At 41.8% G+C, this 930936-nt stretch overlaps 25 protein-coding genes across 72 annotated transcripts; 13 read left to right on the top strand and 12 right to left on the bottom strand.

The window, feature by feature from the left end:
- Positions 1 to 16292: 16292 nt before the first annotated feature.
- LOC139758682 (uncharacterized) lies at positions 16293 to 95006 on the bottom strand. Of its 5 annotated transcripts, none has more exons than XM_071680294.1 (4): positions 94840 to 95006; positions 26088 to 26289; positions 25108 to 25275; positions 16293 to 18515 (listed from the first exon to the last, which is right to left on the bottom strand). In XM_071680294.1, the coding sequence occupies exons 2-4, from the start codon at positions 26281 to 26283 to the stop codon at positions 18403 to 18405; spliced, it is 477 nt and encodes a 158-aa protein (XP_071536395.1). In that variant the 5' UTR covers positions 26284 to 26289; positions 94840 to 95006; the 3' UTR covers positions 16293 to 18402. The 5 variants fall into 5 exon arrangements, with proteins under 5 accessions (XP_071536395.1, XP_071536393.1, XP_071536392.1 ...); XM_071680292.1 differs by lacking the exon at positions 94840 to 95006 and adding an exon at positions 74053 to 74200; XM_071680291.1 differs by lacking the exon at positions 94840 to 95006 and adding an exon at positions 72139 to 72159.
- Positions 95007 to 107127: 12121 nt separating this feature from the next.
- Positions 107128 to 131496, top strand: LOC139758684 (cytochrome c oxidase subunit 7A, mitochondrial-like). Of its 2 annotated transcripts, XM_071680302.1 has the most exons (6): positions 107128 to 107268; positions 108971 to 109108; positions 110666 to 113286; positions 118261 to 118439; positions 126444 to 126578; positions 130964 to 131496. In XM_071680302.1, the coding sequence occupies exons 1-3, from the start codon at positions 107203 to 107205 to the stop codon at positions 110807 to 110809; spliced, it is 348 nt and encodes a 115-aa protein (XP_071536403.1). In that variant the 5' UTR covers positions 107128 to 107202; the 3' UTR covers positions 110810 to 113286; positions 118261 to 118439; positions 126444 to 126578; positions 130964 to 131496. The 2 variants fall into 2 exon arrangements, with proteins under 2 accessions (XP_071536403.1, XP_071536404.1); XM_071680303.1 differs by lacking the exons at positions 107128 to 107268; positions 108971 to 109108 and having other exon boundaries at positions 110811 to 113286; positions 118266 to 118439.
- Positions 131497 to 145366: 13870 nt separating this feature from the next.
- On the bottom strand, positions 145367 to 168835 carry LOC139758683 (uncharacterized). Of its 6 annotated transcripts, none has more exons than XM_071680296.1 (4): positions 168706 to 168821; positions 163844 to 163929; positions 152959 to 154429; positions 145367 to 149616 (listed from the first exon to the last, which is right to left on the bottom strand). In XM_071680296.1, the coding sequence occupies exons 3-4, from the start codon at positions 154406 to 154408 to the stop codon at positions 148943 to 148945; spliced, it is 2124 nt and encodes a 707-aa protein (XP_071536397.1). In that variant the 5' UTR covers positions 154409 to 154429; positions 163844 to 163929; positions 168706 to 168821; the 3' UTR covers positions 145367 to 148942. The 6 variants fall into 6 exon arrangements, with proteins under 6 accessions (XP_071536397.1, XP_071536402.1, XP_071536398.1 ...); XM_071680301.1 differs by having other exon boundaries at positions 153187 to 154429; positions 168706 to 168818; XM_071680297.1 differs by having other exon boundaries at positions 152959 to 154797; positions 168706 to 168755.
- Positions 168836 to 169375: 540 nt separating this feature from the next.
- Positions 169376 to 181317, top strand: ATPsynF (ATP synthase, subunit F). Its single transcript, XM_071680305.1, has 4 exons — positions 169376 to 169536; positions 175797 to 175912; positions 178997 to 179090; positions 180992 to 181317. The coding sequence occupies exons 1-4, from the start codon at positions 169458 to 169460 to the stop codon at positions 181021 to 181023; spliced, it is 321 nt and encodes a 106-aa protein (XP_071536406.1). The 5' UTR covers positions 169376 to 169457; the 3' UTR covers positions 181024 to 181317.
- A 7121-nt stretch (positions 181318 to 188438) lies between these two features.
- On the bottom strand, positions 188439 to 240179 carry LOC139758685 (ras-related protein Rac1). Its single transcript, XM_071680304.1, has 5 exons — positions 239994 to 240179; positions 198733 to 198804; positions 196694 to 196874; positions 195375 to 195509; positions 188439 to 193148 (listed from the first exon to the last, which is right to left on the bottom strand). Exons 1-5 carry the CDS (start codon positions 240026 to 240028, stop codon positions 192993 to 192995), a joined length of 579 nt encoding a protein of 192 aa, XP_071536405.1. The 5' UTR covers positions 240029 to 240179; the 3' UTR covers positions 188439 to 192992.
- A 6455-nt stretch (positions 240180 to 246634) lies between these two features.
- Positions 246635 to 323649, bottom strand: LOC139758690 (COMM domain-containing protein 4). Of its 4 annotated transcripts, XR_011714908.1 has the most exons (10): positions 323555 to 323649; positions 293349 to 293412; positions 254137 to 254168; positions 253555 to 253626; positions 253273 to 253338; positions 252288 to 252327; positions 251159 to 251359; positions 249589 to 249744; positions 248659 to 248757; positions 246635 to 246802 (listed from the first exon to the last, which is right to left on the bottom strand). XR_011714908.1 is itself a non-coding variant. In XM_071680318.1 (9 exons), exons 3-9 carry the CDS (start codon positions 254137 to 254139, stop codon positions 248717 to 248719), a joined length of 579 nt encoding a protein of 192 aa, XP_071536419.1. In that variant the 5' UTR covers positions 254140 to 254168; positions 293349 to 293412; positions 323555 to 323649; the 3' UTR covers positions 246977 to 248716. The 4 variants fall into 4 exon arrangements, 3 of the variants coding, with proteins under 3 accessions (XP_071536419.1, XP_071536420.1, XP_071536421.1); XM_071680318.1 differs by lacking the exon at positions 246635 to 246802 and having other exon boundaries at positions 246977 to 248757; XM_071680319.1 differs by lacking the exons at positions 246635 to 246802; positions 323555 to 323649 and adding an exon at positions 321388 to 321514 and having other exon boundaries at positions 246977 to 248757.
- LOC139758867 (uncharacterized) lies at positions 261878 to 271286 on the top strand. Its single transcript, XM_071680730.1, has 3 exons — positions 261878 to 262146; positions 267420 to 267492; positions 269111 to 271286. Exons 1-3 carry the CDS (start codon positions 262139 to 262141, stop codon positions 270611 to 270613), a joined length of 1584 nt encoding a protein of 527 aa, XP_071536831.1. The 5' UTR covers positions 261878 to 262138; the 3' UTR covers positions 270614 to 271286.
- On the top strand, positions 282874 to 310327 carry LOC139758687 (uncharacterized). Its single transcript, XM_071680306.1, has 3 exons — positions 282874 to 283320; positions 304485 to 304660; positions 305358 to 310327. Exons 2-3 carry the CDS (start codon positions 304491 to 304493, stop codon positions 307453 to 307455), a joined length of 2268 nt encoding a protein of 755 aa, XP_071536407.1. The 5' UTR covers positions 282874 to 283320; positions 304485 to 304490; the 3' UTR covers positions 307456 to 310327.
- On the bottom strand, positions 317832 to 321480 carry LOC139758622 (transmembrane protein 230). The gene is made up of 2 exons (XM_071680131.1): positions 321388 to 321480; positions 317832 to 318092 (listed from the first exon to the last, which is right to left on the bottom strand). The coding sequence occupies exons 1-2, from the start codon at positions 321478 to 321480 to the stop codon at positions 317832 to 317834; spliced, it is 354 nt and encodes a 117-aa protein (XP_071536232.1).
- Positions 323650 to 327223: 3574 nt separating the features above from the next.
- On the bottom strand, positions 327224 to 376101 carry LOC139758688 (mucolipin-3-like). 10 transcript variants are annotated; one of them, XM_071680314.1, is made up of 15 exons: positions 375807 to 376101; positions 363816 to 364029; positions 362305 to 362404; positions 359795 to 359986; positions 357354 to 357507; positions 356944 to 357134; positions 355459 to 355575; positions 349981 to 350079; positions 347879 to 348028; positions 342424 to 342471; positions 340109 to 340222; positions 338453 to 338575; positions 336262 to 336468; positions 334070 to 334215; positions 327224 to 333173 (listed from the first exon to the last, which is right to left on the bottom strand). In XM_071680314.1, the coding sequence occupies exons 1-15, from the start codon at positions 375853 to 375855 to the stop codon at positions 333131 to 333133; spliced, it is 1947 nt and encodes a 648-aa protein (XP_071536415.1). In that variant the 5' UTR covers positions 375856 to 376101; the 3' UTR covers positions 327224 to 333130. The 10 variants fall into 10 exon arrangements, with proteins under 10 accessions (XP_071536415.1, XP_071536413.1, XP_071536417.1 ...); XM_071680312.1 differs by lacking the exon at positions 375807 to 376101 and adding an exon at positions 374345 to 374619; XM_071680316.1 differs by lacking the exon at positions 375807 to 376101 and adding an exon at positions 371638 to 372049.
- Positions 376102 to 386162: 10061 nt separating this feature from the next.
- Positions 386163 to 548049, top strand: LOC139758691 (uncharacterized). The gene is given in 23 exon segments (XM_071680322.1): positions 386163 to 386274; positions 398202 to 399787; positions 484469 to 484554; positions 484556 to 484633; positions 485565 to 485784; positions 493076 to 493228; positions 499529 to 499965; positions 505372 to 506058; positions 506685 to 506814; positions 509019 to 509109; positions 509823 to 509970; positions 520982 to 521128; positions 523527 to 523610; positions 525433 to 525609; positions 525930 to 526089; positions 531341 to 531490; positions 531796 to 531967; positions 532945 to 533085; positions 535869 to 536061; positions 537026 to 537197; positions 537619 to 537711; positions 539591 to 539768; positions 540886 to 548049. Coding segments are annotated over 22 exon segments (5181 nt in total). The 5' UTR covers positions 386163 to 386274; positions 398202 to 399366; the 3' UTR covers positions 541949 to 548049.
- On the bottom strand, positions 537055 to 564709 carry Rad1 (Radiation insensitive 1). 2 transcript variants are annotated; one of them, XR_011714909.1, is made up of 8 exons: positions 564511 to 564709; positions 562608 to 562706; positions 561269 to 561420; positions 556557 to 556642; positions 553982 to 554130; positions 552834 to 553043; positions 551004 to 551146; positions 537055 to 537194 (listed from the first exon to the last, which is right to left on the bottom strand). XR_011714909.1 is itself a non-coding variant. In XM_071680323.1 (7 exons), exons 1-7 carry the CDS (start codon positions 564619 to 564621, stop codon positions 551117 to 551119), a joined length of 837 nt encoding a protein of 278 aa, XP_071536424.1. In that variant the 5' UTR covers positions 564622 to 564709; the 3' UTR covers positions 548103 to 551116. The 2 variants fall into 2 exon arrangements, 1 of the variants encoding a protein (XP_071536424.1); XM_071680323.1 differs by lacking the exon at positions 537055 to 537194 and having other exon boundaries at positions 548103 to 551146.
- Positions 564710 to 566818: 2109 nt separating this feature from the next.
- ck (myosin-VIIa ck) lies at positions 566819 to 652348 on the bottom strand. Of its 6 annotated transcripts, none has more exons than XM_071680329.1 (38): positions 652194 to 652348; positions 635432 to 635479; positions 623195 to 623308; positions 622438 to 622584; positions 620825 to 621009; positions 619108 to 619229; positions 618271 to 618527; positions 617496 to 617661; positions 614078 to 614208; positions 612839 to 613023; positions 612244 to 612454; positions 611125 to 611260; positions 610414 to 610539; positions 604105 to 604247; positions 601588 to 601743; positions 601168 to 601358; positions 599984 to 600158; positions 597825 to 598043; positions 597322 to 597522; positions 596145 to 596354; positions 595540 to 595716; positions 590248 to 590465; positions 589404 to 589650; positions 588542 to 588715; positions 587131 to 587316; positions 586085 to 586410; positions 583688 to 583992; positions 583031 to 583221; positions 582265 to 582383; positions 581413 to 581671; positions 579235 to 579372; positions 576828 to 576983; positions 575992 to 576220; positions 575708 to 575836; positions 574506 to 574602; positions 571970 to 572067; positions 570177 to 570346; positions 566819 to 569939 (listed from the first exon to the last, which is right to left on the bottom strand). In XM_071680329.1, exons 2-38 carry the CDS (start codon positions 635447 to 635449, stop codon positions 569733 to 569735), a joined length of 6519 nt encoding a protein of 2172 aa, XP_071536430.1. In that variant the 5' UTR covers positions 635450 to 635479; positions 652194 to 652348; the 3' UTR covers positions 566819 to 569732. The 6 variants fall into 6 exon arrangements, with proteins under 6 accessions (XP_071536430.1, XP_071536427.1, XP_071536426.1 ...); XM_071680326.1 differs by lacking the exons at positions 635432 to 635479; positions 652194 to 652348 and adding exons at positions 624383 to 625298; positions 629712 to 629798 and having other exon boundaries at positions 610438 to 610539; XM_071680325.1 differs by lacking the exons at positions 635432 to 635479; positions 652194 to 652348 and adding exons at positions 624383 to 625298; positions 629712 to 629798 and having other exon boundaries at positions 590248 to 590447.
- Positions 652349 to 656454: 4106 nt separating this feature from the next.
- On the top strand, positions 656455 to 677705 carry gcl (germ cell-less). The gene is made up of 12 exons (XM_071680336.1): positions 656455 to 656614; positions 658035 to 658174; positions 659040 to 659163; positions 661109 to 661205; positions 663746 to 663897; positions 665655 to 665750; positions 666566 to 666682; positions 668857 to 668947; positions 670447 to 670645; positions 672609 to 672827; positions 674869 to 674959; positions 677237 to 677705. The coding sequence occupies exons 2-12, from the start codon at positions 658041 to 658043 to the stop codon at positions 677387 to 677389; spliced, it is 1473 nt and encodes a 490-aa protein (XP_071536437.1). The 5' UTR covers positions 656455 to 656614; positions 658035 to 658040; the 3' UTR covers positions 677390 to 677705.
- Positions 677706 to 679020: 1315 nt separating this feature from the next.
- LOC139758694 (uncharacterized) lies at positions 679021 to 688612 on the bottom strand. 5 transcript variants are annotated; one of them, XM_071680331.1, is made up of 6 exons: positions 688541 to 688612; positions 686811 to 686951; positions 683799 to 685934; positions 681141 to 681294; positions 680038 to 680136; positions 679021 to 679246 (listed from the first exon to the last, which is right to left on the bottom strand). In XM_071680331.1, exons 3-6 carry the CDS (start codon positions 685725 to 685727, stop codon positions 679122 to 679124), a joined length of 2307 nt encoding a protein of 768 aa, XP_071536432.1. In that variant the 5' UTR covers positions 685728 to 685934; positions 686811 to 686951; positions 688541 to 688612; the 3' UTR covers positions 679021 to 679121. The 5 variants fall into 5 exon arrangements, with proteins under 5 accessions (XP_071536432.1, XP_071536433.1, XP_071536435.1 ...); XM_071680332.1 differs by having other exon boundaries at positions 688531 to 688611; XM_071680334.1 differs by having other exon boundaries at positions 686811 to 686948; positions 688541 to 688604.
- An 875-nt stretch (positions 688613 to 689487) lies between these two features.
- On the top strand, positions 689488 to 726224 carry LOC139758696 (endoplasmic reticulum lectin 1-like). Of its 2 annotated transcripts, XM_071680337.1 has the most exons (11): positions 689491 to 689700; positions 692249 to 692338; positions 694618 to 694698; positions 695925 to 696060; positions 700060 to 700324; positions 702086 to 702206; positions 706725 to 706904; positions 709796 to 709930; positions 711922 to 712049; positions 720693 to 720837; positions 721889 to 726224. In XM_071680337.1, the coding sequence occupies exons 1-11, from the start codon at positions 689563 to 689565 to the stop codon at positions 722030 to 722032; spliced, it is 1563 nt and encodes a 520-aa protein (XP_071536438.1). In that variant the 5' UTR covers positions 689491 to 689562; the 3' UTR covers positions 722033 to 726224. The 2 variants fall into 2 exon arrangements, with proteins under 2 accessions (XP_071536439.1, XP_071536438.1); XM_071680338.1 differs by lacking the exon at positions 709796 to 709930 and having other exon boundaries at positions 689488 to 689700; positions 721889 to 722184.
- Positions 726225 to 731221: 4997 nt separating this feature from the next.
- Tbp (TATA binding protein) lies at positions 731222 to 740643 on the bottom strand. 2 transcript variants are annotated; one of them, XM_071680340.1, is made up of 8 exons: positions 740568 to 740643; positions 738787 to 738867; positions 738129 to 738410; positions 736639 to 736784; positions 735346 to 735589; positions 734272 to 734375; positions 732940 to 733034; positions 731222 to 731448 (listed from the first exon to the last, which is right to left on the bottom strand). In XM_071680340.1, exons 3-8 carry the CDS (start codon positions 738384 to 738386, stop codon positions 731372 to 731374), a joined length of 924 nt encoding a protein of 307 aa, XP_071536441.1. In that variant the 5' UTR covers positions 738387 to 738410; positions 738787 to 738867; positions 740568 to 740643; the 3' UTR covers positions 731222 to 731371. The 2 variants fall into 2 exon arrangements, with proteins under 2 accessions (XP_071536441.1, XP_071536442.1); XM_071680341.1 differs by having other exon boundaries at positions 740555 to 740573.
- Positions 740644 to 742288: 1645 nt separating this feature from the next.
- Positions 742289 to 749860, top strand: LOC139758698 (uncharacterized). Its single transcript, XM_071680342.1, has 3 exons — positions 742289 to 742572; positions 744432 to 744600; positions 745619 to 749860. Exons 2-3 carry the CDS (start codon positions 744435 to 744437, stop codon positions 749650 to 749652), a joined length of 4200 nt encoding a protein of 1399 aa, XP_071536443.1. The 5' UTR covers positions 742289 to 742572; positions 744432 to 744434; the 3' UTR covers positions 749653 to 749860.
- Positions 749861 to 751819: 1959 nt separating this feature from the next.
- On the top strand, positions 751820 to 805227 carry LOC139758699 (uncharacterized). 3 transcript variants are annotated; one of them, XM_071680343.1, is made up of 16 exons: positions 751820 to 752051; positions 775758 to 778790; positions 782543 to 782667; positions 783313 to 783590; positions 783728 to 783864; positions 784397 to 784524; positions 785503 to 785758; positions 786181 to 786289; positions 788872 to 788979; positions 789825 to 789950; positions 791790 to 791979; positions 794026 to 794310; positions 796862 to 796951; positions 797396 to 797633; positions 797988 to 798184; positions 801359 to 805227. In XM_071680343.1, the coding sequence occupies exons 1-16, from the start codon at positions 751985 to 751987 to the stop codon at positions 801485 to 801487; spliced, it is 5496 nt and encodes a 1831-aa protein (XP_071536444.1). In that variant the 5' UTR covers positions 751820 to 751984; the 3' UTR covers positions 801488 to 805227. The 3 variants fall into 3 exon arrangements, with proteins under 3 accessions (XP_071536444.1, XP_071536445.1, XP_071536446.1); XM_071680344.1 differs by having other exon boundaries at positions 797991 to 798184; XM_071680345.1 differs by lacking the exon at positions 794026 to 794310.
- A 946-nt stretch (positions 805228 to 806173) lies between these two features.
- Positions 806174 to 815384, bottom strand: LOC139758700 (uncharacterized). Of its 3 annotated transcripts, none has more exons than XM_071680347.1 (8): positions 815133 to 815384; positions 811456 to 811593; positions 810701 to 810864; positions 810173 to 810315; positions 809902 to 810033; positions 809006 to 809204; positions 808556 to 808724; positions 806174 to 807899 (listed from the first exon to the last, which is right to left on the bottom strand). In XM_071680347.1, the coding sequence occupies exons 2-8, from the start codon at positions 811517 to 811519 to the stop codon at positions 807607 to 807609; spliced, it is 1164 nt and encodes a 387-aa protein (XP_071536448.1). In that variant the 5' UTR covers positions 811520 to 811593; positions 815133 to 815384; the 3' UTR covers positions 806174 to 807606. The 3 variants fall into 3 exon arrangements, with proteins under 3 accessions (XP_071536448.1, XP_071536447.1, XP_071536449.1); XM_071680346.1 differs by having other exon boundaries at positions 810701 to 810876; positions 815133 to 815383; XM_071680348.1 differs by having other exon boundaries at positions 810701 to 810880; positions 815133 to 815382.
- A 1539-nt stretch (positions 815385 to 816923) lies between these two features.
- Positions 816924 to 822121, top strand: BCAS2 (BCAS2 pre-mRNA processing factor). Its single transcript, XM_071680350.1, has 5 exons — positions 816924 to 817152; positions 817283 to 817375; positions 818946 to 819118; positions 820385 to 820495; positions 821659 to 822121. Exons 1-5 carry the CDS (start codon positions 817078 to 817080, stop codon positions 821840 to 821842), a joined length of 636 nt encoding a protein of 211 aa, XP_071536451.1. The 5' UTR covers positions 816924 to 817077; the 3' UTR covers positions 821843 to 822121.
- Positions 822122 to 824162: 2041 nt separating this feature from the next.
- Positions 824163 to 840127, top strand: LOC139758704 (tRNA modification GTPase GTPBP3, mitochondrial). 2 transcript variants are annotated; one of them, XM_071680354.1, is made up of 7 exons: positions 824163 to 827572; positions 827725 to 827865; positions 829284 to 829421; positions 831357 to 831515; positions 831736 to 831959; positions 833746 to 833944; positions 839196 to 840127. In XM_071680354.1, the coding sequence occupies exons 2-7, from the start codon at positions 827760 to 827762 to the stop codon at positions 840065 to 840067; spliced, it is 1698 nt and encodes a 565-aa protein (XP_071536455.1). In that variant the 5' UTR covers positions 824163 to 827572; positions 827725 to 827759; the 3' UTR covers positions 840068 to 840127. The 2 variants fall into 2 exon arrangements, with proteins under 2 accessions (XP_071536455.1, XP_071536456.1); XM_071680355.1 differs by lacking the exons at positions 824163 to 827572; positions 827725 to 827865 and adding an exon at positions 827935 to 828240.
- On the bottom strand, positions 839849 to 873283 carry mtSSB (mitochondrial single stranded DNA-binding protein). 7 transcript variants are annotated; one of them, XM_071680362.1, is made up of 6 exons: positions 848168 to 848190; positions 846421 to 846441; positions 846066 to 846217; positions 844133 to 844253; positions 842781 to 842900; positions 839849 to 841718 (listed from the first exon to the last, which is right to left on the bottom strand). In XM_071680362.1, the coding sequence occupies exons 3-6, from the start codon at positions 846168 to 846170 to the stop codon at positions 841492 to 841494; spliced, it is 573 nt and encodes a 190-aa protein (XP_071536463.1). In that variant the 5' UTR covers positions 846171 to 846217; positions 846421 to 846441; positions 848168 to 848190; the 3' UTR covers positions 839849 to 841491. The 7 variants fall into 7 exon arrangements, with proteins under 7 accessions (XP_071536463.1, XP_071536462.1, XP_071536458.1 ...); XM_071680361.1 differs by having other exon boundaries at positions 848036 to 848188; XM_071680359.1 differs by lacking the exons at positions 846421 to 846441; positions 848168 to 848190 and adding exons at positions 870373 to 870440; positions 873136 to 873283 and having other exon boundaries at positions 841017 to 841718.
- Positions 849180 to 869886, top strand: LOC139758703 (uncharacterized). 2 transcript variants are annotated; one of them, XM_071680351.1, is made up of 7 exons: positions 849180 to 849655; positions 862093 to 862654; positions 863737 to 863829; positions 864971 to 865111; positions 865388 to 865590; positions 866730 to 866824; positions 868064 to 869886. In XM_071680351.1, the coding sequence occupies exons 2-7, from the start codon at positions 862438 to 862440 to the stop codon at positions 869163 to 869165; spliced, it is 1851 nt and encodes a 616-aa protein (XP_071536452.1). In that variant the 5' UTR covers positions 849180 to 849655; positions 862093 to 862437; the 3' UTR covers positions 869166 to 869886. The 2 variants fall into 2 exon arrangements, with proteins under 2 accessions (XP_071536452.1, XP_071536453.1); XM_071680352.1 differs by lacking the exon at positions 849180 to 849655 and adding an exon at positions 849663 to 850948.
- Positions 873284 to 873568: 285 nt separating the features above from the next.
- On the top strand, positions 873569 to 917341 carry unk (RING finger protein unk). Of its 2 annotated transcripts, XM_071680364.1 has the most exons (14): positions 873569 to 873675; positions 873780 to 873989; positions 876417 to 876572; positions 885674 to 885801; positions 892385 to 892520; positions 892966 to 893168; positions 894798 to 894964; positions 897184 to 897688; positions 900149 to 900271; positions 902497 to 902657; positions 902811 to 903068; positions 907821 to 907934; positions 912359 to 912529; positions 915744 to 917341. In XM_071680364.1, exons 1-14 carry the CDS (start codon positions 873569 to 873571, stop codon positions 915801 to 915803), a joined length of 2499 nt encoding a protein of 832 aa, XP_071536465.1. In that variant the 3' UTR covers positions 915804 to 917341. The 2 variants fall into 2 exon arrangements, with proteins under 2 accessions (XP_071536465.1, XP_071536466.1); XM_071680365.1 differs by lacking the exon at positions 907821 to 907934 and having other exon boundaries at positions 915744 to 915938.
- Positions 917342 to 930936: the final 13595 nt, after the last annotated feature.

Genomic DNA, 930936 nt, shown 5'->3' on the forward strand with positions numbered 1-930936 from the left:
TGGGTTAAGTGTAAAAATTGGTTTTAGAGGGAGTCTCATTATTTCTTGAAAGAAGAAGCAAGAGGGATAGTATACTGGCATAACATTCATCTCTGAGAGCTAAAGAATAAGCAAGAGGAACTATGCTGGAGTAACATTCATCTCCTAGAGCAAAAGAAGTGAGAGGGACAGTATTTCTCGAAGCAAAAAGAATGAAAGGATAAAACCTGTTGGACAAAAGGTAAAAAGATGTTTTCAGGTTTTTGGGTAGTTCATAGACATTATCACCACTGATAACACCAGTAATGGTGCCATCATTTAAAATCATCCACCAAGGTGCATTTTTTGCCCCGCAGTTCCATAGACTTTCATAAATTTGGATATTTTTCTCAGTGTATTGTGTATAATATACAGACATAAAAGTTGTTCATGAAAAGAGTTTATTCCAGAGGCAAGATGTAAATATGGTTCCACCAGACCTTATTAAGACACCTTCGCATTCACTATGTAAGTGCTTTTCTCTTTCATACATCCAGTGGATAAAAAGTTTTGACACAGATATGTTGATTTTCACACATTACAAAAACATGTCTCCAGCTTGCCACACTTTCAGTTAATATATTCAAGATTCACCATAACAGGAGTAGCATGTCTTTTGAGGGTTTGAGCTTTGTGTAAAGCATTCGTTTGGGGATGATGATGTTTGATAGAGTGGTAAGTAAGGCAAATGGATGTATAATCATTGTTTGATTTTTTTAGACTTCGGATTATTGTTGTTTTATGCAAACTTTTAGGTCACTTCATGTCTTATTATAAAAGGTAAACTGGCTCTTCTCTAGCGAAGTCTTTAAGTATTTGAAAAATAAAATTCCATTGTCGGTGGTATTGCACACATGCTTGTGGGCCTTGCAAGTGAAGAGCTGTTTCCCCAGACTGCACAAATAAGTAATTTTTTATTTATATTCTTAATTGCTGTTTCCTGTGTCAGCAAGGTAGCATCAGAAAACAGATGAAGAGGTAGTAAAAGCTTTGCAGAAGATGAAAGCCGGCAAGGCAGTGGATTTAGATGGTATTGCAGTGGAATTTATTAAAGAAGAGGGTGACTGTATTGTTGACTGGTTGGTAAGGTTATTTAATGTATGTATGACTCATGGTGAGGTGCCTGAGGACTGGCGGAATCCTTGCATAGTGCCGTTGTACAAAGGCAAAAGGGATAAAAGTGAGTGCTCAAATTACAGAGGTATAAGTTTGTGTTGAGTATTCCTGGGAAATTATATGGAAGGGTATTGATTGAGAGGGTAAAGGCATGTACAGGGCATCAGATTGGGGAAGAGCAGTGGGGTTTCAGAAGTGGTAGAGGATGTATGGGTCAGGTGTTTGCTTTGAAGAATGTATGTGAGAAATACTTAGAAAAGCAAATGTATTTGTATGTAGCATTTATGGATCTGGAGAAGGCATATGATAAGAGTTGATAGAGATGCTCTTTGGAATGTATTAAGAATATATGGTGTGGGAGGCAAGTTGTTAGAAGCAGTGAAAAGTTTTTATCGAGAATGTAAGGCATGTGTACATGTAGGAAGAGAGGAAAGTGATTGGTTCTCAGTGAATGTTGGTTTACGGCAGGGGTGTGTGGTGTCTCCATGGTTGTTTAATTTGTTTATGGATGGGGTTGTAAGGGAGGTGAATGCAAGAGTTTTGGAAAGAGGGGTGAGTATGCAGTCTGGTATGGATGAGAGAGCTTGGGAAATGAGTCAGTTGTTTGCTGATGATACAGCGCTGGTGGCTGATTCGAGTGAGAAACTGCAGAAGCTGGTGACTGAGTTTGGTAAAGTGTGTGAAAGAAGAAAGCTGAGAGTAAATGTGAATAAGAGCAAGGTTATTAGGTACAGTAGGGTTGAGGGACAAGTCAATTGGGAGGTAAGTTTGAATGGAGAAAAACTGGAGGAAGTGAAGTGTTTTAGATATCTGGGAGTGGATTTGGTAGCGGATGGAACCATGGAAGTGAATCATAGGGTGTGGGAGGGGGCGAAAGTTCTGGGAGCGTTGAAGAATGTGTGGAAGTTGAGAACGCTATCTTGGAAAGCAAAAATGGGTATGTTTGAAGGAATAGTGGTTCCAATAATGATGTATGGTTGCGAGGCTTGGGCTATAGATAGAGTTGTGCGGAGGAGGATGGATGTGCTGGAAATGAGATGTTTGAGGACAATATGTGGTGTGAGGTGGCTTGATTGAGTAAGTGATGAAAGGGTAAGAGAGATGTGTGGTAATAAAAAGAGTGTGGTTGAGAGAGCAGGAGAGGGTGTTTTGAAATGGTTTGATCACATGAAGAGAATGATTTGAAATGGTTTGATCACATGAAGAGAATGAGTGAGGAAAGATTGACAGAGAGAATATATGTGTCACAGGTGGAGGGAACAAGGAGAAGTGGGGGACCAAATTGGAGGTGGAAAGATGGGGTGAAAAAGATTTTGAGTGACTGGGGCCTGAACATGCAGGAGGGTGAAAGGCATGCAAGGAATAGAATGAATTGGAACGATGTGGTATACCAGGGTCAACATGCTGTCAATGGATTGAACCAGGGCATGTGAAGCGTCTGGGGTAAACCATGGAAAGTTTTGTGGGGCCTGGATGTGGAAAGGGAGTTGTGGTTTCGGTGCATTATACATGACTGAGTGTAAACGAATGTGGCCTTTGTTGTCTTTTCCTAGCACTACCTCGCACACATGAGGGGGGAGGGGGATGGTATTCCATGTGTGGCGATGGGAATGAATAAAGGCAGACAGTGTGAATTGTGTGCATGGGTATATATGTATGTGTCTGTGTGTGTATATATATCTGTACATTGAGATGTATAGGTATGTATATTTGCGTGTGTGGACGTGTATGTATATACATGTGTATGGGGGTGGGTTGGGCCATATATATATATGTATATATATATATATATATATATATATATATATATATATATATATATATATATATATATATATACATAAATGCAGTTATACATACACATAGATATACACATACATAAACATTATACATATATACACATGTACATATTCATACTTGCTTGCCTTCATCCATTACATACAGAAAAAGGGTTTTTGAAAATAACAAGAAAAAGTGAATGTAGAACTAAATGATATGTCCAGAACTATTTTATAATTTATTAGAAAACTGTATTCATAGTGAAAAATATTGAAAGTCTGAAATTGTGAGCAGGCTGTTAAAGAATTGTGATCTGTAAAAGGTACATGGGGTAAATTAAGTCTAAGGATTGTGTAGAAATTCTGGATAGGCCATTTGAATTGCTGTTGAAAAAACTATTGGAAGAAAATGTATTGCTGAGTAGAAGAGAGCAGATATGCCAGTTTGAGGAGAGGAGGAAGAGACGGAATTGCACTGATCTTGAACCAAGTATATTTGATTAATTTCGTGTAAAACTTGGGATAAGATAATCCAAAAGCAAATGGATGACCACTTGTAGTTGAAACTGAGAGGAAACATGGCAACAGAAATCTTGAGAAACAGATCTTTTAGATTTTTGCCCTAGTTTGAGACTTGTTCTAGGTTAGAGAGTTAGACTAGTTTAGTGTGAAATTATATTGCCAGAAGGCATTTGACTCTGTCCCTCACAAGAAGTTGATTAAGAAGGTAGATTTTCAGGTATTCCTCAGAGGAAGACCTCATTGGTAGATTTCAAATGATTTTAGTGGAACGAAACAGAGGATGCTTGTCAGAACATTTCCTAGTAGATAGGTGAAACCAGTTGTATGCTCCAAGGGTTTGTATTAGGCCATTGTTATTCTTGGTCTATGGTGAATGACATAATAGGATGACTGGATTTATTCTTGAATATGTTTGTAGGTGTTACTAAATGGTTTGGTTAAAAGAGAAGAGGTGGTGAGAGCTTTGTGGATGATGAAATCTGGCAAGGCTGGCTTGGATGAGGTGACTGTTGTTGATGATTGTTTGGTAAGGATATTCACTGTATGTATTGATCATGGTGAAGTTCCTGAGGATTGGCAGAATGCATGTATAGTGTCATTGTACAAAGGCAAAGGAGATAAAGGTGAATGTTCAAACTACAGAGGCATAATTTGTTGAGTATTCCTGGGAAATTGTATGGAAGGGTATTGAATGAGAGAGTGAAGGCACATACAGAGCATCAGATTCTGGAAGAGCAGTGTGGTTTCAGAAGTGGTAGAGAATGTGTGGATCTGTTTGCTTTCAAGAATGTGTGTGAGAAGTACTCAGAAAAACAGATGGAAATGTATGGAGCATTTATGGATCTGGAGAAAGCATATGAGAGGGTTGATAGAGATGCTTTGTAGAAGGTCCTCACTTGACCCCTTCTCTGTTCCTTTTTATGGAAAGTATAAAAACGGGAGGGGAGGATTTCTAGCCCCCTGCTTCCTCCCCTTTTAGTTGCCTTCTACTGCATGCAGGGAATGTATGAGAATTATTCTTTCTCTCATATTCCCAGAGATGATATACATATACATATCAACATATACACTTATACAGACATATACACACACACACACATGTACACATTATTTTTATCATCTCTTCCCCCCCCCCCAAAGAGAAGGAACAGAGAAGGGGGCCAGGTGAGGATATTCCCTCAAAGGCCCAGTCCTCTGTTCTTAACGCTACCTCGCTAACGCGGGAAATGGCAAATAGTATGAAAGAAAAAGTTCATTTCCCGTATCAGTAAGGTAGTGCCAGAAAACAGACGAAGAACAGCTTATCCACTCATACATACATGTTTACATATACAAATGCCCACACACGCACATATACATATCAACATATACATATGCATGCACAAACCAATACATATATACACATTTACATAATCATGCTTGCCTTCATCCATTCCTGGCTCTACCCCACCATATATATATGTATATGTGTGTGTGTGCGTATGTGGGCTTTTATGTACATATATGTGTATATGAATGGATGGGCCATTCTTCATCTGTTTTCTGACTACCTCGTCGCAGGAAACCGATTATGTATGATGATAATTATTTCATACATATTCGCCATTTCCCACATTAGCAAGGTAACATTAAGAACAGAGGACTGAGCCTTAGAGGGAATATCCTCTCTTGGGGTCCTTTTCTGTTCTTTCTCTCTCTTTTTATCTTTTAAGTAAAAAAAAGGAGAGGAGGATTTCCAGCCCCCCACTCCCTCCCCTTGTAGTCACCTTCTACAACACGCAGGGAGTAAATGGGAAGTATTCTTTTTCCCCTATCCCCAGGGATATATATATATATATATATATATATATATATATATATATATATATATATATATATATATATATGAACATAGATGAAGCAGGGCAAATGGTTTGGCATAGATGTACAGTAGTATAGACAAGATAGACTACTGAAGACATAACGAGTTCAATTTTTAAGGCTTTAAGTCTATAATGGATGAGAATACTAGAGGAATAATTTCTTAAGTAGAGGCATTTTGTGTGATGGTAGAGGTATACATGGAAATAAGAACATCTATCAAGTAATCACTATAATTTACTGATATCAGTATGGGAGCCCATATTCAGTTTAAGTCATTGAACATGAGGATAAACCAGCAAATTGAAAGGCTGTATACATATAACTTATTTAAGTGGGAATGAAGCATCAGACAATAAAACAACATTGTTGTTGAACCTTGAACACTTCACTGTGTTGACAAAGATTTCATAAAGGAGGAAAAGCTACTAGTGGAGATAGGTATCAACATGAATGGGGGTAACCACAAATCATTCTATACTAATTTCATTTTGCTCTTCTAACCCATGCCTTAGTTAGTGTATTTTGGCAAAGGTCTGTACTGTAAATATGGGCTTTTTTATAGGGGAAAGGGACCTTGATAGTGGATAGTCTAAATATTTTGTAGTTAGGTATATTTCTCAAAACCATTTGACCACTTACTGAAGTTCACTGTTAGGTGTAAAGTTACAAGCCTTTTATAATTATGTTTTCCAACCTTGAACTCATTTTCCTTACCTAAAAATGATAAACCTCCCATGTGTACAAAGTACTATAATCTTGCAGATATGCATTTTGCCCATTGGTGTTGCCCTGAAGGCTTCCTGTAAGTTTCAAGATTATTGCATCATCATCTTTGGGAAATTTACAATTTTCATAAATTTTGAAATGTATATTCATCATTTTGTCCATGGGTACAGTACTCCCAAAAGCATTGGTAATATCATGCTTGATTTTTGTGTGTCCAGTCATGAAACAGTTTTATTTAAGTTTTTATCAGACCAAGTTGTTGTACTGTGTTGGTAACAATTGTGATGTCTTAAACAAGGCCCTCCTTTGTAATGTTCTCCTTCCAGAATTTTCAACTTATCTAACTGAAAAGAAAGCCTTAGGTTAGTTATGTATATAAATAATTTTGAAACAATGCAATTGTTTTTTGTGCAAGATAAGTTACCTTTCAAAAAGGCAACTTATCTGTACTTTCTGAAGGGTAAAGTTTCTGGTCAATTAAGCTCAAGCTCTCTTCTTAATTTTCAGCCAAGTAATAGTATATTTCAAGTTATGGCTCATAGATATTGCATTTGGGAACCGCTTGAGTTGATATGACTGTCGAACATATTTCATAGATTAAGCATTATGAGGTTGTCTTTATTACCTGTTTGAAATTTGTCGTATTACCAATGAAAAGATATTATCTTATGTATTATTATTATTATCTTAAGTAACTCATATTCTTGAGTTTTACAGAGAAATTACATTGCATTCAATGGCAAAACACTGATGGTATCAGTATAATGTATATCAGTGTACATAGAATAATGTCTACTGCTTGTAGGCGTTTGTAGAGATACTAAATGTGTTGTCTGATAACTAGTTTAAAAGTTTACAATAGACTCTTATCTGATAATTGTCCTACAAATTTTGCAAAAGTATCCATGAAGATTTTTAAAGATGAAATTAAGGTTGATTTATAATTTTGTCATGTTTTTTATAGATTAAACACCGTGAATGGAAAACATACTGTTTGGGGAAATATTTTTATTTATGGATTTAAATACTATAAGCCACCAAGGTCATGGTCCAATTTTCAGGTAACAGAGTTTAACATGAATAGAATTTGCTTCAGTTCCAAAGCTAAAAGTGCCAGTTTGTTGTGTGTCCTGAAGCACATTCACCATCATTTATAATTAACCCTTGTCAAATTTTTTTGTTTTTGACCTTAATCTCTATCTTCCTACAGCTAGTGGTACTTCCTTTTGAACCTTGCCATAATATGAATGATGTGCATTTTAATATTTAAATCAGTCAACCATGGGATTACCATGATTGCAAAATTTTTCCCATGTGTTTCAGAAGAATATGTATATACAGACTGTAAATATTATATTTCCTCACATTTAGTCTGCTTCAGTATTTTCTGTGTCAAACGTGTGAAAGTTCCCGTCAGTAAGATGATTCTAGTAACAGATGAAGAAAATACCTCATTTGCTTACATTCATGTTTAGCTGTTGTGTGTAATGAACAGAAAAAACAGTCCCCTGTCCACAACCAGGCCCCATAAACCTTTCCATGGTTTATCTGGTTGCTTCATTAGCCTTAGTTCAGAGTTCAGACCTTTAATCTTGAATCACCTAGATACCATACTGCTGTAATTCAGTATTCTATGCATGCCTTAAAACTCTCCTGCTTGTTCAGGCCCAAGGCACTCAAAATTTTACTCCATCCCTCCATCTCCAATTTGGTGTCCCCCTTCTTGTCCCCTCCTTTTCTGACATGTACATCCTCTTTGTCAACCTCTGCTCTCTCATTTTTTTTCATTTGTCCAAACCACATCACCTCTCTCAAGCATTATTATTATTATTATACTTTGTCGCTGTCTCCCGTGTTAACGAGATAGCGCAAGGAAACAGACAAAAGAATGGCCCAACCCACCCACATACACATGTATATACATACACGTCCACACACAGCACATATGCATACCTATACATCTCAACATATACATATATATATACACACACAGACATATACATATATACACATTTACATAATTCATACTGTCTGCCCTTATTCATTCCCATCACCACCCTGCCACACATGAAATGACAACCCCCTCCCCCCGCATGTGCGCGAGGTAGCACTAGGAAAAGACAACAAAGGCCACATTTGTTCACACTCAGTCTCTAGCTGTCATGTATAATGCACCGAAACCACAGCTCCCTTTCCACATCCAGGCCCCACAAAACTTTCCATGGTTTACCCCAGACGCTTCACATGCCCTGGTTCAATCCATTGACAGCACATCGACCTCGATATACCACATTGTTCCAATTCACTGTATTCCTTGCATGCCTTTCACCCTCCTGCATGTTCAGGCCCCAATCACTCAAAATCTTTTTCACTCCATCTTTCCACCTCCAATTTGGTCTCCCACTTTTCCTCATGCCCTCCAACTGTGACACATATATATCCTCTTTGTCAATCTTTCCTTACTCATTCTCTCCATGTGACCACACCATTTCAAAATACCCTCTTCTGCTCTCTCAAACACACACTTATTATTACCACACATCTCTCTTACCCTTTCATTACTTACTCGATCAAACCACCTCACACCACATATTGTCCTCAAGCATCTCATTTCCAGCACATCCACCCTCCTCTGCACAACTCTATCTATAGCCCACACCTTGCAACCATATAACATTGTTGGAACAAATATTCCTTCAAATTAGAAATTTAATTCCTGCTGAAGATTTGATAACTTGCATTGGGCTTCGTATGCACTATATATGTCATGATTTATCTCAGGCCATACTTTCATTCATTAAACATCAACTTAATTGTGGTGATAATGATTCTCACATAATAGGCTTCCTTAAGAAGTAAAAATTCCTCATTTACCAGACCTTCAGTACCTTTGTAATTAATTTACTTGAGACTGATCATTATTCCTTTTTTTTATCAAATAACTTTCCTTTCGTTGTGAAAATATAATGTTTTAGAATAATATATGATGTGAAGAGGCTTGATTGATGATGCAAAGAAAAAGTAAGCTTAAGGTTTAGTATTAAGAAGAGTACGGTTGAGAGAGCTGAAGATGGTGTGCTAAAATGATTGCACATATGGAGAGTGACAAAAAGGTTATACATGTCAGAAGTAATGGGGACCAAATTGGAGATAGGATGGAGTGAAACAGATTTTGGGCTCTCGGGGCCTGAACTTACGTGAGGGTGAAAGGCATATACAGGATAAGAGTGAGTATTTTTGAGTGTAGTGGTATTCAAGGGTCTGTGTGTTATCAGTAGACTGAAACGGAATATGAAGTAGCCAGTAGAAACCACAGAAAGGTCCTAGGGCCTGGTTGTGGAATGGGAACTTTGGGTACATTGCAAATCAAAAGTTACCTTTGGCAAGGCTATATCAGCAAGAGTACAGTCGTCAGAAAACTTCTCTCTCCAGTGGAGTCTGCTTTTCCCCACTTCAGGAAGTAGCTCAGCTTTGGGTTGCAGATGCCTTAATAGGTCCTGGGTAACACCAGGACTCTTTTATAGAAAGTGTTTTTGGGGTAATTATAAATAAATTGTCCCTCAAATTTGAAAAAAATAAAATAAAAAGGAACTTAAAGTGACTATCAGGACAAGCATACTAACATTACCATTTGGCCACTTTAGTTGTAGGCACTCAACATTAACCATGCTTAACCCTTTATTTTCATGTACCAGATTCTGATGTCCAATAGATCTTTATGAAATATTACAGACATTAGAAATTGCTGCTTTTCATGATACTGGAGTCCTGGAGCAGTAGTCAAATGTCATACAGGGATCCTAGCACGATCCTGACATTATGGTAATTTTTTTCTGGGTTTAGTTGTACAACCAATTTGAATAATTTTAAGTCTTAACCTTCATTACAGCTTTGAGTTGTTTTCATTTGTACACATTTGAGTAGAGTTGCAGAATAGATATATTAATATTAACAACTGTCTGAGGAAACTTTCAAAGTCTAATTGGTGTAACTATACATATTGAAAAATAAAATACAAATACCAGTCAGGTTTTCTCTTGTCATATTGTAAACAAACAACAGTTTTGTAATGGTATTGTATGTACATATGTTGTCTACCCTAATAAACCTATGTTTGGGCCAGTAAACAGTCCTATTGAACAGAATTCAACTAGTTAAAGTAATAAAGCATGTACATGTATACTTACGAGCACGGCAAATGTGTCTGAAGACCTAAGCAGTGAATGGAACCATGGAAATAGAAGCAAGTCATACGGTGGGGGATGGGGTAAAGGTTCTTGAAGTGATGAAGAATGTGAGGAAAGAAAGAACGTTATCCTGGGGGGCAAAAATGATTATGTTTAAAGTAAGAGTATTTGGTTCCAACAATATTATATGGTTGCAAGGCATGGGTTATAGATAGGGTCATATGGAGGACGGTGGATGTGTTGGAAATGAAATGTTCGAAGACAATATGTAGTGTGAGGCGGTTTGATCGAGTAAGTAATGAAAGGGTAAGAGAGATGTGTGATGATAAAAATTGGGTGGTTGAGAGAGCAGAAGAGGGTGTGTTGAAATGGTTTGGATAATGGAGAGAATGTGTAAGGAAAGGTTGACAGAGGATAAATGTGTCAGGTGAAAGGAACAAGAAGTAGGAAACCAAACTGGAGGTGGAAGGATGGGGTGAAAAAGATTTTAAGCATTTGGGGCCTGAACATGCAAGAGGGTGAAAGGCATGCATGGAATAGAGTGAATTGGTGTACTGGGGTCAGTGTGCTGTCAATGGACTAATGAGGGTATGTGAAACATCTGGGATAAACCATTGAAAGGTCTGTGGTTTCGATGCATTACACATTACAGCCAGAGAAAGTGTGAGCAGATGTGGCCTTTTTTTCATGTTTCCTGACATTACCTCTGATGCCGGGAGTGTCAATGCTCATTCCTGTGGGGCAGGGTGGCACCGGGAACGGATGAGTGTGAGCAAGTATGAATATGTACATGTGTATATGTACTTTTTTTTTTTTTAATTTTCCAAAAGAAGGAACAGAGAATTGGGCCAAGTGAGGGTATTCCCTCAAGGCCCAGCCCTGTTCTTAACGCTACCTCGCTAATGCGGGAAATGGCGAATAGTTTGAAAGAAAAAGAAAAGTATATGTACTTGATGTATATGTATGTGTGTTTATGTATTATATATATGTGTGGATGGGTCTTTCTTTGTCTGTTTCCTGCCACTACCTTGCTGATGCAGGAAGTGGTGATCAAATATAATAAATAAATTATGTTAATGTTTTTACTGCCTTTGCAGAATAACGTAAATGAGGTGATCTTATATACACCTGTCAGATCTCTTGCTGCAAGTGTAATTTACTAAACCAATACCTACCATATACAATTCTGCCTGACAGGCTACTGCATCGTATACCATATCAGCTTCAGCCCACTTACGGTATGTTGCCCCTGTATTTTATTTCTGTCCACTGCATGCCTTTTGGCAGGTAATAGCCACTGAGCAGGGAGATATGTTCCCAGTACTACCCACCTGGGTATTGGTTAGGTTAGTGATGGCTGCGTTAGTGAGCCAGCACTTCAGTGGATGTCAATTTGTACTCCTCTAACCCAGGTAGCTGTCTTTTCTTGTTGCATCACCCCCACATGGAGTGCTAGCATTCTGTCCACTAACAGTCTCTCCTTGTCACACATAACAATTGACAACATTTAACACACAACTCATTCTTCATAAATCTAGATTTTCATGCCATAAGCACTACACACTAGCCCTGCCTTTTGGCAAAATGTTAGCAGTAGACAGAAGTAGAAGGTAGAAAAAGTAATATGTATTAATAGTTCATGGTTTGTACAATTATTTAGACACAGAAGGTAGTAGATGTCAGTAGAAATATCATGGTAGGAGCCCCTGAAAACACTGCACTGGAGTTACCCTTTGCCATTAGCATGTTAGGAGCAAGGCACTCAAGGCAAAGAAGCTGCACAGGAGTTCAGTAGTTACGGCGACACTCTTGCTGTGGCCACCTTGTTGAGGGAGGTTCCAAAGGGAACAGACCTTGGAGATATAGATAGCATGCCTTTTTCCCTCTTAAACGTTCCAGCCCAAAAGCTGCTTCCATTCCATTCACACACAAACAAACAAAAACACAAAAATACACACACAAACATACTAACAAACATACACGCACACAAATACACAACCAAACTCAGACAAATACCCACACACAATAACACAAACATGCACACAAAAATACACACAAACACATGCACACAAATACACGCTCACAAATACTCAGACACAAATGCACACATACATACACACAAACATGCACACACACAAACACGCAAACAAATACACACGCACAAATACAAACAAATACACACACACGCACACACAAATACTCAAACATGCACACAAACACGCAAACAAAAACAAACGCACAAATACACACAAACACACAAAAACAAATAAACAGACACACGGACAGATACATGCGCGCACTCAAAACATACGCACAAACACACGCACACAAAATACACACAACGCACATGCACACAAAAATACACACACAAACACACAGACGATCACACAGAAACACAAACACGCAAATTCAGATACACAAACACAAACAAACGCAAAACGCACAAAAACACATACACAGACAAAATACAAACAAACAACAAACACACGCACACAAACAACACACAAAAACAAGCAAAAATATACATGCACACATACACAAAAACAAACGAAAAAAAACGAACACAAACAAACACACAAATACAAACGCGCACACACAAAAACAAATACACAAAAACACACAGACACAAACAAGCAAACACAAACAAATACACACAAACACACGCACACATACACAAACACAAAAAACACGCACACACAAACAAAACAAACACACAAACACTAACATACAACACAAAACGCACAAAAACAAATACACGTACACACAAAAACACCAAATACACACACATATACAAACACACGCATACACAAATACGAGCACACAAAAAAAACACTAACGCTCACACGAACAAAAAATACAAACACGCACAAACAAAATCACACGCGCACACAAATACATGCACAAAAACAAACAAGCACAAATACAAACACGCACACAGACAAAAATACATAGACAAATACACGAACATACAAATGCACACACAAACACCTAAACGTACACAAACACATGCACATACAAATGCACGCACACATACATAAAAAACATGCACAAATACACACAAACACAAACGCACATAAATAAAAACACGAATGCACAGAAACAAGTAAACAAATACACGCGCATACAAACGCACGCACACAAAAATACAAACATGCACAAATACACACAAACAACGCACACAAAAATACACAAATGTGCAAATTCAAATACACAAACACACTCAAAACAAAAATAAACATACACAAACATGCACACAAAAAACAAAAAAGCAAACAAAACAAATATACACGCACACAAATACACAAAAAACACGAACACAAACAAATACAAAATCGCACAAACAAACAAATACAAACACACAAATACACACAAACACCGAGTCACACACGCACACAAATACACGCATACACACACACCTAAACATACACGCACACACACAGTCACAAACGCACACAAATACACGCATACACACCTAAACAAACACGCACACATATACATAAACACGCACAAACGAACAAACAAAAAAAACGCACAAAATCACGCGCACACAAAAACACACAAAGACACGCACACATACAAACGAACACACGAACAAAAACAAACATACAAACAGGCACAAAATCACACAAACGAAAACAAACGCACACACACCTAAACATACACAAACACACGCACACATACACAAAAATACATAAACACGCACAAATGCACGAACAAACACAAAAACAAACAAATACACACTCGCTCAAAAAAACACAAACGATCACACAAACATGCAAATTCAAATACAAACACAAAAGCACAAAAACACAAAAAACAAGCAAACAAAAATATACACTTACACAAAAAACACGAACATAAATACACACAAACACACAAAGACAAACGCGCACACATACAAACAAATACACAAACAAGCAAACACAAACAAACACGCAGACAAATACACACACGCACAAACACAAAGTCACAAATACACGCATACAAACACACCTAAACATACACGAACACGCACGATAACATACAACACAAAACGCACAAAAACAAATACACGTACAAACACACAAAAACACCAATTACACATACAAACACACGCATACACAAATACGGACACACAAACAAAAAAACGCACTCTCACGAACAAAAAATAAACACACAAACAAAATCACGCGCACACAAATACATGCACACATACAAACGAACAAACACTAAAACAAACAAGCACAAATACAAACACGCACAAATAGACAAAAATACAAACACGCACATACAAATGCACACACAAACACCTAAACATACACAAACACGCACATAAAAACACAAATAAACACGAACGCACAGAAACAAATAAACACAAATACACGCGCATACAAACACACGCACAAATACACACAAACCACGCACACAAAAATACAAATGATCACACAAACACAAACGTGGAAATTCAAATACACAAACACTCAAAACAAAAACAAACACACACAAAAAGACAAAATAAACAAACACGCACAAAAAACAAAAAAGCAAACAAAAACATACACGCACAAATACACAAAAAACAAATAAAATCGCACATACAAGCAAAAACAAATACACAAACACGCAGACAAACACACAGAAATACACACAAACTCACAAACACACCGACAAATACACGCATACATATACACGCACAAACGAACAAACAAAAAAATACAGAAACACGCACAAACAAAATCACACGCGCACACAAAAATACACAAACATACAAACGAACAAACTCAAAAACAAATACAAACAGGCACAAAATCACACAAACATACGAAAACAAACACGCACACATACACAAAAATACAAAAACATGCACAAATACACACAAACAAATGCACGAACACACAAAACAAATACACAAACACACGCACACAAATAAAAATACACAAACACGCAAATTCAAATACACAAACAAAACACGCACAAACAAAAAAAACAAGCAAACAAAAATATACAAAAAACACGAACAAATACACACAAACACAAACGCACACACATACAAACAAATACACAAACACACACAAGCACGCAGACAAATGCACGAACACGCAGACAAAAATATACACGCACACAAAAAAACACGAAAAATACACAAACACAAACGCGCACAAAACAAATACACAAAAACAAGCAAACACGCACACAAATACAAACAAACACTCATACACGCATACAAACACCTAAACATACACAAACACGCACACACATAAAACACGCACACAAACAAAACGCAAAAACAAAAACACTTAAACAAATATGCACACAAAAACAAAACCCTAACAAAAAAACACTAACGCACAAATACACAAACGTACAAATGCGCACACACACGAACAAAAAAAACAATCGCGCGCACACAAATACACAAACAAACACACGCAAATAGACACAGACACACACACATGCAAACGAACACACACAAACAAAAACATACAAACACGCACAAACACACGCACACCTAAACATACACACACACACAAAAACAAAAATACACAAACACGCACACAAACAAACAAAACCCTAACTCTCAAAAAAACACATACTAACACGCACACAAACGAACGTACAAACAATCACGCGCACATATACAAACGAACAAACAAAAACAGGCACAAATACAAAAACACGCACAAGTATACAAACAAACACACACACAAATACACACTAACAAAAAAAGAACAAATACACACACGAACACAAAAACGCATGCACAAACAAAATACACAACACAAACACACACTAACAAAAAAAAAACAAATACACACACGAACACAAAAACACATGCACAAACAAAATACACAACACAAACACACATGCACAAAAAAAAAAACTTACAAACACGAACAAATACATACACAAACACACAGACACGCACAAAAACCCAAACAGTCAAACGCACACACAGATGCACACATACTAACATGCACACACTAAAACAAATATGCACAAAATACACAAAAAACATACACAAATAAACAAACACTCATGTTCTTCAAATTTTTATTACCTTCTGTGGATATGATATTACAACCTTGGTTAAAGAAAAAATCCGACATGATTAATTTTATTTGTATAATTTCAGACAATACATTTAAGAAAGGGTTTCTATGCTAACTTTCCTGTATGTGGATTATACACTGCACAGACAATAGTGAAAACTTGTACAAATATTAAATAGGGAATGTTTAGCTTCAGGAGGCACAATATGCTTGCAATACACCACAACTCGAGAAGCTCTGAATATTCAACATCCATATACAATAAATTAAAACCTATCAAGTAAATGTATTGAAAACTGACAAAATGCTGCATGAACAAAATTAAAGGCTAAAGCAACTGGCATGACATTTACCTTACACAATATGGACTTCATTCATACATGAAAATTTAGCTTCATAAAGTGCAGGATTCTAATTCTTTAAAGACCTTAGCATACGGAAAGCACTATAAAAGTACAAACAAGCAATTCTTGTCTAGTAGGTTGAATCAGTTTTGTTCCATATTAGATTTGCCTCAATTCAATATTTTTTACTTTTTGGTTTCACCCAAGATGGGGTAAATACTCCACTAACCACTGCCCAAAACACCCAAATAGTCATACCTCTAATCTTCACCAAACCTTGCTCTGATGAGAGCCCTGATTGATGAATAAAACCTTCTACAGCACCTGAGCTAAAATAAGACAATAAACAGGTTGTGGGAGTGGTGGAGTGGAGGAAGCAGTGGTGGTGCAAGGTGGAATTAGTCAAACCACCTACAATAAATGTTAAAACAAAATGTGCCCAGCTCCCCCAGGCATTATTTAAAAAATCTGAACATAATTGCATCCAGATTTCCTTTGAATATGTTCTTGCCAATACACGAGCTGAAAACAGCGAGCTTCACCAGACCCCCTGTTATACATCTCAATGGTACCTATTCAAGACCCAAGAGCAACATTAATAATAGTCTACCATGAAACACTGAGAAATCAAGCATCACTGCTTGAACCAAAGCATTATATGGGAGGCTGTGACCTATTGCTATCAAGTCTAGAAATCAAAATGTAGGCAATATTGCTGAGCTTCTGGGCATATCTTATGGACTCTGTATGGACGACATCACTAAGTGCTTGACTACCTCAAGCACTCTTTGGGTAAAGAGTAGTATTCTCCCTAGTGGAAATGGATGGTGTAAACATCTAACATTTAGCCTCCTCTGGGTCCTGAATTTCACAATTACCTTAAGTACCAATTAGCATGGGACCTAGGAAGAGATCTGCTAGAAACTGTCAGTATCATTCTTGCTTATGACAAAAGACAGCTTCTGACAAACAGCCAATAATTTTCTCTGCTGGAAATGAAGGTATTTTACAGAAATATGCAAAAATAATGCAACCATTTTAACTTACTGCTACTGAAGAAATACCTAGTTCTTTCCATTTATGCAATGTTAACATTTGTGGACTAAAATATTCATTTCATAGCATTAGCAGGACATACTGCTGGCTTTGGTGAATACTTCATTCCACTTGCAGAGATGAAATTATATATATATATATATATATATATATATATATATATATATATATATTCATCCTACTTCAGACATTTTCCACATACTGTACAACAAACCCTTACCAAAATTGTTTTTTGTGATGTGCTTTTTAATTTAGCCTGACATATAATCTGTCATGTTTCATCCTGACAGTGTTGGAATCCTGAAGATATTTCTTTTTCTAAAGTTTTATTCTTGTACAACATTGTACTGTAGTAATATAAGCATCATCCATTTCAAAGTCAAGACTATGGTATATGGCGTAGGTGCATAACACTAAAAGCTGTTTTACTTTTCACACTGATGGCAGACTGACAGCACACTACTGGCCAATTAACCAGCCAGCTCAAGAACACTAGCTCAAGTAATTTAAATTTCATTATGAGCATCAGAAACTCTAAATATCAAACAAGTAAGATATATGCAAAACATTTCAACTGGTGCATTTTCCTCAGGATATGAATTTTATGACAATACAAAGACTATGCAGGAACCTTATAAAATATGAATTCCAAGATTTACTTTGTTATACTTCCTACCTACCAGTCATTTTCCTAATATTCTGATACATACATAGATATTTATATAAGGCCTTTCGATGATACTCTGAAGGATGGAGGTCCTCTTCAGTGTGCAAACTTGAGTGCAAGAAGGGCAGAGATGAAAATTGTTGGGAAGTACAAGCAGACTTGGGAGGTTCCACCTTCAGATGAATCCTGAGCTTCCGTTGATGGTGATGCTGCAAAAGGATTTAAAGGTTAAAACTATCAAAAGTATTTACAAAACCCTAGCAACCAAGTATGTGTCAATTAAGCCATCCACAATAAAGAGTGAAAAGATTTATTATAGTGATAAAGCACACCATTTTGGAGAATTAGCGAATTAAAATATGGACAGGCAAAAAGCATCTCAATGAATAGTGAATAATCCTGAATTCAGTTAAGTGAATACCACTTGACACAAGAACAGTGTTAACTAATGTGCTCCGAGTGCTGGTAACATCAGTATTAAAGTAAATTAGTATGTTATAACAAAACATGCATTAATACATAAGCACAAAGGACAGTTAACATTGCTTGAAACCAAATTTATATACAATGCACTTTGTTATACTACAACCATTAGTTTAGGTTAAAAGGCTGGAAGTTATTCTATCTAATCTTCCATGCTGTAAAATTACAAGATTACATAAGCATATGAAAAAAAATGCCTAGTTGTAATTATGGTCAGGATCTACTTCCTATTTGTCAGGAAAGTAAACATTACAAACATTCACAGCATGATGCAACAGTCATGCAACTCTAGAAACAATCGGAAATCTGTGCCTTTTGTAAATATTTTCTATATACAGAGGATATTTTCCAAGTACTGAAAAAAAAAGTCAAACACCCACCAACCACTTTCTTATATTTTGTATAGTTTCACACTTTTTTCGTACATATTCACCATTTCCCACATTAGAGAAGTGTCCAGAACAAGAGGACTGAGCCTAAGAGGGGAAAATCCTCACTTGGCCCCATTCCCTTGTCAAAGTAAAAACTGGAGGGGAGGATTTCCAGCACCCTGCTCCCTCCCCTTTTAGTTGCCTTTTACGACATTCAGAAAATACATGGTAAGTATTCTCTCCTATCTCCCAGTTATAGTTTCACAAGTAATATTTCTAAAATTGCACCAAAGTACACCAACAAAATGTTTTATGTACAGTGCACAAACTTGCAACATGTAAAAGTTATCATTTCAGTCAAGCCTAGTTTCTCTAAACTATTGTCATCTATCAAGACATTCACACAAGTGCGAGGATTTTTTTTTTTTCTAATTATGCCAAGTACCACATGAACCTGTACATAATTATCTACCATTGCTTTGATTTACCTTCCTTACCCCAAGATTCTCTTCCATCATCATAGTGTCCCCTGCTGCACTGAGGAAGCTGGCTATATCCACTAGGCTGAATCACAGATCAAGTGTAGTGATGATGTGCGTGTAGGGCAGAGTTCATGGAAATAGAGTGGTTAAGTGCTCTGTCGACACTGTTATATTGTGGGTGTGTCTTGAGCTACGTTAAATCTGCATTTGTAATGCAAGAGTTATCTCTAGAGCACAGGTGAGAATAACTGACTGAGCAATGTGGTTTCAGATGGGTGTATGTTGGGCTGGGTGTAGTTTAAGACAGCTGGTAGGGTAGGTGTTTAGTGCTTGACTAGTCATTTCCATATGGATACCTTTAGTGAAAATTGTATTTGTTGGGAGTGATAGGGAATCTTTGAATGGGATATGATTTGGTGTGAAGCAGGAGTAAGGTTCTTATTTCCACTTATGAGCAGGTGGTTAGCTATGAGTGATTTGAATGAAGGGTATAGAGCTATTGCAAAGCAAAAAGCCAAGCATAATGAAGTGGAACTGTACAGATCTACAGGGAAAAATCTTCATTTCATTCTCAAGTTACTGCATATTTGTCGTTCACAGCTTGGTTAAATTTGGTTTTAACAAGGTTTAACCAGGTGCAGCCATTTGACCTATGATGGCAACAATAAACAGCTGGATGGGAAAGGTCTTCAAAGCTAGGAAGTTAGCAGAAAATTTCACTGAGGATATCCTAGTCCACAAAGATTCTACACAAACACATGCATCCATAATGACGTGTTCCTCCATATCTAATGGAATGCTACAAGAAAAGAACCTTGCAAGAATGACACTGCAAAGCATAGCCACACCATTTGTGGGTTGCCAATGTCAGGATGACAATGAAAAGGAGTGAAAAATCACAGGACCTATTATGAAAAGTTAAGTCATTCTGTGGTCTGGTATGTTATTAATATAATTATACCCAATTCTGTTATGGTCACCTTGCCACTAATCCAGCAGTAACACTCCAAATTGTGCCAAGTGCAGAAGTCAAAATAAGGATGCACTCATTTTTTAATATCCTCATAAAATAACCGAAAGGATTCTGGGTATTATTCATACACACATGTAAGCATCATTTGCTTATGTGACATTAAAGTTTAATATAAACCACATGTTAATGTTTTTACTACAAACAATGGGTTATATTCTTGGATCACGACACTAGAAAATTTTAAATGTTTTGGTTCACTCGTACTTGCTACAAATAATGGTCATCCCAGTAGATGAAAATACAATGACTCATTCATGTATGCCATTCCACACATTACCAAAGCAGTGCTAGGGATAGACAAAAATATCAATTTGTTCCAAACCACACTAACCATCATGTAAAATACACCAAAAACAAAGTCCCCTTCCATAATCAGACCCCACAGACCTTTCTGTGGTTCCCCCAACTTTCATAGGCCTTGCTTTGATGCTACAGAACGTCATCCCCTATAAGGCACATTGCTCCAATTCACTATCCCTTGCACACTTCTCATTCCTCCATGTTCAGGCACCAAGCCTTCAAAGCATTTTTCACTCCATACTACCACCTCATTGACCACCTCTACCTTATTCCTTCCACATTTATTCACACTCAGTCTCTAGCTGTCTTGTGTAATGCACCGAAACCACAGCTCCCTTTCCACATCCAGGCCCCACAAAACTTTCAATGGTTTACCCCAGATGCTTCACATGCCCTGGTTAAATCCACTGACAGAACGTTGACCCCGGTATACCACATCGTTCCAGTTCACTATTCCTTGCACGCCTTTCACCCTCCTGCATGTTCAGGCCCCAATGACTCAATCATTTTCACTACATCCTTCCACCTCCAATTTGGTCTCCCACTACTTCTCGTTCCTTCCACCTGACATATCTGTCAATCTTTCCTCGCTTATTTTCTCCATGTGACCAAACCATTTCAACCTCCTCTGCTCTCTCAACCACACTTTTTATTGCCATAAATCTCTTACCCTTTCATTACTTACTCGATCAAACCACCTCACACCATAAATTGTCCTCAAACATTTCATTTCCAACACATCCACCCTCCTTCGCACAACCCTATCTATAGCCCATACTCCGCAACCATACAACATTGCTGGAACCACATATATATATAATATATATTATACTTAATCGCCGTATCCCGCGTCAGCAAAGTACCGCAAGGAAACAGACGAAAGAATGGCCCAACCCACCCACATACACAGACACATGTACATATTCATACTAGCTGCCGTCATCCATTCCTGTCGCCACCCTGCCACACAAAATAGCTAAGAAAAATAATTTTGGGAAATCAGAAAATATCCCTCTTTTTTCCATATATCAATAGATATGCTTTGCAGACATTTGCTGTACCAAATTATTCTCAAGAATATCCCCATAGATATCACAGTAGGACAGGCTCTTTTTGTGGCTTACTCTTCCACTCCCTTTAGTGAATTTAACAACAGCCATGTTAAAACTAATTGCAAACCATGGACAAACATCAACAGTGCTGAAAGATGGTGACTTCAAAAAACAGTAGGAGTAATCAATACACTAACCAGAAAGCCTATATCCACTTGTCTAAAACTTAATTTACATGTGAAACTCCCAATTTCTCCAAGTGTAGAAAGGAAAAAGATTTTTCATCACCTCACACACTTCATACTTTTCCTTCTTGGAAACCTGCACTAGTAAAGGTTCTCAAAACATCATAATTCAAAGAAAGAGGACAGTTCTAACCCTCCCAACTAAACTGTTGCCCAAGACTTCTATCAGTTCCCAAGTTCAAATTCCTTAAACATATTTAATATTATCAACAGCATGACTTCTGGAGAGTACAGACCACCTGCATATAGTTTCTTACCTTACAGATGTGTGGTGGCAATTTCAAATTTCTGAAAATCCTTTGTCGTACCCCTTGATTTACCAAGGGTTTCCTACAAAATGTCATTTGGGTCTCATTTCCAAGTTTTTTCTTTCCTCTCACTGTTTCTTTACATCTAGGTTCTCTGACTGATTTATCTACGCAACACCTAATATACCAACCTCACACTCTTTCCCTTCCAAAAGTAGTATCATAGTGTTCTGTCGTTCTAAACACTACCCTAACATATTTTATCAAAGATTTTCTTTCTTGAACACATAACCAGATGCATTCATGTTGACAACTCTGCACTCCTCCATTTGGGTCTCATTTCCAAGTTTTTTCTTTCATCTTTCCTCTCACTTTGTTCCTTTACATCTAGCTTCTCTGACTGATCTATCTACACAACACCCAATATACCAACCTCACACTCTTTCCCTTCCAAAAGTAGTGTCAGTGTTCTGTCGTTCTAAACACTACCCTAACATTTTATCAAAGATTTTCTTGAACACACAACCAGATGCATTCATATGTTGACAACTCTGCATTTCTCCATTTCCCTCAAATCCATTCCATCCTCTCTCCCTTTATCTACATCTCATCTAGACAACTTCCTAATTCACACGAACAGGATTTCCCAGTGGCATATACAAAATGAAAAGTTCAATACTTTAAACCCATATGCCCATCTCTAAAATCCTTCAACTTTCCAACAATTAGCACAAACAAGCAGTCCTGTTCAGATGCCATACTTTTTTTTTTTCCCTTACAGCTGCTTCAATTATACAAAGGAGTGGTAGGTCCTTATATAAGAGTACCGATCTCATAACTAAGCTATGGTCCTATGCACAGCACTTACTAGTCCAAAGTTATCCTATTCTACTTAAACCTCAAAACTTAACCCACTTGGTGGTTCACTCAAGTTTCCACTCCCAGTGACTGGCCGTTTGTGTCCCTCTGCCATTAGGTAGGTCCCCTTACATCATAGTACTGAACGTCCATGGTGACAAACTGACCAATCTTCCTTTACAAGCATAAATACTGACCAAGCTACAGCATAGTGTAAGAATGACTAATATACTTTACTGCAACAGAAACTCTGCATTCTGTATTTCATGCAGCTTTCCCATTCACTTTTTTCATAGACCAACTCTTATAATGAATGTAGTAACGTACATATGGCAAAGCACCCAGACACAGAAAAGGATACACAACAATTATGCTCTCCATTTAACTGTAAAAGCAGCTGTCTTATTCTTTCAATATAAGCTGCTTTGGTGATCAAGGGGGGAACAATAAAATAGTCAGTGCATTTGCCATTCACTCTTACCAGGGTCATCCACTGTTGCCGGGCCAGTCGTAACTGTAAAATAGGCAAATCATAAGCATGTTACAAGCTGGGCCAAGAAGTATGTTATTAACCTGTGGAAGCCATATCTTGTCAACTCACACCAAGCCATCAGGCATTAGATATAAAAATTACATAATACATGGGTGGAAAAAAAGCACTTACAACTGACAAGGCACTACGTTGCTAAGCTCACCAAATTACCTTCCACAACAGCAGCATCTTCCATTTTACCATTTCAGGATATACTGGGTATAACACTACATTTACATTATCTGTATGATCATCAATAACTACATAAATTAATGTAAGAAGACTACCCAAGAACTAAAAAAGCAAGATTCCAAATCTTCATGGTACTGACATTCTGCCAAATCTTAAACAAGTACTAATGTACAAAGGTTGCAGTATGTGGAGAGGACTGATCCATTTTAAAGGTTGGTACTGGCTTGCTAATTTGACATGAATGGGAAGAAATTTCTTAGGCTGAAAAACTAGTATCTAATAATGTAAGCTTGAGGCAACTACCCAACATTCGATACCTACCAAGGGTAGCTTTTTATGCTCTAACTACAATGAATCCATGCACCAAGAAAATTTTTCAATAAAACGTAGTGTAACCTCATGTATTAAGGTTCTGTTCAAACACCTAGTCTTCAACACTGTACACTCCAAGACTGTCAAGATACTGCACTATACCTAACCAAAGGTTTTTTTATAACTCGAGGTCTAAGAAACTATTCTTAATCCTACACCATCAACCTGAGTAAGTTTGTTCAATATGGATGCAAGTTAGTATAGCAGGTCAACAATATTATAACCATTCATGACTTATCCAAAACCTCCAAGCAAGATCATACATATTAATCCAAACTGAACACCATGCAAAGTCTCAACCATTACTACCAATCATTCTTCAGTCACTACCAACAAGGCTGCAGCCCAGAAAACCATAGCAGGCAAAGGGAGCCTACAAGTTAGCAGAGGCAGCAGCACTTTGTCGTGTTGAGTGCCAGTGCAGCCTAGACATGCTCCAGAGACCTCCATTATAAACTGACTCCATCTAATTTCACCTGTTTCAGTATTCACTGATCAAGTGAAATTAGAAAAAGCTACCAGTTCAACACAGTAAGGTAGTGGGGAGAAAAGGAGGGAATGAAGCAGCTACCCAAGGGATTCACTTTACAGGGATTTTTCACTATCGTGCACATGTCACACCCACCCACTCACCCGGCTCTCCTGCCACACTCTCTACAGTTTCCTCCTGCACATTCTCATCCACTACCTTTACTTCCTCATGCTCTATTTCATCATGTTCTACCACCTCCTCCTCCATTTCTTTCTCTACCTCCTCTACTACTTGATCCTGAACTTCTTCTTCCTCATCTTTTGTGGCAACTGCAAAATGGGAATGTAGATGCTGCATTAAATGTAAAATATGTCATCGAGGGGCACTGCAAAGAAGAATTGGCCCCAAAACATGGAACTGTGAAAGTATATACCCTACAAAAAAAAATCAATGCAAAAAAAAAAAAGTGGGTTGGAAGGTCTGGCCATAGGAAAAGATACCACATTAAGGTAGTAAGGGTAAAAAAAAAAACTATAGAGAATTTCTCAACATGGAAAGAGGCAGGACCTAGATGGTCTTATAGATGAGGGGTAATGGGAAAGTTTTAAAGTTAGACATTTCTATCATAAGGGTAGAAACTATCAAGCATCTGAATGGGATTTTTTTTTTTTTTCAAATTATGATAAACATTACCCTCAACTGCATTTTATGCTTGCATGTTTCCACCCATAATGATACACTTGCCTTGACAACTAGAGTGGCATACTTCCTCTCACATCTGCAAGTTTGGACAGTATGTACATTGCACCATTGTAAAACTTTTCCACAAAAATTATAATCACTATGAAACACCATTTCTGCAATCTTTTCATTTGAAGTTTAAGAAGTGGACAATACAAAATAGCCCCCTACTAAAAATGCTATATAATCATCAGGTCAGCTGGAACAAAAAGTCCAAATACAGTGCACTTCCTCACACACGAAATACAGCACAAGTGCTTTAGTGCTTCGTCTGGTGAACAACTTGGATGTGAAGATTCAAGTTGGTTTGTGCTAAACTACAGTATTCAGACAATAGATCATGCTAGATATTTGTTTCAATATGGCCGAGAAAAACAAAAGTCTACGCAAAAGAACTTGCCTGTCTCAGGTACAGGTTCAGCAGATGCATCATCAGCTGCAGCAGCGGCAGTCCCTGGAACAGGCTCACTTGAAGGGACTTCTTCAGGAACCACTGGTGTAGTGTCCCGTGCAGGAGCTTCTTCACCTTCCTGGCCCACAACTCCCACTGTTAAAGCCACCAGGCTGAACAAAGCAAATCCCAGCCAGAATTTCATCTTGACCTGCGAAAAAAAACGACATACTTAAAACCGAGAGTAGTATAAAATGGGCTCAGAAATCTGCAAGACTTTTTTTTCTTGATCACATATGAGATCCCCAGACGTAAGGCCACAAACTTACCCTCATAGCTGTAGCTTAAAACTTACCAGATTCAATCTTCAAGGACCACATTCAAGCAATATACAATAAACTTTAAATGTGTATTAACTACAAAATCACTAAATACTATACAAAGCTAGTAAATCTAACCTAATGGTGGTTTATGCCAGCAATAACAGCATGTCAATATTTTTGTCTTTTTTAATATATTCTTTAATTGAGGTACCCACTTCTTCCCTAGGAAGAAACTTTTTCATTTAACATGTCCTGTGGAAGGCTGGGGGCTACAAAAACCTGAACACATTAAGCAGGTTAACATTTCTATCATTATGTAAAGTGTAAAGATATAATCATTCATCATCCCAACTTTGCTTCTACCCTCACTATGTCCTCGGTGCTACCTCCATGCACAATCCCTTGCTGACGAACTAAAATTCACTGTTTACGCGAATTCATTAGCCCCCTCAACATGTACTATACAAACAATCTCCACTTTCATCAAACTTCTTTATAGTAAAGTACTGTAGTACAATTCTCCTAACATTTATAGAATTTAGCATTAAACTATCAGAATAGTTACCCATTGATTAAACGTAACACATCCATGACATCAGTCCATAATGCCACTTTTGCCAACCTCAACTGTAAACAACCACCCCATTTTTTCAATCTTAAAACCTCCACATTTGGTGATGCCTTCTAACTGTTTAGCCACTGTATTCCTACACACTTTAATTTAAAAGTTTCTGATGCCTCAATTACAACACTAAAAACTTCCCAACCGAGTACTCCCCCCCCCCCCCCCATAACCCAATTTCATGAACAAACTATTAACGTACAAAACACAGTGCAACAAGCTCGAGCGACTTTCATTCTCCATACCACCCTTCCATTAAATCCCCTTCGCACCAACCCATCTATATACTCCTCCAAACCCCTACCACTACACAATCCCCACCTATCCTATCCCAATCATCCCCCCCCCCCACACACACACCTTCCCATTAAATGACATTTCCCCCTCCGGTGCACAAGGCCCAGACACCCTCCCACCCAAACTGCACCACCTGCAACCCTCCTCTCTAAGAATCATGACCCGCTCAGCTACCAGTTATCCTGACATTACTGATAACACGAGACAGAGCTGTATTCCACATTAAAATGTTAGTTGACGCTATGCAAGAAACTTGCTCGAGTTTGTTAACATGGGCTTGTCACTGAAGATAATATTAATATTGAAAATAGTTCAATGGCGCCCCACAGCAACAAAATGTGGTACTTGCCAGCACTCGTGCAGTAGTTAAACTCCTTTCACATTTACCAGTGACTTTAATTTGGGAATACCATACTGAATACCAGACAAACTTTATTCCTTTATTTCTAGGTTTATTCACAGTAACCTACAAACTTTATCTGTTTAGCACTAGGTCAATTAGTGAAATGAACTGCCCTATTACCCATACGCTCATTGTTCTACGTCCTAAGGGGCTGTTAAACCATACGAGCATGTTTTAAAATTACATGTCTTGAAACATGAAATACCTTGTATTAAATATTCTATTTGACTACAGGGAATATATAAACAGGTACAATATAAACTACCGATTATATATACACACACACACATATATATATATATATATATATATATATATATATATATTTTCCGCTGTCTCCCGCGTTTGCGAGGTAGCGCAAGGAAACAGACGAAAGAAATGGCCCAACCCACCCCCATACACATGCCTTGATTCAATCCACTGACAGCACGTCAACCCCGGTATACCACATCGCTCCAATTCACTCTATTCTTTGCCCTCCTTTCACCCTCCTGCATGTTCAGGCCCCGATCACACAATCTTTTTCACTCCATCTTTCCACCTCCAATTTGGTCTCCCTCTTCTCCTCGTTCCCTCCACCTCCGACACATATATCCTCTTGGTCAATCTTTCCTCACTCATTCTCTCCATGTGACCAAACCATTTCAAAACACCCTCTTCTGCTCTCTCAACCACGCTCTTTTTATTTCCACACATCTCTCTTACCCTTACGTTACTTACTCGATCAAACCACCTCACACCACACATTGTCCTCAAACATCTCATTTCCAGCACATCCATCCTCCTGCGCACAACTCTATCCATAGTCCACGACTCGCAACCATACAACATTGTTGGAACCACTATTCCTTCAAACATACCCATTTTTGCTTTCCGAGATAATGTTCTCGACTTCCAAACATTCTTCAAGGCTCTCAGAATTTTCGCCCCCTCCCCCACCCTATGATCCACTTCCGCTTCCATGGTTCCATCCGCTGCCAGATCCACTCCCAGATATCAAAAACACTTCACTTCATAGCTCTACCTCGCGCACATGAGGGGGATGTTATTCCATGTGAGGCGAGGTGGCGATGGGAATAAAGGCAGACAGTATGAATTATGTACATGTGTATATGTCTATATATATGTGTACATTGAGATGTATAGGTATGTATATTTGCGTGTGTGGACGTGTACGTATATGTGTATGTGGGTGGGTTGGGCCATTTCTTTCGTCTGTTTCCTTGCGCTACCTCGCAAACGCGGGAGACAGCGACAAAGCAAATATAAAAAAGTATATTTAATATATATTAAACTACGATTAACGGGCTTACAATGTTTTTCTTCTTACCCTTTAAACTCTCTATCTCGGCACAAACCAGGGAGGTATACTACTAGCTTGTGCCGGCTGCTTGCAGTCGGATAGTACATCATGGCTGTCAAATTTCATTCCTATGGCCCAAGTTACTGTTTTCTTTCAGCCACATCAACATCGAGTACTGGCATCCAGTACACAAATATACAATCTCTATAAACATTTAAGCCACCTGGTAGCACCAATCTCTCTGTTCTACGGAACTCGAAGTTTCCCTGTGGTAAGCGCTACGCGTTACCCCTACCTTTTGCTAGAACAGACTAGCCTAAGAACTGAAATGCTAAAAAGACCCTGTCAACGACCATGGAGGATAGACATTAACTAGCCTTACAACCAGGAAGCCAACGCCGCACAACCTCCGAAGTCCCCCCACCATTCGTTCCCAATAACCTCGTCCCCCCCCCCCCCCCCACCTTGCCCCAGCACAACACGCTAGTCAAACCACCTACGGTCCCAGCTTACCAGCCTGCAGCACCTCACCTACATACGTAAATAACGTTCTATGCAAGGCAACCATATGGCAACAAGACAAAGCCGCAAGACTCCAATTATTATTATTAATATATATATATATATATATATATATATATATATATATATATATATATATATATATATATATTTTTTTTTTTTTTTTTTATACTTTGTCGCTGTCTCCCGCGTATTGCGAGGTAGCGCAAGGAAACATATATATATATATATATATATATATATATATATATATATATATATATATATATATGCTAGCTTATCTTAAATGCGTTCGTTAGATTTTTTCTTAGTAGTAACCCTCTCTAGATACATGTGAAAAAAAAATTTTCAGTGTTGCTTCAAGATTTGTTTTACACAAAGGACACGGAACATACCGTTGTCCCGCGTCCATCTTAGTGTACTTACATAAACTGAGCAACATTCTCATTCACAGGACGCCCTCCACTACTGGTAAACCTCACCCTGGGATACGTAACGGCCAACCAAGGTCAACTGCAGTGCTGCTAATGCCTGCAGTAATCGTCCATGGACTACCAATACGCGACTAGATACAAATTTTAAACTATTCCCCGCCACACTCTAGCCCTATAGTGGAAATATCCACGGAAGTAGTCCGAGCCAGGACCTGGATAAACATAGGCTAGGTATTTCTGGCAAGCTAACAGAGGCGGGTTCTTGTATTACCTAACTTGCAACACTGCACCAACACCATCTGACTCCTTACTTTTTATAATCCAAATACCAGTTGTATTGCTGGCTGATCGTCTTTTTGTCTATGACCTAACAATTTTACTGAAGATTGAATTTACCTTATTCTATATCCCCTTAACCTTTTTTTTTTTTTTCTTTTGCAGCTATCTTAGATCTTTAAAAACTTGAGATGGCAACTTCCATATTCTTCATGTCTTTCCTGGAAAGTACCGCCATATACCCCACCATCTTGTGAGAACATTACCTTGGGTACATGAAATACCTACCACGCACAATCTCTTCTTAAAAAAAAAAAAAACTGATTTGTCCCGACTTTTACCATCACCGATGTCGAACTTCTCTTTCAACTTCCTGGCTAAACCTCCCCAGCATTAAACTCGCCTTCCCATCATTCTTCTCCAAACCAACGTATACCAGCGCGTTCCCTTACAATTCTGTGAAGACTTCTAAAACAAACAAAACTGTTGGTTCTCTGTGTACTTCAACCCACACAATCATAACTTGCATGTCTCTACACAACACAGAATCCCTTCCAAACTTATCCGTACTTCCCCATTTCTCCTGAACGCTCTTATATCCGTGTAACAACTCAAAACACTCGACAGACTGATCTCCAAATCTAACATTCCAAAACAATGACCTACCCGTAGCCCACGGCCATACTTCAAAGTTTTCTTAAAGACAGGAACCTACGCCAGCCAGGCCTGATGCCCTCTCCCCAACCCAATCCCGCAAGAAACATTCGCAATTATGGAAACGTAGTGAAAGATCGTTCAAAGACCTGTTGAGGCCAACTGTTTCTAAAAGGTTGGCGAGGGTGGTGGTGTAAGAAACCAAGGACGACCTGCAAAATGTACAGCTGCCAGCAAACCAAGCAAGGAAGATATACAGAGGATCTTCATGGTCATTCAATTTACAAATCAGAAAATCCAAGAGCCACTTTATTAAATCAAATTCTTTCCATCAAATCATTAAAAGCAGAAATGTAAAAACTATATAAATACTGTGATAGTAACAGAGCTGCCTATATTAATAACCCATTCAAAATATCAAGGGAAGAAGCACCCTTTTCTCCAATTTACCTTTCCTTATGAGGCGAAGGGAGGAGGAATTGGGCAAAAGGGTTTGGAGGAACAGCGAATAAGATCAATTACACTTATGGATATGATCAGCATTTCACATGCCTTTCTATGGAACGAATCAAAATAAATCTGAAAGCATCCAGCAAAATATCTAAATCAAGCTCATTTTTCATGTAAGCACTCAAGACATTTTGGTAATCACACACATGGCGGTGTACAAAATCATCAGTCAGGTTAGGCCAATTGCCACAACTAACAACGCTCTCAAATTATGTTAAACTTTCTTGGCCAGAACATAACGCAGAACATCAGTAGCGTACTCTAATAATTCATTCCTCAGTGTCCCCAAACTAACTACAGCTAATTTCTCGTTCACCAATTTTCTTAAAAATTTCATCCAACTCCTCGGTGTTACGATAGGGTCATGGAACACTGCTGCATGCCCTACCGACTACCCTAAGGCTGCACAACACTGCCATTTCCTAATCATTGCACAACACACGAACCAAAAATAGCCGAACTCCACAACGCATTTTCCAACTTAATCGCTAGCATCATTACGGTAAATGCTACGCTAGGCTTACCCTCGAGCAACGCCGACAGGAACCCACAAGAATCAGCCATTTTCTAACATGGATATCAACACAGTCAGCTTCATGTACACGTACCGAAAATAAACGTTCAATAAAAATATTACAATTTGATTTCAGATCTCAGTTTTAACTATGAAGTTTCCCAATAAAATTCAAGAACTGATACAAAATACATGCGCAATACACTATGTGTGTTATATATTATTACTTATGAAAAACATTTTTATATTCGTGGTTAGAAGAACGTTGAAGGCATTAATTCACACTGGCAGGCGGGAGACAAAGCCCAACCAACCAACCAAGGAATTAAACGAACACGAAGACTTCAATACCGACACCATCGCTGCCTACAACCGCCCTTGGCTGAGAAAAATATCTCTGAAAAGGTGAGCAACTGCGCACCTCAGGATCGAAGTATGCGCTTATAGATCCTGGGTGGTCATCCGCAGTCTGCGCACGTCCCAATGTGAACGTTGACCAATTACCTAACCTGATCCCCCCAGCTGCGCACATACGACCCAGCATACTGCGCACCACTTGACGCCACTGCGCGCACAATAAAGACTTCTGACACTGTAGGCAACTCCCTAAACCACAGCGCATGGGTGAACTTAGCACAGAATATGGAAACAAACCTTAAAATATGCACGTCCCATGCAAACATCAAATATCCGAGAACTGCAGATTAACCTGTCAATATAAATACGACATACTTGAGTAAACTACACATGAATCACGGGTGTTCGAAGCTTTATAGGTCAGGTTCGACACCCTTGCTCTCTCTTCCTGGAAGTGTTCGACCACTACCGTCCCGAGGAGGCAGCGTGGGAGGCGCAACAATAACAGGAATGGGAAGGGGGGGGGGGGGACCCCCTGAAGATTGACTTGCTAAAGGGAGGGAGGAGGGATCGGGGATGGGGTACTGGGGGGAGGGTTCCCACAAGGCCGAGGTGCAACCGCCTACAGGCATATCCAAGGTCAATTGGGGGGTATGGGGTTGGGGGGGGTCGTCCACATGCAATAGGTGCTCTGTAGTGAGCAAGGCTCCCCCACTCCAGATGGACAGCGGAGCGAGGCCTCTGCCTCGGTGTGAACTGTGGGTTCCTGCCTCCTAAAGTGAGGCTGAAGGTTTCAGGGAACAAGACGGTTCTCCACCAGAAACAGTCAATCGTCTTGGGTTATCTTTCCTAGCCTAGCCTGCCCTCATAACCACCACAATAGTGGCTCTCCCTAACCACTGCACAAAAGAAAATGATCTTAAAACGACTAACATAACGCTTAAGTAGTGTGTCAAGAGCCAAATACCAGTAAGGTCTTAATAATCACCGACCAGAACCCATCACCGGTATACACAAATTATCATCGCAATCTCCGAAGACGAGTATATACATACAACCTGCCACCCGTGTGTACATACATGCAAGTTATTAATGTTTGTCATTAATAGCTTTATAGCACACGAATACAGATGACAAAACTGTAGATTCAAAACCTATTTTCCAGTGTTCATTAGTTGACACTAAATGAATATGGATTCACGAAGTAAAAACATTTCGCCAATTCAAATCGATGCTTGGTGAGGTGGTGTCAATACAGGTGTTCTGTATAATGGGCCATCAACTGGCAGACCCAATGGCAAAACAAGAAAAAAAAAATCCACAGACTGACCCTGTTACAGGCAACATAACACTGTCGTCAACTGCTGTCCCGGTAATTAAATCCTGTGCCGCCCACCTCGCCACCGAAGTCATAACACCAAGGACACCTGCTTTGCTCCAGCCCTACCTACCATGACGCACAGGCAGGCACGACTGTTCATTGGTCCAACGGCTGTGACGCAATCACTCTACCCAATGATCACTGGTGTACCCGCGATGACATTTCACACCCAAGGACACACACACACAGTCACTTGGTCCAAGCACTTGTGTACATCACTATATGAACCACAGACACATTGTCTACTGGTCCTCTCTCAACGTAAACAGGAAGGCTGGCCACTGCCGCCACACAAGGGGTCCACGTCACACCACAAACCGGTTTCTTACCGGTCATATCCAGCTCAAAAAATAATTTTTCCCGCCCCCCTGCAGATGTACTCCAACACCACCACCAGCCAAGAGTTAATACAAGGCTGTCAACTTTTTTTCAAGATATTTGCAGATACATTAACAGACGTCAGGGGTTGGGAGGGGGGGTGTGCATCCTGGCAGAAGTCCCACGCATTTTGTTTTCCCCACTTGTCTAAGTTATCACAACACTTACCATTGCTTCCTGCAGGCATTACCATCATCATGGTGACCTGCAATGTAATCGTCCCATTACCGTAATTCCGTTCAATTACATAATCGATAAAAACTGGCGCCAAACACTTGCCCAGGGGAATGTGCCAATGTTTGCCTTCCAATGTTTTCTATAACGAAGATAGTGATAACCTCAGGACAACCCCATTAGCCCCATGGGTTATGGTCACCGCTACCAACACATGGCCCCCTATCTGTACGGGGGGGGGGGGTTCAACCCCCCCATCCCCTTACATTAAGGGCATATATCCATTAAGTTTATCCCTGGGGATAGGGGAGAAAGAATACTTCCCACGTATTCCCTGCGTGTCGTAGAAGGCGACTAAAAGGGAAGGGAGCGGGGGGCTGGAAATCCTCCCCTCTCAATTTTTTTTTCTTTTTTATTTTCCAAAAGAAGGAACAGAGAAGGGGGCCTGGTGAGGATATTCCCTAAAAGGCCCAGTCCTCTGTTCTTAACGCTACCTCGCTAATGCGGGAAATGGCGAATAGTATGAAAGAAAAGATCCATTAAGTTTATTCTAGGAAAAAAAAAATAACTATCCTGTCCCTTAAGGGTGAGGTCAAAGGTCAGGTCATGATTCTGTACTTTAGTGCTCTTACTGAAAGTTTTCAATTACCTATATAAATCTAACGCTGTACAGCACAAAGCTTACTAACACAAAGCTTCGCCGTGACGTTATCCATGGCAGACTCTTAGCAGTACAGGGCAGCCACACTATCAACAGGTCTCCTCCCCTTGTGAGGAATATGGGGCGACCAGCCTACACCTAACCCAAGGAGACAAAAAACACAAAATGGAATGACTGGAATGTGACTGGATAACTATGGCCGACTCTCTCTCTCTCTCTCTCTAGTTCACTGTGCCACAATGTGGGGGCACCCGCAGGGAACTTATACACACAACCAGGAGAGGGGGAGGTGGTGTGTGTGAGTGGCGGCACAAGGAAGATAAAGCTCTGGGGTCAAGAAAAAGCCAAAAGAGGGAAGGGTGGAAAGAAGAGTAAACCAAAAGATGGGGAAGGAGAAAAAGGGGCTAAAACTGTCGAGAATGAAAACTACTGTGAAGGAAAGGAGAGCTGAGGAGAGGCATGGCAGCTAACAGGTCTGCCAGCTCACCGCCAACTTCACCAATTACCAACCCTCATCCCAGCTGTTTACCTGGCTCGTCTCCCCGCCCCAACACCCTCCCCACTAGAACCCACTCCACTATCTTACCCAGACACCTACAACCCTCCCTACAAACCCACAACCACCCATCCTCCATTAACAACCCTTACAATAACGTCTGATCCCCACCCCTTGGTTATCCTAACTGACTAGAAACCAACCCCCCGTGGTGTGTAGCAGTTAGCGTTACCGACCATGACGCATCCACGGATCCCACCTCCCCCCCCCCCCCCCCCGGGGTCGAGCCCGCATAGGTTCGAATCATAGTCCTGGCGGTCGGTCCACCCCCCTCCCCCCACTGGAGAGGGTCGATAAATTGGGCAGCTCGCAAAGGTTTATATATATATAAATGTGTGTATGAACTACCAAACAACTAACCAAAAACCACTGACCAGTCCCCCACACCACAACTCTACCTTCCACACAGAGATGAGTAAGCTTTCTAGTTGGCTGTCTTGTACTGAACACCTGCACAAACTTCAACACCTGTGCAAGGGTTAGAAAAAAAAATAGTGAGAATGAAAGGCGCACACGCACGCACGCACACGAAAACCGCAACTGAAAAACAGTCTGCCTATCCCACAGACAATGCCAATCAGGAAGACTTGAAAAATGAGCGAACATGACTGGTCGCACCTGATTGTCAATACTGAACAGTCATTCCCCGGAAAAAAGGAGTCCAGAACTCAGATTGGCTGCCCAGACCTATCAGTCCATACCGCGAGCCATGATTGGTCAACCTGACACGACAACAAGGTTGGACTTGCCCCTGGCCGAACGCTGCGACTCAACAACCACAGCTTAAGTACGGAAAGCTAAGCTGTATCCTGTAAAGCTATTTAAGCCAACCTTGACTTACATGTAAAGCTAAATACTACCTTCATACAGGTAGAGTTAGTTTTCTTTACTGGAAACAAGCTTGAATGATGCAAGTTAAGCTTTGCGTTGGATTGGATACTTTTCGTTCCATTCCTTGTTCCTCCGTCGTAAGCTGGTCGCTACTTACCCTTCACCGTACTCAACGCTTCAGCTAGCTACTTGCCCACCATCTTTCAAACCCCAAGATATCATAAGCTTGGAGCTAACCGAGATGTCAGAAGTACAAGAGACGATTTTATCAAATACTTTCACGTCCTGGAGGGTCGTGTCCAAGGTTAACATTTTCGGGGATACACCAAAAAACGAAAATATTGTCCCGCCAAAACTCTTACCGGTAGTTACCGCCTAAGTCTTACCCCCCCCCCTTCCCCCGCGGCTATGCCATGACGTCATACTCAGCCAATAAGACGTCCCGAGTCTTTACTAATTGGACGCAGCTGCCGTAGAACCACAGGCAATCAACTGCCAACGCCACAGAACAATAGCCAATCAAGTGCCGTCGCTATTGACCTGCAGCCAATCAGGTATCGTCACTGTTGACCCGCAGCCAATCATGTTGCCGTCGCTTGCTGACCCGCAACCAATCAGGTTGTCGTACCTTGCTGACCCGAAACCAATCAGGTTGCCGTAGCTTGCTGACCCCCAACCAATCAGGTTGCCGTCGCTTGTTGACCCGCAATCAATCAGCGAAAGTCTTTAATGACCGGACGCCAATCAGTGGACGTCACCTTCCAAACAACCAATGTCACTTGAGGAATGGGCAGTTCAACCGATTGGGTAAGAGGTTATGACCCTTGGGGACGAGGGTCTGACCAATAAGGGTCGGGTCATCATGCCTAAGTACGGGTCGTATCGTCGTACACGATGGTTTACAAACTGTTGTTGTTATTATTACCAAGTAAACCACGTTCTCCAGTCACTCCAGCAATTACGTAAGCAGTATCCTTATAAAAATCATTTGGGTCAAATTACTCCAGAGAATATCTGTTTTAAACAACCTCCCATGTTGTAACTATAACAACCTATCTGTAGGTTCCTGAACCAGTAACCAACTTATTCCGAAGCAATCTTGGTCTAACCAATTAGAACTTACCATTCAGAAAAGTCCACAAAAGTACTAACTTGAATAGAACTTGTCCATTACAGAACCATCAAATAACCAGGTCACTACAAGAGAGGATGGTTTACAGGGTCATTAAAGGTCACACGATCTGTCAACACCCACACAGAGGCCCCACACTATGGCCCATCTCAAATATCACCACCTCAGTGGCCACTCAATTTGACGAGAAGACACGCCCACCCTAACGCCACGCCCACTGGCTAATGTTAGGGTGGTGGCAGACAGTACAACACAGTTGATCATTTCGGCCAACCTAGCCTACAGCTTGAGTCATCAAAACCAGGTATTTCTGCTGGTCAAACTAGTGAACGGTATATACATCCTCTACTGCCTCGGATAAAAGTCCATTTCAAACGTAATGTTATTTTATCATCGGTAACAGATAGGCACATTTCGTAACACCATCTGTGAGGTAGGATGTCGCTCAAATAAATTACAACCATCTACAACACCCTCAGTGAACACAGCTGGCTGTTGTTGGGTTGGTTATCAAGGGCATTGGGCCTACTAATTAACGCCAGGTATATTAAAGCTATCAAAAGTTAATAAATAAAATCTTGAGCACCATCTTCGTGTGTATGATAATTCTAAGACCACACATACTCTCGCTAAATACACACACACACACACACAGTCTCGCTAAATAAATACACAGTCACTAAATACATACACAGTAAATAAATACAGTCTCACTAAATAGTCACTTCAATGAAAAACTGTCCAGTACACTCACCGCATCAAGTAAATACATTACCTGCAGCGTTCAAATATTTCTCATACGAAATAAAAAAGTTTACCATATGCTGAACTACCTTGCATGGTTATTTTGGGTCACTGATGAACTACTGATTGGTGATTTGAGTAATCGAATGCTTAAAGCTACCATCTCAAGATACGTCCATGGTGTTTGAGCTGTTCAATTCTACCTACCAAGTTGCGTAACTGTTCAGGAAGTGCCAAGTGTTGGTGCAGCGTGGAATTGCCACAACTCCTTTAAGTACTTTTAAAATGGAGTAATGTGATCTGGTCCCCAGGCCGGAGTTGAACAAGGGGGGTGTGGTGTGGGGGTTACCTAACCACCTCTATTTTCATGCATTCATCTACGCTGCTAACTATGCCAAGCCAGGGGGGCCAACCTACGTGATCATGTTATATATCACTGCCGCATTATCACAACCACTGCGACACCTCCCCTCTAGCCAGGATCAAACTGGTTTCATTACAACCTAACCTGCCCCTCTCTGCCAGTTGTACTTTTCTCCGTCCAACATAAATGGTTTATTCATGGACAATAAATGATTCTCGTCCACTTTTTAAAGTCAAAACTTATGAACATTTGATTTTCTTACCAACTGAACACTTACAGAAACAAACACTGTCCAAACCATGTTGTAATCCCTGAGGAGCGAGACATTACGATCTTGGTATAATGGAATGACATCTAGTTAGATCAAACAGGAAATAAATTATCTAAATTTACTCATCCTAACAAATCATGTCCCGTACAGACTGTTTACAAGTTAGCGTTCGTCATATACACTACTAGTGTACACTGTCAGCATTGATCGTCCTATCTATATACTGGGACACAGGGCACGTTCACTAACAACCTAATGGATCAATTAATCACAGAGCACCAACACTACTTCGAGTTAATTAGTCAGACGCTGGTGTTTGGCTTTTATTAACTACGCATCTTTACTGACGTCTTGAGAATGACCCCAGCAGCTCCCAGGGCAGAGGTCATCATACCCAAGGGTCACGATGCCAAGTGTTCAAGAGCCGCCTGCCTCCTCCTCCTGATGATGGTTGGGTTGCCGACTGTCAAGCTGTTTCGTGTCGCGGCCAGAACGCCTGACAACCCCCCCCCCCCCTCTTACTAGTCTTCAGGTTTTGTTTAATGGTTTACAAAGTTTAATTGCCCCATGTCATTTCACGGTGGGCAGCCAGTACAGACACTTCTACACCACCACCACTATACTATACGCAAGCAAGCCTTACTCTGCCCCGCCCCATTATAACCCCCCCTCTCCCCTTCCGCGATCCTCAGCCCCTTATATAACTCGCCCCCTCCCCCCTACGGTAAGGTGAGGATTGCCAACTCCCACAAAACGCGACGAGGCGTTCGTGCCAACATTCTGTTGCAGCTAATGGATAAATGGAGGGTTGACCTTTCCCCACCGAGCAACGCCACGTGTTACGGAGAGGGACATGGACAACCACACAGAGGGACGGGAAGGGGGGCAAGGATTGGGCTGGAGGAAAACAAACGTGGGCAAGAGACGATGAGTAGAGAGAGAGAGAGAGAGAGAGAGAGAGAGAGAGAGAGAGAGAGAGAGAGAGAGAGAGAGAGAGAGAGAGAGAGGTTCTATCCCTCCCTCCTCTTTACCTTGGGGCGTGACAACCAGGGTGGGGTGGAGTTGGGAGCAGGGAGAGAGGTAGGCGGAAGGGGGTAGAGTCAGGGAAGCATGCAGGCAAGGGGGCACACACACACACAAGATACAGCCCCAACACGCCATCTTTATTAATTCAACCTTACTCATCACGTAACCCGAGCTAGCAACATTCCCAGCTGTCCTACAGCAGACGCAAGACACTAATACCCAGCAACAACTGACCTACAAATATAAAAGTCCACCGTTGTTCCAAGAAGAACGTTCTTTATAAACCAGAGGAACCACGAAGCTAACAGACTACCATATGTAACTACACGGGGGAAACTTAGAAACGTAACTAAATGTTTTCAGTAATAACGGACATTCCTCCTCTACGGATGGTTGAACCCTCGCAACCGACAACATATGGGACCAAGCTGCATTGTGTTGCTCTTTCTGCCGCCCAAACTTCTCTTGGCCGTACCTCGCATGGCCCCCCTACACCACCACTACAATCAGTCTGGTAGGGTACACCTGCAGAAACCCTGCCCACACTACAGATGTTCTTAGACGTGTCAGGTGTAAGATAAATTAGTGAAGCTGGGCTTGCCAGGAGGGTGCTGCCGGGTATATACGACATGTTTGGCCAGCGCGCCTGACACCACTACCAGATGTACGACAAGCCATCTATTTTCTATCCACAGTGTTGCCAGATGTACAACGTCTCCACCTTCAATATCAGAGGTATCTGGCTTCCCAAGGTATGGCCAGGTGTGCTCTTCTGACACTGGCATCCATTTTTTGATACATGATATCTGGCCATAATGTTCTTTCATATCTTGCAAATTTGGATAATTAATGTTTCCTTGCCTTATTATTATTAATATATATATATATATATATATATATATATATATATATATATATATATATATATATATATATATATATATAATCTAACTTAATGCACTAATTTCAATAGTAACCATTCGGTCACTAATGCCACCGTGATGTTTGTTAAACAGTATTTTTCGGTTTATTCGAGTCTTGCATCTACAATTATTCAACTTTAAGATACCAACATAAGGCAAGTCCAGCTCTCTTTACGAATTACTTTAACTTTCATTATCAAGTTTAAAGTAATAAAATCAGGCTATATACAACTGATACCAACTTTTTAATTTGATAACCTAAAGTATAATATATATATGCATCACCCGAATAAAAGGCTACAAATGCAGATGGTATTGTCTTCAAACACCTGAAGGAGATCAACATTTTTCTAGTACAAATAGAGGTTGAAGACCTTCATCCAACCAACTAGAGAACAAATTACACTAATTTATAGACATCCAGGATTTTCAATTCTGTTTCATCTTAAAATACGACCAAAGAAAGTAATGTTGGTTAATTGCGTGTGCTTAACTATATTAATTACATATAATCATATGCCAGATCCATACCGGTTAATCAGTAATCAGTCCAACCTGGCATCCTATGTCGAATTAATCGCCTTACTAGTCATCATTCTTACAAGAGATAATTAAGAGAACTAATTAACTATGCCAATTCAGTACTTAAACTTGGAACACTAGCTAATCCCACCTGGTAATCGAAGGCGATTATTGCCATTCAATCAGCCAATGAGTGTGGCGTAGCTGGTGGAGGAAGCCATCCCATTGGTGGGCCGGGCGGGGGGGACGCCACAGGACACGACAATGATTGGTCGTTGTGCTCGAGCCGACCACAACGAAGGCTAATATGAGTAATTGTGTCAACTTGTTCGTTGTGGGTGGAAATTTTGGGAATACTGGGTGCGTTTGTGGGCGGGGGGGGGGGGGGGGAGGCTAGGGTGGACAGGAAGGGGGGGAAGGCAACTGTACATGTGAGGGAGCGGAGTAGGGGGGGACGAGGATAGACTGGAAACGACAGAGTGGACACAGACTGGGCAATGTGACATGGGGTTCTGAAGAGGAAGGGGGCAAGGAGGGGTGGGGCAAGAGAAGGCGGGGCAATAGGATGGGAGGGGGAGATGCTAGTGTGGCGGGTGCTGCCTCCCCCCCGTCCCAACAGAGGGCGTGGCTACCCGTCACCAGCCAGCATTAAAGGTGATATTGCGTGTTGCTCCCGACTCCATTCTCTGGATTACCCGTCTGGCATCTACTACAGGAATACGGGGCTGCTCGTTGGGTCTCGACAGCACCGGCAGGAGTAAGAGCAGGTTCTGGTTAGGTCTCTACAGCAAGGGGGTAGGTAGGAGGGAGTGCTAATCTGGTCTCTACAGCACCAGCAAGACGGGGAGCTGGCCTGGTCTCTACAGTAACAGGAGAGCTGGCCGGGTCTCTACATCAGGAAGGTATGAGCTACCATGGTCTCTACAGCAGGAGGGGGGGCGAGCAACCACGGTCTCTACAGCAGGAAGGTATGAGCTACCATGGTCTCTACAGCAGGAGGGGGGGGGGGCGAGCAACCACGGTCTCTACATCAGGAAGGTGTGAGCTAGCATGGTCTCTACAGCACCCGCAGAGGGGAGGGGGGGGGAGCTAGTCTGGTCTCTATGGCACCAGCAAGGGCAGAGAGCTAGCCTGGTCTCTACAGAGTCCGGGGGAGGGTGTGGTGGTCACGTGACCAGCAGTTGTACACGGAGGGTGGGTGTGGGGGCAACAATCCCTCACCCAAGAGGGGGGGGGGGATGATATGGTGTCCATCTACTGAGTGATGGAGGGAGGATGGACAACCCAACAATGGTTCTGTGTAATTCTCAAGTGTCTTATCCATCACCCATCGCTTCGTAATCCCCCATCTTGTCTCTCCCGTCCGTCTCCGGGGGTAATACACCCATCCTGTCTCTCTCTCCGGGGGTCACCATCCTACACTGACCATAGACAATGGTCATTATGTGGTTACCTGCTAATTAGTTCTAGTTGGCCCTCTCCCAGGTGGCGTCCGTGGCTGTAATGGAGGAGGATTGTAGGTACGTCCAGTGCAACACGGACGGGCAGGGAACAACCCAGCAGTGTTGTGATGTAAGTCAACCCACCTACAACTCTCATGCACCGTTGTAGTTCTACTGTAATTTCTTCAAATCCACTCCCTCTTCGTGGACGCGCGCACACCACACATACACGCCATACCTTCCTCCATCAATTTAGTTTTTATCAATTCATATTTGATGCGTCCATGGGGCTTCCCCAATCGTCACCCCAACTGCCTGCCATCAAGATTTGAGTCATTCTTATGACACGCCCAACCAATATTCTTACTGTGTACCGACGTCGCGTACAGGACCGTTCCTTGCTTAACTTTACACTGGTTTTGTACGGCGATCGAGTCTACAATTTCCAGGGTGGACTGGATGTCATGTTGTATCTATCTGCTGAGGGTGATAACTGCATCATGCTAGGCTGGTGCCTTACACCCCACGTCGGGCAACAGATCATACATCTCTACACTGATCCCAGGCTGGTGTGCGAGGCGACAGTAGCGCTGTCCCAGACAAAGGACTGGTGTGGTTCACAGAGCATTTCCTATGGGGTATTAAGTCATTAAGAGGAGTCTTCCCATCGTGTTACCATGTGGTTAGCAATTTTCAAAGGTATGAGACTGGGTGTTAGGATGTTTGGTGCCCCAGTGCTGTGGAGGGGCTTGGGGAATGTTCGACCCCAAGAGGTATAGGTCACACAGTGCTGTGCGTTTCATGAAATTTCTACCTGCACTGCCTGCTGTAGTGTCGGGGACCCGTTGCTCTACCACTGAATTCCACCAAAATACAGGAAGGTTCAGGTATCCTTTGTATCTTGTAACGCGTGTCCTGTGGCGTGGCAGGAGGTTAACCTTACAGCTAAACCTCTTCGTTCCATCCCCCCTCCGCAAATTTTACGCCCCACCCACGAGTCTTACATGCCTCCTTCGGTAGGGGTAAGAGTCTCCTCTGTCTGTACATCCATCCTCCTAAGGACAACCTCCTCATACTGCCTCATGCCGCTCTACATGTACACGGCAACCAAGGCCCCCCCACCTTCCATCTAAGGCAGAGCACACCATGAAGAACGCACGACTGGCCCTACTATCGTAGCCAGATGCAAGGCATAAAGAGGAAAGTCCACACACAAAAAAGGCTTTCTCTCCACCAGGGAAAATATGCCCAAGGTATCCACAAGACAAAAAGCCAACATCACTAACAAACGTCCGGGTTTACCAGGCCCACTACTTCACCCTGGGAGACAAGTCCCTTTCTTCACCTCCCACCACAGCACACCCAAGCCCTCCCCCTCCCACATCCCTTCCATCCGCGGTACCTCTCCCACGCACCATCAGGATGGGTTGGGTGGGGTGGGGTGTGGAACAACGACTGTGGGGGGAGGGTGGAGGGAGTGGGGTAGTACATCCTTCACAAGACTTATCACACGACTTGAAACGTCCACATTTTGTACAGCTGTGTACTTCCTGTATCAGGTGTGTGGAGCAGGAAGCTGCAGGAGGAGGAGACAGCAGCAGGTGGGGGGCAGATCTGGTTGCCCCCCCCCCTCCCTCACAACCAGCCTCCATCATGGTTCCCCAATACAATCATGAAAGCCACATCAATAGTAGTAACAGCCAGCCGCTTCTCCTGCGAGAGGGCCTGGGGGGGGATGAAATAAATGGCAGGGAAAAAATAAGGGGGGGGGGGGAACAGGGGGATAGGAAGAAATGGGAGGAAAAAAAAAAGATAAAAGTTACCATCACCTTCCCATACTATTCTCGACACACTATTTTGATACGGAAATCTCTGTTCGTTGTGCGGGGACACAACATACTTTCCAACATGGATACTCCAGTAACACTTGGAAGGACAAGAACGTCTAATCCAATTGTGACTTTTGTCATGTACGGGGCTTCATTACGGCGGAAATAACTAAACTTGTCTCAACCACTCGGTGCCTGGCTCTCCCTCCAAACTACTAGCAACCGTCCTTATCTACTAGTCCCCTCCCTATCCCTTTATACATCTCCCCCCCCCCCCCCGCCGCTTATCGTCGTGCCGTCCAACCAATCCAATATTAACCCCCCACCACAATCCCCCTTCCGACATGAGGTGAAAAACTAAAAACATTTGAGTTTCCCCACCGTCAGACACTCGGCAACAGTGAACTACTGTGACGTAAGAGCGGGGGAGGGGAGTAGCGGCTGGAGGAGGGGTCTTGGTTGTGAGGGGGGGGAAGGGGAGAGGGAGGGAAGGGGGGGGGGGGCATCTGCAGCAAAGGGTGGGGCGGCCATGCCGTGTAGTAGGTGGTGGCGGGGAGGTATGTACGGGGAAGAAAAGCAGACGAAAATAGAGGTGGGGAGAAATGATAGGGCGTAGGGAGAATACATAGTCACCAAGGAAGAGGTAGTGGGATGGGCGAGGACACAGGAGAAATGGAAAATGCGTTAAGAGTGTGGGGGAGGGGGTTAGGCAGCGTGGGGAGACTATGGTAGCCAACTGTAAGAAGAGCCAAGGGTCTCAACGAGACCAACGAACCACTAAGTGCTAGACGTTACTACCAACAAGGGGGGAGGGGTAAGGGAGAGCTAAGGGAGGGGGGGGAGCGTAGGGAAGGGGGGTGGGGGTTTAAAGCACGCGAGGTTACGTAACCAAGACCGACGCGTCAACCCCCCCTGCTCCCCCACCGCCAGCACACACACACTGCTTCCGCGCCTCACGCCACAACCCGTTCTTAGAACTTTCTCACCAACTTTAAAAAAAAACGCCACTTTAATCCTAGTTAATTTAAAAATGGAAGTGGTTTCGCTACCCTTCAACAGCGTGTAGCTCCTGGCCGAAGCCACGACGTTTGAGAGACCAGACAACGTGACCAGTTCAGCCAGCCTGGGCCAACTTCAGCCATGGACGGGTAAATTCAGTTCCGGCTTCCTCGGCCGGAAAGGCCAGTCCAACGCCACCGCTCCTTCACAGTCAGAGGCGAATTATGATTAATGGAGCACCTTCGTAAAAGATTACGGAAGACAACATATACACTTGCCTCATCTCCATAGGTACTCGTCAATGGCGGTTTGATAAAATGAATGTTTTACTCAGGTGTCACGATCCAGGCCCAACAAAATGGACAGTGATCATGGTCTGCTCAGGTTCAATAAGACATTCCCAACAGATTGTTACTTTCACCCGAAACATTACCATGATACACTTACCCGCCAATACCATTCTTAAGACTATTTCGATAACAATATATCTCCTTAGATCAATAGGTTCCAAATCCTTCCTACGCTGTCTTCCACACATCCATCTAACAAATTACATAAACTTATGAAAACTTTATTCAAGCTGTGCTTCTTTCAGAAGTCGAAAAATAGTATATACGACTCATGCCTGCAATGTATCATCCAATACCTACTGCTTGTAGTATACCTAACGCAACCTGACAACAGATTCCTATCACTCCAGCGTGTTTCGAGTGAAAAATGAAGTGTCCACGGCAGATAACCATCTGGAATCTAGGATATATAGCTTCGTCTCTTCGATGTCTATCAACTGACATATCTCTTGTGTCTCCCCTGATGATGTGATTATTACACGAAAGTGCACATGGGAACTTTTCGTGTTTCATTTTCCCCGTGGACTCATAGGAATATATTATACATATATATATATATATATATATATATATATATATATATATATATACACACACAATTCAATTATATATAATTCAATTGCATAAAACCCACATAACTTAATTGAAATAGCTCCTCCATTTGTCAGAAGTGGAAAACCTATAATAATTACAGTCGACCATTCAATATATCTTTCCAATAACGGAATACCAACGCAACTTTTCTTTTTTTTTCCCTCTTTGAATTCATCTACGATGGGTAAACTGTTTCCACCGGCAGCAAGTCTCCCAATTCCTCCCCCACAGGGAATCATTCCAAATCAATATTTCTTTCGTCAATATCCTAAGAGTGTATTCTTAGGTAAAAAGACAGCAGCTTTCTTGAGGAAACCTACAGATAAGCTGCTCAAACGTGCATCCATTACAGCTAATTCCTTACCTCAAACTACCGGTATATGAAAAAAAAAAAAACCTACAGAACTATCGCCTGCCAATACATACACTTTCAGAATATCAATGACTGGTTTAATTGGATTATCGGCACTTAACATTTATGCCAGACAAGTATTCACGAAGAACAAAATACCGATTTTTAAGTCAAGGATAAAGTTACGTAAGAAAATTCCCGCCAAATTTCATTGTCCTCCACTGTAAGACAACTTCCATTCTCTTCTAATAATGACCCTCGATTCGAAAATCACAACCCAGAATGTTTACTTGAACAAAATGGAAGTCTCATGGCAAGGCAGTAAAAAATCTATACAGCAACGACAATCGGCAACCAGAACCCGCCAACACAGTCCGCGTGCCGCAGGGAGGATTTTTCCCTAGCTGGAACAAAGGGAAGCGCTGGGATGCGTTTTAAATTTGTCCTCAAATACATCAAACTGGAGGGACTCAAAACTGACTATCAATAAGGTAACAAGACCTTATCCTTCAAGAATAAATAACATTCTACTTCGAACACAGCGAGACTACACCTAGACAATCGTCCACCTCTGTCTGTCAGGCCATGTCCTTGCTCATCCTGGGAAATGTAGGATCGGCGGCGTCGCCCCAGAGGGTCGCCGTGCGCATCGCCACCCTCCCTAACCTCTCCACGACCAGTTGCCTCCTACCACTTGTCGCTTTACTTTTTACACTGCGTACGTTATTAGGGGAACAATGCTTAATGTGCGTTGTCGTGGATGGTGTCATTGTAGCCTCCTGTGTATGAATGGTTCATGTGAACTAAAGGGGAATCTTGTGTGTGTGGCCGGGAGTGCGTGCGAACACACCAGGGCTGTGCACCTCTATTCAGGTTCGCGTGACCACGCATGCGCAGTAAGGTGTTCATGACCCGTTCTTTTTAAGGGTGCGGCAACGGGCCATTTCTTAAAAAGGGATCCCTAATATATTACCCATCAAACTCATGCGTCTCACTATGCTAACGAGTTGGAGACTACCACCACCCATGGAAACATCCTAGCCCAACCATCTAGATGTTTCCACTCAATATTCGGTCATACAAGAGACGAGCGCTTGCGATTTCTTTAAAAGAAGGAGGGTGTACTGTTGCACATCCCAGACATGTTACGTATCTGGATTAACCCAGAACGAGGTAAGGGATACGTATCCGGATTCATCCTGCTCGCCTCTTGAAGGATTCATACGAGCCGGGAATCCCGATTAACGTGGGCATCTCCTACAAATATTTCCTGTATTGTTTATTTTCTAACTCGTGCCTCATACTCTGGTGGTACCAGGAGGATCCTTGCCCTTAGTTTATCTACAAGCTTAGTCACTGTCAAGAATTTTAGTCAAAATCCGACCTTATGATATAGCATCAATAGAATTCAATGGAATTTCCTGTAAAACAACGTAACTATTAGTTACTTTACTTTTCTAAGTATGTTCAAGACACTGCTCACTTCAAACTTGTACACAATTTCACATAAAAGTTCTCCTATATAGGAGACCATTCCGCCCCCCGTTTTCTGTGGTCATTTATCTTCTTGCAGGCTAGACTGCAGCGTCGGAGGCTTCGGCCCAACCCTAACCATCCCCTATCTCAAGAGCCACCATCTAAAACCCCGCGACGAAGTCTCAACAACCCTTTGTGATAAAAGATGCCATTACTGAAATCGTATGGATACAAATGCCATACGATGATGCATACAGGCCACAAACGTGTTCCGTGTGCTTGTGTACCCATCCATCAGCACGACCCATTCCACAACCTCTGCCAAGCAACATAGACCAGACGCTCCCACCCCCAAAGGGCACGACTGATATACCCCTCCCTCCCCACCTACAACTAGCACCACTAACTCCAACCTACGAACCCCCCCCCCACATACCCACCACTACAACAGACATGCCATCACCCACACCATGTCCAGGGCACCACATACCACAACCCCGAGTCCCTAACTTGGCACCATATAAAACCCTGCAAACCAGGGCACCACATACCACCCAGACCCCTAACTAGGGCACCTCATACCATCACCCAGACCCTAACTAGGGTGCCTCATATCACCACCCAGATCCCTAACTAGGGCACCTCATACCACCACCCAGACCCTAACTAGGGTACCTCATACCACCACCCAGACCCTAACTAGGGTACCTCATACCACCACCCAGATCCTAAACTAGGGTACCACATACCACCACCCAGACCCTAAACTAGGGTGCCACGTACCTACAAGGCTAGGGATGTGGGACTCGTGTGATCAGATTCTCAATAAGGTTACCAGTGGCTGACCCTAAGGTACACTTTCACCGTCACTTACCACGGTCAGCATCTGGTCTAGCTACGTTGTCAAGCCACCTGAGCAAGACAATAGCGACGACCGCTCAAAGCGCTTGAACCTACTTGTTCAAGGGCCAAATAAGGCTAAACCACTAGTACACTAAGGGTCAGTCCTCAAGCACGACGATATGACCCTGTAGGACAATGGTCTAGCCTTTAACTTTACCCTTAAGAGTCCGGTCGAAGGCCAGACCAACGGTCGTGTAAGTGTGCTTAAGGGTTGTTGTTGTACCCTTCAGTACACGAAGAGGTCTAAACCTTCCCGGCAAAATTCAGGTTAAAAGTCACTAGTACCGGAAGGAATTTAACATTCAGCCATTATGACTCCAATCACTATGAACTTTTCAGACAAATGGACAAAAATTAACCCTGAAGACTGGGAGAAAAAAAAAGAACTGGAAGTATGGAAAAAAGTTCTTAAAACCCGCCCCGTGCACGTCAGGTAATTAACTACAAGCTCTCTTATTAACAAAAAATATTGCACTAACCCTGACCACTGCGGCAGAAATGATTCAACCTACAAGAAAAAAGTCACTTAATATTTACACCTTAAATCCATTTTCTGTCACTTCCAAAGACGTCAATTCAAAATCATATTTATCTACATCAGTTTTTCGTAGAAACTAGCCCCAACTCCAACACCAGGGTCTCCAACTTTAACATCTTTAAAGGCGACCATGCTATGGCAAATTCTATGACCAGAATACACCATGGAGGATTTCGGCGGGCGTCTAAAATAAGTATCGGTGGCGCCGCATTACCTAACTCATCTCAGGGGAGGGAGGGAGGGTTAAAAAGAATCTTGGTCACTTGGAACGCGCTCACCTAGATGTAAACACTACCGCCATCGTTGCCAGGCCAGTGAAGCAAGTAACCCTGGCTCTCTTCCCCCACTCCGTAATTAACCTTCTCCCAACACGTCCGCAACAACTCGCGGGGGCAAAACAAAGAAATATATCATACTCGGGTGAGAGGGTGCAGTTGTGGAGATCTGCAGTGGGTGTGAAGTGGGCGGGAAGCTGGGGCAAGAGGTTGTGTTGCGTGGTTGGTGACATTTGGTGGTGGACGATGCCTCCGGCCATCGCCTAGGCTACCAACCCACGCACATACTTACCCTACCTGACCCAGGCGCCTGCCTCGCGCCGGTTTACTGGCTCAGAATAATATCCTTGTAACCAGTTGATACCAGATGCATGCAGATAACACGACGCAAACATATTAAGGGAGATGGAAGAATACATTACCCACAGGTGCCGAAGGCGTGATATGTTGACGGCCAATAGGCTTGGATACCGCGTAGCGTTTACCACAAAATTCAGCGATTACGAAGAACGTCAGGAGTTACAGTATGGAAAGTGTAAGGAGAAATTGTTTCCCGTACAATGTCACCAGCCTCCGTGCGACTTGGGCGTAATGAAATGACAGCAAAAGAGTAAGAGCGACACTACATACAATCATTAAGTGGTGTCTCAGTGGAGTCGTCACGATACCCCGGTGGGTGGGTAGCACTGGTAATATACCTCCCTGGTGGGTGGGTGGCTGCCTGCTGCTGGGGAGACTAAAAACGAACAATAAGTTTTTTCTTTTTTTTTTTTTTTTTACAAGAGCAGCCAGAGAGCATGATGGAGTCGACACACACCACTGATTCTAACAATAGCCTCTGCTTCGTCCTTGTCCAATGACAATTTGCTCGTTAACCACAACCACTGTCTTCAAAACTGACCTCTCGAACTGGCCAAGACTAGCCCACAACACCCAAAACGAGACTGGTCACGTCTTCCGCTGAAATAGTTGACCCATCTGCGCCAACAATGACAATATGGTCTACCATCTGAAAATTCCAAAGAAATGCTTGAACTTATTCCACTCCACCCACATTCGTGGCCATCCAATTAAAAAGACAAGCGAAATAAGATATAAATTTCGACTCCCTCTAGTTCGACGGAATGGCCATTAAATCTACGATCCTTGGGCATGATCGCCTAGTCTTCGACCCGAGCCTTTAAAGAGTCAACATGTTCAAGGGTCGTAGTCATGGTTAAACGTCACACCCTCGTGTTCAAGGGTCGTACCGTCATGTTTAATGTGTTCATAGCGCCAGAGACCACCAACAAAAATCTACACCTGTTGCGTCAATAAAAAAGGCCATACATACCTCTAACCTGGACAGCATGACCGCTGTGTTCACATACCTACAAGAAACGAAACCTAATTAAATATTTCATTACAGAGCATTTAACTTTTCAATGGTGGATAAATTATAAAAATTTCCCCAGAACCATCACGCAAAATTCAACTCTGAACAGGATCAAAATAAGGATGGAAATTCTAAAGACAATCTTAAAAAAAAAAATACTAGTACAATACCGAAGGTCTACCACAGGAAGCAAATGATTAATACAAGATTGAAAATCAAATATCAACAATGGTCTATAACCTCGAGCAGGTTAATTGTGCTTAAAGGTTAAATTCCAACACCACTTTCTCCAACATTCAGCTTTCCCTACATCGCCTCTACCAGCCCCAGTGTGCGTGCGTGCGCGCGAGTTCACCCCTCCCCCTAACACCACACTATACACAACCCTCGACTTCAAGTAATGGTTGTTGCAACACTGAGGGACAGCAGCAGTCTTGGCAGTTATAAAAGCTAAGCCGTTCAATCCATCGCGCCAGACTTCTTCAAATTTGGTTAAAGAGTCTTTCAAAATGAACGGGATGTTCTCTGGGCTACGTTTACAAGCTGCTTCGATTCCAGTTCTCCAAACCTAGCACTCATTGCTAGCCCTCCGTACTACGTCCTCAAACCTAGCACACGAAGCCAAAAAGCTGCATTGGCCTTACTGTACCCTTAGTTATTGGCCCATCCATGAATATTTCAGCAACAAATTGTGCACTTAACCAAAACGCGACAATCATACTCAAATACGGTTTCATAAAATGTGTATGACCTACACACAGTTAATAGACGTGATCTGCATATAACCAGGTCTACAGTAACAAGCTTTCGCACAGATAAAACCAACTTCCGTTTGAACGATATCCTCGCTTTATGAAAAAAAAAAAAAAAAAGCTTCATGGAAAGTTTACAATGACCACATTAACCAGTCTGCAGAACTCTTGTATCCTTAACCCAGATAACTACAACACTTGGATCCATCATACTCGAGGGTTATGTTGTTGTTAAGCTTAAACAGGATGTGATACGCTTTACTTGCCACTCGTTAACCGTCAGTAACCTCCCAATGTTAGGCAGGTCAAACACACGAGACTTGCCTTATTGATTTGTCTATGCAACGAATTTTCACAAACCAAATAAAATCTTACGTGGATAAATTCTACCCAATTTGCATCACCGATTGTTGAATGTACTGGGGATGCGACAGTGAAAGGAGGCGTCGACAGGAGTGTGATCTAACAGGAAATAAGCCACAGGTGTCCGTGTGAGACAGGGACTAGCGAGTCTCCACAGTACCAGCTTTGGAGAACTGTAAACGAAGTCAAGTGCTTGTTGGCAAATATTAGAACAGTATCCAAGTATATGGACGAGGAAATATTCAGCCATGTAGTCACAGCGATCATTCGGATAAAACTAGAATATGCCAAGTTTGGCCACCGCACCTTAACCTCAAACAACGGGTCTAGAGGAGCGCAGATGAGGCCTATGAATCGCTCCACTGCTGAGAGAGATGGGTAAGGGGTGACGACCATTACACTTATGTCAAGACTCCAGATGGCGCCCCCCCCCCCATCATCCCCCCACATTGTACAAACAGATTACGTACTATACGATAAAGATGGGGACCTGAGCGAATGCAACTCCCTCCTCCTGTTGCACTAAACGCACTAATGGCAGCATGTCTGCCAGGGTTGACCAACATTCCCTGTGTCAGCACAAACTACACTAGTTCCAAATTCATGTTCCAGTTCCAAGACCCTTTTCCAGCATCTGTTATGGTCAGGCAAGCCATGCACATCTGCCGTGTGCAGGAAACGGAGGAATTTCTCGTACGTACAAATTACCGTCCTACACTAAGCAGGGAAACTTGTGCAAGGTGATGATGACTATAATGCTCAAGGAACTTGAAAGCAACACTTAATCCTTTTCTGAAAATATTTTGGGGGGAAGGTTTCCTTGTGCCAAGTTGGCAGAGCAAGATATTCAAAGCCTTAAACAGGTGTGTGTATGTTCGCAAGACTTCAGTTACTTCACGAGAGGTGAAGTGGTAGAGAAAATAAGCAGAGAGAGAGAGCCACTACTGCTGGTAACATGGAATGGCCTAGCATCGTTGTCAACCCCACCCCCTTGTTTGTTCATCGAAACCCCCCCCCCTCCCATAATGCCATCCTCCCCCACATACTTAACTTATTTTTCTATGTTTACACATCTGTCAACCACCACTTTAAATCCTTTTCACTATCCATTTAAAAGGCCAAGCGTGGGACTACATCAATAACTACAGCATGACGGTACGACCCTCTAGAGGTTACACCCATCTTCCAACATTTCCACAGCCCGGTAACAATATAATGAAAAAATAAAAACCTCTTATATATTACTCTGAAATGTGGTTGTGTGGGGTAGGTGTCGCCCCAAACACTCCCTGGCACAGTACCACACAGGCTTGGCTGTGAGGACACCGCTCCCTCATCCTACAGCATCTAACCTTAACCAACCCTCCAACTACCTCACTCAACCTAACCAAAACCAACTTCACTCCTTTTCGAAGTCTTCTTCAAAAAGCAAAGGAATAAGCCTGATCGCTCGTTAGGTTTAACTACCCAAAGTAAACTGTGTAGCCTCCTGTCCTCGCATGTTTCAGTGACGACCATTCGCTACTTCCCCTTAAAACGAACCTTTTCAACCGTTCCAGCCAGCGCTATTAAGCAGGGCACCCTCATCACCTAGGCCTGGCCTATTTACGTCCACAAGTTAATTTACATACCTGAACCCTTTGACTTAACGGCTCGATTTACATCCAGGTTAGCCCCGCCCAGCCACACCACAAAGAGAAATTCACTTCTGTTACAAAACTTTTCACACTTCCCAACATGGTCATTTCGTTATGTTAAAATAACCCGTTTTTAATCAAGGATCAAATAATATGGAGAAACCTACGATTTACATGCCAGGTCACAATCTTCAGGCGTAAGGCAGTTTTTCTACTAAACCACATGGATACAGATTATCTTAACCTATATATATATATATATATATATATATATATATATATATATATATATATATATACTACATCTAGGGTTAAAACTACAGAAAAAAAAGCAAGCGTTTTTTTTTTCTTCCGGAAATTCTAACATACCAAAAATGTTAATTGTATGACTAAACTACAGGCAGAACATTCCACAGTGACACATGGCAACACCATACCTACACGGGGGCTAACCCTCATCCGTGTTCAACGTTAAGAATGTTAATCTGAGCAGTCGCTACTACAAGCCAGACAATCGAAAATGATCAAGGGTAAAGTAGACATCCATGATTGGAACTGCATTCACTGGGTTTCCCCATGGCGTATAAGGGAGAGGGGGGATATGGTAGCGGTGGAGGAAGGGATTGCATGCGTGCAATGCTCCCCTACCCCTATACTGCTAAGTACACCTCCCACAAGCTCACAGTGCCCCCCCCCCCCCCGCCATCTATCGTCCAAACTCCCTCCCATGGCGCCACCAGCCACACCCTCCGACCGTGCGTCTCCCCCCCAGCTCCCCTCAATCACTCACAACCCCGCGACAACTTCAACCAAATGAACTTGAGCGACATCAAAGACTTCAGGAGTAAAAATGAAATCCTCAGGTAATGAAGGCCGCCAGTAGAACTGAAATTCCATATCTTCATATCTAGGAATTTTTGTGTTTAGACAACTTAAGTGGATGATCATGCTCTTCCAATTTCATGAAAATGTTCATAATACATAAATATTATATATATATATATATATATATATATATATATATATATATATATATATATATATATATTGGTGGGCACAGTTTTCTTTTACAGGAGTTCCCCGCTGAAATGTACATGTTCGAGTGACCCTCTTGCCTGTACCAACTTAAAACATGTATTACGCTCATAAAACCAGTAACGTCAACCACCTTAAATCTTCATACAACCATCCTTGAATTCTAAACTATACTCGCTTTATATATATATATATATATATATATATATATATATATATATATATATATATATATATATATATACACACACACACACACACTGGTGGGGCAAACCCTTGCTATAGTGGATTTCAGTACTTGAAAGACTACTTATCACATGGTTAAGAAACAGTGTAGAACTTAACTATACCAACAGAATGTAGGAAAAATATGCAGCTTGTTAGAGAGATGGTTGAAGTTCACAACTGAGGATGGGTTACCTTTTCTGTCGAGGCCAAGTGCACGAATTGCAAGCCAAATGTGGCACTTGAAATATACATTCTAGGACGTTCATGAATAATTTCCAAATTATAGCCAAGTTTTATTTTTTTTTTTTAGCATTTCTACCTAACAAGGCAACGACTACTCTCCCCTCCTTTCCCTTATCATATCTCTCCCTGCCACTTCCCCCTTGGCCAACCACTCCAGTGAAAACGTCAGACCAGTAACCGCCAACACCTCGCTCCCCACACCACAAAATATCACCCAAGTCTAAGAACATACACGAGACACATTCGCACATTACACAAACATGTATCTACGAGTAAAATACATACATTGCTGCTTACATACAGCCATAGCAAACTAACTCATATGTAACTAATGTCAACTAATACAAATACAAGCAGAATTCAATTTATATAACATTTACGAAAAAAACCAAAAGTCAAAAGAAAAACTCAAAAACCGCCACAATACCATAGAAAACGAAAACCTGGGAGAAATATAGCTACAACTGTACGAGCAAAAATAGAACGCACTACCAGAGGGGGAAAAATCATGCAAAAATATAACCCAAGCAACGAAAGCACAGTGGAAGAAAATAGCCGCTTTTAGGGGAGAGGTTTTCACGGCCAAGGGAGCCATAAATACCAGTTCCTGAGGTATTAAAGTCACGCCTGCACCAGTGACGCAGGCAACCCTCCTCCCATCCTCACACACTTTGTTGTCCTTAATCCTGGCTTAACCCCTACTCAGCCATCTTGGTTTTCCTGGTTGATACTCCTAGAGAACCATCTCTTACAACCTTAATTTCCTTTTGTCTCATAATACCGTCTCTACATACGCCTTCCCGGATGTTAATACGCTCAACTGAAAAACACCAATACACTGTTAAGACAAGTGTACGCATGGAAATATACGCACATGTAAATATTTTCAGTCTAAACATGCGTGATATTCTATCAGTTTAAATGTTTAAAAATCTATCATCTACGACTTTATGAAGTCCGGCATGATTAAACTTCACTGCACATGCACTCAATGCCATCTGTCGACAATGATATAAACTAGTTTCTTAACTAGTGCTCGGTGGTGGCGCATGCGCAGCAACTCACCTCCCAAATATAGCTCGACAAGGCCTTGTAGACGAGGTGCAGAGAGGGAGGGAGAGAGCGCAGGGGAGGCAGTGGGAACCGGGCTCTATTGTTCGTATTGTGACCAAGGCACGAGCAGTACCAGCCCGCTGTGACCATGTAAACAAGTGCATGATACAGCTGGAGTTGTGGGGGGGAGGGGGGAGGCAGGTCATGAAGGGGGGGGGGAGGATTAGTCATGGAAGGAGGGACGAAGGCAAATCAAGATGGGGGTTGGATGAAGCAACATTCTGTCCATGTTTCTTTCCCTTCACTTCTCTCCCACGTTACTTCAGCTCAACTTTCCCAGTTCTCATTTCACCTCTCAAAGTTCCACGCAAGACAGACGTTCCCTCACATCGTGATCGGGACCACTTTCTCCCATTTGGACACGACGCCGCAAGACATGGGACCTAGTGGCATCCGTGTTCGTGTGGAAGTAAGCAGAGGCACTAAGAAAAAAAAAAACTGTGCTGCCTTTAGACGTTTCGCTTCTGCCTGAAAAGGCAATTTTGCTTCTTGAAAACGTAAACTGGTGCGGCTAATCCTCTGGGAGGGCGGCTGCTCTCACGTTTCGAACAGCCCAGTGTCCCAGTGTTTCTAAACATCACGAACTTTTATCACCTTAAAACGAATCAGCATTGTCAGTAGGGGTTCCGCAAGGCGAGAACCAAGGGCGATATCCTTTCTTAACGTCATGTTAGACTCGAACAATGGGGGAAGTCTGTTGTGGTCCTTTGTATGGCGAGATCTTTCGACATTTGTTACCTCCGCGGGTCCGATCTCGAGGCTTCCTCTCTTGGCTTTCTTTCCTCCCTGTTTACTCCTGTAGCTCCATTTCCGGCCGATCTTCTTCCAAACACGTTAATTAGGATTAACCTCTATTTTCCCAACAGCAATGTTCCCTAAGGATATGGCCTAGCTCCTAGGTTCTTGCTCTTCTTTATAAAGGGTAACTAATAATTCAATCCTCTTGTTCAACAGCAGTGTTCCTAACGGACATGTCCCGTCACCTTCATTCTTCAACAGGGATTTCATCTTCAATAAACTGATACACTGACATTAACATCTGCTCTGTTCGAAGAATTCATTCGCGTTTATATAAAACTATTCACAATCTAAAGACGTTCTGCTACCGCTCACATTTATGAAGATTCTAACCATCTAAATAACAACCCCGCTGTATTTCTCTCCTCTTTCTACTGGAATTATTCCGGGTTTTCCTGCTAATACCTGACTGCTAGAATGGCCATGCCATTAGCAAGAAACGTGCAATACTATGGAGCAAAGCCACGGCTTCATTACCTTTCCCTAAAGTAAGGTAACGGTTTAACACAGATGGCCAGGCCAATCTTACAAGCCTGGGTTTACATCAAAATCTTTTCTTTTCATCTATGACTCGAACACGAGGCCTTGCCTCCATATGGGGGCCTTTCTCCACGACTCGAACCTTTGACAAAGCCATGACGAACGCCGGCGAACCGTGACAAAAGCCAATGAACGGTTAAGGAAGCAACTACGGGGGATTAAACATTATCCATTGGTATATGGCATCTAATCCAATGAATCCCCTACTGTAACAGGATAATACACCCATATTTATGTACATGCATCATCCTCCCCCCCCCCTAACCTCCACTTTCTGTGCCTCCTGTACGCAATTTATTTCCTAAATTACTAGACAAGATGAGCTCTAAATACAGCTTGTGACTAACTGTGGCAGTTATTATCAGGACCAACTGCCTTCTCTCGTGCGCCTCTGTAGGGCAGATATATCCACTAACACTGCTGCACACCAGAGAGAGAGAGAGAGAGAGAGAGAGCCTTGCCCCCTGTTTACACAGATTCCAAGTAATTCGGTACATGAGGACGTCTGTGCCAGATGATGCTGTAGACGGGGGAGTGGGGAGGACGGGTGGGGGAAGATGGGGAGGGCGGGGGGAGGAAGAGCAAGAGCTCGAGCCGGGGCGACACGTGTGCAGGAAGTGGCCAAACATTCACCACCACATCTGCCCAAGACGGGAAGTGACCTGTTTGGTAGGGGGAGCCCGTGACGGGTGGTAGGGGAGGGAGAGAGCCCCCGTGACGGATGGTAGGAGCGTGGGGGAGAGCCCGTGACGGGTGGTAGGGGAGGGAGAGAGCCCGTGACGGATGGTAGGAGCGTGGGGGAGAGCCCGTGACGGGTGGTAGGGGAGGGAGAGAGCCCGTGACGGATGGTAGGAGCGTGGGGGAGAGCCCGTGACGGGTGGTAGGGGAGGGAGAGAGCCCCCCGTGACGGGTGGTAGGGGAGGGAGAGAGCCCCCGTGACGGGTGGTAGGGGAGGGAGAGAGCCCGTGACGGGTGGTAGGAGCATGGGGGAGTCCGTGACGGGTGGTAGGGGAGCGGAGGAGGGATAGCCCATGACGGGTGGTAGGGGAGAGGCTGTGACAGGTGGTAGGGGAGCAGGAGAGTGGCTCACTGGGGAGGGGGTGTACTTCAGAAGGGGGGGGGGGAGTCGCAGAAGGGTAAGGGGTGGCGGCAGGACGGATGCGTTACATAACCCAGCCGAGCCAGACAGTGTGGTCATTACAGACGCATCACCTGCCTGCCCTTCACTACTGTGTCAGTAATTAGCATTACACTGAAGCCTCGTCACTCACCATGACCAAACTCTCAAGTCACACACACACACACACTAGTGAATCACCAAGAGACTGCCACCTTACCCCAGCACTATGGCGCTGTGAATCACCAAGCGGACTTACCACTCCTCGTTCACGTCACTTCCCAAAGGAGACCATTATCAAAGGTCACAAAAGAGACTTGTATCTGCTGTAGTTAGCAACACTAGAGACGTGAGTCACACTATACCTTAATGGTGTGGCACATGTCTACAAAACCCCGCGTGATTCAGTGGTTCATGTATATTTAAGTACATATGTGCGTGTATGTGCATTGTTAAGTACCTATATGCGTGTATATGCACTATGCAAGTATCAATGTGCGTGTTATGTGCACGTGTGTAGCAAATATAAAAACAAATGCATGAGAGGGGGAATATGGCGCGCGCGCGTAGGTGTCTTATGTAAGTAAACAAGTACATGTTTTCTATGAATATGTGCGTCTAGATTCTCCGTAAACGCAGGCGCACATTGACACATACATACTGATCAGTTTTACATTACTTACCCGAACACTAACCTACAGGAGAATAAGGATTTCAAAAAAATCTTAAATGAGAGGAGGAAATAAGAGTATTAAACTCATCAATCAGAAAGGCACGTTTCAAAATTTAGCTCCGTCGTAAGGAAAAAATAGATATGACAACTGCTCAATAGACTTGCCCATGGCGCCACCTTCCGTGCCTGCAGAGTACTACACTTATTAACACCTCGAGCCATGTTACGACCCTCGAACACGACCTCTGCGACCTTTATATGACCCGTCATGGCAGAGGCTCCTCTTTAAATCCAAAGAATTATCTATCTTGCCATCTTACCTTTAGGGTCATTACAGCCAGTATTTTCAGTTTCCTAGATTTTCTATTGCTCATGAAAATCAAATTCCCAATTATGTTACAGCTACAAAAATTACCTTATAACCTCGTCGAAGGCACCTCAGTAAAGTTCCTTTCAAATATATTTGCATTATTTTCTTTGAAAAAAATATAACTTGCTATCTAAGACGTTATCTCGTAATTTAGTTGCATGTCGTGCAGATAACCCTCGCTGCACCACCTACTCAGAAATCCTCATTTATTATTCACGCTAATACGAGGTCAACTTTTTTTTTTCTGCCACATCTAAAAGTATAATTCATAATTACCAGCCATCATCGCATTTACATTAGCACGATGGCACGATCGCCGAGTATGATGCCTGACCTTTGTTGACCTGACCCAGCCGGGTCATGTCCAAAGACAAGCCATCACACCCGTGGCTTGTACCACGAAACTTCAGAATGACAAAAAAAAAGGGGGGGGACTATGAAAGGTCAAGTAATACCAATGTAAAACGATTAACACTTCCATTCTTGTTTCGGATAAATAAGAGCCTTTGTTATGCTCTCCGTACAGTATCTGTGCCACATCAGACACGTCCTTCCAACACCTTAAATCTCGGTATATACATTATCCCGTACCCTTGCCCGACCTTGAACTGGACAATTATAGATCCATGCCTCATTGCGATGAAAAAAAAATTTTTTTTTTGGGGGGGAAGGCATTGATTACGTACGTGCAGACCCTCCGCCATTCTCTACAGAAGAAAAAAATGAGCAGTATTCAGTTTAAGCCACAAAGGAAACGTACTGCCTAACCTATAGAATTGTTCAGATAACTGCTTGTGTACTAAACTTACCTTATCTACACCACTACATTACAGGCTTATACTTACCTCAATGTCCTCTTTGTTCAGTGTGTATATATATATATATATATATATATATATATATATATATATATATATATATATATATATATATATATATATATATATATATAAGAGAGGGAGTGTTGCCGCACTTTCACCACCAAATGGTTGGGTTGCGCGTCACAAGGGAACCATCTTACATAAGATTGAGTCAGGAAGCATTCTAATCTTGCCCTTCCCTGGACATCCTTTCCCCGGCCGCCGGTACACGCCACACTCCAACCTAACTTGTCTAGGTAGACACCAAAATCGTAACTCATCTAACCTAACCATGTACTACCATTACATACAGTATTTTCATCAAATTTCATAGTTTTAAGCTTCAAACAATTTAATGTTTACAAATCGAGGAACATAAAAATGACAAATCTCGAGGCGTACATAAACGTTTCAGAACTTTCCCTAGTCTTTTAAAGCATGGCAAAATAGCAGGAAACTGGTAGAAACAGTTGCGGTGCGCGCGCCATCTTGACGGGAAGCGATGAAATCGCACAGCTGACACAGAGCGTGGCTCGTCGTCCGCCACCGCTGCTGACCACACAGCCGGCTACAGCGGATGTCTGTGCCAACATATGCCAGATTCCCCTCGTGCCTCGAGCCAGGCTGTACGACCCCCCTCACCATGATACGACAACGCATCAGGGTCTGGTTAAAGACCAGACCAGCTTAACCAAGCGTCGTGCTGTGTCGCAGGATTAATATTGGTAAAGGTTTCCTGCATTTAAGCTAACCGCCATGATCGAAATAATTAAAACGTCAACGTTTATTTCTCACGCCCTGAATTTCAGCCTTGCACAACACCACACAACAATACTGGCTGACACACCTGGTAGACACTTCAATTAGCCAACCCGGTCGATCAATCCAGATCACGTGAGAGATAAGACCAAACTGGCTATTACTTCACGACCTACTTGGCCACTTAGCATGTTGCAGAGAAAAAACAATATCAAGGAAATAGTCTTCATAAACATTACCTATTTAATGTTTTCTATCTGCTGGTGTTGTAATACAACCATGTCATTTACTTTTTTTTCTTGCAAATTAGGAGATCCAAGCATCCAGCAAGGAACTGCCAAATACAAATTATCTCTGGGTTTGCCAAAACAAAATCGTAGTGAACTAACACTTTGTTGTGTTTCAGAATAATGACATGGAGTGTGCAGAACAGCAGGAGTCTACCCCCCACACTAATTGTAGTATGGTAGTACCAGCACGCCAACCATGTACCATCTCGTACAGCATCACCAACGCTGACTGCTCGTTTGCATCACATACAGTTGCTCTACTGATGGCTTTCAACTTTGAAAAAATGTACAGCAGGAAACTTCAGTGAAAAAAAACGATCAATATCCATACTGTGCCGTTTATGAAGAAATTCTTCACGATGTCTCGACTGCATAACATAACCCTATACGCGAGTCTATGGTCGGAATTCAGACTTTAATTTTAACTATGACCATTACTTCCAACATAAGAACTACACTCAACTTCCACGAAGCTGATCTAGCTTGACTTCTGACCTTGAGGTCAAAATTGGTGTGAGCGTCTTACGGCCAGTCATGACCGCTCGTTAACCCCCCCTCCCCTCCCCCAACCCGGTGTCGTGTCGCTCTGTCTTCCACACACACACACACTCGCCCCACTACATTACTCCCCATCGCTTCTTACACTTTCCCTTCTCCGTATATACCATCACACCACCCTCTTCTCCCCTACCATCGACACCTCCTAACCATTCGCTCTCCTTACCCCCATTCCCTCCCCCAACCGCACCACAACTTCCTGTACACGCCTCATCACCAACTCACCAAGTCAATGACGTAATCGCCCCCCCCCACACCACACAACAAAGCCGCGCTCCCCACCCTGCCTGCTACCATGCCTACATCATGAGCCAAGCACACACACACACACACACACGACGTAAATGAAACTACCGGAGGAAATACCGAAGACGAACGAACACGAGCATCACACAGCCGTATCATCTGGAATGTCCGCTAGTGGTGCTGGGGAGGCAGGGGAGATGGCTGTTGGGGGAGTGCATTAACCCCCACCGGCACGTCCTTAGCTCCCAGGTGGGGGAAGGTCATTCCTCCCCTCCCCCCCCCTTTCCCCAACATGTTATGCAAGTGGGATTGATGGAGGGGAGGAGGTTGGGTGATCGACGGGTGGGGTGGCAGACTGGTGAAGTCAGCAGGCAAGGATCACCACCACCAATATGATACAAAAAGGTAAATTAAAATGGGGAGCCAGGCCACGCCCAGACCAATGTGTAGGGAGCCACACCACGCCCCGACCCACGTGTAGGGAGCCAGGCCACGCCACAACCCGACCTACGTGCAGGGAGCCGGGGGGGCCACGCCCCAACTCGACCCACGTGTAGGGAGCCAGGCCACACCCCGACCCACGTGTACGACGCCAGGCCACGCCCCAACCCGACCTACGTGTAGGGAGCCGGGGGGTCACGCCCCAACTCGACCCACGTGTACGACGCCAGGCCACGCCCCAACCCGACCCACGTGTAGGGAGCCAGGCCACGCCCCAACCCGACCCACGTGTAGGGAGCCAGGCCACGCCCCGACCCATATATCAATAACAGTAATTGAAAACTATAGTGGAGGAACAGCCGGCATGGCGCCCCTGTGTCTGCCTGGCTACTGTATCGCCCCTACCTGGTACCTGCTCTTTGTGTTGTTACCGACTCGCAATACAAACCTTCAACATCACCCAGAACGTAGTTTTTTTCCTTGCATACACTGGAACAAGCAACATCCTAAAATACAACAGCCAGCACCCTACCTTTCAACAGCCAATACCCTACAACACAACTACTCCACGCGCGGGGTATTTATTCACGTAATACGTGTGCGTTTCCTGCAAAGTGGTATTTATCTTTAATTCCACCCTCTCCACGTAAGACCTCTCCCCCTCCCACCACCACCCTACCCCCAGCACGCACCACACCACCAGGAACCCGACGCTGGCCAGCGTTGGTAACTAACGCCCGGCCTCACAGACCCACAGCCACAAACAGGCGAGACAAGGCCTGAAACCAAAGTCTGACCCTCCTGGACTATCCTGGTACGAAAGTTTGGTCTTTAATGTGCTCATGGGTCGTACCGTCGTGCTTAAGGGTCGTACCGTAGTGCTCAAGGGGGTGGGGGAGGGTTAAAACCTACAGATTCCCAAACCAAATTGAACAAAATCCACAATCCAACCAAAACCTTAGATGGGTCACCGTCTCCGGCAACAATCCAACACAACACGTGCTAAAGCTCGGATAAATCCAATCACACTAGAGAGTCAAGTCTGTGTATGTTGGTACAACCAAAACACGTGATTCAGACATCCTCAAGGTGTTCGAATCACTTCCTTCTCGCCGCCTCAACCTCGGCAACTGTATAAAAAAAATAATCCGGTTTGCAGACTTCCAGAAATGCAGGTTTATCGCTCTGGTAAGCTTTCAGACCAACCAACCCACCCACCCAGCCCGACACTGTCAAGCCAAGAGCCAAATGTAACGCCATTTCAACCATGATGGTTTCTTCATTCTTCAGCCCTTGGCGTGTTTGTGCAATCATAAGTCAAAGAAGGAATCTATTAGAGACACCCTACTACCACTACATCTGCCGTTTGTGTAACACTACCTACATCAACCTACACAGGTAGACAGACAGGTAGGTAGATAGACAGGAAGGTGGACCTGCCCTACTAACCTTTCCCTCTAGCCGTCTACGGTTATTTTTATACACATTCCATTGTATTATGTAAAGAAACCCCTTTCCACGGATGGTCGCCTCCTTCAGCACGACTACACGACCTTTAGCATGGCCACGACAGTAAGACCATCATGGTGATGGGCACGACCACTCACGGTCGTGGTGAAGGGCTAAAGACATATCCACCTCTGACCACACGTAGATGGGCATACAAGGTTCGTGCCAAAGCGTTGCCATAGGGGTAGGCGGGTCAAGGCAAACATCCCTGTTACGTTTAACCCCCCCAAAAAAACCATGTCAATAATCATAATGGTAACAGACTTCATAACCAGCCAGTGCAACATGAACGAGCAGACAAAGAGACGATTTACACTACCCTACTTCTCAGAACAAACACCAGCCAGTACATCATGCCGGTACATTTTCCCTCCACTGAATCAATCCGCTTAAGAGAATGTTGTAGAATTTCACCAACTGTTTCCTAGAGTTTTCTGTCCACTCATCTTTCCAACACGAGTTAGTCATGACGGTCACAATCTCTCGTCGTATTATTTCCCAACTGTTACACACACACACACACACACACACACACGCTCGTCTCTAACACCTGCTAAGCTCACCAAGAACTTTCCACCAATCATCGCATCATGGCCACAAATAGGCTCTTGCACGCCCAAACTAAAATTGCATGCAGTATGTTCCCTCCGTGACCAGCTCAGCTCTCCCAACAGTTGCAACGCTCTTCGAACTTTCCAAAACTTGCACCCTTCAAAAGCTCATTTAATCCCATGAACTGGAACCTGGTCCATCGTTAGACCAACTATCCGCCACCTTAATCCCACATTCCACCAGCACGTAAAAAAATCATGTTTGTTTATCCCTTGGCTGCTATAGTCACGTAATCAATCCATACTTGTCCCACCATGATTAACATGCATTGCGCCGCCACCCACGGCAACTATTCATCACATGAACAATAGTGTATTAACCTTCTCCCCGCCACACTCTCCTGTAAAGTTCATGACCCCTTCCTAATCTCCGAGGGTTAGTAAAACTATAAATATCTAGGGACAAAAATATCTCAAAAGGTATAGCAACTTTTTTCTTAACTAAATTATCTATAACAGTCTTCAGGTACACTAACACACACAATATATATATATATATATATATATATATATATATATATATATATATACACACACAACCAAGCAATCTTTGGCATATACAGAGCCTAGGTGCAATCACAAGGCTAGCGAGAATTACCCAACCTGTGGCTTTCACTTGGTCTGACCAGCCCTCCATCTTTATGACGAGAAATTACTGGAAAGTCGAACATATGACTCGTCAATAATTCTTTATATATCAACTTTTTTTTTCTTGGCCATGGAACACTTTCCGGCAAAAATTCCACAAGCAAGTCAACAAAAATGGAATATATCTTGCAACTTTCTAAATACAACTCTACAAACTTCAATTTTTCTGGATAAAGACATTAAGATATAGAACAATGTACATTTGTCCTTCTGGCTATTCAATACAAGCCACCAATTACATAATACTGTCAAGTCTGTGCAACCTCACGCTAACTGTTGTGGGTAATGAAGTCTCAAAAACTATTGATAATCGAAAATTCAGCAACATATTCAATGAAATACATAAGACAAGGCTTAAACTACACAACTAACCTACTGGACAATATTACCTTAAAACTTCCTCACCTCAGAAGTACGACTCTGGACCCTTAGGTTTGATGGTCTTAACGTCCCTCAGTTGCCTTCTATAAATCTTACTACAGGTTCCACAACATTCTCCATCTTCAAAGATCACTTCACTGTCCAACTACAACAAATCCGGTTAAATTAAACTAGCCACTTTCACTATAAAGCTCTTATTTTGCACATTACTTTCAATAGGAAGCAATACAAACCTTTTTTCCAAAATAACCACTTATGAACTAGCCACAACTTTTTACCCGATTTCAAAACTTTGCAATATCTAACACTAACCTACAAAAAGATATGCCTTACCAGATATGTTAAAATCTATTTTCATATTACCCATAACATGCATTACATACATAGTCGCCCTGGACATGCAGCACCATAATTCATCACACAGTGGGCAATTTGCAGACAACCCACTTTCATATGCAAATTCAGTGGACAGGAAGTCACTAACAAACATCTATACATCAAAGCCACACACTGAAGGCAGTCACATTCACGTGTAGCGATCCGTGCAGTTCTTCCCCCCCCCCCCCAAAAAAAAAAGACATGGACAACTAGGACACTTACAGCCGCAGTGAATTAGCCAATTGTTTGGCTTGAGCAACACTTTCTACATCATATCTGATTACACCCTTATGAATCAGATCAATGGCCGAGACCTATATACCCAACATCCTCATTCTCGGAGTTTCTCAGTTACCCAATTAAACATTACAGTAACAGACAAAAGCAATATAAAACCAAACAATACTAATTTTTACAAGTTACATTAATACAAACCAAATTGCTCGTCCAATTAGCTCAAAGAACTTTACATACATTTTGTAACTTCTGTCACACTGAGACGAGGCGAATAATGAATTATGCTCTTTTTTTACCAAGACTTCAAAGAAATCTAACTTTAAAAAGTCAACCCAAATAAAAACAATCAAATCAATCAAGGCTTTTATATGTAATGGCAACTGATACGATTTGAAAATGCTTTCTGCCAATTTCGTTACACTTGACTGCAAATAAAAAGTCTCCCTTGGCATCTGTTCTGCCTTAGCCTAAACCTGGTCCAACCTAAACCTAAAAAGGAATTTAAAAAAAAATCTATGCCAACTGGTCAGCCACAAGACCAAGATTTCACTTCGCACGTACACTAACATTTGTCGTCACTGTGGGAAAGAAAATGGTGGCTACAGGCTCAAAAAAGATAGGAGGCAGCCTGCAGGCGCGAGAATCATGGCAGGAAATGCTACAGGCGCGAGAATAATGGAAGAACATGCTACAGGCGCGAGTCATGGCAGGAAAGGCTACAGGCGCGAGAATCGTGGCAGGAAAGGCTACATGCTCGAGAATAACGGCAAGAAAGGCTACAGGCGCGAGAATCATGGCAGGAAATGCTACAGGCGCGAGAATAATGGAAGAACATGCTACAGGCGCGAGTCATGGCAGGAAAGGCTACAGGCGCGAGAATCGTGGCAGGAAAGGCTACATGCTCGAGAATAACGGCAAGAAAGGCTACAGGCGCGAGAATCATGGAAGGAAATGCTACAGGCGCAAGGATCATGGCAGGAAAGCTACATGCGCGACAATCATGAAAGAAAATGCTACAGGCGCAAGAATCATAGCAGGAAAGGCTACAGGCGCGAAACAATGGAGAAATGAAGGTCAAGAACAACTTCAGATGAAGAAAGGCATCGAGGTAGACAAAGGCAAGATTGAATGAAGACAAAGACAAGGCGGAGAAAGGGGACAGTATCGCGGGAAAGCAGGGGGTGGAGGAAGGGAGGCTGCTAACGGTCACAGCCCGACCCGCCTCCCATACCACCATCACCACACTAACCCCCTCCCTATACCCCATTCCACCTATCAACCACACCCATCTAACATTTCCTCCCACCTCAACGTCTACCTCCAACCTTAATTAAACTATTCTAATGACTGATAACATCACTCATCTGTTACCTCTACCATAAAAAATACCAGACTTATAATTGCAAAACACCTTAAATGTAATTTCTTTGAGTACTTATAGTTTGCTTAACAGTAGTCATTACTGGATCCTGCTTCTACACATTTCGCTATCTACCATACATATCTACTGAAATATAAAGGCTTTCCTAGTCGTTACAAATACAGAATGTAATACAAGGACCTTACCAGCGTCCATTTGCTACAATCAACTTCACGCAACCGGCTTGCAAATGCCAGCCACGTTATCCCAACATCTTTATATTCAGAATAATCCATATTTCCATGCCTTAATCACAGCCAACCACGCAACCAACACATGAACATAATTAATCTATATATTACCAGGCATCCTGCAGCAAACAATCATTAACGGTTATACAAGGTTTTAAGGTCAAATATTCATGCCTTCGCTTTTTTCTTTGATGTGCGACATACACTGTACCGTAATAGTCAGGAAAACTTGCCCTTGTTAAACGGGAATACCAAAGATAAATGAAAGAGCCAAAAACTTAAAGTTCATACAAAATAGATACTGATGAAAAAGATCACTAAAAACAAAAAGATATCCAAGAACAAACCACAGTGATAACATGACTGAAGTTAGCATTACCAGGTAAGACCAGGATTTGTCTCCCTGAAGTCACGCACTTCCACCACCTCCAACCAGGAAAACACGGCCTGGCAACAGCCCACACACACCAGCAAAGGCCCCAGCCCAGACATCAGCAAAGCCCCCAGCCCCAACACACTACCACCAGAGCCTCAGCCCAACACACCACCACCAGAGCCCAAGTCCAACACACCACCACCACAGGCCCCAGTGTGTCAGTGGCGAGCGTTATTGACAGTCAACAAGGGCCCGCACGGGGTAGGTACCTCAAGAATTCGAATCTTGGGTGTGGCAGTCGGGCCACAGTCTACCCGGGTGTTCATCCTCTCTACGAGGCTATTCGATAAATAGCCAAGGCACCACCTGGTTTAGGTTGGTGTGCGTGTGTATACAAACAAAGTAAAAACATGACATGAACCTAGCCTTTACCAACCAACAGTTGCGTCACAAACAACCGGATGGGTTGGGCTAATGTCTCGCTTGTCTTCCTCCCCGACAACAACACCAAAGCCAACACCACCCTCTCCACTAACGGTCGTCCCAACCACCATCATCCTTGCAACCCAAGCAACAATGCATGAAATACTTTAACCCTTCCCCTCCGATAACCAAGAAACTACTTCACTTAATGGAATAGTAAATGCAGTTGGGAGGGATCGAATCTTTTCCCGTCACCATGGGGTTGCAAGGAGGCCATGTGGCCCCCCAGTTAAAAGAGACCAGGCGAACTCGTACGGGCAACTAGGAGACCCAATGACCCCTCAGAGTGCCTGCTGGTCTCGTAACGATCCCTGGGAGGCCACCTGGTCTACCACCATTCGTCAGGAGACCGCTTGGTCTGGCCTGGCCTCGCAGCGGTCCCGAGACGGACCGCCGCCTCGACTGCCCTCGTGATGGCCGCCGCCAAGAGACCGCTTGGCCTGGCCTCGTGGCAGCTCCCAGGGACCGCCTGGCCCAACCTCGTTACGGCCCCCGGGAGGCTGCCAGGTCCAGTCCCCAAGGGTACGCTTGTAGGCCAAGTGGCCTCAGGACCTCCAAGGATACGCTTGGAGGCCAAACTCTCTCAGGACCTCCAAAGAATCCGTCCGGAGGCTAAGTATTCTCGACCTTCGAGGGTCCACTGGGAAGCCAATCATTCTTGAAACCTCAAAAAGTCCGCTATAACGCCAGTCAGTCTCCCCGGACCTCCAAGGGTCCACCAGGAGACCAATCAGTCTCTTCGGAACCTCCAAGGGCCCGCTAGGATGGCCAGCAGTCTCCAAGTACCAGCAAGAGTTCCGTAGAACACCAAGCAGTCTCTGGAGACCACAAAGGGGCTGCCAGTCTCTGGAGACCACAAAGGGGCTGCTAGGAGTTTCTCGGAACCCCTGAAAGGCTGCCAGGAGGCTGACTAGTCTTATGGGACCTCCAAGGGGATGTTTGGAATCCAAACAGCGTCTGCAACGAGTTGCTGTAAGGTCAAGGAGTCGCGGGCTCCAGGGGGTTGTTTACATTCAAAACCTGTCAAATAAGGATCACTATGCGATCAAAGACTTCGAAGATCCTAGGAGTCCTAGTCTCACCGGGGTTACTAGGAGCCTTCAAGGTCTCTCTGGGGTTGCTAGGAAACCAAGGAGTCTCCCAGGGAGCGAGTATGGGGTGTCAGGCCAGTTATGGCGACCCAGGCGGCGGTTATCCGAGATTTAGTGCAAGGTGTCCGTTACATATGGGAGGGGGGGGGAGGTAGGGGGCGAGGGTGTGACCCAGACATGAGTCACTCCTCCCCCAACCCCCATCCACAACACGAATATCTCCACCCCCCCCCCCCCCCACCACAAGAACAGGTATGTTTGCCTAAGTTTGTTTCTTCCTCCATGTTCTAGAATTCTTACATAAGCAATGGCAAGTCAGTCAAACGACAAAAAAATGAAGGTTGATCCTAACAGGGGTACCAGCGAGTACATACTGGGTGAAAGGTGGAGTCTGTGGACCAAACAAGTCCAAAAAAAATGCCCGTTTATTAATGATCAACACTAAAACCTTTAACCTACTAACCACCCTTATCATTCACTTTTCAATTGTCCCTGACTCACTAAACCCTTACATTTCCACTTCACATGCCCTTACCAAACACTATCACCCTTACATTTCCACTTCACCTGACCCTACCAAACACTAGCACCCTTATATTTCCTCTTCACATGCCCCCACCAAACACGATCACCCTCATTTCCCCTTCACCCGATCCTACCAAACAATCACCCTTACATTTCCACTTCACCCCATCCTACCAAACACTATAACCCTTGTATTTCCACTTCACCTGACCCTACCAAACACTTATCACCCTCACATTTCTACTTCCCCTGCCCCTAGCAAACAATGTAAGTAGGAAGGCTACACAGACAGGGGGCAAATGTATACAGACGCGCCCAGGCACGTCCACAGACGCAGGACATACGCACGCACACACACCCACGCCGTCTGGTAACTGCTTAAAGGTGAACACCCCGCGTCTGTGGCCAGCTTAAAAAATGCATTGTTCACCCTCCCAGCCTCTAGTCCCTGCTTCCTGCAGTAGGGGGGGTTCCAGCCATAACCACCACACCCTAGACCTGATAACCCTCACCATCACTCCCCATGGTAGCAATCATCACACCCATCACCAACACCACACCCCATGACAGGAATCAACATATCCCTCGCCACCAGCACGCCCCCAAGGGCGTCAGTCATCACCATCCCTCACCACCACCACCACGCACCAAGGGTTGCAGTCATCACAACCCTCTGGAGGAGGTCATCACATCCACTATCACGCCCTTAAAGCAGCAGTCATCATACTTCAACAATACGTCCTCAGTGGTGCAGTCATCACATACATCACTAGCACCACGCCCAAAGGAATCGTCATCACATCCCTTAACACCGTCCCGCTGAACTAATCATTATCACCAAATCCACCACACTAGATACGCAATCATATACCTTACCATCATTTACACACCATTGGGAAGTCATCACCACGCCTATGGCTGCAGTCAACAGTCACCACCACCACCACGCCCTAGGTTGTAGTCACCACCACCACCACGCCCTAGGTTGTAGTCACCACCACACCCTAAGTTGTAGTCACCATCACCACCACACCCTGAGGCAGTAATGATCACGCCCCGAGGATGAAGTCACCACCATCATACCCAAGTGAAGGTCAAACCAGCCCACATCACCATCAAGTCCCATGTTTGCCGTTATCACGCACTGGCCTCACCACAACCAATATGTCCCAGTCCGCTGCCCGCCCACACCAACAGCAAGCCGTATCTCCTTAGTCGCCGCCCTCACTATCTGCCAAGAGGACGGGCGGCAAGAGGAAGGACAGCGACATGGAGTAGCGGCAGAGGGAAAGAGGGAGGGCGGGCGTCAGGAGAGGGCTGCAAGTGAGAAGAGGGTAGAAGTGTACGGGGAGAGGCACGGAAAGGGGGGAGGCAAGGAGGGGGTGTGCGAGATCATAGCGCCAGGAGGAAGGGGGACGGGAGAGGCAAGTGGCGGGGACGGGGGACGGGAGAGGCAACTGCAATGTGTCAGGTGGGATGGAGACAGGTGAAGACCTGGGGACGGGACGGGAGGGGCAGGCAAGGGGCGCGAGGCAGAGGACGAGGCGGCCGGGAGGACGACAGACACGAGGGGGGACAGAGGTCAGGACGAAGAAGCGGTGACTAGAGAATAAGGAGGAATCATGTAAGTCACAGTTAAAGAGGCTATACGAGTCTGGAATCACGGGGGGTGCGGGGGGAGACAGACGGGGTTACAGGGAGAGGCGTAGTGGTGGGAGCAAGCGAAGCTAAAGGGTCGGGATGGCGGTGGGTGAGGCAAGGTGTGGTGGTGTGAGAGCGGGCAACAATACGTAGCTCCGCGCCAAGCCTCAACCATCTGGTGCGGTTCGTAAAGTAACAAACGCCTTACTTCAAGCCCCAAAAGATGTATATTCCAATAGTTTATCTCGAGTTCTGGCAACCAAGGTTATGAATACATCCCTCCTACTCATGAAGCCACCACATGGCGTCCCTTCGTGCGGGAGACCTGGACACCTCGCCTTGGGGAACAACCTGGCTACACATTACACCCACTCCCCACACTTCGCCTCTGGGATGGTAATATACCTGTGAACACCGGGATCCCTTCCTTTGGGACAGGAATAGATATGGAGGTTTTACGCCCTCAACACCTCGGCCAAGGGAACCACCATCCTAGGGACCCCATCATAAGAGACCTACCACACAACCTGGAAACAAACCCTGAAGCTCGACTGAGGGTTGTACCGTCGTGCCCTGGAGGAAAAACGCTCAAGCAGCCACTCGCAAAGCGTCCCAAGACCTTAGGGCGTCCCTGCTCGGCAGGTCACCACCGCCCGCCATGGCGGACACCCACCACCGCCACCACCACCACAGTCATTCGATACTCGCTTGCCGGCCTCCAGCAGGTTCTGAGAGCTTAGGATACAAATTCAACTTTACAATTTTCACGTCAACTTCAACTTAGGGCAAAACAAATACATATCAAAGCAAATCAAACTTTTCTATTGGATTTTAGTGTGATGCTTGTGAAGGTGATGTCCTACCACGTGACCGGCAATACGGTCATTAAATGGAAAACACGTATGTTACGGTGCACAGGTGTAACACACTGCCCGTGGGTGCACCAAGATACTTCATTGCATAATCCAACCCAGCTTAATCTGCATATAACCTGAAAGAAAGTCACACGAATACAAAACTATGACCACTCCTTTGGGAGACAAAGACATTAAACACCCACCTATTCCTGAATATAAATCAATTCTGCAGGACGACACTTCGTCTGGCACACAGTATAAGCCCTTTATGACAAACAGGAACCTCTCTTACCTTTAATTTGAGGTACAGGAAGGAGTGAGGAGGCAGAGTAGTCGTTGTTTAACGCACGAAAGGTAGACACACACTGATGTTGGGAAAGTTGAGTTTACCGCCTCGCCCCGGCAGGCCGGCTCAGTTGCCAACTTATCCATTATTTTTTCTCTCGTTACATACTTACTATATCATATCGAAATCCTTTCTTGCTTCAGTTCTTTTTCGTTTTCAGATTTTTATTCACATGAATATATATATCTTCCGTGTGTAACATCTAATACATGTATTTGATGACACATGTCCATAGAGGATGTTTGAAAGCGAACATTATTTCAAGTAAAAATTTTAGCAAACAGGTAAAGGGTAATTCAAACCGTTAAACTTACACCAAAAAACAAAATATTTCGGAGTGTCACACTGCAACAGAGACAACATAATGTTTTCATTAGACAGAATTCTATTAGTTATCTTCATATGAAGTCAAATCTGTGGTTAAAATGAATATCATAGTGTGAAGGAGAGTCTTACGTCAGGCAGGGGTGTTGGTGCGATGCCAGGTAGACAGCCACGCCCACCTCAGCCATCTGATGCATACCTCCCGCTCCCCCACGCCGGCCTCCTTCATTTACCAGTAATCTACCATTAACTACCTCATTTCTACACCTTCTACACACTCCTCATGATTGCAGACATGTTGAAAGAAAGGCATATAAAACAGAGAGATGATTCCCCATGATGTATCTGGACTACAGCAACAAGTTTCATTGTTGTCGGGTTGCAATTGGCTGTATTATGTAACGTGGTGCCTGGCAACAGAGGAGAGCGCAGCAATTGCGCAGTTCTCCATCAAAATTTCAGGTTGCTTATGTATTTATGTTGACAGTTAATGGAATATTAACTCATTCAAGATACTGGGAACTGAAAGTTAGAGTCGCCCCTCGAGATGTTCGTATCTATATCCTTTTTCTAATGCCACGCCCGAAGTCGACCATGTTTTTTCTTATTTTTAGCTCAACTCTACAACCGGCCATATGTACTGAATTACCTATAATTTCGCCGTTACCTAACCTGCTACGGAATCATTTTCCTTAAATGTACAGAACTGTCACTGATGCTTTCGTTAACCACAGGCACCATGGCGATATACACCATAAAAGCCACGATGTCGCCCGTGGGATCAACTTGCACGCGGATTTTAGGCTAACATTTCCATCTTTCCCGCCAGTATACCCAGTGGAACCAACTTTCACCCTAGTGTCTACACGTTCACTCTATCCAACCTGCATGAGTTACTTTCACCTTACCAATAAGGCGGTGAAGCAAGCCCAGTAGCGCCTTTACCCACACCAACCATCTCTCTCTCTCTCTCTCTCTCTCTCTCTCTCTCTCTCTCTCTCTCTCTGCCGTTACTCTTGCCACTAGAAACAGAGTGATCACCCTGGCTACGTTCATCCCCCGTATGATCACCCCAAGCCGGTCAATATGTAAACCCTAGTCAGTCTGGTACATTGCTACTACACAACAAATAATGATGGTTTCATCTGAGGAATATTGCTAACGATGCATCCAAATTGGCATTTACATCCCCCCTCCTCCCCCGTCGTCTGTGTTCAGCAAGGTGGCATTGCCTGTGTTCAGCATGTATTATAATATCAGTGCACAATCTAATTTGTCGTTGAAATGGAAAGCAAAACCTAAAACCGCTAACTTTGGTTCTCTTCAAACAATAACCTTTTTCGACGCGGAGGAAAAAAAAAGGGGGTAATTTTATCTGCGTTTCTTTCATCATTCCCTCTGCCAATTATAGAGGCGCACCGGCCTATCACTTGTGACTATCAACACGAAACTTGGAAAGCTGACTTGTCGGTCCCACATAAATATATATATCAATATTCATTTTCCGATTAGTTCTTCGTTCTACGTTCTAGGAGTTAAACGCCAAAGTCTATCCTTAAATTTGATGTATACAAAACAAATATTTTTCATTTTAGCTAAGTCTTCAATAGGGCTGTCCTGAAGAACTGGCCAGTAGTTTACTAATCTTTAACTACTTATGGTCATTGAAGGGCCATGTTAACAAGGAAGCATGTATGGTCCAAGAACTTCCTTACTTAAGCACCTGGTGTTCGCAAGTCTTCTACTGGTAATTAGTTATAACTTGACGTTAACAACTTAATGACCCTGGCAGATGATAGGCTTATAACCCCAACTGACCACCAGCCAACCATAAATGATGTATAGATATCGGAAGAAGGTGGCAAGCCTTGACTTTTGAATAGGGTCAGGTGGTGGTAGGTGTTAGAAAAGACATCAAAGGATAAAAAGTTCAAAAGTTTCACGGTGTAGGTGAAGAAACAAAACACCACAACGATCCACCCTCGAGTTGCCAGCGGCCCCACAGTAATCATGTGACATGAGAGATATGTAATCAATTCTGAGGAGGTTACAAGGGAGTCTAGCTGTGATTTTGGGTCACCAGCGACAGCACCCCCTCCAGCTGATTTGGGAATATTATGGGACTAATGTTAATCTTGACAGTTAGAACCAAAACGGAGGTTAACTGTATATTCAACCTACCACTCACTGTAGACTCAAGCTTTGCTCTATGCGATTTTAAAAACAAAAAAAAAAACACATCAGGTATTGGCTACACGTAAAATCAAACGACCTATTCCTTGTCATACAATCCCTCGTTAATCACCCCAATTACTGTACTCCTACACTGGCTAAGTGAAAGATACACTGTGGAAAAGATACTTGTGGTATGTGAGGGAGACGTTTCAGGAAACAAGTGATCCCATACGAGAAACATATAGTCCAACCCCTTTATGAATAACACTAGCGTCAGACTGGGCACATTTCCTTCTATGTATGAAGAATTATGGAAAGGGGTCAAATCATTCGGGGAGAAAATAAACAATATGGCCTCAAAGCCAAAGTGAAAATCTAGAGTCATAAAAGAAATGCCAACATATCAAAAGCAAAAAACAACACGGTTCCCTGCCTGTGGAGGGGAAACTAAATTAGTTTTTAATCCAACATCTGCTGAGCACAATCTGGGTGCACTTTCCACCGGCAATGATTAATGGCAACCTGTGTGTCGTAAGGTATGTACGTTATCCTTTGGCAACAACACAATATGGCAACACTGAGCCATAGGTGACCCACTTAATAGACCAAAAAGGTAATAGCCATGAGTATTATCATAGACATCGCACGTGGCAATGTCTTAATGAAGCTCTTGAGATGATCATTTTGGAGCCATCTTGAAACTACGTTTATAATCATTCTGTGTCATCAATACCTAAACACTTAATATAAATGTCAGAGGACAAATTTTCATTTTTTTTTTTTTTTTTTAGAAATACTTGTATTCTTGCCTACGTAATTTCATCGGTGTAATTTGCGCTTGCTTGTTTGCTTGTTTGACGGCATGGTAAATATTTTTGTTCATTTATAAAAAAATAGTCATTTTCGTATATTTCAAAATGTACATTCCCTATATGTAATCAGTCAATTTGTTTACTAAATAACGATTGTCTCTACAACAATTAGCGATAAAAACCGGTTGTATCAAAACTGGTATGACCAGTAGGAGGGTTTTTAGGACAATGGCGTGTTTCTACGGCTACTGCAGCAGGGTTTCTAATGATAAGTGTAAGTAAGGTTCATTTAATCTATGCGCTTCGTCTTAGGCGCGTATCAGTTAAGGGTTTCGAAAGCCATTAGGTTTTTATGACTACTGGCAGAATAAAGCTGTTAATGAAAGGTTTCTAACCAGTACACTTAGAAAAAAGAATCCACGATTACTGAAAGGTTTCTTCCGTCGTTGAAAGGTAAGGGATGGTTTCCATAACAACTGTTGTTGTTGTTGCCATCTAATGTTTCCAGGAGTTGTGGAAAGTTTAGCAAGTCTCCTAGTTGATCCTCAATCGCTTAAGGGTCACTGTGACCTATGAAAGGTTTCTACTATGGAAGGACGTCTTCGGTGACAAGTGAGAGGTTTCTATTACTAGTTTAAGGTTCTACTGACCAGTGAGAGGTTTCTAAGGCTGACAGGTTTCAGTGATGAAACCAAGGTTTCTACAATAAAAATTCTACATCCAGCATCAGAATAGGAGTATACATATATGTTGATTACAATTGAATAGTTTATATTATGCTGATTACAATTTAACAGAAAATGTGTGGCTGGTTACCTGAGCTCTAGGCCTAACCACTGCCAACGTCATCACCACCTTCTTCAGGTTTTCTTTACATATCATATACGTTCTCAATACAGACACGAACTCTGAAACATGGAAACCAAATCTGGAAAAACCGATAACTAAATCTGATAATTTCTCTCATTTTCATTATGAAGTAAATTATCATTATCGTAATTATCATTACAACTTATCATTACAAATCTGAAGACAATGAAACATTCTAAAAATTCAAAGTTAACTTTGGAATTGTTTCAAAGCACTTGCAATGATTGGGAGGGAGGGGGAGGAACATCTTCTCAGAAGAGAAACACTTAAAAATTTCGAAGAAATTCATGAAAATTCCCCGCCGTGTCAAGTAGCCCCATTCACCCTCCTCTCTCTCTCTCTCTCTCTCTCTCTCTCTCTCTCTCTCTCTCTCTCTCTCTCTCTGTCGTGAAGTCCCCCCCAGCGTTTCCTCGGCTTGGTTTTGGAGATGGATGGAGTCTACGGTATCGTTCGCGGCGGTTGAAGTTGTCGTACTGGAGAGCTGAGGTTATTGTACCAAAGAGGTTAGGTTATTGTTCCCACCAGCGGGTACAGTTGTGCTTATGAAGCTGGCTCATTTAGGATTTTTCTAATTCATAAGAATCTCTGTACAAAAAAAGAAGGAAGTTTTCCTATCATATTCGAGTGATTGTATTTATGCAATGTAAAAAATCAAATCAGGGTCACGTGAAGTTGTACTTAGTGGTTAACTGTCGTAATTAATGTCAAGAAGGTTCGCTAAAGATTATAGGATTCTCCATCTTCATCATGGGGTTGTGATAGCATTTTGCTGATGTACTCAAGAGGAATATGTAATCGTATTTAGTGACTGGTATCATATTCCTGCCGCAAGATTATTGTACAAGAGAACTGTAACTTATCGCATCCAAGGGCTGTCGGTCGTAATCACGAGGTAAGATTATCGTACTCAGGAGGTGAAATCGTCGTACTCTAGGAGGAGTAACGAAAAACTTACTCAAGAGCTGTTAGTCGTGCACAAGATCTGTCAAGAGCCATTCAGCGACGTGAGACAGTGTATTGCATAAAATCACCTTCGACACATGAAAAAGTTCATATATCTTTTTATCTAATGGTGGTTATAAGTTCATGTAAACGGCCTTAACGATCATAGAAGATAATAACAAGGCTAACGTCGGGGGAAAAAAAAAAAAAGGCCATCCAAATACACCCAAGGGCAATATCTGTACTTTGTATATTTAACGTACGCTACAAATTCTTGCTTAATGACCTCAAGTTGTTGATAGTAGTAACGTTACACACACACACACACACACACACACACGCTGTCTCAGGGGCTGGCAAAGGTGTTGATCACCTGTGCCAGGGCTACGATAACATTCCTGTGGATGTCGTAAAGGCGAACAACACTTCCAAGACCTCGATCGTCTTGCGTAACACTATATTGCCTCGAGGCCAGACACCACTCACTCAACATTCCTATCGGCTCACCAACCGACAGGGAACACATGTTAATATGAAGTTAAACTTCCAGGTAATGTTAGTATACGTGTTAGTAAACAGCGAATACGAATGACCCAGTTGTTACTTAGGGTGATAACATTTTGTAATGTTTGCTCTGGCCTTCATGAAGGCATGAAAGCAGATATATCCATTGTGACATTTTGTCAACACATCTGAAAAGGTTTTAATCTGAAAAAATAATGACTGTGCGAATTTCGTGACAGTTTTCTAAAATGTTATCATCCACTAAGCACTAATCATTAGAATATCTTTAATTGGTTTTCATCATTAAATGTTCGTTTACAATTTCCCCACAACTATGAATAATTAACGTTGTATTGGTGAAATTAAAACTCGTCCGACACATATGAATACCATTTAAAATTCTTATTTTGTGTGGTTTATCTATCGTGTTCTACAGGTTTCAATATCGTGACCCAGCCTATTCTTGGCACATTATACCAAAACTTGCACTTCCTGTATTGTTAGAAAATTGTACTATCTTCTGATGACCCTTTTTTTTTTTGGAGTAAATGGGGGTGAGCAGCATATTAGACATGATTTGAGGAGGGGGGGGGAGATAGACATTTGATACGAAGAGAAACTGAACACTGGATGAACGAATTTGGCAACGTAGGATTTTTCTTTTACTATTTCACAATGAAAATATGATCGACAGGTTATACAAATTCATCAATTCTTCATTGCTGATGTCTATCTCACGCGATATCTTCGTGTAATATAATGCTATGGAATATATCTAGAAAAGAGGGGGGATTAGTATTCACCTTGATGGCAGGGTAAGCTGGAGAGGCAACGGATATGGATTTTTCTTTCATCTTAACACTGGGGGGGACTTTATACTGTGGAGGGGAGGGAGTGGGAGGGGGGGGGTGAAAATGGATGGGATGGAGGAAGTTTTCTGGGCGATTATCTCGAGATGGTCGATGGATGAGCATTGCCGCACACAGGAAAACATTGATACAATAACCAAAGAGGAAGATCTTGTGTGTGGGGGGTGGGTGACGTGGATAGGAAGGGTGGATGGGGATGTCCCATGACTCATATGTTCCGTGTAAATGAGACCAAACGTGAAACACAAGAGCAAAAATGAGATAAAATATATCAATTGCCAGAGTACAACATCTAAGCCACCACACATACGATGATTCAACTCTTTAATTATTGATGGTCGTGTACGATGATTTAACCCCCCAATCATACGTGAACCATACACCACCATGAGAGTGACTGACTTAACCGTTTGTGTACGATAATTCCACACAACGACCGAAGAAGTCTCCTCAGCACGGTGATGAGGCTTTGAGTACGGTGATTTAACGCCTCCAGTATGATGTCGTCTTGCGAGTGTGCGTTAACCCCCTGAGTACGATAACGACCTACTGAGTTTCAAGATCTAAGCCCTTGAGTACAATGACTCAATCCTTTGAGTTCGTTTAACCCATTAGTTACGATGCTTAACCTTCTGAGTAGGGTAATTCAGTCCCTTGAGCATACTTCTTTTTGGCCGCTTAAGCGTGATTTAACCCCTTTTGTCCAATGGCTTAACCCCTTGTCATTATGACACACTCATGCATGAGTGTTGAATCCTTTTGATGCACAAACTCTTAATAAACCCTCTCAGTTGTGACCTCACCCGCTGAGTACAATAATCTAGCCGCTTGTGACTCGGCACTGTTTGACCTGACCTGACCCCAATTAAGAGTACATTCCGCTTCATACATGATTTAAGACAACTCCGTTCCTACAAGATAAGAATCTAGAACAAAGGTTGTAATCCTGACAATAACTAGAGACAATAACTAGAAAACAACAATAATAATGATAGTTTTAAGGTTGGATAATAATAATAATGGTATGGAGGGAAGAATGAAAAACTGAGCAGCTAAATGGTATAAAAAAAAAAAATGCTTTGGCTGAAAGATCGCATAAACGGTGGAACAAAGAAATCCACCTAAAGGTTCCTCACGCTGGCGACTGACCCGTTTTCTACACGGCTGGTCAGCTGCCGGAGCCTCGACGCTCGCCCGTTTACGTGACGAAAACGAGGTTAACGACTACATATACAACGACTACATTAACACGTCTTACGTCTGGCAGATGACACGTTGGATGTAGAAAAAAAAATTATATATATGTATTCAGAAATTCCTGAAATGAAAGAAACGAAGAAAATTTCTCATCTTAAAAACTAGGAAACAAATATATATTGTCATTTAGAGGAAAAAATCAATAAAAAAAAAAAAGCCCACGCATCAGATAGCCTGGTGATTCACGCACCACCTTCAGAAGTCTTTAACATATATCTTTTTAAATCTGAGAACTCAAATGACGGCTATATCACGCACCCCCTCTCACTTCTCTCGTCTTCTTTAACTATTTAGCATTGAAAAATACCGGTTACATATACATAGCGTATCGTGTGTATATATATATATATATATATATATATATATATATATATATATATAAATACACAATGAACTTATTCAATGTGTTGACTGAAATAGGGCGTTGTCAAAATGTTTTATATTATTCAAAGCGAGAGATATATTGCTAGCAAGACCAGTATACATCAAAATGCAGAGTATGTGCATATGTCTTTTTATCATTCACAAACATACACATCAAAGTATATATGCCACTAGAGTCTAGTGGCATATATACTTTATAGTGACTAGACCAACCTTCAACTCATGAGCCGACTGGGTGGTACTACCTTCAAGGAATGTGTATATGATGAAGAAACTCTCTCTCTCTCTCTCTCTCTCTCTCTCTCTCTCTCTCTCTCTCTCTCTCTCTCTCTCTCCTACAACCACATTTACAAAAAAAAAAAATCAACAGAAACGTTACAACTTCCTAATAACAGATCATCATGAAATAGTGTTCTGTTTACCAAGTTGTGTGTATCATACGGCTAGTATTGGCAGTTCCTCATTGGTGGACGAATTGGCGCGTTGCGTCCGCCTCGGCTTCTGATTGGCGGACGTTACGGTGCGCTGCGGCCACTTGGGATTCTGATTGGCAGACGCCTTGGCGCTCTGTTCTACACGCTGCTCAAGTTTGTTATGTAATACCCTAAATAATCTTGGCTCGGATGGAAATATTTACCGTCGTAATGTGTTTATAAACTGGCAACGACCCTGGAATATTGACACAAGCCGACCTCCGCCTTAAACCCAACATTGACACTGTGACGTCATCACTACATCATGCCTCACGGTCTAAAATCAAATAACACTTAGCAAAAAAAAAAAAAAAAAATCGTTACAAATCTATTTATCTATCCATATCCAATATGGCGCCTGGCACTCTACCGCCCCACCGTAACCTTACGTAATGCCTCTCTGGCACCCTTGTGAGTTTCTCCTCGGCTCTCCACTCCACTCCTGATCTCCAACCTCGCAGAAGCGGGCAGCCTGATGAAAGAAGAAGCAGACAGCCTAATAGTGCCAGAGAAAACAACGGGCGTGGTAGTGTCAAGAGAAGGGGAGGGGGAAGGAGGGGAAGCTGCAAAGGAGCTGTCTAGGAAGACGCAAGAGAAGCGGGTCTGGAAGTAGCAGAAGAGGAGATGGTAGTAGTAAGAGAACCGGGCCTGGAAGTAGCAGAAGCGGGGCTACCAGTAGCGGGAGTTGCGAGGCTGGTAGTAGCCTGGTAGGGGGAAGCGAGGCAGTAGGTCGTCTGGCCAACAGATGGGTCAGAGCATGAAGCTGGCGGCGGGAGCAGGTAGGGCCCTTGCATCACCCCAGGCCAGCCATTTGCCAACGCCAGGCACGCGCGTGTGATACATGCCTGGACTGGCCGGCACGCGCGTGTCATATGAAGTGGTTCTGGCTCGTGTGGTTACCACAGAGACTGTCTCTAAGGCTTTTACCGTCGGATATAAAGAATAATCTCGCTTACTTCTGTCGCTAAGGCTTATAATTCAGAAAACGCCGCGAGACAATCTCCCTCATCTCTGTTTCTAAGTCTTCTACCATAGGGAATGAAAGATAATCTTCATCTCTCTCACTAAGGCTTCGGATCTAGATAACAATAGAGAACCTCGCCAGTTCTCTGATACGAGAAGTTCCAACAATGAAACAAAAGAAATTCGGAAATCATACGTATAACTCACAGCAAATTCCAGCCTTCTTTAAATATAAAAATAATGATGGCGGAAGGGTAAAAATTCAATGTTTTCAACATAATTCGAATGATCCTTAAACTGGGTCAATATAATGGCTTTCTACCACAATCCCACCGAAGTCTTATGATCATCTGGTATAACCTGACTCTTCGAAATGACAGATAACAAGGATTTCGGATCCTCAATCACCATTAAGACGAATCCCCCCTCACCAGTGGAGTTCTCCCACTCCTCAGTGACGCTCCATCATCACAACGGAGTCTCGTCCATCCCCTCACTTCCCAGTGGGGTCCTCTACCACTGCGCAGTGAGGTCCCAGCACCTCCCAGTACGGGGCTATACCCTATTGAGGGATCGCATCATACACCTGAGACTTCTTCACTCCCCAGTGAGGCACCATCAGTACCCAGTCAGGCCCCATCACCTCCGTGGCGAGTCCCTTAAATCACCAATGAGGTCCTAATGCTTCCCCAGTGGGAGACCTAAATCACCAGTGAGGTCCTACTGCTTCCTCAGTGGGAGTCCTATCACCGCCGGGGACCCCTGTCACTCCCTAGTGGGACTCTACTACTTCTCACGGGACGCTATTACTCCCTAGTGGGACCCCACTACTTGTAGGTTTATTGATATGAAATATTTACTTAATATGTCTGGGGCAGAGTCTGTGGAGCGTGGCGAGTGCGTGAGTGGTGGAGAGCAGCAGCGAGTGTGTGGCTGGTGGAGGGTGCGTTGAGTGCGCCGCTGAGCCAGAGAGAGAGTAACCCACTGACCTGACCCATTTCTTGAATAATAAGAATAATAGCAATAATAATAGCAATAACAATAATTATTATCATGATCATAATAATAGTAATAACAATAATTATCAATAATAATAGTAATAATGATAATGAAGTCAACAATAACTTTATTACTACTATTGTTATTACTATTATTCAATGCAATATCGAATCCAAATTCTATTCCTAGTACATTCCAGTAACAAGGCAGCAGATGCCAAAGACCCATGTCGATAGAGGTGGCGTCCAATGGTCAATACACAGGCTTACGACACTAAAAAAAAAAAAAACCTGTGACTGATCCGGTTCTTGCATGCGTGGCCAGGCTCGTTCTGCCGTCTGGAAGTACTCGGTTACTGCCGGTGTGGATCCGTTGTCACCACCGTTAACTCCAACAGGAGAAAACGGATACGAACTACGAAATGAACAGTTGCAGGACGTAGAAAAAGAAATATGAAAATAATCAAGAGGTCTAGCAAAATAAATAAAAGCAAATGAATAAAAGAAACATCAAAATGGGGTTACAATAAAATCAATAATCAATAAAAATCAATATAGCTTTCGAATAAATCATATATATATATATATATATATGGAGAAAAACTGGAGGAAGTGAAGTGTTTTAGATATCTGGGAGTGGATCTGGCAGCGGATGAAACCATGGAAGCAGAAGTGGATCATAGGGTGGGGGAGGGGGCGAAAATTCTGGGAGCCTTGAAGAATGTGTGGAAGTCGAGAACATTATCTCGGAAAGCAAAAATGGGTATGTTTGAAGGAATAGTGGTTCCAACAATGTTGTATGGTTGCGAGACGTGGGCTATGGATAGAGTTGTGCGCAGGAAGATGGATGTGCTGGAAATGAGATGTTTGAGGACAATATGTGATGTGAGGTGGTTTGATCGAGTAAGTAACGTAAGGGTAAGAGAGATGTGTGGAAATAAAAAGAGCGTGGTTGAGAGAGCAGAAGAGGGTGTTTTGAAATGGTTCGGGCACATGGAGAGAATGAGTGAGGAAAGATTGACCAAGAGAATATATGTGTCGGAGGTGGAGGGAACGAGGAGAAGAGGGAGACCAAATTGGAGGTGGAAAGATGGAGTGAAAAAGATTTTGTGTGATCGGGGCCTGAACATGCAGGAGGGTGAAAGGAGGGCAAGGAATAGAGTGAATTGGAGCGATGTGGTATACCGGGGTTGACGTGCTGTCAGTGGATTGAATCAAGGCATGTGAAGCGTCTGGGGTAAACCATGGAAAGCTGTGTAGGTATGTATATTTGCGTGTGTGGACGTATGTATATACATGTGTATGGGGGTGGGTTGGGCCATTTCTTTCGTCTGTTTCCTTGCGCTACCTCGCAAACGCGGGAGACAGCGACAAAGCAAAAAAAAAAATATATATATATATATATATATATATATATATATATATATATAGAATAATTGAGGTGTTGAAGATTTCTCGGTTTGTATCCATAACGGAGCCAAGAGCGCACATAACACGGGCGTCATGACGCAAGAAAGAATGCGCAAGATGGTCATGAGGTTTCCATAAGTACTGTACCCATTCAAGGGGCTTCCAGACACACTCCACTCATTCATGAGGCTTCTGGGAACAATATACCCATCCACGGTTCCGGGGACACTGTACTGACTCATGGAAGAACCGACCCACACACCCATGAATGAGGCTCATCTCAACGCTGCTCTTATTGGCGAGGCTTCAACGCTGCTCTTATTTACGAGGCTTCAACGCTGCTCTTATTTACGAGGCTTCAAGGCTGCTCTTATTTACGAGGCTTCAAGGCTGCTCTTATTTACGAGGCTTCAACGTTGCTCTTATTTACGAGGCTTCAAGGCTGCTCTTATTCATGAGGCTTCAACGTTGCTCTTATTTACGAGGCTTCAAGGCTGCTCTTATTTACGAGGCTTCAACGCTGCTCTTATGACGAGGCTTCCTTCGTGGTCAACCATCATTCACAAGGCTTCAATGAACACTGATGCAAGAAGGAAGAACACATTCTTAACCCTTAAACTGACTATATCTGAGATGATTCCCATGACGGAAAAAAAAAATACAGAATGTCTAAATGAAAAAAAACACAAAAATAGGATCGAAAGTCTTCTGAATTTGTGTACACGCCGACTACCATATAATTTTTGTAGCGCCATATGGGGAAGCTTGCCTCCTAGTGACATGCATTTGGCATTCATGGCGTTTTAGGGAAGACTGCGGCCAACCATCGAAATATCCCTTCAATATCATAATGAAATAATTGAAGGAATTATGATATCAATTATAATTCTCAACGAATTTCCTTCTATTTCTCGTCAATAATCTCCGAATACAGTTTATGATTTTTTTTTCCCAATGGCATCGACACATCATTTCAGCAACTTTACGTCCAAAATTCATTTAACTTCTGTCTATTGTCTTGCCTTCTTTAGGGTCAGAAATTGATGACATATGTTTCATGGCCTGCAGAAAATTTCATCCGGTCTTGAAACAAAACTTCATTCAAAAATATACAGGCTCCTGTAAATGGTAGCGCAGTACACTGTTGCCATATGAAACGTTAGAAGGCGGCGTCAAGTATGAAGGTCGTGTGAGACAAGAGTCTGGTAACACTGCCGCCATGACACGCAACCACCAACAAGAAACAAAAACTACAGACGTCCCTACAGTGGAAGCCACGACCATGACACACAACAGACACCGCCTCTGACGGACGACCAATGGAGCCAAGACGCCGACCAATAGGCGGCCAGCAGGATCCACTGGTTGTTATGTTATGGACCATATAGACAGACGGACGCCCACGCTACCGTACAATGGCGTGCTCCTATATCACTAACTTCATCAGACTTTCAGGTCTCAGGTTACAGTCATATAGTTACCGCTTTACCGACACGGATGGACTGGGGGGCTTATACACCCTTGGCTTTCCATTGCCCTGCACTTCACGTACCTGTATTAATTCTGTAATACTCGTTTCTAATATGTATTCCTCTCCTTGTTGGCATGTGGGAAGGCATGTACATACTGAAATGATATCAAGTTATGCTGTAACTGACATCTGAACCGCAGTTCATCGTAAATTGAGTACTGTCAAGCATCGCACAAAAAGAAAGTACATTTAGAAAGTCTGAAGGAATCTGCTTCAAGAGCCATTGGGGCAGCGAGACCATATTTGCCCTTAATTCTACACGATGAAGTCTTTTTCGTCTAGCGGCTTTCATGCAGTGGCGTATCTAGGGTATGGTTGGTAGGGCAGGTGCCCTGGGCGCCACTTGAAGAGGGGCGCCACTCAACAGGTTTGGTTTTTGATCTATGTTACCCGATTGACATTTTCAACGGTTTGGTTTTGTGAGATAAACAAGAAACTCGCCTACTTTTCAACTATAGCAATATTTTGCTACTATCAGTTGCATTACCGCTTCTACGTTATAATTTTGATCAAATAAGTCTTTAACTCTGAGTCCTTAAGAGTTTATATATATTCAATTTTGGCGTAACTCTTCAACTGTTTACAAATTACACTATACATCTTTATATACATCCAGTGTATGTACATTTCTAATCAAGCCAGGGGCTGCGCAATTTCAGTGCTTGCCACAGGCGCTATTTCCCTTATATACGCTCCTGCCTTCATTAAATTGCAATCAATAAGTCTAAGAGCCCAAATTACCAACCAACAAACCTGTCTCACACACACACACACAACAATAAAGTCATTGCTTAATGCTAAAGAGGCTGAGGGAAATGTAGGCAAATGCACATATATGAACATACTGTCACACATATACATTCACCTTCATCTAGTGTGAAAGCCTACAATAGAGCAGTATCTACGCCACACTGGTAATAATTATAGCACCAACATACCAACCAGGAGTCACACAAGCTCCGAGAATAATTATATAAAAAAATACTAGAGCTGGCACCTCACCAGGTAATCCGCCACACTCATGCAGGAAAACGAATCTTCCGCAAGGCTGTTTCCACCAGGAATCCGGATTCATATCCAGTTGACCTTTTTTTTTTTTTTTTTCCTCTAGTTTCTTTTACTCTCGGATTTACAAATACTGGAGGTTCAGATGGGTTTTCATATGTCATTCATAAAAGCGAAGAAATAAACTCTCATAAACACGTCTATATGCCTAATGCTGCCATCTCTTTATTGTTTCGCGACCTTGAAATGTGAAACTGACTTCTTACTATATAAATCTAAATCTGGATTCATATTTGATAAATCGTTTGCGAACAGATTACCCATGTGGCGAGTTCTGATTCACATAACCATCGACAAAATATAACTTTGATAACCCTGGCTATGTATGCCTCCATCACCGGATAACCACGAGGAAAATGAAACACGATGGTAAGTTCCCAAGTGCACTTTCGTGTAGTGCTCGCAGCTTAAAGGCCTTGTTATCATACCTAAGGGTCGTACCGTAGCACCGTTTTCCTCAGGGGTCGTGCCGTCGTGCGCAAGGGTTAGAAAAAAAAAAGGGGGTTTCACCTGTCTAAGTTCCAAATTAAACTTCTAATATTTTCACACTGTTGTGAACACGGAGCGAATTCAGGGGTTAGATGCCTTGTGAACTGGACCACTACTACTTGATGTGCTATTATGACCTCAGCCCAGACGAGGTACTAGGCCTCATCCACGGCTGCCCCGCTAATGCAATCAATGAATCTAGTAGACTAGTTAGAGGGATGAAGTGTGCTAGTAAGACTAGCAACACAATGAAGTCCATGAACGCACCTACAACTGCGAATCTACGCAATGGATCAATACGCAGCAGGAAACCACCTGAAAAACGCAATGCTTTATCTACAGAATATTACAACACTATGATGCAATATGACTGTGAGTCGATGTAGTTTTCTCAAAACACACTGTTTCCCGCCAGCAGAGCATGTCCGGGGGTCACACGGTGATACCGTGACTTGACCTGACCCCGGTCAGGGGTCAGGCACACACGGGGTAAACACAGGCCTTGAAGGACGCCATCACGTCTGATCTTAACCCGCCATCTGAAGACCTTTCATCTGATTAATATGTTTATATCGTTATTATTATTATTATTATTATTATTATTATTATTATTATAATACATAATCAGTTTCCCGCGTCAGCGAGGTGGCGCCAGGAAACAGACGACGAATGGCCCATCCACTCATATACACATTTAGTTGAGTGAATAATAATATTACTAATGATTTAGTTGATAATACGTAATGGGTGTTATGTGGATCTACAAGGTTCTGGTATCAATGCCTGCTGGCAGGTGATGGTTAATGTTAACAATGTATCCAAACGTTTAAAACTGTTAACATTCTCAGAGGTAAACTCGAGACGGAATACCTGAAACTGAACTAAATCCTGTCACATGTGAAGCCTGTTGCAAGTGGAAATGAGAAACTTATGATGAAACCACTTGATAAAAAGAGATATCTCATTGAGTGTGTGTGTGTGTGTGTGTGTGTGTGTGTGTGTGTGTGCACTTGCTCAAAAAAATGGCGCCAGTGCTGACCATCATAATAAGATGTGTGCAGACACGACAACGTCCTTCTTCGTCAACACCTCCACCTAGAGCCATTAACCCCCAGTGAACCAGGAGTGTATCAAGCAGTCCTACCCACCCCGTGTAGGTCTGGATGGGGGGGGGGGGGCGACGCCTTAACATATGACACAAGTTATCAGGTCTCTCCTTACTGACAACCTCATGTTTAGAGATAAACAAACTTTGTCCACGTTTGTCTAGCTGGTGAGATACGGGAATCTGGCCACTCCTTCTTGGTCCCTTTCTCTCCGCAGAGAGAGAGAGAGAGAGAGAGAGAGAGAGAGAGAGAGAGAGAGAGAGAGAGAGAGAGAGAGAGAGAGAGGCAGGCAGGTAGGTCACCGGCAGCAGAGCTTCCGTCACCATGGAAGGTGTCACAAGAGCCGGCTCCCAGCAGCAGCAGCAGCCGGCTCCAGCCGGTACCCAGCAGTTGACGGGCCTTATCCAGCCGCCAAGGCCACTCATACAGCCTATTCCCTATCCAGTCTCCCATTGTGATAAAACGTCAGTAAATCTACATAGCGAAGATGCTTTCAATCTCCTTTGAAGAGACTGTCTGTACTCGTAGTCATACAGTAGGTGACGTGGTGGAAGTCAAAAGAATGCTCCAACCTAGATCAAGTACACCTTCCCTTTACAAGAGAGAAATTGTAGCAAGCGAAACTGAAAACCGCCTTCAGTAGAGAACACTACCTGTGCGTTCCAAGGACCCTGGGGCACCAAAAACACCCTTAAATTCCCTAACGAAGTGGGATGCAAGCTGAGCCAAGGACACCCGGATGGGTTACCTTTCCCAACGACTCTCCGACGCCATCCAGACCTGGAAATGCTACTTATATAATTGGTTCCGTCTCTCCTTCGTAGCGGGCGACAGACCCCCCCCCCCCCACCAGTAACTCAATATTTCGCCTTAAATCTATTTGATTTGTCCCATATGTTTATTCAAAAATCTTTAAATGAATTCTGGGGGCTGGTAAGGGAAGGAAGGCATTGATGAATGACAAACGAGATATATTCACGTATAACATAATCATCTTTTATTCTGCGAGGCTGTATGTGCCCTGAACCCATAAGCGATATACCATATATATATATATATATATATATATATATATATATATATATATATATATATACATATATATATTCGCGTCCTCAATGTAGACATGAGAGAAAACATTATGTTCAGTAGTACGAAGAGGTAACAGCGGACTGCGTACGTGACCTCGAGACTTGAGCATCACAAATATAGCAACAACTGCTCCCGACGAAGTCACAATAATACGAAAGACGAATCAACTGAATTCACCGTCCAATATTACATCATGAATGACAAAGACAATATACTTTCAGTACCATCATGTAATAAATAAATGCAAGCAGCTTTTAACTTAATGAAATTGAAGAGAACGTCCTTGATGTATTGGCCGAGAGGTGGCAGCACGCACGGTCAGTATCGCCAACACAGCGACCACCGCGCTAACTTTAGCAAAAGCACCAACCTCCCGCCACGATTTCAAATGCAACAAGAAAACACTGGATTTCTTCTTATTGTCAGAAGCAAAACTAATGAAACTAAATTACAAATTAGCAAATTACAAACAATATAGGCACCTACCTTACAAAAGTAGACACAGAAAGGAAAACAGTGTATCATATTATGTATCATATCACTGAGCTGATAAACCAATGTGACAGGAATATAACATTATGGATTCCAAATTGTACAAACAAAAATAGAAATTGTTCATCAGTCTCATTTCACTATTTGTTTGGCCACATGAGATAACAATGAAATCATTTGAGCTTCACGTCTGAATTCACTGGAAACTATAATCCAGTTCTATAATATATGAACGTAATTTCTATATAACAAATGACGTCCGAGTAAAGGCTTGTGTGTCATAACAGGAACACCAAAAGTCGGCCATGTTTTCAGGATATTCCAGGAAAAAATAATCAATTTATCCTCTTCTTATCACAAGGGTTTATGTCTGTGTATTTTTAACCGGGCTCTAGTCTAATTCTATTACTATTAATCATTATTTTGATTACCGTAATCATTATGGTGTCTAATAATACCTTCAACAGCAGCGGTTTTAATTTGTTACTTTCCAATGTCATAATTGTATTAACAATGATATCAGTTGTTAGTTATCGTAATTACATATTTTCATTTGAGTCATTATAAAGTTTATCATTTCGTTATCATAATTTTCTACCTAATTTTATCATTATTGGCATTATTATTTTATATTTATTATGACTACAGGAGAGGAGGACAAGATAGCAAAATCTGCTCAAGCAGAGCACTCAAGGGAGATCACTGGGGGGTTCTGGGCTGGGGGCGGGCCCCCTAGTGCTTGCTTTGACGTCTTTGCAACACTGCCCAGTGTTGGGGTGTGGGAGTGGGGAGGGGGGGGGGTCTTATCTTCCCCGTTATTGGTGCCAGCCCTCCCGAACTACGTTTCACCAAATAATCTCTCTTTTCCTCGTCTCCTGCTCCAGCATGGCCTCCTACAGGCTAGTCACCCGCCTGGGAAGCGGCCTTGCTCTCCCTTCCTCGCGCCATTCGACAAATGTGAGTGACATATTCCTTCCCCCGCTAAAATCTCTCTTTTTAAAAGTCCTGTTTACTCCTTACTACCATTACGGCCTCCACCACAGAGCTCCGCCAAGTGACCGTAGGTAACATATAAACTGTGAGACGCCCCTTTCATGGTAAAACAGGTGTTTATATTAAATAAAACCTATATCGTCATCTAAGGCGTTCGACAGTAAATGGTTTTATTCCACAAAAAAAAAAAAAAAAACGCTGAAAGCAGCCATTATGATTCGATTCTGCTGAGTGCTCGATAATTTCCGTGAAGTCGGTGGCGACGTCAACAGTCAGTGGTGCCTTGTGAATGAAGAGTTTACCCTAACACACTTCATTGCAGAAGAAAGAGAATGTCATCTATAATGTCATTATAATGTCGAACATTTGTGAGTTTAGAAAATGTCATACTTTTCATAATACGATAATTATATCTTCCGCGGCGTTGTAGGTAAAGGGAAAATTGACCGTTTCGGCCATCCACCTGCTAGGACGCTGAAAGTATGTTTTTCCGATGGTTTTCGATGCTTTGTGCACGATTCTGGCCTTCACTTCTGCTGCAAATCAATACAATTTGAGACATCAACTCTATCATCCAACGATAACTGGAGACCCCAGAGGGAACTGGGATTCTGAGTGGCGAAAATCACAAAAATAGGGATTTAGAATTGAAATGAAGGTCAGAATCGTTCGAAAAACATCAAAAACCATCGGGAAAAACTATTTCAGCCATACCAAAGCTAACCAAACCCCTGTTAGTCCGAAACTGTAATAATACAGAAATAGACATCCAATTATAGATGAAAATATCAAGTGTTCATGAAATAACATACGGCTTTGCCAGTACATATCTCGTAAAAACGGTATGTGTATAATAACGTTTCTGGCTAGAAAAAATAAATACAAACAAAATAGAATGAAAAAAATATTCCATATACTGTTAATGAATATCGGTCAGTTTGCCTTTTTTTTTTTTTTTTTTTAGTATATTTTGACATTATTGTCCGGTAAAAATATTTGGGCGCTTCGCGTCACACCGGGAATGTAAACATTGACTCTGCTGATAAATGCTTCAGGTTTTACGTGGTATTTAAGTTGATTATTTCAGTATGTTCACAAGTACTAATTAGATATGATGTTAATTACACTTATCATATTAAGTCGGATTACTGAGTTATGCGCCTTTCTATTTAATAACTAGGTATATCGCATATATAGGGTAAATTTTCACACATTTGCCCCACAAGCTCGCGTCGTTAGGAATATATATTATATATATTGAAAGTAATACGTAAAGAAATATAGTCGATTAAAAGAATTATAGATTTTTTTTTCCTACTTTTGTCATCTTAGAAAGTTTTACTGTTTTGGATCAATCTCGAGAACATTTCTTGGGTCAGGTCGTGGTAACAGGCCAGGTCATGTGACAGCTTAGGTCATATGTTGCTCAGGTCATGTTACATTCAAGCTCATACTATAGCCAGATCATGTTACAGCCCGTTTTGTGCCCAATGTGTTTGAGTAATGTTCCTGTGTTTGTTGACGAAATTAATTGTAAACTATATAATTAACCACCAAACTAGGTCATCATCGCCTACGTAACTATAAAACTTTCAGTGAAATCATGGCACGTAATATGATACAATACAATTATACACAAAATTATATAACGATCCACAGAATCATATAATCATAAGTGAAAAAATGTACTAAACAAAACTATAGAAATATCTACAGAAGTACATAGTTATCAAGAATAAACATATTATCTTTACAAAATCCAAACGATCAACAAACTTCGTTAATCGCACATAAGGGTGTTTACTGTAAAGTATTTCTACCTGCTCATACGGTAAATCATGGCACTGTCTTCTCTCCTTTCAAGATTCTACGTCGTGAGTATTCCACTGTCTTCCCACCATTGACCTGTATGGACTGAACCATATCACTGTATTACTTTCGCCCTCTGTAGACGACAAGGATTAAATTCTCAATTATTTCTTACCTCCTTAGACCCAACTGGTCCTGATTATAGAACTGTAATCCTCCAACTGGCATAGGGTCATGACGTCTTATGCTCTCCCCAACAGGTAAAGGCGGTAGTCCCGTCACTCAGGCTGAGCAGCACGCCTAGTCGCCAAGCGACACAGAAGGCCTATACCGAGGTCCCCAAGTACCTGCAGGAGAAGATGAAGTTATTCCAGGTGAGAGAGAGAGAGAGAGAGAGAGAGAGAGAGAGAGAGAGACTCGTGAGTAAGTAGGAAAGAAAGAAATAATGCAAGGTCAAAGGTCATACTTTATTAAAGTTTTCCTAAAAATCAAAAATTCTAGGCAATATATATATATATATATATATATATATATATATATATATATATATATAAGTGGGAAGTCGTCTTTTTCTATCTTATGTCTTGCTTAAAGAAAAAAACTAAGAATTGTCAATTTTCTTTTTTAATCATGCATATTTATTCCACTGACTCCTTTATCCTTCTAGAAGCATAACCAATTGTTGTTCATTATGCATATCTATTCTACCGACTCGTACATCCTTCCTCACCCCATGTGTATCTTCCAGTTACCAAACAACCTACCAGTTCACGTCAAGGGAGGACCAACGGACAAGATCCTATACGCCATAACGTCATTCGTCTGTTTCATCGGCCTCATTGACTGCTGTCGCGTGTACTACAGGCTCTCCTACCCATCGGCGAAGGCTGCTTAGCTGCTGCCTCTTCTGTTCCCCTTCCTCCTCCAGCAGCACCTCCGGCAGTGGGAATGCCCCCCCTTTCCCCTTCCCTAGCCATTCCTAAGAGCAGCAGAACCCGTTTCCTTCCCCCCTTAAGGCACTAAAGTAATTGGCTGTCTTTCATTACTAGCAGAACACAGCCTGGTCTTCCCCCAAAAAAACAATACCTGTTGCACGATCCCTGAATATCAAATACCACAACGACCCAGGTATGCCTGAGATTAACTAAACCAAGTCCTGAGAGCTTCCAATGCAACCAAACATAAAAAAAAAAAAAGGCTCTCTTAGTTCTAAAAATTCCTGACGTAAACGGTATGGCGACCCAGTACTTTAAATGATCGCAACAGATAATCCTAGTGATCCTGAAACAGCAAAATAACAGCCTTAGTATCTACCCAGATCAATACAGAGAGGCCTTATTAATACCTAGGATAATGAAAATATGCAAGATGAGTTGTATTTCCAGTGAGGCACATTTTTTCCCCTATGTTTGTTGTCAAATAAGTCCATAGGAAACTATGTTCTACGAATATCATTAACATTTATACAGTTATTCTTACGTATTCAGGGAGTGAAGCGATTCTCTTATATTAGTTTTACATCATCTTAGTGAACTGTAAATAATTTATCATTATATATATATATATATATATATATATATATATATATATATATATATATATATATAATATAGTTCCAGGGATCGTCTGTTGTTCCTAGTTAATCGCTGTAGCGTCTTTCATTACTCCTGTGAGAGTAATATACTGTAAGGTAATACAGCCAGGAGGTATATGATGGTATCGATTACCCCTGTCATCCAGCCACGTACCTTAATTGGTTGTCAGTGATCTAGGAGAGACGACGCTAAGTGAGCGAACGTGGCGGAACAATGCACGATTTCCGCAACTTCATACGGTGAACTGATTCCATATAAATAAACTTGACGACTTATGAAATCTTTTATTTCAACTTTGAATAAATGAACAGATTGCGTGAGAGTCTACTTAATCAACAACGCGCCAAGAGAAATAGACATATTTCCTACTCATGGTACAAAAATGTAATGACCTTCCGTCTTACGAACCTGGGACTGAAGATCTTATAGTTTTACATGGTATCTGTTGGCATACGGATGAGGAGAGCGACTTGGATGTTCTTCCGTAACCGACAAACTCAACCTAATATAAACTCATCCGAACTTAACCTAAACTCAAAAGTTGAAGGATGTAAAGCCTGCTGGCGCATTTCTGAACAATAATCACATCGTACAGAATTATTTCATCTAAATTAATGGAAGCAAAACCTTTTAACAATACAATGTAAAATATATATAACAGAAAATAAATCTAAAATACCTGACACATCTATTTTCTGATGAAGTATTTCCACTGAACAGTATTCATTGTCTTCAGTACGTACTGACTTACAGAGTCTTGCTAGGACGAGTTGGGCTATACGCAGTGGGAATGTGTGGTGGATTCAGAATAATTATTAACACCAGAGGGCGTTTTGGATCTACCGGTGGGTCGAGGACGCTGACGACCTAAAATGACCTTAACCTGCGAATCATGAGATAACTGACCCTAGCCATGAAGACAAAGTTCTTGTTCTTATGTTACTGATAATCATGGTTGTCCAATCCTACGAACAACGCCATGCACTCATATACATATCTATACGTACCAGCACATATCGATTGATAAAGCAACCCTGTTTGTTGTTGTATGTATTTTCTCTATATTTCCAGCCTTTGGCGAATGATAATTCAATAAACTTTATCATTATAATAATCATAATGAATTGCAAATTATGTAATCAAAATCAAACATTATTTCTCGTCGGTGGGGGCCTTTAACCCCTATTTCAAGCCCCATGCTCCTTTTCCGTCCACTTCCCTCAGCCAAGGGCGCGCGTGCAAGCTGACCAAAATATCTGAGGGGCGAGCAAGCACGCCAACGTCATCGTACCTTGGCAGCGGGCGCCGGGAGAGGACAGGGCTTGGGGGGCCGAGAGCAGCAGAGCTGCCGGATGTAAGAAAAATACGTAAGAAAACTAGAACTGTTTTATTAACCTTTTCAAGGTACTTCCTTATGGCGCCCAATCATTTTTTACTCATGCATCTACCTTTCTGGCGTCTAAAAGCTTGTTAATATATTTGTAAATATGTAAAAATAATAATTGCAGTTCAAAACACTCGTTGTCAACAGTTGGAAATCTCCCAGCCGGGTGGCCTGGCAGGGCTCGGGTACAATGACCATCATGATAACAAGACGAAATAAGTGAAAAAATAACTTTAAGATGGCTGTGCTTGTAGTAGTGACTATAATAACTAACAGATATATTCAGTGGACATGATAATCATAAATGATTACAGTGAGGAAGTGATCGTTCTACCATTATCAGTGCTAATTGCATTGGCAGCAGCACTTACAATGTTCAGTGATGATTGTAGTACTGACAGAACTGTTGGTATGACAATCAAACTAGCATAATAAAATAGTGCACTTGTATACTAATTACAACAATAGTCCTGCCGATATTACAATCATCAATGAACACTATCAATCCTGAAAATTAATGATTAACTAAAGCTGGGGAAAAAAAAAAAAGACTGGGGAAAATCTAACCGGATTTCGCCGGTAACAATCGAATCACCAGCATCATCTATACAGTTATCTATATCAGAAAATGTATAAGGTGTTTCAGGCTTAATGGCCTTCCTCAAAGGTGGCTGGCCGTTAGAGCCAACAAACTATTTAAATGAAAAGGAAAGACAGGTTACTCACGTAAACAACGCCGTGTTGGACTGTCCTTGCCAATTTTAACATTGCAGATGTTCACATACTCAAGATTTTTGTTTTTTAGGTATTCATCTGGGTTTGATTATTTCCTGATAAAAACTGACTCCAACATACATACATTCATTCACACGGAAGTATTTTAATTTCCATTTAATCTCATTTCAAGACAAAAACTTTCCTGGTTATTTTCGTGTTTATAGCTTCTTATCCCCGCCGGTCCACCTAGAAATATATCTAAACAAAAGATGCCCACCAACATCGTCTAACTGCTATTAAATCCTACAGCATACATATACATTTTAAATAGCTGAGGATTCTGCTGCAATGCAGAATTTTTATCCGTTCTCTTAGATTCAAATATGAAATACGATGTTGCGAAACGTATGATTTTTTTTCATATCAAAATATGATTTAATATTGTATGATTTTTTTTTTTCATGTCCAATCTTTTTTAACCTCCACGATAAATTAAATCACGTAATAATATTCAAATCATATTCTGAAAATAAGATCTAAATATTGCATAAAATTATTCCTGCGACTGTGATTAATAACAGCACATTCGAACGCTGCCGTGTTGACAGACTCACTAATGTAAACAATCAATGCTTTGTGGTGCCTCCTGGAAGGTGGGAGGAGGGGGGAAGGGGGGGAAATGTGAGGGATAGGAATGAAAAAGGGGGTACTGGACGAGAACACTGGGTGATAATTGGAAATATATGGTTCAAATGTGGGAATAGGGGGGTAATAATGTTGAGGGGGAGGGGGTGGAGAGGGCAGAATTTAATGGTGAAGGGGGATTCGGTGATAGGGTTGAAGGGGTACGGTGATAGGGCAGGGGTGCGTGGTGATGGTCGTCAGGGGGTTTCAGTGCAGGGGAAAATGTGGTGATAGTTCCTAGGGGGTGACTGTGGAATAAGGGTGGTGGCGGGGAGGGTGATAGTGTGGGGAAAGGGTGGCAATACATCTGGGGGAGGGTTGGTGATAGCGGGAACGGTTGTGATAGTGCAAGGAAAGGTGATACTGAGGGATGGTGATAGCATGAGGGGAAGGGTGGTGATGGTGGAAGGGATAATGATTGTATGGAGATGGTGGTGGCGTGGGGGGTACGTGATGATAGATTAGAAGAGTGGTGATAAAGTGGGCAGGGGAGATGATGGTGTGTAGGTGATATGATTGGTAGCAATGAGAGAGAGAGAGAGAGAGAGAGAGAGAGAGAGAGAGAGAGAGAGAGAGAGAGAGAGAGTCAATAACAGTATATACCAGTGAATTAATTTTAAATTCATAATTACAAATCCACAGAATAATAGCCTGGAAAGGGGAACTAATCCAGGCGAATAGGGGAAATCAGTTATTCAATATTCTGTCATCGGCAGGTGCTGCCATCTCTCAGCGTCCGCGTAAGGCGTACCAGGGTTGGCGCAGTGGTCGCTAGGTGGCAGGAGGCGTTGAGCTGCCTTACCAACCCTGTGCTTGAACACCGCTAAAGTTAGCGTGATTCTTGCTTCACTGGCTGTGCGTGCGAGGATGGCGGGACTGCGGATGAAGCTAATTATAGAAGCATTCATGCACATTATGTTGGAGGTAATAGACTGGGATGTCATGTTGCATGTAACTATGAAATACATCCGGGTACAAACGGACAGAGCACAAGACATTGAGTAGTTACACCTACACACACACGTACTAACATTATAAAAACAATGCGCAGGGAGGAAAAAGCTACATCTATATACGTACTAACGAATACCTCGGACATTTTGCCATTAATGATAGCTAACGTAGAGAGAGAGAGAGAGAGAGAGAGAGAGAGAGAGAGAGAGAGAGAGAGAGAGAGAGAGAGAGAGAGAGAACGTTCATTAATCATAACTGAATCAGAAACGAGCCGTTGGCAACGCTTAAGTCGAACTCATAATCTCACTGATGTTTACAATTCAAAGCTTTTAAAAATCCTTTCTAACCTTAGGGGTACATCTGAACCTCACCTGACCAGTACCATCACTTCATTACTATAATCCAACGCCCAGTAACGTTATAGCTTATGTAACCCTTAATCCTGGACATCACATGTCACGGTATGTGACTTCTTGGGACAACATTTACTTTTTATGAAGTAAAGCAGTTGTAATTTTACGAATCATTCCATCATCTGCGATACTCTAGATTCTGGCCGGAGTCGACAGGTTTAAAAGTCATAATGTTGGGGGGTCCATCAGGGAGTCTTACCTAACAGCGGATGCAATCTCATTATCACTGGCCTTCGTAAAAATAATGTATCATAATTCTTAATTCGCGATTTTTCTCGGGAGCGAGGCTGCGTCAAGAAACAAAGAATGGCCCCCATTTGCTCACATCTGCACTCCTCTGTCGTGTCTATTGCAGCCAAACCTCAACCCCATTTCCACAGAACCAGAGATTTTTGGAACACTGTAGTTCAGAGACAATCGGAAATAAATGTGTGTGTGTGTGTGTGTGTGAAAAGATTCGTCAAAATCAAGCTGGCACGGGCTACTGTAGGTGACGGCCGGTTCTCGGATGTGCCATTATTATTGGCATAGGTTAAGTGTGTGTGCTCGGGGTGCCAGTAATGGCACGGGGCGGCCCATGATTAACTGTAATGTATTGGGCTCTGAGGTGGACGTGCGTTGTGTAAAATATGTTGATCATGACAGAGTGCTGCAGGTTTTATCATCTACCATTTCTCATTCAACTCAGCGTCTAATACTTAATGTAAGTTTGTACATAACATAATGTCTGAACAAATCAGTGGGCATGCGCTGAAGCAAGGAGTACTTTAGGCAAATGCTTAACTGAGTTAGCGAAACAATAACATAATTCATGGAAACCTTTAGGGGGAAAAATCATTAAATGCAAACATTATAAGTATTTACACTCTCAAGACAAATAAACAAAGAAGTTTATAGTATAACCACTATATAAATGACGTTTCCTATATATCTATAATACCAATGATAATAACAACGATTATAATAATAATAATGATAATAATAATAATAATAGATAATAATAGATAACAATAATAATAATAATAATAATAGCGGCAGAGGAAAGCACGGAATGATAAGGTGTAACCTTTGGTAAAAAGATAAACTCACACTACATTATCGGTCTAATTATAATATATTTAAAGGGATTCAGAAGCAAGGGTAGGCACATAAACAAAGAAGTGAGTAAATCGGATATGTAAAAATTACACATTCTTGAGATAACTTCGTGGAATAATAATAATAATAATAATAATAATAATAATAATAATAATAATAATAATTCGAATACGAGTACAGAGAATGAGACATTAGCGAGTCATGTCGAAACCATGTCCGGGGTCTTGAATTATATGTGAAATCTTATGCAAATGGAAATATTTCGTCACGTAAATTCACAATTATAGTTTTATGTAAACCCTCAATTATACAGTTATGTCATTATCACAGATGGTGGGGGTACGTGGCTCAGACGTATATATAATCTTCCAGGAAAACACGAATAAATAAAGAGGCGACTTAAAAATAATCATTTTCGTGGTTTAAGAAAGAAAGCAGTTGACTTCCACGCTCGTTATCTTTCAAATCACCATTCACAAGTCAGGGATGAATACACTGAACCACAAGCTATAATATAAACACACAATGGTTCAAGGATCACACACGTATATGTGATCACCTAAGAATGATATCGGATACTGAGGAATTCGAATCAGTAAGTCGACATACGACCTGATCCCTCTATCTCATTACTTTACCAGACCACATCTTTGAGGATATGATTTAATCCATCATGTCGCAAGGCTTTCTGGGAAATCATACGTGCCTATCCAACTTAATAACCATCAAATATTCTGTATCTAAATGACAATTGAAAGCTAATCTTCTATATGAAATAGAGTTTGTATGTTGGGGTGAGTTCGGGGAGCTGAGATGAAATGTGGTGGGCGCATTCAGGGGTCCTAAGAAACAAATGATTAATGATAAAGGATCATTAAGTCTCAGTGAAAGGATCTGTAACTAATATATCAAAATCTCTCTAAAATAAAATTTGACCTAAACATATTTCCGGGGCTTAAGTTATATTTGCGTTAAATAGTCGTGTTATTACACCTTGGAGTGATTCAATGTTCATAATAATTTTCTTAAATACGTGGCGACCTTTGACTTCTTGGCACCAATTAAGAATTACTTAGGTGGCTCTTAAGTGTAATTAAGGCCTCCATCAACGTTATTTTCTATTTGATCAGCGATAAAAATGCATCCCGGAATCTAGACTAGTTTCCTGCAGTTGTTTCTTTCAGGATGAATCAGTATTAGAGTTGCGACGTGTGTGTGTGAATGTGTCTGGATGAGGAAGGAGGAGCCTATATTGGGGTATGGAAGTAGGCAAGACCCTGGCATCGCGCTTCCTAACCGCTGTGTACTTACTTCCACACATTATTCATATTGGAAATCATCCCTGGCTATTATGAACGAGCCCCTCGAAGTCTCAGCTACGTCTGTCACGAATGCTTGTTCTTCCATCATCATCATCCTTTACGTGAGCCATTGTTCTGTGCTACGATATATCATTACGAGATGTTTATACTCACGTTCAGGGAGGGGAAGAGAGATTCTCTCTCTGGCTTTCCCTGACATTATCAGCATTTATTCCTCTTTATTAACGAGAGAACAACACCACGAACGCCGAAGATAATGAAAGTAGCTGGTAAAGCAATGCACCAACACCACCAAAAAAAAAAAAAAAAAAACGTACGGATAAAATCCGTTGTGTGTTCCTGTGCACTAGAGTGATCATCGCACGGGTGCGCTCACGTTTGGTGTGTCACGATCGTTTGTGTGCTGGACTAGTTCGTGTGGTTAAGGTAACAATCGTACTGCACACTCTCAAAAATGTACTAAAACTCTTACAAAGAAGTATCCTTTACAGAAAATCAATCCCACACAGAAAAAAAAAATAGGGACAAGGGCACGACTACCACGGACATTCCTACAAATTAGCATTAAAGTATATGAATTAGGACAAGGAAATGTTCCCACTGGCGCAATCTTGAACAGGAACATAAAACACGTACGTAAACACAAACAACAGAAGATGTAGGAACACGGACACACAAACAGACACTCACAATCACGTACATACAGATGGAGGGACATAGACGTTCACAAACAGGAACACAAACACAAACAAGGGACATAGACACGCATAAACAGAGGCAGACATACACAAACACGAACACCTATACGCACAGACTGCGTCACAGCACTTACACATACAGGTAAACAAGAAACTACAAACAGGGACAGAACACACACAAACATGAGCACATGACAATATATTCATGAACATGCTTCGTGTTGGTGCTTCCTCTTCTTCCCCTTTCACATCTATCTTCATTAGTCACCCTTTCTACTCTCCCCGTTTTCTTTTCCCTTATAAACCCCCTGCTTTCGGTCCCATTCATTCCTTATCAGCATCTTTACACCTTTCATTACCTTAAAAACAAAGTATTATTTCTGATTTTCTAAAACATCACTTATCTGTGCCTTAAGTTTTAGGGTACCACTTTCCTTTTTCATGTTAAACTCTTCCCGTTTTCTTCGTCTTCAATGTTTCTTCCCATCCTCTAAGTATATCTGTTTCCTTACATTCCCGTTTTCTGCTCCTCCCCGTTTTCTTCCCTATTGGGTTTATCCTTTGTATCCCTTATCTGTGTGGCGCTCCCTTTCTTTTCCTTATCTTCGGCGCGTCCCTTTCTCTTCTCATCATTCATGCATCCCCTCGGTTCTCTCTCCCCTCTTCCTGCCTCCCCCTTTCTTGTTTCCCCTTTTTATTTCCCCTTGTGTTGCTCCCCTCTCTAGTTCATTGTTCCCCTCTCCTGCTGCTGCTGCTGCTGTGTGGCTCCCAGCCCTCTCCTCTAGCCTGGCCCACGGAAAGCCCTCACCCCTTCGAATTATCTCCACCCTCCTCCCCATCCATACATACATACATACATCTATATCCATACACACACTTATGTGTGTGTTTGTATATATATATATATATATATATATATATATATATATATATATATATATATATATATATATATATATTCGTGCGTTTGAAATATATAATGAGCGTGTGAGCTGATGCGTGGCAGGTATGGGAGACAAGACACGAGAGGTTAAAGAAGAGGAAGCCTTAGCTTAGTACGAGTCAAAAGGTCAAGTAAAGTAGAGGTTCTCTGGCAGGTAGATGTTGGGGCTGCTGCCAGATAACATCAGATGGGTCTGAGTTAAGCAATGGGTACTGGCGACTAAGACAGAATAACCAGAGGAATTTCGACATCGAAGCATTAAGAAAGGAAAACAAAAATCCAGAAGTTGTGTAAGTCCATCAAGAAGAAACAATGCTCTCTGAGGGAAGGTTTGCTGAAACAGAAAAGCTGTTTCAAAATCACCTACGTAGGATTAATAAGACGCCATGAAAACAACTGAATTGAATAAGGTTACAGCAACATTTCCCAGTGTCACAAGTGACTCACGTCCGGCATATCCCCCTGACACAGGCATTAAACACCTGCTCCACTGTACTCATCTCGTCAAACATATGACATCAACTTCGTGTGATCTACGTAGGTCATAGACCAAGCGGGTAAACCACACTGGTCTATAATGCTAAAGAGTCCCACCACGAAGGGCTCGGCGACTACACCCACATAGTGGAAGTACAGCCTCACCTTCTGCAACAACAACAACACCAGCTCCACGGGAACCTTGCTAACCTCGTCTTACCTGAGCTGATCACGCAACACTTGACCTCGTCTCCATTACCTCTGTGTTTACCCAATCAAGTACTGTGTTGCTACGTGTGTTTCCGTGCCTCCCCCAGTCACCACCAGCACTGGGGAAGTGGGGCAAAATCGAACGCCTCTAAAAGATATAAGGAGACATATAAGGAGGCTTATGAAGGATTAGTATTCACACATGACACATGACCCTGAGGGTGTCTTACGTCATGAACCCCAAGAAGTACTCAACCCTCACGGTGGTGAGTCACGGGGATGGTGCCAGGTTCTGACAACCATCATGTTGGGGAGGAATCACATCAGTCTTTGTGTGTGAGAGATCGAGGGGTTCACAAGGCTTCTCATACGAATATCACATTAGAATAACTTACATAAAAAAGTCACCCGTACATCAGTCAAAATTGCCTTCATATGAAAAGGAAACTGAATCAATATTTGCAGTATTTCTAAGACCCAAATTAAGAGTCTGCATTACCAAATCTGGTCGCAGTACTCGAGAGAATGTGTTACCGGTAAAGGAAGACACAACAGCAGGCAACAAAGAGTACACATGAGGAAGGGGTAATGGGATAGGGTGGCAGACATTGCACGAATGTATTTAACGATGTAGTTTTCCTACAGTACTGACCAGGCCTCACTCATCAGCCAAACAAATCTAGAAGTTTCAAAATTTCTAATCTATATCCAAAAATGTTAACATATGTATATATGATTTGACTATTACCCCCTAAAAAAAAAAGTTTATAGATCTGAAAAATGAGTTTGGCCGAACAAGAGCAGGAGCAACTATTATCTATAATGAAGGCGAACAAAAAAAAGAGAAATCTGAAAATATACCGATCTTAAGAGAAAATCACAGCAAAAATATTTTCTCCCCAATATTTGGGGGTTCACCATGTGAGGAGCCTGCCCGTACCTAGTGGCAATGGCAGCGAGGGTAAATATGGCTCCAGCCACGATCTTGGGGCCCCCGTCAGAAGGGTAAAGGGGAGACATGACCGCAGTAATGTAGCCCTTAAACACCTAAAGAAAAGGTGTGTCTTGTGTAACCATCTGATATCTAGGTGATTATAGCATCATAGAACGGCATCAATCATCACAACCTTCCCCACCTACGTATAGGGGTCAGAATATTTAGTTGACACTGTGGCAGTCTCTCGTACCTATCGTACCCAAACACCGCGCTCCACCAGGCCCTCGCTACAATGATAAGGCTTGACTTGATCTGTCCCCCTGTGATTACCTAGCTGTTTATCCTCTCTCTCTCTCTCTCTCTCTCTCTCTCTCTCTCTCTCTCTATATATATATATATATATATATATATATATATATATATATATATATGTGTGTGTGTGTGTGTGTGTGTGTGTGTGTGTGTGTGTTTTATACGACTACGTCTGCTCTACAATACATCAAGAGTGTAAAGTTATCAAGTTACTTTTGACTACGCTCTACCACTGGGGGTAGAGTCTCGTCAAAGAACATCTCATTCCAAAGGAGTAGACATTTTCCTGCCCATGGAAGTAGCGCAGCCTCGGGCTACATGAGCCTTGAGAAAGGTCCTGGGTAACACCAGGACTCTCATAGAAATATATACATTAGCTACTCGAACACCGGGACAGACCCCATTCACGGCTCAAAATAGACGTGCATGAGGTGCTAGTCTGACGTCATGTTGTTTGGGTACGAACGAGACGTTACAATGACGGTGACAGGCCTGAAAACGCATCTGATACCCAACTGATAATTCTAGGTCACAAAAAATCAATTATTCAAATTACTGGATACTCGTTTTCACTGTAATTGCTTGCTTATTTCCTAAAAAATGGTTTGTTTATATCAACGTTTAATGTTAGCGCAAACTGCTGTAAGCGAGCACCTCCCATTATCCAGATATACACTTGTGCTTGCCAGTGCAACACTGTCAACTTAGCGCCCCCCCCCCCCAACCCCTCAACCCAAGGCCCCCAACGGACCCGGCAAGCCACATAGTCACAACCTCTCTAAACCCAACCAGCCATGCGCTTCAAGTTCAGCCAGTTTACGGGAAGGTTGAGTGCTCCCACGCCCTTGGAGATTCCTAGCGTATGTACTCAGGTGGAGTGCGTGGTATGGATAGCGATATTAGGTTGGGTTAGGCCCTTGATCATTGGTTATGGTGGAGTACGTGCTGCGTTGAGAAGTTGTCATGTCGGCAGCGGTGTACTGACCCGCTTAAAACGAACTAGTCTGGTTTTTCCGTTTCCGATTTCCTGCTGTGTTTACCCATAATCATTCGTCACTAAACTGTTTATTGGATATCTATTGTTTCTGGATCATGGGTAATGAATTCTGATGTACACCATAAGTAATTCAAGGAAGAGCTGTATCTATCTTAAAGTTCCGGTTATTATATAGTACCTGTGAATTCAACGATACTTGAGTTTCACATAATTGAAATGTTATATCTAATTACCTGTTGACGAAGGATAAGGGAATGCATAACACGTGTTATTTGGGTAATATGATAAAAATATTTCAAGACGCATAGCACTGAGAACTAATTCAAGGATAAAAGTACACACTAATTTTATCATAGTTATTTGGTTATACTCATAAAGCATTTATTTGGTACATGTATCAGTTTTTGGTGAAAATATACTGAATTATTTACTGATCAATTCAACATTTCGTTTAATCACATATTCGCAATATCTATTTTCATTTTGTTCTCATTATCTGTCACTTCATTTACGCATTCTGTATTTTAGCGAGTAAGAATTTGTGTTGTTATCGGGTAAAAGAGAATGTTTAAACGGCAATATTTTACCCCACATCGAGGCCGTTCCAGTAATGAATTGCACGTTATCTTGCATGCCACTATGAGGTTAGGAACTCCAACCTATGCAGTGGACTAGATACTATATAATCAAACAAATATCATAAGCAAAAATTACGTTTCCTTTTTAAGCAGCCTTTAACCGTCCGCGTGAAAAGATGACAAACAAAAATCACAGAACAAGATAACCTTGACCCATTATTAAGATGATTATTGAGTATTAATGAACATAAATTGGAAAAAAAAAACTATCAGGACTAAAATAATGAATCAAGGAAAACTGACAGTTCAACGTAAAATAAAAAAATATAGAAGCATATTTCCTCTTCCTACAATGTAATTTTGAGTTAGCCTAAAAATCTCAGTTTGGGAGACAGGCTGTCATGCTCTTAGAATAATTCAAAAAATATGAGGAGAAATACTTCCCTAGCCAAGGAATACTGGACAAATGAAACATATTCACGAAAGGCAGTGCTGCATCCGTGGAATTATTCCGTAACTTTTTTAATTCAGTCAGTGACACTAACCAATACATCATAAGTACAGTAACAGTAAATGTAAATCAATGTAGTTTTATATATAAACGAATAATTAAACCAGAAATCATGTCATCAACACTAATTAGTTTCAACCAATTAGCCAACCCAGCCATGCCTAGTATAGTACAACCCAGCTATGCCTAGTGTAGTACCCTATCAGACACGATGGCAATATATAGGTTTGTAGGTATTTTTACAAACCCCTTGAGTGCGACGTTACGACCCTTAAGCACGTTGTTACTACCCTAGATCACGACGTTACGACCCTTGATCACGTTGTTACGACCCTAGAACACGATGGTTCTAGTATTTGACCTGACAAAGCTTCAGGTGGAAGGCTATGCCATCGCGCCCGGGCCACGACCGTCGTGATCAAGGAGCTAGCCTTCTACTGGGATGTAATCTAACATAGTCCTTCTTCCCATTGCAGAAATATGGCAAGGCTACGGAAGGACCGACCATCCAGTACATGGAAGGCACTAAGCTAACTGTGCACAACCATCCTGCAGCGAGGGGCAGGTACGCCGCTGTGCCTACAGCTCTCCAGACCAAGATGAGAATATTCCAGGTGGGACAATACTTGTGTGAATTAATCCCCTTGAACTCGATGACATGACCTTTAGGGGTCGAAGTCTACCTTTGACCTGACCCTTCGGTGTCGACAACCAAGCTTGGGTCGCACCATCGTGCTCAAGGGCCTTTATATATATATATATATATATATATATATATATATATATATATATATATATATATAGTATGCTCTTATATATGTTGTAAGTTATCATATATACCCAGTATATGTATGTGTCACTTTAATCCAAGCGACATCCCACCTATTTGTTTAGCTTGATGACGTCACCCACCAAGGGGAGAGAAAGCCAATGAGAATCGAGTATCCATGAGTCCTGCCATAATCTTAAACGTCTCATCGATTTCCCAAACTGTGCCATTATCCACTCTTCACTGATCATACGAGGTCTGTAAATATCGTTTCCAACGTATCAAAGTTTATCACATATAAGCTATAACTGGATTCAAATCACTGCTATCCTGAACAATCCATTCTTCCACCCACTTATTATAGTCTCGAAAACAGTGCCTATACCCACTCGTGTTTATCTGGAAAACTGCAACACATTCTCCATTCTCATCTCCCTCTTACGCTGTGTATCTGCGCTTTGTTGATTTCAAATGATTTTTAAAGATGTTTCAATGGACTGGGGTGTCGTGGTCTCATTATTCTGTAGTGAATAATCTGATAGTTGGAAACGGGTGATTACCTGGAAAATGATAGTCCCGGTTTTCAGCAATTCAAGTTAGTCAACACTATACCATGTACTTTTACGTTCTATTCTCTTTCTATTTTTCAGGTATCCATTCATACAATGTTTGAAATCAATGAAGACTTTTTACGCAGCGAAAATAAGCATTATTTTTCTGCCATTCTCTTATGTAGTTTGAATTTGTGTAACGTTTAAAAATAAGACCATAATTAGATGTTTTACAGTCTTATTGAAACATCATCAGTTTCATTGCTTTATTAACGCCTTCACATTTTGTTGTCAAACATGTAGAATAATTTTCATCCACGAAGGTACGACACCATCGTGAATTGTTTTGCTTCGTTGTCTACAAAGCATTTTGTTTACATGTTTTTCCATTATCACATGATCACCCTGGCGAACGCACGAGTAGGGTGGAGTCCGTTAGCGTATGGATCTTTAAATTCAAGTGTATTTTAAAACCCTGAAATACACATGAAAGATGTACTGGATGTGAAGAGCAACGACGAAACGTTACAGCTCTTAAAACGACAAACGAGTCTCTGACGGCTCTCTGATTGTACAACTAAGGCAGGTTAACGAGCGTCTGTAGACTATAATTGTATAGCTAAAAAGGCAGACTAGAAGTGTCTGCAGGCTCTATAACTGTACAGCTAAGGTAGGTAGCGAGCGCCTGCAGACTAGCTACACACCAGTAATAAAGCAGGCAGGGAGTACCCGCGGGTTCTATAATTGTACAGTAATGAGGGCCCGATGGCTCTGTAATTGTATGTCTAAGAAGACAAGCAACGAGTACCCGCGGACTCTACACCTGCGTCCATTTTCCTTTTTTTTTTCAGTTTCCCAACGATATGCCGGTACACATCAAAGGTGGGCCGACAGACCGGATCCTGTATGTTTTAACTGCTGCCGTCTGTTTTATCGGCCTAGTGGACTGCTTCCGGGTGTATTACCGCCTCTCCTACCCATCCAAGAAGGAATAGATGGCCAGCTACAACCACACGACGGAGATAAGGATTAGATAAGAAGATCGAGAATTTAAACCCTCAAACGCCAGAGACTGTACATATAAAAAATCATTTTTCGATTTTGATCTTTTGCATCTGTAATTGATTCAAGGCAGATGTGACAGACCTCGGCTATTCTAATTTGTAGTTTTCGATGCATTGATGGACATATAATGAGGTTTATGGCTTATGCAATTTCGAATCCAGTAATTGTAGATAGAATTTGTTAATATAAGCACAGACCAATAATTTTGTCGATTTATTTATAGTTATTTACCTCCACTTTAATTTTCAAAATGGCGGCGTTAAGATAGGGAACATTACGAGAAACTCGATTGATGTCCAATGGCGACGAACCAATGACCAAACGGATGTAAACGCATGACACTTTCATCCCAGTGTCAACTAATCACTACTTCTGTATATAATGTAATTCCTGCACCGGGTACGGTATGGTTAATTGGAGATATACGAGTTCCCTTCCCTATACGTCTACAGGGGTACCCCATGATTGTTCTGTGCTCAATACACATGGAATGATTCTAATGAATGTTGATAACAGAACGTTTTTTCTTTACCCTTTTCGGCTCGGCTAGTTTACAGGTCTGAGAATATTGGGAGAAAAATATTCATTACGAACTCACAATATGCCTTACATAACCCATCTAGAAACTTCTTGAAGCGCCAAGCAGAGTAAGACAAACTCGTCTCATTTTCCCGAAATTCATTACACATAAGATTTATAAACAGCCTCCAGACTCACCTTAGAATTGACTTGCCTCCTTTCTCACTCTGTAACCGCTTCTGGCGACTGTGGAGACATCCTGGCCGAGGACAGCGTTGAAAAACATCACCAGAACATCGGTCCGTGATCCATCCTCCAGATCTCGTCTTGGCGCCAGAATCACCACGGTGTATTTTATCTATTTGACAACGAGTTTAGCACCAGCTTCTAGTTCATCCAATAGATCTAAAAATATATATCCATTATATCTGAAAAACGTATGTATAATCATAAATTTAACTTATATGTTTGTAATGCTATTGTAATCTATAACAGGCGTAATTTATTTTAGTTGGCATATGAAATATTTTACGAATATGTGAGAATCAAATCGCACTAGAAGTAAATATTGATATACCTCTACTGAAGTTATTTTAAGAGGTTTAGAAATCAAAATCATAAACAATGTTGAAGAATATGTCGATTAGAAATTGATCGTCCGTAGTACCATCACTACCTTCGGACGTGAGGTAAGTTACTATAAAAAAAACTCCTAATTTGATATGTAGTATACAAGCTAAATAAGACTGAATAGTTTTTACTCTTATTTTTTTCACTCCATTATAAAAAAAAAATCTTTTAGAGGTAAAAGGAGAAAGGTATTAAGAAATGCTTCATCTTTATGTTTACATGAAAACAAATCCACTACAACATTCAAGATAGGTGGAAATTATTTTAAAAACATATCAACTTACGGATCAAAGTGCAAAATTATTGATTTGCATATCAATTAGATTTTTTATGGTATGAAGAAAACTGTCTAACTATTCTAATGAATAAGATGAAAATTTCGCAATAATGACTCATATTTTTCATTTCAGGATGGTCTTTGGGCGAATGTAGAGGATTTTGAGTAGGGTACACCACACATCTCCCTCATAGCTGCCTCATGTCTGCGTTATAACTGCTTCAACCCTGACATAACTGCCTCATATGTTCATTACTGCCTCAGTCATTCGCTTACCTCATTTTCATTTCATAGCTGGCCTGTCTTTACCTTCCCACGGCTCAATTTAACTGCAATCTTGATTTTCACAGCAACATTCTCTCTCATCACCGCATTTCCACTTTATCTTTACTTCATAATGCCTCATATGCCTCTCTCCATTTCATATCTACCTCAAATCAGCCTCATTTCATAATTCATGATTCATGCATATATATGTTCCCCGTACAGCACCCTCCTCCATGTTAAAGTATTATGTCATTGTACCTACAACAACCTCCCTGTAGCCAATGAGAGAGCTGCAATGGCATGACGTCTTTGATCCAGCAGTATCATCTGAGACCAATGAGAGAGCTGGACATGTATGACGTTACCATTATCTGGCCAGTGAGAGATGCAAGAGCGTGACGTCAGTGTAATGGCTACAACGTCTCCAGCCAGTGAGGGAGTTGGAAAAGCCGGATGTCAATGAACTCTTCAGAATCTTGTGTGACAAATAATGGAGATGCAAAAGCATAGGATCAATGACATAACAAGAGAGCATCTAGCCAATGAATGAAGATCAGAGTCGTAATACGCCACTGAACGAAGAACGTATCGTTAACCAATGGTGGACCTGCATAAACATGATGTCAGTAACCCTAAAAGAACGTCTCGGATGGACCCCGTGGCCGTTCTGCTAAGGGGAGTGACACTTGCATTGATCAATACTTCAAATTAAAGGTATGTTAACGAATACTTAATCCTTCATATCAAGAGAAATGATCAATCTAGTGGTACCAAAACAGTTCAAAGTAATCTAAAGAGACTATGAAACTTGTCAATTTTTAATATAGTACAGAAACAGTAACCATAATATAACACTTCTTATATTCATTGACGTGTTCCCCTTAATTGCTATTCTTAAATTTGCATCATATTAGTAAAATCATTGTACACAAGAGCATGATTTACCCCATTCGAAATACAGTACTTCATTACTCATCCCTCGCCAATATCTACAGCTATCCTTTAATTTCTCTTTGTTTATCTCCCTATTTTCCTGACTAGTATGAGGAAGGTTGGGGGAAAATAGGTTGGGTAGGAAGTATATGTGAGGCCAACAAAATAGGTAGGATAGTGGGGTTCAATTGGGTAGGGAGGGTAAATTGAGCAACAACAAAATAGGGAAGATGCGAAAGTTATACTATGGCAAGAAGATAGATTTGGTATGGAAGGTAAAGTGTGGCAACAAAATATGTTAAGTAAGAAGGTAAATTGGGGAAATAAGGTAGAATTGCAGAGTGCAAAGATGCGTTATGTATGTGTATTGTTGTATGTGAAATGGTGGTAGAATGTATATATTTCTGGAAGTTTGATTTATATGCCAGTGTGTGTGTGTGTGTGTGTGTGTGTGTGTGTGTGTGTGTGTGTGTGTGTGTGCATGTGTGTGTGTGTGTGTGTGTGTGTGTTTTGTCCATTGCCATACGTCTTACGCCATTCATCCACTTCCCAGACGCCGTAGAATAAACCTTTATATCTTCTCTAACAACTTTATGGTTTACTTTCTTGGCATATTCTCTGGTTGTTCTGTATTTACATCTCTCGAGGAACTGTCTGTTTTCGACATCAACAACATGGTCTACAACCTTGCAGGTTGTTATCAAGTCACCCCTTACTTTTCTCTCTTCTAGTCACTATATCTTAGTTGTAATAATTCTGGCATCATCTCTGTTGCCCTCCTCTGGACCTTCTCTGTCCATTCTTTGTGCTTATTGAAGACTAAATGTGAGACTTATATCCCAATTTTGGCTGAAATGATGGGAAGAGATTGTCCAACATTTGATTCTCTGAGTTAGCGAATGCAATTCTGACATCTATCTGCGCACAGTTTGTCGTGAGTGCAATTCTGACATCTATCTGCACACAGTTTGTCGTGAATGCAGTTCTGACATCTTTCTGCACACAGTTTGTGTCTACTGTTTCCCAGAAGTGGCGCCCCAGCCACTGGTTAGGTACTATAATGTCGACTCACACGCCCCTCTCACACACACGTCTCTGCAGTGTATATCTCCTGCTACATGACTCACACGTCCCTCTCACACACACACGTCTCTGCAGTGTATATCTCCTGCTACATGATATTCGTATCCTTTCATTGTGATCCATCCTTCTTATTTTCGTCGAGTTGAACTTCATCGACCATGCACCCAACCAACTGTGGAGTTAGGTCTAGGTCCTCTCGTAAGATGATACAGTCCTCGACCTTCTCTACATCCCTTATGACCCCCAGCAGCACCCGTACCCATGGCCAGTCATGAGTTTCACCCCTGGCTGGTGGGTGACACACAGCACTGGTGCCAGAACCAGGCCCAGCGGCACACCTCCCCCCTGGTGGCCACACTGGGCACCACCACCCGCCCCTGCTGCTGTCTGACGACGCGTCATGTGTGTGTGTGTGTGTGTGTGTGTGTGTGTGTGTTGTGCCTCCCCTGGTGTTGTTGTCTCTCGGTCTACTGTGTTTGTCCCCCTCTCTCCCTTCTCCGGCTTTCTTTGTCCCTCCCCCGGCTTTGTCTCCCTCCCCCGGCTTTCTTTGTCTCTCCCCCCGGCTTTCTTTGTCTCTCCCTTGGCGTTCTTTGTCTCTATCCCCTCAGCTTTCTTTGTTTCTCTCCCCTCGGCTTTCTTTGTCTCCCCCACCGGCTTTTTTTTGTCTCCCTCCCCTACTGTATTTGTCTATCTCCCCTCCCCTCCCCTCCGTTTTTGTCTCCCTTACTGCTCCTACTGTATTTGTCTTCCTCCCCTACTGTCTTTGTCTCCCTCTCCCCTTCTCCCCTGCTGTCTTTGTCTCTCTCTCCCTCTCTCCCTCTCTCTCTCCCCGCCTCCCCTACTGTCTTTGTCTCTCTCTCTCTCTCTCTCTCCCCTCCTCCCCTACTTCCCGTCTTTGTCTCTCATCCTCTGGCCGGCCCCCTTGAGGCCATCCCTTACCTCCCCTCTTCTCGTACCTCCTGACTGGGGAGGGGAAAGTAATCGTTGCTTTCTCGGTCCCCTTTCCCCTTCCCTGTGCATCTTTATTGTTCATATAATGTCCGTCCTCTATTTTCTCACCTCTCTCTCTCTCTCTCTCTCTCTCTCTCTCTCTCTCTCTCTCTCTCTCTCTCTCTCTCTCTCTCTCTCTCTCTCTTCTTTGCTCATAATTTTCTTTTTGCACCTGGAAATAAATACGCCCCGAACAGCACATCTACGGGAGTCATTCTCATTTTCTATGTGGCGGAGGGTTGGAGGGGAGGCTTAGAGAGAAAACACAGCGTCTGCGTTGGCAAAGATGGCGGGAACGCCGCCACCAACATTTCGCCAGCCAGTTCAACGACTCAAGGTGACCGTGGCATTCTGGACTTCCCCTCTTCCCCAATTCACTTTCCTCTTCCCTCACCCTCTCCCCTTCTTCGCCGACCCTCTCCCTCTCCCCTTTTTTGTCTCCCCTCAGCCCATATTCCCCTTTTTCTCTCCTGTGATGGAACAGAGCGATGAATGTCAGAGGTAAAGCTTGATACCACTTTTGTCTACGTAGATAAATATATATCTAAGGTTCCTTTGCCACGCTGAGATAATAATAATAATAGTAATTATGATAATTACAATAATAATGATAATATGATAATAGTATCTTACTGATTAACTTTATGGCCGGTTGCTATGATCGTAGTTTTATGAAACTAATTATTATTACGATTATGACTATCGTCGTTTCATTTTATTGCATTTACTTTTTTATCGTAACTTGTGTTCCCACTGCCACTCCACTGAACAATATCATCAGCTGCAGAAACGCAACTGGAAGGTGGACAGCTGATTTAGTGTGTGCCGAGCGGGTGTCAGGAGAGAGAGAGAGAGAGAGAGAGAGAGAGAGAGAGAGAGAGAGAGAGAGAGAGAGAGAGAGAGAGAGAGAGATTTTATTGTCGGCCACCTTAGCATTATCACCTCAAGGACGCCATCTCTCATTGGCCTAGATTGTCGTTCCGGGTGTGAAAGTATCTCACGCAGCGGATTTATCGTACTTCTTTTGTAGTTTCTATGGCTAAAGCGTCGTCGTCAATAAAAAAAAAAAAGTTATTGTACTTAATCTAAATCTTCAATAATGTCATTATTGTACTTTCATCACTTTATTCATCTGCTGATTAACCAGTCATGTTTTTTTATTACTATCTTTAATATTCAAGGTTTTAGAAATCATCTCGCAGGACTATTTTCGTACATTATGAAAGGTTATCATAAACATGTATTTAAGGTGTCAGCCTTATACTGAATTTGGAGTTATCACAATTCACTTTAAACACTTATACTCAAGTGCTTTAAATATTTCGCTGACATTTCGCTGTCATCTTCCCTCATCTACCTCTTCCTTCCTAAGCCTAGCATCTATTTCCATAGGAATACAATCACATTCTAATCCTGGAGTGACCCTATTTTTTTCTCCCGAATGACTGTATATACGTCTGTTGTTATCATAAGCCAGGTAAAGCTACGTAAGTTGCAACTTCATATTTGCTTAGGAAAGTAGTATATTAGCTACAGTAGAACGAGTTATGCACATTACGAGTGCTTTGAACCCTGACACATGACTAAAATTGTTGTGGGTTAAAACGAATAGGAATATATCGTTCATTTTCTCAACAGAATCATATATAGTCTGACAGTCTTTTCTTCTTTAAGTGGCCATGACAGGTTTTAATATAATAAACGGAGAGAGGGGGAAGATAAAGATGAAAGGGAGAGAGAGAGAGAGAGAGAGAGGGTGGGCGAGAGGCCCAGGGAAAAGGAGAAACTGGAGGCATTGAGGGTATAATACCCACATGCCCAGATCATATGCATTCTTTATCCCTTGTGTTAGATATGTACGTCTACAATACCTTGTGTGAAATATGTACGCCTACAATACCTTGTGTGAGATATGTACGACTACAATACCTTGTGTGAGATATGTACGCCCACAATACCTTGTGTGATAGGTACGCTTACAATATCTTATGTGAGACGTACGTCTATAATGCCTTGTATGACATATGTACACCTACAATACCTTATGTGAGGTATATGCTCGTACAATACTTTATGTGATGTTATGTGAGACTATAGTACCTTGTGTGATGTATGTGGGACTACAGTACCTTGTGTGATGTATGTGCGACTACAATACTCTGAAAGATGTTTATATCTGGTCGACTGAAGTATGTATCGCTGCTGAAATGGTATGGTACTATATGAGCGAAAGATCCACTGTTGTGTGTGTGAGAGAGAGAGAGAGAGAGAGAGAGAGAGAGAGAGAGAGAGAGAGAGAGAGAGAGAGAGAGAGATGTGCATATTTCTGCTTTTGAAATAGGTTGTTGCCCCATTGATGTGAAATATTCACCGTATTTTGCAGCTTCCTCACACTTTGTTAATAAATTTCAAGACTGAGCATATGTACATTGCACACTTAATGCACAAATACAGAACGAGATTACATGAAATATGCATGTATGTAAGTAACAATATTCAATTGATTTTAACTATATGAATTTAAGTAGTTTATTCCTCATAGTTTACACGAATATAACACTTCAATAACTCCCAAGGTAGTATATCATCTTTTGAGAGTATTGTTACTTTGATAAACTTACGCATAAAATAAGAAGGTAAATATGTGGTATCTTATTCTAAGACAATTTTATTATGTTCTAGAATAGATACGAAAAAGAACCATTCAAATCTTGGCCCAGCTGACGTACCATAACAACACCGGACACTGGAGACGGGAGAAGGAAAGAGAGAAAGGATAAGGAGACATAGCAGTCATGTTCTATCAGAGGGATTCTGTTTCCGGCCGCATCACGTCTTCGCCACAACTTAAGACGCCGTCTGTGAGTTCTTGGATTATAATAAAAATGTTTAGATGTTGAATATTGTTGGTTGCATGAATCAATCAATATCATAAGACTTTCATCGCTATTCTATTTTTGTGGTAATGCCTACTGTATGTTTAAAGAAGTTCAAATGCAAACTCTTAAATTCACCCATGTATCATTAACCTATGAGCAAGATTTTTATGTGAATGAAAGTTTATAATTCTGTCCCAAAAGCTAAACATCTTGTCTTTCCTTTTTGGAAAGGGGCGGTTGGGAATGGGGGTAGGTGTGTGGACAGTTTCAAGGCCTTGCAAATTATCATGACCTTAAATGATATAAAGGCAGTTAGATCTTCTCATTTTCAGCACCCTTCCCCAAGTTATCAGATCCAGGAATATATTAAGAATAATCAGACCCTTTTTATTTCAGGAGGGGAACCCCCATCCCCACCCACCAGGCTATCAAGACTTAGTAATGTTGGAAGAATGTCAGATTTTCTGTTTAAGGGCCGCCAAACCAGTAGACCCTTTGACTTGGTTTTCCCCTTAATATGTCACTGATGCAGTGCTTTAGTTAGGATTAGAATGATAGTAGCATCATATTGATATAAGGGAAAAGAAATATGAATTTTGGCAATCTTGAAAAGCTAAAGTTTAGGGGCATCACAGAAGTGATGTCCTGATTTGGAAGAAATGTTTATAGATAAATTTATACTTTGGAGAAATGATTTAGAATGGTGGAATGTGTTTTGGACCGTTACATTTTATTGAATAGTAATAGATGATGGTGATGGGAAAGGTAATAATGATCTGTGAAAATGTTGGGGTAAATTTACGGGGAAACACCTCCTGAAATAAACCAAACCTATGAAAACTGTACCTAATTTCCCCAAGTAAGCTGGATTTACTATATTTTTTATTTGATACAAGAAAGTGAATGTTATGATGTTTCCATTTTGTTGTTAGGAAGTTTCTGTGTTGAATAAGTTTCTTTCCTTCCACTGCATGCAACTTGTTTGGTAAGAGGAAGAGGACAACAATGTCTTTGGTATATTTTGACTACATACTAAATAATAGGGTAAATCTCTGCCCCTAAGTGAAGTTAGTGAGGTTTTCATCGGGTTTATTGATTCATGTTTCACTGGCTTTTACCTGACACTTGGATTTAAACATTGTATCCCCTTTTTCACTTTTAATAAAGAAACATGGTTCTGGATCTAGATCACTCATATTGTATAAGAAGTCCACTGATATATGTTTCATTCAAATATACAAATTATTTCAGTTGTGCCTCTAACTTGAAACTTTACCGGGAGTTTATCAGGTCACCTTTGCATTGTTATCAGCATTGGACATTCAGTGATTTTGTTCTGCAGTGCTATAGCTGTGTTAAGAGAATACAGTGGTAATTCCTGATTGTGATTCGAAAATTATGTAGGTGGTAGTAGTAAGGATTACATGTATGGGAAAATGTGGAGTTCTTTAATATAAAAGTTGGTAAAACATTTTGATGTATCAGCAGAACCTATAAGACTTCACATGGTAGCCAGAGAGATGGTAAAAGTTTAGTTTAGCTACTCATCATTATTAGATTTGGTCATTTAATGGTTTTGTTTTGTAATACTGCACTAGTGTATGGTAGTGTTTTGAGTATATGATAACAGTTGTGGAGCAAGAATTGGAGCATTACTTTTTGTTTTCTAATGAAATGAATAAGGCAATAGTGTAGTAGGGAAAGTACGGGTTAATAAAAAGTAGGTAAAGTAACACAGTTTTAACCCTTCAGTGACCCACTAAGTTATACTTCCGACCATCAAAATTCAGGTTTTCCAGGTTATTTAAGATATATATTTACCTTGCAATTTCAAAGAAATTCACATATTGAAAAGTACTCACTCTAGAATTATTTTTCTTGCACTACTTTCTGTGTGGTAATGTGAAGTTTGTAAGTGCAAAAATATGGTTTGGGTGTTGAGTGAGTTGCCACTGTGCATGTTTATTCCTTTGACTTACCAGCGCTGAAGTATTGATTACTGATTTTAGCATGTTTTACCATATATGATAAAACTTTCCTCATTATAATCAGCTCCATTCATTGATAATTTTTCCCTAACTGTAAAACTATAAAAGTCTGTAGAATTACCAGTTGCACCAGTGAGATGCAACGGTGTGAAGGTCAGATGGGCACTGGCAACACTGCCTCCACTATTGCTAGAAAAGCTTTTTCTGCTTCATTTTGGTCACCTTATGATGCTGAAAGTATCCATGTCCATAAAATAATTTCCACATGATCTGCTTGGTCCTTTAAATCAAGCTAAAAGCTGTTCACTTTGCTTTCTAGAAAACTCGTCCAAATGTGCTGTCATTAGCATGGATGAATATTTAACATGAATATTTGGCATGGATGGAAGATGAATTACTGTTAGGAGAAATTATGTACTGCCACCTCAGCCACCACCCAGGCTCAGTGCATGGCCTTCAAACTTCTCTTCTGAACAGTTGCTCCGTTTATACAAGGAATTGATTCATCCCTCTATGGAGTACTGCTCTCACATCTGGGATGGTTCTAGCTTTCCTTATTTGACAGAGTTGAGTCAAATGTGGTCCGACTTATAAACTGTCCCAGGCTAACTTTCAAACTTGACCCCTTTTTACTCTCGAGAGCTGGCTGCTTGTGTGCTCGTACCACTGGCTAGACCACACAATACTTGGCAAACTGCTGTGTCACAAGATTATTGTGTGGCCATCGGCAACTCGAGTGGATTGTTTTGATAACTGCTTCTTTCCGTATGCGTTAAAGCTTTGGAACTCTCAACCTTCTCATGTCTTCCCAATGATTTTGACCTGGCACATTTCAAAAGACAGGTTTTTCTTTTCCTCCAAAATTCGTAAATACTTTCCCTGTTTTTGCTTTCTCTGTTTCATAATTCTCTCTATATTTCAATTAAGGCCTGGCCTTGATGTGAACTTTTGTTCATGACTGGAGCCTCCAACCTAAAAAAACTCAGGGTGTAAATATCCATCTAGAGACATCACCTGGCTTGTAGAAATATCCTTTTCGACGCTGAAAAGGGTTACAAATTTACCAAACCGTATGAAATCCTCATTTAAACATCCTTGTTGTTGAGATTAATCTCGATGTTCAATACTGTATTTTTTACACTTGTTGAAGCATATTAGTCACACCCATGATTGAGCACCTGGCAAATTGCCTGGTGTGAATAAAAAGATGACACAGCAAGTGACCATGTGATCCCAGCGTCTGATGAATTAATTGTTTGTATATCTTTATTAGCATATGATCTACTAGATTAGGTTGTATTTTTATTTTATACAAGTGTATTACTTTTTTTTACAGTTACTAACTTTACATTTCCCTTCATTTGTGGAACCCTCATTGCTATTGCATTATTCAATACTGTTCAGTAAGATTTTTTTTTTTCTTTTTTCTTTTTTCTTATACTTTGTCGCTGTCTCCCGCGTTTGCGAGGTAGCGCAAGGAAACAGACGAAAGAAATGGCCCAACCCCCCCCATACACATGTATATACATACGTCCACTCACGCAAATATACATACCTACACAGCTTTCCATGGTTTACCCCAGACGCTTCACATGCCTTGATTCAATCCACTGACAGCACGTCAACCCCGGTATACCACATCGCTCCAATTCACTCTATTCCTTGCCCTCCTTTCACCCTCCTGCATGTTCAGGCCCCGATCACACAAAATCTTTTTCACTCCATCTTTCCACCTCCAATTTGGTCTCCCTCTTCTCCTTGCTCCCTCCACCTCCGACACATATATCCTCTTGGTCAATCTTTCCTCACTCATCCTCTCCATGTGCCCAAACCACTTCAAAACACCCTCTTCTGCTCTCTCAACCACGCTCTTTTTATTTCCACACATCTCTCTTACCCTTACGTTACTCACTCGATCAAACCACCTCACACCACACATTGTCCTCAAACATCTCATTTCCAGCACATCCATCCTCCTGCGCACAACTCTATCCATAGCCCACGCCTCGCAACCATACAACATTGTTGGAACCACTATTCCTTCAAACATACCCATTTTTGCTTTCCGAGATAATGTTCTCGACTTCCACACATTCTTCAAGGCCCCCAGAATTTTCGCCCCCTCCCCCACCCTATGATCCACTTCCGCTTCCATGGTTCCATCCGCTGCCAGATCCACTCCCAGATATCTAAAACACTTCACTTCCTCCAGTTTTTCTCCATTCAAACTCACCTCCCAATTGACTTGACCCTCAACCCTACTGCACCTAATAACCTTGCTCTTATTCACATTTACTCTTAACTTTCTTCTTCCACACACTTTACCAAACTCAGTCACCAGCTTCTGCAGTTTCTCACATGAATCAGCCACCAGCGCTGTATCATCAGCGAACAACAACTGACTCACTTCCCAAGCTCTCTCATCCCCAACAGACTTCATACTTGCCCCTCTTTCCAAAACTCTTGCATTTACCTCCCTAACAACCCCATCCATAAACAAATTAAACAACCATGGAGACATCACACACCCCTGCCGCAAACCTACATTCACTGAGAACCAATCACTTTCCTCTCTTCCTACACGTACACATGCCTTACATCCTCGATAAAAACTTTTCACTGCTTCTAACAACTTGCCTCCCACACCATATATTCTTAATACCTTCCACAGAGCATCTCTATCAACTCTATCATATGCCTTCTCCAGATCCATAAATGCTACATACAAATCCATTTGCTTTTCTAAGTATTTCTCACATACATTCTTCAAAGCAAACACCTGATCCACACATCCTCTACCACTTCTGAAACCACACTGCTCTTCCCCAATCTGATGCTCTGTACATGCCTTCACCCTCTCAATCAATACCCTCCCATATAATTTACCAGGAATACTCAACAAACTTATACCTCTGTAATTTGAGCACTCACTCTTATCCCCTTTGCCTTTGTACAATGGCACTATGCACGCATTCCGCCAATCCTCAGGCACCTCACCATGAGTCATACATACATTGAATAACCTTACCAACCAGTCAACAATACAGTCACCCCCTTTTTTAATAAATTCCACTGCAATACCATCCAAACCTGCTCAGTAAGATATCATACCCAAATTTATGCTCTGAAACTGTTATCCTATTCTCTAAACATTCTATTAAAGATGCAAAACAAATCACACATATCCAATGCTAATACTGTATGCTGCTGTTGGGCTTTCATATGTAGGCCAGGAAGATAAGTGGAACAAAAAATGAAAAGGGTGTCATTCACTGATTCACACTGGATTCATTATCATTATTTTCTCTCTTAGAGAGTTGTTTGTTTTTGATTACTGAAAAGCTTCTTTTACAGGAAAAGCTGGTAAAACCAGTATTGAGTTGGCATGATAGGAATTTTCATCTGCTTTTAAAGTCTTTAAAGTATTTACACTGTCATCATGGTATGAGACAGATGTGTCTCAAGTGATTGAGTTGAGGTACCTTCGATAATTTGTAAAGACTTTGACACTCACAGAACTAAGTTTAGGTCATAAGGAGTGCATGATAAGTTGTAAGTATGAGCTTGTCATGGCAGTGTATGCTGACAGCTTCTGTGGTTTATAATAGATCCATTCAGCAAATTGCTGAGTGGAAATAGGGGACTTTATGAAAACTGAACCAGAATATACACTTAGCAGTGTTCACTTTTTTGAGGAAGACGTTTGAAATCTGTATCCTCCCAAATGAGATGAGGATTTTTTTATTGGCTAAGTTTTATCGTTGTGGATTTTGAATGCTTATTCATTTAACAGATCCTGAAGTAATTTAGATGTTTTAAGGTTTTTATACCACTATTCCACATTCATATTGTGATATTATTATTATATGGAACCTCGGGACCTCTTTTATAGGGCTCTTTTAGCTTTAAGGCTCTTGCTACAATCAAATGCAAGAAAAGGTTGGACCCCTTTAAAGCAAGAAGTTCCTTGATGAGACTGTAATCCTCTTTTTGACTATCATACAGCCTTACTGAAGGTGACTTTCATTTACAGTTTAATCTCTTGCAGACAGAGACCAGTAACATATCCTTCTCCATGAAACCCATTAAACAGTGTTGATGAACCCACTTTCCTATGAGTGCTTGTTCTCATGTTGTAAAAATTTTCATCAGAATTAAGGTCCTGCATACCATATAAAAGAAACTTCCCAGAGCTCTCTTCAGTTAATTTTATCTTTTTCACAATTCAAAATACATTTACCTCACTTATACTACTTAGCTCACTGTAAGTATATCTCTTTATATTGTGTGTAATTATTACTTTTGTATATCTTACACTGGTTCTGAAGGCTGTCCTCTTCTCCAACTGCATGATCTGTGACCAAGCTTCCATTTAAAACCTGATTTTCTAGGCTGTTTGAAGATACATGTCTTCTTTTGTTGTACACCATGCAACTTGTTTGGTCTTGTAATCTATAGATACTTCATACACATATCTCTTTGTGTCTAGAGGTTTCTCCATCACCTAATTCTCTGTGCAATTTGGTCCTCTTACTCTTTACTAAAATCTCTGTTCATCTATAAGAGGTTCCATAATCATATTAGCATGACCCTTACTCCATACTAACTGTTCTAAGGCCATTTACTCTACTATGAAACTTGGTGTTTTCTTTTCTTTTTGAAGTTCAGAAATGAAAATGTACAATTTGAATTTCCCAGGGAATTATTTAGGGACTTGACAAAAATGGGCATGTGAAGAGAGACAGAGGGGGTGGTGGTTGTAGGGTTAGAATTGTGTAGATGAAGTACTTGCATGTATGCCTAAAAAATAACATCACATCTCGGAGTTGGATAAGGTGTCCCTTTTGCTAAAAAATATTTCTTGGTTTGCTTAGGGAAAATTTTCTTCTTAGCAGAACCATAAAAGCTTTTAAGTTAGATGAAGTATGTCTCTATGAAGCTTGTACTTATTAATTATTAACGTTTCGTATGTTATATCAGGCATCTATGATCAACATTATGGAGAAAGATTATCATGACAGTTATATGTAGGTATGGAAGTATGGAGAAAGATTATCATGACAGTTATATGTAGGTATGGAAGTAATCTATGTTTCATATTAAAAGTCAGTATAAATACGTAATAAATGATGAGAATGAGGCAGGTAAGAGAAAGAGTGTGAAGACAGGAAGTGAAAAGGAGGCATATAGGTGTATGGATCATGTAGGGAGAATATAATGTAGCTTAGTTTTAACTGAATAGAAAGTAGGACCAACAATTCTGCCATGGAGGGTGTAAGAGTGTTCTGGGCACCACTTTGATACCCCTGAGTTTAGAGAATAGCACTTCCCTGGGCAATGGCTGTCATCTACCTACCACCTACTGTTGTGGGTAAAATGATGAACATTTTTATGTATGCCATTTTTCAGAATATTTTGGAAGGGCAGCTTCATTAGATCTTGCTTACTGTTAAAACTTTAACTTGTGAGTGATGATGAAATGTAAATCTTAGCAGGAACACATATTTACTTTCTTGGAACTTGCCTAGTAACTTTGAGAATACTCCAGACTGGTGCATTTTTGGTAGTGATTATCGTGGAAAAACTTGCACATTGGTGATATTTTCTTTTATATTTACCTCCAAATCAGCTTTTCATAACTGATTTCATGACCAGCATAGCTCAGCATCCTGTAAATATGTCATCTGGTGATTTGCATCAAAAATACCATATAAGTTAATAAAACTGTCTGCTCATAAAGCTGGTATGTTAATGTTGTAGTCATTCATCAAGAGTACCTTCAAAAAGGAAAAACCATGAATATATAGTTTTATTGTAGTTTCTGAAAGTAAATGTAAGTCGGTAATCATTTAAGAAAGTGAATATTTGCAGATCACATACTTTTTCATGTAAATTGTTTTAATGCAGTGTTCATGATAATGAGCATTTCAGTATGTAGCATATTGACTGCATTTGTTCTTAATCATTATTCTAATGTTCCTTTTTCTGTTTCATTCAGAATTTAGGTTCATTGCCTGAAGACCCAGGAATTGTCTACTCCCCCGGCACTGTCTTTCCAAAGGATAGGCCTGCTCGTAAGGGCATTTATGATGTTGTGCCTAGATTCCTGTTACAGAGGATGGAGCAGTTCCAGGTAGGATGTACAGAAAAATTGAAAACTTTCATAGTGGGTATAGAGTAGCAAGGACTACATTTTTAAGTATGTCATACAGAAGTATGGGGGCAGTAACAGGTGCATTTTAGGGAAAGAATGAAAGGCTCTTCCAGGTGCATTATATGGCTGCATAGAAGTCAGTTCCAGGTGTGTTACAAGGCAGCCTTGATGATGATTTTAATTTTTTTGTTGTGAAGTATGGGAGGTAGTTCCACATGGGTTAAGGTAAACATGAGAGGCAATTTTGGGTGTTATTAGGGAAGGTTATTTGAGATAGGGTTTCATGAGTGGTATAGAAAATCATGGAGGAGAGTTCATGGTTGATTGTAGAAAAGCACACAAGACAGAACTAGGTAGTTCTTTATAGGTTGTAGGGAATCATAAAGGATGTTTCTTGTTAGGTTGAAGGAAATGATGGAAGAAATTTCCATTCAGGTTCAAGGAATCTTGGAGGACAGTTCAAGGTAGGATGCTGGAAATCGTGGAATGTAGATCCCAATAGATTTTAGGGAATATAGACACAATTCTAGCTAGGTAGTAAGGGAATCATGGAAGACAGTACCAGAGAGGTTGTAGGGATTCATGGAAAACACTTCAGAGAGGTTGTAGGAAATCCTGGAAGACAACTTCCAGATAGGCTAAAGGGAATCATGGAAGGCAATTACAGATAGGTTGAAGGGAATCATTGAAGACAGTCCTTGATAGGCGGTAGGGGGTTACAAGCTAGTTCCAGGCAGGTTGTAGGGAATCATGGAAGGTAGCAGGAAAGTATGGGAGGCAGTTTTGGTAATGTTGTAGGGAATCATGGAAGACAGTCATGGGCAGGTTTTAGGAAAGGATAGAATATGTTGTGCTACTGCTGCAGGGTATATCTATAAAGACATGAACAAGAGAAGCAGCACACAGCACTGAGGGAGAGGGGCAGCTGTTGTCAGGGGCCTCTATTCAGGCTGCAATTTCTCATAAATTTGCTTGAGTTATTAGTGAGAATTGGTTCCAGGTAGGCAGTAAGGAAATAGGAATAGTGCTTCCATTCAGTTTGCGTAGAAACATGGCATATGGTTCTCGATAGATTACCGAGAAGTAGGGAAGGTGGTTGCAGGTGGGCTGTAGGGAAGCATAGGATCTGGTTCCAGGTGAATTGTTAGGAAGCATAGCTGCTGGTTCTAAGCATATTGTTGGGAATCATGGGATCTAGTACCAGGTAGGTTGTTAAGAAGCATTTAAGCTGGTTCTAAGGTGGTTGTAGTGAAGTAGAATAGCTGGTTTGAGGTAGGTTGCTAAGAATCATGGGAGCTAGTTCCAGGTATATTGTTAGGAAGCGTGGGAGCTGATTCCAGGTTGGTTGTGAGGAATTATTGGAGCTAATTCAAGTAGGTTGTTAGGAAGCTTGGGAGCTGGTTCCAGTAAGGTTGTTAGAAGGCAATGGAACTTGTTTCAGTAAGATTGTTAGGAGGCAATAGAGTTAGTTCCAGATAATTTGTTTACAAGCATAGGAGCTGGTTCCAGGTAGCTTATCCAGGGAAACATGGAAGGTGGATCCAAGTAGGTTCTTAGGAAACAAGAGAGGTAGATCCAGGTAAGTTGTAGGAAAATATGGGTGATGGTTGCAGCGAGTTGTAGAGAAATATAGGAAATGCACGTATGGGTTATCGGAAAACATGACAAATGGGTCTAAAAAGGTGTTAGTGGACCACCAAAAATTTTTTTCCTTTGAAAGAAATTTTTGTCTTGAAAGTAGTCATCACTTGAAAATATATTTTGTTTTGCAGTAGAATGATCATGGTTGATTGGAAATATTAATCTAAACCTGCATTTAGAAGTAAAGTATTGTAATCCTTTTCATTGTAATTATGAGAGCTTTAAAATGAATTGGGTATTTATTATGACTAAAATAGAATCAGGTGCTGTAGGGTTGTAACCAGAATATGTTGAAAGGATGGATGGAACCCTCTAGTCTTGGCTCATAATTTATGCATCCATCACAAGTGCATACAGTAAACCCCTGCAGTCCATTGTCATAGTTAGTTTCAACTTAGTCCTGGACAATAGAATTGTTTATTTGTTGGACTATCCTGGACAATAGAATTGTTTATTTGTTAAACTGTGATAATTGTTTTTCTCTGTCAGTCCCACTGGGTGTATTGAAGTTTAAATGTTGATATGTGTAGGATATTGATGTTGGGAAATGTGTATTGTGTGTTTCATTGGATCATTTGTGTTGTGGCCTATATGGTCATTTTGAGTGTTGTCTGTAGTTAGTGCAATTATGTGAAATGCTTTTTGTGTGTTGTTGTTCACTTTTAAGACTGATGACTACTGTGTGGAATTCTTTTGTTCTGAGTTCAATTGTACTTGCCTTAAAGTATATATAGTGTATAGTTATGAATCTTGATAGTGTTTTTATACACACAAAGGTCAGACCTGTGAAACTACAAAAGTTTTCTAAACTTGTATTTTTTCTTACATAAGATGACGACATCGAGTAAACTTTTTGTTCTCAGTAGTTGTCATCGTGGCATTGATCACAGTTATTTTTCTGAAAAAAAAATAATCTTTGTTGCATTGGGAGACATAATCGAATGTTTTTAAAGTGAGGTTTACCCATGTGCTTTTCCATAAAGTAGATGAAATTTTTATATCAGAATCTAGGAAAGCAGTTTGTTGCTTTTCCAAATGGTAGTCTCTCTCCTTCAGGTGCTGTCTTCAAAAACTTTCAATTTAACTTGAGCCATCTCTTATATTCTGGCGTATAACAACTGTTGTGTGATGTATAGAACAGGTGTGCAGCTTGTAAAACTTCAGAGTAACTAGTAACTGTTGAATGACTTATACTAGCAGCAGTTTACTTAGCTTGTAGTATATTTAGCTTGCAGATGCTGTTGCATATATTTTTATCACGGATTATGGGACTTCAATCATTTGCTGTAAAACTTGTAACATGTGATTTAAAGTATTAAATTACTCTTGCTTAGATATCTGGTGGTGCATTGGAAAGAGTGGCTTCTGTAAAATAGGTGTTTTTATCAGTTTGCAGAGACCATGAAAGCTGTGAAAAATTTCCTTTGTTAGTTTTTGAATGGCCTTCAAGACAAACAGTTGCAAAATTGAAATGTGAGGTCACTTTTAAGTTGATTGAGTACCATGACCAAAGTGCAATATATAAGGCTTTTGAAAAATGTCCTTTGGTGGCCTTAAGGCCAATGTACAGTAATTTAAAACCTCACACATATTCTTAAGTACCCATATTCAAAATCTGGGGACTCTAGGCGATATAGCTCTGCCATGAAAGAGTAACATACTAATTTGATGATATGAATCAGATGTAGCAACAATTACATCACTTGTAAGATTAAGTTTATGACAAAACATCATGTTTGTAACTTTTACATGATTTACTGTATACTGTATCATTTATTGCTTGATCTTTAGTGTTTTTTTTTTTTATTATTCCTGTTCAGCCATTTGGTCTGTTGTATTATGACTAACAGTACCTGAATTTTAACATGTAGCTTATTGTATTATTTAGGTCTATAGTATGATTTGTATTCTGGCTTGTAATACAGTGTATTTAGCATATTACACATTCTAGCTTTTTACATTTTGCTTTTTTTGAAAGGTCCATACCTCTAGTTAACACATTTCTGTGGCAGAACCAGATTGATGAAAAATAAGAAAGAAAAATATGTTTCTGGAAAAAATACCAACTGATGCTTGAAATTTTTTATCGTAAATGATTTGGAATTTTGATGGTAATGAGCTGTTGATTATGACATGCGGTTGAAATAGAGAGAGAGTCTGTTTAGGGAAGTTGTATGATAGAAAGCTTGATGCTCCCTTCTGTAAATAATGTCTAGAAGTGGTGCAGGAGTGTGAAATTCGAGAATAGAAAGTGTAAGCTGTAGAAATGAACTTTGATTGAAGGGCAGAGGACAGGTGGAGTGAGGGATGAGGAGATTAGGTGTGGGGTTGAAAGGGGCGAGGTTGATAGGTGACGGAGGGGATACTCCAATGGTTTGTTCACGTTTGGAGAATGGATGGAAGGAGATTAAGCTAGATAATACATAATAACAAGATGTAGGGAGGACGAAGTAGGGGAGACCAAATGTTAGTAGGTAGGATTGTTTTGGTTAAGACAGAAGTTGCCTAAATGCCTGTTCAGTGTCGTATATGTGACATGGAAATGTCATTAAGTGAATTATGCTTTGGAGTTTTATAAGCATTAACCCTGCTTCTGTGTTATTTTGAATTATTTGTGCTGAGCAATGCTGCTATTTGTAGATTTCTTAGGATGTTATGTAAGATATTTATTAACTTCTTCACAATTATTTTCTTAAGATTCTTGTGCTATTCTCTTTTGGCAGAAACATGACAACATCCCCATCCACCTGAAAGGTGGACCAATAGACAAAGTTCTTTTTGGGACATCCCTTATAATGTGTGCCGCTGGTCTTGCTGGGTGCTTCCAATTCTTCTATAAAATGTCCTTCCCAAAGAAAGCTCAAGATTAAAGACATCTGTAACAATTTTGTAAGCTTAAGAAGCAATGGAAGTTATTTTCTTATGGTTATTGAAGGTACTGAAGTATCATGGGAGATATAAGCCTTTTGAATTAATTCATTGTCATATATAAAGTTCTTTAAAAAAAAACTTACTGTAAACTGGGAGAGCTGCTGTCTATAAAGTGAAATATTTATGTTTCATCTCATTATTATTGTTCATGATTAGACCAGACACAGGAGATTTAGCCCAAGCCTTGTAACTGAATCTTTGTAGCATTATGCATTTCTTTGGAGCTAATGCATAAGTATTCATCAGCAAAAATGGAAGAAATGAATTTGTATATATGTAATGCCTATCTGTGATGTTTAGAAATAAAATTCATTTGATTGTAGAATTTTTCTCTTAAGCTACATGAAAATTTCTATGTAAGCATACCTCATCATTATCACCATGTGTAATGTTAAAGGTGAAAATTGTATTATGTTGAAAAGGTTTCAAAGAAAATTCTTTCTACTGAAGTATGGTTTCTGTAATGTTTTCCGTTTACCAGCTTGCACTTTTTTATATCAAGGTCCAATATGGTATATAGAATCATCCTCACATTGTTAGCTTGTCTCCACACCAATATGAAGACCTATAGGTGTATTCAGAATATTTGTTGTTTTCATAAAGGTTATTCTTTGCTAAAACTCTTTATCAGTAGTAAGTTTATTTCTTAGAAATTCATTAGTGATGAGTACTTCATTGTTGCTAGTATAACATGGTGTATTGTATAATGATTTAGTTCGTTATGCAAGTGCAGTTAGTAATGCAACTGTAGGACCCCTTTTATAGGACTACATTAGCTTCATGCTGTGCTTTGTGCAAGAACCAGGTAAGATTATTCTCCTGAGGCAGGAAGTTCCTTGATGATGCTGTATTCCTTTCCATCTAGTGACAGTAATACGGCCTTGTCAGAGGTGACTTATGGCTTGCTGTGTTACAAAATTGCAGGAGGACTCTTTGAACTCTTGCTCTGTAATGTAATGCATGGTTCTTTTGATAAATAAATGGTGAGTCCTTCATTGTAAGACATATTTAGGTAATTTGTGCTCCTGCAGGGATGCAATTTATCACATCACCTATAATTTTACCATCTCCATACCATGAGGATAGTACCCCACACTGACATGAGTAGTGATATTAAAGGAAAAGTAATTTTTTCCCATTTTGCTACATAAAAATTTTCATCACATTACACAACAACAGTTCTTCCCATCCTCATGAACCCTAACTCTTTCCCTCATCATTAACCCCCAACTCTTCCCATCATCAGCAACCTGAACTTATCTCATCACTAGCAACCCTAACCCTTTCCCTCACCAGCAGCCCCAACTCTTCCCATAACCAGCACCCTTAAGTTACTCCTCCCTTCACCAACACCCTTAATTTCTCCCTTCACCGGCACCCTTAACTCCTCCCTTCACTAGCACTCCAACTCTTCCCTTCTAGCACTCCAACTCTTCCTTACGCCAGCACCCCACCTTTTCGTCTCATCAGCACCTCATTTATTCCCTCTACCAGTCTCCCCAACTTGTCCCCCTATCAGTAGCTCCACCTTTCCCCTTCACCAGCAACCCCAACTCTTCCTTTGATCAGTACCTCAACTCCTCTCTTCACCACCTTTTCCCTTCAGTATCCCCCTCTTATCCCTTCACTAGCAACCCCATTTCTCCCCTTCACCACCACCTCAGGGCCTCCCTTCATTAGCAACCTCATCTCTTCCCCACACCAGCTCTCCCACCTTCTCATCTCAACAGAAAGCAACTCCAACTCTTCTCACCAGCAGCCCATATTTCTCTGCTCAGCATCAGCCTTCATTGTTCCCCTCACCATGAACCCACACTGTTCCCCTCACCACCCACCCACATTGCTCCCCTCACCACCCACCCACATTACTCCCCTCACCACCAGTCGACATTGTACCCCTCACCACCAGCCCACATTGTTCCCCTCAACACCAGTCATCATTGCTCCCCTTAGCATCAGCCCTCATTGTTCCCCTCACCAGCAGCCCTCACCCTTCCCCTCTCCCTTTCTGGGTCTCTTCCTTCACTCTAATACCCCTCTGCTCTTGCCTACCCTTGGCAACCCTCTCATCTTTACATCCCCTCCCCTTCCTCCTCACAAACTTATCTCTCTCCCCTCTCCTAACCCTCTGTCTTCCCTCTCCCTTGCCTTGCTCTCCCTCCTTCCTACCCTCTCCCCTTCCCTCTGAGCCGCCCTCTGCTACTGCTTTTCTCCTTCTCCTCCTCCTCTCTCTCTTTCCGTTTCTTTCTCTTTTCTGCTTTATCTTCTCTCTTCTCCACCCCCCCTCCTCCCCGAACACTCTTTCTCTCCCCTTCTCTTTAAAGTAATGAAGAATAGCTATATTCAGATCAGCAGAGAAGTTAGATACTTTGAGAGTCAAGCTAACCACATACTTATTCACATGATTCTTTTTATCCATTATTAATGGTATCAGCATATATTTCAAATGTTTAGTCCAATATTGTATTGGGCATTTTAATGAGGTTAACTGATAGGTAATAATATGAGCAGAATGTTTTAGATATGCAGATCTTTTACTGCCCTCTTATGAACATTATAGAGATCAGCATGGAATCCTGAAATGCTAGATAACACTCACCCCCTAAAACTGGTGTGAGAATTTGCAGGCAAGGATGACCATTGCAGCAATTGATGAACGCTAATTTCAGAATCATTATAAGTTTTTCTGAATAGGATCTTTATTAGTACGAGGGGTCACGAGTACATATGTTAGAATGTGTATGCCATGCTTTAAGTACTTTATTCTTGACGAATACAAGTGTGCCACAATTTACACTAGAAATTCTTTGCAATTCAGTCATTGGTGATTTTTGATTAATAAAATGTACATTTAGTAGCCATCACGTAAGTGTACATGTGTACATTTTAATTAAATTCATGGAAGAATCATTCAAGATCAGCAACTCTTACACATGTAACTTTAAATTTTCAGGGTATAGTTAATCATGCTGGTATTTCTTACCATTTCTAGTCTTCAGTGAATATATAACTATGAAGATCAGAAAAATATGGGAAGTCGATTTTGTAATGGTGACAGTGATATTAATGAGGCATACAGAAACAGCAGACTCATAATGAATAATTTCAATTGCATTTTTTGAAAATAGTTATGATTTCACTACCCTTACTGCATTTGGTATGGCAGCAACCTAGCCTTATCTCATCAGTGATTCAATGTTCTTGTAAATGACACCCTCCTCCTCCCACCACTCCCAGTACAGCCTTGACCATTTCAATTCATCTTTTCCAGTACCATGAGGTTACATCTTGGTGTTTTAATGTAGTAGAAGAAGAAAGGTTGGAGACACAGGGAGTACCAAAGATCAAGGGATGCACAGGTCTAAACTGATCTCATCCATCAGTGGAAAATTATGCACCAAAAGAAGTCAGAATCAGATGTTACGTATTTCTTCAATTGGGCCATTATCAGAATTCTATTCGAAATCTAATGTAACAATAGTAAAACTGTTTCTTCAGGTTAACATGAACACATTTATTGTGCCCCACATTCCATCAAATGAGTAGAAATGCTTATAAAATGATGTTTATTTATTAGTGGTAATGCACGGCTGAATCCATACCTGTTTCAGCTTGCTTTGCTGTACTATTTGTTCTTACAAGGTGCTAGATTTTTCTCATTATTCACATGTGTCGGATTCATTTTCTTTTGCATGAAAAATGTTGTTATTGGTTGCAGACAGGTTGTCACTGATTACACTCATGCTTGCATGAAGGTTGGATCTTAACACATCCACATTTATGGCGTCCTAATTCCCTTTCCCAATTAGTGAAGAAGTGTCAGGAACAAATGAGCAATATTTTCACTTGTATACGTATAATCTCTTGCTACAAACTACTCCTTTGTAGTTAGGCTGTATAGATGATATAGGTCTGATAATATTGTTAGGTATTCTCTTAGTTGAGTCAAGACTGAAACCTACTTCCTTCCTAAGAGGATGTTAATTGGCATTTTATGATGCTACGTGTTGAAGAATTTTAAACTACATCTGTTCTGTAGTATTTTTTTTTGTTTTTAATACTAAAATCTAGATTTGGAATTGATAGTTTAACAGAGAGGTCACTATCTTTAAGGGCGAAGATAGGCATTTTGATGGTATAGTAGTTCCGTCAGTTGCTATATGGGTACAAAGTGTAGACCTTAGAGAGAAATGTAGATACAGGGTGAATGTATTGGAAATTAGATATTTTAGGACAATATGTGGTGTAAGGAAGGTTTATCAAATAAATGACGGGAGGAGAGACGTGTAACAGTAAGAGGAGTATATATTGGAGAGCTAAAAAGGGTTTGCTAAAGTGGTTTGGACATAAGGAGAAGGTGACTAAGAGGGTATACATATCAGAATTGGAGGAAACTGGGAAAAGGGGGACACCAAGGAGGAGGTTGAAAGTTGGAGTGAAAGATGTTTTGAAGGCTTTGAGCCTTAACATGCAGGAGGGTGCAAGGTTTGCAAGTGATAAGAGTGAATTAGAGCAATGTGGTTTATAGGGGACCAAATTCTGTCAATGGGTTGAATTATGGCATATAAACCAGTTAGGGGAAACTGTGGAAAGGTTTGTGGGACCTGGTTGTGGTTTAGGATTCTGGTTTTGGTACATTATACATGACAGCCTTAATGTGGATGAGTGAATAAGGCTATTTCTTTGTCTGTCCCATGTGCTACCTCACTAACACAAGAAATAGCAAACATGTAAAAAAAAAAAAGATTGCATCATGACCTAATTACCTTTGTGTACTGCAATCCTTTTTCACTGAAATCGTGTACACCATTTTCCTCTCTCGCTGATTAGCCACATCTCGGTTCAAAGCATGGTTAGATATTAAGGTTCTATGGTTTCTTTTCCAGATTTGCATAGTCTGGTATTACAAATACACTGCCAAAAACAAGCATTGAAACATCATTGTTCACAATTTGGTCGTTAGATTTGTGAAGCAGTGTCACAGATTGAAATACTAGTTTAACTGCTAAATAGGGCTTGGCAAAGGAAGGGAGGTAAATTCAGCTCTCATTGAAATACAATTAATTCCCCGTTGTAAGATGAAGAATATCTGATGTAGAGTTAGCAGGACACATGAAGCTCAGATCAAGTCTGATAATTTGTAGTATCCTTGAAAATTTTTCAACTTCCACAGGGCAAAATTTTCAAGCATTCATCACTCGATATCCTGTATTAGCCACTCAGAGGATCCATTTAAAAAGATATTTGCCATCTTCCATCTAAAGTTGTGCACATTTTCATAGGAACTGATAACAGTTCTCTGTAGCTCACACATTTATAGATGGTTATTTATTTCTTGTGCTTTAAACGTAAAATTTTCACAAGATCATACGGGTTTGGACTTTGTGTTTGTATTGGCTCTGGATCTAAATGGGCTTTCTATTAGCTAACCTTTTATAAGTTGGAAGTGTTAGCGTGTGCTGCAAGTGTGTCCCATTTCCATGCATTGATTAGGGTCACTCCCCCCTCTCCCCATAAAAAAAATACACACACTTCTCTTGTAGAGCTCCTGTGTGATTGTTTCATTGAGTTACAGACATTAGAAATGACATAATATTGAAGTACGGAAGTCAGTTGACTCAAAATTAAAGGCTTATATTTACTCATATTCATGCTTGATGCCCATTCACATCAAGAGCTTTCATGTGTAATTTTCTTGCTGCAATGTGTTTTCCAGCCTCCTACCATTGTCCTTCCTGCTGTACACTTTTACTATTGTCCCTTATGTGTACATTTTAACCATGTGTTCATCTTCTTGATCATGCCAAACAGCTTTCACACCTAACCAAAGGGGTTAAGGATTAGAGTTATTGCTTCCATGGTTTATCCCATATGTTGGGGATGTGAAAAGGGTTAGGCCTATGCTAGTGGCAAGATTGCTCTTAATTAATGAATGTACAGTGCAAGATAATCAAGTTTTTTTCCAGGCATGATTTCATTTTACAATCAATCGTATTGCAGTTTGTCTTTTCAAGATGTGATTTAACCCTGCAAATATGTATTTTTTTTCTAAATTTTACTTAAGTAATTGTCACTTCATTTTCATTTTTTTATTATAGTTCTGTTATTTCAAAATGGTGCATGTTGTACCTTTACTGAGTATAATTTTTACACAAAAATATGTTCAGATGTCATACTTTTTCAAAAAATATTTCTTGAAATGGGTATGGGTTTGTTTCTATATCTATTTCAGCTTTGAAAGGGTATGGAGGTTTTACTCTACTTAAGTTACCAGTCACCATTTGCTTAACTGTGATAAATTTTGATTCTCTTTCTCCTTCCACCTCAAGAGCCCCTTTTATCTTCTGTGAGGCCCCTGCAGCACTCAGGAAGCTAGCCTATGTCCAATGAGAGGGAGCACAAATCATAAGTGTTGTGATGTTGTGAGTGAATTTACATGGGGATAGTGCAGCACAATTAAGCAGTAAGTGCTCTGTGTCTTAGTTTTGGTAGGTACATAATGGGCATGGAGGGTCTTCTGATATGTTAAATGTTTGTAATGTTCTAGAGATGGGTGATGTCCAGAATGTTGACACAAAAGTGTAACTCAAAATTCTGGGGACTGTGGTTTCCGATGGGTGTATGACAGGAGCAGTGACATTGTTTAGTGCTTGTTAAGTTATTTCAATGTGTATATTTGTTGGAGTTGTGTTTGTTTGGGGTGGGAGGTTCAGTAAGTGGAGTTTGCTAAAAGTGTGAAGCAGAGGTAAGCTTCACTTCTCTGCTTGGGAGTTGGGTATTTATGGAGTGGTTTGGACCAAAGAGATCTACAGTGCCAAGCATATTGAGGTGGGAGTATATTCAGTCTGAATATATATAATCTCTTTGTCGGATAAAACACATGACTGCACTTAACTCACCCAAAACATTCTTCATAACTCAAAGAGTTTCTAGTGGTGAGCACTATGGCTAGCCATGTCTTTTGGTAAAATAATGGGAGCATTAGTAGAAACATTAGGTAGTAATAGTGGGTAGTAACCTTAGGTGGGAGCATAAGGGACAAGGAGTTGGTTGGAACATTAGGCAGTAGTAGTTGGTAGAAATATTAGGTAAGAGCCTCTTAAAAACACAGCCATAGGGTTGACCTCTGCCAGTGCTTTGTTGAGGGTGTGGCAATAAAGGCTAAGAAGTAACACTGGAGTTAACCAGGGGGTTCTTGAAGGGAATGGGCATTAGAGATATAGAGATTTTATTATGAAGATCTTTGTATTGTAGGTGTTGGGTGTTTGTGGTTACTTGGCAACCAGTAATTATGAGTGCTGTTTTGTTTGGTTTCTAGGTATTTCTTGTGATAGATTGGATGACCAGGCAGGTCATGCATAGATTAGGGTGGAGGAGATGAATTGTTTGTTGAATATATAAAGGGATTCTTTTTCTTGTCCATATCTGGTGTCAGTTAGTGTTCTGAGGGCATTTAGTGGTGAAAACTTCTCTGATCTGAAACTCGCATGATGTGTATGCATGCATGTCCCAAACTGAAATTCTCACAAACATCTGTTGTTAGATTTTCATCATAATACATTTGGCTGACTGTTGAGATAGCACTTTTATCATGCACATACATCTGTCCACTCAGATGTCCAAACTCCACAAAAGTTTGCATAATTCTGATGAAACATTAAATTCATCCTCAGCTCCAGTTTGAAGGTGAAGCTTGATCATGTCCACACTGGAATGTTCATCCATTTTTTACTCTCTGATCACTGGCTTTTCCATGTTATGTTGCATTTTGTTCAAGTGGTGCACCATTAGTTATTATATTTATATCATTCTCAAAGATGGAATCAAATCATTATTCTGCACTCGTTCACATGTATCCCAAACATTAGTTTTCATTCTCATCTTAGGTAAACAATAATGAATTTTTGTCAAGTTATTTCATTGTCATCTTAGGTTTGAAAATTTGTTGAAATCATGCATCCATACATCTTATCACATTTGCATTCCACTTACTTCTTCAGTCAATAATTTGGCTACATCTTGTAAGTAATCTTTACTTGACGAGATTATTGGTTTGAAAGATCCTTAGCAGGATTGTGGACAAAACTGAATCATAGTTGCATGGACATCCAGGTCTAGACACTGCTTCTTCCATTTTTTTTCTAGTTTGCTGTTTCATGCAAAGGAGAGGTAGCACCAGGAACATGTGCAATGCAACAAAACCACAGCTCCCAATCCACAACCAGGCCCTACAGACCTTTCCATGGTTTCCCTGGCTCTTTGACAAGCCCATGTTCCATTCTCTGACAGTATGTTGCCCCCTGTACACCACCTTTTTCCTATTCACTCTATCCCATACATGCCTTTCACCTTCCTGCATATACAGCTTTGATCACTCAAAATCTTTTTCATTCCATCCTTCCATCTCCAATTTGGTCTTGCCTTTCACCATGTCCCCTCCACTTCTGACACATATTTCTTCCTCATCAACATCGTACTTATTCTCTCCACGTCCAAACTATTTTAGGACACCCTCTTTAGCTCTCTCAACCAAACTTTCTTACCCTTTTATTATTCATTTGATCAAACCACCTCACATCCCATATTGTCCTTAAACATTTCATTTACAACACATCTACTGTTCTCCACACATCCTTGTCTATAGACCCGCCTTGTATCCAAATAATATTGTTGGGACTACTATACCTTCAAACATACAAATTTTTGCCCTCCCAGATAATGATCTCTTACATTCTTCAATGCTGCCAAAACCTTAGTCCTCTTACCCACTCTGTGACTCACATCCACTTCCATTCACTGCCATATCTATTCCCAGGTGTCTAAAACACTTCCCTTCCTCTAAATTTTCTCCTTTTGAACTCACTCTAAATAACCCATCCTTTACTCCCAACTACCTCCTTACACACACACTACCAAACTCAGTCACCATATTCTGCAGTTTCTCACTTGAGTCTGCCACCAGTGCTGTATCATCATCAGCAAACAACAAATGACTCGCTTTCCAAGCCCTCTCATACCCAAAGACTGCATACTTGCCCCACTGTCCAAGCAAGACCCTAGCATTTACCTCTCACCACCCTATCCATAAACAAATTAAACAGCCATAGTGACATGTCACAGCTCTGTGGCAGACTAGGCTTCACTTGGAGCTAGTCACTCTCTTACTTGCCGTACACCCTTAATAAAAACTTCTCACTGCTTGTAGCAGTTTTCCTCCTACATGATATATTATGAAGACCTTCCACAGGGTAATGTATAAATCCAAATTTTTCTCATTATTTCTCGCACACATCCTTTAAGACAAACACCTGATTCACACATCCTCAACCATTTCATAAACCACACTGTTCTGTCCCAATCTGATGCTCTGTACATGCCTTCAACCCTTGTAATCATTACTCTCCCATATAGCTTGCTAGGGACACTCACCAAACGTATTCCCCTGTAGTTTGATCACTCACCTTTATCCCATTTGCAGACACAGTCACTCCCTTTCTTAAGAAATTCAAGTGCACTACCATCCACTCTAGCTGCCTTGCCACAATTTATCTTACCACCTCTTCTTTCTTCACCAAGCCACTCTCCTTGACTCTTTCACTTCCCATTCCATTCCTACCCAAACACTCTACATCTGCCAGCCTATCATAAAACATATTCTGTAGTCTCTCAAAATACGCACTCCATCTGCTCCTCACTACCTGTTACCACATCTCCATTTGCCCTCTTTACTAATGTTCCCATTTGTCCTTGTTTTTTGCACTCTGTTAACCTCCTTCCAAAGCTTCATTTTGTTTTTCCTGAAGTATAATGATACTAGCTCACCACAACTCTCATACGCCTACTTTTTCAACCCCTAAAGCTACCTCTTTCTCTCATGCATCTAATAATTTGCACTCCTTCCCTGAGTACTGCCTAAATACAGCTCTTTTCTTGCACTAACAACTTTACTTCATCCCACCACTCACTTTCTAATCTGCCCACCTTCCACATACTTCTTTGCACTTGCCAACACTGCTCCCCTACATACCTTCCACTCCCCTTACTTCATTTACTCTCACCTTGTACCATTCTTCACTCAATCTTTCCTGATATTTCTTAAGTCTCTTTTCCAAGCTCACTTGCCTTTACCACTCTCTTCTCATTGATTATGTTTCCTCTTCTCTAAAAACCTCCACAAATCTTCACCCTTGCCTTCACAAGGTAATGATGAGACTGCCCCTCTCAGCACATTCACATCCTAATGTCTCTTTTACATGCCTATTAATTGATATATAAGCTAATAATGCCTGCTGACCATCTTTTCTACTCACATATATATACTTGTGAATGTCCCTCTTTTTAATCACGTATTCCCAATCACCAGTCCTTTTTCAGCACAACTCCTCTAGCTGTTTAGCATTTCCATTAGATTTACTTGAGTACCCCCATGCCCCTCAACTGCCACAGTACTTACCTTCACCTGAATATTACCCATCATTAATATCCGGTCTCTTGCATCAAAGCTATTGAACCCTCACTCAGCTGCTCCCAAAACACTTGCCTCTCATGATCTTTCTTCTCATGGCCAAGTGCATAAGAACTAATAATCACCCATCTCTCACCATCCACTTGCCTTTTTACCCACATCGGTTGAGACCTTCCTTCCTTACACTCTTTCACACACTCCCACAACTCTTGCTTCAGGAGTAGTTCTACTCTTTGCTTAGCCCTTGAATCTCTCACTAACCCCTTACTTTACTGCACAGCATTTCCAAACCATTCTTCCCCCTTACCTTTTTGAGCTTTGTTTCATTCTCACCCAAAACATCCAGGTTTCTTTCCTCAAACATACTTCCTATCTTCTCATCTTGGTTACATCCACACATTTAGACAGCCAGCATGAGCCTTAGAGGAGGTGAGCACTCCCTGCTTCACTCCTTTTAGAAACTGAAATTTTTTTCTCCCCAGCACACACACACCCAGTTGCCTTATATAACACAGGGAATACAGAGGTAAAATTCTGTCTCCTCGCTCCAGGGGGTAGGGGAAAAAGAAAGAAAGATACCAACTATCACCTGGAACCACTCACCCTCTATATTCATAAACTCATCTTGTTCTCATAAAATCTCCTCACTGCTTTTAATGGTTTTTCTTCCACACTACATATTTGTAACACCTTCCACAAAGCATCTCTATCAACTAAATCCAATACTTTCTCCAGATCCATAAATGATTATTGAGAATGTTTTTGAATTTTTGATAAAACTGTCCCAAAATTTTCTGGTCTCTGTCCATTAATGGTTAAATCATGCTGTAATTTATTGAAATCTCTGAGTAGTAATTCTAAAAACTGTCATGGTACAGTGAGTGATATTGCTATATTGCAGCTTTCAGATGAATGAGGCATTCTCTGATGGCTCATCTTATAACTTCTACACTTGTAATTCCTTTACAGCATACTTTGATACACTTCATCTCTATGATTTTGTTTCTCATTACATTCCCTCCATTCTTACAGCCCTTTTCAGTCCACACATCTCTTGTTATAATCACAGTAATGTCTATATTTTCCCCAATATCTTGTTCACTATATATTTTCATTGATAAAGCAAGGCATCTTAACTGTAAACCACTCATTTCAAAGGACAATCCTATCTTCCACAGTTTATACAACAATCTGTAAAAGTGCTCTTTAGGTCATTTACCTCTAATGGCATTCCTCCACTGAATCATCTCTATCTGGTTACATTATTCAGGTCATGTCATCTATCTACACTATGTACAAATGAATGGCTTAATAATGAAGGATCACATTCTGCATAGCTGGCAAACTTTCCATTCACATGTATTTAGTGCCAATAACACTGCTCGTTTAAATGCTACTGAAGCTGTGTGTTCATGTTGCCTACCAACATAATCACATCCCTGTCTCCTATTATTCTGTATCTTTAAGCCATAATAATTTGTACTCCACTTTGGCTCCTTGCTCTGACCATATGGTGGTAATTGTGCCACTCTTAACCTCATATAAATGTTCCCAACACTGTACTTAATCCATAGTAACACACACACTTAATATTTATACTCTTAACTTAATCACATCATTGCATCTTTCACTATAGTCTCCTTTGTCTCTAACTATGCCACCTGATTACCACCTCTTTCCTTTCCATTTTATTTATACGTCACATCCACATCACTTTTACTTCCAGCATTTACCCTCCATACACAAGTCCCTGAGGCCACTTGCATTTTATGTATCATTTATCTTCATTGGAGACTTCATAACCTTCACACATATTTTATCCCCATAACCCTTGAGCCACCTATTCTTTGCATTACAAAAGTTGCAAATCAGTTGTATTCAGTCCAGATGTTTGTATTTTTTTCAGTAATACTTGGCATGACAAAAACTGTTCACATATGTATCTACCATTTTTTCGTTATACTTGATCGCCGTTTCCCACATCATTACTTCTCGATAACTCAAAATTTTTAAAACTTGTAAAATGCCTTTACATCAGTCCTTTATAGTGGCATCAAGTTTTCCCCCTTTCATATTGTTTGTGCAATACTGACACCTAAGAGTAACAAGTCTTGATTTCCTTTGCTTACTAAACAGTAAAGTCATGCAATGTCTGGCATCCTCCCAGACAAGTGATGGGTATTTAATCTGGTGCTGTTCCATGTAATTAGGGCTGACATCTGAAATCCCATGTAAAATGACTACTGAAAATGCATAAAACAATTTTTATTGCAACACATGGCAGGAGAGTCTGGAACACCAGTATACATCTTTTCCAAGCACCATTTTGAATTATGCCCAGTCAGAGTAATAAGAAAAAACAAACCTTGAAAGCTTAATTCACTTAAAGGCCATTCAGTAAAGCAACTGGCTTTTGATATTTGATGAATATATTATCACTGTTGACATTATTTTGTTCTGATGTATATAAATATCACTCTTAACATGGGTTTGCTCCAAGAGATATGTTATCACTGTTGACATGGTTTTGTTGATATATAATCATTATTACTATGGTTTGGTCAAGACATCACTGTTGACAGGTTTTGCTGTTTACTATGTAATATGAAGCATTGGAGGAAACAGGTTCCAAAACCACATCATCATTCCAGAGAGAACATAAGTTTAGTTTTCACATAATTAAGTCAATGAAGTTGTGGACAAAATATATTTTCTCTCTGAATGGTACAGCAGTCACAGTGAAATAGTTTTTTAAGTTATCAACACCACACATTATCTCTACCATGGTAATCCTACCCTTTGTACTTTACAATGATTCAACTACATAATATTCCTTATTGTTATGGGTGATCTAAATGAGGTGACAGTGTTGATGGAAAGGGCACATAGGCATGACAACCTAGGAATATTGTAAATGATGGTATGAGCATGCACATTCTCTGAAATGTCATGTTCAAGTGTTGCTAGTACAGAACTAGGAATTTCAAGTATACATAAAGATAGGAAAAACAAGAGCATGACATATATCTAGTAAGAAAGGTTGGTTGAGACCAGTAGTGTGCATAAGGTCAATGAAAGAGTTAAGGTTATGACCGGCAGTGTGCGTGATATAAAAGGGTAAGTCTTGGATTAACATGTAAGCCTACTAGATGTTTATCCTATTAGAGTTGATAGTATGGGTGTGGTGAGAGAGAAAACCAAGGGGACATGCTGAAAAGCTAAGAAATAAAAAATTAAGGAGTGAAAATTGGATAAGGAAAAAAAGGTGTTTACATAAAGGACAACTGTCTATGCCAGATTTTTGTGAATGCTGGGCACACTAATATGCCATGGAACAATATGGCACCTTCTATTCAAGAGAAACAGTTTTGTGGTTCCATTTTGACGTTTAGTAGAACTGGGTCCAGCCAACCAATGTGCTGTTTGTAAGATGGCAATGAGGTGGCCCACTAAAAACAATTTTAACTAGGTGGCATAAAACGTGACAACTAAAAAAAAAAACCCCTCAAAATTGACATTATAAGAGACAACAAACCTATTTCTGAAACCTGGTGAGAATACTGCTATGGCTACCATGAAGTAGAGGTACTGTAATTAAATCCGAATATAAAGGTAATGGAAACATTAAAGATTGGGTGATTAAAGAGCAGAGCAATCTAGGGAAAGTTTGTTTTAAGAACAGTATACAGTGAATGTTCAATAATGTAAGGCCTTGAATAAAAACAAAAAGTATATTCAAAGCTTGATGCAGGACATCAAAATTATTCCACTTTATTCACATTCCATCAACGACACTTTTCCAAAATGCAGGAGAATGGAACATACAAAACCCCTTGCCTTATTAACACTTATTTTCATTTCACTGTTCTTATTCCCATGTTGAGAAAGTCTTATCTACTGGAGCTTGTTTCAGAGCCTTAATGTCATGTATAAAGGAATCTACAGTAGGTTTGAAAATATGTAACTGTAAACAAGTAAACTGACTTCCTCTGTTTTATTCTGAAGTTTTTAATGCAATACAATATTTGTTTGCTTTTATGCTGTCTTTGCTTCAATACTTCATACCCAAACTTCACACTATCAGTCAATACCTCAAGGCCTAAGTCAAAGTGCAATATAATCAGGGATTATGAGCTTTAAACAAAGTCACTGTGAAAAAACATCTAATTTTCTAAACCTGTACATTTCTTGAAATAAGTTAAAAGCACTTTCACACACTAATCTGTAGCTATGGTCTAGTCCATAAATTTCATGTCCTAACTACAATCTATGAATGCATTCAATACAGACCTCAAGAGAATTACTTCCCCACCTTAACTAAAAGAATCACAACATGGGCAGAAAAAATGAACTAAAGCACTGTAGGGTGCCCCTAAATCCCTGACTTTATCACACTACTGGAGGGATTTATTAATGGACTGTTAACTCTGCAAGATCTTGTCACAACTCGGGTGGAGCCCTTATAATACTCTTAATTTTGATTTTTTTGGACATGTATCCAAAAATAGTCAATTAACTAAAGAATAAAAGTAAGAATGTAACACACATTGAAATCTTATAAATAAAATCAATAAGGAAAACATAGTATATATAAATTAATAAGATATAACAGGTCATCCCTGTAAACTTGATGTGGTGTCACGGAAATGAGATAAAAATAAGATGGACCCATAAATCCTGTTCAACCTTCCATCAAAGACTGAGTATTTCCAGTAAACTTGAGAACAGTCCAAACCATGCAAATGACATTTAATGACTTGGTCAAAAATTTGTACTTTCACACAAATTTTAAGTAAAAATTATGCATTCAAGAAACCCCATGAGAGGAGGGTGGTTCACATTGGCGAGCATAAAAACAAAATATAATATATCTGGCAACTAACATGCACCTCAGAGTTGGCGGAAAATGTGAATCACGAACAAGAACAAATAGGTTCGTTGCGGAATACAGTAAACTTCGTTGAACAATCAAGCTCTCACTTGAAAGTTCAGTCAATATAATTTTTAGTCCTTTTGATAAAACCTGAAAATTCATTTAATCTATCTTTTAAGTTCTCATTAGTGTTTTATAACTATGAGGGCTTAATGGCTTTTAAATGAAGTTTGCTGTATTTTGTGTTTAAGCTGCAACCTCCCCTCAAAAGTTTCCTGAATATCTACCAACACACAGCTCTTTAGATCAATGTAAAGGTAACAGATGCTGAACACACCAACTACATTAAATACTGTGGACATCAGCAATTAAAGGCAGCACACAGCCACCACAGCACCTAACTGTACGTCTGAATTTTCAAAATTGCTCTCAAAATCAATTATCAAGAATGAAAAAATAATTTCCTTTTTAGATTCTGTACAATGCAGATCTTAAAAGTGGACCTTACACTTACACTATATTCATTTTCTTTCGTGGGACATCTACGATATTTAGCATAAAGCAATATAACACACAGTATCAGAAGGCATTTACGGAAGGAAGTCAACTGGTTATAAAGCAAATGAATCTGTCACCTGCTGACATGTCACCCAGGCAGACAGTTGTCATGTTCGTAACACGTATTGACTAACTTCAGGCATTAATTTTCAATCTGGACGACAGAGTAAATTAACAACGGACCTGGGCTTTAAGTGGGGTCCACTCACTTAGAACTGGAAAGGAGGAAATAAAAAAGTCACCAATACCTGCATAATAGGAAATAGGTCAGTGGACACCAAATATTATGCAAATGGTCCTAAAATACCTAGTCTTGATTTGTTAAGGTATACCTACTGCTCGTAAGATACCATGTATTTTGGAGTTTGTCATAATTTCTACTGAAGAAAAAATCCACCAAGTACACTAAAAATGTAGCTTTCACAGAAACACGGAATGCTGGAAATAGCAATTCTACAGACTGGGTAATTCATGGATCACTGACGGAAAAAAAGTTAATAAAAAAATTCACAACAAATGGCAAACTGCCACTAAGATAAATATGCAAAAAAGCTGAAAATACCAAAGATTCAAAACACCTACAGACATGATGAACCAAAATGTACCTTATAATGCCAGACTGTTTTAAACAAACTGTGATTGCCATTAAAATGACCTCTCACTGAGGGCCAAAATTCAGATCTTCTTTACTGTTAAATATAATTTAAAAGCAAATCCAAAGTTATCATCTATTTGAGCACCTTTAGACACGATAAGCATTTCAAGACTTTTGGCAAGAAGATGGATAAGTGTCTTCATCCAATCTGCCACAGATATAATTCTATGAAAAAAAAAAAAAAAAAAATATGCCAAAACCTAATTAGAGTCAGGGAAATGACAACATTAGGCTTCCTATGGACTAATATATGGTTGTGACTGATAACTTTGGACACCAAAACAATATTTAAAAACTGCTTCATGTGGCTCAAAAATCTGACAAAGCATCTTAACTAGTATAAAACACTACCTTCGAGACATCTACAATAAGCATATGAAGAAAGCTGCTAAAAATAATTACGGGGATCACTTTACAATTAAAAGGTACTTCATAAGTTAAACTACATTACATCAACATGGTCTAAGCACAGACAAAGTTGGTTTCCATATATGAAGACAATGAGCAATATATATATATATATATATATATATATATATGGAAACTGATCAACAAAAACTTGATGCCTTGTCTGTGGCTGCCATGTTGAGAGCTGCCTTAACATTTTGGGTATAACAGTTGTCCCTAGTAATCCAATTATAAAACTTTGGCAGGGTGCATCAATGTCTTCCAAGTCACAGTTAACAACTTTCCAATTGTTTTACAAATACTCTAAGTACATAGGACTGCATAAAACTTAATACAAAATTTGTTTAAAAAATTACATTTCTCTGATGTTCACAATGATAATTTCCCCCATTCAATTAGCGTAGTCAAAGAGACAACTAGAAAGGGACTGGAATGTGATCAAGGGTTTGACAAAGGTTCACACGGTGGTGACTCACACATACCTAGTATGTTGATCAAGCATAAGCTAATGACCAACTTCCTAGTAACAACAGAGAGAAAAATCTAGTGCTCACAGCTACAGGGAGATCATGGCACAACATTATCTACAACTTGCATCATTCAGCACCACAATCATCCCAGCCCCAACAGGATCTAGCCTAGACAGATACAGTCATGGGCCCAAGATCCATCCTGGGTCTAGGTTGAGTTGGACGTGGTCACTGGTCACGTCCAGATTGCATGATGATCATCACATGGAGAGAGGTGCCTATGCTTCTGGCATCAGTAAATTAAGAGAGGCTGCCATTGGTGAGAAAATGTGAGTGAGATCCTCAAACCACTTCTGCCAAAAATCCAAACATTGGCAGATAATGTGTTCCTGGGGGTAGGTGGACAGCATGGGCAACAGGCATGCCATGAGACCCAGCTACGGTGTGGGTCACTCCATGGGGTGGGGGCTGTTGATGGGCATTACTAGTTGCCACTACACTGGGTGTTGGTAAAGACACAGTAGCAGTCTGTGCCACAGTTGGGGTGGCCTGGGCTGTGGCCACACTACCTGACACACCACCTATTTGGATGGAACCATGGCTGAGTTGGGAGCTGGATTGGGCTGAACCTGGTGCAGTCACCTTTATATGAGAGCGCATGTGTTTAGTAAGATGTTCACGACGTGAGAAGGCCTTTCCACAAGTACCACAGGCATGTGGTTTCTCACCAGAGTGGGTTAGCACATGGCGCCGAAGGTGTTCATTTCGTATAAAAGACTTACCACATACCCCACACTGGTAAGGCCGCGGTACAGGTTCGCCATTATGGTCAAGACCACGGGTGGATCCCCCAGAACTGCTACCTCCTGTATGGCTACTGCTACTCTGGCCAGGGTGATGGCTACTAGAAGACGTAGTTACTACAGAGGTAGGCACTGCACTACCTGTACCCTGATTGATTGTAACCAGTCTTCCATTCTGGTCTGTAGTCTGCAGCAACAGCGTTGTGGCCAAACCTGCAAACATCATGCAAATGTTATACTCTACCTTAACTGTATCTTTGAATTAAACTATTTTTCCCATTCATATTACCGTTAATTTTCTTTTAAATGATATTCCATCAATCTTATTTACAGAAGACCCCACTGCTTAAAATTCCTTTAATCCAATAATTATATGTAATAATAATAATATACTGATACAATTTCTAACATTCAGTTATATACAATACATTAGTATACACACTGTCAATTACAAGAAAGTTGTTAGTTACAGTTACATGCCATACTAAAGTAAATTCAATTTAGGGTAGTAACACTAATACATTTAATAAATCAAATTAAGTGACAGCCTGCCTGTCATTTCCATATGGAACTAAAACTCCCTGATCCAAAGAGTAATACACATGCCCCAGACCCTGCTGTCCATGAATGGAAAGATCCTGAGCCCTAAGATCTTTTGGAATAACTTCCAGCCCTATGGTGGAGAAGGGTTCTAACCTACATATGCCCTTATCCAACTCCTCTCTCTCAGGATGTGGGGCAGAGGTCTAATAAAAACACTACTGCCTAACCCTGCAGACCCAGAAAGTGATTATGCCCTCTCCCTCATGAGCCTTGCAATTTTAGAATGGCTTAAAACAGAAATGATAACATGTCCCTTACTCCACAAAATCTACCAACGATCTGAAGAGAAAGGTTCCACCCATACCCTATCCCCATAGTTCCAGAGTTTTTTTGTTTGTGTTTGTGTAAGTGAGAGAAAAGAGGTATAATGCTTCCAACTCATACAGCTTTTGGATGGAGGGAGAAGGCTAATAGTCCCAAGATGACAAAAGCACAATCTAATATACCCTTGAATCCCTAATTTTAAAATCAGGTCAATGTAAGTTTGAGAGATACAGTACTTTCAACTTTTAGAAAATAGGTCTATAATGAATGTAATATAGCAGTCTTAACAATGAAGGAACTGGCCAAAAAGAACACACTTTTAGAGAAGCAGAATAAATACATGTGGATTAATTAGTCAGACAGCTGCACTATAATCATTAAGATCAGCTAAATCAAATATCCATTTTTCACAATCATAAGTCACAACAAAGATCTGAATTAACTAATTTAATTTACTATTGGCAATTATCATACAATTTCTGAAACTTAAAATCTATTCTTCAAAACACCACAAATGTAATGCGGCTATGCAATCGTCTTAAGTCTTTTATTTTTATTTTTTTATCGACCGTGAATCACTTTTGCAACATAGGACTATCAAAAACATATTTTAGCTGCTCCTGCTGCTACTGCTTGGGGTGTGTGTGTGTTAAAAAAAAAATCACAAACAGTCTATTCACATGATAAGATCATATTAACCACAAGGAAGAAGAAAAAGCTATGTGAGAGATATGTGTAAACTAAGAAAATACAGTAAAACTTCATTAAATAGCACAAACTGTTGAGTTATTGCCAATCACAGAAGTTTTGCTTTTAGTCTTTCAATGAAAAGGTAGCTCAAGAAGCACTTTATTTCCTCACTGCCATTAAATTTGTAGTCTATGAAAATAACTTTGCACATTCAAACTCAGAATTATTGCAAAATAATGGAGATGCTTTATGACAAAAAATGGCAAAGGCTATCTTTGTGGCTCACTGCTATAAAAGGATTTTTCTACAATACACAGAACAACTCAAGATTAATTTGTGCAAAAAAAAAAAAAAAAAAAAAAAAAAAAAGGCTATTCTCTGTTTGCTCCTAATACTAAACTTGCCATAGTAGGAAGGCAAGTAAGAGTATATAAATATATGCAGAAACCTTCACTTTGTCGTGAAGAGGTATATGCACAATCACCACTGGAGAGAGAAAATAAGAATGCTGAATACTTTCGTTTATTACATCCTCGGACAGAGAATGTAATAAATGAGAGTACTCAATGTTCTTATTTCTTCTTTCCAGTGGTGATTGTACACACACACACACATATATAAATATATATATATATATATATATATATATATATATATATATATATATATATATAATAAATCTATAACTACATTTTCATATCAACAAACTGTGGAAGTCACCCATGAAGGAAAAGGGATATAATCTAAAACATGAAAAGCAGAAACAGTAAACATTAAAAGTAACATCCCTTGATGAAAAGAAAACTGGATAAGTGCATTTAAAGCATGACACAACATAAGTGACACCCACATGTAGATGCCAATAATCTTGGTGTACTAATAAAACAAATAATATCCAATCTATTACCTTGCTTACCTTTCTGTCCCATATAGCCTTACCTTAATAAATTTGTTTGATTTACTTTAATAACAGATCAAGAAAATGTTAATAATGATGTTAGAGGGATTATGATATATTAAGTACTTTTCATGAAAATGTTTAAGGTAGGCATTACTTTTAATTACCCACAATTTTTGTTTACTACTTGGCAAATTATTGAGGCTAAATACATAATTACAATACTTTTGAAAGAATGATGGCACACCTTCAAAAGTAACATTTTCTAAAAAGTTGCACAAGTTAATAACCATAAACCTACTCTGATCTTAGTGCTGTCTGATATAAAAAGGGTGAATATCATTATAGAGACGAATCCGCATATCCATTTTGTAAGTACTCACTCCAGAAGTTCTGAAGCCTACTAAAGATAGTACTACTTGGTTTTAGATCATGCCTTTGCATCTTCTTTATCACACCCTCTAACAACATAGTAAATCAACAATTAAACTGGCCAAAAAGACTCTTAGTCAATTTTATTTGATCTTTTCATTATAAATTCACTGCTTAACCTTTACTGTACACAAACAATGGCTGTCTAGAGAGGTGCTGCTCATATAATTTGAGGTTAACAACACTCACTGAAACTTAACTAAATTAGACTCCAACATTAATACCTAGTGATTACACACTTTCGCATAAATCTTCACAAATCTGAAATATGATCAAAGTTACTGAAATACTGTCCTCTTCTAAACCCTCAAGATATGACTAAGAATCTTAGGCTTGAACATACCTTCTCTCATTCCTTGGAGAAGTCCTTGTGCTTTAAGACCTTGAGATTTGATTATGTTAGTTGGGTTAGTTCAAGATATGCATGAAAATTATTTGAGCTACAAGGTGATACTTTACTTGCTACAGTAAGCCTTGATCTATGTTGCACCCATATGTATACTAGAAAAATTTACTTCTACAGGTCAGTTTGATGCTAAAACATTAAGGATTTTTTAAGACTAACATCTTCATAGCTAATTAACAGATTCCTTAACATTTGAGAACAATGGGCAATACTGTAGGCAATGATTCACTGTGAATGTGGAGTGATGTGGTGAGAATGGTACCTTGACTAGGGTGTGCAGCCAGGCGGTGGTGAGGCTGCTGGTGCTTGATGCTACCGTGGGTGGTGGAAGATGGTAACAACTGTGGTACAGCTGCATGCAGAATGCTAGACGGTATCTGACCAGCCCCAGTGAGAGAAGTGATGGCTGCAGCCGTAGCTGACGCTGGCCCCAGCTGAGGCTGAGGAGGGTTGGGTGAGTCCGCAGGTGAGCACAGGTACTCATACTCACCTGGGGTGTGAGGATGTCCGCTCGGAGGTGGACTGTGAGGACCTGGGGGCTTGGTGTGGCTCAGCAGATGTTTGGTGAGATGCTCCCGCCTTGAGAATGTCTTGTTGCAGGTTGGGCAGTGATATGGCTTCTCTCCAGAGTGGGTGAACGAATGACGTCGCACATGTTCATTGCGTGTGAAACCTTTACCACACACAGCACACTGATAGGGTCGAGTAGGCAAATGAATACGGCGGTGACGATCAAGGTGTGCCTTGCGCTTAAATGTAACCCCACAGTCATCACACTTGTAGGGTTTGTCCACACTATGTTGGTCTACCATATGTTCCTCAAATTGCAATGATTTCTGCATATCTAAGCCACAGATCCAGCACACAAATGAAGCACCTGACTGGTCCACTCCTGGTCTGGGTATGATTGTGCCTGGGGTCAGTGAACTTTGGCCAGACTCTCGCCGCCTGTCACCTTGCTTGCTGTAGCCACTGCTGCCTGAACCCTGCTTAACCACCACAGGCGATGTTGCTGCTCCACCTTGGGCAGGAGGAGTCTGGGCAGAGTTGGATCCACCCGAACTGTAACCGTTGGATGCCACCCGAACCCCCTCCTGAGGGTTGGGCACGTACAGGAAGTGGTTGCGCACCAGGTCGGGGTTGATATTTCGCACCAAGTCTGGGTTGGTAAGAAGATTGAAGGCATCAATGTGCTGTGGCACTGACCGTTGGGAAAAATAATGTAACACCTCATTGACACTGTTGAAGTGCAACTGAACAACACTGTTCTTGTCCTTTTCACCACCTGTGTTGAGCCCCGGTATACCCCCCCTAATCTCAACTTTGATCAGTGGTTCAAAGTCTGTGGTGTCAGTACCCTTCTCCACACGACTCTCATGTGATGCAACAGAAGACACTCGGGGCGGAGGAGTGAAGGCTCCTTGCGAGTCATCCTTCGTCAATTCCTGAACCTTGCCCTCCCCCGCCAACCCTGCCCCACCATCTCCCTCATGCAGACTGCCTCGTTGTTGTTGCTGCTGCTGTTGTTGCTGCTGCTGTTGTGGTGGTGGTGGGGGTGGTTGCTGCTGCTGTTGCTGCTGCTGGCTCACTGTGGGGGTGACACTGACAGCATGTGCCTGGTAGGCCACCTGACCTCCCATGGCAGCTACTGCAGCAGCTTGGGTTGCAGGTATCCCCCGACCATTGTCGATCATGTTCATTGTGAAGTCCATGGCGCCTTTATGCCTACACACCTGCAATAGAGGGAGGCTGTCAGGCCCACCCACAGAACTCTACTGGACAACCATCAGGACCACAGACACACCCCAGCACACAACACCAACACTTTCACCACTGATCCCTACAGGTCTCTCTAGGTTAGTGTAGCACCGAGGTAGCCCCTCTGTTTGATGCTCCCCTCACCCTTCCCCTGCCTTCCCTCCCCTCCCTAGTTCATATCTAGCGGCCCACCCTCTCTGTTTCCCTCCCGCCCCTCGTTAGCTTCAACAGCATCGACGCGATATCACATTGCCTTTCCCAGCGGTCAGTGTCACAGCAAAATGGAAGCCATGCTAGTAGCATAGCATAATACTGCAGAAATATAATATTTCTGACATCACTTCTGGAATAAAAAAAAAAAAGAATTTATGCAAATAGTTGATAATAAGCAAAAGGCAGCCATAAATCAGTCTGAACATGCTATTAAAAAATATGATCATGCAAATAAAATCAAAATACACTGAAAGTAGTTTGTGTTAGGAACAAAAACACAAGACACTGAATTATGAATGCGAAGAGATAAAACAATATAAAGGTAAGGTAAGGTAGGGATATTAAAGTGAAACAAATTCTCAGAGTATAGAAACAAAACTCAATGTAACAACCAACTGCCATTAAACTTTCAATAATGAATAACAAAACTAAGAACCTAGTTTAGGTACTGAACACCATTAATGTTACCAAATAAAAAACTCCAAAAATTACTTTATCAATAGTGACCAAAGTCAACAGATCCCCAGAACTAAGGAAGCAGGCTTACTTAAGACTCCACCCAACTTAAAAATATCATCCCTTTTATCACTGTGCTACTTATATGACCCTATTAAACTGCACTCACTTCTCACTCATGACTTCACACAAGAGGATATCTCTCTCATGATGCAACCCTGAGACAACAGAGGAGCTATGGGTTCTGCAATGGTGATGTAGAAACACAAAGTTCTAGAACATGAAATCTAGTCTCCACTCATTAATAATGCCATTAAAATGCCCCCCCACCAAAAAATTAAAAATTGTAATTCACACACATTCTGAAAACAATTTTGATTGGCAAGTTAGGATGAACTACAAAAACTCTAGGTAAAGAGCATCAAGAATACAGAAAGACCAGGTAACTGCAGAGTGCTTCCACAACCATGAACAGGAGAGAGAAACCTGCCATATCTGGTCAGGAGAGGAAACCCTGTGTTAAAGCAACACCACTTGGAGATTCTGCCACTGTCATAATCTCTCACAACCAGACTTGAAATATAAAAGCAGGCGGAGGGTGAGGGTGAGGGAAGGAGGGGGAGGAAAGAGGGGAGTGCAGAGAAAAGTTGGGGAGGTGAAGGGGAAGGCTGAGTAGGAGGGGACGAGGGGACAGCAGGCAAAAGTTGGGGAGGATAAGGGGAAACTTGTGGAGGGAGAGGGGAAGAATATTGAGGAAGGGGAGAGAGGAAAGGCCGGGAAGGAAGAGATCATTAGGGAGATAGGGAAGGGGACGGTAAGAAGGGAGAGGGGAGGAGTGACGTTAAGGGAGAACGAGGGAGATGAAGGCGAGCTTGGAAGAGGGAAGAAACTGGCTAGGCAAATGTATAGATAGATGGGTGGACAGGAGGGTGAACCTGAAGGGTTGGAGATAGGGTAAGGATGATTTTATATGGAAAGGATGAGAGCATGATGTGGGAGAGAAGGGGGGGCAAAGTATGAGGGAGATGGTTAATATATACAGGGGTGAAGTAAATACAAGGATAACTGACAAAACTAAGATGATAAAGATGAATGGGAGAGTCAAAATAAAAAGCTAAATAGGTAAGGAAAAGCTATGTAAAAGGTACAGGTTGGGGAGATTGAGTTAAGAAAGGTAATTTGCATGTCTTAGGCTTTAAGAAGAGGTGGGGAAAAGAACCAAAATGGGGGAGCAGAGGAAAAAGGAACCGGGGTAGACTGGGGATGAGATGATGACTGAGCTGGGGGAAGGGAGGGAACAAAGGTGAGTCAAAAGGTATGGAGAGTTAAGTTGGGGTAGGTATGCAGGGTAGCAGAGAGGAGAGAGGGGGTTAAGATGAGTTGGGAGAACTAAGAATGGTAGCAAGGGAGGGGTGCAGTGAAGGAGGGGCTGAACAGTTCAGAGGAGGGTAAAGTTATAATTGGGTGGAAGGGGAGGGGAGAGGGAAGGGGGAAGATGGTTGGAAAGCTGGGAATGAACTTAGAGGGATGGGATGGAAGCGAGTGAGTTGCTCTAGGAACAGGATAGTGAGGTGACCCCCACATTGAGGTGGGATGACCTCAGAAGGATGAAGTAGGAAGGAGAGAGAATGAATGAACTTGGTAGAAGGAAAGAGGTGGAGTTAACTTCAAGTGTGAAACAAATAAGTGGGGTTGGGTGAACTAGGACAGGGAAAGTAAGAAAGCTTAGAGAAAGTAAGGAAGCCAAAAGCTGAACTTGGGAGGTAAAGAATATAGTGAATGGGGAGGAGGGTGAACCTGATGGGAGGGGAAGATGTGAACTAAATGCAGAGAGGGGAGTGATGGTTGGCAGGTGGGAAAGGGAGGGGTGGAATGATAATGGCAGGAGCAATAGTTTTGAAGGGATGAACTGAGAGGAGGGAAGGTATGGGGGATGAGCTGTAAGGAGAGAGAGTTGGTATGAACTGCATGGGGATAGGAGACAATGTGAGCCTTTTTTTTTTTTTTTTGAGGGGGGGGGGGGGAGAACATGGTAAACTGGGAGGCAAAAGGTATGAACAATTTTGGAAAGAAAATGACAAAAGAATGGTCAAATGGATGAGGTCAAACATCCTGAAGGGAGGTCAAGAAATCACACATTTAAGAGAGACAGGGATGAGTGACCTGAACTAGTAGTATGATGGAAGTCTTCAGTGATGGGGTTTGGCTGAGGACTAACTTGTGAGGAAGTAGGAGGGGAAAGTAGAAAGATGATGATGGAAAAAAAAAAAGGAAGGATGAGATGGGGTAAACTGGTAAGGGCTTGGGTAGAGTGATGATGGTAGGCTGAAAGGTTAGAAAGGAGGATAACATTCATGAACAGACGGGAAAAGGGCTTGGTTAAGGAAATCTGAGAGGTCTGAATGCTGAGGTAGGTCAGGAGAGGGATGAAGGACTGAAGAAAGTTGGGAATGAGTAGAGCAAAACAATTTAGTACAGGAGTAAAGTAAGTGAAAGAAGGAAACTGTACGACTGCATGAAATAGTGATAAAGTGAAAGGAAAGAACAAGCATAGTATGATACAGGAAGAACGGGATTTCAGTAGGACAAAGAAAGAGACAAGGTGTAAGAAGGAGAGAGCTGAAGCAGCATGAAGTTGAGAGAGAGAGAGAGAGAGAGAGAGAGAGAGAGAGAGAGAGAGAGAGAGAGAGAGAGAGAGAGAGAGAGAGAGAGACTAAAGTGGGGTGAACTGGGAGGGAAAAGACTGAGGTGAGTTACAGTGTAGGGGGAAAACTGGAAGATGGCTATGGTGTGGTAAAGGAGAAATATCTCTGCTGGGTATGAAGGGTAAGGTCTTATGAAGTAGGGTGAAAGAAGGTTGGGTGGGGTGAAGGGTATGATGGCTTAAGTCTTGTGATGTTAGTGGAAAGAAGGTTAGGCCCAGGTAAAGCAAGAGAGAAGATGACCAAGGCTAGGCAAAGCAAGGGGGAAGAGTCATACAGCTGGCTAAAGTGATGTGAGGGCTGAGGTTGACGGAAATGAGGGGAGGAGAGGGCTGGGGTTGGATGCTGTGATAAGAAAGGGCTGGTGTTGTTAGACATGATGGGAGGATAGGGCTGGGGTTGTGTGATAGGAGGGGAAAAAGATAGCTGGGACTGGGTGATAGGAGGAGAAAAGAGCCGGGATTGGGTGATGGGAGGGGAAAGAGGGCCAGGATTGGGTGATGGGAGTGGAGGGGAGAAGATGGCTGGGTCTAGGTGATATGAGGGAAGGGGAGGGTTGTAGCTGGGTGATGTGAAGGAAGAGGGCTGAGATTCGATGACTTGAAGGGAGAGGTGGGGTTGGGATGAGTCATAGGAGAGGAGATGAGGGCTGGGGTTGGGTGACATGTGGGGAGGAGAGGGTTGGGTAACACGAGTTGGTTGGGGTTGGGTGATATGAGGGGAGGAGAGAGCTGGAGTTGGATGCTGTGAAGGGGGAAGGCTGGGGATGGGTGATCAGAAGGTAAAAGAGGGCCTGGGATTAAGCAACATGACAGGAGAAGGCCAGAGTTGGATGGTGTGAGGGGAGCAAAAGGCTGGGTCTGGGTGAAATGAGGAGAGGAGTAGGCCAAATGGGTGATGCAAGGGAGGAGAGGGCTGGGGTTGACAGAAGTATGGGTAAGAAAGATGCAACAGAGAGGTAATAATGTGGGAGAACATCACATAGTTCCTACTCTCTCTCTCTTAATGGATATAATTTTTTCTTGAGCCATAAAAAGTTGGCTACTGGCATGCCTTCTATGGTGGAATTACAAAACCTTAAAAAGCCTCATCAATTAAGACTTTTGCATAAACAAGTGGCAAATTCATTGTGCATCTAACCACTGGTCTGACACTGTGGTTGGTAACTCAAGAACTAACTGATTAAATGCTTATTCTTTCCCCTTGCACCAAAACTATGGAAAAGGATGACGAGAAGTCTAGATCTGGGCTGAAATAAAGGTAATCCAACTAAGGTTGTGAAGTGGGATAAAAGGTTATGCTAGAGAAAAGTGAGGGAGAATAGGGATAGATTGGAGTGAAGTCAGAGAAGAAAGGTACAGACTGGAGTGAAGGAAGAACTGAGAAGGATTAATCAGGACAAACTTATAGGGGAAGAGGATTGTTTGAGGAGACTTGTGACAGGGCAAAACTGAAATAGAGGGCTGGGGCACAATGATATCCTAGGAAAGAGATCTCAGGTAGGGTAATGTGGGATTGGAGGGTGAAGTGGAAGGAGGGAGGACATGGGTGGTGTGGCAAGAAAGTTGAAGGCTTTGGCAGGGTGAAGTGGGAGGGAAATTGGTTCAGGTGGTGTTAAAAAAGGGTGGAAGAGGATGAGTGGAGGAAAGAGCTTGGGCAAAATGAAGAGGGATGGGACAGTGCTGGGGTGAGTTCAAGAGCACGAGAAGGGGTGATGTGGAAGGGTAAAAAGGGAAGGGACGACGACAGAGTAGGTTGAAGAGAAGGAAGACTGCCAAAGGAGGATGAAGTGGGATGGTTATGTATTATGAAAGAGGTCTCAGGCAGAATGAAGTAGGAGATGGCTCAGGTGGGATTAGAAGAGGGTGGAAATGAATGGGCTAAGTAAAGTGAAACATAAAAGGCCTAGGGTGAAGTGAGAGGGGAGAAAACCAGGGAAGTGAAATGGAAGAAAAAGGAACTTGGGTAGAGAGAAGTGGGAGGGGAAAAAACTGAGATGGAGTAAAGTGGGTGGCAAACCGACAAGAATAAAGTGAATTGGAAAGGGAGATCTGAAGCAGAGTGAAGTGGGAGGGGAGAGAAGTGGATGGAAAGAAGACCTGGATGAAGTGGAAGGTAAACAGACAGGTGTAGTGAAATAGGGAAGAGGGCAGGGGTGGAGAGAAGTGAGAGGGGAGGAGACCAGGTTAGCATAATGTGTAAGGGGAACAGAATGGGGGTGAAGTGAAGTGAGAGGGGGAGGAGACCAAGGTGGAGTTAAGTGGAAGGGGAGGTCTTGAGTGGAGTGAAGTGGGAGGGAAGAGAACTGGGGTGGTGAGGAGGGACGGGAGAGACCTGGGGAAGACCAGGGTGATGTGGAAAGGGAGAAGAAAGAGGAGAGAGGACTGGGGTGAAATGAAGTAGGTCAGGATAAGATCGGAGTGGAGTTAAATAGGAGGGGAGAAGACTGAAGCGGAATGAAGTGGGAGGAAGATGAAAAGAATGGAGTGAAGTGGGAGGAGAGAGGATTGGATAAGGTGAATTGGGGGGGTGGGAAGACTGGCCTCAGATAATGTGAGGGAGGAGGTCCTGGATGTTAGGAAGAAAGAAGGATGATGAGTGAAGCAGGAAGAAAGAAGTAAGTCGGTTAGATTGGGGTTAAGTGAGAATCTGAAAGTGGGCCAGATGAAGTGACAATGAGAACTGGGTTAGTGTGAAGTGGGCTACAAGGGGTAAAGTTAGAGAAAAAAAGGCTAGGGTTTGGTGCAGCTTGAGGGAAGAGGACTTAAGTGGGATGAAGTGGGAAGACTGAGGTGTCAGTTGGATGTGAAGATGAGTCAGGAAGGAAGAGTAAATAAGAAAGGGCTTAGCTTTGAAAGTCTGCATGTAGGACAGAAGAAATATTGAAGAAGGATACAGTAAATACAGTAATAGGTGAAATACAATGGACTAGGAGGGGTTTGGAAAGGTGGGCAGGGATATGAAAACTACCATGAGAGAGAGAGAGAGAGAGAGAGAGAGAGAGAGAGAGAGAGAGAGAGAGAGAGAGAGAGAGAGAGAGAGAGAGAGAGAGAGAGAGAGAGAGAGCTATGGATGGGTAAACTGGAAGCTGGGAGTCAGGGATGGATGGACTAGGTGGCAGGAGAGCTCAAGTGGAGTAAGAGGAAGAATGAGTTGGGGTGGGAAGGAAGGGGATGAAACAGGGTTGACTGGGAAGGTGTGAGACAAGAATGAGAGCTAAGGTGGAGTGGATTGGGATGTGGACAGAGGAGATGGGATACAGGTCTGTGGAGGAAAGAGTTAAGAAGAGCAGTAAAGGAAGAGTGATGAAGAGTTGGGGTGTACCAAGAGGAGAAGACTGGGCTGGGTTGGGAACGAAGAAAAGGTTAGAAACAATTACAAGAAAGGAGGGGAAGGGGAGGAGTGTTGTGAAAGAAGGCAGGAGGGGAGGGGAAGCACAGAGCGAGGAGGGGCCAGAAATGCAAGGTTGGCAAGGGAGAGGGTGAATGATGAGGAGGAGGGGGAGTGGAGAGAAATGAGAAGGGGAATGTTCAAAAGGGGGGAAGGAGAGGGGAGAGAATAATTGCACTTGGTCATTGGCTGTATAATTTGGCAAAAATAAGACAGTTTATCAATACTTTCCATGCTCACCTACTACAAATCATTTCAAGCGTCATTTTTCCCCTCACAAGCACAAATTAATTCAGCTACTCGGATGGGAGTGCAACGATGTCCTGGGTGATCAATACTACTCTTGCAATCATTCCAAGATATGGACTAACATGGGCAGTGTTTATATATCTTCCCAATGAAATTAATGCTCTTCACCTGTTATCTAAGAGTAGAAGCTCTTGAACAATACTAGAAGCATTGATACATTAATGCGGTCTGTTACATTTTGTACTGTCAAATGTTCTCTTTTTTTTTTTCCAAACTTAATATAAGTCATACACCAAATACTATAAAAGGTCTCTGTAGACTATAAGCTCATCAGTTATTATCAAAAATCAGTTTCAATAAACAAATTTCACTGTACACATGAAATGCATTAAAGTATTATGTTCAGGCAGGGCAAAACCTCATTTACCGAGAAAAAAGGGGGAAATAAATGGCATCTTACAGTATGGGCAGCTAAAAAAGAAATATTGTGATAAGGATCATTAAATGGGTTACAACATATATGCAGTTGATTATCCCTACTAGTTTCTTGAATGAGTCTAAAGTGATTTCTTTCAGGTACAGGTGATATCATTTGCAAAGTAACCAACACTTCCCTTCACAAGATCATCGTATTCAAGTTAACCACCCTCCCTACACTTTTGGATCTAATTTCCTGTCTTGTAACATTACTCAAAAAGCCTACTCATATTATCAGGATAAAAAAAAAGATGAATATGTACACAGACATATACATATATACACATGTACATAATTCATACTTGCTGCCTTTATTCATTCCCGTCGCCACCCCACCACACATGAATAGACAAACCCCCCTCCGCGTGCGTGAAAGGTAGCGCTAGGAGAGGACAACAAAGGCTACATTTGTTTACACTCAGTCATTACCTGTCATGTATAATGCACCGAAACCACAGCTCCCTTTCCATATCCAGGCCCCACAAAACTTTCCATGGTTTACCCAAGGCGCTTCACATGCCCTGGTTCAATCCATTGACAGCAAATCGATCCAGGTATACCAAATCATTCTAATTCACTCTATTCCTTGCACGCCTTTCACCCTCCTGCATGTTCTGGCCCCGATCGCTCAAAATCTTTTTCACTCCATCCTTCCACCTCCAATCTGGTCTCCCACTTCTCCTTGTTCCCTCCCATGTGAGGCATGGGATGTAGTTAAAGTTGTGTGGAGGATGGTAGATGTGTTGGAAACGAAATGTCTGAGGACAACATGTGGTGTGAGGGGGTTTGATCTAGTTAGTAATGTAAGGCTAGAGAGATAACATCCCTAGACTTTATGACCTGTGATCCCAACTCGTGGATGTGGCCAGCTTCTGAGTGCTGCTGGAGCCTCATTAGGATAGAGGGGACTCCTGAGGCAAAAAGGTAGGGTAGGTATGTACACGTACAATAATAAATCACCAGGGGTTCTTGAACAGCCTTGGGGTTGCACTCCACACAAAAACAGGAAATGGGATTATACTCTTTTCTGTCCATCGACAACAATACAGCCTAATCTTGTTAATACTTGAGTTCCAAACCCAATCCAACAAACTGATAAGAGGGTATAAATGCCTATAACTCCCTTGAGCAGACTAGCAACCCTGCTAACCTAAACAATATCACTTACATTATGAAAATGGAAACATAATTGGGGAAAAAAAGAAAAAAAAAAGCTAAATACACACGTTGCCAACATTCAAGAGGTATAATGAAAACCACAATCACATCAAACAAGGAAAAGAGAAGTAAATATAATACTTTGAGAGAAACTGTTTCTTGGAAAAGGTATCTAAGGCAGGGTAAAGTGACCTTTCAAGAATAAAGCAACAAAGAGCCATGCTGGAATTAAGTTCATACAAGACAAATGAAGTTACAATGCCAAAATGCTTTTTTAGATAACAAAACTTTTAGTCATGTCACAAATATAATTCCATAATTTGTTAGTAATCAGAGACTACTAGTTTCAATCCAACCATAAAAGTTTCAGGCATTACTCCGACATAAACACTTAAAAGTATTAAAATCATAAATGAAATAACAGATTTACTCATATAAATCAATGAGCAACAGGAATGGATTCTACTGAGACAAAGGATTAGAATACCTTCTAATATTATTTCCCTTGCCTCATGTACCATGTTCTTTGATTGTGAGAGTTAAAGTTCATCAAATAATGATTTTCGACTAAAATCTCAAGAGCCAAAAGTATTAAGTTCCAAAACAATATCCAAATACTTCATTAATTCCAACCAACACCATTAGTCAAGAGGGTTAATACTTCTGTTATTCTAAGCAGTCAGAGAGGAGCCTATTTTTCTGTTAACTACATCCGGTAAAAAACCAGTAACTTTCACCACACACCTTGAAAAGACTTTTGATAGTGGTTGTAGGATGGTTTCACCGTTGAATCCATAAAGGGAAACCCTATAAGCCAATTGGATGAAGTTCTGTTGAGAAGAAAGATCATTCTGCAATTCTGAACTTTTACATTTTAAAGTAATCAAAAGTAGACATCACTACCAGCAGAAAAATATATAACTTAATTTTGTTGTAAAAAAAAAAAAAGCAAATAATTATGTGAAAACTTATAAATTCTCTCATATGAAGTTTACATGTTACTATCAACTTCAAGGTTGCTGGAATCCTTTCCCTCAATATGGACACTTATGTGCTCACATCATCAGATACATTGCAGCTAGAGTGAATAAATGTGACAAAGACAAATCACTTTCCTATCCCAATGACAATAAGGCAATGTGGTAAAGAAACGTAAGGCAATTTCAGAAATCTATAAAACGATTCTAAACTTTACTTTGACTGTTGAATCAAAATGTGTTCCGTAATTTTCCTGAAATGCTATGAGGACAGCACATAAGCACTAGACTCTTATCCTACTACACCATGACAGCTATATTTGTTCCTATTTTTGAGCTGGTTGCTGCATTATGGATAAAAATTCTGTTTTCAAAAAATGATGTTCCACTAATTTAAAATTAATTCTTGAGGGAGAAAAAATTGCAAAAGCATTGTGCAGTACCTTAGCAGCTCATGCTTGAAAAAAAAAAGGGGGGGGGGGGGGAAGGCATGCACAAACACCTCAGCCACTTCAAAGTGTTGAACTGATCAATATGAATATGTATTTCGCCAAATTTGATTACATGATTAATGGAACATGTAATGTCACCAGTGGTAGAGAATAGGCAGAGGGATTCTACAAGCTTGGCATTATATATAAATCAAAAAGAATTTAAATATGGTATATAACCACAATCTTTGGACATCATTCAAAATCTTATACAGCAGTACTATAAGGAATTTATGATAAATCAAAATGGACAAAACTGGAACACAGAAGGATTTGACAAATGAGGTATTGCCATGGGAGGAACATGTCAGTATATTAAAAGAATTTTCTATATGTACAAATAAAAAAGTGGCAACATACATCTACAACGAAACTGTTGCATTCTTTATTTCAATATAACACACCACTTAAATTTTCAAAAATCTAAACCTTGTATGTCATAAAAATATTTAGGGTGAACTCCAGAATACCAGGTATTATTCTTATATTAGTTTTTGAAAAATATACTCAATTTCAGTAACTGTCTTCACAAATTTCTACACATGTACGTACTTCCCAGCTTGCAGCAGTGTTAGGTGTTTAGGTATCACATCACGACAGGTAAGATAGGAAATATGCCTTCTAACTCTGCAAGTGCTCCCAAAGCTTAAAAATAATAAAAAAAAAAAAAATTATATACGAGAGCATGGTACAACCACAGAAGCAAACTATCTATTAAAACTAATTTTGTGCTCCTCCAGAAGAAAAATTCCTGAAAGACTGTCTACATTATACTTTGATACAAAAGTGACCACAAAAAGTAGTTTGCTCTTCCCTGTGGGAGTGTTGAGTGGATGGAAAGGGCCTTGGCCAGAGGCACTATCTAAGTACAGTGCAGTATGCAATGATCAGAGATTTTTTTTTTCAAGGAGCAATTTCATTCTATAAACACCTGACACTTTGTTTTTTCAAGGTATGATTTCATACCATATGTACATATTAGCGAGTACACTTTACACTTTTAGAGTACAAATTTATTTCCATGCTTCTTATGTTATTCAAACAGATTACTGTAATGATGATGAAAGCCAATATAATATTACATAACACGTAAAGCAGTAATTTCAATATACATCATGTGATGTATGGAGTTGTGATGGCGTTAATCAACTTTACACGTGGCCTCTCTTGGCTTTTAACCTTCGGACTAGGAACAAAACTTGGTCTGTAGTTTGATATAATAATCAAACCTAAAAATTTCATAACAATCTATCAATGGAAACTATGTTAGAGCAAAGAAAACTCTTGTTTACATACTACAGATAACACTGTCTGGAGATGATGTTGACTGATATACCATAATAACAAAGTTTTTATTTCAATACAAGTATCAGTCCTAAAATTTCAAAAAGGTTAAATGAAAATACATCTCTCCCTACTGAGCCATTATAAGGGTCTACTTGCTATGTAACTTAATAAATCCATTTCCAGCAGCAAGTCCATCATAGTTTGCATAACAGAAGTAACACAAAGCAAAATTGCTGATTTAACATAGTAAAAGTAAACTGCACATTTAGAATATATTTTTCTTTAAAAGTAAGTCTAATACAGCATTTCTTGACTTTCAAGCAAACTTATCTTTAAACAAAAGAAAATTACCTTAAACATCTAAAATCCAAGTTCACAAAATGTTACGTATATGATGCAAGGTTCCATCGAATGTATCCAAATCATAAACTAACAAAGGTTCTCCCAATCTTAATTTCCCTAAATCTGACTTGGGCATATAACCCTATTTATATAATAAAGATTTGATAAACCATGAGGTAAATAAGAAATGACTGGAACGCATGACAAAATTCTTTTCAAGGAGCACCTATCAACCATGATATCTAATAGAATTTATGGCTTTGCTATAGTTTGTACAGATAATAAATTAAGACCGGGGTTCTGCTAATTCATAGAAGTGTCTCATACACTTACACATTACTTATCCCAACACTTTACAAATGTCAGATGATCATAGTCCTCAGCACTAATAACTTATCACTGAAAAAAAAAACCTTTCATACACCTATTTTAGTTTGCCATCCACACAAAATGTGGCCGCTCCAAAAGGAATTCTGAAAGATTCTACAACTTCTAAGAAAGTATGTCTAAAGGGCACTACCCAATAGATAATGGATAATGTTAACTGGGATACACATAATGAAATAATCCGAAAACTCCAAAGCAAATTCAGTTTACAATATGTATTTATCATTATGCAACAATGTAGCATATGAATTTCAAACACTGGAATTAACTTAAAAATGCTTTCTTTAAGTTGTCTGTTAAGCATGAAAAGATTTACAAAAAATGGCAAGTTTAAGTTATAGTACTGGAAACCCTCATGATTTCAGTATGTCAGTATAAATTTGTGTGCATGAACAAAAAATATTTTGACTAAATATAATAATCAAATTTATCTCCACACTATGGACTGGACCTGTTATATAAATGCAACAAACGCTAAGGAATATCTGTGACTACACTATAACTATCTGTCACTAACCATGATTAATGCTATTTTATGAAATCCTCAAAATCTAAAATATCAACAGGATAATTCCAGAAGTCATAATCACAGCTGACAGACTAATACTTATATGAATTAATGTACATTAACTATATCAAATATTCTACTCCATTATAAAGTTAACAAGTCACTAGCTATATACCATAGAATAATATTGATAATTATGCAAAACTACGCAATAACTTTTCATCTATGTAAACATACTCATGCAAATATGACACTGGAAACTAGATGACCATATGAGCAATACATTCAAATTTGTAACGAAAATTACCAATGAAGCATTTAATAACTCGACTTACAGTATATGAAACTGACTAAACAAAGAATGAAATTCAATCAAACCAAACAGATAATCTACCAATACGACTTTAGCATAGTAGCAATAAAAATTATCAAATTTTAGACGACACAATTTCTCAACTTACATAATGATATTAAAAGAAATGTGATGGATATCCCTTAAAATATTTGCAGAGTCAGAAGATATACTATCAATCTGAAAAAAGATAAACAATCCACCAAAAAATCATTAAGAAAACACTTCTGCAAGCCTTACCCATACACACTAGAGAATAATACGGAAGACAATGCTACCTTCGTATATGGCTAAAACTGTTATGCTGACTGATATGACATCCACACAGGTGAGACAGCCACCATGAACTTCACGTTATAACTGGTTTACAAGAGTTGTAGCTCGTCACCACCACTGCAACTCTCCCAACAGCTCCTATATAAACCACCACCACTACACACGCTGCACACTTACATGGGCATAGGGTCGGGTACATAAGAACCGACATACCCCATGGCTTTGAAAAGCTTGCACTAACTTCTCACTAAAGCCACAGTCTTCACTGGTACCCACAAAACTATTAAACAAATACTTTGCCTCCATCCACCATAAAATATCTTCATTAAAATGCATCATATTTGTACTGAGAGAATGCTAGGAACTAAGTATTGCTTGAGAAATCTTTCTAGTATTTCAACTTCAGTGTCAGCTTCAAGCACCTCCCTCACAGCAGTGTGTCACCCGAGGGATTTCAATTATCAAAAACGTCAGCAATCAAGTTTGTCAATGAAAGAATTTTCTTAGGTCGGCAAAGCCAGGATGGTGGAGGTAATGCCCAGTACGTATGGCCCAGGTGGAGTGAGCGTGGTGTGTGTGGTTCATGAGAGGTGCTGGGAGCCAGGTCAGGCCCACATGTGGGGGGATTTAGCGGGCTGGAGTCAGGTTCGGTAACAAGTCGCCATGTCTCTCTCTAGTTGCTGCGTAAGTGGCACTAGAGCGGCGCGTCCCAGCTAATATCCCCTCCAGTGAGCCCGACCTGGTGGTTAGGGCATGGTGCACGCTGGTGATCATGGTGAGGGGGCTGGGGTAGGGGTGGTGAGGGGCGGGAAGGAGCCGCCAGGTTCTCGGTCTCCCGCGACAAAACAAAAACCCCCACTCTCGACCCTCCCAAATGGGCGCCCTGAAACCCCGCAAACCCCCAGCCCCTCATAACAACTTCCATTTTCTCTTTTTACCAGACTTCTAAGCATGCACCTGGCAATCAGCCCCGCTCTGTGACTTACCTCAACAACGCCGTTGCCTCTCTGGATAATATTAGCAAAAATCAAACGTAACAAAGGGCATTTTAAGATATTCCGAGAAAAACAAAGCAGCCAGCAATGCTCCCCCTGCTGCGCGTTCGATGCGATTTTGTTGAACTTAAGACGCGGAACGGAACGCCGGCGCGTCGTTCAAAGTTTTTTAATTACTCAGAAACTCAGATACGTCCCCCATTATATAACTTTTAGTGTAATGTCATCCAAGGAAAGCTCCTGTATCTTTTATATATCATTAAGGTGTCGAACTCATCTATACAAAGATTGATATGCGAGCGATAAGGCTATTCATTAGAAGGCAACAAAACCTATGTTATTATAGCTGACCTTACTTTTTTGATATAGAAAAAATCCTAACTATACACACATATTTTGAAAATGAAATATCTACAATGAGAGCATCTACAGGGTAAGTTCATAAGAATTATTTATATTTTTTCCTTCTCGCTTTTCATAGTTTTACCTTAATACACAATATAGTACAAAATTGTAAATGGCACAAACCTTCAGTTTATCTCATAAATTCTATGAAAATTATTACATTATTTTAAAATCTTAACATAGGAATATAGATAGATATTCTTTATTTGGATATTTTCACTTTGAAAATGTTTTGTGGAAGGTGTTACGCAGGTGGTGAGAGCGGAGGAACACACTGAGGAGCGACGGTGGGCCATTCCGGGGATCTCCCGTGTCCAAGTCTGAGGCCGGCACCAGTCATGGGTTTTGGAGAGTATCCGGCTGATTATAATCCCAAGGTTCATGGGCCGTACGACCCAGCCAGATTTTATGGCAAAGGTAAGATCCTAGTTGTGGATGGAAGGATATGAAGGGCTCTAGAACATTTGGTCTTCTTCAAAAGAACGTTTAAACAGGCCGGACAAAATTGTCTGCAGCTATGAGCCAATCAGCTGTTAAGGTCCTTGGAAGTTTTTGGACTACACCAAGGAATTTCATGTGAATACACGCTTTATGTTGCAGGCTTGTATTCAGTGTAGTTTGATACTTTTATTCGTTTTCCGCGTTAACAACTTCATGGCTGCGTATTGTCGACTTTTGGTAATTTCACGTTTGGTTCTACGTTGTTTACATAACGTTACACTCCACTCGACCGTGAGTACCTCCATAACTTCTGCTTATGTGCAATTATTCAGTCGGTAAAGTTCTGTCTTAGTGGCGTGACTATTATTTATACTTTGATACGAAACAATAGTGAAATTCAATGATTTCCCCTCATTCAGTGGGTGCGACCATAGTAGAGGAGCATATTTTTAAATATCTTGAGATTTCATAGATTTTTCTTCGAAGAGTTCAGTAGTTTAGCTGCTTGGCATTACTAGTTTTGAGTATGGATTTTATTATGTGGTAGGTGTGTGGAGTTTGACGTCATATTTACAGGTTCTCCATCTTCTAAATTGTCGAAGACTCATACAGAATGAGACAGCATAGACTTTAGTCTTATGGTACTCAAGGAGAGGCTGCTGTTCCACTATTACTAGTGATGAGAATGGACAGTATTGCTTCTAGGCTTTTGATGTTCATTACTCCTTCATTCCATTTTGATTGCATAATTGTCATTTTGCCTCTAAACTCTTGAAATGACTGATATATATATATGTAGTTTATTACTGTAGTGACATATATAGATTCTGGTACAGTTGATATATATATATATATATATATATATATATATATATATATATATATATATATCAATTTTTTTTTATAAGTATGAACATAAGGATTGAAGGAAATTGCACTTGGCCCGTAAGCCTATGCTAGGAAGCTCTTATTCAAACTCACACTTTCATGACATATAGTTGGGGCTTGAAAACTGTTTGTCCTTATTATCTAACCAATTTGGTAACATAATCCTCTCAACAACAACTCTCTCTTTCTATATATATATATATATATATATATATATATATATATATATAATTTATTTTTTTTTTTACTTTGTCGCTGTCTCCCGTGTTAGCGAGGTAGCGCAAGGAAACATGAAAGAATGGCCCAACCCACCCACATACACATGTATATACATACACGTCCACACACGCACATATACATACTTATACATTTCAACATATACAAATATATACATACACAAACATATACATATATACACATGTACATAATTCATACTTGCTGCCTTTATTCATTCCCATCACCACCCCACCACACTTGAAATGACAACCCCGTCCCCCCTCATGCGCGTGAGGTAGCGCTAGGAAAAGACAACAAAGGCCACATTCATTCACACTCAGTCTCTAGCTGTCATGCATAATCCCCTGAAACCACTGCTCCCTTTCCATATCCAAGGCCCACAAAACTTTGCATGGTTTACCCCAGACGCTTCACATGCCTTGGTTCAATCCATTGACAGCATGTCGACCCTGGTATATCACGTCGTTCCAGTTCTATCTGTTTCTTGCACGTCTTTCACCCTTCTGCATGTTCAGGCCCTGATCGCTCATAATCTTTTTCGCTCCATCCTTCCACCTCCAATTTGGTCTCCCACTTCTCCTTGTTCCCTCCACCTCTGACACATATGTCCTCTTTGTCAGTCTTTTCACACTCATTCTCTCCATGTGACCAATCCATTTCAAAACACCCTCTTCTGCTCTCCCAACCACACTTTTTTAATTACCACACATCTCTCTTACCCTTTCATTACTTACTTGATCAAACCACCTCACACCACATATTGTCCTCAAACATCTCATTTCCAACACATCCACCCTCCTCTGTGCAACTCTATCTATAGCCCATGCCTCACAATCATATAACATTGTTGGAACCACTATTATATATATATATATATATATATATATATATATATATATATATATATATATATATATATATATATATATATATATTCTTTCATAATATTCGCCATTTCCCGCGTTAGTGAGTTAGCGTTAAGAACAGAGGACTGGGCCTTTGAGGGAATATCCTCACCTGGCCCCCTTCTCTGTTCCTTCTTTTGGAAAATTGAAAAGAGGGGAGGATTTCCAGCCAACCGCTCCCTCCCCTTTTAGTTGCCTTCTTTGACACGCAGGGAATACGTGGGAAGTATTCTTTCTTCCCTATTCCCAGGGATGATATATATATATATATATATATTATTATTATTATATTTTTTTTTTCTTTTTTTTTTATGCTTTGTCGCTGTCTCCCGCGTTTGCGAGGTAGCGCAAGGAAACAGACGAAAGAAATGGCCCAACCCACCCCCATACACATGTATATACATACGTCCACACACGCAAATATACATACCTGCACAGCTTTCCATGGTTTACCCCAGACGCTTCACATGCCTTGATTCAATCCACTGACAGCACGTCAACCCCGGTATACCACATCGATCCAATTCACTCTATTCCTTGCCCTCCTTTCACCCTCCTGCATGTTCAGGCCCCGATCACACAAAATCTTTTTCACTCCATCTTTCCACCTCCAATTTGGTCTCCCTCTTCTCCTCGTTCCCTCCACCTCCGACACATATATCCTCTTGGTCAATCTTTCCTCACTCATCCTCTCCATGTGCCCAAACCACTTCAAAACACCCTCTTCTGCTCTCTCAACCACGCTCTTTTTATTTCCACACATCTCTCTTACCCTTACGTTACTCACTCGATCAAACCACCTCACACCACACATTGTCCTCAAACATCTCATTTCCAGCACATCCATCCTCCTGCGCACAACTCTATCCATAGCCCACGCCTCGCAACCATACAACATTGTTGGAACAACTATTCCTTCAAACATACCCATTTTTGCTTTCCGAGATAATGTTCTCGACTTCCACACATTCTTCAAGGCCCCCAGAATTTTCGCCCCCTCCCCCACCCTATGATCCACTTCCGCTTCCATGGTTCCATCCGCTGCCAGATCCACTCCCAGATATCTAAAACACTTCACTTCCTCCAGTTTTTCTCCATTCAAACTCACCTTCCAATTGACTTGACCCTCAACCCTACTGTACCTAATTACCTTGCTCTTATTCACATTTACTCTTAACTTTCTTCTTTCACACACTTTACCAAACTCAGTCACCAGCTTCTGCAGTTTCTCACCTGAATCAGCCACCAGCGCTGTATCATCAGCAAACAACAACTGACTCACTTCCCAAGCTCTCTCATCCCCAACAGACTTCATACTTGCCCCTCTTTCCAAAACTCTTGCATTCACCTCCCTAACAACCCCATCCATAAACAAATTAAACAACCATGGAGACATCACACCCCTGCCGCAAACCTACATTCACTGAGAACCAATCACTTTCCTCTCTTCCTACACGTACACATGCCTTACATCCTCGATGAAAACTTTTCACTGCTTCTAACAACTTGCCTCCCACTCCATATATTCTTAATACCTTCCACAGAGCATCTCTTATCATATGCCTTCTCCAGATCCATAAATGCTACATACAAATATTATCCCTGGGGATAGGGGAGAAAGAATACTTCCCACATATTCCCTGCGTGTTGTAGAAGACGACTAAAAGGGAAGGGAGCGGGGGGCTGGAAATCCTCCCCTCTCGTTTTTTTTTTTTTTTTTTTTTTTTTTTTTAATTTTCCAAATAAAGGAACAGAGAAGGGGGCCAGGTGAGGATATTCCCTCAAAGGCCCAGTCCTCTGTTCTTAACACTACCTCGCTATCGCGGGAAATGGCATATAGTATGAAAAAAATAAAAAAAATAAATATATATTATTATTATTCTACTTAATCTCTGTTTCCTGCATCAGTGAGGCAGCGCCAGGAGGCAGACGGAGAATTGCCCATTCACTCCTATACACCAAATTGGAGGTGGAAGGATAGTGAAAAATATTTTGAGCAGTCTGGGCCTTAACATACGGAAGAGAGTGGCGTGCAAAGAATGTAGTGTGAATTGGAACGATGTGGTACACTGGGGTTGACTTGCTGTCAATGGACTAAACCAGGGCATGTGAAACATCTGGGGTAAACTTTGGAAAGATCTGTGGGGCTTGGATGTGGGTAGGGAGCTGTGGTTTTGGTGCATTACACATGGCAGTTAGAGACTGAGTGTGAATGAATGTGGCCTTTGTTGTCTTTTCTCAGCATTACTTCGCATGCGTGCGGGGGGTGGAGGGTGTCATTTCATGTGGCGGGGTGGTGACGGGAATGAATAAAGGCAGCAACTATGAATTATGTACATTTGTATATATGTATATGTCTGTGTGTGTATATATATATATGTGTATATGTTGAAATGTATAGGTATGTATATGCGTGTGGCCGTGTATGTGTATACGTGTGTATGTGGATAGGTTGGGCCATTCTTTTGTCTGTTTCCTTGCGCTACCTCACTAATGCGGGAGACAGTGACAAAGTATAATAGATAAATAGATTTGTATATATATATATATATATATATATATATATACACACACACGAGTGGATGGGCTATTTTTTTGTCTGTTTCCTGGCGCTACCTCGCTGATGCGGGAAATGGCGATTAAGTATTGTAAAATGAATAGAAAATACATATTAGTATGTATTAATCAAGTTTAAAACCATTATTTTGAGTTCTCTGTAAAGTGGATACTTGCACTCTATTGATATCTTCTTTAACCCTCTCATCCTGATGTATACTTTGATCACATCAACCCTTACTGTGTCTTTCATGGTATTGCAAATGTAGTTTTCTTAATCTCTTCTCAAGGAAAATTTTTGTCAGGTATTTTCTTCACTCCTAGTTTTACTTTCTAGATAATTTACATGTGTAATTTGATGCTCAGAATTGTATTGCACAATCAGCATGAAGTCTCAAGAGGGAAACTTTTTTTTGTACTTGATTGCCGTTTCCTGTGGTAGGAAGGTAGTGCCTGAAAAAGAAGAATGGCTGCATTTGCTGATATCTATCCTTTATGTGTGCATTGCACTGAAACCACAACTCCCCTGTCTACAACTAGGCCTTACAAACCTTTCCATGGTGTACCACAGCTACTTCACATGCCATGGTACAGTGCATCGACAGAATGTCAACCTCTGTACACTACAGCATTCAGTTCACACTATTCTATGCATGCCTTTCACCCTTCGTGCATGTGTGTTCAGGTTTCAATCACACAAAATCTTTTTCCTTCCATTCTTCCATCTCCAGTGTGGCCTACCCGCTCTTGTTCCCTCCACTTTTGACACGTATCCTCTTTGTTAACCTCCCCTCACTCATTCTCATCATATGTCCAAAACATTTCAGCACAACCTCTTTATCTCTCTCAACCACACTTTTTTTTTTTTACCACACCTCTCTCTTACCCCTTTTATTACTTACATGATCAAACTACGTCACACCATTTATTGTTCTCAAGCATTTAATTTTTAACACTGCCACTCTCATCCTCACATCATCTATTGCTCATGCTTTGCATTCTTATAACATTGTTGGAACTACAATATCTTCAAACACACACATTTTTGCCCTCCCAGACAACATCCTCTTTCGATACAATCTTCACTGCTCCCAGAACCTTCATCTTCCCCACCCTGTGTCTCACTTCTGCTTCCATGTTTTTGATTGCCTCCATGTCTATTCCCAAATATCTAAAACACGTTATTTTTTATTTTTCTCCAGTCCAACTCACACCCCGACTAATTTGACCCTCAACCCAGCTAAATCCTACAATCGTAGTTTTATTCTCATTTACTCTAAACTTCCTGCTTTTACGCACACTTCCAAACTCAGTCATCAACTAATGCAGTTTGTGCCACCAGTGTTGTATTGTCAGCAAACAGCTGACTCCCCCCCTTCCCACACAGACTGTATACTCGCCCCTTTCCCCGAGACTCTTGCATTGGCCTCCCTCACTACCCCAACCATAAACAAATAAAATAGCCATGGAGACATCACACACACACCTGCTGCAGACCAAACTTCACTTTTAACCACTCGCTCACCCTTGTTTATATTCAAGTGGAAGGTCTTCAGGCAGCACAAGAACTTTTTTATTATACATAATGTTATTGCTATTTTTTGACACCAATGTCTTTTTGCCTTTCTGAAAATATACCTTTTCTTGCAGCGGATATCCCCTTTGGCCAGGTGAAGCTGAGTGAGCTAGGCAGCTGGCTAGGGCGTCGCAGTATTGTTGGTCTGCCAAGTGCTGTGTCCCGTGCCTGGTGGAGATGGCAGCATAAGGTAAGGAGTACTGTAGCTTATTTTGTGTGTAGATTTGAGGAGTGGTTGTGATGGAATCACCGTATGGTCAGGTATTCAAAGATTGTCAAATTATGCTTATATTCATACATCCTTTGATAGTGCATACTTGACCTTTCCAAGATCAACCTGTGGTTTCTAATGTCTAGTTGGTTGATTTTTATAAATTTAGATCATTTGCTGTTGTAATTCAGGTTAGAGGGGTATGCCATATTCATAAGACTGACATTTTTATGAAAAACCACAGACTCGTGTTGTTTGCAAGTAAATGTTTAAAGATGATATCAGTATCATTGGCAAACAGTTGCTACCAGAACCTTTTCCCCTTCACCCACCCACCCTTCTAGTAGTATGGTTCCATTAGCTGGTATGTTCAGTCCTAGGTACCTAAAACACTTCACTTCCTCCTAGTGTTCTCTGTTTGTACTCATACCTTTGTCCTCTGTCTTGCTAAACTTAATAACCTTGCTTTTATTCTCATTTACTCCCAACGTCCTCCTTCACACACTTCCAAACTCAGTCACCAGTCTGCAGTTTCTCTTGAATCTGCCCTCCAGTGCTCTCTCGTCAGCAAACAACAATTGACTCACTTTCCATGCCCCCACATCCCCTACAGACTGTATGCTCTCCTTTCTCTCTCTCTCTCTCCAAGGCTTGCATTGTCTCCCTCATCACCTCATCCATAAACAAATTAAGCAGCAGTAGTAGCAGCATACACCCTTGCTGCTGACCAGCCTTCACATGGAACCACTCACTGTCATCTGTTTGTATTGTATAGAAGCATTACATTCTTTATAAAAAAAACTTCTCTGATTTTTGCTGCTCTCCTGCCACATCATATATCCATAAGAAATTCCACAAGGCATATGTTTTCTTCAGATCCATAAATGCCACAAACAAAGGCTCCTGTACCTCTTAAGTGAGGCAAAACATTCCTTTATTCAGTGGAAGTGCGATAACTTATCCATTCATAGATATTTCTGGTCTTTAGCCAGAGGCGTTGTAATGACTTATATCACTGTGCCATTCCTTCACTTTTTTATTCTGACAGTACTATAGCTGTCTCTCCCATAGAAAAAGAACCCTTTTTCATACCAGTTTCCCTAACTCTACTTTGGATGACTAACTTTCCCTCATCCCCCAATGCTCCTGTTACTAATTCTGTGCCCCTTTTGGTAGTCTCTTTTCGAACCATCCAAGAAGCACTTCTCTCTTTGGACACAAGCAAGGCTTACAGTTCTGATGGCATCCACCCATATATACTGAAAGAGTGTGCCTCTGAACTTGCTCATCTCTTCAGTTTCTGTTTTAAGACCTTTTGCTCGGAAGCATAGGATGGAACATCTGACCCTAAGATGGGTGACCATTTTAAATCTTTTAACTATTGTCCTGTTACTTTGACATCTACCATTCTCTAACTCTCATCCTGTTACTTTGACATCTACCATTTCCAAAGTCTTTGAAACCCTCCTTAACTCCCATATCCTCAGACACTTTGAATCTCTCAGTCTTCTCTTTAGTCACCAGTGTGGCTTCCATTAGGTAAGATCTACAGGTGATTTATTTCCCATCTTGCTAATGTCAGGCCATCTCTCCCATAGCTTCATTTACTCTCACCTTTTGCCATTCTACTTTCAATATGTCCTGGTATCTTTCACTCTTGTAAAGTTAACTTACTTTCACCACTCTTTTCTCACCCAAAAGCCACAACAAATCTTCACCCTAGTCTCCCACCTGCTACCTTCCCCCAGAACATTCTTATTCAAGTCTCTCTTTTGCATGCCATTTGATGTAACTGTTGGTAGGCAGCTACCACCCAGGGAGGTATATCACTGGTACTACCTGCCTGGGTATTAGGCGCGTTAGTGATGGCTGCATAGTGAGGCAGCACTTCAGTAGTTGTCAAGTTACAATCTTCTGACTCGGATAGCTGTCATTTCTTTCTGCCTCTCCAAATTTAGACTGCTGGCATTCTGTCTGTAAGCATACAGTCTCTCTGCCACATAACATATGACAACACAACTCTTACAACTCTTTCTTCGTCACTCTAGATTTTCTTTCGGTGAGCAGAGTATGCTAGCCTTGGCTTGTGGCACAATGATAGGAGCAATAGACAAAAGTAGAATGTAGGAACATCAGGCAGGAGCATTAGGTAGAAACTTTGGGTTGAAGTAGAAGGTAGGAACATTAGGTGGGAGCATTAGGTAGAAGTAGTAGGTAGGAGTATTAGGCAAAAGTAGTAGGTAGGAATGTTAGGCAGGAATGTTAAGTAGAAGTGGCAATTAGGAAAATTAGCTAGGAGGCTCTTGAAATGCTGGAATAAAGTTGCCTTCTGCTAGTGACCTGTTAAGGATAAGGTACTGAAGGCTGAGAAGCCGTATTGGAGTTCACCAGTTATGGAGATTATTTTGTGATGGGTGCCCACTTCAGGGAGTTCCCAGAAGGAACAGATGTCTGAAATACTGATAGTAAGATTCTTATAATGTAAAGAACAGAATGAACATCATGAATACATCATATGACTGTAAATCATCATATAAAGATGATATGGGTGGAGGGGTGAATAGCCATTCGCTTAGCTACTTGGGAACTGCAATTTCCCCTCACAAGCATCCTTGCTGAAAATATGGTTGCTTCTTTGATAAGCTGGAAAGCCCATGACTTGTTTTTACATAATTATATATCATCCATTCCGTCATGAAAGGTTAGCCAAATGATACCTTGATGTCATTTATGCATTTTTTACTCAGGATTGAGGATTAAAGCCATTAATCATGACAATTCATTCTGCAGCTTCATGGCTGTAGTAACTGAAAAGTAGAACTTTGTGACATGCATCATATTTTTTAAGTTATGTTTAAGGGACATTAAGAGGAATCAGCTTTACCTGGGGCCTCTTGGTTGTTGTTATTTATTTCTGGCCTTACGATAATTTATGACCATCATTTCTGACGAGAGAATCAATCATTCTAGGCCGCTGCGTCTATTTTTCTTCTTTGGTTTTATTCATCACCTTTATAGGCAATTTATGGGCAAGGATTTGATATTTACTGTTTTTATTTTCAGTATGTTCTGCCAAAGAAGACTGGATTTGCTCCATTTGCACAGTTGATGTTTGGTGGCATGGTGTTCTTCTATTTAATCAACTATGGAAAAATGGGTAAGGATGGGAGTTTAACATTTTTATTATTAAGGCATAAGACTTGGGATGTTACTGTTTATAGTCAGTGCAGCAAAACCCTGCGATGTCACTGATTCCTTCCTCTTTCATACGTAGTAATGTGTAAATGCAGGGTGGATGTGGTAAGCACAGCTGACCAATAGTCTTTGTTACTAAAGAAGGGGAAGTTTCAGACATTAGGTGGACAGGGTTACTGCATTTAAAGAACCTTTTTTTATGTAACATTCTGTTTGACATGCTTGATGTATGAAAATTCTTTGCACAGTAAAATGATTCTTAACTGATATGTTATATACTTTTCTAATCTGTCCTTCTACCCTGTAACTGATCTTTACCAAAACCTTGATTATAGCTTCCAAACATCTGTAGTCTTTCAGTGATTATGGCAAATGGAGTTCAAGTGGGGAACTAGCTGTAACTACTTTTGTTGCTGTGTTGTTTTTGTCTTCTTTCTTCTGTATTTGTACACTCCCTCCTCATCTGTTTTTAATTACCTCCCTTCTAACTTTTTCTTTCAGAATTTCTCTTCCTCCAACTTTAATACTTCACTGGCCATTAAGACAGTATGCATAACTATGAGTACAGAGTTGTAGTACAGTTGCTTGACCATGTGAGTCAGTTGACTTTTGTAATGAATTCAGCATTTCCGATCATGGTTTGAAAATTGGGAAGGGTTTAGTATAATTGTCAGTTATATGGTATATGTACAGGTTGTAGGGTATCCTAGATGATTAGGTGTTTGCCATTTGCCAGCTTGTGGAGAATGGTTCAACAAAAGGAGCAAGGTTTGCATTTTATTCTTCCTGTGTAAATGAGAATGGAGTTGAAGATATTACAAAGATAAATGTAAAGGCTATAGGTAAATAGGTAGTTTAGCCCTGCATTCCTATTAGCTTTGAATTTTGATTGACTTTGCTCTTCAGTGCTACTGTAGCATTTAGAGAATACATTAACACTTGCAGAGTTTGATTTGGAGTATTGTATTGTATTGAGTGACATTAAATAAGGCATTAGTAGTTTAATAGTTAAAATGTAATACACAAAATAAGAAAATTTTGAAATCCTCACCTAACCTCCCTAATAATCAGGATTTATCATATTCAGTATTAATTGTGTAAAATCATTAACAAGGTAGCATTGAATATCAGCAAACAGACAACACATTGAGCAGCTATGCGTTCCCCATTGGCAGACATTTAATGATGTATAGGTTTGCTGTCATATTTGTTACAAGGTAAGGCTAGGCAAATTTTTGTACCTTGTTATTTTTTTGAATGTGTTACATATTTGTTCATTAACAAACTCCAGCTTTTCCCTGATATACATAACCCATATTGCCTTATTTAATGTTATTCAGTAAAATATTGATCTTCAAATAATGCTTTGCAAGTTATTGTATCATCTAGAGTACACTATTTGTGCTGAACAGAATCATTCAGTTATCAAAACTAATAGTGATGCTGAGTTATCTATAAGATTACTTGGCTGTTGTAGATGGGAAATATATTTTCATGCATGTTGTTTGTTGGCTGTGTCCTAAATAACTAGGTTAATAACAATGGATTAGGGTATTCATGATTATCCTTTTCAAACATTTATGACCCTTCATAGATTCTTTTTTAATCTCTTCTCTTTTCTTTCACTTCTACTTTCTGTTCTCTTTTCTATCCCTCTTTCCTCTTCTCTTCCTCGTCTTAATTCTTGATCCTTGTTCTGTACTCCCATCCTGTCCTCATCGTTTTTTTCCTCTCTCTGCCCTCCTTATTCTTTTCATAAGTTTTCATGTATTTAATTGAAATACTGTAATTATGAGAGTTGGTCATTGTGTCTAGTTTTTATGATGACCTTGAATCCTTTTTGACTTGCCTTTTTTTTTCTAGTTCACCACAGGAATCACAAATACCACTGGTGAGCACTCAGCTACCACCTGTAGATACCATCAGGGTGGCTTTTGTTTGTAGACTGAGCAAGATTGATGAGCCTTGTCTACGATACTGATGTTGAGGACCAGACAAGACACCATAATGAATGTTATAGAGCAAAAGTCCACTTTAAAGAAAAATGAGTCTTATTGGATGTGGACAATAAAAGTGGGTTCTCAACTTTTTTATTAGTTTTGTTGTGTAGATAAAGACAAACTTTATGTAGAAAGCTGAATATTGATATGGTATCTTTTGTGTACAATATATTAAACATTACATTATTGTATGGTTTTTTCTCTAATAACCATACTTAATAGTTGCATATTTTGCCATGGTCTGTCAAGTAGATTCCTTTCAAAATACTTTAATAGTAGTTTTCATGTTCATTATAAGAAAACTAATGTCAGATCCAGGAAATTGGACATTGGCTTTGATAATATGCACAGGAAATGGAAGGTAAGTTATGAAAGGTATCTATCAATTAGGCTTATCTGAAATAATACGACAATAATTTCTTCATGTGTTTGCCTAGCAGCCACGAGTACACATCACCTACAAAATGAAGCATACTTGTTATCCACAAAATGAAACATTCTCCCAGTGCAGTCAACACTTCTCAATGAAACCACATTATAACTAACCATCAACCCCAAGTAAAATTTAAAAGTTTACTCCTACCTCAGTACTTCAACAGCTTACATTTACAGATCACTCTACCCCAACTAACACAACACTAAGTATGTACATGCTTATGACTTGATGAACACTTAACTACTACTCTCAACTGTCTTCAACAGCACCCTGCCGTACATCAGTAACCACACTTATAAGACATGAATTGCACTTTCTTGTCTGAAGTGTGGATACCACCCATCTCAGCAGTTTTACAAACTGATTCAGCATATCACAAGATCCTTCATACCTGAAGTGCAACTTCCATGCTCAAAACAGAACAGTTACTCCTGAAATGTCTGTCACTTACCTCTCACAGTATACACACACCACCATACATCTTGACTTATGGCTCCACCCAGCAGACATAGCTGACTTTCTGAGTACTGCAAGAGCCATATAGAAAGGTTTTCTTTGGGCAGAAGGGTACAAATAAATGTATGGGTGATAGGGTGGTGAGCTAATGTCAATGGATGTACAAAGAAAGATGTTTCATTTAATAGTGAACAATATTGAGTAGCATGAGTAAGGAGAGGTCAGTTAGGACAAAGATGGGTATCTTTGAAGGTATGGTAATCCTAGCAAAGTTATATGGATGTGTCTTGGGCCATGAAAAATAAAAGAATGGGGTAAATGTGTTTAAAATGAAATAGGTGAGGGCAGTTTATGAGGTGGGTTGATTATGTAAGGAATGACAGGGACATAAAGGATGTGTTGGAAGTGGCAGGAACAAAGTGAGGTGGGTATACTTAGATGAAAGGTTATAGTGAAGAGGAATTTGGATTATCTAAGGGCCTGGACATAGAGGAGATTGATAGGCATGATTGGGATAGAGTCAGTTGAATCAGTATGGGATGTAGGGGACTTGTCAGTGGACCGAACCAGAGCTTATGAGTTGGTCAAGATAAACAGTGAAGCTTGGCTATGACTTGTAGGCTCAGCTTTCAGTACATTATACGGCATATCTAGAGTTTGGATTTCAGTAGTAGGCAGCCAATAACCAAGGGGGTATATTACTGGTACTACCCATCTGGGTATCAGTTGTGTCATGAGCCAGCACTTCAGTCGTTGTAAAGTTGCATTCCTCTATCTCAGATGCCCCTCCACCAACAGACACACACACACACACACACACACACACACACACACACACACACGTACTGCTGGTATTCTGTCCACAATCTCTCATCTTGCACATAACACTTATAACTCACAGCTGTGTGGTAGCCCTCCCTGTCTTTTGGCAAAATGGTAGGAGCAGTAGATAGTAGAATTAGGTAAGAACATTAGACAGCAGCATTAGGTAGTAGTAGTAGTAGTAGTTCGTAACGTTAGTTATAACAGTAGCAGTTGGTTGGAACGTTATGTAGTAGCCTCTGAAAACACTGAGCCAGAGTTGCCCTCTGCCAGTGGCCTTTTCAGGGATAGTCACTAAAAGCTAATAAGTGACACAAGTTCACCAGTTATGAAGATGCTTTAGCTATGGTCCACTTCTCAAGGGAATGGGCATTGTAGATATAGAAAATAGGCAGTTAGTTTAAATACTTCATATTAATATTTTTTTTTTTTTTTTTTTTGAAAATACTGATTTGCATCTAAAGTAATGTACCAACAGCTTTGTGTCCACATCCATTCCCTAGCTGTCATGTACTGTATACTGAAAACATTGCCACCCAGCTGCAGTCGTGCCCCACAGTCCATTCCATGGTGTACCTGGATTGAGACCAATGGCAGAACGCCTCTCCTTCCCCAAACATACACACAAATCTATCCTATATGTCTCGGCCTCAGAGGGTTTGGGTGAAAAGCCATTTTTTCCCACAAATCCTTTTTATTCGCTATTTAATTACTGTGCAATGTATTAGGTTCAACATGGTTGAGACCAAGCAAATGCCAAACTATCAATTCTACCAGTATAGATACTGAACGTTTCCAAAGATCCTCATGGTTTTGGAAGGTGTAAAGTCTGGAAAGGCAAGGAAATTCCATTAATAAGGTGCATTCATCTACTTAGTACTTAAAACTACAGGATCTCAGTATTTAACGTTTTGGATGCATTCCTGAAAAGTATTACTTGAAGTGAAATTTCTATAAACATGACAGCATTAATAGAGATTTAATTCTGTAAGATGGGGTTTATGTTCTTAAAAAATGCTGAATAATTCAGTTGCTACTTTTTATTTTTCTTAATGTTTAGGGACTTAACTTTTGGCCATGTTACTTTCCAATTTCCATTTTTTGCATGAATTAGTTTAGAATTGTATCACGGGTGATGCTTTTAGAGTTGAATATAAATATGGAAGTCCAAAATTTGTACTCGGTCCATTTTCCTGGCTCTACCTTGTTGAAGCAGTGGGTAGCGATGCTGTTTCTTGTGGGGCAGGGTAGCACCAGGAGTGATATATGTATATGAGCGTGTATGGGCATTTAAATAAAGTGCATAAGACAAGGGAACAAATGCGAACGTGAGTGAAGGGGGTTAATGGGGAGGTGATAACAAGTAGTGGTGATGTGAGAAGGAGATGGAGTGAGTATTTTGAAGGTTTGTTGAATGTGTTTGATGATAGAGTGGCAGATATAGGGTGTTTTGGTCGAGGTGGTGTGCAAAGTGAGAGGATTAAGGAGAATGAATTGGTAAACAGAGAAGAGGTGGTAAAAGCTTTGCGGAAGATGAAAGCTGGCAAGGCAGTGGGTTTGGATGGTATTGCAGTGGAATTTATTAAAAACGCGGGTAACCGTATTGTTGAGTGGTTGGTAAGGTTATTTAATGTATGTATGACTCATGGTTAGGTGCCCGAGGATTGGCAGAATGCTTGCATAGTACCATTGTACAAAGGCAATGGGGATGAAGGTGAGTGCTCAAATTACAGAGGTATGAGTTTGATGAGTATTCCTGGGAAATTATATGGGAGGGTATTGATTGAGAGGGTGAAGGCATGTACAGAGCATCAGATTGGGGAAGAGCAGTGTGGTTTCAGAAGTGGTAGAGGATGTGTAGATCAGGTGTTAGATTTGAAGAATGTATGTGAGAAATACTTAGAAAAGCAAATGGATTTGTGGATGGCATTTATGGATCTGGAGAAGGCATATGATAGTTGATAGAGATGCTCTGTGGAAGGTATTAAGAATATATGGTGTGGGAGGCAAGTTGCTAGAAGCAGTGAAAAGTTTTTATCGAGGATGTAAGGCATGTGTACGAGTAGGAAGAGAGGAAAGTGATTGGTTCTCTGTGAATGTCGGTTTGTGGCAGGGGTGCGTGATGTCTCCATGGTCCTTTAATTTGTTTATGGATGGGGTTGTTAGGGAGGTGAATGCAAGTGATTTGGAGAGAGGGGCAAGTATGGAGTCTGTTGTGGATGAGACATCTTGGGAAGTGAGTCAGTTGTTGTTCACTGATGATATGGCGCTGGTGGCTGATTCAGGTGAGAAACTGCAGAAACTGGTGACTGAGTTTGGTAAAGTGTGTGAAAGAAGAAAGCTGAGAGTAAATGTGAATATGAGCAAGGTTATTAGGTACAGTAGGGTTCAGGGACAAGTCAATTGGGAGGTACGTTTGAATGGAGAAAAACTGGAGGAAGTGAAGTGTTTTAGATGTCTGGGAGTGGATTTGACAGTGGATGGAACCATGGAAGCGGAAGTGAGTCATAGGGTGGGGGAGAGGGTGAAAGTTCTGGGAGTATCGAAAAATGTGTGGAAGGCGAGAACGTTATGTCGGAAAGTAAAAATGGGTATGTTTGAAGGAATAGTGGTTCCGACAATGTTATATGGTTGCGAGGAGTGGGCTATAGATAGAGTTGTGCGGAGGAGGGTGGAAGTGTTGGGAATGAGATGTTTGAGGACAATATGTGGTGTGAGGTGGTTTGATCGAGTAAGTAATGAAATTGTAAGAGAGATGTAATAAAAAGAATGTGGTTGAGAAAGCACAAGAGGGTGTTTTGAAATGATTTGGTCTCATGGAGAGAATGAGTGAGGAAAGATTGACAAAGAGGATACATGTGTCAGAGGTGGAGGGAACGAGGAGAAGTGGGAGACCAAATTGGAGGTGGAAAGATGGAGTGAAAAAGATTTTGAGTGATCGGGGCCTGAACATGCAGGAGGGTGAAAGACATGCAAGGAATAGTGAATTGGAATGATGTGGTATACCGGGGTCGATGTGCTGTCAATGGATTGAACCAGGGCATGTGAAGTGTCTGGGGTAAACAATGGAAAGATCTTTGGGGCCTGAATGTGGAAAGGGAGCTGTGGTTTTTGGTGCATTATACATAACAGCTAGAGACTGAGTGTGAACGATTGTGGCCTTTGTTGTCTTTTCCTAGTGCTACCTTGCACACATGCCGGGGAAGGGGGTTGTCATTTTCATGTGTGGCAGGGTGGCGACAGGAATGAATAAGGGCAGACAGTATGAATTATGTACATGTGTATATGTGTGTATGTCTGTGTGTGTATATATATGTATACGTTGAGATGTATAGGTATGTATAAGTGCGTGTGTGGACGCATATGTATATACATTGTGTGGGTGGGTTGGGCCATTCTTTCGTCTGTTTCCTTGCGCTACCTTGCTAACGCGGGAGACAGCGACAAAGTATAATAAAATATATAAATAAATATATATATGTAGTGTGTACATGAGTAGATGGCCATTCTTCGTCAGTTTCCTGGTGCTACCTCGCTGACGCAGGAAATGGTGATCATGTATAATAAATAAATAAGTGTAGTTTAATGATTAAGATAAAGTGAAAGTGGAATGTTGAGAGGCTGATAAGAGGAAAGCAAAAAGAGAGTAGATGGAGATTTTGGATGGAAGTTGAGTGAAACATTTAAGAAACTTAAACTGTATTGGAAGGAGGTGAGAAAGGAAGAGTTGGATGCAAAAGTGGAAATATAAATGATAAGTAAAGGAAGAGGAGTTGCTGAATCAAAATGAGGAAAGGAAGATGGAAGGGTATTTTGAAGATCTGATGAATGTGGTAGATTGTAAGGCAGCAGTTGTTACATGTATGGGTATATATATGGGATGGAGGAAAAGGGACACAAGTGCAGGGGTCTGTAGCTAGAAGGGAGGTAAAAATGGTGATAAAGAGGTTGGAGGTAGGAAAGACAACTGGAATGGATGGGATTGCAGCTGAAGTTTTGAAGTATGTAGGAGAAAGTATGATAGAAAAGATGCATTTGATATGTACTTTAGCATGGAAGCAGAAGGTTGTGCCCAAGGATTGACTGGAAGTTATTATTCCCTTCTATCAATATATCTGACGTTTGTTCCCTTAAGGAACTCCTTCAAGTTGTGGGGTGCCCACAGCAAATGATTGTCCATAACTGGTGAATTCCAGTGCTGCTTAGACTTTTAGTGCCTCACCCAAAACAAGCCAATGACAGAGGGCAACTCTAGCACATTGTTTCCAGTTGCCTCTTCTCGATGATCTTATTGACCACTACTGCATGTATTGCACTATAGTTGCCCTCTGCGAGTGGCCTGTTAGGGGTGATGCACTGAAGGCTAAGAGGTGGCACTAGAGTACATCAATTATGGAGACTTTAACCATGGCCACTCCCTTGACAGAGTTCCCAAATTGAATAAGCATCAGAGATATAGATAGATGGCAGTAAGAGAGATGAAGGCAAAAGTAGGGAAAAGGGGTGTAGAGATGAAGTGAGGTTGTGAGGTATGGTGGCTAGTGACAAGTTTATTTGTGGATATTACTGTTTGTTGAGAGAGAATTTAATAATTTGGGAGCTATCTTAGGTAAGTTTGGTGATATGGAATGAGAGAGAAGGGTGAGCAGTACAAGGGTCATCAAGTCCCTTAATAGAATAAGGAAGGGTAGAGTTGTTAGTACGAAAGTGAAGAAGGGATTTTACTGTTCTGACCACGTCCTATACAGCCAAGACATGGCTAGATGGAATGAAAAAAGTAATGAGGTGTACAAGAGATTTGGTATGACAGTGAATTGTGGAGTGGCAGAATAGGTGAAATGGAATACTTTGAGGTAGTTTGGTCATGTTGAGTTTACGAGGAGAGTGTATGATAGTATGATTGATGGGGTTGGTGTGAGGAAGACCACCTGTGACAAAGGAAGATTGCAAGAATGTGTGGAATGGTATGTGCCAAGGAAGCATTAAGGACAGGTTTAAGAGTAGACTATTTTGCCATGGCCACCCCCTTGCTTGGAGTTCCTGGCTGGAATTGGCACCAGAGATATTATCAGTGTCCTTCCATACTGAATAATCATTTTTGGAGTAAAGGAATTTAAATGTTGGGTACCATTCTTCATGACAGAAGTTGGCTATCAAGCTAATATAGTTGGTATCTTGGTGAATTTAGTTAATTTCTTAAAAATTATCTGCATGTGGGTCACCTTTTCGTAGGTACATACATGCATAATTTACCATACATAAACGTAGTAGGAGTCTCTGCAAATACTGCACTAGAGTTGCCCTCTGCCCAGTGTCCTGTTAAGGGCGATACTTCAGGTCCATGGCCACCCCCTTGAGGGAGTTTCAGGTGTGGACAAGTATCAGATAGTTACAATATACATAACTTTGGCATTAAGCACTTCAAAATATGAGATGTTATTCTCTAAAGTTTAAAGTCTTGCAGGATGGCATCAGTAATGGTGTAAAAACTGATTTGCTTGGTACAAAGATTTGCTTGCACAAAGATTTAAAAAAAACAAAAAACTATAGTCCTGTAAAACCTCTTCCCAGAGAGGAGAGAAGAAATTTTGGGTAAAATAATTATACAGTTTTATTTCATCATATCTTGACATCCCTATTTACAAATGTAAAAACATTTTACAAACTTCAACATGTTAATCACTGAACTTTGTGCACAATTAGGCTATGCAAAATGACAAGTGGTGCCTATTGTATTATTTAGGTCTCAGGTAATTCTTGAAAGCTTGGACAAGGAACTCAAGCCGAATGCAAAGGAAATTGGAAAATATATATTAATGGAAGGGCCAGTAGTACTAATGACATTAGTTCCTACTCAAGTATCTTATATAAATTAATTTACAACTGATCCAATGCTGTTTAGTAGTGCAGTTACAAACTTGAGTGTCTTCTTTTACAGCAGCAACTTCCATTCTTTTAAAAATACGCATTACTGGATGTCACGTTATTAAGCCTGTGCCATTTGGCAAGAATTCCTTGTTCATTTTCTATTTGTTTTAAAGCCATAAAATAGACAAAATGGATGGAACCTTTGCCTTTTTCCCATTTAAAACTGCTTACACCAATGCTCATGTCCATAGCCTGTAGGATGTGGAAGGTAATATTCCACGTCCATGACAAAGGGAGTAGACAACTTTATTCGCCTTTTAAGATGGGAGAGGCTTAAAACCAGTCACCTAGGGTGACTGGCTTCACGCTGAAAGTAGCACCTATGAAACACTTTAATTACCAATTGTGATCTATATCATGTCAGAGGCATGAAAATAACTTTGTATTTCTTCATTACAGCTCAAAACAAAATGCTAAATCATTTAATCAGTAAATTATAGAACTGTGTTAAGAGACAAACAGGTTTGTATAATGGTCAATAAGAACTCGTGTGTGCATGGCAATCGTAAAGTGTTGTGTATATATGTATGTACAATCTTACAAATGTTCTTTTCATGCTACACACTGACTTTTCAATAAGAAACCTTTATAAAAAGTTAGAACTGAAGATACTGCACATACAGTACTAGAAATACAGCATTAGACAATTAAAACTTAACACGTTTTAGGTTAGCACATTAACTCATTTCACAGAAACAATATATGGTGACCAGTATTTCAGACCCATAATTACTAACAGAGTATACTCTTGACGCCCATGACCATCAAATTTTCATAACTTGTCTCCCAAAACTTCTGTGATAAAGGAACTTGCAACTAAAAGAATATGCAGCCAGCAATGTCATTAGAACCAGTCATTGCCAATAAACCTTATTACACAGGGAAAGCCAGGGTTTTGAAGATGTTGGTCACATTCCATTACTAATCACATACAAAACTTACATTATGAGATTTACTTTAAAGGTACTACAGTCTCATTAATGGTGATATATCAAATTTTCTCTTAAGTGAACTATGGGTTTGATAAACATCTTGGCTTCACCTCTTTAGGTATTTAACACAATAAAAAGTACATTGAACTTTGAAAGAGGCTCAGCTTAAATGCTTTTGAAAATATAACTCGGTATTTTTTTTAAAATTTAAAATCTTGAAGCACAGTACCTTTAGAGTATATTTTGAAAGGCATCACATTCTATCATTATTAGAGGTGGAATAATTAATTTTCATATACCTCATGCTTTAAATAATTTAAGGACTTCATTTATCAACATAATTGGAAAATCAATGGTATACTGCAAACAAAATCATCATAACTTGTTAACCCTACTTTTAAAAATAGAGTTCCATGCCAATCAAGTTGGTTTACTGATACATTAGTGTGGTGGTATGTATATATACATTATGAGCTTATATATTTTGACACAATTTACATGCATCAAAACACTTAATCCTTTGTTAAATTTCCCACTGTCAGTATCACACATCCAACAGGTATTATTGGCCTTGGCAGCATATATAAAACTTTATGTACACGGAATATTTTACTATTAACACTTACCATAAAGCAACTTAAAAACATAAACAATAGAACATGCAATGATTTTCATGAAACTTATGTTTTTGGATGTAATGAAGTGGCAGATGAAGTCAGACAAATCCAACTATCTGAGAACAAAAGTTTACCTTACTGTACAATGTAATCAATTTCCATTGTGATGATCCTTTACGGAAGCTTCAATGAGTTATGATGAGGAGGTACTTTCAATGTTGCCACTACCCATGCTGCACCTTCCAACTGACACTAGTATACCACCATTTTCTTACATCTTGTTGGAGTACACTTCCTACTGAACAACAAAGCTTTTAATTTATAAAATGTGATCAGTTGAGGACAGCACAGAGGCATTAGAGCAACATAAACTTCTGTGTACCACAGTTGGCAGGAAGAGCATTGCAAGGGTACCGAGTGGCTTAATACATTTTGTTGAACACAGCCTGATTATATATCAGGTATGAAAGACCTGTTGGTAAACTTACATTCACTGCAAAATTACAGGCCCATGAAATAGTTACTAACAGCATTAATCCAATACTGTATATCACTTCTGTGCTAAGTAATGGAAAATGCTGGTCATACTATTAATTTTTCCAAAATCTTAGATGGGTTGAAAGACCAAGCATCATGGCTTCAGTTGCTTAGAAACCTGCTTACTGGACATTGAACAGAGACCTAGTCTGCAGTGCAAAACACGAGATCTTACAAATGATATGCTTAATACCTTAGCCACCTATCTGCACTGCCAAATTTTGAGGGTGGTGTTTGCACCATACAATAATTCATGATCTTAAGTCACTATGGAAATAACAATATCTTGTTATTCAGGTTAACAATAAAACTAACATCCTGGTGACAAAAAATGTCACTAAATGTATGATATGGAAATTTGAGTAGTAAATCTTTTTCCTGTACACCCCAATACACCACTCCAATTACACCAACTGCCATGCTCTAATTTAGAAATTAAAACAACTACCTTGCCAAATACATACATCAAAAGAGAGAGATCCTTTTACTACACTTTTGAGTGTTCTACCCTTGAGAGGTTGAGACAAAATAATTTGTAAAGTTTTTAAAATTCAAAACTATGTAGTTATGAAAAGGACGAACTAGTCTAAAAAGCATAATGTTTGACCACTGGTAAAAAGTCTGAATAAAACGGCTTAAAAGATCTTCACAGCATATTTCATCCAATTCAGTATCTTAAGTTTATAAAGTTTGTGCAAACCCTACAGTGACAGTCCTGATATGGGCTGGGGATGATAATTACGATACTGATGAAAATCACAGATATTAATGGTTATTTCACTATCCTTCTCGTACAAATTTCTTGTGTTGTGCAAGGTGGCCTATACCCAGCATTAAAACATCACCATCACCACACATTATACATTTTGAATAATTGCAACGCTTGCTTCAACACTCAAATATTCCAGGTCATTGTACTGCAAAAAATTTCTGAACCTCCAAAGCTTTTACAAAGGGTCCACCACTTTTCTCATTTTCTTAATATCTTTACAGCACACACATACATCAACTCTGGATCAAACGTTAGATATATCAGCTCCTCTTTATAAACTTTTAAAGCATGTTTCAATATTTCTACACTAACATTCCTATAAAAGAAATTTTTTTTTTTTTACGTTATAGAATTTTTAAAGACACTGGCAAGTAATATCAAACATCTGTATTTTCAACCAAAGCAACACTCATGCACACTTATCTGAACAGAAGGCAAATTAACTGTCATAGGTCAGACACTTTCTAGCTCACCTTGAACTGGAATAAACTGTTATAGTTCCCAAAAGCAATACAACAAGGCACAAATTATGTTCTCTGTTTGGGATCATAAGTGCATATAGTCTGTTGACTGCTGCATGAGGTTCAGCATGTCCTGCTAAGTAGTTGCTTTTACAATACTCTAATGTTTTAACTACTCACGTGGAAATAAGAGATAAATACATATTAAATTATAAATATTACCAGTATGTAGGCAAATAATGTGTGATTCAGTGCTGTTGAACAATAATGCAAACAGACAGCAGTTTGATGAACCAGACCTCAAATCTAAAGTTGCACCAAACATGTCTAAATTCCTGCATGATTAAAGTGGGTACTTGTTTTTGTGCAAACAAAGCCTCTGGGGCTTTGCCTGGAAATATGAATTTACAATTAATAAAAATGCAAATAATAGTGTAAAGCCCTAAAAAAAAAAAAAAAAAAAAAAAAAAAAACTGGGTTCAATGTAAGGGGAGGGCAGGCATACAGTTGCACTAACTGTCCTGTGATCATGGGTTTGTATACAAAATTTAGTCATTCATAATCCTATCAACAGTGACTCAAATTATGAATTTTCAACTTTCAATTTCCATACACTGATTCTGTCCAGCAAATGGGACATTTTCTTCCCTGTAGCTTCATGAGGAAAGAATCACTTGGGTACTGGAACAGTCACTATCAACACGTGATAAACAATTCACTTTAAAATCATACTGTATGACTCCTATGACCTACCACAGCAAAGTGGCCATAAGGAAAAGGATCTATGCTTAGGGTCACCTTGACAAAAAAGATGAATCACTAATGGTCAATATGATTCCAAAGCCATGACATAACTATTCAAAAATCCATTTGTTTGGTTCCTAAATATTCATCTACTGGGTCTTACAGGAGAGTGCACTTGCGTTTCTTATTCGGTGGTTTAATAGGGCATAGCACAGCACGGATAGCCTCATCAAACACAGTCTTCAAACCTTTCTGGGTCAGAGCAGAGCACTCCAAATACTTGGTGGCACCTACTTCTTTAGCCATAGACAGACCCTGCAGGAAAAGGTATCTTAAGTCCTTCTAACATGTATTTAATAAAAAAAAAAAAAAAAATGGATCATACAGAGCATTACATGCAAATGTTATTTATTTTTGTAGATATCTGGAAATTTCTCCATTTTGTTAAATATAATCTTATTGTAAACATAGTTTTTTTTTTTTTTTTTTTTTTTTTTGTACATATTTGCTATTTCCCGCATTAGCAAGGTAGCATTAAGAATAGAGGATAGCCATTGAGAGAATATCCTCACCTGGCCCCCTTCTTAACATTTTTAGTGCAAAATTTAAATTTTAGTATTTCTTAACGTTGGCACAGAACTATAGATATTGTCTTGCACTTTGAATTTCAAAATGAAATGCCCTAATAGCATCAAGTCATTAGAATGCATGTTTAACACTGATTTTATTTCTTACCTAACTTTTTATCTTAAGAGGTAATATCTTGAACATATATACAGCATTTGTATTCAACCTCATTCATCGTTACCCTATTCCAGGTGGCGCCAAAATAAATATTTGGGTTCTCTACACACACTATTTACCTATGTATTAATACTCGATTCCCACTTTAATGGACTGATCAGAACTCATAACCTCTCCAACATCACTCACATCCACCCATAACCCATTTCCAGCATGTTAAACATGGACTTCCATACCTAAATGTGTTTCTTACCTTTTACTCAACACAAATATTAATTGATAATCAGAGACCATGGTCTCTATTCATACCATTTTCTTTGGAAAATATTCCTCAATCATTCCTCTACCATCTGTTGAAATAATACTAGTTGTTCATGGTATGTAGTACTCAATATCTGGTAGCATGTCATAATAATTTTGGTGTAAATTATATCATCCAACTTTTAAGACTAATGTGTAGCCAGACAAAAAAACCCACCTCAGCAAATCATATCATCCGACTTTTACAACTAACGCTGCCAGACAATCCAACCACAAGCAACAGGATTTGCTCTGTAAATGAAACATGACAAGAATACAGTTCTCACTTTTTCCCCCCCAGGACAGTTCTCACTGTATCTTCTACTGTACTGCAAAACATATTCTTGCATCGATCATCTGCTAAATAATCTTGATGATCATTCCATCCAGAGACTCATTTATGCACCTTTCTAAAGACGTCATACTACATATATATCTCCTCATTCTATATGTCCTTCTAATTCCAACTAAACCATAAAAATCATACACCTATAAAATTCTTATTTTCTACTTATCCTGACATACATACACTTGGGTATCATAATCATACATCAGCACTGGGATAGGTGCTCCATCATGTAAACTTGTCGCTCTTCCACTTGGTCTATTAGCTCATACATATACTCTAACGAAGTCCTCATTGATGGCAAGTATCCTCGCTGGTTTTGTGCCTTCATACTTTAAAGTGTCACCTTATATCTTTATTTGTCAATTCTTTTAGATTCCTTTACCTTCAGAAATGCATTTGGTATTTCCATAGCCTCTACCAGTTTCCTTTTTTTAAGTTCTCTTTTTCCTTTGCAACCATTTCTTCTCTAAATCGAACATGGCCTTATCCCTACCAAAAAAACTGTCAATGACCTGCTTTTTAACAAGAACAGCATCCACCTGTTTTCTAAGCTTTTTAACCATTGAGATAGTATACATCAGCCATTTCACCTTTCATCCCTCCTCAATCCTTCTTTCCATTATAATCTTCAAAAACTTGTATAGAGTTATAGGGTTAACTTGCTACTTAAAGTACTGCGTGTTCCCTCCATGTTTGTATAAGGAATTTTCCCTAACCTTGCTATGCGAATACTCCAATTTTCTTCACCGATTTTCAGTAAAGTATTTTAGCTCTACACAAACAATTGTCCCAACTTTGCATGTATAGGTGTGTAATAAGATTGGGCAACTTCATTTCGAAAATTTCAAAATTCACTATGACATACAATTTTCAGTATTTGTATTGTGCCTGCTGCACAAAAATTAAGGATAGTATGTATAACAAATCAGTTGCCAACTTAACATCATGATTAAATGTTCACAAAGTCTGGAAGAAAACAACTGAACAATCTGGAGGAAACGAAAATGAAAGTTATCCATATCTTGAAATGGGGAAGCCTAATACTAAGAAGCTTAGGTCTAATTTCCAGCTACAAGGACAAAAACCTAAACTATATATGAGAAGTTTTTGAAATAAAGTTTTAAGGTATAAAACTGTTCATTACTTACTTGAGGGTATGAGATGGGAGTAAGCTTCTTGTCCTTGAGCTTGTCTAAGGTTTCACGGTCATCCCTAAGATCAAGCTTTGTTCCCACAAGAATGATGGGTGTGTTAGGACAGTGGTGCCGCACTTCTGGATACCACTGAAAAAGATGAAAACTCATTAGGATTCGTAAAAGGTGCATAATTCGGGTACATGAAACTCCCCCAACTGCACAGCAGTCATACATGAACGCATGCCAATTAGAAGGATAGGCAGGGTCAACTTGTACTATTCCTCCAGTCATATACATGCCATAATATAGTCTGGTTTGATGCTTCACATCCCTAATTCCTCAAGAACATAGATAACATCAACACAGGGCATCGTTTTTTGATACTGTTCATCAATCCCTCCATTCATTTTTTCAAGCTAGTTGCAAGACAATGTATGGTACCAAGCCTTAAGGAACCGACATGAGAAATAAAAAAAATGTGGATATTTGTAAATGTACAAGTTGAAGGGGTTGTGAGTGAAGATGGAATTGGTCATGTGATAGTTAAGAGGTAAAACAGTGGTTTACTGGATATGAAATGTGTGAAGGGCAACATGGATACATGGTCATGTAAAAGAATCGGTAAAATACTACCTTCTAAAATCAATTGATACAACCTGCACAAAAAGAGAGAACACTGCATACATTCAGGCTCATGACACTTAATTTAAAAGCCTTGCCTGCAATTACCAGAAACACCACGCAATGCACATGGAGAAGTAAGAGTGCTCTGGACAAGTATTTCCACAGTGCATCAGACAACCCAGGCTGTAGGGGTTACATGGGACTGTGGGTATAACTTTCAATATCTTGGCTGATCAACAACCCAACCCAGAAGCCTGCCAAGCCCAAGGGAAATTTAATGGACACTGAAATGATTTACAAATTTTCAACATATATGTATGTGAATGCAGAATGAATATAAAAGATATATTTCTTATTTTCTAACCTTACTAATTGAATACATCTTTTCCTGCAAGACAATCAATAGGGGGAACTACCATCTTTGATCCCCTTATGGATGTCCAAGTGTACAAATGATGAGAGTTTGTTTGAGAGGAAACATGAATACAAATTTAAGTCACACCTGATAACTCGGCCTGATGTGGAAGGTAGAGAACTGAAGTGCTGTAATACTTCCTGTACATACTGTCAAAGACTTGCTCAACTCCACAAACTAATCACACTATAAGGGTACTTTTGAATGACCAATAAGACTGCATGCATTTTATACCGTCAGTTTACTGGGAAAGGAGGTAAATATCATTAGAAAAATACTTTTATGGTCATACCTTTGCTCTGACATTCTCAAAACTGGCTGGGTTAACAAGAGAGAAACAGATAAGAAACACATCAGTCTGTGGATATGAAAGGGGACGCAAGCGGTCATAATCCTCCTGACCCGCTGTATCCCATAGTCCTAGATTGATTGGCTTGCCATCTACCATAACATTAGCAGAATAGTTGTCAAACCTGAAAAAAAGAAAAAGTCGGCAAAGTTGTAATTTTGGGACAATCTAAATTATATTTACTATTAATTCTAGTAAAAATTTACGTGCATTCAAAAGCTTTTTAAATTGTCACTAATATGCCTACAGATAAATCAACCGAATGTAGGCAAGCTCTTCATGAGTGCTGCAGCTCTAAGGCTGTCACTATCTGTAATGAGATGACAGAGGACTCCTGTGGAAGTGAGGAGTTTGACGAGATTGTGTTCCATTCCATTAATAAGGATACAACCTCAACAAAGGTAATCTTTAAATCACTATAACTGCATTGGAGGTAGAGTTCAGTTATACACATACATGTAGCACATATAATTAATAGGTACCATACTACATATACCATAAATATACTAGTACATACACTTAATACGTACTATACTATACTACACGTGTGGGCGAGGCAATAAGATAAGACAACTACCTGGGTAAGAGTGCAACTTTACAAATGCCTAAGTGGCGGCTCACAACGCAGCTGTCACTAACCCTCCCGATACCCAGGCGGGTAGAACTGGCATTATATTTATTATACTTGACTGCCGTTTTATATATATATATATATATATCTTCCGCAAAGCGAGGCGTGGGCTATGGATAGAGTTGTGCGCAGGAGGGTGGATGTGCTGGAAATGAGATGTTTGAGGACAATATGTGGTGTGAGGTGGTCTGATCGAGTAAGCAATGTAAGGGTAAGAGATGTGTGGAAATAAAAAGTGTGGTTGAGAGAGCAGAAGAGGGTGTTTTGAAATGGTTTGGTCACATGGAGAGAATGAGTGAGGAAAGATTGACCAAGAGGATATATGTGTCAGAGGTGGAGGGAACGAGGAGAAGTGGGAGACCAAATTGGAGGTGGAAAGATGGAGTGAAAAAGACTTTGATCAGGGCCTAGACATGCAGGAGTGTGAAAGGCGTGCAAGGAATGGAGTGAAGTGGAACGATGTGGTATATCGGGGTCGATGTGCTGTCAATGGATTGAAACAGGGCTTGTGAAGTGTCTGGGGTAAGCCATGGAAAGTTCTGTGGGGCCTGGATGTGGAAAGGGAGCTGTGGTTTCGGTGCATTATTACATGACAGCTAGAGACTGAGTGTGAACGAATGGGGCCTTTGCTGTCTTTTCCTAGTGCTATCTCGCACACATGAGGGGGTTGTTATTCCATGTGTGGCGAGGTGGCGATGGGAATAAATAAAGGCAGACAGTATGAATTATGTACATGTGTATATATGTACATGTCTCTGTGTATATATATGTATACATTAAGATGTATAGGTATGTATATTTGCGTGTGTGGACGTGTATGTATATACATGTGTATGTGGGTGGGTTGGGCCATTCTTTCGTCTGTTTCCTTGCGCTACCTCGCTAACACGGGAGACAGCGACAAAGCAATATATATATATATATATATATATATATATATATATATATATATATATATATATATATATATATCCCTGGGGATAGGGGAGAAAGAATACTTCTCACGTATTCCCTGCGTGTCATAGAAGGCGGCTAAAAGGGAAGGGAGCGGGGGGCTGGAAATCCTCCCCTCTCGTTTTTTAATTTTCCAAAAGAAGGAATAGAGAAGGGAGCCAAGTGAGGATATTCCCTCAAAGGCTCAGTCTTCTGTTCTTAACGCTACCTCTTTAACACGGGAATTGGCGAATAGTATGAATATATATATATATATATATATATATATATATATATATATATATATATATATATATATATATACACACAAACACAAAATTCACGATTGGATCAACTCTTTCACAGGCAACAAAGACTGGTCAAATAACTTTATGAATCTTATTGAAATAATACTTACACTGTGGGTATGTATTCTCCTGGGAAGGCATTGGTTGTGTAACTGATGAGCAGACACGTCTTACCCACAGCTCTGCAAAGAAACCATTTGTAAGTTGGAGAAAATCTATCCAGGTCAAATTACACTCCCTTATCTAATATCAAATAAAAATAAAAGGCTTACCTTTGCCATACATTTCAGTAACCTCTACTAACATATTCCCAGCCCCTACAAATATATCAATGATAAAACACATACACAGAAGTAACCCATGAAACATTAAACAACCAACCTCATAAGTCATTCTTAAACTCCATACCACAAGACGTACAGCCATCAGAAGCCACACTCCCGAGGTAAACAAGTCATGCTGTGCTCTCTACGTTTTGGACATCATTCTTACAAACACATTTTCTAAATATTCCAAGACCCTTCATCCCCACAATGCAACGATCCACCGAACACACCGAGTACTCTCCGCACACACATCAAACAATTTATGACCTAAGGTCCCCCTATAGGAGCCTACTTAAAGACAGAAGAGACTCCCGGAGCAAAATATTACTATATATTATAAATACCCAAAGACCTCTTTCCAAATGCTTCTGCATCCCAAGGCTGCGCTAATTCCAGTTGCGGGGAAATTTGGACTCCTTTGATGAAACTTTACTCCTAGTGACAGCCTCACCAAAGTGACTTTGCACTCGCAGTGTAACCTCGAGCAGGGGGAGTCTACACACACACACACATATATATTATAAATATGCAGAACCTTCACTTCACCGTGAAGATATATATGCACAATCACAGTTTTTATTTTCTTTCCAATGGTGATTGTGATACATAAACATATACACACGCCATCATCCCATGTGACTAAGTAAACCCTATCATCTCCTGGGATTCCCCAATGACTGTGTTCTTACTTCACGGCTCTTCCGTGACCCCCATCTTTCAACTTAGCCGCCAGCAACGCACCAGGTAAGCTACAATCATCCCCTCCCCAACACTACCCAGCCTGAGCGTAGCGCTCGAGGGCATGCATGACCTAGACAGATGCACAAGGTCACCAAGCATGGTGACGTGGGCTTCCCATACGGGTTCCTCAGGCTACAACAGCGACGACAAGAAAGGCTTCCTATGAAGAGATCCTACAACGATAACAATGAAGGTTCCTATGAAGGACCTCCCTACGGCAACGAGAACAGCGAAGACCACCTCTCCGCCATGGTGTCCCATCATCCTTTCCAACATTGTAGCTTATCACATCCTCCATTACACGGTGTTCCTCCACTGGTATTTTTGCTTTCAAGTGGTAGCTGGGAAAACGGCCTTCTACTTTGACCTAAAATAGAAAACTAGGTTAAATTTACCGTCCTTCAGCAGATAACCTCGTCTGAGACACTCGCTGTGGTCTGCTGCGTCTTTCCTATATGCGACTATTTTGAGCATGTTTTTATGTCCAGCCTTCCTGTGCCACACAGCTTTTCAACCCGGATACTTTGGCTTATCAGCCTGACCACTAGTATAACTCTTGTCACCCAAGTACCATTCATCATTCAACGCAAATATACAGTATGCCTTACAATCTCACAGACGTACAAAAATCTCCGTCACTTAAACAAGACATCCGATTTAAGACTAGAACACAACAAAATAATACCTATAATTCTCAGATTTGTTCCGACAATAATTAGTATGGCAAGCAACAACACACAAACCTTCATACGTAACTCAAATAAGAATTGTATGAATGATGGCAGGTGTCGCGATATCGTGTGGTGACGACCATACGGAACGCCACGGCTTCCCAGCACCATGGCCTGGCATACCAGATGACTTACTCCATCCAGCAGCATTTGAGGGCTCTCGTGGATCACGCCATCGACCGCCCACCACACACACACACACACACACACACACACATGCAGAGCTCAACCCACACCAACCAGGGATACAATTCTGTCATAATATGTCCCACGTCCAAAATGGAGCCAACACAACACATGGAATTTTATCACCAAATCTATCTGCCGCCTGGCAAGCTTAGACGTTTACATAAAGCGTTGTAGCTATCATGATGAAGGTGTTCAACAACCCAGCTTACTCCTCTGTTCAACACTTGCTCCAATGACTAGATATGATAACGTTTTTATCATCCGTTTATCTACCATTCATGCCATAAAAATCGCTTAGTTCCATATTGGTCTTGCCACTATGTGATATATCCACACAAAGAATATCACATTAAATACAATGATGCTGTAGCATAACGTAATGTATCCTGGAACTAGATCACTAAGGTATGCTGTGCGAGCGGCCAGTAAAAGCAAGACGCGAGAACCATGACGTAGGGGTGACGTCACGGCCGGTAATGGCGGGCCCAGCCATACCTTCCACCCACGCACGCTCCCATCACACTTACCTGGAAGAAAAAATATCATGATAATAATCACGATCTATAAAAAGTTATAAATAATAATAATAAGCTATAGAATGAGAATACCACTGAGATATTTCAGTACCTCACAAAATCTAAATAATGCAATATGAATATCGATAAACTAATGCACGATGAAGACTTCGTCCACATACCAGGTAGTACAGCAAGAGACAAGCTTAGAGCAGGTAGACTTACAAACCCACACGTGTATTACGCCGATGGCCCATGACTTCTGTCATTCCCACGACACAAACAGGCTCCTCGACCCACCGGTTGGAAAGGTGATCAACGAATACATTTCAGCAAATACTACATTATATAAAGCCAAATGCCATAACCTCCCACAACCACGAGATGCCTAAAAAAATAATGTCCGCTAACGTACACCAGCCGGAACTCGTACAACACCAGGTCCCACACACACACACAACAAAGTTGACCCGGGAAGGTACCACGCTCAAGACAGACACCAGGCGACCACATTCAACGACTGGCGGTGGGTCGTGGCAGCCTAGACCAGACTCTGACCTTCAACCAACCAACCAACACCTGCTACCCAACCAACGAAGGGGGGGGGGGGGGGGTGGATATGGCCAGGATACAGACGCGGAAACGTGTTACCCCCATCCCCTCCTAACCCCGTGTGTGCGCGGGTGGCTCTCGTGTGGGTAGGTAGGTCTACCCTACGTTGTAGTGCTACGTGACGTGTAGGATGATGTAGGAACAATGATACTCCACACGGCACTACACGATACACACCAGCCAGCAAACAGGAAAGACAGGTTTTTCCTGGTAATGACGTCGTCCCCCCCCCCCCTTTCCGAGAACCCCTAACCCTCTAACCCCCTCTCCTCTAATGGGGGGGGGGGGCACCATGCGACCTTTCCAATCATGTTAAGGTCAACATAAACTAACTGAACACAAGAACCACAAACGTTTTGAAAATAAAGTCACGTCAGAAATTACGAGAAATAAAGTCACGTCAGGAATTACGAGAAAAACATGATGTAGTTTGCTAACCAACAAACCTATAATGATCATTTTGTACAAAGACGAAGTTTATACTGAGCCTTGAGCAATACTTCCTCTGAAACGTACAAGTCTAAGGTACCGAGGACAATGTAGAACATTATATCCAACATAAATCTTAATTTTCCACGAGATATAGTGCTGTATACAACGTTTTCTTGAGCAGCCAACAGACAGATACGACCCTTGAGCAAGACGACATGACTACAGGAAGATCCCTCGAGTACCATCATACGACGACTCCTGGTCATTATGAGGGTCTGTGTCACGCCGTGACCTAACTATTAGGACGAAGTCAAGGAATAAGCCCGCCAACAAGTTCCCACTAACGCTTGAGAGCAAACCCAGCGCTTCCGCCAACACTGAAGACTGGTTGTGGGTCTGAGAGAAAGAACATGTGCTGACCATGACGCCCACACAAACACCCACACACACACACACACACCTGAGCCTGGCACGCGCACGTGGGAGGCTTGCCCCCCAAGGCATCTCATCGCAACCCCAGCAAATTTCACCTCGACCCCAGCACGAGATCTACCACGACAAAAAAACAAGTCTTATCTCGGCTCATCTTACCAGGTGAGCCACCAGCCTATCACCGGGGTTAGAAACGAGACCCCTGAACCTACGACACCCACATACACCAGCAGGAAGGTAGTCCAGGCCCTACCTGAAGAAAGCTTACCTGTAGACCGACCTAATAGGATAGACGACCCCGCCCTTGTAACCAGGAACGGGGAAATGGTTTATTACAGATGAACACAAGAAACAAAAATACTTTAGAATGGCTGTAAATACTACTCTTAATATAAGTCAACAGAACAGTCCTCAGGAAATATGTTTTAAACTCGACACGTTCAATGACAAGCGTTGGGAAAACATCGTCTATCCAAACCATCGAGACGTAACGTGGCAGAGCAAAACGACCACTTCCCAGAACTAAGACGCAGCCAGATGGTGCAACACTGGTATGGAAAACTGGACGCAGTGCATTTCCGGGTTACCCTAAACTTCCTGTTCAGATATGAGGGCTTCACATACTTATGGATCAAGATACACCAGATCGCCCTACCAGCAAACACACACAAAAGTAAATATGGTGAACTGCATCTTGATAATCTCTAGTTTTAGTGGCTAAACTCAGGACACGTGTACAAAGTATATGACGCTCTCGCACTACCCCCAACCCTCCTGCCTCACACACACTACGCCTGTAAGAATCCAGGGTTAATTGTCTTCAACATGGGGATCTAAGATACTTTTACGGTCTTCCTGCAGATAATCTGATAAGACAGCGTTATCTGTTTCTCATGAACCTCCATGGAGAGACTTAATATGATCCACGAGCATACTACACACATGTCCAACAAGTCTTACCATCAATAATAATATACATTAAATCCAGGACCCTCATCTGCATATATAAAACATTCCTGCTTCCTCACCTCCTAACTCCAGCCCTTCCTGCAAACCTTGAGTTAAACTGAGCTTGGCAAGCAGTATACGATCACCATAAAAATAAGTGTAAATATTGCGCGTTAACTCCATAAAGCAAGCGACCTTCGAAATAAAACAAATTGTTCGAGTACGAGACAAGGCAATGTGACGAAACTCTTACATTTAAACCCAGAGAAGTTTTGTCCACCCACCCTGACTATCTAGGCCCTGCTTATCTAAAGTTTGCTAATCCACAGCCCACAATCACGACCTCTCATTTAATACCTTAACTATGTATTTTGAGCCGAATGGGTATCTGATCCCAATTAAACAATTACTTGTTTCATTAATTCATTTCTTTTTACAGAAACATTCTAATATAACGACTGTATGGCATAAACTAGGTACATAGTTGGTAGTATGGTTCATTTTCATCTACTTTCTCAGGACATACGTATACTCAACCTTAAATAAGTCAATAACAGCCGTGGAACATTTTACAAACTAGTTTTTGCACACTAAATTTACAACCTAAGACTTTTTCTAATTTAACTTCCTTCGAAAAATGTTAATTAAAAAAGCATTAAAACTGACGCATGTTTCACATTAATAAACGTCATTAAAACACCACTGAAGTTGAAATTGCTTCACTAAAATACTTCTTAAACTCGCCAAAACAATATGTTTGCCCTAATAAATTCATTTATTATGTACGTATCTCGTTACGACCCTGTGAGCACAACGGTATGACCTTCAAGCACGACATTACGACCCTTGACCTGGTCTTGAACATGATCTCTCGGGTTCGGTCAATGTCCAATTCATCGTACACCAGGGTCATTCGTACCGCGGTGTTCAAGGGTTGTGTTGCTCAATGGTCGTAACGTGGTGCTCAAGGGTCGTAGTGTGGTGCTCATGGGTCGTAACGTGGTGCTCATGGGTCGTAACGTGGTGCTCATGGGTCGTAGCCTGGTGCTCAAGAGGTCGCCCGTGTGGATGTGGTGAAACAAGGTTTGTAAGCCGCTCAGGCCTCGCTCCAGCAGTACTTTCTCCCCGTAGAGGGAGGTGGCGTTGGTGGCCTGTACTGCCTCAGTACAGGTTCTGCCCACTACACAAAACCCTACCTAAATGTCATAAGTCAACGATATCATACTAATTTACACATACACCCACACACACACAACCTACCTAAACCGCCTACATACATCCACATTAGGCACGGAAAATTTCTTAAACCTTGATACGTCATAAATGAACGAATTCTCGGCCTCATGGCAAGACGCTGGAGATACTAATATTCCTTCAAAACGCTACAAGGAAAGACATCAAAGTTGGCCTACAACGTACGTACGTAAAATCTTTATCAAAATGCAATTGGCCTGCAGAAGACAGTATGCAAATCCTGTTCTTAACCCATTAGTTACATCTGTCTTACAACAAAGTACATAAACTAGCATCAACAAGTGTATATTGAGGTTACAGTATAAAAGTTTTCATTTAATGAATTGATATTTGGGAGCAGAAAGTCCCAATGAAAAATATAAATATATGACCTTTACATAAATGACTACACACACACACGAAGACCTTCAACACGACAAACATGGAGCTAATTCATTCTTCCAAGAACACTCGGCTTTGAACGAATCATACGAATGCTAGTGTACATCATTTAACGGCCTTCACACGTTAGATCGTACATGTGGGACTGATACGCGATAATGTTGCAAGACCTACGTAGTCGTCTTGCGAGATCCCGACACCAAACAATTTCACCATGTCGGTGTGTGCTGGGTGGCCGGTGGGACCTCTATGCTTGTACGTCCACAGATAATGATATAAACACCTGCATCATCTCGCATTACTACGGAAACTACCCGATTCTGGGAGTTATTTGCGTAAGGTAGTCTGGGAGGGAACAACCACGTGGGAGATGGAGACAGAGAGTAAATCTGTGAGGAAATATGAGCTCAGTGGGATGTGTTGGGAAGTTGTGGCGGTGTTTGGTACGTACGTCGGCGGCGGCTACCGGCGGCGTCACGACCGCTTGCACTACACGTTGCCTCCCCACCCGGCATCTCCTCTCCCTCCCTCACACAATGAGGGTATTACACCATCATTATGGCCATTAGCGGATCATCCCCCGCACCAAATAGCCCCTAACATGTCTGTGACAACATTAATCCCTCTCGCCACTTTGCTCACATTCTACGTCTGGCAACGCAGCATGCGCAATACCTACCCCACACACGCACGCACGCACACACACACATACGAACATACGTTTACACAAATTATCCCTTTGGGCAATGACAGCGCCTTATATGACACTAAATGCCGATTTTATCCACATCATGGGACAGTGAAAACCAGCGAATGTGGAGCCGGCATTTCCTTGGCTGGCGCTGTAATCTAATCAACTGACAGCGGTTGATATTGGGCCAATTGGCAACTATGTTGCCAGTCTCCAGCAACGTTATCCCAAATGGCTCATTCAAGCCATCCCCACCACTCTTGGACATCATCCCAAAATTCCTCCTGCCTCTCCTGTGTCCTCAACCACTTTAAACGTATTATCTTAAAAGGCCAAACCGTGGGATTAAAGAATAATAAGCAGGATCACTGGGGAGCCATATCTATATGTCCTTTATATATGTATTTTCCTCTAACGCTCAAGTCGCATGTAATCTGGTGATGCGAGCTGTTGCTTTTCACATGTTTTTTTTCCATCAATTTTCAGGTCTGTTACCGCCATTGCTGCCGGAGGGCTATCGACGCCTGTTATGGCTAATGCTGGTTTTCACCAGTTCTGGCCGTCCCATCTCCCTCTTGCTAAGCCGCTTATTCTTTCTGCTCCTGTTGCTACTGTTCCTGATGCCAGCCTACACTAGTGTTACTTGTGCTGCTCCTCGAGGGTTCCTGTTGTTCATGTAATGGCACAACAATGGCGTCACGGATTCCTTGGGTTAACGGCTGACCCAGCAGCTTTACGACCCTAATATTTACCCTGGGAGACCCAACATCATCAGCTGATTCAACCCACTGAGCACGACCACCTCCACATCCTTGAAGACGACGGCACGATTCTTGAGCACGACCGTGTGTGTGATCGTTCGGGTATGATGGTCCTGGCGTTCTGACCTCACCTTTAAGGATGAGGTCAAAAAGGCTTGAACATCGCAGCCATGGGTAGTACTGCCGTGCTCAAGGCCAGAAGAACCTTCTCAGCTGGCAAGCTTGGTATGTCGGTACATGCTGCGTCAGGCTACAGGGGTTCCGATCATACTTGCAAAACAACTCTCTTGTGTGTATCCATGCAACGGGTGCCAATACTTGCAACACAACAGCACAGCCAGATATTGCAACACATCTCCAGTAGTCTGGAGTGCAAAAGACCTCAATGCAAAACCAGATCTTACATGAGGACAAAAAAAATAAAAGAGGCCACAGGAAGTTGATGATATGAATATAATACAGAAGGAAAAGTAACTAAGATAGAGGATCTTCGAGTGGAGAACATACATGCTTTTTGTTTTGCGTCAACAGTGCTATTTTAGTTACTCCAGGCGAGTGTTGCTTCTCATGCACACTACCGAACACGGGGTCGCCCCTCAATTAGCTCAACACGTCAGATTTTTTTTCTTTTCAATGAAAACAAAATGATTACATGTGAAAATGGTTAGATTGCCACGGGTAAGGTTGTGGAGAGGGTGTTAGGCACATTCTCCCACGGCAAGATATACAACGCTACATTCTGATGTATTCTACGCAATAAATGCCAGGGAATATATATATATATATATATATATATATATATATATATATATATATATATATATATATATATATACATACATATCAACTACTTCCCGGGAGGAATTTAGTTTTGTAATTAGTCAACAATCTTGTCAGCCTCACTTCACGCTACATAATGTCAACAGTAGCACGCTTTATGTCGCATATCCGAGCAAGATCTGTCCTCTTGAGCAGGGCGGCGGGATCAAGGGGGTAGGATGGCGTGACCTCTGACCTGTACCTTATTTTCTTTTGTTGCTGTGAACTAGGTCGAGCCAAGTGTAACTAGGGTAGATGTCTAGCCTGGTGTGGGCAAGTAATACAGGTTTCCTTATGGCTCGCAACTTGAGAACACACTCACCCGGACTAAGTCACTACTTTTCCTTTGGGGAGGATATCAGTTTACACAAGGCTCATACTCTACTTTATTACCCACTGTTAATATAGCACGACATACTCCCTTCCAAGCAGCTACCGATTTAAAAGATATTCTTCCAGGCCAGCAACCTCGAATAACTGATGCTGCTTCTAGTCTCGTGTTTCACAGTTGTCCAAAAGTAAGCGAATGGTGACGCTTTCTGAATTGGAGGCAAAGGAGAGAAGTGCTCAGTGGTCGTATCATAACGGGCAGGATAATGATGGATAATGCCACTACACCACACACACACACATGTACGAAGTTAGGACAGCCACAAACACTAGGAAAAGAGGGTTTGGTCTCATGTTACGGTACACCAAGTGTAGCGTGCTAACGTCAGAGGAAACAATATAACGTAACGTGAAGTGCATCATGACCCTAGAGTCCACAGCCTTGATCATTATTGCCTTTATCTGGCAAGCACAGCCAGCCAGCCCTCCGCTCCCTGCCTGCTACCCTCAGCCATGCACTACTCTCTCACTACCTTTCTCTCCACCATTCACATCCACCCGCCTCTCCCATTATTCCACCTACACATCCACTCTCCATCCTCTCCCTCTCTCTCTCTCTCTCTCTCTCTCTCTCTCTCTCTCTCTCCATTCACCACTGGGTATCAGGTGGAATCTGATCTAATCCTGTTGACGAACCCAACACACTAAAGCCTCCTTAGAACCATCCAAACCCCTTTCTCATGCCCCCCCCCCTCCCTCTCCCCCACTCCTTTTATACACTCCCACTCCCCATACCCCCCCCCCCCCCAGCAGCCGTCTCGCCCGGCCCCAGAACGTGGTTAGGCCCCCCAGTGGGTGGCCCGGTCACACTGCCTCCCGTTCCTCCTGCAGGAGGTCGTGAGTCTCGTCCCGCCCGTCCTTCCTCACACCACCACTATGGCTACCAAGGCCACGGCCACAACTAGCAAGAGAATACGTAGCCAGGTCCGAACTAGCGAGCTCATAATACTAGCACTAGTTGAGCAGAGGGGGGGTGTGTGGTGTGGGGGATGAGTGATGCGCGTGACGGCACACAGTCCTCGCTGCTCATCAGATCACACCCATCACAATGCCCTCCCAGCGCCACCTGCCTGCCCACAACACTCCTCCTCATCCTCCTCACCCACCACCCACACACGCGCACACACTCACAATACAACACGGTAAACCTGGGGCGCCAGGAATGACAAGACGCCGCCACCAACTTGCTGCAATTTATGCTCTTCACGAGCTCGGTTCTGGCTTCCTCCAGTAGACCAGAGGAGCACGTCCACTATACACACAGTCGCCACACCCTTGGGGATGAACCCCTCCTCCCCCCTCGGCACAACGGACACATCGGATGACCAACTAATGACGTCACACCCCGGTTGACCACGCCAACATGAGCTGACAGACCACAAACGCCACAATGACCAACTTACGTCCTACCAGTATATCTCCCAGCCTCACTCCCTCCCTTCCCAACACCCACACTATGCAAAACGTAAAGGACAAAATACAACTATTGCAAGGTCAAAGTTCACACCTCCTTCTCAGACCTTTTAAGACTCACGAAGACCATTCTCCAGACGCAGTCTCACACCACACACGAACGTTACGAGCTGAACGTAACTGACAACTGTCAGCTGGACCATTTGATTCCGCGGGGATAAATGCTGTGTGGAGACCACACATTTCAGGCCATAAGGTCCAAACCTAAACCGGACTCAACGACAATTTCTCAAGACTTTTCAGGTCTGAATGTTTACACGAAACTCAAAAGTCTGACGAGCTACTTAACGTTAACTTGGGCACATGTCGCATGGCCTATGACCAAGTTAGCAGGACTCCGTAGAAGCAGCCAAGAAAGCGTACATAACCATGGCCTTCATAGCTACGGCATTCGAATGCCAGTCTCTGAAACTGGTCCTCACTAGAGGCGAGTCCCCACCTTAAATACCCTCTTCAGTTCTGGTCGCCACACTTAGAAAGGAGACGAGTACACAGCGGCCCACCACCACGATGATTCCAGGACCGAGAAACAGATCCTACGAAAGCCATCAAAACCGGCATGACTTACAAACGAGCAGGACAAAAGGCGAACCAACACGGGCATTCACAATTATGAACGGCTTCGACGATCCTTCTGTGAACAGGTTGGTAACGAATGGCCGTACGTGCGGTGAGAGCGAGCGTGGCGTTAGAATTACCCAAACGAGGTTGTTCAAGATTTTTCGACAAGTGGTACAAACTTCAAACTGACGGTCTTAGTGAGGCCAGTAGTTGACAGGCCTTATGCCCAAATAACCAGCCAATCATAGTGTGTAAGCAGGTAACAGTCCCACTTGGAATCAGGCAGATTAATCAGCAATAGCTTAACCTTCAGGAAGAACTGGCAGTATAATATCAAAACCATCTTAAGGTACATGTAACGCTGCTCTTAATATGCGCGATGACTCGACAACAACACTTAACATTATACATACGCTTATAGAGGCTAGACACTTTTAGAAGTCCACGGCGATGTTCACTTGCGCTTAAAACTTCCTGAAAATTTCGAGGGGCAACAATGTCTGTCGTCTACATGACAAGCAGACAAGACCCCACAGCCCACAATACTCCACTGTAAGCTTCATCCTTCTGGCCACGTCTGATAGAACCTTTTTGAAGGTGAAAACTGACCTGCAGGTGAGCTGGGTCGTGCGGCCGGCCAACATCTGCACAGGAGACTTCACAACTTTGCTCCGTCTGCTTCCAGAGTTTCCGGGGCGGACTTTATCCTGGCCAGCCAGCCAGCCGGCCGGGCTGTGACACACGCCTGGTTATCCTGCACCGGGTAATGCCCGCACGACGCAGTGGTTGGTGGCCTAGCTGCTGCCTGAAGGTCAGGTAAGGTCATCCCACCAGGTCACCTCTGGTGCCTGCGTGTCTCTTCAGTGCCAGTAGTTCATCTGCGTGCAAGTCACGAGTGCGTTCGTAGCGCGCAACAGAATCTGTTAACGCACCACACTCCCTCTCACTACCACCACTGGACAGCGGCCGGCACTCCTGACCCAAATTCACCAATTGAGCCGACCGTAGTGACCGGCTTGGCCAGGCTTTGACCGGCAGAGTCTGGATACCTAGTGTACACACACACTATGATGGCACAATGCGAACAGTCAGCCGAGGGGAATAAGAAATCCCACAATTATCCTGTGAATGGGTCAGATATCTCGCCATATTATGCATTCCACGAGGTAAACTTTCTGAACTATATCTTATAACTGTGGGCCACAATGTAAACTTCCCAACCAATCTCTGTACACCACTGCAACTCGACATTCTCGCCTGGTTTACAACAAATAACATAATACCTTAAATGGAGAACAGCAAGAAACATCAGGAAATTTTTCTTGCCTTTTTTTCTGGAGCCTTTTATGTTTAATACAGGATTTCTGTGTTTTCTTAAAGAGCTCCTAAAACTGTCCTCTTTTGGCCTTTTATATCTCACTAGAGCCTCTCTATATATCTTGTATAGTGCCTTCAAGCTAGCCCCAAGCTTAAGCTGAGGTTTCGTCAGGCTCTAGCTTAAGTTAGGCCCGCTTAAGCTGTAGTCAGAGGTTTAAACCAGCAAACGCACTCACGATGTTAGTACATATACGAGTGGCTCAACTTTAATGGCATCATTTGGGCCAGTGAAAGAGAGTGGACCATAGCAAGGGCAGGCCCGGCCTACGAGACACAAAGATGGATGGGTCGGGTGTTGCCTCACTCACAGGTGGGAGCGCCGCTCACAACGCAGGCCCGGGCATGGCACTATCTTGCTCCCGGCACCTGTGATAATGGACTATGTAAGGCAGGCGTAGAGACCATCACAAGGTTCCCACTCGCACCTCTCTCTCTCTCTCTTCCTCCTCATTTCCTCCACTAGTGTCAGCATCCTCCTGCTCTATGTTCCCACCGTTTCCAGAGTGTTGCGTCTAGAAACAACCACCATATCCTCGTCCAGGATATATATATATATATATATATATATATATATATATATATATATCATCGTGCGTTGTGCCAATGTCCGTCTGGCCTACCTATATTTAGGTCTACTTCCACCATGAGAACATGTGAGCTACCTCGAATATAAACAGATCCCTAGTCCGTTGCGAGATCATAAGGTTGGAGGGGATGGTGGAAACATCGTATATTGTACGTCTGGCAGCGCAGGTACCACATGATCGGCCAGACGCGACTGCTGCCAGTCGCTTATGATAAAACTCTCGTACGCCTCAGCGGCAGCGAGAGACTGCATAATTCCAATACAACTGGGTCCACTTTCTCTTGGGAATATAAGTTTGAATCCTGAATATTTGTTTCTTTTTAATAATTAACAGTTTTCCTTAACATCAATTCATCAAATCAACTATAAAGTCAAAAATAAATAATACTGCTACCTTGCTACGTAGAAACACACACACACACACACACACCTTCAACTCTCACATTTCACAAACAATGCATCGCGAACACCATCTTTCTACCCCTCTCCCCCACTCAATACTGGAGCTACACCCCCATCCCCCGTCTCTCTGCGAACCAATCTTCCATTAACGTCAACAACAACTCGTCCCTCCCAAGCAAGACGATACACCAAGAGATGGGGGAAAAAATACTACAGACAGACAGACACAAACACACATCATCTCTCTCCCTCTCTCTTCCAGCCTGTGTGGGAGAGAGACTGTCAGATATGCAAAGGAAGACGTCAGCGAGGAACATTGAGAACCTTAAAGATGTCCTTACAGAGCCCATCTAAAGGGAAAGGTGGGAGGGGGTAGGGGGAGCTGCAGGGGCGATGGAAGGGATGGGACGGAAGGCAAACAAAGGGAAAGGAGATGCAAAAACATACAAATACAACGAGAGAGAGAGAGAGAGAGAGAGAGAGAGAGAGAGAGAGAGAGAGAGAGAGAGAGAGAGAGAGAGAGCAGTCCCCAAGTCCAAGCGAGGTCGCCTGGCCTTGACACAACTTAGAAAAAAATAAAGAAAACACTGCAGTCATTGACCTTGACCTACCGGCAGCTCATCTCAGACACGACTCACCTGAAGAAAGGAAGGCAAGCAGCTGTGGGCCCCATCCCACGAGGACCGACCCAACACAGCCAACACCAGTCCCACCACAAATACACACACACACGTCAAGATAAACACACTGAGAACATAATGTCTCCTCAAGTCAAGACCTAAGTCTCCCCCTCCTCCTCCTGACGTCGTGGTGAACCCAAGTCCCCCTGAAGAGGTGGTAGATTCAAGTCCCCTGCCGGTCGATCTGCTCCCCCGGGGACATAGGTAACTGCCCGCCCTCACAGCCCCCCGCTGACGCGTCCAACGACCTGCCGTCGCCTCTGGTCGTCCCCTCGATCCGCAGTCGTGCTTAAAATGTACAGTGTGTGAGCAGCAAAACCTCTGGGATACGAACCTAGGCCTCGCGTCTTGTCTTCTGGGATCAACACTGGCGTCTGACCAACATTTCCGGGACAGTCCATCACTACGGAAGCAGGTATACTTGGTGGACGCTAAGAAGTAAGACGGCGCGACCCTTAGGCACGTCGGTGCGAGCCTTGGCTATGATGCCTGACTTCTGACCTGGCCCTTAAGGGATGACCAGAGGTCAGGCCATCATACCCAAGGGTCGTGATCAAGGATACAACCACCATACTCAGAGCTGAAGGAGCAGCAGAGGTCCTTGATCTTAGCAGGAGAAGGGTGCGTGAGTGGGAGGCGCCAGGTCACAGTTCAGCGACACCTGTTGCATGACGACGTCACCTGGACTCGCTAAGTGTCTGTACCTCACAGACTGCAGGATGCCCTCCAGACGTAAACAGCCTGGTGGATCAGTCGAGGATCCTGGGTCAGGTGGATGATGTAAGAGTTATGAAGATGGTCGAGGAATCTGGGTCGAACCCACGACCTGACCTGCCTCATTTGAACTCGTCACCCCAGACACCTGTCAACCAATCCCACCCGACCCTACCACATCTGACCCACCACCCAGGGGTACCAAGGCCCGACCCCCCTCCCAACATCACTTCCCTTTAAACACTTGCAGCAACCCACAACCCCCACCCACCAGTCGCCACCCATCAACTGAAAAACATTCATGCCGTCTGTGCAAATCCTCCTACCACCTGTCATACGTTCATGCCACCAGTTAAATCCACCCACCACCTGCCACACATTCATGCCACCTGTTAAATCCACCCACCACCTGCCACACATTCATGCCACCTGTTAAATCCACCCACCACCTGCCATACGCTCAGGACACCCTCAATGACGTCCTAAAAACCTGTCAAGCCTTTCACCGCCAGTCAAACGTTCTCGCTGTCACCGACAAACCCATTGTACCAGTCAAACGCCCCAGCTGCCTATTAACCACCTGGCCACTTGTACCGTCCGACCCTGCCACTGGCTATCACATATCAGCACCATCTGTCACTGACGGTCCATACGAGTCACTGTACCCACCCGTCCACAGCGACATACACTGCTGGCAGCTGATCCCGCAACCATTACGATGTACACACCAGCTCTTAAGTAATATATCCGTCAAGTGTTTTTACCGTCACACGTGTTCCTGGCCGCCACTAAATGTCTGGACGAGTCGACTGTTTTCCACTCAACCTGCCTGCCTGCCAAGTACTGGGTCCCTCGACCAGCTAGGTCGAAAACAGTGGTCCTCTGGCCAGCGCCCCGGCCATCCGTCAAATGGCCTCTAACCTATGAAATACTTCAGGCGAGAGTTAAAAATAGCAGGTGACAGCTAGACTTAATTATGTAAGCGGCCGACCCTCAGTGAGGCAGGCCGGGTTGATGGGTGTACCGGGTTATTTATGGCAGAGAGGAGGGCAAGTGTGTATAGGCCTGTTGCTCGCGGACGTAGTGAGGGAGGGAGGGAGGTAGTTCTACGAGGAGGGAGGGTTGAGTGGATGGATCCTGCTGGGCTACACCTGGTGGACACCTTCACGAGGGACACACACACACCCGTCCCCACTTCCTTCCGGCCTTCATATCAATTTTCTTTTTCTCCTATACAAGCCGCGAACACCTACCTCCCCCCCCCTTCCCTATTCTCCCAACCCTAATATGGCTCGGGCCACAGTCTTCTTCCCCCCGCCCCACTCTACACCTGCCAGGACCTTCCTACATACATCCCCCCCCCCCCCCGGGTCCACGTGTCTCTCCCTCTCCAGCCTGAGTGCCCCCCACCAACCCCCCATGGTACCACGTAGTTCTCGTTCCCCGGATGGAAAGGCCTCCCTGGGGTCCGTGAGACCCTACCTCACGGGGGAGGGAGGGAGAGAGAGAGTCGGGAGAGCGTGAAGCACGCCAAGTAAGTAATGTGACAGCATCCTGTCGTGTGACCTTACGACACGTCATCCTGTCGTTTCCATTCCCCAGCACTCTAACCTCCCCCCACGCAGCCCCCCAAAAGTGGAGGTGTCCGGCAAGGCTGCTGACAGATGAGTCAGGAGCCCACCACGACGTGCTGACGGTAGTCTAGGCGTCAGCACTGACCCGGACCAGGCAGCCAAGCTGGAGCTAAAGCTGTACTGACAGACCAACACTAAGCTGGCAGAACAAGCTTTATGCTGAAAGCGAGCACGACGACGGTACGACCTTTGAGGACCAAGTGCGACCCCGGAGTGTGGTGACCTGACCTTTTGACCTGAACCTTAAGGGTCAGGTCACTGGCCAGGTCAGCATATCCAAAGGTTGTAGCGTCAAGCTCGAGGGGCATGAGGAGTCGTGCTCAAGGGTCGTACCGTCGTACTCAAGAGTCGTACTGTCATGATCAAGGGTCGTAACGTAGTGCTCAAGGGTCGTGCCGTCGTAAGCCGGGATGTCTCTTACCAACACTTGTCAGTGTAACCAGCAGGTGCCCAGCCACAGTACTACATCACGACCCACGGCACCAGTGTGGCCCACGACACCAGTATGGCGGCCGATGTAATACGGTCGAGCGAGGGCCGTGGGAAGCTCTGGTCTCGGGGGAACATGTGCATCGGTAACATGATCGTCCAACCTCGGGTGGCAAAGGGGAATGAAAGGGATGGTAAGACGGGACGAATGGCTAGGGTGTGTCTGTGTGACGAGTGGGAGGAGTGAACGGGTCAGCAGGTGAGGGTCGGGGAGGGAACAGCGAGGGAGGTAACGCCTCTCCCTGCAGAAGGTCAGGCTGGTGTAGACACCAACTGGCACGTGGGTGACGTACCTATCCTGAGGTGGTGACAAAACCCCGTGGACCAAGCGACCCATGATGGCCAGGTAAGGCTACACTGTACCTGCCTCACCCATGACGGCCATATGGAACACACCAAGAGACCACAACCCTCCCACCTATTTGTTACACCCATCAGACACACAGGTGGGCCCCGCCCACGGTCTGGTGGCCGCCCACGGGTCGGCGGTGGAGTTTACCGACCTAGGTGGGTGGGCGGGCGTGTGTGTGTGTGTGTGTGTAATTCCTATGTTTACATCCGGGTGCGTGAGAGACCCCAGCCGCCACGGCCCAGCTGGTTTTTGTTTACAACAAAGGCGAGGGTCTGGTCATGTGTCACCCTCCAGGGGGCCTACGCTCAACACATCAGCCAACCACCAGCCCCATGTTTACTGGTGTTACACATGTACGCACCGGCGGGGTCCCTCACCTGCCACAGAGAGAGAGAGAGAGAGAAAGAGAGAGAGAGAGAGAGAGAGAGAGAGAGAGAGAGAGAGAGAGAGAGAGAGAGACGGCAACCACCAGTCTTCTGTACAAGGTCCGACAACCCTCCACCTGGCTCCATTATAGTACCACAAGAGGCCATCCATGACAGAAGGATGACACTAGGTATATCTCCAGACTCCTCGATCAGATGTTATCACCCTGCAGCATCCCTCCCTCCCTCCCTCTGCAGCACGACCCACCCAGACTACCCCAATTATCACACTCACATCTGGGGGGGAGGGAGACGGTCGTCCATATCTGTCCTCCCCACCGCTGCATCCGGTCCTGGACCATCATCATCATCAGCAGCACCAGGCGCTAGCCTGTGACTGGCCAGTCTCCTCCAATCAGTCAAGACTATACACTTTCTCCAGTCACCACCAACACTTCCTATCACACCACAGTCACACACAGTTACGTCAGTCAATGGTACAGTGTCTTGTACTTCTTACATAAACCTCCCCCAAACTTTCCTTCCTTACATAAGATAACCGACATTATACACACACAGGAATCGTACGAACTGTACCCAGTGTACGCTCCACACTTGCCTCCACTATGTGTCTGCTGTACGGGCCCAGATCCAACATGACACAAGATATCCATCAACGGAAAGATAAACCCAAACCGGAAACCACAAACATAGAAAACAAGGAATCAGCACTAGGAGCGGATACCTATTTTGAGAAACCAGAAGTCACAAAATGCGTACATCCAAGTTTATGATATGGAATCTGAATATTTATTACACTATAGAAAATGGAGAATTTTGTCTACGAATCCGGTCACCTTGAATACTATCCCTCTTGCCAAGGGGTCTGTTGACCCCTAACTACTTCCCACTGAGAGTATGACCTAAATATCCTAACAACAGACAACCCTTTATCTATCCAGGTCTGACTTCGACCTCCCGACAACCCTACTAACGACAGTGACCTCTATTGACCGTACATCCTACCCAGAGTCTGACCTCCTCACTATCATTCTACCCAGAGTCTGACCTCCTCTATCATTCATCTCTCCTGAAATATGGTTAAACTAACAATTCCAGTTAACAAGGGGACTGACCCGTAACTATTGATAATCCCACTTGACAAGGGCCTAACCTCTAACAACGGGCAGTCTGACCTATAAATGTGTGACCTGGAACAATACAGGCAGTTAGGTCACTCCGGCAATTCAACTGTACGAGCCGAGTCATAGGAAGGAGTGCCACCACTATGGCTGGGCGTCAAGGGCCTGACCTTTAACTAGCGCCAGAAGGCCAGAGATAAGGTTACGGGACAGAACCACACTTCTCACCAGTCCCGGGAACGTTCCTGCTTGTTTACACCCGAGACTGGGTGCACTGCTACCCTTGGAGAACCGAAGATCGTAGATGATGATAGAGAGGTCAGTTAATGAGGTGCTGTGCCTGGTCATCACCACCTTATAATGACGATGTTTCAGAAAATACCACACCAACAATTCAGTCCAGAGCCTCCTACACCTACAGAACAGTCCCAGCTAACTACTTCCAATACCAACCATCCCTCATCACAAACATCCCGGTTCATTCCTTATGGTAAACACCTCTGTTCATTCCTGATGTTAAATCTAGGCTACATTGAGGCTGCATTCCTGTGTCCACTACAGCCTATCAGATCAAGTACTGATTCACACGTTTATTTAAAGAGTCGTACGATGTCCCGAACACTGGTCCGTCATGTTCATAAATGTTCCGCCCACGACCACCCCGGTAATACCATTCTAATCCATTCCTCTCGTGCCGAGGAGAACTTACACTTAAGTAGAGAGGGAAGTAGTATACCACTCTCGAGTTCCCCCGTTAAAATAAATATACAGACAGTCGATATAACCTCAGCACATTTTCTCACCTGGCAATCTGAACAGCCATCCAAACATGTCATCACATAACAGTACCACTGTAATCTGATACCGGTACGACCTTTACGTCAAGGGTCAGGAGATCACGTCTAAGGGTCGTACCGTACCATACCCTCAGTTCTCGTTCTGTTGTCTCAAGATGCACGACTTACGCCCACTGAAGTTAATATGTCTACTATTCAGTGGGCCGACGTAGCTCAATGTCAGCGAAGGTTGCATCGCCACTTGACTACCATATCGGTTTCTCTGTGGTCTTATGAGAGGTCAGTCTTGTCTCGGACCTCAGAATACTCAGCTATGATACACCTGCTGGGCCAAAGCTTCATAGATGATTCTAATCTTCAGTACGAAAGCGAGGAGTGAGGGGTTAGGTTTTACACTCCAACCTCACCAGAATGAGCCTTGGCTTCCTGCCCAAAAGTGACAAAAAGATATTATTATTGATCAGTTGTGCTTACTGCCTGGGGCAATGTGGTGACGAGAGAAGACAGGAACGCTGACCTTTCCTGGTCATACCCAACAAGGCCAACAACAATTGCTCTAAGGCTGTACGCAAGGTCTTGCCCGGGGAAAACTGGACAATACGCATTGAGGGGTTCCATACAATCAAGTTTCCTCGGTGTGTGGGAGTTGTATGCACCTATTCAAAAGCTTCTACTGATTCGATCCACAACAGTTCTCCCAGGTAAGACCTCGGCTGGCAGCTGTTACGTGTGAGGAAGCTGTCCTGGTCAATGAAGCACCAGATCTTTCCCGTGTGTAGGCCACATATGAATCACCATCAGCACGACTTTCATCACCACAACAGGTCAACAGTCTCTCCTGGCGTCTTAAGGGTTTCCGGCAGACATACTCGCTCAATGATCGCCACCAGCCAGCGTGGGTTTACCTGTGGCTTGAGGAGCGGGTTAAGACGATGACCAACTCCACCACCAGGTGTGAGCCTTGTGGCTGCCACCCTTCTTCCTCCGGCACTCGCTCACCCGACTCTGGCAGTGCCCCTGGCGTGTGGCGTCCGGCCGGGGCAGGTGGCTCCTCCCGCAGGCACGGACCAGGAACACGACCGCCCGCCCCTCCCTCACCAGGAAGAGGAATTGCCAATACCGACCGACCGACCTTACTGGGAGCGCCGGCTATAGCATGTTATTGTTCCCTTGCCGGACACAGGTGTGTGGGCCGTGGGGCAATTCCCCCCACCTCCCCCAAACCCCCGGCGAAGCAGCGTGTGTGTGTGTGGGCGATGGGGGCCAGCAGGGAGGCAAGACGCACGATATGATAAGATTTCTCAATGAATGACTACTACCCCTGGCACGTTGGTGCGGGGGAGGGGACACCCCTGGCAATGACGGGGCACTAGGGTGGGGGTGAGGAGGTGCGCACCACAGACAAGGTCACTAACTCGACTACATTCAATAATAGTCACTTATATACATAACAAAATTGAGGGGGGAGATGGGGGTGGGGGTAGATGCCACATGTAACCATTCATCACGTACAGTCATACACGTGCCAGCAGGGGGGGGGGGGGTCACAAGCACCAGCCTCCCCCCAACCCTCCCCCGGTGCGACGGGCGAGTGTGTGGTAGTAGTGGAAGGTGATGATGGTGGGGGGACGTGGCTGACTCACTACCACAGCCACCCTGACTCACGGTGAGTCACACACACACACACACACGAGTGCAGAGATAGTGTTCTCCCGTTCAGAAAGTCGTGACATACGCCAGTACAGGGGCGGCAGTTGGCATCTTCGTGCGTAGGTTGGGTGGCGACATTTGGGTAGGGAGGAAATGTCGAGGGGTACACGTGGTGACCTGGCCTGAGGGTGACCTGGTCTTGAGGGAGGCACTGGTCACGGCTACTGATGCACAGACGGAGGGTAACAGTGAGCGTGTCACCCCTGCTCCAGGTGACGCCAAACCGACCTACTGGAGAACGAGACTTGAGGCAGATCGCGTCATGCCGGGCAGGAGGGTCGTGCAGGTGTCTGCAGCGAGGGAGAGGGACTCGAACGGACGGGAGAGAAACTGGACGACGAGCATGTGTCACGAGACCTGATTATCCTCTACAGGATGGACGACACGGCAGAGTCCTGTCTTCAACTCATACTGTAAATAAAAATGATCAGTCGAAATACCATTCAGAGAGAGAAAACGCAACCTTGACAGACACCAATACAAGAGAATGGGAAGATGATGGCCGCCCGCATCCGTTACCGACAATGGACTAGCCAGAAAGAAAGCTGGAAACGAGTTTACCAAGGTTAAGGGGATGTCCGATGGTTGGAAGTGTACACACGAGGCACTGACGTCGTAACCCGGCAAAACCTGGTGCAATACGCAGCGCCACGATGACGACACGGAGCACTCCTCCTGAGACAACACCACATACATACCTCAAGCCGGGTCTTGCCTTGCCTGGCCAACACATTCAAGACCAGCATGGAAACTGGAGATATACAATGCCTTGAAACTGTTCTACTACTATTTCTAATAATAATAATGACTAGACACAGATGCTAGCTGGAATGATTCTGGTGGCGTCCCTTGTGTTGTACCACTGGGTGTCATCGACGGGATGGAAAGTGTCCACAGTTATAACAAAGAAGAGTCGTACTCTACAGGCCAAGCTAGAGCCGGGGGGGGGGGGGCGGCACTACACACCAGCCTGCCACTACCAGCGCTTTAATTAATCGTCTCTGAACTGGGGACGCCCCTGGCACCGTGCGTCAGGGGGGCGAGTCTCAGGTCTGCATGGAATGTCGCAACCAGAGTCTACATTACACACATGAGAAGAAAGTGGAAATGAGGCTTTACGGAGAGAGAGAGAGAGAGAGAGAGAGAGAGAGAGAGAGAGAGAGAGAGAGAGAGAGAGAGAGAATGTAATATCAGCAGGGGATGGACAAGTCCATTGTTACGAGAGTACGTTGAACTCTTCAGTATCATTAGAACACCAGCCAACCACACCATTCCAACTCGCAACAATCACTAAATCCAACCCATCTCGCCACCATCCTCCCTATACCATCACTATCACCTTCCCCCTCCCACTGCAGGATCAGGGAACACGAGGGGTGACTAACCCCAGCGTGACCCCGCCTCCCTACACCAACTAAATCACCAGGATTCATCACAATGTCCCTCACCATCACCCACCCCTCCCATCCCTCTCCCTCTCCACGAACTCAATGAACCCATCATTCCCTCCTCCCACCCCCCTCCTTCACATCCCCCCCCTCCCACTCCACAAGGTCTTCGGGGAAGGAGATTAAAGTGACAATAGTGTCATTGACGGCAGTGCGCCATGCCACCTGCCGAGGTGGGCCAAGCTACGGGTCAACAGGTCTCCCCCCGTGACGCCACCACGATCAACACACCCTATCAACCCGTCGCGTCGGGCAGGAACATGGCCGGGACAAGGTCCAGATGGCACCATAATCTCCTCCATGACAGGTAAACTGAGGAGACGACAGCTGGAGACCACGGAGGACCCCCGGACATCCCATCATGCACCAACACGGACCACATGACAAAGGAAGGCCTTGACGGAGGGGTCCACAAGGAATACAATGTCAGACAACAAGAACAGCTGCTGACGGGACGAGAGGCGGTCAATGTCAGACCAGGAAATGAGGCACGACACACGCAACCAAGAGATAAGTAAGGTTGAACTACACAGATATGGATGGTTGAACTACAGAGATAAGAAAGGTTGAACTACAAAGATATGAAAGGTTGAGCTACAAAGATATGGATGGTTGAATTACAGAGACAAGAAAGGTCGAACTCCATACCAAAAAATGGAAACACATCGAAACGTCCAATAGCAAGCGATACACGGTGTGAGGAACCCACAGCAGCAGGCTGGGGAGGGGGAAAACTCCAGACACACCGAGGGACAGGGAAGGAGGACATTGAGATAAAACACAAACCAAGAGACATACCAAATAACATTCAAAGACAGTGAGGTGTAAAACATGGCACAAAGAGAGAGAGAGAGAGAGAGAGAGAGAGAGAGAGAGAGAGAGAGAGAGAGAGAGAGAGAGAGAGAGAGAATATCAAAGTTTCAAGAGACCCCCTGCATGAGACAGACACACTAAGGACCAGGTACGTACAAGGTACGTGACGGGCAACTTCACCATACAAAAGTCCTCCTGGACGGATCACGACACAAACCTAGAACCCGTCGCTCGTCTTGCCTCACTTCCCGATACATTATGGTCTTCCAAGCTGGCACTCGTGTCTCTGACGCTCTTACCGATGTCAACTCAGGAGAGCTGTTGATGTTTTCATGACATACGGCGTACGACAACCATGATGGAAGGACTAAAAGAACCAAAATGGAATAGTAAATATTTTGGCGACATACACGATATATGAAGCCACTGAGGATATATATATATATATATATATATATATATATATATATATATATATATATATATATATATATATACCCCTGGGGTCTGGCTGTGACCCCGTGTGACCTGTGTGATCCTTTTGCGCTACCGCTCACCGGATGAGCCTGGGGCGCACAATAAGGCTACCGTCGCCAATCACATCAATCCCTTCCCCCTCAACTCATGCATGCGAGGCCCAGCCCAGGTGCGGCTCTGCTCGGACGGGGGCCCCTGAACACCACCACCGCCACCCCACCCCGTCAACGGGCGGCCGCGACCCTGTGGTATGATAAGCCGGCCACTGACCTGACACCTCAGGGTCAGGTCAAACGTCAGGTCATCACCAGTCATGCATCAACAGGTCTTTACTCCTTTATGTGTACACACACACACCAGCCTATGCCAGGTAACAGGTTACCGACCAGCCTGTCGTGAGGATGAACACCTAGGTTGGGTACGAGCCGACTGCGTCCTCAGGATTCGAACCAGTGCAGGGCCTGTACTGAGTTATGATCAGTAGCGCAAACCACTACACCATGGAGGCCCGTGTGTGTGTGTGTGTGTGTGTGTGTGTACGCGCGCAGAGGGCGGGAGTCATGTCAGTCACGTGACAGGAGGCTGGTGTAGAGTGCATGCGAACCCGACTGAGTGATAAATTGCCGCAGCATTTGTGTGTGTGTGTGTGTGTGTGTGTGTGTGTGTGTGTGTGTGTGTGTGTGTGTGAGGGTCGTCTTGTGAAGCGGGGCACCGGTCCCCTGATGAAGCACTTCCTGTACACAACCACATTAACCTGCGTACCACACCACCCACCCACCCTCCACCACACAACCTGCGTACCACATCACACAACCTGCGTACCTCACCACCCACCCACCCTCCACCACACAACCTGCGTACCACACCACCCACCCACCCTCCACCACACAACCTGCGTACCACACCACCCACCCACCCTCCACCACACAACCTGCGTACCACACCACCCACCCACCCACCCTCCACCACACAACCTGCGTACCACCGTCGTGTAAGACACGTCATTACCCTGCGCGTCAGTGTGTGTCGTCCAGAACGACACACACACTGACGCCCCGCAGGAGCGAGAAACACAAGGAGGGAGACGACGAGGTTGGTGCCGGCCAGTGTGGTGGTGACGCGGAGGATCGTCCCATTGTCGGCCGAGCTTATCTTGCAGCATCAACAGCTCGCGTCAAGCACAACGTCTCTGGCCAACTTCGACCCCTCCCTCTCCCTGACCTACACACCCTCCTTCAAGGCAACACCACACCTCGAGGGGCACCTCTGCTCTCGCCCACCACGATCCCACCCAGCGTGGCCGGCGGCACCTCATTATCGCGGGCCTCACCGCCAGATCCTTCCTCATCAGGCAAGGCACCTGGCCACGTGCTGCCAGCCTGGCTGCCATACACGGGGAGGAGCAGAGGCCCGGGAGAACCGTGAGCACTACAGACAGGATGAAGAGCATGACGCAACGCCCCACACGGGGGCAGTACCAACCATGATAACTCGGCATTCAGGCTTCCCCGCGCGATGCCCGTACCACACCTACGGCTCTCAAGGATGCTCTTACCATACCACAACCCATTGTCAACTAGCCCTACACCGTACACATCTACAACTACAACCACACACGTCACGCTGGCCTGCAGCGTCACGTCAGCCCATCTCCTGCTGCACTGAGGGACACGCATGGTTGGCAGCTAAGCTGTGGATGAAGCCAGGGACCCATCCTAGCCACCTGTGTTGCTGAAGGGCGTCCTACTCCTATACCAGGGCCCTGCAAGCCCCGTGGACCAGCACCCAGGGTGCTCCGAGGGGGGCTTGATCACGCTCTCCACCACCAGCAGGAGGGATGGCCTGAGGAGGGGGCTTCCCTGGGCCGCCCGTCTCCGGCTCTCTAGCGGAAGCCACCAATCTCCACATCTGATAACATAATCCAGATTCCCTCACTCCACCGACAAGGCTCAAGATTCATTCTTCTGTCAACATGAATGGAATAACACTTCCATCTGCTCTCCACAAGGACATTTTTAGTTCCAATTACATGGTTTAAAAACAATTTCCTCCCCAAATTAATCCCCGACCTTGACCTTGTCTCCCCACCAACACGAATGAAAAACACCCAAGACTTTCTCCCCCATACGAAAGTAAAAGACACCTTCACCCTTCTCTCTCCCCACACGAAAGCAACACCAAGACCTTCCTACACGACTGGAAGACAAGGTCGACCTTCTCCTCGGGGTACCGACAACCCTGGACGGACGCTCCCATCCCTCACGAGAGGAGGAGAACCCGGCTGCCACAGGACGGGCCACACCTGGCCATCACCACTCACTGTGGCTGGCCAAGATCTCCCTCTCAACACTGCCATACGTCATCACACTAGGGACTCCTTGAACAGACCGAACGACCCTGAGGAACGACAGTACCTTTTCAATACGAAAGTACGACTCTGGGTGGTACGTTGGCTTGGTCTCTGACCAGACCCATGCGGATGAGGTCAGAGGATCGTGTTTAAGGAGTTGCACACTACACAAGATGTCATTCCTCCACAATCCTCTCCTCCTGGCATATGACATTCCCGCCTCCCTGGCCGCTACGAGATCATCACATACCAAGTGCCACGTCGCCGTGCAGCAAGACGTGCCATCACCTCCTGCCCCTTCCCCCGGCCACCCCGCCTCTCCCAAGCATACACACAACTTGGACGCACAAAATCTGCTCACAAAAAAACTACACAACCTGGCAACGACACAAGCAGATAGCATAGAGTCCAAATGTAAACAATCATCATAAATACACTACGATGGTCTGCGAGACTCGTCTCTAACCCCGTACCTCGACCCGAGACCAACCGCTGGTCAGTTAAAGGCCAGCCGCGGCCCACACCACCATACGGCTGGCCAGGTATACACACCCCCTGTTTGTGGATGCTCAAGTCCTCCAACGACCAATGTTTACAGAGAAGGATGATGTTTGCTGCCACCAGTGGAGAACATGTTGGAGAGACCTGGAAGAGGTGACCTGCTCAGACGCTGTGGTCAGCCGGGCGACCTACGACGCCGGCGAACAAGGGTTCCAGTCTCGGTGCAGGTGACCGGCTCACAGTTGACACAGCCGTTCATCCTTTACTGTGGGGCTGGGTCGTCACTGGCCAATTCTCCCGCAGGGAGCCCTCCCAGCGCCCTTGCTCGGTGCCTCGTTGCAGAAATTAAGAACGTGTCTCCTGTCATGGAACTGTGAACCACTAGGGGTTATGATGTCACCACGGGGGCAGTGGGGTACCACGGGGCCAGGGTGGGTGACGGGGACCAGCGTGGGCGGGTCTACCAACCAGCCACCAGTACAGGACCAACACACACACACACACCCTGGATCGATGCCTCTCTCTCTCTCAACAACATTACGCCACACACGATGCTCTTCCTCAGCCTCCTCCTCCTCCTCCTGCTTCCTGGTGCTGGTCTGGGCCCTACACACCTCCCGGAGCTGCTGCTGCACAGGGTATAGTCTGCTGTGAGCCTCAGCTGGGCGTCCTGCTTGCTTGCATCCTTCCTTGCCTCTCGCAAACAGACCGCCAGCAGTCTCTCTCTCTCTCTCTCTCTCTCTCTCTCTCAGCTGCTGTGTGGCTAAGCACATCTGTCCAGTGCACTGTACATACACCGTCAGTACACACCCTACTCCTGGGCCAACTGAAGAAGAAACAAAAATAGAAATTCTCGCGCACTGTAATGGACTAATTCCACTGGGTCATCTACACCTTGGCTGAGCGTAGGACGAACAGATGTAGTGTACAGGTGTACTAAGGTTACCTAACATCCAGGACCAGAGTAGCTCCACATGGTAGAAGAGCCACAAATATATGACTGCAGAAGGTGGGTGGGGGGGAGGACTCGGCCAGCAACCGATTGCCTTCGCATGACAACCATGACGCCGTATGCAAATTGACGGGGATACGTGTGGCAGGGGAGGGGTATGGGAGAGGAAGGCAGGACCTGTGCGGTGGAGGGGAGGACTCTGGGGAGGAGGGCAAGAGCCAGGGTGAGAAAGGGAGGGAGGATAGGTAACGGAGGAGGCCAGTAATATCAAGTGGGTGGTGGGCTGGCGGGTGGGGACGAGATAAGGCCCACCTGCACCCCGACGACATTAGTCACCCCCACACCACGGGAGCTCCGCCCCCCCTAACCAATCACCTGTCCACCGGTCTTCACCTTCACGGTTAACGACCGGTTGACAGTGAAGCTGTTGGTAGCACTGCCAGTCCAAAGGTTTGGCAAAGTCATTTAGGCACTGTAGGTGCCTCCTCCCCAGCGAGGTAGGTGCTCCCCCAGGCACTGTAGGTGCCTCCTCCCCAACGAGGTAGGAGCTCCCACAGGCACTGTAGGAGCCTCCTACCCAGGGAGGTAGGTGCTCCCCCTGGCACTGCAGGTGCCTCCTCCCCAGCGAGGTAGGAGCCTCCTCACCAAGCACTGAGGGCCTCCTCTGCCCAGGTAGTGAGAGGCAGGTTAAAGAGGCGTGTCCTCAGGGAACCGGCCAGTACCCACCTGTCCAGCACACGACACGGACGACACTGCTGCTGCCGTGGGCCGGGAGACGGTGGTGCATTCATGCAAGGCTCATGTTGACTGGTCTGGCCATGGTAGGTAATGTAAGGCTCGGGGTGAGGTATCAAGACCCATTACTACCACACCTGAGGGCAAGGTCAACCAGGGTCATGCAAGGTCAAGGTCAGCATCAGAGAGACGTACACATGTGTAAGTGTGTGACCCAAGGCGTTCTGCACCAGGCCTGGCCGGGCAGACAGCATGACGCCAGCCAACCCAGGATCGGCTAGGGGGGGAGACAGGCTATTCTCGGGTGAAGTGGCCGGTACCGAACCCCGGCCTCCAACCCCACCTCCCCATTAAATGAACTACCAAAACTATCACCGAACCCCGGCCTCCAACCTCACCTTCCCATTAAATGAACTACCAAAACTATCACCACACTACACCACCATTACACACACACACACACACGCAATACCACACCATTACTACACTACATCACACACACACCTCACCATCACTACACACACTCTACCTAACACACTTGCACCACTGAGGCATCATCTATCCTCCCTGTCGACTAAACAACTGGCAACAAAAAAAGGAGACAGACTCTGAGATTATTTATTCCCAGTGCGCCTCCCGCTGAGCCCCCTTCCTTGCCACGACGCAGTGAGAGAGAGAGAGAGAGAAAAAAAAAATTTCATGCGAGTTTTGATCATACAGCAACACAAGGGAGTTCATCAATTCCCTTACGCTAATTACAGAGACTCGTCTGTACCCCCTACAGCTCTACCCGGGGCAAACCTGCTGCACCCCTGATCAACCAGACAGGTTGTTTGAGACTACGTGCAGCCCTCCACAACCTGACCCTCGGCCAACAACACTACAACCATAACCGTCCAACATCCCACTGACAACCCCCAACAACAGCGTCACAATGTTCTATAATAACCAAAGACAAACCAACTACAATACAAACACAACCAATGTCAAGCAACCCCCCCAGTCATAGCTCAAACCTGACCCTCACAACATAAGGCTAAATCCTCAGTCCCTCTCACCTCCGCCTCTCCCACACAGCTTCAACATCCCTATAATTTATCCTCATCTCCAAGGCTCCTCCCTGGCAATCTCCCGTCCATACCCCTGACACATGCCACTCCCATACCGCTCTACTGTACGGTTCAACCTCCCAAACTGGAACCTTCAACATAAAAAAAGGTAAGTCTATTCATCCCACGTACTTCCATTTTCTTCAGCCATTCCTCAACCTTTCCTCCATTTTTTTCCCACTTCTTCAATTACTGCTGCTGCCACACTGATTGCTTCCTCTCCTAATCTATTGATGTTTACTTCAACACTTAATCTTTCCTCCTGGTCTAGTTTTCTGTAACGCTTTGTTTGTTGTCTCTTCCAGTGTGTTTATTTCTTCTGCTTCCGTGGCCGTCTGTTTGAAGCCCAGGTCTTTCCTTAATTTACACTCGCATTTTCTTCTCCTTCCTCCAACCTATTCTAATTCCGTCAAGGCTACAGTAGAAATATAATACACCCAACTAAGTAACTCGTACATACTAGACATGAGTACAAAGCGTACATTCCTGAGAGTACGAACGTGTACATCCCCAAGTACAGACGAACCAAGCGAACTGAGTATCCTTAACTGTGGAGGAGATTACATCAATTCGAGTTTCCAAAAACGTCATAAAACATACAATAACCTGATACATACAACCCACTCACACACAACCACTCAGCCATAATGCATCGGTTTATATTAATGGACGGCGCAGAGGACCAATCAGGTAACAACTAAAATACACTACCGTCCGCACGTATTTGCGTACACAGATACAACGAATTACGAATCAAATGGCACGGATCATAGAGACCATCTACAATAAGGTATTAAAAAAGAACCCCAATCTCTTGTTTGCCCCACATATCTATAGTGTCACAATCAATTCACATCATGGATATTACAAACGAAGAAAACCCACTTCACAACACGAATATGATGGAATACGAACATGACTACATAACACGAAATGATGAAATGCGAACATGACTACTTCACAACACGAATAAACCTACAATATAACTACCTTATAAGAAATAAATATAATAATGAGAAGGGTGTTCCAGGGAACACTCAAGACATCTTAACTAAAATTGTAGTTCTTATGCCAACCAAATTATATGCTAGGAAACAAGTATATCAAGTTCCATTAGTATTCAATTCAAACTTAGATTCTGACAGAGATTACGATGGGCTTTGCGACAACGGAGGAAAGCAATCAATATTGCCTTGTCATGGCACGAAAGGCACTCCACGAACAGGAGATAAGGCTACTCCACAACGCTACAATGAAAAGGAAAAAAATAACATTAGGCAAGTGGTTAATTCAGAACATGGGTAGAATAATAACAAATAGGTCTACGGGTACAACACGGATATAAAAAGCGATGGACAAGAAGCAATATATTCTTCCGAGCGTGAACGGTGATAATAGCTACCCCCCCCCCCCCTCCTCCATGGAAGAGGAAGTGTACAGGGCGGGATGGAGCGATTGTTGATAAAGACAATGGCACACCTGGCTGGCTGGTTCCCTCAGCCCACACACACACACACACATACTACCACTAGAATAAAATGGAGGGGGTGTCGTGAGGTTACGGAGAAAACGAGATGTTGAGGGGACTATGTACACGCAATAAAATTTCCGTGGGTCGATTGGATCAATAGATAAAAAAAAAATCGTAAAAAAATACTTCGTTCTCTGCAAGTTGGTGAGGAGGACAATAAAAGTGAAGAACTGCCGACATACAGGAGCCCCTTCATGGCTACGCTACAATCAGAAGCAGGGAGATGGACTTCGAAGCGAAGAGCTCCAGGACGAGATTGTTTACCTTCGTCCATCGAGGATAACAACAACATCGCCGAAGATTGCTCCCATCACGGTGTACCCACTTCCAGGCAGAGCCCAGTAACACTCACTCTCTCTCTCTATGTGGTGTGTAGAGAATTAAAAAAAGCAGAGATCACTTTACCAAAAGATGAGCCAGACACTTAAGGATCTGCGCCTTCCTGCAGGATAATCTTAGGAGCCATGACGAACACCTCTTCCCAAGGACTGCAGAGCTCGGGACTAAAATACTGGACAATACCTACCTGCCTGCCTGCCTAAGTGACCCTACAACGAGTCTGCACACAGAGTAATTACGACGAGATTTTGCCAAAAGGCAAGGCTACCACGTAACGCTCTGGGGAATAAGAGCTACGAAGGGTTGTGTGTGTGCTCCGTGTTGTCAAATGCTGGGCGAGATGGAGATGTAAGTTTGTAGAATGAAGGACAACAGCTCACGTGTGGGTGAAGCAGAAAGAAAATACATTTAAAAAGCCAAAGGAGTGGAACTTAACAGTTTCTGAAGTGTAAGACTCCTCTGCAGCCAACATCAACTCTCCTGACACACAGGTGCGTAGTAATGGTAATATACGGTATCTCTCCGATCGGTGGCTGCCTACTAAGAGAGAGAGAGAGATTTACGTGTGGCAAACAGCCATAGGATCGGCCTCATAGAGATAAGGATAATCTTCCACGTTATCTCTGGGGCGTGGCAGCACTACCATCTCACCTTTCCACCACCATCATATTCACCGGCACCACCACACCACTATAACCTCAAGTACACTACACCATCAGAGCTAAAATTTCCCCTAACGTCCCATGAGAGGAACCCAAAACAACCAGAGACGCTGCCAAGAAAAACCTCACACTTCCCCATGGAAAAATGTAGAGTAAAAAAAAAGTAAAAAAATGGATAAAAAAAAAAGGGATAAATTTCTAAACAGGATTAAAATTAAAAAAAAAAAGAAACCCTAGGTAACCGAACGTTAAGGTAGTGCACTCAGTAAATAAAGGTAGAGAATAGAGCCAATCTCTCTCAAACATCTGGCAGCGGCCATGTAAACAAACCTGGCCCCGCCCACCTCCGCTACTTTTAATCTCGAATGTAAAGATGGTGTTTACTCGTCAGCCCCAGGGCCTGACGGGACGGGGGATAGAGATATGTACGGGCTCCTGCCCTGATATGGGCTTGGAAGAGAAGACTATGTGGAGTAGTGGTACACTCGTAGAGGTGCAGCTGGGGTAGTGTATGGGAGGTGATGCCAGTCTGTAGTCTTTCCCCGTGTTAGTTTTTCGTAGTTATTATATTATCTGCAACTGATGATGAGACCAACCTCTGCTCTGTGTTGCCTCCTACACCATATACAAGTAACAGCGGAGATGGAGGTACAGTGTCCTGGGAGCAGAGTTTGTACTGAAGAGGCACCTCCAAACCTTTTAGTTTACAACACAACGTAACGTTCTATTTGTTACAAAATTATCCAATCTGCCTTTTCACTCTACAAGCCACCATGATCAAGTTCGTCAAAGGCCTACAGAATGTTTATATTACAAAAGTATTTACCGTTCTCCAGCACTTCGTGCAATGATACAAATGCAGAGAAAATAGCATCCTGGTCTGGATTTGCACCATCAGCGGCGTAATCTATTTTTGGATATCGGTCACTTTACATCTTAGTCTCTAAATGTGTCACCATGTGTAATGTCTGGCCTAATACTGTTTTTTCCTTGTGAACTACTTTGCCATTTGCAGCCATTCCTGTCAGAGCAGGATGGAGGCCGTCTGTGTGGAGTGTCGAGACACAAAGTGTGACAGCTGTTATGTCAGGGTGTGGCATATGACAAGAAGCAAGGAATTGGGCGAGGCTCGTTAAGGGCAAACGTTTCTGTGAACAAACACGTGGGCCGAGTATGTCAGTAGACACAAGAGTATATTCATACACGAATTTCTGTTCATATACACCTACCATCGAGCACAGAAAGACCGGAAACCCCAGGGGCGTAGAAATTCGGGCTCCCGTTGGCAAATTAACATGGTAACGAAGTGTGCCACCGGAAATGGGCTGGGTCGGCCTCACCCGGGGACTCCCACACGTTATTAACCGCTTGAGCATGACGGCACGACCCTTTAGCACGACCTATCAGCGAGACGGCATGACACTATTATGCAATGGTGCGACTCTCGAGTACGGCGGCACAACCTTAGGCCAAGTATGTTGACCTTACCTCTGATATGACTAAGGGTCATACAGTCGTATTAATGGAATAACATGAGAGGAAACCGAAAACAGCCACTTCATAAACAAGCTAACCACCCTAATGCTCGTTAACCCTCAAACAGCGTCCCGAAAGCTTTTTAAGCAGGGGTGAAGATCCTCGATGTAATTAAAATCTAATCAACCAAGAAAAAAACTGTAATGACAGGTCGCCCTGGTAGTTAGCCACCTTACTGCAGTGACTCCATCGCCTGTTAGGTGCATGGAGAGAGAGAGAGAGAGAGAGAGAGAGAGAGAGAGAGAGAGAGAGAGAGAGAGAAACTAGAGTGTAAAGCTCTATCCCTGAAATGTGCAAACAGTAAAGACCCACAGTATATATATATATATATATATATATATATATATATATATATATATATATAAAAATATATATACGAGTTTAGATTTCCCTGCTACTGAAAGTAGCACAGCCATTAGCTGTACGGGCCTTTGGAAAGGAACAGTCACACCGCGAGTCTTTCACAGAAACTGGCCCAGGGATGTATATTATAGGTATCCTTATGAAACTTTCAGGACACATTTTCTTACCCAATTTGTCGATCATTTTAATGGAAAAGTCGTTTAGATGGAATTATCGTAGCCTGGGAGCAGTCACTGTCCTAAGGGAAACCAGTTCCACACTCTTATAAATAGAATAGTTTTCTTTTTTTCAGACTGCAATGTAAATACACAAGTGATGCTACGAGGTCAAGGTAAATTTAACTTAATAACCGCAAAGTCGCTTAAAAAATTCATGGTTTTTCAACAAACTCATAATATTTTTGGGAAGAAAAAAAAAAATCCAGTACAGACCATATATCACAGAGTATAAGGAGAAAAGATGTTAAGATGTTCTGGTGCAGACGTTTTACCTTGACAAATGATTTCTGGTATGAAAACACGTTTCTAGAGAATAAGAGTCAACCCTGGTATGAGACCGCATTCCTTCGACAATACTGCTGTAATGTGATGAAAAAAAGAAGTCGATGCAGTGAACGCAAATTCCAAATTTGAAAATTCAAAATCCTTGATACCAGATATACAAAGGTGAGAGATGGTGCCTGCCAGAGGCTTCTCCCCATGAAAACATTAAACACAATGGCACTCAAATAACAAATGTATCAAATATATCCATATATATCAATATCTAATGAATTAAATAATCAAATACACATGCAAGTGCAAAAAATATACATATGCATAATGCCCGTATGACACGCATGCAGTTTCATGCATACAGAGCAAAATGCGAATCAATATCCATCTGCCATTATCTTTTCATAAATTACATGATAAATACTCTTTAGGCAGGTGATCTGAACCTTTATTACAAATGGCTCCTTAACTTCCAACAAAATTTTTTGAATCTGAAAGCAAGTGGCAACTGCCTTATCTTAAACCTTTGTGCTGCCCCTATTTCTTTACTAACCATATAAAGTGTTGACTGGTTTATCCAGTAGCTTCTCAAATACAAATGGGTGGAGACCGTAATTAAGAACAACAGGGCTCCCCATCTATCTCAAAATTATGTTAAGATGAAAGACCTTCCAACAATAAGACAATGCCTCCCCATACAATAATTCCATAATATTAAATGTGGTTTTGTGGGAAACTATTACGATTTAAGTATAATTACCCAACTTCCAATTTCTATGAGTCCTAGTTTTTCCCAGGACCTCTTTCTTAAGGCTCTGCTCCTGCAGTCCAAGAATGTACTACTTTTCTACTTACAGTATCAGGGAAATGGAGACTCCTCTGGTCTGAGGAAGTTTTTGACGAAACTGTACTACCTATGGCAACCTCGTCAAAGATAATTTCATGTGCGGTGTAACATGTAGAAGGCAGAGTTCGGGAACACCAGTTGTAAAATATATATATATATATATAATATATATATATATATATATATATATATATATATCATGTAGTATAGATACAGTCTCATGAACAGCAATAAGGAAAGATAACTTCAAGAAGAAAGTGGAGAAATATTATTAGTCATTATCAAACAAGTCAAAGGTTATCACTGAAGCTCAGCCTTATCAGACTGTGACTTGCCATAAACTCGGCATGGGTACTTCCCATTCACCAACTCTTGATTGCATAACAAAAATAAAACAATAACCCATTCCCAAAGGAGGAAAATATAGAAAAAACACAATACTGAACACAAGTGCAACAATTTGACAGCATGTTATTTACAATCCATTACCAGTACACCATCTACAAGTCCATACAACCTTCTTATGAACAACTTTAAACCATGACACCAACAGTTCTACAATAGGTTTCATACTGTGTGCCATCTAATATTACATACCTATTCAGTCTTTCACACTAGGGGTGCCCATCTACCTGTTGCAGTATCAATCATTCAATTATAACAAAACAGAAGACACATCTTAAAGACTTCAAACCAATATCACCAACAACCGAGCTCTTGACACCACAACTGGCATCACTGAAAAAACATCTCAGAACTCAAATGATTCAATCAAATTCAGGCTTTTTCCTGTGCCTATCTCAACTAGATTATATCTTTTAGACTGTGTACCACAAACATTTCTTTGAATTATTCTTATCGATCTATTATTATTCATAAAACTTGTTCCACTGAATATTCAGAAAACTGCAAGATTCAGATCAATTACAATTAAATGTACATGAAAGATGGACAATGTTTTACCCATTACTCAGTAGTTACTTTCAGACAATTACACTAATCCCAACTTCCTCAGTTAACAACTTGCCTTACGTGTCAATAATACTGCTTTGGAACTTCGGAACTCTCCATCCTCTAAGGCATTTCCCAATAACCATGACCTGGCACCTTTTAAAAGACAGGTTTTTCACTTCCAAAATTTTGTAAGTAGTGTTCCTCAATCTTTTTTCCTTTCAGCAACTTCTTTATATATCAATTAAGATTTGGCTTTCACTTGGACTTTTGTCCATGACTGGAGCCTTAAGAAAAATGCTCCACTAAATATGATGAGAGAGAAGAGCTAGGTCAAAGCCTAGTATATGAACATCAAAAGTCTTTGATAAAATCAAGGACTACAACAAAGGAATCCCAAAGTCTCTCAGGGAGGATGATTGGACATTCACAAGTAGGCAAAATATTTCATAGATTGCCCTAACCTTGCAAAATCCATAATACTCGCACAAGAAAAAAATTAAAATGCTTCAGGAAATGGAATTTAAAGGAAGCAAGGGAACAAGAGGAACTCAATGCCATATCTAAGAAAATGGTTGAAAAAGCTGGGATTATCATCTTTACAAACAGGTTTCCAAGATGGAAAAAGAGTTACAGGCAACAGCGAAACAGATTGGCAAGCAGTGACAAAAGTACTGGAAAAATATTTCTCCGAAACAAGAGGAAAGATACCATCCATACATATGACATATGTCCAAAGACAAGAGTACTTTTCAAACTCGGAAAACTCTATGAGGAGACATAATGATACAAAGAGGAGAACCAAGACCAGCACAAGTGTTGGATTCACGCATGGTGAAATTTGAAGGAAAAATAAAGAAATACAAATAATCACCGACCTTATCAACAGAAGAAACTGCTACCTATGTGGTAAAAGAAAAATGTTAAGGATGATCAACATTGGTTGTTTGACATATTGTTGGTGAAAAACCAGAGTACCATAAATAAAAGAGCTATCACACATCCTGGAAGATATTCATCAGTCAGCCTGCACCTGATGAGGTGCATGATGCACAGACCAAGGTGCTGAGATGCTACAATGTACACATACAAAGTCTCAACATCATGTTACCTCATTACTACACACAACCGTGTAAACTTAATGATATGTAAACTAATTTTTGGTCTACCAGTCACATTCTATGTTAATAGTTGTAATACTTTATGGAAATACCAGCATGTGAATGCAATGGCTGGTGTTATTGGGCTCCACCTGCAAGAGGTTACAGCACAAGAGAAAAGTAACCTTTGGCGAGGCTGTGTCACGGGGAAAACATTTGTCAAAGAACTTCTCATTCCTACAGAGAGAAGTCTACATCTTTCTGCAACTGAAAGTAGTACAGCTTCAGGCTACAGTAGCCTTTAGAAAGGTCTTGGATAACATAAGGACTCTTTATCGAAAAAGGTCCTGGTTTTATTATCAAAAAAAAAAAATAAAATGCAAAGGCTAGTTATGGCTTCAATGTAAAGAGCACTTGAAAAGTTTAAGCAAAAGCACACTTTACCTTCAAAACTAACGGTGTTACCAATACTACAACCTTAAGAAAATATTACAATGCAATTGCAACCCAAGAAACCACATCCTAATCTAAATTAGGTCTTGCTATGTCAGAATATGAAATCAAAAAATACAAAATTCAATCCCTATGCCAAGAAGGCTGGTAAAGTTACAAGTTCTGACATAAGAAGCTAATGATTCAGTGTCGTACTGCCAATCTTACATATATTCTTATGGAACAATTTTTCGTTATATTACAGGCTCAAGCTGCAGACAGAAGTCCATGGCTGGGCTCTAACTCAAACATGACCAAGGATAATTAAAGAAAATAGAGTGAGGAAAGGATTTTGGAAGAAGTGGAAAACTTGTCTTTTAAAAAGGGCCAGGTAATGATAGTTATCAGGAAAGACACTAAGGTTGAAACATTTCCAGAGCTTCAAGGTGTAAGAAAAGAGGCAGTTATCAAAACTGCCCACCCCTTGAATTGACAACAGCCACAATGTGATGCAGTTGCTGGCCTAGCATTACACATTTATGAATCTCCACGGTGTAGCAGTTAGTGTTACTGGCCATCATGCATGCATGAGCTGCCTGGGATTAAACCCGCACAGGTTTGAATCCCGGTCATGGCAGCCAGTCCACCATGATGCTCGCTCTCCCCTAAGGAATACTCAGTAGAATGGGTACCTGTGTGTAAATCCACAGGAATAAAGACATTATACACAAATACAAGGTTAATAAGATAGGGCATTACAACAGTAAAATTCTTGGTGAAACACAAATGTAATAGCCTGGTTAACAGAAGGGGGATACTAGCAGCCAGCTCTCGGGAGCAAAATCAAATGAACACCCACAAATGGAGGAAAGTGAACCAACAGTGCAGCACAGTGTAAGTAGGTCAAGCTTTGAGGCTAGGATGGCATAGTTAAGTAGGACTGCTTTAGACTCGACTCTATCTGGGAAGAATGTTGAGCTAGAACCATCCCCCTGATATGAGAGCAGTACTCCAAACAAGGACAGATTACTCCTTTGTATGAGCAAAGCAACTGTTCAGAGGAAAGTATCTTCGAGCAAGACTGCTTTTTGTGTAATGTGAGGTTTCCAAGATGTGTTAGACGTTACAATGATGCCAAAAATATTCATAATGTTAAGTGATGGAATTACAAAATTCTTGAGCAGGTTACAGTGTTCATATTATTAGTAGGCAAACAGATTCTGTAAGATTCATGCTACATATCTGCTCAAAATTCATCCTGCATTTCTGCCTATATAGTGTAACATAGCATACAAAAGTTGTACTAGTATAATTCAACTATAACATTTACAAGTAAAGTAAATCATGGCTGTCTGGTTAAGTCTATTAAGGTGTTTCATGAATTCAAATACTTTTAAAAATGTCTTGACTTCTTTTAGGTTATTGAACATACTTACGACTGCATTCGTCAGCAAAAGTGCATCATCAGCAGAATCTGTTTGTGTCTACTGTAATAACTCCAAATCATAATTGCTTTGATTATAAAGTGATTTTGCTTTAAAATTACTGCGTAATGTTTATATATTATAATAACAGCTGCAGAGCATATTTTGAAGCACTGTTTTACCAAAAGATAAGTTGGACAACAGTGTCATGGGTTAACTACATCCAAAAGAATGAGTTAGAAATAAAAGTATGCAACACATCTGCAAATAGGAAAAAACAGAACTTATGAATACATCACCTGATAGATAAAATGCAGAGATATACCAACAGGAAATTGAAATGCTGCTGGGAATCACTTATGCATTTGGTCTACGAGTTTCTTGACATTTGACGTCATATACATACAGCTCACTAATATATCTAGACAATATTATGGTAAATTTCAACTGCTACTGCAGTTCCGAGATGTCCAGAACTTCTACCGATTTCATTCAAATTCATTAAATGCTCTCATTAATCTATGCTATACTTTCTTTGGGATACATAACCCTCATCATTATCCCTTTAATAACACTATGTACAGTATAATGCTCAAAATCATGCTCTGGTACCGAAATTCTACTTTCAATGTATACAACATACTCTTACTGCAAAAGAAAATCACTCAATATCCAAAGGTAGCACAAATGCAGTGCTTACAACAGTCATATTTTACAATGAACAAAAAATTAGGCAAATATTGGCTGCTTTATGAAACACACACACACACACACACAAATAAATATATATATATATATATATATATATATATATATATATATATATATAATCATCTCTGGAAGTACATTTCTACTGACCAAAGAAACCTTCAGGTAGCAGTTGCCTAGATTTTTTTCTTAAAACATAATATCCTCAAGGAAATCCCTTAAGATTCAAAAATCTAAATAATTTCGAGGAGAAATCACATCAACCATTACGTTTCGCAATGATCATATACAGCAAAGTTATGCCAACACTTCACTCTTGGTGATGCCAATAATTCTAAGAAATTGGTTGTTGGGTTCACTACTTTTAACATCTTGTATTAAACTTGTCCTACAATAACTTTGAAAAACAAAACCAATTTTGCTTGTATACTAATTACCATCTACCTTTGTCTTGTATTACAATCAAGTTATTCAATACCAGTATTATCAAATGATAATATACTACTGCATTAAGGCACGGTAACTAGAAATGGAGGCTGGTGTTTGTGCCATCATTAACATCAAATTCAGCAACACCGCAAAGACACAAGGCATCACAGAGGATAATAGGGTCAGCCTGCTTAATTACGGCAGTTCCCAAGCTACAGTCACAAGACCTCCACACCAGCCTGAGAAAAAATGGTCCATGGATGCCTCGCCTTCACTGACGTTCCCGACATTTAAATACGTCCACACATGATACAAAATTCTTTAGTGACACACAAACACCGAGTAACTCATCTTGAAATATGGTGATTTTATTCACTATAAATCACTCGGTGACGAGAAGTTTCTTAAAATGGACTAATGGAAGGTAAACAATGTCAACAAACAACAAAACCCGCCGTACCAACCACCGGTCCACCATCACCTTGTCTCTTGCACCATTTTATATAACCAGTTAACCCATTTATACCACTGTTACCCCTTAAATCCCCGTGGTGAAAGGGTGGCGTGTGGTGGTGGCAGCGGCTGGCCTGATAAAAGCACACAACACGGCAGCCATCACAACCCCACACTCCTGGCCGCCGGAGCGACCCCTGCAACGCCACTTACCCGTCGCCCACGACGACACATTTAATGGCTTGCATAATCCCGGATGAAGAGGCAGCACACCTCCAAGAACCACTTGTTAGCGAGGTAGACGGAGTGTGGGATAGAGAGGGTGGTGTCCTCCTGCTCGCACTGACACACAGACACTGGGCGGAGGTGGTACTCACCCGCCCAACATGGACGACCACACACTGTTGCCACACCGCGACACCCGCCACACCAGTCGCCCTACATAACCACCAATTAAAATGGTTGTGTAGGAAGGTGTACTCAATGGCATCCTCAGTCTATTTTTGGGTATGATAACTGTGCTAAACCTACCTACATCAGCATTCTAGCAAATGTGCAGAAGGTGTACTATATAGTATTATTACTCTTTGTTAGGGTGTGGTAATAGCTATATATTCTTTGATTTGATTTCATAATAATAAGACGTATTGATATATTGCAAGTGTTGGAATGCTATAAGGACGCCCTCACACTTATACTCATCATATATTCTTTGCCTCATTGTCATCATATCATCATACATAAGGATACAACCATTTTCTTGTCAGTCTAATACCATTTAGTACACCTTCACATATTTCAAAAGGTCACGGCATTTCCATAACATTTACTTATATGTATTTCTAGAATTCCTGTATCTTTTTTTAATATACATCAATCAACATACTGTTAAATGTCGATAATCATCACCACACACGTCCCCTTAAAAGCGATAAAACTACATATACTAAGCTTCTAGAATAATGCAATTTATCAGTGGTATTCAAAATAATGATCTTACAGTACAAAATACGCAGTCAATACTGTTCCGTACAAGCGGCACCGTCCGGAAATACGTGTGGGACAAACAGAGCAACTGGGATATTTTCTCGTACCCTGGGATAGCCTAAACTTAACAAGTTAGGGAAAAAATAATCCCGATCGCCCTTAACAGAACCTGGTATCAAATACTGAGACAACTCACCATTATTCTTACCACCCATTATCGTATTACACCTTTTTTTTTGCAACCCATTATCGTATTAAGTACGGGTCTTAAAAAGGATCTGCAATAGTACTCCCGGTACTACCCATTTCTATCATATTTGAAATAATTCATATATAAAGCATTATATATAAACCAAGACATTATCTACGTTTACAAGAGTTATCTCTGGAATTTGTTTGGACTTTAGAAACATCTCAACGCTACTTGTTACTGCTGGCAAAAATTTGACTTGACAGTTTTAACTGTAAACCTGTATTGAAAACCAACTATTATTTACTGTTTACTGCTTCTGATTAAAGACTAAACTCAAGTTCATGTGTATAAATGTCGATCAGGATACAGAAGGAACCTCTATACTGCACAGAGCATTAGGTAACAGAGACATAAAAAGATATGGATGTACAGAATGATTACACAATTTACCAAATCAATTGTATATGGTGACATGCGGCCATCCGCCAAACAACACATGAACAATATATATCTAGTAACATTACAGTCACATTTATATCTTACGTAAAACTACATTATCAGAACTATGAACCTAATAAAAGGTCACAAACAAGACTTTTACATCACATTATCATCTCAAATTCACAGGAAACTGAAGAATCTGAGTGGCTTCAAACAACTTCATATGTCCAAAGAGAGAGAGAGAGAGAGAGAGAGAGAGAGAGAGAGAGAGAGAGAGAGAGAGAGAGAGAGAGAGAGAGAGAGAGAATTTATACCACAATTACAATCCAAATGCTGCGAGAATTACAAGTGCCAACAACAGTAGTGAACCTTTACCTCCATGGTTCTGAATATTCACGTTTTCCGTGCCAGGCACAAGTGTGACGTTTCTAAACAGCTATACACATAAGTCAAGATCTTAGGGTGGCAGTAAAACCAAAATATGAATAAGCGACAATAAGTTGAGAATCGATGGCCAGGTTATCTGCTGTACACAAGATAACAAAAACAAGTGACGTACATATCCAGTTGTGACGTAACACACGACAAGGAAATAGCCAATTGTGACGTAGACAACTGTGACGTGTGATGTTATACGTTGCTTCAACACAAGAAACAGGAAAAGTTTGCTTGAAATTCGCCGAAGGTGAAGAACATGAAATCAGTTATCTTTACGTAATTCGTTAAAACGTTCACAGGCGATATGGAGCCTAAATAACATACGATTAGACATTTAGACTTTTACAAATGATGAGAGTAGTAAATCAGTCAATTTGTTAGAAATCTGTGAAGTGTTTAAGACTTCTATTTAGGAGCCTGACACTAAAAAACATCGTCTACATCTTTTTATGTCTGAAATGTTGAGCATATCTGTATCAATCTATTATCTGTCAAGAGTTAATTCCCTCCAGGCAAGATTAATTATATACAAATTGAAATGGGGTGATCGTAAGTCAGCAATAAATAATAAATGATCATGATTCATTAACTGGAAATCTTACTCATATTGTTCTTCCATTTCTTATGAGCCTATTCCATTCATGGTAAGACCATCACACACTAGCGTAACTCTCACTGTCCACTGTATATCAAAAGGCTATTTGATACGAAAACTAATCAAAAACTATGAGGAGTTATAATCTAAAAACTAATTACGTCCGTAGAAATACTACACAAGTACTGCACCTATATAGTAGATATCTTTGAGGAAAACTTTTATTTTTCAGTAAAATCCCAGGAATCAATGAGCATGTTATAAGTAATATTTTGTATAAAAGAGAAATATATACTTATTCTTAAGTACTGGCAACTTCTGACAAACGTGTAAACTCTTATGATGTTAAATCCGTATAAAAACAGAACAACAGGCTGTCTGATAACCAATTTATGGAAATAGACACATTTACGAATAGTTTGGTGCATTACATAACCTTCAGTTTTCTCGTAAAGACTTATTACACCCCCTCCCCACATGTTCCCATCAGAATCCGGAATTTCACCAACATAGCTTACAGAAGAAGGTTACCCATTCTCTAACAGCTGAAATTTTACGTGATCTAAGAATAGAGGAGGAGCGACCGGAGGAGCTAAACTGCAACCTTTATAAGTATCAAGCTCGAGACATCATTGGTTTCCAGGTAGAACTTCTATAGATGTATAGCTAGTGCTACAAAGTAGTTGAAACTGAACTCTCTTGGTCTGTATATACATATACACACACATAAATATAAATATATATAATATATATATATATATATATATATATATATATATATATATATATACATACATATGGTATGATACATTAGTTCTAACTGTCTATTGAACTTTATCGTCTGTGAAATCAGTATAAACTGATATAAACTTGCTCATCGTCAGCATCTTCATAATTTACCTGATCTATGCGAATCTCTGTAATTACTTCCTACATAACGTAATTCATTAATTTTCCCCTCTTGAATTTGTCTTAATGAAGTACGATCATGTTTAACTGCTTCCCGTCTTTCGTTATTCAGTACTGTATTTAGTTAAGGCTCGTTCGTTATATATATTATAGTTTACCATGAACATGATACGTTTTCTTTTCTTTAAAGATGCATAGAAAACAATCATGCATCTGTGGCTTGGGTAACTATTATAATTATCTATGTCGCTTTGTTTCCTCTTTTTACATCCACTTCTTGAATATCTAAATGTAACTACCAATGAATTCACCATTCTCATTGAAGAATTTAAGAACTCATTGCATTTTTGAAATGCCTATATATCATTTCATTTTCATTCTAGCCAACTCTTTCATGTGGTACAGTGTCATATTACAACCATTTTACTATAACCTTAATGACACATGCATATTACACACCCAAGATGCAAGAATGAAAAAAAAGGTCTTAATTGCCAAAATAGCAACAACATACGCAACACAGCCATACTTTCCCAACCAATTTTTGTTGGGATTAAAATTGTTGGCTTGAAAGTAATAAAATTAGTGTAGGCTAACAGTACTGAATGAATATAAATCATCAGGTGGAATATGAAGTTTCTAAGGTAACATAACCCCAATAACATTATCCAGTCACCCTTATCATCATCTCTCACCAACTTACTGGAAGTTACAGTGTTACAAAGCTGTGGGGCGACAAGATATCTTCATAAAAAATACTGATCAATTTATTGCATAGTAGAATAACTTGAAAAAGGGAAAATGGAAGACTAAGGTTGAGGAGGCAGACGAAGCAGGAACATATATAAGGGCCTGGATTACAGCCTCTCTAGGATCTCAAGAGCCACCTACACCTCATTCATAGGAAATCTTTACTAGAATCAGAATTATCATATACTGTAAAAAATGAATCAGTGTTAGCTCGATCCTCCATTTGTGTTCTCAAAAGGTCAAACTGGAGTAACCTGAGGCACTCACGTTTGACACTTGGTGAATACTGCTTTCTTCACTGAAACGAGTTTATTTTGAAGCTGGGTTAAATCCGTTGGATCTGTTCTTTACAAATTTCTTGAAATGAGTATACAACGCTCGAACTGAAACGAAATTACAGTCTGCACACAAGTACCTTTCCACAAGTCCCATACATTGCAAAAATAAATTTGCGATTTGGGAAATATCTGCTAATCTAAAACAGTCAAAGATCATTAATGATTACAATTTTAGCCTTTAACCCATTCTAATTCAACCAATGTTGGTGAAACTCACTAAGTGATCTTTACCAGTCTTGGCAAAAAGAAATTCAAAGTGTACATGCAGGTAGACATGCCACATTTGCTTGTGAATATTGGCCTTTCTAGTTACTACCAAGATTTCCCCAACCAACTAGATATCAATGGTAAACTGTTTACATTCAACTTAGAGAATGTTTTAACAGTTCCTGAGTTATTGTAATCTGGGCTTCCTTTTTGATGTGTGGTACAATACAAAGTCTGGACAAGACATGAAATCTGTATACATTCAGCTTTTCTATCAGAATTAGCATCTATACAGTACTAGCATCTATATAAAGGGTCAGCTCTGGGAACAAGTCCAAGTTATGGGAAACATCATTTGTTTTCTAAAGGACAGCATGTGACATTCTTGAGTTTATTTACAAAGAAATAAGTAAATCAATCGAAACTGACCCCACTGAACATGAAAACATTCCTCAATGCCTCACATCCTACTCCACAAGTGACCGAGTTGCTTTACAAATCACAGAAAAGAGATTCTGCAGATCAGATGGTATGAAAGTTACAATCCTCTGCATAGGTAAGACAGAGATGAAGAAGAACTATTTAAGAAAAAGCATATGGTGGGAGTATCATGTCAGTAGGGAGCTTCTCTGTCACTGGCATGGAGGATGAGCTATAAGCTTGAAGAAGTTGCTTATCTGCTTAGAGAGTCATCTCTCCCAGTGCTTCTTGATACTCTTGGCGAGAAAGTTCTTGAGGAAGTCACAGGAGGGCCTGCAGTCATTGTTTGCTGCATGGATGATGTAAATAAAGATTTCATCAAAATTTTCCTACACCTGGGATAGCTTCATCAAAGGTAATTCAGCTGTTCCATCATCCTCCTAATGAAATGTCCACAGCTAAACTGACAAAGACTTTTGTGTCAATATCATCTTCAGTTTCTACTTCATTGCTACACTCAATGGTACCAACCTATAAGCAATTCTTAAAGGCAACCAGTTGACACCAGTTGACAGAAACTCTCATCCTATAACGAGGACCATCATTGTTCTTGTAACTTCAATTCCAGTCCTTAACTAGAGGGGTGAATGATAAAAACATCCAGCCTAGCCAAGATAAGCCTGACAGAATTAGACCAAGAATAATACTCTTCCACTTACAGCACAGCATATCAGAAGTCAAGCTGTTCCATACCTGAAGTGGGAGAGTTGGTCCCATTGTTGTGACTCATCTGAGTTCCCCTTGAGTGGTCTCATCTGCCCTAGCCTAAGCTGGATGTTAATCTTATTGTGTCAAGCACGACTTTTCCCAATATAATAACATGATGGCACAAAAGGTCTTCCAAACAATCAGCAGCTAACTACCTTCACAATGGAGTGATGAAAACCCAAAAGCAATTCTCAAAACATTTTCAGAAGAATATCTACATGTTACTTCGGCGCATTTAGGTGCAAGAGAAAGCACTTATTCAGCATGAAACCAGGAAGTGTGAAAAGACTGAAAGTAGTCTCAGCAATAATGAACAAGGGAGAATACAGATATAAAAATGATATGAAAGAGAAATGGGTAAAAGAATGCAGAAACAATGAAAAAGACAGAAAAGTAAAAGTTCTGTTTGAAGTATAGTTGCAATGCTTCCATAGCTGACCAAAGCCAATCAGTTCACTGTCTATATGACACTACGATAAATAGGTTAAACCCATACATATATATTTTTCATACTTGATCACTGTTTCCTGCATTAGTGAGGTAGATCTAGTAACAGACAAAGGTCACATCTGTTCACATCCATTCTGTAGATGTCATGTGTAATGCACTGAAACAGCCCCCTATCCACAACCAGGCCCCACAATCCTTTCCATGGTTTACTTCAGACACTAACACAGGAAACAGTGGTCAGGTACGAAAAAAAAAAATGAACATTAACATGAAGGCCTGAATGATACGAAGGTAAAGGGTGTAAATGACACTTTTCTGAAGATTAGTTGTAATTATAGAAAATATGTGAATATAGAAAGACGTGATGATTCAGTGTTTTTTTCTATGATGAACTGTGCTAGTAACAATCACACAGATATACTGTAAATATACAGAAATGTAATATAAAGATACCTTAAAAGATCCACCTGACTAAAACTAGCAGTACCATGGTTGGACTCATACTTCTCTGGACAGATGAACTAAGCTGAAAAAAAATCCAAAACTCCATCAAAATCAAATTAAAAATATGATTTATTTTTATCATGCTACAGTAATCAAATTGCCACCAGATGGTGGAGAGTTGCAACACTGTAAAGCTATCACATAATTTCAACTAACCTTGGCCAATACAGTTCATGAGGAAAAAGAATATAAGAAATACTGGAATACATTTTTAATTATGAATGTAACAAAAAAATCCAGAAAATCAAACATAAATTAGAAATATGACATTTCTTTTTTATACCAAACCTACCTCATCGGGACAATGAAATGACTGGAATTAGCGCTATAGCAATAATCAACTATCTTTCAAAACTAGTAGATGTAAAGTAGATATTAATGGAATGGAAGTTAAGTTTCTGAAATTCTTTCAAAAAACTTATTACATGAGAGTACGTCTTTAATGAACCTGTGGGGACAAAAACATTCACTAATTGTTGACGGAGCTTTAATTTGTTAAGAAGTTGAAATATGCACTTATAACTTTAAAACTATTTAACGTTTTCACATCATACGAAAGTTTCAAGGATCAGACGTAACATACTTGTAACTATTTGAATGACTGAATGAAACTAGGAGTTTCTTGTGCTTATGATATAAATGGAATTTTTTATATTTGTAAAAAATATAATCAAAGTGGTTGCCATAAATATTTCATAAAGTGATTGGGGTTTGGAGGTTTATTTTCCTCAGTAATCCAAACTTGTCAATATAAATTCTTAGCAATTCAAATTCACATTTTCACTTAACTCCAGTAAGTATTAATCACTATGAACAAAAGTAATATTGTTACAAGAAACCTGGTAAACATATGGTTATCCAGAACTTCAATTCCATGACTTTTGAGATCTGTTTTTCTATTTATTCATGATCAACCGATGACCAATTTCTATGACAGAATTTTAGTGTTTCCCAGGACTCTTCTAAAGGTTCCTGAAGCCCAACGACGTGCAGACTCTTTTGAAGCAAGTTCTTTGACGAGACTGTACTCCCAATGATACAGCCTTGCCAAAAGAGACTTTTCACTAGCAGTATAACCTCATGCAGGGGGAGTATGGTAACGCCACTCAGAATTGTTAAAAAAAGGATAACGAAAGTTTCTTGTTAACACTTGATTATGTAGAATCTTGTTGATTTATAGTAACCAGGAACCTATTAAATTAACTACTGCCCATGATATGATCATCACATTTACATAGAACTTAGTTCACACATAATTACATTTGATGTATATTTACCCAGGACCTGGTTACACATGATTAGGTAGGACCTGAATAACAAATGGTTATCTACGATCCAAGTCAGTATGTGATAACTGCAACCCAATTTACACATTATCAAAGAACAGGTCAGCTAATGAGATAAAACCTGATCAGTAATATAACAATCAATACTCTGGTTAACATTTGATTACTGTAGACTTGGTGAAAATATGTTTATCAAGAATTTGTTAATATAGTTTTCACAAAGTAATTTGTCCACCCTCATATATTTTCCATGGTGATGTCAAACTTACATATTAGTACTATGTCATCTCTCCTTTGGCCTTGATTAATGTCTGTAGATGTCTGGGCATGGAACTGGCAAGGTTCCTGAAGTATTTTATGTCCATGTTTTGAATCCACAGAACCTTGATCTGTATGAAGCAAGGTACGGATGAGGTGTTGCAGAAAACTGCTTGACTTTCATTTGGTTACAACAGTTCTTGATTATGTTAGGGTAAATAAATTCTACATTAAATAGTACAAACTCTAACTATTTAGTATAACTACCAAACATTTCTTACATTGGCTTTCAAACTAAATCTCAGATATTATGATGATATGTAACCACATTTACCTCCTCCAGATTCATCACTAAGTAGATCAACCTCATCACTGAAAGCAAGACGATCTTGCTAATGAATGCTTTCCATTACTTGCCTTGCTTCTGTCAGCTCTGGAAAATGAAAAGTGTACATAAGCCTTACATACACATTCTGTGTAGAGAGAGTACTACTTTCAATTACTCTAGTAAAAATTACATTTATGTTATGGATTCTCTATTTCCCCAACTTTAACAATTCTGTCCTGAATCCCATATGGTTTTATCAATGAAATGAAATTTCAGGAAAAATAAAATCTAAATCAAAAGGCAGAAAAGGGCTACCAAAACTTTTATATGTAGTAGTGTTGGAAAATAGTCTATTATACAGTAAATATGACTACTGTATGGTTTGAGACTTCTAGTGTTGCATTTCAAATTTCCAAGGTAAATAATGTACAAGTTATCATGAGCATTCAGCTTTAAGAAGTTTCTTCTTGTAATGTCATATCTCAGGTAAAGTTATACAGATCATGCAGTGATGCAATACAAGCTTGGTTCATACATTTCTGATCCATATAATAGGGATGAGGTCCTAAAAATGTAAGCTTTGAAAACTGATAAACTTTTCTCTATTGCAGTCTAAAAAGCACGAGATATATTCTAAGAATACAATGGATAGCATTATGAAAAGGTCAAATGTCCTCCTTTCATCAAGGTCAGTGTAAAGGGTATGAATGCATCCACCTATATATCGAATAAATCATGTAATTAATATTCACTAAAATCATTTACTGAAAACTCATGCTCCAAATTTGTATTAATTTTGAATGTGCTAGACCATTAATCATGGGAGTTTACGAATTATAGAAGCAGAGATTCTATAGATTTCTGACATCTAATCTTTATTACAGATGCATAATGGAGGAAAGAATGTTGACTTTGGTGGTAAAAAATAAGACTTACCATGAATAAGAGCGTACAGTTGGGCAGGTGTCATGTTCACAGTGGTGGAGGGGCAACTGGGTGTCCCCTCTTGAAGACTCAGCTGTACCACTGGCTTCAGATTTTCACCCACATTTACACCCACAACTTGACAAGACCAGCTAACATTTCTTCCAACTGAAACAAAAAAAAAGGTAACAAAAGTAATTCTATATAGAAAAGTATGGTAAAGATAGGCTGAGACACAACAGTTTGAGTAAGTCTGAATGGGAAAGTCCTGGATGAAGTGGAATGCTTTAGGTATCTGGAACTTCAACATGGCAGAGCAGAAACATGGTGGCTAAAGTCAGCCACACCGTGAAAGAAGCCAAAGGTATTGGTACATTAGAGAGCATGTGGAAGGAGAAGTCAGTGTCTGTAAAGGAAAAAATGAGGGCATAGTAGTTCTAACAGCATTTTTTGCATGGGAGTCTTGGGTCTCAAATGGAAAGGAAAGATAAATGGTAGATGTGTTGGAAATTAAATGTCCTAGGATGATATGTGGCATGATTTGAAGGATCTTGTAAGTGTCATGGAAGGATGTGGTGGTAAAAACAGTCTGACTGAGACTGCTGACCAGCTGTGCTGAAATGGTTCAGTTACTAGGAAAGGATACGAGAAGGAAGACTGACAAAGAAGATATAAGTGTTAGACATGTTATGAGCAAGAGGAAGGGGAGACCAAGGAGAGGGAAGGATGGAGTAAGGAAGACTCTGTGATATCATGTTCAGAGCTTTCAAAAGGATGAAAAGAATGCACTAGATAGAATGAAATGGACTGATTTGGTATGTGGGGGCAATGTGCTGTCAATGGGTTGGGCCAGGATTATGAAGTGGTGTGGACAAACCATGCTGTGATTAGTGTGGCTTGGCTGTGAATTGTGGGCTCTAGTTTTGGTGTATTCTGCATGACAGCTAAAGAATGGCTGTGTGCAAATGAGGTTGCTGTTTGAATTTTCCTGATGCTACTACCTCTCTATGGCAGGGAAAGGAATTAGGTATAAAATAGAATTATAGTAATAATAGTAGTTTTAATGATGATGCAATAAATCATATTGTTATGTGCTTGTCTATCGCAAATACAGTTATAATAATAGTGAGAGTTAAATCTTCTTTAACAATTAAATACCTAGTTATGAATCGGTGGACCAAGATATCTATATTCATCTGGTTTTCCAGATTTTGTGTGTGCTATTACTGGGTCTACTGTCACAGCCCTATTTAAATATATCTTTACAGAGAGATTTTTTTGAGGTATCTGGCTGCTGTTCTTTTAAACAGTGCTTCTGAGGGTCATATCAACAATCAGACAGGTACTGCCCAGCCTGCAGCAAGCATGTATATTATCAAAAAATCATCTATCAAGGATAACACCTCCTAAATCTGACCAGAAGTTCAAGTAAGGACCAAACAGAACTGTTAAAATAAATAGTAAAAATCAAAGACAAACCTATACAAAGATAAGTACATGTTATCATGAAAGTCTTTAGTTTTACATCCAAGTTTTCATGATTAGAAAGAAAAGGCCAGCGACCAGCATAAATAAGACTAACCTTGAAGGCTGGTATTCTTAAGCTGGATTAGGAGCTGAGCTTGGTGTTCACTGTATACTCTAGTGATGGCAGATGCATGTTCCTTTGGCAAACCTAGTTGCTGTAACTCAGAGTCCAACACAGGGGGAGCTACAGCAGCACCAGCAGCACTCTCTAGCACCCATCTTATAGCAGCTACTGCTGCTTGGGCCTCGCTCTCATCTGTGGGAAGAAGCAAAGCATATATTCTTGTGTTTGTAGGCCGTCTGTTGCTGAAGAGAGGGTTATATATATATGTGCTGGGATGGGGGTAGAGGGGTTTAAACTGCATGGTAATGATGAGTTAAGCGCTCAAGTGAGAGGTGAGGGGAACTGACAGAGTGAGCGCTAGGGTAAGGATAAAAAACACATGCTAATGGTGTGCTGAGCAGTAGTATGGAGCTTAGATACAGATAAGATGAAATGGAATGGAGAGGGACCAATTATCACTCATTCACATGCACATGGTTCTACTAAAACACAGTTGAGCAAACACACAGGCAGAAACAGGAAACAGTGAAACTTATGTAGTACTTAAGGCACTACAATGGCATCCTCAAAAATTCTAGTTACTACAATAGGTGTAAAACACTGAGTGACAACAAAGGAGTAAGGATACAGTGCTGCTGATCCTTTATAGGCATAAAAAACACACACAATCATAGGATGCACATTCATATATAAACAAAGCTGATAAAGATTTAGAAGGGATGAACTGCAAAGAAGGAATCAAGTGTTTAGACATGCACACTCTGGATCATAATTACTTTAAGACTTTCAAATCACAATGATGTAAATATGGATATGCTGTCAGATCCAAGCAAGCACCACATATCCAGGGATCTCAAGAAGAAAGTAAGCATAACATATCATGGAATCTCATAAAGAAACGAAAAAAAGAGAAGTTAAGAAGCATGTTTGATTTTTACCTTCCCATTCACGAAAAACAGAGTTTAGGCAAAACACTTCATGAAACATATAATTGCAAAAACACCGATAAATAGATATTGTAAAACAGATAATGAGTTTAAAGTATGAGGCTAGACAAATATCAACACTACAAATCAAATCAGGTGATCAAACATTCTCACCTGTTAAGAGAGAAACTTACCCAGTTTAGCATCATTGGCAAGCTTGGTGACCACTTCATACTGAAATATCAAAACAAGAGTTGTAATCAATATCTGTGGCTTTTGGCTCATGGCTATAGCACGAGTAACAAGTTGTTAATGCACAGTATTTATGTCTTCACAAGGATTGTTATACAGTCGTCTCCCTCTCTAGTAAATTGCTCAAATTTATATTGCACATACGAGAGCTTTCCTTTCTATATCACACTGAATGGCAAGGCCCCTTACTCTAAATATCACATGACTTTTGTCTACATGGGACAATACTGAAGTTATTCAAAAAATGACAGCATTTCAGTGAGCCAAAACATGTCGGTATAGCTCTACATTTTCTACGGTACAAAAATCCATACAGCAAAGAACCTAAAAAAGTTGGTTTCATAGGTGGCTACATTCACAAAATACTCAGTAAATAGCTCAATTTTAAAAACTTATACTGCATAGTAACTTTATGAGCAATCTGCCTACTTAACATCACCCATAAATATACAAGTACGGAAATCAAGTGACTGTGGGAAAATTATAGGTATACTTGATGTCAAAAGAACAGCAGACAGCAGACGTGTCATGTGATTCTGACCAGCCTGAAGGAAGTGCTACATGTGGTAAAAAGGATGGAAAGGATGTGGGTCTCCCTGAAAACAGAGAAGGGAGGTCCAGGGAAGGAACCTACAATGAGGGACACCTCAGGGGAAAATTACTTACAGTTAAGGCTGCTCAACGTCAAGGTACTTACAGTGAGGGCTGGCCTAAGGCATGGTACCTGCAGCAGGGGCTGCCACCAAGGAAGGTACTTAAAAGTATAGGTCGGCCCACGGAAGGGTACTTAAAGTGAGGGCTGGCCTAGGGCAGAGTACTTACAGTGAGGGCCGACCCTGTCTGTACAGCAGGGTGCTTTAAAATGTGGCCCAGTACAGGGCAAAGCAAATACAGCGAGGGCTGGCTGGCCCGAGGGTGGGTACTTACAGGGAGGGCGGCACCGCAGCAGCTCTTGGCCAACGTGCTCGTCACTAGACGCAGTTTCACAGACGACTGTGGAAAGGAACACCCGTGTGAGGTTGAAAATTGGAACCACCAGCCACCACCATCACCACAATATCCACCATCCTCTGACCACACCATCATGGTCACGACCATAGCAACAGCAAATACAGATCATAAATGTCAAACCACTGTTTCTCAATAACATGTACATTAAGATTAGTTCCATAAAACCATCATGTAGTCTAGTTTATTTGGGGTCCTTACCAGCTTGGAGAGCGTGGCAATCTCGGCCAGCAGCCAATCTGGACAGTCTACGTCCCAGCAAAATCGGAACCTCTGTGGAAGAAAAGTGACTAAGCAAACAACGGTTCAAGAGTCCAATCAGATCAACACTATGAGGCAGCCAATCGCACTGAGTTAAGTATTGTAACAGCTGATCAGTGAATGTATCTAATGATAAGCCAACTAACAATCATTGAGTTAATTAGTAGGCAATAAATGACAGATAAACAAAGAGCAATGGCAAATTACAGACAAAAGTTTAACGCTTGCTGGAGTAAGGCAATTCTTTCTGATCCCATAATGTCATTACATATTCTGGTTCAGACTAATCAAAGTGCTTTATATATATATATATATATATATATATATATATATATATATATATATATATATATATATATATATATATATAAAGTGCGTACAATGTCCTGCTCCTGGATGAAGCGCAGCCTCGTCTATGCAGGAACCCATAAATCATTATCATATAACAGTACTATCATCAGATAATAGTAATAACAATGATAATAATACATTTACAATACTCAAAGTTGTTATATTACTTACCATTGTGAAGATATGTCCTCAAGATTAAAGATCTGGAATATAGAAAAAAAAATAAATTCATTAGATTTTCTTTCGCCTCCAGTGGAAGGAAAAACTGGAAAGTAAAAGGGATGGTAAACATAGACACAGTGATCGTGTCTACTGATACCAAGTCAAGCCTATACAAATATGTTTATTAATAAGATCTTCGCGAATAACTCATTTGACTGATAATGGAACAGCTGAGATCTTTGTTATTCTTCTATATTTCCTCTACCATCATACCGTTCCCCTGGTCATAACACATTCAACAACCCCCCCAGCATACGACTCATCAAGCCAACACTTCACACAACCCATCCCCCTGGTCAGCATCTCCCATCCCCAAAGTCAATAATCAAAAAACAATATGCAGTAGCATTCTCCACCAGATATTTCTTCTTAATAGAGTAATGACATGTGAAATAACTCCCTCTTACATTAGACAATAAGGTGATGGGCCCACACGTTGTATTAAATATCTCAGGAAATAACTGGGATCAGTAAACTGGCGGGAACATCTAACTAAATAATGTGAGGCTGTGTTGTTCAAACCAGCAGGCCACACACGTCCAGCAAGCAGGCCACACACGGCCATCAAGCAGGCCACAGGTGGCCAGCCAAGCCAGGACTGGCACAAAAAAAGTGGTTGGCCACAACTCATCAATAGTGGCGGGGCGGGCAGGTTGTATCCATCTGGGCGGCGGAAATCAGGTTTGGTGGGAGTAATCTTGCGACGTTAGTGGCTAAGTTGGTTAGTGACGTCCCACCTCCCGCTTTCTTGCTGCTGCTGCTGGTCCAGCCCTGTACCCGACCACTGTCCTGACCCCTCCTCCTCCTGCTGCTGGTCCAGCCCTGTACCCGACCACTGTCCTGACCCCTCCTCCTCCTGCTGCTGGTCCAGCCCTGTACCCGACCACTGTCTTGACCCCTCCTCCTCCTGCTGCTGGTCCAGCCCTGTACCCGACCACTGTCCTGACCCCTCTTCCACCTGCTGCTGGTCCAGCCCTGTACCCGACCACTGTCCTGACCCCTCTTCCACCTGCTGCTGGTCCAGCCCTGTACCCGACCACTGTCCTGACCCCTCCTCCTCCTGCTGCTGGTCCAGCCCTGTACCCGACCACTGTCCTGACCCCTCCTGCTGCTGCTGGTCCAGCCCTACCTTGGTCGCTACCCCAGACCTCCAGTCCACCTCAAGCACCGCCCAGCAGTCCAATGGGTCAAACACAAGTAATTATCCCCAGACGCTACACTTGTCGTCCTATAATACTCTTATGATCATAGTCACTCGTGGCCGTGGCTCAGGTAACCACAGCAGTGCATCAACCCGTCAAGGGGAAACAAGTCTTCCTGTACGTTAACAAGAAGTTACCATCTCGAGGCGCTCCGTCTGTCGCCTTAGTGGGTCAGCCCAGCAAGACGTAGTCTGTATTAGACATTCATGCCCACCTGGAGACGTACATATGTATACTGGAAGGATTGTAAAGTATACTGAGAGATATATAGCCCTAGAGTAAGTATACAGAGTGGATGTGTATGCTCCAGAGTGACATATACGCCCCCAGGGAGTTGTATGCTTTCGGAGACTGAGTGTATACACGTCTGGGTCACAGGTATGCTGCAGGTAAGAACAACTCTAAGTCAGGGTGTGGGAGGTGCTGGAACAACGGGGTGAGGATGGGGCACCGTCTGGGGCGTGGGTTGTAGAGTGATGTAATCAGGATCGCGTCTCCTGACTACCACACTTACCACCACACTCGTCTGTACTTATGACGTCACCACCCTACCCACCCCGCCCTAACCTATCATTGCATCCACATGTAAAGTACAATACTTGTTACTGTCCAGGCACTTACCCCAGCCCTCCGTCACTGTCCAGGCACTAACTTCAGCCCTCCGTCACTGTCAAGGCACTAACCCCAGCCCTCCGTCACTGTCCAGGCACTAACTTCAGCCCTCCGTCACTGTTCAGGCACTAACCCCAGCCCTCCGTCACTGTCAAGGCACTAACCCCAGCCCTCCGTCACTGTCCAGGCACTAACCCCAGCCCTCCGTCACTGTCCAGGCACTAACCCCAGCCCTCCGTCACTGTCCAGGCACTAACCTCAGCCCTCCGTCACTGTCCAGGCACTAACCCCAGCCCTCCGTCACTGTCCAGGCACTAACCCCAGCCCTCCGTCACTGTCCAGGCACTAACCCCAGCCCTCCGTCACTGTCCAGGCACTAACCTCAGCCCTCCGTCACTATCGAAGCTATTTAGCATCTGGTAAGACAAATGATCTACCTAAAACTGACCCAACCTTAAACCTTCCTTTAAAACTAGACTTGTGTGTTCAAAGATTTTGGGTCGAAACACTTTTGAGAAATTACTTACTTCTCAGAGAAACGACAAATAACTTTAAAAGGTCCATTGTGAAGCCAAGGTGAGGAAATTGAAAGACTTCACTGAGAATAACTCACAAGAAAATCTAACTGAACGAATGTATATGGAAATGTAAATAAGTGATGATGGCCTGACCTTTGACCTGACCACAGCATCGGGTCACAGGTCAAGCCTTCATGACCATGGGTCTGGTCGTGCTCAAGGGTCGCACCTTTGGGCCTTACCGTTGTGCTCAAGTGTCGTAACGTCGTGTTAAAAGGCTTAAGAAAACAGATACATAAAAGGCCTTCAGTGTGTAAGGCGGCCGTTGGCCAGTGACGACGTCACAATGTCTTGGTCGGCAGGACTGGGTGGCAGTGTGTCCTGGTCGGCAGGACTGGTGGGTGGCAGTGTGTCCTGGTCGGCAGGACTGGTGGGTGGCAGTGTGTCCTGGTCGGCAGGACTGGTGGGTGGCAGTGTGTCCTGGTCGGCTGGTTTGGTGGGTGGCACACGCTCAACACTACAATAACACCAGCTGAGAGAGAGATGACCAGTAAGGCAGAGGAGAGAGCCAGAAGCATCCAACCAGAGAGAGAGAGAGAGAGAGAGAGAGAGAGAGAGAGAGAGAGAGAGAGGGCGCCACTCTCAGTAAAGCAGGCAACACTAACAACAATGGCTTCCATCCCTCAGCACCACTCCAATATTTCCTCTTGTTAATGTGGTAGTGGTGGTGGCAGGCCGGACACTAGGTGGTGGCAGGCCGGACACTAGGTGGTGGCAGGCCGGACACTAGGTGGTGGCAGGGTGGACACTAGGTGGTGGCAGGCCGGACACTAGGTGGTGGCAGGGTGGACACTAGGTAGTGGCAGGGTGGACACTAGGTGGTGGCAGGGTGGACACTAGGTGGTGGCAGGGTGGACACTAGGTGGTGGCAAAACCACTGGTGTAAAGATGTACTCCAGGAACGACTCATATAGTGATGTATGAGTATAATGACATGCTTTAAGTAGGACTGTTACAGTGAGATACATAATGATGAGAGTTAGGGTTACAGTGTTTTAACCATGGGTCAAGTTATAATAACTGAAGTTGTTCTGACTCAGTTAACGCAGCTGAAGTTACAGCTGGCGAAAGTTGATACAGTTACTGGCGGATGAAGTGACTAGGAAAGGAACTGACTGGCGACCAGATGACGTGACTATATAGCAAAGTTACCGACCGATGACATTTCTAGCGAGTGAAATCACTGACGCATGACATTTCTGCCGAATGAAGTTAGAGATCAGTGAAGTTAATGACGCATAAAGTTAGATAAATGTCTTGAAGATAAGGAGTGTGGAGATGAATAATATCATTGCAAAGACTAACTTCCGATAGATAGATAGACAGACAGATAGATAGACAGACAGACAGACAGACAGAGATAGATAAATAGATAGATAGATAGATAGAGAGAGAGAGAGAGAGAGAGAGAGAGAGAGAGAGAGAGAGAGAGAGAGAGAGAGAGAGAGAGAGAGAGAGAGAGAGAGAGAGAGAGATAGTATGTGTGTGTGTGGAGGGCCATGAATACGAAAATGCTAAAATGGAACCCGGTTTTATGGTCTCAACTGTTAAGTTCCCCTCCAGCCAATGGGCCTGACTTTCTTTCCCGGTTATGCAACGGAGACACTGAAAGTTGGGTGGGGTTATACAGAGGGGATAAAGAGGTGGTCATATTATACAAGTGGCTATATACAGGTGAGCGGGTCACTACCAGGATGTATGGTATACATGAGGATATACAGGGAGGCCAATCATGCAGGGGATACACAGGGATATTCTAGTTATACGGGGATATACAGGGGTGGGTTACGTATTATGAAGAATACGGAAGGCACATATATACAGCTCAGTATATCATACAGGGAACGTTTACAGGTAGAAATGTCTTTGTGGGGAAGAATATACAGAGACTGTACCTAACATACAGGTAATTTGGTTTATATATGTACACGAGCCACCAGGGAGACATGAAGGGGTAAAAGTTACCTTACAAAATAATCAGTAAAGGTCATACGGAGGTAAGCAATACTCACTCCTAAAGGAACGAATGTGAGGGAAAAAAAGAAAAAAGAATAGGCGTTCTTGAGCAGTGGCTTACATTGCAAGGGAGAGAGAGGCAAGGCAATTGTTGTGTGTGTGTGTGTGTGTGTGTGTGTGTGTGTGTGTGATCCGTCCACCTTCCTCGTTGGGGTAATCTATTTCCACCAAGACCAGAGTGCCATACCCCCTCCCCCTTCACCCCCGCCTCCTTACCCTGAGATAGACTGATCCAGCTCCCCCCTCCCTCTCCCCCTCTCCCTCCTCACGCGTCAACCAGGTTCAATTGTCAACCATTCACGGGGGCGAAGTTCATCAGCATAACTCGACTGTGGATGACTTTGGGAGAGAGACGTGGGGGCGCAGGGGATGCAGGCTGGCTGCCTTGCAGTGCCGGCACTGGTGACACACCGACACCGTCACTGCTCTACAACGGCACAGTCAACGCTGTTATACACAGTAACAGTGACACTGCGAATATCATCATAAGGTAAACAGACTGGGAAGTGTAATCACGTAATACCTGGGTATGGTCACTTGCTTCATCAGTCGAGAGATCACAGGATATCCGACTGAGACGCATATATAACTGTGGTTATCAACACAGACTTTAAATAACTTCTGTGGCAACATACAACGGCGAATGGAGTTCCATCCAGAGCCACAACACACATCATTGTGATGGAAGGTCGTGTGTAGCGTATAAGGAAGGAGGAGGGAGCTTGGGCACTACCTGTTGGCTGTAACTAGAGACGGAAAGGTTGACAATGAGGTGGTATATTGCCTACTGGCTGTAACTAGAGACGGAAAGGTTGACAATGAGGTGGTATATTGTCCACAAACATAGCTGAGAGATGTACTGTACAGGAGGCACATGTGCCACCACAGCTATACAGTGTCTGAGGGTATAAGACAACAACAAATAACTACAGCGGGATAAAAAAAAAGACTGAAAAAATATTGTGGACAAAAGACAATCGAAATCTATTCATAAATCTGTCAGAAGTGAAATATTGGCTGAAGCGAAGATCATAGTAAAGGGTTCAAGTGGGGAGAGTTATAGAGGGTTGTGCACGGATACCTGAGGATCTGAATGATAAGTTCGAAGGTGTTGTCACACTGGGAGAAACTATAGCCCAACACCACCGACCTGGAATGGAAGCAGGTGGTGAAAATCAGTAAAATATTCCTGCTACAGATTGGAGTCATGTACGGCTTATGGTCGTCCTGAAATGTTTGCGCCTATGCTGGAGACTTGAGGAGATATATGTGAGGACCCACGTCGCTGGAGGAAGGTAGAGTGCCACACGGGCACACGTCATGCCAATCTTTAAGAAAGGAGGAGGAGGAGGAGGAGGAGGAGGAGAAGGCGCTGAACTACACACCGGCCTCTCTGACCAGCCTGGTCTTCAAAGTACTGGAATAAATCATCACAAAGCGAACGAAGGATTTCATACAAACTACGTGAGGAACAATAAGGTCTCGAGGAAAGAGACGTCATGTGTCGCGAACCGCTTAGATTCCTAAGGAAACGTGACCTCCGGTCTGGACACAAGAAAAGGCTGGGTGGGTTGTCGTCTGTACCTGGAGCGCCAGAAAGCACCTGACGTGATACCATACAGGAGGAATAAGGAGGAAGCTACCGCCATGCATGATGAATGATCTTAATAACAGGAAACAAAAGACTCACGTCAGGGAAGCCTTGTGGAATGTGGTCACCAGTGGCGTGCTACAGGCAAATGTTCTGAGACCACCGCTCTTCTGTGTGTATATATATGGCACATGACTGGCCGGAGGGATTGGACTTGTAACTGATTATGTTCACTGATGATGCCAAAGTCATGATGGAGATAAGGGCTGCATCTATCCATGAAGCGACCTACACAAGTTCCACAGATAGACTGACCCATGGTGGATCACATTCAACAAGGGTACAAGCAAAAGGATGATTCACAGTGAAAGACAGATTCTACAGCAATGTTATACAGCAGAAAATAAGTGGCAGGAATTTTTGTGTGAGACGCACTTTGCAGACGACATTGTCGCTAACCTGTCACGGAGCCCGACACTGTGGAACAGTACGGGAGACAGACTGTCTGCTGGCTGGTTTATATTACAACAACACTGAAGTATACGGGTAGGCAAATATTCAGCGAGCTGTTCACATCCAGTACGAGGCCAAAATCAGAACATCCCTCCAGGATTTGGTCACCACAGATAAAGTAAGGAAGTCCAGATAACTGAACAAGAAGGACCACGGGAGGGCAACGAAGAAGATTCCATAATAAAGGTAGCCGAACCACAGGAAAAAAGGCTAAAGGCCTAACACTTGTCCACCATGGATGAAAAAGAGAAAAGTTAGGTGTGACCTGATCATGATTTTCAAATTCTTATACCAGTCTGAGGATGTCAACAATGAACAATTCTTTGGGAGATATAGGGATAGAACAACCAGATAGAACAACCAAAGGCCGTAGCAGGAATCTAAACTAGAAACTTGTTAGAAAAGATATTAAGAAATACATTTTCTAGTGCAGGAGCAACGAATGAATGGCATACACTGAATGATGACACTGTGGATGCAGACAGTATACACAGCTTTAGAAGGAAAGAACTCAAGACATGAGAGCCCCATGAGGGCAGCCCCCCCCCCCCGTACAGTACACATAGGTAATTACACCGTTATACACTACACTGTGATTGTAACACACCATCTCCACTATCATACATCAACAGTGACTGCTGCACAACACCGTCATTCTAATTATCCCATCACTGCTATACATACACCATCACTGCTATACATACACCATCACTGCTATACGCCACCATCACTGGTATACACCATCTCCACAACAGTATACTACCATCACTACCATGCACCATATTCACCGTTACAAATCTTCACTGTCAGGCACCATAACCACTGCTATACACCATCGTCACTGTAATGTACCATACTCACCACTACACTGTTGTCGGTGCCAATAACCATCTTCACTGCCACAGACCATCATCACTACCACACACACACTATCACTACCATCCAATACCGTCACTGCCACAAATCACTGCCCGGGCCTTACACTGCTGGGAAGAAATGCCGGAGTTCGAGTTAAGAATAACGGAGCGAGTCTGGAGAATGGTGGAGGGGGGGTGGGGCCTTTCCGATGGTGGGGGAAGAGGGGTCCGTCTGGGCAGGTGTGGGCGAGGCCTGGACAGGCCTGCGCATGCGCCAGGTGAAGCGGGTATATAAAGGGCCGTCCAGGTGACTGGGAGCGTCACAAGAAGTGGGGACACACGAGGAAGAGGAACCAGAGAGACAGGGAGAGAGAGAAATAGAGAGAGAGAGAGAGAGAGATAGAGGACGCCGCGCCCCCCCACACACGACGCCACGACAGTCCTAGCTAACCACACCACTACCCCCACCCCCCCTCCCCCAAGGCCCAACCAACGACGTACGTCACACGACAGATTTCGCCGAGGCTGTCGCTGAGATGAGCTGCTGAGAGAGCCCCGTTCTCCCGTACCCCAGTACTACACATGGCCAGGTCAGTGCAGAACTCTGAGAGGTTCAATCCTTCTCTCTCTCTCTCTCTCTCTCTCTCTCTCTCTCTCTCTCTCTCTCTCTCTTAGAAGGTCGGTCTGTGAGGAACTTAAAAATTTCGGGAACCGTCGGAATTTTAGGGATATAGGATTCCCCGAGCACACCAGTCTTGATAGGGTTTCAAGTCAAGTCGAGTGTCTTGGAAGGACGTTTGAGGGGGGGGGGGGCTTAGGGATTTTAGTGGCCTTGTCTTCATGGGTCTTGGGGCCTGGGGGAGGGGGGGGGGTTCTTTATAGGTTTTAAAGTCTTATATTTTGGGGAAGGTGTCGGGTTTAAGCTGTCTGGGTCTTTAAGACTGTGCTGGAATGTCTCCACACTTGTCGTCCAGCACTGTAGCGCCCGCAGAATTCAGGTTTCCAGTCTTTGATTTCCGGTACCTAAATCCAGACAGATCCTTTTTTTTCCTTCAAGGGATTTTAAAGGGCTTAAGTTTTCAAACGCTTTAAATTCTTTTAGTCTTAAGGGTCTCAGCCTGTTTAGGGTCTACAGGTCCTCAGCTTCGTCAGGGTCATGGGACGTTTCAGGGTTATCCAGGCGTCTTCAGGATTCCGGCGGTCTCAGGGATTCTAGTATCCAACGGTTTTAGGGACCTGACTAAGGGTTCAGGGCCTTGTGCTGCAGCGGAATTTAATGCTCTTATCGGCCTTTTATCCTGAGCCTTTTAATGCCTCTACTAAGCTTCCAAGTCCGTCAGTATCTATGTCATGTTCACCCTACAGAGTCTTATGATCTTAATTAAAGCTTTTCCATTATTAATCTCTGTAGGAATTCTGTACTTTAATGCCCAGAGTGTAAGGGATTTTTAGGCTTATTCATACATTTCTTTATGTCTTTTCTCCATGATTTAAGGTTTTAGGTTGTGTCATCTTTAACAACTTGAGACAGATGTTCCTAATGCCTCCTGTATCAAGGGATCCCTTTTTTATGAGACAGGACAGAATATGTCATCGTGGACGGGAAAATACAAATTCTAAAATTGTTACCTGATGTATGTATCAGCTGACTTGTGACGTCACAGATGAATCTTGCTCAATTTTGTTATAATCACCTGCTGTAACGACAACCTCCAGGATGTCCTCACTACAGACGAAATACAGAATACATAATATCGTTCGTCCGCTGTACCACATCATGAGTACAAGGTACCCAGAGTTAAGAAAACTTCACAATGTTAACACGTAAGACATCTAACAGCGTCTCCCCAGCATCACACACCAGGATGCCACCACCTCTGTGTACGCGTTCACCAGTACCTCCACCTGCTGTGAGGGGATAAGTACTCGTAGATAGATCTGAGGAAGGTTGGAATATGACGTGCGTAAACCCTGGGATTACTTAGCCAATACACGGACCACAGTCCCATCTAACAATTTTTTTCGGGGGAGATTTTCGTTCTGCTCAAGTTTCATCCCACGAGTACACCAGTTCGACCCTTGTATACGACATGTTGGGTGAACGCGACCACACGACCCTTGAGCACGAAGGGTACGACCCTTGAGCACGAGGGTACGACCCTTGAGCACGAGGGTACGACCATTGAGCACGAGGGTACGACCCTTGAGCACGAGGGTACGACCCTTGAGCACGAGGGTACGACCCTTGAGCACGAGGGCACGACCCTTGAACACAAACGTTAAGATTTTTTAACACGACGGTACGTCTCTGGAGCACGAACGGTATGACCCCCTGAACATGACCATATGACCCGTTGATATAACGGCCTGACCTTTGACCTAATCCTCAAAGGTCTGATTAAAGGGCCAGGTAAGGCTGGGGGACACTCGTACGCCACTGTACTCTCACTTATACTCCATACATGCGTACACGCCAGTATTAACCATCATTTTCATCTATAAATAAATCTACTCTCCAAAACTTGTGATCTAAAGTCAACACATTTGTGTGGTTATGTTTTCCGCGTTAGGATCGATGACGTCAAGAGTTCCGGGCACTGTCAATGGTCAGGGTTGAGCCCATTGATGACGTTACTCATTCAGAGCTCTGTGACTGGTCAACATTCATTTTCTTAGTTGTGACGTGTCAGTCAGTCACTCACTAAGCCATGCCAATAAATATGCGTCGTGACCAGGTGTGGTGCGGCTGACCCCTGGTCCTGTGGCCGGTCATGGCCAGTTGTGGTGTATGTAACTCTCTGGTCCACAGCCTCACAAAAAGTTCTGATCTCACTTTATACACCATTACGCAGGTCAAGTAATGCCGCTCTTTTTTACTGAAATAATACATATAAGGTCGTTTTCATATCTGAAGCAAACACCTCGCCTGTATCCATCGGTAAAAAAAAAAAAAAGGGATAAAAATAATGGCTGATTGAGTGTGGTGTGGGCGGAGGAGAGTGACGGCAGACCAGGGAAAACAAAAGAACATCGCCATGACCGCCGACATAATTAACTTCGCCCGTGGAGGCCCCCAACCTAATCCCGCAAGAACATGTCCCACAATGTTGGCAGACTTATAAAAAAAAAAAAAGACTGTCCACGGGCTAAATATTAACGCGAAGCAGCAACTTTAAATAGCTCGGCAAGCGTGTGTAAGGCAGCAACAAGAGGCGAAGTGCTTCTTGGTAAAGCTGAGAGCAACATAGGTTACTGTAAAATGCTCTACCGACACACATCCAGCCCCAGCTGCCAATATTCCGTCATAGGAAAGAACAGACATTAAAAAAATGATAACCAAGCAACAGTAGCTTTACCTGAGTGGAGACAAACCAGTGGAAGGTCTCAGTCAACGCTAAATTTTACTCGACTGAAGTCTTCTGGGCCACACAGTAGTCGCCATAACATTAAATAAAAGAAAACCAATTTATTCAAATGATCAAATAATTTTAGTTGTTCGTCGTGAGAAACATTTCATAGCCAAGACGGTCAACATATGTGCCAGACCGCAATGTTTACCTGGCCCGTTGTGACGTCACGCCCCTTCAAAAGGACAATGAACGCGACATTGTTCTCATTACTTGCCAAAGGTTTGGTCTACAATCAGAGAACAATTTTTTTTTCTTTTCTTCCAGCGGGAGAACAGTTACATAATAACGTTATGTACATAGATTGTACTACAGAGAACTTGGTCCATATCGCTGGCTGGTCACAGCTTCCACATCTGTGTGACCTGCCTCATCTCCAACGCATCATGTCGGTATTTAACATCTGTTCTCAAGAAAGATACTCGTCCTTCTCACTACAGTTGTATCACCTCCTACACCGTCATACATTACTGTGCTGTATTGTATACTGCTGTATGAGCCTATATGTCTTTCCCCGACCCGTGGAGCAAGAAAGTACTACGCATTGACCATGTCGGTCCGATCCAGCATAACGCTAGGAACCCCCGGTATCAATGACCTTAAGGTCAAAGGTCACGTCATCATTCCCAAAGGGTCACAGTGTCTGGCTCCATAAGTTAAACTGATGACCAGTTGAATATTCCAGAATGGCTTTTATAATCGTATTCCACACATACGCCGCCTTTCACACACCTTCTCTCCTACTTATACTTAAACGTTTAAGTACATTGATAAAACGAAAGTACTCACAGGTCTTTGCAACCCCCTACCGTTAAGCCAGTGTTGTAAGTGTTCACAAGGCTATCGACGTAATCACAACCTGTATTCACAACTAGAGGCAGTCGCTTCCTGGCTCTGTATGGGGCCACACGAGCCGAGTCATACTGGAGTGTAGTAAGGTTATGCAAATTCTACAGAGCCGTCGACGGCCCGGCCAACACTGTGCTGCGCCTCCTAGCTTGTACCCTCGGACCACGTAACAATTATTCTAATGATATCATTACTACCATTATCATTATTATCATTATCATTATCATTATTATTAATATTAGTATCATTATTATTAATATTATTACATTGAACATCCACACAATATGTGAACTACATACCACACCCTCAACACACAGAACTGAACCCCACACCCATACACAGACACTCACCCACACACCCACACCCATCTGTCGTAGGCCAGTGCCTCGCTACTCACTACAAGTTACGACAATAGCCCAGGTTAATCCCCACGCTGGAGCCGCCCGGGATAAAAAATGAGCCTTATTGAAATTCATGAACCATTTTTATTTTCTGTCCAGCTTGGCGAGTATATAGGGTTAGTCTACCACACGGGCTCGTGGGGCCAGAACTGCGGACGGGGGTTAGAGAAGGAAGAGTAACATAATACAGTCACTTGGGTTTAGGGTTACAGTCAACTGTACCGGGCTACAGTGAAACAATACACTCTACCTGTACCTGACAGTGAAGACTGGCTCTCCCTCTCGTTGTATCATCTACATCATGCGGTAATGACGGGTGGGTAAATATGGCTGTATCATGTCGTGTTATACAGTAAGGTACACTCAGCTGGGGAGCTAAGGCGTACCACACTCAGCTGGGGAGTTGTACTGTACGGTACACTCAGCTGGGGAGCTAAGGCGTACCACACTCAGCTGGGGAGTTGTACTGTGCGGTACACTCAGCTGGGGAGTTGTACTGTACGGTACACTCAGCTGGGGAGCTAAGGCGTACCACACTCAGCTGGGGAGTTGTACTGTACGGTACACTCAGCTGGGGAGCTAAGGCGTACCACACTCAGCTGGGGAGCTAAGGCGTACCACACTCAGCTGGGGAGTTGTACTGTACGGTACACTCAGCTGGGGAGCTAAGGCGTACCACACAGCTTGATGACGCGTCAGTTACCACAAGGTTCTGAATTTGACTCAAACGGTCAAGGAACGCTTAGGTGGCGTACATAAAATTGCGTATATAGATTTAATAATGACTATAAAGACGTACTCTCTACGTAAAGTCAATAACTTTGCTCTCTTTGAAAGGTTGGCGTATTCTGTTATGACATAGATGAACTCACATTCCGTTTTCAGTTATATGATATAATCTAGTGAGGGTCCATTCTTTGTCACAGTTGATATTGCAATGTACTCTCCTGAAAAGTTTCTCTAGTACCATATGACGTCATACAGCTGCTTATACCATAGTTTGTGTTACCAGATGTGATATAATTATTCATCCCGTTTTCTATTGCCGAGGTATGGTTAGTATAGATACTTATCCCGTTTTCTGTTGCAATAATGGGTAATGTACTTATCCCGTTTTCTGTTACCAGTACGTTCAGGTACTTTTCCTGTTTTCTGTTGGCAGAGGCGAGGTAAGTGAAGGTACTCACATCCCGTTTTCTGTTGCAGGCGAGGCTACGTGATGGCGGGGTGTATGTGGGTGTTGCTGTGTGTTGCGGCAGCTCAGGCGACGGCAACACAGGTGGGTGTGTCCCTCTCCTCCCTTCCCAGTACATTCACCCCCTCACCTCATCCCTACACAAGCAGTGCTTTATTCCCGTTTTCTTCACCTCAACTTTACCCCCAACGTGCACCGAACCCCAACCTAATGTGACAGTCAGGCGTCCACAGCGTTACCTACCCGGGGTAACAGTTACACACCTCATGTAACACAGGCAGGCAGTCTGGGGGTAACAGTGTGGGGTATATACCCACGCCTTTGCATGCATCACTATACTGTCCGATTTCCTGGGTTTCACTGTAAGACAGGGAAGTCAACCACATCCTGCTGACAACACTGATCCACTTGTTGACGCTCTCCACGATTTCGCATAACTCACAACTTACATCTGCCCCCACAGCCTCCCACAACAATCACTACAACACAACTATAACGGCAGTCACACACACAGTCCAACAGTCAGCCAGTTGGTATAACCACACGACAATGATAACCAGTGTGAGGGTTGTGATGACAGTGTGAGGGTTGTGATGACAGTGTGAGGGTTGTGATGACAGTGTGAGGGTTGTGATGACAGTGTGAGGGTTGTGATGACAGTGTGAGGGTTGTGATGACAGTGTGAGGGTTGTGATGACAGTGTGAGGGTTGTGATGACAGTGTGAGGGTTGTGATGACAGTGTGAGGGTTGTGATGATAGTGTGAGGGTTGTGATGATAGTGTGAGGGTTGTGATGACAGTGTGAGGGTTGTGATGACAGTGTGAGGGTTGTGATGACAGTGTGAGGGTTGTGATGACAGTGTGAGGGTTGTGATGACAGTGTGAGGGTTGTGATGACAGTGTGAGGGTTGTGATGACAGTGTGAGGGTTGTGATGATAGTGTGAGGGTTGTGATGATAGTGTGAGGGTTGTGATGACAGTGTGAGGGTTGTGATGACAGTGTGAGGGTTGTGATGACAGTGTGAGGGTTGTGATGACAGTGTGAGGGTTGTGATGACAGTGTGAGGGTTGTGATGACAGTGTGAGGGTTGTGATGACAGTGTGAGGGTTGTGATGACAGTGTGAGGGTTGTGATGATAGTGTGAGGGTTGTGATGATAGTGTGAGGGTTGTGATGACAGTGTGAGGGTTGTGATGACAGTGTGAGGGTTGTGATGACAGTGTGAGGGTTGTGATGACAGTGTGAGGGTTGTGATGACAGTGTGAGGGTTGTGATGACAGTGTGAGGGTTGTGATGACAGTGTGAGGGTTGTGATGACAGTGTGAGGGTTGTGATGATAGTGTGAGGGTTGTGATGATAGTGTGAGGGTTGTGATGACAGTGTGAGGGTTGTGATGACAGTGTGAGGGTTGTGATGACAGTGTGAGGGTTGTGATGACAGTGTGAGGGTTGTGATGACAGTGTGAGGGTTGTGATGACAGTGTGAGGGTTGTGATGACAGTGTGAGGGTTGTGATGATAGTGTGAGGGTTGTGATGATAGTGTGAGGGTTGTGATGACAGTGTGAGGGTTGTGATGACAGTGTGAGGGTTGTGATGACAGTGTGAGGGTTGTGATGACAGTGTGAGGGTTGTGATGACAGTGTGAGGGTTGTGCCGCCTGTTGTCAGCGTTGGGTACTAACTCTCCCACGTCTCCCCAGCAGGACACTAACCCGTCGCACGACCTGCAGAAGCGTCGGGAACCTGGGTCAGCGACCACGTCCGTAGGAGACGTGAGGCTGGGAGGTCCAGGAGATGGGGCCGAGTCCCCCCGCGAGGCCAGGTCACCCCCAGCACCGCCCCTGCCACCAGCCCCGGAGGGCGACGCGTCCTTCTGGTTGGCGAGAGGCAAGCGGCCGGCGGATCCCCTGGACCGGCACTCGAGGGTGTCTGACGGCGACACAGCTGATCCCTGGGGCCACGAAGACGAAGACGATGATGACGATTCAGAGGAGGAGGACGAGAGCGTGAAGCTGTCGGGCAGGAGCGGTAGCGGCACCTTCTGGGTGGCGCGGGGCAAGAAGGCCCTCCAGGATTACCTCTCCTACTACTGGGGATCCAACCAGAATGTGTGGGGCGAGACGCCCTTCCAGAGGTGGGCTTCCTCGGGTGGGATGGAAGACCCGGCTGGCCCTCAGCAGGACCACACCTCCCGCTCATCCCTCGGGTCAGGCTGGGAGTCCAACCAGAGCTTCTGGGGCAAACGGGACGGTGGGCCCTTCTGGATCGCCCGGGGCAAGCGGACGACGCCCGCCTCCTCCTCCTCCTCGCTCTTCAGTAAGCGTCAGGACGACGGCGGACCCTTCTGGATCAGTCGAGGCAAGAAGTCGGAGTCGCTGCCGCCCCTCGACGAGCCCTTCCTCTGGCCCACCAGGGGCAGGAAGTCTGCAGAAGCCAGGACCTTCTGGGCAGCCAGGGGCAAGAAGGAGGTAACCGCCAGGGCCCCATTCTGGATTGCTCGGGGCAAGAGGGGCGGCAGTGAGGCCAGCCTGACCGCGCCGTTTTGGATTGCTCGAGGGAAGAAAGATGGAGAAATGTCACCAATCTGGATAGCTAGAGGGAAGGAGGAAGGAGAAACCCATCCCTTCTGGGTAGCTAGAGGGAAGAAGGAAGGAGAAACACACCCCTTCTGGGTAGCTAGAGGGAAGAAGGAAGGAGAAACACACCCCTTCTGGGTAGCTAGAGGGAAGAAGGAAGGAGAAGCACATCCCTTCTGGGTAGCTAGAGGGAAGAAGGAAGGAGAAACACACCCCTTCTGGGTAGCTAGAGGGAAGAAGGAAGGAGAAACACACCCCTTTTGGATAGCTAGAGGGAAGAAGGAAAGTGAACGACATCCCTTCTGGGTAGCTAGAGGGAAGAGAGAAGAGGACAACAGCTCCTTCTGGATCACGAGAGGAAAGAAGGAGGACACACATCCCTTTTGGGTAGCTAGAGGGAAGAAGGAAGGAGACAGAGATCCTTACTGGATAGCCAGAGGCAAGAAGGAGCCGGAGAACAACGCATTCTGGGCGGCGCGCGGCAGAAGGACCGACGGAGAGCAGGACCTCCTGATGGAGTACCTGCTCCAGGCGCTGCTGGTAGGGCAGGCGGAGGCCTCCCGCCGCCACGACGACCCGGACACACAGGACGACCCCTTCGCAACGAGCTTCGTCGCCCAGAGGGGGTAGCCCCACCACCCTACCTACACATACCAACCTATTTTCTAATTTCTGTTTTATAGAGATCTACGGAGCACAGGTCGTCCAAGGGATACAACGACCACGTTACAGGTCGTCCAAGGGATGCGACGACCACGTTACAGGTCGTCCAAGGGTGCGACGACCATGTTACAGGTCGTCCAAGGGTGCGGCGACCACATTACAGGTCGTCCAAAGTGTGCGACGACCACGTTACAGGTCGTCCAGGAGTATGATGACCAAGTTACATGTCGTTCATGAGCGTAGCGACGTCAAGCAATGACACAATATTAGTCAGGACATTCCCCCTTGACGTCTACAGCAGGTGTTATCCTCGGTCATACACGTCAAGGGGACTTCACAATACACCACCGGCTGGGGACCTCACAGTACGGACCATCCGCTCGGGGGACCTCACATTACGGACCACCAGCTGGGAGACCTCACAGTACGGACCACCAGCTGGGGGGACCTCACAGGACGGACCACCAGCTGGGGGACCCTCACAGGACGGACCACAAGCTGGGGGGACCTCAGTACGAGCCAACACGGTGCTCTAACTTCACTGGGCTGGGTGACAGTTGGGGTAACCTGACCACATGTGAAGGTAATGATAATAATAAAAACAACCAACAAACGATAACTTGGTTTCACTCCTCAGTCATCTCCACTAAATGGAATGGGAAGAAAACGAGAACAGTAATGTACGAATAATTTGAGCGTCTCAGGTGTCTGTAGACCTGACTCGCTAAGGAAAGCGAATGTGGCGGGAGATGACTCATTTGCCACTTCTGGATGATACGGCTCTAGTGGTAGATTCTCGCGAGAAATACCAGAGGCTGGTGACAGAGTGTGAGAGGGTAAGTAGAAGAAGAAATGTGAAAATGTGAACAAAAGTGAGGTGCAGCAATGAGGGAAAGAACGGTTTAATTGTAAGTTCAAATTGGGAGAACCTGGAGTAAGTGGAGTGCATTAGGTACCTAGGAGTGGACGTGACAGCAGGGGGGCTGAAGTGAGTCATACGCTGGAAGAGAAGGTTAGGCTTGTGTTCGTTAGGGCCAAGATGGCTGTGTGTGTCTGAAGATATGGTAGTACTGGCGAGTCTTGGCCGTTCAGTGGAGCGGGGAGAGAGATAGTGTGTGGCGTGAGGCAGGAGGAGGTGTGGGCAGGGAGCGTAGTCTGAACGAAAGAGCCGACCAAGGTGTGCGGATGGCTTCAGCATACGAGGAGGATGAGCGAAGAAAGACGGACACAAAGGATCTACATGTCAGAGGTGGAGGAAGTAGAGGGTGGGAGAGAGAGGGACAGAGTAAGAAATGGGTGGACGGAGTGAAGGAGGTGATGAACCGGCCAGCTCTGAACCTTCAGGAGGGCCAGGGGTACTACATGTGTGCTGCTGGCATGAAAGACCTGGAGTGGCGAAGTACGTGAGGAAGACGTGGCCTGAACCAGGTCATGTCAGCCGTGAAGATGCGACCCCGCGAAGGAATAAGATCATCCACGTACCTCTTGCATGACCTGAGGCGATAACAAGGGGAAGGGGTGGGGGTGACACTGCCCTCCCTGTACTGTCACTTCCCAAAAGATGGATCAGAGGACAGTCTTCCATCTGTTCTTGAAGATGCCTCGCTACGCGGGAAACGGCGAACGAGTATGATATATAAAAACCAACTACAAATACCTGCGTCCCATTTTCCTATACTTTGTTAAGTAACTAAAATACTTTCATCTCGAGGAATTTACAATTAAATCATATATCCTGTGGGAAAAAAGAGGCCGCGGAAAACATTTTCCTAAGACGAACACTAACTAATATAACTTTTAAAAGTAATGTATATATTTGATACATGAGAACAAGTAACAAATTACGAGAGACTTTGGGTAGAAAAGAAAAAAATATCCCAAGTTAAACTGTTCTTCCAACAGTTCAGAACAAAGTAATTAGCAAAAGATAATACTTATTTTACCAAATCTTTTAAAGGATTTAATTCTATAGTTCCTCCTTCCCACACGGAAAGTTCCGTTTTCTCTAGTTCTTCTCTGAATTAGAGAAAATGGACCTAGAGGTTGAGTTACAGCGGATTCTCTCGACTTGCGTAAATGATATGATATAATGTTGTGGAAAACTGATCAATGTATTAAGTATACGTACGACAATGTACACACACACACACACACACACACACACACACACACACACACACACAAATTAGTGTCGATGTTAAGAAGGCGTTTGGAATAGCAAAAGAATAAAACAGAACAATGTAAGTGTATATATCATAGATGATGGGAATTCTACACTGCAAGAAACTATGTAATAGAAATGGAAGGTTGAGGGGTGTCGCAGCATCAGGTAGCAGTAGCGAGGAAATATACGTTATGAAAAACAACGTAATCAAGACGAGGTAACAGAAGTACGAGTCATGCGGGACGTGGCAGACACCAGAGAGGAACACGTTCATGTGACACGTGTCAAACCTGGTCATGCCTCAGGAGGGGGTGGCACCATGACCAGCCACCGTGTACCTGGCATCGTCGGCACCAGGTCCACCCGGGGAGCACCAGGTCCACCCGGGGAGCACCAGGTCCACCCGGGGGGCACCAGGTCCACCCGGGGAGCACCAGGTCCACCCGGGGGGCACCAGGTCCACCCGGGGGGCACCAGGTCCACCCGGGGAGCACCAGGTCCACCCGGGGGGCACCAGGTCCACCCGGGGGGCACCAGGTCCACCCGGGGGGCACCAGGTCCACCCGGGGGGCACCAGGTCCACCCGGGGGGCACCAGGTCCACCCGGGGAGCACCAGGTCCACCCGGGAGCACCAGGTCCACCCGGGGAGCACCAGGTCCACCCGGGGAGCACCAGGTCCACCCGGGGAGCACCAGGTCCACCCGGGGAGCACCAGGTCCACCCGGGGGGCACCAGGTCCACCCGGGGAGCACCAGGTCCACTGTGCATGACAGGTGCTTCAGGTGTTCGTATATTCATCTCAATGAGGTCTGCTTCCCTGGGTCGAGATGCTGTCGGACCTCTGGGGTACACTTCCCTCACGAACTTCCAACACGAATGTCTAATTTCTTTAAAGGAGTTCATCCACGCGTGACTACCAGCTACTTCATGGGACTAAGCCCCGTCCCACCCACCCCCTTTTAAATGGCCTGAGGAAAAGGACAAAGTTCCCCCGGTAACCTCCTTTACCACTCCTTCCCCGGCCAGCGTCAGGCGGGCAGGATCAAGGGCTCGGGAACACCACACGGCTATTAGGTCCTACAAAGGCGGAAGACCAGCTCTCTTTACCGCGGGTGTCGGCCTCACACCGGCGAGAACCCCTACACACACACACACACACACACACGCTTCCAACTACCACATCCAGTGGAGAACTGTCTGTATGACAGTGTGTGTGTGTGTGTGTGTGTGTGTGTGTATGCCCCAGAGGTCAACCAATGCCTGAGGTCAACACAGAGCGCGGTGGGGGAGAGGTAGAGCGCGGTGGTGGAGAGGTAGAGCGCGGTGGGGGAGAGGTAGAGCGCGGTGGGGGAGGGGTTGAGCGCGGTGGAGGTGGGTGAGCCACGACGGGTAGAGAGTGAGAGGTGAAAGTAAGGGACAATAGCAGAGGTCGGGTGATAATGCCACGGGCAGAGGGGATGCCATTAGTCAAATTATCCCAGCTGCTTTGTTGACAGCCGGGCGACGGATGCGCTCCACCCAGGGCCTCTCCCGGATTTTTCCTGCCACGCCGACCACAGACCCTCCCGTCTGTCTGTCTGTCTCCCTTCCCAAAGGAACGACGGAAGAGCACATAGTACATATGTGAGTACACCTTGCCGGCCATACTACACCGCCATACATCAATTCTTTCTTCGTCTCTCGCACGGAAGTGTCTCGGTGGAGTTTCCTTTGCGTGTTGGCGGTACTTCCCCGTAAGGCCCGGACCTTCCCATCAACTTCCAGGCTGCTCATGGAACAATGAGCTCCTCTCTGGAGCCAATAACTTCCAGGGAAGACTGACACTGGATCAGACGGACGAGGAGACGCCCGGCAAACACTGGCACAGACACACCAGCGGGTCTCGTGCTCACCTGTCACCCGCCATCTCATGACGGTTCATGACCCAAGACCTGTCGCCGGTAGACGGGGTAGACACCACTCGCTTCCATCAGGGGTGTGAGGGTGATCATGAGAGGCCTCACACCCGGACATATGAGGCATGAGGACGTCAGTGGGTGAGCCAGGTGGAGCTTTGTGGGTCACTTAGAAGCTCTGGTCCAGTCCACTACAGGAGGATGAGGAGGGGCGTGTCGTCGTGAGGTGTTCACCCCACCGCCAGTCTCTCTGACCAGCTGGGTCCTGGGGTGGCAACGCTCTTGGTCGTGACGCACGCTAGGCTGCAGCAGCGACGAGGTAACAGATTCTCAAGGCTGGGCGGGCTTGACAGACAACCCATCTTTACTCACTTTCCATTGATGAGGAGGGTCGTCTTCCACCTGCTCCTGCCACTACTGTACTGCCCCTGCCACTACTGTACTGCTCCTGCCACCACTGTACTGCTCCTGCCACTACTGTACTCCTCCTGCCACTACTATACTGCTCATGCCACTACTGTACTGCTTCTGCCACTACTGTACTGCTCCTGCCACTACTATACTGCTCATGCCACTACTGTACTGCTCCTGCCACTACTGTACTGCTCCTGTACACGGTGGCAGCCTCGCCAGGTGTGTCATGACGGGACTCTGGTGTTCACATTCCCTCTGCTTGTGTCTGTCGCTACACACCCTCCTCCCATCCCCCATCTCCTCTCCCCAACAGACGAGATGGACTCGGAATTCATACCAGAATAAAGTTAATGGACACCAGGAGGCCGGCAGCAGCCACGAAGACTGGGACAGCGGCAGCAGCAGCAGCCACGGAAAAAGAAAGCGAGTGAAAAGCACAAATATGTCTCCAGGCATTTCCAGGTTAAGAACCTTTCACTGTCTTCTGCTGGCTGAGGCAAGACCTGGACCACTGAGGCTTCCAGGAGCTGTGACCAGTTTCCATAAAATCTTCCCTCAGTCTGGTTTGGCCAGCGTGGCTTCACCAGGACAAGGTCAGCAAGCTGAGGGTCTGGGATGTAAGGGCCTCTCTCACACACGACCTCCCCTGCCCTGCTGAAGACATCATGAACAACAGACAGGCACTACCAGACTCTGGGAATGACCTCGGCGAGGGGTGGGAGGCAGTCAGGTAGTCCTGCCGTTGTATGGAAGGCAGCACGGTCGCCCTGGCTCTCGCCACACACTGTCCTGGCCACGTACACCAACCTAGCCAAACAACCGTCCAAGTGGTTTACGTACAAACAACCCGCCCATACGTCATATTTTCATTATTTGTAAACCGTCATTTTACCACTACAATGTAAAGCTGTAAGTGAATTCACCTTTCATTTTCAGGTGAATATGGGGAATCCACATCAAGCTACGATATAAAAGTTTCCTGAAGTCAATCAAGACTGAACAATCAACGAATGCATTTGAGATCGACATACTTTCCTTCAGTCTCAAACCACCTGCAATGTTAAAGAATATGTGGCACATCAAGACCCACACCTGGCCATGGCTGCAGTCCACCTCTCACTCTCGAGATAAGGTACATCTAAACCTTACCATAACGTGACATTATTATACCTTTATACCGTGTCCTTACGTTGGGCTGACGGCAGAGGCTGGAGTAGGCTCAAGTGGAATCTAGGGAGGGTAGACGGACGTTATCATGAAGATAACGTTGATCAACTGTGGCTGACCCGCCTGCCCCGGGCACTGTGCGTCATCGTCTGGGAGGGAAGGGACAATATTGGAAATGAAGCAAGGGAAGATTCTAGTGGTCGACTTGTTGACGACACAGCTTACTTCAATCACTATAAAAATATACCGACAATTCTCTCTCTCTCTCTCTCTCTCTCTCTCTCTCTCTCTCTCTCTCTCTCTCTCAGAGAGAGAAATAGATAGATATAGAAGAGAGGGAGAGAATAATTCTATACACGTGGCGAACTATAAAAGAGGCTTGGCACCCACCGGCCACCTCCAGGACCCACGACAAACAAATGTGCAGACCGCCAGCAGGAGCAAGACGGCGCCCGACACATCAATTAAGAAGGAGAGCCGGATGCAGATTTCCTCTCTCCAGACCACAACACCCCCGACACCTGGGGTGGGGGTCCTCCTGGACGCCATGATGACGGACGGGCGGGGGCACCAGCGACGCCATGATGACGGACGGGCGGGGGGCACCAGCGACGCCATGATGACGGACGGGCGGGGGGCACCAGGGACGCCATGATGACGGACGGGCGGGGGGCACCAGGGACGCCATGATGACGGGCGGGCGGGGGGCACCAGCGACGCCATGATGTCGGGCGGGCGGGGGGCACCAGCGACGCCATGATGACGGGCGGGCGGGGGGCACCAGCGACGCCATGATGACGGGAGGGCGGGGGGCACCAGGGACGCCATGATGACGGACGGGCGGGGGGCACCAGCGACGCCATGATGAGGGGGGTCGTCGGGGCTACGACAGTTGGGGCAGAAGGAGGCTATAATGAGGGGTCACCAGTGTTGCCAGGGTGGAAGATACTCTACTGACTGACCTGCACAGGTGTGTGGTGAGGTGAGGCAAGTCACTGGTGCACATTACACACGTCTCCACGTCTGCAGGTGAGGCAATAATGACCATCTCTCTCTCTCTCTCTCTCTATATATATATATATATATATACATATATATATATATATATATATACAGAGAGAGAGAGAGAGAGAGAGAGAGAGAGAGAGAGAGAGAGAGAGAGAGAGAGAGAGAGAGAGAGAGAGTGGGTGGGGTGGGACAAGAGAGGAAAGAGGCCCACCTTGGGCAGTCTGACCCCAGGGAGACAACAGAACACGTCGCCAGAACATCCATCTATCAATCTCCCCGCCACTCCCTTCACACACACACACACTCCCCCACACACCACTCTCTCCCTCTCTCACACACACACACACTCCCCCACACACCACTCTCTCCCTCTCACACACACACACACACACACACACACACATATATATATATATATATATATATATATATATATATATATATATATATATATATATATATATATATAACATAATTTACACTAGTGGGTGAGCTCACTGCGGGCGAGAAGTGTGTTATGTCGTCAGGAAGGACTGAGTGAAAATAGGAATGTGATCAGACGGACTTCTATGACGCCAGTGCCATCTGGTGATTACTTTCCATACTGAGGTAAACACATTCTAACCAGAGACTACTTACGAGAGACAGCATCACGCATCTCAGGCTTGACTTTCTGATATATATTTTCATCTCTTGTCTTTAAGAAATTCTCTTTCGGAAGAGATTAGAAAATATAGACATCAGACTATGAAAAAATACGGTTCTATCTTACGTCTGTTGACAAGCGTAAGAGGTTGCCAGAAGCACGATGACCAACCCGAACACACAGTTTGCCATACTTCATCATTTCCTATTTGGTAGGACAGAAACTGCACGCTGGTAAGGTAATATACTTTCGGGAATATATGTTAGCGTTAAGCGGGGAGGTTGTGCCGGCAATATGGGCGGTACCAAGAGGAAAAATTGGTAGAGGTGAATGATTGTACCACTGAACGATGCCATTCCGCCGTTCGCCAACGAAATACGACAAGAGTTTGCTACTGCTGAAACGTCTATCCAATGAAAGACTGAGTCCAAAGGTCAATGACCAGCTGGTCAGTGGCACCCCAGCCCTCCGAAAGGGATGAGCAGACGAAGGCCCAGAGGTGCCGCATCTGCTAGTATATCTGAAATAGAACTTACCCAGTCAAAGTTGAGAGATATTGAGGAATGGGATGCAAACAGGCGAGGACTTTGGTTGAGTGTGCAACGTTTTCAAACGAGACTCTATCCATAAGGCTAATATGGCGCTTTAAACAATACGATCGTCGACTGGTTATGTCCATGACTCTCCAATAGCGAAGTGGTGACACTGACATGTTAACTACAGCAAATCATCTCCCAATTAACGTGCACAAACCAAGAGTGGACAGTGATGGGGGTGCCTAAAGAAAACGGGCAATAGAGAGGCTTTGACAGCGAGGTGTGTAGCGCCACAACTCCGCTGACATATGGCAACTGTACGTCACAAGTGTAAACATATAATGCAGCGGGAGTGTCTGTCTCTACCTACACACACAGATACCATCCCTGGCTACCTGGCTCCCAGAACCAGTTCTACCAGAACTAGTAGACAAGCCTGGGGGTAAGAAAGGATTATCATGCATCCCTAATGACTTTAGACTGCAATTAAAACAGGATGACGACCAAAATGTTCCTTTGTTAACAAGGAAAGGTTAGAGCAAGCGGCGTGATGGCTGGTGCGTGGCCTCCCAGCACCTCCAACCCGTGACAAACAGGTGGGGAAAAAATCCTGTTTGTACGAGGTAGTTGATCACGGGCGAACGGGAGACTGAACTAACAGAAGAACGGACAGATGGTCAGTCCACACAACACGAACCACGGACAGATGGTCAGTCCCACACAACACGAACCAAGGACAGATGGTCAGTCCCACACAACACGAACCACGGACAGATGGTCAGTCCCACACAACACGAACCACGGACAGATGGTCAGTCCCACACAACACGAACCACGGACAGATGGTCAGTCCCACACAACACGAACCACGGACAGATGGTCCGTGCTACACTACATGAACCACGAACATTGTATCTGTAAATCACCAATCATAAAACAGTTGTTATAGCCGTAAATTATCTAAGAGACGGCGTGACCCTTAACAATGACTGAGGAGTGGGTTGTTGTTGTTGTGAGTATAGGTTGTAGATGTAAATAACCTGTGAGTGACATGAAGACAGTCGTTCGATCGCCACTTGCGGGAAAACCTCATCGATCTGTGTTTACAAATAAGGAAGCACACCCACTCTCCCTTCCTCCAACCTGTGACTTAGAACTGGTAGCACCAGACCGCAGGAAGGGGGTTTCTCCTGTGCCTGGTTCATGAAGTGGTTCGACAGTCATGGTTCGCCCGGTGCGGTTGGGGAGGGGGGAGGGGGGGTCTCTCTCTAACCTCTAGGTATAATCAAACTTTTTAATAAAACTCTTTGGAAAACTCGCGATTTATTTCACTTACCCCCCCCCCCCCTCTCTCTCTCTCTCTCTCTACACACACACACACACACACACATATATGTATATATATATATATATATATATATATATATATATATATATATATATATATATATATCACGTGCCTCGCCTCCAACAGCCAAGTGGTGTTGAGGACGGTACATGGTTACTTGCTAATTAATTAAGGTGATGACAAATTTCGTAACTGACTTAAACCTAGAAGCATAACTCTATCTTCCACCTTGGATCATCTCAAAATCCTACGTTCAGAATTCCTATGTTTCAGTGAAGGATACTAAGACTTAAGTCTCCTCGCGTACATTTGATCGTTTCTCGCGTTAGTAAGGTAGCGCACAAACAAATGAAGAAAGGCAACATCCGCTCACATCATCCACTCTCCAGCTGTCATGTGTAATGCATCTAAATCACGGCTCGCTATCCATATCCAGGCCACACAGACCCTTCCGTGATTTACTTCGGACGCTCCACATTCCCTAGTTCAGTCCATTGACAGCAAGTCGACCCTTGTATACCACTTCGTTCCAGTTCACTCTATCCGGTAACCGCCTTTCACTCTCCTGCATGTTCTGGCCCCGATCGCTCAAAATCTTTCTCACTCCATCCTTCCACTTCTAATTTGGTCTCCTGCTTCTTTTTCCTCCACCTCTGACACATATATCCTCTTTGCCAACCTTTCCTCACTCATTCTCTCCATATGTCCAAACCATTTCAACATCCCCTCTTCTGTACTCTCAACCACGCTTTTCTTATTACCACATATCTCTCTTACCCTTTCATTACTTACTCAATTAAACCACCTCACACCACATAGTGTACCAAACATCTCATTGCTATTGCTGGGTCTATCATACTTTGAAACATACCCATTTTCGCTCTCGCAGATAACAATCTCTCTCATCCCACACATTATTCAGCTCTCCCAGGACCTTCGCCCCCTCACCCACCCTATAACACTTCCGTTTCCACAGTTCCATTTGTTGCCATGTCCACTTCCAGATATCTAAAACACTTCACTTCCTCCAATTTTTCCCCTTTGAAACCCATAACCTATATATATATATATATATATATATATATATATATATATATATATGGGTGTGTGTGTGTGTGTGCGTGTGTGTACGTGCAGGAAGAGAGGAAAGTGATTGGTTCTCAGTGAATGTAGGTTTGCGGCAGGGGTGTGTGATGTCTCCACGGTTGTTTAATTTGTTTATGGATGGGGTTGTTAGGGAGGTGAATGCAAGAGTTCTGGAAAGAGGGGCAAGTATGAAGTCTGTTGTGGATGAGGGAGCTTGGGAAGTGAGTCAGTTGTTGTTCGCTGATGATACAGCGCTGGTGGCTGATTCATGTGAGAAACTGCAGAAGCTGGTGACTGAGTTTGGTAAAGTGTGTGAAAGAAGGAAGTTAAGAGTAAATGTGAATGAGAGCAAGATTATCAGGTACAGCAGGGTTGAGGGTCAAGTCAATTGGGAGGTAAGTTTGAATGGAGAAAAACTGGAGGAAGTAAAGTGTTTTAGATATATGGGAGTGGATCTGGCAGCGGATGGAACCATGGAAGCGGAAGTGAATCATAGGGTGGGGGAGGGGGCGAAAATCCTGGGAGCCTTGAAGAATGTGTGGAAGTCGAGAACATTATCTCGGAAAGCAAAAATGGGTATGTTTGAATGAATAGTGGTTCCAACAATGTTGTATGGTTGCGAGGCGTGGGCTATGGATAGGGTTGTGCGGAGGAGGGTGGATGTGCTGGAAATGAGATGTTTGAGGACAATGTGTGGTGTGAGGTGGTTTGATCGAGTAAGTAATGTAAGGGTAAGAGAGATGTGTGGAAATAAAAATAGCCTGGTTGAGAGAGCAGAAGAGGGTGTTTGGAAATGGTTTGGTCACATGGAGAGAATGAGTGAGGAAAGATTGACCAAGGGGATATATGTGTCGGAGGTGGAGGGAACGAGGAGAAGTGGAGACCAAATTGGAGGTGGAAAGATGGAGTGAAAAAGATTTTGTGTGATCGGGGCCTGAACATGCAGGAGGGTGAAAGGAGGGCAAGGAATAGAGTGAATTGGATCGATGTGGTATACCGGGGTTGGCGTGCTGCCAGTGGATTGAATCAGGGCATGTGAAGCGTCTGGGGTAAACCATGGAAAGTTGTGTGGGGCCTGGATGTGGAAGGGGAGCTGTGGTTTCGGGCATTATTGCATGACAGCTAGAGACTGAGTGTGAACGAATGGGGCCTTTGTTGTCTTTTCCTAGTGCTACCTCGCACACATGAGGGGGGAGGGGGATGGTATTCCATGTGTGGCGGGGTGGCGATGGGAATGAATAAAGGCAGACAGTGTGAATTGTGTGCATGGGTATATATGTCTGTGTCTGTGTGTGTGTATATATATGTGTACACTGAGATGTATAGGTATGTATATTTGCGTGTGTGGACGTGTATGTATATACAATGTGTATGGGGGTGGGTTGGGCCATTTCTTTCGTCTGTTTCATTGCGCTACCTCGCAAACGCGGGAGACAGCGACAAAGCAAAATAAAATATATATATATATATATATATATATATATATATATATATATATATATCATACCTGCGAGTGTGGATGGTGAAGATGAGTAGGTTTATGAGGTGGTAGCGACCTGGCTGGTGCCTCACCTGGACGTCTATCTACCTCGCTTGTCGACACTGTTTACTAAACCACTGGAGGACCCGCCTCACCACACACAGGACACAGTAAGTTCCCCAGCCCTGGGCTACGTGGCAGGTGACTCCGGGGGCTAAAAATGTATCTATTTTTCTTTCATCTAGTTTGGCTCTGAAAAATGACACGTCACCATAAACTCACCAGCACCAACACAAACAACTCACCAACACAAACATCTCACCAACACAAACAACTCACCAACACAAACAACTCACGAGCGTAAGCAGTCACCAGAACCCACACCAAGAGTCTGGTGGAGGTCACGAGTCCAGTCACGAGGAGGTCACCTGGTGAGGTCACCATCAGCAGGAGGAGGAGGAGGAGGAGGAGGAGGAGGGTGAGGAGGAGGAGGAGGGGGCACCGCACCAGCACCACCCACAACCGCTGGACAGAAGGCACTGAGGACGCCCAGGCCACGCCCCTCTAGGATGCGGGGGAGGTGGGCGTGGTCACCCACGGTGTTGCCATCAGTGGGTCACTTAATAACAAATTTATCACAACACGAAACCACCATTCTACCCAGATGTTAATACCATCCACTGCCAGTAAGACCATAATCACGTTAACTATCGTGACCTAGATCGACCTTAACAGCCTCGTTTGAACCCACTCGGTTCTATCGAGGTATCCGGCACCTGCCGTTGCGCCCCCGGGATGAGGCTGAGTATATAAGGAGAGGCAGGTATGATGCCATCCCATACCATCCCAGTGCTCGTGCCTCGACGACGAAGGCCCGCTCGCACTACACCCGACGCTCGCAGTTCCGCCAAGTCTTGTGACCAGATAAGGTAAGTACCGATCAATTACCCGTGATGGTTGGCTGTCAACCACGATCAGGAACAATCCCTTGTCGCCATGATTCTCTCGAAGTCTCATTTGCATACAGGAAGGTGTGTAGAGTGTGATGATCACATCGGCGGGGATCCGCGTTGCTTTTCTACAACTTGAGACACATCCTCTACTTCTCTAACGTCACTTACAATACCCGAGACGCTTACTTAAATCATTCCTTGTGAGTAGAGAGAGAGAGAGGACCCTCAGACGACGCTTAGTCCGGGCCTGAGAGGGTCGCATCGTCCGGTGCTCCGGAGGTCGCACTCCACCACGTCCTGACTGACAAGACAGACGATCGTGCGACGCGCTGCTCCTGACGTGACCCAGAGCGCGATCGTGCGACGCGCCGCTCCTGACGTGACCCAGTGCGCGATCGTGCGACGCGCTGCTCCTGACGTGACCCAGTGCGCGCGTGTAGCGATCACAACCTCCTCCCTCTCGTTACCCAGTGTATGTAGAAGGCACACAGAGGGAGGGAGGGAGCCATCCCTCTACATACATTTTGCTGCCACACCTGCTACACATCAAGGTCTTGGCTCGCCTGCGTCTCGCTAGCCTTGCGTATATTCTTACTATCTGTTCGCTACTACTCACAGACACTGGCTGGGCCCTCCACCACACCTCAGGCTGGGCCCTCCACCACACCTCAGGCTGGGCCCTCCACCACACCTCAGGCTGGGCCCTCCACCACACCTCAGGCTGGGCCCTCCACCACACCGCAGGCTGGGCCCTCCACCACACCTCAGGCTGGACCCTACACCACACCTCTGGCTGGGCCCTCCACCACACCTCAGGCTGGGCCCTCCACCACACCTCAGGCTGGACCCTACACCACACCTCAGGCTGGGCCCTCCACCACACCTCAGGCTGGGCCCTCCACCACACCTCTGGCTGGACCCTGCACCACACCTCAGGCTGGGCAGTTCAAATGGAGGGAAGGTTCTCAGTGAATATTCCCTCCACCGGAAAAGAATGCTAAATATTCCATGCGGGGGAATAACGCGGAATATTCCCTGTGGGGGAATGACGCGGAATGCTTCCTGTGGGGGAATGTCGGCAGCGCAGTGCACAGCCTGGGTAGGAAACACTCAGGAGGAAACGTCAAATGTGATTTCCTTGTTCCAGTATTACAATGTAACTATAGCTGGCTGTAGAGTTAGCCAGGTCAGGCGCTGGTTAACGATGGAATTCACTATGATCCTGACCTACGGAGAGGCAGGTCAGCCGTGACCCCGTGCCACGTCACTGCAGGTTGGCTGGGGGTCACTGCGAGCACCAACCATGTCGTGGGAAGGACTCAGACAAAATGACCCAGGGAAACTCATGACTCCGTCCTTACCCGAAGACCTTCACAGAGCAGGTCACGAGAGGTCAACCCTACCAGTGGTGGACTGAGGATTACTCTCAGGGGTTGCACACACACACACACACACACACACACACACACACACACACACACACACACACACACAGTACCAGCGCCAACACATGTGAGTCGTTTTCTAAAAGTGAGTCAAGTAATGGATGACAAGATCTGTAATTCATGATGCGCCAGGTTTATGACCCACGCGTCATATATATATATATATATATATATATATATATATATATATATATATATATATATATATATATATATACATAATTTTTTTTATACATCTTCGCATTTCCTGCGTTAATGAGGTAGCGTCATGGGCACATGACTGATCCTTAGATGTTAGATCCTCACTTGGCCTCCTTCTTAGTGCCTTCCTCTGGAAAGTTAAACTGGAAGGAAAAAAATCTCCAGCCCCGCCCCCCCTCCCTCCCACTTTACACGCCTTTTACGAAACGCAGGGAATACGTGGGAGGTACTCTTTTTCCCTTATCCCCCAGGCATAATATATATATATATATATATATATATATATATATATATATATATATATATATATATATATATATATATATACCGGAGCGGGGGGCTGGATATCGTACCCTCCAGGTTTTACTTTTCCAAAAGAGGGAACAGAGAAGGGGCCAAGTGAGAATTTTCTTTCTAAGGCTCAGTCCTCTGTTCTTACCGCTACCTCGCTTATGCAGGATATGGCGAATATGTGTGTGGAAGAATATATATATATATATATATATATATATATATATATATATATATATATATATATATATATATATATATTCCTATGAGGCCACGGGGAAAATGAAACACGATAAGTTCCCAAGTGCACTTTCGTGCAATAATCTCATCATCATGGGAGACACGAGAGAACTATAACAGTCAGTTGATATACAACGAAGATACGTAGCTAGGACGCCATTTGGTAAACATGCGATTGTCCAAGACAATATATATATATATATATATATATATATATATATATATATATATATATATATATATATATATATATATATATATACACACACATAAAGAGGTTATATGAGTCAAACGTGGAGGGGTCAAAGAAAACGAAAAGGCAGAATCATAGATCGAAGGATGCAGTAGAGTGAGCACATCTCACGTTATGACACATCTGAACAGCCCACAGGTCAGGCTTCAGGGAAACACCCACTCTTCATCCATGCATCTTATATACAATGAACATCATGGGAAAGTTTATTCATAAATCATCACGGCCGCCGGTGCGTCATGCGACGAATTGCAAAAAACAAATTCTTTAAAGAAAATATCATGTCTGCAGGGGATACTTGCTTAACTTTGTTTATTCCCTAGGAATTTATTAACCGAAAAAAAAAGTTGGGTTGTGTTTGTGTTGCAGATGACATGTCTCTTTTTAAATCTTGAACTTCAGGTCATGGCCAGAGGAATTAATTTATTTTCAATATGGCGTTAAAATTTACCCAGCACGCTGTCATGGTTGTCCAGTTTGGTGATGTGTGGTGCGTGTGGTAGGTCAGGGGTCAAGGAGACACCGTCCCTCTTGGTTCGTACTTGGTCATTTTCTTGTGGTCATGACCTTCGTCCGCTGTACACCTTGCTTAATTACCCCTCAAAGACGACAGTCAACCACACTTTAAGCACGACTGACCCAGACCTGAGCACGACTTTAACACCTTCATGCACGGCTGCACGACCCTTGAGCACGACCATACGACCCTTGGGTATGATGACTTAGCCTTTGACCTGAGTCTGAAGTCAGGCCTTGGGTGAGGCCATCACACCAAAGGGTCGTACGGTCTCGCTCGAGGGCCAGAAGCCTGAGTGTGTGGAGTATGACCCAGTTCTTGGTCAAGGTGTCCGTCCGATGAATCTCTGTATCTGTCCGAGGTATTGCTGGCTCTACTTCACAACTATTCTCATTTTCTTGGGGGGTTGGCTCACTGCCAACCCGTTGTAACTACAACCTAAATCTACAGGTGGCTGGGGGACGCTGTAGCAACCCTCCGACAGTCAACAGAGTGGGCAAACATCCCAGACTTAGTGAGGAGGAGTGGCACTACATCACCCTCCCTCCTACACCTTGTTATCCCAGGGCCGGGTGGACACTGTCTGGTATTTCGTCACACATTAATACGTGCACTTTCATCCAATCAGCTGCCGGTGTTCGGACTGCACTCCCTGCAGGCAGGTCCGGCGTACGTCATACTATAATGACGGTGCAAATGGCAATGATGTTTACATTTTGGAAGCGGCTTTCACACCTTCCTGTACGTGTGGGTGAACACTGTCTGAGGCCAGACATGTGTCCATCCCTGGGTCTGGCCACAGCCGGGCCTCACGACTAGCCAGTCTCCTGCCCTCTGTGAGCCAGGGGCTGGCGGCTGTCACGTCTCCATCTGGATGATCATCATCCTAGTAGTGCGATAGGATGATATAGCATTTATGGACAGATGATATATGGCAGAAGACCAGAGACCTTAAGGTCGTGGTCTGCAACATCTGCAAAGGTTCCTGTGACCTGGACCATTGTATCAACCTGACGGTGTGACCTGGACCATTGTATCAACCTGACGGTGTGACCTGGACCATTGTATCAACCTGAAGGTGTTGGCCAGATCGTATGTGGGTACCTTACTGCTGAACGGTGAGGGTGGATGCTGACGCTGGCTTGTGTGCTGTCGGACGTGCTCTGTGTCAGCCATGGGTAAACCCTCCCCAGCTCCTCTAGTAAGGGCTGAGGGAACACCAGTAGAGCCCCTCCCCTCCTAAGGGCAGAGGAGATAGCAGCAGAACCCTTGACCCAGTAAGGGCAGAGGGGCTAGCAGAAGAACCCTTAACCCCCCCCCCCCCCCCAAGTAAGGGCGGAGGACGGGGGTGGGTTCCAGCACCGCTGCAGGACCAATATCGACCATTACACGGGTTAAGCCGCCTGGAAATTTATAAATGAATTTCTTGAGGGAGAGCCGGGAGGCCGCCCATCGGCAGGTGGGCGGCCGGGCTGAGGCAAGGATTATGGACGCCGGCCGCCTCCATATATCTTGGTGGTGACCGTCTGGCTCAGGGGCACGGAGGATGGCCCCATGTACGAGAACTGAACTCGACAATGAAGACCTGGGGTTTGTTATGGGCCGCCACCCAGCTTCGAGACTCGAACCTACATCCGATGATTTAAAGCCAGTGGTACTGGAGGAGCCAGCTGGCGTGGGGGACAGGAACGTGCCATTACCGGGTGTCTCTCTCTCGTCCATGACATGCCTCCCCCACGTATCCTCCTGGGCAGGGAACACCCCGCCCTGGCTACCAGGGAGGTAGATTAGGATCACATCTCACAGTTAGGCGGCCACGCCCACGCCCGTGCCCTGGGCGATACAGTCCACTAACAAACCGCCCTTCATCCCTGCGACCCACACTCAACATTCCTCCCCGCCTGCAGCAAGTGTAAACACGTCAGCCGTGAGGAAGAGCCCCTCTCTCTCTCTCTACACACAGATCAGGTGTGACGACCTCTCCTCGTCTCCCGCCAGCACGTCTTTCTCTTCCCGCAACCAAAACGTTTCAAACAACTTCCGTCGTCCAGCATAGTCTTCGCGTCTCCGATTATACGATACTATAAGCTCGTCTCATTACAAAGCAAATGTCTCGCTCTCTTCTCTCCTCCAACTCGACCTTACGAGGCTTTTACTTTCTCTCTGCCGTTCGTAATCGTCCCGCTGATCCCACACGTCCCTCCCAGTAATCTCCTCACGTACGTCCTAAAACGCACCTCACTTCCCGGACACAATTGTGCATAGACAACCACAACCAGTCGTCGTGGCACCTGAGCGAACGCACCAATTCATACACTCACACACCAGCCAGCCCCATCCCCGCCACCTGTGGGACCTCTCATGATTGGGATCCAGTCCTCGTCTTCTGCCGTACGAACAGAATGGAAATCTGCAGCCTGACGGAGCGACAGGGGTCCCGCGGGGGATACTGCCTCCGATTGAGTCGCTAGTTCCATTTCTCAGTTCACAATGATGGTAGGCAGTGACTGCTGGTCCCAGCCCGCCCGGGGACAGATTCGGCCAGGCTCTGGTGTCCCCCTCCAGCAAATCAACCGCGGACGGCTGTATTTTCAGCTTCGACAACAAGGCACATACTGACGGACAAGAGAGAGAGAGAGAGAGAGAGAGAGAGAGAGAGAGAGAGAGAGAGAGAGAGAGAGAGAGAGAGAGAGAGAGAGACTGATGGTCCAAGAAACAGACTGGAGGAGACACAGACATAGAGAGGCAAGAGCCATCAATATGATCAAAGGCGCGATGCAGGCGAAGGCAGAGGAAGCCTCAAGTACGGGCCAGGCCCGGCCGTGTTTATGAAGCACTTCAGCTCTGGCCGCGCCCACAGACCCACCAGGCCCAACATTACTTCAAACTGCCGTCTCACTCACACTCAAACAACCCAATTAAACTGTGCCTAATGGCCAATCATCGGCCATCCCTCTCGAGAGGTGCATACGAATATGAAGCGGTTCAGTTGGACAGCGAACCGTGAGTGATGACGGCGGGAATGAGAGTCAGTGAGAGTGTGTGTGTGTGTGTGTGTGTGTGTCTGGTGCGGCTCTGGTGCGTCGTCCAACGTCTCAACATATCGACATCTACGACCTGACGTGCCACCACACTTTCCATGACCATGAGGAAGGGCGGACCGACTCCCGCCGGCTCATCGGTTCATCTCTGGGACCTGATCAGATGAAGCGCATCCAGACTGTACAGACAGTGCCAGTCACGTCGTATCTATCCTCTCTGTCAATAAGAACATTTGAGTTCATGCCGTTCATAACATTTGTTCTTCAGACTCTTAGAGAACACGTTCTCGCCCTTCCCTCGTTCCCAGCACCACACAAAGCATCAACAAGGATCAATAAGCCTCGTACGTTCCAATATTATTTTTTCTTGCACCTCGAAATGTTCGGGATCGTGCAGACGGAGCTGTTACTTTGAAAAATGACGATTTAAGTCTTCTACTTCTTTCCCACACAATGGGTCGTTAAAGGGGCGGTCTGCCAGGGTAAGACAGACACACACACGGAGGAAAACAAAGATGTCTCCTCCTGACTTGACCTTACGGAGGATCGCATCACATCATCCAGCCGACACACCTCCCTCACCACACAGGGTCCTACTGATCTCCGCCACGCACGTCTCCACCACCTGCTGCTGTGTCATCTCCAGCAATATTTCCACTTGAACCCCACCCATTCTGCACGAGATCTCCCATGCTAGGAGAGGAGGGCTTCTCCTACGGTCTCCAGCACGACCCGAGGAGGAGATAGGGGCGCGTGGCCTGGCCAGGAGAACATCAGTGATACAGCCAGGCAAGTGGCGTCCCACCGCACCACACAAGAACCCGCCTGACGGAGACCATGCCCAGCACGACCCTTGAACGCGGTGGTACGACATGAGGACGACACTACGACCCTCGACCATGGCGGTACGACCCTCGGGGTATATCGGACTGGCCTGGATGTAGGAGAGGGAGAGAGATGTCTCCATGGCTTCCAACCACCGTGAGCGCCACCAACAACGTGTGGCCACGCCAGTACTGGCTGGTGTCCACTCCCTCCCCCAACCATCTCCATATATCATGAAATACAGTTTCAGCTCCTACCTCCAGCTGATCTAATTAATTGTTAATTATTATCATCATTATCATTATTAATAATTTCATGACACACACATCGGCAGGAACCCCCCCCCCCCCCCAACACACAAATACAAGCCACTAATGAATGTGATGTTAACAATGAGCCAATGATCAGGCAACTGCTGATGCAGATTGACTCGCTTGTTTGGTACGCATTTTACAAACTGTAAAACATGTATTCCGCAGACCTGAATGGTCCAGCAAAATTTTACAAACTGTAAATTATGTATTCCTGAGAGCGCAACGGTCCAGTTGATTTACAGACTTACTGTAAACCAAGCAACTAGGTGGCCTGGCTGCTACATTTTCACCGCCAGAGAATTCTGTACTGATTACTGATGAATTTACCACTGGCTGTGGTCTTGGTCGATAAGATAGCGGCCAAGTGAGACATGGTAAGATAGACAGTGGCCAAGTGATAGATGGCAAGATAATATCTAAGTATCTCCCAATCAATCCATCTACCAATCCATATGAATACATACATACATACATACATACATACATATATATATATATATATATATATATATATATATATATATATATATATATATATATATATATATATATATATATATATATATCACCGTCATCATAAATAATAACAAACGCCAGTCAGGATAACAAGTGATGATAAATAACATCAACAGTTAACAATGATAACGAACCATCCGTGGGGGAGGGAGACGGGTCCACCCGTGGGGGAGGCACGCAGGTCCACCCGCAACATAGTAATACAGTTGCAGCCAATTATGTCTTAATTAATATATATTCCAGTCCCATAATTGATGACGGCTGCTTACTATGTATCCCCTCACTATTTACCTGCATATATGGACTCTCAGCCGCCCAGTATATGTGCATCTATCTATTCACCTGTTTACATGTATACGTACTTAAACATTTTATATATATATATATATATATATATATACATATATATATATATATATATATATATATATATACAAACGAACAAACGCCTGAGCGACATACATCCAAGCTGTCACATATAATGTAATGAAACCGTAGCGGGGGACTTTCTCCTGTACGTCTCCCAGTCACCCCGTACGTAGCTACCGTCCATTTCCTCCTCTTTCTCTACTGATTCACTAACAATTCCAGCCCGTCGTCCCATCAGTCACTGCTCTCTTGCTCCTACATGCAAATCCTGGTTGCCGCGTGTCACACGTTACCCATACACGTGTGGGATACCCTCCTATACACCGTGTGCTCCTCCTCCACTTCCACACTTACATTTTTGCTATCAGTCTTGACTTCATCTCTGCTCCTATGGTTGCACACAGGCCCTCGTTTTCCTCGCTTCCTACCAACATCCACCACCAGGCTTTAGGTTCGCCTCCACCAAGAAATGATTCGACTTTTCCACCCCCAGTCCCTCTCAGCACGTCCTCCAGTCCCTCTCAGCACGTCCTCCAGTCCCTCTCAGCACGTCCTCCAGTCCCTCTCAGCACGTCCTCCAGTCCCTCTCAGCACGTCCTCCAGTCCCTCTCAGCACGTCCACATCCAACCACTTCTCCCTTGCATTCCTGTCAGTTTACACATAATCCATTAACGTCCGTCCGTTCCCAAACCCACTCACATATGTAGCATGACAGATGTACCTTTTCTTAAACCAAACATCCCGATCATCGTTCACTTTCCGCGAAAAAAAAAAAATAACCTTCAAGTTTTTCCCAAAATTTCATTCGCACCGGGAACCCCAAGCCTTCCAATTATACCCTCAATTACCACATGACCCATGCTGGTATACAGATCTCCTAACAAAGCGGTGGGCAATTATTTCAATCTGGGGCCAAGAGAAAAGATCACTCTGTGGGCCGTGTAGCATCTATACACAAGGAATGTTTTTGATTATAAGAATAGTCATCCTAGAAGAACAGACACACACACACACACACACACACACACACACACACACACACAGACACACACACACACAGACACAGACACACAGACACACATACACACACACAGAGACACAGACACACACACACACACAGACACACACAGCCCGTGCCACACCTTCCTCCTGCGTCTCTCCTGCTGTGTGTGTGTGTGTGTGTGTGTGTGTGTGTGTGTGGCAGGTAAAAGTTCTAGGCCTCAAAATCAAACGTAACTTTACTCCTGTTGCCTCCTCACCTAAGGCCTCCCGACGACACGATACCACGCCTGACGGTACAGCGCTCACCCACCTCCTACTGCTACACCGCATACATAGATAGATAAGTAGATAGATAAATAGATAGATAGATAGAAAGATAAAGATAGATAGATAGAAATAGATATAGATAGATAGATAAAAATAGATAGATAGATAGATAGATAGATAGATAGAGAGAGAGAGAGAGAGAGAGAGAGAGAGAGAGAGAGAGAGAGAGAGAGAGAGAGAGAGAGAGGTGGTGGGGGGTTGTATGGGTTGTGGTATACCATATTCTCAACAGGGGTCTGGCGGACCTTAACACATCCAACCTTGTTAGGGAAATGATGGCCGATGCGTGGGCGGCGGGCAGGCGTGGGCGGCGGGCAGGCGTGGGGGGTTGGCAGGTGTGGGTGGAGGCCATTCCAAGTGGTGTGTACTTAATGCAGGTCATCAGTCCGATCCCAAAGGCCAGCCTCTGTGATGCATACGGGGAGACTACTGTGGGGAGGTCAGCCATGGTGGGGAGCAACGGTGTGTAGATGGGGAGTGTGCCGAGGGAAGGAGTGTTGTGGGTGTATGACGGTACACAGGCAGGGTGTATAGTGTCCAGGTCTGAACAAGATTTAGAAGGTACTCATACAACACACATCTTGTACATCAAGGACAACTTGTGGAGACTTACCGCTCCAAGATGGCCGGCAACAATGAAGAACTAAAGTCATTTTACTCACCAGTTACTGCCGCTGCTGCCCACGACCCTCCTGGAACGTGTATAGGAAGGTCTGGAAGCAAGACCTGGAAGAGAGAGGGGGGAAAAATGATTTATACATTATGCAGCGCCAACCTTCACGCCTGCATTCTCAGGCCATTGGCGAAACAGCAACCAGAACATTACAAACATCAGGGAACACACGGCTAACTTCCTCAGGCAGAGAGAGAGAGAGAGAGAGAGAGAGAGAGAGAGAGAGAGAGAGAGAGAGAGAGAGAGAGAGAGGGGGGGGGGGGGGGGGGACGACCCGCACACTTGAGGAAACCTACTCCATTATGCCTCACTGAAGTGAGTCGATATATGAATGACATACGCTTGTGAGACACCCGAGTACGACCTCGCGCTCAACCTCAAACCTCAAGGAAGTCCCTGACGGCACTGATCATCCCTCACTACGAGAGGAAACGGAAGATGTGAGAGCGAGAGAGAGGAATGTAGGGGAGCCGTACCCCCCCTGCACGCCACGCCACACACCCACCTAACTCTTCATTCCTAATCTGCATAACTGGATTTCTCGCCAATGCAGGAGACCAAAGACCGTAAATCAGGCGGCTACAGAAAACGCTCTCACTACCTTAAAACATTCTGAGAGAGAGAGAGAGAGAGAGAGAGAGAGAGCAGGAGTGAGCCACAACAGAGGACAATCGTCTGGCTCATGCAGGAAAGTAAGTTGCCATGGCTCAAGAGGCCAGAATGTACCTCCATCCAGACACAGACACTGCACGGTACATGTAGTTGTACTGCAGGAGATACAGGCGTGCGGTACATAACCTCTCAGTAAGGTACAGGGACTGTAACATCATTGAGACTGGGTTCTCCCTGTCTCAAAGAGAGGATGTGGCACCGCTGGGCAACATGGTTGGTCCCAGGCTGTTCCTCACCTTCCCCAGGCGCCACACCAACACTACTCCCTCTCTCTTCTCCAACGACAACATACGTGATGCATCTCGATACAACGGCCAGCAGCAAGATGAAAATGAAGTGATTCTTGAATCTGCCTTCCAGCGCAGCCAGCGACGTGTGTGGACACCTCATTTCGTGTGTCCGGGGGAAGTACGTACACCTTAATTAACTAATTGTTCATTAATTTCAGAGATCGATCGATCTCTTGCTGAAAGTTAAAGTCTTGACTTCACTTTCTGGTGGCAAACTCGTTAAGGAAAGTCGTAATGATAAGCTCTGAACTAAATATAACATAAAGATATGTCGTTATGTATTTTCATTGTTCATATAGATGGGCGAGCCAACCACAGACCTGTGTGTGTGTGTGTGTGTGTGTGTGTGTGTGTGTGTGTGTGTGCGTGGGGCAGGACCTGAGGGTAAACCTTGCCTGGTAATCTCAACATAATTACCACAGGATAAAACTAATCTACCAGCCTCACATTTTACACAACACAAGCACGATTTTCCCTCCTTCACCGTGAAGTAACTTAACACGTATCGACATGTACCATCTCCTGGCCCGGTACACACCTGGCTGCTCGACATGTACCGTCTTCTGGCCCGGTACACACCTGGCTGCTCGACATGTACCGTCTCCTGGCCCGGTACACACCTGGCTGCTCGACATGTACCGTCTTCTGGCCCGGTACACACCTGGCTGCTCGACATGTACCGTCTCCTGGCCCGGTACACACTTGGCTGCTCGACATGTACCGTCTTCTGGTGATTGCTATCTAGGGTAAAGAGCGACCTCTAACCTCACGCCACCTGATGCATTGCATGACCCAAAACCCCTTGGAGAATTTGACCACATCTGGTCAGTCCACATCCTCTCTACAGCGACCGTGTTAACCCCGTGTTTACCACAGTACGACCAACACATAGATGACTGTATGTTAGTATGTATGTGAGGGTTGTATGTTAGTATGTATGTGAGGGTTGTATGTTAGTATGTATGTGAAGGGTGTATGTTAGTATGTATGTGAGGGCTGTATGTTAGTATGTATGTGAGGGTTGTATGTTAGTATGTATGTGAAGGGTGTATGTTAGTATGTATGTGAGGGTTGTATGTTAGTATGTATGTGAAGGGTGTATGTTAGTATGTATGTGAGGGTTGTATGTTAGTATGTATGTGAAGGGTGTATGTTAGTATGTATGTGAGGGTTGTATGTTAGTATGTATGTGAAGGGTGTATGTTAGTATGTATGTGAGGGTTGTATGTTAGTATGTATGTGTGGGTTGTATGTTAGTATGTATGTGAGGGTTGTAAGTCAGTATGTATGTGAGGGTTGTATGTTAGTATGTATGCGAGGGTTGTATGTTAGTATGTATGTGAGGGCTGTATGTTAGTATGTATGTGAGGGTTGTATGTTAGTATGTATGTGAGGGTTGTATGTTAGTATGTATGTGAGGGTTGTATGTTAGTATGTATGTGAGGGTTGTATGTTAGTATGTATGTGAGGGTTGTATGTTAGTATGTATGTGAGGGTTGTATGTTAGTATGTATGTGAGGGTTGTATGTTAGTATGTATGTGAGGGTTGTATGTTAGTATGTATGTGAGGGTTGTATGTTAGTATGTATGTGAGGGTTGTATGTTAGTATGTATGTGAGGGTTGTATGTTAGTATGTATGTGAGGGTTGTATGTGAGGGTTGTATGTTAGTATGTATGTGAGGGTTGTATGTGAGGGTTGTATGTTAGTATGTATGTGAGGGTTGTATGTTAGTATGTATGTGAGGGTTGTATGTTAGTATGTATGTGAGGGTTGTATGTTAGTATGTATGTGAGGGTTGTATGTTAGTATGTATGTGAGGGTTGTATGTTAGTATGTATGTGAGGGCTGTATGTTAGTATGTATGTGAGGGTTGTATGTTAGTATGTATGTGAGGGTTGTATGTACGTATGTAAGGGGAGACATGTAGAGGTCTAGATGAAGGTTGAGGCTCCCCTACCGTGAGTAAATCATTTAGTGAAGGAATCTGTCAGATCCAATAATGGAGTTCATGACGTCCCCAGCCAGGCTGGTCGCCAGGGCCTACACCTGACCCCCTCCACCACCCGCCTCACAACCACTCCCCCACACAGGGCAGGGGACCAACAACCCTTCCACGCGTGAACCTCAGAAAATTCAAGAACCGACAGTTTCACTCCAGCAAGACAAACTTTCTCACACGTAGTGGCCTTCAGCAGCACTGCCCCCCCCCCCCCCCCCCCCCCCCTCTGCTGCAGCCAGTCCCTTTTACCTCAGTTGGTGGGGACACGGGAACTGTCGCAGTCACCCTGGCTTCGCTCCACACGACACTGCCACAGGTCATGTGATCTGTTCGTCCACCCGGAGGCATGACCCAGCCAGCCCTGGACACCTCACCTGCACACACCCTCACAACTCATGTTTTATTCGAGACCAGCTTCATCCCTGAGGCTCATCTGCCCCTCACTGTCCTCCCTTGTGGGTACAGCCAACAGCCTCTCATCGTTCAGCACACACACACACACACACACACACACACACACACACACACCTCCCACCATATGTGCCTCGTGCTGCCCTCCTGCACTGTATGACACAACCACCTGTCCATCTGGCTCCCGTGCCATCGACCATGGCCCTGACCCCTAGTCATCGCCGCCAGAGCCACATTGTGGACATGTGGCCTCTCCAGTATAGCATTAAATTCAGGTCTGCTCCGGGGTGATCTCCACCAGCGTCAGTACAGCTGACACAAACACTGCAAGCATGTCCTCTCTATCCTGCTACTATATATATATATAATGTGCGTGTGTATGTGTGTGGCTATACATGAGGTATGTAAGACGCTGGTGAGCACATCAGAGAGGAGAGCGGCGGTAAAAGCCAGAGGGACGTGATGCGCACGTTAAGGTCCGGCCGCCGGCCGTGTGAGGTAAACAAAGAAGGCATCGGGCCAGAGTGGTGTCCACAGCCGGCGGGCCGGCCTGGTCGCCGCTCTTGTTGCCTAAGAAAACTCCCACCACCATCCCTGCCAACAATACCATCACCCCCTGCCAACAATACCACCACACCTGCCAACAATACCACCACACCTGTCAACTGAGCGTACCTCCCTCCACTCCTGTCATCACTTTCCCTTGTATTATGCTGCCTCCTTGCTCATGAGTTCACCACTGTGGGCACTCGTGGTGTTGGGGGAACGAAGGTGAGTTTTGCCTCCTCAGACAAAACAAAATAAATCGACCCCTCAGGTTAGTTACCTCGACACAAACATTCTGAAAAGCTACGAATAAGAATCAAGGAAAAACATAGTACGTTGAGTTAGTGATGACAAGCATTCCTTCATGCGTTTACGAAAGATACCGCACAACTTCAGCGCCCATATGGCGCGGACTTCACGCGCTCTGCGTAAAAACCACCCATTCTAAGTCTCCCTGAGAGAAATTCCACCGTACATGAAGGCTCCGCCTCCTTCCCTTCTAAATCTCCAACGCTGGTGCTATAACAGCTCACAGAAACACGCGACTCTGTAAACGCAGAAACACTACTTGGAGAGGAAAACACGAGAACCCTGAGCGCTTTCGCGTACTGCCACATCTTCAGAGGACTAGAGAGAGAGTACGAGAGAGTAAGAGAGAGAGAGAGAGAGAGAGAGAGAGAGAGAGAGAGAGAGAGAGAGAGAGAGAGAGAGAGAGAGAGAGAGATTTAATTACTTTTCTTCCTCTACTTTAATGACCTTGACCACCCTAGAAAATCTACTGTTGAAATAGAGGAAGATTGTTCGTAGTATTTTCTAGATTGTGAGATCCTACAGGGTTGGGACAAATTCAAAATTTAATGTATTGCGATCCGCTATAAATAACTGTTTACATTATCATTATTCATACTGTATACTACACGTCATGTTGGAGGATATATAGTAGCGGCTGCCATACAAACTCGTTCCTTTGTCAACTCGCAATGTATATAGAAGTGTCGATATTTATAGATCATAAGGATTCCAATCACCTGACATTGTCATGTACCAGCAAAACAAACAGCCTAGGAATTTACTTGCCCATAATTCACCACTTTACAAAACCCGCAGACAACAACACAAGAGCCAGACTCACGAACCATAGCCCACTAACATATCAAAAGGTCTACGGACCGAACAACCCACATTTTATTAACAAAATAAATTCTTTGTATCTTGTCTGGCATCTGCTGGCTAGAGAGAAAGAAAGCTATGAATATATTCCCATTCTATCAGTAAGGAAGTCTTAGACAAAATGTTGTGGTTATATTTCCACTTTCGGTCATTCCTAGGAAAAGCAGATTACCCAGGAATTTAGTCAGTAGCGTCTCTACCTGTGTTTATCACGTGTAAAGTTACGACAGCGACAGCAGAAGTGAGTGAACATTTAACTGAGACAACATTACGAATCGTCATTGTGTGCGTCCCGCTTCAAATTGTGAGAGTTTAGATGTGTTGTAAGATCATTTGATTCCCAGCACAGATGATGAGGGACGTGGCGTTCTCATAACTACCACAAAACCATCAAACCGTTTCATCCCTGGACTTAACGAAGGTGGGACACCCTCCCCGCCAACGACAACCCACACAATAGTGCACCAGGCGAGCAGAATGCCGCTCTGTACCTCACGAAGCTAACTCTTGTGTCATGTCCGACGTGCGTGGGACGTGAGACGACTTGATTAACATGTAACTTAAGGAATCCACGAATGTACACACAGGACAGCTTACTGCCCTGTATATGTTAAGAAATGCAGATGAATTTCATTCCAGTGTGGACGACAGCATGATGGATTCTACTCAAATTTACGAACAGTAAACATCGAATCTTAAAGAAACTCTGGCCGTAAATATATCACAGAGGAAACAATAGCAGCATGAAAGGCGTCAGCCATCAATCTCCATTAAAGACAGTAGCGCCACCCACCTCCCACCACCACCACGGGAAACATTTACTTGCATCTTACGCCAGTCACTCTATCCGCGTGAACAAACAAACAAAAAACAAACAATACCCCGGGAAAAAATTCTGACTCAGAAGAAAACTCGATCAGTGAAGTCGACCGGAACGACGTATTGCATTCAGATGTATCTATCTATCGTTCAAAGGATATGGATATTATTGCCGATCTGTTTTTCCATCCTGGCCGGGAACACCCTGACGAAGGCGGGAGCACTCCCGGCGGGGCCTCATGGGGCTTCTGCTCGAGCTGAAACTGGACCTGGTCGGGGAAAATAGCCCCACAACTGGAACTGATCGGACACGTGGGAAGGAAATACTGGGAAGTGTCTGTAACACAAACCTTAGAGACGGACACCACTCGTGTTCACACACACACAAACCCATTATGGCTTCGTGGGAGGTGATCAGACACTGGGTGTCCGGTGGTGTGAGGCAGTGACGTACTTCCCTGAAGACGACAGTACCTAACCAAGGTAAGATGGCTGGGACAGTACGGGTCAAAGGTCAGCAGTAATAGCCACGTTACCAACACACCAGCATCAACAAACGATCGTCAGCAGTAGCCCAGAGTCAGCAACAGCCCAACGTCAGCGGTAGCCCAGAGTCAAAAACAGCCCAACGTCAGCGGTAGCCCAGAGACAATAACAGCCTAACGTCAGCAGTGGCTCAGTCAATAACAGCCTAACGTCAGCAGTAGCTCAGTCAATAACAGCCTAACGTCAGCAGTAGCCCAGAGTCAACAACAGCCCAACGTCAGCAGTAGCCCACAGTCAGAGTAGCCCAGCATCAGCAGCAGCCAGGGTCAGGCAGCAGCCAACCATCTTCAGCAGGTTTAGACCAGCATCAGCTGTATGTCTTAATGTCTGACTTTTTCCGGGTGTATACAAGCCACTGTCTGTTTGTCTACCACCAGGTGTGTGTGTGTGTGTGTGTAGGTGGGTGGCTGTGCGTCAGCGTTCGTCTATAAATCACTACGGCTCTTCAAGACACCTTTCCATACTTCCCGCCTAGATGGTCTTGAGGAAACTACGCCACAAAGGGCCTTGTGGGCGAGCAAGAGGGACTTCGATGGTGGAAATACTTTTATTTATCTTTCTCTGCCTGGGGTACGGAGATAGGTGGATCCCGCGTATCTGGGGAGGGGAGCAGGGGAGAGCATGTGTGTCTCATGTGGAAGAGGGCCGGGTAGGGATCAAGTGTTTGTGTTTGGTTATGTTTGGTGAGGAGCGAGGCAGGCTGGCCGGCCGGCTGGAGCACACACAACCTACCGTCCCACACCTGCTGTTATCAGCAGCATCGACACAGTGGCGTATCTAGGGTATGGCAGGGAGGGCAGGTGCCCTGGGCGCCACTTGAAGGGGGGCGCCACTCAACAGGTTTGGTTTTTGACCTATGTTACCCGATTGACATTTTCAAATGTTTGGTTTTGTGAGACAAAAAAGAAACGGTTACTTTCCAACTATAGTAATATTTTGCCACTATCAGTTGCATTACCGCTTCTACTTTACAATTTTGACCAAATAAGCCTTTAAGTCTTTGAGAGTTTATATAAATTTAAGTTTGGCCTACCTCCTGAACAGTTTACAATTACACTATATATTTCTATATAAATCCACTAAATGTACATTTTTTAATCAAGCCAGGGGCGCAATTTCAGTGCTTGCCATAGGCGTTATTTCCCATTGATACATCGCTATTTGTTTCGAAATTGAAAGATAAGATATTCAGACACTTCTATACTTGAAATAATCATTGAACATATATGATAATGCTCTCAGTTGCCGATTCATACCCAGTAAATACGATGCAAAGTATCAAAAAACATTCTAAAATTGACTTCAATTAACAGCTTAATTGCATGTCGTAATGACGACTAAACGATATTTTACCAGATTTGTATTCAGAATGAAAAATACTTCTCATAATGAGTCTTTAAAGGAAATCTACTTTTCTGAGAAAAATACCAAGAATTGAAGGTAATAGTTCAGGGTATTTTTTTAGCTCAAAAAACTTTTTTTTGTTTCAGAACTGAAACATGAGATATTCAAACACTTCTATACTTGAAAAAAATCAAGAAAAATATATAATGCTCTGAGTTACCGATACATACTCAGTAAATACGATGCAAAGGAACAGAAATATTCTAAAATTGACTTCATTTAACAGCTCAATTGAGTGTCATTAAGAGGACTAAACGTTATTTCAACACCAGATTTGTATTCAGCATGAAAAATACTTCTTACAATGAGTTTATACAGGAAACCTTTTTTCCGAGAAAAATACCAAAAATTGAAGGTATTTTTTGGCTCCAAAAACTTTGTTACAAAATTGAAAGATAAGATATTCAAACACTTCTATACTTGAAATAATCATCAAAAATATATCATAATGCTCTCATTTACCGATACATTTCTGCAAAGGAGCAGAAAATGTTTTGAAATTGACTTCATCTAACAGCTTCTGATGCACGTCACTGGTTTAATGAGCGCTGACTGACTTACTAAAACGTAATATACCCTAACAACGTAATTATACTTTTCAGTGATGCACTAAGTCACGCAGACACATCAGGATGCGATGATAGACACACTTTTGTGAGATAACAAAGAAACTCGCCTACTTTGCAACTATAGTAATAACTGCTATCAGTTGCATTACCGCTTCTACGTTACAATTTTGATCAAATAAGTCTATAAGTCTTTAAGAGTTCATACAAATCTAAGTTTGGACTAACTCTTCAACGGTTTATAATTACACTACATATATTTTTTTTTTTTTTTTTTCCCAAAAGAAGGAACAGAGAATTGGGCCAGGTGAGGGTATTCCCTCAAAGGCCCAGTCCTCTGTTCTTAATGCTACCTCGCTAACGCGGGAAATGGCGAATAGTTTAAAAGAAAGAAAGATATTTTTGCATACATCCACTGTATGTACATTTTCAATCAAGCCAAGGGCACAATTTCAGTGCTTGCCATAGGCGCTATTTCCCCTAGATAAGCCACTACAACAATAAAACTGACAACAGCGTCACTAGCAACACAACGCAAAATTAGCATACGTAACATTACCACTAACAACACCAACAACAGAAACAACATCACGAGCAAGAAGAGCAACAACAACAGTAAGAGGTGAGGAGGAACATTAGAGAAGCATCATGGCCGCACACTATCCGTCATACCTACACACACACACACACACCGGTAATGGACTGTGGCACTCGTATATACACTTCTCTTGTCCCACACTGTTGTCGTGTCTCCTCCGCACACACTGACACAAACACTGACACACACATGACATTAACACACACACAAACGTGGATATACCTTCTCATATGACCTGCACCGACGTCTGATTGAAATGCATGCGAGGTGAACTTCGCCTAAATATGGGAACTTACGAGGGTACAGGACGACGAAAGCAATCTCCTTACCCTCTGGGTAAACTAAGTTATATGATAACTTTTTCTAGAGACTGACCTATTTAGCATAGTAATTCACCGTAAGACACGGCATTTTCTTACTCCCTGACATCTGATGCACGTCAATGATTTAATGAGCGCTGACGGACTTACTAAAACGTAATATACCCTAACAACTTAATTATACTTTTCAGTGATGCACTAAATTATGTAGACACATCAGGATGCGATGATAGACACACTTCCACTATCATTACCAGAGATGGGAACTTTGTTAAATGACGAACCGAAGACAAAGGACGATGCATGGCAGGACCCCGTATCTTTATCGCCAGGCCACAGCTTCACCCGCCGCTCTTCGCTCATCCAAGAAATCAGATTACCCAAACCTAACTTCGTTCCACCGGCCCGCCAATCTACGGAAAATGTCCTAGTTGTGTCAGTACGAGAATTTTGCCTTTGGTTTACATGTAAATCACCTGAATCAACTCCCAACAGCATTAGTATTATCATAATGATGGTGAGGGTGGAGGAGGAAGCGTTACCTCCGTTAACGCCACGACTATCAAGGTCACCGTCTTGCCTTCCCGTCCCAGCCCTGACAACGCCTCGGAGCAGACACTGCTTCACAACCTGGGGTTACATCGGGTAACACAGAACATATCCACAATTACCTATTTGTCCTATGCTGCCCGCATTCACGATTTTCTCTACTTCATTCCGTGTTATGTCCTACGATTGTTTTATCCCTATATCTTTCGAAAACCTGTTCCTACAAGACAGGTAAAAATCTAAGCAACAAAATATATATTCAGCCTTTACAATTACAGAAATATATTTAGAAAAACTTGGTAACAAACTATTTTCTTCCAGCGTCCTTAAAATCCTACATACGGACAATTTTGAGAAAATATGATTTGACACCGCGTTGTTGTTCTAAAAACAACTTTTCTGGAAAATCCGGAATTCCAATAACATTCTGTATTCATGGCTATGGAGACGTCAAACATGTCTTTTTCCAAAATGAATTCGTACACTGAAAGATGCCTCTGCTACGAAATGGATTTCTTTTCATTATCACTGACTTCAAGGCGCAGCGTCTAGCGTTATCTATATTAGTGAACTGTATTGGAAAAAAAAAAAAAGGGACCTGCAAGATCATTTCCATTCATGTCTTTTATTTCACGACAATTTAATCTGGTGTCTCGATGATCTAGGTAAACGTTATTCCACATACGATATCTACAAATCAGTATAACATATGAAAACCTCACCCAAGTTCCCCTAACAAACGACATTTAACCTTATTCTTAAAGTGATTTGAAATAATAATTAGTTGTTACAGTCGAGTGTTAAGATCCAATTGTTGTGAGGTTTGTATACAGACCTGAATACGTTCGGACATAACCGCGAATGAAATGTCGTCTTTGGCGAGGCTGTACCACTGGAGTATAGACTCTTCAACAGAACTGTGTGGAGGCATTAACACCCCACAAATACTGAACCTTGCTTGCCAGCCTCACGTTGTTCAATACCTAATTCCATGAACTGCGACTATAATCCTTAAACTCCTTTCTCGTTGTCCTTTTAAGTCCATTATGAAACCAAACGTTTGTGTGTTAATAAAGAAATCAAATTTACCTCTGATTCGGATGACCAACGAACTATTCTTAAATCTTCGGGTTCATAAACTGCTTCAACAATAAACTAATCAATAAACATTTTCTGCTCTCTACTTGCCAGTTATTTAACTGCTCTATAAACCTTGCACAAAATTTGTTTCAGGTGGTGATGGTAACGTGGAAATGGGGCGCGTGGTTGTGGCTAACTTTCAGCGCGGCCACCTTGGTGCCCGCCCAGGCCTTGATGGAAGAGAAAGTACAACACATAGTTGTCCCTCAGCATGAACAAGAGCAGCCCTGTACCCAGCAACAACTTCCCGCCCATACCTTCACTCTGCAGTAGGAATGATTCTCCTTTAGAATACTGTAACATTTTTTCATGCTTAATTACGCAAGTGTCCATATGTAGTCAACTCTTCAGTTACAAAGTACAGGAATTCCCTGATTTTTCTACTCGGCTTATTATTTGCTCGCAAGCAGAAGTTTAATTTTCCCTTCATCCCTGCTCACCAAAAGAATTATCTATGCATATACAACTTATAAGAAACAAATTTTACATTCACAAAAAGTTTCCATTTTATTACACCATTTCCTATGACGAGAGTACAAGAAGCTGACCCTCTCCCTCCTCATTCCCCTTCCAAAACTATCAATCTACCCGAGAAATTTATTCATATGCAAATGAAAAGACTATACAGGCACCAAGTATGAATTATGTACACGTGTATATATGTATATGTCTGTGTATGTATATATATGTATACGTTGAAATGTATAGGTATGTATATGTGCGTGTGTGGATGTGTATGTATATACATGTGTATGTGGGTGGGTTGGGCCATTCTTTCGTCCGTTTCCTTGCGCTACCTTGCTAATGCGGGAGACGGCGACAAAGTGATTCCCTCTTTTATCAGTCTCTTTCTTCCTGGACTTGCAGCATAAGTACTGTAACCTTCTACTGTGCAACATCCTCCAATAGACAATAATAATATCCACTTTTCTAGGCTGCATTTAACCTGGATATTTCTTCTTTCAGGTCACAACCTGCTCCCAAAGATGGTGAGCTAAAGCGTGCTTCGTTTAATCCATGGGGTAGTAAACATTCTGACTCCATCTTTCCTGCTGTTCTCACCTATGACTTCCTAAACAAGCCCACCAACAGGAGAAACCTTTTAGTACCATGGGCAGGGAAACTTGCTACTGGGTACATTGTGGGAGATGCTAGCCCACAAATTCTTAAGGGAAATTTGACTCCTTATATAACAATACTAAGTGAGGCCGGAAAACCATATGCTGCTAAGCAGGAATCCTTTGCTACCTGGGGGAATAATCAAGGATCCCATACACCTGATAGTGGCAATGAAGAAATCTGGACTGAGGATGAACCATCAAATCTGTTTTTGGTGGATGAAAATTTGCCAATTGCTGCTGTGAATCACATGAGATACAAAAGAGAGGCTGAATCAAGGTCCTATGCAGAAGTTCCAGTAAAAAGAGAAGACTTACATGATAAGGCATCTCCTGCAGAAGATGAAAGCAGCAACCCTGTATCAAAAGATGCTCAGTCTCGAGTAGATATACCTATTGAGGCAAAGAGAGTAAGATTCAGTGCTTGGGCTGGTAAGCGTTTAGATCTACAAGCCATTCAAAATGTTGTGCGAAAGTGGATGGAACATAAACCCAGGATGGCAGAAAGAAGGGCTTTTAATGCTTGGGCAGGGAAGAGATCAGATAGAAGCCTTGAACATATAGAAGATAAGAGAAAATTTAGTGCCTGGGCTGGAAAAAGGTTTAATGATGATACTAATCAACATAGTCTAATGAAGAAGACTAGATTTAGTGCTTGGGCTGGCAAGCGGTCAGAGGAAATCACACCAGAGGAAACAAGTACAATTATTTGGACATCCACAGATGGAAGTTCCCAAAGAGGCACAAATGATGACCTAAAGAGAACTTTCAATGCTTGGGCTGGTAAGCGAAGTAACAATGATGACAAACGGCATGCTTTCAACGCATGGGCTGGCAAGCGAAGTGACACCGATGATAAACAACAATCTTTCAGTGCATGGGCTAGTAAGCAAAGTAATAATGATGACAAACAGCAGCCTCTCAATCCATGGGCTGACAAGCGAAGCAACACTGAAGAGAAACGACAAGCTTTCAATGCATGGGCTGGCAAACGGAGCAACAGTGATGAAAAACGACAAGCTTTCAGTGCATGGGCTGGCAAGCGAAGCAACAATGACGAAAAACGACAAGCTTTCAGTGCATGGGCTGGCAAGCGAAGCAACGACGATGAGAAACGACAAGCTTTCAATGCATGGGCTGGCAAACGGAGCAACAGTGATGAGAAACGACAAGCTTTTAATGCATGGGCTGGCAAACGAAGCAACAATGATGAGAAACGACAAGCTTTCAATGCATGGGCTGGCAAACGGAGCAACAATGATGATAAACGACAAGCTTTCAGTGCATGGGCTGGCAAGCGAAGCAATGATGATGATAAACGACAAGCTTTCAACGCATGGGCTGGCAAACGAAGCAACAATGATGACAAACGACAAGCTTTCAATGCGTGGGCTGGGAAACGAAGTAACAATAATGGTAAACGACAAGCTTTCAATGCATGGGCAGGCAAGCGAAGCAACAATGATGTTTGGGCTGGTGAGCAAAGTAATGTCAATGATGAACAACACGCCTTCAGTGCATGGGCTGATAATCAACGAGCTTTCAATGCATGGGCTGGCATGCAGAATAACAATGATAAACGCCAGTCTTTCAGTGCATGGGCTGGAAAGCGAAGTAAGGCTGATGAAAAAGAAGTGTTCAATTCATGGGCCAGCAGGAGGGATTTACAGAGGGAAGATGAAATTGATATAAGACCTGAAAGGAGACCTACTTTTGGTGCATGGGTAGGCAAAAGAAATAACAGATGGCAATATGAAGGTAACTCCCAAGAAATCTCCGATATTCTTCAACATTTACACAAGCAGGGTCAAGAACTCTTCCACAAAAAAGCATATATAAACAGCTGGGGTGGTAAGTGGGTTCCTTTCAGCAACTGGGAAGGAAAAAAGTCCAATCTAGTCTCTGGAGACAGTCAATTAACTGATTTAGTTTTAACACAACTCTAGCCTGTATCTGTAGAGATCTGTTAACCATGTATCATGTTTTTGAATGTTTTCATCCTATCTACTTTCTTCAGCTGTCATATTTGTTCTGGTGTTAAATCAAAAATGTGAAGATACTTCACATAACTGAAGTTTATACTATGACTAATGTGGAACTAGTGGATATGATTATTACATTTCTTAAAACTTAATTTTTTATACAATTCTAGCAACACAGACACAAACAAAGGCACCTTCAGGCAGGTTTCTTGACAACAAATGTTTTGTCAACTGAAATATTATACCTAGCCCAAATTGTCATTAAAATTCAGTGTACCATTTCAGGAAGGAAAAGGCAGATTTACAATATTAAATCCTCCTACTGAATCAGTTTTCCAATGGCCCACACAGTGTCCTTCGAAGAAATAACATCCATTTACTGATTTCAAAGCATACTATTAAACAATGAAACTTATGAGACAAGCTTATAAATGTTAAAATCAACAAGCCATACTTCACTCATACCAACTCCTTTCCTGCCTCCCTCAAGTGCCCATAACATACAGGTATAACTTGCAACCTGGCTGCAGACACTATAGCACAACTAACGAGAGAAAAGACTAGTGATGCTTATTTTCTATTCACTCCATGGAATTTGATCACTGTGTTAAACATCAGTTTTTGTTTGAAACTTCATATAGTGACACAACACATCTTTGTTATTTTCATTTGCTGGCGATTTATTGAGATTTCTTTTATAACACTGTTCTCAGTTTGGGGTCCTTCATCTGGCATATTAATTCCTACACAAAAGTAAGACCATCACACCCAACCACAGTCTATTTTCAGTTTGTTAATAAACAATCTTCTGTTTTACACTATCTTTAATTACCTATCATTTTTTCATCACCCATGATAATGTTCACAACTGCTTATCACACGAGCATCCATATCAATTATTCTTATCATTACAGTAAATCCAATATGAAGTAACCACAACTCAGAGATCTACATTAATCTTGTCTTGCACAGTATCTACATTTAATTATCATTCATATATCTTGACAAGAAGTGTCCACAACTAGCAAACAAGAATCTTGTCAAAAACCACATTTCCTTCCATGAAATATCCATAAAAATAGTTTCATACCACATTAGGTCTTACAGACAATAATAGTCACTTTCTGACTTCCTTTTCTTCATTGAGAACCTCAACATCTCTGCACCCTGATTAACCAAAGGTTCTTGCACAGAATGGATCAGCCCAAATCTTAAGATTCTATTTTCCAAAACATAATTATGAAATACCTTAATAACAAGTTTAGTCCAAGATCTATTTATCAAACCTGATTATCAATGAAAACCTGATTAACTGAAAAAAATCATCTATGACCTAATAGCCCAATCATAACTGTCATATACCTAACAACATCAAAATTATCCACAACACCCCCAATTTGAAATCAATATCAAGAACTTAACTAACAAGGATCAAGCTTTTACAGAACCAGGCCAACCAGGACTAAGAAGTGTATTACAAATCCAGACGCTAAAATCTAATCAATTACATATTCATTACTTTACCAGAATCTTAGTATCCAAAGCAATAATCATCAGAGCTAAGTCAAGGTATCAACACCAGTTATGAAAAGCAATTACAATCAAAACAAGAAGTCCTTCATAAAGCTAGCCATAATTTCCAAAAGCAGATATTTCCATGAATTTCAACGACATTCAGAAAATATCATTCTCGAATACAGACACATCAAAATCCAAGTAACAAAACTTAATAACTCAAAAAATTGCAGTTCCAATTGAGGGGTGACATTTGATAACAGACTGTAGAAAAACAGCCATCCTTGATAAAAGCCACCATCAACAACTATCAAGACAGCAAACACCTATAAAGGCAAAGATCACAGGCAAAAAAGTACTTTCTTGTCACTTCCTAACATTAGCACAACTTGGCTCAGTACCATTCATATGTTCTCAAGTTTCCAAATATTTTGATATTTTTAAGATGGTCTGTGACACACTTGCTGTTTATCTACTTTATAAACACACCTGGGTACTTATCACCTCAATATGCTAATGAGATAATGATTAATTTGTTTGGCCATATCCCTGCTTTAAAAGTGTTCTGGTTGTGCAGGTATAGAGTCTGCTCGGTTGTTTGTTTTCATTAAGTATGTGTTTCAGTCCACCACATATTCTTACTAATCCAATGACCACATCATATATCAAGTCTGTAAAATTCTTGAACAACTTTTGTATGTTGCACCTGCGTCATCTACCAGGGTGGATCAGTGGTACACATGGAGTGATTGAGAGTTGTTTTGCTCGGTATGTTACTGGTTGGTGCTGCCATTCCTCAAGGAAGGCTGGCCTTGAGGACTGTGGTCATCAGTCTGTGATACTGATGCATGGCCAAACTTTTATACTGTAGTTGGGTTTGCATTCAACTCAATTTAGTGACATTTTTTGAAGATACCATGAATTTCCACGAAGGGTTCTCTTGCTCCATTTTCCTTTTTTTCCCTATTAGAATCCAAAATCAAAATTCTTTCTTAAACTTATAATAACGATAAGAAATATCATTAACTGATAAAATTGAGAATAATGAAGTGTCTGTAGATATACAGATAAATAAATCTAATCTTAAACTTTGTATATTGTGGAAAAGCAAATCTTCCATCAAATAATTAAATTCAAAAAGTTGCTTAGTTATCAAAACTTGACCCTATCATCAAAAACTGGGTTTTTTTTGCAAAATTTCCTCAATATAGATGACAAACATATGCACATAGCTTTAAAAATGGTTATATGAAATGTCACCACTGTTTGATTTAAAGCACTTGTATATTGCTAAAAAATTTTGTTCTTCCATAACCATACAAGCTCGGAAAATTGAGGTGAAGATTATTCACGTGTACTTTCTTGAGACAATTAATTAACTTCAAATACCATTCATTTACTCTATTCCTAATATTTCACAGACAAAAAAGACTAATGGCACTTCAGTGGAATCTGAATTCTAATTATCCTCATTCAGTAAAATAAAAATCCTGGCTATACAGCTTCAAGTTGGTGTGAAGCCTGATTATCTAAAGTCTGACAAATACTAATCCTGATAGCCTAACTTCAAATCACGTTGTTGCTGAAAAAAGACTTGACAATCCAACAGGTCAGTATATAATACTTCAGCTATACTCATTATCATTAAGTAATATACACATAAAAAAATTAATTGCCAATAATAATAAAACACAAATCTGACATCTTTTACAAACAGATTTAAAAAGTTACAAATCTTGGATGATTAATACTTTACATAAAATACAACATAATAAAGCAAATGCTAGAGGCAATTTCAAATCCTGTATTACAGTTGGAAATTACTGCCAAAAATCATTCAATAAATTATGGAGATATTCTAGTCTTGCAGTAAAAGAGCATTTTCCATGTCCATGCTGTAATATTACTAGGAACAAGAATTGAAGTTACATTAGACAAGAGACTAATGCCCCAACAGTTATAATGGACAGACTGGAACACCAAACACATGAAGAAACATTAGCAATATCTATGGTATCATTGATATTTTGATTTTGACTTTCATTAAATGTTAAGATCCTTTATGGCATACCTGCAAGGGACACACCAAGACATTGTAAAAGTGGCAGAATCCAGTTTAACTTAGAAAAAAAGCTCTAAGAATCTGCACAAAAAAAAAAAAAAAAAAAAATCAAAGATTTCTGGTACCATAAAATGCAATGCAGTCTGTATGATAAAGGCCACACAAAGTGTTACAATAGCCATGTTTATCAAATGCAACCAAGAATTCACAGTCCAACAAATTATATTCTTACAGCAGTATATAGGGTACACCCCTAAGAACATCCTAAGTTCAACTTGATTTAGGGTACTACCCTGGGGTAAACCACTTACTACTCACTTGTCAATAATCATCAATTAGTATTTGAAGTTATACATTTGTAATAAATCAAATATTGTACACATATAATACCTGTATACTATTTCTTCACTTGGTATGAGCAACAGCACATTTTGCAATCATTCATAAATTATACTTTATCTTTACATGTGCCAGTCTTTTGTGTACACTTTATTTCAGTGTGTATCTATGTGTGCTCATGAATGACAGAGAATGCGTGTGTACATAATTACCTATTTGCATATTATGAAGAGGCTGCTCTACGTTTGAACATGTTATTACTTGTTTGCATAGCATGAAGAGGATGCTCTACATTTGAGGGCCCTATCTCATACATGTATGTGTTTGTGCTAAAGAGAGTGAATGAAAGCTGGATAGATAATGAGACTGAATGCATGAGAAAAGAATAAATAAGTGTGCATGACCACATTTGCTTCAGTCCATCTGTTTGGGAGTACATGTTATTGAATTATACGTCAGTGTGTTATAAATATAAAGACATGAGATGCACTTGAATATTTTGCAAATGATACAATTCTACACATGTATCATTCAGTCTTCCCTGTTTTATCAATAAGGCACTCATATTAAGTACTGTATTTTGCATTAGTCTATATACTGCATTAAGAGATCTTTTTATTCTTACTATCTTATGTTCATTTCCAATATGCCGCTTCGTAAGTTTATAACAGGGTAGGCTAAGTATCTATCACCCAATCTATATCCTGTGTGAAGTATTTCTTTCTTTACAATGAAAGGGTAATGGGTAATCTTTAGAATTTGATAATCCTGTCTAACAAATTGTGAGTGATATGAATCTTGGTACTCTTGTGGGCAGTTAGCAAGAATCCTGGTCAACATAAGATTGGTTAGGCTTGATTTGATTATTCACCCACCATGTGGTTAGTAAAACCCTTCATCTTAAAGTGAGTTATCAAAGAGTTTTGATGAACAAGCGTGGGGTTTGCAGGAATCTTAAGTATGCCATAAATATGAATTCTGATCATCCAGTGTTAGGTTGGCAAGTCTTAATAATCCCTTGTGTCAGTAGCAAGAACCTTGATCAGTATATGGTTTGTATGAATCTTTATCATTCAGAGAATGATTAGTGACAGTCTTGATCAGTGTGAATAGTAAGAATCCTGATCATTCAGGGTGTAGTTTAAAAGAATCTTGATTATCCACTATGTGGCTTGTAAAGATCTTGTCCTGAGAAACATGCTGCTAGCAAAAATCTTGATCATTTGTGTCTAATAAGAATCTTGATCATCTGATTTAATAAAAAAAATATCTTGTTGATCAACAGCTGAATAAACAAAATCTTTGTAACTTTTCTGGAGTTTGGAAGAAAATTTCCCATCTTTATCTGAGACAGAAAGAACCCAAAGATGCAAGATTCAGTTAATAAAGGCTGATTACTTATCTGATAGTAATAGGTCTTATTTGATTCATTTTACCATTCATCATCTTGATTACTGTACTTCACAAGTTGTTCTCTTTATGCTTATCTTGCATTCATCACAAAAATGAGAAACAACATAATGAACTATATCATCCATAAACTATTTAACAATTTTTAAGAAAATTAGGGCTCCCTGTATATGATGTCCACATCAATAACCTGTATGCAATTTGAAAAGAAAAGAGCTTTAAGGCCTATGACAAATAAATAAAGACAAGCATCATTCGTTTTCTTGACTTTTAATACAACCTTATTCTAAAATACTAGTATGAAAATACATGCTAGATATGTTGATAATGTTATCACACTTCATAACGTTAACCCTTTCACTGGAGACCCTGAATTTCATTCATTACGTATTTCACTGAAGGCCCTGACTTTTGTCCATTCTTCTCATATCAAACCTGGGGCCTTAGGGAATATACCCTTTTTGTTGTCATGGTGCCAGCAAGTTGCCAGAGGCTGTGAGCCTCACCCACATGGGGAAAAACTAAAGGGTTTAGTTGCCGTTTAGATGCCAAAGAAAGAAGTGAAGTATGACTCACACTGCTTCAGCATGGATTGAGCTGTTGAGTTTACATGGAGTTTTTCATTCAAAATTTCACTAAATGCAAAATAGATGTTCATATGAACTACCATGCACAAACACAAATAATACAGTAGTGATGTAACAAAATGAGGAAAATGCAATAGCATACTCATACATCTTGCAGCAGTGACAGTCTGACACTGCACCTACTGTCATACCTTACAGTTGGCTCTGGTCACCTAATAATATTACTCTATGTACATCTCTAGTTTTACTCTCCATTGCAAGGATCTTTCACAGCACTCTCTGCCAGTACTATATCCTATGTTTTCCCAAAAATACAGTGAAAGCTAATTCGCCCACTGCTCTTCCACATGATCATACATCTGTTACCTTGTGCAAAATCAATGTGTTTGCTCATTTTCAAAGAGAACATGGGGCACATAGTGTAAAGCTGACACAGTTCTGCCTGCCACTTACTATCATACAGATAAATCAGATCCTTAGATCCATACATTTCATACAAAGGATTTGACAATTTTAATGAAACACTCACAACCCATATGCTCTATATTTTCTAACACTCACAACCCATATGCTCTATATTTTCTAAGTATTTCACTGAAATTCATAATATAATTGAATTCAAAAGATACCTATTGTTTGTAAGTTAGCACATAAAGTATAAATTAAGGAAAAAATTATGTACAAATATAGCATTATGAAAATAAATTTATAGAAAAAATTTCTACTGAAAAACAACCTATGAATATACTATAACCTGAGACACCATGAACAATAACCTTTCATTAATACACAAAGAGTACAAGAATATACCATACTTACTAAGGCAGCTGATGATTATCATATGAAATATATCTAACATACTGCATCAGTATGACCACTTCAAGACTAGTCAACAATCAACAACTTTGTATGTAAATATTTCTTTTGTGTAAAATTCAGCATAATACTAAAAGCACTTTTTACTAAACAATTACATATTTCATCTTCGGCACATCCAGACATAACCATACCACATCTGGAAGCCATGTGCATTCACCAGTTTTGAGGTGTAACCTGCCATCATCCACATCAAAGTAAAAGAATAAAGAAAAAACCATTCTAAGTATTCTTCCACAGGAAACAGAAGAGAAGAAAGACGAAGAGGAAGAGGCACAGGAGGAATATTAAAAGGAGAAAATGGAAGAGGGAGAGAAGGAAGGCAGCAGGATTAAGTGTTCAGATGTGAATTAATCTTAACGCTTTATGGACTGTGCTCATACTTGTATAATTTAGGGTTCTGGGACTGTAGCTGAACTTGTATGGGTTGCCTCTACCCTTCCCCATTTAATAAAATAGAATTTGATAACAGTATGCACAGGTGCCTTATATCACAAACATCTATAAGATGCACAATATAAAAATCTTACCCAGTGGAAATTCTAACCATATTTTTTGGCAAGGCAAGTTGTCACAGGTGACCAAATACCCTAATCAGGAACATCTCATAAATGCTATACATTTACATACACCCTTGCCTAAGTCAGGTATCCAGTTCACTGACCAGCCCCAAGAAGAATATAAGCAGTTGGCTTGACTGTAAACCAACTGCCATGACCAGGATTCAAACCTAAGCTGGTCTGACCCCAGCAGCCCATGAGTGTGTGACAGCAACACTAACTGCTACACCACAAGCAACTACATATAGTACTGGGATAGAATCCTAGTATCCCAGTTAATGATATAACATGATACAAGAAAGTATGGCCCTGAAGTGCATACCTCAGATGTCCTATGCCAATTAGTGGTAGTTAGTGATAGTCTCTGAGGCACTATCTCTGGTGATGATGATTCATTAGATGCTGAACTGTTAGCATTGGGAACAGTTCTTTACATAACAGCAACCCACTGGTGGTGGCAAAGAAAATATCAAGATGGATGAGTTAGCAAAAGTCAACAAACATATGAAAAGTTGTGATAGGCCAAAATTTATGTGTCTGTGCAACAACAAATATGGGCACTCTAACACTCTTTTCCTGATATTCCCTATAAACTTAAAGGACTAAGTTATTTTTTTAGAATTTTTTCAGAACCCTGTCCTAGAATCTCAAATATTTTCAAGACTTCATCCCTTACAGTTTTAGCCTTTAATACTGGCATAAAATGACAACCTACACTGACTGAGGGACTGTACTTAAGTTTCATCTCTACTTTTCATTATCTTGCTCACCACTCCACCCATATCCCCAACATTCCATTCTTTAAGAACTCTATTGTCCTTCATATTTCCTCTTTGGTAATATCTTACATTCCTGTACACCCGTTTCTCTCTCCTTAGTTCTATTTCAACTGTCTAAAGAGACAGACCTCTTATGTCATCTCCAGTCATTTCTATAAAATATTCTCTCAATCTTTTACAAACTTCATATTTTGTTAATAGGACTTTCATAGATTTGTCCAATATACTTTCACTTCTTACAAATCCTTCTCTTCTCCATTTAATTCACCTCCTTCCAAAATAGATAATTTCTCTTTTAACTGTGGTTCATTCTTACTAAAATAAATAAATTGAAGCAGTGAAAATGCCATAGGTAGTTTACAGTTAAACAGTGTGCATCAGAGTTTTGTTCAAAAGAAACTTAAAGAAATAGCTTCTAATCTGGAAAATGAGTAATAAGTGAGCAAGTACATTATAAATGGCAATCTATCTTGTTTATCCATCATCAAAATTTTATATTTCCAAGTGTTTGTCAGCAGCAAAATGTAAAGATTATCTTTCCTCCCTCCAAATCAAATGCACCATTTTCAATTATGCCTTTAAATAAATAAACAACAACAACAACAACAACAACAACAATAATAACAATAATAATAATAATAATAATAATAATAAAAAAAAGCAATTTTCTTTTACATTTTACAAAAAAAATCAAACTTTAGATGCCTTTGGGACAGGCATGTTGCTGAAAACAACACACTGAAAATCTTTAACAACTGCTTGGCAGTACTCTATTGACTCTGAAAGCTGTCAAACTGAAAGATGTTCCTAATTTTGGTTTCCTAACTCTTTCAGCTTTCAGAGGGTGATATATATTAAATTACAAATTTTAACAAAGCTGGATGGATGGACAGGCTACAGACCCTTGATGATCATCACAACTCATCTACAGCCATTAGTTGAAGAGAACTACATTCATAATATAGTACAGTATTTCAATCAGTACTGGGTAGATAATGTTATGTTACTAGACTTATGTATCCAAACTCTCATATCCTTTTCTCATACTAGAAAACATCAGCAAAATTTTCAAAGGGCTCTCACAAATCCAACAAACTGAAACTGGTGTCACCTTTCTTCTGCAGTGCAACAGGTGCATAAGCTTCTTAATGCTAAAGAACACCTAAGATTTCTAAACTATTCATTATTCTATGTAATGAGAATAATCTTGTTTTGTATACAAAAGCATAATTCACAAAATTCAGGCACGAGTCCTTGTTAAGGGAAACTTTAAGCGATTTTCTTCACATCTGACTTCCAATATTCAGAAAGTGGTAAATTGCTATCTCAACTTAATTCAACAAATATGAGACAAATTCAGGAAATGTAAAGAACCAACAATGAAGAAGGGTTTACACAATGAACCCAGTCCAGTTCCAAAATTTCTATGGCCTGATACCAGTTAATAATGAAACTAACATATTCATCGTACTCAGTACTACTTCACAGACAGATTGTTTTACATGGATTTAAAGTAAAGAAGTCAAATAAAATATACAAAACACCAAGACTCACACCCCACGTGCTATAACCAGTATGTAAAACAGCCAATGAAATAAAGCATGGATCATAAAGGCCTTTAGACCAAAAACAAACGGTATGATCCAAATAACCTATCAAACTCAATGAAGCTATAAATGAAAACTTAATGCATAATGAAAACATCCAAAGACGAGCTACTATATTTCTCTCTGTAACTTTACTCAATATGATTCTGAAACCAAAACAAGCAAACTTCCAACCAACAGGAAAATCACTATTCACTCGATATTATTTGTACTTTTTTGATTCTGAAAAATTCCACAAATCAAAATGCTCAAACCTATCAACCAAAGGGAAAGTGCAAAGCCACAAACTACATGAGTACTTATATTTTTACATCATGTATCTATAGTGATTCAAAGATGATAAAATAATTAGAATCTCGGGCATATTTCTACAAAATGCAACAGTGATCTCTGCACACACTTTTAGTATACTCTGAAACGTATAAACTAATCACAAAAATAAAATCATGATGTCTACAAACCTTTAAGATCAAATAAACTTATAAAAGACTTCTGAGGATGGATAATTCTTTCAGTTCATCAACTGATTAACTGTATCAAAACCCAACACTAGTTGTAGTAAACAATTAAGCTAGAACTTTTCTAAATGAGATTAAGAATGTAATTCAGTCATCATCATAAGAAGGAATGTCATCAAAAGAGAAGCCTTCATAACCTTTGAAGGCATAGTATGCAATATATGAATGATAGGCACCCGGGATGAACATCAGAGCTCCGAGGATGATAACTGGCCATGTTCGGTCAGCATATTTTTCCTCAAGGTAACCTGTGACAAGAAGGCTTCCAATGATGAGCAAGAGGGTACCAGCAGCAAAAAGGAGAAGGGCATAGCCTATAGCCTTCCAAGGGATGCGTTTAGGTCCAGCCTGTGAAGGAAAAAGTGTGGGTTAACACAGAGCCACAGTGAAGGGCTTATACAAAGTCATGGGACATTCTTGACAATAATTTTGTTCCAGACAGCATGAAACCAATAAAATGAAACAAATTATCATCTAATAACATGCTTGGATTAAAAAACAGTGACCATTTTTTTTAACATCCACAATAATTAAGATTTTCTGAAATATGACCTCCAAGATTCAATACATTAAACAAAAGGAACTTCAGGGAACCAAAATTTGAGACTTATGTAAAGATAATTTACATCTCTGCTAAAGAGCCCAGATCATAAAAAATTATAATCAATGTTGTGTTAGCTGATGGATAATCCAGCCAAGATCCATGAGACTAAACAATCAAAGAAATACAGGAGGATCATGCAAAAACACTGAATAAAAACTTTTGTAACATGAGACATTCATTTTCAAAACCTGATGAACAGTATATACTCTATCAGGATGAGAAAGCTCTCCACTCTATATCATAGTATGAGTCATACTTCCAATGAAATCTGCTGAACAATAACTGCCACCACAGATTAAGTGCTATCAAAGATTTTAGAGAAAACTTGTCCTTGTTATTCAGCACAGGTCCCACAACAATGAATCAATAACAGGTTACCATGTTCTTGATCTCCTTGTCATATAATCCTATCTTTAAGCCATTACATATTTTCTGTAACACTTTAACACTTTCCTTGTCTTCTGTTCCCCAATCTCCCCCATATAGTCTTTCTCTATCTGACTTTTTAACTTAGCACAAATAAAAGGTGCCCAATTTCCTACTCTCAAACATAACACTCAAATATTGTATTTAAACGTATAACTCAATCCTCTAAATAATTGTTCTCAGATTTTCCAGGATATCCCTTAATCTTTTCACTTTGGACTAAGGCCCTCTAAAGCTTCAAGATTCAATATGATTTTGAATGAGGAATAAGAATTCAGTGTGGTAGCTCAGGCTCCAAATCGATATCTTCCCACCTACATTACCTCCAGAAAACAAATTCACAGTATCATACTACAAAACATCGCAAGAAGCGATGCAAGGAGCTAAGTTCACAGAAAATAATTATGTTATGCTCTTAACAATTCTTCAACAGGCAAAGTCATGACATAACTGCATTGTAGGGTAAGTGACAGAGAAAATATCTCACAGACAGGAAACCACTTTCTAAAACCCTGCCCTTCTCTGGCAATACATTTCCCTTTTTTATGTTACCTGAGACAATGCAAGCAACAGATTACCCAAGTCAAAGCCATCTCAATGCTCAAATGTATCCACCAACTCTAGAGAAGGACAAACAGCTGCATGAAATGTGAAATGACTGCCTTCCTGCCCACAATTTGAACCCATGTGGGACCAAACACAGGCGACCCTGTGTATGCATCATGGTAAGTGACATTAACCACTACACCTCAGAGGCATTTGACCCCTGACTCCTGAACTTATTTCCCTTCAAGATCGCTTTTGTACCATTCATTTTCCAGATGTCCAAGTACATTACGGCTTTTGTTGTTAGAAAAATTTACTGTATGTTTTGTTCTCACAAAGATATTCTTTGTATTTTGTTCTGAGGATCACTTACTTTTATAATTATGTCAAGTCATGGTTAGAAGTACAATTTTGTAAATAAAACAACTTTTTATTATTTACTTTAAAATTCACACATCATACAAGAACTTATCTCTAGTGCAAGAATGCTTTTATTCCACTTTTGTACTATTCCTCTTCGTGATGATCATGTGCATTATCTTACTGTTTACAACTTAGTGCTTTTAAACTCATTATTATTTGTGTGTAGGAACACTTTACTTAAAAGAAACCATTTTCCATTCGGTTTTTAATTCATATATGTATAATCTATACAAGAAAACTCAATTCTATTCATGATTCGGTTAGATTCAAATAAATTGTCAATGATTCAATTTACAGGACAGAAATACTATTTGCAGGGTTCTACTTTTTTTGCACTCCAATCAACTATTCCACTGTGAGTCCCAACATGTCCATTTTTAAGAAAAATGTCAATTTTGCTGGCACTGTGACACAGTGTTGCCATAAGCCATTAGTCTTGTACACATAAGAGAAAACGGAAGATCTAGGGGGATTAGAGGCAGGAATATGACGCTGCACTGCTGCAGCACTAAAATAAGTACAACACACACTGGTTTCTTATTCAATAGTCCATTACTTTCCAGCTAAATAGACATCAGAATGAATAAGCATGTGCTAACATAAACACTGAAAGGTACTAAAAAAAATACTGCTGGGATGCACCAGTAATGAGGAAAACGCAACAGCATACCCATTTGTCCTGCAATACTAACGAACTGACTTTACACACCCTGTGATGCCTTACAGTGGTGGTATATCCAAGTGCATATAAATGAGATCTACAATTTCATAGTCAGGCAGGAAACATGTTATTCTCTGAAGTGAAATATCTTTACTTCTTCCCTAGCTCATGAGGGAAGAAGGCCATTTACCCCTGCCCATTTACAATGTTGTATGTATTTTCTCTTCCACATATCCATCCAGTAAGTAAGAAAGATAAAATCTAGCATTTACCCCTGCCCATTTACAATGTTGTATGTATTTTCTCTTCCATATATCCATCCATTAAGTGAGAAAGATAAAATCTAAGACTATTTTTTAAACTTTCCTTTTGTAATTACATCCTGTTCTCTTCTACTTCATCCCTCTGCCATATCAAAGTAATCAAAATTATATAATAATTGTCAAACTAGTGTAAATACAAAACCCCCTTAGATTAAATGTGACTAAAACGTTTCAATTCACTACCTTTATCTACAGTAAAAAAATCTGAAGTCAACCACCTCTACCATTTAATCCTTAAAAATCATATCTTGATTTACTTTTCTTTACATTTACCTCAATTACATGTTTGTGAAAAACCACAAACCTAATCAGCCTGTCTCAAATTTCATTCCTATTCATAAAGTTGGAGATTTATCTTCCAGATATAGCTTCTACTGACCTCCTTGTATATGTTACTATCTTTAAAGATTTTTTCACTTCTATCATCATTCAAAATTTCACAAAATACATTTGGGAAGGGATGTATGCAGTTCTTGTTCATCAAATAATGCTGAAGTACATTCTATAACGAAAAATGCCAAAAAAATCTACTGAAGACCCTTGAAAATAATCATCAAAATTAATAAAAGAACACAACATCAGATGAAGCGTGAACTAAAAAACGCAAACAAATATTCACACTTATGGACCAACCACTCAACAGCTAACGTCAACAAATACCTTGAATTGTGCATCGACAAATCCATCATCCTCTTGGCTAAGCCGATGGTATTTAGCTGAAGAGGTGTGTGTACGAGCATCCTTACGAACCATGACCACAAGAAATAACAAATATCCTTGTTTTAACCTGAAACATGGACAATAATCAGTAGACATAAATCTGACAGACAATCAATGGCTGACACAGCCTTACAGGCACTTTCACAAACAAATTCAATTGTGTTCAAACTTTTGTACCTTAAGAACACAACTAAGTTAAATAAGCCAGTTCAATAAATTAGTTTTAGCATATATATCATGCTCTAAATGAAAGAGGCTTTGATCTCATCAAAGAACAACTATCAACTACCCCTATGAATCATCACTATTATCACTGTTCTGTTTCTAATGGGAACAACACAAATTTTGTCAAGATATTTCAAAGATATGAAAAAAGCTGCTGTTTGAAACAGGCAACCAAAACCAAATTTCACAAATTCTTAGAATAATCAAGGTAAGATATTATGCCTCACTACAGAATGAACCCTAACAACCAGACAATCTTGTATAGTGAAGACATCTATCAAGAAGTGAAGGCATGAGGAAAATAGGGAACCTATCTTCCAATATGTCTAGAAGTGTTAAGAATAGAGGACTGACCCCTTATGAAGATATCTTTGGTAAAACAAAAAGAATGCAGAGGAACCAGTCTTTAAGTGCTGTTATGTCTAGTAAACAAGAGGCCATCTTCTAAATTGCTTTGTAACAGACAGGCAATGTGGAACTCAGCCTTTGAAATATATGGCATGCATGATAAGGAATTCAGTCTTTGAGGTATGGAGCATGGGAGACATGGAACTCAGCTTTTGAGATACCCAGCACTAATAATATACTGAAAAACAGTGGCATTCTTAAGGGCTGGGAGGAAAACGTCTGCTGATTCAGAGGGACTACCTATGGCATACTATACCTGAGAAGAGCATTACTGATGTCACATTCTTCCAACCAAGGGATCACTTTGAGCAAAAGTCTGAGGAGAAACCCATTCCACCCTAATTTCTGATTTCAGGTAAACAAATAAAGACTTGGAAATTGCACATCAAAAGTATAGCTACAAGAGCTGTCATAGATGGTATATCATATGACTTGCCTTCCTTTAAACTAAAAATGAACTAAATCAAACCCAACTACAACTTGAGTAAATTTTTACGGTACAAACTTCTCACACAAAACTTCTGTACTCAGCTGACATACATCAACTAACTCATTCATACAGATATGAAGAGCTACACACACTGTTGCAGTAACAGCAAAGATTCCATAAGAGAAAAACTAAAATATCAAACTTAAAAAGGTCTCTCTTACCTAAACGTTTCCCGAACCACAATTGCAAAACAATTAAGAAAAAAATTAACTACTCATCAATGACAAGTAAGTGTCCCACCGCCCATGTTTCCTCCTAAAAAAAAATACTCCACATCAAAATAAACAATTCCAATTCCTCATAAAATAATCAGTCCATTTTCATTACAAAATGTGGTTTAATGGAGGTGAAATGGAACCAAATTGTAGTTACAGATGTGAACTCCTTTTATGTGTTCTGATAACACCAATAAATTCATCAATGTAATGTTTTTTTTCTCCAACCTTATGATAAGACAAAAGGGTCCATGTATTCCTAAACGAGAGCAGTTAGCTAATAAATACTGCATGACACATTTCAAAGTTAGCGTCCTGACATGTAGGTTACATTGTTTACAATATTCGACCATATTTTACAATATTCAAACTTAATTCCATTGTTTCCCCTCTCCTTCATTACTATCCTCAATATCGGATTATTCACTTTGGGAATATAAGAAATGCGAAAACAACTGTGGAACTCATACTTTTGATTCCTATGAACAATGTAAATTATTCACAAGAAAAATGAAAAATTTTAAGCAAAAACACGTCCGTCCACCTTCTGATAAATACACCAAAATTCTTTTAAATGACAAAAACAGTTTCTAGATTCCTGAATTTACTTCGATAACAATACTAGCCTCCAAACCTTACCTACACAATGTGCTGGCAGTGCCGTACAGGTAACTCACTCCATTACAACTGGGGTTATGGAGATGAAACAGGATCTTTCACTATCACATCAAGGGAAATGTCGTTAGTAAGTCAGTGTGTCATAACATACCTCTTAAGTAGAAGATAAGTGGAGCAATATCAGGTTGACCGCCACTCTATCGATCCTCCCACTCTGGGTGTCATCACCAGTCCCGAGGAAGGAATTAACTCCAGTTTACTTTATAGGTTTTTTTTTTTTTTTTACTGGTAATTTTGGATAACGGGAAAACTTTCTGCTTTCTGTTTCATTCCAAATAAATCTATGATCATAATCATTCACACGGTATGAGAGTATTCATTTTTGAAATGTTTATGGATACAGTACTAATCGCTCTATTACATGACCCAGTTGATCATTTAGAAATGGATTTGCCTTATTAGTCATTTTTGTGCTCAAATCTCTCCTGTTAGTGAAATATAGCTAGTTATCATTGGTTCTTTTGATTCCTACGTGTTACACTTACATTTATGTCATAAACCCCGTACTTTCCCTATTCATCGTTCTACAATTCCAACAGTCGCATAATCGTAAAAATAATCGCAGCGGCAAATTCACCAGCTAAAAGTTTGAATGTATTAATACAACTTTCGTTGTTATATCTCTGATTCAGTGACGGAATTAAACTATCACTGCATCAGAAATAGTTATTTGCTAGAAATATGGATTTCGGCTTAACCTCTGCCGTACATTTCCTCTGTTCCCGCGTTATCACAAGCCGAATATTTTCGAAAAACCAAAAAAGCAATAAAACGTTTTAAATGCTTTAGAATTATACACAATTTACTTTTCGTTATTAATCATTGTATTAATCCTTCAAGTACCCTTCAAAACAAAGACCCACATAATATTCCCGGCACCAGAGCCTTCTCTCTTATTATTGTGGCTATCTTATTATGTGTTAGCCAAAGTAATACTTTCTTTGTTGGTTTGGTTTGTATACCGCTGATTTACTGGACCTCTCCTGACCTTGTTCCACCATGACGCTAAAGTGAAACTTTTTCAATGATCGATCCAGCACAAGTTTATTAAAGTTTCTCTCTTTGAATTCAGTGAACTGATGTCTAACATGTTTATGAAAAATTTCCTGTACCATCTCACAGTTTCTTATGCACACAACGAATACAATTATCAGTCTATATGGCGCACTTCAAAAAATAGCTCATTACATGAAATTCTGAAATTTAATCCGGTGATTATAGCACTTTATGATCTGTGTTTTTCACCTGATACCTCTGTCTAATAAGTGTACACTTAGGTATTTGAATTACTAACCTTCTGGTCATATGGAAACTGAACAAGCAATAACTCATCACCTGCAATGTCAACATAAGGATTACAACGATGTGACATTGCTGAGTTGTGATAACCCTATGTTGTGACAGACTGTTCTGGATCTTAGAACCGTTTCAACTCAACCCAAATATTATTTGAAGTCTCTTAACTTTGACAATTCTGACAAACAAAACTCTGACGTTATAAATCTTCCTTTAAAGTGTATACATATGAGACAATCAACAAGTCAATTAAAATTTCTTAACTATATCCATCCCTCTTTGCCAGACTACAATTACCTGGCTTTGTGTATGATGTCTTATCTAACAGCTGGCTTGTGGAACATGATTAATTACCGCACTGCTGGGGATAGAATTCTTGTTTCATGGTCCACCTGCTAAATACAGAAAAGAGTGCTACAAGAACCTCATAAGGATTGAAGGGACTCCAGGGCCAGGAAGTAAGAAGTGCATTTAGAAGTTCTATGTGTACTCCTAACTACTAAAAAGTATGTTATATAAAAAAAACTGCCCTAAGGTCAAGGGTTACACAGATTTATCATTTTACTTGACTTAAAGGTGGAGTTGGAATAACATAAATTCTTTGCCAAAAAATATCATAATATAAGAGCATTTAGATCTTGGCAGTTGTGCAAGAAACTTAATGGCATGTTATAAGCACCTAATCCACTGCACATACACTTGGATTGAGTTAGTAAGATTACATAAAATGAAACTAAAACAGCATGTGAGAAAGATGCAAAGTATCTGTACCTTTAATGTCTCTCAGCCCCAGGAACTCGACCCTAAAAAGTGAGTGGCCATGGCATTAAGAAAAATGTCTTCAGAGTACACAAATGAAACAACTCTACTGCATTCTCCATCCCCCTTGCATCTTCCTGGGTCCTCCCCAGTTTATTCATTCACCGTCCTTTCCCAGTATGAAAACTTTCATTTTTCTCTGTCTCACTCACATATTTATATTAACAACTTTCCATGAATCCTTTTCCCATGAACCACACCATTTCAAGTTACTTAACTCACTCCATGACTCCACACCCATGTCTTTTTCCCCACTTCCAACAGTCTACGTCTATACACTTCATTACTCATTCCACAACTGCTAACCACAAACACCCTAAAAATACCTCCTTTCAGCAGCCTAAAGCTTTAAATTGTTTGCTCCCTTCTACATCTATTTCACACCCTTCTGTGAGTGTTGGTGGAACAAAGTTGTCCCTCTTTTTTTTTTTTTTTAAGAATTCTCCCTGAGGATTCAGCTACTTTCTTCTTTTACACAGCTATCTCCTTTATTTCTTCTTTGGTTGTGCCATATCTACATCACACTAAATCCAAATGCCTAAATATTCATTCTGCTTTTAACAGTTTACCAGTCATTCTAACCTTACATTTCAGCTTCTTGTTCTTATCCATACTGTATATAATAATATTTTCTACCAATTCACTCCTCATTAAAAAAAAAAAAAAAAAAAAAATCACCTCTCACCATTTACCATCAACTTCCTGCTTTCACAGATACATAAAACTATCTATCTGTCTGTCTGTATCTCTGACTCCTGTTTCCACCTGGAACTCCCTCAAAGGGGTGGCCATAGCAAAAGAGTCTTCACAACTAGTGAACTCCAGGGCTGCTTCTTAGCCTTTATGTCTCACCTTTAACAGGCCACTGACAGAGGGCAAATCTAGCACAGTCTTTGCAAATATCCCTATTGACTTCTACCTAATAGACTTGCCTAAGTTCCTATCAACTACTACTACTTAATGTTACTACCTAATGCTCCTACCTACTACTTCTATCCATTGCTTCTAATATTTTGCCAAAAGGCAGGGCTAGCACAGAGCACTCACCACAGGAAAATCGTTTTATGAAGAATGAGCTGTGCGAGTTAAGTGTTGTCAAGTGTTATGTGCAACAAGGACAGACTGTATGTTTGAGAACTGAATGCCAGTAGTCCACATGTGGGTGAGGCAGAAAGAAACGACAGCTACCTGGGTCTCTACCTGGGTCTGAGGAGTGCAACTTGACAATCACTGAAGTGCTGGTTGACTAAGCAGCCATCACTAACCCTCCTGGTACACAGGTGGGTAGAACTGATAATATACCTAACTGGCTGTTGGCTACAGAGGCTCCAACCTCATGTTCCAACTGACTACTCCTACCTGATGCTCTTGCCTGAATGGTCCTACATAAAACTCATTCACCATTTCTCATCAAACATCATCATATCATCCACATGTGAACCACACACTATCTAAGGCAAAACTTTCAAAAATTATCATTAACACTGTAAAAATAAATGAATTATATATCTCTTCTCCAGCATGTACAGCTTAAACGTTTATGTGGCTGCTGCTATTTCATCTTCAGCATCTAAATCAAAATCAAGTAACAACTGATCCTTAGCATGGAGTCAGTGCATGCAGACAATGGCAAAATATTGAAAAATTCATGCAAACATTTTTATTCTGATTCATCCTCATACAGTGAATTACTGGCAGTTTTGCTGACAAAATATGAAAGTTTTGAATAATCTTAAGAAAACAAAACCTATTTTAGCTTGCGTGAAGCCTTGATAATCACTGGTACTGTACTTAATTCTTATTTGTAAATATGGAAAGCATTTGACAAACAGGTATGCTACATACTTAAGCACATGATAACAGGTCATCTACATATTAACTAACAAACTTCTAAATACTGTGTATGTTCTAGAATTTTTTGACATGTTTTCAAACAGCCAAACCTCACAATAATGCCAAAATGCAACAAGAAATAACTTCTACAAACATCATATATATGTCTACATCAACATTTCAAGAATATAATGGTACTGATGATTGTATTAAGAGCTACAAAAACAATTTGAAAAGGATCAAATCAATACACTATTTTAGCAAATTGTATGATGAACCAAAGTAGCTGAAGTCTACAATAACAAACCCTAAACTTTAGAGGAAATTTAAGACTCTTACATACAAACAATGATCACTTCACCAGTTCGTCACTGGTCATACACAAGAAAACTGATGTGTTCTGTTTCACTAAGGATATAATCAGCGCATGATGAAAGTTTTCTCAGTAAATAACATTTAGATATGGTTCAATACAGATCAATGCTCAGTCAATTTCAGTTAATGAAAACAAAATATGTATATGTATGAAACAATGGCTTCATGTATATGCATCTGTAATTCACTGTGAAGTTCATTTACAAGTTTCCCAAGATTTTTTCATACATCAAATAAATTTAACAAAAAAGAATTGACAATTTTAAGGCTGTACATTTATAAGTGTTCCCTCTTAATATACCTATGAATAAATTGGTTTTAATGAGGCAGAATAGCAGTGTAATGAAAACATAATTAGAAAGATAAATGATAATGATACTTTAGTATTATCGTTATTCCAACAGGCAATGTACACTTGGTAAATTAAGTATCTTCCTGAATTGATCAGATGAATTTCAAAGTGATCAAGAGAAATGTGCTATCTCAGTGGGGTTAGTAGGCATGAATGCGAGACTAATTTCCTAATAATTATGGTAGCCCCTTTATTGTTATTTCCATTGAAATTCATTATTGCAAATAACAAGAAATGTCACAAGCATTTGATATACAAAAATATGAAAGCAGAGCTATGAATGTGAGCCCAGACCAACAGGCATTTCTCAAATTCCTTCTGTCGTGTCATATTGTGTTCTAAGATACTTTTTTCTACCATGTGTACACATACTAGTCCCTTTAAACTCTAGCACGATCTCATCCAAATATTGTCTTTTAAGAATCATGCAGGTTCACTGATAAACTAGCATACTACTACTACTGACCATGTTACCTGATAATTTCAAGGGTTCATAGTGAATGTAAAGTCAACAATCATACAAAAGAAATATAAAATATGGACTTCCATGACAGATTCCTTAGTTCTACCGATATACAGTGTAGTTATATACAATAAATACTTATTGATGAGATATACATAAAAGAAATATGGAATGAACCAGAGCATGTGAAATGTCCAGGGTAAACCATGGAAAGTTTTGGGAGACCTGGATGTGTATAGGGAGCTGTGGCTTCGGTGCATTACACATGAGTGTGAAAATGGATGTGAGCCAATGTAGCCTGTTCCTGGTGGTACCTCACTAACACAGAAAACAGCAATCAATTATGTGAGAGGATGTGGCCTTTCTTTGTACGTTTCCTGGTGCTACATTGCTGTTGCAGCAGGTGGATATGCTGTTTCCTGTGGGGCGGGGCAGCACCGGGAATTGGATAAAGGCGAGCAAGTATGAACATGTACATGTGTATATGTGTATATACACATGTCTGAGGTAAACCACAGAAAGGTCTGCGGGACCTGAATGTAGACTGGGAGTTGTGGTTTCTGTGCATTTCACATGACAGATAGAGACTGAGTGTGAACAAATGGTAGCGATGCTGTTTCCTGTGGGGTGGGGTAGCACCAAGAATGGATGAAGGAAAGCAAGTATGGACGTGTACATGTGCACCTCTATGTAGGTATCTATTACAGATGAGCGGAGTGATAAAACACACAACTAAGCAAGGAACTGTATATTCTTTAACATTTCACTACAAGAGCTTCTTAAGAAAGAATAACAGAAAAATTCCATAACAAGCTCTGCACACATGCCATAAGTCATCCAGGATTCAATGGGCACCTGGATAACCTATGGTGTATATGTAGTTTGTTTTTTATTTTTTTCTGTTACTCTTTTTGAAGAAGCTCATGAAGTGAAACATTAAAGACTGTATAGCTCCTTGCTTAGTAGTGCTTCTTCACTCTATCCTTCCACTCATATATTAGTGTGTGTGTGTGTGTGTGTGTGTGTGTGTGTGTGTGTGTGTGTGTGTGTGTGTGTGTGTGTGTGTGTCAAGCAGCTGAAGAGGGTGTGCTGAAATGGTATGGACAATAAATGAGGAAAGGATGACTATGAGGGTATACTTGTCAAAAGAGAGAGGAGCAAAGAAAAAGGGCAAACTAAGGAAGAGGTGGAAGAAAGGAGTAAAATATGCCTTAAAGGTTCAGGGAGAGAACATGCAGGATGGTGTGAGGCATGCAAAGGCTACAGGAAATTAGAGTGATGTGGTTTACAGGGGATGATGTGCTGCCAACTGGGTGAACCAGGGCACATGAAGCAGCTGAAGGAAACCACAAAGAGGCCTCTGGTTTCAGTGCATTATACATGACTGCTAGAGAGTGAACGCAAGTGAACAAGGTCATTTTTTTTAACTGTTCCTGACACTACCATGCCAAAAGCAGGAAATAGCAAAAATATCACAAAAGATGATGGTTTGAAACTGAAAGAGTCACATCAGCACTATCAAAACTTCCTCATACAGTCTGTACCATCTCTACCAACTGAGATCACCAGGTGTTCTGCCACTTAAGCTCAGGAATGTATATACCAACTTCATTCTACTTAAGTCACCTACCCATCACCAGCCTGCTCCTCCTCACTATCTGCCATGCAGAGGGACCAACTGAAGGGAATATAGAAAAAAGCATGCAGAATCATCATGGGACCAACTTCCACCACCTACCAACAGACCCTCATCATGCTAACCTTTCCACCTTCTCCAACCAACACCAGCAGCTCACACAGCAATTTTCAAGCAAACTAATAACACCCGTCACCAAGACCTTCTCTACCTTGACATCCTATGGACCATCATTTGTAACCACTTGCCTTCTTACTGGTTCAAGTTTCTCGCTTATAATATGACAAGAGAAAGAGGTATTTTGATCTGATATCCTAAATTCTAAAAAACATTGTTCAAATGACTTAAATTTTAAGTATGTCTGCAGCTTTGATTCAGAGAAAATATCAATCTGGAAATGTAAACAAACAAAACTTATTACACAATAAAAGTCATACAGTTATGAGCACTTTTGCCACATTTACATAGCTACAATATCACATCCGTTCTTTGGAAATACTTTCGTAAAAATATATCATACATACTGACTTTAAGGATAAGGGCATCATCTCCAATATATTTTCTTCATCTGACAGATGCATTAACATTTGGAAGTAGGTGGTGTGCATGAACCTGTTTAAAAGTCTTTGTACACTTAAACCACCCACATAACTGGAAAGGAGATCATGGCAACAGTTATAAAATAAAAACATTTAAGAGATGATGCAGCATCCACTGGGCTAGGAATTATTCTGATACTACTCTACACTCACTTTAACAGAGTTGGAAATATATCTATAAGTCTGCGGAGTACCAAGACACGGTTGACTTATTTCAACCTTTTTCTAAGCATGCAATAACATTGCTGTAACCCATACACAGACATTATGCACTGCATAATTTTCATATTTTCTAATATATGTGGATATTTGCAAATGACAGTTCAGTGTCAAATCTGCTTATAAGTTAACCCACGCTGATGACAAAGTTGTGAATCACTTCAATAACCTTGAGAAGTAGACTATAAAAAAGATATTGATAATGTAGACATCCTCCTCACATTCTAAAATTTAATGTAATATTAACTATTTTCACAATCCATTTTGTATCTTATGCTCCATAACCTCATATGAAAAATGGAAACAAAGCACAAGCCCAAAATCTATAGGCCCAGTCCATACACAAAAATCTGCAATGACAAAACACATGCAAGATGCTTATGATCTATTCAGTCAGGTATTTAAGCTATATGTTCCTATGGAAAAAAATTGTGTACTATATCACACAAATAAGTCACATGCATAAGATTTCATGCATGCCCAGCAAGTTTAACACTCATCTGTTAAATATGCAATCCAAAGATGTCAAAAGAGTATGGGGCTGACTTTAACTGTCACATTCACATGGGTAGCACCATAAAATGAGGAAACTGACTGGTTCAAGTTGGTATGAGATCCATTGTCTTGGTCCTTATGAAAGCACTTGCACAAAAAAATAAATTCTCTTCTAATGAGTTTCTGGACACATACGTAAGATCTCAAATCCGACACACTTGACAACTCTTCAAGCAAACTATTTTCCACATCAAATTCTTTTAACTTCGTCTCACTCCTGTATAGCCAACTCGCACTCTCCTCCTGCATAACTATAGTCTATCTATATTTCTGATCCCTGTTCCAACTGGAACTTCCTCAAAGGGGTGGCCATGGCAACAAAGCCTCCGTAACTATTGAACTCCTGTGCCACTTCTTAACCTTTAGTGCCTCACCCTTAACAGGCCACTGGCAGAGGGCAAGTCTAGCACAGTATTTGCAGAGGTTCCTACCTAATGTTCCTAATGACTACTATCTAATGCTCCTGCCTACTACTCCTACCTAATGTTTCTACACAATGATCCTGCCTAAATGTTCCTCTCTACTACTTCTATCTACTGCTCCTAACATTTTGCCAAAAGGCTACAGAAACAACAATAATGCCTTCACATATTCATATTTCTCACTAGACGCAAGTGGCAATGGCTTTACTTATCTTAAAGATAAACAGACGTAAAATTCTTTAGCAAACATTTCAAGTTTTGCTATCTGATCCTCAGCACTTAACTTGTAGAGAAAGTACACAAAATATCTGTACAATGTTCTACATACATTAGCATGTTTTGAACAAATGAACAACATAATATACTTGCAAAGTGATAAAGACAAATACAATTCTTTAAATGCAAAGATGCTTATTTTGAAGAAAAAAAACAGAGAAAAACACATTTTTCCTGAGTACTGCTGTAAGGTCTGAAACACAGAAAGCTGTGAGATTATAAACAGCTTAAAAGATTGAGTAAAATTCGCTCAAGTGCCGCCTAGTTGTGAGTACAAGAAAAAGCATCGTGAATTCTGTAAAACAAAAGATAATATACTTACAAGTAGAGTTTGAATGTCAAATGTAATACAACTGATATGGATTTCAAAGTCAGCAAGACTGATATACAAAAAGACAGAAGGAATATTTCCTACATCAGAGTTAGTTAACCCAAATGCATAATTATAAAGTAATTTTCAATTCTTATAAAACTTTACCCTCTGAAGCTTTGTCAATCACTCAGTCATCTCTGGTCTCACCTCAGTTAAAAGATTACAGTACATGTTTTTAAAAATACATTCACCATTAATGCTAATTACAGATAATTCATTATACGAACATGTTTAAAGTTATCTACTCATAAATAACACCATCATGTTTCAGTTCTCTTTCATCCAAACAAAGTTACCACTGATGCCAACTACAGATAATTCATCATACTGATAAATATCTCGTTATATAATCACAAATCATGTAACTGCTCAGTTTCATGATAAACTTGTATAAATAGCCATGCAAGACGAAAGAAACACCTCCTCTTGGTATCACTGTCTGGCAGCGTTTAGGTAAGAAGAGGCTCATATTCGGTGCTGTCATGACGTTGTCTGTGAAAACAAAATATCATATAGCAATAACTAAATAATTATCATGATTTGTTTTTAGACCTATCGGCCTTTCTCAATTCAACAAGGTCATGTCATGAACACACAATAATAATCAGAACATTTAATTTCCAATATATCCATCCTCTTCTGACCTTTAGCATTCACACATCCATACAACACTACTGAGGATTCTATATTTCTAAACACAACCATCTTTCCCTAACAGACAATGAATTTTCCTTCTAATCCACTCCTCAATGTAAACAGGAACTTAGAAGACCCCTCTCCCAACCTATGACTCACCCCATCCCCACTGTTCCAACCAATGTCAGATGTCCAGTTGGAGGAATCAACTGTACTCTAATCACTCCAAGTCCTTCCTAATCAAACAGATACTCAGACCATCCAGTCTCATCTCCTTACCCTCATTATCTTACTCTTGTTAACATTTGTTCTTAACTTTCTCCTTTTACAAACTATCCCAAACAATTATTTGTACTAATCTAATCTATCTAATGGATTCTAGTTATGTAGGAGAGTTGTTCAGCCACCCTTAGTATGCTGAACATTTAGTGTCAAAGGTTGTGACCAGGCTTGACTTAGTTTATTATCATCAAATAACAACTCAGCATTTGAGGCCTTCTCTACAGTAACTTGTTATCAACTGAAATCAACCTCTCCTCTATTACTCTCTGAAGCTAAACTCTATCCAATCTGCTTAGCCTTAGCATTACACAAAATTTGTAATGGCAAGTACATACTATACAGAGTTATACTTTATCAATCTGGAGGAGAAGATCAATCCATTGAAACTGTTGGGTTCACAGGAAGCACATATATTTGTATAGTTATGAAATGAAGCACCGATGAAAGGTTAAATAAAATAATGTTCTTACACAGGTACACAGCAGCAAAGAGAGTTAATGATATCATGAATGGTGCGATCACCCTCATCATGGAAGACTCCACTTGTAGGCTCTTCTGTGCATTCATCGACGAACTTCATCAAATCAGATAGTGGGAAGCCATCTATATAGCAGTTCTGTGGAAAGTTACATAGTTAAGGAATACATATGATAAACAGCAAATCACAGGATAAGTCTTCAAGACTATAAACTTACCATGCTTTAAAATAAGTTGGTGAAAAAAAGGACTTGAAACTTATGTTACATTAGAGATAAAGCTGTGGAAATGTTAGTTAGTGTCAACAGACAACAGATAATTCTGTACTGGAGAAAGCCTCTGAGATTTGAATGGATAAAATGGATTTTCTTATATCTACACTGCCTCTCCTTACACTACCTCAGTAAAAAGCAATTAGGTATGAATGAATAACTGTCTTTTCTGCTTAAGCAAAGTAGCATCAGAAATACAAAAATGGCTCTATTTGCACACATCCAGTCTCTTATCTGTCAAGTATTATGTATGAACACCATGGTAAACCATCCACAACTAAGCCTTAAAGGGATATCCATGATTCACCATGACCACTTCACACACTTTGGTTCTGCCTATTAACAGCGCATTTCTCCTCATGTACAAAATCATTCCAATTCTTTCTATCTATTGCATGCCACTAACCCTACTGAACGTTCAGGCCCTGATACCTTTAACCCTCTTTTACTATGTCCTGCCATGTTTCCCATATTGGCAAAACAAACAATGAGACACTGTGATTAGGTGTTTATTTCTACTGGGGTATATGTAATTTTCATACACAGAATTTCAAAATTAGGAACTGCATGGATTCTATTAGATAACCATGCACTCTATAATTATGTTCACGGAAGATTTGTCACAGTATGTGTATCTCTTAAGACCTCAATATTTTGTCACACGTGAACAAAGACATGTAACCAGGAATTCAAAGGTTTAAAGCATAAATGTAGGCAACACACATGGTGTGATGATATCAACTTGTCATCCCATCTGATGTGAGAGTACATTATTACATTTTCCTAGTTTTTATTACATCAACACAACATTTTCTAGCATTTTTCAGTTTGTGATAGTATGCGCTCAATCACCCTTTCATATTTGTTTACCATTTCTGAACTTAATGAGGTAGAATCAGGAGCAAATGAGACCACTAAGATATATTAGTTTATGTAAATAATTTGTTTAAAGTTAACTGAATTTTGAATGAAATATTCCATGTAGCCTTTACTGGAATTTACTTTCCCTTGTTCCCTCTCTCCCTCTGACATCTAAAGGTTAACATCACCATTAAGTCCTTTATTTTTTCCTATGGGTGACTCATGGCCTGTGGCAACTTTCTGTCACAATGCTAAAGAAAGTGGCAAAAGCTTAAATCCCTTCAGCCCTAAATTTGTCTATTTTTGCATTTTCCAGCCAATGTTTTTTTCAACAGAAAAATTGAAAAAAAAGGAACTAACTTTATAAATCAATTCAACATAATATTAAAAGACTGAAAATATGAAAAGAAAAACTTCCTTAGTGGCTGTAATTCCTTCAGTTTTCTTAGCAGCACTTTGGTTCATCAGCCAAGTTATGAGCCTACTTTCCCCATGTATCTGACATCATGGAGCTCAAATAAAACCTCATCATCATCATATTCTACTATATCACCTCTTTCCCTCAAAACTGCATCTTATTTCTTCCTGTGTTATCACTCATTTATGCTTGTGGCTGCCAGATACATGGGTATCACTCTTGCAGTTGCTAAATGCATGTTCTGATAAGAGTCCTCGCACCATGAAGTTTCCAGGGTACCAGACATCTTTGAAATTTATGCGAGTGAATTATTACATGGTATTCATATGTAGCTCATAGCCACTCTGGAAGATCTAAAATAGGGCTGGAAACATCAGCACATATGGCATATGAACTGTAAGAGTTAAAGGTGGTGAGTTTACAGGACTAAGAGTGGACAAAAGTCAAAGGCCACTATGAAATGCTTGGTAAACTAAGTTCTGGTCTATAGCAGAATGGATAACTACCATAATTCAGCTTGTAGGCATAGGCACTTTTATTCCTATACAGCATTCATACATTATATTCCTGTAATGAAAACCACTATGCATCTCTTTCATTGGGTATTTCATCAAAAAAAGAAAACATTACTTACCTTAATCGTCTCATATGCATCCATAATTATGGCAATAAACAAGCTTAAAATGACGTAGATAAATAGAGAAATAAAGCTGTACAGGTAAATGCGGGAAAACCACCAAACAAGGGGGTCCTTCCCAGATGTTGAAGAAAATGTTGCAAACATGTCATCTCCATTGATGAGAGAGTACAAGCATTCCATTGCAGATGAAAATGAACGAAACTGAAAGAACAAGCAATATTTCAATTGGTAAGAATTATAATGCCAAAGTGGAAAAACAAATATTCATCTATTCATAATCTACATGCCTTTTGACTAACTGGATTAATCTACCCTCAGAAAATCTTACCTCTAATTACAGATGGCAGGATAAAAAAAAAGCATGAGACATAATACTCAAGAGTAAGTAAAGTGAGATTTTGTGGTTGGCCTAATGCATAGCAATCACAAATTAATCCACTTACAGCAATAATTTTACTCTGCCACCATTCACACCTCATGGCTGTCAATCCAGAGTCTCATGAATGGGTATGTTTGAAGGATTAGTGGTTCCGACAATGTTATATGGTTGCGAGGCATGAGTTATAGATAGAGTTGTGCGGAGGAGGGTGGATGTGTTGGAAATGAAATGTTTGAGGACAATATGGGGTGTGAGGTGGTTTGATCGAGTAAGAAATGAAAGGGTAAGAGAGATGTGTGGTAATAAAAAGAGTGTGGTTGAGAGAGCAGAAGAGGGTGTTTTAAAATGGTTTGGTCACATGGAGAGAATGAGCGAGGAAAGACTGACAAAGAGGATATATGTGTCAGAGGTGGAGGGAATGAGGAGAAGTGGGAGACCAAATTGGAGGTGGAAAGATGGAGTGAAAAAGATCTTGAGTGATCGGAGCCTGAACATGCAGGAAGGTAAAAGGCGCGCAAGGAATAGAGTGAATTGGAACGATGTGGTATACCGGGGTCGACGTGCTGTTAATGGACTGAACCAGAGCATGTGAAGCGTCTGGGGTAAACCGTGGAAAGTTTTGTGGGGCCTGGAAGTGGAAAGGGAGCTGCTGCTTCAGTGCATCATACATGACAGCTAGAGACTGAGTGTGAACGAATGTGGCCTTTGTTGTCTTTTCCTAGCGCTACCTCGCACACATGCAGGGGGAGGGGGTAGTTATTTCATGTGTGGCGGGGTGGCGACAGGAATGAATAAGGGTAGACAGTATGAATTATGTACATGTGTATATATGTCTGTGTGTATATACATGTATACATTGATATGTAGAGGTACCTATATGTGCGTGTGTGGATGTGTATGTATATACATGTGTATGTGGGTGGGTTGGGCCATTCTTTTGTCTGTTTCCTTGCGCCACCTCGCTAACATAGGAGACAGCAACAAAGTATAATATACAAATGAATAAATAAATAAATAAGGTCCCATAACACAGTATAATACCAAAATATCACATCTTATGAAAATAAAGCTAACACTACTACAGTTCATTCCCACAGTACAGCACAATACTAAATGTTTCTTCTACAGGAGAAGCTAATTACAGATGTCATTATGTACATCACAGAACCATATCATCAAGTCTTGTTCAGAACCCAAATATAAAAACACATGTGGAGAAATCTTAAGGAATCCTTCCTATTCATCAAATTTATTACTCATCTTATTTGCTCAAACACACTTGTGATTTTCATGTTTTACATAGAGAAGTTCTTACAGAAGTTAAGCACTGGGTATCTAATTTTCATAGAAGTAATCATTATATAATTCTTATATGAAAAAAATAACAAAAATACTGAGCTACCAATTAGCAATGAAGATACAGTAGTTCACAAAAGTAAAACAAATGCATTTCTTATGCTAAATATCATATCAATACATGTGATGAAGTTCGCTAAACTAAACTGACTGCACTAAAGAATAATAATCTAAATGTAAAGAGCCCTTCAAATAAGAGAATATACATGATGATATATTTTTCTAAATCTATTCTGAGAACAAAATTAGTCATGAAAGTAGTAGATTTCACAAATGACCCAAACCTAATACTCTGTAAGAGCAAAATGCACTTACTCCATAATTTCAGTTCATGAACATCTATAAAAAGTAAATGAAAATAACTACTCTTAAGGAAGTTGTAATATTTACAGGGGGAAAATCACACTGGTCAAACGTGAGCCTGATTTGCCAATCCTGAGCCAGGCTTACCTTGAGATTGTATGGGCCAAGAACAAGCCAGCCACACAAGCAGTAACCAGCAAACACCATCAAGATACATGTGGAGAAGCGTAACACATTGGGTATACACTTCTTTATGGTCAAGATCAAAACCTGGAAAAAAATAAGTTTATAATACATCAATGTGATAAAGAAAATATAGGGACATCCACAATGTTTTCAGAAACTGACCAAAGTTCATATAGGGACATCCACAATGTTTTCAGAAACTGACCAAAGTTCATACAAAATACATCAGAATTCAAGCTGTGGTTATTTTCCTAATGTGCTGGCCCTGGTGGATCAAATGATATCACCTTCCTTTTAGTCATTTTCCTTTGCACCACTTTATTACTGAATTAATCTAAGTCTCCTACAGAAGTTTTTGTAAATATCAAAGTTCATACACATCAATTCTGATGAGCAAAAAATATTAATTCTAATTTCAATGAAGTCCAATGGAAGTCACTGGAGAGCTCTTACTAGTCACCTTCATGAAGCAAAGGCAAACTGTTGAGTTAGAACTGGAAGAGGTGACAGAATTCATGTATTTAGGAGCTATCTTGGTTAAGTTTGGTGATATGGAAGGACGGATAAGAGAGAGTAGTAGAGGGTAGAAGAGTCATTGGGTCCCTTATTAGAATAATGAAGGGTAGAGGTGTAAGTATGGAAGTGAAGAAAGGATTAAGGGACAGCAAAGCCCTCCCAACCTTGACCTATGCAACCAATGGAATGAGTCAAAGAGGTCAAGAATCCAGTCTGTGGAAATGAGCTATCTGAGAGGAGCATGTGGTATGACTGGATGCAATGAAGAAAGAAATGTGGGGTGTATGAGAGATTTGGTATGGCAGGGAATGCAAAGGGATGAATTATGGAGTGTGATAGTGGGTAAAATGTTATCCTTTGAGGAGGTCTGGGCAGGTGGAAAGAATGCATGATGGGGGGTTCACAAGGGGATTCTATGATAGTACGATTTAAGGGGTTAGTGTGAGAGGATGACCATCTGTAACATGGGAAAATATAGTGGAAGAGTATTTGAGGGAGAGAAATGGTGGAAGAATGAATGGAATGGTGTATACAAGGAAGGAATGTAAGGATAAGTGGAAACTCTTTTTGCTGTGGCCATCCCCTTTTTCCACAGGAAATAGGCATCAGAAATATAGAGAGACAGATAGATATGACTGTTAAACCGACTAATCCTGCCCCACCCTCAGCGAAAAAAGGCTCTCTTACCTGGTCTACCTAAAAAAATTCTTAACGATGGAGCTCTCCTCAATCAATAATAAGAACAGTCAATAATACCAGTAATGTCCCACAAGGAGCTCATCACATGACCCACTGGTGCAGATAAAACTACTGGTAAAGAAACACTTCATAATGTTAAAGCAAAATTGCTGAAGATCAGGTGCGTTAAAGCTCTATTATGCTCTACAGCTAAGTAAAAAAAAAATATATCAAAAAATATATAAAAGGAGCTCCAAAATATGACCATACGACAAAAAATTAGTACAAGACACAGAGAATTTTGAGCATAAAGGATAACTGACCATTCAGAGAGTAAACAAGCAGCAATGATAAAAGAAATCAATGATCATTACTGAAAAAACAAAAATCAAAGACACTAAACAAAGGTGACTTATCAATTACGTTGTATGTTGCGAAGAATCCCAAGTATCTGAGACATCCAAACCATATCAGCAGGTTCCCAAGGCCAAGAAACAGTGAACAAACATTCCAGGTGTCTAGGAAGCCTTCGTAACTCTGGAAATGGATGAATAGAAGTGATAATATCAAATACATATATGTTTTTTTTTTATACATATTCGCCATTACCTGCATAAGCAAAGTAGTGTCAAGAACAGTTGACTGAGCCTCACTTGGCCCACATCTCTGTTCTTTCTTTTGGAAAAGTAAAACAGGAAGGGAGGATTTCCAGTCCCCTACTCCCACCCTTTTAGTTGCCTTGTACAACAAGTAACGAATACATGGGAAGTGTTTTTTCTCCCCCATCCCCAGGGATAATATATATAGTATAATACTTTACTTGTTAACCAGTTTTTCTGAGATAAGAAGCATCAAATATGGCATACCGCTATCTAATCAAACAAAAGTAATCACAGCCTCAGATGCAAACATCTGCAAATAAGCATGACCACAGACAGGGACAACCATGAGTGTAACCCCCCATAAAATACAATGGTATTTACAAATATAGAATTTTAAACAGAAAGACAAACAGGTACATAAAAAAAGGCAGATTCACAAATAAAAAACCAAACATTACAAAAACAATAATCATTATGCATAAATCTCTTAAAGACTCACCCCATTAAACTTTAATGAACCACAGAGGAAAGGTTGCATTCCTTATGCCCCTCCAAAAACAACTTTTCAAAAGAGAAGAATGAAAGCAAAGAAGGAACTGTGTCTGCAAAACACTAATGTCCTCCGCATGTATTTTTGTAACTCTTAATGAATATCCTCTTCTGACCTTTACTTTGACCCCAACCTCCAAAACTTAATGTGGAATTTTGTATGCACTGTAGTATGAGTGGTACAGGTTATTTAACCTGTCCTCAAATTCCATGTAAACAAGCTTTTAGAGGCATTCCACACAACTTTGACCCTTGATCTCCTTTAATCATTTACAGGCAGAAATTTGTGTATATTGTCTATGGCACAAGTTTAGTTGACAGACACTTACCTAGTCGTGTATTCCTGCATGCTCAAGCATTTAGCAGCTCTTTTGTTCTCCTTGATTTTTGACCACACACATTTACATCTCTGTAGCAGTATCAGTGGTAGAAGTATGCTCAATATCCATCCAAAAGTTATCAGATGTATGCAGAAGCCCTAAGAAGCATTTTCGCACAATGCCCAAATGATCATGACATTCAACCCCAGACGTCCAAAACTTAATGAGGAGTAGGGTTTTATACACCGCATGCGTGGTTTAAATTTGCTCCAGATCCAATACCTTAATCTTCAGATTCCTTGCACATACTCACTACACACAATCTTTTAATCATAAACAAAAAACTGAAGAGCATACACCTCTGTATGAAGTACCTCTAGTACGTTTCGTTGATATCTAATCACCCAGTCTTTAGTTACTGTGTACACAAGCATATAGAAGTCTTTCATCACACAAGATCTGATAATCTTGACCTATGAACCTGAACTTTAAAACTTTATCAGATGTACAACTTTGCATGCAGGATGTTTTGTACAAATATGATACATATCCAATCATCCAGTCATGGGATATGTAAATTTGCACTTACTGGCATTATAGTACCTAATCCCTTTCGACCTTGACACTTCACCCTCTGACTTGGAAAACTTACAGAGGGCAAAACTTTGCATGCAGGATCTGTGGCACAAGATAGATCTATATCCAATCATGAGTTATCAAGCAAATGAATATCTAGTAACATTTTAGTGCATGAAGCTCTTGACTTCCATTCCAGGAAAGTTTGCATGTATTACCTATGATAAAAGTTTGGCCCGTATCCAAACTACTGGTAACAAAATACTCTGTTTACAAGATCAGGTATATGGATATGTGCATGGACAAGGGGCAAACCAATAAATCCCTCTAATTTGCAGCAGTTGGCATAAAAAACTTTTGCACACGACAAGGGTGTTCATGTGGGATAAGACACTACTGGACCTATCATGTACCTAATTTGATGGCACAGTAGCATATAAAACCCGGAAGATTAAAAGTAATAAATCATATCAAGCATGAACTGAAGCACTGTGACAGATTGTGGATCACTTTTTCCCCAATCAAAAACAGCAAATGTACAGTGGATTCTTGGTATAATGGTGAAAAAATATTTGACAAAACCACTCAGATATAGCTAAAGTAAGACACAAATACAAAAGAATATAGATTTATATATATATATATATATATATATATATATATACATGACAACACAAAATGACTTACTTACCATCTGTTTGTTGCCCTTCACAAATTCAACGTGGTTTATGCGCAATACCTACTCTCAGCCATGCAAAAGAGAACCGAGTATTACTAGAAGGCATCAACTAGGGGCAGCGATATGTTACACTGACATGTCTATACACTAAATCAAACAGAGACATGTGCTAAATGCAAAAAGCAAAAGCAGTAAAACCAATAATACATTGGTAAAACTGTTCATAAGCAAAACTAAAAAGCAAAAAATTAGCAATTAAATTGTAAAACCATTCATGCATGAGTTAAGTATGCCCAAAAGTACACAGGCATTTTCACATATCATAAGGTTTCAATTTAATACGGCTCAACAGTTATGTAACATTTAGATCACAGAAGAAATACACAGTCCAGAAATCTATATTACCTTATAACTCTTGTCGACCTATGTCCAATAAAATTTGTGTTATATACCAAGTGGCTCACCTTAAAATTCAAATCACCCATCACTGATACCTAGGCTCTTGCATCACAACTGCTGACACAATCACTCAGCTGCTCCCAAAACACTTGCCTTTCATGATCTTTCTTCCTATGGCCAGGTGCATAAGCGTCAATAATCACTCATCTCTCGGCATCCGCTTTCATTTCTACCCACATCAGTCAAGACTTCACTTACTTACACTCTTTCACAAACTCCCACAACTTCTTCAGTAGTAGTGCTACCCTTTCCTCAGCTCCTGTCTTCTCACCAACCTCTGACTTTACTCCAAAGACACTTCAAACCATTCTTCCCCTTTAACCTTGAGCTTTGTTTCACTCAGAGTGAGAACATCCAGGCTTCTTTCCTTAAACAGTCCATCTGTCTCTCTTTTCTTCTCATTCTGCATACATCCACACACACCTGGACAACTCAGCCTGAGCCTTCAAGAAGGATTAGCACTCCCAGCACTCTCTTTCTTCTGCTCCATCTTTTAGAAATTGAAATACTAAAAGGATAGGGTTTCCAGCCCCCTGATTCAGCCCCCTTTAGTCACCTATGAACTCAGGAAATATGGGGGTAAAATTCTTTCTCGCATATCCAGGGACTTTTCTTAATTAGACAATGTAATATGTTTGATATAATAAAACTGTCCTTTTCCGTACCTCTACTTTCCAGTATCCTACCTTACATCTATGTTTCTTTTTTTGGGGGAAAGCTTCTATGTTTCTACCTATTCCCTTAAGCAAACATACTGATTTTTTTTAAATCATTTTACAAAATCTGATTTTCTAATGCAAGCAAGTGGATACTGCATTAAGCGAGAATCATACTAGCAAGCAAGTGTTTCTGGAACTGCCACCTTTTTAAGCATCATTTCTCCAAAGCTCTAGTAGTGTACTGCCTTTTAATTCTACCACCCTTGCTAATGTTATGAACATCATCATTTTCATCTTGCTCACCTTCACCCATGCTATAAGTTGGCTGGTACTCTTCCATTAATAATCAAATCAACATTCACAAGCATTGACATTGGCTGGTACACTTCCATCAATAATCAAATTAGTGTTGAGATCTCAATGAAAACCTGAGTCATTTAACTGAAGATCATACATGTTAGGCTCCCTGCAGTGTGATACAAAAAAGTTGGAAAAGAATGAAGGTTACCACATCATGATCACAAAAGGAAGGAGAGGATGGATAAAGGGAAGAAATAAGTAAAACAGTTAATAGATGACAATCCCTTTTGTTCTGGGAGTGATGAAGAATATGTGGAAGGAGAGAACTTTATCTCAGAGAGCAAAAATGGGTATGTATGTTGGAAAGTAGTTCCAACAGTGTTATATGATTGCAGAGGAAGAGTGTGTTTTGAAATGGTTTGGTCACATGGATAGAATGAGTGAGGAAAGATTGACAAACAGGATATATGTGTCAGAGGTGGAGGGAACGAGGAGAAGTGGGAGACCAAATTGGAGGTGGAAAGATGGAGTGAAAAAGATTTTGAGTGATCGGGGCCTGAACATGCAGGAGGGTGAAAGGCGTGCAAGGAATAGAGTGAATTGGAACGATGTGGTATACTGGGGTCGACGTGCTGTCAATGGATTGAACCAGGGCATGTGAAGTGTCTGGGGTAAACCATGGAAAGTTCTGTGGGGCCTGGATGTGTAAAGGAAGCTGTGGTTTCGGTGCATTATTACATGACAGCTAGAGACTGAGTGTGAACGAATGGGGCCTTTGTTGTCTTTTCCTAGCGCTACCTCGCACACATGAGGGGGGAGGGGGTAGTTATTTCATGTGTGGTGAGGTGGTTATGGGAATGAATAAAGGCAGACAGTATGAATTATGTACATGTGTATATACATATATGTCTGTGTGTGTATATATATGTATACGTTGAGATGTATAGGTATGTATATTTGCGTGTGTAGACGTGTATGTATATACATGTGTAAGTGGGTGGGTTGGGCCATTCTTTCGTCTGTTTCCTTGCACTACCTCACTAACGCGGGAAACAGCGACAAAGCAAAGCGTGTATATATATATATATATATATATATATATATATATATATATATATATATATATATATATATATATATATATATATTATCCCTGGGGATAGGGGAGAAAGAATACTTCCCACGTATTCCCTGCGTGTCGTAGAAGGCGACTAAAAGGGGAGGGAGCGGGGGGCTGGAAATCCTCCCCTCTCATTTTTTTTTAATTTTCCAAAAGAAGGAACAGAGAATTGGGCCAGGTGAGGGTATTCCCTCAAGGCCCAGTCCTCTGTTCTTAACGCTACCTCGCTAATGCGGGAAATGGCGAATAGTTTGAAAAAAAAAAAAAAAAAAAAAAAAATATATATATATATATATATATATATATATATATATATATATATATATATATATATATATATATATATATGTATATATATATATATATATATATATATATATATATATATATATATATATATATATATATATATATAAGAATACTTCCCTCATATTCCCTGTGTGTCGTAGAAGGCGACTAAAAGGAAAGGGAGCGGGGGACTGGAAATCCTCCCCTCTCGGTTTAAATTTTCCAAAAGAAGGAACAGAGAAGGGGGCCAAGTGAGGATATTCCCTCAAAAGGCTCAGTCCTCTGTTCTTAATGCTACCTTGCTAAAGCAGGAAATGGCGAATAGTATGAAAAAAATATACATATCATTATTGTACTTAGTCGCTGTCTCCTGCATTAGCGAGGTAATGCATGGAAACAGACGAAAGAATGGTCCAACCCACCCACATACACATGTGAATAGATGCACGCCCACACACGCACATATACATATACTTTTCAATGTATACATACATATAAATACACAGACATATACATATATACACATGTACATATTCTTGCTGCCTTCATCCAATATCTAATCAAAATGTTAAAACAGTTAGAGACAGGTAGTCATAGAGATGTACTGATAAACAGGCAAGGATACCACAATACATCATCAAGAACACTGTTCCAGTAGCAAAATAAAGGAGAGAGTTAATGTATGTAATTCCACTACAATCTGTTTATAGTAAAAGCAAAGTGCTGTAAGTATACATAGTACAACAAATACATGCATAGGCATATTCTTTGCAGTACCTACCCTCTCCTCCTCTTCGTAAAATAACTGAGGGAGACAAAATATTTGATGTTTAGTTCAATATCATTACGTTATAAAGAGCTAAATAAAATGAAGGTTATTGCAGTTACTGACTTTGTACAAGAAACTAAAGGATTCATAGACATAAATCAACCAACTGACTTTACAGGAGGTACTTTTGTCTACAAAATAATCAGATGCACAACCAGCTTTATAAAGTATAATACAAAGAAAAAGTGAATACCCATGTAAAAGAATGAGGAATTTTGATGTTAGGGGAAAGGCTAACAAAATAGGTTGCCTAGAAAAAAAAGCCATCACCAAAGGACAGAGTAGAGCTGGAAACAGTGTGGCATTCCATTACAAAATAATGCAATATGAGTGAAACCAAGCAACAAAAAATAAGTGGAAAGAGGCACAAACTCTCTTTCCCATGATGAAAGTACCCAAGATACAGGCTAAAATTCCTTTTCAAAGAAAGTAAATTCTTATCATATCAATTCACTCACACACATCTTCCATCTAGTGTTCTAGTGTGCTAAAGCAAACAAAGGTCTCTACACACATTTAAGCAGTTCTTAATATTCAACCTTTGACACAAAGATGATTCCCTATGGATATCAAGACAGTGCCTCCAACTCGCATGATCACATAAAATATGTTTAGTTCTACATAATTACTCACTGCAACTTTCCATATCTTTTGCTCTCAATCTCCTCTCTATACTTTCAACTTTGCTACTATATAACCTCCTTCACTAACTGTCATCTGCCATGCAACTTTTCTGAATATAGCATCTAAAATGGCTTTAATCTATGCACATTTCAAATAATTATCTCACACCACATACCTTTCTCATATCTTCATACTTGAATCTGTTCTAATTCCAGCTATACTACATATGTAATCCATCCCCACTGCCCAATTTCTTCACCAATCATGACCATGGGAAACTAACTTGCACTATAATACATCAAAGTTGGGACAAACAAAGAACTCCTTTCGGCAAGTTTCTGACTCACTCTACATTTAAAGTCAAATCACCTGAGCTCTCAGGCCACCTCCAATCATTCAACCTTGCTCAGCTCTACTCTCAACTTCAGCCTTCCATTACCCCTCTAATCAATCACTTCCAAATACCTAAACAAATTAAAATCAACTTTCATAACCAAGAACCTGGTTCTTAATCGTATTCATTTGCAACATCATCCTTGTACACACACTGTTGAAGCCATCTTCCATTCCATCCAACTCCTTAGATTTCCAAATGGATAAACATGATATCCATTACCAAAGTAAAGGGTTATTTTCATTCTGTTCTGCCACTGTATACAATACTCATCATTCATTGCATCCCTGAAAGGAGTGGCCATGGCAAATTCGTCTCCATAGCTGGTGAACTCATGTCAATTCTTAGGCTTCAGTGCCTCATCCTTAAATCAATCTTGTGCAGTGTTTCCAGAAAGGCTCCTACCTAATGTTCCTACCAACTATTACTATCTAATGTGCATACCCAATGTTCCTGCCTGATGGTCCAACCTACTACTGAACATAATACAGCAGAAAATTCAACAACTTCCTTCAGTTTTCTGGCACATTCACTTCTGCATGCTGCCATACATACTTGGTAAAACCATATGACCTAAGGTTTATTGCCAGTCTTTAATACCTCACTTACTAATCCAGCTAAATCCCAATAATAAAATTCTCCTTTCAGACTCCCTTCTCTCAAAATTTATATAATACCTGAGGCTGTAAACTAATTCACGATTGATTTACAAATCTAAAAACAATGGAACTCAGTATTAAAGTTAATCAAAGTTTTGGACAAATTCCTATGCACAATGAGGAAGAACTACACACCTTGCTTTCCAATCCAATCTTGATCAATGATCCAAAGATGATCAGAATATCGTTGACACATATGAGCACATACCACAAGTTGACAAACTCCATTCGCTCATCTAAAGAGAGTTCCCTACCATAGTGCCTTTGGAAAAATAAAACTGTGGCCTGAAATGGAAAAAAGAATATTAAATGAAAAATGTAATTGCTGTGCATTTATGAAGCAAGGCTCCTCATACACAATATACAATACTGCATATGAATAGTTATATATTTCAAGGATATTTGCAGACATACACAATTAATAATCAAATACAAATGTATAGCACTGATAGAGAAGGTAACCTGGCTATTATATTTACGAGCTTAAAATCATACTTCTCTTTCTTCCTTTTTCTAAATCTCAACATGCTTTCCAATCTCCTCTGATGGCTCAATTATTCCATCACCTAACTAGGATACCTAGTTTCACCATGAAGATCATTTTATCTCTGGATTTCCATATCACAGACAGTTAGATCTACCTCTAAAAGACTAAAGACCTTGTTCTTTTGTCCAAATTGAATAATGTTTTAAGCAATTACCCCAATCAAACAAAGAACTGATTCATCCTTACTGAAGGGACTACTATCACTCTAGGTCAGCTCCAGTCCTATGAATTTTATCAAAAACTTGAATATAAAGTATCCCAACCTTTGAAATCTAATCTGACCTTAAATTTGGCCCAATTTTCTTAAACTATACAGCTAGTCCTCTTTCCCTCTTCTACAAATATCACTTTAACTTCTATTTCCAAAAAATGGCTTTTGTGTGTGCCTTTACCATCTACAGGGCACCTATTCTCAACAACTATATCTTTAAATTGTGCACGGACCCCTTTTAAGGGGCTGCTGCAGCTTGAAAGCTGCATTCCACTTGAGCAGGGAATGATGGACTCCTTTGGTGCTCTTTACCCTGTTCATGTCTTTCTTAAGAACTATCAGCTAACCCACATCCAACACACAAGCTTTCAACCTCCTTAAAACTTCTTAGATTATCCTTCTTCCCTTTTATTCCATATAACAAACATTTCCAAGCCTTCCATTTTTTCTATATTCTCCATTGTCACCTCCCCATCCTCCTTTTGCTTCTGACTCACAGATCCTCTTTGTCACTGTGTCTTTACTCATCCACTCCATGTGTCCATACATTTCGGTTCACACCCTGGTCAGCTGTTTTAATGAGACTACGCTCATTACCATCCATCCCTTCTGACAGTGGCATTTCTTTCATAATCATTCAAATTCATGCCACATACACCCATTCCTTGCTATATGTGGGGGTCATCTATGAAATCCTTGCACAAAGAGAAATTGCATACAGCAAACCAATAAACATACAGCCAAAGACTAAGTTTGGTGCACTTTCTTCCACACACATTGAATAGTGAGCAAATTTTGATGGCATAAAAAGAGGGAATGGGAGAAATACATTCCTCACAGAACAGCAAAATGGCACACAAGTGATCCTGCATAACGTGAGGGATGGGTAATACGTATTCTTAAGCATTTCTTTCCAATGCACATCCGCTATCATCCATTCTTTTTCATTCTGGGCCTAAGACTTGCATCCATACAACACTGTCAGGATTCCAGTACATTCAGAAAGAGTCACATTTTCCTTTATGAACAGTGGTCATTCCTTCTAAACACACTCTTTGATACGCCCAGGACCTTAACTCACTCTTCCACTATCAACTCAAATCAGTCCTCTTAGTTCCATAACATAAGTTGTCCACTCCCACTAATTCCCCCAGGTCTTCCATATTTATTTACTCACTTAAACTGTCTTGTGTCATCCCTATCCTGGCCCTATGTACCAAATTTCTTATCAAATCAACTTTCAACATTCTTCCTTTACAAACCTCCAAATTGAGTGGGGCCAAGATTAAAAATGTCTATGGAAGAAAAAACAATGTAAGGCAAAAGAAAGATATGATAAAAGAGCAGTGAGGAATTATAAAAGACATGTAATCATCTTTCCAGCCTGATCTTACAGTAGAAAAAAGAAATAATCAATTACAAATGCAGACACAAAAATGTAAACAATACAAAATTTGTAATATTTGATGTTCTACGCACCTTTTTAAGTATCTGTGCCCGATAGATGGCCCTGACACACATGCACAACGAGGTGATGCAGATGAGAATACTGACAACATTGATTATTGTCCGCCAAACCTTCAAAGGAAAAAAGATTAGATTTGAAAAATTTCAACATTATATAATCAACTAAACACTGGATTTGCATACCCAGGTATATACAAGATAGGATTTCCAGTCCCTCCGCTCCCACCCCTTTTGGTCACCTTCTATGACACACAGTGAATATACGGGCAGTAGTACTCTTTCTCCTCTATTCCAGAGATAATATACATCTATATATATCATTTATTTATCTATTATATTTTGTCGCTGTCTCCAGCATTAGTGAGGTAGTACAAGGAAACAGACAAAAGGATGGCCCAACCCACCCACATACACATGTATCAACATACACATCCACACATGCACATATACATACCTATACATTTCAACGTATACATATACATATATACACAGGTACATAATTCATACTTGCTGCCTCTATTCATTCCCGTCGCCACCCCACCACACATGAAATGACAAACCCCTCCCCCTGCATGCATGCAAGGTAGTGCTAGGAAGAGACAACAAAAGCCACATTCGTTCACACTCAGTCTCTAGCTGTCATGTATAATGCACTGAAACCACATGTATATATATACATAAAGACTATATATGTGCCCGAAGTGTAGGGACTAGGAGAAAGAAGTGACCACACTGAAGATGGAAGGATGGAGTGAAAAAGATTTTGAGTGATTGGGGCCTGGCCTAAACAAGGAGGACGGCAAAAGGCTTGCATGGAACAGGGTGAATTGGAATGACATGGGAGTGATACGCTGTTAAGGAACTGAATCAGGGCATGTGAAGTGGCCAGGGGAAATCATGAAAAGATTTGTGTGGGCCTGGTTGTGTGGGCAAATGAAGTCTTCACTTCACTTGTTCAGGGTGCCACTTTGCTAATGCGGGAAACAGCAAACAAGTATAAAAAAGAAATATATATATTTTTCCATACTTGATCACTGTTTCCTGCATTAGCAAAGTAGCACTGGGAATGAATGAAGAAAGGCTACATCAGCTAACATCCATTCACCACCTGTTATGTGTGAAGCACCAAAACCTTAGCTCCCTATCCCCTATCCATAATCAGGCCCCATGGTTTACTCCAGACACTTCACATGCCCTGGTTCAGTCCACTGACAGAACATCAACCCCTGTAAACCACATCGTTCCCATTCACTCTAACCCATGCACATTCAGGCATATCCAATCAAATGTTTTTCACTCTATCCTTCCATCTTCAATTTGGTCTCCCCATTCTCCTTTTTCCCTCCACATCTGAAAACATGATATCCTCTTTGTCAGCCTTTCCTCACTCATTCTTTATATTTGTTCAAACAATTTCAGCACACTCTATTCAACTCTCAACCACACTCTTTTTATCACCACACTTCTTTCTTACCCTTTCATTACATACTTGCTCAAACCACCTCACATCAAATACCATTCTAAAACATTTCATTTCAAACACATCCATCCTCCTCTGCACAGTGCTGGGGACATAAAAGGAATGGTCCCTCTTCCTGATCTCTCTAGCTAGTTGTGTATAATGCACCAAAAACAGAGCCATTCTCAATAATTCCTTCACAATTCCAAAATTTCTCCTTAATACTGAATATAGAATGAGACTGCTGATCTCTTTTAAACTGAAGCAGCCTTATTCATATGATAAATACTGAACTATACTGTATATGAAGCAATACAAATAACAAACATATGATCATCAAAGACTTTCAATACAACTGTCAATCTTAAACATATCATTACATACAAGAAACAATAAAATAGAATAGACTGCTGATCTCTTTTAAAATGAAGTAGCCTTATTCATATGATAAATACTGAACTATACTGTATATGAAGCAATACAAATAACATACATATGATCATCAAAGACTTTCAATGCAATTGTCAATCTTAAACATATCATTACATACAAGAAACAATCAAGGAAAACCAAGTGTTTAATGCAAAATACTTTATCATAAAAATAACGACTATGATCCTGAATTACACTGCAGCACTACTCTCGACCCTGCATTGACCAGTGATGCTGACAGGTTGAGAAAGATGGTATCAGCACATAAATAATGCAATATAATAAACTTCATCTTCCAGGGACTAAAATCTTTAAGTCAAATTCATAATGTAAACTTTAATGTTATTCAGAAAAAACTAGCTATGAGCCTTTCAACCAGTACAATTAATGACTGCTCCTTAAATCTAAAGCAGTCTTATCTAATTTCTTTTTTAATGTCAATGTTGCAAGGAAAAAACATACAAGCTGTTTAAAATAGTGATTCCCCAGAGAGGTTGTTATAGACCCCTATGAGTTGATGGAACTGTGTAGGGGGCTGATAAATGTCCAGGGGTCATTCTAGGGATCATAAAACTTTAACCTTTAAATTTTAAATAGTTAACTATACATATACTAAAGGAAAGGCAGAGTAAGTTTCTATTCTTCATGTAATAAGATGCAAAAATATGACCTAATAACTATCAAGATGCCCATCCATCTCATTAGGTACGTAAACTTCTTCAATCAAAAAGTATTTTTCACTCGCTAGTTTTGTTCTACACTTGTTCAATTTTGATGACTTAATGTATATTTTTTTCATACATATTCACAATTTCCCACATCAGCAAGGTAGCATTAAAAACAGAGGACTGAGCCTTAGAGGGAATATCCTCACTTGGCCCCCTTCTCCATTCCTTTTTTTGGAAAATTCCCTCCCCTTTTAATCGCCTTCTACGACACACAGGGAATATGAGGGAAGTATTCTTCTCCCCCCATCCCCAGGAATAATATATTCATACAAATTCGCCATTTCCCACATTAGCGAGGTAGCATTATGAACAGAGGACTGAGCCTAAGAGGGGAAAATCCTCACTTAGCCCACTTCTCTGTTCCTTCTTTTGGAAAAGTAAAAACTGGAAGAGAGGATTTCCAGCCCCCCATTCCCTCCCCTTTTAGTCACCTTTTATGGCACGCAAGGAATATGTGGAAAGCATTCTTTTTCCCCTGGTTCAGTCCAGTGACAGCACATCAACCCAATATACCACAACGTTCCAATTCACTCTATTCCTTGCACGCCTCTCACCCTCCTGTATGTTCAGGCCCTGATCGCTCAAAATCTTTTCTCTCCATCCTTCAACCTCCAATTTGGTCTCGTGCTTCTCCTTGTTCCCTCCACTTCTGACAAATATATCCTCTTTGTCAATCTTTCCTCACTCATTTTTTAATTTTCCAAAAGAGGGAACAGAGACGGGCGCCAAGTGAGGATATTCCCTTTAAGGCTTAGTCCTCTGTTCTTGGCGCTACCTCAGGAAATGGCGAACATGTATGAAAAATATATATATATATATATATAATCATTATTTACAAAGTATGTGATTGGGGTTCAATGAAGGCTCAATAAGTCTGTGATGGTGCCCACTGGTTCAAATGTTTGGTACATCATGGTTTAAAACATCTGACAATTACAGATACCATTTTTGCTTTTTGGTTGACCTGACAGCTATGATTACCATCATGACCAATGATAATGGAAAAAAGTATCTTCAAATCCAATATCCAATAAATACGAGCAAATATACTTTTTGGATATGGTTGTACTCACAAATATTCCCTGAAGCACAGAATACAAAAAGGACTGTAATCAGTACAATTATTCAGAGACAAAAGATAAATCTACCAAATATATAAAAAGAAAGATTACTTTGACAATTTCTAATGCTTTAGCAGGTTCTATATGCTGGATGTAGGATCTCCCCTGCTTTACCATGCTTCCATCATGAAAAATGCCATTTCAACAATCAAAATAGAACAATGACTGCAGAATCTTCTGCAAACATCCTTGGTTATCAGCATAACATAAAACAGATGAACTACATGATATTCAATAAAAGTTGTATCCCCTTTGCGATGGTTCACAGGAAGTTTAAGATTCTGATTACACCAATATGCCACACTGCATTTTTGTTAACAATGATACAGTTCTGAACCAAATGTTTAAATGACCATTCAATCTTTTTCTGTGACAATTAACTGCTCAGAAGAAATTTAATTTTTCAAAACCTCAACACTTCTTTCTTTTGACTGCTCAGAAGAAATTTAACATTTCCAAACCTCACCATTTCTTTCTTTAATCAATCTGCTAATTGAGTATTCTTGTATATTTTATAGCTTTCACCCTATCAACAAAATTCTGCCCATTCTCAGAATATTCACTTTTAACTTTTATCATTTCATATCATCCTAACTGTGCAGAAAAACATAATACACATTTCTACTGACTAGTGCATGGTTTACACCCTTTCAACAAGCACTTACTACATATCAACATTCCTTTCCTGTCTACAACCTGCAATATTTACTTTCAGGCCTTTCCTTACCCTTTTCGGATAATTTTTTATCACTTTGACATGATTGCTTTCCTCTCCCTATTACTTTAGAAAACTTAGTATCTCTACAGATCTCACAATCATATATTCCAGATTCTATAACCATCAGCGAGAGAAAGTCAACTTCCATACACTGTTCATGGTTGCAAATGAAATTACAATCAAGATAAGCAAGAGGAAAGCTCTTTCACTCCATGCCCTTAATGTATTAACTGACCAACTAGTCTTCTCCTAAAAGTAATAATCCACCAAAACATAAGTATTTACCAAATCTCAAGCATACAACAGCAAAAGGTTAAACACATATTATACATAAACATGGGGTTCCTAACTTCATGCTGGATTAATCAGGATACCTTGTTCATCTTATTCCTTGATTCAATGCCCCATACATGTAAATCAAGTCAGATAAACGTCCATATGCACAAATGCACTAATATTCATCTGCACAATATGGAACTCCCATTGAGCACAGGAAGCTGGCCACATCCTCTGAACAGGACCGGTCAAAAAGTATGGCGGTAATGTGTGTTTGTTTGTGGAAGGTGAGTGCATGCCAAGTAAGGAATTGATGTTCAGCATCTTCACAATGGACGTTGCATCCTGTGATTGACAAGTACTTCAGTAAGCTACAACTGTGTTTGTAGAATTGTAAGATGAGTGGTTTCCATAACCCAATGTAGAAAATGGCACTCATATATGCTTAGGGAATGTAGTTAAAAATGGGTGTACGTCAAGTGGAGTAGAACTTCATACAGGGTTGGAGGGACTGCTGTTTCGTAGTCTGTCAAGTCACTAAAATATATACATACTTAGTCAATGTCATGTGTACTGGGGAAGAGAATATAACTACAAAGAGATACAACCATCCATTTACATCATGGGTATAAATTTCCACAGAGAAAGGTGTAAAATTGTTCATCAGTCAAAGAGAGTAATAAACCATTATCTGAGAAGTCTGCATAAATGGAGTCTTTTACACACACACACACCAAAAAAATTTAATGAACTTACTTTGAGCGTTCTTGTTTCTGAGGCCAATTGTATGGATCCAACACACTCTAATACACGAGCACCTACATCCAAATCTACCAAAATCTGCCCATCGTGGTTACCATTATCAAAAATAACCTGAAAAGAAGTAAGAAGTTCATGCTTATATGCTCTTTGGTGCATAATATCACTCATATTCAGAACTAAACTAACACTCCAAAGCGACTGCTTCTACCTTCAATTTCATACAGAAGCATCACAATTCAGATAAGTTACACAATTCATGAAAAACACGAATAAGCACATAAAAGTAAAGGAACTTTGAAGTGTTTAATTCTACAATGCTTGCTAATGCAGCTCCTAAGACAAATGCTTGTGAAATGCATATCCATGGTTAGGTGAAACATCAAAACATCTGCCTACCAACTAGCAGTAACTGAAACTTCTACATTCTGGAATGAGTAAAAGTAACTATCAATTCTACTACCTGTTAATAATAATACTCTTCCTTCTAACCTTACCTTTGTTTTCAGCTTTATTGGGATGATGACCTGCATGCACTGTTATCACTCATTCAATTACATCCTGAACTTACAAACTATCCAAAAACAGAGCACAGTACAATAGTGAGAGCAAATCTTCCACACTACTAAATCAATTCATAATCATTCGCACCACACCATTATGATTCACTCTGAGATAACTGCATCTCTATTCATCCTCCCATCCCTGCACACATGGTTCCAAATCACATGGTCATGAATTAGTTGTCTTGCATCCTCTTCTGATATACCTTGTCAGAGTCAGACAATCCCTTTATTGTAGAACTTTTATTCTCATAAACCCAGAAACAAAATGATACATCTTAACACCTCCTCCCCCTCTCACCTGCTAAATGTCCACACCATCTCACACTTCCATTCATATGCTTTTCAAACAACTTCTCACTATATATTTTTCTAATTGTCTTAATCCCTATCACACCAAACAAACTACATTAATTCTTCACCATAGCTTGAACATCTCCATATCCAGCAACTTTTAGCTCATTGGTAAATATATATCTTCACCTCATGAAATTTTATGGAGAAAACTTCATACAATCTCTACATGCAATGATGTGGTGAAAAGAAATCTAATACAGTTCTACCTATCCTTTTATGTATCTGAATTTCAAGCTAATAAACTAATTATGAACTGCATCTAGAAGGTATCTGTGAACAAACAGCTGAGAGTCAGCAGCTGATTTTCTGATGCCCTAGTTTTTTCAGCAGCTAGACTCTATAATTATTCACAATGAAAGTAAGGAGAAAGGGAAGAGTCCATAAGTACAAGCACAAGAACATTACCTAAATGAATGAATCTGAAGAATCACCAAATGATCAAAGTGAACAGAGAAACCCTTCAAAACCTACACTGCTATATACCAAAATTACATCAACAAGACAGAGCCAGATAATCATAAGCAAGTTCATTCTAATCACACCCCTTATCTCTTCTACTTACACTGCCTGTTAAGTGGTAGCATTCCGGTGTATCAAAGGGCAAGTTGACCCTGAGCTTGATGGTTCGTAATACAAAAGTAAAGTCAACTTTGAGGAGAAGGTCAAAGTCAAAAGTAAAGTTATGCTGCTCCAAGTAAGTTTTTGCTGACCATCCTGTAACACTGACATCTGATGGTGGGATGCTGAGACATGCTGTGAAGATGAAAACCAAATTTCCAGTCATTATCATGTTCATGTTAATAATTCCAGAAGATAACCTATCTTCGACAAAACACAAGATGTCATAGAGAAAACTTAACAACAATAGTTTAACTAAGCTGTTTTTATTGTAACAGAACTCACCTAAACAATATAAGATTAAAGCATTAAACAAGATAAGAAACCTTGAAAATCAATGCATTGTAGACTTACTTCTAGTGATATTATCATCAATAATATATGTGTTGTTGGTGGTGAAGGCGTGACCACTTATGTAATGTGTGGCACAGAGGACTGGAGGTACAATGCTCCCATTCTTATAATGGTAATCATAAGTTCCTATAGCTTCTTCAGGAATTCTCACATACTGAAAAAATTAAGTAATTCTTATTTTACTTTGAAAACAGCCAATTAACAGAGGCTTCCACAGAGGTATATAACTCTGTAAGAATAATTTTTGGAATGACATGGAGAGTATAGGGGAATGAATATTTAAGGAAACTGGTTGCTGAAAGAGTATGAGAGAAGCTGTTTCTTTGAAAAATGATGAATGGAACATAAAAGGAGTACAAAATAAAAAGTGTAAAGTTGGAGCATATGAATAAAAGGAAAGTAAATGAGGATCTCAGAAAAAGGGTGAATGAAAATCGCTGTAAATAGACAAGGCCATTTGGATGAAAGTAAAGAGGTGAAGAAGAAAATCTGCATGAAAAGCATGGATATGCAAAACAAATCTAGGGGACTGAGACAAAGGCTGCATTTCTGAAGAAATGGAGAGAGTGCTTAACAAACTGCCTAAGGATGGTATGAGAGATGTGATAACTGTACTTTAGAATCAGAAACATGGAGAGAAATAATTGCAGGAATCATGATATATCACAAAAAGGAATCAAAAGACCAGCAATGCACCTGGAAAAATGAAACTGGTGAGGAAGAAGATACAAAAGACAATGAAATGAAAAGGGAGGGTCTAGCTGCAGTTTAACAAATTTGAACTGTATGGATGATAGAATACACAAGCAGGTGAGAGTATAATGACTGGATGAAAGCAGTTATTGCTGTGCTGTATGAACATAAAAAGGGTAGGGTATGATAAAAAAAAAAAAAATTGTGCAAGAATAAGTTGTTTAAACAAAGTGGGCAAAAGATAAGGTGGGTCTTTGACTGATGGTGATAAAATGATTAGTGAGCCCAGTGTGGTGCAGAGGATGTACGTAGCAGTGATAAGGGAATAAACACACTAACAGATTAACTACAGCCAAATGATGTTTTTCTTTTGGCTGAATCAGAAAAGAAAGTGTATAAAATAGTAGGTTGCTCTGAGGAAGCAGGGAGAAATATGTTCAAATCAAAGGCAGGTTCATGTTTTTGAAAGAACAGGGCAATCCATCTATCCATTTACTACTGCTATTTCCATTTTCAATTACATTGGGTGGATCAAGTGAATAAAGTTCGTTAATACAGTCTTCAGTCCAATACTAGTGCTAAAATGACACAAGAACTTCCAAACTTACACAATTAAGCATGCTAAAATGACACAAGAACTTCCAAACTTACACAATTAAGCTATTTCAATGCAATCTCAGTTTCAGTGGTAAAGCACTAGTAATCATTAATGAGGTTAGGTATTCAGAAGCACTTTTCAGGACAGATTTAGAGAGAAAAGGAAATGGCTTTGCTAAGTGTACAGTATGAAGCTATTGAAAGTAATGCACAAAAGTGCAATGTCCTTGTATCTCTGAGATACTTAATCTACTTATCCATCTACAGTAACTATATTCATATTTTTGTGTGAAGTGGTTCAGGTGTACAAAGCCTGATAGTTCCTGAATTTACATTTTCATCCCAAATCCAGAGCATTAAAGTAAAATATGAATTTTCAGCTTAATAAAATCACAGTGCAAAATCAGTCCGAATGGAAACAAACAGTAAGGCTATAACAGAGGATGTCTTAATTGCGTATTGAAATTAAGGGAACAAAAAGTAAACATATGGAAACAAACAGTAAGGCTATAACAGAGGATGTCTTAATTGTGTATTGAAATTAAGGGAACAAAAAGTAAACATATAACAAAGAAGTGATAAATGAGGATACTGTTAGAAAGGCACAGGGACGGATGCCTTTAAGTCATGTAAGTCATTCAGTAAAGAAGATACTTGACTGTAAAGCTGAGGTGAATGGAGAGGAAAGAGACTGCAAAAGAGATAGACAAAAGCTTTACATAAAGTGATAATGGCTAGAGTTATTTCAGAGGAGAAAGACAGACAGAGGATTTATTTCTATTCACGTGCAAGGGAGTCATTTTGTGTCAAGTTTGCTTGCGAGTGGAAACATTAGTCTCACTTAACAGATCAACTGAGTTTGAAAAGTGAAAAATTGTGAAAATTTATTAAATGTGGAAGTCTACATCCACTTTTGCACATTGGTCATAAGGAGAGGATGGGTGCTAGTAAATCTAAAGGCTGTATGCACAAACTCTACCTGATGTAAATGAGACTAAAATGAAAGTAAGCTAAATTAACAAACAGATTAACAAAATAACAAAAGGAAAATCTGGCTAAAAACAGACAAAAGTTTTCTCGGGACAAATTTATTTCTAGAGGTCAAAGTGAAGTTTTAAAACCACAAGTATAAACTATATAAAAATGCTCACCGCAATCACTGCATATTCCAAATATTCATAAAAAATGGACTTTTTGTACACTGCTAAAGGGCCATTAGATGGAGGGTAGGCTTGAATTTCCCTTGAGGTATCCCACTCCTTGATGAACAGGTGTGAAAATGAAACCTTGGTGTCCCAGAGGTAGTTGACATGATTGTAGCGCTGCTGGGCAAACAGGCACAGCTAGAACAAAAGAAAGTATATTTCAATCACACATGACACTGAAATCAAATTAAACCAAAGTCCCCTTGGCCTTAGTCACTAAAAATGGTACTACCATGTTAAAAAAAAGAGATACCCTCTTACACTGAATGTCCTATACTTGAGCCACAGACACAATACAAGGTTACATGATAGTGACAGTGCACATTTCAGTTTCACACAAACTATTAAAGGTTATTATCTTCCAGCATGGTTTTAAATAATTCCCATCATACAATCAGTTTTCACAACCTTTAACTGCTTCCCCAATCATACTTTCCCCTCAAATGCCATCATGTCTTCTAAAGGAAATCAAAAGTTGGAGAAATATTTACACTGCACAGGGATAAACACAGCCAACTCCTTGACAGAGAAGTTACAAGCAATTACATTAATATCAAAAGTATCTTTATTCTAGGTAAAAACATTTATTTTATATGTATCTGCCTTTCCCGTCAGTCAGGTAGCAACAAGGTCAAATGAACAATGGTCTTACTTACACACACCTAATGTCTCTTCCATATATAATATCCTGAAGTCTAGACTACCACCTACTTCCAAACCATACAGAATACTCCATAGTTTACCTTTCCCTTTTACCTTTACAGATGGATTAAAAAGGAAACAGGTACAACTACTGCCACTCATGTGCTAATTAAACAATGACACAAAGTGTCAAATACAAAAGGTAAAAATACAAAGTTCTTTCATTAATACTGCTAATGTCTTTCACAACTCCAATACCTTGCCTTAATTAAACTAAAATACACATTAACTACTTCAATCGCATATCACTGAAACAATGTGTAAGTTTCTTGAAAAGTTGATTATATAAATATGTCCCTAGTTTGTTTGATAAAAATCTAAAATAGCAAGTAACAATTACAGCATTTTGTTAAACTTTGCACGATCAAATCTAAGAAGCAATAGATGGGTGTCCCCTTTCAAATAACTGAGAGCCAACATATCATGCACATGGAGAGAGATGTCTCTAAATGCTTGTCATTCTATGCTGTTCAAATAATTTCTTTTATCAAGGAAGAAAATTTTGTAATACATCCCTACAACCAAAATTCAGGCAATCCTGTAAGGATTTGTGTCATTTACAGAGCACCAAAAATGTCTCTCTCTTACATTCTTTAACACACTTCTTCATTATTCATTATTTTCTACAGGCTCATGGCAAAAGCTGTTTGTGCTCTTTAAATACTTACATTTCTCAACTTACAGGAATGAAACATATGGGTCATGTGCAAGTTCCAAAGCACATGTTAATTTTGCAAAGTTCTGAAAATCACTATCTTCTGAATAAATATTTGTAGTGTCATTTCCTTTTCTTTACCTTCAGTATTTCTTCATAATACATTATTTGGTCTCAAGGAAAAGTGAAGCTGTACTTACTGATTTTACAAAACAAAAATAAGCTAAACATAAATGAGCCCATAAATTTTATCAGAATAAAAATATAAGGAAATTCTTAATTATCAATGTACTTTATGTTTAAACCCATAACTCATTCCAAATAAAATTCATTTGAAAGTGGGAGATAACATTTCTGTAACAAAACAAAACACTCTTTTGTAATATTTTCAAGTTCCTTCTCCAGAAAAGATCTATTTTCTACCATCGTGAGTAAATATTCAAAGTCAACATAAATTCTTTTCATATACTCATTTCTAGTTCAATTACTTGACAACTGTTCCACAACTCAAGTGGCAAACTCAAACTATGAAGTTCCTCAGCAAGAGTCCTGAAAAAGTCTACTGGATCTCAAACCAATGAACACTGCTTCAAAGATTTTGCAAGATGCATCTGCAGAGAAGGTCCACTTTTGAGTTCAATATGTATTAACCTAATGAAGATAGTGCTGTGCATTATTTATGTAAATTAAACTCATGAAACTTAGGAAAAATATTCACTTCAAAATACTCTTATGCTCATTCAAAATATATTGGAGATCTGCCTAAACTACCAATGTTTAGTTTTTAAACTGCAATGATAACTGTGAAGTTATCATTAATGCACCCACACCTGTATAAATGCACTTATCTGTTAAATAACTTACAATATGGATCTCAAGGGGGGGAATAAAGTCCAAATGCTATTGGTAATGTATGCCATACATTCTATATAGAATAACCTTTGCATTGCAATGTGTTTTAAAAAATCACCTCCACAATGAAGAAAGTACAGCTGACTTAAAGAGGTGGAATGCAGATGCTTCTTGCAAGAGAAAAAATGAAACTGGATTATAAAGAACTTGATCTGTGAGAAACGATGAGAAAGTAAAAAAGTCTCACCTGTGCTGTGACAACAACAATTTTGAAAATCTGAAGTAATAGCTTCCATGGGAATCGGCGCCTTGCATGCCACTTCTCCATCGGGTTCATAAAAAAGAATCTGTTGAGTACAAATGTTTCAATCCACAAGTACCAAGATACATTGATCCACTTATAACCAATATCCTTGTTCTTACATCATCACAATTAGAAATTCATTCAGTATTGTTATGACATTTATGTATGAAGGAAGAAAACTGTTCTTCATGCAATTTAACGTTGACATTCTCCAGCTTTCCTGAAGGTATCTTCAATCTTATATGGGTATGTTTGAAGGAATAGTAGCTCCAACAATATCATATGGTTCCAAGGCATGGGACAGAGACAGGGTTGTGTGGAGGAGGGTGGATGTGTTGGAAATGAAAGGTTTGAGGACAATATGTGGCATGAAGTGGTTTAATCGAGTAAGTAATGAAAGGGTAAGAGAGCTGTTTGGTAATAAAATAAGTGTGGTTGAGAGAACAGAAGAGGATGTGTTGAAATGGTTTGGACATACGAAGCGAATGAGTGACGAAAGGTTGACAAAAAGGATATCTGTGTTAAGAGGTGGAAGGAACAAAAAGAAGCAGGAGACCAAATAGGAGGTGGAAGGATGGAGCGACAAAGATCTTGAACAATCGGGGCCTGAACATGCAAGTGGTGAGAGGGGTGCATGGAGGAGTAAATTGGAACGATATGGTATACTAGGGTCGATGTGCCATCAATGGACTCAACCAAGGCACGTGAAAAGTCTGGGGTAAAACACGGAAAGGTCTGCAGTAGCACCAGAAAACGGACGAAGATTGGCCCATCCATTCATATATACATAAATGCCCATATACACACACATACATATATATATATATATATATACATATCAACATATATACATATGTATACATATACATACAAAACATTTACATATATACATATACATGTACACATTCATACTTGTTTGCCTTTTTCCACTCTTGGGACTACCCTGCTCCACAGGAAACAGCATCGCTAACCCCTCCTTCAGCGAGCTAGCACCAGGAAAACATACAGAAAAAAAAAATGCCACATTCATTCACACTCAGTCTCTAGCTGTCATTTGCAATGCACCAAAACCACAGCTCCCTATCCATATGCAGGCCCCAAAGACCTTTCCATGGTTTACCCGAGATATTTCACATACCCTGGTTCAGTCCACTGGCAGCACATCAACCCCTGTATACCACATCATTCCATTTCACTCTATTCCTTGCATCAGGTGTGCTACTTCCGACATTTAAAATAAAGTGGCACAAGCACACTTCCCAGAGGTAAAGTAAATTCAAAGTACAAGATTATCATGAAAAACCAAGAATCCTGTAATCTGGATACATGAAACATAAAAACAATTAAATCACCATTTCTGAGCAACAAATTCACTGCTTCACAGAAATCTTAAAAATATCATTAAAACTATAATCATAAAAAAATGTTCAAACTTCTATCACTGTCATCCTTACTTCAGCCTCCGTCTCATCCTGTCAGCAGTTATCTCTGGGTTGAATAGTCCATTTGTGGTGGTGGTAGTAGCTGAATCATCAAGATGACCACAATCTCCAACACTACCTATGCTGGATGTTACTGACCCATAATGAGAGCCACCATTATGCAGTGTAGTGGATACCTTGATCTCTGGTGGTGGCTGGCCAAAAACTTGAGCCATCTTCTCCAGTTCTAAAAAAAAAAAAAAATACAATATTGCATCATTTTGGACTAAGCCCAGTAAGGATCTTCTATTGAACAGTACAATGGCACAGTGCTATTGTACAAAGACAAAGGGGATAAAGGTGAGTGTTCAAACTACAGTTGTATAAGTTAGTTGAGTATTCCTAGGAAATCATATGGGAGGATACTAAGAGAGAGATGAAGGCATGTACAGAGCATCAGACTGGGGAAGAGCGTTGTGGTTTCCAAAGCGGTAGATGATGTGTGGATCAGGTGTTTGCTCTGAAGAATGTGTGTGAGAAATACTTATAAAAAGAGATGATTTGTTTGTAGCATTTAAGGATCTGGAGAAGGCATACTTGCGTGTCTTCATCCATTCCTGGCGCTACCCCGCCCCACAGGAAACAGCATCGCTACCCCATACTTCAGTGAGGTAGCACCAGGAAAACAGACAAGAGGTTACTGTGGTGCTTGTGATCTAGTATATGCATAACACAGGAGAAGGAAACACAATAAGTTCCCAAGTGCACTTTCAAGTAATGATTACATCATCAGGGGAGACACAAGAATGAGACAGTAGACGTATAACAGCAAGTTGATATACAAGAAGGAGATGTAGTTAAGATGCCACAGGTAAACAGGCATTACCTTGTCCTTTAACAACATTATCTCATGCATTACTTGGGTTTATATAGTAATAAAACATTATAAAAACTTCAAAAATAGTAAACAGCTGAAAAGCTACACAATGAGCTTGCACATATAAAATCCATTAATATCTATGGAAAAGACCGCAATTGGAAACAGATTTATCATTCAGAACTATCAGTGAAACAATCAATTTTATTTTTTAACTTCTTACACATTTTATGGACATATCCCAAAAATGCAACAACTTTACTTCAACAGGAAAAGTCTGTAAATCCAAGAACAAAATAATCTAAGCACATACAAATCTGTACGATTAAGCTCCACTTTTAGGATGCAGATATTTGAAAACATAAATATCAGTAACTGCCATATCAACTGACTAGTTACAGGGCACACAATATTACTAAACCTTCAGTGTGGACTGTGAAAGTAGAATTTAGACAACATATAATTCAAAACTGGATATGGCACCAATGATTACGGAATAGGTGCAATTAAATATCACAAAAAAGTAAAAATCAACAGAACCTTTGAAAACTTTCACCTGACATCTACCTCATTTCCAGAGTTATTAACAAAATAACACATGGTAAGCTTTGTTCACATGTTGTAGCCATGCAAGTTGAAGTGTGCATTCAAAGGAAGCTTACTTTGATCCTTTTCATCTGAAAGTTCATGTATATCCCAATCCTCTCTTAAATTCATAGTCCTAATAAAACTGATATAAACAAATTCTAAAGAAACATTTCATAAACTTTAAAAGGAAGCTTAAAAAATCTTGCATTCAAATACATTTACCTATTTCAAAGCATGGAGGAAACATATAACACTTGCACTGGTATCTCACAACTGCACCAATGAAAATTAAGGTAAATTTTGGCCTCTATTCATGTATGGCTGAGTTTTCACGTATAGTTAATTTTTGCTTACTTTCTTTAAGTTCTCCATCATTAACTGTTCTTCTCCCTTCATTCGTAGAGCCCTCCCAGATTCACTAAACTTGCCATGTAATCATTCAACTTGCATCACAGTAAATTCCACGGGTAACTATGTTTTTTATTGAGTGCAACACAATGATCAATTTGTTTTTCATCAATACTCAAGTTCATAGAGTATAAGTTGACCATCAGTACCATGGTATTAAAAAGGTTAAGTACTGCCATGAATTGAAATGTACAACAGACCTCCTTTTCCACTGGCAGTATGGTATATTGTAAAAAGACCATAAAAATGCTGTGCATGTGTGCAAAACTTTTCAGTTTTGATGAGGTTTACATCTAACTGGTGGGTACCTGTAAGCATCTGAATGCATACAAAAGGAGAATAGGTTTCATTTTTTCTCTCTCTGAAAGTTCCTCAAGATATATTTATGATTATTTTCAGATTCTAAAACTGATAAAAAATATATATGAAATGTTTTCAAAAGGTTTTAGATTTCTGTTAATTTACGGAAGTGTTCTGTACATCAAACTAATTATCACTACAATCTCCCTGATCTTCACAGCTCTCCATACTATCAGCTTATCTATAGTCACAGGGCAAAAAGAATCTTAAGCCCCCTAGCACATTTTCAGTGTCAATACAATTTACATCCCTTGCAAAACATACCATATTATATCCAAGATGGAGACATAACAGTGCTAAATGTCAATTCTATCATTAGCAGTATCTGAAATAATATGTTCACATTAACCACATATAAAACAGTGCATGCCTCTCCTATTGGCCAACCAGCCACAAGGATATAAACTTTCACCCACCATTGCAGGTCAGGCTGAGGCATGCAATACCAAATGGATCAACAAACCATCATCACTCTCATTAACCCCAGACCATGAGCCAGATCGACCTCGAGCCTTCACCCGCGAGGTTCTCCGCCCCTGACCTGTCAAGGGTCTAGGCACAGCAGGAGTGTCCTGGGGTTGTGTACGGAACTGTGTCAACTTCTCACCCTCGCCAGTTGCCTGGCCAGACTGTGGTCCTCCTCTAGACTTGCACTCCTGCCTCACATCCAGCTGCTGCTCCTGCTGCTCTGGTACACTCTGGTCGTCCTGAACTCTCTCATCTCTCGAATTCCGCCGTATGTGACACTGTCCATGGTTTGCAGGGTTCATATTTCCAGTATCACACACATATATACACTAACTATCTCTGCCCGTGTTTGTGGAAGGAGGAACTGTGGGGACACAACAGAGACGTCCCACTTTGTGGCTTTGTTGATGTTATGGTACAGCAGCTGATCACATGACGTCACCCGTGATGCACTCTCTCACTTCACAGGACAAGTCTGTCATTTGCCATTGTAGTTACACTATCTTTTAAATCTAATATTAGTTTTCAAATAATATTGTATGTGGAAATTTAATAATCAAGTCTGTTTCAACTAGGTAGTACTGGGGTACATGGGGAAATGCTTTGTTCTTAATTCCTAGAACTCCAGCAAATGTCACTACTTCACTTTATCAATGAAAAAAATCTTAGAAACAATACCCTTGATCTTTGTAGATGTAATTACCATTGACTTATTGATACAAATTAACAACTTTATCAAAATTTCATCAAATAAGAGGAGGAAATATAGTAGTTGAAATCATTACATCAGCTGTTTGTCTACATCCCATATCGTTTCTTATCAGTATACTTTCAAGTAGAAAAAATAACAGTTCGTGATACAAGTGGAAAATGCATTTTTTTTTTCTAAAAGTCTCAGAGAACCAAGTATCCTAAATGTCACCAGTACGTTTCATGATTTATACATGAAAACGGGAAGTTACTCAAGTATGACGCCTTACTGTTGAACACGTTCATTCTTTTTTATTTATTTTCTGGGGAGCTCATTTCACGAGAGTTACACACGAGCCGTCCTGTGCCAATATTGGTATCCCGGGTACACACATCAGACTTGTGCTAATGATGACCCACCCGAGAACAGGCTGTCATTGACAAAATCCCGTGCCAGGCCTGATCTCTCAATACAGGCACACGTACAGACACACTAAAACTCTCCCAGTACAACACAATTAGTAATCACACAGTGATTATTTCATTCGTCTGGGGTGATATGAACACACAAGTATTTCCATATATTTTCTGAACCTTAACCAATTATTCTATAATAACCTGTGCGGGAGGTTATCGTCGTTGGAAGCATGAGCGAACTGCATGTTTGGCGAGACATTGGTCTGTAGCTCTTAACCTTGTACGGGAGGAAATATATTTTCTATTATTTGTATATACTGGGAGACGGGGCATTACACATGCAGGGCCAACCTCCTACCTTCCCTTTCAAACAACACACGTTCCCCAGTGATGACAGCATTATCTTCACGAAAATGTTGGTTATCATGAACAAGAATTTATAGCTGACCATCATGTCCTCCTTATCTTTCCTCTACAGCAAGCAGTTCAGACTCTTTCCTCCTCTTTTCCTTACATACTCCACTCTGGTTTGGCAGCCTATCATGCTCATTCTATTCCTAGGGACCTTTTCTAGCACCTCGTAACTCCTTGAGAAAACTTAACCCGCTAAGGTATATTCCAGCCTGACCAACATGCATTCATTATACTTTCCCGAGAATTTTATGAACTTAAAGCCATCACTGTTGTTGTTATACATAAAATTAGCTTTGATGACCGTAATGTCATGTGCAAAGACAAGTTCCGGCTGACCGGCTACAGGGTTCCTCGCAATTCAGTCAAGTTCTACCTCATCTCCATTGCTCGACGTTTGTTAGCCATATGTGCGGCACTTTTTATACCACTGTTGTATTCTGAAGTGCCGATACCATATCATAAGTTGTCCGAAAAAAAAAAATCGTCAGCTTTAATTTCACACAGTACCTGAAGGTCGGTCACACCATCTGTCGGGTGAGTTATGACAACGAACTAAGAAGTCTGAGCAGGGTGTAGGAGCAGCCAGGCCAGGATGTTGTCTGGACGAGAGATGCAGGTGAACAGCAACGCTGGAGGTGTCCACACAGTATCCTGCTAGGGCAAATTACCCCATACCTGGCCAGACAAAGCACTTCACCTGAAAAATTAACTCCTGGTAAAGAAGTATGTTACTTATGTAAGCTGAGTAGCTACAAATCCCTGCCTAAGGAAATTCACAGTCGAAAACAGTAGTAAAAGATCAGCAATGTTCAAAGACTGAGAGCAGCATGGAATTCATCTTGCAATACACGAGTATAATCCAGCAAGGCAAGACACGGTGTTAATTTGTGGTCAACAGAGAGGAAGATCTTCGGTTGTAGGAACCCCGGTCACCTCCCTGGAGTACGTACGTACGTCCTGATAACAAACAACACCAAAGCTTCCAACTGTTTTGGTTCCCGGCGGTAAACGTTTTGTAATCTGGGCCATTGAACGTCATTACCTTATCTTTCTTACAGCTGACGCCAGCAGTGAGAACAATGAAGACTCCTTTCCACACCCTGGACGCTTATACTTATAGCATCCGGTACAGTGTGTACATACAGCTTCAGTCCTTAAGTCTATATAGAAAAGGAAGTCAAAACTACATGCCTGTTTTTCGTATAAGGGAAGCAATTGCATACTATTTACCATTCGGTCCCATATGGAAATATTCTCAGGAAATTACATATATTGGTTAAAACACTCTGCGTGTCACCCAAGGGAATGTCATCAGCTAGTGTGATAAACGAATATTGGGAGATAAATTGAGAAAAAGTATCCAAGTGTTGAAATATAAATAAAGTTCTTATATAAACATATATATATATATAAAGGTAAAACGGCCATTACTGTTATCTTAACCCACTATATTGGCGTTACAGAACATACATATGGAAGTAGATAGTAGCTGATTTTCCAGCTGTATGATTTATATCATCTCTTCAGTCAATACTTTTCTCATATATTTGACGAAAAGAAAATTTCTGAACATCGCGTGTGGGTTAGAGACGACCATTATCCGAAACGTAGCATGATTTTTTTGCTAAGGATGGCTGATCTTGGTAGCACATGTTATGACATATTTGTTCTAGTACGTACATAAGACTGTGAAAGCGTAACAACGGAAACTGGACTTGTGTTCATGAGAAGCAAAATACTTGCGTAATCCTTCTCACTCTGTTGCCGAGGAATTTCTTTGTAATAATTGCCCCTTTTGTAAGACGTGAGATAACATATCTTGGTGCTGGGCCTCGCCCTACTTGGTCAGACAAGAGGTCACCTGAGTATGACGGTTACCAGATAACAAGAATACCTTCCAAGGTATGTAGGTATCTTTCCAATATATAAAGCTACTAGTTTTAGAGAACACAACGGCCTGGCTGCACCACTGTTAACGTTCGCTGAAATTAGACGTAAGAATTTTCCCCCTAAGAAGTCTAGCTTATCACTGAAGACCAGGTTATCAAGAACGAGCTTTGAGAGTCGAAATGGGAAGTGTTAATTAAACGTCTAAACGAATCTTCAACTATTATAGCTGCATTCTCATACATACTGTAAAGTCCTAGATAGGGCATCACCGAGACAGAAAAGGGATTTTAAATACCTATAAACTGCACAGTAAATACTGATGTGAGTAAACTATTTTAATACACAGATAATATACTTAAGATGTCTTGTGTACTTGTAACCCACAATTTTGTCACTAGCGTTTATTTTTTCGTCAGAGAACGACCGGAATATCAATTTCAACGAAATCATTTCAGATTAACTTTTTGAATCTTTTTGATGTCTAAACTTGGATCTGGTTTCTTGACTAAACGTCTCTTCTCCGTTAGACCCGTGGTAGTACACCAACGCTCCCACGGTCCCCGGCTCTCGTACCACTACAGTATGATCATTTGCTAATCATACTACAAGAAATCCACACAAACACCAACCCCAGTTGCCCAAAGACTGAGCACTGTGCATAGTGCACGACAGAGACGTGACAGCGTGATAATAGACAAGGTCATCACATGGATGAGTCATACCGTCGTGCTCAAGGGTGTACTTAAACGGATTAAACGCGATATACATATTTATCCCATAACTAATTGACAATAGTTCAGAATTATAAGTCTGACATCTTCCTTTACTACCAGACTGATCATCAATGGAATTCAATTTTATTTTGCAGGTGAAAATCTTACTCGTTCATTTATGTAAATTTTACTGAAAGTATCTCATTCACTATTTCTCAGCACATCAGCATGGCACTACAGTTCATTATCTGTAAGCTGTAAACGAGTCCTCCATCTTATAAAAAGTTATCAGCGTTGTCAGACACTGGCTTCATGTAGTCCTTAAAAGTGACTACACCCTGGCAACAGTAAGTGTGGTCCCGTCTGACTTACCTGGTACACACACATTGTCCCTCCTAACCCATCCTGATATTTCTACCGTATGTACTCCAACAGCCTGCATCACTGGGTCATATCGCTCCCATATGAGCGCTCTGAACACAAAACAATACACTGTACTGATAACAAGTGTATATGGCACCTGATAACAAGAATAATGGTGGAACAAGTTAAAATGACTGAAGAGATAACCTTAAGCTAAAATTTCCTATTATTCCAAATACACCATGGCACAGCACCCCATACACAACGAACCCCCTAAAATCCATTACAAACTCTCATTTCAACAAAACCGTGGACAAAAATACTTCTTTTAATAATCGAATAACGAAACAAAACGGGTTTTTCGATCTTTCACCATTGGTAGTCATTGGAGTTGTTCGTTTCTTGCATACCGTCAGTTATCACATAAACACAAGTACAGATCTATTACATGTTCTTTTTATAATGGTTACAGGGGTTGTCAATGAGTTGGAAAAGGAAAATTCATCATTTCAAGGTATTTATCCACTGATCACGACAGCAAGACCCTTGGGGATATTATAGTAGCTGTGACCAGACTCTTAGTTATCGTGTTAAAGGCTCGTTCCGTCGTGATCAATGGTCATGTCGTCGTGCTCAAGGGTCTTCTCGTCGTACTCGAAAGTCGTACCGTCGTACTCAGGTGGTGAGAATCTAGCAGACTTCTGCTTGGCTGGCTGCTGTCTACTGGTCAGGAGCAGCAGGCAGAGTGGAGAGACTTGCCAAGGAATGCAACCAGAATATGTCAGGGAGAACACCCAAATGGCTGATCCCACAAGGCGCTGCGAACATCTTCGGATATAACATTAAATTTAGGTCTCACTTTTCTGTATCGTCAGCACTCAACGTCATAGTATAACCTCCACACATATATCCGGCACTCGATGTCACAGGATAACTTCTACAACCGCTAGCACTCGAAGTCAGTGTCTGCGTTCGCTATATGTCCTGCACTTCTGCTTACTTTACAATGTCATCTGTATACAACGTCCTACATGCAGGTTGTGCGTAACGACAGCAACAATCAACATCGTACTCCACTGCGGAACGCCACACATTATTGCCCTCGGCGGTATCTGGCAGCCCAATGTTGTTTATTGGGTTTTATGCTTAATGCTGCCAGACCGCCACTTTCATGTAACGAAAACCGATATAATAATACCCTAAATACCTTTATGTGTTAAAGTCAGCAGAGTACTAAGCGCATTTACGTTGTAAACACATATATAGTACTTGACAACACTACCTGAAGTACATACGTTACATAATAAACTTTCGTACTGCGTGACTCAGGGAATACCGCGATCTTTAACCTCCAAACTGAGTCATCCATTGAAGAAAACATCATAATGGACCTAACAGTCGTTGTATCAAGAAATAGTAAGAATTGCAGCGAGTTGGTTGGTAGCCGTAAATGATCACATCAAGAACAGCGCTGCCAGACGCGAATGACTCGAAATTGATAAACCAAGAGAGTGATTCATACATTCAATATAGACAATGTCACGCTATGTACTTAAAAACGCTGATGCATAAGACGTGTGTAATCTGACGTGTGTAAACAGAGACCAGTAGACACACACACACTACTGAGAGACCATAGCTTGTCAGATGACTGGAAATCTGAGTTTGAGGTTAGTAACTTAAGATGATACTCAAGGATTGTGGGAAGACAAGAAAGCATATGTTACACGACCCAGCAAGAACAAGCCGCCGAGCAAACGCCAGAGATAATCAAGGTACAATGTTCGGTATCATCAACATGTACGTTCCTAATGGAGCCTTTGGCATGACGGTACGACCCCAAGAGTCGTGCCGTTGTGCCGTCTTGATATCAAATTCTCTAAGATCGCCAGCGTCCTGGGAGGAAGGTCATTCCATTAAAACTTGCTGCTGCCTACATCCACTTTCACTTCTCAGAAGCCAACGGGAATGTTCAAAAGTTCAGACGTGAACGACTGGCACTTACAAAATATGTTGCTTCAACAAAATATTTGTCATTCTACCTTAATATGATATATATGGAATTAACGAGGCCTTGTGTGTGTATTTACTGTGTGTACAGAGAGAGTTTTGTACTTGTGTTACCCCTTACATATTCGTCATGTGTCTATACACACACACACACCAGCTGTCACGCAACCATATATCGACCAACCTTCAAGGAAAGATAAACACCTGGGTTGGGTGTGGGTCGACTGCTGCTCCTAGGATCCGTGCCCATGAAGGCCTGGCAGTGGGCGGAACCGTGCTGACTCCTGGATAGCACCGCTAACCACTTCACCACAGAAACCCATGTTTATAAAGTGTTACGGGTAAGAGTTTTACACGTGTGTGTGTGTGTGTGTGTGTGTGTACTTATTAGCAATTACATATTTGTACTACACGGGGAGGAAATTCTATACCCATGGAGCCTCATCTCTTAACTTACCCTTTTATCTAATGTCTAAGCCTTGAAAATGTCATCATTTACCTCATTCTATTCATATGTTGCTCCAAGTACTTATTTACATCTTTTATTGCAACGTAGTTCATGCTTATTATCTTGGGTAAGAATTTTGGTTGTCCTGTCTATGAATTTTCCGAGGGACTGTTGTATCAACGTCGTCAAACTGGTTAAAAATCGAGTTTTCATCATCGTTACCCCCTTACTCCTCTCTCTTCAAGTGTACGCGCTTCTGTACCTCCCTGTATTCTTGATTCTTGTATATTTTATAGTCTTTAGTGTCTATTTTTGTTCTTTACCTTCAGTATTTACCTTTGGGAAGTTAAAGACTTTTCCGACCATCCGTGGCTCCTGTAGTTTACCTTTCCACGAGTTTTTGAATGACAGTCTCACACAAAAGTTCTGCGCTCAGGACAGTGAGTGGATCGATGGCAAATGGTAAAGTTTTCTGGGCTTTCACTTCTGGCGAGGCTTGACTGAACCACGAAGTTTTAATATAAAGTTTCAAAAGTTCAGACTGCCAGGTCTTAACTGCCAGGCGAAGTGTTTAACTGCTCCTGACAGTTTGACTGTAGCTGTGTGGTTTACCGATCATCTCATTATCAACCTGAAACCAATACTTTTTAGAACTATTTTTCTCTTCGGTGTTTGGAAAGTTGATGTAATACTGAATATCAGTAAAATTTTTTGATGATTAATTGTTCGAGTTACGTCGGGTCAAGTTTTAGTTATATGGACAAACAGTGCAAAGCCAAACGACAACCTCCTGTCAGCCTCTCATGTCAGCCACCAGTCCACTGCAATAGGATGCAAACAAACTATCCCTTCCAGTCACCTCGTTAAGAACGGAACTCAATATGAATCATCATCCTTGGGTCCGGCCAAGTCTTACCTCTTCTAACCTTTGGCTCTGTAACTGTCGACGGATCGCCATCGTCCGTACACTGTGGTTTCGTTGCACTCCTCCTCAAAATTGACACCAAGTTAGGCGTCCGGTGCATCTCTTCCCTTCAGATAAACCCCTTCAAACACGACGGTGCACTGGAATGCACGGCCACAGAGCTCCGTCGCTCAGTTTTGCCAGTACCAACACTGTAACAGTCGTCGACACACGTCACAAGTTCTCAACAGCAGCAATTCTGACCAGCGGCGGGTAGCGGAGGTGTCCAACCCGCTCCACCCTCACCACGCTCTCACACATTTTGAGACTTCGGCGCCCAACATGAATTTTTCATTGACTGAAATGGATAATGTATAACGGTATGCACAACCCCTGTTATATGTTGTGGTGATGGTGAGGTATGTATCGGGATTACATGCAAAGGCTTCAAACTAACCAGCAAATACTTCATGAAAAGAGACTGAATCTTTTATCATAAAACAAACCGTTGGATCCTTACGAGACAATGAAAGGTTCGGAGCGCCGTTCGAACGGAGAAAAGTGCAAGTATTTTCATAATGATCAAGAGTTCGGTATATTTTCAATAAATAACGTATCGACGCCATACATGATAAGAGGTAAATAAACCGCTGGAGTAACACCTCCCACACTTTTATGTTTGTGAAAGACGGAAAGAGGAATTTTGGCCAAACCTTAAGGAAATATCAAGTCAACCCTGTGTTGTGTCTACCAGTACCGAGACTACTGTTTCATGCTCCTCCCTACTCACCTCCCCAACACCTCACCATTTGCATTAAACTAATTTGATGAATGTCACTATAAAGATGACCTTATAGATAGCAATGTCGATCAACTCAAACGCCATAAATAGTTCCCATGATTTGTTGAATCTAAAAGAATACACATAAAAGTTCATGTAGAATATATAATGTGTGTGTGTGTGTGTGTGTGTGTGTGTGTGTGTGTAATAACGTATTTGTATGAGGACAGATGGCATTACACTTGAAAAGCTACATATGCCTCATGGTCATGAAAAAAAAAACTTTTCATTGACGAGTATTTTACATAGAGCATTGGAACGTGGGAGCAAGGATGATGTCCTGGGAAGGAAGTGAAGCAAAGGATGGCTGAAATGTAGTCGTGTTTGAGAGAATAGAGCTTACACAGATGGGCTCATCTTAAGAGTTAAGTTAGGTTAGGTTAGGGATATTACTGAACATTCCAGATACTGTAGAAGGTTACAATACAATGTACTAAGTCCCCGATCTCATTACGTAAACATTCTCCTGTTCCGTAGTCTCTCTCTCTCTCTCTCTCTCTCTCTCTCTCTCTCTCTCTCTCTCTCTCTCTCTCTCTCTCTCTCTCTCTCGTGTATCTTATCATCGTAAGAAGGCAGATCCTTCCTTCCCTGTGATGTTACAATCAACGAACAAGCACAAAATATGGTACTTACTGGAGATTTCTGCGGCGAATTCTCTAAGATCCTTGCACTCATCCCTCATCGTTCCTTCAAGTTAAGCACTGAAATATCTCAATATATCATCTGATACACAATGACATCATCTGATCACAAGCGTAGGCTTGAAATGGTCGACTGACACTTGCCTGTCTCACGCTAACTCTGCTTTAGTTCCCCTTGCGGAAAGCTATAGAGACGTCTTCACCAGTAATGCCTTTACGCTTCCGTATGCTTTGTTTAACTCCACATTTCCAGAAATTACTCTCTTAAAATTTTGCATGCAGTGTAAAACGTCCAAAGTACATGAACCCTACAGTGCCACACCCGCCACACCTTACACACCAACCGATCACAGACAATACCTAATCCCCTGTGAAGTTGTCTTCATCGGATGTTGTCATCGGCCGACCGATATCTCCACCTATTATTTGCCCCGATAATAATCTCTTGCTATTGTGATAACACCGGCAGCATCGGAGGAAGGACGTTATATACCGCCAGCACCCGTGGCATCACACATCCCCAGCACCAACGCTGACAATAAGGAGAACAAGACTGGAAAGAACGAAGCTTAATAACAACCACAACCAGAGTTCCCTACGTAGTACGTCAATGAGTACGACGGGACGAGATACGCTTCAATATGACGTACGACCCTTACGTATGATGGCCTGGATTTTGGCCCTACCCGCGTATAGTCCAAATTTTTACGTCGTCAAACTTGTGGGGCCGCACCATAGTGCCCGCTAGGAAACAACAATGCTCCCTTCTCAGCACTAATCCTAAGCCTCGGTAAAAATTTCCAGCTTTAGAGATTACAATTTCCAGATACCGTATTCAATTTCCAAGTCCAGGAAAAGCCTCAGATCTAGCTTAGGGTGAGTCTTCTCAAAGCCAAGCTTACACGAAAGGTTGTTTAAAAGTCTACCTTTTCACACACACACACACACACACACACACACACACACAACACACACACACACACAGGAATTCTATAAATGGTTGTAAACAAGATGAGTAATACAGACGCCTGCTGATAGCGACGACCGCTTATCTTAACGACCTATCGGAAAATCAACAGAAATCTCATCCAGGATTACGTAATAATCACTCTTTCAACACAAGGTTTCCTTATGTAACTACATCATATAGAGTTTCCTCAGGGATAAAGTCATGCAAGTATTTCTTACAGTCTACAACTCCACGTATGTTTACATCAGCCTGTTGTTTGGGTCTGACATGTTTCCCCTCCTGCCTAAACACGTTTGAATTTGAATTCCGCCAGACATTTCAAAGGACATATGATCAATGTTATATGACTGGACATTCGAGGGAAGGGAGCGTAGTGAGAAAAAAACAAATATGAATATGCAAATGTGGACTGGAAATTGTGGTGAAAGTGAGACAAGCACTCACAATGATTCAAACGGTAACACTGTCAACAGAGAAGTATTGTGCGTTAACAGTGTTGTCAGCAGTGAAGTATTCAATACCGTGTAACAGTAAACAAAAGCGAGGAGATCCAGACCACAGTTTAACGACAGTACAGCGTGACGTCACTAAGATTGGTTGGCAACATAATGTATTATTGGATTGGATGGCACTCGACTGCTGAATGGTCTTTACAAAGCCTTATAATCGTAACTTTGAAGCCGAAAAGGTAAAACAAAAAACAATTTTCATTTCGCACGAGGCATAATAAAGGCACAGGTCACAATAACCAGTAACTATTGTTTCACATATTCACAAGCGTTCATGTTATCGTCAGTGTTTGATAAGTAACGCACTGCTTTATCTGTAACGTATTTTTGAAATTATGATTTGCGTGTTATTATAATAATTAAAATATCGAGAGTAATCAAAGTGAGCAACTTAGAGGTATGCAAATACTGGGGTTCAAAAGTCTAACTTTGCCAAGTTGATGTTTATTTTGAATTCACTGATATTTACGTTGAAACAATTTATGGTAATGTCAATTATATTTATGTGTTATGAGTGTGAACGGATCAGACTAATTCATGCAGCTGGTAAATAATTGCACTGTATGCTAAAATGTTTATGTTAATTAACCCCTTGAGCACAATGTACGACCCCGAAGCTGGCCAGTATGACTCAGGAGTGGGCGGGCGTGAACTCTGACCTCGCCCTTAAGGCTTACTGGCCAACGGTAGAGCTAACTAACTGCTGTTATCAATTTTGTTCTTATATTCGCTTGGTGTCTATATATCGCAGGAATCAGGTTTAATTAACATCACTGATGTATCTTTATGTTAATTGTCTCGCTTGCTACAGATGCCATCTGTTTGCTGTATGTGCACTCAATCACTTTGACACAAGGTAGAGATAAGTGAGTGGAGGTTACAATCATTAACATCCAGGTCTCTGTCTATGATCTGCCAACCATGATGGACCCACGACAGGGAGATGAAGAGCTGCTGGGAAATACAACGTATATATTCATCTTGTGACCATGGTTGGAGAAACATACATTTGTTTTGTCTCACAGCAACTGTGGATATGGGTTCTGGTACTTGTGCCTTACCTGCTCCTATACGACCGTAACCTAGCCATCTAGCTAAGCCTTACGCTAGCGTAATAGGCCAGGCCATACTTAACAAGGGTCTTGCTGTGATGGCCGAGACGTTACACAACCCACCAAGCGCACACGAATATCCGTTAAGAAAATATATGAACCAATCCGGCCAATTGTATCCGTACGTATTTCGTACAGCGGCTGTGGCCTAACCCTAACCCACTGGTCAGTTAGAAACTCGATGGAAGTAAAGACCTGCTCAGGTCTGAGAAGAGACCATCATGTGACAATGGTCCGTGCAGGCACATAGCAGAAGGGGTCTACCAACAACGCCATATGAGGATGGTAGATCAGTGTCAGGCAATGCATAGCGCTCATGTACTTACACTCGTTCAAGATTACAATATCCTATAAATATTTATCTATATCCATCTATTTATCTATCTACAAACTTAAGTGTCAATTATCAACATATAGTTTTATCTATCTTCTCTTATTTGTCCTTAATGTACGTCTCTTATCTTTTCAATGATGGATAGTCATAGTTTGAGAACACTGGCTAACCTATATCTGTACCGGAAAAGCTAACTTCTCAAGAACAAACTTCAAATTGGCCGACCCAATATAGACAAAGTTTTACATAGTTCGCCCCCGAGCCTGTAGGGCAGAACTCTACCTCCGTTTTCTACTGAAGAAGAAGAAGAAGAAGAGGAAGGAGAAGAAGAAGAAGAAGAAGAAGAAGAAAAGAAATCCAAAATGTCCGCCAAGGAATGTTACTCAATAGTCCTCACGGTCATCACCATCACTACTGCTAATAACTTGATGTGTTGAGTGATTACCTCATTACGAGCCGTCGGTACCCACAGGAGAGTCAGCAACGGCTTTATATCTCCATAATCCTCTTTATCAACATCATTGTCACCAACACCACATCATGTTCAGGTTCGTCTAATCACCACGACCGCTACCATTACCACTATCATTATCACAACCACTATCATCATCATCATCATCACTATCATCCTCGGTCGTGACCACAATCAATATATGCTCCTCCTCCTCATCGAGGTCACACTCGAGGTTGACATAATCAGATCATCGGTCGAGGACGAGCTGTACCCCACCACTCTTGACTTACCTGAGTGTATGTGTATACACCCTAGCTACACCCTACCTATCCTGCCAGGGTGTTGTTACATACCCTACACCCCATCCAGCACCCTACACCCCATCCTGCACCCTATCTTACACCTTACCCCGTCTCCTCCTCCAAATATGACGCCATTAAAATAACAAATCATCAGTTCCATAATTATCATCATAATACACAACAAAGACGGCAAAACAGAGAGTAAAGGCAAACACACACTTGTTTGCCGTTTCCTACGTTAGCGAGTTAGCGACAGGAACAGACGAAGAAAGGCCATATCTGCTCACATCATCCATTCCCCAGCTATCATGTGTAATGCTCTCTGCCCACAATCAGGTTCTGCAGTCCTTTCCATGGTTTACCCCGGACGCTTCAGATGCCCTCGTACAGTCCACTGACAGCACGTCGACCCCAAATGACTAAATTTGTTACCCCTTCACTTTCCACCATTTTCTTTAATTAACTCTCGATTACGTTCTCTATGACTCATGACCTTTCACAATGTTTCCTTCGAAATCTACAAATTTAACCTTTATAAAGAGTAAATAATAATTCAAAAATTCGTTGATAGCTTGTGTACACTGAGTCTAATGTAATTCTAGTATCATCGAACTGCCACTGTGATCAGAAAACAATTTGATACCGAACTAGCAAACCAGAATTATTATGTCCCCTAAAGTACGCCGGTAGGACTCTCTTGAGCACAAGGGTATGATCCCTGAACAAGGCAGTACGACCCTTGACTACTACAGCTCCACTCTTGGTTCACTCTTTTGCTCAATAATATAACGTATGTACATACCATCACATTATTGCTCCAGGAGTCTCTTCTCTAAGGGCTTCCACCGCACACACACACACACACAGAGATATAAATAAATGAATATATATATATATATATATATATATATATATATATATATATATATATATATATATATATATATAATGTGATACAAGAGTCAGGTAAAGCCCAGTCTTTCTCCTGCGAGTCATAATTATCCCAAAGAACCTTTTCATGCGATTCCAAATTGGCTTTGTTTACTGAGAGAAATGTGACCCCCACCCCCATCAAAACCCTTGCCCACCCGGGCTTCCTGACCAGGCAACTTTAACACGCAGCTGCTGCTGCTGGTACAGCAGTAGTAGTGTCTTAGGTATATATATATATATATATATATATATATATATATATATATATATATATATATATATATATATATATATATATATATGTATATATATATATTCCCTCTAATCCATGGGGAAATTATACACAATAAGTTCCCAAGTGCACTTTCGTGTAATGATCACATCACTGCATGGCACGGGCCAGCCATAGCTATCTTGGGTGACAGGTACAGAAAGTGAGAAAAAGAATAAAGCAATTCATTAGAGTTCCTAAGCTTGTGTGCATGATGAACGAACACCAGTGTTCGAGGGATGGAAGTATCGCGACGCTCCACACAGCCAGCTCACGAAAACAGCACAGCGATCAACGCAGCTGGAGGCTTCTCGGTCAGCGAAGCAGCACCATCTCTCTCTCTCTCTCTCTCTCTCTCTCTCTCTCTCTCTCTCTCTCTCTCTCTCTCTCTCTCTCTCTCTCTCTCTTTCTACATGCCTCCTCTATAACTCGTGATTAACGAGAGCTATGGATCCCGAATACGAATCACGTAGCAGAGGGGAAACCGTAAAGGTCTTTATCCCTTTATCAAGCTCTTTGGTTATCGGCTATTGGGTCCTGACGACAAAGGAAGGGGTCAAAGCAGGTGGATGGGGAGGGGGGTGGGGGAGAGCAAAAGCTGAAGGGACGAGGTAAGCTAAAGCTGTGTGACGGGGATGAGCTAAAGCTGGGGGGGGAGTGGGTGGAGTGGAGAGGGTGGTTGACGAAGGACATACACACGTCAGGCTTCAATTAATTTGGCAGCAAGTGAAACCTCCCTGAGGTATAGGATATTACAGGTGGTGCTGCCGCCCCCGAGGACCAGGGCCCCAGCCCACGGGCACTTATCGTCGTACCCCACGGGGGGTAGCTGCTGCCAGGACCTGTGGTCAAATAAGGTACACCCCAAGGGGAGAGAGAGAGTACAGCCCCTGACAAGCATCAGTGATCATACCTGTGGTTCACTGATCATGATACATCTCCACACACTAGGGTGAAGTGTACAACCCAAGTGAGGCATGAGACTAGGGTGTGTTGAGTGAGTCCAGGGGTCAATCATACAACAGAAGTGTGGCTTATACTCCGTGAATCATACAACACTTACTGGATGATTAGGGCACAAAGCATCATAGATCTTGGGGAATTAGCAGATCACAATAGAAGTGAAGATCAGCTGGAATATATAGATCGACACACAAGACATAAATCATATTAGAAATATATCATCTTCCAAAATGTACAATTACGCTTAAGAAAAATGACCCCCCTCTCTCTCTCTCTCTCTCTCTCTCTCTCTCTCTCTATATATATATATATATATATATATATATATATATATATATATATGATACCATTAAGTATGAGGTTGGAGGAGTATATGCAGGGTAGGAGAGGTTGTATTGACCCAGGCTGGGGGTCAGACAGGTGGGAACAAAGCCTACACTTGGGTCAACAAGGACACCAGCCTAACAATAGCCAATACAGAGCCACTCCACTTCCCCTGACAAGAGCCACTGAGCTTAACAATAGCCGAGACAACGGTTCCACTCCTGCCAGACGAGAGCAGCCGATACAACCAATTGTTTTTCCTTCAACAACAGGTCGATGACGGAGAAATTCTTGCATGCAGGCAAGAGGCATTAACAACAGCCAATGCCACGATCGTGTGAGCTAACAATAGCAGCGAGTGAGCTGATGATAATGATAATAACAGCTGGTGCAACAAGCGTATACCTTTAAACCTGAGCCAGGAGCCTAACACTAACACAGATAGTGAGCATTCTCAGTGCTCGCGTGACAGGTTGGGTCTGTGTAGCTGCGAGGTCTCCCTTCTCTCTCACACACACACACACAAAGCTAACAGGACTGGGAAAGCTAACGAAAGCTATACATGGAGGCTTTCCCTTGGCCAGACCCTGTGCTATGAACTCGTGTCACCCAATATGGGTTGACAAGCAACATGCAACGCTACAAACATCAACACAAGACCCACTGTGCCCAAGATGCATCGTCCTTTCTGAAGACGACAAACATTTACTCTTGAATTGTTCTGTTCTCATTCCACACACACATACACCCACACACACTTCTTAATCTGTAGTCCCGTCCGGTGGACTTGGCCACCTTCCTAAGCGCTGCAGGAGTACCATGAAAGTGAATCCTGGAATAGGAGGTGAAATAGATGTGTGTAAATATCTTTATTACATTACAAAATGTATTACTGTGGAGGCCTGACACAGAAGGTGAGAGGAGGCAGAGACTAGCCAGGTCGAGATGGGGTTAACCTGAACTCTGACATGACCTGTGTAGCCTGACCTGACCTACTTGACCTGAGAACTCACCCTCAATGGTCATCTCTCTGTCACACAAGACTTGTGATTGTGATGAAATGGTCGACTGACCACCCTCTTCCCTACACCACGCACACCAGGTAACATGACAGACGCAGGCAGGGGAGAGAGAGAGAGAGAGAGAGAGAGAGAGAGAGAGAGAGAGAGAGAGAGAGAGAGAGAGAGAGAGAGAGAGAGAGAGAGAGAGTCTTGTGTGTGTGTGTGTGTGTGACCCACGAGGCAGCGTGGGAGGAGGCTGCAGCAGCATCTTGATGGCTGCCAGGATTATCGACCACGTCCCCAGTTAATACTGGGGCACCCTCAGAGTACAGCCAAGTGGGTGCCCCGCTGTGCCCCACCTGCCAGGTACGTAGGTCGGACCGTCGACGACGCGTCGAGTGGAAAGTCTCCGTCGACATCATCATCATCATCGAGGCGGGTGTTACCGGACGGTGTGTGTGTGTGTGTGTGTGCAGGTGTTGGTCCTGGGGTCAGGAGAACAACGGGGGGTCGATCAGCTGGGACGCAGTCAGTTCCTCGTGAAACTGAACCAAAATCCAATTATACGGAGGTCTGGCGTACGGCGTCGGGACGTGTGTGGCCAGGAGATGGACGCCGCAGCGTAGGTGAGCAGAGGGGAAGACGGTGTGTGTGTGTGTGTGTGTGTGTACGAGGCTGGACACGACCTGGATGACCTCTGTTGCTCTGGGGGGGGGGGGGGGAAACTGGGGAGCCTCCCTCCTGCCGTGGCCTCACGCCCCTGGAACAATACGTTCCGACGTTACCACCAACGAACCTCCCAGCCAACGCAGCGACGTCTTACCGGCCTAACTTGTGTTATTTCTGAGCCGCTGGAGTACTGAACCCGTGGGTACGGTGGCCTGAACCTTGAGGGTCTGGCCAAGACATGTAAGGGTTCCAGGGTGAGGACAGGTCCAAGACGCTGGTGTTGTGATGGGTGGGGACGTGCACACGACTTGTGCACGTCTTGATCATACTAATCCTCATCTGAACAACACACGTCAACACTGAACCGTCAGTACACATTGCTAGAACCCATACTACTACTACTACTGTGATTCCTATATGCTGTAATACTACCACTCTCGCCTGTATGTAACTACCACTGTAACGCCTGTATACTGTCATAATGCCACTGTAACGCCTATATACGGTCACACTGCCCCAAAGACGCCAGCATAGTTTTATCCACGTTTAAGGAATATTTCACCAAGCAAGGATATATCTGGGCCATGATAAAGCAAATCACTTGACTGTTACTTTAGGAAACTTGACACTAATTCTTCCGTACTTCTGTCTCTCTAGCCATCTCACTGTCCGTCTCCCTGTCCATCTTTCCTTTTGTCTTTCTGTTTGCCTATCCATCTGTGCGTCTATTTATGCGTCCGTCTGTCTCAATCTGTCTGCTACCGTCTTATGCACAGCCTGATTTCTGTCTATGTCCTTCTCATCCACTGGTCTGTCAGTCGTCTGTCCGAGACAGACGAGGGACCACTATTTGGCAACACTCCAGCAGACGCTGCCACTTATTCTTTTCCTCCGTTGCAATTTTAACCGTTGCCAACTGTGCAAATGAAACACACGAGGCTGGCCAAAACCAAGTGGATGGATTCACATTATAATTACAGTCCATATATCTAATCTGATCGGACTTCTGTCCAGGTATGAGGGGATTATTGGAGCTGGCTGAAAGATGAGACGAAAGGATTGGTCGTAAGATTATAGAGAAGTGTCATATAAAAATTTTCTGCGGTGAACTTACGACGAAAATATCGTTATACAAGAACAATAACAGACACAGGAAGAACAGGTCACATCCATCAGACGTCAAGAGCCTTTTAAACTTCAGATCTCAACATCCAGTGTCAATAATCATCAGCTGCAACATCCAAGGACAGTAAACATCAACCCAACATCCAGAGCCAATAAACATCCGTGTCAGTATTTACTACATGTTGACCACATTATAAGTTTAGTGCAAGATTCTACGGTGGAAGACAAGGGAGACAAGCTGCCAGTCTCGCCAGCTTCTCATTTCACAGTCAAAGCAATTTAGACAATGTCCCTTTGAGTCAATATCATTTAGAAGACTTGTGTCTTTCTAAGTTAAAGTGACCCGGACACCTCGTCTCTCTGTGTCAAAGCAACTGAGGCGACCTCCATGTCTGTAGCTCAGGGCAGTGCGAACGGCCTGTCTCCGGAGCGGATGACCCTCACTCATCCTGTCAAAACGTGAAGGACAAAAGAAGCGATTGATTCCTGGGCTGCTTGAGTTTACCTGTACCAGACATTCTTCTTTCGAGATGAGTCAAGTTTATCAACCTGAACAATGTCGGACCACTTCCCACTGTCGGTCAAGAGTGCTGGATACCAGTGAATGTTGGTCAACAGTGGTGGAGGAGTTCAGTGAAGGCCTGGATGTTATGTGTGTATAGCTCCTCGTGATGTGGAAAGTGTGTATAGAGGATGTGGGGTGTGTGCCACTGATTACTGTCAGGGAAAGTGTTCCTGTACACTTGAGACATGATCGACAATATCTGGGAATAGATGTTTACTCACCTAAGTCACATCATCAGTGGGTTATCACAGTTCGTAACTGTACCCCCTTCAGAAAGACGATCGTTCCAGCCCAACAAATTGAAAAGCATCGTTATGTGATCCTGCACTGAGGTTATCAACATTTCAACCTAACGGCAATATCACCCATGTATAGGTCGACCCCAAACTCTGCCGAAAAATGTGATCTTAAAAACTCGAACTATACAGAAGGTGATGTCATTCATTACAGATGATGTTAGATGTCACACAAGGAAGAATAATAACAATGTCTACCATCGGGCGAGACAGATGCCTTAGTAAATTGTTATCTAAACATACAAACAATTGAAATGGAAAGAAAAAAAATCTATACCTTTTATCAAACTAACTATAGTTAGTTGTAGACAGACGTGATGGGATGGATGGATGATGTATCTGCCGAGGCTCTACCGTGGGTGTGTGTGTGTGTGTGTGTGTGTGTGGGGGGGGGGGGGGGGGGGGATCGCCTGTGGCTCCGGGATGGATGAGGGGGGGGGGGGGGGGGGTGTCGTAAGCCACGCATCCCGTGGCTCACCTGTCGCGCGGGACGCGGCCGACGGCTCAGTGTGGCCCCGGGCGCGCGGAAAGTAACACGCGCCGCTCCGCTCCGCCGCCGCCCGCCCCTCACCTTGCCCGGCTTTGTCCAGTGTCGCGCCGTTATCCAAACACCGAGTGTAATCGCAGCTCAGGTGGTTAACTTGGCCCCTCAAAGTGTCTATCTTCATCTCATTTGGTTATCTTACCTATGACTATCATCCCATCCTAGTTCGTTACTGTTACTTATTTTAAGTGACTAGTGTTACTAAAGTGTTATCTTAGCCTTAAACTGGTGATTGACTCTGGTAGTTATCCAAGCGATGACCTCACTCGCCTCTGGTTGGTCTTCAAACCACACGTGTCACTCTGCCTTAATGAGTAACACATCAAGTTATTCAACTTGACGTTATATTAGCCTGTTGTCTTAGTTAAGCTCATCCCAGACCGTGGTGTAATCGTAGCTTATCTTAATCCGGGGTGTTATCCTAAACCCTGGGTGTTATCCTAAACCCTGGGTGTTATCCTAAACCCTGGGTGTTGGTGTAATTTCTCTATATTCCAAGAGTGGTCAAATTTCCTCCAGTGTATTATCAAACTGTCCTTATTCTTCCTAGTTCCTGTGGTTATCTCCTCCTCCTGTTATGTTAGTCCCCCGTTATCCTACATCACTGGCTAGCCTATACCAGAGTTACTCTACGTGTGTAGCTATCTTGCCTCCAGGTTGACATCACGGTTGTCTAAGGTCGAAACTCTCGGTCACGGCCACAGTCCAGAGGCCTCAAGTTCCGGTCACGGATACAGTCCAGAGACATTAAATGAAATAACAAAAGACGAAGGACATCAAGGGGAACACTGGGAGAACGTACGAGGTTTTGATGTGTAAAACTTGCCTCGGTGTTGGCAGTTGTTAGGAGACGTGGGAAGGTTCAGCATAGCGGCGGTGTACGGTAGAGGGAGACGTGACAACAGCTAACAGTAACCATGTAACGCTGAGCTTCACCCAGTGTTACCTGGTCTCCATCATGGTGAGGACACACGAGCAGCCAGCTTTCGGGAGCAGAAATCCGCAGTAATATGTATAGAAGAGGTGAGAGTGAACCTACATCACGGTGTGGGATAAGTGGGCCAAGTTGTGAGGTCAGAGTGGGAGAATTCAGTTGGCAATGCTTTGGTCTACACTGAGTCGAGTGAGTGTGTAGAGAGTCACTGTGCAGAAGAGGAAGATGTCTTCCACACCCACACAGGACTCCCACCTACTTAGAGGCAGACTTGGCTATTTGTGATACATAGGGTTTCCGAGGAAGGTTAGATGATATGGTGATGATACCAGGTATAATTACTGTCTTGAGTAATAAACTGAGAGAATTGTGAGAGGGTTTTGAACTGAGAAATATAAGGGAAGAAACTGATTTTTAACGGCGGTAAGTTAAAGTCTGTCCGACTGGGAAATGCTGTCCTTACCCGAGCTTAATAAGGCACTTGTGACGGGACGGGGCACAGGTCCAGCTGGAGAAGATGGAGAAAATTTGGAAAAAAAAAAAGTAAAGAAACATAACTATGAGTCGTCATGGTGCGGACGTACCCCACAGCTGTGAGTGAGAGGATGAGGCTAGGAAAGACGACAGAACGGTGAGGGATGCCGGTGTGGACCGAGGAAGAGGGAGGTGGTGGATTCCTCAACACTTACGGAGAGAGAGAGAGAGAGAGAGAGAGAGAGAGAGAGAGAGAGAGAGAGAGAGAGAGAGAGAGAGAGAGAGAGAGCAGCCAGAGAGGATGCTCGGTATGACGGAACACAAGTGAAGGAAGAAAACCAGGAAGACGGGACTTTCAGACCGGATCCGAATATGATGGGCCACAACACAGGATCTCCCACAGTGTGTCAAGAGTGGACGAGGGAACAGCTGTTAGGCAGTACACTACCGGTGCATCCTGACATGCACATGACCCGAGAGATCCCACACGCGCCATGGGTTATTCCTAAATCCTCAGGTCATCTGACCTGTGTTTATTAATCAGACTGTGAGGGAAGCGTCAATAAACACGGTAAACAATGTGGGAGGTGAGGGTGAGCTGAGGCAGGAGGGGGGGGGGGTTAAGGTTCAGAAAATGAGGTGAGGTCAGGCTGGGGTCCCGTGCTGCTGCAGCCTCACACCTGAACCAGGTTAACTGAAGCAGTTATCATACCTCGCCAAGTGTTATCCTAGCTTCCTTCCTGTCATCCTCTGTGGCTGGCTATCCTAGAGGGTGTTATCTCAAGTCAGTGGATCGTTACGTTACACAAGTAACGATGCTGTGGCAGTGATCCTGACCCAAGTGTTATCGTAATGCAATTAATCAGCCTCGGTCCCTCGGTTATCCTGGCTCAGTTCATTAATCCCACCTGACGTGCCTTTCATAACTCGCTCGCCCATCTCGAGTGGCTGCACCAACCCAGATGTGTTTACCCTGATCTGCTCCTAAGGAGGAGGAGGAGAAAGCCCCTTGGTTATCACGTGGTACAGACAGACGAGCAAACACAGAAGCAAGTTCTGTCGTACATTACATCGACGAACCAGGACGAATGTCATCCACTCCCCACGCCTCGCTGGCGTCCAGAGGGAGGCTTGCGCTTTCGAATGTACGAAAAGATTATATGAGGAAGGATGCAGCACGAATAGTAAGAGGTGCGCTGCCGGGGTATGTGGGGGATGGAAGACTCATATAGGAGTGGACTCAGGGTTTTTACAGATGACTATTCACAAACCATGAGTCCTGTAGATGTGGATTTACACAAAAGTAAATACGTGGGTGAATATTTGCATACACTATTCATCATTTGTTACATGGACAACTGTTGACATATTATTTACAGACACGTATCTACAGCATCATCTGCAAACCCCAGTATTTACCACCCCATCACCACACAGGCCAGTACTCACTGACGACATCATTCACAAGTACCTACCTTTACAGAAGACTATATACAAACAACAGAACTCACAGACAATAAAATCAAATGAAAATATTTCTATACATAAGTCATGTAAATGTCTACAGATAGGTCTTGCTAATGTCTACATATAGGTCTTGTAAATGGGTTAAAAACTACTGAATTTACACCACTTTGCCTGGGAGAATATGCTACTCCCGGGTCTGCACTACTCGTGTGTGTGTGTGTGTGTGTGTGTGTGTGTGTGTGTGTGTGTGTGTGTGTGTGTGTGTGTGTGTGTGTGTGTTGTATGTAAGCAAGTGTATAATTAATTTGCTGCCCCAGCAAACATCTCTGAGCGTCTGCACTCCCTGCCACTTGCTGTTGCCTTACACACACACACACACACACACACACACACACACACATGTGCACCCTCTATACCAATGTGAATGGACTATTAGTAAGTGGCAAAGGTCTGGAATTCAGTAATCGAGTTAGGGAAAATGAACGTGATGCTGTTGGAGGTGTGGAGACCAAACTCACTACATACAAATTCTCGAGTGTATCCGACCTGTATATACATGACAATAATGAGGGATAGACAGAGAGTCAGGATTGGATCTATTGATAAGATACAACTTTAACTTACAGGAAAATAGATGATGAAGTACTAATGATGATGATGGAATGCAATCATAATGATAAAGGCTGAGCCCAGCACGTTGCTGGGAACATCAGGAAGTCACACCAACACTGGCTCTTATCATCACACACACACACACACACACACACACACACACACACACACACACAGTAGAGTGAATACTGAGAATATCATGTGTGACATTCACCAGTTGGTAAGATGACCATGTAAGGCTGGGGTATGATCACAGGATGAATCAGGAAATAAAAAAAAAAGAGGCGAAGATAAAACCTCACTCACTAAAGATATAATCGTGGGAACTTCAAAGAACTCAACTGTTTCTGTGGCCAGGAAGCAGGGTATTGGGTTGAGAGGCTGTGTGAAATGTTCAGTGAAGGAGGAGGAACATGGAGGTACCTTTGGTCTTACATACAGAGAGAAGGTTTGGCTCAACCAAGTATGTCGAAAGGCGAGGGAACCCAGCAATGTACAGTAACGGCGGTGCAAGAAATCATTCAAACACGACAAGGAAAAAAGGAACAAAGAAACTGTAAAGAATATGGTAGACACGGCAACACACACATGTCCAAAACTCTTCCATAAATTCATCAGGAATAAATTGTTGGTTAAAGAAGAGTTAATCAGGCTTAGGGACTCAGAGGGGAGAGTTGTTTGGGGATGATGTCAGGGTATGCGGAGCTGCATGACAAGTTCATGTGTTCTCATGGTGGAAGACGCTATAGCCTGGGCCAACACCAGTGATGTACAATGGGGTAAGAAGATCTTGGAAAGCACTGGAATGATTCTGGAATGGATAAATAAAATCACACAGGCTCTTGATCAATACGAGGCTCGTGGTCCTGATAACATTATTACCATAGTTACTGAGGATGTGTTACACATATACTGGAAAAGCTTCCTGGAATGTTGCACAGGATGTGGCTGGAGGAACATAGAGAGCTGAGAAGGTAACTGTCTTACCTGGGGAGGTCCAGAACGACACACCGCTCCGCCTGACTGACGAATGTGGCCTGTAAGGTAATAAGAGAAGAGTAAGGAGTGACCTGATCATGACCTCAAGTTCCTAGACAATTGATAGAACAACCAATGAACATTACATGAAGCTAAGCCCGAAACATTTTAGGAAAGACGCAAAGTATTTTGATAGTCCGAGATGAAACTGTGAATGTTGACAACATTTTTTGGGGGGTCAAAAAAAAACAACTGGATGACAAAATTCGAGATGGAGCCCCACCTGTGCAGTACACCGTCCCCGCACTGTTACACGGGTAGGAAGTTACGCAAACATGGAAGTCACAATATAACAGCACAAATCCGTTCTCTGAAGAGGCAGGCTCCTGCAGCCTGAAAGCTGCGCTATTTTCAGTAGCAGGGAAATGATGGACTCCTTTAGACTGAGATGTTCCTCTTGGTGATAAGTCACACTTTTGTGTCTAAGAATAAAGTAGATAAGGGATCAGGTAATTAGCTTCTATTCCATAAAGCAAGTTCGCGCCGGTCGTCCGGCAGAACAACCTGATGTCAACGAAAGCCGGCGACCGGCATTCCTCCGTGAGACGTTATCCTGCCGGCTGCCGGTATTTGTACGCAACAGGTTGATTTGCATATTGGATAAAGCAAAGCTGGGTAGCGCTAGGCAGTGAGCGGAGGCAGGGGAGAGTGCCCAGTGTCCACAGCCGGCACAATATAAGCACTGGTGTCTCTACTGCCGACATACGGCACAAGACGTCACACGGGATGTTCGTAAGAATGTATTGGTCGCCTCACTAGTGTGGTAATGAGGGAGCGGTACAGGAGTAGGTGACAAACACAGCATAACAGATGCAACTGAAGTACCGCTAACGGAGGCAACACACACACACACACACAACCTACCGATGTTCGTGTATTACACGTGAAAGATAACATATTATATATAATTTCTTTCTTTCTTTCAAACTATTCGCCATTTCTCGCATTAGCGAGGTAGCGTTAAGAACAGAGGACTGGGCCTTTGAGGGAATAATCCTCACCTGGCCCTCTTCTCTGTTCCTTCTTTTGGAAGATTAAAAAAAAAAACGAGAGGGGAGGATTTCCAGACCCCCGCTCCCTCCCCTTTTAGTCGCCCTCTACGACACGCAGGGAATACGTGGGAAGTATTCTTTCTCCCCTATCCCCAGGGATAATATATATATATATATATATATATATATATATATATATATATATATATATATATATATATATATATACAGATAGATATACATAGACACTAACTTTATTCGCCCCTATCATTCTAAAATCAATTCACGAAATATCCACACTGAGGCAGGAGCTGCGACAGTTCATGGAAAACGGGATATTTACAGCCGTGCGATATCTCTCCTGTCTGTTTGACAGATGTAAACGCTACTGTTAAGTAATCAATTGTCATTTCCCGATAATCTCATCAGTCGTGGATGGACATAAGTCAATCCAACTCCCAGTCAAAACAGTTAATATCCTTTGTCAATTCGTTGGTTCCATTCGCCCATTGTATTGATCTCTTCAGTACTACATTACGACCTTTGAGCACGACGGCACGACCCTCGACCAGGACGACATGGTTCATGGATATAAGAGTCTGGCCTTTCACTTTAAAGGATCAGAGTCTAGGTCATCATACCCAAGTGTCTGCTTACCGTGGTGTTGAACGGTCGTTCCGACGCGTCGTGTCCAGGGGGTTAACTGTGCTAGACCTACTGTTCCCTTCGTAAACCAATCACAGTCGTCCTACATCCCTGTGAACGATACGGTTTCACTTTAACCCACCAATTACTGCAAAGCTTCCAGCCCCAATTAGCAACTGTGCAGGATCTACCGAGTCCCAGCCTCCAATTACAAAATATAACGTCTCAACCAATGTACTGTGTCAGATTTACTCCGTTTTCAGTCCGCCAATCATCGCGAGCCTTTACGCTACGCAGCAAAGTTTTTACTAGTTCCTCAGGCAAGAGAACTTAGTCCTTATGCCTCACTAACTTAATTCTCAAATTAGCAGGCCTGACGTCGGCAGATAAGACCTTGTTAGCATCCTGGGAGTTTAAATTCGCGAAGTTTGAACCGAGTTAACGACGCATCGCTCAGTTGGCGGCTCCTCGGTGACATTGTTGGAGGATAATAGGCGCCGTGTGACCTTCCCTGTTGACCAATAGGGAGGAGCCTGGGAAAGCGGAGGGAGGGGGGCGTGAGAGACCGGAGGGGAGGGAAATGGAATGTGAAACGCCAACTGAAATCCAATTTGGTCACTTAGGAAAAAAAAATTCTGCAGTATTTGGCTAGAGGCTTGAGATATGTGTATATATTTTACACCGGTGGACAATCTGATCTCCCAGGCCCAGCCTCACGGAGACCAGAGGTCTGGCTCTCACAGACCAAAGACCTAAGGTTTGGTCTCGAGACCAGAGGTTTGGTCCCTGAAGACTTAAGGATTGGGTCTCCGTAGACCTAAAAAGATTTTCCGATTTCCAGTTTGTGTTATATACGTAGATTTACTTACTATCATTCAATCTATTCAGTTCTAAATACTCAGTCCCTTAGTCCACAGCCGTGTTAGTTATCCTACAACAGACTCTTTATCTGCCTAACCATTGGTCAAACATATCCCTCATCGACAGAGTACTTGAGGACGGCCATTGTTATACCCCTATCCATCCCCGGAAAGCTGTTTGCAAACTGATTACAGAGGGAATTCTCATTAACTGTCGGTGGGTCTCAATAAAGGAGCAATCAAAGCGCCTCTTCAGCAGGTCAACCGTCCTGAAAAGCCGTCAGATCTTCAAAATGTTATTCTAAATTAATGATAGTTTCCCTCAGGCTGAGCGCTGCTGACTGGATAACTAAATTCCTCGGTTTCGTTATAAAAACGGATGTATAATGAGAGGTACCGGAATGTTCTGAAATACCGGGAATCTTGGTACACTGTGCTGGATGTTAAATTTCCGTGTTTACACGATGGCTGACACTGATAGGAGTTTGATTGACATGTCGGCTGTTGTTAGCTGCATGTTGCCAGCTTCTTCCTGCAGCTTAAAATAAATGCAAGCCTTAGTATATATATGTGTAATTAATACTTGTGTTACAGGTACAGCTTTCCACTAGTTTCGCCACATCTCTTAACTGTGTGTGTACATCATACCTTGATCTGTAAACAAACACTCACACACACGATCCTTGGGTATAATTTTGCGAAGTGTTCCACCCAAAACTCAAGGGTTAAGTGAAAGCAAAGGTCAGGCCATCATATTCAAGGGTCGAAGCGTTGTGCTTAAGGTTCATACCGTGGTAACCAAGGGTCTCACCGTCTGTTCAAGGAGCGCACCATGATAGTCAAGGAATAAATCAAAAGTGCCTGAAGCTCAGGAATCACGTTTGCTACAGCCAGCCTGATGATGTAAGGTCGTAGCATCGTAATAGCCGGCTTGCCCGCAGTCAACGCAAGGAAACTTTGGTGGGTGAATGTTCAACACCGACACAAGATCTCGGAGCCAGCCCGGTGACTTCGTCCCACCATGGTTCATGCGTCAGAACACCCTCCCGCCCTTACCAGTCACTGCAATACACCTTCCCGCTCACGCCAGGAACCGCAATACTACCTGAATATACCATCCACTGCAACACTCCCTTCCAGACCGGTCGCTGGCAACACCATCCACCCATACAGTAGGCATTGCAGTACTCCCACCCACACCAGTCCCTACAACACCTCTCTTTAACCAGTCACTACAACCCCACCGACACTAGATACTACACACCCATGCCCACAGCAATCATTAAACCATTCCTACCCCAACTAGTCACTGCAAGTCACTTTTTATTTTTCCAATTCCGTGTCGCAGCGCGGGTGAAAACTGGGGCCCACGTTTGACAGGGGAATCCGGACTGCCATTTATTTTATCTAAATTTTCAGAACTGATCAATCACCGGGCGACTTTTGTTTATAGTGATGTAGTGTGTTGGAGTCCTATCTAAGGTACCCCGATCGTAGAAGGAAACACTGTTCAAGATACTTATGGATATTTCTCAGTCATTTCCGGGTGGTTCAATGTAGGTTATTGAAGCTAGGTCGCCATTGCGTCTGAAGATGCGAGTAAGTAAGGTTTGGTTAAGTGTAACGAGTTTAAAATGAAGACCAAAACTCATGCAGTCATTTTACATTATACAGAAAAATGACACAAGGGAAAGCATAATACCCGTCGAACGTTGCAGGAAATTTTCAACAAATGAATGACTCATTAACATATTAATGATAGAATGCATAGCAATTTCTCGTAGCTAGCATTTACGAGCGACTTGCATACTATGGCTACATTCTACAACGAAATCAGCACTCACAGTCATCTTGAACTTTTGAGAACGAGGGTACGACCCTAAAAGGTCAGGTGAAAAGGCTGGCCATCATAACCAAGGGTAATATCGTCCTGCTTAAGAGGTTATGAGGCATTCTGTGGTGTTTACACGCGTGTGCTGTGCCCATACGAAATTTCTGACACCAGATATTCCTCAACTTCTTTTAAACTCACCCAACTATGAGAAAAATATTCAAGAACGCCAACGTAAAACAAAGTTTTACCGTTAGAATATCGCTCATTTTAAAGTAATATCCTACACAAAAACCGTGGTAACTTCCGGAAGGCAATGAGGCAAGAACATCAGCGTAGACAAAGGAGCCAAGCTCACTAAAGAGCTGCGCTGAACAAACTAAAGGCTTGACTTTAATACACTGGAAACCTTATGAACTCAGGTAACCTATGCAGGCTAGGTTCGCTTAGCCCAGCCCAGCCGCCTTGCCCCATCTAGGTTCATCGCCTCATCAGCCTTTGCTCACCCCAACCTAACTAGCTAGCCTTGCCTAACTAGCGTCGTTTAGCCTAGCCTAGATAATTTACTAGATAATTTACAGACTATGTTCTGCATCGCCCAGTCATAGTTAGCTTTCCCACACTTAACCTAATCCGCAAAGCAATCACTTCCTAGCTACATCTATTAGCGCCACTCGCTTAACCTAACCTAGCACAATAAAATATAAAGTCTCTCTACAACCGATTCGAAAATATACTCTACCCTCGGGTCCAGACGGGGTTCGTACCCAACGATCCCTGATTTTTGTAAGCAGTGCTCCAGCCTCACGCTGACTCCTACTGCTGCCCAAGCAGTTCCTGCCCACTGGCCTGGATGACAGACTCGAACACACCTGGAATGACGGCCGCTATAACTTGCTGAATACACAAGCAATAAGATGGAACCAGGCCGGACAGATCAAGATAAAGAAACCACTAAGGACAAGTCGAATGTATTATGTATCATAAAGCAAACACTGGCACTGGACTGATACTTCGTCGTCAATGAAATAAATATTTTGTGAAGTGTAATCTGGATGATAGAAATAAAAACTCGAATTCAGCGAAATGTCAAGAGAGTATAGAATGAAAAAAGATATTTGGTATCGTAGGAAAAACAATAGGAAATGTGCCATACCTGTTCTGATGACATGTGAACCTGCCAAACATGTTTTGTCACATTTTTGCCGCTGGTGAAGCTGAATTATAAGTTTTCTGGTTTCTATGTGATCTTTTTGAACATCCGTACACTGCACAAAAGAAAACCATTGTGTCTGTTCCACAGGGTGCATCCTGTTACACACAGCTGTCATATTCATGGCCCAGGCGGGCTCACACAGGCTTTGTTGTACGTAAAAATGTAAGAAAATAAAAAAAAATGGGCGCGCTTGCAGACGACACGGACCCGTGACGTCATATGGATCAACATAAAAAAAAAAAGAGAGCGTGAAAATGACATTGAATTGTTAAGTAATTCATTTGTGCATGATACGATAATATTACACCAAAAAATGATATAAATTTATCTAGTTGGTTGTGTGCTCGTTTATGGTTGTAGCTGCTCATCCTCTTTCTAGAGACTTTCAGATGTCTTTCTGAATTTTGACCTACCTTAGAGTGAGCTACAGCGGGAGACAGGAAACACCATCTCGAAAATTTTAGTCACGAACATGTACAGGAAAATTAACCTGGTAGGTCCATCAAAGTCTTTAGTTGTGAAGAGATTTTGTAACTGATTTATACGTTCACTAACTTAATCCTGACAGATATATCTATTTCTTTTATTAAATAGCGAGCACGGTATCAAGATATATAAGTTTAATGTGAAATGAAATTCCACGTCGCAAGTTAGTCTTACCGGGTCTCAAACTGTGTTAGAGAATTCATAAGAACAAGCAGGAATAAATGCTAAACTGACTTCACTTGGTGGCATCCTAGCGCCATACACGGGAAGCAGTTACTTGTGCTTGTTGTAGAGGGAGGGACCCGGGTGGTGGGTGGGGACTGGGGACCCAATGACCTGGTATGTGGGAGGTCCCGGGGACCCACCTGAATGGGTTAGTGGGTACCCAATGGTGTGTAGTGGATGAGGGCTATGTCCCACCCAGATGGGTCAGGCCAGTAACATGCAACACACAGTAGGGCGCCCCATATCTTTCTCTCTCTACCTTATCAAAAAAGTTACCTGTCAGAGAGGGAGGGATGGTTCACTATCTCTCCCTAGAAGTGAGGGCAGAGACCCCGCTGTTATCATCTCTCGCATGAGATGTCTCTCCGTCAGGATGGATGGCTTCTAAAGTAAGAGAAGTTATCGTCTCCAATGGTCCTCTTCAACCAAGACTGTTTCTCCTCCTCCATGGCGATCTACCTTCACCAGAGACGTCTCGTTGTCTCCAACACTCCACCTGCAACGTCTCTCTTCTCTCGCTGTCCTCAAGAGTCTCTCCGTCACCAATAGTCTCTCTCCATTCCAGAGCTTCTCTTCCGTCCCCCAGTCACTCACTAACCCAAGTGTCTCTCACTATCTAAATAGCCTCACACTATCTCCAATAGTCTCCTATCATCACCGTGGTCTCCCACTTTCTGCATTTTCGAGAGTGTATATCGTCTACATCAGTCTCTCACCGTGTCCAACAGTTTTTTCAGTCTCCAACAGTCTCCAACAGTCTCCAACAAAGGCCTTAAAGAAGACGTGTTGCTCTCCCAGCTCATTTTCCGCTTGGTTAACCTTCTCTCTCTCTCTCTCTCTCTCTCTCTCTCTCTCTCTCTCTCTCTCTCTCTCTCTCTCTCTCTCTCTCTCTCTCTCTCTCTCTCTCTCCGGAAGACCTTTACCGGGGCATGTTTTGCCCGAGCCACTGGCAGCTCCCTGTTGAAAATAAGCATATAATCTGTACACTGAAGCCATAAGAATGGAAAACAGAAACCAAAAAAGTTGGCGGTGTCAATCACTATTCCCACCAAGGGTACTGGTCTTTCCCTGAGAGGTTTCCCCACACAGCTGTACTGGTCTTTCCCTGAGAGGTTTCCCCACATAGCTGTACTGGTCTTTCCCTGAGAGGTTTCCCCACATAGCTGTACTGGTCTTTGTTGCCGTAGAGATAGATTATGTCATGAAGGTAATGGAGGTTTGTCTTCTTGTTACAGGAAGTGCAGGCAGAGGAGGCACACCACGACCTCTGGAGCATGATGACCCGCCTCTTGCTTCTCTCTGTGAAAGTCAACTGACTGACAGACACAAGCTTCGTTAACCCGACCACTGAACAGTGGACAGGGCGCCGCTTGACGTGTTAAACAAACAGGGAAAGTGAGCAGGTCAACTCATGGTGTCTTAAACCAACGGTGAAAGCGAACAGATGACGCAGGTGTGTACAGAGAACAGGCATAGTGAACAGGGTGAGGTATGGCTCGTTAAACCAACAGGCAAAGTGAACGGGACGAGGTATGGCTCGTTAAACCAACAGACAAAGTGAACAGGGCGCGGTGTAGTTTGTTAAACCAACAGACAAAGTGAACAGGGAGTCGCATCATTTGTCAGACTATCACAGAAGGTGAATTGGCGATGAATTTGATGTTAAACCACCAGTGGAAATGAAGAGGATGACTCAAGGTGTTAAACCAACAGAGAAAGTGAACAGTCGACTGACAGCATCGCTCCTTGACAGAGCCACCCCTTTGACAGCCCATCCCAAGATCTAACTCTTGACAGTACTGTACAGTGAGGTTTCCAGCCCCCTCAAGGAAGCTCCCCTTGACACCTCCGCTCCTTGACAGCTTCTTAAAGAGACAAATTTGCCACTTGATACCCACACCTGTTGACATCCGTGCGACCTGAGTCAACCTGATTACTGAGAAGTCGACCTTATGACACCCGTCCACTTGACAGCGTCTGCTTTAAAAAGCTCTCCTGGCGACAGCCAGCCTCTTCACAGTTAGTCTCCTGGCAGCTTCGCCATTCACCAGCAAGATCCTTGACACCTGCACCACTTGACAGCCTTCACCGTGACGGTTCAACACCTGACAGCTTTTCCGGTTACCAACCGACCACTTCTCAGTATCTGCTGCTTGACAGCTCCGTCACTTGACAGCCCCGCCATTTCACAGCCGGGACATCCAGAGCTCCAGCACTGAGCAGCAGTCCCCTTGACAGCCTGTAGCTTGACAGCCCCGGCCGCACCCTTGACAGGAGTAAGGATGCCCCCGGGCAGCGTGCTGGTCCACACCGGGTGCTCACCTGCAGGTGGGAGGCAGGTGGCCCACCTGGGCAGTGCCGTGTGCCGCGCCCCCGCCCAGGTCCCGCCCAGTCAGTAGCATGTGGGGCGGGAGTGGGCGGGCGGGAACTGATCTGCTGCTGCTGCTGCTGCTGGTGTGTTGTCACGCCCACCCGTCGCTCCAGCCCACACCTCAGGACGCCACCCGCCCACACGAGGGTGTCACGCCCACACCCGCCCATAGCCCGGGTGGTGGACGGCGAGGGCGGGGTGGCGGGGTGCAGTACACCCTGGACGTGCTGCCGGCACCAGCGTCGAGTGAAGAGGGTGTGGTGGGTGAGGGAGGAAAGCTGGCCTCCTCTGTGAGGGTGGAGGCCAACCTCCTGCCCTGGCTACTGGGTGGAGGGCCTAACCAGCCAGCTTGTCTGGACCCCACCCTGGCCTCTCGGGCCGCCCACACCGCCTTACACCACAACCCACCACCAGCTGGCGTCTCCCTCACCATCCTGCCTCCACCATCAGGTATGTCCTAGGCCCACACTGCCTATAACTCTCACCATAACCACTATATTATACTCACTATAACTACCGCTCCCACTCTCACCGCTGCTCCCACGCTCTCAGTAACTCTTTATTCCGTGGTCATATCCGCTCTCACTCGCCCTTCACCCTGGCTCTGAGCACCTGGCTCACGAACAGCAGACACGTAGTTTTGATGTAGTTATGAGAGGACCGACTTGGGTGCTACCTCAGGAATGAAAAGAAAAACTTGAGGCTTAAACAAAAGTCTTCAGATACATTAAGCCTTTAGGGCCTGCCTTGGAGTAGACAACATTTGCATATTGAAAGTCTTGAGATTAATGTCAGGTAAGAGTTAAGACTTTAAGGAGCCAAATGTTATGATATTTGAGGGTGCATTCCTTAACTTTGTTTCTGAATTAGGTCTAAACACTGAGATGGAAGCATTTCAGACAAAAACCTGGATTCAGGCCGTAATAGATGCAGTCAATATATTCATCCTCCCTTAAAGATTCGCTACAAGTTAGCTTCTGAATTGCACTTCCTCATTAACTAATTTGAATCAAGAAACTGAACTTTGGACTTGTATGGGAATGCGCTGCGCTCCATGGCTGTCGTCCGTTTGTTTACACATCTGACGGGTGAACAACGTGGCGACAGGCGTCGAGTGGAAGTTCTTTGTCTTAGTTTAAAAACGGCTCCAAGTGCTAAGTGAAAGTACCTGTCTCAGTCGAACATGGTTTCAAGTGTTAAGTGTAAGCGTTTGTCTCAGCTCAACATGGTTTCGAGCGCCAAGTGCGAGTATTGCCTGTCATGAGAAAGAAAATATGGTAAGTCAGATTGTATTTCCTACACTAATTGATGTCTCGCGGGGAATGCTGTAGTCACTGGGGTTCTGCACTGATTACCAGGGTAGCTACTGTATTATAAGAAGGATACTGTATTATCAGAAGGGTACTGTATCACCAACAGGTAACATAATGGTTACCCCTATACAAGTACCAATGTATTAGTCCCGAAGATCATGTAATAACTTCCTGTTGTCTCCATAATGGTACTGTATTATCATCAAGTACTGTGCACACTTCCATAGTGCCGTGGTAACCGCAACAGTGATGTATTAAGAGAAAAGTATTGTATTAACCACTAAATTTCTGTCCCTCACACTCGCCATGTTAAACGCCCGGAGTAACAAAGAAACAGCAGACAATGACTGAACCCTGGATTCTGTATTGTCTGGCCGAGTTGGGTAATTAAAACATACGAGGCGAACAATGGCTGAGTGATTGACGGGAATCGGGTATTGCCGGCACCAACCAACGGGGTGAGTTCTAATACGACTTGTACTGCTACAGCTTCTGGTAGTACTTCACAAAGTACGTATAAAGCATAGCGCCATAAGAATAGGGACAGTTGGTCTTACATTTGCCGTGAGAAGTACCCACACCATCACGATGAATACAGTCATGGTATTCATGTAGGGGGACAGACAACTTTCTCCACTGACAACAAAACAAAGAATAAACAAAAGGAATGGAATATTCCCGGTGAATTCCCACCAGTAGAGCAATTATTCCTCCCTGTGTGAGAGAAAAAAATGGCTAATTTGTGGCGTTTTGTGGTAAATTGTCTGCCACCCTATCCTGCCTTGTTCCCTCGGGCAGCGAGAGGCCAGGACCACACCACAGTCTCCTCCCCTTCTGTTGGTACTCCTGCTTTGGTTTGAGTTGGAAGGCCTGGGTTGGTACCCTTGTGCAGTCATAAGTTGGTAACTTTAAATGGTTCCATAACAATATGGCCATCAAGTCCCGAGTCCACGATGGGCATGCCAAGGTTTAGCAGCTGGCATTTACCTCGTGCTTTGAATGGAAGACAATGTCTGGAATATTTTCATCTCACGTCTAGTTTGCCTACAAAACCATTTCTTGCTTGTATTATTTCTTGAAGGTTTTATTCCAAAGTTTGTTAAATATGTATGTACCATCCATCTAATGTTTACTGTAGTGTCGATAACACCCTAATTATGTACCAGAGACGCGAGATAGTGTTGCTACGCCTTGCGTACCAGGTCCGTACGCCCCACGGTCAGGGTAAACATGCGACCCCACCACATGCGGGAACCAACCAGACTGAATGTGGAGATTTCTTTCTCTCGTTTAAGTGATGACATGTGATGGAACAGTCATCTTTAGTTTCTTTTTCGATAACGTCCAGATTAGCCTGCGCCACTGACTTCTACTGTGCTTGAGGGAAATAGTCCTTATCCCAACCTTACATGCGAGTTATTTAGGGATGTGGTATCGTGGTCCCTCTCCCGGAAAATAGCCTTTAACTCTCGGCACGTATGGGCTGCTCTGCGTTACCAAGAGGTAGATTTACGATCAAAATAGTCTTTATGCCTCCCGTAATACGGCCTATATAGGCAGCTGCGCCGTTATGTACAACAGAAAGGCTCTTATGATCTGGGACAGAAGGGCTGGTATTGCACTAGGTAAACGTACCAGCGGGAAGTAGTTTTTGTTCACTCATATGTGTACACCAGTCATGTGTGCACCAGTCATGTATGCGCCAGTTATGTGTATACCAGTCATGTATGCGCCAGTTATGTGTATACCAGTCATGTATGCACCAGTTATGTGTACACCAGTCATGTGTGCGCCAGTTATGTGTACACCAGTCATGTGTGCGCCAGTTATGTGTACACCAGTCATGTGTGCGCCAGTTATGTGTACACCAGTCATGTGTGCACCAGTTATGTGTACACCAGTCATGTGTGCGCCAGTTATGTGTACAGCAGTCATGTGTGCGCCAGTTATGTGTACACCAGTCATGTGTGCGCCAGTTATGCGTGCACCAGTCATGTATGCGCCAGTTATGTGTACACCAGTCATGTATGCGCCAGTTATGTGTACAGCAGTCATGTGTGCGCCAGTTATGTGTACAGCAGTCATGTGTGCGCCAGTTATGCGTGCACCAGTCATGTGTGCGCCAGTTATGTGTACAGCAGTCATGTGTGCGCCAGTTATGTGTACAGCAGTCATGTGTGCGCCAGTTATGCGTGCGTTGGTCCTGCTGCTGCACACACCAGCAACATGTCTCTTCGTTAGGTCTCCGTAACCAAGGTTCTACCTCCGTCTGACAACAACCAGAGGCTGGCTACCAGCAGGATGTATCCCTATGTAATGTAGGGCCGAGTATTGCCTGTGTCATCTGCTAATCTCCCAGGTGGTCTTTATCCTACCGTGACATACGGGCGGATGTAGCCTGAAACTGACCACAGCGGGGTAGCGCCGCTCATCATACGGGTTAGTTTAGCTTACACTGAATACCTGTTTGCTCGTATAAAATACGGGCTATATTAGGAAGCGCTATGTAATAGTGATCCAGGTAGGCAGATGTAGACCCTGTCTCTCCGTGATATACGGGTCAGGATAGCCTGTAGCATCCACCGATCAATATGACAGAGAGAAATAGTCTTTACTTCCCACTACATACGAGATAGTGTAGCCTGCGGCTCATACCAGGCTGGGTAATCTTAATCTCCTCCTTACATACGGGCTAGAATAGCCTGCTGGGTTCAGCAGGTACCATGCCAGGGAACTAGTCACTATTACCCCTGACGTAAGGGTCAGTATAAGTCTTGTTGGGTCCAGCAGTAACTTTGCCACTGGAAACTAGTCTCTATCCCATTTGACCTAAGGGCTAATTTCATAATGTGTTGGGTCAGCTGTCACCTTGCCAGTGGGAGAGGGGGAACTAGTCTCTATCTCACCTGACCCAGGGGTCAGTATCGGCTGCCAGGCTCCCGAGGAAAGCTATCGCCTTCATTTCCCATCTTCAGGAAATTCCCTGGATATCGCTGGCTCAGTTCTGGCGGGAAATTACCGGAGATTAATATTTGACGGACTGAAGAAGTCCCATGTTGGTGTCCCCCCCCCCATTGTTAATACCTTACACCCACGTTGATGTCCTCTCCACCCCATGTTGATGTCCCACCCTCCCATGTTAATGTCCCACCCTCACGTTAATGTCCCACCCCATGCTGATATACCATCACTTCCTATGTTGTCTCATCTCCCATGTTAATGATCTCCAATCCATGTTGATATCCCTCACCTCCTGCGTTGATAAACCTTCACCTGCTGTGTTAATCATCCATCGTCTGCCATGAAAATATTAGCAGCTCCCGTGTTAACGTTGACCGTGTTACATGTGCGCCCTGTACGTGACCGTGGGCCGGTCGTGGTAAAAATGGTAACACACATGCATGTTGCACACATGCATGTTGCACACGTGCATGTTGCACACATGCATGTTGCACACGTGCATGTTGCACACGTGCATGTTGCACACATGCATGTTGCACACATGCATGTTGCACACGTACATCTTGCACACATGCATGTTGCACACATGTATGTTACGACCACAACGGATATAGAAATAGACAAATTAACAGATATGATCAAACCTGGTTGATAGATAGAGCATCTACCGATCTATCTACCTGTGTGCTGCCCACTGAGGCAGGAAAGTTGCGTCGGTGTTGTTGAGGTCAGGTGGAGGGTGACCAAGTGGATTGAGTCTACCAGTGCGTCCATGTCTGGTCGTATCACAGACAGACAGACAGACACGCACGCACGCACGCGCGCACAGACTGGGTCACTAACTACCAGGTGTCAAAACATGGTGGCTAGGGATTGAGGTCACAGTCAAGAATCAAGACACTCGTGGCTTCGGGAGGGGCCTGTTGACACTGTCCCCCCCCCCCTCGGCGGAACCCCTCCCCCCCACACAGCCACGGTGTCGGGGGGGTGGGGGCGGTGGCGGGGGCCGGGGTTGGGGTGGGTGTGGTGGAGGAGGTAAGTCAAACGTGGCTGGCGTCCACCGTAGACCTCAGGGATTACGAGTCGATCCTCATGTTGCTCCCTCTCCCTCCTCCCGCTGCTTCTCCCTTCTTCTCCCGTCCTCTCCCTCCTTCTCCCATCCTCTCCCTCCTTCTCCCTGCCTCCCCACCAGCGGCCACCCTCTCATTCACACCCTCCCGTCGTCCTTGAGCGCCAGCAATGCGTTCCTCCGAGACGCGACTGAAATGTCTAATCTCAGATTGAACCCAAAAATATCTTTTGTGTTATACCGAGGCTCATCCTGGGGGGGGGGGGGGTCCCCCGCCCGACGGCTGATGTTCTCCATCAGTCACAGGTGTTCTTCATGGCCTGAAGAACAACATCCAGTCCGTCAGAGAACATACAACATGCAGTTATATCGTTGTATGTTGGAAGTGTACATTTAGCTGCATGGGTAGGTCGGGGTGTGGGTGGCTTAACGACCTCCCGTGGGTCAACAATCATTACACCGAACAACAGGCAATTAGCGGAGTCTGTCATGTCATCCCTCAACAGGTCATATGACCCAGACTCGTCTAACAACCGGGGAACCAGGGCACGTTTTCTGACGCAGGTTCAGATTTTTGGCTGTGTGATATCTTCATCCTGTGCTAAGATGAGTCAGGAGTAGCGACGTGATCACTGGCCACGTTCACATTACAGTCTGGTCCACAAACATCGCCACACGTCTGGCCTAATGGCCTCTGTGAGGTCACTGGTCATCGAATGTAACCATCCAGTCAGCGTAATCGGCGGAGGTCCATTAAGGTGTGGGAGAAGCGTTGTCTGCTGCCGCTGTGACGACCAGTCTTACGGGTTAGGTTACTGCACCGCTCTCTCTCTCTCTCTCTCTCTCTCTGATCAAGTTTCTGAAGGTGATAACGACACAGGTGACCAACTTGTCAAAGAATATGTAAGTGAAGGCAACCACGGGTTTGTGCAGGGTAAGAATACACAAGATCATTTATATATATTACCACTATGATAGTCATGAAAATTTAACGCAAACAAGAGACAACAGACACAGTTCCCTCGACTTTCCTGAAGCTTTGGATAAAATGTTTTATAAAATTGTATGAAAGTATCGGAACAATATGATAGCATGAGGAAGATGGATGAAAGAAGTCTTAACTGCAAAGAAAAACCAACACAGGACTCTCTCTTACTGCCTATGTTAAGGTTGTCACATCCATTAACAAAGCAAAACTTAACATAGTCTCGACCATATGTAGCACAGGAAGCGGCAACAGTGGTAATATGATTTACATATACGCTGAGAGCGAGCCAGCGAGAGCGACGGACACGTACGCCAACAGAAGGCAAGAGGCGTCAGAAACGCAGCCAGCCAACCAGCCAACCAACCAACCAGCCAGCTAACCAGCCAACCAGCAAGCCAGCCAACCAGTCAGCCAGCCAGGCAGACAGTCAACCAACCAGTCAGCCAGCCAGGCAGACAGTCAACCATCTGGTCAGATATTTCAGACCAGTTGTCGACGATTCGGGAGAATGTGGGAGCTGAGTGAGGAGAGGGTCTGACTCCTACGTCAAAACGGTTGTGCTTTTTAGGTTAGCTCACCTACAGCAGCTGGTGTGGCTTGTGGTTGTACGGGGTCGTAGTGTGCGTATGTGTTGTGGCGGCACCGGGGTTGTGAGTTGATGAGCACAATGATTATATTTGTGCGTGTGTGGTTCTGGTTGTAAGTAGTTATCATGAAAGAGAAATTAACTCACGGAAGATGAGTTTGCCATCATTTTGTGTGGGCCTAATAAATGTCTTCCCGCCACTCGAACCGGAATTAAGAAAGTTGGGACACTAATGAAGAAGTTGGCCATAAAAAACATTTCAAAGTTCAGAGAGAAAACTAAACTTTTTCCATTATAGCTTCAGCTGCCGAACCTACTGCAACTCTCGAGCTAAGAGCCAGCTAGGCCATTTATGGCAAATCCATATCATAACTTTATCTTTTATCATAATGGTTTACGTGCGTAGTTAGAGAGAGAGAGAGAGAGAGAGAGAGAGGTGGTACTTGAGAGCTGTTGCTTATGATAAACTCTGCCAGTGGCCGGATGAGACCGTACTCAAATTCATGAATTTATTTACTTCCATCAGACTGTAGCAGCCAACCAGTGAGGTAACAGTCACCTTAGGGAGGTGTGCACCCACCTGACTGTGGACAGTACGACCTTTGATGTGGACAGTACGATCCTTGATGTGGACAGTACGACCTTTGATGTGGACAGTACGACCCTTGATGTGGACAGTACGACCTTTGATGTGGACAGTACGACCCTTGATGTGGACAGTACAACACGATGTGGACAATACGACCCTTGATATGGACAGTACGACCCTTGATGTGGATAGTACGACCCTTGATGTGGATAGTACGACCCTTGATGTGGACAGTACGACCCTTGAGCATGGCGGTCAAGCTCTTAAGCACTATGTTCTCACCTTTGGCCATGATGGGCCGCGTCTTAGGAGCCATCATACCTTAAAGTCGTAATGTTGTGTGCAAGGTTGTGCACTGTATTGAACACGTCCTGGAGTTGACATGTATCTAGGAATAACCCCAACCCCAGCTGTACATAAGGCTGTACAAGTATTCTGGCCTGAGCTATGAAGCCATGTGTACAGTACATTTGGCTGCTAGATTAAAAAAATTCAATTAAGAGGTTCCATTTGCCACTCCTGTGTGTTATCCTCTTACGAATGTTCCATCGTTGTGATACGCTGCCGCTGAAATCGTACTGTTCGGTGTTTACTATTCTATATGTGTGTTGGGAAATATTTATGTTTATAGAATATTTGAAGTCGTTTTTGAAGTAAGGCATAACGGTAGCCATTTTGGTGAAGTGACTTGCCTAGAAATTTTGTTGGTTGATATTCTTTGTAGAATTTCTCTCGTACTACATGTTTACTTTAACATCTGAAGTTTATTTACATCATCCAACTCCGTTAAAAGACATGGCATGGCTGTCAATAGCGGAATTTTTTTTCAATGTTTGCTCACGTGACGATCCTAAGTAACTTACGGTGTTCGTATCAGTAGAAGTTGAGCCAGCTTCGTCCTCATGTTGTTGCTTAGACTCACACGTACAGACATTTATCACTAGGTTTCCAAAACCTTATTGAGTTTTTGGTATTATCATCAGTTAATCTGAGTTTGTATTTCATTTTTCTTTCTTTTTTGAGAGTAACATTTTTGAATACCCCTCAGTCAGACACGGTGGGCCTGCTTTTGAATTTCTCGAACTTGGAGGTCGAAGCTTTGGTCGAAACCTGGTCACAGTGTCTCGTTAACTGGTAGATTAGTACCCTGCTCGACTCCCTGTGTTCAACTTCTACCCGTTTTCTCACCAACTGAACTAGAATTTCGAAAGTACATATCCGATTCCTTGATGAACAGCATCTCAAAGGGGAAAATTTCATAGATTATTCAGCAAGTTAAGATGATGCATTAGACTCTGCGTCACTGATGGTCATGTCTTCAGACAGTGTTTCGCTCTGCGTCTCACGCTGTTCGAAGCCTCAGGGCTGTAACTCCTTGTTCGAAGTTTGCTTGAGTTGTGATAGCCATTAATGGCCGATGAATGAACCCTGATGCGATCCTCGTCCGTATATCGTGAAGCCCCGGGTTTATGAATCGTGGTTCAGATTACTTGAACGTTCGCAAATCTCCGTATGACGTCACGTCTTTTGTCATCAATGGTGCTCATTGACCTAAAGTTTTTTTAAGCCAAACTTCTTGAGATGTACCTTTTTTTTCAAACTGTGAATGACGTCGTTACATTTTCTAAGATTAAGAATCCTGGAAATGGTATAATACTTTCATTACACACTCAGTTTCACTACACCGTTATCCTCACTACACCCTCAACGGTCCTTACCCATAACTAGGGCCCTACACCTGGGGTCAGAGGCCACCACCCCACCCTAATCCTCACCAAACCACCATTACTACTCCCTCGACAATCCATTGGCATGAGCCTTTCAGTTTAGGTGAGAGGCGATCTTCAGCACACCTCTTTGTCCATTACACTCATCGTAAGTACATCCTGACCTTATCTACATCTTAATCACACTCCTCTCTCACCTCCGAGTAGACAGAGTAGATCATAAATGAAAATTCCCTTTGACGGGAGACATGGACATATTCCAAACTCGACCATTAGTCATAAATATAGTTCTGATTCTGAAATTTCTTGCTCGAAAGTCTTGCCACTTTTAATTTCATATCTTAAGCGTGAAAATCAGATATTTTCTTATTTGGTTTTCTCATCGCTCCATCCTTTCTAAGAATAATTATCTTATCTGACAACAAACTTACTTTTGATTCTCATTTTGACTCGTTCGTACGGTTGGAGGGGGGTGGGGGGGCACAAATTCACAAATAACAGCGAGTTCAGAATCGAAACCTTCCCTTTTCATCGTTTTTTCCCCTGTCTTTTTGACATTGTTGGAAATATTATCTACTGATCAAATAAATCCCTATTTCATGAATTTATTAATACAATGGTCATGGAGTTCATATATTGTTCGTAGTTGACTCATCAGAAAGCGAATTTTCTCCTCCTTGTTTAACTGGGCTACCAACATTTTTGCCCAGTGAAGAAATGATTATACTCATCTTTTTTAATGAATTTCTAAAGTCAAACCCTCACACATATATATCCCCTCATGAAAAATATATCAATATGATATAAGATATTTTGTTTGTGTATTAACTTGACTAAGGTTATATAGCTGCCTGTTGTAAAGGATGACTGTAAGGTTAGTATGCCTGGGAGGCCTCTCGCGCCGTGGAATGTCATGGAATGGAAGCAGGTGAAGTGTTGTCGTTTGAAAGTGATTTTTCGGTGATTTAGGATGTAAACCGTCTGGTGTTTATGTGTCAGAAAGTGGGGAAGCCTCGACACATCTATATGGAGAATAAGACAAGAGCACAACGTATCAGGTAAGAAAATATGGCATGTGTTACTGATTGCATGTTTCACTTCACCGGAAAATGGGGAACGCATGAGGAAAATGACCGAAGGTTTGGACACAAATTTTGGCTCACAAAGCCATTATATGGGTACGTTTTCGGTTGTAGAATACATCAAACTAGAGAGTGATGAACGCAAATATTTGATGAATGTCAGGTGGTAGAAACGTAAACAAATCAGGATTTTGTGCGGGTGTTTAACTTGTGAAATGAGGTGGCCTGATGTCTCTCATGTCTCGACTCCATATTTACTTCCTACATTTGAATCGGTCTAACGTAAGGAGAATAACTATCTATACCAAACTTTATCTGATTTAACGAAATCAAACCACACATAACCAAACCTATTCATTTTCAAACATCCAGATTAACTTAAATCAACCAAGCCAGACTGAACCTAGCTTAGAATGACAAAACCTAACCTTGCCAATTCAAAGATAACCTAGCCAGGCAGACCAAACCTAACCTAACCACATTCCATTAATTTGGCAGGACTGAAGCTAACTTAGCCGCATCATACTTCTGAGGAAACTAAACCTAGCGACATCATATTTTACCTGACCAGACATATCCCAGCCAGATCAAACCTCACCCGAGCAAACAAAACCTGACTAAACCTAACCAAGACCATACCAAACCTAACCGAGCTAAACCAAATCTAATCTAAGGCCGACTCTAACCTTTACTGATGATATAGATGCCTCCGCCATGAAAGTGGGTTAGTGGGAGGCGGATTAGCAGAAGTGGCAGGTTGGTCAGGTGTGTGGTAGTACCGCAGATATAACCGTAAAATCTTCATGCAAGACTCGTGGAAATTAGAAGTGGGGGTCTGAGAGGCCTCCAAAATGGGGCAAGGGATCGGGGATGCCCCGGCAAATCCCCACGTGAATGGCAGAGTTTCCGAATTTGTCGGTATAAAAGGTTTAGTCTGCTAAGATTAACTTTGGAATAAAACTATTGGGACCCCTGACGTTCTACCAAACAGGTGTGTGTATGTCATGCCTGGGAGTTTGCCCAAACCCATAATTGGTGTAAAAATATCCATTCATCAATGTTGACATGAGTACTCATCCAATAATTACCCCAAAGTATCTAGTGTCCATACACACCATGCATCACCTTGTGTCAGTTGAAACCGTAAACCATTTGGGATGAGAGAAAAAAAAAAAGTGGGTTAATTAAACAGAATAGTAACCCATAAAATCCTTTAGAGATATTTAATTTTCTTTGGTGATCAGAAGACCGCGTCAGCCTGTGAGAAAATGTTATATTTTCTTGTCGCCAGGAAAAGTAAGAAAATCCGTAATTAGTTTGCTCATTTTTTTTAATGTGTAAATGACTAATCAGCTGTCCTTAGAGTAATTTATCTTTCAGTAACCATTATAACTTAACTGGTGCTTTGGGTTAGGTTTAAAGTTACTTCAATCAAGCATTACCTGTGATTACGATTGCTACCACCCATAGTTAGTATGATGGCCTTTTCTGTAATCTGACTGTTAAGAGGTTAAGGATCGTATCTTCGTGCTCAAAGGTCGCACTGTCGTACTCAAGATGGTAGTCACAGATCAATAAGGTTGTCTAGATACTAATCTGTATTGCTCATGATAACCTTGTTTGTGACAACTACTATTAAACATTTTCGCCGTCTTTGGTCGTACTCAGACCTGGGATATGACTCCGCCTTAACAACCAGCTCTTTTTGACAGTTGAATTCTATATATAATGTTACAGCAGCTTATATTGTCGAAGTAAATCTCGTCATATTCTCAAGTTAGTATAGAGCGCTTAAGGAAGGCACATTTCTTAAGTAATTGGTGTATAGGTTAGCTGTACGCAACAGTTTAAGTTTTGTACAAAATTGTGGAAGTCTTGCTGTATGGACGGTAATTAACTAACTCATTCATAGCCAGCCGTCGGGGTTTCGTACCTGTTTTATGACAGCCAAACCTGATAAAAGTTAGCTTAGACGTGAGTGGAAGTTAGCTTTTGCCGAGTGAATGTTAATGTTGAATGTTGAACGAGAAGTTAGTTTAACTTAGTGGCAGTTTGTTTCGTCGCAAAAAGCGTGGTAGACGGTAGTTTGTTTACTGTTAAATTGCCTAAATGTAGAAGTACGTTTAATGGCGAGCACGCTAGTAGTGGTAGTACGTTTAGTGGCATGTGGCTAGGCAGTTTATTTTCTGTGTATATAGTTTCAAGTAGCGAAGTAGTGACTACGTATAATGGTGAGTATCGTGTCTGTGTAGTGGCAAGTATTGTAACTGTGGCCCTTTGTTTAGTGACAAGTAATATTGCAGTGGTCATTCGTTAGTGGCAAACGGCAATTCGTTTAGAAGCAAGTAGCCTAAGTGACATTCGTTTAGTAGCAAGTCACTTAGCAGTGGCAGTTCGTTTAAAGGCTGGTAGGGTAGCAAGAGCAATTCGTTCTGTGGGTAGTAGCCTAGTACTAGCGGCTCATTATATAGCAAGGAGCCTCTTAACGGGCAGTTCGTTTAGTGACAAGTAGCATCGTTGTGAAGCTTGTTTAGTGGGTAGTAGGTGCAGTTCTATTAGTGGCTAGTAGCCTAGCCAAACAGTGTGTGCGTAAAGGATCAAGTTAACCTTTTTTTCCCACAAATAAGTAATTTTTGCTCTTTGTATTATTATTATTATTATTATTATTATTATTATTATTATTATTATTATTATCATTATTATTACTATTACCCATGAATGGATGAAGTGGTAAGTATAGTTCTTGTATCCATATGTCTGGCAGCTACCTTGCTGAGTGGAAGTTATTGTACACAGACACATGAGTATCATTGGAAGTAAGTTATGGAGGAACGTGAGAAAGCATTTCTTCAGCAACAGAGTTGCCGATTGATGGAACGAGCACACCAAAGGTGGATAATTGTGGGTGGTATTTGGGATTTGAAAAACCGTCATAGTAACTACGAAAGGAAAGGAGGCGGAGCTACCACATTTGTGAAGCGACGATCTCGTATGTACAGAAAAGATGATGTAAAGTGGTTAGAACAGTCTGATTAACGACATTGTGCGTTGGCAGTTCCTGGTGGGTCGCGTGTTGTACTCTTTTACCCTCTCTCTCTCTCTCTCTCTCTCTCTCTCTCTCTCTCTCTCTCTCTCTCTCTCTCTCTCCTCCCCAACATATGAACTCGTTTATTCTCACTGACCCTTTACGCTCTCCCCCTAACGTCCACTGTATCCCAGACACACTTTTTAGCCCCCACTCAGCCTGACTCTCACTGTCTCGCTCACTCTTCCACCCAGTGGTTGCCTCCCTCCACAGGCAGCTTCCCAGAAGAATGTTGATTCCGCTCCCAACTGCCCTGCTTGGTGGCGGTGGGGCTGGATGGAGGTTATTGGGGTCGTTTGGAGGTTTGTTGGGGTTGGTGGAGGGGGGAGGGGAGGTTAAGGTCGCTAGGGGTCGGTTTGAGGTGGTGAAGATTTATTGGGGTTTGGGACAGCAGAGGGGTTGGGGGGGGGGCCTTGTTTCCCTACTGGAGTCCCGCCAACCTGAACCTTGCTGGAAACTTCCACGACCGTCATATTTCCCCAAGGATCACCAGAGAGATTGTCAATCTTTTGAACGATCTAAAGTTACTGGAGGAAGTTTAGGTAAGGTTAACATTTGTCCTGAAGGATGAAGTTGTCAGACGTAAGGGCTTTCACCGCCAAGGGCATTTTAGGGAGGTCCTAGCCTAGGTGAAATTATCTGGCGAAGGGTCTTCACGTCTTCAGAGAGCTCCTAGATTGAAGGTAGACGCAGGGCTCTCATCACCAGGGTCTTTTCAGGGAGTCCTTAGAATGATTTGATCAGGTTCGGGACACCACCAGGGATTTTTCAGGGAGCCCTGAAGGTGGGTATCAGACGGAGGGAAGCCACATCAACAAGGGATTGTTAGGAATCCCACATCTCCAGGGGGCTTTTGAGGGAACCCTTATCAGAGACGAGGCTCTCATAATAAGGGTAGAACTTTGGTGGGAGACTAGACATTTCTGCTTGTCCCCGCGACTTTGTAAATAATCATTGTTTACAACCCCTACAGACTGGAGCTCATTGTTTACCTTGTTTTATTTACTGCCAGAAGGACACACCTTGAGAGCTGACCTGTGATTGGTGGAGCTGGACCCAGTCCTGACCCTCTGGTCAGAATCTGTATGTTTTTAGTGGGACGTTTTGGAGGCCAGGTCAGCAAGGGCCAGAAAGTGGGTGACCAGAGACCTGACATCTTTTAAGATAACTATTATTATTATTACTACTACTGCTCTTCAGTTGTTTACGTCAGGGCGTTGTGTCGGGTCTTTTGCCGGACCCATGTTATTATTTACAGAGGTATCCAATATGACCCGCCTATTACCATACTGATTAGCATATTTCTGTTTGAGGTGGCTATCTTTTACGTCTTATAGCAGGAGAGCGTCTTTATGTTTACGTGGGATGATGACATTGTGGTGTGGAAGTAATATTGGTATGTTGCCTAACAGGGTGACCTGTTTAGCTGGGGAATCATCATTGTGTTGTGACATGACGTATTGAGGGAGTGGGTCGTTAGCAGCCACTGACTCTTAAGGCCCACGTGAAAGACTTTAAAGAGCCCTTGGACTCTACATCCTCAGATCAGGGGCTTTACCCAAGCATGAAAAAGGCATTCTGATTCGCGTGCAGTTCGGAAATAAGGCTGGTATTGCCCTGCATTTATGCTGAGGCTTGAGAAGGGCATTCTGACTTTTATGACATTGGGACATTAGGCTGATCATGCCCTGCACCACCCGCGAGGAGGCTTAAGTGGGCATTGTAATCTTTCAAACGCTTGGGCGTAAAGGTGATGTTGCCTTGCTCTCCTGCCGCAAATGAAAATATACCGGATAGAGGGGGAGCTGGGGAGATAGCAGGGGAGGAGAGGGGGATTAAGGACCCCAGAGAAGTCTGTTGCAGCAGAAGGTTAAGAAAGAGTTGTGGCCGGAGTTAAGATAATCGTGGGAGATGAGAGTGATGGTGTGGTGGTCGAAGTGGGGTTAAGATAGCGACGTGCGGACGTTGTAGGGATGAAGTTAAGGGTCTGGTAGTCCTAGCGGGGTTAAGGTGGCGGCATGAGGACTTTGTAGGGATGAAGTTAATGATCGTGGTACAGCAGAAAGTGGTACAAGACACTTACATGAGATGATGGTATGCTTAGTGCACTACGGTTGGGGTAAGTGTAGCCGTGCTGATGTCTTACGGGGTCTGATAGTACTGTAGGGGGGGGGGTGTTAGTTGGGCTAAGATAGTAATGCATGGGTCTTGGTGGGGCTGATATAGTAATGCATGGGTCTTGGTGGGGCTGATATAGTAATGCATGGGTCTTGGTGGGGCTGATATAGTAATGCATGGGTCTTGGTGGGGCTGATATAGTAATGCATGGGTCTTGGTGGGGCTGATATAGTAATGCATGGGTCTTGGTGGGGCTGATATAGTAATGTAGCAACCATATTGCGGCTTAGCTATGAAGGTTATCATCTGCGCCAAAAGATAGGGATGTGAGTTGGGTGATGGTGGGGGGCGCTGGTTCAGGGTTGGGGGTGGTGTGGTGTGGTGTGGGGGTAATCATAAGATTACTACACTGTTTTAAAGACATCAGTTTGCTCAGGTGCCTTTAAAGACAGCCCTCCCCCAGGCGTACGGGGGAATTAGCGGGTGTCATGACTTGAATCGATAGTGGATGTGTGTTGGAGGTGGGCCAGGACACCATGGCAAGGTTAGGCGTGGGTGAGATAAGGAGAGATAATGTGGAGGGGAGTAGAGAGACAGAGAGAGAGAGAGAGAGAGAGAGAGAGAGAGAGAGAGAGAGAGAGAGAGAGAGAGAGAGACTTCTCGTGATATATGAACCCTCATAAAAAGTTCTTTTCTTTCATTAAGTCCGGGAGAAGGTGTTACTGTCCTACCCCCCTCCGTCTCTCTCTCCCTCTCTGCCAGAGGCGTGGGGGAGGGATAAGTAATCCCCTCTTGAGATGGTAAGATTTAATACGGCCGGATTATCAGGGATTCCCTTGTATCGTTGGGGGGAGGGGAGGTGTCGGTATGACGTCATGGTCTGTCTGCTTGGCCAGCTGCGCGTGTCTGTCGCCCCTGCATCGTCCTGCTGGCCAGGGGAGAGAGAGAGAGAGAGAGAGAGAGAGAGAGAGAGAGAGAGAGAGAGAGAGAGAGAGAGAAGGGGGTGGGATGTGGTTTGGTGTAAGGTGTGTCAGTCATGATGTGCGGGGGTTCTGCCTGGGTCTCGTGTGTGAGAGAGTCTCTCAGGCTGGCGTGGAAGCCTCAACCTTCGTCTCTCGCCTCCACACATCCTTCATCCGTCGCCATTCTCCTTCACCCGTCGTCACCCACGACCCCACATCCTCCCGTCACCATCAGTAGGCTCGCGTCTCACGTCACCATCCGTCACCTCACGTCCTCACCGGTCACCATCCATCACCTCACCCGTCACCATCCGTCACCTCACGTCCTCACCCGTCACCATCCATCACCTCACCCGTCACCATCCATCACCTCACCCGTCACCATCCGTCACCTCACGTCCTTACCCGTCACCATCCATCACCTCACCCGTCACCATCCATCTCCTCACGTCCTTACCCGTCACCATCCATCACCTCACCCGTCACCATCCATCACCTCACCCGTCACCATCCATCTCCTCACGTCCTTACCCGTCACCATCCATCACCTCACCCGTCACCACCCATCACCTCACGTCTTCACCCGTCACCATCCATCGTCCTCACCCGTCACCACCCATCACCCTCTCGTCACCAATATTCTAGATAATCTCATTTCAGTTCATGATTAATCTTTTCCGGCGTCTGATCCTGTGGTCGTCACCCCATCCCATCTCTCTCTCTCTCTCTCTCTCTCTCTCTCTCTCTCTCTCTCTCTCTCTCTCTCTCTCTCTCTCTCTCACTCACTAGGAAGCTGACACACGAAATAAGCTTGGAACAATATAAAACCTTTGAGAGAGAGAGAGAGAGAGAGAGAGAGAGAGAGAGAGAGAGAGAGAGAGAGAGAGAGAGAGAGAGAGAGTTGGGATGAAAGCGACTACGTACGCGACCTTCCCAGGATGACGGAGTTCAGGTAGTACGTTGAGCAGGAACCCAGCAGGACACGCCAGTCTGCTGCACGTCACGTGGGATGAGATTAAAATTGGCTGCAAAGAAATTATGGACGCACGAGCGACACGTTGGCGACACTGTTTAAAAAGCCCAACGGAAAATATTGTGGAAAGTTCATCATTTGCAACCCTTCAACAAAGCCACCCCCACCTGCTCCCACACACCACCTGCCTTACCATCTGTCTGACCCACCGCCTGTCTCTCACCACGTCCTATACACCATCTAATGCCTGGTTGTCGTGTCTGGATGACGTAAGTCTCGAGTCCACAATATTAAGTCTTCTGTATTGTTGGTGTTGGAATGGCGGGGCCGCAGTGTTGCCAACCCCCGGCCCCGGGGAACCGTGTTTCCAGGGTTACCAAGGTCAGGCAGGGCTGTCAGCTCCCCAGGGAAAGGCTGCATCTCGCGGCTTCAGATGGCGTGGCTGGCCCCGGCAGTGTTACCAACTCCCTCAGGAGGACTACATTTAATGGGTTTGAATGGCGTGTTTGGGGCGACAGTGTTGCCAGGCGGCGCTGCAAGCTCCCCTTGAGTGTTATCTTGAAGACTGTGTGTTGGTCTGTGTTGTGGGGCGTGTTGTGTCTGTGTTGTGGGGCGTGTTGTGTCTGTGTTGTGGGGCGTGTTGTGTCTGTGTTAGTGATAACAACGCCCCCCCCCCCCCCCCACCTCCACACCCCTCAGTTGTTTGTGGTGGTTTGTGCCTCCGTCGCTAGCGATAGCCCGCCTGTTGTTTGACCTGGTTTGTGTGCTGGGGAGGCAGGTGCAGCAGGAAGGGCGTCTGGCCAGGTTAATTGTGTTGTTAAGTATCAGTGTCACGTGATTCCAGACCTCCTCCCCCCCCCCACCCTTAATGACCTCACCTGAGGGATAACTCAACTCATTCCCGTCCCTTAATTTCCTCTCGTCGTCTCTCTACACTTTACTGAATTAAGTTATTTTGTCTTTATCATTGAAATCATCGTAGTCAAGGGTCTTACCTTCGTGCTCAAGGGTCGTACCTTCGTGCTCAAGGGTCGTACCTTCGTGCTCAAGGGTCGTACCTTCGTGCTCAAGAAAGTCATACCGTCGTGCTCAAGGGTCGTACTGTCGTGCTCAAGGGTCGTACTGTCGTGCTCAAGGGTCGTACCGTCGTGCTCAAGGGTCGTACTGTCGTGCTCAAGGGTCGTACCGTCGTGCTCAAGGGTCGTACTGTCGTGCTCAAAAAACTTTCTCTGCCTCACATAGTAACTTGGCTCTGTGCTACACTGACTGACTAATTAACTCAGCCTGGGTGATGGGTTTCCAGTAACTCAGCCTGGGTGATGAGTTTCCAGTAACTCAGCCTGGGTGATGGGTTTCCAGTAACTCAGCCTGGGTGATGGGTTTCCAGTAACTCAGCCTGGGTGATGGGTTTCCAGTAACTGTGGATGTAAGTTTTCCTCTGCCGCTGGTCCCCTCCCCTCCTCTCCCCCCATGCCTCCACCCATGGCCGTCTCATTTACATACTTTTATTAATCTCCTCAACTCTCTCTCTCTCTCTCTCTCTCTCTCTCTCTCTCTCTCTCTCTCTCTCTCTCTCTCTCTCTCTCTCTCTCTCTCAGAATTTCAAATTTCAATTTTTTTTCTCGAGTTATTGTACTTTATTCTGGGATTAGTTCATGTTAGTTTGCTTGTATCACGATTTATCTTATATGAGTCCACGTAGGAGATGTTTGTGTGTCGGTTACCTTCCCCCCTTGTGCCGCCGTCAGCGAGGTCTGGTCTCATGTGTCAGCCTTGCAGCCACACCAGGTCAGCCCGGGCGTGGGAGTCAGGTCGTCAGCTGTCGTGTGCCAGCCTGCCATCGTTTCTGACTCAAGTCGTCAGCTGCGCTGGGCCGTCGTCTTCCCTGACGCAGCTCACGCGTCAGCTGACGAGCCTCAGGGCGTCAGGTGTCAGACATCTGTGTCGTCAGGTACCTCCTGCTGCTGCTGCTGGGGAGAGGGGAGGGGTGGGGGGGGGGAGAATTTTCAGCATGTGAACAGGAGGAGGAGGCGGAGGAGGAGGAGGCGGAGGCGGAGGAGGAGTAGGCGGAGGAGGAGGAGGAGGAGGCGGAGGAATCCCCTTCCCACAGCAGACGTAAGAGTTGGTGGGACGTGTGGTTATGGTGGTGGTCGGTGGGGGTCACAGTGAGCCGTCAAGAGGAGACGGGGAACCTGTGTAAGTGGCTGCGGAAGGATCAGGAGGGAAATGAATGGCTGTACAGGCATTACGTGGGATGCTCCTCTCTCGCTGGGAAATTACGGACCTGATGCGACGAGGGAAGACGCGAGAAGACACATCATTGGGACGGTCGAACTGGAGATGTTACAAGTGTGTAACACTTGCCTGGGATGGGCCGTAACGCTGTCTGCTTCCTACAGGAAGGGTAAACAATGTTTCAGGGGAAGCAGGACACATGAGTGATGACAGGCAGAAGTTGAACAGCACATTACAGCATAAAGCAGACAGCGATGGGTACCACCCGGTCCATACATCTGGTTTGTCCACAGAGAGAGAGAGAGAGAGAGTTTTTCTACAGTAAGAGAAGAGGTAACAAGATGAAGGATAAGACTAGTTGCAGGGACATGAAAGAGGGCGTCTCAGTCATCCAAGGTTGAGTTACCGCAGAAAAGTTACCCGAAAATGTTGGTTATTATCTTATGACCGGAGACTTATATAGTGTGGTGGGAGGGACGAAGGTAAGGCAAGGCAGTACAAGTGGTTTGAGATAGTCTGGCTCACACCAGGAAGCGGTGCGAGCCAGTACGAGAGTCGCTGTCACGGGTCTGGATAAAGAAATGGGTCGTCTCGTGGAATACCATGTTGGTCATGACTCCTAGCGAGAGATGAATGGTGGGTGGTGAGGGTGAGGAAGGAGAGCTTCCGATGGCCTTGCCAGATGGTCTTAGACCAGGCTTGCTTCACGATCGACCAGTTGTAAACAGGTAATGCAGGAGGACCTCTTACCATATACCCGGTAGTGCTGGAGGACCTCTTACCATATACCCGGTAGTGCTGGAGGACCTCTTACCATATACCCGGTAGTGCTGGTGGACCTCTTACCATATACCCGGTAGTGCTGGAGGACCTCTTACCATATATCCGGCAGTGTTACAAGCATCGGTGCACCAGAGGCCGCAGTAACGTAACCAAGAGTAACAGTCGTCATCCATGGAAGGTTGTGGGTGTGAGCGTTGTGGTGCTGTACATGTCGACGTGTGAGGGAAGCGGTGCCGTGTGTGGGTAAGGTGACCTCAACAGGTCAATGTGAGCCGTCGCACACCCAGGCTTTGTGGACGTATGGCGAGGAGAGGCCGGCGGCGAGGACCATGCAGCCAGGATCGGGAGTGGTCGTCACGTGACGGTCAGTAATGTGACTGTGAGGGACTGCCACACCCCCACCGTTTGTATGACGGGATTCCAACCGGTAGCCACTGCGTCACATTGTGTGTTGATGGACCTCAGCCAGGGTAGGACATATGACAACACCCACCCCCCTCCTCATGCTAGGAAGTTAGTTAATGCTAGGAAGTTACTTAATGCTAGGAAGTTACTTAATGCTAGGAAGTTACTTAATGCTAGGAAGTTAGTCAAATGAATTTGTAAAGTTTGTGGAGTTAGGAGAACGCCAGGCGGAACACACGAATCAGCGGCGGTCGAGGGAGACAAATCCTGTCGTCTGACGTTATGTTTGGAGGTCCAGGTCTTGTCCGAGGCGAGCAAGACCTGCCTGCTGGCGGGGGTACAACAGCCCACTCCTCTCCGGAAGAGTAACGCTGGGTGACGGCCGTAGTTGGAGGCTTATATCTACCCTCTCAGCCCGGCAGTACAGCCAGAGGGCCAGTCATGAGGCGTGGCCACATGGTAAATATGTACCTAGACCCTTGGCTTGCTTGCCCCAGCTACTGTTGACACGTCTTTTGTTATCCTGACTGAGTGTTGACCTGCTACCTGGTCATATTGTACCCTGTACCTGGTCATATTGTACCCTGTACCTGGTCATATTGTACCTTGTACCTGGTTATATTGTACCCTGTACCTGGTCGTATTGTACGGTCATATTGTACCCTCTACCTGGTTATATTTACCTTGTACTTAGCTGTATACTGGGGGTGTATTAACATGTACCAGGTACCTGGGTGTACCTACACTGAGGACCAGATACTTACTTCAGAAATACCTTGTCCAACCGGAGGCCAACGTTACTGTAATCAGTCATCTGGAAAGTTCACATTAACCTAGACCTCCCGGCAGAGAGAGAGAGAGAGAGAGAGAGAGAGAGAGAGAGAGAGAGAGAGAGAGAGAGAGAGAGAGAGAGACCTGCCCTTCGGCCCCAGAAGCTATTACTGGGAACAATACGTCAAAACTCGGACCATTCCCATTCCCATTCCTGCTCGTCTATATTCCAAGTGACTGAGCCAGAGGCAGTGAGGTTGGCGGAAGAAGACCCAGGAGCTGAGTAACACTGTAACACCAGGGGAACACAGTAACACCAGGGAACACTAACACCAGGGGAACATTGTAACACCAGGGGAACAATGTAACACCAGGGTAACACTGTAACACCATGGGAACATTGTAAACCAGGGTAACAGTGTATAGCACCAGGGTAACACTAACACCAGAGTAACACTGTAACACCAGGGGAACAATGTCACAACATGGTAACACTGTAACACCAGCTCAAGAGAGAAGGAACACTGTTGCCAGTTTGGACGCACGAGTGAGTCTAGCTTGATGACGTAGATGTTTGTGGTGTGTGTGTGTGTGTGCGTGTGTGTGTGTGTAGGAAAGATAGCATGAGCAGGAGACGCGGGCACGAGTGACCAGGTTAAGATATAACTGATGCTAGGAGGAAGATATGGTGTTGTACACCAGGAATATACTCTCAGATAAGCACACACACACACACACACACACACACACACACATGAACGGTGTGTCATAGTGGCGTAAGCAACGGGCGTTGTACAGGGTGTAGAGAAGGAATGATGTAATGGTCATTGGATTATTCGCTGTTTGATTGACTTTAATTTATTCCTTAATTGATGCTCCCCATTCTCCCCCCCCCCCCCCCCCATGGTAGATTAGCGTCGTTTAGTCTCGTTAGATGTTATCGATCTTCGTTTATCGTCGTTGACCTGCTGGCTGTGGGCGTTAATCTATTGTCTCGTTTATATTGGTGTTCTTGATGCTTGATTTTCGTTAATTTCATGTTTATTGTGGTTCAGCATCGTTAACTTGTCCTGAACTCGTTAAATGTCCTGAACTCGTTAAACACTGTGGTGGTCGTCTGTTCTGTGGCTCGTTCAACGCTGTGGTGTGTTCATCAGCCCAGAGACTCGTTGACCGCACTATGATCACCTGGTCAATGACTCGCCCGTCGTGGTGGCCATCTTTCGGTGACTCGTTGAACGTGTTGATAATCATTTTGGGTGAACGTAGAGAGACCTAGCGATAGATTGGCTGATCACGTTAAGAAATCTATCGTGCATGATAGAAATGGCCAGAAATACAGTCAGGAAATAGAAACAGAAAATGGAGGTTTGGCTCCCACGTAGAAACTGTGATCATGGAAGTATTAGGGATTAGCAGAGAGAATCCATTAATGGATTAGCGATTGGCCGTCACCCGTGTGGCAGTATGTGTTGGACACAGTCTACTGCTGTGTTACGTGTCTGTAACGGCTCTTGTGACGTGCTGTTACCTGATGAGGTGTTACAGCGGCCTACCCTCATTACCTGATGAGGTGTTACAGCAGCCTACCCTCGTGCGTGTGTGGGTGTAGACAGTGTGACACCACCAGCTGTTAACACTGACATACCTACGGTAAGCCGTAATCAGCTTGAATCAATTACTGCTGTTTTATCAGCTAAGCTGCTCTCACAGAGCTTGCTCACTTACCCTCCAATGCTTTCCATTAAATTATTGGATTCCGGACTATCGTCTTTGATCCAGTTAATTGTTGTGGTGGTCATAACTAGTCTTGCCTCGTTACTGCCCAACGGGTAGTTTGCGTCTGTATAATCTCTCGTGCTTGTTTGCCACACTGACGAGACAGTCGGGCCCAGAGATAACTGGGACTGGGAGGAGATACTGTCTCTTTATCTCCCTCCTCCAGCGGTGGGCGGCAGCTGGAGCTGGCTGGTATCATTTCAGCAGGAACGCCACCCGTCGGGTTCCCCGTGGGTCGGTCTCGTTGCTACTTCTGCGTCCGCCTCTGAGAGGGACGCCTGCTCAGGTGTGAGTAGGTAACGGAGGGCCGCACGTGAGAGCGTAGAGCTCCGGTGAGGGGTCACAGTGAGGGTCACAGTGAGGGTGGCAGTGAGGGTCACAGTGAGGGTGAGGGTCACAGTGAGGGCGTGTATGATGCTAGTGGTGGGTATCTTCATAAACTACTTGATTGGTGGTTAGGACTTGACGTTGACGACCTTAATGACCCCTGGCTGTCGATAGGTTTTAAAGCCTAACCAACTAACCAACCAACCAACCAACCAACACCCATATAAAGATATATTCACAGTCTTGACTTAAGAAGGAAGCATCAACAGCTCATACTTACTTCACATTTTCTTCCTGCTTCCCTCAGGCTGGCTTCATTTTTCCTTCTGTCTGTGTAATGAGCTACGTTGCTTTTGGTGTTTGGTATTTGAAAATTATACCCAAGAGCAAGAGCCTGTGATATTCTGCATCCTTCATTTACTTTCATTAATTAATTATACTTCACATACATCACAGCAGTTTGGCCGTGTGCCATTGTCAGTATTGATGTATTGTGTGTGTGTGTGTGTGTGTGTGTGTGTGTGTGTGTGTGTGTGTGTGTGTGTGTGTGAGTTAAGGTCGTACGTTCCAGGTGTGACTATGTCAATATTTGTGCTCTGAGTATGAAGGGCATTGTGTTATGTATGGGTATATGTGTGCGGGTGTTCACATATGTATTCATGGTATGTGTTGGGGGGAGGGGAGACGGGGGGTCAATCGTGGTCATACTGGCTGGCTGGGTGGAATCCCCGTGTCTGAGAGAGAGAGAGAGAGAGAGAGAGAGAGAGAGAGAGAGAGAGAGAGAGAGAGACCCGCTGGTTTCCCCAGTATGGCAGGAGCCCTTTAACACCACCACCCCCCAAAGTAGGCTGATATTTCCCTCCCCCTTCCCCCCCCCCCCCCATTGCTGTAGATAGACCACACACGGACCATTCCCCCCCCCCCTCCCTCTCTCTCACACACACACACACACACCAGGCAGGAGAGGCCACAGGGGACACGTTACCTACTCTTATGTGATGATGATGATGATGATAGTGATGATGATGATGATGGTGATGATGATGATGATGGTGATGGTGATGATGATGGGGACTTGTTTCTGACCACTGTGTGTACACCAGCGGGGGTTTGCTTCCTACCATTACGCACGATAACATGACTCTCTTCCCATCAGTATGTGATATACGGGGGTCTGTTTCTCACCGTATGTGGTATACGGGGGTCTGCTTCTCACCGCAACTGACCACACGTCAACGAGGCTTTCTTCACCATTATATATATATATACAATAATGGCGGGTCGTTTGCATACTTTACATAGAGTAATGGGGTTTGCCTCTTATCATTATTGGTCCTGTTGCCCACCATTATATGACACTATAGGACTTACTGCCCCACCAGTGTGCACTATAATGGGTCTTGTTTCCCCACCATTATATACAGTAATGGGTCGTTTCCCCACCATTATGTACAGTAATGGGTCTTGTTTCTCCACCATTATATACAGTAATGGGTCGTTTCCCCACCATTATGTACAGTAATGGGTCGTTTCCCCACCATTATATACAGTAATGGGTCGTTTCCTCACCATTATATACAGTAATGGGTCGTTTCCCCACCATTATATACAGTAATGGGTCGTTTCCTCACCATTATGTGCGGCAATGGGTCTTGTTTCCTCAACATTATGTACAATAATGATGCGTGCTTCCCCACCATTATACACAGTAAGGGACGGTGAGAGGTTTGGTGTGCTTGCCGAGTTCCCTAGTGTGGCCACCGTCACACTGGGTGTTACGGGAGAGGTGTAGTGTGACGGTTATCTTCCTGCTGTGTGTTGGCTGGGGACACAGCCTGTGGTTAACTCACTCTACCCGTCACCCGTGCTGTGTGTGTGTGTGTGTGTGTGTGTGTCACGTGCTGTCTCAGGGTCCTCATCTCTCTACCTCCTCTGGTGAGGTAGATGATTCTACCTCCTCCGTGGGTGGTAGATGATTCTACCTCGGCTACCAGTGTCTACCCGCGTGCCAGCCTGGGAGTAGGGGAAATGTTGCGTTGAGAAGTCCATATGTGTGTGTCAGTTTGTGGTACTTTTCTTACGTTGGAAGCTCCAGTCAAGGACGAAAAGTCCACCTCACGGTCGGGTCTTAATTGGAATATAGAGAAGATTACGAACGAGACGAGGAAAAGTAGTTGACGAATTTTGGTGGAAGTGGGGGAAAAAAAAAACCCTGCCTTTTATAGGTTTATCCTAACTCTCTCTCTCTCTCTCTCTCTCTCTCTCTCTCTCTCTCTCTCTCTCTCTCTCTCTCTCTCTCTCTCCCGCCGATCTCTGCAGTAAATTAGATTATGGCTAAAGCCCTGAGGGCGGCCCTGATTGGTAGTTTAGTTTCTACCCCTGCACCCCACCCCAGCCCTCCCCCTGCACCAACCCCCAGCCCCCCCTGCCCTTACCCCCAGCCCTCCCCCCTGCACCAACCCCCTGCCCTCTCCCCCCCAGCCCTCCCCCCCTCCTCAGCCCTCTCATTTCTTTACTGGCGAGCATTTGATAGGCTGTCAGGGGCGGGAGGGGTCGGCCAGCCTGATGCCTTGGGAAGTGAATGTCGCGCCTCTGTGGTCTGTCTCCTGCAGCGGCTCCTGATGGGCTGTTAAGTGGGATAGCACCTGATGGGCTATCAGATGAGATAGCACCTGATGGGTAGACGAAGAAGAGGTATATGTTGAGTTGTTAAGGGTGTACCTGATGGGTTGTCGAGGAATGGGTGTACCTGATGGGCTGTGAGGGTGAATGGTACCTGATGTGGGCCGTCAGGTGGAATGACACCTGATGCTGTGCCCAGCAGAAGCGGTGTCTGATGGGCTGTTAGTAGGACGGGGCGCCGCCCTGGGCTTTCATAAGCAGAAGGGGGTTTTCTGATAGTCTGTCAAGTGCTTCGGGATCTGATGGACTGTCAAGCTGTTGTGGTTGGAGAGGGTGTGTATATGATAAGCTGTCAAGCAGATGTGTTGAACCTGTTAATGGTGTGGGTCACACCAGGACTGGAAACTAAGGGCGAAATCGCCCTTATGCCGCCTGAACCACTGACCCCTAAAATTTGACCTTTGGTGCTCTTACTATGTAAGGGTCACACACACACACACACACACACACACACACACACACACACACACACACACACACACCTTCCCCCTCTTCCTTGCTGATCTAGAAGGAGATACTTGAGGTATAGGTAGATATAGTTAAGGTGGGCCATTCCGGATGTATGATACCACACCCATTGATGATCATCTTGTGAGGTGATCACCGTAGGGTGGTGAGTGGTAGTTACTGTACTGAGCTTGTTACAAGCTCTGGACACCAAGTGGATCTCGTGGTGAATGGGTTGAGCCATGGTGGCACCGTGAGGGGGACGAGCACACACTGGTCAGGCCGGAGCTGTGAGGTGAGGCACGAGAGCGGATGCTGACTGGCTTTAATTAGTCCCAGGAATGAGGGTCGGGGGAGGAGATGGGTCCGCCACTGGGGTATGACCCACTGGCGGTCTAATTTGCATAGTGCGGCTGATTAACCCATTTGTTGTGGTAAATGGCTCAGCTGAAGGGTAGGGAAAAATAGGTGCTTTGAAAATTGGTAAGTCATGAAATGATGTACACACACACACACACACACACACGTTGATGATAGGTCAGGAGGACTGGACTGCCACTTGGACATGTTTGTAGATGATGACGGCTTCATGAGGGGAAAAGGAGAGAGAGTAATGAGAGTTTCATGAGCTTACGCAGGGAGCGGGACGAACTCCAGCTGTGGCTCGATCAATGATTTATCTCCTTCATCTCCGGAAAGTTCACGGTAACAAGGACGGGGCACAGTGACACAAGGCCTCAATATGAGTATTTACCACACGGTAATAAGCTGCAGGACTCCGTGTGTGAGGAGGGACGTGGCAGTCGACGTGGTCCCCCAACCTGTGGCCAGAGTGCCACAGTCGGGACCTAGTGAAGGAGGCACACTGTGTGTTGGCTGGTGTGAGATCAGGATAACTCTCACATATATGAGTACGAAATGATTCTGTAAGCTGCTCACATCGTATGTCAAGCCAAAACTAGAATATTCTTCACAAGCGAGTCACAACCCTGAAGTGCAGAATACTACTAGCGAAGGTGTAAAGGAGGACATCAAAGATGGTACTGATTTAAGACTGAGTCACGGGCGGAGGTTTGTCCACCTTGCAAGAGATAAGAGTGAGGAGTGACCTGGTTACCATCTTTAAGCTTTTAGACCAGTTGGATGATGTCTGTAGTGAACATTTCTTGGAAAGATAACAATAATAAAGAGGCAGAGCTCATTACGTATGATGGTCCTGGGGTGGGTGAGTCGTGTGTGTGACATGTCACAGATGGTCGGGACACAAAGTAAAAACACCATCCTGGGCCAGAGGGGTGAAACTTGACAGCCACTAAAGTGGTAGGCCAGTGTGCAGGCAGTGACTAACCCCCCCAGATACCGTGGCTGCCGAGCACACGAGAGAGTGGGAGAGGGAGGCAACTTACATTATATTTACTGTTAGTATTTTCGTATTTGCTTTCGTGAATGTCGGTGTCGTCGTGAGCTTTGAGTCTCTCTCTCTCTCTTCCTTTCATATTTGCCACGAGAGTAATCACTTACCCAGGCGCCAACCTGGCAAAGACTCGGGTTAAAGAAGTCGATTTGAGATGGAAATTCTGGCGAGTCGTGTCTTCAAGTAATCAGGTATTCCCACATTAGGCAAAAATAGGTTTTCCCTCGAGCCAGTCTTGTGGCCTGGAGGCTCTCGGAGGCAGGGCCACGTACGGGAAGAACCGTGTGTGTGTGTGTGTGTGTGTGTGTGTGTGTGTGTGTGTGTGTTGGCTCACACGAGTCTGAGGAGTGAGTGAGGGAGTCGGTCGTGTGAGCCAACGGTTAGAACGTCCTGGGAGAAAAAAAAAAAAAAAAAAAAAGAGGCGGGGAAATCGTGGCCTTTGATAAATCCAGCTGAGGAGGAGGAGGAGTGTTTTCTTGCAGGATGGTGTAAGTCTTGGTCAGAAGCGAGGGGTGACACACACACACACACACACACACACACACACACACACACACACACACACACACACACACACACATATATATATATATATATATATATATATATATATATATATATATCAAGAGGGGAGTTTTGCCAGGTGTGTGACTAAGGCAGCTGGGCCACGTTAATTCATCTGCTTCTTCTTAAGGACGTTGTACGACGCTGGGAGATGACCATTACAGAATCATGACGCGTTTGTGTGTTTTGATCTATGTTGAATGTTGATATATATATATATATATATATATATATATATATATATATATATATATATATAGAGAGAGAGAGAGAGAGAGAGAGAGAGAGAGAGAGAGAGAGAGAGAGAGAGAGAGTATCAGTAATATGTGTGATAAAAAATTATCTTAACTCTTTATATCAACACTTCCGACGTGCAGGAAAGAGCCACGCAATCTGTCCTAGCTGTAAGACTCACATTCCCATTGTATAATGCAAGAATTCCCATTCTAAATGCCCCACGACTTGCGCCCTTCTTCCTCGGACGAGGCCATTAGCTCCACTCCTTTAAGGCTTTATTTTATGGCAGAAAAAGAAAAGAAAAAGAAAGAAAAATATTATCTTGGAAGCCTGGAATATCTCTTTTACGCTAAGGAAGTTTGAACATATTGTTCTGACGTCCAGGAAACTCCACCAGATTATGACGCTCTGGCTGATACGTCACAATGTTGTGTTGTTGCTGATGACAACGACATTTGAACTTAGTGATGTTTTCATCTCTCTCTCTCTCTCTCCCTGACGCCAGGGAAACCCAGGTGTGTTGTTTCAAAGCCCAGGAAATATTTTGACCTCTTAAGGACATTTGGAGATATATTCTAAGACCAAGGGAATAGCGAGATGTTTATGACAGCTGGATGTAGCTAACGATATATATATATATATATATATATATATATATATATATATATATATATATATATATATATATATATAGTAGGGCAGCATACGCCAGAGGTATAAGGGTTTGGCCCAGCACAATTACCTGGGGTCATTTTCTGGTAAGAATGACATTAGTGTGTATCTCGACTCATGTTCCTCCTCTGTACTGGTCCCAGGTCACATTAGGACTGGGTCACCAGGTCAGGAAGTCAGGCACGAGCTAGGCAGTGGTCACCAGGTCACTTTGAACCCAGGTCACCGGATCAGGCTTCTCAAGCCTCATCTTAGGTCATCTCCAGGTCAAGCCTCATCCAGGTCAGACGGGTTTGTGGTGGGCAGGTGGAACGAGGTTGTGGTGGGCAGGTGGGTCGAGCGTGGGTTACATCATTATCAGCCAGAAAGGGCGTGTTGAGGGGCCAGGTGGTGGTGGCTGTGTCCTGCCCCAGCTGAGAGAGAGAGAGAGAGAGAGAGAGAGAGAGAGAGAGAGAGAGAGAGAGAGAGAGAGAGAGAGAGACTTTTGACTGGTGCTGTACACATCTCGAGTCTGCTGTACATCTGAGGGTTTCCTCTAATTGTGATCCTTGAGTCAAGGGTCGTCCTTGTGGTAGACAAATATTGACGTACGTGTGTGTGTGTGTGTTTGTGTTGTGGTTATATCATGAAGATATTTGTATGTTGGTATTTGTAGCATTCCTCCTGAGAGATGCAACTCTCGATTTTGCGAGGTTGTTGATCACTTGGAGTATTTTTTTGGGTTCTGGTCAAATCCTTGAGTTGTGGTAGAATCCCTGAATTTCATCCCAAAAATATTTAATCCCGCTAAACCCGCGCGGGGATGACGGGGGGTTATGGGAAAATCCTTAGATTGTTCCTAAATCGGGAGTTCTGGTGAAAATATATTTAAATCCTTAATACGTTTCTCTCTCACCCTCTCAAAATGGTTCCGTCATCGCTTCCTTTTTTGTCTGCTCCAGGAGAGAGAGAGAGAGAGAGAGAGAGAGAGAGAGAGAGAGAGAGAGAGAGAGAGAGAGAGAGAGAGAGGAAATAATTGCAGTTAGCCCTCCGTAGAGACAGTGGTCTCCAGTAATCCCAGGAGGGTCGTGTACTAAGCTGCTCTCGCACTATGGTTAACAAACGTGTGTGTGTCTCGGGGTGGGCAGGAGGGAGGCGTGTGGCCGTGCGCCGTGTGAAATCCTATCTGTTTTTTCTGCCAATATTGACAGTATCATCTCCCAGGGGATTTACTGACGGAAGTAATCCTATAGTGTCAGTTACGGAGGATTTAACGCATTGATGGTTGCTAGAATTATTCTTAGTATTTTAAGTAATCCTGTTCCCTAAGGGGTTGATTAATCCGGTGAAATCCTTGTATATCTCCTGCTTCAGTATTGACTCTGTATTGAGGAGGGTTAAGGGTTGTTATTATTATGTTATATAATGAGCCAGCCACCTCTATGGAGGGTTATAGTGTCTCGTTTGTTATGTCGAATTGTGTCACCCATAATTGGGGCTTGCTATATCATCTCATTTAATAGGGTGTGTGGTTGGCACCCTTCTGGTAATTGGGGTTATTGTGTCTTCCGCGGCGTAATAGGTTGTGTGGTGGCGCTTGTTAGTGGATGGGGGTCTACTGTGCTTCAAGTGGGGGAGTGTGGTGTATGGGAGACTCTGTGTCGTGTCTTGATGAGGTGGGATATGGTGTTCATCGTGTAGCGTCGGCTGTGGATCATGGTAGACGCTGGTGAGGGACCGGGCCCATCCCATACCTGGGTCTGTCCGAGCCAGTCGTCGTCTGCCGCCACACATCACCCTTGACCATTGGTCAATGTAGGTGAGATGATCAGGAAACATTTGTGCACAATACTGGATGTCCCTCGCCTCTCTTGGTGGTCGCCCTCACGTCCCTCGCCTCTCCTCCTGGTGTACACCCTTACGTCCCTCTCCTTTCCTCCTGGTGTACACCCTCACGTCCCTCGCCTCTCCTCCTGGTGTACACCCTCACGTCCCTCGCCTCTCCTCCTGGTGTACACCCTCACGTCCCTCGCCTCTCCTCCTGGTGTACACCCTCACGTCCCTCGCCTCTCCTCCTGGTGTACACCCTCACGTCCCTCGCCTCTCCTGGTGTACACCCTCACGTCCCTCGCCTCTCCTGCAACACGTCGTTCCTGACACCCTCTCCCCAGCGTTGCGTCTTGCGGCTTATAGCACAAGATGTGTGGGTCGTGACGCCCGTGTTGCACCAGTGATGATGTATGTCTTTATTGCTCATATTGGCTCTGGCCAACCTCAATACGCAACATGCATATATATATATATATATATATATATATATATATATATATATATATATATATATATATATATATATATATATATATGTATATATATATATATATATATATATATATATATATATATATATATATATATATATATATATATATATATATATATAGTTTGCAGTGAGTCCCATGCTCTGTGATACAACTGTGGGCTGTGTATACCATTTTCTACGTGTGGTGGTCGTTCGTCAGTCGTATATATTGATGCTGGTCAGAGGCGTAGATTATGCCGTTTTCTTACACGTCAGAATGTTGTTTCCCACATTGTTGACTTGCTAATACTCTGGGAACATCCCATGTTTCTCCGTCGCTCTGCTCGTACCCTTTTCTGTATGATGTCCTTATCTTGACCGCATCCCGTTTTCCTCAGTGATATACGTGTTCCAGATTTCAGTGTTTAGATGATTGAATTCAGCGCTGGATTATTCCCGTTCTTTCTGATAATATCCCATTTTCAACGACGATATACTTATTCTCGTTTTCAGTTGTTGTGACATTATTCACTGCCATGGATTATTTCCATTTCCCCCGGACTGCATCCCATTTTCTACGGCGTTATGCTTGTTCCCGTTTTCATTGCCGTGGCGTCTCTCCGCGCCGTGGATTATTCCCATTCTCTGTTGCGGTTTGGAAACAAAAGGCTTCCCACGTGTGGCTGAACATATTGAAACTGGCGAGATGATTTTTTCCCCAGTGCTGTGGTTGGAATTCCTGTCTTTGTTGTGGGATAATGTATAGGTAGGTAGGTGGCCCTAGGTATCTGGGTGTGGGAGGCGAGGCAAGGGGTCACTACTAGGAGGAGGAGGAGGAGGAGGAGGCCCTTCCCTGTGGTGGTCGTCGTCTTGTGTTGCGTCAGTGTTTACGTTGGCACGGCGTCATGACGTAAGGTGAGGATGCTGAACGATAGATAGACTGCGGTGCTTTTTGACGCCCGTCATATTTCTTCGATGAATTCAATTTTTCTTTCCTTTGAAGCTAATGTGTCCGGTCGCCTGTCAGTGCCTCGTTACTGATCGAGTTTAAATCCCGCCTTTTTTTTTTTTTAATGGTTTTGAAGGTACTCTGAATCATCGAGTTTAAATCCTGCGGTTTTTTTTTTGTGTGTAATGGTTTTGAAGTTAGTGTGAAATCACATGTTGCTCTGGTGTAATACGTTGGATACACAGCTTTCTTAGTCCTGTGGTGAGTTGAGGACTTGCCTCACATATTAAGTTGGTAGAGAGTTACGTACACTTCAGTAAGATGTCTTGCTGTCACTTAATATAAGTGATCTTAATACTGCTCCTCTGATTATTTGCATATCCTGGAAACTGTTTGTTCTTGGATAAAAGTAACGCTGGGAGTTACAGGGTATGAGTAACGCTGGGAGTTACAGGTTATGAGTAACGCTGGGAGTTACAGGTTATGAGTAACGCTGGGAGTTACAGGTTATGAGTAACGCTGGGAGTTACAGGTTATGAGTAACGCTGGGAGTTACAGGTTATGAGTAACGCTGGGAGTTACAGGTTATGAGTAACGCTGGGAGTTACAGATTTTATGTATTTCAACATGTGATTGGCTGTTGTCACGCTTCACTTACATGACCTTTTTAGTTGATTCTTGTAATTCACGTGTTTGAGTAGTGACAGGAATTGTGTTGTGTAATGGAGTTATTTTGGCTCGTGGGTTAGGTTGGGTAGACGCACTTCTCTCCAACACTAAGTGATCATGGCTGTGTTCAAGTTGAGTAGGTATTGATGATGTAACGTAGACCACTCACAGTTAATCATCTGTATCTGTGGACGGTAACGACCAATTTACAACACTATCGACCATCAGCCGGTGTACAAGTTAATGAAACCAAAGGCCTTGTTGTGCACCAGTAAAGGAAATGACAGCTACCAGTTGTACAGAGATCATCAAAGCTGTACAAACGTAGATCAAAGCTAATGAATTCAGGCTTCACAAAACGGAGGAATTAAATCTGGATGTTGCGTAACGGTGTAACGATGTGCGTTATGAATAACGTTACCAGGGGATTAACGGATGGTTGGTTGTGAGGAACTGTAGCGCCAGCACGAATCATGATATTCTCCATCATTAATGGTTTCTGGTCTTCCATCCAGACACATCGGCCATACTTATTTATATCTGTGTGTTCAGGGCCAATACTGGACGCAGGTGCATCCCAAATGTCATCCCGTCTCTCTCTCTCTCTCTCTCTCTCTCTCTCTCTCTCTATATATATATATATATATATATATATATATATATATATATATATATATATCTTTTTTTTCTTTTATACTATTCGCCATTTCCCGCGTTAGCGAGGTAGCATTAAGTATATATATATATATATATATATATATATATATATATCCATCCAGTTGTCGGTTGTGGAAGAACCGCAGTTCCTGGATGTGGGTGAGGGTAGGTAGCCTGAGGAACCCAACCCTCGTTTTCTGTATTTCGGAGGTGGCGACCCCTCCCCTCGTGACGTCACGAGGTAAACAAAGCTCCCCGCGCAGTGATGACACCATTCACTCCCACAATGCACCAGCCCCTCCAGTTGTTTACCCTCGTGACGTAAGAGCTGCTCACTGCCAACCCCATTCTGGGAACCAGACCAAACACTACGCTTCTTTTCTCATCGTTCCTCGTGTTCACTCTGACAAATATGAAACATTGTCTGTCTTAATTACATGCGTATTCCAGCAGGCTATTTACTGGAACTGTATTTAGCGATTCATGAAGTACGAGATTGGTGAGATGCGCGTATTAAGAGCTGTATGGTTTGACACAGTGTATGTATATATGTACTTTTCATATAGAAATTTATTTACAAACTTATATACGTGTACATGCATACAGGCATGCACACGTGATCAGCGGGACACAGTTCCTATCATACATAAATGCATTATACCTACATAGACATTAACATACGAGTGTCATACTTATGCATGTACATACATTACGCATATATGAATTTCTTCCTATTTATAGATGACCACATTTACATATCATACATATTGAATGCATGTCGGCATATACACACTAATATAGACATGTTTGCGCTTACACCTTTCTGATACATACTGCCAATAGGTAGAAACATTTTGATACATACTGCCTATTAATAGAAACATTTTGATACATACTACCTATAGATAGAAACATTTTGATACATACTGCCTGTAGATAGAAACATTTTGATACATACTGCCTATAGATAGAAACATTTTGATACATACTGCTTATAGATAGAAACATTTTCATACATATTGCCTATAGATAGAAACATTTTGATACATACTGCTTATAGATAGAAACATTTTGATACATACTGCCCTATAGATAGAAACATTTTGATACATATTGCCTATAGATAGAAACATTTTGATACATACTGCCAATAGATAGAAACTACATACATGATATATAGACACATGAAACATACATATTGACAAGTAGTGGGCAGAGTGAGTCGTGGTTATAGTGTGGTACACGTGTGGGTGGTGGGGGAGCGCAGTACACAGCACAGTTGTCTGCACCAGACCTAAAGCTGTCATGGCCGGTGACCCTCCCATCCCCTCCCTCCCAGGCCGGGCCAAGACTGCCCTCCCCCCCCCCCCTCCCCCCCCTGCCAGGACCGGTTCCTTCCTTGATCTTTTATCTTTCCATCATCGCGGCAGTTGCTGTGTGTGTGTGTGTGGGGGGGGGGGGGGGGGTGTGGCCCCGAGCCAGGCCGGTCTGCCAGGAAGGTCTTCACTATGCAAATGTCGCCGTGATATTTTCTCTTGTATCACAGGATGTGTGTGTGTGTGTGTGGGGGGGGGGGCTGACTTGTTCCCGCACGGTGGGTGTGTGTGGGGGGGAGGGGTTGTGTGCAGTAGACTGCGGAGGGAGCAGCAGGTGTGCTTGGCGCAGTGAAGATGGCAGTTCCTGAGTCAGACTCTGACCAGCTGGTCACAAGGCTCACCCCTTCCCCCTTCCCTCCATCACCGATGGGTGATGGTAGGCGGGGGTAACTCACGGTGGGACGGCCCCAGGATATTGGCTGACCCCAGGGGTAGTCAAAGGTTAGGTAACCCCGGGATATAAAGGAGAGAGAACGTTGGGATACACGAGAGAGAGAGAGAGAGAGAGAGAGAGAGAGAGAGAGAGAGAGAGAGAGAGAGAGAGAGAGAGCCGGAGGAAGGAAGGAAAGCCATGGGCTCTGTCTTACGGGAGTGAATCATCGATAACGTTACGTTGTTATCATCCTTAGCGCCTCACCTGACCGGTCGACCACAGGCGCTCGCTCCTACACTGGTCAACAACAACAACAACAACAACAACTGGAACTGTTCCTCAGACCCGTCCTGCGCTGCGTTCCTCCCACCTGACCGTTGGAGGAGGAGGAGGAGTGGCTCCGGCTGCAGGGAGAACTGTCGTGGACTGTGTGTGGCAGGACTCCACGTGCAGCACGTTTGAGCTTGTGTTGTTTACCTTAATGATCCGAAGCCAGACACCTCGTCATGTCCAGCTACGAGGGAACAGCTTCATGTCGTCATGGTCATACCTAACGACCAACGACAACGGCTGCCACCCCATCGACCATCTGAGCCGTGGAGTGGCATCATTAAGACGCGCGTTACACCTGATAAGGACTTCCAGATATCATACGATGCCACCTTAGATTACTCCTGAAAAGATTTCGAAGAATCACTCGAGTCGTTCCTTGATGTGTAAGGGGCGACATGAAACATGCCGGAAGGGCGCGCCACCCGGGTCCTGCATCTCGTCCTTCCTGTATCCGACGTGGGCTGACGAAGGAGATGCTCGGGACGGAGGCGACACGACCCAGTGTTGTGTCCTGTCGGGGATGGCTCGTGTCCTGGGGAATAGTGGGGGGTGGTAATGCCTCGTATCCTTGCTACCAGAGAGAACTCGACCTTCCTAACATGTTTATGTCGTCACATTCAGACGGTTCATAGCCCCGGGATGGGCCGCGTGGAGCGCTCCTACCACCTGCACGAGGATGTGTGCACACTCCACCGCCACCACCAACACCACCACCAACACCACCACCAACACAAGGTTGTTGGAGACCGACCCTTCAGCAGCAGTGCCAACATAAACAAACAGCTAGTGGCCTGCAGTGTTACAAGTTTCATGATTAAAGTGCTTCCCTAACTAGGTCACTCTCTGACGACCAGGACGGTGCGACCCTTCAGTGTGACGCGGGAGGGGTCACTACCGCGGTTGGGGCGATATGATAAAGACGTGAACGCGGAGGTGAAGCGTCAGACACCACTAGTGAATTCCAGGGTCGGACAATTAAGCCTCATTGTTGTCTCAATCAGGGTCGATAATGAGGCCGGGTCCAGCCTCTTAATTAGTCTGCTCCTGCCTGGGGTGGGGGTGGTGATCCGCCCTTTGTAAGGTGGACTTCATCATGGGAGGAAGAACCACACTCACCTAACCTGATCTGACCTGACCTTAACACACCAACGTGGTGTCGTGCAGGCCACGTGTTGCTCGGGGATACAGTCCCTCTGCTCATGAAGGTTGTCTCTCCCTCCCTCCCGCTGCTCAGGTTCGCCCCGAAGCTGTTTCAACTCCCCGAGTTTTTATCCGGGAATTTGTCTTCATTTCTTTAGACGCCATTGAGTTCCTCGCCTGTGAAGTTACATTTCTTCATTTGTGTTTAGCTTTCCAGGAGATTTTGGGTAAAGCTTTTCCCTCGTAATGTGAACCTTGCTCTTTACTGTGGAAATTGTCGTCGCGGTGGAGATTGGGTGAGGGGAAGCGGTTCCCTGAGTGCGTTCCAGGCTTCACTCCCGACCATGATGTAACTCCTGCAGGTGAAGCAGTTCCATGTCTAGGGTGAACGACTGTGGCAGTTGTGATCGAAGCTTCGTTCGTCAGACGCTGGTGAATGAACCACCGGTGGGTGAATCACTGAACTCAGTAGGTGCTTCGTGAGGAAGTTGTGAAGCAGTGTCGTGTGTTGGCTTCGTCTAGAGCAGCGACTTTGGTCTACTCGTTTGTGTTTCCTGCCACAAGAGATATATATCCCGTGACCTTTACTGTCTATCGCAAGATTTCCTTACGTATATCAACTGCATATCTATCGTTGCACATGATCTCGTATGTTGATTTATATGTAGTATACGTCACATGTCACCTATTGTTCTTAATGTTTACAGAACTGTTCTCTTGGTAGAAATACCTTGGTCGTTCTCAAGAACATATTTCAAAACACAAGAAATGTCCGTCAAAAATGATTGGTGTGAGAGTACACTGGAATGAGCCTGGTCTGTGTGCCAACATGATGGAGCTGGCGCTACACAGGAAGAGTGGGCATGGTGGAGGTGTGTTGGTGGTGGGTCAGCCGGAACTATCAGGGGGTAAGCCTTGTGGCTGGCCAGATGGCGCCTCAGGATAATGGAAGTTAGCGTTAAAAGCTGCCACTTTGTGCTTATCATGGTGCTATCCTCCCCGGCTGTTCCCCTGGCCGGACCTCCCCGCGCACTTACCTCCTCCTCCTCCTCCTTTGTTGTGCGTATGGGGGGTCGTCCTGCATCGTTCAGGTAGTGCGCCATGTCCCAAGCACGGCGGAAGAGACATGTGAACCTGGTGATCCTGGCCAGGATGTTGTGTGACACTGTCCTCACACACAGGGCTTCACTGTCTCTCCTCAAACCGTACAACACCCGGTGGGGAGGGGAGGGGGGATGAAATTGCTGCTTGACCACAAGATGTCGACCCTAGTGTCTGGTGGTGGTGACCCGGGAGCCGCGCGTTCCCTGGCCAGACACTGGTTTGGTTACACCATCCCCCCCCCCCCCCCCCCCTTCTTTCTGGGGTCAGACTCGAGCCATATATTACACAGCAGGTTTTACGACGCTGTATTTCCCTTGTTCGGGGAGTGTTACCTTCGACGTAATATAAAGGTTGCGGGTTAGGTGTACGTATCGTGATGTGGTGGTAGATATGTTGGTCAGGGCAAGGCAAACACCTTTCCCCCGCCACCACACCCCCCCAGCCGCTACCTCTACCACAATCTCTGCCCACGGGTGCCACCTCCACCATCCCTGCCAACTGCCGTATGCTCTGGCAACAGCAGCCGCCGCCCCTGCCAACCATCGCCTTGCCTCCGTCCTGGGCAGTCGGCAGGTTTCAGTATATAACATTTTTCCCGGCCGGCCACCACGGTGGAGTCCGCACTTACATAAACCATTCACAAGGTTGGGGTGCTCCCTCCTCACACTCAGTCAGGCCCTCACACACACACACACACACAGGAGGGTGAGGCTGGTGCCCAACTTACCCTGCAACATACGGCAGTTACCGTGTTAAAGTTGTGCAATACAGCAGCAGTGTTGCAATCTACCTCGTCTGTATGGTTATTGATAATCAGTGATTCTGTACAGGAATGATTACATTATGAGAATAATCACAGTCGTCATGTAATGAATAATTCATTATGTGGATAATTCAATTTCGATTATGTGAATAATCTCATCCATTGCATGAATAATCACTTGCATTATATGATTATGTGAATAATCACATTTACTATGGATCGTCGCATTACTTTTGTGAATCACATTTTCTCGATGATCACATTCAATATGTGAATAATAACATCAGATATGTAGATAATCACATTATGTGATCAGTATTTATTTCGTACCAAATCACATTAATTACTTGGATGATCACGTATCGAGCGATGCTGTGGATCACCGAGTCTCAGGCTAGGCAAAAGTGGCTCATTAAAGTAAGACTTTAAGTGTGTCATTGACGGGCTTATCACCGCTCACCAGGCTGGCTCGAGGCCTTATCAGTGATGATCATGCTGGTCACCAGGCTGGTCCTTATCAGTGATGATCTGTCTGCTTGCTGGTCACTGAGGGTCCCTCACTTGCCACTGTCCCTGGGGAATGTCCCATTTTCTGCTTCATTTTGTAGAGGATGTCCCATTCTCATTGCTTCAATCATAAGGGTGGCCTGTTTTATTTTTGTCAGTGATAGGGAATATAACAGTTTTTCTTCTCATAAAACACATCTTAGAGTTTTTCTTTTTTCAAATAAGTCTGCAGTAAAGGATGTCTTATTTTCTTAATTCTATTTGTAAAGTGTCCCCATTTTCTGTTGCTATTCATAGAAGGTTGCCTTGTTTTCAATATGCTCACGAACAAGATTTTGAGTCCTCTGCACCCAAGCATGCAGGAGGGTGAGAGACGTGCGCGGGATACAGTGTACTAGAGCGAAATGGTATATAGTATCCCCTCCTTTCCCTGGGACTGGCTGTAAGAGATGAGTGAGCACTGAGGTCAGAGTGTGGTTGATAGGAGACTTACCTGCTCACACCCCACGTGTACAGTGGGTGCGTACTCTGTCATCCTCCACCGCCATGTCTGGTAACAGTCCTTTATCCCCTTCTTGTTGGACGTTTCAGGGTCGTATATCATAGAGTTACGTTATTTGCTTCAGTTCTTTCTTGGGTTTCCAAGTAAATACTTTTTTCTTTGACATACACATTGGAAGTGCCCCTCGGATGCGTATACTATCATCCTCCACCGTTCTTAGGGGTGTAAATATAATCCTCCGCTGTCTTACCTGTTCATTAACCAAGACATGTGACATTGCAGGATCAGAGGTAAGAGGGTTCCCTTACGTCGCACTTAAGACCTGGTCTGAAAACTGGGGGTGGGTGGGGGGGGGGGGGGGGGCAGCTGGTAGAGACAAGCAACATCTGTACTTGATGGGTTATGGCAAGGGGAATAATGTGTGGTCTGTCCTCCAGTGAGGCCCGCTCGTACACACACATACACACACACACACACACTCTGCTGTAGGACGTCATATGTACCCCTCTCTCTTCTCTCTCTCTCTCTCTCTCTCTCTCTCTCTCTCTCTCTCTCTCTCTCTCTCTCTCTCATTTCATCATAGTGTCCTGACCCTCGTTTAAATTCCGCTCCAACAGGTCCGTAACGACGCCTGCGGCGGGGGTGCGGGCTGGGCTAGGGCAGCCCTCAAGGGCTGGGTGATGGGCGGGAGGGCTATGGTAGGGCAGCCCTCAAGGGACCAGTTGGAGGGCGGAAGTTCAGTCCGTCCTCACCGAGCATTAGGAGCACCGTGCCGGGAGTAAAGTGATGGCGTGGTGGTGCTGTAATTGTTTAGAAGAAACTATCAAGAAACGAGATGTACAGAACCAAGCAGAGGAGGGGTGTCGTGCTGCTGGCCGCACGGGGAGAGGACAGTTAGTAGTGTGGACGGTGAGGTGACCGAGCTCTGCGTACATGATAACATTGTCAGACATCGCTCGACTCCATAAACATCCCAGAACTGAAAAAGTTTAGTAGAGTGTAACCCTCTCAAGTCGTGCTGTAATTCGGCGTGGATTTTTTTCTTTCCTTTTCACCGGAGGTTCCACAGCTGTGCACCACCCAGTGTGGTGCTGTGGTGGTGTTTCTATGTGTGTGGTGGTCCACCTGGTGTAGGGGTGGCCCGCCGCAGACCCCCATCATCATCAGGGGAGAGAGGGAGGGTTCGCCTCCTTCACATGAGAGTTTGTATTGATGATGATGACGTGGACGATGTCTGGTTGTATTGGCCACCACACACACACTGTGCCAGGCGCCCGAGGATAGCTGGGCTCTGTGGTGCTGTATCCTGGGTGTGGTTCATGGCTCCGTCCATCATCCTGGGTCCACCCTCTTCGCACGTCCCTCCATCCTCCTACCGTGGACGTGAGGGGTCAGCGTTGGTACATGTTGCAGCCTAGGTCTCCCTTGCCTCCCGCCCTGACGCTGTAGTACGTCCGCCCTTCTGCCGTGCTGCCCCTCAAGAGTCTCTGGTTCTCACCAGGGCGTCCAGGTCTGATGTACTTACCCACCGTGAAACGCTCTCCCTCCTCCACACGCCACACCCACTCTCTCTCCCTCTCCGTCTGTTCCCTCGGTCCTCACCCACCCCCACAACTCTCTCTCTCTCTCTCTCTCTCTCTCTCTCTCTCTCTCTCTCTCTCTCTATATATATATATATATATATATATATATATATATATATATATATATATATATATATATATATATAATGGACTTCACTGTGCTTGTAGCAGACCAACATTCATAGTACAGTTTGGTTGCATTAGGCTCGGCAGGTCCTCATGCACTGGCTTTCGTCTGGCTTACTACTGTACCTGTCCATGTACCTCCTCCAGCTGTTACTGTATCCAGTCACTGAAACCCAATAGTGCCACCATTGTACTTTGTTTTATGTCCTGATTCTTTGATATTTCTTCATGCATTTGTTTTTCTTGATTATTCCTCCGTGTTATCTGCCATGTTCCTATCTCTTGTGTGTTATCTAAGTATTTATATTTCCATCTTTCCCTTGGTTGGCTTGCCACACTTCCAGTGGCAAGGTTTAATCCCTTTAACCCAGCCAGTTTCATCCTACACTGGACCCCGTCGCATATTGCCAGTACCACACCTCACTGCTCTGATGTGGCCAGTAGCACACCACGCTGCTCTGATGTGGCCAGTACCACACCTCACTGCTCTGATGTGGCCAGGAGCACACCACGCTGCTCTGATGTGGCCAGTAGCACCACACTGCTCTGATGTGGCCAGTAGCACACCACATTGCTCTGATGTGGCCAGCAGCACACCACATTGCTCTGATGTGGCCAGTACCACACACCTCACTGCTCTGATGTGGCAAGTAGCACACCACACTGCTCTGACGTAGCCAGTACCACACACCACACTGCTCTGATGTGGCCAGCACCACACACCACACTGCCCTGATGTGGCCAGTGATACTGTGTGGCACCACCACGCAGGAAATTCACCCTCTACGTAAAGTCGTGTTTGCATTTTGTGATTTACCGTCGACACTCGTCGGCAGTCCACCGCCCGTCCTCGGTCTGTTCTTACAGATAAGTACAGCAGTTGACGGTTTCTCCTTCTTCCAGGTCACTTTGCCATGTAGGTCCTCCCATATCCTAAGGTTGTTCTATACTCCTCAGTGTGGACCCCGTAGCCTGGTTACCTGTCGTGCAACTGACAGTTTTCTCCTGATGGCATTATGGGAAAGTCTTGCATTATCTCAGAACTTGTCCACAGTATTCATTTCAAAGTCTCTTCTTCCTTTCTCATTCTGGTCTGCTCATTCCTTGTTTTCTCTTGTACCTTACAGCACGTCTCCTCCCCTTCCTGATGCCCTCCATCAAACCATTCCCCCATCTTGTCCAGCCTGGCCTCAGTATTTGAAGCTGCAGGAACCAGTGTTCCCATTCCTTCACCGGGAATTTTTTTTACAGCACTTCTCTCAACAGTGCCCTGCTCCCTGGCTTTTGAACTCTTGTGTTTCCCAGTTTACGTTGACATAGAAAGTGTCTTTGTGCCACTGCAGCAGTGTTCATGTTCCAGGTCGGTTGACCAGCCACAGAAACTGCTGCCGCCCATGAGTTCGTATATTTTCCTTTGCTTAGTATTGTGGACATTGTCTATCGTTCTGCAGCGTCTGAGTTATCTTGAGTAGACCACGTACATACGTCTATTCATTTATTGATTGATAATTTCCGAGGAACTCTTCCCAGAGCTTCCTGTTGCTCCAAGCTGCGCCCCTTTTCGTAGCAGGGATACGTAGACTCCGTGGAGTAATAGATTATTTGACGAGACCTTACTCCCAATGATACGACCCGCCAAATGCAACTTTTCCTTGGAGGCTTAACCCTCACGCAGGCTAGAGAGTGGATGTGACCGAATGAGGACTTCTTGTCTTCGTGGCGCTACACCGTTACCGCGGGAAACTGCGAACAAGTATATATATATATATATATATATATAAGGTGTTCATACAGAGCGCTGTGGTAAGAGACTGGATTATAACGTATGATATTTGCTGATAATATCTTTTGTTAGTTTATTTAAGTATGCTCACTGAGTGGGTGGCTCACGAACTTTCCTCTAACGCCGTTCACTTATGCTCTCTGAGTGGGAGAACAATCAATATTCAAAAGATTTTACAGGATTAAGCTCTCTGAGTGGTGTGGGACTATGAATTTAGCTTTGGGACATACTGTTACCCCCCTGAGTGGATAAGTCGTCGTCATTCGCACTCACACAAGAATATATGCTCTCTGAGTGGTAAGGTTTTGTACCCAAGACTTTTATCCTGACTGAGTGGGTCACGAATATTAGTATGGTTGACGTATGCTCTCTGAGTGGGCGGAGGACCATCAATACTGGTGCCCTTGCAGTGTTCCCTGTGAGTTTGGAGGGCCACGAATATCCGTACCCCGGCCCTCACAACGCTCGCTGAGTGGCAGAAGAGCAAGAGGTTTAAAGGCGGCAACACAGAACGTTGGTTGCCTTAGTAATGCTGGGCCAGCACCTCCCCCGTACGACACTCTCACTCCCCCAAGGAACAAGACGTTATCGCCCGCTGCCAGACGAACGAAATTCTTGATTCATGTGTTGGAGTGACTCGGGTCGAGATGGATTATGGTTGTGAGGTGTTAATGACGTCTTATCGTAAAGTGGCAGCCAAGCCTTAACTTCATAATGATTGCTGTATACAGGGTAAGAAGTTTGAGCAAGTAACTTTTCAAATATTTTATTGGAATATTTCGAGCCATCTCCGGCCTGGTATGAGATATTACAGTAAGCACCCTCACTACACCCCCCACCCCCACCCCGAGGGGCTGTTCCTCGCCCCGTCTCCCCCCACCCCACGCCACCCCACCCCACGCCACCGTTCTGTGTTAAGGCCGTCGCCTAAAGCGTCAATCAGGGTCTTGTTCTGATAACATTTTACGGCTCAGGGAAAACCAGGTCGTGGGACGAATATGTAAGGGCTTTTATCTTCGGTGTGTGTGTGTGTGTGTGTGTGTGTGTGTGTATGTGTGTGTGTGTCGTCACCATTTCTGTGTATTGCGGTGGGCGGGAGGGAGTCAGCACCTGTAGATGTTTTTTGATGGTTGTGTAGCGACGGGGAAGTGGCTGTGGAATTTGGCGAACACATCTCATTGTGTTGGTGAAGTCTACGGGGTTTGGTTAGTGGGTTTCATTTAGTGTAAGACAAGTGTGACGCCATGGACGGATTGACGGGCGTGGAGATGAGCGAGTTGATGGATTGACAGCGACCATGTCGAGTGGAGGGAGGGATGATTAGACTGGTGGTGTGTGGGACCTCAGAGTGACGGGTGGGAGCGCAGAGTGACGAGTGTAGGTAGTGTGAGGGGGCGCAGAGTGACGGGTGTAGGTAGTGTGTGGGGTGGGGTGTGGGGGTTGATGAGGTAAGGCCGGGGTTGCCAGTTGGGACACTTCTTCAGTTTTCGATCAATATGACCAACCTCTTACCTCAGCTGGGGACATTGTCACACGAGACCCCTCTCACACCCTTCTCTCCTCAGGAGACACTCGTTCGAAACCCGGACATCGCCCCCCCCCCCCCCCAACCTCCTTCCCCGGCATGGGGGTAAATCTCTCAGTAAATAGACCAAGGTGAACCATCCTCACTGTTTACCTCACCATCAATGTCCCTCATTCTTCATGTCTTTCTTCCGATATATATATATATATATATATATATATATATATATATATATATATATATATATATATATATATATTGTTTTATGTCTCTTATCTTATCTCTGGTGTATGATTATCTCTACTATCTCCTCTCCAGTTTGGTTCTCCTTCGTGCGCGTTGTCTGCTGTGTTTGCCTTCAGTCATGTCTCACTACAGTTACTCATTATTCTCATCATGACTCACATATTCCTCCTCAGTCGTCGTGTGTTACTCATCTCGTCCTCATGCCGATGATTCACAGCTCACTCACTCACCTGTCCTGACTCAGGTGTGGCCATGGTACTCAGCCTTCCTCAACCCTCCCCCTCACTTTCTCTCTTCCTGTTTTGATTTGACCTACTTCCCCTCAGCGCTCCATCACTCCTTCCTCCCACTCCTTCCATCACCACACCATCAGCCTCTCTCCATCACCAGGCAGCCAGCCTTCCCTCCCACTCTCTCCATCACCACACCATCATCGTCCCTTCATCACCACACCATCAGCCTCCCTCCATCACCAGGCAGCCAGCCTTCCCTCCCACTCTCTCCATCACCACACCATCATCGTCCCTTCATCACCACACCATCAGCCTCCCTCCATCACCAGGCAGCCAGCTTTCCCTCCCACTCTCTCCATCACCACACCATCAGCCTCCCTCCATCACCACACCATCAGCCTCCCTCCATCACCACACCATCAGCCTTCCTCCATCACCACACCATCAGCCTCCCTCCATCACCACACCATCAGCCTCCCTCCATCACCACACCATCAGCCTCCATCATCTCGTAAAAGTAATCAGGCAGAGACTGGGACGATTTCTCCGTCGGCCCCGCTACAACGAACACCGGGTGTTGCTGCTGAATCCCGCTACACCGAACACCGGGTGTTGCCACCGATCCCGCTGTGCCGAAGTACGGAAGGTTAACATTGACCCCGCTACACCGAACACCGGAAGGTTACCACTGACCCCGCTGCACTGAACGCGTGATGGTTCCAGCCAACCTCGCTACGCTGAACACTGTTCTCAGACGTGGTTTTGGGCGCCACCTGTTCCCCTTCCGCGCTCTCCCTGTTAACTTCCTGTTCTCTCCCTCTCACCATGGTCGTCCCTCCTCCTCCTCCTCTTCTCTCCGTTATTTCTTTTCCCCTTCCTTTCCCTCTCTGTCATTCTCTCTCCTCTCTCGTCTCCCTTCTTCACCGCCACTCCTCAGTCTCGGTGTCCGTTGCCATCTGAGCCTATCCCCTGTCGTCCGTTTCCACCTGAGCTTAGCCCCTGTCGTCCGTTGCCATCTGAGCCTAGCCCCTGTCGTCCGTTGCCATCTGAGCCTAGCCCCTGTCGTCCGTTGCCACCTGAGCCTAGCCCCTGTCGTCCGTTGCCACCTGAGCCTAGCCCCTGTCGTCCGTTGCCATCTGAGCCTAGCCCCTGTCGTCCGTTGCCACCTGAGCCTAGCCCCTGTCGTCCGTTTCCGGTCGTTGTTCGTCGCGTTATGTGTCGTGTAACGTTCGAGCCGGTCGTTCTTGATGCGTCTTCCTGACCTCATAACCTGGTGACGCACCACACCCTGCTGTCAGGCTGGGTAGTATCGCATGACAAATTATGGACCACTCCACGTCGCGCTGTACCCTTACGAACCAAGTGTGTAGGAAGTCCAAACCGTATCATCTGTTTATCCTGACCTGCAGGTCTTGTAGTGGATGAATACCGGTACCTGCCATGTGTATGTATGCTCCTGCCTCTGTATACACACACACACACACACACACACACACACTCTGCCGAAATCTAAACCCCCCAAAAAAGTGTTCAAAGTGTGGACTTCAGCATCTTGATTAAAATCAATAGGATTTGGCTGGTTGGCTTGGCCTAGAGTAAGGCCCCAAGTGTCACCTTGGCTCTTGGGTTGACCCTCAAGTGTTAGTCTGGTCTAGGGTTGGCCCTCAAGCGCTGGTCTGGCCAAGCACTGGGCCTCAGGTGTTGGATGCGTTACAGTTGGCCCTGCAGTATTGCTCGAGATAAGAGTCCCGCCGTAAAAGGGTTGCCTTCACTCAAGATAGAAGTTCAGGGTTTTGCAAGACAGCAAGAGACTTGTTAAGATGTGATGGTGAAGAATTGGACTGATGCGTGTTGGTGGAGTCTGCTTGTGACCCTGTCATTGATAAACATGGTTGCCAGTCTTACCCTTGTGGCAGACACCGTCCTCCGCCCAACCTCTCACTGGTGAGGTTCATTTAACACTTACTGTAGGTCATCATGCACGAACGCTCCTCCGGTCATGCCCCTCCTCATGTTGTTCATCCTACAAGTTTACTTTCCTCACTCACTCCCTCCAGAACGTCCCAGCTTTGTGAACTGGTCAATATTGGTAGTATAACTGAATTTTATTTTTTTCTGTTTACCACATTTCGTTTTCTCTCCAGCTTTGTTTATTCTCAGAATGACTCTTATTGGCTCACCACCGGACAGCGTCAGTCTGCTGACGTCACTGCAGGTGGAAGGTCTCCGTGTCAGCTCCAGCTGATGATGTCAGCATGTGTATGCTCTTGATATCAGCATGAGTGTACTGGTCACTGTGTCTCACTCAGCTTCTACTGCAATGATTTTTCTCCTTCAGTGAAGGGGATAAGAGAGCCATCCTGCGGTTATATTGGCTTCAGTGCCGGCCGTGGCGTTTCATATATATGTGGAGGGAGAGAGAAAGAGCGGGAGGAAGGGAGAGAGAAAGAGCGGGAGGGAGGAAGAGAGAAAGAGAGGGAGGGAGGAAGAGAGAAAGAGAGGGAGGGAGGGAGAGAGAAAGAGCGGGAGGGAGGGAGAGAGAAAGAGAGGGAGAAAGAGAGGGAGGGAGGGAGAGAGAAAGAGGGAGGGAGGGAGAGAGAAAGAGCAGGAGGGAGGGAGCGACAGAGAGAGTATATGAACGTGAAATACGGATGGCAGGAAAAAGATAAGTCACTGCTAAATCATAAGGTGCATGAAGGGTGTGTGGTGGGTCCTGGTGGGTTCTTGGTGGGTCCTGGTGTGAAGAGGATCACACGAGGGTGGAGGTGGCCGGCCACACGGTGGTGAGACCTGGCCTCAGGTAGATACATGGATCGCTGTACACATACTACAGACACTGTAGGATCCTACATGTCTTACAGGTTATGTGAGGGTCCTACAGGCTTCCTAGAGTTTACCACACGTGCATATTCAGTGTTCTCAGACGTCACTGTCTCACACTACTCAAGGACACATCACACACACACACACACACACACACACACACACTCTGCTATACATAAACACACGTAGAACAGTACAGCAGACCCAGGGGTGTACAACACTGTAACATGAAACACTTAACGTCAAATGCATTTAGGAAACTATATTCAATGCGGTGTTGTAAGGAAGATGTGGCTCACGTCTGAGAGGACAATAACCAACTGTGGTTGTTGGAGGAGGAATATCTTGTGGCCGGATTGGTATCTTGTGGCCGGATTGGTCCAAGACTTGATTGTAACTGAGGCGTCCAACTCTGGAAGGTTATAACGTCTTTTGTAATGATAGTTTATGGTGCATTGTACAGCCGCCCAGCCGCTCTGGCCGAACCAATTAAGGTACACAGAAAACTCGTTTTACCTGTGAATGTAAAACGTTGTGGGAATATTAAGGTGTGAGCATGCGGTGGTGTGGGGACGTCTGTTGTGTGTCGGTCAGACTCAGGCCAGCGCCTGGTGCTTACTGGGTCTGTGAGCCTCAGACGATCCTTAGTGGGTCCAGGTGGTTCTCATGGTGAGGTACAAGCTGGGGTAGGTGGCCATGTCCCTGGTCGTGGATGGCCACTATAGGCACACTAACAAGGTAACGGCAGTAGTGCTCGTTCCACACGGCAGTTGAGGGAACATGTCAGAAGGGGCGGACGTGGGTGTTGGTGTGAGCTCCGGGAAGGATGTGTTGCGTTAGGTAATGTGGGTATCCCGCAGGGCTGGGCTAGGCTGGGGCTGAGCTAGGGCTAGGGCTGGGGCTGAGCTGGGTTCTACAGCTTATCCTAGGATGTGATTTGGCCCCCTTTGGTAGGATGTGGGGGGAGGGGGAGGAAGGATATTAAGACGTGGGAGGATGAGGCTGTAAGGACCTTGGAGAGAGAGAGAGAGAGAGAGAGAGAGAGAGAGAGAGAGAGAGAGAGAGAGAGAGAGAGAGAGAGAGAGAGAGAGAGAGAGAGAGAGATTAATAAACTTCCACCCTGGCTGGCCAGCCACTAAGGCTGATGGGTGTCCTACCAATATACTTTCAGTTTCTTGATAAATTTACGACCCCCAGAGGAACATGTGAGTCATAGCTGTGGTCGTTTTTCTCCAGTGGTGGTTATGTTGGCAGTGGTGCTGGCTGACGTTGGTGGTTATGTTGGCAGTGGTGCTGGCTGACGTTGGTGGTTATGTTGGCAGTGGTGCTGGCTGACGTTGGTGGTTATGTTGGCAGTGGTGCTGGCTGACGTTGGTGGTTATGTTGGCAGTGGTGCTGGCTGACGTTGGTGGTTAGGTGTCCATGGGAGTCCCTACCATCATGAGGCGCATGCAGGGTTCAGGAAGGTGGCCACGTCCTCTGGTTGGGACCCACGGGTCATAAAAGTGTTGTGATGTCTGAGCGGTTATGTGTGTTGTTGGGCAGTTGATTAGTAAGTGGTTGTTGTCTTTATGGTCGTGGCCAGGGGGAGTGATATGTTGGTTGTGGTGTTGTAGCGATGGGTATAACACACACACACACACACACACACACACACACACACACATGCAGTGTTTATACATATATAAAGGTCGCGTGTGGTCATACATGAATAGAAAAAACTGTTTAAATTCAGATGAATATGTTTACTTGAGAGGAGAACATATAGGATATATATATATATATATATATATATATATATATATATATATATATATATATATATATATATATATATATATATATGGAGAATATAGTGGTGTGTGGCACGTTATATAAGGCAGTGTGGTGATTGATCTATCATGTTCGTACACACCTGACATGTGAGTGTATACACATCTTCCCTCCCTCCTCCCATGATGTATATCATTTGGTGCACGACTTTACGGTCTTGATTATTTAATAAGGATGACTTGTGTTACGCTGGTGATAACGGCCGTGTTACACGTAGACGCTGGTGATAACGACTGTGTTACACGTAGACGCTGGTGATAACGGCCGTGTTACACGTAGACGCTGGTGATAACGACTGTGTTACACGTAGACGCTGGTGATAACGACTGTGTTACACGTAGACGCTGGTGATGTATACAGCCAGGCCATGTCTGCCTCACCGTCACGCTCCGACTCCAGGTCTTGGGTCGACGCCAGAAAGTGGCAGACCACCTTTATTTCCCTCATCGTCCTGGGCCAGGGACGTGCTGGGTGAGGGACGTGCTGGGTGAAGGACGTGCTGGGCTAAGGACGTGCTGGGTGAAGGACGTGCTGGGCTAAGGACGTGCTGGGTGAGACATAGAAGGGTGTATGTCTTGCCGTCCGTCCGTCTTGGTCGACTGTTGTTCAGTAGTGAGGCGCATCATGACCATGATGGTTCAGTCTTGACGTGCAGGTGACGGTGTGTGGGTGGTAACGCCTCGTGCAGTGGAGGTAGATGGACCATGATTACCTCAACACCTGACGAAGGTAAGACGTTACCTTACTAAGGTAACTCTCCTCCCTAAACCAGCAGGATATGTTGAACGGTTGGGGGCGAAGTTGATCCTTCACACTGTGAACCAGGCAGTGTTAAGTAGTAGTATAAGTATTGTGTACTGTAAGTGTGAGCAACAAGTGAGGGACGGGGCTGGGCCACTTCACGAGGAGTTGGGTAAAAATATTTCATCTGATACAAACTTTTATCATTGCTTCCGTTGCCGAATTTACTAAGTTTTTAGATTAATGGCATCGACGAACTCTTGCTCTATTCTGTCATTATATATATATATATATATATATATATATATATATATATATATATATATATATATATATATATATATATATATATGTGCAATCTAGTTGAGGATGAAGGGAACAGGAGAGAGTTATGAGAGAGTCTGTGCAACGTATTGTGAGGCAGCCATTTCAAAAATGGATTTTATGAAGACGTTATATTGCCGTGAGTGAGTTTGGAGTGCGTGGGCCACCACAGCTGCAGCGTGAGTGCCTCGGGATGTTGTTGATGATTCAGATGTTCTGAGCGTGTGAGTGCGTTACGTCACGAGGTAACGGTGTACGGCGGCGGTACTTCAGGGCGTTGACAGTGGGTTGTGTTTGTACGTGGGGTGAGCTGGGCCCACCGGCTCGTTGTCGCTAAAGTTTCTCTTTAAGTGAGGTAAGTCGTGCGACCCAGCTGATGCCCCAGGGAAGGGCAGTTCACGACCTTACGAGCTGACGAGACCGTTAGCGTCTTGGTCCGGGTCGCCCACGTGCTAAATATGACCTCGTTACTGGACATGACCTACCCTGGGTTCAAGAAGCGTTGGTCACAGCACTTGTGTGGTAATGGCAGTAGCAGCTTACAGTGTGACTGCTCCGCTACGTACACTCCGTCGTCCTCCCACACGGTGTACATAGACACGTACTATGCCCCCTTCGTGCTCTGCCACCTCGCTCAAACATACAGCTGCCCTTCCCTCCTTCTCCAGGCTGGAATGAAATGTATTTATGGAGAGAGAGAGAGAGAGAGAGAGAGAGAGAGAGAGAGAGAGAGAGAGGCTATGGGGAAACAAGGAGGAGAGGAACCATACAGTGTAGAGGGAGAGTGTGTCAGTGGGCCTTGTCGTGTGTTGTGATCCCCCTGTGTGGTGGTGTGATGTGATCCCGCCTGTGTGGTGGTGTGATATGATCCCGCCTGTGTGTTGGTGTGATGTCATCCCCCCTGTGTGGTGGTGTGATGTCATCCCCCCTGTGTGGTGGTGTGATGTCATCCCCCCTGTGTGGTGGTGTGATGTCATCCCCCCTGTGTGGTGGTGTGATGTCATCCCCCCTGTGTGGTGGTGTGATGTCATCCCCCCTGTGTGGTGGTGTGATGTCATCCCCCCTGTGTGGTGGTGTGGGTTACTCTGCTGGTGGTGGTGGTGTGTGTAGCCTCCTCAAGATGGCCTCCACCATCTTGTGTGCTCCTCCTGCCTCCGCCTCCCCGACTGCCAGTTAATTATATATTTACCGTCACGTTGTTTCAGGTCATTTGGCAGATTATTAGGTTAACGTGGAAATTGTCAGTGGTTAACTGGCAGTCAGCTCATAAGGGATTATGAGCACTCTGTGAATTAACTGAATTATCGACTAGACCTTAATTACCAGAGGTAATTAGTGTATTCATTGGGTTATCTTGGGAATACGTTGGAGTTGTGAAGGTCGAAAAGTGATGCCGTGTACCACTGACTCGTTGTGACCCCCATGAGCACGACGGGTCAGGTCAGAGGCCAGGCCTTCACACGCGGGGGTCGTACCGTCGTGGTCAATGGGTCGTACCGTCGTGGTCAATGGTCGCACGGTCGTGGTCGCGTCGTACCGTCGTGTTCAGGGGTCGTGCGGTCGTGGTGCTGGAGACCTCACACTGAGGGAGCAATCATCGCCCGCTGTGTCACCTCATTGGTCAAGTGGTGTGATGCAACGTGACCTCTGACCTTTCACCTTGTCATTATTGTAAATACTCCCACATCCACAGTCGTCTGCTCCCGCACCCTCGCAGGGAAATAAGGAGGCGATGGAGAACCTTTCCCGTGATGGAGAAACCTCCCTCATTAATGATGAGATGGAGAAGCCTTCCTCCTAGTGTCCTCCTCGTGTGTTGAGGGTCTTCCCCCGGACGGTGTTTACTTGTGTCAGGCTGTACACACCAGCCAGCCACACACAGTATCATTGTAGCTGGCTGCCAGTGTCACGCTGTGTGTGTGTATACGGTAAATTTTGTATACGTCATCTTTGATTGTCATGTATGATGCTTGTAGATCGTGCCAGTTGTCTGATGTTACATAGCCGGCCTCGTCAAGGTGAGGGGAGTGTTCATGATGGCAAGATGTACATTAATTTCTTTTCCTTTTTTATGACAACCGACACGCTGTATGGAAAGGTTAGATTGAAGTGGTCATCTCTGGCAGCCATCTGGTCACCTCAGTCCTTATTGGCATATTTTCATATTTGATAAGTTGTTTATCGTGTGGTTATCTTTCTAGTGGGCCACTGTGAAAACAGCTCTGATATAAGCCTTACCGGCCAGACATACAGACAAACTGACACTTACGAATGACGTCACATGGAATAGGAGACTGGAATAGTTCCAGTGTTGACGACGTCACAGATTGCCCTGTCCATAAACTGTCTTCACAACTTGATACCGTAATGATCCTCTGGTGTAGAATGATTATTAGGACGATATTGTGTTTTCTTGCTCTTACTAGACCACGTGTCAGTGTTTATTGTTGTTCAGTTGGCACCACGTGATGTGTGGAGCCCGTCAAGCACGTAACACGTGCCGGTGCTGTGCCAGGCTACAGCCACCTCGCCACGTGAGTTATCAAGATGGTTCACGAATCCTCCTGCCACGTGCCACGGGAGGTGAATCACCCGCTGACCCAATGGGTGTCATGTTGGGTCCAGAACTACGGTGGATACTGGAGTGTCGACAGCCTGTCACATTGCTTACGACAGCATCCAGTACAGACAGCTGGCGACAGCTGGGGCTTGCCAGAACATCCCGCCAGGTGGTCGGCTCGACCCGCCGTTCACTTGTTGCTGGTAATACCCCATGACGTGTGTGGGTAAGCGAGACAGCAGGTCCTTGAGCCGCCTGTGTCGGGGGAATATAGGGATTAACTCTTGTAAATAAGAAAGAGAGGCTTAGGTGAGTGGTGAGGGGGGAGGGGCAGGCTGGCTGGGGGATAGGGGTGGAATCAGGCAGATGGGAGTCGACTTTGTGATCAGGAAGGGATTTGTCGTGGCGTGGGAGGAGGGGGGGTCTGCTGTGCTCGTGGTGAGGAGGGAGACTGCCTCGTCAGCTTCAAGTATCACACGACACATATCGACGATTGGGTCCGAGTCCCCAAAGGAGGAGGGGAGGATGAAGAGGAGGGAGTCACTCCTGCACGGGAGTGGGGAGGAGGGTGGTCGAGGGATGGAGGCTTAGCATCCGTCATGGGATGGTGATGGTGTGATGATGGTGATGGTGTGGTAGGAATGGTTGGTGTCCATGATGAGGGTGACCCGTCACTCAGGTGGGGTTACCCAACCCTCAAGGTGTCAAATAAGATGTTTACCCTTTACCGACGCATGTGCAATAGACCGAGTCTAAATCATAACTTTCCTGCAACAAGAACAGGTCAGTTACTACACTGTGATCAAGTACTTAGTGGTCGTTCGTCGTGTTAACCAAGAGCTGGAATATGTAATGACACAAGGGATCAGTGTCGAGATGATGATGATGATGTGTGTGTGTGTGTGTGTGTGTGTGTGATGGATCATGGGGTCGACTGACCATGGGGCCAATTCACAGGAGCGCGTGGCTGTGGGGCGCAGCATGGCTGGCTGCCCACCTGCCCGTCCTGGAGATGTGTGAGCTTCAGAGCAGACGTGTAAATCCTGATTCACCTCGGCCGTCCTGGGAAACAAAGCCGTCAAGATCTTTTTCGCTCCCCAGTGCAGGCAAATTATTATTCATGGCCACGCCGCTGACGTCCATTTAAAAGCGATAAACTATTCATAGTTTCTACTTGTTTCATGAGATGCAGATGGAAGGTCATTACCATATATGTTGATGAAGGGATTGGGAAAGTGTGTGGGTATTCGAGCCCACCTCTCCCCCCCGACATGGCTACAGATCAAGCACTTGTTGAAGGCAGATCCACAGCCAGCCAGCCAGCCTGGCTGTGGATCAGTTTGTTGTCTGTTAAAAGCTTGCAAGACGAGTGATGTTGATCTCCCAGTGTTGGAGCGAGCTGTGTGCAGTCCTCCCTCGTGTGATGGTCGGGCGGTGTACTGTACAGTACACCAGGCACGCACACCACTGCGTTCACGCTGCCTCAAGACCTCGCCACAACCGGACGACCTTTCGACACGAAAGGACGACCTCTGAGCGCGACGTTACGACCCTCTAAACACGATGTTACGACCCCTCAGGTATAGGCGGGCCTGACCTGAGTCGTTAGGGTCGGGGTCAGAGGCCAGGCTGTCACGCCCAAGGGTCGTATATGACCGTAGCCAAGGGTCAAGTCACGTTCACATCGGCGTGATGTGTCGCCCTTATGATGGTGGTTGTGGTCGTACATCACATGGTCACGGTGACAGGACTGCTGGAAGGTCCATTTCCCTATCGTTTGCTGTAGGATCATCGCCCATGTTCAGCAGATCATGGTTGACATGGTAAATAAAAGTTAATTTTTTGTAGTCTTGAGGACGCTAAAGTTGTTGAAGAGATTAGGTTTACAGAACATTATGGCCGTTAGAATTAACCTGGGCTGTTACAGTTAACCATGGCTTTTACAGTTAATTTTGCCTGTTAGAGTTAACCTTGGCCGTTAGAGTTAACCTTGGATGTTCGAGTCAACCTTGGCTGTTAGTTAACCTTGGCTGTTAGTTAACTTTGGCTGTTAGTTAACTTTGGCTGTCCGAGTTAAGGAAAGAAAAGAGAAACTTTTCAGCTCCTGTCGGTCATGTGGTCGCTCTTAGCTGATGCAGGGAACAGAACAAGTTTAATACTTGCTCCGCAGGCTTTCTTGGGAGCGCGTTCGATCTCGCAAGTTGGTTAGGACTTAGGCTGCTGGCCCCGGGAGAGGAATAGTTAAGTTTTTAGATGCAAATGGAGGGACGGACGGGGGGGAAGTTTGCGCTCCTGGCGGCCTTCTCAACCTGCCAAGTTTGGGTGAAGATGTGAGCAGATGGCAGGGAGGGAGGCACTGCTGGCTGATGGTAAAGTTCACATGGCTGGAATAATGTCGGCTTCATTACTGCTCCCGACGAGGTCAGTACTGCCACCATTGACGACCCTGACACCACTTACAACCTCATCGTTTCCACCACTGCCCACAGCCACCATATTTAAGCTGCTCTGCTGGTGGTTGTAAACCTGACGCTTGCAGGTGGATAGGTTATTGTAAGGTATGCTGGCCCATCCATCATACATGAGGGTCGTACAGTCGTACTCAAGCGTCGCGCCGTCTTACTCACGGGTCGTACCGTCGTGCTCAGGTGCAGCGAGACACGGTGCCTCACGACCCCTGACCTTGGGTCGAGCAGGCCGCTAGAGACGATAATTTCATTACAACCATCATAAACTTGGCCTGTGAGCACCTGTGTGTGTGAGTGTGGCGGGTTACGTGTGTGTGTGTGTGTGTGTGTGTGTGTGTGTGTGTGGCACACCCGCCGGTACGTGTCTGGTGGTAGACAGTTGTCATGATGATCACTGGTGCTCCTCCTCCTCCTCCCCCACGTTGCGGTGTCATGGACCCTGCCAGCTGGTGGGCGTGACCGCAGTTGGTCACGTCTGCCATCATGATGATGAGCAGTGTGTGCACAGCACAGCACAGCTCAGCACAGCAGGCTGGGTCTCACTACTGCTCGTGTGTCACACAGGGAGGGAGGTGTACGCTTGTGTTGGCCCGCGTGTCCGTCCGTCCTACACGTGTGCGCCATGTCTGAACACACACACACACACACACACACACACACACACACACACACACACACACACACACACCCACACAGACACGATGCTCATCAGGGAAGACCTCGTCTCCTGCACCAGCAACACAGAAGACCCTCATCCATCTCCACCAGTAATAGAGACGACCCCCCTCCTCTCCCCTCCCCTCATCTCACCCAATCCTGAGGGAAGACCACCCTCCTCCCCCTCCCCCCTCCCTCCATCTTCCACCTCCTCCAATATTCCGGGAATACCCTTCACCAGGCATAAAGGAAACCCACCCTCCTACCAATCCTGAGAGGGAAGACCTCCCCCCCCCTCCCCCTCCCCCCTGGTAAAAGTTACGATAGCTTCCAAGTTATTTCAGGGTTGAGTAGGTCAGCCAGGGGGGGGGGGAGGATTACCCCCCTCTCAGTCATAACATGAGCCAGCCCAGCCCAGCCCAGCCCAGACTCACTTCTCGCCTCAAAGGGAAATCTTTTAATTAAAAGCTAAAGTATTTAATTTCGGAAAGAATTTATAAATAAGAAATTTAAATATGTATGAAATTCTCTTTTTCAAATTTCATTTTGGATGTAAATCTCTCTCTCTCTCTCTCTCTCTCTCTCTCTCTCTCTCTCTCTCTCTCTCTCTCTCTCTCTCTCTCTCTCTCTCTCTCTCGCACACACACATACACACACGCACGCACGCGCGCGCACACACACACACACACACACACACACACGTCAGTGTTATTCATTTTATATTTGTCCTACAAATCCTGCAGTATTGTTTGGGCCATAGACCATGATATTAATTAGGGTCTGTTGGCGCGCCAATAATTAACGGCCACACCAGAAACCCTGGCTAGTTTGGCTGTCATGTGCGCCAACCACGCCCCTACGTAGTAGCCCGCTCATATGGCGCGACGCGTTAGTCCCTGACCACGACGGTACCATACGGTACACCCCTGACCAGGACGGTACCATCCTGCACCACGGTACACCCTTGACCAGGAGGGTACGACCCTTGAGAACATGCGTACCACCCAGTTAGCCCAGCGTCACTACCTATGACCTCTTGGGCGTGACCTAACGTGACGACCCGTGAGCACGACCTTTGGTCATAACGACCAGTTGGTACGGTCGTGCTCACGAGGTTGGTCGTTGAATTATGGATGTTACAACCAGGAAATTATGTCCATCTCCCGGTCGTACCGGGATTATTAGATGTATATAGTATCTACATAGTTGTGTATAGACGTAATGTCTATATAGCTCAGGCGAAGGCAGTATCTGTATTGCTATAGATATATAGAGATAGTACAGGCATAGCTAGATGTGTATGGTATCTGTATCACTCGATATATATTTATATTTTTTGTATAATTAGATATAGATAGATAGTAGTTGCATAGCATAATGTATAGAGATAGCTGATGTATACCACGATGTATGGAGTCAGCCAGGAGCACACGACCAACACCACTGGAACTGGACAACGTCAGCTGGGTACACAAATGTACACAATGATATTAGTCAAGCCATTTTGACGCCTTAGTTCGCGTGAGGTTTGTAAAAATAAAGCTAAATTGCATTTCACTTTGGGTGAATTAATTACTGAAATGCAACGACACACTTGATGTTTTTCGGTGGAATTTACAAATGTTTGCAGCATGGAAAGAATAGACAAAATTTAGCAGAATGTTCGTAATTTATTACATGTAATGGCGTTCGATTGTTCAGTGTATAGTCATTAAAATTGCAATGTACACATTAGAGACATGTAATTGCAAACATGTATAATGAGAGTTTTGCTTAGCTGATACTGCGCAGGACCGCTGTTATTTGTGGCGGGGACGCGCAGGTCTGATGTCAACAACAAAGATGGCGGCGGCGTTTTGGACGCATCCGTTTGAAAGTATAAGCTTTCGAGAATTATTGCTGGACAGCTTCAGAGTGTTAGATAAAACGTGGTCGTTTGAAAGGATATAATTACTGGTCTACCGCCACGGCCTGAGCACGCACTCTTTTATAACAACAGAATTGTTTATCGCATTCTTCATTGTTAAGTGAGTAAATATTTTTCTTGATTTACTTAATTCATTTATATTGTGCTCAGGTGTTTATCCCTCGCCCTCCGACGTTTGTCATGTTCGTGTTTGTAGTCGTCTGCGAGGGAGACAGTGTGATGTGTGTCTTGTTGTTTTCGAGTGTTTAATTAATTCTTTGGGCTCATTCGACGACTGTACGACCCTTGCTTGAGTACGACGCAACAACCTCCAAGCGCGACGCTCCTCTTTAACATGACGGTACGACCTGTGGGCATGATGACCTGACCTTAAAAGTTTAGGGGTCAAAGGTCACGCCATCGTACCCAAGCAAGCTTGGGTCGTACTGGGTAAAGATGACATGCAATAAAACACCAGAATTCAACAGTTTACGATGTGTTAATTTAATGATAATGAAGAACTAACATATCAGGTGATTATCACGGAAATTAATTAATCCGGGAGTAATCAGAATATTAATGAGGATTATGTAAGGTGGCAGTGACAGATTGATTTATGGGAGCGGGCTAGTAGTTTACATTATGGTTGTTATACTGGTTGTGAGAGTTGTACGGTGTGAACCGGTTTATGTTTTAGTCGTAATACTGGTTGACTGGTTGTAGGTTGTAGCATGGTGTGGACCATTTGTGTTTTGGTGGTTCTATTAGTCGACCTGTCTGTGGTGCATGATCTTCGTCATGATGCTTCATACAAAACAAAGAACTTGAGAAACTGCGACATTGAGGAGGTAGGAAGATCTCGGCTTGGACAGGAGGTTGTGGAGGAGGATGTTCAGCTGGTGAGGTGATGGAGAAGATAATGCCCCAGCCAGAGTGGGTCTGCTGTGTCCGCCACGCCACGCCACGCCCGCCATCATTCTCGCAGAACCAATTCAAAAATTCAATCGCCCATCCACTTTCCATTTTCCGTGGGGTCTCCAAATAATGCAAATTTCTCGCTTGACGATTTAATGTATTCATGACCGTCCTACTGATTGTATTGTGGGGATCTCTCTCTCTCTCTCTCTCTCTCTCTCTCTCTCTCTCTCTCTCTCTCTCTCTCTCTCTCTCTCTTGCTTTGTCGCTGTCTCCCGCGTTAGCGAGGTAGCGCAAGGAGACAGGCGAAAGAATGGCCCAACCCACCCACATACACATGTATATACATACACGTCCACACACGCAAATATACATACCTATACATCTCAACGTATACATATATATATACACACACACAGACATATACATATATACACATGTACATAATTCATACTGTCTGCCTTTATTATTTTCCATCGCCACCTCGCCACACATGAAATAAGAACCCCCTCCCCCCTCATGTGTGCGAGGTAGCGCTAGGAAAAGACAACAAAGGCCACATTCGCTCACAGTCTCTAGCTGTCATGTAATAATGCACCGAAACCACAGCTCCCTTTCTAAATCCAGGCCCCACAGAACTTTCCATGGTTTACCCCATATATATATATATATATATATATATATATATATATATATATATATATATATATATATATACATAGAGAGAGAGAGAGAGAGAGAGAGAGAGAGAGAGAGAGAGAGAGAGAGAGAGAGGAACAAGTTGAAGTAAGTTGGGACGTGAATACTTACTAGGTCATCCTTCATGTTTATGTAAAAGTTTCTTCTTATCTGGGAGGTTGACTGGCGCCCTCCCTGGGGTCTTCTTGTCACGGCCGAACGTGTGTGTCACCCCAGCCAAACAAGGTCACCGATGTGACCTCTCCCTGACGAGTTAACCTTCCGTTGGTAAGGGCCAATTGGAGGAGTAGATAGGCCTCGTTTGTATGGAAATACAACGTTGTGAGTCATTGTTCTGGAGTGAGGGGAATAATCGTGTGTGTAGAGGGTTTACCCTGCTGGTAAATACTGCAAGTGTGTGTGTACCAGTGAGGCGGCTGGGTGATATCTGGTAACTCAACTGATCTTGGAAATATTCTGTTTTAGACGCAGGAAAGAGATTATTACCATATGGGAATTGAATATTCTCGAACATTAATCTCAGATATACAGCTATCCAGTAACATTCATCAAGATTCTAGTCAGTAATTATACTTAATGAAGGAAGATTAATGAACTGGCAACTCCATTTATAAAGTAACTGTTTCGGGGGATGTGAAGGACGATGGTTTGTTTACAGTCGCCTGCGTCTTCCTTCACATCGTCAACAATGCAGCCTTTGTCTCTTGATTGTGGTCCAAGGCGAGGGAGACTTATGTTTTATTAGGGTTGGAATCCCATTTTCTAGCTTTATGATGAATGATGTTATTAGTATTTACATCACATCGTTATAACATAGAGTTGCAGTTTTACAAATGATTCGCTAGTTTACCGTATGTCAGGTACTGTATCAGTCCAGGGTGTTGGTCCCTGAGTTAGCGAAGGTCGATCAGTTTGGCTACAGTTGGTAGCACCGGAGTTTGATTGATCATCTCCAGCGTTAGTGGCTCTCCACGGCAGGTTAAGAACATCTTTACAATTTCCTAATTCCTGATGAACCTTCCCAGATATGTTCATGTGAAACGTATAAATGATACGTGTGAGCGAGAGACGTGATAATAGTATCAGAATCTAAGACGAATCGGTAGGAAGGCGATGCATTACACGCCAGTGAGGGTTGGGTATCCTTTCATCCGGCAGGATTCATACCTCAAGGACGTGTTTTGTCCGGGGACGCCAGGATATTAATCTCGTCCGCCCCAGGATGTCAATATACTTAATGAAATTCTGGATGGATTACTGTGCCAATTGAGGTGTCGGTGTAGTCGATCTTGGAATCTTGTGTTTATTGAATTCCTCGTCATATTGCCTGGTAGTTCCCCTGCTCTCCCTACCACATAGACTCCCTCGTTCCCTGTTACATATCCATCAGTTACCTGTTTTATGTCGTTAGATTATAGTCAGATTTCATTACTGTAATAAATCTTATCTGGCCTTTTAGTTGTATGTTCTGCACCATTAATGGCTTCCGTAGCTTCTTATTGCTTTGTTAAGCTGTTGAAAGTATAATTAATTCTACTTGCTTATGTATAGATCAGGTTAGATAACCTTGCGTAGCCACACCTTTTGAAACTCCCTTGATTTAAGACTTGTCATAACACTTGCGGAAGGTTGTTATGTTCACAACGCGTGTCATGAACTTGGCTAGTCTCACAAGCCGACCAGTACACAGTTGAGAAACTGCTGTGTGTCGTGAAGAGATTCCTCCCTAACGTCTTTTTCAGCAGCTTTTTTTTCTTTTCTTTTTTTGCGAGAGGTTGTCATGGGTGCGTCATGATGTAGGTGCAGTGTACACCCATGGTAGGTCGTGTTCATGACCTCCCTCTACGAGTCATGGCGCCCACAGGACGTGGCCACCAGCTGGGGGTGACAGGTGGAGCCTGGAGTGCTGGGAACCGTGTGTCTCTGTGGCCCAGGGGTGTCGTCATCATCACCATCTGGACACGGTGTCGTGTTCCAGTAACGTGGGCAGGAGACTGAGCCAGGCAGCCTACATAGGCTCAGCCAGCGATCGTACAACAGCGATCGCGAACAGGAGAACGACAATCGTCGATAACGTACAGTAAGAACATTGCGCGCACACACACACACACACACACACACACACACAACACACACACACACACACACACACACACACACACACACACACACACACACACACTACTCGGGGAAAGGTAATCATGAAGAGGCTTTATTTGAATATGTATTGAGTCGGGATATAAAAAGATGGGATAGGAAGCGGCCGCCTCAAAGCGCCCTGCTAACTATATAGAGGCAAACAATTTCCATGGCGTCATAAATTGGGGGCTTAGAACTCCGCGACCTGAGGAGAGAACATTGCTGTGGGAGGAGGAGTGAGTTGGTACGTGGGTGAGCCATGTGAGGTAGGAGAGAAGAATGAGGAAAAAAAAAGTTGTGTAGGTCTGTAGAACAAGTTACAGAGCGAGATATAGGCGGAAGAAGGGTAAGCCAGCATTGCAACAGTGTAAGAGAGCAAGATATGAAAGCAAGCACAGAGAAAATATGATTAATTAAAAGAAATACTGGTGGAGAAGTGCGGGTGAGAAATGACAAGTCATCCATAGATTTATAAGCGATACACTCTTGGTTAGTGAGCAGGTAATGAGAGTCAGCCATTCAAAGGGAAGGTTCTTTGAAGATGACCAAGTTGACGAGGGACCGAAGTGTTGGACGTTATGACGTCACCACCAGCGACACATGATGTACAGTAGGTCTGGGATGATATGACGTCACCACCAGCGACACATGATGTACAGTAGGTCTGGGATGATATGACGTCACCACCAGCGACACATGATGTACAGGTGTGGGATGATATGACGTCACCACCAGCGACGCATGATGTACAGGTTTGGGATGATATGACGTCACCACCAGCGACGCATGATGTACAGGTGTGGGATGATATGAGAACTGGTACAAGAGACACGTGGACAGCTGGTGGTACATAGAGGGCACGTGGTACTCACGCGTTCTCCCTGTATGTCTTGAACCACCTGACAGACCACAGGAGAAGTGTCGGGCAGTGGAAGACTGCAAATGCCGTGCCTATTGTTTAAGAAAGGAGATATAGGTGGTGAAATGTGCTGAGCTGCGCTGTATACCAGTATCTCTAACGAGTGTCTTCCGTAGAACGCACATTCCTGATGGAAAGGACAATATACATACATAAGTGAGAGACAGTATTGTTTCACAGATGGATAACTCGCTTGTCTGTTCCTCCACTGCTTGAACCCATTTGACAACCTGCCCCACACGAGGTTGCTGAAGGAACTGGGTTTGTCGTGTGGACATAAGACTCACAGATCCAGCAACAGACAGACTTCCTCATCCCTCCGTTGCCAGGGTAACTGTGTTGGTTGATTGTACTACCACAGATCTGTAGCTGGGTAATGGGTGGCCCTTGGACAGCTGCCATCCGCTGGGGGATTATGGCTGACTCGGGTGTGTGTGTGCGTGTGTGTGTGTGTGTACCAGAACTTTTATCTATTTCGCACGACGGGACGACCCCTGGACACGAGGCCTGACCTTTGGCATGACCGTGCGTCGCCTGCTGTCAGTGTTTGCTTATGGTAAACAGCACAGAAATGGACCCTCCACCGCCCATGTCCAGCTGGTCGTGTGTACAGACGTTTCCATGGGTCATGGGTTCCTGTAGTATCCTTCCTACCCCTCGAAGATGGAGTGTTGGGTCCTGTGTTGTGCTCAGTGCTGGGCATGGAGAGACGCGGTTCGTAGCTCTGTTGAAGCTGCTGTCGTGGGAACTTAAAGCACCGCTGAGGTTCCTGTGTTGGACGCGAATAGCACTGTAGGTGCTATGTTGTGACGAGCGATAGGGTTAAGGTACTGCCTCTTGTGTTTAGGCGAGATCTTTGTACTTTGTGCTGCGTTAAGGCTAGGACGCCACAGGCAGGTGGTACTATGGTAAGTCTAGCGCACTACGAGCTGGCAGACGGTGCTGTGTTAAGGCTAGGCCACTGTGGACGGTGCTAGCGCGCTACACGAGAGCAACAAGTGTCTGGTATACCATCCCTGCCCACGTAGACCCACAGCTTCAGCCAGTCAGCGGAGGAGGGTGAGCCAGACGATATGATGGTGAGTAAATATGTGCAGTGTGCGGGTGGCGAGTGGACGGTGGAGAGGAACTGCCATGATGAGGAGCCAGGATATCCCGGGGGAGGCTGCCGCTGCCTGGGTTACTGGTGAGGGTTGTGGGGCAGGACTACTATGTCTAGGGTGAGTGTGCGGAGGACCACTGTGTGTAGGGTGAGTGTGGGGGGTGGGTAGGGAGTCTGTGTGAGTGGTGTTCCTGACGTGTGTCTGTCGGCTCTTCCCCTCACATATGTATATTTATATATTTCCATAAAAGCCTCCTACAGAAGACTTCCGGTGGCCCACAGATGCCTCAGTTGATCCTCGAGGAAAAGGCATCTTCCAGTTTCCTCACCGGGATCCAGGTTGATGCATGCTCTAGAAAAGGATTTCCATGATGTTCCATGAACGGCGTCTCCTCGTGTGCCGCAACAAAAGACGTTTAATGACGTTCATGAAAAGTCTTTTGTTAATGTGTGACATGAGGTTCTTCTTCCCCCGCGTCCACAAAAGCCTCTGTCTGGCTGGCGCCTCGCACCAGACTCCCTCCGTTGCCACAAAAAGACTTTTGTTAAATGTTGTACCAAGACAAGTGCTCTCGTCTCCCCGACCTGAGGCGGATCGTAAATCGGCCAACTTCCCGCCAGACCCGAGAACAATATTACCTCAGAAATAAACAAGAATTAAGAGGCCAGATGAAAACGGAAATTGAAAAGAAAATGAAATTTTTTGATCTTCAACAAGCTTGAAGAAAACGGAAGCTTGAAAGAAAATAAAGAAATAGATGTTGAAATAGAAAATGGGCTAAAGGATGAAGTCTTTGTGTGTGTATATATATATATATATATATATATATATATATATATATATATATATATATATATATATATATATATATATATATATATATATATTTATGAAGCGTTAAATATAGAAGTGAAAGTACAGAATTTAGGACAAAAAGTGTGAAAAAAAACAGTCCTACGTGAAAGGAAAAATCTGCATTGGCAATATTAAGTGACAGCAGGAAAAATAGGGAGCACACACACACACACACACACACACACACACACACACACACAGAGAGAGAGAGAGAGAGAGAGAGAGAGAGAGAGAGAGAGAGAGAGAGAGAGAGAGAGAATCATCAGTGGGAGCAGGTTCAGGTCAGAGGTCAAGAGGGCTTCGTGTGACCCGTCGTGAAGGTGTGGCTGACCTGTGCTGGTCCGCAGTAAACACCAGTACGCTTGGCAGCGGGGCACACAGGACGTGTGGCAGCGAGCAGCGGGTACACTTCCTGATGAGGGCGGCTGCTCGGCTGGAAGGGTCACCAGGTCGCGAGGTCGGCCTCCAGGCTGGACTGGTGGGAGGGGAAGCCAGTGGAATGGTGACATCAGGAGGGAGAGGAGGTGGTTACTAGGACGGGAGGTCACTGTTGGGCAGGGGAGGGTAGGAGGTGGGTCCCCCTACTGCTAGGGGCTGACCACCACTCCTGGGACGCGGCTGAGGGCCAGGCCTAGGCTGGCTGGGGGGGCTATGTGCTGAGGGCCAGACCTAGGCTGGCTGGGGTTGGGGTGTTCAAGGACGGACCAGATATGGGAGGGGAAGAAGAGAGGGTCAAGGGGGACGAATGGGAGAAGGAAGAGTGTGTGCTGGGGGAGAGTTGTGAAAGGTGGGAGAGTGATGGCGGGCGCTGGCTGGCTGCTCCGACAGTCTTAATGTTTTTAAATTAAAAGTCTGCAACATTGTACGTGGTGGGGGGAGGGAGGGCAACCGTGCTGACAGTGGTGTTATTAATGCCTTCAACCCGACCTCTGACCTCTCTACTTGTTTGTGTATCTATCTGTCTATCTATCTATCTATCTATCTGTCGATTGATCGATCTGTGTGTCTTTGTCTATTATATATATATATATATATATATATATATATATATATATATATATATATATATATATATATATATATATATATAAAGACCGACAGATACTTCACCTAACATATTGAGGCGATCCTGAAGAGTCTCCCAGGCTTGCTAGTTCGTCTGTCATCACTCTCACCTCTCCCATCCTCTCCCACTCTCACTGTTCAACCCCGGCCCATCACTCTCACCTCTCCCATCCTCTCCCACTCTCACTGTTCAACCCCGGCCCATCACTCTCACCTCTAGCAGAGCTGGACGGTAGAAGTTAGGGCTGGAAGGGGCCAGAAGGACCTCCCTTCACCATTTCCAGTCGTGTGGCTCTGTAGTGCCACCACGGCCGCCTGCCCGGTTGATGACCGACTCTCTCTCTCTCTCTCTCTCTCTCTCTCTCTCTCTCTCTCTCTCTCTCTCTCTCTCTCTCTCTCTCTCTCTCTCTGTGTGTGTGTGTGTGTGTGTGTGTGTGTGCATCACCCCAGTGTACATAGTAGAGTGTAAAAGGAAGTCAAAGAGAGGTTGTAAATTCTCCCGTGTTGACCTGTGGCAGCACGGCAGGTGAGACAAAGAAATGTTTGAGCAGCGTCTGTGCCTCACTCAAGAGTTGTCTGTTTACGGTCGGTGCAGCATCACGTGAGGCTAGTGTGGTGGCAGGGTCAGGTGGTGGAAGATGTGGTGTGGCAGGGTCTGGTGGTGGAAGATGTGGTGTGGCACGGTCTGGTGGTGGAAGATGTGGTGTGGCAGGGTCTGGTGGTGGAAGATGTGGTGTGGCAGGGTCTGGTGGTGGAAGATGTGGTGTGGCAGGGTCTGGTGGTGGAACATGTAGTGTGGCAGGATCTGGAGGTGGAGGAGGATGTGGTGCTTCACCCACAACAGTAGCAGGAGGGAGGGCAGGATGGGGAGGCAGGCTGGCATCCTGACCACAGTAAGTGTGACGTGGGGGAAGATCCTTCATCATTGTTGTGGTCAGGGTTGACCCCTGGGGGTGGGGGGTAGCAGACCACCAGGAGGTGACAGGTAACGCCACACCCGCCCGCTCGCTCCCCTTCATATATATGCAAAACCTTCCCTCGCCTGCACCCCACACACACACACACGCCCTCACCATGCTCCCCACACTCTCTGGGATTGACAGCAGCCATGACCCCCACCCACTCACCAACCCCCACCCCCCGACTTCCCTCCTTCACATACTCTTCCTCCCCTTTGCTTCACCCCAGAGATTACGACGAGGGGAGCCACCTCAGCCTCTCTCTCTCTCTCTCTCTCTCTCTCTCTCTCTCTCTCTTTCTCTGAGGTTCGTCCTATCACCCTGCGGCCGGGGAGGGGTGGGGGTTCCCCCCCAGTCCTCTCTCACATATTACCACATTTTCTGTGAGGCGAAGAATGGAATGTTAGGGCCTGGCTAGCTGGCGTTGCCTCTGCCTCATCAGCAGAGTCACCAGGGAACTGACTCTACTGCCTCCCGGGCCCGGTGGCAGACTCTACGTGTGGTTACCACATGTTAAAACTCGGTGATGGACGATGGTATTTTCCGGCGTCCGATTTTTTTTTTCTTTTCACTTTACTTTGATTTGAATCATCAGGAGAGTCTGCCACCCCATGATACACAGCCCAACCATTGACTCTACTTGTGTGAACCATCTAATCATGTCTGTAAAGTTAGCGGACGAGGTATTTATCACGCGTTTCTTGCCCATCAGAACAGTTCTAACTCTCCTGGGTCGTGCGTCACGCATACCCACCACTAACTCTACTTCCACTGACTACTCCAGTCTGTAGAGTCGCCAGACGACTCCCCTCTGAGTCACATCCGTGCCTCGGGTCTGTACTTTATGTAAGTAGAGTCATAAAGCCGACCTCCTGACTGAGTTCCACTTATAATGGTTTAAGTAGTGAGACAATAGATTACGATGGTGTAAAGTTAGTTACTTTTGAGGTATAAGTAAATGTTCGTAACTTCCTTGTGACAGCGTTATCATGAGACGTGAGGATATATATATATGTATATATGGTATGTGCGTATTGCGTTGACGCCGGCAGATGGTTTCCCACGGCTTACTGGGAGACGCATGGCGTAGGGCGGAGCCGCCCCCGGACGTGACCAGAATGGTCGGAGAGAGAGAGAGAGAGAGAGAGAGGAGAGAGAGAGAGAGAGAGAGAGAGAGAGAGAGAGAGAGAGAGGAGAGGAGAGAGAGAGAGAGAGAGGTGGTGGCTGTGATGCAGCCCTACCTACCATTAGCCTCCCTGCAGGTCGGCCTTAACCACTCTTAACTAGGTGGTTAGCACCTTCACCACAGCCCTAGTTAATGGTTAACCAAAGGCCACCTTCCCATCTGCTGTGGCCTAACCACTTTAACCAGGTGGCTGGCACCTGACGTAACTACCAGTTTGACCAAACTGGCCAGCGTTATACCTGGACTATAGCGAATTAAAAGGATTATTTCCCCACCATTTAATACATGATGGACACAAATGTGTTGTTATTTATTGAAGAAAATCCCCGCAGTTATCCTGACCATAAATCTTGGTTACTAAGAGCAGGGTAATCCTGACCGTAACTAATCCCTGTAGGGATTTATTGTTCCCGATATTGTGGATTTATTGTGTCAGGAGGAAGCTTAGGAGGCTCTCTCTCTCTCTCTCTCTCTCTCTCTCTCTCTCTCTCTCTCTCTCTCTCTCTCTCTCTCTCTCTCTCTCTCTCTCTCTCTCATATATATATATATATATATATATATATATATATATATATATATATATATATATATATATAAAGAGATAGAGCAATCATAGGGTAGTGTTTGTTGCATCACACACACACACACACACACACACACACACACACACACACACACACACGGAACATTAATGATATATTCTGTAATCACACAATCATCTTACTGTTTGACAAGTGATAACATAACATAACATTAGGAATCTTGGCCTCCATTGAGCCATTTCTGTATGTTATGAACTACAGGATACATAACAGTGGTTACAACAGGAAAAAAAAGAGAAATATTGTTTTCTATGTAAACAAAACATCAGTCCTGAATAGTCTTCAAAATGTCTCCAGAACTGCAATTGGGAGCGAGTAATGGCCCAACAAGTGAATAAATGGTTATGAATTATATGTTGTTCACCATAGCCACATTTTCTGAATTGTTAGTTGTACTTTGAAGTTGATGTCGGCATTGTGAAACCTTTTTTTTTTTTTACCATTAATTGTGGTTGTATTTTCTGTAAATCATCAGTGAAGGAAAATGATGTGTAGGCGTTCGTTCGTTTGAAAGAAACGTGAATTTTGACCTGACGTCTGGCGTATGTAACTCATTAACATGTAGATGTGGTAGTGAATGAAGAACACCTCACGATTGGATACGTTCACTGTGAACTTGACGGTGGTTGGAGAACACCAGATGGACGAGGGAGGATAGTTTACATGTTATGACGTTGTACATCTGGTGTACGGCGTGTCTGTACAGCCGAGGAGAGAACGCCTGAACCACACTGGAATGGAACGAAGGGCTGAACAGGGAACCTACTGGAACGTGGGCTCACCTACCCCAGGTGAGCCCATCAAAGAGCGTCTGGCTGAGGCGACCACAGAATGAGAAGGTGTCAACACCCATTCATGCCGCTTCTCCCCCCACCCCAACGTGACCCACACACCCACCCACCACCACCACCACTGTACGGCAACTGTGGTGGTGGTGGGCTCTGGTGGTGGTGGTGGGTGAGCTGCATGGATCGTGGGGGAACGTGACCAGTGTCAGCAGGTGTCATGGGGCTGCCACACCACCCATTATCCTCACCAGAATGTATGTCAGCCACATGGCGGAGGGAGGGAGAGAGAGAGAGAGAGAGTAATGGTGACCATAAGGGAATTTTCCCGTTGTGTTGGGGGAAGATTCCCCGGGCCGGCGCCGCCGGCGGGGGAAACATTTTTACCCTCGATTTACTTGTTGAAGGATGTAGGGGAAGTGGGCGGGGCGGGGGGGGGGGGTAATATGGCGGCGGTAAAGGAGAGATGTAAATGTTCTTGCGGTAGTTTGGTGTTGGGGGGACATTACCATACGGGCAGTGTGGTGTGGCCTCCTGCATACGGCGAGGGATCACGCAAACCCGAGAACACAAATGTTGGCGGATGAGAAAGTTACGTGTCGTAACTTGACCTGACCCGTGGGTATAGCTGACCTCGCTGTCAGCAGGAGCGTCCCGCTGGTGACCTGGCCTGACCTGGACCAGGTATGGCCTGGACCTGGAGTGTTTCCTCCTTCCCTCCTTCAGCTCTCACTCCCTCCCTCCTTCCCTCCAGCTCTCACTCCCTCCCTCCTTCCTGGTCATCAGATGTAGCCGGCGGAGGCCTGTGGTTAGGTGAACCAGAGATGGTGACCTGACCTTGGTTAGGGTCAGTATATAACCCCACCACAACCCCAGACACGACACAGGTAGAGGGTTACCTCACAACCCCAGACACGACACAGGTAGAGGGGTACCTCACAACCCCAGACACGACACAGGTAGAGGGGTACCTCACAACCCCAGACACGACACAGGTAGAGGGGTACCTCACAACCCCAGACACGACACAGGTAGAGGGGTACCTCACAACCCCAGACACGACACAGGTAGAGGGTTACCTCACAACCCCAGACACGACACAGGTAGAGGGGTACCTCACAACCCCAGACACGACACAGGTAGAGGGGTACCTCACAACCCCAGACACGACGCAGGTACAGGCTGCCCCACAACCCGGGCTCCAGGCTGTACTCCTCTGCCTAACAAGTTTAACTTTGGAAAAAAGTAATTAGGAGTCAACCTCACTGTGGCTTTACTCAATTTCCTGTAGACAAAGTCCGGGAGGAGACATTACAATTTTTGTACATGAGGAAGACACACAACAGGAGGCCTGATTGGCCCACGACTGGGTTGTCTGGTAAAAAAAAAAAAAGAAAAGAAAAGAAAGAAATAAAAGTTTGACTCGACAAGAAAATGTAATTTTGCGCAGTAGTTTTTAAGCCGTGACCGACTCCCCGCTGCTGCACATTAGCCTTCTGATGTCCCCGTTAATGCTGTCGTTTATACATATTATTTCTGGCAGTTTTTCTTAAGAGTATAACTTGAATGTCTTAACATATTTGTCTGAACGACTTTTGAAGGTATTTGTAGTCATGGCATTCACTACATCTGACGGTAAGTTATTGCAGTGCTCAACACACCTATAGAAAAAGAAGCCTTTATCCCACGTCTGTACTACATCTTTCCAGCTCTGAGAGTTTGATTCCATTCGTTCTGATGAACGGATTTTCTTGCATTTCGTAAAGAAGTTCGTGATTTAATCTCTGGAGCTTGTTCAGCATTGTGAACACTTAGATTAAGTCGCCGCTAAGTTCCCTAGGGTTGAGTAGGATACACAAGTTCCCTGGCGAAGGAACTTTATGATCAAGTAGTTGTATAATCTTGTCTTGCCTCACGTAATCCTTGACGATGAATGAATGTTATCCACCCAGATTAGGCCATCAGTCATACGCACCGACGTACTAATTGGTGGTTCGGTTTTTATTCTGGATCTATGGCGTAAACCTGGTCATTAATCAAGCAAGTGTTGCCAGCACGAGAGGCGTATAACGAGGCTCCCCTCCCTCACCCGACCAGCTCTGGTGGCGTCCCCGGTATAACATTATCTGGAGTTGTGGCACACGTCGGTGTCATGGTGGTAGCTATGTGCTCCTGTGGAAGTATTTCTGTGATCCTCAGCGGCCTCGGGTTGTTTGTGTGTTGTGAGAGAACGAGTAACCACGCGAGGCTATGACGAGTGGCAGTAGGTGTTGTAGATGGTGGTGGTGGGTTTGAGGCTTGATGTAGTCAGTAGGTGAGGATGTACAACATAATGGTGGTTGTAGTCGTTGTTGTTGCCACGCACGTGAGAGAGGCAGGCCCCAGGGTTGGGGCCTCCCTCCCACAACCTGCCACCCGCCGCTCACAACCAGACTTTACCCTCGTGAAAAAGTATAGAAATAATCCTTTCGTCAGAGTTTTATGATTGGACGAGAAAGATCGATCAACTGCTCTGTCCTCGTTTCTCGTGCCTCTTGCATATTTGACTTTGGTCGTGTATATGTATTCCATCCATTCTCAGCTCACACTGACATTTCTCATCATTAAAATCTCAGCAGTTGTCTCGTGAGGTTTGATAACATTTGATCAAACTTATCATCTGTTGTCTGCACAGATCCTGTGTATCACCCACCCGCTGTGGTGTGTGGTTCCTGGTGCGGTGGTTGTGGCAATGCAACCACTGCTGCCTGGCTGAGAGGATGATGGTGAGTCGCTTGGTAAGGGAGAGAGAGAGAGAGAGAGAGAGAGAGAGAGAGAGAGAGAGAGAGAGAGTGTGAAGGTGACGGGTGAGGGTGGGAGAAAGTGATGATGAAGATGATGACGCCGAAGATTGCGCCGCTGCCGACACGGAGCTCAGCTGATTTTAATTTGCATATTCCAAATTGGCCGTAATGTGGTTATCGGGTGGGGTGGGGTAAGGGGTGTGGGAGGCCCAGCAGGAGCAGGAGCAGCAGCAGGAGGCGGCAGCAGAAGGAAGAGCAGACGTGGGAATACATGTGTGTGTTCTTACCTCTCGAATGCAGTCATTCCCACAGTGTCTAGTGTCTTCATTTATGTAAGCATTGACCAGTAGTGAGAGGATCCCGGGTTGTGTAGTGTTGTGCAGGATGGTAGAACGTGGTTGATCAGTTTGCCCAACCTCACACGTCGCACCGGAGACCCCGTTACCTGGTGATGGTGTCAGGTCGTGTGGTGGGTGAGGCAGGTCCATCACCCACCGCCAGGTCACACATAAGGTCGTCTCCTCCTCCTCCTCCTGCCGCCGGTGTATGGTGACCCTCCAGCGAGGGAGGCAGAATTACGCCAGCCATCAGGTTTTTATCAATGATCCCCCCCCAAGGCCGCCACGTTGGGCCAGGCAGATATGAAGATAGATGAGGAGAGATAGAGAGAGAGAGAGAGAGAGAGAGAGAGAGAGAGAGAGAGAGAGAGAGAGAGAGAGAGAGAAGATTGACGAGAAGGAAGGTGATCCTGTGTGTATTTATGGAGAAACTGGTCCATATGTACTGTGTACACCAAGTCCTGTTTAGCACAAAGCACATGTACACACATGGAGAGGTTATTATTATTATTATTAATTATTGTTCATTTAAGGAAAAGTCAAACCAGTTGAATGATAATGATTATACATTTAGTAAACTGTATATATAATTTTTTATTATTTCAGAAAATATTTGTATGAAAGATGAACCAGACAGATTACATGAGGGAATTGTCTGAGGGAATTTTCATGTCACATCAACATGTTACAAGATCCAGACGTTGTGGTACACTAGTGAGTCTCTCTCTCTCTCTCTCTCTCTCTCTCTCTCTCTCTCTCTCTCTCTCTCTCTCTCTCTCTCTCTCTCTCTCTCTCATAATGTACAGTAGATAATGTATTTTTTGCGATGAGGCGCCAGACCCACAAATTAGATTTCACCGGGTTAAATTCAGTTACACCAAAGGTCACATGAGTCGGTGGTACTGGCTGGTTGACACCACGTTACGCTGAGCCACGCCAGGTCACAGTCTCCTGCTCAGCAGGTCAGAGGGTATTTGGCCAGGACCTGATGGCATACGCCAGGTCAGAGGAGGAGGAGGGGAATCACCAGCTCACACAGCTGATTGTAAACTGTTGTGGAAGGTAGAGCAGCAGGTAGGTTTACATACGTACGATGAGTGTACGTTTATATACTCTCTCTCTCTCTCTCTCTCTCTCTCTCTCTCTCTCTCTCTCTCTCTCTCTCTCTCTCTCTCTCTCTCAGCCACAGGAATTGCTGGTGTCGGGACATTTGAGTTCATAAGGACGGGTCCAGGGACGTCAAGACCTCGTGTAAACATCTTCAGGAGAGATGAGAGATGTTCGAGGGTGAGGGAGGGAGGGAGCGGACATTTGGCTCTGTTGCCGTTTTTTTTTTTCCTGTTGTCACCTTTGTGTCGTCGTCTGTGGCCACGACTAGCATCATCAGATGGTGAAGATGGTGGGACCTTGGGTGCTAAGGTTGAGAACGGAGGTGGAGGTGGGGTTTAAGAGAGGAGCGTCGGCGTCAGGTGAGGGTGAAGGGTGGCGTCCCTCAAGGACGTGGATCCCTCCGGGGTCTTCTGTTTCAGTCTTGGGGGAGTCGGGTCCTGTGGTAATGGCTTCCCGCCCACCATGTTCCTAATCTGACCCAGATCTGCTGCCGCTTTCATTTGTCTGCTCCTCCTGCCGTGCCCCTGCCTCATGACCACGACGGGACGACCCTCAACCACGACGGGACGACCCTTGTGTACGATGACCTTGTCGTTGATCAGGGCATCATACCCAGTGATGGTCGTACCAAGAGGTTAAGTGGTCGTACCGTGGTGCTGCAGGTGGTCGGACATAAGGGTCGTTGTTAGACATGGTCGCGTGGGTTAGTCTTGTCTTGTCTGGTGTGTTGGTTCCGTGTGAGACGCGTCATCACCATGTGTCCACCCGCCACACTGGCCGAACAGTTCAGGTTAGCTCTCTCTCTCTCTCTCTCTCTCTCTCTCTCTCTCTCTCTCTCTCTCTCTCTCTCTCTCTCTCTCTCTCTCTCTCTCGCGGGACCTGGGAGACGGAAGTGGGTGTTCACGCCGTCCTTGCCGTTCAGCCAATCAGGGCTTCACTTGTCCTGTATTGATCAGCCAATCAGAATGTTATGTGGTAGGTGCCGCAGCCAATCACACCATCGCTTGTCCACATACAGGTTGTTCAGAGTCATTTATGGAAGGCCTGCCAGCCAATCAGACCGTCGCTTGTCCGCTCCTCTCCTAACACTCCTACCATCACGTGTCCACTCCTACCATCATTTAAGCACTGATTATATTCGTAATTTCATTCAGCTTCATCATGACCAGAACCTGTGGCTTCTTGACCAGTTGGCTCGCGTGGTTGCAAGGCTGGCTTCCCCAAGTGCTTGAGTGGTGCCACCTGGAACAGCCATCTGCGGATCCTTCATCAAGTAGCAGGAGAACCCCGTGGGCTTCATCACTGGCTTCATGTTGAACGTCATCCTTGACTTCCACATCTAGATCTTTGACATCATCTGGCAGCTCTGAGACTAAGCTTTTCCATCAGCTGTTAAATCAAGCTTGTTCTTTACTAAGCTCCAGCCTTAGCTGAAGTCGTAGCTTGGTTCCTCGCTTAGCTTTATGTCTCCCAGCAACCTTGGCTTCCATCCTCGCTTGTGGCCTTGGCTTCCACCCTCTAGCCTCGGCCTTGGCTTCCACCCTCTAGCTTGGGCCTTGGCTTCCACCGTCGCTTGGGCCTTGGCTTCCACCCTCTAGCCTCGGCCTTGGCTTCCACCCTCTAGCTTGGGCCTTGGCTTCCACCGTCGCTTGGGCCTTGGCTTCCACCGTCTCTTGTGCCTTGGCTTCCACCCTCAAGCCTTGACCTTGGCTTCCACGGTTGCATGAGGCTTCGTGTTCGTGGGTTGAGCGGTTGATGAGAGAGGTGGTTGTCCTCACCTGGCCCTCCCTGCTCGCCTCACATCACAGGAAAATGGCTCAAGATATTTTCCCCAGGGGAAAAAAGGATTAATTTCTATTCAACTGTTGCCAGCCCTCAGCACCGGGGATGAAGGGCACGTGACCTCACACCATCAGCTTGATCCTAAAGCCACGGGTCCTCACGGCCCATACTGCCTTGCTCTAAGGGGTGTTTAAAGTGTCCGTCTGCCGTCCTTGGCTTATTGACCTGTTAGACGTAGCTTGATGCACACAGCAAGGATGTGACGCCTGCTGGATGTGACGCCTGCTGGATGTGACGACTGCTGGATGTGACGACTGCTGGCTGTGACGCTTGCTGGCTGTGACGCACTCCGGATGTGTGTATGTACGTACGGTATATATGTCTTATGATGGCTGTACAGTGCGTTATGGAAAAGAATATGAATAAGTATACTGCTATCCATTATACTTGTATACCCAGGTATACCCACAGTATAACAGTGACCATGTCATGGGATATGGAGATATATACGACACGAGCCAGCCTGGGGAGATATGGTCAGCCAGTGTGTGTTCACTACACTGTGTCGTGTGTGGGGAAACTCGTCCTTACGGAGATTGTAAGTTGAGTGCGTCAGTGTGTTCACTACACTGTGTCGTGTGTGGGGAAACTCGTCCTTACGGAGATTGTAAGTTGAGTGCGTCAGTGTGTTCACTACACTGTGTCGTGTGTGGGGAAACTCGTCCTTACGGAGATTGTAAGTTGAGTGCGTCAGTGGACGACCCTCGTGATGACGTTAATGGTTGTCGGTCAGACTACCCAGGTTTGCGAAGTGATGGCGGATAATGAAGTTACTGGCGTCAAATGAACCAAAGTTCTCGAACGTTGGGTTTTTAGGCCTCTCACCCACCTGACACCATGCTCATGTGTTCACACACACACACACACACACACACACACACACACACACACACACACACACACACACACACACACACACACGGAACAGCCTAACCCTGTCTGTCAAGTTAGTCTTGCTATGAGGACTCTGGCATAACACGTAGTGTAACGTCGTCATAATTACACTATAGCTTCCTTCTGTACAGCGACAAAGTGATTACATTTTGAGTACACTTACGTCGATGACTCCGGGTATGAGAAGGAGGTGATTACTCTGTAGGTTCCCTCATTAATGAGTGCTAATTGATGGCGAGTATATATCTATATCATATGGATTAGACAAAGACATGGGACAGTTTTTTCATGTATGTGAGCTTATTCTTATATATATATATATATATGTTGTCTTATAGTGGGACGTCAGATGTGTATCTAACCTTGCCTCCGCGCTCCCAGTGTGAGGGCAGGTCATTGTTGAACAGATACGTGACCTCCATCCATGGAGGAGGTAATTAACTTCAGAGGTGATTTTTCCTCTTAAAAATGTGCCGTGTGACCCAGCCAAGCGTAATGACCTTTAACATGGTGTTTCGGGGCCACATATGAAGCCTCCCCCCTCCCTGCCTCCCACGACCAGGTAGTGTGATATAGAATTACACATGCAAATTTGTTTATACTTTTGTGTAGTAATTAACGAGAGGCGAAGACGTTCAGCGAGGCATATTTTGCGCAAGCTTTCACGTCTGCTCTAGTGTAGAAAGGTCTTCTCAGGTCATGTTACAAGGTCGACTGATGCCTCGCTAGTGTAGGAAGTCTAGTGTGAAGGTGTTGCCGCGTGTACCCACTGAGGCACGTGCAGGTGTAGGTGGGTGTGTTGGCTGACCTGAGGGAGGGTCGCCCGTGTTGGTATGCCAGAGGTAAAGGCTAGAACAAGTCGGGTCCTGACCATTTGTCATCCTGCCTCCGTCCCCGGACTCACACACACACTCCTCCTCACGCTATCTCCACACACTCGTCCTTTTCAGTGTGACGCAGGGAACCGAATTTTCCACGGTGCTCGTAGGGCCAAGTCGCCATGTGATGCTGAGAGGGAGGTAGATGGTGGTGCCTGTAATGGCGGGGTTTTCTGCTCCATCTCAGATTGGTGAGGCCCGTGTGTGTCGCCCCAGCCCACCATCTTGATAGTGAAGGTGTCTCCATCACACAGGGTTTACTCTCATTCCACTCCATCATACTTCCATCCTTTATAAGCATATTCTCTTGAGTTCCTCCTGTATTATAGCTCCTTCATCATCACCTGGTGACCTTATAGTGACCTTATGTTTATATTTGGTTCTTATAGAGGTCATCTCTCAGCTGGTGTTGTAAGAGGACTCGCCTCCCAGCTAGTGTTGTGGGAGGACTCGCCTCCCAGCTGGTGGTGGTGGTTGGGGTGTCGCTGGTGTGGTGACTGCAGCACACGACCTCCGAGTACGTCGCCTTCATGTAAACTTCCGCCTCTGCCATTCTAAGTTAAATTACTCCGGGTCTTCCTGGCTCCTTCCTCCACGGCACCGCCACAGTGCGACCCCCTGAACTGTGGTTGTACGGCCATTGTTACCCCCGTACCACAGTGTCATCTGTAAGATTGCCTCGTCCATAAAACATGAGGCACTCCCAGTATTGCCTGGCACCTCCTCCCTGACGACTGTATTGGTATGATGGGAGTCTTGTTGTCACACCACACTGCAGTGAGGGCTGCACCCAGTGGTTACCACCACCGGTGCTGTCATGAATGACATGCGCACCTCCTGGTGGAATCATGCGTTACATTCTGTACAAGTTGGCTGTCGTGAAGACCCAGGGGGACGATTCTGTGTCGTGGACGGCTGCCATGGTCTGCCTCCCACTGATGTCTCATCATCTTCCTCACCTTCAGCATCTGCGTGTTCATGACACACGTCCCCCTCACCACACTTGTGCTGAGCCACCACAGCGGCGGCCGTCTCCCTCCCCTCACCACACTCGTGCTGAGCCACCACAGCGGCAGCCGTCTCCCTCCCCTCACCACACTCGTGCTGAGCCACCACAGCGGCAGCCGTCTCCCTCCACAGTGATAATTTCCTCACATTTTCACGAAGGATTCCTGAGTGTGTCACGTCTGGTGTGGGCCTACATCACCACTACCACGCTCTATATGACCTAGAATCCTCCCCTCTTGGTCGGCTGTCTTCTGTAACATTGACCCTTACCTACTGTATTGTCCTGTAAGGCCGTACAACCGTAGCCCTCATTCACCGGGATTCTCTCTCTCTCTCTCTCTCTCTCTCTCTCTCTCTCTCTCTCTCTCTCTCTCTCTCTCTCTCTCTCTCTCAGAGCCAGGATCGTTGTGTGTGTGTGTGTGTGTGTGTGTGTGTGTGTGAGAGAGAGAGAGAGAGAGAGAGAGAGAGAGCCGGGCAAGAACTGCTCCCGGAGCCTGCCTGTGTACACAACAAGTTCCGTATACAAACAACACAGTGGGTCATAACACAGGTGATCTGGGGAATGTAAACAGTACGGCTGGATGTACAGCCCAGGGCGAGGTGTGGTTATTCACTACACCTGGTACACCTGAAGAACTCAACCCTCGCCTTATGCTCAGGGTTCACAGTCTCCCAGCTACTGACTCTAATGTTAACTACTACTACTACTACTACTACTACTACTACTACTACTACTACCACCATTACTACTAATATTGATAATGATTATGATAATGATAATATTGATGACGGTGATTGTAATAGTGTTCATGGTGATGGTTTTATGATTCTATTATCATCATCGTTAATAGTTGTAGTAAAGATGGTAATCATGATGAAGGATGCATAATTTTGTCTACCCTAGTGATAGATAGATAAATAGATAGATAGATAGATAGGCACACACAGAGAGGAGGAGGGGGGGGCCAGATTTCAGGTAGAAGGATGAAGTGAAAAAGATTTTGAGTCATCGGGTCCTGAATATGCAGGAGGGTGAGAGGCGTGCACGGGTGTCGAGGTGCTGTTATTGGACTGAACCAGGGCATGTGAAGTGTCCGGGGTGCACCATGGAAAGGCCTGTGGGGCCTGTTTGTGGACAGGGAGGCTGTCGTTTCTGTGCATTACACATGACAACTGGAGAATGGATGAGCGCGAATACGACATTTCGTCGTCTGTTCCTGTCGCTACCTCGTTAACACGGGAAACGGCGAGCAAGTATGGAAAACACACACACACACACACACACACACACACACACACACACACACACACACACACACACACACACACACACACACACACACACACACACACACACACACACACACACACACACACACACACACACACAATACAAAGGTAGATAAAATGATTATTTAATTCATGGAACATTACGTCAAATTCTAGATCAAAGAAAAGTGGGCTGTGTGTTTGTTTGGTATGGTAATTAACTGTGTGTTTTGATATTGGGCTAAAGCTGTGAGCACACTGATGGTTATACTGATGATACCTGGTTACACTGATCTGCAGAACTGTTGTGAGAGAGTGGCTCATAAAGTTACCTTGTTGTGAGACTGTGGATCACAAAGTTACCTTACTTTTGAGGGTATTGCTCACAGAGGTACCTTGTTTTGCTATGGCTCACAAAGAAACACCCAGTTGATTCTCTTAAGTAAGCAGAAGTCTTAAGTGTGCCGTAAAGTTATGTTGTAAGTATATCTAAGTATCGTCAGCCAGTGGGTTCCTTCCCAGTTAGTTTATGTCGGCCGTCAGTGCACAAGTTGCTGACATTCTCAGATGCCAGATGTCAGACGGGCGGCACACACATGATGAATTGTAGTGTGTGTGGGTGTGTGACACATGGCTTGGGATCATATGTTGAATGGCTTGGAATATGTCCACTCTTTACCAGGGAACCACCCCTAAATACCTGCCTTAATGACCACTCGTGAATCATTCGTATGGTAATTAGTACGTGGCTCTGGCTGGTTGTATGTGGCCTGGCCACAGTATGCCTAACCGTCTGTGGTGTGGCTAAGGTGTGCATGACCATCTGTGGTGTGGCTAAGGTGTGCATGACCATCTGTGGTGTGGCTAAGGTGTGCATGACCATCTGTGGTGTGGCTGAGGTGTGCATGACCATCTGTGGTGTGGCTGAGGTGTGCATGACCATCTGTGACGACCAGGGGATGAATGTGTTAAAAGTAGTGAACCAGAAGTTGTCAACCAGCAGCAGTAGGTGTAGTAGCAGTAGTAGTAGTAGTAGCAGTAGCAGTAGTAGTAGCATCCTTGATGAATGAAGCTAGAGGTAAACAGGCCAAGTGTGTACAGCTTGAAATGTTTTCAATTAGCGAGTGAGCGAGCGAGCAGGAGGGCGTGTGTGTGTGTGTGTGTGTGTGTGTGTGTGTGTTGGTCAGCTGTGTTCATCATGTCTGTCGGAACACCCAAGGTTCCCTCCCGTGATGGCGTAGGGGGTCACCACCAACCTTGTTAACGACGCTGCTGACCCCCGAGGTCAACCCGGGCCGCACAGTGACCCTTGTGTGAGGTGGGTCATGTGGGTGACACGACCACACGTGGTGTTGCATGATGAATCACACTGTGCAGTGTTCAGGTCATGCGCGTATACACTGTGCAGTGTTCAGGTCATGCATGTATACACTGTGCAGTGTTCAGGTCATGCATGTATACACTGTGCAGTGTTCAGGTCATGCATGTATACACTGTGCAGTGTTCAGGTCATGCATGTATACACTGTGCAGTGTTCAGGTCATGCATGTATACACTGTGCAGTGTTCAGGTCATGCATGTATACACTGTGCAGTGTTCAGGTCATGCAAGGATGAGGAGGTCATGAAATACTCCAACTCTGTCTGAATGGTGTGAGACATTCTGGCAGGCTGTAACGTAACACACGATGTTCTACCTTGCTCGAGTGCCATAGAAATATTCCTGGTGGCTCAGGTTGACACAGACGTCCCCACCAGCTTGGGTTGACACAGACGTCCCCACCAGCTTGGGTTGACACAGACGTCCCCACCAGCTTGGGGTGACACAGACGTCCCCACCAGCTTGTGGTGACACAGACGCAGTGTTGGAGTTAATGAGTGTGTGTGTGTGTGTGTGTGTGTGTGTGTGTGTGTGTGTGTAAGGGGGGGGGGGGCGCAATTGTTTGTCTTGTTTGACCTGTGTTAGAGGCAGGCAGATGTAAGGAAGGAGGTTCCCCAAGAAATATGTTGGTGATGCCGTGTGTGTGGTGTTGAGACGGGAACTGATGAGGGAGAAGAAGCCCCACCGTCGTCTGGCCTCCTCCACCACACCTCCACCACCACCATCACCAACATTCAGGAGGCAAATTCAGGTTCTTTCAATTCCTCTGTGAGTGCCCCCGGCCTTTCCAACCCAAAATTGATGGCCTCTAAATTTGGCGAATGTGGAGAATTTGGCGTGGGTCTATTTTTAGTGTCATTCTCGTAAGTAGCGTGTGTGCGTCTGGAGGACCTACAGTGTTGCTGTGTGTACAGACATGCGTTCGTGTGTGTGTGTACGTTTACAGACATGCGTACTTGTGTGTGTACATTTACAGACATGCGTACTTGTGTCTGTGTACGTGTGCAGACATGCGTGCTTGTGTGTGTACGTTTACAGACATGTCCTTGTGTGCGTTCCTTCACTTGTCTTCGAACTGGTTCCTCTTTGCTCAAGTACTTGTGTGTGTGTGTGTGAGTCAGGGTGTTGGTTAGTTAGTTCTTTGTTTGTTAGCTGGAGTGTTTGCTGGGTGGCGGCGTGAGAGTGTGATGCTGGGAGGCCGGCAGAGATGTGAGGCAATCACTGGTATTGACTCTCAGAGAGAGAGAGAGAGAGAGAGAGAGAGAGAGAGAGAGAGAGAGAGAGAGAGAGAGAGAGACTTCCATACTCCAGCACAGTGACTCGTCAGTATGGGTTTGTGATGAATGATGTAGCCTCAGGCATATTCCTCATGACTCACCCTGACCCATGACCTCCAGTAACGCATGTCATCCAGACTCACCATGTACTCACGTCTTATTTTCTGTACAGTAGGTAAGATGAATCATCGTTCTCTGTAAACCTCTCTCTCTCTCTCTCTCTCTCTCTCTCTCTCTCTCTCTCTCTCTCTCTCTCTCTCTCTCTCTCTGTTGACCCTTCGTGTTATACCTGCTCGCCAAGCGAAGCATCTCCTCCAAACCCATTCACCAAACCTATTCCTCAGGCCTCTTCGTTAAACCTCACCCCCAGGCAAACCTCATCCTCAGACCTTCCTTGCTAAACCTCGTGCTCAAACCTCCCCACTACAGTCGACCTTGTATAAAACCTGGCCTTGAACTCTACCAAACCTTGTATCTTGGTCTCCAGGTGGTCATCTACCAGACCTGGTGATGACTGGTGACCTGGTCATCAGGCAGTCGTCTGCCAGACCTGGTGATGACTGGTGACCTGGTCATCAGGCAGTCGTCTGCCAGACCTGGTGATGACTGGCGACCTGGTCTCCACCCTCCCTCCCCAACATTCATCCAAACTTCTCTCCCAACTTTACCAAGAAACTGAGAATTAAAAATCTTCTTTTTTCGTATCTTGTGTATTTTTTTTTTTTTTTTTTTTTTGTGACGGTGATAGTGCATGGCTTCTCCCAGGCTGTGTTGCCAGGGACGATACGGATACAAAGTCTGGCTCACCCTCTAATTGACGTCATTTTTTTAAATGGCCGAGAGGGAGGGGCTTTAATTGGTGTGGGGTCCTGGTGCATGGGGGGGGGGGGGGGTTTAGGGGTTGGCTGGGTTAGGGGGGGAAGGTGGCATGGAACGCTCTGTTATGGATAAGAACTGACAGCTCGTTTGTCTGGGTTGGGAGGAACGGGGTGTGGGCTTGCATGTACTGCACATCACACTCCGTGACTGAATGATGACGTGGGAGACAACTCCCAGCCTTACGGAACGCCACTTGCATTCTGAACAATTCCTCTTTAATTTTCCCGTGAAAGTTGATGGCCAAGTGCAGACGTCGGCTGGTGTAAGTTCAGATGGCTCTCTGTTCTGGTGAGGTCCACTCTGTCCATGTTGTCTTTGTGACCTTAAGTGTGTTTGTTTCCTCAACAAACACATCAGGTCTTCATTTACATGACCCCATCTGTTCCTGTGAAGTCTACTGGAAAGGAACTATGGTGTGTGTTGTTGTGGACCCGTGCCTCAGAAAGTCTCTTTCATACTATGTTTAATTAGTTGGATGTTTTATGTGTATGTGTTTATGTATACTTCCTGTGTGTGTGTGTGTGTGTGTGTGTGTGTGTGTGTGTGTGTGTGTGTGTGTGCACCGGTTAGCTCCGTCATGTGGCCAGTGTGTGTACCTCGTGTGTCTGTATGTGTGCACCCTTTAGCTCCGTCATGTGGACGTCCCAGTGTATACTACGTGTTATCTGTGGTTGACACGTCATATGGTCGGCATGGTACTCACTTATCTGCCTCTCTGATAACGCTGGCAGATAACGACCTGTCTATATGACTTGGAAATAACCAGATGGTAACCTTTTATGACTGTTGGTTGAGGCACGAGAGGAAAAATTGGTTGCTCTTTATAGTCTTGGTTCATCCGCTTATGGAGGGGTTCGAACCCAAACCCATGTGTAGTAGTTTTCTGTACAATCTCAAATTATCTCCGGCTGTTCAAGATGATAATTGATTTATCTTGTGCCCGGTATGTTTAGCATGTCACTCAGACTCCATGACTGTATGATGAACTAATGACGTATACGTTGTTCTGGGACAGACTTCCGGTGCACAGAACGTCACGGTGTGGAGTACCTGCTGACGCAGATGACGTCACCCACCACGCAGGCTCTCATTGGTGGGGTAGGAGCCGGGGTTGTGTCGGGTGGCCACTCACCTGGCCAGGAAGTACGGCAAGCTCCTCCTCCCATGGTCATGTCTTGAGGTAAGTGGACCTTTCTTCATTTCCTGCAAACTCGGATTATCTTCGTTCGTCACCAATAATTACATGAAGTCAAATAATTCGCAGTGTATAGATTATATGATTATATATGTCTATTTTATATAGAATGGCCAGTTCCTGTGTTGTGATTGAGCCTGTAATGGTGCGTTGCGCCTGGTAATGTTGATAGATGATTAATGGTAGATAGTACATGTGTTGGGTATTACACTGGATGGTGTGGCCTGATGATGATGGCATTGGCGAGACAAACACTTACGGTCCAGTACACCACCCTGGAGGAAACATGTCAGTGGTATTATATGTAGACGACTGCAGCACGACGTACGACCCCCGAGCACACAGTACAACCCATATTGTCATGACTGTTGTGTATATGGTCATTATTATTATTATTATTATTATTATTATTATTATTATTATTATTATTATATCAGAACAAGATATTCATAATGTTAATTTACGTTGTATTGTTGCCACATATTAAGCCCTCCTTTATCATAGATTAACATTAACCTTCACATGTTGATAAGAATGTTAACCTGAAATTTGTTGAAGCAAGCCATTAAACTTTGCCATGAAGTCGTAAACAAATGTCTCATCATAACATAACTCGACTCACACAACTTTACTTGGCTGATAATTAGGAGCCAGATATACATATCTATGGTTCATTATCCCGTGAACACGGGGGAACGACCCTTGAACACGGAGGAACGACCCTTGAACACGGGAGAACGACACCTGACCTGCTGCCTCTCTCCCTCACCAGGTGCCTCCCTGCCCTGCTGCCTCTCTCTCTCACCAGGTGCCTCCCTGACCTGCTGCCTCTCTCCCTCACCAGGTGCCTCCCTGACCTGCTGCCTCTCTCCCTCACCAGGTGCCTCCCTGACCTGCTGCCTCTCTCCCTCACCAGGTGCCGAAACCTAACCAGGAGGACCCCGCCAGCAGCCAGGAGGAGCAGGAGCAGGAGGAGGAGCAGGAGCCAGCGCCCAGCAGCGGACAGCAGCAGCAGCAGGACGCGGCCGGGGGCAGCCACGTGGCCCTGGTGACACCGACGGCGCTGCAGGTGGCGTGGGCAGCGCGGGCAACCCTCACACACCTGGCGTGGCGCCACGTCTCCATCATCACACTAGGTTAGTGGTGTAGGGGGGGGGGGGAGACATGGCACCTACCATGTGGTCATGCCGTGAGAGAGTGACCCGGGAGGTCAGGTCAGGTCAGGTCAAGCCAGGTGTGTGTGTGTACAGGAGTGACCTGTGGGTGCCGGTGTGGCAGCTTTGTGATGTCATGTATACTACCCAGCCAGAAGTAGAACACGTCTTGCGGGTTGGTGACCTCACACACACACACACACACACACACACACACACACACACACACAGCAGGACGCCGAGGACGGCGGCAGAAGCAAGAGTGCTGAATGACTGAACATTTGTCGACAGTTGAAGATAGAAGAGTAATTGGTGATTTGATCACTTTTTTTTTTTTTTACCAGCAAGAGGCATTATTTGAGATGGAAATAACGAACAGTCAAAGAACATAACACTGAACTAAGGAAAAAAAAACTTGTAAAACACATATAAAGATTTACGTTCCATTTACAACACGAGCGTAATGAAGTAAACCATGTAAACTGTCAATGTGGACATTATAGTGAAGTTTACACTCTGGCACGTGGTGGTAGACACACATCTACAGACGGGCCATCACCAGTGTAGACCCCCCCCCCCACCTTGCAACAATAGTAGGTAATCACACAAACAACAACAACACAACAAGAACTTCTTCCCACGGCAAAACTTGCCTTCCTTCAAGTTGGTTTTCCTGCCAATAGTGGCAGCAACTTGGCATCACACGTTTTATGCTCTCCTGCTTTTTACACTCAGACTTATATTTTGTAAGTAAACTTTCCTGGTTTGATACTTGTGATGTTTTATACTGTTGCTCTGATGTTTCCTGCCACATTGTTATGACCATATGTACTTTGGCCGCCTAGGAAGGCCCCCCCCCTAACCCCGCGCACGCAGGACACCAATCACAGACCATGTGGCCACGCCTCTGTGTGGTTCTCCGGCTGGTTGGCTCCACCTGCCCTTGATCAGCCAGTCACAGACGCATGCACCGCAGGCCCCGCCCATTTACGTCTACCACACGACCTACCGTTGGCCAGGCTTCCTCATGACGGACCAGTCACGGGGAGGGGCGATCGGTATCCCCGCCCCCCCTTGTGGTCCACCAATGACGTCACGTGATATTAGCCACTCCTCCACCACCACCCCTCGTCTCGTGGGGTCAGTGAGAACCGACACGCGACACAGCCATTAACCCTAGGCAGGTGGGTCATTGATTACCTCAACCACCTGCAGCTGGTGGTGGTCAGGGTCGATGGATCGTTAGTTATGACGTAACGTTGATGACCTGGATTACCCTGGGCACTCGTCAGACCCAGGTGGTCATATGACAGTCACCCAGCCCAGGCTCCCGCCTTCAGTGACACATTACCTCATGACACCTTCTGTCATGTCATGACCTTTGTGTTGCACTAGTGACGGTTGGTGAGGATGTATTCCAGTGTTGCGTGATGAGGTAGGGGGAAGTGTGTGTGTGTGTGTGTGTGTGTGTGTGTTTGTGTGTGTGTGTGTGTGTGTGTGTGGGACCATCCTGGGAATGACTCCAGTTTGATATTGACTTGAGTTGTCTGTTGACTTAAGACTTCACCCAGGAGCCAGCGGCGAGGGAGGTTGTAATATAACGGTGCGGGTGTCGACCAGGAGGTCACGGGAGAGGTTGTGGGCCCTCCACCTGGGTCACCATACTACCACCCTGGCCTCCTCCACACACCATCCTGTGGTTCATACCACCACCCTGGCCTCCTCCACACACCGTCCCGTGGTTCATACCACCACCCTGGCCTCCTCCACACACCGTCCCGTGGTTCATACCACCACCCTGGCCTCCTCCACACACCGTCCCTGTGGTTCATACCACCACCCTGGCCTCCTCCACACACCGTCCTGTGGTTCATACCACCACCCTGGCCTCCTCCACACACCGTCCCGTGGTTCATACCACCACCCTGGCCTCCTCCACACACCGTCCCGTGGTTCATACCACCACCCTGGCCTCCTCCACACACCGTCCTGTGGTTCATACCACCACCCTGGCCTCCTCCACACACCGTCCTGTGGTTCATACCACCACCCTGGCCTCCTCCACACACCGTCCTGTGGTTCATACCTCCACCCTGGTCTCTACACACCATCATGTGGTTCATACCTCCACCCTGGCCTCCTCCACACACCATCCTGTGGTTCATACCACCACCCTGGCCTCCTCCATACACCGTCCTGTGGTTCATACCACCACTCTGGTGCTTGGCAGTAGACTGGGGTCAAAAGACCCCACCTGAGAGCCACCTGTGGGCCACCTGGGACCGCCTTCAGGTGGACCTCATATATTTCCAGCCTGATCCCCAGGCTCCTCCCGTCCACATTACTCTATATATCCCCCCCCCCCAACACACACACACACACACACACACACTAGACAGTTTTCCAGACTGGTTCTTACTGGAGGCGTCTGATCCAGGTCGCCATCGTGAACTTTTCTCGTCGTATCGACTTGTCGTCGTTTACATGTCTTAATCATGTCAGGTTTCCTCCTCAGTGCATGATAGAACAATGTATGGTCATGACACTTGTGTATGACACCTGTGTGTGTGTGTGTGTGTGTGTGTGTGTGTGTGTGTATGCCAGGCTACAGACACTCCCCCCTTAACCTGTCACTTGCGGTATGCCAACACGACCCTTCATGCCATGCACCACAACTACGACAGGATGGCTTCACAAGGCTACAATGTTGTGGTCTGGGAGACTGTGAGTGATGAGTGGGACTTCTGGGTCCCTGCACGTCAAGGTTTGGGATGGGAGGCCCGGGACATGGTGAGAGACGGTGGGAGACGCCGCGAGACAGATAGGGAGACGACTGAGACGGGGGGAAGGAAGATAGTGAGGCTGTGAGAGCCAGACTGTGTTGGTGGTGTGTAGGGATGACCAGGAGGTGGCAGGGTGAGCAAGAGATAGTACAGAGATGTTCATGGCAGAAGGAAGAGCGGGAGACGGTGTCAAGAAGAGATAGTAAGGTCTCCAGGAGGAGAGACGTAGCCGAGACAGTAATGTTAAGGACGGAGAGACTTGGGGAAAGGAGAGATGGTGTAGAGTTATACAGTTCGTGGTGCAGGTGAGGGGGAGCTGTGGTCAGGGGGACATTATGGGTTTGATGGAGAGACATCAAGAGACGTAGAGAGAGACACTGAGCAAGTAGACACAAGACTGGACGCGGTAGACATGACAGTAGACGCAAGGGCCACAGTCGTAGACTCAGTCAGTCATTTGTCTCATGCACGTTATTGAATTTATATATTTGTGTATTGTTGTAGTTATTGTATGAGTGTATGACACAGATGCCCACTTACAATACACCGCCTCCACTGAGAATCGTCACCACCCACCTACATTCATTATCCCCCGCCTGCAACAGACCTGTGGCCACGCTCCGCCACCAGTGTGCGTGTGGCGCCCTCCTAACATTTGATTGCTTTCAGTGTGCTTTTGGGGAAGGGCGTTGTCGGGGCCGGCGGGACCAGAGCCAGGCTGCCATGGTTGAGGGAATCCACGCTGATGGTTTAGTGTGTGGTAGATCGTTAAGGGCACACCAGTGGTAGGTCTTAACGAGGGATTTGATAGGCGCTGAGGTTAATAATAACTGGTACAAAGACTTATTAACATGTGAAACACCAGGGACGCCCTCAGGGCCAATGAAAGCACCAGGGACGCCCCCAGGGTCAGGGGAAGCACCAGGGAAGCCCCCAGGGTCATAGAAAACACTAGGGACGCCCCCAGAGTCAGGGGAAGCCTCAGGGACGCCCCCAGGGCCGGGGGAAGCAGCAGGGGTAATGTGCGGGTCATGGTAGTTGACGTCCGTTGAGGAGCGGCAGTTTAAAGGTGAGGTGCGGGTTGCCCTCTCCCCCAGGCCAGCACCTGGGTCAGGGGTCGCGCTGCTATGCTGGTCGTACCAGCGCCCCTCCTGTCCTGGCTCCCTCCCTCCCTCCTGCGGAGGAGGGACGCACTGTCGTGTCGGGGGCGTGGCCAGTAGGAGGAGGATCACCAGACCGTCATCAACACGGTACATCGTATGACGTCAGCCACCAACTGACGGACCGACTTCCTGTATGTGAGGGAGTGTCGCACGCGTCGCTGCCGCACGGCGGCGACTTAAAACATGGGAGCGGTTTTGGGGTTGGGAAGGTATGCGTCGATGTCATGTTGGTCACGGCACTACCACCCAAAGATGTGTCATGTCACTCTCGTGTCCTATGACACACTGTATGACACCAGCTGCCCTCTGTGTGTGTGTGTGTGTGTGTGTGTGTGTGTGTCACGTAAGGTTATTGTACGCCACGTCTCACGCGGCCGGCACCACGCTGGCTGGGGTCGTGGCCATCAGATGACACGTGGAAGCCGTGGTTTCCCCCGTCTTCATACCATCACCTAAGCCATAGTGTTGTGCGCTCGAATCATGCATGGGAAAGGTGTCGTCCATCATCGTTAATCGTACCTCTGGCAACAAACTCTCTCTCTCTCTCTCTCTCTCTCTCTCTCTCTCTCTCTCTCTCTCTCTCTCTCTCTCTCTCTCTCTCTCTCTCTCACTAGAGCTCTCGTGCAGTACGTCGCAAGTTCTCGTACCGGACGACCTTGCCTGGCCTCGCCCCCCCCCCCCCCTTTACTATACTTCCTGCTGGTGTAATTACCCCACCTGAGGTAATTAACTGAGTGAATTGCAGCGCAGTTATTCCAGGCAGTTAGACTGGATGGTGCGAGGCAGTGGTTATTAGCTCATTAGTTTCACGTTGATTGTGATGCCGGGATAAGACAAGGCAAAGAAAATGGACAGAGGTGACGGGACAAAGTTTCATGGAAAAACAGGACGGGAGGAGATGACTTTCATAGAAAATGGTGAGGTGGAGGTATGACTTCAACAGAAAATGAAGGCTGCTGACGAGGGAGAATTTGACAGCAGAGAATTATTGGCGTTTGGAGCGCGACAGATAAGAACAGACAACTGAGATTTAAAGGTCAAATAAAAAACGGGAATCAGAAGCCTCACCACCACCTCCTCGAGCCGCTGCCGCTCCCCCTAGCTGGTCGTAGCACTGCTGGGCGCCGCCCGCCCCACCCAGCCCCACCTCTCAGGTGTCACCACTCCACAATAACAGATCAGGTACTACAGTATTCATCGCAGACGTCCCCAGGTGTCAGGTCAGGCTCTGATAGGGTGGTAGTTAAGGTAGATTAGACCCTATAGACGTATGAGGCAAGGCACATATACATGTCTGCCATTCTCCTCGTGCTCGTGATGTTGGCTCCAGACTTACAGTTCTCGTCTCACGCATCGTAAATTGTCATGTCTCAGTCGCTAACGATGAACCAGCCCCGCTGACCCACTTAATGAGGGACGGGGGGGGGGGGGGGGGGGAAACAGCCATTACCCCGAAAACAGCCATTACCCTAACGACAATCACGGGAGGTGGTGGGGAGGAAGGCGGCCGCCAGTAACCAGATGACGGAGGCTGGAGGTGGGCAGCCATTGACCACACGACACCCAGGGCCTTGACCAGACACCCCCCCCCCCCCCCCGGGGGGTATGCACAACACATGAGAGTTAACGACAACGTTCACCAGGACGGGAAAAGGAAAGGATCAGCTCATCCTGGGTCCTCCAAGGTCTTGGATCCCTTCCTCCACAGTCATTTGTCTTCATAACTTCGTGAGTCACTTTTTTGCTCAAAATAAAGTCCCAATCCCCAGCAGGTAAATAAAGTCCCAATCCCCAGCAGGTAAATAAAGTCCCAATCCCCAGCAGGTAAATAAAGTCCCAATCGTCAGTCACCGTATGACTCCTCCAGCTTGGCTCGTCAAGTCTCCAATCCTCGGAATAGTAAGAATCCCCAATCAGGAGACGAGAGACTTGAGCAACACGAACCCTGTATATATAGTCCTCCAGCAGGAGAGCGTCAAGCCCGTCCTGTAGGATTGGTAATTCCCAATCGTGACTTCCAGGACCTGGTACTCTCTCTCTCTCTCTCTCTCTCTCTCTCTCTCTCTCTCTCTCTCTCTCTCTCTCTCTCTCTCTCTCTCTACACACACACACACACACACACACACATACACACACACACAATCAATCCATTGACTCTCCCACCCCCTCATCCACTCACCATTTCAAATCCTACTCTCCTCATTCCTCTCTGCCCCCCCCCCCCCGTCCCTCCCTCCCAGCAGGGAGCAATTAACGCACTAAAGCTGGTGTACCGGCAGCGGCCGGGGCAGGCTGGAGTAGTCAGTCATGCTCGGCTCGCTATAGAAAATGGGAGAGGTGAAATATAGGTCAGACGCCTCGCTTATGACACCTCTCCTACCTCTTTCCTTCACTATCATTATTATTATCAATATTATCATTATTAGTATTGTTATTTTCATTATTATTATTATTCTTACTGAGGGTAGCGTAGGACTTCAGCGTTCGGTGTCACGGCCGCCCAGCTACAGACGGGGTCAGGAACAACCCGCGTCTCCTCTTCTCTCGTGATGCTCTGGACGACGCCACAGGACCCCATGTGACACCCGCCGTGTCACACACACACACACACACACACACACACACACACACACACACACACACACCGGGTGTCAGTGAGGTCACCAGGCGGTGAGGTCCGCACATGGTGGTGTGGGACGAGTGGCTGGTGACCAGGGGGCAGGTGGTGCCGTGCTGTGAGGATTGACACGTGGTGACACGTGCTTGCCTCACGTGGTCCACATGCAGCCTGACCTCCCACCTGTGGTCAACATGGGTCCTGACCCACCACGGGGTGGCCACATGCCGTCCCTCCCTCCCTCCCTCCCCTGGCTGGTATGCCGGCCTGGCCCTGTGGTGGGTCACCACCTGCGGCACGTAGGGTCAGAGAGCCAGGCACGGACCCACCAAAGACCCAGCAGGTCACCTAGATCATCAGTATGGTCTGTCATAACACACGCTACTTCTGTGGTGAGGCCATCATAACAGATCTCTCTCTTTGCCAGTTATTATTATTATTATTATTATTATTATTATTATTATTAGTATTGATAACAATCCTTCCCTGCTGCTCCTCCCTCCCTACTAATGTGTTACGTCCGACCCAGGCCCCTGAAACATGTTCTGTACACGTTCACATCAAGTGGGTTCCCTTCCCCACTGTAGAACGTGTCCTTGACGTGTTCGGATGTTGTCCTCTCCTACTTACATTGAGCACGTGGTCTGCACGTGTCCTGGTCACGTATCCTGTTATGTTCCTGACGTGTTATTCATGTTGGTCCCCGTCAGACTGGAGCTACTGGCGTGGCGTTGCACACACGGTGGACGTGGAGCTGCGGGCGGCGCAGCAGCTGGTACCCACGCTGGCAGTTCTTCCCCCTGCACCATCCCTGGCGAACATTACCCGCCTGTACAACACCAGAACAACACAGTTCATTAAAGGTGAGCGGCCGTTCTCCTAACACAACACTGTCGCCTTAAGGAACTTGGAATTGCGGTAGGTCAGTGTGGCCGTAAGCCACACCCATGAGTCATACCTTACTTTATTTTTTTATAAGTATTGTGTGTCTTAAGTTGACTTCAGCAGTGTGTCCAGCCATCTTCCTCGTGTGACCTGGTCATGGGTCACTTCCACGTGACTTGTGTGACGTCACCTTGTTAAGTTGCTCCTCTCATGATTTACGTTATCTTGTGACTGAGAACGATTCTTTATGATGTCATGATGTCTGATTCCCAGTGGTTCACTCTCATTACCTGTCACTTGTTGTTGGTGGTTGGTTATAAGGCTCACCGGGTAATTACGGGTCACGGATCCCCTGAATGAATCTACACCTTTCCCCAGGTGTTGATGTGCGACTGACTGTATGTGAGGTGTGGGATGACTGATGAATGAGGAAGTCTGGCTGATTTGGGTAAATAAGGAAGTCGGGCTGATCATTACCAGCATTTACTATGTATGTTTGCCTAGAACGGTACAGGAAGTATGACATGAGTACATATGTGTGTATGTATACGTATGTACGCATGTCTTGTGATGTGTGAGTGTGTTTTTGTGCGTGTACGCGTATGTTTTCTCTGTATATGTGAGAGATGGTGTGTGTGTGTGTGTGTGGGGGGGGGGGGGGGGGTAACCGCCCGCCACACAAGAGGCCCCGGATCTTGTTTGTTTAGTAAACATTGAGCGGGGGTTTGCCTATCCCAACCACCAACTGCCACCATCTGCATGTAAACTGCCTCAGTCCATCTGTAAACTGTCATCATCATCATGATCATCCACAGTTCAACATGCACACCCACCCACCTGGAAACAGCCCCCATAGGTGTGTGTGTGTGTGTGTGTGTGTGTCAGCTGCTAGGTCTGGTGGTAAGACTTCGTCCGTCATGACCCGTGTTAAAGCCTTTCATCATCTTGTCCATTTCCAGAGTAACTTTCATGCCACAAGCTGGCAGGTTAGCATTAACAAGAAGCGTTACCACAGCGAGAGATTAAGAACGCATCAGACCAGCAATTTCAGGTTAACAAGTGAGGCAGTTGGACGTGTTGTATCGCGTCTTGATCAGGAGGGAGGAGAAGACGACCCACGACCTGCCGACCCTCTTTTTACCGCCGTCTGCCAACGCCACCTGACCTGCCAGGGATAGAGAGGGATACCGGGGGCGGCCAAGGTGGATAGTGATGGAGGCAACGCAGGGAGGGAAGCGGAAGAACGAAGGAAGGGATAATGATGGAAGCAAGGAAGGCTGACGTGTCGATGTATATGATGATGATGATGACGATGGGGAGGTGAAATGTATATGATGATGATGATAATGATGATGATGGGGAGGTGAAATGTATATGATGATGATGATAATGATGATGGGGAGGTGAAATGTATATGATGATTTTGATGATGATGGGGAGGTGAAATGTTCATGATAATGATGATGATGATGGGGAGGTGAAAAAGAAGGATGAGATGATAACAAGGAATGAGGGAAAAGGTAATGAAAATGAGACTTATTGCTTCACATGATGAGGCAGGTTGTTTACTTCACTGTTGGGCTCTGTGTGTGTGACTGCGGCTGACGCTGTGGTCTGTGCGTGGTCACGTAGACCCCCCCCATATATGGTTGGGGGGGGTGGGTTGTTTAGGGTCAGGGTTCTACACACTAGACGAGGCCACCACCCTACGCTGACGGTGGGGTAGAAAGTGCTACACCACAGAGCTCTGTGTGACACTTAAGACTGAAGCTACTGGGCTGAGAGTTATACAATTTGACACTAATGTTGACCCAACGTGAGTGAGTATTCATGAAGTTCTCACTGAGAAGATCTAATTATGGGCAGAGAGGTCCGGTATGGAGCCTGGAAGGTCCACAGTGGCACTAGGAAATACGGTGAAGGAGGGAGAGAGAGACGCTGCAAGACATTCTCGTGGGGATGGACGCCGTTCTTCTGTTGCTGGAAAGGAGGCTTCGTGGGCGGAAGACAGGCCAATAACTGGAAAGTAATCATGAGTTATGGACTACAGAACTTGAAGGACACCAGTGATATTGGGAGGCAATCTCAGAGTGTGAAGAGAAACTCTGAAGACTGGAATGCTCTTTTGAGCTGGAAAGACTTTTTAAGGATTGAAGGTTCTTATTCAGGGCTAGGAGGCAGTCAGCGAGCTGGAAAATACTGTGCGAGGTTGGAAGGTACTGGAACTGGAAAACATTTTGTGAGGTTTTGTAACATCCTCTAAGCTGGAAGGCATGGTGCGTGCTGGAAGGTATCCCACGGAACAAGACTTTCCTTCACGGTGGCAGGTGGTCTGGTTAGCTGGAAGGCTGTGCGAGGGGCTGGAGTACACTCTGGAAGACGCACGGCGGGGGACCAGGCCAGGGGATGGGTGTTGGTTGAGAGGTCTGCTGTGTGGGGTGGTGAACGCTGTTCCAGGGAGGGAGTATCCAAGTGAGGAACTTGTTTCTGGAGAGGAAGGGGCAACACCAAGCTGAGCGGTTTACTCCTGTCATCATCCGAGATAAAGCTTTCCCTGGGGACTCTGGGGGACTTCCCAAAGCGACTCTGGGGGACTTCCCCTGCATGCTGGAGGCCCACCGTCGGTGTAGGGGAAACCTGGGATTGGCAGCCGTCCCCCAGCGTCGTCTGTCTGAGCCTCACACGTCTCATTCCTTGTTTATGTTGTCGACTGATGTCGTTCGCGAACGATGAAACGTGAAATAGCGCAGAGACGCGTCCTAAATCTTGCCTGTTTTCCCCGCCAGACGAAAATGTGTGAGAAAAACGAAGTAAGGAAGGAAGGATTCCGATGATGACGTTGTTACGAGCCAATCAGCGTCAGCTCACGCCCGCCCTCAGCCTCCAGATTGAACTAATTATGAAGAACGAGAAGATTGGGATGTTCCCGGTGTATTGAACACCTCGTAATGATCGTCTCGTGGGGGTTCATTGAACACCTGGTAATGATCGTCTCGTGGGGGTTCATTGAACACCTGGTAATGATCGTCTCGTGGGGGTTCATTGAACACCTGGTAATGATCGTCTCGTGGGGGTTCATTGAACACCTGATAATGATCGTCTCGTGGGGGTTCATTGAACACCTGGTAATGATCGTCTCCTGGGGGTTCGTTGTATTTGGTTTGCCACGACAGGTGGGTGGGTGGGTCAAGAAGTGATAACTCACATCACAGGCAAGAGGAGAGGGTGCCTTTGTAAACACATTGGTTCGTTAAGGTCAGTTGTCAGTGAGGTGAAGTGACCCAAGACCTTGGCAGCTGTGGAGGGTGGCGTTTTGTGATAGCTGGTTACATTGTTATACTGTTGAGGACCGTCATGTTTGCCAGACGTATGAAGACAGGAGGGGGTGGGTTCATGGCTGCTGGAAGCCTGGCGCGGGTAGGTAGATAAGTAAAGAGATGGAAGACAGATGGCTCAGCAGAAGACATCGCCCAACCTACTGCAGTATAGATGTATGACTGAACATACAGGCCATACACACAGTACAGCAACGTGGGAGGAATACAAGACAGGTCATGATATGGTGGCGGAAGAATGTATGAATAATGACAGACATACGGTGAACAAGGCGAAAGATTAACTAACATTACTGCAGGAGTTCATCATGCACAGATGATCCGGAATAGACTCGTGACAGTCATATGATGGGAAAGTCATTCACGCAAGTGAAGGTAAATGAAAAGTTTAGAAATATATCTAAGAAATGGCACACCCGACACCGTCAGTCAGGCAGGAGTGGCGTTGTAACTTGGCAACACTGACGTAACAACACTGGGTCTCGAAAGGTTTACATAGAACCAGGAATTATACAGAAAGCTATTGGCAGGCTGCCTAAGGTGTGTAGGATGTCGTGGACCAGCAGGATGGAGGATTGCTGATGGAAGGAAGGTGATGGAGAAGTGGACCAACACAGGCAAGGTTGGTCATGATTTACTTGGGGGAGGTGATACAGTGAGGCACAGACAGGACTCCTCGGGTAGAAGAGATTGACGAGGAAGGGAGGAAGAACATCGTAGGTTGAGGGGAGAGGAACCCTGGTAACAAACCTGGGTTTTACGAGAGCCAGAGACACCGTGGAGGGCGGGTGGGAGGATTTATAGTTCCTGCCTGCCACAGAGCCTTAAGATAATGCTCAGAAAGAAGTAGTAGGTGCGGGAGGCGTCCTCACAGGAGGAGGAGGAGGTTGGGGGAGGCGTCTCAGACCAGCAAACATCCAGCAGGGAGTCGCCAGCAACCCCGCCCCCCTGACCACGCGAAGACTGTCTTGCCTCCTGCTTCTCTGATCTCGTATGCTAATGGGGGTGATTAAGGATTCTCTCTCTCTCTCTCTCTCTCTCTCTCTCTCTCTCTCTCTCTCTCTCTCTCTCTCTCTCTCTCTCTCTCTCTCTCTCTCTGACACACACACAGGTGCCACTTCTATAGAATTCAATTGAATCCAAGGCTCACTAACTTTCACCCGTGAATATTTAATCGACCAATTTCCCCGCCGCCTGTGTGACTGTACCTGGCCATGTGTGTCACGTCGCTCCCCCTGTTACCCTGTGTCTCGTTAGTGCTGTTTCCTCAAGTCGTTTGTGCTCGACCTTCGTACCGTCTGACACCTGTTCTTCATCACCATCTCTGACTCCCCCGTGGGAAATGGCCCCGCCAAATGGCCCTCTTTTAATTTTGACACTAATTTTACCATTTCTCTTCATATTGTTGTACGGCCAAGATGAGTCGTGATGTATTCCTGGAACAGTATATGGAGTATGATGATATACCCGTGGGTCAGGGCTGGGGTATGATAATATACCCGTGTGAAAGCAAACCATGAGTCATGACTGAGGGTGTAGGTAGGTAGGTAGGTAGGCGAGACGGAAGCATGATGGCTGACGTCTCTGGTCGTGTGAGGTGGTTGGGAGGGGGACAAGGGATCGATGCTATTGTGTCACCTCCTTGATCAGGACACCAGGTCCTGGCTCTGTCCCGTCCCAGGACCCAATGGGATGCTTCTCCTCCCCATCATCTTGCCTGCCACGTTGAGGAAATGGGGTAAGGGAAGGATCACTTCCCTCGACGCCGTCGCTCGTGGGAAGACTTTCATGTAACGTCACAAGTATTAATTCCAATATTTCCCAGGTTTGGCCTCGCCCTGAGCCGCGGGTGATGCATGTCCTGAACGTAGTCGGGTTTTAAGGCGTCGTTTGTCTGTTTCATAGTCAGGTCCAGGTGTCAGGGACAAGAATTATACTGCTTTAAAGTCAGGAGCGGAGGTGGGGTGGGAGAGGAGGAGGAGGAGGCACCTTCAGACATCTCCACTATTTCTGCCAGCATGACCTGTCTCCCACACCGGCATTCCTCACTGCCAGCCAATCTTTTGTCGTGAGATTGATTCTATCACAGTTGTTGATTATGTCCTCATCTTGATGTCCCTTTCTCCAGGGGATTCTCTCTCTCTCTCTCTCTCTCTCTCTCTCTCTCTCTCTCTCTCTCTCTCTCTCTCTCTCTCTCTCTCTGATCTACGGGGTATATGACAGAAGACAGGTCGTGGGAGTTGGGCCAGCTGGCCGGTGTCACGTAGACTTGCCAGGGTCGGTGTGTGGTGGTGGTGGTGATGATGATCGCTGAGGTGTGTGATGTGGTCTGGCCAGCCATTATCCTCTTCCTCTCCCTGTAATAGCATTAGAACCAACCCGTCAGGCATCTTCCTCTGCGGTTTTCTCTTTCTTTCTGTTATCAGTCATAGTTTTTAACTGACGTAATTTGTATGATAGTTAAACGGTTGGATGATTATCACTGCTGACGACATGGCTCATCGTGTAGGTCTATCAAGACGAGGTAGATTCCTTCAAACTTCCGCTCCTGTCTTACACATCGCATTCAGTGGCTCTTTAATTTGTAGATGTCGTCTCCACTTACCTCATGGGGACGGATTGGGGTAACATTCAGAAACATGTTCCACTCTGGGGGGGGGAACTTTCATGTGATCCAAAGGAATATTTATTAAGTGGAGTAAAGCAGCAGTTGTGGCCCGGATGTGATGACACGTTCCTTGTGGTCCACACGAATTTTACATGAGACTTGGCCTCGTGCGGCCGCTCTGTGAGATGTTATATTCGTTAGACAGTCATATATATCATCGCAATACCATAATTGTTCTTCCTCTCTACATTTTGTTATTCTATTTTTCCTGTTCTTCCTATTGCCGGTGTTCTCGTATGTTCTTTCGTTCTTGCTGACTGGAGTTGTTGCTTCAGCGTACCTGCTGGTGGTGCCGACGTGGTCAGCGGTGGTCGGTCAGCTACTGCAGGTGGCCGAAGCCCAGGGCGTCACCAAACACGCCGCCTTCTTCATCCTGGACCCCCAGTACGCCCCCGCCCCCGCCCACCCACGCTCGCACGCCCACGATGCCCGAGATATAAAGCGATTCCGCGGGCTGAAGCAGCTGAGCCACCTGTCGGGGGAGGCGGCGCGAGCCGTGATGATTCTGGCGGCCGCCACTAGAGGGCCTCCCAAAATGGCCGGCAGGGGGCAGGCAGACTCGCCCCCCGGCACGCCGCATACGCACACACCGCCCGGCCACGATGGACTCCGTGCGGGGAAGGACAAGACGTCGGCAGGAGAGGACAGGAGGAGGGTACTGGTGACCCCCACAGCAGTAGGACCGGCCATTAACCAATCAACCGCCTCTGAGGTAAGTTGTCCACCCATACCCAGCCTTCCAGTGAAGTTCTCAGCCAGTCACGAGCCTCGGAGGTAAGTTGTCAACCACATTATCTCCCGCTGTCGTCGACCTGTGTTCTGGCCATAACCCATGACCTTGTATTGACCATTAACCTGACTAACTTAGTGACCAGTTGCTTCCCCATGACCTGGTGTTGACCTGTGACCTGACATGTGAGCGTCTTGCCAGCCTCTGCCCTGCTTCCGCTTACCATACCTTACGCCTCCTCCTCCGTACGGTAGCTTCGCCTCCCACATCGTAGCCCCGCCTCCCACATGGCAGCCCCGCCTCCCACACCGGGTTGTGGTGACCTTCCAGGGGTCCAGGTCGTGGCCAGGGTTATGTTAATGCATGAGGAAGGAAACCTGGAGGGGAGGAGTGCGTCCATATTGATGGGCATCACACACAACACGAGGCATTGTCACGTCCAGCACCACACTGAGAGAGAGAGAGAGAGAGAGAGAGAGAGAGAGAGTTGTAGTAAAGAACAGTTGTAACAACATCATTAGCAGTGATAGTTGCGGTAGTAGTTGTGGTTCCGGGGTTGTTCATGTGGTGTAAGTAGCAGTCGTTCCTTGTGGCAGTCATGCCTCTGTATGTTATAGTAGAGGGAAGAAGGCGAGATGTGTTATGGTTGTACGACCATCAGGTTTATAGTCGTACGACCGTCAGTAGTAGTAGCAGCAGTGATATAGTCGTACAACCATCAGTAGTAGTAGCAGTAGTATTATAGTCGTACGATCATTAATGATAATTATGACAAATGTTTGTTCAGTAGTAAGCAGGCCGTGGTACAGGTAGGGGTCACGATACACGCGTGTCTCACGTGTGAACAAGAGCCGGTATTGATCACAAGTTTGACCTTGACCTCGCCTGCTTCCTGGGTCGTGCTTGGGAAGTTTAAACAACAAAGAACAAGGTCATATTAGGTCAAAACTTACCTTAATTGGCAGACTGTTGAATTTCTATATTGGCAGAGCATTGTGACATAATCACGTACCCCAAAGGGGCTGTTCCTTCTGGATTAAAGGTCACGGGGTCATTTAGGCCTGGGGTTGACCCTGCTCGGTGTGTGGTGTGTTGGGTCAGGTAGTGCCACAGTCAGGTGTAGTATGGTGTGTACACCAGGATTGCAGTCCCTCCTCACAGTACTGGACAGACATCACGTCATGTCAGCACGTTGTGAGTGGACACACTGGACGTAGAGGAAACATTGCTGCCTTGCAAGAGGGATTCGCATCATAGCTTCTGCGAATGTGTTTAGTTATCTTGCTGATAACGACGGTGCGATGCCTGATAGCCTGGCCTCTGACCTGACCCGGAGAAGAGTTAGGTTATCATACCCAAGGGTCGCACTGTCTTGCTCAAGCATTTATTAATAATCACAAACAAAGCAGTGGTGGTTATAGACCAAGGTCGGTGTTGTAAGCAGTTAGGTCAGTGTGTGTTCTCTAACCTCATATAACGTACAAGAATAATGTGAGGGTTGTTTGTGGATGTATGTGGGTGATGACGTCGCCTGTGGTGGTAGCATGTGTCAGGACCAGCAGAATGTTTATGTACTCCAGATTTTCTTATTACCTAGAAAGATATTAATCTAAGCGAATTACACATTCGGTAAAAATCTTCGTTACGACGAGGAGTTGTATTAGTGTTCCCAGGGATCAGGTGCATAGCCAGACATATCTTGCGGTAAAAACCGGGGCGCTACAAGGCTTCACAATTTTGAGGAATAAAACCATTTCGTTTTTTTCTGGGGAGTTGGTTTACTTGTATGATTGATGAGGATCGCGTTGCGCGCACACACACACGCACGCACACACACACACACACACACGAGGCCAGGTAACTTGTGTGTACGTGTGTCTAGAGTTGCACACACGAGGCCAGGTGACCATCACCTGCCCTTCACATGAACCGATCCGAACATTTTATGGAAAACTTGAACGCTTTCTGAAGTAGCGAAGATTGGCGTTACTGGCTGACGTGAGGGTTATTGCTTCTTCCACACACACACACACACACACACACACACACACACACACACACACACACACACACACACACACACGTGATGTGATAAGTACTGAGCCAAGGACCAAGGTGTGTGGATTTCAGTATCACCCGATGGCCGTGGGTTCCTCGTACACCGCTTCCTCTCCATGAGTGATGCTCACCTACAGCTTCGTGTCCCCCCCGCCCCCTTTGCCTCGTAGTGAGGTGCCTCTCCTGCACTCCCCCCTAGCCAAGACGTCGGCCTGACCACCCATCACCTGCAGCCTCCATGACGTGTGTACAGAGTGTCGTGATGTCATGACGTGTGTACAGAGTGTCATGATGTCATGACGTGTGTACAGAGTGTCATGATGTCATGTGCGTGTGTTTGTGTTGGTGGCCGCCCACGCCTCACTAGCCACACTCCCCCACCCCCGGGGTGGACGTGTGTGTGATCCTCACCGAGCTACACTCGACACCATTGTCTTGACAATCTTCTTTAAAGATTATGTTGGACGTGAGCAACTCACACAGACCGCCTCCCTGACCATCCACACTCTCTCTCTCTCTCTCTCTCTCTCTCTCTCTCTCTCTCTCTCTCTCTCTCACACACACACACACACACACACACACACACACACACACACACACACACCAAAATCGTTGCCTTGCCGGCAGCCGTGCTCATCATCGCCTTCCTTCCTCACTTGTGTCGTCCTGAAGAACATCTCTCCGCCACACTCTCTTCCCTCCCCCCACATCCCTCCTGCTGTGGTTGGTGACGGTCCCTCAGCCTCCGTCGGGCGGCCCTTGTGTTGGCTACCCCGCCTCTGGACCTGTGTGTCCACACGCCGCATTCCTCAGCAGGCATAGCGATTCCCCTCCACAGTCCCCCCCCACAGCCCTCCCCCCTTTGACGGGAGCACCTCCACCCCGGCCTGGGGTGGGAGGGAGGTGGGGGGGGGGGGAAGAAGGTCTCAGGTAAAAACAAACATGATAAACAGAGGAAGTGAGAATGTAAACCTCCGGAGCTGAGGTGTGAGGATCAGGTGGCGTTGTATGATTCTTTGATTCGGGAGGGAGGGGGGGGGGAGTATAGTGACCATCCCTTCCTCCCACACTCTTGCCTTGCTTCTCAGGAAACCACTTGACCAACACGACAGCAGGAGACACAAGCACAAGAACCGCCATGTAACAAGCAGGGAGACACAAGTTTGACGTGTGTGGGATGTAAATTAGTCTGTTGGAAAGTAGAAGAGAAAACGGCTTACAGGCACAAGACCGTGAGAAGAGACGTGGTTAAGTATATTGTCTGGTGTGGTAGTAAGGTATAAGACGTGGTTAAGTATGTTGTCTGGTGTGGTAGTAAGGTATGAGACGTGGTTAAGTATATTGTCTGGTGTGGTAGTGAAGTATGAGACGTGGTTAAGTATATTGTCTGGTGTGGTAGTAAGGTATGAGACGTGGTTAAGTATATTGTCTGGTGTGGTAGTAAGGTATAAGACGTGGTTAAGTATGTTGTCTGGTGTGGTAGTGAAGTATGAGACGTGGTTAAGTATGTTGTCTGGTGTGGTAGTGAAGTATGAGACGTGGATAAGCATATTGTCTGGTGTGGTAGTGAAGTATGAGACGTGGTTAAGTATATTGTCTGGTGTGGTAGTAAGGTATGAGACGTGGTTAAGTATATTGTCTGGTGTGGTAGTAAGGTATAAGACGTGGTTAAGTATGTTGTCTGGTGTGGTAGTAAGGTATGAGACGTGGTTAAGTATATTGTCTGGTGTGGTAGTGAAGTATGAGACGTGGTTAAGTATATTGTCTGGTGTGGTAGTAAGGTATGAGACGTGGTTAAGTATATTGTCTGGTGTGGTAGTAAGGTATAAGACGTGGTTAAGTATGTTGTCTGGTGTGGTAGTGAAGTATGAGACGTGGTTAAGTATATTGTCTGGTGTGGTAGTAAGGTATGAGACGTGGTTAAGTATATTGTCTGGTGTGGTAGTAAGGTATAAGACGTGGTTAAGTATGTTGTCTGGTGTGGTAGTGAAGTATGAGACGTGGTTAAGTATGTTGTCTGGTGTGGTAGTGAAGTATGAGACGTGGATAAGCATATTGTCTGGTGTGGTAGTGAAGTATGAGACGTGGTTAAGTATGTTGTCTGATGTGGTAGTGAAGTATGAGATAAAGACGTGATCGGGTTTATAAAGATGCGATGCGGGTTGGGTTCTTTCACCGGAGGCTGAGCTGTTTAACCCCAGGAATGTGAGGGAGATATTGACCGGCCGGGTGAGTGGTAGCGCCCCCCGCCATGACGGGCTCAGCAGACACAGTTCACCCTGGCCCACGATCCTCTCTCTCTCTCTCTCTCTCTCTCTCTCTCTCTCTCTCTCTCTCTCTCTCTCTCTCTCTCTCAACACCAGGGGCACGAGTCAATGAGGATCGGGTGATCAGAGCGGAGGAGGACTCACAGCGTGGCAGAGGACATGGACACGGACGGGCGGGCGGGCGGGGAGGTGATGTGAAAAAAAAAGTTGGAGGCCGTCTGGCATGGCGGCAGTGTTAACTGAAACACTATATATATATATATATATATATATATATATATATATATAGAGAGAGAGAGAGAGAGAGAGAGAGAGAGAGAGAGAGAGAGAGAGAGAGAGTTACCGGGCTCCGCCAGCAAGAGGCTACAATGCGAGTCAGAAGTGACTTTAGCGAGGTTGCATCACAAGAGTACAGTCTTGTCAAAGAATTTTCCACTCCACAGGAACGTAACGTATCCTTGCTACTGAAAGTAACGCAGTCTTTAAAGCCAACCTTGTATCCTGGAAATGTTCATAACATGAATTAAGACATATCCAAGTAAGGTTTTCTGCTGATGTTCAACAGGTAAGTTTATGTGGTATTTTGTTGAAATTTTGTGCTGTGTTGAGGAAAATCTCATTTGAATATATGTATACATATTTTTTTTAGTTATTGTACTTTTTCGCTGTCTCCCGCGTTAGCGAGTTAGCGCAAGGAAACAGGCGAAAGAATAGCCCATCCCACCCACATACACATGTATATACATACACGTCCACACACGCACATATACATATATTCACATATACGTAATTCATACTTGCTGCCTTTATTCTTTCCCGTCGCCACCCCGCCACACATGAAATGACAACCCCCTCCCTCCGCACGCGTGCGAGGTAGCGCTAGGAAAATACACAGTCCATATATATATATATATATATATATATATATATATATATATATATATATATATATATGTATGTATGTATATGGACTACTTAGCTTATTTCATGTACAGTGGTGTTGCCAGATCATTTGAGGCAATATGTCAGGCTTCGGAGAATCATGAATTGTCTCCCTTTCCAGAGTGAGGCGGTGTTGACACGCCTGGTGTACGACAGCGTCAGTCTTCTCTCACACCTCCTCAGGGCCAATGTCGGCACTTTCAGACTCCGTAGACGATCTGACGCCACGAAAAATCACACGAGTGAAGATTTAAAGACCATAGCCGCTCAGAATGCCAGCGCCAAGGTTCATCGCCGAAAAAGAATGAACAACCTAAAGTTGTCAGACCAGAAGCGCGCCAACCTTCAGGCCAACGTCTTTGAATGGGCTTCCTTTTCCCACCTCATCTCTGAACGAGACGCGGCGGATGAGGGAATCTCCTCCCTCCTTATTCGGGATATGAAAGGTGATTTGTACCTGGCTGAAGATGAGGCAGAGAGGGAGCGACTCTATTTCGAGATGAAGAAGCTGGACACGGAGCGTGAAGGACGTGAGTTTGAGAAGCGTCTGGAGAGCATCATTGGCTCCCGCAGAATCAAAGAAAACGGTTTCGTCCGCCACAAAAATATAGAAGGAAAACTGAATAAATCTCAGATAATTGAAATGAAGATCAAACGACCCACTTTCTTCCCCGCCCTCTGGGGAGATGGCTTTGTGACCACCTGGGGGGAGAGGAGGTTCGACTTCCTGCTACTGGACTGGCGGCCCAAGACTCAGGAGCTGGCTGCTGTGCTGGAGCTGCGGGACACCACACTGGCTTACTCCAAGGTAGGCAACTTTACCTTTATTATTACTATTAGTAGTAGTGTCATGTTGAGTATTTTTGTTAGTACGAAGACCCACTGCTCGGGGTATATCTCGATTGCAGTGTAAGTAGGGCACATATAAGTTGATACGCAAGAATTTCAAATAGATTGAGTGCACATACTTGTGGAATGTAGTTACATATAGTTACTGGAGTGGCATACGTGTATATAAAGTATATTCACAATACAAGTAGATATACAGTAGTGCCAATGAATTATGAGTAGATACGGGGCGTAACAGCAGATATATTAAAACTCGTTAAGCACTGGTTACAGTCCATCGATGTATTTTGAGCACATTCCCTATCATTAGTAAGGATATTCACTGAGTATGTGACCATTATGTGCTGAGTGCGTGTATTGTGCCTTGGCGGACTCGTTGCTCCCAATTGTGGTTCTGAGCCACTTGTTTCCCTTGTGGGTGGGTGTCTGTCTTGTGACGAATTTCTGAAGATATTTCAGAAATATACATTTTTAGACCATTTCTACGAGGGTACCCAGGAAGCAAGAGGTTAATGATAAGACCATAACTGTATGTTATCTTAGAATATTATGTTTACATGAAAGTTTCCATGTTGTTTACGGCAGGGTGGCGCGGGCGCGGGGTCCAGTCTGCTGACCGTCGTGACGACGGACGAGATCGACTGGGCGTACGACACGCCCATCCCGCGCGACCAGGACTGCGACGCCGCTTCCGTCTGCGGTTACGTCGTTGCTGGTCAGTGGAGAGGAACACAGGTGATGGGAGAGTGGGAATGGGAGAGGGAACCCGTGGTCCGTAAGCTTTATATATATTTATGAAAGGCGACTAAAAGGGGAGGGAGCGGGGGGCTGGAAATCCTCCCCTCTCGTTTCTAATTTTCCTAAGGAAAACAGAGAAGGGGGCCAAGTGAGGATTTCCCTCAAAGGCTTAGTCCTCCGTTCTTAACGCTACCTCGCTAATGCGGGAAATGGCGAATAGTATGGATGGAATATATATGGACGAAGAGCATGTCGGTATGAGTAACTGGTAGCTTTCAAGGTTTGACTGGAAGTTGTCCACCATCGTCTGATGACAATGTATTATGTTTGTTTCTCCGTAGGGTCATAGAGATCATTTAGTGCAGCTTCCATTTCTCCAGCCTTCATCCTTCACTGGATTTACCGCATTTCCTATACATTGTAACGAGCATTTGCACACTTGTGACGTCATGTAGTTAGCGTGACGCTGGTGCCAACCAGGGGTCATTTGTGTGTTAGGGCCAGCCATACTGTACAGACATCCTCTGTCTCCCTCGCCAACAAAGTAGCCAGCAGGGTATATCGAGTTAACTTGTGGTCAGTACTACACTGGCATTGTTTCCCTGGGCGCACCATAGGAAACTATAGAAATTAATGTACACAAGTACAGTTTATTAATTATTGTGTACAGTTGATGATCTAGTGACTGTATGCGTCATGAGACATCATATGGTAACATTGATTACACCAGAAGACATCAGCTGGTGGTCTGATAACGTTGTTTATCACCACAAACCATCAACTGGTGGTTTGATAACTATATGAACTAGGAGACTGATCAGCTGGTGGTCTGATAACATTGCATTACGAGACTGATCAGCTGATGGTCTGATAACATTGTATGCATTTGGAGACTGATCAGCTGATGGTCTGGTAACGTTGTTTACAGCAGACGGTATAATGGTCTGGTATCACTGTTGTTGCTGGTTGGTCATGTCTCGGGAGAGAGGCACATACCACGTACTCACCTGTGTCACGATTTTGCAGTCAGGTAGGGCTGCCACGTAGCGGTCAGTCACCGCATGCTTGCATGATTTTTTTGTTGTTGTTGTTGTTCAGCCGAGACGGCATGGACACTGAATAGCCATCTCATTAATTATATAAACATATATAACCTACTCGTGTATGCCAGTTACCCACTTCCTGGACCAACCTTTGGGGAAAGATGAATAGCTGGGTTGACTGTGGCCCGATGTGACCGATGTTGTGATCAGGATTTGAACCTTTGCGTCCGACCATGAATGTGTCATGGTGAGCAGCATTTGTTTGTATTTGACAGCAGTGTTAAAGATCGTCTTGAAACTACTCTTTCTCCTTGTCATGCTACCCAGAGGACTTTCTCGTTTTCAGGTTTAGTTCCATTTGGTACGACTTTGAATATTCTCCTTCCAAAACTGATCCATTTGCCAAGTTTACTTTGAATAGTTTGCCTTGCTGTATTCTCCAACAGGGTACCATGGTTTACATTGCCAAAAATAGAAGTGTGTATTTTCTTTCCTTGTAATAGTATAAGATGGAGCAACAGCGGGTCGCTACTCAGTCTAGAGTCACATCGCCAAGACTTTCAGGACTGACTGGAATGGTCCACTTGTTCTCTTGGGAAGTCAGGTGCCTGAGTGCCTTCCTGCGGTGATACCTGGGGATATAAGAGGCAAGGTCAGGTCGTCGATGTCGAATGTCACCAGCTCTGATCTCTCTTTCCATGCTGGTGGACTGAGCGGGGCTCCTCTTAGGAAAAGGTCAGGTCATTTATAATAATTACAGCGGTATCTGTTCATGTCATTGGTGGTGTTCCTCCACAACCAACTCCTTTCCTCGTACTATGATGTACAGGTAAACTTCCTGTCTTTCGGTTATGTCGTTGTGTTGCCTGTGCATCTGTAACAACATTCTCATGATAGTGATTCCATATTTCATCATCCACATTTTCTTTCTTTCTCGTGCCGACCACCGACTTATGCAGGTTGTTTTAGCATCTTGCGTATTCCCTTAGGATAACGTTTTTCTTTTCTTACCGTAAAATGGTCCAATTTCAGATTTGTTATACTTTGAATACTTGTTTCATTTTTGTAGGAAAATAGAATTTTGGATGCTGCTCGTAAGAGAACCAGGTGTGTAGAGTAAGACAGTTGGTCTTGACAGGAGTGTGGTTGGCGCCGGGTTACGTAGTCATGATAGTGCTGTGCCTGCTGTTCCTACTGGCCGCCTGCTGTGGCTGTGCTGCTGTCCTCAGGTGAGTTCCGGATGTTCTCAGGTGAGTTCTTGATGTTTAAGTGAATCCCTTGTACTCCTGCTGCCCTCAGATGTCTCCCAGTGTCCTCAGGTAAGTTCCGGACTGTTCTCAGGTGAGACACTAACGTCTTCAGTTGAGTCCCTGATATCCTCAGATGAGTCCCTAAGTCCTCAGGTGAGTCCCTGATGTCCTCAGGAGAATCCTTCATGCTCTTGTCATCAAATGAGTCCCTTATATCCTCAGGTGAGTCCCTGCTCTTCAGGTGAATTCCTGCTGTCCTCAGATGAGTCCTTTGTGTTCCCGCTCTCCTCAGGTGAGTCTTTAGTATTCCTCCTGCTTTACTCAGCTGAGTTACAGCAGCAAAGAAAATATAAATAATCATCATCATTAAATACTAATACCTAAATTAATTACAGTCTTGTAGAAGGGAATTAGTTATTGTTAATTATTAATTAAATATTTTTTAATTAATATAAAGAAAAAGCTTCTTGGAAGATACGGCCCTGTTCCCTCTCACACGCCATGCTTCTCCCCACAAACACCAAAGCTACCTGTCCATTGGCTCCAGTTCGCAGATTGACAACACTGTCCCTCCATGCACCATAGAGTTAGCACAGCATCACCTTTACTACCTCCCAACACCCATAACCACACCAAATCCTCACTTGGTACCCCTAAAGAAAACAGATATTACTGCCTCTTGCTATCCTCAGGAAGCGTCTCCGACAGAAGGAAATGAGTCGAGGTCCTTACAAGATCCTCTTGACCTCGTCTGACCTGACCCTAACTTCCCGACCCGAATCCGCTCCTAGGAAGGTGGGGGATTATGTCTGCATAGCAGGATGTGTTCTATCTGTGTTGGTATGTGTAGTTCTCTTCTCTGTTCTCTCAGTGTTTGTCTGTGTAACAACATCTCCATGTCTAGTCGAATTCTTGTTCTGTTCTTTATACCTCAGTGAATCTCAGTGTCTCCCCTGAATTACCGTTTCCCATTTTATATGGAGTTTGTGTGTCTGTTTTCCTTCGTCTACTTACTGTTCATGTCATATTTTATTCGTTACATCGGATTTCTATGTCTAATCATAGTGACCATATTATTTCTGGGCTGGAAGTTTTCAGACTAGTTTTCTGTCAGTGTTTCAGGTCTTGTTCCGGACCTTTGCTTCGATTATGTGTTTCTCACCTTAGTTTCACATTATGCTTCGAACCCTTGCTTCGAATACCTGTTTCAAACCTGTGCTTCACATGATTTTGTTTTGGACCTCTGCTTCGAGTTTTTTGACCTGAATCTTTGTCTTCAGCCCCTGTTTTGATTAAAGCCGTTGTGCTTGTGAACCGCATGCAGGTGACAAAAGAAGCGCACTTTTCATTCTTTAAGAACTATATCAAGTAAAGTTCATAACACATGCATTTTTATTTATTTCATCATATTTCAGTTTTACAATAAACTCCCTTGAAGAGAATAGGATATCCAGAACTCGTATAGATATATAAAGAGGAGTCTTTGTTTCATACTTCAGTTCCTTTTGTACTGCCTGAGTAAGAAGATAAAGTTTTTGTTCAGTGATTGACATGGCAAAAACACCAGACTTCAAAATGAGTTAAAGAAGCCAATATGATTACTGCCCAACTTTTGTGCCCCAGGGACACATGTTTGCACAAGACCTTTTGGCTGCATCAGACCTGAGGCCTTAGGTTTAAGCAAGAACTTTATATTCGGCATTAGACCCATATGCTTGCACCAGGGTTTGATGCTCTCACTGGACATCAGATTTATATTAGAAACCTGTGCTAACGCTTATGCCTCATTCCTACTCCAGGAGCTAGAGTTATAATGCTTACTCAAAGGTCTTATGTTTAGACTGTTCCCTGATGCTGATATTAGGGGCTGATACTTCTATCAGCTTTATTATCTTTATGCTTACATTAGGGTAATGCTTGCACCGGGTTCTTAGAACAAAGTCTTAGTGTGAGCATGTTTGCTGGATGGTCTTCGGGCATCAGGATCATATAGTGGCATTAATACCTTAACTTCACAAGAGCCATACATGTGCACTAGAGACTTCTGTCTTTGAAAGCCTGATTCTCCCTCCTGGGATTGATGCTTGTACTGGTGTACTTGCATCAGGGCTTTTGTTTACTTAGGCATTATTCACATATTAAGACTTAATTCTTATACTGAGACCTTATGCTTGTATGAAAACATCATGCTTGAGCAAGACCTCATACTTGCCCTTGCACTGAGGCTTTATGTATGTGGTAACTCCATGCCTGCACCAAAACCATAAATTTGTTTCCTATGATTGCAGCTGGATTTCCTGCTTACATTATAGTCATGAAATTGTCAGAGCATTGTGCTTCCACTATGGCCTTGAATTTATATGACAACATCATGCTTGTATCAGGATTATATGCTTGCTCCGTAACGTTACTTGAGCTTCAGGACATTATTCCCACACCATGGTCGTATTAATTACTAGGGTCTTTTGCATGTTATGATTTGTGATCCTCACATTTAAGCCTTTTGTTTGCATAAGATCATTGTGCATAAATCAGGATTTTAAGCTAATGTGCTGCATGATTATATCAAGGCTATAAATATACAGCATGGTCCTTATACTTGCATAAGGGCCTTAAGTCTTCATCATGCCCTCAGAACTGCAGGCATGTCAGCCCTTATGTTTGCATCAGTGCCTTATGCTTACGTCTGAAGATTATGCTCATACTGCAGGCTTCTGTCACAGCCTTTATATTTGCCACAGTGTCCAATGCTTGCCCTTTGACATTATTCTCCCACCATGGCCCTGTGCATCCAATATGGCGATATGGATCCTTAGATTAGTATCACCATCAGACTGAAGCTTACATGATATCTTGGCTTATGGCTTACGCTTGTGCACGTACATTATGCTTATAATGAAAGCATCTTAAAGATTATATACCACATCTTAATGGAAAAATTCATCTACTTGTGCACACTTTGAAACTGAATTCTTCCTGGGGCACATTGTTGTCAGAGGATATCACTGTTGCCTTATATTTCACACATAATATTCACTGACCAAATATTAAAACAATTGCCCTGACAGCTAAGCCTTAAACCATAATTTGAATCCCCACATTTTGAATATGTGTTGCCTGGTCTGTCTGGATTCATCAAAGCAATTGGGAGAACTTGTATCCCAAAAAACAGGTGTTACATGGTCTGGGTCATTTGGTAGACAGTGTTTTCACATTAGCTAATTGTTGCAGACAGGTACTAAAGCTGTTTGATATTGGTTTTACTTGAAAAAGTAAGTGGATAGGGCTATACTTTTGTTTGACTACAGATGCTCTGAAAGATTTTTAAGTGAATGAGATGTTCATTATTTTACATTATCAGCACATTTGATGAATTATACCGTTACAAATATTAAGTGCAAACTTAGAATGGTCAGAGATAGTAGTTTGTTAAGTAAAATGAAAGAAATGAAGGTGTTTCATTTGATATTGAGCTTATAAGTGGCATTTATTTGTTGGTACAGGTTACAATATCAGCACTGATACTAGCTAGATGTATTAACATAGGTACAGTAAGTGGGATTAATTTTATGATCTTAAGCACATAATAACGATGATAGATGCATTGAGAGAGACAATATCTATATATGTAAGATCACGCTAAATACCATCACGGCAATATTGTGGATGTTAATGACGGCTTTTATCCACTGAAATTAAGCACAGTAACTCGGCTATTTACTGTTTGATATTAGGTATAAAAACAGTGGTATTCCATTGCTGATTGTACTACAATATTGATGTTTTTCATATGTACTAGGTATGGATACAGTGGTATTTCCTAACTAAGGGAAGCCTAATAGCTGCTAGATATAGATTGTTTTCTTTTCTTTTAAGCTGGAAAACCAGTTGGAGTATCTTTTTTGCTCTATATTATAATGTCACATTTAGATCATCTGTGGTTTTAAGGTCAGATTTCTTAGATGTTGTTAAATGGCTGAATGTGATAAAGCTCAGTCCCGTGCTGTATTTAGTGTTCAGTTCAGCAGTTATTTTTTGGCATAGGGATCAAATTTGGATCATACAGAGAGCTGAGGTCAGTTATGACTTAAATTCATAGCTAGATCAGATTTTGAGATGCAAGCAGTATAAGAGAAAATTTAGTTCATTTGTAAAGATAGAATTTGCCGGTTGATGTACAGAAAAAGGTTATTTTCATGTATTTGATATTCATTTTTTATATGGCTCATGATGGATTTTTTTATTTTTACAATGAGTGGAAAATTTGATGTAAAAATGTAGAAAGATAGATGATTCCCAGTAGTGGAGAACTTGATGTCAGGCCATAAATGAAAATAGTTTGAATGACATTCTAATGTTCTCTGACTTCAAAAGGCAGCTGTGGGTAGATACAAGGGACAGTTTTAGCCAATGTTTTGTCCTGTTACTGATGACTAATCTTGAAGTACCATAAAGAATCTTCAATACTGATACTTTCTTTAAAATATTTATGAAATGATTATTATGGTTATGATAATAATAATGATAACTGATAATGAAAAAACTAACTATAAATATGATAACACTGATAATGATAGTAATAATGATTATGATAAGTTTTGATTATAAATTATTCAGATTGGTTTTATACTGTCATATTCAGAAGCCTCAGAAATCTGAAATATAAACTTGATATGTGCTTCAACTTTTACCAATTCAGAAAAATAAATATTTCAGCAATTTTTCTGTTTTTAATGTAGCCTTATTGTAACATTTTCATGCTTTTTATCAAAATTATTATTATTATTATTATTATTATGATTTTGGTGACATTTGTAGTTATCAATGTTAAAGTTGCTGTTACTGTTGATGATAGAGATGGTAGTACTAGTACTTCATAATACACATTTTCATAAGTTATTCTTTCACTCCCATTATCATTATTAATAGTATTATTATTATTATTATCATTACAGTAATAGTTCATTGTTATCATTTTATTATTATTATCATTATTTATTATAATTATTATCATTATTATTATTAGTATTAGTATGGCCTTTATACCATAGTGAGCCTGAGCTTTTTTAATTTAATTGTTGTCGTCACTGACCTGTCTGTGTCCAGACCTCACCCTAGTGAAGTGTACCAAGCTGAGTCTCTTTCTTAGTTTTTACTTCACATCTTAAGACGAAGACTATTTTTCTTCCTACCACGTTTACTTCTTTATTGGTTGTTTGTTCCCACACTTCTCTAATGGTTACTTTTGTTTGTCTGTGTTTATCTTTTCTGCAGAATATTTGCACCATGTGATGAATGTCAGTCAGTATATATGTGTGCTTCAGAATCTCTCTGTAATTTTCCATTTTATCAGGCTTATAGGTTTATGTTCCTGAATGTAAATTATTCATCTTCTTTTTGTGTGTGTGGAAGGGCATCTGTTTGCTCATCAAACAGTCTTGAAATTGTTCTCTTGTTTTGTGTTTATCAGTATGGATTAATGTACTGTATGTATGAGTTTATACCTACTTGTTTTATGTTTTTGTATGTGTTCATGGCTTTTTGCCTCTCAGTATATCTGTATGTGGCAACATTTACTCATTACATCAAGATACAGGTTTTATTTCTATCTATGTGTCTGTATATTTGTGTGTGCGTGTGTGTGTGTGTACCTATGTGCCAGCAGCGGCCACCAAGAGAAAAGGAGTGAGGAAGTGTACAACCAGGTCAGTACCCATGGTCACCAAAGACATCCTAGCTTCTTCATGTCAGTTTTAGTTCCAAATGTTTGCTTGGTTGTCTTCTCTATGCTCCTGTCATGTATATATATATATATATATATATATATATATATATATATATATATATATATATATATATATATATCCCTTATCCCTGTGGATTGGGGGAGGAAGAATGCTGCCCATGTATTCCTTCCATGTCAGTGAAGGTGACTAAAAGCAGTGGGAATAGGGGGCTGGAAATCCTTCCCTCCTGTTTTGCTTTCCAAAAGAAGGAACAGGGAAGGGGGCCAAGTGAGGATTTTCCCCTCCTCTAAGGCTCAGTTCTTTGTTCTTGATGCCACCACACTAACACAGGATATGACAAATATATATGAAAAGGCTCTTTTGGTGAAGCTACATCATTGGAAGTACATCCCGTCAAAGAACTTATCACACCAAAGTAGTTTGCATTTCCCTGTTACTGGAGTTAACACAGCCTTGGGCCACAGAAACCTTCAGGAAGGTTCTTGGAAACACCAGGACCCTTTCATAGAAATTAGTGTTAGGGTAACTATAAAGAAAAAATACAATATACATATGTTATTGGATTACATACTAATTGATAGATTTGTTAATGAGTGACCATTAGATGTGATTATGCTGAGAGGGGCAACTGGTGGGGTATCTGATCATTGCATGGTAGAGGGAAAGATGAAAATATGTTGAGGTTTTTCAGAAAAGAGGATGATGTAAGTGAGAGGAAGGTGATGAATTTAAGTGAGCTTGGAAAGGTGGGCTGGTGAAAACGGTAGTGAGTGGTGGGAAGACAAAGTACAGTTGCAAGGGAAAGAGAAAAGAGAGTGAATGGGTGGTACTTACAGGGAAGGAGTGTGAATGATTGGGAGTTATACAAGAGAAAACAGCAGGAAGATGTAAGGGCTGAAAAAGAGGTGAAATGAGAATTGGGGTTAGTATCAACAGACCAGGGAGAATCAAATATTTAAGAAGGTTAATAGTGTGCAAAACACTAGAGAACAAATTGGAATAGTGTAGTTTCAGGAGTAGCAGAGAATGCATGGATCTGTTGTTTGCTTTAAAAAATATGAGAGAAATATGTAGAGAAACAGAAGGATTTGTGTGCCATTTATGGATGTAAAGAAAGCATTTGATAAGGTTGATATATATGGTGTGGGAGGAAAGCAATCAGATGCATTTAGGAGTCTTTGTCAAGAGAGTCAGGTGTGTGTACACAGTTAGAGAGGAGGGCGAATGGTTCCAGGTCAAGGTTGGTCTGCCGCATAGATGTGTGATGCTGCGATAGCTGTTTCATTTGTTTATGATGAGGGTGGTGACTCTTTTGCCATGGACATCCACTTGGTGGGAGATCCCTGAGGGAACAGGCATCAGAGACATAGATTGATAGATAAATGGTGAAGGAGGGAAATGCCAGGTTTTTAGAGAGAAGGGAAGATATTAAGTCTGTATGGGGGGGGGGGGCTTGGAAGTGAGTCAGTTGTTTACTGATGATTCTGCACTGGTGGCAGATTCAAGTGAGAAACCACAATCTGGTGTCTGATCTTGGATGAGTGTGTGAAAGGAGGAAGTTGAATGTAAATGTAATTAAAAGCAAGGTTATTAGGTTTAGCAGTTTAAAGACAGGGCAGCTGTGATGTGAGTTTGCCAGGGGACACCATGAAAGGGTCTGTGGGGCCTGGTTGTGGATAGGGGCTGTGGTTTCAGTGCCTTTTACATGAGAGTTAGAGAATGGAAGTGAGTGAATGATACTTTTCTTTATCAATACCTGGTATTACTCACTTATTCTGGAAAAGGTGAACAATTGTGGAGAAAAAATATGTGCAGAAGTGTTACGAGACTCTGTCTTCTTGAATTAATGCCACAAGTGAAATGTAACCTCTGGTGAGGCTATACATCATCACTTTACTAAACAGTAAAGTCCATCCTGTCCTTACTGCTGAATTTAGCACAGCCTGAAACTGCAGAAGCCCCTGGGTTGGGGGTTATGTGGTTATATATATTTATTTATTAATTTATTCATTTATTTATTTATTTATTTAGCTTTGTCGCTGTCTCCCGTGTTAGCAAGGTAGTGCAAGGAAACATACTATTCACCATTTCCCGTGTTAGCGAGGTAGCGTTAAGAACAGAGGACTGAGCCTTTGCGAGAAATCCTCACTTAGCCCCCTTCTCTGTTCCTTCTTTTGGAAAATCAAAAATGAGAGGGGAGGATTTCCAGCCTCCCGCTCCCTCCCCTTTTAGTCACCTTCTACGACACACAGGGAATTTGTGGGAAGTATTCTTTCTCCCCTATCCCCAGGGATATATATATATATATGTGTGTGTGTGTGTGATAATGATAATGATAAATATACAAAGATTGTAACCTTAAGTGTGTCTGTCTCAGTATGTGTATGCATTCATAAGTTTGTATGAATGTGTGCATGTATGTCCATTCTGCATGTTCATATAGTAAATGTGTCAAGGGATATGTGTGTGTGTGTGTGTGTATGTGCGTATATAACATATATCTGTATCTCTCTGATTGTGGTAACCTCATGTATTGTTATCGTGTGTGTATATATTTATATCACTTTTCTTTTTTCTCATATATATATATATATATATATATATATATATATATATATATATATATATATATTATTATATATATATATATATATATATATATATATATATATATATTATTATATATATATATATATATATATATTATTATATATATATATATATATATATATTATTATATATATATATATATATATATATATATTGATGTTGACTTTTGTGTACAACAGTACTTTGTAATGAACCAAAATCATTTACAGACTTTGGTTGGTAAGATTTTTTATTTTAACCTTACTGTGATTTTCTTGCAAGAATTTTTTAGTTTAGAAAGAAGATAGATTCTTTGAGTCTTAGACTGACATTGACAGAGAGGAATTAATGATCTGTAAGGTTCTGTAAGCTTGTTCGAGAAGGTCTTTGGGGTTGAGAGTTTTTAGTCATTCTTTGTTAGTGAATGTATAGCTGGTACAGATTTTTTTTTAAGGAAAACCGCAGTTTTAGAATTTTGGAAATTGTTTGAGAGAACATGTGGAAGATATGTAAGATAGTTTATAAGGGAGTATGTTAGACTATGTTCACAATTAATTTTGGATTTTTTAAAAAGGTTTATAAGACATTATCAGTTTTTTCAACACTTTATTTTTACTAGTTTATCAATGATTTTTTTCCCGTCTCTAAATTCTGTAATTCATATTTTGAGAATTTTTTGTTTTTTATTGAGGATAAGGTGTTTTAAGTCATAGTTTAGTTAGTTTTTCGTTGTTATGTGAATTGAATTGTGATGCCTGCTTCTGGTTTGATGATTGTAATGTGATCTGTGATGTGTGGTCATTTTCTCTCTCTCTCTCTCTCTCTCTCTCTCTCTCTCTCTCTCTCTCTGACACAAACACAAACCCATAACTTAATTTTAAGGGCTGGTAATTATAATATAAAGGACCAACCCTTAGTTTTGAGTGCTAGTGATAGAGATGTTATTGGACTTTAAAGTGTAGGCTTTATTCAGAGATCAGTTTCTGAATATTGAATGCTGGCATTATTTAGAAGACAAAAGCTTAAATTTAAGGTTTGGAAATTATAAAGACCAAATCTCTAATTTTGAGTGTTAGTATTCTTCAGAGGTCATACTCTCAACCTCAAGTGTTGGCTGTATTTAAAGATTGTTCCCTTTATTTCAACAGCAGGCCGTATTTGATTACACACCTAGAACGTCAAGTACTTACAATATTTAGAGGTTAAACCTTTCACACCAAGTGCTGATAACATTAAAATGAGATCCTTTATATTTATTGCTAGTGATATTTAGATTTCAAACTCTAAAACATGAGTGCTGGTGATATTTAGAAGATATTACCATACTGTTATGTGTTGGAGATCTTTAATTTAACCTCTTAAAATCCAATACAGATAATACTTAAAAGTCCAGCCTGTTATCCTTAAATATCAGGTGACCAGCAGTAGGTCAGTGCATGATTTGGCCAAAAAAGGTCTTCAAAAATTGTGTCCTATTAAAATTTGAACAAAATACATGTAATAATAAAGGTTATGTACAGACAAGTGAGATATGGCCTTGGTATAACACTAAAGTTTGTGACTAGATCCTCCAATAGATTTACTGCAGAGGAAATGGAAAAAGGATGGAGTCACAGTGGGCTGGTGAGCCTCGTAAGCAAATTTGATAATGTCTCTTCATTACTGTGCAGGATAGAAGTACACGTAAAGGTAAAGAATGTGTACTAGCAAGTTAGCTAGTTAACTATCATGTCATATATGGCCATGATATAGTGCTGAATATAAAGCATATATTCTCTGATGGAGACATTTGAGTGGAGGTGGAGGGGAGAGGTTCAGCGGTAGGGTAAGCCTGATGATGCAGAGTGATAAAATGGCATATCACATCACTGGTTATGGTTAGTTTTTACACATTTTACATATATATATATATATATATATATATATATATATATATATATATATATACATATATATGTATTTGCACTTCGGAATTGCTTCCAGAGATGATTGTCTCAGAGGCAAGTACTGACAGTGACTCCTAGTAGCCATACAAATGTCAGAATGTTGGCAGGGGTTTGAAAATAAGCCTGCAAACATTGGCATTCATGTGATGACTCCCAGCATTTAATGGTTTATGTGAAGTGCTTTCAGCATTTGATAGCCTAAATGCTGAACTGCCTGTGCTCCTAGTATTTAGACATCAGACTCTAGACATTAAGCTCAAGTACTATATAAATGTCAGATCTTTAACATTGCATCTTGATAGTATTTAAAGCTTATACCCTTAATGTCAAGTGCTTGCAGTGTTTAATGGTCACATTATTTTTTCTATGTTAGCTGAGACAACACAGGCAACTGAAGCCATAATCGAGGCCATCTCATTAATGCTGTATATATATATATATATATATATATACAAACCCAAGCCTGAGTCAGGTACCCATTTTATCAACCAACCCCTTGAGGTGGATGAACAGCTGGGTTGACTGTGGACTGACAGCCACAACAGGATTTGAACCTATGTACTTGATCCTGGGCGACCCATGAATGCATCATGGTCAGATGCTTTATATCAGATGTCAGCAGTGTATAAAGAGCAGACACTGCAAATCATGTTGGTGATATTCAGAGGTCAGCAAACCCCATAACAGTTAAAGCTATAGAAATGTGAGGTAGCTGGAACATCCAGCCAAACAATATTCCCTTTACACAAAATATATACTATATTGTTTTTGCTTATCACTCAATTTTGTTATGTAAATCTCTTTTTTCACTATCTTTTATTTCTCAGATATAAAGCCCCTTTTGAACACTTCCTTACTCCCACTAAGAGAAAAAAGGGATAAATAAGAGTTGCTAAACTAAACAATATTTTTTTCATGTTTTTGTGTTCTTATGTGGGTTAGTGAATAAATTAATGACATTTCTTTGTTGTACATTCATAGTTTTGCATTGAAATTATGCTTGATTCCTTTAAAATTATAAGTATTTGTAAGCAATTGTGTTTATCCCTTGATGATAACTTGCATGACTCAAAAATAACATTGTAGAAATAGTTGGAGTTGGTCAGTTGTCTCTTGCTACAATTGAATGTGCCTGTTTTTATTTGTTTTACATAGTTGCTTTTGTTTATTGGAATGATATCTCATTGAAGCATGTCCATGTTGGTGGTAGATAGAATACTGTTGTCAAATTATTTTGTCTGAAAGCTTGCATATTACTACTTCATTTGTGTGTCTTAACCATAGTTTTTAATGAATTGTTTTATTAGATGATACGGACATTTATATAAAGTAATATCTTATATCACTTTTATAATGTTGTCCATAATATAAATGGTGGTGATATCTTAAATGTTCAGCAGTATTTAGAATATGATGAATATTGAAATAAATCATTTGAGCAGTCAGAATTCATTATAGCTTCAGCATGAAGATGAAATATTAACACTGGCTGTAAATACTTGATATAATCAAAATCATGGGATAGAAAAGTTTTGTTTAGAGTTGGTGCACCTGATGTTTACGTTGCAGCCGGGGTCAGCTGGCACAGGTGATCGGCCGGACCTACTTCGGGGGTCATTCAGTTCTCCTCATCGGTCCATCCCTCACGAAGCCCTGCTCTCCACAGCTGCTCATGCTGTCAGCAAGGATGGAGAGGAAGCCAAGGCGAAGTATAATGTGAGAAGAAATTGGATATCATGAGCAAAAGTAGTGGTAGGATACAAGAAGAAAGAGAGCAAGATACATGATGCTCATGTTGTGAATTATAACATTATGCATGGAATGGTGAATGCAAGGGAGGCATGTAAGAACAGGGATAAGTGGAACTCTTTTGCCATGGCCAAAGAGTGGCCAGAGGGAACAGGTATCTGAGCTGTAGATAGATAGACTTAGGAGACATTAAAGGTACTTTTGAAGTAAATATTTATTTATTTATTTATTTTGCTTTGTCGCTGTCTCCTGCGTTAGCCAGGTAGCGCAAGGAAACAGACGAAAGAATGGCCCAACCCACCCACATACACATGTATATATATATATACACGTCCACACATGCACATATACATACCTATACATCTCAGCATATACATATATATACACACACAGCCATATACATATATACACATGTACATAATTCATACTGTCTGCCCTTATTCATTCCCATCGCTACCCCACCAGACATGAAATAACAACCCCCTCCCCCTGCATGTGTGCGCAGTAGCACTAGGAAAAGACAACAAAGGCCACATTCGTTCACCTCAGTCTCTAGCTGTCATGTAATAATGCACTGAAACCACAGCTCTCTTTCCACATCCAGGCCCCACAGAACTTTCCATGGTTTACCCCAGGCGCTTCACATGCCCTGGTTCAATCCATTGACAGCACGTTGACCCCGGTATACCACATCGTTCCAATTCACCCTATTCCTTGCACGCCTTTCACCCTCCTGCATGTTCAGGCCCCGATCACTCAAAATCTTTTTCACTCCATCTTTCCACCTCCAGTTTGGTCTCCCACTTCTCCTCGTTCCCTACACCTCTGACACATATATTCTCTTCAATCTTTCCTCACGCATTCTCTCCATGTGACCAAACCATTTCAAAACACCCTCTTCTGCTCTCTCAACCACACTCTTTTTATTACCACACATCTCTCTTACCCTGTTATTACTTACTCGATCAAACCACCTCACACCCCATATTGTCCTCAAACATCTCATTTCCAGCACATTCACCCTCCTCCGCACAACTCTATCCATAGCCCACACCTCACAACCATATAACATTGTTGGAACCACTATTCCTTCAAATATACCCTTTTTTTTTTTTTTTAAGAGTACCTTTGATAATTTGTTAGTTTCTGTGAATTTCTAGATTATCATTGTAAAGTCATTGATTTGTGTAGCTGTTGGCTTTGTTTTGAAATTAAGATTGATATATTATTTTAGAGAGCGGGGGGCTGGAAATCCTCCCCTCTCAATTTTTTTTAATTTTCCAAAAGAAGGAACAGAGAAGGGGGCCAGGTGAGGATATTCCCTCAATGGCCCAGTCCTCTGTTCTTAACGCTACCTCGCTAACGCGGGAAATGGCGAATAGTTTGAAAAAAAAAAAAAAAAAAAAAAATATTATTTTAGATCCTTTTATCTAAATATCTAGATTCCAACTCTCCCAGACAAGGTTAATGATGATTTTACAGACTGGGAACAATAATATCGAAAATATTAGTTATCATTAGGCCCTTGATTTAATCACTTAAGATAATTTTATAGACTGAGAGGAATATCCCAATATCCAAAGTAAAAGGTACCGGAAGGGTCTTGGTTAAATCATTCTTGTTACAGTATGTCATTGTCATATGAATGATTAAGTATCGCTGTAAGATGCCATGTTTTTTTTTTAGCTATATTCATTCGCTAAAGTTTATTACTTCCAACATTAAAAACAAACTAAGATGGTGCACACACATGCTGTCTAATTGTTGCTATGGTTTAGGACATAGATGGGCCTGCTTTTTGTTTCTATTTTGCTGAAGAGGGTCTTTTTGTTCAGTGGCATTTATTGCTTCCAACATTGAAAACAAACCTAGCTGTTGCACACATATGCTATGTAATTGTTGCTGTGGTTTAAGACTCAAACAGACCAGCGGTTTGTTTCTGTTTTACTGAAGAGGGTCTCTGCGGATGTGACTAGGGAGATAATGGTGCAGTGCAAGAATTATGAATTGTGTGAATATGGGTGCTAGTTACAGAGGGTTTGGACTGTGGGTTAATGAGAGTGGTAATAGGAAAGTGTTGTTTTGGTGGATGCATTGAGCTTAGGGTGCGATTGCATTAGGAGAAGGGTTTGGGTTTGTGAAAGTTTTGTTCAGAGGACAAAGATATTGTTGAATACAGGTCCTGTTGAGTGAAATTGTCATTGCGGAGAAAGGGTATACAGTATTGGACAGGAGAAGAACATCATTATATTGCATGACTTGTTTTGATACCAAATAGTGTCACAAACCCAGAGCTCCATAGTATCCTTATTGTTTTACCAAAGGTCTGTTAAAATCTACCCTAAACCTTTGACCTGATCCACAGGGTGACTTTGTCCATGTCAAGTACTTTTACGTCCAAGCTGGAAACTTTGAGGTCAAGAATAGGACAATGACCCTCCTCAAACAGGTCAGTGAGAGGCTCATTATGACTTTAACCCTCATTCCTTTTCTTTAGATACTATTTCCATTGTATTGGTCCTTGATCCATTCACTTAACTATACCTCCCACTGCTGACAAGTAACCTAATGTCTACACCTACCATCCTTCCCTTTTATTGACCACTGACTTCTTTCTCTGGGGATAGGGGGTTAAGAATACTTCCCACGTATTCCCTGCGTGTCGTAGAAGGCGACTAAAAGGGGAGGGAGCGGGGGGGCTGGAAATCCTCCCCTCTCTTTTTTTTTTTTTAATTTTCCAAAAGAAGGAACAGAGGGGGCCAGGTGAGGATATTCCAAAAAAGGCCCAGTCCTCTGTTCTTAACGCTACCTCGCTAACGCGGGAAATGGCGAATAGTTTAAAAGAAAGAAAAAGACTTCTTTCTTAGGAGTGCCTGTGCGATTTTCTTTTCATGATCCCAAACCCCTTGTTGTCACTGATCATCTTTTGTCTTCATACTTCTGTGCTAATCCTTAACCCTTTATCTTGACCTTTGCCCTTATAATAACCTCTTTTCCTTTATGATGACTACTGACCCTGTATTATGAACTCCACCCTGTATGCTCAGCTGACCCTTTCTTGATTTTTAATATTGTTTTGACCCTAATATATTTATTGCACCTTCTTTTTACTTTCTTGATTAATCATTAGTTGTAATTCCTAGCTTATTTTATTGATCTCTTACCCCTAACTATTACCCTAGCATGTTGATCTCAACCTTAAACCTTTTGATGATGGGTGACCCTTCTTGCAGATTCCTGAACCTTTTTTTTGAACCATGACTGCTTTTGATTAACTATTCTCTTATCTTGACACTGAATTCCATTTATAAACTCTTGTATTGACCCTTTCTTGACTTCTTACCCAGTGTTTTAATGTTGACCCTTTGAGTTGACAACTGTCTTTTGGTGTCGACTTAAGACACTGTTTCTCCCAATCATTCTGATTAAAAAATCCTTGACTTATCAGGCCATTTGTGAATAGCACTTAAGCATTTTGGGAATATGACTTTGTATCATGAACAGTTACATAAAAGTGAGCAGGAAGTCTTTCTCTATATCTGTCACAACTTTCTTTTGGTTGATTGTTCATTTAAGATGTATTTGCCATTAATATTCTTCATTGTTCAGTTCAATTCTGCGGATGTATTAATATTTTTCACTAAGGTTTTGTTTAAGTTGCTTTACCAAGCAGTTTCTCATGTTAAGGTTGATTTTTATGTTCTTTGTGTAATTGAACATGTCAGAGATTGGTACAGATAAAGAGTATTAAGTTGAATATTAGTGTCTTAGATTTGTTAATGCTTCTCTTGGGATTGTTGAAGATAAGAATAGTACATCCTGTTGAGGTCAGATTGATACTTGTGAGAATTTAATTTAATGTGCTTTTGGTTCTTTTTCAGATTTGCTCTTAGAACTATAACAAGACTTAACAGTCCATCAAGTGAATATATCCATAATGAGGCCTTTTCCAACATATTCTCCATCCCTACAAATGCTAATGTTTCAAGATTACCTCAACAGAAAAACTTTCTTTTGAAGACCTCCTATAGTGAACTGTCTTGAAAACACTGATAACCATTGGTCTTTAACTGCTTTACATTATTCTGGTATTGCCTTTGAATTACCAGAACCCTACAGAAATGTTATCACTTTCTACTCGTGTTATGTTGATGGCCTTTTCTGTCTTCCCAGTCTGTGCCTCAATGATTAATCCCAAAAGAAATGACCCCCTCATCCTCTCTCCTAGTTTGTACATTTAGGCTGACCAACAGTGTTCTGGCCTCCTCCAGATGCGTGACTTACGGCATGAGAATATTAATGGGTTCCTGGGAATGCTTTGTGATTCGGTACGGCCTGGGCTAGTGTTTGACTACTGCAGCAGACGGTCACTTGAGGATATCATCAGACAGGAGGACATCAAGCTGGACTGGTCCTTTAGGCTGTCACTCCTCACTGATCTTGTTAGGGTATGTTTTCAGTGTGTGTTCATGCGCGCGTGTGGGTGTGTGTGTGTCTGTGTGTGTGTGTCTGTGTGTGTGTGTGTGTGTCTGTGTGTGTGCATTTATGTGTGTATGTGTGTGTTTGCATGTTTGTATGCATGTGCATCTGTTAGGATAAATGTGTGTATGTGTATATGTTTGGTTGTGTGCTAGTGCATATGTCTCTTTGTATGTGTGTGTGCATGTGCAAGCATGCATGCTTGTGCATGTACATGTGTGCATGTATGTTTGTTTTTCTTTCAGGTATGCACAGGATACCTGTCCCTACTAACCTTTGCACCCTGCAGGGCATGCGGTACCTACATGGGTCGCTCTTGCGTCACCACGGCCGCCTCACATCCCGCAACTGTGTGATCGATGCCCGCTGGGTCCTTAAGGTGACAGACTATGGACTTCCGGGCATATATGAGTACCAGAACCTCAGTCAGCCCAACAGACCCATCCGTGGTAAATTCCTGCACCTGTATCCATACCCACTACCATCACAACATAACCACAACCTGCACTGTGATATCCTTGCCTACCACCACAAAACCCACACCTAGATATGTATTGATGCATTTCTTTACATGAACATCTACATTTACTCCACATCATTATTGTTAATACCTCATGCAGAACTTTGGATTGTGCAGTACATTCACACCCACATGCATTCCAACACACACTAATATTTCTTACAAGCAGAAACAACACTTACTCCATTCCAACATATCCAAACCAACATATATATGGTCTTTGCAACATACGCAGATCCACACCAACATATTTTAGACAATTCATGCCTATAGCTACCCTGAATCACGTAAGAACCCACTTACAGTTCCTGACAAGACATGAAAACACACATGTATACTGCATACAACTCATCCAAATCCACCACAGCATCCCATGTAATACTTAAAGGAAAAAATGTATTCCATACTACAAATCCAAACCCAAACTTCCCATTCAGTTTGATGCAGCACCCCACTCCTACACTATTAGAAACACATTATATTTTTACCATCACCAACACCTCACACTAGAAATATCTCATGCCTACACCCCACACCCCAGCATTACCTCACACTTTCACCTCCCAAAACACCCTACACCTACACCCCAGCAACATCCCATACTTTCACCCAAAAAAGTGCCCCACACCTACACCCAGCAACACCCTACTCATAGTAACACCCCATACCTACACACTCAGCAACCCCTACACTTATACCCTCAGCAACACCCCACACCTAGACCCCAAGAGCACCTGGCACCTACATCCCAACAACATTCAGTGCCTACATCTCCAGCAACATCCTACACTTACACTACAAGCATCATCCCACTCCATCCCAGTAACACCCCACTCCTCCACCCCAACAACATCCCACACCTATACCCCCAGTAACATCACAATCCTATACCCCATGACATTCCATACCCATGCCATTAGCAACAATCCACACCTACTCCTGCAGCAACCCACACCTATAGCCTCAGCTACACCCCACATCTTCATCTCTAAAAACACTCCACATATATGCCACCAGCAACACCCCACACCTTCACCTCCAATAACACCATCACCTATACTCTAATCAACACTCCACACCTACACCTCCAATAGCACCTCCATCTACAACCCCAGCATCACTCAGGAATACCCCACATGTATATCCCAGCTACATGCCTCACCCCAAATCAACATCCAACACACATATCCTTACAAACATCCCAGCAACACTCCTCTACCCCTAGCAACAGGAACACCTACATCCCCATTAACTCCCCACATCTACACCCTGTACCAGTACCCTACACCTATACCAACGACAGTATTCCATATCTTCATTTTGACAAACTCACACATACACCCCAGCAACTGTCCACACTTTCATCCCAATTTACACTACACATACATCCCAGCATTACCCTACCCCTGCTCCTTTGCAACACCCCACACCGTTCCAGCAATATCCAAGACCTGCACCCCCCAGGAACATCCCACACTACTTTCCCTAGCAACATCCCATACTTACACCTAGGCAGTAGTGTATACCTCCATCCCCAACAATATCCCTTGCTTACATCCTCCAAAACACCTTTCATCTACACCCCAGCAGTGCTCTGCACGTACACCCCAGCAACACCCTACACCTGCCGCCTCAGCAAAACCCCACACCTACACCTTCAGGAACATCCTACACCTACAGCCCTAGCAACACCCTACATCTATATCTGTACCCACAATTTCAGCATCATTCCACACCTTCATGATATCCATGTCTCCTACCCTTACAGCATGTCCAGTCGGCATCCCTAGCACCATGTCTTTGTCTTCAAATCCTGCATCATGCCCATAACTACAGCCCTGCCCTTCAGCATATCCATGTCTACAGCCCTGCAGCATATTCTTGTTTTCAGCCCCCTGCAGCATGTTTGTGTCTTAAGCCCCTGTAGCATCATTTCTCTCTACAGCCCAAGCAGCAGATCCACATCTAAGGTCCCTGCAGGATGTCCATGTCTAAAGCCCCTGCAGCATGTATCTGTCTACAGCCTCTGCAGCAGGTCTGTGTCTACAGTCCCTGTAGCAGATCCATGTCTACATCCCATGCAGCAGGTCTGTGCCTACAGTCCCTGAAACAGGTCCATATTTACAGCCCTTGCAGCATGTCTTTGTCTACAGCCCCCTGGAGCAGGTGTTTGTCTTCAGCCCAGCTGCAGGACCATCTCTGCAGTTCCAGCAGCATGTCTTTCTCTCATGCCCCTGCAACAGGACCATGCCTACAGCCCTTGCAGCATGTGTTTGTCTCGTGCCTATGCAGCAGGTCCATGTCCACAGCCCCTGCAGCATGTGTTTGTCTCCAACCTCTGCAACATGTCCATGTAAACAGCACATACGTATGTACCACCCCTGCAGCATGTCCATATGTACAGCACATCTGTCTCCATCCCCTGTAGCAGATCCATGGTAACATCCCCTGTGTTATGTCTTAGTGTACAGCACATGTCACATGTCCTTGTTTACAGACTGTGGAGCTTGTCAACATCTGCAGCCCTATGGTATGTTCATGTATACAGCATGTCTGCCTACAGCCCCTGTAGCATGTCCATATCTACAGCCCTTGCAACAGGACCATGTCTATTGTTACTACAGCATGGCTCTATCAACAGTCCCTGCACCATGTCCATGATTACAGTCTCTGCAGCATGTCCATGATTAGCCTCTGCAGCATATCCATATCTACAGCCCTTGCAGCATGACCATGTCTACAGTCCCTAGAGCATGTGTCTGTCAACTATCCTTGAGGCATGCCCATGTGTATGGACTTACAGCATCTCTGTCAATAGTCCCTGTAGCATGTCCACGTTTACGGCCCCATCAGCATGTCTGTCTCAACTGCCTCTGCATAATGTCCATGTATACAATCCCCTCGGCATGTCCATGATTACAAGCCTTGCAGCATGTCCATATCTACAGCCCCTGAAACGTGTCCATGTGTATAGCCCAAGGAGCATGTCCATGTTTCCAGCCCCTCCAGCATGTCCATATCACCCCCTGCAGCTTATCCATGTCTATAGCTCTGCAACAGGTCCATGTCTTCACTCCCTGCATCATGTCCATGTCAACACCTGCTGCAGCATATCCACGTCTTCAGCCCTTGCAGCATATCTCTGTCTACAGGTCCTACAGCATGTCTTTTTCTACACCTTGTGCAGCATTTCCATGTCTTCCGCCCCTGCAGCAGGTTCGTTCCCACAATCCCAGTAACACTTCCATACTAACATCCTCTGCTTTGTGTCCACATACCAACATCTTACACAGTCTACACTATCCTTTGCAAAAAAGTTCATACCAATATCCCCAGCTGCACAAACACACAAAAGAGAATTAAGCCATAAAGTTATTTATATTCTGTTGAAGAGTGATGCTAAACAGGGAAATATTTGAAGAATTAGTCGAAAGACAAGAGAGTTCATGTTGATTACGATAGTGTAGAGTGATGAAAACATGGACTTTTGATAAAACAGCAGCCAAAGAGATCAAAATAACACAACTCCTAGAGAAAGCCAGTGAGCAGGATACACCACAGCTTAGAGGTTGGTGGACATATGTTGATGGTCATCCTTAGGCTGTAAGAAGACCAAAAGCCTGTTAAAGAGAGAAGGGTAGTTGAGAAGGAAAGCATCAATAATGTTTATATTTATATTAGTATGTTAGTTGTAACATAAAAGTAGCAATTAGTTGCATGCTAGACATAAGGTTTGTAGCGAAGAGGTACTCAAGCAACTTCTGTAATTTGCCAAAAAGGAGGAATTCAGTGGAATGTTTATCAGAGGTGATGAATTATAAGATGAGCCAAAAGGGAAGAGAAAAACAAGATGCATCAAATGAGACATGAGAGCAAAAATCCTCGTTACTAGCTCAGGGAGGAAGGGATTGATAAATGGTACAATTTCAGATTAAAAATGATGTAAATAAATTGTGGATAGACCTGTAGGAGATGGTAAGGGGCAAGGGTCCAAGTACTAAGTCAAAGAAAAAGAAACCAGATATTCTTGAAGAGCTGGAGACAAAACTTGCTAAAAACTAAAGTCTGGCCTAATCTGCAAATGCAGAGCAGGCAGAGATCATAACAAGAAACTAAGCAAGAAATGTGTTGTAAGTATAAAGGTGTGACAGAAGTATTTTTCATAGTATCAGGGTGGTAGATTAGAATAAGCTAAGAGATGAAAATGTGAATGATGACAGTACCTAAAAGGTTAAGAAACTTTTATGGTAAAGTTTCTCAGGTGGGCCCCCACAGGTGTAAAACTTTGTACCCTTAGTGTAAAAACAAGTAATTATGAATAGGTGATAACATATGTATCAGTTGCAACACACCCACACCAGTATGCCCAATAATATGTCCACACTACTTAACCAAGAAATATGGTCCCACCAACATATGCAACAGGTCCACATGAGGCCCACAAAATATCTTTTACACACCCACACTTCTAGTCCATATAGCATACCTCTCTCTCTATACTTAACATATGGCACTCACCTCATGTAATACCCACACCCATAACTACACCTTTGGCAGTACATCCTAACCCATTCCTACACTGAATATCTTATATTGTATCCATACCATTATCTTCATTCTCTACAACACACCCACACATATCCTTTGTAAGACACCCACAGCACATCCTCACCCAAGCAAAACCTTCATGATTGTCTGTTTCATCTTCGTGCCCCATGCCTACACCTATATTGCATTATAAATATGCACCCCTTTCTCAACATATGCTTACTTTCCATAAAACACACCTACACCCTTATCCCTTTTACTATCACAAAATCATATACCCACACAGAAATCATTGGTAACACATCTGCATTTTCTGAAGCATGACACTTGTTCCAACATCCCTGCAACATGCACAAGTGCACTTGCTTCTCGTCATACCTGCATCTCATGTATCGAGCTCATACCTGTAGCTATTCATTTCCACTTATCCAGACTCGTACCATCATCTTTTGCAATACTGTTTTGTTACACCTAGACTACCTTAATTGCAGCTATAGTTGTAGTGAGATGTAATAGATGGAAATTGAATTTAAATATTAAGCCATTTAAGTTTTTCATATTCACATGTGTTCTTGTACTGACTTAGCCCCAGTGCACCAATACAAATCCTGTAAACCTTATCATCATTATAGATCTCCTATGGAAGGCACCAGAGCTTCTCCGAGATGAGGCACTGATGACAAAAGGGACACAAGCAGCAGATGTCTTCTCTTTTGCAATAATCATGCAGGAAGTAGTGGTCCGTGGTGCCCCTTACTGTATGATTCAGCTCACACCTCCAGGTGAGTGGAAAATTACTACAAAATAGTTCATGCACTAAAGTACATTAACCCATTATTACATTATACAACTTACGCGATTAGTTAGGGTAACGGAGATTGTGATACAGATAACATATCAGGATGAAAATGAGGTTTATTGCAACAAAATAATTTAGACTCTTTGTGATGTATATTAACTAGCATAAGTGGCACCATTTACCACATCTTACTAAAGATATGCATAGCTGCTCCTCAGTAATGCCTGCTGCTGCTTGTTATATCAATAAATTTATTCATCAAGCATTAGCAACATCTTATTCTTGCAGAGATCCTAGTTCGTTTAAAGAAGCCTCCACCAATGATTAGGCCGTCCGTGTCAAAGGGCGCAGCACCTCCTGATGCTATCAACATCATGAAGCAGTGTTGGGCTGAACTTCCAGAGATGAGACCAGACTTCAACCAGATCAATGACCTCTTTAAGAAACTAAATCAGGGGAGGTGGGAGTTCTTACTTATTTCAGTGATATTGAAATTATGCTTCTCTTGAAGATGATTTTTTGCTTAGGTGGGTTATTGTGTAACATTTTGGTAATGCCAGTGATGCACATGAAGGTTAAAAGTAATTTTGACAATCCACTACCTTACCTGTGAAGCACATACTATCATCCCTGTTCATGCAGTATTAGTTTGAATTATAGAAGCTGATCACATGCCGTTGTTTGCTGAATTTCGTTATAGCTAGGTAAGGATACTCATTCCATAAATCATAAGTAAGATTAGAGATTAGGCAGAATTATGCATTTCCTCTTACATTTTATCATACATCCTAAACTCAGTTTCTTAAAAATAGCTTCGAAAGTACTTTATTGAAATCTTATGAATTTGGAGGTACTACTTGTTTGATCAATCCTGAGTTTGGGATCAGATGGGTACAACAGTAAATTGGCACACTTACCCATTAATTTGTTTTATCATAAGCTTTGCTAAATTACACATTAGACTTTGGTCATACTTGGTAAGACCTGTGTTTTATTAACCCATTACTCAATTTTGAAGATTATTGTAAAGATGCCCTTGCATGTTTCAGTTTTGTTTCCAGTCCCTAGTTCTTGCTTGATAACATTGGAGTTGCACTTTTTGATCTGACAGCTTTATAAATATGTCCTAGGATGTCTCAGTCTTGTTTCCAGTCACTAGTTCTTGCTAGATAACTATGGAGTCATATTTGTTGATCTGATGGCTCTGTAAATATGTCCATGCATGTCTGTCATGTTTTCAGCCATTAGTTCTTGCTTGATAACTTTGGAGTCATACTTGTTTATCTGACAGTGCAAATAGCATTCTTTTCATAATCTGTATATTTCCTCATAATCAGTACAGGGATTGGTATGGCTGCCACAATGATATTATAATGTTACATAATGTTTGCATAATATTCATTGTTAATGATTTACTTTGTTATTTTGGTCAAACAGGCGCCTCAACATTGTAGACACAATGTTCCAGATGCTGGAAAAGTACTCAAGCAACCTAGAGGAGCTTATCAAAGACAGAACAGAGCAGCTTGATCTAGAGAAGAAGAAAACTGAACAGCTGCTTAACAGGATGTTGCCAAGGTGGGTGGAGAGCTGGTAGTGATTAGGATCAACTAACTGATGGATGGAGAGGTTGGTTGGTGAGTAAGGAAGCCAGTGACTCAAAATTTAATGTGATGAGAAGGTGTAGTAGGGAGATTCCAATAGATGGGGACATTTATGTTAGTTCTTAGACAAATCGATTGGGATTTAAATTTATGTATAGAGGGCAGTAACATGAGAAAGCCCTAGGAAGAAAGAATGGTTAGTTGGAAGAAGAGAGAGTGGTAGGTAGAAAGGGCATTGTTGTGGAGGTTGATGGGTAGAAAGGTTGTAAGGGCAGTGGCTTGAGAGGATGCTGGTTGGTAAGGACTGTCTTGAAAGGGTGATAGATGGGAAGGTGTGTTTAGAGAGGCCTATCGTAAGTTGTACTTTGGCCTAATTACCAGGTGGTTAGGGAGGGCACTGGCTGGTGAATGTAATGGGTACTGAGGCAGTGTAGATGGAGTTAGTCAAATGTATAGAGGGTCTTGAGGACCTTGAAACAATATGTTATCTATAATGAGTTATTTATCTATTATTTTGCTTTGTTGCTGTCTCCCGCGTTAGCGAGGTAGCGCAAGGAAACAGACGAAAGAATGGCCCAACCCACCCACATACACATGTATATACATACATGTCCACACACACAAATATACATACCTATACATCTCAATGTACACATATATATACACACACAGACTTATACATATATACACATGTACCTAATTCATACTGTCTGCCTTTATTTGTCCCCATCGCCACCCCACCACACATGGAATAACAACCCCCTTCCCCCTCATGTGTGCGAGGTAGTGCTAGGAAAAGACACCAAAGGCCCCATTCGTTCACACTCAGTCTCTAGCTGTCATGTAATGAATAAATAGAGTAATGAATATATAGAGTAATTCATTAATATTATGTAGGTCAAATGTATAGAGGGTCTTGAGGACTTTGAAACAGTATGTTATCTTTAATGAATATATAGAGTAATTCATTGATATTATGTACATTAAAATAAGGTTTCACCATTGGTGTTTAATCTCTTTATGAATAGGGTGTTGAGGTCCGTGAATGCTAGGGTTTTAGGAGGTGGAGTGGGGCTTGAGTCTGTGACAGGTGGAGGAGCTTGAGGGGCAAGTCAGTTGCTGTTTGGTAAGGACAAGGTGCTGGTGTCAGCTTCAAATAAGAAACTGCAAAAGTTGCTTTCTGAGTTTAGAAGAGTGTGTGAGAGGAGAAAGTTGAGAGTAAATATGAATAAAGGCAATGTTATTAGGTTTAGTAGTACAAAGAGTTGTAAATTTGGGTGTGAGTTTTAATGAAGAAAACTTGAAGGAAGTAAAGTGCTTTAAGATACCTGGGGGTTATGGACATGGCAGCAAATGGAACCCTGGGTGCTGAAGTGAGTCATAGTTTGGTTAAGGGGGTTCATTGACAAATGCATAAAAAGAGAGGAAAGATGGGCATGTTTTAAGATATAATACTACCAGTGATATTGTATGGGTGCTAGCTAGGCATAGGCTCTAGATGAAAAGGTACGAAAGAGGGTGAATGTGTGGGAAATGAAAAGTTTAAGGACAAAATGTGTTGTGAGGAGGGTGACTGAGTAAGAAATGATAGGACAAAAGAGACATGTGATAATAAGAATAGCATGGTTTAGAGTGCTGAAGAGGGCATGCTGAAATTGTTTGGATATATGGAGAGAATGAGAGAGGGGAGTTTGGCAGAAAAGGATAAATATGTCAGTAGTGTAGGGAAAAGGAGGAGGAAACTGAATCGGGGATGGATAAATGGAGTGGTAAAGGTTTTAAGTGCTCAGGGCTTAGACATGCAGGAAGATGTAAGGCATGCATGGAAGAGATAAGTAGAGCAATTTGGTATGCAGGGGCATTGTGTTGTCAGTGGATTGAATTGGGGCATATGAATCAGTCAAGGGAGACCATCAAAAGTCTTTGGGGCTTGGTTGTGGATAGAGGGCTGCGGTTTAGTGCATTACACATGACAGCTAGAGTGGATGCAAGTTAATGAGGCCATTTCTTTCTGTTCCTGGCACTTCCTTGCTACCAAGGGAAGCAGTGAACAAATATGAAAACCTGAAAGCTACCAATAGCAAGTAAATTCATCTCAACCTGTCAGCCAGATAGGAGATAACTTCATTATGTTACTAAATGAGAAATGAGAAAGAAATAATGCATGTACATCCGTTTTCTTAATTTTGTGGGTTGTACAATAATAAGTAAAGTAAAGTGCAGTAACCAGACATTGATTATCTTGGTATGATGTATCTGCTCAGTACTTTTTTGAGTAAAATGCTGCCCTTATTAGAGTGTAATGCAACATCATCAATTTTGAAGCTTGTCCTGTAATATATAATTGTTTAGGAAACTTTGCAAGGTGACATAGAAAAAATATTGTCTATGAGCCAGTGTTTCTTTATTCAGAACTCTATTGTTTTGATATAGTGTTGGACCTTACCATTTTCTTTTTCATTTAAATTTCCATTCCACAACATGTTAGTGGACCTCTCACTCTCAGGTTTTACTTATTCATAAGTCTATAAATTATATAAAGCATAGCAGGTTACATGATTTTCACTTCCTTAACGTAATCTTACTACAAAAAATGAAGTCTTGAGATCTATTTTAGCTTAAATCTCTTCCTAGGCATTGGTATCAATATTTAAAGGGGGAATTCATCTCCTTCATCTACTAACTTAATAATGGGGGAAAGGGGCCTTCCCTTCCTAAGCATTATGGACACAGCCTTTATTCCATTGTCTTTTGTAGCTCTGTTGCAGATCAGTTGAAACTGGGGATGCCAGTGGCACCTGAGGAGTTTGATGAGGTGACCATATATTTTTCGGATATTGTGGGTTTCACAAGCATCTCAGCTTACTCTACGCCCTTTGAAGTGGTAGACTTGCTAAACGATTTGTACACTGCATTCGACTCCACCATTAACCACTACAATGTTTACAAGGTTAGGTTTATAATGTTATACCATCACTTTCCAGTGTTTGCAGTCATATCATTTGTACTGTAGTGTAATGGATAACATATGAATAGCTTAAGGAATCTCCATAGCTGCAAAGTGAAAGAAATTTATAATGCAACCCATTCACTATCACTATATACTGATTCCAAACCTGCAGTGAGAAAAGTAAATGATACAGAAAATATGAACAGAATAACATTTGCCCCTTTGTATTTGGTACACAGAAGTTGTAACATTACTGATTTGGGATGAGTTTGAAGTATCACATGGAAATGAGGAGTGAGGCAGCTCCCGTAGGGCTTGTGGTGACAAATTTTATGAAGTGTTTGCACCTTCTTTATACCTTCTATGTTTTTTTTCACTGTGTACACTTGGCTTTTTATGGTTTACACTATATAATTTTGAAGTATATCCAGGTCAACAAGTCATGATCATTCTTAAATCTTGTGACTTCAGAATCTAGATCAAGTTTTTCATCACAGCCACTTTCATTATACATGGTATGTACACATATATCATCTTACTTTCAGCTCTTACAGCAAAATGTTACTATCCCAGACTTTATTTTCAAATTTATCAAACCAAAATATGCATCTGGTAAGGTGACAGAATGCATGATTTCACCTTCCAGAGACTTGATGGTGAACTGTTGCTGATGAGAGTGAGGTACCTCCAGGATGAACATAAAAATTAATTAATGATTGGCAGCAGTGACTTTAACCATCCATAAACGTCTTATGCCTCAATATTTATAATTCTGCTGTAAGAGTTTGGATGAGAGTACTGGTGTTAGAAATATACTTATTGACACTATGAGAGGATTTTAATCATCAGTAGGTTTACATGGGTAAAGGGCATTTGATTAATGTTGACTTGCTTAACCAAATCGCTCAGAATGGTGCTCTCATACAAAGACAGTTAACATCAGGGTTACTTTTAACACCCACAGGTAGAGACAATAGGTGATGCTTACATGGTTGTGGGAGGAGTACCCAAAAGGATTGATGATCATGCTTCCCAGATAGCTACCATGGCATTGGACCTTCTGCATCTTTCTGGCAAGTTCAGGATCAGGCACCTCCATAACATTCCACTCATGCTCAGAATTGGCATTCATACTGGTGAGAAATGTGTAAATTAGTATTCACACTCGAGTATTACACCCAATAACTGTTTGTAAGAACTGTTTACAATGAGTAGTTATACAGCAGAAAATATGATCATCTGTCATGATGGCAAGAAATGTTTATGGTTGACAGTTACACAACTGAGAAGCCTTTATGGTCATTTGTAACACCTGTGAGAAAGCTTTAGTAACCACACATATAAGGGAGTATTATGTATAAAGTCAAAGTGGCAGCAGTAATTGTCATTATAATGATAAATGTTATTTGATTACCTTAGTGAGAAATAGTCATTGGCAACAAATGTTGGATGTATATGTTATTAGGACGTATCAGGACATATTAGGACTCCTTAATGGTTTTAGAAATATTTTGCCATACCCATTTACAGTGCTTGTGACCACCATACACTCCACAGGTCCCTGTTGTGCAGGCGTGGTAGGGATGACGATGCCAAGGTATTGTCTCTTTGGTGATACAGTCAATACTGCCTCCAGGATGGAGTCTACAGGTGAGAATTACAGCTGTGTATATTGTTGTTCCTCCTCCACTTGTGTGATAAAGAAAGTTGCAGATAGATACAATATTTTATGAACAAGAGAGGACAAAGTAGACATTTTTATTTCAAGGCAATTAAAAGTAAACTTTTAAAACTGGTAAGTTCATTTATGTTTCTGTGCTGGGATGAGTACATTTATCAACATAGTTAAGGAGAAATACACTCATTAATACAGCTGTTTATAGCTATATCTGTTTTCATTGCTGAGACTTGCATCAGTTTCTGCAACTTGTTTCCATTGCTGAGCAGATTTACACCAATGATTCTGTAGTTGCTGATAGCTACACTTGTTCCCATGGTTTAGGAGAGTTACATGTATTACAGAGCTTGATGTTTGTGCCACATATGATAGGTACATTTTTGTCTTTTCTCATGCGAGAGATGTACCACCAAGTGCCTAAAACAGCAGAAAGGTACACCTATGTTTGCAACAGCATGTATAACAGCATGTCAAAAGTTGAGGAGAGGAACTCCTCCAATTCACAGAGGAAGAAAGCTGCTCCTATGTGTCTGCAGTAGAAAAACTTTTGTATCTGCAGTGAAGGAAAGCATCTCCATCCTTATCATTGATATACCTCTTGTGTACTGGCAACTGAGAAGAAATATACTTTTCTGCAGCTAGGGAAGGTAAACTTATGTGTCTCCCTGAATGAAGGTGCATCTGTGTTTATACCACTGAGTGGTAAACTTTTAACTTTGTAACTGAGGAGAGGTACACCTGAAACTATATAACTGAAAAGTACACTTTTGTCTACTGTAACTGAGGAGATATTATAGTTGTTTCTACTACAGGGAAGAGGTACAAGTGTCTAATGTTCTGGATATACAGCCGTTTCTTCAATTGAGGAGAGATGCAGTTGTTTCTACGGCTGATAAGAGGTACACCTGTGCTTACAGTTAGAGGAGAGATATGCTTGCTTCTTTAACACAGGTACAGTTGAGGAGAGATCTGCCTATTTCTGTACCTAAAAAGTGATACAGTTGTTTCTACAACTGAGAAGTACTTAAATGGGTTTCAACGATTGAGGGGGCACACTTTTCATTCATGAAGGAGGAAGAATTATATTGGTGTTTGATCATTGATGGGGAGACATTTCTCCACAAATAAAAAAGAAATATACTCTCTGACAAATGAGATCAGATTACATCGTGAGAGAAGAGTCACCTTTGCGAGGCTGTATCATCATCATTTGACAAAAGAAAGTACAGTCTTGTCAAATAACTTATAACTATAAAGGAGTACAAAGTATCTATGTATCTGGATAAAGGGTCTAGGGTTGTTTAATAATGAGATAATAACAATAATTATAATACTCATAAGAAGTACTTATCTCTCCATGTGCAAGCAAAAATTTGTCTCTACTGAGATCAGAAGTAAACTCTTCCCAAAAGTTGGGAGCTATACTTTTCCCTCCCCATGAGGAGAGGTGTATGTTTAAGGCCATTTCATAAATGGTAATATCACCCAGTTATTTTTGCTGTAAGGATGTTTTGCTTCAGTATCTCCATATTATTTACAGATAATGAAAATTCCTCATTATCACAGTAATGAGTTACCTGCATTATTTAGTAGTAGCTGGTATGGTTGTCCAGTACCACAACCACTATTAAGCTTGTCTGTGTGAAGTTCTGTTATATACACTGGTGCCTCCTTTACTGACCACTTAAAGATGTCACATCAGAAAACACCATTCTAGGCTCATTTTGAAAAAATATATGTATGAAGTTAAAAGAAAATTTGTTCTGCTTTTTTATATCATTTATCTCACAGATTTCCATGGCAATATTTCTTTTGATTGATGCATACAGTAAAGTTGTCCTGTCCTTACAGGTTCTCCCTGGTGTATTCATGTAAGCGAGAAGACTTGGTCAGTGCTGCGGGAAGTAGGTGGATACCACCTGGAATACCGTGGCCTCACCAAGCTCAAGGGTAAAGGGGAGATGAATACCTATTGGCTTCTTGGCAAGGATGGCTTTAAGAAGGAACTACCGGTACCGCCAGAGATAGGGTTAGTTTTATGGTTGTGCATTGGCTGCTGGTCCTCTTAAGCCATACATTATAGCTAGGTTAAAAGTCATGGCTGAATTGGAGATCAAGGATATTCCAGAGAATATAGCTAAATCAGATGGTAATAGAGTCAGGGCTTAGCCAAGAGTTATAGTTTACTCAAAGATCAGGAATGAATCAAACTTTGGCCAGTACAGGCTAGGTCAAGGCTGAGTCAAGGGTATGAGTGATGATTGGAACAGAGGTTTCGAATAGATGATGGTTCACTGTCATGGCAGGGTTGGGGATTAGGGTTGAATAAGAGAGCTCCTGACCAAGTCAGGGATCATGAAAGTATGGTACGAATGGATTTGGCATTGAGGCACTGAAGTTTGGAAAAAAAAAATATTTTGTAGAATTAAAATAGGAAAATTTAGAACTACCTAATTTTTCATTTTCAAAGAAAGAAGTAATTCTGAATTTTCTATTTATTCATTTACTAATGGTTCCTTTCTCTACCCATGCCTTCTCTCATTATCAGATATACTCAAAGGTAGGTTACTGCTACCCCCTCTGATGAATTGAGCAAGGTGCTTTTTTTATTTTAGAATTCTCTGTCGCATCATCAAGGTAAGCACTACTCTTTATTACATTGGATAGTCACTATTATCTCAGGTAAATGTGATAAAGTTACTGTTAAAGTCAGTTTTCCTTCCTGAAACTGTTAGGTTCACCACTTCCCTTCTTATAAACCCAAGAATTACTCTAACCCATAGTACACTAGTTAAGGCAATCACTTTTCAAGTACATCATGTAAGATTATTCCACCTCTTCTGCATAAGGTAAAGTTACATCTTTCTCCTTCCCATGTTGTACATCTAGTACACTAAGTAGATCCTAGAATGCTATGCATAGAATGTATACATTATTATGTTATAGTCTCCACTAACATGAATTAGAATTACTTTTAAGTTTTAGGAACAGAAATCCTCTGAGGCATTATTTCATTTGTAGCTTAATGCAGTCATTTGTTCATTAGTGCTGTTGTCTGAAGCTGTGAAGAGTACCAGTAGCATGATAAAAGAGTGGTATAAGTTTAGAATACCATTTTCCAGTAATATTAGGATGTTCTGTGGCAGGCTGGATGAGGAACTGATGCGTCTGGGTCGTCAGCACTACATGGCCCGCCGAGACTCCACAGTAGACTCCCTCCCCAGTATCAAGGGTTTAAGCTGTATACAGACTGCAAAGTTGCAGAACGACTCAGTGGAGGCTTCTGTTAGTGAAGTGATGGAGGAAGATGTGCCCAACAGCTCTGGTGATGTTAAGGAGATTATGTTCAACCTCCAGCATCAGATTTTAGAGACTGACAACATCCCGAAACAAGAACCTGAAGGGGAGGAATCTGCTTGCTCGAAAGCTGTGGTGTCTAATGGAAGGACTTGTTTGGTGGCTCCATGTTTAGTAGTTAAGGAAACTAAAAGTTTCAAAGATGATAGCTCAAGTACAAAGCCAGGATCAAAAAGTAATTGTGTTAAAAGCAAAGGTGAGAATACAGTATCAAAGGAACTTTGTGATAGTGTTGTTGTGCCAAAAATCAATTCAAAAGACAAGTGGGAAGGTCACCAGCTGAGCAGACATTCTTGTGCTACTTCCAGATCTCCATTGCCTCCTGCACCTACCATTCAGGAGAACCATGTAGACTGTGTAATTGAAATAGAGTTGCAGGGAGGACTGGTAATTACCAAAACCCCTGGGGATTTCAATGGTGCCATCAGGGGTCATTCCACACCAAGTACAGGTCACAGGGTAGTCCCCAAAAGCAATTCTGGGGGTAGAAATTGTGTATCACAGGAGGACAGTGTTGAACCTGCATCTCGAGCCCCTAACTTCTCCCTGGGACCAAGGAGGGAGTCATGTAGAGGACCCAGCATGCCTCGCACCGTCTCTCCACCCTTACTGTGCCACAACAAGGTCTTCCCACAACATGGCGTGGCATCACCTGTCAGAGACCACACTAGGTCTGTCAGCAGTCATGTAGGGTCTTGGGGCCATGACCTTCACCAAGCTCTGCTGCAGCACCAGCAACAGCAGGAGATGGGAGAGTCATGTCCCACTGCTTTGCGAGGTGTTACAGCTGAGTGCCAGGTACATCCACACTCACAGGATCCGCCATCACCTACAGAGTCCACCATGTTGTGACCCTCAGTACCACAAGATGTTACCCTTACATCTTCCTACGTTTCCCTATGCATCAGTTTATGTCCTCCATATGTTTTGACAAATTTTATCATCACTTTTTATTTTCCAAAAAAACTTTAGCCAACCGCAGGGCATATCACCAAACATACTTTAACCCATCTGTCAATAATCACTCCACTCATAGCCCTGTACTCCAAGATCACCTTTTTCAAATCATGCTCCTGGCTCATTTTTCACTCACCAGATCTTAAACAAATTTCCCCTTTTCCTCTTCTTTAACTCATTTTTGCAAGTGCTACCTTTATTCCCTTCCATCCCACCATTTTCCATTAATAATGATACCTACATTGCACTTTCATATCATCATTTTCCCTGTATAGTGCTACCTACTCTTTTCCTATTTTATTCTTATCATTTTCCCTACCCCCATTTTCCTCCTGCCAGTTTCCCTTTCCATTCAGGGCTTGTAAAGGGTAGGGTGAAGCAATCTTTCAGACAGTATCTTCTTTCATATTTAATCATAATCTAAGAATAAATTTATCCAAGCCACCGATTTCATTGGACAATTAAAGAAACAAAGTTAATAGAATAGCATTTCTTTTAGAGAAATTCACATATTAAAATTTCATTATTTTTTTGTTTTTATATTATTCTGTTATTATACTTAATCGCTGTTTCCTACGTCAATGGGGTAGCACCAGGAAACAGACAAAGAATGGCCCATCCACTCGAAATACATGTATATATACATAAATGCCCAGATATGCACATATATATACATAACATATACATACACAGACATATACATATATACACATGTACATATTCATACTTGCTTGCCTTCAATCCATTCCTGGTGCCACCCTGCCCCACAGGAAACAGCATCACTGACATTACTTAGGAAAATGTATTTGGGACATAGCTTTCAGGGAAGTAAAATTTACCACTACCCTGTTGGAATTTATGAAACAGATTCATCTGTTAACAAAAAGCCCTGTCTTCTCCTCCTCCATTTCATGAATCCCCTATTCCTTCCTTTCTCATTCTTCAGTAATATATTCTGCCCAACTGTGGGCTCTACCTCCCTACTGGCCATCCCACAGCATTCTTTGATTTGTGCATCAAGTTCCCAGAGCAGTTCATGGTGGAGGACCATTTCATGTGTTCACATACATGGAGACCACTTCACAGTCCTCACGCTATCACTAATTTGGCCAGCCTGGGAACACAGTACTCCGAGTTGGGTGAAGGATTGTCAACCATTCTCAGACACACACAAGGGATGCCATTTAGGCATATTTGCATCGTTACAGTCGCAAGTAAGCACTTAATCGTTGTTTACACCAGACTGGAGAATGTGAAGTCTCCTGGTAAGTAAGTTTCATTGGCTTATGCTTTCCCTTCCCATATTGACTATTTTTACATTTAATATATGTTTTCACTCCCTAAATAATACTATTTTTACAATAAACCATTATTTCACATTTCCCAGACTAACTGTTTTGATGCTTTACCGTCCTTTGAATAAGTTTACACTAACCTCACTTTTCCTGTACTATACAATGAATATTTTTATATTAAGCAATTTTCTAACTTTCTTAACAGTAATTTTTATACATGCAGCACAACATCTACAACCCACATATAACAAGTGAAACTTACAGAGTATCTTCATTCTCTACCCTTCTAAGTTTTAAGTTTCTGTTACCTCTCCAACTTCTGTATTTGATTCATCTGTGATTTTCCATGTCATGTTTAAGAACTAGAATTAGGGGCTTAAATACAGAGTTGTAGCTGTATTCACGTTGACCCATTTATATTAAGACTCTGTATGTATTGAGGATGTTTAGGCATGTGGTTGCCAGTTATGATGTACTCTTTGCTGTGGGTTTTTCAGCTCTGTTCAGAAAAAACGAGCTTCTTCAAACGTCCAGTCCATTGCACAACATTTAGTATTTCATACCTCAAGTAGTGATAATTACTAATTTCAGATTACGTAATAAGCATGTAATTTCTTTATTAGAGATGAGAGATTATTTTGTTGAACCAGCAGATATATTTCATTTCTTAATTGCAATTCATAAATGGAGATATCTCAAGCAGACCCAATTTGCATCGTGCTAATGATTAAATAAGGGAGTAAGTTTCAAGTCATGGATCTTATGATCAAAGTTGTTTTGAAGTGGCAAGTAAACAGGTTGTTGCTTTGATGTAAGCTAGGTTTCCTGTTCAAATCTCTTGAAAAGTACAAGTTTCTTGAAGGTTTCAGTAATATATCATTTTTAAAGCCATACTTATTTCTATTTAAAGACAGGAATAAGATTTAGCAAACATTTTTTTCTTTTCGACTAATGACTACATTATTCCTATTTCACTATGTGGAAATTGTTTTCTGATAATTTAATTGATAAAGGCCGTCATGTGGCAAACTTCGGAAAGATTTTGTCACACTTCACCCATGAAACTGTACACATTTTTTTTTCTTTTTTCTCTCAAAAATTAAACCTTCATATCATGGTTACATATTTTCTGAAGGGAACTGCAAATTCATGATTTAGTGGTTTTTAAATATAATGAAACTGCATTGACAAAGCAGAAATACAGTTAACCAGTCTGTTCTCCAAAACCCAGCTTATCTCTATCATTTGCAACACTTTAGTCTGAATTAGTGGCAGGGTGGTGCATGCTTGGTTGTTATTGGTCTTCACACTATATAAATATTTACAATTTATTTGAGGAATTTTGCAGGTTTGGCATAGGAATGATTACTCAGATGTTCCAAATTAACCACCAGGTAGTTTCAAGCTGTGAATGTGGCCAAAGAAATTACCTTGACATGGTTACACTACTGGTTATTGTGGGAAAAACTCCAGTTCCTCCTAAAGAAATATTTATGGCAATTAACACCTTTTCTAATGTCTTGGTTAGCAAACATTTTGAAACTTAACTGTTGTTAATAGTGATCTGCAGGAATGCCTTGATAAATTACAAGGTTCCATACAAGTAAACTTCTTGCATAATATTATTAGATAGAAAAATGGGTTTAAGTTCTCAACATCTGTAAACACTAAAAGAATTAGTTTAGTATTACTGAAATGTTGCAAATAATTTATATTATTATACATCTAAAACTCTTTAATTAAAGACAGGGTTTTATGAATGTAGTAGCTGCACTATTCTGGGAGTGACACGAGTTTCAACCGACAGAGACTGTTAGTGGTGGCAGACCTAAGGATATTGTTTGGGGTAAAAGGTTAGTGGAATGGTTTTGCTTGAATAACTTAAGAGATGATGAACATGACAGTAGAATAACACTGACATTTAGGGTTCATTTTCTGAAAAAATTAGTTTTAAAAAACAAGGATGAAGGACTCCTTGGTAGCATGGATCCTATCATCATCTAGCTAATTGATCAGTGCTTTGTTATGTAGGTTGAACTGTTGGGTAAACCTTTCTAGCCACCTGCCACTAGGGTTAAGTTCATCTGATAAGAGTTTGTTTCCTTCATAAACCAAAGTTTAATGAATCAGTAAAGCTTTTTTCCATCATCATGAAAGTTGATAGTGGCACCATTTGCAGTGATCTTCAGAGTAACAATGTTGGGCTTTTTCCATATTTTCATGCTTTGCCACCTTATTTACCTGTCTAGAATCCTTAGAAACAGAAGTGTAAATTCTTTCTACAAACACAACTCTTAGTTGTGAAGAAAGCAATGAAGACATTTGTCTGATAACCATGCGAGACAACCAAACTGCACATTTTTTCTGCAGTCTTGCTGACAGCTGCAAATTCTTTCAGACATGAAACATCTAGCTGGCAAGTTTACTTGTTCAGCTTAACTGCATATTATACATTTCACTGGATGTGGTAACTCCCCAGAGTAGGCAGCTCTGTTAAACAAAGGAATTTATTCCAGAATTGTTTCTAATAGATTAACTTGGTGACATCAGTTTCTTAAATCACTTCATATGTCCTCAGTTGTGCATGACTCTCCGATGTTACCAAGTCAACTCACTCCCAAGTTTACTAGCCAATATTTGTTTAGTGTATTTTCTATCACTTAATCATGTCAGGCTTTTCCTGTTGTTAGAGTCACCACAGGTGATTTATTCAGGGTTTTAATGATTCTTATATGTAGATTCAGTTAAATTTGTATTAGTAGCCCAAGATAAGTTTAAAGTAGCCATAAGCTATTACTGGAAATTTAATGGTCAGGAAAGAATTATCCCTTGGTATGAACTTAAAGACTGGAGAGCTATGACTGGTCCTCCATATTCTTGGAGATATTGTTTCTCCAGATTGCTGGCAAACAGAGGTAATAGACTGTTTCATAAGTCATGTGATAAAATAGGCTGATGATCCTTTGTGACCAAAATAGATTCATAAGGTCCTGGACTAAAAAAGACAGGTTCATGGTGTTCCATGCATATAGAAGCTGTTGACTGAATCTGGTTAATAAGAGGTAGTTAACTGTCAGGCTAATAAATTTTTTTGCACAAGTTCTTAGGTAGATAAGTTTTTGTTGATGGTGCCTTGTGTTACTACAATTCTGATCAAGTGTTAGGTAAGTTAAGACTTTAATTGCAGTATTAGTTACTAAAGACTTGATTGACTAAAGTCCAGGACAGTAAAAACTGGTGGAACATCTACATTACTAAAATCGTGATTCATTAGGTATTGGATAATTAACATTGCTTACCAGGTTCTGGGTAACTAAGACTAGCTTCCTGAGCCTAGGTAACTATGACTAGCTTGACAGGTTCTAGTTAATTAGTGCCTAAGACTGGCTTGCTTAGTTTTGGGGAACTAAGATCAGTTCACCAGAAACCCAAAACATTAACACTGGCTTAGCGGGTCTTAAGGTAGTTAAACGTGGCTTACCAAGTCCTAAGACTTTTTTGCTTGGCCTTTGGTAAGGAAGGCTGCCTCACAAGGTCTTCAGTTCTTACAAAGCTGCAGTCTTTGGTAAATGGCGACCTTTCAGAAATCTTTGGGGTTTATTAGTCTCTCTCAGCATGACTACATTTGAACCAAGAATTGCTATCATTTTATATCTTTTGTCTTTAGACTGGAACTACTATAGCTGTTTGAGATACTGCATTACCATTCAAGGTCTTGGGTTTGATCATGGGATACATGAAAAGTATATTAAGTATTTTTACCCTGAATACTGCACAAATCTCTTTCAGGTAGTCCCATTCCTGATTCTTCCAGTTCCTTAGTATTTCAAGTTCTTTTACATTCTATTCCTTTCTCAACCACATTATTCCTGGTCTCTTATTTCTTGCTCCATTCTCTTTCCATTGCCATTCGTAAAAAAATTTCTTGACTTTTCCTTTCATCTCAATCTTTATTCCTTCTCCCCTGCATGTTTCTCATTTAAATAGTATAATTTTACTTTGACAAATCCATATCAAAATGTAGTTGAAAAAGTAGATAAGTGTTTACAATTTCCATGGAGATTTGTAGTAACTTGTTTAGGGGCTGGTAGCAAGTAGGTCCATACAGATGCCACTTATAAAGGGTAACTAGCTGGACACTCCGAGCTTGACTACACAATTTTTCCTTCTTTAGAGATGCAATCAAAACTTAGCCTAGGATGGTAGAAACATAACTGTGTGTGTGTTTGTGTGAATGTTTGTGTTTGAATGACAGGGAGATCAGTGTCTTTGACAGTCTTTTTATGTGTATCTCATATTCTTTGGAGGAAATAGATATGGTTAATCTTATCTCAGGCCCTTGTTTCTTGACCACAGAGTAGATGGCCTAAAGTCATAAAGCCAAGTCAGAGGACAGAAGTCAAGATGGTTTGTACGCAAAACTGGAGTGTAATTTTGCTAAAAAATAAAAGAAACATGTATTACTTGTGTGTGTGCATGTGTGTGAGTGTTGAGTGCACAGTGTAGTTATATGTATGCCATCAAACTACTGCAGGGTGCTCTGTTTTACATTAGCTCTACATTTACTCTCTCAAGGAACCTTCCTCTAAGATGTGCCAGACTACAGAGCTCAACAATACAGTTTAATACACTTGCTTCCTTTGGGCTTAAGAATATACTCTGTACTCCTTTTTCATCAAATGAACGAAATGTAGTGCACATGGAAAATGAAACTTTTAAAGATCATACATTGGAGATTATGAAATTAGTGGAAGTTTGCTCAAACATATTTTAATGTTCACTCATAATAGGGACTTAAAAAAGCTATATTAATTTTCATGAAACCATTTTCTTAGTGTTGTCTTGCAGTCCCTAATTTTACTACAGTACAAAATGCACCCAAAATCCATAAATAAAAGTTTGAGCAAATAATATGTGAGAAAAGAGCTAAAGTTTATGGAAGGCATGACAGGCAATAGTAGACTGATGGAATCGAGGAATTTAGGAGAGTGCTAATTAAATTGCATGCGACAAATGAGGTGTCTGTAAATAGTTACAACTATTTTTTTATTTGAAATAACTGTTGTATAGATTATGTACAAAAAACTTTTGTCATATTAAAAATAAATTTTATAGTGCTGTTTCTGTTAACAGCCATGCTGTTTTGTTGACAGCTAAAGTATATTCACCAAAGGTCCTCTGAAAATATGAAGTGAAAGTTTTTCCCTCTTTATTTAAAAAGGGCATCTGATACCTGATTATAAATATTACCAAAACATATGTGTACTACACCTGTGCACAACACCTATGACTGTAGAGGAGTAATTACGAAGGGAACAAGAAGAAAGGATGATAAACCAGGTTTTTGTGTGTACATTGTTTTACAGCTATGGCCTGGAGATACACTTGGCCAAGACACTCATGGATACATCTGAACACTTGTAATGTAGTCTCATTACAAGACTGCACAGACAACTTTAGAAGTATGAACAAGAATGTACAGCCTTGTTCAACCTCTTTTAAAAAGTAGGAAGTGTCTTGCTTAAATAAGAGTATATCTCTTGGACATGGACTTAATCATCTTTGGGTTGTTTTAAAATCATGAGTCTGTACTCTAAATATAACTAGTATGTAGGGTCTGACCTCTAAATATCACTTGGCTTCCACCATTGCAAAGCTATATTGTCTTATCTCAATTCTAAGTGAGCATATGTGAATAAGGGTTTGTATGACCACTGAGGCAACTTTCTGGAGATACATTTGGGTCTGACCAATAATTTTCATATACTGTTCTAGCAATATTTTAGGGGAAGCCCTTTAAGTCTGATAAGGAGAGCCCAAGTGTTACTTCGATGTCTTCTGCCTGTGTCTCCCACGTAATCAACAAGTCTGTGATCCAAACACAATAATATTTTCTTAAGAGCTAATATTATATGAAAAAGTTGTGTGTTAATAAATGAGAGGTGTATTAATTCTTTTTTGTGCATTATCCTATGAAAGATTTTGTAATGCTTGTTCTATTTTCCTTTAAAAATAATCCTATTTTATTTACCCCTGGGAAAATTTCATTAAAGTCATACATGTGGTTAAAGCATATCAGTCATAATTCAAAAGCTACAAGACATGAATAATCTATGTTTGTATGATGAATCCTCAGAGAGCATTACTGTACTCCAGCTGATTGTGGTTACATTATGAGTGAAGAGTCACCTTTAGCAAGATTATCAAAATGCAATCCTGTCAAACAACTACTCACTCCAAAGGAATCCATCTTTTCCCTGCCACTGATTGTGGTGCTGCAGGGGTAGCTAAGGTGTCCTGAGGTTCCAATTTTTTTTTTTTTTCATACTTATTCAGTGTTTCTTGTGTTAGCAATGTAGTGTCAAGAACATACAAAGAAAGGCTGCATTTGCTCACATCCACCCTCTAGCTGTCATGTGTAATGCAAGCAAACCACAGCTCCCTATAAACAAACTGGCTCAACAATCCTTTCCATGGTTCTCCAAGTAGCCTCATATGCCCTGGTTTAGTACATTGACAGTATGTAGACCCCTGTAAACCTCAAAACTCCAATTCACTCCATCCTGTACATGCCTTTCACTCTCCTGCATTTAGGCCCCTAGCACTCAAAATTTTTTTCACTTCATCCTCCAATCTCCAGTTTGGTCTCCCCTTCTCCTTATCCCTTCCACTTCTGACATATATTTTCTCTTTGTCAACCTCTCAATATCTCCTTATGTTCAAACCATTTCAGCACACCCTTTTTGACCCTCTCAACCACACTCTTTTTATTATCACACCTCTCCCTTACCTTATTATTACTGTCTTGGGTAAACAATGGAAAAGTCTGTGGCCTGGATGTGAATAGGGAGCTGTGGTTTCAGTGCATTACATATGACAGCTAGAGACCGAGTAAGAGCGAATGAAGACCTTTTTTGGTCTGTTTTCCTGGCATTACCTCACTGATGCAGGGGTAGGCAATGCTGTTTCCTGTGAGGCAGGGTGGTGCTAGCAATGGATGAAGGATTGGGGAGAAAGAATATTTCCCACATATTCCCTGCGTGTTGTAAAAGGCAACTAAAAGGGGAGGGAGTGGGAGGCTGGAAATCCTTCCCTCCAGTTTTGACTTTTCCAAAAGAAGGAACAGAGAGTGGACCAAGTGAGGTTTTTCCCTCTTAGGTTCAGTCCTGTTCTTAACGCTACCTCGCTAATGCAGGAAATGGCGAATATGTATGAAAAAAAAAAAAAATATATATATATACATATATATATATATATATATACATTTAAAAAATTAAAAGATACAGAGGATGTACGTGTCAGAAAAGGAGAGCCCAAACTGGAGAAGGAAAGATGAAGTAAATTGCAAAGAAGTGGTATACTGGGGTTGACATGCTATCAATGGACTGAACATCTAGAAAATGGTGCTACCAAACTCAATCTTTGGCAAGGCTGTACCTTTTTCAGATGATTTAATGGTACAATCTTTTCAAAGAACTTCTCACCTCAAAGGAGAACATATGTCCTTGCTAATGAGTGTAGCACAACCTTAAGTTGCAGGAGCATCTGGAAAAGGGGTATAGGGATAACATCAGGACCCTTTCTGGAAAGGGATCCTCAGGCAATAGATTAATAATATTACATTTACAAAACTCAATTTCAAATTTCAGGCCTACTGTGCTCTTTGAAGACTTCTCTCTCCAAAAATTCAGTCCACTGTGTAAACATCTGAAGCCTCAGTAGAGCAAAACTTCAAGATGATCATATGCTGGGAGAGTGGGCTATGCGCTCAGTCATTCAGCTCCTCATCTGGACAACACTGCAAAAAGAAACAAATATAATAATAATAAAGATATTCTTAATGTCTTAAAAACAAGAATGACAGTCTCTTAAAAATCATATATTTCCTTTAAGGTTCTCACATTAGTGGCTTACAAAATATATCTTTTGTCTTCCTCTGCAATTCAGGTAGCTGGCATTATCGGACTCTGCCAGCTTGTGCTTATACCATGAGTGAAAAGTCACCTTCAGTGAAGTTCTTTCACAGGAGAAAAACTCATCAAATATTTCCTCACTCCAAATGAGTACTTCTCACTACTGACTGTAGCATAACCTGGAAGGTATTCGAGCTGCAAGAGGGGTTCAAGTGGCTAAAGGAGTTGGACATGGGAAAAGGGACTTTTTTTTTTAGTAAAAATAATTTCAGCCATAAATACATTCATGCATACATAGTGTGCTTATAACCTCTAGTTAAAAGTTTTTGTGTACTAAATCTATGCTATGCAGAAGGAAAGAAGTTAGTTAATTATCGTATAAAAACAAAGTTTCAACCATTTTCATCAATATTCAGATATGCTATATATACAAGTATGCATGGAGTACTTATAACCAGCTGTTAAGAGTTTTCATGTAAAAAATCTTCCCTATGCATGTGGGAGTTAGTAATAATATCATAAAAGCACAAGAACAGTTTCCTTCACCCATTTTCCTCCCTATTCAAATATGATTTACATAGATCACAGATGTTAACGTTCTTTTCCCAAAACATAAAAAATCTACTAATAGTTTAACATTTTATATAAAAAAAAAATGTGCATGAAGTAACTTTATATGGCATATCAAAGTTGACCAGCCTATCACATGGCAAAGAAGAAAATGTAATACTTTTTCATACAGAACTTTGTTGATCAACGTGGAATGATAGCCGAGTGGTCTGAACTTAAGGATGTTGGTTCCAGTATTGATCATGCTTACTTTTGAAGGCATGATTCCAGTTCACTCAACTGTAAGAGGTACCTTTTCCACATAACTGAAGATGATTGGATATAATGCCCTTGTACACTGTAAGCTTCCCATTCTCCTATACAGTTACAATAAACTTAAGATGGTTAACATAAAACAAGGAAGCATTGAGTATATCCCACTTATAAAGCTGTATCAGTTTACTGTAGGTGTTCATTTCATTGTATCTCCCTTACCAATGGCACCTCAGCTCAAACAAGAACACCATAATAACTACAACATATCACATAAAATATTATATACACTAGAGAAAAAATAAATAAATATGAGAGCAAGAACAAGTAACTTGCTGCCTACCCCAAGAGTCCCTTCTATCTTTATCAAACTCCCACATCACTCAGGTAGGACCAAAGGTTATAAAGTGTGGTGATGCTGTGAGTGTGTCTGTGCAGGGCAAAGTAATAGTAATTGTTTGGCGTCTTCACCATGGTAGAGGCATATGGGCACCAAGGGTTCATGAATGTGTTGAATCAGCATTTGTAGTAAAGCATGGATATGTGATTTCCAAAGATTAAATGGAAAAGTATGACATTTTTGTTTCTTTGTGTTTGTGCTTATATACAAACAAATAAGAGTGAATAAAATCAATACCTTTCCATCCTTTTTCATAAAAATGAATTATGAAGTGTCAATTCTTTCTGACTCAAGGTTTTACATAATAAACTGACTAATACTGCTACTGCCACAGCAGGTTTAATACTCACAAAAATTTCCACAAAACAGATGTGATTATCCTCAGTTTTAATCATGAACTGGAGGCACAAAAATCCTCGATCATCTGTCCTTACTGACACTTTCTGTGCCACTGAGAGAGGCTTGATTGAGGGCCGAAGTAATGCTAACTTATAGCGCTGGGTCGTAGTCTGGGTGCAAGAAAAGTTTTCCACCATATCACTATCTCTAGGAATGTCTGTCTGAAAAAGAAAAGTATGCAAAGTCAGAGATAACATGAACCTGTTTTTAAGCTGTGCTTTAAATGGACTAAATTATCTTTCTTAAAGCAATTTTGTAAAAAAATTCCAGCGTAGAAAAAATGCATGAACCAAAAGATTACCTATCTTATCAAAATGGTAACAGAAATGAAATTAATAAATAGATACTACAATGTTTCCAATTTGATTCAAATAAACACAGCAACAGCACTTCCCAACCTTGCTTCCACACAGGAAATATCTATGCATTTGGTTTCAGTGCAAAAATCTATCTTTAAAGCATAAATGAAATTTTTTCTGTACTTACATAGTATAAGGAGACTAAACCAGTGACCTCTCGGTAAAGGGCATCAAAGGCCCCATAAAATACAATATCAATCTATTTAACAATAGTCACCTTAATGATCAGCTCTTAGACATTCACTAAACATGAGCAAAATTTGCTTAAACAGTTCTATCTTGCACTGGCTCCATGCTTAGCATCCAACTAACCAGTTGGTTCCTTAGCCTAACATGCTTTGTATGTATCCTTTACTCTTACATATGCTTCTTTTGTAACAAAAAATGGAGAATCTGATGAACATCCAATAAATGCTTCCTCAACCAACATGGAGGATCTATAAGTTAATGTCAGAGTTATACCATAGCTATTAAAAATGTAAGAGTCCCTTTATTTTTCAATGGGAAGCAATATCTGATTTGCACACCCTCTAAACCTTCAGCATTATACCAAGGCCATATTAGGTATGCTGGCTCAATTTTTTTGTACATATCACTAACATTTTTTTTTTTCATTTTTAAACCAGAAAATCTTAATATTTTTTTCTTTGTCCATATTGTTAAACAACACATTACAGGCAAAAGTAAAATTTGTTCAAAGCTGCAAAAAGGAAAAGAAAGACGTAGCTGGTTTAACTTACATGATTTATTCCATAGCTGCCAAAGGTAGAGAGACGGAAGTGAGGCGCATCAGGTGACATGAAAATCTCAAGCACATCACTTGACATGTCAAGCTCAGAGAACACTTCTTTTAGACACTCTGACCGCATGATCACCTTGTTTACCACACCTGGAAGCAAGGACACAATGTAATCAAATCTAAAAAGAAAAGAAAGAAAGCATGAATGTAATTTGATTAAATAGAAATGTACTGGAGAAAGAACAAACAGTAATCTGGTTAGTCTCCAAGTGCAACCAGACTCCGCTTGTATAAGGTTACACTGCGAGCTACCTCTGGCGAGGTCATATCACCAATGGATGAAAAGGAATACAATCTCCTTTGGGAACTTCTCCAAATGAGTCCATCATTCCCCTGCTTCTGATCATAGTACAAACCCAAAGCAGCAGGAGCTCCAAAAGAGGGGTCCTGGGATTATAAAACTAATAAAAAATTAAGGATGGTGTAACCATTTGAAAAATTCAAAAGAAAGTAGTGTGAAAGAATATGAAATTAATAAAATTACAAGTACACTTACAGACCTGCTATCCCTTTTTCTCTCCTTAAAAAAAAATTATGCTCCAGCTGCCGCTTCACAAGATAATTTAAAATAATGTTAAAACCTAAAATTCCATAAAATAACCAAATTATGAGGTATTCAATAACATTTAAGGCCACAATACTGCAGTACGTCAAACAGTTATACCCTAGGACCAGTTCGTATGGTACCATATATCAATGGTCAAGGCTCCTGGAAGGTGTGCAGTATTCTCTTCCATACTGAGAAAATACAATTTTCCACCAGAGGCATTTTTCATTCTCAACTCTGTTCTTGTAATTCCCAATGATCTTCGTCTTCTCCTCAGGCCAGGAATGTATCATACTCCAGAATAATCATGTACATACCAAAAACTTATCTGATAATACTACATATGCATCTGCACATTTGGCATGGGTATTTGTTTTTTTTTTTTTTTTTTTTTTTTTTTTTTTTTTTGCTGTCTCCCGCGTTTGCGAGGTAGCGCAAGGAAACAGACAAAAGAAATGGCCCAACCCACCCCCATACACATGTATATACATACGTCCACACACGCAAATATACATACCTACACAGCTTTCCATGGTTTACCCCAGACGCTTCACATGCCCCGATTCAATCCACTGACAGCACGTCAACCCCGGTATACCACATCGCTCCAATTCACTCTATTCCTTGCCCTCCTTTCACCCTCCTGCATGTTCAGGCCCCGATCACACAAAATCTTTTTCACTCCATCTTTCCACCTCCAATTTGGTCTCCCTCTTCTCCTCGTTCCCTCCACCTCCGACACATATATCCTCTTGGTCAATCTTTCCTCACTCATTCTCTCCATGTGCCCAAACCATTTCAAAACACCCTCTTCTGCTCTCTCAACCACACTCTTTTATTTCCACACATCTCTCTTACCCTTACGTTACTTACTCGATCAAACCACCTCACACCACACATTGTCCTCAAACATCTCATTTCCAGCACATCCATCCTCCTGCGCACAACTCTATCCATAGCCCATGCCTCACAACCATGCAACATTGTTGGAACCACTATTCCTTCAAACATACCCATTTTTGCTTTCCGAGATAATGTTCTCGACTTCCACACATTCTTCAAGGCTCCCAGAATTTTCGCCCCCTCCCCCACCCTATTTGTTGATAAGGATATTAAAAAAAAAAAAAAAAAAGCCTAACCTAACCGAAATTCAGCAAGCTAATTAGAGTATGAATGAGAATGTAACTAAGCCACTACTTATAAAGGAAGACACACCATACAATGATTAGTGACACCTCAGAAAAGCATTACAGATCTTTAAAAAGTATCACAATAGTCATTCAGAAAAAAAGAAACAAAAATATCGAACGTCATCTTAATGGTAAGGATGAAACTTAAGAGAGTATATTTCTGAAAGATGGAGAGTACATGGAAGTGGGAAATTGGAGTGATCTTAAAGTGATAAAAAGGCTCATATCTGCAGAACTGTGGTTTCTGTGCATTACACATGACAGCTAAAGAATGAATGTGAGCAAATGCAACCTTTCTTCGACTTTCTGGCACTACGTCACTTATGCAGAAAACAAACCTTTCTTCGACTGTTTCTGGCACTACGTCACTTGTGCAGAAAACACTGATCTAGTATAAAAAAATCTGTGCTAATCAAAAGCAGTGTATTGTGAATATCCCATTACAAATCAAGCCTCATGGTACTGGTATTGAAAATGGGCATGTTTTAAAGTTAATGAGCTTAAAAAACCAACAACAGCAAACTGGAGAAAATTAGGATAAGAATTCCTTCAGTGTAACAAATCATCAAAGAAAGTCAGACTTGATGCTGAACACTCGGTAAGCAATCCCTACACAGCTTGTCAAGTCACGAAATTCTGTTTAAGTTATCAGCAATGACAACATTCTTGAATGGTTGACTGGCTGTCAACCCTAATACAGTCAAGCAGTAAAAATACATTGTCACACTATATCCATATTTCATTTCAGTAGAGATACAGAGTCAGGATTAAATTATTACCTGCATTACAAAAGTTGAAATCCAAGGTATCATCAGCCTCCTGTGTTTGTATACTACAATCTGTCAGAACTCCAGCTTCCTCCAGCCTGAAAGCAATCAAAATTATCAAATGTGGCATTCTGTACAAAAACGCAGAGAACACTTTTTATCAGGAAATAACTGATGAAAAAAATCAGTAAAATCAATCTGAAAGACACCCCACTGCATATCACATCATTTATCAATCTAACCATTAACAAAAACAGTATTCAGTTTACCAAATCATACAGCATTTAGGCAGAGCAGTAAAAATTCTACAGAACAATAAGAAAGGAAATGAAGCATTTGTGGATTTAGAAAAGGCATACACTTAACATAAACACACTCTGAATAGCTTAGACTATCTAGAGTATATAAAATATTTCTTAATGCTCTTCAGAGCTTTCATAGTGGAAGAGATGTTTGTGCAATAGTAATGGTGGTATAAGTGAGTGATGTGAAATAAATGTGGGAGAGTGCCATTGCTGTACAATGTCACCATGGTTTTTCAGTCTTTTTTTCACTGATGGGGAATTTGGCTTAGAGATTGTGTAAAAAAAAAAAAAAGTGTGGGGGTGAGGTATGGTAGTTAGTGACAAGCTTGTATAATATAGATGATACTCTGCTGTTTGCCGAGAGTGAAGAGGAGTTGCAGAAAGCTGTATGTGTCTTTCATGATTGTGCGTAAGCATAGGCAATTGAAGGTAAGTGCATGTAAAAGTAAAGTAATGGCGTCTGAAAGGACGGAGAGTGAAAGTATAGATCTTGCAAAACCCTACAGAGCAGAAGAAAGTGTACTAAACTGTTTTACAGATTTGCGGGGAGAAAGACTGGAAGAAGTGACAGAATTTAAGTATTTGGGAACTATCTTGAATAAGTTTGGTGATATGGATGGAGAGATAAAGAAGAGGTTACGAGAGTCACTGTGTCTCCTATCAGAATAATGAAGGGTAGAAGCCTAAGTATGGAAGTGAAGAAAGGGACAGCATTATTCCTCCTAACCCTGACCAATGCAGCTGATGGAATGAGTGACACATGTCAAAAATCCAGGCTGGAATGAAGAAAAGAATAAAGGGATGTATGAGAAATTTGGAATGGCAGGGAACGCAAAGAGAATAATTTGTGGAGTGGAGTGGGTGAGACATAATACTTTAAGATGGTTTGGGCACATGAAAAAATGCAGATGGGGAGTTTACAAATAGAGTGTATGATTAAAGAGGCTGTTGTGAGAGGAAGACCACCAGTGACATGAGAAAATGGACTGGAAGAGTACTGTAGGGAGAGAAATGGGGAAGAATGTATGGAATGGTGTATGCAACAAGCATGTCAAGACAGGGATAAGTGGAGACTTTCATCACCATGGCCACCCCCTTAATGGGAGTTCCCATAGGGAACATCAGAGACATAAATAGATGAGGGAATTACATGATATGAGAGCAAGGTGGGCTGACTGCTGAACTATGGTAGTACATAATGAAAGTTGCTTAAGTTGTATGATCAAAACAATGCAGCTCTGATACCTGGATAAAAAGAGTTAGCTAGCATGGTGGGTCACTGATGAGGTGTGTAAGATGAGGGTGCTAAATGTAAATTTAAAGTAAGAATCTTGTTTTTTAATTCGCCTTACTAATAATTAAGGTATCTGAGATGGAAAGTCTAAAGATATCTTGGCAGAGAAAGTGGTTCCTCACAGTAGAGCTGAAGATGCATTGAAGGCCGTGGAGGATGGGACTAAATCAAGTAGACAGCATGCAAGAGGCATGAATAGGGAAGTGGACTCCTATGTATGGATGTTTGACCTTAGTTTTTCAAAGTCAGTATAGGTAAGAAAGACGAGCATAGAGTTTGAATGGTGTTAAAAAAGATAAGCACTGTGAAGAAATCTTTATGGACAGATGTACAAAATGTGAAGGGAATGATTTTTGGTCATGAACAACTGAGATGGCTGAGTGTGAGAATAGTACAAGAGTGAAAAATTAATGAATCCCTATAATAGTGTAGTATCCCATGTTCACTGTAGCACACTGGTCTTCATCTGATGATGCGTACATGTGACCCAAAAGGCTACACGCACTTGAACCACCTTATGTAAGCAGAAATTGAGTCAATAATAACAGACAGATACAGAGTCGATGAAACTAATTCATATGAATTCTGATAGCAACATGCACAAATTCCATGTTACCATTCCAGCTGAGCTTCATTATACAGCTAACACTTCAGATAAATTGTTGGTAAAGGTTCTGTATTACAAGTTCTACTCAGCTAAATAAGTTATTACACAATGTTGCTGGCTCATCACAAACATGCCAAAGCTTTGTTGCTGTCTGCTTTCCTTTATATACATAACGTGTCAACACTGCTGTGTAATTAGACCTTCACCAGTTTATCCTTATAATTTACTCCTTTACACTTCTCTTGACATTGTAGCAGTATGCCCCACACTCTCTACAAATAATTCTTTCTAAGCAATTCCTACTTTAATATATATATTACCAAAAATCTTATCCCCTGAGCAACAAACAGCTTATCCACTAACAGTTATCCATGAAGGCATACCATATGAGAAATTGTAAGTAATAACTCTGCAGATGTCACCTCTATCAGCCGTAAGTCTTGCAACATTGATTCATTTTCTCAACTAATATTCACTATGTTATCCTATCTAATGGCCTGTCAGACTCTTTACAGCTGATCCCCCTTTACCCTCATAACATTCATACCCTACTTATATCTGTACGTATAAAAAGACAAGGTATTAAGAATATATGGTGTGGGAGGCAAGTTGTTAGAAGCAGTGAAAAGTTTTTATCGAGGATGTAAGGCATGTGTACGTGTAGGAAGAGAGGAAAGTGATTGGTTCTCAGTGAATGTAGGTTTGCGGCAGGGGTGTGTGATGTCTCCATGGTTGTTTAATTTGTTTATGGATGGGGTTGTTAGGGAGGTAAATGCCAGAGTCCTGGAAAGAGGGGCAAGTATGAAGTCTGTTGGGGATGAGAGAGCTTGGGAAGTGAGTCAGTTGTTGTTCGCTGATGATACAGCGCTGGTGGCTGATTCATGTGAGAAACTGCAGAAGCTGGTGACTGAGTTTGGTAAAGTGTGTGGAAGAAGAAAGTTAAGAGTAAATGTGAATAAGAGCAAGGTTATTAGGTACAGTAGGGGTGAGGGTCAAGTCAATTGGGAGGTGAGTTTGAATGGAGAAAAACTGGAGGAAGTGAAGTGTTTTAGATATCTGGGAGTGGATCTGTCAGCGGATGGAACCATGGAAGCGGAAGTGGATCATAGGGTGGGGGAGGGGGCGAAAATTTTGGGAGCCTTGAAAAATGTGTGGAAGTCGAGAACATTATCTCGGAAAGCAAAAATGGGTATGTTTGAAGGAATAGTGGTTCCAACAATGTTGTATGGTTGCGAGGCGTGGGCTATGGATAGAGATGTGCGCAGGAGGATGGATGTGCTGGAAATGAGATGTTTGAGGACAATGTGTGGTGTGAGGTGGTTTGATCGAGTAAGTAACGTAAGGGTAAGAGAGATGTGTGGAAATAAAAAGAGCGTGGTTGAGAGAGCAGAAGAAGGTGTTTTGAAATGGTTTGGGCACATGGAGAGAATGAGTGAGGAAAGATTGACCAAGAGGATATATGTGTCGGAGGTGGAGGGAACGAGGAGAAGAGGGAGACCAAATTGGAGGTGGAAAGATGGAGTGAAAAAGATTTTGTGTGATCGGGGCCTGAATATGCAGGAGGGTGAAAGGAGGGCAAGGAATAGAGTGAATTGGAGCGATGTGGTATACAGGGGTTGACGTGCTCTCAGTGGATTGAATCAAGGCATGTGAAGCGTCTGGGGTAAACCATGGAAGGCTGTGTAGGTATGTATATTTGCGTGTGTGGATGTATGTACATGTGTATGGGGGGGGGGGGGCATTTCTTTCGTCTGTTTCCTTGCGCTACCTCGCAAACGCGGGAGACAGCGACAAAGTATGAAAAAAAAAAAAAATAAAAAATAAAAAGACAAGTTAGTTGGGATGTAACTTTAAATGGAGAAAAATTTGATGATGTGAAGTGTTTAAGATATCTGGGAGTGAACTTGGCAGTGAATGTAACCATGGAATCTGAAGTGAGTCATTGGGTGAGGGAGGGGCAAAGGTTCTGGGAGCAATGAAGAATGTGTGGAAAGAGAACGTTATCTTGAAGAGCAAAATTGGGAATGTTTGAAGGAATAGTAGTTCCAACAATATCATATGGTTGCAAGGCATGAGCAAAAGATAGGGTTGTATGGAGGAGGGTGGATGCGTTGGAAATGAAATGTTTTATGTGGTGTGAGGTGGTTTGATCAAGTAAGTGATGAATGGGTGAGAGATTTGTGGGAATAAAAAGAAAGTGATTGAGAGAGCAGAAGAGGGTGTGTTGAAATGATTTGGACATATGAAGAGAATGAGTTAGGAAAAGTTGACAAAGAGGATATACGTGTCAGAGGTGGAGGAAACGAGGAGAAGTGGGAGACCAAATTGGAGGTGGAAAGATGAAGTGAAAAAGATTTTGAGCGATCGGGGCCTGAACATGCAGGAGGGTGAAAAGCATGCATGGAATAGAGTGAATTGGAACAATGTGGTATACTGTGGTCGACATGCTGTGAATGGACTGAACCAGGGCATGTAAATAAGGCTGATATAGCATTTAAGAATTAACTGTTACACGTACAGCAGGATGAGAGGTGACCCGTAACCCCCATAACACATTTTGAGAGCTGGTGTCACCCCAGGTGTGGTGCTGCCTCCAAAGATATTTAAGCACTCAACTAATACATTCAAGTTGACCTTGAATGTTACAACTTCTTCCTGGATTTCATATTCCTGAAAATGGAAATTCTTAAGTTTAAAAAAAATTACACCATTAGTGTCTCAACAGTACAAGCCCAACAACATGCCTACTCAAATGCACTTAACTTTCTATGTAGCAAGGGAGATGTCAACTGTCAGAACAACCCCTCCACCCCTCACTCTTTTTTTAATTTTCTTAAGATCTGACCTTACAAACAATGCAGATCCAAGGCAGTAGCACTTTTCAGCTTATAGTTTAGTTGTATAAAAATAAAGTATCAATAAATATCTAATGAGGATGTGGATTTTTGCTTTACTTCACATCTAATTCTCATCTAACTACCCTATCAACTATATGAAGACACAAAAGCTTATTGAATACATGCTTTCATAAACCAAGTCAGGCCTATTGAATTTCACAGATGCATGCATATATCTTTCAACAGACCACAGCTAGATGGCTTTTATGTTAAATCCTTTGCAAACAATGATCTATTCAAATTATTCCACATCAATCTACTAGAGCACCACACCATACTCATCTATAAGTCTGTTCTTACCTTTATCCACTTTCTTCATTTTCAACTGCTATAATTCATCTCTTTAAGAACACACCTTTTGCTCATTTCCTCCACATGTATTGAGTAGTCAGTATTCTAACTCTTACAGTTTACAATGAATTACACATCCACTTCTCCAAAAACTAGTTTCAACCACTAGTACTTTACAAACATTCTACATATACTCTCTTCTGCCAAACCTGACCATATCAAACAGCTGACTTTTTCTTTTAAAAATTTTCTTTACAATCATGCTACCCTACTTGTCTCACTTTTCAATCTACAGTGAATGTACAACTGAAATATTTCATTGTTTGTAACTTCCACCTCTGGATGCCTAATGCAATTCACACAACAATCATACCTTTATGTATATTCTATGATAATACATAAAGCACGACAAGAGCATGAAGGGAATTGTCACACTGTTCTCCAAGCCCTTACAAGATATTATCTTCCTCACTTAATCCCAAGCATCATAGGCTACTTACCCCTCAGCCAAACCGTGATTTGATTACTTGTAACCATAGGGAGTTCTTTTCTTTCCTCTAATGTAACCATCACAGAATTATTTCCTTCCCTTTATCCCAACTTCCCATGGGGAAAAAAAAATGAACACAGTTCATGGACAAAAACCAACCAAACATTTGCTCAACTAACCTGGAATATATCTGACTGGATGAAAGCATTAGCCTGAACACATTTTGCCTCTTCCACTGTCACCTTCAATCCATTTCTACTTCCAAACACTGTGGCCATCTGTTGCAGAACCAGGAATATCAGGTTAAGTAATTTTTTAATCATAAAACTATACATCCATGCTAAAAAAATTTAGCTACATACTCTTACCCTCACCTGGAAGACAAGAAAGTCTGAGAGGCTAAGCAATTAAACTAAAATAATATACCCTGGGATGTGGTTTCCTCAGTTAAACCTTAACATTTTACCAAACCTAGGTTAAGAAGTGAAGGTTCCATGATGAACCAGCGTGAAAGTTTATCCATTAACTACATGACCTATAATGAGCTGGAGAAGTGTGAATATGGACAATGCCTTAACTTTTTTGTTGCAGCATTAAACATATACAAATTCCCTGTATTTTGATTCATATTTTCATATCTTTTGGTTTATAATGGGAGTTTCTCTGGTCTCCTTCAAGCTGATGTACCATCACATGTTTACCAAATGGCGTCCCAGCTTCGTCTCTTTGACGTATATCAACTGACTGTTATATTTCTCTCATGTCTCTCCTGATGATGTGATTATTACACGAGAGTGCACTTGGGAACTTATCGTGTTTCATTTTCCCCGTGGACTCATAGGAATGTCTTGATCACACGCGAAATTGTGATCCTTTCCATTATATAATTTATATATATATATATATATTAATCATTTTCTTATATAATTTATATATATATATATATATATATATATATATATATATATTAATCATTTTCCTTTTCCATAAATATTCGCCATTTCCCACATTAGCACAGTAACGTTAAGATCAGAGAACTGAGCCTTAGAGATAATATCCTCACTTAGCCCCCTTCTACGTCCCTTCCTTCGGAAAATTAAAAAACGGGAATGGATGATTTCCAACCCCCACTCCCACATATATATATATATATATATATATATATATATATATATATATATATATATATATATATATATATAAATGTGTGTGTGTGTGAGCAGATGTGTCTTTCTTCATGTTTCCTTGCACTACCTCCTTAACTTGGGAGACCCAAATGAAATAAAAGAAAAAAGCTACACATTGCTACTAGATCTGGATATCTCTGGCTAGTAATTTTGATGTGTTGCTTAACAAGAGCCGAGAGAATACAATGAGAGTTGCAGAGCACGGAGAATTACATTTCACTAGACAAGATAGATAAGGTCACAATACTGAGGGTTATGTATAACAAGGAAATGGTTGGTAGCAGAATATGCCAATATTACATATGCCTGCTGCTTGGACCTTATAGCCACTTGTTCTGTCATCCATTTACTGACATCTAGTGCCATTCACACAGTATTTAATCATGGGTAAGATATACTTAGGTCAGACTTTTAAACATAATTCTTGATTGTTACCATGCTTAGGTGACATTTCCACGCTCTTAAATTTTCAATGTGTATTACCTACTTTTACATTAATGAACCACATAGTTTACCCGATATAACTATTATCACGTTAATAAATATCACTCAATATCACATAATGCTCAAAACCAAGCTCTACAACGGTTATTGTACTCTCTAAACATCTCATTACCCATGAAAATCCAAATCACTAAATATTCAAAACGTCCAGCCATGCGGAGCTGGACTGATGAATTATCAGATGGAATCCTTTAGGATTACTTTTGATCAAATCAAAATATCTTCAGCCAAAGAACTGTATGAAAATAGTCTGTCACACAGATGCTTCGATAAGCAACAGCCTGACACAGTTAAATACCAGTTGGTCCAAAACAATTTTACTACACGATGTGCCGGCCATGAGCACATGCCAAGGTCTTCCTCCCATCAACACATGGACTTAAATACTCACATCTCGGAAGTTGACAGCTTTGAGGAGTTGCAGTATATTCTTGGCATTATCAATTTTGGCCACCAACTGGTAATTCTCAGGCTCTTCACCTGGCTGCGAGGAAAGAGACATTTTAATAGTGGTATTTACATCTCGGCCAAAGTTAAACTTCCCTGATTACTGTCCAGCCGGATCATCCACACGTGGATCCGACCCAGATCCACGAACGATGGAGAATATGGACTATTATCTTTTTCATCTTATCATTAACCTTTATCTAGAATCCAGCTTCTTTATTTCCCCCCCCCCCCACTAAATTTGTTACTTTTCTGTATTTTTTCTGTCATATTTATCCACATAACATTTCAATTACTCGTTTTGGTATACTCTACAGGAACTTCAGAATAGGCAGTAGGAGCAAAGGTCACCATCAGATCTTCCTTAAACTGTGAATCAGTTTAGGTGGGACGTTGTTCTGCCTTCGTGAAATAGGAATAATTCCAAATGATCTTCCTCTCCACATGTCCATACCTTTTCGGTACATCTTTTTCAGCTCTCTCATGTATTCTTTTTGCCACACATTTTCCTTACCCTCATTTATTTGATCAACTTTCCCCAGACCACATATTGTCCTAAAGCATTTCACTTCCAATACATCCACCCTCTTCTTTACATTTTATGTAAAGCTCATGCTTAGGAAACATTCACTCTTTTCCTTATATTCTAAAGCTCATACCTAATATTTTAATCTAAAGCTCATAACTAGCTTCCATACAACACCAATGGGACTATCATACATACCCAAGTGTGCCCTTATGACTGACTTTTCTTTCCAAACATTCCTCAATGTTCCCAGGACCTTTGACACCTCACCTACTGTATGACTCGCTTTGGCTCCTATGGTTCCATCTGCTGCCATTCCCTCTCTTAGATATCTAAAACAATCCATTTCCTCAAATTTCTCTCCATTCAAACTCATGCTCCAAATAAGCTCTCTTACTTGTAAACTTTATAACCTTGCTTTTTATATTTATTCTCAGCTTTCTTTCTACCACACTTTCAGTCTGAGACTCTAGCTCCTGCAAATAGTTTCTTTGTGCAACTGCTTATCTCTCAAAGACCCTTGAATTCACTTCCTTTATCCATCTCTCTATGTCTCTGATGTCCATTCCCTTCGGGAACTCCAAGGAAAGTGCCACAACAAAAGTCTCCACAATGGTTGATCTCCAACCTGGTGAACCCCCATGACACTTTGTGGCCTTCAGTGCCTTATCCTTAACATGTCACTGACAGAGGTCAACTCTTGTGCAGTGTTTTCAGAGCCTCTTACCTTATGTTTCTACCAACTATTTCTAGCTAATGCTCCACCTAATATTCCAACTCACTACCTCTACCCGTTGTTTCTACCTATTGCTCATATATAATGTCCCTACTACTTTCTATTGCTCCTGCCATTTTGCCAAAAGGCAGGGCTAATGCATAGCACTCACAGGAAAATCTAGAGTTAAAAAGAATGAGTTGTGAGAGTTATGCGAGATAAATAGGGACAGTATGTTTGTGAACAGAGTGCCAGGAGTCCACATGTGGATGAGGCAGAAAGAAAAGACAGTTACCTAGGTCAGAGGACTGCAACTCAACAACCAATGAAGTGTTGGCTCACCACACAGTTGTCAGTAACCCTCCTAATACCCAGGCAGGTAATATTGGTACCCTTCCTGCACTCAGGTAGGTAGTACTGGTAATACTTCCCTTGTCAGTGGCTACCAACTAACTACTACCCACCCACCTCCCTTACCAACCCTTCCACATTCAAACTGAACACCATGGTGACATAACACCTCGGCTGAAGACACACTTTCACCTAGAACCACTTATATTCCTCCCTTCCTGCACACACACACACACCTCACTCTCATGGTAAAAACCCTTTACACATTTCTTGCAGCTTTCTTCCATTATATATTCATAACACCTTCCCCAGAGTATTTCTTAACCCTATCATACACTTTTTCCAAATTCGAAAATGCCACATACAAGTCCTTCTGTTTTGTAAGCATTTCTTGTACACAGTCTTCAAAACAATACCTCATAGACAATCTACCTTTCCTGAAGCTGTTGTTGCTGCTCTTCCTTTTTTGTAGTACTATCTTAGGCATTGTTCTTATTAACTGTCGACATGTGTCATACACAAAGTTTGGTCCTGTGGCACACACTTGGGTCCTTCTTCCCACAGATTGAGTGTGGAGACTGGCCATATATTATGAAATATATGTAAAGTATCACTTTAGGCGAGTTGATTTACTATTCTTGGATTAAGTAAAGTAAAACATTCATCAAAATAAGTATATTTTCCACATTACATGTCTACACAGTAATATTTCCTTTTTCAATATACTGGTTACTAAACACAGAATTCTAGTTAACTAAATCAGCCATAATCAAGGATGCCAAGCCATTACCAGGAAACAGGAAGCATTTGACACAAAATGTGACAAACCAACCAACCATAAGCCCAATATTTTTTTTCATAAGAGAATTGTCTGACCATCTGTCAGATGGCAATGTACTCATATGGTTGGCTCATCAATGTCATGCTGGAATTTCAGTGGTTTTCTGGTGGTTTATGTTAAAGCTATTTATTTCCTTAAAACTCTGATATTAGTTTTCTTGAAGTTTGTATTTGGCATGCTCATCACTGTTGTTTTTATTGCTTCATGTTGGATGTAACCTCACAGTCACATCATCAACTGGTTACTAGATAAGATGTTAAAGACACTAACAGAATTCCTTGTCTATATCAAGTTACCATTCATAAGACCCCACAATTTAAATATAAAAAACACTGTCTTAGCATTATGAAAACATTAGAATCAACGTCACCCTATCAAAATCATTATATCTTTAGATCAAATTTCCTCTCATGCCTTTGTGAGATAGCATCAAAAACAAGTGCATAATGGCCTCACTTGCACACTTCTGCTCTTTAGCTATTAATTAGAATTATCAGTAACCAAAAAATATAAATTCTATGTTAAGCTCCCAAAGACCTGCTCATTAAGCCAAAACTGCCGGAGAAAAGTTTAGGATATAGGCTATTTTGCCTAGAAGAAAATTCTTTACACCTAACCCCAAAATGCATTTGTTATTTTTTTTACACAAAACATTTCAAAATCATTATCTACTGATTCATCTTCATCCAATACACATTCCACCGTCCAGTTTCATCTCTTCAACCCTATTCTTGCACTAATATCATACACTCCTTTCACACTAGATATAGAAACAGTTTCACTTTCAAATATCCATCAGTTTTAGATGGAAATCCAGAATATAGTTTCACTAAAAAGTCTTGAGCAACTCAGGTAAGGATTAAGATCAAACACATATGTATATATATATTTGCAGTCATAATCTAAAAGTTAACATGATTCATGCTAATTAATGGAATCTTGTACAGTTAATCATTTTACACCAAGGCAAACAAGTCATGTACAAGTAAACTAATCAGTGTCAAAACTTTGCATCAACATAATTATCATTCAGGGCTAAATCATGCATTCAGTTTTTTGTCCTTGTTTGATTCAGTGATAAGACATAGTTTGTGCTTAAAAATTTTGGCATTTACTCTGAAAAAAAATCCAATTATTCTGCTACAACTTTTAGCAATACTTACCATGTATATATACCTACATACACAAAAGTTATGTTATCAAACAGCAATGAGGTCTATTCTTGGCGAGAACTTCGTACCCATCAAGTTACATGTAAAGGTGAACATTGTGGAAAATACATTCAATTTTCAGTGCCATAAATAATAGCTGCCAGGAAGATAATAATGATGACTAATAAATATAAAGTCTGACTTGCACACACACAAAGCAAAAAATTCTGAATGAACCAACAAACAATATGTACAAAACATAAATAAGACTGGTTCTGTGCTAAATTACATTATGTTCATGATTTTTCTACATAGACTGCAGCTGCATGGTACTTGTAAGTGATAAAAAAATTACATTAGATTGAAGGGAAGTCAGTACAATACTTACATCATTAAGAGGAAGCGTATATTGTGCCCTACTTAGGAATATATGTACTGAAATATACAACCATAAAAATCTGCTTAGTTTAAAAAGAATATCTTGTATACACTCTTAATCATACACAATATAAAAAATCTGAAATAAACTTACATTTCTCAAAATTAGTCTTTCATACAATCTTTCACTCTAAATACCAAGTATTTTGTAAAAAACATATTATCTATGCTTATTAGAATGCAGTGAATGATACTTACAGCCCACAATTTCTAAAGCAAATGATTAATATCCTGACTCTAATGAGCTAAATGCTTAAATTTACAATTGTATTAAAGCTACAATTGAATGTACAAACATGGTGAGTATGGAGGGCACAGCATATCAAAACTAATGACATACATTACAACTTGATAAGCATATGGCTATAAAAGAGAAATAATGTCTTAGTATTTGATAACTGCAACATAAAGCATCTTTTATGCAAGGGGTGATGCTTCAATGGGTATATATTTACACACTCAATCTCTATCTATCCAGTCATGCCTTTGTTAAATTCACTTTGTTAAATATAAATACTGTATTGGTTATATCTATTAAACAAATATACATGTGCACTTATATAAATCAAGGGGTCCAACTAAATACACATCAAATTTTGAAATCTTAAAAAAAAGCTCATGATCAAAATAATTACAAATATATCATGCATAATTCTGCATTGACAATATTGCCAAAATATATGCACTCCTGCTTCTGAACACAATGAACCCTACATAATCAGTTATCTATGTAATGGTACATTGTATCAATTTTCTTTTATCAGTGTAAAAATATATCTTAAAACCTACATGTCTTTAAAACAATAACCTCTGTTTTATAAAGTATGAGGCTTAACCTAGCCTACACAAACAGATGGAAAATAGGTATTCATTGTTTTATTACTCATATTATCCAACCATGAAGCATTAAAGCTTTTCAAGATAGATTCCTGGAGAATTTAGGTCAAATTCCAAAGCTATAGGGCTAAACCTAAAACTTTTTCAGCACTTTCAAACTTAACCTTTACAGTTCTGTTATATTGACGCAGAGAATTAAGATTATTCAACACCTGTAACTCATGTGTAACCTACTTAGTAGATTTAAAAAATCAAAATAATTTTCAGAATCAGCTAACACAATGTCCCTAGGTGAACTACTTTGGTGTTACTTCATCCGAAGGGTTTTCTGCTTATTCATGTTTGTTAGCATTAAGGATATATACGAAGTAAGGAGATCATCCATTTTATAGCCGAGGGAAGTTTCACAGAGGAGTTTGGTGCCTCTCACCAGATTGCCAATAGTCATGTGGAAGTATGTGTTGCCAGATGACCAGTTGCTTATTCTTGTGAAGGGGTTGGTAACGAGTATTTCCTATAAAAAGATTGAAAAGGAGTTGCAAGTCTCAAAGGCTTGAGTAAAATGGGGCATATACTAATTACAATAGTTTATAAACAGATTCATTGAATTGTACATCCAAATTATAAATGTAATATCTATGAGATAGTCTAAGTAGTATGACAATATTACACCTGAGGTATCTGGATACTTGATTACACAGTGACTAGCTAGATGATAAATACACAGAATTAATAATATAATATTGCCAACCTTTGTAACTGGGTGGATAAGTGAGACTCCCTGCTTGTTGATGGCAATAAGGAGATGTTCAGGGTAGTTTGGATCAGTAGTCTGTTTCACTTCAAAGAAAGCAGAGCCAAAGGTGGGCCAACGGTATATGACTTTCAGGAAGGCTATCTTAGCTTCCTCTGGACTCATTCCTATCAATATAGAAATATATGAAGTTATGTTTTTGGTACTCTTTTTTAATACTAGTTCACCATTTCCCATGTAGCAAGATGCACTAAGAAAGGATGAACAATAACCTAATTTGTGCATGTCCACTCTCTAGGTGTGGTTTTCCCTGACCACTTCATATCCCCATATTCACATCCTCTGCTATGTACATCATCATCATCCCAATTCATTCTATCTCATGCATACCTCCCTCCCTCCTGCATTTTCAGGCCACGATAAATCAAAGCCTCTTTCACTCTTTTCTTTTCATACAGAGAACAAAACTGCGTGGGAAAACTTCCCAGTCAAAGGCTATCTCAGGTGAAAAAATAAATTGAAAGAAAAAGAAAAGAAATTAATTGGGCTTTGCAGGTGTTTGAAGACCTGACTCTAAGGTAGAAAGGCTACAGGAAGAGGGAAATACAAAAGAGGGAAAAGAATTTTACAGGTCAACTGTTTAAGGGAAGAAAGGGATATAACAACAATCAATCCTTGAATGGCTATTCTAAACACAACAACTGTGAGAAGCAGCAATCAGGCACATCTTTGAAAGGTATAGGCATGGAGCAACTGGAGGACATAATATGAAGTTAAACGAACAAATTCTTTAAAAATATGTAGAAAAGTACTTTTATTGTGCAAGAGCGGTGGATGAATGGAATAATATGGTTGAGAGCATGGCTTATTTAACAGCATATATTAATGTAAAAAGTTGCAGAGAATATTCAAGAGATGGGGTCCAACAAATGTAAAACTCTTTCCTTATAAAATACAAATAGGTAATTACATGCCTTGTGTCAAAGCCTTGGGAATGGAAACACAAGGAAATATATTTGTTCTAGGAACTCACTGCATCGTTGAAGCCCAGCATCACCTGTAGCGTCTCCATTGCTCCCACATTGCCCTTACTTAAGACTGTTAAGTATATAACGTGTTCTATTACCTTGACTTCTAATGCTTAATTCTTAATGCATAAAACAAATCAGTGGTTTTCATAGTTATTCTTCACCCAATCATATAAATAAAAAAAGTCACAAAGTGTAACTGACTGTAACTTGCATATATGGGACTGGCCAATCCAGTAGATAATGTTTTCCTTAACTGAGATAGGGTTGTACTCAGTCTCTAGCTGTCATATGTAACGCACTGAAACAACAGCTCCCTATCCACATTCAAGCCCCACAGACCTTTCCATGGTTTACCCCAGATGTCTCAAATGCCCTATTTCAGTCCACTGACAGCACGTCAACCCTGGTATACCTCACCATTAAAGTTTACTCTATTCCTTGCATACCTCTCAACCCCCTGTATGTTCAGGCCCTGATCGTACAAAATCTTTTTAATTCCACCCTTTCATTACTTAATCAAACCACCTCACACCACATATCATCCTCAAACACTTCATTTCCAACACATCCACAGCCTAAGCCAGGTAACCATTTACTGACCAGCCCTAAGGTGAGGATGAGCAACTGAGCTGGGTGTGGGCTGACTGCCATGCCTAAAATTCAAACACATACAGGTCTCTGCTAACTCATGGTCAGTGACAATAACCACTACACCACAGAGCTTCATGTGTGTGTGTTAAATAGTAAATCATGACTCACCTGCATCAGTGTTATAATGTTGCACTATAAGCCTCTTCCATTCATTGGTGTTCTGTGACTTAGCCAAGTCTGCTGGTATAAGATCACGCAACATATTTCTGAAAAATAAAATCCCCAGCTTCACAAGAATGAAAACAAATTCTATACAAAATTGTGTTGCATAGTTTCTTCTTTTAACTTGCAAAAGAGTTAGCACATTAAAACTGTGGTACAGTAAGGATTCACCGAAATAGGGTTATGTTCCTGTTGTAAGTGAATGTGTAATAAGTCAAACCAGTGAAACCCATGTTCTATGGCTGGTTTACGTTCCTGACCAAATTTTTCCCAATGTAAATCTTTTGGATGGATTACACTATACTTCAGCTGAAACAGCTTACCACTCCATACACTATCATATTGTAATTCAGATGGTATTTAATAAAAACTCACTGAAAAAAGTTCTGAACTGAAACATGGTGATGAGGGCTCAAATGGAATTGGGTGGATTGAGGGCTATTTAGGAAGAACCTATTTTAACTGGAGGACATTCAAACTTACTGAAACACCTACACCTACTGTGGTGTAATAAGTAATGGGGTAGTAGTGAACATATATGAATGTATTTCTCCAGTTAAAGGGATACAAACTGAATGGCATTTTCCTGTGACATGACTAAAATGTGCATGATAAGTAAACAAAAACCCTAAATATGATAGTATACTTTAAGATAAAATATTCTTTTAGCATAACAAATATATATATATATATATATATATATATATATATATATATATATATATATATATATATATATATATATACCTCGCAAACGCGGGAGACAGCAAAAAAAAAATATATATATATATATATATATATATATATATATATATATATATCATCCCTGGGGATAGGGGAGAAAGAATACTTTCCCACGTATTCCCTGCGTGTCGTAGAAGGCGACTAAAAGGGAAGAGAGCGGGGGGCTGGAAATCCTCCCCTCTCGTTTTTTTTTTTTCTCTCCAAAAGAAGGAACAGAGAAGAGGGCCAGGTGAGGATATTCCCTCAAAGGCCCAGTCCTCTGTTCCTAATGCTACCTCGCTATCGCGGGAAATGGCAAATAGTATGAAAAAATATATATATATATATATATATATATATATATATATATATATATATATTATTTTTAATTTTTTTTATTTTGCTTTGTCGCTGTCTCCCGCGTTTGCGAGGTAGCGCAAGGAAACAGACGAAAGAAATGGCCCAACCCATCCCCATACACAATGTACACACACACACACGCCCACACACGCAAATATACATACCTATACATCTCAATGTACACATATATATACACACACAGACACATACATATATACCCATGCACACAATTCACACTGTCTGCCCCTATTCATTCCCATCGCCGCCTCGCCACACATGGAATACCATCCCCCTCATTATACTTTGTTGCTGTATCCCGCATTAGCGAGGCAACGCAAGGAAACAGACGAAAGAATGGCCCAACCCACCCACATACACATGCATATACATACACATCCACACACGCACATATACATATATATACATACGCAGACATATACATATATACACATGGACATAATTCATACAATGTAATCTAATTCTGAAACATCACAACTAGAAGTGTCGTAACTTGAAGCCTTGCTGTATTGTGATGCTTGCTCAGTCTAATTCAAGTGTGCTGAGTGGTAAGAGCAATAAACAGAAGTTGTACAAAGGATTATTTAGGTAGGAGCTTTAGGTAGAAACATTAAGGAGAAGTAGTAAGTAGGAAAACTGGACAGGAACGTTAGGCAGAAGTACTCAAAATGAACTTTAGGCAAGAGCCTTTACAAACACTGTGCTAAACTGAAGTTCACTAGTTATGGAGACTCTATTGCCATGGCCACCCTCTCAAAGGAGTTTCAGAAGGGATCAAGCATCAGAGATATAAACAGGTATATAGATAGTGAAGAAATGATTAAGGGACACCACAGTCTTCCCAATTCTTGACCTATGCAGTTGAAATTTGAACATGGAATGAGTCACAAAAGTCAAGAATCCAGATATTCGAGAAGAGCATATGGTATGACTAGATGGAATGAAAAAAGAAGTGAGGGGGTATATGAGAGATTTGCTATGACAAGGAGTGCAAAGAAAATGTACTGTGGAATGGAAGAGTGGGTGAAATGTAATATTTTAAAATAGTCTAGGCATATGGAAAAAATGCTAAACAGGGAGTTTACAAGGAGAGTGTATGATAGTACAATTAAAGGGGTTGGTGTGAGAGGAGGACCACCTGTGACATGGGAAAATACAGTAGAAAAGTACTGGAGGAAGAAAAATGGTGGAAGAATGCATGGAATGGTGTATGCAAGGAAGCACTGTAAGAACAAGGATAAGTGGAGACTCCTTTGCCAAGGCCATCCCCTTGATGGGAGTTACACAGGAAATGGGCATCAGAAATATAGAGCAACAGATAGACAGATCAATCATCACCAAAAAGATTTACAGAACATGGGCTGTAACCAATGAGACTTACGGGATAAGTGCTAGTTCCTGCTTACTCTCAGCAAAGCGGACACGGTATACTAAGGCAGCCAACCTAGCAGCCTCATCCTTGGTGCAACGATGGTATCCTGTAAGAAAGTTGAGCTCACAGGGATTACATATTTCTCAATAGCAACCCCTACAAACACACATACAACTTGTACTTCACTCTACATCCACTTGGGCCAATACAATGGAACATATACAATGCCAATACTCATTGTTTCACTGTTCCAATCTTAGTATTCATGCTCATGTATCCTTCAATCTCCCTTCAGCCTAAACTTTAATAAGTTTTGTACTCTGCATTAAAAGGTTGCAGAATTTGCATACCTTATAGGTAGCTTATCACAGATAAAAGTATTCACCCATTTTCTTTTTTTCTTACATTACAGGGAGTATAAATCTTAAATTACCTTCTCAAATGGTGTTTCCACAATTACCAGTATAATGTCACTACATACAGAAGAAAACAAAAATATCTATATAAATAAGTTATCCCCAAATACCATTAACTGTAAACATTTTCCCTGATCAAATCAGAGTGGGTACACAAATATCTTCTACAAATACAGTACAGATTATCTCTGCACCTTCATGTGGTGAAAATTCAGCAACAGCATTTGAAAATGATACCAACAGTTTGCATACAGCTTTGACAGTAACAATCCTGAAGCACCTATAAACTGTTTGCACTAAAACAAAAAATCCATGATAAGAAAGAGGTACTCCTTCAACAATATATAAGCATATGGAAAATGATGAAAAAGCTGTGAAAGACGGATGCAGAGTAAACAGCAATATTCGAAGGATTACTTTGAATCTGAAAATAGTGAAGTACTAGCAAGAAGTCTACAGTATCAAAACTGTACAAACATAGAAAAGGATCATGAACAAAGAAAATGGATAAACCCTTTTTCTCCAAAATGGCTGAGTTCCATGTGCAACATAAGCAGAGATTACACCTAACACAAAATTGCCTTAAAAAGATGTAGCAAGTAACAATTTAGGCAGGCAAAGGGTATCAAATCTGTATTTTTGTTTCAGCTTCTTGGAAAAAAAGTAATATTTCTCCACATTTACAGTGACAAACTTTATCTTAATATAAGTGTTGCTGCTTCATGATTCTCATCATTGAGTGAACTGCTGTCTGACCTTCTCTCAACACGATTCTTCACTTGAGCATATCCTTACCTCTAAGGAGTTTGGGAAGTTCTTGGTGGAAATGGAATATGATATCTGCATTACGATCTTTTCCAGGTACTGTGTTGGTCCACAATTTCTTCATGAAAAACACTTGGTATGTGAAGTGAGGCGTTGTTCCTACAAAATAAATGACACAGCATAAGAAGAGAGAAGGATGATTCTACAATGAATATAATTTTTCATCATAATAATGTTAGCTTTTATTTGCTTTACATTTCAGATTTCCAACTTAACATTCAAATACCCATACAATAGGTCTTTAGCTATTTTACCATCTCTAGATGGTCGAGCTTTCTTGATCCAGTCAGTAAGATGTCTGACAAAATCAAAGAAGAAATCTCCCTCAGGTACTGATATTACTTTATCAGCAATCTTCACAAATAAAGAGAAGCCTTCAGAGCTCTTGAGGTTAAGACGGTGTGCAATAGATGAACAAAAGTCTTTTGCTCGCGTAGAGGAGTCAACTTCAAATGCCTCATCTGTATCATCAGGGAAGTATACCTGGCAGAAAGTAACTTTTTAAATGAAAAGAAACCATGGTGAATAAAAATGGAGGATAGTGATCTTGTAGAACCAAGGTGTACATGTACATATGCTAATAATCAATTATAACAGTGTTACCAGAGTCTGCCTGCAGGAGGGAACACCAGACTATCACTGATATTATTTCTGTGGTAACTGAATATATATAAATAAATTAATAAATAAATGAATAACTATACCTGCTTTAAATGATGAAGAACAGATTTTAGTTCAGGATGATAATGGTTTACATAAATGCTAAATATCAATAACACTCATGGCCTAATTGAAAAAAACTATACAAATGCTAAATCTGAATGAAGGATAACTCATTTTCCACTTCATTTCTGTACTGGTTAAACATATTCCTCTCACCACTCATTCTTTTCCTTTTTATCATTCACATTAAACTTTTAATCCTTCATCTTACTTCTCATTTCTCTCTCACTCTCTCTCTCTCTCTCTCTCTCTCTCTCTCTCTCTCTCTCTCTCTCTCTCTCTCTCTCTCTCTCTCTCTCACTAATTCACACACAATAAAATTCACTTACTCCCTCTTGTTCAATGACTCCTGAGACTCTCAGCTAACCTTATGGAAGATTTGTGTTGTTTTGTGGTGAATAGCCTCAACCTCAACCTGGTGCGGTGGGTATTTACGCTGGCCATGTTTGAGCGTTTTCTGAAGTCTGTGAAGTGAGTCTTGTGCAATTGGATGTCTTCTAGTCCTCAAAAATTGAGTCAGCTCCTAGAAACAGAAAATTTTTTTATCTCGATACAAATAATCTAATCATATTTTGTTCAAGAAATAGCATAAAGTTTTAAGTCTTGACATGATTCAACTATGTAATCATACCTAGTATGAGATAAATCATGGAATAATACAATGTTAGACAAAGGAATTCAAACAGCAACAGGCCACTGGGTCTTTCCAAGGCTGTCTGTGATGGTGGAGGATATCAGAAACTCACAAAACAGTGTGGTAAATATCAGAAGGCATACAGATAATTTAAAGATAATAACCTGCAAATTGCCATTTTGAATATGGAGGCACAAATAATGAAAGTTTCTTCCTAAACATATCTAGAGTACTGCTTTCAACCACTCTACTTTGGCATATCGTTACATATGTTAAACATCCTGGTAAAGAGAAAGTACTTCATCTCATTCAAGGTTAATCATTTGATGAGTTTGTATCCATTACCACAAGTTTAATCTGATGAATCAAGTCTTAGGTAACTAGATAGATCAAGCTTATTAAAGTCTTTGATGATTTTCAATATTTGTATTACCTTACCTCCTAACCTTCTCTTTTCTAAGCTGCATACATTCAAGTTGTCTGATCTATCTTGTAGGATTTGCTTCTCAGTCTGGGAATCATCTTGGTAGCCTGATACTGTACTCTCTCGAGTCTGTCTTTGTCTTTTTTCAGGTACAGTGACCGAAACTGAACACAATATTCAAGAAATGGGCGAACCAATAAATTGTATAAAGTAAGGATGAATTTCCTGGACTTGCACTCAAAACCAAAAATTTTGTTTGCTCTTTTCACTGCTCCTGTGCAATGCTTACTTGGTTTAGGTCACCAAAGATTATTACACCCAAGTCTTTTTCCTCATTTACCTTTTACTTTTTGCAGTTCAACAAAATCAAAAAAGTGGCTTGCCTTTTCGTTTTTACTACCAATGCGTAAACTTTGTTCTCATTAACATCAAAATTCATTTGTCATTTATGAGGCCAGTTCCTCTGTTTATCTAGGTCAGTTTGAAGCTGTAGGAAGACGTTCAAGTTCATCTGCAGATTCATTTCCCAGCTTTGAATCATCAGCAAATTTTGATATCTTACAAAGTAGCCCATTATCAATATCAGTAATATATGTGAAAGAAAACCAGTCCCAAGAGTGATCCCTGGGGCACTTCATTTGTTAAATCTAACAATTCTGAGGCATGATGTTTAATTACTACTCTTTGTTTACAGCTGTGGATGGTAGGTACTGGTTTCATTACTTTACACAGGACAGCTAGAGAATGGATGCAAGTAAATGAGGACATCATTCATTTATTCCTGACACTGCTTACTAAGGAAGAAGAAACAATTAGGTATATACAGCAACTGTTCAACAGAAAAAGCAACAATGTGAATCGAGACATTTTCTCAAACATGTAGTTATTAATAGTCTCTACACTTTCATTTTACAAATTAGTTCAGCTGTCAAGAAAACGAAGGAGCCATCATGTATGAGCACTTAGGCAAATTATGAAAAAATCATTGTCTCAGCTTGTATAAACAAGGAAATGAATGTGGAAAATTTGGTCAGAGAAAAGGTGAGGGGAAGACCACAGATGAAAGATAATTTGTACTTTTAAAAAATGACAGCATGGGGTTTGAGAATGTGTGTCTAACCAACAAGTGGACTATGGTGTAAATCAAGAGAGAAAATGTCAATTTCTGCCTTTCATCTCTTTAGTATCTATTACGTTCTTCCATCCTTTTCTATTTCTCCAAATGGATGCTAAATACCCATGTGAAGGCCAACATGCAGATTTTTTCATAAACATACTTTAAACTTTTGCAACTGAACCATGAGGTGTGAATGAACAAAGGTCTACATCTGAAACATTAGAAAATTCTCTAAGTACATCCTTTCTCTGAGTACAACTAGAAACTGAAAGCACTTTTGGCTACAGATTATATAAATGATAGTCATAATCACTGTCATATTCCTTCATGATGTAAACTTGATTATTTACTGATATACAATTCTATAAGTATATTCATTCATATCAGCATTAAACAGGAAACATCTACAATCTACCCGACTCAAGTCTTAATATTGCCTAAGAACACTGTACAATTACAAAAAAAATCCTATCAACACAAGACTCAGGCTTTCTGACTGAACTAATACAAATAGTAAATGCTAGACTGACCACAAATGACAAATCTTCAAAGAATTGCAGTTAAAACAAATGACAAACATAAAACATAGATGGCTTTACCTTTACAAGGTTCTGGGAGCAAGCAAAAAGCCCAGTTGCCAGCCACATCAGCTCCCAGCCACGCTCCTCACTCAACCGATTCCTGTTTTCTGTTAACTGCTTCATAATTTGGCAATAAATTTCATCCCTGAGGATTTCCTATGAGTGGAAAAAACATCATATTACTGAAGATGTAAACTGCAGAAAATATCTACATAGTCAATATTTGATTCACTTAGATTAACTTTTAAAAATGGGGCATTACATGATTTAAAGGTTGACTCAAGTGTACTGGTGAACCACGCTGGAGCTGAGATGAAGCTAGCACAGTTACATAATGAAGATGTTGATGTTATGGTAGCTAATCAAGAGGAGACAGAGATGATAATTAATTTGCCTAACCTACCCTAACTCTCCCCATCAGAGTAAAATCTCTATCATGAAATCTCCAGTCAAAGACAACAGTCACCATCTAGGCCTGGCATCAAATGAGAAAAAGGGGGAAGAGTGAACTGCAGTTAAAGAAATAATAATAATAATACAAGGGTAAAGGAAAAGCTGCATCTTTTATCCCTTAAACTACATAACTGATCTCCAGGGACTCTCTACTATGTGTAATACATAAAATTATTCAGAAAATATTCTTTTTATTAGAGAACATATTTCTATTATCCAAAAGTATAGGGAAACTCTAAAATAGTAGTATACTTTACATTGTACTGGTATGGTAAGAGTTCAGAATGGGCCATGTTGAGGCAGGTGGGTAGCCTTTGTACAATTATTTTTCTTCAGACATGATTTCACAAATCAGTACATATATCTTCACTTTTTCTTTCATATGTATTCACTTTTTACCCCATTAGCAAAACAGGATTAGGTACAAATGACTGGGCCTTAAAGGAGAGGGAAAAAATCCTTTCTTTTCTCCTTAACCTGTTCTTTCTTTTGAAAAGGATAGGAGGGGATAATTTTCTGCCTTCACATCTGCCCCTTAAAATCACCTTCTGTAACACACAGTACATATGAGGGCAATAAGCTCTTCCTTATTCACAGACATAAAAAACTCAATTATTCATAGAACCTTTTACGAAAGGGATCATGTGGCTATAAAACCAGGATCCCCCAACTAGCTGCTCCTCCAGTGCAAAAGATGTGCCATGCTCAGTAGCAAAGACAGGATGGACTCCTTTGAAGTGAGAAGTTCTTCACAAACAGCTAACTTATGATATATTCTTTAACAGAAATAATTATATCATCAATAAAATATAAGCAGTACCTGTTTCTTCATTCTAAAACTAACTATTTTTTCATTAGTTGGCATTTAACTTGGGGTAAGAACCAAAGCTTGTATAATATACACTTCTCAACCACCTTCTATGATACATCTCATGTGATTTATTTTCCAGCTATGGTAAGGGGATGTTTAGAAACAACTACAGAAAGTAACTGGAGTCAAATATCAGCTGGAAATTCAAAGAGAGGCAACAACCAAAAAGTCATCAAGTGATTATAGTAATAAACCACCATGCATTGTCAACTAACAATCATAGCAGTAAAAGGGATTGAAATGGAGCAGGTCTTAAGCATTTGGAAAAACATGAGGAGCAAAAGAATTCAAAAGCTCTGCTTTGTATGGAAAGAAACAGACATCACAGCTTTCCAACCATGAGGTTCTGACGGCTGCATAGTTGTCCCATGACAGTGTCCCACAAAATATCTTGTGTTCTAGCTACTGGCAAAGGTACACAAGTAGTTAATTCTTGAGAACAGAAACAGACAAGGCCATATATTACAGTTGAATTTATGTTCATGGTGCAAGCAATTCTTGTCAAAAAATATTAGCTACTGAGTATACTCATTAATATATTGTAGGTTCAGTAATCATTGTACTTTTCTGTTCCCTTCCAACAGTATATTTGTTTCTCTGTCCACCTTACTTCCTCTACATTCGAGACTCAAGAATTCAATTTCTACATCTCCGTGTCTCTTTCATTCTCTAATTGCATGCCTAAGTTATACCTATGTACTCTGAATGGTGCTGAGCTGTACTCCTCAAAACATTTTACTTGATAAATATAAAGGAATAGTTGAAACGTGTCTGTGTTCAAAAAAGTGTCTTGGCACACAGAGGTTCTCAGTTCAATACAAGATACATGATGATGAAGTATGTAACTGACTTGACATACATATAAAACTTACATGTTTTAAAGGACCATCAAAGATTTGATCGGTTAGGTCATTACCCTGACGGTTTCTCCTTGATGGTAAATCTCCCATGTACTTCAGCATAGCATTAAAAGCATATACTGCCTCTTGAGCAAGTTCTTCCTTGTGCAACAACTTCTTTAGCAAAGGTTGCTTCACTGGTTCTCGTGAGTATTTCCAGAGACATTCATTCGCAGGTCGTCTAGCTGAAGTGAGGGTAATTGCTCGAGAAACTGTGCGCTTTGGAGGTGGCCTGTTAAAGAAAACTTTGTTGATATCAGAACAAGTGTCAGAGGTAAAACAAGGTAACACACTTCAATGGCTGTCAAGTTGCACTCCTCTTACAAAGACACCTGTTTTTCTTTCTACCTTACCCACACATAGACTACTGGCATTCTGTCTACACACATACAATCTTTTCTAGTCATACATGACACATGACAACACTTAACTCACACAGCTCATTCATTGTAACTCTAGACTTTTCCAGCAGTGAGTTCCATGTGCAGCCCGGCCTTTTGGCAAAATGTTAGAAGCAATAGACAGAAGTAGTTGGAAGGGAAAATTTAGGAAGGAGCTTTGGGTAGGTAGAAACATTAGGCAGAAGTAGCAGGCAGGAACATTAGGTAAAAGTAATCAGTAGGAACATTATGTTGGAGCCTCTGCAAACACTGTGCTAGAGATGTCCTCTGCCAGTCGCCTGATAAGGTGGGAAGGCACTAAAGGCTAAGAAGTGGCACTGATATTCACTAGTGATAGAGACTACTTGAGGGAGTTCCAGGTGGGAACAGGCATCAGAGATATGAATAGATAGCTATACACCCTCATCACATGGCCTATACCTACCTGAAATGATCTAGAGCATATTCCTCAAGTGTGTGTGGCTTCTCTTGAGAGTCAGACCCATTCAGCTGTGGAGTAAACAGTTTGCGACCATGTTCAGCCCCTTCAGCTGTAAAGAGTGCCTATGGACGAAGAGTACAAATTAGTTACTATGCATGAACAGGGTTAACAGTGATGTCTTCTGTGTTAGAGGTAACTTTCATCATAAAAGAATGTCTGAGGCTAGAGGTGTGAATAAAGTTCTTAGTATCCCTTTTCAATTCAACCGAACATCAGCTGAGAATGTATGCAGTGAGATATGAGGCTGTATGTACTTCATCCACCTAAAATAAGTATTCATTTTAAACACTAGATACAACTTGGGCAGAAGCTAGGAGTATGTGTGCATAAAATGAAAAACTATATCTACTTTATCCTTCCCCATATCCATATTTACTGTGAATTCTGGGCAGAAAAGATGAACAATTTCCAATATATTGTCTGATTAAACTTCTAGAAATTACAGGACAATCTTTGTAAAATGTCAAGATCATATATGATAAAATCCTACTAACTGTGTAACAGGGTCAAAGTGTCAAATACATTTTTTCTATGTACTTTTAGTAAGTGTAAGACAGTATATTTCAAATACAAGAAAAGATGGCAGGACAAAGAAATGCATGTCTTCAGCACAATTTATGGTGGAGTATTAGCAAATGTAAAACAAGATGTACAAAAGTTTAGCAATATCTGACAGACTTTTTGTGACTGCAGGTGTATCAATGCTCACCAGTATGTCTGGGGGAGGCTTGGTAACTGCAGGAAGAACATAGACTGTTTCAGCTGGGAAGTCTCCTCTTTCATTGGTTCGTTCACATCTGCCCACACACCAACCAGCATTCATGACAGTCTCTCCAGAAGAGTCCTCCTCCAGAAGAATGAGGTCACCCTTGTTGAAGGTTAGGAAGGAGGAAGTCTCACCTGGTAGAAAGGGAACCAGTCACATTCAACATGTACAATTCAATCTATCACAAATAGAATGCTACTTCACAAGGAAAACTTTTTCCTATCATGCCAATCTTCTTCACCTCTAGCTAACGGTTAGGCCCAAATACTAAAACAAGCATCAATACAAAATCAAAAACTCTAAGATGAGAACACCTACCAAAAGGAGTAAATTCAGTGTCCAATTCCCTTGGATAAACTTGCTCCCCTGCCACTCTTTCTATTGTACACTCCATAACTAAATTCTGACACTATTCCTGCCATGAATCACTGGATCTTTTCTTTCCGCATTTCCTCAAGTACTAAGACCTAAATGATAATGCAACCTCTACCCTAGGTCTACTCCCAAGTCCCTCTCACACAGAATCTGTGTGCACACACGCATGTGTGTGTGTGTGTGTGTGTGTGTGTGTGTGTGTGTGTCAGAATAATAAAAACTCACCTGGAGCCTTATAATCCTGTAATGCTATGACAAACTTAGATCGCTTTTTCAGACCCTCTAGAAAGTAAACCACAAGGTCCCGGATGTCCTCACTATTTGGGCTTTGAAAGGTGAACTCTTCCCCCCGCACAGTAGACAGGGTGAAGGTCTGTGTATAAACCTTCTGTGTTTTGTTACACGACACTGTAGTAATCTCTGGGAAGGACAACTCCAGAAGAACCTGTTCTTGATCATCTACAACATAAACACCTGTCCAGTTCACAGCAATGATCACATCATTCTTGGGTAAATTTGGTCCAGAGTATCTGGAAGAGGTAAAAAGACAAAATGAGAATATGCTTAATTGTAATTGGATGGGGTTGTTAGGGAGATGAATGCAAGAGTTTTGGAAAGAGGGGCAAGTATGAAGTCTGTTGTGAATGAGAGAGCTTGGGAAGTGAGTCAGTTGCTGTTCGCTGATGATACAGCGCTGGTGGCTGATTCATGTGAGAAACTGCAGAAGCTGGTGACTGAGTTTGGTAAAGTGTGTGAAAGAAGAAAGTTAAGAGTAAATGTGAATAAGAGCAAGGTTATTAGGTACAGTAGGGGTGAGGGTCAAGTCAATTGGGAGGTGAGTTTGAATGGAGAAAAACTGGAGGAAGTGAATTGTTTTAGATATCTGGGAGTGGATCTGGCAGCGGATGGAACCATGGAAGCGGAAGTGGATCATAGGGTGGGGGAGGGGGTGAAAATTCTGGGAGCCTTGAAGAATGTGTGGAAGTCGAGAACATTATCTCGGAAAGCAAAAATGGGTATGTTTGAAGGAATAGTGGTTCCAACAATGTTGTATGGTTGCGAGGCGTGGGCTATGGATAGAGTTGTGCGCAGGAGGATAGACGTGCTGGAAATGAGATGCTTGAGGACAATGTGTGGTGTGAGGTGGTTTGATCGAGTAAGTAACGTAAGGGTAAGAGAGATGTGTGGAAATAAAAAGAGCGTGGTTGAGAGAGCAGAAGAGGGTGTTTTGAAATGGTTTGGGCACATGGAGAGAATGAGTGAGGAAAGATTGACAAAGAGGATATATGTGTCAGAGGTGGAGGGAACGAGGAGAAGAGGGAGACCAAATTGGAGGTGGAAAGATGGAGTGAAAAGATTTTGTGTGATCGGGGCCTGAACATGCAGGAGGGTGAAAGGAGGGCAAGGAATAGAGTGAATTGGAGCGATGTGGTATACCGGGGTTGACGTGCTGTCAGTGGATTGAATCAAGGCATGTGAAGCGTCTGGGGTAAACCATGGAAAGCTGTGTAGGTATGTATATTTGCGTGTGTGGACGTATGTATATACATGTGTATGGGGGTGGGTTGGGCCATTTCTTTCGTCTGTTTCCTTGCGCTACCTCGCAAACGCGGGAGACAGCGATAAAGCAAAAAAAAAAAAATGGAACAATCACTTCAAAGTCTCTCAGCTTTGTTAAAAATGTTATGCAGATTGATTGCTACCATTTCTCAGGACATTTTCAAATCATATGCTAAGATGACTCCTTAAATATATAATAGACACCACGCAATATCCTAAGTATCTGTCTGTATCCATATGGAGATTACCATGACAAGGTAAAGGAACTCATCTGGGTACATTCTATGTTCAGATGAATCAATGAAGGTCATAACTGAAAGAAAGATAAAAAGGAAGTGTACAGAAAGAAACCAAGGATAAACAATAGAGGAACAAGAAGAATCATTTGTAGAAATTATGCAGAATAAAAGCCAAACAACTCTGTAAAAGAAGTTATAAATTGCAGTTGGATGGAGGATCCTAATGGACAGGTTGTCAGATGATGGGTTAGATGCTGGGAACAATTTTTTTACTATGATGGATCAGTGAAGCTTTAAAAAGAGAATAAAAAGTATGAATCACAAGGTGGAGCAGGTTTATGGAGAGATGTGTATAGAAAGACTTGGGTGTCCGCTGCACAATGTCTAGCATGATCAGACATGTCTCTAGAAGTAAAGGCACTCTAACAGTAGAGTGGAAGATGCTGAGATGAAATCTGGGAAGAAGATACAGAATTCTGATAAAGGTGAAGTGAAGAATGAGAAAATCAGGAGATAATGTATTGTTTCTGAAGTGAATGACAATAGATGAAGCAATGCCAAGGAATGGATATGTGAAGAGAATGCATATGGAAAAATTAAAATAAGATGTATCACAGAAGGTGGTTGGGAAGTTAGGAAGTTAGTAAAGAGTACAAGAAAAAGTCAGGTGAAAAGAGAGCAAGGTAAAACTCATGAGAAATTGTCTGGATGGCTTAAAACCAAGGAATAATCTAAAATCCTTGCTGTGAAGCTAAAGGTTCATAGTATAAAATCAGACATGATATTACAGATATATCTCACTGCATAAAATAAAACTGTTTACCTAAATGCCTCATAAAATCTGGAGAATAAGAGAGGCCACTTAAATTTTGCATAACTGACTACGTCTTCTTTGACTTTGAGGGCTTGAACTCGCTCCTTTACGTAGTAACTCTTTCTGTATGCAGCCACAACAAGGTTGGCCCAGCGGTCAATGGCTTTATCTCCAGCAGAAACACAGTAGTCTGGGATGTAGCCAGGGAGATTGTTGTACAGCCGGTCAGTGTTCATATCTGTACCAAACTCTATGTAATACTGCTGAGCAGCAATCATTGCGAGATCTTCATCCTTGTCACATCGGTATTCCCCAAACTTTACACCACGAACCACCTGCACATAAAACAATTCTTTGTCATCTGGCCTGAAAACATTACAAGGGTCCAAATCAAAACCACATTACAGAGCACATACGACAAGATTTTTGTATGATGAGAGGGCTAGCGAGTGAAATAAAAGGAAAAAAGGCAACAAGGTGCATGCAATCAAGAGTGTAAGAAAAACCAAAAAGGCATGGAAATATGTGAAAAGGCTTTAAAGAGATAGCGGATATGAGAGTGAACACATATTTGACAATGACACTGATATTTATCATATACAAATTACGATGGGAATATGAGTAACTCTACGGTAAAGTGAGCACACACTAGCGACTGGAGAGTGAATCTGTGAAGATGAGAGAAAGTGACAATGTAAGTAATAGTGAGAATCAATTCAAAAACAAGTGTGAGAATGACACCAAGTGAAGGTGACAATGACTGACAGTGTAACTCTGACAAAAAGAGCAACACAATAAGAATGGCAGTTAGTATGAGTGAGAGAAAGAATGGAATGATAATGAACAAGCCAGAGTGACATTAAAGAAAAGAAAAAGGAAGAAAATGTGCATCAGCTTATATAAGGAAAAGTTAAAGACACAGCACATTAAAACATTCAATAAAAATACTAACATCTGATTACAGGAGAGACAGCAACATGACAAGCAAGTGAAACACAAGAAACAAACTAAGAGGAAAGAAGATGGAACAAATAAGCCAAAGAGCATGATCTCACCTGCTGGTATATAAGATTTGTAGCAACAGGATCCTCAGTGGGATCGTGCCAGGGAGCAAATATCTCCTTACGGAAGAAAAGCCTCCAGGGGGCATTTCTCTCCTGAGCACCTTGTTCCTTGGCATACTGCTCACATTGGCTGATGGCATCCATTACATGATCTCCCCCACTACCTAGTGATGACACCTGTTCATACATACACATTACTGTACGATACTTATTACATCAATTGAAGACAAGCACATAAAAGACTGGTCTCGTTATGTCATGAATGAAACCTCTGAGGCAACACATCTGAAATGATGAAATTCTTAACTATTTACAAAAAGCCTTCTTGAGGCAAGATGTTACTGAAAGACCAATCATAATATGTCAAAAAAGACTTGGAGAAAACAGGTAAAAAAGGATTGTGGAATGCTGTTCACTAAGCACTCAAGTATATAAGATTTCTTTGCCTTATCCAACACTCATATCAATATCAAAGTCCTGAAGAGAAGTTTTCTTAATGGTAGCTACTTTGTACAACAGGGTAAAAAAAAAAAAAAATACAGAATTTTGTGAATGGTAACATAAATAAGTGAAAAACAACATAATACTCCCAGAACACAATTAGTTAACCATGTTAAACAAAAACCTTTATAGGACATCAGCTGTTCAAATTTCATATATGCTTTTATCATCATGTCTGAAAATCTTCAACAGACTTGCTTGGAAGGACCTATAATATCTGCTTCACATAAAAGTTATGTGCGCATCCAATTCGATAAGGACTGTATCAACTACCTGAAGTTTTAGAGACATACTTTCATGCCATGACGAATATGTTCATTAGACTGAAGAGAGTGTTTCCCTAATGCCATTTGACAGATAATGTCACCCATGAGAAAAAATGTGACATTACACATTCCCAACCCAGACCCACTTTCACCTAAACCACTCACCCTCCTCCTCTCTTACTCATGCAAATGCCTTACTATCAAAGTAAAATCTCCTCAGTACATTTAGTAGCTTCCATCCTATGTCATACATTCAGAGCACCTTCAACAAGGAACTTGTTTACCCAATTATACATTTCTTTCAAATCCAGAATTTTGAAACACTCATTTTCTATGTTCAAAAGTTACATATTCAGTAAAACTCAAGAATCTATGATGACATTACAGTATGAAACAAACAATGGCTATCTGTTGTTCTTTCCTTGCATCATGTTGAACTGCAAGTATGAAATAAGTGAATTTCAAGTTATGACAAAATTCTCAGGCAATCTGATTTTCTTTTCTTAATTTTGTGATGCAAAATAAAAGATTTTTTTTTTTTTTTTTTTTTGCTTTGTTTCCCTGGGAGGACACTCATAAATATGTGGATAAAGCAAAATATCTTAAATATGATAAAGGAAGAAAGAGTAACCTACCTTATCAAACAGAGCAATATATAGGGAAAAACCAAACTGGTCGCACAATCCAATTTTATCAGACAGCTGATTACATAATTCTCGGGCAGTTGTCGCAGAATCTGCATACAGTGTCTTTGTGTTTCCATCCATAAAGGTAATGGGTAACATCAACGGTTTCTTGGATTTGGTGGCCTAGGGAATATTCAAAATTGCCATAAGCTTGTGAGCAATCACACAATGAAAAGGCATATCAATTTATGTCAGTCCAGTATTACATGTGATTATGAAAGGAAAGGGCAGTAAAAAAGTCTTACAAGTACATTTGTTTACCAACCAATTCAATGTACTGATAATAAAACTGTATCATTACTTTTCAGTTAATTTTTCTGAAGCTAAAAAAATGCAGTTCATACCTCTAATTACCCTCTCATTTACTGCCATCCATCCTACCTTTTCTGTTAGCACCATCATCAATTCTTATGCTTCCATTACCCCTTTCTATACATCAACCATTCCTACTCCTCCATTCTCCATGCCTATAGCTTCATCTTCATAACCCATATCTCCATGTCTCCAACCTCTACTTTCCCTACCAATAACTCTACAATTCTTCTCCATAGCTCCATCTTCTCTTCCAATAACTCCACCTTTACCACCCCAATCCATAACCTTTCTTACCCTTCCTATAACTCCACTGTTTCTTCCTAAACCTCCAAACTTCCCTATCCGCAACTACACTTTCCTAACTCACTACTCCATCCTTCCAGCCTATAACATCACCTTCCCTACCAACAACAACTTTCTTGCCTCTAACATAACCTTCCCCAACCAAAGACCTCCTTCCTTACCCAAAGCTTTACCATTCCTCCACATTCCCTACCTGTAACTCTAACCAACTTGGTGGCTGGTTCCTGGTGCCATTAGCAAATGTCCTCTTGAGCCTCTCCTCACAGTAAGGAGCATATCCTGGAGGACCCTCACGAATAAAGGATAAAAGGTATTTGATGAAGTCCTCTGATGGGGCAAAGCAGCCAACACACAAAGAAAGTAGGATCCATCCCCGTGCATGAGAGGACTTTGAAGGGTTATTACTTAGCTGCTTGCAGATCTGGCAGTAAACTTCATCTCTGCAAGGGGTCTGTCATGTTATAATTGCATTTGAAAAGAATCAATATAAACAGAAATTCTGACCCTAATGCACTAAATGCATTATCTAAGTATCATTAAAACTACTCCCAATCCTATGGGAGAGATTGGGAACATAATAACCCAAATCCCTTACACACATTCTCAGCTCAGGCCCAGTGTGATAAATAAAATGTGAATTATATACAGCCCATGCCTTGCAACCATATAATATTGTTGGAGCTACTATTCCTTGAAACACCCATTTTTGCTCTCCAAAAGAACATTCTCTCCTTCCTCACATTCTTCACTGCTGCCAGAACCTTTGCCCCCCTCCACCACCCTGTGACTCTTGTCCTGTTCTCATACTATATTTATCATACTGAACTTCCCATACAATACATATCACTTCACCTTGCCACATACCCTCTGAACATCATTCACTTTAGGCATTCTGCTAAGAATGCTCATGGTAGTTTATTACCCAATACACTACATAAAGTTCCAATAACTCATTACACATATGATCTGTTGCCTACTATCATGCTATCCCCATTTCCTCTTGTATACTCTGTTTCATCCCAATCTTACTACTTTACCTCAACTCTGCTCTGAGAATGCCATGGCCGATGATAAAATGCAGCTTCTCAAGGTTGGAGGTTGGTCTCGAGTCCAGCCAGGAGGAGTAGCTCTCAGCTGTATACTCATCCTCCTGAAGACGGCGCCGAACATCATCTCCCAATTTGTTCTTCCTCTTTAGAGTTAGTGACACCAGTTTGTGACGGATGCTACGGTTCCTCTGAGACATATACATAATCTGTGAGACACATACATTAAGGTATTTTCATATTAATGTACAAGTATTCATGCAACATGAATTTGATTGTCCAATACCATATTATACTTGACCTTTAGTGTTTGGAACAATGAACAGTATTTCACAGTTAAACTAGAAAAATGTTAATAAAGAATGCAAAACTATGTTGAGCATGGCTCATGGGAAAATGAAAGGATTTCAAATTAATCTACAGCATCATTGCATTGTCAAGCATAATCAAACAATCTCACCTTCTTATTTCCAATCAAGACCCTATAGCTGTCTCAACTCTACTCCAGCAGTGGTTCCTATCTTAGATCATAAACCAAAATGTTCCTTTGAGTCATTAAGTAGCCATTTCTATTCCATTTCAGGTTCTGAAATGGCTTTGACAATATCCCATCTTTTGGTACTATCTCATTTCAGGTCCTGAAATTGTTTTAATTATACTAAAACCATTGCTCATGTTCCATTTCAGGCCCTAAAATGGTCTTACTATGCTCTCGTAGCACTTTTATACCATCTCAGGCCTGAGAACTAACTCAAAACTGAAGCAAAGACTCCTACCTCAAGTAATTCAATGACTGAGCTCAAGCAACAGTTCATCTTTCAGCATATTCTCAAAGGTAATCTTGACAGAATGTATCACAATTTCGGGCCATACAACTTATACACGTAATTTATATACAGGTTAACTATGTATTGCCACAATTCTCTATTCTTAGTGTAATGGAGCCACAATTCATATTCTACAATTGCCTGTCACCCTCATAATACTGAAAGAATAGCTTCCATCATTCATTAGGTCTAAAATCATACAGCAAAATAAGAAAATGGACTCATTATTCACAGAAGAGCATCTCTACAAGAAGACTGCGCATCCATGGCTTTAAGCCAGGCAGCTATAAAAGCTCAGTGTCTGATGCCAGGCAACCATAAAAACTCACAGCCTGAACCCAGGGAACCACAAGAATAAATCGCGAATGTATAACTATCAGACAATGCAATTACAGTCGCTGTGCAGAAATTAATCTGACTGAAACCCAATTCATTCACTTAACAAAGCTCAAAATATAAATGGTAATCACACTAAAAAGCTGTATAAATGAGAAGTTGGAGTGGACTGTGTTCACTGTATTTATATCTAACTACTGTATCATAAGAGGGTAATGTAACAAGCATCCTTTACGCACCATCAGTTAAAAATATTCCACTGCAGATACTGTTAACAGCAACAGTAGATATGTTTAGAGAAATCAGATATAAAACTATGATATATTTCTTAAGAAATGGATTGAAGGCAAGCAAGTATGAATATGTACATGTGTACATATGTATATACACATGTATAGAATGTATGGGAAACAGAAGAAGGAGTCACGCGAGGAGTGCTCATCCTCCTCGAAGGCTCAGACTGGGGTGTCTAAATGTGTGTGGATGTAACCAAGATGTGAAAAAAGGAGAAATTGGTAGTATGTTTGAGGAAAGGAACCTGGATGTTTTGGCTCTGAGTGAAATGAAGCTCAAGGGTAAAGGGGAAGAGTGGTTTGGGAATGTCTTGGGAGTAAAGTCAGGGGTTAGTGAGAGGACAAGAGCAAGGGAAGGAGTAGCAGTACTCCTGAAACACGAGTTGTGGGAGTATGTGATAGAATGTAAGAAAGTAAATTCTCGATTAATATGGGTAAAACTGAAAGTTGATGGAGAGAGATGGGTGATTATTGGTGCATATGCAGCTGGGCATGAGAAGAAAGATCATGAGAGGCAAGTGTTTTGGGAGCAGCTGAATGAGTGTGTTAGTGGTTTTGATGCACGAGACCGGGTTATAGTGATGGGTGATTTGAATGCAAAGGTGAGTAATGTGGCAGTTGAGGGAATAATTGGTATACGTGGGGTGTTCAGAGTTGTAAATGGAAATGGTGAAGAGCTTGTAGATTTATGTGCTGAAAAAGGACTGGTGATTGGGAATACCTGGTTTAAAAAGCGAGATATACATAAGTATACGTATGTAAGTAGGAGAGATGGCCAGAGAGCGTTATTGGATTACGTGTTAATTGACAGGCGCGCGAAAGAGAGACTTTTGGATGTTAATGTGCTGAGAGGTGCAACTGGAGGGATGTCTGATCATTATCTTGTGGAGGCTAAAGTGAAGATTTGTATGGGTTTTCAGAAAAGAAGAGTGAATGTTGGGGTGAAGAGAGTGGTGAGAGTAAGTGAGCTTGGGAAGGAGACTTGTAAGAGGAAGTACCAGGAGAGACTGAGTACAGAATGGAAAAAGGTGAGAACAATGGAAGTAAGGGGAGTGGGGAGGAATGGGATGTACTTAGGGAATCTGTGATGGATTGTGCAAAAGATGCTTGTGGCATGAGAAGAGTGGGAGGTGGGTTGATTAGAAAGGGTAGTGAGTGGTGGGATGAAGAAGTAAGATTATTAGTGAAAGAGAAGAGCGAGGCATTTGGACGATTTTTGCAGGGAAAAAATGCAAGTGAGTGGGAGATGTATAAAAGAGACAGGAGGTCAAGAGAAAGGTGCAAGAGGTGAAAAAGAGGGCAAATGGGAGTTGGGGTGAGAGAGTATCATTAAATTTTAGGGAGAATAAAAAGATGTTCTGGAAGGAGGTAAATAAAGTGCGTAAGACAAGGGAGCAAATGGGAACTTCAGTGAAGGGCGCAAATGGGGAGGTGATAACAAGTAGTGGTGATGTGAGAAGGAGATGGAGTGAGTATTTTGAAGGTTTGTTGAATGTGTTTGATGATAGAGTGGCAGATATAGGGTGTTTTGGTCGAGGTGGTGTGCAAAGTGAGAGGGTTAGGGAAAATGATTTGGTAAACAGAGAAGAGGTAGTAAAAGCTTTGCGGAAGATGAAAGCCGGCAAGGCAGCAGGTTTGGATGGTATTGCAGTGGAATTTATTAAAAAAGGGGGTGACTGTATTATTGACTGGTTGGTAAGGTTATCTAATGTATGTATGACTCATGGTGAGGTGCCTGAGGATTGGCGGAATGCATGCATAGTACCATTGTACAAAGGCAAAGGGGATAAGAGTGAGTGCTCAAATTACAGAGGTATAAGTTTGTTGAGTATTCCAGGTAAATTATATGGGAGGGTATTGATTGAGAGGGTGAAGGCATGTACAGAGCATCAGATTGGGGAAGAGCAGTGTGGTTTCAGAAGTGGTAGAGGATGTGTGGATCAGGTGTTTGCTTTGAAGAATGTATGTGAGAAATACTTAGAAAAGCAAATGGATTTGTATGTAGCATTTATGGACCTGGAGAAAGCATATGACAGAGTTGATAGAGATGCTCTGTGGAAGGTATTAAGAATATATGGTGTGGGAGGCAAGTTGTTAGAGGCAGTGAAAAGTTTTTATCGAGGATGTAAGGCATGTGTACGTGTAGGAAGAGAGGAAAGTGATTGGTTCTCAGTGAATGTAGGTTTGTGGCAGGGGTGCGTGATGTCTCCATGGTTGTTTAATTTGTTCATGGATGGGGTTGTTAGGGAGGTGAATGCAAGAGTTTTGGAAAGAGGGGCAAGTATGAAGTCTGTTGGGGATGAGAGAGCTTGGGAAGTGAGTCAGTTGTTGTTCGCTGATGATACAGCGCTGGTGGCTGATTCATGTGAGAAACTGCAGAAGCTGGTGACTGAGTTTGGTAAAGAGTGTGAAAGAAGAAAGTTAAGAGTAAATGCAAATAAGAGCAAGGTTATTAGGTACAGTAGGGTTGAGGGTCAAGTCAATTGGGAGATAAGTTTGAATGGAGAAAAACTGGAGGAAGTGAAGTGTTTTAGATATCTGGGAGTGGATCTGGCAGTGGATGGAACCATGGAAGCGGAAGTGGATCATAGGGTGGGGGAGGGGGCGAAAATTCTGGGAGCCTTGAAGAATGTGTGGAAGTCGAGAACATTATCTCGGAAAACAAAAATGGGTATGTTTGAAGGAATAGTGGTTCCAACAATGTTGTCTGGTTGCGAGGCGTGGGCTATGGATAGAGTTGTGCGCAGGAGGGTGGATGTGCTGGAAATGAGATGTTTGAGGACAATGTGTGGTGTGAGGTGGTTTGATCGAGTAAGTAACGTAAGGGTGAGAGAGAAGTGTGGAAATAAAGAGCGTGGTTGAGAGAGCAGAAGAGGGTGTTTTGAAATGGTTTGGGCACATGGAGAGAATGAGTGAGGAAAGATTGACCAAGAGGATATATGTGTCGGAGGTGGAGGGAACGAGGAGAAGTGGGAGACCAAATTGGAGGTGGAAAGATGGAGTGAAAAAGATTTTGTGTGATCGGGGCCTGAACATGCAGGAGGGTGAAAGGAGGGCAAGGAATAGAGTGAATTAGATCGATGTGGTATACCGGGGTTGACGTGCTGTCAGTGGATTGAATCAGGGCATGTGAAGAGTCTGGGGTAAACCATGGAAAGCTGTGTAGGTATGTATATTTGCGTGTGTGGACGTATGTATATACATGTGTATGGGGGTGGGTTGGGCCATTTCTTTCATCTGTTTCCTTGCGCTACCTTACAAACGCGGGAGACAGCAAAAAAAAAAAAAAAAAAAAAAAAAAAAAAATATCCCTGGGGATAGGGGATTAAGAATACTTCCCACGTATTCCCTGCGTGTCGTAGAAGGCGACTAAAAGGGGAGAGAGCGGGGAAATCCTCCCCTCTCGTTTTTTTTTTTTTTTTTTCCAAAAAGAAGGAACAGAGGGGGCCAGGTGAGGATATTCCAAAAAAGGCCCAGTCCTCTGTTCTTAATGCTACCTCGCTAATGCGGGAAATGGCGAATAGTTTAAAAGAAAAGAAAGAAAAGAAAGAATGTATGAAATGAAATGTAAGTGTTCTTAAAGGCACAAGGTTGCAAGAAGCAAGGGAGACAATGTTAAATGGAAAGATAAGCCATAATAGGAATTATTCACATCTTGTATTATAGTACCATGGTTTGTGCAGAAAAAATGAGTCTGCACAGATTATCTATCTTAGCCATTTAATAAAGTTAAATGGAAACTTGAGTTTACATAGCATCCCACTTGTTCTTGCAAAATATGTTTATTTCTCTCCTATGTGTGGTAACTTATACAACAATGGCCTTACAGGATCCATGCCCATCATCTGTGCCTCCTGGAACTCCTTGCTTTTTATGAAGTTCCTCCCTAAAGTAGCCGAGACCTTGGACATGACAGAAGTGTTGTCTCTATCCATCATGTGATACTTAGGTTCTGCCATGTCTCCCATGAAGCGTAGTATTGTAATCCAAAGTGCCAAGGCAGCCTAGAAGAGAAAGTTTTTTGGCACTTAACATTCAACAAAAATGTTCCTTTATCTATATATGTTATTTGTTACTTTTGGTCAAATCATGGCAGTATATTTCAAACAATACATGCAGAGATAAAATTCAGATTAATTTTCATAGTTTTAAAAATATCTCTAGAAATAACGAAATCAATAAGAACTGTATATAACATAGAACTGTCTTAAATGCGAGACTGATGGTACTGCCAATTTATAATAACTAATTATTTGTTATACTTCATGCTGACAATAAAAGGAAACTGATTACAGAGATAGTGGAAAATGCATTCTACTTTACTTTTTTACTTATATGCAGATATTTATGAGTATTCCAGTGCCCTGAGAAAGGTTAAATTCTAGTATCTATTGAATATATCAAAGTTCATTAAGCACACACAGATTCTCACCAACTGGTCTCCTTGTGTCTGGAGTTGCAGCAGTGGCTGCTTGAGTTGTTTCCGAGAGTACTGATGGTTGATATTACCCTGGAAATATGTAGCAGCATACTTCTGGAACTTATACTCTGAGAGTCCTTCCTCTTGGCACCCAGGAGGACGGGGTATTGCCGAGATGATATCATCCCCTGACACAGTGCCCTTCCCAGCTGCAGGCAGGTCCTACAGGGGGAAATATGTTTTAAAAGAAGCATATGGGCCATAGTAGGGATTACATGAGGAAACTGGCAATAGACTGTATTCAATGGATCAGGTAATGTAAGGAACATTGAGAGTAAAATAAAGTCTATTAAAACATACTTCACTGAATACTTAAACAGATCTACCAAAAAAAAGTATACCAAACCACTGTAAGTACCTGAAAATATGACACCACCCTAGAGAAATAAAAAAAAACTCTGGAAAAAAATTATAGAAAAAATGGAGCAAAGTTGAAGACGAGTCCCGAAAATGAGTTTCGATAAAAGCAGAAGTTGCTAAATTACTGTATGGCTACAGATGAATTTGATAATTAATGGTTAAAGATGCCACATCATCAAAAACTTAAATGTTTTTAGCTTTCATGATCACTACCTGATCATGTGTCTATTCCATGAACTAGTGTACTCAGGTCAGGATTACACTCAAAAACTTCCACTCTGAAAGGGAGGTAGATGGTTTTTATGAACAGATTAAGCTTGATATTATATTGTGATGAGAAAGAGATCAAGATTAAGGTACTATGCATATTGAGTTACATGCTATTTATGTCTATGGTCTATTAGCAAGCAAGAATTAGATAGGTGTCATAAAGCCAACTTATCAAAATTTACTACTTATCATGATACAAATGCTTGGGATACTGTGGCTGTCTATCAATATTTTGAGAGAAATCCATTCACATCTAATGTATAACCTGCCACTATATCACTAACAGTAACAAAAGAGAAATTAATGATGAACTGCTTATTCTTTGTGTCAATCATTATCTGATAAAATTTTCTCTGCACAGCAAATCTCAGCTTTACGAATAATAGCTTGCTACACTTTATGTATTCCTTACAAGTAACCACTACAAGTGCATATAATAAAAACCCATAACATGAATGTTTATAGAGGTCTAATCCATTCATTAAGGCTACAATTTCACCTTGAAGGCCGATGGGGGTGCCTGAGCTTCAGAGGCAGAGTCTGGAATGAAGTCAAACATCTGCTCCAATAACCTGGAGACATCAACTGGCTCATCTCTCTGTCTCTCAGCCTCCAGCACCAGCGCTCTTTTACGGTCCATAATTTCCCGCTCCTCGCGAGCACGCTGTTCTTCGGCCAGTTCCATTTCCATCATGCGCTCCTGGAAGCATTAACCTACAAGATTACATCTTACTGGTAAATATTAGCCAATAACTCAATTGTAGCTACGAGTGTAATAATGAGTGTCATAATATAGCATACTTCCATGTAACATCAAATAAAGGAAATAGGATGATTCTACAATTCTTGTCAGATAATGGAATGTAGTAGGTGTGTTAAGTCTCATCAGGTGGTTTATCAACCAACTGAAGTCTCTACATCAGTCTAATGAAAGTGGATGTTCAAGGTTTATCAATATGGCATAACAACAAAGCATACAGTAATTAATAAAGGCAGACTTACCCTGTACTTCATTTCTGCAATTTCTTGAGCTTTTCGTTTGTCCATCTGCTTCCTTAGAGCTCGTTCTTCTTCCTCCTTCAATCTAGCAGCTTCAACCCGAAGTTTCAGCTTGCGATACTGACGACGTGCTATCATTCCCCGCACCTGTGCTTGGATTTTTGTAACTGCCCACAACTTTCGCTGGAACTCTCTTCGCACAAGATATCCTCGACATCGGGCCTGCGGACAATGATATGACAGGTTTAACAATGGTCTCTTCAGCCCCTTGAGTTCCTACTATCCACTTACCATTAACCTATATTATACTAGATTCACCTAAGCACAATTCTATATATAATTCTGTCAACTTCTTTTAAACTTTTGTTTACATTTACACTCAGCTTTTTATCTTTCACACACTCTTACATTCTGTAACCAGCTACATGAGGTTCTTTCTGGAGTCTGCCACCAAAGCAGTGTTATCTACAAACAGCAGCTAATTCACCTCCCATACTTTGCCATCCCAAGCATACTGCAGACCCACCACTTGCAGTAAGTCCCATGAGTATACTTCCTTCACCCTCTTGTCCATAAACATATAACATATTAAACAACCATGGTGATATTACACATCCTCGACAAAGACCCAACCTCACTAGGAACCACTCACCCTTCTTCCTACTCACACACATGCCTTATCTTCTACGTAAAAGTTTCTCATTGCATTTAGTAACTGTCCATTTATTCATAAATTCACAGCTCCTTCTAAAATGCCTCTCTGTCAACTCTTTCAAGTGGTTTCCCTGGTTTCATAAGTATCATATACAAATCACCTCTATCTTAAAGTATTTCTCAGAGAAATTCTTTTGAAGTGAGTGAAACTGGTACAAGCATCCTCTACCTTTCTTGAAACCACACCACTCTTCCCACACCAGATGATCTGTGCACACCATTATCATCTCAGTCACCAATCTCCTGTACTCTTTACCAGATATACTCAAGACTTATACCTCAGTAATTTGATCATTAACTTTTGTTCCTAATGGCTATACATATGGGCACTCTCCATGTATTCTACCAGTCCTCAAACAATTATACAAAAAAATACATCCCTATACAAAAAAAATAAATACCCTGACAAACCAATCAACACTGTCTTACTTAAGGTTTTCACAACACTTATATTGGGTACTCTATGCTCCCAGTCATACCTCAATTGCCACAACACCCACCATGCATTCAGATCCCCTTGCACCAGGATTCTATTCCTTGCATTAAAAACTGCCAAAGCACTTACTAGGATACTAAATAATAAAAAAGAATGCATAAACACTAACAGTCAACCACCTCTCATAATCTACTGTCATTCTAAAACCACATTAATTACCTAATTTACTTCTACACACTCTTTAACACATTTCCATAGTTTGCCCTTCATCAGAAGAGCCACTTCCTCCTTTACACTTGCCCTCTATCTAAAGCCAAACTTTATCCTTCCATAAACATTTCCGAACCATTCTACCCAATTCTCCTTCAACTTTGCTTCCCTCTGAGCCAGAACATCTAAGTTCCTTTCACTAAACATAATACCTGGCACCTACTGCTCCCTTTTTCCATTCTAGTTACATCCATGCATATTTCTAAGCTTCTATGACTAAGCAGTTAGCATGGCTGACCAAAATTTCCCACAAGGGACCACCCAGGTTCAAATCTTGGGTATGGTGGCAGCCCACAGCTCACATCTGGCTGTTCATCTTCCCCTCAGGTTGTTCAATAAACTGGGTACTTGGCTTTGGCTAAGATATATACACCTGTCAGTAACATAAATGAGATGGCCTTGATCAGAGCATTCAGCTGTCTGTGTCATCTTGGCTTAAATTAAAAACTTTAAGCCTTAGGAGACAAATTCTTGCTTGGTTCTTTCTCCAGTTCCTGTTTTTGAAAAGTGATAATACAGACAGATGGTTTCCCAAACCTCACTCTCACTCTTATCACTTGCCTCTTATGACATGTGAGAGATACATGGAAAGAATTCTCACTTATCTATCCCCATAGATAAAACCAACATCGTATCTAAACAGAATTGCCAATAAAAAATCTTGAAGTCAAGATTTTCTTTCACATACCAATATTTCACATCAACTGGTAAACAATGTGTAAACTTATCAACTATGACCTACTTGCAATGATACAGCATGACCTCGAAGATGCCTGAAGCGGTGTGAGACAACCCTAGAGCGAATAAGGGCCTGGAGTCTCATGTAACCAACACGCATGTTCTGGTACCGTCTCTTCTGAGCATGGGCACGGTAGTACTTCTGAATGATGACAGCACTTTCTCGCATTCTCTGGAACCTGATGTTGATATTTCCATTAGACTATTTCGAAAAACCCTGCAACAGCAGGTAAAAAGTCATGATAAAATTAAACAATCTCTGAAACTCTGGTTTACGATATACTCTAAAGACAGCTGTGCATAGTATCATACAGTAGGACAAAGCTAACCTACATTTATATCTTTTTTTCTAAGAAGCCACAATAGAGATTTCAACCCTGAAATTTCATCTGAGCTTCACATATGTAAAACCACTCAGACATTTCTTGAACATAAAGTAGCATAGCCTTTCATGACTATTCATGTGCTTCTTCCCATACCTGTATCTCAAACTAGTGCCATCAGACCTTGCTCCCTCATTCTCAATCTATCACAACACTGACTTCTATATATCTGCATGCATCTCTCACATCAGAGCCAACAAACTCTTCACTCCCACTCATCTCCAGCCTCCACTCTATTCTTGCACTCAAAAACCACAACCAGAATTCTTGCTCACTCTCCCTCCATCTCAACAAATCCTATTACTGATGACCTGAGAACAACATTTCAAAATTCAGAAGTACTGTACGTATTTAACATCCTCTCATCGTTCTGTCATGAACCTTCAAAATTTATAATGAAGTACTAATATCTTCCCCCTTTCTTCAAACAAGGTTACCTTACCAGACATTGTATGTGCTTGCTTGTCCCACCTTAGCAAAATGGCATGAGAAACTGAGCCCTTGAGAAAAATACTCACTTAGCAGACATACCATTATATTCTGCTATAAACTTTGCTTATCAATTACCTTTCTTTCATATTACAGTAATTAGCCTAAGAGTTAGAGTCTATCCTTGAGAATGGGCATCCTAACCTTTCACAGGCTTGTGGGGTAGGAGAAGGGAGCCCAATTTCTGCAATATCAAATCCTCAAGAAGATGCATGTGCACATGATCCATCCATGTAAAGGGAATGACGTTAACAATAACTGATAGATGACAGTGATTAATCCACAAATGATGTTCATCATTCTCCTACTCACTCACCTCCGCCTGTAATACCATCCTCGGACACATCGCTGCAGAATTGTGATCTTCTTAGTTAGAACTCTGTCTCTTTCTTGTTCGAGGAAGAGGTCATGGGCATCCTTAAGGAAGACCTTTGTATGTCCTAGCTGGTAGTCTGCCCGACCTAAGACTTGTTGGCAAATCTTGCTTGTGGCAGCTTGGCAGTCCACCTGATATATCATACATAATGAATGAGGCATCAATTAATTAAGGACCAGCATTACTTAACTGAAACTAATTTATTAAGAAAATCTTCATTGAAAAAATATTGAACTATAACCTACATGAACTTGTCTCTCTAGCTTCTCACTCCCTCAAGGAACCTCCTTCCGGATTCTCTATCTTTCTTTGTTCATTATTAGCTTATTTTCCTCTCACATAAACTTCCTAGTAGCTTACCTTATGTGCAGGAGGACAGCCATTAATGAGGAATCGGTATCTCTCCACAAACTCTCTGAAAGTGTGCCGGATTGGATACCCTGCCCGTCGTATCCTGATAGTCTCCATCATTCCAGAATAACGAAGTTGGCGGCAACATAATTCACGATCAAACATCTACAATACAAAAGTAATATTGAGATAAAAATACAGCATTTTGAAAAACTACAGTACCTGTTATCATACCACAGTAGCTTAACATATGAAATAACCACAATGCTATGTTAGCATAGGATAAGGGTAACATTATGCATCCACATTTTGAAAACCTGAGTATAATCAAAGGTGGTTATCAAATTACAAAATTCACAAATGATCCCTTTCATTTCAAGCAAACAGTATGTTCAGTCAGTTTTTACAATGGGAAATCAATCAAGAGAACTAAAGCATTACACATAAGCATTATATCTCACTACTTATTCATATTTATATCTATTTATATTTATTTATTTATTTATTTTACTTTGTCGCTGTCTCCCGCGTTCACGAGGTAGCGCAAGGAAACAGACGGAAGAAATGGCCCAACCCACCCCCATACACATGTATATACATACACGTCCACACACGCAAATATACATACCTATACATCTCAATGTACACATATACATACACACACAGACACATACATATATACCCATGCACACAATTCACACTGTCTGCCTTTATTCATTCCCATCGCCACCTCGCCACACATGGAATACCATCCCCCTCCCCCCCTCATGTGTGCGAGGTAGTGCTAGGAAAAGACAACAAAGGCCCCATTCGTTCACACTCAGTCTCTAGCTGTCATGCAATAATGCCCGAAAACACAGCTCCCTTTCCACATCCAGGCCCCACACAACTTTCCATGGTTTACCCCAGATGCTTCACATGCCCTGATTCAATCCACTGACAGCACGTCAACCCCGGTATACCACATCGATCCAATTCACTCTATTACTTGCCTGCCTTTCACCCTCCTGCATGTTCAGGCCCCGATCACTCAAAATCTTTTTCACTCCATCTTTCCACCTCCAATTTGGTCTCCCACTTCTCCTCGTTCCCTCCACCTCCGACACATATATCCTCTTGGTCAATCTTTCCTCACTCATTCTCTCCACGTGCCCAAACCATTTCAAAACACCCTCTTCGGTTCTCTCAACCATGCTCTTTTTATTTCCACACATCTCTCTTACCCTTACATTACTTACTCGATGAAACAACCTCACACCACACATTGTCCTCAAACATCTCATTTCCAGCACATCCACCCTCCTGCGCACAACTCTATCCATAGCCCACGCCTCGCAACCATACAACATTGTTGGAACCACTATTCCTTCAAACATACCCATTTTTGCTTTCCGAGATAATGTTCTCGACTTCCACACACTCTTCAAGGCTCCCAGGATTTTCGCCCCCTCCTCCACCATATGATTCACTTCCGCTTCCATAGTCCCATCCGCTGCCAGATCCACTCCCAGATATCTAAAACACTTTACTTCCTCCAGTTTTTCTCCATTCAAACTTATCTCCCAATTGACTTGACCCTCAACCCTACTGTACCTAATAACCTTGCTCTTATTCACATTTACTCTTAACTTTCTTCTTTCACACACTTTACCAAACTCAGTCACCAGCTTCTGCAGTTTCTCACATGAAACTTATTCTACATTTATATCTTTCATTTTATATTTTGCTCTTACTGCCTATATGAAGTAGCATTACTAACATATGTCTATACCAGAAACAATTATCATGGAGACTGAAATCCAAGTGAATATGAAACTCATGTGGTTCAAGGTAAGAATAGGTTAAAAAGTAAAATAGCAGTAAAGATTGATATCTTGCACAGTATAGCTGTAATCAAGAGGATACGAAAATAAGAAAAAGGATGTAAGAAGGATATACAATGTGAAGGAATCATTAGAAATGTCCATGCATGAAAGATTTTTGATTGGCAAAGCATAAAAAATCTGTATGGATGACAACAGACTGGTCAATACAATATACAAAGGCACAACAAAATGTTCTTGGAGATGAGGTAGACCACAGAAGAAAAGGATACATGTAATGAGAGAACTGATTTGGTCTAAGGATATTTCATATGAAGATGCTACAGGGAGGACCCAGTGGGAAAGGATATAATGGAAGTATTTTGTGTATGGAGGTGGTGTATACAGAAAAGTTGATCTCACTTGACAAAACAACTTGAAGTGCAAAGTGAAAAATGAGGTTGTACGTTACAAGTGTGGAAGTCTGTTTCACTCTGACACACTAGGCATGGGTTGTGGATGTGTGAGTGAATTTCAGAGGCTGTAAGTACTTGATTCATCTCATTAGAGATGAGAATAGAATGATGTTGTTAGAGACAACAGAAAGGAAGTTTGAATAAGATATGAATCTTTTCTTTAACATCTTATAAAGTTTAAGAATGCATAAAACAAAGAAACAAGAGCAACTAGTGTGTTATAAATACTAACTTATCATATTACTCACCATTGGTTTTTTAAACTCATTAGGCTTGATACAACGTATGAAGAAAGGTTGGCATGAAAGGAGAGTCTTCATCAGCATGTCTAGAGACTTCTTAAATTGAGCAGACAGGGTTGGTGCCCTCTTTCTTGTTTCTGACCCCATTCCTACAGGAAATGAAAGAAACATGGTGAAGTGATACAAGGGTGGTGGTTGTAAAAAGTCAGCTGGATAGTAGGTGACTAAAAACTACACAATACCTCCACTGCCAAAATGACAACCACTACCATTGACATAAAATATGGCTAAAGGCTGGGATCAAGAATATTAATCACTTACTATCTATACATTAGCTGAAAATTCAAACCAAATTTTGATGATTCAGCATGAGCACATGTGAAGGAGTGCAATACAAGTAAGAGATATTAGTGGGGGTCAAGATAAAATTGCCTTATAAGGAATTTGTATGAATCTTTCCCTCCTGCTCTACTTTTCCAAGAGAAGGAGCAGAGAAAGGGGCCAAGCAAGGATTTCCTGCTAAGGCTCAGTCATATGTTCTTGACGCTACCCTGCTAATGCGGGAAATGGCAAATATGTATGAAAAATAAATTTTTCACATTTCTAATACGTATATCAGAATATGTACATGTATGGGCGTTTATGTATAGATATGTGTATATGAGTGGATGGGCCATTCTTCGTCTGTTTCCTGGCAGTACCTCACTGATGCAAAAAATGGTGATCAAGTAAGATGAAAAAAAAAATTATAATACAAGAGCAAATAGGTCATCCTATTCAATGCATTAAGACCTACAATTAGTAGGAATTTCTGGCCAATTAGATGCATATAGGAATATGCTTTCTGGATTACCAAATATACATCTGACAATCTATGAATGATTCTTATCCATCAGTATATATCTAGAAGTTAAAAAGGAAGTAAACTGTTGAAACATTAAATGTGTTGTTTACTACTGCTACGGCTATGACTTTTACTAACACTGCTACTACTACTACTACTAGTTGCTGCTGTTGCCATACTATTACTACTGTACTGCTACTATCAAAACATCCCATTCTCACCCAGGTGAGACCTAAACATTCCACTACCACATTACACAGAAACCTCACACCACACATTCTGGATGGCTTTAGCCAACCACAAATCCCCTCTCACACAGTGCTAGTAGCAAAAGACATCAAAAAAAGCACTCCACACTATTCATCAAACATACCCTCACATGAAAAATACTTGACAACACATAAAAAATGACAACAAAAAAAATGGTTGACTAACCTCACTGTCAGCCACCACAGCAGAGTCAACCACAAACGCCACACTTCTAAACTCTCAAGCTCTACAGTGAGGTCCCCTAGGGAGCTATTTTTCCCCCCAACTCTCTTCTAATTGTTACTACATAATCCCCCTTTGTCCAAACGAACCAAAAGGAGTAAATGTTGTCTCATATGCATATTACTTCACAACGGCATCAGAGCAGCCCACCACTGCATAACTAATGATATCCCTACACCATACATCTTTGATAATAAAATGCTTGCATCTCCAAAGGAATCCATCATCACTCTCTTAACCTTATTAACATCGTAACCTAAGAGACAAATCCAACCTTCATCTCTGTATCGCCCTTAACGATCAAAAAGCCCCAGTCAGCAAAACACCAATGGGTACACAAGTCACATAAGACACACACACGACATTTACCACTGTACCAAGAACATCAACACGAAGTCCAAAAACAAACTAAGCATACTCAGAACATTCACTGTTGGAAGGTGGAAGAAATAATGGTTATGTAAACAGTTAAAAAGCTTAGTAGGAATAATGTCAAATTAAATGACGTCATTACTTGTTTGTTCCCAAATCTACCTTACTAAGGTGGCAGAAACAATTGCGTAGAGAAAAATTCTTACAGCTACAGTTACTCCCTGCACAGTTATGTTTTGGGCATATTCCAACATAATACCTACAAATAAAATTCAGGTCTGCCACAATGACATTCTAAAGCATCTTCTGAAGGTCTTATATGTGTTAGTTCCTTACTCATATTCTTTGCCAACCATATGAAATGCATATATGTTTTAAGAAGAAACAATCCATAGCTCAAAATAAGAAAATGGAAATCTAAACAAGGAATGATATGGCAAGCTTGCCATACACTATCCAGTTGTATCTTTTAGTGTGACCTCTAGAAGATAAGTGTGGGTGGTGCAGCCAGCACCAAAATCATTTAAGGTAGCTGATACCTGTTAGCATATATAATCTTTTTTCTAAAGCTTGTTTATTGTTTCCCACCTTGGCAAGGTAGCATATGGAGATCACCGAGCCATAAACAAATATATAGAAATGCATATACAAGCATGCTTTTGTAATCTACTGCTCATGTGGAGACATTTCATGGTAAATTAATACTACTGCGAAATCATCTAATCTTAACTGTTTCATCCTAAAACAAAACTACGATTAGTTGGTTATAATTATGATCAAAGCTTTCATGTTATCAATTCATTTTTCTGACCGCATAACATTACATGTGAGTCCCTATTACTTTCTTCCTCCCCACCCTTATACCTCCTCCTTTCCTTCCATCTCCCTCAGTCTGTCTCTTGTTCATTTGCTTTCTTATTCTCTTTCTCTTTTGTAACCAAGATCCAAGAAAACACCACATATTTAGGAAATACATAAATTAATATATTTATAAAAAAAAAAAAAGGGGGTGACTGTGTTGTTGACTGGTTGGTAAGGATATCTAATGTATGTATGGCTCATGGTGAAGTGCCTGAGGATTGGCAGAATGCATGCATAGTGCCATTGTACAAAGGCAAAGGGGATAAAGGTGAATGCTCAAATTACAAAGGTATAAGTTTGTTGAGTATTCCTGGGAAATTATATGGGAGGGTATTGATTGAGAGGGTGAAGGCATGTACAGAGCATCAGATTGGGGAAGAGCAGTGTGGTTTCAGAAGTGATAGAGGATGTGTGGATCAGGTGTTTGCTTTGAAGAATGTAAGTGAGAAATACTTAGAAAAACAAATGGATTTGTATGTAGCATTTATGGATCTGGAGAAGGCATATGATAGAGTTGATAAAGATGCTCTGTGGAAGGTATTAAGAATATATGGTGTGGGAGGCAAGTTGCCAGAAGCAGTGAAAAGTTTTTATCCAGGATGTAAGGCATGTGTACGAGTAGGAAGAGAGGAAAGTGATTGGTTCTCAGTGAATGTCGGTTTGCAGCAGGGGTGCATGATGTCTCCATGGTTGTTAGGGAGGTGAATGCAAGAGTTTTGGAGAGAGGAGCAAGTATGCAGTCTGTTGTGGATGAGAGGGCTTGGGAAGCGAATCAGTTGTTGTTCGCTGATGATACAGCACTGGTGGCTGATTCATGTGAGAAACTGCAGAAGCTGGTGACTGAGTTTGGTAAATTGTGTGAAAGAAGAAAGCTGAGAGTAAATATGAATAAGAGCAAGGTTATTAGGTTTTTTTTTTTTTTTTTTTTTTTTTTTTTTTTCAAAAGAAGGAACAGAAAATTGGGCCAGGTGAGGGTATTCCCTCAAAGGCCCAGTCCTCTGTTCTTAATGCTACCTCGCTAACGCGGGAAATGGCGAATAGTTTAAAAGAAAGAAAAGAAAGGAAATGTATATGTAGGTATATGTTGAAATGTATAGGTATGTATGTGTGTGTGTGGATGCATATGTATATACATGTGTATGTGGGTGGGTTGGGCCATTCTTTCGTCTGTTTCCTTGCGCTACCTCACTAACGTGGGAGACAGCGACAAAATATAATAGATTTTTTTTTTTTTTTTTTTTTTTCATACTATTCGCCATTTCCCGCATTAGCGAGGTAGCGCTAAGAACAGAGGACTGGGCCTTTGAGGGAATATCCTCACCTGGCCCCCTTCTCTGTTCCTTCTTTTGGAAAAAAAAAATAAAAAAAAAAAAAATAAAAAAAAAAAATATAATAGATAAGATAAATAAATAAAATAATAAATCGGCCAGTCAGATGAACCAACAAAGAACCAAAAATTTGTCCATAATGTAATTCTATGACCTGATTGAACCTGGAAATGTATTGGAAGGTGATGGCTTTACCATCTCCAGTATCACTGTAACAGTAAGTAAATAATTTAAAACTTTCAGCATCATTGAAAAAGTGTATAAACATTAAAAAGTGTATAAACATTAACATGGATAAAGTTCAAGAAATAAATATAATTTCATATGAAAATAAAAGACCATGTTTTGAAAAGGGATTCTACATTTTTTTTTACATAACTGATTCAAAAACACCATGTTCATGTGAGGATGTAACACAATCAACATTTAATTGTATCAACCTTGTAGTATTACAATTATACTAGTTCCAGAAACACAAGAGGATGGAACATCCCTGCTAGAATTGCAGAGGGCAAGAGTGTTAGAAGATGGTAATATCAGACTGAGAGTAATGTATACCAATGTTGAAGGATTAACAATTCACTGATTATAATAACAAATTATTAACAAATTCACAGATTATAATATATAGGGGAAAGAGCACATAACATTACTAGAGTTGTGGAGGATAAGCTTACCACTGAGTTGAGCTCACCTGTTCTGCCCAGAAGGTACATGATATCAAGAAAGGAATGAGAAAGTAAAGGAGAGGATTAACCCCTTACTAAAAGAGAACTTGAAGTTTCAAGAAACAGTGGAATATGGCCAAATCAGACAATACATAAAAGGAATAGCAATTGTAGTGAAGAAGAGAATATTGGTATTATCACTATATATTCCTGCAAAGAATTGCAATGAACTTAAATGAACATATAATGATAACAATGAAGGAACAATTACAAAGATTCATGAAGCAGTGAAACACTCTTCTTTGAGGTGGTTAGAGTAGTGATAATGAGGGATTAGAATCATAAAGATCCAGACTGGGAGAATTTGAATTCTCTTAGTGACAGAGGATCAGGGAAAAATGAGTTTTTAAGAGTGTATATATGAAAACATCAAATACCATCATGTCATGGAGCACATTAGGATGAGAATGACTGATACACCATCATTACTGGATTCTTATCTTTACTCATACTTACCATGGATACTAACAATATAAGATACAACAGTTGGAAGAGGAGATCATGTAATGCTCAAGTTTGAATGTGTAGTTGAAGAGGACATTAAAAGAGAAGAGATGAAGCATGAAATAAAGTGAACAGCTCATCCACTATGTAAATCTCAATAATTTTCACGGTATCAGATTGGGAAACAAAATTCAGTAACCAGGAACCAAGGCTTTTAATTCAGTGGCTATGAGAAATTTACAATAACAGAGTGGAGACATGGGTACCTTAGTCCTCAAATACAGGGGGAATGATGATAAAAAGGAAGGAACAGTTTCATCAAAATGTCATCATAAAGCAAAGGAGCTTCATTGAGCAGTGACCAAGATACAGATGGCACTCCAGCCAGCTAGTATTTGTGTGATATCACAGAGCACAAAATGAGTACAGCACAATAAGAAAAGAGGAAAAAACAATGAAAAGAATATTGTGGACTAGGCAGGTGAAAATCTAGAACCAAAACTTTTCCATAAATTCATCAGGAGTCAATTGCCGGTTAAGGAGCAGCTTAACTTGGGAGTACATAATATTCCTATGCCAGAGTCCTATATCAAGAGAATCCTTAAAGAGACAAACTGTCTGTTAGCATATATCAGAACAGCTTTCAAGTATATGGATGAGGAAATATCTAGCAAACTATTCATATCCTACGTAAGGCTAGAACAAGAATATGCTTTTTAAGTTTCGTCACCACACCAAAAGAACAAAGTTCATATAGGAGGGCAACAAAGGTGGTACCAGAAATAAAATAGCTTAGGGGTGACCTGATCACAACCTTTAAGTCTTAAAAGAGATCAATGGCATGGACAGGTCTTTGAGAGATGTAGAATTCAAGCAACCATAGAACATAATATGAACTTAGTAAAAACCTTGTAAATATGGATGTAAAGAAGTACTTTTATATTATAAGTGGTGGATGAATCGAACAGACTGACTGAGGACATGGTTAATACAGATAGCATACAAAATATCTTGTATACCGAGGCTATTTGGAAAATGAGGAATATTGTGATAAGACATTATGTGTTCAACTCTGTATCTCCAGTATCTCTACTGACTTTTGACTCTGTTTCCGTTTAAATCACAAGCATCAAGCATGGAAAGCCTGTCAGTTCAAACACACACTCACAGAAAATAATTCTTTGGAACCTAAAAATGGTGTTTTAATAGAAACCCCACAGAAAAAACAAAGTTTGCTGAGGTTGACCTTTTACATTGAAGGCAGTGTTACCTATGTCCTCAACGAAGAGGTGCTGGAGGAACTTGTTGGTTGTGTTGTGGATGAGTTGGAGCAGGTCAGCACTAAAGGTGTCTCTGTTCTTTTCCAAAAATCCTGCAATATCATTAACACATTTAGGATGCAAAAGCATGAATGCACTGAGAAACATAAGGTATTTCTTTAGTGATAAACACATGATGACAATCAAAACATTGGTCAAATGTACGATGTTTACACCCACTCCAATGGAATATTAAACCCAACTGAGGGGTTACTGTACAACCATGAATTAGAGACATATCTCCCTAATGAGAAAAAAGCATTCTTATAAAACTGTTAATTAAACCAATGATAGTAAAATCATCGACTGAAGCAGCTTTACATACATTTCAGTCAAAGGACTTTTTCAAAATAAATTACATATGTAACTGTGATCATTAAATTAGTGCATTATTTCCAATAATGTGTACAATCTGCCTGCTGTGAGACTGTACAGATTAGTAGAATGTAGTTTAGGACAGAATAATATCAAAACCTTTTTTTTTTCTTTTTACAAAACATACTGCTTCATATCCAAACAAACTTTAATTACAAAATACCAAAAAAGACTTTGACTTGTATTCACTATGTTAACAATTAACTTAAGCACTAACTCCTTGACATACCACATGATTAAATATGTTGACTGGGATTACATACCTCTGGTGTCATAAAAGACAACACCAGCAAAGTGATTAATCCCAAAGGAAGCATTCAGGTCTGACTTGGGTTTTAAGTACTGCTTATGTCGTGAATGTTGCTTGTGAAGTTTCTGCAGCATGGTTTGATCAGTGCCCTAAAGAAAGAAGAGGAACTTACAGTTGATAAGACACCTATATCTAAGTCCACACAGTAATAGCTCCATTCAAATATGCTTCATATTAAACATGCGCACCTGATTACAATACATATATTCAAAGATCATATTAAAGGTGTGTCATGCCTGTCAAATACAACAAAAAATCATTTGATTATCAGAATAAAATTACAATGAAAAGTTAAAAGTTTTGTTCAGCATGAAACAGAATTTTTTCCAAGCTGGAATACTTTTCTAAAGCTCAGAATGAACCTGCTGGAATGGTTTGAAGATCTATTGAACTAGATCACTCATTACTCTGAAAGGACAAATAGTGTGGGTTGGTTAAATATGACAACCATCTGAGGTAATGCTGGTGTCATCTGGTGTCTTCAGAAAATGAGCGATTTATTTACGTGTCTCATATGTGGATAAAAACCAGGATCTAATTTCTTTAGGTGATTTAGTTTTCCCAATCTCATTTAAAATAAAACTTTTAAATGATGCATCATCCAATCTGGTAAACAAACATATATATCCTCAGTTCACATAAAATGCTCAAAAAAGCATAAAGTCCATAATTTTCACTCAAATAAGCCATTTGATGAAAAGTAGAATTTCTCTTTTTACAAAATTATCTAAATAAGGACTCTAGAAAGAGAAAGTTGTGCTTCCTTAACAGCTACCTGCATATTTTACTTATTCATTTGTCAGTAAAAATTTATACTGAAAGACTCCTTTCTTGCATGCAGCAGCAAAAGAAGGAAAAGGAAGGTTTCAATGTGTGAATGAGATGGAAGGGAATTTAGATGAAGAAAATTTTTCACCTTGACAAAACTTGAACTCTTCATCCATTAGAGCCATGATATTAAATTACCTGATAGCAATTAGTTGAAGTGTGTAATGACGATCAAAGGTTAGGATGGTGTCAATGTGTAAATGAGATAAAAGGGTTAAGATGAATAAAGAGAAAGATTTCTCACCTTTGGAAACTTGGACTCTTCATCCACCAGAGCCATGATATTGAGTTGCTTGATGGCAATTAAGTCAAGTGTGTCTTGGTTATCAACAAACTCTATATGCTGCCAATTAATGTTCTCAGAGTTGTACTCTTCTTGTTCCAACTTGAAGATATGATGTACAAAGAACTGCTGCAGATTCTCATTGGCGTAGTTAATACAGAACTGTTCAAAGCTGTTGAGTGTAAAACTCAGAGTAATGGAATAAAGAATTATATGTGTTCATGGTTTTAAAAACTTGTGTGAGAGTTTGTTTTATTTTCAATATAATCCATAAAACCAAAAACCACAGCCACCAATCTGACTATCATTAAACATTTTACAGCACATGACATCACATAACAAACAAATGTAACATATTTATGAAAAAACTCAGGATGTGTAAAAATAATATACAGTTATAAGAGAATTTATATTCTAGTTGATGGCTTAACCATTTGTAATCCACACATTATGCTAAATTCCATTAAGAGAACTACTGAGGTAAAAACTTGAGTTATTTCCACAATGCTTGACATATGGCAAGTCAGCATACCCTATCCTATTAAGTTATAAATACCTGTTGGTTTTGAAGTTCTCAAAGCCAAAGATATCAAGAACACCAATTGATGTTCTGAATGTTGCCTTTGGCTTGAAGATAGCAGCATTCACTTTGCTTACAATCCAGATGAAGAGTCGCCCATATATGCCTTTTACAAATGCATCACGTACGTCAGTTGCCTGACTTTGACTTAGATGAGATACCTGAAAAATTGTAGCATTAAGTCTAGAAAATGAAAAGCAGTATAATACTATGAAAGCTATTATATTGAAAATAAAAGCCAAATAATACATACAAACACATCCAGGGAATATGGTATCATATCTTATTTCAAATTTGAAGTCCTGGGCAACCATCAGAACTTAAGAGAAAAGTAATATCAGTAAAATATCTACTGAATCTACTCAAATGAGAAGGTCTATGGGAAATTTATTTTTCTTTTTATGTACCTAACCACCTTTCCAACTGCAGCAAGTCACATGAGGCATAAACAATGGCCCTTCTTATGCAAGTGCAATCTCTAACTGTTGTGTAGAATAAACCAAAACCAGAGCCCACCATCCAATGCCAAGCTCCATTGATCACTCGATCGTTCTGCCCACTGAGAGTACATTGTCCCCATATACTACATCAGCCTAATTCATTATATCCAGTGTAAGCCTCTTTGCTTCCTGAATATTCAGACCACACCTCAAAGCCTCCTTCACTTCATCCTTCCATATCCCTTTTCACTCACTACCCCCCCAACTTTTCCCTCCACTTTTGACACATAGTTGGACATATCTTCTGAGTCAGTCTTCCTTCACTTTTCCATATGCCTAAAACATTTCCACTAAATCTGTAGGGCCCTTACAATAAGACTGCATTTAACAACAAATTTCCTCTTTGATACTTTCATTCCTTACATAATCATTCTGTCTCATACCACATTTCATTTTCAACTTAACCACCCTTTCTCTTTCCTCTACATTCAAGGAGCAAGAATCACACCCATGCAACATCGTCAAGGCAATATGATATCATTTCTATGGATAACAGTTGTAATGCCAATCTGAATCAAATCTAACCATAAGTCATGAGCATTTCAATCCAGTAATCAACTACCATGATTGATCTATAATTACAACAAATTATGACAAAACTTGGTCACTGATATCTATTCACCAAATCAATAATTAAATCAATCTAGAGATTCATTATTGATAAAGATCTATATCTCAAAAACAGGAGTAATGTCTAAGTGATAGAAATACTTACCACAGTTTCACCCTGTGCAAAGATAGTCCGAGTAGTGAGAGCTTCCTTCATGGCCCGAGGTTCAACACCCAGAAATCTTGCTACTCGAACCATTGATGTTGTATCTGGAATCTCTGAAGCATCTAAGTTATCTGTAGGGATTCAAGGGGATCATTTAAGGAATATCTTGAATGCAGACCCAAAATGGTACATCTTGTAACAGCCTAATTACAGTGCTTATTTTTAGCAAGAAAAAAAAAAAGACAATATTATTCAACGAAAAAAGCATATGAAGGAGCACTCATTGTTATAACCAATGCTGTATCATAAACATCCTATGAAGCCTAATAAAACAACAAATGCATTACTCACTGATACATGTCAAAATGATGTCAAATAAAAATTCAAATGGGCAAATGAGAGTTGGGGTGAGAGAGTATCATTAAATTTTAGGGAGAATAAAAAGATGTTCTGGAAGGAGGTAAATAAAGTGCGTAAGACAAGGGAGCAAATGGAAACTTCAGTGAAGGGCGCAAATGGGGAGGTGATAACAAGTAGTGGTGATGTTAGAAGGAGATGGAGTGAGTATTTTGAAGGTTTGTTGAATGTGTTTGATGATAGAGTGGCAGATATAGGGTGTTTTGGTCGAGGTGGTGTGCAAAGTGAGAGGGTTAGGGAAAATGATTTGGTAAACAGAGAAGAGGTAGTGAAAGCTTTGCGGAAGATGAAAGCCGGCAAGGCAGCAGGTTTGGATGGTATTGCAGTGGAATTTATTAAAAAAGGGGGTGACTGTATTATTGACTGGTTGGTAAGGTTATTTAATGTATGTATGACTCATGGTGAGGTGCCTGAGGATTGGCGGAATGCATGCATAGTGCCATTGTACAAAGGCAAAGGGGATAAGAGTGAGTGCTCAAATTACAGAGGTATAAGTTTGTTGAGTATTCCTGGTAAATTATATGGGAGGGTATTGATTGAGAGGGTGAAGGCATGTACAGAGCATCAGATTGGGGAAGAGCAGTGTGGTTTCAGAAGTGGTAGAGGATGTGTGGATCAGGTGTTTGCTTTGAAGAATGTATGTGAGAAATACTTAGAAAAGCAAATGGATTTGTATGTAGCATTTATGGATCTGGAGAAGGCATATGATAGAGTTAATAGAGATGCTCTGTGGAAGGTATTAAGAATATATGGTGTGGGAGGAAAGTTGTTAGAAGCAGTGAAAAGTTTTTATCGAGGATGTAAGGCATGTGTACGTGTAGGAAGAGAGGAAAGTGATTGGTTCTCAGTGAATGTAGGTTTGCGGCAGGGGTGTGTGATGTCTCCATGGTTGTTTAATTTGTTTATGGATGGGGTTGTTAGGGAGGTAAATGCAAGAGTTTTGGAAAGAGGGGCAAGTATGAAGTCTGTTGGGGATGAGAGAGCTTGGGAAGTGAGTCAGTTGTTGTTCGCTGATGATACAGCGCTGGTGGCTGATTCATGTGAGAAACTGCAGAAGCTGGTGACTGAGTTTGGTAAAGTGTGTGGAAGAAGAAAGTTAAGAGTAAATGTGAATAAGAGCAAGGTTATTAGGTACAGTAGGGTTGAGGGTCAAGTCAATTGGGAGGTGAGTTTGAATGGAGAAAAACTGGAGGAAGTGAAGTGTTTTAGATATCTGGGAGTGGATCTGGCAGCGGATGGAACCATGGAAGCGGAAGTGGATCATAGGGTGGGGGAGGGGGAGAAAATTCTGGGGGCCTTGAAGAATGTGTGGAAGTCGAGAACATTATCTCGGAAAGCAAAAATGGGTATGTTTGAAGGAATAGTGGTTCCAACAATGTTGTATGGTTGCGAGGCGTGGGCTATGGATAGAGTTGTGCGCAGGAGGATGGATGTGCTGGAAATGAGATGTTTGAGGACAATGTGTGGTGTGAGGTGGTTTGATCGAGTGAGTAACGTAAGGGTAAGAGAGATGTGTGGAAATAAAAAGAGTGTGGTTGAGAGAGCAGAAGAGGGTGTTTTGAAGTGGTTTGGGCACATGGAGAGAATGAGTGAGGAAAGATTGACCAAGAGGATATATGTGTCGGAGGTGGAGGGAACGAGGAGAAGAGGGAGACCAAATTGGATGTGGAAAGATGGAGTGAAAAAGATTTTGTGTGATCGGGGCCTGAACATGCAGGAGGGTGAAAGGAGGGCAAGGAATAGAGTGAATTGGAGCGATGTGGTATACCGGGGTTGACGTGCTGTCAGTGGATTGAATCAAGGCATGTGAAGCGTCTGGGGTAAACCATGGAAAGCTGTGTAGGTATGTATATTTGCGTGTGTGGACGTATGTATATACATGTGTATGGGGGGGGGGTTGGGCCATTTCTTTCGTCTGTTTCCTTGCGCTACCTCGCAAACGCGGGAGACAGCGACAAAGTATAATAAAAAAAATATTTATTTATTTATTATTATTATTATATAAAAAAAAATATATAATAAAAAAACTTTTATCAAAATATCCTGTATCAGTGTCTAATCATAACATATCACTCTCTGTACTACTGTGTACTCAAAAAATTACTCCTATTCAATGCAATTGATATCTCAAATTATTTTTTGATCATATTAAGATCTAAAACAAAGTCATGCAAAAAGGAGGAAGGCTGGGGTCCTTAACTTTGGAAACTGTGGAAAGGATATCAAGGTCGCAAACCCACTTTATCTAACATACCCATGTGAATGAAGATTCTATATATTATTTTCTCCCCAAAACTTTATACTTGAAGCTGGCATGTCAAACATTCCCTTTTCCAAGATAAATCAATGTGCATATAGCTCTTTCACCATCAAAGTATGCAGGTTAGAAACATTATCCAAAATTCAATCTATCTCTAACATTAAAATCCAGTTCAATTTCAAAATACTATGATCATTTACAATCTTATCATTGCTGATAATTACACCATAAGCATTATACATAACCCAATTTATTCCAGTTAGTTATCAAAAACCAAGTTCAATCCAACAACTATCTTCTGTACCCAATTTCACCCAATTTAACATCATCAACAATGAGTGATTATCCAAAACCCAGTTCACCCATATTATTATTATCCACAAACCTCAATACTACATAATCTACAACCATTCCAGCCTCAGGAATCTATTATCTACAATTCAATCTATTACTGTGACCAACATCCAAGACATTATCAATCACAAATTACGATATACATTGATATACTGACCAGCTACAAATTATAACAAGTTACCTCTTTCAGTCATGTTTTGTTATGAACAATATCAAGAACTTCAACATATATGATCATCCTAATCAAATACATACATTTATCAAGGTAAATTTCCACACTTTCATAAATCATTTTAAGCTACAGTTAATGCCATTCAGTTTTCCTTGCTTACACACTAATACACATACTTCAAGCCAGATTTCCTGCACTGCAGTCTAAACACTTACCTATGACTTTCCCCCTAAACTTGACATTTCCCATGTGTAAAATTGCAGCAAGAATCTTCATTATTTCCCATACTTCAGAGTCACTAAACATTAAAACTTTCATGGCAGAACGAATGTCGGCAAATTCTCGAGCATCATCACGTCCTTCACAGGTTATGCTGCCCCCCTGTGGAAAGTTAACAGGTGCTAAAGGAACAGCAAACTGCATTTATGAAACCCAAGTGTAAAGAGACAATCTTACAAGTTTTCCATTAAGTCTAAAGAACTAACATGGATTAAGTGCACAGAAGTTAACTTTTTCAGTACACATCTGAAATCCCTATTCCATATAACTGTTCTCTCTACCCATATATCAAGCCAAATAATGCCCTAAATTTGCTTCTGCAAATGATTTGATTTCTGTTGTGATTATGCTGACTTTTAAAGGAAAAGGAGAACAATTTTTGACTGGTAAGATGAACATTCTATTGGAATCTATTGGTCAGCCATCTCTGAGATGTCACAGCACTGCTTCCAATTAGCTGCAATACTGACATCAAAAAGCATATGGAAGGAAGAAAAAAAAAAGTGACAAAATTCAAGAGGTGGTCACTGTTTCCAAGAACAGATTCCCTTTGAACCTCATCAAGCCCATATAATCAATACTCAGGTTTTATCTGACATTTATATTAGTCACTTTCCAAGTACTGCATATGGATTATGAGAAAATATACTTGAATCTTAATCTCAGCCCTAGTATGTCACAGTGACTAAAAAGAGCTTAGATAATACTTGCCCCAATCAAATATTTATATTGTGATGCATCAGTCAACTCCAGTTTTTGTCTTTCTTCACGAGTCATCCCAGCCAACATGCAGTAAAAAATGTGGTAGTTTCTTTCATCTGCTCCCTGAGAGACAATTCGAGACTTTTCCAGAAGGTACTGTTCAATGGACGCCCCTTCAATCACTCCTTCCTTTGTGAAGTGTATGTCAATATATTTACCAAACCGGGACGAGTTATCATTCCTAATTGTTTTCGCATTGCCAAAAGCTGTGGAAAAATTGTTGCTTTATCAGTGAAAGGTGGAGGTTCTCATGGGAAGAGTAAAATCTACTGGGCTAATAGTCATTGGGCAGATACTAAGGAGATAGTAATAATTGCATTATATGTTGTTGTCGCTGCTGGATGAATGGATGTAGTTATAAAGAGGTTGGTTTGGTTCTTGAGTGGGTGATGGTGGTTGTAAAGAAGACAGTGTAGTTGCTGGGTGGATACTGATGGATGCTGGGTGAATGATGGTGACTATCTGATCTTCGTTATGTGAAGGTGTGAAAATACTCAGCAATTAAGTTGTGTTGTAGATATTCTTCAATTATTCTACTGCCCTGAATACAATAAATATCTACTTGATAAAAAATATGCTTGAAATGAGTACCAGTTCTCAAAAACTACCTTATATGACTGCAGTGCTTAACATAATGATTTACATCTCGATATGGTACACTGTATACATGGGCAGGCTCTGGATGGGGTTGTTTCTCTAAGATTTGAAATTCTCAAATGCCACTTGACATTTCCAATACAAGTAACTTTTCAACAGAACTATTAATAAGAGCATTAATTTACTGACCTTCTAGAATAGGGTTGGCCTCTAGAATCTGTTGCTCTATCCAAGAGTGCTTTCCAGAGATGGCAGCCAGATACTGGAGGATTAACTTAGTGCTTTCCGTCTTCCCTGCACCCGATTCTCCACTAAAGAGAAAATACTTCGTGATATAAAGGTTTCACTAGAGAAGGTGGAAAACCTCTCTTCACCTTATATTCACTATAATCATCCATTTTTACTGATTCATTAATGCCTAACTCCCACTCCCCCTGATAAATAAGCCTACATTCCAACATATTTGATTATGAAAATGTCCTACTTCTGATAATCAAAATCAAGTCCTAGTTCATCCATTAATGAAAACCTAAATCAACTTGAAAATGAGGCCCCAGCCCCATTTCATCAGATAATGAAATCTAGGTCACACTTCTGATAATTAAGGCCTAGTTCCACCTCATTCACTCCACCTAATAATGAAGCTATAAAGTCACTATTTCAAGCTACCTTTATTTCATACAACCTGTTGTTGATGTGAGAAGCAGTCTTTCTCACCTATCCCCAGGGATAACACACATTTCTTCCTATTATTATACTTGATCGCTGTTTCCTGCGTTAGCGAGGTTGTGCCAGGAAACATGAAAAGACCCATCCTCTCATATACACACGCATAAACATATATTATTTCTTTTTTATTATGCTTCCAGCATCAGCGAGATGGTGCCATGAAACAAACAAAGAAAGACCCAGCCACTCATATACTCACATATATACATACACGCCCGTACATGTACATATACATATTGACATATACACATGTACATATGCATACACAGACGTGTGTGCACATAAATGTACATATACATAAATATACATATCACATACATGTACACACACATGTACGTATTCATGTGTATGCCTTTCACCCTCCTGCATGTTCAGGCCCTGAATGCTCAAAATCTTTTTCTCTCTATCCTTCCATCTCTAACATGGTCTCCCACTTCTCCTTGTTCCCTCCATCTCTGATGAATATACTCTCTTTGTCAACTTTTTGTAACTCATTCATTCTACATGTCCAAACCATTTTCATGCGTGCTTGCCATTTCCTGCATGACCAAGGTAGCGTCAAGAAAAGAAAACAGAGCCTTAGAGGGAAAATTCCTCACTTGGCTCCTTGCTCTGTCCCATCTTTTGAAAAGTAATACAGGAGGGAAGGATTTCCAGCCACCCACTTCCTACCCTTCTTAATCACACCTTCTACAACACACAAGAAATACATGGGCAGTATTCTTTCTCCACTATCCCCAGGGTTATATATACAAGGTTTCAATTCAACCTGTAAAATTCTTTTGGTAAAGGTCCCACTCCCATAGTACAAGTCAAAATCTTATTGAAACCTGTCTAATTTCTGGTTCGCTGCCTAGATGCCTATGGCTAAATTCATTTTACACTACTTGCCAAAATCCTGTTGTATCTTCTCAACTCTTTTGCCCCGACTCCATTGCATCTACCCAGCTCTTTTACCCTTATTCCATTGCATCTACCCAGCTCCTTTACCCTGATTCCTTTGTATCTACCTAGTTCTTTTGCCCCGATTCAATTATATCTACCAAAGTCTCAGTACACTTGTTCCACTCCTATTCAAATATCTGAGTTCTGCATTCACCACAAAGTTCCATTATATCTGTTCAGACCAAATAGCATGTACATTGGCTTTTCTGTACCTGTTGCAGTATATCTATACCTGATAACAATACATTGGTCCTGTTTGAAACGTTTCATATTGTTGTAACATGAGTCACCAATTGCAAAAATGTGTGGTGGCAGCTCTCCAATCTTCTTGCCCCTATACAGCTTGATTTGGTCCACTGTGTAGATGGGTAGGATCTGATATGGGTTGACTGCAACTAGGATCGACCCGGTGTACGTCTGTTAAGGAAGATATGCTTAAATGTCATCTTTAAAACACTGGATATTGAATACAAAAATCAAACACTAAGAAACCTCCCTTTATTCTTAATCATAATATCAATATTCATAAAAAAATTACATAGTTACCAGCCTGAAGGTTTTATAGCTGTTTTACTTTAATGTCAAGCAAAACCTCCCATTACTGAATTAAATGCATATTTCTAAAGAAAACCAAGGAGAAAGGGATTGGGTGAAGAGAGTAAAAGAGTAAGAATGAGTGAGCCTGAGTGCTTGTTTTCTCTCTTTCAGAGTCACAACTAGCAAGTACACTTGGCTGAAGACAAAAAAAATTTATTCTTAGAAAGATGTGATATCAATGACCACAAGTTCCCTGATAACATCGCTTCCCTTCCTCTATTTTACACATCATCCCTTCACCTATTCCTTTAGGTTATACTCTGTGTCTCATGGCTGACTGATATAATTTAGTAATAATAGTGTACTATCCCCTCATATTCTACTGTTCTCAATGACATGCTAATACAGGATATTTTCCTGTATACACTCTAAGAACTTCCATCCTCATCTTTTAATCTGGAACCTCTTATTAATGAAATGGCAACCCTTTATCTGGTTGAACATCAATTACCTCTAGCTACATCCCCTCTAATTAATCAGAACTCCTTCCCCTCAAGTGTTAACCCCTCTCCTTGGCTAGACTCCAACTCCCTTTATCTACATTGTCTAGACCTCCCTTACACTAGCTACAACCCCATTGCCTCGACCAGACCTCCCTCCCTCTATCTAAATCTCATCATCTCAGCCAAACCTCTCTCCCTCCAGATACATTCTCGCTTCTTGATTAGACCTCCCTAAATCTGGCTATATCCCCACTCCTTGCTCAGACCTTCTTTCTGACCTCTAGATATATGCCTCCTTGGCCAGACCTTCATCCCCGACATTCCTTCAATGGGCTACATCTTCTCTCCTTGACCAGAACTCCCTCCCTCTCACCACATCTCCTATTCCTGGCTAGATCTACTTTCCTCTAGCTACATCCCCTCTCCTTGGCCAGACCTCCTGTAGGAGTACACTGTCGAAAAGAGGTTCTTCCTAATCAACTTATTGTTCCAACGTTGTGCTCCATATATCAAACAATACCTGCAGATGTCTGTTCTGGCCTATACACTCCATTCTTTCCATATAAAGCCCCAACAGTGTAGCTCCCTCTAGCATATATAGCCCCAAAGTGAAATTCTCCTTGCTACACGATTACCCTGAAAATGTAGTCCTCAAACCATATCATCCCCTCAGAGATGTTATCTCCTTCAGCTGCCCTGAATCCGTACCACATAATCTCCAGATATGTAGGAGACACTCCTCCTAGGCAGGTCCTCTAATCCTACTCCATCTACCTGGTAAACCTGCTAAAAAGAAAATACTCACATAAATTAGGTTTTCATTATATCTGATCAGTAGGTTGCGGAGGATGCCGGCCTCATGGAGGTCACCTAAAGATATCATATCCTCCACCCCTTGCACAGAGGTGGGGTGCATTGCTTTGATTCTTCGCTCTGGGGTCAGCCATTGTTCCTGTCGAGAAAAGAGTCTCTGTTACTGAAGGTTACTTTTACTATTACCAGCTGTTACTTGAACACCTGTTCCTTGGAGTAATAAAACATTACGCTTTACATATAACAAACCAATACATAATACACCAATGAACACAACTCATCAACAAACAAAACATCCCACAACTACAGCAATAAACATGAAACACTAACAAACACAAAAACATAAATAAAACAAACATTATAAAACACCAACATACACAACAAAACGGAAGATCGACAAATACAAAACACAAATACAGCACAAATAAACCAAGTTATTAACAAAGAGGACACACCATTACTTACGATAATACAGTACATCAGCAAAACAAACACTCTTTAAAACAAATTAGTACACAAAACCTATGACCACAATAATCCACAAACACACATTAACAAACACATATATCAGCAAAAACATTAACTGCCAATCACAAATCACCTGTCTGTCATTACCTAATGCACAACAAAATACATGCACCTGTCCTTGTCGCTCCCACTAAACAAATAAACAAAGACCAATCCAGTAGCAAGTGTGAATGTCCATTCTCAGGCAGGAGGCAACAAACACAGGAGCCTGAAGAACCCACCTGTCCGTCGTCGTCCAGTACCTGGATGCGGCGACCCTCGGCACTCACCACCCGCGCCCCGATGGCCACGTCGAACTCTCGCCTCGACACCGGCTCGATCCATATGTAGTCGCCCTGCAGGAGGTTGCTCGATTAGTGGTGGTTAGTTGTGGGGCTGACCAGGTCACTAGTGATTACTTTAAGTGAATGTCAGCTCTGTGGGTTATGTGGAGGAAGGATAATACTGTGGAGACAATGGGAAGAAGGCAGGTTTGTAGGTTCGATGGGAGGAAGCAGTTCGAGGAAAACACTGGACGAACAGGTCAGCATGTACTGGGGAGCTCAGATCAGAAGGTACTGGGAGGAAACACCAGCCTAGCAAAAGCTCTGAGATGTACTGGGGTGAAGGCTGAGTCACCACTGGAAGAAGAAACCAGGTCACATGAAAATGAAAGTACTGGTCAGCGGGTACCACCTGTGGAGATACAGGAGACCAGGTCAGAGGCTACTGGGGAGGAGACCAGGTCAGAGGCTACTGGGGAGTAAGGCATGTTTATAAACAGAGCACAAAAATGAGTTACTGGGAGAGGAATAGGTACGCCAGACAATGACACCAGCTCCACAGGAACACCAAGCCGGTGGTGCCAACATTACAGGAACACCCAGGTTGTAGTGCTAACCATACCATAACATCCATGTTGTAGCGTCTGTCCTACAACAATACCAAAGTCGTAGTGAGTCCTACAACAATACCAAGGTTGTAGGTCAGCCCTACAACAATACCACGGTTGTAGTGTCAGCCCTATAATACCAAGGTTGTAGTTTCAGCCCTAGAGAGTAATACCCAGGTTGTGATGACAGGCCTACAGTGTCACCAAGGTTGTAGTGCTGACCTCAAAGTGTCACCAAGGTTGTAGTGCCAGACCTACAGTGACACCCAGATGGTAGTGTTACATCTACATGATGGCCTATATAGTGTTGTCAGCCTTACATGATGAGCCAGACAGTGATATCAGCTCTACATGACGCCCCAGACAGTGGTGTCAGCCCTACATGATGCCCTAGACAGTGATGTCTGCCCTACATGATGCCCCAGACAGTGGTGTCAGCCCTACATGATGCCCCAGACAGTGGTGTCAGCCCTACATGATGCCCCAGACAGTGGTGTCAGCCCTACATGATGCCCCAGACAGTGGTTGCTGCACACACCGGTCTGGAGGTTAGGAAGTCCACACTGGCGGACTGGTCCTGCGCAGGTTTCCATGTGCCGTCCTGGACTCCGCTCTCCGGGTCCACCACCACGCTGATGCCGCCGGCCGTGTAGCGCCTGAAGGCAGCATACTCCAACAGCTCGGTTGTCTCGTAGATGTTAACCTTCTCCTGCACGATGCTGCACCTCCAGCCTCCTCCCGACGCCGCCGCTGCGCCCGCGGTCCTCACGTCCTGGCCAGCCGTCCTGTGGCACCCGTCAGATTCCCGACCTTTCTTAAGGACTCTCTCAGCCGCCGTGTTGTACAGGGCTTTATGTCCGGAAGGGTGGTGGGTGGCAGCCTTAGGCTCCTGGTGTTGCGGGTGGGAATGAGGCTGAACCATGGCAGGGCTGGGGCCTGCCATGGGCCTGCTCACCGAGGTTTTCTGGACGTCCACAACAAAGCCATCAGCCTCGAACTGAAGAGCGTTCATGGAACCCATGGGTGGGTCCCTTAACACAGCCTTGTGAGGACCCGCTCCTTGATCCTTAAACTTAGCCTTGGCTATGCTGTGAGGACCTTCCCGATCCTTCACCAATGTCTTGTCAGGACCTATTCTTGGGTCATCTAACCTAGCTTGGCCTGTTTTGTGAGGACATCTTCCAGGGTCCTTTGAGCTAGCATTTCCTACTCGTTGAAGACCTGTTCCTCGACCCAGGTGGTGATGTTCCTCCAGGCTGGTGACCTCGTGGTCCCTCTCGCCGTTCATGATGACCTTACATCATTCACTGGCACTCACACCTCAGGTCCTGCTCAGGCTCAGTCACGGCCTTCACTGGCTCCCACCACACACTGGCCCGCCGCTGCCGCCGGCCCGGGGAAGCCACACTCGTCCTTTATTTATCACTCCTTCTACAGACGCTTGTAACATTACACTGTGTCAAGGAAAAGGTAAACAAACGTACTGATATACAACACTGACGTGCACACACACACACACACACACACACACACACGTCTACCTCATTAAGTTGAAGAGATGGTTGGTGGATATAGCGAGACACAGATGGAAGTAATCATAAGTATAAATCCTTAGAATGTACTGAGAAAAACGTTCATAACGTACATAAAATACATAAGAAAGTGAAGGTGGCACGCCCAGCGAATGAGTATATGATTCACCAGGAGACGTTACGATAAACATGCCAACCATTGCATTTAAAAGACGAGGTAGAAAAATCTAATACTGAAGTGAGCGACTTATCTGGACACGTATGTTGGGACGCTAACATCCAGAATACAGACCACCGTTAGAGATGGTTCTGCTAAGTCTGGCAAGAGAAAGTCATTAAGACGAATACACGAGACAGTGAGACAAGACTCGTACACTTGGGAGTGGTAAGTTACGACCTCAGAGGATAACGAAGACGTGTAGGGACGATAAGGTGTGTAGTTGTGTACTAGAATGAGGAGAGATGGACGGAAAAACTACGAAAGAAAGTCTTGAAGAATCGACCAGAGATGATCATAAATGTGCCTTGCAACCATCATGGGGAACAGATAAGAAAATACTTCGTTTGAGCAATAACAAGACATGACCCAACCAGACACCATCCGATATACCACATCTGAGGTACAGTCAACACTACAGCCTTACCCCTGGCTACAGTGATCGACAGATTACAGGCAAACATGACCCATGACCTGGCCTGTACCCAGGGGCGTGGCATCCTCCAGCTCAACGAATGGACGGCCTCCATGATGTTGATAGTGAGTGATTCTTCCCAGAAGGGAGGAGAGGATCACACACGAGACAGCCTAACACACACACACACACACACACACACACACACACACACACACACACACACCAACCACAGGGCAAGACCTCGAGGATATACCTCTGAAACATCAACATTATCGAGGCTGAATGACAGATGATTACACAAGAGAAAGACGAAATGACAAACTGATTATTAGATATAAACGTGATGAAAATGAGAGGTAAAGAGGTAGAGCACCTCACTGGTGTCAAGCACACACATAAGGCCCCATCAGTGCACAGCTCCCTCCCCGTACTGCACGAATGTGGCACACACGCACGTCAGCCAGCAGTGGAGGTGGAGGTGGCAGCCCTACTACAGTATCTGTGACTCACAGCTCCTGACAACCTTTTCTCCATCCGTTTTTCGGTTAGCGCGAACCACAGTCTCTTAAGCCTCATTAAGATGAATCTCCTCTCTCCACTACCCAAATAACACTAAGAAATATATATACATTTACTTTTATCTTGTGATCATTACTCCCTCAAACAGAGACGTGAACAATAATCAATTGAACAGCTTAATGTCGGAGGTGCTGTTGGGTTAATCAGATGTTTGCGTCTGGATTAACCAGGTCTCTGTTCCAACCATTCCTGTGACTCGGCTGAGTTCACCAGCTCCTGGACCAGACTAATCCATCTACTGCACCTGTTCAGCAGTGGGCAGTGTAAACAGTGCAGACCATGATAAAGACCCAAGCCAATGTCTGCAATCAGCGTTGCCTCTTACTCAGTCATGACCGGTAAATAAATAAACAATGGAAGACCACAACAAAGTTCAGAGTCGCACGAGGACTCCACTATGAACACCACCACGGCTGGAGGATTACCCTCTGAACACCACCATAGCTGGAGGACTACCCTCTGAACACCATCACAGCTGGAGGACTACCCTCTGAACAACGCCACAGCTGGAGGACTACCCTCTGAACACCACCACAGCTGGAGGACTACCCTCTGAACACCACCACAGCTGGAGGACTACCCTCTGAACACCACCACAGCTGGAGGACTACCCTCTGAACACCACCATAGCTGGAGGATTCCCCTCTGAACACCACCACAGCTGGAGGACTACCCTCTGAACAACGCCACATAAGAGCAACATTAAGGTCACAGTACCAACATGAGGGCAACATAAGAGCAGCATCATGTGTGTGTGTGTGTGTACCTGGGTGGGTCCGGTGGGGACATGGGCCGGCGTTAAACAGGCACCTGGGCATCCTAGCCTGACTCTGGACGCTCCACAATCCAACACCCTCCACACACTCTCCCACACACTCATAACACTCCCACAGTCCAACACACTCTCCCACACACTCATACCACTCCCACAGTCCAACACACTCGTAACACCCATCGTCCCACACACTCACAACGCACTCTGCCAATCCCCTCCTCCCCCTAAAAAAAAAAGATACCCTCCCACAGTTTCACACACTCAGAGCACACTCTCCCAGCCTCAACCACACTCCCAACACACTCCCTTGGTCTCACACACTCTCCCAGAGTTCCACACACTCAAGAGTGCTGTAAACAGAACTGATTGGCACATTTTTCCCACATCTTAAGAACCATTCTCTATAATATCAAAAATTTCTTCAGAAACAATGATGATATTGAAAATGGAAAAGTCAGGTATGTGGGTAAGGTCGTATAGATTAATTTTACGTTGAAAGAAATACTCTTAACCCAACCTACCCTGGGTAGGTCTTACACACACACACACACACACACACACACACACACACACACACAAGACCACACATTCTCCTGTGAGGGACAGTGAGAGGCCAGTCAAACTGTACACGAACTAAGCCATGGACGGGGTAGCGACCACGGCAGAGCCACACACACACACACTAGACATCCACTGCAACTCTCTCGTTTCTTGCTGTGGTTGACGGTCACGAGAGAGACGAGTGAGTGGGGGACAACAACAACTCTGTGAATCAGGGAGGAACTAATTACCTCCAGGACGACACCTGAGCAGCGATGAGGAACACACAAGAAACCCGAGTCAAACCTCCAGAAACGACGTGGAGTCATCCGGAGTCCAGAGAAGGTGCTGGTCACCTCAGGAGAGGTACCGGCCATGCCACAGTAACCCATGAGTCTCTGTTCCCTCTACAGCTTCGTCAGGACCCAGCGGTGTGTTGCGGGCTGACTTCGGACGTAAGATGAAAAAAGATGAATCAAGAGAGATGTAGGCCCTAGAGGGGGTGAAAAGAAAGACTTCCTCCCTCCCTCTATGTAAGAATAAGTAATACAAAAGTTAGACCAAAGAACAGCAGAGCATTGGTTACAGACGAGGTTGTGTGTCACAGCCCAGGAGATCACCGTAGCAGGTTACAGTAGAGAGAGACATACACATATTTCAGAGAGGAAACCAGCAACCTTTTCCTACAACTATGGACGAAAACAAAGGATGTTACTCGTGAGCTGAGGCGAAATATTCCCAGAAGTCTGTTATTATTTCTGGTACTAACTGCGCTCAACTACTGTATCCAGGATACGATTATGTTTAGTTCAAGACAAAACAGTTCACCTCAGTCGAGGTAAAACGTTGCCGACCCATTTTATTCCTACGACTGAAACCAAAATATTCCATCATTAAAGAGCCTGTTAGATACAGATGATCGAAACCTTTGACCAATCTGAACACTTATCAAATTGCCTCTAAATCTTCTCTCTTCTAAAGATGTATAGATTCAAGTCATTTAGTCGGCTCACAAAGCATTTCGTTCTCAGGGCGGGAAATCACCTCGACAACTCGCCTCTGTACTCTCTCTATTGTCTATAGTTGTTCTTACGCTCGGTGACCAAAACTGAGCCAAATAATAAAGCTGGGGACGCACCAATGACTGGCGAAGACTGAAGCCGCAGACTTTCAGTATCTAGTGGAGGGTTTATTTCCCAGTTTAGTAACGTCCGCAGTGAATTTCGATATCTTACAATGCTGCCTAACTATCAATGACTCACATGTGAAAAAAAAAACCCGGTTCCAAACCTGATCCCTGTGGCACGCCACTTGTCATGTTTAACACAACCCCGTCTACACCATGTGATGTAACTTTGGATGTGGATTTTCATGGCACACACACACATATACACACAAGGATTCGAATGACGGAGGCGATGGTTGAGACTAACAACATACGTAAAGTTCAAGACGGTACATGACGGTGGAGGATGCTCACGAGACGGAACCCTACGAGTGTAAAGCTCCCTCCTCGTACAGGATAAATTGATAATTAAACACACACACACACACACACACACACACACACACACACACACACACACACACACACACATAAAGCAGGTGAGTGTAGATAATGATCCAGGTTCACTATCTCAAGTTTATCCAGGAGCACTGCACTAGTCTATAGCGTGTGTACACCAGGGAACACTTCGTGACCCGCACAGTTCACTCTGCCATCCTACTGCTGTACACACACACACACACACAGTCTGAGGAACACATCAGATGTACGTCTGAGGAACGGAGCGGAACGTCGCCTACAGAGCGGACGGACGCCTGGGGAAGAGAGGAGTGTGTGGGGGTAGCGTGTGCGTCCACAGGTAAGAGAGACTGACTGCTCCGGGACAATAACACTACTGGCCAGATTCTCATCTCTTAATTCCATTCCGGTTCAATATTCAGCATCATGGCCGCCACTTCCTACCACCCCCAAGCTCTTGGCCCGGACCCACATGGGATCGCTCGACGCTGCCGGGACCCGAGGCACCGCGGACGATCTTGGCTGACGAGGACGATACGATTTGGGACGTCCATTGTTTGTCAGAGTTAGTGTGCTGGGGACTTGTGCACCACACACACACACACACACACACACACACACACACACACGAGACAATTTCCAGCCAACTCTTCCTTCCTTTTTCCAGTTGCTTCCTCTTTCCATAATGTCCCGAACGTATTATATATTTACAGTATCTCTCCTGGACGACCCAGGACCTGGACCTGTGGCACCAGGGGACCTTAACGTAGGGGAGGATAGGGGGTGGGCGGAGCAGCAGGTGGGCGGGGGAGAGGAAATGGGCGGGGGAGAGGAAGTGGGAGGGTGGGGGAGAGGGGAAATTAGGGCAACAGGGTGAGGCGGGAGGGCCGGGGAGTGTGACACAGTGTGGGAGCCTCGTGGGGTGACACGCTTCGATTCCCGCAGTCAACCTCCGCCAAACGTGCTCCACCCCTGGGGAAATATGGCTCCCCCGGGGCATCCGTACTCCACCCCAGGGAAATGTGGGCTCCCCCTCCCCTCCCTAGGGGGAAACATGCCTCTACTTCCCGAAAAAAAAAAAAATAATCTCACTCCTGCCTGAAACGTAGCTCGACTCCTGCCAAAGAACCACCTGGCCTCCCGTCCCTCAGAAATGTACCAGGTCACAGTTACTGTGAGAGACACGAGAGGGTAAACACCTCCAAAGCTTCGAGGTGGACGGAAAGAAACAAGTGATCAGAACTACCCACCATTCAGTTGCTAATGGCCCACACCTGACGCAGAAGCTCGCCGGGTTTAGCAGCGTGGTCTAGCTCATGGTGGGGGAGCACAAGAGCAACCAGCTCTCGGGAGCAGCAACCAAAATAATACCTATAGAAGAGGGAAAGTAAACCATATTTGCGGCGTAGGGGAAGGGGGTCAAGTTTGGTAGTCAGCCTGGGAGAGTTGATAGGTCGGACCGCTTTCGAATATTGTGTAAGGAAGGATTCAGAGGTAGAACCGCCCAAGATGGGAGAGCAGTCCTCCATACAAGGATGGATCAATCCCTTGTATAAACGGAGCAACTGTTCGGAAGAAAAGAAGTTCGACGCCCAGTTTCTTAAGAGGCAGACTTAGCTATTCCCGTATAATGTGAGGGCGTCCAGGACAGAGTGGATGTTACACTAATACCAAGTATGTTCACTGGGTCAAGAGGTGGAATCACAGAGCCGTTCAAGGGGAGAGGAAAGCTGTGAGGAATTTTCGATAGAGAATCGGGCAGAAACCGAGTCTTGGGAGTCACGAGACATCACCAGATTTTGTCTCCCCCACTGAGATATCCTGTTCCCAGGTCTGAGTTAGATGAGGAAGTTGTGTCGGGAGGAGATGCAGTTGGAGTTAGGGAAGGAAGAGCAGTAATGAAGGACATGGAGGAAACGCAGTGTTGATTCGTCAGCGTCTGAGAGCAATTGGTTACTTGTTGAAGAAAGGAAATTGTTGAGAAAAAGGAGAAAAAGTGTAGCAGCGAAGAAAGAACCTTGAGTATCACCCCTCTTGATGGAAAGGGGGGAAACAGTTGCATATACTACAATTATACAGCAACACAAGTCTCAACTAAGTTCACTCTCAAGCTAGGTACAGTCCAGCCTAATGATAACACAGCTTAAATGCGATGTCAAATATGGCTATATTCCTACAGGAAAAATGGCTGAACTCCAATTACCAGGTTAAATAGGGTTAAATCCAGACCTAACATCACAACTGGTCCAGACCTAATACATCACCGGTCCAGACCTAACGTAAAACCTCAACAGCCTTAACCAACTCACCGAGAAGAAAGTCTTGTTGGGTTCCTTCTTTTTCTTCTCCTTTTCCTTGTCATGTTTATTCTTATCCTTGCCATGTTCCTTATCCTTGGTCATGTTGCTCGCTGGGTTTACACTGTCATCCAGGAGGGTCAACCTCAGGTAGACGGGGTCTCTGGCTACACACACACACACACACTTGTCTTATGCAGGTCGTCCAGGCCGCTGACCGAGCCCGGTGCGTCAACCACCCTTATCTTATTGCCGTTTGCAACAAGTTAATTCCACTCGTTATGTCTACATGTATGACATTCAGAAATCAACCTGAGGCTACATCGAACTTCTTGAAGGTCTACACACCAGAGTGTTATACACTTCTGAAGATCTAAGTGTCTATACACCTGGGTAGATGTGTGGCTAATGGCAGAACCACAGGAGGTGTATACGGCCGGCGGAGTGTAGCGGGTAACTCACTGGCTTGACTCATAGGTGGCACAAGACTTATCAGGAGCCCTGAACACCTCTGATATACAGGCACTCATTACGTAATGATCCGCCCTATCTTAGGTGCTACGGGGAGGGAGGAAGGACACCTAAGCCCTGGGTATGCGTGTGTCTGTCTGTGTTCACAAAGACACAGGCCAACTGCTCCAGTTGCCTCCAGCCCAGGGCCCCACACCTCTAGCACCAAGAGACCTAAGCGTCCAGAACAACAGAGGAAATCGACTCGGCCTCCTGTTTCCCCTCTACACATCACCGTCTCACTCTTTATGTCACTTCCACACTCCGTGGACCAGCTACACCAACCCACTCGACTTGCCTACACTCCACGTCCCCCTTACAGTAACTACCTACAGAAAGAATCAGAGGGACAGCCTTGAGGTGAGTGGTACTCCGGCGGGGAACCTGCGACAGCCGTCTTATCACAACCTCGTCGAATCCTTGCCTTGTGGTACCCGTGTCCTCGGCCTGTCGCACCTCTGGCAGTAGCTCCGTGACAGGCAGACGTCCTAACACTCGATGCCGAGCCCCCCAACTACTCTCCTAAACCAGACTACTGTCCTCCGGTACTGCCCAGCTGTGCCGTCCTTCCGACAGCAACTGTCCCGGAGGAGAGGGTAAAGCCCGGACATACACCACAGCCGCACTGGAATGTCGGCCCCTTGATAAGGCCGATAAGATAACGGATTTCACTGAACTCATATTAACACAACACCGCGATGCAAGGCCTTCTGGCTGCTCTCCTCCCTCCATCTGTCCCCTCTCTCTTGCATGATTCAGTCTTTCGTCTAACACACGAGGTCTCTCTCTCTCTCTCTCTCTCTCTCTCTCTCTCTCTCTCTCTCTCTCTCTCTCTCTCTCTCTCTTCCCTGATTTCTGATACACATCGGGTTCTCTGACAGACGTCTGTATACAGTATCTGGTTGCCTGATGCTGGAGTAACGGATTCGTAGCTTGCAAAAGGGCTGGAATCCCACCGTAAAAGTTTAGAATCCCACCCCTATCATTAGGGGCATACATCTATAATTACCGTTCTACAGCCCTACAATTAGGGGGTGCCCACCTCCTATAATTAGGGGTCCACACCCCTATCATTAAGAGTAACTACCACTAGTAATAAGCAGTGATAAGAACTATTAGTGTAAAACCATGTAAAATATTGCATAAGACAAAGAAGTGTTGTAATTAGTTCCCACACGTGATGTACAGATAAGGAGAAGAAGAGCACGACCTCTCCACACCTTACCATGACTTAATGTACACACTCTCCAGCTACTCTGGTCTTCATGGTACTTGTGTATCATGTGACACTCATGTGAGGCCCTCATGTGACTCAGGTGAGGCCCTCATGTGACTCAGGTGAGGCCCTCATGTGACTCAGGTAAAGCCCCTAAGCAAGGTGGCATTAACAGCCGGTAAGATTAACACACACACACACACACACACACACACACTCTGAGCAACGCTTCTTTTGAAGGTGAGATCAACATACAACCAGGTCATGTGGTGGGGGGGTCAGCATACATCCAGGTCATGTGTGGGTCATCATAGACTCAGGTCATGTCCACCTGTCCCTTATCAACCAGTCGATGATGACCCTAGGTTCTCTCTAATCATTATATCATTATCCTGGTTATCATTACTAACCATCAAACATCCTCTCCATCATGAAGGTATGACAGCAACACCCTGCCTGACCCTACTGCATGACAGGTCTACCTGGCATGGCTGCTACCAGGCCATGCAACCCTCAGCAGCACAACATACACCAGGTGGAACAACACCAACAACAACTGTTACAAGTTTCAGCCAAACGTTTGGACAACGTTTCCCATACCTCACACTGCACACACTTATGACGTCACTAAAACAGTCAGACAAGACTTACGTCATCAAGTCTATATATATATATATATATATATATATATATATATATATATATATATATATATATATCCTGAGTATTATGTTAATCTCAGTTCTGTGTCCTTTCCTGTGGCAACCTGATGATATACAGTGGAAAAATCCTTGTAATATATCCCATACGACAAGGTCCTGGGTAAGCCATCACAGTATGAAGGACAATATGTCCAATGTGGCGAGTGTAAGGAGACGACGTATGTAGGACAATATGGCAAGTTGTAGCGGCCATGCGTTATATGATCACCACCTGACACTCATGGCCTTCCCGCGTCATCTCCAGACCTTAAGTATGACGACACACGGAGGAGACGTGGACGGTGTGTTATGGTCATGTCGACAAGAGGATCTCCGCTCAACTTTCTCCTCCGCCAACACATGAGAGCCAGTCACCCAGGCGCGACCCTCCAAAATGGCGAGAACCTCCGCCTCTTTCCGGGTGGCAGATCCTCCTCCAGTGTGGTGCATCACCTGTCGTGCAGGTGTCACACGCCGTTGACAACCCTCCCTCCCTCCCTCCCTCGCTCGCTGGCAGGCTTCACCGCTGGCCAGGTGAGGTGCCAACAATCGTGCACTCACCTGTTATGTCTAGTGCGGGAAATGGCGAACATGCCCTTCAACAACAAAGATTCGAAACCGGGACGTTTTGCATGTTAGTTGGGAACACTAACCACTCGGCTATGTCACCCCTAATAAGGAAATGACCATTCGTTTACTAGTAATCGAATAGTCATTTCCCTATTAGAGGCGATCACAGTCAAGTGGTTAGAATTCTAACTGAATCGTTTTCTCCCTATTAGGGGCGATCATAGCCGAGCGTTTAGTGTTCTCAACTAACACGCAAAACGTCCCGGGTTCGAATCCTACTCTTCGAGGGCATTATATGCTCTATGAAAGTGCGCGTTTATATGCTATATATATATATATTTTTTTTTTCATATTATTTGCCATTTCCCGCGTTAGCGAGGTAGCGTTAAGAACAAAGAACTGGGCCTTAGAGGGAATATCCTCACCTGACCCCCTTCTCTGTTCCTTCTTTTGGAAAATTAAAAAAAAACAAGAAAGGGGAGGATTTCCAGCCACCCGCTCCCTCCCCTTTTAGTCGCCTTCTACGACACGCAGGGAATACGTGGGAAGTATTCTTTCTCCCCTATCCCCAGGGATATATATATATATTAACAAGGAAGACATGATCAACAACAGCACATATTTTGGCCAGTAACTTAATTTGGCCAGTGAACTCCCAGCACGTAGCCACCACCAGCACAGATAACCACCACAAACAAGGTACTTACCCTTGTTACTATCACCATAGTGTAGGCTGCTCAGCGTCACTGCTCCACCTGCAATGGAAAAAGTCAATCATTATCAAAATAATACTATTAACGACAACAGTCATGACAGACGTACGATAATAGCGGCCATCACCTGCCACCGACCCCTGCAGCACGACGGTACAGACCCTGCAGCACGACCGTACGGACCCTGCAGCACGACGGTACGGACCCTGCAGCACGACGGTACGGACCCTGCAGCACGACGGTACGACCCTAGAGCACGACGGTACGACCCAATGAGCCTCGGCATGCTGGCCCAGCCTTGGACCATGAGCGTATAAACTCCCCCGCCACACACAAATAGCAGTCTCACTCCCGCCTCACTCATTCTCCAGCACACCTCCTGATCCTCACTCCCGCCTCACTCATTCTCCAGCACACCTCCTGATCCTCACTCCTGCCTCACTCATTCTCCAGCACACCTCCTGATCCTCACTCCTGCCTCACTCATTCTTCCAAGCCATACACAATACGATATATATATATATATATATATATATATATATATATATATATATATATATATATATATATATATATATATATTTTTTTTTTTTTTTTTTTTTTTTTTTTTTTTTTTCATACGATTCGCCATTTCCCGCATTTGCGAGGTAGCATTAAGAACAGAGGACTGGGCCTTAGAGGGAAAATCCTCACCTGGCCCCCTTCTCTGTTCCTTCTTTTGGAAAATTAAAAAAAAACGAGAGGGGAGGATTTCCAGCCACCCGCTCCCTCCCCTTTTAGTCGCCTTCTACGACACGCAGGGAATACGTGGGAAGTATTCTTTCTCCCCTATCCCCAGGGATAATATATATATATATATATATATATATATATATATATATATATATATATATATATATATATATATATATATATCATTTCCTACACGACAGACTACCTAATGTAATTCTTTTTTAGCCTAGAATCTCACCAGAATTTATGCTTCTGTTAGTGGGTTCGGGGCCAGCCATACTTACTGATATTTGTCAACCTAAAAAAAAAGAAAAAAAGAAAACCTGTTGGCAAATCATGTGTGTTGGGGCAAGCTAAACACCCTGACTGACTGACGCCTGCCAACTAATAAACTCTGGAAAAAACAAACTGTATTTCTGTACTGTCAACTTGTCTCAGAACCATGACAGAAGAGGTGAGGCCAGAGCGAGACATAAAGGATTTAATCTTATCTCGACCAAATATGATAATAGAGATATGAAACATTAATTAACGTGATCTATAACCAGCTACGACATAACAGAAGAATGGCAGTGTACAGGGCATGGTTGCATGAGTCATCATATTGCTGGGACCTGACTGTACACCATCATACCTCGTATACATCATCATACCTCGTGTACACCATCATACCTCGTGTAAATCATCATACCCCGTGTACACCATCATGCCTCGTGTACATCAACATACCTTGTGTACACCATCATGCCTCGTGTACACCATCATACCTCGTGTACACCATCATACCTCGTGTACACCATCATGCCTCGTGGTGGTTATATTAACACGTCAGGTAATGACTGTAAACCCCAGTTTACAACCTCACCTGAGGTTCTCTGAACGAAACCATGTCTTCAAGCGTCAATACCAGTATACCCCAGCAGGAGTACCAGTATACCCCAGCAGGAGTACCAGTATACCCCAGCAGGAGCACCAGTATACCCCAGCAGGAGTACCATTATACCCCAGCAGGAGTACCAGTATACCCCAGCAGGAGTACCAGTATACCCCAGCAGGAGTACCGCAGGGAACATGAGGGGAGGTGAGGACACGCTGAGCACCGCAGGGAACATGACAAAAACACAAAACTCAAGGCAGCCCCGGGGTGGGGTTGGGTGGGGGGAACCCACGCCAGAAAACGGGAAAGTTACAGAAAATGGAGGATTGTCAGTAATGTGGGACGGGAGAGTGAGGGAGAGGGGGGACATGAGAGAAATTGTGGTGCGGCAGGACACCTGGGCCACTGGCGTATGATAATCCCGGAGAACATGAGGTGACACAGAGGAACATGAGGGGTCCAGGAAGTCAACATGCTGTGGGAGAACATGACACAAGATGAAGAACGGGGTGTTCAGCAGCCAGCCAGCGGTGACCCCTGACCTCTGCACCCCAGCCAGCCCTGCCTGACAACCGTCTATTTAACACAGAAGGCAAAGGTCACATCCAGATGCCACTGGGTCTTCAGTGCTTGCTCCTCCTCAACCCACCACTCACACAGGGCTTGCTCCTCCTCAACCCACCACTCACACAGGGCTTGCTCCTCCTCATCCCACCACTCACACAGGGCTTGCTCCTCCTCAACCCACCACTCACACAGAGCTTGCTCCTCCTCAACCCACCACTCACACAGGGCTTGCTCCTCCTCCACCCGTCTCCATCTACAGTGGTAGGTGAGGGAGTTACCTTCTGCTCTTACCCAACACCTCCATCCATACAGAGCGAGACTACGCTAATAATGTATCAGACAACATGGCCACTGACCATCTGGTATTGTGTCTTCCGTCTTCCCATGTGATCTTCACCACCAGCTCGGAGTATAGGAAACCATACCTGGAGGTCATGTCATCGTGCTCAAAGGGTCACACTGTCGTGCTGGTCACGGGCAACGGTCGTTCCGTCGTGCTCAATGGTCGTTAGGTCGTACTCAATGGGTCGTTCCGTCGTGCTCAGTAGTCGTTCCGTCGTGCTCAATGGGTCGTTCCGTCGTGTTGGAAGAAGAGCATCATGTGTGTGGTATTTCCTCCCTGGGGCGTCAGGAACCCCACATCCGCCAAGACCACGTCTCAACAATCAACACAAACGTAGCTTGCTGCTGGGCCCGCTCCACTGTACACCACCTCACCCACTTGATCCACGCTTCATTCACAACCCAACGACGTAAACATAATATTTATTCCAGATCAATGGATGAGGCGCACGTATGGAGAGGTGAGTGGTGTGTCCCTCACAGGTGTCAGGAACCACAAGGTGGGTAAGGTGGGTGGGTACCTGTGTCCCAGACCAGAGAACAAACGACCATTCTCACCAGCGCAGCGTGTCAGGAGGGTCATACCATGACATATATACGTGATGTATGTCTACAGCTGCTACGTTCTGGTTAAAGTAACATATATGAGAGAGAGAGAGAGAGAGAGAGAGAGAGAGAGAGAGAGAGAGAGAGAGAGAGAGAGAGAGAGAGAGAGAGAGAGAGATGAGGCCAGGATGGCTGGCTTGTTTCAAAGCACCGTTATTCTCTACCGTCATACTGACACACACACACACACACAGTAGGTGTGGTGTCCATTCTTAGGTTCGTGGGGAACATTCCTCAGCCACGAGCCTCATACTCTCATATTTGTACAGAGAGTTGGGGGGGTTAGGGGAGGTCACAACAAGCTTTACTAGTAGCCAATCTAGGTTATCCCACTCACCTAATCTAGGTTATCCCACTCACCTAATCTAGGTTATCCCACTCACCTAATCTAGGTTATCCCACTCACCTAATCTAGGTTATCCCACTCACCTAATCTAGGTTATCCCACTCACCTAATCTAGGTTATCCCACTCACCTAATCTAGGTTATCCCACTCACCTAAACTAGGTTATCCCACTCACCTAATCTAGGTTATCCCACTCACCTAAACTAGGTTATCCCACTCACCTAATCTAGGTTATCCCACTCACCTAAGCCTCCCTGGGTGTACTACCACACACCCAACCCTGACTGTCGTTCACAACATAAACCAGACGACCTGTGGGCCAGTCTGACACCATGAGATGATGATGTAGTCTGACAGACGGACATAACATGAGTGTACCTGTTTAACCTCACAGCAACAGCGACATTTTAGATGCGTGACAAGGCTGCCTGGTACGGTATTTCATGCAGCCTTGAGATATCCAGATACTTTACCATACTCAGCTGCGTCCATACCTTGGTCGAAGGTAAAGAGAAAAAAAAAAATGCATACGGTTCCCTGCCTTATCCGCAAAATCAAATCTTGAAGACCCGCTTGGCGCCAGACCAGAACACCGCCAACCGGAAACTCTGGTGCACCAACGGCGTCTCAGCTCCGCTTCTTCTTTGTGCATAAAGTGACTGTTCTGAGTCTTGTACCTTGTATCTCCCCTGACGATGTGATCATTGCACAAAAATGCGCATGGGAACTTATCGTGCTTCATTTTCCTCGTGGTTATCAGCAAATACTAGATCACGCGCACAACTCTAACCTATTGCAATATATATATATATATATATATATATATATATATATATATATATATATATATATATTGTAATGTGTGTGTGCGTGTGTTACCGGACTTAGAGCACGGAGTTACGCCGCTAGGTTTCATCATTTAGAGTGCCTTTAGAAAACTTATCGCAAAGAAATCCATCATTTCCCTGCTACTTTAAATAGCGCAGCCTTAACGCAGCATATGTTCCTAAAAACAGTTCCTGTGAAGCACCAAGCGTCTTTCATAGAAGCACACACCTGCTCATTACACCAAAAATGCTTGGAACAATTATGGAAGTAAAAGTTTTCATTGTTCATTTCCCAGCATCACGTGACCGGTGTAATGACGGCGTGGGGAAGTGGCAGTCAGGCCCCCCGTAACACTCTTGCCTCCTCACCGACAACACAAGACACGAACAAAAAAATTAGGCCATCCTCTTCATGTGTATACATAATTCATCAGTATTTTTCCGTGGGGTAGCGAGCATAACTATATACAAACTCCATTTGTACTGAAGTGCTTGTCTGTGTAGCTACGAGCGTTATCATACACTTTGTAAGACGCTAAGTCTATTCTGGCTTTAAAAATGACAAAAAAAAAAAAAAAAAATTGAAAATCACAAAATGTTGTAACGTCACAACACCGTGAACCTTCCTCTTACAACACTGGCCTTGACTTCTGAATGGTTTTATGAAAGGTTAAATACGTTACAACTCTCGAAGGAGACGATAATATATATATGCTGGGGAATGAGAGTCAGGTGGAGTGGCAGAAGCAGTCCAACATCCGTCACTATCACATGACCATTGTTCACGAAGAGCCAGATTTTCTCGTTTACATAAACAGACCAATCATGATTTTCCCGTGAAATCCTACTTTTCATGATCTTGTCATGCACTGATAGTCAGACGGGATGAGAAGAGATACCTGTATATGAACGCACTAGCTTAAGAAATATCAAAACCATTAAACAATGTCTTTTCTTAAAAGACAATTTGGAACAGGAGTCTATAACTAAATACCTTCGCAGAAGTGCTATAAATCATAAATATAATTCATGCACTGGCTAACCGATTACGTGAACCTGATCAATCAGAAATATCAGTATTGTGTGATAAGATTGATAAGGCAAGGTAGTATGTTGCCAATCCTCACCTTGCTAACATTCTTGTGTTATATGACATCTACTCTGTCACAACAGCAAATGTAAACAATGTCACAACTAGGGAATTAAGACTTTACCTGCTATGTCTCTCCTCTAAATTAATTTTCTATGCCTGACCAGTACCAGCTATATTACCACTCGAACTAATTGCTCTACTACCAGTTTATGTCATTATAGTCCGCCATATTGGGTCAACTACCAGATTACGGTGTAGTCGTTCCGCCATGATGGTTCTCTACCATCTGTGCTGTTAACGGTTTGCTACGTTGATTCACAACCAATAACAACGTTATCAGGGTCAGACAACGCTGACCATTTACCACAACGATGGCCATTAACCACAACGCTGGCCATTTACCACAACGCTGGCCATTCACCACAACGCTGGACATTTACCACAACGCTGGCCATTCACCACTTCGTTGTCTATCTCCTGCCATGTTGGGGACAGCACCGACTATCGCTCATCTTGGACCAAACATGGTGTTACCTTGTGTACAGCCACGGGAAGTGTCTGAGCTGCCGTCATCCCAACCTTACTGTGTAACATTGGGAGGAACCTCCACCCCTCCCTGTACCGCCAAGGGCTGCACCGCGGCACCGTTAACAGAATATGAATTTAGTTTTCACCTGTGTCAGGTTCTGCGCTGTTAATCCACTCTCTTTTGCCATATATTTCATTTCTAGAGGTTCACATCTCGAGGGAAGGATTCAATTTCCTCTTCACATATCCTACCCTTTCACCTCGCAGGTACCGTTCTTAGGAACGGAGGCAAGCAAGACCTTTCGGCATGACAATAGTGCGTCGTGCACAAGCAACTGTGACGTATTTCACGACACAGTTACGACTATCGCGAGTTCTACCTTACGTCTGTGACCCAACCTGCGACAGCTAGCAAGCCTTAGGTAAACCAGCGTGGCGCTCAAGTTAACCCATACGAGAAAAATCTATTGACATTTCCACTTTACGAGACCTGATAATGCCTTGAAACTGGTAATCAATGCTTCGGTAAAAACGACATTCCGGATTGTGCGACCCAACACACCAAATGCCAACACCTTAACACACAGTAAAACTACAAGACTGCACTAACAAACAGCTTGAGACATCACGATAAAACGCAATTCAACTTTCGGAGAATCTTAACCTAACCGAACCTACATCATTCACGGTTCGAACCATGATGAAGCAGGTCCACAACGTCATCCAACAATGTCAACACAACATTCCGTCTTAAAAAAGACGAGACACGACCAACGGTCGACTGTGTTGTGAGGCAGCCGCCATGCAGGTGGACGCGGTGGTATGGAAGCAGGTATGGTGGGTGTCATGAAAGACTTCGTTACTCTGCTGGGTTTTTCTTTCTTTCTTGTCTGAGAACTGAGAGATGGAGTGAAAGTGACGCAAACTACTACACATGTTGCATGCAGGAGTTGACATGACGCGAAATACAGAGGATTTATCTCCCTTGTATGTTGCGAACGATTTTGAAATTATCAATTCTCAGTCTTTGAACGGGGATGCCGTGGTTTTAAATACTGGAGAAATAACTGCCTTCAAATACATACATACATCAACGATGTTTGAAACAGCAGGTGCTATGACGTTCTGGGGAAACTCTGCACAGGAGAAAAAAGCCTTAAAGCTTGAAGTGAACGGTGGGCGTGGTAAGATGGCCGCCCGCTTACCTCAATGATTCCAACACCAGGCAGAATGGCTGAGCATTTTCCCTTGAGGTGTAACACTGTATCAAACTAGCATGGCATCCCTCACTCCACCACCTCCAGTGCTTGCTGTGCTGTTGGTAAATATTCACGCACTCTGTTCCTCTCTGTAAACCATATCATTGAAGGTCAGGCACAATTCAGTAAAGTTAATCGTAATTTTGTCTCAGCACAGTTATGTACAATGAACCTCTTACTTCACAGAAATCAATACCAATACTTTAGCTCTTGACCTGAATCACTGCAGAACAATAAATCAAGGGGGGCGATAAGGCAAAGGTCACCACATAAAACTACTTCTTTGACGACTTTTCTTCTACTTAACACTTGTTTTTATCCTCAATAAATCTGCCTCCAGCCATGAACAAACCATATCAGTATAAAGAACTGCTAAGCCAACATCAGTATCTTAATGCCAGGAAAACTATTGCTAACGTACACACGAGCTCATCTCTGCATGTAAACACAACTTCTGCAGTGAGTCAACTTATACAAAATGTTCTCTGCCGTCTTATACCACCTTCCAACATGATCTGGGGCGAATAGTAAATTAAAAACACCAACATGGATGGACACAAAGCCATGATTCGTACAGAGAGATACAAGAATAGTCCTGTACCTACTATTGTCAATGTCATTTACAATCCGTGAACAAGTGCAAATAACTTAAGACTTCTCTTAGTTCGTGTATATCAACTAAAACAACACCGTTAATTAACCAAAGCTCACCAGTGATGTTCACCATAGAATAACTAATGTATGCCAACCACAATATTACTGTAATTCAACCAGTGTAATTCTTCATCACAATATTCCAATAAATACCGATAATGCATAATATATAAACCACAGAATCTGTTCAGTAAAACTTCTTATACTACGTGGATGAACTTCATTCGTGCCTCTCCAAAGGGAAGAAGTATCCAGCCAAACCTTTATATGGTCTTTGTGTTTAATGATATATATATATATATATATATATATATATATATATATATATATATATATATATATATATATATATATATTTCTTTTCTTTCATACTATTCACCATTTCCCGCAATAGCGAGGTAGCGTTAAGAACAGAGGACTGGGCCTTTGAGGGAATATCCTCACCTGGCCCCCTTCTCTGTTCCTTCTTTTGGAAAATTAAAAAAAAAAACGAGAGGGGAGGATTTCCAACCCCCCGCTCCCTTCCCTTTTAGTCGCCTTCTACGACACGCAGGGAATACGTGGGAAGTATTCTTTCTCCCCTATCCCCAGGGATATATATATATATATATATATATATATATATATATATATATATATATATATATATATATATATATATATATATATTATTATTATTATTATTATTATTTTGCTTTGTCGCTGTCTCTCGCGTTTGCGAGGTAGCGCAAGGAAACAGACGAAAGAAATGGCCCAACCCACCCCCATATACATGTATATACATACACGTCCACACACGCAAATATACATACCCATACATCTCAATGTACACATATATATACACACACAGACACATACATATATACACATGCACACAATTCACACTGTCTGCCTTTATTCATTTCCATCGCCACCTCGCCACACATGGAATAACATCCCCCTCCCCCCTCATGTGTGCAAGGTAGCGCTAGGAAAAGACAACAAAGGCCCCATTCGTTCACACTCAGTCTCTAGCTGTCATGCAATAATGCCCGAAACCACAGCTCCCTTTCCACATCCAGGCCCCACAGAACTTTCCATGGTTTACCCCAGACGCTTCACATGCCCTGATTCACTCCATTGACAGCACGTCGACTCCGGTATACCACATCGACCCAATTCACTCTATTCCTTGCCCGCCTTTCACCCTCCTGCATGTTCAGGCCCCGATCACTCAAAATCTTTTTCACTCCATCTTTCCACCTCCAACTTGGTCTCCCATATATATATATATATATATATATATATATATATATATATATATATATATATATATATATATATATATATGGGTTTTTAGGGAGGTGAATGCAAGAGTTTTGGAAAGAGGGGCAAGTATGAAGTCTGTTGGGGATGAGAGAGCTTGGGAAGTGAGTCAGTTGTTGTTCGCTGATGATACAGCGCTGGTGGCTGATTCATGTGAGAAACTGCAGAAGCTGGTGACTGAGTTTGGTAAAGTGTGTGGAAGAAGAAAGTTAAGAGTAAATGTGAATAAGAGCAAGGTTATTAGGTACAGTAGGGGTGAGGGTCAAGTCAATTGGGAGGTGAGTTTGAATGGAGAAAAACTGGAGGAAGTGAAGTGTTTTAGATATCTGGGAGTGGATCTGGCAGCGGATGGAACCATGGAAGCGGAAGTGGATCATAGGGTGGGGGAGGGGGCGAAAATTTTGGGAGCCTTGAAAAATGTGTGGAAGTCGAGAACATTATCTCGGAAAGCAAAAATGGGTATGTTTGAGGGAATGGTGGTTCCAACAATGTTGTATGGTTGCGAGGCGTGGGCTATGGATAGAGTTGTGCGCAGGAGGATGGATGTGCTGGAAATGAGATGTTTGAGGACAATGTGTGGTGTGAGGTGGTTTGATCGAGTAAGTAACGTAAGGGTAAGAGAGATGTGTGGAAATAAAAAGAGCGTGGTTGAGAGAGCAGAAGAGGGTGTTTTAAAATGGTTTGGGCACATGGAGAGAATGAGTGAGGAAAGATTGACCAAGAGGATATATGTGTCGGAGGTGGAGGGAACGAGGAGAAGAGGGAGACCAAATTGGAGGTGGAAAGATGGAGTGAAAAAGATTTTGTGTGATCGGGGCCTGAACATGCAGGAGGGTGAAAGGAGGGCAAGGAATAGAGTGAATTGGAGCGATGTGGTATACAGGGGTTGACGTGCTGTCAGTGGATTGAATCAAGGCATGTGAAGCGTCTGGGGTAAACCATGGAAAGCTGTGTAGGTATGTATATTTGCGTGTGTGGACGTGTGTATGTACATGTGTATGGGGGGGGGGGGTTGGGCCATTTCTTTCGTCTGTTTCCTTGCGCTACCTCGCAAACGCGGGAGACAGCGACAAAGTATAAAAAAAAAAAAAAAAAAAAAATATATATATATATATTTATATATATATATATATATATATATATATATATATATATAAATTGCGCAATTCATCAAAAACTTCTGAATCAACGATGTATTCTTCGAGTATGACTTCTTTTGGCTTGAAATGTTTCTAAACAGATAGACCAATTCATTATTTGTCCAGAATTCCTCCAATTTCTTTCACTTTTCAAAAATAAATTTCTGTATTGCTTTTATTCAAAATCAATGTTAAATTATATTCCACTGAATTACCACAGACAGCGTCCTAACAGAAGAAAAGAGGCGATGCTAGCAGTGGCCTGGAAACTGCATGTAACAAAATATGGCAACGCTTCATTGCTTAATGGTTACTTCAGCTGCCATGAAAATCAATTGCCGTTTTTTCTGGCAAAGTAAATACATTATCAATAATGCAATAGAATCCTCCAAGCTGTTTATCAGTAATTATTCAATAAACGTACGGAAAACAAAAAATAATACATGATATTTTCTGAAAAATAACTAACAGGCATCTCTTTATTTCCGCATTGTTTTGTAGCGTTACCAACACATAGTTCCATGAACAGGTTTATAATTTCGAATATTCTTAGTCTTTCTTCTTATTGCTAACTTCTGTTACTAATTAAAATCTTGTATAAACGTTCATCCAGCTATGCCTAAAGAGACAAAGAGTACATAAAAAAAAATCTCGACACTAGCATCCATTATTTGGCAACCCCGTCCGATGGAAGGAGGGAAAACGGAACCCGCAACACTGGCTCAAAGTTCACCATTACGCCACAAAGTTAATTAATTTATCACCGAATATATATATATATATATATATATATATATATATATAAATATATATATATATATATATATATATATATATATATATATATATACACTAATGCGAAAATTCATACTTTCTTCCAGCCAGTTAACTCTTCTCATTATTACTGACCTGAGAAACCTTGGCTAATTAACCTTCACATGGAATAGAGAAACCGCTATCCCATATTGGCAATAGACTTCACCCTTCCTGTCAATATATTTAGTCACAGAGCATAAAATGTTTGTTTTATTTTGTGTGAATGCTGATTCTACGTGTAACGCATTACTATAATATGCTCCTGTGTCTGTGTAGCCGATATATATATATATATATATATATATATATATATATATATATATATATATATATATGTGTGTGTGTGTGTGTGTGTGTGTGTGTGTGTGTGTGATTACGTGTATGGCTGATAGGTCAACATGTATGTGTAGGTGCGTGTATATGCAGGTGTGCAAGTGTGTGGGTAAACGGGAAGCTGCAGCCGCCCCACACCCGGCCAGCCACTCAAGGCCAGCACACCGCCATCATCAGCTCCACACAATATCCCTCATTTTCACCATTCTTGTACCTGGTGCCGCCCAGCAGTAGTGGTCCAGGGTATAACCGATGAACCAACTTTCTACACCAATTTGCCAATCCCCGTTTCACACTCAGCCAGTTCGGCGGAGTGTCCAGGTACTATATACAAGATGAACTTTGCAAAAGTCAATAATATTTCCAGTACATTCTATCAAGATATGTTATAACATAACAGTACGGCATTTATTAGAAGGAACATGACAGGTGTAACGTGCAACTTTCGCTACATTTGGCACCACTGTAAAAGCCAAACGTGGCACCACTGTAAGTTTTCACGGCCATGGACAGACAGCTGATCCAAGCTTTAGCTGTCAAGTTGGCTTCTCTAAAAAATCTAGTCCTACAGCGATGCCAAAATATCTCAATGTACGAACGACCAAAGAATCGTGTGTAGCTAAGAAGGAAAAAGTTTCACCACAGCAGAGGTAGCGGCCGGCGGCAAGTTATCGGTGCCGGTCGAGAGCTTGGCGGGCTTCCCGCAAATGTTGCCAGCCATATGTGAGATGTAGCCTTAATTATGGCAACCCTCGCCGCCCATGCTGGCCAGCCCCGTGTCACGCACACATAATGACCACCACCTCCCTCGCTCCCAAACACACAACACATTGGGGGAATGAGAGAACGGGTTGACATCCTCATGTCTATATATAGGCTTTCGGCATCAGGTCCGCTCTCTGTTGGTACAATTATCTGTTAGCACAAGGCTTGACAGCCGCACTGTAAACACAGACAACCTAATTTCAGTTCTGGCTGTCCAGTCTGTGACTATGCGTACACCCACCATGAATACCACCATCACAAACGCTTCTTCACCATCCCACTACGGACACCACTACATAAAACTATCCAAACCATCACAACACTTGACTATCACCATACAACCACCACTGCATCATGAGACTACCACAATATAATGGTGCATCACCATACCACTACCACACCGTCATGACCACTACACTGGTGCATCACCATACCGCCACCACTACATCATGTGTCTACCACTATATAATGGTGCATCACCATACCACCACTATATCATGAGACTCACTATACTGGTGCAACACTATACCACCACCACTCCGTCAGCTTCATCCCCTCACCACCACTATACGTACCATCACCATACGAGCTGCATTACCTACCACACCATCTCCGCTTGGTGAATCCATCACAAGCGGTAGTACCACACCAACACTACCCCATAATAGCACTAGGTACATCAACTAAATTAAAGTTACATAGTCCATTATACAAATATTACACCATTCATTACCCCAGTGGGCCATCCAGGGAACCACTACATTATCAACAACTGTTCCACAGCATTATTCCTTTCACTATTACAACGCACCCCACATCAACAACCGCTACACCATAAACACTACAACAATACTTAACAACGTTACATTTCCCACCACAACACCACTGCAGCTGGGCTGTTGTTCTCCATGACATCAACACGGTGGACTTCATTGAGGACATCAACACATGGACTTCAGTGAGGACATCAACATGTGGACTTCAAGCCACCTTCACTTAAAATCTTTTTCACTCTATCCTCCTGTCTCCAATTTGGTCTCCCGCTTCTTGTCCCCTCCGCTTGACACATATATCCTCTTTCAACCTTTCCTTTCGGACGTGAAGAAATTACTCCACACGTCAGAACCATTTCTTCACACCCTCTTCTGCTTTCTCAACCCCACACTTTATATTACCACACCTCTCTTACCCTTTTATTACTAATTCGATCAAACCACATTGTTCCTCCCCAGTCTGACGCCTACACCATTTGTAGTTTGAACACTCACCTTCATCCCCCATGCCTCTCTGCAATGGGAGATATATCAGCACTGGATCTGTTGCATTCGTCAACTGTACCAATATCAATGCCACAGCGACACCTCAGGACGTGCGCTCATTAACGCCTTCGAACTGCTTGAGGACCAAAACGCCCTTCTTGCCAGCCGATAAACCACTCACAACAATGACCACCTACTGTCGGGTAGGGCTCTGCTCTCTGCTGGCCACTAGCTCTTCTAACAGCGATCTGTTAATATATATATATATATATATATATATATATATATATATATATATATATATATATATATATATATATATATATGTGTGTGTGTGTGTGTGTGTGTGTGTGTGTGTGTGTGTGTGTGTGGTGCAAAAATAAAATATCGAAAGCTGCGTCCAAAATGTAAACACATTATTCACATGCTGGACGAAACGTCTTACGACCATCCTTCTCAGTGAAGGTAACATTTTTGGTCAATAGATTTTCTCGGACGTCTCGATTTAAGGAATCACTAATCTTGTATTGGTACAAATCTTTGCGTGGTATCCACGCTTTCTCTGTAAGCATGTGACTTTCTCAATAAAACGATTCCTCTGGCTATTTCTGGATTGGACTATTCTTACACCAGTATATTATTCTTATATTTTACGAAATTAACCACAGTTTCACCCTTACACAATGTTCTCGACAATGATATCGATTACAACCTTAGCCACGAAATGTTGCAGATGTGAGGGCCACTAAAGGCTCCCAGGTGAACATAGTAACTTAGTATTACTACTGAAGCAGTAGTTGTAGTTCTTCACTACAACAAATTAACTCTTCCTTTCTAAGACGCAGCAGCAGCAGCTGGTACGCTTCCTCAAGCAAGAAATGTAACCAATATATAACTAACTGTTCCTTTCTACGGAGCACTAGCAGGTATGGCTCCCCAGGCGTGACTGTATAACTGCAATTACCAGCATCAATGTTTCCTCAAGCCTGACCAAGTAGCTCTTCCCGCATCAGTCACATCAGGCAGTAAGGTTCCGTCCATGATGTCGGCGGCGGCGGCGGCGGCGACGAACGGCAGCGGCAAGTAACCTACTAAAGTACGGGAGTGGGGGAGGAGACGGGTGGGGAGGTAGACGGTTAGCTGGCCGCGCAGATATAAACACCTCTAAACCTTCGGACACAAGGGCGAGAGTGGCAAGTACTGCGTCGCTGTCAGGCTTCACACATTACCTGCCCGGTTCTAGGCTGGCTTCAAGCAATCCACTCATTTATATTTTCACTGTTCACAGGGAGACAGCCAGCGGTCTGTTGTTCTCTTTTAAGTATTTACATTTGAAAAACGTTCAGATTATTGGCAGACATCTTCTCTGACCCAGAAACCATTCTGCAGATTGTAGAAATCTTCAGATCTGATGGAGACGTCAAGCACACGGTGTAACATGTATACATGTACAGATACATGTACGGTGGTACATTTATGGAGGCATCAAGTTGGCACATACATGGCTGTAAAGTCAAGTTGGTACTGTATGGTGGTGGACAAAGTGGTGGTATACATACACATATGGTAGCACAGACAAGGTGGTATGTACATGTATGGTAGCAGACAAGGTGATAATACATGGTGTTACATGTATGGTAACAGTCAAGGTGTCTACAATACATGGGGTTACATGTATGGTAGTCAAAGTGTCTATAATGCATGATGTTACATGTATGGTAGTAGTCAAAATGTCTACAATACATGGGGTTACATGTATGGTAAATCAAGGTGTCTACATGGTGTTACATGTATGGTAGTCAAGGTGTCTATAACACATGGTGATACAGGTATTGCTGTCCACAATTATCGTTCTGTTTATTCCATTCGTCCAACGAGCAATCTACAAAACTTTTTTTTTGTTACACGGGTTTCCTTCATGACTGTTATCCTCCGGTTCTTCTGTTCCTACATCTTTCGCGGAACCGTTCATACTTTCTGCGTTATCAATGTTTGAAAACTTAATGGTTATGATCACGTCACCCCTCACTCCTCTCTTCACTGGAGGGCAAGTTCAAGTCCTCTAGTCTTTCCTTGTATCACACTTTTCCTGGTTGTAGTACCACCTTTGTTGCCCCGTTATGTAGTGTGTCCCACCTGTCACATGGGCTGCCCCCCACCTGTCACCCTGCGCCACCCCATCTGACACCATGGGCCACCCCATCTGTCACCCTGGGCCACCCCACCTCTCAGATCGGTTGCCCCACCAGTCACATGGGATGTCCCCCATCTGTCACCCTGGGCTCCCTCGCCTGTCACTTAGATGGGTTGCCCCACCTGTCACTTAGATGGGCTGCCCCACCTGTCACCCCGGGCTCCCTCACCCGTCACATGGGCCACCCCACCTGCCACCCTGGGCTCCCTCACCTGTCACTTAGATGGTCAACCCCAGCTGTCACCCTGGGCTCCCTCGCCTGTCACTTAGATGGGCGGCCCCACCTGTCATCCCGAGCTCCCTCACCTGTCACTTAGATGGGCAACTCCAGCTGTCACCCTGGGCTCCCTCACCCGTCACATGGGCCACCCCACCTGTTACCCTGGGCTCCCTCACCTGTCACTTAGATGGGCTGCCCCACCTGTCACTCTGTGCTCCCTCGCCTGTCACTTGGGCTGTCCAACCCGTCACCTATGACTGTCCCACTCTTCACTCTGGGATGTCCCACCTGTCATATCAATACCCAGGGACACTTCCTTGTCCTTTAGAATCCTAATCTCAGCCCACGGAGAGTGTTACACTCCCTAGAGGATTACTTATGGTGATCGGGGGCTGATACTGTGGTCTGCCATGGGGTGGATGCGGACCCGTAATATGGCCGATGAATGAAGTGTCCTACTGTGGACGTGAGAGGTGTATGCCTCTCCTGTGGACCCGAACAACGTGGTGACTGCTAGAGCGGTCCTGGTGAGGGCTGAAGACCTCATCTGTGAACAGGAAGGATGAGGGCCCCGTAAGCGGATTTTGATAAGGGTTGGCCCAGCGCAAGATGACGGTCCGTGTTTTGAGCCTGTCACAAAGTGAGTCCCCGAATGGGCACTGCGGCAGGTGAGGGGTCCCTGACGGTGCTTTAGGTGAGCCATGGGCCCGTATGGAGGCCTAGGTGTAGGTGTGGGCCCATAAGGAGGCCTAGGGACGGTGAAGGCCCCTGAGGGAGGGTGAAACTTGGGCATTAGCCAGACGCGGAGCAACGGTTCCTGAGGCCACCAGGACGGCCGCCCCAGCAGCAGGCGGAGGCCAGCGCCCGGCCCCGCCCCGTCCCTGCTGCACCTACCTGTGTGTTGGTGTGTCTCGGGCAAGCCGCACTCAGGTGACGTATCCCAGGGCTAGAGCATGCCTGTAGGTGCAAATGGAGAGGATAATGAGCCACACATTCAGATCCTCGCACTGACTCTCTCACTCTCACACTGGCGCTGGTGTCACTGACCACCGCCGAACATGTGACGTCACCCACACCCGCGCCATCTACACCCACCACAACTAACTAAGGTTTCCCTTCACACTACAAACTTTTGTCGATTAAGCGTTACTACAACGTCAAACGATATTAGTCCAGGTCTAAGAATATGTTGTGTATGCTTGGGAATAATAACAGCTGCATAAAGATGGCACAATAAGATGGGAAACACTGAGCAGGTGAATTTAAGGCAACCTAAGGGATCTCAACGCTAAGACACGGAGGTATCCAGCCCTGGACGCGGCCCACACAATTCGTCCTCTACAAAAAAAAATACCATTAAAAGATAACAAACAGCCTCTTGACCGACACATCAATTGTCTGTTTTCTCCCCTTAGTATGGCTTCATAGGGTGGCACATAAGTAGGCACTGGTATACTGAGAGAGCCTGGAATAAACGCCAACTGCAGCGACATCTTGATGTAAGGTTTCTCATTAAAATGTATACATACACAGCAAGGTCTGCATGTAAGGGGACAAGATAGGTCAGCAGTTTATCAAAATTGTATGGACAAGGAAATATTAGGGGAATTTAGGTCAGAAATAATACAGTTCTAACCTTACATCCATGGACCTCAGCACTACATCCAGTATATATATATATATATATATATATATATATATATATATATATATATATATATATATATATATACATATATATATATTTATATATATAGTTCCTAAAATTATACTCATATGCTCAATAACAGAATAAGTATTGAGTCATCTGTCCTAACTGTCCTCAATAATAAGATGGTACTAGAAACATTAGCATCATGACGTATTGTACCGTAGAATGAACCAAGGTTTTATGTAAGTAATCAATGCCAGTGTGTCCTCTAAGAGTAATAAACGCCAGTGTCCTACAAGTATGATCAACGCCAATGTCTTACTGCAATTTAATCTACTCTTAATACAACCTTATCTATCTACTCTTGCTACAACTTATCTACTCTTGCTACAACCCTATCCACTCTTGCTGCAACCCTATCTACTCTCGCTGGAACCATAACGAGTCTTACTGCAACCCTATTTATCTACTCTTGTTGCGACCCTATCTATCTATTCTTCTTGCAACTCTATCCATCTCCTTTGTTGCAACCGTGTCTATCTACTTTACTGCAACCTATCTACTCTTTGTTGCAACTTAATAATCTTACTGCAACCCTATCTCCTCTTACTGCAATCCTATCTACTCTTCCTGCAATCCTATCAACTCGATCCAAACCTACCTACTCTTGCTACATCTCTATCTAATTTTGCTACAATCATATATACTCTTGCTGCAAACCAAGCCCATCAATCTACTTTTGCTGTAACCCTAAATACTCTTGATGTATCCCTATCAATCTACTCTTGCTGCAACCTTCTCTACTCTTACTGCATCCCTATCTACTCTTGTATCAATGACTTTACTCATACTTTCCCTCCCCTGTTAATTCTGATATTACTGATTGATTGACTTTATTCAGGGACCCTAGTGCATTCTGTACATTCTGTGCAACACACCACAATAAGGTGCATAGTATATTCCACGAGGATAACCAACCAAAGTTTCACAAACATATTTCCAGTGGGGTCCTTGTATTGCAGCAAGATAGAGCAGTCAACAAAGGAGCCACAGCACCCTATACAAGACACATATGCACATTGTATATCCCTCTTTAAAACGGTTAAAAAAGTTTAAAAACACTATGCATAACACTGCTTATATGTCTGGTAATATACACAGTTATTTAGTTCAGAGAATCTTTCTTCGTCAATGTTTCCTAACTGCTGATCTAAAGTTTTTTTTTTTAATATATGCACTATATATTATTTGGTAATGAATTCCATTCTTTAATAGCTGTATGATAGAAGGTATGAGCCACAGATCTCTTGGCTCTTGTTACACAAAAGTTAAATACTATGTCCAGTCCTGATTGACTGGTTATTTACTACCCTATGAAAATTTTAAGATATGTGGGCCTTCTGTTATTGTAAATGATAAAGACATGATTCAATTTTATTTGCTCAACCCTATTCTCTACACTTAACATGTTTACTTTCTCCCCCTCTGCTTGGCCAATGTGAACTCTGGGGTCTGTCTACTCCTACAATAAAGTTAATGAATTTGTTTTGACAAATTTGTAGCCGCTTTTTGGATTTACTGCTTACTCCAGAATACCAAGAAGAACAAGCATAATCAAAATGAGGATGAATTAAAGCAGAACATATAGTTCTCTTAATTTTCTGATTAAAGCCCTTTGCTTGTCTGTATAAAAATTTTGATCTTGCATTTATCTTCATGATTATAAACTGACAGTTTAACTACCTTACATTATCTCTTCTACTCATTTAGAAGCTTTCTTTAATGTTTAAGGAAGATTCACATTTTTCTTTGTAGGAGATTAGCTCTTTGACGTGATTAGCTAGTCAATCCTAGTATACAATGGCTGTTTTGAACACCAGATTCAGTTTTATAGCTGATAAACAAATTACTACTATAAGTCAGCATCATGAAACAATACCATGATCATAGGTAAAGCGAATTACTGATGTAAAGCATATAATCCTCTCCATCACTTGTGGATCATTTGGAATAATTTTGTGACGTAAAACCTTTCAACGTACATTGAGCCAGACTTGTGTACGACGGTGCGACCGTAAGGTTAAACACGACAGGATAACCTCAAGGAACAGGTTAAATGACAGGCCATCTTAACCAAAGTTGGTGGGTTTTCCTTAACATGTTCAAGAGCATTATTATCATTACCTCTTTAGACGTAATATCTTTTTTTTTTATCGATGTTTGCCTCAGCTGTCCAAATTTGTTTATATGTACATATTCTTTCACATAGTTTATGAGCTTCTCTTTCCACAAGCAATCTCCCATTAAAGCCACATACAGATACTTAACTCAGAAAAGAAACATTCATTGGTGTTGTAAATCTAATTTACATTATTCCACCCGTCTTGAAGACTTCTTTAAATAAAATCTATCGTAGAAACAATTTAGGCTAGTCCTTCGTACACAAGGGCCACATTACTAAAATCTATCGTAGAAACAATTTAGGTTAGTCCTTCATACACAAGGGCCACATTAATAATGAGTGTTTGAAGTCAACATTGACGTGAACGGCCTTAATGACCCTCCCGGCAGTTGTAGTGCCAAAACCCAAATAATGTATCAGTATATTATACGGTACAAACCTTGAGTATGATGGCCTGGACAAAAGTCACGCAGATACATGCAAGGGCCATACTGTCGTGCCCAATTATCGTAACGTCGCGTCGTGTCAAGGTTGGGATCCTCCAGGTTCTTCCTGCTGTTTCTGGATCGCCAGTCGTACCCAAGGTTCGTATTTGCGTCTCAAGGATCGTATGGTCGTTCTGTTGCGTCTCAAGGATCGTATGGTCGTTCCGTTGCGTCTCAAGGATCGTATGGTCGTTCCGTTGCGTCTCAAGGATCGTATGGTCGTTCCGTTGCGTCCCAAGGATCGTATGGTCGTTCCGTTGCGTCTCAATGATCGTATGGTCGTTCCGTTGCGTCTCAAGGATCGTATGGTTATTATGTTGCGTCCCAAGGATCGTATGGTCGTTCCGTTGCGTCTTATGGATCGTATGGTTGTTACGTTGCGTCCCAAGGATCGTATGGTCGTTCCGTTGCGTCTCAAGGATCGTATGGTCGTTCCGTTGCGTCTCAAGGATCGTATGGTTGTTACGTTGCGTCTCAAGGATCATATGGTCGTTCCGTTGCGTCTCAAGGATCGTATGGTCGTTCCGTTGCGTCTCAAGGATCGTATGGTCGTTCCGCTGCGTCTCAAGGATCGTATGGTCGTTCCGTTGCGTCTCAAGGATCGTATGGTCGTTCCGTTGCGTCTCAAGGATCGTATGGTTGTTACGTTGCGCTTGAGGATCGACCTGTCAAGTTTATAGGTTACATTATTGCACCTCAGGAAATTATTCTATTTCTTATATAGAAATGGATCTTTTTGCATAACATTTCTGACACATGCTAGTCAGGCTTTTTATTAGTATGTTATAGGTTTATTAAGAACCATAGGTTTAGTTCCATTGCTGCATGTCCAGTCTGTTTGTAAACAAATGTTGAAGTAAAACTTGTGTTGGTGGTTTGACCAGCTGGGTTTCCTCCCGTACTTTGGCCACCATATTCACTTTCTGTACCATTATTACAATATCTCTCTACTTAAATAAGGATAAAAAAGATACGAAGGAAGAGAGAAAGTCACAAAGTAAGTGACATAACATTAACATTTGACACAACTTGAAACATGCATTATCCAGGAGCTACAGTTTCGTGAGATGGGACTAGTTTTTAACCGTTTGTATGGGATCTGGGTCTTATATGTGCATTTTTTCGTAAATGTCAATTGTATGACAAAGAAACATCGTGGACGGTAGTGGAGATACTGTTATCAGAGTGATCTTTCAATATGAGTATGGAGAAACACGCCTCTTCGGAAAATGTGTACTGGGGGCGTGTGCCTGTGTGCTTTCAGTTATGTTACTTATAATGACTGAAATCACAGCAAATAATTAAATTCAATGAGTGAAGCAGTTTTGAAGTATTTTGATTTCAAGTGATAGTACTCATCACGACATATAAGTTAGGGTGCTTAATAACAAATAGGAAAATTACGTATTTAGATGATGATTTATGGGTGTAACTGCATGGTAGTGTTAGTTTTGTATATTGAGTAATTTTTTCCTCAGCAAGGATACTAGAGATAGGACAGCTATAAGTAATGCCTTGGAGAGTTGTTATTGATGTATGAGATTCATACTAGCATTAAGGATAGCAGCAGAGTTTAGAAGTTTCATTGATATACAGGAAAAACTTAAAGGTTTTCAGGAACTGAATCTTAGCTCATTTCTGGAGGGGCAGTTACATGTGAAATTTTTGCTATTTTCCTTTGCTTATTTTTGTGCAAGTGATAATTCATGGACAGAAGATAGAGCTCGGAAGAAAAGAATAATGTTGGGTTTATGATGGAAAAATGACTCATTAAAACATCCATTATTAGTATTTGAGATTACTTTTTCCATGTTACAGGGAAAGAGTTTTACACTTGTTTTCCCCCATCTTCTTAACCTTGTATATATACATATTTGCATTACCTTATTTTCTTCACCTTGTGTGTATGTACCACTACTTTACTCCTATGTTTGTATGCATACCTGCACACACCTTAGCCTGTGCCAGGTACCCTTTCTATCACTCAGCCCCTAGGGGAAGATGAACAGCTGGGTGGACTGTGGACTGGCTCCTGCAACCAGGATTCAAACCTGTGTGGGTTTGATCACAGACAGTCTGTGCCTGTGTGACAATCAGTAATGCTAACCATTACACCACAGAGGTCTGATAATGTCATTGGTTTGGTGGTGGTTTTCAAGATAGAAGAAAATTTAACCATGCTGTGAGGAGGAAATTTGAATTCAACTTTGAGACTTAGTGGAACAATTTTATGTTATTTGAAATTATATAGGTGTGGAAGTATCCCAAAAATCTAATGAAATTTTTCTTCAGGATGTTGATGTCTCAGTATTCACCTGTGATATTTTGCAGTTATGTGGTATTATGATTCATCATGAAATATATGGTTTATATAATTTATATGGTTTATGATGAAATATTTTTAATTTACTTGTTAGGCAGTGATGGGGAATATACTTCAGAGTGTGATGGGATCGCATGTAATAGGGTATGGAGGTAGCAAACGAAAAGTGGAGGAGGTTGAGAGTGATGATGATGACACCATGGATTTGGATTCCCTTCTGCACACACCAAAGAAGTACGTTGTTATCATTCATTAATGGGTGTTTGAGAATGTCTCCACCCCATGGCTTTGTGCTGAATATTGATGTATTCTGTATTGTAGTCTGTCCCTCTGCCGTAGTTGTTTCACTTCCACCCTGTTAACATGACTGTGTCTTAAGTAGTATTGTCATCATTCATCTGTCACTTGCAGTTAATCAAAGACTGATAGTCACATTGGCTGAGATGGTGGAATTCTTGTCTGAAATTTATAATTATAACTTTAAAAGAATATTTTTGTGTGCAAAAACAATCACTCAAAATTTGCTAAGGATTTGGCTGTTATTGGCCTTTATTTGATATTTTTTAATTGCTTGTTGTGCTTGACTTTATAGCCATAATTTATGTACAGTAATATAATGGAGTATAAGTTTTTTATTATCAGATTTCTATTAATAGTAGAACCTTTCAAGTTTGTGCATTGAGGAAGGCATTATGGTTCAGTGAATTTCAAGAACAACTTGCATTACATTTCCATTATTCATATTCATGTGCACGGTTATCCTATCCAGATACTAATTTTGTTAGATCATGACTATGAATTTAATCAGATTTCAGAAACTAATCAGAAACTAATGAAGTCAAATTGCTGTTGGAAATATGTAACTAAAATAGTAACAACCACCAGAAATAAGAACTTAGATGAAGCAAACAAGTCTCGTATTTTTGTTGTTCTTATTATGAATTATGATGCTAAATCTGCATCCAGTAATATTTTGCAAGGAATCTTCCTATTTACCTTTTGTTGATATATAAAATGACAGTGGCAAACTTTAAAGAAAGGGTCAAAGAAGTTCTCACTTGATTATCTTGCTACTTTGAAAATATTCTCTCCTTTTTAGGCGAAGATTGAATTCTACCTCAAAGTATATATACAAGACTTTGTTTGAAGAAGGACGAGCTTCAGATGTGAGTGTTGTGGCTCTAGGCAATGAGTGGCATCTCCATAAAGTTTACCTCTGTCAGGTAAGTGTCTTGTACTTAGGTTAGAAATGTATGCTGAAAAAGATAGAGGCTTCAGTCTCTGAATTATGTTATATGAGTTAGTATTTTTATGTCAGAATTTTTATTGTGTGTGGGTCATGGTGAGATGCCTGAGGATTGTTGGAATGTCTGTATTGTGCACTTGTATAAAGGCAAGGGGAACAAAAATGATTGTTCAAGTTACAGGGTTATAAGTTTCTTGAGTATTTCAATAAGATGTATGGGAAAGTGGTGGTGGAGAGGGGGGTTGTATGCACAGAACATCAGATTGTGAATGAAATATGGGTTCAGGAGTGGTAGAGAATGTGTGGATCAAATGTTTGCTTTGAAGAATGTGTTTGAGATATATTTAGGGAAATGAAAGGATTTTTTTGTGGCATAAATGGATCTGAAGAAGGAGTATGGTAGGGTTGATGGATATGCTTTGTGGAGGCTGTCAAGAAATATGGTGTAGGAGGAAGGCTTCTAGAAGTGAGGTATTGTTATCAAGCGAATAAGGCATGTTTTAAAAGAGTAAGGCTTATTTTCCTCAAAGTTTTCTTTTCATAATGATGATGATAGTGGTAATAATAATGTTGATAAAAATCTTGATAGTGATAAAATTGATAATGATAATGGTCCTACAGTGTTGTTGTTTGGTTAGTCACTAGTGCGTGTTTTTCCATCTTTTTAATCTCCTCTGATCCCTTTCTTCCTCTGTTTCTGACACAAATCATCTCAGGCAGCCTTTTCTCACTTATCTTCTCCATGTGCCTAACCCATTTCAATACACCCTGGTTGGTCCTTTCAGCCAGACCACACCATTCTCTGACAGCATTATTCCTTACACAATCATGCTGTCGTACACCACATATTTTAATCAGACCTTTCATTTCTAGTACATCCACACTTCCTTTCTCTTGCATTCAATGCTCATGACCTACATTAATGTAAGATATTCAGAACTATAGTACTTTCAGACACACCCAACTATACCCTTACAGACAGTAACCTCCTTATACATGCTCTGTAATACACCTAGGACTTTAGCTCCCACTTCCACATAAGCACTTACTCCATTCCCCATGATACCACCCACTTTCATGTCCACTTTGAGGTCCAGTAAACATTGCACTTCATCCAGGTCCTCCCCATTTAAACGTAGGCTCCAGCTATCCTACCTCACCCTCTGGCTGCACCACATAACTTAATTTTATTCTTATTTACTCTCAACTTTTTTCCTTTTACTCACTCCAGAATGGTGTCACAAACTTATGGAGTCTCTGACTAGAAACTGCCCTTAGAACCACGTCGTCTGTAAACAATAATTGATTCACAACCCATATCCTCCCACCTTCACCATGCTTACCTCACAACCTTTGTATTTGCCTCCCTCATCACTCCATCCATGAAACTATTAAGCAGCCATGGTGATATCACATCTTTGATGCAGATCCTTCTTCACTGGGAACCACTCTCCTATCTCATCTCCTACTCACGCACATGATTTACTCTCCTGGTAAATTTCCATTACATTTAGTAATTCCATTTACCCCATACATTATAAATTCCTTCAAGACAACTCTGTTTTACACTTTCTCTAGATTGGTAAATGACGAGTCTCTCTCTCTCTCTCTCTCTCTCTCTCTCTCTCTCTCTCTCTCTCTCTCTCTCTCTCTCTCTTCAAGTATTTCAGGTATTTACATACTGAACTTGGGAATAACATTTGAGCTAGCCACTTTCCTCTAAAAATTAGAGTAACAAGTCTGTAAAGATACTTTTCATGAAGTGTAACAGCCTACACTTGTTAGTTTTTGTCAATACCTTTTTACTTCAGCCTTTTATCATGATACCACTAGGAAAGAAAAACCATTTCATTGATATATTATCTGAGTTGCTGCCTTAAACAGTCTTCAAAGTTGCTGATGGTTTACCTTTACCTCCGCAGAGTCCATACTTCAGCAGCATGTTTTCAGGCAACTGGACAGAGACAAACCAATCTCAGATCAACATTGAGATTCTTGATGATAATATTAACATTGATGGTGAGCATGATTTTCTAGTACATTTCAGCCACAATATATTCATTGCCAGTTTTGAATGTGGTAAATGATAGCTTGGTGGATATGATATTTGGTAGAGATGGCATGTAGAATGAGGTAATCACATGAATAATGTGGTAGAAAGAAAGGGGGTAGTGAAAGCCTTGTGTAAGATGACTTATGGGTAAGTGACATGATTGGATGGAATTATGGTTGTTTCTCAAGAGATGGAATGGCAATGTTTTTGATTGGTTAGTTAGGCCAATCAGAGAAAGAATCCTGGTGTTACCCAGGACCTTTCTGAAGTTTCCTACTGCCCAAAGCTACACTATTTCCTTATGCAGGGAAATGTATACTTCAAAGGAGTGTGAAGTTCTTTGACAAGACAATACTCCCAGTGATACCGCCTCATTAAAGAGAAAGAACATTGCCCACATATCTACTGTGTGTTGTAGAATGCGACGAAGGAAGGGTAGGAATTGGGGCCTGGAACTCCTCCTATACTGTACAACTCAAAGAAAGGGAAAAGAGTAGAGCCTAAAGAGGATCTTTTTACCTCTATGACTTGGTCATTTGTTCTGGACTCTACCTTGCTCTTATGGGAAATAGCAAGCAAGTATGAAAGGAGAAAAGTAACATGTATATATATATATATATTATTTATTAATATATATATATATGGTAAATTATATGGGAGGGTATTGATTGAGAGGGTGAAGGCATGTACAGAGCATCAGATTGGGGAAGAGCAGTGTGGTTTCAGAAGTGGTAGAGGATGTGTGGATCAGGTGTTTGCTTTGAAGAATGTATGTGAGAAATACTTAGAAAAGCAAATGGATTTGTATGTAGCATTTATGGATCTGTAGAAGGCATATGATAGAGTTGATAGAGATGCTCTGTGGAAGGTATTAAGAATATATGGTGTGGGAGGCAAGTTGTTAGAAGCAGTGAAAAGTTTTTATCGAGGATGTAAGGCATGTGTACGTGTAAGAAGAGAGGAAAGTGATTGGTTCTCAGTGAATGTAGGTTTGCGGCAGGGGTGTGTGATGTCTCCATGGTTGTTTAATTTGTTTATGGATGGGGTTGTTAGGGAGGTGAATGCAAGAGTTTTGGAAAGAGGAGCAAGTATGAAGTCTGTTGTGGATGAGAGAGCTTGGGAAGTGAGTCAGTTGTTGTTTGCTGATGATACAGCGCTGGTGGCTGATTCATGTGAGAAACTGCAGAAGCTGGTGACTGAGTTTGGTAAAGTGTGTGAAAGAAGAAAGTTAAGAGTAAATGTGAATAAGAGCAAGGTAATTAGGTACAGTAGGGTTGAGGGTCATGTCAATTGGGAGGTAAGTTTGAATGGAGAAAAACTGGAGGAAGTAAAGTGTTTTAGATATCTGGGAGTGGATCTGGCAGCGGATGGAACTATGGAAGCGGAAGTGGATCATAGGGTGGGGGAGGGGGCGAAAATCCCGGGAGCCTTGAAGAATGTGTGGAAGTCGAGAACATTATCTCGGAAAGCAAAAATGGGTATGTTTGAAGGAATAGTGGTTCCAACAATGTTGTATGGTTGCGAGGTGTGGGCTATGGATAGAGTTGTGCGCAGGAGGATGGATGTGCTGGAAATGAGATGTTTGAGGACAATGTGTGGTGTGAGGTGGTTTGATCGAGTAAGTAACGTAAGGGTAAGAGAGATGTGTGGAAATAAAAAGAGCGTGGTTGAGAGAGCAGAAGAGGGTGTTTTGAAATGGTTTGGGCACATGGAGAGAATGAGTGAGGAAAGATTGACCAAGAGGATATATGTGTCGGAGGTGGAGGGAACGAGGAGAAGAGGGAGACCAAATTGGAGGTGGAAAGATGGAGTGAAAAAGATTTTGTGTGATCGGGGCCTGAACATGCAGGAGGGTGAAAGGAGGGCAAGGAATAGAGTGAATTGGATCGATGTGGTATACCGGGGTTGACGTGCTGTCAGTGGATTGAATCAGGGCATGTGAAGCGTCTGGGGTAAACCATGGAAAGCTGTGTAGGTATGTATATTTGCGTGTATGGACGTATGTATATACATGTGTATGGGGGTGGGTTGGGCCATTTCTTTCGTCTGTTTCCTTGCGCTACCTCGCAAACGCGGGAGACAGCGACAAAGCAAAAAAAAAATATATTATTAATTTATTTTGCTTTGTCGCTGTCTCCCGCGTTAGCGATGTAGCGCAAGGAAACAGACGAAAGAATGGCCCAACCCACCCACATATACATGTGTATACATACACGTCCACACACGCAGGTATACATACCTATACATCTCAACGTATACATATATATACACACACAGACATATACATATATACATATGTACATAATTCATACTGTCTGCTTTCATTAATTCCCGTCGCCACCCCGCCACACATGAAATGAAAACCCTCATATATATATTGTTTACAATTAATTGATATTGTTTGCTAATACTTTGGGTTCATGCTCTAAAGTCTTTATCTGTGCTCATGCCACCTATGTGGACAGTTGTAACTTGTTCTCTCATATAATGATGGGCTGTATTGCAGCCCTGCATCTTGCTCTTGGGCAGTTCTACAAGGATGATATTGAAGTGGAAGCTGCCCAGGTGATACCCCTTCTGGCCACTGCCCTCCTTTTGCAGATGGATCCACTCATTGACCAGTGCACCTGTATCATGCTGGAGACCATTAACCTACAGGTATGCTGGAAAACGATCTGCCATATATAAATGTGAAAGAAGAAAGATGCTACAGTTAGTCAGAATGCATATTTGATAGTTTAATGTGCAAGTATACTTAGGCATAATCGTCTTTATTAGGATACTTTACTTAAGATATTGATGAATATAATACCATGCTAGGAATGTGGTGGAACTTCTGTGAAACTTCCATTTCTTATCACCATTCCTTAATTTGGCCTTTATACCTGTGTATTTCTGGGAAAAACCTAAATTAGACTTTCAGTAAAAGTCTTTTGGACAAGGAAAAATGTTTTGCATAACTTTTAACTGGACTTGGACAGTTTGAGAATAAAATTTTGAAGTAGGGTAGGGTTTTAGATGTAGTGATTTGGAATAGAATGTTGAATTTGGCTTGGGGCATAGATAAAGTGATTCAGAATAGTGTAGTAACTCCATGTATCGTGTGTGAATTGTCCATCACTACTGGTTTTATTTTGTATCCATTCTGATCTTTGCACACCTGGGTTTCACAGCCTTGCATCAGCACTAGGACAAGTACTCCTTCATGCAAGCTTTTGTGCACACTCTAGACTTAGCATTTTCCATTCCTAAGAGCATTCATTGTACCTAGAATTTTTTTCCCCTTAAATTAGGAAAAAAGATGAAACAAGGATGTGAGAAGGCTGTGTGGTATAAAGAAGTCATTAGAAAGGTGCATGAATGAAAATCTTTTTGGGTGATATATTCATGTAGAAATGTGACAGTAATTTTGTCATTAGGATACAGAACAAGGTACATTGAGAAATAGACCATGGAAAAGTTGTATAGATGTAATGAGAGAATTTAGTAGAGCTAGGGATGATGATAGAAGAATGTCTGAGGATTAGATGCATTTGAAGGATTTTGTGAATAATGATACCAGTCTCACTTGATGAACCAACATGGTATGAAAATTGAAAAAGTAATAAGCTCATTTATAAGTAAGTCCACAGTTAACTTTTACACAATGATTGTGAGTTGAGGATGTGTGTAAGTGATAGTTTGGGGACAACATGTACCTGATCCACCCCATTCAATGGGAATGAAACAATGGTAATGATTAAGTTGATGGATATGGTTAGAGTACTTATATTATTCAGTAGAAAGTAATTCATTTTATTTTGCACAGATGATGCAAGTAGGAAGTTAATTAGCCTCAAATATGCATATGATATCCACTTATGATAATTGAGAGTTTACCTTAAACCTTCACATATTTTGACTAAATGGGACAGGGAACAAGTTAAATTTCTATATTTTGTGGATTTTGAGTGTTTTTACTTGCTAAGCTTTTGAAGAATAAAGTAAAACATTTGTCATGAACATGACTGTCTGTAAACAAAACGTAGATGATTTTACTGCATTATCACGTATTGTTTGCATTATACCAAATAGTGGTGGAGGCAGTTACTATATGTGAATTGTTTTAAGTGGTTTAGAGTAGCCTTTTAAAGAAAACCCCAGTATGTGTACTATGGAAAATGACCTAATTTGGATACTTTGTTTTCTAACTTTCAGAGCCAGTAGGAGAAATTTAGAAAATCATGATGTTATGCTTATTAACGACGTTTCATGTTGATTTCATAACTAATAAAGTTTTAGTTTTGTTCATTTTCTGTCAAGTACTCCAAGACAGTCCATATCTCACCCATAAATCTTTTGCATCTTCAAAGCAGTTAATAATTCTCAAGAGAGTGGTCAATACATGTTCTTTATCAATATCTTTTCCACTTCAGACAGTTCTTCAATATCATGAGGCAGCTCGGAGGTATGGGGTGGTAGAAGTGGACAAAGCTTGTAAACAGTGGTTGCTCCATAATCTTCTTACTCAGGTAGGGATGAAATAGACCAAAGACTTTCTGGAAGGAGAGCCAGTGTCATGGGGGACCAGGACACTGATGTGTTGTTACTTTTTTATTGTGTTCTCTGCTGAGTTTAAGTACCCAGTTTCATTGCATATATGATCTTGTTATTCAAGTTAGTGACAGCAGGTGTTTGTTTAGTTTCATTTAGGGCCTGTTTTGTAAGTCTTATTTCGTGTTAAAATGATGTTTGATGTTCTGAATCATGTATCTAGGTCCTTCTTTGCCTTCTATCCTCAGGGGAAAGGCACTGTTATTTATTTTCAGTATGCATGTGTACTTGTGGGTATGCAGGGCAACATGCTTGAAGCTATTTTTCCTAATAATGTAACTAGAAAGATTTCAGGTCCATAGAGTTCACTTATAAGTTTTGGGAAAATCATGCATGTTTGTATGATAGAAGGTATCCTCTGTTGACATGCTTTTGTTTATGTTTTGCCTGGTTTTCAAGTGAGCGAGTAACCAATGTAGATGTTTATATTAATTGTACTTGGAAGAGATTTGGAATAGGACATCCAGAACAAAGAGGACAGTGAAATCAGGATACAAGTACATAAAATAGATGAAAGAACTCAGGGAAGTTGATGTGTAAATTGTGATGGCTTTTATAGTGATAAGGCAAGAGATAGTCCAGCTTGCTTGTGTATTTTCTATTACTTATGATACAATATTTAGAGTACTGCCTTCTTCATTTTGAATCTCTCATTGCCAGTTCTGAAAATATTTACATTTTTTTCTATGTTAAGAAAAACATTTGGTATGTCAGTTTTGATATCTTCTTTCAGGTTACTGATCATCCAGGCACTTTGTCTCGCATCCCACCAGACTTGCTGTATGAACTACTGTCTTCACCACATCTTTATGTCATGCAGACAGAATTTAGTGTTTATGTCATGCTGAAGGTAGGAGTGATTTATTAATACCAGTACAGCAAACAAATATAACTTGCTCTCCTCATTGAACCTCATAACTATTCCTAGCATTTCACAGCAGCAGCCATTAATCATCCATAATATGATCAGTTTTTCAGGCATGTAAAAGCTGCTTACACACTCACTTGTCTTGTATGTTTACTGTAGAAATCTGATCCATAAAACTCAGCGTACCTCTCTTTATATTTTTGTGTATTTTTTCCTTTTTGCTACCATTCTATCATGCACCTTACTGTATATACTTAGTAATGTTACAATGTGATTTGTATTTACTCGTGATGCTCTCACCTTTGCAATATTTGTCACGGTTGATACAAGTCTTAAACTTACTCTCTGTTGTCCTGAAATTCCTTTTTGAATAACTGAAGCTCCTAGGTTAGTAATTAACATAATTAAAGAAAAGCTTATTAAATAGTAATTTTTTTTCATCGGGGCATCATTTATAAAAAGTTTATTATACATTTGTTAACCTCTTTATATTTCAATTAAGGCCCAGACTAGATATAGACTTTGGTTTGTGACTGGAACCTAAAAACAACAAACTTATATCTAGTTTTCAGTGAAATGCTTCATTTACAGTATGAGAACCCACAGTTATGTAAAACTTAACCATACCTTACATCATAATACATTTTGTGTCCTTTAAGAAGGTAAACTTTACTTAGAACTTCAAAAGTTATATTGGCTTTTTACCTGGAATGCACAATTTGTTTTTTAAGGCATCTTTTCTTTTTTTTCATTTGGAAGTTATATCCTCTCATATTCAGCATTTATTTACTTTTGGATTCACTGTTTGTTTCTTTCATTTCTGCCCTGATGGTCCTTACAGACAAACTTAGAAATGACCATCCACTGTATGGGGAAAACTTATCATGTAGATGTAGATTCTCCATTTAAGTGGGGAGTTTCTTCCTGCAGTTTATGTCTGCCTGTTTTTATCTCTGATGCCTGTTCCCTTCTGGAACTCCCTCAAGGGGGTGGCCACAGCAAGTCTCTATTACTAGTGAACTCCAGTACCGCTTCTTAGCCTTTAATGCTTCACCTTTAATAGGCCACTGGCAGAGTTTGCATAGGCTCTTACTTAATGTTGTTATTGACTTCTACCGAATGCTCCTACATACTACTTCTGTTTACTGTCCTACTATTTTGCCAAAAAGCAGGGCTAGCACATAGAAAGAGCTATCTGAGTTAAAGTGTTGTCACATGTTATGTGTGATAAGGAGAGATTGTACATATGTATGTATGTGGACAGAATACCAATTATCCACATGTGGGTGAGGCAGAAAGATAAAACAGCTACTTGGGTCAGAGGTGTGCAACTTGACAACCATTGAAGTGCTTTCTCACTATGCAGCCGTCACTAACCCTCCAGATACCCAAATAGGTACTATTGGTAATATACCTCCCTGGTTGTTAGTTGCCTACCAACTACTACAGTTTATGTTCCTCCTCAGTTCACTGAATCTCATTTGCCCATAGTGATAGAACACTCATTTGTGTACTGGCCTGTGGAGGACTGGCAGTTGTAAGAGGCTTTGATGTTAGGCTAAGGAAAAATAACATATTACCAAATGCACAAAAAGGTTTTTGTGACTTCGTCAAATCAAAACATGGTGTGCCCATATTAGCGAATAAGGAGGATTTTTGGAAATTTTTTTTTTCCACCTGGGGGAAAATAGATAAGTTTTCAAAGGTCAAATGGTTAAATTGATGTGTGTTATCTGTGCATTTTCCTCACAAAGGATTTGGATCCACACTGTCCAATTCATTGAAGTTCCGGGTGATATTTAAGCAATTATCCACTTTGGGTAAATAATGTCATAGCACATTTTCTTTGTATATTTCAGTTCTGCTTCAAATCATTTCCAGTACTTGCTTTCTGTGTTTTCGCTTTATTCTCTTCTTAATCCACTGTATTCTTTACCACCTTTTATATTTTCTTTTCTGCCTCAGGTTTTCTCAAATTATTGAATGACTCTCACTTAGTGCATCATACAAAAGTTTGATGAAAACTTAGGGACTTGTTTGATATGGGAAGATTTTCTTAGCTTTTTGGTTTTTTTTTCTACTTTAAGCTCTGAATTCAAGAATTTTTTTAGAAACTCATAGATGATACATTCTAAAAATAAGTTGTTTTCCCTAAGGCTTGGGTGTTCCTGCGACTTAACCATTCATGGGAGGGCTCACATGAGGCAGCATTCCTTGATGCCCACAAGTACTTCAGGAACCGATCAGGTTTGTTGTAATTAAGTATATATAGCTAATTCAGTGTGCACTATAAGTACTAATCATGTAAGACTAATCTTTACATTTACATTCCAAACCTGACACACAAATGTACTTGATCAAAAGTCGTTCTTTGACATAAGTATCTGAAATACCCTTGCTGTATTCATTTCACTCATATGATCTGTCTCTTTCTTGGTCTTCTTTTATCTTGCTTACTGTCATAAACTTTCTTTACCAACTAATTTTATTTACACATTACATCTCAAGAAACTGATCCTTGTGCCTTACAGGTTTTCAGACTGTCTTTCTGATATGTACATTCTCAGCTTTATGCACTCTGCTCATTCTTATTCAACTGCATATGTTATCAGCCATTACTGTTCTCATTTTCTTAACCTTTCTGCACACTGGAAACCTGAAAATTCATGTTGTTGCAGAAGTGTTGGAAAGGTGCTGCATTATGTAAACTTCTTTCTTGCTTTGCATTAAACTTCTTCCCTTTCATCATAGCCCTTTGTGGACCATTGGATACTGTCACTTACTTGACACAAGAGTCATATTCACCTTTCTGAACATGTAGAAGGGTGAAAGGCATGAATGGAATGGAGTGAATTGGAACAATGTGGTATACAGGGACCACCATGCTGTCAATGGACTGAACCAGGGCATGTGAAGCATCTGTGGAGAACCATGGAAAGGTCTGTAGGGCTATGTTGTGGATAGGATGTGAGGGAATGAGATCTTTTTCACTTTTTCCTGTTATTACCTCACTAACAGAAATATCCTGCCTGAATACAGGTTGGCCATTAATGCTGGAGACATCTTGTAGGTAAGTGCTGTCATGGCTGCAGGGAGGAACTGATGAATGTTTTGTTGAATTGGTTTAATCATATTCAATGAACACAACTAATTTATGAACACTGTAGAGGTCATGTTAGATTTTGTCACACACCAAATGGGATGAGGATACTTCTGGCTTTCTGTTTTCCAAGGAATTTGTTTGAAAAGTTTGGTGTTTTGCTTGTAGTGGGTAATGATTTTCACTTTCTTTTTTGGAAGGTTTGGACTCCGACTTCCCTTTATCAGCATATCCTCGTTACGTATCATATTTCAGTTTTTAATCTAATGAGTCTGGCATCTTCTACTTGCAATATGAGACATAAATGATATAAAAAAGATGAAATATTCTTAGTTAATAAGCAAGGGAATCCAAATATAGAAAAAGGATTGTAAATAGAACACATGATTTAAGAGATATGGGAAATAGCTGTGTAGCAAGCTTTTTTTCTAAGTCTATTAGCATATTGTTTTTTTTCAAAAGTGCATTGTGGTGTGCATAATTGGGAGAGGTATTTTATTAGTGGAGAAGAGGGGAGGTGTAGAGCAAAGTTCCTCTTTCGACAGCTTCCTGCCTATCTTAAGGTAGCTTATGGATAGGTAACAAGGGCTAGGAAATCTAGGTCCACGTCAAGAAAAAACATAATATTTTGTTTTATAATTCACAGAACCTGGATATTTCCTTGAAGAAGAGGGGAAGGAATTCTCTCTAGTCTTTTCAGCACTCCGACTCATATACCTCATTTACCACCATTTGGATGTTGAAATGCTTTATTCAGACCGCATTTTGCCTCCTTCTTGGTTGACTCCAGCCAGTATGCACCAGTGGTACAACATGCTGAGAATCGATCAAGGCAAAGACAGAGGGTAAGTTGAATGATAAAAAGACTTAGTTTCTTATGCATTCTTAATACAGCAGTTTGATGGATGAAGCTGAACAGGATGTGCTATGGTTTGAATGTATGGAGAGGATGAGTGGAAAATGATTGAATGAAGAGCTGTGTCAAAAGTAGAGGAAGGAAGAGACCAAGAAGATAGAAGATTGGAGTGAAAGGTTTTGGGGTGTCAGGGCCTGACATCCAGGGAGAGGTTTGTATTGGATAGAAGTACTTGAACTGATAATGTGTCAAGGTTAGCAATGTACATTTTGGGGGCTGAGCTAAGGTATATGCTTTCATAATACATCATAATTAGGGAGTGGATGTGTGCAAATAAGTGTTGTTTGTTTGTCCTAGATGTTTCACTGCTGAATACCTTCACAGTAAACAAACTCCTCCTGGTACATTCCTATCCCAGTGTATTTGGCAGTCATTTGTATGCAGCAGTACTAAACCTTTCACACCCAAACCACAATGTATTTAACTACCAACCCTCAGATAAAAACAAGTTTACCCCTGCCTCACTCTTCAGTGACCTTTACTCTCAGATCCCTCATCCTCATCAAATATAAAACTAACAAAACACACACACACACTGAAATAATCCAACAGGCACAAAGGTCCGGGTTCAAATCCTTGCTGTTGGAGGGCATTATGAGTTCTATGAAAAGTGCACATTCATATATGCTATATTTTTGTTCATATAGCTCCACATGTGACAGTAAGTACTGTAAAATTGCTTACTACTGGTAATGTGTTCCTGATGGGATTTGACTAGTCTAGACTCTGTTGCTCAATGATGTTAGACAAAGGGTATTCAGTTACTTGTAATCGAAGTCATATCCGTATTAGGGACAATCATAGCCAAGCAGTTAGCGTTTCCAGTCACCACACAAAAGGTCAGGTTTGAATCCTTGCTGTTGGAGGGCATTATGTGATATATATACATACATATACATATGTACATATTCATACTTGCTCACCTTCATCCATTTCTGGCACCATCCTGCCCCACAGGAAACAGCATCACCACCCCCTTCGTCAAGTGAGGTAGTGCCAGGAAACAGACAAAGGCTACATCCACTCACTTTCATTATTCTTCAGCTCCCTATCCACGTCCAGACCCCAGAGACCTTTCCATGGTCTTCCCTGGACATTTCACATGCCCTGGTTCATAGGGGAGATAGAATACTTTCCATGTATTCCCTGCCTGTCATAGGTGACTAAAAGGGTGAGAGCAGGGGGCTGGAAGTTCTCTCCTGTTTTACTTTTCCAAAAGAATGAAGAGAGATGCAGGCCAAGAGAGGATTTTTCTCCCTGAGGCTTCGCCATTTGTTCTTGAGAGCAGAAGAGAGTGTATTGAAATGGTTTGGTCACATGGAGAGAATGAGTGAGGGAATGAGGAGAAGTTAGAGACCAAATTGGAGGTGGAAGGATGGAGTGAAAAAGATTTTGAGCGATTGGGGCCTGAACATACAGGAAGGTGAAAGGCGTGCAAGGAATAGAGTGGATTGGAACGATGTGGTATATCGGGATCGACATGCTGTCAATGGATTGAATCAGGGCATGTGAAGCGCCTGGGGTAAACCATAGAAAGTTTTGTGAGGCCTAGATGTGGAAAGGGAGCTATATATTAACCCTAGGGATTGGGGAGAAAGAATACTCCCCACGTATTCCCTGCATGTCATAAAAGGCAACTAAAAGGGGAGGGAGTGGGGGGCTGGAGATCTCCCCTCAAGTTTTTCATTTTCCAAAAGGAACAGAGAAGGAGGCCAAGTGTGGATATCCCTTCTAAGGCTCAGTCCTTTGTTCTTAGCGCTACTTTGTTTACGCAGGAAATGGCAAATATGTATGAACAATTTTTTTTTATCAGAATTACCAATTCAGAATTCTTAAATCATTAGTTTCCTGTATTAATGTGTACACTCAGAGGAGTACATGTTAATTTACAGACCAAGTGAAATATCTGAAGAAGAATTTGACAAGTCCTGCACACGATGTGGACGAGTGTTAGCCAACTCTGGCCAGCACATTTGGAGATGGACTGGATATAACTTTGGCCTAGACTTGGTGATGACTCATGATGGAGCCTCCCTCAGATTGAAACGTAACCACAGAACAGAAAATATTGCTACGATTGCTCAACCTACCCGTAGAAACATCATGTACAGGTAAGAATTTTGAATATATTCATATTGTGTCATGTCATCTTTATTAATACAACTGAAGATAACCCAGGAAAGAGCGTCTTTATTTTTTATGGATGTTATTATTTTCATGATCTTTCAGGAGCAGATGGTTCATCGTTGATAGTCAGTAGTGACAAGGATTTGAGGGATTTCAACAGCTGAAAAATCATTGTAATATAATAATTGCATAAAGCGACTCACTGAGGATATGAAGGATGCAGTATGTTAAAAGAAGTAACACACATTTCCCAACTTTAGATAGACGGTTCAGACCTTTAATTCATTTGTTGCTATTGTACCAGATTTACATAGTTTTTCGGTGTCAGGGTCCATACCTCACTTAAAAGATATTATTAATGATTCTTTTAACATATATGCTGAATGTCATTGACGAAGATTTTAAGCTTGGATAGGCTTTTATAAAGAGGGCTCTTAATAGGTATTTGGTGTGTTCTTTGCTTCACCTGAGGCATGTCCTGTAATCATAATACAGCACATATTATTATGAGAGATGGCAACAGCAGCAGTCAAATCTGCAATGGAATGGTTTGCCAGTAGGTGCAATCTCATTGAGAGCTAACCACGGGTGCAGGTGCTGAAATGAAATGGCTCAGACATATTGAGTGGATGAACAAAGAAGACTAGAGGATCAGTATATCAGTAGTGGAGAGAGGAAGGGTGTGGGGTAGACCAAAAAGGAGATGGAAGGAAGGATGGAGTAAAGGAGGCTGTGGGGCATCAGGATCTTAACACTATGAGGACGAGACACATGCCAGGGATAAAATGAACAGGGTTGACGTGGTAAGTAGGATGCAGTGGGCTCAGTCAGCATATGGAGCAGTTAAGGTAAAACATGGAATAGTCTGAGAGGCTTTGATGTGGATTGTAAGGTCTAGTTTTAGTACATTATGCATTACAGTTTGAAAGTGGATGTTTGAAAAATGAAGCTGTTCATTTGTGCCATTTACTGCCTTAGTGAGGTACCATTAAGAACAGATGAACAAGTCTCACTAGATTACATTTACTCTCTGGTTGTCATGTACAATGCACTGAAACCAGGGCCCACCATCCACTGCCAGGTGCCATGAATCATTCTCCTGTTCCCTTAAGATTTTCATATGCATAGGCTCAGCCCACTGACAGCATGTCACTCCATGAATACAGTACCCTGCTGCTCTAGTTGATTCTGTCTCTTGAATGACTCTCACCCTCAGGCCTCAGTACCTCATAACATCTTGCACTCTATCCTTCCATCTATTTCCCTCTCCCTTTTGCTTCCTCCACTTTTGGCTCATTGGTCAGATTTTCTTATGCACCCTCTTCATAGAAGTATTTCAGCACACCCGTGTCAGCTCTCATAGTCAGTCTTCTTACTACCAAACCTCATTCTTACAGTGTCACTCCTTAAACAATTAATACTCACCACACATATTGCCCTTAGGCATTTTATTTCCAACATGTCCACTCTCTTATTCTTTTAAACTTAGGACCATGGGCTCACATCTGTACAACACTGTTAGGGTTTCAGTAACCTTCACAGATAAATACAACCTCCCTGCCTGCTCCCCTACTCTTTCTTTGTGCTAAAAAGTTACATTATTTGTATAAAGTAGGTAATATTGGGTGGGCAGCCAATGACCAGGGAAGTATATTACCAAAACTACCCATCTGGGTATCGGGAGAGTTAGTAACATTGCTTAGTAAGCCAGCACTGTAGTGGTTGTCAAGTTGCACTCCTCTAACCCAGGTAGCTGTTTTTTTCTGCCTTTTAACATGTACACTACTGGCATTCTGTCTACAAACATACAATCTCTCCTTGTCATATGTAACACTTGACAACACTTAACTCACGCAGCTCTTCTTCATAACTAGATTTTCCAGCAGTGAGCTTTATGCACTAATCCTACCTTTTGGGAAAATGGTAGGAGCAGTAGAATAGGCATCAGAGATATAGATAGATAAATTATTTGTATAAAACAAATGACAATACACATCTAGTTTACTTCAGTGGATGTCATTGCAGAGTTACTGTAGCCTCGCTGGATGAGCAGAATCAGGTTGTTTATACCAAAACAACTGGAGTGCAGTCCGTGTCTTTGGCCAAAAATGAAGAGGTAAGAAATTTACAGAAAGAGAACTGTTGAGTATACAGGACTGAGTAATGTTACTGAAGACAGACAAGTTTCAGTAAAATGGATTTGTGAGAAATGAAATTGATAAAACTAATGAAGTTGTTAGTATGAACTCACAAATATCTTGTTTTAAGCATACACTATGGTAGTTATGTAATTTTTACATGATATATACTCAAATCCCTTTTTTATATTGTAAACTTGAATATGAGATTTTGTATGGTGCTGTATTTAAAGAGATGTGGTTAAGAGTGTGTGTGAACTTTGATATATGAAAATAGTAAAGTTACAAGTTACCACATTTGTGCACTAACTTACTGATAAGATTATCCCTTCCCACAAATAGGATTAGTTGTGACTTTGTGGTACGGAAGAGCCTTGCTGGACTTTTTCTTTGGTTAGATTTTGCAGCAACTGATTCATTATTGTTTTTAAGAAGCCAACAGCATTGTATGTAACATTGGTTGCTCTTTCCCATTAAATGAAAAAAAATAGTTCTGACGATGTGAAGTCATGTGGTAGAGTTTTCAATATAATCATGTTTTTAAAAAAAAAGTAAGCAAGGACAATAAGCATTTTGTATATGAAAGATTATGGCGAGTCTTATGTAGCTGCCCTTGACATATTCAAAGCTTTTGACAGGGTGTGGTATTGGGGTCTCATCTCTAAGCACCTCTTTTTTTTTGGCTCCCCCCTCCATCAGCATTGGTGTCACTCAAGGTTCTGTCCTGTTTCCTACATTTTTTCTCCATTTTATCAATGATTTACTCTCTTCCACAAGTATCCAAGTGCAGTCATACACAAATGACTCAACACTGCATTCTTCCACATCCCTCATTTCTGCTCCTCTCACTTGGATCTGCATCTTGTGAAGTGTCTAGGGTAAACCAATTAAAGTTTTGTTGGGCCTTGTTGTGGCTAGGGAGCTGTGGTTTTGGTGCATTAGTCATGACAGGTAGAGAATGGATGTGGCCTCTCTTTGTCTGTTCCTGGTGCTACCTTGCTAATGTTGGGATCAGCAATTAAGATGTAGGGAGTTTTGGTCGGGGTGTTGAGCGAAGTGAGAGAGTCAGGGAGAGGTTGGGTGAAGAGGGAAGAGGTGATGAAAGGCTAGCGGAAGATGAAATCCAGCAAGGCGGTGGGTTTGGATGGTAATGCACTTGAATTTATTAGGAATGGGGATCACTGTGTTATTTATTGGTTGGTAAGGATATTCATTGTATGTATGGATCATGGTGAAGTGCCTGAGGATTGGTGGAATGCATATATAGTGCTACTGTACATAAGCAAAGGGATAAAGATAAGTGTTCAAATTACAGAGGCATAGGTTTATTGAGTATACTTTGAAGATTGTATGGGAGGATATTGATAGAGAGGGTGAAGGCATGTACAGAGCATCAGACTGGGGAGGAGCAGTGTGGTTTTAGAAGTGGTAAAGGATGTATGGATCATGTGTTTGCTTTGAAGTATGTGAGAAAAACAGATGGATTTGTATATGGCATTTATGGATCTGGAGAAGGCATATGAAAGGGTTGACAAGAGATGCTCTGTGGAAGGTCTTAAGATTATATGATGTGGCAGGTAAGCTGTTAGAAGCAGAAAAGTTTTTATTAAGGGTGTAAGGCATGTGTACGAGTAGGAAGAGAGGAGAGTGATTGGTTCCCAGTGAAGGTCAGTGGCCTTTATTTGTTTGTATTCTTGCTGCTACCTTGTGCATTAATGAGGTAGCACCAAGAACAAACAAAGAAAGGCTCATCTGCTCACATCCATTCTCTAGCTGTCATTTATAATGCACCAAAACCACAGTTCCCCATCCACAACCAAGCCCCACACACCTTTCCATGGTGTACCACAGATGCTTTACATACTCTGATTCTAGTCAGTTGACAGCATATCACCCTCTGAATATCATGCGTATTATATATTTAACTGATTGCTTATAACTAATGGGAGTTGATACAAAGGAAGAAAATATGGTGGAGGAACAAATAATTAATAGATATGTTTCAGTGAAAAATCATACAGAAGTGCACTCAGCAGTTTTGTTTGGATTGCAAAGTTATTCCCATTTCAAAGCAGGATGTTGTAAGCAAAATCTCCCCTAAACTGCTTTTAAGGCAAATTTTCACATATTCTCATACTTGTTTCCTTGCCATACCTTTGTCCATACTGGTAATACTTCTCGAATGTTTGACATTGAATAATTAGCATGGTGTTGCTCGTAACTACAACCTGATTAAAAGCACTTTTGCTCACCAGATACGAGTCATGCTGCTGGACCCAGAAGTAAAGTATCCTCTGCTTCTGAGTGCCAACTTTCTCATCACCACCAATCATCAACTCCCAGTCCAGCCAACAGGAACATCTACAGTTACTGCAGTAGGACTACCAGGCCATGGTAACAGAGAATAACACTGGAATAAATATGATTGCTTTTTTTTTTATGTCTGGTGCTACTTAGTATTAAACCATTATTTTTCTGCCTTTTGTCACATTTTATAAATTCCTGGTGCCAAAAACTCAAATTTTATATTAGCTTTAAAAAAATTTACTTTATTATCCCTTAGCTAAGTTTACTATGCATTTACAAGATAATTAGAAAATTATTTACAAGCTAATATGTAACTGGCTTTTGTTTTTTCTTCACACCAAAGGAATTTAATGTGAATTATATGGTAGATGTAAACAATAAAAGATTTAGTTTTGTAATAAAAGGTATATAAAAAGATACTGTAGTTCTGAAAGTTATTCATATTATTTTTAATAAGAGCTCTATAAAACAAATTATGTAGTTCATTATGCTTGCTCATACGTCTGCCATTGCTAACAGCTGTGTTCATACAATAGTGAATGTCAGACAATCCCGGCATTGTGTATGTCACAGCATCTCTCCCCAGTGCTTTCAAGAAAAAGCATTCCTTCTTTTACTGTTCCTTTATCCAAAAACATCAGTGGTTTTGTTGCACTGTATTACAAAAAAGCGGGATGCTTTAATTTTTCCAAAACTTTTTTGTCATGTGCAAGATCATCAATGCAGTTTCACTGTTATTAGAGAGTGAAATCTTATATAACTTTTTCTGGTTTTTCACATCAAGCACAATATTTGTAGCACTTAAGCATGGTTTTACAAGTCTCTTTTAAAGAGGAAGCCTTAATTGTTTTGGCAATAAGTAGTGGCAGCTCATAAAAATCATCTACCAATTTGATGTCTGATGATAAGCTCTGGTGACGTCCAGCTGCATACATTTCAACTCTTGAAGTCTGGCAGTGAAAAGTTCCTTTGGCTTGCTTTTGGTTTGCATTCAAATGTCGGTCAAAATGACCAGGTCTCAGGGCATCATTGATGAGAACTGCAAGGCATACTATGTGCTGATGGAGGTTAATCCCATGTTTCTTATTAACAGTGAAACCAAACTTGTCATAATCTTCAACACAAGTCCAGTTCTATGTGAAAGATATTTCTACAAAATAACAACACAGTAAGACCATACCTCACAGCCATACATCATACTATACTCATACACCACAGCACAGTCATGCACCATACCACAGTCACACAACATACTACAAAATCATACACAATACCATTGTCATACTCCACACTGCAGTCACACACCACACTGTACAGTCACACACTTAACTACAAGGAGCATTAAGAAACCATAAACTTTCTCATGGGGCTGCAACTGGGTATTGCACATCACGCCATAGCTACAAGTGAAATCCATAAATAAAATAATTCATAGAACAAATTAATACTAAACATTAAGAACCATGAGATAAATCTCAACAATTGTAAGGATGAGGGGAGATTGATGGGTGCATGTGGAGAGATGTGATAGTTAGAGTGAATAAGGGTTGCTGCTATATTTTTTATTTTGCAAGGACGTGTAGCAAGTTTAATCAAAGACAGATTCTTCTTGATTGAAAAACTTAGTTTCCTTGTTAAGATCTTAAAAACAATATTTTTGACACATGGCTTCCCCCCTCATCCACCTCACACACCCTAGTCTGGGAAACACTAGGATAAATATACTTCAGTGTATTATAGAAAACTTCTATTTAAAGGGATGAACACAACTATACATGATCAATTCCTTTTTGCTAAAAATTAATATTGAAAATGTCAAAATTTTTGTCAGAATCACTCAGAATCAGAATCCACGATAAGTCTTGCTTTCGAAGGTTTAACTGGGGAGAGGAAGTCATTTTTTGGATGTGACACAGTCTGGGAGGCATAAAGGCTGAAAGTTTTCCGTTGCCCACGACCTATGAAAATAAAATAGTAATTACTTTGAAAAATACCATTTAAAAAGGTAAGCTGAAGTGGATAAACAAGAGGAAGAGAATGGAAGAAAAAGCTGAGGTATGCATTAGGCAGAGATAAAATATAAGAACTATAAGAAAAAACAAGAAATACGGATGAAAATAATGGAATAGCATACAAAGGAACACAACAAATGAGGGAAAGGCATTCAAAGCATGGAATTAAATACAAAAGTTCTATTTGCATATATTAATAAAGCAAAGAACAAAGGGATCAGAGACTGGACCATTCAAAGTGGGAAATTATTCTGATAATGACCCCAGAAGAGTTTGCCAATGCTAATCAACCATAACAAGTTGGTTTTCAGCAGCAAAAAGAGAGAAGATATAGGCAATGAGATATCTAATAATAATATGACCAAAGAAACATTTCAAATAAGATTAGATGCATGACTAAGTTTGATTCCTAATGAACCTTATATTGACAATTATGGAATGTGTTTGGCAGCAGAAAGGAACAATGTCATTCTACAAGCAAGACATTTGGTGAGTGCTAAGGACTATGCCTGCCACTATGGCTAAATCTCATCACAGGTACGTAAGGTACTCAACTGTACTATATGTATTTAGCCCACAAAGATATACACAGCATCCCAACTTTATGTGACGTGTGGTCCTAGGTAATGGTTGTGGCTAGCTTGCCAAATGCTACATACTGTACTTATGGATTAGGTTAAGTACTACAATGCAACTAAAACTTTTAAAAGACTAATGACTTTTGGTCCATCACTTACCAGTGTGTGAAATGATATTGCTCATGTCTAAATCTTCCAACTCCTTTATCTGATCATTCCTTTTTTTCAGCTTCTTACATTTCTCTTGAGTTGGTTTACCTGAAAATTCCATAATGCACTGTACATATTACATATACCCCAAAGTACTTTCATGTTAAAAAAAAAAAAAAAAAAAAAATGAGGTGTTGATTAGATAACTTATAACAAATGTAGTCACCCCACTCGTGGAAAGATCTGCCAGAGAAGATGCAAAGGCAGACAACGAAATGGCAGGTCATCTAAAAGTAGATGGGTTGCAGCCACAAACTTACTCATGATAAGAGAGAGGACAGAGGGAGATTTGAAATTCCTCAATCAAAATAAGGTGAGAATTAATATGATAAAAAGAACAAACCACAAAAAATTTAAATAAAAGAGAGAGTAATGAGAATGGCCCTATAAGTTTAAAATTACCTTGCCTTCAGCATAAATCATTATGTAAAAAAAAATATAGAAGGGTTGTCTATGTAACACTTATTTTGCTTGCAGTACAGTAGTTACTGAGTGAAAAATCAAATGTAGCTAATGTCTGCAACAGATCAAAATATTGAAAACGTTTTTGAATTTCGTGGTCAAACGTGGAATTTCTCAAAGTTATGAGACAAGTACTAGGTTAAACATTTATATGTTGGGCAGAATTTAGGCAGAATCTAAATCAAGTTATGGGTTATGTATATAATGTACATTGTCTGATACATTTGACCTGACCCTTAGGTCAAATTTTTGAGTTAGGGGCAGGTTAAGTTCTATGTTAAACCTTTCTATAAAGGGCATAAATCCCACAAAATCCAAACTAGACTTACAGTATTATGCCCCTTGGTTCTTTCAGTGAGGAGTAAGAATTGTGTGCAATTTACAGTTTGATGTGTTCAACCTTACCCTGATGGGTTTGGTATGGTCAACAGCACTTTCACTTAACTAGTGCATCATTCCCAACAAAGGGCAAATAACAGATAGATGTATGGATGGACAAAGACAACAACCGAGAAAATCCTTAAATGTGTGCCATGCTATGCAGGTGATAAACATGAGGCATCTGCAATAGTTCATTCATTTAATATTACCCTTAAGTCCATGGTCATGCATAACCTGAAGAAGTTTTTCTTTCTTGCTCTTGACACTTCGACAGCCCTCCAGCAGAACATCATAGTTTCTGATATTGATCCCTGACAAACGTATGTACTTCTTGAGGCGTGCTAGATGGTCATCACCATGACTCTTGAAAAAATCATAAAAATGAGAGATGAAGCAAAAGCAAACATTTGAAAACATTTCAGTTATATATATGACACTACATTACCAGGTGTAAAAATCATGCATAATAAGGTGTAAAATTACCGTACGTCAGTGAAAATATTTAACCTTCCCAAACATGAAGTTGAATTATAATACGAATACCATGTATTTTTAATGCTTTTTTTCATCCCCTGAAGTTCAGTTACGAAGACTTTTCCTATGGCCACCCCATAAAGTGAGTTCCTGAATGAAATGGGCATCAGAGGGATATAGACAGATGGATTTTTTTCACATATTTTAGTTCAAGACAATTCTCATTGCATAAGACTGTTTCTTTGTTACTATAATGAAAAAACTATAAAAATGGAACAGAGAAGTTTGGAACCACAGAGTGAAAAAAATCTGAGAGCACAAGGTTGATGTTTGTCTACCTATCCAATGATACAAGACTGAATGAACTCCAAATGAGCAGAGGAAGGTATGTGATGACATTTTTCATTATTTGTTGAATTTGAGCCAAAAATTATTGAAATGACTCAGCTTAACCAATGACGAATTATCAGTTTTGAATATTTTTAATAATTTCAAATATGACTGAAACAGCTTCTGGATTTATTAAGCAAAGGAGTTGGAATACTTAAGTTGGTGAATTCTGATCACTCAAATTATACTTAAAGTTGGTGAATTCCAAACACTCAAAGTAATTTAATTGCCTGCTATTGCAGTAAACAGATACCTTGCACTGTTTCAAGGGCTGTCTTCCTCCCATACACTCAAGCTTCCTTTGTGAGGGCATGATCAACTAACTGTAGTCATGACAATAAATAAATGGCATTTTAAGGGATCTCAAGGGTGGACCATTTTGCTGAATGTTTCTTTCCCATCCCAAATCTCAAGGGTGGGCCATTTTGCTAAATGTTTCTTTCCTTACATCTCAAATCTTAAGGGTGGGCCATTTTGCTAAATAATTCTTTCCCTACACCTCAAAGCTTTGGAACCTTTACCCTTTCATGACTTTCCAAATTACTAAGACATGACACATTTTAAAAGACAGATTTTCCCTTCAAAATATTTTCCCTCATCTCTTCGTTTTCCCTTTCATAAACCTCTCTATTTCAATTAAAGCCCAGCCTTGATGTAGACTTTTGTCTGTGACTGGAGCGTCCAAAGTGGGGAGAGGGTGGATGGACTTAGCAAAAAGTATGGAAACCTCTAAGTACCAGAAGACTGTTTCAACACCTACAAAAAAATTCAGTGTACCTGAAGTATGACTTTAACCTATGCCATTAATCCAAAGTTATCAGTCATGGTAGCATGGGCAACTCTGTCTTTAAGGTGCTTTAAGAATGCACAACAGTGAGTTTACTAACAAAGTGTATGAAAATATGATCAGTGGGTTGGTGTGAAAGGAAGACCATCTGAGATGGGAAAATTGAGTGGAAGAGTACTGGAGGGAGAGAAATAGTGAAGGAATGTGTGAAATGGTGTATGCAAGGGAAGCATATAAGGACATGGATATGTGGAGACTCTTTTGCCATTGCTACCCCTTTCATGGGAGTTCCCTAAGGGAATGGGTGTCAGAGACAAGAGATAGATAGATATATATAGAGTAAGAATTTTACATAATTGCTTGTCATACTGATGCCCATACCACAAGCTTTTATTCCTTATAGGATCAGTGCTCATGCAGAATAGTGATCTATCTCCATGAAAACTGAGACATCAACAATTTTAACATGATGCTTAGAATTCAATCAACTTCTCTTACAGCCAAGGACTTTACCTGTAGGTTTAGAGGTATTGAAACCACAAGAGCAACTCCTTAGCATTTTGTATCCCTAGAGCTGTAAGGCAACTGATTTATCCACTACTTCCTAGTTTTTAATTTGAACTGACCCTTAGTACAAAAAAATTCTCAGCAAATTCCTTTCAGCTGATGAGATAGATAAGTAATCCCAACAAAAACTTCCATGGGTATCAATCAGATTCTTAAACTTGAGATATATACATTACTTTTAAAGTTAATATACTTTGACAGAAATTAATGAAATGCTGGTTCATTAAGCAGACATCACAAACCCTCCTGATACCGAGGTGGGTAGTACTGGTTATACATTTACCTTCCTGGTCACTGGCTGCCTACCAACTACTACCATCAATCATTTATCCCACATTTTCCCTATTCTGTAGAGTTCTTATAACTTTCAAAGTGAAAAGTCAAAAGCAATAATTACTGCTACCATCCAACATCATAGATGGATTAAGTACAATGATATTCCTATCAACACACTAATTTTGTTCATAATTGCCAGCAAAATAACATGCCCACAGAGAATCATTTAATATCAATTTGTCATACCTTTCCCCTGGGAAGGGTGGAAACAGCTCACCTGTTGCTCTTAAAAAAAAAAAAAAAAAAAAAAAAAAGCCAAAGGAATTAGGCTACTAAACTTAGAATATGAATGCCAAACAAAAAATATCCTAACCTGTATTTTACTCTTCTTCACATTTCTTTGAACAGAGTGAGATTTATTTGTCATTTTTTCTTTCTGTAGTTTTCCAATTTTCTTATGAGGTTCCTCTTCACCATCTGAATTTGGTGAAGAATCTGAGGAAGAAGAGTCCTTGTTCGATTTCTTTGTTTCCTTCTTGACAGGCAATTTAGTCTTCTGATCTTCCTCTTGGTCAGAATCAGAATCACTAGAGTTCTTCCATTTATCCTTACCTTTAAGGTTTTCCTTGTGAGTATTTGATGACTTTACCTTCACCAAAGTCTCTATGTCTGAACTACTGAAGCTTTCTGATCGACTGTCTTTGCCATTTTTAACTGCTCCTTTGCCCTTTGACTTACAATCAGAATCATCTTCATCTTTTTGTGACTTCCTTTTATTCCCTACTTTTTCAAACTTTTTGCTTTTTGATGGAACATCACCACTTTCTTCTGAAGTGGTGTTTCTTGTACTTGCTTTTGAAAGAGTATTCTTCATCCTTTTTCCTGAAACAAGCTCATCATCTGACTCACTTGAATTACAGGACTTTCTAGGCCTCTTAATTCTCCCATGTTTTGGTTCTGCTGCCAGTGCTTCAGAATCAGAACCAAAAGATTTTTCTAATTCTGCTGCCAGTGCTTCAGAATCAGAGCAAGATTTTTCCAATTCATCTTTTTTAAAATCCTGCTCAGAATTATTTCTTTTTCCTTTAACACTACCTTCATCTTCAGAACTATCTGAATTTCTTGATTTTTCTCTAATTCCCTTCCCTTTTAACTTTTTTTTGGTCAAGGCTCTAGGGTGAGAGTGAAAAGAACCATTGTCTTTCTCCTTAGGAGATACTCTAAACTTCCCTTTTTTTCCCATCAAAGCTGTAGAACTTGAATCATCACTACTGCTTGATTCATCCTTCCTCTGGGGTCGATGTCTTCCGTTTTGCACCTCTGAATTTTCACTTTCAGTATCAGAGTTGTCGGAATGCTCTTCCATGTTAGCAATAGCATTTTTTTTCTTCCCTGTGCCATCATTATCCGCTCTGATACTAGGCTTAACAGGTTTATTCTCCAGTTTATTGTCCTCAGCTGAATCCTCACTATAGGAGCTGGAAACTTTTTCACTTCTCGCAACTTCTGCCCTTCTTTCTTTTCCCTCTGTGATTCTCTGCTCTTTCTTTTCACTTGTTTTAGGTCTTTTTCCTTTTGGCCTGTCAGGAGACACATTTTCAGAGCTATCAGAGCTTTCTACATTCTCCCAATCTTTTCGATCTATTGTTCTGCCTTTTCTCTTAACCAGAGGTTCATCATCAGAATCACTAAAATGTTCCCATTCTTTTTTATTTGTTTCATTTTGTTTTGATTTGCGTCTTTTTGCACTTGGCCTGTCAGGGGACACATTTTCAGAGCTATCAGAGCTTTCTACATTCTCCCAATCTTTTTGAGCAATTGTTCTGGCTTTTCTCTTAACCAGAGGTTCATCATCAGAATCACTAAAATGTTCCCATTCTTTTTTCTTTGTTCCATTTTGTTTTGATTTGCATCTTTTTGCACTAACTGGTGTGGGGTCACTATCCTCAGAGTCCTCTTTCAGCTTAGAAGTTGCCTTACTAGACTTCTTTTTTCTCGCAAGATGCTCATCATCTGTATCATCAGAGTCACACTCCTTGCTGGATTCTTGTTTTTTCTTATGTTTTTTATTGTTCTTTGCTTTAATCAGAGCTTCTGAATCAGGTCCTTTCCCTCTTTCATTCTCTGAATCATCTGTACTACTAACAATCGTTTGGCTCAAGTCATCATCAGATTCTTCAAGAATCATTGCAATATCCTCTGCTGTCATAGGCCTTTGCTTCTTTTGCATGTCACCTAGATCCTTCCTCCTATCATCACACTCACCCTTTGTTTGTTTTGAGGACACTTTATCAAAATTCATAGACAGCAAGGATTCTCTCTTCTCTCCTAATAACTCCTTTATCTTCTTTATTTCTTCACCATTTCTCACAGCCTGTCTCTCTTTGGTATTTAATTTCTCTTTACACTCCAACCTGGGATTCTTCTCCCCATTCTTGTCCTATGTTACCTTGTATCTATTTCCTTCTTTTATCTGAACATTACATCCATGTAACTTTTTTGCTGGTATCTGTAATAAACAATGCTTTACATCAAAGAAATGAACAATGCTATGACAAAAAAAATTGTGTACATGCATGCATACACATACACACAAATACAAATTATATATCATTGTCATATATACAACCCCAAGAACCTTCTTGCTACACAGCAAAATCCATGTCATCTACAAACCTGCCAATATAATAACAATCCTAAAACCCTGCATAAAACTCAGCTTCCCTTCCTCTTACTGCCCTACATTTCTTTTTTCTTCAACATCCAAACTCTGTGAAAAAATGATCCACAACAGAATCAAGCAAAACATCCCACTCTCACTAACACAATATGGCTTTAGACCAAATCACTCAACTACAACACTTTGAATAGACCAATTGTAATCCTCTCCCCCTTCCCAGACAGTATTAACAGCAATAAAGATTAACAAAGCATTTGACACTATCCTCTGCCATGTCCTCATACTAAAGATACTTGACACCACCCTCCTTGAAACTGTGGTGAGAATTCTCAGTGTGAAGTTCTTCATCTAACGACGATAATACGGCAAAGATCTTTGCTGCCAATGTTGATAACATGGCAGAGATCTTCATTTGCAAATGTTATTGGGTTAAGGGTTAGGAATGCAACATGAAAAGGTTCTTGCAATAAAGAATAAAACATCAGCTTTTCAAATAATTAACATAATCTAGCTACCAAAGGTCATTTGTCTGATCACCAGTATGATGACAATACCACTTATTCATACATTACAGCCAACAAACCAACCCCATTTTCATTCAAATACTTAATCAGTTACCAAAATACTGAAATACTAGAGAGCTAGTTGAGAAAGAGCAGATGTAAGAGATAATGGACTACCACTCACAACATGAAATAAACTTACTTGCAACAAAGTCCCACAATTTGTTATGAAAGGCCTTGCTGGTCTGGCTACCTTTTTTAAGAAAGACTGACTTGATGATTTGGCAGCTCTCTTCCTCTGTTCATTCACAAGACTCAGTTGATCTTCACCTCCATTCATCTACTGTCAATTAACATACAATGTTCCTTATCAACAAGCAAAGAAATACAACTTACAAGCAACTCAGTATACTCATTTGACAATACAAGTTCCTGTAGTTCCATGAAGTTACACAGTATAACACTATTACCGAGTAAACACTTCTAGTTCATCATTCACTTTCAGATAATTTTGGCCAGTATCTTACAGTGCCCCTCCTTTCTTTTCTTACCCCACCAGCACCACATATAGCCTATGTTCATTTATTTACTTGTTTTTAGTTGTGACATTGAAGATGTTACATCCTACTGATTGAAAAATCAGTATATATTGAAATTTATTTCTACACAACAAGTGACTAAATCCTTCATGGAGTGGGTTTCCCACAAGGGATACTCGATTCACATTGTTGAAATCCATGGTCTTACCTGTATAGGGTTAAAACTTAGTTCATCATATTTTGGGCAAATTCTAGTCAAAAATATTTGATTGCTGTAGTCATCTCCAAATGAATTTACTGATTTCTGTTTAAAAAGTGAGCTCAGCCATTCACAAAAACCAAAATCTTTTTTAATATAACACTTTCTGAATGGAGATATTTTACAAACTGAAGAAAAATGATTTCTAATTGATTACCTGATATATAGTCTGATATCATTCAACACAAGTAGGAAGAGATTTTAATCATCCTAGATGCAAGGACTAGAACATTGTAAATGGGTGAAAAATGTTGTTGGGAAAATGACAAATACATCTGTAAGCAATGCCATGGCCAAAGGCAGAAGTTTCCTCAAGTTACGAGCCAGATTTATGTTCCAGGTTAAACACTTTCATAAGGGACCAAACAACGGACTAATCTAAATGGGAGTTGCAAGTCACGGTAGCTAGTATTTCATTTAATACAAATGTACTGAGTTTCCTGAGTAACCAGTTCCATGTTTTCCAGTTATGACCAGTTATGTGCCTCTAGAAAAGAGATGGATGGACAAACTATAGACAGAGAAATCACTTGGAGTCTGTGAGGCTATGCTGGATACACACACAAGTAGTACAACAGAAGCTGGTAACTAAAAGTCTGTCTCAGTATCATATTAAAGGTAATGCAAAGAGCCATATATGAGTAAGTGTATGAATACATTCAAAACTGGGAATTATTATAAGTTACAATCTAGGATTACAAAATCTTATTCAACAAATGTTGTGATATCTCACTTTCTTAACCTATGAATTGATAATATCACCAGGTGAAGCACTCAGTAATGCTGAAACTTTACGGTACAGTGTCCTGTAACCGACCGAACACTGCAACCAGAAGCAATCTCCTCTTGTAGCCTTGGTCTATGGTCAGCAGTTCTAAAATACTCATTACTTACTTGTAATATAAAAGTGTAGTTGGTAGAACTTTGTACTCCGCCCAAGTGTTAGCTTTGCATACCCTGTGATTTTATTACTCATTACTACTGTTTTACGAGCCTGGTAGGCCAATTTCAACTCCTATCAGCATTTGACCAGCACCATCAGCGGCCTTCTATGGCCTAATCACACTCCTTCATAATCTGCGAGACGTAACACAAGAGATTAAAAAAAAAACACAATAACATACTTAGATTCACCTTGAGTTTGCCTCGTCTGAGGAAGTTTTCCCGCCTTCTGTGCCCGCCCGCCACTCACTATCCTGGATCCAACACTGTTATGATTTACAGTTAACTTTAGGATTTTTACCCAACTACATTGTCCCCTCTCTAAAATTAATTGTTATCTTTTTCAAAAATATCTACATTGTAGATTTAGAAACTTTGATATCTACTCTCATTTTTCTATTATATTAGTTGCATGTGAAAAATATATTTCATTGGTGCAGATTAAAGAGCACAGACATTGTCAAAAACTTACTCTGAGGCTACATTTCCCTGCCACTGGAAGTAGAGCAGCCTTAGGCTGCGGTAACTTTTAGAAAGATCCTGGGTAACACAAGATTCTCTAAAACAAATTAATCCTAGGGTAAATAATTAGAAAAAGTCTCTCTAAGTGACGTCAAAATCAACAAGTGTGTCATTTGGCTCGTGTGCAGTACTGTATTACATACCACTTGAAGGGTATCATATTATTTTCATTTTTTGTTAGTCATATTTCCTTTTATCATTGTTTCTATATTTTTCTAAGAAACTGCAAACTAATCCTGTTTTAATAAATGTGTCGTTCAAGTATTATATAACATTTTGGCGTACATCTGACATTAACAAACCCCCTCCCGCCCGTTATATGTACGCTTTGTCGATATATATATATATATATATATATATATATATATATATATATATATATATATATATATATATATGAAGAAATGTGAATCCTAAAATCCATTAATGAAACATCCCAACATATAGGTATGTGATTCCTGATATCCTTATATCAATATGGCTGAAGAGAATTGAGTAAATATGTTCAAATCTACCAAGATAATTAAGTAGATCTTATGATATTCAAAAATGTCAGACTTTGAATTTGAATTTGGTGGGAGAGGCTGCTCCGCCCACTAGTGACGTCACGCTGTCGTGTCAACAAGTGAGAAGACGTAAACAATGATCAGCTGCTGGCTGGTCCGGGCTCGCCGATAACACACTACACAGCCATGGCTACTAAGAGTTTAGTGCTGGTGCTGCTTTCTGCTGCTGGTGTCACCAATATCTTCGCTGCCAATCAGATAAAAGGTTTAGATGACGCCATATTATTCCGAATCAATTGGCCTGGCGCAGACACTAATCTCTTGGTAAGTGCGAATGTTTTTAGTGGCTTCAAATGTTTTTTTTTTTCTTATCACTAAATGTTAACAATCTGGCCTTACCATAATAACTTCTGTAGCATAATTGCACATTCGCAGAGCACGGCGTCATAGTTCTTAAGCACGACTCTGTCATGATGGCCCAGCTTTTGCCGGACCAATATACTCATGGGTCATGTCTTATTCATAAAGGGTGATAACATGAGTCTCGAGAATTTTATTAAAAGGCATTTGAGATTTTAGGCCGTGATTAACACTACAATGTCGTTATCACTCCTGTGATAGTAAATGATAAGTGGTTATTGTGCCATTTGATAGCACCAGAAAGTCAGTTGATGGCAAAATTTACATGTTTATTTATAAGATTAGCAACACATTGAATCTAGTTTTGAATACTGGGTAAATTGTGATCAGCAGCAGGAATATAATGATAAGAGTAGAATAACGATTGCAGAACGCTACATTTGATTATCCCATATGAAGGTGATACTGGTGAGAGTTATGAATATCAGGGAAGTCATGATTTAAATCCTGACTTACCACCAGTGAAGTCCATAAAGATCAGCAGAACACAAGAAGACCTTACTGAAACTCCCAAGGAGGTGGGAGTTATCTTAATTTTCAGTATTCTAATGAGAGTGCTCCAACTGCTGATGAATGTCAACAAAACAGTGACGAGTAGCCTTTCAAGTTACCACATAACCTCCCCATAAGTAGTTATCTCATTTAAAGTCTTGGCTGATAGGAGAAATTTTCATAGGTTCTGTTGTTTTTACATGTTCTGCTGTTTTTACATATGTAATGCACCAAAACCATAGCTCCCACAGAACTTTCCATGGTTTACCCCAGCATGTAGAGGATGTTGTCAATGAAAAACGCTTCCATTTTTATGAATATATTTTTTTCACTCTTTTCCTTATTTACATACTGGCAGTGATGCTGATATAAAAATGCCTTTGCTGAGTGATTAAATAACTAAGTGTGCAGCATCACTGCTTTTGTACACAGCCTGGGAGGTATCTGACTGAATCTGTTGCATAATGACTTGTATTTTAATTTCTCAGATTTAGTAATTTTATTATAATTTCATTATGGTTATAATGATTAGCTGGTTGGTAACCTTAATGATGATCAAGGTGAAACCTCTGATTGTCACCAGTGGTCACGTTTTGAAATATCATATATTGTATTCTGTAGTATTTATGCAGAACCCTTCCTTTTTTAAACTTCCGTACACACAAAGGTGACCCAGAAATATGTACACATTCTCTAACATTACACCATTTGTACATTAGTAGCTTATCAAGGCTGGATAATCTAGCTTCAGGACTGATGTACAATTAAAATGCCCCTATTAGGTTCACTCTCAAAGTAACACTTTATAAACTTTTCATATTGCCTCAGTATAACAAAATGCAATCATATTGTGAACAATGTAAAACAAACCAACACACATTTATGTAATTTCTGTAATATTTATACTTTTTGCATAATGTGTGATGCATTATGCTTAATTATTTCAATATTCTAATGAACACTATGCCTCATATGCTTTTTGGATATCATTATTAGAGCAGGATTTATTAAACATAACACAAATGACTGAGGAAAGCACAGAGGTTTATCACCACACTTTTTGGCTGTGAGAACAGTGGTGTATGCTTAGGCAGCACGTTAGACAAAGTAGCCGACTCTGAGCACTCACGATCCAAGTTGGCTGAAAACCTGAATGTATTAGGCAATGCATTTTGGGTGTTTTTGCATTTTAGAAGTTTAGATTTCAAAACCCATTTTGTAAGGTGTTGCTCTTGATAATTAACAAGTTGTTGCTCATTGTTGATAACAGGATGGTGCCTCCAATAACTATCAAGGTGATAACTTTGATGATAAATATATTGTTAGTCATGATGATTATTGTTGCTCCTAAAAAGTAAAATGTTGGTACCAGTGATAATAAGAGTAGATTTAGAAACTATCCCATGGGTTATAAAGTGTCAAACATTGAAATTTATATTCTAGGTAGAATTGAATTATATAGAATTTGTGTTAGTAATTATGAATTATTCATTGAAATCCATCTTCTAATTTTCAATCTGACCAGATTTTTCTTCTTCAAACCTTGTCCTTTCTCCTTACGATCCTGTTACTGTAATGATAATGATATAGGAGGTTCCAGTATGATTATAAGTAGCTATTTAATGATTTCTTTATTACATCAAAAAGTTTTTTCAACAAAGGAAAGTGGCTTTCTTACTGATAACCTAAACAAATTCAGGATTCTATACTGTTCTTGCCTCTGAGGAAATGATTGAATGTGTAGACTTTAAGCCACCATAATACATTATTTTTTTTATTACTATCTGTGTGTTACGGGGAGTCAATAGGTCATTATGATTCAGATGGTGCATTCCTTGAATACATTAGTTTTGTATATTATTCTATTGTTATCTGTCTATATGACTTTGGTGGCTGTGCTGTGATTGTAATTTTGAAGGTAGTATTGAATGCAGTAACCAACACTATATTTTTTCGGTAGGAGTCCCCAGACTACGAGAAGCTGGTGATGACTAGCTCCAACAATGAGCAGTATCAGTGCCTTATTCCTATTAACTATGGTGGGAAGAATGTAAGTAATTTAGAAGAACCAGTTCCTTTTGTACTGTGATTTGTGGTGTTACGAATATGTAGAGATTGAATTAGGGTCAGATTGTGGATAGGCAGGTGAGTTGCCACCTTGAGTGCAATGAGTGGGGATATGGCTGTTAGAATGGATTAAACATTTATATAAATTGTTTCTTTATGATAATTCATATACACAATTTAGGAAAAGGAAGTGGAACTTAGTGGTACTGTTGATACAGTGCTATAGATGAGCTGACTTAAGAGTTGCAAATATTTTATTTTTGAGTTCAAAAAAGTACCCTTGAAAGGAGATGGACTGTGAATACTAGTGAAAGCATGTTTTATTTTTTTACCAGAAAACAGAATGGGATACTGGACTTTAGGTGAATAATCAAAAGATGGAGAGAAGAGGTTTAATCAGGCTGTTTGTCTTATGTAATTTATTATGCCATGTGTCCAGTGTAATTTATTATGCCACTACCCACTATCTACCACAGTTACATGTGCCATATATTCCACTTTTTCCTTTTTTTTATGTTGGCCAAAAGATTTTTACATCCCGTTTACATACAGACCTTCATATTATTCTTCAGCTACATAGTTGGCTTCTCCACTCTTTCCTCCTTGCCACTTTCATGAACACTTGTAATCATCTCTATGTCCACACTCTCCATGTGTTTGTACCATCTTTGAGTTTATACTTTAGTATTTCAGCCTGTCATTTGTCTGCCTCATGCCTCAGTCTTCTCTTGATATCTTCATTTTTCATATTGTGCACCAGTACACTTTTTAATTCAGATCTTTGTAAATATAATTTACCTTTTTGTCTCGTATTCTCCCAGATATTCATGTATTGCATATGCAAAAAGTTCTACTCTTGCGTATCAGTTTAAGCAGGACTATACCTTACAGTGAACTCTCCCACTTCTATGGGCTTTTATTCTTATACATCAAGATCCTTGTGAGAATACCATCAACTTGCCTGCCTTTCAATGTTATTGTCTTAGGAACCATTCCCTGTTCACAAAATGTTTTCTAGATATTTATAATTCTTTTTCTTCTTCCCGTTACTTCTTAAACTTATTTTATAGGCATTACCATCTTGCTTTTTATAGCTGTCATGTTGATCTTCAAGTGATTTAGTTTTCATTGCAACATCCTTACTTTCCAATTACTTCCACCCCTCTACATTTGTGATATTCTTCATGTTTATGCACTTAACTATTCTTACATCTCCATTTATGTGATTATGGAATGACAACAAAGCCACACTGTTCATTCACTTACTCAGACCTAATATTGATAGATCTGCATGAGTAATAATCCTTTGATACGTTCATCAGCTTCATCCTATTGAGTGTAATTTATTTCAAAACATAATTGTCACCTGTAATGAAAGGTTTTCAAAATCGTTGTGGTATATGGATGTTTTTACTTCTCTTTTCGTGACATGGGACCATGAAGACATGCCTTGGACCTGAGAACACATGCTTTGAACCTGTCTAGGTGAGAGACACTTAGTTCCCATAAAATGGGAAGCTTATTTCACTTAGGTCTAAGATTGTTCAGCCAGCTAGCAGTTGATTCCCATGAATATGATTGAGTAACTAGCTAATGTTGTACCAGCAAGAAATTAGAAGCCTGAAGATAATGAAATGACCAAGCCCTTACATGCTGTGATAAAAATTCTATATGTTCTAACTTAGTATTAGACCTTATCATGACACAAGCAAAGTCACTACATGCCGTAGCTTATGATGCCAGAATACAATAGTGACTAGCTCATTACATTCTTTAGTACAGTTTGAGGCCTGAACTTGTTAAATGGCTGGCTGAGAACATATTGTACCCAATTTGAGGCCTAAAATTTGGTAGTGACTGGCTGTTGGTGTATGAGTAGCCTTACTGAAGACATGAGCATTAAATGTAGACCAGCACAATATTTTATGCGCCTTTTGTCGAGGACCTGATTGACCACCACAGGGTAAGCTATTGCAAACTCAAATGTCATAGCATAGTTTAAACTATGAACAAAACAGAGTTGCCTGCTCTTTGCATACTGAGCTTAGTCTGTGACATAGAGGATGACAATGACCACTCTGAGATGTACTATATTATTTACCTTTCCTCCTGTCCCTGAAAGTGAATGAGTTTCATTGATTTTGAATCCAGAGTATTACCCTTAACACAACAATATTCTTTTCTATGTGAAACTAGATTGTAGAAGGAATTATAGATGATGGTTGTCTCATATTTCTATATAGTGTTTTATTTTTGTAACAGGATGAGTCAGAGGTTTACAGAGGACCCAGTGCCCTGACACTCCTGATGCCACTTTTCAAGAAACAGTCTTGTAACTTGCGGGTGAGTAAGGCTCCCATAAACCCTGTACATTATTAGTAGTTCCTCTCTGTCTCAGAGGTTTATTTTGAAATCCTGGGGATCTAAGAGAAAAAGACTTGGATTAGAGTGACAGGGTACATGGAATGTTGATTTACAAACACATACTTTCAGGACAAGAGTTTCCATAAGTACATATTTTTTTTTCTGCGTGGAAGACAGTGTAGAAAAATTATGAATGATCTGGTTCTAATAAAGGAAATGTGATAATGTGTGTGACATCGTTGATGTTTAGGTCAGGTGAGGTGTTTATCAGATAGTGTGGTATATAGTTCAGCATTTTGCTCTAGATGGTGTATGACAGAGAGGGATTATAGAAGCAGGGAGGATGTAAGAACAACTTTACAATTTTGTAGCAGAAAATTTTTTTTCATTCAAAGCTGTAGTTCTTTCTCCTATATATATTTTGTCAGAAGTGATTTCTCCTCCATCCACTTCTTGACATTACTGCTCCTGCTTCTAAGTTGAATGAGGTGGAATCATTCAAGATTCATTACTTTTTAGGCACAAAAGTGGATGATAGATGTCCATCATCATATGATAGGTTGAAATAAACATACCCCATGGCTGCTAAGCTAACAGCCTGTAAGTAAAGCTTATAGCCCAGGTATGTACTTCTTTGTAACATGAAAACAATTAATGTTATTGATGAAAATAGCAGCAAATAAGATGTTTCTGCAAACTTAGTAAATATTGTTGCCATAAGATTGGTACTGCTTTTTCGAGCAGTCACTCTTGAATCATTGTCCTTGATTATTTAAAAATTAATGTGTACCTGAGAATTATGTTTGTTTATGGAAGAAATGTCAGTCCTTGATGAACAAAACTTAGATGGCCTTGTCCTACTTTTTAGTAGCTGTAAATTATACAGGTAGGAAAGTGTGCTTATTTTGACTTCTTCAACTATTAAATATTTGTAGTTCTTAGCAAAACTATGTAATTGTCTTTCATTTGGTCTTCCCTCTTTCCTTTTCACCTCTGTATGTTAGGTCTACAAACACCTGAGAAATTCAGATTAATGTCATCGACTTTCTTTTTCTCATATTTCTAACTTTTCATTTTTTCTGAGATAGCCACAACTAGGACGTGTTTGTCTGTATCATTTTGACTAATATAAAGAAACATTTATGTGTTCATGTTCAACATGCAAAAGACTATTTTTCCATTGTTCTTTACTTCTGTACATGCAGCTTGAGTCATACTGGACATATGAGCTGTGCCATGGCATTCATCTGAAGCAGTATCGAGAAGAGCGAGAGGGAAAGAATGCACGCCTTCATGAGTATATTCTAGGCTTGTTCTCCACCGAGAGTCTCTCCATGTTGAGTAGGTTGGCAGAAATACTGGCATTGGCAGTGATCCTTATTTAGTATTTACTAGCTTCTTGCACTATTAGGATTGGACAGTTTTAGATAATGCATTTGTATATTGATCTCATGGTAAATTTCAAGAATATTTTCAATAATTTCATCTGATGATCATGACTTTTTTTTCAAGCTATGATATCCAAATGCTTACTGTAGATGATGGATGAACCATCCTGCTTGCTTTTAGTTGCCTGCTGTGCATGTCATGCTCTTAGAGATAGCTTTGTCCATCATTCATCCATCTGTTGTAGGTTGTTGAGAAGTACACTTTATTGTGCAAATTAACCTTAATGAAAACTTGAAAAGTTTTATACAAATACTCAAAAATCATGTCTCTCAGCATAAAGGATTGGTTGGTTTAAGACCAATCTCAGTAGTTTGGATTTTGCTAACATTAGACCGCTTATAAAAAGGTTTAATTTTCTATTCAATTTGGCTCATTTGAAGAAAATTCCACATTTTGCCATACAAATGAATATGGATGTTTCTGATATTTTCAGAGCAGTATATCCATCTGTTTTCATTTCTTTCCCAACAGTAGTGCTGCACTACAAGTGATTAAAGTATTTTGTGTAATACCCTTTTAGTTAAGTAGGCATTTCTTATGATCTTTTGCCTCCAGGCAGTAAACTGGAGAGCTACCAAAGTGTCAGAACTGGTATTTGAATGGGTTTCTTTTTCACAAAGCAGAAGATGGCTTATCTAACATATATTGGTAAATGGTCATTAGTTTTATTAATAGAGGACAGTCTTGCCTGAAACTTTTATAAAGGATGGGAGATGATTGATTACATTTCCAGTAGATGCTGTGCAAGAAAAGAAAATTGATCCATTCTTTGCAGGATATGACTGTTGATATATTAAGCTGGTTATTTTTGAGAGCATGCCACTTGTATTGCTGTGGTGACCATAAGCTGCTGAAGGTCACGACATGTTCATCCATATGAAAACTAGAAAGTTGTTCCATGGAACACTTATGTCACCAGCAGTGCATCAAAGTCTTTGGAAGTAAAATAAGAATTGGTGGAAAAATTCTTTTTATAAACAACATAAAAACCAAGTTGGAGTTATGAGTTTCATGCCATTAATTCCCTAGATGTTGGGAAATGTGTAAAGTTTCATGGCCAAAGGTTGAATTTTCTTCAAGTTATGAGTTATATAACTTCACAGGCTAAAACTTTTTTATGAGTGGCATAACTCAGGCCATATTCACATGAGTTGTGGGTCTTGTTCCATTCACTTTCTTTAGATGCTGGAAAACAGTTTTATAAAGTTTGATAAGTGTCTTATTTAGAGTTCAGATAGAGTTTTCAGAGTGTCACCTAGGGTAATTCAGAAATTGAAATCAGACTGTCATCAAGGGTAATTCAGAAGTTGAAGTATGACTCAACAGAGGACAAACAATGAGAACAATGGACAGACTGGTCCCTACGTGTCTGCCATGCTATTCTGTTGTCACAAAAGCCATCTATTTGTAGTGATTATTTCTCATGCTGCATCACTCATGTTCTGCATTTCGTTTACAAGTGTTTACCTGAGAGTAATCTTAGAATTAGAATAAATGTTACGTGTATGCTGGGAAGAGCAGCATAAGCTCCCTGAAAGTCACCTCATTAACAGTGGCCTTGAAACACTGCTTGTTTGTTCAAGTGTTTACTGCATGAATATATCAACTTTTCACCTACCACATGAGACAGGATATATGGTAAGCGTTTTTGTGTTATTTTTAATTGTTTCATAGTTGCTGATATTTGCTTTATATTGGTGGTAGTGTACATGTAAAAGATCCCTCAGACATTGTTCTTTTCTTTTTTCTTAGGAAATGGAATGTAAACATGTCCACTATCCCAGGTGTACTTTTTGCTTTCTGTTGTATGGAACAGGCCATACTTAAAAAAATTTTCATTTGCTTTTCCATTCTTTCACTGTTATTCACATGTGTTTTATATGTCTTTAGCCTTTTTTTTTTTTTTTTGCAAATTTTGGAAAGCTATATGTTTTGTGTACCATAGACACACTGGTAACACATTAAGAGTTAATCTTAATTTTTAGGGCATTTTTATGGAAATGTTGATGCACTCAAAATATATGTGTCACTGAAATCCTGGTGTGGATTAGGAAGATGGACATTTTTTCTCAGTGCTTGAAGTAGATTTCCTGAGCTAGCAGAGGGAGGAATGGGAAAACGTAGAGATACAGCAGAGTAAGTAAAGAAGTTGTGATTTGCTTGAAAATAAGAAGAAATGGGTGTGTTAAGAGCAAATAAAAGTAGAGAGAAGTTTGGCAATTTTGAAAGGAGTTTAAGAGAAGGATTGAAAGATATTTGCAAGCATGGTCATTTGCTTGTAGATTGTGGTCATTGATGTATGAAAAGACTGTATAAACCTACATAGATGTGTAGTAAGTGATTTATTGGAAACACTTTCATTGGGGAATAAGGCTGTTAAGTATACAAAGAGTGTTGAATGATAGAGCATTAGAAGTTACTGAAAAGTGTATGCAAGAGTGTTAATTGATCGAGCATTGGAAGTGACTGAATGCAGAATAAATGAGGAGCATGGAGATTTTAGGAAAGATGGGGTATGTTTGGTGAAAATGACTATGGAAGTCTATAGCGAAAGTTGAAAAGCTATAAGTAGCTTTTATGGATCTGGAAAAAGTGTATGACAGGGTTGAGTGAAGTGTTTTATGGGATCTGTTAAGAATATGTTTGGTAGGGGTGACAACTGTTGGATGGTGTGAAAGCCTTCAACAGAGTAGAAAATGCATGTGTAAGAGTGAATGGAGTGTTGAGCAAAAATTTTGGTATACATATGGGTGTAAGGCAGGGCTTTGTGATGTCACCATGGCTTTTTAACATATGTGTGGATGGAGTGATAAGATATATGGAAGCAAAACTAGGGAAAGGGGGTGCAGAGATGGAGTGTGGCAATGAGGAATTGTGGCTAGTGACAAGCCAGTTTGGGAATAATACTGTGTTGTTTGCAGAGAGTGAAGAAGAGTTGCAGAAGGTTGTCTGTATTCATAAAGTGTGTAAGCATAGGTGATTGAAGGTAAGTGCAAGTTAAAGTAAATTAATGGTGTTTGAATGGAACCAGAGTGAAAGTATAGATTTTGCAAAACCCTATAGATTGAAAGAAGAAAGTGTACTAAGTTGTGTTACAGAACTATATGGGGTTAAAAAGACTGAAAGAGGTGAAAAAATTTAAGTATTTAGGAACTATCTTTGGTAAGTTTGATGATATGGAAGGAGATATAAGGGAGAGAGCAGTACAGGGTAGAAGAGTCATTTGGTTCATTAACTGAATAATGAAGGGTAAAGGTGTCAGTGTGGAAGTGAAGAGAGGATTAAGGAACAATATAGTCCTCCCAGCCCCGACCTATGCAACTGAAACATGGACATGGAATGAGTCACAGAGGTCAAGAATCCAGGCTGTGGAAATGAGCTATTTGAAAGGAGCATGCACTATGATTAGACAAAGAAAGAAGTGAGGGTGTGTATGGTAGGGAATGAATTGTGGAGTGGTAGAGTGGGTGAAATGTAATATTTCAAGGTGGTTTGGCATGTTGAAAGAATCCAAGTTGGGGAGTTTACAAAAAGAGTGTATGACAGTACAAGTGAAGAGGTTGGTGTGAGGGGAAGATCACCTGCGACATGGGAGAATAGAGTAGAAGAGCATAGGAGGCAGAGAAATGGTGAAAAAATGCATTGAATAACGTATGTAAGGGAGGCATGTATGGACAGGGATAAGTGGAAACTTTTGCTGTGGCCACCCCCTTGATGGGAATTCCAGGAGGGAATGGGTATCAGTGATATAGATAGATAGATAGATGTTACATGAAACATCATCTTTATTGTATGAAGTGAGAGTTCAGATTCGCTAGTTACTCTTTTTTTGCTTTTGAAATATATATGCTCTTTGTGTTGCTTAAATCAATAAAAATTATTCATTAACAGATGATAAAGTAGAGGCAGACTTCAAGGAAAAACTGAATTCAGACATTCCAACTACCAAGATTGAAGGAAGAGACATGCCATATTTCATGTTAAACTACACCGATGGCACCATCTGTGATTTAACAGGAAAACCTCGCATCAGCCACATCTTGTATGTTTGTTATGAAGAGGGCCGTCATGATATTTACAGCATCAAAGAGACCTACACTTGTGAATATGAAATAATTGTCTTGTCACCCTACCTTTGCCAGCACCCTTCATACAGGTATATAGCCCTCTTATTTGATTTTGTGGATCAAATTTAGGAGTAAACTCTGAGTGATGAATTCAACTTTATGTATATGTTTTTTATTTTACACAGTATCATTGGAGTAGAATCCCATTGAAGAGCTTCTCACTCCAAAGGAGTCCATCCTCTCCCTGCAGCTGATTGTAGTGCAGCCTTAAAGCTGGAGGAATTTCCAGAGAAGGGGTGCCTGGGTTATATGACAAAAAAAACAGTAATTATATCCAGGACAATTAGAGCTTAAGAAAAGGAATTAGTGCATGGGAAATGGAATTATGTTGTTAACAAGAGGGAAAAAGTTGAGATGTTTGAATTGTTTTCATTACATCATGAAGGGTGTTTTAAACAAATGTCTGTGATTGCTTTTGACTGATGAGGAAGTCTGTAAGAGTTACAGAGAGATTCTAAAGAACTGATAAAAAATGAAGGTATGAGTGATGTTAGGGTTAGAGATAAAGAGAGTGTGGAATAGTTATGGGAAAGGGGAAGACATTACAAAGGAGAAAATGATAAGATAAATGATATACCTGAGAAATGGAAAAGTTAGGGATATAAATCATGTTGAGTGAGACCATAGAGTTAGTGAATGGATTTAAGTAGTGTATATGGCAATATTTTTTCATTATCATTGGATGAAGATAATGATTATTTTGTATAAAGATAAAGGGCGTAAAAATCATTATGAAAATTACTGACAAAGAAGTCTTGTTAACACAAATAATTAGTTAAGTGACAAAATTGTTACTGATTGTATTAGAAAATTGGTAAATTCTTTTCATTTATGAGTAAAGTAGATTTAGGAAGGTTAGGGGGTTTATAGACTAGATAAAATGAAGATATTGTAGAAAGTTCTGAGGAAAAGAAAAAGATGTATGCAAAAGTTATATATATGTAAAAGGCACTTGGTAGAGTTGACAGAAAGCATTTTGGCAAGCTGAGACACCAGGAAGTGCATGTAATACTTTTGAATGTTGTAAAAGCTGTCATAAGGGAACTCGTGTTTGCATGAGCAAAGATTTAGTGCAGTCTCTATAATGCCACCATGGTTGTTTTATATTTTTTGGAAGTAGCATTTTGTGAATGATTATAGCATAATGAAAACCACCACAGCTGTGTGTAGTTGATGTTATCATGTTTCCTGAAGTAGAGGAAAAGTTGGATTGACTGGTAGGTCATTTTGATGTTTGTAAGAGGAGGATCTTGAATTGTAAGTGCAGTATTAGTGTGAATAGAGAAGATTTATAAGTTGTACAGGTATTTCAGTTTTAGGGAGTGATGATTGGTAAGGATGATTCTAAAGAAGCTAAAGTTTGGAGCAGAGTCCCACAAAGAAGAATTTGAGATTGGCTAAAAGCACTAGTGAAAATGAAAATTCTGGCTGACTCCACAAGAAGCTTCCATTATAGGGTGCTTGTTCCATATTTCATATACAGATGTGAAACCCATGGATCTCATGTGTCTTGTAAGGGGCATGAGTAGGGGGCTAGAAACCATCGTTTCTTTGTATTATTCTCCAAAAACATGAACTAGAAAAAAAGAGCCTAGTAAGGATTTCCCATTGAAGACAGGCTGAAGTTTTTCTGCTTCTTCACTGTATAGCTAAGGCAGGAAGTGCAAATTTGTATTGAAAATAGATATACTGTAATGGATATTGTGTATAGGTAAACCCTATGGGATGATTTGAATGTTCAGAAAATTTTCAAATTACTCCAGAAGTATTTTTTTTTTTGTTATTTACAGACCTCGTGATTTGCCTCAAACTGGGCTCCACTGTGTGCCTATGAGTGGTAACCCCAAAAGGCCACGTAACCTTATCCAAACTGAAGCAGAAAGTCTAAAATTGCGTTCCAGTGGGGCTGTGGTAAGTACTCAAAAGCTGACTGAAATGATATGATTGGGGCTTGCAGGAGAGTATGTTATTTAAGATGTCTAAGTTTATGCATTATGGTATTTTCCACATATAAAATGTGATAGTGATAGTCTTTGCAGATTACTCTTTTATAGATTTTAATCTCTGCATGTAGTGTGGAGATAGTGCTCTACAGTTCATGTTCAAAATTCAGGAAGACCCAGGTTCATTTGCAGGAACGTGTGGAATCATTGGACAATACTGACCATGATATACACAAAAATGTGGTCAGGCATTATCAGTAGACATCACTGACTGTGGCACAAGAGAACAAGAAATTACTAGAGTAGAATAAGGAAGGAGGAGCTGAGAGACATTTGAAAAACAAAACAGTTGAAAATGCAATTGATAATCCAGAATTCCCATTAATATGTCTGGGAAAGATTGTAAGCTGAAGAAGAGGTAATCAGACTAAAGGTTTCAAGTGAGAGGGTTATTGAAGCATAAGAGGAAATGTTTGAGAAATTAGATAAAGGCAGTAAGTATGAATATGTATATATGTATATGTCTGTGTATGTATATGTATGTATACATTGAAATGTATAGGTATGTATATGTGCATGTGTGGGCGTGTATTTATATAAATGTGTATGTGGGTGGGTTAGGCCATTCTTTCGTGTCTCCTTGCGCTACCTTGCTAACGCGGGAGACAGCGACAAAGTATAATATATATTATATATATATATATATATATATATATATATATATATATATATATATATATATATATATATATATTTTTTTTTTTTTTCATACTATTCGCCATTTCCCGTGATAGTGAGGTAGCGTTAAGAACAGAAGACTAGGCCTTTGAGGGAATATCCTCACCTGGCCCCCTTCTCTGTTCCATTTTTTGGAAAATTAAAAAAAAAAAACGAGAGGGGAGGATTTCCAGCCCCCCGCTCCCATCCCTTTTAGTCGCCTTCTACGACACGCAGGGAATACATGGGAAGTATTCTTTCTCCCCTATCCCCAGGGATAATATATATATATATATTTTTTTTTTTTTTTTGTCGCCGCCCCCCACGCCCGCGAGGCAGCGCAAGGAAGCAGACGAAAGAAATGGCCCAACCCACCCCCATACACATGCATATACACACGTCCACACACGCAAATATATATATATATATATATATATATATATATATATATATATATATATATATATATATATATATATATATATATATTATCCCTGGGGATAGGGGATTAAGAATACTTCCCACGTATTCCCTGCGTGTCGTAGAAGGCGACTAAAAGGGGAGGGAGCGGGGGGCTGGAAATCCTCTCCTCTCGTTTTTTTTTTTTTTTTTTTTTTTTTTTTTTTTTTTTTTTCCCAAAAGAAGGAACAGAGAATTGGGCCAGGTGAGGGTATTCCCTCAAAGGCCCAGTCCTCTGTTCTTAATGCTACCTCGCTAACGCGGGAAATGGCGAATAGTTTAAAAGAAAGAAGAAAATATATATATATATATAGCCTTCCATGGTTTACCCCAGACGCTTCACATGCCTTGATTCAATCCACTGACAGCACGTCAACCCCTGTATACCACATCGCTCCAATTCACTCTATTCCTTGCCCTCCTTTCACCCTCCTGCATGTTCAGGCCCCGATCACACAAAATCCTTTTCACTCCATCTTTCCACCTCCAATTTGGTCTCCCTCTTCTCCTCGTTCCCTCCACCTCCGACACATATATCCTCTTGGTCAATCTTTCCTCACTCATTCTCTCCATGTGCCCAAACCATTTCAAAACACCCTCTTCTGCTCTCTCAACCACGCTCTTTTTATTTCCACACATCTCTCTTACCCTTACGTTACTTACTCGATCAAACCACCTCACACCACACATTGTCCTCAAACATCTCATTTCCAGCACATCCATCCTCCTGCGCACAACTCTATCCATAGCCCACGCCTCGCAACCATACAACATTGTTGGAACTACTATTCCTTCAAACATACCCATTTTTGCATACCCATATATATATATATATATATATATATATATATATATATATATATATATATTTTTTTGCTTTGTCGCTGTCTCCCGCGTTTGCGAGGTAGCGCAAGGAAACAGACGAAAGAAATGGCCCAACCCACCCCCATACACATGTATATACATACGTCCACACACGCAAATATACATACCTACACAGCTTTCCATGGTTTACCCCAGACGCTTCACATGCCCTGATTCAATCCACTGACAGCACGTCAACCCCGGTATACCACATCGCTCCAATTCACTCTATTCCTTGCCCTCCTTTCACCCTCCTGCATGTTCAGGCCCCTGATCACACAAAATCTTTTTCACTCCATCTTTCCACCTCCAATTTGGTCTCCCTCTTCTCCTCGTTCCCTCCACCTCCGACACATATATCCTCTTGGTCAATCTTTCCTCACTCATTCTCTCCATGTGCCCAAACCATTTCAAAACACCCTCTTCTGCTCTCTCAACCACGCTCTTTTTATTTCCACACATCTCTCTTACCCTTACGTTACTCACTCGATCAAACCACCTCACACCACACATTGTCCTCAAACATCTCATTTCCAGCACATCCATCCTCCTGCGCACCACTCTATCCATAGCCCACGCCTCGCAACCATACAACATTGTTGGAACCACTATTCCTTCAAACATACCCATTTTTGCTTTCCGAGATAATGTTCTCGACTTCCACACATTCTTCAAGGCTCCCAGGATTTTCGCCCCCTCCCCCACCCTATGATCCACTTCCGCTTCCATGGTTCCATCCGCTGCCAGATCCACTCCCAGATATCTAAAACACTTTACTTCCTCCAGTTTTTCTCCATTCAAACTCACCTCCCAGTTGACTTGACCCTCAACCCTACTGTACCTAATAACCTTGCTCTTATTCACATTTACTCTTAACTTTCTTCTTCTTTTTTTTCATTCATTTCAAGCTAGAAGTTTCAGTTTTCTAAATTGTTTCTTACATTTCTCATATGTATATATATGTATGTGTGTGTGTGTGTATATATGTGCGTATGTATGTGTATGTGTGTGTATGTGTATATGTATATATATATGTATACAATCCCTGGGGATAGGGGTGAAAGAATACTTCCCACGTATTCCTCGCGTGTCGTAGAAAGCGACTAGAGGGGACGGGAGCGGGGGGCCAGAAATCCTCCCCTCCTTGTATTAACTTTCTAAAATGGGAAATATATATATATATATATATATATATATATATATATATATATATATATATATATATATATTCCTATGAGTCCACAGGGCAAATGAAACACGATAAGTTCCCAAGTGCACTTTCGTGTAATAATCACATCATCAGGGGAGACACAAGAGAGAAATATAAGTCAGTTGATATACATCAAAGAGACAAAGCTGGGACGTCATTTGCAGTTGTTGATGCATAATATACATGCAAACAAAGTGGAATGGGTGAGAAACTCTAGAAAATATTCAGACATAAGTAGGCTGTTGAAGGATGCTTATCCATGTGAAGTGTATAGCCCTGATGAAATTTTCTGGGTCTATTCCAGGAGTGTGCAGAAGTACTCCAACGAACACTTGAAATACATGAAATTTCAATGGAAGAAAGGGTAATGCTAAGGGATTGAAAGAGCAAGTACTTTGCTTATTTTAAAGAGAAGCAGTTGGGAAAATGCAGTGAACTGCTAGTATACTCTCAGTTTAATGGTATAGTAGTCCCATCAGTGCTCTGTGTATGCATTTTGTGGCCCAAATGCAAATGTACAGAGGAGGATGGATGTTTTGGAAATGAATTGCTTGAGGACAGTATATGGTGTGAGAGGGTTGCTCAGGTAAGGAATGACTTTATGAGAGAGAGGTGTGGTAGTAAGCAATGTATATTTGAGAGGACTGCAAAGGATGTATTGAAATGCTCAGACATATAAAGAGGATGAGGGAAGAGAGACTGACTTAGCAGATACATGCATCAGAAGTGAAGGGAACAAGGAGGGGTAGACTGAAGATAGGAGGAAAAAGATGATGTCAAAGACGCTTTGAGTTACTGAGGCCTGAACATGCAGGAGGGTGTGAGGCATGCATGGGTTGGAATGAATTGGAGTGGTGTGATATACATGGACAGTGTAGTCCATGGGTTGAACTAATGCATATGAAGTGGTCATGGGAAGCCACAGGCTTATAGGACTTAGCTTTGGTTATGGGGACTCTGATGTGTATATTATACATATCAGCTAGAAAGTGGATGTGAGTAAATGAGTGTTGTTTTTTCGTCTGTTCCTGGTACTGCCTTGCTGACGTGAAAAACAGTGAACAACTATGAAAAGAAAATGTGTTCTTAAGCACATAAATGAGTTTCATAGTCCAGATTTATATTCTTTTATCTTTCACACATTCTTGGTCACGCTTTCCCCTTCTCTTCACAGATCCTTGACAGAAATTTACTTACTATGTTACTGCAGGTTGTCTCACAAAATTTTTATTTCAGTTAGCTGGAGACACTTCAAGTGGCTCAGTTAAGTTAGAAGTTGTTGAGGATGCAGAAGAACCCCCAGTTGCCTCTGTCACCCCTGAGCCATTGGCAAAGCTATCACTTTTTCCCCCTCAACCAGCCATTGACCAAAAACTTGTGCAAGACTTTCTCAATGGAGATTATTGCCTCCATGGTGTGAGTACTCTATGTTAACTTTGTGATTTATCGTTTTTAAGATCTATTGATTAAGGATTTTTTTGTGACAAGAATTCATGGGGTTTCCCCATATCAAATTTTTTTCATTTTTTGCTCATGTAAATAAAACTAATAGTATTACACTCAAAGTTGTGATAATGTGAAGATGTAGTCATGTCACAGCAAACTTAATTGGATTTATGTTGTTGCAGCATTTCTTTGGATCACATCTCCAGTGCATTGTTGGTTGCTGGTTTTTGTTATTTGTTCTCAAACTGAGCACGATTTAACAATCAGTACTGTATTCAGTTTATTTTTTATGTAGTGAAGGAGTTGACATTTCCCTTAAAGTTTTCATATAATTTTGATTGGTTTACAAAATATATAAAATGCATGTAAGATATTTGTGTCATCAGTGAAAGATATTGTTGTGCTTATTCTTGTAAAACTGGAAGACGAGGTGGCAAGCATTGTTGCTATCAATCCATCAGTTTCTCTGATTTCTGTTCCAGTTGGAACTCCCTCGGAGGGGTGGCCATGGCAACAGAGTCTCCATAACTAAAGAACTCCTCTTCTCAGCCTCTAGTGCCTCACCCTTAACAGGCCATTGGCAGAGGTCAAGTCTAGCCCAGTGTTTACAGAGTTTCATACCTAATGTTCCTAATGACTACTCCTTTTTAATTCTCATACCTAATGTTCTAGCCTAAATGTTCCTGCCTTCTACCTCCATCTTCTGCTCCTACCATTTGCCCAAAGGCAGGGCTAACGCATAGTGCTCACAGCAGGAAAATCTAGAGTTATGAAGAATGAGCTGCATGAGTTAAGTGTTGTCAAGTGTTACATATCACAAGGATTGCATGTTTGTGGACACAATGCCAGTAGTCTACCCACATGTTAATGAGGCAGAAAGAAAAGACAGCTACCTGGGTCGGAGGAGTGCATCTTGACAGCCACTAAAGTGCTGAATCACTATGTAGACACCACTATCCCCCCTGATACCCAGGCGGGTAGTACTGGTAATACACCTCCCTGGTCATTGGCCACCTACCAACTTACTTCTCTACACAAGTTTTAAGTCTATGATAGATTTTGCTCGTAAATTTGTTCTTGGTCATTGTTTGAATGTAAACTTGTCAGTCATGTTAACTTTGGGATTCATAATATTAATCTGATGCTGTTAACCAATCCAAAGGATTGGTGCTGTTATGTGAATTTCACCGGATTTGTTTAGGATGAATACACTACTAACTGTAAAAAATGGAACCTGTGAGCTCAAAATAGACAAATCTAATGCAGATTGTTACATTATCATGTCATGATTTAAGATAGCCATCAGTTTTAGGTATTCACATATTAATCAACTTTTGCTACAGCTGCCATTTCCAAGTTGTCTCTTTCTGATATTATGGTAATTGATGCTGACAAAAGCTCATCACCACCTTATTTAAAAACTAGCCTAAAAGTAACACAATTCATGGTGCAAAGAAATTCCACATAAGTGTGAGCTTCTGCATCTTTTCTAGTATTTATTTTAGCTACAGGAACATATCATCACTACTGAATAGTGTTTGCACAATGGCAATAGTTTTAATACTACATCCCTAATACTAATCTTAAAAAAGGGCCCCAAAAGCAGTCACACTTCCATTTGGAGATAGGTGTGATCCAAAAGTGCAATCTGTACCCTAACCTCTCAGCTAGAGGAGGTGGATGTGATCCGCACATCAGAGATATTCAGCTGGAGTAGTGAGATATAATGCAAGGTACGAAGGTACCAGTCTACTTTATAACTGTTTTTGATCCTCATTGAAGGGGTACTACTTCAGTAATCTAACTGGAGGAACTGGATATGCCTCTCATATTTACCAAAAGGGGTTGCTGAATGTGATCCACAACCTAAGTACCATTTTGATTTTTCAGATGGGAAAGTTGTATGTCAACTGCAGTTCAGGGGTATCAGTCTGACTTCCCAACTGGAGGCACAGGGTTTGCTAAATAACACAGGTAGCTCACTTCACTGATAGAGGAGCTAGGTGTATTCAGCAGGAAAGGAATACACCTATAGTCTTGGGTTATTACTCTTCTTTCTAGTTGTTGTAGCAGTTTGTGATCTAAACTCTTGAATTCCGTTCTGATTTTTAAACTGGAATAATTTGATGTAATCCATAAGAAAGTGATAACTCTGACTTCATGGCTGAAGATGTGGCTGTTGACTGATGATCATATCCAGTATACTAGAAAAGTTATTACCTCATTTGAGGAAATAGTGTCACAGATATTAACTTTAGCTTTGCTCAGAGGTGACTGCCACATGAAAATCTAGTGATTTAGGGTAGGTGTAGGTATTGCATGTACTGATGTGCATAAACGTTGAACACCAAATATAGCTGGATATGATTCTTTTTGTCGCTCAGATCGGATTCCAGTCCATAGAATGTTGGATATAGTTACATCTGTTCAGAATGTGAATCAGATGACATACTATGGGAAGACAAGGGTTCGTACCAGGCAAAGACCTGGGCAGTTCAAAAACGATTATTGTTCAGAATAATGCTACGGAATGAATGGATGTACATGTGTATATATTTTCAATGAGTGGTTGAAGTAACATGGCCTTGAGTCCTTATTGAGGGAATGGATATGTGAAAGGCATCTGCAAACACTGTGCTAGACTTGCCCTCTGCCAGTGGCCTGTTAAAGGTGAGGCACTAAAGGCTGACAAGTGGCACTAAAGTTCACAAATTATGGAGACTCTATTGCCATGGCTACCCCCTTGAGGGAGTTCCAGAAAAGAACAGGCATCAGAGATATAGATAGGTAGGTTATGTGAAAGATGTAATGCCACTAACCTTAGAGTTTTAATCACTTTTTTCTATTTCATAAAAAAACAGGGGTCTGGTTGGTGGAAATATGAGTTCTGTTATGGTCGTAAGGTTGAACAGTACCATGAAGATCGGGATGGTTCTAAGGTTGTCATCTTATTGGGACAGTTTGATGTGGAAGAGCACAGAAGTTGGATACAAAAGGTAAATAAGTAATAGTATACATTTTCCCATGAAGTTTGTGTGAAACAGATGAAAGATGAAATGTATTGAATGAGCTGATGTCATTTATTAACTAAGTTGTAAAGTATTATGGACAATGAAAAACTCGGTGAACTATTTTCATGTCGAGTTAAGGTAGTAATAGGTAGCAGTTGGTAGGCATCCACCGACCAGGAAGATATATTACCCGCCTTTGTATTGGAAGGGTTGATGACTACTGCATAATGAGCCAGCACTTCAATAGAGTGAATCAGAAAGATTTAGTACACAGAAATCAACATGCTGTCAGTGGACTGAACCAGGGCATGTGAAGTGGCATGGATAGGGAGCTGTGGTTTTGGTGCATTACACACGACAGCTAGAGAACGAATGTGAGTGGATGTAGCCTCTTTTGTCTGTTTTCTTGGTGCTACCTCACTGAAGCAGGGGTCAGTGATGCTGTTTCCTGTGGGGTGAGGTGGCGCCAGGAATGGATGAAAGGCGAGCAAGTATGAATATGTACATGTGTATATATGTATATGTATGCATGTGGTGATATGTATGTGAATATGTATGTGTATGTGCATGCATGTATATATGTGTATATGAGTGGATGGGTCTTTTTTCATCTGTTTCCTGGTGCTACCTCACTGAAGCAGAAAATGGCGAGCAGGTACAAAAGATATTGTAATTTATTTATGATTCCCTTAGGGCTCCTTTCGGAAAGGGTTTTGGTGTTATCCAGGAACCCTTTTTAGGAACTCCTTTAGCTGAAGGCTGCACTAGATTCAGTAGCTGGGACAGGGTGTACTCCTTTGAGGTGAGAAGTTGTATGACAGTACAGAGCACTGATTTGTAAACTGACAGTGATGCAGCCTTACCAAAGGTAACTTTTCATATGTGGTGTAATTGGTACTTACTTTCCTGCCTCAGGAAAAGTTGTGTGATAGTGAATATTCATGAGGTGGGACCCTACAAGTGTAGAACTCCCTCCCTATATCCACACTGAGTAAGACTATTGTGAATGTGGATAGCATACAAGTGTTTGAAATGTAAAGATTGTAGGAAGCTAAAGGTCCCACTAGTGTATATTTCCTTCCCTGTAGAATACAGATAAGTAATTACAGGGGCACACAGCCTTCATGATGCAATTTTTAGCATTGTAACTCTTCAGTCTAATAGTCCCAGTTCGAATCTTGGGCTAGGCATCTGCATCTGGCTCACAGCCAACTCCATTCGGGCTGGTCAGTGAATGGGTACCAGACATAAGCTGGGGATGCATATATGGGTGTGTGAATAAGATCAAGACATTGTATGTATACAAGGTTATACAGCATGATTGTAAAACTCTCTCCCTATAGCACATGAATATCAAACACTAATTTTAGATGAGAGCAGTAACCAGGCTCTCTAGAAAGGGTGTCACAAGGGACTCTTACATATGGATATTAACCATATCTCCTAGAAAGGGTACATCAATAACCACACAGTACTATGCAGTCAACAGGTTCCTTAGAAAGGAAATGCCATACAAAGTTGCTAAAAGAGGCTGTTACAAGGACCTTATATAATTTACCCCAGAGTTTATATAAATTTTGTGGTATATGTCTTGCAATGTAGATGGGGGTATTGAGCTTGATTTCTGTCATGAGTAATCTTATATAGCCAAACATGGTTAAATAATTTGATCTAAGGTACATCTGTGTGCTCTGAAAACTCAATAATTGCTTATGGAATTGAAAGGAAATTTTTATGAATTCTTCTCATCTGTATCAAATACTCTTCTTGTTAAAGGTGGATTTATTACTTTCTCTACATTATACAATAGTGATAAAATTTTATTTGTCAAGAAAATACTATAGAGTGTGTTGGAAGCTTATGCAAAATGCCTCATTTTTTTGTTTTTCAGTGGAAACTTCTTTGAATGCTGGAGACATATGTAATGTAGAGATAAAAAAATTCCTCTTTTTAAACTTCCTGTTTTTGTTTGTCAGAACCCTGAGAAAGTGTACAAGCCAGGTAAGAGGCATGTGTCACACTTCTACTCTAAAGGTACAACGTGTGACTTAACAGGCAAGCCACGTCAAGTTGAAGTGAAACTCAAGTGTAAAGAGTCCAACAGGTTAGTCATCTTAGTTTCGTTTTGTTTTTGAGTACATTCTACCTTGTGACTTATGTATTGTAACTCAGAAGTTTTGACTAACCTTGTTTTGTTTTGGAGTACATTCTACCTTGTGACTTCTGTATCGTAACTCAGAAGTTTTGAAGTCCACAGCTATGACACAATGACTCAAGCCATCATTATCTGACTTAATCACTGTGTGCAGTAGTGTAGATTTTAGATTAATTCCTTCAGTGTATGGTCTTCCACCCCATATATGATGACTTTGGTACAAGCTAAATGAGTTGATTCCCTTAGTGGTAAGTTAATCTCATGAATGCATTAATATATCCTCTTAACTGGTATCATTGATTTACTCAAACAGTGATTGTGGCTTAATTTACCTCTAATTGGAGAATAATCCCATGAATACAATCACTGAGCCCCTTGAAGGATGACAAAAGGGGGCCATCCATGTAATTTTCAGGTTTTTACACAAAACCATGGAATGATACGATTTTAAAATTGTGTTATCCTTTAACAGTTTCCACATTCCATAAAAAAACGTTTTACCCAAAGGTTCCAATATATGAATTAAAATACCCTGACATGATAATTACATAATTGGAGTGTTGATTGATAGAGAGATGGAAGTGACTATATACAGAATAAATGAGGAACAAGGGGGTTTTGGGAAAGGTTGGTGACGTGTATTAGATTTTTGGTGTGAGAACGACTTTGGAAAAATATTGAGTGAAAGGTAAGCAGTTGTATGCAGCTTTTATGGATCTGGAGAAAGCTAAGACAGAGTCGAATAAAATGTTTTATGGGATATGCTAAGTATATGGGTGACAACTGTTGGATGGTGTGGAAGCCTTCTAGAGTGGAGCAGATGCATGAGTAAGAGAGGATGGAGAGTTGAGCAGTAGTCTTGGTATACATGTGGGTGTGAGGCAGGGCTGTGTGATGTCACCATGGCTTTTAAACATATATCTAGAAGGAGTAATAAGAAAGATGAAAACAAAACTAGGAAAAGGGGGTATAGAGATGGAGTGTGGTGGTGAGGTATGGTGGCTAGTGACAAGCCTGTTTGCAGATGATATTGTTTGTGGAGAGAAAAGAGGAGTTGCAAAAGGTTGTGTTTTCTCTGATGGGTGTAAGCATAGGCAATTAAAGATAAATGCAAGTAAAGTAATGGTGTTTGAAAGGAAATAGAGTGAAAGTATAGATTTTGAAAAGCCCTATAGAGTGAGACAATAAAGTGTACTAAACTTTATTATAGATATGGGGGAGGAAGACCAGAGGAGGTAACAGAATGTAAGTATTTGGGACCTATGTTGGGCAACTTTGGCGTTATGGAAGGAGAGATAAGGGAGAGAGCAGTACAGGGTAGAAGAGTCACTGGGTCTCTTGACAGAATAATGAACAGCAAAGGTGTAAGTATGAAAGTGAAGAATGCAGAGGGAATGAATTATGGAGTGGTAGAATGGATAAGACGTAATACTTCGAGGTGGTTAGGGCATGTGAAAAGAATGCAAGATGGGAAGTTTAAAAAGAGAGTGTGTGATAGTATGAATAAAGTTGTTAGTGTGAGAGGAAGACCTCCAGTGACATGGGGTAATAGAGTGGAAGAGTACTGTAGGAGTGAAATGGTGAAAGAATGCATGGAATGGTGTATACAAAGGGAACAGGCATCAGAGATATAGATATAGAGTGCAAATTAGACGGATTGAATGGAGCAGTCCCAGAACATGAGTGAATTGCAGACATATGCACGATACAGAATTTTATTAAAAGTTAGTATAAATCTACAAGCCAGGCATTAAGACTACCAATTCATGAACATGAGTGAATTGCAGAGACATATGCCTTATACAGAATTTTATCAAAAGTTAGTATAAACCTATGAGACAGGCAGTTAGACTCCCTGAGAGAGTACTCACTTTTGGTGACTAGTACAGGCAAGAGCAGTCTCATTCTATGTCCTCAGACTCACAAAGTTGACCCTGGATGAGGACTTTAATGTCCTTTATGAACAAGTATAAGCATGGGTATTAGGCATGTTGTTACATTGTCTGACATAATAGCCATTTCATGTTTCATTTGATATTTCACTTGAAATGTGCACATGTAGGATGACTGTAATTAGCCTATTGTTTCAGCATGAAAATAAGAATACCAAACTGAAATTCTCTCCATTGCATCTGGTAAATTGCATTATTTAGTAGCTTTTTAAGATTTGTTTGCTGACTGAGCATGTCACCATGCTGTCAGCTTCAACAGAGGCTGTCTTAAGCTGTTCTTACTTTTTCTGGCTTGTTTTACTAGTACACAGTCTAATTTCACTCCTTTCTCATTTTCTGCTGTCAAAGGTTGACTTACTCAGTGGGATCTAACAAAAACTCATTATATGATTCAGATACTCAGAAAGATAGGGTAAGTAGATTGCTGGCTGGGAGTAAGACCTACATCATTGTGTGAGCAAAGTGAAGCTTAAGCTTTATGCAAACCAGAACCCTTAGCTTCCATTACAGACCTTGAAGATATGCTTGTAGAGCATAAAGCAGACACTATAGCTAGCTGTATAGGGATGACATACGGTAAAATAACCACTCTCATCCCTTGGCTTCTCTAGAAAAGGAGGGCATCAGACCATTCTCATCTTTAACAGCTTGTACTCATGTGGCCTTCATCTTCATGTTAGTATAGTGATATACAAGGCTACTCTATCCTTTTTATGGACAGGATGACCTGAAGCAAAGGTACAGCAGCTTAACTGTGGGTATGAGTGTGGGTTTGGGATCACTATATTCTCTTATTATCCATACTTTTACCACTGTTTTTCATCTTTCTATTTGACATGGTACAGCATTCATTGCACAAGATGTGAAGGGAATTGTACTTTTAACTCTCCTATCAGGTTTAGAAATATTGTTTTGAGAAATTACCTCACAGAGTTTATCATTTTTTTTACCCTTTACCGTAGACTGTGATAAAGATATTATGAATTTTTATTTATGGTAAGATCTCTTCTTATATCAAACACAGTCCTAATGGTTTCTCTTGATTTCTTCCTCCACCAGTCCTACACAAAAGAGTGTCATTGTATTGGAGGTATGTTTTTCTGCCAAGTTAGTCATGTCAAGAATAATAAAGATTTATTTGTTCAGGACAAATTTTCTCAATATATGTAGGATCATAGTTTCCATATCCTCACTTAACTTCTTCCTGTGCCTTCATTTGTTTGAAGGAGGCTTAGGGATTGGTACTGTTACACATGTGGTTCACATCTAATAGAAGACTAGAATTTTTGTTTGAGGCAATATATCTCTTTTATTAATGTTATAACACTTCTTACAACCATTCTGAACTATTTCCATAGGCCTTGTGGTGATACTATACAAATGAATAATATCAGTAGTAATAAATGTTGCAGGGATGCTCACTTATGACAGACTGTCTTCTCTCTATCACATAACTTATCATTTCTGACTTCTTTCTCAATGGAGCTTTAGTAATATGATGTCTTAATTGTGAAGAAGAAAGTGAATTAGCTGTGACATTTATGCTATCTCATTCTTTAGAAATTTACAGGGATATTCATTTAGGGAGAAATTGTGTATTTATGTAAGAATACAGTTCTCATTATTTCTCTTGACTCCATATTTAGCAATTTTTGGCATTATAATGTATCATTCACTTGGGAGAGGCTTGCTGAAGGAGGAAAGAGATACTTGTAGAAAAGTACATTCACAGTAAACTTATTTAGGTCACTTCTGTTTCTGTTTGTTTACTTTAACGTAAGAGATTTAACAAAAGGTGTTGTGTATTACTCATGCATATTAGTGTTCACAAAATTATCAGAATTAAAGTATTTCAGAATTTTGTATAACAAGGAAACAACCAAGTCCTTACAAAACACTTCTCCAGGAGATGGTATGGATTTTTGATCTCATTCATAATCATGTATAAACAAAAAATTGCATTTACTATGAAAGAATTATGCATATCTAACGAAATAATAATTCTTTGGATTGTTTTGGTAAGTGAATGTACCTTCAGGTCTTGTTACAGGAGACCCAATACTCATTGCTACTGCATGCCTCTAGCAACAAAACTAGACACATGTATTCTAGACAAGGACAGAAAGAACTGTAATTAGGTCTCAGTTTATCATGATAGTGTAAAGATAATTGTGATGGTAACCCCAAGGCTCAAAAATTAGATGGATGGTCCCATAATCCCCTGAATCACATACTCATGAATTGATGACTTGATCCATTAAGTGTAGTATAATGATTTAACCCACTGGTTGCTCTGCTTTGGTCATCATATACATGGGAATTAATTTGGTAGTGTATTTTTGATTTGATTAATTTTGTTTGTGGATATATTTATGAAGACTTGGTAGGAACAAAGCTTAGCATGTTACATTATTCCAAGTTGCAGTCTTGACAAAATTGGGGCCAAAAATACCCTTTCTGTAACTGGAAAAGTATAAGATGCTCTTTCTGCAAGTGGAAAAGTATAAAGATTTCTTGTATTTATAGTATGTCATTGGTTATTTCTCAGCAAATTGTGTTTTGTCAGTCATTTACCCAGTTAGCAAGGCAGCCCAAGGACAGACAAAAAGGCCACATTCACCTACATCCATTCTCTAGCTGCAGTGTACATTGCATCATAACCACAGCTCACTATTCACAAACAGGCCTCATGACCTTGCCATGGATTCCCTGGGCTGTTTCGCATGCCCTGCTTCGGTTTGTTGGCAGCACATTGCCCCCTGGATATGTTATCCCTAGGTATAGGGGAGAAAGAATACTGCCCACATATTTCCTGTGTCATAAAAGGCAACTGAGAGGGGCAGGAGCAGGTGGCTGGAAATCCTCCCTTCTTATATTTCTCTCCAAAAGAAAGAACTGAGCACAGAGCCAAGTGAGGATTTTTTTTCCTCTAAGGTTCAGTCATCTGTTTGCAGCCAAACATCAGCATGAGGATAAGGACTCCATCATTCAAGCTTCTTAAGTATAAAAAACTTAAATTTTTTCCATTCACCATAGTTTCAGTACACATCAGGTTTTCTTCCTTGCATGTCTCGACCTTCAACTCCAATTTTCCATCAACCATCATAACTATATTTCACTCCCAAATATTTTATCCTACACTTTGATCTATCTTACTCTGTAAAAACTAGCAATTTACTTTTATTTACTTACATTTTTAGCATCCTCCACTACAGACAGTGACATCATTGAACCAGCTAACATTCAATTCTTCCTGTAATTTAGCTAGCATCACGTACATATAAAAACTTCAGCAAGTTCCCTTCCATTTCTCTGTGCTTAAGTATCACACCAAAATCACCCCATCTCACTCATCACATGCAGAGCTCAAAAAAAAATAATCAACAACCTTGATGCTCTTGCATTTATTTCAATCCACTCTCTCATACCCTAACTTATCCACACACATGCACTACTTCCATTTTGAAAACACTTAGCAACATTCAAAGTCTTCTATGGACACTGTTTAGAGCAAAACTTTCCAAAGTGCCTTCCTATTATCTTATGGCTCTACTAAATCATCAAATGCTGCATGCACCATATTTTCCTAAAATTTCTAAATTACTGATGTGGTTAGAAAAATCCGGTCTTCCATTCCTGAACCCACCTTGTTCCTCACCAACTAGGGGTTCACTGATCTCGTTAGCGTGATCATTCACTGGTTTCCCATACACCTTTCCGTAATTCAAATAGTCACTTTTACTTGCCTTTGACTGACATAGTGAAACAATTATTGTACTGCCAGTGACCAGTCATCAAGCCCCTGACACTGTACTGTACTTCCATACACACTTCCAGAGCCACTTCATTGTAGTCTCCAAGGTCAAAACTTGACTGTTTTCTGGATGGGGGAGGGAGTATCTGTGCCTAAGAAATGCGTTGTGGTCCTGTCATTTCCTGACAGCTATATAGTTGTCACCTTTTTAGACATTATGAACAATAATTAGAATTCAGTACTTCAACTGATTTATCAACAGCTCAAAAAAATGCCTGACAAGAGTCCTAGTTTTTATATTAGGGGGCGTATAACAACCCAGACTCACTCACTCTGTCTCTCTTCCCCTACCCTGTATTTTCACTTCTGTTTTTTGTCACATTTCCACTCTTCACCGTTATTCTCAGAACTCCATCTGCACCCTGAGCTTTTTCCATTTTGTAAGAACTTTCTTATTCTTACTTCTTCCTTTGTAACATCATCCTCTCCCATATATCACCACTGTGGTCACCTGTTACTATAGGATCCTCCAGGGGTCTGTCCTAGGGCTTATACTTTTCATCATTGATATTAATAATATTGATGAAGGGCTGAATAACATAAGTGTCCAGATTAGCAGATGACACAAAGATTGGCAAAGCCATGTTAAGTGAAGAAGAAACTCTAAGATTGCAAGAGTGTCTCAGTAAAATAACTGAATGGTATAGAAGGTGGCAAATGACGTGTAACATCGATAAATGTCAGCTGTTGCAAGTAAGAAACCACAACAAGAAATTAGATTATGAACGAATTGGTCACAAGATAATGGACAATCCTGAGTGGGGAATCTACCGAGACCCCACCTCAAATATGCAGTGCATATTCGAGGTGATGTTCTTAAATTGGAAGCAGGGCAGCGAAGAGCAATGAAAACGATTTCTTCCTTAGGTGACAAACCATATGAGAACAGACTGCGAGAATTGAATTTGTCTTCTTTAAGCAAGAGGTAGCTTGTATGCAAGTTAACAGAATGTTTTAAAATGCCCAAAGAATCCACCAATATCTATATTGAAAGTTTTTTTACGGCTGTGCCTGTACTACCATTGAGATAGGTTGGAGTAAAACTTAAAGAGGTCACAAAGTTAATCTGGATTGCACAAAATATTTCTTTACTACTGATATTATTGATGCATGGACATGTTGTCCAGATCAGCACTTTTAATACGTCACTCTCTGGTACTGAATAATTCTTTTAATCAGTAAGTATAACACAGTGGTATGTTATGCTACCTTTTCAATCAATGATCTTGCCTTGGCTATGCTGTGGTAACTTACCAACAATGGTTAACCCATGTCGCCTGCTTTAGGGGAACAAGAAGAAATTCTTGTATCATCCTTCCACATCAGGAGTAATATAGATATGGAAAGTCACAAGGCTGGAGCTTAAAGTTTGTCTTTACTGGTGCTTATGAAAAAAAAATTAAGGGATGCATGTCTCTCATGGTGGGATGAATGAGTTCATGTTCATTCTACCACTTGACTTTAATATAAAAAATTCTTGCAAGGTATTTTTCCTACGTGTTCTCCCTCCGATGCATTGCCAGAGGAAGTGTAGGCTGGGGAGAGAGCTTCTGCATTGCTAGCCTTTTTTTCAATTGCTTTTAAGGGGACTACACCTTGGACCTTGGGTCTGTAAGGTTTGCATATCTGTGTAACTCTCCTTACCTCTGTTTGTACTCTTATCAATAGACTTATCTGTCTTTCACTGTCATCTCCAATTGGTTCTTTTAGAATATTTCTTGCATCTCACAAACTTTGTCTGTTGTTATTGTAATTCTCATAGACTTGTCTGATATACATACATACATGTTATACTGTAATTCATCTCCTTCAGTAAGAATTTGTTCTTTCAAATTCTTATTCACTTTTTTCAGAGATTAATTTGCTTTTCTTCAGTTGATGTATGCCTTCCTTTTAATAAAGTCATAAAAAGTACAACAAACATTCAGTCACCCTTAAAAGTGATTGATTTCTACTCTATTCATAACTATATTAACACCTTGTTTCCTGCTTGTTGTTTGTAGCTTTCCCTCTTGGAATGGCAGGTAACTATACCCACTCCCTCTTTTCATATTCTTTATGCCAGGAATTAAGTAATATTGTAATAAATTTGCATACTAAGGCAAGGTTATTATAGTAATGGTTTATTTGTAATAGTATAGTATGGTTCATTTGTAATACCAGCACCACTTGACTTGTCTTGTGTTGATATAACCTTAAGTTGATAAGTACTAATGCTGTCTTTCTTAGAACAGTGTAATTAGATTAGTAATTTTTTCATACAATTTTGCCATTTCCCATGTTAGTGAGGTAGCATCAAGAACAAAGGACTGAGCCTTAATAGGGAAAATCTTCACTCGGGGCCCCCTTTTCTGTTCCATCTTTTGGAAAAGTAAAAATTGGAGGGGAGGATTTCCAGCCCCAGCTCCCACCCCTTTTAGTCACCTTCTATGACATGCAAGGAATACAAGGGAAGTGTTCTTTCTCCCCTATCCCTAAGGATAAAGATCAGTAAATATTACAGAAAAAGTAATACAAAAATTTTCAGAAAAGAGGCATGTACTGGGGAAGTGGTGTATGATGAATATGGAAAATATAGGGGTGGATACTGTTTTATGAAACATATTTTTTTCAAGCAATTGATGAATATGATGGAAAAATAAATATTATATATCAGCTTTGATTTAGAGAGGGCATTAAAAAACACTATAGCTGCAGCTAGTAGTGTTAAAGTCTCAGCACTTTGTAGAATGGTAGAAATCATTATGTAGAGGGGTCTGCAGTGTAAATCTTTATTCTGATTATTTATTAGGTTTTATTTTTATTTGAGCAAACTTTTTCTTTCAGTCCAAGTTCTGTGACGTTGTATCTGTTGGAACCAGAAACATGTGAATACACATTGGGTGTTGAAACATCTATCATATGTCCACTGCTTCAGCATGCTGATGACTTAGGACTCTTTACAGTGGCCTCTGGAGCAGATCACCCTCAGGTAACTTTTTATGACTTAGGTTCATAGTTTTTCAAAACTATTAGCAAATGAAAATTCTTAGTCCATGTGGCTCACAAATCCTTATTGTAGAAATTTATCACCAAACTAATTTTCTTTCTCTGCTTCATAATCTTTCTGACTTTGTACCTCCCACTCTAGACTGGTATTTTGAACTTAAGCCTTTTTGTATGATGATATATATTTGTTCATTTCAACAGGCTTATTTGCAAAACACTTTATCAAGAAATGTTTCTAAATATCCCCTTTTACTGACCATTTTGCCTTTTCAAAGTCAGTCTCAGTAAGACTTAGCCTTTCTGCCCCTTGCAGTAATCCCTTTAGTTCATTTATGTTTGTTCGACCATATATACCATAGGATTTCCCAAACATTGTACACCGTAATGGTGCCGACTCTTTACCCAGTATCTTGATTACAACATATCTCAGCACCTTCACTCATGCACACTCAGCTTGTACCTGTGTTCCTTCATACATACTCACACATCAAAACACACAGCACTTTTAAAAGAGACATGACATACATTGTCTGTGAGATGTAGGTGTAGAGCAACCTGAGGAGATAACATGAAATTAAGAAAGAATCTTGTTGAAAAGGATGTAAAGAAGTACCTTTATAGTATAAGACTGGTGGATGAATAGAATAAAATGACAAAGGATTTAGTTAATATAGACAGTATACATAAAGTTAACAAGTGGTATGATATGAGAGAACGTTTAAGAGATGGATCCCATGATTGTAAAACTCCTTCCCTGTACAGCACAAAGATATTTGATTACAAATAGGTAATTAACTATCACAAACATACATAAACACACAAGCATCTGCTTGATCTTTGCTCTTCCATTATTCATCATTATGCCTTATACATGACTATACTTGACAGCTAAAAAGTGGATGTGAGCAATTGAGACCATTCTTCATCTGTTCTTTGCACTACCTTGCTAATGTGGGGAAACTGCAGACAAACAAACAAAAAAAATAATTTTCTGCAAATTCAGCTTTTACATTGTTATTTGGGTGTTGTTTCAGGATACGACAGAGCCTCCTACCATAAGACTGGAAATTGTCCACCATCAACCCAGTCAGCAGTCTCTTGCAAAGAAAGAAGATATTGAAGGTGAAAAAGTGAAGGATGAGAGTAAGGAAGACACTGAAGAAGACAGAAACCAGTGAGCAAAATATGTCCTGTCTGTAGGTGAGAGAGCAAATTGCTTTGCAGTGAGGCAAAGACTTGGGACATATTCCCATACCTCATTGACAATGGGAACAATGTTATTAGATTAACTAGGTTAGAAGAGGGAACGTGTTCCCAAGAATAAACACCAATAGAGGGGAGTTGGTCTTGATGCAAAGACTGACTAGAAGGGACCATTTTGTATGAAGTTGATCACATCAGTGATTTTGAATTTCACGTAAGAATAATGCTGTGTTATAGAATACATGACCTCTGTCACTAAACCACTGACAAGTATTAGAATGTTGGAAAATCTGTCATTGGTAATGCTTATACCAGTAGTAAAGAAATATATTGATTTTTTTTTTTTTTTTTTTTTTTTACTTTGTCGCTGTCTCCCGCGTTTGCGAGGTAGCGCAAGGAAACAGACGAAAGAAATGGCCCAACCCCCCCCCCCATACACATGTATATACATACGTCCACACACGCAAATATACATACCTACACAGCTTTCCATGGTTTACCCCAGACGCTTCACATGCCTTGATTCAATCCACTGACAGCACGTCAACCCCGGTATACCACATCGCTCCAATTCACTCTATTCCTTGCCCTCCTTTCACCCTCCTGCATGTTCAGGCCCCGATCACACAAAATCTTTTTCACTCCATCTTTCCACCTCCAATTTGGTCTCCCTCTTCTCCTCGTTCCCTCCACCTCCGACACATATATCCTCTTGGTCAATCTTTCCTCACTCATTCTCTCCATGTGCCCAAACCACTTCAAAACACCCTCTTCTGCTCTCTCAACCACGCTCTTTTTATTTCCACACATCTCTCTTACCCTTACGTTACTCACTCGATCAAACCACCTCACACCACACATTGTCCTCAAACATCTCATTTCCAGCACATCCATCCTCCTACGCACAACTCTATCCATAGCCCACGCCTCGCAACCATACAACATTGTTGGAACCACTATTCCTTCAAACATACCCATTTTTGCTTTCCGAGATAATGTTCTCGACTTCCACACATTCTTCAAGGCCCCCAGAATTTTCGCCCCCTCCCCCACCCTATGATCCACTTCCGCTTCCATGGTTCCATCCGCTGCCAGATCCACTCCCAGATATCTAAAACACTTCACTTCCTCCAGTTTTTCTCCATTCAAACTCACCTCCCAATTGACTTGACCCTCAACCCTACTGTACCTAATAACCTTGCTCTTATTCACATTTACTCTTAACTTTCTTCTTCCACACACTTTACCAAACTCAGTCACCAGCTTCTGTAGTTTCTCACATGAATCAGCCACCAGTAAAGAAATATATTGATAAAGGGTAGAATTTACCATGGAAAAATAGCACTTGTGTGTGTTAATGTGGGCTTCATGATGCTGTAAAATGAACGTTAACAATTGTTAGTTGGTTTTTTGTCATTTTGAAAATATAATTATTACTACATGAAGTATCACCTTAAGAAAGGGCTGTGGGTAGGACTTTGATCCAAAGTGATCATAGTGCAAAAAAGGAATTCAAAAATACGGTTATGGGTGGATCTTTGATCCTGAGTAGTCATTGCACAGAGTAGGAATTTGTATGTTTGTGGATGGGTCTTTGATGCTAAATGATCATTGCATGAATAGAACTTAGAGGATGGGACTGTCAGTCAGTTTCTGATCCTAAATGATAATTCCATGAGGTAGGAGTTGAGGAATAGGGTTGGGGAAGAGGTCTTTGATCCTAAATGTGCATTAGGTAGGACTTCGAGAATAGGACTGTAGGTGGCTTTTTGATACTAAATAAGTCCTGTTTGTTGTAGAACAGGTGCTGTCACTTACTAACTTTCAAAAGTAGGTGCTTTACTATGGATGTTTGCTACTAATTCATTACCATTAGTAGCTTTCTGGCAATAACTTGTGTTGTGGATGACTTGGAGCTAAAGCACGTACTGGCTCAAGTACACGTGTTACATTATAATGCTTCCTGGTTTGAAAGCAATTATATATATATATATATTTATAATGTCATGGCAAGGTCTCTGGATCGTCACCTTCCTGCCGTGCAGTTTATTGTCCCAGTTGTCAGGAACAGGGTATTGTACAGAAATTTAAATTGATTCCATTAACCAGAATTAGCACAAAGTTGCACAGGTGCTTCCCAGACTACATGAATTTTGGCAGTTTTATTGGAAATTTTTTCTAACTTCTGCAATTTATATTTCTGGTGAATGAAAGTTTAGTACGAGACATTAGTTATCTCTTATTCATTATTTGTTAACCCTTAAATGGTGAGTAAAAGCAACTTATTTGCTTTTAGAGATCAACAGCCAACAACAATTGATGCTCTAACTTTTCCAGCATCAGTCAAAATATCCAGCTGACTTATCATATGATTAGTAGCTTAAAGAGGTTTCTTCCATTACTAAGATGGCATGGAAAAAAAAATTCTATTCTCTTCAGTACCCCTACAACCATTGTTAGTATATTGGCATCCACCTAAAAATATGAAGATTATTAGATGATAGGACGAATGCTTGTGATGTGTATTGGCTGGTGAGGAAAGTGAAAAAGAGTAAAATGAGGAACACAGATGATTTTAGAATGATTTCATAAGGAGGTAGGCCTGAGCATGTGTCCACACTAAACTTGTGCTCAAGAAAGAAGTTACAAAACAAATGCACCTTATTTTCTCTTTCCATAATCCTGAGGTGTTGGAGGACTTTAGTAACAGATGATAGGTGCATTAAAGAGCTAGAATATTTCCAAAGCAAAACACCACCAATATCCAAGCCACATACACAAGCCATTCAATCTCCTCACATTTATATTTCATGTGAAAGGGATAATATTTCCACATATAATTATGTTATTTGCCACCAATGCTGTGCCTGTGTATTGAATAATAATATAAATATGAAATAAGAATGTGTATTAAAGTAAGAGTGGGTTGTTCATGATAAAGAAACAAAGCCTTTTATATCTTCACACTTACCAGCCAATCTCCCTCATACTGCATGTTAGTGTAAAATAAGTAGTATTTCTACATATATTCATGTTATTTACTACCAATGGTGTGCCTGTGTTTGAAATAAGAGTACAGTTGAAAAGCAATTTCAGTTGAAAGAAAAATCATCATTGTCTTCTTTTCTTACTGGGGGTTGTCAAAAATATCATTCACACCCTGCGTGTGCTCATTTTGCACTGGACCATGTAAACTCAAAAGGTAATTGAACAACTGTATTTTCTGCAACTTCTTAAAGCTTGTCTGTAATTTCAGAGTTTTTTCTGCAATTTGTAATGAAATTTTCAGACCATGCCCACTGTTTAAGGGTGAACAGATTTTGATATTTCTGCTTTCATTACTTTGATAATTGATGTTATACTCTTCATATTAATTTGTCATGAATTGTTTATGTTCTACCAATGTGCTTTATTTGTAACTCGCAAACAAGAAACAGACTTAAAACAGTCTGAATACTTCAAGATCCTTCATCACTTTCAGTTACGTAGATCCTTGTCACTGAAACTGAGAAAAATGTGCTTAATTGATTTCAGTAGTGATTTATGTTAGTGACACATTTCCTCAATGCACAAAAATAATTTTCAGTTCAAAATATGTAAAATGGAGTTGTCTTTGTTAAAGGTATTGGAGGTTATTGTTTTTGTAAATAATAGAGGAAAAATGGGATCAATATATTTTTTGCCTACAAGAGAGTATAACCATAAGATGGTTTGTATCATGTTTTATTAGTCTCTCTGATATAAAAGCTTTGTAATTTGTATATTTGAAATGCTTTTAGTTACAAGATGTGGAAAAAGGTTTGATTAGAATGAATAAATCTGTTATTATATAAGATGATTGGTTATGTTTTTACTTTTAAGGGTTATACAAGTCTGTTACAAGCTATCCTGTTAGGTGCTAAATTAGCTGATGGTTAGAGGTGTATTATACCCAGTGTGATATAAATGATACTTGGTATTTGGCTAAACTAGATTGTGGATTATTTTGGATAAAATCTTGTAAATATTAAAACTTTCAGTGAGCCTTGCAAAGCCAGATGTGGTACAAAATGAGATACTTGTATCAGAGATGGATTTTATAATTAAGTTGGTACATCTGGGCTTTGTAATACTAATTGTAGAAATACAATGTATATTTATGCTATGAATAAACTGTGATGTTTCAGACTTCTGAGCTTCATTATTATGCTATTCCTAATGATATCATTAGCAGAACATTTATAAAATTGTAAGTAATGTTGGCACATCCATCATGAATATACATTTATCATCAGTTTGAATTAAAACCCCTTTTACCGATACACTCCCTGCCTCAAGCCTTCCACTTCATTATGCCTCCCCCTCCTTTCACTCTGTACCTACTTTTCTGCCCCAAAACCCTCTACTCTGTGAAGCCTGGATGAGGATAGGGAGCTGCGGTTTTGGTGCATTACACATGACAGATAGAGACTGAGCATGAGTGGATGTGACTTTTTTTTTGTCCATTTCCTGGGGCTACCTCGCTGGAGGAAGAGGTGGCAATGCTGTTTCCTGTGTGGTGGGGTGGCACCAGGAATGGATGAAGACAAGCAAGTATGAATATGTGGTTGAGATAGCAGAAGAGGGTGTGCTGAAATGGTTTGGACACATGGAGAGAATGAGAGAGGAAAGATTGACAAGGATATATGTGTCAAAGGTGGAGGGAACACAAAGCAGGAGACCAAATTGGATGTGGATGTGGAAGGATGAAGTAAAAATTATTTTGAGCAATCCAGGCCTGAACATACAGGAGGGTGAGAGGCAAGCAAGGAAAAGAGTGAACTGGAACTATGCGGTACACCGGGATCGATGTACTGTCAACGGACTGACCCAGGGCTTGTGAAATGTCTGGGGTAAAGCATGGAAAGGTCTGTGGGGCGTGGATGTGGATAGGGAGCTGTAGTTTCAGAGCATTACATATGACAGGCTAGAGTGTGAACAAAAGTGGCCTTTTTTTGTCTGTTTTCCTGGTGCTACCTCGCTAAAGCAGGGGGAAGCGATGCTGTTTCCTGTGGGGCAGGGTAGCACCAAGAATGGATTAAGGCAAGCAAATATGAATATGTGCATGTGTACGTATATGTTGATATGTATATGTGCGTGTATGGGCGTTCATGTATATGTGTATACGAGTGGATGGGCTATTCTTATTTCCTGGCACTACCTCGCTGATGCCAGAAATGGTGAACAAGTATAATAAATAAATATAATATAGTCTATATGTATGACCTGGGAAGCTGAGAATGTAAAAGTGGTTGGAGGACTCTGAAATTGAGTTTGTTGGCTGGCATGTAGGTAGACAACTAGTTGATAGTGTCCAGATAAGAGCCTACTCTCCTAGATGAAATCAGCATAGCAATGCACTTCTGAGGTAGCATACCCCCATTGAGAGTATTTTGTCTGCTAAGACAGACGTGATGGATTCTCTGTCATCAAATGCACCAGCAACCACACCAATATTATTGTCAAAAACAAGAATCAAGCCTATTTCTGCAGGTTTAATCAGTACTAAAAACTTAGAAGTGATTTTGTTGGTTTGAGTGTCTTTGGTTTTAGAATCTAAATATCAAAGAATGATGATATTAAGCTCAATACTGAGTACATATTTGTATTACTAAAAGAATACGGTACTTCTGCCATATCTACATTTTCTTTTTTGGGCAGAATACAGTATATATGAACTGTTATACATTGCAGATGTTAATATCGCAGTCTAACAGGCAACAGCTCTCTCACAGGAACTCAAGGCAACGGCTTTTCCAAAGATGACTATCCCAATACTGTTTGCAGAAACAACACAAAAGAAGATGTCACCTTTAAACAAAGCTACTCAGGAGGTAGGGAACAAGAGTATGGAGACTATAGAAGCAAATGGACATCATGTCACCCTCATAGTGCACCACCTCTGAAAGCCTCATAAATAATGTCTCCTTGTACCTGGACCATTAGGTCTTTTAGTTTTTAAGAGACAATGAGTGTTCTAAAACTAGTATGAGGGGACAATGTTATGACCACAAAGATAAAAGTTTTGCTCTGGCTACATATTACATGTTGTAAAGCCTACAAATTTCTTTGTAAAATACTTGCCTTACCATCAATTACATTACACAATTGGCTCAACAGAATCAGTATAAATGTTGCTGGGATACCTGCACACTACAGATGTTGAAAAATAAATCAGAGCAGTTGAAGCCAAATGCCTTTGTAGGTAGTAGCTGGTGGGAAGCCAATGACCTTGGAGGTATATTACCTGCACTATCTGCCTGCGTATTGGGAGAGTAAGTGACAGCTGTGTAGAGCCACCAATTCAGTGATTGTTAAGTTGCACTCCTCTGACCCAGGTAACTGTCTATTCTTTCTGCCTAACTCACACATGGTCTACTGGCATTCTGTTTACAAACATACAATCTCTCCTTGTCATACATAGCACTTGACAACACTTAACTCACACAATTCATTCTTTGTAACCCTAAATTTTCCTGTAGGAAGTGCTATGTGCTAGCCCTGCCTTTTGGCAATATGGTGGGAACAGATAGAAGTAGTAGGTAGGAATATTAGTTAGAAACATTAGGTGGAATTATTCAGTAGGAACATTAGGCATGAGCATTAGGTAGCAGTAGGAACATTAGATAGGAGCCTCAGCAAACAATGCACTAGACTTGCCCTCTGCCAGTGGCCTGTTAAAGGATGAGGCACTAAAGGCTAAGAAGCGGCACTAGAGTTCATGAGTTATGAAGATTATTGCCATGGCCACCCCCTTGAGGGAGTTCCAGAATGGAATGGGCATCAGAGATATAGAGATATGTGTATATGTTGATATGTATATGTACATGTATGTGCATGTATGTATATATGAGTGCGTGTGAGTGGATGGGTCCTTCTTCGTCTGTTTCCTGGCGCTACCTCGCTCATGAGGGAAACGGAAATCAAGCATAAAATAAATAAAACATTTAGAATTAAACAGTGTAAAATACATTTATCTCCAATAAAACTTCAGAACTGGAAAAATCTAACCCTAAACTATAATTCCAACTACATAAATCTAAATCAAGGGAAGTAAATATCCCAAACTAACACATCCCACTAGAGAGAGAGAGAGAGCAGTAAGTAGCTATTAGTAGTTCCAGGGGCATCTTTGCCAATGCAACATTCTGTGGGGGAATTTCATAATAAATCACCAAAAAAGAGGCACTTGCTTTGCTATCATCTTGAATCCCATGTATTAGTCATCAGATGCTAACCTAGACAGTGACATTTCCATAGTTCAAATCAGTCAGATAAAGTATCATTATATAGTATCAAAAATAAATATTTGACATGATTCGACTACATTACTGAAATCCATCCTGTACAACATTAATGAAATACAATAATTCAATATACTTAACAAACTACAATGAAGAATTCACCTGTTACATACTTTACTGTACACATGCACTTCTCAAATAAACTATATTGTTCAACCATTTAATATGATGGCTACTTTAAAAAAGAAACTAGAGGTTATATGAATTTCCATCCAATTCCCAAAATACAAAAAATTAATTGTACTAACCTTTGGCATCATACACACATGGCCTGTGAGTGCAACAATTTCTTGATACCAATAAGTATGTCCATTTCACATCTATTGACAAAACTTGTGACAATATGGTCTTCATGAGATCATCTGGCAATATACATACTGTCTTGGCAGAGATAATAAGCATGCCAATTGAATGGCACAACCAACAAATGGGTGAATATCCATGTGAAGTATCACATGCTAATAGTTAAAGAATGGATGATACTAGTAAGAGGTGACATTTTCAAACCAGTAACAATCGAATGTTGCTCTCAATCAATAAAAGAAATTTACTGAGATGTTTTGTGATGCTGTAGTATCACATAATTCATCTCCATTATTTTGAAGTTTATTTCAAAATTACTCTAAATGTAGAACTGAGTATAATAAAATAATCTAAATAATGTCAAACTGATTACATATTCAAAATTAATAGATGTACTGAGAGCAATATTCTTCAGAATACAGTAAACTTACATTTGTTTGTCAAGTGCATGTATCACTACAATCCCTTTGACAATGCAGTTGTCAGCATTTGCAAAACATTCATTTGATAGTTACCTGAATATCACTATAAATAAGAACAAACATTAGAAACAATTCTAGAGAAATAAATATACATACAACACATTATATACAGTCCAAAACTTAGCAGTTCAATGGATTTGCATAACTAATGAGTAAACAGAAAAGCAAAGCTTTTTCTCTCAATGAATTCTCAGCATAAAATGTTTTCATAATGTGTCAAGATTAGGCAGAAGCATTAAGTAGTAGTAGTTGGTAGGAATATCAGGCAGGAGCCTCAGGTTGAAGCAGTTGGTTGGAACATTAGGTAAACAAATTAGGTAAAGAAGTTGGTAGTAACATTAGGTAGGAGCCTCTGGAAACACTGCACTAGAGTTGCCCTTTGCTGGTGGCCTATTAAGGGTGAGGCACTAATGGCTAAGAAGCAGCAGAAGAGTTCACCAGTTACAGAAACATTTGCCATGGCCACCCCCTTGAAGGAGTTGCCAAAGGGAACGGGCATCAGAGATACAGATGTGTAAAGATAAGCATCCCTAAGATTCTGTGCTTACACACAGGACATAATATTAGTTAAAAATCAATGAAAATCATTCATCTATTCCTTGAGTGAAGTGGTTATGTTACTAAATATTTCAAAAGTTATCAAAACAAAAGTTTCTTCTCATTGTACATTCTTCATATACACAAAGCACACACAAATCATTTCCATCAGCTTGACTGATGTTATGAACATATCTGTCTTGTGATAATGAATTCTAAATAAAACTAACAATATTTTGTCTTTCTCCAAAGGATCTGCACTTCAGTTCTATGGATTGTACTATATCATGGCTATCAATCTATGCTGGCTTACATATACATGAAGATGAAATGTGTGAAAAATTATGAAATTCTGATCTCCAGTAAATCACAACCTTGTCGACTGGTCTGTAATTGGTACAAACAGAAATCATTTCTGCAGGTACCAAAAGTTTGTGGTAGAACCAACTTCTTCATCAAAAAAAATACCATGGTGTATTAAGTTAGTAAAGTGTAATCACAGTACAGAAAGCCACTAACACTGGTTTGCAACTTTTTTATTCATGATACACTTATACTACACCACACTTGTCTTTAAAAACATTTTCATAACAACCTTTAAAAGTTTAAATTTTTCTTATAAAATTCAAAATAAATGAAGTTGATTACACAGAAGAGTCCAGCTCACTATTCACTGTTTCTTGAAGCTTTTCAAGATGGGGTAAATATTTTCAAAAGCTTCATATATCTGACCCCTTACTTTTGCACCTGTAACAAAAAACTTTAGATATGTATTTGAAATATCTGACAAGCACATTTAGTTTGAGAATGGTGGATGAAGGATGGTAACAAAAAAGAAGTAAAAAACAAATAACAATCACCAAGTGGTTAGGGGAGCTTCCAGTGAGTGGTGTATTGAACACAAAGGTTTGAAACAAACTATTCTTGAGTGGAACTGGTATAAAATGGGCAAAATTCTGAAATTCAGAGAGACTGGAATTAGAAAATGAAGAGCTGTTATGTAAAGTGGGTGTACTTTGATGGTACAGATATGTGAAAAAAGAGATCAAGAAAACCTGCCAAAAAGGATATATAAGTGAGATGAGAAAGAGCAGGTGCATGCTAAAAACAAGTATGAAATAGAAGTGTTTATGTGTGAGACAGAAGCTTGCATGGAAGGGTGGGAACTTTTACAAGATTCAGGTATTTTCTGAAGACTCAGCATGGGACACTACTTTGTTGCAAAAAAAATGGTATATTTCGCATTAATTGACAAAAGGTCTTGAGCCTTTTTGCTGTTGAATAATACATTAAAATTAATCTTTTAAGTATTACTTTATGATGTTCTCCATTTATGTGTGATAAATATAATAAAATCTGTGTTCTCCATTTATGTGTGATAAATATAATAAAATCTGTTTAGCAAATAAATGTGAAAGACTATATTAGATCTATACTGCATTTTCTAACAGGCTCCCCAACCTCAAATGCAGTATCATAATGCAGCAATGGCTTTCTAATAACATTAAAATGCATGGTACGCTGTCTGAGCTTGACTAAATAATGAAGCAAAATGATATTACTATATATGTAACATGCTTGGCCCAACTTGCCAGCAATAGTCACTCATATACATAGGAGATGCAGGTGGAACACAGCTCGTTACATAAAGCAGAGTATACAATGCCCACAGCAGATGAGTGGGAACAACATATTCCATAACATAAGAGTATACTGCATAAATGACAAACACATAAAGGTATCACAATCTAATGAAAACACGATAGTGTATGCAATCATATTAAAGAAACATGAAGTCAGAACAGTTCATGGCATACACTACACTCTGCTCTCCTTAGTTTCTGTATAGAAAGCCACTCAAGGATTGACTATTATGATACCTAGTTCCCACACACAGGTATGATGAGGAATTCTCACTCTACTTTCATCTTTCCCTCTTCCTATAGCTTTTCTACCTTTAAGAGTCAAGTTTACAAAAACATGCAAAATCTAGAGTAATTTCTACATTGTCACACATAGTCAACTAGTGACCTAGAAAGTCAGTTCACATAACACATACAATCAGTTCAAAACACACAGTTAACATGACAGTTAGTTCATTCAATATGTAAGTCTGTCACCATGACTGAGTGACATACATGTTAGCACATACAACACATACGCAGTCAACTAACATCAGCAAACAAATATAAAAAAAAGCTGTCACATGATTGTCTCACACACCTGACTGGTACTTACCTGTCAGCACAACTTTGCCAGACACAAATATGAGGAGAACAATCCGAGGTTTCACCATACGGTAGATGAGGCCTGGAAACAGTTCAGGTTCATAGCTGTGGACAAAAAAAAAAAAAAAAAAAAAATGCATACATTTTGCTGTAAGATTTGTAAGATTATTTGTTAAACAACAAATAATCATTTGCTCTGCCGGTCAACATATCAGAACACTGGATAGTTAACCCCCATAAGCAAATCAAATGCTATAATCTGGGTACTTGGACCTGAAAATATCCTAGGCAATCAAGACCTGAGCTGATTCAAGCATGTTTAGGAAAATTCCATTACAATCTTATTAAGCCACTCTGCATATCATTACTGAAACCTTATACATTTGCCTGGTCAGGGCAAGATAAGGGTACTACTGCTCAGTGTCTTCAAAACCATTTTGTTCTCGGCTAAATGTTACACGGTGAACCTAAAAACATGGTGGGGCTAAAGCCATCACAGATGAACCACCAGTAGTTCTATATACTAATAACAAAAACAATTCTTTCATAGTTACTAAGCCCTCCCTACAAGACACTGACACCCTACCCACATGATCGGTGCGATGAAAATCTAAGTGCACCTTGTTTACCACTTCAACTCAGATGATGATTAGCTCATTAATAGAAGTAGGGCATTTCTTAGTCAGATTAGCTTTGATGATTTTCATATCAAAAGCTTTGATGATCTTCATCTAACAAGTATCTCAAGACTTGATTCATTTCACTCATAGAAATGGAAACAAACTTGGGGGCAAAGCACTCTTTCTTCAATACAACCATTAACATATGGAAAGATTTACCAATCTGAATAGTTGAAAGTAGTACTATAGATATGTTTACGAACAGACTTGAATACTTAGCTTTAGGTCCATGACTTAAATTATTTTGTGTCTCCTTAGTCACAGTGACAGTTTACAGGTTTTTCTCTTTGAATTATCTGTACACCTTTCAACTTTTACCACACTTTTCTGCAAGTTTCTGATACCTTCCACTATCACAAAAAGCCTTGAAGGGACCCCAGTGGTCTATTGCCATTTGAATTCCTTTGTAATCCTAAAAAGAAATAAGATTCTCCCAACTAGTGGCTAGCTGGAGCAACAGGGATGATCATTATTGATATGGTTAGTAAACTGCACCAAACATGTGACAAAACATATCCTCAGATTGCTTTTAGATTCAGAATGTATTGAAATATTTGCATTTCTTTATTGATGAATACGGAAAATATTGTAAAATTATTGTTTTAAAAAACAGAGGTACTTGAAGAGCTTAACAATAAATGATATGGGATCATACATCTTACCTGCTGAACTGACTGTGTGTGAGAACCAAACCCTCTAATCTGATGGGGAACTTTACATCACAGCTACCCACCATATTCTGGATCTTGAACTCCAGGAACTTTGCCTGTTGGGTACAATGGTATCACAATCTTGTACATTTTCAATAATAACTACAATTCAGCAACTACACTAATTACACCCACAAGCCATAAGCTCATATCCTTCCCCTCCAATGAATCAATGGAACCAAGAGACCTTGGCTTTTGAACTACTAATACCAAAGTCAACCAGATTCATCCTTCCTTTATAGAAAAATACCACGAAGAATGAAGAAAACAGCCACCAGCATGAGTGAGAAGCTACTCCCTTTACCTGGTAGACAACTGACCTTCTGCCAAGTTCTCTCACACAAGCCCTCAATATGCACTCTTGTTCAAAAGAGACAGGTTACATGAGTGCAATAGAACTGATACAAATACATCTGTGAAAACCTATTAGGAAGGGATGCTTGAGCTTCTGCAAACTAATAACTTTTTATACCATCTTCCACTCTCAATGTAAAATAATCCCCGAACTGAGAAGTCGGTAAGTCCAGACTCGAACTGAGAAGTTAGAAGTCCAGACTTTGATGAGAGAATAACCAGCTCTCTGTACACAACAACAAACACACCTGTTAACCTCCCTGGCCATATATTTATACAATTAGCTTCTCTACTGAGAGTTAAGAATGCTAATATTGCATAATAGTACTCTTTATACCCCATTCCATATCAGCTGATAATTCTTAGTTACTAAAAATAAGTTTTCTTATGAGCCCTTGTACCTATCTAAGCCATGAAGAAAGTAGGGATTGCTCTTTGCTTTGAAGAAACTGGTTATGAACAGCAATACTTTTCTGTAAAAACACAGAAAAATTGTGGAACAAGTGAAAACAGCATCTTCTACCACTTGCAGTGACCTAAGATGAATATTCAAGGTTGATTTTTTTGCTCCCAAAGTTTTCATATTTCAAAGTTAAACACACCCACAATACATGACAAATTATATCTGAAAAGAGCCATTTTCTTTGTACGAAAGAAGAGCATTACACTTACAGGAAAGCCCAGCTTTTGCACAATCCGAGCATATTTTCTTGCTGCTAATCTGGAGTCATCTTCACTTTTTGCTCCAGTGCAAACCATTTTTCCCGAGGAGAAAATAAGTGCTGTAGTGCGGGGTTCTCGAATTCTCATGATAACAGCTGCAAATCGTTTGGGATTATACTCTGCATTTCGAGCATGAAGGGCTATTTTCTTTAGGTCGAGCTTACAATTTAGGTTTACTGTTGAAACAATGTTCCTGTAAAGAAATATGAAAAACTAAATATTTTTGAGATTAGTTTACGCAAAACTTTATGGTATGTCACGTTACATCCACAGGGTATAGACAGTGAAGTAATCTGCAAACATGGAGACATTATCCTGAAACAAGTTGAATGTAAATGGTAGGAAAGTCACAACTTAACACCCTGTTACTCCTGATGTAATGGTGATAGCATAACAAACTGCCTGCCTGCACACATCAAATTAATAATTTTCTAAATACCAATAATTTTCTAAATATTAATCTTACTCTGACCATTCAGCTGCTAGTCAATCACACATACCTATACACACATTAACTCAAACTTGTATGTGCAACTAGCTTACTACCTCAATCTACAAGCCAATCTCAGATTTGACCCTTCCATCACATTACTTGATAGTAAGCTAGTCTACTCACCCTAAAGGTGGATATAAAACTATCATACACAGAATAGTGATGACTTACAGGATGAGCTTTAGGAAAAGTACAATGAAAGTGCCACAATAGTAAAATACGTATCATGGTAAAATGACTTTGACAGGGTCTCTTCAATGAAGCAGCCCAAGTACTTTATACCTTACTACAACACATGCTTACGAAACATGTTTAAAACAGAAAAATGCTGGCATGCAACAACTGACTAAGAAAAGTTTTTCTGTGGGCTGAGTGTGATAACTACAAACACTGAATGTGAATGATAAAACAGAAATGTGAAAGCTAACACGGTATATTAGTGCAATATGTTGGTAAGAAAAGTGGAAAGAATGAATGTGGGAACAAAGATGCTTGCGAATTTAGAGCAAAATAAGCAGCAATGCATGTAAGGATGACTAAAGATTAGATGTTGGTACAAAGCAGGGGACTGTGTGTACGAAAGAAAGGAAGTAAGGTGAACAGAATGAAAAGAAGCTACAAATGTAATATTTGGATGCGATATTTAGTCTTACCCACTCTGCTATCCAGAAGGCACTGGTAAATTTGTCATGGAAACAAGCAATGCAGAAACAAAATATAACTGATCTCTAACACAAAGTTGAACATACTGAAGCTGTGGTACGATGCCTGGGTCATTAGAGTGTGGGGTTAGGGGTGTCATGGGGCCTCCAACTGGTGTAGAGGGTCCTGTTACTGAACCAAACATGCCTGCACTGACTTGTGATCCACCCCCAACAACAGGTGACATCATACTCTGTAAGAAATAGATAAAGCTACAGACACACTCTTAAAATTTCATGATTCAAGAACTTCACATCAGGAACAAATGTTAATAAGAACACAGATCAGAATGCCCATAAGATGAAATCAAAGATGCCATGAAAAAAAAGTCAACATCTTCCACCATCTTGCATGCATGAACACTTTAACGAAATCTAGTTCCATTCAATGATGTCATGTACAAAAGTGGATTGAAATTTTTCAAGATTGCTTCCATAGCAGGTATAATGTACAACTTATTAATGCCAATATATATAACACAAAAATAGTATTTCTTCAGTCATAACTTATCTATGCTGACACTACATTCGCTCTCTTCCACTCTTTTGGAACATTGCTCTCCATCAGGGAAATCTTAAGCAACATTACCAATGGCTTTTCATGAGTTTCCACACACAATGAGTATGCTTTCCAGTCCATGGATATATGCTCCAAAGGAGTCCATCACTACCCTGCTTCTGACCGTAGCAGTTTTGAAGCTGCAGCATCCCTATACAAGGGGTCCTAGGGTTATACATGATAATAATATCAATAATTACAAAACTATATATATTAATAATGAACACTTACTTCTTCACCCTTCAATTAGACCTCTCATAGATATGAGTTCACTCAGGAGAGGGAACTTTAAGGAGATCTGTAATCCATACTTTTGTACTAACAATAAAATTTCAGTTGATCTACAGTGATGGCAAAAAAGGTACATCACTAAGCATAGTAATGAGGAATATACAAATTCAGATGATGAGCTATTTTACAGTAAGATGATGATAAAAGAATCAAGTGTATCAAAACATTGTATCAATGAGTCAGTGACAGTCAAGCCATGTTGACATTAAGCATGTAAAGCTCAGCACAATCTCTAGAAGTCTTTATTTCTCCATAGGTAAGCTGAGGCCTATTTAACTTGTTTCTCTTATTTTCTTATTCTTATACAATGTTCTTTCATTGCATGAGAGAACTGTCTTCCCTTTTACTTGAAAATACCCAGTCTTCTTTAAACGGTTTGTTGTCCTGCACTCACCTCGCACAAACACAATAATCAACTACTTATTGACCTGTGGTCCTGCCCAGTAGAAGTGGCAAGTTTCCTGTGCAGTGCAGGAGCTCCAAGGAATTTGCTTCCCTGGGTAGGAAGGTAAAGTAAATACGTGAGTACACATGAAGATAGAAGAGAAAAAATACTACCTACCTATCTCCTGTGTGTTATAGAAGTGGCTAATTGGGACAGGAAGTGGCCATGCAATCTTCCTCTCCTGTATCAACCAACAAACACAACAGATCTGTTTATGGGCCAGAGAGCACGAGAGGGACTAACCGGGGTGTGAGGCTGCATTAAACTGTGTGGTGTAAATCCACTTGTGTAGGTCTGCTGTTGGGCCACTGACTGGCCCTGCTGTTGTGATTGTTGCTGTTGCTGCTGCTGCTGCTGTTGTTGTTGGTTGTGGTGCTGCACAGACTGCTGTTGCTGCTGCTGCTGGGCAGAAGGGAGGATCATCTCTTCTTCCCCTGAGTGTGGTAGGGGCGTCCCTATGCTGGGGATGCTGAACCCCGGAGATGGCAGCATTTGATCCATGATGAAAGCTGTGGTGGAACTTGCCTGTGTGAACAAATCACAACTGATTTCAATATAAACAAATCAACTTAGAATGATGTTAATAAAATAGACAGTTCAAGCAAATGCATCTTAGACAATGAAATATGATAATACATTACTGTTCTGGTGATAGTTGTGTTTCATAATGCAAATGCCTGGAGACATAAGATACTGGTAATCAAATTTCTACCATTCTTTAAAAAATGAACAGTTCTATTTGATCAAAACAAATCATTAAGTGATTCTTTCCAAAATATATACGTATATATATATATATATATATATATATATATATATATATATATATATATATATATATGATTACAAAAGTGGAGTGAAATCTCACATAATGTAGCGAGAAGATTACAAACAAACCTACCTGAACACAGGAAGCAGCAAATATTTTCAGTGATGAAGAACAATACTATCTTTTTACAGCAGTGTATGGGAGTAACAGCATCTGAAATATGGTTTTACAAGTTTGAGATTGTGATACAATATTGATTTCTTTCATTATCAGAATTTGTACATTCGTCAAAAGCATGGGAAAAAATATGACCACGACCTAGCATAAGATCTTGCTTGTGGCTTCTTCAATACCTACAGAAGTAAAATAAAAAAAATTTATATACATATATATATATATATATATATATATATATATATATATATATATATATATATATATATTCAGCTATGATCAAAATCCCTGACTATCAAAATATAGAGAAAGAATTCTACTAAAAACTGTATACTTCACTATCGTACTAACAAAAAAAGTCAGAAATATAGAACACACTTATCCCTAACATGATATAACAGCACATGGACCTCAGCCATAAGGTGAAAGCATACTGTCGTTAGCATGGAACAAACTCAACTCATCATTACTCTAAGATCAACAAAACTCTAAGCATTAACAAGACATAAGCTCACAACCCTATACCAATGAGGCATAGTTAACAAGACACAAGCACACTAGCATTCTAAGACAGGCAAAGCAGAATTTATAAGATAAAATTAATGTACAGGCTAATACAATAATCAAAGCTGACTTACAACCCTTCACATGCAATATACAATAAAAGAGTTTACCAGCATCCTCAGACATGCAAATCAGAATTAACAAAACCTCACTAGCACCACAAAGAATGTAAAATATGAATAAAAAGCTCATTAGTACCCTATGGTATTTCAAATACATGTAATACAAAAGCTTATCAACACCCTAAAACATTGTAAAAAAAAAAAAAAAAACCTCATGAGCACCCAAGGACATGCAAGTTTAATCAACATTGCCTTATTCAAATCTCAGGATAATGCAAGTACTTAGAAATAATAAGAGATAATGTAATAAGTAACCCAGAACTGTTTAAACAGTTAACATGATAGAAGCTCACTAACAACTCATGACTGGTAGAATACACTTAGCAGGCCTAACAGCACCCAAGAATCAAAAAAATACCCACAATTACGAAATGACACACTCTCCACCATACAACAACACAACCTCATCACCACACTGTAACACATAAGACTACAACACCACAACACAAGCACACTATAACATTATAACACGTAAGACACCACCACCACCGCAAGGTCATCACCACACTATAACCCATAAGACACTATTACACCACAGCACAAGCTCAATGTCACACTATACCACCACCAAACCACACAATTCAAGCTCTTCACGACACTACAACACATAAGACACTACTGTACCACAACACAAGTGAACTATCACACTATAACACATATGACACTACCACCCTACACCTCAAGCTCATCACCACTCTAATAACATGTAAGACATTACTACACCGCAAAACCCTCTCACTACAAGAAACACAACCATACCACAAGCTCACCACCATAGTATAAGTGCGATATTTAACACGTTGAGATACACTCGCCAGCACCCCTGAAGACATATTGAAATCAGAATTAACACGAGCTCACAAGCTTCCTAATAAATGTAGATAACTTTCAATTACCTAGAGATAAGCTCACTAGAAACAAACGACACATAAGAAAGCATTTAACACGAGACAAGCCCACTAACATTTCAGAATATGTAAAATACCTATAATCAACATAAGACACGTTCAGCACCACTCATGGATATCTAAAATACTTACAATTAATACTTACAGTTAACGACAGTTAGGCTCACCGCACCATACACAGCAGATGTAAACAAACAGCCACTACTTCCAAACATCAGTTTCGTGGAAATAATAATTGTGCCATTTCTATATCAATTTTATTGAAGCATATTACCATATCATTTCGTATAAGTTCTGACTATCCAATTATAGATTTTAATAGATTTGTAATATGAGAAATCAGGGATGCTATATATAAAGTGCTTTTATATATATTTTCAATAACATGATTGCGAATCTCAAATGAAATCAACCTAGGACTCATATTTTCCATAAATTGAAGACCAATATTACATCTATAGTCGAGTAAGTCAGGATTTTTGAGCCCCCCCCTCCCCCACCTGGGATTTAATAAGGAGCTATTTTTTCTTTTTTTTTGGGGGGGGGGAAGGGCTAAAAAGATGCACAGTTAACAAATAGTAATATCTTACCGCTACAATCAGCAGGTAAAGCAGTTTTAACTAATAATTCAAGTGTAGTAAGTGTCCGATAGACTACGTAATGATCTTATCAGTTTATTTACAAGAGATATGCAGAGACTGAAAATATACTCTAAAGAATTACATGTGTGTTTTGTTATGGGATATTTTCCTTATCATTCATGATACTTATGTTTTCGTAAACTTTTCCGTTAGTCCTAAATTTGAGGCAACCGATTACCCCTGCACTATAACCAATTTTGTTTAGGTGTACAAATTCTCTTGTTCTTAGTGTCAGTAAATAACGAGCCTAACAGATGTCATTATGAACCTGTCTCTCCCCTTTCCCTGGTTGCCTATATATTGTTCCCCTTCCCCTGATTACTATATATTTTTCCCATTCCCTTGGGCAGCTTTATACCGTTCCATTTTCCCTGGATTGCTATATTTTGTTCCCCTTTCTCTAGTTAGATATATATTGCCCTCCTTTCCCTTGGTGATTATATATGAATCCCTTTTCCAAGGGTGAGTATTTATCATTTTCTTTTCCCTGGTTAACTACATATAATACCCCTCTCATAGGTACCTACTCAGGTTTCTGAATGATACCTAGGAAGACATATTTTATTGGCTTGATTTTATAATATAACCTTTTATATGAAATACACCTGTTCACGCCTATGGGTAATCTTTAGGATACATTCATTAATAGCTATAATGATATTGTATGGCATAAAGTAGAATTCTAATAAAGATAAAGAGATATTCAAAACTTAAGAAAACACTTGCATTATAAAGTTTAACTAGAAGTGTTCATCTTCAAGTAAATAACTGCATATCATTTTTGTTCATGGTTCCATGATCGTACAAGATTTAATAATAATTAGTGAAGATTTGTGGGTGACATAGGAGGACCAGGGGATCTTACATTCATGTATAGTGTTAGAACTATCTTTATTTCTCAATTGGTGGTTATGGTTTGACGTTGACGGCCCTGGCAGTTGATTGGCCCAAAACCCAAGTAATCAACTAACCAAAAATAAGAGGGTGATCTCTTTTGAATCTATGGATGATATAAAGAACCATCTATTTATCGCCCTGTTATGTTTATGTTGATATTTTTAAAATACGCTAACGTCCAACGTTCGACCTTGGCACAATATAAAAGTTATTTTGACTAGCAGCTACCATAATGAATTATGTGAAATCCTATTAAAAGATATATAAATAAAATAAGAATGATGAGATAACATGATTTTTTGCGTAAAGAAAAAGCATCTAGATATTTAATTTTGTTGTCACTTGTGATCAGGAAGAGCCAACGCCATCTTGAGGCGCGTATGTTTGATGTGTAACCAAAAGCAATAAGAAGCCCAATATAGAGACCCTGGAAGGACGTGATTAGTGCATATTAGAAGATTTTGGTAAACTCCTCAACAAGAACAAAAGAAGGGTTGAGGTGACGATATTTTGCGGAATGTAGGAGCTACCGCCCCCAACCCCATACCATACCTTTAAATCTAGTGCCTGACACAGTTTAACCCTGGAGCGACCACAGGAAACTGATCCCAGGTAGGACCATGTGATTAGTAAGAATGTATTTCATTTTAAAGTTATCTTGGGATATCTGAAGGCGTTTCAGGTGTTCAAGCTTTTCCAGCTGTTACAAGTTTATATGAACAGCCTTAGCGATACAGACAGGTGGTAGCCTAAAGCTTAAATGGTCAAATAAACAAGTACAACTTTTTTCAGACAGACCTCATGCATGACCCATCACTCACAGGAGTCATACATTATCCTCTGGTAATTGTCATAAGGCATCATTTGCACACTTGTTGATCCGTCAACAGCTTTCATAAGCTATTTAGTATGATATATTAACTGTACCTAGTATCATGCCAGTACATTGTTATTTAATTTCACTGGTTTGTGTTAATGTGTCACTTTAAGGACACCACATAATTGGATATTTAAAAAGTGATGGCTTGATACGCATTTGGTTTATTGAATAGTTTAGCTCCGCTTTGAAATTAGTATTGTGAAATGGTTATGTACATTGAAGATGCTTTGTATATATATCGTTTTGATACAGAAATACCAGTGGAGAACGATTTGGAGAATTATATTTCAATGAACAGTGTTACATGAGCCGACTAACATTCAGGAACATACAGTTATGTATAAGGAAAAGTAGGTAGTTAACCTTTAAAGAATAACTTGAACATATGAAAACATTATAACGTAAAATACTCCGGTCACATCCATGAAAATGCACTGTCAGTGTGGCACAGCGTGGAAACATGAAAATAATGCTTGTATATTTCTATCATTTCAGCTACCAAGTGAGGTTGATATAGATTTTGTTTTAATTTTGTGTATAAGCTACTTTTACTTTAACCAATTGTTTATGTATACATAACTGATACTACCTCATCTGTTATCATTTAGTACGATATAGTGCTCCAGATTATGTTTAGTAGGTGTTCCTGTAGTCTTAAGGAACTGTATAAAGTTAACGATACATAACTATTTCCTGAAACTATTGTTGATGCAGAGATAAACTGATATAATTTCTTTAGAAAAAGTGGTATAGGGTGGAAGAACATCACTTGAAACATTACTTTTTATTATGTTGTAGATATAGTGTGGAGGACCGTGAAGACCTGGGAAACACTTTTAGAAACCAAGAGAACACATGAAACCTTACCAAACTACATCTAGCAATCAAAATTTATATATATAAAAGAAATGTCATTTGCAATCAAATGTTGGGAGGCTTTTATTTACATTCAGTCACTTGTCATCAGTATGGTAATGGGAATATGACAATGAAGTTTTTGGTATATTTCATCAAATACAAAATATTGCATAGGATTGAAAGCTTACTGTACTAAGCCTGGAGCTCCACACATAGGACCCCAATGCCCAAATCCAAGGTGAAAAGCTTATTGGCCACTGTTTGACATAAAAGTTTATCTTTTCTATATACCATTGACGAAACCTGTCATGTTTAACCCTGAAGTGATGCCATGTTTGTGTGTAGTGGAAAGCATAACAAAGCCCAGCTTACATTTTAATGAAACCTACACAGCTAACTTAGAACTGTTAATGTAAAAAAAATTTCATTGGTCTGTTGAACAAAGTACCAGAGTGAACTAGGTTTTGGAGGTACTGAATGTGGTGCTTCATGCAGAGAATGGTAATTTTTGGTCCCTTTTGGAGAAATATTTTTTTTTATATCACCGTTATATTATGTTTATTGAACTTTTTCTGCTTGTAGTGAGATTTTCATACCACTGTAAATCTGTGTTGTGTTTGTAAAACACTGTCTGTGCCTGTAAGTATTTTTTCTTCTATGACCATAATTTTGTTTGTTGAAGATTTCCTGAACCTTGTAGTCCCATCTTACTGCCTATACTAAACTCTTCCAGAAAATGGAGCACTCTTTCCAAAGCCTGTTAGAAGATGCAACACCTAGAGCAGTTCTTCGTCAGCAGCTAGATGCCCTGAAGCCAGTGGATACCCCTGCACCCATCCGGAAGGCAGGTGGTGAAAAACGAAAAAGTAGGAGAATAGAAAATGCTCTCATTCGAAAGAAAGGTAGATGGTGGCTTTAACTGTTAGAAAATTCATGTAATGTATGTGACTCATAGCAGGGTAGCATGTGAAGAAACTTGCTTGTGTGCTTCATTTACCTAGCAGTAGAAATTCCAAGATCCAGTTTTGAAAATTTCTTTTCACTGAGAAATTGTGCCAGTGTTTTTAGCAAAAGATTGTAGACTTATTGTAGTATACATATGTTTACAGTATAAGAAAGTGAAGATATGTAGAAAGTAAGAGTTGCCTCAGCAAAAGGAATTTAGTAAAGTCACAGCAAAGATGAATTAATTTGATTTGGAGCATACATGTAATATGAATGGAAATGAAAGTAGTGTAGATGTTATTTGAGAAATAGAGTAATACATATAATGTGGTTGAAGGAAAAGCAAGATTATATTTGAAGAACAAGATTTAAGTGTGAAATCAGGTAGGATGGACAGATACCTAAGACATTAAAATCTTTAACTGTTTAGGAAATATTTACAGCAACAGCAGAATGATAGGAGATTTTACATGGTTGATGCTTTAAGGAGAGTAGAGAAAGGTAAATATATGAGCCATTAGATTCAACTTTCTCTCTCTCTCTCTCTCTCTCTCTCTCTCCACATTTGCAAAGTAGTCCTGGAAACAGATGAAATATGGCTGGTATTTTTGGGTTTTTGAGCCAGTGTAGGAATTGGAATGATATATGAACAGGCATTTCCCTGCAGCGCATGATGTTTCATGGCCTGTCTTCAAGGACATGGCTAGGTGCTTAGTTCCTGCTGCATAGGGTTATGCTGTTTGGAAAAAATGAAAAACTGTTCTGCCATACAAACATTTTACTTCTGTTATCTTAACATCTTTCATAATTTTATTTCTGGATATAAGTTCTAACTTTTCACCCCCTTGATTAAGCCAGTTGCCCTCAAGATTTAGTTAGCATTAGAGATGTTGGCTGCTTTTGCTTGATAAGTTTTATGTATTGGTGGATGAATTTGTTTGGCCATTAACATTCAGCATCATTAATTTCTTCCAGGTGGTGATGCAAATCTTCAGACACCAATTCCCAGGCAGCAATCTCTCCATCTTTCTGCTTCAGCTCTGGGTGACTCACTTAATACCACCAGCATCAAGGGTGTAGATCGTACATATGCTGATTTGAGTGCCCTTGATAGTGATGAATCTTCCATTAATGAGAGCATTGATCTAGACCTGGAGGCTGCAGCTAGATTTCGCAAGAGAAAGCGTTCTATGAAATTTCTCACTGAGCCTGAAGTGTCTCTTTCCAAAATAGCAAAGAAACCTCCTAAATCTACTGGCAAGAAGACTCCTCAGATACCAAAGAAATCTTCTCAGTCTTCTAATGTTTCAGCAAACAAAGGTCATATTGATGTAAATTTGTCATTGGACAAAACATATGCACATCTTAGCTCAAGTGTTATGGAATCATCATCAGACAGTATTGATCTTGGAGCAGCCCAGAACATTCGACACCCAAAGAAGCAAGGCATTGTTTTTCCTCAGATAGACTCAGTCGTTCCTGCTCCAAAGTTACAAGAGGATGATAACATTATAGACAGTATTGATCTTCAGGCAGCTAAGAATATACATCAACTAGGGGAGCAAGGCATTGTTTCCTCTAAGGTTGTTTCAGTACTGTCTTCTCCAAAGTCACCACATGTTGATAGATCAGTTGATTCTTCCATAAATACATATAACCTTAGAGGTAGCTCAAGGAATGCTCCGAAGTGGAAGTCCCCTCAGATGTTTCAGTCTGTAGGAAAAGATTTAGCTCACAAACAGAAACCATCACACAGTAATAAGAATACCACATTAGAAGAAGGCCTAGAACCTCAATTTGATGAGACTTATGACTCTATAGTTGATATTGATGACAGTTTAGAGAATATCCAGTTGAGAACTAAAGAGAGATTTGCTCGCAAGGCTTCATCATTAAATCTTAACCTATCAACACTGATAAAAGATTTGAGAGTAAAAAATAATGCATTTGGAGTTTTAGAAGAATTCCAAACTGAAAATGCAGCTGTATCAGAAAGACAGACAGATGAGAGTGAAATATCAGAAAACCGGGCAGCAGAGATAGAAATGGCTTCAGATGCAGTAAATTTGAGAGCTGAGAGTAGGTCAGTTGGAGCTGTACAAAAATCCCAAGAGAATGTTGGAGCATCAGAAATACAAGCAAATGAAGTTGCTGCAGAAAGTCTGGAAACTGAAAATGAAATAGTTTCAGATACTCAGTCATCACCAGCCAGAGGCACAGAAGAATCCATGATTGATGATAGAACAACTATACTGGAAGAAGAGGACAATCTTCCTGAAAGACCATCAGCAAAGGTTGAAGGAGCTCTGAGTACTCAGATGCAGTCCTCGAGTGGTTCTTTTGCCAAAAGATCTGATGAAGTTGATGTATCGAGTATAGAGGATGAAAGTCTTGACAGCTCAGAATATGAGTTGAATGCTCCTATACCCCCTCCTTTTAATTTCAGGGATGTAAATGATGTTGATGATGACAGTCAAAAATCAATATCAGCAAGTGGTTCTGTTACTAATACTCAGAATACACTATCAACAAGTTTTTCTAGTGATAGTGGGGGAGATGTTGAGCTTGATGATAATATATCAGCAGCCCTCGTTTCTCTTGATTCTGAGAGAGGGAATGATATGCTTAGTCATTCTGAGGAAAGTAATCATAGTAATTATCAACATTCTTCACAGCCACAGTCATATTCTCAAAATGAACTCAGAAGTGTTGAAAAGGATGCAAAATCTTCATCTTTGAGAAAGAGTTCCTTAACTTCTGGAAAAGGCACTACATTGTCACCTTTAAGGAGAAGCCCCAGGAAAAGTGTTGAAATGAATTATAGTTTAACAGCACCAAGGAAGAATTCAGAGAGAGATGTTAGAGGGGGAAGAACTTCTTTACCATTGACTCATGGGAAAAGCCTTGATAGGCGGAATACATCTTTACCTTTAAGAACGAGTCAAAGAAGATATGCTGGTATGGAGACAACATCCTCACCTTTAAGGAGGAGTTCCAGGAAAAGTGTTGCTATGGAGACCACCTTTTCAACCCAAAGAATGAGTTTTGATAAAGAAATCAGTGACAGGGAGATCACTTCAACTACGAGAACAAGTCTTCAAATAAGTGTTGATGAACGCTCTGTTTCTTCTATGCGAAGAGATGAAGAATCCCAGCTTCATCAAGATAGTGCATCAGCTCAAGGCAGAACAAAAATATCCACTGAAGTGGGAATAGATCATGAAATTGGTATTGCTCCTTTGAATAGTGATACAGGTGAGAGTTCATATGTTGACTTCCAAGATAGGCCAGTTATTATACCCAGCAAGATTAAATCTGTGTCATTGGTAGACTTTGAGGACAAAACTCTTTCTAACCCTGTAAGAAATATACCTGAGAAGGAACCAGGTTTGACAAAGTTGGTGCTGACACCAGAAGAGGTTGAAGTTCATCCTGAAGAATCCATCAGAGCAATGCAGAGAGCTTCAAGAAACTTGCACAGTAATCTGCATACAGTTGAAACGGGTTCTGTACTTGATACAGTGAGCCATGTAACTTCTCATGGTATTGGCCACCAGCAAATTATAGATAAGCAAGAGAAGTCAACAGACTCGGATAAGTCTGAGGATATGGATGATATGTCTCAGAAACTAACTGTGGAGGAGGACGACATAACAGAATCAGCATTAGCACCTGTGGTTGAGGAAATACCTGCCAATATTACGAGGACTCAAACTTCTGATATTGATTTAACCACACCATATATGGAGCACACAACAGATAATGAGGGGTTAGATAATCCTGAAAGAGAAGGCTTGAGAGGCAAGGATGAACATATTTTTGGTGAAGTTGAGGACTTACATTTAGCACAAGAAAGAGCTTTGAAGGAAAGGGAAGATGGTTCACATATTACACAAGAAGATCCCTTGAGTGATGGTGAGGATGCTACACATGCTGTACAGGAAGATTCTGTTAGTGAAAAATCAGATGGTGTACATGTAGATAAGGATCCTTTGAGTGATAATGAGGATATATCCATTACCCCTGAGGGTCCTGTGAGTGATGATGAAGCTATACGTGTCCATGATAATCCTGTCAGTGAAGGAAAGTCTATGAATATTGTACAAGAGGATTCTGTGAATGAAGGTGAGGATGTTGCTCATTTAACTCATGAAAATCCTTCAAGTGTTGAAAATATTGCACATGTAGCTCAAGTTGATCCCATGAGTGAAGACGATAGATTAAATTTGCTTTCAGTGACTGAGAGGAAAACTCTTTTATTACAAGAAAAGCCAGCAGAGGTAGGAATCTTGACTGAGCCAGCGGCTTACCGTGTTACAGTTGAGGATAATGCATCAGATAGTGACACAAGCAGTGAAGAGACTCCCCTCATTGTCCATTCTCAGGAGAAGCATTCAGGAGTCACTGATTCATCTGAGATGTCTGCAACAAATACCTCGGCTCATAAGTTAGCATCACAACCAGGTTCATCTAAAACTAAGCAGTTGACCATGAGGGACTTCCTGCAAAAGTTGGCATCCAAACCAGTGCAGCCACCCGGTTTAGCAGATAAAGGGAGACCAAGACCTTGGCTTGGTGACCTTTTTGGAGACAAGGGTACCAGTTCGACACAAAAGCTGCCTCGGCAAGCTGCATTAGCTAAGAGAACCAAGCAGACAGGAAAAAAGCCATTGCCTTCATGTTTACCCATGAGTGTCACCAGAGAAATATTTGGCCATTATGCAAAATGCAGAGTGGTACCAAATGGCTTCAGTGAAGTCATAAAGGCTAGTGAAAAATACTGGAAAAATTTATCCCTTGATCTTGTGAATTTCGTCACTGCTAGAAGGGGTTCCAGTGATGTACTTGCTAAAGATGTGAAAAGGGTCATGTCTCGTCAGGGCTTCATCACCTCAGATATGAGTCTTTTTGCTCTTATAGAAGAATATCTTCCAATGGAAGATTGGAATGTACTCATTCCTACAGCATTTGCTAAAGATAATGTATACCCATCAGACCCAGCTGGTTGAACTTCTTAAGTGAATTATTATTTTGTATTCACATTAATCATTTTGTAAAGGATGTTTGTAGTGAACACAAAAATTTTCCTTAGCTTTAGTTTTTATCATAGCAAACATATATGAAAGAATGAATATTTAACATCCAAAGTTCATATTATCTGGATGAATTTTTGTGCCTGTTTTATAGCAAGTACATTTGAAGTACTATTATAATAAACCTTTTATTTTATCCTGATACATGAATTTAGATGATTTAAGAAAATTTCTGATTAAGGTTTGTACTTCTGGTATGCAGTTTACTTGTGAATATGATGGCATGGTATTTTCTTAAGAGAGAGATAAACTCATCAAACATTGTTTAACAAATACCTACCATACTGGGAAAGGATGTAGTGGACCTGCTTGTTTGATGAATGACAAAACTTGGACAAAGGTGATTTGCCAATCCTGGCAGATAAATGACAGCTTTAGGAGAGAGAAACTGTTTTACTCGACTGATGATATTTTCTTTTTTAGAGAAGAGAAGCCTTTCTAGGCTATTTTAATGAATGATGAGCCTCGGAAAAAGTGGCCATTTGATTATTGATTGAATGATGAGATTGTGAAGGTAAAGATATATGGTCTGTTGCTGTTTTATTATTGAATAGCAAATCGGAGTGGAGACCAACTATTATTTGGCCCTACAGGGAATTATAAGCTTATGAAACATGAGATCACCTGATTTGTTCTGTATGCTAACTGACCAGCACATGGGAAAGGGGAATTCAGCTAGCTTGTGACTTTTTGTTAAGCAAGCATATTGGTAATATGGAGCATATGCTACCCAGTTTAGCTTAATAAGTTGTTACAGGACAGGTTTAGTATAGGTAGTTACATATTGCAAGTAGGTTACTGGTTGACTTTAGAAGTTACATGGTGCCTGCAGGGTACTCTTCTATGACTGAAAATTATTACAGGAGGGGTTGAAGGTGGTTGCAGATGATAATGGTGAGTGTAGGGTGGTTAAATATTCCACAAAGCAACAATATTTCACCTTGTGAATACAAAGTTATTACAAGTGATATCGATATATTTGTAAGTTTGCTTGGCCACTGCAGTTGACTCATGGCTTTTGACAGATGCCCATAGGGCAGTAGCATCTTAAGGGTAATTACCTATTTTTACTTTTTAGGAAGGGATCTTTTAGCATCATGCACCTCTGTCATACGTATGCCGTCTACATTAACCATAGGAGATGCAGCTTGACTGTTGGTATCACTGATTAATCCAAATTATGCTTTGATTGCAGCATAGGAAGGTGGACATGTGGGAAATGAAAACAATACGTGATGTGAGGCGGATTTATATCAAAGTGAATGACAGAGTAAGAGGGAATTGTGGTTATACGCTGATTATGATTTTGAGAGATGAGCATGGTTTGATGGAATGGCTTAGACGTATGGAGAGGATAAGTAGATACACTGAGTAACAAGATGCTAGTTTCAGAAGAAGAGGGGGAGGCTGAGAGGGAAATATAGGGTTGGATCCAGTGCAAAAGCTGGCCTGTCATTAATCATGAGCAAAGGGCCCCCAGTAGCAGACAAGGGGAAGGGGGCCTGCCATCAGTCTGGGGCAAAGGGTCCCGCCAACTAACTCGGTAGCGGGTTCGATAGATTGATTCCCGGGTTTTTATTTACTACAAATATCTAGTAGTGAGACAAGCATACCGTTAACTCAAACTGATACTTTTCTGATCGTAGTTAGCAAGTAAAGCCACTTCCGTCTGTTCATGGCGCTGCCTTATAGCGCGGGGAACAGCGAAAAGGTGTAGAATGTGTTCTACCATACCATTGATCCCCCATTTTTCAAATGCATATGTTATGTCCGGATTTTAAATTCGTGAGCTGTCTTAACTGAAAAGTAGTAGTATTTCTTTTTCAGCTAAATTACTATAAAGACCAAAAAACGTCAACTATGCGTGACCTCATTGTTCAACTGGATATAAATTGCGGTAGATATTAAGAAGATGGACTCAATGAATGGTAACACCACTTTGAAAGATATCCTCGAAGGGTTTCTTATCTTTTTTATTTAACTTTCAGATACTTACAAAGTTATGAAATCTCCAATATTTTCTGGTGAATGTGGCAACTTGTGACGGGAACCGATGGCGTGTGCTGGAGAAAGTCGACTCAGTCAGTATGTAGACACTTACGTAGGAGGATCACTATGTGCGCCCGCCGCTCGTTTCGTGTGTTTAGATACTGTACTAATGTAGTGGGGGGAATACAATGTGCTCTAAAACAACAGTGAGGGAGCGTCCAGGGTGTAAGTGACAGTAGTGAGTGCTGTGACCCGAACCATGGGAGGAGACGTGCGGGTAATTCTGTGTCTTGTGCTGGTGGCCGCTACCTCCGCCTCCACACCAGGTAAGACAACAGGCAAGCACCAGCAGGCTCATCATTTTGTTCACCGGTGTAGGTTTGTTCACAGTTGGTTGTCTTGGTGAACGATACAGGTGGAGGCGATTATAAAGTAACCAAGACGGAAATCATAATGTGTTTCTTGTGGTTATGACAACTATTTCTACCTGTAGCGTTAACCGCTTTGATGAATGTTGGACTTAGTTTTTGGGGTCGGTATTACGATTTTAGGCAGATCTAATAGTTTGTGTTTTACGTCAGAACAACAGTACTAACACAACCTAAGTATGGCATGATGGTTGTAGGTGAAGTATTCTACAACTCGTTATAACTTCGGCTATGTAATTTTAGGTTATGTTTGTTAGATCGTATCGCTCGTAGTCGTACATGTACTGGCCAGTTTTCCCTCATGTTTACTAGGGCAGTGTTAGCTACCCTGTTGTGCACCAGAATAGCGTTAATTCCCCTGTTGTTCATCAAGGCAACGTTAGTTCCTCTCTTGTTCACCAGTGCGGTTTGTTCCCCTCTTGTTCATCAGAACAGCGTTAGTTCCCTTTTATTCACCAGGGCATCGGTAATCTCCCTCTTGTTCACCAGAGTTAATCCTCATCTTGTTCACGAGTGCACCGTTAATCCTCATTTTGTTCACTAGTGCAGCGTTAATCCTCATCTTCAGTAGTGCAGCGTTAATCCTCATCTTCACTAGTGCAGCGTTAATCCTCATTTTGTTCACGAGTGCAGCGTTAATCCTCATTTTGTTCACTAGTGCAGCGTTAATCCTCATTTTGTTCACTAGTGCAGCGTTAATCCTCATTTTCATTAGTGCAGCGTTAATCCTCATCTTCAGTAGTGCAGCGTTAATCCTCATCTTCACTAGTGCAGCGTTAATCCTCATTTTGTTCACTAGTGCAGCGTTAATCCTCATCTTCAGTAGTGCAGCGTTAATCCTCATCTTCACTAGTGCAGCGTTAATCCTCATTTTCAGTAGTGCAGCGTTAATCCTCATCTTCAGTAGTGCAGCGTTAATCCTCATCTTCAGTAGTGCAGCGTTAATCCTCATCTTCACTAGTGCAGCGTTAATCCTCATCTTCACTAGTGCAGCGTTAATCCTCATCTTCAGTAGTGCAGCGTTAATCCTCATTTTGTTCACTAGTGCAGCGTTAATCCTCATCTTCACTAGTGCAGCGTTAATCCTCATCTTCAGTAGTGCAGCGTTAATCCTCATTTTGTTCACTAGTGCAGCGTTAATCCTCATCTTCACTAGTGCAGCGTTAATCCTCATCTTCACTAGTGCAGCGTTAATCCTCATCTTCAGTAGTGCAGCGTTAATCCTCATCTTCAGTAGTGCAGCGTTAATCCTCATCTTCAGTAGTGCAGCGTTAATCCTCATTTTGTTCACTAGTGCAGCGTTAATCCTCATCTTCAGTAGTGCAGCGTTAATCCTCATCTTCAGTAGTGCAGCGTTAATCCTCATCTTCAGTAGTGCAGCGTTAATCCTCATTTTGTTCACTAGTGCAGCGTTAATCCTCATCTTCAGTAGTGCAGCGTTAATCCTCATTTTGTTCACTAGTGCAGCGTTAATCCTCATTTTGTTCACTAGTGCAGCGTTAATCCTCATCTTCAGTAGTGCAGCGTTAATCCTCATCTTCAGTAGTGCAGCGTTAATCCTCATCTTCACTAGTGCAGCGTTAATCCTCATCTTCAGTAGTGCAGCGTTAATCCTCATCTTCACTAGTGCAGCGTTAATCCTCATCTTCACTAGTGCAGCGTTAATCCTCATCTTCACTAGTGCAGCGTTAATCCTCATCTTCACTAGTGCAGCGTTAATCCTCATCTTCACTAGTGCAGCGTTAATCCTCATTTTGTTCACTAGTGCAGCGTTAATCCTCATCTTCACTAGTGCAGCGTTAATCCTCATCTTCAGTAGTGCAGCGTTAATCCTCATCTTCACTAGTGCAGCGTTAATCCTCATCTTCAGTAGTGCAGCGTTAATCCTCATTTTGTTCACTAGTGCAGCGTTAATCCTCATCTTCAGTAGTGCAGCGTTAATCCTCATCTTCAGTAGTGCAGCGTTAATCCTCATTTTGTTCACTAGTGCAGCGTTAATCCTCATCTTCACTAGTGCAGCGTTAATCCTCATTTTGTTCACTAGTGCAGCGTTAATCCTCATCTTCAGTAGTGCAGCGTTAATCCTCATTTTGTTCACTAGTGCAGCGTTAATCCTCATCTTCAGTAGTGCAGCGTTAATCCTCATCTTCAGTAGTGCAGCGTTAATCCTCATCTTCACTAGTGCAGCGTTAATCCTCATCTTCAGTAGTGCAGCGTTAATCCTCATTTTGTTCACTAGTGCAGCGTTAATCCTCATCTTCAGTAGTGCAGCGTTAATCCTCATCTTCAGTAGTGCAGCGTTAATCCTCATTTTGTTCACTAGTGCAGCGTTAATCCTCATCTTCAGTAGTGCAGCGTTAATCCTCATCTTCAGTAGTGCAGCGTTAATCCTCATTTTGTTCACTAGTGCAGCGTTAATCCTCATCTTCAGTAGTGCAGCGTTAATCCTCATCTTCACTAGTGCAGCGTTAATCCTCATCTTCAGTAGTGCAGCGTTAATCCTCATTTTGTTCACTAGTGCAGCGTTAATCCTCATTTTGTTCACTAGTGCAGCGTTAATCCTCATCTTCAGTAGTGCAGCGTTAATCCTCATTTTGTTCACTAGTGCAGCGTTAATCCTCATTTTGTTCACTAGTGCAGCGTTAATCCTCATTTTGTTCACTAGTGCAGCGTTAATCCTCATTTTGTTCACTAGTGCAGCGTTAATCCTCATCTTCACTAGTGCAGCGTTAATCCTCATCTTCAGTAGTGCAGCGTTAATCCTCATCTTCACTAGTGCAGCGTTAATCCTCATCTTCAGTAGTGCAGCGTTAATCCTCATTTTGTTCACTAGTGCAGCGTTAATCCTCATTTTGTTCACTAGTGCAGCGTTAATCCTCATCTTCACTAGTGCAGCGTTAATCCTCATCTTCACTAGTGCAGCGTTAATCCTCATTTTGTTCACTAGTGCAGCGTTAATCCTCATCTTCACTAGTGCAGCGTTAATCCTCATTTTGTTCACTAGTGCAGCGTTAATCCTCATTTTGTTCACTAGTGCAGCGTTAATCCTCATTTTGTTCACTAGTGCAGCGTTAATCCTCATTTTGTTCACTAGTGCAGCGTTAATCCTCATTTTGTTCACTAGTGCAGCGTTAATCCTCATTTTGTTCACTAGTGCAGCGTTAATCCTCATTTTGTTCACTAGTGCAGCGTTAATCCTCATCTTCAGTAGTGCAGCGTTAATCCTCATTTTGTTCACTAGTGCAGCGTTAATCCTCATTTTGTTCACTAGTGCAGCGTTAATCCTCATTTTGTTCACTAGTGCAGCGTTAATCCTCATTTTGTTCACTAGTGCAGCGTTAATCCTCATCTTCACTAGTGCAGCGTTAATCCTCATCTTCAGTAGTGCAGCGTTAATCCTCATCTTCAGTAGTGCAGCGTTAATCCTCATCTTCAGTAGTGCAGCGTTAATCCTCATCTTCAGTAGTGCAGCGTTAATCCTCATCTTCACTAGTGCAGCGTTAATCCTCATCTTCACTAGTGCAGCGTTAATCCTCATCTTCACTAGTGCAGCGTTAATCCTCATTTTGTTCACTAGTGCAGCGTTAATCCTCATTTTGTTCACTAGTGCAGCGTTAATCCTCATCTTCACTAGTGCAGCGTTAATCCTCATCTTCAGTAGTGCAGCGTTAATCCTCATTTTGTTCACTAGTGCAGCGTTAATCCTCATCTTCAGTAGTGCAGCGTTAATCCTCATCTTCAGTAGTGCAGCGTTAATCCTCATTTTGTTCACTAGTGCAGCGTTAATCCTCATTTTGTTCACTAGTGCAGCGTTAATCCTCATCTTCAGTAGTGCAGCGTTAATCCTCATTTTGTTCACTAGTGCAGCGTTAATCCTCATCTTCACTAGTGCAGCGTTAATCCTCATTTTGTTCACTAGTGCAGCGTTAATCCTCATTTTGTTCACTAGTGCAGCGTTAATCCTCATCTTCAGTAGTGCAGCGTTAATCCTCATCTTCAGTAGTGCAGCGTTAATCCTCATCTTCACTAGTGCAGCGTTAATCCTCATTTTGTTCACTAGTGCAGCGTTAATCCTCATCTTCACTAGTGCAGCGTTAATCCTCATCTTCAGTAGTGCAGCGTTAATCCTCATTTTGTTCACTAGTGCAGCGTTAATCCTCATCTTCAGTAGTGCAGCGTTAATCCTCATCTTCACTAGTGCAGCGTTAATCCTCATCTTCACTAGTGCAGCGTTAATCCTCATCTTCAGTAGTGCAGCGTTAATCCTCATCTTCAGTAGTGCAGCGTTAATCCTCATCTTCAGTAGTGCAGCGTTAATCCTCATCTTCAGTAGTGCAGCGTTAATCCTCATCTTCAGTAGTGCAGCGTTAATCCTCATCTTCACTAGTGCAGCGTTAATCCTCATCTTCAGTAGTGCAGCGTTAATCCTCATTTTGTTCACTAGTGCAGCGTTAATCCTCATCTTCAGTAGTGCAGCGTTAATCCTCATCTTCACTAGTGCAGCGTTAATCCTCATCTTCACTAGTGCAGCGTTAATCCTCATCTTCAGTAGTGCAGCGTTAATCCTCATTTTGTTCACTAGTGCAGCGTTAATCCTCATTTTGTTCACTAGTGCAGCGTTAATCCTCATTTTGTTCACTAGTGCAGCGTTAATCCTCATCTTCACTAGTGCAGCGTTAATCCTCATTTTGTTCACTAGTGCAGCGTTAATCCTCATTTTGTTCACTAGTGCAGCGTTAATCCTCATCTTCAGTAGTGCAGCGTTAATCCTCATCTTCAGTAGTGCAGCGTTAATCCTCATTTTGTTCACTAGTGCAGCGTTAATCCTCATCTTCACTAGTGCAGCGTTAATCCTCATCTTCACTAGTGCAGCGTTAATCCTCATCTTCACTAGTGCAGCGTTAATCCTCATCTTCACTAGTGCAGCGTTAATCCTCATCTTCACTAGTGCAGCGTTAATCCTCATCTTCACTAGTGCAGCGTTAATCCTCATCTTCACTAGTGCAGCGTTAATCCTCATCTTCACTAGTGCAGCGTTAATCCTCATCTTCAGTAGTGCAGCGTTAATCCTCATTTTGTTCACTAGTGCAGCGTTAATCCTCATTCTTGTAACTAATATTGTTCCTTTAGGAATTCCACATGATGGTCTTACTTTTGGAGTATGGAAAGTTTTACGCCAGAACATTATTATTATTATCACTTATTATTATTCATCCATGGTGGTGCGGGAGAGAGAATAGACTAATAGACGTATGCTTGGATATGGTAGAGGGTATATCCATAGTGTTTGATATATAAGAGTGTGTGTGTAGATACTGTATGATGATATGATGAGGAAGGGAAGAAGCAAAATCTGCAGGTCAGACCCAGTACGACAAGTTTGCTGGCGGAGACTTGAGTATGAGGTGTAACGTCACCCCATCAATGCCAAAGTTTCGTATGCTAAACGTTTTTCGTATTCTTTGTTTGTTTTTTTGTGGTTTATTTAGATATTCAGGAATTATATTTTTTTCTGCATAGTCACTTTGGTGGTGGTTTTATTCAGATGTTTTGTTTACTCCGTCTCTACATGTGTATGTGTTAACTTGGCCGTAGATCTTACGCCAGGCAGCGCCGGAGAGATCATTGTCCTATAACCTCTTGTGTCATGGCTGCCGCCAATTGCCACCGAGCTTCTTCACCTGTTATTATCTGGTTCATGTCTGCCGTCCTGGGCCCTGGGAGTCCTAAGACACGTTAGGTGCTTTGTTCTTTGCCGGATGGAAGTCTTAAAACACGATACTTAACCGTGAAGAACATGATCAGTCTTGTCACGACGAAATATGATCACGCAGGAGTTGGTTTAACTTGTAAGAATGGTTCCTTATGGAGGGTTTCAGGGAACCAGGTTTACCCGTGAGTGCTCGTGCTGTCTCGGGCACACCACACTATCCTTGCCATCACACCGCACCACCACCACCACATAACACTACATCACTTTTACTACCACACCTCCACCACTGTACCACATCACATCACACGACTTGTAGTATCAAAATTTCGTTTGTGTCTTGAGGCATCGAGAGCTTATCTGAGATGTTTTTTTTATTATCATTATTTGATTTAGAAAGCGATTTTGGAACTGCCATTTTTCATTGTAAGTTTTTATTTTTAGTGTTTGAAAGATTTCTTGTTTTGTACACATTGAGGCGGGTTTACTGCTAGAAAATTGTCCTGTGAAAGTTTCTTTATATATTTATGTATATTTCTTACATGTGTTGTCTTCAGTCAATAATATATACATACAAGAGAGAGAGAGAGAGAGAGAGAGAGAGAGAGAGAGAGAGAGAGAGAGAGAGAGAGAGAGAGAGTTACCGGACTCTGACTGCGTATGCTTACATCGCTGGGGAATAGTCACCATCAGCGAGGCTGTGTCACTAAGAGCAAGTACAGTCTTGTCCATGAATTGCGAAGAAGTTTACATTTCCCTGCTACTGGAAGTAGCGCAGCCATGAACCACGCACTTTTAGAAAGAGTTCCCGGCTGACATCAAGACTTTCTTCAGATGTTGCTCCACTGATATATATATATATATATATATATATATATATATATATATATATATATATATATATATATAAACAGTCAGTAGTTTGTGCAGTCATGGAGGCCAGTCACAACCAGATGATACAGTTATGTGACCCCCCCCCTCCCCACCCCCTCCCCCTCCTCCAGGCGTGCACGTGACCTTGTTGTAGTTGTTGACCTCGTGGGTTGGGTTCAGCCTCGCCGCCACTGACTGTGGTCGTCTTCAGATTCGGCGGAGAACTTGGCTCTGATTGGCCCGTTGCTCTTTTTTTTTTTTTTTAGGTCATGCGATCAATGGTGGGATAGCTATGACGTATGGGTGACGTGTGGTTTGTATCCTTCCAATGAGAGGTGATGTTGAGGGATTGAGGTGTTGTAGTGACGGTGTAGTGGCTCACGTGTGTGTGTGTGTGTGTGTGTGTGTCGGTAAGGGGGGAGGGGGAGTTTGTCAGCTGGTCCTCAGCTGTGCCCTACTGACCGCCACAATAATAAGCAAATAACTGACATCCTTCCAAGGCAGATTGAGCTCTCGTCCTCGTTCTTATATATATATATATATATATATATATATATATATATATATATATATATATATATATATTTATATATATATGTATGTATTCCTATCAGTCCACGGTGAAAATGAAACACGATAAGTTCCCAAGTGCACTTTCGTGTAATAATCACATTATCAGGGGAGACACAAGAGAGAAATATAACAGTCATTTGACATACATCGAAGAGACGAAGCTAGGACGCCATTTGGTAAACATGCGAGTGTCCATATATTATACGAGACGGTATATAACCCAGCGGTGCAAACATGCGGACACACAACACGAGCATCATAACCCAGTCGTCTCTAATACGTTGATTGGAGACCCAAAACATTGACCTAGTGGTGTTCTGGAAGACATGACCTGTAAACGAAAAGTCCAATCTAACTGTAACACCTCGTAGTGGGACTATATATACCTGTATCTCGTACAACGGCCCTGGTACTAGTCACGAACAGAAGAAAGTACATCAGTTTACCAGTGGCTTCTTAACATGGAGGAAGACTTGGTGCTTTGAAAAGTGAATATGATGAGTTAGCGTAGTCGTGTGAGGGACACGAGAAACATCTGACCTCTGACCTCGTTCACAAGTGTCACACTAACATTATTCCAAGTAATTATTTCCTGCCTGTTACCCTTATTCGTTGGATGTCGCCATTTGTGTTGCTGTCATTGTGGTTCGTCTGGTGTCTCATCTGAGCCGCTAGGAGACTGCAGCTTAATTACATAAGGCGTTGCCCAGGGGCGTGGTCGGACTGTGGTGTACGATGAATGTAGCTTGTGATGTTGCGAGTCACGCAGTCACGGACTCACTTGCTGGGGATGTTAGCCAGCCTAGTGTTGGTGGGGGATATTAGCCAGCCTAGTGTTGGTGGGGATGTTAGCCAGCCTAGTGTTGGTGGGGATGTTAGCCAGCCTAGTGTTGGTGGGGATGTTAGCCAGCCTAGTGTTGGTGGGGATGTTAGCCAGCCTAGTGTTGGTGGGGATGTTAGCCAGTCTAGTGTTGGTGGGGATGTTAGCCAGCCTAGTGTTGGTGGGGATGTTAGCCAGCCTAGTGTTGGTGGGGATGTTAGCCAGCCTAGTGTTGGTGGGGATGTTAGCCAGCCTAGTGTTGGTGGGGGTGTTAGCCAGCCTAGTGTTGGTGGGGATGTTAGCCAGTCTAGTGTTTGTGGGGATGTTAACCAGCCTAGTGTTGGTGGGGATGTTAGCCAGCCTAGTGTTGGTGGGGGATATTAGCCAGCCTAGTGTTGGTGGGGATGTTAGCCAGCCTAGTGTTGGTGGGGATGTTAGCCAGCCTAGTGTTGGTTGGGATGTTAACCAGCCTAGTGTTGGTGGGGATGTTAGCCAGCCTAGTGTTGGTGGGGGATATTAGCCAGCCTAGTGTTGATGGGGATGTTAGCCAGTCTAGTGTTGGTGGGGATGTTAGCCAGCCTAGTGTTGGTGGGGGATATTAGCCAGCCTAGTGTTGGTGGGGATGTTAGCCAGTCTAGTGTTGGTGGGGATGTTAGCCAGTCTAGTGTTGGTGGGGATGTTAGCCAGCCTAGTGTTGATGGGGATGTTAGCCAGCCTAGTGTTGGTGGGGATATTAGCCAGCCTAGTGTTGGTGGGGATGTTAGCCAGTCTAGTGTTGGTGGGGATGTTAGCCAGCCTAGTGTTGGTGGGGATGTTAGCCAGCCTAGTGTTGATGGGGATGTTAGCCAGCCTAGTGTTGGTGGGGGATATTAGCCAGCCTAGTGTTGGTGGGGATGTTAGCCAGTCTAGTGTTGGTGGGGATGTTAGCCAGCCTAGTGTTGGTGGGGGATATTAGCCAGCCTAGTGTTGGTGGGGATGTTAGCCAGCCTAGTGTTGGTGGGGATGTTAGCCAGCCTAGTGTTGATGGGGATGTTAGCCAGTCTAGTGTTGGTGGGGATGTTAGCCAGCCTAGTGTTGGTGGGGATGTTAGCCAGCCTAGTGTTGGTGGGGATGTTAGCCAGCCTAGTGTTGGTGGGGATGTTAGCCAGCCTAGTGTTGATGGGGATGTTAGCCAGCCTAGTGTTGGTGGGGATGTTAGCCAGTCTAGTGTTGGTGGGGATGTTAGCCAGCCTAGTGTTGGTGGGGATGTTAGCCAGTCTAGTGTTGGTGGGGATGTTAGCCAGCCTAGTGTTGGTGGGGATGTTAGCCAGCCTAGTGTTGGTGGGGATGTTAGCCAGCCTAGTGTTGGTGGGGATGTTAGCCAGCCTAGTGTTGGTGGGGATGTTAGCCAGCCTAGTGTTGGTGGGGATGTTAGCCAGCCTAGTGTTGGTGGGGATGTTAGCCAGTCTAGTGTTGGTGGGGATGTTAGCCAGCCTAGTGTTGGTGGGGATGTTAGCCAGCCTAGTGTTGGTGGGGATGTTAGCCAGCCTAGTGTTGGTGGGGATATTAGCCAGCCTAGTGTTGGTGGGGATGTTAGCCAGCCTAGTGTTGATGGGGATGTTAGCCAGCCTAGTGTTGGTGGGGATGTTAGCCAGCCTAGTGTTGGTGGGGATGTTAGCCAGCCTAGTGTTGGTGGGGATGTTAGCCAGCCTAGTGTTGATGGGGATGTTAGCCAGCCTAGTGTTGGTGGGGATGTTAGCCAGTCTAGTGTTGGTGGGGATGTTAGCCAGCCTAGTGTTGGTGGGGATGTTAGCCAGTCTAGTGTTGGTGGGGATGTTAGCCAGCCTAGTGTTGATGGGGATGTTAGCCAGCCTAGTGTTGGTGGGGATGTTAGCCAGTCTAGTGTTGGTGGGGATGTTAGCCAGCCTAGTGTTGGTGGGGATGTTAGCCAGCCTAGTGTTGGTGGGGATGTTAGCCAGCCTAGTGTTGATGGGGATGTTAGCCAGCCTAGTGTTGGTGGGGATGTTAGCCAGCTTGAGACTAATATTAATGGTAATGATGATAACTAAAAGTGGCCTATTGCATTACAAAAAAAAAGTAATTTCCGAAAATATAGATTATGTAAATCTCATTTTTTTTTCAAGATTTATGTAAGTGAAAAAGTGTAGTAATATAATTGTCTTGACATACAGTAGTCATGATGAAATTCTCCCGGTAAAACATGATTTATAATGAGAGAAATATGATTAATCCTTACGTCACATTAACCTTTGTACTTCAAATTACAAATACACTCGTGACGACCTTTGACCTTTGGATAACCGGCCATGATCTTGACCTGCTGACAATTGCAGCAGTGGCCTTGACCTTTGACCCGAGGACCTCAGAATCTATAGAGACCTTCCTTGGTCATGCCCTCTCAGTGAGATGTATTATGTAACCTGCAGATGCGAAATGACCTTCAAGGTCATGACACCAGTGCCACCAACCTCAGATATTTTCATCCCAGAAACAAGAACTCAATTTTCTCCAAGTTGTCTTGGTCATTTTCCTTCCAAACTGTATATATCTGGTTTTGAAGTTACCATGATGGTGTCGATAATTATGATATATATTAACCTTTAGAAAATAGATGCCGACAATGTAGACATGCAGTACAGGGCCTGGCTGTTACATATGTCTGGTCTCTGACAAGAATGTTTAGATGAAACGCATTTAACGTTGACGAAGTCTATACTAAGATGTACACGGATATAGGTATGTATCATCCACGAAAGACAGTGTTATCGTTACGAATCTTGTTATTTACCGTGAGGAATTGTGGCGATATAACCTGTAGTTATGATGGGCTGGCTGATACCTCCTTGACCTGAAGTGTCTGGTTCAGAGGCCAAGCTGTCCATCATACTCTAAGCTGGTTCGTCCAGCTCAAGAATCGTCCCGGTATGTTCCGTGGTCGTACAATCATGTGTTCCCTCTCGTTCATCTAGATACGCATTTAAGAGAGAGAGAGAGAGAGAGAGAGAGAGAGAGAGAGAGAGAGGCCGCATCCTTCAGTCAGTGTGGCACAGTGACCTCACCTGACCTGATGTATTTATCCCCCCCCCCCCCCCTCGTGACCTGCATCTGCTTGTTGACTGCTCTTGTTCAGCACCACGAGCCAGGGTGACGTCTGTCGAACTCAGGGAAGAATCTAGGTCAGCCATTTCTTCAGTGTATACCTATTCATTTCCCCCTCCCTCCTTCCCCCACATGTTAGGGTAACACCTCGACTCTCGTACTTCCTCCAACATGGTCAACTATTTCAACTTTCTCCAGCACTCAAGGTCTCAGATCTGGGGGCGTAACCCCCCCCCCCCCCCCCGAAACTTTCTCCACGAGAAAGAAAGCACAAGCGGTACGTTAACTCGAAAGCACAGTCTAGTCATGGAGAGAGAAAAGGTATTTTAACCCCACCTTGGTTAACAGTTGTTATGAGTAGTAGTAGTAGTAAAGGGGAGGAAAAAAAGGTCGAACTGGTAAGGCCGGCATTGTAACGGTTCGCGTGGTTGTTAGGTCAGCCATGCCATCCCCGACCGTCACCTTCCACAATGTTTTGCCAGACCCCCCCGAGTCCAGCCAGGGCTGTGTCGTCTTCCTCCTAATTTCCCGACCCAAAGTACATCAGAGAACGAATGTTCTGTCTCTTTTATCTTTTCATGCCATTTCCTTATATAGAAAATTCGTAAGGGTCACAGGGAAACGTTACGTTAAATAAGTCTTACCAAATATATCGTTCGAACGAGCGAGCCGGCCGGCTGGCTGGCTGGCTGGCCGGTTGGCTGACCGGTCCGGGAGGTGGCCACAGTGCGCCGCCATGAACCATATTTCATGCAGTTGTTAGCGTCATGGACCCCAGACGGTTGCCTGCCACAGCTATGTTGACAACCAGGGCTTCATGTGTTGTCCTGGTGTTCATGGCTGACGTGGTGACAGACAATACACAATCTGTTCTCAGATTTTTCAGCCATCTCGAGGTTTAGCCTCGGATCAGTGGCGACCCACATACAACTTTGTGATCATATTCGTACATTTGTCACGAGATGAATTGGGTAAAGTTGTGACTGCCTTAAATAGTTGTAATGTCTTACGTATGTGAAGTTTTTCTGGATATAGGAATTGGACTCATTCCATTTACATTTAAATCTTAAAGGTTACTGAACGATTCATTTCCTCAACTTCTAAATTAGATGATGTATAACGTGGAAAAACTGGTTACACCATGATACCAAGACAGAGCACGAGAATAACATAGCATCTGTTGATGTGCTGTAAGTAACCAGAACCACATGGTAGACTCGCCTATGACCGCCAGCCTTCAAGTTTGAAAGACTTTGGTTAGATGGTTTACTAAGCGCTCGCTAGTTTAACTAAGCGTACGTACTGGTTGGGTGCTTTACTAAGCGCTCCTCGCTTGTTCGACTAAGCGTACTCTACCTTTGTCTTCTCCAGTGTGCCATAGCTGACTCTTCATTCATCCCTTGCTGCACAGACAGTCGTCTGGAGGACCAGAATTGTGTCATGTGAAGTAATCCATTGTGACCAACTTTGCTCTGACTCCATCATGATACACTTGGGGTTGGGCAAGTGTTGATCACCTCTGTACGATTTGCAAGTGGACTGTTATTGACCTGTGACTCACGTTGATGACGTCTTTGAGAGAGAGAGAGAGAGAGAGAGAGAGAGAGAGAGAGAGAGAGAGAGAGAGAGAGAGAGAGAGAGAGAGAGAGAGAAGTATTACAGTAATATTGTAATGCATAACAAGACTCGGGTATATTAGCTGGTTGATAATCATTGTTATAATGGAAAAGTGGAATGTAAACAAAGTTTTATTTTGTATTTGCATAGATTAATAGTTAATATCTGTCTTGGTGTAATCTTTGCATTGATATGGTTAATGTGGTCATAAATGTTATATTTCAATACCTTGAAATTCATTGTGTGACCAACAGTTTTTGAGGAATCTGTTCATCTACAGCAAAATGTTTAGTTATATCCTTCGTATATAGACTGTATTTAGGTATTTTTATAAGTATTTCTGCTTTCCTGCGATATTAAAACCAAGGGATGAGGTTTTCCATATTATCTGTGTTTCCTCCTGGATGCTGGGGGGGATGTGGGAGCTGGATTGTGACGGTAAATGTGACGTTACGAACCTTAGGGTCTGATGCCCTGGCCTGTGACGAGACCAGATAAAGAGCTGGTCCGTCATTGTCCAAGGTAATAATACCTTATCTCTCGGCCTGAGTTGTAGTCATCTTGTACAATTGCCAGACTTATGAGGGTGTTGTACCTTCCTTTCACTAGGAGCGGTACACGGTACCTGGAGCGGATGTCCTGAGTGAAAGTGAAATTCTTGGGTCAGGTACAAAGGCGTCAGGGATTTCCTGCCACCACCACCCATCCCTCGTGACGTAACGGTGACGTCACTCCTGATGTAATCAAGTGCTTGATGAAGACGAGATCATCTCGCTATGATAATGGCGTGTGGTGCGGGGTACAGTACTGCTGTGGTGCACTGGGGGTTACTGTCGTACTTACTATTGTGGTATTGGGATGTATGACACCTGGTGTTGTGTGGTGGTGTTTGAGAACTGGTGGTATGGTACCCGGGGTGGTACTAGGTACTGCTATGATAGTCGTGGTCTGTGGTACTGGTGGTGTGTGGTACTGGTGGTGTGTGGTACTGGTGGTGTGTGGTACTGGTGGTGTGTGGTACTGGTGGTGTGTGGTACTAGGGTGTATGGTATTGTATGTGGCAGTGACGTGTGGTGGTCCATGTGTTACTGGTGGTGTGTGTGTGTGTGTGTGTGTGTGGTGCTTTTCGTGGTACTGACGTGTTGTACTGCTGTGTGACTGGTGGTACATGATACTGCTGTGATACTGGTGGTATGTGTTGCTGCTGCTGTTACAATATACTGTTGTTGTTTACCGCTGGTGTTGTGGGAAACTACTAGTGTTTGCTGATTGATTACTTATATGTACGGTACGGGGAAACATTTCATCGCCTGCGTGACCTGGTTTCTGGTGTGTGGTACTGTTTGTGTCGTAGTACTGTCTGCGTGGACCATCGCGTCAACCTGACATTTCCGGCAGTTGGCGCAACAGGAAAACAAAAGCAATCGTGGTGCGACGCTCAAGATGATCCGCCATATTGGATCCTGTTTTCTCCGGTCTCGTCCCGATTCCTCGGCCAACCTTGACTTAGGCTCGGTGTGAAAAAAAAATGTGCGTATTATCGTACCTTGTATATATCTAATGTTTAAAAGTTTTGTTGTATTGCAGAATCTTGGTAAGACAAATATAAGAATGGTATCACGTGTAAATCATGGTGCAGTTTGGTCTGCTGGAGGAAGTCTAAGTCCATGCTGCAGGGCTCGAGAGTGGTGGCTGGGTTACGGTGGTGGCGGGAATGGGGTCAGACATTGGCTGGCCAACCAGCTAATAGGAACTTTGTTTATTATGTTCCATGTGTAGCACCTGACACTCCCTCCTTCTAACTTCTTTAACTCCCCCCTCTGCTCTTCCTTTACTATGTGCTTCCATCATTCCCATCCTTTATCGTAAACTTTCGTACATCTCGATGTCATAATCGTAATACATCGACATGATTAAGTTTCTCGTAGAAATACCTTGTAGCAGCCATGACAGCCATGGCAGCAGTAGCAGTAACGCCAGTGGCGTATCTAGGGTAGGGCAGGTGCCCTGGGCGCCACTCAACGGGTTTGTTTTTTAACGTTTTGGTTTTGTGAGATAAAAAAGAAACTCGCCTACTTTTCAACTATAGTAATATTTTGCTACTATCAGTTGCATTACCGCTTCTACGTTACAATATTGATTAAATAAGTCTTTAACTTTGAGTCTTTAAGAGTATATATAGATTTAAATTTGGCCTAACTCTTCAACAGTTTATAATTACACTGTATATATTTTGATATACATCCAGTGTATATACATTTTTAATCAAGCCAGGGACACAATTTCGTGCTTGCCATGGGCGCTATTTCCTCAAGATACGCCACTGAATAGTTAGGGGCCTTTTTTAACTCAAAATACTTTTCGTTTCGAAATTGAAAGATAAGATATACAAACACTTCTATACTTGAAATAATCATGGAAAACAAATCATAATGCTCTCAGTTACCGATACATACCCAGTAAATACGATGGAAGCAACAGAAAATATTTTGAAATTGACTTCATTTTACAGTTTAAATGAGTGTCATTAAGAGGACTGAACGTTAGTGAGACGAGTCAACCATGGTCTGGTTAGTGAGAGACCCACGGTCTGGTTTGAAGGTTGGACAACTTGGAGAGTTAGTTCAGGCAGTAAAGTCTCTTGTTAACATGTCATACATGTATAGTGGTCTTGTTGATATAAGAGTAAACATATGTAAATATTATCTGATGGTACGGTACACATGCTGTACTATTTTCCTCAGTCATACCTATGTATACTTGTTTGTGATAGATAAGTATATACATCATACATACACACGGAGTTCCCTGGTGCATTGGTTAGCATTGTCGACCATGATGCACACACGAGCCTTCCTGAAGGTCGGTTGGGTACCTTGCCTGAATTGATGTGTATATATATATATATATATATATATATATATATATATATATATATATATATATATATATATATATATATATATATATTCCCTGGGGATAGGGGAGAAAGAATACTTCCCACGTATTCCCTGCGTGTCGTAGAAGGCGACTAAAAGGGAAGGGAGCGGGGGGCTGGAAATCCTCCCCTCTCTGTTTTTTTTTTTTTTTTTTTTAATTTTCCAAAAGAAGGAACAGAGAAGAGGTCCAGGTGAGGATATTCCCTCAAAGGCCCAGTCCTCTGTTCTTAACGCTACCTCGCTATCGCGGGAAATAGCGAATAGTATGAAAAAAAAAAAAAAAATATATATATATATATATATATATATATATATATATATATATATATATATATATATATACAGTACGATGAACATAGTATATAAACAAGTTAGAGAGAGTTGTCAACTTGACTATAAAATTTATAGCCGTAACGCATACAAATAATCACACACACACACACACACACACACACACACACCCAAGATGGAGACTTGGTATAACGTACAAAACGAGGCATTGAGGGTAAAAAAAAAAAAATCCCTCTACGATAGTAATGACAATGGATAGTGATCACATACATACCCACTGACGCTTGACAAGCCACAGAATGGACCTAATTTTGTAATTTTCCAGATGATAAAAACTGTTAGAAAAACTAGAAATTTTAATAATAATGTATGATAACCATATACGGCAGACAGAACTTTATATACATACGTACATACATACATACAGTGTGTCATTAGAATGGAGGAAATTGCGTCCATGTCCAGGATGTGAAAGTTATTGTTGAACAGACGAGACGGGTTAACGGATGTAGACAATGCCCTTTGTAATCTTCCATGAGTCTTATGTGATGTTCAGGGGAAAAATGTCAGACATGATGACTACGTTGGGAACTTGGCGACTCCTGGCAACTTTCCCACTGAGTTCGAATGAGTGCTATGTCAAAAAAAGTCTTTATTTTGCGGGTATAAAACTTGTTGAGATATTCACATATTTACTCATTATTGACTGAATCTTGTCGGGAATATAAACGGAATATTAGGGGGACACATGATGTATATTTGACGATAATAAATTAGATGCTGGCGAGTAGTGGCAGTTTGTATGAGCTTGACGGACGACTTACCATGCAAGACACACACTCGATCGTTGCTCCCAGCCTTAAGCTCCATCACATTTATCTCGTTTTCCCGGTGTTTACACCGCTAGATGATATGGAGGAATACACTGGCATCCCACGCTCCTGAGAAGTAACCATCTCACCACAATGTAGCGAATGACCAACGTATTTTAACAGAGCAGTCAGCACCTGGCGTGGGCGACGACGGAGGATCGGCTGGCTCATTATCGACCAACGAAACTTTCACTACATCATCCCTCTTGTTCCCCTCGTGTCATGTCCGTCCCTCTCCCTGACACACATGTCTGGCATCAGAAGAGGAGACCTTATTGGTTTTATCTGTGTAACTTGAACATTTTATTCCCAAAACGATATATATATATATATATATATATATATATATATATATATATATATATATATATATATATATAAAGTGCATATGGATGCGCACCTTCATAGAACATACAAACCTCCAACAGCCAGGATCGAACCCGGGACCCATGTGTAAGAAGCAGGCATGCTAACCGCTAGGCTATGGGCCTGGATATATATATATATATATATATATATATATATATATATATATATATATATATATATATATATATATATATAAGTTCCAACCTTTCGACTGTATTTCAGAAAAGATGGCTTGAAATACAGTTTATTTTTCCAGCGAGTGTATGTATGTCAGTACTTCACTATATATATATATATATATATATATATATATATATATATATATATATATATATATATATATTATCCCTGGGGATAGGGGATTAAGAATACTTCCCACGTATTCCCTGCGTGTCGTAGAAGGCGACTAAAAGGGGAGGGAGCGGGGGGCTGGAAATCCTCCCCTCTCGTTTTTTTTTTTTATTTTCCAAAAGAAGGAACAGAGGGGGCCAGGTGAGGATATTACTGAAAAGACCCAGTCCTCTGTTCTTAACGCTACCTCGCTTACGCGGGAAATGGCGAATATAAAAGAAAAAAAGAAATATATATATATATATATATATATATATATATATATATATATATATATATATATATATATATATATATATGCAGCACATATTCATGCGATAAATTCCCAGAGGGTAGCATTCACCCTTGGGTTTCCCGTTCTTCATTTCCTGGACGAGCGGGCGGGTGGGTGTGGGTGAGAGCGCTAGTGAGTGGTGAGGTCGGTGTCTGTCATGCCTCACGCAGCAGCAGCACCTCATACCTCCTCACCACCACCACCACCAGTGTCCACAGCTGATGATAATGACGGTATACCATCACTGAGGTCGACGGTGTGATGGTTTAGCCTTTGACCTGACCCTTGAATGATGTAAGGGTCAGGTCAAACTCACGTCATTGTGGTCAGAGGTGCGTACTGTGCTGGTATAAAGGAAGATCTATTGCCTGGTGCGTTTACACGGTAACAGTCTGTCAAACGTACGTACATATAGCAGGATCGGGGTATTCCTGCGTAGCGTAAGCCAGCGTAGTAAACCTAGTGAAGCATAGCATAGCCTAGTTATCATGGCATAGTAAACCTAGTGAAGCATAACCTAGCCTAGTCATCATGCATAACTTAGCCTACTTTATGGGAATATATGTGGATCGCGCACGATCGAACCATAACAGTTTGGTAATATAGTTGCCTGGTAGTAGTCTTGGTAACTATACAGCAAATATTTCTCAGGTCAAAGATGACATGACGTTTAATATAAAAAGAAGCCTCCCCCCCACCCCCCTGTCGACCGGCAGTGAGAGTGAGGCTGTGGGTTCGTTACCCGCCGCTGGCAGGGAAGGGAATGAGTGAACGCATCTCGTGTCTGTGGAGTGGCTGAGAAAGGATGTCTGGGAGATTTCAATGCTCTTCAAGAAGGGAGCTTTCAATGCTCTTCAAGAAGGGAGATTTCAATGCTTTTTAAAGAAGTGATCCTTTGTTGATTTACTCTATCAGTTGCGATTTAGATGTAAGGTACAGAGGTGTCTTGTCTTTCATACTTGTTCGCAGTTTCCATTTTTTTCCATTTTCTAGCTGCCATGTTTACTGCACTGAAGCTACTGTCCACAATCTACAACTAGGTCCCCCTCAGACCAGTCCATGGCTCCACTGGCTGCTTTATATTCCCTGGTTCAGTCCATTGATAGTTCGTGCTCCCCCCCCCCCCCCATACCACATCGCTCCATTTCACTATCCCGTGCATGCCATTCACCCTCATGCATGTTCTGGCCCCGAGCACTCGAAATTTTTATAGAGTATGCATCACAAAAGTTTTGAAAATAAATTTTGCTTTCTTCATGGCGAGGATGAGTTTGAATATACAAGAAGTACATGAGATGTGACGGTTTATATATGAGTTTCTGGGAGAGCCGTGATCAAGCGAGGCTCAGAGAAAAATGGATGAAAGTTGGAAGGGTTTGGAGGGAGCGTCGCCAGACTCAACCCTGATGCACAACATTTTCTGGTCAAGTCGTGTGATTGTCGAGGTCGAGCCTGAGGCGCCAGGATGTGAGAATGTGAATATTCTTGGCGATGTCATCATGGACCTTGACAGTCTGCCTCTGTGAAGATAGAAAAAAAGAAGCTATTTCAGACGTCTTCCCCCGGACACTCCCGTGGAGTAGGATAGTTTTAACCAGACGACTGGCAGCATGAGCTCCTCTCCTGCTGGTGGCCGGCATGTGTGCTGCCAGGTGTAAGATGAAGTGACAGTTCTTGTTTCATCTTGTCACAAGATCACCTGTGGCTGTCATAGGCCTCAAGCATTGTTTTCATCAACTTTAGCGGCAATTTGAGGTTAATCATACAGAAGTATTTGTGAAAGCAAGATGGCGTTGGACAATAGCCAAGCAAGTGAGAAGGGACGTTCCCCGTGTGTGCATTACACACGGCTGGTGGTCAGGGTGAGGACGGGTGGGGGTCCAAGGACAAGGACAAGGGTGGCGGTGGTCAAGGACAAAGCGTTCGTGATGATGCTATCCGTCTCCCCATTATTCCAAGGCCGCGCAGCAGCCCAGCAACTTTTTTTTTTTTTTTTTGACGGATGGAACAAGTTATCGCCACGACCACTGATACATCATCGCTGGGAAAGATGCTCGCTAGCAGACATTTGTCTTTATAAATGGCTTCATAGTCAGTGATTACGGCAGATTATTCTCCTTGCTCAGTGGAAGGTTGTGTTTCTACCAATTTTTGCGTCAACTTGCTACACAACAGCTGGAGCAAGTGTGGACGCGGCAATTTAGCTTCCCTGACGTTCGGCTGTGGTTACACCCGCCCGGATCATTTCCCGGGGTTTTCGCGTCCTGTTTGTGTACACGATGCGAGGGTTTGCCGGTAGGGGCGCTTGTTGTCTGACCTCCAGCCTTCCCGCCCTCAAGGTTACCGCAGTCCAATCTTCTTCCCAAGACACTGGTAATTCTAGTGGTCTTGCTAAGGTTAATATCATCAGGTATTATTCCCTCTTTCCCCGAGCTGGGCGGATATATATTGTTGTCTGCGCTGGTTTTTCAATTTCCTAATTGGCAGAGCAACCCAATGGTACGATCGTTAACCCTTGTAAGTGTAGGTTCATCATAACCAAGGGCCTCTCTGTCGTGTGTTCAAGGGTCGTAACTTGGTGATCAAGGCTCAAACTGTTGGAATCAAGAATCTTACCAGTTTCCCTAGAGAGTTAAGGTGACATATTGTGAAGATATTGAGGTATCTTTGAATACGATTTGTTATTGTCCAGGTAAGGTACATTAACCAGCTCATGTAACCTGCCTGTGTCATCCATCCAGAGATGAAATGTTCCCACCTTCTTGGTGGAGAACTTGCAAAGTCATCACCTGTACAGGAACTGCATTACAGGTTGATTAAAAAGCCAGACCCACTGGATACATTACCTCAGTGGAAGGCAGAGCAAACAAAAAAGAGCTTTCTCTGAACAGTTTACGGTCACTGTTGTTATGCAGTTTACGGTCACTGTTGTTATGCAGTTTACGGTCACTGTTGTTATGCAGTTTACAGTCACTGTTGTTATGCAGTTTACGGTCACTGTTGTTATGCAGTTTACAGTCACTGTTGTTATGCAGTTTACGGTCACTGTTGTTGTGCAGTTTACAGTCACTGTTGTTATGCAGTTTACGGTCACCATTGTTAGGTGTTGCCGGCAGTTTGAAACATGTAGAATTATTTGTTTGTTTTTTTGTAATTCTTATTCATATATTGGTTATGTTACCACTGCTCACATGTACCAGTTTTCCCCGCCTGACTATTATAGCAGTTAGTCTTGACATGATGGCATATGTTAATTAGTCAACCCGGAAGTTGGTGAGGGTGAGTGTTGCCGTCTAGGTGAGCCCGGGATTATCTAAGTCTGTTGGCGGGGCGACGGCTGTGGCTCGGGTCGTGGGTCAGGTTAGGCAAGGTGGGAGCACCATGACCCTGCCCTTAGGGAGCCGCCCTCCGGTGTGCAGGGTGTACACCACGTCCCTTGCTTGTCCCCTGTCGCTGAGGGTGTGGAGCGTGACTGCGGGTGTAGTGTAGTGTAGTGTAGTGTAGTGTAGTGTAGTGTAGTGTAGTGTAGTGTAGTGTAGTGGTTATGGATAGCGAGGTGGCCTGGAGTGGAGGCTTCATGGTTGGAGGAACAGTGTCAACAACGTGCTCTGTTCATCATCGGGAGAGCCGTAACATACACACACGACCTCCTCCTCTCTTCTCTCTCTCTCTCTCTCTCTCTCTCTCTCTCTCTCTCTCTCTCTCTCTCTCTCTCGTGGGATGGTGGTGACGCCTAGCGGGACCGACCCTTGGTATTATCTCAGACGGGATGCTCGCTTCTTCCCATCTTTTCTCACAGGTCACTTGAGGTCGCTTGGGGGTGGGGGGGAGGTGCCCCGGGAAGGCTGGGGGGTCATTACAGCTTGCAGGAAGTGGGTGGGATGAGGTCAACGTCACACGGAGGTCAGGCGTCACACTCAAAATCACTCTCTTCACAAAATGGTCTCGAAGCTCTGTAGTATGGGAAGAGACAAGCGTCACATCCGACAATAGTATCCCTGTGGAAATATGGAAAAGTTCTGGACTGTATCCTGATGTCCACAATATTTTTTTTTCCTTTTATTACCCCTGTTCTACCTGGCTGTTACTGTAGTGAAGCCACACAGTAACTCCCTGAAGTCTTTCGCTCTTTCATGCACGTCTCTCGTGCTTCCAATCCCTACTGTGATGCAGCTGAAGGTCCCCATCCATGTACGAGTCCTTCGTTGCAGACTCCACAAACAGACCCTTCCATGAACGTGCAAGCTTCCCGTCTCCCAGTTTATGTTCTCTCAGAAGTTGTTTACTTTCCATGCTTATGTCTTGTTTGGGTTTGGTTTTCTTTGTTCTGTTGCTGTGCTTGCCAACCACTTACCCTCCAGCATTATATGACCACTTACCCTCCAGCATTATATGACCACTTACCCTCCAGCATTATATGACCACTTACCCTCCAGCATTATATGACCACTTACCCTCCAGCATTATATGACCACTTACCCTCCAGCATTATATGACCACTTATCCTCCAGCATTATATGACCACTTAACCTCCAGCATTATATGACCACTTACCCCCCAACATTATATGACCATTTACCCTCCACCATTATATGACCACTTCTTCCAGTTGATCTGCCGTTTAGGGTGATACTCTCAGCTCACGTGGTATAGAGTCTGTCGCAGGATAAAATCTACCAATGATTTCTTCGTTCATGATGGGAACTGTAGTTACTAGGGAGGCAAGTCCACTGCGAGGCCGCCCACCAATGGAAATATGAAAAAGATTAAAAAAAACAGGTGAATAATAACAGATGGTACATGATTCAAGACTTCTGGAGAAAGTGGAAAATCTTCTTTGTAAAAATGGTCATGTGGCAGTTGGTAGGAGACGTGGGAAGGTTCAGAACAGTTTGGCAAACTTAGCGGCGGTGTACGGTAGAGGGAGACGTGACAATAGCTAACAGTAACCATGTAACGCAGGTCTTCACGCAGTGTTACCTGGTCTACATCATGATGAAGACTCACGAGCAGCCACGTCTTGGTACTGGAGATTTTCCTGTGTCTCCATGATAATGTCTCGTGTCTCCGTCTTTATAACTGATCATGAGAAGTTGATCGTGTGTGAGGCTGCGTCTCACTCCTTCATGTATACCATCCTGGCTCTCGCCCTTCGTGACTACCCTATACACGTCTCCTGCTTCATGTATACCATCCTGGCTCTCGCCCTTCGTGACTACCCTATACACGTCTCCTGCTTCATGTATACCATCCTGGTTCTCGCCCTTCGTGACTACCCTATACACGTCTCCTGCTTCATGTATACCATCCTGGCTCTCGCCCTTCGTGACTACCCTATACACGTCTCCTGCTTCATGTATACCATCCTGGTTCTCGCCCTTCGTGACTACCCTATACACGTCTCCTGCTTCATGTATACCATCCTGGTTCTCGCCCTTCGTGACTACCCTATACACGTCTCCTGCTTCATTAGAACTCTCTGCAGGATTGTCAAGTAACAACAACACGCTACAGACTTTTCCTACACTTATTCTTCCCACAGTGTGTTGTAGGAATACATCATCCAGCAGGGTTTCCTAAAACTTAATGTTGATCCTTACAGAAGGGGTCAGTGCCCCTCCTCGTGTGTGTGTGTGTGTGTGTGTGTGTGTGTGTGTGTGTGTGTGTGTGTGTGTGTGGGTCCTCACACCTGCTATAGCAGTAATCGTAAGGCAATATAGTGGTAGTGACTGAACTCAGACCACTTCACCGGAGGAAGCCTCTCCCTCCCTCCTGCTCTGATATACAGGTAACTAATATCTTGTTTCTTCCAACAGGTGTAGCAGTAGAAGGCTTTGACCCCTCCAGGGGCCCCCAGCAGGAGGCAGATGCCCTCAGCCCTGCCAGCGGTCCCCTCAGGCAAAGTAGTGCCAGTGCTGGCGGCCAGACGCCAGTACTGAGTGAAGTAGGGGAGACACGAGGGTCCGAGAACCAGTTCCTCCCTCCAGGAGTGGGCCTTCCAGCGGTTGTACATAGTGATACGAACCCCAGCGAGGTGCTAACTACAGTGGCGGCGGTAGGAGATACTGTAGACGCTGAGATAGACAGTGATAATGTGCAAAATGATGTGACTACTGTAGAGAGTGACTCAGATAGTGAGGTGGTGCCTACAGTGGAAGATGATGTGACCACTGTAGATAGTGAGGTGGTACCTACAGTGGAAGCTGATGTGACGACTGTAGATAGTGAGATGGTACCTACAGTGGAAGATGATGTGACCACTGTAGATAGTGAGGTGGTACCTACAGTGGAAGATGATGTGACGACTGTAGATAGTGAGGTGGTACCTACAGTGGATTATGGTGTGACCACTGTAGATAGTGAGGTGGTGCCTACAGTGGATTATGATGTGACCACTGTAGATAGTGAGGTGGTACCTACAGTGGATTATGGTGTGACCACTGTAGATAGTGAGGTGGTGCCTACAGTGGATTATGATGTGACCACTGTAGATAGTGAGGTGGTACCAACAGTGAATTATGATGTGACCACTGTAGATAGTGAGGTGGTACCTACAGTGGAAGCTGATGTGACGACTGTAGATAGTGAGGTGGTACCTACAGTGGAAGCTGATGTGAACACTGTAGATAGTGAGGTAGTACCTACAGTGGATTATGATGTAACCACTGTAGATAGTGAGGTGGTGCCTACAGTGTATTATGATGTGACGACTGTAGATAATGAGGTGATGCCCACAGTGGGAGAGGATGCGTCGACTGTAGAAACTGCCACTGCTGGTAGAGATAGTGTGCTTGTAGAGCGTCATGCCTTCACCCGTGTAGAGAACGTGACAGCTGGAGGTGACACAGAGGATGTTGTGTCTGCTGTAGACAGTAGTGAGGACACGGTGTCTACAGCGGCAGGTGATGTAGGTGTCACAGGTGGCGTGGAAACTTGGGGTGACATCATTGTTATGGAAGACCCAGAGACATCAGAGGTCAGGAGAGGTCCACATGTGTCTCTCTCACTCCCAGGCGGGACTTCAACCTCCCCGGCCTCCAGCATCCTACTGGAGGCCGACCGGAGCAGCGGGGATGAGAGGCAGAGTGTGACCTCTGACCCTCATATGATGCCACCTGCCCCTCTACCTTCAGCCGTACAGGAGGGCACACCCCACACCCAGGCAGACTCGCCCATCCCGGCGTTTGTGAGTGTTGTGGAGGAGCCGAGTGTTAGTGCTGAGGGTGGCGTGGCCTCCACCGTGGCGACGGTGGCTCCTACTGACAAGTGGGAGACGCCCTCCGTCCTGGGCAGACCTGAGGAGGACGTTGAGTATGACCTTATCCTGGAGACGGTCGTCAAGACGGTCACCCTCTACCAGGACGAGGCGTCCTTGCAGTCCCTGGAGACCAGTCGCCGCCTCCCCCGGACGGTGTCGCCAGACCTGGTGGCCACACCCGCCGAGCTGAACAATGTCCTGCCCACCGACCAGTACCGCGGCTTCCTCTCCCACTCACCCTCCCTCTCCACCTTCATGTCGGTCACCTCCCACTACCCGTCCGAGCTCCGCAAGTCCAACCGCAAGTCCGATCCTGAGCCAGACATCGACGACATCATCAAGGGGATCGTGCAGCTGCTGGGCGGTAACGTGAAGGTCACGGCAGCTGACGTCACCAACACACGCCTCACGACCTTTGGCAACAGTCAGGTCACCAGCAGTCGCATCAACAACCGCGGTCCTCCCAGGCTGACCAAGGTGCCGTTCGGCTTACTAAGTTCCGTCGTCCACTCCCGCCCGCCCATCAGGCCACCCGTTACCCCGCCCATCAACGTGGCCGACCTGCGGCCTCTGCCTGGCCGGCCGCAGTTTGTGGCCAACACTCGGCCGCCCTTCATGGTGCCGCTGCCCCCGTCGCTGGCGACTAGGCCGGCGCCCCCGCTCCAGCGGCCTTACGCTACGGGGATTCCGCTTCCAATTGACCTTCTTCCTCATTCTGGGGAGGAAGACAACGCCTCTCCAGAGGTGGTAGTGAACCCCGCTATCCCGGGCCTCCCGGACAAAAGCGGGCAGGCCGTGGCTAGTCACCCGGTGGAGGAGGGTTCATCCACCATGAGCAGCTCCGAGGTGATGCCGTCCCTCCAGCCCACACCCACCCCGGCTGCAGCACCCGCCGACACCATCACCACCTTTATCACCATAGCATCGACCACCTCCCTTGGCACGCTGTCGTCGACAACTAACCTGGTGTCGGAGTTCGTGTCAGAGACCGCGAAGACGTCAGCCAGCGGCCCGAGCAATGTGGGTGAGGTATCTCCTTCTACCAGCAGGCAGGAGGGTGTCACGGACCAGACCACCATCACCACGCCTCCTGCTGCGGCTGCGTCAGACACATCCACAACTCAGGCCACACCAGAGACCTACCTCCACCCGTCCATGCTGGACCCATCCTCCACAACAATAGCGCCAACACCAGCCACAGAGGAGGAACCTCAGCCACCCTCCACGGTGGCCACCTCCACCACATTGTCGGTCCAGGTAACGTCGACCACCTCCGACACCCGTCCTTCTGCCACGCCTCCTCTTGTCCTACCTACTTCGTCGATGTCCAAGCCCCAGCCTCCCACGCCTTCCCGTCCTCCTTCTCCACCCATGCTTTCCCTGGCGCGCCCGCGCCCTGGAGTGGTGCTGGACGACTCGAACTACCGCCCAGGGGAGATCATCACGGGAACGGTTGTGCCTTACGACCTGGGAGGCTCGGGGGACATATTCGACGTGACGGTGTCTGCCCATCAAGGCTTCGGCGGTACACCACTTTCCCCAACTCAGAATCTACCTCCGAGGCCTAACTTGGGCCAACCTTTCGTTCCAGGTGAGCCATTGACACGTGAGGATAGGCTACGGTGAAGAGAATCGTGAGGGGTCTGTGGCTGTATTAACCTTGAAGATTCTATGTTCAACAGGTCCACTACATTGATCTTGTAGAAGTGTACACTTTTTCCGCTTCCGTCATTGTTCTTTTCATGTTCTACACAGGTTATCATCATATCGTGGTATATGTACATCAGCTGTGTCAGCTAAACTGTAATGTGGTTTACCATATCTTCCGCCACACTGCCGGGTGAAGGTTGGTCTCCGTGGCTTCAATCTTCGTAACGTCTCGAGCTGGTCTGTGTGAGTCTCCCAGTCGGCAGACACAACTGGTGTCATATGCGGTGCTCTTCACCAGGTCCAGCATACGTGGTTTGCACTGCTTCGCTCGCAACTTTCGCCAGACTTACTAAGGCTTCTCCAAAGTGAACTCTGTTCCCCTTAGAGGATAGGTCTGCCTGTGGAAGAAGTCTTGAACACCAGTCTGGTGCGGGGCAGCAGGAAAGACTGACGCTGAAACCTAAATAGATGTACCCGCCATTTTCTCTCGTCCAAGATGTTGCTTACGCTGTCTTGGCTGTGCTAGAGTTTTGTATCGCGTGATCTCTTCCCTCTGGATTCGTGTTCTGTGTTTGCTTCATTACATTATTATTCTGCCAGGTAGTGAGTGACAGATTTGTAACATGAAGCCATTTTTCGCCAAGGTAGACACAACATTGCTTCTTATCCGCTTGATTGATACTTAACCACCTTCGCATGAGATGCCCTACCACAACTGGTGTGATGTGTGTACTTTCTGTGAGTACATCTGGCGAGGTACCATCCAGGCCATGGCTCTGTGGGAGTCACTCCCTGTATAAGCCACATTATATCCTGTTGTGTGATACCTAGTGTGCTCCTCGCTCCACCTGGCTGGTATTGTTGGGAGATGTTCGCTCAGGATTGTAACGAAGGGTCGTTATGAATCACCAGATGTCTTTAGAAGACCGTACACTCCCAGAGCAGTTAGGCACCTTACAAGGCTTGGCCAGCATGTGTGCAGAGAAGGTATATAAAGGGCAGACAGGCAGTTGTTATATTATTTTACGGTATAATCCCCATTGACATCAGTGCTCGTGGTCCATTTGTTCTTGAAACTGATGACAGTCTTATAGAATCCTTGTGGTGTCAGATCAAACCAGGAGTCAGCAGTCTTCTCTTGCTCCCACATTGTTTATCTGAAGGTATACTCGATATAGTCCTAGAACAATGACGTGTGTAGCTACCAGTCTTGTGAGTGAGCTTTGAGTGAGGGAGTGAGAGCGAGTGTGGCCTGCCTTCCCGCTGCTCTACTTTCCAGCAGCAGCAGCAGTTAGCGCGGAACAGGTAGGGAGCCGGTGATGCTCACTTGATTTCTCTCTGTTTACACACTAAGTATCGGCTTAAGATCCTTCAGAGTCTTGGTTTACATCATGAAATAGTAACTCATGAACAATATATATATCTCGTATTAAAGAAATGAGAGCAATGCGTAGAATGTTGCCAAAAATGGAATGGAAATCATTGGTTACTGTGATGAAGGCGGAAATCGGGGGTGTTTACATATACGTAAACACCGTCTTCCACTAAGCCGCCAGACTTAGTGCAACAAATTACTGGGGAAAGATTCTTTGTGAACTTATTTGTATTAAAAGGACGAAGGCAAAATTATATTAAAAGCTTTCGAGTAAGATTCCTCTCCACCACTAGATAGGTTGTGTTAGGCAAATGACTATTAATGATCACAGGAGCTAATTTGCTCTATTTGGTTACATTTGATTTCGGTATCACCTTCGGCAGGATGTGTTGAAGGGAGAGGGCTGTGAGGGTGGGCCCGTAGTCGGTTCATGCCACTGGGGAAAGTGAGGCGCCTCCCTCATGCCTCATTATGGCTGCCTTCACTGATGACGTAATGACATACACTTGGGCTCTATCCTGTCTCGTCACAACAGATGATTGTCGTGTATAGTTGATGTACTTTTGTATTATGCAGTAAACTCTCAGACAGTTCATATCTTGTATAAGTACATATCAGAAAGGTTTCCTTGTTTCTTTGATACTTGTTCGTTGTTTCCCGCTACAGGAGGGTGGTGCTAGGAACACACAACAGACGGCGTCAGTTGGCCACGTCCACTCTCTACCTGTCTATGTAATTTACCGAAACTAGAGCTCCGTATCCACAGCCAAGCCCCGCTTGTTATTAAATCGTAAGGGACACAATGAGAGACTTAGAATTCGTGAAAATCAACTAGAAAGTTTCTCTCCAGTGGCATCAGACCATGCAAGTTGCACAACATATATGTATGCATCAAGCACAATAACAAACGTTTAGCAGGTGTAGACCAGGCCCTTAATGGCCAACCGTACGTGGCAGACAGCCATGCGGGTAGAAGACCCAGAAACCAGCCGGAGGTATGTAGATGCTCAGTGTTACCAGTGAAAAATGTCTTGAGAATCCGATCCAGGATCCTTGGCTGCTACATTCCTTGAAACCAATAATAAGTAATGGAGATCATTATTCTGCCATTATTTCTTTCGTCTCTGAATGTCATCGGCTATTACTTGAAACCTGTTTTGGAACCATTCGAGAACGAATGCAGTCTTCCATTACGCTATACTGTTATGATCCAGGCTTGAGTTGTGGCACGCTGTGCACCTGAAAGTCAGCATATTAGTAATAAACAACTTGTATACAGTAATTATGTGGCTGGAATTAGTTAGCGAGCAGGACTACTTGCCCGTACCGTCTCAGCTTACAGAAAAAAAGTATTTTCCTGGATGGTGTCGTACAGAATGGATGATATCGTGTATGGCTGGGTATACAGGCTGCACCATCGGAGGATACCCAGCAGTATTCCTGCATTCTTAAATAAATTATCTTGTCATGGACCATCTTGTGGGACACCTAGGGCGTATGACAGACAGACATCTCGTACACAAGCCCATATTCATCCCAGTGTTCGTCAGTGATCCACACTCTAGCATGTCCAGCCAAGTGTTCCTATGGATTGAGTTTGTTAATCCCATGGGATTCGCTTCGGGGGACCGGTTAATTTTCTTTAATTCTTCTTAGTGCAGGTTTTTTGAAGAGTTATTATTAAGCCAGTTTTGTGATACATGAAGCTAACGGCAGCATCCCATAGGTAAAACGGTCACTGTTTCTCACTACCAATACAAGTGCAGTCAGTCTACTTGCTCAACTGTGATCTTTTGTCGTGTCGCCGCTTTCTATGTTTTCCACTTGGGATTGTAAAAATAGGATTATATTTATATAACTGATGTAACATAAACATTATGCATATTCTAGTAATGATTGTATGTCACTATTTATGCTTGTCTGGGAATATATACATCCTTAGGCGTCAGCAGAATATTGTTCGGAGGATGACAAAGTTGACAAAATGATGTTAAGTTACTAGTATGAGTTGATTTATCAACTTTTCAAAAAAAATTTAAACATTGATGAAAGGAAAAGGTGCTTTATTTCCAATTTTTTTTTTTCAATAGTTTGGATGAAATGTAATTTATTATTTTTTTCTTAGGCTGGCGGTAGTCTCCCCCCTCCGCCGTCCCCACATGTAAACATAACGTGTGCATAATGTTTACATAGGATAAGATTGCCATTTATTTTTGTGTATGAAACATATACAGGTATATATTACATTTACAAGTTGTTTTGAGGAAAGAGGCTAAAGATCAGCCTTCCTCTTGTCTTTCCCTCGTGGGTCGTCATAGCTGGGGCGCTGGATCCTCTGTTGACTACGGCTGCCGATGCCCACGATGCATTCGTCTCCATTGACGGCCGCAAGACGTACTTCAGTCTCTTCCCTACCTCCACCCAGGCCGTAGCAACACCTCAGGTCAGTGCCAGAGAGAGGGAAGGTAATTAGTTACAGAGAGAGAGAGAGAGAGACTATAACAGCCACCATAGAGGAGCAGGTTTACAGTTCACCCAGCTGTTCATCCTCCCCTAGATGCTGGTCAGTAGAATGTGTACCTGACATAAGCTACGGTGTGTGTGTGTGTGCATACGTACGTAGGAATAAGGGCATGGTACAAATATACAGGGTTGAGAAGACGGTGCAGTATGAACGTAAAATTCCCCGTAAAACAAATAGTAATTACCTAGGCTACTACTGGTGTAGCCGAAGTGCCAACCCCGTCAGTGCAGTTTTTTAATCGGAACGATTTGCATGTCAATAATTTATGTTTAACTCAGATCTTCATATGTATGTAGCAATATTATATCGAAGATTTGATATCTGATATTTCCTTGAAAATTTAGTTAACAGACAAGCATGTAAGAGACGACTGAGATTGGAGAGACATAAAGGGGGACGAATAGATTGCTAGAGATACGAAGATATATACTTAGGTCGAGATATAGAAAGTGAGAGATAGAGACATCAGAAGGAAAGAAGGACGGAGAGTAAGGGGTAGAAGAGATGGGAGATGAGGAATGGATAATTGGGTAGATTAAGACTAATTTCATGTGTTGTAAGCAGGGAGGAACAGTGGGAACTGGTGTGGGCGTGGTCATACCAGAGGAGGACCTGCCCCAGGGGGACCGGCAAGGTTACTACCCCTCCCATTCTGTGCCGCTGCGTCCCACCAGACGACCCACGGTACCACCATACCCACACCTGCCCACCCAACCACCACATCAACACCCACCCACACTGCCACCACGCCCATCAACACAGCCACAGCGCCCGCCCATCCAGCCACCAACACGCCCCACCAGGAAGCCTTACACCCGCCGACCAACTCAACCAGCTATCAGGTATGTTATAACCACAATGTGTTTGTCACAACCTTATATCATGTAGTTTACAACTCCAGTATGATTAAAAGAACTGCCAGCATGAGAATTACAACCTCCTGTGCGTCCAAAAGGGTGACGTATGTCTTTGTTCCCAGGATTGACACCTGTATCGTAGGGGATGATTCAACATGCCAGGAGAAGCTGGGGGAGGTGTGCCGCACGGAGGATGAAGTGTCCAGTTGTTTCTGCAGGCCGGGTACTGCCCGACGCAGGCCTCGCACTCCCTGCAAGAGTTAGTGCTACTTATTCTTCCATGAGCAGTTGTGAAATGATCAAAAAGAATATGCAATCTTCATTATGTGTGTTTTGCATGGCTGATAACAGGGTAACGGTATTGGGATGCATCAATAAGTCAGGCAACTAGATATTACAGAAATCACATGAAAGTAAAGCATAATGAAAAGGGTGTTCCATTTTTTGGGACCCCATTTCTCATCTTTTGATGTGTGTGTGTGTGTGTGTTACATTCTTCCATACTTTGAAGCTTAAGAGTCATCCCAGAGTTTCCCTTAAGTTTATTCTTGCAGCCACTTTTTGAGGATTTCATAGGTATTATTACTGTATGACATAAGAGCTACCTCTTTAGTACATTCCCAGATACTATTTTGATTCTGACAGCCACTAAGCAGCTTCTGTCATAAGTTCTGTCTTAAGTCCTCTGTATATGAAAATAGCTACTTTTGTCAGTCTCACCCAAGCCCTAGTGTGTTTCCACAGTTGCTGCTAAAGTGTTGCTCTGAGTTTGACAGGTGTTATCTCCGCAGGAATGGTATCGCTACAGGTGTCGCTGAAGGTGGACCGTGTGGGCGACCAACGCATTGTGTGGGGTGGCAACTATGGTAACCCAGAATCTGAGGAGTTTCGTCTACTGAAATGGGAGGCTCGGCATGCGGTCAGTACCTGTAGGAATCAGGGCTTTATGAATAGGGTCATAGACTAGAGGACAGAACCTCAGAAATCTACTGCCTCTATCTAGGGGTGAGAGTGACAGTCCAGGGCCTAGAGCTGAGTTTAAGGATTTATGTAAGGATTCATGGTATCGCTTAAGGATTCACAGCCTAAGGTCAGGATCTAGTGCCTCAGTCGAAGGACTAGGGTCTCATTCCAAGGGTCAAACTGCAGAGAAAGGTCCATGGCTAAAGATCAAGGTCACAGCTTCATCCTAGTGTTCTAAGAATCAGTCCAGTATTCTTGGCCACAGAACAAGGTCCAAGGTCTCTGGTCACTGGTGCTATTTAGGAGCTAGGATCACAGACCAATGTCCAGGGCAACAAACCAGGGTATAGTCTGTCAGTCCAGAGCTGCAGTTTAAGATTTGAGGTGACTGAAAAGGACTGAAGGCTTTATTGTAGGATATAAAACTATAGTTAAGGGCTAATGCTAAGAATAAGGGCCCAGGGCCATAGACCAATGGCCAGGGCCACATTCTAGCATCAAGGGACATAGTTCAGAGTCTTGTTCCGTAGTATGTCAACAAAAGCCTTAGTCTAGGATCTCAGCCCTCAGACTAGAGGCCACAGTCACAGATCAGTGCCTCAGGCCTCAGTCCAGGGACACAAGTTCAAGGCCATAATGTGAAAATTTTTATAATTATGTAATGTTAATGTTACTATTAGCGTCAGTAACTTAAGATATTAATTATAACATAAAAACATCACCTGATATGTGCTGGATCAGTTTATGCAGAACATGGCTTGATGTCTTTCATGTCATACCATAACGATTTTGGCTGCTGTTGCTGCCATGATTATTATGATGAAATTAACTTTTCATCTCTGCACAGCTTTACTTATTTCCAACCATGTTACATGTAATATTCATTCTGAAGCCATATAAGTGAAGTGATTGCCTTTCTGTAAATGTTCCGCAGATATCGAATACCATGACAAAAACTCCTTTGGGATCAGCTTACCTGGGTAACATAGTGCAAAAATTCTACTCGCTGGGTGGAAAGGTGATTGTTAATTCAACAATCAACCTGGAAGATCTGCCAACAACCAGGAATCGTAATATTCGCCAGACACTACAGCGGCAAATTATTCAGGTCATCCAGAGCCATGCCAACAACATTGGCAACTCAGCCCTCTGGGTAGATGGTCCCCTGAACCCAGTACCAGATGTCTCCGGTATGGTTCACTCCTCTCTTTTGTCTCTTCACTGGGGTCTGTATTGGTCACATATTTTTGGTCTCTTTATGATTAATGGCTTGTGCAATGTATGCATCATCAGTCCTTTGTATTAAGATTAAAGGTAATACCAACACACCATGGTATATATGAAATCCTCATGAATGTGTAATTTCTTAGTGTCTTTACAATCTCCTGTGTGTGTGTTTTTTTTTTGTGCACATACATATAATTGTGTGTTTGACTTCCCAGATGATTATGTCTCTGTTGGTTTAACCATGGATGTACATATCTTGTATTGAGTGCAAAGTTTGTATCTTATGTTCACAGTTGATACTATTATATATGTCCTTGTGTGAAACTGGTGGGCTGAGTCTTTATATCTGAGGGTCTAGTAGCTACATTCTGGTCTATTCTGACAGATGTTAATGAGTGTGGTGATGCATCTCTACACGACTGCCATCGCCATGCAACCTGCATCAACCAGTTTGGTACTTTTACCTGCCGCTGTCTTCCTGGCTACACTGACAGGTTGGTGTCTTTCTAGTTTTTATTGGGAGCTATAGGGGGTTGCTGAATCCCCAGGAGAATTTTAAGGGCTAATATAGCCTCAGGAAGGTTGCTTGGATTACTATAGCCTCTGTGGGTCACTGTGGGCTGTTTTGTGTGCAGGAAGTTTTGCTGGTTACTGTGGTGTTAAGGGATACTAGAGGCTCCAGAAATTTCTGTTGGCTATGTGGACCCAGTGTGTTATTAGGGACTTGTAGTTACAGAGTTTACTGGGGACTTTATGCATAAAAGGGGCTGATGGAACCTTCATTGATCTTTAGCAACACTGAGGTTTACTAGGACTTTGGGGATTTAGTGAAGGCTCAGAGGTTACTAGGGCTTTGACGACCTCCAGGACACCTGGTACTTTATTTGTAATCTTAATATGTTGATTATTATTGTTCTTTTTTCTTTCATACACATTCACTATGTCTTTGTGAGAGAGGTACCATGTGGAACAGATGACTGAGCCTTAGAAGAAAAATTTTATTATTTTTGTTATTATTTTTTTATCTTATTGTTATTATTATTTGGCAACTAAGAGGGATAGGATTGGGGTCTGGAAATCTTCCCCTTCTGTATTGTTAATTTCCAAAAGAAGGAACAGGAAAGGGAGCCAAGCAAGGATTTTCTGGACTCAGATATCTGTTTGTGATAAGGTAGGAAATTGCAAGGAGGCATGAAAAAATGAATTGATATTATTTTTATCATTATTCAATGCTGTGATGAGTATCGTTAGAAGAATAAGGCATGCTTGTGAAGAGGAAGGGAGGAGGTTGAGTCACATCAGTGAAGTTGGGTCTGTCAAGGATATGTGGTATCACTGTGGTTATTTAATCCGGCTATGGACAGAGAGTTGAGAGAAGTGAATGCAAGGGCATTAGAGTGAGAGGTGGTGATAGGGATGTATATGAAAGGTGGATTAATTGTTGTTGCAGTTGACATGGCTATGATGGCAGACTCCAAAGAGAAACTCCAGAAGCTGGTGACAAAGTGTAGGAGTATTATTGAAAGAAGTGAGTGGAGAGTGAATGCAAACAGAAGTGAGGCAATGAAAGGCAGCAGAGAGAGGAGACAGGATGGTGTGATAGTAAGTTTGAATAGGGAGGTCCTGCTGGAAGTGGAGTGCTTTAGGTGTCTGGGAGTGGATACATGGCTGAAGTGGAGTTGTAGGGTGGAAGGGAAGACAAAAATCCTGGATGCATTAAGGACTATTTAAAAGATACTAGTGTCTGTTAGGGCAAAGAGAGGTATTTTTGAAGGTATAGTGGTCTTGACAATATTGTATGGATGTGAGTCTTGGGCCTTGAATGCAAAAGAATAGAGTTAATTTGTTGGAAATGGAATGCCTGAGGACTGAGGATAGTTGATTGTGTAAGGAATAACAGTGCTAAACAAAGATATAGTAAAAGGATAATGTGATAAGAGAGCTGATCAGGATTTGTTGAATTAATGGGGATGTATGGAGAGAATTACCATAGAGAGACTGACTAAATGATTTATGTACTTATCGGAAGTGGAAGGAGCACGTAAGGAAACCTAGGACAGGATGGATATACTCTCTTGTACTCCATGCTATCCTTGAGAGACAGCTGCTTCCCATATATATCCCATTAACTCTATTTATATTTGCATTTTTATATCCTATTCTTCTTCTACTTTCTCAAATTCTTAATTCAAGTAGATATGACAGAATATAGGAATATAGCCTCGCCTAAAAAGATAGTTGTTTGTATTGGGAGAAGTTGGTAATAATACATAAATACTGTAACACAGATATTGCAATATACTTCAAGTCAATATGACAGAGTATAGCCTCACCTAAAAAGATGGTTGTTTGTATTGGTAGAAGTTGGTAATAATACAGTAATGCTGTAACACAGAAATTGCAAAATACTTCCATGTCATAGGATGGACAAGGGTACACTGAAATACAACTGGCTGAATTTTTGTAAGTGGCTTCTCCAAATGAAATTCAGTGAATGGTTGTTGATCTTATTTCTATTTTCCAGGGACATAATCTGTTTATTTAGTGAGTTAACACCCCTATTTTCTACTATTTGCTTCATGCTCATCTTTTTTCCCTCTAAGGCTCAGTCCTCTGTTCTTAATACTATCTTGCTGATGGGGGAAATGGTGAATATGTATAAAAAAATAGATATTTCTAAAGTTTTTCTTTGTTCATAAAATGCTTGTCTATTATTGACCTATGTTGGTAGTTGTATTACTGAGATAAATTATGTTGCATATGGCTACCAGATGTTTTGCACTATACTCATGTACTGTACACTGTGTACGGTTATCCTCTATGTTGTTAGGTATTTCTTGATACTGTTAGTTCTTGGATTGTTTTAGTTCCTACTGTTTGATTAACATAAATCTTGTAGAAGCATTGCATGCAGTTGTTTCCACTTGTCAATTTTTGTTTAGCGTGATTGCCAGCTGTTTAGTTATTCATATGATGATTTAGTGTGGCTGCCTGCAGCTTTATGCATGTAAATGGTGATGCAGTATGACTGATATACTCCTTCAAGTAGTATTATGTTGAAGGTATGTATTTTCAGGTTCACAGATGACCCAGAGCAGGTAGGACGACGTTGTGAATCCTGTTCCTCAGACTACTGCAACAAGAGGGGTGAATGTGGCATCAAGGATGGCCACAAGGTGTGCCAGTAAGTGACTCTGCTGCTTCTCCTTTCCACTCAACTGGAAAACTTTTGGTTCCTGTTCATACCAAATTTTATCTGCTTTCTGAAGTACAGTACAGTTATATATTTGTTAATTTCTTTTTCTTTTATAATAGTTGTGATGGTATGGGCAAATGAATGCCTTAATCCTGGCTCTCTCATATTTTGTGTATATGTGTTTATTATACTTGATTACCGTTTCCCGCATCAGTGAGGTAGTGCTAGGAAACAGATGAAGAATGGCCCATTTACTCATATACACATATATATACATAAATGCCCATACATGCACATATCTATGCATATACATATCATCATATACACACATATACATACACATACAGGCACATACATATATACACATCTACATATTCATACTTGCTTGCCTTCATCTATTGCTGGCACTACCCCATCCCACAGGAAACAGCATCGCTACCTCCTGCTTCAGCAAGGTAGCACCAGGAAAACAGACAAAACAGGCCACATTTGTTCCCACTTAGTCTCTAGCTGTCATGTGTAATGCACCGAAACCACAGCTCCCTGTCCAAATCCAGGCCCCACAGACCTTTCCATGGTGTACCCCAGCCACTGGTTCAGTCCACTGACAGCAAATCAATCCCAGAATACTGCATTGTTCCAGTTTATTCCATTCTGTATGCAAGAAGCTTTTCCACACATCATGAAAACTCCATTTTGTAATTCTTTGAGAACCCAAAAGTAGATCTGGTACTCCTTACATTTAGAAAGTATCCACTCTTGTTTTTCTCTTCTCATCTGGAGATTAGGAAGTTTAGTTGAGGGAGGAGAGAGTAAATGCTATCATCTTTCAGGTGTAGGGGGTCGTACTATGGCAGCAGATGTGAGATAGATGGCGAGGTACTGGGTGTGGCTGTTGGAGCATCTGTGGCTGCTGTTGTTATCATCATCCTTACACTTATCTTCCTTTGTATGTGGAGGTAAGCCACTTTACGTGTTCCTTTCATCCAGTCCCATGTATGGTCCATATGATACTGTTAGATAGATTAACTTGGAGGTTGTAATAATGTGTCCTTCATTCATTCTCTCTTCTAAAGTGGTTGAGTATATGGGTGCTACCATCTCATTGTATGTATGATCTGTACTTCAGGTACTTTATTTACTACCCTTTGCTGTTTTTCTAGTATATCTACATCTCCAAGTTGAACAGAACGAGGATTTATGTCTCAAATTGGGTTATATGCATGCTGTGAGTATTTTTCTAATCATCTCCTCATTCCTCTTCTTGAAAGCAATTTTGACATTGACTGGTATATGTTTTGTCTTTAAAATGCTTCTTATGTAGTTTTCTGGCAATATGCAGTTACCATGTCCCTTTCACCTTTAGGTACCTGTAATTTGTATCCTCTAAGATGATAATCTGACCAAACCTGAAAGCCCATTAGGTCTCTTTGTAGGCTGTATAGTCCTGAATACTTCTTATTTTTCTCTTTAGTGCCACCCATGAACATATTCGTATGATGTCAAAGTTTGCAAGTCATTTGCATATATTGGTTATAGCAGTGTCATATGTCTTTCGTTCCTCTCCCTTTAGATAATTAGATAATTAGCTGTCTAAGATAATTGAAATGCTGAGCTTTGTCTCTTTTTTGACTTACATGCAGACCCTGCCATAAGCACTTCTCCAGTGACCTCTTTGTTCTAGACCACAAAATATATAAGACTGTTCAGTACCTTGGAATTCCATGTTCTCAGTTATTTATATTCCTGAGATTTTCAGTTCTGAAAAGTTTCCTTCCTTGTTACTCCTCTTGGCATTTCCATTTCTTTCAGAATCTGTGATTCTTTCCTTGCTAACCATGTAATTGAATTTGTGGTAACTTTCCTTAGATGGGGTATAATAGCTAATGGATGTATTAAATGAAAATTATAGCAAGTACTGAAATATTAGTTACCCCGACTCTTGTATATTCATTGATATTCAAGCTATTGTCGGTAAATTTCTCTTCACTGTCAGTGTCAGTCCTCAAGTCAGTCCCCGCTGTGAATCAGTTGTTAACAGTGTCACCATTTGTACCTTTGTCATTATTGTATTATCCATTGTGTCTACCTGTATATGAGCTCCTCTGAATTGTCACCTGTCTCAGTCACCATCTTTATTTGCTTGATTATGATTTTATAAGTTTCAGTTTGTTCATGTGCTGTGAGTCACCATATATGCTTGACTTATCACATTCATTATATTTATCATTGTCCTTTATGCTAACTCTCCAATTTACCATCTGAGACTAATATGAGTATCACCTACTGAAAGACTGATTAAGTATGTTACTGGATAGCGATGACTGCTAGACAGTTTTTAAGCTGTAATTCAAATCATACCTGTCAGCCATACAGCAAAAATGATGTTTCATAAGTATTGACCAAAGCAAAAAATTGCTACTTTTACTGCAGATTCTCTTGGGGGAAAAACTCTTGCTTTTCTTTTGATATCTTTATCGCTGCTTTTAAAATTCCAGCATTATTGACTTTCTTTTCCATTGTCTTTAGAACTCAACTTTCCTCTCAGTATTCTCATATTGTGTAGAATCCCATCATTCGAGATTCAGAATACCGCATTAAGATCTCTCATTTTCCAGGGTCCTCAAAACCCAGACATGACTAATTTTAATCTTTCTTTTTGTTGTTGTTACACCAGCCTTCTCCTAAGACTGTAGAACCCCAACATTCCTCTACATCTGGAGGACTGTACCATTCTTTGGTGTTTTCAAAACCCCTGTATTCCTGTCACTTACTGTTGCATATCACCCCTGTTGCAGCCGACGGTGGAAGGCTCAGGACCGCAAAACAGAAGTGTTGGCTCGTGGGGCAGCAGGAACAACCCTTGGGGGCTTTGCAGTCAATGTACAACAAAAGGGGGCATCTAGCCAGCAGTATGGCGTGACACTTGAAGACCGCATGCGGTGGGCACAGCTGGCTGACACCCTATCTAACCAGAACATCTATGCAGTAAGTGCTGAAATATGTTGGTGAATAGCTGAGGATAGCAGGCACTTTTGTGTGCTGAGTCCAAGAATGTGATGGTGTAGAATGAAAGTGATAGGTGCATCTGTTTGTTTGGTCCTGTCTTGTGATGGGAGAAAGGTGTATGAATAACAGTAATGTTTGTACTGAATGGCTGATGGTGAGGGCAAAGATCATGAAAATTTTGTGTACACCTCCGTATGTATGCCAGGATTTCGATTGAGATGAGAACAATAGGTACATCAGGATGCTTTATCCTGAATTATGGTGGTAAAGAGCAGAGAGAAACAGAAGAAGGATGTAGAAACCATTCCTGAGTAGAATCTGCAATAGGGGTAACAGATTAAGGTAACAATACAGAAAAGTTGGTAAAGGTCAGCATAGATCAAGTTGTTCACACGGTTGATGTGGAATGAGGTTTTCATTCTCTGACATATATTATGCTAAGTGAATCACATGTGTTAGTGTGTTGAGTTTCTTGAAAGTTTTCTCTTGTAAAATGATACACAGTCTTTTAGAACAGTTCATTATCAGATACGCAGAAATATGTATTATTGTTGTGCATTATTTTTTAAGAAAAATTCATAAGCATTTTCATTATGATATTACATGATCAGAATATGAATATGACTTACTTATTGATATACATTTTGACTATTTAGAGATGACTTGATACTGCATGTGATAATGGGTAACAAATGTTTAGAAGTGAATTACTTAAGAGTATATCAATACATTCTTTAAGAAGCTTTTAGTCGTTGTCTCTGCTTTTGGTCAGAGTTATGTGGCAATAGAAGGAGCTAGGTAGGCCATTAGAACTGTTTAGTGATTGAAAATTGTCATGTAAGTTCATTTTAATTTGGATGAAACTAAGATGTAGGTCTTAATACATCTGCAGTGGCAGTGGTAACAGTCATGGGTAGAGATTTTTTTAGTGTTTTTCCTAAGTCAACATAAATTGGGAGTAAGGGGCATTTAGATTATAGTTATGGATGTCCAGACCATATGATAGGGTGGGGGCTGACAAAATTGCATACACTATTAGATGCTACATGAAAATTTTGATTTTATGCTTCATGAAAATTGAAGAAAATAACTAAGAATTAAACAAAACACAACACAAGAACAGATGTAAGGAAATGAGGCATATTCTTTCTGTTTCAGGTGCTAATTATTGTAAGAAATAGCAAACAAGTATGAAAGAAAAAGAAGAGAAATAAAAGCAAAAACAATTTAAACAAATTTATACTTTTGATTATAGAGATGAGTACTAATTTGGAAGAAAAGGGAGTCCTTAAAAATGTTCAAAGGGAGCAGTGTAAGGAGTCACTCTCCAGCTTCATTGTAGTCTTCTTAATAACATCCATACTTTCAGGAAGTACTAACTCATTATAGAAATTATAGTTGCATTTAAAGATATCATAAAAGAGGAATGATAGTGAGTGCAGTATGATCAGAGGGCTTACTGAAATGGTTTGTACAAATGAGAAGGATGAGGAAGAATAACTTACCAAGGGAATTTGCTTATGACAAATGGTGGGAGAAACGGGAGTACCTACTTACCTGGCTACCAAGGGAATCTGCTTATGACAAATGGTTGGAGAAACGGGAGTACCTACCTACTTGGCTACCTACATATGTACCTACCTACCTACAAGTGTATATAATAAGATGGAATGATGAAGCCTAAATTTTCAGGCTAATGAGAAATTTGCATGGGACAGAATGAATTGGATTGATGTTTTTCATTAAGAGGATGATTTTTTTTTTCAGTGGGCTGATTTATATTGGATTATGATACACTGTATTTGATTTTACATCTAGCTGTCTCGTATATGAATTTCAGAAGGTCAGGCACCTGATGAGCCTCAAAAACTCTTGACTTAACATTCATTAGTGAAGACAATGACTTATTGGTGTTCTTGTTTTCTGACCTGTTTCTTTAATTCTTCATGTGCAATCCAATCTTGTTTAACTATTCCTGACCTGATTGTTGTTTGAGGCCAACAAACTTGATGTTTGAACTTGTAGCAGCAGCAGCACAGTGAAACTGTTGGAGGGATGTACACAGCCAACAGCAGTGACTACCTAACCTCAGCTGCTACCTCTACCAATCCATTCTCCATATACAACCGTGTCACCCGTGCCCTCTCCAACTCCACTCTGGCTGGCCAAGATGGTGGATTCTTCAACCAGCTTCGCAAACTCTTTGGTGTCTCTAAGACCACTAAGGACCACAGGTCATCCTACATGATGACTCCACAGCCTAACATCACCTTCCAGCAGCTGATGGCTCTCCATGCTCAACTGTCAGCTGTTAGTTGATGCCTTGCTCATGTGTATGCTTTGATCTCACTTTACAAAGTGTCTCTAACCTTGAAGTCTTGTTTTACCTTTGACCTTTGCCCTTCACCTTGATATCTATCATTTTGAGGTCTTGCTCTCAGCTTTACACCTCACTTTCATATGATATATTTTTATGTCAGTCATCGTGATGTCTTCCTTTCACACTAACACTTGTCTCTTATCTTGATGCCTTCATCTCACTTTAGTGCCTCACCTTTACACTGATGTGTTGTATGATATATTTTATGTCTTTTATCATGATGTCTTCCTTTCATGTTATCACTTATCTCTCATCCTGATGCCTTTACCTCACTTTAGTGCCTCACCCTTACCCTGGTGTCTCATTCTTACTTTGATACCTGCCAGTCACCCTGATGCTGATCTCTCACATTCAAGCTTGCCTTTCATCACATTGCTCTGATATCACCCTAACATCTTAGTTGAGCTTCACTGCTATGCTCCCACCATGACATTTACTCATGATGCATACCACTCATCTTCCCTTAATAGCTTGCTGTTACAGTAACATATTTTACTTAATGTAATGACACCTTGCTCATATTATAATATTCATCTTACCTTGACACTGTGCTCTTACCGTGATATCCACCTCTTTCTATGACACTGTATTCTTACTTTCACATTTGTCTCTATGACATGTTTTTGCCTTGACTTAGTGCACATATTTTGACACCTTACCTTTACCTTGAAGGCTTGGTCTCAGTACCATTCCTTAGCATTAATTAATATTCTGCTTCACTAATTGCTTCACCACCTGGACACTTCCATTAACCTTACTGTCTGTAATGGACCCTAACAGCTTTCAGCTTTTTGCATGAATTCTCTCATAGATAGTTCTTGAAGAACTTATGAATTTGTGATGGAATTCATCATCGCTTTGCTTTGAAGAGACTTTATGACAAGACATCCTTCTGTTTTGAGTTTACAGTACCTCTAACAGATCTTAGAGCACAGCAACCTCTAGTGTGAGTTTTCAATAGTGACCTTCTTGTGAAAATTATGTCATTCACTTGGTGGTCATTTGATGTTTAGAACACCCACACTGTTGTCCACCTGCCACCAATCTCTGCCCATTGTTGCCCATAGTACCACAAGCTAGACCATGAAAGATTATACAGTTATTTTTTGTCTTTTATGTGTTTCATTATTAATGATGATTCTAAAATGTTTATTAATCAAAATTTGGAACATGATACCACGCTTTCAGATTAAATGGAAATAGTTCCATTAACATTCTCATATGTAGCTGTCTCATTATGCATTTCCTAGAATAATTATGCTGGCACACACTAGATGCAATATGCATCCAAATTCACTTCTTTTATGAACGTAAGCATGTATAAGAAGTATAAAACAAAAAGCTGTATCACAAATAATTACCATAAACATGTAGGTGCTCTGTATTGCTATCTTTTGCACCTTATGCTCCTCGGGTACTGGGGTGCTCTCTCCCTTGTGTTTGCAGGTGTTAAAAAATTAAAAGTATCATTAAATTATTCTCATATTAAAAGGTAAAGATTGAATATGAAGTATAGTTACATTTGGGATGACTGATCTTTTGTAATGCTGGAAACTACATCTTGGAGGTATGATCTGCTGTGTGGCCATGATCAGTGTGAGTAGAGGGAAGTAAAAGGCAGTGGTGACTAGAATCAATCAAGTCATCCATACCAGAGTTAAGAAAGACATCTTCACACCAGTGTTTGAGTTCTGTAAGCTCAGGGTTTGAACTGCATTATGGTACTTGTGTAATCAGGGTCTGAAATGCATTGTGGTACCCAGTGTAATCATCCCAAAAAATAATTACGTACAGGCTTTAGTGATTTTTTCCTGTTTTTTGATCCTGTGTGAATCCTGGGTACTGAAGAGGAGCCACATAATCCAGCTGTGAATTTATTTGCCATATGCAGTATACTGGGTCAGTATGACCTTTGTATGTCTTGAAAACATGAAATGGTTAGCACAATAGATGATTAAGATTGCTGAAGCTTTTTCACTAATCATGTAATCAAAGTAATGAGTCCACTACAGTAACTTGGATGTGGTGACACCCTTCTTACACTAAGATAAAGAAGATGGGCAGCTTTCTTTACACATCCCAAACAAATTTTGTCAAATATTTTTGTGTGATGTCACCATAATGGAAAGGAAGTCTTTTTGTATATTCACTCTTGCCAAGCATTTCATAGTACCATGTCATAGCTGTTTATGAGCTATAATTGTGGGATAATTTTGAACATCTTACTTCTTCCCTAAGACAGCATGTGTTATACAACAGAAATGGCGGATGTCTTTTCTTGATGTACTTTTAGTCTTGTTATAAGTTTTCCCCCCAGACATTTTTCCACTTGACTTTCATCATGAGACTAAAGCCAATGTGATCTAGTAAAGAACTTGGTAAAAAAACTAGAAGTGACTAGAAGGTAGTGACCAGTAGACAGACTAGAGTTAGCAGTAATTGAGAGTAAGAAGAATGATGACAATCCACTTGTCTTTACAGCAACCTGAGCAGCTGAGAGGTGCAGGTGGCCCATCAGTCCCACCCAATACAGCTCCTACACCCACACCTTTGTTCCAGCACCAGAGACAGGTGAGTTTCATGCCAATGTACCATGCTGCCTCCTTGCCTTCCTTACAAACTGTCTGCTTGCAAATATAAGAATACTATTCAAGTTCATGGCTAAGGAATTATGAAGCAAACTGTTCACATCATGCACAAGGTCAAAACTATGCTTCTCACGTTTGTTCACCACACCTAAAAAAGCACAAAGACGGAGCAGGAGGCTGGAAATCCTCCCCTTGCATTTTTTTTTTTCTATTTTCCAACTTGCTCGCCTTCGTCCATTCCTGGCGCCACCCCGCCCCACAGGAAACAGCATTGCCACCCATTGCATCAGTGAGGTAGTGCCAGGAAACACGAAAAAGGCCACATCAGCTCACATTCATTTTCTAGCTGTCATGTGTAATGCACCGAAACCACAGCTCCCCATTGCTGTTTGTGAAATGAATTTTAAGCAAGCCTTTCTGTTGGCAGGTGGGAGCATCATCGTCAGGGTATGCGTCGCTGGGCACTCTTGGTTCAACAGCTGCTGGTCAGTATGGGCACCAACTTTCTGCTCAGCATTTTGGCCTCCAGCATCTCAATCCCATGAGTCATTTGACCAGCATACAGCAGCAGCAGCAGTCACAACAACAGCACCACCGGCACAAGCATGGGTTTGGGACACAGTCAACATATGGACAGTTTGGGCCTGCCTCTTTCAATACCCTGTGTAAGGCTTCCTTGTAATTCTTTTACCATTTCATCAGATAAATAACACTGAAATCTTTCTTTGCATATACCACAAATACTGTGTAAGTTTAGATACCCATTAATAATTTAGTCTTCTTCCATGAAGCATTGCTCTCTTCACATGCATGCATTGAAACCTTCTGTGCAGAGGATTTCGGTGTTCACTACAGAAATAGCCACCCTTTTCAGTGCCTTATTTTCCTCCAACTCAACTCTGGATGATTCCTCATCCATTTCTCTTCCCCTAGCTAGCACTGAACCTGTGCCTTCTTCTCTAGCTGAACAGAGATAGAGGACTGATTGACCATAACTCTTTGGCTCTATCCTTTCCCAGCAGCTCAGGGTGGCGTGTCAAGAGCACCAACGCTGGGTGCCCGTACACCTTTGCCACTACAAGATGTGGCAGGAGCTGCCACCATTGGACCCATGGGTGGAGCAAGTGTTGCACCAGCAGCCATGCTAGAGAATACAGAGGATGAGGTGGAAAGGCCTTACCACTTGCCACGCCCCAAGTCCCGTGGCTCCCTTGGGGTGGGTACTCTTGCCACCCAGCATTCCCGCATTGCTCGCAGCTACAACTCTCTCCTCTTTTAGTGGGTGGAAGCAACCCCTGCTGTAGGCATGGAGCATATTGCTGGCACACCAGGGTACCCTACTAGTGAAGATGGGCACACAGTTTCCTGGACTTTGTCCATCATTTCCTTAAAACAGTATTACTCTTGTCTGTATTCTTTAAAAAACACCTATTTTTGCAGACTCATCTGCTTGACTTACTTTTGCAAGCTGCAGGGTCTTATTGTGCTACACCTCTAATCTTGATTCTAAGTAGCTACTAAATCATGTTGAATTTGCCCTTTCAAATCTTTATTGGACTTACTATATATGCATGAATGGGAGCACTGAAGAATGTGTGGAAAGAGAGGACAACATCTGGAAGGGCAGAAATGAGTATGCTTGAAGGTATAGTAGTCCCAACAGTGTTTATGAATATGAGGTATGGGCTATATGGGGGGCAACTTGCTGTTGACAGGATAAAGTAATGAAGATGAACCATGGAGTGGTTTGGGGAATTGGCTGTGAATACTGATTTCTGTTTTTCGTTCATTATACATAATAGTTTAAGAATGGTTGTTTTAAAGATAAGCCATTTGTTTGTTCCTGATGCTGTCTTGAATTGACAGGAAAGGTAGTTTTTCATACATACATATTCGCCATTTCCCGTATTAGCGAGGTAGCATTAAGAACAGAGGACTTAGCCTTAGAGGAAATGTCCTCACTTGGCCCCCTTCTCTGTTCCTTCTTTTGGAAAATTAAAAAGGTAGTTAGGCAGTGAAAAAATACAAGGGTAAGAGATGGGAGTCACGTGTAAAACTCTCTCTGTCTTTAAGAGCCAACTAGTTATTACACAGCCAGTTCACAGTCAACCCAGCTGTAAATCCTTCCATAAGGAATTAATTGATGAATGGAATAGTGGCTCAAGCTGGGGTGTGTGTATACATAAGGTGGTTGATGCCTAATTCCACCTGCTTGAGGTTACACTGCGATTGAAAAGTCACCTATGATTAGGCTATCATTGGGAGGAGAATCTCATCAAAGACATTCTCACTCCAGAGGAGTCTACATTTCCCTGCTACCGGAAGTAGTACAGCCTTGGGCTGCAAGAGCCTTCAGAAAGTTCTTTGGTAACACCAGGACTCTTTCACAGAAATTGGTCCTTGAAAAATATACATGAGGTAAAGACATGGTATATACTTAGGGTTATGAAATGGGGTAATTAGTGTAAAACTTTTTCCCAACATAAGTAATCACACACACATACACATATACTTTTTCTTTCTTTCATACTATTCGCCATTCCCGCGTTAACGAGGTAGCGTTAAGAACAGAGGACTGGGCCTTTGAGGGAATATCCTCACCTGGCCCATGCATATTCATTACCTAGTTAGAGTGCCAATAGACCATTATAGCTGTTGACATAAAATATGACTAAATTCTCTTGTGTCAATCTTTCTATGTGATCTGAGCATTCTGTATGGTGTGTGCATATGTTAACATTCTCATGACCTTGTTATAATCATGTGAACTTTTTGTATTTCCATCAGTCTTCTTCCTAGCTGTCAGAACTAGATTAAGGCTTGTAGATTTATGCCATCTCTAGGAAATAACAGGACCAGAGAGTGTGCACAGTGAAGTGGCAGGTGAATTTATCAACCTTGCTAAGGTTTTAGACTTATCCCTTTGTGGAACCACATTCCAGACTGATAACACCCAATTGTTTTTCATAATTACATTTTACACTTAGCTTTCTTACTAGAACCTCTAATATCACAACTCAAAATTTACAAATTTCCAATATGTATTATGTTTTTTTCACTCATTATGATACTGATTATGTTGATGCTGAACATATAGTAGTTAAAAGTGAGTCCCTAAGTATGTCACCAGAATATGTCCAACACCCAGGCTCTGAATGGGGTATTTCCTTGGTGTGTCGCTCGAGTGTCTCTTAACGTCCATCCTCTGCACTCTGAAATTAAATCTTACCATTGAGTACATCTTGAGTCACTAAAGTTCCTCTCAACCTACAGCATTACATCTGTTTGTAGAACTCATTTTAACAGTAATTTCAAGCTGCTCCTTCTCATACTGTTCATGCCCCATTATAAATGTAAATATTTTGTGAACATAGAGACCATTGGATTATATCTGGCCATGATCTTCCTCATGTCTTAGTTTACTCTTATGATGGGTTATGATGGGAAAAAGTAATGAAGACAGGTAGAGATGAGGGAATATTAAGGATATTCTTCCAGTCAAGAATCTTAATGAGGAAATTTAAGTTTAGGGATATGTTTATCGATTCAGTGAAGATCATGAATAAATTATCTTGAAATTAAGAATATGAGGACAAAGAAGTGCACAGTGATAATGTGGGAAGGGGCATGTAACTGGTGCTGCAGCCATATGAGTGACTGATGTTACTGCCTGATGTATGTTTAATTTTACTCCTAATATTGTAATGATTCTGTTCTTGCATGATTTGTAGATTTTCTCCTTGATGGGTGATTGTTTTTACTGTCAGATGTATGACTGATCATGTTGGTAAAGATACATAATTGACATTTCTGCCAAATATGTGACTAGTTTTGTTGTTAGATGTTTGATTATTTGTTCTGCAAGGTGTGTGATTGGTTCTGCAGCAATATATGAGTTTCTTCTGCCTAATGAGGTTTTTTTGTAATGTGTGATTCTCTTGTAACATGTTTGATTTTGTTACCCTGTGATTCTGTTGCCAGATGTGTGATCTCACCAGAAGTGTGATTCTTGTTACATATGTGTTCCTTCTGCCAGTTTTGTGATTTATTCTCCCTCTGAATGTATGATTCTTTACTTAGAAGTATGAATCTGTTGCCAGTCATGTGATTCACATGAAGTACTCCGTGAAAAGATTCTTGGTTGTTGTTACCTACCAGTGACGTATTTTGTGGTGTTATTCCTTTACCTTTATGGAATATGACAGTTAGCTAATTCTATGTAAGTTAAATCAATTTTGATAATGAATACTTTATTTTAGTGAGTATTTCTGATCAGCATTTCTACTTTCTATTTACTCTTCTACTGTTCTACGTAAAGTTTGCTGTTTCTGCCAGGTGGATGGCAGTTGTATGATGTGGTCTAATATGTTTCCTCTCTGACCCCACACAGGATGCCAGTGACATTTATTACGAGCCTGATGATCTGACAACGACCAGAGGACCACCCGACCGACCCCCTCCCCCAATCCCCAGGTCCAGCCACCCCCAGACTTATAACTACTTTAACTTCTTGCACTGACCTGTCCCATGAAATTAACAGAATATGCTTTTTACCGTATCTTTCTAGGGTGCTGTAGGTGTGTGGTTTATGTTAGTCCACTTAATGATTGGATGACAAGCTGAGAAAGCTGGTCTGGAATTTTCACAATTTTGCTTGTCTTGTTTAAAAAAAAAATAAATCTTAAATAGACTGTGATATTATGAAAGAGAAAAAGAATTATTGTGTTATTGGCACACCGAATTTATGTTTGCACTTCTTTACTCCATGCAGCAAAAAAGAAACATTCCACATTGCTAACATATCCTAAATATCCACTAGTGATGAAAATGTGTAGTGACTGAAATTTTACAAAAGCTACTTGACTTTGCATTTCATTAGGTTATCATATCAAGCTAAGAAAATAACAGATCTTTACTCAGATCATTTCTGAGTTTACCAGTCACAAAGAGAGCAATCAGTAACCAAAAAGGATTGGCAGATGGGACAACGAAAATGCCCTCTTTCAATGATTTTAATGTTTCCTCTTGTAAAACTGGTTTAAGACAGTAACACCACAGTGACTGCAGTGCCCCCTTGAAGTTTGAATTCTTGTTTGGCATTTCTGAAATTAATCATACACAAGTTACAGCAATAGACAGTAATCACCCATTCTGACTTGACTTGTATGTGTTATTCATTGTCTGATCTTGCATACCTCTGTCTGCATGTTTCAATTAACACATTGTAACATGCAAGTTACTAAACATAATCACATTGATGTGGTGGCTGTCCTCAGGCTATGTACCAGCTCTGTGTTTATGGTAGATCACTTTTGGTCAGTTTATGTTTTCTTATTTTCAATATAGTTTAGCTCATATATTGATGTTTACAAGACTTTATCATTTTTCTCTACATACTATTGTCTACTATAAATGGCTGCATCGCTGATGTGCTTTGTGATTCAAATCTTCATTGTGTTTCACAAATTATTTTATATTCTAGTATGCAAACAGTCCTCAGAGTCTTGGTGCAAGTGACATCTTCAAAATTTAGACAAGTTTAGATAAACCACAGGCATATAGGTTCCACTTCACAACTTCAGACATTGTGTGGGTGGCATCCACTGCTTAAGTCAAACATGTATGAATGACATTCATAAATGCATAAGTGTACACAGAAACACTGCTTTACCAGTCAGGGTATTGTGTGCACTACTTTTGTGATGAGAGCTTAACAGTCTTATATATTCTACAGTGTTTAGAAAATGTCTATGCATCATTGTGGGACCACTTAGAATATTCTAGGATGGTGCTAGAGAGTTCCTAGTGTATTCTTATTGTTTGGGTATTTCTGACTTATTCAGAGCAGGTGTGTCATCAGCTGTTTGCAGAAGTTTTATTAGGCTGGCAGATGGGGAAGAATGTGATGTTATTTCTAGTGACTTTAATAAGTTTCTAAATGTCCCTAGACCATCAACTGTGCTCAAAAAAATCTAGCTTTTTCAGAATTGTTTCTGGGTGTTTGAAAAAGTTGCAAGAGGTCTCAAAACATGAAAGACTTGTGTGATGATGGACTGCTCAGATGTGAAATACAGAAAAATGAGTGCAAGGAGCTTAATTTGAGTTGCTCAGTACAGAGAGCTTATTGTGAGCTTGACATGAGAAGCTCATCATGAACATGAAAATGTCAACTAGCTGAAAATGTAGATTCATCACTCAGTGAACTCCCCCATTATGGATTGCCATCATCTATATGTTAATAACGAATCCTTTAAGTACACCCCAGTGTGTTAAGTAATAATTTCAAGTAAAGTGTTGTCCCAGGTTGTAAAATAACAGCTTTGTCAAGTGCCTTCCAAGTTTGTGAAATAACAACTAATCTGTTAAGTGCTGCTACCAGTCTGTTAAATTACACTCTGTATTTGGTAATGTGCTTTGTCTATAGTCTGTTAAGTACTCTCCCAGTCTATGAAATATCATCTGTTAAGTATTGCTCCAGTCAGTTAAGTGATGCTTCTTAATTATTGACCCTGCTTGTACAAACATAATGTCATTAATTAATTGTTACCCTATACTGTTAACAATAGATTCCAGTCTTAAGTGCAGTATTGCTTTTTGTCTGTTAAGTAATGAGTCATCTGTTTTAAGTAGTCATACTTTGTCTGTTAGGTAATAAGTCTTCTGTCTTGAATAGTCTTACCTTCACCAGCCGATTCAAGTAATGACTGCATTAAGTACAGTTACCAGTCTCTTCAGCAGCATGTCAGTTAAGTACCATTACTAGTTTATTCAGGAATATGTGTGTTAAATACCATCAACAATCTGTTCAGCAAAGGGAAATTGTCATTGTCAAGCTACAAACTCCTGAATCTAATACTTTTGCTAGTATACAGTGTGTTGTTACTGTAATTTATCATAACCAGCCTTTTAAGTGTCAATTTGGTCATCTCTCTCACTTATCTGTCAAATGCTGTCTTCTTGTTACATGACTTACTTTTAATTGATCTGAAGTCCAGTCCTGCTCATGTTAAGTAATGATTCTTTTTTTCCTTAAGTATCTGCCCCTCCCTTTTAAGTAGTGGCCCATCCTAATTAAGGAATGACTCCAGCCTGTTGATAAGTTTCAAGTTCAATTCATCAGTTTGAAGTAAAGCCTAAAGGTTGGGTCAGTCTGCAGTCCCAGATATTGTCATCCAGTCTGGCCAGTCATTAGCTGCAGCTTGTATCACTGGTGCAGTGGACCAATGACGAGGAAGAGATGTTTTCATTCTTCATGGAAGAAAGAAACATAATCTATTATTGGCTGGCAGTTTGCCTGTAGATGAATGCTTCATGCCCAGTTATCGTATCGGTAATTATTATTCATGTGTATTTACTTTGTATATATTTCAATTATGTTCACCCATTATGGAGCAGTGCTTCATACTTTTTGTTGGTTGTTTTCATTCTCTCGTTTTCAAGCATCTCGCCTCATAAATAAAGTCTTTCACTTTTGGAACCATACATCGAGTTCATGAATCTTCAATAACTTCATTATTTTAATCTTCCAAGGAGTTTATTTCACTGGTAACACGCGTCCATCCATGCTAAGTAATTTTCATATGGCTGTTCTCAGCATCCACCGTCAGTCGCAACTTTTGAAGAACATGATGACTGGTAAGCATATGACTGCAGTGCTTTAGGCTCTTCTGGAGTCTCACATCCACCTGGGAAATTTGAAGGATTTGCCCATACATCTTCCCCTGCTCAGTTTTAATTATTCAGAGATTAATCATTTTAAAATGTACCTATAATGAAAACAATATGATTTTTAAGACATATTTTTGTTATACTGTGCTTGTTAAATTTACTGTGATTGGAATAACACAGTTTGACACCAATATGACAACAAAGATGTCACAACAGCAGAGCCACAATGTCATATTGACATCATTAGAGCTCTTCCTACTGGCTGGTTGTGATATATGTCACAAGTTGTCAGGGATTCTTCATATAATGGGCATCCAAGAAGTTACCATTTTTTTGCTAGATGAAGCCAATGAATTACTTGTTAGTTATGATTAGAGCGTCAGGGATTTTTTTCCTAAGACGGCGAGCATGTGTCACCTCCTGGCCGTCATGTACCATAGTGTAAATACAGTGTTGCTTTGTTGTTTAAATCACCAGATAAACAATATAAAGTGAGACTCCTGTTGACTGTTTATATCTTCATAATGAACTGGTTCATAAGATGTATAGTCTATTTATCTGCATTGTAATAATAAATTATTGTTATGCCATTTTGCAGGTTTAATTTCCATTTATAAAAAGGTTATCTTCTCATGTTTGGTACTCAGTTCTTCTTGACCAAGTGATTCAGTGTTGAGTAGTGTGTCATACCTCATCCTAACCAAACCTAACATCACCACACTGCTCCAATTTGCTCTGTCCCTTGCACCCTCCTGCATGTTCAAGCCCTGAGCATTTAGAGCATCTTTAAGTATAGCCTTCCACCTCCCCCTTGCTTTGCTCCTTTTCCTTGTTCCGTCCACTTTTGACATGTATACCTCATGTTTCCTCATTCATCCTCTCCATATGTACAAACCAAATCAGCACACCTTCAGCTCTTTCATACATATTCCTCAAACTACCATACTACTCTCTTAATGTATCATTTCTTATTTGTTCAACCCTCCTTACACCATATACTGTCCACAAACATTTCATTTCCAAAACATACATCTATTCCTTTGCATTTTTGTCTAAGGTCCATGCCTCACATCCATACAACATCGACAGGATTACCATACCATCAAACATACCTACCTCCACCCTGCAAGACAGTGACCTCTCTTCCTGCAGATTCCTTGTTCCAACCAAGACCTTTGCCCCCTCACCCACCCTATGACTCACTTTAGCAACCAAGGTTCCATTCACTGCCATATCCACTCCCAGGTATCTAAAACAATCCAGTTCCTCAAAGTTCTCTCCGTTCAAACCCCTACACTTCAAATAACCTCTCTCTTTTCACTGCTACATCTAATGACCTTGCTTTACTTCATATTTACTCAACATTTTCCTTTCACACTTTCCCAAACTCAGGTACTGACTTATGCCATTTCTCATTTGAATCTGCTTCCAGTGCAGAGTCATGAGCAAACAGTTACTGACAGGGTGCCTTGTAATAAAGCATGTAATTATTATAGGACACTAGATACAGAATGATATGGAGGTTAAGAAAATAACATTAACATGTTAATGTATATTACTGTTTTCTTAAATATTAGGTGTTACTCAGCTCTGCCTGCAAGAGATACCATAAATGAAGTCACCTTTGGTGAGGCTGTATCACTAGATGTAGTCTTATCAAAGAATTTCTCTCTCCGAAGGAGTCTACATTACCTTGGTACTGGACGTAGCACAACATTGTACTACAGGATCCTTCAGAAAGGTCTTGGGCAACACCAGGACTTATAACACAGAGACTGGTGCTGGGGTGCATATAAATAATAAATAAATTTACATTTTATAGCTGTTCCTCCTGTTCAGTGACTGCTTCATTCTAGACAGTTCATCAACAAATTTACCATGGTAACTGTACCTTGTGTAACACACTAGGAGTACCTCAGGATGAGTACCATACTAACAGGACCTCAGTACATGTAATGTATTAAAGTTATCTCTAGAAGTATTGTACTAATTATGTTTACCATACTAAAAGAACCTTCATATTTACAATAAAAATTCATCACATACTAACAGTGTCACAACCATGTACTGTTCTAATAATACCTCAGTATATGTACTGCACTAATTGTAGGTTATCACAAAAACTGTACTGATGGTACTTAGCACATACCGCACAATGGCCCCTCAGCACTTGTACCACACTAATTTATCTCAAAATATGTATTTTACTAGCATACGGTACCTCAGCATGTATATTATCGTAAGTTTACCTCAGAACAATGCACCATACTAAAAGGACCTCTATACTTTTACTGCTGTAACTACCTTAGCTTGTGTGCCAGATGCCACACCTTTGTCCTACCCATCATCACTCAGAATCAAGAGTGACTTCTGACTTCTTGTTGCCTGCCTTGCTGAGAAGCCTCTCTACTCAGCCTCTGGTATGTAAATTCACGAATTTTTATATCATAGAATAGTCAAAGATGCATCACCTCTACTTGATGTATGGTATTTAATGGAAAAGACTGGAGTTAATCATCTTACTCATACATGAAGTCTTCCCAGCTACCTTGGCAAAGTGGTACAATCAAGTCGTGCAATATGACTAGGTCTGGTGCAAAATAATTGACCTGATGCAACATCACTAGGTCTGGTGCAGTATACTTAATGCAGCATCACTAGGTCTAATGTTATACCACTAAATCAAGTGCAACATCACTAGGGCTGGTGCAGTACACCTGACCTTATGCAACACCAACAGGTTTGATGTGGTACCAAGAAGTCAGGTGTGACAGCGCTAGGTATGGTGCAAAACACCTGACCTGATGCAACACCTTTTTACCTGCTCCATCACCATTAGGCCTGCTGCAACACCATGAACTAACAGAACACCAATATGTCTGATGTAATGCCACTTGACCTGATTCACCACTAGCTTTGGTACCATACCAGTAGGTCCGATATGGTTCCTATAGATTTGATGTAACATTGCTAGTTCTGAGGATCATGCAGCAGAGGAGCACTGTTGTGTCTCCAATATATGTCTCCAGCTCTCCATGTATCAAGCTTGGCTGGATGGAGACGGGCACCAGATTTAGAGATGTGTGCGTGATAACCTCGGTCAGCAAGCCAGTGGACCATGTGGTGGAGGTGACGTGGTCGGCAAGGGGCATGATACTTGTGGCGGTTATTGGCCAATACAGCCCACTCCATGAAGATGTATGGTGCGAAGTGTCCTGTCAGGAAGGTGTTGCCGCCCAACACAGCTCGACACTCCCAGCCCTCTGGGGAGTACACCAACAACTGCTATTGCTCACATTGTGAAACACACTAAACACTTCAAGGTATTGTGTCTGCACCTTGCTAGACAGTACCATACTGCTCTGTATACTTAGGTTCTATTGATGTTTCACTATATTTGAAAAACGAAATATGTGATTATAATGCATACATATGGTATATCCTGGTAGGGCATAGGTCATCAGGGGGCCACAGGACACTCAGTGATGACCAATGTGCATGCCTGAGTCCCAGTAAATACCTGGTCATAGCTGTACCAAGACCTTTTGTCTTTACCTCTCCGAATAGAAGGTTTGGTAGTGCTTTGATTAGTCTTGCCCAAGAAATTTATCAAAATGTAATTACCCTCAGAGTTAACAGAATAACCATAATTCACTAGTTGAATTATAAAAAATTTGGTTAATAAGGGGGCCAAAATGTTTGCTTCAAAATGTAAAAAGAGGTTAGTGAAGGGCATTCGTATTCTACTGTTAGATGTAAAGTCCTTTGAAATCATGCCCAGGAAAGACAGGAAGTGAAAAATTTTAAAAATGCACTAGCATGATTTCTCCCAGGTTTAAAACACAACTAAGCCAAGAGGTATATGTGTGAGAATAGACTAGCACAGCCCATCCCTGGGACCAGACAATCTGTCACTCACCTATATCAATTTTGAGGAGGATAATGGAGGTGTTGACAAAGGGTTCCAGGTTATTAAGGGTCAGGGTAGTCACAAGGTCATGTGGCTGTGACCTTTGGAGAAGGTCAACCTCTTGTGGAGTGGCTTCTACCACTGATGTGCCTCCGAGGTTTCCTGCTCGATACCGAAGCTGTAGAATGTGGTCATTGGTGGCTTAGTCATGTTTGTTGGGCCTGACAATATTATTTTAACATAACATTACAATTCGCCTACTAAACTGCCCAACCTACTGACCTTCCCATAGAACTCTTGACTTTATTACAACACCCTTACCTTATAACAGCCTAGCATTACAAAAATACACATACTGTACTAAATTCTCTAATCTTATTTTAAGCATTTTTCTCTTACTATAGAGTCCTGTCCTTACAAATTACCAATTCTAACCTTGTGAGAACATACAGTACTGACTTTGGCATGGAAACGATGGTCAGCAGAAGCATGCAGCAGGATGGTGACCTTACTGGCTACACCTCCAGCCAGTGCTCCTGCATGCAACCTGACTGCTGATGCCCACACGGGCTCAACTGCCACAACATGTGCACCCATCCTGGCCCCAAGCAGGCTGTACACACCCACATGGGCACCCAGGTCGACCACAGTGCTTGACCTGCGGATGGTCACATTTGTAATACTGTTCATTTGTAACATTAAGATGAGAGGGCTGATCTGTATACATTGCTGTCATGGGCTGAACACAAGTTCATATCACATGTTTGACCTCTCACACTAGTTCATATCACATGTTTGACCTCCCATACAGGTTCATATCACATGTTTGACCTCCCATACAAGTTCACATGAAGGGACAGATATCTCGCATGTCCATATCATACTGCTGACTTCCTTCACAGGTTCATATCAAAGGGCTATCCTCACATGAGTTTCTATACAGGCATGACCTCCCACAAAGGTCATATTAAAGGGAAGAGCTCTCACACATTTATATCTTAGGACTGACCTCCTACAAAGTTCATATCAAATGTAAACACCTCCTACCTGTTTATATCATAGGATTTAACACCCATAATAGTTCATATCAAAGGTCAAAACCTCCCACATGTTCACATCATAAGGCTGACCTCTCTCACATTCATATCCCAAGACACTCTCACTACATGTTCACATGACTGTCCCATCACACAAGTTGTAAGATTGACCTCCCAGACATGTTTACATTATAGGATTGACATTCCAGTAATGTCTATGTTGTAAGGCAGACCCACCATATGTCTATACTACTGGGCTGACCTCTCATATGTTGAACAGGAGTAGATGAGGATCCCAGGGTCCCTGAGTCAACTCACGGGTAGTAGGTGAGAGCAGTGGTGAAGAGTGAGAGGATGTGTGGCTCCCAGGTCCCTTGCCGCAAGAGCTGCTCTGATATGTACCGGTCATCTTCAGCTGCATGGGGACATACTGGGTATTGGGGATGGCTCCTGCAACATTGTGAATGGTTCAAGTGGTACTCCATGTACTAGGGCTGCTTCCTGTAATATTAATGGAGTCTATAGATAGCCTTTGTAGGTCTTATACACTTTCTAGTTAAATCTATGTACATGAATGTGAGGGACTGACCTGGTGTGGAGGCAATGTATGGAAGGGGAGGCCGGCTGGGTCATGTCCAGGGTGGTGAGGCTTCGTGGGGGACCCCCACCAGGCAGCAGCCGTTCCAGGACACTACCCTGGCCCGCCCCTCTTACCACCAGCTGTGGGCCCTCCTTTGAGCCATGAAAAGGCATACACACACCAAGCAAGGATACCGAATGGAGAGAGAAGGGAAAAAATGTAAGAATTAACATCGGATAAGTGCGAAGTCTGGCCTTCTGTCAAAAGTTGTACTTTTTTCTGTCTTTCAAGGGTAACTCATGACTGTTTCTTTTTCTTGTTTACGTGCTACCTGCCAGTGGCCCAGTGTTCCAGACTTGCTTGTGCTTGAATGGTGGCCACCTTGACTACTGCCTCCATCACCACTATCATCATCAGTTACATTCATCCATATTATCACCTACCACCATCATTATAGTTATCAACATATCTATTAACACCACAACCCACGCTGCAGCCAGGATTACCTCTACGACTTCTCCCACCATCACCACTCACCAGGTCGTGGGTCATCGTCATCTGGCTGTTGTGATCGTTCTCCACAATGGTGTATGGAGACCAGGCCTGTGCCTCCAGTAGTTCATCATCGTCACCAGTATCGGGGGATCCTCCGTCATCAGTCAGCAGGTTCACAGTCACCAGCAAGCCAGCCAATGCCAGTGCTGCACACACAACTTCCTCATAATAAACACATTTTGAGTAAAATATTGCAGTTCCTCACAAATATTCTTTATTATTGAATGTTTAAATGTTTTAGGAACAAACATCAAAATCTTGATTGATACAAAGAATTATATAAATGTTAAGACACACTGCATCAAGATGGGTGGAGATCTCCCAATGTGTTACCCTGGTCATGTACAAGGACTAGCTGTGTTGCCATCAAGTGCAAGGATCAACTGTGTTGGCCTGGTCATGTAGATGAACCAGCGGTGTTGACCTAGTCAAGTATAGAAACCAGCTGAGTTGCCCTGGTCATGTAAGTACCCCGGGTTGTAAGATGGTACCACCTGTTAGCCAGCACCAGGTCCCTTCTTGCTGGAAGGTTATGTAACTGTCTTATTCCTTTATTTTCTGTTATATTGTACGTGTCTGGTGTCCAGGTAAGGGTAGGTCTACCTGCCTGAGATAGTTTTGTCAGTGTACTGGGTATGGCAAGAGCGGGAGCAGCAACCTACCAAAGGGAGATATGGGAGCCCACTAGTGTAAAGGTCCCTGCGCTTGCCTTCAAGGACGTACAAACAAGTAATTACCTGGAAAGATGAGTTTGTAAGCACCTCTGGGTCGGCGGGGGCAGGTGACGACCATCCTGCCCATCAGCCGTCCTTCCTCCTCCTGCCCATCACCGAGTGAGTACTCCCGCTCAGGAGCTTCACTCCAACACCCGCTCTCTGAAATAATTTAATATCTCCTCTATCCTAGGATATGAATTCTTATACCACAGAAAGTGATCTGGTAAACTAGTATAGCAAATGGAAGGGGACAGTTCTATCATGGTGTGAAGTCTGTCCGTCAGGAAGTGATAAAAAGTGCCACTAACTCAGTTTACTCTAGTTACTGTGAAATTTACTTATTTTCTGTAGTTCATTGTACCACAGAAAACATTTGATGGTAAACAACAATAAGACCACAACGTCCAATTGTTCGTACTTTCGTACATGATATACCAAACAAAAGAATATATGTATAAATACTGGATAAAAGTAGTTGCATAGCAAAATCTAAAGGAAGAGAATTGCATCAGGAAGCAAAGCAGTCAGTCAGTGTAGGACATGAGGGACTGTAAGTGCAGCCTTCGGGTCCCACCCTCAAAGGGTCAAACGCCTCGAGTTCCTAAATATAGTGATAATGATCTAAACATCTGGAGAAGGTGTTCAAGTTTTTATTGGTCAGAATTTGACGTTTATGGGATGAACAAGTAATCCTGGTGGTTTACTGAACTAAAACGACCTCCCAGACCTGCCTTGGGAGGTTTGTCGTGAGCATCATGAACCCAGTACAAAACACTTTAAACAACATGCTGTCATCATAAGCTGTCCATTCTTATATAAACTACTTTGATGGAGAACGCAGTGGGGGAACACGGTGCTTAGCAACAGACCTGCTATGGCAATTATCGTAATGTTAAGTGGAAGTTTAGCCGGTGACTGGTTCCCTTTGATTGATTGGTGTTCCTTCCAATTATCGATCTGTCTATCGTGGGTGTTACTACAACAGGTTCTCCCGGTACAGGGTTACTTTACGTGAATGATCAAGAACAGTGAGTCGACACTCAGGTAACACAGCCATGTATTACTTAAGCTCGTAAAATTTCAAAACATAGTGTCCTGGAATACTTTGTTTGTCCATTAGTTATCCGCTAGACCCACAGGCATCCATTTGTCATGGAATCCTTCCGCAATCATTCACTTGTCCTGGAATCATCTACTTGTCCTGGTCATCCACTTGTCCTGGAATCATCCTTTCGTCCATATCATCAACTTGTCCTGCAGTCATCCGCTTGTCCTAAAATCATTCAACCGTCCAGCGGTTATTCATTTGTCATGAAATGATCCACTTGTCTTACAGTTATCCTCATGTCCTGGAATGATCCACTTGTCCTGCAACCCTCCATTTGTCCTCCCAGGTAGCATCATGTCTGACGACAATTCCGCCGTGGGAGGAAGTGGGTGAGGAGGGGTGGGTGGGGGCGGATCGATCATTCCCGCCGCCACTTGACCGGCTTCCCGGGAGGACCGGCCCCCCCGGTCCCAAGGTGAAGCGCCTCCACCCCCAAGGCCCCACGACTTTAAAGGCCCCCAACCATACTTGTCTTATGACGGATCCCCGTGTTAATGACCTTCCATACGCTGATAGCGAGGACTTCAACAGCCACGTTGCTAGCAGACCCCTTTTGATGACGTCTATTGATGAGTTCATGAAACCGTACGTGATGATGGCATTATGTTGATTTCTATGTGCTTATGACATGTTCTTAGATTGTTGTATTGAACGTCTGGTGTTACTATAGTGTGGAATAATGACATGCTGACGAGTACGTTGATAGTTTTTGTGTTCTACGTTATGTGTAACTGTTCTGTTTAGCGATGTTATGTAGTGATTTATGTTGGGGTGCTGCGCTGATGACGCGTCTTACACGATGAAGTGTTGCGTTCATGACAACTTGTTTGTTGATAACATGGTATTACTAGCTAGTGTGTTGGTGTTGATGATGCGTGTGTGCTGAAGAGGCGGGTGTGACGTGCTTACTATTGGCATGTTACGAGGAGAGAGTTTTATGCTCGTGTTGCCCCGTCTCTTAACCTTGAAGGACAACGTGAGTATGGAAGACGTGTGTTAAATGACGCGCTACAGTGTTCATGACGTGGCACTGACGATAGCATGAGTTGGTTTGGTCATGTATGTGACTGCCGCGTATACTGATATGTTGTCTACGAATCTCTCTGCTCATGTGTAAAATATCTAGTATTCATCAGTTTGTAATCATCTATTTGTACAGTGAGGGAAGAGACGTCTACACTCATGGTAAGAGATTTTGCCCTCAGCCTGGGTTAGCACGTAACGCTCATCGGAGGAATATATATATATATATATATATATATATATATATATATATATATATATATATATATATATATATATATATATATATATATATAAAACGTTACCCCAGGACCCCTTTCAGATAATGAAGAGATAAGAAGTTTGATGATGTGTATAATGGATTAATTTAGTCATCTGGAAAGACAGATCTAAGGGGATATAGACCATTACAGTTGTATCCCTTATAAAATATGTTAGCAACAAAGATGATGTTACCAGAAATTGTAAATATAATGAATACAGTATTATTAGTGACCTGGATACTGCTAAATAAGACGATGATGATGTTTGCTATGCTGGAATGGGATTTCTGGCGTTGAGAACCGGGTTTTGGAGTAAGTAATGTGACACACTGACTGTTGTGTCCTCAACACATGCAGAGATACTGGCTATCAAGGTTCTAAAAAATTGCTAAAGTGGTGAACTCGGTCATTAATACCTTGGTAACAACTGGCACTAATTGCGATCTTGGTAAATTGATGGACTGTAAGGATTTTAGAAAACGGGGGAGGGGGAAGCCATGTTTTATTCCTGTGTTGAGGAATAAATTGGAATGAAGTGGCTGACACATGGCAAAAGATGGGTGCACAAGGAATGAGGTATATATCATGTACCTAAATATACAGCCAAGACAACTGAAGAATATCGTGAAAAGGACTCTTGGCGAGAATTAGCGAAGAAACAATATATAAAACAGGTGATGGTAAGACTGAATAAGTTATAATGATGCAGTGGAACATTATATTCAAGACTAACATTTTAAGAATAGGAAAGGATATAATCAATAATGGTGTTGAATTATAAGAATACACTACTAAGGTTGCTGATGCTGATGTAATGAATGAATGTTACCTTGATCATGAATTGAAGAAATGTATGTTGAGGGGATGACTGTATGTTGACGTGTTGATAATTCATGCATAACAACCACATAAATATATTGCTGATTTGCAGAATTATGTTACACATTGATGTTTACTTCAGATATAAAATTCATAAGCAGGATCTCAAAAAAAAAGTGATATGAGACCCAACCGAAGCTAAGGAGAAAGTTTATCCAAGGATAATGATGATGATGATGATGACAGATTGGGAACATAGGGGATAAATAGGTTATATTGTCATACTGCGACATACTGCTCCAAACCATCACACACGAGAAATTGACATAATATATAAAACAATAGGACATACACGTAGATAAGAACAGGACTAAAGGGAGTGTTACTTACTAAACGATCCTACCAGACATACATAGTAACACACCGCTAGAAAAACAACAGACATGGTCAGAAATGGTGAAGGCCACAAGGGCTGGAGAACATACTGGCAGGACAGCGGCGCAGCCTATCCTGGCAGAGAGCGGCCTTTCAACACTCCAGGTTCTGATGGCTCTGGTTGCTTTCCTGCCTCCCTTCGATGCACCAACACACGACTGCTCGCAAACAGTATGTGTGAAGGGACACTAAGACAAATTACATAGCTAGGAAGGATAGCACAACAGCAACAGGAGCTGAAGAACTGGACCTCTCGCCACTACCGTGTGGGGAAGACTGTCACTGAGGCTGAGGTGAGGCTGCCTCCTGTCTGCTTGGGTGAGGGGCCCGAGGGGAGCTGCTGCTGCTGCTAGTTAAGAAGTAGTGTAGTGGTGAGGTTTATTTGAATAACGTTAGATTAAATGAGCGTGCTTTCCCCTCATGTTAGTTCCATTCTAAATTATTGAGATTTTTTTAGTCGTGTAGTGAGGCGTTGTCCAAATTGGTGAAGTAAGTCGTCATTTGGTATGATAAACTTTCTCAAGTTGGATTAATTAGGTCATTTGTTAGGTTGAGATGATTTCATTTATATTAGAAAGGTGAGGTTATCAGGTTAGGTTAGATTAAACAAGTACCTTTCATTAGTTTATTGATAAGATTTAAATTCAGGGGAGCCACTCATCACCTCTGATGTATGGTTTATAATGAAATGCAATTGTTGGAGTACTTATGCAACATGGAGCATGATTATCTTTTACTACGCTCATAAATGAAGTAATTGTAATCGATCGTGATGAGGATTATCAGGGAAAATAGGAAATTATTAAAGCAGATCTAGGTGAAACAGTTGTAGAAACTGAAAAACCTATGAAAATTTATCCTAACCTCCCCATACAATCCAAATTGTTACCTTTATTGTGTTATACATCGTGTTGTGTATAGTTAATGAGATGGACTTGATCAGTGCACTAAGTGTATTGCCATCTCAGCTACCATTGAAAAATAAACTAAAAACATGCTATTTACGACGTTGCTGTTTTTAGCGCTTACTGCTATCTTACAAATACGTTGCCTCCACAAGTTATTCATTTGTCTTGGATAAGTCTATGTCTATATCAGTTTTTTTCGTGGTATCTTATAAATCTTGTATGTTATTTCGTTTCATAAGAAGAAAAGATACATACTGTAAATGCAATGTATGTCGGTGTTTGGGAGACCATCATGATGAGAGAACTATGGAGAAATGATAATTCTTCTTTACTTGGCAGAGAATCTATTCTATTACATCAAATATTGTTCAGCCAACTCATATGAGCACAGATAATGTTAATAGCATACATTGTGTTATTATGATATGTTTCAACTCATTTCGGCACATTTTTGTGGTTTTGTTACACTAGTGGCGGGTGTGTCCCCAACTTCATATGTTGCTCGTAAATGGGCATTTTTTCTGCATATAGCAAAAGAAATAAAAAAAAGATTGTTTCGAATGCTAAGGGAGGCTAAGTAAGGTCCTTATAGGATCTTTTTATTTGTACAAGCGATTCATCTTGTTAGACGTTAAGCAACCCTTCGTTTTCCCTAATCTCCATTAAGCTTACCATGTCTTAATCATCTTACAACAGCAAAAATATATGTCTTACAAATACTAAAGTCCACCATCAAAATACTCGCTCATATTCCTATGAGAGGGCCGCTTGATGCCCAGGGAAAGATATACTTGATAACTTAAAATTTTCAAGAAATGAACATAATAAAGTAGCTGACAGAATGTTGAGCTTAATTTGAAATATTCATTATTACTAAGAAGACAATGGATATATTGAATAATCATTTAAAAAAATCTTTACTACAGTTTCTCATTTGAATAAACGTTGGTAATTTTGTAAACAGTGTGTCGCTGTCTGATTCTGCTGAGGTTGTCATGTGTGTGGTTAGGTTGAGTATTGAACGCTTCTGACCCAGGAACATTAATTGTGTTGTTATAGAATTGTTGGTCATCATTTAACAGGAAAGATGAGTCAGGACGTGACAGTTGACGCCCTGCCTTATATCGACACAGGTTACGACGAACCCGGCGTCAGGGAGGCGGTGAGTCTTGCTGGTATCTTGAGTTTACCCCTGGAATACCATGGCATTATACTTAAGTATTGATGTTTACTGGAATAGTGTTCATCTTCATTCACACCCACCAACTAATATATTGATTGGGATATTTTAGGCTATTGCAATGGTGGAGGACGAGAAGAAAAGATACCGACCCACAAAAAATTACCTGGAGCACCTTCCTGCACTCACATTGAATGCCTTTGAGGTTGGTCCCCTAACTGACAAACTTATGTTTGCATTTCTTTTTTAGTGAATATGTGTTTGCAATGCTCAGCTCATGCTCCACCCGTCTTGTTTCTCTACCATTCGTTGTACATCAATGCTTCATAATTTATTTTTATTCAATAATTCAGTGTTTTGCACATTATTAGATATAGTGATTTATGTTTTAAACACCACAGTTAGTTGATAAGTTATATGTATAGTTCAGGTTCATATAATTCTCACCTCCCCTGTGTTGTAAATATAGTAATTTGTTAGGTTATGTATCATAAGCTGTTTTGTTGTTAACTGGTTTGCCGTGATCCCAGCTGTCAACAAATATATGGGAAATGGTATTGCTACATATTTGTGTGTCGTTTGTTGTAGAGAATGTATAAGAATCATGAGAATATATTCACCTTTTTATGATGAAATTCATGATCTCGTAATAACTTTATAATTCCTACTGATAAGGCTAACATAGTTATTTGAATGTATTTTGAAATCATAGTACTTTGAAAATTTTTAAAAGGTTCTTATTTAAGATAATCTTGTGAAAACTGATGTATATTGAGATCATGTAATTTGAAAAGCTTTCATGTTTTGGTCATACTTTTGCTCTCTCTATCACATAAAACAGCTAGAAAGTATTTCATGATTATGATGAATAACAAATGCCCCATATTGAACAATGAAAATGTAAATGTACACCAATCACACTTGTCACTAATGCAGATGCTAAATTATAACATTTCATTGAGCACACACCCTGGCCATCACACAATGTATGCCCCATACTGAACAAACAGTCTTATAAATTTTATGACAGGTGTCTCTTGTTGAACAGTCAGAACCTGATCCTTACATGTTACTGTAGCATTTTTTAGAATAGTAAAACCCAGTCAACACAAGAAGAGGCAAAGGGACAGAGGGATATCAGCTCTCAGAGCTGATTTATCAGGGTGCTTACCATGACTACCCTACAAATGACTTTTTTTTTTACAGGAGGATTTAAGAAGTACTAGTTAATCAAAGGTGTAATTGAAGTATCCTTTCAGGAAATGATTCACATAATGAAAGAATTAGTGGCCAATATGGAATGCAAAGGGAATGAATTGTGGAGTGGTAAAGTGGGTTAGATGTAATACATTGGAATGGTTTGGGTATATGGAAAGAATGCAAGGCTGGAACTTTACAAGGAGAGTGTATGATAGTACAATAAAGGGGGAGGTGTGAGAGGAAGAACACCTGTGACAGCCAAATAGAGTGGAAGAATACTGTAGAGAGAGAAATGGTGGAAGAATGAAGGGAAGTATGTAAGGACAGGGATAAGTAGAGACTTTTTTTTGCTGTGGCCATCCCTTGATGGGAGTTCCCGGAAGGAACGTGTATCAGAGATATAGATAGATAGATACTGGCCTGCAGTATGCTTGGACATTAGAGTTAAGAAACTTCTGAGGAATTTCCTTTGCTTGACAATATTCACTTATTCATGTTTGATTAAGATCTTGATACCATTGAGAGGGGATGAAAATGCTTCCACGTCGTGTATGATTAACTGTTATTTGACTCAGACAGAAGTGATGCGTTGTGAGTTTGAACGTGTAGCTGCTCGACAACCAATGGACACTCTAAGCATGAAGCGTTATGAGCTTCCACCACCACCTCCAGGAAAAATGACAGATGTTGCAGCCTGGAGTGAGTGTGTGGATAACTCAATGGCTCAGTTGGAACATCAGGCAACCAGGTATGCTTGTGTTGCGGGAATTTATTACATACATTCAGTTCCTAATTATTGAGAGGGGTGGTAATTCAAAATGAGTAGAGTGAAAAGATGTGGTAGTTGTTATAAGGTTTTGGGCAAAAAATACCCAGAAATATTACTTGCAATTTTTTGATATTTTTGTGAAGGTAATAGATTTGCCTCAAAGCCTTAATAAAAGGACTTCTTTTTTATACTGAATACAAATCTGGGGTTGAAATATGTGTTGGGGTCATTGAGGCCAACATTTAAGTATTTAGTTGTTATTCTTTTAAAAGATGTGATTATTTGCTTCATATTTATTGCTTATCTGTCAACTTGGGAAAGCATTACAAAGTATTTTCCAATGTTATTTCAGTTACAGAAGCATTTGCCTATTGTATACTTCCATTTTAAAACAAAAGATTTTTTGCCTGAAAAAAATCTGAATTATTTCCTGAAATTTTTAGTATGTTTCTGACCGAAATAGATCTGCTTGAAATCCTCAGTATAAGGACTATTTTTCATGCTAGATTTGAATCTGGGTTGAAATTACCTTGCTGTTGATTAAGGCCAGTAAATATTTTATGATTATTCTTTCAGAAGATTCTTTATTTGGTTTTTGTATTTATTGTGTAAATGTCAGCTTGGAAAACCATTGTGATTTTGAGGTCATTTCAAGTATAGAAGGGTTTCATTATGTTGTATTTCAATTTTAAAACAGAAAGGAAAGGTTTTTGAGCGAGAAAAAAAAATAACCAGAACTATTCCTTACAATTTTTGGTATTTTTGTGAAGGTAATAGGTTTGCTTGAAAACCTCGATATAAGACCTTATCATGCTTAATATGTATCTGGAGTTGAAACATATGGTGTGGGTTATTAAGGTTTGTAATGAAGTATTTAATTGTCACTCTTTTAGAAAATTCTGTTTCTATTCACTTCGTATTTATTGTATATCTAACAATTTTGAGAAGCATTGATTAGAAGAATTATATGGTGTTGAATGGGGGTTCAGTGGAGGATTGGATGCAATCATTTGCAAAAAGATAGTGAGTGAATATGATTCTGTACATTAATGTGGGTTTACTCCTTTTGGAAAGTGTTGCATGACCCACATAATACTGCATAGAATATAACTGTGGATAGACCACAGTAAATGGGCACTTGGTTCTGTCATCTCTCTTGTGGGATTGTGGCACAGTGTTTCTTAGAACTGGACCCGAAAATTGCCATGGATCACGATGTATGTACAGTTTATCCCATCATGTCAGGATCACAAACTTGGACTTAATGAATGAGTATGGAGCTGAAGCATGGAAGGCACACAACACTATACTGCAGAAGATGCTGACTCGTGGTCAGGCACAACTACAAGAGCTAAAGTAGGTGGCCAAGTAGTTATTTTTTATTCTAAACTATTAAAGCATTCCTGTATCAATCTGTAACACATGAAAAAATGCACATAGGATTTAGGAATATGTCTTCATATCATGATAGATAGATTAATTCAGCTTTCATTTGTTTGCATTGGTTAAGGTATGTTCCTGTATAGTGATTATTTTTTTTAAATTGGTTTTATTTGTCAGTGTTGAGCAGTTACTGCTGTGCCCATGAAATCTCCCTAAATGTTATATAAATGTACCTACCCTCATCATCATGCAGATCCTACTTATTACTTTGAATAGAAATATTTGAATCTAGCTCTTTCCTTAACTGTTCTTGTATGACTCTACTTGTATGACTCTAATAAACTTGGTCTTATTAACTTCATCATGCTTCACCACATACACACTCATAATTTGCTATAAATTCTTTCAAACCTATCTGAACTCATCCCATTTCTTTGTTGGATATTGTTTTCAATTAATAAGAATTGTGAGGCAGGATGATCCTGCATGGAGTAGTAAGAGAGAGGTGTGGTAGCAAGCACAGATTCCACTAATTGCATATAATTATTTTGTGCCAAGTTTCATGTCATCCAGCTCTTGCTTCAACTCTGTCTATGTTTGCTGAATTGGTTTCAACATTGAAAAGATGAGCAAAGAAAGACTGACTTGGAAGGTAGGGGAGAAAGAATACATCCCATGTATTTCCTGTGTGTTGTAGAAGGCGACTAAAAGGGGAGGGAGTTGGGGGCTGGAAATCCTCCCCTCCCGTTTTTAATTTTCCAAAAGATGGGAATGCAGTAAGTTCATGCCACAGACTGCAACCATGAATATGGGTATGTTGTTGACACAGTGTTACTGGTAATTAGTCACTGAGAATTTGACATAAAGGATGTAATGAGTACAATTAGTATTAAAAGTGACTATTATTTTAGCTTCATGTTTGGTATTTATAGATAATTTTCTGTTTGACTTGGTTAAGACCACAACAAATTTTCTTGACTCAAAACCCTTAGCTTGTTGTTTAAGGTTTAGAACAGTCTTACCCATATTTTTACACACTTTATTTGAACCATTTGCTCTGCCTCTACCTTTCTCCTTTCATCCATTGTTTTACTTGTTGTTTACCCATTTAATTAGATTTTCTTTACCATTCACAGGAAGGAAATACAGGAACTTAACTGGTCCAGGAAAAATATGCAGACCAAAGCTGGTGAAGAACTAAGACATCTTGAGAGCAGTTGGGTGTCACTTGTCTCCCGGAATTATGAGATAGAGCAGGCCTGTGTATTGTTGGAGGCTGAGATAGCCAAGTTAGAACGAGAAAATGAAAGTAAAGATTGAAACTGCTTAACTTCTGACAATTATTATTTATTTCTTTGTATTTACAAAAAGATCACTTGTTTAGTCAGCATTTGGGGAAAATAACAGATATTTTGTACAGCTTGGGCTCGTATATATTAGACTGAACTCTGATGTGATATGTATGAACTTTACATCATTTTTGGTCATGTTAATTGGCCATTTATTTTCACATTTTGTAAGTTGTGTAAATAATTGAAGTTAATCTGCCAAGTTCAGCTCATTTTAAAAGTAATATAATAAATTGATTGTCCACTTTGATTAAGAGACTCTTTACTTCTTATTTCATAGTTGACATTTATTTAGCCAGGAAAGGCAAAGTTCATTTAATACCTGAAGTATACATGACAAGATGTTCTGGAAGGAGGTAAATAGGGTGCGTAAGACAAGGGAGCAAATGGGAACTTCAGTGAAGGGCGTAAATGGGGAGGTGATAACAAGTAGCGGTGATGTGAGAAGGAGATGGAATGAGTATTTTGAAGGTTTGTTGAATGTGTCTGATGACAGAGTGGCAGATATAGGGTGTTTTGGTCGAGGTGGTGTGCAAAGTGAGAGGGTTAGGGAAAATGATTTGGTAAACAGAGAAGAGGTAGTAAAAGCTTTGCGGAAGATGAAAGCCGGCAAGGCAGCAGGTTTGGATGGTATTGCAGTGGAATTTATTAAGAAAGGGGGTGACTGTATTGTTGACTGGTTGGTAAGGTTATTTAATGTATGTATGACTCATGGTGAGGTGCCTGAGGATTGGCGGAATGCGTGCATAGTGCCATTGTACAAAGGCAAAGGGGATAAGAGTGAGTGCTCAAATTACAGAGGTATAAGTTTGTTGAGTATTCCTGGTAAATTATATGGGAGGGTATTGATTGAGAGGGTGAAGGCATGTACAGAGCATCAGATTGGGGAAGAGCAGTGTGGTTTCAGAAGTGGTAGAGGATGTGTGGATCAGGTGTTTGCTTTGAAGAATGTATGTGAGAAATACTTAGAAAAGCAAATGGATTTGTATGTAGCATTTATGGATCTGGAGAAGGCATATGATAGAGTTGATAGAGATGCTCTGTGGAAGGTATTAAGAATATATGGTGTGGGAGGCAAGTTGTTAGAAGCAGTGAAAAGTTTTTATCGAGGATGTAAGGCATGTGTACGTGTAGGAAGAGAGGAAAGTGATTGGTTCTCAGTGAATGTAGGTTTGCGGCAGGGGTGTGTGATGTCTCCATGGTTGTTTAATTTGTTTATGGATGGGGTTGTAAGGGAGGTAAATGCAAGAGTCCTGGAAAGAGGGGCAAGTATGAAGTCTGTTGGGGATGAGAGAGCTTGGGAAGTGAGTCAGTTGTTGTTCGCTGATGATACAGCGCTGGTGGCTGATTCATGTGAGAAACTGCAGAAGCTGGTGACTGAGTTTGGTAAAGTGTGTGGAAGAAGAAAGTTGAGAGTAAATGTGAATAAGAGCAAGGTTATTAGGTACAGTAGGGGTGAGGGTCAAGTCAATTGGGAGGTGAGTTTGAATGGAGAAAAACTGGAGGAAGTGAAGTGTTTTAGATATCTGGGAGTGGATCTGTCAGCGGATGGAACCATGGAAGCGGAAGTGGATCATAGGGTGGGGGAGGGGGCGAAAATTCTGGGAGCCTTGAAAAATGTGTGGAAGTCGAGAACATTATCTCGGAAAGCAAAAATGGGTATGTTTGAGGGAATAGTGGTTCCAACAATGTTGTATGGTTGCGAGGCGTGGGCTATGGATAGAGATGTGCGCAGGAGGATGGATGTGCTGGAAATGAGATGTTTGAGGACAATGTGTGGTGTGAGGTGGTTTGATCGAGTAAGTAACGTAAGGGTAAGAGAGATGTGTGGAAATAAAAAGAGCGTGGTTGAGAGAGCAGAAGAGGGTGTTTTGAAATGGTTTGGGCACATGGAGAGAATGAGTGAGGAGAGATTGACCAAGAGGATATATGTGTCGGAGGTGGAGGGAACGAGGAGAAGAGGGAGACCAAATTGGAGGTGGAAAGATGGAGTGAAAAAGATTTTGTGTGATCGGGGCCTGAACATGCAGGAGGGTGAAAGGAGGGCAAGAAATAGAGTGAATTGGAGTCATGTGGTATACAGGGGTTGACGTGCTGTCAGTGGATTGAAGCAAGGCATGTGAAGCGTCTGGGGTAAACCATGGAAAGCTGTGTAGGTATGTATATTTGCGTGTGTGGACGTGTGTATGTACATGTGTATGGGGGGGGGGGGGTTGGGCCATTTCTTTCGTCTGTTTCCTTGCGCTACCTCGCAAACGCGGGAGACAGCGACAAAGTATAAAAAAAAAAAAAAAAAAAAAAAAAAAAAAAAAAAAAAACATGACAATGCCATATTTAGTAGAAAACCATTTTCAATGGTGAAATGTATATTTTCTCATGTTTAGAGTGGAATACTTCTAGTTCCATGAATTATCAGACATGACTTCCAAAATAACATGATTTGAATTGACTGGAGTTCACCATTTATGGAGACACTTTTGCCATGGCCACCCACATAAGGGAGTTCCTGAAGGGAACATGCATCAGAGATTTTGAGTTTTGTTTTGCTGCTAGGTCTTTGAACATGGTATGAAGATGGACTGCATCTCATGTATGGAGCAGGTTATGCATGTATCACCTGGCTGTGATGCTGGAAAGATTCATACATTTTTTCTTTCATACTTGTCCTACGTTTCCCACATTAGCGAGGTAGCGCCAGGAACAGATGAAGAAAGGCCTCATTTGCTCACATCCATTCTCAGTCTGTCATATGCAATACACCAGATTCAAGGCCATGTATCTAAATTCATACATTATATTGATATGAATAAAACTGAATTTTGCTGTGTTCTTTTTTAGTTGAGAGATGGCTGTACCTTGGGTGTGAGGTAATGTTAAATATTCATGTAGCATGTTGAGACACTGATTATTGCTTAAAATCAATCTGCATGGCTTTTGATAGAGGAGAAGGACCTGAAGTTGAAGTATCCTTCTTTTAAGTTATATTTTAACTGAAATCTTTCATACCACCCATGTGAAAGGTGATTGAACTGTACTTCTGAATGATCCTGATTTTTTTAAATTGTATTTTTGAATGAAATTTTTAAAGAAACTAGTGATTTTTTTAGGAACATTGATTATGAATGCATGTTTTTATACATTAACAACTAGATGTTTTATCATATAGAGGAACAAATTTATTCGCTTTTGGTATGGTTTCCATGCAGTCAGAAAATGCATAGATCAACCCCTGGATGTGCTGCCAATTGGATGTTATAAATCGAATTCCCTCTTCCCCCATTATCCATGACATGACAGGTACCAACAATGAAATTTTGCCAGTGAGGTAGGCTATCAAGCAGCAGTTACTACATGTCTTGGTTGTTGAATTATGCCATTTTTCCAAGCGACAGTGTTATAGTCATTCATTTTAGATTTGGCAATGAATCTAACCTTTCTTATGTTTCTGTAGTTACTATGTGCATGTTTATAATTTCTCTCTGCAGTGATGAAGCTTTGTATCTTGGCCAGACATTTGTATATGTTTTCATAATATTTTTTTACCATGTCCCCATGAATAACTTTAGATTTTGTGTCTTCATTGTTGAGAGGCTTTCAGATTTAAAACTTTTATGCCTTCTCTTTATTGCCTAGCATACTTGATGCTGCTTGCTTGTGGTTGCACTGCGAGTGAAAAGCCATCTTTGCAAGGTTGCATCATTGGAGTACAGTTTAGTAGAATTTCTCATGGATCCCATCTTTTCCTTGATTGTGGTGCAGACTTGAAGCTACAGGATGCTCTGGAGAAGGAGTCCTTACATAATCTATATATGTGCTCACCTCCTGCCCCAGGAGTTCCTTTTATCTCTATGAGGCTCCTGCAGCACTCAGGAAACTAGACACATCCACTGGGTGAGACCGCAGGACATGTAGTGTAGTGTTATTTGTATTCCTGCATAGAGATTGTGGAAGGGAGGTTGTTAAATGCTTGTCAGGTTGTTTCCATGTTGCATTTCTTAGTCCATGACATTCAGGAAAGTGTTTGCCAGTGGCCTTTGATATGTTTATTTGCAAGATGTGAAAGCTGCATGTTTATTTTACATTATGTAGGCCTGTAAAAGTCTCTCTGATTAGCCAGATTCTGAAGGAAAAGAAGGCCTCAGACAGGCAGAGAGATCAGAGGAGCAGCTGTTTCTGAGGCTGAACTGTGGATATAGTTGATCCTACAAAACTAAAGTAAGCTTTGGTCTGTGCGAATAGTTATAACAAACTGAAGATGGGAGGATGGAGTGAATGATGCTTTGAGCAACTGGGGCCTGAACATGCAAGAGTATGAGAGGCATGCACAAGATAGAGCGAATTGGAGCTTTGTCGTATACAAGTGTGGACCCAGGGCAGATGGAGCTGTCATGGGAAACTGAAATATCTAAATTCAAAAGGCCAGACAAACAAACAAAAAAAAACAAACATGCAGAACCCTCTGCTCTACTGATTACTCTGAAAACATGCAAGTATTAGAAATATCATGTCCTTGCAGAAAACGTTAAAACGCTCACTGGATGAAAATAACAAAGTGTACCTGATTAGCCAGATTCTGAAGGAAATTAAGGCCCAAGGCTATGGTCTCACAGAGCCAGAGATCAAAGGAGCAACTAAATCCAAAGCTAAACTGTGGAGATAGTTGAACCTCCAAAACTAAAGTGAGATATGTATTCAGTAGAGTTGGTGTAAATAGCCATACCAAAATGTTTTTTACTGGTGTAGGAATTCTTTTCATGAGATGACTTCCATACACCTACTGATCTTGACATATATCATCCTATATTAAAACAATTATAAGAAGACATTAGATTGATCATGTATGGACTGGAGAAATAAGCACCCAGGACAGGTGTTATTTCTTTTATTTTACTGTGGGCACGACCGTAATGTGCAGTGACAGTAAGAAGGTTTCTAGGATTATCTTGAACACCTGTTACTACACCTTATACTCCTATCCAATAAAGTACTGTTGTAGCTGCAAACGAATTTTTGTCTCGGGTTTTCAGGTATACCACTCGTTTAACCACCCAAGGAAACCCGTTTGAAAACAAATATAGCTAAAGGTTAGTGTTGAGCAGTTGTTAGTAACGTAGTTGCAGAAAACCGTGAGGCAACATTCAGCTCTTGAGCACGTCCCTTGTTCCTGATGGCGGGACTTATGATTTGCCAGTATATTCATGTCAAAGGTCACGCCATAACGATATTCAAGGCAATCGAGGGGTCGCTTAATAACTGTATACATACAGTCTGTGCTAATAAGGGAAAAATCTTAGGCGAAAAGATGTTTCGAATATTGTTGCAGATTTGTTGAAATGAAATTGGCAAATACTTCCTTAATGTATCTACATTAAAGGTCATTAGGTGAGGGGAATTGTTTTAGTCCCGCTGACGCTATGTAGAAAACCTTTGTGCCGGCGACAACCAACAACAAATGTCATTGGCCAGTCGGTGTCTCGTCGAGCACAAGCTGAACATTATTTTGAAATGGTTCTTGTGAAGTGTATAGACTTCAAAAATAATCCTAGTCGGTGTAACGCTCTTCATCATATGTGTATCTTGTATTACCGAGACCTGAATTCATCTGTCAAGAGTTTCAGCCGTTGTTTTTGTACCAATGTTATGTCTTCCATAATGACGGTGTGGCCTTGTTTGCCGCATCCATATGAACCAAAAGTTTGAGGTATGAGAGGTGACCTTCTTAAGTCAATGAGTTATTTGAAAATTGAACATAGGTGAAAATTTAGCCATCAAATTTTGTTTGCAATACTTGAAAGATGTAGGATTATTCCACATTCTGTAGGCTCATAAGTGTCTCTAAAATTTTTCTTTCAGTCTAAGAAGATTCAGTTGCTACCTGTACCCTAGAGATGCTTCAGGTTATGCATGGTCATCTGTGGCAAAGACTGTTGCTACGAACCAGTCAGCAGAAGGTTGGTCACCGCATGGCCTCCACCGTATATGCACTCTCTTCAGGTAAGCTCTCTTTACTCTTGACTTCGGCAGCATTAGGACATCCCATAATGGATGTCTTACGTGGGTTAGTAAATGTGAAACTAAAGATCTGAAGATTTAGATATTTCATACCTGATTATTATTTCCCAATTTGGTTTTTGATTTTTTAAAGCAATGAATAATGATGGCAGTTGTAAAATTACATCCAGACTCATATATCAACTTGAATTTGCTTTTGCATGGTATTGGAAGCCAAGTGTCGATGATCAGAAGTTGAGTTGTCTGCTTGTGTGGTTGTGAGATGCAAGGAAAGGCTTGAAACAGTGGAACACAGTGCTACATTTCGTAAGCATGTAGTTGCTTGCACATGTCTCTTGCTTGCCTCAAGTGACTGAGGTGAGCATATATTTGCTTGCTTGCATTTTAGTCTTGTATGTTATAAGCCAATTATAAAAAGAACATGAAATGAACTTACCACGCCATTCAGTTGTACTTGAGTCCAATATATGATTTACAAATCATTGTAATAACATTTGTTTGTCTTTAAAAGGACTTATTTATGAATTACATTACATTGCTCTCCTGAACAAACTTTGCTCGATTGATTTCTCAGATGAGTTCTTGGGTGCTTTCCTTCATTTTGCTCATGTTCAGCACTGGAAGAGGAGGCACCTGTTAGAGGTTATCTGCTAAAGTGCAGAGGGAAGCAGAGATGGAGAAATAGGAATTGGCATTATCTGCTAGACTGCTTGGAGTTTCTTTGCTTAGATAAGCATTAGATAAGATTTTTTTTGGATGGGATAGGAAAATGAATTGACGAGAAGCATGTATATGTATTTAGGAGTTCAACCATGTAATTGCTTGTGTCATTGCTATAGGGTTCGGAAATTTTTTGAAAATTTGTATCTCTAGAAAAGTAAAGGGCCTCAGCACCAAGATACATAACCAGATTTCTTTTGAGTATTGTTAGGACAGATTTATCCCATTTCATCCATGTCTCAAGATGCATTGGAAACTTCTTTTTTTCAGGAAACTTCCTGCAGTTTTGTAAGCAGTTATGACGAGTTGCCCAAGGAAGTTATACTGTGTGGTTTATTAACCACATCCACACTGATGTCTTATATAGTGATTAGTTAATACAAACTCTGAGCAGTCTATATTGCTTTACATAGGTAGTTGGCCTTTTTATATCAATATTTAAGCTGCCATGAATTTACAGGAACATATCATTGCCCTTCATACATATGCTGTTTGCAGCAGGTATTACAAAACTTGATAGTCTTCAGAAATGGAAAGTTAGCTTCAGAGACATCATGCTGGGATAACGAAACTGAAATTTTAGTTTAAAGATTTAATTGTTGTTATGATGTTATAGATTTAGTAACTGCATATCATCTCATAAGGTGTCAGTTGGGTACTTAATTAGAACCATTTTTCAGGACAAGGTAAATGTGGTGTTGCACTAGTGCGTGTAACAGGCGAGAGAGCTAAAGATGTCTTCTCTAACATGACCCTACCATCAACACTTCCACCACCCCGTGTGGCTGCTCTTAGGCGAATAGTTCATCCAGTCACGGGTATGTATTGCAAGGTTTTTCTTTCTTTTCTCATTACCATAATCCTTTTACGGGTAGACTTGATTATTTGAACCAAGTTTACTGTTCGGTGAGGCAATCTTTCTTTTAAAGTATAGATGGGTTTATTTTGTTGGTTACATGAGGATGAAACATGATTTTTTTTATTTGGTTGTCGTGTTCTGCCCCACAGGCAATACTCCAGTCTTGTTGTACATGTATTGGACAATGGGAAAAGTATGATGACCTTTTGTGAGAATTCTGTTTATTCATTGAATTTTTAAGAAGCTCCTTCTACCTATCTTTTTATTATTAACTGTAACAGTTTTATGATTTTCTTTTAATGTACACCAGTAAGTATAATATGCAGGTATTTGTTTGAAGTTGATGATTTCCCAATTTCACCAAAGGGAGTAAAAGGCAAATCAGGACTAAACTACATTTTGTAATTTTGGAGTTTCAGCTAGTGTAATGCAGCAAAGCATCCCAAATGGATGCCACCAAATATGAAAAATAAAATGTTACATCGGTATCTTGGCTACTTTTTGTTTTTACTAAGTGTGAAACTGCCATTACTTTAGTTTTAGAAGTGTCAAATTATTATAAACCATTATTAGGAAATTGTGATGGATGTGGAAAGGGAGCTGTGGTTTCGGTGCATTATACATGACAGCTAAAGATGGAGTGTTGCCTTTGTTGTCTTTTCCTAGTGCTACCTCGCGCTCGTGCAGGGGAGGGGGTTGTCATTTCATGTGTGGTGGGGTGGCGACAGGAATGAATAAAGGCAGCAAGTTTTTATGAAGTATTTGTTAATGTAAGAATCTTACTGATAAAACAGCCTTGGAGTATCAGAATTGTATAGATAAAACATTTGAAAATGTCGAAATCTTAGTAATATCAGAATTATATAGCTAAAGCATTTGAAAACGTTAGAATCCTAGTAATTAAACAGGACAGTCATATGAGAATCTTGGGATAAAAGTGTTTTGATGTCATTTCTAGTTTTACCTTGCAAAGATGGTAAACGGCAGACAGACATGAAAAACAATGACCAAAGTCCTTGTTATGCATGTTTGGAATTGGATTTATAAAACCAATTCATAGAGCAGTAAAATGAGAGCACTTACATAGTTACTCTGAATGCAGAAATGTAAAGTGTTTGTTGTACTGTACGCTGATAACATAGGATTTTTTTTTTTTTATGTAGATTAGAGTTTTTTAGCAGTTGAAGTTCACGTTCACCCCAGGTGTGTGCCAGTCATCATGTATCGTGTGTGTATCTTTGCAGATAAATGTTTAGTTTTGCCATTTCCCTTCTGTCTTTGCAGCTTCATGGAGACATTTGAAACTGAGCTAGTTATGAAGATGAAATATTGCGTGATGTAGAACAGGTTATTTGATAAAGAGATTTATTCCTCCCCCTCCCCATTTTGAAGGATACTATTACTTAACAGTGAGTGATCTTTGGTTTATTCATTGGTTTTTAGGCAGGCCTTTTGTACTTAGCAAGGGGCAGGGTAGCAGATGTGCCTTTTTCTCCACCTTGGCTTGCTTGTGTTTTGTTCTTGTTAAAGGCTGTGGTCCAGGCTCTTTGTTATGATGGACTTGAGGATATTACTGGAAGTGAGTTATCCTCTTAAGAAAAAATGTCTTTCAAAGTATGATTTTCTTTGATCAGAGTTATTATGTAGCTCACTTCATAGCTTTGAATAAAATCACATGTACTATATATTTTCAGAAAGCTCATTAATATCTGTTGGTTGTTTGTTGCCAATTGTTTGTAGGATGACAATGCACCATTTATCTTTTGTAGAAAAAAGTATGATTTTGTAAGAAGATTGATATACATCTCTTTCTTATATACTCTTATTTGTGCAATTGTATTGTAAGTAAGCTCGTAGAGAAAGGAGACATATCCACGCCACTTTTTCCATTTAGGAGAGGGACTGGATCGAGGGTTGGTGTTATGGTTCCCAGGTCCACAGAGCTTTACGGGAGAAGACAGCTGTGAGTTGCATGTACATGGTGGTCCAGCTGTCATTGCTGCTGTTTTAAGTGCTCTGAGCACACTTCCAGGATATCATCCAGCACAACCAGGTAAGTTAGTCAAGTGTGAAACAATTTAAAATTGGAGATGTTTTGCAGATAGATTGAAATTAATTATATTTATGGTGCACTACCTAGATATGTAACAGTATCACCACCAATGAGTGAGCAACATGACAAATTTTAAGTTTTGGAGATTGGTTTTTTACAGTGTGACACATGTTGAAAGATGTTACTTTGTTTTTAAAAGTTCATGAAAGTAAACTTTCAGGTGACTTTACGAAGAGATCATTTTATAATGGAAAGCTGGATCTTACTTCTGTGGAAGGACTTGGAGATCTCATCCATGCTGAAACAGAAGCCCAGCGTAAACAGGCGCTACGACAAATGGAAGGTGCATTAGCTCAGCTTTACAATCGTTGGAGACAGACACTACTATGCTGTCGAGCTAGCCTTGAGGCCTATATTGATTTTAGTGAAGATGAAAATATAGAGGTAAGGCTTTATTCTAAATTATAGCTTGTCATATGTTTTGCTGTTCACGATTTTATTATGAGGCCTTTAAGATAATTTGTAGATTCTCTCAGTTGAAGTAAAACACTTCACCATATGCCTCACCTTTTGAAAAATGAGCCCTCATAGCAAATAATTGTTTCTGCTACATTTTATGAAAATTAGTCTTGGGTAGGATTTCGGATCCAGAGTACTGCGTAAACTAACAGTCAGCTGAACGAGCATAACAAATATTAGAACCATCTTGGTAGAGGAAATGGCTCCTGAATATGTGCATGCCAGTCTTGTTAGAGAAGTCTTCATCTTTGTTTGGTTTCTTCCTATCAGTGCTACACCAAGCTCCCTTTCTCACTACCTGACAAATGGAAGGGTGTTTCATGTTATGCAGTCCAATATGCTGGCACTCATCTCTTATATATGGATCAGTATGTTCATAATTCTTTGTTTGGATTATATTTTGTTTAAGTTTGCATTTTCAAAAGGCACAAAGATGAAACAATTCAAAAAGATCATTTCTGAACTAGAGCTTTCAGGGTGTCACATATTACACAGTCCAGGATGCAGGCACTCATCTCTTACCTATGGATCAACATGTTCATAATTCTTTGTGTTTGGACTACATTTTGTTTAAGTCTACATATTTTAAAGGCACAAAGGTGAAATAATTCAAAAAGATAATTTCTGAACTAGAGTTTTCAGTCTTTTTTTCATATTATATGCAAGTCAGGCTTCATAGCATCAGGTAGATCCTGATTGTGATTGGCTTTTGTTGATAATATAGTCCTGAATGTCACTTTTCAGCAAAATAATGAAGCTTAAGATTACTGGACTTCTAGTTTGTCAACAGTTGAAAATTGACAGTAATGCTTACATTCATCACGTGTTGGTTGTTAGGCTACAGAGAGCAGGTAATCTCTTTCATGCTTAGGTAGAGTTCCTTAATGCAGCACCATAAATGGCCAAGATTCAGAGGGAGCATGGTACAGTCCTAAGTGAATCCTTACTAAACAAGCAACATGCTGAACTGATTCTGTGGTCTTGGTAATCATGAATCTGATCAACTAGAATTTTATTTGATACTTGGTATTGAGACAGCAGCCTCTAGTATTGCTCTTAGTTTAATGGGTTACTTTTATTTTTATGCTCATAAATTTTGTAAATTGTAGATAGTTTGATCCATGTTAATTCTACAGTTGGTCATGGCACTATTCATTGTCTTGTAAGAATAATTATCCTGAAGTGAGATCTGCATTGTGGTAACCCAGCTGTACATCCATCTTGCGGCCATTAAAAGTTTGGATGCAGATTAAATGACATTATGTTTACTGACCGCTGTTGGTGGTGGTGATGTTGTGGTGTGTGGTGACTTTTCATCAGTTTTGACAAGGGCCATTCCTTGCTCTAATTGATGGAAAGTATACATAAAAGTTTAACTTTTGTTTTGTTTTTAACAGGATTTTTTTTTTTTTTTAAAGTGAGCAAGATTCCTAACCATATATATATTAACTACTTTTTCGTAATTATCTCTTCCACTTTAGCAAGGTAGTGTCAGGAACAAATGACAACCTCATTTTCATGCATCCACTCACACTAGTTATGTATAATGTACCGAAAATGAAAGTGTATCAAAAGTAATTTTGTGATTATTCATATTGTTTGTAACAACAGGAAAAAATTACTGTGTAGGTTTTATCATTATTTGTGTACTTATGGATATAATTTTCTTCCATTTTTCATATTTGCTTAATTTTGGTTCTGGTTATGCTAGGAAGGTGTTATAGAAGAGGTTGAAACCAAAATTCGGAACCTTGTCCAAGAATTGGAGCAGCATCTATCAGATGACCGTCGAGGAGAGAGGCTCAGAAGTGGTCTACAGCTGGCCATCCTTGGCAAACCCAATGTAGGAAAGAGCAGCTTTTTGAATACTATGATACAAAGACCAGCATCAATTGTATCTAGTATTCCAGGTGAGGATGCACCACATGTATTTTGGGTTATTACTGTGAATGTAATGAATGTGGAGTGTGAGGAAATGTAATTACAGAAAAGAACGTTCCAGTGAGGATGAGTAAACCAATGAAGGGAAAGCAGTTTGATAGAGTATCTCCATTTCAGTTGTGAAAAAAAAGGGTGCTAAAGAATAAAAGGGTTAAGGAATATTATACAGGTGGTTGAGTAAATGGGAATAAAGTTGAGAATGAAAGTAAAGTAAGTAAATATTAAGTTGAAAGGAATTTCGTCATTGGAAAGTAGTGAACAAAAAAACAGAAATTATATTATCTTACTATCTGATTGCTCTAAGAAAATAGGGATCAGATAGTCTTTACTATGCATGACTTCTTTGTTCATGTACATGGGTTAAAGCAAGTGCTTCCAGCATCACATTTTATTATTTTGTGTTTCTTAATTATTTACTTTATATATTCTATCTTTAGATGAGAGTAGGTAGTAGTCAGTAGGCAGCCAACAACCAGGAAGGTATATTACCAGTACTGCCCACTTGGGTATTGGGAAGATTAATGATGGCTGCATAGTGAGCTAGCATTTTAGTGGTTGTCAAGTTTGCACTCATCTGACCCAAGTAACTGTCTTTCTGCCTCAACATATGTGGGCTACTGACATTCTGTCCACAAACATAGTCTTTTCTTGTCATACATAACACTTGACAACACTTAAATCACACAGCTCATTCTTCATAACTCGATTTTCCTGCAGTAAGCACTGTGGGATAGCCCTGCCTTCTGGCAAAATGGTAGAAGAGGAGGTAGAAGTAATAGGTAAGAACATTAAACAGGAGCATTAGGCAGAAGTTGTAGGTAGGAACATTTAGATGGGATCATTAGGAAGTAGTAGTATGTTGGAACATTAGGTAGGAGCTTTTGGAAACACAGCACAAGTTACACTTTATACCATTGGCCTGTTAAGTGTGAGACACTAAAATGCTAAGAAATGGCACTTGTGTTCACTAGTTGTGGAGACTTTTGCTGTGGCCACCACCTTAAGGGACTTCCCAAAAAGGAGGCAGGCATTGGAAATGTAGATAGATAGTAAGGGAATACGTGTTAATTGATAGGCGCGCGAAAGAGACTTTTGGATGTTAATGTGCTGAGAGGTGCAACTGGAGGGATGTCTAATCATTATGTTGTGGAGGTGAAGATTTGTAGAGGTTTTCAGAAAAGACGAGAGAATGTTGGGGTGAAGAGAGTGGTGAGATTAAGTGAGCTTGGGAAGGAGACTTGTGTGAGGAAGTACCAGGAGAGACTGAGTACAGAATGGAAGAAGGTGAGAACAAAGGAGGTAAGGGGAGTGGGGGAGGAATGGGATGTATTTAGGGAAGCAGTGATGGCTTGTGCAGAAGATGCCTGTGGCATGAGAAGCGTGGGAGGTGGGCAGATTAGAAAGAGTAGTGAATGGTGGGATGAAGAAGTAAGATTATTGGTGAAAGAGAAGAGAGAGGCATTTGGACGATTTTCACAGGGAAATAATGCAAATGAATGGGATAAGTGTAAAAGAAAGAGGCAGCAGGCCAAGAGGAAGGTGCAAGAGGCAAAAAAAGAGGGCAAATGAGAGTTGGGATGAGAGAGTATCATTAAATTTTAGGGAGAATAAAAAGATGTTTTGGGAGGAGGTAAATAAAGTGCATAAGACAAGGGAACAAATGGGAACATCAGTGAAGGGGGCTAATGGGGAGGTGGTAACAAGTAGTGGTGATGTGAGAAGGAGATGGAGTGAGTATTTTGAAGGTTTGTTGAATGTGTTTGATGATAGAGTGGCAGATATAGGGTGTTTTGGTCAAGGTGGTGTGCAAAGTGAGAGGGTTAGGGAGAATGATTTGGTAAACACTGAAGAGGTAGTAAAAACTTTGCGGAAGATGAAAGACGGCAAGGCAGCGGGTTTGGATGATATTGCAGTGGAATTTATCAAAAAAGGGGGTGACTATATTGTTGACTGGTTGGTAAGGTTATTTGATGTATGTATGACTCATGGTGAGGTGCCTGAGGATTGGTGGAATGCTTGCATAGTGCCATTGTACAAAGGCAAGGGGATAAGAGTGAGTGCTCAAATTACAGAGGTATAAGTCTGTTGAGTGTTCCTGGGAAATTATATGGGAGGGTATTGATTGAGAGGGTGAAGGCATGTACAGAGCATCAGATTGGAGAAGAGCAGTGTGGTTTTAGAAGTGGTAGAGGATGTGTGGGTCAGGTGTTTGCTTTGAAAAATGTATGTGAGAAATACTTAGAAAAGCAAATGGATTTGTATGTAGCATTTATGGATCTGGAGAAGGCATATGATAGAGATGCTCTGTAGAAGGTATTAAGAATATATGGTGTGGGAGGTAAGTTGTTAGAAGCAGTGAAAAGTTTTTATTGAGGATGTAAGGCATGTGTACATGTAGGAAGAGAGGAAAGTGATTGGTTCTCAGTGAATGTTGGTTTGTGGCAGGGGTGCGTGATGTCTCCATGGTTGTATAATTTGTTTATGGATGGGGTTGTTAGGGAGGTGAATGCAAGGGTTTTGGAAAGAGGGGCAAGTATGCAGTCTGTTGTGGATGAGAGAGCTTGGGAAGTGAGTCAGTTGTTGTTCGCTGATGATACAGCGCTGGTGGCTGATTTGGGTGAGAAACTGCAAAAGCTGGTGACTGAGTTTGGTAAAGTGTGTGAAAGAAGAAAGCTGAGAGTAAATGTGAATAAGAGCAAGGTTATTAGGTACAGTAGGGTTGAGGGACAAGTCAATTGGGAGGTAAGCTTGAATGGAGAAAAACTGAAGGAAATGAAGTGTTTTAGATATCTGGGAGTGGATTTGGCAGGGGATGGAACCATGGAAGCGAAAGTGAATCATAGGGTGGGGGAGGGGGCCAAAGTTCTGGGAGCGTTGAAAAATATGTGGAAGTTGAGAACGTTATCTTAGAAAGCAAAAATGGGTATGTTTGAAGGAATAGTGGTTCCAACAATATTATATGGTTGCGAGGTGTGGGCTATAGATAGGGTTGTGCGGAGGAGGGTGGATGTGCTGGAAATAAGACGTTTGAGGACAATATGTGGTGTGAGGTGGTTTGATTGTGTAAGTAATGAAAGGGTAAGAGAGATGTGTGGTAATAATAAGAGTGTGGTTGAGAGAGCAGAAGAGGGTGTATTGAAATGTTTTGATCACATGGAGAGAATGAGTGAGGAAAGATTGACAAAGAGGATATATGTATCAGAGGTGGAGGGAACGAGGAGAAGTGGGAGACCAAATTGGAGGTGGAAAGATGGAGTGAAAAAGATTTTGAGTGATCGGGGCCTGAACATGCAGGAGGGTGAAAGGCGTGTAAGGAATAGAGTGAATTAGAACGATGTGGTATACCAGGGTCAACGTGCTGTCAATGGATTGAACCAGGGCATGTGAAGCGTCTGGGGTAAACCATGGAAAGTTTTGTGGGGCCTGGATGTGGAAAGGGAGCTGTGGTTTCGGTGCATTATACATGACAGCTAGAGACTGAGTGTTAACGAATGTGGCCTTTGTTGTCTTTTCCTAGCACAACCTCGCGCACATGCAGGAGGAGGGCGTTGTCATTTCGTGTGTGGCGAGGTGGCGATGGGAATGAATAGGGGCAGACAGTATGAATTATGTACATGTGTATATATGTATATGTCTGTATGTGTATATATATATGTATACGTTGAGATATATAGATATGTATATGTGCTGTGTGTGGACATGTACGTATATACATGTGTATGTGGGTGGGTTGGGCCATTCTTTCGTCTGTTTCCTTGCACTACCTCGCTAACGCGGGAGACAGCAACAAAGTATAATAAAATAATAAATAAAAAAGGGAATAATTTATTTATTATATTTATTATACTTTGTAGCTGTCTCCCACGTTAGCGAGGTAGCGCAAGGAAGCAGACAAAAGAATGGCCCAACCCACCCACATACACATGTATATACATACATGTCCACACACACACATATATACATACCTATACATCTCAACGTATACATATATATACACACACAGACATAGACATATATATATACACATGTATATAATTCATACTGTCTGCCCTTATTCATTCCCGTTGCCACCCCACCACACATGAAATGACAACCCCCTTCCCCCACATGTGCGCAAGGTAGCGCTAGGAAGAGACAACAAAGGCCACACTTGTTCACACTCAGTCTCTAGCTCTCATGTGTAATGCACCAAAACCACAGCTCCCTTTCCACATCCAGGCCCCACAAAACTTTCCATGGTTTACCCCAGACGCTTCACGTGCCCTGGTTCAATCCATTGACAGCATGTCAACCCTAGTATACCACATCATTCCAATTCACTCTATTCCTTGCATGCCTTTCATCCTCCTGCATGTTCAGGCCCCAATCACTCAAAATCTTTTTCACTCCATCTTTCCACCTCCAATTTGGTCTCCGACTTCTTGTTCCCTCATCCTCTTTGTCAATCTTTCCTCACTCATTCTCTCCATGTGACCAAACCATTTCAAAACACCCTCTTCTGCTCTCTCAACCACACTCTTTTTATTACCATGCATCTCTCTTACCCCTTTCATTGCTTACTCGATCAAACCACCTCACAACACACATTGTCCTCAAACATCTCATTTCCAACACATCCACCCTCCTCCGCACAACTCTATCTATAACCCATGCCTCGCAACCATATAACATTGTTGGAACATATCCATTTTTGCTTTCCAAGATAACGTTCTTGACTTCCATACATTTTTCAACACTCCCAGAACTTTTGCCTCCTTCCCCACCCTATGATTCACTTCCACTTCCATGGTTCCATCCGCTGCCAAATCCACTCCCAGATATCTAAAACACTTCATTTCCTCCAGTTTTTCTCCATTCAAACTTACCTCCCAATTGACTTGTCCCTCAACCCTACTGTATGTAATAACCTTGCTCTTATTCACATTTACTCTCAGCTTTCGTCTTTCACACACTTTACCAAACTCAGTCACCAGTTTCTGCAGTTTCTCATCCAAATCAGCCACCAGCGCTGTATCATCAGCGAACAACAACTGACTCACTTCCCAAGCTTTTTCATCCACAACAGACTGCATACTTGCCCCTCTTTCCAAAACTCTTGCATTCACCTCTCTAACAAGTGGACATATATTATGTAAGCACATTAATATGCATGTTTGCAGCAAGTAGTGAAATGCTAGTTTGGTTTGTCAGACATAAACTGGTATTATTATTTCTTTTTAGGTACAACACGAGATGTGATTGAAACTTCCTTAGACCTTGGTGGCTACCCTGTAATCATCAGTGACACTGCAGGTCTCAGACAAACTGATGACATTGTAGAGATGGAGGGAGTGAGACGAGCAATGATGAGGGCCCAACAAGCTGACATTGCAGTAGTTATTATAGATGCTCAAGAAGTTTTACCATTCTTGAAAAGCAAGTTCTTTGATTGGAACACTTTTTTGATTCGCTACTTCAAAGAAATTGGAATATATGAATGTAACAAAGTTGATAGCAAGGACAGTTTTGCCAAAAGTGATTCATTACATTGGTTAAGTGATAATAATTACATTACTATTATAAATAAGATGGACCTTGTTGAATTTGACCAAGACAGGAATTTGCTTGTAAATAGTCTGAAAGACTCGTGTGTGTTACTGTCTCTTAAAACACAGGAAGGATTTAGTACCACTCTTCAAAAATTAAAAAACCTTTGTGCTTCATTGTGTGAAGGTGGAACAGCTGAAAGTCCCCTTTTAACTGCAGCACGACATAGAACGCATATTTCAGCTTGCTTAGGTGCTCTCAAGATAATGCTAGGTTCTGAGGACAAAATACCAGCATTTGAGGACCTTTCTTACGAAGTAAAAGAATATGGTTATTCAGAGACAAAATCTGGTAACTCATATGTAATATTTTCAGACAATCAGGATTTTGTAGGTAAAACTTCAGAAGACAATGAACCTTTTAACCTATTGCACTCTGAAGAGACAGTGTTGATGGCTGCTCACTACCTCCACAAAGCAGCCACCAACCTTGGCCATGTTACAGGTCACATTACCACAGAAGATGTTCTAAACCAAATTTTCTCAGCTTTTTGTATTGGAAAATAGTTTTTCATTTGTTGTAAAAGTTTTGCCCTCTCTAATGTATATAAAATTTAAGAAACTCTGCTTGGTGTCTCTTTACTGCCCAGTCATACAATGTGAAAATCCTTGGAAAGGGTTAATGCTATTTTGGCTCCTCATCAACCTTTGGTGACTTAACCCTTATCATCTGGGAAATGGACTTGTACTGAATACTTAAGGTTTTGCCATAGGGATGGGTCAGTGAATAACAGTTATTAGTAATGAAGATAATTGGTTTGACTAATTACTTTCCAATTCTATATATTCAAAGACTTAAATTGACCTGCAATTTTAAGACATTTTAATGATAGTAAAATGTGGGTAAGTGGGCCCATAGACTCTGCCAAAGAAATGTGGGTTGCCAAGGCCACAGCCACTGTATTGGAAATTAGATTTGCAAGTACCTAATTATTCTGTTAAAGTTCACAGACATTTTAATGAAATAAAATGTGGGTCACTACACTCTGCTAAAGGAAATGTAGGATGGCTAATCCTCAGACTTTGTAGCACTAAATTAGATTTGCAAGTACCTGATTATTTTGTTCAAGTCTATACATATTAACAAAAATGAAATAAGTCTGTAAACTCACATACACTATGGTAATGAAACATGGGTTGGCAAATCCACAGACTTATGAAGAAAATATATTTGTAAGTTCCTAATCTTGTTTCATAGTAAACTACTTATATGACAGCACTCACAACAACTTCATAGTAGATACACCTACCTTGCTAAAATAAAAAATGCTTTCTTATGGGCATGGAGTGTATGAAGTAAGCACCATCTGGTGGCATGGGTCAAGATGATATCCCACTGTTTCTACTCTAGGTGTATATGTTAAAAAAGATGAATGATTACTGGAAAAGAGTAAGATCACTATTTCTTACTACAACATCAAATTTTCCAACAACGGCATCTAAGAAAAAGATAAAATTTTTCAATATTAACAGTATATTTCACTACTGATAGTGTAAAATATGGTAACATATCTAGACTTCCTCACATTAATCTTTCCATTGCCTCAGCTGCCTCAAGTAACCCTTCCTCTACTATGAAAGGCATATCTCAACTGTAAGTGGATCTACTATACATAGAGGAAGGGTTCATATTTATTCCACTATAATTCCTAACCATCTTTGAGCCTGATGAAATTTGAAAAACACATTACAGTTATACAATCCATATTTTACTACAATATAACAGTATAAAGCAGACTCAAATTCTGCCACTAGCACACTATAAACATCAGATCTCTAATGCCTTTGATAACTAACTAAAGATTACTGACTGCTACGGCAAGGAGTCATGAACATCAGCAATGTTAAGATGAATGTAGTGCTTCACAATAGTATGACTGTAACCAACTAAATTAAATGAGGAGGTATCATTTTTGTACACTACAAAATACTTAAAATAGGTCATTTTGTTCATTTCTATTAAAGAAAATAACCTCATCAGCAACAATCGTTGCAGTTTTCATAATAAGAGAGTTATCCTCTGGATCTCTGCGTTCCAAGTAACCAAGTCTACCTTGAATCATAACTCTCTGACCTTTTGATAAGTAACGGTACACTGACTCTCGAAGATATGGTTTGAAGACAGCAATGCGATGCCAATCAGTCTGCTGGATCAAATCTGAAAAAGAATTATAAATGACTTTATTTAGAGTGCTTCATCTACAACTTAAAAAGATAATATATGAAGCATAACAATCAACAGTTTATCTGTATGTCCTTCATGTAATGAAACATGAAACTTGTTGCAAAAAAGATGCAAATTGAAGTGATACAGCATGCTTAACATTAACATACTGTAGTCACTATAATTACTTTAACATCTCTAAATATTTTATGCTACAGTAAAACCCAACACCTTTTATGTACAAGCATTGAGCCTAAATGTTGTGCATGTAACATTAAAAGTAGTAACCAAGTGGTCTTCCTATGCACCTTCCATAATGAATAAAATCAGAATAACCACACAGTGATTCACCTGATTTTCAGGTGTTCCTTATTTATCTATCTATCCCTATTTCCTTATATATCAATGGTTATTCTGAAAGAGGAAATGAAGGGTAATTATATTCTTCACATAATCAATGAATCTGTAAACTTACATGACTTGCTGCATATGTTCTTAATAATAATACTTTAATAAATAAAGCTAAATAAGGCTCAGTCCTCTGTTCTTAATGCTACATCGCTAATGTAGGAAATGGCGAATATGTATGGGAAAAAAAAGGGTAATATAAATATCCCTGGGGATAGGGGAAAAAGGATACTTCCCACGTATTCCTTGCGTGTCGTACAAGGCGACTAAAAGGGGAGGGAGTAGGGGGACTGGAAATCCTCCCCTCTTGTTGTTTTTTAATTTTCCAAAAGAAGGAACACAGAAAGGGGCCAGGTGAGGATATTCCCTCAAAGGCCCAGTCCTCTGTTCTTAATGCTACCTCGCTAATGTGGGAAATGGCGAATAGTTTGAAAGAAAGGAAGAAAAAATGCTATACATACCTAACCCAGCACCAGAGAAATACGTAAATATATTTCATTTACTTAGAAATAAATTACATTCAATATCACAGCCTTCACCTTATATGATATCATGTTTCTCGTCTATAAAATTAAAGGCAACTACACAAAGCAAAAACATGCAATAAATACTGCAAATAATAATGAACAAAATGGTGTGTTTCCTAACCATCTCCTTTGCGGTAATTGGTGTGCGTCGCCATGGAGAAGGTCACCACTGGATGCTGTTCTGTTCCACGCTTTTCTGGATTTCCTCCTACTCTTCCCAGCAGCAACACCTGGTTCACAGCTGATATAATTGACAACTATTAGTAATACATATCAAATCCATTTTTATTACAACTAGAAAAAAATTCAACTCTCATATTACTTCTTATCATGCAGCAATCCTTATGTGTGGTATATTAAATGTTTCTGAAATGTGCCGTTATCTGACAGAAAAAGAGAAGCAATTCTGATGTTATCGTACAGTGATATTAAGAAGGTACAGCCCAAAGAATGACATTAAACAAGACACAAATGAACATTAATGATAAAATTTAAGACCATGTCCTAAAGATATGAAGGCATACAGAGTTCATGAAATTGATGGGTAGTGCAAGTGCAGTGGGAAATGTAAAAAATATCAGAAACCATTCACAAACACCAGTAATTGCATTACTGCAAATTTTTTAATGAAATCCAAGCATTTGTAGGAAGCTTAGGAAGGATCATAAGGTAAAAGTGGTCAGTAGGAACATTAGGTATAGGTAGGAGCCTCTCCAAACACTCCACTAGAGTTACCCTCTGCCAGTGGCCCATCAGAAAGAGGCACTAAAGGTTAAGAAGAGACAGTGGAGTTCACTAGTTATGTAGACAATTGCCATGGCCACCCCCTTTAGGGAGTACCAGTTGGAAAGAGGTGTTAGAGATATAGGCAGCAATCCAATGGTTCAACCCTGAGCTTTGAAGTCCTGATTAGTAACCAAATTATGAGAGAATGTTCAAGTAAAACATTTCATCTGTTTCTGAGAGAAAATATTGTCATGTATACAATGGTGTGTGTACCTGAAACTACCAGTAATGTACCAATATAGATCACTATACCACTAATGCTAAAATTTCACTTTGGTATCCACAATCATGTATATGAAAATATGGGCAGCCTGTCGCAACATATATTCAAAGAAAATATATTTTTTCAAAGACAAAGGTAGAAGAGAAGGAGAAACATGAACTAAACATATCTTTAATGAAGATATAGTACGCCATTAGTACCCCTCACTTGGCACTTAGATGAAATATAGTATGATTAACTCCCACAAAAAGCTTCACTCAATTCATTTTCTTCAATAATTTCCAACATGGGTAATAATTCTAAGACACTTCTTTAAAAATACATTAACTATGAGTTACTTTACATGATATAAACTTTACCATGAAAGTTTGTGAAACTAGTGACAGAGTGCATTGAGCTCCTGAAGAACTGAGAAAAAATCGTAATTTTGGCTATGAATATATTTCTGGATATAAAGAACTCACTTTTCTCCAACCTCTCCACCTTCTGAGTTGGCAATACATCATTTTCAGAAAGACTAATGCGACATGTCTGGAATGTTCTCTTGGCCCAATTACTTGACAAAGACCGACCAATACCAAATATCTGAAAGACAAAGCAATAATTTAAGCAATGTATACCACAAAAATAAATGCCCTCTATCTAATTCTTATCCCTACCTTCATTCCTAGTAACATGAAAAGTACAAAAGACATACAGCCTCACACATCAACCATATATATTTTCATATACCCAATGATAAGAAACAATTTTCCGAACTAAAAAGAATCACTTTTAAGTTATTAGCTCTGCACAGTAAACTGATTCATCAGGTGACAAACCTTCACCCACCACCTTACTTTTATCAACCAAATGTGTTGACTGCAAATATGAAATGTACTCTGCATCACCATTTCTTTCTCAGTTTGTCTCTTACTCTTGTCTTCAACTGTGATATCAAAGACTTTCACTAGCCTCTCATCTACTACATTCAACATAGTTCCTACCATCTCAATAGGCCTTTTCCAATTTAAACTTTTTCTGATTTCCTATATTTCTTCCTTATTCTTTGTATGCTCTAAATTTGTATTACGGTGTGCAGGTCTTATATTAAGCCAAGCTGTACAAAAGATAATTAGGGTTTCACCAAGATGTAACTCAAAAAATTAATGTTTTACAATTAAACAATAGATTAAATAATCAGTGCATCACTTTTCCCATTCAGCAAGCCTCTCAGAGCAATTCTAACTCTTCTTGCATTCATAACTCTAAACTCTATTTCTGTTTTTTGAGTAAAATTCTTACTGATCATTTCCAAATGGCAAAACTCAAAAATCTTAATTCTCCCCCAATCAGTGTGATAATATCTGAAACTCCTCATCTCTTTAAAAGTATAAAAACTTTACATTTACTTATATATCAGTAATAAAAATAGAAGCAGGCTACAGTACAAATTCTGATGAACTGCAAAAAGTATAAAACGAAAACGAAAAAGACAGTCATAATAATCTATGGAGACCGATAACCAAGTAAGCAGCAAAGAGGGCAAACAAAATTCCTGGATTCATAGCTAAGGTCTTCAAATTTAAATCAAGGGAAAGCATCTGTACATTTTACAGTTTGTTGGTTTGTACCTATCAGGAACATTGTATACAGTTTCAGTCGCCCTACCTAAAAAGACACACAAAATGAAGAGAGAGCAGCACTGAGCTACCAAGATGATTCCTAGGCTGAGAAACAAATCACACAAGCCAACAAAACAGTTGAATCTATTCAGCTTAGAAAAGAAAAGGTTGAAAAGGGATTTTATACAAGTATTCAAAATTATCAAAGGATTTGATGATGTTGACCTAACAAACTACCTAAGACTTGATTCATCTGACTTCACTTGTAATGGACACAAACTTCAGAAAAAACATTCTACCCTTAATGAAGCGGAGTGCTTTTTCTTCAATAAAAATAATGTAACAATCAGAGTGATTGAAAGCAGTGCTATAGATAAGTAAAAATCGATCTGATAAACAATTCGCTTCAAGTGATACTATCCACTATCACACTAAGCCTTTGAAAAGACCCAATCGTCTGTTGCTATTTGAAGTCATTTGTATCTAACCCTCAATATTTTCTAGCACATATCACCAAAGTGACTTACCAATCTGCAAAACTTCTCATCTGATCCAGCTAGCTAGCAGAACAACTCACCTACGTCTACCGTAACACTGGTACTTCCACTATGTTTCACCATGAAATATCATTGTCATGTACCATACTGCTCAGTATATCAAAACATTGAACATTACACAATTCTGACCCTCATAATCCAGATGTGAATTCAAAAAGGGATAATCTCAGACGGTACACTCGCACCCATGCACCACATTTCATTACTGGTCCAACCTGGAGAGAAACAAACCTTACCGTATTTCTCAACATGATGGTTTGAAGGTACTGACTAATGATGTTAAAGATGGTCCTTTTCTCCTCAGTTAAGCTCTGGTCTTCCTTGGTTGTTGGCACATTCATCTACATCAACTGGCTCATTGAACTACATCAACTTCTATATGAGAAATCTGTAAGAAAAAATTTTAGTTTTACGATCAAAAAGATTACAATATTTGTCTTTACTGAATTCTTTATTAAACTGAATTAAATTTTCATCATCAGACTGATACAAGTGAGACAGTAAAACTTCTATGATCTTGTTCAGAATTACTGTACATCAACTGTTACTAAGCACTAATTATATATTTTCATGTGCAAAATATGAACATACCTGGCATATTCCCCATGTCAGCTGAAAGTTTGAGTTCCAACGAAGTCTTGCATAAATATAATAGAAAATGACATGAAAAGAGGTTGGTAGAAGAAAAAGAGCTTGGAAAGATGAACTGTTTGAAGAAATTTCAGGATAAATTGGGGGCAGAATGGCAAAAGGTGAGAGTAAAAAAGAAAAGCATGGGGAGTAGTAGAGGAATGAGATTGACAGTTTTACAATTAATGGTTGACACAGGCTTATAATTAATGACTGACAAAGGTTTATAATTAAGGTAATCTTGAGATCATACGATATCAGGTATCAAATTCATAATATATAAACATTAATAATTAGTAGCAGTCATTATTACTATCATTATCAACTAAGGTGCTTCCATATGGAATATATGATGTTTTGTGCTGGCTCAGGCGGTACCACAGAAAGCAGAAGAGTTGTGGATTACATGAAAATGGAATAAATGTTCCAAAAGTAACTTTACACTGGCTTTTATGCTTCAATGTGAAAACCTCCATTCTTGTTTACAAATGTTTGACGAAGACCTGTTAGTATGTGGAATCCTGAGTTAACTGCAGAGATCTTTCATACTTTCTCCATGAAAATTTAAAACATGACAATGGAATATGTTCAACATCTGAAAGGCATTTACCCGCGTTCAGTAAGTCTGATAACCTATATGTAATCTACTGTTATGAGGCTGGTGTTAGATTAGACTCATCAAACCAGTCAAAATACCCAAACAACCAGTGTTTCGAGTACAAATCTTGTGGTCATCTACCAGTTAAGCTACACATCAAAATTACTTTTGCACATGCTCTTTTTTGCAATGGAAGTATAGTGTTTCGAAACTAGAACAAAAGATGCAGAGCGAGATCTGGATGATATTCTATGATATTAAGTGAGGCGATAGTGAAGATTATGAATATCAGCCAAAATGTCGGGTTAATGTAAAGGTATATAAAACACACATAAATCCAGCTTTCTTCCATGTAAAACTTACCTAAGCTACCTAGCAGCCGATTTTTATCATGTTCAATATTCTAGTCGAAATATTTAAGACAAACTTATAACCGATTGTCACGTGAACTGATGAAGTAACCATAAACATCAAATATCTTACATTACAGACCTAGTCCTTATGGCAAGTGATTTACATACATCACAAGACAGACCAGGCGGTAGGTTACACCACCGCCAACTTCGCCATAAACAGCCATTCCACGTAGACCCCAGCAGCAAAGGACATTAATGATTGTACATATCATTTGTGAATCTTGGGTGATTGGGCGACTATGATGAGGTTATCATGAGTCCTGTTAATGTTACACGTGTCTTACGTACGTTTATAAAAATCAACCTCACATTTTCCATGACATTCATAACCCTCACCACTACGTCTGTATTTAACTTTATATAATAATATACAGTGCTCCAAACCACACTCTGCATCTTTCAATTCATTCTCTAAAGATTATGTCACCATTGCAGCACAAAATCACTCATAATCCAAAACTAGTGTAGTATAGCCAGCATAAACCAAGTCGTATTGTTACCCGTTAACAACACTCGTGAATGCTACCACCTCCCACATCGTGTCAGTTAAAACATAAGTTACCTTGAGTCAAGTTAATGATTGTAGGAGAGTAGTCAGTGTGTGTCACACAATACATAAATATACCATTACAACACTGTTAAACCCGGCTGACCTGAACACTAGATATACCTAACACCACAGATGTAAACAAACCCTCATGTTGCCTACTGGCCGCCATCATGAGGGTAACGTACATATATATATATTTATATAAACATCTATAACGCCAACATAATCAACTTTTTACATTTTATATATTGTTAATATAATCTTTTATTTTTATTTACGATATAGGAAAGCTATAAAGCACTATATTCCTACAGAAAAAAAAGGTGTGTGGGTTACGGGTTAAAACCCTTCTCTACATCCTCTGTCTGAGTATGTAATAAATGAAATTTCTCACCGTTTCTAATTTTCTCTTTCCCGTGGTGACTGTGCATATATATATATATATATATATATATATATATATATATATATATATATATATATATATATATATATATATCACACTGTAGATGGAAAATGGAGTGAAAAAGATTTTCAGTGATCAGGATCTGAACTTGCAGGAGGGTGAAAAGCGTCCACGGGACAGAGCGAATTGGAACGATGTGGTATGCAAACTGTCAATGGACTGCACCAGAGCATGTAAATGGCCGGGACAAACCATGGATCCAGGAATACTCTGTCGGTCATAGTTGTAGATAGGGGCGAGAATTCCTGCTCATTGCACATGACAGTTCGAGAATGGATCATGCATGTGAATGCGACCTCTCTTCGCCTGTTTCTAATGCTACCTCGTTGACGCGAGAAACGGCGATTATTACTGTTATTATCATTATTGTTATATCTATATATATATATATATATATATATATATATATATATATATATATATATATAAACTTGTCTCCCCTGATGATGTGATTATTACACGAAAGTGCACTTGGGAATCTATAGTGTTCCATTTTCCCCGTGCTCATAGAAATATATATATTCCTTTCTTAACCACAGGGAAGTGAAACACACACACACACACACACACACACACACACACACACACACACACAGACGTCCTTAGGATGAGATGAGGGAACTATTCTGACATGAGTGGAGGACCTACTCCAGCAGGAGCTGGGCGGAGGACCTACTCCAGCAGGAGCTGGGCGGAGGACCTACTCCAGCAGAAGCTGAGTGGAAGACCTACTCCAACAGGAGCTGGGTGGAGGGCCTACTCCAGCAGGAGCTGGGCGGAGGACCTACTCCAGCAGAAGCTGAGTGGAAGACCTACTCCAGCAGGAGCTGGGTGGAGGGCCTACTCCAGCAGGAGCTGGGTGGAGGACCTACTCCAACAGCAGCTGGGTAGGGGACCTACTCCAACAGCAGCTGAGTGGAGGACCTACTCCGGCAGGAGCTAGATGGTAGACCTACTCCGGCAGGAGCTGGATGGGAGACCTACTCTGGCAGAGGGGGGAAAATGTCACAAACGAACACCCAAAGAAAACGATGGAGAAAGAGAGAGAGAGAGAGCAAGAGGAGGAGCCGGGGGCGGGGCGGCGCCCAGGCGGGCGGGCAGTGTGGCGTGGGTTGTCGTGTGAGACGTACGCTCTTCCCAGCGTCAGTGTTGGTCGTGTCAAGGCTGTAGGTACCGTGTGTTATCCACCACACTCGCTACCCCCAGCCACCGCAACCCTTGACCATACCTTACCTTATTTCTCGCCAGTGCAGTGACCGTAGGAGGGCAAGTGTAGAGTGTATACCATTAGCTGATGATATATAGGGTATACCTACACTCTCCCAGGCTGGGTGTACAGCTGTTGGTATATAGGGATACCTACACCACCCTAGGCTGGGTATACAGCTGTTGGTTATAAAGGGTATACCTACACTACCCCGGGGCTGGGTGTAGAACTGGCGATATACGCTACAGGGAATACCTACACTACCCCGGGCTGGGTGTAGAACTGGCAGTATACACTACAGGGAATACCTACACTGCCGCAGGCTAGATGTAGAGCTGGCGGTATACACAGTATACCTATACTCTCCAAAGCTGAGTGTAAATGTGGTGGTATACAAGGTGTACCTATAGTACCCCAGGCTGGGTGTAGAGCTGGTGGTATATAGGGTATACATAACCCCAGGCTGGGTGTAGAGCCATTAGTATACAGGGTATACATAACCCTTGGGTGGGTGTAGAGCTGGTGGTATACAGGGTATACATAACCCCAGGCTGAGTGTAGAGCTGGTGATATACAGGGTATACATAACCCCAGGCTGAGTGTAGATCTGGTGGTATACAGGGTATACATAACCCCAGGATGAGTGTAGATCTGGTGGTATACAGGGTATACATGATCCCAGGCTGAGTGTAGAGCTGGTGGCATACACAACCCCTGGCTGGCTGTAAAGCTGGTGGTACACAGAGGTATACATAACCCCTGGCTGCGTGTAGAGGTGGTGGTATACAGGGTATACATAACCCCTGGCTGGGTGTAAAGGTGGTGGTATACATAACTCCTGGCTGGGTGTAGAGGTGGTGGTATACATAACCCCTGGCTGGGTGTAGAGGTGGTGGTATACATAACTCCTGGCTGGGTGTAGAGGTGGTGGTATACATAACTCCTGGCTGGGTGTAGAGGTGGTGGTATACATAACCCCTGGCTGGGTGTAGAGGTGGTGGTATACATAACCCCTGGCTGGGTGTAGAGGTGGTGGTATACATAACCCCTGGCTGGGTGTAGAGGTGGTGGTATACATAACTCCTGGCTGGGTGTAGAGGTGGTGGTATACATAACCCCTGGCTGGGTGTAGAGGTGGTGGTATACATAACCCCTGGCTGGGTGTAGAGGTGGTGGTATACATAACCCCTGGCTGGGTGTAGAACTACCAGTCACCTCCTACAGACCCCCTCCCTCCCCTCTCCCTAACCAGGTAAGCGTTGCCAACTACCCAGTTTGTTGAAGTAGCATCAATAATAAGACTTACACTACTGCTACACATGTGCAAGCTTCTCCTCTTCCCTCACTCCTGCTATCATAAATAGTTTACCGTGATGAGTATGAGGAAGTTGCTGTAATACTGCCCATCTATATGTCTTTACGACTTCAAGTTTGGAGAATTTGCGAGATGTTGTATGTTGCCGATACTGATTACTGCCAGTTAGCTATTGCTTAATAATTATAACGTGCGCTAACAACCTTGCTAATATCAACGAGCTAACAACCTTGATAATAATAACATGAGCTCACAACCTTCCTAATCAATACAGATTTCTGAGCTGCATTTTCCAAGAGAAGGTTTTAATTACTGAATAGGTGGTTAAGGATCTAGTAGTGGGTAAGTGGCCATTAAGGATTTAGTAGTGGGTAAGTGGCCATTAAGGATTTAGTAGTGGGTAAGTGGTACTGAGAATATTCATCGTTAGGTATTGGAAGTTTAGTCATGCATGAGATACAAAGTGTTACATAAATGTTACTGGGTCTTAACTACTGGCTTACTGGGTGTTATGATGTCACCATAGTGTTACTGTGTGTTATGGTGTCACCATAGTGTTACTGTGTGTTATGGTGTCACCATAGTGTTACTGTGTGTTATGGTGTCACCATAGTGTTACTGTGTGTTATGATGTCACCATAGTGTTACTGTGTGTTACTGTGCTGACACACCGGGTGTTATATTACCACCATACCTACCATGACTGTATCATTACCATGAACACACACCAACACAAGATGTCTTACTAAACCTTGAAGACGACATACATTGTCACTCTTGAGGGCCCCGCCTGTGGTGGAACTCTTGAGGGGCCCGCCTGTGGTGGAACTCTTGAGGGCCCCGCCTGTGGTGGAACTCTTGAGGGGCCCGCCTGTGGTGGAACTCTTGAGGGGCCCGCCTGTGGTAACACTCTTGAGGGGCCCGCCTGTGGTGGAACTCTTGAGGGGCCCGCCTGTGGTGGAAATCTTGAGGGGCCCGCCTGTGGTAACACTCTTGAGGGGCCCGCCTGTGGTGGAACTCTTGAGGGGCCCGCCTGTGGTGGAAATCTTGAGGGGCCCGCCTGTGGTGGAAATCTTGAGGGGCCCGCCTGTGGTAACACTCTTGAGGGGCCCGCCTGTGGTGGAACTCTTGAGGGGCCCGCCTGTGGTAACACTCTTGAGGGGCCCGCCTGTGGTAACACTCTTGAGGGGCCCGCCTGTGGTGGAACTCTTGAGGGGCCCGCCTGTGGTGAACTCTTGAGGGGCCCGCCTGTGGTGGAACTCTTGAGGGGCCCGCCTGTGGTGGAAATCTTGAGGGGCCCGCCTGTGGTAACACTCTTGAGGGGCACAGGAACTCTTGAGGGGCCCGCCTGCGGTGGAAATCTTGAGGGCCCCGCCTGTGGTGGAACTCTTGAGGGGCCCGCCTGTGGTGGAAATCTTGAGGGGCCCGCCTGTGGTGGAACTCTTGAGGGGCCCGCCTGTGGTGACACTCTTGAGGGGCCCGCCTGTGGTGGAACTCTTGAGGGGCCCGCCTGTGGTGGAACTCTTGAGGGGCCCGCCTGTGGTGGAAATCTTGAGGGCCCCGCCTGTGGTGACACTCTTGAGGGGCCCGCCTGTGGTAACACTCTTGAGGGGCCCGCCTGTGGTGGAACTCTTGAGGGCCCGCCTGTGGTAACACTCTTGAGGGGCCCGCCTGTGGTGGAACTCTTGAGGGGCCCGCCTGTGGTGGAACTCTTGAGGGGCCCGCCTGTGGTAACACTCTTGAGGGGCCCGCCTGTGGTAACACTCTTGAGGGGCCCCGCCTGTGGTGGAAATCTTGAGGGCCCCGCCTGTGGTGGAACTCTTGAGGGGCCCGCCTGTGGTAACACTCTTGAGGGGCCCGCCTGTGGTAACACTCTTGAGGGGCCCGCCTGTGGTAACACTCTTGAGGGGCCCGCCTGTGGTAACACTCTTGAGGGGCCCGCCTGTGGTAACACTCTTGAGGGGCCCGCCTGTGGTAACACTCTTGAGGGGCCCGCCTGTGGTGGAACTCTTGAGGGGCCCGCCTGTGGTGGAAATCTTGAGGGGCCCGCCTGTGGTAACACTCTTGAGGGGCCCGCCTGTGGTGGAACTGCTGAGGGTTGACATATCATTATGCCTCACTCATACCAACTCTGACCCAGACACATGAGGAAGAAAATGGTGATGTCGATGGTGAATTTCTCAATATTATTGTCTGAAGGTCGATAACAGAGGAGAGAACTGTACTGGGATGGTCTCTAAAGGCGGTGTAGCTCTATACTGACGCGTTTGTTTTTTGTCGGTATAGATGGGGGCTCCATCACAGGGGAGGAAGTCCCTCACCCCCAGTAGGGACAGCCTCCCCAGCCAAGACGCAACAACGTCGACGATTCCCTCACGTCCCCCAGGCTCTGGGGGACGTGAGGGGGAACCCCCACCCCCACCCACGCCCCAGGACGACAGACACGGAGGAAAATATTACAACACAAGTTGTGAAAATGTTGTAGGAGAGAAATGAAGGCTGATGCTCCTACTTCGTGACCAGACAGTGGATGTTGTGTCCTTATGGGTCACACAGGTGAGGACTGACTGACCCCCCCCCCCACCCTCACCATACACCAGCACACACACACACACACACACACACACACAGGGCTATACGACAACAGTGTCATCCTTGAGCACAACTGTACGGTGGACACAGCAGGTGGTGGTGGTGTGGGACACAGCAGGTGGTGGTGGTGTGGGACACAGCAGGTGGTGGTGGTGTGGGACACAGCAGGTGGTGGTGGTGTGGGACACAGCAGGTGGTGGTGGTGTGGGACACAGCAGGTGGTGGTGGTGTGGGACACAGCAGGTGGTGGTGGTGTGGGACACAGCAGGTGGTGGTGGTGTGGGACACAGCAGGTGGTGGTGGTGTGGGACACAGCAGGTGGTGGTGGTGTGGGACACAGCAGGTGGTGGTGGTGTGGGACACAGCAGGTGGTGGTGGTGTGGGACACAGCAGGTGGTGGTGGTGTGGGACACAGCAGGTGGTGGTGGAGTGGGACACAGCAGGTGGTGGTGGTGTGGGACACAGCAGGTGGTGGTGGTGTGGGACACAGCAGGTGGTGGTGGTGTGGGACACAGCAGGTGGTGGTGGTGTGGGACACAGCAGGTGGTGGTGGTGTGGGACACACCAGGTGGTGGTGGAGTGGGACACAGCAGGTGGTGGTGGTGTGGGACACAGCAGGTGGTGGTGGTGTGGGACACAGCAGGTGGTGGTGGTGTGGGACACAGCAGGTGGCCTCACAGTGCCTGGTGCACAGATCGTCTCGAGAACAAACAAAAGTTTTCTATTTCCTGAATCCTGTCGGGGTGGAAGAGGGAGGGGTGGTAGTCCCCGAACTCGGGGCTGGGGCTGGGGCTGGGGTCGGGGCTGGGCTGGGGTCGGGGCTGGGGCTGGGGCTGGGGCTGGGGTCGGGGCTGGGGCTGGGGTTGGGGGGATACCCGGCCTGGGAACTAGGGGGGAGGTCGCCCTGGTCGGGGATGATGAGGTGTCAGGGGTCGCCTCCGCCAGTGACGACAGGTCGTTCCGGTGGTCGTCTCCCAACATGATGGTTGTCTGGCGTGACCCCCAGCCCCGGCCAGCCTCTGCTGGGGCTGGGGTGGGGGGAAACACACAGACGCCAGGTGTAACCTGTAGCCAGGATAAACACCTGGGTTGGGTGTCGGGGTGGCCACTTGCCAGGACTCGTGTCTGTCACAACCTATCTCACAACACGCACAACTCCTGTACAGATGGAGCACCAGAACCCAGCAGACACAGTGTGAGGGGGAAGCAGACACAGTGTGAGGGGGAAGCAGACCCAGCAGACACAGTGTGAGGGGGTAGCAGACCAAGCAGACACAGTGTGAGGGGGAAGCAGACCCAGCAGACACAGTGTGAGGGGGAAGCAGACACAGTGTGAGGGGGAAGCAGAGCCAGCAGACACAGTGTGAGGGGGAAGCAGAGCCAGCAGACACAGTGTGAGGGGGAAGCAGACCCAGCAGACACAGTGTGAGGGGGAAGCAGACCCAGTAGACACAGTGTGAGGGAACCAGAACCCAGCAGACACAGTGTGAGTGGGTAGCAGACCAGCAGACACAATGTGAGGGGGAAGCAGATCCGGCAGACACAGTGTGAGGGGGAAGCAGACCCAGCAGACACAATGTGAGGGGGTAGCAGACCCAGCAGACACAATAATACATAACTTGGCGCTGTGCAGCTTCGGCTGGGGTCCAGGGGGGTGGCTGCTGCAGGCTCTGGCCTTCTCCAGCAGCGTCTCCTGCACATGGCCATCCAGGCAGGACATTATCTCTCTGTCTGTCTGTCTCTCTCTCTCGGTCCGGACTGTCTGGTTGTGGTGTCCTTCCTCCACTTCAGTAGTTTACCCGGCCACGTCCTCAGCTGGATGTCCAGGAGAGTGTCCAGTACACCAGTACACGGGGAGGGAGTCCTACACTGGTGTGGCCCCGTCTCCTGTCCTGTACGGGGAGGGAGTCGTACACTGGTGTGGCCCCGTCTCCTGTCCTGTACGGGAAGGGAGTCCTACACTGGTGGGACCCCCTCTCCTGTCCTGTACGGGGAGGGAGTCCTACACTGGTGGGACCCCGTCTCCTGTCCTGTACGGGGAGGGAGTCCTACACTGGTGTGGCCCCGTCTCCTGTCCTGTACGGGGAGGGAGTCGTACACTGGTGTGGCCCCGTCTCCTGTCCTGTACGGGAAGGGAGTCCTACACTGGTGGGACCCCCTCTCCTGTCCTGTACGGGGAGGGAGTCCTACACTGGTGTGGCCCCGTCTCCTGTCCTGTACGGGAAGGGAGTCCTACACTGGTGGGACCCCCTCTCCTGTCCTGTACGGATAGGGAGTCCTACACTGGTGTGGCCCCGTCTCCTGTCCTGTACGGGGAGGGAGTCCTACATTGGTGTGGCCCCGTCTCCTGTCCTGTACGGGGAGGGAGTCCTACACTGGTGTGGCAGGACCCGTCTCCTGCAATGTGTGTACTCCTCCTGTACCTCCACGTTCCCCAGTGGACCAGCGCGTCCTCGGACGTGCCTCCTCTTAACTCCCTCACAATCAGGAACCAACACAAGCCCAGGCCGCAGTCCACTTCAGCCGCCACAATATTTATACTACGATTCAAGACCTCTTTATTTACATTAATAAATGGAAGACAATAGAGTAGTTCCCATATTCTATCACTGCCCGTTTTCTATCCGCTCCATCACCTGGTGAGGGAATCTGTGTTCGACGTATGGGTGACTGACACAATACCTCACCCTGCCAGTCCTCACAACCTCTCATATAATTCTATAATTATGAACAGTACTGTCATCCATGGGGAGGAGAGGGTGTGAGGAGGAAGAAGGGTGTCCCCATATCGTAAACAAGATGGAGGGATGGATGGAGGGAGCAGGAGGGCACCCTGATGCCACCAGTGTTGGTAAACAGCAAGAGTTGATTAAGGACTCCTGGCCCACAGCTCCTCTCCCTCAGCCAGCCAGCAACACACAGTGATGTTAGTCCGGGACGAACTGGTGTCCCAGGCTGGTGAGGTGGGGTGGGGGATGTCCCAGGCTGGTGAGGTGGGGGGAGGGTAGGAGGGGAGGGGGATGTCGCAGGTCATTAATATCAACTTTAAAACAATACCGGAAGTTGGCGGCCATTAATGTGACATTGTTAATTAAGACTAAACCCGAGGAAGGTAAACCCAGTATACTGTAGACCCTAGGAAGGTAAACCCAGTATACTATAGGCCCGAGGAAAGCAAACACTGTATACTGCACGCCACATATCTCTAGTATTGTTCGTATATATATATATATATATATATATATATATATATATATATATATATATATATATATATATATATATATATATATTCCGTTCCCTGGTTGTATAAAACATGAGAACTAGTGATTGGATGTAAGCGGATACAGCTTTTCTTCGTTTGCTCCGGACGCAAAATCTTGGTAACGACAGTATGTATATACTGGCACGGTAACCCACCCTGGGGATACGTGGGGTGGACACCGGGGTGTGGGACACGTGGGGTGGACACCGGGGTGTGGGACACGTGGGGTGGACACCGGGGTGTGGGACACGTGGGGTGGACACCGGGGTGTGGGACACGTGGGGTGGACACTGAGGTGTGGGACACGTGGGGTGGACACTGAGGTGTGGGACACGTGGGGTGGACACTGAGGTGTGGGACACGTGGGGTGGACACTGAGGCGTGGGACACTGGGGTGTGGGACACTGAGGTGTGGGACACTGGGATGTGGGACACGTCATCAGTCCTCCTCAACAGTCTTCTTATTTAACCCAGGGATCACCAGTCCCGCCAAAGGCTCCAGATTTCTTGAGGTGCCGCCACCTGATGTGTGGGTCAAGAGGGGATCAGCCTCACGAGGAGGGAAGGCACCAGGCCAGGGGCTTAGACCCCCGTGTCGCAGGTTATTGTTGACACACACCAACCTAATACATTATCACACACAAACATACATAGCATACAAGGATGATATGTTGATCATACTTGTCCGTGATGATACTTACGAAGGCGAAATCGAAATGGCGATTCAGTAGTTCAGATAATTTCATTCAAAATGTGGATGGTCTCCACGATACATGTCGAGCCACATATAGAGAAATATTACAAGTTAAATGGCTAGCAACTCCTGAATTGCGATTTCACCATATATATATATATATATATATATATATATATATATATATATATATATATATATATATATATATATCATCCCGGGGGATAGAGGAGAAAAAATGCTTCACACGTATTCCCTGCATGTGGTAGAAGGCGACTAAAAGGGGGTGGGAGCTGGGGGGACTGGAAATCCTCCCCTTCAGGTGTGATGACAGCCAACAGACAAACGTATTAAACCTGACGGCAGAACTGAAGGGATATACAGGAAGGGCCTCGGGGGCTGCGGGTCTCAGCCCTCACACCGACACATCTCAGCCCTCACACCAGACCAACCTCAGCCCTCACACCGACACATCTCAGCCCTCACACCAGACCAACCTCAGCCCTCACACCGACACATCTCAGCCCTCACACCAGACCAACCTCAGCCCTCACACCGACACATCTCAGGCCTCACACCAGACCAACCTCAGCCCTCACACCGACACATCTCAGCCCTCACACCAGACCAACCTCAGCCCTCACACCGACACATCTCAGCCCTCACACCAGACCAACCTCAGCCCTCACACCGACACATCTCAGCCCTCACACCAGACGACTCTGGCCCCTGAGGAGACTTGTGCTGCGGTAATAATTACGGTGATGAGGAGCCACTCAGACTTACTTGGCCACCTGTCCCACCACCTGACTCCTAATCAACTGTATCATCACCAGCTGGGGTAATGTACCGCTCTGCCACCAGCTGGAGCAGTGTACCACTACCACCAGCTGGAGTAGTGTACCGCTCCACCACCAGCTGAGGTAGTGTACCACTACTCCCAGTTGGCAAGACACACACTGCCACTTACTAGCCCTCGCCATTCAATTCCCCCCTGGTACTACTGCTGCAGTGGTCAGGCTAGTGAAGCTCGCCCGTTCCTATGCTAGTAGCGCCACTGTGAGGCCCCGCCGGCGCCGACCCGCTCACGGAGTTGAGAGGTTTCCTCACATGGTGGCGAGTGATGCACGCCACGCCGGACATTACTGTAACTTTCCTCATGAGAGCGCTGACGACTGCACGAGACGTATTTAACCACACATTGGTCCCAGGAGCCGTGCGGTACGACACTCCCAAGTTAATATGTGACGGGTGCCAGATGCACAAGATCGTCAACCCGACAGAGGATCGAGCCATTACTGGTGGTGTGGACTGGGACTCAGGCAGGGAGGCTGGCTGGCTGGCTGGCTGGGTACTCCCAGCCAGCCAGCCAGCCAGCCAGCCAGTCTGCCTCCATCTAAACGGCCGTCACAAACACTACAAACACTGTGGCAGCTGACATTATCTCCACACATCTCCCTGCCTTCCATCCTTTGTTTTTCACTCTTACTGTCTCCTTATTGCAGCATATATATATATGTATATATATATATATATATATATATATATATATATATATATATATTTTTTTTTTTTTTTTTTTTTTTTTTTTATACTTTGTCGCTGTCTCCCGCGTTTGCGAGGTAGCGCAAGGAAACAGACGAAAGAAATGGCCCAACCCCCCCCCCCCATACACATGTACATACACACGTCCACACACGCAAATATACATACCTACACAGCTTTCCATGGTTTACCCCAGACGCTTCACATGCCTTGATTCAATCCACTGACAGCACGTCAAACCCTGTATACCACATCGCTCCAATTCACTCTATTCCTTGCCCTCCTTTCACCCTCCTGCATGTTCAGGCCCCGATCACACAAAATCTTTTTCACTCCATCTTTCCACCTCCAATTTGGTCTCCCTCTTCTCCTCGTTCCCTCCACCTCCGACACATATATCCTCTTGGTCAATCTTTCCTCACTCATTCTCTCCATGTGCCCAAACCATTTCAAAACACCCTCTTCTGCTCTCTCAACCACGCTCTTTTTATTTCCACACATCTCTCTTACCCTTACGTTACTTACTCGATCAAACCACCTCACACCACACATTGTCCTCAAACATCTCATTTCCAGCACATCCATCCTCCTGCGCACAACTCTATCCATAGCCCACGCCTCGCAACCATACAACATTGTTGGAACCACTATTCCTTCAAACATACCCATTTTTGCTTTCCGAGATAATGTTCTCGACTTCCACACATTTTTCAAGGCTCCCAAAATTTTCGCCCCCTCCCCCACCCTATGATCCACTTCCGCTTCCATGGTTCCATCCGCTGACAGATCCACTCCCAGATATCTAAAACACTTCACTTCCTCCAGTTTTTTATATATATATATATATATATATATATATATATATATATATATATATATATATATATATATATATAATGCTTTATTTCTATATCCACTTGGAGAATAACAGACTTTAGAATTGAAAAAGAAAAATCCATTTCGACCCGTACAATGTGTGACCTTAGGTTGTCAGGCTAAATCGATCCTGTCGCCAGAAAGTGTTGGGAGAAAGTTAGCCATGCACTTCCTGATGGTGTCATCAATGCTACTGGAACAAGTAACCTACTGGTGGCATCAATGTTCCTACAGTAAGCTACCTGCGGGTACCATCAACGCTGACAGACTGAGGGTAAGTGCCACTGTAAACTGATCACAAACGGGAATTGCGTTTCTCAGTTGTCTGGGCAGGTAACCTGGTGCAGAGCTGTTCCCTCCTTCACACACCCTCCCATCATTCCTACAACGTTGTTAGGATATACTTCAGGCTGGATCTGATCAAGTGTTTATCTATATCTTGACGGGAGAGTAAGTAGCCGCTGTGTGGCGCGGCCCTCACACCGGTACCGAACTCCGCTGAGCCATTTATTCTCACAACCACCGAGAGCCAATGGCCGAGGCCACCTGTGGTAAAGGCTTTTTCTTTTTTCAACTTGCATTATGGTAATGAGCCTGCTGGCCTGGTGTGTTGCGATGCTCCCGTCTTAACCCAGTTAAGATAGTGTTCTGGCAACACAAACCCCGGGCCACTAGTGATGAGTGGCCGATCAATCTTGTGTTTTGTGTTTCTGGTGGAAGTAATGAGGTGGTGTTCCATAATGGCGCTGCTTCTAATCACCCAAGATGGTGGAGGAGGGCCCAGTGGAAGAGGATCCAGTGGAGGAGGACTCAATGGAGGAGGACCCAATGAAGGAGGACCCAGTGGAAAAGGACCCAGTAGAAGAAGACTTAATGGAGGATGACTTAGTGGAAGAGGAGAGGTAGGGTTGGGTGGGTGTGGCTGGGCTTGGGGGACTGGTAAGACAGACCTGGCTCACACCAGAGGAAGAACAGGTCATTACTTTCTTCCAGTACTGCTGCAGGGTAGGTAACTGCTGCCATGACCAACAGCTTCTAGTGTGAGGCTTAATGTGCAGGTCAATACAAACACCCACCTACTTACCTATCTACCTTCTTATTTATCTACCTACCTACTTACCTATCTACCTACCTACTTGCCGATCTACCTTACTTATCTACCTACCTACTTGCCGATCTACCTTACTTATCTACCTATCTACCTCCTTACTATCTATCACGACAAGTTCATATGACGAGATACGTTGCTTCCTTGTTTCACGCGTCTGTTGTTTCCTGCAGCCATATATATATATATATATATATATATATATATATATATATATATATATATATATATATATATATATATATGAGAGAGAGACTATCTACCTACGAGTACATACGACAAGATTTAGCCAAAATGGCGGGGCTCACCGCACGTCTTGCTTGATGTATAAGACTATTCTTCTCAGAGAGAGAGAGAGAGAGAGAGAGAGAGAGAGAGAGAGAGAGAGAGAGAGAGAGAGAGAGAGAGAGAGACGCAGGCCAGAAGGTATGGCTGAGACATGAAGACTCCAGCATATGTGCCAATAGGTCGTCAACTAGAACTTTTTTTTTTAACAGTAACAAATGAAAATGTACACGTCGGAAAATCATAACTGACTCACAGGGTATCAAGTCTGTTAACTAGATCTACATTTGCTTATAATATCACAATTTGATATCTCATCAACTGGTGGCCTTAAGGAAGAAACTAACCATTTTGATAACTTGAACGTGTTCAAGTCTAGCGGCGATCTCACTTAGTCAATGATATTCTTCCGAGTAATTCATGAAAGTCAATAAAGAGCCGACCAGATATTGACAACACATGTTGGCGAGGGAGAGACCCTGTGTGGAAGGAGAGACCCTGTGTGGAAGGAGAGACCCTGTGTGGAAGTTGTTCATACGTGTTGTCCAGGTGTGGTTGGCCCCCATACACCGGGTTAGGTCGTGTGGAGGTCAGTACGCGTGTGGGTTCTACAACCTCTATACTTCTATTGTCACTCGGCTGCTTTTCTGATCTTCACTCCACAAACACACCAACACACACACACACCCTCACCTGTGTTTACCTTGTCTCGGCAGGTGTTCTTGAGGACCCTGCGTGTGTTCCAGGGCCATATGTGGTGCTAGGGCCACTCGTTCTCAGAGTCCTGAATGCTGTGTGAGGGAAGTAAGTGTTGCGAAGGTCCTTGATCGTTGCAAGGGTCCTGTGCCGTGCGAAGGAAGCCATACGTTCACCACAACTTGGGGAAACACTGCTGGAGTATGCCAGGCGCACCTGGGATGGTCGACCAGTGAGGGAGAGAGGCAGCAGCGGGAGGATGGCGACTCAGGACGGTGTGTACTAACACCATCAGCTACCATCCAGAGGGGACAAGTCTCTCCCTCAGCACAGGGTACGGCCTAGGCTGGGTCAGGACTGGCAACATGCTCAGCCTGGACGCTACCGTACACGTCCTCTGGCTGGGCACGCCCGTGGCCGCCTGTGTCAGCGGTGTCAGCGTCCTGACGGCCATTAGCGGCAACGCCTGGCTGACTTCCGAAGAGCGGATCCTTAACCCCTCCTACAAGAACGGCTCCTCCAGGGTGGAGTACCTCACTAAGTGCACCGTCAGCGGCCTCTTCACTCTCTGTGTCACTGAAGGTTAGTCTCCCCGGCCAGAACACGTCTCCCCCTCCCCACCAGACGTCCTCCTCCCCCACCAGACGTCCACCTCCCCCACCAGACGTCCACCTCCCCCACCAGACGTCCACCTCCCCCACCAGACGCCCTCCTCCCCCACCAGACGTCCACCTCCCCACCAGACGTCCACCTCCCCACCAGACGTCCTCCTCCCCCACCAGACGTCCACCTCCCCCACCAGACGTTCTCCTCCCCACCAGAGGTCCACCTCCCCACCAGACGTCCACCTCCCCCACCAGACGTCCACCTCCCCACCAGACGTCCCTCTTTCCCCCTTCCCATTAGCCGTCTCCCACTCTATCAGATGTTTGCCTCCCCATTCCTAACTCCCCACCACCAGACGTCTGCCTCCCTCCCCATGCCTGACTCCTCTCCACCAGACGTCTGCCTCCCTACCACACATGCCCACCACATTGACTGCAGTGGTTGTGACACATGCATGGTTCAGGAACGTGACTGAACGAACACAACTGCCTCTGTGGATGTGTGACATACCTCCATCACCATGACAGATACAGACAAAACTTCCTATACACCAAAGTATATCATTTTATATACACCAGGGTATGATACTTTCTATACACCAAGGTATGATATTTTCTATGCATCAGGGTATGATACTTTCTATGCACTAGGGTATGATATTTCCTATGCACCGGATACGCACAAGACAGATATGGAAGCAAAACTACTCAGCTCGGGTAAAACCGAACAGTGTATCAATATTGGTTGAAGATATGCAAATGATGGAAATGTACAAGTGTCTCAGGTAATTAGCATTAACAGAGGAGAGTTGTACAATGAACGGAAGCCTGACCATACCTGCTGCGGGTTGTAATGATACCATGGTTATTGTTATAGCTGCGTGTGGCTGGTTGTGAAGGGTGTAAGTGTGAGGCAGGAGAGTTTTATATTGTGGGTCAACATAGCGGGTGGTGTTAGCCACATGATGATGGCCCACGGCCCCCAGCCAGCCATGCCTCCTTCAGGAACCACTACCCGAACACCACACTCACGACCTTCCCTCCCTCTCCCCCCCACAGTGGGCAAGACAGAGTTTCGCTGCTCCAGGATCGACTACTTCCCCAAGGAGGCCTACAGCCCAGACCCTCTGGACGCCACCATGGCCATCCCCCGTGAGTACCAGCTGGTCACCCCAGGTCACTCCTCTCACCCTTAGGTCAGCTCAGGTCACTGCTCTCAGCCCTAGCTTATGATGCCAGGTCACAGTTCTCATGTTTCAATTTTTGAAACAAAAAGTTTTTGTAGCTAAAAAATACCCTGAACTATTACCTTCAATTTTTGAGACTTTACTCAGAAAAAATAGATTTTCTTTAAAAACTCAATAAAAGAAGTATTTTTCATGCTGAATACACATCTGGTGTTAAAATATCGTTTTGCCATCTTTATGACATTCAATTAAGCAATTAAACGAGGTCAATTTTCAAATATTTTCTGTTCGTTAGCATCGCATTTACGGGGTATGTATCGGTAACTGAGAGCATTATGATATATTTTCCATGATTACTTCAAGTATGGAAGTATTTGAATATCTCATCTTTCAGTTTTGAAACAAATAGAATTTTGAGCAAAAAAAAAAAAATGCCCGTAACTATTCAGGAGACATGGGAAATAGCGCATACGGCAAGCACTGAAACTGCGCCCCTGGCTTGATGAGAAATGTACATACATTGGATGTATGTAAGAATATATACAGTGTAATTATAAACTGTTGAAGAGTTAGGCCAAATTTAAATCTATATAAAATTTTAAAGGCTTAAAAGACTTATTTGATCAAAATTGTAACGTAGAAGCGGTAATGCAACTGATAGTAGCAAAATATTACTATAGTTGAAAAGTAGGCGAGTTTCTTTTTTATCTCACAAAACCAAAACGTTAAAAATGTCAACTGGGCAACATTGGTCAAAAACCAAACCTGCTGAGTGGCGCCCCCTTCAAATGGCGCCCAGGGCACCTGTCATATTCTTTTCATAATGATCACTGATTTTCATAATTATCACTGATTTTCATAATGATCCACTGATTTTCATAATGATCCACTGAATTTCTTTCTTAATGTTACGTCTACATATCAGTTCTACATCTCACCATTTTCTATTATCAACACTCTCCCTCAACTGACATCTTTCAGTTTTTTAATGGTCCTACACTTCCCGTTTTCTGGTCATCTTGACCATCGCTTTCTTTATGTAAACCATTTTCCATGTTCTATGTTTTTCACTTCCTCCGTTTTCTTCCTGTGTTGGGGGGCGGCAGACACGGTGCTCAAGTCGGTGGGGTTCTTCCTGACGGCGGCGGCGCTGCTGGCCGTGGCCGAGCTGCTCTGCCTCAACGGCCACTTCTGCAGGAGGCGACGCTTCCTGACCTTCATCTCCGGCGTCACCTTCGTCGTAGCAGGTGAGTCCCAGGTCCTCCCAGGTCATGACGAACCTGCCCTAGGCCCTCCCGGGTCATGGCGAACCTGCCCTAAGCCCTCCCAGGTCATGGCGAACCTGCCCTAGGCCCTCCCGGGTCTTGGCGTACCTGCCCTAGGCCCTCCCGGGTCATGGCAAACCTGCCCTAGGCCCTCCCAGGTCATGGCGAACCTGCCCTATGTCCTCCCGGGTCATGTCGAACCTGCTCCCCAGGTCTGGCATGTTGCGGGAGGCCAGACTGACCAGGTGGGTGTTGCAGGGCTGGTGATGCTGGTCGGGGTGGTAGTGTACATCGCCACGCTGAAGGCGCTGCTGGGGGACAAGCTGCGGCCCGGCTCAACACTGCAGCCGCCACTCTTCACCTACTCGTACGGCTGGTGCTTCCTGCTCCTCCTGCTGGGGTTCATCACCACCGAGGCAGCTGGCACGGCCGCCATCTTCCTCTACATCTACTGGCACAAGGTACCCTACTCTTTAACATCTACCTTCTCCGTACCACACACACATACACCACAGGTTAGTACCTGGCGAGGACCTAGTACCTGGCCACACTGCCTCGCAGGGTGCCGGTACTTGTCCCTAATGCCTGGTGAGGTTACTAGGGGTAGGATGGGTGATCTAAGTGTTGGCAGGGGTAGGTAGGATGGGTGATCTAAGTGTTGGCAGGGGAAGGTAGGATGGGTGATCTACGAGTTGGCAGGGGTAGGTAGGATGGGTGATCTACGAGTTGGCAGGGGTAGGTAGGATGGGTGATCTAAGTGTTGGCAGGGGTAGGTAGGATGGGTGATCTAAGTGTTGGCAGGGGTAGGTAGGATGGGTGATCTAAGTGTTGGCAGGGGTAGGTAGGATGGGTGATCTAAGTGTTGGCAGGGGTAGGTAGGATGGGTGATCTAAGTGTTGGCAGGGGTAGGTAGGATGGGTGATCTAAGTGTTGGCAGGGGTAGGTAGGATGGGTGATCTAAGTGTTGGCAGGGGCAGGTAGGATGGGTGATCTAAGTGTTGGCAGGGGCAGGTAGGATGGGTGATCTAAGTGTTGGCAGGGGTAGGTAGGATGGGTGATCTAAGTGTTGGCAGGGGTAGGTAGGATGGGTGATCTAAGTGTTGGCAGGGGTAGGTAGGATGGGTGATCTAAGTGTTGGCAGGGGTAGGTAGGATGGGTGATCTAAGTGTTGGCAAGGGTAGGTAGGATGGGTGATCTAAGTGTTGGCAGGGGCAGGTAGGATGGGTGATCTAAGTGTTGGCAGGGGTAGGTAGGATGGGTGATCTAAGTGTTGGCAGGGGTAGGTAGGATGGGTGATCTAAGTGTTGGCAGGGGTAGGTAGGATGGGTGATCTAAGTGTTGGCAGGGGTAGGTAGGATGGGTGATCTAAGTGTTGGCAGGGGTAGGTAGGATGGGTGATCTAAGTGTTGGCAGGGGCAGGTAGGATGGGTGATCTAAGTGTTGGCAGGGGTAGGTAGGATGGGTGATCTAAGTGTTGGCAGGGGTAGGTAGGATGGGTGATCTAAGTGTTGGCAGGGGTAGGTAGGATGGGTGATCTAAGTGTTGGCAGGGGCAGGTAGGATGGGTGATCTAAGTGTTGGCTCTGTTTTCCCCCCCACAGCGTGAGTGGCGTCACAAGAGTCGGCTGGGGAGGGGAAGGTGGTGTAGTGTGACGGAGCCCCACAACCTGGCCTGCCGTGCACCCACGACCCTCAGGTCAGTCACACACACACACACACACACACACAGGAACTATGAGGCAGGTCAACTCCCTTATCACCGTAACACAGTCTACACCTAACGACCCATTAGTTCAACTGATTACCACTAAGTGCATCATGTACAAACCATGGCGTTTATCTGACACCCCGGCAGTAAACCTGCTACTCTGATGATGTAGTACATGTCCCTCAGTCATGCACTTGACCACATCCTGGGAACATCTGGCCCAACCTTGATCTTAAGCTCTGTTATGATTACATACCTGGCTACTCTAACCTCCCACGTCTCTACGGAACACCTCTACGGTGTGTTGTCAGCCGAATGGCTGCCATAAATCAACAAACCGTTCATTATCATCATCTTCATTCTTAACAACAATATCCGATTGTTGTGGATTCCAGAAACGTGCAAATCGTACACGATGAATGCTTACTACAAACTGTGGGGATTATGGAGAAGGCTGGCGCGGCACACAGGCTGAGCAGCCAAAATTGCCGAACGTACGTAGCTGGTTGTTTTGGACGAGATGAGGACTATACCTCGAATAAAGAGGACAGTGGAGAGAAAAAATTCCCATTAGAGGGACACTAACGACAACAAAACTACTTTACTTTTTATCAAGGTGAAATGCACTCGACAGGTTGGTGATGATTGGCGAAATGAAACACGTCCGAATAACATCGTTGCATTTCAAATAATTCCCAGATAATGGGAATCGAAACTTAGTATTTACTAACTCAAATTTCTCCCTCAAATTTAAATTATGTCAATTAATAACACTAACCAGTAAAGAGACTATGAACTAATATGTTAGTAATTCTAAATTATATAACAACAGTCGTCAAGTCAACGAGCTAAACATGTTTTCGGATACACGCTCTTCATTTGTAAATTTTCCCATACTTTGACGTAAATTGGGACAAACCAGTGGCGTATCTGGGGTAAGGCAGGTGCCCTGGGCGCCACTTGAAGAGGGGGCGCCACTCAACAGGCAGAGGAGTTATGGATGCTTGTTCTCTGTAACATTTGTCAGTGAAGGATGGCTCATCCCTATCCCCTCTGAAAAGAATCTATCCCACTAAGTATACATACACTTGTCAAACAGACATATAACTGTTTCATGGGTAACATATACGCACACGTACCGGACATCTATAACATACGCTTGCATGCAGCTGCTTAATTGCTTGGTTTACTGTATACTAACGTAGGTGTTTACATTGTGACCAGCAGGACGGGAGGACAGTATCTGCTGGAGTACCAGCCGCTCGCACACTGCAACCACACCAGGTACCAGGAGCTGCCCGCTGACTACCACCACCACACCTGCCACAACCTGTCTGACTGGGGGACGCAGGGCCCTCATAACATGACCCCACACTCATCACCCCAGCAGAAGGGCCTCCCAGCAACACCCCAGCACACGGGCCTACCAGCAACACCCCAGCACACGGGCCTACCAACGCGACCCCAGCAGACGGAACTACAGGGTTCACCCCAGCACAAAAATAGGCAACCACCACCCCAGCAGGGTAGCGCCTGGACTCAAGGCGGCCGGCAGACAGGACGGCGTCCCTCACAGCCTTGGAGTGGACGCTCCCTAGGGCACCTAGAGAAGGACGTCTGGTGGGCCGAGGCCTGGTCCTCCGGTCATCCCCGAGGGAGTGGAACCCTTCCCCGGAGCAACAATCTGCCCTTGACCCATGGTAGATGTGCGTCCTGGGGCAGGAGTGATGCCCACGGGGTACGAGAGACGTTCCCCAGGTCGGACAACTGGCAGATCCCCACCTCTCACAACGTAAGGCAGTACAGCTCTCTACCCCGGACGCCCGGCAAGCTTTCTCGGAACAGCAGCAGCACCCCTGTGGCTGATGCAGGTGGCTGCAAGGACTGTTGCACCTACTGCTGCTACTGCTGTTGCTGCTGCTGCTGCTACGACACCGGTGGCGAGAATGACTCGGTCTGCACCCTCCCCGTTCACAATCGTCTCACAACAAGTTCATCATCAGACACAGAGAAATGTGCTACCTCTCCATGTCTAGCAGGGACATGCCTACACCAACACACCTCAATCTTACGCTCCCAGCTGGCCAGCATCTCCCCTAACCTGCCTTGCCAGCACCCCCAGTGTTACCAGCACCACCAGCTGGCCAACTCCTCCCCTCCTCTTCCCCAGGGCTGTAAGCATCCCCAGTGTTGGAAGCACCCACACAAGCAAACCCAGTGCTACCAGCGACAAGAGACTGATAACGATCATCCTGGCAAATATGTGAAGGATGAACACCTAGCCCACCATCACCACCACCAAACCTTCCAACGTACCACCCCAGTGTGACTACCACACCTTCCAACGTGCCACCCCAGTGGGACCACCACACCTTCCAAAGTGCCACCGCAGTGGGACCACCACACCTTCCAACGTACCACCCCAGTGTGACTACCACACCTTTCAATATACCACTGCAGTATGACCGCCTTACCTTCCTACGCACTACCCGAGAATCAACAATACCACCTCACCTTCTAATGTATCACCCCAGTACGACCACAATATTTTCCAACGTAACACCCCCACAGTCAGTACCATATCCTGTGCTGTACTACCCCGGTGTGAGCACCATCACATCCAGTGCTGTACAAGCCAGTATGAGCAACACAACCACAGATCACACACCATGTCTTCTGGCAGCTGTGCCTGGTACCAGACTGGCTACACCCCACACAACCCAGCAACTCTCGTCCCCTCACTCTTCGTTCTTCTCATTTCTTAAACATAAAAATACTAAATTTCTAATAATCTTAACGTCAATCAAAAAAATATCCCTAACTAAACTTCACACAAAAAATTACTATAAATCACGACAAAAATCACAATACAACATTGATGAAAATCAAGAAAAACAATCATATTATCTATTTGATAATTATTTATATGTAGAATTGTTTTAGAAGGTCAATTCAATCATCTTGTGGGCATGTACGTATGTTTAGTGAACAGTGATAGTTTTAAGTCTACAAACATGGAAAACTTTACCGAGACTGATTAATTCAATAAAGAAGCAAAACAAGCAAGCAGTAACTCATGGTGTTCGGGTTCTCATAATAATGTGTACTGAGGGTACAAGGAGGTGATTTCCTTGTGGTAACCAGGCGAGAAACTACACTATCCTAGTGGTACAGATGTGAGACATGGAGGTACGGAAAACAAAGTCCGTGGTACAAAAGTGGTGGGCTGTCCTAGTGATATATGGAGCAATGTGTGCTAAAGAAATGTGGCACATCTAAACAGATTTTAACTCGCATACCGATAGTATTGTTACAATCATGAGACAAAAACGTTTACAAAATACCTCAAAATATGTGAAATTCTTATGAGCTTCATACTAACATGTTAAATAATGGAATGTCAATACTAATGGCAGGAACTTTGTAAGTGCTCTTTGTTTTGAAATAAAATTTCTGAAAATGTTTATAACATTACAGTTTGTATTGTTTTCTGAATGCTTGTTAAAAGTACATTAATATAATCATTATCTACTTACTGTTGTAAGACAAGCAGAAGTTGGATGATGTGTTTCCCCATATTCACTTCCGCCACGTTTGTTTATACCTGGAAGAATCAGCTGATGGATTTAACGTTCGAGTCGACGAATATTATGAGTAATGACAACATTATCCAAAAAATTGAAACTCTATATAGCGCTAATTGTAAGCTGGGATGATGTAGATAAAGTTCACTGTAATTATAATTTTTTTCACTAAAATAATAAAAGTATTAGTCGATTAAGGCATTTATTATGATGTGTTTAATTGGAAAATGATGTGTGGTCTTCTCTTTCAACACTGTACATGTCATGTTCAACTTCAACTAGTGTTTCTGGCTGGAACAATAAACAAAAACGGAGCTGTATCGCCAGAGAAGAAAGTGTAACATAGCACAATTGCAAAAAAATGTATGAGTGTTTATTAAAATGCAGAAGCAAAACTTTCTCTGATATGATCTTATCCTTCTGCCAATTTCAGGAAAAAATTTACCTCTCTCTCATAGGCATCAGGTGGTAGGCAGCCACCGACTAGGTAGGTTATGTTATCAACACCAACCGCCTCATCAGAAGAGTTAACAACAACTACGCTTACTGTAAGCTAGCACTTCAGTCGCTGTCAAGTTTCATTCTCTCCCCGGGGAGCTGCCCCTACTTTTTTTTTCTGCCTCACCCCCACGTGGATTTCTGGGTTTCATTCCACAAGTATAGAGTCTCTCCATTTCACACACACACATAACACTTGACAACGCGTAACTCACACGACTCCTTTGTGATCCTAGATTTTTCTGTGACGACCGCTACTCGCTGCTTCTGCTTCTTGGCAAAATCTTTCAAGATACTCATAAGCAAGTAATCTCTCTCTCTCTCTCTCTCTCTCTCTCTCTCTCTCTCTCTCTCTCTCTCTCTCTCTCTCTCTCTCTCATTTTTGTACTTGATCGCTGTTTCTCGTGATAGCGATGTAGCGCTAGGAACAGACGAAGGAAAGGCCACATCTTCTCACATCCATACAACAGCTGTCTTGAATAATGCACCGCAACCACTGCTCCCTATCCATATCCAGGCCCCACCGACCTTTCCATGGTTTACCCACACATGTAGCATCTCTTGGTTCAGTCCGCTGACAGCACGTCGAACCCTAATAAACCACATTGTTCCAATTCACTCCATCCTGTGCATACCTTTCACCTTCATGCATGTTCAGGCCCCGACAGCTCAAAAAAAGAAAAAATCACTCTATGCTTCTACCTTCGATTCGCTCTCCACATTTCCCTTGATCCTTCCACTTCGGACACATATATCCTCTTTGTCGAACTTTTCTCACTCATTCTCTCCATATATCCGAACCATTTCAGCACACCCAACCAGCTCTTGCAACCACACTCCTTTCATTACCATACATCTCTCTTACCCTTTCATTACTTACTCGATCAAACCACCTCACACCACATATCCTGAAATATCATATTTCCAATATATCCACCCTCCTCCATCACCATCCTATCCATAAACAAATTGAACAACCATGGTGACATACACCCCTGCCACAGACTAACCTTCACTTGAAGCCATTCACCCTCCTCTCTTCCTACTCGTACACATGTGTTTTCAAGATAGAGGGTGTAGCCATGGTAAAGGATATGATTGCATGGGTGTAAAGATGAGTGTAGTAAATATGAGTGTAATGAAGATATTTTCTTATCTATCCCCTACGAGTATAGCGATTGTGTGTACAGAGAGGATGATGGTGCAATGAATATGAAGGTAAGGTGAAGATATGAGTGTAGTTATGGTGAAGATAATGGTGAAGTGAAGACATTAGATTAATCAATCACACAATAAGTTCATAGTTAACATAAAGGTATAGTGAAGATGAGAGTGCAGTGAAGATGAGTATGTGGTTAAAATGTAATAAAGTGCAGATGGTTCTTGTCACATAACCCCAAAATTATTCTAGATAGGTTCAAGGCCACCCGCAGGAGCTAGCACTGTTGTTTAGTACTTTCATGTGTAGTCTGATAAAACTGATAGTCTCGAGATGCAGGCAACTCTATAATGTGGACGGTGTCCATTTTCTCTTGATAATCAAATCTATATCTTTATTCAAACTGAACTTGACCACGATTACATTTACAAATCGCTCGTGTAGAGCGCTGCTTTGAGCACGTCGACACCTAACCGTGGTTGGGACTGGGCAATGTCTTCAAGATAAACCTAACCATCCACACTAGCTCTTGGATGGATATTTGGCCTATCAGCTGCCAGGTTCATTAACGCCGTTAACGTCAAGTTACAACGACGAATTGAAAAATCTTTATCTTTCCCTGATGTTTAAGATTATTCTAGGTCCATATACAGTCAATACGAATGTAGCCAATGACGAATGAAGGGAGGGTCGTGTAGCTAGTTGTAGTAGAGAAAGTTACCACCTAGCATTACATTGCTTATTACTGCGCCAACTTGTCAGAATTCTGTGTTTATATTTACCGACAAAAAATTATACAAATTGCATAAAGATGTACTTAGATGACTCACGTCTCGATAACCTTAGTTTAATAAACATTTCTGGTCACAAAAACTACAGGAAGCCTGGCGAGGCCACTCATGTACTCTGCCGAACCCATTGACTCTACTCCATCACACGAGTTGCCATGAATTGTATATTTTGATTTAATATATTGGAAGATAAACTCTCGTTGTATCACAGCAAAAGTGAAGTAGCTATATGTCTTAAAGTAATTCCTTCCACTCATTCTGACTGACCTGCTTTTAAAGACATCCTTTGTTTGGATTGCAAGACGTTTGCATACTTCGGGACATTTTCCAAAGCCCGCATAACTATGGAGATAATATCATGGCAGGAAGGAAACTGTCGGCATGATATCATTTTAGATAATGAATCTTGTGTTGGTTATAGGAGCCATAACTTTTCTGTTACGACTCTTGTCTCAATAGTAAACATGGGACATGACCCAGAGACGCAATTCCTCCGCTTCCCGCCTTGCAAGCTTAAAATCAATAGTATCGTGTTTACAATAGAGAAGTAAAATAATTTTCTGCTTGTTCGTAATGAAATATGTAATTTTCAAATTACTACGAAGTTTTTCAAATTCTCTTAAAGCTTAAGATGAATTTCACAAATGAAAAAATTCCGGCTGTAAGTTGTACGTTCAGTTGTTTTGTCCATTATGACGTCATGGGCTGCGCCAACCCTCTGCGCAGTTTCACGAAAACAAACAAAATGAAGTCTCAAGACAGCAAAGTTCTGTGGGCATCTCAGACAGAGAAACCAATACATTATACGTATGTGCTCGTGATAATAGTGATGATATATGTGAATATCAGGAAAATTTGGTGCAGTGTGTGATTTTGTGTTTATTGTGCTTACTTCGCGCACTTCTTTCCAGATATTTGAAGGAATTTCGCGTGGAGCAATGTACGCTCTTCCTCCAACACAAGTGTACACAGCATCGTCCATATACTTGTTTCCATTGGCATTTTCTAAACCAGCGTCGACGTAGGCCAATCAGAAGAAGAGATGGCACGTTTAACTATTCGCCAGACGCTTATTGCAACAAATTCGACGAGAATACTGGCATCTGTCCGGATGGAGACGAGTGAGTATGCTGCTCCGTTGCTCGCCACGTAATTACCTGTGGTTATACTGCCTCATTATTAACAGTTGTCATCTTGGACTTCCTTCGTCTAATGGATCTTACCAGGATTTATGTAAGCACGTCGAAATGGTAGACCTTTACCTCTGGAAGGTAAAGAAATATGTGATATTACATGGGACAAAGGGAGGTCATGGAGGAGGGGGAGTGGTTGTTTGTAAACAAAGCCGCGAGACAGGTGCGGCGGTGGCCGCCGCCACGCCTACCCTCCCGCACCCTCCACCTACCACGCCTTCCCTCCTGCTCCCTTAAACATCAGTTCCTCCCGTGCCTACCTTCACACCTACCTTCCCGCTCGCCCCACTCTTACTCTCCGGCGTCCTTCACCATGCTTGCTCTCCCGCGCCCTCCACGAATTCCGAGTCCACTATGCCAACCCTCTCGCGCCTTCACAAGCTTACCATCCACCTCGATTGCACTACATAAAACCTGTTCTCCATCATGCTTACCTTCACCACGCCTACCCTCCATCACGCCTGTGCTTCATCATCCATATATTCCACCACGCTCACCCTTCTTTTCTTCCCGGACCTTTCACACCCTCAGCCTCCACAATTTCCCCCATGTCTGCCTCCCCGTACCTTTCACACCCTCAGCCTCCACAATTTCCCCCATGTCTGCCTCCCCGTGTCCCCTAATATGCTAACCTTTCACGCCTTACCCTCTGTAACCTCAACCATACCAGGCCTCCTGTGCCTTTCACCATGCCTACTCTCCACAACCTCCACCATACCTTCCCTCCTGTGCCCACCATGCTTGCCCTCTATCATGTCCTCCCTCCCACAACTTCCCTTTGCCTGCCGTCTCATGCTCTCCACCTGATGTATCTTCCATACCCTGCACTACACCAATTTACCATTGAAACTAGACACTCCTCATGTCCAGAATCCTGGAATTGTTTTGCAACATGTTTGTGATATTTTCAATGAAAATGAATGAGTTTCATGCCTGGATAATTTTTGTGTGAGGACAACGAAAGGGGTGAATGAGATGGTGGTTAATCCCTTGATTGTTTTTTCAAAAGTCACTTGCAACAGGGAAAGTTCCAGAGCAATTTGCTAATGTAATACCAGTATGTAATTAAAGGTGATAAGATGCTGTTCAAAAAATATTGTTTAGTTAGATTAATGTCTGTATCTTTCACACTTTATGTAAATCAACCATTGGGACAAAATTGTAGATCATTAAGAGGAAGACCAGTTAAACAATTTTCACGTGGTTATTTTTATAAAATTGCCCATGGCTGAGAAAAAATACTTTGTTTCTTTTATGAGATGATCAACATATATTAGGAAAGTAGTTTGTCAGTCCTCTTATTCTTAACACTACCTCACTAATGCGGGAAATGGTGAAGACGTATGAAAAAAATATATATATATATATATATATATATATATATATATATATATATATATATATTTGTATGTGTGTATATATATATATATATATATATATATATATATATATATATTTTTTTTTTTTTTTTTTCATACTATTCGCTATCTCCCGCGATAGCGAGGTAGCGTTAAGAACAGAGGACTGGGCCTTTGAGGGAATATCCTCACCTGGACCTCTTCTCTGTTCCTTCTTTTGGAAAATTAAAAAAAAAAAAAAAAAAAACGAGAGGGGAGGATTTCCAGCCCCCCACTCCCTTCCCTTTTAGTCGCCTTCTACGACACGCAGGGAATACATGGGAAGTATTCTTTCTCCCCTATCCCCTATATATATATATATATATATATATATATATATATATATATATATATATATATCATTTTTTATATTTTATTATACTTAATCGCTGTCTCCCACATTAGCAAGGTAGCGCAAGGAAACAGACGAGGAATGGCCCAACCCACCCACATACACATGTATATACATAAACGCCCACACACACACATATACATACATATACATACACAGACATAAATATATATACACATGTGCATATTTATACTTGCTTCCTTCATCCATTCCTGTCACCACCCCGCCAAATGCAAAAACTTCCATAAATTCCATGTTCAGTTTTGTAAACATGCCTTCATTTTCTTTGTGACCACAACAAAACATTTACTTTAGTCCATTACAGCAATAATTCCTCCTTGCCAAACCTTACGAAATATAGTACATGTATCGTGAAACATAAATCATGAGAAAATAGCTATTTTCAGTACTTTTCTTAAAAGATGTACAGCTTCCATTGTGATAAATAGATTTTTTGAAATATTGTTCAGGATTTGGTCGATTCATTTTCTAATTTTCTTGACCTATGACTCCACTAAGTTTTCCATATCTTGTCCACCTTTGAAGAGAAAATGATTTTGTAAAATTAAGAAACAAAGATGTGTGAAACACCATTCGTCTTTGCAGTTGCCCGTACCTCCACCGGACAGCAGGTGATACTGAGAGACGTTACCACCTAAGATACTACAAGACAGGCATGTGTGTACATGATACTGACTCACGGGGAATGTGTGTGAAAAATGGTCCCCATTGTGCGTTTGCTCATGGGGTAGAGGATGTCAGGTGAGTTGGTTTTTCAGTATATACCATAATTTGTGTCATGAAGCCATCTCTACCACCATTTCAGTGTTCTTAAACACTCTTCCAGTAGTGTCATCCTGCCTCATTTATAAGTTGATCATAAGACTTTATGAGTTAGATGATTTTGTGTTGTAATATAAGACATGCCCATGTGGCAGATTGATGGGAATGTTGGAGACCTTTTAGGTCAAAAAGTGAGACCTTTTGTATCATTGCCTGAAGAGTGTTTGAATCAAATCAGATAGATTTTTTTTATTTGACATTAGGAACATATGGGCATTTGTTGTTAAGTACTATTTCTGGGTAAGGTTTTTCAAAATTAGGAATATTTTGATGTATCAGATTTTAAGGTTTTTACAGAATAAAGATGAAATAGATCAAAGAACCACTGTGGACCTTGTGTACCTTTAAGATCAGAGATGAGCACATGTAAATTGCAGTGTGAATCAGTGCTTCTTAAGGTAATGAATACGTAGAAGACTTAAGCTTCATTGACTGTAGTACCTCTTTCTGCACATAGCTGAGTTCACCATCACACCACTGGACTTTGAGAGGTCTATTGACATTTTTTGCCCATGCATTCAGCATGTTATATTAAGTAATATAGATTTGCAAGAGGGTGGGAACAAAACACTCCCTAGAGAGATATCTCCAACTCTGCTGCTGTCTTAGAATGCCCAAAACTGAAAATTCTAAACCCATACCCTATTGAAGGGAAAATGAATAGTGTAGTTTGAAAAATTGCCAACCCTTAGCAGTTAACATTATTTATCATTAAAACATTAAAGTAAGTTCAAAGATGTAAGTTGACTGACCCTTTTTTAATCAGACAGTTTACATAACCCAGGGCAACACTTCATGGTGAGCAGATTTGCCTCCCTCTGTATCTCATTTGTCCCAGCCTTAAGAGTTCTTAGTGTAATTTAAGCAAAGAATTAATTTTTAACCTATTAAGCCTTCAACTTTGCATTGACTTTCAACATACCTGATCTGTCTATATAATCTTTTTTCCCCAGTTTTAAATTATCTTTTATAGTGAGCGAATTTGTGGCCTCTTAGCTTTTTACTGCAACTTGTATGTTTTAATTTTAGAACAATCTTTGTTACCCTTTTCAAGACCTGTTACTTCTTGGTGCTTCATTAAGCGTAATGACCAAATGTGACAATTGTAGGTTTAGCCTAAAATGTGCCGTGAATACTTTGCTGAATATTTTCTTATCCTTGTTCTTATATGCATCTCTGATATATTCCACGAGACAGTTTGTCTCATGTACAGTGCTCTTAAGGTTGAGCTTTGGTAACAAGTCTTTTTTCAGTGTATCTCATCCTCACTACTTTGCATTTACCTGGATTGAATTTCATGAAGATTGTTTCAGACTAACTTTGTAGTGTAGATATGTTTTCTTGTAAATTGATCAATTCCTCTTTATTCTTTTCCTCCATCATGACTTTAGCATCATCAGCAAACATTATTAAGGTATGAATCCAGTCCTTTTGGAAAGCCATTTACAAATAGCAAGAAGAGCAATGGTAAACCAAGCCGTTTCGCTTCCCATTGGCAACTTCGGCCCACTTTGAGACGGCCCTTTTGACATTGCAATATTTTTTTTTCCCATCGAAAGAGACTCTCCTTATTCTTGCTTAAAGGTTTGTCCTCCTTACTGTGTGATACATCCTTGCAACACAATCCAGTGATTCCTGTAAAGGGCAAAGCAAGGAAAGTGAAGTTTATTCAGAAATTGAAATAAAAGCATCATATTTATGCAAGAATTATATTTAGAAAATGGGACTTCACAGGTTGCATTCCCTGAAAGGAAAATTTCTTGAAATAAATTACTTCATCAGGAAGGAAGGATTGAGAACAATTGAACTTGTAAGAGATAGTGATAGCTTCTTTACCAAAGTGCTAGGTGTACATGTTGCCTGTGGCTGAGTGATAACAAATAATAGGTGGTAAGTGTAGAATTTTTGGATTTGGAGCAAGAAATTTTAACATAGTTTATTACTTGATACCAATCGCTATTGTTGTATTCTGAAACGCAGACATGGGATTTGAATATCCAACAACTTTGGTTAATTCTTTTATCCCTAATTGAGGACTTGCATAGTTGAAGGTTGTTGATTGTACTGCAGTTTGTCTTGTAGAATGGAACTCAGTACTACTTACAACGACTGAAGACTGCTGTGCTAACTTATCCTCATTAATGTGTCATTGTTACACTTACTGATAAAGAAACATCCACCAGTTGGGGCCATCTTTCTTTTTTGATCATGTTGAGTGACAGTATAGTGAAATAATAGAAAGCTACAAATTATCTTGAGTGATTTGACTTGTACATCCCAAAAGGATGTACTCATCTTGCAGGGAAAGACCTGTACTTGACCAGAATCATTTGATGTTATCACGACAATATTCATAATGTTCCCAAAAGCCCTGATCCAGTTGTGGAAAACAGACATGGACAGTGAATATGCCAAAGCAAGCTTGTAGTCTTTTCTTAAAGTGTTAAGTATCATGTGGCGACCTCTTGTTGATTCCTGTCTTTGAAAGCAAAGAGCATATTTTCACTCAGTCTTAAAGTCACTCTGTCAGAGATAATGAAGGTTAACTGTTAGCCACAACCTCATTGTTATGAAATATTGCCTAATTCAAGGCAGTTATATATAATCTGAAGAATTTAATCCTTAAGAGAAGGCAGTCCTTAAACTGTGTGGTGAAGTTTTGATGATTTGCTCTGATAGAAGGATATTTTTTTTATGTTAAGTTACTATGTATATTTTTCCAAAATGTTGATTTGAATATGTTATTGTAAAAGTTAATTTTAAGCTTGCTTGAGCAGGTTCATATAAGTTTTTGAGAAAGGTTGGCAAAATAAAAAAATCTTGATGTACAGTTGGATTGTTTTAAACAGGAATCTTGAGGCATGTGAAACAGAATTACCCACTTCCTCATTGATGTGGCATCAGTGAACAGAAGTGATGACAGTTTCAATTAGCCAGAATAGATTACTTTATACAAATATGCTAATAGGGTGTTTGAGATCTTTTTGATTCTAGAAAAGTAAATGAAGCCAAAATGAACATAGATTCCCATGGAATTCCTTGTTTCATGATCTGAGTCATGTTTGTTATGTAATTAATGAAAGTATGAAAAGAAATTCCCTGTGGTCATGAGTCATGTTTGTTATGTAATTAATGAAAGTATTAAAAGAAATTACCTGTACTCATTAGGAATTGTATATATAGTTAGAAATATTATTATTATTGTTCAAAAATATGTACATCAGTACTGGCTAAAAAGAATTTATTTAGATACAAAGAAAATGAAAACCCCAATGTTATTTGCAGAGGAATGTAAAGTTTACAGCTTTTGCCTTTGCTGCAAGAGTAAACTTAATGTTGTCTACTAAACTTCAGTTTTTCTCAGTTTCCTGTTATTCTCTCATTATTAGATTTTGACACTGTACTGCATAATTATATTTAGGGCATAAAGTGATTAATGTATAAACCTTTTGTTTAGGACTACTATGTACATCTTTATATAGATATGGTTTTATTGAAAGTACATCCCTGCTGAAGCACATATATCTCATTAGCAAAACATTCCTTTGCAAAGAATATTATGAAAGAAACTATCAAAATGTCATAAACTGTCTTCTTAGGTACATACATTAAATGGAGTCTTTTTTTGGATGGGAAGTATTATGTATTCAGTATGGTCATTGAATTAAGAAGCCCAAGTAAAAGCTGTAGAAGATTTGAATCTTAGTCATGGAGTTTTTAACTCCTTGCTGTAAAATGAAAAGTGAGGGCCAGTATAGGTTTCATTGTCCTTCCATAACTAAAAGTGCACCACAGTAAAATATTGTACTTTGAATTACATAACAAGGATTTCACTGTTAACACAAGGATTTCATTGTTAGATACCCATCTTTTTGCTTTTAAGGCATCAGACCTAGTACATTCTTCGTAGATGTTATTTGATTTGAAAGGTTTGACTTCGTGGTTAGTATATTGCATTTTCCTTCTAGTTTCTTGGTGTATTAGAAGGAACAAGGACTTTTGAAGGACAGTCATTTCTTTAGAACTGTTTTTGATTTAATGCTCTTCGGAAAGCATGTAAGAAATAGCTATGTTGTCATTAGAGCTGCAGGAATTAGTGTGCAACAAAAATGCATAATCAGTGGATTTTCACTCCCAAGCGCTGACTGAATCCCACACAAACTTTAGTTTATGATAATGTGGCATTGTTTTCAAATCTATCCATTTATGCTTTACAGCATGAATTAATTACCTTTCCTGCATACCAAAGATACTTCCATGAAGTGAGAATTGTTGATTTTTTCTGATAAGGGTGCATGACCACATTAACTTTTTTTTAGGATGCTTGGAAATTTAATGGTTTGACTTGAATTAATGCTATTACCATGATCTGATTTGGTACTTCCCCTTATATTGGAAGAGGCATTTTATCTTTTGCATAAAGATATCAAAAATGAAATGCCTGCATATGACCAGGTTTCTCTTTTTAATGTTTGTACCATAACTCTGATTTAGTCTCAGAGAATTTGATATTAGTTAGGACTAGAGTTGCAGCCTGATGCATCTAATGTTATTCATTATTTTACATCCTTTAACAAATAAAAAAATGACATGAAGGAAAATCAGTCAAGGGTATATGATAAGGAGTGATACTCGGTATGGCACCTGAAGAGCATAGAGCATCAATACCAGAGCTGTGCTGTTGCTAATTGTGTAGAATTCACGTGATTCTGATTATTTGGAAGGATACTTAAACCGGGAAATATTCGAGACATCCTAATCTCCATTCTTGTTGTCGTCTTCCTTATCCGATTTTATATGCGTTCTCTGTAATCATTCGCTTCTGGATTGAAAAGGAACCATCATGGATATTATTGTTTGCAGGATTGGTGGATCTTCTTCGTTGTGATCAGCAAGTATCTGACCTACCGAGTGAGTGGTGAGGCCCGTGTTGGTATCCTTGGGACTAATGGCCCATCGTGTCTTGTCTGCCATGGGAGTTGGCGGGATGGTTTTGATCAACAGGGGTTTCTGAGGAGCGTGACATTTTGTACTCATCACTTGGAAGTCTGGCCATTCTATTTAAGGTACTTGATTTACATTTTTTAGTGACAAATAGACCACCATTTGTGATGAATATCTGCAGACTCAGTGAATAATGATTACAGTGATTAGTTCAGTGTTTCAAATGTCTATGGCCATATCCTAACTCCTGAGAGGACTTAGTAATATGCAGATGGCCAGAATTAATGGACAGTTCTGTGGTTTTTGTACCAAAAATTTCTCAACTTTTGTCACTGTAAGAATGTTGTAAGTAATAGTTTCCTCTGTGTATTTACCCTATTAAGGCTATTGCCTAATAGTTGACTACTGTATGGGAAAATATGTCATTAAGACATTAAGAGGATGCAGTAATAAGTTAACATCCAAGGACTGTTGTAAAGTAAATGATTCACCGGGAGGCATGGTAGTAACATTAAAGCAGTCAAGATTGCCGTTAGATATCCAGACTCCAGAATAAGTAGGGCTTGATAAGAGGAAAGGGTGATATACTGATGGCCATTGTCTGATTTTTGATATATCGACTGACATCTTTAAGCAGACCATTGCTTCATTGCCGGAGGCTGGCCACTGAGCAGTAAATCCTCCACAAGCAATGTCCAAGAGATTGTCATAGCATTAGCTGTTTACATTTGTCGTTGCTTGAAGTGCGCTTGGTTTTTATTACCGTATTAGATGTTTCATCTCTTACTGTTTTACTTGAGATGCGTTTTTCTTAGTAAGAGCAATACTTCGTCGTTCTTTTATGCAACTAACCTATTTGCACGTGCGTGTACAATATGAACCTGAAGTGTTCATATGCACCGTTTTCATATTTTGTTTCTCATATGTTATATATGATAGATTTTCTTGATGCTTATATAAGTAAAATTATTTCTGAAGTACTTCCCAGAGAATAAACTTCATTGAAATAATATTTGTAAAACTTGTAGATTTTTATATATGAGTGATGTTATGCTTGCATATTAAATCATGAAATAGCATTTGTCAGTTTGGGAGCAGAAGCACAAGAAGTTACAACACAGCTTGCACCTAACAGGATGCATCAGGTAATCATTCTTAGAGAATGCTCACTCATCTGTTCTTGAAAACTTGACTCTACATTGCTATTGTGGCAAAGGCAAGCAGGCATAAAAAAAAGGGAATAACCAAGTGACTTGACTCTACACCTTGTCTGCTTATTTATTATATATAAATGAGTAGATAGACATTAGTAAGGGCTTTATTTTGGAATCTGCTTCAGCATTCCCTCTCAGGAAAAGTGTTTAGCAATCTTTAACTGCTGTGAACCTTGGAGCATTTTTTTTATTTGCTTATCAATATTAGTTTTTCCTTTATTTTCCAAAATAATCTAGTCTCACCCTTATTAAACACTTGTTGAGGTTTGTAAGTTTCTACCTAAATATGCAAGGTATAATGACAAGTTTCTTGACACTATCAAAACCCCAAAGCTCCTTGCATGTGATAGCATTAGGTTTTGTACTTCCATGAGTGTCTTAAGCATTCCTTGCTGTCTTATTGAATTGACTGTGCTTTAGTTGAAGGTAGTAAGTACCATGGCATGTGTCAGGCTTTCTCGTTTGCAGATGGGATGCTAATATATTTTGGTTGTTGTTGGGGTACGAAATGAAAAGTGCTTTGCTGCTACATTTTTAAAGAGTATGTAATAAGATTGAAAATACCTTGACATATTTTATTATGAAAAGAAAAGTTTATACATTGGAAATATAGAGATACACTTCTCTTGCAATACTTTGCATTTTTATTTTGATTACCGTACTCTGTGCCTTCTTAGATCACCCACTTTATTTTAAAAACAAGAGCAAAACTCTCAGATTTGCATGGCTAGTGAGGTGGATGGACCAAATGGTCTCTAAAGCTAGGCAAGACTTGTTTATTTCACTTATTTTCTCCTTGTTTTTCTGAATCTGTTTTTGCCCATTTGTGCTGTAAAGGCAGGGAATTTAACACTCATAGGCGCCCAGTCTCATGAGCATTCTGTACTATACAGCTTCTAACATTTCACTATGTTGTTTGCTTTAGCCATGTCTTCAGTCATTATATTCCAATCATCCTCCACTCTTATACTATAAAGTATGTCCACTTATCTTGCTTGATTTCATGTTATTGTATCTAGGTGTTCTGTCTTTACATATCTTGAAGAACTTCTCAGTTTATGTTATTGATATGTTTGAAAAGTTGTGATGAGGTTACCCTTCACTCTTCTCTTCTCTCTTCCAAGATGCACAGATGTAAGGCCTCTATCCTTTCCCTGTAACTCAGCTCTCTTGATTTTGGTACCACCTTTGTTTCTTTCCTCTGGACTTAATATATTGAGTCTTTGTTTATTTAGGTGTCGCCACCAAACATGAGAAGCTTATTCTATTGGCTTTATGTATAATATGAACTGCTTACTTAACAATTCCTTACAAAGGAACTTGAATGCTATTTTGATATTGTCTGGCAGACAGTTGGTCTCCTTAACTGTTCTCCTAAGGTGGGACTCTGGCAACAAAGCAGGACTGTTTGACTTTGCAGTCCTTCTCACACAGATTCCTGCACCCTATTTCCTTCTAGATGATAATCATATTGAGTACATCTTTCACTGTGACCCATCTTCATTATTTTACATTTATGTGGGTTGAATTTTATAATCTCGTTTATCAACCCACCTTTGGAGTCTTTTAAAGTTCCTTTGTAAGTTGATTCAGACTTTCAAGCAGTTTACTTCCCTCATGACATGCATCATCTGCAACGTAATGGAGAATGCTCTGTAGTCTCTACGTTTATGTATTTTTTCAGACTTGTTTATCTTCTCCCACAGCAAATAGTGCCAGAAGCAAATGAAGAATGACCTCATTTGCTTACATCCATTATCTAGCTGTCATATATTATGCAACAATAACTAGAGCCCTCAATTTACAATCAGGACCCACATACCCTTCTGTGGTTTCCTTTTACTGCTTTATATGCTCCAGTTCATTCTTTGATTTTCATGCCTTTCACCATCATGCATGTTCAGGCCCAGCTCCTCTGAGCATTTTTCTTCTGTTGCTTATCTTTGAAAGTAATACAGGTTGGGAGGATTACAGCTCTCCCACACCCACCCGTCGTAGTTGCCCTTTACAACATCCAGGCTATATGTGGGCAGCACTCTTTTCCCCCTATCCCCATGAATTATATGGATATAAGAAATCCCTGGGGATTGGGGAGGAAGAATACTGCCCATGTGTTCCCTGCGTGTTGTAGAAGGCTACTTAAAGGGGTGGGAGCAGGCGGCTGGAAATCCTCCCCTCCTGTTTTACTTTTCCAAAAGAAGGATTGGCAAAGGGAGTCAAGTGAGGATTTTCCTTCTAAGGCTCAGTCGTCTGTTCTTGATATTATCTCACTGGCACAAGAATGGCAAATGTATATGAAAAATAGAGAAATACTGTGAGAAACAGAAGGATTCATATTTGATCTGGAGAAATCATGCGATAGATTTGATAGAGATTCCTTGAGGAAGGTTTTGTGAATATATGGTGTAGGAGGAAAGCAGTGGGAAAGTTTTTACCAAGGGTGTAAAGCATGTGTAAGACTAGGAAGAGAAGAGAGTGATTGGTTCCTACCAATCACATCCTCGAAGACATATTAATCTTATCTTGTTTGTCATACTAAAGAAATATCATACCACGTTATGTGATTCATTCCCTGATTCATAATTATGCCAGAGCTGTGCTTAATGTTATATCACTATTGCGATACACAAATATTCTGTGTTCTTTGTGCATGTGGTATTACAGGACGTTTACGTACTTTCCATCCCTCGTACAATAATTTTGTACATCATGCAAGATGTGGTGAACGCTTTACAATAGCCCTGCCTTTCTATCTCATCATAGGTACCTTTAGTTAGATAGGAACTCGCTATCCTTTACATATTTTATTGCTGACTGCTGTTAAATCACATGTATTCTATGAATTATTCTTATTTTTATCAGACCGCCTGTCTATGATATCCGAGAGCTTCAGGTGTTAGAGATGATGGATCAAGAAGGTGTTAATGGATCAGGACCTAACAACCTTGATAAAGAGAGAAATATGGTTAATGATGATCCAAAATGGCAAGGTGAGTATTTTCCCTATTGATCTCTTGTAATCTCACCTTCTCTAGAAAAGATTCATCTGTTGTGTTGCAACAGATGTATTTTTAGTTTCTTTCTAGTAGAAGATTGCATCGACATGTAAGTCATGCATGAGCAGGGGGTAGGGATTATGTGTGTGGAGACCTGTTGTGCTCTACTGTTACGTATTCCTGTGGATTTGGAAATGTAAAGAGAAGCCTTGGGTGATACTGTAGTTTTAAGTTTGAATTGATGGAAATGGAAGAATTTATTTTTTCAATGAGTTATTGGGTGCAACAGCAGATCATTAGGACATTCAAGATACTTGGGAAGTGAATGTTTTCATAATGCAGTTTTATATATATAAAAAAGAAGTAAAACTTTTTAAGATATTGTGAATGATAAGAGTTTCAGAATTTTAGATGTGCTGTAGTCTTTTCGATTAGCATGAAAGGAAGGCTACTTTGTTATCACTGTCAAGATAGGCAAGAAATTGGTGCTGTAATAGAGGTTTGAAAAGGTAAGACTGTGATTACTCATTTTTTTGTTACAGGGAGAATTGTACGCTTGTTTCCCTTTATCTAAACCTTGTGCATATATTTTATTCTCATTCTTATGTATACATACATACATTCCCCAACTTATGCCAGGTACCCATTCATCAGCTAGCCACGAATGAGATGTGCTGTGTTGGCTCTGAGCCAGTTTCCCTGTTGGATGCTCATTCCCAGGCTTGTATTTCTTGTGAGTGTGTATCAGTGACAGTGGTTGTTGAAAGCTTAGTTAAATGTGCTTTTGATTTATAGTGGTAAAACATACATGGTAACAGAACAAGGAAATTACAGCTTTTAAAGATGGACATAAAGGGTTTGGATGCGGAGTAATGACCATATACCAAGTAAGATGTGGGGCTACTGAGATGAGGATTGGAAAAATAAGTATTGTAGTTGAAAAGCAGAGAAGCTTTGTGGTTGTAGGGAAATATGGAGAAGATGGATGCACAGAAGTTAACACTGAAAATTTTAGTCAGATGAATTGGGAAGTATGCAAGAAGAGTGAGAGGCACACAAGGAATAGAGTGAATCAGAATGATGTGGTATACTGAGGTCAACGTGCTGTCAGTGGATTGAGCCAGGGCATGTGAAATGTATGGGGTAAACCATGGAAAGGTCTATGGGGCCTGGATGCCGATAGGGAGCTGTGGTTTTGGGGCATTACACATGACAGCTAGAGACTGGGTGTGAATGAATGTGGCCTTTTTTGTGTGTTTTCTTGGCACTACCTCATTGACATGGGGTGGCAATGCTGTTTCCTGTGGGGTGTGGTGGTGCTTGGAGTGGATGAAGGCAAGCAAATATGAATAGGTACATGTGTATATATGTATATGTCTGTGTTTGTGTATGTATATGTATGTATATGGGTGTGTATATATATATGTGTGTATGTGAGTTGATGGGTATTCTTCATCTGTTTCCTGGCACTACCGTGCTGTGCGGGAAATGGCGATCAAGATAAAAAGAAATATATTTTTTTGTATTTATTATTCTTTGTCGCTATCTCCCATGTTAGTGAGGTAGCACAAGTCTTTCTGAAGAACATAGTCTGGAAATACTATAAAGTGCACAATTTCCAATTTAATTATAGAATTTTATGGATGTTATATCATAAAACTCTCCAGTTAAAGTTACTCCTTCATCACCAACTTCAGGCATGTACAGAATTATTCTTACCCTGTCAGCCTGCACCCACAACCCATGAGATGCAGATTTCAATTTCTAGCATGGCAGGATTGATGTCAAAAGTTTCTCTTAGCTTTTTAAGTTCTTTGACTGAAAGGTTCCCACTTTGGGAAACCTAGGAATTAGTACTAACCTTTGTAAGAAGCAAGAGGAAATGAAGGAATTCAGTCAGTAACAGATTATTGGATCCTTTTAAGGCAGCTTATGTTAGTAGCTGTTTGAAATTCGCTTGTTAGTGAGGATAAGAGTATAAAGACATGCAGGTATTTCAAAAAAGAAAAAATGCAATTTTTTTATGTAGTCAGAGACTTCAGACTTCCTGGTGTTACAATAGACTACAGTTTAAATGGGAAGAGTTATATCGGTACCATCACAGAATCTTCATACCATCTGTACCTTCTCCACTGACTTAAATAACCATCTGTACCATCATAATTCCACTTTGCTCACCAATACATTCCTAGCTTGGTTCTCCCCTCTAACAGCTACACAAAGAGACCAACTAGAAAGAGTGCAGAATCATCCTGGGCCTTTTTTACACCTTCTAAGAGGCCCTAATCTCACTAAACCTGTCCTCCATCTCTGACTGACACCAGTGGCTCATACAGTAGTTTGCCAATAAACTCCTGACATGCATGCCACAGGCGTTAGCCACGCCAAAAAGGTCTCCATAACTGATGAACTCCAGTGTTGCTTTTTAGCCTTCAGTGCCTCGCCCATAACAGTCCACTGGCAGAGGGCAATTGTTGCACAGAGGCTTCTACCTAATGTTTCTACTGACTACTTTTACCTTACGTGTCTCCCTATTGTTCCCGTGCAATGGTTCAACCAATTACTACCCAGTACTCCCACTTTTTGTTCCTTCTGCTTTTACCCATTATTTCTACCTGATGCTCCTGCTTACTGTTCTTACGTACCACTTATATCTGTTGCTCCTACCATTTTGCCAAAAGTAGGGCTAGCACATAGCGCTTGCCACAGGAAACTCTAGAGTTACAAAAAATTAGTTGTGTGTATTAAGTGTTGTCAAGTGTTATGTGTGACAAGAAGAGATTGTGTGTTTGGGCAGAATGCCATCAGTCCAAATGGGTAAGGCATTAAGAAAAACAGCTGTTTGGGTCAGAGGAGTACGTCTTGACAACCATTAAGTGCTGGCTCACTATGCAGCCATCACTAACCCTCCCAATACCCAGTTGGGTAGCTCCAGTAATATACATACCTCCCTGGTTTGTGGCTATGTACCATCTACTACCTATTCTACTGTATGCACCAACAGAACAATTTGAAGTTTGACTTATAATTGTTTTGAAAGTACTTACAGAGGGGGATGGGCCTGCTTCAGGGGGGTTGCATTTTTTGACTAAAACATACATTCAGATTCACTGATAAGCCTGCCAAAATGCGTAGCTCCAAGTTCATTTAGGTGTAGATCGTCCTTCGTTAATAATTGAAAATTAATGTGAAAATCTTACCCATATTTATCTTGGAAACAAAGGTTCTTTAATCTATTAAGATTGAACTCTGTACTTAAGAAGGTATTTCCAGTACCAGTCTTTGGCAGTATATATTGAGTTCATAATGTTATTAGCTTTATCTCATAAATGTTGAATAAGCTGGCAATTTTTCTCCAACAGCTCCTCCAGTTTCTATTTATGTATGTCATTAGTGCATACAAGACAAAAATGTATTTTTGTTAGTGTTATGACAGACATCTACTGTGTAGGTAATGTTGTTTACCATGGCACCTCAAAAGCAAAAGCATTTACAGTGTGAAGGTTTCCTGGCGCAGAATTCCTCCAGCTGACCTCAGATGATAGTCATCAACCAGCTTTGCCTCATTTTTGTTGTCCACATCATCGTCCAAAAATGGCTGTTAAATGGGAGGTACTGTATGCAAGATGTGTTAGTGGATAAAGAGAGTATGCATATTATGTTAGTTATTTAGGATTATGTAGTTTTTAGTTATCTAAGGAATATAGTTTTTGTGGATGTTGTAATATGTTAGGTACTTACTGAGTAGTTCATGGTAAAGACGTTTTAAGTATATGTGGATAACTTATTTCTTTTGGTGCTTTTTTCAAAGCTAAGATTAATCATAACCAGTGTTTCTATTGTTCTCTGAGTAAGATCTTTGTCTCTTGAGGTATTTGAAATCAGTCATTTAGATTTTTTAGTATGGCTTATGAAGTGTTAAATTATTTTATTCATAGGACTGTTTTCAGTGTGTGCTGCATTTTTACATGTCGAATCAGTGTTTTAGCTATGTATGAGGGATATATTGTTCGAACTTCATTGTAACCATACAACTAAAATTTTTCCTGTGTGATTTGCATAGGAGGTTGTTTACTGGGAAAAATGTGAATAATATGACTGTATATACATAAACATTACAAGAAAATTAGAATTGAAAAAGCTCCTGTATGTATGGGAAAAAATTGAGCAAACATTTCAGAGAGGCATTTCATCTGTTATTAATGGTTTTGCTGAGGGTTGCAGACATGGAAGTGGAAACAGACAAATAAGAGGTGAATAAGAGATAGAGTATTTTGAAGTATTGTTGAATGTTGTAGATGATAGGATGACAGATATATGGTTAGGGCAAAATGGAATGTGCAGTGAGAATTGTGTTGAATGCTTTGGTGAAGAGAGGAGTTAGTGAAAGCCCTACATAAAATGAAGAGTGGCAAAGTGGCAACACTGGATGGGATTGCTGTTGAGTTCAACAAGAAGAGTGTTTTTATTGGTTAGTCTGGCTTTTCAGCATTCTTTTGGTCCAAGGGGAGATGCCCTAGGAGTAGTATAATACATATATAGTGCCATTTTATAGAGGCAAGAGGGACAAAGATGAGGTCTTATTTGAGGGCTTGATTTGATTTACAGAGTATAACTGGTAAGATGAATGGGAGAGTAGTGATTGAGAGGGTGTTGGTACTTACATACCATCAGACTAGGGAGGAGCAATTGTGGCTGAGGATGTGTGGACTAGGTGTTTGTCTTGAAGAAAATGTGTGAGAAATTCTTGGAGAAAGAAAGGGACTAGTGTGCAGAATTTATGGAGCTGGAGAAAATGTATAGTAGGTTTGACTGAGGGGCCTCGTGGAAAGTGTTATGACTGTATGGTTTTGGAAGAGCTAGAGTCAACAGTTTTCACTGTGAAAGTAAGTCATTTGTGTATGTATGAAGGGAGGAATATAAGTAGTTGCAGTTCATTCTGTGGACAGTCATTATTGAGGTAAATATTAGGGGTCTTTAGAGTGAGAGGTTGTTCTGCTGTCTGTTGGAGAGGTGGGAGAGGTTTATTCATTTGGTCTTTGAAGATGATGGTACTGGTGGTACACATAAGAGAGAAAACTCCACAAGCTGAGTTTATGAGATTGTGTGAGAGGAGGAAGTTGGAAGGTAATTTGAACAAAAGTAAGGTAATGAGTGTGTCCAGGGATGAGAAGGGTACTTTGAGTGTGAGTGTAATAGGGGTGGACCTGAAGTAAGTGGAGTACTATAGTTACCTGGGAATGGATAAGACAAAAGTTGGAACCTTAGGGGCTAAAGTGAGTCATAGTATGGGAGAGGGATCAGAGGTCTTGGGTGTATTGATGCAATGAGGAGTACTTTGGAAACTTGTCATTGTCTTTTAGAGCAAAGATGGATATGTTTGAAGGTATGATAGTACATTGGTGTTCTAGAGATGTATCTTGGTCCTTGAATGCAAAAGAACTGAAGAAGGTGAATGTGTTGTAAATGAAATAGAGACAGTATGTGGTGTGAGGTGTGGTAATCATGTAAGGAGCTCGGTCTGATTGTGAGAACTGACCAAGGTGGCCTGAAATAAGTGGTTTTAAGATGAAGAAAGACTGACTAAGGGAATGTGTGTGTGGGAAGTAAATGTAATAAGAGGTAGGAGACTGGGAAGGAAATGGAAGGATGGAGTTAAAGAGGCTTTGAGATATAATGGTCTTAATATGAATGGGATGAAATGATGATGTATACTTGGTTGGGTATTGTCACTGGGCTGAACCTGGAGTTATGAAGTGATTAGGGAAATCATGGAGTAGTCTGTGGGGCTTAACCAAAGATGATGGGCTCTGGTTTTAGTGCAGTACACATGGCATCTGGGAAGAGGATGTAAGAAGATGAAGCTTTTGTTTGTCAGTTCATGACAGTACTTCACTGAGGTGGCAAATGGCTGACATGTATGAAAATAATTGATGATATTGTATCCTATAAAATCGCTGGTGTTCTTCATAGAAAAGTTATGTGGATTCATCTAGTGTGTATTGGTATTATTTGCACTGTTCATTCAGGCATCATTATTTACTCTTTTACCCACCTCCACCCAACCAGTGGAATTGCCTCCATGAATAAATTCTGATTCAATAACTTGTTGCCTCCATGCAGATGAACTTGGCTTTACTTTTAACTTGGAGCTTCCACTGAACACACATTACTCTTCACCAGTATCATGCAGCTCCTTGTCTGCTCTTGTTCTTCCCTACTAATGACCTGTCCCTGCCTCCCATGTTCCTTCCTGCCATTAACCTGCAACTGACTCTTTTCCCTTGTTCCCTTCCACTATTGAATAAACTGCTACTTCCGTGCATGATTTCCTCAGGCAGTAACCTATCACCAGTATCTTATAATTCCCATAAGCTAGGACTTAACACCCGATATTTAACTTGAATGGCAGTAAGTTTATGTTGAAGTAGGCATGATTGTGGTTTATAGATTGTTCCCTCTTTTACTTCAGTTTCATAAGCAAACTTCAAAAATTACACCATAAGAGGTTATTTTTATTGAACGTATAAAAAGTCTGGTTTAGGATTGCACTCTTACATGAATATTTTTCTCACAGATACAAGTTATGTTTTAGCAAATTATAAAACGGAACAGTGTAAACGACCACCTAGATTATGTCGACAGGGTTATGCTTGTCCTCAGTATCATAATTCTCGTGATAGAAGAAGATCCCCTAAAAAATGTAAATATAGGTAAGTGCAATGAAGTGGCATTATAAGTTTTATGATGAATGTTTGCTATAGATATTTATGTATATATATAATCTTAAACACATTTACACATGTGGAAATGTTTGCATGTGTATGTGTCTTTATCTATCCTTTCTGCAGTAAGGAAGGACAATAATTTCTATTTTGCATCTCTTTTGGTCTCTGGAGCTTTTTATCTGTGTCATCCTGCTGCACTAACTCAAATATTTTTTAGTAAAATGCAACTTCATGTAAAGTCCGAGTTCTAAACATAAAGTAATTTTCGGTGTGGTTAGACCATCAGTTTAATTACTCAATTATTTAAAGAGAAACCATTCGTAATTTGATGTTTCTAATTGTTTTCCCTTTTGTTATACAACTATATGGACTTGTTATGTAATTTCAGGATTTTTATAACCACTATTTCACTTGAGGCCCTCACCTGCAGGTCAACCGCTTGTCCAAATGTTAAACATGGTGATGAGTGGGGTGAGCCTAGTAATTGTGAAAATGGAGACTCTTGCCAGTACTGCCACACACGCACTGAACAACAATTCCACCCAGAAATTTACAAATCAACCAAGTGCAACGACATTCAACAGAATGGCTACTGCCCACGAGGAGCCTTCTGTGCCTTTGCTCATCTAGATCGTAAGTCTTTACAGTCCTATGTATCTTAAAGTTCACACAATGTCTCTACATCCTATGTAATTTTTTTTTTCCCATACCCCTTTGCTTCTCCCACCTTAGCAAGGTAGCATCAAGATCAAAAGAACAGTGACCTTACTTGCATATATCATGTATCACATACTGAAACCAGAATATGATAACTACAGCCAATCCCTAAAGACAGATCCACTCAGAAATTTATAATCAACCAAGTGCAATGATATTCAACAGCATGACTACTGCTTGTGAAGATCCTCTAGCGACTTCGCTCATCTAAAAGCATCTTGACAGTCCTTCATTTCTCCTTAACCTCTGCACTGCAATCTATATTGGTTGCTGTATGACACAGGGGACTGTGGTCTATGTCTGTTGGCATTTAACATAAGGAACTTTAGTCTTTGTCAGTTGATGCATGGTTAAAGTTTGAATCATATGCCAAGAATATCACTTGACTCTACCTTCCATGTTTAGAATGACATCAAGTTCTCATAACTTTACGTGCTTCACTGTGGAGCACATTTAGTGTTATGTTATACACCTATCTCTACACATAGCACTCAGATGCTTTGCTGTATTTTCCCTAATCATTCACTGTCTTGTATCATCCACCACAGACAGGGCATGTAAAATGTCTGGGGTAAACCATGGAATATTCTGTGGGGCCTGGATGTAGATAGGGAGCTGTGGTTACAGTGCATTGCACATGACAGCTAGAAGCTGAGTGTGAATGAATGTGGCCATTTTTGTCTGTTTTCATGGTGCTACCTCACTGACATATTGCAGGACGTTTGCATACTTTCCATCATCCACACTTTGTATTGATATTGGTTTATGACATTGCTTCTCATTTCGTAAGAAATTCCTAAATGACGCCCCAACTCGTTAGTTGCCATGCACACATTAATACAGATTGTGGGTTTGAAGTTATTATATTACAAAGGGAAATGCTATGCCGTTTAAAGGCTTTTGTACTAATACTCCATGTATTCCCGTTTATCAACCATTGAATACAACACGTGGCTACAGAAAACCACACACACACTCACATGAAGACCCTTCCATTCATATACACACATGTATACGTACATATACATACATTCCCAGCACCACCCTGCCCCACAGGAAATAGCGTCGCCACCCCCTATGTCAGTGAGGTAGCACCAGGAAAACAGACAAAAAAAAGGCCACATCTGCTCACACTCATTCTCTTTATATACATATACACATTTATCCCATGAAGAAATGGCACTTAGAAGATACTTTAAGTAGACAAAATACTGTTATGGTTATGATGTATTCAGACCACCATCTGTGGGCCTGTTGTTTCTAAAATCTTAAGTCACAAAATCCATATATATTTTGGTCACAGGGAATGTGGGTTTTTGATTCATTACATGTAAATCCACTTGGTTTTTGGACTTTCTATTTCTTTGACTGTCAGGTAATAGTTGCTGGAGTTGCTGACTCATAATTGAGTTATGATAGGTGGGCTTTGCACATCTTGATTTTGCTGCCATGACAGCTTAGAAATATATAATAGACATTCTTTAAATGTCTGTTGATCAGAATGCAGACATTAACCTCTCCAATTAAGCCAGTTTTCTTTTTCAGAGGAAATGACTCAAGTTCGAGAAACAGCTGCAAGTGAAAATTGCACTGGGACAAGTTTAGCTGACATTCTTCAGTCTGCTCTTCCCGTAGACAACCATATCCCACCGTCCTCCTCTTCAGCCCCCACAATTCAGTCTAATTCTTTGCAGGTCTCCAAAGCAAATACCGTAAGTTAAAATGGCCACTACTTGCCCAAGTGTTGGCATTGTTTGCAGACATGGTCTTAGAGTTAGATGTTCTTGATAATTTTTTAATTCACCACCAAAGAAAAAGTTAGATTGAGTCATTTTCAAGGTTATCTCTTTGCAGTTTTGTTTTACCCATTACTGGATCATTTTGTTTTAATTGTATTGACAGGACAGTTGTTAATTGTTCGTCTCACTCTGGTGGGAAATTTAAATTTATCTGTGTTGTTTTAGTTGTGAGAAAGCTTTTGCATACATCAGAAAGTAATCATTGCAAGTACTGTTCAGTTTTGTAGTTGTTTCATCCATCATATGGATGTTTTACCCTTCTTTATACCCTGTAATTGTTTTATTTATATTGGCTTCTCCTTTCATATTTATCAAGAGAAATGGTCCAGGGGAACTTTCTTTACTTGAAGTAGATTTTTTTTTTTTACCAAGTTTCAACACAAGTATTTTTACCATGTTATCAGTTTCATGTACTTTATATGGATGTGAAAGAAATGATTAACATTACAAATCAATGTTGATCAGATGCTTAGACACTTGTGGTCTAAGCAAGTGGTAAATCCATCACATTTTGGTTAAAGTAGTCTTAGCAAGGAATTTCATTATTGATAGCCATCATCCCATAGTCCATCATTACAATTGTAGACCTCTCATTGCATTGGTTGACAAATGCTAGTTAAGATTTCTTTATTTTATTTCTAAATCTGTTAACCTTCAATATATGACAGAGGCTCGTACCCATTGTTCCTACTTACTACTTCCACCTTATGTTTCCAACCACTCCTACCTTCAGCTTCTGTGTACTAAGCCAACAGTTTGCCAAAGGGCAGGGCTTGCTCATAGTGCTTAGCACAGGAAAAGTCTAGAGTTATGAGGAATGAGTTGTATGAGTCAAATGTTGTCAAATGTTATGTATAACAAGGAGAGGCTGTGGGTTTGTAGACAGACTGCCAGCAGTCCACATGTGGGTGAGACAGCAAGAAAAGACAACTACTTTGTTCTGAGTATAATCACTGAAGTGTTGGCTGAGTACCAGCTGTTACCAACCCTCCCAATACCCAGTTGGGTATTACCTGTAATATACCTCTCTGTTCAGTGGGTGCCTACCAACTGCTACCCTTATATGGTAGTCTCCATTGTTACCTAACATTGTGTGCTGCAGGGCCAGACCTTGAAGGTAGAGACATGCACATAGGTCATGAGAATAGTGGCCAAAATCATACATATAGAATAGAGGGCAGCAGCATCTTAGCATATGGAAAGGAAGTTAAAAAGAGGTGATTCCTAAAGAATTGATGAGATGAAAGGTTTTTTATTCCACTCTTGTTAATTGAGAGGTGAAGGATGAGCCACCCCAGATGTGTGAGCAATATTCCATATTTGGGTGAGTAAAACACCTGTATCAGTGAAGAAGTTTCTCACAAGAAATTACACAACATATATAACACTCCCAGCTTTGGGAAGCAGACTCTGTGATGTTGATTATGTGGGCTTTATGGAACAGAGTGAAAATAAAGGTTATGCCCAAATATATTTATGATATTAAAGGGTTGAAATTTGGTGCTTTGAAATTGAATTAAGAGAAACAAATGTTATACTAGACAAAGGTTTGGGGAGAAACTGCGTTTTATCCATATTAACTTTTACAAGGTTATTGCTTCTTAATCACAGAGAATAAGTATGATCAGTATTGGAAAAAGGATGAATATTATGGGGAGGATAGGATCGTTGAAGTATGGAAAATAGTCATCAGCATAAAAGTGAATTGGGTAAGAAGAGAGATCACTCATTGAGAAGGAAGAATATTTGATAGAACCCTGAGGAACATCACTGTTGATAGGATAGGTGAAGAAAGTTGCTTCATTGATGACTCTTGCAATGGAATGGCCAAAGAGGAAACTGTATGTAGGAACTGAGAGAGGTAGTGAAATCAAAGGAAAAGAGTTTAAAAAGCAAAGATTTATGTTCCGTGATACACATGAATATTCCCAAAATTTGCAACAATAGGAGTCAGTATACACCAAGCATCTCCTTCATATCTACATTGCCTCTCCACAGAGTCACTCATAGATACTGCTATGTTTTTTTCTTAGAGATGATTCTCCTCAGGTTCTCTTAATTTCCCTTATAACCTTTAACAGTATTGCATTTCATAGTTATTGTGATTATTACCATAGTTTTGTTATTTTCAGGTCACAAGCCTTAGCAATAATGTAGACTCCACATTTGGTAATGGGATGAGTCACCCTTCAGCACCTTTGGCACCAATTGGCAGTAAACCACGCCACTTCAGTGGAAACACTCTCTTGGGAGGATCCTCAGACCCCCTTGGTCTGAGTGGTAGTTTAGGTGGCAGTGTGAGTGGCCTCAGTATAGGTGGTCTAAACTCATACCACAAAGCCCCAGGCTCAGAACGAGAAGACCGTGAAGCCACATTTAAAAAGCAGTTAGCAGCAATTGACAGTGATCAGACACTAGATCCACAAGAGAAAAACAAACGTAAACAGAGCCTTTTCTTGGCCAACATGATACCTAGCCATCCACCAAATGTTAGCCTGCCCATCACACTACCTGTATCCATGCCAGTCACTCCTTCGCCATCCTTCGTTTCATCTTTACCCTCAAGTTTATCATCAACGGTGTCACCTCTGGCCCCTCCGTTTTACCCCACTAGTGACACGGTTGAATCTGTTGTTGGTAAGTATTGCCATATGTGTTATAGATGTGCATATTTATTGAAATAAGGTAGATATTAGGGATAACCATATTTTGTATAATGAATCCCCAGTCTCTCTCTTTAGCCCTGCCATCATGGCAAAATCTCACCATAGGTACTTGTAGGTAAATACAGAACATGTAAAGAAACTCAGAGTTATTATTTACATATTTGAACAAAACTAGAAAACAATCAGAGATGGGACTCTTTTTAAGGTAGGAAAGAAATGACAAAGTGACCACTAGGGAAATATGCAGGACATTAATTGAACAGCGGATGGAACCATGGAAGCGGAAGTGGATCATAGGGTGGGGGAGGGGGCGAAAATTTTGGGAGCCTTGAAAAATGTGTGGAAGTCGAGAACATTATCTCGGAAAGCAAAAATGGGTATGTTTGAAGGAATAGTGGTTCCAACAATGTTGTATGGTTGCAAGGCGTGGGCTATGGATAGAGTTGTGCGCAGGAGGATGGATGTGCTGGAAATGAGATGTTTGAGGACAATGTGTGGTGTGAGGTGGTTTGATCGAGTAAGTAACGTAAGGGTAAGAGAGATGTGTGGAAATAAAAAGAGCGTGGTTGAGAGAGCAGAAGAGGGTGTTTTGAAATGGTTTGGGCACATGGAGAGAATGAGTGAGGAAAGATTGACCAAGAGGATATATGTGTCGGAGGTGGAGGGAACGAGGAGAAGAGGGAGACCAAATTGGAGGTGGAAAGATGGAGTGAAAAAGATTTTGTGTGATCGGGGCCTGAACATGCAGGAGGGTGTAAGGAGGGCAAGGAATAGAGTGAATTGGAGCGATGTGGTATACAGGGGTTGACGTGCTGTCAGTGGAGTGAATCAAGGCATGTGAAGCGTCTGGGGTAAACCATGGAAAGCTGTGTAGGTATGTATATTTGCGTGTGTGGACGTGTGTATGTACATGTGTATGGGGGGGGGGTTGGGCCATTTCTTTCGTCTGTTTCCTTGCGCTACCTCGCAAACGCGGGAGACAGCGACAAAGTATTAAAAAAAAAAAAAAAAAAAAAAAAATTAATTGAACAGTATAAATCGGCATATAGAACGGAGAAATTTATTTATGATCTGCATAACCATTGTGATGGAAATGCTTTCATAGATATTAGACCATGAAAAGATATAATCAGAGCAGTTGGTCAGCTCGGAGAAAATTCATATTCAGGAATGATTCAATCCCATCCATATTCCTCAAGAAGAGTAAAAACAGCAAAATTTAATTGTATTAACAGGACAGTTGTTAAGTTCATCTCAATCTGGTGGGAAATTCAGATTTATCTTTGTTGTTTTAGTTGTGAGAAAGCTTTCACATACATCAGAAAGTAATCATTGCAAGTACTGTTCAGTTTTGTTGTTGTTTCATCCATCATCTGGATGTTGTACCCTTCTTTAGACTCTGTAATTGTTTTATTTATATTGGCTTCTCCTTTCATATTTATCAAGAGAAATGGTCCAGGGGAACTTTCTTTTCTGGTGATGTTATTATTCAAGCAAAGTTTTAATGAGAGCAGAATTGCAGACATTCACAAATTGGAATATGTAAAACCATTACAGAAGGAGGATCCAACTAATACCTAAACAATACAGACCAGTTAGCGTGACATTCCATGTAATGAAAACGAAGGAATGTTAAAAGGACTTCTATAAGAAATGACTTAAGACCAGCTACATAAATGAAGGCTAACATGAATTAGTACCAGAAAAAGTATGTAAACCCAATTATAAGCACATCACAAGGACACATGAAATTTTGATATGGTATGGAATTAAGGCCAGAGTGTCCAATGAGTTGCCAGAGTGCATGTTTTACCATTTATTTTATCTACACCAAAAAGTTGATTTCTGTTTTTTGTTATGAGTGTAATAAATCTTGTTATAATCAATGTGATTCATTAATTTTTTTCTTCACAGCAGCAAAAATATAAAAGTTTGTAGAGTTACCAGTCAAACACTGTCAAGATCTTGCACGCACTAGCAACACTGCCTTCACTTTGCTTGAAAACCCTTCATGTTGGTCACCTTTCTGTGCTGGAAGAGTCATTGTTCATAAGATTACTCAACATCAAATTAAGACAGATCATCATTTGCATGGTCCTCTAAATCTTGCTAAGAGCTGCTTAGTTACCTGAGGCAGGTTGGTAGATGATAGTTCCCAAGAACATTATCAAGCAAGTATGAAGAATACAAAAAGCAGGGAAGCAAGATATTGGTAATCTTAACTTTGAATGCTCAGGCTTTGTCACCCAAGGGGCAGTGTTGGCATCAGGTTGCCAGTCAGAGTCACTGTGTGTATTTAGTAGTTCCACAACATCCTGTGGCCAAATTTTTTTCATCTCAGAGCCATATACCATTGACCAGTATTGTAATATACAAGGATTTAATTATATTTAGATGTTTAGGAACACTAATTGCTCCTTTTTTTCAACAGGAAGTGCTTTAGAAGATTTAAATCTAGATGAGCCTTTGAACATCGCTGCTTCTTTAGATAGAGAACTAGAAGGAGATAATAATTCTTTAAGTAATTCTATATCAACGGGTTTAGCTAGTTCAGGTAAGAAACACTTTGATGTTTTTGAAAATTAATGGAGTACTCTTAATGAATGCAAGCTTCTATAAGGGATTATGTAAATTGCTAAAATGTAGTAGAAAATTATATTGGGTCAGATATCTGTAATATATGTAGGACTTGATATTTCAAACTCACATATTTTCATTGACACACAAGTATGGAATAGGAGGATGTTTAGAACTGATAGAAGTGGAAGAAGTGTTGATGGATATTTTCTCTCTGATCACTGCTATTCAACTAATTCCTTAGCATGATAAAAAAAAAAGATATACTAAGGTGTTGTGATCAAAAGTTTAAAAATCCTAAGAGTGAGCACATGACCTGGCAGCAGTTAGTTGCATGCTCAGAACAAGCATCATCACCTGAAAGCTTGATCAGTTTCAATCTTAATAGTATCACTGTTTACATGTTCAGTGTGCAGAACACAAGTTTTAAAAGCATTGTACAATGATATCAGACACTGTTTCCATGGTTTTAAAACAGAATTTTAAATAATTTCGTAAAGATGGTTTAGGTTTTTTCTCATATTGTGATTTGTAAAGGACAAACTGAAAAGTCCACTAATTTAGCCTGTCATATATAACTTGGTTTGCAAATGCCATTGAAAGTAACCTGAGTGTTACATAATGTTTTAGATTGATTTTTGTATTTGCATTCTCAGGAGACAATTGAAATTGTAGCACTGTGATATGTTACTAATGAACTAGACAACAGTAACAAATTTTCTGCATTCCTTAACAAATATATGAGAATTATCTGCTAGGCTGGCATTATTATCTCAGCAATAGACCGTTGTGATTTTGTATTATTTCATTGCAGTAAGTTTATCCTTTGTCACTGTCTCAGACATCCTTGCAGTTCTTTCTTTGGTGAGAATATTTTGTTTGTGTTTGATAGTCATAACCGTATTATAACTTTAACTTCTCCTGGTATTACAGTTTGTTTTCTTTTTTCCCAAGTTTCCCATTTTCTTTATTTTACACCAAAGTATATATGAAAGAGTAATGCAGGGTTAGAGAATGTATACTGTCTTTAGTGACTGTGCTGCAGCATTTGACTGAGTTGACATGTAATTCTACTGGAAAAAGGAGCAAAACAGATTGTGAATTAGATTGGAAACATGGACGAAGAAACTTTTATCTGACAAAATTCTTGGCAGTAGCAGTTAAAATTGTCAAATGAAGATAATCAGGAGTTTCTCCAAGAACAGTGTTAGCTGGCTCTTTTCAGAATAATGTGTACAACATAAACAGACATAAAGGTATGTATGTATAATACATAGTTTTGCAGATGACACAATGGTAATCACAGCGTTAAGTATGGTTGGGGACAAAGTAAAGATGCAAGACCTAGATATTGTATACAAATGGGCAAAGGAAAACTGAATGGAAGAGAAATTTGAACTAAGTCATGATAGGTACACCCAGTAAAGGACCAACTGGAAAGAAAATTAGTGAAGACAGAATTATAGACTTGAGAGTTTTGATAAATGAAAAATAAGAACGTAGAAAACACATTGATAGAATAGCATGGTTTTGTCAAATAATGAGTGGATTAATAATGAGAACATTCACCACGATTGATTGACATTGATGTTGAAGCTGTTCAACATTTACATAAAGAGTAGTTTTAATCCTGCTCTGTTATATGGTCTCCATCTTGACAAGGAGAAATTTGCGAGCTAATAAGAATTCAGAAACATTTTACATGTCAGATTGAGGAAGTAGAGCATTTACCAGATATACTTGTGTATAGTTCGAGTTTTGAGACCAAATTTTTATGCCAAAAATTAGATGGTCAACCTGTACATGGGTAATAGTTTCATTATGTTGAAATCCACACATGATGAAAGGATAGGAGCAACTTTTAGCTTTAGACGTGAAAAATATTTACCAGTTACTACTAGTAAAATAGCTTTATACAGCAAGCAAGATAAGCAAGGGGATGAGGTAAGGCAGTCAAGAGAAATGCTGTTCATTAATTTACAAGTCAGGTGGTGAGCACTGCACATTACCCCTGCCACCTTGGCAAACTCTTGTCGTAGGTACTCGTAGGTAGGTAGTTATCAACGATCAAGATATATTGAGTTTAGGGCTGATCTTTCTCATTTTTGGAATTTGAAACCATGTAGTTGAGCTCAGTGTTTGAACTACATTTATTTTGTGGGAAATTTAGTATCACATACTTATAAACATCCTTCCTCCTAGGTTTGCTTGGATCTAGTGCACCAGTAAACATTCCTGGCTCCAGCTTCCAGGAACGATCAGGTGGCATAATCACTAATCCATCACCATCATCTGCTTCATCTCCCGCTTTTCCACATTCATTTCTTCAGTCCTCATTACACCGAGAAAATTCATTGGACCAGGTATTTATAGACTGATGATATGTTGAGTTGTTTTGTGTTTTAGTGATTGAAAATTGCAGTGTCCCTTCGGAAAAGTTTTTGCTTTATTAGAGTGCCATAATCTACTATGTAAAAACAGTTTATACTTATTGCAACTTTTGTTGCAACTTGCAGGGAACAGCAGCATTCTTAGGCACTAACGGTGTAGGCAAAATAACAGGAAGCGGAAGTGGGGTGTTTCCATCAACTAGTGGCACAAGTGGAACTGGACTATTTGACCTAAGTTCCAACATGTCTCCCCACAGTCGTAATCCACTTAGCAACCCCTTGTCCCAGTCCCCCCTAATGACCCCCTTCACAAGTAGCAACAGCTCTAGCACCACCTCGGAGATCCAGAGACTGAGGGAAGAACTAGCCACAAATCGAGCTAAGGTGGGTTGAAGCTATACATTTTTAGCAGACAATATGTAAATTTGTGTTTTTAACTTATCAGGTATACCAGTTATTGTTTCTTTATGAGATTACTTTGAATTTACAGTATGTTGTTTTCCATATTTTTTTGCCATTACCAGAGTTTGTAGTGTAGCACCTGGAACAAAAGGATAGCCATACATGCTCACATCCATTGGCTTGCTGTCATGTATGATTCATTTAAACCAGTTCCCATCCACATACAGGCCCTCTGGATTGTACCACTGAATATTCCCTTGCTCAACCCATTAACAGCCCATCACCCCTTGTATAGCACACCAATCTGTTTTGCTCTATCCCATGATTTCCTTTCACCTTCCTGAATATTCAGGTCTCTACAACTCAAAGCCTCTTCACTCTCTTCGTTATTGGCCTTCCCTTCTTGTTGTGTGCCCTGCATATGACATGTATACATCTTCTTACTCAGTCTTTCTTTACTTATCCTTTCTATGTGACTAGACCATTTCAACAAACCCTGGTCTGCTCTCTCAGTTACACCCAACTCATCACACATTTCTTTCCCATGTCATTCCATACTTGATCAACCCTGCTCACTTTACATATTTACCTCACACATTTCATTTCCAGCTTATTTACCCTCTCTGTTCTTTTGCATTCATGGCCTAAGACTTGCACCCACACAACACCATCAGGACTACTGTACTATGAAACATACCCATCTTTACCCTCTTAGACTATGACATCTTCCATATGCTCTTCATTGCACCAAGGACCTTAATCCTTTCTACCATCTTGTGATTCTCTTCAGCTGCCCTAGTTCTATCCAGTGCCATATCCACTTCCAAGTATATAAAGTACTCTATTCTTTCCAGGCTCTCTTCATTCAAACATATGCAGACCATTCTGTCATACACCCAACTAAACCTTATTACCATACATTTATTCACATGAACTCATAACTTCCATTCATACACTCCTCTAGACTAAGACACCAGTATAGAGCTTTGATTACTTGAAGAGTTTGAAAATTTCATTGTGTTGAAAAAGCATAAGATTGTTTTGTAAACATTATTTTAGATTTAGTTGAGAATAGCGTTCCTAAATCCAAGAACAAAAAGCCACAACCCTCAGTTCCATGATGAAAATAATATTTTTTATTTAAGTGTCACATGATAGTGAGATTGGCATGCAGAAGATTAACCCCTTAACATCTCCAGATGGATATTTGCATGAGCTAAGTAATACCTCTAGATGGATATCTGCTCATTGGGTTTAATGCCTTTAATTGATCCATGATTGCAAAAAGGATGTATATTGAGCCTGGGTGATGCCTGAGATGGCGTTGCACAGTAATTTCTCCAAACATTCAGTCATCTCGCAATGAGAGCTCATTTTCATGAGTTTTCTAGAAAGGAATATTAAGCAGCTTTCAGTGAGATTTAGAAATCTAGGCAGGTGATGGTCTGTCTTCAGATCGTGTAGATAGTAATATTGTGGACTCTCTTCCAGCATTGAAAGCTAACCAAGATGAGGCAGGGAAAAGTTTTCTAGCAAAGTGGAGGCAGTGTTACCAGCACCTGCATGACCTTGACAATGCTGCTGCTTCCTGATGAAGCTGGTTGTTTTACAGCCTTTTATAGTTTTGTTGATATGAAAAGATTTTTAATGAATCACATTGATTTCAACAGATGAAGTTTTGTTTTATGAGATTTGATAAAAAATTTCAATAATCAGTTTTTCAGTGCAAGCAAAATACATGTTAGAATATGTATAGTACTGACTCGGTTGACGATCAGGCTTACTGCCACTCATTTTAGTGCATTGTGCTTAAACATGTATAGAGTTTTTCTGCATTATTAGAGTGAAAGAAGTGGATGAAATGTACTTCTACAGTGATTTTTTTTCTTTATGTGAACATTTTTGAAATTGTAAGAATAAGGAAAACTTATATGGGTAGTTTAAGGGTTGAGGGATAATTATTCTGTGGTTAATAGATTTCTGTAACTGGGTACCTGAAAAAAGATCATGGAAACCAAGACAGCTTCTCAAATAAATTATGTGGAAGTTATCAACTTCAGCATTAACTTTAGAATATTTGCGGAGAATAAAGTTGACTGGAAAGTATTTCCCCTCTTCTTTGTCTTTCTGTAATATTTGAACATTAAAGTAGACAAACCTCTTGCAGTAGCCAATAATCTTGCTGAAAAGTTTCTCATCAGTGTCTTGTGTCAACAGATATATCAACTGATACAGAAAGGAGATTCAAGGGATTAGATGAGAGAGAGAGAGAGAGATTTTCATTTGTCGGTCTCCTTTGATAATGGAAAGGACCATAATGAGTTATCGTGTGAAGGAAATGATACCAGCTTTAATAGACAATTAATCTACTGCTCCAGGGGATGGAGATAAACACAGTAATATTTGAAAACATCTTTAGGGAGACTCCATAGAATTGTTTTAAGATTTGTTTAAGCTATTATGGATGCTTCATGCACACCCATGTAGTGGGAAGATCTCCCTTATTTTTGCCATTCTTAAGCCAGGTAAAGATCCAACCATTGCTACTGGCTACAGACCCCTTGCACTGACTTTGTATATCTACCTATTTGTATTTCTGATGCCCATACTCTTTGGAACTCCCTTAAGGTGGTGGCCACAGCAGAATTTCCATAACTGATGAACTCTAGGCCTGCTTCTTATCCTTTAGGGCTTAGCCCATAACAGGCCACTTGCAGAGTGCAACTGTTGCAGAGTGTTTTCAGGGGCTTATACATAATGTTCCTACCAGCTACTACTGCATAATATTCCAACCTAACTGCTGGTACCTAATGTTTCTACCACATGCTCCTGTCTAATGTTCTTACCTATTACTTCTACCTAATTCTCATGTCTGATGTTCCTACCTATTAGTTTTATCTATTGTTCCTACCATTTTGTCAAAAAGCAGGGCTAGCGCATAGAGCTCATAGTTGGAAAATCTAGAGTCACAAAGAATAAGTTATGTGAGTTAAGTATTATCATATGTAATGGATGACAAGGAGAGATTGTATGTTTGTGGACAGAATGCCTGTAGTCCAAGTGTAGGCAAGGCAGAAAGAAAAACAACTGCCTGGGTCATACGAATGCAAGTTGACAACCACTGAAGTGCTGGCTCATGATGGAGTTGTCACAAACCCTTGTATACCCAGGCGGATAGAACCAGTAATATACATCCATAGATGGTGAGCAGTTACAGCATCAGCTATGGCAGTGGTGATTTTTTCTTTCCCTAATGGGTTTAACCATGCTTTCAGTCAAATACATGTGGGGTATTGTCTTTCCTGTACTTTTTGTTCTTCTCTTCTAGGTCCATAAAACTTGGAATTGGTCATTTGTTAGTGTAAGAATAAATCTTGTAAGATAGAACATTAAGGGTGCTGAATAGCCTTAGATGCTCCAGTGCTTGGCTTATAAGCCAAAATTTTATATTCCAATCCAATCCATGGTTGGTGGCTGCCTGCCAGCTACTACCTACTTTGTTTTTTAGACTATCAGGAAAAATTGTGATAATATATTGCCTTGTTACCTTGAAAGAAATAATCATATTACTTCATTTTAATATGGCTTTGGAAAGTTTTAGTCTACCACAGACCCAGATCAGGTCCATGGCATGAATATCAAGTAATCAGTAAGAAAGTGTAGTTGGCTTTTCGTTACATCATCATGAGAAATAAGAAACAAACATAGGACAACCACAGAAACATTTAAAAGAAAGTTTGTTATATGATTGAAATCAGTCCCAGTTGGTTCCAGCATTGATAGTCTGTTTGTGAATGTGGCAGCAGAGAGGAATAATAATACACATCAGGCAAGATGCACAGTGAATACTATATAGTAACCCTGCCAACCTTGCAAAATCTCAGGTTTTTATGTATGCTTTCTCTCATGTATGTCTGATATGTTAGGGGGTAAACCAAAAACGAGGTGTAAGTATGGAGTGAAAGAGGCTTTGGAGTATTGAAGTCAGAACATTCTAGAGTGTGAGAGGTATGCATGGGCTAGAAAGAATTGTATCAGTTTGGTATGGGTGAGATGAGATTCTTTCAGAGAGTTGAACCAGGACATATGAAATGCTCAAGATAAACTTTGGAATGGTCTGTTGGGCTTGGCTGTGGATTGTAGACTTTGTTTTTAGTTCATTATGCAAGACAACTAGACAGTAAATTTCTGAAAGAAATGTTCCCTTTGTCTGTTACAAGTGTTACCTTGCTAATGTAGGAGAAACAGACGTGTATAAGATGCACATTTCCTACAGCAGGCTTTTAAGAAGTAAATTTGTGAAGTTCATTTTGTAATGAATACAGTTTCTCCCTGCATGCTGTCTTTAAATGAAGGAAAATTTTCAATAGATAGGGTATGTAAATTACCCCTAACAGTAGTCTTCCTAAACGTTAAGGAGAGTTTATCTTACGAATCATTCTTATATAGTGATCCTTTTCCCACACTACAGCAAGCAGGCTGGTCTTTATACGAATGATGATCCCATACATTCCAGTTATAGCAACATTCTTCTATTGATGTGCTTCCTCCATTGTGTCTTATAGCTTTCATCTTTATCAACTGTCTTTCCATCACAAAATCTTTTACTTTCTTGGAATCATTGTTTCCACCTGTACAGTGCTACATCAGTGTCCCAATCCCTAACATTAGTAGACAAAAATTCGCATGTCTCGAATACCACATCCAGTCCTGTTAACATTAAACATTTTGTAGCTAGCGTCATGGGAAGAGGGTATTGCTCAGGCACGGACGGCATGTGAGGCATGGAGAAGAGAGGCCGACGACGCCAACAGGAAGTATAAGATGGCTGAACAAACCAAAGAGGAGGTATGGGAGATCCTGCTCATGTGTACTGTTATTTATTTTTATAATAAACAGATCAAAGTCCATTTGTATAAAAATTTGGACTTGCCTGTTGAAAGGGGCTTTCCCTAACTTTTGACTGAAGAAGCATGGTTAAAATGCAAAGAGGCGTAAAGTTTGCAACAAGGGTATATATCTCTTAAATGAGTCTGAATGCATGATCCTCTTGAAATCCTGTTTTCTGGGCTTGAAATTATGCATTCTAAGCATGAAAAATGAATGCTGTTGCTTGTCTTTACAGATTTGTAATTGATGTTACCTACAAATTTGGACTGCCCCAAAACATGATTAAAACTGTCAGTATGGCTGGCAGGCAGCTTTTTGAGAAAACCCTGAATGAAGGTTCAGATAATGCCCTCTTTAATGTCTCCTACCTCTGATTGGGCTGCATATCTCTTAGGTGATAGGCATATATCCTGTCCCAAAACCTGACTTAATCTGACCAGCTCTGCAAATATTGTGTACATAACACTTCATCTTTCTCCCCAGCTTGTTGAATGAATTTATCTTTAGACTTCCCTATGTACTCATTGCACGAGGTTTCATCTTTAAAACCGAGCATGTATTATGAATACAGCTTTATTTTCTTGGGAACTTTGTGTTTTGTTGTAATGGAGAGGTCTGAAAGCATGATGCTGGTTATTGAATGTGTATTATTGGCAGCAGAAATACTCATATTCCCCCATAAGAATACAGCAACGCCTTCATATTTTTATTTTTGAAAGTCCTGTATCTACAAAAATTATAGTACTCAGAAAATTGACATTGGGTTTGAAAGTTCATGTTCATAGCAGTTTGTCTGATATATAGGAAAAGCTGCCAGGTGGGTTCAGTTTTGCCCATGATAGTTCCCATTCTTTAATAAGGCTGGACAAATCCAAAGTTTTATGAATATGAAGAAAAACAAATAATTCTAGTAACAAAGATCTATGGACTCCCTCAAGAGATCATTGAATTTTGTAAGAATAACCTCATGACTAGCTATAACATAATTGAGTTTTGTGCTACCTTTAGAAATACACAATAGTACTTTACTTGAAAAACTTTATTTAACCTTGCTTAGAAAAAATATGATTGTTTGGAAAGCATAATAGTACGTGAAATTCTCATGATTCAGTTACTGTACATGCAAAGCATATGTTGATGAAAAAAACCCTTAATATCCATGGTTGTTGATGGTGGGGAAAAATTTAGAGGCTCAGAACAACTAAGGTTTTGGCACTTTGCTCTTATTTGTTACAGAAGCTTATAGTATTTTGCTTGATAAACATGTTACTGCATGAGCTGTTATGGGTTTAGGTCCTTTTTCTTGCATCACAATTTGGTAAAGAAAAATCTTTACAGTCGTATTTTTTCTGGACATTAATTGCCATTTTCTTTCCAGGCAGATGAATTCCTTCTAGTTTACAAATTAAGAATGGCAGACACTTCAGTAGTGTTTTAGAAGATTGATTATTAAATGGAAATGTAACATTTAAGTTGTGCAGGAACTCTCTAAAGCTTGGGTTTTTAAATGTACATGCAACTCTGTTGCAGGAGCTGACCGTGAAATTTTAGGTGATGTATAACCTTTGTAGATGAAATATTGCTCTTTTTTTTTTCAGTTTTCAGTTTTACCCACATCAGTCTAGAATTTACTTTCATACACTCTTGTCACACACTCCCACAACTCCTGCTTCAGAAGTAGTGTTACTCCTTCTTTAGCTCTTGTCCTCTCTCCATCCACTGACTTTACTTCCAAGACTTTTCCAAACCATTCTTCCCCTTTATCCTTGAGCTTCGTTTCACTCAGAGCCAGAACATCCAGATTTCTTTCCTCAAACATTTTACCTATCTCTCCATTCTTTTCGTCTTTGTTACATCCACACATATTTAGACTCCCCAGTCTGATCCTTTGAGGAGGAAGGATGAGCACTCCCCTCTTGACTCCTTCTGTTTCCCCCTTTAGGAATTAAGTAAAAGTAGGGGAGGGTGTCCAGCCCCCCACTCCCGCCTCATTTAGATTTAGTTGCATTTTATGATACACGGGGAATACATGGGAAGTATTCTTTCTCCCGTATCCCTAGGGATGTGCTTCTGTTTATATATGTACATAATTCATACTTGTTGCCTTTATTCATTCCTGTCGCCACCCTGCCACACATGAAATGACAACCCCTTCCCCCGCACGTGCATGAGATAGCGCTAGGAAAAGACAACAAAGGCCACATTCGTTCACACTCTGTCTCTAGCTGTCATGTATAATGCCCCGAAACCACAGCTCCCATTCCACATCCAGGCCCCACAAAACTTTCCATGGTTTACCTCAGACGCTTCACATGCCCTGGTTCAATCCATTGACAGCATGTTGACCCCAGTATACCACTTCGTTCCAATTCACTCCATTCCTTGCACTCCTTTCACCCTCCTGCATGTTCAGGCCCTGATTGCTCAAAATCTTTTTCACTCCATCCTTCCACCTCCAGTTTGGTCTCCCACTTCTTTTTGTTCCCTTCACTTCTGAAACATATATCCTCTTTATCAATCTTTCCTCACTCATTCTCTCCATTTGACCAAACCATTTCAATACGCCCTCTTCTGCTCTTTCAGCCACACTCTTTTTTATTACCACACATCTTTCTTACCCTTTCATTACTTACTCGATTGAGCCACCTCACACCACGTATTGTCCTTAAACTTCTCATTTCCAACACATCCACCCTCCTCCACACAACCCTATCTATAGCCCACGCCTCACAACCATATAACATTGTTGGAACCACTATTCCTTCAAACATAACCATTTTTGCTTTCCGAGATAATGTTCTCGCCTTCCACACATTCTTCTACGCTCCCAGAACCTTTGCCCCCTCCTCTACCCTGTGACTCACTTCCGCTTCCATGGTTCCATCTGCTGCCAAATCCACTTTCAGATACCTAAAACACTTCGCTTCCTCCAGTTTTTCCATTCAAACTTACCTCCCAACTGACTTGTCCTTCAACCCTACTGTACCTAATAACCTTACTCTTATTCACATTTACTCTCAGCTTTCTTCTTTCGCACACTTTACCAAACATTTTCTCCAGTGAAACTTACTTCCCAACTAACTTGTCCCTCAGTACTGCAGAATCTAATACTTTGCTTTCATTAACATTTACTCTCAACTTTCTCCTTTCACACATTTTTCCAGACTCAGTCACCAATTTCTGCAGATTCTCTTTCAAAGCAGCCACTGGTGCTGCATTATCAGCAAACAACAAACAGCAAACAACACACTTTATGTTCTTAAGACCCTCCACAAAGCATCTCTATCAACCCTGTCATATGCCTTCTCTAGATCCATAAATGCCACATACAAATCCATCTGTTTTTCTCAGTATTTCTCACACATTCTTCAAAGGAAACACCTGATCCACACTCTCTCTACCTCCTCTGTAACAACACTGCTCCTCCCCAGTCTGTTGCTTTGTACATGCCTTCACCCTCTCAGTCGGTACCCTCCCATGCAACTTAACAGGTGTACTCAAAACTAAGTAATACCTCAGTAGTTTGAACATCCACCAATATCCCCTTTGCCTTTGTACAATGGCCAATCTTCAGACACTTCAGCATGATCCAATCATACATTCATTGTCTTAACCAATAATTACCAACACACTCACCCCCTTTCTTAATAAATTCATCTGCAGAACCATCCACTCTGGCCACCTTACCAAATTTCATCATCTGCAAGGTTTTCACTACCTCTTCTCTCTTCACCAAACCACTCTCCTCGGTTGCACCATGCCATCTCAGCTAACACAAAGGGGAAAAAAATTCCAGGTGCTACTTAAGGTTTTCACATATGTTTTCAGAAAAATGTAGGTAGTCATTAGTTCATGCATTTGGTAAGAGCATTTTGAAAAGAAATTTGTGAAAAAATATGTAAGTGATGAAATTTTTTGTATCACTCTCTAAATAAAAATGTATGTTTTCAACTGTGAAGCAGTAGACTGCTCACCTCCCAGAACTGGAAATCTCAAATTTTACTTTGGCAACTCCCTGTCCCCTCTTTGCTTTCCACCCTGCTGCCATCCCTCAGATTACCACCCTTTATCTCATCATATTGCATCAACAAGGTTAATATGTTTTTTATCGTCATTTCTGTTTACTGATGGTACTAAGTATTTTGTTTTCATGAGTAATACATATGGAAAACAGTGAATGGCAAGTGGGAATTATAGGCACCCAAAACAAATGAGATCATTTTGTTGGAAGTATGATCACTAGGTTTGTTGAAAAACAAATACTAGTTAATGTGCGTTGATGGGTACAGTACTTGAGTTTTTGAAATAGTAATGGTAAGTTTTGATTGAATGATATTTTAAGGTTTTTCACTATCACAGGCTGAAAATCTTGCCTTTTGCAGTTTGTGGGCAAGATTGCAGCTCAGCAAAAAGAGATGGAAGAGTTAAGGGCAGGACGACTTGGTCCATATGTACAGGCCCTCCACCCTCATGCTGATCTTGAGAAACTGCCATTACATACACTCAAAGCTCTGCAATCTCAACTTCGGCAAGACTTAGACTCTATAGAAAAAGTAGGTACATGATGGAAGTTGTGAAGACCCAATATTTTACGTAGGGTATCATGTTGTCAAAACAACTTGAAGCCCTTTTTTGCTGATAGAAAGATGTTAATTATGAAATTTTCTGATGTGAGTACTTTTTAATATGGGGAAGAGGTAACTGAAGGAAATTTGAATCATACAACCTCAGGGCCCCTCTTATTAGGCTCCCTTAGCAGCTGGGACCATATTTCATGAAATATAGTGATGGGCTTTTAAGCATTGTAAGTGCAGCATAGTTGTAGGTGCTTGGCATCTTCCATGTGGAAGTTGCATTTTGAGCATCACAGAGGGTACTGTGACATTAAATTGATGTTAGTAATGCTGAAGAGTGGGTGGTGGTCATAATGCAGATGAGAAAGTGTGCTTGTGATTGCTTGAAGAGTTTAGTTCTAGATGGATGTATGTCTGGTGGAATGGATTGTGGAAATGCTTGTTTGGTGTTTTTCAGGTCATTTTTTGACAGATTCCTTTTTTCAGTGTGGTCTTTGCTAAAGATGAGAGGATGACAAGCTTGTTGTTTTTGCTTAAAAGTTGAAAATGGTTTTATTTGAAGTGACTTAGATGGAAGGGGTCAGTGCTGTTCCAGAAAAATGGTTTCTCATTTGAATCTACTACCAGTGCTGTGTCATCACTTCCTAGCCACACTCTCAGACACAACAAAGAAAGACCCATCCACTCATATACACACATATATATACATACATGGCCATATACATACATATACTTTACATGTCAACATACATGCCCTTATACATACATATACATACCAATATATACATACATATATACACATGTATACATTCACACTAGCTTTCCTTTATCCATTCCCAGTGCAACCCTGCCTCACAGGAAATAGCATCGCCAACCCCTGGAAATTAAACAGCCGTGGTGACATCATACACTGCTACTGCAGACCCACCTTCACTTAAAATCATTCACCCTCCTCATGAACAACTTATTCTGTCGTGTGCTTTCCTCAGGTCCTAGAAATACCATTTACAAACCCTTCTGTTACTCTTAAGTATTTCTCAAACTCATTCTTAAGCCACACACCCTCTACTACTACTAGAACCACATTCCTCCCCAACCTGTTGCTCAGTACGTGCCCTCACCCTCTCAGCTGCCACTCTCCCATACAATTTACCAGGCTCACTCAACAAACTTATACATCTGTCAGTTGACCACTTACTTTTGTTCTCCATGCCTTTATACATTGGCACTGCAAGTGTGTATTATGGCATACTTATCCTATTGATAATACTCTCCCCAATCATCCTCTTTATATATCCAAACCACTTCAGCACACCCTTTTCAGTTTTCTCATATTCTGCTTACTGTCACACACTTTTCTTACTGTATCATTTCTTGTTCAGTCAACCCACCTTGCACCATGTAGTCTTGACAAAATATATCTGATGTTTCCTGTTTAAAATAAGGCTTTCATGGATTGCTTTTATTTGCATAGCAAATCCTTTTACTGGCTTATAGATGGGATGTTTATCTAGCAACATGTTGTAGTTTTAGAAGGTGGCTAGCATTATTTCCCATCTCATTTACCCCATGTTATTGAGAGCAGAGGGATGCAAAATTTGCTTGCCATCCTTGTAATTAGTGTTGCTTTCACCATTTTAGTTATGGGTAATGTTTTTCCCCGTACCAGTAACTAACCATGGGTCTTAAAAGTTGTCCTGTAAAGAAAAGTCCCTTTTTCTCGCCTGAAAACAAGATGTCTTCATCTCTATCAGAAATTCTTGACAATATTCCTCTTGCCTTTGACAGTTCTGTAATTCCATCTCTTGAGTCTTTGAACATACTTGGTATGACTTTGACATTCACTCTGTTTTGGAAACTCCACATTACTGAAATAGCTTAGTCTACTTATAAGAAACTGGGAGTCCTGTTTATATGTCAGAATTTCTTTTCTTCCAAGCAGTTTCTCTGTTTATAAAAAGGATTGATCCGTCCTTGTATAGAGTGCTGCTGTCTCACCTGGGGTGGCTATATATCTGCATCCTTCCTTGACAGAGTTTAAAGTAGTTTGACTTATAAACTCTCCCAGGCAGACTATTCTGGGCTATATGATATAGGCTCAGTTTCCCTCTTCTATAGGTATTACTTTGGTTTTTGATTCAGAGAGCTGGTTGCTTGTGTCACATGATTACCATGTTGCCACTGGCAAGTCAAGGGTGGGGCATTTTGATCACTTTTCCTTTCCTTACACCTGGGACATTTTGATAAGTTTTCCTTTCCCTACACCTCAAGGCTTTGGAACTCTCAATCCTCCGATGTCTTTCCCTATAACTATGACCCAGCTCAAAATTAAGGCCCGACTTTGATGGGGACTTTTGTCCGTGAATGGAGCCTTCAACATAAAAAAGAGTAAATAATATTTGTATTGTATGGGGAGGGAGTTTTACACATGTAGGATTCTGTCTCGAACATTCTTTAGTACCAATCAGCCTCATCAATGAATGTATGCATTGTACTTTAACCATGTCCTTAGTCATTTTGCTCCATTTTATGATATAAAAGTAATTTCTTTACATTCTTCTTAACAAGTTTCTTACATAATTTCGTGGCATATCCTGAGGTTGCTCTGTCCTAACCATCTTTTGAAGAACTTTTTACTGTCTACCCTTCTGTCATCCACAGTGGTTAGATTTAAAGTCCACCATCCAGACACTGTTTTGGGTTACCTTCTGATTTATGCGCTCCCTGAATAGATAAGCCTGGTCGACCTAGGGAGATGAGTAAGGTGACCGATGTCCTGATAGGGATGAGTTTTTGAGTACCTCATTATCTGCAGAACATTATGTGGTTTCCCCTGAATGCTCCATATACCATGTTGCAACCCATTGACCCCTCATGCTCAAGACACTTTATCCATGCAAAAGACATTGAACAATTAGTCAGCTGCCCTGTGCTCACCCTATCTGAGCATTGCATTAACCCTGTAGATGGGATATCTGTGGTAAGATAAGTAAGTATGTATGTGTGTGTGTGTGTGTGTGTGTGTTTCAGTGTGTTCAAGGTTTAGGTAACAGGGAGGGTTGTGTGTTCATGGTCAAGTATATAACAAGGTGCTCTTACTTATATGTGATACTGGGAAAGTAGTTATTAGCTCATCATGCATTGTGTTGACATGTGAATTTCTTTGTCCACTAATTTTTTTTTTTTTTTTCAGGTAATAAGTAGTTATGGAGCAAAGAATGAGCAGTGGTCAGTTTCAGCACCCACATGGTAAGACTCTTTTGTCAGAGTCGTTTAGGTACAATTAAGCTGTGAGACTCTTGGAAGTGTTGTCATCACTGCTGCTGTTGCTCTCCGCTGGCTCGTCTTGTTACACTTTGTAGAAGTATTGTTTATAGGCTATTTTTGCACATTGATGATGTCAGTTTATAATTTATTGTCAGCATCTTTACCACAAGAAAAAAGTGTGAAGTATGCATAAACGTCCTGGTTAAAAGCCAGTCATGATTTGATCACACAAAGTTTTAAACTCTTGTTACCTGACATGCCCCTCCTCACCTTCTCTGCTCTTTCACTCTTCCATCTTTTTATCCTGCAACTCCATATCACCTGCCTTATCACCTTAACCTCACGTGTCAACCTTTATCTTGCATCATTGCCCATCAGCAGGTTTAAACTCTTATGAAATATTAATAGCAGAGGACACAGACATCTCATTTTCAAGAAGCAGATGTAATTGTATTTCATTGAGCCTGATATTAGATCAGTAAATTAGGGAATGTTTAGAACAGTGAATTTTTCCTTGAAGTTGCTGAAATAGCAGAAATGACAGTAATATCACAGACAGTAGTGGAAAGAAGGAAAATTTGCTTCCACTTGTGATTCGTAGGTCACACATCTGGTTAAATGGCTGAAGCCACTTAACTTTTCTTGATTGGTCATTCAGTTTCTAATGCTCTGTTTTAAGACATTTTGACCAGGTGCAACACCACGCCTCTTTCCCAGCTATCTTGCTTTTTCTGGATACTGTTTATCAACCTAAGCTTTTATTACATTGTCATCACCCCAAATGAGATTCCAAAGGTAATATTTACAAGCAAGCAAATAGCTGGTGCAAAGAAAACAACTTAGTATTGTCACAGTGGATGTCAGTTGCTCATAAAGAAAAAAAATCTGCTTAAATGTTGCACCCTTCATTCATAAACCACCTGTTCACATTTGGTTATGAGACAGAACCCCAAGCTCTCATCCAGGTTACAAGTACTTCATCTTTTATCCTGGGTTTAAAGCCAGAGTAACTGTTTCACCAGTTTATGACATCTTACTGGACCTTTACCTTACAGTGAAAACCTTCTTTTCAACCCTCTAACATAACCTCTCTTGCTCCATCTCTACTCCTTCCCCAACAGTTCCTTTTCTCTTTCTTATTATCATCCTGTCTTCTAACCCTTTCCAAAACTCCCAACCCTCTTTCCACAAGTATCCATCCACCCACTAATGCCTTACCTTGCAATATTGTCATCTGCCTTTGCCAGTACCACCATAAACACCCTTTACTATAGCCTCCTTGATTAATTTCTCTCATCACCTGAAACTCTTTACCCTCACTCCTTCCAGCATTTCTCAGAGTTCCAACAGCACTTTCTTCCTTAATATTCTCTACTGCCCTTTTCATATACAGCCTCTGACTTACTTTCTTCCTTAATATTCTCTAATGCCCTTTTCATATACGGCCTCTGACTTCACCTCTTCTCCCTCGACAACCTTTCTTTACTCACTCAAATAATGACTTCCTTTTTTGCCCACCTCTTCTCCCTCGACAACCTTTCTTTACTCACTCAAATAATGACTTCCTTTTTTGCCAGCATCAGCATTTCGACCTCTCTTTTCCTTCATCATCACTTACTTAAACCTACAAAAACATCCCTATCTCCTCACACTCACCAGCACCCATATCACCTCACACAGTTCACCCCTTCTTCTTCACACTTATTAACACCCTTTCCAACTCATGCTTAGTAACACCCCTACCTCCTCATACTCAGAAAACCACCCTGCCTTCCCAGCCTCCTCACTTCCACTCACACACCTGTCTCCTCACTCCCATTCACATCCCTATCTCCTCATACCCACCTGCATCCCTACTTCCTCATACCCACCTGCATCTCTACTTCCTCATACCCACCAGCATGTGTGTGCATCCTCACACCCACCAGCATCGCTGCCTCCTCACACCCACCAGAATCCCTGTCTCCTCATACCCACCAGCTTCCCAACCTCCTCACACTCACCAGCATCTCTGCCTCCTTACATCCACCAGCATCCATATCTCCTCACTACCAGCATCCCTGCCTCCTTACACCACCTGCATCCCTATCTCTTCACATCCACCAGCATCTCTGCCTCCTTACACCCACCAGCATCCCTACCTCTTTACACCCACCCACATCTCAGCCTCCTCGCACCCTCCAGAATCACTACCTTCTCACACCCACCAGCATCCCCACCTTTTCACTCAAACCATCCCTGTCTCCTCAAGCCTAGCTGCATTCCAAGCCTCCTCACAGCTACCAGAATCTCTGCCTCCTCACACACACCAGCATCCATACCTCCCCACACCCATCCCTGTCCTCTCACATCCACCGACATCCTTGTCTTCTCCCACCCACCTGCATCCAAGCCTCCTCAAACCCACCAACATCCCTGCTGTATCACACCCACCAGCATCCCTACCTCCTCACACCTAGTAGCAGGCATCCGTGCCACATCATGACCACCAGTATCCATACCTCCTCACACTCACCAGCATCCCTTTTTCCTCATGTCCACTAACGCCCCAGCTTCCTTACCCTCACCAGCATCCCTCCCTCCTCCCTTCCACCAGCAACCCTACCTCCTGACACTCATCAGCAACCCTACTTCCTCATACTCACCAGCATTCTCACCTCCTTGCACCCACCAACATCCTTAACTCCACAAATCCACTAATATCTTACCTCTTCACACCCACTAGCACCCCTGCCTCCCACCCTCCACCAGCTTCCTTATCAGCATCCCTACCTCTTTACTATCTATTTATCAATATTTGATGCCCATTCCCTCTTAGGACACCAGTCAAGAGGGTGGCCACAGCAAAAGTCCCCACTTATCCCTGTCTTTATGTGTCTCCCTTGTGTGCACAGTCCATGCATTCTGCCCTCGTTTCTCTCCCTCCAGTACTTGTTTCTTCCCTACGCCTCACACTTCCTTCTCCTATCCCCAAATGAACTACCTCTCTCCTTAGCATCCTGTTATCTCATCTTACCCTCAATTTCTGTCACTTTCCAATATTTTTTGCTGCATGATAAACTGAAAACCTTCAGATATGTCTGCATGTACTTCATTATGGGCCTGTATGAAGATTCTTACTTGTCTGCATGAGATATGATTTTAAAGCACCAGTAGGAATGCTAATGGAACTGTAGAGGTGGATCGTCAGGATACAGCAGTACCTTGTACATTCAGTCTTCTTGTTCAGATCGTCTGAATGGCTCGTATTTATAAAGCAGTGACTTGTAAAACCACAACCACTCAAGGGATAGTGTGATACGTCTTTAAAAGTACAGTTAGTATCCTAAGAAATGTTATCAGTCAGTTTTTTGGGGTATTTACTCAGGCCTCAGTGATAGTTGTATTTCAGACCAGTTGAGTGTCAATCCTGTGAGAAGCTGACTAGGAAGTGGGCCCATACCTCCAGCTGTCATATTTGACAGATGTAACTTGTACTTTGTAGTATATTCCTTGTTAGATAAAGAACTGTCGTTGTGTCAGCTTGTCCAGCGAGTGATTCTCACCAGTATTTGTAGAATTTGTTGTATAAATGCGAATTGGAGAGTAGTTGAAATGCCGTGTGATTGATACTTTTAGAAATTATTTTATATATGCTTGCAGCTACTATCTGGACTTGACAGCTGCTTCCTGCTGCCTGAGTTGGCACCTTCCACCTCCAAGGTATTCAGATGACTGATTCAGTACAAAGAATGCAACAATGAAAGTCTCATTAGGGTAGGATGATTATTGAATTTTCATGTAGTGTTGTACTGTGTGTTGAACTGTGTCCTATTTAATGTGATGCAGGGGTGCAACAAGACATTAATTGCCTGTTCCACATTTGCTTGAGACAGTATTACCAGGGTGAAAAAAGCATAGCTTTTTCCAATATAACGGTGTACATTAATGATGACATGTAATTTCAGTTTCACTCATTTCAGTAACAGATCTTATTCAGTTTGTTTTGCCAAAATTTATCTCTGAAACGTAACCCTACCATGCAAGGAAGATGCAGAGTGTAGCTGGTCATAGCAGAGAAATCCTATGACTCATAAATCATGTAGTCAAGTGACCATCAAGTTTAGGACACATTCATTGGTTCATGAGCAACGACACTTCCTAAAGATAAATGTAGTAAGAATGATTTTGAATCATCTTTGCTACATTTTGTCATATCGGCACCACTGTGTCAGCATCTTCCTGTAGCAAAATGCTGTTAATGAGCATATTTCATTTGTTTTACTCTTTATTGTAATTGTAATCAAAACCCTCATTAGATGACAAGAATAATAGTTATATTTCGTAGATTAGTACAACAATTTTGTATAACTTTAAAGAAGCTATTTTAACAAGATGAGTGGTTGCAAGGATATGGGCAGCAGTACTCTGTAGAGATGTTCATGTACAACCTTGCAGAGACTCATCTGGTTACTTTATCTCAATTTCTAGATAGGCTCACAATTGTTAAGAAACTTTATAGACAAAACAACAAGTGTTTGTCATGTACATTTTAGGATTTTCCAATTATTGATAATATTGTAGTTAGCAAACCGCAGTGCAGAATAAAAGGTATGGTAATTACGAGTCTGTATTGGGTGTAGATGATACTTTGAGGTGGCAGCGGTTCTTTGTGGAACTGTTTCAGCCACAGCTTTAGATAATGGTAACTGTTATTTAGAATATTCATTGAATTTTGAAATTATCTGAGAAGAAATTCTTAACAGTGCCCATGTTGTCAGTGATGTATGTTATATGGGCAGTGATGTACACTGCAACAGCATCAGCTGCTTGAGTCATCATCATCACTGGTTGTGAGGAAATCCAGTCAAGTCCAGGTTAGCATGCCTAGGCCAGCACTCAACCCAGCCCAGGCTAACATGCTTAGGCTAACATTTACCCCAGTTAAAAGTTTATAACACAAAGGTTCTTACCATAGAATGTTTATTTTTTACATTTTTAAACATGCTAAACTTTCAATAATGATTTTAAGAATTTTGTAACATGAAGGTGATTATAATTTGTCAATGATCAGCTTAATTACTTTTTTTTTACTGACTACTTCAACCTCACCGTTGAAGGCTTCTGATGCATAGTACAATGCTAAAATTTATGGATAAAATGAAGACAATAAAATACTGCCTGTTTGTCAAGAACAGTGCTGGATGGAGAACTTAACATTTATAAACACACTTTATGAGTTTTTGAAAGGGCATAGAATAACAGTGCAATTACTAGGATGACTGACAGACTAGCCTGGTACTTCCCACAGTACATTATGTCTGGCAGACCAAATTGCAAAACTGTTCTCAGCAACTCTCATGATGGTCGTATTCATTTTAGCCGCTGCTACATCGTGACCTGTGCTTGACCTAACTTGTCAGTAATGGGACTTTCAACTTCATTTTGCCTATGATCTTGTTCCTTAGATTTCTTTATTTTACCCATGTTTTTGCTGCTGCGTACCTCTTACTGCTGAGGTAAGAAACATGCATCCAGTGAATATTTTTATGGACATAAATTTCTTTTTCTCAATTGTCTTTTATTTATACTGTATATATGTCATAAGTATTGTTGGTTTGCTTTAGGTTTGGTGCTGTGATATTTGTGTTTTTTATAGTACAGTCATTGTTGCCCTACCCCGGTGATGGCTGTTGAAGGATTATATGTATAATTTATCGATAAAAATACATTTGTAGATATTAAGATGATGTAAATTTTGCTTCCTTTGTAATAACATGTGAAATGATAATCGAATTTTTATCATTCAATATGTGATCTTCATAATCAAGGTAGAAACAATTAAAATCTTATGCTGAAAAGTAAATGAAGGTGGTGTTTCATCGTAGACTTTGTCAATGACTATAACATATTATATTATGCATTCATTTTATTGTATTTATCTTTTTCTATCAATATTGATTATGCAAGTACAATAAGTTCTTTTAAGAATACCAGTTTGATTAGCGCTGTTAACATTACTAGCCCTACGTGTGTGTGGATATGTCAATCCAGTTTTCTTCATGAGATACCAGATTTTTGGGTATAATAAACTTGAAATACCTTTTGATGGACTCAAGTAGATGAATCTTATATTTATTTTATTATACTTTGTTGCTGTCTCCCGCATTAGCGAGGTAGTGCCAGGGAACAGACGAAAGAATGGCCCAACCCACCCACATACACATGTATGTACATACACGCTCATATACATACTGATACATTACAACATATCACGGACATATATATATATACACATTTACATATTCATACTTGCTGCCTTCATCCATTCCCGTTGCCACCCCACCATACATGAAATGGCACCCCCCCTTCCCCCACGCACACGCAAGGTAGCACTAGGAAAAGACAACAAAGGCCACATTTGTTCACAGTCTCTAGCTGTCATGTGTAATGCACCGAGACCACAGCTCCCTTTCCACATCCAGACCCCACAAAACTTTCCAGTTCACCAGCTGTTCATCTTCCCCTTAGGGTTGATCAGTAAATGGGTATCTAGCTCATATATTAGGGTGTGTATGGATGTTCCTACATGAGAGTAAAGATATGGTACATGTATTCAAAGTTAAGAGATGGAGCAACATGTGTGTAAAACACACTTCCTATGACCCACATACAATAGTAGTTGCACATACCGACACAATGGGTTAAAGTGATCAGCAGAGTGCCAGAGGGTTCAATTCTGGGACCGTTACTCTTCTTGGTCTGTGTTAATGACTTGTCAGAAGGTATGGAATACCACTTGAATTTTTACAGATGAGGTAAAGGTCATGAGGATAATGAAAAGCAAGGAGGATTGCATCAGCTTACAAGGGGACCTAAACAAACTCCAGACTTAGTCTGACACTTGGATGATGAAACCCCAAGCAAATGTAATGAGGATGGGACGAAGTGAAAGATGACCTCACTATGATTAATGCATAATGCATATCAGGAAATAAGTTTCAGTATTCTGTGTGTGAAGGACTTGGGAGTCGACATTCTTGCGTACCTATTGCCAGAGTCCCATAGTAGGAGAATAGTGAAGGAAACAAACTGTCTGCTGACAAATGTCAGAAAAGCTTTTAAGGATATGGATAAGGAAGCTATTTAGCAAGCTGGTCATCTTGTACATAAGGCCTGAACTTTTGTTTGATCACCTAAAGAAGTTCAAAGAGCTCATAGAAAAGATTCAGAGGAGGCTTGTTAAGGGTGAGGCACTAAAGTCAAAGAACCGGCTCTGGAATTTACTAGTTATGGAGACCCTATTGTCATGGCCACTCCCTTAGGGGATTTCTAGTTGGAATAGGCTTTAGGGTTATAAATAGATAGGCAGTGTTAGTAAATGGCAAGCATTGTTGAGAATGAAATCTTTCAAAACACATCAGAGTTATGCATCCAGATCTGATAATTCTTTAAAGTGCAGTGCAGTAAGCCTCTGTTTTATTATTAAGAAAAGTAGCTATCTTATATAATTTCTGTTTTATTATTAAGAAATGTAGCAATCTTATTTAACAAATATTTATTGTGAGTCAGTTGTTGTTCGCTGATGATACAGCGCTGGTGGCTGATTCATGTGAGAAACTGCAGAAGCTGGTGTGACTGAGTTTGGTAAAGTGTGTGGAAGAAGAAAGTTAAGAGTAAATGTGAATAAGAGCAAGGTTATTAGGTACAGTAGGGTTGAGGGTCAAGTCAATTGGGAGGTGAGTTTGAATGGAGAAAAACTGGAGGAAGTGAAGTGTTTTAGATATCTGGGAGTGGATCTGGCAGCGGATGGAACCATGGAAGCGGAAGTGGATCATAGGGTGGGGGAGGGGGCGAAAATTCTGGGGGCCTTGAAGAATGTGTGGAAGTCGAGAACATTATCTCGGAAAGCAAAAATGGGTATGTTTGAAGGAATAGTGGTTCCAACAATGTTGTATGGTTGCGAGGCATGGGCTATGGATAGAGTTGTGCGCAGGAGGATGGATGTGCTGGAAATGAGATATTTTTATTTTTTTTTTCCAAAAGAAGGAACAGAGAAGGGGGCCAGGTGAGGATATTCCCTCAAAGGCCCAGTCCTCTGTTCTTAGCGCTACCTCGCTAATGCGGGAAATGGCGAATAGTATGAAAAAAAAAATATATATATATATATATATATATATATATATATATATATATATATATATATATATATATATATTTATATTTATTATACTTTGTCGCTGTCTCCCGTGTTAGCGAGGTAGCATAAGGAAGCAGACGAAAGAATGGGTCAACCCCACCCACATACACATGTATATATATGCACGTCCACACACGCACACATATACATACTTATACATCTCAACGTATACATATATATACACACAGACATATGTACACATGTACATAATTCATACTGTCTACCCTTATTCATTCCCGTCACCACCCCGCTACTCATGAAATGACAACCCCATCCCCCGCATGTGCGCGAGGTAGCATTAGGAAAAGACAACAAAGGACACATTCGTTCACACTCAGTCTCTAGCTGTTATGTATAATGCACCGAAACCACAGCTTTCATTCTTTCATACTATTCACCATTTCCCGCATTAGTGAGGTAGCGTTAAGAACAGAGGACTGGGCCTTTGAGGGAATATCCTCGCCTGGCCCCCTTCCCTGTTCCTTCTTTTGGAAAATTTAAAAAAAAAACGAGAGGGGAGGATTTCAGAATATTTTGAATAAATGCAATAATAGTTGTTATAGTTGACACAGTACTGTTGGCAGATTCAAGTGAAGTGAGGAACTGCAGAATCTTTTGAGTGGAGAATGAGTGAAAGGAGGAAGTTGAGAGTACATGTGAATGAAAGCAAGGCTATCAGGTTTCTTAGTGGAAAGACAGGTTACTTAGGTTGTTATTTTGAATTGGGGGAACTAGTAAGTGGGTTGGTGTAGATACCTGGGAGTGAACATGGCAGTGATTGGAACCATAGGAGCTGAAATGAGACAGGATGAGTGAGGGGGCAAAGGTCTTGGGCACATTGAAGGATGTGTGGAAAGGGAGGCAAAAATGAGCAGCGTTTGATGAGTATAGTAATCCTGATAGTATGTAATGGGTATATGGTTTGGGCCTTATGTAACAAAAGGATGAAAGAAAGTGAATGTGTTGAAAATGAAAAGTTTGAGGACAATATGTGGTTTGAGGAGGATTGTTGAAATAAAAAGTGGTAGGGCATGAATCATGGCACTAAGAGATTGTGCTGAAATGGTTTTGCTTCATGCGTGCCTTTCACCCTCCTGCCTGTTTAGACTCCAGTCACTCAAAATTATTTTTACTCCATCCTTCCATCTTGAATTTGATCTCTCTTTGTTCCTTCCACTTCTGACACAGATGTCTTCATTGTCACCCTCTCCTCTCATTCTCCATATGTCCAAATCATTTTAACGCATCCCCTGCAGCTCTATTGACCACATTCCTCTTATCATCGCACATCTTTCTTTCCCTTTTATTACTTGATCAAACCACTTCACATATTTTCCACAAACATTTCATTTCCATCACATCCATCCTCCCACCGTCTTCATTTATAGCCTATGCCTCTCATCCATACATCATTAGGACTACTATATATTTACTTAAAACAGGTGTTACCAGAATGCGGCAGCTCAAACTGCAAGTAAAAAAAAAATCACCCTTAGCAAAACTATAATTGGGAGAACAGTCTTGTCAGAGAGCTCACGCCTTAGGTGTTTGCATTTTCTTTCTATTGGATGTAGCGCAGCCTTGGGCTGCACCATCCTTTAGAAATGTCCTGGGTAGCAACTGTACTTTTATAGAAATTTGTCTTGGGCAATTATGAATGAATTATCAAACATGTTCACCATTTCTCACATTAGTAAGGAACGTGTGAAGAAATTGCCTCATTTGCTCACATTCACTATGTCATAGTGTACCGCAACCAGAGTCCCTTGTCCACCATCATTCGGCACAGACATTTCCATGGTTATCTCTCTCTGGCAGTAGTGTTTGAAGCATACACCAGTATCACGTCAATGTTGGCAACAGCTGTCAACTTTAATCCAAACTGTTGACAGTAATGTTCCTGACATCCGTGGTATTGTAGAGTCGCTAGCTATAACTCGACAGGGGTTTCAGACCTGCTTGACTTCGCATCCTTAAAGTGGCAGTCAGCCTGCACCCAAACCCAGGTGTTCACCCATCCCTCTGGGTTAGTCGATAGATCAATATCTGGCTTAGGCTGAGGTGTGTCTGGTGAAAATATTGTGGGGTGGTGTTGGTAACTCCCACCCACCCTTATGACAATTAGTACCCTTGTTGAGCAATTTTTCAGTGGTAAATACGTTGTCGGGCTATTTAGTATGAGAATGGTTTAATTTCTTAGTACTAAAGTATGATTATTGTTAATGTCAGTAAAGGTGACGAAGTGGTCGGACAATGAAAAGATCAAAGTTTGCCGCCACTGACACATGCCCTCTTTCCCCCACCCCCAAAGGAAAAGTCAAGACATGATACATATATGTAAGGGTAAGAGACAAGAGTGTACACCTCTCGTAAGACAAACATTAACAGATGTATTGGTGTCAACTTTCTTGTGATGGGCTTGGTTGCCAACACTTGTAGTGTTGTCGGAATGTGTACAGAAGTGTTTCCAACACTTGATAGTGTTGTCGGAATGTTTACAACACTGATGTCAAGACAGTGTGGACGAGTTTCTGGTCACACAGTCACCAACACGTTACAAATACTGTATTTTTGATGCCATCGTCAAGTATATAGATTATTAATCAGGAAAGAGTGTACACGAAGGTGGTCCTCCTGGTGGTTTAGGTTGGCTTGTGGTGGAAAGGAATGGGGATTGGAGGAATTTTCTTGGTGTAGCTTGACACATTTCATCAGTTAGCTATTAGTACCATTCCATATCTTGTGAAAGATGACAGATGAGACGAATCTTACACTCCCTCGGTGAACCACTTAAGACGTTAAGTTGCCTATAAGACAAACCTACAAAATGCTATGAAACAGTGATGGGATAACTTGAATTTCATTAGTAAACAATGCAAAGATGAGACAAAAAGTTATTAAGGTAAGTTCTTCAGTGTTATGTTAAGTTTGTGGATGTGCCGACCGCAACTCGTGGAGCAGTTGTGTGTAGTGGTGAACGCTGAAACTATCTAGTAAATAGGTTGGTGGCTTGGAGTGTGGGTGGCAAGATGTTAGTCTACCGCAAGAAGTGATCATATATTTACATGTCGTTCATAAAGGAATACAAAAATTTAGGTATGGATAATTCCCGTCAGGTCACTCCCCCACTGAGGCATTAGATGTGGTTGATAAATTCACACACTCGAATGTTTTGGTTACTCGTGGAAAGGTTAATTCATATCTTGCAAATGTTAAGTATGAAGTAAATAACAAAACCTATTCATAAATAAATACTATAATTCTGCACTGTGAGCTGACACGAGGGAAATGTGTGTATGGTAGTAACTCCGGTTCCTGTTGGTAGGCAGTGGTTAAATGATATATGCAAATTGTTTGTTGTATGTAAAGTGCCAATATGATGAAGCCTTGGTCACAGCCTGAAGAGTGGCTGCCTATCTGAAACCATGAATGGAGTTTGTGTTAAGGACATCTTCACGTACCTAAATGTTTATCGTATCCGGCTCTATTTATTGAGGATGGAACATTATCATTTATACAGTTATATGTTATTTTACTTGAATAATTCATAATGGATGCGTTATGGACTTTAATTCACTGTTTAGAACAGACTATGATAGTTACTAGTAAATTCTAGATGAAAACTTATTGAGAAATTGCCAGAACTTGTGTAGTGTGTGCAGGATGGGTGACAACACAAGACGGAGTTCATTTTTTCCAGTGTATTCCTAGTTCTGGTCTCCAGTTCTGGGTTGGTGAAATCTCTATTTTTGCACAAATGTGAAAAGTTATCTTAAGTTAAAGATGGACGCTTTGTTTTCCTTGTGCTGCTATGACTAGGATAAAGATTATGATCTTATGGAAGTTCCAGAACATTGACTGAGGACTTGATACCTTGGTTTTAAAGTTAACCTGATTTTAAAGTGGCTGAAATATATTTTGATATATTTAGACTCTGATATGCCAATATTAGTTGAAAGTCTGATACCTGTTCTAACAATGGCAACCAATAAATATTAAGTTAATCTATTTTTTTCTTTTAATTCCCTTTAGGTATACGAATGATTTCGTTATCATAATTCATAATTTGAATTTTGACATTGTTTTCACATTGGTTTGTGTAGTGTCAACACTGGAGGCAAGACCTGCCCAGCGCCAGTGGAAGAAACATCCGGTGGGTATCTTTAAATGTGTGGCTAAAGCACCCTTACACTACTGTCCACGGCTCTTTAAAAGGAAACGTAAACTACCAACATTTCCATCAAACGTTCGTACAGTACATGCAGTGTCTAAAGGACTCTGCGTCGGACGGGTTCAATGGGAGATGATTTAGTAGAGTTTGTAAATGTTGGCTGTAGGTGTTGTGAAGCCTGTTTGTGCAAAACTCTAAACCATGGCAAGGAAACTTAAACACTGGAACTCAGGGTTAATCGTAATCTCTCTCTCTCTCTCTCTCTCTCTCTCTCTCTCTCTCTCTCTGCCTCGCTGTTTGCAGTGTTGCCAAGTTTCTCGAAGGCAAGTGTGCCAAACCTTAACATGTGCATGTCAACAAACTCCGGATCAATACAGCCATGTTTTCTTAACCCTTGTGGACCAGACCCAGTGTTCTCTTTAACCAGCTCTGGTTTCCACTTTAAATTCTATCCTTTACAAAGCTTTATGATACTGAAACTTTTTTGTACACCCAATCATAATTTTGAGATTAACTTTATTCGAATTTCCTTGAGATGCAAGAGAGTAAGGCTAACCGTTTATGTAACAAGCAATCTCCGCTCCAGTTATTTTGATAATCAGGAAATTGCACCACACCATGTTAATATTAACGGACAAGGGGACTAGCATTGTATATGTTATCAAGAAGATAGTGTCTTGTGTTTCAGGTGTGTACACGCCGATCGTGAGGGAATGTCACACAAGCCACCTGAATCACGCCCCGCCACAGCCATCACCACACTGTGCTGTACTAGTGCCTCAAGCTCACCGAGGAACAGCAAAAGATGCCAACCCCAACAGGAGCATGAGAATGTAGCAAGCCGAGAGGATACCTTGAGCGTTTGTGGATATCAAGGGAGAGAATACTCGTAAGTTCAATGAATATCAAACGAGGGAACTGACATGCCGACACAGGGGACATGTCCATTGCATGACCGGCGCTGGGCAGTAAACTTGCAGAGCATGAAAGTCAAATGACGAACTAACCATAGGGCAAAGAGGGAATTTTGCAAATTAGACATCATGATGTTCAGAATGGGACATAAAAGTTATGCAAGGGACACCTGTCAGGGTAACGTGTCAACATGATGTCCACTAAGCAAGGAACTGGACATCGAGTGTGGCACAGATATGAAGTTATCTGGACATCAAGCAAACAAGTGGACACTCGCTAAGGATTTGACATCAAGTGAGGAATTGGACATCAACGAGGAAATATTGTCATTTGTTTGGTTATCAATGATCTCTGCGTGCTGTTAGAAATGAGTTACCATAATGTTCTGCGTGCTGTTAGAAATGAGTTACCATAATGTCCTATGAGTGTTATCATTGTCTTCTGTCAATGAGTTACTCTTCTACTGATTGTGAGCCATCATTGTACCCTGTCAGTTATCATAGTGTTTCGTCAATTACCATTGTGTTGTGTCAGTGACGATTGTCTTGTCATTCAATAGCCATTGTACGCGTTCAAGTGAGCTACCACTGTATCCTATCAATGAGTTACTACTCTAATTTTGATGAGTAACCGATGCCATTGCGCCTTGATTGTGAATTGCGCTTGCCTCCTGTCGTTTAATTTCAATATCGTCCTGTCAATAAATTACCATTGAGTCTTGTCATTTTTCAATAAAGGCTGTTAGTGACATGCCATTGTCTTCTGTCAGCTACGCTGTACCGTTAATGAAATACTATTGTGCTTTGAAAAAGCTACCATCGTGTATTATTAGTGAGGTATCGCTGTGTCAGTGTCAGTGAGTCACCTACTTATCCTACTAATTACGACTGTTTTCTGTCGTTCGATTACGAATGTGTTTCCATGAGTCTTTTCAATTCGTCACCAGTATGGCTACTACACATTCACACACATGAACATACAGACTCTCGTGCAATATGTATATATATTTTTTCATACTATTCGCCATTTCCCACGTTAGTGAGGTAGCTTTAAAGAACAGAGGATTGAGCCTTTGAAGGAAATCCTCACTTGGCCCCCTTCTCTGTTCCTTTTTCGGAAAATTAAAAATGAGAGGGGAGGATGTGTGTGTGTGTGTGTGGAGAGAGTGAGAGAGTATACCAGGTCGTCCTTGACAGTAGTGTCTGGCAGCAGGAGTCAGTGCACCCTCCTCCTCCTCCTCCTCCGCCACCCACTCATTAACGTCCACTCCCAGGGTTGCCGGCCGACACAACAACGCACACCCCTATATTTCACTCCTTGCCCGCGAATAATGGCTTTGTTACTTCCTTTAGAATTATGTTAGTTGGCTCAGAGGATATATTTTTTCTTTGTCCATTAGCTTAAATAGAAGATTTACTGACCGGAAAGGAGGGAACGGGCGACAGGTATTTTTTTCTGGTTTTGGCAAGTTGGAAGGTCTGTTTATTGATCGAGCTATCTCCGTTCCCGGCTCTCTGATCTTGCCATTCACAGAGCTTTCATGTATTGAGCGAAGCAGAGCTTGCCCCTGTCACTAACTTGGCTGTACCACACACATTCCACCAACCCTAAACCACACCAATACACTCACCTAGTATACATGTATGGCTCCCTGTGTTGCCACTTAGTGAGCAACGCATTTAGTGTTGCTATGGTAGGGACACTGTTGCCTTAAAGGCATCAGCTAAATACTCGTCCTGGTGATACAGGCCCTGATACATACAGCCCTGGTGATACAGGCCCTGATACAGACAGTCCTGGTGATACACGGCCTGATACATACAGTCCTGGTGATACACGGCCTGATACAGTCCT

This window comes from Panulirus ornatus, chromosome 31, assembly GCF_036320965.1.
Source record: "Panulirus ornatus isolate Po-2019 chromosome 31, ASM3632096v1, whole genome shotgun sequence".
NCBI lineage: Eukaryota > Metazoa > Arthropoda > Malacostraca > Decapoda > Palinuridae > Panulirus > Panulirus ornatus.

Excerpts from the sequence above, each read along its gene's own strand:
- LOC139758682 (XM_071680290.1), bottom strand. The coding sequence starts at position 33,774 with ATGAACAGTCGTGCCTGCCTGTGCGTCATG. Across the intron at positions 25,276-26,087 it reads TGAACCTGTACCTGAGACAG|TTGCCACAAAAGATGAGGAA; the intron begins GCAAGTTCTTTT and ends CCCATTTTGCAG. Across the intron at positions 18,516-25,107 it reads GAGTGTGGCAGGAGAGCCGG|CATCACCATCAACGGAAGCT; the intron begins GTGAGTGGGTGG and ends ATCCTTTTGCAG.
- LOC139758684 (XM_071680302.1), top strand. The coding sequence starts at position 107,203 with ATGCGCTTCAAGTTCAGCCAGTTTACGGGAAGGTTGAGTGCTCCCACG. Across the intron at positions 107,269-108,970 it reads CGCCCTTGGAGATTCCTAGC|AAATATGGCAAGGCTACGGA; the intron begins GTATGTACTCAG and ends TTCCCATTGCAG. Across the intron at positions 109,109-110,665 it reads CCAAGATGAGAATATTCCAG|TTTCCCAACGATATGCCGGT; the intron begins GTGGGACAATAC and ends TTTTTTTTTCAG.
- LOC139758683 (XM_071680299.1), bottom strand. The coding sequence starts at position 154,408 with ATGGACTTCACAATGAACATGATCGACAATGGTCGGGGGATACCTGCA. Across the intron at positions 149,617-152,958 it reads GGCTGCACACCCTAGTCAAG|GTTTGGCCACAACGCTGTTG; the intron begins GTACCATTCTCA and ends TGATGTTTGCAG.
- ATPsynF (XM_071680305.1), top strand. The coding sequence starts at position 169,458 with ATGGGTTTTGGAGAGTATCCGGCTGATTATAATCCCAAGGTTCATGGG. Across the intron at positions 175,913-178,996 it reads GGTGGAGATGGCAGCATAAG|TATGTTCTGCCAAAGAAGAC; the intron begins GTAAGGAGTACT and ends TTTTATTTTCAG. Across the intron at positions 179,091-180,991 it reads AATCAACTATGGAAAAATGG|TTCACCACAGGAATCACAAA; the intron begins GTAAGGATGGGA and ends TTTTTTTTCTAG.
- LOC139758685 (XM_071680304.1), bottom strand. The coding sequence starts at position 240,028 with ATGCAAGCCATTAAATGTGTCGTCGTGGGCGACGG. Across the intron at positions 198,805-239,993 it reads TGTGTCGTCGTGGGCGACGG|AGCTGTGGGTAAGACGTGTC; the intron begins GTAAGTGGCGTT and ends GTTTCTTTGCAG. Across the intron at positions 193,149-195,374 it reads CTCCCATCTCATACCCTCAA|GGTCTGTCTATGGCTAAAGA; the intron begins GTAAGTAATGAA and ends CTTTTCCTGCAG.
- LOC139758690 (XM_071680318.1), bottom strand. Across the intron at positions 252,328-253,272 it reads GCTGCGGTGCCGCCCTCCCT|TATGAAGTGGTCACCAAGCT; the intron begins GTAAGTACCCAC and ends TTGATATTTCAG. Across the intron at positions 249,745-251,158 it reads TAAGAATACCAGCCTTCAAG|TTGGAAGAAATGTTAGCTGG; the intron begins GTTAGTCTTATT and ends TTTTTGTTTCAG.
- LOC139758867 (XM_071680730.1), top strand. Across the intron at positions 267,493-269,110 it reads CTCAGGCGACGGCAACACAG|GACACTAACCCGTCGCACGA; the intron begins GTGGGTGTGTCC and ends TCTCCCCAGCAG.
- LOC139758687 (XM_071680306.1), top strand. The coding sequence starts at position 304,491 with ATGGTAACGTGGAAATGGGGCGCGTGGTTGTGGCTAACTTTCAGCGCG. Across the intron at positions 304,661-305,357 it reads GCCCATACCTTCACTCTGCA|GTCACAACCTGCTCCCAAAG; the intron begins GTAGGAATGATT and ends TTCTTCTTTCAG.
- LOC139758622 (XM_071680131.1), bottom strand. The coding sequence starts at position 321,480 with ATGGTTCGTAAGGATGCTCGTACACACACCTCTTCAGCTAAATACCAT. Across the intron at positions 318,093-321,387 it reads TTGTCGATGCACAATTCAAG|GCTGGACCTAAACGCATCCC; the intron begins GTATTTGTTGAC and ends TTTCCTTCACAG.
- LOC139758688 (XM_071680308.1), bottom strand. The coding sequence starts at position 366,785 with ATGAACCCTGCAAACCATGGACAGTGTCACATACGGCGGAATTCGAGA. Across the intron at positions 357,508-359,794 it reads TGGAATATGCAGTGATTGCG|TATGTGAGAATTCCTGAAGA; the intron begins GTGAGCATTTTT and ends TAATTTTTTCAG. Across the intron at positions 342,472-347,878 it reads AGATTGGATTGGAAAGCAAG|GTATTGCGCATAAACCACGT; the intron begins GTGTGTAGTTCT and ends GGCTGAGAGTAG.
- Rad1 (XM_071680323.1), bottom strand. The coding sequence starts at position 564,621 with ATGTCTCTTTCCTCGCAGCCAGGTGAAGAGCCTGAGAATTACCAGTTG. Across the intron at positions 562,707-564,510 it reads AAGCTGTCAACTTCCGAGAT|ATGGCCACAGTGTTTGGAAG; the intron begins GTGAGTATTTAA and ends GTTCTGCAACAG. Across the intron at positions 556,643-561,268 it reads GGGTCACCTCTCATCCTGCT|GCTGGAGGAAGCTGGAGTTC; the intron begins GTACGTGTAACA and ends GATTGCTTTCAG.
- ck (XM_071680324.1), bottom strand. The coding sequence starts at position 625,132 with ATGAACGGCGAGAGGGACCACGAGGTCACCAGCCTGGAGGAACATCAC. Across the intron at positions 621,010-622,437 it reads ATAATGAAAACCTAATTTAT|ACGTACACCGGGTCGATCCT; the intron begins GTGAGTATTTTC and ends CTTCCTTAACAG. Across the intron at positions 590,466-595,539 it reads AGATGATGGGCATGGATCCT|ATTATGTATATGTCTCAGAG; the intron begins GTAAGGCCATTG and ends TGTGTCTCACAG.
- gcl (XM_071680336.1), top strand. The coding sequence starts at position 658,041 with ATGGGGAATATACTTCAGAGTGTGATGGGATCGCATGTAATAGGGTAT. Across the intron at positions 663,898-665,654 it reads TGGAGACCATTAACCTACAG|ACAGTTCTTCAATATCATGA; the intron begins GTATGCTGGAAA and ends TTTCCACTTCAG. Across the intron at positions 666,683-668,856 it reads GTGTTTATGTCATGCTGAAG|GCTTGGGTGTTCCTGCGACT; the intron begins GTAGGAGTGATT and ends GTTTTCCCTAAG.
- LOC139758694 (XM_071680331.1), bottom strand. The coding sequence starts at position 685,727 with ATGAATTTTGATAAAGTGTCCTCAAAACAAACAAAGGGTGAGTGTGAT. Across the intron at positions 681,295-683,798 it reads TGAAGAAGAGTAAAATACAG|AGTCATGGTGATGACCATCT; the intron begins GTTAGGATATTT and ends GATTTTTTCAAG. Across the intron at positions 680,137-681,140 it reads GCATGACCATGGACTTAAGG|GTAAACCAACTCAAGAGAAA; the intron begins GTAATATTAAAT and ends TGGAATTTTCAG.
- LOC139758696 (XM_071680337.1), top strand. The coding sequence starts at position 689,563 with ATGGCTACTAAGAGTTTAGTGCTGGTGCTGCTTTCTGCTGCTGGTGTC. Across the intron at positions 696,061-700,059 it reads CGAGAGTCTCTCCATGTTGA|ATGATAAAGTAGAGGCAGAC; the intron begins GTAGGTTGGCAG and ends ATTCATTAACAG. Across the intron at positions 720,838-721,888 it reads CTGGAGCAGATCACCCTCAG|GATACGACAGAGCCTCCTAC; the intron begins GTAACTTTTTAT and ends GTGTTGTTTCAG.
- Tbp (XM_071680340.1), bottom strand. The coding sequence starts at position 738,386 with ATGGATCAAATGCTGCCATCTCCGGGGTTCAGCATCCCCAGCATAGGG. Across the intron at positions 735,590-736,638 it reads GGCATCGTACCACAGCTTCA|GAACATTGTTTCAACAGTAA; the intron begins GTATGTTCAACT and ends ATTTCTTTACAG. Across the intron at positions 734,376-735,345 it reads TGCAAAAGCTGGGCTTTCCT|GCAAAGTTCCTGGAGTTCAA; the intron begins GTAAGTGTAATG and ends TGTACCCAACAG.
- LOC139758698 (XM_071680342.1), top strand. The coding sequence starts at position 744,435 with ATGGAGCACTCTTTCCAAAGCCTGTTAGAAGATGCAACACCTAGAGCA. Across the intron at positions 744,601-745,618 it reads TGCTCTCATTCGAAAGAAAG|GTGGTGATGCAAATCTTCAG; the intron begins GTAGATGGTGGC and ends AATTTCTTCCAG.
- LOC139758699 (XM_071680343.1), top strand. The coding sequence starts at position 751,985 with ATGGGAGGAGACGTGCGGGTAATTCTGTGTCTTGTGCTGGTGGCCGCT. Across the intron at positions 784,525-785,502 it reads AATGGGAGGCTCGGCATGCG|ATATCGAATACCATGACAAA; the intron begins GTCAGTACCTGT and ends AATGTTCCGCAG. Across the intron at positions 797,634-797,987 it reads TGCCTCTTTCAATACCCTGT|CAGCTCAGGGTGGCGTGTCA; the intron begins GTAAGGCTTCCT and ends ATCCTTTCCCAG.
- LOC139758700 (XM_071680346.1), bottom strand. The coding sequence starts at position 811,519 with ATGGGCAGGATGGTCGTCACCTGCCCCCGCCGACCCAGAGGTGCTTAC. Across the intron at positions 810,034-810,172 it reads ATACATTGCCTCCACACCAG|GAGCCATCCCCAATACCCAG; the intron begins GTCAGTCCCTCA and ends ACAATGTTGCAG. Across the intron at positions 807,900-808,555 it reads CCTCCTCAAAATTGATATAG|AGGGCTGGGAGTGTCGAGCT; the intron begins GTGAGTGACAGA and ends TGTACTCCCCAG.
- BCAS2 (XM_071680350.1), top strand. The coding sequence starts at position 817,078 with ATGAGTCAGGACGTGACAGTTGACGCCCTGCCTTATATCGACACAGGT. Across the intron at positions 817,376-818,945 it reads TCACATTGAATGCCTTTGAG|ACAGAAGTGATGCGTTGTGA; the intron begins GTTGGTCCCCTA and ends TATTTGACTCAG. Across the intron at positions 819,119-820,384 it reads TTGGAACATCAGGCAACCAG|GATCACAAACTTGGACTTAA; the intron begins GTATGCTTGTGT and ends CCATCATGTCAG.
- LOC139758704 (XM_071680354.1), top strand. The coding sequence starts at position 827,760 with ATGCTTCAGGTTATGCATGGTCATCTGTGGCAAAGACTGTTGCTACGA. Across the intron at positions 827,866-829,283 it reads CGTATATGCACTCTCTTCAG|GACAAGGTAAATGTGGTGTT; the intron begins GTAAGCTCTCTT and ends ACCATTTTTCAG. Across the intron at positions 833,945-839,195 it reads AATTGTATCTAGTATTCCAG|GTACAACACGAGATGTGATT; the intron begins GTGAGGATGCAC and ends ATTTCTTTTTAG.
- mtSSB (XM_071680357.1), bottom strand. The coding sequence starts at position 846,170 with ATGAATGTGCCAACAACCAAGGAAGACCAGAGCTTAACTGAGGAGAAA. Across the intron at positions 844,254-846,065 it reads CCATCATGTTGAGAAATACG|ATATTTGGTATTGGTCGGTC; the intron begins GTAAGGTTTGTT and ends TTTGTCTTTCAG. Across the intron at positions 842,901-844,132 it reads GGTGGAGAGGTTGGAGAAAA|CTGTGAACCAGGTGTTGCTG; the intron begins GTGAGTTCTTTA and ends CAATTATATCAG.
- LOC139758703 (XM_071680351.1), top strand. The coding sequence starts at position 862,438 with ATGCTCAGCCTGGACGCTACCGTACACGTCCTCTGGCTGGGCACGCCC. Across the intron at positions 862,655-863,736 it reads CACTCTCTGTGTCACTGAAG|TGGGCAAGACAGAGTTTCGC; the intron begins GTTAGTCTCCCC and ends TCCCCCCCACAG. Across the intron at positions 863,830-864,970 it reads CGCCACCATGGCCATCCCCC|ACACGGTGCTCAAGTCGGTG; the intron begins GTGAGTACCAGC and ends GGGGGGCGGCAG.
- unk (XM_071680364.1), top strand. The coding sequence starts at position 873,569 with ATGGGCTGCGCCAACCCTCTGCGCAGTTTCACGAAAACAAACAAAATG. Across the intron at positions 897,689-900,148 it reads CACGGTTGAATCTGTTGTTG|GAAGTGCTTTAGAAGATTTA; the intron begins GTAAGTATTGCC and ends TTTTTTCAACAG. Across the intron at positions 912,530-915,743 it reads ACTTAGACTCTATAGAAAAA|GTAATAAGTAGTTATGGAGC; the intron begins GTAGGTACATGA and ends TTTTTTTTTCAG.